General features: G+C 40.3%; 18 protein-coding genes, 6 long non-coding RNA genes and 1 other non-coding gene across 57 annotated transcripts; 11 read left to right on the forward strand and 14 right to left on the reverse strand.

The window, feature by feature from the left end:
• Positions 1 to 46,459: 46,459 nt before the first annotated feature.
• On the forward strand, positions 46,460 to 71,080 carry WDR41 (WD repeat domain 41). Its single transcript, XM_062612423.1, has 13 exons — positions 46,460 to 46,575; positions 51,858 to 51,973; positions 57,045 to 57,093; positions 58,066 to 58,197; positions 58,594 to 58,656; positions 59,165 to 59,276; positions 60,616 to 60,678; positions 61,851 to 61,961; positions 63,133 to 63,317; positions 65,671 to 65,792; positions 66,753 to 66,841; positions 68,663 to 68,796; positions 70,542 to 71,080. The coding sequence occupies exons 1-13, from the start codon at positions 46,525 to 46,527 to the stop codon at positions 70,692 to 70,694; spliced, it is 1,380 nt and encodes a 459-aa protein (XP_062468407.1). The 5' UTR covers positions 46,460 to 46,524; the 3' UTR covers positions 70,695 to 71,080.
• A 2,832-nt stretch (positions 71,081 to 73,912) lies between these two features.
• On the reverse strand, positions 73,913 to 155,351 carry PDE8B (phosphodiesterase 8B). Of its 5 annotated transcripts, none has more exons than XM_062612413.1 (22): positions 155,272 to 155,351; positions 115,500 to 115,559; positions 110,490 to 110,680; positions 109,146 to 109,205; positions 108,159 to 108,216; positions 103,613 to 103,701; positions 99,471 to 99,549; positions 98,875 to 99,015; positions 97,095 to 97,183; positions 96,418 to 96,478; positions 91,706 to 91,757; positions 88,736 to 88,813; positions 87,751 to 87,830; positions 86,346 to 86,510; positions 85,529 to 85,574; positions 84,938 to 85,073; positions 83,097 to 83,295; positions 81,948 to 82,165; positions 80,946 to 81,081; positions 78,027 to 78,194; positions 76,521 to 76,650; positions 73,913 to 75,997 (listed from the first exon to the last, which is right to left on the reverse strand). In XM_062612413.1, the coding sequence occupies exons 1-22, from the start codon at positions 155,290 to 155,292 to the stop codon at positions 75,882 to 75,884; spliced, it is 2,373 nt and encodes a 790-aa protein (XP_062468397.1). In that variant the 5' UTR covers positions 155,293 to 155,351; the 3' UTR covers positions 73,913 to 75,881. The 5 variants fall into 5 exon arrangements, with proteins under 5 accessions (XP_062468397.1, XP_062468396.1, XP_062468394.1 ...); XM_062612412.1 differs by lacking the exon at positions 155,272 to 155,351 and adding an exon at positions 149,149 to 149,572 and having other exon boundaries at positions 87,751 to 87,827; positions 115,500 to 115,556; XM_062612410.1 differs by lacking the exon at positions 155,272 to 155,351 and adding an exon at positions 149,149 to 149,572 and having other exon boundaries at positions 87,751 to 87,827.
• On the forward strand, positions 76,644 to 79,332 carry LOC134160437 (uncharacterized). Its single transcript, XR_009963545.1, has 2 exons — positions 76,644 to 77,712; positions 79,119 to 79,332. It is a non-coding gene; the product is annotated as an uncharacterized LOC134160437 (long non-coding RNA).
• LOC134160436 (uncharacterized) lies at positions 155,243 to 162,231 on the forward strand. Its single transcript, XR_009963544.1, has 3 exons — positions 155,243 to 155,343; positions 156,892 to 157,385; positions 161,508 to 162,231. It is a non-coding gene; the product is annotated as an uncharacterized LOC134160436 (long non-coding RNA).
• A 182-nt stretch (positions 162,232 to 162,413) lies between these two features.
• On the reverse strand, positions 162,414 to 169,304 carry LOC134160438 (uncharacterized). The gene is made up of 2 exons (XR_009963546.1): positions 166,548 to 169,304; positions 162,414 to 163,453 (listed from the first exon to the last, which is right to left on the reverse strand). It is a non-coding gene; the product is annotated as an uncharacterized LOC134160438 (long non-coding RNA).
• Positions 169,305 to 172,022: 2,718 nt separating this feature from the next.
• Positions 172,023 to 628,132, forward strand: LOC134160439 (uncharacterized). The gene is made up of 2 exons (XR_009963547.1): positions 172,023 to 172,064; positions 627,919 to 628,132. It is a non-coding gene; the product is annotated as an uncharacterized LOC134160439 (long non-coding RNA).
• LOC134160435 (uncharacterized) lies at positions 178,869 to 184,488 on the forward strand. 2 transcript variants are annotated; one of them, XR_009963542.1, is made up of 3 exons: positions 178,869 to 179,236; positions 182,209 to 182,342; positions 183,321 to 184,488. It is a non-coding gene; the product is annotated as an uncharacterized LOC134160435 (long non-coding RNA). The 2 variants fall into 2 exon arrangements; XR_009963543.1 differs by lacking the exon at positions 178,869 to 179,236 and adding an exon at positions 179,589 to 179,958.
• Positions 179,944 to 180,073, forward strand: LOC134160494 (small nucleolar RNA SNORA47). The gene has a single exon (XR_009963563.1). It is a non-coding gene; the product is annotated as a small nucleolar RNA SNORA47 (small nucleolar RNA).
• On the reverse strand, positions 181,194 to 207,257 carry AGGF1 (angiogenic factor with G-patch and FHA domains 1). Its single transcript, XM_062612420.1, has 14 exons — positions 207,009 to 207,257; positions 206,007 to 206,103; positions 205,377 to 205,582; positions 204,380 to 204,526; positions 203,734 to 203,922; positions 191,847 to 192,201; positions 190,119 to 190,230; positions 188,847 to 188,898; positions 187,049 to 187,150; positions 186,521 to 186,686; positions 185,586 to 185,668; positions 184,305 to 184,432; positions 183,327 to 183,426; positions 181,194 to 182,306 (listed from the first exon to the last, which is right to left on the reverse strand). Exons 1-14 carry the CDS (start codon positions 207,177 to 207,179, stop codon positions 182,106 to 182,108), a joined length of 2,109 nt encoding a protein of 702 aa, XP_062468404.1. The 5' UTR covers positions 207,180 to 207,257; the 3' UTR covers positions 181,194 to 182,105.
• On the reverse strand, positions 242,631 to 251,579 carry CRHBP (corticotropin releasing hormone binding protein). The gene is made up of 7 exons (XM_062612358.1): positions 251,423 to 251,579; positions 250,914 to 251,007; positions 250,138 to 250,295; positions 247,900 to 248,110; positions 246,461 to 246,609; positions 245,019 to 245,136; positions 242,631 to 243,527 (listed from the first exon to the last, which is right to left on the reverse strand). Exons 1-7 carry the CDS (start codon positions 251,501 to 251,503, stop codon positions 243,370 to 243,372), a joined length of 969 nt encoding a protein of 322 aa, XP_062468342.1. The 5' UTR covers positions 251,504 to 251,579; the 3' UTR covers positions 242,631 to 243,369.
• S100Z (S100 calcium binding protein Z) lies at positions 270,043 to 274,521 on the reverse strand. Of its 2 annotated transcripts, XM_062612371.1 has the most exons (3): positions 273,513 to 274,521; positions 272,553 to 272,713; positions 270,043 to 271,373 (listed from the first exon to the last, which is right to left on the reverse strand). In XM_062612371.1, the coding sequence occupies exons 1-3, from the start codon at positions 273,646 to 273,648 to the stop codon at positions 271,215 to 271,217; spliced, it is 456 nt and encodes a 151-aa protein (XP_062468355.1). In that variant the 5' UTR covers positions 273,649 to 274,521; the 3' UTR covers positions 270,043 to 271,214. The 2 variants fall into 2 exon arrangements, with proteins under 2 accessions (XP_062468355.1, XP_062468353.1); XM_062612369.1 differs by having other exon boundaries at positions 272,553 to 274,490.
• Positions 292,996 to 298,824, reverse strand: F2RL1 (F2R like trypsin receptor 1). The gene is made up of 2 exons (XM_062612359.1): positions 298,592 to 298,824; positions 292,996 to 295,637 (listed from the first exon to the last, which is right to left on the reverse strand). Exons 1-2 carry the CDS (start codon positions 298,659 to 298,661, stop codon positions 294,532 to 294,534), a joined length of 1,176 nt encoding a protein of 391 aa, XP_062468343.1. The 5' UTR covers positions 298,662 to 298,824; the 3' UTR covers positions 292,996 to 294,531.
• On the reverse strand, positions 328,785 to 335,093 carry F2R (coagulation factor II thrombin receptor). 2 transcript variants are annotated; one of them, XM_062612361.1, is made up of 2 exons: positions 334,913 to 335,093; positions 328,785 to 330,023 (listed from the first exon to the last, which is right to left on the reverse strand). In XM_062612361.1, the coding sequence occupies exons 1-2, from the start codon at positions 334,989 to 334,991 to the stop codon at positions 328,828 to 328,830; spliced, it is 1,275 nt and encodes a 424-aa protein (XP_062468345.1). In that variant the 5' UTR covers positions 334,992 to 335,093; the 3' UTR covers positions 328,785 to 328,827. The 2 variants fall into 2 exon arrangements, with proteins under 2 accessions (XP_062468345.1, XP_062468346.1); XM_062612362.1 differs by lacking the exon at positions 334,913 to 335,093 and adding an exon at positions 330,274 to 331,263.
• On the reverse strand, positions 339,039 to 464,028 carry IQGAP2 (IQ motif containing GTPase activating protein 2). 4 transcript variants are annotated; one of them, XM_062612363.1, is made up of 38 exons: positions 463,887 to 464,028; positions 443,876 to 443,975; positions 401,638 to 401,794; positions 400,376 to 400,453; positions 398,490 to 398,566; positions 393,231 to 393,298; positions 392,750 to 392,863; positions 389,358 to 389,536; positions 388,603 to 388,690; positions 387,880 to 388,043; positions 387,248 to 387,335; positions 384,689 to 384,852; positions 383,970 to 384,130; positions 381,514 to 381,638; positions 379,118 to 379,281; positions 370,606 to 370,696; positions 365,745 to 365,906; positions 364,267 to 364,409; positions 363,330 to 363,500; positions 361,701 to 361,784; positions 360,954 to 361,025; positions 360,724 to 360,793; positions 360,198 to 360,406; positions 359,358 to 359,507; positions 358,401 to 358,564; positions 357,554 to 357,778; positions 356,803 to 356,943; positions 356,407 to 356,491; positions 354,685 to 354,917; positions 352,725 to 352,857; positions 350,261 to 350,363; positions 349,192 to 349,333; positions 345,898 to 345,985; positions 344,806 to 345,018; positions 343,236 to 343,396; positions 341,493 to 341,636; positions 340,469 to 340,577; positions 339,039 to 339,988 (listed from the first exon to the last, which is right to left on the reverse strand). In XM_062612363.1, the coding sequence occupies exons 1-38, from the start codon at positions 463,930 to 463,932 to the stop codon at positions 339,875 to 339,877; spliced, it is 4,980 nt and encodes a 1,659-aa protein (XP_062468347.1). In that variant the 5' UTR covers positions 463,933 to 464,028; the 3' UTR covers positions 339,039 to 339,874. The 4 variants fall into 4 exon arrangements, with proteins under 4 accessions (XP_062468347.1, XP_062468348.1, XP_062468349.1 ...); XM_062612364.1 differs by lacking the exons at positions 387,248 to 387,335; positions 387,880 to 388,043; XM_062612365.1 differs by lacking the exons at positions 381,514 to 381,638; positions 383,970 to 384,130; positions 384,689 to 384,852.
• On the forward strand, positions 372,570 to 376,971 carry F2RL2 (coagulation factor II thrombin receptor like 2). 2 transcript variants are annotated; one of them, XM_062612368.1, is made up of 2 exons: positions 372,570 to 372,933; positions 374,627 to 376,971. In XM_062612368.1, the coding sequence occupies exons 1-2, from the start codon at positions 372,876 to 372,878 to the stop codon at positions 375,706 to 375,708; spliced, it is 1,140 nt and encodes a 379-aa protein (XP_062468352.1). In that variant the 5' UTR covers positions 372,570 to 372,875; the 3' UTR covers positions 375,709 to 376,971. The 2 variants fall into 2 exon arrangements, with proteins under 2 accessions (XP_062468352.1, XP_062468351.1); XM_062612367.1 differs by having other exon boundaries at positions 372,577 to 372,933; positions 374,621 to 376,971.
• Positions 485,244 to 593,496, reverse strand: SV2C (synaptic vesicle glycoprotein 2C). The gene is made up of 13 exons (XM_062612372.1): positions 593,095 to 593,496; positions 562,619 to 563,330; positions 545,716 to 545,896; positions 529,146 to 529,297; positions 510,666 to 510,799; positions 510,425 to 510,514; positions 506,221 to 506,331; positions 503,926 to 504,014; positions 502,798 to 502,962; positions 499,900 to 500,033; positions 498,434 to 498,637; positions 497,337 to 497,496; positions 485,244 to 487,660 (listed from the first exon to the last, which is right to left on the reverse strand). Exons 2-13 carry the CDS (start codon positions 563,193 to 563,195, stop codon positions 487,477 to 487,479), a joined length of 2,181 nt encoding a protein of 726 aa, XP_062468356.1. The 5' UTR covers positions 563,196 to 563,330; positions 593,095 to 593,496; the 3' UTR covers positions 485,244 to 487,476.
• A 70,576-nt stretch (positions 628,133 to 698,708) lies between the features above and the next one.
• LOC134160346 (uncharacterized) lies at positions 698,709 to 716,229 on the reverse strand. The gene is made up of 5 exons (XR_009963520.1): positions 716,050 to 716,229; positions 711,114 to 711,243; positions 702,002 to 702,122; positions 699,326 to 699,475; positions 698,709 to 699,010 (listed from the first exon to the last, which is right to left on the reverse strand). It is a non-coding gene; the product is annotated as an uncharacterized LOC134160346 (long non-coding RNA).
• A 219-nt stretch (positions 716,230 to 716,448) lies between these two features.
• POC5 (POC5 centriolar protein) lies at positions 716,449 to 745,405 on the forward strand. Of its 7 annotated transcripts, none has more exons than XM_062612376.1 (11): positions 716,449 to 716,682; positions 723,092 to 723,239; positions 731,652 to 731,848; positions 732,207 to 732,383; positions 735,011 to 735,115; positions 736,362 to 736,541; positions 737,697 to 737,859; positions 741,217 to 741,335; positions 742,182 to 742,295; positions 743,142 to 743,318; positions 744,974 to 745,405. In XM_062612376.1, exons 3-11 carry the CDS (start codon positions 731,687 to 731,689, stop codon positions 745,121 to 745,123), a joined length of 1,347 nt encoding a protein of 448 aa, XP_062468360.1. In that variant the 5' UTR covers positions 716,449 to 716,682; positions 723,092 to 723,239; positions 731,652 to 731,686; the 3' UTR covers positions 745,124 to 745,405. The 7 variants fall into 7 exon arrangements, with proteins under 7 accessions (XP_062468360.1, XP_062468361.1, XP_062468363.1 ...); XM_062612377.1 differs by having other exon boundaries at positions 723,126 to 723,239; XM_062612375.1 differs by lacking the exon at positions 716,449 to 716,682 and adding an exon at positions 720,385 to 720,495 and having other exon boundaries at positions 744,611 to 745,127.
• Positions 745,406 to 746,488: 1,083 nt separating this feature from the next.
• ANKDD1B (ankyrin repeat and death domain containing 1B) lies at positions 746,489 to 773,008 on the reverse strand. Of its 6 annotated transcripts, none has more exons than XM_062612381.1 (15): positions 772,754 to 773,007; positions 769,083 to 769,186; positions 766,925 to 767,023; positions 765,342 to 765,440; positions 765,143 to 765,247; positions 763,304 to 763,402; positions 761,616 to 761,714; positions 759,700 to 759,828; positions 758,734 to 758,832; positions 757,052 to 757,147; positions 754,430 to 754,528; positions 750,648 to 750,743; positions 747,993 to 748,191; positions 747,150 to 747,281; positions 746,489 to 746,799 (listed from the first exon to the last, which is right to left on the reverse strand). In XM_062612381.1, the coding sequence occupies exons 1-15, from the start codon at positions 772,827 to 772,829 to the stop codon at positions 746,741 to 746,743; spliced, it is 1,590 nt and encodes a 529-aa protein (XP_062468365.1). In that variant the 5' UTR covers positions 772,830 to 773,007; the 3' UTR covers positions 746,489 to 746,740. The 6 variants fall into 6 exon arrangements, with proteins under 6 accessions (XP_062468365.1, XP_062468364.1, XP_062468366.1 ...); XM_062612380.1 differs by having other exon boundaries at positions 757,052 to 757,150; positions 772,754 to 773,006; XM_062612382.1 differs by having other exon boundaries at positions 757,052 to 757,150; positions 759,730 to 759,828; positions 772,754 to 773,005.
• Positions 773,009 to 776,998: 3,990 nt separating this feature from the next.
• On the reverse strand, positions 776,999 to 814,060 carry POLK (DNA polymerase kappa). Of its 5 annotated transcripts, none has more exons than XM_062612414.1 (15): positions 813,840 to 814,055; positions 803,728 to 803,906; positions 801,312 to 801,431; positions 794,757 to 794,909; positions 794,252 to 794,383; positions 792,408 to 792,561; positions 790,206 to 790,418; positions 788,520 to 788,644; positions 788,192 to 788,358; positions 785,899 to 785,931; positions 783,958 to 784,054; positions 782,527 to 782,698; positions 780,101 to 781,060; positions 778,915 to 778,966; positions 776,999 to 778,769 (listed from the first exon to the last, which is right to left on the reverse strand). In XM_062612414.1, the coding sequence occupies exons 2-15, from the start codon at positions 803,863 to 803,865 to the stop codon at positions 778,685 to 778,687; spliced, it is 2,601 nt and encodes an 866-aa protein (XP_062468398.1). In that variant the 5' UTR covers positions 803,866 to 803,906; positions 813,840 to 814,055; the 3' UTR covers positions 776,999 to 778,684. The 5 variants fall into 5 exon arrangements, with proteins under 5 accessions (XP_062468398.1, XP_062468399.1, XP_062468400.1 ...); XM_062612415.1 differs by lacking the exon at positions 813,840 to 814,055 and adding an exon at positions 813,373 to 813,576; XM_062612416.1 differs by lacking the exon at positions 794,252 to 794,383 and having other exon boundaries at positions 813,840 to 814,060.
• Positions 814,061 to 814,232: 172 nt separating this feature from the next.
• On the forward strand, positions 814,233 to 886,723 carry CERT1 (ceramide transporter 1). 5 transcript variants are annotated; one of them, XM_062612387.1, is made up of 18 exons: positions 814,233 to 814,619; positions 818,216 to 818,350; positions 831,941 to 832,057; positions 855,784 to 855,891; positions 856,661 to 856,799; positions 857,832 to 857,915; positions 863,452 to 863,609; positions 869,236 to 869,328; positions 870,890 to 870,976; positions 871,951 to 872,043; positions 872,601 to 872,678; positions 877,121 to 877,216; positions 877,887 to 878,019; positions 878,128 to 878,198; positions 879,376 to 879,504; positions 880,305 to 880,434; positions 882,376 to 882,512; positions 883,782 to 886,723. In XM_062612387.1, exons 1-17 carry the CDS (start codon positions 814,512 to 814,514, stop codon positions 882,501 to 882,503), a joined length of 1,887 nt encoding a protein of 628 aa, XP_062468371.1. In that variant the 5' UTR covers positions 814,233 to 814,511; the 3' UTR covers positions 882,504 to 882,512; positions 883,782 to 886,723. The 5 variants fall into 5 exon arrangements, with proteins under 5 accessions (XP_062468371.1, XP_062468373.1, XP_062468372.1 ...); XM_062612389.1 differs by lacking the exon at positions 882,376 to 882,512; XM_062612388.1 differs by lacking the exon at positions 872,601 to 872,678.
• Positions 886,724 to 889,497: 2,774 nt separating this feature from the next.
• Positions 889,498 to 890,536, reverse strand: MED18 (mediator complex subunit 18). Its single transcript, XM_062612436.1, has 2 exons — positions 890,424 to 890,536; positions 889,498 to 890,177 (listed from the first exon to the last, which is right to left on the reverse strand). The coding sequence occupies exons 1-2, from the start codon at positions 890,494 to 890,496 to the stop codon at positions 889,624 to 889,626; spliced, it is 627 nt and encodes a 208-aa protein (XP_062468420.1). The 5' UTR covers positions 890,497 to 890,536; the 3' UTR covers positions 889,498 to 889,623.
• Positions 890,537 to 896,425: 5,889 nt separating this feature from the next.
• HMGCR (3-hydroxy-3-methylglutaryl-CoA reductase) lies at positions 896,426 to 914,968 on the reverse strand. Of its 2 annotated transcripts, none has more exons than XM_062612392.1 (20): positions 914,809 to 914,968; positions 911,216 to 911,411; positions 910,712 to 910,823; positions 910,100 to 910,187; positions 909,922 to 910,006; positions 909,113 to 909,218; positions 907,796 to 907,902; positions 907,258 to 907,374; positions 906,438 to 906,589; positions 905,362 to 905,609; positions 905,054 to 905,226; positions 904,501 to 904,695; positions 903,158 to 903,316; positions 902,862 to 903,019; positions 901,708 to 901,813; positions 900,573 to 900,743; positions 899,241 to 899,381; positions 898,969 to 899,127; positions 898,501 to 898,655; positions 896,426 to 898,353 (listed from the first exon to the last, which is right to left on the reverse strand). In XM_062612392.1, the coding sequence occupies exons 1-20, from the start codon at positions 914,934 to 914,936 to the stop codon at positions 898,299 to 898,301; spliced, it is 2,811 nt and encodes a 936-aa protein (XP_062468376.1). In that variant the 5' UTR covers positions 914,937 to 914,968; the 3' UTR covers positions 896,426 to 898,298. The 2 variants fall into 2 exon arrangements, with proteins under 2 accessions (XP_062468376.1, XP_062468377.1); XM_062612393.1 differs by lacking the exon at positions 914,809 to 914,968 and adding an exon at positions 914,309 to 914,332.
• Positions 914,969 to 916,707: 1,739 nt separating this feature from the next.
• On the forward strand, positions 916,708 to 982,749 carry ANKRD31 (ankyrin repeat domain 31). Its single transcript, XM_062612397.1, has 27 exons — positions 916,708 to 917,040; positions 917,869 to 917,924; positions 919,699 to 919,778; positions 923,552 to 923,598; positions 924,223 to 924,317; positions 925,321 to 925,361; positions 931,202 to 931,831; positions 933,229 to 933,506; positions 933,831 to 933,955; positions 936,526 to 936,705; positions 940,957 to 941,099; positions 942,693 to 942,837; positions 945,227 to 945,288; positions 948,282 to 948,825; positions 949,382 to 949,624; positions 954,387 to 954,524; positions 955,363 to 955,505; positions 957,520 to 957,679; positions 958,141 to 958,241; positions 959,009 to 959,090; positions 963,247 to 963,343; positions 965,734 to 966,790; positions 969,092 to 969,232; positions 969,815 to 969,911; positions 973,190 to 973,380; position 973,757; positions 982,137 to 982,749. The coding sequence occupies exons 1-27, from the start codon at positions 916,847 to 916,849 to the stop codon at positions 982,286 to 982,288; spliced, it is 5,223 nt and encodes a 1,740-aa protein (XP_062468381.1). The 5' UTR covers positions 916,708 to 916,846; the 3' UTR covers positions 982,289 to 982,749.
• A 3,773-nt stretch (positions 982,750 to 986,522) lies between these two features.
• Positions 986,523 to 1,006,630, forward strand: GCNT4 (glucosaminyl (N-acetyl) transferase 4). 2 transcript variants are annotated; one of them, XM_062612395.1, is made up of 3 exons: positions 986,523 to 986,555; positions 990,013 to 990,215; positions 1,004,710 to 1,006,630. In XM_062612395.1, the coding sequence occupies exon 3, from the start codon at positions 1,004,711 to 1,004,713 to the stop codon at positions 1,006,076 to 1,006,078; it is 1,368 nt and encodes a 455-aa protein (XP_062468379.1). In that variant the 5' UTR covers positions 986,523 to 986,555; positions 990,013 to 990,215; position 1,004,710; the 3' UTR covers positions 1,006,079 to 1,006,630. The 2 variants fall into 2 exon arrangements, with proteins under 2 accessions (XP_062468379.1, XP_062468380.1); XM_062612396.1 differs by lacking the exons at positions 986,523 to 986,555; positions 990,013 to 990,215 and adding an exon at positions 994,092 to 994,331.
• Positions 1,006,631 to 1,066,060: the final 59,430 nt, after the last annotated feature.

A 1,066,060-nucleotide genomic window follows, 5' to 3' on the forward strand; every position in this document is an offset into this window, starting at 1 on the left:
TCCGCTGCCGACGGCGGAGGCACCGCCGCGGCTCCCGCCCCGCCCGGCCCGCATCGGCCCGGCCCGGTTCGGCCCCGCGGCCTGCCCGTCTGCATGTGCCGGTCACCCCGCCGCAGGGCAGGGCCGCTGGAGGAATGATCATACGATGTGAAATAGGATGTTTTGTGTAGATAAAGCATTCTCGTTACATACTGGTCGATTCGTGATATGTTTTAACTTATTGTCTGTGCTTATTTATTGAATTTTGGGTTTCTTAAATGTTTGATCTAATATAAAACATATTACTTGACTTTTCCGGACACGTTTATATCAAGTTAATGTGAATGGATAAATAAAATCATTTTCAGTAAGTGATATGAAAAAATATAGATTTTGATGTGATGTGTGAGATATGAGAGGTGTCTTGAACCGCAGGCAAAAAACATAAAAAAAAAAAAAAAGACAGGACTTCCTTCTGTAGGATTCACCAAGTCCTTTGTCTCAAGTTTGGGGATAGTTTGCTTGCTTGAACTTTGCATTGAAGCCTTTCATTTATCACGATTTTAATACTTCATGACTAATAAACTTTTGTTAATCTTTCTGCGTGGTTTGTCTTTAAACTGTGAGCTGAGTGGTGAAGGGGCGAGAGCGGGGGGCAGCAGGAGCAGAGGGCGCTTGGCCCCGGACCTTTCTGCCGTCTCTGAAATGAGTTGAGTGGCTGCTGAGGGGCAAGCCCCACGGAAGAGGAACCCCTCTGTTCACATCCGCGTAAACTTCTCCGCAAGGGAGAAAAGAGTGGAGGGCTTCGGTGGTCACCGTGCAGCACAGTTTGGTTTTCTTTCTTTGTTTCTTCCTCCCCCGCTCGCCCTTTGCTTCTTTTTAATGCAATGCACTGAGATCTCTTCTCCTTGTACATCAATTACACACCTCTTAATTACACACCTGAGAGTACCCGGCTCCATAGGCACCCGCAGAAGGGTCCTTGCCCGCTCCAAAGTGCCTATTATGCATGCATATCTAATTTAAAAGAGAAATAAAAGCAGAATAAATTATTGGTGATACAGGCCGTGAGTGAGTCCACTGGGGGTCACCTGAGGAAGCAGCCCCGCGCCCTTCTGCAGGAGCCTGCTCATGGAGGTGCTGAAACAGCCCAGGATGCTCCCCCTGGAGTAGGACAGGCAAGGCAAAACAGGTCCCCTACCATAATCCACACCATGGTGATGCCTGGGGTAAGAGGTCACCATGACCTGTCTCTTCTTTCAGCCCTCCCTCTGCTTCCAAGTGTGGCCAAGCAGTTGCTCCTGTGCACCCAGTTTGAAATTCAGGATCAGTTTAGTTTCTGAGTTTGAAATTCAGGATCAGTATAGAGATCAGCTATAAAGAGATCGGCACAGAGGGTGCCTTTGGAGCAGGACTGGTCAATAGCACCCCCAGGCTCCTTACCCCATAGGGTGCCGATGGAGCAGGGCTGGTCAATGCACTGGCAGCTCCTCTGTCCCACGGGTGCCTCTGCCTGGGCCAAGGGAAGCGTTGGCCCATCTAGGTGTCCCTGGTTATTCTCAGTTGTTCAGCGGTGCCTTCCCAATGCCATGGTCAGCCAAGGAGACAAGAAGTCTCCATGTATGCACAGAGGAGTGCAAAACTCACTCTATTTCTTCCAAATGTATGGAGGGTTGTTTACAAGCACGTAATTTTTATAGTTGCTTTATATTGCTATAAGCAGGACAGCTTTATGATGTAGGAACATCATAAAGTCTGCTATGGAAGATCTTTTAAAAATATGTGCTTTTTAATGGTAGAGGAAAATGCTCTCTCTGGCTGGGGGCAGAGGATTGAGACGCAACCTGTAAGAGCCAACTCTTGACGCTGAATGCTGAAGCTCTATAGAAGGGGTCTTACAAAGGTCCTTTGGCATAATACTCATTCCTAAAACATCCATCATTTCTTCCATATTCTAATGCAACTGTTCTGGTTATGAGCAAAGGTTTTTGATCCTACCCAACTTTGATACAATATTTGTTTCCATGGCAATAGATCTTCTTGTTCTGAGTCCTGGAGATTTTTGAAATTATACATACCCTTAGCACCAGCCGAAGCTTTGCAACACAAAGCATCTAAGCTGATGCTCTTATGTATTTAACATGGATGAAATGAAGGGGCCTCAGGTTTCACGCATACATGTTACAGGTTGTGTGTGAATGATTTTATTACAAAAATCTCATGCCGATGTTAAGAGATAAAAATTAAGCAGCACTGACCAGTTCTGCCTAACAACATGAACAGCTTTACTTCATTCACATAAAGTGATCAAAATAAATGAGTGAATTCCATGTAAATTGAGAGGGAACATTTATGCTGAATAACAATTAGCCTATTACTGACTAAGTATCTAACACCAGGCACTGGGGCTGTTACAAGCTAGGCTTCTTTGCTTATTTTAAGGTGCATTTTAGCTTTGAGCAATTCCACACAGCATGTAAGTTGACTGAGATTTACGTTTTTATATATGGATTCATTTCCACACCGGCACATATCCACGTAGGTTTACTTCCCTCTAAACACAACATCACCCCTAATGTCTAAGGAATATACATAACGATAATGTCACTGAACCTTTCATTTGCTCTCTTGATGAAATGCTTTGACACTCTCTCTCTCCTCTCCTCCTCTCCTCAAATCCCTGTGGAAGGCAGAATCTGCTCTTACCTGCTGCTGGAGATTGCATTCACTGAGCAATTACTAACATCAGAGGAAAGTTTGCGCAAGGCAAAGGATCAGATAACATTGCAGCAGGATTATATTATTGTACTAGCAGCAATGATCCCTGCTTCTGGAAATAAAAATGTGGTTTAATTTGTGTTGTGGTCTTTAAATTTTCATTTTTCAGAATAAAAATCTTTGCACATGAAAATGTATCTTGCAGTAATGGAGGTATGGCAGTTAACCTGTCAGTTGAAAGTATGTAACCTTCCTTTTCTCCTTTTCATGACAAAGGTAATCTCATCTGAGGGCATTTATGTGAAGAAATAACAGCATGGCATGGTGAAACCACTGGCTCATTAATCCTGGCATCTACTTCCTGCAGGGTTTCTTGATTAGTTAGATTCATTCATCGGGTATTTCGGAGTTTTTGATTTCTCACCACTGGCTAGGTTCACTGAGTTCAGGCTAAATTGAGCCAGAAGCAATGTTTATTAGTAATTTTGTAATACAGACTACCCTAATAATTCAGTACAAATATCTCATCTGAAATATATCCATTCACCCTAACACCTAATGCAGTCTGCAGCTGTGTTCAGAGAGAACCGAGAGAACACAAGTGATTGGGCATGTATTTTCTAAATTATTAATATGAGAGCTAATAGCAAACTCTTCTTCATTTCCAAAGCTGGAATTAAGATCCCTGTTTTTTTTTAAAGCAAGCCCTGACATGGAGGCAACCACCCCCTGCCTACCATTAAGGCTGAGCTCAGAGTGGTTGGTCTGGGAAGCATGGCCTCTTCAGCCTTTCAGCATAGAGACAGAAGAAAGAACAAAGGAATTTTAGTTTTTCCCCATGTGTGCTACAAACATAGGAGAAATCTGAATTCTACAAAAGGAAGAGGAATCCTTAGGAATTAGCATACTGTAGTATCACAGAATTATCTCAACTGTGTGATAGCTGTAATAGAGCTACAGCTTGGACAAAAGGGACAAAGAAACAATGGTCCTGATCCAGCAGTCTTTAAAGCCCATGCTGACCTGGCTGTAAGTTCAGAAGATGTATGTATGAAGATCTGTGGGATTTGTGCTCTAAACTGTTCTGCCAGAAAGCTTTCCTCCATTCTATAAACTCTCTTTACTGAAAGGAGTAAGAGGACCACACACAGACCGTGTTCAATTGTCTGACCACAGCTTGTGCCACAATGGCCCATCCAGCCATAGGTAGGAGCTGGGGCCTGAGAGTCAGTTTGACTTCAGGAACACATGCAATGTACCCAGAATCTCTGGGAAAGACAGCTGACAGCCATGGCTTAACTTAGAGAAGCAGAATTTGCCTCAAAAGACATACAACCCATAGGCTCCTTTAAAACATCACGGACTGATGATCACTGGCAGTGATGCAGCTGTGAGAGGAAAACAGAGGTGATCTTGGTGGATGGGGGGAGTAGGGACAGCATGGTTTTAATTTGTCACCTCCTCACAAGAAGAATAGCAGCAAGTGCCAGAGGGGCTGGTCATGCCTGGGATGCAGTGGGGGATTCTCTTTGATTAACTGTCATCCTCTTTTATTTGAGTAGTGCTCAAAGAACTGCATTAATAGCCACATAAGGCCCTCTGTGAGATTTACTACTACTCCTTAGGGAAAAAACACAGGAGGGTGTCTCTCTTGTCATGCTTCTCACAGCCAGGGCTTGTGCCCAGATGAACTCGTCTTTGTCTTCCACCTGGGATATTGTACAATGGCGCGCATGGGAGGTTGCATCTCTTATTTGCCAATAAATTGTGCCTGCTTCAGCTTCTCCTGAGACCGTCTTTGTGGCTCAAGAGCTCTGCTTCACCTTTACCTTGTATCATTCATCAATGCTTATGCTTAAATACAGTTTTCAGAGCTAAAATTACGCTTTTATGAGCTTTGAAATCTGCCAGAGGAGAATCACTCCTGGGGAGGGAGGAATCCAGAGGTGTCTGTGTAGGATTTGCCACTGGAGGTTACGCAACTGTTCTGCAGAGATCCTTAGCCTTCTTCGAAGGTCGAGGGGAAAATGCAGAATATGCTTAATATACTGTCTGTGAGGGTGACGTTCTCTCCTGACCCCCATACGCAGTCTGTGCCTTGGAGTATGAAGCTTGATTAGCTTTTTCTCACAGCGCTGGAAGTATCATGGTAGTGATCCAAAAAGTACTTTGGAAAAAAACAAACTATGGACTTTCTTTCACTGACCTCCTGCTACAGTGAATTTCATAAGCTGACGATGCACCCTGTAAGGACACATTTCTTTTTTACTGGTTTCAATTTATTGCCCTTTAATATAATTTAAGTGGCAGCTATGATTCCCTGTGGCTCTTTTACAAGCTTTTAAGGTTTATTTTTTTGCTAACTTTTTAAAGAGCATTTCAAAATGACTATAAGCACCCTCCCCTATTTTTGGTATCTCATAACTAAGAGGAAGCACCATTACCTATCTTAAGGTATAAACATTATTTTATGATGAAATTCTGATATAGTGGAGAGCTGTGATACTGAACTTTCTGCCTGATACTGCAGTCTGGGCAAAACAAAATTTGACTGTATCATGAGGACTCCTCATGTCATGGTATACAGAGGATTTGGTTGTGCCACAGTCACAATGTAAGTCAATGATACGCCAAGTGAGTGGAAGACATGATATTTGAAGGGGGCATAGTATGGTCTAGCTGTTCTTTCCCATAGACACAGCCATTACATGGTGCTCTTGGGTGTCCCTTGTGCCTTCAAGGCCAGGACTCACTCAGGGAGTGCCTGGAAGGGAGGCTGTCATTTCAGAAATGGAAGGGAGGGTGCTCTCATTTCAGAAATGGCACTTAGCTCACGGGACTGTATTGCTAGGCAGACATTCACAGAATTTGGATTTATAAACAAAACCAAGTGTAAAAATGTATTTCAGCAGCTACACGGCCACAAAATGTCACCAGAAATTAACCAGCTTTGCTCTTTCAACTGGAGAACAAAATGAGAAGTCTACAGAAGGTCAGACATATAAAAATGCATTGAGATGATGGGAAGAATATTAAATTACTAAGTAAAGAATTACACTTGGTACAGTTAGTGACTCTAATCTTTGTGTCTATTATAAGCAGTAATTAACACCCACAGCTGTATTTGTTGTCAGCTTGTGTTCTTATCTTCAGGTCTTGGTAGCAAATAAATGACTCATACTTTATTCTTGAAATTTTAATTACTGTAAGAAATACTCAAAAGATAATTCTGCTATATTTTATGTTACTGTCACTTTGCCCTTTCTGCTTTAACTCCTGGGCAATTTTAAGCTCATGTCTGCCAGAACTGTGGCAGGACAGATCCCTGCAGGTGTGGGGAATCCTGCTGGGCCCTGCAGGACCCCACCTAGGTAGAGACAGCTACAGTGGAGATGCTTTCTGAAAGATGTGGGATCAGAGATGGTTGCTCTGGCCTTTGTGTCTCACACCAGAAGCTGCTGCCTTCTTAGCTCTCACACTCAGAAGCTGCTGCCACTCATCATGTGGTTTGTATCCTCACTTAAATCAGACTTTTCTCATTTCTGTTGGAGATTATTTTTGTTCTGTCCAGAATAAATTGCTCTAATAGTTCTTCATTCATTATCTTCTCCTCTCTTAGCCTCTCCAGTAGGGTGCAGATCTGTAGACTTCATTCATGGATGCTATAGTCAATCAATTACCCCCAAAACATAAAGCCAGCCTATTACTTGTTGATGCCTTCCATACACATCTTTCTTTATAACTTCGGCAGCAGCTGCTTACACCATTTCTTGCTAAATTAAAGCATCCAGTGCTGCAGGTATTTCTTTTTGAAAAGTATCTAAGTGTTTTGGTAGCTAAAGTCTCTTCTTCAAAGTAACATAGGCTGCCAAGTTCCATCAATTTTAATCTTCTTGGTACTTTCACTAGCTTCTTGTAAAATTCCACAACTAGTTCAGAATTTTCTTCTTTACCAAATAACATCTTCCCAACTGTTCTGCCCAAAGTCTCTACCAATACAGAGTTTTCTTTGCACTGTTCTGATCCTGGCCACCTTTCTGTTCTTGATCCTGTGTTTTACCTCTAGCTTCAGAATTAATTTATGAGTAAGGCAGTTTGGGATCCTTTACATGAAAGATTGTCTATGTGCCTACTTCTGCTTTCACTGATGCCTCTAATGATTTTGACACATCACACACTCTTGTTTTTAGCTGTATGAATCACATCAGGTTGAAAAAGGATTTAACACACCATCCCTGGCTGTGATTTTCACCCTCACCTTAGCGAACATCATGTGTGCCACTTCAGTGGTGAACTTCCATGAAATTACTTTGATGCATCCATGAAATGATGACTTTGATGCACCAAATGACCTTGATGTCTTCTAGAAGACCTAGAAAACATATAGGTCTTCTAATTTCCAAACTGGCAGAAAAGATTCAGATGAGCTGGCACTTGACCTATCAGCAAACTGTTAAGTGGCAAAAGCCTTCCTCCTTCTATGTACTGAGACAGATACCCTGCCTCTTATCGGGGTCTGTGTAGCAGCGGCAAATCTTGATGATGTCCTGTTTGCCTCAGCACAAGTTTCTTGAGAGGCTGCCAGGGAAGCAGCTTGACTGGAAAGGCAGTCAGAGTCCGTCTTGTGCTCTAGCTGAGCTGTGCTGGCCAGAGTAGCTGTGTGTGATGCCAGGCCATCACTTCCACAGCTTTTGAGAGACTAGCCTTCTCTTGTGAATACCTGTATGAGATGCCTTTGCTTACTCCTGAGTCTTCCCTGCCTTTTGGTACAAGAAAGCAACACATGAAAGTTTCTCTCAGTTTTGCATTCCTGTGGAAAAAACATCCATAATGGAGCATGTTGTAGCGACCTACAATGTCCTGCACTTAAGCACAGGCAGCTGACATGGTGGCAGCTAGAGTGTTCCTGAGTTTTGTTGCATTGCTCTTTGAGTGTTCTGCTTTACGGCATTATCCTAGAGAACAGTAGACTTTACCAAGTTTTATAGCAGCACTTCTTCATTTGCTAAAGGTGGACTTGTGTTTTCAGCACATTCCCAGTTGGTTTGGGTGCCTGCATCAATGCAGTTAGGGGCGATTTTCAAGGTAGTGGTACCTGAAAATCTTCAAGCCTTATGTTGGAGTTGCTGGTGCCCAGGCTCTCCAAATATTAGATTGTTAGGTTGTGCATGGGCCGCTGGACTCTGGGGGCACTCAGAAAATCCTCAGATACTCTTGAATTTAATTAGTATCGGCTGAATTCAGACTGCAGTTTATAGTGGTTTGGGGAGAGGAGAGTAGGCACAAGAGATGGATAATAGGCCTTCAAGCATGGTGAGGAGACCCTGATCTTCTTGATCATGGAAGTGGGAAGCCAGGTTGCAGCAGCCTTGCTCTAAACACCCCTTGCTGGCTTCAGTTTAGTTTAGAGCATGTTCAAGTGTCCCTGTGCTTGCTCAGGGCATACCTCTGAGGACTTTAAACAATAGGAAATACAAAATACCAGGTTTTTAGGTTGAATTTAGATTGTCTGTAGATGGCTGGGTGTGACTTGGGTGCCGTTGCAGGACTTTGTCTTGCACACTGAGATCCAGCACCAGGGCTTGGAGTCCAAAATGCAATCCCAGACATGATTCACTGGCCTAGAGTTGTATTTGGTGAGTAAGAATATCAGTTCCAGAATCTTACCATGGTTTATTTACTGGTCATATTAGCATGTAAGCTGATTCACATTGCCACAGAAAACCTTTGCTTGCATATGAATGTTATTATGCTATCAACCGCTTCTGATACCTCACAGATTTTTTTCTGTTTTCTTCCTCCTAATCTATTTTTTTAGGCCAACAACCCTGCTTCAGTGCCAGCATCTGCCTTTCTAATAATGTAACTATTTACTGCATCATTGTGCTGTACTCTCATGTTGTCACACTCTCCACGACATTATTTGAAAATTGTCAAAACTCTCAGTGAGAAATTTCTACCAGAGGGGAAACGAGAAATGCAAACCGTGCAGCCTGGTTACCAAGAAGAGGCATGGAGACTGAAGTCACGCTGCGCCTCTCCAGTGTGACCTCCTTCTGTACTCAGGCTGAGACACTCAGACCACATGTATTGGAGAAGCTGATGCTTGGTTTATCTTGCCATGTGTGCTTTTGATATAGATGCTCTGAGTCCCTCTGGACAGCTCTGACTTGTTTCCGTGACCACCCTTTGTGTTCTTCGGTCAACAGAGTTCACTACTTTCTCCATCAACAAATGTCCATGCAGTGATCAGTGAATTATTATAAAACCAGGACTTCTTTGTATTGAGTTACATCTCCAGGACTGAGAGAGCCTGACTTAGGCTAAGTGGCTTTAACTGAATCAAATGAGCTAGATAAAGGAGAAGCAAAAAATAACTGAGTCTGTTGAATGAGGTGCTTGTTGTCAACAACTGTCAGATACTTCCCTGAGCTCAGTCCCCAAGCAACTCTACCTATGGCTGCTCACAACTGCTTTGTCCTTGTCAAGGCAGTCCTTAGCAATAAAGCAACAGCCTGGGTTTGCAGTGCCTTGTCAAAGCCCTCCCACTGCATGCTCTGCAGGCTGTGCAAGGCCTGTGCCCAGGACTTGCTACAGCCATCGTGTTCAGGGTAGGGAAGAAAAGCTGTTTTGGGAAGAATGGTATGTTTAAGCAATCACGAGGCTGGGGCAGTGTGGCTATACAAGAGCCCATCTCTAGGGTTGTGCCTGCTGTTTTCATGCTGTTTTCCAGCTTCCATCCCATGTGCCTCAGAACTCCACCAGCTCTGGGTGGAGCTAGCCCTGAACCAGGCAGTGTCTGCTGAGCTCCTCAGCCAGCCTGGAGCAGAAGACGTATCTGGCACAGGTACCTCCCTGCCTGCCCCAGTGGCAACATGTACCTCAATCTCCATGAGCTGACAGCAGCTGGAATGCATGCATCAAGTCCATTCACACCTCAGAGGTCAGAAACATTCCTCTTCAGGTGTTTCACCAGGGTCCTATACTGAACAGATGGAGGATAACAAGCCACTGCAGAAAATGCTGCCACAGAAGGGGTCTGATTAACCATCGCCAGGCTGGCTGATACTTGCTAGTGTCTGTGTCTCTGGCTAATTTCTCTGTGGAATTGTGCAACCCATTATTCACAGGGTAATGTGCTAGCAGTACATGGACTACCTTGCCTGCAATTGGTGGAACAAGAAGTCTCCAAAACAAGAGAGCCAGAAGTCTGCTTCGTAAATAAACAGCTTAAGGCTGACCCAGACAGAATGTTCTTCAGCTGTTCCACAAGCTTCCGGCTAGAACAAGGTAATTTATTTCTGGACCCAGCACTGAAGGGAATGAGAGCCATCTGCAGGGTTTGTTTTTTTTAAATGTAGTGGTACACATTTAGAGTCTGTCAATAAAGAAGCCAAATGGAAACTGGTACTGCAGCATGCACCTAAGGCATGTCTGCATGTCTTTCTCCATGTAATAAACATGATATTGTACCAAGCTTTATTCCCTGTGTTTTGGAAATCCACCCATGAAGTTACACGTTGTCCCATTTCTGGCGTGGGACAATACAGGAGTTTTCCTAATGTTCATGAGAAAAATGTATACTACTAAAAATTACCCCCCCCCCCAACAAATCCAAACAGAAACACACGATGAGTTACTCATAATTTTCAGCCAAATCAGCTATCAGAATGTCGTCAGAATAAAGCTGGTGTCATTTTCTAAGCTTTGTTTGGCTAATCCAGTAGGGCTACTAAATATCGCCAAGTATTAAGGATGTGAAGTCAAAAAGATTTTTTTTCAGTTCAGCAGTGCTGAATGGCAATTACATATTCTGAACAATCATACAACTTCTTTAATCAAATGAGGTAATATGAAATTGGCTAGATTTTCCTCAATACTTTCAACTTCAGTGAAAAACAGAATAATTAAACTCTCGGTACAATGACTTTCAAACCTCTGCTCACTCTCAGCCCCCTTTCTTCTCTCTCTCTGGATAATAAATCCTTATGAAAGCTGCCAAGACGACTGAGACAGGTTGTGAAATTTTTTAATAATGTTGACTCAAGTAGTGACATCATTTGGAGACTTTTGGTTTTCTTGCAAGATTTTTAAAGACAGCTGCGAGCTGCTGGATATGACAGAGCAGACACAGCCCCTGGCAGCATGAAGGAAGGTGTTTGCAGCAGTGGGGTACTCTATATCTCCCCACGGGGATCAAGGTGAGTCAGCATTACGTGGAGGAAACCCTAGCAGGAAGGAGGAAACCTCCTTCTCCTTGCCTCATGGCCTGTCTTACAGGTCCTTCTTTGAAACACTTCTATTAGAAGAATATTGACAGATGAATTAATGCCTCATAGTTTGGAGGCCAGGAATGGTGCCCAAACCCCACTTTTGACAGCCCAAACATAACTTTTTAGTGTGGCTGGAGAATGAAAACACCATGGGAAAGTAAACCCCACAGACCCAATTGCTTTACCCATTCTGGGAAGCAACTGCCGCATTAGGCTCCAGGCTCTTGCTGATCCTGTATGGAGTCGGCAGTTGGGCTCTGGGAACATTTGTTTTACAAAACTGATAATTTCACCAGGAAGAGGCAAATCTGCTTTAAGAAAGAGATAAAGAACAAGACCATGAGGTTCCTTCCCACTGTCATGCTTTTTCATCTGTGAATGGCTAGCTTAACCTCAGTGAAAATTATCAGCATGTATCTCAACTGGCTGTATATTGGAGAAGAAAATCACTTTTGTTTCTTGTGCAGGAGGAGGTGTGAGTCTGAGCACCTGGGCTCCAGTCTGAGAGCCACGTCATGTTTCAAAATGCAGTTCAACCCCTTTGAAGTACTGCAAAATAACAAACTCCCCAAATATCCTGTGGTTTTAAAAGTATGTATCTAATAAATCTGAGCATTATCTTTTTAAACGGATGTAAAACGTCTGTCTCTCAAAAGCTGGGCTGTAATTCTAAGGACGCCATGGAAAGAAGAAAAAAAATTACTAGCTCTAGTAACAGATGTGAAATTACATTAGATAAATATAATCATTAGTTTCACTCTCACCCTGGTTAATTTGTTTGTGGAAATGTGCAACCCATTATTCATTAGGTAATTTTTCACACATTGATTAGAAAGCCATGTCGAATCGTGACCCAGCACATTGGGGTTTGCCTACCTTGCAGTGAACTATATCGCTTACAATAGTGGAAATAGGGGACAAAATGTTTATCTCAGGCTGATTTTGTACCAATAAATAAAGTAAATCAATAGCCAGTGAAGTGTGAACGACATTTCTCTGCTGTATAATATGGTTTTGGGGGCAATTTGACATGCTACAAGGGGAAACAAGGGTCTTGAACAGAAAGGTAATAAAAGCAAATCATGCTGGTAACTGTTACTGAAGTCCTGTATTTTTCTCTACATGGGCTGCTTTAAGATGAGAAAAATAATGCACATAACAGTCTAAAACCACCGAGAGACTCCCCAGCTTTGTAAACACTGGGGATTGAATCCAGATGTGGTTGAGAGAGGGACAGGTCCCTGGAAAATCAGTGTGCCCATGAATGCCGGCTCTGTGTTTAGATGGGACCTTGGGCTGTGCTGGCAGTGCCGGTGATTCCCTAACAGCACTTGCCTCTACTAGCTTCTTCCCTCGGTAGCTTCCTTTCTGTGGGGTTAAATTCTGAGGCTATAAATAGGTTTGTATCAAATCACAGAAGCAGTATTTCCACATCCCTGTGCAGAGGCTACTACAGCACAGATGCAGCTTATTTTACACAGCGTGTGCTGCCTGTGTAAACCACTGGAACCTGGTGTGTTACACCCATTTGCACTGGCAAAGAAGGTGAAGTCGATCCATCATTACTGTGGTTCAACTTTGATATTTTGCCTTCGCATATCGTATATGAGTAAAAAAGGAAAGGAGAAAGAATTACACATTTGTAGATGGTGCCACCAGTCTGTCTTTTACACTCTTGCCAAATCGTTCTTCCTGAAAGACAGTTTGGGCAACATACATACATACGTACATGATCAGTGATTTTACACAAGCACCCATGGTGGGGAACCTTGTTTCACCCACACTGCTTCTTGTGCTTCTTGAGTCAGCCAAACATTAAATGGGAATAAACCAAATTCTTTAATTCTTTAATTCTTTTTCCTTTTTTTTTCTGTAAGAAAGACAGTAGAAAAGAAGTTACAGCACAGTTCAAGCAAGTCAAGTCAATCTTCAGTGAAATCTTAGAAATTAGTCTCAGCTATCACCATGGCTGGTATCAGGACAAAAGAGAAAGACCACATGGCAAACACAGGGCAAATAGCTTCTCTAGGAAATGTCAGTATCCCCAAAGCAGTCTGCGGTTGTGTTACATGTAATGCCCGCACAGACCATCACAGCATTCACAGCAGTCCACATAACTTAAAATACGAAATAAACTCAGTCTGGAGGAAAAGCAGTGTAATAAACTCAGTCAGGCCCACCTTTCCCAGCTCTGTGCCCGTGGCTCTTGGTGGGTCTCAGCTTCCTCCTGTGAACACCCAGGCAGTTACTTCTGCCCTGCAAATGTGGACAGTGCAGGGGCTGGAGTGAGCCATCACCCATCTTCCAGCTCTAAATGCTGGTTAATAGAGCTGAGACTGTCAGCCATTAAACTGAATTTTGGCCAGTGCAACCGTCTAGGGTGAGAGTGTTCCTCTGTCGCCCCAAAGGTCATTTTGCATTTTCTAGTTTCTTCCTTCACCACCCTCTCTCAGGGGTTGAAAGTCCCTGCAGAGCCTGGGCCAAACTAGCAGAAAAACTGCTGCAGTAATGAGGTCTGCTTGCTGAGGTGCTAAGTAGTTTAATAGAAGGCAAATTGTTTAAGCAGCAGGTTGCAGGAGGGAATTGGTTGCTCTAGAGAAACTCTCAGAGTTGGGAAGTGGGCAGTCCTATTTTCTTGGGGCTCCTGTCAGTGATTCACAGGTGGCATGGTCCCTCTGAAGGTGGTTGCATGAAGGGGCAGCACAGAGGCATCCATGTTTATCCAGAAATCAAGATCCTTCAATTGAATCGCACACTCAGTCTGCTGAAGTTAGAAAGGACTGGGTTTCTGATGTATTTTAAAATAAAAATAAATAATTGATATAATAGAAAGAATCAATACATCTTAATATCATTTAAAATTGGCTACTAATGATGGTAATTTGTGGTTTTCACAGAAATAAAAATTAAATTGTCTGAAACAGTTGCTACCTGAACATCTGCAAAGTAATAGAAAAACATGTCTCTATCTAGAAGAGAAGAATCTCTTCTAACACCAAAGGGGCAAAAGCAATATTTATCTGTCAATTTATAAGGTGCCTCTGCCTGACATTTTAAGCCTCAGATGTTTTCTTTAAAATACAGTTTAAAATAACTTACGTTTTTCCACATAATGCAGACTGCATTAAGGCAATTAACATTTAATTAACAGCAGGTTTTCCTCAGCAGGTCAGATTGCAAAGGGCTCACTGTTGTTGCCATAGAAAGTGGAAGGCTGGGCTGTTTGGTTTACAGCAAAGGAACAGCTGTGTTTGAGCCCTGACAGTCTGAGATCAACCTGGGTAGGCTATAATGCTCTAAAGGACATGGAGGTGGCTGTCAGTGTCGCAGAGACCATCTCAGGCTGATGGAGAATGTCATCTCTTTTAGAAATCAGTGTGCTGTTATTGGGGTATTTTTTTTAATTGAACTGACAGTAGAGCTCTAAAACTCCTGTAAGCACTCAGTAAGCTAATGTTTTCCTCTGATACGCTTTTTAATTGCATGAACAGAGCAGTGCAATTATTTATCACAGTTTTCCTTTTCATCTTTTATTTTTGCTGCTCCTCTTTCCTTCAGATTCTTTACTCTTTCTCCTGGTATCCATTTGGGGCTCATTACAAGTATTATCCAAGAATAGATAGATGCACAAATTTCATTAAGAAGTGGCATTGTTGCTGTGAATTGAAAGCTGTTATCAAGATGGTGCAAACAATATTTGTAAAGGAATCTTTAAAAAGGACAGAAATGCTGAAATGAAGATAACAAGATAGATGTAGTGAATCTGTAATAACACAGACTAATATCTCCTGGGGAAAATGGAAAAAAAAGCAATCTCAAAGAGAATTTGGAACAGCATGGGGGCTCCCAGAAGCTGGTGAAGTTTGCCTTTTCTCTTCAGTAGGCACAAGACAAGGCTCTAAATGACAATATCAGAGAAATGCAATAACAACACCAACTGACTGTTTTTCAATTGCACGATTCAAGGCTTTGTGTTGGGGAAGGATGTTATCCTGGTCTGCCCTTAGGCTTCAGTAATTGCAGGGAGAGCTGTTCCTACAGCCCAGAGCAGTCAGAGAAAGGAAGTTTCAGACAAAAACTCCATCATGAATGGATTTGGTTGTAGTTTTACTCTTAACTCCTTTCCAGAGAGAGCAATAGATCAGTTTTCCATTTTTGGTAACAGATCTTAACCATCAAAAGTAATCCACCTGTCCTGGTGACTTCATTAATCCCCATACTTGCATATGTTTTCTACAGAGTCCGGTAAGGAAGAGCCACAGTGCAGTGACAGACCTCAGGGAAATTGTGACTCAAGGGGTAATAAATACATAACTATATGTATAATGCATATTGTATGCTCCCATCAAAGGGTGTGAATCCAGATGATAATTTAGACAGAGAAGCTTGATAGTTGCTGTGTTGATGCTGTTCCTCAGATTATGGAGGAGACTTAAAGAAACACAAAGTACATGAAGAAGCTAGTCTGTTGAGGGCACAGGTATTAGCAACAACTCTGCTTCTGTAGGTAGCATGTCCAGCCTCTCCCAGCATCGCCCTTCAATGGTGTTATCTAACACTATGAGATGCCATGGCCCAGGAAGCTGAAGGCATGTGGCTTAGATAAACCCGGATGAGAAACCTAGAAATGGAAATAAGCTGGTGCTTTTTGCTTTCCCATGTTTGTGCGAGGAGCTGCACTAAGGAACTAAACCCAGTGTATGTGGACCCTTTCACACTACTCCTCCTTGGGATGCTCTTGGGAGCGCTGTAGGGCTGTGGGCATCCTCCTTTCTGGCCCTAGAGGTGGAGCCAAGAGCCAGGGCTGGGACGTCACTGTGTTCCTGGGAGCCCTCCAGCTCCTCTCTCTCTACCTGGAGTTTCTTCTTAGTAGAAAATTCTTCAAAAAGAAAAGGAGGACAAAAGTGATTTAACACTACATTTGTCTTCACAAATAGCATGGGTCTGTGTGGCTTGGACTGAGGGCAGTTAAGGGTGTTGGTGTTCTCTGAGAGCCAGTGTGACTGCCTGCAAGGACAGCACTCTTAAATCGCGTGAGGAGTACAACACATAGCGGGAGACAGCAGATTTATTTAGGTTTGCTACTGGGGGTAACTGAAGGAAGGTGGGAACCTGTTTACTGGTGGACATCACTGCAGTGTAAGCAGACACAAGGGTTTACCATAACTTCCCTATTTTCACTTGTGTTAGGCTTCTGACTGGTGCAAGAAAAGGAGCTTCAGAAATCTTGCTGTTTGAATAGAATCATAGAATCATAGACTCATAGAATAGTTAGGGTTGGAAAGGACCTTAAGATCATCTAGTTCCAATCCCCTGCCATGGGCAGGGACACCTCACACTAAACCGTGTCACCCAACTCTGTCCGGCCTGGCCTTGAACACTGCCAGGGATGGAGCATTCACAGCTTCCTTGGGTAGCCCATTCCAGTGCCTCACCACCCTCACAGTAAAGAACTTCTTCCTTATATCCAATCTAAACTTCCCCTGTTTAAGTTTTAATAACAAATCACCCCCAAAATACCCTCTACAGAAACACCCTGTACAGGGAGGAGGAGTATCGTTGAGATCTAGATAGCTAGATTGCCTAGTGCCTGCCCTCCTCCCGCAGTCAGACCAGTGTTGTGTCCAGGGTGTAGGGCTTCAGGACACCCCCAGAAGATGCCCTCTGCATGGGGGTGGACCACTGGAAAGAGTGCAAACTGCTCCTGCTGGACAGGTTCAGTCGCTTCTGAGCTGGCCGTGTAGGGCCCAGATGTTGTAAATTGGTTGCCATGCCTTGTCTCCCACCTTCCCATTTTTCTTTTGTTTCACCGTTATTATAAAAAATTGGTAGATGGCTAATATTACAAGTCCAGGACAAAACTACTCATACGTTTAGTGTAAGGACATTTAAATATTTAAAGCAGATGGTTCCCAATGACCTTACATGTCTCCTTTATAAATGTATGTACTGTCTTATAGAACCATCTGCATCCCAATATGCAGCTCATATGTTTCCAAGTGCTTCCTCGTTAACCAGCAGAAAACTTCATCTTCCTTCTGACATGAGATAAAGGTTCAAGCTCAGTTACAGTTGTGCAAAGCAGCACCCCAGCTGAGAGCAGCATTTACCCCATGGCAGTGAGGTGTTGGTGCCTTACGCTTTCCATTCCAGGTGGATTGACAAGGGTAGGATTTGGAGTGTGCCAAGAGAGACAGGGTTCCTCACAGGAGCTGAGTCTGGGAAGTCCAACAGGAGAACAAATGACCTGCAAAAGCACAGTCACTGATAATGACAGGGCATACGTGTTGCCTGGTGCACCTGCACTGTCTCAGCAAGGCTTTCTGCAAAATGCAAAGCAATGCAGAGCAATGCATTATTTCCCGGCCCCCTACACCAGCCCTGCTCCTTGCTCTGTTCTCATACAGAAGAGCAGAGCTAAACTAGTAAAAGCAATTTTCCATTCTCTGAGGGACCCAGGGGAGATGAGCTCTGATCTCGTGCTTGTCTCACACTCCCTTGATTCCCCAGACCAGCAGGCTTTCTGTGCGAGTCTCCACTGTGCAGAGCTGCTCTGTCATTAGAGCAGCATGGTTTCCTCACTCCTTTCAAAGGAAAATCCTTTAATTTTTAGGACTCGCCCTGTGACTGGCTGTGTGCTGCATGCACTTTTTTTTGTAGAAAATAATCTTAAAGAATTGTTCATAAAATATATATAAGTGGCAGGTAGATGGGAAGTGGCATGCCTCTAATTTAAATTTCGATTAGAAAAAAATACAGAAATGTATTACATGAGGAACTGCTAAGAGTTGTATGGAATATTGTGTTTTAAGACCTACTGTAGATCTATGTCGGTGCCTGTGAAAGAGAGGATAATTAGTGCCCGTACTCTCAGTCATATCAGACTAAAGGTAATGGGGTGTAAGAAATGGTTCATTAGGCTCTCTCAAGTACTTTTACTGTGTCCATACTATTTATACCAGCAGAAAAAATTCAGTGTCTTTCAAATCAAGTCAAAGCATTCGCCTTAGATTCTTCAGTTTAAGAAATAACATTGAGTGATGATCTCTTAAAGTCAAATGGGAAAAAAATGTACATAAAAAAAGCCCTTAAACCGGTTTTATTAGCATTCTGTGTCACTTCAATGCAGTCTCCATGCCTATGCAAATCCTACCTCCATTTGTGCTTCCCTCCATATGTTTAGCTTGAATAGGGGAAAATTTGTGGACACATGAGGCAAGCAGGCAAACACATAGCATTTATTTTTGAGAGAAACACACATATGGAATATGATTTGCGTTCTGGTCTGAACAAAGGGGTAAACTGTGGAGAACAGCAACAAATGTAAAAGAATGGAGAGAATGATTGATAAAAAGGGTTAAAAAACAAAATATGTGTAGCTTGACTAAGTGGGGAGGACAGGATGGCATGCTACAAATGTTTGAAGGGTACAGCTATCAAATGAGGGTGGGAAAGTTATTTAGGCTGACAAAGGATATATAAGTAGGAGTAATAGGATGAAGTTAACAAACGAAAAATTTAGGTTAGGAATCAGGAAAAGCTTCCTGACAGCAAAATATATAATACAGCTCTGGAGCAATTTCTCATGGGAAGCAGAGGAGCCTCATCACACAAAGCCCTGTGCATTTAAAATTAAATTGGAAAAGCATTAGAAAATATAAGGAGAATAAAATATAAGGCACTCTTCTGTGCACTGGAGGCTGGATTGGATAGTGGGGGGCTGCTCCCCCCACGCTCTGTTTCCAGTTTTTTCTGGTTCTTTGCTAACAGTGTGCCATTTGCACTTTCTGGAAAAGTAACTAGCACAGCAAGGGTAAATTTGGGAGTCAGTGTATTAGCATAAATTACACTATATATCTACAAGATAATAAGGGCATAGCAAAGACACATTGTACTAATACTGCATGCAATTCTGAGTGCACTTTTGAACATACCTCATTTTTTGATCTGTAGTCTCAGGCATCTGCCCCTACGTAGGTGCTTTGTCTGCTACCTTTGCAGTCTCTGTCAAGGACTGAACGAACTGCATTAGAAACCATACACTCCACATGTGGAGTGGGAGACACTGCCAAAACCAGGTGTGTATCACCCACAGCTCCTACTGGCTTAGAGGGGGAGTGGTAGCGCTCAGCACCTGTTGGTGGCAGGTCTTTGCCATGGCTCTCAGGTCAGTGGCTTGTGTCACACAGGGCTGTGGAAATGCAAGTCCAGCAGTTTGAGCTTGGCATGCCTGGAAAACGTTTTGCAGGGGTAGAAGGTGAGAGCAGGTTAGCATGATGCTGTGGTGGCCTAAACTTGTATCCCTTTGCTTTTGAGCACCAGAAAGGGGCTGCATAAATCATTCCAGTACCCCTGGGACAACATGTTTTTCAACTGACCTATCTAGGGCACAGATTGGCCCAGTGGCCATACTGTATAAAGGCAGGTAGGACACTCAACTCTTTAACATACAGACAATGAACACCTGCACCCAGAGAGAATACATGGTTAAGGCATCCTGATTAATCTGATATCACAGAACAGACAGACAAGGGGGAGTAGATACATCGTGAAAGAGGTAATTTTCTACCTATGCAAAACATATAACCTGTGCATTTAAGTGCCAATTTAAACTTGGGATGTTGCCACCTGTTTTAAAATTGCCCTGTGAAAATATTATTGGGAGGTTTAGTTATACTAGCATCATAAATTGCCTTTGCACACATTTTAGAAGATGTGGTGTTTTGGTCTTAGAAGGTTCAGGTTCCCTCACATAAAAGAACAATTACATCTTGGCTAAAACCAGTTTGATGTGAAGATGGGAGTATCTCAGAGGCATTTGTCTTTATGTGTGCACAAATAAATGGTAACCCATGACCTCTACCCAGGGAAGTGTTTATGCATAACTTTCAAATTGTAGGGACCAGGTCATATGTTTCAGATGAGCTGTGCTCCAGAGCTTTCCTGGTGGTTATGATTGTCATGAGCACAGGTAGGCTTTTGTGATGAGGAACCTCAGCATTTTCCTGCATTTCTTCAGTCTTTCACAGAAAGAATTTTGGCTTACCCTGATAATTTAGGTTTATTAAAATCAGCCTCTACAGCCCTTACAGAGACAAGAAGAAATCCTCAAAAGCTACCAACTTCAATGTTTGTTTCTCTTTTTCTCCTGCACTAGCACCACAGGGCCACACCTTAAGTACTTTGTGAGCTGAGTCTGAGCTTTCAGCACTCCCTATATTTGATGTTTGCTCCTGGAAAACAGACTGAAAAATAGTTCATATATTTCATATTTGTTTAGAAAGCAACAACATCTCCTCTATGTGGAACTGTCATGGTTTAAACCCAGCCAGACAGCTTGTTCACTCACTTCCCCCCCCTTCTTGCCCTCCTGCTACTCCCAGAGGGACGGACAGGAGAGTCAAAAAGAATGCAACTCCCACGGGTTGAGATAAGAACAGTTTAGTAACTAAGGTATAACACAAATCACTACTGCTACCACCAATGATAATAATGATAAAGGAAATAACAAGGGAAGAGAATACAACATCTCACCATCAGCTGACCGATAACTAGCCCCCCCCCCCCCCCCCCCCCCCAGCCCGACCAAGCACCGACCCATACCTCCTCCAACCCTGCAGACTCCCAGCCCTTCCAGCTCACTCCCAGTTACATCCCAGGCATGACGTGCTGTGGTATGGAATACCTCTTTGGTCAGTTTGGGTCAGGTGTCCTGTCTCTGCTTCCTCCTGGCTTCCCCTCCTCCCTGGCAGAGCATGAGGCTCACAAAGTCCTTGGTCAAACCAAAACATCCTTGTTATCAGCTCTGTTCCCAAGCCAAAAGTCAAAACACTGCACTGCACCAGCTACCAAGAAGGAGAAAAATGACTGCTACTGCTGAACCCAGGACAGGAATGCAGAATGAAATCTGCCCTTGTGTATTAGCAGGAGAAACATTTATCAAATGTTTGGTGAAATTCTGGTGTATGCTTGCTTTACTCAAAACCATTCTGTAAATCAGCCTGCATTTGTATTACTTCTTAAAAAGTTCTCCTCCATCTTGTGGAATTGCTTAGGGGGACCAGTAATGAGCCAACAGCCTGCTGTGCCAGGCCCTGTGCAAACAGAGAACCAAAAGATGATGCCTATGTGGAAGAGTCGATACTGTTTTATATGTGAGAGCACTAAATGATGCTTGCATCATGTCTTCTCTGTGGGTGGAAAACTCTGGGGTAATTCTTGCTGGCACCAGGTAAGTCTGATGCCTTCGGCAAAGGTAAGTCAGGTCCTCCATAAGCTGTGAAAGCAGGGAAGATGACAATTGAGACTCCGTGCCCAGTGCAGGGGCATAGCACATCCCTCTTCTCTGCCATGAAGAGCACAGCACTCTTGCAGTCATGCAGAGCTGTATGTTGCAGGTGTCTTCGTCACCCTGCCATGACTCATTTCAGTAAAGCGAGGCATTTCTGCACAGAAACACCTTTTGTAGCAAACTTTTAAACCATTTCACAGTTTCACACAGGGCACCTTTGAAAATAAATCACTCTTCATACACCACTTAGTGGCTTTCTCTAGTTACACTTCCCACCACCTCCCCCCTTCAAAATTCAGGGGAATTCCAGACCATTTTGCAATTAGCTAAGGATTATATTTCTTTATTTTTATTAATTTTATGTAAAGTGGGATTTATCAGTGGAGCATTCATTGACACTGACTTCAATTTATTCTGATGAAACTGACTGACATCTGTGTGTGCTGTTCATCAGTCATAATTTGAACCATTCTTAATTGCATTAAATGTAAATTAAGACATTCAATTTCAGCCATTATTTTTCATAAAACACTGTGAACTGAATTTTAGTGGGTCATGAGATCTTACATTCAAAATAAATAGGGTAAATTTGAAACTTACCATTGATGTTCATATTTCACCCTTTGTCGGGTGTATTTCTTTTGTAGCTTACTAGATTGGAACAATTAATTTTCTCTCTGAAGGGAACATGAATGACTAAAGATGGTGTAGCTGGGATTTTTAACAAATGATTTTATCATTTCTAGAGCTTGCTTGTTACCACAATGTATTAAATATATTAAGAGAAAACACAATTAACCTTTCATCTAAACCAAATGATAAATTAAAACAGAAAACGCAAAACATGCCAGAATCAGCCCTCTGATTTTGAATTCACGAGGCTATGCTGCTGGATTTATTCCCTGAGCTTTCTCTAGGAGAGCTTTGCAAAACCTCTTCAGCAATGAGGACTTGGGTCAGGCAGTGCTCAAAATAATAGAGGACGTGCAAGCTGCCCTTTGCTGTAAAGGAAGGTGGTGTTCTGTGAGTGGCTTGCAGACTGCCTGGGCAAGGTCAGATACCTCATTTTTGGAAGTTAAGACCAAAGTCCCTGTTTGAGGGCTTTGACCAGCAAATCCTAATGTTGTGGAGGTGATTTTTAAAGTTGAACGTGTTTTGCTCCAGATCAAGGGCTGGACTGAATGCTGTGTCTTAATGGAGGGAGCATACCAGGCAATCTAGCTTTTTGTTGAATTGTGACAGGACTAGACTGGGCTGCTGAGCTGTTTGGGAGGATCAGGATCTCAGGGAAGGGCCACAGGGTTTCTCTCTCTGGTTCCGTGCTGCAGATTTGGATGGGCAGTTACCCACCTGTTTGCCACCTTATATTGCAGGACCGCTGGTCTGGGAGTGGGGGTCATGTTGGTGTCATTGGGTGTCCACACTGGCTTAAGCCAAACAATACACTCATTTGGGATAGCTTTCCAGCTCAGCTTTAGCATCTGCCTTGTTGCTTCTCTAGGCTATGTGCCCAGAGGGTGCTGGTGTGAAATGCTGCTGCACCCCCCCCCCCCCCAATGCCAGTGCCAGCTTTCCTCCCAGCCCACTGTAAAGGAAGTCCCTGTTACACAGCTAAAGCCCTTGCATGCCCCAAATCGGGGCTCTGCTTTGGATTCATTCTTACAAGTCACTGAGTAAAGGCTACTCATGAGGCTACAGCTCTTCAGGATGAAGTGCAAAAAGTTGGCCAACAACAGGGGTGAGCACAGACCTCCCCCCCTCCACGTGTAGTAAAATTTTATGTAACTATTACACATGACATTCACATTCCCATGCCAGTTCAACTGATGGAGAATGAAGTGCTGCAATAAGTCTGGAGACGGGTAGTGATGCAATCATTCTCCCAGTTTCTTGCTATTAATATATGTCTCTTACTCATTTTTAAAGATAGCATAAATGAGAGTACTGAATATAAATGGCTTTTGTAAGTCATTGAGGTCAGTGAAGCATGTCATTGTTTGCAACTTGAATTCCATGAAAGCACTGACTGGCTGAAAGGCACACTATATATTTTTCTCATAAATAAAAAACACAAACAATATTCAGCATGTTTAATGATAATTATAAAATAATACTCTGTACAATGAGTTTCCAAAGCCAAAAGTAGTTGTGAGTGCTTAATAATATGACCTTACAGTGTCATCTTTAGCATACGTGATGCCTATATGCTAGCAATGTATAAATTATTTCTCTGGCTGTACATTAGCAAACATTTGATTATGATTTATTTTGGGGTTCTCTGAATGATGAAGTAAGTTCTTAAATATTAGCATTACTAATGATTTTAATGAGGCATTAAAATGTTGCAGTATTGTAGGGACATTTTTCTTTTTTAATATTATTTCATTAATAGTTTACATGAATGTTAATGTTAAATTGATTATGGAACCTGAAAGAGTAATCCACAAAATGTCAAAGTGCCATTAGCACAATGAAAGAGCCCCCCAAAGGCAGGGATCTGGTAAGAGCTAATGAGATATCTCTGTACCACATAACACTGGAGCAGCTTTTTCTAAAATTAAGGCTGAAAATTAGGTTTTAATATCCTTCACTTTGGGACTCTCCAGCCATTTCAGCAAGTGAGTGTTCAGCCTCAAGCACGCAAAAAGCCAGCTCAGACCCTGGTCCCAGGGACTCGCACAGAATTTGGTCTTATGTATATGAACCTCAGTTAAAAACTTAGAAAAGCCACCTCCTAGAAGATTAAAAATAAACAAAAAGGTTTTCCAGAAGACGTGGTGACTGCATTACCCAACTATTGACACCTCTGCAGAGTGGATCAGCCATAGGGATTTATGTTTCATGTGTGGTGTACTGTGTATATTGCTCTTCAGTTGAGCAAGAGGATGCGATGAGCACTTCTGGTAAGTTTTGCAAAGCAGGCTTTTAGCTAATGCTCTGTTTCCTCACCCCAGAGGGCAGGTATGTTCAGAGGAAAACACATGGAAATATGCTGCATTATAAAATGTAAGTGGCAGTAGCAGGTAAGGAGGGCTGGGAAAGGATGTGACACACATCTGTGAGGTTGTCCACTAATTCACAGATATGGGAGCTATGAATGTTTCAAGACTTGTCCCACAGCAGCTCTGACTTTAGCAAGTGGCACTTGTGCAGCAGATGAATCAAGGTCTCACTGACCTTGGCTGCTGTACAGGGGAAAAGTTAATGTAAAGATGAAGCATTCTCAGACAATTTATCTGTGTGTTAAGTAAATCCATGCTCTCACATGCTGTCCATATATGTCTTGAATTTCTAATGATATTTCTGTTGTGGCTGGGGCAAATAACATTTACTCTCTAGATCTGATTTCTTCTATATCGTAAGAAGAAATTAAGAGGTGTACTGGGTCATTTTATGGTTCTCCTCTAACTTAGCCCCATGCTATGGAACACATAAGAGTATCCAGGAATGCTAATTTGTGTAAAAGCATCATGTTCACACCAGAGATAAAAGTATACTGTCTTTTAAGTATGATCATCACTAGGCATGCCTAATTGCAGTCTCCCAGCAGCCTGACAGCTACTATGGTATTCCACATCAAGCCTTGACTGCTGATGTCCAGCAATTATTTCCAGGATCCCGATTTCACCACCAGGACCAGCTTTCTCCCTGCACCTTTCAAACAGCAGTGGCCAGAATTTCAGATATCTGAGGGTCCTGGCATCATAGGGACAGACCAAGGGCAAGGTGCTAGGGCAAGGGATGTGGCCCTCAGTGCTTCAGCATGAAGCATGCTGGAAGCAGGCTGGGGCTTTGGCACAGCACAGTACCCTTTGCTGTGTTTGAACAGCATCCTAAAAACACTAAGCTCTTTCATTATGCCAGCCAAGACTAAACTTCAAGACTGAACTGTTGAGCTTGTGGTGTCTTGAGTTCAAGTGCAGAGGAGAATTTAGGCTTTCTACGAGGCTGCCAGATGCTGGCTCCCTTACAGGTGGTGGAGGGAGCTGAGTGCCCAGGTGCAATATGGACATAAGCAGGGTGCCAGCCTGGCAGCTCTGGGTGGTGTATGATTTGACAGCTCCAGGTGTTCCTCTTCAAGGTCTTCCAAACAACCACAGTGCTCAAATGAACCCCAGGAGCAGCAGGTGCTGGAGGGAAAGCCCGGTACTCCACAGCCTGAAGCTGTACTGTGCCACCCTCATCCCTCCCAACCATCTCCCTCTGAGCCAGCGCTCAGGCTGAAGCTGAGCAAAGAGCTCAGCCTGAGATGGAACTGATTTTCTCACTCTTTTGTTCATGTAAGACTCTGGTAATGGTAATTCGTTAGCCCAACAACACCCTTAGGGAAAGCGCTTCTCTGTCACACATGAGGAAACTGAGGCTCCGTATCCCATAGATTGATCCTGCTTGTCCTCTGTAAAAACTAGTGAAAATGCTTTCATGGGCCAAATGAAAAGACTAGAGGTCCTCTTCTATAGGTCTTTTCCTATAGATGAAACTTATAGAGTACTCATTATTGCTGGAAACAAAAAGGGTTTGTGAAAATTATTCTAAACCTCTGTATTACAAAATTCCACAGTGGATGTTACTCCCTCTACCTTCCCTATGAAATTCCTTGGATGATTTCAAAATTCACATACACTGAATATCTTAATTCAACTTCATCATTGTTTTGTTTTGGCTTTTTTCCCTATAAGCAGAAAGTCTGAATTGAAAAAGGGGGTTGAATGATTTTCTTTTACCATGGCTTGCTTGTGTCCCTTTGCCTGAAAAACTGGTTTAATGTAGCTTCACCCAGTACATGGAATGAAGTCAGCAACTTGTGCTAAGCATCACTCTATGGCCAGAGAGCTCCTGGGTTTCAATTACTCCTTTCTTCTTTATGGGGCAACAGGCAGCAAAACACATTTTCACACAGCCTTGAGAAAGCACTTCAAGAGGCAGAACAAGGAGGCAGTGGTCTCTTTCTTTACTCTCCCACCTCAGAAATCAGTGATGGCAACCTTACTCATTAAATTAACAACTTAAAAAAGCAGCTAAGTAATTAATGAACAGATCATTTTCCATTAATAATGAAATGATCAGCTGAGAGAGAGAGAGAGTTCTGTCTTGTAAGCAGAATTCTTTACTCCTCTCCAAGCCCATGCAGAGCTCTTCTTCATTTTGATTTCACTCAGGAGTTCTGTGCAGAAGCTGATGGTATCATCTGGTCCATTATACTTAAGAGGGCATATATTTATTATCCCATTTATTTATGTTATCTGAATATTCCAGCTTGCATCTAATATATGGAAATTACAAATCAGCTTGATATGATGTTCTGAGTGCAAGGAATATGCTTATCCTGTAAAGACCTGTTTTGTTAAAAATGAGTGATAAGGTTAATATGACACTAAAATGCATTGCATTACTCCCTACACTGCTGGCACAAACCTAATGGCTTCTCCCTGTGGTCGAAAGTAGAAGAAACTTCCATCAAGCCTAATACGAGATTTTCCCTATGCAGACACCACTGGTTTGCCCCTTTATCTGTTCCTAATATTGGTGAATAAGCAAAGAGTTAACCTGGAATCCTTTGCCATTTGCAATCTGGTGTGCTGATTTCCTGCTAGGAGAGCTCAGGGTGAATTCATTTTCATCTGAATATGTCATTAAGGAACAGGATTTATTAATGACTTATTAATGCAGACAGAGTCAAACTGAACTCTAGTGCAAGTCCTCTAGGGTTTGAAGGAAATACACAACTGCTTATGGGGCATGTGGTCTGTATAGTTCCTGCCATCAGATGTGGATATATGGGCAATATAAAGTATTCTGTTTAACAATGTACACTTATATTCATTACCACTCAGAATAATAAAAACTTCCCATTTACAGTGACATTTATTTACCGCCCAGCATCAGCCCAGGTGAAAGAACTCCCAGTTCACTCCTGTATATAATCTCAGAGTCTGTCATTCACATGTAGAAAACTCGGCTCTCTATTTAGCACAGTGTTGGTGAAAGATAGACATTTACAGGGCCCCTCTGCCCTTGAGCTGTTCCATTAGTGCATGGAAAGCACCTTGCAGCCTGTGACAAGCGCAGCAGATCGGCACTAAATCAAAAATCAGTGCCAGCCAGGGATCTAAGCCACCATGAAGGTCACAGCCATCAGCTGCATGCCATCTCAATCCAAACAAAACATGCTGGATACAGGGGGATTTTCACTACTCACAATAGGAGACAAACACATCATGTTAGAGTAATCCCCTGATAGCAGTGAAATCTTAACTGACCTTTTAAATACTTTTGAGTATTTAATAAAAGTTTGAAGATGGGGAAAAGAGGTGTTGGCAATTTTTGGGTGCTTTTTAAAATGTAACTGAAGCGTTGGCTCTGTGTTGCAACAACCCAAAATGTTAACAAAGAATTTCTCTCCTTGTGCTGGGAGAGCTTGTATGTTTTAAAAAGCTCACTAACTAATTCTCTGTACTCAGGTTTTCCCCCTAAATAAATGGCCTTATTCAGTGTTATTTTCTCTATTGAATGCTAAGAAACTTATGAAAGTATCCTGAAGTGGTTGGTCAATCTGAAAGAGATTTAAGTGAAGATATAGTTGTGCATACCATCTTTCCTAAAACTATAACCCAAAGCAATGTTCAGTTGTGTACAGTAAAGCAGCACAAAGCTAAATAAGGGAGAAATACAGGGATAGGAGATTGAGGTTTAAGTAAGGCAGTCAAGGTAGACTACTGCCTGAGCTGAAAGGACATGAAGAGAGATCAAACGGCAGGATCTGAACTGACCAAGCTGTGTGCCTTCTGTCAGCCAGGCTGTGGGAGAGGAACGAGGTGTCTGGCAGGTGCTGTGTATGAACCCTCACACTGGTACAGACATGCACAGGCTGATCTTACTGGGGTCTTGCACCAAGGTGCCCATGTCCTACATAGCTTTCATCTTTTCTCAATAGAAAGTGGCGTCAAAAACTATTTCCCTCTAAAGGAGTTCTTAGGGTCAAGAGTACAGAGAAGAGAGAACAGTGAAGGAGGAGAGAAGATAAATAATTCCTTCCCCTGTGGCCACCAGTGGGGCTGGAGATCAGGGCCTCCTCTTCCTCCCACAGACACCTGGCCTCAGGGAAGGGCGGGTTGATCCACAGTGGACCTGAGTACAGTGGTTTATGTTTGGGGTGCCCTGGCCTTCTGCAAGTTCCCCCTAGGTTCACAGAGAGCTTTGGGAAACTGGAGGACTTGGGAGCTAAACTCTAGCACCATTACATTTATTTTGCCCCTTCTCTTTGGGCAAATTTTGGAGTAGACTCCCTAAGTGAACTTCAGAGAAAAAAGCCTTCCCTTTTCCCGGTCTCTTTCCTCAGGCTTTGCTCAAGGGGAGCCCTTTCCTCTCTATTCCCTCAGAACGAGCTATGTGCTCTAATGGAGTCTCACTTCCTCAGAACTGATGTTCTGCAGGCTAAAAAGAAAAAAACCCAACCAAATATACTGCTTGTGTGTCTGTGGCATAGAGGGTGTGTGAGAGCTCAGGATGGTTTCTCTTTCTTCACCATCCTAAACTGCAAAGCTCATATGCAATTGTGTGAGAGGAGAATGAGGCCCCCTTAGAAATAAAATGTCAGGAGAAGAAAGGTAGAACTGCTTCCCCTTGGAGATCTCCACCTCCAGTTTTGGGAAGGACTGTACCTGTTAGAAATATGAAATGTGTAAAACAAACGGAAAGACCCTGAATGGGTAGTATAGAAATAACATGCATGTAATCTACTTGAACAGATCTATTGAACTATCAAAGCTTATTTTAGCTATGGTATTTCAGCCTTTGTCAGACTAATTGACTGCGTTATTAATTATATAGAAAGCTAATTTAAATAAGATGCAAACCAATGCAATGGGTCAGGCTACAGGTTAATCAGTGCCCACCAGTGGATAGATTTTCTGAAGAAAAGAGTGCAAGAAACGGCGCATACAGAAGTAATCCCTTCTGTAGTGTTCTTCTATGGCTCAGCCAGATGCTGGACTGTCGTGGTTAAAAAACATCAACGAACATACCTTTCACATGAGTACCTGCTCCTCTCCTGAAACTATTTCAATATACTTTCATAAATAAAGATGAAAGACTTGCCAATGTGTTTCGGGCAAATAAAGGTTTCTCTTGGAGGAGAATGTTTGTATACATGAATAGCCTGTTAACATCACATTGCTGCCCTAAATGCTCATTTTTTGCATTTGCAAAAATGTACATCCACGTATATGGGCTGATTCATAGATTAAATTTTATACAGGTTATATACCTCTCATTTTTGTGTCAAAATTATAAACGTACCATCTACGTGCGTGCATACACAAACACGCACAAGAGCTCCACAACCTGTCGTAGGCGTTCCTACTACCAGGTGCCAACTAAAGGCAGCGCATTTGAATACCACGTGCTGTGAGGCCACTGCGAGCAGAGGGAAACCCGGCGGAGTTTTCCTCCAGCGCGAGAAGTTCCCGGGATCGCGAAAAACCCCGCACCGTGCCGGGAAAACGTGCGCTGGGGACGGCTGCCACCTGGTGGCACCAGCGGCGAGCCCAGAGCCGGGGCGAGACTGCGGCTCCTGCGCAGGTTTTTGCGCCCTTCGGCTGAGAGCCAGGGTCAGGATGTTGTTTTCCTTGTGCCAGAGCTTTCCGTAAGACCATGACCGCCTCTGAACGGCATTACTTGGTTTAAGTTCTCCTCAGCGGGGGCTTTGCAGACTCTCAAGCGACGGAAGCGCTTGAAAAGGAGCCAGCATGAAGCGTCCTCTCCTAATTCCTTTTTCTGTTTCTTTTTCGTTAATAAACTTTTTGTATTCATTATTTATCGGGAGTCATCCTGAGAGCGTGGTCTCTTTAAGCGCTCTGGCTTTTCACTTAATGCATCCCATCTGCTTCTGAAATAGATTGCAATAATCCGTGTTTAATGTTAATCAATGTATTACTAAATATGCAAATTATATTAAAAGACGTGGTTTGAAAAAGCTTTCATTTGTAAATATGGTAGCTTAAAACAGGAAGCATATCTAAAAGCTATTTAGATACAGTAGCCTAACTCTAACAGTGTGGCTGATTTATAAAGCGGTTTGCAAGTCGATCGTTCTCCCACAAGGGGATATGTAAAACTGTTGCATATCAGATTTTGTTAACATCTGATGGGTTACTGCTAACACTGTAAAAGCCTAATATTCACAACCATGTCTCTTATTTAAATTAAAGCAATCTTATTCCAGCTTTCTAATTTTTGTGCTCATCCTAACATATGAATTTACATGAAGAGTTTATGAATCACAGTGAAAGCAATTTGAACAAGCTTTTCAATCAGTACTACATCTTAGTGCCTGATTTAGGTAATTCATTGTCTAAGGGACTCTTCTAGACTCTCCCTCTCCTTTCCAGGGGCTCTGGTCTATTAAGCTGGCTGTCCCTGAAGGTGCGGCCATGGTCTCCCAACTCCAGCACACCACTTTGCAGGAGGTGCCTGTGCAGAACCCTTGAGATGCTGCTCATCATGGTGATGCTCCCATCACCAGTGTGGCTTTGCATCCCAGCTCACAGAGGACCTATAGCATTGCTTGTGCCACTGTGTTAGACATACATTAGAGGGTCATTTGCACTCATTGACTTTCCATGGGACAGTGGTGTTGCACATTGTGGAAGTGTATGTGCTGAAAGTTTACAGGCAGGACACAACCTCTGCACTCAGCATCATGGAAAGGAAACACCTAATGAAGAGCACTGGAGAGAAGATCCACCTGGGAAGATACCTGATACACCCAGTGGACAGTCTGCTTGATGAAACCATCTCCTCTCCATGGTGGAGCAGCCCTACCTGGAAGACCCAAGGTACTGCAGCCACCAGCAGGTAGAAGAGGGAGCTGTGACCACTGCAGCACTTGCTCTTACTGAGGCAGAGGGGAAGCCCATGAGGTGCCTATATCCATGGCTGGGGCTGCCTGTGTGACAGCAGCCACTGCAAGTCTCATCCTTCCCTGAAAATGGAAACAACTGTCTTCCTAGCTTATAGTTGTCCTCCAGCTGACAGCATTTGCTCAGTTTGCATTTAGTTTGCCAACATGATTATTTCTCCATGCTGCATTACAGAAAATTCTTGATGTTTCAGGATGTCGGTTAACCTCTAAACATAGTAATTTGAAAGGCAGCTTATCTCCTACCCTGAAGAAGGTCATGTCATAACTGTATGCAGAGTAGTTTCTGGTTTGCTTTGCTTTTTATTGACCTTTTTTAGTTCTTTTCTTTTTTCCCTGTTGCAGCTTTCTATGAAGCAGCCAGTGAAATTTACTGAGATGTAGCAGAGAGAAGGACCAGGAAGCCATTTTATCATAAATGTACCTGTGCTCGGCAGGGCTTTCTTGGTTCCTTACATGTTTGCTGTAGTTTCTACATCGTTGAGAAATGGGGCACCATTCTGAATTAATCTGAGACTAAAAAGAAGTAAACCTGGGACAGTTTTGACTGGACCTCTTTCAAATGACCATTTGATGACATATTGTGAAATGTTCTATGGCTTTGCCACACTTTTCATGATTAAGTGGGCACTTAGCAGCTAAGTTTTGCTCCAACTTTTTTTAGATGTCCTGAAAATCAGGCCTGAGTATATGTGTGAGCAAACTTCCTAGGAGCTAAATGTGGGAGCAGGGTTATCAGAAACCCTGTCCAAACTGCTGAGTTCCACATGGATGTATATGTGACACTAGTGATACAGCTCCATTGCCATGCAGAACCATGTGTGAGGTAGAGAGGGGGAGCAAGTGTGAGTGCTACTCATCTACTGTTATGCTTTTACATTTAAACATACAGAAGCATCCCCTTTTTTCACCCTATAAGCTTAATAAAAGTATTTTGGAAGATGAAACGCTGAGCAGTAAGTAAAACTTCCTGCTTTCTCTTGGAGAAGAAACAAGAAGGACAAGCGTACAAACAAGATTTCGACAGCACGCAAAACCTGTTGGAGAAACAGCTGGGTTGAGGGCTATGCTTGCCCACATGGCATGCAGCTCTGAGGGAAGGTTAGATTGATGAACTAGTTGCTCCTAGATTTCCTTGTTGGATCATTGTGCATGGCACTTACGGGATTAATAGCACAGGTCTAGACATTCCTGAGGGCACTCTGGGCAGGGTGACACAGACCCCTCTGTCCCTCTTGGTGGGCAGAAGCCAGATGTGAGCTTCCCCCACGTGGTACTTTTCACTGCCACATAACTGCAAGTTGAATGTCCACTTCTGATTCTGAAGCAGCAGCTTTGTTTGACCTTTCCTTTTCAAAGCAGTGCTCTTCCCTCACATCATATAGCCTAGGGTTTTCCCTCAGCCCTCTGGGGCTTTCAGTGATGGCATTGTGTTTGGTGACTGAGATTTTGTATTTTGTTTTTAATCTCCTCTAGTCAAATTGAAAAGTTAAAGTAACAACTAGGTCTGGAATGAAGATCCTTATTCATAGAGGATTTATTGACAGTACCTTTGAAAGTACTGTTTAATATGCAAGGTAAACAAATTAAAAATCCCAGCTTGTGATCCAAGGGCATTCACAAATTAGAAATGACCCCCTGCCTGCCCTGAGAGTGATAATGATGTAAAAGCTGAGAGGAGCTGAAGTCTCTCGGGAGAAGAGAGTGGGTCAGAGGGGCTTTTGTTGAATGTACCAATCTGTTTGGCTTTGACAGCCTCTTTGTCTAACTTGAGAGATGACAAGAGGAGCTGAGCCGTCTGGCAAAGGTGGGGATGTCAGCCTACATGGAGCCGCAAGTTTTATGTATTCTTCATTTTGTATTCGCTTAGCAGTTGGTACCTCTTGGCTGCCTGAGACAAGGGGAAAACATTTCCCACTGCCTGCAGCTACAGGGAGAGAGAAACAGCAGCCTGACATATCAGAAAGTGTGACACAAGAGGGGGCTTAAATCACAAATCCAGTAACTTCATTTTGCTTCACAGAAATTTTAATCACAAAGGCTGTCTCTAACCCAAAGCTGGGAAAGCAAAAAGGTCATCCAGTAAACTGTGCATCCACATCTCACTCAATGGCTCTCATGAAGAGCAGAGCGGAAGTGGTGGCAGCATTGGTATCAACTGCAGCAATACATTGGTGTGATCTGAAGGCTGGGCTGGGTGTCTTGGTGCTGCCAAGGACCATGCACAGGAGCCAGTCTTCTCTCCAACACACACTGTCCCTTGGCCTCCAAACCACACTGCTGCCCATGAAAGCCTATCTTGTCCTTTTTTCATTTGCCCAGCTGGGCTGTTTTGGGGATTCTTATACCTTGCACAAGAAGGCAAAGCTCTCACCCCAAGGATGCATGCACAATTTTCCTTGACTCTAACAGGAATTTAAGTGAAATTTCTAGCTCCACTGGAATAAAAAAAAACTGTGCCATCAACTGCAGATAATGCTAAGATGCATGTCCAGATGGAGAGAGACTCTTCATTAGGGACTGTAGTGATAGGACAAGGGGGAATGGGTTCAAACTTAAAGAGGTGAAATTCAGGTTAGATATAAGGAAGAAGTTCCTTACTGTGAGGGTGGTGAGGCACTGGAATGGGTTGTCCAAGGAAGTGATAGATGTTCCATTGCTGTCAGTGTTCAAGGCCAGGTTGGACAGAGCCTTGGGCAACATGGTGTACTCTGAGGCATCCCTGCTCATGGGGGGGTGGGGGGTGGGGTGGGGGTTAAAATGGATGATCTTAAGGTCCTTTCCAACCCTAACTGTTCTATGATTCTACAATTCTATGTATATCCAGGTGAATATCCATAGAAATCCAGATAGATGTCTAAGAATTGAAGGCAGGGAAGCCTGGCTCTTCCTTGGCTGGTGTATGAAGGAAAAAGAATTACCCTCATCCTTTTCCTTTGCTTCTCTTGAATTCTCCTTGGATGCAGAATTGATCCAGCTAAGACACCATGTGGGTGTAAGTGCTGCTACAACAAAAAAGGAGTAGCACTTGCACAAATGTAGCGCTTGCAGAAATGGAAATAAATAAAATTGTTCAATAATCAACTCTGATTTTAAAAGCTGCTGCTGGAGAAGGCCTGACTGGCAGTGCAGCACATTGGCTGGTTAGGTGCAGAGCTGCTTTAGCTACTTTGAAAGCATGCATGTTTCAAAAGCTCTTCCTGATTTTTGGCTGTTTAGAATTCCCCTTGAGATATGTTTTCCAGAGGCACTGAGCACTGACAGTTGTGGGCAGCCCTCCTTTGGTGGGCAGCGCAAGCATTTCTGAAAGTGAGCCTAAAGCCTGGCACCCTAAACCAAAACACCCCCAAATGTGTTCATTTAAGATGGAAGCTACTGAGCTTTGTTCTGTAAAGGTGCACTGTATTTAGAGTCTTGGTAGTTCTTGATGGGAAACATGTCTAATCACTGAAAATGTCTATAGCAGAGAAAAGCAGGAGATTGACCAAAGGAAGTACAAGAAAGTACATGGACGTGCAGGAAAGTACTTAGTTGCTCACTTTGCTGACTCAACATGGAATGAATGAATTAACTATTGAAATCTGGCAGAAAAAGACACACCACAATCCTTGTGGTTGGATGGTATAACCAGACAAATTTCAAGAGGTTTTAAAAAAATTTTTAACAGTGAAGTGAATCAAGCTCTGAACCACACTTGTGTCAGATTCTATCATGGGAGATCCCTACATGGACAGCAGCTGCCTTTATGAGGACTCGCTGCAGCTTGCATGGAAGCTTGCTATAGAAATGGTTGGGTAAAGATTTCTGTTCTGTGCAATAAGAAAGATGGGAGTTACTCAATATAGTAGTTCCTTCCAGCTTAATTTTTTTCTGAAGAGTTAGACTTCTTCATGAAGAATGGCCAAGAGGAAAGAAGTGGAAACGTTTAGAAAGAACTGAAAGCCTATTAAAATGTCCTTCAAGCCTGGACACCAAGGAGACCAGGGCACTACTCAAGAAAACAGTATTGAATGAAGAGATAACCTCGCCTGGTGTTGGCATCAGTACAGCCTGTCCTGTTCTAAGAGGGATCTTGACAGGCTTGAGAGGTCAGCACGTACAAACCTCATGGAGTTCAACGAGGACAAGTGCAAGGTCCTTCACCTGGGTTGGGCAAATCCCAAGCACAAATACAGACTGGGCACGGACTGGGTTGAGAGCAGCCCTGAGGAGAAGGACTTGGGGATGTTGGCTGACAAAAAGCTAAACATGACCCAGCAGTGTGTGCTCACAGCCCAGAAAGCCAGTGTATGCTGGGCTGCAGCAAAAGGTGTGTGACCAGCAGGTTGAGGGAGGTGATCCTGCCCCTCTACTCTGCTCTCATGAGACCCCACCTGAAGTACTGTGTTCAGCTCTGGGGCCCCAAATGCAAAATGAACATGGAGCTGATGGAGTACATCCAGAGTAGGGCCATGAAGATGGTCAGAGGGCTGGAGCACCTCTCCTATGAAGACAGGCTGAGAGACCTGGGCTTGTTCAGCCTGGAAAAGAGGAAGCTTCGGGGAGACCTTGTAACAGTCTTCCATTATGTAAAAGGGGCCTACAAGACATCTGAAGAGGGACCTTTTACACGGACAAGTAGTGACAGGACTAGGGGGAATGGCTTTAAACTGGCAGAGGAGAGATTCAGATGAGAAGCTAGGAAAAAAATTCTTTACTGTGAGGGTGGTAAGGCACTGAAACAGATTGCCCAGAGAAGTTGTGGATGCCGCATACCTGGAAGTGTTCAAGGCCAGGTTGGATGAGACTTTGAGCAATGTGGTCTAGTGGAAGGTGTTCCTGTCTGTGACAGGGGTTGGAACCGGATGAGCTTTAAGGTCCCTTCCACCTTAACCATTCTATGATTCTATGAAAGTGAGAGAAGAGGAATATGATTCTGAGGATCCCTGTTTAGTCAGAGGAACTGATTCTCCTGAAATTCAGGTTGCTTTTACACAAGCTTTGTTGTTTTGACCAAGGCTCTGGTCTCATCCATCACCCTTCTTAACTGTTCTTACATTCTTCTTTTGCCCTTCTTATCATGAAGAGAACAGTGCAAGAGAACAGGCTTTTGGGAATAATTTGTGCACTAAGCCAAAGATTGCAGCTGTCATGTAACCTTCCTTGCAGCCCAGGTGCAGCATCTGCCTGTACTTGTTCTGGAAAACAACCATGGCAAGTTTCATATGGGTGGAGGTGAGGAAAGCCAGCACAGCAAGAGGACAAATGACACAGCTGGTTAGCTGGCACTCAGACACCCTATGCTACACCATCCAGACTCTTCTGCCACAAAATTAGCCTTGAAAGCAACACTTCTAAGCTTCCAGCTGTACATTGTGCAAGGATTTATGAGATCAAGGCCAAAGAAAATGGGGCCCTCTTCTGACTTAACCTTACTCATTACTTCAAGGGGGAATTTGTATGAAAAGGGAGCAAAGGATATGGCCTAATACTGCCGTCTTTTTGTGGCATTTCAGTACTTCCATACATAGAAGGGAGTCAGAATTAGAAAACCATTTTATTTAATGATATAGTGTGAATTAACATAGCAATATTTTTTAACCATGGTACACGTAGAAAGGAACTGTTCCCTAGCTAATCTTCTAAATCATTATGGCTCATCAATTATAATTTTTGTTTGAACTTACTATGCAAAGTTGAATGACATTTTATTTCAAACTGTGCAGACTGAAATGTGAAAGAAAAAACCTCAGTATATGGTGCTCATGTAACCTACGCTCCAGCGTGTTTTTTAACTGGAGTGCTGGACTTTACAGTCACGCCAGATATCACCTTTTACTGGGGATATCTCCTCCCCAGTAACTTGATGGGAATAAATGAGTGAAATAATGAAACATTTTCAAGGATTTGTCTTTATTGTGTTGTTCTGAGTGGGCAGATTTCTCTTGAATAACAGAAAGGGTATGCCACATAAAATTTAGCTATCAGCATGTGGCTCACATAATGTTTGGGCAACATACTTAAACACAGATAGGCCTTTTAATATTTTGGTGACCCAATTCAGATAGTGCACATCAGAAATGTGGTGGAAATACTTTGCTAGATTGGACCTTGGCACATAAATGGTGAAACTTCCCCATCACTCTCACCCTCAGTTTAGAGATCAAAGCAAGCTATATGCATTTTTTTTATTCCTGTCTGATTGTATGGCAGAAGTGGGTACCTAGTGGCCTTGTGCCAGCCTGGTGCAGCACGACAGGAGCATAGGAAGGGATTTCAGAGGGCAACCACTACCGCTGTCCCTACAGGCCCTTTCTGAGGCTGTTCATATGCACAGCCTCTTATGAGCTTTTCCTACCGAAACTTTGCTTTTGGTTAAAAACCCTTCTCCATTATCAGGTTTCTTCTAGGGTCTCCACGATACACTAGGGAGAGCTGTTCCGCTCTTCCCTCTTGTGCTTGGTTGAACTGAATTTCTGCTGTCATCTGATGTGATCAGCCTTAGGGTTACAGTGACTGCTGCCTGCTCACATATGTGTGTGAGTTAACATTTTCTGACTGGAGGACAAGGCTTTTGTACATAACACAGTGAGTCAGGTCTTGCTAGCATCCTGTATATTGGTCTTCATGAATCCATATCTGTACTAGAAGTATTTCACCCAGATTTGTTGCACATTTGTGTCACACTGCCGATGTATTCATACGGCCAGGAACCAAGTGTCACTCCAAAGAAATGAAACAATTAACAGCAGAGGACATTCAACAACTTATTCTTTGGCAAGGCCCCAGAGGACATCAGGAAGTGACCAATCCTCTAGTCATGGTGACTTACTGTGCTGCTGTAGGTATTGAAAGCTTTTGCTGTAGCCACTGGGCTATTCATGACAGCTAAGGCAGTGATGCTTCTTCCATTTTGAACCTCTTTCCTACAAGCATAAAACTTTATTGTGATCAGCTGTCAGGCTATCCTTTACCTCTCAAGAGGAATTACAAAATGGCAAAGGAATCTCTCGACCATTTCTGAATTAGGGAAGAAGAGAACACCCTGTGACAATTTTTGCACTCACTGTGAAGGAGACAAGCCATTAAAATTATAAGTCTATGCTTAACATAGACTTAACACAACCATACCTAAATCCCACTAGAAAATACAGGATGAAGAAAATGTGATTGATAAATAGGAAGATAACTGAGCAGAAATATGTCACTTGTTCAGTGCAAGACAGTCTAAAAAGGCTTGTCATAAGTCTTGTGCACAAACATATATGGCTTTGTTTCAAAATATGTTTAAATTAAAAGAAATTTTTCATTTGTCCAGCCCAAAGCCCAGTGATACCACCCGCAAGTGACTGGTATGAATTACAACTTAATCCCTAAAAATATAGCAAAATGACTTTTCAGATGAACTGCTGAGGGGTTTAGGGCTGAAACACAAGACAGATGAAAGTTTGAAGTTCAAATTTTCCTTCTGTGTCTCCTGGCTACTCACAGTCTCACAGTGCCACAGCAATTTGGGTTTTGTTGCTTTAGGAAGTGTGGTTGATGATACTCTGACTTAGTGACTCCTCCTAAAGTACACTATGAAAAATATCCAGGGCAGTGCATAGGTTGGTTTTTATTTATGACCTATTACATACCAATGTATTTTAAGCAGTAATTTAAATTAGTTCAATTTGCTATATTAAATATGATTACTGTGTATTTGTGCTGATGTATGCCACTGGAATCTTAAAGAGATACAAAGATCCCATTTGTATGAGTGCTGCACAAATAGAAATGAGAATGGTCCACCTTTTAAAGAGGTTATAATCCAAACACAAGCAAAGAGACTGCAAGGAGATGCAGGTGGACAGCCCATGGTGATCGTGACTAGATGACAATTATGGTTAGTCCTATAAGGACAATCTGCAGTATATCAGCCCAGTGGTTTCTAATAATGTTGTGGGTTTTGTTGCAAAGGTGAATTGAAAGAAGGGATTCAAGGGGGCAGTGATATTTTTCGTGTGGACTCACATTGGTGTCCACCAGCAAAGTCATGACTGTTCATGAGATAACTGAGAAGGAAAAAATACACTGAAAGAGCAACATGAGACCCCAGCCTTTGAGCCATGAATCTGAGGAAAGAAATGTTTCACTAGGGAGCAACTCAAATGAGGAGCTACCTGGAGTAGTCTAAGTCTCTGTGAGAGCCACCCCTGCCCTGGTGAATGAAGGAGCTGAAGATCAACAGTCAGCACCCTCAGCAGCTAAAAGGGTGCCTAAATTTCAAGGTGCAAGTTGTACTCTTTGCAAATGTCTATTTTTTCTTCCTGGAAAGGAACAGAAATCCCATCAGAATCACTTTAGTTTCATGTAGCCATAATATCAAATTCTGCCTGGATTTCATTGTGATCCAGCATCAGTTAATATCCATGTGTTGTAAAGTACCAGTCATAATTGGATTTACGCTTTCATCATAAAGTTGTTGAAATGTAACTAATTTTACTGTAATTGTGATCTTTAAAATTTGAATGGTATCTTTTCTTGAATAGCTGTTCATCATAAGTTTATGGGCTTTAATATCTGGACTATAGTATAATCTACATGATTCCATTAAATGTCTATCAGACTTCAAGCTGGGTTTGAGGCTATTGCATTTGAATTATCAAAATGTATACAAATTGGAAATTTAAAAACAAAAAATCAGAGTACAGCTTTAATTTTTTTTGTTCAAATCTACCATGAGGGTGAAGAAAATTTCTTTTTAAACAAAAGAATCAGATCTGTTCCTCATGAAAACAAATGATTTAGAAAAAACAAGGTTAGAATGCCACCTGGGGGTTTATATTGCCATCACACTTCACTTCGGAGTAGAGCAGCTTGCAATTTGTACTGTCAGATTAAAAACCCAAAAGTTTGCTCCATTTCCTTCACAAAATACAGTCAGACTTTTAGGAACTCATGAAGGGGTTATTCTGCTTTATGGCACCTAACTCCTCAGTCGTTCAGCAAGAATGTAATACAAGAAATGGGCACTGAAGAAGTAAATCAGTTTGCTTTGCAAAGGAAAACACAGGGTTATGGCTCTGTGTGTTAATGGCTCTTCTGCTTCTTTTCACAGAAGAATGCAAATGAAATACAAGATACAGAAAAATACATATATTTAGTCATAAAATACCGCAGCAAACAGATTACATCAGACATACGACAGAGAAGGCCACGAAGTTTGTGGAGACAGAAAAGTAATAATCCAAGCACAAATAAACTGCATAATGCCGCAAATCAAAACATTAAAAATGGGAATATATAGACCATATCTCTAATCTATTAAATCAGTATTTAAAGTATTTCCTTGATTTTACATTTGGGGATTGTGAATTCAGTGGGACAAAAGTGAGAACTGACCTGAATCTTTGCCAGAAATTACACGTAAATAACAATTTTTGTTAGAAATATGTAGGTAACCTCTCCCCACAATGCAATATTCATGTGCACTTTTAGTGAACTTTTATATTTCAGACCAGATAGGAGAACTTAATACACATTTTGTACACCCAGATGTTAAATGTAAAACCAAGGGGAGAGAGGTGATCCCATTTCCATGAGAATTTTAGTAAGTCACCATTTAATTTTCCCTCAGTCAAACACAATAAGATACCTTTCACTTTTCCCCAGTCTTTTGAAATTCTCCATGAAGGGGCAGATGGGAGCACTGCACTACCTGACTCCATTTCATCTTATATGATGAGCTGCATCACAATCATAAGACCCTAAAGCACTCATGTACCTACTGTTGGATCCTTCCAGCTGCTCCTGGGTAAAAGGCCTGAGGACTTGGCTGTCCTTGTAGCAAGGTGGATCATGAATGATGTCTGTTTCTAGGGGCAGAGGTGTTATGTATTTATGCTCACATAATGGATCACTTGATCAACAGAGAAATAATCAGCATGCAACATGTGAGTTTCTAGTGTGGTTTTAAGGGTATCCGAAGCTGTTGACTGGTAGGGGTGAGAAATGTATTTTTGATAAAAATTTGCATTTTATAAAAAAAATCTGATTAAAATGCAAAACTATTTATTTGCACTTATGAATCTGAGTCCATGCATTTCTTTGGCCCATGGGCAGCTCCAGCAGCTCTTGATAGGAGCAGATCATCTTTTCTTCAGGGAGGAAACATATCCACTCTCGGAGACAACACTGAGACTGATGCTGCAGATGCCCTCTTAGGATATATAGGGTCAAATTAATTATCAGCCATAGCTGAACTTCCATTCCCTTGCAAGTTCGTAGAGGAGTTGAGATCTACCTTCACTTAAATCAAGCTAACAGCCCAGGTCTGGGTTCAGGCTAGGAAGGGAAACTCAATGTGCTTAGGTGGTTGTTGTTGGATGATCTCCTGCCTGCCTCCTAAACCTCCGTATGCTGATGGTTAGATGCAAAACAGGTGGTGATGTGATGAAATTCATGGAAATCTTGAAGGAAAGCCCTCAGGTTGTCCTGGTGGCATGTTGTAGGTTGACCTTAAGCTGGTGAGAGCCATAGGGTCCATTTTTTTAATCAGTATTTTCAGTCACTAAATGAGCTTGTTGAACAGTGTGGTCTCAAGCACTAGAAGGGTACAAGTGACACTTCACTGTGTTATCCCCCATCATCCACGGTCACATCATACCTCTAAGAGGACCTATGGATTGCAAAAGATAACTTCTTTGCAGGAATAACAGATATCTGAGCATTTGTATCACTCACCTGCTCTGGGGAATGCAAGGATACCCATTTCCCAAGGGGCTGGATTTGAATATAAGCTGCCTTGAGCATAAGGAACAGTAGAATGGATCTTCTTAGGCACATATGCTGACATATGGTGGTCCTGGAGGAGTGTAACATATGATGTGCATTGAAATATCATCTGCTGGCTGGGCTACTCTGCTTCTAACTCTGTTTTTTTAATATGTAAAGTGTTTCAGACTGTATTTGATCTTGTTGCCTTGGCAGGCACTTTTCAACTGATGTATTTAGACGACATAAGGGAAAATACTGTCTGGATTAGGCATGAACTGAATCACACTTAACTGTATCTTGAAGGTATATAGCCTGGTTTAGAGAAGTCACCTTTAAAATAAAATTTTTAGTACCTTCTTTGTAAAAATCTCTCCAAGTAATTCTAAGATTGATTGTAAACTATTTACTTGTCCCTAGCTGCCCCGTTCATAGTAGAAAAATTTGAATTGTAATAAGCTTCATCAATTTGTAAACAGAAAAGCAACATCAGTTCATTAAGTGGCTTTTCTCTCTCCTATATATACAATTAAATTCTGATGTACATATATGATAGCTACAGAGTTATACCTGTGTGTTTCTGCGTCTGTGTGTATACGTTCAGATATCTGTGCATATATATATATGCAAGTTCATGCAGCAAACAAATCGGTCCATTTGATTAAGTGTCCTGATGCCTGCAGTAAACTAAAGTATTATGCAGTTTAGTGATAGGACTGCAGATGACTGTGCAAAAAGGTTCTCATTGTTAATGATTATTTCAATGATAACATGATGGGAAAATGAAAATGCCATATATGAATGTGACACAAGAGTGACAGTATTTGGAGGAGACTTACAAATGTTAAGCATCCAAATCCTGTGGTACTGCTGGACAGTACTTTTACTTTGCAAGACTCAAGGAGCATTTATGTTATCAGTCTGAGGTGACTGTAAAATCACTCTGAAGACTCAGAATTTTTAAAGGTTTATCTTAGTGTATTTGGTTGATGTAATAAGACAAGCTAGGCAAGAGATATATACAATTAATGTGACATATTAGAAATGTTAGTTAAGAGAGGAAGAGATAATCCAAACAGTTTCTATGCCTAATTACAATAGCAGAGGCCAGGATCACACTGGGGTGAGTTAAAAGAGAAGCCATTGTGCTGGAAGCTAGAGTATTCCTCCATTCAGCTACAAAGGCCTGGGGACAAGAAGCGCCACATTTGTGGAAGAGAGTCTCCTGTTGCAAGTGTAATCATAACTTGTGCTGCAAACATCCTGCAGTGACAACTAGCCTCAAGCTGACCCTGTATTAAGGTACTAAGAACCTTAATACAACCCTTTGCCAACGGCCAGTGGTTGACAGCAACAAGCCATTACACTGCACAATATTCTGCATCTTGGCCTGACAACTAGAATGCTATGGGGGATCGCACTCTTTACCTTGATCTCACAATAAACATAGCACCTGTAGAAACTGCACTGCAAAATAGAGGTTTCTGCTTCCAGGAAGTGTACAGTACATTAGATGTTTGGAATAACAACTCTGTTGAATTTTTTTTTTTAATATTACAAGAAGGTTTTAAAAAAGAATTATACAGAAATTAATACAAAGGTAGAGAAATGGAAAATGCAGTAAAAACTCTGGAAGCAAACCATGTTGTTTAAAGAAGTTATTCAAAGATGCTCAGAAGCAGAGTTCTAAATTCAGGTCTAATTAACGAGGCACAAGGCACTCTCCTGAAATCCTTCTGTGGTGGGTTGACCCTGGCTAAATGCCAGGTGCCCAACAAGCTGCTTGTTCACTCCTCTCCTCAACTGGACAGAGAGAAAATGTAATAAATATATGTGTGGGTCAAGATAAGGACAGGGATAGATCACTCACCAATTACCTTCACAGACAAAATAGTCTCGACTTGGAGAAATCAATTTAATTTATTACAAATCAAATCAGAGTAGGATAATGGGAAATAAAAACCAAAACTTAAAACACCTTCCCCTCACCCCTCTTCCCAGGCTCAATTTCACTGCTAATTTTCTCTGCCTCTTCCCCCCTGGTGGCACAGAGGACAGGGAATGGGGTCTGTGATCAGTTCATCACATGTTGTCTGTGCTGCTCTTTCCTCCTCACACTTGAGGGGTCACCAGTCCTGCCAGCAATCCTGCTCCAGTGCGGGCTCCTCTCCCCACGGGGGCACAGGTCCTGCCAGGAGCCTGCTCCAGTGTGAGCTTCCCATGGTGTCACAGCCTCCTTTGGGCATCCCCTTACTCTGGTGTGGGGCCCTCCATGGGCTGCAGGTGGAGATCTGCTCCACCATGGACCTCCATGGGCTGCAGGGGCACAGCCTGCCTCACCATGGGCGGCACCATAGGCTCCAGAGGAATCTCTGTTCCCATGCCTGGAGCACCTCCTCCCCTCCTTCTGCACTGGTCCTGCTGTCTATAGAGTTGTTGCTCTCAAATATTCTCACTCCCCTCTTCCAGCACAGTTTTTTCCCCCTTCTGAAACATGCTATCCCAGAGCCACTTACAACCGTTGCTGATGGGCTCAGCCTTGTCCAGCAGTGGGTTCCTCCTGGAGCTGGCTGGCACAGGCTCTGTCAAACACAAGGGAAGTTTCTGGGACCTTTTCACAGAAGCCACCCCTGTAGTCTCCCCTGCTACCAAAGCCTTGCGACACAAACCCAGTACACCATCAGAGCCATGCAAAGCTCCATGTTCACCGTGCAGGAACCTAGCGCATTTCCATCTGTTTTGAAGAACACATTCCAGCACGGTCTTTGCAAAGACAGTGCAACACCTAGAGCCTCCAGATGCTGCCATGAAGGCCAGTGTATTTATAAAAACAGATGTTGTTTGGTGTGGTACTGCACTGGATGTATTCTGTCCTGTCTCCTCCAGATGTGTGAATTGTGATACAGCAGAATAGGTTGAAACAGGGAGGCTTGAAAGGAGAGGTAAAGTCAAGCAGTGTATTTTCCTCCCTGTATTAAAGAAATAAGATCCTTACTTATGCTGTTAACCTGAGCAAGCACCACTCCCCATCTCTGTATCTGGTGTAGTAAGAACTCTTCCCTCTCTTTTGTTTTTGGAGGTATTACTATGTATACCTCTAAAAACATTACCTATGGATAAGTATTTGAGAATTACAGGACAGAACTATAAGTAGTGTTACACTGTGTAGTCCTTCCAATAAATGAAATGCAACAAAATGAGTCAACACTTGCCAGTTTGGGGAAGATATCAAATTATTTAGTGAGACTAACGAAAAGCAGATTGGCGATGACAAAATATTACCATGGAAACCCTGGCAGATATACCTGTATACACAAAGTCATCGTACCAGCTAAGCCCTTTGTCTGCAAGGACAGCACCTCTGAGCTGGGAATCTAGCACAACTGAACTGTAATGGAAAAGCAGGAGTGTGCTAAACATCTGTTTTAAAAACAGTTTATGGCTGTCATCAACTTTAGTTAGCTGAAAAGCTGCGGAGAAGTCTCAGTAGTTAACAAGTGGCAATACTCAGGTTGCACGCCACCAATACTTGTCACATTGTGTTGTGACAGTGGCATTTCATCCTAGACCTTGGATGCCTCTCGTGCTTTCCACACACAGGTTGGTCACTACTAGAAGTTCAGGTTTTAGCAAATCACCATTATCTCCTGCCCTACGTATTTGGGAAACCTCAGGTATGTCTTGTGATACCATGTGTTATTGATTACCTGAAACAGCATTGGTGAAAAGGCAACCCGGCAGGTGAATTGTGTTGATTCAGGTACACAGAGCAGTGCCTGTTGGAGGCCTTTATACACATTAAGGGTTTCTTTGTTGCCTGTGTTTGCCCTAGAATGGGGTTTGTGCAGCCTTTTGGCTTGGGTTCTGTGACCTTGCTCTGTGTGCATGGAGAGTTCAGAAAGGCTGCCCAGACCATGGCACTGAGGACCAAGAAGAGCAGACTGAAGGAGGCTGCATTCAGTCCCGTGGTGCTGCCACACTGCTAAGACACAGTGTTTGTTCAGGAGCTGTTACTCCATCCTGACAAGGATACCGTAGAACTAAAGCAGGTTCAGCGAAGGAAAACAGCCACAGCAAGGGAGATCTGTTACAGGCAGAAAAAAATGGTGGTTGTTTACTTCAGGAAACAGGTAAGGCGGTCACTATAAAACGGTAGTAACTATTCCTTTGTAGTAGCATAAAATTGCAAGGCAGCAAGTACAAAGATAGTATTCTATTCGTCCATTACACGGAAGGAACCCGCCTGGCAGTTACGCTGCAGACCCTGCCCACAGGCTGACGTGAGCCACGCTGCACCTCCCGCCACTGCACCGGCCCTCGCCTCGCCGCGCCCTCTCGGCGGCGCCACGCCACATTGTCGGCGATCGACTGCTCAGGCCCTCCCGGCCCCGCCCGCTGGAGGGCTGGTCTCCGCGCGGTCCTCGATTGAGGCGGCCTTTCCCTCCTCGGGAGCCCCGCCTACGGCCGGCCAGCTGGTGCGGCGGGCGGTGGGGGACGGGGGCCGCGGGCCGCGCCGCTGCTGTGCCGAGCTTACGGCGTCGGCGGGGGACAGGGACAGCGTCGCTGCCGTACCGAGCCGCCGGCGGCGGCGGTCGCAGCAGCTGCTCCCGATGCTGCGGTGGCTCATCGGCGGCGGCCGTGAGCCGCAGGGCCTGGCGGAGGTAGGGTGGCGGGCTGGCGTGGTGAAAGGGGCAGATCAGCTGGAGGCGGGGCTATGGGAAGCGGTGTCCCCGCCGGCGGGGCCGGAGTGCTGCTCCTGTGGACAGCCGCTGTCCTGGGGCACCGCGCTGGTGGAGGGCCTTAGACAGCAGTGGGAGGACCGGTGTGAGGGCGGCGGCCTTCTCGTCGGGGCGGGTCGCTGGCCCTGTGGGACCTACGCAGAGCTCGCGGGAGCAAGGGGCCTTCGAGGCTGGCGCGCAGCTTGTGAAACCTCCTGGCCGATAGAAGGGGTTACAGGCTCCGCTGAAGAGAAGGAGTTGACGGGGAAAAAAACGAAAGCAAATAGCAAATCCCGCAGTCTGAAGGGACTGGGAGCTGTCACTGTCAGGAGGGCTCCAGCTTCCTTCTGCCTGTTCAGTGCGTCCTGAGCCAGTGGGGGTTATGTTTTGTAGCTTCCAGCGTATGGAGGCCTGCCCTCGGGATTTCCCGGTCAATGTAAATTATAGGCAGTAAGTTATTATTTGTGTGGCCTAGTTGTAGTTTGTAGTAGTCTTGCAGCATTTCTTCTTTGTTTCTCATCATAAAGTAAGTTATGTGAGGTGGTGATACATCCTGTTGCTTCACTTGGGAAGAGAGTTTTACTGGGTTTGGGGGAGAGATTGATGTTCTTGTCCCTTAGACACTGCTGAAGTTCTGAGCTTGGAGTTAACTAGAATTCATTAACACTATTGCAGGGCTCCTTACACTTAGTGGTTTTGTAGTCCAGACTGCTGTACAGGAACAAGTCATGACAGTATCATGGTGGCTTTCAAACACCAGTAGTTACTTTGGTGCAAATTTGAGTCTGCACCAGTTTGGAATGACAGTGTCTGGAAATGCCACTGACCTTTATCATTAGTCAAAATGTTGGTTATATTGCAGTCATAATTAGCAGGTTTGTCTGCAGTTGTTTTTAGAAGAGTATGGGAAATACAGGACAGCTTTCTAACATATCCTAGAAAACTACGTTGGTCTGCCTTCCTCTCCAAAATTTAAACTCTCGCTGTTGTTTAGTATTCTGTGATTTGAAAAAAGCATGAGTCAAGATGTGTTCCAGTTCTTCCATTTGTAGCTTAGGTAAATGGTGGACAGGGTCGTTGTTGGTGATAGTGGGATTGAGTGTGCTCTGAGCAAGTTTGCTGATGACACCAAGCCTTGTGATTTGGTTGATATGCTGAAGGGAAGGGATGCCATCCAGAGGGATCTTGGCAGGCCTGAGAGGTTGGCATGTGCAAATCTCATGGAATTCAACTAGCCAACTACAAGGTCGTGCATCTGGGTCATGGCAGTCCCAAGCACAAATACAGACTGGGTTGAGAGCAGCCCTGAGGAGAAGGGCTTGGGGGTATTGACTTACAAGAAGCTCAGTATGAGCCAGCAGTGTGTGCTTACTGCCCAGAAAGCCAACGTATGCTGGGCTGCTGCAAAAGGAGTGTGACTAGCAGGTTGAGGGAGGTGATCCTGCCCCTCTGCTCTGATGAGAACCTGCGTGGAGTACTGTGTCCACCTCTGCCCCCATCCCCCCAGCACAAGGGGGACATGGAGCTGTTGAAGTGAGCCTAGAAGAAGGCTACGAAGACAGTCGGGGGCTGGAGCACCTCTTCTGAAGACAGGCTGAGGGAATTTGGTTTATGAAGCCTGGAGAAGAGGAGGCTCTGGGGAGACCTTATCACAGTCTTACAGTAACTAAAAGGGGCCTACAAGAAATCTAGAGAAGTTCTTTTTACAAGGGGGAATGACTTTGAGCTGACAGAGGAGAGATTTAGATGAAACATTAGGAAAAATTTCTTCACTATGAAGGCTGTGAGACGCTGGTACAGATTGCCCAGAGAAGCTGTGGCTGCCCCATCCCTGGTAGTGTTCAAGGCCAAGTTGAACGGGGCTTTGAGCAACCTCGTCTAGGGAAAGGTGTCCCTGCCCATGGGAGAGAGGTTGGAACTAGATGCTTTTTAATGTCCCTTCGAACTCTAACTGTTCTATTATGCCATGGTTCTGTTTCCATTCCTACCACTGTTTTGCTGAAAGATGGTTATCAGTTTGCTTCTCTGTTGAAAAAGTGAAGAACAAACACTGGTAAGGGTTAGTCCTGGAAGTACTTTTCTCCTGCATTATGTAGTATTGTTTTATCTAAAGGTCGTCTTCATAACTATCTCTGTACTCTCCTTAAATAGATAAAGCAGTGTGTGGGCTATGGACTGACGAAGTTTGTTCCATGTTCTATGGCATCAGCCAGTTACGAACAGGCCACATGTATTCAAGTGACGTTGCACTGGGTGAATCATAGAATAATTAGGGTTGGAAAGGCCCTTAAGATCATCTAGTTCCAACCCCCCTGCAGTGGGCAGGGACACCTTACGCTAAATCATATCACCCAAGGTATCGTCCAGCCTGGTCTTGAACACTGCCAGGGATGGAGCATTCACAGCCTCCCTGGGCAACCTATTCCAGTGCCTCACCACCCTAACAGGAAAGAATTTCCTCCTTATATCCAATCTAAACTTCCCCTTTTTAAGTTTTAACCCGTTAAGCCTTGTCCTATCACTGCAGTCTCTAATGAAGAGTCCCTCCCCAGCATTCCTATACGCCCCCTTCAGATACTGGAAGGCTGCTACAAGGTCTCCATGCAGCCTTCTCTTCTCCAGGCTGAACAGCCCCAACTTTCTCAGCCTGTCTTCATACGGGAGGTGCTCCAGTCCCCTGATCATCCTCGTGGCCCTCCTCTGGACTTGTTCCAACAATTTCATGTCCTTTTTATGTTGAGGACACCAGAACTGTACACAATACTCCAGGTGAGGTCTCACAAGAGCAGAGTAGAGGGGCAGGATCACCTCCTTCGACCTGCTGGTCACGCTCCTTTTGATGCAGCCCAGGATATGATTGGCTTTCTGGGCTGCAAGCGCACACTACCAGCTCATGTTCATTTTCTCATCAACCAACACCGTCAATAGGATAGACAGACCTTCTGGCAAAGCTGTCCTAAATTTATGAAATATAGATTTCTCCTTACCCATTTCTTTTTTTACTATGGAGTTGAAAATCATTGAAGGCTTAAGCTCCTGAATCTTTTCAGTTGGTGTACATCTCTAGTAGTGTGGCTCTGGTAATGCTAACAGCCTAACTTCAGTAGCATCATCGTCAACATAAGCTAATTTCTCATGCTCCATGATATACATATAAATATATCTGTATACTGTTGTTTTAATATTTTTAGTGAGTTGCTTTTGAAAATCCCTCTTCTAAGGACATGAAATCACAGGGGTTGTAGGAAGTTCTGAGGTTGAGATGAACATTGTGCATTTTTTACTGATGTAATGATGCTTACAGGTCCTGCATAAAAACATGCAAGTTGGCAGTGGATTCCATTAGTGTCAGCATCTAGCCTTCTCTTCTAAAAACTTGGTGTTGCAACAGGAGAGTTCAGTTATTAGTTTATGTAAAAGATGGATTTATTAAGAGAAGGAATGTACATGTAACCCCACACTAGTAAATATTAGTAAAGATCTGAAGAGAGAATATAGCTTGTCGTATGACAGTACTGGGGGAAAAACTGTTATTTTGTTGTTATCTATAGTATATCATCAGCACTGTATCTTTCAGTATTCACAGGCATTCTTAGAAAGAGCAAGATTAGACACATTGTTCAAAAGAAGTAGTCTTGTAGTAAATAGTCTTGTACTAAATAGAAGACAACAACAGAATATAGAATTGGGATGTTAATGCTACAAATTCTGACTTTTTAAAAGCAATTGATTTCTGAATGTGTATTTCTATTAGTAAATAAAAATGGAAGTCTTCTACAGCATTGCTAATGTCATCCAGTGATGCTGAGATTTGCTTAGGATTTTTAGAACTTTTTTTTAAGGAATGTTTTGATGAGCTTTTGACATCTGAAGTCCCAAGTTTCATGTTTGTCCAACTTTTCTTTATAACCATGCAGACTCTACTTCATTATTTTAAATGGGAACTACTATTCTCACATAATTGCATAAAATGAGGAACAGTTGCTTCATGAAATACATCAGATAGCACAAAACCAAGATAAAATCACAAGAACTTGCATTTTGACAACCTCTTCATTTTAAAAATAAACAAGATTTCTTTCCCTGTTTATTAGCTTTGTCATTCTTAAGTTCTGAAGAGCAGTATCATAGTACCATTATGGAAGTAATAGAATATAATTTATATTACTGAAAGAAAATGTTGAAGTTTCTGGGGATAATATGTATGTCTTTCATGTAGAATTCCTAGTCATGTATGCTGCATGTTGTGCAGTATTCGGTAATTACTGTTTTACAGTCTAGGTTCTGTTGAAGTCCTCAAAGAAGAGACAGTCCTGAAAGTAAGATGGTGTTGACTGTTGCATAAAATGAATCTAGGAGGAGAGTGCTGTCACTAAGTTAGTACTGAGCTATTTAGATTTATATATTTTTAAAATAATGAATAATAGCAAGTTGTTCCAGAATGTGGAAGGCCTTTAAGGTAAAAGAGTTGTCATCTATTGAAACAAACTGATGATTGAGATAAGCACAACTCTTGCACTTTGAGACTACAGTCCTGTGCAATATTTTATTGACCCTGTCTGGTGATCAGCCTGATTGATTGTTCTTTTAATTAATAGTCTAGTTGGGGGTAATTGCAGATGCTGTTCTGTAAAATGATTAACCGTCCTTGTTTTTTTTTGTGTTTTTTTTTTTTTTTTTTAATATGATTTGCTTTGGTATTTTGTGAATGGATTCCCAATGGATGCTTTATATATTATGTAACAGAACAGCATTTATTCTTGTTTGTTTTAAATATGTCATCTTTATATAGGATTTTAAAATTGAATGGCAGGTGAAAGATATGAAAGGTTCACAAACCTCTCAGGAGAGGTGTATTTTAATGAAAAACTGAATGTGTGGATATTGAGTCATGAAGGTGACTCCACATGACAGCTCATGACTAAACTGTTTTTTCATCTTGGTGTATCAGTGATTAAAGCAGTACAAAATTCTTTGTTAAACAGAAAATGCTGTCTTATCATTCAAAATACATGCTATAGAAAGATATTATTTACTTGAAATAATACATTATCTTTTGTAACAATTTTCATTAAGGTAAAATTATGTTTCAGTAACTTAGTTTAACTTCGAATATAACTGTACATTTGCATGATTCATATGTAGGTTGTTAGACATTACAAAGACCTAATGAAAATAATGATGTCAGTACAAAATAACTTTCATTTCTTTTTTATGAATTTTAGAAATCATCTGTACAGACAGTTGGTGAAGAACAAATACAGAATCCTTACACGGAGCTTCTTGTGTTGAAAGGTCATCAAGACATAGTACGATTTCTTGTGCAAATAGATGATTGCAGGTATGAAAATTAATTTCAAATTGTTTCACAGCATCCTTGGCAATACTTCAGAAAATATGAAAATTCTGTAATATTTATAATTCAATCTTTTCATTTTTGGTGGGGAGGGCAGGAAAAGTCTGGAGTTAAAAAAGGCCTTTTCTTGGTATTTTACTACATCTTTTAGCTTCTCTTGTAAGTTATACTTTCATGAGAAAATAATGGTGATGGAGTTACATTTCTTGGTAAAAATTCAATAGTTTGAAAGAAATACCTTTAACTAATTCCGCCCTTCTCTTTCAGGCTTTCTCCCTGGACAATATGCAGTAGTGTCTGCTTCTGTTCTGAGTGGATGCATGCATTAGGTTTTTGAATTGAGGGCAGCTGCTGCTTCATCTTTTGGTTCTACAAAAGAATGTAATAGATGTCTACAGATACACTATAGCAATTGAACATGACATTCTCAGCATTTTTAGCAATACTGAATGTTGCTGTTTCTTTCCAATCTTGTATTATACTTTCTTCTGAAACTTTAGTGCTTAATTCACTTGAGTTTCAGTTAATGCAACTTTTTTCTGAACTTTTCAACGCTTCATTTAGAATGACTTCTTAGTAAAATTCAACATATGCCTAACCTCTGCATTAAATATCTCCTCCAATTTGGTCTTGTTCAACTTGCTGTTCTTCTTTATAGCTTAGTGGTTGCTTTTTTTCTCTCATCTAATTCTTAGCTTTTTGTGCTTTCGTTTTATATATTCCCTGACAGTCTTTATCTGTTCCTTTCTTAGTTCCTTGTAATTAAGTCCAACTCTATTTTGAACTCTGAGGACAGAGGTTTCTAAAAACTGGAAAACTGGTTACGAAGCAGAGATGAAGTCACTACAGTTGGCATTATCATTTTGTAGTGTGAATTCATTTGAGAGAACAAAATGTGGTAGTTTTATGTTATGACCTAGCTTCTAGCCTAGTTTTGTATAAGTTAACCTTGCATGTTCTTTAATTTAACTTAATCCTGAAAGAGAAGAAATATTTATCTGCCTTAAAAGTAAGGTTGTGAAACCTTTAGTCAATAATAAGCATAGTGGCTCTTGGCTGATGTAGAGAATTAAATAGAAAACTGTTAGAACTAAGAATGTAAGTAATAGGCAATAGTCTCTCTATTAAGGAGTTCTAGTAATTTATACCTTTTATGGATTAGGCACAGAAGGGGATTTCTGATATATTAATCAATACACTACACTAAGGTAACATGGGTAAGTGTTTTGTTTACGTCCTTGCAGTGTACAGCAGGTGTTCTGTGTAGGGACGTTCTTTTCTTCTCCACATTGATCAGGCAGGGATCTGTCTAAATGTGGATTTGAAGGATAGGTCATTCAGTGGATGAGGATTTGGCTGGATGGTCACACTCAAAGAGTTGCAGTCAATGTATTGACGTCCAAGTGGAGACCAGGGATGAGCAGTGTCCCTCAGGGGCTAGTGTTGGGACCGATGCTATTCAACATCTTTGTCAGCGACATGAACAATTGGGTTGATGTACCCTCAGCAAGTTTGCTGGTGACACCAAGCTGTGTGGTGCAGTCAACACACTGGAGGAAAGGGATGTCACCCACAGGGACCTTGACAGGCTGGAGAGGTGAACCACTGCAAACCTCATGAAGTTCAGCAAAGCCAAGTGCAAGGTCCTGCACCTGAGTTGAGGCAACTCTCAAGATCAGTACAGGGATAACTGGGTTGAGAGCAGCCCTCCCTTGGAGGACTTGGGGATATTGTGAATGGAAAATTGAAAGCAAGCCAGCAGTGTGCGCTTGAAGCCCAGAAGGCTAACTGTATGCTGGGCTGCATCAAAAGAATTGTGGCCAGCAGGTTGAGGGAGGGGATTCTGCCCCTTCACTATGCTCTCACGAGACCCCACCTGCAGTGCTCCGTTCAGCTGTGGGGCTTCTAACCAAAGGGACATGAAGTTGTTGGAGATAGTCCAGAGAAGGGCCATGAAGATGATCAGAGGGCTGGAGCACCTCTGCTATCAAGACAGGCTGAAAGAGTTGGGCTTGTTCAGCCTGGAGAAGAGAAGGCTCTGTTGCTGAGCTTAGAGCAGCCTTCTGGTACCTAAAGGAGGCCTGCAAGAAATCTGGAGAAGTACTAGGCATGTAGTGACAGGACAAGGGAGAATGGCTCTAAACTGAAAGAGGAGAGATTTAGATTAGCCATTAGGAAGAAATTCTTTACTGTGAGTGTGGTGAGTCACTGGTGCAGGTTGCCCAGGGTAGCTGTGGGTGCCCCATCCCTGGCAGTGTTCAAAGCCAGGTTGGATGGGTCTAGCAGAAGGTGTCTGAAGGTGTCCCTGCCCTGACAGGCTGGTTAGAACTAGATGGTCTTTAATGTCTCTTCCAAGCCAAACTGTTCCATGATGCTGTGGTGAAAATTTCACAGAAGAGTCCATGGAGAGTTTTTAACTTGCCAGTTTTCATTCTTAATGTCATAAATACGTATTTCAGACAAGTTACATGCATTACCATGAAATTTATTTGTCTACATTACAGTAATCCACCAGAAGATTCATAAAAATAGAAGAGTCTTGTGAGGCTTTTTGCAGTTCTTTTTTTTTTCCCAGACAAGTTGTTAAAAAAACCTTTCCTCTAAGTACATTTTTCCCAGAACACGTAATAAATATACCTGATCTTTATGGAAATATCAGAGTATTCTCAGATTGCATGCACTGTTGGATGCAGAGACATCTTTCACAATTTTGGGCTTTATTGAAGTAAATTATTGAAGCTAAACTAATGATAATCAGTGTAAAACTAAACTCTGCATGGGCACATTGAAGATAGGTTATAAAAATAGCATATGGATAACAAGTAAGTTATATAGCTGGTTAATATTCTGAGGGTTTGAGGAATTTAAGGGAGTTCCTTCACTGGGCAGTAATGCTGAGGTTTTATTTATCAAAAATATAGTAGTTTCTGGATTGTTAAACAGCTGATAGTATTTTTCACTTGATTCTTTTCAGTAAAATTAGTATTGTTACTCAGCTTCTGAAATGTTTTTATTTAGTTTCTGCAGCTGTTCCATTGTGTGCTTTTTGTCAACTATTGTAAGCCAAGTTTCACGCTTCAGGTCTTTAGATAATATCATCTTAGTGAGAATTTTGCAGAAGGATTTTCTTGTTTTCTCAGTGGCTCAGCTAAAACCAGTGAGTGGAAAATTTTCTCAGATTGGTTTTTGAAGATACTAAATAAATCCTGTATAAATGTAACAGAAAACTGCTTTTCAAAAAAAAAAAAATTATTATTATTTTCTCTTGTACTTTTTGAACATAAGGTAAGGGTCATATTGATTGGAAGATCACTAAAGAAGGCTAAGCCTCAGCAAGAATATTCCAAAAAACTGGACTGAGATAAAATTGCATGTAATACTCCGGCATTTGACACATTAAACTAAGCTGAGTTCATAATACATTTGAAGAATAGTGGTTTTGTTGCTCATTTGACCATCTCTTGCTCCTTGGGGAAGCAGAGAAGGTTATAGATGATGGTGATCATGACTGGAAAAGAATCAGGTGACCCGTGAATCTCCAGCTTGGTGAACAGAATCTAACTGTAGAATAACTATACCTTTATATTTAAACAGAAATCCTGGTTAGAAGATGAGGAGGAAAATACACAGAACAGCACTCTATTGAGCTTCTATGTTGACAAATTACAGTCATGCCATCTTTCAAAGACCAGTTTTCTTCCCAAAATTTTGTTCAAGTGTCACACATCTCCAATATTGCTCAAGAAGGGAGTTGGAATTTAAAGTTATTCCTGAAATGTGAGAGTCTTACTATTTTAAGTTCTTGTCATTGTCACAAAACAGGGTATAATAGAGCTAAAAGGCAACTAAAGATAAGAAATGTAATTAGAAGTGTGCATTGAAGATTGTTGTTTTGCTCAAATCTTTTTAAAGAAGGGGCTTGTTTGGTTTTAAAGTAATGACATATATGAAGAAAATACAGCTTACACTTTTTTTTTTTTTCCTCCCTATAATAGAATAAACCAGAAGGATATATGGAAGAAAGACTGGGGAAAAAACCCTGTGGCTTTATGTCAGAAAACTTACTCTATTAGCAGTTTCACATTAGCAAGTTTCACAATCAGTGTAATTGCAAAGAGTCTAAAAGAAAGAACAAGCATATTGTTAATGAAATCATTCACAGCTGGTAATAGAAGAACAATCAGAAGGGATGTAACTTCTCTTATTCATGACTTTCTTGCACATAGGATGAATCTTTGTTCTCTAAATACCGACTTCACCCTTAGCGAAGGCTTAAAACAAAAGGAAAAATTATAAGGTAGATATATTTGCAAGTAACAACTGAATTAAATTATCTTTGGAAAGTTTTGCTTCTGTTCTAGGCTTTCTCAACTCGTAGTACACATTTACTGAGATAGCTGGGATGTGTGTGCCAGCTACAGTGTCACTGTGGTGGTGGTAAGGTGCAAATGTAGGCAGGTAGTTAGATATTCAGTCTACCCTAAAGAAAATTGTTGAATTTAGGTCTAACTTTGTTAATGTGAAATTAACAAGCTAATATGAACCTTTTTTTTTTTTTCCTCATGTGGTATGCCTTAAAGCTGGATGTTTAGCAGAAGTCAAATTAAGCAACTTAAGCTACAGTTTAAAGTATCATGATAAATACCAGGCTCCTCTGCTCGTGGCTGAGCTCAGATGAGTGTAACTTGTTAAATGTCTTGCAGTTTGTTAGTTCTGAATAATAGTACTTGGTTTTTCGCTGTTCTTTGGTGTGTAAGATCTCACATTTTTAAACAAAAGAATTGTTTCTATAATGTGTGATTCTCTATAATACTATGTATTGAAATTCTTAAGCCTTGCTCTTATGTGTATGTTGATAAATACCTATTTAAATGTACTGACTTCAGTTTATAAACTGAGATTTACAAATTTGTGATTTACAAATGTGATTATTCTTCAGAGCTGGAAACTGAGAGATATATATATATGTACGTATATTGTAAATATTTTTCTTACGTAACTGTTTATGGCTTTTCCATTACATCTGAAGATTTCACTTTTTTTATTTTTATTTTAGGTTTGCATCTGCAGGAGATGATGGCGATATATTTCTGTGGAATGCTCAGGTTAGCTATTTTTTGGGAGCTCTGGAGAGGGTAGAAGCTAGTTTCTTCTAACTTCTTAGAAAAGACTTAGCAGCATCTAGTAGGGAAGAAGCAGAATTAATAAGAGTTGCTGGAGGGTTATGGCTTGAAAATGTAGAAGTGGAGGGAGTCTGTCAAATCTGAGTTTACAAAGGAGAGCTAGGAAAGTAAAAGATGTGTGAACACAAGGAACAGTAAGTTCTAAAAGTTAGAATGTTTTGGAAAGACAATAGTGATTTTTATAGAGATCTGTGAGGAGTTGATGATATGAAAAGCAGAAGTGTGTATGAACTTGTGTCTTTAAGCTTTCCTTTAAAATATGTTTGGGTTTGCTGTAAACACTCAAATGTTGACTAGTTACTCAACAAATATGTAGCAATCCTGTTAAGGTTTATATATGTACTTACATTTTTAAGTCTATTACAGTGGCTCTGTTACCGATATCTATTTGTAGTATAGCTGATTAGACTAAATAGAGAGGCGACACAAAGCGATATTGGAAAGACACCAAAGTCAGTGGAAGTTAAATGTTTCATGCAGTGCAGAACCAAGGCTTTATTTACTTGCTGTGATAAAAACTTTCTTATAACTTTTGAAAACCATACTAAGACATTAGTTGTATCAAGGAAATAGTGCTGTAAGTATGATATGTGTTCTGCTCTTCTGCTTTGTGTCTGTGTATCATCAACAAAATTGTAGAGAAGGGATGAGCACTAGAATTGTGTTAAGGAGAGCTGGCATACAAGTTTGATTGTTTGATAGGAAGTCTAAAATAGATACATACTGTGCTGTCTAAACAGTGTGTATCAAACTTTCAAATTAAGGCAGAATTCTCAGACTGTAAAATTTTTAAAAACCTTATGAAAAAATTATGTGACATGTATTACTACAGCTGTATGCTATAGTAAGCATTTTCCAAATTTTACCTTAGTTTTCCATGTTTTTATTTTTCAGACCGGAGAAAAACTTTCTGAACTTCATGGACACACCCAAAAAATTACAGCTGTAGCACCATTTCCTTCATCAGATGCTTCTGAAGAAAAAAAACACTTGATTTTAACAGCATCAGCTGATAGAACAGTTATTGTATCCTTATATCTGGAGAAGATTCAAATTTCTATGGGCTTTTGTGTTTTTACTTTTAAATGTAGCATTGAGACAGGGTGCAGGTTGTTTAAATTTATTGGCTGATAATATCTAGTAGGTATAATCTAATTACACTAGGATTTCACTAGTTATTGCTCACAGGTAGATGAAATCCTTGTTACAAAAGTGAATCCATAACAGACTATTATTAATATCTCATTTTGGACAAATATTGAAAACACAATTTTGGACAAATTTGGACAAATATTGAAAATCAGTATTTAAAAGACTGACATTCTCCATACCTATTTCCCGATTTGTCATTTAGTTACAAACACAGCAGTTATATTTATAATGTATTAAAAACCTTTCAGTTTCCTTATTGAATAAAGTCAGGTTTGGGATTGCAGTAGTGGCAGACAGGTTCAGAAAGTGTCATGTTTCCATTCTACTGTCAAGGTAAGTTAAGGAAAACCTAGGTATGTCTGCTGTTTTCTTGTATATAAGTACCTATTATGTGTGGCTTATGGACCATATGGGCAGGTGTGTTAAAATGAACATGAGTGGTTGGTTTAAGAACAGGTACCTAATGGGTGGCTGAGAAGTGAGCACAATTCTGAATTTGTTTTTTGAATTCTTAATACCTCAGTTTTCTTTCTGAAAGGATGTAGAACAAAGGTCACTTTATGGCTTGGTTTTGTTACTGTGTTTGAAAAGGCAACCTACAGTCAAACTAATTCGTGAATGTTAATAGTAAAAAAAAAATTGAAAAAATCAATTTTTGCATTTTTGGTAGACAAATGTAACATATAGTATATAATTAAATCTTATTTCTCACGAAAGTGACATCTTAATACTGTATTTTATAGTACTTACAGCTTTATCTAGCTAAAGCTCATGATCATTTCACTGAGAAATTCCCTGTAGAACTTTTGCAGGGGACATATATCTGATTTTTGTTCTGCAGTGTTTGACAGTTCTTCAAAGACTGAATGTATGGTTGTCTGGAGGGAGTGATCTGTGTGTTTGGAACCGAAAATTAGATCTCTTGTGTAAGACCAGTCATCTTACTGATGCAGGTAAAAATGTAAATGACTCATTATATCTGTTAAAGTGCAAGTAAAATGGATCTGTATAATGATGCAAAACCAACTTGGCAAATTCTCTCTAATTCTAATGATAACATTATGTATTAAAGCCACTCTCTATTTTTTTAAATGTCAGACTTAATCATTTCAGAATTAAGGCTGCTTTTAGTCTCCTGTGCTGTGTGAATTTTAGAATATGTCAGACATCAGTAAGTGTAGTTAGCTTGGTCTTACAGGCTTAGACCTTGGATGCTGATTTGTACATATTTGCTCTAATGTGGACTAGATGCTTTGGCTGCCTTTCTCTGTGAGCAAGTGGGAGTTTTATTATTCCTAAGTAAAGTTTTCTAGTAGTAAACCAGTAAAGATTTCTTCTTATTATTAAGAATTAATACTTTTGATAGTGCAGATTTTGATACAAATGCAGTAAATGTAATCAGATCTTAATGTCAGTCACACTTTTCTGTTAATAAGCTAATATATTATCTGTCCATGCAAAGAAAATTGTTGCATGTTATTAGCATACTTTACAAAGATACCTATGAAGCTGTGAACAAAATTCAAAGTTGGAACCAATATTTTTCATATTTTTGTCATAGAATGGAGTAGTGGTAGGCAAAAGCTTCTGAATCTTCGAGTATATTAATGCTTCTTTTAGGCCAATGTGAAATACCATGCCAAGTACCAGGTGGAAGTGGCACTGTAGTGCTTTGCATGAGGGGCTGCTGAAACTGTTGTACAATTGATCAGTAAGATGTGCAGCATGCACCCTCTTCCCTCCTAATCTCTTTCTTCTCTTATGGGGAAAGACACTGGGGAGTTTTCCTTTAATGGTGTGGCAGCACGGATTGAGGGAATTCTGTGCAGGGTGAAGGCACAGTAACAGCAAGCTGGGCATTTTATCTTGTGACATATTCTTCTTTGGCTGGCTCTGCACAGTATTTTAGTATCATGCATACTGTGGTCGTAGCAGTATCTAGAAACTTTGGTACTGCATATGTTGAGAGTCTAAATAGTTACCCTTAATACTGTCCAGAATTAGGGCATAAATATCATAAGTGTATTTAAAGTGAAAAGATTATTGATCCTTAGCTTCAAGTTTGACATTCAAAATTCTCCTGGATTCAGGAACAAAACTTCTGACTCTGTCTCCATCTGAGGTAGTCTGTTCATGTCTAATGCTGTTCAACTTTCACTTCAGGTAATATGCTTTTATAATACCTTGTAAATGGAAGGAAGACTATGAACAACTTTATTAATAAGGAATTAACAGTTTGCTGTGTTTTATTATGGTCAATTTTCTCCCTTATCTCCTGTGTTTTTTTCAAAGGTATTACTGCTTTGGTTGAATTGCCTAAAAATTGTGTTGCGGCAGCTGTTGGCAAAGAGCTAAGTGAGTATGTTTGCATTTTGTTAGATGTTCATATACTTCTATAACAGCTGCTTATCAGGGATATGTGTAAAGAGCATGCTGCTGGAATTCTATAGGACCAGTGAATGGTATTAGGGTGTGATTAGCAGCCTTCCTTTTTCTGTTATTTGACAGTCAGACAATGCTGATCTCATTCAGGAATTCTGCATGACAAAACTTTCCTATATTCTTTGTTACTGTAATTACTATTATTGCCACCCATCCAGATCTGATTGTGGTGGTCTACATTTGTTCTGGAGAAGGTCAGGATCTCATTACCTGAGTTGTCGGATACTAGGCTTCTCTGGAGCCTCCTTATCCTAGCATCAGGAATGTGAGATACTGGCAATCTCATGGTACTGTCCAAAGCTATAATGAGACAATGTGACAGTTTCTGTTGCTCAGTTGAGGACAGGGTTTTCTGTCTGTGCAAACTGTACATCATCAGCTAGCTGTTGATACAGTCTTTTAAATAGAATGTTTTATAAAAAAATCCAGGAGTGAAAGTACAGCACTGAATCAGCAAAACAGACTTTGTTCAATATGATTAAACACTTAGCTAAAAAATAGCAATCTGATATTCTGATAAGAGAATTGCGAGCGAATAGTCTTCTTGTTTTTAGACATTGGTATGCAATGTTGACTTCCTTCTGAACTTCCCACAGTTCTGCAGTGCCCTTGAGATATAAAAGAAATTCCAATATTGGTTAAAATAAAGTCTTAATTCCTGTCGATCTTTATGGCCTTACTAGAGAATATTGCATCCTTTTGAATGATAGTTTTCAGTCAGATGAGCCATTAAGAAGTATGTTTTGCTTTTAGTTTACTTATCAGTAAAGATGTTTATACTTTTCTACTTTCTGCAACTTCTGATGTAGACAGATTATCTGAATTTCAGTGTTGGTAGGCTGAAGTGTTTTAGCCTATAGCTGCGGTAGTAAGAGGCCTTAAGAATAACACTGAAATAATTTATTCCAATTTTTTTTTGTGTTATGAATGGTCATAAGTGGCTTTGCACATCTTATGCTGTCTCACTTATGTTTTTGTTTGTGTCTTTTGAAAAACTGTGTTTTACTTAATTATAGCTACATTTTATTCTGAATGATAAAGCTCATTTAAACAATTTAAACAACATTATCTGTCTGTCTTTTAAGTAATTTTTAGGTTGATTGCTTGTAATGGTGAGTCTGAAGGTTGGAATGTCGTTGAAGTAAAACGCCTTGTTGACCATCAGGATAACATTTTGTCACTAGTCAGTGTCAATGGTAAGAGTCACTTCATAATGTAACTACTTTTCTTAGTTAGCAGTGGGATATTGCAACTATGGACCAAACTTTTAACTGGAGGGAAACTTCATAGCTAGTAGATGTGCCTTTCTGTGTAGCTGAAACAGTAGTGGAATGTGAAAATATAGTGACTTTATTTATGGATTAACAGTGAAATAAAATCAGGCAGGTTGTGATGTAGAAAGGGTACAAAAGAGGCAATGTCACTGGTGAGAACTCTTCTTCCTGTTGGGAAACTTTAAAATGCATTTTTTTTTTTCTCATTCCTTTTGGTTCTTAAAATGGAATATGCAATGTCACATCCTTTGCAGTTGTAGTCCCAAGGTAACTGAAAGTTCAGGGTGTGCAGATGAGAGCCTGCATATAGATCTATTATTTAGAGGCCCTGGAAGGTGGTGCGATCTCTGCTGCTTGTTAGTGCAATACTGAGCTACTACCTGAAATTCTGTCTACTCTACTACAGCTATAAACCATCTGTACTTTGTTCTTCCCTGTCTTTTTTTGTTTTCATGGAGCGTCCCCAGAGCCCAGGACAAGCTATTTCTGATGTGATAGAGAATGTGTATGCATTGCAGTTATTTCCTCTTTTATGGTTATGAAAGGGAAAACAGTATTGGCCTTAAAAAGACAAAACGCTACCTGTGTTAAGTATTGTTGAAGCAGCTTCTTTCCATGTGTGATTAACAAATTCATGAGCAGCTGCTTCAATCTTGCCATTAACTCGTCCATTTAGTTTTTCATCAGTATTTAAGTTTATGGTGCTGATACCCCTCCTTGTGCAAGGAATAGAAGGGTTTTGTATATAGGCAACAAATAAACTTCAAATACTTGTACATTTGACAGGTTTCCTTGCCTTTGCTATACTGAACTGTGCCCTGTGGCTGGTGGATGTTCTCCTTCTTAGTTTTAATTCTACAAGAGAGAGCTCATCTCCTTTTGCTCATCAGAGCTATGCTATGTAATCAAATCAGTCAAAGGGAGAGATTTTTATCAGTTACATACTGCACATTCTACATAGCTTCACTTGAAAATAGGCTTTTTTAGCTTTTTAGGATTGTAATTTTATGTGAAATGGTTTGTTGGTTTTTGTTTGTTTTTTTTTTTTTAAATATAATGTGATTTGTATGTATGTGTTTTTTTTCCCCTCTAGACTCTACTTTTGTGACAGGTTCTCATGTGGGTGAGTTAATAGTTTGGGATGCACTTGACTGGACAAAGCAGGCATCTGAGTGCAACTTCTGTGACGACTCTGTTCATCCAGATATACAGCCAGAAATAAAGTTATCTCAAAGCCCAAATGAAACTTCAGTTCAACACTTAACATCTGATGAGGAGGTAAAAAGCTTTAAACAGTGAACTACTTCAAATGAGGTGGCATGACCATGACCTTACCACAGGAGGTCAAGTGTTTTGTGTTTTCAGTTTACTTGTTTTAATATGAGAGGTTTATTTAAAATGTGCAAGAAAGGGATTCCTGGAAATGGATTCAAAGACGCAAACTGTAACAAAATAAAAGCTGTGGAAAATCCTGAATGTAGGCTGAGGTCCAAATAGTTACCTGATGCATTTGTCTGTGAAAAGAGCATTCCTGAAACACTGGAGAGAGAAACATTGGTATGTTTGTGTGTCTGTATGTGTGTGAAAGATGTACTTGTCTCTGTGGTTTTATTGTGGGTGCTTTAGTTCTAGAGGGAGCAAAAGCCAGTCCTGTTCAGAAGTTCTGAAATTTGTCTTCAGAACATTCTGAATCCCTGCTTGAAAGCTACATGGATGGGTTTTAAAGGGAGGGGGAAGGAATTTTGGGAAGTTGAGAGGCAGTTAAAACATTGAGTGTGGAATCCAAGGCTGCTGAGGATTTTCTTTCTTTCATGGAAGTGAGCTAAACAAATTGCTGCAGAATATTGTTATGATACTTCTGAATCATCAGAGGAAAAGGTAGTTGTAGCATAATATCCTGAAATAGAAGGTGCTTTTAGTGGAGCTCTCTGTATTGTAAAGTTCCTACATAGGAATACATTTCTTCACCACTTTCTATAATGAATTACTTTGTTACCTGCTACCTAAAAGCAGAACACTTCGTCATATTTAAAAAATAAAATTGGTATTTTCTCTGTTGGGAACTATGTAGGCAGCTTGGTAGTTAAGTAACTGAAGAAGATGTCTAATTTGACACCAAGCTTGTAGGCAAAACATCATCAGAGATAAATGGGATAGTAAAGGTTTGGCAATACTAGGAAACCATGCTAAGGAGTGCACCTGCTGTCCTGATATATGTGTGTGTGTATTTAACTTGCCTGTCAAGCTAGGTGTAAAATTTATGCTTTATGCTTCATCAGGTTTGAAATGACCAGAGTTTTGCTGGGGCTTGTGTTTAAAAAAAAAAAAAGAAGAGTGGTTTGTGAAGAGCGTCTTACAAAGCTGTAAGGACTATATGGAATTCAAGAGCCTGTCCTAAGGCAGAAGACTGTAAGGGAGAAAAGGCTGAGATACTTAAGTGGCAAAGTGGTATGGAAGGCCATTGAATTAAGTGTAGTACAAAACCAGGAAAATAATAATAACGGGCATAATGGTTTTGCTTGATTTAGTAGAGTGCTATTAGAAATCTAAGCTTAGTTTCAGAGCTATTTGAGGTCCCACCACACATGTGCATAAGAAGAAAGAAACCCAACCAAACCCCAACCAAGCAAAAGCCAAAACAATCGTGTCCCCGTCCCCCCCAAAAAAAAACCTAACCCCCCAAAAACCAGCTAAAACTAAAATGCAACAAAAACCTGGACAAAGAGTTTCGAGAAGAGTTTCAAAACATGGTTGAATGCATATTAAGTATATGGAATCTTAGTCAAAGACACTGGGTTACCAGTTTTACAAAATGTTGACTGCTTATGAGGCATTAATGTTTGGGCTGTGTAGATGGAAGCAGGCCATTCAGGGAAGTGATTCAGCCTACTATCACCTAAACACGGTAGATTCAAAATCCAAATATGTACTGAATGGAAGCATTTTGCACTCCTCTGTTTGGTACCAAATATTTGTTGTGTGTACGCACATGCAGTTGTCTAAAATCATTACAAGTCATGAGAGGGTCTGGCTGTTTGTGGCTTCTTAAAGCCATGATGGCTATGAAACAGAATCCCTGCACTTTTTCTGAAGAGCATTGAATGTAAAACGGTTCCAAGTTTTTGCAGTATTGCGTAATACCTTTCTGTGAGAGAATTCCTTTTCTACACTCTAGAACCCAGATGTTTAAGCAAGACCTCTTTTACAGCTTCAGTTAAGTTTAAAAAAAATAAGGCAAAAATGCAGAACAGCTTCCAGTATTCTCAGTCTTTCTTGATAAAACAAGAATTTGTCAAAACACAGAGTATTATTTTAGTGTAATAACATAAACATTTAATTGCAGAAATGTGTTCATGTGTTTCTGCTTAGACTGTAAGGTACAGGATGACAATACAGGAATGAAACAACTGCTTAGAATATAGGAACATGTCTCTCATTTCCTCAAAAAATCAATTTTTTTTTCTGTTACTTGCCGATTCCATACGTTCGGGATAAAGCAGTAACACAAGGACAGAAACAAACTGGATAATGCAGGCCAGATGACATCATAGTACTGCTGGAAATCCATTACACGGAGAGTGATCTTTCAGTGTCTGTTTCTGCAAGTTGTTCCATTGAATTTTCTTTCTAGTGTGTGTTTGCTGCTGTTGGGAAAGGCATATACGTATATAATCTTCAAATGAAGCGTGTGATTGCCTGCCAAAAAACTGCTCACGACTCTTCTGTACTGCACATTGCGAAGATTCCAAACAGGTACAAGTCATGGTACATTTTGTTAATGCAGTAAAGAAATGCAGAACTTGGAAGGGTGGCTAGAGTCAGTCTGCAAAGCTACATCTAATTTCTGGGGCAGGGACATGATCTTTAGTTTGATCTGCCTATATTAGATGGAGCTTGTTGTTCTGATTTTTGAAAATACAACATGGTAATTCAGTGTGAAAAAACTACAGTATGCTTAATTCACAGGCTTAGATTTAAATGACTGTTTTCAAAATTAGACCTGATAAAGCACTTTTGTCTACACTGAGAAAATATAGCTCAATAGCATTTTACTTCTATAAAGCAAAGGCCTATGGCTGTTCAGTAAATATTTTTCACTAAATATTTTGTAACAGTTGAAATTCGTTTAAACAAAAAATAGTAATAACTTCCAGCGATTGTCCAGTTGAATTTCCAGATGTAACTTATTTTGACAGCCAAGTTGGACATTTTGCTACTTTATATGTATCCCATAGTTGTGTTGTTAGATCCCTTATACTCTTCTTCAATGAAGAAGAAGCCTGTCAGAAAATAAAAATTAGGGCCTTGCAAATGCATGTGCTGTTCTAAACTGTTCTAAATATGTAATGAAGAGAAGTATGTTTCTTTTTGTTATTTTCCCATAAGAAAAAAAGTTTGTTCTTAATGAAAGTAAGCTTATGGAAGGCATTAGTGGAACTGTGTTTGCATAGTCTAGACTTGTTATTTTATGTTTTACAGAGTGCTATGATTTTAAAATGGGATTGAAAATTTGTAATTTTTTTCCACCTATTTTGCACCTGATAAAAACGCACCTTGTTTTGTATAAAACACCTGGATGTCCTGCTACATTTGAGAGTTCTAGCAAACTTGTGTAGACCCTGAGGCACTTGCTATTTCTTCTATAGAAACATCACAAGGTGACTTGTGCAGATAAGTATCCATGCTAGTCTTGCTTAACAACTGCTTTTACAGGCAGCTGATCTCCTGTTCAGAAGATGGCAGTGTGCGCATTTGGGAGCTCCGAGAAAAGCAGCAGCTGCCAGCTGAAGTGGTTCCAACAGGTTTGCATATAGTGCGGGGTAAAAAGAACATTTAAAAAGGATACTGGGAAAGCTGATGTTCACCATACAGTAGTAGAGAGGCTTACAGGCTTTGTAAGAAGAGATAATGTCTTGTATTCAACCAACTGGTAATAGATGTGGGTGGGAAACTGAAGAAGACAGGTGTACAAGCCTTCCAAGATCTTATACAGAAAGCTAGAAAGTCCAGCTGAAGCAGTTCTGTGCCATAAAGTTTATTTAGACTTTACAGTTGTATCAGCTGATTAAACAAAAATTATGACCTCTCCTTGCAAACCTTCATCCACTTCTTGCCCTGAATTGTGCTGGATCCTCTTCCATGCAGGGGTAAATAGTTGCAGGACCTTGTGAAGAAAGCCAAAGAGAAGCTTGCAGATGAGCAGCTGGCACTGAAAAATGTGTTTTCCACATCTCCTTCTTGAACTTGGAATTACACTGGGACTTACTTTGAGCTGTATCTAACATCGTTTACATGCTAACTCTGGGCATCCCGGTTCTCAGGGCTAGTTGCAGGTATTTTAGGAAGTGTTTTCTGCCAAGTACAGACACTGCCTGGGTAGTGCTTGCTGTAATTTGACCAGGTCAGCAGCTTCCCTGTGCTCTAATAGCTGTGGTCTTGGACTGGTGCTCTGGAAAATATAGTTAGTATCGTAGACTGGGAACAGTAGTGCGCTGTTAATCTCTCTTGTAGGACTTTTTTTTAATCCAAGCTGTGAATAATTTTCTTGGTGTATCTTGTCTACCTGGCTGCTTTTTAAATTTTTATTTCATTTTTTTAAAATACTGGTTTGTTACCTGGGTTGATTTAGGAAGACTTTTTCAGGAACCTTCTCTCTTCAGTATTGCCGGTGACAGCTAATGTACAGTTTTGTTTCTTGTTGTGACAAGTGGTGTTTGGTTTCACATTGGAAATTTACAATGTCTGTGATTGGAGGCATTTGAGAAAAACATACGTAACGGTAAGATAGGTGGACTGCTGTTGATTCGCTCTATTTTTATATTCTAAGAATCCCTTGAGTAGTTGTTCAGTTCTCCCGTTATCTCCCTTGCACCGGGGCCGTGGTCTGGCATGTGTTTTGTGTGCTGATGGGGCCGAGGGAAGGATCAGCAGGAAAGTCTGATATGCACTGTATTCAGAACCCAACTTTCTTACTTCTGCCAGTATTATTCCACAGTTCTCCTAGGAGCTGTGGCACAGATGTATATTTTCTTGCTATCTAAATGGAACATGTGGAGTACAATATGTACACTCCAGTTTAGCTGATAGTTTTAAGTCTGAGGGAGAAAGCTAGTGGGCACTGTAAAAACAGGCAATTCAGGATCAGAAACTCGCTTGTTTATGTTGTAATGCCAGCACTCTAATGCTTCAGTGCAGGACACACGGGGAGAGACTGGCACCTCATTTCTCTCCTCTTTTTATAAAAGTGACAGTTTAGGAGGACAAAGATAGAACAAAGGTAAACATCACTGAGCTGCGTCTGCCTTTGCTGTTCAGCTAATTAATTGTGGCAGTCCTTGGTTTTCTTGTTAAATCCATCTGTTATCTCATCCAGGTGAGTAATTCAGCATGTTTGCTAAATTAAATCTACCTAGGACAAAAGACAAACTAGCTATGTTTCTTTGCCCTATCAAGGTGAATAATCCAGATAGAAAAGCATGGTGTGGGACAACGATTCTGTCATTTTGCCATGCCGACCATCCTGCTTTTAGATTTAAGTGACTCCTGTAGTTCTTTCTTTAGCTAGAGGGGAAAAAAAAATAATATTTCATTTTTGCTATTATCTCTGCTGTCCCCCGCTCCAGGGTTTTTCAACATGTGGGGATTTGGAAGGGCAAACAAGCAGGCAAACCAGGCTGCTAAGAAGATGCAGGAAAATACACCCGTATATTTCTTGGAGCTCGTTGGTGATTTGATTGGTCATTCATCAGCTGTGCAGGTAGGTGAATTTTAGTAAGAACAAGAAAAAGTGAGTATCACTTACTGATGTAATTTGGCAGTGTTTCTTAAAGAACTGTAACTTCTGACTGGCTCTGAAGGTTGGGAACACATCAGTTGTGTAGGACATTTAGTGCAGTGTGACAACAATAATACATACTGAATTAAAGTTCTAATGAGAACTCAAACACTCACCGATGCCCAAAGATTGTGTGTGCAGATTTATCCATACATGTAGGGTCTTTGGTTTCTTAATGGACTGCAAAACATACAGCTGGGAACTGTGTGTTTGCTCCAGATTTCATCTTAATTTTGCAGTCTTCACAAGGACTCATGGAAAACAATCAGGAATTTTGTAGCCCTCTGTGCTGTGAGTCTTAACTGGTATCGGGTACTGTTCTGTGCCTGTCTGCCTAATAAATTACGTTTTTGTTTTAAATGGCATTTTCTCTCAATGCTTTTTTTGTGTTTGACAAACCTATTGGAGTAACAAATCACTTTCTTATTGTGGACTTTTATACACATTCTTGGCAAGAGCAGGGAGAAGGGCAGGTAGGGGAATAGTGTGGTTCTGGAGTAGTTCTTCTCACAAATATTCATGAGGTTGACTGGATTTCAGAACTGCTACTTCCAAGAGCTGAAAGCTTTTCAGTAATAGCTAAGGTGAACCTTTCTGCTACAGGGATTTCTGCAAGGTTTTCTGCCCTTCTCTACCAGCTTCCTGAAAAACTGCTGAAAGAAGCCCTTATATCAGTAAGAAAAGTTGCCATTGGAGAAAGAGGACATACTGTGTAATTCAGCAAGAGCCATAGTAAAGAAGGCACATGTGGGTCTTTGCTGGGATACTGCAGGGTCACAGAGTAACAGAGATAATGGTGGGTATGATTTCCTGCAATGTTCTACATATGGAAAATTCCATTTTTAAATTCTGGACAGGCTGGAGGCTGGAAATGTTGAGTAGTGATGAAATGTGATTGTCAAAGATGTGGGTTTGGACAGACTATTCTACTGGAACTTCATAGCTAGTAAGTGGCTACTGCCAGAGCTGGTAGGCTGTAGCACAGTCCTTGGCCTGAATGCTCCCCTGGGCAGATCCCTTCATAAGCCAAAGAGTCAGGACACTGCAAACATGCCATAGTGGTATTAATGACCTGGATCCATTGGCTGTTGAACTGTGGTTAGTGGCTAATTTGAGGCAGCCTTCTGGAGGGCTCTGAAGACAGGGATGACTACATGACTTGTCAGCTCCATTGCTCTTGCAAAATCCCTCCACTGCAGCTGTATGCTGTATGTTCTGATTTCTGTCACAATTGTTTACTCTGTGATCCTTCCAGTCCTGGTGATGGTAGCCCATGGTGTTGCGTGGGAAGGGGACAGTGTACGCAAGAGAACAGGATAGTGGCTTCTATTCCTAAGAAACCAGGCGATCAGAGTTCATGCAAGTCACTCACTTCACTGCTGCTGACTTGGAACAAGTTTCTTCAATATTCTGTACCATAGCTTTCCTATCTGTAAGGCTTTACTGGTTTTTCTAAACTGAGATCTTTCAGTGTGAAGTGCCATTAAGGAATTGTTTTCATGTGGGGATTTTATGATATCTCAAACATACAGAAAGTATGCATTGTAATTTTGCATATTTATGTTCAAGCAAAATGTCTATTTGTTTAGTCCAGTTGTACACCAGACATCTAATCAAGCTGACAGTCTCCTGTGAGCATCATGGTAATAGTAATTGTCTCATTGCAGATGTTCCTGTACTTTGGTGAACTGGGACTGGCTACGTGCTCTGCTGACCACCTCATCATTTTGTGGAAGGATGGTGAACGAGAATCTAGACTTCGCAGTTTAACACTGTTTCAAAAATTAGCGCAAAATGGTGTTCTGCAGCTCAAATTTTAAATTGGGTACAGGCTATGTATGTGTAAACTGGGTGCGTGTTAAGTGTGAGTGTGAAGGAAAGTCTGAACTACTTGGAATAACTACCAGTAACTACCAGTAATATCATTTATTATATTAGAGTTATTGTTAGTTGCTGCTACTCTTCTCAAAGGAGAATTTTGCATGTTGAAACTTATTTTGCTTACTCTGTCAGGAGAAATGGTGTTCTGTTGAAACACTGAAGATAATGCTAGTTTCTAATATTATTCCTAATGTTTAAAAATATCATGGTCAGATTTCAAAACTAAGATTTGTGAAAGTCCTTAAATGGATCAAAAGTAAAGCAGCTGGGGGCATTCCGCAGTTTTATGTGCAGAAAGGAAGCATATTAAAAAACACCGAGTCTTCCTGCTTGATGTAACATATTTCTTGAAGCTAAACTTCAGTCAGTTATGGCTGAGATATGTACCTAGAGAAAAACCCCAAAGAAACAGTTCTGAGATAGAATTCTTCCATTTTAAGTTGTTATCCTGCACTAACGGTAAGTGCAAGAAAGAAAATTAGGTAATACTGGTTTGTCAGGTTTTAATTTTTTGGCAAAGCTACTCCTAAATTGCAGTAGCTGCCATTTTACTGTGGGTTAACCTACACTACTGGATTTTATGTAGCACCATTATCATGTTTAGCATGAAGTTTCATTGGCTTAGCTTAGTCTTTCCACAAAACATTCATCAAATTAATTTGTATCTAATAAAAAGCACCAGTGTTACCATGGATTTTCAGGATGTAAAATACTTTCTTAAGCAGTAGCAGTCGATGTGTTCAGTATTAGCAAAACATTTCTGCCAGAGGAATTTTAAATTCTCAGCTGAAGTTTGCAGAGAAATCTGCACCAAGTTTGTAAGTATAAGTAGTATTTTAGAGTTTAAAAATAAAAAGCATCTAAGTAAGTACACAATGCCTTTTTCGAGTCTGAGACAGCATTAGTAATCTGAAAACTAAACAGGAGTGGGGAAAAAGTTCCAAACTAAAGAACCCCAAACCAAAGCAACAAAACCCCAAAAGCACAAACCCCTCCCCCCCCCCCCCCCCTCCTCCCCCAGCTGATACAAAGAAAGTGAGAGGATGATATAATGAGTGGTAAGTTACCATTTGAGCTAGGGAAGGGGGGAATTGGGGAGCTTAGTGGTCATAAAGCTATGAGAAGAGGGTGCTTGAGTCTACTCAGAAGATCCAGCACTTAAACATCTTAGGAATAAGTCACTTGCAGTGTATCAGTTGAAAACATGATAAGCTTATGTTCTCAACAGTGAAAACCATGAGAACAAGTATTTAATTTTTATGTGACTGCTTTTGAGTGAATATCTGGTAGAGAAACAGAGCTGTTCAGCTATTCACTCTGATATATCACCTGCTACAAGCTCAGGAGTGTTGCATCCCAACTAGAAGGAAGTGCAGCAGGAGGGCCAGGAGACCCCCTTGGATGGATAAGCAGCTCCTGAGGAAAATTCAAATGAAAAAAGAGGCTTATAATAAGTGGAAGCAAGGACAGGCAGCCTGGGAAGAGTACACGGATGTTGTCCGGGAAGCTAGGGACCAGGTTAGGAAAGCTAAGGCCCAGTTAGAATTAAACTTGGCTAGGGTTATAACAGGAAGGGATTCTACAAGTACATAGCAAATAAAAAACAGACAAGGGAGAACCTAGGCCCTGTCAGGAAGCTCTCAGGAGAGCTGGCTACACAGGATTTAGAGAAGGCTGAGGTTCTGAATGACTTCTTTGCCTTGGTCTTCACTGGCAAAGGCTCTGAGCACACCACCCAAGACTTAGAAGGCAGACGCGGGGACTGTGAGAATGAAGACCTTGGGCCCACTGTAGGAGAGGATCTGGTTCGAGACCATCTTAAAAATCTGAACGTGCACAAGTCCATGGGACCTGATGAAATCCATCCACGGGTCCTGAAGGAGCTGACGAATGAAGTTGCTAAGCCACTGGCCATCATATTTGAGAAATCATGGCAGTCAGGTGAAATCCCGATGACTGGAAAAAGGGAAATATAACCCCCATTTTCAAGAAGGGGAAAATGGATGACCCGGGGAATTACAGACCAGTCAGTCTCACCTCTGTGCCTGGCAAAATCTTGGAGCAGATTCTCCTGGAAGGCATGCTAAGGCACATGAAAATCAACAAGGTGCTTGGTGACAGCCAGCATGGCTTCAGTAAGGGGAAATCCTGCCTGACCAATTTGGTGAGAGACCTCATAGCAGCCTTCCAGTATCTGAAGGGGGCCTATAGAGATGCTGAGGAGGGACTCTTCATTAGGGACTGTAGTGATAGGACAAGGGTTAACGGGTTAAAACTTAAAACAGGGGAAGTTTAGACTGGATATAAGGAGGAAATTCTTTCCTGTTAGGGTGATGAGGCACTGGAATAGGTTGCTATTCCAGTGAATGCTCCATCCCTGACAGTGTTCAGTACCAGGTTGGACGAAGCCTTGGGTGAGATGGTTTAGTGTGAGGTGTCCCTGCCCATGGCAGGGGGGTTGGAACTAGATGATGTTAAGGTCCTTTCCAACCCTAACTATTCTATGATTCTATGATTCTATTTAACTGAACAATTCTAGTCAAAAAACTCGCTGTGTATTTTACAGGGGTGTAATTCAGCCTTAAATGGTCCTACATGCACATGTAAGTATTTCTATCAAAAGTGCCATTGTTCTCAGATAATGCTCTATTGGTAATAGAGCTCCCACAGGTCTTTTCCTTTAAATGTGGTTGAACTGAAAGTATTACATTGAGTTCTTTCTTTTACAGGTGAACTTTGAGCATAGCAGTGAGGCTATAGTAGCCCACTCCTGTTAAATAAAAGTTTGTCACTTGCTGTTGGAAAGTCTAGTGAGCAGAATTTGGGTAACCAGATTAGAAATTTTACTTCCGCTTTGTCCTTTTAAATTTCTTTTTCCACATCTCAGCAATGCAGAATTCCATGTTCACCTCACAGAGTTAACCAGCAGACCTGCTCTTAATACTTCTGTAACTCTGACGCAGCTGTTAATCAACTGGACAGGTCAGAGTCTAGGAGATCTGACACAACTGGCAGATGACAGTTACTCTTGCTGATTTCTTTTGCTCTTAAAAAGAACATACTGCCACATAGATTACTTTTTTATTTAGGCCTCTGTCTGTGGGAAGAAACACAGGTTCTTGCAACAAATATACTGATCACACATCAATGCCTTAACTTGTGAACCAGAACTGAGGCTGAATTTTATTTCTTAGGTTCCTTCCACCATTGCCATTTTCTTCCTTGTGACAGAAGTGTGACAAAAAAAATGAATGTTTTACATGGGTGTGGTTTTACAGTGTTGCTATGTTTAACAAATCAAGATAACAAAGCTTTAAATCTTCTGAAATCCTTTCCTCTAATGCAAGCTGCAGTGAGCATTTAGTCATCAGAATACTTAAGATACAGCCACCGAGAACACTAGTTCTAAACAAAGGAATGGTAAAAGCAAACAGTTACAATATAAAAACCAGATTCAATTTACGTGACTAAAAATTCATTGAGGAATGTTGCAATAGATAATAATAAAGAATGAATAAACATACTTCACCAGAAACACCATTCTTCAGATATACACAATGCAGCATTTTAATACACAGCGACCTGCCTTAGCTATGACAAAAGTAAGGGTCTGTTACAGTTCTAACAAAAATATAGCTTATATACATTTATCTGCACTTACATTTTATGAATGTTTCCTTTTGTTTCAGAACTTGGTACAAAACATACAAAAAAGGTTGGCACATTATGTAAGCTACCTGCAGTAGACAGCAGTCATTGTCACTTCTACAGCGATCTAAACTCTATGTGTTTGGTTTTGGTTGTTTGGGTTTTTTTTTTCACCTTTACTAGATTCAATTTATGATACAGATACAGCGTAGGAAAGGTAAAGAGTATGTCTCAAGACCTTTCCATTTAAGGAGTAGTGGACTGCTTCTTCAACTGCAGCCACAGCTTTGAAGCTCTTGCCTGCAGCCTGGAGTGCAGGTGTTAAAAATCAGCAGTTCAGCTAGTATTTATTAACTGAATAGTCTGAGAGTAGTCTAAAATTTAAACTCATGTTCTGTGAAGGGTTAAAATGAGATGTACAAAAATACACATTTATGCTTTGGAAGCATAAGCATAAATTTTGTATCTTAAAACTAATGAAAAACTATGTTTGATTTCTAACTTATTTACATATTTTGAAATACTTTTTACCTCACAAAACAAACCAACATTTTAGTATGGGGAAAAAGCAGTACAAATTATAATGCTGTTACAAATTGTAACCTGGAAACCTCTTTTAAAAAGCAACAGGTTCATCCTAGGAGTAAGTAGCATACATGGGCTTACCATAAAATTTAGATCAGTTTAATAAAATTGATGATGTGTATAAACACCACTTTATAGAAAAGGATGTTGACCAAGTGCCACAATGTTATTTGTGTAAAATTTGATGAAACATCTCATGTTAACATCTCTTAAGATGGCAGAGAAGCATGTGGATGGCACCAATTTTATAGAACATCTGTGACTAATTTTAAGGGAATTTGACTGCTACCAGGATTTTATATGGAAAAGAAAGAACAGTGGTGCTCTAAGAGAAAGTCTGTATAATAAGGAGGTTATGTTAAATGGTGCAGGGTTTGTGTTTTACTGTGTCCTGTTTATCAAGGTTACTTGTTCTACTGTGCACGTTCTCTTCTAGAACTGTTCTTCAGCTCTCTAAACCGTATCAACAGAATTGGAGAAAGCTTACGCTAGATAAGTGGGAAGTTTTTATGCTTATTTGTCAACCTATTCTTACTCTACTGGTGACGAGATTACCCCTCTGAGAAACAGCTGTATGAAGTGTTAGTGAATACAGTTGTATCAATTACAAGATTTGATAGATGTATATTCAGTATTAGAAATCAGAAGTAAATCTTTTGCCACAAAATGTTATTTCCAAAGAGCACTTATTAATCTGTGGGTTATGTAGCCTTCTTGAAAACGTTTTTCTTCAGGATTCAGAGAAGCTTAGAAGTGAGTGAATAAAGTATTTCCTTCTTGCCACAAAGTCTCAATTTCACTGGAAAGGTAACACCACCCCTCTTGTATCCACGTCTGTAAGTGATTCACAGTGAAACTGGTAGATCAAGAGGTCTGGTTTTCTTGGTTTAGTGTCAGTTGTTGTTTTCTGATGGGAGCCTGACACTCTTGCACTTTAATTCATCCAGTGTTTTCCAGTGTTTGTAGTTATTAGTCAAGTGTTGCATCAAAACAGGCAGATGTGCAAATGCTGAAATGAATAGGAGGATCAGTTGTACTATGTGCAGAACAAGCAGAAGAACAGCACAACCTAATCTGAAATCAGCATTCTCCTACTTTTTCCTTCAGCTGTAAGCTAATGCTAAAAGAGGAAAGATCTTTTCAGTCTGTTTCTTTCTCAAGCAACTCACTTTCTTAATGTATGATGACTTCTTTAAATTGTGCTAACACACAACCACTGTGGCCTCAAGTTTCTGCTGCTCAGAAGAAATACAATGCTAAAGGAAAAAAAAACCCTAAGCATTCTAGATGAAAAAAAGCTTAGTTTAAATCCATTACTCCTTTACATAGATTGTCTGGTAAGTGTTCAACTTTCATAACGTGTGTTGTGTGCAGTGCACTGGGTTTAACCAGCATCATTGCTTAGCTCTTCTCGTGTACTACTTATATATGGGTACTGTCCCTGGAAAAAACTGACTCAAGGCCAGCTTGTTTGGTTTAGTCTGTTGAATTCTCTGTCTCGGAGCAAGGAAACAAAAAGCAGAAGTACTTACCATCCCATGCATCGAACATATCTGTTATAAAATAATCAATGAAGGAAATTTGAGACTTGGGGATGCTGCAGGTGTTTCTATCAAATACTGGCATTACAACAGGCAGACCCTGTCTCTTCTCTTCATCAGTCTAAGAAAACAAAACTCCAGTTAGCCCCTAGAACTTTGCTGGCTTTAATGCTGGAGCAGCAAAAGCCAGGGGATTAGATGAATTGCAGTAGGAGATTTGAGTCACACCCTAGAACCCCTGAGGTGACCTGCCTTCATTTCATGTGCTTTATTTTGTCCCAACAGGGACTGAAATCAACATCTCTTCGCTCTGTTACTCTCCTGCTGTGATTGCTTTTAGCTCTAGTATGACAGAATGCTCAGCTCTGGTGGTTAGGGCACATCAGCTAAAAACGGGAAGTGGGGTTGCGGCATTCTTTAGCAGAGGGCTGTTTTGATCACACAAAGGTTGAGGTTGGAAGGGACCACTGGGGGTGACCTAGTCCAACTTCCCTGCTTAAGCAGGGACAGCCAGAGCACATTACTCAGGACTGTCTCCAGACAGCTCTTGAATGCCTCCAGGGGAGGAGACTACACAGCCTCTCCAGGCAGCCTATTTCAGTGCTCAGTCACCCTCACAGTAAAAAAGTTTTTCCTTGGGTAGAACACCCTGTATTTTAGTTTATGCCCATTGCTTCTTGTCATACCGTCTGGCACCACCAAGAAGCATCTGGACCCATCCTCTTGACACCTTCCCAGGGATCTCCTTTTTTACCACATCTCTAACGTCTGTTTCAAACCATTTGTCTTTTAAGAGGAATGTTGCTGTTGCTACTTTCTCTGTGTTAGGTTATAAGATGAATAGAAGTAAGTGTATGCCCTTTAACTCTGTGGCCACAACTGAAAGAGGGATAAGAATCTCTCAGTTGTTCAACTAAAGATCTGGTAGAGCGTTTCAGGAAACTGGTGCATTTGTGCACCAGTAGAAAAACTGATTATTGAGAAAGGAAGTTGAGCTTCCATTGCTGTCCAGAGAGATCCCATTTATTAAGTTTACACTGCCCATATGTCTGCAGTACTGGCCTACCACATCGTCTGCCTACTGTGACGGTAGTTCAGGTGCCATCCTAGAAGAGAAAGGACCAGCCTGATGGCTCAGCGGAGGGCTTCATCAAGCAGGATCTTCATGCTCTCTTCAGGGAAGGTATTGGGACTAGAATGTTGACAATCTTGAATTTCAGCCAGTTAAATTGACCAAGGCTAATCAAATAGTTTTTGTTTAGCCAGATGGAGAAAGTATAAAAGTTCCTTTTCACCATTTTGTACTGCAAACTTTGTGGTAAGTAAACTAGCTAAGTTTGACTAGAGTGAATTCTTCTGTATGAAACTGAAGGTCTGGGGACAAAAAAGCATACATCTGGATCCATAGTGATGCCAGGCAGACCCCATGTGGAACAGAAGACCTGTTCATGTGTGCTTTTTTACCTAACCCATTAGTCATTATAAAAATACACATACCTGTGCAAAATACTCCTCTGAAATCCTCCCTGCCCATTCGATACACAGCTCTAGGGGGCGACACGGATTTGCTACGTCTGCACATTTAATCATCATACGCTTGATCAGTGTCTGGTTATCTGGAAAATTCTTTATATTGGCTGTACATTCACAGTCACTGCCTTCACTCTGTAAAAGAGAGTTGGTTTCAGGAGTCAGTGGCCAGTATCCCTGGCAGCAGGAGCAGGGCATCATTATCAGTTCCTACCATTGCACTTGTAGGCAGTAAGCAGACATGCTGCCTGAAGCCTTCTAATTTCATACAGAGCACCAGGAATTTGGAGGAACTGCGAAGGAGAACGGCAGCCTTGCTAAGTAACTAATTAAAGTCCCATTACACATGACAGTTGTGGAGATTTTCATGATTAATAGCAAAGTCTGTGAAATAAAACAATCACAGGCTCCTAATTGGGTAGAGTGAGTTACCCTTCTATGCATCCCACCCTTGCCGTCTTGGAACAGGACCAGGACGGGACGCATCCACCAACTGTGATGTGATAAATGGTCCTCCTCGCTGAGCTGTTTAGATTTAGGGATGGTGATAGTAGTGGCTGCTTCATTTTTTTGGTCTTAGTTATCAGCTAGGATGAGGTTTTAGATAATCTTTGAAATTAACAGTAGGAAAACGCAGGAGTGGCAGACTAACTGTGGGGAGTCCCTGCTTTCTAGGCAGTAAAATACTTAAACTGCTTATCGACTGCTCTTGAGAATGGGTGAAGGGACAGAGTAGTGGTTACAAGTCTGCTATAGCATCATCTTCTGCGTCTTGAACAATTTAGAAGGGCACAGGTATATTACGTTCCTTATTGAGTAATAAAAAGCCTCTACCTCAGCTCACTATGGTATTAACACTGTTCTCAAAATAATGTGTAGTTATAGCCCCTCTTCACTGCAGTTTCAACTGGAGTAAAATCCCGAGCATAAATACTTTTTACCCTCATGGCTAAATTAACCTCTTTGTGGTTTATGGGGAGATATTTTGCAGTGACTCTTGCCAATTCAGACTTTAATCTTCTAACGTCATGTTTAACAGTTAATTTATTTTCTTTTCAGCATGCTGAAAAAGATGCCAAATTAACGCTGCTCCTTAGCTGCTAACCAAAAGTAGGAAAGAGCCACCATTAACCATGAGGAACAGAACAACCTATTATCAGGGAAAAAAAATCAAGCCTGCAATACAAGTGTTTCTGTGCTCCACTTTTATTGCCCTCCAATTCTTGTACATTTTGAAACAGACTCTGCTATAAACTGGTAAGATGAAAGAGAATGAGTAAAAAAAAAGTATTTAAGAACAGCTCTTTAGGAAGTGCTGGAACAAATGCATTCATGGTATAAAAGCAAGATTCCCAGAAATATGTTCAGAGCTTGGAAACACGTGGTTTCAGTGAGGCTTGTGAATCTAAGTCCCACAGGCCAGTGTGGGGGTACCAGAAAACTAAAGACATTTTAAAGGGGTGTAGATTGAGGAGACATTTCAGAATAATTCTTAAACTGTCAGAGGGAGAAATGAAGCACTGTGAGAAGCCACATTTCCCAGTGACGCTTCAGGTGCCTTTTTTAGAAACCAGTGGAAAAACTTGCTATCTGGTCACCGCGTAACTACAGAGAAATCTGAGTAGTATTTCCACTAATGTGGACCCTCCTTTCCTCTGGGCCTTGATCTAAAGTGGGATCCTCGCTGTCCTGGCTTAGTCCATGCCTGGAGGGCAAACCCATGAAACACAGCACCAGGTGATGTGCTGGGAGCGCCATGCAGAAACAGTGATAGGTGCCGTCAGCAGTGCCCAAAGCATGTCCCCTGTGCTGTGGGACTTGTGACACTGAAGATGATCAGGCTAATTCAGACCCAGTGCCACATCCAGTGAGGCCTCCAGAGACTGGAAGCGCTGGGACATACAGTGCAATGTATCCACAGAATCCGTGAAGTTCAGCTGTATTTGTGATTTCCAGCTCAAACTGCTGGGCGAACAGAGCTCAGCAATCCCTAGAAGCAGGTCAGTTAACTGATGCAATGCTGTCTCCAAAGTTGTAAACACTGACTGGTTTCTGCACCCATGACAATCTATGGAGCGAGAATCTGCATGACATGACAACCTTCAGTGCAAAAAGTCTAGTTATGGAGAACTGACAGAAGCTACTTTTATTTATTTTTAATACCAGTGACCTTCAATTTGGTCTTTTTTTTTTTTTTCAGTCTTTCTAAGCATTGTTTTCGCTAAGCTGTGATAAGATGGTATTTGCTTAGGTGAGTAACAGTGCCTTGGAGAGCACTCCAGGCACTCAGCACTCAACTGCAAGTGGCAACAAGAGAAGATCAAGAGGGGCCTGGGCTGGGAAACCTGGAAGCATCTTATGAAAGGTACCCTGGCTGGTGATGGAGCATGAGGGTGTATAACTGATGGGAATAAAGATTTGGCCATTTCTTGGTACAGTGAGGAATGGGGATGGGGTGAAGAGCTTGAGGGCTCCAGATTACACTGACACAAAACTGCCAGGGCAGATTCCTGAGTTGCAAGCCTGGGTTTAGGCAATCCCACTGTTTGGAGGCAGGACCACAGGCTCAAGGACAAATCTGGTGCCATGTGCAGAATTTTGCATGAACAAAAGAACCCACCCACAGGTTTTCTGAACACAAGATGGCTTTTGAAGGAAAGGCTTGTAAAATGAAGTGTTTAAATGAGCTAAGGGCAGAGCCAGACATAGAAAAGAAAACAGCAAAGTATTTTTTCACAGTTTGAGATGTGAGGTCACCAACCCAGCTGCGTCTTTTGGCCACTACCACAGTGCAAATTAATACAACATGAATGAAAACAACACTTAAAGTTCTCTCTGAAGAACTTCACTGAAATGCCTGAAGGCATGAAGACCTGCAGCACTTACGTGTGAACTGGTCTCCTCAGATGCCATTGGCTTGTTGATACTGTTCACAAATTTGTTCACATGCTCGAAGTGCTTCGTCATCTCCGTGGCCAGAACCATATCAATAATGGCCTGGCGCAATGTCCGGTAGCGATTTCTGGGGAAGAGAAAAGAGTTCCTGCTTGCAAGCCTGACAGACAGAGCTCCATCCTTTCTCATCCCTGCCCAGACTGCACTGCAGAATGCTGCTTGGGAAGAGCAGCACTGGAGGAATGGGCTGTATCATGCTCCTATGGCTTCCTCCAGCTCTGAATTCCCGTATTACCTAGGTTTTTTTGGTTGGTTGGTTTTGGTTTGTTTGGGTTTTTGTTTGTTCTGTTATTTTTACCTAATGAAAAGCAATCCCCTGGAGTCAATAAAAATTTACAGCTCAATTTCATAATTGTAACACTGTAACGCTAAGACAACTCCCCCAGGAATGGCACCAACACATTTCCATCTCACTCTATGTTAGCTTGGAATCAAATCTCAGGTTTTTCAAAACCCAGAAGTGTTATAAGGTGCAGACAAATTCATCACCTTCCTGAGGTCAGGCCCCGTCACCTTTCACATTCCTTTCTCTTACACATCACTTTCTCTCCACCCTGTCCCTGCAAAAGCTAGGCTGATGCAATGGGAACTCCCAGGCTATGTGGGAGTTCCCATACAGCAACAGCACAGGGTGTTTCCAACACACCAGCAACAGGGTGTTTCCAACTCTCCCAGAGGTTTCAGCTCCTTCCACTTACCCCCCTTTCTGTCCCATGTGAATGCGGCAGTGCCAGCAAGCATAGGGCCACACGCAGGCACATCTAGCTGCTTTGAAAAATCATGTTTACATGGGATTCTGGAAGAGGTAAAATATTGATGTCTTTATCTAAATCATATTCCTGGTTTAGAAGGTAGGCTCTCAATCCACCTCAAACTAAAATCACCAAAGAAGCAACTCACACACACACACTCCCCTTTCTCCAGCAGACCCACCTATCAATGTTCTTGAAAATGTTGCATTTGCTGTCTTTAATTGTAAGCTGAAATGCCAGTGCTGTGTGATGACTCTCTAATACAGCTGTATCATTGTAAAGGACAGCTAATTCACTGCCCGCATTGCACAGGAAAGAGTTGGTCCGCCCGGGGTGGTCTACATCATGAATGGTGGCAGCTATTAGTGCAGCTACTTCATCTAAGTGGTCAAGACTTCCCTACAAGAAGAGAGAAAAATTATGATGTGGCACAAAAATTAAAGTAAATAACTTCTGATCATTTCCCGGTACCCACAAACACACAAGTGTAAGCTTGACTGCAGGGATTATAATTCTTTACACTTATTTTCCATGCACTCTGCCCACAGGTTACCTACTCCAAAACCCTCCCCCCCAAGTTACCAAACCCTTTTTTCCTTAACAAAACTTTTTACTGTGCTGTCACCTCAACCATATCTTTGCATTAAAATTCTCTAATGGTGGATGGATTATCTAATGGTGTTGTTCTACTTCGTGTGCTAGCCTGAATGCTTCTGTATTGACTCTGCTCCTATACAGCTCGTGTATTTTAGGGTAGGAGAGGATGTGATATTTCAGTTGGAAGGGACCTAAAATGATCAGGCAAGTCCAACTTCATGACCACTTCAGGGCTAAACAAAAGTTACAGGATGTTATAAAGGGCATTGCCCAAACGCCCCTTAAACACCAGCAGGCTTGGGCATTGACCACCTCTCTAGAAAGCCTGTTCCAGGGTTTGACCACCCTCTTAGTAAAGAAATGCTTCCTAATGTCCACTCTAAACCTCTCCTGGTGCAGCTTTGAACCATTCCCATGCATCCTGTCATTGGACCCCAGGGAGAAGATCTCAGCACCTCCTTCTCCAAAGCTTTTACAAAGCCTTGTTAAGAGCTGTTAGTAACAACCATTTACCAGGTGACAGAAAAGAGACAGGTATCCCCTCTATTCCTGCTACTTAAAAATGCAAATTCCTTACTCATATAGACTTTAGATAAACTGTGTGGGCAGTTTATCTAAAGATTAACAGGAATACTTCAGGGGCAGAGAGATTTTATGAAGTCAGGACCATTATTAAAGAAAACAACTGACTTTTGAATGACAGACATATGATGGCAAACACACTGAGACACACCTTGACTCTCTCCTTCCTGAGAAAGAAGGCGGTAGCATGCAGGACATCTGCTGCATGCGTGGAGTTGTGGTATGAGTTGGAGGAGTGGTAGTTAGCTTCAATCATTTGCAGCCACGCTCGCAGTGTTCCTTCTGAACAGTTTAAAAACTCAGAAACCCCAAACCGGGCAAAAATCTTTAAGCCCAAATACACTAACGGCCTGCAAAACAATAGAATTAAAAAGCACTGCTGTAAAACAGGACCTTCTGATGTTCTAAAGAGAGAGTTTTGGTAAAGGAACCAGTAAGACCTTATATATGAAAGTTGGAGGGGAATGGTAAACAGTTTTAAATTGCACACCTACAACCTCTCACAAGCCTGACCAAGGTTACAAATCACTATATCTACTATCCTTTCAGACACCCTTTCAGTAGAAAGGCCACTGTTCCACTAGAGTTTCACCAATCCTTCTGGCTTCAGAAAAAAATTTAAACACTCATATTTTTCCTGAGGAGAAAAAAGCAGACTTTGAACATGACGCAGGCACATCCCAAAAGGCTAAAATGATCGAATGTCTGTCCTGTGGCTTCAGGGGGTCCAGATTTCTACTTACTGGCTGTTTGAAGTTGGCAATATGCAAAGTGTATTGATGTCTCCCAGAGCAGTTCTTATTTCATATTTCATATGAACTCTTCTAGCTTTAGGACTGGATCACTTTCTAGAGCTGAGGCATGAATCTGTCATCAGTAAACCGCCCTCCCTTGAATTCCACATGCTAACAGGCAGTAGGTAACTGCTTGTGTGTGTGTCTGTAGGGGCTTAATGTCTAAAATAGAACTTCTGAACTCTCAAGCAGAAGCCTTCTACTTTCTTGCTTCAAGCGGTATGGGCTGCATTAAACAGAAGTGGCATGTCCTGAATCCTAACCAGTAGTGATCTCCTGGCTGGAGAGGGAATTCGAGGTCTGACGAATATGATTCTGGGGAGGACAGCAGCGAGCTGGTGGGTGAAAGAGCAAATAGAGTAAAATCTCTAATCCTTTTGGTTCTTAAGTCCAAATTCACTCTGGGTTGTCATTTACTCTGTGTGGCCTGTGACAGAGCCCCTATCTATCAGTCACATTTTTCACTCCTGCAAGGTGATCTACAAAGCTCCTGAGCTGAGAAAGGCATAACCAAAAGCCAACATCTGCAAATTAAAAACAGGCAAATGCAAATTTCAAAAATGGCCACTTTCTCCAAGCAGAGTACAAAAGTCCAGGTAGTCTCTCCAATTCTTTGCATCTTGGAATGAAAATAACTTTTGCCTGTGCATGACATGTTTATTTTTGTGGTCTGCATGACCTCAAAACTACTGGCATTTTCTTTCATCGTAAACTTTAAAAGGTCAGGCTCTTGACCCTATCCCTGGTTTATCCTCTATCTATCTCAGCTTTTCATCCCTATAATCAAAAGCCAGAGTTGCCTCAGAGCTTCCTAAATCACAGGGGGATCTAGGTGAGCAAAGCAAGAGGCTTGCTTTTTCCAGCAGTACCATTTGCATATCAGCAGAAGAGAGGGGCATCTGTGGGGTATCCAGCATGTAACGACACAAGACTATGCCAGACATCGTCAGCTGGACAGAGTGGATGGGAGTCATGTCCCAGACAACCCTGGAGGGCTGCAGATGCTGTCAGGAAAGACAACAGGCTGCACAGCTCTATCCATGACCATCGTGCATGCCTGGCTTGTTAAATGGGACCGTGGTTATCAACACACACACGCAAAGAAGACTGCTTTCACACATTTGCTGTGCCTTGTGCCAAAGCAGCTACAGCTCCTCAATAACCTCTTTGCAGTCACTCCGGGAAAGGAGTCCAGTACCTTTTATTTGTAACAGCCTCCAACTCAAAAATATTGAAGTCCCAGCTTTCCTCATTATCCAAGAGCTGTGCAATACAGGGCGGAACATCATTGATGGTGTTTGGCACTGAAAGGTGACTATGGCTCAGGTTCACATCTGTTGAGATGGATTTTGGGAATTACAACATTCCTGGATTATTTTTACCTCCCACATGCAGACTTCCATTTAGAAAACAACTCATTTTCAAGTAAAATAACTCTTTTCCTTCGATAAAAAAGTCTGTAATAAAGCCTACAATATACATAGCTTATATTATTATATGTGATTTGGACATAAACTAAAAAGATCAATGAACATTTCTTTGAGTGACAATTTAGTATTTTCCTAGTCTTATTTTCTACAGTCTTATTTTTCTACGATCTATTGGCTTTTCTGTAGTCTTTTTTCTTACTTCTTTCAATCTGCTTCAATTCCAGAATGGAGGCAGTCTAGTACTTGTTCTGCAGCCAGTTAGCAACCGTTTCCAAAGATGGACATCCTATTGCACATTAGCTACCAGCATCTAGCAAAGATGTTACATATGCAAAGGGAAATTTAAAATGGTGGCTTACTCTTAGAAAACACATACTCATTTCCTGACAGTCTTCTCAAGCCATCCTGAAAAAGCAAATTTACTGTAAGTTTTAGGCAGAGCAACCATCATTAATTGCTAAAATACTACATTCACTTTTTCCTTAGCTACTATTCCTATTGTAGCACTATAAGCACCATCCTTTTTTTAAGCTCTTTTAAAACAGACATGAAAGGATCCAAGGAGCACTAGTCTGAGATCTCCAGAAAGGACATTATGAACTATACAGTGTTTTGCCCTCCTTGACCCTTTCATTGGCACCTGCAGGATTTCATCATTCAAATTAGCAACTATAACTTATTTTTCATTTTCTTTATATTATTTTGACAAGGATTGGCTCAGTGTATGTTAAAAAATCAAGTATTCATTGACGAAATCTAGGCAATCTGTCTCTGGCAGACAGTGTTGCTGCTACTACAGGACCAAAGTCAGAACCTGATTAAAATAACCTTCCTCTTACACTGGACCAGCTGTAGAGCAATCCCTCTATTCCCATCTAAGCTTCTAGGATTCCCAAAAAGTATTTCCTTGACACAAATCAGAATGGATGATACAGTTTTCAGTGGCAACTGTGTTCACTTATGTACGAGGACGAATGCACCGAATGGACTGAAACGTGGCCATACCTGACTACATCTTGGGGTCTACTGTTCGTAGAAAGACCAAAATACTTAAGTGAGATGGTGATGAATTATGAGTCCCCTTCCCATTGCTTGTGAAATTTTATCACAGCAGAGCATTGAACTGTAATGTAGGGCACTAGTAGTGGTAATTTCATCTTCATTAATTTTACTCACAGTCATCAGACCTCCAACAAGATCACTTGTGTGAGGATCTTCATCTTTGGTACCTAGCTGAGGGGAGTAAAGTTCTGTTGTCCTCAGGATTTCCAGAACCCTGTCCAAGGCCTCTGCTACTGTGATGGGGCTGTTTTCCTGGGCAGCATTAATTATGTTAATAACCTGAAAACAGATTAAAGAGGCAGGTGAGGAAGACTGAATGGCACTTTTGTCTTTTCTTATTAGAAAATTTTCATCCTTGGCTTGATTGTGCTACTTCCCATTCAGGAAGGGTTATGTTTTTTCCTCAACCCTTGAAGTACAACTCTGAAAATGTAAATTTGTGCTCAGATTCCCTGGTGTCCATCTGCTATTTATAACTGGGAAACTCCTGGGAAGTGAAAGCAGAAGGGGGTGGGGTATCTGAAAAAATGGCAGGTGGGTAGTCCAAAAACTAGTCATGTCCCAGTGCTTCAGCATAGCCAGGGCTGCTCAGAAGCAATCATTCAGCATCTAGAGGAAAAAACAACAATAACAATAACTAACAACCAGACTCCTGGATGTGACTCAGATATCCTGATACTGGATGTAAAGCCTTAGTTTATCAACGTGAAAACTAAGTGCAGAGAGCAGAAACAGCTGGGCTATGGTTTCGGGAGAAGATAGCTCTTCTCTGCCTCCCACCTTGTGTCTCAGCTGCAATGAGGGAATGCAGCAATGACACAGCAGCAGCAACGACTGCAGGGACTGAGGGAGAAAGCCCCAGTGCTCTCTTCTGCAGTGACCAGAAGCTGCTGTGGGTGCACTCCAGGCATCTGTGGGTGTGCCTGGGGAGAAGGAAAAGGAAAGTTGTCAGCTGTTCTAGCAGGAAGGTTGTGCTGGGAAGTAAAGAGCTTGGTGGTAGGAAGAGAAGATGGGGAGAGGGGGAAAAAACCACTTTGAGAATCAGAGATGGCAGGCGCCTTGGTTTGTGGGACAAGTGATGTGCAGCTATTTTGTGACAGCAGTCTGTACAGCAAGGATAGTGAAGGAAAGACTGCAGGAAAATGGAGGACAGAATATGGTGTAGGTGCTCCCTCCTCTTCATGCTATCTTTTAAATATCCATGGTAAAAGCAAAGGTGAGACTGGAAGCACATGTCCTCCTACACATGCATGGCTCAACAAAGCAGGGTCCTCTTCCTGCCACAAGCAGTGCCTCTTGCAAGGACACCCCTTTCCCCTGTTTATTATTCTTCCTTTTGGCTAGGATTTAGAATGAGATGTAGAAAGTAGTAAGAAAATTAAAGAAAAAAATAATTTAAGTTATTCTGTTAAATAAAAGGTGCATGAAACCCCTGGCTGTCCTGCCACAAACTACAGCATTCCCTATGAGAGAAACTCTGAACTCCGAGTCAGTGGAAAAGATAGTGCTCAGGGCTCACCTTTGTAATAGGAGCTTCTATTGTCATTGAGTGGATCCTTGCCATGGAAGAGTACCGTCGGGTTGGTAAACTTGGAGCTGCTGTTAAAGAGAGCACTGTTTAAGTGCCACAGAGTGTAAATCAGGTGACAGCACGTGAAGAGTGCAGAAGGTTGCCATTGGGGAACAGCACAACAAAATCCAGCCTCATCTCCCATTTCTCCTGTATCTCCCTTTCTGCAAGTTCTTGCTTTACTGTTTCATTTTTTGCACTGTTGTCTACCTCCTTTGCAGCTACTTCACTTCTGCTGTCAGTTTTTCCATCCATCCTTCACTTCAGCTGTAGCGAAATGAAGCTACACTTAAGCTATATTATACTTAATGCTCAGTACCTGCCACTTGCCCTTTGCAATGAGTCTCTGTCAGTGATGACTCCTTCTGTGAGAGTATGTCCCTCATCTCAGTGATACAGCTGCTGTAACAAAAACCATTCCTGCTCCCTGTAATCTGTGCTTTCTCACTACATACTGGGGCAGAAAGAAATCTCTGCCACCACTGTCCCAGCCCCAGCAAGCAGTTACAGATGGGATCAGAAGCAGAAGTACTGCTCTCAAGTTATCAGCAGCAATAGATCCCTTCATGTCCCATGCTAATGAAAAAAAAATTACTGGTTCAGGAGCACAAGCTGCAGCTTTCTGAGAGAAGTGGAGTTAACGCTTCACCATGCACTCTTTTAGCAGGCTGCCCCTATCCCACAGCACAGCTACTCCTCCTCTACTTGAAGGCACTGAATGCTGCCATGCATTGTATATTGACGCTGGTACTCAGGTGGGGGAACAGTTTTGCAAATAATGCTAGAGAAATTTTATAGCAGTTATAAAAAATATGGAGTGATCTCTTTAATCAGATGTGAATCTGTCTGGCTCCTCTTTCATTCCACATTTGTACTGCCTATGGCAAGTCTATTCTTTATTTGTAATGTCATTCTGGACAGTTTACTTTCTTACCATCACTACTTTGAGATGTTATGGACTTAACATCAATTGAGTCTTTCCTTCTGTTCTTGCATTTGAAGGAATGGGATTCTGTAAACACAAAACAAAAGCTTTAAAAATTCATCAAGTAAGACCTCTACAGAGACTCCTCCACCTAAAATTCTGAACATCTCATTAAATGACCTTAACAATACCGCATTAGCGGGGGAAATACTGTAATCTCTGCACGTCAGAACAAGGGACGCACTGTCTATCACTTTGTCTGAAGTGCCTGGAAAGCCTGTTTTCTCAAGGAAGTCCAGATGTTGTGGAACAGGGGACTCGCTTGACCTAAGTTTAACTGCCTAAAAGCAGCAATCTTTCAGGCTGTCTTTGTCTAAGGTAGTTGTCAGAGATCCTGCTTTAGAATAGATGTCTCAGGCAGGTGGGCTGAACCCCTCCTGCAAGTCCCTCTTGTTCTTCACTGACCATTGAACAACCCTGAGTTTACCTGCCTAGAAATTTAGCCAATTAAGAAAAAATTATCATCTCCCATGAAAGCCTCTACACTCTTTCAGCCCAAGCACAGTTCAGACTCTGACAGCTTTTGCTTTTAACTGCAATAATTTTTTGTACCCTGTGTGTAAGAAAAATCCAACATGCTGAGAATGATTATAAACAATCAATTCAGTTGCTGTGAAAATTAACTACGCACCAAGCTGTCATTTTCGAAACTGCCATTTGCTAAAGCAAGAGAAATTATCACATCCAGACAACTCCAAAAGTGGGATGAAATGCCTGCAAAGAGCCTCAAAAAAAAAAAAAAAATCCTCAAAAATATTACACTCTCCCTTGTATTTAAAAACAGCAACCATGCATCTATATATCTCTGCAAGAATAGGTGTAGTACCTGTTCCCAGAGTATCTGAAATGATACTCCAAGATCAGAGACCCCAGAAGGGTTTCAAAAAAGAGATAACCATCACGTGAAGAATCAGAGATATCATAAAATTGATACTCTCAACATAAGGACCAATTAGCATAACACTGTTAGAAGACATGTTACATGCACCCTGTCTTTGGCACAATAAAATGGTAATATACAGTTCTCCAGAATTAAAAAGTTATGCATCTTATGAATTACTGATATACAGTTTCTGTTTGTATTTCAGATTTACAGGACAGCTTGAGTTTTCTTATTCTGTTGCAGTCCAGACTGGAGAAACTGCAAGCCTTTTCCTCTGTTGACACCTAAGAGCAGGGCATAACTAAAGTGTGTTACATGATTTTATTTATTTATTTGATAGGACTTCTCTTTCGAATCCCTTTCCTGCAGTAACATTTGGAGGAGTTTAACATAAAGCACTTAAATGGGAGCAAACATTTTTGCATAAACACAACTGGGAGTGGCAGTAGCTGACAAGACAACTCTCCTCATGTTAAATACCAACTAGCAAGTCCAAAACTTTGCCACCTGAAAAGTCACAGGGGTATAGAGGCTGCTTCATGCCACCTGACAGTTCTGGCTGAAAATATTTAAATGCCTAAATAAGAAAAATGTCCTTTGCCTGGTGAGCTTAATGTCTCCCTATCAGATTTATTACAAATCAAGCCATCACAAGCAGCATGATACATACAGAGTATTTTCTATGCTCATCACATACTGGTATATGCCCATGGCTCTGGGAATTTACGCTTGGAGCACAACCACGGACAGCAGGGAAGGATAACCTGCATCACATACAAGACTCTAAGGTTGCCTGTCTTTACTGCACAGTAGCCATCAATGGGATGTGGGTCCACAGTCTCGTTGAAATCTGTCACTATAATAAGCAAACCTAAATGCCCACATTATCTGTAAAACACATTAGTAAACTAGTAGCAATGTGTTAAGTAGTTACAAGCGTCCTTCATCTTAATTCATGGGTGTTCTCAACTTCCTCTTTGAAGGAAGCAGTGAGAAAATAAAATTGCATTTATTACAAGGACACAGGAACAAGCAGTTTAACACACCGTGGATCAGTTCTGATGGCCATGGAAATGAGAACAGCAAATTGCATATATTGTCTCTTCTTCGCCCTGCCCATTATTATTTTGCACCACAAAGATCTCCAACATTTATGCTGCTTGAAAAGGTAGGGGATGTCAGTCACTTCCCATCTATCGGTATGTTATATCCTCCTCTCATGTGAAAATCAGAAGCTGCCTGACATTGTATAGCAATGTTGTCCAGTGTTTCACAGCAGGAAGAACCTCAAGGTGCCAGAATGTAAGAGAGCATGAGAATCTGTTCACTCAGAATAAAAGAGCAGTGAGCATCTGACTCAAGATTGCTAGAATCACAAGCTTAAAATTGTCCTTTAGTGCCACCTTCTTCAGCAAAAAGTGTTATTCCAAGATAAGACAGCATCAGACGAAGAGATTATCCCCTTATGCTCCATACCTTTAGTCAAAAACTATCTGCAGAAGTTACTGAGAGCTTGAATGTACTGTCTGCAAGCAAGCAAACCTGCCCAGGAGACAGGTTCTTCAGGCATGCTGTGACGACTCAGAGCTGACTGGACATGACTAGTTCTTACCCTGGCTCTACAGGCAACTATCTTAGTTCAGTGCTGGAGCCAAACCAGTTACCTGCTGACAAGTTCTAACTTGAAAACACTAGGGCAGATCTGGCACAAATCAGCACAGTTCCACATTAATTTCAAACACAAAGAGGTGCCAAGGTACACCAGCTTCAGGATCTGACACAGTGTTTTAGTACAATGAAGAGCAATACATCTTAACTTCGAATGCACGGGAAGAGCTCTGCACAGGATATGGAATTATTAATGATGGTTACAAATCCAATTCATGGTGCAACATCAGAGCAGCTGGCATCCATCGCTGGCCATCTGCTCTGACCACTAACTTGACAGAGAGAAGAGACAACATTTCATACCAGGAAAGAACCTGGCCATGACCTCAAGTGCAGCGGTGTATGAAGGTAAATGGTAGAATTCTAACCTGACTGAGAATTGTCTCCTGTATAATTCTCATCACGGTGACTCTTGTAGAGCTGAAGATGCATGAAGAGTGAAATACATATGTAAAGAAAAAGAACACAAAAATATTTTAAAAGGGCTACGTTCACAACTGTCCTTATCCAGCATTTTCTGTTCAATTTAAAAAAATAGTGTTTGGAAAAGGCTCTTCTTTAGGTGTAATCAGACGTAGAGAAATAATATGAAAGTAAGCAGATATGCAATGCAGAAGATCACAGATACAATTGTGCTTTTATGTACTAAGTTGCTGTTTAATGCTTGTGCCTGCAACAGAACTTACATTCATTTTTAGATAGTGTTTGAAGTGCAAATTACATATTAACCTGAAAGATTCAAGAAATAAAACATACACACACACACACAAACATGTAAGTTTACTTTTGCCCACTGTAAAATAATTTAAAAACCATTTTCTTAGTACTATTTAATTTTGTATGCATCCTTTCATGGGTGACTGATAAATTGGACTTCTAAAAACTCAGTTACAGAAATCACTCTCCAGCAACTGAAGGGTAGAAGTAGGTATCATTTATCAAGACTTTATTTCCTAGTAATTTTTAAACATTCTCAGAAATGAAAAGTTAAAAAAATCTTTATTCTTTGTTCTTCTGACACATATTGGGTAGCTCCACTGAAAGATAGTTCAAACTTTCCTCGTATCTGGATAGGGTATTTCCATCATCTTGAAGTTTATGCCTATTGCTTAGCCTACAATAACACAGAATAAATTCTCCATGCTTTTCCATCCTGCTAGACCCAAAAAGCACAGTCTGTCCATTACATGACAATTTAATATCTGCTAATCACTTCATTCTGTTCCTTTGTTACACAGGTACAAGAAAGTTTTTTTGCTGTTAGTAGGAAAACTGAGCAGAGCTTCCAGTTCCTCAAGCCTTCCCTCTAAAGTTAGCACATGATGTATTTAGGTAAAGCCAACAAAGACACTGAAAAGGGCTAAAACCATTCCCTCTTTTCCCTGTAATCACTAGCAAATATATACATACCCTTTACTTCAGATGAATAAACTTCAGTGCTTGACACTGCACTTACACACTATTCATGACACATCACAATCTAATCTATGGTGATTGGTTCCTCTGGCCAAACACATCACCTGCCTATAGCAAGGCACTAGATTGCATGGAAGAATGAAATCATGATTGCAAGTGGTGAGGAATTACACAAATTCTCTTTTCCATCATTCTTGTGCAACTTCCACATTTTTTCCTTTTTGCTATTGATGGGAGGAGAGATGAGGGTGAATGAGAAGATAATGGAAAGGGAAAACAAACCAACCAACCAACCAACCTCCTTCCCCCCACCCCGCAAAAAAAAGAAACTAACCCAAAAAAAACCAAACCACCAAACAACCCTCCCACCCTCCCCCCAAAAAAAAACAACCAAGAACCCAAACCCCCAAATTCAAGAGTGGCTTTCTGCAATGGATTAGAAGGAAAATAAAAATGGAAGGGGAAATCCTGCACCCATGGTCCATAGAAATCTGGAGCCTAAGGAACATTTCTTCCCCCGGAAAACTGATTTTAAAAGCTTAAGCACCTGTCTTGTAATCATGCAGGAACACTCAGATAAGTGGTCTCATCCAAACAGGGTAAAATCGAGTAAGCTCATCAGGCATGGTACAATGACAAAATGCATCTGAGCTACTTGTTCTGGTCCTGAACCAGAGCTTCCTTCAGAGCCTACACATATATCTCTGCTGCACAACTGGCAGAAAACATTACTTACTGTCCTTTAAGTTCTCTACTGAGAAAGTATAACAAATCATAATTGAACTCTGAATACTTCTATTATCCCTCCTGCAGGCATGACCTGAAAAAGCCACATAAGGTATGTTATGAGGCTAGTTACACAGCTAATCTTGGGCCAGTATGTTCTTAAGAGAAGAAACACCATCTCTGTTGTAAATCTATGAATGTGCAAACACTGGACTCTATCCTGCCATGGTTCAAATTGACAAAGGCAGCATTAATCATTAGGCTTCAGCACACAGGAACAGTCACATGAAAATCAATCCCTATTCATAAATCTTCACTGTAAGAATGCTTGATAGACTCTCAGATATATTTTTTTTTCCATGCATAAATCTAACATGCTTAATTTTTGTATGTGATAAATGTGTCACAGAGATCCATGAAGCTTCTTACACTGTGATCTCTAACCATGCTGTGATACCCCTTATGGAGGCTGTTGGTATTGACAAAGAACACTTCTACACCTTTTTAAGGTGGAACAATGCAGAATAATGTAAGGGTGTCTCTAAATTTGCACACAGAGTCTGAATGCTGACATCAAGCCATTTATAATTATGTGAAATATTAGACATTTGCATTAAAATTTGGATCATCAGTTTTTATTGCTCTGTAACTAAAAGTTCATTTGATTTCTTTTTATTCCTCTGTAAAGAATTATCTGTGGCTTGAAGAGAAAAATGGTTTTTTTTTTTTTAGTCCAGGAAAAGGTCTATTACTGCAAGCATTCTGGCATGGATTTTAGGAGACTTCAGTGTCCAAATGTTGATCAAGATTGGTAACATCACATTAGTGATTACTGCTACAAAATAATTCTAAAGAGTCTTTTGAATATAATAAATATTCACGTCACCATCACTGCCCAACTAAAATGAAAAAAAAAGAAAAAAGAGAAAAGCAAAACAAACCCAAGATGAACCCAAAACCACACCCAAGCCTCCCAAAATTCCAAGAAATGCTGTGAATTTGACATGCAATCAGAGAGCACCTGGTGCTCTACTCCAGGCAGGAGATATTTCCACCACAGAACTGAAACACAAGAACTACCTAGTTCTGTTGGTTGCACCTTGTTTTTTTCCGCAATGGACCTTAAACCTCTACAGACCATGCCTTCTTGTTAGGCTGTGGTCTTTTACCTTTGTGGTAGATGTCTATCTGCATTTTTGTAAAAAGCCATATTCCCTGCGATGACCAAATGTGTAGAGCTCCCCAGACCTGTAACTCACCATGTCCATGGTTTTTTACCGATAAGTGCTCATGAAGCAGTGAGAAAAAAATGTGAATTGATGGTGCTTTCCAACAGTTCCAGTAGTACAGAGAACATGAATGTGGCCTTGGACACAAGTCCCCAGCTAAAATGTATTTCTTACACTTACTACTGGCTTTGGCAGCCCCAAAAAGAGGGTAAAGAAAAACAGGAAGGAAAAGGACTTTTATCTGTATTCCTACTGCTGCATTTTACACATGGCTTTAAGTTTGCAACTGTTCTGTACTCATTATCTTACACTAAGAGTATCATATCTACACTTCCCTGTACCAGCCTTTCAGCTGTGTGTACATTCTAGGGAAAAAAAAAAAATCAGCTTGTATCTAAGAAATACCTGTAACTTTAGCACTGCTTCTATTATACAACTCTTGCACTCTGCCTGAGCACTTTGAAACATCCTGCTATAGTAAATGGTACTTTGCTGCTAATACTAAAATCCATGTTTTACTTCAAAGATGATGTCAGTTTATAGTATGTCGAGCCTTGTTTTTCAGTGATCAACCTTCAAAGTTCTTCCAGAACATATGCAGATTTCTCCCTTGGCTCCCTGTAGCCACAAAAAACTTGTGCAAGGGGCATGGTTTCAACAGCCAGATCTTACAGAATAACGCTTACAAACTTCTTCCAGTAGGAGAGGTTTTCCCATAATGTGTTAATATTCACCATTATTACACTGAAGAAGGATGAACTAGAAACAGTAGTGGTTTTCTAAATGCCTTTTATGCCCAAGCATCTTTACCCACAAAACAGATAAAAGAACATTAAAATTCTAAACAAAACAAGATTCCCTTGTTTTATTTCCCATGATCCCTGAAAGAACATGGAAACACATTATGTTTCCCAAACACATCCTCAGCCTAAACTGTTGCTAGCTACTTCTTACGCTTCAAACTTTCTATCTCACCCCTACAGATCACAGGCTAAATATAGATTTCACTCCTTTACTCACAGAAATCCAAACTTCTTTACTTTACAAGCCATGTACTGGAATATTTTTGAAGCAAAGCATGTGATACGATCATTTGCTTTGGATATTTCCAAATTTCCAAATATCCAAAGAGAGAGGGAACCAGGAGTAGATGACAGCAAACAGCTCCCCATGCCACCAGCTTTGTTGTAGGACCTGCTCGGGTGGATATGTCTGGCCTGCAGAGACCAGTGTTGATTGCTTCTGCTGCTTTACTTGGGTTATGATGTGGATTGCACCCCTCCGTAACATGTTCTTGTGACGCAGTATCTCAGGTCCTGCATGAAAGCTACACGCCTCACCCACTGGTGAACCTTGTGACAGCTAAACACAGGTCATTATTAGAGCTGAACACACCAGATCAGACTGTCAAGAGCAGCTCTAGAAAAAAGCCCCTGAACTCCCTTTGGACTATGGTCTATGTTGCTTCACAATTATGGACTCAACTGTCATAGCCACACTCCAAAAAATTAAAGCCATTCTTCCTCTACTCAGCAGTCCTACAAAAGGAGAATAGCCCATGCAAATGAAGTTATTTTCTTGCTCCAACAATCGATGAGAATCTCATTGACAATACAGATACTTCCTCTTGGAAAAATACATTATTTCTAAACCAAAAATATCAGTTTACTCAAAGCTATGAAAATTACAACATGAAAGAAATACAATACCTGTTTGCTGTTTTCATTGGTGCAATGCAGCCTTTTGAGGGACACAAAGTGTCTTATTTTCCTAGCAACAGAAATAACCACTCATTACCATATCAAATGGTAAAGAGAGAAGTGAAGCGATATACTGCTGTTTTCTTAAGAAGAGGTCTCCAAACCCTCATGAAACAAGGTACCAAATCCAACACCAAACAGACAACTGGGTGGCAAGCACTTCTTCAGTGTCACAGCTATGTTTTTGCACCTGATCCTTCTGCTCCTGCAGGCATTCACCTGCACATCTGGGAGCAGAACCTGGCAATGTGCCCACACCACATGGCAAAGGTGTGAGCACATCCAAACACGCACATAGACATTACCCTGCTGCTGATCCATTCTGTAGAGTAACTGCATAAAGAAATGCCTGGTAACATGAACATAAATGTCAACTTGCAGGTATCTATAGCAGTAACACTACTAATTGTTATGACTTTGCAGTCCTTTTAGTCAGCAAATGATGATACTAAAATGGACATGACCTTCTTAACTTTGCTTATTCTTTCCAGACTGCTTGAAGTCAGCAGTTACATCATCATCCTGCTACTAAATACATGGAGGTTAATGTTAAACTTACAGATGGGGAAAGCAGAGAGAAGGCCCTAAAAAGCAGAAAGCAATTATGTTCTGGACAAGTAAGTTACCCTCCTTGACCAATCACAGGTGTTATCTTCACATGCTGTTGGATATTGTCTCCTGTTTTGCTTCTTGCATAGTAAACTCCTTGCCATTCCTAAGCAAACACACACAACAAAGACATCATCTAAGAATACACAGCTGGCAGTGAAATGTTCATTTATTATTACATAATCCTTACATAGTAAATAATAATGTATTATTTCTGGTTGTATTTTTTAAAAAGTGTAAAATTTATTAATACAGAGTAGCACCTTTCATAGGCATTTCCTAACATACAGACAATGTAAGTATGTTTCTCTTGTGAGAGAATATACAATTTTTACAGAGAACTTTAGCAATCATCTGTTTTGAAGGTTACAAACAATGCTGGCTGCAACACATCCAGAGGATATCTCCCCTGGAAGCAGATGAACCAAACTCTGCATTGAATACCATTCAGCTTTGAAGTTGCCAATCATCAAGCAATATGTATGCAAAAATCACAGAAACCCTTGACCTAAGGATGTCCTTCAACTAATCTCAGGTAACCAACAGCCTATTCTCACTCCATGACTCATTTCCCATGACCATGAATATCTGAAGCGCTCTAGATCAGCAAAAGGAATAAACAGTTTCTTCACGGCATCTTTTATCCTGGTCTCTCATGCAAATGCCTGTTTCTCTGACTGGCCACTCATTTTCCCTCCATTCCCACTGCTACAGGAGAGCATCAGTAGGACTGCAGGCTAAACAAGAACCATATATGCCCCATCCTCAAACACTCCACTGATGCAGAGATAAAAGATATCCTCTAGTATGGATTGAAAAAGAAAGGAAGATAAAGCAGAGGGTATTTTTCTCCTTAACAACTCAAAAAAGATTTTAAGGAAGGAACTATTTAGCCATAGAGTAGAATGAAGCTGGAAAATGGGTGGAAGATACCTTCTCCATCACAAAGACAGATGGATGCAGAAGACACAGGGTACCTTTGAGCAGGCAGGGCTAGCATCTGGGCAGCCTATGTAAATGAGTAAGAGCAAAGCAAGAGTGGCCTGCAGGTGCTGCTAATGAACCAAAGCAAACCTGCAAACAGCTCCAGCAGTGACCCCCAAAGTTCTGATCATTGCTGTAAGTGACTCAGAGGTTCAAGAGCTCCCCAAAGTTCATGAAGCAAAGAGTGAGACAAGGAAGGGTGAGATGTACTTCTGCAACCTCTGGGAGATGGGATAAGAGACTGTTGCATGTGTTGCATGTGTCAGGAGAGCATATCCCCAGGAACAATGTAGTGCTTCTGTGGCCCATCACCCTCATGACAGGAGTTCATAGTGCACTGCAGATATTTTGACTACAGTTAGAAAACGAAACCCCACTGGGTACTAATATGTTGTGGTGCTTACAGCATGCAGGTGGTGAAGGCTCTGCAGTGTGACAGAACAGTAAAACCTTTTGGCTGGATGACACAACCACCTGAGAGACTGACTGAAGGACAAGTTACTACGTTCCAACTAACAAAACCTCCATGGGCTCTAGGCAAAACAGAAACACAGAAAATGTTCTTACACTGCTCTTAAGCAAACAGATCAGTAAAGGACTTCAATCAGATCCTAAAAACAAAGCTAAAGAAATCTAGTAGTCACTTGTCTGAGGTGTGGGCTGTTGTGCTTCTAAGACATCTGAGAAGCAGAATTCTGGTCTTACATGTACACCCATGAAAACCACATCTTGTGTTCTTAAACCTATACTACTAAAAATGAAGCAGAGTAGAAATTTAAAGCAATTTTGCATGGGTTTATTTTATTTGCTTACCTTTCCTTTTTTAATAAATGTGTTGATATTGTCTAAGAGATCTGCACAGTTTTTATCACTTTTTGGTAGCTCAGTAAGTTCCTTGCCAATAAGCTCTCCCTTGTGATACCCCATCATCCGTTCAAAAGCTGGATTAACATACTGCTGAAACAAAAGTACTTTAAGATAATATGAAAAAGAACATATTTAAAGGTTAATTACTCACCTATAGCTACTAAATTGTTACAAGTTATGCATCTAGAGCCATTTCATATAAATCATATTTTCATATAATAATACTATGTAATGGTGAAACATTTTATTCACGCAATGAGCTGAACACAGAAGGCAATACGTAAACTGTTACCAGAAGGCACAGAAAGAGAACAAAACTCTACTGTACAGGTTACCTAGTTCTGCTGCAGATTTCATGCTGGTTTTACTACATGTAACATTACTGAAAATTAGAATCTAAGTAAAGTTACTGAAGAAGAAGGTCTTAAAATTTCAGCAGGCACCAATGTGCAGCATGCAGAAATAAGACAGTTCATTGTACATGACTTTCTAATGGGCAGCAAAACTAAAATACTACAAAATAGCTAACGTTTCCCCCCTACCTGAATGACATGATCTTCACTGGTTATTTCAATGGCTTCCTGACAGTGGTCTAATGCCGTAAACACTGCATTACAAGCCCTGAAATTAGCAAATGATTCATGTTAGTTTTATTGTTAGACCATTTTGCTTAATATAAATACATTATTATATTGTACTTATCAGCAGATGGATCACAAAGTAGTATGTTGGTTTGGCTAAACCGTATCACTATCTTATCAGCAGATGGACCACAAAGTAGTAAACCATATCACTATCTCCATTACGGGTTTTTTCACGAAATTCAGCTTCAGACATCCATGTTGTTAACGTGTTTTTCCTGCAGATTACACTGTAAAATTATTCATGGGTCTTAACATGTTAATAGTATGCCTTTTTCTCCAAACATGCTCTAGGCTGCAGGAGCTAACAATCAACAGCAAAAATAAATGGCTGTTACAGCAGAATAGAAATTTGTGATCGTTAAAGACAGGGAAAACAAAAATCACCACAATAGATATATACAAAGGTTTCAATACAGCAAATAGTTTGGTGCTATCAAAGATGTCATGATACAACATCATTAAAGAAAACAGTATAAACCATCTCAAAGTCCTAGTCAGAAAAATACCAATTTTCCTGCTTCCAAGTAATAATTCAGTGACCTGTTTTCCATAGATCCTGATTTTTATGAAGGGCCAAAATGATCTTTGTTTTCCTTTATTTTCAGGGCTATCTTTAAACTAATGCAGGAAAACAAAAGCCTTACCTTCTTGCTACACAACATAAATTGATTACATGATTATTTACACAGAATGGGATTAGCATTAATGTAGGCTCCTAATACTATGGTGGGCGGGAGCAGAGAGGGAAAAGAGAGAAAGTAGAAAGGGAGAGAGCAAGAGAGAGCAAGAGAGAGCGCATACTAAAAGAAACAACCTAGGCATACTTGCTTTGATAGATAACAGTACTCCACCTTTGATTTGGACTAAACACAAACTAATTATCTACTGCGTACCTCTCATAGCAGGGAGTTTAAATGCACCATACATAAACATTCTTGTATAGTTATTACCTAAAAGGAACACCTTGCTCCCAGACTTCATAGCAGGGCTTGAATTAATACCGATGACTAGAGAATTAAGAAATACAGGACATTGCTAGGCCTGCCCATCATGGAAGTAACTCAAAATCAAATCAGATACACCAAGAGATAATACACACAGAGACACAGACATGCAGCCACGTAGATGAAGATTTGTAGGAAAAAGTGTTGCATTCAGAAGACAGCAGTATTTCAGCTCATACAACAAATGGAACTCCCAGTGTTAATTTACAAGTGATTTTCTAGCAGCCCAAACTGGCTCTAATGCGTGATTTTGTGCTGTGTGAAATAACTAATTCATCTCAGCAATAGGTGCATGCCTGGTACACCAGCTGCTAACAAATATCATTACATGAACTTTCTGCAAGAAAACACACATCTATATTTGCAGTATTAAAACCTCAGTATTTTCATTTGATGTGGCAACCAAGCCAGTGAAATTACAGGTTTAAATGTCCCATATCCTCTGATTAATACACACCTCCCACAGATGTCCAATCAAGCTTCAAACCAGGAACAGCTCTCTGGAGAAGCGGAGCACCCGCTTGGAATGGAAGACACTTCTGACCACTGACATGACCTTATACACTGCTTTGTTGGGCTGATCCAGCTTTCTCACCACATTTTTCTTGTATCCAAACACCTGAAATATCCTGGTTTTAATTCCATTGACTAACTTTCTGAAAATACTCTCTCCCCTTTCACTTTCACAAATCTGCATAGAAGACCTACTGAAACAGCAAATAGATCATGGACCCAGTGGAATAGACACACAGTGCAACACTTTTTCCCCCACTTAAATAAACCACACAGATGAAAGCAAATTATAGCTACACAGCAATACCAAATGCTAGTTCTGCTTTGTTTTCAGTGGCAAATTCATTTAGAGCACTTACCTAACCAGGCAGAAGTAGGGGGAGGTCCTCTGTTGCAAGACATTGACTTCTCTAAGTTATATATATGCCTTTTCAAAAAGAGTAATCTTCTAAAAGTCTACTTCATACCCCCAGATATTACAACAAATGTTGCTTATAAGTATTACTTGTGCTTGTTACATGATGAGGAGTATTTAACTATTTAACTATCCTGGGCCTGAATCTATTAAACTCTTTAAATTACTTGACTGGTCTGGGACTGCATCTGGCAGCAGCAGTAGCAAACCCCAAAATACCACTGGTTGGGTTTTTTTTTCATAGTATTTTGCAGTGCTGCCAAGGTTTCCAAAACAGTCATGTTCAGAGGTGATGTGAATATATATACACACATAAGTATATAGAATGTGTGTTCTCAATATACAAAAGATACTATAACACTGAATACATTTTCTATAATGTTATTATTTACATAAATCAAAAAGAAGTAGGCTCACAGTTTATGTAACTACATTCAAGAGACCAAAAGCAAGCAGAATTATGAGTTGTCTAATGTTGTTTCCATAAACAATATGGATGAAAAAACTGTCAGTAGATGAAACATCACTGGAGACTGACTTTGTTTCCTTCCAGTTTTAATGAACTTTGAGATGTTTTTGGTGATGACTATACACAAACTTGCAGCAAAATGTGGTAGACAATATGAATCATGCTCCCTGTATTGGAGGTTTAATTATCTGCATTCATAATTGATACTTGCATGTATAGATGATGCTCAAACTGTATTTGCATCTTGTTTTTGAAATGAAACAAACTACAAGCATTGTGTTTATGAATGACAGCTTAATCTTTCTATATAAAACTAGTGTTTCTGATCTATGCTGGTTTAATTCAGAAGTCACTCATTTCATATTGCATTTACAACTGAACAACAAACCAAGTCAGGACCACCGTAACATCTAATTAACTTCTAAAATTTCACAGGTGCTTTATTTTCCTGTTGAGTTTTGGAAAGCACCTATTAAAAATCATGGAAGCCCAAATTCTATTTTTTTTCCCCTGAAGATTGCCCTGTAATTGCACTTTGCATGTACAAATACGTAGCCACTTGAACATGAAGTCTCTTTGGGATCAGTTTGCAAATAAAACCTCACAAAAATCTATTTCTTAAACAGAAACACTGAAACCTTTAGAGAAGTGATATTATTTTCTGTGGATAGAAATGGAATTAAGTTATGCCACCGAGGTAACTACACCTCTGCGTTATGCAGCTCAGCTTCAAGGTTGTTTTTTTTTTCCATACAGTTGTATTGCAAACATATCTATGTGCATGTATAAGCACACGTATTAAACATAAAATTAGAATCTTCATATTAAAGAAAAAGTGATAAGAAAATTAATTTCTCACTAAGATACAAAAACTGCGCTGCTGCTTTTCCAAGTCTTGTCCAAGCAAGAAAAAACTCAGGGTATGAAGAGCTGGATTAAGATTGCATTTAGCTGAAGCCATCATATATGAAATCTCACACGTAAGATCAAGAATGACTTTTTGAAATTTTACTGTCATGTAAGTTTGCAGCCCGTAAACCTTACCTGAGATAGCATTTTCAAAATGTTATCCTTGCAATTAAACAAGCTGAAGTTATTGTTCTGCAATATTTCTGCTAAAGGATCTTTCCCTGAATCTCATGTTGGTAAGAATGGTTGCTGAACATTGCCAAATTCAATATGGGCACCTCAAGATATACAGAATCATAGAGTAGTTAGGGTTGGAAAGGGCCTTAAGATCATCTAGTTGCAACCCCCCTGCCATGGGCAGGGTCACCTCCCACTAAACCATGCCACCCAAGGCTCTGTCCAACCTGGCCTTGAACACTGCCAGGGATGGAGCATCACAAGGAAGCATCAGAAGACATATACTGCATTTTGCATTAAGGAAGGCTGTCATTTACACCACCAGTGAATGAAACATACACAGACTAAGGTTTCTCAGGGTACCAGTTACTAAGACACTTACATTGGTCCTTTACAAAATAACAGAATAAGGAAATAAGGGCATGGTATAGTATATTAGTTAAGATACAGATGAAAAACACATATATGGGCAGCTGGGAAGAAGCAGAAAATAACCTAATAAATTATGTAGACCAAGAAGTTGATGTTTGCAGTTTCTTACACTTCTACATACCGTAATTTGAACTGAGATCGCACTTCCCCATGCTCTATTTGAACCAGTTCATTGTAACAAGCAGTTATGCTGCTATTCTCCTTGAATTGCTGGAAGACAAATCAAGAGTGCATGAAATAGACTGGAATGGTTTAAAACTGTTATTTCTGTTCCTGAATCTAAAACTCTAACCTTATAAAGAGAGCTGGCACAAGTCCAGCAAAAGGCTATGATGGTGGCAAGGCATCTCTCCTGTGAGGAAAGGCTGGAAAAGCCAGGACTGCTCTGCCAGAGAAGAGAAGGCTCAAGGCATTAAAATATCTGAAGAGACTGTGAGTGCCCACTAACAGAACCAGAAGGTAACGGGCACAAACAGAAACACAGGAGGTTCCCTCTGAACATCAGGAAGCAGTTTTTTTGACTGTGAGGGCCGCTAAGAACTGGCACAGGTTGCTCAGTCTCCATTCTTGGAGATCTTCAAAAGCTGTGCGAACATGGTCCTGGGCAACCTGCTTTAGCAGAGAGGCAGGGCAAGATGACATCAAGAGGTCCCTTCCAACCTCAACCATCCTGTGATTCTGTAGAAATAAAAAGCTTTAGTTGCACCTTTTGCATTCTTTTATCACCTTTTTCTCAAGAATGATTTTATAGTTCTTATGACAACATGGCTATCTAAATACAAAGCACGTACAAAAATATGCTAAAACCTCAACTGTGAGTTTTCTTGTTTGGTTTTAGCAACCCAGTTAGAAACAGATAGTCTAAAAAAAAACCAAAAAAACAAACCCAGACACAGTCTCACACAAACTAGTATTGCCTTGATATTTCATTTTCAACATATATCCTTAGTTCAGGATGGAAATGGAATAGAGACATAAAACATTTTAAAAATGTTAAAAAAAAGAAAATAAAAAAAAAAAGGATATTTAACTTTTCAAGAAAATACTGCAGCTGAAGCTCAGAAGGTCAAAGTAACTTTGCTCCACAAGTAATCTCACTGAGCTGTCACTGAATTCAGAAGTGCAGAAAAGTACATAAAGTAAGAAGCAGGATGACAACAGTTAACAGACTTTTATATACTCCAGACCAGAGTGAACAGCCTGTCTTTGTAGTAAGCTGGAAGGTCTTGTGTTTGGTCCTGCTGAAATCAGAAACTTACGTTGATACGAAAGAAGTAGATTTTCTGACTTCAGTTAAAGTTTACTGCTCATCAGTAATCTTCTGCTATGAAAAGCTAAATCACTCCTTCAGAAATACATGCACCAAGTCTACCTTTCACAGGAAATACCCCGTGTTGTCACTAGTTCTCACAGCACAGCTGCATGCAGAGTCTAGAGGCAGCATGCTAAACCTCCAAGGAACAAACAACAGCTTTAAACAAATCTATGCTTCTCTCCTGTATGAAAAATTTTTTTGGGAACCAATGGCTTAATCCCAAATTGTCAGCAAAATGTAAAAAAGTAAAATTAAAAATATCTCTTGACATGGGTCTGCTTCTCTCCTTAATGTTAAGATCTCAAAATACATCTGTAACTCTCACTTGACACACTAAGTGAATGCACGGGAAACCAAAAGGCACAATATGAAACTGACAGAAGCAAAGGTCTAGGGATGTTGTGTTTTTGCATAACAAACTGCCTGCAAACAAATGCGCCTTCTACAGCATGGCAGATTTAGATTTTCAGTTTTAGACTGCTCTTTTAAATATTCAAATATGCTTATGCTAAATTAAAACCAATATAACTCCAAATATATCAATAATATACAAGTTAACAATGATGGCAACCTATTTCCTTTCCTTCCCTAATCTGTGCATCTAAATGAGGCACAGGAAGATGAAAATCTATTAGCTCTCAAATATTAGAAGGCAGACAACAATACCTTCGTTTAAAAAGTTTAGTATTTATACATTACATTTTGATTTAACTAATATATACAGAAAGTGACACAAGCCTCAAGAGCCATCAGGTAGTAGGAATACATTATTCTTCATCCTTAGCAATAAGTACTGAGTTTAATATTAAAGATTTATTTTGTTGCAAACCAGAAAGTTTTGATAGTAACTGGTCAATGAGAACCAACATGTCTTTAGGGAAAGAAGTAAAGTTCAAAATACAAGACAAGATTGTAATTGAGTAACTGCAATCATTAAGGTCCTCTGTTTGCTAATTTAAATCACAGTTAAAAATAATTCAGGATGCCAAATCACTTTACCAAATCACTTTACCAAATCACTGAACCAAATTAGTTCATCTTAGGTAGGTCATTACTGTAAGATTTATGAGGTTGAGAGGGAAAAAAAAAAAATCAGTGTAATAAATGTGCTGCATTAACAACACCATTAAGACAAACACAGAAGGTGCTGATGATATAGGGAAAAAAATCAAAAGGTGTAATATAATGCACTTCCTTGAGAATGAGATGGAAAAAACCAGAAATGATTCAGCATAAAGAAAAATGCCAAAGGAATGTGTAAACCTAACAGAAAAGACTCCTGAAATCTCTTTCTGTTATAAGATTTTTAGTGATTGTAGTGATCCAGGTTTGGATAGCAATCAATCATCACTGATTTCATTAGAAGAAATTAAAAATGATTTATTTAAGATTACTTAAAATATATATAACATCTTAGCATAAACATAGAAAGATAATACTCTAAGTACACATGAAGGTAACAGAACATTTTAAAGCAGATTCAAATAAAATATTCACTGCATGAAAAACATTCATGGTTATTTACAAGAATATCTCCAAAAAAAGATTAAAGGAGTTCTTTGGAAAGAAAACCTGATGCAAAAAGTTTGGTTTTGTCTACAAAACTCTACAAAAAGGTGTCAGATTAATTGACTAGATGCACAGACTCCTTCCTAATAAGGTTGGAGATGCATTTGAAGAAGCCACCACCACAGCAATTGCATTCAGTGTTTTTTCAAGGGATGAGAATCAAGATGATGAGCAAAACCAGGAAAAATGCCAACACAAGGAATCGTGATGATGCAAAAATTAAGCTACCAGAAAGTTTGGACTCTAAAAATAAAAATAGTGAAGAGAAACTTCTAATTTGAACAGATAAGTTATTCCAAAAATAAATTTCATATTATTGCTGATGAAGAGATTGTCTGAAAATATTGTCTATTTGAAGAAGGGCATTTTAAAATCTTTGTGTGCAGGGTGTGTGGGTGTGTTAATGGTTTTAGTCCCTACTGATCCCCATCCAAGTAGAAGTAATTCCTATGTCCACCCCAGTGTGAAAATAGGATATTTGACATCACATGTGTTTTAAAGGATTAAAAATAATTCCATTAGGGAAATACTATATTATGCAAGCTCCCTGATAAATTTGGGACAGCTAGAAGGAATAGTCAGAGCAGCTGTTACGTGCAAAAAGATTTTATTTTTCTAGGCAGACATTGTGCCACTGACATGCGTCCCAGAGCCTCACAGTGTCTCCTCTGGTTCTATTCAGTACTACACCTACAGTTACAATCTAGTCCACAAAACTCATTGTCCTGCACTGCTTTTGAATAAAATGCCAGACTTGAGAAGAAATAAAGATTTCTTCGAAAAGTTTTAAACCCTTTTGGTTTTTGTTTGGTTATTTTGTTGTGGTGGCTTTTTGGGTGGGGTTTTTTGGTTTTTTTTTTTTGAGAGAGGGAGAAGACTACACTAAGGAAGCACTGGCATTCTGGGGCTGACCTTTTAGCCTCAACTTTTCAAATTTTCAGGGCATCGAAGCATTTCAGAAATGCTTTTGCTTTTAATGCTTTTGCACCCACAGTACCCTTACAGGCAAGGCAAGATTTACTACCTCGTGTTGGAGATGATCTGCAAATGGTGACTCCAGTGCATGCTCTTTCTTTGTAAAGAAACTCAAGCTAAATATGAGTTAGCACAGATGCTGGACTCAATATGAGCATATTAGCCATGCATACCAACATTGGGAAAGGGTAAGAAATTGAACACAGATTTTCAGAGCTGAGAACTGCTGCCTTTCGCACTTCTTCTCCAAATCTGTTTGGGAAACAGCATGAACAGTATGTTCCCCTGAGCTGCCTGTATAGGACAGCTTCTAACACTGTCCTGAGAAGAATGGGTGCAAGTCAGCACAACAGACCTCATGACAAGAAAAGAAAATGTCTTCTTCACATCAGACGGAGCTGGAATGGGTTTGTAGTCTCTTTAGAAGAGAAATCCCAGCAATCCGAAGTGCACAGAAGTGTCTGGGTGACTAGTTAACATGCTGCGATATGCAGCACACAGTGATCAAGGTCACCCATCATCTTTTTAATGCAGTCATAAACAAAAGCCACCCACACAGACCACAAGAAGTTAACCTCAGTATTCCTGCTTATTCTGGAAGGATTAGCTAGATCACAGGTTCTTCTATTTCATATGCTTCTTGGATACACTGTTGAAAAGAAAAGAATACCCCATCAATTGCCACTGGTTTCTCATAACTAAGTTTTTGACAGAAGCAAATGTATAGTTTTCAATTTGAGGAATTAGAAGTGTCTGTAACTTATGAAGCAATCATGATTACTATACTAAATATGTAATTTATACGTACCCTATCAAAGCCTGCATTAAGAAGTGGAAGAACAGAAGTTTCTTCTTCGTCAGCAGATCTACAAAACAAAAATAGACTCATAGGATCATTTTGGTTGGGAAAGGTCCTTAAGATCATTGAGTCTAACTGTTAACCTAGCACTGCCAATTCCACCACTAAACCTAAGTTTAGTCCCTAAGCACCACATCTACATGTCTTTTAAATACCTGCAGGGAAGGTGACTCCACCACTTCCCTGGGCAGCCTGTTCCAATGCTGGATAACCCTCTCAGTGAAGAAATTTTACCTAGGATCTAATTTAAACCTCTCCTGGCACAACTTGAGGCCACTTCCTCTTGTCCTGGGGAAAAGAGACCAACATACACTTTGCTACAACTTCCTTTCAGGTAGTTGTAGAGAGTAATTAAGGTCCTCTCAGAGCCTCCTTTTCTCCAGATTAATCCACCCCAGTTCCCTCAGCTGCTCCTCATCACACTTGTGCTCCAGACCCTTCACCAGCTTTGTTTCCCTTCTCTGGCCTGCTCCAGCACCTCAGTGTCTCCCTTGTTGTGAGGGGCCCAGAACTGAACGTAGGATTTGAGGTGCAGTCTCACCACTGCCCTGGCCCTGCTGGCCACGCTATTGCTGATACAGGCCAGGATGCTGTTGGCCTCTTGGCTGCCTGGCCACAAGCTGGATCATGTTCAGCTCCTTCAATCAGCACCCCCAGGTCCTTTTCCATGAGCAGCTTTCCAGACACTCTTCCCCAAGCCTGGGGCATTGCATGGGGTTGTTGTGGCTCAAGTGCAGGACTGGCACTTTGTCTTGTTGAACCTCATACCACTGACCATAGCCCATCGATGCAGCCTATCCAGAAGGCTCTGCAGAGCCTTCCTATCCTTCAGCTGATCAACACTCCCAGCAAAATTGGTGTAGTCTGCAAATTAGTTAACTATTCTACATAACATTCTTATATTAAAAAAATCTTTCACAGAACAGTAATACTTACGTGCGTGGAACCACAGCAAGTATCACAGTATGCTCTGATGGTTTTGTGGCACGAATAGATCTAAAGAAACAAATTTCTCAGTTACCCCACATGCTTTCCCGATGTTACTTTGAATATCTTCACAGAAACTATAAATGAAAACCAGGACTGAAAGACACCATTGAGGCTAGACAATGGGATATCACACTGCCAAAATCTACTTATCCGAACTTAGCCAATTAATTTCCATTTTGCTACCAGATTCCTCAGATTTTCCTTAGTGCAGTGAAGAGGCAAGAGCTCCAAAAACATAGGGCAAGAACAGCAGCTCTTCAAATCCACTCTTATAACCTAGCAAAGGGTTGCCCTGTTTACTCAGCTTATTTCAGTCTGAGTGCCTTGAATGCATGGGTTGAGAAAGCTCAGTCTAAACAATGCCTTTTCAATACGTATTAGCTCATTTAAATAATCTCCACCACTTTCTTCCATATTTACCAGTCCTCCTAGATACTGTAAAATTTTCTTTAAAGGGTGGAAAGTGCTTTTGGGGCATGCAAGTAAGGAAAGAGGACATAGCAGATATAGATGATAAGCTATCATTTATGAAATGCCAAATAAACAAAATTTTACCACTTTACATATTACTGAGAAACTGAAAAAAATATGACCAACTATCAGAAGAACACCCCACTCACCTTTCACTGGCTAAAGATAACCTCTTTCAATCATGTCACACTCTCCTTAATAAACAGTCTTGTTCTTTCAGAAGAACTTCCATCAGCACAAGTATTTGAGCTTTTAAAAGCTCCCTGTCATACACATGGGACATTTCAGCTCAGGGTGGACTGAGTAGCACAGAATCGTGTATGGTACAAACATGCTTCAGCTGACACAGTGTATTTTAGCAAAGAATCACTTAGAGTTCTAAGTGCTTGCAACCTTAGAGCTACTAACACAGTCATGTGAACCAGAAGAGTGATGGGAACTTTTATGAAGAGCTGGCAGTGCCTGACACAGTGAACAAACATGCACATTCCTTTGAAGCCCTACAGCTTCAGACTTTGCGGCAGCAGTAACCCAAGAAAGAAGCAGGCACAGACAGGAGGGAATAATTTCACAACAGCTCTCACTTATGCTCTGATAGAAGTCCATGATCTACAGAGACAGTTCTACAATTCAGCTTTGTCAAAGTGTATTTTTTTTGATTGTTCTACTCTTACAAATGCATGCAAATGTCCTGGCCTCAATCCCCAAACTTTCTTTTTACTGTAGGTTTTGGGCTTCTTATTTATTTATTTATTTTTAAATGCTCAGCATGTTCTGAAATTCAAGAGAAGCAATAGAGCATAAGATCCTTTAGGTTACCTGCAGATATCTTCTGCATCAAAACATCTGGAGTTCCTGTGATCTATAACAATTATTTCCTGGTGCTTATCAAGAAAACATTCAAGTGCTGACTCTGGAGTACGTGCAATATTGCACCTGTATCCAGCTCTGTCACAAGCCCACCAGAAACCATCACTCTGGCTGTCTTCTTTTGCAAAGATCAGCAAAACCTGCAGAGCATGCAAAACAGCAGCATCACATTATGCATACAAAATAGTTTTCTGCTTGGTGCAAATCTTAACAAACTTCTGCTACACGAAAGACTGAGTCTACTTTGAAAGTGGAAAGCCTGATCTACAGACTGTAAAACAGCTGATGCAGTAGCACAACTTTCTTAATAGACAGATTATCAATAGATAATCAATAGTTAATTGCATAGGATGGATATTTAGAACAAAACTGGCTGCCAGATTATGAGTCTCTTCTATCTGACATTCAAAGTCAGTCAGCAGCCACCCAGAGTAGGTAGGTACGTGTTCCAACATCACAGCCACTCTCATCAGGCCATCCCAGCTACACACACCTTTAACTGTAATGACATGTCTGAAATGTAACTGCCTTAATTATCACTCTTCAGGGACAATTAACATAACACAGTTTTATTCATTTTATCTTCTTTGATGTACAACAAAATGGAGTTAACCCATGCTCTTTCAAAACTGAAAAGAAAAACAGACAAGTAGGAATAGACAGGGTGGAGCACGGCAAGAAAACCCTTCTTTCAAACATAACAATTTTTACCCAATAAATTATCTCTAATTATGTAAATATATGGGATAGTTTCAACAACCTCAAATGAACACTTAAGGAACTGCTCACACAAGATCAGTTAGGATGTGTGCAAAGGCGCTGTTCAAAAAATCAAATTGATGCTGTAGGAGGTCTGTTTGCTAACTGGCATATAGAGTAACAGAATATAGGTTGAAAACAGCTTTATTTGTGTGCTGCTTGTGTGAAAGAAAGAGCATTGTTAAGAGGCAACAGATTTTTCATCCTTGCTGTATAATACATGCATTATCAGCATTTGAATTATATAGCTAGGAACACAAGTCACATAGACAACCCCTTCACAATTTGCTTATATTTGCCATAGCAACTGATCACTAAACAGGCCACCCTGTGTGACAGATGAAATAAAAAAGTTAATTTAGTGCAAATACGCTGTGAAAAAGAAGGCCTCAGAACTGCACAGAAAGGCAATGGGCAGAGAATAATCTATGTATGAAACAATATCCTGTTCATTTCAGAAATAAAAGTAATCCCCTGACTTCCCTGAAAAACAAACAACTGTCTGAGCAAAATGTGAGATTTTGCCCCAAATGCCCATAGGAAATGTCAATAACCTTCTATCTGTGCTTCTCTATGAAGCTGTGATGTCACCACATGAAGTTCAACACCATCAGTCTAGAAGCCAGAAAAAGTGGCCACAATTTTTCTTGTTTCTTGAGCTGTTTGGATTGCTAACTTCTAAACAATAAACAAATCAATAAATGTTACTTTGGTGGGATAACCAGTCAAGGTTTCATTGAGCAGGGAAAGAAAATTGTATGCTTGGAATTTCCATAAGTATTAAGAAATAAGAAGTTTCAATTTATTAGAGACAGTATTTTTAATTACAGTTAAAGTAATTTAAAAAAAAAAAAGTAATTAATTACAGTTAAAGTAAGCAGATTTGAGCTACTGATACTCAACATCCAAGGCAACAGCTGTCACACTACCTAATCCCTGTTTTTTTTTCCAGCCATCAAAATGCTGGGAAGGAGTGACACAGTTGAGCTGCAGACTTTGTCTGCAGATACTCAGGAAAGTCCTTACTTTCTCTTGTTTGGTTACAACTGGTATTAGTTTTATTTTGCTCCTATTTTGATCGGTACAATATGGCTCAGAAAACTGATTTTTTTAGGGCACATATTTTGGTATCTTCCTTCTCTATTTCCAAACTGGGAATGTTAAAAGGATTGCAAAATGTGATCATTCACCAGCTGTATAATAATGGAGTTTAATTAAACCACCTAATCTTCCACTGGTAGCTAACTATCAGTTTGTGAATCCTTCTGAGAATATTAACTTTTGAAGGTTTTTTTAAGTATTACTACCATGCTTTCTCATTAACATTTGCATGGAGCTTACTATAACTAGAAGTATATTGCAGGATATGTTCTCAAAGTCAAGATAAAAATATAACAATACATATAAACAATACTACAAGGAAAAGCTTAAATTCAATCCATGTTTCTTGGCACACACCCCCCCCCCCCCCCATGTAGCCTCTGTGTGTGTGTGCGTGTGCAATTTGTCAGTAAACTGTAAAACTGTAAAAAGATCATTCTACTCAGTGCTGCCCTTGTTTAGGAGCTCTGCGACCTTCCCCTGTGCAGAGCTTTACATTTGTTTGTGATTTACTGGAATTTTCACCATCTTTCTGAGTATTTGCTTTGCCCAAGTATTGTTCCCAGTTTATCATACAAACATAGAAAACAGACAGATTTGCTTTAAAGAGTTAAAAATAAAACAAGAGACACCAGCTGAGTACAGCCAGCAGGGTACCACAATAAAACTGAGAAAATTACAAACAGCAACTTAAGAAGTGAAAATAAAGTTACTTAATTATTTTTATGTTATTGTATCTCAGTAAGAGAGTTTTAAGGTGGAAAACACATAGTGGCTTTGTTCTTGTTACATTGAAAATAGGCATGGGGAGACAGAAAAATGCTGTGCATCATTATGCCTCCTTTGCAGCTCAGCAGGGAAGATGACCATCATCAGAACAGAAATGGAGTTTGATGTCAATGCTGTGAAAGAGATGGTGGCAAATGAATGTCCTAAGAAGTGAGAAAATGCAGTATTTGAAGGGTGGGAAAGGAAGGAACAAACACATCCAAGCCTTGGTAAATAATAAGGATAAGAGGGGGTTTTTCATGTGCACTAAACTTTTATAAAACCCACCCTTCTCCTGTGTCCGCTGGAGATGGTGCATTTATATGTACTTTTATCATGATCATTTCTAAGGTCTCAGAACCCAACTTCGCCTATTTGCAAGTCTTGGCACAGAATCAGGGTAAACGTGCAAGCAGCATGTGAGGAGGATGTTTGGAGTGTCAGAGCTGGTAGGTTTTCTTTGGAATTTTCTCCTTGCCCCTTAAAGGCGAGCAGCACCTGGGTCACAATCTAGTACAAACCAAACCAGATTTGTCCTTCAACACAGATGGATACGAAGTCCAGTGAGGAATCTATTAAAAGGTTTATGGCAGGTCACAGTCACAAGTAAGGTCACCTCTCAAGACAAAAAATACGGGCCATTTTGAGCTTGGCACAGGTGTCCTGCAACAGCATAAAATACCCACCAGAATAAAAACAGCCGCTAAGAAAAACTCTGGCGGCAATTGTTGTAACAAAATAAATGGACTTATCAGACAATTGTGAACATGATTAAGCACCTGCAAATAGACATTTAAAATATGGTATTCAGTAGCTGTTTGCATTGCATAGAGAAACACGTAATTCCATTGTCTAGATGGAATAAAAGATTAATACACATTTTTCAAAAGCATAGATGTGTGCAATACTTGCCAAATTAGCTGAGATAATGTGGCTTGTTCCACAAAGGAGGTGAGTTTACATAAAGTGTTTTCCCTTTACCGTAAATAAGTTAGCATATGGCAATGTCTTTAAGGAAAACACATCAGTTAATAGTTTTACTTCAGGTCTGCTTTCTGCTTTACTTAGGGACTTCTGTGGCAGCACCACAGATTCTCACTTGTGAACCCTAGAGACAAAGTAACATCCACACCTGACACGATACTAAGAAAAATGCCAAACAGTTAGAAAGAACGAAAACCCCATTTTCCTTTTCTTATATGGAAAATCTTCCCTTGTAACAGCTAAGACTAGTACTGTAATACTTTGGCAAATCGAGTTTCTACAAAGTAAAATCCTGACATAAGCAGTGAGTATATATGTGTTTGTTAAACATCTGCTTGACATTCTCTCTGAAGATGATCACAGTCATTCACAGAACATTTTTCTGTGAAGAGTTCCACACTTTTATGTTGAAATTCCTTGCAAAACCAAAGACTGGTCTACTGCTGAAGCCACTGTTCCACAGTCATATGAAATATAGAGTTTCATCAGATCAAGTCATCATTAAGACTGAATGCTTAATACAGAAATAAAAATGTAAAGCTTTATGATGCATATACACATGATTTATTTTCCTTGGCAACAGCATTTCTTCCACTCGTAGGTTTTTCCTCTTATAGCCAGATACAATGAGAAAGAAGCCAACCCACAAAATGAAAAGGTGACTGGTGACTAAATGTCTCTGTGACCCAAAAAGTTAATTCAAACGAATGCTGTGCCACTAGCGCAATGTTAAAGACTAAGATTATTTAATTTCCTGACATCTGAGAGCTCTAATACCCACTATAAGCTAAATTAAAAAGGAAAAAAACAAACACTTGGCATCTGTTTACTGGCACAGGAACAAAACGTACAGAAGCAAGTGAGGGTGAGAGCTGTGCTCCTTAAGCTGAAGTTCAACCTGTATTGTTGGAGATGGTGAGATTTCTTGGATTGGTGACCTGTAGAAGCAGTTCTCTGTTTTATTGTGCAAAAACCAGCAAAACTCAAAGGGTACTTAAATTTTATAATGGAGCTTTCTCTGCTTTTGTGTATCAGAACAGAACAGATTTTAGATCCAGAGAGGCAGCTCTTTCCCCTGCAAATGCACATACACACACACTCCTATTGACAGGACTTATAAAAGGAATGATTTCATGTTAATGGAAATCTAAGCACCTTGTTTACCAAGTTAATTTACTTGTACATCTCTTCTGAAGCAATCAGATATACCAAAACACCGATTACCCCTCTCACAGTCCTTGAACAAGTAAAATGAAAACATTATGCTTAACTACAGGGGTTGAACCTTCATTTCTTCATCCATTAACACTGAATTGATTGTATCAAGAAATGAAAAGAGCATCTTACCTGAACTGGATCTTGTGTCAGTCTCATGGGCCCAATTTGTACTTCTGTCGCTGAACCCTGCTAAAGAAAAGTAATATGGATATTTTTTCCCACTCTGGTTCTTAACAAGATGGCATTTTACATGCAAGAATGAAAGATCAAACAGAACCATGAAAGACTCTCAAAGGCAGGCAGACATATGACTAGCAGCACTAATACAGTTGCTTTGAAGGGTATTGTTCATGAGCATATTTTACCAAACTCCCAATTTTGTTTTATTTAAGTTAAAAATTGTAAGGTTTTAAATGAGGAAACAAGAAACACCACTTCCTTTCCCCTCTTGCCCCAACAGAGTACCTTGGTTACACAGAAGGACTTGTATTTTGCTTAGGACTACAGAAAGCTTATTTTTTTTTTTCTGGCCAAAATTTGCTTATTCGTTTGAATGTGATACAGAACTTGTACTAAAGGTCTTGTGACATATATTCAATAATACCTTAATCGGTTTGGTTAGGAAAAAAGTTACTTCTTTAGACAAGAGAACTTCTTTGGATTGCAGATTTAAAACTGTTTTTCAGAACCATAGCCTTCATTTTGCAAGAAAAAACCTGCTACCATGTGAACCATGACATTTTCAGAAGATATGAGAGCATATCATAATTTAAAGCAACTGTAAGAGAGCCAGCACATATTGGCTGTGGCTGCTTTGGTTGCCAATATTTCCTAGGAGCTGAATTATGTTAATAATTTTTGTGTCTTGATACATTTCAGTACACTTCTCCTGTACACTACTGATTTGTTTCACTTCAGACCATTAGCCATAGAAGGTTGTTAAGCAACTGAACAATACCTGTGTCCACCCACAGATGCATGTACTTAAGGAAAAGAGCCTTTGAAGCCTTAAAATACTGCTCCCCTCTTGTGTATGGAGGATTATTTGCAAGTTCGTGATCTCCAAAAGGGCAGATTCTCTGCGTTTCTGGTACCAGTTACCCCAGGTGTTGGCAAGTTAGAGCAATTGCTCCTCAAGGCAAGTAGTCTGAACGAAGCCCTAATTGTAGGCAGATTCCCAGGCTTGCTCCCTGGCACACAGGAATCCTGGAGCCTAATTTGTGCAGCATTTTTCTCTGCAGTTACTGTTAGTTTGACACTTCTGTCTAGGTATTACCTTGTTCTTAATTTCAGTATTTTTCAAAGGAATGCATATGAACATTCGAAATGGATGAGGTTACCGGTATTCAACTTTTTCCCGTAGAGAATACAATACTGTGTTAAGCATTAACAGCCTTGACTGCACATGAGACAGTGGTATTATGTATAGCTACAACTGACACGCTGGACTTTCATGCACCACTGAGCATCCATTCTTCTCAGCCCAACAACGTACGTCAGAAGGTGGTAACTGGCAGGACTCCAAAAGATCAAACCACAAAGCCTGCAACTGTTTTCCAAAGCAAAAACTGCCCCCAATATAAGTGTAGTTAACCTCTCCTTTTCTCATACAATAGCTTAACTTCCCACTTGAGCTCCTGCCATAGCAAAATGTAACTTAATGCCAGAAAGTGTATCAGAATAGAAATGAAAGCTAGCACCCACCACTAACCATGAGTTGTAAGGTTTGAGAAACAGTTGTCTGAAAGCTCCCGACTGCTCTTCCCACCCACCAAAAAAGAAAAACAGCACATTTACCCTCCAGTGGAGGGTCAGTACCAGTGAAAAACCTTCTTTTCTTACAAGCTCTGATTGTCCCAGAATTTACTGATCAAGAGCCCAGCATCCTTCACAAAAGACAGTCGGGACACAGATATTTATATTATTATCCATTTATTAATGGGATACCGACATAGAATCATAAAAGCTTAGAATGGTTTGGGTTGGAAAGGACCTTAAGATCATCTAGTTCCAGCCCCCCTGCCATGGGCAGGGCACCTCACCCTAGACCATGTTGCCTAAGGTCCTGCCCAACCTGGCCTTGAACGCAGCTGAATAGATCGAAGCGGGGAAGTCTATAAATACTTTTATAGAGATTCCTTTACAGGGTAGCCACTGGTCTTAGCCTGACTGTTTTAAAATAACAACAACAATAAATCCACACCACTGGGACTTGAGGTTTCTCTTCCTACTGCTTCTGTGTCAGTGTCATGAATAGAAAATACCTGAATATAAGAACCTAAAAATCAAGGTTTCTTTCTCTTCCTCCCTCCCAGTTTCTGGGTGTTCCTGCCTTTGCTAAGGGTACGAAAGCTTCATGAGATTAGAAAGTCTGAGAGCCCCAGTGTAGGTGAACTTGTCTCTATCCTGCTCTGCACAAACACAATAGGGCCAGAACCACATGGATGCAGAAAAGGTGCTGCTATACCTGAAAGATTGCCATAACCTTAAAGTCCCTAACTTGCTCAACTTTGTTGCTTATACAATGCGTGGAAACAAATGGCAATGAAATTCAGCATAGGAAGGATTAATAAACTTCACCAGACACAGAAAAAAGTATGTCTGAAATCCTCCTACCTGGACTTGGAGTTCTGAGTTTTTACTTTACAAGCTAGATCAAACCCTTGGATTTATATGCCCAAATTGCTCTGGGAACAAGTGACTGTCTCACTTTTCTCTTTCAAAACACAGCAACAGGATGCAGGAAGAAGGAGGGCCTGGCCTTCACAAGGTCCTACAGATCTCTCTTTGGCCTGAAGGAATTAATTCCACATCTTTCTACCTCCAGAAGAGTCTGATTGTGTGGACGTTGCATATTAGTGATACCATGACCATACCTCTGTTCATTTCCTGACTTAAGTCAATATCTCATTGCTGATGATTTCCAATTTAAATAAATCTCTCATTGTGTGATTGACTGTCAGGAAGGGCTGATAGTAGGTCTGGAACCTAAATCAATTAGAACAGTAGCTCATGACAAACTTTTCTGGTAAAACGGTGGATACAAGCCTGGTTCCAAAGAGGTCAGTGAGAAAAACCCTGATTTCAGTGAGCATGTTTAGAAGCAAAGAAATCATAAATAAACTAACCATGAGCAAACAATAAAAGCTGCAAAACAGTGAAGAAATTTTTGTTTTAACATTTTAAACCATATTCTTTCCAATATCATTCTAACCTCCAAGGCAATCTCACCGGGAATCAGCTATTAATCAAGTAGTTAAAGACAAAGTCAATGATACTTTCTTAGCCTGCATGTTTTTATGTAAATCAGAGATCGTCAATTTCCTTACTATCACAGCAGTACCATTAAGCAAAACATACTTACCACTTCATTAAAGTTCTGCCTTTTTAAATCACCAACACAAAAATTTTCACCCCCCTTATGACTGCAGATTTACAGCCCCTGCAGTTTATGAATCATCAATAGTTAGTAACACAACCACTGTAAAAATAATCACTAATTAGTACAGCAAATCTCCTTGAACGATTCCTGATTGCTCCAGAGCAACAACAGCAACTAAAACAACCAACCAGTGAAGCAAAGGTGCTGGTGAATTTAGCCTCCTGGAAAGGCTTAGGATGGGTGTGCCTGTTGAGAAGCATAGATGCCAAGGATCCTATGGACACCCTTCTGCCCCGAAAGCCCATTCCCCCTGCCCCCTATATCTTCTTTCCTCATTAGTCACTCCCACAATGATGCATCCCTTCCCTCACTTTTGTAGCATGTTTTCAGACATGCTTTGTTTTGTAAGCAGGCAACAGGACTCTCTTTTTTGACCCAGCTCTCCCCATCTTTGCTAGGGCTCATTTACAATTCTCTCCAGCTCAGCTTTCCCTATCCACACAGTTAGTGAGGGTTGACACCTATGCACATCCTTTGGCTATTACCAGTTAGATATTCAATTATACCACTATTTTCAGCCTCAAATCCCTTCCTTTTTTTCCAGGCCAATCTTCAGTCCTGAAAGGGATTACAACTGTGTGTGACTTTATCCCTGCTTGAATTCCCTTACAGGACACAGGGCCCATATCTTGTTCTTCAACATCCCTGCCTTGGAGCTGGTGTCTTGCTCCTGTTCCTGCTACAACACCTCTGACCAGGGTGTCCAGTTCCTCTTCCACTGTTTAGCAACATTCTACCACTCACTTTTTCCCGTTCTTTTCTTTGCCAGTCATTCTTAGAAGAATTATATCCCAATCTTTCTCTTGTTCTTTTACTTTATGATCACCTCTGCTCTATTCAGCTCCCACCCACTGGAATTTTCCTATTGTTTTATACCTCACCACTCTTTCTCTTTTTGGAGTCTTCCTATGTTCCTCTGCAAGCTTCAGCTGTTTCAGAGGATATCACTTGACCTATCTAGCAATTTGTGTGTATCAAAGAAGGGGCCGATTTACAGGGGAAAATTTAAGAATTCACAAAGATAAATTCAGTCAGATGTTACCTCTGACTGAAGAAACCCCTAAACAATAAGCTGGCAAAGGCTGTGAGAATAAACAGGATAGATCACTACACACTCTTGCTGGAGTCTTGGTCCTGAGCTAGATGGCTTTTGGCCTGACTGCCACGGCTTTTCCAGACACCGTCTTTCCCCAGTTCACTCATTTGACAAGCTGCCTCTGTTCATCTTCTCCACCCACCAATACAGCTACTCCCCCAACTCTCTTTCATGAATCACCACTCTTTGGCACCTCTGCTGTGAAGTTCTGATCGGTTTTTGTAGGTTTTCTTGGTAGTGTTTTTTCTCTCCCCCTGCCCTCTCCTTTCTGTGGCTTTCGGTTAACTTGCCTCCCACCTTCCCCGGCCGCTCATACCCTGCACTCCGCTGGCTCCCGCTAGAGGGCTGCCAACTCACTCTGCTCCACAAGCTGCGCCCCTTACGCCAGCCGATTGCCACGCTTCCAAGGAGACCAGAGGAGCGCTAAATAGTTGGATAGCTCAACTCTAAGGTTAATGTAAGGTCATGATGTTTTATTTACTGAAAATAATGATCAAGTACACATAGCATTTAGAAGAAATAAGGCTTCATCTTTGTTGACATTGTTGACAACTGCAAACGCTGCAAGCATCCGTAACAGAAGCCTCACCCATCAGATACACAGGAACTGGTAAAAAATACTCATTTTTAAGAGCTAGATTTTCACAATATATGTGACAACACACACTGAGGCACATAGCATGAAAACACTATAGACGCAGGCAATAACCTGGACCCAAACCTATAAAGACACGTAGGTTTGGCAGGCTTTGCTGTACTTTCATGCACCTAGCTCAAGGGTAACGTTCACAAACCTGCAACTGGTTCTCTTGCTTCTCAAAATGAAGCAAAATTGGGGTGAGGCCCTCTCAATGCCTCCAGTTAAACCTATATGTCATTGCACACAGCAGAACTGAAAATTTGTGATGGAGAGGAAGAAAGTCAGGGGCCTTCCCTTCTGTGGTCACCCTCACCTCTGGGTGGTAAAGTGAGGCTCCTATTGCATACTGACTCCTTCACCCATGAGGGAGACCTGTGCCAGAAAAGGAGCATTAAGCACTGTCTAAATTCCTTTCCAATCTCCCTGTTCCCAGCTAACAATGTCTTACCCTGGTGGGGGAGCACTCACCTGGGAAAGGACCATTTGAAACCAAACTTGGCTGGACACAGGCTATCATACACCAGATGACCCAGCCCACTATTGTTCCTGCATTTCCCATGAACTCTGAGAATACCAGCCTGACTAGATCTTTCAGGGGACCTGCTACAGAAGTGTCTCTGGGTGTGAACTCCACATGTCCTTCAGTGCGTCGTGTATGCCAAGACTGTGTATCTCAGTAGAGCAAAGATTGGCAGGAGTTCTCATAAAAACAGAAGTCCAAAAACCAACTTGCTAAAATTGAGCTTCTGTGAATTACACAGTTGGTAGTATGTTGGATGCTTAAGCTGTTTTTGACTTTGGTTTTCAGAGTCTGCTCCTACAACTGTTTCTTTGCAAAGCTGCAAAGATCTGTATGATCAGAGTCAGCTTCAGGAACAGATGTTAAGATTCCTATCTTTCTTCCTTCATCCTCATTCCACTCTATATGATTTCCTGGCTTGTGTTTCAAATAAGAAATTAGAGAAGTAAGTATTTGAAAAGTATTTCTTCTTTGTTTCCCATTCCTTCCGCCCTCCCACCCCACAACGTAACTAGTCGCTTTTTAAGCAATTATAGATAGTAGTGATCTTGCCGCTTCAATATAAAATAAGTAGTAAAGGAAGAAAAGCAAACCAGACAGATTCAGGTAAACCTCCGAAAGACATGGGGAAGAGAAAGGGGAACAAACGACAGATAGCACAAACAGGTCACAAAAATTGGATCACCCTTAGAGAAAAAGAATTGAGAAAGAAAAATGTACCAGTGTCAAGTTGCTAGCAATTTTAGGTAATCACTTGAAAATGCAAGCTGACACTTGCCAAATAATTCTGTGAGCTCTAATATAACTAATGTGTACCTGGTATAAAATGGTAACTGAAGAAGGAATATTATATCAGGACTTTTTGCATTCTGCTTACATTTTGGTAGCAGCTTCCTTATGAATACGTTACCAGTAAAACAATCAAGTAGAAAAGACACTATTTTTGGCTATTATTTTGTTAAATTTGGCATACAAACTACCATTGTCAATCAGTCCTCAATTGTACTCACAGCAGCAACTGCTTTGAGACCTGTTAAGGGAAGATAGGTTACCAAAAACCCCACAATGCATAAAGAGTGGTCCGTGTCTTATTCCTATAATTTGCAAATTAATGCTTCCAACAGGATCTGGAAGCAGTCCTGCAGGTGTTTGTACATAAAATTTCACTCCCAAATTTTTCTTACATGGATTCAAGGCTCATCTTCTGAACATTGGTCCTATTAAGACTAGTACCACAACTCTGGTCCTTGATATTAGCACAAACTAGCTTTGGTGTCCAAGATTCAACACAGTTGATTAGGACACCTGTTAATAAAACCCTACAAATCTCTGGAGAGGTTTCTAAACACATTCCCATGCCCTTTATACAATGTCTTTGTGGAACAACCGGAAGTTGGCCAGAACAACCAATCCTGGCCCAACATTCTGCCTCCCGAAGTGGCCAAAAGCAGATGACAAACCCAAAACCACAAAACCAGGGCAAGCACAAAGTGACACTGTCCCTTATACCACCTAAACTCAGTACTTTTAAGTAACCTCAGCACTCTTAAGTAACCTCAGCTTATGCTTTCCTTACAGAAAAAGCCATGCTAACTCTTCCCCAGCCCATCATTTTGCCCAGTTACATTCCGCATGTACTTGTGCTGTGCTGTATCTCTAGACATAGTGTCTTGCCCAGTATAGAAACAGATGTAGTTCCTAGATCATCTCTGGTACCCTCTAAGGAAGACTAATGTGTCATTATCTGTTTTTCACCCCCCTGGCACTGACATCAGTTCAAAGGATAGCAGATACATCTTAGTAGTTCACCAATTCCGGATTTATGTTCCTCATGAACCCTTGGGTGAATAAGCTTACCTTGCAACCCAGCAATCTTTCCTTCTCCTTCACCTCCTTCCTACAGCAGAGCAATAAATGGCCCACATCCCAAAATCTACTACCCACACGTCTCTTGTTCAAGTGCAAAGTGCCCAGAGAGGTGGCTCAAATGACTTGTCAGCTATGCACATTGCTTGAGAAGGGCATGGTATCAAAAGATGTAGCTATCATTATCGGTGTACTCACTGACAGTGAAGCTTTTATGCCAGTGATGTGTTTTTTTTTAAAAAAAAAGCTCTAAATTAATTTTAATAGGTTAAATATACACCAGGATGTAAATATACATCAAATTACAAAATGCTGCATCACAGTCTGATACAAACACTTTTCTTTCATAAAATTCTATCTTCAAGGCATCTTGTCTTTTTCACTCTAAATTCAGTATTGATTTTTAGGAAAAAAGTAATATTCCTTAATGGGTTTTCTGGTTAATGTTTTACATGCAAGTCTACAGAAACAAGAAAAATATGGCATAGTTGGCATTTCCTACCTTTTGATAAGAAAGCTAAGCATTTATTCCTCTTTACCTTAAGCTATTCTAAGGTATTGCAGGTTCTTTATTCTTGTGTTTATGTAGTTTAGAGGTACATTTGTTTGCTGGATTGCTATACCATATGAATACAAAAATTTGAGAAATTATATTGACTGTGACAAGGTATCTTTTCAAGATAACAGGTGCTGTTAAAACTTCAATCCCCTTGCCCCACAAAAAAAACCCAAACAAAACCCACCACTAAAAAAAAACAAAAGCAAAAAACAACTTGCAGCGTTTGTTCCTAATTAGGGGATTGAGACATGGCAAAAAGTCTAATGCATAGCTTTCAAGTAGCATTTTGACTAGGTGCTCCTGCACACGTTGCAGCAGGACATATAAATTAAGAGCATACCTTTCTCCAATGATTACCTATAGTGCCTCAAAGTCTATAGCTGTAGGGAACTTCCTCCCTTTCCCCCAGGTACTCAGAACCTGAGTAGGAAGAAGGGCCTGACTAATGTCTAGAGATGTCCAGTGAACACCAATGAGTAAAGAAACACAAAACTGTTGGCTTGAAGGAACTCCTGAATAGCATTTAGTCTCTCCAAGTGACGCTATCACAGTGCTCAGTTGGGTCAACCATGCCTTTGCTTATCCCTTTCCAGTGTGTCTGCTGCTCAGGCAATCACCTCCAGCCTGCACTGACAAGAAAGGAATTAAATTCCATAGACCGGCCAAATGCTTCTGAACTACTGTGTAAGAGAAATTTCACAACACAACCCCTTTTTATTTTACCCCTTCCTCTTAACTGTAATATTGAGCAAGTTCAGATCAAATTGGCACTTTAAAAAAAAAAACAAACAAAAAATCAACAGGCAAACAGATTTCTGTTTGAAATGCTTTAAAAAGTGAACATTGAACAGACACTATGGACTCCTCCAAAGATAAGAAACATTAGTAACTCTCAGTATAACTATGGTGGCAAGTTAAAAAATGGCTTCTCTAAGAAAAATATAGTTCCACATTTTAATCCAGCAGCACAGAGATAGTGAAGAGACTCATGTCACAAATGGCAACATTTCTGTGGAACAAAAGCCAATTACGGAATGTAGTCCCTAATAACATCAGATTTATTTTAAATAAATAGTGACTTTGTCCACAGAAATTTCTCTCAAAGTCTATTTATTTTGTTAGCACACATACTTCAGTAAGCATGCAAATATGCATGGCAGGTAAATTACGTTACTGTCCTTGAAGTATGAAGTGGAGTGGGGAAAAAACTCTTCCAATTATCTGTCAAAGTAAGCAGAATCCGCCCAAGGCTTGTGGAACTTGGCTTGGTGAGACCTCTTTCTGTAGATCCATTTATCATTACTGTCCATTCTCAACTTTGTAAGAGCATGAGTTGCACATATTACTGGAGAATTCAGTCAAGTCTTCTTATATCAATCTTAAGGAAAAATACAGCAACCAAACCTGAACTGTTTCAGAAATACATGCAGAGGTATTTAGGAGAGAGCAAAATCCAAAAATATAAACACAGAAAAATTTAAAAATTAATCTTATTTTAACCTTGTATGTTCAGCTAGCCAAAAAAGCAACCAGTATGAGGTTAGGAATGAAGAGCCAAACAAAATGACTTTATGCTGACATGTAAATTTATGATGAACCCACACTTTCAATACTATACATTATCTTTTTTTTTTTTTTCTGTAACTTAATAAATTAATAGATATTCCAAGACATGTTCAGGGAACTCAAAAGACTAGGCTGCCTATGCCAGGAAGAGAGGTAACTAAGGAGCACAAGAGGCATCTATGAAATCATGAGTGGTGTAGAGCTGAATGAAGAATGATTCATCAATAGTCTTCACAATACAAGAAATACGACGCTTTCACTTAAACAATCAGGCCACTGAAGGGGGTATTGTTTAAAAAGCAGTTGAACAAAATTTACCAAAGGTAGGCCCCTGAGTTGCTGTGAAATACATCAGTAGGAACATCACAACGCAGAAGCACTGTAGTGACAGGTTAATAGAAGCCCAGGAAGTGATCCCTCTCCATCTGCCCTCTTTTCTATCTCTTGCATAAGGCTCTTTGCTCTTGCCCAAGGCAAGATAATGGGCTGGCAGACTTACGGTTCAATATAGTGTATCAACTCTGAATATGGCTATTAAAATTGATAAAAAAAGATATGAAGTGAGTTTCAATATTGGAAGATTCAGGTAATATGATCATATAAGTATGAATGGAAAAAGCTAGAACAATAATTTGTAGCAAGCTGCTACCTAAATAATTCAAATCTTCTTACGTCAGCTCTTTGTCTGAGTAAATACTCACAACTTATGAAGCACACCATTAGTCTGCAATCAAACAATAATTTTAAAATGTAAAATTAACTTTGACTTCCAAAGACTAAGAAAAAACATCTGGAGGTTGTCTGCACTCACCAGAGGGGCTGCCAGCTCACCATTTGCTCTACAGACTGTTCAGTTCCCTCCAGCTCATATGGAAGGTGCTGCCAAAACAAATTTCAAGTCTCACTTCTGTAATGAGTTGTGAGGAGTATACTTCCAGAGCTCTGGGATGTCAGTAAGAGTTTGCTGAAATATAGTTATCATATTCGAAATTCCTCATGGAATATGTGAATATTCAGGAGCTTTCCACAAGTCTACTTCTACTAAAGAAGTGCAATCTGAATGAGATTACTGAATGAGAACAAATTAAGATTGAGCTGAATTCACAGGTTCTCTCTTGCCTTCAAAACCACTAAGATTATGCTCCTCAATAGCTGACAGCAGTCAGAAGCAGCACCTCAAATACCACTTGAAAATGCACGCATAGGTATTATGGACTCCAAGGGTTAAAAGGAAAGCAGCTTTTTGACCCAAGGTACGTACTATGTTTTCAGTCTACCATTTCTCCAACACCACTCAGTGAAGATGCTTCTGGCTTTCAATATCAACCTTAGAGTGGTTAGCAGGCTTCTTCAGAGATTCATGATGGAAGCATGATGCATGACAATGCTCTTCACATCAGAGATTTGTCTTAGTACCATCTTCCCTTATTTCTTAAACCCAGGTGGGCATAGCTGGAAAGAATTTCTCCCTGGTTCAACAAGGTGTGTTTATATCTTTTTTTTCTAGATAGTATAAGGTACCTACATATTATCTTGGCCTAAACCCAACACCATATTTCTCTTTCTGGGACACAGAAGAACAAACAAAAACCTCAAAGCCAGAACAAAGATATTCTGATAAGCACTGGGCACTTACTGAAGTTTTCTGCGTTGTCTTTCTCTTAGAAAAAGCTCAGCTGTGAACGTTGATCTACATTTTACAAAAATACCAAAACAAGTTCTAGTAAAGAATAGGGTATTTCTCACTTCTTCAACGACATGGTGATTCTCTCCCCTCCACTCCTTCACACTGCCAGACAGTGTTTGCTTCACAGTTCTTGCGTTTTGATTGTTCAAATCTGGGGAAAGGTAGCTGAAGCCAATTACTTTGGCATTTTAATTAAAATTTTACCACCCACATGATAGATCTTAGAATTATACCTAGAAACTCTATTAAAAATAAAACTAAAACCAACCAAACAAAAACCCCAAACCAAAGTAATGAAGAAGAATTAGAGATAAGTGCACATCTATGGGGTATGATATCATTGGCATCAGAGAAACACGGTGGGATGGCTCTGTGACTGGAGTGTTGGAATGGAATGTTATAGACTCTTTAGAAAAGACAGGCCCAGCAGATGGGGAGGGAGAGTATCTATTTATGTAAATGATCAGCTGGAGAGTTCCTCAATTGTGTGGAAGACAACTTCCTCTTGTAAGTAACAGAGGAGCTGACAAGGAGAGGTGCCATGCTTGATGTCTTGCTCACCAACACAGAGGGGCTGGTTGGAAATGTGATGCTCCAGGGCAGCCTTGGTTGTAGAGATTATGAGATGGTTAAGTTCAAGATCCTCAGGACTGTGAGAGAGCGTGCAGCAAGCTCACTGCCCTGGACTTCAAGAGAGCAGACTTTGGCCTCTTTAGGAACCTGCTTAGTAAGGTTCCATGGGATATAGCCCTAGAGGGCAGGGGGGCCCAAGACTATTGGTTGATACTGAAGGATCACCGGCTCCAAGTTCAGGAGCATTGCATCCTGACAAGAAGAAACTGAGGCAAAAATGTCAGGAGGCCTCTGCGGATGGATAAGGATCTGCTGAGAAAACTCAGAAGGAAAAAGGAAGCTTATATAAGGTGAAGCAAGTACAGGCAGCCTCGGAAGAATAGAAGGACATTGTCCAGGAAGCTAGGGATCAGGTCAGGAAAGCAAAGGCCCAGATAGAATTGAGTCTAGCCAGGAATGTTAAAGATAACAGAAAGGGCTTCTACAGGTATGTCACTAACAAAAGACAAAGGGCCCTCTCTGTAAAGAAACAGGAGAAGTGGCTACCCTGGATTTGGAAAAGGCTGAAGTTCTCAATGACTTCTTTGCTCAGTCTTCACTGGCAAATGCTCTGACCACACTGATCAAGTTTTGAGAGATATATGCACAGGCTGGAAGAATAAAGACCTTGGGCCCATTGTAGGACAGGTTCTGGTTTGAGACCCTAATAGGAACCTGAATGTGCACAAGTCCATGGGACCTGATGAAATCCATCTGTGGGTCCTGAAGAAGCTGGGGAACAAAGTTGCTAAGCCACTGTTCATCATATTTGAGACATCATGGCAGTCAGGTGAAGTTCCCAATGACTGGAAAAAGAGAAATATAACCCCCATTTTCAAGAAGGGGAAAATGGATGACCCGGGGAACTACAGAGCAGTCAGTCTCACCTCCATCCCTGGCAAAATCTTGGAGCAGATTCTCCTGGAAGGCATGCTAAGGCACATGAAAAACAACAAGGTGCTTGGTGACAGTCAGCATGGCTTCACTAAGGGGAAATCCTGCCTGACCAAGTTGGTGGCCTTCTATGATGGGGCTACAGAACTGATGGACAGGGGTAGAGCAGTTGATGTCATCTACCTGAACTTGTGCAAAGCGTTCGACACTGTCCCACACAACATCCTTGTCTCTAAATTGGAGAGACGTCAATTTGATAGGTGGACCACTTGGTGGATATAGAACTGGCTGGATGGCCACACACAAAGAGTTGTGGTCAATGGCTCAGTGTCCTTCTGGAGACCAGTAACAAGTGGTGTCCCTCAGGGATCAGTGTTGGGACCGGTCTTGTTCAACATCTTTGTCGCTGACATGGACAGTGGGATTGAGTGCGCCCTCAGCAAGTTTGCCAATGACACCAAGCTGTGTGGTTCAGTTGATATGCTGGAGGGAAGGAATGCCATCCAGAGGGACCTCGACATGCTTGTGAGGTGGGCTGATGCCAGCCTTATGAAGTTTAACCATGCCAAGTGCAAGGTCCTACACCTGGGTCAGAGCAATCCCAGGCACAGCTACAGGTTGGGCAGAAAGAGATTCAGAGCAGCCCTGCAGAGAAGGACTTGGGGGTGTTGGTTGATGAGAAAATGAACATGAGCCGGCTGCAGTGTGCGCTCACAGCCCAGAAAGCCAACCGTATCCTGGGCTGCATCAAAAGGAGCGTGACCAGCAGGTTGAAGGAGGTGATCCTGACCTCTCTACTCTGCTCTCGTGAGACCTCACCTGGAGTATTGTGTGCAGTTCTGGTGTCCTCAGCATAAAAAGGACATGGAACTGTTGGAACAAGTCCAGAGGAGGGCCATGAGGATGATCAGGGGACTGGAGCACCTCCTGTATGAAGACAGGCTGAGGAAATTGGGGCTGTTCATCCTGGAGAAGAGAAGTCTGCGTGGAGACCTCATAGCAGCCTTCCAGTATCTGAAGGGGGCCCACAAGGATGTTGGAGAGGGACTCTTCTTTAGGGATTTTAGTGATAGGACAAGACACAATGGCTTTAAACTTAAAGAGGTGAAGTTCAGGTTAGATATAAGGAAGAAGGTCTTTACTGTGAGGGTGGTGAGGCACTGGGATGGGTTGCCCGAGAAAGTGATAAATGCTTCATCCCTGGCAGTGTTCAAGGGTGCAAGGAGTCTTGGGCGACATGGTCTAGGATGTGGTATCCCTGCCCATGGCAGGGGATTGGAACTAGATGATCTTAAGGTCCTTTCCAACCCAAACCATTCTATGATTCTATGATTCTAAAAGCTAACAACAACTCCAAATTGCAAATACACAGTACAACCACCAACAGAAAATTAAATTAGAAATAGAAAATGAAATCGTCCAAGTTTTCAAGATAACTTTTTTCTTTACAATCTTTCATCGATTTTAAAGTCAAAAAATAACATATAAATATATGTTAAAATTAACTATTTTGCCATTGATTCTTTTATCAGAAACCCACAGATAAAAAAATTATTCCCAAAGTAGACCCTACCATCTTAGTATCAACAGTGATGCTGTCTCCAGTAACAAAGCCTCCTGCACAGCACCACCTGCTATTGTGCATCTATAAATCATCAACATGGAAGTCTGTGCCATGTGTCACAGTAAAAACTGTTCAGATAACAAAAACGAAAGCCAAATTCTCATCAAAATAAACAACACGGAGGCTTTCATGCTGACTGAGTAACTCATGGTCACATTTAAGTTTCCAATTTAACTTTGAGAAAGACACTGCAGATAACCCAGACAGCAGCAGTAGTGTGTGAATCTAAGATTCTAATACTAACATCCAGATATCACCTTCTGGGATGTGCACAGTGCCTTGCCCTATGGTGATTCATGCGACTGAGCCATGTGGATGCTATCCCAAACAAGCATTTTCACCCTCTGCATTTTGTCATTCAAGAATAAAGTGGTTATGAAGCTTGTCTCATCTATTTAGATTATAAACCTAAGAGGCACTTACTTTTATATTACCCCATATAATATGGCACACAGGCTGACTAATTCTATAAGCCCTACCCAAACACAGTGAAGAGTGAGGAAGAGTAAAAGTAATATACAAGGTGGGTATAAGGGCACACATGAAATGGTCAAAAGATTGGGAAGATCTGACCCAGAGGAACAGAGTAGTGGGTGTTAGATGCATCTGAAGCATTCATACCTCACACAAGTAAGAATTGCCATTATATACCTGGAAACTTTAACTACCCAGTCTTGCAAACTTGAATGCAGTCATACTAGTTTCACTGCCCTTACGCTACTCATGTAAATGCTGGCAGGATCAGCATCTTATGTTAGGGTTTAACTTTTGCACATGGCTGCAATCCAAAAAAGCTCTGCAGAAGTATGAAGAGAAGACATCACGTACTAGTTAGCTGCACCAGGGCAAACTATTACTTACATAACAGGCAATAATCATTTTGTTGTCACACATCACTATTCCCACAGTGGTAGTGGGGGAAATCATTAAAAGCTTTCTGGAAAAAGATGGGGGTTTTTTTGGACATTTTATCCAGTCATAACAGGAGAAGCACCGCCGAATTAAGTGCTGCATTCCAGACCCAGCATTGCAAGAGTCACACCAGTATTCTACAGAGAACTCTTACTGCTACTGCAGTTTTTACATACTGACATCTATTTGAACAGAATATAGTCATTTCAGTTCACCATTAGGACTGTCCATCATTAGGATGTATTATGTAACTCATTACCAACACAATACTGAGTGGATAAAAAAATTACAGTTCTATTCACCAATCAGATAATGAAACACAACTTTCTTGTAAACCTCTCGGCAACTATCTTCAACCATGGCTTCCACATGTGCACAGTATGAACTTCCAAACTCAAGAATTAAAAGCAGAAGTCTGGCCATCAAATGCAGTGTTAACTGCCTTGCTTCCCCTACCCAGAGAATAGTTACAGCTGCCTATTTTCAACACACCTTATGATGTAGAAGCCAAATTCTGTGCACCACAGCCTCAACTCAGCAATCTGTCTAGTTTTGTTTTATGAGCAGTATTACTGGAGAAAAAAAGGGCTTCTTATACAGTTAAAGGTAGCATGGTGCAAATGCTCAACTTTTTGCACAATTAAGCAACTATTAAGCAACAGGAATTATATACATATCTGTATATGAAGTGCAGGAGAACATTAATCTCTCTAAGAGATCACATGGACAGTTCAAAGCCTGACACTTTTCAACCAGCTTTATCCAGAAATTCTGTCTCTGAAAGTCATTAAACATCTGAATTCCAATTCACTGACAGAATTTTTACAACAAAGTTTTTAAGGGGCATGATCTCTTCATTTTAGTGGATTAGATTGAGTATCCCATACAGCTCCACTGAAGAACTGTTTATGTATGCATTATCCACAATCTAACGTTAACAGCACATGAGATTACAACAGAAAAATATATTGCTGTTATGTATCTTTCTTATATGTATATTTTTATTTTACAACTGTCTTTGGTTAGGCTCTGTAGAGTAATATGTGGCAATTCCTGTTAATATTGTCTTTATTCACAAGTGCATATCACAATATAGAAAACCATAGCTATAAATTTCTTGCTAAATTCAATTTTCATTCTGTTTCAAATAAAACATTCCTTTTTCAAAGAAGCGGAGAAATATTTGATTGACATAAGCTGGGGGAAATGACCTGCTCAGAGAGCAGGGAAAGTGGTCTGGGCAATAATAGGCCCATCATATTGGCACTCATGCTAGAAATCTGTGCCAGAGTTGTATAGAAGAATAAAGACATACAGTTATATTGAGCAGAAGATGCATTTCAATTTAATTTTACCAAACTTACTGGGTCACCCTGACATGGGTGCTGATAAAAATGTATAAAATGATAAAAAATATTTTCTAGAGAAAAGAAAACTAATAAACCTGTTCTGTTCAAGACTGCTGAAAGGCATTTGTTGGCATGCCACAGGTAATCCTATTAAATGAGCTGAAGAAAATCAAGTGAATAAAAGAACTGCAAGGTAGGTAGGGTAATAGAAAACCTTGAGGGCATGAGTTGCAGAAATGGGCTGAAATTCAAACAATGTGAAGTGCCACACTGTGTTCTTATGTAGGTTGCTATATGTTAAAAGCTTCTTAGATGAATACAACAGAAAAAGCGGAAATGACAGCTTAGGACTCCCATCAGTCAAGTCAGAGAAAAAACTTTTCCAAGGTTCAGATGAAGTTAAAGAGGCTATAAAAAGTGGCTTCCTACAGTTTCAGGGGTCAGCTCTCTGGCCCAAGAGTCCTTCCACAAAATCACAGAATCATTAGGGTGGAAAGGGACCCCTGGAGATCATCTAGTCCAAACCCCTGCCAAGGCAGGGCCACTTAGAGCAGGTTATATAGGCAGGTTTTGAATGTCTTCAGAAAGGGAGACTCCATGACCCTCCTGGGAGCCTGTTCTAGTGCTCTGACACCCTCAATGTAAAGAAATTCCTCCTTATGTTGAGGTGAAACTTCTTGTGGTTTAGTTGATGACAATTGCTCCTCATTCCGTCCCTGGGCACCACTGAAAACAGCCTGGCACCATCCTCCTGGCACTCACCTTTGAGATACTGATATGCACTAATGAGATTCCCCTCTCAGTCTCCTCTCAGCTAAACAGGCCCAGCTCCTGCACTCTCTTCTCATAAGAGAGATGCTCCAGAGGCCTGATCATCCCTGTGGCCCTTCGCTGGACTCTCCAGTGGCTCCTTGTCTTTCTTGTACTGAGGAGCCCAGTACTGGGAGCCCAGAAACAGTGCTCCAGATGTGGCCTTACAAGGGTCAAGTAGATGGGGAGGATCACCTCCTTTGACTTGCTGGCCACATTCCTACTGATGAACCCCAGGTTAGTACTGGTCCTCCTGGCTGCAAGGGCACACTGCCGGCTCCTAGTCATTTCAGAAATTGTATTTTACTTCACATAGCAAGTTACTATTAAAGTTTAAATGCTTCTCCAAAAGTAAATGAGAGTTGACAGGCTGCAAGGCATCCTAACAAAATACATCTGTAATGAAATGTCTGTAATTGCTTCAGTCATTGAACATAAAAGCCCACTTCTGGGCACACATAAAAGAGACCATAGCTTACTGGTCCCATCTGCAGAAACCTTGTGGTGAAGTGATAACACAGTACTGATAGCTGAATCCTCCACACTGAGTGACAAAACAGCATCATGAATTATTTCAGTTATGGTAGTGCAAATATATTAGTACTCCTAACAGAATTTAGGCCTCAAGTCTTAAGATCCATATAACATTATCAGAACAAGAAATTTTCACATATGAAGCTCTTCTAGGGGAAATATCACTTTTCCTTTTTAGACCTTTGTTGTGACCCGGAGCTAACCAATTGTTCTATATTTAGGTGCCAGACACAGGTTATAACCACCCCAAGGCTGTTTTAGACTTCTTTTGAGTGCAATGACCCAGTGGTAATGTAAAGTCAAAGTGGTGCTCTGGTTTTTCCAGCCAAGCTGGGTGGTTTGACTCATGCACTTAAATATTCTGCTAAGTCAGGCTTCAATGGAGGCCAGGATTGCAAACACACAACAGGTGCACTGGGTCAGATCAAGCCACCAAACTAACATCATGTCTCTGAGAATGATCAACACTGTGTAATACATACAAGGCCAGGACAAGCATGTATGAAAGCTCCAGCATCCACTCCCCACTGTGGGCCTTAAGAGATTTACCAAATTCACAGAAGTCATTTTTGATCTATTAGTCTTCAAAAGATCTCTGAGATCTCTTTTTCACTCAGTGTCCTGGTGAACTCACGTTATGTGGTTCATGGAACACTACCTTCTTTTTAGACATGTAATTGTAAAGAAAGGCATAGGCTGACACATTCTGTAATTTGCAGTCATTATGCTTTTCACTGAAACTGCCATGTATCAGGTACAGATTACACAGAAAACTTTAATTAAAAATAAAGCCATTTTTTAAGTCTTCAAGGCAGATAAAGATGTATTTTTAAAGTTAGTGTAAATCGACATCTCCCTGAATCCACAGTGTGTCTGAGACAACAGCTCTGATAGCCTTTAGGGCAGTTTAACAGGCAGCATGGTTAATTTGTCTTGAAGACAGATCTGTTCTGAAATGGGAGTTTGCCTTCTGTAAGAAAAGTGGCCTTGATATATCACTTAGATGAATCTTGATCAGTGGTCTTTTTACTGACAGACACTGAGGATGCTGCTTCTCAGATCCAAATCAGGATAACTTGATTTTAGGGAGACTTTAGGAAAACACACCCCACCCCCTCCCCAAAGTTAGCAATAAGATGAGAAAGAAGGTGAGAAATAATTTTGTTAGTTATGAGAAATGTATGGAATTTACAGAAGTGTGCACTGTTGACCCATTTGAGCATCAAATTTTTTTTTAAATATGTAATGAATACATACAAAATGCTGAAAAAGTGACATTTTTCCATAAAAGTCTGAGTGCTGGCTTATGCTTCGTTTCATGTTATAGAAATTTCTTGTGGTTTAACTCCTCTTTGCTTGCAGTAAAGAGGTACATTTGCAGATACGGTTCTTCCCGTAAAAGTTCTAATGCAACATGTTTGCATTAACTGGCATTTTTATATTTCACTTTATGAAAATAGCCCAAAAATATTTCCTTTGCCATTTAGAATAAAAACCTCAAAAAAAGTCATTCTCTCATCTGTTATTTTAATTTAAATCATGATGTATGCAGAAATATTTTAACATTATTCAGTCACTTGTACCACATGTAAAGTATGATTGCCCCAAAACACTTACCATGAGCCAGCTAAGGAGTATACATTTGGAAGTTTTCAAAGGGTAACTAAAAGCAACTCGGTACACACTTCCCATTTTTCTCCACAATGGGATCTTCCTCTCTAGATTGGGAACTATCCATCCAGCCCAGGAAGAGACAGCTAGGAGCTTGCTTCCACTTGGCGACACTGAGACAACCTCTGTGATGGCAAAGCAGGAATTCTCTCTGCATCCAGCCATCTCAGGGAAGGCAAAAGCCACAGCATTAAAGACACCAGGCCATTTCAGAACTTCGGACATAAAACTTTCAAACTGACTTTGCTTCTATCAGATTTGAAAAAAGTTTACCCTATTTCTACATGCAATAAAATGTATGATTTTGTAGTTACGGATCATGAGCTTACAAAAGTGAATATATGATGTTGACTAGAAACGTTACCTGCGTTCACAGCAAGTAAGAACCATTCCCCAATTTCTCATGCATGCTTGTTACCTTGAGTTTTTCCTTGTTGCATAAGACACTTGCTATAATGAAATTTTACATAGGTTCAAGTAACTATAGTATGAACATAGTAATTTCCCTTGTACCCACCACGTTACTTTATTATCCTTGAAAGACTAGTGAAGATGCTGCCACTGGTGTACAGAAATAGAATAGATACACTGTACTTGGGAAGGACTTGTAAGTGAGATCTACTGAAAAGACTAACTCTCAGAAAATGAAACAACTGCAACAGCAGCTATCTTATTTAAGATGGCTTGGTTTAATGATTGTCTTAATGCTACTGTTGGAAGGTAGACTGCAGACATTTCTGTCTGAGATTATTACTTATCACTGAAATGTGTACAGCATGAAGTAGTACAGAAGTCTCCATGAATTTTTATGTACAATTGACTGCTGTTCACTTTACTTTTCTGTTGCTGACAGTAATATCAAGTAAGCATTTAACTCATATGCTTCCTCATATGACTAGGTTCTCCATGAAAAGAAACATAATGACAATGGATCAAGTAACAGCCTACTAGTCTAATTTAAAACCTTGCTTGGATTCTTTTGACTGATTTGGACTCAGACGCAAACCAAGTCAGAAACCGTATTTATTTAAAGATAGCTTGCTAATTTCTTCACCTTAGTGCTCCACTTCATCTTTTCCTTCAAAGCGAATGATTTCCCTATTCCACATGTCCTCACTGAATACATCTGCAAGCACTAAACACAGACAGCAAAGCCCAATCTGTGACAATACAAATGATGTTTTATGGCTGATGGTTAGAAGAGTAAATAATCACTCATTTCTCACCCTGAATTTTGATCTAACAGTGCAACCTCTAACAAAGAGGCAAAATACATCATTGCAAAAAGTAAAAAAAAAACAAAAACAAACTACAAAAAAAATCAAGTAAGTTACCAGATGAGAAGGAAGAGCAGCAACAAGCACTGCAATCTCATCTGTGGAGCCACTGAGCCTTTACAGACCTAACCCACTTGTCCAAGCCCAGTTATTTGTCCTCTACAATAGTGGCACAACTGAGGTGTTTAGGTACCTGGTCAGGCCCCTTAGTACAAAGCTGGCTGTATCTCAGCAAGGACTACGAGATCTCAGTCCTATAATTCTAGCCTCAAAAGCATACATCATTGGACTGTAGTTAGGTATAACCAGAGCAGCCAGCTGCTAAAACTAGCCAGCTTCTCAGTGTGTGTTTTACAGCTGATGTTGCTGTAATCATTAGACCTTGAGCTTTAGTAATTTAAAGCTGGTTATCTCTATGTGGGTATCTCTATGGCAATCCATCTTTGGACCTCCCAGCTGCAACATGAAGTGATCAAAGTTACCATTGCCTGACAGTTATAAATTTTCCAGTGGATCCTTCAAGGCACCAGACTATTTTAATTTCTTAAAAGTAAAGCTTTATGAAGAAGCAGTAAATCAGGTGGACATTTTTATCAAAATATAAATATTATCTGAGATTGACTACAGTAAGCTCTGATTGATGTTGAAACATTTTTCCAGAATGCTATCTTTGAAATACTTTTCTTGTTGAAGTGACATTTCCAAATAAGCAGGAAATCCAACTCCCACTAGTTTTCCATCAGTATGCAGGCCAGTTTGCTAAGCAAATTTATGAGCAGATAAGCAGCAAAAGTTTGGAAGGAGTTTAAAGAGTGTACAGAGCAGACTATCTTTCCTGTTTTATGCTTAATCCTATGATAGGCAGCAACAAAAGTACTGTTTTAAGTCACATCTTTCCTGTCCATGGCATACATGCTAGTATCAGAAAAGAAGATAAGCTTACTGTCATCAGATACTTACCAGTTGTGACAGTACTTGGAACAGGCAGACAGAACTGCTCTCCTCCAGAGTGAGAATGTTCATCAAAGAACAAATGAAGAGACTTGGTGGCTGGTAGACGCAGGATGTGAACTATGACCAAAAAGATGCAGGAAGTCCACACTTTTAAATGTATCCTGCTTTGATCCCATTCTCAGCAATGGCAACATCTCTGCAACTTGTCAAATGGGGGGAAGAAAACCCACTCAGCCTACCAAAACTGGAGGGGAGAGGCCAGAATATGGCTAATCTAATCTGGAGACAATCTTACACCAAGTGTGCATACAAACATACAAAAGGATCACCTATTATCCCAAGAAGACAGACTATCCTCCCCAGTGAATGAGTGAAAAGTTAAGAGTTCTGTAAGAGAGTGTTTTGTATTTTAAGCTCCTTCATTAGATTTTGAAATAAAATGCTGTTCTTCCTTCAGCGGTAAGTGTTAACACAAAAAATCCTGAGTACTCCTTGTACCTTAAGAGTACCTTACAAGAAAATCGCACATGTTCTGATGTTCATTTAGAAAGCCAGCTCTGTTAGATGTTCTTAAAATGTACACACAATCAGAGTTGACCTGATCTCTCTTCTAAAAATTTCTTAAGTGCACAAAAGTTTATAGCTGCTCTTTACCACCCAGATATTCCCAGATCTGCCCAATGACAGTATCTTGTAGGAGTAGCTCTCTAATGCAAAGAAGATCATACCTATCTCATATTCCTTTTACAGAACAGAAACTGAAACACCTTGCAACTGTCAGCAAGTTGCCTCCATTTTCTTTCATTTTGTTAATTTTGTTTCAGTGGATCCTGTGCAGCTGTCCTACTTGAATTCCCAAATAAAACAAGGGTATGTTGAAGGCATTCTTTATTCAACAGCTGTTTAGCATGCTATATGCCAAAAACTCTATGTCTATCATAAACCACCAATTTGTAAACATAGACATATCTCAGACTTGGATAGTTAAACTGCATTATGTACTGACACCCGAGAGTAAGCATGAGCATGGTAATGAAGGGTCATCCTTTCACAGGGAACCATCCCCATTAATGATGCAGGAAAACAGTGTTCTCTGGAAAGACTTGACATGTGAGCTACGCAACTATAGAGCCCTTTTCAATTTTAAGTGATCGATAGATAATTTGCAATCAGATGAAAAATAACAACAAAGTGAACATGAAAAGATGGCCTTAAAGGAGTTACTTTCAGCACAGATTTTTCAAATCTAAGGTGAGGCCACAGATGTCTCATAGCTCTAAGGGGGCGGGGAGGGGGGGAAATCCTTGATCTAAAAATAGCCTTTTGTACAAATCTGGTGGAACTCATGAAAACGATTCCCTTCTTTGAAGATGATTCATTACTCAACTCTTTGAACTGTATGGATAGTTTCTAAGCCACTAAAATGCCAGAGGGCCAAGAAGGATCTACATGTGCATTGGCTGTTCCAGTTAACACATATGTGCAAACTGACAAAAAAGAACCTTCTGAATTGGTAAGGTAGGAAAAAACCAAACAAATGTAAGTCAAAAGTCTAAAACTGGTGGTTCAGGCTATTTTTAAAAAGAGTTTCTCACCACCTGCTAGCTTTTCTTCCCAAACTCTAGAACCATGTGTTGAGATAAAATGGTAGGTATTAAGAGCACACTGAACATACAAGATTTTTCCACATATGTTTGTGAGGGCCCAAATCCCCCAAAGTACTATATAGATCTAAACCCCCCAAAGCAGTATACAGATCTAATTCACTTAGGATCTTAACAGCGATACAGGTGTTGTCTATCCGGAATTGTGTAAAGCCTTTGACAGAGTCCTCCACAACACCCTTCTCTCTAAACTGGAGAGATATGGGTTTGATGGGTGGACTATTTGGTGGATGAGGAATTGGCTGGAAGGTCACATCCAGAGACTTGTGATCAATGGCTCAATGTCTGGATGAACACCACTGACAATTGGCACCCTCAGGGGTCTGTACTGTGACCAGTGCTGTTTAATATCTTCATCAATGGCATGGGCAGTAGGATTGAATGTGCTGTCAGCAAGTTGATACCAAGCTGAGGGATGGGAAGCTATCCAGTGGGACTTGGGCAGGCTTGAGAGATGGCCCCACACAAACCTCGTGAGGTTCAGTGGGGCAAGTGCAGGGTCCTGCACCTGAGTTGGGGCAATGCTCGATATCAATACAGGCTGGGGGGATGAAGGGATTGAGAGTACCTCACAGGAAAAGCACTTGGGCGTACTGGTGGATGAACACAAGCCAGCAGTGTGCACTTGCAGCCCAGAAGGCCAATCCTATCTTGGGCTGCATCCAAAGGAGCATGGCCAGCAGGGAGGGAGGTGATTCTGACTCTCTGCTCTGGTGAGACCCCACCTGGATACTGCAGCCAGCTCTGCAGTCCTCAGCACAGGACAGGCATGGACCTGATGGAGAGGGTGCAGAGGAGGGCCACAAAAATGATCAGGAGCACCTCTCCTGTGAGGAAAGGCTGAGAGAGTTGGGGTTGCTCAGCAAGAAGAAGATACGGGTAGGTCTTATTGTGGCTTTTCAGTTCTTAAAAGGGGCCTATGAGAAAGATGGGGAGAGACTTTTCAGCAGGACTTGTGATACGACTGAGGGGTGAAGGTTTTAAACTAAAAGAGGGGATTCAGGCAGAGGAAGAAATTCTTTACAGCGAGGGTGGTAAAATACTGGCACAGTATTTTACCCAGACAGGTGGTGGCTGCAGCATTCCTGAAGGCATTCAAGGCCAGATGGATGCAGCTCTGGGCAACCTGATCTAGTTCAAAGGTGTCCCTGATCATTGCAGAGGGATTGGATTAGATGACCTTTGGAGGTCCCTTCCAACCCAAACTATGCTATGGTTATCCTAATGCTTTCTGGTTGAGTGCAATACTGATCAGTCCCACTAGTTTTTATGCTATAAATAATTTTATGGTAATTCACTTTTTTAAAACACCTGGCTTCATACCTGAAAGAAAAAGCATGATATCTCTAGCACTAGAATGCACAGTCTAATTTAAAATAATGAAATTTTAAATATACTATTTTTAAGGCTGTCACAACTTGTCTTGAGCTTGAGTCTTTAGTAGCATCAAACTCAAAGAGTTTTCAACCTACTAATGGTATGAGAAACAAACAAGCTCTGTTGCTTTCTCCAGGCCCACCTGAATAACCAGATTATACACTGAAATGACCAAAACGCTAAAATGCACCAAAGAAACTTGCACCAAATAAAATTACATTTATACAAAGTCACTTTAGAAAGGAAAAAAGTGCCGTTAAGATTAAATTCACTCCCATGCATTGACCCACAGAGCTGATAAGACTGTGCTCTAATGGACTATAGATTGAATCCTCTCCTCGCAACATCCTATCTGAGCTTGGAATATAGGCGTGCATGCTGTTATTTCACAAAGTTGTACCAGAAGTATCTCCGTATTATAATAATTTTGATTGACTGTTACACCCTGCTTGGTGGTGGTTTGTTGTTGTTCTTTTGTTTTGGCAGGGATTTTTGTTTGTTTGGGGATTTTTTGCTTTGTTCTGGGGGGCGGGAGGGGTTGGAGTTTCTTCCCCTCCGCCCCCATCCCCTTCTGTCAAAGCTCCCTTTCCTGTTTTACAGTAAAGCATTCATTTAGCTGCCAGCATTCTTCCCCCAGCTATCATGACACCACAACAAACCAGCATGCTTTGGCTGGAGCAGTACTCCAGACAAGGAGAAAAAACATGTGAAGCCAAGAATTTTCTTCCTTCCAAGAGTATGGAGTTTGCCCTGGCAAACAAAATGGCTAGCAGACATCAATTTGTTTAGACAAATTTTCGGTATTTCTTTCTTGCTCTCAAGTATTAAATCGCATAGGCATTGTCTGATGTTGTGATGGGGTGGGAAACAAAACCACAGACTATTAGGTGACTTTAGGCAGCAGTGCATACATTACTACAACTCTATGCACAGAACACCATGTAGGCATTTCCTGTTGCAGTGAAACCAACATATGATTGAATTGTTTCAGAAGCTCATGAAGACTACCTCAAATAAAATCCAGAAATAGCATATTCAAGACAATTGCTACAATCCACAAGATTTCTTAGCACTGAGTTGCAAGCTATATTTTTCGTTGTGTAGCTATAAGATCTGGACAGAAATCACTAGATTCAGACGATCAAATCTCCTCAAGACTTCCAAGTGTCACTGGGATCCCCTGACATCAAGACAAACCTTTCTTTCATTTCAAACACTTCTACTCTACTTCTCCTTTCAGAAGGCAGATGCAGGGACTGTGACAATGAGGACCTTAGGCCCATTGTAGGAGAGGATCTGGTTTGAGACCATCTTAAGAAACTGAACATGCACAAGTCCATAATGAAATCCATCTGTGGGTCCTGAAGAAGCTGGGAAACGAAGTTGCTAAGCCACTGTCCATCATATTTGAAAGATCATGGCAGTCAGGTGAAGTTCCCAATGACTGGAAAAAGAGAAATATAACCCCCATTTTCAAGAAGGAGAAAATGGATGACCCAGAAACAACAGACCAGTCAGTCTCACCTCCATCCCTGGCAAAATCTTGGAGCAGATTCTCCTGGAAGGCATGCTAAGGCAGATGAAAAACAACAAGGCGCTTGGTGACAGCCAGCATGGCTTCACTAAGGGGAAATCCTGCCTAACCAAGTTTGTGGCCTTCTATGATGGGGCTACAGAACTGATGGACAGGGGTAGAGCAGTTGATGTCATCTACCTGGACTTGTGTAAAGTGTTCGACACTGTCCCACACAACATCCTTGTCTCTAAATTGGAGAGACATCAATTTGATAGGTGGACCACTCGGCGGATAAAGAATTGGCTGGATGGCCGCACACAAAGAGTTGTGATCAATGGCTCAATGTCCAGTTGGAGACCAGTAACGAGTGGTGTCCCTCAGGGATCGGTGTTGGGACCTGTCTTGTTTAACATCTTTGTTGTTGACATGGACAGTGGGATTGAGTGTGCCCTCAGCAAGTTTGCCGATGACACCAAGCTGTGTGGTTCGGTTGATACACTGGAGGGAAGGAATGCCATCCAGAGGGACCTCGACACGCTTGTGAGGTGGGCTGATGCCAGCCTTATGAAGTTTAACCATGCCAAGTGCAAGGTCCTACACCTGGGTCGGAGCAATCCCAGGCACAGCTACAGGTTGGGCAGAGAAGAGATTCAGAGCAGCCCTGTGGAGAAGGACTTGGGGGTGCTGGTTGATGAGAAAATGAACATGAGCTGGCTGCAGTGTGCACTTGCAGCCCAGAAAGCCAACTGTATTCTTGGCTGCATCAAAAGGAGCGTGACCAGCAGGTCGAAGGAGGTGATCCAAGTGAGACCTCACTTGGAGTATTGTGTGCAGTTCTGGTGTCCTCAACATAAAAAGGACATGGAACTGTTGGAACAAGTCCAGAGGAGGGCCATGAGGATGATCAGGGGACTGGAGCACCTCCTGTATGAAGAGAGGCTGAGAAAGTTGGAGCTGTTCAGCCTGGAGAAGAGAAGGCTGTGTGGAGACCTCATATCAGCCTTCCAGTATCTGAAGGGGGCCCTCAAGGATGCTGGGGAAGGACTCTTCATTAGGGACTGTAGTGATAGGACAAGGGGTAATGGGTTAAAACTTAAACAGGGGAAGTTTAGGTTGGATATAAGGAAGAAGTTCTTTACTGTGAGGGTGGTGAGGCACTGGAATGGGTTGCCCAGGGAAGTTGTGAATGCTCCATTCCTTGTGGTGTTCAAGGCCAGACTGGACAGAGCCTTGGGGTGACATGGTCTAAGGTGAGGAGTCTCTTCCCATGGCAGGTCCTTTCCAGCCCTAATTTTTCTATGATTCTATGATGTTCAATATATGAAATATTTGGCACTGGATGGCCAAATCAGTGGGTAGAGATACACTACACAGGGCTTTTTTTGTTTGTTTGTTTGTTTTTTTTAAACACTCTCCACAGTACCTCTCTATTTGCAGTGTCACAGGTAACCAAAAGGAACAGAATGTCTCTAACATTTTTTGTTCTTTTAACAGGTGAGAGAAAGGCATTTGTAAGTAATTGGATGCTGAAGACTGGGGCAGTGACAATACTGATTGACCTGCAAGTGAAATATAAAGCTCATGAGCAAATGGACTAATGGTTTTCTCAAGTGAAAGAAGTTATCTGCAATAGACACTATCTCCAGAAGGCTTTGCAGCTTGCCATCTTTCTTGGAACTCATAACTTATCTCTGACAGCACTTCTTTCTCACACAAAACGAAAGCTGGTTCAAGCTGCACAAGCCAAAAGCACCAGTGTTTTGTGGGAGTTGTGCGAGCTCCTATAGAATGAGCTCAACATACCTTATGGCCTGTGAGAATTGTCCCAAAAAAGATCCTCTCAGAGAAGCAAGGGGCCAATCAGCTGCTGCTGCCTAGTAAGACTGGTCACTTATTGGGCTAGAAATGCACCAACTAGGCCAGAGGGAGACAGTACTGCACAAGACATCATCAGGTGTCAGTCATTACTGTAAGCTCATGCCCTTCAAACACACAGGACTGTGTTCCACAATGGGATAATGGCATATTTATCTTTACATTGGTAAAGGCAACTGCTGATTTTCTGAAGCCATAATCCCACTGCTATTGACTTATACTGAAGTCCTGAAAATACTGGGCTTGGTTACCATGACAATACTGCCCCTAAGGAGTTAAACTCTGCTACAGCATAAAACGCTTCACATGCTATTTCCTAGCAACCACATAGGTACATACAGCCTTCACTGAAGGCAATTTTAGGGAAGTTACATTAAAGAATACTCTACAGGCTTCACATACACCATGCATCTTTCACTTTGGGCTACACTAAAAAAAGCCTGTAATAGAGACAGACTTGAATCTTTTTTAAAAATAAGAGGTGTGACCAACAGGCAGACAGGAAATAAAAGCAGAGAATGATCAACATGAAAACTGAAGCACACTGCTATCTGACAGCAGTGGAGGTGGTGTAAGAGGAGAATTTAACCCAAAGCATGGTTTCTTTTCCACCTCTCATTCCCTTCACACCACTACTTACATTTTCACCCAAGTTTACTCTTCTGGCCTTGAGTTTTCAAGCAGCAATACTTTTGAGGGAGTACACAGATAATCCAAAAAGGGACTACAGTGTTCATGCAAATAGCATGTCTGCCTTGTGCTATGAAGATTTTGATTAAAAAGAAAAAATTTCCCCAAAACACACACACACAAAAGAAACAAAAAACCCCAAACAAAAGCCCAAACAAAAAAGCCAAACACAAAACCAAACCAGAGCCCTCAGCTCTCCTGCTTTTTTTGCACATAGGACTAAGACTTATGAACATCCCCAGCTCCACTTGCATTAATCTGACAAGCTTTCTATGAGCACCCAGCATTTCAGAAATTACTATGATCTCTTTTAGAGTACAAATAATACTCTTTTTAACTTCTGCAGGCTTTAAGCATCATTACACAAAATTATGGACTGCTTCGCAGAAAATTACCAAGTTATTAAAAATACATACTTGCATTACTCCTTACTTCAGGAATGCCTAGGCTGTGTAATCCAGCCTGGTACAAATACCTCATCTAGGAAACCATGGATGTAGAAGAGGTACAGCAACCTGTCTGAAATAAGAAACTCCTGGAGAAGCTGAAGGACCCCACCAGTGACAGGAAAATTTTTGTGAGTCAGGTGCTCGAATGCTCATTACAGCAAATAGAGCAAGCTCATCATCTTAATGTGATAGATGTCCAAGGCACAGAGGGGACACTAAAGCCATGTGAAAGGAAATGCGTGCAAGAGGTGTTTGGTAGCCTTGTCTCTCTCAGACTACCTGCAGGGCAAGTGTGATGCTTAATTTCACAACGTTAATCTGCTCAATTACTATGCTGTCTAAACCACTATTTAAAGGATGATAGATGACTGGATTATTCCTCAGCTGAAGGAGAGAAATGAGAAACTATGTGCCCATTTTCTGTATCACACCCTAACAATCATTAAGCATTCTCAGCTGCCAGAATTCAAACCTACCCCTTCATCCCAAGAGCATATGCTATTCCCCATGGTCTATGACACAGCTCCTTAGCTTTCATTATGTCTTTCAGGCCAGTTTTATTTGAAATCTCTCTTCTCTGCATTCAGTATGATCATGGAGCATTAGAAATTGTTAAAAAATACACATCGAGCTCCTCAGACAGTAAAACTTCAGAGACTTATTTTGCACATAGCAAATGATACAAAGTAGAAAACATACTATCAATGCTCAGTTTACCTACAAATGTTTGGTGTTCTGGGCAGTGAAAGCAAATGTTCCAAAATAACTTTTTACTGGAGGACTTAGAGGGGTGCATGGGTCCTTGAGGCACCTCTTGACTCTCAGTGCTGAAATGGCTGAGGTCCATTGCTCTCTGACAAGCTTCCAACACTCCTCTTTTCCTATTACCAAGGGAAGGCAGGGAAAAAAAAGAAGCAAGCATTTTACATTTTATGATATAAATGCCTATCACTCAGAACAGTTGTGGAGTCCAGAATGTTGTGTGACTCAACACCAAATAAGTTTAATCTACCAGGCTGCTCGGTTTCCTTTGCCAGCAGATACATTATTTTCTGAAGAAGTAGTTTTCTCCATTCAGTAACACTTCTCCTGTCCAGCATTACCTAAAAGCACATCTACAGGGCTTACTAAAGTTACCTACACCATCTGAAGGAGAAACTGAAAGGTCAGACACAGAGACAAATACCTTGCCAAAGTCCTTTTAGTGTATTCATTAAAATACAGGAAGTCTGGGCTTTGTCCAAATAAAGCATCCCTCTACTAACAATTTTCTTTATGGTAAGAGTTACTCAGGCCACCATCTCTCAGAGAATAGCTAACCTAAATTAAAAATGCTTTGCACTGTATCATAGTTCAACTCTATTTGGTCTGCCCAAGTCTTTTGAACCCCAGAGTATGCTCAAGAGGACTTTGATGTCTTAGGTAGGTGTCCTATTGAGTTGTGAAATGGACCCTGATCACACTAAGTTACAGAGTTGGGAGGTTTATTTTCCAAGTTTACCCTACTTCTGGTACTGTCCATGTTCTGCAGAGAATACCAGCAGCCAGCTGAACAGCAATACACGTCAAACAAAACAAGAAGTGAGAAGTGACTTTTCCTAAACATAATACTGCTTTAAAGAGAAGAACTGTATTTGAAATCAAGGCAATGCTTAGGGTTGCATTTCTCCAGAATCCATGAACTTGATGAAACTCTGGATTTCTCAATACTCTCCACAGCAATTTGTATTTGGCAGCTGAATCCTTTTCCCTATTCCCCCAGATCTAAAACCCCCAGAAAAGCTAGGTGTTTCATACATTGGGGTGCATTCTTCTCCTCAGTGTTTCCACCTTGGAACTTAAGACATACCAACATTGGTAAAAGATACTGTCTCACTGTATTTCTTGTTTCTCAGCTTTACTTTGAAATTTTATTTTGCTATAGAAAAAAATAAAAACTGTCAAAAGCTGTTCCTAGTGTGACTGGCTTTCGAGAGAGTTTCACAGACAGGCTTTTCTCTTCTACGAAGAACACAGCATATGAAGAACCAAACCATTACACTAGCTGCACTTGTCATTTCAAGGAGAAAAATACAATGAAGTAATCAACAGAAGTCTGAAAAGGGTTGGGGTCTTTTTTCCCACCAGGCTATATGTTAGCAACAAGAGCCTTAAAACTTATTTGTCCGTTTATTTGTTTTGTCCCCTAAATACATGAGATTTCAACACAGCATATGCATGCACCCAAGCACTACATCCATTAAAACCATGTGGCATTACTAGACACTTTTTCTGTATCAAAATGACTAGTATTTTTCTTCATTTTGAACTTCCATGGAAATAAAGATTGTTATCATGTAAAACCAGAGAACATATATCCATTATTTTCAATTTCTTATAGCCCATCAGGTGCCAAGTAGTATTTTGCCACCATGATAGTTCTGCAATACCCCAGCCTTGCTTTGGCCAGACAAACATGATATTAACCTGTAGGAAATTGTGTCAGAAATACCAGCAACAATGGAGGCAACAGCTTAGTTTAAAAAAATACATAAAGTATTTTACAGACCTTAAGTCTCATGAGAATGGAAACATTTAAATTGTATCACTGAAGCAGTTGTTAAATAAATAAATGAATAAACAAAAAAATAAATAATAACCCAACCCACATAATTCCCCTTAGATGCTTGGGACTCTAAAATTGTGAAAAGAACTGAAATTATTCAAAGTAATATTACAGTGCCAATTATGAACTTCAAAAATATCTAAAATATGTCCATTTTTAATAACCAGAAAACTGACAAAAGTGTTTATTTATAAGAGCACACGATGCAATCCCTGATAATAAACAATTCATAAGAACAGAAAGGGGCATTACCACTTTAAAAAAAAAATATCTTTTTTCCATATCTCAACTTAATGAATTGTGCAAGAATTTCTATTTTGCTCTTCTCTACATTAACAAACCAACCAACCACAATGTATTTCATCAAAGTATTCTACTCTGAAAAAAAAAACAAATAAATCCCTAAGTCCAAAAAAGTAGGTTTACTTTCTCTGTGATGTCTGTCACTTGTGTTTTCCTTAGATGATGTCTGGAGTTCTTTTTGTTCGTTTTTTTTTTTTTTTAATTATGCAAGATTATATAATCTTTTAAATTCTTAATTATAGTCTAAGAAAATACCAGGATGTATGTAATCCCCTGGAATTACTGTGTGACATGATACCCTGCTTTATTAGTACAACAGAAGAGTAACCCAAGGTGCAGTGGGATCACAAGGCACCATTTGTTTTCATAATAAGATTTGGAATATGGCAACAAAGTAAAATTTGATTCTGATCTGAAAATTTTCAGGGAATTAATGAAATCTGCCCTGATACTAAGAAAAAAAAATAAATAAATATACCACCTTCCCTTCCCCCCCCCCCCTCCAACCCTGCCACAGCTGTCATCTCTTTTAACTGGTAAACTTCAGCGAGGAAGCTGACCCGCAGTTATAGCCGTGCTGCCTTATTCAACTGAGAGGGGGACTCAGCCTTCCAGATGTGGATGAGAGGACCCTAAAGCACAGCCACTGCCTGCCCCTCCCGGGAGCATCTCCTAGCCCGAGGCGTATTTGCCTGTATGCAGAGCATAGTGGCTCGGTTCCACGCCTCGCAGCAACAGTTCATTTTAACCAGTTACAGGGGAGGAAGAGAGAAAAAAGGGGATGAAGAAAACCCAACAGCAAGTACGGGCTTTCTGCTCTTGAGAACTGAGCAGGGGGAGATTTCATTCCGCCACATTAACACCCCTCCCAGACGCCCAACCTCTGCCATCAGCCGCAAACCTGGAAACGAGCCCTGCCCTCCGCCCCCTCGCTGTAACTCCGGGAGCTATCGCAGCAGAGGGGATCCCCCGAGCCACCCCAGTGCTGGGGGCGCGGGGCAGCCCGAGGGGCCCGGCACTGCCTCCTGGGGTGCTGTGGGCCAGGCGCGCCCCGGCGCGGCCCCCCCGCAGCAGTGTCAGCCCGGCCCGGCCGCCGCAGCTGCGGTGTGTCAGTGGGCGCCAGAGCAGCCGCTCTCCGCAGCCGCATCCCGTCCGAGGAAGCATCACCTCCCGCCCTGGCGCAGGCGGTGGATACTCCGGCTCCGTTCTCCCTCTACCGCGGCCGGCAGGGAGGACCCACACCGGCCCCACCGGGGCCCCCTCCTCCCTGAGCGGCAGCGGTGTACCTTGACGCTGGCGTTGCTGGTCTGGGTCTCCGCCTCGACGCCGCAGCAGGGGGTGGCCCTGGCCCGGGCGGAGGCTCCGGGCTCCCTGCGCTCTTTGCGGCGCGGGCCGGCGGAGGGTGGCGGCTGCTGCCGGCTCTGGTAGGCGAGGACGGAGGGGATGGAGTCGGCCGCGTCTGTCTTGATGAAGAGGCCGTGCAGGGTGGTGGCGCCCTGCGAGATGGTGGTGGTCTGGTGGGAGGAATTGGACTCGTCCGAGTCGCGGCAGTAAATCACGCCGCTCTGAGAGACGTGGATGCTGGGGGCGCAGCCCATCCCTTCCCTTCCCCTCCCCGCCCCGCCGCACTGCCAGCAGCCCGGCCAGCTCCGCTCCCACCTGCCGACCGAGCGGGCTGCGGGGCCGCCGCCCCTGCGCCGCGCACCCCGCGGCGGCACCGGCACCACCCCTCACCGCTGGCGCTGCCCCTGCCCCGGCCGCTCCCGCCCCTCTGGCTCCTCCCCGGCACCCCCGCCCGTCCCCCCGCGCCGCCCACAGGGACCCCAGACCCTTCCCTTCCCGGCAGTGTCTTACGAAGCGCCTGCGACCACAGGGTCCTTGAGCCGTGCGGGCAGGGGCGAAGGAGGAGAAGCGTCACCAGCGGTGCAGCCCCCTCCCGACCCTGGCAGAGGGTCTGCTCGCACAGCATCACACCATCCGCCCCCCCGCCTCCCCATTGCGACAAATACGTTTTCCTTTCTTTTCCTAAAAGCAGTTAAAAATACTTATTTTGTCAGTCAAAATGCACCTACTTTTCTTAGCCGTGGGTGAGCAAATCTCAATTGTCTGGGGACAGTTCAGAGACACAGAGCACCCACTGCAAGTCAGGAAAAAGGCCAGGATTGTTCCACGATTTTTAATGCTGTTTTTCAATCAGGCCAAAATTCAAAGGCACGAGCTGCTGTTTTAACCTATATGTCTGATAGCTGCCAATCCCTGTTTCCACTCCCTGGGGAGACAATCAAGCAAAATGTTTAATGCTGCAGAGATTTACACACCTTCTTAGCTTTCCACAGTGAATAGTTTCATTGACCTAAGCGACACTACCTATGAAGTGTAAAGGTAAACATGTGGGGTTTAAGTCTTTGCAAGATTCTAGTTTAAATCTCCCTGTTTTCAATGGCACATTGTAGATTTTTCAAGTACTGGTCTTGTCATCCAAGCAGCATGCTGCCTGCCTAATAAAGCATTTATCTGACACCCAGTTACCAATGAACACTTGTGAATACACCTTTTCTTTTGCTTGGAGCACTACCTGATGTTTGATCACTGTTTCACCACCTAGTTTTTAGGAAGTGATGTTAAAATACTACAAATGTGAAGCACAGTTAGTGCAAGGATTGTGATGCTGAATGACAAAAGTTCTTTGAAAGTGTTTTATTTTGGTTCCTAAGGATCCTGGATTGCTTTCATGCATTAGCGACTGGTTTATTCAGAAGTGGAGGCTTCACAGCTAAAACACCTCGGTTTAGAGGGCTGTTTGAGCCTTTAGCCTCTGCCCATCCAGACCATGGCTTATTCTAATTATGGCAATATGGACACTCACTCATCCATCAACAGCTGGACTGACATCAATCTATTTGACAAACTATGGTTTTCCAGTTACTGGAGAAAACCTCCCTAGTTTTCCTTTTAGTTGTTGATATTCACAACCCAAGTCATGACTCAAATCCTAACATACTGCTCTGCTGGTGGCTGTCTTTGAGGACTACCTTGGAGACGGGCTTAATACCAATGAAATGAGACAGACTGCACTTCATCTCCCAACCATGCAGCCCTTCTTGCTGCTCAGGCTGCAGTTCTGGACCTCCCAGTCTCCCAGAGCATAATACATGAAGTTGCATATTAATGTACCCTAAAACTGCATTTAATAACAAAAAAGCAAGAAATAGTATGTATTCCTTGCTATATTTTCAAGTCCCTTTTCATTTCTATTAACAGTTTGGAAACTGAAGTTGGGGATTTGAGTTACCTGCCCTAGACCACACCTTAGATGTGCAGCAGAGCCAGGAGTTCAGGAATGCCACCCGGGACATGCACATTGGTGTAAACGACATTGCCCAAAAAAACCTCTGGGGGTTGTTGACTATCTATTTTGAGACTTTGCTCATAGGAATTTACCCACCCCAGGTATCAACAGCACCCATCATTTTAATAAAGGGAGGAGTATTTTGACTTTGTAGACTGAGCTTGGTGAAAATGTCATGTCACATCCTAAACTGTGTTACTAGCTATTCAAGGTCCATTTTTCTGAGTAGATATCAAGGATAAGTTATTTCACTCATCAATATCTAAGTTTCCTTAAAATCCCAGCACTCAGGTTTCTTTTTCCAGGTTTTTTGTCCTACTGAATACTTTGAGAACATTGCTACATTGTCAAGACAGTGTTGTAGGCACCTGCCCATCCTTACATGGATTTCCCTTGCTTAGGTTGAGTTGATGTCAGAGAACAAGTTGTAGGAACAAAAAACCATAGCTCTGGAGAATGTCTGCTAAATGCAGCTCTTGGCTGTTTCTGGGTAATGGGGAAGGATCACCACTGAAGAGGATAATCCTGCCTGTGCACCGTGCCAGAGTGTTTGAGAGGAGTGAAAGCTGCAGGATGGGAAACTATGTGGACTGCTGAAAAGCAACAGAGAAGTGGGGAGAATAACTTAATGCTTTGTCTGACAGCAGAATCACAGAACTGTAGGATGGTTGAAGCTGGAACAGTCATCTGGTCCAACCCCCTTGTTGCTTAGGAAGGGCCTATCTGGGTGGTTTTTTAGTATGCCCAAGGATGGAGACTCCATCACCCCTTTGGGCACCCTTTTCCAGTGCTCAGTCACCCTCACAGTTCTCTCCTGATGTTCAGAGGGAACTTCCCATGTTTCAGTTTGTGCCCGCTGCCTCTGGTCCTGTCACTGGGCACCTGCACTATTTTCTTTGCACCATCCCTTCAGGCATTTACATCCATCAATGAGATGCCCCCGCGACTTCTCTTTCCCAGACTGAGCAGTCCCAACTGTCTCAGCTTCTCCTCATGTACGTGGTGCTCAGAAGAAACTTAGAGAGATGGAACAAGCAAGTGGCGATAGCATGAGTGGAGACTGGAATGGGGCAGAGTGAGTGGGTGCAAAGGAGAGGGATGTCTGTCTGCTGCTGGAGTAGGAAGTAAAGAAATGGAAAATTAAAGATTCGTTTTCCTAACATTGGTATTTGTCTTGCACCTTGCCTGTGAGAGGACAACCATGGATTTACTGGACAGGGAGGGAAAAGGGAATATTTAAAACATGCATGCATACTAACACCACCTTTTATGGCATGCTTAAGTCACACTCCTGCAGGCATATTGCTGCAACCTTCCCTGACTGATACCCACTAAAGCAGAAGGCTTTACAGTGAGCAGCACATATTAATTCAAACAGGGACTTCCGTGAGGGACTGTTAATGTACTGAAGCAGACTCTTCCCTCAGAAACACATATTTAGCATGGCCCAAGAATTAAGTCAATCCTCTGGAAGATATTCACATATACCATTTTTTCCACTACTAAAGAACCTTCACTGCCTTTAGTTGCGACTGCATAAATCCTAACAATTTATTTAACCAATTTAACCAATTCCTTACACGTGACTAATTTTAGCATGATGAATTGAAGTGCATGAGTGATTCTGGAAGCTGTCAGTGGAATCCTGAAGTGTCTCATCTTTTTTTTTTTCCCCCAGTAAAACCAGTGGATATACATTCTTTATGGTGTTTACACCTGCAAATCCCTCCACAATGAAGAAGATATACTCCTCCAAACTTTATATCCCTTCCAAAGCCAGTCATAGGCTTCACTCTGACCTCAATATTAACACTCTATGCTATGAGTAGATTGGTAAGTTTATGTTGGCATTATTTGAAGCAATATCTGTAAATCCCAGTTCATTGCAGTAAGAATATACTACTTCAGAGGTCACATTTTACAGAGACTTAAAAATCCGGTACTTGACAACCAGCTACTGAAGACAGTTACCTCTATTCATGGTTCATTTACTGTAAAACCAGTTTAAGAATGTATAAATAAGCCTGTAAAAAAACAAAAACCAAAAAACAGAACCAAACCAAACCTAGGCTCATAGGAAGCTCAACAGTTTCTGTGTCCTTTTATACTGGTCCAAAAGATTTCCAACTACACTAAAAATCTAACATGCTGCATTCCCAGATTAGAGCAAAGTAAATAGCTAGAAACTACTTAAATTATCCAGACTATATGCTACATTTTTAATTTAAAATAGATATGAGGAAAATAATCATGGCAGCTAGAACAGAACTCTTCTCTGTATACCTCTATTTTGTTAAAAATAAAAAACCAAAACCACCTCTACAATAATTTGGTAATAGATTATCAAACGTTAACCTTGTGCTTTTACTCATCAATACAAGAAATAGCGGCGCCTGGAAAAGAGACAGATATTAAATACAAGAGGAGAATATTATTTCTTTTGCCTAAGGAAAAGCAGGATGTATTTTTCAGCCCACAAATCCAATGACTATCTCACCCTTACGATCAAGAGTAACTTCACTGAAAACAACCACCTTTCTCCAAATCAACCAAAAAGCAAAATCAAGTCCTTTTTTGTTTTCCTGCCCCAAACTCCTTTCATTTCATAACTTTGAAAAATAATTACTGCAGCAAAGCTGTGGTTTCATTTACCATGGGTTGGTTAGACTGCATTTGCATGCTATATTCTGTGAGTGCTGTGAATAACAGCCTCCCAATAGCAACACCTTACAACAAAATTCCCCTAGGTAGGTATTGCTCAGACAGAAAGGTTTTGCTGGGATTGCCTCCTAATCATACCATAAACCCCATCTTTGGCCTCCTCTTACAGTCAGATTTTGACTGGCTTGGACAATGCCAGCTATCCCAGTTTTCCCCAGAAGTCTGTGGGATACTTTGCATTCTAGACTGTGTCCCTACCTGTATCAGGTGGTTGGAACTAGATGAACTTTAAGGTCCCTTCCAACCCAAACCATTCTGTGATTCGATGGAAATTTTGCAAGCTCACTCGAAGCAGAGCTGAAAAGGGAACTCAGTCTGGCTACCCTTCCACCAGCAGTCTGTGCCACTGTAAAGGCAGTGAGGCACAGATTCTATCGAGAGGGCATGGAGGGGCATGCACCTTCCTGCACTCTGCCTCTCCATCCCTTTGTGTGTGAGCAGGGAAGAGCTACCGGTTCTGTCCTCCCCTGTCTGCAGCTGCTTCTTTCTCCCCAGGGGCAGGAGAAGATGCAGTCCTGGGTGTTTGCTCCTCAGTGCTGATAGGTGATGAGCTGCCCCAGGGATGCAGATTCCCTCCTGGGGACAGACACCTGCAGGACTTTTTCCTAAAATGGGCCACTGTCGTCAATATCAGCATATTCTCGGGAGACACAGCAACCCTTTACTACACTGCTGTGAAGAGGAAGAGTAACATATAGCACGGTAACTACAGGCTTCAGCCAACGGCATTAGCCCTATGTGTTAACATTATTCCCCTTGAGGAGCTCAACTTTTTGCAGGACAGTGGACAGATACTTGTGGTTACAAGCAAATTTTCTACTATAACAAGATCCGATCACATTTAAAAGGCTTAGTTATCTGCTCTTCACCAAACCCTTTGCTTTGGTGGACAGAGAACTGGAGAACAAAAGTTAAGCAAGAGTGGCGCTCCTACCAGCATTGAAAAGTCTTCCATCAAGACTTCGTTTCTTCATAGGAAGCTTGTTCTTTGGTAGGTGTTACTTTAGTAACACAACTCCCTTGATTTATTCTTGTGCGGGAGTATCTGGGCAGAAAACCGCACTCGAGTGGTCCCTGCATGCGCAGAGAGCCTCCGGCGCTGCGCGCCGGCATAGCTGAGCGCAGCTCCGGGCGAGACAAACCGTGTTGAGCGGGGTCAGCAGGCGCTGCGGCAGCACCAGCACTCGGACACTTCTGCACCGGCCCCGGGGTGCCGCCCGCAGCTGGAGGCCACCCGAAAACTGCTAGCACCCGCCGCCGCTGTGCCGCGGTTCCGGGCGCCCCGGGGGATCCCTCGCCATCGCCCCGCTGCCCCTCGACCCGCCCGGCTACCCTTTACCTTCGTCCCCGGCCCGTTCATCCTCCAAGGAGCGAAAGGGAGTGGGATCGGCGCTACGGTGCGGCTGCCCAGGTGAGAGGGGCGGGACCCGCCGATGCCGCCGGCACCTCCCCCGGGGCCGGGCCTCCCCCCTGGAGCTCCCCCGCCACCCCGCCGGGCTGGAAGCGCTCCAGGAAAATGAGTCCGTGCTCCGGGGCTCCGCTGGGGAAGGAGGACAAACCGGCTTCACAGAGTTGTCCCTGCCCCCGGCCCCCCGGCCTCCCCCCGTGCCAGTGCCCCGAACAGATCGTTTTCTGCCCCGATCAGGAACATTCAGTAACGGGGAAAAGCGCTCGGGGAAAGTAAGATGAACCGTGTTCTCTGAGCCTGGCTTGGTTCAGTATGCTAATAGTTACACAGCCTTCGGAAAGAGGCAAACCCCTTAGAGAGAGCGATAAATCCATCCCTAAGCAGATAGCTGTTTGCTGATGGTTTTCAGGATCCTTGGGCAAAATCAGCCTGACAGTTGAGGAGAAGGGAGACAGACTGCCCTGGATTGAGAGAGGGCAGAACGGCCCTGATTTGTATCAAATCCCAACTGCTAGAGGTTGGACCAGAGGCATACGTCAAGCAGCCTACTTTCATCTTTGGGGTGTTTTAGTTTGCAGCAAGTACTGGGTAGGTGGAACACATCAACTTGGGAATGACATCTTTGGGCTTGACTGGACATGATTCGCTTTGCTCTTTCCTTCATGCTTTAAGAACAGCTTGTGCCTGATTTTCCTTATGGAATACTGCTATTTCTTGGGAGTTTATTAACATCATCATTACTTTTATTGCTCTGTAGTGGTATGCAAGGCCTCAGTGAGGGAGTTCTACATGACACTCAGCATGCAATAAAAACCAGTCCTTACCCAGAAAGGTCAAAGGCTTGCAGACAAGATAGTGGACAGCACTTGAATGTCACAAAAGCAGAGCAATATTAAAGATGACTGGGAGCTGTGGGACAAGTAATGATCAAGTCACAGTAGCTGCCCCCGCAAAACTACAGACCACAATACAAAACATAAGCAAAGGGTTGAACCTGTGCAGAAAATCATTTCTAGAGAGGAGAAGCAGAACCAGCGTGGGTCAGCAAGTTCTGTCAGATTGAGGCTAAGGACTGTGAAGAGCTGCCCTATTTCTAGGGGTGAAGACACACAGTTAGCAAACAGTCCTTGAGCCCCCCATAAGTCCTAGATAGTGCACATATGGAGATGTCCTCAACATCCCCCCACTTTGTGGCCATACATCTGCAAGAACAGCTGTCTGGGAGCCCATGTCTTTGGTAGTCTCCCAAAGGTCTTTGTCCTGCATAGATGAGGTGAATGGGAGGTTTGCTACAGCCTCAGCTGCACACAGTCATATTCTTGTACACCTGGAACTGTGGCCCTGGTACAGGTCTCAGAGGAGGTATAACCTTTCCTCTTCAGCACCTCCGCAAAAGTGCCAGGTGTCAACCAGCCAGCTGCAAGCCTCAGAACTGGCTTTGCCCAGTTATTTCAAGGGTTTGTCACAGCCTGCCCTGGGACCCTGCTTTCCCCAGCGGGAAAAATTAGGGACTAATTAAAGCATGCCTCTTACTCCTGCAATTTTGTTCAGCTAGGCTGCCTTCCCAATAAAGACCCAGGAAAAAGAGGATGGATCTCACCCAGACATGGCATCATGATCAAGGTGAGGTACTTACATGGACACAAGGGCTCAAATGTGTCACAATGCTAAGTTTTGAATACAGCCACATAGACTTTTTGCAGTTCCCATGCAGGCCTTTCTCTGCATTTCTCCTTGTACCATCCCCTTCAAGCTGATATGACTTTTGAAGACTCACTAGAGGAATGCTGAGACCAGCCAAAGCATCAATTCTTTGCAAGCTCTGAGAAGCTGACATGAGAAACACAGAAGGCTCAGCCTCATCACTAACAACTTAGTATGTGGCAGACAATTGTCATTTTGTGTGTATCCTGAAAGGAGGACACCATCCTGCAGCAATCGTGCTGTCAGCAAAGAGCACAGACACAGGTCCTCTCAACTTTTTATTCACCTGTAACTTGGGACCAGACTGCTGACACTAATTGCAGTGCTTTAGGAGATAAAAAGTAACTCAGTCTTTGTTTCTGGGAAAACAACCCAAATATAGGGGATTATTTCTGCCTACTTTTCTTCTAGAAGAAAAGTAAAACAAAAAATAATTTTATTTTTTTTAAGTGCATTTTGCATGTATGTAGATTTTAGCATGTACTAAGGACCTTACTTCAGTCTCATTATAATACTCCCACTGAACTTAATGGGAATGTGGCTATTTATATTTTGATAGGGATGGAATTAGGTCCTTCATTCGAACTTTATGGACTTTTATTCCTTTTTTTGCTAATCTATTTCATCATTTTTAATTTGCTTTTGCTGTGTTCTGAGAACATTGTAAGTACATTCCAGCCTCTTGAATAGCATCTTTAATTCTAGTATGAAAACATTGTGCCTCCTAGTGGGTAACATACACAGGCTTCAACTCTCCTTCAGATTGCATTTTCATGCTAATTTCCTGAGACTTTCTTCTTTTAGTACCAAGGAGGTGATTTTCAATATTTTCATTGCTCTTGAAGTCCCCCATTTCTTTCCTATGCTGCCTACTTTGCTCTTTCTTGCATGTAGCCTGTTAGGTTCTGCATTTGGCCTCTGCAATTTTCTTTGCTGTGCATAAATCTGTTATTAAAATTCCCATCATCCACAAACCCGTTTGTGAGGAGCCCATTTCTGAGATATTATTGCGATCACACAAAGAGAAAGAAAAAGTGGGTTTTTGCATACCAGCCTGAGTGGACTTGCCTGAGTACATATTCTGTGCCTGAATTGTACTGTGACAGCAGTAGAGTTCATGTTTCTTAGGCAAGTGAAATGCCTGCTCTGTGGATTTGGGAACTCTTTCAAGAGGTATCCAAAACTTGTCAGAGATAAGATCCAGAATACTGCTTTCATTTGGTGAATTCCCCAGTCAACAGAAGCAAACGTCAAACTCCAGCACCAGACCAGTAGATCTAGATACAGCAAGGCCCAAAATCTGTTTCTGCCTCTTTAGCTGGCTGCAGCCTGGCTCTAGCTTCAGCCCAAAGAATCCACATGTAGTTTGTGAAGAGACAAGCTCTAGGTATCTGCTGGTGGTCAAGCTGAGGTGTCCTTGCCCAGACACTCCTTCCTGACTCAATTGCAAGGACCAGAGCTTGGTCTTCCTAGGCTTAGGCAGACTCCAGAGCTCAGATTAAGTTTCCACTTGACCATTTGTTTGGCATTAGCAAAGCTCACAATAAAATGTTTCTGGTCCTGCAGACAGATCTGGTCCCATGAATGGCATACTCAGTCACATCAGAATTTCCTCCACTGATCTCACAGTAGGCAGGATTAGGATGGTTTTGCCACTTAGACAAAAAGTTTTTCTTTATTTTTTTCATTTATATTTGGCCAGCATTAAAAATGCTGCTAGATCTTAACAGAGAGGAAATAATCTAAAATTAGCATTGCTTAAAATGAACAAAGAATTTTTATCCCTGAACACACATAACTCACATATAAGTTAGAACATTAATCCTGAAGAGGCCACGATTTGCCAGACTGCAAGCTGAATTGGAGCATAGAACACAGTTTCACTATTTTTTTTAAGCCAGACCTTATACACTGTCTTGGGTTTAATCTCGCCTTAGGTTTCCAGGTCATCGCAAGGACAAACAGCAAAAAAAACCCCAACAAACATTAAAGGTTGACATCAGAAGCTGAGGCAAATAGATATCTAACAAGACGCTATGGCTGTGTATTCACAGCTGGGTGAATAGGACACTGCCTGATGGAGATTTGTCCTGTAATGTGTACTCAGAAATTCATTGCTTTTGTCACTGGCTAAGAAAGAACCATTCTTCAGAATGGAAGTGTCATTTACCAATAGTATTAGTAATAGTATTAATAATGATAAATTTTACTTATTTTGGGCTTTATGTTGCATTTTAAGTGCCTGGTTCTTGTATACACATCTTATTTCATAGAATCATAGAATCACAGAATCATAGAATGATAGAATGATAGAATCATAGTTAGGGTTGGAAAGGACCTTAAGATCATCTAGTTCCACCCCCCCCTGGCATAGGCAGGGACACCTCACACTAGACCATGTCTCCCAAGGCTCTGTCCAGCTGGGCCTTGAACACTGCCAGGGATGGAGCATTCACCGCTTCTCTGGGCAGCCTGTTCCAGTGTCTCACCACCCTCACAGTAAAGAACTTCTGCCTTCTATCTAACCTTAAGTTCCCCAGTTTAAGTTCAAACCCATTACACCTTGTCCTATTGCTACAGAACTTGATAAAGAGCATCCTTGTAGGCCCTCTTCAGATACTGGAAAGCTGCTTTCCAAGCTCTTCCTCTGCTTCAAAAGCCCTCAGATGAAATGAAGGGCTAATTCTGTCCCACACTGCTGCACATCTCCAAGGACTTTTCTGACAAAAAAACAAAAAGCACAGAGGAGTTTTGTCATGGCATGAAATGGTCACAGGCCACTTGAGAGAGGTCTCAGTTCAAAGAGTTTTCAGCAGGCTTTAGGTAGTCCTGAAAGCCTTTGACTTTGCTGGGACTGCTAGCATGAGTAAAGGTCTGCAGGATCCTTAATTAATTCTGCTGTTATCTATAGGTGTCAGAGTGTATGAATTATTTGATTTGCCCTAGCTAAACATTTATAGTGTAATCTTTGTATGTAGTCAATGCTGTAACATTTTAAGTACATATCAGCTGATCCTATAAACTGCATCAGATATGTACAGTGGCTCCTTGTCTTGCCTTGAAGTGGTTCATTTGGTTGGCAGACAATCAATTTACTGTTTAGGCTTTTTCTTTAACCAGTTTATCTGTCCTCAACTGATAGTTTGATTGGGCTCTTTTTTGTTCTTATGAAATAAATAAAATGAACTATAAAACCAGTATAAAAATAGCACAGGAGAATTTGTAAACTACAAGCCAGAAGGCCACAAACATCACACAAAGCAAACACTCATGAGAGATATCACTTTCCTCTAGACTTACCACAAATCAGAAGAGAACACTATGTCACATTTTGAAGAAGATCTAAAGATAGCTAAACACTCAACTCAAGGAGCCAGTCTGGCAGAATTAAGCAGCACTGAGCCATTTGCAACTAAAACATGGAACATATACCTCATCACATATTTCAGACAAGATTTTATCTTCCTTAATATATTTAGGACACCTAAGGGCAGGTATTTTTGTCAGGGAAGTTCACATGAAGACATTTTTCTTTGTTCTCTCATTATTAGGCACACAAGGCTTTGATGGATCCCATGGTTGTCTCGTGACTCTGGAATAAACAGTGTCCTGGGTTCAGCAGTAGCAGTCATTTTTCTCCTTCTTAGTAGCTGGTGCAGTGCTGTGTTTTTGACTTTCAGCCTGGGAACAACGCTGATAACACCGATGTTTTTAGTTGTCGCTCAGTAATGTTTACTCTGACCAAGGACTTTCTGAGTCTCATGCTCTGCCAGGGAGGAGGGGAAGCCGGGAGGAAGCAGAGACAGGACACCTGACCCAAACTAACCAAAGGGGTATTCCATACCACAGCACATCATGTCCATTGTATAAACTGGGGGCAGTTACCCAGAAGGCCCAGATCACTGCTCGGTTGGGCTGGGTATCGGTCAGCGGATGGTGAGTGGTTGTATTCTCTTCCCCTGTTGTTTCCCTTATCATTATTATTATTATTGGTGGCAGCAGCAGTGGTTTGTGTTATACCTGAGTTACTGGGCTGTTCTTATCTCAACCCGTGGGAGTTACATTCTTTCCATTCTGGGAGCAGGGGGAGGAAATGGGGGGAGTGAGCGAGCAGCTGCGTGATTTCTGAGTGACAGGCTGAGCTTAAACCACGACACAGTGCCACTAATAAAATCAGATGAAAGCGGCATCATCTAATTGGAAAACAGCTTTATGGAACCCAGTAATTTCTGACTTGTACTGCTGTGTCTTCAAAAAATTAGGTGTTGCAGACCAAACTTGTACTGAAAGCTGCGCGAAATAAAAATCTTCTCTAGCTCAAGCAAAGTTCTCTACCCTTTTTTACTGTTTCCCACAAGCAAACACTAACTGAGAGCATTGGGAATTTGCTGACATGTGTTTTGCTATAAAATAGGATTCATCTTAGCCATTAAAGGGAAATTCCTCTTGTTTCATTTTGGCAGGTTGTGTTCTTGCTGAAGATATCTTTCCTCCTGGAGAGACATGAGCATGGCTTTCAAGAGCTACAGCACTTTGAAGAAGTCAGCTACTTGCCATGGGCACAAAAGAAAGAAGTGACATGAGTTGGTTTGTGCCTGTAAAACCTCAGGGTAATGCTTCAGACACAAAACCATGTATTTCACTCTTTTAGAGCACTCCATAGCAGGACTATGCTGTAAGCAATCCTTTGTCAAAGATGATGATTACATCACAGACTGCAACACCCGTACATGGATGGACAGGCCCAGGGCTTATGCCAAGGCAGCTGATGAATAAAACCACTCATGAGTCCTTAACATTTTTAAAAGTCATCGGGGTTATGGGACAAAAGACAATATGCCTGTGCAAAACATGTGTTAATATGATGTTTACAAATTAATGTTTCTGCACCTGCTAGAATACAAATATTTTAACAGGTACATTTTAAATCTCTCCAGTGTTATAGCACTGAGAAAACACTATCCCGCTCATTGTATAGAAATAATATGATTTTTTCATCTCTGCAATAATGCTATGAATCTGCACAAACACAATCACTCCTTAACAACTAAGAAGACAGACGCAGCACAAGAATTCTTGTATTTGCATGCCACAGTGTCTAACTCAGAGCCATTGCATCAGACTGTCAATATCCAGATCTGCAAGTCATGCCTAGCTACAAATATCCTCAGTTCAGAAAGTTCAGCCCTCTTCTTGACCTTTCTACTTTCTATTATATGCATTGCTGAATTAATGTAAGCACATACAAGAAAGAGTAACATTACATTACCTAGGAATGACTAGAGAGATTTAATTTAGAAAACCTTTTTGTGAAGATCTACTCGATACAGCAATTGCCAGAGAAAAAAAATCACTGAACTGTTCTACTCTGTGTCACAATAAAATTGTATATTCTTCATTAAAATGCCTATGCTTGTCTCATGGTGTCTACAAAGTTAGGTGTAGTTGTGGAAGGCTTGGAGAAAAACGATTTCCAGAGCATGAACAGAAAGGCTCAACAACAATTTAAAAACAAAACAAAGCAGAAACAAAACCAAAACCCAAACCATACCAGTTCATGAAGGAATATGGTGGCAAAACTACACATTTTTCTCATAACTGCACAATTCTGCCTGAGGTAAATTGCTGAAATCTGCTCATTTCCACAAACAATGCATACGACTTGAAAGCATCCAAGAGTTTAGTTTCTCTTCCCAGCTGTGGTAAAATCATCTCTTCATAGGGGTGTTAAAATAACATCTTCAAAAAGGGCAGAGAAGTCTTTCATACAGAGCAAATGAGAGTATGTAAGGCTGTGATTGGTTCAAGGTACAATGCTGGAAGCACAGCAACAAAGAGGCGCAGTGTCCTGAAGGTAGCCTGAAGTTCACGAACCTGTGGGGTGTGGATCAATGAATGGCTGCATATGAACAGTTTAGTCAGGAAGTGCAACATGACATCTGCCAAGCCTAGGGCTCCCAGCCTGGCTGCAGGCTGCAGCTCATCCAGCCATTAGACTGCATAGAGGTGTGGATGAATTGCTGGAGGGGTGGAAACCAGCTCCTACCCACCTTGCTTCCATCTTTGTCATCATGCTGGATTGCTGTATGTGCTCTACATGGCTATGTTGTAGAGCTATATATGGGCTTCTTTCCTGGGAACATGGCAGAGCACCCTGGGCTCAATCAGGTGCTGTGGTCACAGCTGTTACATGTCCTCCTTTAGAAGAGGCAGACTGATCAATCTGCTCGTAGGCCCCTTAGGTTGGAAAGGTTATATGCTTGTCGTAACACACAGACCATGAGATCTCCAAAGCAACGCACTCCTGGCAAAAGTCACAGACAGAGGTAAAGCCACCACTCAGTTGAGTGAAGGCTTCCGATGTGAAGGACAAAGGGTATGAAAGTTACTACTCCTCTCCAACATTTTTCTGGTAACAGAATGACCACATGAAATCTCAGATCAGAGAGCAGTCCTACCAACTCCTGAAAACACTTTCTAGAAAATGTAATGAACTCCAAATGCAAAAATACCCAGGCTTTTGCATTCTGCATTGCAATTTAGAATGCAGACCATTTGCAATCACATACAGATATGTGCAACTCGTTTGCTGATTCAGACCATTTTCACCCACAAGTCAGGCAGGTAAAATATTCTTTATTTGCAGTCAGAAATCACTGTGTGCTATGTTTCCAGGCTTATATTAATAAATCAAGTTCAAATCAATTTTAAAATCTGACCTTTAAAATGACATAATGGGCTTCTCAATGTACTGTTTGAGAGTGATTATTTTTCCATAGTAGGTAATTTCAGATAATAAGAAATACCACAACTGCAGCTAAAGAAGGAAACAAACTCCAGGAAAACATGACTCTGCCTTAGACTTAAGACAGTACCAGTTAATTTTAACTAAAAGAGAGATGTGATTTTGCAGAGACTATACTGCCTCAGTTTCCCTTCAAACATCAAAATTAATCCCATTACTTTTGTATCTTTCTCCTCTTCTCTCTTTAGGGAGTTTCTTCCTTACAGTTTTTGCCCTTTCCCCCCCACCTGCCTACAGGGATACACCCTTGTTTCTATTTAAAAAAAACAGTTTGCCATGTTTTCCTTTCACCAATAACTGCTTTTCAAGCTACTGCCTTCTCTCACCATCCTCCTTTCACCTTCAAGATTGTGGACTATGCTGTTTGCTTTCTCTACTTAATTGTCTTGCAATTAAACGGTGACCCCTTACATCATGTTTCTGGCTTATGCTCTATCCCTGTTCCATCAAATTGCTCTTTTAAAGGTTGATAATGTTCTCCATCTATCTGATGGAGTTCTTGGAAGAGTAAATAGTGACAGTGACCGTTCACTCAAAGGACAATTGGGATCGCTTGGTCATCTAAGCATAACCAGAGGTATGATTCTACATACAGGAGACATCAACTGGAAACAAGGAATGATCAAATACAACCAAGGGAGCAAAACTGTCTCAAAGCAGTTCTGCCTCTTCCTATCTATGACCATCATCACATGCCTATCCTACCTCATGGCCAAAAGTAACCGGATGATCAAACTGAAATTAATCTAACAGCATTCACATGATATTACTGTCCACTGCAAGAAGGTCACCATCTGCAGCTACTTCTGCTCTTTTACTCACATGGCTCTGAAATGAGACTGACAGGAAATACTGAAGGCAGATGGATTGCCTTCTCATCATCTTTTGTACAAGGAGGAGTTTAGCATTTGCTAGCAGTTAATAAGGCTATCATTACACAGACACACTTGCTTCAGCCGAAGGTTAACAAAACTTCCTTGAAGAAATGTGATACCCTATTCTACAGAGGGGCAATGGAGAAAAGGATCAGAAGTACAGTCCAGAATCAAAGGGACTGAATTCACTGAAACTCTTGAGAAAATTCCTTGTCTTCGTCCCTGAAAGATTACATTCTTAGCCCAGCTATGTAAAAACTCTGCAAAGGCACTCAGATACACATCCACAGGCTGGTCAGGCACTTTTCCTGACTTCTTTCTTCACAGAGGCCATCTGTTTTTTCCCACCGGTCTCTGAATCATAGAATCACAGAATAGTTAGGGTTGGAAAGGACCTTAAGATCATCTAGTTCCAACCCCCCTGCCATGGGCAGGGACCCCTCACACTAAACCATGTCACCCAAGGCTCTGTCCAACTTGGCCCTGAACACCGCCAGGGATGGAGCATTCACAGCTTCCCTGAGCAGCCCATTCCAGTGCCTCACCACCCTTACAGTAAAGAATTTCTTCCTTATATCCAATCTAAACTTCCCCTGTTTAAGTTTTAACCCATTACCCCTTGTCCTATCACTGCAGTCCCTAATGAAGAGTCCCTCCCCAGCATCCCTATAGCCCCCTTTCAGATACTGGAAGGCTGCTATGAGGTCTCCACGCAGTCTTCTCTTCTCCAGGCTGAACAGCCCCAATTTTCTCAGCCTATCTTCATATGGGAGGTGCTCAAGCCCCCTGATCATCCTCGTGACCCTCCTCTGGACTTGTTCCAACAGTTACATGTCCTTGTTATGTTGAGAACACCAGAACTGCACACAGTACTCCAAGTGAGGCCTCACGAGAGCAGAGTAGAGGGGCAGGATCACCTCCTTCGACCTGCTGGTCACGCTCCTTTTGATGCAGCCCAGGATACGGTTGGCTTTCTGGGCTGCGAGCACACACTGCAGCCGGCTCATGTTCATTTTCTCATCGACCAACACCCCCATGTCCTTCTCCGCAAGGCTGCTCTGAATCTCTTTTTGCCCAACCTGTAGCTGTGCCTGGGATTGCTCCAACCCAGGTGCAGGACCTTGCACTTGACATGGTGAATATAGTGAATGGTCCACAGTCACACATGTTTTATTTCTTGTCCAACTGGTTCTCTCTTTCCTTCCAACCTATTTATTCCAGGAATCCCCTAAAAGGTGAGCCTGGGTTTTCTTTTTTAAGCTAGAATATCTCATACCTACATTTAATTAAATAACTGTTCTTGAAAAGGTCTTGACCTATCTTATAGACTGGAGCAGAAATGGAAAAATCTAACATTGGTTGGGTTTTGCTGACACTTTCTAAGTATGTGATATTTCACATATTACTTAATTGGTGCTAAAGCCTAGTTCAGCTACAGGGCTGGTTGTTATTCATCTCTTGTGGTTGTGGAAAACATCCTCTCCTTGTTCCTGGAGAATGTATAAACAGTCTACATTCAAGGTTTCTACATTCACAACAAAGGCTCTCACCTAGTGGAGGTTTTTTGACACAGGATGGTGATATTACACAGCACAGCGAAATGTACTTATTGGAAGAGATGCAACACACATCATGCATGAGGCTTATGCAAATGGTGTGGATTTGCTTAGACTTTTTAGTATGGGTGACAAAGTGAGTAATTTTAGACATGGAATGTCTCCTTGCATGGGAAATGGAAGTTGGTAAATCCAGAGAAGACAAATACACTTAGTTTTGGGATGGGGTAGAATAGGCAGTGAGGCAAGTACCACAGATTTGCTTACCCTGAAATGGTTCTGGATCCTCAGATTCTACCAAGTCCAATTTAAATATTTGGAAGCTTATGTTTAATTCTGTTTTCATGCCTGTGGCACAATAATTCATGTTTGGCCGTGATGTGAGGAGTGACACAGTGAGATTATCTGTGCTGTGCTGACGAATGCTATTAAAATAGCATCAAGATGATGAACTACAAACTCATTCAAGGGTCTCTCAGCTTGCAGAAGCTCTAAATAGAGACAGAGGGGAAAAAAACAAGCAAACAAACAAACCAGCCAGACCCAGTAAGTAGATGAGAATTAAAGCCACACCTAGCTTCACATAAGCAAAAAATTCCAGAAATAATGATTTATAAATTCCCAGAAATACTGCTATCTGAGCACCCTCTAGTGGTACACGGTTAAGAATAATAAATCCAGAAATGAAAATGTGATCCCACAGGTTAAAAATAAGCAGAAGATTTAGTATTTCATTGACTTTGTTCAGGCAATTAATCACTCTATGTGTGTGTCCATTTCGAAGACAGGGAAGTAACTCAACATTCAAAACCAGTTTTGATATTTATCTCTTGGCATTTTGTTCCCAGCATTTCCTTAATTTTCACATCATCTAACTCGTTAAAGGCTTCTGTTCATTTAGAAGTGTTCTATTGATTTGTTTTAAACTCATTTTCTTTGGAATGTGAGATTAAAATAAAATGAAAAATAATAAGCCAGTATAGCAATACAGAGGGAAGGTGGGAGATCTAAATTCTGGAATATTTCAGACAGTTCGTGAAGCCTTGCGACCTGGCTGAGAGTACTGAATATAACCATGATCCACTAAAAATGTGTGTTCCATCTTAACCAGTCATCTATTGAAGGAAAAAAATCAAAGTGAGGACCTCAGCAAATATGTCTAGTTTCCAATTATCTCTTTTTCACCTTCTCCTTACATACCTGAGAGAAATAATTTCTACATTGATTACAAGATATGTAGCCAGAGGGGTCATTTAAAATCTTTGGTGGAGCATGTATTTGAGAAATACAAGCAGAAAAAAAAAACCAAAACCCCACAACTTCATTACAGTTAATTACAGTTAAATGGATTTGGAAGAGAAACTACTCATATTTTAAAGGCAGCCATGAAAAAAAAAATTGTAATGAGTCAGACCCTGATCTGCACTTACCCCAGCTTGCATTGGTGTAACCCTGCTGCCTTTGGAAGAGTTTTACTCCCTCTATACTCTCCAAGTGAGATGGGAATCAGGCCTGCAGCCTACCTGCCCACCCTTGCCATGGTAATGATGATAACGATAATGAAAAAAATTAATGGACCTGGAGTCAGTATTAAAAATTGCTTGTACGTAATACTAATTTTCCTCATGGCTGTGAAGCCCTCTTTCTGAGGAGAAGGAAAACAGAATAGTTACCAGATGTTCACATAATGACGAACACTAATAAGGGGAGACATGCATGCTAATAAGCTGGGGGAGGGGAACCAGAGGGGCACTCATCAGTGTGCAGCTGAAAGCGCAAATCCTCCCATCGAGTATTCTGGAAATCTGATGGCATGTCATGCTGGCAAATAGGCTACAAACTGAGATCAGTCCCAGATGAGTAAAACAGCATCTCCAGAATCTGCTTCCAGCTCTGGCCAGGTGAAGATCAGCCTGTCTTTCACCATGCTGTTAACAGTGTTCAGACAGGAATTTTCACCACATGTGACATCTTCTAAAAAATTATTATTGCAGTCACAAATGAATAGTCAAACTGAGATGACCTCATGGGTCCAGCAGAAAATAACAGTGAAGAAAGAAAGAGACGTGTGGATCAGAGCTGGGAGGAGAACAAAGATGCCCTTTGTACTCTCTGATCTGTATATCACACAAACAAATTGAAGCTTAAAGGCTTGCCTGCATGCAGAGTTGTAGGGTCTTCTTTCAAAGTGTGTTTTAAAACCTAATGTAGCTGATTTAGTGCAAAAGCCAGAAAAATCAGTCATCCCTTAGTTTAAACTCAGCTTATTTTAATTCAGTTTAGGTCAGACAAGCATGGACTTATGCTGAAATATGCTATTCACCCCAAAGTAAGGTCTGTATATAGGCTAACAGTACTCTAACTAACCCACTCAATTATGTGCAGACAGGACCTGCTCCCACGTCTTGCAGAGGCAATGGACTTCAGGCTACCATAGGTGCAAAACCTCTGCTTGCAATTCACTTCCTCCCAAATTTCTGTGAAGATTTTGAAGAGATGTTAGGTTCTGGGAGGACCTCAGCAACATGAGTCCTGGCAGCTTTATTAGAAGATAAATTTGTTCAATTTGGTCATCCTGAGCAATCTTAGGAAGCTCATCATCAAAACTGAGCAATGTTAAAGGATATGTCTTCAGAAAGAGGCCTCCTTAGAAAGAAAATCCTGGTCCACAGCTTTTAACGTGCTGAGGATTGCTTGGCCACATCCACAGTGCCAATCTAAGGATCTACAGATTATAGTTCTACATAGCCAGAGGCAAGATTGCCAATATGGAGAGTGGTGTAAAACAGAATAGGTGGGTAAAACTGCATAGCTGGGCCTATGCTGATGTACATCAGCTAAAAATGCCTTTGGGCCTTTTTGACGTGTAAATAGGTCTTTACAAAAGGTTAACATTTCATGGAGGAATACTCACCTACTAGGTTTTTATTTTTCAGTAACAGATGTGACACTTAAATCATTACTGAAAGTTGTTACATCAACTTCCACATGAGGTTCAGATTGAAGAGAGGCTGCTGAGGACACTTTCTCTCCTGATTAATATGAAGATGATAGAATTTGTTCTTAGTTGCTTTTTTTTTCTAAATGCTAAGAGGAGACTGAAGAGAAACATTTGCCATTTAGTTCTGTTTCTACTGATTAGGGAAAATCTCCAGGAACTCGCCAATAAAGTTGACAAGCAGGTATTCTTTATTGTGGTGCCAGGAGACACGGGGGATAGCTCCTCCTAGTGTGTTTCCCGAATTGCTAAACAAGCCATCCTTATATAGTCACTAAACATACATATTCATTACGTACATACATGCATATTCATGAGGCTACTTCTGTATCACATCATTCTTCTAGAAAGTTTCCCCGCATGTGGTGTTCCTGCTCCGGCAGGGGGATTGGACTAGATGATCTTTTGAGGTCCCTTCCAATCTCTAGCATACTGTGATACTGTGATACTGTGATGTGTACAGAAACGTGGTGGTGGTGGTCTTTGAGGGTCGTTTACTTCTTCCAAACAATCTTCATCACTTCTGGCAGTCTTTGATGCACGTGCAGTAGATAATGCTTACACCAGCTTAACTGGTTTGGTAAGACTGCAGACATAATCATCCTGTCCTACTTACCAGTTAGCTTAGCTGCAGCCCATCCTGAACATCTGCTAGTTTCAGATACTCTATCTATATGTCCTGTTTTTCTATCCTGTTTTTTCTTACACTTGTTTTTGCACTAAGGTCATAAGGACCTAAAAGTATGCCAACTACAATGGTTTATCTTATACAAGGATTCTCATTATGTTTTCTAGCTGCACTCCACCATTTTTTTTTCTGTGAAACATGTACCTCAGTCATTTTCCATTGCTACTGTTACAAAGCCATCAAACTTGCTTAGAACTGATTCTACTTATTTGTAAAGGTTTGTATTCCATTTTGTGCCTCCTTGTCTCAAATCCCCCCCCCTTTTTTTTTTTGTCCCTTTGCAAATTCTTTTGAAAGAAATAGAAAACATGATCAAGAAAGATAAATTAGAAAAATAATTCAGAAAAACTCAATTTCCTAGTAAATTCTAATTAGTCTCACAGAATGCACTGAAATGAAATGCAAAACGGGAAGTCTGAATTCATCAAGATGCAATGGCTGCACAGTATGGAAGCCAGTGAAATTATATGAATTCCTTTAACTTTGGAAAAAGTCTTTAGAAAAGTAAAAGCATCTTTGCTTTAGCAAATGGTTGTAGTGGCAGAGCTCGATCGATGTACCAACAACAGGATTAAGTGCAGAGCTAAAAAAAACCCCGAACACAAGTGTTCTAAAATTTACACTTGAGGGCAGAGAGCGCGTCAAAAGGTGAACTAGTCTGATGCCTACCTGACACATAAACTCATCCCTACCTGAGTGATCCAACAACATTGTTAGATTGCTCCTCTATGCATTCCCTGCAAGAGCAAGGATAATAGGGCTGGAAGCAGCTTCAGGAGATCTACCCTGGCTGCTTTTGTGGAGGCCAGACCTTATATGAGATTAGGATCTACTGGGGACAGCTGTCCAACTCACTGTTACAAATGTGGACTATGTCTGGAGATGACACTGGCCCATGGAAGGGTGAAAGTTTTCCAAACCCAGTCATATTTTGCTGCGTATTAGACTCATTTATACCTGTTCTTTCCCTAAGGACAAACAAACCAAGCTCTTCTAGTCCTCTAGTCATTCTTGCGATGGTCCTCCAGACTACTTCCAACTTCTGGCACAGTGCAAGGTGCACTGAAAAAAGAGGTTTTGGAAGGCCAAATGAATGCTCAGGCTGTGTAGATAAAGCTATAAATAACTGGTAAAAACCACTGCCATTCACTTGGTGAAATCAGCCTTTGCAGAACTTCTAGCACTGCTCCTACATGCACACCAAGGACTTTAGTTAAGCGTAAACATGAGAGCTGAGATGTCTAAGTCACTTTTCCAATCTGAGGAACCCCTAATCACCAGCCACACAGGCAGCTGCATTTTCCACTGTGACTGCAATTATAAAGGGTGTGGAATCCACCAGATTAGTGAGAAGAGACTCTCTGCACCCCTTCAGCCTGTCTCTGCCTCAGCTCCCCATAATGGCCCATGTCAGGCCAGTGCAGAAATCTCTCCTCTGTCCCACTGCTCCTATTGTAATCCCCACTGATGTGGCCATGTTGCAGATAAAGTGGTCTCTGCCTTTTGCACTCCTGGTAATAGTGCTGCTGCCCAACAGGAACGAGGCAATGGTATGCCAGTTCATAGCTACTGCACGACCGCTTCTGACAAGAGGCAACAATGGAAAGCGTAAAGAAAATTTAGTGCAGGGAAAAATTACCTGTATGCATTTGTGATTCTCAAGGTTGGAATTTGGTCAAAATACTTCCATGTGTGCTGAAAACGTTATGAAAACTTTAACAGCCTAAAGAAGTTAAGATGTTGGGTTTTCACCTTTTCTGAGAACAGTCAAGTCACTGGCCATGTACTGATCAGAACCTCCAAAGATTGGCTTTGGACACGAAAGCACCAAAGCATATTGATTGACTTTAAATACATGAATAATCAACAGCCAGAATGGCTTCACTAAGGACAAATCATACCTGACAGATTTGGCGTCCTCCTACAACAGGGTTACAGCATTTGTGGATAAGGGAATGTCATCTTCCTGCACACTTGCAAGGCATTTTATGCTGTTTTGCACAACATCTTTGTTTCTAAAATGAAGAGACATGGATTTGACAGGTGGACCACTCAGTGAATAAGGAATTGGCCAGATGGTTGTACTCAAAGAGTTGTGGTCAACAGCTCAATGTCTGTGCTGAGACCAGTGACGAATGGCATTCTCCAGGGGTCCATATTTGGATCCCTGTATTATTTAACATCTTTGTCAGAACATGGACAGCAGAACTGAGTGCACCCTCAGCAACTTTGCTGGCAACACCAAGACGTGTGGTGTAGTTGACGCTCAAGAGGGACCCTGACAAGTTTGAGAGGTGGACCATGTGAACCTCATGAAGTTCAACAAAGCCAAGTGCGAGGTCCTGAACCTGGATTTCAGGACTGCCCCTATATTGAGGCAATCCCAAACATGGAAACTACAACAGTAATGGGGGGATTGCGAGCAGCCCAAAGGTGAAGGACTTCAGGGACTGGTGGCTGAAAAACTGAGTATGAGCAAGTCAGTAATGTGTGCTCACAGCCCAATTGTATCCTGGGCTGCACCAAAAGAAGTGTGGCCAGCAGGTCGAGGGAGGCAATTCTGTCCCTCTACTCTGTTCTGGTGAGACCCCATATGGAGTACTGCATCCAGCTCTGGGATCACCAGTGTAAGAAAAACATGGACCTTCTTGCATAGGTCTAGAGGAGGGCCATAAAGAAGATCGTGGGACTGGAACACTTCCCTGTGAAGGAAAACGCACAGAGTTGGACTTACTCAGCCTGAAGAAGCCTCTGGGGAGACCTTAGAGCAGCCTTCCAGTACTTAAAGGGGCCTACAAGAAAGCTGGAGATGGACCTTTTACAAGAGCATGTAGGGCGACAAGGAGGAATAGCTTTAAATTGGAAAAGCGTAGATTTAGATTAGCTATTAGGAAGAAATTCTTGAGCATGAGGGTGATGAGACCCTGGAACAGATTGCCCAGAGAAGTTGTGGCTAACTTATTCCTCTAAGTGGTCAAGGTCAGGTTGAATGGAGCTTTGATCAACCTGGTGTAGTGGAAGGTGTCCCTGCTGACAGCAGTGGGGATGGAATCAGATGATCTTTACGGTTCTTCCTAACCCAATATATTCTATGATTCTATGACTTGAAAAAGTAGGTGACTGATGTGCTTATATTTGAAGTCATAAAAAAGTCATTTATTCAACTGATGGCACCTCAGGCTGCAGCTTCTTCAGCCTCATGTTCATGCACTAGTTGTAACTGAGCTGCTATAGCACAGATGGTGCAGTGCAGGCAGCATGTGAATCTCAATGATGAGAAGAAAGGATGGGCCAAGGAAGAACATGAGATTTTTGGTGCAGGCCAGGAGACAGGAAGAGGAGTCGTGAATAAGGAAGGGGAAGTAAAGAGAAAATATCTGACACAGTTCCTAAGCACATTCCCTGCTGCGCAATAAAAGCTGTAGAGGGACTTTGGAAGTAAAGAGGACATGATAATGTAACTATACATTAAATTGTGAAGCAAGAAAACTACATTGAAACAACACCATTAGCATCATGCAGTTAAGCATTCAACGGCTGGAAATTCTGATAAATGTTCAGGCAACTGTGATTTTTGCATTTCTGCAACACTTGAGAGCCTGACTACAATGTTAACAGCATACTCTTCATGTTGACTTTGTGCATGATACACCAGTGTTCCCAGCCACGTTTTGGTTATTACTTCCCATTCTGAGGATCCAGGACCTGGGACCTGTTTCTTTTCATATTAATACTCATGTAAATTCCAAGTAAACTGCACTGAATTCAAAGAGACACTGTCACTAAAAAAAAACAACAAACAGATGCAAGCAGGAATGAAATGATATCCTATTCTTACATAATCAACAGAAACTTAAAGTGGCAAGTAGCTGGCAAAAAAATACCACTGTAAAATCCTAAAGTGAAGAGTGCAATCTTTATTTTGCAGAAAATGGGATTTTACTCTAAATGAGCCTTGTAGATTTCAAAATATGCTTTGTAAAAACATTGCTAATTGTCAGATGATTGAGTCACTCTAACTGAAGCCAGTAAAAAAATCATGCCACTGCAGCAGTCAAGATTTTAAGGCTCTAGACTATTTTTAACAGCATGCAAAAGAATATAAAACATGTAATTATTCGAATGAGAAATGCACGATCTGAAATGTGCAGCGTTTTGAAAATAAGCAAGCATCCTGACACCTGTAACACTGCTGCAATTTGGCTGGCACTGTGATTATGCCAACTATTAGTGCCGTTGTCACCCAAAATGCTGAATAGTAGCAGGGGCTAAATGCTTCATTTAGGTGAGCAAACATACCAGGGCTTCTAAATGAATTACAATAGAAAGATCTTCCTTGGCTAATTGCTGTAGTGCCACCGGCACAATTTGGCAGAAGGATGGTGCTGTCAAAGAGGAACACACTTCTCAGTTTGGGGTTATGTTATTCCTTCAATGTCTGACATAAATGTTTTAATTTCTCCTCCACCTTGCAGAGTTAGGGCATGTGTATATGTGTGTAGACTGCTGTACTAACACCCACACTATTATCTATTTACTAACACTGGCCCATGAGCATTTGGGTCCAGATTATTCACTGCTGGAGGTTAGCACACACCCACTGAAATCATGGTGACATCCCAGTTGAGACTCCTGCTCTTATATTCCAGAATTTGTAGGCTGCTCTTTTAAGCTTTCAAACCCAGGCACACTGTCTGTATTCATGTCTGCTTAACAAAAACTTCTTCCTTTTAAAGCAAAACAAGGAAAAACTAAGGTGAACAAAGTGACATGTCTCATTAGGTAAAATCCTCCAAGAAAACACATTCTTTACCTAAATCAGTTGTGGCAGCTATTAATATTGCTGCCAGCTGGTACAGGAGGCCTCTTCAAGTGTACTGAGGTCTCAACTTAAAGGTCTCCTGACAGTGCATCCACTGTGGCATTTTAAAAATGAGCCTTACTCAGCTAAGCCTGCTTAATCTTTATTTGCAATGACTTAAGTGATTATTCAGGCCTCAGCAGTTCATTAGTTTTAATGGTGAATATTGGTATCCATAGCCAGGTGTCAGTAGTGTCTAGGGGAAAGGAAACACTTTCCTGAATGCAGGTCTCAGGACAGTGAGGAAACAGGTGAGGCTCACATCACATTTTGGAGACAGTCGTTTCAACATTTTTGCTATATTCCACCATACCTTGGATAACTCCAAAGATACAGCCTTGGAAGAACCAGCTAACCTCATTCATTTCCAGAAGGTCTGAGGAAGAACAAGAAGTGGCTACCCAAAGTGTGAATGGTTACAAGCGTAAATCCACATTAAATTTTCACTCAACTCTGCCTCTGGCAAAATTCAACTTAAACCAGCATTTGAACAAGCAAGGTGCAGACTTCAAGTGTCAGTTCAGGGGCAGGGTATCTTGAGGGTGCAACACTTACAGACATGGGAAAACAAATAAAGCTGAAACTTGCAGTCATCTTTCACAAATATCTCCCCATCAAGTTAAACCATGCAAAAAATACCTCAATGCACAATAAATCCCAAATACTGCAAATTAACCAGACGAGCTATCCTTCTTTGAATACCTGCAACATTTGACACTGAAGATACGCAGTGGATAAAGAACTTTCAATTTTCCTCCTGGTGTGTACTATGTCCGATTTCCAAGTTGAGTCTGCTGTCTAAAGACATATCTAGAATGAAGCATTTATATGGTAAAATGAAAAATGGAACTACAGTCTCACACAAATCACACATGTCAAGAACTTCCCAACTACATTCCCAATCCTGTAAATTCTTAAAACAAGCTAAAAACAGCTGGATGGCGGCTTGTCCACTGAACCAGAAAAAACACAAAAGCCCATCTCCGGTGCTTCCTGGTTATCATTTCTGGATCACACTGACCTCCTTGGTAAAAATTTTTATGACTGCTCATGGTCAAATAACCCACCCAGCCAGAAGCTCTGCTCTCCCCACATGAATCACAACCAAAAAACCTACCCCAAATTCTAGATCAACATGGGTCAGAAAATCTCTCTCAAAAAAATCTCCAAACAGAAAACACACCTCAGAAACAACTCAGCAGTGTTTGTTTTCCCTGCCACTGTACTTGTGGAGGACCAGTGTACCTACATCACACTGAGCAATCGTCTATGAACAGTCAGACCTGCCTCTGAGCAAAGGTTTGTAAGACCAGGACTTTGCACAATGTCATGCAATGAAGAACTGCTCTTTATAAAGCATATGACATTTTAAAAGGCTGAAAAGGTCCAGCACTGTGCCACTTATTTGTGCACTGTATCACTTTGTTTTTTAACCTATTGTTTCTTTGTTATACTGCTTAGAGCAATGCTAGGCCTGCCAAGCTGCAGGACGGTGCTGGCCTACAGTGCCTGCCACCAGGGCAGCACCAACTGCTTTGGGCAGGTTTGTTGGGAGTTTTCTTCTAGCCTTTCCACTCCATAGGCTGACATTCACACTAAAGAACAGCCAGCTGTATACTTTCCAAAACTCCTGTTTAATATTTACCATTCAGTCATCACATTTGCTTTTTCTTCTTGCAGCTTCACCTCTTTTGGGTCATGAATCCAGACCTCAAGGATGGCTGGGAAAGGAGAGGCTGAACAGCAAATTTTTCTTGCCAATTAGTCTCAAACTGCCCACTCTCCTTGGCCTTTTTGTTTGTTTACTTGCTATTGTCAGTTCAGGACTTCTGTCTTCCTAGAGGCATCTGTGGCCTCCACCCCAGTTGTATACAGCTGCAAGTCAGCTCTTCACCACATCTTCTGTAGTAATCACAGAATTGCAGAGAAGCTGAGGTTCAAAGGGACCTCTAGAGCTCATCCTGTCCAATCCTCTGATCAAACAGGGCAACCTAGAGCCAGCTGCCCAGGACTATGTCTAGACAGTTTTTGAGTATCCCTAAAGAGGGAGTGAAAACAAGTGCTATTATTCCTGTTGTGCAGATAAAGAATCAAGCAGAAATACTAGGGTTTTTCCAAGGAAGTTAAGGAACTACAACGTTAATTTTCATTCACACTAAGCCTTATTTAACATTGCTGGACACTTTAGAGACTATTCCTGCCTGTTTGTAGTACAGGCTGAATAAAGAAGATTAAAGGCTGGAAAAACAAATCTACTGAGTAGTGTGATGGTGGTAACTCAAGTAAGCATCACCTTTTTATTTTATTAACCAACACTTTGACATATTTTTTCCAACGGGTAGAAAAAAACCCTGGTGATCTAATAGAATGCCCCCCCCCCCAATCTAATAGAAAAAAACTGGTCAACAGAAAAAGATGGAGGAAACAGGAAGAAGAAAGTGAAGGACTTAAGGGGAAAAGGTTAAAGATGATTAAAGATGAACAATATTAGTGCAAGATACAAGGTTCTACCAAGTCTAGCCTGACTACCTTTTGCAGACTTTTTAGTCTCACAAAGCCCAACAGCTGAGGTTTGGCCAAAGCATACTGTCTGCAGCAGCAATAAGGCTTTACCTAAGTAAGACTACTAAGACAAAGTCAGTCCACCATTGTTCGTGGTTAGAAAAGGGAGGGAAGGAAGACAGAGAGCACAGGGAGGCTGAGGAATGGGGTCTGCAAGGCATTTACAACCAAAGGTCAGGGAGCAGCTGATGAAGTCGGTTCTTTGTTGGATGAGGTGCTCTGCTGGCCCAAGAACTGGCTGAGGCTCCTGCTGTGCTGGCTCCTCCTGTCCTTTACTCCTCAGGATCACTCCTGAGACTCCACTCATTCACTCTTAGGATCAGTCCTAATCCTAAATATTAATATATATATTTATTTTTTAAAACTAGTATGTATGGACCTCATTTTCTGTCTGTTTGGTCTGTCATCACGTTGTTCTGTTGTTAGAAAAAGAGTGAAATTTTACGTTAAAATGATTATATAGAGCAATAGAAATGACCATATTTGAAAAGTTTTCGAATCAACAGTAGATTTCTGTATATTAAAAGAATGTTGTAACTTTGCTGTGGTAGCCTCAGCAGTAGAAACTAACAAAATAACAAGAAGGGCACAGGATGTCTGGCCTAAGACCTTGTAGTTTATAACAAGGAAGCTTTGTCTAACTGTGCATCTTGATAATACAGATGTTCATAACTTTTGTATTGCTTACAAGGAAGCTTTGTCTAGAAATAGAAACCATGTATCTTGAGCAGCAGCAAATTTCATCTCTGCAATATCGGTAGCTTTGTGAAATCATTGCAACATAGAAGGACAAGCCAAGTGAGGAAGTGAGAATGCTGGCGTCCACATAATGGTTGGGGCCTGCCCGAAGAGCAGAAAGGTGAAAAGAATAAGGGGAGGAAGACTCCTTACCTCATCGGGACGACCACCAGAGGGGGCTGCGCAAGCGCAGAAGAGACTGATCTCTCTGGACTAATGAAGTAATCGTTAATGCATATGTATTAGTCAATGATGTAATCTGTGCTGTATATGTATTAGTTACGAAATTTTTAGTGTATAAACTGCGATCGCGATGTGACGGGGTCGAAGGCAGATTTGGGCGCGTGCCCCTGGTTTCCCAGCGCCGCAATGAAGCACCTCATATAACCATTCCGGTGGTTATGTGTCAGTTCTTAACGCTAACACTGTGATGGATTCCGTCCTCCTCCTTCTCCTCCGGGGCTGCAGGGTCCCACGTAAGAGGCCAGGCCGAGGGAGCAGCGCGGCAGTTCTCTGCCGGCGGGGCAGGACGAGAAGAGGAGCTGGGGGCAGTTGTAAACTGAAACGCGGGGCTCACACCGAGCTCCGCGGCGGCGCCGGCGTATGTGGTCTGCCCTCCTCCCTCGGCCTCCCCCTCGCGGTGCCGGTGCCGCCGCCGCTGCGGCAGGGCGGGATAGGACGGACCGAGGAGAGGCGAGACAAGATGGCGGCGCTCCCGGACGGGAAGTAAAGGCGGGCCGGGGCGGGTGTCACGGCCGAGCGGCTCTCCGGGCTCCCAGCCGGGTGCTGAGGCGGGCGGCCGGCTCGGGGAGTGGGGGAAGCGGCGGGAGGTGCTGCTGGGCCCGGGCCTTTGCCCGGCGTTTCCGGCAGAGCCGCGGGTGAGCGCTGGAAGAGTCGCGGCGGCCGGGAGGCCAGGCCGTAACCTCGTTTTTTGCCTTGTCTTAACCAAGGCGGCTGAGAAGCAGCAGGCGAGGCCGCGTGTGCCCTGTTTACTGTAGCACTGCAGTAACACCGAGACCATTCGGCACAAATGGACGAGAGCAGATGGTGCCCTGCTGCACTGCAGGGCTGCACCAAGTGCTGGCTGGGCCACGGAAACTGGTATGCAGGTATGTTCATCAACAGTGGCATTGTCACATTAAACTAAGATGCAGCTGAAACATGTAGAAGGCAGTAACTGGGTGACATAAAAATGCCACATTTAGTGGTCACAAAGATACGCAGTACTTGCATAAACTCCATATAGAACAAAGCCCGCTGGTAAGTACAGTTCATCTGGATCATACCCAGATGCCATTTTTGACATCTCTTCCGGCTGTTTCGAGTTTGTTATGTACTGGCAGAAAGGCCCAGTCAGGTACACTTCATACAGCCACTTGCAGCAGGAAAGGAAGTGTACTTGCTAGAACAGAAACTCATCTGTTGTATGTTTTGTAAAAATATGGCATATATGTAACAATGGTTCAGAGCCACGAGGTATTTAGTCCTATGGTTTTCACACAGTGTTGAATGCGCTGTTTTTACTTGCCAGCTGGGTTAGTAAGCACTGAAGATACGAACGTACCTACTCTTTTTAGTTTAGTTTAAATCTCAGCAATGTCAGTGCTTTGCAACATTCACTATTGGGACTACAGAAAATAAATTGTTTGTGTAAACTGATGAATGTAACGTTATTTTTAACAGCTTGAGATTATATGTATTCCCTAGCAGTATTTATATACACACAATCAATTACTAAAACAACTTTGGATGTATAGAAAAGCAACTTTGTCTTAAGTGATCAAGTATCATAAATTGGAAAAGACAACAGGATGGCTGGAGGACTGAGAAGGTAAGACAGTTAAGACTTCATACTGTACTTTACTGGTTATAGCCTCCAACATTATAATAGTGCAATGGCAACTCATGTTCCCCTCCTGACATGAGGGAAGGCAGTACTGCATTTGCACATAAGGCTTGCACACCACTGGTGGCTTTTACCTAACTTACTTAAAACATTTTAAGAGGTCACTAAGGCAGGGGATGAAAAGCTCTATTTAACTCAAGTGAAGTCTTCCTACTCAATAAAGGTACACAGGTGCTAGATGAGAATTAGGCAGTATATTCAGTTGTTAACAATGCTGTGTGTATTAATTGCACCACTTTTTCCACTTTCCTAGGCAGCTGCAAGAGATAATTGGATATGTCACACCAATGGTAAACTGAGACTAAGGATCAACCCTTGAAGTGGCACTGTACTTGAAGTGGTACTGTGAGGAAGCCACAGTACTGAAAGCAATCAGTGCTTGACTGCACGAGACCATGCCTCTCACAGAAGGCAAATGATGTCTTATTTCAAAAGCTTTGTGAAATGTAAACTCGGTTACATCCTGTTGAGTTTCTTCTTTGCAGGGCAACAATAAAAGAATGATGGACTTTCTTAGAACTGTTATTTGAATAACTGAGGGAAAGCTTAGGTTCCTACTAATGTATGTTCAGGATGTCTGTCCTGCTCTCCCTTGAAACCAAGATTTGTTCTCTGATCTACTCTGAAGACCACAGAGGTCAACTTAAAAAAAAGTGGTGGATGGGGCAAAAAACTTATTTTCATCTAGAAATAAATGGATTACCTCTGAAAACATGAAGCTGTCAATATAAAGGAATGCAACAGCAAAGTGAGCCAAAAATTCATACCTGTCACTAAAAAAAATCCCAACTGTGTACAAAGGCAAGCAGTGAACTGATTTAAATTAAGTAATACTGCTGCAGGCATCCAGTGCTTGTAACTGTATCTTCAGCTGTCTACTGCTAAAAGCATGCTTCAGGTTGTTAAACGTGTGCTTTAATGATTTAAATAATGTATCAAATATTTGGCTTTATACTGTATGTGTCTAAACATACATCAAGATAAATAGCAACTTGTCCTGGTTTTATTCAACAGTGCTTTACAGTTGCATGTATGTTCCAGTATGATGCTGAGACTATTAGATTTCCAGTACTTGGACAAGTACTAGAACTTTAACTTGACTAAATTGGGATTAGGTTTTTCTCATTTTAGAAGAGCACTCCTAGCAAGAAGCACAGTGCTTAAATCAACAGTGATTTATTATGATTAGGAACATTCAATAAATACCAAGCTCTTAGCTTCAGTTTGGCAAACTTTCCCCATCAAAAATCTGTTGGTTGGTTTATTTTTCTGGTATAAACTCCATTGCCAGCAATGGATGTATCGGAACAAGAAGTTAATAAATAATACACACACCCACAAAATATTGCTGTATTCTAAACATACCTCCTGTTTTAAAGGCATGAGATTTACTAAACAAATCTCAAGGAAGTTCTTCATAGAAGAAAATCTGACTACAGTCTCTTGAAAAATATTTTCTTCACTAATGCTACCTGGTAGTTTATTTCTGGAGTATTTATTTTTGAACAGTATGGATGAATTGTTTAAAAAACAAGTTTTTTTCCCCCTCTTTAGCTGAGACATGTAACTAGTACTAAAGTGTATGAATTTAAGAGTGGTGTATCTCTTTTGTTGAGGATTTCATGGCAATCGTGAATAAGCACAAAATAGAGGAAAGGAAAAGGGCTATAATTCTCTGTTAGTAGGGCCCTGGGGAATTATTTTTTTTGTTGTTTTCTTATTTCTTTTTAACTACTGTTCAAATGTTAAAGGTATATAATATTTTAATTTAACAGATGTATTGACTTTCCATGAAGAAAGTGTTAACTGAGGAAATATCCTGCTCATGATGATAATCACTTTCAAGTACTTCATTTGAATATGCCCCTAAATTCCATTCATTTTTTCTTAAAAATGTTTTTATAAAAGCATGAAAACAACAGAAAACCAATTAATAAGAGTTAGTCTTGTATATTTTTTTCCACAACTGTATTTTACATATTGCCAAACTTCTGCTTTAGCAAAAGAAACAAAGAATAAAAATAAATTCTCTCCCAGCTATTTACACACAGGAATTACCCTGATGTGGGACTTCACTCTACAGTCCCTCTAACCCAAGGTATAATCTTAGGTGTATCTTTTTGTGATTTTGGTTCTTGGAAGTTTTCAGCAAACCTTTCTCTTGCTTTATCCCAGTTCTTTTTATTCTTGCTCTGGACGATCTGAACATCATCAGCTGAGGCTGGTCTACTGGTACCCAAACCTGCATGCATCTTACGTAACTGAAGGTGAATCTGTCAAATACATTAAATACGGTAACTGCAAGTTAGGTATTCTAAATACTTTTTAATCATGTTTTACAATACTAATTCCAACCCCCATCCCCAAGCGCTTTTCTTTAAGCCTCTAATAATGTAGAATCATAGAACAGTTTTGGTTGGAAGGGACTTTAAAGCTCATCTACTTGGAACCCCCTCCACAGGCAGGGACGCCTTCCACTAGACCAGGTTGCTCAAAGCTCCATCAGACCTGGCCTTGAACACTGCTGGCGATACAGCATCCACAACTTTTCTGGGCAACCTGTGCCAGTGCCTCACTGGCACACCCTCATAGTGAAGAATATACCTAGATCATATGCAGACATCTAAAGTACTATTAAAAAGATGTGTCAAATCATCAGTTCCGGAACTATGAGCTGGAGTGCTGAATGATGTAACCTGCCACTAACTGTGAAGTATTCCTCACTGAGTCAATAGTGTATAATCCCTGTGCTGGGTAGTCTGCCAACAAAAGGTACAGCGTGGCTCTGAGCAGCCCTAGTGCCAAAAGACAGCACATCCCTGGTGAACAAAAATGGGGCTGCCGCAGAGGCCCAGAACTTGATGGCTGCAGTGACTTTAGCCAGTTGTTTCTTCCTCATGGTCCATTCACCTAGCTTGATTTTGTGCCACATCAGCCTCAGAGAAAGTGAAGAATTCCACCAAGTCCATCTTGAATTCTTATCACTTAAAATTACTTCAATCTTCCTCCAGACTTTATATTCAGTTATGAGATTTTTTAATTGCTAGAAGCTGCCTGTACTCCCCTGTTCCCTACCAAACACTGGTATTACTGGCATTTTCTACTTAAGGAACAGAATCACTGAAAAATTTCAAAATACTTCATTAAGTGATTTGAGATTAGCCCTACTAATTATTCCTTCCTAACCAGGAATTTAAAATGTTTTAAGTGAATAGTGGCTTACAATTGCACATTTTCCACTGCAATTACATTTCTATTCCTTTTTGCTCCAAGTAAAATCCAGATAGACCTACCGGATCCTTGATACCACCACCATCCTTGCCCAGGCCTTCCCCCTTCTTCCATCCCATCTTCTCCAACATTTTATGTCCTTTATTGCTGTTGCTGATTTCACTTTGAAGAAAGTTTAAGATAACTGATAAGCAAGAGTTAATACAAACAGTATGCTCTCTACCCAAATACCAAAAAATGTTCATGCTCTAGAAACCAGGACTCAACTATGATACTGTTCCTACTTCCACAAAGAGCTATGCAGGATACACTCGTGCTACATTTTGCAAGTTCTTTCATGAGTATTACCAAAGTTATTTCAAGCCTCTGGTCAATACCAACATAAAAGTCCTTCTGAACTACTTAATTATTTCTGGAATTAACTTCTGGGTGGGAACTGACTGCACTAAGTAAAAGACAGTATCGCTGCCTCACCACCAAATCATCCTAACACATATTTCATTGTCTCATACTTCCTTTTACTAGCCTACAAGTTCATTTTTTTTTTTAAGAAAACATCACTACAACTACAGAAAGGAATGATCAAAGAGGAAGACTAAAGCAAGTGTCATTACGTCCTAAGAAAAGCTGGGTATTGACAGTGAAAGAAACTGCAGGTGAAAAATCTGCATGTGTACCATTAGTGGGACTGGATAAGAAAAATAGAAGCTGAGGCACTTGAAAAAGATAATATTGAAGGTGTTAGTAGTGCAGCTGGAGAGTTCTTTCTGTTTTGAGTTGGTAAGGAAGTGATCTAACCGTTCTTACAGCCAAACAATTCTGTACGGAAGGTGAGAAAGAGCATATGAACTACTAACTGAGAATAGTTTACTATTTTCTATATCTCTTAACACATTATATATAGGTAATGAATACTTAACAAACTGTATCCTAGTAACAAATTAGTACTTCTTTATCGTAATTTTTTAAGATTCACTGAAGACATGGAAGATGCCTCCCTTCCACTCACACCAGTCTCCCCATCCCCCCATCAAACTTACATATGAACAGATGCTGGACTATCATCTCTCTGGAAGGTTCCTTCACTTCCAATGGTCTCTCTGCGTTTTCCCGCTCTGTCTTTGTACTTTGGATTCTTCAGTGCTTTATTGTCTTCATACTCTGTGTTCTTTATAAGCAGGTTAAATACCATCAGGAGAAATAAAGTGGACTTTACATTCTTTATTTTTGATAACTTTGCTGCTGCCAAAAGTAAGGCATTTTCAGTCTATTTCATTAATTCTACATCTTAGAACATAATTCTCCATAATTCTCATTTAGTGGTTTCTTACCTTACAGCCATACTTTGTAAGGTGTGTGTGTGATGTTATTGCCATCATCACATAACAATTTTATTTTGCCAAATTCATTAATTTCAGAGGCTGTAAATAAATTAATAGGTTCTCCTGAATCTTCACTTGGTACGAAGAACCAATCTCTCCATTTTAAGCAAAAAACTATACAGACATGCTTTCTGTTTAAACATTCGCCTGTTCCTTGGCAATTAATTTCTTCAGAATAGGTGACAGAACTAAGCGTGTGTATAGATGCCATACTGGTATTATTTTGGTACCTCAAGAATTTGAGAGAATTGATGTCATTCTGATTTCTACACAAATACTTAGGACAAGTGCTAGCTGTAACCCCATGAAAATAATCTCCAAAACAGAAGTAACTAGAATACTTACATACTATATTGCCTGTAAATTCATGCTGGCTTTCTTCTATAGCAAAGCAGACTTAAAATAAAAACTTAAAAAATTTCCCTCTTCCTTCCATCAGTTTTTCAGTTGCTCATTATTTTTCCTTTCCAAATAAAAAATAGCACTGCAATTTAGTGCAAACTTAATTTGCAGAAATAAAAGTTGAAATTACTTTAAAAAAAAATAAAAATCTTAAGCTCAAAAGGATGAAGACTCTTGCACACAGTAGAATGAATCTTCTTTTCCTAAACTTTTAACAGAACTTTCATCACCTCTTACTATCATTTCTCTCTGTAAAGGTTTGTAAATAATTATTATTTAGTGTGCAAAAGACAAACTTGAGTTAAACTACCAGGTCCATCTTATAACAAAAAAACCCACACAGTTCTCATTTAGTGGTTTCTTACCTTACAGCCATACTTTGTAAGGTATGTGTGTGACGTTATTGCCATCATCACCAGGCCCAAGTCTGAATGAATTTTAGAGTTCTCCTTATTCACTGAATTCTATGGCTTAACATAGGAATCACAAAATAGATGTAGACATCAAACCCTTAATCAACTTCTATTTTAAACTCACCTGTAAACCATATTTTTCCCGTATTTTTTTTAATGCTTTTCTTCTGACTAACTCTCTCTCTTCTTTGCTAAGTGCTGGGCAAACTAAAAGGAAGAACACAGGATTGATTTTCTAATTAATAATGTAACAATATTTTGAAACTTAAGACAACTGTGAGAGTTTTTATTCTAGTATTACTACACATGGACACACAGACCAAGAAAAAAATACATCAGCATGTTGTCTTGGGTTCAGCAGTAGCAGTCATTTTTCTCCTTCTTAGTAGCTGGTGCAGTGCAGTGTTTTTGACTTTCAGCCTTGGAACAGCGCTGATAACGCAGATGTTTTTAGCTGCTGCTTAGAAATGTTTGGTCTGACCAGGGCTTTCTGAGTCTCATGGCCTGCCAGGGAGGAGGAGAAGCCAGGAGGAAGCAGAGACAGGACACCTGACCCAAACTAACCAAAGGGGTATTCCATACCACAGCACGTCATGCCCAGTATTTAAACTGGAGGCAGTTACCTGGAAGGGCTAGCTCACTGATCCGTCAGGCTGGATATCGGTTGGCGGGTGGTGAGTGGTTGTATTCTCTTCCCTTGTTACTTCCCTTATCATTATTATTATAGGTGGTAGCAGCAGTGGTTTGTGTTATACCTTAGTTACTGGACTGTTCTTATCTCAACCCGTGGGAGTTACATTCTTTGGATTTTCCTCCCCATCCCTCCAGGAGTGGGGTGGGGAGGAAGGGGGGTAGTGAGAGAGCGACTACGTGGTTCTGTGTTACTGACTGGACTTAAACCACGACACATGTATTGTGCACTATTCCTAGGTCAGAAAAAAACTAAGAAAACTGAAGTAGTTATTATGTTTATAAAATAAACAGCCATAAAAATAAAGAGCCAAAATGAAAAAAAAAAAAGACCAACCCAACAAACATATCCTCAATAACATGACTAACCAGAAGATTCCTTTTTTCTGTCAAGGCGAAGATGTGCTCTGACTTGTCCTGGTTCACATCCATCACAAGTATCACTGCCAGGATGTATGTGAAAAGAAAGCACAGTTTCACCAATCTTCACTTCATCTCCATGCTCCAAGATGTAGGGATCACATTTTGTTTTAGGCTACAGCAAAAGAAAGTTTTGAAACCCATGTTAATTAGTTACTAATGAAGGGTACTTCTATTCTAAAGGTATTCTATTTCATGAATACTTCTCATAATTTATTAATTCAACTTAGTCTGACAAATACAGATAAGTGTTCAACTGCAGTGGGTATTTCACACTAGCAACTGCAACCATTGCAACTTAATATAAAGAAAACATAAAATATTTTAAGTAGCCCTAAAATGAGAAGGGAAACAATGAAAAGACAAATGTCTGAAAGAACCTACAATGATGTTGTTAGTCATTTGCCATAATGTGTTTAAGAAGCCCATATGACTAAAGTTTTCTTCAATGTCGCATTATAAACAACAGGTACTCACCTGAAGAATGTGATTTCCATTAACAACTGTTCCATTCTGACTGCCTTGATCCACAAGAACGTAATTTTGCAAATCGTGGTCAAAATACACTTCTGCATGGAACTGATAAATAGAAGCCTAAGTGAAGTGTTCTTACTAAAGAAATACTTAGCAATGTATATGCTATTTTAAAGTAAGATTTCAGAATACATTTTAAATGAGTGGCTCTGGTATGCTTAATAATCCAGAACACAGCTACTAACAATCATTTGCTGTTTCTTTTATATCCTTTTGGATACTGAGACTAACAACCTATTTTTTTTTGTTTGTTGTTGCAATTTTACATAGACACTGAACAGGCAAAACACAACTCCAAACTCAAGGACATACTCTACCTCCAGAAATGGCCGCTGAGCAAACTAAACATCAATTTCTGCAGCCTTTTAAGGATCTCAGTAAAAACCAGAAGTCTAAAAAAACCTGTGACTGCTTCAGATTTGACAAGCAAAGTTCCCTTTTGTTACAGTTGAGAAAAAAACTAAGAATCAATCTGGGAAGAAAATGTTCATTTAAAACCAAATCTCTTCTTATCTTTGAGCAATAATGGAATTTCTACATTCCGTTAATAATAAAAAAAAATTAATAAAAAAAGAAATCAAAGTAGCATTTTGTAGATTGGCTAGCATTTACAAGAGGAATACTCCCATAACAGTGGAGAATGACTAGCTCATTCAATAAATAATTTAATTCCTAGCTCTGTTTTATTGATTAGGATGAACACAAACTTCTGAAGATGCTCTATCTACTGGGTGCAGTGTTTTTTTTTTTAATCTCACTTTACACTCAAGAAAATGACAAGTGGTACACAGCTATTAACTATGAATAGCAAGGTAAACAAACTAGTAGCCAACTTTTTGGTTCTACAGATCTGTAATTTATTTTCCTGCCTTTGAGTCCTTATCTGCAAAATGAAGTAACTTCTCATATAAACAGGCAGGTATTAAAATGGCTGCATCACAGAAAAATAAAAGACTTGGATTCTTCATGCACCCAATTTCAAATACGTGCCTGAAAAAAAGTCATTATTAGCAGGAAAAGATTTGTTCTGGAAATTATACAGTATGAAATATGACACATGGCTGATTAATCAGAACTATCATCTGAAATAGACATAGTGAAACAGTAAAGTGTATTTCAGATATTGCATCTGCAGACATTTTTTTTTTTGTTTGGATGACATGTGTTTGTCAATCTAGATTTTCTTTTATTAAGAGGGCTGTATTCTTGGTCTGCAAGAGCCATTAATTTATTTTTAATGCTTCTTAGCCAGACAAAAAGTTTTCCATTAAAACCTGTTCCTGAAAGAAATGATGTTATTATACAGTTGCCTTTAAGAAACATAAAATCTGTTAGTCTACCTCAACTGCAAGGATTTGACTACTTTATGGCAAAGTTCTAACTAAGTACATCAATATTCTACATACCATTAGTAATTAACAGAACAGTAAGGTTTCTTCCAGTTCAACAACTAATAAATGCAAGATTCAGAATTTTTTTTTACTGTGCATTAATTACACTGTGGACTAGTAAAAGTCCAATAAAAAAAAAAATTAGCTTTTCTGTGCTTTAAAATTGCACTGCTGTTCACGTTAAATTCCCATTCAGGAAAATAGTGTATGTTTTCCTTTTTCTAACTTCAAATATCTTATTCTCAAAGTTCTTAAGAAAATTAATGTAAGGTTTTGAAGAATGTAAAAACATAAAATATAAAGCTTCATTCATATGATGATCTATCTTTCAGAAGACAAAAACGAGTTACCTTACTGACTCCAACTTCAGGAATCTCAAGTGTGTGTCCAACATCTTTTTCTCTGAAAAGCCAAGTTGATATATAAATCACAACAAATTATAAATACGTGCATTTCACTAGAACTTTAATACTATGTTTTCATTCTGAGCTATTGGGGAGCTTTACAGATATAAACCACTGTGTTGCTATACAGACCATGTGAGTACTTGCTTCAGGTCCCTTCTTCCATCTATAAACTATACACAGTAGACAATAAACATATGATCAAGCTGTACCGTTAAATTTTTATCTGTAAATCTGTCATTTCTATCTGAACGTTTATACTCATACAATGCCTGTAAATAATAGTCTGAAGCCTGCATTTTTTAGTCTTTTCAGTGAATCCTGGCATTGGTATTCAATACTCAATGCAGAAGTTGACTTCTTGGAAGTGTTAAGCAGGTAATACAAGCAATGAAGGAGTAACCTGTATAATTTTTTTTTTAATCAAAGATACTGCAGTAGGAGCAAGAATTTGTGTATTAGTTCCTTATACTAAGGATGAAGAAGCAACGCAGCTAGCAAAGGACCTACATGCAAAATACAAGAATTATCATTTGTTAATCTTCACATAAATGTACCTAGAATACTCAAGATGTAAGAATGAATCAAAACACTTCAGCGTTAGATAAGAACAGTTGAAAAGGAGGAGTGAGGTTTTCAATAAACATGGAAAAAAGCATTGATTCATCACTAAATTCCTCACCCACAATGAACAAACTTTTTTTTTTAATAGTAGGACTTAGAAAATACATACCAGCTAGCACAAACCCCGTTTTACTATTTAAAAATGATGAACCAACCCTACTGGAATTTGAGTGTGTTGAGGAACTCTAGAATATGTTTCCTCATGCTCCTGAATTTCTAAAGTATGTTCTTCCATTTCTGAAAAAGTTATTAGTGGTCCTGAAAAAAAGCTACTTACTTTCTAGAAAACAAGAGTTTTCAAAGAATGACGTGCAGTTATGCTGGCATTAGGGCTCAGACACGAGATCAAGTTATCACTAACAATCACTGACTGCTGAGCTAAAATTAACTGTATAAGCTACTATCACAGCCGGAATGATGTTAAGTGACATGACCTAAATGTGGGCTAACCTAACTCCAGAGTACCTCACAACTTCTGCACGCTAGGAGGACAAGCATGAAGAGCAGGGACAAGCAATCCTGACCGGCTTCCAAGCTTTCAAAGTGAGGTACAATTTCAGATATATATATAAAACAAATCCCACTCAATTTTACCTTCCAATTGTAGCAGGCTTCACAGCTGTGATAATATAAAGTGATCCAGTCTGCAGAACTGGTGATCTTATTACAATCACTCTGATACAAGGAGGCCAGATCTTTTCTTCATCTGTAATTACATAAAAAACCCAATACTATTACTATCGACAAATTACAGTTTTATCCCTATAGCCCATAGCTTTCAAACAACTGATAAACATGCAGCAATGATCTGGCTGAATCCTATGCAACTTTCAGAAAAAGAAATGTATAAGCACATCTGAGAAAACTTTGACGAGACTACTGCTTCAAAGGCTTTCTGACTGCATACTGAAGTATTAAAAAGGTTCTCCTAATTCTGGTTATTTACATGTGCACAACCATTTAGTGAAAACAATAAAATATAAATACATTAATAAAATTTCATACTGTAAGTTTATGGATCATTAGCGATAACAGATGAGAATACAATTTTAGTTTGAGAAAAGGCAGCACCTATTTGTTCACCACATCTCAAACCAAATGCATACAGAACTCTGTATTTGATAATTTAGATGTCAAATGTATTTTTACTAGTTTTTACTCTTATTAGAACTATGCACCAATATAAAAAGTAAAAAATAATAGATGAGCCTAAAGATACCTATGCTTTTTTGCCCCAGTTAAGTAATTATATTCCAACAGTTCTATAAATTCTGTTCTTGGGAAGTACATCTGCAAAAACAGTCTCCAGTGATCTCAGTTAGGAACAGACATGGTAAGATGGGAAGACACTAGCTCATAAGGTACAAAGAGGTGAGAAACTGTCTCCAGCTTTTATTACTCTAGCATTATTGCAGAATTTATTAGAAAACAGTAAGGGCAGGAAATCTGAAAGCCTGATGACAGCAAGCACATTTTGAATGGCATTAATCACTTAGAATCTAAGTAGTTGAGTAAGTAAAGTAATGAAAACAGAAGAGGCAAACTGACTATTTAACTGTGAGGAGGGGACAGGCTGCAGTACAGACTTCTAGAGGTTGTATTTTGCTCTGCGCATTTGCTTACCTGTATCCTTTGCATATACATAGTTACAATTGGCTGCATTACAGTTTTCACAGGGTTTTGGGGTTTGGTTTGATTTTTTTTGTTTGTTTGGTGGGTTTTGTTGTTTTTGTTTTCTTTTTCAAAAGACAGTTCAATTCTAGACAACTCTGGTACAAAACTGTATACAGGCTTCCACTCTATACTCATTTTGTGTAAGTTGCCACTGGAATACAGACAAACTGGGATTTCAACTAGTACCGAGTACTCCATGCACATCCTTTTCACCACAGCTCACTCACATTGAATGATACATAACTGTTTATGTACAGTATCCAAAATGTTATACATTTGTTGGAGTTAATATACGAAATTACTGTGAGTTCTGTACTAGAACCTCTATTTTACAACAGACTTTCTCTTCTCCTGTCCCTCTGCTAATCTAAGCAAATCTTATACCACCAGTGAGGTTTCTACACAAGCACAGGACGCTATACCCCTAAAAAGCTTTTACAAATACACCACTACTTACTTCTGTGCAAGTAAAAAGAAAGAAACAAATGCTAGTAACATATATATAACTTCTTAATTCAAAGTATCTTAAGACACCTGCTTTTATGTATCTTTTTTTTTAATTATACAAACTGTTTTCTTGTAGTTAGTTCTTAATGGACTCCTGCAAAAATACTGTAATTATCATACATAAAAGCCATAATAATTCACCTTCATTTTCTGAGTCTTCTGAATAAGCAGTTTCTTCACTTGTTACTTCATCCTCACTGCTGTACGCTTCGCGCTCAGAATCTGTAATTTCACCTTCTTCTGGCTCACTCTCTGTGTCTGCTGTTCTACTGTCATCTGTATGTGCTGCAGCATCTGGTGTACTTTTGCAAGAATGTGAATTTATATTGTCTGTAGAAATCGATTCTTTGGCTGTTAGACTGTTTTGTGGTTCTGTGTCCATTTTAGTCTTCTTTCTTATGCCTGGAGACTCTTCTTCTTCAGTAGAACTTAGCTGCTCAGTAGTGGAAAAGCAATTCAGACTGCTAGATGATTTCTGCTCTTCTGTGTCCAAATCCTGGAGGGGAGTTACAGAATAACAGATCGAGTTATTCTGAAGTCTGCTATCAGCCTGGAAGTAAATTCTTCACTAGGAAGAATTATTTTTATAACTATTAAGAAACAGATTTCCAGGAAGCTTTGCATATGCAGTCAACAGAGCATTTCAGTAGAAATATTTTCATGTCCTGTTAGGCATGATCGAGAGAGACCATCTTCTATCTGGGAGACTGCACTCTTCTTCTAAACTTCACTTACTGTCTCCTCTTTTCTCACACAAAACTCAAGATCCTCGTCCTCACTTTCAAACTGGTACAACAGCATCTTGAATATTTTTCCATTTTGACTTTATGACACTTACTTCTGTCCCTCTCTCACTCAACTGTTGCAACTTGTTTAAAAGTTCTTTAACTGATCTTCATCGTATCTTCCTCCTTTTGTCTTCTTCTCACATTTTTCCCACAGTGGCCCAGAATATCTGGAATGCCCACCCATGCTTACCTAATCACCTGTTCTTCCTCCTTTCAGAATTTCAACTTTAAAAAAGCCTTTCATCAAGATACTGAAGCTTAATTTATGCTACGTGAAACAGTTCTACTGAGAATCCATTTTGTACTGCAACAAATTTCTCCACTGAATAACAGATAAGATCTTTACCACTTCATTGCATTGGCAGAAAAAAGAACATCAACATTTTTTAAAGTGAGAAATATAAAACGTCAAAATGTCATACTAATTTTGTGAGAGTAATTTTTACCTTGAAAATCAATCTATTAACCCTGATGATCATCTCAGGGAAAAAAAAAAGAAAAAAAGAGAAAAGGAAAAGAAAAATGAACACAAATGGCTTGGCTTGAAAGGATAAATTAAAAACCCTCGTATTTTCAGTTATTTACCATCTTAAATTCAAAATGAACGCATTCAGTTGCCCTGAACTGTACCAAATGCTGCAGCACATCAGTTAAAAAAACCAACAAAAATGTCGCTTTTTTCAGTGAGTTCTCATACAGAGCATTTGACATTTCAAGATACATGCATTAATGTGAATGTTAACATCATGGAAATAAAAGCACTTTCAATTTTCAGAATTGTAAAATCTCTTCAGTGGCATGGGTGTAAGACAAACACACAAATCCCTTTGAGCACACCAGCTGAGCTGTTGGATAGGCCTTTACAGTATACTTTTGAAATACTTTCAGTTAAGACAGCAGATTGTCAGGAAAACCCGGCACATTTTAAAAGACTTCATGCTTTAACTTAAGGATTGTTGATGTGGTTACGGTTTCTCCACAATGTACTAGCTGTCCTCCTGGAGCCCTCTGAAGTTTCAAAACAAGGAAGGAAAAGGATCACAAGGTCACTGCCCAATAATGTTTATTTCAAATAAAAGATACAGTAATCTTGCCAACAGTAATCTTTTTGGCAAATCTGATTTTCACTTTTATGAATGACCTTTTCCAGTGTATTTATCCTTGTCTATATGTTTGGTATATATATTAGACCGATATCCAATACACCAACATGCTCTGCAAATCTAAATATATTTTTTCCCATAATATTGTGACCTATCGAAGTTTTACTCATGTGCTCTGAAAACAGAGAAACTAAATGGTCTACTCAAATCACAACTGAGGCAGAGCAAGAGATGACTGTGATGCACTGATGCCCAAGTATAATACTCCACCCATTCAGTCTTTCCCCACAGAGAATCCAGTGATACTAATTTTTGGTATCACTTCAGATATTCTACATTACAAAATAAAAAGTTGCTGTTTCAAAACCTGGTTACTAAAGGGTACACTCTCTCTTCCAGGTTGAAAACAGGAATTAAAAAAACCCTTTATAGACAGACGAAGCATTCTGTACATACATTCTGCCAATATGACCATTAAACCAGTTCTCAGCAGTTTATTTCTTCCGCTATTGCTACAATCAACTGGTAAGAAAGCAAATAAACTAAGTAGCTCTGGTAAATACCGATAAAAATGTAATCTTCACATTTAAAAATCCCTGTACAAAATTGAGGATTTAAAAATTGCATTCCTAAAGAATATGGATTTTAATCATGTTATGATTTTATGATGTTATGCTGTTATGACCGCCTGATCAAGAGGACTCTGTGGATGAAGCACTCCATAGACAGGCAGGAACACCCTCACGCTCACAGGCCCTTGTCCTCATGGGGGACTTCAACCACCCTGACATCTGTTGGAGGGACGGTGCGGTCTGGCACAAGCAATCCAGGAGGTTCCTCAATTGTGTGGAAGACAACTTCCTTCTGCAAGTAATAGAGGAGCTGACAAGGAGAGGTGCCATGCTTGACCAACACAGAGGGGCTGGTTGGAAATGTGATGCTCCAGCGCAGCCTTGGCTGTAGCGATCACGAGATGGTCAAGTTCAAGATCCTCAGGACAGTGAGAAGAGCGTGCAGCAAGCTCACTGCCCTGGACTTCAAGAGAGCAGACTTTGGCCTCTTCAGGAACCTGCTTAGTAAGGTTCTATGGGATATAGCCCTAGAGGGCAGGGGGCCCCAAGACTCTTAGCTGATATTCAAGGATCACCTGCTACAAGCTCAGGAGTGTTGTGTCCCAACTAGAAGGAAGGGCAGCAGGAGGGTGAGGAGACCTCCTTGGATGGAAAAGGAGCTGCTGAGAAAAATTCGAGGGCAAAAAGAGGCTTATAAAAGGTAGAAGCAAGGACAGGCGGCCTGGAAGAATACAGGGATGTTGACCAGGAAGCTAGGAACCAGGTTAGGAAAGCTAAGGCCCAGTTAGAATTAAACTTGGTTACGGATGTTAAAGATAACAGGAAGGGTTTCTATAGGTACATTGCAAATAAAAGACGGACTAGGGACAACATGAGCCCTCTCTGGAAGCTACCAGGAGAACTGGCTACCCTAGATTTGGAGAATGCTGAAGTTCTCAGTGACTTCTTTGCCTCAGTCTTCACTGGCAAATGCTCTGACCACACTATCAGTTTGACAGGTGGACCACTCGGTGGCCGCACGCAAAGAGCTGCGGTCAATGGCTCAATGTCCAGCTGGAGACCAGTAACGAGTGGTGTCCCTCAGGGATCGGTGTTGGGACCGGTCTTGTTCAACATCTTTGTTGGTGACACGGACAGTGGGATTGAGTGCACCTTCAGCGAGTTTGCCGATGACACCAAGCTGTGTGGTTCGGTTGATACACTGGAGGGAAGGAATGCCATCCAGAGGGACCTCGACATGCTTGTGAGGTGGGCTGATGCCAGCCTTATGAAGTTTAACCATGCCAAGTGCAAGGTCCTACACCTGGGTTGGAGCAATCCCAGGCACAGCTACAGGTTGGGCAGAGAAGAGATTCAGAGCAGCCCTGCAGAGAAGGACCTGGGGGTGCTGGTTGATAAGAAAATGAACATGAGCTGGCTGCAGTGTGCACTTGCAGCCCAGAAAGCCAACCGTATCCTGGGCTGCATCAAAAGGAGCGTGACCAGCAGGTCGAAGGAGGTGATCCTGCCCCTCTACTCTGCTCTCGTGAGACCTCACTTGGAGTATTGTGTACAGTTCTGGTGTCCTCAGCATAAAAAGGACATGGAACTGTTGGAACAAGTCCGGAGGAGGGCCGCGAGGATAATCAGGGGACTGGAGCACCTCCCGTATGAAGATAGGCTGAGAAAGTTGGGGCTGTTCAGCCTGGAGAAGAGAAGTCTGCGTGGAGACCTCATAGAAGCCTTCCAGTACCTGAAAGGGGGCTATAGGGATGCCAGGGAAGGACTCTTCATTAGGGACTGCAGTGACAGGACAAGAGGTAATGGGTTAAAACTTAAATAGGGGATTAGATTAGATTGGAGGTAAGGAAGAAATTCTTTACTGTGAGGGTGGTGAGGCACTGGAATGGGTTGCCCAGAGAAGCTGTGAATGCTTCATCCCTGGTGGTGTTCAAGGCCAGATTGGATAGAGCCATGGATGACATGGTTTAGTGGGAGGTGTCCCTGCCCATGGCATGGAGATTAATTAGATCTTAAGGTCCTTTCCAACCCTAACTATGCTATGATTTCACAGATCTCTATTAAAATACACATCTTGACAACATCTAAAGATTAAGCTTGGGGATGTTGAGTGGGGATGCTAAATTCTTAAAGCATTTGAGGGGGTCTTTACTTGTGCTGGAGAAAACCTTTTGCATTATATATGATTACAAGTACTTACACAGAACATATGTAACATGCAACTATGCAAACAGCACCTAATATCTTGCCTCCATACAGCCATTACTTAACAAGCAACTGGCAGTAAACACAATACTCAGTAAATACCATCCTGAATAACCTAACAAATATTAGCAATGCGCTTCATTTCTCTTTGCCAGGATATTTTATTCTTCATCCCAAACTCAAAGAATCATGGAAACAACTAGATTGGGAAGGACCTTTAAAATCATCAAGTCCAACCTTTACCCTAGGACTGCCGCATCCACCACTAAACTACTAAGGGCCTCATCTACATGGTTTTTGAACACTTCCAGGGACAGTGTTTCCACTGCTTCCATGGGCAGCCTGTTCCAATGCCTGAGCACCCTTCAGTGAAGAAATTTCTCCTAATATCCATTCTAAACCTCCCCTGGCTCAACTTGAGGTCATTACCTCTTGTCCTGTTACTTGGCAGAAGAGACAGATGCCTACGTCACTCCATCCTCCTTTCAGGTAGCTGTAGAGTGATAAGGTCACCCCTGAGCCTTCTCCAGGCTAAACAATCCCAGTTCTCTCAGCTGCTCCTCATCAGACTTGTGCTCCAGACCCTGCACCAGCTTTGTTGCCCTTCTTTGAACTTGCTCCAGCACCTCAATGTCTCTCTTGTAGTGAGGGGCCCAGAAATGAACACAGGATTTGAGGTGCTGCCTCACCAGTGCCCAGTACAGGGGGATGATCACTGCCCTGGCCCTGCTGGACACACTATTGCTGATACAGGCCAGGATGTTGGCCTTCTTGGCTGCCTGGGCCCAAGCTGGTTCATATTCAGCACCGTCAATCAGCACCCCCAGGTCCTTTTCCATGAGCAGCTTTCCAGCCACTCTTCCCCAAGCCCAGGGCATTGCATGGGGTTGTTGTGACCCAAGTGCAGGACCCAGCGCTTTGTCTTGTTGAATCTCGTATCACTGGCCACAGCCCATAGATCCAGCCTGTCCATATTCCTCTGCAGAGCCTTCCTGTCCTTCAGCAGATCAACACTCCCACCCAACTTGGTGTCATCTGCATATTTACTGAGGATTCATTCAGTCCCCTCATCCACATAATCAGTGAAGACAGTAAACAACACTGGCCCTAACACCAAGGCCTGAGGGACACCACTAGATGTGACACCATTTACCACCACCCTTTGAGCTCTGCCATCCAGCCATTTTTTTACCCGGTGAAAAACATACCTATATAGGCCATGAGCAGCCAGTTTCTCTGTTTCCAATACAGAACTCTCACGATACAGCATACAAAGTATGCAAGTTATGTGCTCATTATAACCATGCTTGATACATCATTGTATTAGGCACATACACGTTCCTTTGTGTGCTGCTTTGCCTAATTTATCTAAATAGTCAGTAGACCTAGCCTAACAGTCACATGTTGGATACAGATGACCTCTGTGTGATTCAGCTTTGAGAAACTTTTTATCTGTTGGGTATCACCACATGATCTCTGATTTTTCTCTCATGAAGCATGAGTAAAATTGAAAGGTGGGATGAATTTGCTCTGTAATGAACTACTTCTTGACTACAGGGTCGAGTTAGTTTGCATTTCGGCATCCCTGATAAAAAGACAGTCAAAGGTGCAAGTGAAATCAGGATTTTTATGTATCCCATGAGGATTGATCTTGTAAGAATTACAAGTCATGCTAATGTGACTGGAATTGATGGTTTTGCTTTATAAAGAATAGGCCACAAACTACTGATTACAACAACCCTCTGAAATGCAGACTGACCATCTTACGAAACATGCATGAATGATCATAGTCACGAGTGTTTTTAATGAAAAATTTAAAGTATTTTAAGCATTTAGCTATACTTTTTTGCCTTACTGTGACAGAGCAAGATATTCTTTCAAAACTTCGTATTTTTCTGTATTACGCCTGATCAACATGCACATTCATGCAATCCATCAGCATGCCTACAAATTAGAACATACCATGAGCATATATGTTACTAGCATATATAACTACCTTAATTTTAAGTGCACTGTTTATTGTTTTATAAATCAATTTTTTTTCTGTAAAACATACAAGTATGATCACAGGACTGGAGCACCTCCCATATGAAGACAGTCTGAGAAAGTTGGGGCTGTTCAGCCTGGAGAACAGAAGGCTGCATGGAGACCTCATAGCAACCTTCCAGTATCTGAAGGGGGCCCACAAGGAGGGCTGGGGAGAGATTCTTCATTAGGGACTGTAGTGATAGGACAAGGGGTAACGGGTTCAAACTTAAACAGGGGAAGTTTAGATTGGATATAAGGAGGAAATTCTTTACTGTGAGGGTGGTAAGGCACTGGTCGCCCAGGGAAGTTGTAAATGCTCCATCCCTGGCAGTCGTCAAGGCCAGGTTAGACAAAGCCTTGTGTGACATGGTTTAGCATGAGATGTCCCTGCCCATGACAGGGGGGTCGGAACTAGATGATCTTAAGGTCCTTTCCAACCCTAACTATTCTATGATAAGTATGTACAAATACAACTTCTCAGGAATGTGTAGTCTGTTGCTTCTTCGTTTGCTAGTTCAGTAGATGATTTAATGGAATCATGAGCACTCAACGCTCTCAACTAGAGGGTTGAATATTAGAATCTTAGCACTGACTCTATCAATTTGAAATATTAATCTTTTAAAAAAAAAAATCAGTATTTTACTAAAACATTTTCAAACAGTTTTGAATAGCTTTCACTCAGATGACTAAGCTTTTACTTGCTAGCTCTGTTTCACAAGTACCTTCAGTTACTTTTTTCCACCCTACACAATACTTGAATTTCCAATGCAAAAAAAGTCTGATTAAAAGCCAGAAAAAGAGCAAAGCTCTTTCTGTATGATAAAGAAGCCATTCTAAATACAGGAGGACAGCTCTGAAAAGACAGGAAACATAAATTTGCCTTACTTAAAGAATGCACAGTTTGTTTAGTTAGGACACTGTATATTAATACAGTAATGCTAACTATGTCTCTTGCCAAATATTCTAGAATTGTCATCAAAGTTTTCTTCAGATGTTTTACTTACGCAGTGTTTCAACTATATTTCAAAGTTACTTTGTAGATGAACTCATTTTGATCAAATAGCTTCCAAAAACTTAAGTTCCTTTAAAAAAATAGGTATCTTAGATATTACTTTTCCTTTAATAAAAGTATCAAGATTAAAGGTAAACACCCACAGACTAATATATCTGTTGTCTCAACTCTACCTTCACCAGAAGCTGCCAATCCAAAAGAAGAAATCTTCAGATTAGCCATGGTTTCTGTCAACTGACGTACCTAAAGATGGGATGAATATCAGCAAAAGTAAACTACACATGATAAAAAGAAAAAAAGAAAAAAGAAAAAAAAAATAATCACTGCTTGAAGAGTTCTAAGGGAAATACTACTACAAAAGCCTTGTCTCTCCTACAGAAGGAGGTAGGACATATCTATAATGGAACAGAGTATGACATAAGTTAATTTTGAGCATCACTTTGAAATACAATTTATTAGTTGTTTAAGAATAAACTGCAAAAACAGTTTCTGGGGAAAAATGGCATACGGCAGACCCCGCATCTAAATTTTGATATGTGTTTCTAATGTCCCCAGTACAAAAGCAGAACTACGTGATCACTACTGAACACAGTCTATTATCTAGCCTGTATAGCAGCACTGGATCTTGATATTGGGCCAGGGATCAAAATATCATTTATGCAACCTCATGGTTGGGTTTGTTTTTGTGGTTTTTTTTTTAACTTTTCCAAATTTACTTATGTAAAGGTTTTTCTTGTACAGCAGATCACATGGTATTTCTTACCCCACTGTTTTTTGGTCTGCACTACAAACAGGTATCAGAACTGAACTGTATGCCTGAAAGTTCCAATGTATTCCACCAATCCTTTTATGTGAGCTGCACAGGGGCTACTTAATACTTCAAGCCAGCAAATAAAATCCCTCATCATCTATTAAAAGCAAGCATGTGGGCAGCATGCTTAGTTTCACAAGTCAAAAGAAAACAGAAGTTTGGTGACTGAAAAGAATCTCTTTACACAAAATACTTGTATATATCAGGAACATTCCTCAGGAGATACTAATCACATGAGTTACTTTCTGCTTTTTCTTTTTTACAATTGGAAGTACATTCATTTTAAAAGATACTCATTAGTATTTTCTGTTTCGTAGTGCAGCTTGTTAAAAATAATATTTTAACATATTAGTTTTATTCTTTAGATCCTCAGATTTATGTTGCTTTTTCAAGAATGCTGCAACATTGGTGGAGACTACACTTGTCATTTTTGTATTTCTAAGCATCCCAACTTGCTACTCATAAATACATACTATATGTAACGTAGCTGAGTACACCAATTTTTTCACAATAGCTGCAAACTAAACCACAACTAAAAAATCCTTCTATGACCAGAAACAGAGTTAACAGATTGGCCCAGTTACCATCTTTTAGATTGAAAAAATGTATTAATTTTGGTTTAAACAGAATAAATCATTCAAAATTCACATACAATTTCTGGAAAAACTATATGGCTATTAGTACCATCCACATAGAAATATCTGCTGTGATAATATACACATGTAGCTGCTAAATTTTGTATTTCTTTTATTTGGCAACTTCCCAGTAATACTGCATATCTATCAAAACTTGCTTCTATTTAACTCTTTAACTGGAAAAGAAAGAAAACAAGTTTTGCAAATGTTTTGTGTACTTGAGATTCCAGAACTACTGCTCACTGTCTTCCCTTGTTTCACATGCATATTCTTATAAACCACCTCATCTTCATTTAGGCATAATGAAATTCAAGGGTGTATGACGCATTCCCAGAATTAGTCTCTGGTACTGCTTTATTTACCACTATTACTGGTCTACAGACCAGGCAATAAATCAAACTGTTCTCCAACTTGTACTGGCTGTAGAAAGTCAAGTAAAACATACTTTCCAGAAATTATGGAAGGAAAAAGGAGAAGGCTGGGCTAAGTGTTCACGAAAACATTTCTATAGACAACTCTTCAACCACAATGTCCTACTTAAAACCGGACATTCTGGGTTTTGTTTCAGGATGTAAATAACGCAGTAACTAGCATAAACTAATCAGTGACTTTTCCAATACCTCACTAAACTGAACAAAAGTAATATTGCCAAGAAACACCAGGCATCTCTGAATTGGATTCTGCACCATATAAATTATTTTTTTTTTCAGTTTTATAACAGAAAAAACTTAAGATCTATTAGAATAAAAGATTAATCTCTTACACTAATGCACCTTTTTTTTTTTAAACTAAGGAACAAATTTCTTATGCTATTAAGAACCACATAAGAATGAACTGAGCTATGTAAAACATGACAGGTTCTTTGTTTTGTCTAAATCTAACAGTTATGTAAATGACAGTTACAACAGACATTATTTTCTTTTTGAAATTTAAAATGAAGAGTAATTTTTTTATTTTTTATGCTCCCATTTTTTGTTTTAAAAAAGTAGAAAAGGTCTTGATTCTTACTGTGACACTAACCTTCACTTACTGTTCACAAAGATCTGTGCACTAATTAATATGACTTAAACGATTTTCCTGTTATTTTGTTGGTCAAAGAAATTAATTCAAAATAAATCAAAGTATTTCATTCACTATGAGTAGAACACATCAGAAAGTGGATGCTTACTTCCTACCTTGTGACCGTGAAAGCTTCACACAAGAGTTGCTAACAAACCACCTATATAAAAATATTTTATCAACATAAATTAAGCTAAAGACAAGCACCTATTTCTAGAAAAATCAAATGGCAGAGGCAGACTCTGACTGGATCCCAAAAAGTAGTCAACATTATTTGTCAGATCAGAGCAAATGTGCCACAGAACATTTATAAATACACTTGTGTATTTTGACAAGTATGTAACAGTTGATCACAAGACTAAATTTAGGAGATTTGTTAACTGCATTATACGATAATGCAATTAAACCCTTATTTCTACTAGCTTTCAATGACCCTTATTCTACTAGCTTTCAACTACTAGCTTTCCTGATGTATGATGAATGAAGTTCTGTATTAACAATACCTTTTGAGAGTGACAGAATGCTAATCCAGTAGTTGTACACAACCTGCCCAGAAGCTGGATGCTGGTAAAACTCCTAGCTTCAACTGTGTTGGCTCCCCTCTCCGAAGTCTTAAATGACCATTACATTACTGCTGCTATGTATACATCTCATTATTTCAGAACAGAGTGGTTTACATGAAGTTTTCTCAGAGAAGAAACTCCCACATCAGCTATAATCACAGAATGATTGAATTTGGGAGGGACCTTAAAGATTCTCTAGTTCCAGCCCCCCTGCCATGGCCAGGGATACCTTCCACTAGACCAAGTGGCTCCAAGCCCCATTCAACCTGGCCTTAAACATTGCCAGAGATGGGGCATCTGTTTATTTATTTATAAAATCTGCAGTCAATCCACTATCACTATCCATTTAACCTACCTTCACTGGTTCTTAATGTAAACAGTTTCCATTTTCAAATCTTTCATAAGATCTCAAGTCCCAGTACAAAATTTTCAAACTTGGTACTGGTGCTACGTAACTGTTATGTAAGAAGAGAGTACCTGTGCACTAATACAATTACTTCAGATTTCAACCTATCAGCTTGACTGAGGCCCACAGAATGGAATTATGCATTGAATAATATGGCTTCAGTCCCTTATAGTGATCATTTATTAAGATGTACAGCTTATTCATGCACTGTGGACAACAAAAATGTATTGAACAAATAACAATAGGAGAACATAATATGCAAAGAATTTGAACTTCACAGATGTTTCCTCAATCCTAAATGATATTAGAGATACAGTAAAATGTCAGTGGCGTGAGCTTTGAAATACAATCACAAAGAAGGGGTGGTGTGTGCATGTGTTTCCAAACCTTCAGTCAGTTTTTGATTCACCATATGAATTTAAAAAAAAACCAACCAACCAACCGGAACAAAAAAACACCAACAAAAAAAAAAACACAAGCCAAAGCCCCAAAACCAAGACACTGAGGTAATACTTTCTGATGTAAATCCAGCCCACACAATACCCTGAATTCATTCTGGTGTGGTTGCTGACATTCAATTTTAGAGATCTATACAGTTGTACTGTAATAAAATAACACTAAAAAAGTGAGGGGATCCAAGTTTAGAGTTCCATCCTTAATCACTCAATGGGAAAATTATCTGAACACTAATCACACATTAGCAACCTGCTGTATACAGTTTAAGGATGTTTGAACCCTTCAGAAATACGCATACATCTTCAGCATAAAACTAAACCCCACATGATAAATTGCATCATGAAAAAAAACCTAGGTTTCATGCTTTCTGTCTGTCAGTTCTAATGTTACCTTATGGTCATTTGTAGTAATCCGCTCCGGCTCTTTTCTCTTCTTTTTCCCTTTTTTATCCCTGGTGTGCTGAGTACCAGAGGTCTGATAAGACTGCAGATCCACTCGTGAATGAAACTGGTATCGGCCACTTTCCACATCACAGTAGTAATAAATTCCAGTTGCTGGATCATAATATAGTTGATTTTCCTTTATAAGGAGCAAAGAACAGCGTTATTGTCACTTCAATAAATACACTCATCAAAGAAATACCTAGTTAATAAGGAACCATATACTAAGTTCAAAAAAAACCAAACCAAACCAAAACTGAAATGTGGTGGGCTTGACAAGGGCTGACTACCCGGTGGTCTGTCCAGCCAGGCTCTTCAATTCTTCTCCTCACCAGGACTGGGGAGACCACAAGATGAAAAGCTTGTAGGTCAAGAAAAAGACAGGGATATCACCATCATGGGCAAGCGAGATTCAATCTGGTGAAAATAAACTGACTGAAATCATCAACAACTAATTTCCATTACTATTCATCTTCAGTAACATGTTTTTCAAATCAAAGTCAGTTTTGATCTTAGTCCTTTGCTCACATCAACTCTTACTACTAAAACTTTTGCAACAGAGAAAAAACACCAAGGGTTTTGAAAATGATCCTTACTGAATTATAGTAGAATCCAGTACTATGGTCATAATACAGTCCTGTATTTTCATCATAAATAAATCCGGTTTGTGAAACAGCAGCTTCTGCAGCAGCTCTCAAGCTCTCTGCCAAAGAACCCTCCGGCAATGAAGTATCTTCTGCTTCCTGATACCAGAAAGTAACAAATTATATTTTCTTCCAAAAAGGAGCACTTTACAATACCCTATTTTAAATAAAACAAATTAGTGTTTGATGGACTTGGATTGTTTCAATAGCTATTAAACAAGAAGACAAAAATCTAGCTGTAGTTTACTGATTAATTCCTACTGTGTCTTTTCCCCAACCTTTATTCAGAAGTAGTTGTGATGAAAAATATACACAGGAAGTATCTTTCAGTACATTCCTGAAAAAGATTTCTGCTTTGTTCCACTTCAGTTGCTAGATGCTAAGGCACAAAATCAGCTAAGCTGCTGGATAACAGAATGAGAAAAAAAAAAAACAACCAACCCCACAACAAAAGAGACACTTAACCCCCCCCCCCCCCCCAAGAACTTCCTTCCTTCCTTCTCTGTTGTCTCCTTATATCAATGGAAGAAAAGTACATTTTCAGATAGGTAGCATGACCATCTTGAACATACTCTACCGATTTAACGCCACGCTTCCACCCTATGTAGGACATGTTTTTTTTCTGTTTGTTTGTGTTCTTTTTAAACAAATCTAGAATTATATTACACTTGAAACATACTACAGAAAGAACTAGCTACACAGTGCAAGGATGTTTGCCTGCTATTATCAGCACCAAACCATCACACACACACACAAAACCCCCAGCCAACCAAACAAAATCAAACACCCCCCTCAAAAAAAAAAGAACAGCAAAAAAAATCCCCACAAAACCAAACCCCAACACCCCCCTTCCCTCCCCAGTGACATCAAGACCAAAGCACATCTTGGAAATGTAATACCAACAGGGTGATAACTTCAAAACTGGCAAAGCCCCGAACATTTCTATAACCTGTGAATTCTGGATGAAATTTTCCTCTTCTCCACCTTCAGCAACTTTGGTGCTATCCGTCCCTAACGGAACATTAACATCTGTCTGCAATTCTTCTGTGGAATTATGCTCAGTGCCTTCAGTCTCATGATTGTGCTGCACTGGCAATTCAGCTACACAATCCTGAGTATCAGTGTGATTGTAGTAATCTTCATAGCAGTAATAATCTGTGGATGTGGGAAGGGAAAGGAAGTTGAAGTAGCATAAATTAGCAAGGCAGTATCTTACACAATGCAGTTTAAGGATCCTAAATCTTAAACTGGAAATTCAAGGTTGTAAGTAGCCTAATAAAAATCAGTTATTAGGTAGTGCCTCTGCTTTGAATTTATTCTATTCTTACTGAAGAAACTGTATCTTGTTTTAATGTACTTTGAAATCTGGTAAAGCATGTATGTGTGTAATACATGAGATTACTATGTAACAGACTACTATGAGTTCTGCTACAGTCTGTGCTGTTTTATCCTGTTGTAAAAGGAAAGGCTTGAGTAAGTAGGAAACAGTCCATGAGATGTCAGGTTACTGAGCTTAATACAGAGTTGAAATATATTTTATATAAGATAATGCCTGCTAAATCAATCACTCCCTTTCTACCTGCTTGTGACCATGCAGCATAGTCCTCTGTCTGTTCTTCTACGCTGTATGTATCCTTCTCCTTCCTACTGAGGATCTCTTTAGTGAGCTCTTCAACCTGAAAGAACAGCATCTTACAGAACACAACACTGGATTTTAGGGATCCACATCAGAAAAGAGTATCAGGTTATTCCACATTCTGTAATTCAAACACAATACAATTGCACTACAAGTGTTTCAACTGGGCTTTGGGTGGCAGCACACAATTTTCTACTTGAATGGCTGGCATAATGAAAAACATAATTTCTGCTCACAAAGGCTATAATGGCAAGCACTTAGAAGGAAAAATAAAAACTTAACCAAAGTTATTCTTAAAATGACCACCCTGAAAAGTTGGATTTCAAGCAACACTGTTCAGTGGTGACAAACTGTTTCATTTTATGAAAACACAGAACAGTTTGGGTTGAAAGGGACCTTAAAAATCACTCCGTTCCAGCCCCCCTGCCACGGGCAGGGGCACCTTCCGCTAGAACAAGTTGCTCAAGGTCCTGTCCAACCTGGTCTTGAACACTGCCAGGGATGGGGCAGCCACAGCTTCTCTGGGCAAGCTGTGCCAGTGCCTCACCACCCTCATAAGCATCCATAGGACAGTTCTTCCATTCTTCCTTTACCTCGCCTTGTTTATTAAGCTTCTCTTCTGCTGCTAAATGCAGTTTTCCTTCTGACTGCGAAACCAACTTTGTGGCTGAGAAGACGTTACCACTCCCACACCACCACCTGTCGAGCCAAACCTTGAGCGTTGACTCGGGACAGCAAACTGGAGCCAGAAGATGCAGCAGCACGCTTGCTGGTCGCTGAAGTCCCTCCCGCAGGCTAGGAGAGCCTGCCCCATGAGCTCGGCCAGGGCGGAGGGAGCCAAGGATACCAAGTCGGGGGAAGACGGCAGCGCGGATGCCTGACAGGGCTGCTACCGGCTGCCGTCCGGCCCGGAGAGAGGAGCGGGCCGCGGGAGCCGGGTCGTACCTGTCTCCTCAGCGCCTCGTTGCCCTCCCGCGCCTCGCGGTAGAGGCGCTCGGTGCGGCGCAGCCGCCGCTGCGCCCGCTCCAGCTGTCCGCGGCAGGCGCCCAGGTCCGCCTCTAGCGCCGCCACCCGCTCCCGCAGAGCCCGCTGCTCGCCGCCGGGCGGGGAGGCCATGCCCGACCGACCGCTCCTCAGCGCCCGCCCGCCGGCCGCCACCGGGCACCTGCGGCGAAACGGCGGCCGCGGCCTCCCGCACAGGGCCCGGCCATGATGCCCGGCTGGCCGCACGGACGGCGGTGGCGGAGCTTGCGGCCCCTCCCCGCGCGAGAACTACCCCCGGGCGGCGCCGCCCAACGAAGACTTCCCCCGCCGCGCGCCGGGACCGGTCCTACGGGCGGGAAGGCGGCGCGACCCGGAAGGGGCCGCGACAAGTCGGAAGTGACGACCGTGGGTGCGCGGCAACCCGCTGGGGTGGGTGCGGAGCAGCCCGAGCAGGGGCGGAGCGGTGGAGGGGCCCTTTGCCTGCCGGGGCTCGGCGCTTACGCGGGGTTGTCCGGGGCTGGCACTGCTCTGTTAAGCCGTCTGTGAACGGCCTCAGCCAGAGCCGCCGCTTGGCCGTGCCCTAGAGGGCGTGTTGCTGCTGTCCTGGTGTGAGGTTTCCCCTGGAGCACGCGGTGCAGTGAGAAGCACGTATGTTGCTCTACAGACGTGCAGCACGGTTTCTTCCTTGATACTTCTCAGTGTATACTGTGGCACGCTGCTTCGTATCTGTACAAACTGCAGGGTTTGGAGAGTACTGCAGTTGTAGCTGCCTGTGCAGCATCCAGGGCTACCATGTATAAATCTATGCTCAGTTGTTAACAGTCTAAGCGTAATCTCTGTGCCTTGCTCCAGAAATATCCTAGTAGGTCAGAGCCTAACAGTTCTTAGACCTGTCAATAGCAAATATGCTGCATACATGGGCATCTACTCCTGCTAGCAGGTATTTCCTCAGTAATGCACCACCTTTAGAGGAAGTGTTCACCTGATGAAGTAATGTATCCATTTCATATATATAATAAATTTCATATATTTTCATATATGTCTCACACATACGTATATTTCATAGAACTTTATTGGTTTTGACCTTTGACTGATGGTTCTTACTAAGCTGAAAGACTTTCCAATGGGATGAGTGCTTTAAAGTTTGCAGTGCGTCATGATGCAGGCAACAAAGTCATAGCTATGCTTCTGTGGCTGCTGAATGCAAGGTGCTGGCTTATTGCCTGTCAAACTTTTGCATCAGCATCAAATTAGTGATTATTTTTGCCACTGCGACCTGTCAAGGCTCCTCTGAAAGACCTCACTCGGCAGATAATACAACCCTTTTGGTCTATGAGTTACAAGCTGAGGTAGTACTAACTTTGTTCAGTTGGTTCCAACAGTTGCTGAAGTAATGACTCATTTTCCAGTAAATTATAAGTTCAAACACCTGTGAGCTGGAAAATCACAGTACGTCACAGTATTATTTTAGCAGGAACACTACTTTCTGCTGCAAAGGCAAGCAGGTCATGCACAGCTCATTAAGTACCATACTGACCAGCCACTGCCAGAACCAAACGCCTGAACTCCGCAGGGGGGCCTACCTGAGCAGGCAAGAGACAAATCTGTATTTATTCATATCCTAACTGGAAGGAAATGGGTAAAATATGTATGTAGCTTGTCTTCTTTACAGCATTGTGTAAAATGGGGTAAAGCTCTAGTGTGGATTGTAGGTCTTAGGAAACACTAAGACAAAAAAATACAGTTTTAGACCTCAGTTTTTCTCTTCCCTAGTTTCTCATTGGAAAGGTTATGTCTTATGATCTCAAAATTAGTATATTGTCTCTGTCAAAAGGTGTTTCAGGTACTGCTTTTGTTTATATCATAGTGGTTTTACTTAACACGTATAAGTAAAAAGGGACCTGGGCTGGATGAAGATACTTTCTGAAAGAGCAGAGTCTTCATCCACTGTTTTATATTAATGTCAGGGAATCACACTATCTAATAAGATATTATTAAAAGATTTGCCTACTCTCAGGCCTTTGATCTGAAAGTCATAATCAGTCTAAAAATAACAGATTATGAAGTTGAAGCAGTGAAAAGATGATGAAGAATTATGTCAGCACTTCAAACAGTGCATATTCCTAAAGGTTTGCAGCAGAAGAAAATGGAGAGGATGGAGGAGATGTACATCCCTGGAGGTGGGCAGATGCACTGGGGTGCCTTGGTTGTCACCACTGAGCCTTGCTGTCCGGAAGCAGCAGACCAGGTGGAAGAATGGGGTATGCAGAGTGGGATTAATATCCACCTGCAGTTGCGTTAAGTCTGAAGAAGAAGGAGGTGGCAGCTGTCATCACAACTAACTAGCTTCCAAACAGACCTCTTGTTTAGTGAATGGTTCAGCCACAGGTCTAATGTCTCAGAACACAGCACTTCAGAGCTTAAGTCTTCTGAACATGTTTCGACCATTCCTAGTGCTTTTGACCTTACGACATTCAAGGATAACAATGTGAGGGAAACTCAAAAAATCCAAGTTCTAACCGTGGCTTTGCACAGTGCTCCTTTTCTCTGTAAAGCAGAAATGTAACAACAAACTAGCTTTTACCACTAGATGGCATTTAAGGATTGCGGTTTTTTTGGTTTTTTGGTTTTTTTTTTTTTTTAACGTCCTGAAACACAGTCCTGAAAACTGCCTAACTAGGCAAAATGATGGATTTCTAACAATTTTCTTCCTCTCTTCATGCAGTTTGGGCTTGAGCACACGAGTGAGTTATTGACACGGAAGCACACAAAGAACTAAAATTTTCTTGGAATAACTGTGGAAGCCTGCCTGTACATGCAAAAAAAAAGGTCAAATCTTAGCTTGTTGAATCAACTGCACTGCAGACAGCCACCGAAAATGGCTTGTTGCTGTCCCTTGAGATGATCTGATCTAAGTGCCACCAGCATAGTAACAGAGCAAGGCTTGCATATTGCCTCTACATTAGTTGGTACCTTAGAGAGAGAGTGATTCACCTACCTTTGAGTCAGCTTCTTTGTACCCCTCTCCTTAGGAATCGCTGCCCCTGGGAGATATCTGTATCTGTAGTGCTATAGAGTGAACAAACACCTTAACACAGGAGCCCAAGTTGCTCCAAAGTTGAAATGGTCTCTGAAATTGTGATTTATGTTAACTGCAGAGAAATAAATATGGATGGCCCTTTCTTGCTGTACAAGTGATAGCATTGCCTGCATTTTCTCATTACCCCCTGAGCAGGTTGTCGCAAACATCACATGCAATTACAGAGCTGCTACTGTGAGTCGCTATCTACCTGACAGTAGAAGGTCATAGGGGCAGCACCAACCTAAACTCCTTGGCTTAGATGCTAACTCTGGTTTCATGTTTTATAAAGGCTGTTCAATTATTTTTTTTTCCAGGGGCATAAAGCTGCCAAATGTCTGACATCTTTGCTTAGTGATTGCAAATAAACTGACAGCTTTGCTTAGTTGCAAAGGCAAAAATAGATTAATGTAGGCAAGAGTCAGAGTCGTAAATGTGGGCTGTTATCTGAAGACAGCAAAGCTCAATACCAGGGCTTCAGGAACATCTGCCCCTAATGATTCCAAAATTATTGCATCTAACACTCTCTGGGATGCTACAGCCTTCTCTAAGAAGGATGCCACTGTAGGATCATCATGCTGGATTTGTTAGCTTGTGTCATATGTGAGAGAAACAGTGCTGTTTTCACATATTGGGGATGGGGCTTTGCAATATTAAGGCACTGTAATATTAAGGCTTTGCCATAGTAAGACTTTGCAATATTGAGGCTGGGGCTAAGTTACTAAGGGAACGAAACAAAGGGTTTGAAATACCATGGCTTAAACAGATACACTCTGTGGTTAAAAACAATATCATCTTTGGGCAGCAGACACACTCTGTGGTTAAAAAGAATGGTATCTTTGTATGACCTATGGAACTAAGCCAGTGCAAACTGGTTCTGTAGTTAAACAGTAAGTGGGGGTGCTACATGTATGCCAGAGAGTTATGAAGTCGAACCATAAAAAGAGATAAATAAATGAGAGGAAATGGCATATGAAATAGCATAAGGGGAGATGTAAACAGAGACGAGACAGTTAGCATGTAGATTATATGCATCAGATAGGCTATGAGCCTTGGAGTACCCAAAAATTGAGAAATGAGGAAATTTGTGGATGGGGTAGAAAATATGAACCAAAGTTCTGCTTTTGCTGTGTGTGTCTACTTGCTAGGACACCTCCTTTTGCAAGATCACTAATAAGTAGCTGCTTCACTGTTATGTCTAGCCCTATCTTTTACAAGAAAAGTTTCTATCTAGAGACCGTTTCTCGCGTCATGCATGCCCCACTTGTCAGTGCAGCGGCAGGAAAGATTATTCTTTCTTTTCTTGGGGTATGCTGTTATGGTGTCCAATACCTGCAGTATGATTGCACCCACGGAACATGCCTCCCCACTCTGCTGTTTCTGGGTACCCATGTACAGTCCCACTTCCATCGGCTCCAGCTGCACTTCTGCTCAAGCCCTGCTGATGCTGCTCCTGCTCCTCATCCTGGCCTCTGGCAAACCTTAAACTAACAAGAGCCAGGCAACAGCACAGAAGTGTGTCGTTTGCCTGCATTCTGTGGACAGGGACTTTAGCATACACAGGCCTTAGCATGCCAAAGAAATTAAGATGACTTTGGTTGTTACAGAAAGAAAAAGTCACACAGGCCAATATAGAAGTAAATGGCTCAGAAACAAGAAAGCTTCCTGTGACTTATTTATCATGTTATAGCAGGGCAGAAATGACCAATCACATATGAGAACATGTGGGTGTTACACCTATTTGATGTGCAATACATACATGTTAGCTGCACAGCTTGTGGTCTTCCCACTTTGCCCCATCATGGTCGCACTACAGGTTGCATAGTTTTTAAGTTCTGGTTTTAATGAAGAATCAAAAGAAGCACAGAAGCATTGGATGGTGTGCAGGTGTGAATTTGTAATACATTGTAAACAGTTTGTTGACAATTAAAAGCCTGTCTTTAAAGGATATATTCTTGCAAATGCAGTCCTTTTTTATCAGGGTTACTGTGGAAAAAAAAGAGACAGTTTTGTGAGGGAAGGTAAGAAGCAACCTCATCATCAGGTTAATTAAAACAGGCAGCTTTGTTCAGCTGACTCATTTTTCAAGAGAAATTCTATAGGTGTATTATCAGTTAATTAAAAAATAACTGGGGTCGTGATCACAAAACTGCTGTAGTCATTTATGGCTATGGAGAGATGCATGTAACTATTCATATTGCAAAGCATTAGGTTGAGAGTCTCAATTAGAGCAAATCTGGTGTGACCTCTTTTAGTAAGTATGCGGTATGAAACACCTGATCAGCCACTAGAAGCCTGATGAATTAAAAATTATCTCAATAGCTTTATTATCAGAATAAGAACCAAATTGGATTTAATCTAGTTAAAATTAAACCCAATTATATTTCAGGTTTTTTAATTGATTATTAGATAATCAAATAAAATCCAAATGAAATCCAAATGAAACTCAATGACCAGGCTATCAGTGGTTTTGACAGGAAGCCAGACTTTTATTTTTTACATTTATTTGGGCTGAGATGCAGGCAATGCATCTGTTTTTTATCTAGTATGTACTTTTTTCTGCAAAAAATTACTATCTTTTCTGGGGTAAAGTAACAGTCAGGATTGCGGGTTTTAGCTCTTCTTTTCATTCTCAGCAGCCTCTTGAGTCTGATTCATTCCTCACATCCAGAACAGCCTCCATCTCACTGGAATGGAACAAAAGTTGTGTCAGATAAGCAATGTTCAACATGATATCCTGTTCCCAATTATGCCCCTGTGACTCTCCTGTGTTTTCTCCTCGGGGGACTGATGTGTCCTGGAAGAGAACTTTCAGGTTGTACTTTTTTTTTTCAGAGTTTTCCCTCTGAAACAGGGTCTTCTAGTATAAACTTAAAAAGAGTATTTGTGGATGTACTGTAGGAGTTTGTGTCTGCCTTTAACTGTAAAGTTATGTTTGCATGTCACAGACACATGTTTCAATCTAAGAGGGTTTAGTGCTTTTATCATGCAATCTTTTTCAGTCATTCTACTTAGAAGGACATGCCTTATTTGAGCCTGTGATCCTCGTTAGAAATATTTGTAACATTTTTCCAAACCATTCCATCAAGGTCTAAAACAGATCAGGAAGAATATTTATAGCAAGGAGGGCACAAAATGTCACCAGGAAGGCTATACTCAAAGGGACACACCGTACTTTGCGTTAACAGCTGGGGTTCAGCTCACCTCTAAAAACGCTGCTGAAAAGCCAGAGAAGGAAGGTGTAGCAGATGTTTTGGAGGGATTGCTCTGCATTGTGGCAAAACTTGTGGTGTCTTTCTTTTTTCACCATTCTGCTTAGTTGGCTTTCCAAACATCAATAAACCACAAAAATCAGCATTTCTTTGGTATCAGCAGAGCCCTCCAAAAGTTTTCCTCTTGCTGTCTATTAGGAAAGCACAGAAAGTAAGCAGGAATGCATCTGTGTTTTAAAAGCAGGAAGGTTAGCAGTGAAAATTCCCCCAAGACCATGGTTTCAAGGCAGTTCTGCACTCAAATGTTGTTTTCTCTTCCTCAGAAGCTATCACAATGGTTTCTTTCCACATGATGATTCTTCTTGAAAGCCAATTGCTTCCAAACCTTTGCATTAACCAGGGCCTTCTCTTTATATGGTATTTCTTGGCTGTCTTAGGCAGTTTTCCTGTTTTTTTCATAGCATCATAGAACAACCTAGGTTGGAAGTGATATCAAAAGGCCATCTGGTCCAATCAGCTTCTTGAAAACCTCCAGTGTCAGTGGCTCTACCATATCCCTGGGGATGTTGTTCCAGTGATTGTTCTCAGTCCATACTTAAGTTCTCAATCCATACTTACTAATATAGGTGGCTCTTACCTTGAGTATAGTGGTGTCCCTTACACCAGAACTTTATAATCTTTGTTAAATATTCCTTCTGGTGATATACAGTGGCTGACATAGCACAATGGAAGTTGAAAAAAGGATGGATGTAAAAATGGAGGTGAATGCGAAGTTTGCATGAATTTATTACAGCAGGTAATGAGTTTACCATAAATATATATATATATTTTTTACTAAGACTTAACAAGTCTTAGTAAGTAAGTCGCAGTTCTACTGCAGATGTGTACTGTAGAGTAGGTCTCAGCAGAGATTTCACTGGCCTTCAAACTCCCAGAGAAGGGGATATGGCAGTTCAAGGTGAGTTTAAAGAGGAACACGTAGAGAAAGGTTGCTCCCAAAGTGGTAATGGCCACTTTCCTCACTTTTCCAACACAGATATGTGAAATTCCTATGTTAAAATTATCTTAATAATGGATAGCCTGTACTGCTTGTTTTCTACTACAATGTTCTTTTAAATCTCTTTGTGATTTGTGTATGCATAAACACACTCAAGTCACTGCAACGTTTCTGTAAAGATCCTTGTCAGCTGAAAAATGTTATAGCTCCCTCATGTTACTAACCACACCAGAACTCACTTTCTGGATTTCTTGTTCAAATATCGAACAGTGCAAATTTGCGCCTAGTTTTTGAAGGGGTATGAGGCTGGCTACAAGTGAGACCAACAAAAAGACAGACTTCTCACTGTTACTGATGTGTTTGATACCTGATCCAGCTACTGAATTAGTGATGATGAAACAACTTTGAAATAGTACCAAGACTGAATGAAGGCCTAAATTATGTATGACACCACTAGCTTTTTTCTCCCTCTTTCTTCACTCTCCTGTTCCCTGTCGCTATTGTTGACTGTGCTGTTGTTCAGCAGCCCTCTTTTTCACTACAGATGGAGCACGAACATTTCTGAAAGTTGACATTTGTGCTCATAGCCCAGCTACACATGTCAGGAATGCTGTAGTATGAAAGTGTAATGCTACTTGCTGTCATGCCTCTGTTCGAATGACTTTTTGGTCATTAACTAGTCTCAGTAGCATCACTCTGGGGCAAACATCTGTGTTTTCCTCTGCTTAATGAGAGGGCTGAGAGGAGAATTCTATTACCACATTGCCAATACAAATTAATCACCTCTTCACTGCGGAACATACTAATAGTTTTTAAGATGAGAGGAAAAGAATCTGCCTGGCGCTAGCTTGATTTTTTTCCAAGATATTTTAGTAACAAATAATGTATCTTTTACAAGAGTAGCAATCAGGGACAGATACAAAAATACTGCTTTAGTCTTTGGGTAACTTTGAACATGAAACTGGATAACAATTAGGAACTTACTTGAACAGCTATAGTGTAATGAGAAATAAATGTATTTTCAAGCCATTAAAACTCTCAGAGGGGCTGGATAGCTGCCAGTGGCAAAGGTCTGTGACTTTGATACACTCATCCTGTTTAATGACTCTTCAGAGAAATCTGGAAGACTTCACAACACAAAACCTCTTCTTTATAGTCAAGCCTTTCAGACCACTTTGTGCCACAGGGTGGTGAAATTTTCTCCTGATTACTTTGATCCTTTAACTCTCTTCAGTGTTTCTGATATCCTACAGGGTTGTGTGGAGGAATTGAAGATGGACTGCCAGGCCTGAGTACAGAAAGTAACAACTTACAGAAAAGATATTCTCTGAACTGCTCAGGGCTGAAACCTGGGGCCAAGGGCTAGTTCTTTCAGAAGTCATCATCAGAAACTGGTAATCATGACAAAATCAAATGCGGAAGGCAAGAGTGTCTTCTGAGTGGTTCCATGCCCCTCATGCTCCCATCTCTGCCATGGCCAGAGCTGAGAGGTATCAGATCCTCTGCCAACTGCCTGCCAGCCCTCGACAAGAGTGGCCAGCAGGGTCTTGCTGTCCTGTGCCGGAGTAGCAGAGCCACAGACATGGGTCATGCCATGTGCAAGGGTGCTGTCCTGGGGAACTGTACTTGGGACCATCCCCAGGTTCAATTTGTTAGCGTTGATGCAGCTGTGCTGTATCACTTTTCAGCCTCCCACAGTTTTTGCCTCAGCTTCTGGAGTGATAGAAGCAAGCCTCCTCCTTCCTTTCCCCATGTGTAGCTGTATGCAAATACTGAAGGTATGCTGGGGACATTCTTTGTGACTTGTGACTCTCCCTCCTTGAGACCTGCTATCTTGAGACACTGTGGTAAAATTGAGATTAATGAGAATTTTTCAGGGATTTCTAACAAATACAGTTTGTCTGGGGGAGTATTGGAGGATTCACAAGGACTGCTAAGATGCTTTGTCTCTCAGAGGAAAGTACATTGCTCCTTAAAGCTGCACGATCTTACTGTGTAGGGTGATGTGCAAGGTCTAGTAGTTACGAAGGACAGCAGCTCAGACCTGACCACTTCAAGGCTGTGTGTCTGGACTCAGGGAGTATCTGGTCTCCCTGATTCATCTGTGACTAACCCCAGATTTTAAGTGAAGAACTATGGTTCTCCCTAACTTTTAAACCTCAAACATTGCAGACATAATCAGTCACTAACTGTTTTTAACTAATTAGCATAATCTTGTACACATACTTCAGATCTTTATCCCTGGCAAAAAATAAATTACCTTTAGCTGAAATCCGCATCTTTCATTGACAGATTTAAGTTTGAGCTACCTCTTGCTGTTGCCTGTAATGTGCCTGGACCTGGACCATGCACAGAAATGTAATTTAACCTAGTCAGGTATCACAGTAACACAGCTGAGCCACTCCTAAGACTTGTAACAGACACCACCAGGGTTAGCACTGTGCTTTGTAAATAAACCTGCTTGCTAGCCACTTGCATTGCTAATGCAAGACATACTACACAGCGCAGATAAAGCTTCAGTGGCAGAGCATCCAACACACACAAGCAACAGCTGCAATACCCTTTCAGTTGCTCCCATCTTAAGATTAGAAAGCCAATGCTGAAATGTTGAAAACCTGTGACAAATAGGTGTGTGTGTGTCTTCTGCCTTTGTCTATTAGTTAAAGCATCTAGTGAAAAGTTTTACATCCTTCTCTTCAAAACAGCAGATTGAATATAAAGTTATCTATATAGAACTTAATTATTGAAGTTATCCCTACACAGAATTGATTCGCAAAGGTAATATTCACAAAGGACTGTCATTCAGACTTGTATATAATATCGAAACTTAAGATACCTGATGTACCTGACTACAGTGGTTGAAAATGCAGTCTCCCTGGGGTCTTCAGAAGGAACCCTTTAACCTGTTACATGCTAGAAAATCTGACAGTCATTGACTGAAAGAGGAAAAAAGAATGCTTCAGCAGGAGTTGGAGGGAAAAGGAAGTTGCTATTCATATGATCAATGGACTTTGATCCCCCAAGATTTCCCAGGTTACAATAAATCAGAAGAATGAAATTCCATGAAAATACATGGAAGAATGCATCAGTGCTGAGTGAAGGTGTCGGTAGCTGAAAGAAAGCATGCTCAATATATGTAGAGCACGGCCAGTCATTGCACACCTTGTACAAACCCACACAGGCCAATGCAAACAATTCTGTATGTCCTATGTTTCATGGAAAACATTCATCTCCATTATGTAAGATTCCGGCTCCAAATTGTTGGTTGTTCTTCCTTTTTTTTTTTTTTCAAAATGAAAATGCAGAGCATCTTGAAATCCATCTTTGCCGTAAGAAGCTGCAAAATGTTGATGTTCAGTACTCCATGCAGATGTTATCAGTGCCTATAACTCATCTTTTCAGCCGTCTTGGTAATAGGACATGGTAATGTCCCACAAGATATGTATTTTTCCTAAAGCTGAGACGATGACTTCAATGAGTTTGCTAATGAAATGCTTCGTAGACAGCCTGGAAAATCCTGCTCAAGCAGATGTGTACAAAGCCCTTTCCCCAAGTGCTTTCTGTGTGAAATCCATCTATCTATCTATCTATCTATCTATCTATCTATCTATCTATCTATCTATCTATCTATCTATCTATCTATCTATCTATCTATCTATCTATCTATCTATCTATCTATCTATCTATCTATCTATCTATCTATCTATCTATCTATCTATCTATCTATCTATCTACCTACCTACCTACCTACCTACCTACCTACCTACCTACCTACCTACCTATTTTTAAATGGAGAGCCTTGAAGGGTTCCCAAGATGACATTTCACCTTGAAATCCAGTAAGGCAGCATCTGCGTCTTTCTGAGAAGGTTTTCAGGTGAAGTGAACCATAAGATTGCTCTCAAGTAAACATCCACCTTTACTTACAAATGGCCTCATTACTCAGCAGGTCACCATTCATTACTGGTTCTTGTCTCGAGAGCTTGCAGAGTCACCTGGCGTCTTGTCTAAGTGTTTTAGCACTGTCAAAAATGGGTATTAATGATTGTCCCTAATAGGGCCACATTGTAAGATTTGATCTGAATGCCACAGAGTAACTGGGCCATCCAGAATTGACCTGCCTTAAAATGTCAGCACAGCATGCGACTATTGAAAGAGTTAGGAGCTGCTGTTTCGATTAGTCATTTTATGACTCTGTGCCTAAATCCATCCATTCAGCCTTTTTTTGACTTAAAGCCAACATCAGCTGCTCAGGCTGGGAACTGCCTTCTCTTAGGAAGACCAAAGGAAATGTTGATTTGTGCTGTGTCTATTTGAACCAAAGATCAGCAGGGGAGACTTTCTTCCAATCACAAGTGAATTGAAGACTGTGCATGACAGGTAGGCCACCGCTGTAGCTTATAATGACTCTAGTTAAATCCCCAGCTGAATACTTCAACTGCAAGTTAAATTAAGATATTGTACAAAAAGGGTTCCAAATGTAGGTGTCTTCCTTTCTTAAAATAATCCCTAAAAAGCAGTCACATGCCTAAAACCCTGTGATGTGGTAAAACTTTTCTGTCAAGCCATGACAGGTACTGATGGGCTATGCAGTATTTGAATGTAAATCTGACTCGAGCTCCAACGTTAGCAAGATGCCGTCCGTTGAGGTAACCATCACTGGAGTCATCACTGTTACTCAGAAGTGTAGTTGCACACTAGATTAAAAGTAGAGATCACAGTTATAAATAAAGTGAAGCAGTTACCAGTTGTGGTGACTGATATCAGAAAAATGTGGTGGTCTCCACTTTTCAGTAATGATACAGCAATAATAGCCATATAGTCTGTGTTTGATTACAGGATCGTACGATAATTCAATTTGGAAGGGACCTTCAGATGTCCCTAGTGTAACCTTCTGCTTAGAGTAGGGTCAGCTACAAGATCAAAGCAGGTTATGTGGGATTTGTCAAGTTACTTCCACATGCACAACTCTGCAGGAGTTTTGTGCAGCTCATCCTTAGTTTTGATCCTTGCCCTCAGCTCCTTTCATCCTGTCCAGTCTGGGGGTCACATGCAGATGCTACACTCAGTGAGACAGTCTCCTAAATTTTCTCTGAAGTGTTTAATATACGTATTAGCAAAAAAATATTGGCAAAATTACTGGAAAACACAACTCAAAATGTCTCTGTACTCATTCATACCTAATTAATTTCAGTTCATCCTTTGGTCCGCACCTCGGTGCCTTTCTTTGGGCTTAGATCTCACACAGCATCTTTCAACTTCTGCATTCAAAAGTGCTTAGGAAAATGTACTGTATTTCTTGGGAAATCATCTTTAATATGATTGGCTTGAAAGAAATACTTTTTTTTTTTTATACAGCTCAGAATTTTGTTTCTGAGCTGCACACTAGCAGCAGGTCTGAGCAATTGGCTTGACAGCTCTCTTACATATGTCTTTTTTATGTCTTCAAATACAGACTTCCAGTTTATTTTCTATGTGATCAAGGTGTCTGTTGTTGATACCACAGTTCAGCATGGCAGTTCATTACAGGGTTGTAAGAATTTATTACCCTATTTCCACCACAGCCTGCTACGTCATTAATTTTCCTTGGAATGATCTTAAAGAGATTATTTTATACTTTCAGGCACTTCAGAGAGATACCTCCATTTATTAAGCTACGAATGGTACATCTTTAACATATTACGAGCAGAAACATTTCCAAATCAACACCAGCTCTTTCTGTCTGTGCAGAAATTGATCTTTCAACAAGCTGGGGAAGAAGCTCTCCCCTCCTGCTTCAAAGAACTCATCTCCCAGCTGACTGGAATGTTGGAACTTCCAATGCTGGAAGTTACCAATGCTAGAAGTTAGGAGAAAGCAGACAGACAACTTTTGCCTGTTCACCTTCTGTATACCAAGCACACCCTCCTCTTGGGCTGAAGGTATGACTCAGACCTAAGTGAGGAAATATTTCAAGATCCATCTTGAGTCTTAATCATTATCCTCCAGCAGGTGTCAGGGAGCTTACAAAGTTTGTCAGAGGCAGCACTCCAGTTCTTATTCATCTGCTCAGGGCTAATTAAAATAAAGTTTGGATGAGACCATGACAGCACAGGAAGAAATATTGATAGTGAGAGAATTTTTGGGGAACATTCACCACTCTGCAGACCACAAATGTTCAGAACCAATGCCACCCTTTTGCACAGTAACTTTAATAAGCCGATTTTTTGTTTCTGTTCTTGTAAAGAATATCTTTAAATTATGGAATTACCTTGAATATCTATCTAGCGACACACAAGGCCATTTTGAACAACCAAGGCTGATCTGTGTTGGTGGCTTTCATGTAATTTTGCAGCATCCTACTGCAGTCTGGTGTGGAGAGGTATCTCTAAAGTCAGGAAATGTAAAAACAGTGTTCAGGAAAAAAAAAACCACTGCTGAAACAGTTCCTCTGTGGGAAATGCATTCAACCATATCTGCAGGGAAGTTTTTTCTCTAATTTGACTTAGGAAGATTTTTTTTTTATTTCTCTGCTGGTGAAACATCAAAATTTGCACATTTTTGCAGATACCTGAGAGACCTATTAGTCATAATAGAAATCCTTACACAAAATCCAGCTTCTAGTAGTGTTGAAGTATAGAAGGTTGTTTAACCTGAAGAAAAGAAGGCTCAGGGGAGACCTTATTGCTCTCTGTAACTATCTGAAAGGAGGTTGTAGTAAGGTAGCTGTTGGTCTCTTCTCCCAGATAACAGGCATTAGGACAAGAAGAAATGGCCTCAGATTGTGCCAGGGGAGGTTTAGATTGGATATTAGGAAAAAATCCTTCACAGAGAGAGTTGTCAAGCATTGGAACAGGCTGCCCAGAGAAGTGGTTGCGGGACCATCCCTGAAGATATTTAAAAGACATGCAGACATGGGGCTTACGGACGTGGTTTGGCGGTGGAATTATCACTGCTAGGTTGCTTAACATGCTAGGCTTGGACTTAATGATCTTAAAAGTCTTTTTTAAAGATTCTATGATTCTAAATAACTATTCAAAGTGAAGACAATCTTCATTATTCTGTACAGTGGGTAAAAAAGAAATATAAATCACAGAGGATTCAAGATGAAATCTCATTCTGGTAACAAAAATAATTGTTTCCAGAAGAAGCCCATACATAAGATGTATAATAACAGAAACATAAGTAATAATTTTTAAAGTGTGTAAATTGTAAAGACTCCTTTCACACACCTTATCTGCTTCACCAATGCCATCACAAAGTTATCACCCAGGCAGCAGAGGAGAAGCAGCGCTGCAGTAAATATGTGCAAGGAATTGGGAAGCAGATACTATGATAAAATACAATTATGGTATATAAAAAATAGATTTCTTTGGAAACATTCATATTAAAGTGACAGCTACATCCCAAGAAGTACAGTACATTTTTCTAAATGCTTTTCTAATGTGGAAATTGAAAGATACTGTGCAAGATCCTATCTAAACCTGAAGAAAACAGGCTTGCTTTCCAAACTAGCTGATGAGTGTATGTAGCAGTTTTTCAATTTATTCTGTAGAATTGTGAGATTCTGGCATAAAAGAGCAAAAATGAAAGATGTATTCAGTAGCTCTTGGGAGAAGCTGCTGTGAGGGCCAAAAAAAGGAAATAAGGGGAAAGCTCTGCATTCCTGCTCTGTGTTTTCTTTGGATTCTGACTGATCAAATTTCACACTTTCTACCTGATCCTTCATCTTAAGGTGCAAGTTGCTAAACCCAAAGGCTTCACAAAGCAATAGATGATCAAATTGTGCCTTCAGCTGCAGAACTTACATGATATATTTACTTATTCGAAGTTACAGCCTTAGCTAATTAGCTGACAAAATACAAGTTTTTAAGGCTTTTCCTTTTCAGTGAACAAGGATGTTTGTTTCTTTTTTTTCTTTAGTCACTTAATAATAAAAAGCTTTGGAATATGTTTGCCAAGAGAATAATGACTAAATGGAATTTGCATTTTCCTTTTGAATGTGTTCTTTTAAGGAAGGCTTAAAAACATCTTTCCAAAACACTTCCCATGATTTCTCTTGGGGGAAGGTTCACTGTTGGAGTGCTGTGTCTATACATTTGTTTGTATTTGGCTCCTGAGGAAACAAAAACTGAATAGAAAAAATTCAAGGATGTTTTGATGACTGATAATGGCTGAAAATCAATAAATATTGGTCTGATTTAGGTGGTTGGTTTTGGTTTTTTTTTGGGGGGGGGAGGTGGGGGGGGTGGGTGTATTCTTGGTTTTGATTGTTGGTTATTGGTTTGTGTGTTTTTTTTTTTTTTGTTTTGGGTTTTTGTCTTTTGTTTGCTTGTTTGTTTTTGTCTTAAGATCCAAGGTAAGAAGCCCCCTCAAACACTATGGAATCATTAACAGTTAATGTGCCATTGTGGTCAATGGCTCAATGTTTGTAGTCAATGGCTCAATGTCCAGCTGGAGACCAGTAACCAGTGGTGTCACTCAGAGATCGGTGTTGGGACTGGCCTTGTACAACATCTTCGTCGCTGACATGGACAGTGGGATTGAGTGCACCTTCAGCAAGTTTGCCGATGACACCAAGCTGTGTGGTTCGGTTGATAGGCTGGAGGGAAGGAATGCCATCCAGAGGGACCTTGACATGCTTGTGAGGTGGGCTGATGCCAACCTCATGAAGTTTAACCATGACAAGTGCAAGGTCCTACACCTGGGTCGGAGCAATCCCAGGCGCAGCTACAGGTTGGGCAGAGAAGAGATTCAGAGCAGCCCTGCGGAGAAGGACATGGGGGTGTTGGTTGATGAGAAAATGAACATGAGCTGGCTGCAGTGTGTGCTCGCAGCCCAGAAAGCCAACTGTATTCTTGGCTGCATCAAAAGGAGTGTGACCAGCAGGTTGAAGGAGGTGATCCTGCCCCTCTGCTCTTGTGAGACCTCACCTGGAGTATTGTGTGCAGTTCTGGTGTCCTCAACATAAAAGGGACATGGAACTGTTGGAAGAAGTCCAGAGGAGGGTCACGAGGATGATCAGGGGACTGGAGCACCTCCTGTATGAAGATAGGCTGAGAAAGTTGGGGCTGTTCAGCTTGGAGAAGAGAAGGCTGCATGGACACCTCATAGCAGCCTTCCAGTATCTGAAGGGGGCTACAGGGATGCTGGGGAGGGACTCTTTATTTGGGACTGTAGTGATAGGACAAGGGTTAATGGGTTAAAACTTAAACAGGAGAAGCTTAGATCGGATATAAGGAAGAAGTTCTTTACTGTGAGGGTGGTGAGGCACTGGAATGGGTTGCCCAGGGAAGCTGTGAATGCTCCATCCCTGGCAGGGCTCAAGGCCAGACTGGACAGAGCCTTGGGTGAGATGGTTTAGTGTGCGGTATCCCTTCCCATGGCAAGGGGGTTGGAACTTGATGATCTTAAGGTCCTTTCCAACCCTAACTATTCTGTGATTCTATGAAAATCTGGGTGTATTCAAAAAGGATAGAGAAGTGGGCTTGTATTATATTGGCAAGATGTTATTTTGTTTCAGTCCTCATCAGGTCTTAGCACTTCAGACAATGCAAAGACATCAGCTGGGATATGAGATCTTTGTTATACCTACAGCTAAGCGATTAATTTGAATTTTGGAAGGACTTTCTGTTTTAGTCATCGCTTCCTATGTCTATGGCACCTCTGCTGCCATGCCACTGTAAAGCATTTCCACCTTCCACACACAGTCATGTATTATTATCCCACTGTGTACCCCATGGTTTGAGTCTGTCCAATCTTTTCTGGCAATAACTAGGAAAACAAAAGTATTGTTTTTATCCTGCCCCATTTTCCTGTTCTGCTCTACAGTGCCACCCAATGCAAACGAATGTCAGCACAGCTGCATGATGGGAAGTAACTACATGAGATCTCCAGTTTTACCATGGGTTTATGTCAGGGGTGAAGAACTCAGTTAAGCCCTACTTCAGCAGACAAAAAGGGATTTCAAAATGGTCTGCCCTAACAGCGGCTGCTGCTGTGACACGACAGGGACTCAGAAGTGTGGCTAGACTAGTCATAAGCACTAATGGTTGCAGGAAGCCCCAGAACATGGTTGTGTTGCCAAGGAGAGTATTCGGATTTACATCAGTAGTCATGTGGGAGAAGGTAAGGGCAAGTGCAGTGGCTTCCACCTTGGGGGCTCTGCTAATAGTGGGGGGCCTGGAGCTGGGAGCTGGGAGTCTGCCTTTCTTGCTGAGGGCAGGCAGGAACCTCCCAGACACCTGGTGAGGCTGAAAGGGGCAGTGATCCTCAGCTCTCAGGAACTGCCTCCATGTATCCTCCCTAATTTCATAAGCCTTGCCTGTCTGTTCAGTAAACTCATCTTATTCAACCCTTAAAGTGTATTTAATACTAAGATCTGCTTCAGGTGCAGGTCCCTGAAGGTATGATTCCAAAACAGGAAAGCTAGGTCCTCTCTATCATTAGTACTAGTACATTATCCAAGTACTTTCTCACTAAGTTCAAAGGTTGGTTTGCAACTGAGGAAGATGAGTTGTTGGTTGGAAAGATGATAAAATGGCTGATTTCCCATCACTAGTGGCAACTATTTTCTAGCTTATGTTTTGTTTCTTTTCTGTGTCTGCTCTAGAACTATTATGATGGTGATTTCTGGTACTCAGTGACTCAGTGGCTTTAAAACAGGGCTTTTAACTACAGTGATGCTGTACTATAATCTAATTGAAAATGTTGTGTTAGCTTTTCAGCTCAACCTCTGACTAAAATAATTAGTACAGTATATGGGCACTGAAATATCATGCACAGCCAATTTAGAAGTAAAGTATTTGAAACTGAAGAAAATTAGACCTAATTGAACATGAAATATCTTTAAGCCATTTAAAGTAACAGTTCAGATGCACTGAATACCACCCCCTTCCTACTCCCAAGCACAAAAAGTACTTTTTTCTTTTAATGATCAAAATGTCATGAATGTGCCTTTCAGCCACATTTGTTAAGAAACTCAATGAGGGGTGGTTAGAAAGAAACACAAGTTTTAAATGTTCTTCACTGTTTACACTGCTCTTTGTACAGGCTTGGAGCTTGTTGACCCCAATCCAGTGAAAGAAATAACAGGTATTTCCGTGGCTTGCAAGCAATCAAACAAATACAGAGTGTTTAGGTACTACCCTGTGGCTTTCTTGTTCCTTAAAATATTAACAGCTGGTTAAAAATCCACTTTGGTCATAGCTCTAACCATTACAGAGTAGTAGTAGTTGCATCCAGGTACTCAAAATGCCAGCACAGCAGTCAGCTATCTCTACTCTTTTATTTCAAGCTTTGTCTTTGCCAGGTGCTGGACAGACACAATCAGATTTTCCATTAAGATAAAGTAGCCTGGCATGATCACTTCCTTTGTAATTTAAGTAAGATTTAAGGATTTGAGACCTCTACCAACTTTATAATTTAAAAACAGTTGCTATTAATGGACAGCTTTCTTATGAAAGAAAAAAATATTTGCACTTCCATTCCCTATTCTGCCAATACAGTAAAAGGCATCTGAAATGTCAAGGATTGGTTTCATTTAATCAGCATATGTACTTATTCATCAGTTGAGAGATTTAGTAAGAAGCAGTGTCTTGCTGTCCACACCCCAGAGTGGCAGTATGGGTGATACTGCTTTTTTTTTTTTTGGTGCAAAGACTAGGGAGGTATCCTTTTGACTGTGAAGTCTGAAACAAGACAAACATGCAGTCTGTGAGAGGAAAGAATAGCAAAGACAGAAACCCCAGCTCTGTTTCTGGTGGCATATGTCTTACTCCCTGCTTCACTACTAGCAGCATGCATGTGTGAAACTAACGCTATTAGACTTTATGTGGTCTCAAAGCTTATATGGAGCTTTTAAGGATACCTCGTGGGCTTCTGTGTCACAGCTGACTGGCAAAAGACGTATACTAGGGTATGCTCAGAATGAAAAAGCGAACAAAAGCCAACCATGATAAATAAAAATGATCTGTGAGGAGGATGGCAGCTCCCAGGTCTCCCATCCCGCTGAGGACAGAGCTGCCTTTCCAAGAGCTGGCAGCATCTTAGAATAGAATCATAGAGCATCTTGCTGAGCACAATGGCCAGTTCTTGGTGGCTTTGGTCACTGAGAGCACCCTGGTCTGGGAGCCTTCAGGCTAGAGCAGGCCACCTGGGTCTCCATATCTCAAGGCCCAGTGACTTACCCAGAGTGTACCAGGTACCCCCCCCCCCCCCCCATTTTACATACATACCTCACCACAAGACATGAGCTGCTGCAGTGTTCTCAGCAAGGCTGATGTGAAGGGCACAGAAGACGTGGGACAGCATGGAGGAAGCCCCTCTCACTGATTTTACCTGGACGAGGTCTTTCAGCCCCATGTTTGCTTTTTGTTATACTACTGGGCATATAAGTTTGGCCTGCAATCATAACATGGTTTTACAGCTCCCATAACTGGTATCTTGAGGGATGTCAGGGTACTCATCCTGCTGGAGACTGACTTGGCAGAGTAAGGTAGTCCCATACAGGTTGGTCTATGATGCCTGAGGGGCTGGGTCCCTGGAAGAAGCTGTCCTTTGAAACAAGCCCCTGTTTTGTACTGAAGAGATCTGGTCTAGAACAGAGGCTGGCAGCAGTTGCCCAGTCTGGATGGCAGGTGGTTCATTAGCTCTGTTTGGTCCCTGACAGCCTCTTATTAAATGATAGAAGTATTTCCAGTGAATCCCAAGAGTCAATGTCCAGGATAACAGATTTATGCCATTCCATTCACATATCTTCCTGCTTTATGCACTTAACTGAATTTCCTAAAAATGGAAAAATGGCATCTCTGTGTTTTGCCCAGGAAGGAATACCTATATTTCAGCCTACAGTTTTGGCACATCGGTTTTCCTATCTTGCAATTACCTTATTTCATGGATGTGAACTCAGGCTTTGGCTTGGATTAATTCTATGTAAACTATCTGAAACATCCTTGCTATTAAAAATAAAGTCCTTTGCCACTGGACTGAAGTTTCCACACACATCTTAAAGTACTAGCTCCTTCCACTTCATCCAAATATCAGCAAAAATAAATGGCCTGAAAAACCTGATACCGTTACAGCTGAAAGATGACCTCACTTTATATCCCTGAGCTCATTCTCTTTAAGTCAGTATGGATGGAAGAAGGGTGGGAGATTCTGGATCCTTGCCAAGGTCCCTATTAAAGACCAATTTATTCTATTTTTCATTATTTAACAGACGATGTTGAAAATACAAATACCAGTGGGATAAAAAATGGTTTATGTAAGTAGCAGTGGGAAAACTCTGTGGTAAACCAGAGGTTGGACTAATCCCTTAACAGAGACGAGTGAGTAATAGCAGCTGAGAACAGACAGAGCAAGGTCTCAGTGGGTGCTGAGTACGTCCATGAGGAGCCAAGTGTTTCTGCTCCCATGACAGTAGTCGCTGTAGCCAGGCAGGACTGACGTGATCAGATCCTTTTTGCATTGGAACTTAAGAGGACAATAAGGACTAATAAAAGCAATTTGGAGAAGACAAGATGAGTAAAGGGACTGCTTGAATTTCTAATGAAAACAGGCCAAGTGGCTTTTTAGCTATCTGTATAATCAGTACTACCACTGAGCAATGTATTACTGGAATTAAAATACTCCATGTCAGTCCTGTAAAAAAATAAAAGAAATCATTACTATGCATTTATTTAAAAAAGGCCATATAACCTGTTTGAGTGCTATTAATCTAAAACCAGCATTAGCTAGAGCAAGAGACCTATTTCCAGTGCTCAATTAAGACTGTGCTACTTGATAGCTCTTGTTAAAGGGGTACAACATCAGTTAATATGCCATTTCTCATGTGCCTTATGCTATCTGCAGCTTGCAGCTTCAGGGTGCTCCTTGTTTCTCCAGCTTTCCTGAGAAGCCCACATAAATAGAGCGTGAGAGAGATGTTGGTTCAGAGTCTTTTTCCTAAATATTAATATGGAAGAAAACAAAACGGATGGTAGGGCCCAGACTGTGCTCTGAGGCTCGCAAAGGAAAGTCATCTTTAACATACTCCATTTACAACCTGCTGTATCATGGGTTGTCCCTGGAAAGCAAAGGTTACCCACTGTGTGATCCCAAATCACTATCAGATGGTTAATTAGCTGTTGCTCCCCATTCTTTCCAACAAAGGAAGGGCTTAGACTGTTCCAGTGACTTGTCACTGCCAGAAATGGGAGATCAACTTTCCACCCTCACTCAGCCTCAGCTACCTGTGCGGTCTTGAACTCCAGTGGCTCACTGGGTCCTTCACTGAGCTGAATCACTTCCCTGGCTCAGCAGAGGACTGATGTGACAGGCAAACCAGGCAAGTGGCACTGGACACACGCTGGAGAAGGGCACTAGACACATGCTGGAGAAGGCAGAAGGAAGAAGAGGAGGTGGAGGAGGAGAGGAGTAGTTTGACTCCAGCCTCAGTCACTGACACCCTCTGAGAGCTCAGCAGAGCAGTCAAAACCTACTCATTTCCTAGCTTCTTTTGTTTTTACAGGGGAAGAAACAGCTTTAGACCCTCCCTCCCCACTGTTTCCACCATCATGAGGGGATAAGGATGAGATGAACAAAACTCACCCGCTGGCCTCAGTTGCTGGTGTGTTTATGTAGGCTCCTAGCACCTCACCTTGCATGCTTTGGGGTCTCTGTGCTCCCCAGCCGTCCCGGTGCTTGCTTGCCTTCATACAGCTCCTGAGGCTTACCCGATCTCTGGGGTAAAAGCAAAAGGGTGAAAAAAACATGCTACAGATTCTAGTCAGATGTTCACTTTTAAACACAGACTTGACAAATAATGCTTTATCAGTATCAATGCACATCAGTGATCACATTGTTCAGTCTTGCATTTGGGAATGCTTTCCAATTAAAAGCAAATCGCTGAAAGAGACTTTCAAATTGGTTTCATTGAAGAAGAAGAAAGGAAGGGAAGCTACTTGAGATCTGACAATAGCTGAAGTGATTTGTAAGCATGAAGCACACAAGATAACATTTAATTAACGGCAGCAAAAATAGAACATTGCTTTGAATTTACGCAAGTTCTCTTGTTCTATGTATGCGCAATGCACTTTCTTTAAGTTTCTTTTTTCACAGAACTGTATTAACGCTCCATTCCTATAGATGATATACCAGTCATAGGTTGGGCAGCATTTCCTATCCCTTTTTCAAATATTTCAATACTCACTTGTAGGTTTGACCAGGCAGTACTTTCCAAAAATCTCAATCTGGCATAATTTTCCATAAAGCAGTGAAAGTGACTGTGTGAGGGAAATGACAAAAATTCCTGATATTTATTATGGCTGTGCAGAAGCTTACTTATCTACCGCTGCCTAAACCTGAAACATCTCTGTGGCTTAATCGAGTAATATCTCCAGAGCACATGAAGAAACAAAGACTCCTGCAACTCAGGCGATGATCCTGGGTCCCCTGGTCAACGGAGCCAGACAGATAGCTTTTTGGTGCCACTCACTTGATCCATTTTGGATGCCTGATTCAAGGAGATCTTGAGCCACAGTTCCCAGACACTGCTTCTCCCTGTTGACCAGCAAGATGGCCCTGACACTGTGATGGCTCCAAATATGCAGATCATTCAGTGAGGCTGATCTTGAGAAGGTCCTGGCTCAAAGCACATCTCCCAGCATCATTCCAGTGGTCACTACAGATGGGAAACCCATTCCCACAACCTCTGCTCAGCACATGCTGTGATGGTATCTCTGTCTGCACCCAGCTACCATTCTGCATCAAGATGCCAATGTTGAGATGCCACTGTAATGGATTTACATCAGGACCCTCTCCAACCTGCCTGGCAGACTGCCTCTCACATCATGTTGAGCTGGCATTTCATGGGCAAGTGGTTGCTCTCTAGGGACAGCACTGCTGCCCATGTTCTTTGAGACTCTGTGTTGCTAGGCTGTATGCTATGCCACTAAGGCAGCTGTCTGCTGGGACTCATTATCCGGGGTTCCTACCTGATCCCTTAATCCTTCGGTTCCCTTGTACTGGAGAAACTACTGTTTTAGACCTAAGAAACAACCAGGGGGACTGGATGATCTTAAGGTCCTTTCCAACCCTAACTATTCTATGATTCTATGATAATGCTGAGCAGACAGGTTGTAGCTTCTCTGTTCATGGGGTATTCCAGCCTCCACTGGACAAGGCTCTGGGCAACTTGGTGAAACTTGGTGCAACCTTGGTTCAAGACCAAGTTGGACAAAGCCTTGGGTGACATGGTTTAGTGTGAGGTGTCCCTGCCCATGGCAGGGGGGGGTGGAACTAGACGATCTTAAGGTCCTTTCCAACCCTAACTATTCTATGATTCTATGATTCTAACTCTGAAGATCCAGATGATCTGCAGAGGCCATCTCTTGCCAAAAGAGTTATGTGAGGCTGGGGACCACAGTGAGAACACAGCTGTTGTCCACGGGGCCAGGGTGTGTGCAAGTTTCCCAGCAAGGGGCTGGCATTTGCACCGTGCCCCATCTCACCAAAGGTAAAGGTTGCTCTTTCTCTTAAATAATGAGCCAGGATTTCTCTCTGGCTGTTGCTCCCTCTCTTCCTGTTCCACCATGAACCTTCCCACTAGTCTCCCCTGCTGATGTTCTGCTGGATTTTGAAAACCAGCATGCAATCTGCTCACAATGTGCACTATGCCCACTAGATTAGGCTGCTCCTCTTCTTTTCATGGCAAAAACATGCTGCGTTAGCTTTGTCTCTCTTTTTTTCTTTCTTTTTTTTTTTTTTTTGTGAAGTTACCCTGCTGTTAATTTTACTCCAGTTTGGAATTTTGCAAGCTTACTGAATATGTGGTTTAAACTCTGTCAGCCACGCGGCTGCTCTCTCAGTCCTTCCTTTTCCTCCTCCCCCACTCCCAGAGGGATGGGGAGGAGAATCAAAAGAGTGTAGCTCCCATGGGTTGAGATAAGAACAGTCCAGTAACTAAGGTATAACACAAACCACTGCTGCTGCCATCAATAATAATAATGATAAGGGAAATAACAAGGGAAGAGAATACAACCGCTCACCACCTGCTGACCGATACCCAACCCAAGCAGTGATCTAACCCTTCCAGGTAACTGCCCCCAGTTTTACATCCTGGGCATGATGTGCTGTGGTATGGAATAACTCTTTGGCTAGTTTGGTCCTGTCTCTGCTTCCTCCCGGCTTCCCCTCCTCCCTGGCAGAGCATGAGACTCGGAAAATCCTTGGTGGGAGTAACTGTTACTTAGCAAGAACTCAAAACACCGATGTTATCAGTGTTGCTCCCAGGCTGAAAGTCAAAAACACAGCACTGCACCAGCTACTAAGAAGGAGAAAAACGACTGCTACTGCTGAACCCAGGACAGTATCCACTCCTTATTCCATATCATTCACGTTGTGCTCAGATCCCACATTTTCAATATACCATCACTCTTATCTCATATATATACATATACACACACACGCGCGCGCGCGCACACACACACACAGATCATTCCTTAGTGCATGGACCAATCCCTATAAATCTGCTGAGCCCATCAGGTCCATCGTGTCAGGCTCCATCTCTTGCAACAGTCTTTCAGAGCAGAAGAGAGTGTGATGTAGTCAATTTGCCTGGCCTCCTCATATTTGTACTTCAGCCATCGTCCTCCATACCAAAGAGTCTTTAACTGCTTGGCTTGCTTATTTGTAGCACGTTTCACAATCATGAGTAATCTGGGCAATAGTGTCCATTGCTAAGTTCACTCCTCGATCATGAGCCCATCTCTATGTTGCATCTCTGCCCTGATGGCCTGAGGTGTCATGGACCCACCAGGCTTAAAATAATTCACTCTCCCCTTCAGCAGTTTCTGCAGCTTGTCACTGGGGACTCCATACAGCTGCCTTCCATCTCCAACGCTTCCAAAGCACTGGAGGGGCTCACTGGCCTAAATACCTGCCCATATTGTCCCACACACCCTGCCACTCATGACTGTCCAGCCTCGGGGAAAATCTCCTGGTCCTCCTATATCATCGTCTAACCCTAGACAAGGCCCAAACCTGACTCTGCTTCACTCTTGAGATCAGACAAAATGGTCGCGGGTAAAACACTTTGTATACGTGCCAACATGCTGATCCCCATCACAATCAGCAGGCAGCCCTCAAGGGTACCTAAAGGCCATTCAAAACCTTCAGAACTCTCAAATGATGCTGTAAACGGTCTGGTGGGGGGCAGGGAGCATGAGGGTATGTCTCCTTCATGGGCTGACCACCCAAGAAGGGTAAAAAAGATGTATGGTGCATCAAGAAACGGTTGGAAGGAAGAAGGCAGAGAGTTGTGGTCAATGGGGCAGAATCTAGCTGGAGGTCTGTGACTAGTGGAGTCCCTCAGGGGTCGGTGCTGGGACCAGTGCTGTTTAGTATTTTCATCAACGACCTGGATGAGGGAACTGAGTGTACCCTCAGCAAGTTTGCTGATGATACTAAACTGGGAGGAGTGGCTGACACACCAGAGGGCTGTGCTGCCATTCAGCGAGACCTGGACAGGCTGGAGAGTTGGGCGGAGAGGAACTTGATGAAATTCAACAAGGGCAAGTGTAGAGTCTTGCATCTGGGGAAGAACAACCCCATGTACCAGTACAGGTTGAGAGCTGACCTGCTGGACAGTAGTGACGGGGAAAGGGACCTGGGGGTCCTGGTGGATAGGAGGATGACCATGAGCCAGCAATGTGCCCTTGTGGCCAAGAAGGCCAATGGCATCCTAGGGTGCATTAGAAAGGGTGTGGTTAGTAGGTCAAGAGAGGTTCTCCTCCCCCTCTACTCTGCCTTGGTGAGGCCGCATCTGGAATATTGTGTCCAGTTCTGGGCCCTGCAGTTCAAGAAGGACAGGGAATTGGTTGAAAGAGTCCAGTGCAGAGCCACAAAGATGATTAAGGGAATGGAACATCTCTCTTATGAGGAGAGGCTGAGGGAGCTGGGTCTCTTTAGCTTGGAGAAGAGGAGACTGAGGGGTGACCTCATCAATGTTTACAAATATGTAAAGGGTGAGTGTCAGGATGATGGAGCTAGGGTTTTTTCAGTGATGTTCAGTGATAGGACAAGGGGCAGTGTGTGTAAACTGGAGCATAGGAGGTTCCATGTGAACACCAGGAAAAATTTCTTTACTGTGAGAGTGACAGATCACTGGAACAGGTTGCCCAGGGGGGTTGTGGGGTCTCCTATGTTGGAGATATTCAAGGCCCACCTGGATAAGTTCCTGTGTGATGTACTCTAGGTTAGCCTGCTCTTGCAGGAGGGTTGGACTAGATGATCTTTTGAGGTCCCTTCCAACCCTTAGGATTCTGTGATTCTGTGATAATTGTTATACACTTCTATTATGTACCTCCCAAAGTATAGAGGTGGTGAACACACTGGGGACGCAAGCCAGATCAGTTTCATGATCAATGATTCTATTGTATTACAAGTCAGTGCCATACAGTACAATGAAACAAGAAGCTTAGCCCAAGGCCCCCAGCCAATAAACACTAACACAGCAAATACCGGCTGTAAGTAAGGTACGACATGCTGAAACTCTGAGATCAAGAGCAACAGCTTTGAGAGCCAATAAATCAGCATTGTGACAAGTGACTATTAATCCAAACCTATGAATGCTTATCACAAATATGATTAGACACCCTCCGGTCAGATCTGTCGTTATCTCAACACTTCGTGCCCCACGTTGGGTGCCAAAAAGAACTGTCGTGGTTTAAACCCAGTCAGCCACGCAGCCGCCCTCTCACTGCTTCCCCCTTCCTCCTCCCCCACTCCCAGAGGGATGGGGGGGAGAATCAAAAGAATGCAACTCCCACAGGCTGAGAGAACAGTCCAGTAACTCAGGTATAACACAAACCACTGCTGCTGCCATCAATAATAATAATGATAAGGGAAATAACAAGGGAAGAGAATACAACCGCTCACCACCTGCCGAACGATACCCAAGCAGTGATCTAACCCTTCCAGGTAACTGCCCCCAGTCTATATACTGGGCATGACGTGCTGTGGTATGGAATACCTCTTTGGTCAGTTTGGGTCAGGTGTCCTGTCTCTGCTTCCTCCCGGCTTCCCCTCCTCCCTGGCAGAGCATGAGACTCGGAAAGTCCTTGGTTGGAGTAACTGTTACTTAGCAAGGGCTAAAAATACCAGTGTTATCAGCGTTGTTCCCAGGCTGAAAGTCAAAACCACAACACTGCACCAGCTACTAAGAAGGAGAAAAATGACTGCTACTGCTGAACCCAGGACAGTATTACACCTCTGTGAATTAGAAAACATCAAAGAAACTATATCCCAATATGAAAAATAGCAATAATTGATAGTAAGTTGTATAGGAATTAGTAGGGAATCCACGAGTAATCAGTAACTAATTATGCATAGCAAGTAATCAACTGTACAAGAAACATAAGCAAATGTATGACCTATTTGTATGATCTGATTATCTAGATTTATTAAGATCTTATTATCCAGATTTAAGCAGTCCTCCATTTTTTTGGTAACATTCTTTTAGAGTAATGGAGAACTGCTGTCTTTTCAATTATGGGGTCTCCTGCATCTGTATAGTAATATAATCTTACCCCTGGGTTATGATGAACTAGCCTGGCCTTTTCCAATTGATTTTCCTTTTGCATTCGATGCAATGCAGGCTCCAAAGACTGCTTGACTTTGATGTGTCCTCTGTAAAGTATGCAAATACACACTCTCCGAAACTTTCCCCTCCTGTTCCACTATTCCCTGCTTAGACAGTAAGAACCACTGACCAAAAAGCCAAGAGATGAGAACAAACAATGGATTGCATTCCTGAATTAAGATGGTTTGGAATAACAACAAGCCAAAACCACTGGGGCAAATCCCCCAGGATCCAGTGTAGCTCATTCTTCATTTTAGATTGGATCATCTAAACAGAATTTCCACTGCATCCTCAGCTCCCTTGAAAATTATACCATCCACTGACTGTAGAGATTGACAGCTCAGATGGGCTGAGAATGAGCAGGTTTCTTATTTTGGTAACCCTCATTATCTGTGTTCAAACCAACCAAATTATGATAGCAAACACAGCAATTTCCCTGTTTTGTGAAGAATCTATTTCTGACATAAAAATTATTATATTCAGACAGGTAGGGCTGATACTGCTGTAATGACAAATGGAACAGCCAAAACCAGTCTCATTCCAAAGATAGCTATATGTTTTGATGTAATGAGATGATAAATAGATGTGTCAGCTGCATTAAGAATGGACTGTTATGCAGAAATAAATCTTTAAAGCTTCCCAAATTTACTTCTTTGCCTCTTATTTTGACAATCCAACTCTTATTGCCTCTAGGTTGGTCTTTCCTAGTTTTCATCATCTACCCTACTTAAAGGAGTCCAGTGGAATTTAAGCAGTCTTTTCTTTACCTGCAATAACAGTAACATTACTTGTTCTCAGAGCTTCAGCTCGACCCAGGAGCTTTCAGCAGCAAGAAAACACAGGATCTTTTGTACAGTAAGAAAGTGCCTACACATGCCCAAATGTGAGGCTGGAGCTTGACTGATTAAACAGTCAGAGACCCCATTTGGTCATCTGTTCATTTGGGGCATTTCATCTTTGCTTCTAATTAATTGTTGTCTCTGCTGGGACTGCAGGAGAATTTACTGTAAGTCTAATTAAGTTATGGCAGAATTGGAAGCATGTGTCATCAATCTCCTTTGCCTCACAGAAGAGCCAGATAGAACATTTTAAAGGCAAATCAGAAACCTGTGTCAGTGTTCAGACCTCCAAGAGTTGCCCAGTTTAAAGCTCAGTTTACTACAGTACCTGAATTTGAGGGGGATTGAAACGAAGAGCTACTTAGAGACGTTGTCTTTTTTTTTCTTGTAAATATAAACTTCATAATAAAGAAGCTTGTGAAACCTCCTCAGAGAGGTTAGGTTTTAACTGTTCTCCACACACCCAGCTGCATACTGAAGGGCTTTTGTGGATCTGCAAAATCCATGTCCAGCTACTTCTGATGTCAGGAGATGCCTGGATTGGCTTGCAGTTGGTGGCATCTGCAGGGTGCAGAGCTGCATGACTCCAGCTCCTGTTGGGCCAGGCATCTCCAGTGACTTCTCACCACCAGAAGTGGTTTGGGACTGGGGACAGCAGGGTAGAATCAATGGAGACTCTCAGCAATGTTGCCCACCAGTCTAACTGGAGTTCTGACACCTGAGCAAGATGTCAATAGGTGTCACCTTCAGCCAGCTTTTGTATCTGAGTACAGGCAGCTCTGCTGTGTTGGAGGTGCTTGCTGATATCTGTCAGTTAATTAAAGCTGAGTTTCCCAAAGACAGAATAATCGTTCTTCAGACAAATTATTATGATCTTTTATCACCTGCTATTGTGATGATTCTGTATTTTTTGATGATTTTATTTTTGTTGTGTGATTCTTAGTCATACCCTTTACTATTGCCTCAGATTGTTTCAGTAGCTGAGCTTTACATACTGTTTTATTTAAATACACGCCAGCACCTGCCTGTAGCAGTGTGTGTCCAAGATATGCGTGGTAGCCACTTAACCACCAGCAGTGGGATGTGTCCCAGGGCAGGAGGAAGCTCAGCTGGGACGTCTTCCATGGGAGAGGAGCCAAGATTGCCTTTTCTTGACAACATTTGCTCAGACTCACCATGAACACCGGGCAGCAGAAAGCTGCAACGCTGTAGTCTCCTGTGTTGGGGCTCCAGGAGCCTGGACAAGGCAGAACCAGGGATGTGACAGCAGGGAAGGGGGGGAGCTGGGGGTCTGTACCTGTGAGCTTGAAGGCCAGAGATGTTTCTCTTCCAGCTCTGTGAATCTCAACTCCTTGTAAGAGGGGGTACTGCCAAACACAATGCTGCTTTGGAAGGCCTCCAACTGCCAGCCCAGGATGGGACTGTGAGAGATAGGACATCTGTGAGCAGCATGTCCTGCATGAAACAGCCATTATGTGCTTGATCTGAAAGATGTGCCTGGGTCCTTCAGAATTAGTCCTGATGAGGGGCACTGAGTACCAGTGTGTATCTGAAAGGCAAGTCTTGGTTATAAAGCTGCTTGCTTTCCTGTTGAGGGGCAAAGTTATAAAAAAACTATTAGTCAACGCTGTAATTGGTGGTTAGATGGTAATTTGCAGCAGCACGGTATCATGAATATCAATTTTATTCAAAAGAACAGATAATGAAAACTTTTCATTTTGTAGTGACTCACGTGTAATACACTGCATTTCCTTTAATAGGAAATGATGTGCGTACAAAATCCATAGTTGCTATGATTAGTTGTTGCTGATCTTTAAAGATAAGAAGCAAAGTGGGGAGAAAAAGTGAAAACTGTGTCAATTTATCAACAAGAAAGTTACTCAGATACCAGAAGTAATGAGGCTCTGAATAAAAATGACTATAATGAATCACTTCCTTGAAGTATAATTTAGCTTGTGTTTAGAACTGAGTAAGTACAGCTTTGAGGTCCTAAGAAGTGTGCATTTCATGAAGGCAAGTGAAATTTCTTTAAGCTCTTAAAAATTAGTTGGGTCCCTGTTACATAATTGATGCTGCATGTATTCCAGTGCAGGATAACAGAGTTCAGAGCCTTTAGTACCCTATGTGCACAAAATAGTGCGGTCCCTGTAGCTAGCAAAAAATCCACTTGGCATGTGATGCCAGCACAGTGTGATGGCTCTGGAAATGTATTATAAATCTGCAGGAGTAGACATTCAATGGGCAGCAGGTTATATGATCAAACACCTAATGTGTTCTGCAAGTTCACTTCCCTTACTATTCTTCCTCTGTGTGATTTCTTCCTATCTATTGATCAAAATTTCACCACAGCAGAAGCAGGGCACAATTTCATAAAATCAATGTTAGCAGAGCAGATTTTTAGAAGATGTTGTAAAAGTAATTTAGACCATTCAGAAAGACCACACTTGTCTTTGTCTGAGCGTTTATTTTTGTTGTCAGTAGCGAAAGATAAAAATCAGTATTAGTTTATCAGAACTACTCTAACTTAAAATCATATTGCATATTATTATGGATAATTGCAAGTTACTGCCAAGAAGTCTGTGATTTTTTCTCACTGCTTTAAGAATAAAGAATCTGATTTTGGGAACAGACGATCAACTCACAAAACAAGAAATCTTTGTAACATCTCACTATGATCAGTCTTTCTCAGTTACAATTGTTCTGCTGAGTTTTTACTTCCAAAGGTTGCAATTCTAACCTTAATAAAGCATTTCTACACCTTTACTTATTGATAATAATCCTTTACTCCTGAACAGTTTTGATTTGCTCTGTTTTGTTTTTTTCTCTTTAAAATCCTACAGCACTTGAACAAGTCTGTATCTATTCCTGTACCAAGACCTATTTTAAATGGCCTTTGGCGCATGCTCTGTGTTGATAGAACCCATAAAAATGTTCCCCTTTCCATTGCCAGAAAAAGCTTGATGAATATTATTTCAGCTGACTGATTCTTACAAATGTTCAGGGCACTTCTACAGGGATGGGTGCTCAGGCTTTTTCCCCACTACCTCCAGAATATTTCCATCTTCTACGCAATTTCAACAACAAAGACTTACTGCTCTTCTATAAATCCCTGCAATTGTTATTAATTTACGTGGTAAAGATGAAAATAACAATTAAGCTGAAGATTTAGTGCATGGTCTTTAAGTAGAAGAATTTTCATTTTACCCAGGGTGGGAAATTCAGCCTCCCTCTGGGCAACTCACTACGTTGTTTTTTCTGAACAGCCACCTTGATATAGGCGTTAGTACAGAAATGCAGGAGTTGATTCATGCTCTATGTCCCTCTGTTTTCCAAGTCTGAGATTCCAGTAAGAATTGCCGATTTTTTATCTTTCCCTGCAAGCAACAGTTTTTAACCTCGGGTTCTTTTGCAGTTTCTGTGGTGCTGTAGTTTTTCAGTTGCTTCTTGAGTCTTGGCTGAGTGATCAGTTCAAGTTCTGTGCTTTTCTTTCTAAACCTAACATGGTGCTTCTATGCTCTGTAGTGCTATTGTGGGAGCATGCCACCTTTTACATCACTTTTCTAAGGGAAACTCAGTGCTGATTTTGAAAATCAAAAGGGTGAAGTGGTTAATTCTTCACCAGGAATCTTCACCAAGCCTGTTGTTCACATCTTCTGTCAATTTACTAGGTTTTAACTTTAATTGTGGTTTGTGTGATTTTGCTTACAGTGACAGATGTCAGGGTTTCTAAATTCAGGACATAAAATTTCTTCTCTAAGCCAACGTTTCCATGCAGTGCCTCTTCAAAGTCTTTTGTTCCATTTTATTATTAGGAACTTGGTTTTGGTTGCTTGTTCTGTGGTTTATTTTGTGTTTTTTTTAATTCTTGGGAGTCTTTCCAGATCTTGTAAGCCTCCAGGGTACAATCTTATTAGCTCCTATGTCACTTTCTTGTGTCTTTCAACATATATTCATGTTATTGACATATTTCACATCCTGGCTTTCTTTTTCCTTTTACAATTTTTTTTCGTAGCTGCTTCTCTGCTTTGTTGTTGTTTGTGGAGTTCTTTTCAGGGTTTTGTTTTTTTCTTTTTTTGTTGGTTTTGGTTTGTTTTGGTTTCTTTTTTTCATTTGTGGGGGTTTTGTGTTTGGCTTGTTTTGTTTTGTTTTGTTTTGTTTCTTATCTTCTTACAGTGCTTTTATTGCCTTGGTTTCCTTTCTTTTCATTCATGAGGATACTTATTTCCCTACTTTCCAGACCTAAACCCTGGAGGCATTGTGACATTTGACATCTATAAGCTGACTGCTTGTGACTGAAGTTCTACAACTCCTGAAATAACAAGAGCCTCCTTTAATACAGACACACAGATTGAAGTGACTATTGATTTTCTTCATTAGGTGGGCCTTAAAGTGTGGGCCAAAGAATGCCTGGCTGGCTGTGGTCTGGGTTTTTCTAAGATAGCAACAGACTGGAGTGATGTCATTGATGGTGCTGCCTAAATTAATGCTGATTAAAAGAAGTAGGGGAAGTGACAACCAGTTCTGGGAAAACCATGACTTGACTGGTCAACCAATACTTGACTATTATGCATGTAGCAATAGCAACATATGGTGCTGTCCTTCACCAAGTCTTGTTTTTCATTCCCCTTCATCTATAACAGGAAGTTTTGTTACTAATAGACCCCATTTCTGTGTACTATGGGAGGAGAAATCTAAACCCTCTGAACGTAAGTATCTTTTCTTTAAGGCCTTGGTGATTTGGAGGTATTAAAGTCATAGAATAAAATAAGTTGGAAAAGACCTTTAAGATCATCGTCCAACCTTTACCCCAGGACTGCCAAGTCCACCACTAAACTATGTCACGGGGCCCTATCCACATGGTTTTTGAACAGAGACAGTGATTCCACCACTGCCCTGGGCTACCTGTTGCAATGCTGGACCACCTTCTCTGGGGAAGGGATTGCTCCTAATATCCATTCTAAACCTCTCCTGGTGCAGCTTGAGGCCATTACCTCTTGTCCTATCACTTGTAACATGGCAGAAGAGACCAAGCCCACCTCACTCCATCCTCCTTTCAGGCAGTTGTAGAGAGCAATGTGGTCCCCCCCTGAGCCTTCTCTTCTCCAGGCTAAACCACCCCAGTTCCCTCAGCTGCTCCTCATCAGACTTGTGCTTCAGACCCTTCACCAGCTTTGTTGCTCTTCTCTGGCCCCACTCTAGCACCTCAATGTCTCTCTCGTAGTGAGGGGCCCAGAAATGAACACAGGATTTGAGGTGCAGCCTCACCAGCACCCAGTACAGGTGGATGATCACTGCGCTGGCCCTGCTGGGGCCAGGATGCTGTTGGCCTTCTTGGCTGCCTGGCCACAAGCTGGATCATGTTCAGCTCCTTCAATCAGCACCCCCAGGTCCTTTTCCATGAGCAGCTTTCCAGCCACTCTTCCCCAAGCCTGGGGCGCTGCATGGGGTTGTTGTGGCCTAAATACAAGACCTGGCACTTTGCCTTGTTGCATCTTGTATCATTGGCCACACCTTACAAGGATCACCTTGTCATAAGATGAGTTCAGGTTGTTCGCATCCTACAATGAGAAGCAGGACCTGCCCTTCAAGAACCATGCTGACTGGGTTTGATCCCCTGTTTTTCTTGCATGTGAATTTTAGGATTGAAAAAAAAAAGTGCCACATAAAGCTGAAAGGTGGGAAATACCACTATTAAACTGCACTAAGCAAGAGACTGTAAGTTTATCTTCACTGGTGACCTAGTCCTGAGCTAGATATGTCATTGATATTTCATCTCCTCTGAGGTTTTTTAGTGACCAAGGAGCAGTACTACTACAGACCTCTACCCCTCCCCACTGTTAAGGTATGTGGACAGGTACAGTCTGATATGAGAACCTGTGAGATTGTTCCCAAACTGTACAGCCCAGAAACATGATCTGGTTCACCAAAGGGTGCCCAGGAAAGGCTGGTGGGGCTGGATGAAGTTAGGGCCACCCTGAAAGTGACAGGGTAAGCTGAATGTGATGCTGGGGGACAGAGGTCCTCTGTCACTACAAATTTTCTCAGGAAAAATGGTATTTCTTTGAGTCTCGTTTTTATTTTTTTTCCTTTTTTTATGTTTCAATGTCTCTAGTGCTGGGTGACCATACCAGCACTGCCAGCACCACGCAAGGGGCCCAGGAAGCCCATGGTGGGTTGCATGGAGCTGGAGCAGAGCCCAGAGCCAGGCTACATGCCTCGTGGTAGCCAGCAGCAGCTTTATCTGGGTTTTTTTTGAACAGCCCGGCAGGGTCAACACACTTGTCTGAGTCTGACCATGATGCCAAATACATCCCTCTGTTCATGAGTCAGTCACCAAAACTAAGTTCCCAAAACCCTACAAAGGGAGAGACTGGGGCATCTTGTGGTTTTCACCCCCTTCAGCCAGGAGGGATTAACTTCAGTGCTGCTGACCACTCAAGATGCTTGGTTTTTGGTGACTGACTATGAGATTAGGAGCCACAAACCAGTGATGAAGATATCCAGCATGCAGCTGGATTAATCAGTGTTGACGGTTAATTGAACATCGAAGGAGGAACTATTTGGTCTCACTATTCCCAGGTAGTACTCCCAGAAAACATAGGAATCAGTCCATTCATCTCCCTCCAAGCTAGGACACAACCCTGGTCCTTTGCTGCACTGTGCTTCCTAGAGCTCTTCAGGCTTACACTCCTCTTCTGGGTCACCAAAGGTCTGTAAAATAAGAATCTGTACTTTTATATCCATGCTTCCACAGGTCAGCAGGACACCTGACCAAAATTACTCCCCAGGGAAGGTGTCAGTGAGTGTACAGCTGGAACATACTCCACTTGGAGGTGTACACAAGATTGGCAAAATAAGTTTCTGCCCATAGTGTTACTTTAATAGTCCACAGTTTTACAGTAACATATGATCAAAATTGTCATTTCCAGAAAATTGCACAAGACTTGGGAAGTTTAACCAGAATGCTGGAAGAGCTCCTCAGAAAAATACAACATAATAATGTTTTGCCAACGCTTTACATGAATTTATTTACATTTGGATTTATGTAAGGAAGTTTCCATGCTATAAATTTTTATTAAAAACACGTCATTAGAAATAAATAGTACATTTATAGTCATAAACAAACCAGTAGTTTTTACACACACTAATGCTGGGTTTCCTCTTACAAAACTGGAAGTGTATTCCACCATCTAATTTTTTTTGTTTATATCTGATATAAAAGGATAAAGTTGCTGCGTGAAGTTCATACTTATTGTGGGTTTCATTATGTACTCAGACTAGATATACAGAGGGTCTTTTTCTGTTTTCCTAATAATATTTATTTGGGAAACATAGCTTTCTGTTCTTGCTATTGATTTTGGGCATGGTAAATGAGCTTAAACACTGCAGAAATAATACCATGATAGTAACAAAGATTAATATATTGGTTGCTTTTTCTTGCTTGTTCATGGGAATGACTGATCTGTATGAAAAAAAGAAATACGATTGTACTGTAGAAAGACTTGATACTACCAGCTGTTTAAAGGAAAAATACATATTTTTTAGTTCACCAGAACCTTATTTTCATTAGCTATGTGGAAATGTGTGGCCTGGTTTTTCAGATACTAGGAAAGCAGAATTCCTCAATGCTGTTCTCCTTTCTGTTTTCTGTTTCCTGCAGGTTGATTTGTTGATACTCAAACGTCACACGGTTGATATGTTTGCCACTGGAGACCATTCTCAGTACCGTATTGTCACAGCCAATTTTCATTTGTGCTAATTAAGGAAAAGAGATATTGAGGAGATATAAAGATACACTTATATGGAAGAGAGGGATAAAAGATAAATAACATTGAGAACTACAAAGTAGTGATACATACGATTTTGAAAGCAGAGCAAATCTGTGTGTGAGACCAGCCAGTGGTGGTGTTGCTGACTAAATACCTTCTTTTGTATTTGTTAGTTTTACTGTACAAAGGCTTGGGTATTTAATCAAGTGTTGTAACCTTTAGTCATGCAAATGCCACTCACTTCCTATCCACCTATGGTTTTAGATATGCATAGGTGGACATGATGCAGATGTCTTGGGAAGATAAGGTATGCTACTGTTAGGTACAAGGAGCAATGAGTAAGGGAAATGTTGCCCTATCCTAAACGTACCAAAAATGAGCAATATTGGAATGCTTCCTGTTAAAGGAATGAGTGGTTTTGTGTGTAAGGAGGTTCTTCACAGTAACAAAGGCATGTGAGAGTCCCACCAAGACAAACTCAAATGGCAATGGCCAGCATATGGACTGACTCTGCGAGAAATCAAGTCTATCAGTAGCTACTGCTTTAGATAAGCCATTTGAGCAGGGGTTTGGCAAAGCCTCTTTCATTTGAGGAGCTTGGAGCATCTTCCTCACTGGAGGAGAAATCTGGTGGGTCACTGGGAGAGCAAGGGCTGTTGGGATGGGATTTCCCTTCCTTCCCACCGCCAGGAAAGCACATTTTAATCTCATCGCGCACCTCAGTATTCTCTCAACACCAGTTAAAGCTTTAAATAGTGCCTGGAAAATGAAGTTGTGGTGTGATGAAAGGCAAAGGGATACCACATGTGTGAAGTGCCATATACATGCCTGTTCTCCAGCCCTGTGGATATGCTGCTTCTCAATGTTCCTATTCATAATTCTGAGGTACAACACATATGCCACAGGGGCTTGTCTGTCATATCACTGCAACACTTGGTGCTCTGCTGAAATGAATTTTAGGGAAACTGGGAATTCTCATTTTTAGGGGGAAAAATAGGTCACTGACGTGGCATGATAGTGAAACAGGAACAGAGCTCCTCCAGGGTTCAAAGCAGAGTGGGACCTCTGAGGCTTCAGGGGTACGTGTTACTTCTGCAGCAGAAAAGGAGGCTTTGGGAACACCGAGTAACTGAGAAAAAACTCCTTAGCTGAAAACGGAACCATTCTGCCTCCATTTGTTACGAATTTCCAGGCTCATCTATCTGTTGACACTCCAGTAATCCTATGTATTACTGGCAAGCATTTTTAAAATAAGTGTAACTTTGTTACACAGTTAGTGCAGGCGCAAATGAAGGTGTTTGTGTGTGTGCTGTGTAATGCAGCCCAACCACAGGTTCAAATAGCTTTAGATTTCATGTTCTGCTAGATGTGAAGTTTACCATTCTAGCAGGAAATCCAGGTTTGGGGGGGCCTCTGTGTGACTCTTTCTGGCTAATTATTTTATCACATGGAGGTAAGTGGACCAAAGAGCTCTTACCAGACCCATGAAAAGAGTGACAGAGATCAGCAAGTGGAAACATCTTGGACGGGTCTAAGCCAGTTCCTCCTAGCAGCTCTACAAAGTCTCCCACTCCTGCACAGCCTGCTGATGGTTTCTGAAAAGGCAGAGATTAACAGTTATTTATAATTTATCTTCAAAATGTAGCGGTTCTCTAGACATGACTGCAGCCACCAGTAGGTTTCAGAAGTTCTCCTGCTCAAACCTGCATGAAATCAGGCTGGTTTTATCCTGAACAATACTACTTCAATTTGACATTAGTCAGTTAACTTTCTAAGGGATTCTGAAGAAACACCTAAGTAGGCTATGAAAATTACTGGTAAGTAGTCAAGGTGTTGATTCAATTTCTTTTAGTGCAGATAAGCAGTCTGATTCCGGATGCTTAGACATGTAATCAAATTAATGTAGTCATGGGCTGCATGTGTACACTCAGCTGGCATGCAGGAACTTAAGTTCCACTATGCCATACATATTCCTAAACAATAAGTGTTGCTTTTGGAAGAGCTTAATTAAAGTAGGAATAAACCAAAAGAGCAGTTTTGTATAATAACAATAGCTCACCGTATATTAGATCCACAAGCATTCTTTTCCTGAAAATTAATGATGTGTGCCAAAAACATTTTGCACAGACACCTTGTACACCTTTGGGCTGTCACCCATATGGTGCTTTTTAAGTGCTTGATTTCTTTATGTCTTCTGCTGTTGTCCCTTTTCTGCCTGCTGCTGAGTAAGTCAACTCATTTGCTCATCTCTCAAAGCCTGGTTTGCTCAGACGCTAGCAGTCCCCCATGAGTGACCTGTGCTGCCAGTCTCAGTGGCTCAGAAAACAAACTTTCTTGCTTCTATGCTTCTGGACGTTTTGGAATTTGCACCTTCTTAGACCTTGCAGGCACAGGGGACCACCAACAGCTCTTGTCTTCTCCTGCTGGTCATCACCAAGGACCAAATGCTGTGGCCAAACCGCACCCCATGCTAATGAAGCAGAGGATGCTCAGCATGCTGAGCAAAGAATCAGTTGTGAGCACCTTTGTATTTATTTCATGCTAATACCTCACTATCTAACCCATGTCGTCTTTCTCTGTTCAGCACAGTTGCTGCTTTCATTAGTTTAAATACAGACAGAAAGCACTGCTTTCTTTCTAATGAAATTCTTACCCTTTGTTATGGCAACCAATATTTACGTACATTAATGGTACTTTGCATAATTTGCCTCTGCAACATTACAAAGACAATAGCAACAGAGACATAACCAGGTCTCTTCTCTGGGGAGAAAACAGAGCCTCCAGCCTGTGCACGTGGGGCCCAGAGTGCACATGCCTTAGCATCCATGCCACAGGCTATCCCCTCTTCAACACTCTTCCCTCTCCCGTGACCAGGAAAACTGCACAAGGTAGTAATTTCTTAGGAAATAAGCAACTCACCTTCAAAAAGAGGCCATTTAAATGCCCCAGCATAAGATCAGATATTTTTATCACCACTGGGTATATTATGGAGAAGCTGCAGTTCCTGTGCTGATGAGGAATGACCATGGTAAACCTTCCCGAGGGAGTCTGAGAGATGACATTGCAAGCTGCGCACAGGAGAAGGTATAAGAATTACTTGTGCAGTCACTACTGTCTGTGGCAAGATTACGTACTTTCAGTACTAACAAAGAATAGATGATATAATTACTGAGAGTGACAACCAAATGCTGGAAAATATGCATGTGGTGTTTCTGGCATTCTTGCATAGCATTTGTTCCCTAAAAATTCCTTGTCTATTGCTTACTGTGTAGCATAAGGTCTGGCAGAATTTGGGGGTAAAGCAGTCAGTGGGAGAGCTCACACCTCAAATCCATACATCAGGGGCTCCTGTTGTTTTCCAGTTTGAAGGAAGCTAAATACAGGTGCAGGCCTTTCGTTTAGCTTTGAGTGGTTGTCTCCTGGTATTGCCAGCAAGCCCCTAAGTCCTATTCTGCTGCTCCTAAGTGGAGTTCCTTACCTTGCAAAAAGTCCCATTGAAACTAGAGTGGTTACATGCTGATTTTGTCTTAGAGTTCAAGCTTAATAGTTAGGTGAGGGAGTAGCTTATCATCTGTGTGTGCAACACAAGAGACCTCCACACTTATCTGGAGGGCTGCAGCTGCTTTACCAGGCGAGTGAAGACACCTCCAGCAACTGCACACAGTAATCGCATGCATGGGCATGGAAGCCTCACCAGTGTGGGGACCCAGCTTGCAGGCTTGTGTCTGAACAACATGGGATAAGAGCAGGACGGACAGGCCATCATCTTCATCCTTTGTATGGTGAGGTGGATAAACCAGACTGGCCTGAACAATAATTGTTAAATGGCCTATCCCCCCTCAGAAAAATGATGCAAGTGTCCATTATTTGTGCCTTGTGAGCTCACAGGCTTAAAGAAAGAACTTGTGCATAGATTCTTGGAATCATGCATCACTCATAACAATCACATAACATTCAATATAGTGGTTTTGCTGTCAACTGTTTTCAAATATTTTACCTCATTGTTCACACAGATCTAAAAATTGCTCAGATTAAACTCTCTAAATTAATACTATTTGTTCCAGCCAAGTGGAATATGACATGCTAGTTTGGAAAAGATCTTTGCAAGAAAGAGCCTTCTTCCCTGAATTCTGAAGGGCTGCCCAAACTATCTCTTACACTTCACTGTCTTTTTTCCTTGAGACATGCTGAACCTGAGTCAAATCCTCAGGCTTGCAGGTGTGCATGGCTCCATTGCCACTACTGGAGCTGTGTGAGGGCAGATAATGCCAGCAAGAGAATTCAATGCAAATTGACACATTCATTTTTCTTCCTGCCCCAAACTCAAGCCCGTTAGATGGTGTAAAATGCAGACTTACGAAAGAGGTTGGTGTTTTTCTTGACTGTGATGGTAAATCCATTGCCTGGCTGGTGAATCCTGAAGAAGATCATTGCCACGTTCTGTGATGACCTGATGCTCTTCTGAATATTGCCACTTTCACAAAAGTCTATGTATCTTTCAGAAGTAGGAAGAGGATGGTCCAAGGAACTGGGAAATTTCTCTCCTTTGAGTATCCAGCCATCAAATACCTATAGGTGTTCAATAATTGAAAACAAGGCTTTTGCTTATTGTTCTGTTAGCAGAGAAAAATGAAATATTACAGGCAGTGTTTTATTTTTGACACCAGACTGCCTGTTCAAAGCCACCAATTGAAAACAAAAATTCTTTGTATTTATCAATTTCCTACTATTTAACTAACTATTCAAGCATCAAACTGCATTTAGGAAATACATATATATAAATTTTTGTTTTAATTTTCTTTATTTCTTTCAGGTGACAATGCTGGTGGCTATTTTTGAGAGAAGCAGCTCTTTTTTTTGCTACAGTGTCATCACATTTGCATCTTTATTATTATTATTATTCCATACTATTTCAATTTCTATGTTACTAAGAGAAGTTCTTTACCAGCTAAATTTGGAAACCACATGAAACATAAGTCACTCTCTCAAACTTGGGGCAGTAAGTCCATTGATCTGGCCTGAAATTTTCCACCATTCATGTTCTGCAGCTTGTCATTAAAGACCTGGATGTCTTCCAGAGCTATTGGAATACAATAAAGCTTCAGTTGAGGAATTATTGGCAGAGGTATAGTTCTCTCCTTTTTCTATCAGCTCATCTTAATCACTAGAAAGCAGAACAAATGCTGCCTACTTGGCAGGACCTCAGGCAGCAACCTCTACAGATCTCTCCTTCACAACAAAAACAGTAATGGTTTGCCCTCCCTGTCTTTAGGAAAATGTGTCAGAACTAGAAATCTGTATTAAATTCTAGCATAGCTGCGCAGTTGCCTGTTTTGATTCCTTCCTAGCAGCTCTCACCCAATAATCCCTTCTATGGTCCAGTTGGTACCGGAAAACCCAATGACTAGATTCTGCCATTACTTCAGTGAATAATCTTAATGTATGTGTAGGAATTCCTCATAATAAAAATACAGGATCAGTCTCTGGATTTGCCAGAACTATAAATTTTCTGAAGTAACGAGACATGGGTGCTCAAATTACAGAAGGGAAAAGCTGCCTGTATAAATACAATGGTTTAATGCAGAAATTGGCACCCCATGATCAAAGGATGGAAACCTTTATAAAGCCTCAAAGATTTTTTTATCCTCCATAAGTGACTATAAGTCTAGGTACAAAATCCTTGGACCCAAACCAAGCTGAAATCAGCCTCCCTGTAACAACATTGGAAGAGATCATAGCCACGGGTATGGGAGGAACAGAATTACCTGGGAGGAAAGCAAGCAGGGGGACAGCATCTCTCCAAGAGAGGGACACAAGGAAAGGGCTGAAGGGGAGCCTTCCACCTCCCAGAGCTTAATTTGCCACTGGGTGGAATAGGGTCTGTGCTATGCACAGCCACCACAGCACAAAGAGCAGAGTGCAAGGTGTGGGGAGCAGCCTCCTCTGCAATCCTGACCTGAGTTCAGATCTTGGTCAGTGCTTTGCCTGCCAAGAAAATGCACTGGTGAAGTTTTTTTTAATACTGGAACATAACTGGCTCTGAGTCACCAACCTCCTTCTGCTCAGGGCAAACACCCTGGAAAGCTCTAGTGGGGCCATTTGAAATAAAGCCTGCAGTGATCCACTTATTAATAAACTGATGTTAAGTGCCCTGCAAGCAGAGACCCTGGGGCAGTAACAGCCATTCAGAAAGCTGCATCATTATCTGGAGGGCTTGCATGCACTGAGAAAACTCTCTTCATGGGGCTGTCAGGCTTGGCTCGTACTGACCAAATTTCAGTCAGTCCCCCAGGTATGGACACTCAGCAGAGACGCTCCTGGAAAAGCTCAGGAGGGCCGGTTCTGCGGTTTGGAGAGGAATCCTTCAGCCTGCATCCGACTATGCTTTAAAGGGTGGTAATGCGGGAGACATACCCAGAGTGCCTTGGGCAGGAGAAACAGCTGTCCCAGAGACAGCTGCTTTGTGAGAGCCTGTTCTACACACAGAAACACACACACACTCTCATAGACACACGCATTTGCCTGCTCCTTCCACACATAGCGAATGTCTGACATGTCAGGAAGGTGACGCACAACAGAACTTGCCAGCCTCTTACCTTCAGGAAATCGCCCCCTTTGCAGTCAATGTTTACAAGGTCGTAGTCGATCATGATTAGCTCCTCAGGCTCCCCGATGAAGAAGGTTGCACAGTGCAGCTGCGGTTGGTCTGCAGTGAAGGTGAACTGCCCCTCTATACTCAGCATGTCAATGCACCCTGCAGAAACACAGACACGGGTCTGCTGCCTCATCCTGCTGGGGAGGGAGACTCAGCTCCAGTGCCCACAGCAGAGGGAATGGGATGGTGGGGAGAGACCCATACACTGAGACCCGGCTAGTGGTGAGGAGAGGGAGACTCAGCTGAAGCAATTAGGAGCCTGCTGAGCATAAGAGGATGCTCTCAAGTGTGAGCACAAGAATGCGAGGGGGAGTGCAGGGGGAGATGACAAGTCGATGCATCTCTGAGAAGAAAACTGCATGTGCATAAGTGCACAAAGACCCCGTTCCTTCAGATTTCCCTCTAATCACAGCTTCTTCACCTGCCCTGGAGATGTGACAATTCCCAGGGACACAGGTGGCCAATCCCCATCCTCCCATTATTGGGGACCCTCAGCTCTGAGCCCCAGCCTCGTCTCAGAGCCTCATTTCAATCGCTCTGCCTCAACCACAGTTCTCCCGACACTTTAACACTTCGTTATTCTTCTCCCCCACCTTGCAGAAAGTGCCTGCAGCTCTGTTGCTCTGAGATAGCCCTGTTCCCCTCCTTGTGCCCTGAGCTCCCTCCAGGACTCTCCAACCCACTGATGGTCCCCACCAGAGTACCAAAGAAACTCACGGAGCGACCGCCGGTAGACCTGCCCTGCAGACAGCTCTCGCTTCAGATCTTCACTGAGAAGTAGGAAGGGCTCATCTTCACCAGCATCCCTCACCTGGTGAAGGAAAGAAGGCAGGAAGAGTGTGGGACAAAGTGAAATGCAGCCCCCTCCCTGCACCTCTCAAGAACAGGCACCAGCAGTTTAAATCCCTCCTCCAGAAGCAGCGCAGCTGTGGAAGAGCTCTGTCAGAAAGCTGCCAAGCTAAAGTAGAGGGGAGCAAACCTAGCACCTAGGAGGTGAGCCCAGAAAATCTCAAATCCTCAGTAAAAATGCAAGTTTGGGAAAAGGGATAAAGAAACTGGGGGGACAAGGGCATGGTATGGGACTGTTGCATTAAATGTTACCCAGGTGTATGTTTAAGGAGGAGTGGGAATAGGAGGAAAGAGAAGAAAAAGCACAATGCTTGAAACCTGGGAGTACAAGTTAGAAGACAGCAGTTAAAAGCACAGCAAAGTGCCCCATTGCTCACCTCTAGGTATCTGGTCTCCCCCTTGGAGGCTGCCAGGAAGATGAGAATGAAGTGGCACTGAAACTGGAATGCAGACGGCATGCTGACACCTCTTCTGGCAGCCTTCCCTCTCCCCACAGCCAGGCTTCTCCTGGTCTGCGCCAGCAGGCAGGAGCTGCTGGGGTATCTTGGAGAGACTCTTTTATAGAGCTGTTGAGAGGGGAGGCACTTGGTCCCTGTACTGATAGGGTAACCTATGGTAACTGAATTCCTCTTGCAGTGACACAGTATGTGGGCATGACGAGGGTCCAAATCACAGCCACAAATTTTCAAGCCGGTTGAACTCCCCACACTGACAGATGTCTTTTATCTCTCTGGTGGAGATGAAAAGCTCTGGGGAGGAGAGCCTGTCCCATACAGTCAGAGCACTCACGCCGTGTTTTTAGTTCCATTTACCCCAAGCGAGGAACGAGGATCATCCCTTCCTCCATCTTGTGCTGCTTTCCTGTGCCAGGGTATTTCGGACCTGCAGGGCTCCCTTTCTGCCTCCTGCTGCTTTGTGACATGCATCTCTCCACAGCACCTGTGCTAGAGGTTTCCCACTGGCCAGGCCTGGGTAGCACTCTACATCCCAGCCAGGCTTGTAGCCTCGGGTCAGCGTCATCCCAGCGCCAGGGGACCTGCTGGCTTCCAGGTCCTGTGCCAGCAACTTTGGCACAAGGACAGGCAAAGCCAGACCGCTCTCCACCAGATAATGGCTTTCATACAGAAATTAGAAAACCTTGAGGCTCCCAAGGGCATATTCCCCATAGCTGATACTGCTCCAGCCTGGATCCTGAAGGGAAACGTGAGAAAAACCTTTTAAAGATGACTCTGGGAATGGACACTCATAAGTCTGCCGAATACTAAATACCATTAATTCAGCAGATCTATTAGCTGTAGGGTACATTCTTATTTTCCCCTGACTTGCGATAAACCATCAATACTCTGCAGACAATAACTACCCTTTCCCCATCTCAGGCTTCTTACTAATGTCACCTTCTGCTCTATGCTTCCCTGTCAAATTATTATTTTGGTTCATCAAAACTTAGAAATATGTTTGTAATATGATCCAGAATTCAAAGCTTTAAGTTTGTTGCTTCTGATTTCATTCTTAGGGCTTGTAGATAGAACATTTGCTTGCTGTTTCACCAAACTTGTCAGTCAAATAAAGAGCAAATACGTAAATATTGCTCTGTCTGTATGCCTGTGGCTCTGCCTGTATTATGCTGTAATTCTTATAGTTTACTTTAATGGAAACTATAACACTGTTCTATATCTGCATGGCTCTTCTGTGAATTTGCCATACCGTTGCGGGTTTCAGGAGCACAAAAATACTTAGGAAATGGAGAACATATTATTTTTGAACTTTGACATCAAGTTGCATTTAAATGCTGTTAAAACTGATTTTAAGAACTGTGGTTAATTACTGCATGAAGCAAGACTTTAGGTATGTGCCTTGAACTGTTTAAACACTGTGTTTTTAGGAAAGTTTTATCAGAGGATTATCCAAGCGAATTTGGAATCTGAAAAATCCATTGAAGTCCTATGGGAATTACAAGTTTTGTTGGAAAACTGGAGGGTTTAGCTCCAACTTGCATTTAGAGGATGACTGGGAGGCTAATCAGAATAGGGAGAGGCACTCTTGTGATCACCAGGATCCTGTGGGACCAGTAGGGGCTGTGGGGCAGCCTAGTCTCATTCATGCTTCTTATCACATGTTCACTTTCTGAAGAGGTGAAGGATGTTAGAATTACAGCAAGACCCCTTCACTCCCCATCTTTGAGACACTTTGCAGAATGCAGTCCCAGTTCTGGCTGGGGAGTCCCCCTTCCCCTTCTGGCCCCCAGCTTCAACCTCATATCCTGAGTCCTTACCTATCTCCAGTAAAGGAGAGAGAGTGCTTGGTAGCATGAGAATTCAACCAGTTACAGAAGATCTGGTTAAATTCAACTCAAAAAATGAGTGAAGAACAAATGACACTGCTGCTAATCAACACAGCTGTCTAATAAACCATCTATGGGGTGATCTACTCAGAATAAAACATACCAACAGCAATTTCAACATATTTTAAGCCCTTGCACATGAATAGCTGAGGTCTGGGCTAGCATAGCATTTTCTGGTGGAGTTCCCAGACAAGCAGGTGGTCCCAGGGGCTGGAGGACATCCCAAAAGAGGAGGTGTAGGGACTGCCTTTCTCCAACCAGCAAGGTGGAGAGAGGGAGGATAGGAGTCACCTCCATGTCTGTTGCAATTTCTTACTCACATGGTACCTATGAAGGCTTTACATTTTCTGTGCAGGAGTTTGCTCTGAGTGTTGCAAATATTCTGTATAACATTAGTGCAAAAGTTAAACTCACCCCTTGCTGTGGATGTGGAGCTTAGGTGTAACAGGGGCACTAAGGCAACCTGTCATCTACTCTGCATCATATTCCACTTTGCATTTTGGTTCTGCACTCAGCAGGAGCTAATGAAGCCGATGACATCCTGCCCAGCCTCATCACAAAGCCTCCTAGTGCCTGGGATAATTGCTTGTGTCCTCAAACACAGGGTTGCCCACAGCCCCCAGATTCTTATATGCTTCCGTCTGCACAGCTCCAACGTCTGTGGAAGGCAAGTGTTTGGGATGGGAATAAGAGCCACACACAGAGAGGTGCAGCTGCTGCTGCCAGAAGCTGTGCCTCATGGTGCCTCCACAACTGACTCAGGTGGAGCCTTGGAAGATAGACCCACAAAGTGGACCAGTCCCAGGGGAAGGAGCGGGCTCATCTCCCAGCACATCATCCTGGCTGCCAGAGAATGAGGGAGGATGGGGGTCACCTCCTCAATCAACGCTGCTGCCTCCTCACAGGGTATTACAAGTCCCTTTCCCCTCTGTACCTCCCAGTACAGATGCTTTTGTTTAAGGCCGCTGGCAGAGACTGATCTCTTCAGGAGATGAGATTGTGACTAACAAAGCAAATTAAAATTAGCAGTTTAGTCAGGGTTCAAAACATCACTGCAGCATTTCAGAAGGGAAAAGCACCTTCAATGTGTGTTGTGGTTTAAACCCTAGCCAGACAGCTTGTTCACTCACTCCCAGTGAGTGGTGCCGGGCTGAGAGCAATCGAGGACCGCCCCCCGGGGCTCTCCCCTTCCCCGCTCCTGGAGGAATGGGGAGGAGGATCGAAAGGGTGCAACTCCTACAGGTTGAGACAAGAACAGTCCAGCAACCAATGTACAACACAAATCACCACCGCTACCACCAACTACAACAATGATAGGAGAAAATAACAAGGGAAGAGAATACGATACTACTGGCTAAGAAACGAGTCCCACCCAGAAGCCCGTGTCCTTCCGGGTAACTCCCAGTTACCCCTCACCCCGGCCATGACATGCTGTGGTATGGAATACCTCCCTGGCTAGCCCGGGTCAGGCGCCCCGTCTCTGCTTCCTCACAGCTTCCCCTCCTCCCTGGCAGAGCATGAGCCTCACAAAGTCCTTGGTCAGGGTAAACATCACTTAGCAACAACCGAAAACATCGGCTTCACCAACACTGTTCCCAGGCTGGAAGTCAAAACACAGCACTGCACCAGCTACCAAGAAGGAGAAACATGACTGCTACTGCTGAACCCAGGACATTATCCACCCCTTATTCCATACCATTCACGTCGTGCTCAGATCCCACATTTTCAATACACCATTGCTCTCCCACATATATACATCCATATACACACAGACCAAGAGAAAGAGATCATTTTCTTAGTGCATGGACCAATCCCTATAATGCTGCTGAGTCCATTCGGTCCATGATGTCAGGTTCCATCTCTTGTAACAATCTTTCAGGGCAGGAAAGGCTGTCTGCAGTATTGGATCGTTGCCTGCTGATGCTGGTTGTTCCTTTACTGCGGAACTCATCTGGTTCTATCAAAGTTCATTCTCTGTTGGGATGATGGCTGGAGGGAAGTCAGCGCCAGTCGCTGGTGACCTGGAGACATCTAGTTGATGGGCTATAAAAGCATTACACAGCAGGCAACAGCATACAATTGAGTTCACTGGCTGTTTTCCCCTAAAATCAAATCCCCTTGAGGTATCCATCGGACTTCCCCATCTTCCTGCATTACCCACCAAGTATATCCAGGTCCCTGAGCAAAAGCAATCCCACGAGTGGGTTTGCCTTTACCTGAAGCAGGAATAACCCAGACTGTCTTCCCCAGCAAATTCTTCATATGCACCACGGGAACTTTGTCCCCCTCTACAATATGTAAAAGTTCTGACTGGGCTGGGCCAGCCCTGTTGGCAGATCCTCTGGTGTTGACCAACCAGGTGGCCTTTGGTAAGTGTGTATCCCGATGCTTGAAAGTTCCCCCACCCATTGCTCTCAGTGTAGTTTTTAACAGCCCATTGTACCGTTTGATTTTCCCAGAGGCTGGTGCGTGGTAGGGGATGTGATATATCCACTCAATGCCATGCTCTTTGGCCCAAATATCTATAAGGTTATTCCATAAATGAGTCCCATTGTCTGACTCAGTTCTCTCTGGGGTGCCGTGTCGCCACAAAATCTGTTTCTCAAGGCCCAGGATAGTGTTCCGGGCAGTGGCATGGGGCACAGCGTATGTTTCCAGCCACCCGGTGGTTGCTTCCACCATGGTAAGCACATGGTGCTTGCCTTGGCGGGTTGGTGGCAGTGTGATATAGTCAGTCTGCCAGGCCTTCCCATATTTAAACTTCAACCATCGTCCTCCATACCAAAGAGGCTTTAACTGGTTGGCTTGTTTAATTGCAGCACGTGTTTCACACTCATGAATAACCTGGGCAATAGTGTCCATTGTTAAGTCCACCCCTCGATCACGGGTCCATCTATATGTTGCATCTCTGCCCTGATGGCCTGAAGTGTCGTGGGTCCACCGGGCCAAAAATATGTTGCCAATCTAAGGCCATCTGAGCCACTTCAATCTTAGCTACTTTATCCACTTATTGGTTGTTCTGGTGTTCCTCAGTGGCCCAACTCTTGGGTACATGGACATCTACATGATGTACCTTCACCACCAGGTTCTGCACTCGGGCAGCAATATCTTTCCACAGTGCAGCAGCCCAGATGGGTTTACCTCTGCGTTGCCAGTTGCTCTGCTTCCATTGCTGCAGCCACCCCCACAGGGCATTTGCCACCATCCATGAGTCAGTATAAAGTACTGGCCACTTTTCTCGCTCAGCAATGTCCAGGGCCAGCTGGATGGCTTTCACCTCAGCAAACTGACTCAATTCACCCTCTCCTTCAGCAGTTTCTGCGACTTGTCGCTGGGGACTCCATACAGCTGCCTTCCATCTCCGATGCTTTCCCACAATACGGCAGGACCCATCAGTAAACAAGGCATACTGCTTTTCACTTTCTGACAGTTTATTATATGGTGGGACCTCTTCAGCATGCACCGCTTCCTCCTTTGGTGACATTCTGAAATCTTTGCCCTCTGGCCAGTCCATGATGACTTCTGGAATGCCTGGACGACTGAGATTTCCTATTCAAGTTCGTTGTGTAATTAGTGCAGCCCATTTACTCCATGTAGCATCGGTTGCATGATGTGTAGAGGAGACCCTGCCTTTGAACATCCAGCCCAGCACGGGCAGCCGGGGTGCCAGAAGGAGCTGTGCTTCAGTGCCAGTCACTTCCGAAGCAGCTCGAATCCCTTCATAGGCTGCCAGTATCTCTTTCTCAGTTGGGGTATAGCTGGCCTCAGATCCTTTATATCCCCGACTCCAAAAGCTGAGGGGTCGACCTCGAGTCTCCCCTGGAGCTTTCTGCCAGAGGCTCCAGGTAGGACCGTTCTCCCCAGCTGCAGTGTACAGTACATTTTTTACATCTGGCCCGGTCCGGACTGGTCCAAGGGCTACTGCATGAACTATCTCACATTTAATTTGCTCAAAGGCCAGCTGTTGCTCAGGGCCCCGTTTAAAATCATTCTTCTTCCGGGTCACATGATAGAGAGGGCTTACAATCGAACTGTAATTTGGGATGTGCATTCTCCAGAACCCCACTGCACCCAAGAAAGATTGCGTTTCTTTCTTATTAGTTGGTGGAGACATTGCTGTTATCTTGTTGATCACATCTGTGGGGATCTGTCTACATCCACCTTGCCATTTTATTCCCCAAAATTGAATCTCCTGTGCAGGTCCCTTGACCTTACTCCGTTTTATGGCAAAACCGGCTTTCAGCAGGATTTGGATTATTTTCCTCCCTTTCTCAAAGACTTCTTCCGCTGTATCGCCCCACACAATAATGTCATCAATGTATTGCAGGTGTTCTGGAGCTTGCCCCTGTTCCAGTGCAGCCTGGATCAGTCCATGGCAAATGGTAGGGCTGTGTTTCCACTCCTGGGGCAGTCGGTTCCAAGTGAACTGGACACCCCTCCAGGTAAAAGCAAACTGTGGCCTGCACTCTGCTGCCAAAGGAATTGAGAAAATTGCATTGGCAATATCAATCGTGGCATACCACTTGGCTGTCTTTGACTCCAGTTCATACTGAAGTTCTAGCATGTCCGGTATGGCAGCACTCAATGGTGGTGTGACTTCATTCAGGCCACGACAGTCTACTGTTAGTCTCCATTCTCCATTAGACTTTCGCACTGGCCATATGGGGCTATTAAAGGGTGAGCGGGTCCTGCTGATCACCCCCTGACTCTCCAGTCTACGGATCAACTGATGGATGGGAATCAGGGAGTCTCGGTTGGTGCGATATTGCCGCCGGTGCACTGTTGTGGTCGCAATTGGCACTTGTTGTTCTTCAACTTTCAGCAACCCCACAGCAGAGGGATCTTCTGAGAGACCAGGCAAGGTAGACAGCTGCTCAATTTCCTCAGTCTCCAAAGCAGCAATACCAAAAGCCCACCGGTACCCTTTCGGGTCTTTGAAGTACCCTCTCTTGAGGTAGTCTATGCCGAGGATGCATGGAGCCTCTGGACCAGTCACAATAGGGTGCTTTTGCCATTCCCTCCCAGTCAGGCTGATTTCAGCCTCCAGCACAGTCAACTCTTGGGATCCTCCTGTCACTCCAGAAATATAGATGGGTTCCACCCCTTGACAGCTTGATGGCATCAGGGTACACTGTGCACCGGTATCTACTAGAGCCTTACACTTCTGTGGGACAGATGTGCCAGGCCATCTGATCCACACAGTCCAGTAAATCCGATTGTCCCCTACCTCCACCTGGCTGGAGGCAGGGCCCCTCTAATGGTCGTCACAGCATTGGACACTTAAGTCATGGTGAAAGGGATTATTCTTCGTTATCACAGGAGCTGGAGTAAAATCAGCTCTTCCATTCCATCTGGGAAACTGCTCACCAGAGACTGAAGCCGTAGCTCTCATGGGACGATCAGTCTTGGCCCTTGCTCCCCTCTTCAATTCACTCACCCGTTCCTGCAAAGCTGAAGTAGGTTTTCCATCCCACTTTGTCATGTCTTCTCCGTGATCTCGCAGGTAAAACCATAGGGTGGCCTGTGGCATATACCTCCTGTATCTCCTCTCTCGAGCAATAGGATGCCTTTTGTTAATAGCTGAGACGTGTGCTGGTACACGTGAGGAGCTGGATAAATCAGATAGATTGTCCTTCAATTGTTCGATGTCCTGGCACAGTTTTTTCACAGCTGAGATGATGGAAGGGGTGAGATTGTCTTTGAACTCTCGGAGTTTATGAACCATTTCATCCACTGTTAGTGGTACTATGTCATTCCAGGTTACTGTTGCCAATGAATGGGCATATGATGACGGTGCATTCTGTGTCAGTTTTCGCCACATGGGTTGTGTACATTCAACTTCATCTGGATCTATAGGTGTATCCCCGTTATTTGGCTTGATGTGATAGAGCATCTCTACGATGGCCGATTCCCTCAGAGACTGGATGCCTTTGTCTATAGTAGTCCACTTGGCTGAACGACTCGTAACATCGTCCTTGTACGGAAACCTTTCTTTCACAGCTGCCAAGAGCCTCCTCCAAAGGCTGAGGGACTTTTTCTCTCTTGCAATTGCTTTGTCAATTCCCCCTTCTCTAACAAGTGATCCCAGCTGCTTGGCTTCTGTACCTTCTAGCTCGTGACCATCAGCCCCATTGTCCCAGCATCGGAGTAACCAGGTGACGATGTGCTCCCCTGGTTGACGGGTAAAATCTTTTCGCATATTCCGCAGCTCGGTTGAGGTCCAAGGTCGAGAAGTTACCTCTTCTTCTTCTTCTTCGTCATGTGATGATGACTCCTGATCAGATTCTGGACCGGGCGGTGAATTCATTGTTTCTTCATCTTGCTTCACCCTTCTTGCCTCCTTTTTGCTTGTTCTCTTCCGTACAGGGGCAACCGATATTGGTACAAAGTGGTCCTCTGGTTTGGCTGCAGTGATTATCACTGTGGTTTGAGTAGCAACTGTACTTGTTGCTGGGGGTGGTGCAGCTGCTGTGCTTGGAGCTGGGGTAACCGCGCTGTCTGTTGCAGTCAAAGTTTGAGCAGCTGCTGTACTTGCCGCTGGGGTACCTGCTCTGTTCATTGCAGCCAAAGTTTGAGTAGCGACTGTTGATTTGCCCTCAGATCTGCCGACATTCTTTTCCTTTTGAAGGTGCTGGATAGTGTTGAACAAGGCCCTGTAAGCATAGGCCAAGCCCCAGCACGTTGCCGTGATTTGTCCATCTCTGGTATGGCCAGAATGACCACACACCTCATTTAAGTGTTTTACTAATTCTTCTGGATTTTGCAGTTGTTCAGTGGTGAAATTCCAAAGTACTGGAGGGGCCCACTGACCTAGATACTTGCCCATACTGTCCCACACACCCTGCCACTCATGGCTGTCCAGCCTCAGGGAAAACCTCTTGGTCCTCCTACATCATCGTTTGACCCCAGACAAGACCCAAACCTGACTCTGCTTAGCTCTTGAAATCAGTCGTGGGCAAAACACACTCTGTATGCGTGTTAGCATGGTGATTCCCATCACCATCAGCAAACAAGTCTCAACAACATTAAAAGGCCATTCGAAAACTTCAAAACTCTCAAATGTAAATGGTCTGGGGGGACAACTGGGAGGGTAAAAGGATGTCTCCTTCACAGGTTGAGCACCTGAGAAGGAGAAAAAAGATGTGTAATTGCTAAGCACTTCTATTATATACCTCCCAAAGTATAAAGGTTGTGACCACACCGGGAACATAAGCCAGATCAGTTTCATGATCAATGATTCTATTGTATTACAAGTCATTACCATAAAGTACAATGGGACAAAAACCTTAGCCCAAGCCCCACACTTGAAAAACACTAATACAGCAAATACCGGATGGAAGTAAGATACGATATACTGAAACTGTGAGATCAAGAGGAACGACCTTGAGAGCCAATAAATCAGCATTGTGACGAGTGACTATCAATCCAGTCAGATCTGTTCTTATCTCAACCCCTCGTGCCCCACGTTGGGCGCCAAAAAGAACTGTCGTGGTTTAAACCCTAGCCAGACAGCTTGTTCACTCACTCCCAGTGAGTGGTGCCGGGCTGAGAGCAATCGAGGACCCCCCCCCGGGGCTCTCCCCTTCCCCACTCCCGGAGGAACGGGGAGGAGGATCGAAAGAGTACAACTCCTACGGGTTGAGACAAGAACAGTCCAGCAACCAATGTACAACACAAATCACCACCGCTACTATCAACTACAACAATGGTAAGGGAAAACAACAAGGGAAGAGAATACGATACCACCGGCCAAGAAAACGAGTCCCACCCGGAAGCCCGTGTCCTTCCGGGTAACTCCCAGTTACCCCCCACCCCGGCCATGACCTGCTGTGGTATGGAATACCTCCCTGGCTAGCCCGGGTCAGGCGCCCCATCTCTGCTTCCTCACAGCTTCCCCTCCTCCCTGGCAGAGCATGAGCCTCACAAAGTCCTTGGTCACGGTAAACATCACTTAGCAACAACCGAAAACATCTGTATCACCAGCACTGTTCCCAGGCTGGAAGTCAAAACACAGCACTGCACCAGCTACCAAGAAGGAGAAAAATGACTGCTACTGCTGAACCCAGGACATTGTGATACAAACCCCTGGGTGAATGAGGAGGGTGTCATCTCTCTTTCATGGGGTTGAGTCATGTTAACACATTGTAGGACTATTTTTTTCATTAATATCACATTATGTAACACAGTAAAATGCATTCCAGTCTGACCTTCTTGTGGCTTTCATGCTACAACACCTTGACTCTGCTAGCAACCATAACTTAGCCTGGGAACAGCCCCTTTCCCTGGCAGAAGTGGGGGGATAAAATCATAGAATCATGGAATAGTTTGGGTTGGAAGAGACCTTCAACGGTCATCTAGTGCAACCCCCTGCAAGGAACAGGGACAAAAAGATGGTCTTTTGGCTGATGAGATGGTCTTTTGCTGATGAGAAGTTGGGCTGTGTGCAAGATATCCTGCTATGGATCAGGGAGGGTATTGCTAGGACATCCCAGCCTTTGCAGAGCCTTGGGTTGTTAAATGAGTGCTGATGGACAGGCTTTTTACATGGTTCAGCTGTGTGCTTGGGAGGACCCACCTGCCCCTTGGTGGGAATCCTCATGCTCAGAGCTTGTAGGTGTCTTGTCAGCTATTGCAGCAGAGGAGAGATCCCAGCTGCAGTGACAGGTGGAGAAAATACAGCTGAATAGAGTAGTGAAACAAACCCCGTTTACCCTCCTCCCTGGTGATTAAGTGATACCCTGTGCTATAATACAAGTGGTACAGGAAGATTGAGGATGTTCTTGGGTATCTTAATGTGAAGTGTTTGAGCTACAGACACTCCCCTAGGGATCCCTCCCTCATGCATAAAGGACCCAGATGTTATGAACCCTTTCTGCTCTTCAAAGGGTCCCTTGAGTCCCCAGTTCACTAACGCAGCACCCTGACATGCTTTAATTCCTGCAAAAGGCCATTTTATTTCAGCACTCACTTCACCACAAACACACTCCAAGCTGTGGCCACCGTTCCTTTCACTCAACGTAGAAATTTCACCTGCAGCATATCTCAGCCTGTACCCCAGGTAAAAGGGATAAACCTGGAGACTCCAGAGAGCCTGTGCAACAAACCGGAGCTCCTGGATTTCCTACCAGCTATGGGCTGAAAACCGTGAACTCCTGGTTCAGGCCACGTTTCTTATCCTCCAGAGTACTTACCTCCTCAGCTGCAGCATGACTGCTGGCAGAAGCAGCTAGAGCAAACCAAACCTCCCTCTAGTACCGGGACCTTAAATAAGAGTTAGTTTTCCTGTTTAGACACAACACCATGAAGGCTCTGACTGCACCGGGAGCAACCAGCCGCTGCACATCCCTTGGGGGCTGCACTGCTTGTCTGTGCCTTGTGGTTTCTGGAATTGACAGGAGCAGCAGCGAGTCCACAGTGCTACAACACCAGCTGCTCAAGTGAAGAGGATTTCTCCTGCCTCGGGCACTCCATCCTTTGCTGTTGATGCTGATTTCTCACTGCTGCTTTGCGCTGTCTGAAGAGATGTGGTGTGGGGTGATGCACAGTGTGAGACATCTGGTTGGATGTCAAACTTCCTAACATGCCAGATGATAAACACTGTGCTGAGCTACCTTTATTTACCCTATGGTCATCCCCACTGTAACTCAGAATTAATTCAGGGACTAGCTTTTTCTTTCCCCCAGGGTGTATGGAAGACATAGTACTAGCCAGTCCTTGTTTTTTACCATGTGGCTGCAGATTTCACACTGATGTCCATGTCTTTGTAGGGCAGGAGATTGCTGCACATCACTTGTATTTTGTTACACAATCATACCATTCAACTGTTTGTAAACCCTTCAGTATATTACTCCTGAACAGTGGGATCAGTTAGCCCAGATTAAGGCAAGAAAGAAGTGTAGTGTTTCTCAAGTGTCACAGTGCTACAGTGAGAGCTAAACTTTTGGTCATTGCTAAATTGCATGCTAGCAATCAGCTATTGCTCTGAAAAAATGCCCCAGAAAAGGAAGCAAAGGGGAGGCTGTATGGCCAATCACAGCCCTGGAGGTCATTAGGAAACCCTATCCTTGATACAGACTCACACAAGACTTCACTTCAAAAAGTCTCTCAGATCAAGAAGCTGGAGCTGAATGTGTATGGGGCTTCTGCTTCTGGTCCCCTTCCCTTATGCTGTAAGTCACCAGAGATCACATTTTCTGCTTCATTCTTTTATGTTGGTTTCAGTGTCAGACAGGCTCCTCAGCAGGTCGCAACCCAATCTGAGCCCAAGACTCCTCTTCCTCTGGTCAGTGGGCATCTCTGCCACTGACTTCTGTTGTTACCCATCTGCCCCAGCTCTGTGTTGGGTACGACAATCTTCTTCCAAGCCTTGCTATACATCTCTCTACTATGACACTTCTATTACTTCTTTCTGTGTGCCTAAATTGTCTTTAAATAGAGCTGAACTTTCTGTAAGGTGAAGTAAGCGTAGCTTGTTAACTCTGGGCAGTTTGACACAAGAGATGTGAGATTTGTCATGTTGAGTGGTTTAGAGAAATGACAGAAATGTGATTTATGAACTGAAAGCCTATCAGCTTCATGCAGGCTTGATGATAAGCGTTGCATTAACACTATTTATGGCATTGAATAAGAGCAAGGACTGTGAAGCTCGCAGTTTAGCGGGTTACAAATGATCAAGCAAATGTTATATTCAGACACCAAGATTACCTTGAGGGCGGTTATCACTACCAGCACTGCCTGTGACTCAACCCAGTGTCTACACAAAAGAGTCAGGGCCAAGAAGTGAGAACAAGGAAAAGTTTTCTCACAGGAAGGAGAGAAGATGTGGGAGGGCTGGCAAAGGCGCATGCCATCACTCTGGCATTAAGAGTAGTGCTGGACGTTTGTTGAGCTGTTGGATTTTAGCCTGGGCCTGCCTCTGCTGTGGATCTCCCCCACAGTACCTCCTCTCTCCAGGACTTATGTAGGAAGACCTCAACACCAGAGCCACACACAGGCATCAGTGAGGCTTCCAGGCAAGGGACCTTGGTACATGCTTCCTTCAGTCAATGCCTGTGGATCAAAGCTGGTCATGTTTGCCTTTGCTTGCTGCAGCAGCAGCTCTGATCAGTCCCAGTGCCCTTGCAGAAAAGCAGTCTCCTTTCCAAAACATGGCACAGTTATTGCAGCTGGACTTTGCCTGGAGGCGTACCTCTCATGGCCCATGTCAGGTCCTGCGCTGGATGTGCAGAGGACACAGTGCTGCAGCCTCTTCCACTGCTGCAACCTTCTCCCAGTGTACCTGCCTCAAGCATCAGCTCCTGTTTGTCTGATCCCAAATTTCCTGCTCAGCTCTGGGCTACTAGAACATTTGTCACTTTGTTTTCAGCAGTGAGGTCACTTTATTATGCAGAATATGATTTCCAGATGTATTGAGAAATCTTAGTATTGACACATCACATAACAAATTTTGGGTCACTGAGAAGAGCAAACGTTATCTTTGACAAAGCACCACTTTGACAAGTGATACTTTGAGATATTTTTTCCTATTCAAGGACAAGTATTTCTCAGCTGAAGTGACTATCTCCATGATTGAGTTTTTCTTACCCAGGAAAAACTGTGATTCAACCTAATTGTCTCTGCTAGTGTTAGGCATCACAGTAATGGGCTCATTTCAGAAACACTGTGGAGTGTTAACACAGTTCAGCTAGTCAATATGAGTCAGATATGAGATGTCAGCATACCCAGCATAATGATACATTTATCCTTTTAACTGCTCCTACCACTAAGTCCTTTACTTTTCACATGCATGCCATTCCTTACTACTTACCTGTAGTAGCATACAGGCTGTGCCATTGTGATCAGTTAGGCTCCAAACACTTATAGGTGAAAATACTGGAATATTTTGTGTATTGAAGTGTGTATTTTGTGTATTTTTTGGTGATTGTGTGCTTGTGTATTTGAATATTGAAGGACTTTGAGATCATCTGCATTTTTCAACCTCCTGAAGTCTAAAGGCAGCTTCACCTTTGACAGCAATGTCCTAGACAATCTTTACTTTGGGTCTACCAACAGGCTTTTTCATTTCAAACAGAAACTGTACTTAGCTTTCAAAGGCTGATGATTCTCCTTCATGTAATGTTACTCCTGGGGCACCAAAAATGACAAAAAACATCTCCCCCAAGTGAAAATTGCAGAATTCAGACATTAGTGCAAGGGCAAAAAGAGATTTGGTTTCACCTAGCCAAGGCATTAACGATTTAATGGGATGGAACTCTCCAACCCTGCCGTCTCATCCAGACACCCTTTGCTCAGCCACAGGGACCTATTTGCTGCTGCCACTCAGTGTCCCCAGCCAGAGCTGGGGAATCTGCATCTTTCTGCAGCATTCTCAACTTCTTGTCATATTTTCAGCCCACAAAACACAACCTAAACTAATGCGCCAGGTGGTTCTGTTGCTTTTTTGTGCTTCGCAAGAGGTTCTACCCATAGTTTTTTCCTGCTGTAGCTTTATTTTGTGTTTCCACAAAGTGCTTTTCTGGGTTCATGCCAATGCTGGGAATGTAGAGTCGGAGCAACACATGGAGTTTTGAGGCAGACTGCACAGACAGGTATTTGAGATCTACACAATGAAAACTTGGTCTGCAAACCTTGAAGTTAACCAGGACCTGACAGGACAGCTTAGAATTTAAAGCAGATGTGTCACAGGAGCATTTTCCACTGATTTTCTCCCAAATACTTGTGCTCTGAGCAACTGTTCCTCCTGTCTTCCTCTTAGCTGCCTTGTTGCAACATTTGCAGTTTTACATACAGGTCCTTATTTAGCCAACCAGCTAACAGAAACACAGCTTTCCATTGAAGGCTAATTTAAAATCTCTCAAGCACATGTCCTCAGCTGTTGCAAAATTATGCCACTAAGTGCAATAGGCTCTGTCATTTTACATCAGCTGAGAATCTACTTGCGAGGGCAAAATAAGTGGATGCAGCTGCAGTTCTCTTCCTTGGGAGTTGCCCCTCATACACAACTGACTGCAGGTGGCTGAGAGATGGTATTTAAAAAGGACAAGCTTTAATTTTGGGGGTTTGGAATTTTTTATTTTTATTTGTTTGTTTTGTTGTTTGTTTTTTTTTAATTGATATATCTGGTGGAGTTCATTCATGTGCTCTCTCTGATAGCTGCCTAGGGCCTTTAACCCATCATACTCTAACACAGAGGAACTGACATGGGATGGAACTATCTTAGAAAACAGATCATGAGATCACAAGTGAAACGTTAACTCTCATGCCGTATTGTGTGGCAGAAAGATAAAATTGAAAATGGGACCCCTTTTTTCTTCAAATAATACAGTGCCATTCAATCGACTTAATTATCCCTAAAGACACATCTAATAATTGTTGGCCTGTCAATCGAAACTCTTATTAGACATGCACATGACGTCACATCACAGTCTAACAAACCGTCCTGCCAGTCAAAAGGCTTTATATAGATAATCTGATTTCGAAGGCAAGTTTCTGTTTGACCTTTCACCCAGCTTCTTGAGGGCTGAAATTGGAAAGGAGCTGAGTGTGTGCTACTGAGGTGCAAGAATGGGCTCTGGGCTGTCCTTTAGGGTTTCTCCCCAGCCATGTTCTGCTTTATGCTGCAGAATGGAGCCTGGAAAGGGGGCTCTGCCTTGGATGGCTACGTAACCTGGGGTGGGTTTGCATAGCTACAGCAGAGCTCTTCATGCCCTTCTTCTGGCCTGTCTGTACCACAGTGTTAATTCCCTGGCTGCTTGGGGTATCACAAACCCATGCTTCACTGAGATACCTGCGCCAGGTTTTGAGATGATACAGTCCATCCCCTGCACACTGTGCGTACCCACTGTGCTGCTGTGGCCATGCAGCCATAACAGTGATTGCTGTGCTGGGGAAATCCCAGAGCCTTTGTCCCAGGAGGAAATATCTGCCTTGCTAAGTGAAAAGTGTGAGTGCCTGAGCAGAGCAGGCACTGTACTGACTGCCCACTGTACTGACTGTACTGACTACTTGCCAGCCTGTGTGTCAGGGTGCCAAGGGGGATAGAAACGAATGCACTAATAATTACTGCAATTTAAAAGGCAGCTCCATTCAGAATTCTCAGAACAAACAGACAGGCACGTCAAACTGTTGTACTGCACACTGTTCAGGGTGCCATTGTGCCACCCTGAGCAGCTCCGGGCTGTCACACATACCGTATACGCTGCTCTGTGCCTGCCCAGCCTGTGACAGGCTTTGGAGATGCTGGATTCCCTGTGCTAGCAAGTGCAGGTTAACGCAGATACTGCATGTATTCAAGGCATCCCTGCAAGTGCAGCACCAGATTCATAGATGCAAATATAAAATTGTCACTGTCAATAGCTTTCAATTCTTTCTCAAATGGCATTTGATGGAAAGCAATTCATGATATATCTGGTTGCTGGAAAGGTCACCTGTTCTGTTGGGGTCTCTTACTGTCACTTCTCTCCACATTCCCACAAGTCCAGGCAACTCTGTTTCTCATCTTTACAAGGAGGAACCGATGTTGTAAGATGATGATTACCCCATCGCGCTTGACACCCTCTACAATGTTTAGAGTGAAAAAAGCTGTGCTTTCCTAGTGGACCTGGCAGGTGAGTCAGAGCATGGAGAGACTTCTCCATTGCAAAGCACTTGTCAAGACAGTGGTGTCATACAAGGCTTTTTGATATCTGCAGCTGGACATCAGATCTGAAGAGGTTATAAATTTATTTACTGATAGTGCATCGAGCTTCTTGTACTCGGCTGTACTGCACTTCAAGTCTCTTTTGAACAAAAGCAAACGGCAGAGGCTGATGCTTTCAAGATAATATCATTTGTCTCTGAAAATCTGCTTTTTAGATGTCAGGCAAAATAATTTCACAATAGCTAGTAAAGATGTTGTCTGGCATTGCTGTATTTTTACTGGTCTTGAACGTAACTTGAAAATATTACGACCTTATTGTAGTGTTCAATTTCCTATCAATTTTTCAGACAGTCTGATAGCACAAATGATAAAAATGCATGTAATTAGACATCATTGCTAAAGCTGAGAGACTATGGAGAAAGCCACACAGCAAGCTTCCTCTGCATGTGAACATCAAAGTGCTTTCTACACTTTGCCATGAACTACAGGCAAACTCAATGTCAGCAGGAAAAGTTTCAGTAAACAATGAGAAAAAAAAGCACTGCCTTCATGTTTGAAGGAGACATTTTCCCTTCTGAAAGAAGCTAAAATCAAAATGTCACATCTGCAGGACAAAGTTGCTGTACTGAGGTTGGCCCTGCAAGCATCATCTTGCATAGCCAGTATAAATGGCTTCAATGCAGCTCTCCTTCCTGAAGATTACTCACAGAAAAGGGGATTGCTCACACGTTCTTCTGGTTCAGACGCAATCAAAAGATCTAGGTGATTTTCAGCTATCTTTCTTGGAAGTGGAGTCTACTAATGCAACACTAGTTGACTCCTGTGGGAGAGAAACAGCAGAGGAATGACCAGCTGGTTCAGTGGACCAGCCTATGATTATCCAAATATTAGGATGCCAAAACCTTTACCCTATTCTGCTTTGTCTTCAGTCGTCAGTGAAAACGGTTTCTTCTTTAAAGCTGATAGAGTTTAACAGTTGTCCTTGCAGTTAAAACAGCAACAGGAAAAACCTAACCAATCAAAAGCAGCGACTGAGGTTTTATAAAACTTTTGTTGGAATAAATATCATTTGAGTCATTCTCCTCTGATTCACCTATAGCTCATGTGCAAGCAATCCCCTTCCACAGAGGAATTAGACTGCACTCAATCCCTAGTAAATTCAGCTGATGAGATGCCTCCACTGACCCTCCATCATGGCAGCATCTCTCCCTGTCTGACCCCAGGGCATGTTAATGTTGAGAGCTGTAATTCAGCATAATTCTGCTTGGTACACAGGCTGCCATGTGTCCGGGGGCTCATCAGGGATGAGCAGAGAGTTTATGAACTTTCTGGAGCTTGCTTCCAAGATATCTCCTGCTCAAACGTCATAAAGAAGTCACTGGTCCTTACTGGAACAATCTTACTCCTTTTAGCTTGGGGTTCAAGCTTTAAGCTGCTCTTCTCTACCTTGCTCTTGGAGGAAGGGGAAAAGCTGGGAGACTAGAAACATTCTGCAGCAACCTATGGTGAACCATAAAAGCAATCTTCATTTTTTCTGGCTGATCACCCCTGAAATCCTGGTACAACTGTTGAGATGCACAACATTGAAAGGGGGCAAAAAGTTGTGTAATTGCTGTTAGTTTTACTTTAATATTTTTTGCTGTGTTCCTTTAGAAGGTCTTCGTGAATTCTATATAACTTCTGTCACGGAAGAGTTAAAGAGGCAGCACATTGTGGCTCTGCATCCACTGCTGTGTCTCCTTTAGTCTGGGATAACACAAGTTTGTGGTGGCTTCACTCTTAGGATGATGTCTGCCCCTTGTAATATTTGTTAGATCTTATAGAATCCCCTTCTTATAATAAATTACATCTTCTTAGTGATACGTAATTTTATACAAATATTATAGTCTTTACTGAATGATGTCCATGGATATGGGGAGGAGAGGCAAGTGAAATGCATTCTTCAGCTGTTGCCTAGCAGGACAGGTCTTCATTGAGAGACGTTTCTTTTTATTAACCTCTTACACAAACAGCAAATCTTTATTTAATTCAGACACCTTTAATTATAGTTTGATGTTACCATAAAACAACAAGAAACAAAGAGAAATCTCCATGCAAGAAAGAAGGCATGACATCCTGTCGCTGAGGATTTGCAGCGGTTTGGAAGTATGCTTAATTCAAACAAGAGTGCAGAAGTACTTCTGATTCAACCCAAGAGCAGGTTAACACTGAAAGGGATTTTTTCTGCTCTCTCCAACCCTGGCCATTAGGTCCAATTGCCCCTTTTGTGCTGCTTCTATGCAATGTGTTGGATCACTGTAAGATGAAATCATTGTTCCATAAGATGACTCACATTACAAAGATGTACCCTGAGACCCTATCATTAAATCCCCCAGAAGTGGTCCTCTAAAAGTCCTCCTCTTAAGGGTGCCAGAATTGTGAAAGCAGAAGGCATTTGCATTTCCCTTGAAGACCCAGTCTCTCCATCAGCCCTCAGAGCAGTTTGCTGACTAAACGTTCTATGCATTTGAATAATTTAACATATGAATAAATTCATTTATGCTGAATGAAGAGGTGGACTACTGGGACGAAGTAATGCCAAAACAACAAAATCAAAGCAGGGGAGGTAGAGGAAATGAACGCATAACAATGGCAAGCGGTACTGTCTGCCCAGGCACCAGGAGACAGCTGTGACCACATCTGAAATACGAGAGTGTGGGGAGGTATGTAGCAACACCTAAAAAGGGCTTTAGAATAAGCAGAGCTGAGTAAAATCCAAGCTGGATTTTCTGAGCTGAAAGAAATGTGATTGTTACAGAATGACTGAAAACTTAATTGCAAGTTTTATGTCTTATTCCAAATTTTCCAGTTCAGAAAGTACGTAAGTAACATTCCCATGCCTTTTACTTTCCACTGGCAGTTAAGAAATAGAAGTCTCAGCTTCTGCCAAATGATCTGTCATACCAAGTCCTTGACCTTGGCAGCTCATAGATGCACGTTACAGATGCATGCAGCACAAAACCTGAAAATATTAAAAGCCAGATCTCAAATAGTGTACACTGGCATTGGTCCAACTTACACCAGCTGCTGATCTGCTCTGTAAATGTCTTAGAGCAGTAGCAGTTGGAGGGATGATGGTTTGCATTCACTAAATGCTGATGAGGGCTACCTAACTAGTCATGCTTTGCTCGCATTTGTATATTAAGCATTTTTAAAATCCCTCTTTCTTCAGCTGTTCTTCAAAGAAATCATTGCATGCCACAGTCAAAGCAGCAACCAGAATGACAAATTCGTGAAAATCCACTTCATTGTCTTTGTTGGAGTCCAGATCTTTCATAATGTTATCAACCAGATGCGGGTCTTTTTGTCCCTAAAGAGAAAGAAAAGTGACTTAGCTGTACAGATCTTGAGTGAGGAGGGCAGACACACCCGGCAGTGCAACCCACTGCTATGTTACAAGCCCCAGTGCTATTAAATAAAAGGCTGCACACAGTATGCACCTGAATATTAACATGCCACTAGCTACAGCATTAAAAACATAGGTCTGGAGCCCCAGAAGTGCACAGCAATAGAAATCAAAGACAGCACAGCTTTTAGAAGAAATACAGGTACTATATAAGCACTGAAATGAATCAAATGGATTTCATGAGCTGCTAAGCACTGCTTTCTTTTGACAAGATGGATCTATAACATGCATTTCTCTGTATCATCTGTTAACAAACAGTACTTAGATTTTCAATCCAACCATAAGTGGTAGTATTATACATCCATTCATCACATTCAGAAGATCTCTACTTAGGAAAAACCACATCCTATTCAGTGTGAGTAAGAACAGTGAATGTTGTAATAATCAATAGCCAAGGTTAAAAGAAAATCCAATCCAAGGAAATGGACATTAAGTAAAAAATCCTGCTGATGATTATAATGTCCACAACAATTTTTACAGTTAAGAGGATACCGAAAGCCAACTGTGAGCCTGGTCATTGTTCCATTAAAAGCACCCATGCTCTGTAATGCAGAACATAACAAACATGCGAAGAGATATTCAGACCAACGGCTTACTGCTGAAAGGGCTTTCTTATCATCTCTGTGTAGGGCACACAAGGAGCTGTACTGTGTCTTTAGCTACTTTGCACAAGCTGCTTTCTTGTCTCATAAGAACTGGTTGCTGGATTTAATTCTTTGAAGGACTTACCTGTATCTCATTATTAAAAATTAACAAATTTAAAAAAATTGATTAAAGCTTGTTTTAGCATAAATTTTGTTATTATTTCTAGGCATCCTTTGTCCTCCTGCTATGAAGCACAGAGGAAGGAGTAAGTCGAGCAAGGTAAGTAAGGTACCTGTGCCTGTTGCTGGTGGTGCAAGGCAGAGCACCGGGAGCACTGGACAACCCTCTGAAAACACACTTCTCTATGGGGACCTTGATCTCATCTCCTTCTGTCTGTCAGGATGTGCCTTTCAGAAGGAGATCCTGTTCCTGAACACTTGGGTAGCTGCTTCTCCCACCCATGAAACTAAATCAAGATGTTCAGGAGCTGCAGCTTACTGAAAGGAAGTCAGTGAGCTCCCTGGTGAGGAGCTCCTTGAGCTCTCCTTCACTGAGCTTGTATCTGTCTCCTTCTTTGCCAGAGTAGTGATGGGAAATCCTGACCAAGGTGTCCACCGCATCCTCCAGAGGTGTGGACATAACAATGAGAGGGAGATCTGTAGGGTAAAGACCCAGAGTCAGTGACATTGTGAAGGAACCAGACCAAAGGCTGGTCTCAGGGAAGGGCTGGAGAGCTAGCTGAAGAAAGAAATTGTTGCCAGAACTGAAAAAAAGAGTTTTCAGTGATCCATTCTCACAGATGTGTGTGAGCAAGGCTAGACTGTTAAAAATAAAGCATTGTCGTGAACTCACTAGCGATTGCTTCAAAAAGGTAAATGGAAAGGAAAGTCTTTATAAGACAGTGATCTACCATGCATCATTTCAAAAGCTACTGTAAAATGAAATGTCTCATACCCACAGCTGAAAACACAGGAAAAATGAAGGCACAACCTGCTACCTGTTCATTCAAAAGTTTTCTCAATAAAATAAGATCAAGAAATAACAGCAGCCAAAGTGGATGAGTTATACAGAATGCTCTACACCAGTTTCTTAAATGGTTAGAGGAAAATCACCAGTAATAAGTACAGATGCATCAGCTTTTGATTTATGCAGTTGTGTTTGCTTGGGCTGACATTTTTTCTTGTCAATCGCCTGAAATAAACAGGGCTAGGCATTGCTGAGGGTTTACTTCATAGAGCATGCAGTAAGAAGGTACGCAGGGAAGCACCACCAAGAAAAAAGGTGGAAATACAATTAGCTGCTGACTAGCTGACTCAAAAATTAACTTAATATAGAAATCAGGTGAAAGGGAACATTATGTTGATTAAGCCTCAGGAGAGAGATTAAAAAGCCAGAATGAAATTCAAGGTAAGACTGGAGTTGTGAATGATATCACCATGCAAAGGCTAAGGCTTACCTGCTTATGGGGTGGCTGAGGTGTTTGCCAGAAAATGCTCAGATCACAGAAGATGATAGTTACCTTCCTTTCAAAACTTGTGCACAGACTCTTGTTTATCAGGCTGAGAAGGTGGATTACATATATACAGACAGACATATCATTGTCACAAGGATGACGGGGCTTCTGTTTCCTTCTGCATTTGCCTACTCTGCTCAATAAAAGCCGCTTGCTGTAAATGGGTCACTAAAATATTCACTAGGCAGAGCAGAGGGCTGTGTGTGGAACATAGGAGATGTTTCTTATCATTTGAGCTTTCACAGATATGCTCATCTGGGGGCCTGAAGGTCAAAATTAGAAAAATCCAACAATCACCATGTCAGTATAAACCAACTTTCAACACAACTCTTTCTAATCTGTCTCCCATCACTTATATGGCCAAGAGCCTATGTGGGTAGTGGCAACCAGTCAGTGTTCACAAAAATGCTTGGGTACTAGGGGTACGTTTGCAGGTGAGCTTGCCACAAATCCCTGGAGACATCTGCCTTTATTGTCAGATGTCTCTGTAAGCCTAAAACGTTGGCTTTGCTGAATGAAATTCTTGCTCTGGTACACATATCCTCAGGAGGAAATGAGGAAACCAGTTTCAGAGGAAGCTGTGCCTGAAATTACAGTGTGCACTGATCAACAGGCTTGGCTTCATTTTTATTAGTGCCACATAACAACTGCAGTTCCGCATCTCTCTTTTAATAAGTGATCTTCCCCCAGAAGGGCTTCCTCTGCTCTGAAACCCAGAGACTTGTTGACCCTGGGGGCAATGGCTGAGGGATGTAAGAAAGATGCATGGTAGAGCCGACTTACCACCCAAAATTCCAAATAACCACATAACCACAGTTTTCACAACAGCCACACGAAATGGAAAACTGCTTAATTTGTGTTTTCTTTTCCTCAATAAAGCCTTCTGTCTGCTGTACACAGCAAGCACAACTGTGCAGAAAAACAGCAAGAGGTTACAGAGCTGCAGGTCATTCTTTCTTTTATGCCAGACAGGGGGAAAGAGAATGAGATGGGCACTGTTTTTAGCTCTGAAAGTCTCCTGGCACTTGTAGATTTGAGTGCCCAGTAGGTTTCATCCCACATCTCTGACTGCTGCCTTTGCTTCCAGACATCTTTCTTCTGTCTGCACCATTGTGACAAGTCACAACCTGAGGGGTCTTGTCTCTGCCTCTGGGAGAAGGGGGAGGAAAAGGGGGGCTACATAAAAATGCTGGATCCAGTGGTATGAGAGGTGATTATGGGTAAAGCATTGCTCCTGAAAGAGTAGGATGGCTCTTCTGGTTAGAGGTCCCTGCCAGCATGCACCACACTGCATGCAGGGCATATGCCTTCACCTCCCAATCACTGCAGTGGCGAGTGCTCACCAGGAATGGGGGAAGCCAATGCTCAGATAAACTTCAGAAAAGGCCCCAGTGAAATCAGCTGGAAATGCTGATATGCAACAAGAGGAACCTAATTCCTCCTGGAGTCAGAGGAGAGCTGGGGAGGAGAGCTGCTCTGCGTACCTTTCCTCTGTTTGGGAATAGCTGATGAGTGCCCAGTTTTACACAGATGGAGTCCCTGTGCACCAGCAAGTACAGGGATCTAGCTGGACCATATGTAGCATGTGGGAGAATAACATGGGTGATGCCAGATGCAGCACAGCTCTCCCACTCAGATGCTGGACATTCTCTAGTCTTTGCAGATGCTAATTAAAAGCATGGAGTCTCTTATGTAGTTAGTTACAGCCATGTAGGGCTGTGTGTTGCTTGTGATTCACTAGTGCTTGTAATTACTGCACAGAAATACTAACCAGTTAAACATCAAAATCCTGTATTTTTTTTTTGCTGTTTATTCAAGAACAGTTTCACCCACAGAACAAAAAACCATGGCTGTGTGAATACGTAATTATAAAGTCCTTCTGTTTGTCTATATATTACATTGGTTCTCTGGCTGATGAATATTGCAAATTAATTATCTAAGCAGAGTCTACAGGAGGTACAACTTCCAGGAAGCAGGTATAATCTTTCAGTGCTACCATTCTCAGGACTAAAGAAAGGTTTCCTCTATCATCTGCCAGGACATCAGCTCAATAATTTATATAGTGATATAATCTGTGCAGTCTCTTTCAATAGCTACTTTCACTCCAGCTAATTGTGTAAGAAACTCTCTACTCCACACTAGTGGATTTCATGTATACAGGGGATGGATGCACTCTGTTTGTCCAGAGGTGCAGCCAATTTGCTGTGTCCATCCCTTTCCTCCCTGGCTAGTGAAATCCTGTCAGTGGCTTCAGTGGCAGCAGATAGCTCCTAACTCCTGTGAGGGCAGGTCCCAGAGACTACACAAAGTTCATGATTATCAATCAACTGGTTTTAATCTTTGTCCAAAACTCCAGCAGAATTTGGTTTTGTATGATACCTAATGGGCCCTGTATGATAAATCAGTGCATCCTGCAAGCAGTTCTGTATCAAGGCAAGATCCAGATCCATGACAGCAACAAGCATTCTCCCATCAGCCCTTCCTCCCCTGCATTCTGGTTTCCACAGGCTAAATACAGAAGCACCACCAGGCGCATGGTTGTCAGAGGGAGTAGGACTGCAGCACCTCGGATTCTGTGTTCAGTTCTGGACTCCTCACTACAAGAGAGACACTGAGGTGCTGGAGCAAGTTCAAAGGACAACGAAGCTGGTGAAGGGTCTGGAGCACAAGTCTGATGAGGAGCAGCTGAGGGACCTGGAGTGGTTTAGTCTGCAGAAAAGGATGCTCAGGAGGGACCTTATTGCTCCCTATAACTACCTGAAAGGAGGATGGAGTGAAGTGTGTGTCAGTCTCTTTTCCGAAATTAGAAGTGACAGGACAAGAGGAAATGGCCTCACTGAAAGCATAGTAAGGCATTGGAACAGGCTTCTCAGGGACATGGCGGAATCACTGTCCCTGGAAGTGCTCAGAAACTGTAGATGAGGCCCCTAGTGGTTTATGGTGGACTTGGCAGTCTGGGGGTAATGACTGGACCTGATGATCTTAAAAGCCTTTTCCAACCTAGCTGGTTCTATGATTCTATGATTCTGTGATTCTGTGACTACAGACATGGTGAGTATTGGTGCTCCCTCATTCATGACCAAATTTTGTCAATCAGAACCTGCCAAATGTGGTGGGAAGGTACCTCTGAAGGTGCCTAGTCCCACTTCCTGCTCGAAGTGGGACGATCACCATTGCCAGACAAGGTCAGTGATGGCTTCATCCAGTTAACTCTTGAAAACCTCCAAGGATGGGATTACACAAGTTCTTGTGTAACTTGATCCAGTGCTCTACTACCTGCCTGGGGAAGATGGTTACCTTAATATCCAGCCTGAGCAACCCAAACTGCAGATGTAGGCATTAGCCCATTTTGCACCACCTATCACTACCATAAAGCATTTAAGTTTGTTGAATTTATAAATTCTCTTCAAAGAATCTTGGCACCTCACTCAAACTCAACAATAAATTTAAAAGTAACCTGTTCCCTGATTCACCCAATCTGGTTTTAGTGGTGTTTTAGTGTTCCCTTTATGTTACCTGCTTGCCCCTTGAGGACTGCTCCAGCTGTTCTCTTCTCAGTATTTCAATATTAAAGTGTGCCTTGTAGAATCAATGGCTGAAGGGTAATGAAAAGCAGAAGAGTAGGCTTCTCAGCTGGCATGGCACAAATGCTCTATAGGTCCGAACTCTGCCATCTTTACTCAAGGAGTAATAGATGCTTACGGAATGAGTCAGCCATCTGATCTTACCAGAGGCTGCTGAGAGAGGCAGAGGTTGTTCCTTGCTCTGTAAACGTGAGAAAGACTCAACCAGCTATGACTGTTTCCTTTAACTCTGGTTGGTGTAGGGAAGAGATGAACCCAGCTGGGAAACTCGCTGGGACTGTTTCTTCCCTCCCACATGGGGCAGCCAAACTACAGGCAGAAAATCTTATCACTGGTCTCATCTCCCTCAAAAAAGCTGAGCAGAGTTCTGCTCTGTGTGAAAGCAGTGAGCCCTTGACATAGGTCAGCAGCTTTTTTCTTCCACAGCTGGGAAGGAGAAGCTTTGGCTTCTTTACCGGAATTTTTCCTTCGTCTCTTCTTGAGACAACATAACACGGGCTTCCTTTAGAGCCAGAGCAACCTAAAAAGTACCAGTCTAAACCATAGTAAAATACTGCTCAGCTTAAGTGGGAGGATCTCATACTTAGGGCATCTGGTTTTCAACATTTGCCAGAATGCATATGGGGAGTATTTTCTCACAAATCATTATTGCACTGGGAAAGGCAAGTCAGCCTCCCACCCATATCCTGTCATTATTTATTTTTCCCAAACTCACACTGTTTTTGGGATGCACGTGTTTTGAGTCAATGTTGCACCCCCAGAGTGGCAAATGGTGTGATGGGAAGCAACAGAGAACACTGCAAAGCTCAGAAGGACCAATACACTAAAAAGCTTACATTAGATTAAAGCCTATATTAGTCTAAAGATTTTATTAATATAGACTAAGTGTTTAAGAGCTTTATGTTCAAAATACATTTGAACCAGTGTTTTTGTTGAGTTAAAATAGGCATGTTTACATTTTTAGGATTATTATCATTTTCCTTTATGTTTTGTTTCCATATATGGGTGGTTGATTGGTTCATCCATTTACATAAGGCACACTTCCCTTCCCCACAGGTTCTTTAAGACCGTTTTAACCCCTGTGATTTCACAGGCAGCAGAAGAACAAAGGGCTGTTAAAGCTCCTGTCACCTAAATTCTGTGGTTTACTCTGTAGGCATCTTTTTTAATGGGTTACACTTCCAGGGCTGCCCAACTGAAGGGCATTCTGATCTCGTTCTCTGCTGAGCCCTGTTTTGGACAAGATTGTACACTTCTTTTCCACATATATAAATAACTTTTTTTATTGAAATGTCCAGATCATTGAACTCTGCTTGTTCCCAGAGAGGTCATTTCTCTTGTGATACTTGTTTAGGACAGAAATTGGAGCACTGTCTGTACTTGAGGTACTGACTTACTGCTCCCTTCTCCTCCCAGAACATCAGCCACCATTTCCTCCCCTGTGAGAAACCACCCGTTACTACAATATGAAGGCAACATCAAATTGTATAGGAATATACTGCTACCTGATAAATAGCCTAGATTGCCTTCATTAACCCTAAACTGGAGTTATGAAGTGACACTCTGGCTCGAAAATTCTTTCTTCCTCATAAGCCTCTGAAGCAGATATATGTATTCAGCTGTGTTTCAGCCATTTATTACTTTAATGTAGTCTATTTATGCCAAGGCTGGATAGCAAAATAGTGTAAAATACCCCAGTGTAGACAAAGCTGGAGCCAACTCTGCCTCAGGTACTATTAGAGGTCCTGTTTCAGAGCAGCTCTCCCATCTGTAAGTGGTGCCAGCTGGCTTTGATAGCTCGTGTTTCAGCTAGGATTTGGCAATGCCTCATCTTCTGAACAAAGCCAAACCAGCAATTCCCTTTGTGTTAAATCCACTGACCAATATGCCAAACCCACCCTTTGGAGACATGCTGGTTCTGAACTGACTCATGTTTCTTCTTAATTCAAACTCCTATCAATGTTCAGCAGCCTGTATCCTAATTCACTTCAACATCCAGTTATGCTTCATAACTACTGGGACCTCTGTCACAGGATGGTGGCCAGGTCACCTACCAGGTTGTAGCAGTAGGAAAACCTTAGACAGGTTTTCCCTGGTCCTGGGTTGGCTGCTGAGTGTCTCCTGACTCAGTTCCTCCTTCCTGGTCTCCAACCACACAGCAGCTATTACTCTGGGGATGAGTTTCCCAGGGCTGGTGTGACTAATTGATGGCAAAGAGTGCCTTGAGCAGCAAAAGCCCCTGGCCCATACAGCTACATGCTTGTACTTGCTCTTGACCATGACGTGATGCATTAACCCTCCAGATGCAGAGTTCACTGCATCTTTTTCATTCTTTCTGCTCTGTGTGTGAGCCGTGAGCTCAAGTGGGTCTGTCTTGAGATAACCGGCAAATAAACCCACCTTCCTTATCACCACTGCCAAAATAAATACAAAACATGCAATGGAGAAGAAGCGATCCATACCAACTTGATGCACTATTCCAGGGCACTGTTCATGTTAAATCAATATAGAAAAATTAGGCAATATTTGTATGTATATACAACTGAGGAAAACTTTTGGTCTGGGTCTGCCCCTTAGCGTCCTGCTGAAGAACTGCTGGTTTCAGATCTCATGCTGGCAACGATTACCAAAGCTGCAGGGCCCAAGGGAGACAGACTCCCGCCTGACTGCTCCAGAGCACACAAAGATGTTTCACCTCTGCATTACTACAGCAAGCTCTGCATAACGGTTTGAGTTATCAACAACGAGCCAAACTAGACATAGAGTCATTAAAAACGACATAGAAAAGAAATACCTGTTATTCACAGCTTATTAGCTAGAGCTATAAACTCTGCAGAGAATTTAAGCGCATAACATAGGTCAGTGTTAAAACAATGGGATTTAGGCATATGCTTTGCTGAATTCAGGCTGTATATTCCCATTAATGGCCCTTAAAAATGCACCCAAAACTTACCAGCTGCTGTGGGAAAAAAGGAAGTTTTTAAGGCAAATGCCACTGTTTGGCGGGTAAATGGAAGAAAAGACCAGAGTAATGTGATCTCCAGAGCTGTTACAGGAGCAATCTGCAAATAGCCATGAATTCTTGTCCAAATGCAATGGAATCAAGAAGCCTGAAGAGGGCATTATGTACCAGTAGATCGGCAGGGTATAGAAAGCACTCTTAAAGAAGGTCAGATCGTAGCAGAAAACCTAAATAACTATTTTATATGTGTTTTCACTATGGCAGGGCTTGGGGAGGCTCCCCCATGACAGAAATCGGGACATGCTGAAGGATCTGTCTCAGACTGAATTGCAGATAGAAGATATTGTAGAGCAGAACCTCAAAACAAGCCGTAACAAGGCAGAACTGGATGGTATCCACCTCAGAGCTCTGGAGGAATTTGAGGTAGACGAATGATGGCAGCCACTGGCTGAAATGTGCTTCAGGACCATGGCACATAAACCTGGTGGGTACAATGCCAAGTGGATGGGTGTCAGGTGGTATCCAGAGAGCTGCTGAACATTAAGTCTGCTGTCCAGATTGGGTAAAGAGGTAGGGATCAACCTGAAAACCAAAAGGGTAGGAACATGAATAGACACAGTACACTGGGGAAATGTAAATAACAGTCATAATACATATCTACTGGCATTCCTTGAAGAAATTCATGATGGGTGACCTGCCTGCTTACTGTCCACCTTGTTCCCAGAAAGCATTCCCCACTCTTAAACTAGGCTGCCATGGGATATAGGGAAAAGACTCAAATAGTAAGTGGCGAACTGAAAGATAGGAAATTAAGAATAAATCATTTTTTTACAAGTGAACTGACAGCATCAATGGTGTCCCACAGGAATCTGTCCCAAGGACAGTGCTATTCAACACATTCATCAGTGACCTGGGAAAGGGAACAAATAATGAAGGGATAAAGCTTTTTTGTTGATATAAAGCTATATAAAGAGAGCAAATTAAAGTCCAGCTGTAAAGAATGCAGAAGGACCTCATGGAACTATAGTGTCAGATCAATTCAGCTTTGATAATCACAAAATGGGGGAAATAAGGTTTTCGTGCACAGCTATGAGCTTTGAGTTGACTGTTAGGCTTCATGAATGAGATCCTGGGACTAGCGCAAGTGAAAATGTTGGCCTAGTAAGAACCTGAAAACAAACAAGATTAGGAAAGAAACAGAAAACAGAAAACCAGAAGCATTTCTATGCCTCTACATAAGTCTAAGGGAAGCCCACTTCTTCAATATCATGGTGATGCTCTAACTTTATTTTACAAACAGTACAGCAGGATTAGAAGAGATAAGGAAAAGAGCAGCAAAGAAACAGCTTCTGTGCTATAGACAGCTAAATATACAAGGCATTTCAGTCTGCAGAAAGACATAACTGGGGATGTGAAAGAAGTCCACACATTTGAGAGTTGCATGGAGAAGGTAAGAATGAATTATTCATGGTCTTTTAGAATACAAAATTAGGAAGGAAAACCCCCACCCTCGTTCAAAACAAGCAGAAGAATGTTTTTGAGGTGCTAAACTGCTTGCTGTGAAAAAAATCCTGGGAAATACTTACAGTGAGCTGCTAAATACAAAAGCTTGTGTCATTAAGACAGCTCCAAAACACAAACCATAGGAGACTGGGTTAGTATTCTGGGGAAGTGCCAGTCTTGCTCCATTTTACTCCTCTTTCCTACATACCTGCATCAGCCACTACTCCTAGTAGGTTACTATGCAAGAACTACCTTTTGTCTGACGTGAAAAGCCCATTACACTCTTATATTATCTGAAAAATAAAAAAATCTCCCCAAAATAATGTGGGACCAGCACTAGTTCTGACAAACAGTGTCTGCTTTCCTAGAGAACTGTATGGCTCCAATGGCTGTCCCCGTAATACTGGAACAGGGAGAAAATTCCTTAAAAAGTCCAAGGTAGACAAAATATTAACTTCCAGGACAAGGTTACAGGAAAGCAAATCTCTGATAGCCTTGCAGTCCTCCCTGGATGATCTAATGGATGTTACAGCTGCTGTTGCTTCAGGGAACCTGCTTTAAAATAGTTAATTTTTGCTGGTACTAGGAATGGAACTGGACCAACACGACAAGAGCACTGATGCGGGAGCTAGGCTGAGTGTTAAAAGCTGATGTAAATTAAGAGCTAAAGTCAGAGAGGTTGTTAAGGTACAATTGATTTAATTGTCTTTAAAAGACAGGAAATTAGGTGGTTGTTCCAAGTCTAATGAACACCATAAATGGCCAAGAGATGTTGCACACTTTTGCAAACCAAGAACAGCTGAGATGGTGGGAAGAACAGAGAAAGCCAACACACATAATTTCTTCTTCTTGCCCCAGAGTTTACTCAGAATCTGGGGCTGCATGTTTTCTCTCTGTATGGAGGAGAAATTGAGAGCACACTGTGCTGTGCAGATACACTCAAGTGTGTCAGCAAGACAGACCACCCTGCCATAGCGCCTCCATCCCTCACCTTTGCAGGGCAGTAGCAGGATCTCCTGGCTCTACCAGCCCTGGCAGGTTCCACCTGCCAATGGTGGGGTTCCTTCATGTCAAACAACATGATGGACACATGGGTTTCATGTTGGTCTCCTGGCTAACACCTCAGTCACATGCTCTCCTGTCTTATAGCACAGTCCTGTATCACCTGGCACGTCAGATGCTGAGAGGGCAGGTGTAAGCCTGGCATGGTGACAGAGAACACACTGAACTTGTGTGGCCCTGGTCACAGCTCAAACAATGGCAAAACCTATTCTCCAGCCTTCAGCCATGCCACTATGGAGTGTTGTTTTGTTCTGATCCTTCTATTTCGGTCCTCCCAAGCATAACACTCATTGTCATGGTTTAAGCTGAACCCAGGAAACTCATAGAGCCTTTCAAGCCCTGCACCTGCAGGAAGACACTCCCTCAGCTCCAGCAGAGCTCGTTGGGTGTCACTCTGAGGTTTTCTTAGCAGGTTGTGCATTGTTTCCCTTGATCATGCTACGGGAAGACTGTTTTTTTTTGTGTGGCTGATCAGTTAGCTCACTTTCAAGTCTGCTACATTAGATGCACAGAAGTAGTCTGAATGGAACCGGTTTCAAGAAACACCTCTAATGGTTAAAAACAAAGACATGAGATAGACGTTGGAAGAGAAAAACACAGTGACTGGAGAACTATTACTCAACCAATACACATCACAGTTAAAGTATGTTATCAAGATTTGGCAATAAACTGGAATAAAATCACTTAAGTGAGTTAAAATGAGTGAGTAAAAGTTTTGACAGAGAGAAATCCCACAAAGCAATTATCTACTTTGCCTATGTGTCACTAAAAATAGCCATGTCTGCTGTGGAACACAGCAACTGTACACAAATCCACATAGAAATTTACTGCTCTGTTGCCTCATAAAAGGATGAGTAATGTTTTATTACTCTTACCCCGTTTTCCAAACACCCCTATAACAAAGCCTTGAAAGAGACTGTTACATTCACAGAGTTCCCTTCTCGTCTCTTCCCTGCTATGCTGAATCTTTGATCAGTGGGTCTTCTAATTATTTCAAAAAGCCATATAACACTGTTTAAATCTTTCCTCAGCTACAGAATGTTGCATAGGTTGCATTCAAACTCTCTTGATTCTGGTGAGCTTTCAACATTTATTATCCCTAAGAGTTTAATAACATTTATAATGTACCTTCTAAAAGGTATATATCTCTGTGAAGACAAATTCCTTCCTAATCAGAACTATATGAATTTCTGTTTTTTGCTTTTCAGATATTTGACCAAGGACCTTGAGCTATGAAAAGAAGAATATCAGTGACTGATATCATGTGCAACATTTTTTAATTTAGGCTCTCACCAACTCCTCTAATGATACTGCCTCACTGACAGGACAGGACAGCGATTCCAGCTGTTTTCCTGGCTCATTCGAAAACTGAATAACAGCCTCAGTCCTGTCTTTGACACCAAAGAGAAGTGCACTTACAGCATCTTGCAAGAGTATTACAATTCCTCACTGGGGAAGATGAAAGGCTGGTACAAATGAGACTCTGCCTTTGCTCAAACAGTGGAGAAGATGCATTCCTTACTTAAGAAATGTATTTATGTCTTACTTTTCAACCCATGGGTTGAGATAAGAATAGTCTGATAACTAAAATAAAGTACAATACTACTACTAAAATAATAATAAGGGAAGTAACAAGGGGAGATACTATAAAACTAAAAGGGGAATGGAAAAACAAACAATACATGTAAGTGATGCACAATACAATTGCATCCACTGCTGATGGATATCCAGCCTGACCGATACCCAGCCTGACCTGAGCAGCAATTGGTCCCTTCCAGATGACTCCCCCCATTTTCTATACAGTGCATGACGTGCTGTGGTACAGAATACCCTTTTGGCTAGTTTGGGTCAGGTCTCTGCTCCCTCCCAGCTTCTTGTGCCCTTCCTTACTCGAAACCTGGGGATTACAGGAGGTAAGTGGCAACATCTTTTCTGTTCAGATAAGATTGTGCTTGGAAGATCTAGTTTTTACAGTAGTTTAGATCCAAGAAAAAATTAGGGAGACTGGAAGATACCATGACAATATCCTGCTTCGAAAGATACTCTCCAGGAGCCCCATATCTCTCCTTAGCAATATGCTTCTTTAGTCCCAAGTTTAGCAGGGATATTTAGTATCATCTGTTAAGTCCTTCTCCTTTTCTTACATCAGATAAATATACTTATTTTGAAATGTGGAATTACAAAACTATTTGCACACCACTGTCTTGGATTAAGCTTTTCACAGTTGTGTATTTGTTAAAGAAAATATGCAATAGCAGCTAAAAACAGAAGAGGGAGCCTTTAATCACAGTATCAGCTCTCTTTGCAGTTTTTCAGAAAATGAAACAAAACATGATTCTATGCAAAATTCTTTCTGCACCTGAGCAACAGAGTCCTCAGTGAGCTTCTGAATGCCACCCATCTCCCTGGGCTTGGGCAGACAGCTTGGGTGGTATGTGACATGTACCTCTGCCCTTTCACTGAGAAGCCATGCCACTGCAACACACCCTGTGGCCTATGTCCAGGGAGATGACATCACTTCCCTGTACTGCAAAGTATCCTGAAGCCTGGAGGTTAGAATGGAAAAGTGAGGATGTGATTTCATGGTGGATATGCCATGTAAACACCAAGGGCCAATGAGATGCTTGCATTTCTGACTACTGCAGTGGCTTTGGCTTCTCATGTAAGTGGTGAAACGGATGCTCTAGGAAGAAGGAGGGAGGTTGCTAGGTTAGACATGCTGAACTACCCTCTATAGATGTCTTCCTGCCCACATAGAATGGTTAGATACCAGAGCAGAGATGTGTGGCTTGACTCCCCTCCCAGGTGCAAACTAATTGTGAGGAGCTCACTCTCCTTTTAAGAGGGAATTTGAAGAATTACTCAGCAGAAAGGCATCATGAGTTCATGCTAAGGTAAACTGTGCATTAGCTGTTAAAGGATATATGCCACATGCACAATGGAGTGACCCCACTATGTGCACAAGCTCCCAGAATGGTCCTCAGGCCACAGTGTCCTGTGGAGCCCATTTTCTTCCTGTTCATGTCTGACAGGTCTGGTTCAGTGTCTTTGGGTGCCTGAAACCAGCAGTGACTCTAGGGTCGCTATTTGTACCAAACATTGCTTAAACTACCCATGGAAGACAAAAGAGTCTTGGAACAACAGGGCTGCTGACATCTCTCTTACCTAAAGCACTGTTATCTTGATTTGATAGCAGAGGAAGCTGTGACCTTAGCAGCCAAGTCAGGCACTGCCATTTCCCCTCTTCTGGCAGAGGTTATCTCCAGTCCATGATGTCCTATGTCCTAGAGACAGGACCTTCCCTATCTGCCTGCCCACATGCTCCTGTAACACAGTAAGCAAAGTGAAGGTAGCCTTGAAAGGACCCTCTTTTCCCTGTCTCTCCTGCCATGTCACATTCCCCAGCCCTTTCTCAGCTCCTGCTGTGGAATTCAATTCTGCAGAGCTCACCCTGGGCTGAGTTTTGCCGATGTTGGAGCCAGCCCTACACCCTTTAGCAGCAAACCCAAACAAAGCTATCTGCACCTTCACAGACAAACAGCTCCCTGACCAATAGTTTACCAACCATCGCTTTTAGAGAGCTTCTTTCTCATCTTCGTCACTGGCCCTGCTAACCAAATACTCATGCTGGCAGACTCTGGGAGTTGAGTGAGGCTCCTTGGTTTCAGCTACTTACCCTGGGTATGTCAGCAATTCAGACATTTACTGAGGATTGTCTTAACCAGATGCTACTGTAGTATTCAGGACTCCACCAATTTAACCACACACAGTGACATGGGGAGCTTGAAGACGAGCAGCCTAACAAACAACACAGTCCTCGTAAATTACAACAGAGCAGTTCCATAATCTTCTTACAGCATTGCATTTTACCATCAAATCACTCTTCACAGTGCTAGCACCCTCCACCCCAGCTCACATATAGCATCACCGCAATACAGCTATCCCCAGTGTGTTTCCAGTTGTACTCCTGAAGTTAATGGAGAGACATTAGTTATTTTGACCAAAAGCAGGCAACTTCAGATGAATGAGATACAGCACCACTTATCTCCAACACATACTACATTAATGCTATGGGCTTGCCCTCGGTATTTTTACACCAAGAACCATGTCTCAGTTCATCTGCTCACAGAAAGCAAGATGGGTTTGCCTGACTGGGATTTGAAGATTAAATGCCAAGGGGTCATGATGGGTCAAACTGGAAGTATGTCCTGAGTCACTGCCAGCTAAATCCAGCAAGAACCAGAGCATGATGTTCCCTCCATAACCCATGCTGCAGTTTTGACTCAGCAAGTATTTCCTTCATTTTCCCCCAGCTTTTGTAAATACATGATGCAGGAGACTCTCCAGGATTTGCAGGAAACTCGTGATATCCAGTGTGCATTATTTTCCTAATTTCTGTTCTACAAGTTAATTATTTCCTTCATTTCCTCTTATTCAGTGGGGCAGCCTCTCCAAATAAGCCCAATGTCCTTTGTTTTCCCCTGTTAAATTACTCCATTTTCCCAAGTGATCAGAAATGCAGATATCAGCCTTGTGCAAAAGGGCTGTACCTCTCTGCAGCCCATAGTCCACAGCATTATGTGACACTGCAGTTCCATCACAGACATTCAGCCAGGGGAAGCACAGACCCAGCTGCTAAACCACAGTGCCAGAGTACATACATACCATCTTGAATTCAGACTCAATGAGGAGAAACCATGAATGCTGATGGTGTTCCCCACTGCATCACACCTATGCATTTCTTCCTCCCAGCAGCTGAAAGCTGGCAAGTACTATAAGGGGGGAGGGGGGTGGAGAAAGAATCAAACAAACTGCGCTATAGTTTTAATCTGAGATATGCTGAACACTCAACTCCCAGCAGCTTGCTTCTTGAAGGTGAGGCATGAAGACAAAGTACAGTCACCAAACCAAATGTTGCTTTTAACTGCAACAGAGACATCCATTCCTGAACCAGCTCACGCTCATTATCAGTCAGAGCACCTGTCACTTGATGCATGCAAGATCTGGCAATTAAAATCCTGCCAACCTTAAGTACTATACATTGATTTTTAGAACTGCCATAAAATACAGACATCATCCTCTTGTCCACTGTTTCCACAGAACTGTCTGCATTAACTGACATGCCATGGGGGCTGCAATACCTGGAAGTGACCGGCTGACAGAGCTGAAAATTATTATTGGGGCATTTCTCTTAACTCCCCAATGTAGACTAATCAAATGCAGGCTTTTCTTCTCCTCCCCACTTGTTGTCTTGCTTCATTACACAATTGCTCGTTAATTCTTATTACTGCTTATTATTAACACCTTCAAAGCAAACAAAGGAACAAGGTTTAGTCCATGTGATGACTGTGTTACCAGCAGACTGCATTGGTAAACCACTCCAGACACAGACCTAACTTTAGCAACAGGGCTGTGCTTCACAACCAGTGTAATAATCCTAAGGAGACCAGATGGTGCAAGTTTTACCTGCGAAGTTGCAGTCTCTGGGTTACAGCTACACTGGGGCTCTTGCTGACAAGACTCTGGTGATCTTAAATTGCACCAGTTCTGTTTCATGTGCGCTCTGTATTGTAGCAAAAGCACAACACCCAGGTAAGCATTAAGCTGACAGAGGTAGCATGTAGCATTCAACAGCTGGCAGCATTATGTGACAGGGAAGCATGGTACCCAGAGAGATGGGAGTGGATACATTTTAATTATCTTTGGATTTGGGAATGCAGCCTCTATATTGAAGGGTACACACCGAGGCTTGGCTCTGACACAATTTAGTCAGAGATAATTCTAGGTAGACCTTGGTGCCCTTGAGCTGGCTCTGTTCTGGTGTTCGCACCACATGAGCAACCCCACGTGGTTTATGAACTCCAGTGCATGAACCTACCTACCTCCATATACAGTCAGACAGATAATGCCTTTCCCCCTTCCCTGCACCACCAAAATGCTGGCTGGGCCACCAGGGAAGCGGGTTGCAGACACACTTCAATGACTGTAAATCCCAAGTCATACAAGCTAGCACTGTAGCAGTGAGCCCTGATGGATCCAAGGGAGTTGTCATCATGTCTCTGCACAGCATTCAATGTGTCCCTCACAATCAGTAGTCCTTTTTCCATTGTCTGAAGCATCTCCATGTCCTTTGGCCTAGATGACAGAGAGCTGACTATGTAGTCAGCCTGTTGTACTGGTCCTGCTAGCAAAGAGTGCCTGGAGAAGGGTCAGCAGTAAGCCTACGGAAGATCATTGCTCCTAAGAAAAGTTGTAGGCAAAACACACTTTCCTGTCTGTTTTTGAATCAAAATAACCATGACTACCATGATAATGATGAATTTAACATTGGTGTTGTACATTAACCATGTTCAAAGTGCCCATGACAGATCTAACACACCTGTAACAAAACTTGAGTCCCAAAGGGCTGTTAAGATAGGTAGGAATTATGCTGCTTGCTTCCCATGACAGCTACATGTCAAGACGTGTGCTACATGTCTTCAGTCATCACACCACAGAGAGACAAATTAGATGATTAACTTGGTGGGCCGAGATGGTATGTTACCTCTTGCTAAAATTATACTTGAATATGGGGAGCAAATAATGTAATCAATAACTAAAAGAAGGTTCTGAGGTGTCTAGAGAAGTAGGCTCCTGTGAGCCCAATATTTGTACTGAGCAATTATTGACGAGTAAGAAGGGACATCACTAAGGAACTTCTAGACCTTTACGGGAAACACCACCACAGCTTTTGTGAAGTCTGGGATTAACAGCCTTGTGGAGTTCTTGGGAGAGGCCAGATGCATACGGAGATAAGGGTGACCCAGTGGATCCAGTCTACCTAGATTTCCAAAAGGCTTTTGGCAAAATTCCTGATGTAGGGCTTTTAAAGAAAATTACATAGCCATGGAGTAAGCGGGAAGGTCCTCTCATGGAAGAATAACTTTAGATTACAAAAAAAGAAACAGAGGGTAGCAGAAAAATGGTCATTTTCACAATGCCAGACCAGTACTGTTCTGTATAGTCATAAATGGTTTGAAAAGGGTTGAGTAATAAGGAACAAACTTTGTTGATAAAACAAAATTTGTCAAGAAAGTAAGGACTTAAGCAGGCTGCAAGAAATTGCAGAAGAACCTTGTAAGACTGAATGAGCAATCAGCTGGTGGATGAATTGAGCACAAATAACTCAAAGCAAGCTGCATGAGGGAAACACATCCTAGCTTGACATACAGAACTATGGCAAGCTTGCAGAACAGGCTTGCAAAACTGTAACCACTTGGGAGGCAGATGCAGTTACAGGCATGAAAACGTCAACTCAATGCTTGGGAGAGGGGAAAAAAAAAAAAAACAAATAAAAAACCCCAAAACAATGTTAGGGGCTATTGGGAAAGTGGCTGGACAAGACAGGGACTTGTTCACATGCTTTTCTCCTTTAAGAACCACCAAATGAGGATAGTGGATCACATTCAAAGCAAATAAAATGAGGTTGATTTTCACAGTCAGACAAGTGTTACTGATTTAACCAGACAAATCAGACTTAAGGAAGTTCTCATGCTGAAAATAGCTGGACGTTGGAAAGAGTACTGTGGGGGACATGATACATGCCTGCACTGACTTTACGCCCCCCTGGGTACCTACCTGTAACATCTATTGCTGTTACACATGCTCGTCTCAGCAGCAACTTTCCTCAGAGATGCCAATGAGCCTCCAGCCTTCGTTTTTCTCCTTTTTTTCTGACTTTCAGAGCACATTTCAGCAGTTACATAGCACAGCACTCACAGGGTGCAAAGCATCAAACATCCATGGCTGCACCTTCTGCGCATCTGACAGCTTGCTGTCTTGATGACCTTCAAAGGCACAGGTGAGAGGCAGACTAACCTGGCCAAGGCGGATGTACCCCTCAGTCTGAGCTAGCAGAGCCATTCCTACAATCATGGGTGGAGACTTGCTTTCTGCTGCTTATGAGATTAGTCACAAGCTTTCCAGTTCCTATGCTTCAACATGCCTTGTAGTTGCATATTGCAAGCTGGTGTTGGTGGTGAAAGATGTAGTCTGACTCTCTCCCTTGTGCTGGGCCAAGAGTTCATCCAGCAATCCAGTCAAACACAAAACTCAAAAGTAAACTTTCCTCCCTCCTCCTGGTTTAACTCAGGACTGATCCAATACACCCCAAGGTTGCACATGCCTGTGACAGTATGAGGAAATGGTGTCATTGAGCACTCAGGTTAGGGGAAAGACTAGTCTACATCTCTTAGCTGCAGCACGTGCTTTGAGCTGTTTGTGAAACCATGACATTGTGCCCATATATTACACTGATTTCCAATTCCCAAGTGCTTTCCTGGATATGGCACCGATTATTTTTGTAGCATCCAAACATTAAGTGAGCCATAGTTGGGGAGAGTTTTCTGTATCTCTTGCTGTTCGAATTGCAAAGTTGACACTGTTCAGGAATATATTTGTTTGCTGAAGCTGACAACCTTTATACCAATCAATCCTGCCTGATGGCATAGTCCCAAAAAAGGTTAAGCAGCCAGCTTCATCCTCCTGGGCTACATGTTCTTGCCCAATCACTACCTGGATGCAAAGGCACATAATTGTCAATTCAAGGAATTAATTCAAATTGATTGCATTACCAGCCTGGTCTACCTACTCTGTCAATTGGAGCAAACTAATCCATACTAAATTCAGGATGAGCATTAGCAATGCAGCTACAAATGGAGAAAATTTCCCACAATTTATCCTTATTTCAAGAACAAAGCAAAGCAATTCTTTATAAAGATTCTTCATCTTTGTCTGTAGGTTAGTTTTCATTGCACTAAGGTTGCAGCAAAGACACATTTGCAGCATTGTTTGTCTAGAAAATAAGGATCACACAAGCAATTGGATGCTTGATTAAACTTTTGAGTACCAGTTCTCTTCTTCCTCTCCTAACCACACACCAGTTAGATGCAGAGGAAGATGCACCTCCCTGTTCCCCGTAAAGACACTAACCCAGATTGTATCACTAAAACAGCAAAGGAAATGCAAAAAGGACATTAGTAGTCTCTATTATAAAAAGATATTTTAAGCTCCCAATGAGCAGGGTTTGAGGAAGTAAGCTTCACTTAGATGACTGTGGGCTCCTTGAACAGCGTTCTCCAAAGTTTGTCACACATAGTGCAAGCTCCTTTTAAAATAAATCATTCTATTAATTAAAACTTTTTCTCAAGAAAGCTTTCAACAGCCCTGCAGTAATATCTAACTCTTACGCATGTCATTGGCAGACTTCCGCTGTTGCTGCAGGTAAAAGATGAAAGATTCTTCCTTGCAACCTACTTTGTCAATCACAGATGAAGAAGGCTAGAAGAGTGAAGCAGTAAAGAGGACCACCTCCCGTGGAATGGTGTAACTGAGGGTCCCCAACTCCAATCCCACCAATGATAGGAAAGGAAGAACAAAAAGCAAGAGTATGGATACAAGCTGCATGTACTTGTATCTCAGAACTGGTGTACTTCTGATTTACTTAATCGGAAGTGGTGTACTTCTGATTAAATAGGAACAAAAATTAAATCTTGTCCCTCAAAAGACTGGCTATATTATCACTTTTCAATAATTTGTCATGCATGAATCATGAGCAATATCTTTGTGGTATTATACAGACACACAGAGACAATTCATCATCTTTACAACACACAACCTGTAACCCTTGGACTCCTCACAGAACACACATAGTGCTGTAATCACGTGAACTGGATGCTCTTGCTTCGTGGTGTTCCCTTCTGCATGTATGGCAGGAAGCACAAGAGGCTGTCTGGTAAGATAAAGGACATTTTCATATTGTATTTATCACACGGGCTGATGGAAGAGTTGACAGCAGTTTGTGAAGATGGCGCAACCCTCTTCTTCCCAAATCCTTCCAGTGAACTATGACCTCTTGCATACAATTTTCCAGTGAGGATGCTGCATTACAGATTCAGTTCAGTAACAAATAAGCAATTATTTCCTTTTATTTTTTGTCAGGAAATGGGAAGAGCAAACTGTTTATGCCAGAGAAACATTTGTGCTCCACATTACCTAAGGAACTGTAAACTCTGCTCCTCAATGAAGTATCTGTTAGTGTAAGTTGCTATTTTAGCTTGGACCTCTGAAATACCACCACAGAACATCCCACTTCCATGATGAGGACCTACTAAGAGTTAGCATACAAGACTGCAGCTGATAAAAGATGAGCTAGAGCTTAATCCTCAAGATGAGAGATCAAACACATGAAACAAGACTGTTAATTATGTGTGGGGTTAAAAAGTCCTGTTGTAGCAGAAGAATATGGAAACCAAAGAATGAGACAATGGATGGAACAGATTAGCACAAATAATAATTTATTATATAAATAATGGACTTCAAGCTGTACAAGATTCTCTAATTCCTGCTACAGTTCATCCATCCCCTTCCTTACACTCCGTATAACAAGTGGTGAATATTTTCTATCTGTATGCCAGTTGTCTCAGAGTACTTTCTGGACTGAGAGCTTTTCTGTTATGTTAACAGGAACTCAGCCTATGTCTCAGATACATCACTTGGATGCAAGTTCAACATACAAGGTGATGAAACATTTGACTACAAATTTGGAAAAAAAAAAAAAAAAGAAAAAGAAAAACAAACAAAAAAAAAAACCACAAAGACAACAAAGAAACATTTGAATCCTGCCACCAAATATAAACCCATCAGCTTCTCAGATTAAAAGTAAATGTGATTCTATATTCCTGAGTGGTCACAAGTGGTAGGTGAGGGAAGAGGACTTCAGGTATTTCAGAAATCCACTGCGGTTAAATTTGCTATCTATCTTGTTAATGATCCCCCACATATTCCCCCACAGTTCTGAAACATTTGATTTTAGTTATCTGCCTATAAAACAGGGAATAGGGAATAGTTTCACCCTAATGAAATATGTTATTAAGTAATTTTTACCTAACCCATTCAGGTATTACACCTATAGTTGTCAGACTTCTGATTTGCTGTTATAATGTATTTGTGACCTGAAGCCAGGCAAGTTGTACTCAGCATTTTGAAAAACATGTAAAAGTAGAAAAGAAAGCACCCAACTCAAATGGGTTATATCTACATACATTAAAAAAAAAATCTTATTTATGTATCTTAAAAAATACAAGGCAGATTGTGTAAAAATCAAATAGCTATTCATCAAAACGTTGTTAAAAAGCCTCATTTAAGATAATATACCAGCAAGCATTAAGTAACAGTGGATAATTTCAACTAAAATTTTATCTCAGTGCTATCTGATAACAAGTTCAGCTTGTCATCTTGATAGGATAATCTTACAGACTTCTGCCATGTTACTATTTACAGCAAGGTAACTTGGAAAATAATATAAAATTATATTATACTAAAGAGAACAAGCAGTCTACACCAAGATGGTGAAACAGATTCTTTTCCTTCTCTCCTCAGTTTCAAATTAAGCAGGTACACAGAGCAAGTCCTACATATACAATCTGTTTAGCTGTTTACTACATTACAGTTAAAGCCAAACAAAACAGATTTATCTGTTAATTAAATATACTGACAACACTACATAACATTCCAGCGACATTTTGCTTCTTAACAACTTTGATACTGAACAAAAAATGTCTTCAACGACAACTCACTTTCAGGTCAGCAGCATTTTTGCAAAGCATCTGAAATGTCATTACGATTTTTTTCCCCAGTCTCATAGGACTTTATCTGCTTACTGTTTCTACACAGGGCAAGCAGCTGTCAGTTCTCAAATCCAGGCTTCCATGCAATTAAACAGCAGAGATGTTTCTTTAGACTCTTGTAGAAAATAACTCTCTTGTCACATCCTTTCAGCAGCAGTAATAAAAGTTCACTTTTCAAGGATTAAACTCAGTAGGTTGATTTAGTGGTCCCATTTGAGTTTGAAGAATAAGAATTTGATTTCTTAGGGTATCTTCCTGATGAGAGAGACACCTGCATCCTCCGTGTAGTTCTCACACTTCGGCAGAGAAGAGCATTTTTAAGGTTGTCTCTGAAGTCTTTTGAAATATAGTAATAGATGAATGGATCAATACAACTGTTCAAAGTAGAAAGACACAGCGCAGTTATGTATGACACATACAGATAGCTCTGGTTGTAGGTTTTGAGGAGCAAATAATGCACAACAAGCAGCACATTGCTAGGTGTAAAACAGATGAGATACATTGACAGGACAGCAATGACGAGTTTGATTGCTCTTTTTCTTTTCTTCCCAGTGCTTACATCTGAGATGGAAGCATTCAGAGTCTTAATCATTAGTATGTAAGCAACAGCAGTGAGGACAGCTGGGATTAAGAAAAGTCCAATTGCAAGGGAGAGAAAATAACTGAACATATCATGAGCCAAAACATTTTCAGGCAACACATCATGGCAGGTAGTAATGTTAAGATTTGAAATATATCTTGTCTGATTAACAAGATACAATGGGATGGTGCCCAACAAAATCAGTATCCAGATAGCAAGGGAGATGCCCAAGGCAATTTCAGATTTCTTTCTTGACTGCACTATGGGGTTCACTACAACCCAATACCGTTGCACACTGAGACATGTCATAAAGAGGATGGAGCAGTACATATTTCCATAGAAAAATCCAACAAGTACTTTGCAAAGACTTTCACCGAAGAGCCAATTATTGCCATTTACATGGTAAGCAATTTTCAGTGGGAACCAGACAACAAATAGAAGGTCTGCCAATGCCAAGTTAACCATATAAATCACAGCAGGATGTTTCTTCGTTGTTCGGAAAAAAAAGACCCAGAGGGCCATGGCATTGCTTGGCAAACCAATGATAAAGACAATGATATATACAACGGGAAGAAAAACTGTAGTCAGCTTTCCTGTGAGGGCTTTCGCTGCAAATTCATCCACTTCGTATATCTCTGAAGAGCCATTATTTGTATTTGGAACTTGCCGGCCAGCAAAACTTCTTCCTTTAGAACTGTTGGTTCTACTACTCTCTAAAATAACAATTTAAAAAAAAAAAAAAGAAGTTGCTGTTATCCAAGTACAGACTTTTTACCCTTTACAAAAAATAATCTAGACATCATGACTGACTCTGAAGAATTAAAAAGGGTCTCATCAACAAAAAATTAAGAATGGTTTTTGAACACATAACAATTTTTCTTCCCTTTACTACCCAAAAGACAACTATATCCCTATTAAAGGATTCTATTAGCAACCAAAATGCTCTTCCAAATCACTAATGACATTAAAAATACTCAAAATAGCTGTGAGGTACTCCTAGCATCCAAACAGTTACAACAGAAATTGGTTTCAGGGCACCATTATCCATTCACATGGTAGTGCCAGACTACCCAATTGCTGGGTATTGCTGTATAACTGCAGTAGAGGTTTCCTTAGTTTAGATAAGCTGAAAAATCAGGAAACTCCTGAAAACCAGGAATGCAGTAAAAGAAGATTATGCTGCCCTCAGACAAGTAGAGCTGAAACTCAGAATGTAATGCCAAAAGCTGCACACAAATCATCTCTAGGGACAGAAAGATGTGTTACACCACATTTGAACTTAAAATTGAGCAAACTTTGTGCATGATGATGCAATCTGTGATCTCCCTCCAATTCATGGGCAAGATGGTCAGACAATCTCTGCAGCTTCTACTCAAAGTGTTAGGTGGTAGAGCTGACAGCTGTGGTTGCTCCACACAACCAACTTCTGACAGCCATTACTCCATTTTTGCTCTGCCTCTTTGGACACCACAGAAACTTGCGAACTGTATGGGGAAGCCAGCCATTCCTGACTGCTCTTTCTGACAGACTTCAGCTGGCCCAGTTCTGAATCCCTCCAGACCCAACACAGTCCCCCACACTAAAAAGCTAAACTGCAAAAGTAGATACTGTCCATGAACTTGTATGTTCCATCAAGTCAGACATCCACCAAGCTAAACTGTATGAAAATTGCCTGTCTGTGGGAGAATTATTTTTAACCTTATCAATACTTGTGGATTATTTTAGCCACAAAAAAATTCCAACCGGAGCATAACGGAGAGTCTTCTTGAGTAAGCAGGTTTTGTACAACAAGCCATGAACAGTGTCAAAGGATGGTTCCTTTGTTATTCTGCTCACCAAAAAGCCCTGAAATATTAGTGCATACCTAAGAGCTGTAATAAAAATTGATTGACGGATATGTGAACCACAGACAGCTCTTAGTATTGCAAGAGTGGCAGAATAAAGGCCTGGTTTATTCCATTTTTGATCCATAGTCAAGCTAAATGGGTGATTTCAGAGATGTCTTGCTTTCATAGTAACTTTAAGTAGTTTGAGCCTCAAAAGTTCTGACTGCACATACTGGGCAACTTTTGTAAGTCCGATCAGGGCCCATATAGGGAGACAATTCAGTGTCCTGTTTGTATTTAACATTCCCTCACCAAGCAGCCAATACTTTGTTAAGGTACATGCATTCTCTACATCCTTTTCTTACTTTTTCTGCACTTGCAGTTTTCCATAACAATTGAGACTCTTCCAAGCCGAGTTTCACTATGCCCGACTCACAAACAGAGAATGCAATTGACTTGCTGATCTGCCCACGGGAAATGCTTCCTTGGCATCGCAAGGAAAAAAAGTACTCTCCTCCCACAACAGACTGTTTCAACACCTTTGCCATTTGTCCAGAAGTTATAACCCACTGCATACCAAAACGAAGGATTATGCTTACCCTGCAGACACAAAAGTGAGCGCAGCACAGAGCATCCAAATTAACAAGCTTAGGTCATGGTAGTAATACCCACATAGGGTGAAGGCTAAGATTACCGTGGTTCTTGGACCTGCAGCCTGGATTCACCACAACCCCGTAATGGCACTAGCCTGTTTGAAAACAGCCACAAGAAGCCTCGGGCTTACAGGGTATCTCCCTTGGTTCGGATGGGATCATTCTGCTAGCTCATTTTGCCTCCCTGCTCCATAAGATAAATCACCCAATTAAAACTCTTGGGTGTAGTACCTCCCTCCCCTGCCCGCCCAGGTCACACAGCCAGGCTATGAAGAGGCAGTTCGATTTCAGAAACTCAGTTCTGAACAACTAAGTTTGCAGTTACCTAGGATCTATTGGTTGTTCTCAACAGGACCTGCCATAAAGCTTGGCTTCAATATTTACACAACCTTTACGCATATACATTTATTATGTAAATAAGCACAGGATGAAAAAATACAGGAAGACACAGTGAAAAGGAGTCCGTAAGTACAGCAATGGGGTGGGGTTTTTTTTTTACTTTTTTCCCTTCCCAAACAGCATTTATGTTCAGTTATATTCAGTTATGCTCAGCAATATAAACTAACATAGATAACAGTAGAGATTTTTAAAAAGCTTAACTTTTCAGAGTTGGGGGAAAAAGAAAAAAAAAGAGAACACGGTCTTAAAGGGGTTTTTTTTATGTTTAGAGGCAGCTTTCAGGCAAGTTGCTAGCCGAGAACCAGGTGAGATACAGCACCAATGCGGGTGAAGCCAGGCCACCTGCGCTCCAGCAGCCCTTCCCACCCGCTCCGTGCGCCCAAGTCGGCGGGCGGCGGGAAGCCTACCCCGGCTGCATTTGCCCGTCGACCTGCTTCCCCTGCCCAGCGAGGAGTCCGAGGCGCCCTCCACGCGGGTCCCAGCAGCTCCACAGCCACCGGCCCCTGTTTCGCAGACCTCTTCGGCTCCAGGACAACCCCGCCCGGCTCGCTCCAGCCTCCCCACGATTCAGAAACATGCCCTCCGGCGTCCGCCGAGAGCCCAGCTGTGCCCCGCGCACCGCTCCCGCCTGCACCGCCACCGCCGGAGCCCGACCGGCAGCCGAGGGGCACCGAGCAATCAACCTGGCACCCGCGGAGCCCTGTCAGAGCTCGGCCATCCCCGCCGACCCCAGCCAGCCAACGAGTTTTGGCACCCGTCAGCGGCAGCTCGCACTCGTTCTCCTCTCACCTGAGGGAGTGGCGGCTGCCAGCGCACCGAGCAGCAGACCAACCAGACATAACCCGCAGCGGCCAGCCATCCTCCTCCGTACTTCGGCCACTGCAGCCTTCCCAGCACGCCGGACCAGTTTCACCTGATACCTAAGTTAGGAGGGGGTGGAGGGCGCGGTATCGCCGGTTCCAGCCTGACGACGGGCGGGCCCGAGCCAGGCCACATCCCACATCCCCAAAGACTGTGGGGCTGCCCCTAAAATGGCGGGATGAGTCGCGCCCGCGGGACCGTTGCTCGCCGCAAAATGGCGGGGGCAACCCTTTACCCCTTCTCCGTGAGGGGGCGGCTGGTGTCGCGGCTTGCCTCACGGCCTACGCCCTGCTCCGTAGCTGAGCAGGTGCCGCGGCTCCCGGCCGTTCTTGCCTACTTCCCTCCCTTTCTCCCTGGCTGGTCCGCCCTGGTGGCTCTTGACCGCGGCAGGTGCTCTGCTACCGAAGGGGTATTCGGAGGCGGTCGTGGTCCCGGCCGAGCTGCTGCTGGAGCGGAGCGGGCTCTTTCTGGGACACAAGGGCCAGGGGTGAGCTGGAGAGGGAGCGGGGCGAAGGGACGTTTGGTGGGACAGCGTTACTCCTGCTGACTTACAACGCGCTGCTTTGTGCCAGGTTTCCTCCATTATACTGTCATATGCAGACACGCAGGAAAACGTATGACGGCTGCTTAGCCCAGATGCATTTGTGGTACCATGGTGGTGTGACCCAGCATAAGAAAGGTGTGTTTTCACTTGTCAGCCTCGCTTAAACTTGGAGTACACCAACTTTGTTTTGTAAGTAAGGATTTCAGGAACAAGATGAAGCACAATACAGTGCCAGCCGTGTTTTCCACAAATACGAATTTCAGAAGTCTTCATAAATATCAAGCCCACAACAGATCAAATTCTAAAATTAAAGCTACATGTTCAACCCTGGTTCACACTTCTAGGCCAGTTCTCCATTTGCATCAGTAATGCTTCCTCTGCCTCAGTCTGCAAAATGCTTCATGTTCAGCTGGTGATAAAATTGTTGCTTCTCCTTCCCCTCTACCCCATTTTTGAGTGAATATATTATGAATATACTATGTTGTTCTGAAGGGAAAATTGTTCTTTTTGTGGGCTTTCTGTTATGGTTCTTAAATACGGCTGTGAGTTGAGGTCTGCACTGTTCCCATTTTACAGATGCGAAATGGAATACAGAGAGATCCACTTGGAATTTAGGGTGTCTGGGTCAACATAAGAGACCTCTCTTTTTGGAGCCGCTTTTATAAGTTATTCCATACTTAAAGCATGGTTCCCATTTGTCATCCACCCAGCTAAGACTGTTTGTAGCTTTCTCATGTTAGTCTCACCTAAGCACTGGGAAAGTAATGTCCCGTAGCCTGTCCCTCCAGGTCCCCTCTCTATTTCTTTCTGCCTCACTTGCAGTGCTCTTATGTTTACCATTACAAACTGTTTCACGGGTGCTTAATCTCCTGCTCCTAATGGCCTTGTCCAGTGAGTTGTAGTCTACTCATCTAGCTTTTTATCTAATCTCCCTTTCAAACAGGCATGTACACATGTGCTGGCTGCTGTTCTCTACAGTGTTTTTCCTCTCAGATCTCTATTAAGGTGTAGGCAGCCCTTCTCTCATTCAGTTTCGCTGTAGCTCTGCTCTTCTGCCAGTGCTCAGTTGCAGGTTTCATTCTTTGGTTTTTTTTTTTCCTAGATTTATTCCATCCAGTCTGTCTTTCTGTCCACTTTGCATTCAAAGCAGAAAGCTCCTTCCCTCTTTGCTTGAATCCAGCAACAGTGAAAGGGACTGAGAACCCCAGAAAAAGGAATCACTGCTGTCACTAAACAAAATCTACTCTAGTCCCATGACAGATCAGAGCTGCAACTGGAGAAGTCCTATGGATGTGTGTAGAAAAAAGTGTGACTGCAGCTGCATCTTCTGGAAATGCAGCTCTGGACTTAGCCTCTTTGAGTGTAAGGAAACCATGTTAACAGAGGTTTGTAGTTTGCCTGGGTTTCATAGGGATGTCAGACACATGTAGTTGATGTGAAGACTATCTCCCTTCAGTATCTTATAAGCAATTAATTAGATTCCCAAGCATTCAAACATGGGCCTTATAAGGGAGTGTCATGCAACTTCAATACCAAAGAACTCTTATAAACCTGTGTTACAAGAGAGACCTTATTGTGGCCTTTCGGTGCTTAAAAGGGACTTACGAGAAAGATGGGCAGACACTTTTTATCAGGGCTTTTAGTGACAGGACAAGGTGTAACATTTGATTTTAAAAGAGTGTAGATTTAGATAAGATATAAGGAAGAAATTCTTTGCTTAGGGGGTGGTGAATCACGAGGGCAGGATGCCCAGAGTAGCTGTGAGTGCCCATGCCTGGAAGTATTTAAGGTCAGGTTGGACGGGACTTTGAGCAATCTGACCTAGTGGAAGATGTCCCTGCCCATAGAATGGAGTTGGAAATGGATGATCTTGAAACGTCATTTCCAACACAAACCACTTTATGACTCTGTAATGATCTAAAGAACTAATGGTCTTTGGCACTTGTAAGCCGTTATTCCTGGTACTCCATCTGTACCTTACTAACGAGGCTTTTGTTCTGTTTTTATTCTATTTACTTTTATTGAGAAGTTGGTGTTCCTAGCTAACGTTTTCAGCAGGGATAATAATTGTTAGGAAGATTCCTCATTTGTAGGCTACAAGTGAGTTCTGCCTCATGAGTTAAAAAATAGAAGGTAGAAATGCTCTTGCCACTCCCAGTGTTCACATAACTGGGACCTCTGTACAGAGCAATCTCAAGACTTCATAATTTTTAGTTGCCTTTATTGAAGACAACTTATTTGTCAAACTTGTTTACAGTTCTAGTGTGCCATTTATCAGACAGTTTGGAAAGTAAATGTAACAATTTGTAAATAAACACAAAAAATAGGTTCTCGACACTTGCTTATCATTGGAAAATAATTGCAGTAAGTACAGCTGCCACAGAAAGAATAAATACATGACTATAAATGCTTATTAAACCTTAGTTCTCCATTACATTGAGTGATTTAGCCTGTCCCCACGAGAGCCATCTGGCATCATAGAAACGACAAGAGTACCTGGGTACTAAGTTACAGCAAGGCAGTACCAGGTCTCTGGGTTTAATAATCCTTTTTGATATCTCATTACAGCACAATAAGGGCCTCTATCCTTTCTCCTTGTATTTTACATTCATAAAAGCCTCTGTGCCATCTTAAGCAGTCTCTTCAGCTTGTTTCCCTGTGCCTTTGAAAAGATCTCTGTGTCACCTGCTTAGTCCTTGTTGGCCTTGCTGGCAGGCTCATTAGGTACTAAGTAATGGTTACCACTAATGTTCTTGCTGTTCTATGTGTGTCCAACAAGCGTCCTAGGTAATGAGGGATTATGGGTAGCAGCTGTATATTTTTCTGTTTCTCTGGTAGTAGAGATCCATTTTATTTCCCGCTGTATTTAGGAAGTCACTTCCATTCCTTCTCTTACCTCATCTACCCCAAGATTATTGCAGGTTTTGGAAATTCTGGCAGTGGTAAATATGTGCTTTATGAGCACGTCGTGCTGACGTACTATTATGTTGTTGATACTTGGGGTGCCAGTATGGTGGCATATTCAGTCATGGCACTTTGGAGTCACTGTGCTGGGGGAAGGGATAGGTAGTATGGGTTGTTTAAGGTGATCCCTTAATAGTTTTTGGATGTCACCCTGATTTTTCTGACCTTCTGTCAGCAGTGCCCTGTGTTTGCTCCTGATGTTTAGCCTTTAGTTCTTCCTGTATTTTCACTTTTCTCAAAAGCAAGGAGATCCAGAGCTTGGGCTGGAGGTATGACAGAGAGAAGTGGCGAAAGGTCTAGAAGAAAATGTTAGGTGTGTGCACTGCCTGTGGGGTAAAAACACATGGCCCAAACCTGACTTCACAGTGACATGGAAGTACAGATGTGACTTCTGTTCACTATGACCTTGCAGCAATAGAAGACATGCAAATTTAACAGAACGGTTTGGACCAAGCAGAATATAGAGCAGAGCTTGTGCACTTTTGTTGGCAATTGCTTAAACCATGGTACATCTGTCTTCAAGTGTGCCTACAGCTACATGAATAAAAGCATGTTAGAGTGCCAAAATCAAGCAATTGAAAATTAGGAAATGCTATAATTTGATCTTCTTTTGCAATTAAGTGTGCTTAATGTATATGCATTTTGAAAGGGCTTTAGTTGTGACATCACATCCAGTTTTTCTGTGGTGCACTGCATGGAGTGTGCTCATAAATACAGATAATCTTGTACTTGCACCTCTGTTTACATGTATAGAAATACTCAAGATACTACCATTTAGCTAGTACTGACTTCTTATCCTGCTGCTGGTGTAAAATGAGGAAGTACTCTCTCTGCATAGATAGGAATGTAGAGAAAGGGATATGCAAATTGCTTGCAAATCATCAGTGAAACCACTAGCTTAGGCTGAGTTTGTATCTATCTGATGTACATTAGCACCATTCTGTTTCCTGTGCTGAGGAAATGGAACAACAGATCATTATTGAAGTAGGATAAAAATATGTAATGGCTCATCAAAATGAAACATTGCTATGTATTGGCATGTTTGTTAGAGTGGGTGTGCCCTTTGTAATAGCCAAGTAGTCTTCAGAGCAAATTATCTGCAAGCAGATAATAATCTTGCATCAAAACATGGGGTTTAAAATAAGGTCAGCAAAAATGGAAACGGGGTTATTAAAGAGCTGTTATGCTTAGGTATGCAGAACATATCTATTTGCAGTAGAAATATAGTGGGGAAGATTGTGGTGGAAAATTAATCACAGTATTGGTTGTGATGAACTGGATAAGGATTTTCCACATCTTTCTCTTTCAGAATTGTGTCTCACATAGGAAGTTCCATTTATCATTTATCACAGAGATAACTCTGTATTAACACTATGGGACTGTTGAAACACCAAATAACTTTTAGGAACAGATCTTTATTAGGTAACCATTAAAAGTGGTAACTGAAAATGTTGAAAGCCTTCTGAAACATCTTAAAAGCCCATAACATTTCATAGAATCATAGAATAGTTAGGGTTGGAAAGGACCTTAAGATCATCTAGTTCCAACCACCCTGCCATGGGAGGGACACCTCACACTAAACCATCTCACCCAAGGCTTTGTCCAGCCTGGCCTTGAACAACGCCAGGGATGGAGCATTCACAACCTCCCTGGGCAACCCATTCCAGTGCCTCACCACCCTAATAGGAAAGAATTTCCTCCTTATATCCAATCTAAACTTCCCCTGTTTAAGTTTGAACCTGTTACCCCTTGTCCTATCACTACAGTCCCTAATGAAGAGTCCCCTCCCCAGCATCTCTATAAGCCCCCTTCAGATACTGGAAGGCTGCTATGAGGTCTCCACGCAGCCTTCTCTTCTCCAGGCTGAACAGCCCCAACTTTCTCAGCCTAGCTTCATACGGAAGGTGCTCCAGTTCCCTGATCATCCTTGTGACTCTTCTCTGGACTTTTTCTCAGATAATTTTTACTCTTGGTATTCGTTTCAGTAATATAATTAAACCACATCAGTTTTAAGGAGTGATTAACTTAATTTTTACAACAAAACCATTTTGGTGCCAGGAAAACGTTTTAAATTCTGATAGGTATAGTGAAACGTTAATCCTAGGCAGTGAAAAGTGGTAAATGGGTTTTTCTTCTAGAGATTAATTAAATTAATATTGGGATACATTGACCAAACTGAGGACAGACTTCTTTTTCCTTTTCCTCTCCCATTTCAGTTAAGCCACTGTTTGTACGTACTGGTTTGTGAAACTGTTTTGAAGGGATTTAAAAGTTATTTTCAGTATGGGTGTATTACAGTGTTTGTCTAATGTTTCTGCATTTGCACTGGAAGAAATATAAGGTGGAGTGTATAAATTACAATTCCACTTAAGGTAATAAGAATTGTTACAGTGAATCATAAATGCAATGGGAGTCGACAGTATCATCAAAGAGGGTTCTTGTTTGTAATGTATGTGAGGAAGTCCTTCATTTAGCATCAGTAAGTTATTTGTTGGAGGGTGTTTTTAATTCAGTCAGTATCTTCCTTAAAGAAAGCTGGACAAAGTGCAGAGAAGATGCGAGCAGTTGGAACGATCCAGAGACTGTTTGGAGCAATTAATTTTGTTTGGTCTAAAGAAGCTTGTGGAGAGACATGATGACATACTTAAAGTATGTCTAAGGCTGCAGCATATTTTCCATGTACACTGAGTAGGCTGAAATGTTAGCAAAATTAGATAACAGGGAAAAGGTTGTTACAATTGGCAGTAGTTTTATTGACTTCTTACTTTCTAGGGATTCAGTAGGATCTTCATCACGGAAGTTTTAAAGTGGTTTATACAAACATAAACGACGTAGGTATGTATAGTTCATCCTGGCAGAAGTAGGTGATGCTCTGAGTAACTTTTCCAGTCTACCTGTTGACTCAACAACAATGTTCCTAGCAGAACAAAACCCTCAGTCCTTTATTACACAGACCTCAGTGTCTTAGTCTTGTCTGTGATCTGAATACAGTAAGATTGGACACAGTATTGTTATGTTGTGAGTCAGCCTTAGTGTTTTCATACTGGTGTAGCTCTGTTCAAAAACAAGTGCTACTGAAACGCTGTCTATGCCCTGTCTTATCTGGTTCTAGCTAGGAAGAGTTCAGATCCCTAGGTCATGCTCATCACTAAGCAATCATGGCTCGGGCAACAGCAGAGTCTCCTGCTGAGATCCATCATGGTTTTGCCTCTGGGGAGAGGAGCTTATTCAAGCCCCTCTGCATTTTTGCTTCCCCATTACCCAAAAGATAGCAGTTTTCCAGCCAAAGAGAGGACTAGAAGCCCAGAGGGAGAAGCATCCAGGTGGGGCACTGAGGGAGAAAAACCTGAAAGCAGCTAGGTTTCAGAGTGGCAGTAGAGCTCTGGGAAACCCCAAGGGATTTGTACCCATTTTGAAGAGCTAGACAACAGATGTTGAAAAATGCCAGTCACAAACCACAAGTTTGGTGGACACCAGGAAGAACTGTTTTTTGTGAATCTGAGCAAAAAAATCTCTTAAGGATTGGCTCTTTTGCCTGTGGTGAGCTACTCCAGGTTAGGAGAACACCATACAGGCAAACTGGAGTATGACACAATTTCCTAGTTTTATTATGATTCCTTTTCTGCCTTGTGTTCATATATATCAGATTATTAGCAATCTGTAGTGAGAGTAACCCACAGTAGAAATAACCTACAGATATGCTAATACAGTTACTAGCCTGACTATTAGCTTCCTTCATTTCTGTCCTTGTTCATTTGCATTATTTCTCCTGCTCCTGCCAGCCTGCAGAATGGGATTGCCTACCTCATGCATTTGCTTTCACCAGCCTTTCCATGCTTCCTAGTTTAGTAGAAGCATGTTTATTTTTCTAGTGTTGTTCTGCTACTGCACAGTTAACTACTTCTTACACCCAGAATACTCTCAGAAGAGGATTTTCTTTTTCGTCATCTTGCTCACCTCTAGAAGATGCCTATGGAAATGGAATCCACAAATCAAGGAACAAAGCAATGATTGATGAGTGGGGACCTGGAAATACATTGTTTTCTTTTTCCCTCAAGATCCCCTCATCTGTTGACGTATTACCAGAATTATAAGATACAGTGCAGTGTTTAAGTAAATCCATTGCTAATCTATAGAAGACAAATGTATGTGGAGATGCAAGGATGGGTGAAAAAAGAGTTGTGTGAAAGGAAGAACAATCTTCCTCAGAATATTCTCATGAAAAGTTGAAGCTGCAGGCTTGCTCTAACCAGACCATAGTTGATAAAAGGAAGGTAGTGCTGTTACATATGCAGAACTGCTGAACAGGCAATACAGAATTTGAGCTGTGATTTAGCCGATGCATTCTGGCTTAGTTTCAGAATGTGCTGGTTTCAGTTACCTCCAGTTTACTGACATGTAAACATCTTGGTGTAGATAAGGCCTGGGACAGCTGCAGGAATGAATGAATTCTGCCTGAGAATTGTTGATGGCTCCCAGGGAACCTAGGATTTGTCCAAGCAGTAATGCCATTCTCCATTGTGAATGGATGCCAAGAATCAGCATCCAAGAAGTTATTTAATGGCAACAGTGAGGTCCTGTTTATGAGATTAAACTCTTGCTAGTGCCTTTATCTGTCTAAGTAGTGTCTTTTTAGATTCAAGCTGATTATTTGAAAAAAATAAAATGGAAATAACTTCTGAGATATTCACAGAAGATTTCTAGTCTGAGCTTTTAGTTCAGTTGAATAGATAGGTATGTGACATTCATTCATGACAATGCTGACTACTGTAAAAAATTGCATGAACAATTCCAGCATTGTAAAGTAAAGGGGGCCTTGAAAACAAAATTTCTAGATCTGAAAAGCCTCTTGCTCTATAAAGTATTTGTCTTTGTGATTGTTTAATTACATTTCTGTTTTTAGGACCTGTCTTACACTTCCTTGAAAATTGATAATTGTAAATAAACAATTGTCGTGGTTTCAACGCAGTCAGGCAACTTGTTCACCTACTCCCCCCCCCCCCCTTCTTTCTCTCCCCCTACTCCCAGAGGGATGGAGAGAAGAATCAAAAGAATACAACTCCCACGGGTTGAGATAAGAACAGTTTAGTAACTAAGGTATAACACAAATCACTACTGCTACCACCAATTATAATAATGATAAAGGAAATAACAAGGTAAGAGAATACAACACCTCAGCACCAGCTGACTGATAACTCGCCCCCCCAGCCCGACCAAGTACTGACCCATACCTCCTCCAACCCTGCAGACTCCCAGCCCTTCCGGCTAACTCCCAGTTACCTCCTGGGCATGACATGCTGTGGTATGGAATACCTCTTTGGCTAGCTTGGGTCAGGTGTCCTGTCTCTGCTTCCTCCCAGCTTCCCCTCCTCCCTGGCAGAGCATGAGGCTCGCAAAGTCCTTGGCCAAACCAAAACATCCTTGTTATCAGCTCTGTTCCCAAGCTGAAAGTTAAAACACAGCAGTGCACCAGCTACCAAGAAGGAGAAAAATGACTGCTACTGCTGAACCCAGGACAACAACAAAAGTCGTAACTGCTTTAACAGATTAAAAAAAAAAAAATGGTTTTTTGAATCACAGTTATCGTTTTCCTAAATGGAAGTGAACTTAATCTAAAGTTTGTTCAGTATCAATCCATCTCCCCTTTCTTATTCTGAAACTCTTTTGAAGTCAATGATAGGCTGCTAGTGTGAATTGCTTTGTAAGTTGCATGTATGAAATATGACATTTTGACCACATTTCTAACTAATTGCGGAAATTTTAACAACATCATGCATTTATTAACTTCTGACCCTGAATTCCATTTCAAGCATTTAACCTGAATGTTTAGCTGATCTGTTGGTATCTATGACACGTTCTGTAGTCTCATCCGTATTATACCTATATGTTGTTAATTTATGAGTGATCTAAATAAGATATGAAAAGTTACAACTTTTCTAGTGATCATAATAGTGAAACATTGTAACAGGTGTTAGGTAGGAGTATCGGGGAAAAAGAGAAATACAAGGCCATAGCTTTTTTTTTTTTTTTTTTTTTTCTCTTCTCACTATGTATGTGAACCTGCACCATTCCACTCCACCCCTGTGTGCTGGCTCATAGGTTGTTAAAACGACACAAGGGTCATGAGATACTGATCCAAAAAGAGCCAGAATTTTAACAGGATCAGTTCCAGTCTAGTTGATGGCATGCATGTGTGGATCTAAAAGAGGGAGCATTTCAGAGACATGCATGAAAGTCCAAAGACACTGAGTGGGTTGGGCAGTTCATGTGGCAGCAGTCCTGGCTTATGACATTTAAATAGTACATGTCATTATAGTTGAGAAAGCAGCATGAGAAGTAGAGAATTACTGTTTTGGCTTTGCCTGATTTGGCAGAGACATCTTGCCTGTTTTATGACAATAACTTGAAGTTAAGCAATGAATACATGAATGTCTCTTAAAAGCTAGATTGAATGGGATTTAAGTTAACTTCTGCAGCTGGGAATAACAGACAATATGGTTATCCAGTGACATGAACAATTTAGGTTCTGATAAAGTCCAACAATTTTTTGGCACACGATAGAATGTATTGAATAACTTCTGTGGGAGATCTGGCTAAGCAGCTGAGAGCACTTCAGCCTGTCTGTTCGTGTCCTTCACTACACAACTAGGGGCCGGGACCATCCACTCGAATACTGGAAGCCAGGTTCAAACATAAAAACTTTGCACAAAGAGCACCAAGTAGGTAGGAGACCTGTGGAGCTCCTTGCCAAAGGAGGCTGGGGATACAGGAGCTTTACTAAGTTCTCAGGAAGACTGGGCAACACTTGAAAGACAGGTGCATTGAGGATTACTAAAGAAACAACCTGTAGCTGGCTTGGGAATTTCCCTAAGCAGAATGTAGTATAAGGAGTGAGGGAGTAACTGGGGAAATACCATTTATGTTTGTCCTCCTCTTTTTCTTTTCTGTGCATGTACTTAACGGTCACTGCTGTGGCTGGTATCCAGGGCAGTGTGCCTTCCTTTGAATAGTGCAGTCATTTGCCCTAATTCTTAGGCTTTTCCAAGATGTAAGTTAACTTGAGTTAGCCAGTTTGTCAATTGCTAACATGTCCATGTGTCATTATGGATGTCATTTAGGTTCAACTCTGAAGTCCTCCAGCACTTTCCTGTGTTTCCTTGTGCTCGCCTGACAGATACACAGTTTGCTGATGGAGCACTCCTGGAGCAGCTCTATGCTCTCCAGGGAAAACAACTGTGTCACCTCTGCAGGACCTGTGGGCTCAGCTGGGTGAGCCCAGCTGAATCCCTCACAGCACACTGCAGTAAAGATCACAGTTCGAGAGAGGTGCTGGCATGTCTTAACCTGCCTTTGCAGAACTCCCTCCATCATAACTTATCTGAGGAAGGATAGGGTCTGTCCATGCTACCTTCTGAGACATCTCACTACTGGTTTGAGGACAGATACTCTGTTGCAGCTTGGAGACAGGGAATTGGAAAAGCTGGAGGGGAAAACATAGCTGTGCTAGAAACTGGTCATCTCCTCACTCACTAGCATGGAAAGGATGTGTCTGGCATTGAGCACACACGGTCTTTTTGTAGTTTCAGTGTCACCCCTCTGTCTAGATCTACCACATGCGCTTTTACTTTAATTCAAGCTGTTTTGCAGATTGCTTTTTGGGGTATTCCTGCTATCATTGTCATTGAGATGGAGGGAGACTGCTTTTGTCATGCTTAGGGATTATTTGTTAAAAAGCATAGAGACTGGAACAATTTGTGTAATTATTTTCATCAGCAGGACTGTGGTCTGTCTAGAGCAGAGCCCGGAGTCCACAAAAAATTAATCCAGTGTAAAAAATATGCCAGTTAACCAGGACTCCAGAAAATTACTTGGAAACCCCCAATGCTAAGAAAGGACGTGAGGAGGAAATCCACACAGCTGTGCTGAGTCACATGCTTTCCACACAGCCATCCTGTCTGTTCTCACAGTGTTTTCAGTGTGGGAGAATCCAGGATCCAGCCTTGTCCCCTCCCAGCATCTCAGCCTACCTTCTCAGCTGTCTGTAAAATCAGGGGAAAACCACAAAGACCTTATCAGATTCAATGCTGTTATTTGGCCCAAAATTGAGAACTATGAGACTATCAAAAGAAGCTAGCATTATGACCAAAACCAATTTTATTATTCCATCATTACATTTTGAGGAGGGAGTCCTATTTTTGTAAAACAATCATTTGTGATTGAATTGTTTAATTTGCAGTTGGATTGTTTAATTTCTGTTTAAGTTTAATGAACAATGTAGCTATAATTGTTCACATTTAGAAAAGTATTTTTCTTTTACTTAATTGATCCTTGTCAAACATTTAAACTCTAGATATATAACAGTGTTGTATGATCTAGGTGCTGAGTATGAAAATGCTTAGTCAATGCACATTTAGATGAGAACAAAACTGTTAGGATTTGCAAATTATTTGCTGCATGTGCACAGCAGCCACTTTCATCATTAAAAATGTGAAAGGGAAAGATTGTTAGACGATGGGAAAGACAGAAAAAGGTGCTTCCCTCTGCCTTGCTGCAGGGCCATGTAGGAGCTTCAGTGCATTCTCCAGCTGCCACATTGTCCCTGCTCCTGCCTGGGGTTCCTTTAGCAGTGGGAGGGGAAAGTGATTCCACAGAGTACTGCACCCCAGCAGCCCTCCCTGATCTGCTGAGCACAGCATGGCAGTATAGGAGCCCACCGCAAATGTGGGTTTATTGCTGCAAGGCACAGAATCAGGAAATCTTTCATTTTCCCCTCTCTGCTTTAAACCATTCAGTGTCTTTGGCAAATTCACATGGTGGAAACAGGATTTGGATTGTTAATCAGCCCCTCTTGTGAGGAGCTAGCAGTTAATCCTTCAGAAGGGGTGCAGTATTTTCTTCTGACAGTACTTAGTCCAGTTGACAGTTGTAGTTCAGTTATGTTGGATTGCACCAGTCCCAGGCAATTTTCAAGCCTTTGTTCACCAGGGGACTGCTACCAAGATGCTTTACCCCATGTCACAGGCATTAACAATGCTCAGTAAGAGCCAGACCTCCCATGCAGTGGTGTGCGTAGCAGCAGCCAGGGTCTGTTATGGAGGCTTCAGATCCCTGCTCCTGTCGAGGTTCTGTCCTGGTGTCTGCTGCCCTAAGTCTGGGTTTCCGCAGGCGTAGCTCCTGCTAGGACCCTCTCTCTGCTGTGCTTAAGGCAACTAAGCTCATCATTCTCTTGCTGAGTGGGGAGCTGTTTACCCCTTTGTCTCTCCTGCTCCCAGCATCCCAACTGAGTATTGCTCCAGCAGGACAAAGATCTGCCAGAATGCTGGCAGCTCGGGGGAGCTCCCTCAAGCTTGGTTATGAACTCACACCCACCAGCTTCCTTTACTAAGTCTAAGTAAATCCTTCAGCACTACAGTTAATGATTTTGCATTTAAACAATGTAATCTTGCCTTTGTTAAGTCTTCTAGCAATCAAGGAGTGTCTTTTTTTACAAAACAGTGTAAAAGGCTGAAGTGCAAAAGCAGCAGTACTTGCATTTCAAGAGCATAAAAATTCTTCGTGGTTGTTAGAGGAGCTCAGTGTATTAGCTATCATTGCTGGGTTTGATGTCAAATTAACAAGGAGTGTGGGGGGTGAGAATTAAGACAGTCAAAATGTTCCACAAATGTTTGCTCTGGGGAAGCTATATTTCCAGGGTTGCTAAGGTTAACTCCCCATATTTAATTCAACATGTCACTTGATGATGACAGCTTCAGTGCTAGCCTTATTGCTGTGCATTTTCTGTGAAAATGAAGCGCAGTGCTTTTCTACCTACTTTACTGCAGTACTGGAGATTTGAAAAATGAAAACAAGAAAATATTGGATTTTATTCTTCCCACTATGTTTAGGTTTGTTTGCCCTTTGGCAGAAAAGCTGGTTGGTCTGGTTTGTCTAGGATGGAGTCATTCCTGTATTACCTTTCTTCATGAAAGATTTTCTTTTTCTTTCCTTTTTTTTTTTTTTTTTAAGTATGTACATCATGAACTACACATGAAAATAATTGAAATATGATTAAATTACCTCTACTTATAAATTACATTTATAATTTGTAATTAAATACTGAGTATAGGTCACAGGAGACTACAGTGAAGTACTGTATGAAGATTTGAAGGATTTATGAAGAGTAGTTGAGTGGTTCAGGGTGAAGAGCTGCTCCAAAGAGCTAAAACTTGTGGTATCTGGCACCTGACACCCTGCAAAGAGTGTAGCCTTGTTCCTGCCAACCTCCCTCCCATGCTGGGCAGCACAGCAGGAGGCAGCCCCAGTGAGTTCGGACATGAGGTCTGGTAACCACTTGAACAGATGGCACGGGCTGTCCCTGCTGAAGAAAGCCATCTTTGGCCTCACTGGGAGTTTTCTGTATCCTCTTGTCAGGAAGGGAGGGTAGGAGAGTTGGATGATTGGAGCTGGCGTAGAGCATGTCCTACTGTCTTTGCTTTGTTAGAGCATGACATGAGGGTAAATGCCTTGGCTGCCACTAAAAAAAAAAAAACAGCAAGAAAACACCTGTGCTTTGGAGCAGGCACAGAGCTAGGGATCTCGGTGAGCAAGGGCTCAGGAGAAACTGCTAAGGGGAAGGGTGCAGCCTGCCCCTTGCCTAGGAGACATCAGGTGTCAAACCCAGAAAATCCTGTTTCTGCTTTGCCACTGGATGTGGCAAAACAAAGTTCATCCTTGCTCTCAAACTTCCTTCTCTCCAAAAGAAAATCTACAGAGAAAGAGAAGTCAGAGAAGCAGTGCTGTGTTTTACCCATTACCTTAAGGGTTATAAAGCTAGGATCAAAGCGTAAAGTGGGTTGCAGCTCACGTATATCCTTAAAACAGAGCTCCTACCTCCAAGTTAAAAGATACTGTAGTGCTTAAACATTTACATTTTCCCCTAATTAAATTATGCCACTTTGCTTAGAGTATTTAGGTGTGTTCATTGGCACACTGGCTGCTTGCATCCTGTTTATTAACAGTTACCTGGCAGGATGCAACCTAACACCACAGAATCCTAAGAAGTGTGAAATAAAATCATGAAGGAACAATCTCTGTACTGCTTTTCACATTCCTGGTGCCTACAATGAAGTGAACAACTAACATGCAGCAAAACTTCACAAATTTTTCAGGTTCATCCCCAAGAGCAGTAAATTCCCATATTGTATCACTGGCTTGGTAACATAATGGCAAGCATGACATCCCCACACAGAACCAATCTTTTGTATAGTGCTTGGTTGTGGACATGTAAAAGAATGCTTGCCTTTCGTTTGAGCTTGACAGTTTATGGCATTTTATTATGTATTTCCCCTTTTTTTAAGCCGCTCTCTTTAGTTCCCAAAATACTACCACATACCAGGCCACGGGAAAAAAAAATCCCATCTGTTGAAAACTAGAGAGTGGTAACAGGGTGTCTGTAGTCAGGAGTTAAAGCAAAGGTATTGACAGTCCCCACCCAGGTTCATATTGCCTTCCCAGTAATAAGCAGCAGCTTTTAGTTTACTGTCTGTAGCTTGAGCCATTATAATATACAGAAGTGGAATGTTTAAAGGATTTTTATTTCTTTTGGGAAAGTCAGGACTTTCTTATTTTAAACAAAAGTTGGATTCTCTTGTAACTAAGTTCAGCATTACCACTTTAAGGAAAAAAACAGTAATTGTTATAATCCTCAAAATAAAGCCTCTTGAATGGTAATTATCATCTCCTCAGGGCAAGGATTGCATAGTGGTTTACTCAGTAGGTGCCCTGGTTTTGCTTGTGTTTTGTATGTGCTATCAAAATATACATTCAGCTTACTTATAAGGAAAACTCAGACTGAAGTGAAGAAATAAGGAGGAAACCTGGAGTGATGCCAGCTTATGATGATGCCAACACTGAGCTGTTGACAAAAGAGCTCACTGTGCGTGGAAGGCAACTGGTATACACATTGCTTCAAATACTTTTCTCTTTAGTTTTCTGTTCCCCACCCATGTGTTCCTGTGTATTCCTGTTACCAATAAAATGAGTCAGAAGATACTATGATGTATTTTCCCTTCCATAGGATACCGGATCCCCTCCCCAGTGGGAAGTGCTAAAAGAACAGACTTGAGGCCTCTCAATTCACCCAGTAAGCCTGTGCCTGAGAATACTAGCAGTGTCTTCTGATGATTTTCAGCAGTCAAATAGAATTCATATATATATGCCAAAAGACAAGCTGGTAGGGAAGAATGACTCACCTGGCTAAATAGGCAGCTTTGGGTGGAAATCAGGAAAAAAAAAAGAGGTTTTGACATTTGGAAGAAGGGGCAGGGAACTCAGGAGGACTACAAAGATGCTGTGAGGTTATGCAGGACGAAGCCTAGCTAGAACTTAATTTGTCTACTCCAGTAAAAGGCAATGAAAAATGTTTCTATAAATGCATTCACACCAAAAGGTGGCCTAATGAGAATTACCATTCTTTACTGGATGCAGGACAAAATACAGTGACAAAGAATGAGGAAAAAGCTGAGGTACTTAATGCCTTCTTTGGCTCAGTCTTTAATAGTAAGAGCAGTTTCTTCTGGGTAACCAGCCCCCAAGAGCTGGAAGACAGAGATGGGGAGGAGAATGGAGCCGCATAATACAAGCAGAATTTGTTAGCTACCTGCTCCACCACTTAGAAACACACAAGTCTATGAATCAAGAAGGGATCCACACAATGGTACTGAGAGAGCTGGCAGAAGTGCTCACCAAGCCACTTTCCATCATTTATCAGCAGTCCCAATTGACTGGAGGTTGGCAAATATGACACTTATCTACAAGAAGGGCCAGAAGGAGGATCTGGGGGACTACACACCTGTCAGTCTGACCTTGGTGCCATCTTGAGTGCCATCGTGTGGCATGTACAGCACAGCCAGGTGACAGGGCCATGTCAGCATGGATTTATGAAAGGCTGGTTTCCTACTTGACTATCCTGATCTCCTTCTATGACTACCTGATGGACTTAGTGGATGAGGGAAAGGCTGTTGATGTTTTTTAGTGGTCCTTAGTAAAGCCTTTGACACTGTTTCCCAGAGCATTCTCCTGGAGAAGCTGGCTGCTTATGGCTTGGATGGGTGTACACTTCACTGGGTAAAGAAACTGGCTGCATGACCAGACTACAGAAATGGAATAGCTGGATCTATCACTTGGCTATGGCAGGACTGAGTAACTCCTGGCACTGCTTAAAGCACATATCTAGCTATGAATCCATTTTTGTCATGTAGGCAATTATACATTTCTAAACCAGCTGTGCTCCAGAACCAGGAATCAACACTGGTAGAACTGGGCTGAATAAGCATTTATTGGAGGATAAGGTTTTCACAGTTGTAAAGTTTGTTGTGTTACCAAACGTGTAAGTGACAGCTTTTCTGGCTCGCTAGAAGACTGCCATTACACAGTAGTCTGAGTAAGACACTTATTTTGTATGTGCATTTAAGTAGGAGGATAGTCTATTTGTGGTACCAATTGAGAAACCCTTAAGACCTGTACTTCAGCACATGATTAGAAGCAGAGCAGGCTTTCGGCAGATAAAAGGCTCTGCAGTCCTGCCAAAGACTGGGGAAAAGAAGGGAAAATCCCTTGAATCCAAGAGTGAAAGCTAGTGAAAGTGTGGCAGTCTCACTGTTCTTAATGATTACCATATCCTTGATTTAGATCAACTGATAAATTTATGAATTTGTAGAGAGTGTTTCTCCACTTTCAACTTTTCGCAGGCCAGCTTATTTTTGGAGTCTATATAGTGACAAGAATCACGCCAAGGATAGCATGTGGAAGGAAGTAATCTGCAAAACAGTTTAGTGTTTGGATGGTTATGAAGTCATGCTTTCAACCTGACGGTGAATTTTAAAGTAGCTGTTAACAGGAGCATTTCTGCCACACTTGGCAAGGCTGGTCTGTGTTAAAGTTAATCTCACTGGTATTACAGGGTGTAACAACTTGCTTCTAATTAAAGAAACAGTTACTCTTTATAGAACTGATTGCTACAACCTATACACAAGCCCATGACAACAAAACCAAGATATGTGCAAAATGTGTTGGTGGTGGCTCTAACAGAAACCTCAACAACAAAGCCTAAAAATCTTTTCTGGGTTGAACATCAAATACACAACAGCAGGAACTCTGTGGAGAGAAAGAGAGCCCTGCTAATTCTATAGCTAATGCCTTCAATGTCTGTGAAATTAAAATCGTTAGTGCAATGAGCAGAATTGCCACAGTAAACAGTGAACTTTATCTTTTGTACCTTTCCAGATGAACTGCTCACAGCACACAACATTCAATAGGGTCTTAGAATAAGCAGCAAATCTACTGTATGCTGAAAATTGGTTATAAATATGGGGCTGTGATAACAAGTTGTCATGGTCATATACACAAATCAAGCTGTCCTTACTATGCTTCAGTCAAAACATATTACAGTTATAGTAGGTTCTTGTCCAATACAACAAACAAGTACAAAAAGCTGTAAGCAAACTCTTACACAAAAAATAGCAATGCTGTTTGTCCCTATTTCTGTCACAAAGCACTTGTTTGATGAGTTTAAGGAGCTATCACCACCTGCAAGGATCCTCACACATGATAGTTCAACTTTGCTTAGAAATCTGAGCTCCAGATATTTCTTCATGTGATAGTGTTCCAAGTGAACTATAATGGAAGATTATCCTTAAAAATTTCTTCCTTTGTTGTGTGCAGTCTTACTGCTGCAGAATGTAACTCATGGTTTTCTAGAGAAGCCCTGAGTTTAGTCTGTGGGGCTGGATGTCTTTATCAGTGTTATTATGAAAAATGATCATCTGGTTATGGCTTGTAAAACATCTGATTTCTGTATTTAAGAAAGGAATACAGTAAATGTCTGCTTGATAGTGCTGCTGTCACAGTTACAGCAATGGATTAAAACAAATCTCTGATAAGTGACTAATGCACATACCTGCACACACATAAACATACCCATGCATACTGCATATGGGGCTGTCAGTGTGGGTTCCCATCTTGCACACATTCCAGAGTGACTTGCGGAACAGCAGCATTTGGTAAGATGGTTCTGTAGCCCTGTGTTCACAGGCCCCAGGTTAGTGGAGAGGCTGTTCGAGTTCAATAAGCTAAGGCTGATGCCGTAGAATCATAGAATAGTTAGGGTTGGAAAGGACCTTAAGATCATCTAGTTCCACCCCCCCCTGCCATGGGCAGGGACACCTCACACTAAACCATCTCACCCAAGGCTTTGTCCAGCCCTGCCTTGAACACTGCCAGGGATGGAGCATTCACAACCTCAATGGACAACCCATTCCAGTGCCTCACCACCCTTACAGTAAAGAACTTCTTCCTTATATCCAATCTAAACTTCCCCTGTTTAAGTTTTAACCCGTTACCTCTTGTCCTATCGCTACAGTCTCTAACGAAGAGTCACTCCCTAGCACCCCTATAGGCCCCCTTCAGATACTGGAAGGTTGCTATGAGGTCTCCATGCAGCCTTCTCTTCTCCAAGCTGAACAGCCCCAACTTCTCAGCCTATCTTCATAAGGGAGGTGCTCCAGTCCCCTGATCATCCTCGTGGCCCTCCTCTGGACTTGTTCCAACAGTTCCATGTCCTTTTTATGTTGAGGACACCAGAACTGCACACAATACTCCAAGTGAGGTCTCACAAGAGTAGAGGGGCAGGATCACCTCCTTCGACCTGCTGGCCACACTCCTTTTGATGCAGCCCAGGATACGGTTGGCTTTCTGGGCTGTGAGCGCACACTGCAGCCGGCTCATGTTAAGTTTCTCATGTGCCCCATGTCCTTCTCCGCAGGGCTGCTCTGAATCTCTTCTCTGCCCAACCTGTAGCTGTGCCTGGGATTGCCCCAACCCAGGTGTAGGACCGTGCACTTGGCATGGTTAAACTTCATGAGGTTGGCATCAGCCCACCTCACAAGCATGTCGAGGTCCCTCTGGATGGCATTCCTTCCCTCCAGCGTATCAACCGAACCACACAGCTTGGTGTCATCGGCAAACTTGCTGAGGGCTCACTCAATCCCACTGTCCATGTCACCAACAAAGATGTTAAACAAGACCAGTCCCAACGCTGATCCCTGAGAGACACCACTCATTACTGGTCTCCAGCTGGACATTGAGCCATTGATGACAACTCTTTGTGTGCGGCCATCCAGCCAGTTCTTTATTCAGCGAGTGGTCCATCCATCAAATTGATGTCTCTCCAATTTAGAGACAAGGATGTCATGGGGAACAGCGTCAAATGCTTTGCATAAGTCCAGGTAGATGACATCAACTGCTCTACCCCTGTCCATCAGTTCTGTAGCATCATCACAGAAGGCCACCAACTTGGACAGGCAGGATTTCCCCTTAGTGAAGCCATGCTGGCTGTCACCAAGCACCTTGTTGTTTTTCATGTGCCTTAGCATGCCTTCCAGGAGAATCTGCTCTAAGATTTTGCCAGGCACAGAGGTGAGACTGACTGCTCTGTAGTTTCTGGGTCATCCATTTTCCCCTTCTTGAAAATGGGGGTATATTTATATATAACCTTAGCTTTATATATATCCTTAGCTCCCTGGTCCCATGCTGCTCACATAGTTCCTTCCTCCTCTTCCCCACTGCAAGGTCTGATGCAGGTTGTTCTTGTTAAGAGAGGAGTAAATGTGGGCTGCTTGTACATTGCTCACACCATAAGAGGAGACGCTGAAGGAAAGCTGGAGGCAGCTAGGCTTTTTCCTTTGGCACTGTGATCAGGACAGGATATTCTTCAGTCAAAGGAAAGTCCTGAATTAGCCTATCCAAGGCCATTCACATGCGCAAAACCCACATGCTTTTAGGCAGAAGTTCATTTGCTGTCTCATCAAGCTAAGTCCTGTTTCCTCTCCCCAGAGGTGGCTAAATCTTAATGAAGTATTATGAAACTCAAGAGCTGTGCCTCGCTTGTTGCACAGGTGAGGCTGGCACTTGTCTATTGTCCTGGGTTCAGCAGTAGCAGTCTTTTTTTCTCCTTCTTAGTAGCTGGTGCAGCCCTGTGTTTTGAGTTTCCGCCTGGGAACAGAGCTGATAACACCGATGTTTTAGTCTGACCAAGGACTTTCTGAGCCTCGTGCTCTGCCAGGGAGGAGGGAAGCTGGGAGGAAGCAGAGACAGGACACCTGACCCAAGCTAGCCAAAGAGGTATTCCATACCACAGCATGTCATGCCCAGGAGGTAACTGAAAGTTAGCCAGAAGGGATAGGGACTGCAGGGTTGGACAAGGTATCGGTCAGTGCTTAGTCAGGCTGGGGGGGGCGAGTTATCTGTCGGTGGGTGGTGAGGTGTTGTATTCTCTTCCTTTGTTATTTCTTTTATCATTATTATCAGTGGTAGCAGCAGTGATTTGTGTTATGCCTTAGTTACTAAACTGTTCTTACCTCAACCCATGGGAGATGCATTCTTTTGATTCCCCTCTCCATCCCTCTGGGAGTAGGGGGAGGGAAAGAAGGGGGGAGCGAGTGAATGAGCTGTCTGGCTGGGTTTAAAACATGACATCTGTTAATGGGAGCTTAAAAATCCTTGCCCTTCATATGCTAGAAGAAGCCCGACTCTGCCTGGCCCAAGCACGCTCAGGCATGGCTGTTCCTGTGCTTGGGGCTAGAGCACAAAGACGTGAGGCACAGGCTTGCCTGCTGCACACCCTGGACCTTGTACGCTGCTGCATGCACGAGCCCAGGCTGAGGTACTGAGCTTCAGCCATGGGGATGGAGCAAGGTAAAGGCTGCCTTCATCCTGCCTGCTGCTCCTCCTCCTCCTCGGTTTGGATGTGCAACTCTGCTGATAAGAGTGGGGCAGCTGGGTAATTGGAGGGTCGGGACAGCCAAGCCACAGCTGTAGAGGCACCCACTGCCAGCCCAGCTATCCCTAAGGGGCTTGGGGGCTGTTTGTCACCAGCAGAAGCCTGGGGAGATGATGGGTGCTGAGCTGGGTGCACAAAGCTCTCAACATTGCTGCAAATTGTTTGCATGCCCTGCTGAGAAGCATCTCACTAGTTTTTCACAAATAGATTGGCCTTTCTTTAATGGCACTGAAAATCACATCAATTCAAGAAAATACAAAATCCCATTTAGATTCCAGTATCACTATCCTGTTACTACAGCTCTCTCCCTTGAGCACCTAAGCACGAAAAAGTTTAGAAGAAGACACTGTTAATATCTCTGTAGAGGTTCCCATATACTCATAAGAGAACTGTAACCCTGTCTCTTGGCAACGTTTCTACAGACCTCAGTTTACCCCCAGTGTCAAAAAATAATACTGAATGGAGAAGTGGCTTCTCCTTGTTGCTGCTCTTTGCTCAATTTGGTTTTTATGTGCTAGTCCAGTAAGACAGGGTGAGGAAAAGATAAAAACCCAACAGCCCATCTCGTTTCATTAGAGCACAAACAGGAGGTACTGTGATTGAGCAAAAATCAAATATTTTTCTCTAAATAGCAACAGCTCTTGATGACTTATTTTCAAGTTAGGAAATACTTTCACTGCTTTAACAGAACGTGTCAGTTCTATTGTGTAGAGAGTCTGCTGCACCACTGATCTTAGTTTAGAAACTAAGATAAAAACATACAACCCTGGAAAACTACCCAGACTGGTTTAAAGTACCCAAAACATTATCTTCATCACCCCACCTCCCCCCCACAGTGTAGCAGTTGGGCTAATGAAAGATACATCTTTAGAACAGCCTGTCTTGATATTAAAGACTGTCTTAAACAGTTTTAACATTGTAAATATAATTTTGAAAGAATTTTCACCATCTCCCATGCACATATATAAGGCTTAGAACTGTTTTAACTGCCTAATGAAAAATATCCATGAGTTCTGAGCAAATTTACAAATATATTTCGTCTAGTGAGTGAAGTGCTGTAAGTTCCTCCTTTCAAAAAATTTTACTAAAGACAGTATGCAAATAAAAATAGAAAAAGAAAAAAGGTCAAAGTAAAGTGAGATATCTGAGCTGAGTTTCAGAGCTTCTGTAAACATAATTTTCAGTGATGGGAGTAGTATTTTCTTGGTCACCCCTAGCTTGTGTTTGAGTGATAGAAAGCAGAAATGTTCAGCATATATGTTATTTCCTCTGACATGAAAACTGTGTTAACTAACTGGATGTATTATAGTTTTTGTTGGGTAGAATTGCATGTACCTCTTAGATTCAGTGGAGACAAAAAAAATGTGTGAAAATATATTGAAATAAATTCTACAAGTGGCACTGGTATACAGGTTTATTCCTTAAATGACATATAGGAAAAACATGCAAGAAAAATATTATTGGATTTATTCCAAAGGAGGGAAATTTATTAGCACTTGATCAGGCAGATAAAACAATATAAAGAATGGGTACCAAAGTTTTCTCCCTCCTTTCTGCTCTTCACCATCTGGGACTGGGTTCTCAATATTTTGTTCTTTAGGTGATTGTAAACCTTTATCCACATACACACAATGCAACTGTTCTGGTTATTTACCTGACCCAATTTTTGAACGTGCTTAGCAGATTTCTTGCATTTTATGGTTCCTGGAAAATGTGTCAGATGTCAGTGGTATCACTTTACAAATCCATGAGTTTGCTGCAGGCAAGAACACATCATCTTCTATTTGGTTTTGCAACAGTGTTGATGAGAGATTGGGCTAGGCAGCAAAAATTGTTTGTTATAAAATTGAAAACAGAAGAAGAAAGCCAGAGGAGTGACCACATCCAAAATAAACACTCAAATCAGTGTGTTAAGTTGTAGTGATTCAAGAATAACTGACAGTAAAACTGGTGTGATTTGAAAGTAGATCCCCAAGGCCCCTTGGTGTATATATTGTGAGGAGGACTCTGTGGAATATTGTCTTGGACAAGAAACACCCAGTGTTTAGGGAGTTTCAGTAAATAGGACATTATAGTTAGAGGTAGCAGTGACAAAATGGACCCTCTGGAGCTGGATGCCTGTTTCCAGTTAAGTGCAATTCTGAGGGAAAGGAAGCAGATTCCCACAGCATGTGTTAGGCAGCATCATTTCCCATCAATGAAATGGTGGCTTCTGTACCACTCTATCCCCTTCTAGCAGGTACAAAGGGTTCAAGGGAGGCTCCACACCCACTAGGTATAAACTGAGCAGGTGGACTTAAGTGGCTGGCTGAAACAGATTTGAAATGTTTGGTCTTAGGATCCTAACCTGCTTAGCTATTGCTGATAGTGACTGCTCTTTCCTGTTTATAAGCCAAAAAGGAAAAGATTTAAACACATATGTAAAACAGACAAACAAACAGAAAACCACTATAGAGAGACAGTAGTGATCAAATATTTATCGACAATCTGGCTGTACAAGTCCATTCTCCTTCTCTGTTTTCAAGCTTCTGAGGGAAGCAGCAGTGTCCTGCCTGCCACCTCTAGATGAGTTGATGGGAAAAATACAGCAAGTTAGTGTGAACAGGCTGTGAGCCCCGTGGGTGTATAAGCTGGAAGAGCCCTGTGCCCAGGCCCTGTGGCATGACCTTCACCACTGCCTGCGGCGCGTGCTGCCCCATCCACCAAAATGAAAAAACACATGTGAGGACTTCCCAGTGATTGCTGCCTCTAGTATATAATAGTGCAGTGTGAAAAACAAAACCACAAAGACCCTAAATTCCTAGCACAAAACCCAAAACTGATCAAAGGCAAGGACAATGACTTTCTCAGGCTTACTATGGATGAATTTGACTCAATGTTATCCGTTTTTATCATCCGTGTTCCCCTTGGTAAGGGAACACCAAACCAGATTTTCATTGTTGGTTGACTTTATCAGCTCAGACTTTAATGGACTGCATTTGAGCTTAGTGCCATGCTTTAAATGTCAGGCCTTCTTTTGAGGAGAGAGGTTTATTTGTGGCACTACAAGCACCACTATTACAAGGTTGGTAGCCCAAAGATAAGGAAACATATTCTGCAAAACTTTGCTGAAACTTTTAACAAGTTCTGTTTAAAATAAAGTCACTCACTTTTCCAATACAATTCCCATAGCTTTTCACCTTTACAAATTCACATGTTTGTTTAGAGGGCTAATCGGTAGTTTGCAATCCAGCGTGGTGTTCAGATTTGGTTTCTAATAGTCCTTCCCAAGAAGCCAAATTACAACAGCCAAACCTAGTTATTTTAATGCTCTCTAGTGTTGACTTGGATTATAGCACATTATTTGGTCGGCTTCTCCAGCTGTATTAGGTGTCACTAAACCATTTCTATAGCACTTGCAAAATGCCATGAAAAAGAACTTAGGTGGGTCACTAATTTTAACCACATGAGAGGGATGATTCACTTTTTAATTTGCTCAGCATGTTGAAAGATCAAACTGTGATAAGATCAAAAACCACGAAAATGATCAATTAAAAAAATTCCTTATCTAGGAATTTATTTAACTATTGCAACCAGCACACCAGGCCTTTCTGTTTGCTCCCCCAGCTCTTGCAGAGCTCCAGTGTGAAGCCACAGCTGGTGATCTACTAGCTGGCTCATACTCTTTAAATTTCTGGATCCCATCTCAAGTGGGGAGAGATCCAGTGGCCTGATCCAGTTTACCTCATGCAAAACTTTGTGAACACACTTGCAGCCGTATTCACATTTCTGGCTACGATTCAATAAATAGGGAAACAGAGCTAACAGCTAGCAGACCATACTCTGCAGTCAAGCTGCAGGGAGCAGGATGTAAGAAGCATGATAAATGCTTCTAGTGTGAGCACACCAACCCCTGCAAAATCCTTGCCATGCTAACCTAAGCAAATCTTCCCCTGTGAAATAAGTTATACCAATGACAGCCACTATTTGAGCAATGGAAGCCATGCTGATCACAAATCTTGCACCTGCCAATATTGAGACAACATGAAGCTGGCATATCTGGAACATTAACAAGCTTTCTTATGCATGTTTAGTGCCTGGCACTAACACTCCTCATCTCCAAATGTTATCTGGTATAATTTTATTAGTGTATGGGTGAAGCAGCACGTAACATCAGTGGGCTTAATTTCTTTTTGGTCAGATTTCACTCCCTCCATTTCCCCTGAAACAAGCTGTCCATTTTCTTTCCAAGCTAGCAGTGCAAGGGTGCATCAAGCATACGGAGATGGTTAGCTTTTCCTGTTAGCTTAAGCATGTCAGTCTAAATTGTGGTACCTTTCTGGTTTAGTTTCCTCAAAAGGCTACCACACTGTGCTTTGCTGCGTGGCCATGCTCAACAGTTCTTATAACCTGTTTTGCAAATGCTGTTTGTGCCTGAGGTTGGCTCCATAAACTGCTGCTGCTTGAGCAGGTCCTGCCTTTCTTCTTGGCATCAAATACAGCAGCAAAAGCAGACAGTGAGAACTGTAGCCTGTTCCAACTAACTTACACGTAAATGCTTAATTCATTAAGAGTAGGATGCCTATGCATGTATCACTAAATGGTTTGGGTTGGAACAGACCTTTAAAAGTCACCTAGTCCAACCACTAAAAGTAATGAAAGGCCGCAATAAAGTCTCCCCAAAGGCTTCAGGGGGCTGGAACTAGAGGATCTTTAAGGTCCCTTCCAACCCAAGCCATTCTGTAATTCTGTGATTCTAACTCTCTCATAGGAGAGGTGTTCCAGCTCTCTGATCGTCTTTGTAACCCTCCTCTGGAGTCACACAAGCAGGTCCACATTCCTCTTCTATTAGGAGCTCCAGACTTGAATGCAGTACTGCAGGTGGGGTTTCATGAGATCAGAGAAGAGGGGGAGAATCACCTTCCTTGACCTGCTGGACACACTCCTTTTGATGCAGCCCAGCATATGGTTGGCTTTTTGGGCTCTGAGCGTACATTTCTTGGCTTATGCCCAGTTTTTCATCCAACAGTACCCCCACACTTCTCCACAGGATTGCTCTCAATCTCTTTATCCCCCAGGCAGTATAGACACTGGCGGCTGCTTGGATCCAGGTGCAGGACCTTGCATTTGACCTTGTTGAAGTTCATGAGGTTTGTGTGGGCTAACTGCTCAAGCCTGTCAAATGATGCATTTTCAAGAATGCTTAAGCAACATGAAAACACTTTTCAAAGGCAACTTTGGAAAAACTAGCATTTTAGCTAGTTACCAAGAAGTAACTACCAAGGAGAGGATCTGGTTCGAGACCATCTTAAGAACCTGAATGTGCACAGTTCCATGGGACCTGATGAAATCCATCTGCAGGTCCTGAAGGAGCTGGCAAATGAAGCTGCTAAGCCACTGTTCATCATATTTGAAAAATCATGGCAGTCAGGTGAAGTTCCCGACGACTGGAACAAAGGGAAATATAACCCCCATTTTCAAGAAGGGGAAAATGGATGACCCAGGGAATAACAGATCAGTCAATCTCACCTCTGTGCCCGGCAAAATCTTAGAGCAGATTCTCCTGGAAGGCATGCTAAGGCATATGAAAAACAACAAGGTGCTTGGTGACAGCCAGCATGGCTTCACTAAGGGGAAATCCTGCCTTACCAAGTTGGTGGCCTTCTGTGATGATGCTACAGAACTGATGGACAGGGGTAGAGCAGTTGATGTCATCTACCTGAACTTGTGTAAAGCGTTTGACACTGTCCCACACGACATCCTTGTCTCTAAATTGGAGAGACATCAATTTGATGGATGGACCACTCAGTGGATAAAGAACTGGCTGGATGGCCGCACACAAAGAGTTGTGGTCAATGGCTCAGTATCCGGCTGGAGACCAGTAACAAGTGGTGTCCCTCAGGGATCGGTGTTGGGACCGATCTTGTTCAACATCTTTGTCGCTGACATAGACAGTGGGATTGAGTGCGCCCTCAGCAAATTTGCCTATGACACCAAGCTGTGTGGTTCGGTTGATACGCTGGAGGGAAGGAATGCCATCCAGAGGGACCTTGACACGCTTGTGAGGTGGGCTGATGCCAACCTCATGAAGTTTAACCATGCCAAGTGCAAGGTCCTACACCTGGGTTGGGGCAATCCCAGGCACAGCTACAGGTTGGGCAGAGAAGAGATTCAGAGCAGCCCTGCGGAGAAGGACTTGTGGGTGCTGGTTGATGAGAAAATGAACATGAGCCGGCTGCAGTCTGCACTTGCAGCCCAGAAAGCCAACCGTATCCTGGACTGCATCAAAAGGAGCGTGACCATCAGGTTGAAGGAGGTGATCCTGCCCCTCTGCTCTTGCGAGACCTCACTTGGAGTACTGTGTACAGTTCTGGTGTCCTCAACATAAAAAGGACATGGAACTGTTGGAACAAGTCCAGAGAAGGGCCATGAGGATGATCAGGGGACTGGAGCACCTCCCGTATGAAGAGAGGCTGAGAAAGTTGGGGCTGTTCATCCTGGAGAAGAGAAGGCTGTGTGGAGATCTCATAGCAGTATCTGAAGGGGGCCTATAAGGATGCTGGAGAGGGACTCTTCATTAGAAACTGTAGTGACAGGACAAGGGGTAACGGGTTAAAACTTAAACAGGGGAAGTTTAGATTGGACATAAGGAAGAAGTTCTTTATTGTAAGGGTGGTGAGGCACTGGAATGGGTTGTCCATTGAGGTTGTGAATGCTCCATCCCTGGCAGTGTTCAAGGCCAGGCTGGACAAACCTTGGGTGAGATGGTTTAGTGTGAGGTGTCCCTGTCCATAGCAGTGGGGTCGGAACTTGATCATAAGGTCCTTTCCAACCCTAACTATTCTATGATTCTATGATTCTAAGAAGCCTACTTATGTACCCTTTTTACTTAAGGTATCTGTGCTGGAATTGCGTTTCCTGTTTTTCTTCTCATTGTTGTGCAAGCCCAAATCATCAGGAAACTCAGCTTCAGCAGTATGTGTGTAAGAGCTGGGATACTGGCTTACAACCATGCCTAAAATCTTTCTTAGTCACTCTTATTCAAGATCTTTTTTGATGCTCTTAGCCATACGAATAAACAGTTGTGTTCACCCCTCTCATTTTTTCACCCTGCAAGGTAGGAAGAAGTTGCTCACTTGGAAATGTTCTTGAGCACATGGAGGTTACAAGTGAAACTACCCAACCACAAAGCAAAATGAAGTAAATAATCGCTGATTGCTGAGCTGTTTTCTACATACTCTCTCCCAGCATGTAGTACTGCTCCTTGCAAAGCAGACTATAATATCTTTTTTTGCTACCTAAAAATAAACCATTATTGTGAACCAAAATACCATGACATTAAAACAAATCCCAACTATCTAAGAGGTCTAAAAAGCAGTCTTCAAGCCTGTAATTACAGGAGGCACAGCTGTATTTTTTTTTCTGCCAGCAAGAAGCAAATCTTAAAATTCTTAAGATTTTACTGAAAACTGAAACTTCCCCTAACATATTAAATGCGAATGTAACTCAATATGTCTTATTTGTGGGGGTTTAGCCTTACAAACTACATACACATATATTTTTAGCACTCATGTACTTAGGAAGTGGCATACCTGAGAACAAATATCTAGAGAGACTGTGGTAATGCAATACTTAATTATGTTCAAGTCCATTAAGGAACAGACACAATCTGACAAGAGGTCATGGTTAGAAAGAAGTTTCTGTCAGACTGTATGCAGAAAGTTTACATTTCTTATCACTTATGCTGGACTGAAGAGAGCTTTTATCCATTGTTGCACTGCTTGGCAGATTCCTATGACAAAATTTTCATTAAGCAGATTTCCTCTTAATCTGATTTCCATTTTCATGTATAGTTCTATTACCTACATGCTCATTTCCAGAAGAGAATTCCTGTTTCTTGGCTTTAGCATCCCTTGTAGTAAAAGAATGCTACACAGAGTGAAGTTAGCTACTGGGCTCTATACCAGATTATTTTAGTAGATGTGGACACTATGTAAAATACAAAAAATTTCCAGACTTGGCAGGGACAAAGGATATTTCTGAGTCCTAAACTCATACATGATGATTAATCACGTGCACCTAAGCACAGGTTTGCAAACTGCATAACAGAATGATGAATACAGCTTTTTCAACATATTTTCTGGAGGCCCATTCAACACCAGTTTCTTGTGAAATAAAATGTCACTTTTTTTTTTTGTTAAATTAACTGTGAAAAATAACACATTCATAGCCAAGATGCCCAGCATACACCAAAGGAAAAGCTAGTTCTAGCTGCTGAAAATTATCTTCCCTGACACATTGCACCAATTAATTGCTGGTTTTCAGTTGCCCACGTTCCTAAAACCACACAGACTCTTTTGCAGTGGAATATATAAAAACAGGGGAAAAAGGTTTCAGTGTCCAAAATGCGAAATAATGCTAAGATTATTCCCAAAATATTAAGAAATAGGGGAAAAAAAACCCCATAGCCTGGAAAGATATTTGTACTTTCTTCAGGAAGTACTGGATAGATGGAGAGGTTCTATAAGTAAGAATTTAATCAACCTGATACAGTTAAAAATCCTAAAATGGGATTTCATAAAATGCCTGAAAGAAACTGACTAACAATGCAAAGGATTTGTCTGAAAAAAAGGTTTATTTGAAAAACATTCAACAACTATTATTGAGGAATTATGTCTATGTTAACTTATTTACATATATAGAATACATGTACATATACAGAGTTATAATATGAATGGTGCATTACTTTAATAAATCCACAGAACTATGTATTGTACAAAAACTTTTAATATATAATGCAGTCTTCTTTTTTGTGTGTGTCTGAAATTGCCTAAAAATTAAGCATGTGTAAGACATGTTTTCTCAATGAATTGCTAGTAATTTCTTGTAGGCACTGTTGTTCACATTAGTAGAGCACGTACCCCTTCTACTAGTGGTAGACATTGACTGGCCACTGCTGTTACAACTGTTAGGATCAAGTGTCTCTTTACAATTGAAGAGACTGAAAAGTTGTCTCTGATACTGAGAAGAAGCATAGTAGTAAATGAAGGGGTCAATGCAACAGCTAATGCTGCTGATACAAACACAGAGTAGATAGGCAAAGTAGAGATATTCTAAGCTGTTGTCATAAGAGAAATGGACATAATGAATTAATAGGAGAATATTTGTTGGTCCAAAGCAAATAACAAAAACAGAAAAAACAGCCACACACAAGAGCAAGGCACGTGTCTTCTTGTTTTGTTTTGTAACAAGAGTAGAGGAACTAAGACATCGAATGATACACACATAACAGACAGTAGAGATTATAAATGGCACTACGAAAAACACAGAAGAGAAGATGGAGAAGAAGTGGAGGTAATAGCCATGAAGTTCAGATTCTCTTAGCACATCGTGGCAAGTAGTTATATTTAACTTCGGTATTTCCATTGTTTGCTCTCTAATGAGAAAAGGTATAACCCCACTTATTGCTACAAGCCATATGATGAGACAAATCAGTGAGGCACGTGTTAATGTACGCCACCCAAGAGACTGCATGGGATACACCACTGCTAAGAAGCGATCGAAGCTTATGCTTGTCATAAGCATTATTGAACAGTACATATTACAGTAAAAGGCAGCAGTGATGAAACGGCACATTTTGGGTCCAAAAGCCCAGTCATTTCCAGAAAAGTGATAAGCAATCTTAAAAGGAAGCACGCTTACAAACAGGACATCTGCAAGTGCCAAATTCAGCATGTATATCACAGCTGGCTTTTCAATTTTCATTTTTTTCAGAAACACGAGTATTGCTGTAATGTTCAGGGGGAGACTCAGCACAAGCACTATGGTGTAAACTGAAGGAACAAAACGCGTCAGCCATGGACTAGTGAGGTATCTTGCTGTTTGCACTGACACTATTCGCTGGTCATGTATGAATGATCTAGTATGGTTGGTGGCTCCTGATCCAGCTTCCGAGTCATTTTCAGTATCACCTTCAGTAGGTATGCGGTCATCCTGGTGACTTACAATGGAGACCATAAAACTTCTGATCTGTAGTGTGCTGCTGTTATACAGGGAGGCTGAAAAATAAGAAATTATTAAGATTAATAAGCAAATATTTACATCCTATGGGGAAACAAAAACATCTTTCAAAAAGAAAAGCTAAGATATATTAGCAACACAAAACAATGAGGTTAATTCCTGATTTGAAGTGCAGACTGCCCACAGATGTTAGTCCTTTTTATTTTGACTTCTGTTACAAGTTTGGGTAAGATGTTCTCCTTTGCCTCCTGGCTCGTGGCCTGGAAGCTTTTATGGGAGGGACTCTACCTAGCAAGTACTGAATATTTCTGTGGGCTCTGGAGACATCTTACTCAACACGACAGCCAATAAAGACAGGTGGCAGATATCTTCATGCAGTTTTCAATGCAGATGTGGTTCAACCTTTTGCTTGTACAAAGACTGCATTGAAACACTTCCCAAGTTCTACCTAATCTACCACACAGCACATATCCAGTGTGCCGTCAGAGCACTTTTGAAACCTGCCACTAGTGTTCCCTCTACAGCACGGTCTTTGCAGCATAGTTGTTGGCTGAGTCTGAGAAAAGAAAGTGCCAGGACAGGGTATCTCTGCTTTCTGAATGTAGCTGTAACGGGTTAGGAATTTGGCATTACAAAGTGTTGAATGTGTGGTATGGGTTTATTTCTGGGAAAAAAAAAAAAAAGGACAAAAATACCCAACCAACACCAAAAAAACCCACAAAACAATACCAAAAAACCCCAATCAATCAAAAGATCTATTTTGGACATATTTCAGAAAAGTTGTTTGCATGGAGTCTTATTTTGGAAGACAGTTGTTTTTCACATCAGCTTAATCTAGTTAGGTGAAGAATAATTCAAACATGTTGTGGGCAGACAGAAGTGAGAGTTACTACTATTTAATCACTGGTGCATAGCTGTGCAACTGATCCTTTGTTGAATCCTAGACAACTAAAACAAAAATGAAGGTGTGTTAGCTTAAATCAGTGAGCTGAAAGTACATCCGCATGATTCACCTTGTTACAAGCAATTGTTTTTTCTACAGTAATTCACACTTTTTAATGCAGATGAGAACAAATGCATCTGAAAGAGGCAGAGGGCAAACGAGGAGTGGCTGCAGCTTTAAGCAGGCAGTTACCTCCGTCTGTGTGCAGGCTGTGTGGGAAGGGCCCAGTCCAGCTTGAGTTTTGGTGAAATTCAAACTTGAACGTGGAGTGATGAGTGGTAGGGAAATTTGGGGATTTTTTACAGTTCCTGTGCTGTACCTATCATGTTGTCACAGCAGCATTCAGGGGGCAGGGCGGACAAAAGAGGGGAAGTGTCTGAGGTAATGGTTTTTGTATGCAAAGTGACTAGATTGCCACCACCACCGTAGGCCAGAAAAAGGATGTTGGATGAGAATTTCAGCCCAGATGCCTGTTGCATAGACTGCAGCAGGAGCAATTTAGTACTTTTCCTGAAACACAAATGCACAGAAGTATTTGCACAGCAGAGCACTAAATCAATTTATACAAGGGGCTATTCTGCTGTCTAAAAAGGAACACTAGTAAAATGTAAAACTATAGATCCTTAATCTTTAATCTTACTTCAAAAATTTAGTCCAAGCAGGCAGATGGCTCAGGGAATCAGCTCCTAGTTTGGCAGTTCAGGTTCAGCACAAGCTCTGTTTTACTGCCAAGATTATCTGTGCATGATGTGGTAACAGAGGTGCTTCCAGCAAGCACTTCTTATATCCCCATGTACCTGAACTTCGAACCAGTCAGCGTCACTGAGCCTTTATGATTGAGGTTAAGAAACTTAATGTGAAAGTCCTTGGTGGTAACCTGACCCACTTCTCGTCAGTGACTCCTAACTTAGAACAGTATGACAATATGCTAAAGGGAAAAAATGATAGGGCTAGTTCCCCTTTATTGACTGGTGACCTCTGTCTTAACTATTGCTTATAATTACTTGAACATCGATAATAATTTTAACTATATCCTGAATTCTTAGAGCTACCTTATTTACAGCTTTTTTAGATGAAAGGATTTAGAGTCTGCATTACTCAATATCAAACTTTTCTGTAAGTACAACCCTATTACAACAGTTCAGGACAAAAAAAAATCATAAATAATTTTAGTTTAGTTGAAATTATCTGGTTTAACTTAGTGAAAACTATGTGTTATTTGTAGAAGCAGACTTCCTCAGTTCAGAGTTGAACTCAACCTTGATGCTGTTAACAGCACCTCCATGCTGTGTCCCTTGCTCACTCCATGTCTCCACCTTGAACTTCAATGACATGAAGTACCACTTGGAAGCCATCTCTATGGAAAAACACAACAAGACCTCAAACTTGCCGTTTTTCTGCCGCGTCATACTACAGAGAATGGGAATTTAAACTTGCTTGGTGAAATTCAATTTCATTTTAATTTAAAAGACTGATAGTCACAGATCAGTTCTTTTTTTTTTTGCAAAGATGCCTGTTTGTATGACACAGCATCTGCTTATTAGAAAAAATACCAGTGCAATTCATGCTTTTTGAAATGGAAAGGAAGATGGTTACTGCCCTGAGGTTCTGAATTCCTTTTGTGCTAGTGTTTATTTGAAAAAGCTGATGATCAGAGATTTATACACAGAAAGGAAGAGGGTGAAATGATATCATATTACCTAAAAAGATACTAGTGAACTTGACAGTAAACATTAAGGTCAGTAGTGGGAAATAAGCATTACCTGTAAGTTGGGATAGTACAAAGCAGCCAATACAGTAGCTCTACAGGAAAGATTTTAAAACTGCTCTGACAGAGCCACAACTATACCAGAACCTGTCAGATGTTCTTTTCTAGCTGTTTTAAAGCTGTAGATACCATTTGTCTACAACATACTTCACTACAGCTTAAGTAATTTCTAATAAAACAAATCAGCTGTTAGAAAATCAGAGGTAAAGCTTGTATAATGATCATAAATATTCAGACAGTCATCCTGGTTTTGCTAGGCTGTCATCCAGTCCTTTTGGAAGAGGTCAAACCGGGTAGATTACAATTGTTATGCGTAACAGTACTCTCATGGCTGATATGACAGAGTAAACAGCTCTATCTACTTGTAAACTATAAAGAGGTACAAACGAATAGGACGAAGAAACTAAGAAAGAAAAAAAGGGATAAAGCACCAAGGTTTTATCTTCATGGTGTGCAGTCAGGACACTGAACAATACACATGGAGTCTTTTCTTTGCTTCCAGTAGGGACTTTGAGAGGCAGAAATTATATAGAACGATACTCAGATTGCCTGAACTTTTCTTTTACTGCCTGTGGTCTTTGCACTGATTCTCCATCAAGGATACAGAGAAAAGATGTAGAAAGCTCAGTAAGTCTGGATTGTTCAACAATCTATACTGTGCTGTTTTCTATTGAGTATTACATATTGTTTATCTCACGATCAGCATATGCATGTTCTGTTTACCCTGACACTGCCTTTTCTTTTTTTCTTTTACACAGACTTATGTCATAAATTTCTGTCTATTTTCACATGCAAGGTGCTACTGCACATACTGTTCTTGGAAAGGAGAAGTAGAGAGCAAAAAATATAATGGCTTCAACCAACCATAAAAAGCAGTCTTGATCTCCAGAAGAAGATGTCAAAGTATTTCTGTAGAGTCACAAATCTGGACAGGATGTTTACACACCAGCAGTGTTCATGTCCCAGGGGATATCTTTGTGAGCTGGAAAACTAGAAAGTAGGCTCCTACTCAAACCAATTAAATTTGTGCTGCTGGACAACAATTAATATAATTTCTGGGTATTACTGCTGACAGCTGCACCCATACTGCTGGCTTGTAACAAAAGGTTGGTTTCTCTTATCTCTCCTATATATAATCTGATAGTGATAAACATTTGGAATCTGAATTACTCACTGGCCCATAAATCAGTTACTCGCAAGCAGAATGTGAATTGCATGCCAGGCATATTTATAAACAAGGTAAATCACAACTTTGTAGGGCAGTTAACAATTATTTGCTTTTATAAAAATATACACTGGATGTCTTTAAAAAAAAAAACCTTCTTTAGCCCACAGGTCTGTTTATACAGAATTTGTTACTGTATTACACGAGTAATGTAACAATTTGAACATATTTTCCTAAAGTGTTGTTTTGTTGCAACCCTAGAAGGATCCAGGGTCTCACCAGTTAGAGCACTGTTGTTGCCACTAGTTCTATTTCTAGTGGAGCATCAATGAAGGTCACCTGCCTGGGATGGATACTCTGAACTACTTTTTGCTGGTGGATCTTACAGACTTTGTGTTACCTACAGATTCAGCTGGCAGTGCATCTCCTGAAGTTGTGAACGAAAGGCAATGCCATTGTTTTGAGGAAGCCCACCAGTATGTCCCACCAGGCTGGTCACTTCTTTCCATTGTAACTTGCTGTTGCCTGGCCACCTCCTTAGCCATGGGACAACTGTAAACCGTTCTTCACCATCAGTAACCTTATCCGTGACATTGCGTTTATCACAGATCTATGTATTTTAGATCTGTGACACGTCCTTTATTCAAAATATACTACTCAAAAAGCATCTGCCTCACTTTGCTTTACTCAGGGCAGCTTCATATTTCGGCCTGTTCCCTCGCCGCTGCTGTGAGAACCAAGCTAGCGCAGCGGTCCACAGCGCCGAAGCAAGATCGCTCCTAAGTACCAATTAAACTGCAAAGCGGGAGACCCCTGACCAGGCCAGCGATGCCCTGCCTTTCGGGTATTTCCCTCTGCCAAGCCGCGCGGCCCCGGCCCCGCTGCCAAGGCAAACGCCGCCCGGCCGGGCTCCTCGCTCTGCTCCCGCTTCCCTGGGGCCCCCACCTGGAACGGGAGGGTGGGGGCGCGGCGGCCTAACCCGGTCCTCCCCGGCCGTCCCCTGCCCTCCGGCGCGTTCCCCGGCAGCTCCCTGCGCGGGGCGGCGACTCACCGTGGCCGGCGGCTGCGGCTGGCGGGCAGCACAGGACGGCCAGCGCGCAGAGCAGAGCGGGCAGCGCCCGCGGCCCCATGGCCACCGGGTCTGGGGGGGGCCGCGCTGCGAGGATCTCCGTCCGTCTGTCCGTCCAGCGCAGGAGGACGCGAGCGCAGCCGATGCGCGGCGGGTAGCAACCGGCAGGAGGCTGGGGCTGCTGAAGAACCGCCCCGGGGCGGCCGGGCCTCCCTCCGGCGGCAGGGGAGGATGGAGCGCCCTCCTGCCGCTCCGCTCCGCTCCGCGCCGGCAGAGGGGGCGCATCACGCCGCAGCCGAACCGCCCATCGTGGAGCGGGAGGAGAGCCGGGTCCCGGACACCGGGAGGGACGGGCAGAGCCCGCCCCCCCGTGCGCTGCAGCGGGGAGCGGCGGCACCCAGCGGAGAAACGGGAAGGGGCCGAGCGGCCTGGCTGGGTGAGGGGGCAGAAGGAGCGACGCAAGGCTTGCTCTTAAGGAGCTGTTCTGAGCCAAGTTTCCCAGGCTCTGTTTGTGCAGTCCCACAGCGTTACAGTTACAGGGCCAGCTGAAGGATCATTACTCTTGATTGAGAGAACACATTCAGAAAACCTCAGTCATACACGGGTCTGCTTTGTATAAACAGTACCAAAGCTTGCTTGTAGTGGGTAAGTGCATGCTCTAGAAATACAGGACAACCTAAAACCCGTGCATGACCTAGGTTTGCAGTCCTCACATCTGTTCTGGCAAGATCGCTGCAGAGGTGGTGCCACTCGTGAGCTCCAGTGGCATATGCCTTGGACAGGCACTTTGTTCTGTCCTTTGATGTTGCTCATGAAACCAGAGCTGTTTGGAATGAATCCTGTATGAAAGCTAGAGTGGAATACATTTTGTCAACTTTGCAGCTAGTATTCTGGCTCTTTTCTTTGAAAATACTTATTCCAGGATATGGTGTCCCATCCTCAACCGTATAGTGCTCTGTTTACAGCAATAAAGAAAAAAGGGGTGGGGGTGTCCATTTAGAAGTTGGTCCTATTTATGGCATGACTTTATTACAGAAGAAACACTGAGTTTTGCTGTTAACAAAGTAAAAACAATGGAAAATAAATACTCTTGATCGCAAATACTGGTTCCCAGTAAGTTATGTTCCATAATCCTATCACTTGCTATGTTACAGCGCTGTTAGAGCTGGCTCCAATTTGTGTAGAGCAAAGGCAAGTAATGCAAGTTTAACAGCTGGCCAGCCTTTTCACAGCTCTGTCATCCCAAACACTAGGGAACCCCCACAGAACACCTTATACTTCATCATTAACTAATTTTCTTCATCTATTTAGAAAACACCCTAATAAGAGATAATATTTTTTTCCCCCGTCTATTTGGGAGGAGCAAGTGAAGCTGTTATTTGGCATTCCTGTGGTCTCCCAGCTCTAGAAATGTACCCAAAGGTAACACTTAAAGATTTTGAAACACCAAAATAGAATTGAACAAAATATGTGCATCTTAAAATAATCATGTATTTGCAAATGTTATACCAGACCCTAGAAAAGCATGCGTTGTCAGCATTTGTGTTTTTTCCAGAAGCCTTAACCAATGGGCTGCTGCTTGAGAGATAAAGCAGCCTGCAGAGTATGTAAAAGACATGAAGGGAAATGCAGGCTGTAACTGCAGGGAGTACCTTAGTTGCAGATATAAGGAACAGTCACAGGGTTGTGTCCTTTTATCTTTGTAAAAGAGATTACTACAAATATATTGAGTGAATAAAACACCCAACACCTGTGTTTTGCCATTTTTTTACCTGCATATGGGAACCAAATTTAAGTTAATTTTGTAACCTGTAGTCATGCAAGTCAGGCTGCTACTTTTTCTTATATAAAGTGATTGTAATGGAGGTGAAAAGTTCATGACTTTTAAAGCTTTTACCAGTTACCCCATTCTTTACTTCTGCCTTTTGCTCCTTTTCAAAGCATGTTTTTTGGTGGTGGTTTTTTTGTTGTTTGTTTTTGTTTTGTTTTGTTGTAGGCTTTTTTAGGCAGATGCTTGTTACAGGACAAAACTCAGTTCCTGTTGAACACACTATGTCTACCAAAAGAGCCTATAATTGTCTGGCAAGATTGCTACATCATTACTGCATCACTGTTTGGGAAAGGAGCCATCTTCCTGCTGTGCATGCCCATGGTAGGTAGTTACTGCTAGATGAGGTTAGAATCTTATCTCAGAGGCAAAATAAGCCCCCCAGGAAGAGGGCTGTCTGTCTAGTTATGAACTTTTTCAAAATCGGATGTGGCCATCAGTTTGAATTAGAGGGAAGATTGTTATGTTGCTTCCATATTCTTTAAAAAACCCAAACAAACAAGGTTTGCAGATGAGCACAAAGTGAAACAGAACAAAGGTGTTATTTGTGATGGTGTTTCTACTTGGCCAAAGAAAGAGGTTCTGCAATTCTGTGGATAGTTTTGGAGCTTCAGAGCTCCATCAGAATGGTTACTTCCCAAAGCAAACTATGTTAGCTGACAGGCACTCTTAAGTCAACTCTAAAGACATGCAGTAGAAAAATGCAAACTGTGAGGCTAACAGAGTAAGACTATTGGCTATTATAATTTCTTTCTCTTCCTTAATCAGCAGTGGTGAAAATTGAGAGATACAGGCAATTCTTTCAGTGAAAGTTGCATTTTTATCTCCTATGGTAACAAGTGCCAAGTAGGCTCCACTCAGCTGTAATGGCTTTTTCTGCAGGTTTTGCACCAGCAATGCAAGTCTTTCCTCCAGACCATTTAATGAATGAAACTAGTTTTATCACATCCTGTCTAACTTTGAAGACCCTAAATGGAGCTTACAGCAGCCTCTAGAAAGCCATTCTTTTAAATTGCATTTATCAGCTGTAGGCAGCATAGAACAGCAGTGGGTAAGCACAGAATTACTTTGCTCATTTGCATGGTACACTTAGGTAGAATCATTGTGTTCAGTCCTGTTTAGCAGCATTCACTGTTCAGTGACAAGGCCCTAAATTGAACTAGTTAAGAAAAGAAGCTTCCAAAGGAGTTTAAAGAAATTAAATGGAAATTACACTTTGATGTGCGCGGGAAGAGCAGGAAGCCCAAGAAAGGGCTGGAGAAAAGGCAAGTGCTAGCATGCCAACTGTGTGCTAGCATCACATGTGTCATTACCTGGGAACCACGCAAGCTTTCCTCAGTTTATACGTATCAGGAAATGACTGAGGAACATGCTGTTCACATTAGAACTAAGCAGTCACTAAGTGTGTCAAGTGTCTTATGCAAAACTGCATATCCAGGAGTGACTGACTCCTGCAAAGGCTGTGGAGCTCCAGTATGTTTCACCAGCAAAATACCAGGCTTTTAACACGTTACCTCAAAGGCCTGGTCTTAGGATCAGCATCCCACATGTGCAGACATACCAGCTCAGCTAGAATTTGTCATGAATACGTAGGTATTAGTTAAGTCTGTTACACATAAAAAGGAAAACAAAAGATTGTGAGTTTAAGTCATACTCCAGTACAATTAATTTCTCTCCTTTGGAAAGAGAAGTGCAGCTTTCACCTTTCCATCCAGCTATTTTAAGTGAATGAGGGGCTGGAGCTTGATGATCTTTACGGTCTCTTGCAACCCAAACTATTCTATGATTAGGGATATCCCTAGTAAATGTAATAGCTGTTTCAGCTTGTATAATTCCAGAGGTCCGTATACTGCCTAAACTCGTAGTCTATATATCAGCCACTGAAAACTCATAGTTTATGTATCTGCCACTGACTTTACACTGTTTTAGTCTACCTTCAGAATTAATATTTGTCTTATTTATTTTTACAACACACTCCAGAATGCCTCACTGCCCATCTTTTAAAATGTTTGTCATGAGGAAAGTGAAAGCAGAAAATAATTTCTCTTGGTTTACGTGTATCTATCACATTACCTACTGTGCAAAGCAAAATTATCATCACGTTCAGTGGCACAAGGGCCACGAGGTCTTCACTGCTGAACAACTCTTGTAAAGTGTATTGTGAGGACAATCAAGCTTAATTAGATTAATTTTTATAAAAGCACTGAAGGAAGTTCTTTCACTGTGGTCTGTATTGCTGCTTTAACGACTCTTTTAAATGAAATTTAGGAAGTAAACCAGTTTAATTAGGCAATGTTTATTTTACATAGAACAATCTTCAAAGAATATTAAAAACCCCAATCTAAATACTGATTTTATTGCATTTATTTTCTTGCAATAATTAAAAAAAAAAAAAGAAGAAGACAGGCACAATTTACGTATTCAAATACTTCAAACTGAACAGTGTATGTTCACTATCCAGATTTCCCCAATGCCACTCCAAAGGCTGTGAAAGTAGAAAATGTCATTTTACACAAGGCAGTAGTGCATTTAATAGGAATGAATCACAAAATATATTTTTGTACAGTAAGAAGTTATTGTCAATGTATAATTACCTATAATTTTTTTTTTAATTGCACCAAAAGTTTGCTTTACAATTGACAACTGCCACGAAATAGGCTTAGTATGTAACTATTTGTCCAAACTATCCCCTAGAAACAAATTAGGATTTCTTTTAGTAAAAACTTAAAGTCTAATAAGAACTATATTATATATCTGAGGTCATTTAGAATGTTTTGATAGGAAAAGGTTTATAATATTCAACTAAATTCAATTTCTGCCTACCCTAAATTCCATACAGCCACAACAGCAGAGCATCCGAAACAATATTTTGATTTGAAAGTACCAACACCAATGAAATCTGGAACTGTTTAATTTAATCTATATTCTATTTTTCTGCTTCATTATCAGTGCTGAAAGGCACTGCGTACATTCCTCCGAACATTTGGTGTTTTAGTTTTTTTTAAAAGTTAAAGCATGTACAATGACAAACTCCAAACGAATATTTAAAAGGAAAAAAAAAAAAGTACTGAATAAGCTTCTCACTGATGAATGCGGACCACAATATCTGAAGACACTCATTTTCCATAGAACTTCTTATTCAACAAGAATATGAGCAAATTCACATTCACTTTAGCCTTATCAAACATTTTCATTACAGCCACACCTTCGTACTGCATCTGAAGCAAATCCTGTAATCAGACAGAAATAAAATCATTAATCTGTGTTTGAATCCATACCTTACAACAACAGGATGGGGTCATTTTCATCAGGTGATAACCACCTCAAACTCCAGGTCCTTAAAAATTTAGAGAATTACCAGCAACTACTGGATAGGTGTAGAAAATATTACATGCTTTCTAGATCCCAAATTGCAGACTGTCAGTAACAGCGAACCAGAAGAAATACTGTTTTCTGTGTATTTTTGTTTTCTCATGGCTTTTGGGGCTTGCCACTGAATTAATGTGGCATTTGTTTTCATGCAGTTGCCCTAATATAAACATTAACCTAACTCCGTGCCCAGCATCTTGCAGAGGCCATATAGTTATTCCCCAATGACCTCCTGCTCTGTGCTGGTTGAACAATTCATGAATACATATTAAAAAAAAATGAAATAGTTTATAACTAAAGCAACTGTGACTATATACAAATCAACAAAATTCAAACTCTACCTGGAAATGGAGCTGCACTTTTTCCATCTCAACCCCCAAGAATTTTGCTTTGATTTCAAAGTCACCCACTTCTTCTCCAGGTGTGATATCAAACATCACGTTCTTAAACCTTGAAACAAAAGGAAAATTGATTATGTATGCTGTCCAGTTTTATATAGTCCACAGTTTCTAGAAAAAAGCCTACAGAACTCAAAAGAACTTTGGCCATGAGCAGTGTAAATGATGTCAAATGAACCACTCCATCCCTCCTGCAACGTCTTCTTGGAGACTTTCTGGCATACATATAGTATGGAATGCAGAACTCTCCCTTTTGTATTGGGTGGGAGAGGGGAAGAGCAGAGAAAACTGTGGGAAGTTCAGGGAACAAAGATGATGAATTGTCTACAGAATACAAATGCGATACCCAGATTTTTGTTCTGCCGTGCCCCAGTGTCTCCTTGCAGGTGCACACACACTCTCCCTAGGTTTCAGTCTGCCTCATGTGGCATCCTCTGTCTGACAAACCCACTTGGAAAAAAAAGTGCATCTGGAAAACTTTTTTCCATGCAGAAGACAGATGGAAGGGTGCAGAGGAAGAAAGGTTTTAGCTACAGTGGCCTCAAAATGGGTAGATACAAAATGGATGTTAAACCACCCCATCTGTTCACCTTGCCATAGAGAGGCAGTGCAGAAAATGAGGTGTTTACTTAGTATATAAAAGTGATTGGTCAGTAAATGAAAGAAATAACTGCTACAGCTGCTTAACAAGTCAGTCAGTAGCAGTGAGCATGCTGGCGGACTCCTACTGGCTTCGTCTAGAACTAATGCCAAAATAGACTTACTTAAATATTTTCCCAAGATAATCATATAGTGAGGTACAAGGGAAAAAATGAATTATAACAGTTAGGCTTTATCAATTTTCTGAATATAAAAGTCTGAGGTAATTTTAGGTGTGGCATAGGAAATGGCAAAGGTTTCTTTTAACAAAGTCCACTTAAGAAGATGTTGATTAGAATATGCTCTGAATTGTTTATACCACACTTACTGGTTGGTTTGAAGATCTTCAATTTCTAAGATGACACCTTTTTCATGCAGTCTTGCAGCTGTGTACTTTAATGAGGTCTGCTTCACTTTTTTGCTTCCCTTCACCTCTTCTTTTCCATCTACTTTAATGGACCTCCGTGAATTTCTGGTAAGAGAACAAGAAAATGGCTTTTAATTTATCTATCAGATCTTTTATACTTCAACTGCTCTTCTAGCCATATTTAGCTTTCCTTCAGTCTTTGCCTTGTTGGACTCCTATTAATGAACAGAATTAACATTCAGAACAAATCTAAGAATTGTAGGGACTTTTAGCATATAGTGAATAGTCTAAACATTTTGACAGCAATCTTGAATTAACATTTTTAGCACTTTTAAAAAGTTTAAACTCTGCTGTGAAATGTAACCCCAATCCAAAAGAATCCACAATCACTGTAAAATAGCAATTTGTAAGCTTACAGTGACATAGGTGTTAAATAAGATCGGCCATTAGAGTTCATTTTTGGATCAGTGAGGTAAGCTCCTGTTCATGTCAGTAAAGTGTTCTCATTTTGATATATCAGTGGCACTAATGGGGGCTTCTTCTCAAGTAACTGCATTGTACCCAAAAGGTAAGATCATTTAGGCATATGGGGCAATCCCAGGCACAGCTACAGGTTGGGCAGAGAAGAGATTCAGAGCAGCCCTGCAGAGAAGGACTTGCGGGTGTTGGTTAATGAGAGAACAAACATGAGCCGGCTGCAGTGTGTGCTCACAGCTCAGAAAGCCAACCGTATCCTGGGCTGCATCAAAAGGAGTGTGACCAGCAGGTCGAAGGAGGTGATCCTGCCCCTCTACTCTGCTCTTGTGAAACCTCACTTGGAGTATTGTGTGCAGTTCTGGTGTCCTCAACATAAAAAGGACATGGAACTGTTGGAACAAGTCCAGAGGAGGGCCATGAGGATGATCAGGGGACTGGAGCACCTCCCATATGAGGATAGGCTGAGAAAGTTGGGGCTGTTCATCCTGGAGAAGAGAAGTCTGCGTGGAGACCTCATAGCAGCCTTCCAGTATCTGAAGGGGGCCTATAGGGGTGCTAGGGAGGGACTCTTTATTCAGGACTGCAGTGATAGGACAAGAGGTAACAGGTTCAAACTTAAACAGGGGAAGTTCAGGTTAAATATAAGGAAGAAATTCTTTACTGTAAGGGTGGTAAGCCACTGGACCAGGTTGCCCAGAGAAACTGTGGCTTCCCCATTCCTGGTGGTGTTCAAGGCCAGGCTGGACAGAGCCTTGGGTGACATGGTTTAGTGTGAGGTGTCCCTGCCTATGGCAGGGTAGTTGGAACTCAGTGACCTTAAGGTCCTTTGCAACCCTAACTATTCTATGATTTATTTCCCCCTTTTCCATTTGAAAGACAAAACCCAATCCTTTTAATGAAGGAAAAAAAAAATATCAATAATTACTTCCAAAATCTGCATGACTTCAAAGCGTGCTAATAGATCTGTGAAGTAACACCAATTAAATTGGTTGAAAACATGTATACATCTCAAGCCTCCTTTTGTAAGGTAGCTTTAAATAAATGCAAGACTTTACTTTCCAGGTTTTGGAAGTAACTTTTTCAAGTTACAGTGATAACTTCCATGAACTTTCTAATCCATGGATTGTCAATCTGTCAGAATCAAAACTTTCAACTACAGATTTATACCTGCTTTCCCCACCTGATAAAACACACTGAAATACTAGAAGACAAGACAACTCAACTTACTTTCTTGTTAAGTTGTCTAAGCAAGTTTTTATGTAGGTGTTGTAATAATTAATTTGTTCTTCATAAAATGCTGTCTTGGAGTTAAGTGCATTCAAAGTCTGCTGGAGTTTCACCAATTCAGCTTTTCGATGATGTCTGTATCTTCTTTGATTCCGGATATCCTAAATAAATCCGTTAATGTAATTAGTTTGTTAATTTGATATTATAAAAAGTATCAGCTTACTGCCATTCAAATCTGTAATTACACAACCTGACCTAATTAATCAGAGAAAGCACGAAGTATGAACTGCCATATTAGTTTTCATAAGCATAGTACAAATAGTAAGTACTACAGTTCATGTGAATGTACAGAAGACAGCGATCACATTGCTACTCATGTATACAAGTGGCGGTAGTATCTTCAACTCTGTGGTGGTCTCCAGGTCATGACAGACACAGCAGTCACAAGGAATATGTTGTCTTCATGCTATAAATGGAAGCTTTCTCACATCTAGTTTCTGGTGAGAGAGCTTGGGCTTCAACTAGCTACTGCTAAACTGGAGCTTGGGTTTAAGGGAATGGTTGAATTAAGGTAATTGAAAAAACATAAATATAAACATCTTCCAGTCCTAAGGCTCATCCCAATTTTTAGGTTGCCTTAATGTCTCAGAATAAAGTGTCTGGGTTTATAGAAGAAATAAAAAAAGAATGTGGCACTTAATAAATATGTAGAATGGTTCTGTCTCAAGCAGAAGCAGATGCAGACACCTGAACAGAGCAGGGCTTTAAAGTGGCACTTCAGAATAGGTGCAACATTACATAATTATTTTACAGACTTAGCTCACATGAGTAATTCACTCATTTATATACTTAAAAGTATTTGCAACTTAAAAAAAAATATATATTGATAGTATGTAAATCACTCATGTCTTAGGAGTAATTTACTTATGAATAAAGATAAACTGATATTACTCATGAGCAATTAAAGGTAATCCAATGTTAGTCATAAGCGATTAAAGACAATCCAATACACTAAGATTCTTAGAGCCAGTATCAGTGTGGACTTGGAACAGGATTTGCCTATATGTACACAAGAGCCCTGGTGCTTTATCAGCCACAGGATGGGCACTGCGCTGGTCCTCTATTTAGCTTGGGTCCTGCTGAGCCACTGTAGGTCAGTGTTAATACCAATCAGAGAATGTTTTGGAATTTTATTAAGTCTTTTTAGACTTTATCAGCACTACATTAATTATTGATTAACCCACTAATGTGTAATTCTGATTCCTTTTAAGATACAAAAAGCTATGTTGGAACACGTTGGACTGAAGAAGTTAAAACAGCATCAGTATTAAATATGGATAATCTGGAGTCTACAGTGGTATGTTATTCAGTTCAAGTATTTATGCATGAGAGAACCGTCTTTCACTTATTTTATCAGTAGACAAAGATGATTTGTTTTCTTATGTGGATATTTCTGCAATTTAATGCAATTCCTGCAGTTTCTCAGGAAAATGTATGTTGTACATCTTTAGCTGGAATGGATTTGGGTCAGATGCTTAAAATCTGTCGATATACATCATGTTCCATTTACCTTAGCGATCTCATTTATAATTTCTTGGTACTTAGTTGCTGAAGACACCAGTCCTGCTTGTTCCAACATCCGGAAATTTCTCTGAATTTTCCTTTTCTTTTGTTCTAGTGGTAGCTGTCCATCTTCGAAAATAGACTGACTGTGCTTCATTTTCTCTGGAGTTTTGGAATCTAAGATGGCACGTTTTTCTGCAAGTTTCAGATGCTCAGATTCCTGTGTAGGAAAAAAAAAAAAATCCAGAACAGTTATTTTCCAGCTCATTATAACAGTTAAGGATTCAGGCACATTGAATATTCAAATGAGGTTGGCAAAAATCAAGGTGCAAACTTTATTTATGTCCTCTTACCACATGGCTTTGTTTATATCCTCTTACCACATGGTCTGAAATTGCTTCATTTACTATGCCTTTTGACATACCTTAAGTATCACAACACCTACACATATGTTTCAGTTAATCAAAGCATGACTAAAATCAGACAGACAAGTCAATGGCTTCACTTAGTTGTGAAACGATGGCCCAAATCTCACAGGTGTCCACTGCATAAATGCACAAGCTAAGCTAAAATTGCACGTTATTGAGATTAACTTTGTGTGTCAGTGTCTACACAGAAGTCTTTAACTGGAAGCTCTTCCTACTCAGTTCCCACACCAAGGATAACAGTAGCTACCCAGGCAGATGTTTGCTTTTATTGCTTAAGCAAATAAACTAGGTGTCAGGGAGCTTGAGTTAAGACACTGGAGTACATGAAGAAAAAAAAAGAATCAAGCAGAAGTATTAACCTCAGGCTATTTGATTGTGTTATAACATTGGATACAAAAGACACTGTTTATAAAGAAAAGTTAAAGGGAATATTATCACTGTGCTAAATGACAGCAAGATACAATTTTTCTTTTCCTTTGAAGCTGTTACTAATTATCCAGTAGAAGAAAATCTGCAAGTCTCACATTTTGAAGGCTCTAGATCTGAATAGGACAAAATCTGCAACATTGTTATTAAGGAGCAGAGAAAGCTGTGGGAGATCTGCGAGGCTTTCAAGTAGCTGTAGTAAAGCAAGCAATTTCTTCACTATTCAGGCACAACATAGCACTTACCTGCTGTGCGGTGGCCGGTGTTTCTAATATCTCTAAGAGCGTATCCCCTGGTTGTGTTCGTATCACATCCACAATGAGTCTTTTGGTCCTTTTAAAAACAATATATGGGTATTACAAAACAGTTGTCACTGGATCACTCGTGCATTTCACTTCTTCAGCAGTAAACCTAGCAAGCTCCCATTGTTATGGATACTTAGTAATGTTTGTGTGTCCTAGCTTTTTGTTTCAGAGCTTTCATTAATAATGTTGAATGCCTGGCTTCTACACAGGTCTGAACAGAGAAATACATCCATACTTCCCCCCACCTTTTATTTTAGAAAACAGTTAACCAACTAGCACGGTAAAACAGTTGCTGTTAGCATGATAAAAATTCAAGCAACAACTCATGTGGATTTTAATTACAATCATAAAAAAACAGCAGCTAGGAACGTAATCTTTGCAAAGCCTAATCTATGCATGGTTCCATTAAAGGTCATATTTACTGAATAAAGTGCAAATGCACTCAAAACTGCTGAACTCCAGAAGGAGTATTACATACACCACAATGCATTTATGGACGCCACTTAAGGGCAGATATTTCTCTAGTGGTAGCAGACAGGGAGCATTTCCTTGTTAAAAAAAAAGGAAGCTGCTACACACCGATATGTAAACCAGTTCTTTTTTTGGGTCAGAATTTATCTAATTCCTGCTGCCTTTTCATCAATAATGCTTTCAAGAACGTCCTGCTACAGGGTTCTGTTAATTCAGGGGACACAGTTACAAATGAGATATACCACATTATTCTTAAAAATTAACAAACTTGAAGATGCAGCTCAAGTTTCCTAGGAAAATGTCTAAATATGATGAAGGCTTCTATGCTAAAACCTCAAACCTCATGACTAGGTTTAAAATTATCATTTACCTATGTAAAGTTGTGGGTTTTGCTGGTTTTCAGGACAAGAAGTTCTCATAAATGCAATAAGATTTACTCATATCCAGAAAACATTATCCAAAACCAATGAGTATTTGGGTATGATCCAAGCTTCCACTGAAGGACTGCTCCTTCCATGTAAGAAGGTGACCTGCTAATCCTCCTGGAAACTGATTTGTCATTCAGAGCTGCTGTTAACAGCACTGAGCAGTTCTAGCACATTGCTAGAAAAAAAAAACAAGCCCAAAACCACACAAAAAAACCCAGGCAGAAAAGCTCTCTGAAGCTGGCCCACTTGAGCTATATCAAGACACTGTTGGCTTTCTCTGTCTGACACAACTTTTGTCAGTCTTTGTTGGTCACCACTGCATTCTACACTAATGTATATGGGATGGCATTGCTATTTTATGCAGCGCTTAGAAAAAGGTGCTGATAATGGCTGATAAGACATGAGGCTTATTTTGACTTCTTCTCCCCATGTACCAGCTTTGTTGTTTCCCAGAAACAGCACACTTGGGGCTGGATGCCTTCCCCTTCACCTGCCGCTTGGCATGCAGCACTTGCACACACAAACTAGGCAGACCAGGCACTCTACATGGAGTCCTCTGGAGAGGGGTGCCAGTAAATATTAGGGCTTTTCAGAGAAGCATTAACAAAACCATGTAAAAAGCAAGTATGTTGCTATTTCTGTAGCGTGTCACTTGCAAGGAAACATGGAACACGCAGTGAATCAACTGACTTGAATTTCAGCCAGGTGCCTAACATTTCACAGCGGCATTAAAATATTTCTCCGCAGCTAAGGTAGGAAAGTTAAGCATCTGTATGTAAACAAGTAACAGAAGTATTTTTTACATTGATATTGTTGCAATGTAACACATGTTGCTAAATAGTCTTCTGTCAGATTGTTTACTAAATTTGCTCAAAATATGATATTACTTGAAAGCACTTATGCAACAGGGAAGTCAAATTCTTTTGTTAATTCTCATGCTATTAGTTCAGCATATTTCTGCACAGTGTACAGGATTAAAGACATTTCTTTTGGCCTTCATTTCACGTATTTTTAGGGATTTCATGTAGGGGTAGCATTTTACTCCTACAGAGAGCAAAAAAAGGACAGGAAGCTCTCTTTTTTTCTTTTTTAAAGGGACAGCAGCAGGCATATCCTTATCGTGAAACCAGCCTGGGAACAGCTGTAGAGCCTTGGTCTCTGAAGTATCAAGTGACAAACACAAATTTGATTCAACATTGTCACTGCAGTCCCTTTACTTTAGACCTCAAACTATATTTGATAAATTAAAGCCTCAGTGTTTTCTTGTTTAAGATTCAGATCAAATATGCACGAATAAAGTGGAAAAGCAGGAAGAGCTTTCTTGCACTTAAAAGCAGGTTTTTCTCCAGACCTTAAACAGGCATTTATGGATTTCACAGGAATTGCATGACTTACTACAGACGTTGTAGGGAATAAATTTTTTCAGAAGTAAAACTTCACATATTACCTAATAAATTCCTTTTACTGTTTTTTTTTTTTTTATTTATTTTGGAAACAAATACTAATGGATTAGAATTAATTACAGCTTGTATCTACACCCCTAGTGCTTGCAAAGGTGTGAAATCCTTATCCTGTAATTCCCTTTAAAGTGAACTTCTAACCTGCACATTTGTGGGGTATAAATAAGTATAGTACTAAAAGAGAGCAGCATCCCATTCTCCTCCAGGATCTTAAATAAGCCAGTCCTTATTCTGCACAGCTTGAAATAACTTCAACAGAGGGGTGCCAATAATTTGATACTAAGTGCTTTTATAAATACATTTCTGACTATAAAAGTAGCCTATATCCCAGGGTACCCCAATGGCAGTTTCGTAATTTGCTCACCAAATAGAATAAACAATTTTCTTCCCCTGGATAAAGCATGCACTATTCCTGCAGAAGTGACAGTCGCATCCGGTTCATTGAGTGATGGCAGGAAGTCAAGGAAGTGTTTTCCTTTGAGGGGGAGGAGAGGACAGCGTGATACTGTCTATCCCTTACAAGGCCAGACAGCTTTTCGTCTCTTGCTTTCCCAGGGCTACAGTTTTTAAAGCAGAATGCTTTTACAAATTTATGGAAAAGCACTTACTAGGCTAGATAATGATCAAGTCATGCTCCAGAACATAACTGCAGCATGTTTATCTTTCTGAAACTTTCTGGAAAAACTGGCCCTTTCTCTGACTTCTGCAAAAGTTTGACTAAGACCAAACAGAAACTGGCTTTGGAAAACTGAGTGCGCTCAGTAACTCAGTAACTCAAAAATGCATTTAGTCTGGACAGCACAGTAGAAGGAACCTTTAAAACAACAAAAAAGATAAAACATTGCCAAAAATATAGGTTTTTGAGCAAAACATACTTTATCATCAGGCTCTTGAGATCCTGATCTTCACCTTCTCGTAACTCATATTTGCTTGTTAGGGACAGTGAAATCTCTGTTTTTGCAAGCTGATTCAGTGTGCTTGCCCGGTTAGGGTCATTGGGATCAACAGCTCCTTCTCCTGTAAGGAAATATCTTTTACTCTAAGTTTGCCATTTCTCCCATGATTCAATGCACAAAGCAAACAAGAACCTAGATGATAAATACAAAAGTTTATTAAACAGCACACCCATTCCTACCATTTAGAAGCGGGATTTTTTATTTTTATTTTTTCCTAGACATTGAACAGTCAGAACCATAAGCCAGTTATTTTTAAGTCCAGTTGGAATATTTTGGAAATGCCACCAGCTCTTGCTTTTCAAGCTACTGATGTGCAAGGGACTCACAAGTCATCTTCTCAAAGAAGAATACAATCATGATGATAATCATTTGTCCAAAAATGCAGTGATAGTGCAAAATGAAAGAGTAGCATCTATGTTAACAGGCTTGGAAGCTGATATCAGCTGATATCCATGACAACCTAGCTGATTATATCAGTTTGGAAGCTGATATAATCCATGACAACCTAGCTGCTTTCTACACAGTTCACATGTTAGAACAATTAAGACAAATATCACAGTCACATTTATTCCCTATAACTCTAATAGATTTACATAATTTCTTAATTTTTTTTTATAAGTATCAGAATAAAATATTCTCTCTTCTCTGTGCACATTTTCCAAGTTCTTAGCCACTAGTAGCATATCTTAAGCTCATGATATTAAAAAAAATCACTTGTTTTCTATCTACAATTTGAGCACAACTGGATCATTCTAGTTGCAAAATTACTAATGTTTGGATTTTGAATCACATCACTCTTTAGAGTGAATATTGCAAATTAGATGAAATTTCAATTATAAGGAGCGATATTACAGAAAGTTTTCAGAAAATAGTTCTGTAGTAAATGAGCAAACTGTAACTATGTGAGACACGAGAGTATTTAAAATCAATCCCCATTTCATTCTGCCCCATTTAGTGAAGTTAACCATAAGGGTGAAGAACAGCATACCAAGGAAAGACTCTACATCAGGAACAGGTCCCAGCCCTTCCAGCAATTCGTTCAGCAGGTCATTTGGCTCAGTGGCAATGGCATCCTGATGTTCCAATAGTAGCTATAAACAGATGTAAATGAAGTATCATCCAAAAAAGTAAAGTAAAAATTCCACCCTTTCCTCTTCTACCCCAAACACTCTCAGTGTCTTTATACTTGTAGATAAATCTGGAGACTCAATGCTGTAAAACAGACCTGATGTGATCAGGATTATTGAGGACCCAGGGTGGGGAAGCATGTTCAGTTCTGGACTATGAATTTGGGATTGCTCTTGCTGCAAAACAGCTTGCTGTGCTTCTCTGGCAATCATCTCTGAAGTGGAGATACCTATATATAGCTATTTCAGTAGCTTACAACAGCAACAGTGGTACAAATACAGTGATTTCTGACAGGAAAGCAAGAAACAAGCTATGTGGCAACTGCTGCACAGTTTCTAATGGAAGTTGCAGGAGATTTGTGAACATATTCACAATAACTTCCCTTGCTTCTGGGCGCATCCTCAGAACTTTAACCCACAAAAATACTGGTGAGCCAAGCTAAAGAGCATGAACAAGGCAATAACATTTTCTTGAAAACAGGCTCTCATTATCCATGAGAAAAGTAACCTCATGCTGAGTTAGATAAAGCCAGCAGCATTAGTGACTGCTACATTTAACAGTCCATTCCTTATAGAAGCAATGTTCCTTACTTGGAGAGCTAATGGAAAGAGAGTGTCACCAAGCATCATTGGAATTTAGCAAAGCATGCACAGTTGGCAAAAAAATAGGATTTGAAGTATTTTAAAACCTGCAAGTTATAGTCAAAAGTTACCGGTTACTAGAAACTAACTGACAACCAGAAAGCCTACATTCAGAAGAGAAAGGCATTTCAGATGTACTTATAGGACAGAACTGAGAATTACAAGCCCATGACCATTAACCTGTTTAAAATAAGTTTCTCTTATGTGCAGCAGCTACCTCACACTATACATAATGTTGACTATGATACTGTGAGACCTGCTGAGAAACACTATGCACTGATTAGAACTCCACCATGCTTGGTGCTATACAAGCACAGAATGAAAAAGACATTCACAGGACAAATTCTTTGGGGCAAAGGCAAGAGATATATCTGGAAGCACCAAAAAACAAAGCTGATGAATGCAACATCTCCCATTCCAGCTACAGCCAACAGAGGTGTGCAGTGAAAACTGATTGTAGGCAAGTGCCATGGGAGATGATGGCAGAGGGCAAATTTGAAAACTTTTTCTGAAGCTGAGCAATGCATGACAAAAGACAAGATATTTATGCATCTCCTCTTATTCAAACTATTTTTTTGACCTGCATGAGCAGAATAGAAAGTTCAATTTACATTTGCAAGGAAGGTGCAGTGGGAGAAGGCAACTCAGATGAAGGTTCAGGCTGCCAAAGGACCTAATTGTTTGATTCTTCTGGGCAGGCAAATGCGCATAATCATGTTATCAAAAAAGACCAGCTGCTTGACTGCATTTGTTTGGCAATTTATTTTCATCATTTTACCTCATATTTTGTTTGGTATTTTATCAGCTAATATAAAATTACATAGTAATACTTCATCACATTAGGATCAAATAACACCTTAGACATGCAATAAGACCCACTAAGAGGAGTTTTGACCAAGACTAGTGTTTAAATGCAACCACTGATCATGTAACATGCAGGCATAGGTCCATGCCTTAAAAAAGAGAAAGAATAGGCACAAAAGACAATCCAGTATATACGTTTTTTAACAGACCAGGTTACTAGTGGAAGGTTCTTCTTGGTTTTTTTGTGCTTTTTGAGGGTGGTGTTTATTTATTTGGGGAGCTGGTAGAGGGAGAGGAGGGCATTGCAGGGGATAGTTTGCAAGCCAGGAAACAGGTAGAAATATCCCAGCTTTAGAAGGGCCATGTGGTAGACATTTAACTTACACCCTAATGAGTCATACTAAAGACTACAGTTAATCTTTTCTTTACCCATGATAAAGAACTGGCAGGATGCCACAGCTTCAGTCCTTCTAAATCAGACTTCTGCATCTGCTTCCAACAAAACATATGACGCAACACCAGAGTCATGAAATACACTGACTTTTCCTCTATTCCCAGAGTGAAAGGAGATTCTTCAAATTAGTGTCACTTTCTTAGCCAAGACAGGAAAATTATTATAAATATAAATAAATGAGGAATGTCACACTAGATTAGAACAAAAATATTTCATATTCTAATTATTATTCAAGATGGTGCTTTTCCATGGAAGCAGTCTTCTAGGAAAAAGCAAATACTCAATTCCAGACCACTTCAGAGATGAACTGAAGAAATTATTTCAAAAGGAAGGGCAAACACTAAGGCTTTCCCCTAGAGTGTTTGTCACAAGTATTTAATAATCTGTACATTAATCTGTTGACTAGTATATTCTCATTGATTTACCGAATGGGTATTGATAATTTCTTCAATGGAGATATATATGACAGGTTTGCTAAGGGTCACCATGTCAGAGTATTCATCAATATTGAATTTCTCCTCTGGTTCAGGAACATCACATGCTGCTTGAAAAAAATTCCTAAGAGAAAATGAGAAAGATTCTGTAATTGTCCCCTATAAAGTCACTTCAGTTAGCGTGTATAAAACAAAAACACACATTCAAGTGTTTGACATAGAGAATCGTAGAGTAGTTTGCATTGAAAGGGTCAATTCAAAGGTCATCTAGCCCACCCTTCCCTACAATAAGCAGGGACAACTTCATCTAGATCAGATTGCCCAGAATCACATCCAGCCTGGCCTTGAATGTCCCCAGGGATCACACATCCACCACCACACTGGGCAATTTGTGCCAGTATTTCATCACCCTTAGTGTGAAAAATCTCATCTTCATGTCCAGCCTGAATCTCCCCTCTTCTAATTTAAAATTGTAACTCCTTATCCTATTGCAACAGGCCCTGCTAAAAGTCTGTCCCCATGTGTTACATTTGTCTTATATCTGCAATCTACATTTAGTGTTTGAAGGAAACTTTCGGAGGCAGTGCATTTACACATGAATACAAGTGACAAAGTGTTCTATCTTTCCTGGACAGGAAAGGAAAAAGGGACTGGGATTCCTTAGTCTGGAGAGAAAAAGCTGAGGAATATGATCAAGTTGCACAAAAAAAAACAGTGGCATTGAATGAGATAGGTGCAAAATTCATTTATCAAATCCCACAGTTATGGGACAAAGGGGTATGCAATAAAACTAGCAGAAAAGTACTATTTTCAAATGAACGAAAGGAAGCACTGTTTTAACAGACAGGTAGCAAACTTCTGAATATAGGAGGAGCTTGTGGAGGCAAATGATCTCAAAGGTTTAAGAAGGGTTTAGACAAATTCCTGCACAAGTTCATAAATGCACAGCAAAAGATCTAGGCAGGGTTGGTAGCTTTTAACATAGCTAATGATGCATTTGCAGTTGCTGGGTGAGTACAAGAGGAACAGGCAGCTGAGAGCAGCCATCGCTGGTGACTAAGGAGGGTTTAGTTAAAGTGCACAGTGCAGCCACCCAGAGATTCAGTTTTGTATAAAGTTAGCTTAATTAGGAGAGGAAATCTTCCTTTTGTAGCAATCAAAGGGCCAACAATGAAGAGTAGGCTTTTACATTAGCATTTGTTATTCTTATTGTAACACTTTCTACTCTATTATTTCTTCATGATTATGTCATGCCCTTAAGTACTTCATTAAAGAGAATGGCTAATTTTGAGTATCTTTATGTTCATGGCTGATTTCTCAAGGAAACTCAGTCTATGAACAGTGCATTTAATCTCATGAAGGGCAGACATTAAAGACACGTCCTGAAAATGAATTTGTCTCAAGACTCAACAACTCAAGACTCAGTTATAAGCTAATAATAGCAATCACCCCAAAAGCTGGGCTATAATCCTAAAGAACTTGTGTTCCAGAGTATGGCAAAACATGCAAATTCCTACGAGTGTGCAAGATGAAAGAATAAAATCTGCGTGGAATCTCTCTGCAAAGATGTAAGGATAAAAACGGAGACCACAACCTTTTCCTGCCCAATTCTTTTCTTCAGACAAAACACTCAACTGTCCTCCCAACCAAAAGAACACATTATTTCTGCTGGATAACCGATTAACCCATGATGCTCTTACAATCTGTGTTTGCAGTAAGGAAGCCTTACTGCAACCAAGCCAGCAGAGACGATGAGTTCTCAATGTAAGGCTCAAGCAGAAATACCTCCTGTTACTCCTGCTTCAACTTCCTTAACAGTGAGGATTTCTTCTATGGCAGATCACTCAAAATTTTTAACTCCAAGGAATTTCTACAGACAAGGAGTCCACCTGCTCTACACACACTAGAGGAGGGCTCTTACTGTATAGGTATTTGTAAGGGCTTTGCATACCTGAACTTCTGGTATGTCTGCGAGAGGTAAGTGTTCATAGAAGATAGATGTTCGCTCTCTCCTTCAAAGAGTTTGTTAGAAGCAGCATGCTGAAGGACTTTTGCCACACAACCTAGGTTCCTTCTCTGGTCAGGGTGTATCTGACCCCCAGCTGTTATATCAATGATATCAAAGCCATCAGGAGCAACAATGGCAGGGTTCATGTAGCGATAGTACAGGAGATTGCCAACAATCTAAAAGAAAAAATAAGGAGATCTTCCCTTCACACACAGTAATTACATTTAACAAAACATGATCAATCTTTTCTACTTCTGAATTAGACCTATTGGAACCAGTGCTTAGAAGAACCCCTAAGACATACATGTTACCATGTAGCTAACCTAAAAGAACCTGTGGTCTTCTACAACATGTGCCTCTTGCAGCACCTCTGTGAATGTCAGTTACGGACTTTGACAATCACATCTGAATTTGGTGCTGGCTTTAGGTCAGCTAATATAAGGCATTGAGTTGAACACAAAGACAAATACAACTGTTTCTTCCAGATTTTCAAGGTACAGCTCCAGAGGCTTATTTGCTACAGATGTCTGCCAGCATTTATTGCATTCACTGACAAGCAATCCACTGTTTCTCATGAGGACAACATGCAGACCTAAAAGATTAGAGAACAGATTTTCCAAACTGCAATATCTATAACGATGTTACAGTAATTTATATTGTGTGAATGGTCACTTTTAATCCTTCCATATCTCAGAAACAGGCAGGACTTTTCTTTCTGCTATTTGCCTCTGTGTAGTCACATGCAGAACTTCCAGTCTACATATTTCAAACTAGAATTTCAATTGGGTGCCTTATGTTCTACTTGCCTGCCTTTTTTATTTGCTTTGCCACAAATTGAGCAATGACTTAATCTGTGTTTCTGGAGTGATGGACAGGAATACCACATAAATGCTGCATGCAAGTATTTCCAATTCATTGGTAAACCACACAAAAGTAGAATTAATTTTTCAGCTGAGTTTGAAGCCCTGTATGCACCATATATATATATATAAAACACTGAGCTATAACTTTTTTAAGAATAATGGGGAAGTACCATTAAAATGAATGGCATGTTATTTTAGAGCCATGTCATTAAACACTAGTGAAAGCATCTTTATTGAAGGGTAAATAATTCTAATTTGAGAGAGTTGACAGTCTCTCAGCTAGCTGGAAGGCTCATGGAGCACTTTTCTTAAGCCCTCTGAAGAGGCACCCTGGCTGTGGTTGGTGAGTGATGGCCAGCAAGCCAGTACCATTACTCACACTTTAATTTTTAGTCTGTACAATTGTCATTCCTACAACTTTTGTAACCCAGGACAGCATCTTTAAGTATAATGTAATGATCTACTTGCAATTCATTTTTAGAGCCATTTCTCATTGTATTTATATTACAATATTAATGCATATTTTTAATATGGCTTTTTTTTTAATGACATATTATTTAACAACTCGAGGGAAGGTATATGACCAGTCTTCTCTATGAAAGGACTGTTGATGGTAAGGACCACAATACAAATACAAACCCCAAGATGATTCAGATAAACTTCAGCTTTCTAAGAATACCCCTTTTCAACCCAAGTGCCAAGTTACTTCAGTAAATGAGTGTTATTAGTTTCTTAGAATGCTTGGTGTCAAAAATCCCCTTTGGCAGTACAAACTGATAACAGTTTTCCCTCAGGTGTCTACCTTCAATAGCTCGTCTTCTGTTGCATCTGGGAATTTCTCATGGAGAGAGCTCTTCAGAACTTTGGCTATGTATCTCATTCCATAACTACATGTAGAACAGATGAAAAGGAAAAATATTGGAAAGACTTAAACAAACATAAACCAGTTATTCTAGTCAGCCAAGTAACTGGGTTTTTTTTACAGCCACTTAAAAAATAAAATGAGGTGATAACGAAAAACAGAATTTTCAAGAACAGGGAGTCTTTCATGAGGCTGATAAAGCAGAGTAGAAGTGGAGAAACCACTCCCTCTACTGGGGAAATTATCGGAAACCATGTAATTTGAAAGGGTGCCCATCAGTGAGTTTCAAGCGGAGCTCACTGCACATGAACTGCATCTTCCTAAGTTAACACTTACGGCATCATGTTGAGAGAGGAGAATATGGTCGTGAGAACTTTGTCAGTTACTGCTCGCAAACTCTGAATTGATGATTCCAGTTTACTGACAACTTCTGTGTGTGTCAGTGCTTGTTCTGTGGTTACATCATATGGCAATTTGCTGTGAAGCAAACAGATATTAAACCAGGCTAAATGTATCTGAGATTTTTTTTTTTTTTACTTTGTAAATGCAATCAATGAACAGAAGAGAAAAAAAAAAAGTCAGACAAATAAAGCTGAAGTTAGCTAAGTTATGAAAGTCTTAAATGCATTAGCGTTGTGGTTTTGGAGGGTGGCAGTTTGTTTAGGTGGAGGTGCACACACTATCATGTACCTTCCCTTAATTACAAAAGGGGAATGGTAATTTAAGGCATTCATCTCCACATCCCACTCCAGCATAGCTCCTCAAAAGCCTGCAACACTACTGGCATGCTATTATAAAAATTGGGCAAAAGGCTATAAATTCTTCCATGGCATAGTCTACTACACTTATAATGATTAAGTAGTTGACTTTGAAGTTCATGACCAGGAAAGTATCCCTGTGTTGTTCAGAACAGATTAAAGTACATGTTTTTCAAGCATTTCTGCCCCCAAACTTTCATTATACTGCAGAAAGGTAGGGAAGGGATGCATGGGCACAAGTGCGATTTGTCAGAGAAGGAAAGGGACAGCAGAAAGGAGGGATCCCTCATGTATTGAAATAGTACAGTATGTCCAGCTTCCTCACTCACCTGGCCTCACCAGTCTGCATTTCTAGCTGGTTTACCCATGACTTGTATACATCCACAGGACTAGTGTTGATTATGAGGGACTTGTCCTCCATGATCTCCTTCACCACAGGGGCCAGGAGCTGGCGCAGAGTATTCTGTCCACGAGCACCTCGGTTGAAGCTGACGACCATCTTAATGACTGTGGGGTTTCCAGTAACGATATCCTGTATCTGGTCTACCTTAGAGCTGTATCAAGAACAGATTAGTTCAGATCTGACTTATGTATGTATTTATGTGTGTGTTCAAAACCCATACATATAAAATTATCCCTTTTCTATGTTGAAACAGGTTTATACAGTCTATTTCTTAGGCTTTCAAATAAATTAAGATTATAGAAATTACTACCTGAGTTCTATATGTGTTATAATAATGCCCCTGAAACATAGCATAGCTAATGGCAGCTAACGTATACCTGATTCAGGCCCAAATACCTGTTCAGCAGGTACCTGTTAAGGGCATAAAATAAGATTTTATTGTTTTAGGATAACAAGCCACTACCCTCCACTTATAGAGAAAGGAAAGACTTTTTCTACCCTTAAATACTCAAGCACAAAGCAAGAAACCCCAGTGTCTGCTTTTTTCCGAGCTATTTTTTCATACAAAAATATTGTCCACCATAATTTTTTCATGAATTGGAAATAGGTGGAGTTAACAAAGGAGTTATGTGAAAAGTTTTCTCTAGAAACAAAAATATGCATCTAATTTTACAACATCTTAAAGATTAACCGTAAAATTCTTTTACATATGAAGTATTCATTGAACAGTCTCCAACACAAAGCAACTAAAGTCTTCCTTTGAATGCGCATACTTTATCTCCTCTTCTAGAGCAGTTTTGAAGAGTTTGAGAAGCAGATACTCTTCCCGTTGATTTGAGGCATAGTTGTATAGAGTAAAGATGACTGTATCCATAAACTTGGTTGATTTGTTTTGTGGCATCTGGAAAATCAGCTTTGCCAGATATGTGGGATTAGTCTGTGAAAAAAACAATGATTGAAATAGTACTGGTCCAGGACAAACTAGGGGGCAGTGCTCTCTACCTTTCCATCATCACTAAATGCATTTATGTTTGTTCCTGTATATGTGACTTTTCTACACTGGCTTTATTTTTTTCCAAATTCTGAGGCGTAAGAAACACTGAATATTGAACAATTAGATATCTGTGATTAACACCAGTAAGGATTTTATTTGTACTCTCTGAACAGTACCCCTGCGCATTAGGTCCATGGATCCAATGACAATGATATTTTACCAAATGAAAATGGCTATCTACCAACATGACATAGCATACTACATGTCCACCTAGGTATTAGAGAGCGTCTGCCCTGGGAAGATCTAAAATCCTTCTAGAAAAACTTCAGTGAGATGAGACGAGATAAAAGGACCACAAGAACAGATACATCATATACTGCCAGCTGCACAGTATATAATGCAGAAACTTCCTTTCCGTAACATATAATGCACAATAATAGGGACAGTAATTTACATGGACTAAGTGATATGGAGGAAAACATTTCTCTCTGGCTTCAGGACAGACTGAAGTTATTCTAAGAAAAAACAGCTATATTTTTTGAATGTTTTAAAGACATGAAAGATTCTCTCAATTACAGGAAATACTAGAACTTGACCATAGTGTTTGCTGCAGTCTGCATACTACAGCAAAAGTCTTCATAATCACTACCACAATCACTAAAACAAAGCAAGCAACATATATGTAGTTTTTCCTCAGGAATTTCCTGCCTTGTCAACTTTTTACATTAATACTTACCTGTAAAAGGTAGAACAAGTGTTGATAAGCCTCCAGTTTCTTTCTTCTCTCTTTACTCAAACCTTTGATGCCCTGTTTATCAACCATAACCATCTCTTCCAACTGACTTTTGCTCTTTTTGTTAAGTTTCTTACTGTGCAGTACCACATCCTGCAGACAGATGATCAAAAGTCTAGATTATATATTCACAAAAAAGGCAAATTGAAAAAATTAACATATTCCAAACCATGCTAACTTTATTAACAACTTTGTATATTTTGCTCTTCCATTCACTAGCCAGCCTTTTGAACATCTTTATCTTGTCACCAGTATGGCTTGCCAACAGTGATCATCTGGGAAACCTGATCTCCTGTACAGGCTCATTCATCATTTAGTTAACAATGAACAAGCTCTCTAATATGATCAGAGAATTCTACTCCAATCTCCTGAAGTCTACTAAGCAATTACAATTCTCCACAAGTAGCAAAACAGAGTGACATTCAGCAGCAGACTACCATACCGCTCAAGACAACAGGACAACATCTACTGCAAGGTATTTTGATGAGATTGCTTACGACATGCAAAGAAAGTGCTTAATTTACCAGGAGTATTTTAACTAATTCTTAAGCACTGACACAGGTTCCTCTGGGAAGTTGTAATGTCTCCACCCTTTGAGGTACTCAAAAGCCATCTGGTCATGGTCCTGGGCACACTGCTCTGGGTGACCCTGCTTGAGCAGCAGAGTTCCACCAGAGGACCTCCAGAACCTCAGCCATGCTGTGATTGAGTAACCCTGAGCTCCTTAACACACAGAAGTGCTCAGTGCATGCTACCAAGGGAGCTTGAACAGAGCCTGCTGACCTGAAGAGTGATTCTGTTTTTCACCAGAAGTCCAATCTTTATATCCATTAAGTTCAAGTCCTTCTCCAGCTGTTGATTGGATCGAATTTTTGTAACCACTTCTTCCCTTAACCTTGTTACTTCTAGTTCTTCTTGAAAGTCTAAGTCACTTTGGTCCAAGAGGTAAGCAAATTTGCGCAGGACAGTCAGGGGTGGATTTTCAGCACCGACTGTAGTTGAAATAAATAGGCTTGTTAGTTGACATAATACTGTTTGTTGACATAAGACTCTTAAAACCCTCAGAAAACTGGAACTTCAGAGGGATGTTTATGCCAGTTAGAGCAGTATTTTTGACATACTGTGTAAGTACAGTTAACCAAAATGCTTTTAGCTGTAAAACAACTGGTGTGCAAACACTTGCATCTGCTTTTGAAGGGGAATAGAAGATTGAGAACCCCCAGGTGAAGGTTAAAAAAACAAACAGAAAAACTGAACATAGTACCATACTTCCCTCCAAACATGCAGCATTCACCTGTTAACCACTTACTTAGTGTTCTGTAGTCCTCCCTGGCTTTGTTTGCTCTGAGAAATGCTTGTATCTTCACAATTTCATCGTTCTGAAAGGGACCAAGGTTAGGCAAAAGAGTATAGTTATGAGACATCTCTGCTCAGAAATGCGCACTGCAGAATCTCTTTCCTGAGATTCCCAAAACTGCCCGTACAGTTGTATTACCCTATTTTAATGCTTCATATCCAAAGTGAAGGAAAAGGACTTACATGATCCTTGAAGTATTGCAGACGTTTCCTGTAAGATCTCTTTGCAAGCCACATTTTGACCCATGACTGAATCTGAAATTTAAATGAAATAAAAACTTAACAGACACTGCACAAACTGTTTGCACGTGAATGTTTTAAACTTACTTCTGAGAGTCCTGTTATGCAGGCATACTGTTCTTATAATCGGCACCGTAGATGACTGTACCACTGGGCTCCTACAGTCCAGTGACCAGATTAATGGGCTTTGACTGAGATAGCAAGTTGAGCTGGAGGGTCTAACCACCTGTGTGTAGCATAATCTTTGACAGCAGTTTCTACCTTCAAGCCTCAGCTCTCAGTTGTAAACCAGTCTCCTTCAGACACAGGAAACCATATCGTGCAATACTCATGACATAATATCCCATCAGCATCTCAGAAAGGTGAACACTTTTCAAACAGATTTGACAGCTTTTAATGAAATGTAACACACTGTCAACTCAAATATTTTTTAATTTAGCATTATGGAAAGGGAAGTGTAAGGAAATCTTTTAGGAGATGCTTAAGTTCAGGAAAGCCTGATAGAAGTCAAACACAGCACTTTCAAGAAGTGATTCGCTTACCCTGTCAATTAAACAACTTTCAACGCCATCAACATTTCTGGAGCACAAGTGTCTCCTGTTTGTATTCCTTGTCTCTGATTTCTAGGTGGTGGAGGACCAAGCCAAGGGACAAAACATACTCAAGCACCAAAACATAGGGGGATCTTACCTTAACAATAGCAGCAACATTGCCTTGAAGCACCTTTAGTCTGTCAACATAGCTTTTCCTTTGTTTGTATCCTTTCCAGAAAGCCTGTTTTATAAAAGGCAGGAGACCATTACTACTAACAAGAAATGCATATTTACACTAAAATTAACAACAGTGTTTATCATGTAAATAAAAACTGTCATTGTGGTAAAAAGATAACTAAGGTGTAGGCAAGCTTGCCTTTATATTTTTAGGTGCCCTGATACATTTCATGTTAATTTTGATCAATCTTAGAACAAAGTTTGTTTTCCAGTGCCATTTCCTTCCCTTCCCTGTAGGGAGGGAAAGAGATAAGAATCCGTATTCTTATCTCCAGTACACCCATATCCTTTAGTATCCCTGTCACTGGCTTCATCCCACACAAGGAATACTGTGCCAGCTCTTGTTCATTATATCCAAAAGCTGTTCCCTACCTAGCTGGACCCCAATTGTTCCTGCCCTGAACTCCTTCCCAAGTCTCTGATCTTCCAGGGTCGCTCAGGATCATCTTGTACCACAAATTACAAGCTCCCAATTCCCTCAGTTGGCCCTCCCTTTGCTAGCTCAGAAGCAAACTCTTGGTAAGGAACCCAATGACAGGAATAACTGATATTCTTATCACCTTTACATATTTTGCATCTCATCTCTATCCAGCCAGTGACTCCAGCTTTTTAATTCTACTTATTATCTTTTCACAATTCATTTCTATTTTAACACCCATAGAAAATAATCAGAGATCAACTTTATTTATCTACATTTCTATATATTTTTGAACCCTTATGCAGACCCAGAATTTCTCAAAGAATATCACAGTCCTTTGCTGGGCTTAGACACCATGCAATAAAGTGAAAAGCTAATCCCAGTGGCAGCTGCTATTGGTAAAATCATGAGTTGTATCATTATAGATTAGAAAACATCAGTTGTAAATTCTTCTATTATTTTTGGGAAGGTTGAGTGATCATCTTTCAAGACTGGTGTAAATTGCTTCTAGCAGGAGGTGGCTATTTCACCATTTAAAACCACTGTGCATGCATTCATCCGTGTTCACACTCCCAGCAGAGTTTTCTTTCTACTCTTTAAAGAATTCTGCAAGCTGAAGACATTGAAGAAACACTGCCAGAGCCTGAGAACACCAGAGTGGCTGCCACTCCCTACCCAGCTATGACTTCAAGGAGCAGAGGGAAATTACTTCCAACTGGGGATAGTCTAGAAAGGAATGTATTTCCTAAGCTGTTCTTTGCCAAGGAATTTTTGCTTCAATACGCAGTAATGTGTTCTGATTTTGTACTATGCATAGTTAGGTGTGTTGCACAAGGCTGAACAGCTGAAAAGAAAGCCAGGGCTATGTATTTCTGAGTTTCTTCATTGAAATAACTTAGACTGCAGGCTGGTATGAGCCATTCTTTTAAAACTGATATTTGCTATTTAAAAACACAATTTCTCCAATGAGGACAAGAACATATTTGCAGATGTAGAAGTTTGAACTGCTGATCATGAAAACAGGCAGACACACCTCTTTGAAAATTTTGTCAGTGGTAGGAATCAGCCAGATCACCTGTCGCATGCAGAAAATTACCCAAGCCCTGTCACCATCTCATTCTAGAACAATACCTGTATTTTGATGGCAGATGGTTCCTGGCTTTGAAGGTAAGCTTTTCTCTCCCGGTAGTTTTGTCTGACTAAGAATCCCTTTGCTCTGGCTTGCAGCTGAACAATCAGATTTTCATTAGCAAGCCACAGCTGCTCTCGATTGTAATCTGCTGTAACTTGCCCAACAATGCTCTGTTAAGAAATAATGGAAAAAGGTCATTTAACAGAAAAAAAGCCTCATGCCAAAACCATCCTGGAATTTGTTCTGTATTCTCTTCACCATATCACAGAATCATTAGGTTTGTAAGCTACCTCTGGAGATCGTGTAGTCCAGCCCTTGTATATACAGCTTCTGCTCATCCCATCCAAGCCTCTCTTATTTACCCCTAGATTTTTATCAGCATGAAGGAAAAGCTACTTTGTTACCATTGCAAGTAAAAAACCCTAATTGTGCAGAAGCTTGTGTGATCTACTTTGTTCCAGGTTATATTTCATGTTAATGCAAAATCTCTACAGTAAGAAAGTTCCAAGTATCACACTCATCCTATTGAACTTGGAGGTACAAGAATGCTGTGAGATAATTAGATTTAAACATAAAACAGTGTTTCCACATGCCCCTACATACATAATGAAATTCCTTGTCACAGACCAATGCGAAGTCCAAAAACATATAAAAGGATATGGAAGCTATCAGACTTTCTTCCACCAGTTTCTGCTGGTGGCCATTAAAAAGTATGCTGTAACTTCCATTTAGGAAGTCCCTGAAGCATTGTCAGACATCAGACAGGAAACTGTGCTAATACTGCTTAGCCTTAAGTTGCTGCTATTGTCAGAAGCAGCTAAAGTGATCTTCAGTCTCACCCAGCACAGCCTCAATCCTTGATAGTCACATATTTTGCTATCTCTCTCAAATGCTTATGCTGCATTTGCAATAAAAGCAAACATTTCAGCCACCTACCTGAATTTCTTCACCAGATAACCATGAAGTTTTTGGTACAACTCCTTTGGGGGCATCACAGGTGCCTTCCTCAGTTTCCACATTGTAGTAGTAATCATACATGTTTTTCATTACCAGTTTAATCCATGGACTTTCATTAGAATCTAAGAGCAATATGTACCATTAGTACACATCTGTGCCCTGCTGCGCTGTTACTTTACAGCTCTTTCTACTCATTTGTCATCTCTGTGTTTGTTACAAAGCCATTTTACATGCAAAGGTACTTGGGCCATTTTCTAGTAAGGATGTTTTCAAAATATTCTGTTAGGTGGATCAGGATCATTCTTTTAGAATGATACAGCTGTGATGTAGCGCGGGTCCTCTGCCAGCTTCCCCAACACACTGAATCAGTGCTTGCTTCTGAAGCAGCATGCAGTGTATCTTCCATCAACACTCACATAAGTGGAACTGAGACTGTTTATAAAAAAATGTTGTTCTTGTCTTCTGGCCAGATGCTGGCTTTATTGACAACTACCTCACATGGGACATTTTCTAAATCCACATTGTCTTGTTTAATGCTTCAGTAAACAAGGCTGTATCCTGACAGACAGGAAAAGCCTCATTTCCTCATGGACAAAAGGCCCCAAGGTAAAGCTGAGAAGGACAGCTGTGCAAAATGCTCTCTTATACCCATGCTGCAGGATGAAATATGTCCACCTACTCTAAGAAAGTGTACTACATTGACAGTATCTTTTCCTCTTAGTTGTTAGCTAATCTTGGCTACGTTAGCTATGACCAGCTTGCAATTCTAACATGACAGAACATCCCATCATCCTGCTATGGGCAGGTTCTAGCCCAGCTTTTGCTGATACCTGCTGCTCTGGCAATGCCTAGGGACCATAAGTGGACTACGGACACTCTGGCACAGAGTGCCTTGCTCTTTACAGAAACCTGTAAGGCTGAATTGTGCAGCCTAATGCTTCTCTGCACCTACTACCAGAAAACAAACCAAACCAACCAACCAAACAAATCAGAAAACAAACAACAACAAAAAAAAAAATGCAAACAAAACAACACCAAACTAAACCAACAAAACCCCCAACAATAAACAAACAACATACCCCCCCCAAACCAACCAAAAAAAACTCACCCAACATCGGAAAATGACATGGTTTTCTGAGGGTATGGACTAGTCTATTGACAGTCAGGAAGCTGTCATAAATTCACTCAGAGGCAAGTTTGAGATTCTAGAAAGTAATAGCTAGACTCTAGAAAAAGCTAGACTCATTCATCAGCATGTACTGTGGTCTGGATGACACGCACAACTGTGCAGCATCTCATAAAAAGCTCTTGGGCAAGTATAACACTTCTCAAAAGATTTAAAACCAGCAACTGCCTTCCTCAGTTTACAGTGATTTTAGGTAAGACTTCTGTACTGGTTTTCCTGTTGTCTCAGTAATACAGATGCATGGAACTGTGCTATTCAGGAAGTTTTTTACCTTCTATAGCTTTCAGATTCTTGGCTTCAGAGAGTTTCCTGAAGTAGGTTTCAGCACACTCGGGAATCAGTCTTAATCCAAACTTGGACTGTAGTATCATCAGGATTGGCTGTGAATCACCCTTCTCCAAGCTCTTATTAATCACTGATGTTCCAACAGCCACTAGGGTAAAATAATGACAGAAAATTAAGTGGTTTATGCACCCACAGCTCTAGCCTCCAGCAACCTTGATAATGGACTTCTAATGTTGGCACACACAGGCAGAATAACAGACTCAGTAATTCAGTGCTTCACCCATTGCAGCATCGTTCATGCTTGTAAGGACAAGTATTCTGGAGAGCAGCAAGCTTGTTAGGTAGAAAGAGTGCACTCCACCCATGCTGGGATGCAGCACAACAGAGAATGATCTGAGGGCATAGCTGCTCCCCCCCATCAAGTGACACACCAGATGATACCAGAGCAGAGGTTGGGGATGGTAGGTACCCGTACCCCTGCACTTAGTCTGCCCTAACAGAAAGACCATCATCTGCTGATCATTTTGGAGACTTCTAGAGAAACCTGAAGTCATTAAGTTATAAGCTGTAAACCTTAATGCTCACTTTTACCATGGAAAACAGGAATAAAAACTGATTGCCTTGAGCAAAGTCTTTAAACACTAAGCATCCTAGTCAGGATCCTTTTTTGTCCTCACCCCTTGGGAGCTTGTTTAAAGCTGATGCAGCAAATGCATGCCTTTGAGTTTGGCATAAATGCAGCTCTTGCTTTCAGGGCACAAAAGTGCCCTGAAAGGTGATGCTATGAAGCATTTTCAAAGTTATACGATGTTACACACACTTTTTCAGGACCTCGTAAGTGTCCTTTGCTTTGTACAGGTCCCACCATCACCAAAGGAGCTGATACCACCACACCTGACATCGTGTGGTAGAAAATGCCACTTCAAAGTGCCTTACACACTAGAGGTATACACGGCTTTAGAAACTGTTGCTCAAGTCTTTAATGGTGTTCCCTCACATCTAAACTCAAGATCCATGCACAGAAAAACAAGTGATTAGACATATAGCCAGAATATCTACCTTATATACTGACCTAAGTGAACCTGACTACCTTTGCATCCCACAGCTGCACTTCACACTGCAATACCAAACGCTTCTCCTTATCTTGTGTATATCCAGATTAATACAAAAAAGATCCCTCCATGTGCTTAATTGCTCTGCCTACACAGAGCAGACCCAAAAGGTGAGTCAGTATCAGAAGCCTACACACAGGAGGCACAGCATGAGACTTAGCTAGCAGGGGAGCATTTCAGCAAAAGAAAGTTTTTCCTTGTGGTTAGTTTGACAAAGGTGAAATGGGTAGATTTGGCTAGACAGTAACAGATCAATCTCCAAATACTCTCACAGCCAGCTGAGAAAAAGCTAACACAGCACCACCACTGTCTGGATTCCTACAAGACAGGATCCCGATATATTTCTGTGCTTTGAAACAAACACCTGCCAAGCATACATGAGACTGGAGAACGCTTTATACCACAGTTGTGGTCTTGTGATGCCCAGGCATTCGACTTCAGCAGTGAGGAAGCAGGAAAAACTGGGAAGTCATGGATTACCAGCTTGCTGCTGCTGGCCTAGGTGGTTCTGGGGGCTCAGCCCTACTCATAATGAGTCCTATGTGCCTCATTAACTCTGGTCACCTGTATTTGAATGCTTTTCTTCCTCTTTTTCATCCTGTAGTTACGGGTGCTGGAAGCTGTTCTGAAGACAGAACAGCACACAACCTAGCTAATAGTTGTTTCTCGAGGTCCCCTGCTGCCTGGCTTTTTCTTAATCCTTTAATTAATTATGCCTCTGTTTTTGAAGGAAAAAAGATAAAATATGTCTATAGGGCAAAAAGAATTCAATAGAAATTATTTCTTTCCACTGAAGTGCTAACAATTAATACTGCAGATGTTGCTTTAAAGGAGGGCCATGTAAACCCTGTAAAACTATAAGATAAACAGAGCTTAGCCACCCTCAGCTGCAGAACTGCAGACTCCAGTCTGCTCCTGCAGCAGCTGGGATGCCAGTACCAGATCAACACTGTGAAGGGCTTTTTTTGACACCCGTCCTTTCAAACAGCTATGATATAGACAGACACAGTTGTCTGGGGCGATAAGGCCAAAATCTCAAAAGGGCCAAATATTGGCTTTTTCCCATAACTGAGACCCTTTTATGACAAATCCTGTTTTGACAGACAGACTTCCTGTGCAAGACTAAGGCTGGAATTGGTGTCTATTCCCAAAATCTATACAGCTGATATTTTGCCAATCTCATTTTGCCTTCCACTTAGATAAGGAGTACAATAGTTGAATTAGTTCAAGGAGTGAAGCAAGGTGGTGCAAACCACACAGCAACACAAAGAGTTAGGGAGTCCACCAGCATTTACTGAACGCATCTTCCTAAATGAATTCAAGAGAAAATCCTTTAGTGAAAGGGAAGACAGTCTGTAAAAACCTTTTAAAATTTTAACACTGTAGTATTTAGGATTTACAGAAGTCATAAAAATTAGTTTGGAAGGAATCAAGACTGCTTCAGTACAGCTGCCAATACCTTCTTTTAGTTTACTGCTGATTTTATTGTCATTACTGCAGCAATCTCAAAAATACACTTTGTTCTGACTAAAAAATATCTCACTATGTTGCAAAAGTTTTGGAGTGGGATGTGGGGAGTGCCTTTCAAAAATAGTGTCTCTGAGATAGATCAAAGCGAAAGTTCATTCCCAAGTTGTGATCAAGCTGAACTTTAAGTTTAGACTACGTGAACACACATGCTAACTTCCTGAGACAGGAAGTGTTTGTTATACGAAGTATCAGGTTCTGTGCCGTGGGGAAATTTTAAATCATGGATTTTAGCTCCAAAACCTTAGAGCTCTTCTGAAGAATGTGCTGTGCTGACACTGCTTCCTTTCAACCTAGAGGGCAGAGTACAGGACATTAGTAGCTATTTCCACAAGTGACTCGTTACAACAGTTCTACTGATCATACTTGATTGTGAAAAGCTGTGAAACATGGATTAAATTAAAAGATTTTACAGCAAAACTAGCTAGTAGATGGAGTAGTGGCCTATCTGAAGGGGGGCTAGGGATGCTGGGGATGGACTACTCCATCCATACAGTTAGGGACTGTAGCGACAGGACAAGGGGTAACAGGTTAGAACATAAACAGGGGAAGTTTAGATCAGATATAAGAAAGAACTAGATGATCTTAAGGTCCTTTCCAACCCTAACTGTTCCATGATTCTATGATTCTATCATTAGCAACATTGTCTGGTATTCGTATTTGGATAATCCTGTGCTAATTCTTACAGGCCATTTATGAGCTTTTACAATGCTTTTACACCAGTGGACACAAATCAGAATGTTTTCAAGTTGCTCTTTAGCTTTAACTTACACCTGTTTACAAGCTGTGCATTTTCTTCCCTTCTTTGTGCTCAGATAATTCCTCATGCCTCTGGACGGCATTGATTGAACACCGGTTTTGTCCACAAGAGAAAGTACCAGTGCTCTTGAGTATAAAAGTTCATTTGGGACAATGTTTGTGAGTCTGACTCCATCTCAGAACACACAAGTGAGGCACTTTTCACTGCAGATGTGTGATCTATGAAAATACTTTAGTGTGAGGTGTCCCTGCCCATGGCAGGGGGGTTGGAACTTGATGATGTTAAGGTCCTTTCCAACCCTAACTGTTCTATGAGTCTATCATTCAGTGTATCTGATTACAGTCATTACATCATTAAGACTGTACTGGCCAATCAAATCAATTCTAAAGTAACAGCAACACTACATGCAGTGTTTCTGTAGCAGGAATAGAGGATTTTATCATCATAGCTAGCCATGTTTGTTTTCTTCCACCCACAACTTCCCAAACACTAACTACTGACGTAGCCTGCCTATAAGTAAACATTACGCTGCTGCACTGCACTAACAAAAGCTGAATGCAGTGCTGCAGGAATGCACCGACTTCAGCAGTTGTATTCACAAGCTCTTAGGGTGCAAAAGAAGGCGACACTGACTCATCCAAAGTCAAGTCAAGCAGAATGTGAACCAATACCCAATGCCAAGCGATCAGTCTCAGCTGCGCTGTGCTGGCCCAAGGCAGGAAAAAACTGGGACCCCGTCATGTTCTTCAGGGTGCCCCATACACCTAGCTACACTGGCTTCGACATTAAGTGCCAAAGTGTATTTCATATTATGAATAGGTCTCTAAAATTATTGTATTAAATCTAAACTTTGACAGAAGGTCTTGAGCACATCCAGTACAAGCCTCCACATTTTTGCTACAGATTTCCTCCTCCTTACAGATTGGAAGATTATGCACTTCAAAAAGCCTGAGGGCTTTTTCTACACCATTTTAAAGTTGTTATATTCCTATTTCTTGTTTGTTAGCAATTAAAAAAGGCATTATAATAAAATTGGAATAAACAAAGTTGCAAATATGTAAGAATTTGGTCTTACAACATGCCTCAGGATATTAGACTTGTATAAGCAAAATAAGATCCTGAACAGTATATCCTTTCTTATTCATATATCTTTCCATTTCACTAGCTTTATGAAGATACACTGACAGTAAAAATCTTAGTCATGATGTTAACCTATATAACCAAATCCACTGAATTATTAGCCAAGCCTCAAGGATTACCACTTTGTATAAAACCAACACCACTGCTGAAGATCCAAGTCACCCAAATTTTCAGTATGACAAAGAGAATGCATTCATTTCTTTTGATGTATTTAAATGGCTACCACACTTCCCTGATGTGGAAAAAGTGAAATACAATTTCAGTTTTTCAAGACTAAGAAAACAATGAAGATGCAGGGTAATGCTTACAGATTGCTGCCTCTTTTATATTATTATTGCCATCACTGATTCCTTTTTGTATTTCATCCAGCCACAGAAGTGCTGATTCATCTTGGGATTCCTAAAAAATACAATAGAGAAAAGCCTTGAAAAAAATGAATTATAACAAAAGTTATCTGAACCTACTCATACAGCTCTCCGCTTTCAAAGCTCTTGGACACTAAATGAATTTGGCTGCTTAAAATCAGCAATAAACCACATTCATATTCTATTTGCCGACTTCAATAAACTCCTGTTCAAATAGAAATCTCTGACAGTTTCCATGTATAAAAGACGCCATCCTGCTAAAAATCAATAAAAAACTCGAGTTAAGATAGAAACATTTTTATTTCTATGATACAAAGGCAAAGTAATCTGACTGTCAAATGAAACCACACATTATCAAGCAGCACTGTGACAGCAGCATAAAGAGCACAGAGAAGAAGACTCCAGGAAGTTGGCTTTCTTTCAGAATACTTTATTTGGAAGGGATCCGCGTGTACACCTGAGTACACATTGTGCTAGGAAATAACAGCACGAACTGACATAGGACAGCTCAGGATTAGTAATGATAACCTAGCTCACGTGGCAAATGCTTCAGGAATTAAGCAGTAGAGCAGGTCTCACTCTTCCTACAGACTGACAGTACATGGCATTAAATTCAAGTTAAAATAGAAGGTGTAGGAAGTGGGCTCAGCATTCCTGCTTGCCAACCCTGCTCTGGCTGCCCATGTTCACAGGTTAGCCAATGCTTCAGCTGAGAAAACAGGATTTCAGAGCTAAAGTGGCCTTTAAAATCTAATGGTGGAGAGGGGGGTGAGGTGTGGTGGAGGGGTGGGAGGGGATGGGGAAGGGCCATGTGGAGTGTGGGAATCCTTCTAAAGAGGAAATAGGAGTGCCAGGTCTGTAATAGGCTAATGATGACAGAAACAGGAAAGTACTGATTTGATAAAGATCTAGGACTATTTCACACAAATATTTTATTAAAAAAAGCCCCCAGAAACTCTCAAGCTAAACAGAGTGGACAGAGAACCAACTTTGCAAAGAATATCCCCTTGTTTTGTGCCCAACTCCAGGCCAAATATCCAAGAAATTTGTTATCCACAGAAACTACAAAGACAGAGGCAAAAAGCCCTGAAGGCAGATTCTTGGAGTCTGCATCATATGTGTAAACAAGGTAGCAGAATATCTAAATAAAATCAAACAGTGTTAGGCAATCTCATGACAGCGAACACACACCACAAGTTTTTCCAACAGGAAAGCTGGAGTTAACACTTGACAGAGTATATACTAAATTCACAAACTACAGCTGATAATTTTGAGAAAGGGACTGAAAAATTGAAAATAATTCCTTATCTTGTATCCAGCTTTCACACACTAACTAAAAGAACAGATGCAAATACTGCTCTGGAGCCAAGTACAGCTTACGCCGAGCCTCGCTGCTAGCTTGGAAGCCAGACCAAGACTTGGGTTTATTTTTTTCCTGCTGAAGATAGCCATTGTTATTTGGCATTCAAGAAAGAAAACAAAACAAAACAAAACAAGCCAGACGGAAAAAGGAAGAGAGCAACAAAACAGCAGATGAAAAAAGGGGAAAGGTTTTAGAGGCTGCAGGCTTGGAGGGGTGGGAACTGTCTCAGTGGAGCCGGCAGCCAGACTGCAGGAGCACAGACAGTTAACAGTGGGTAGGGAAGCAGAAGGCAGAGCAGATCATAGTTTTCTTAAGGCATGTTTGTATATGTGGCTTGCTATCACCTTTGCGTTTGCTAAACTGGGATCACTGCACTCCTCTTCAAGCCTGACTGCTTCCTTGAGAAGGCTACAGAGTTCAGCAATTTCAGTCTGTGGATGGGACCCTTGAGGATTTACTAAACACACCCTTTAATTTTTTTCCAGAAACACCTTTTTACCCCATATATCTGTATGTGCAAATTCCAGTAGAACCCCCCCATGTCAGCTCTGGGCTTGTGGTGAATTAGGAGTTAAACTGCTGCTATAAAACAATTTTATCTCTGTGTTGGGCAGGGGCTGAAACTGAGTCATGTGTGCATAGATGGATACGTCACACCCTTTTGCTGTAGCAGACAAAGAACAAGCTAGCTGCTTGCTATAAACCTCATGCCTACAGAATGCTTCTGGAGGACAGATCAATCATTCTTTAGCCCCTTACAGAGGGGAAAAAGGTCCCCTCGAGAAACAAAACACTTCGAGATGAACTAGGTCAGCATTGTTGTTTGGCTAGCTGGATTTCATGTACTACAATGAAGATACTGGTTTTCACTGGACTGCTCTCTCTTATCTCCAGTCTTTTCACAACAGGTGAGTCTATTCCATATTTTAAGTCAATAGCATGGGCTTTTTGATAATGCTGGTGCTTTGACAGCTTAAATGAGCTGTACATACATCATTACAGAAAACTATACTCTAGGAAGTCTCACTTCAGGCAGATTTTTATCCTTCCATTTCAGTGACACCTTACCTCCTCCCAGTCACTTTCTACATTAAATTTTATTTAAGGAACTTTCTGTGCTAACTGAAGACACATCTTCTCTATAGTATTTCTGTAGTGATATGACAAACTTAAACCTGTAGAGTGTCGTTCTTTCTGCTTTGAAAATTCAACAGAATTACGCCTTCACAGATGGTGCTATTAGAAGGAAATGCTCAAATAACTTGTGTGACAAAAATAGCCAAAGCAAATTACCAAATAGTAATTTTTTTCTTACTAGAATTAAATTTTTTTCCTTACTAGAATTAAATTTTTTTTCAAACCATGCTTATTTTTTAAAGGTGGTTTTCATATATACAATATATATGTATGCACATGCATGCACATATAGGTCTTTAAAAGAGTGATTAGAATTCATTTCATGGATTAAAGATCCAGAAAATTACTAAAAGAGGAGCAATTTACTAATTATAATTTCAGAATATTCTACCATAAATCTTTTAGTGAGCACCGATAAAACTGTTTTCCATATTTTATTCCAGTATGGAAAAATAAAAGAAAAACACTTAGGTTTTCATCCAAACTTCAGTCCACTCTTGAATTTCGGTTTCAAGATGCATGCTCTAAGATTTACACAAGTCTTTTAGCGTTAAACACATCTAAGTAAATTTTTAAATGACAAAATTAATTACACAGCTGTTAATTCTGCAAAGCCTATTTCACAAGATGTGGTTTTAGAAAAGTATTTTGTACATGTTTGTGCTTCATTTGGAAATGTCGGTGTCCCTACAAAGGTCTCTACTAAAGACTGAGGAACAGGCATTAATAAGAGTGGCATCATTGACCTTGCCCACATGCTAATGATATTTACACACTGAAAATACAAGTCCAAGCATTTGTTTTTTGTTCTCAGGATGAACTCCCCATTCTCACACACAGATGAAAAGATCTGGTTTACTTTAGTCAGAAACTGAATAACAACGTTAATTTGATATGTGACACCAAAAATATTGAGGGTTGTTTCAATTTTCTAAATTGAAACTTTCAGACTGTGTTAGACATGATAGCTTTTTGCATCTTTTCAGTCATGGATTTCATCCATGAAGTGACAAGGAGAGTACTGCTGTTTGCTTTGGAAATTCTGATCAAGCCTAGACCAAGGCTGCTGCTTATATAATGAGTTTCCAACATTGTTTCTACTGGAAAAAACCCTCTAGAGGTGATAGAGATCGCCCAGATGTCTGATTCCCCCCTTCCCTCCACCCCCTGCCCAAGGTTGCTGAAAACATGAAAAATGCAAAAAGCTACACCTAACACTAAATTCATTCTAAATTTTCAAGGTTGGGTGTGAGATGACAAAAATCAGTGAAGACTGTCCTTTGGTTCATTTGACATGAACACCCAGCAAAGGAGAATGCCACCAAATCTAAACATATACTGTTTTTCACAAGAGATGTTTATCGTTCTCCATTCCTGAAGGCGAACCGTATTGCTAATCAAATAGTTTGGTCTTTTTAACAACGGGTTTGGGTTTTTTTTGTTTGTTTTTTTTTTAAGCTTCAGAATTTTCACTAAATGGCTCTGCAATTAAAACTGTGTCACTTATCAAGACTTTCCGTGGAATTTCAGCAAGAGACTATGATTACATCCCTCCGTATGCTATAGAAGGCGAAACAACGACCATTCATATCAAAGAACACAAATGCTCTTCAAAAAAGTCAAATGACTCCACTTTAGCAACAGTGAACAACACCACACTGGAGTATCTGACTAGTTCTCTGAGTACCAAGCTAATACCCACCATCTACCTCAGTGCTGTTTTATTGGGTGTACCATCTAATGCCATCATTTTGTGGATGCTGCTCTTCAGAATCCGGTCTGTGTGCACTGCCATCCTCTACACAAACTTGGCCGTTTCAGATCTGCTCTTCTGCATCATGCTGCCCTTCAAAATAGCGTACCACATCAACGGGAACAACTGGATATTTGGGGAAATGATGTGTCGAACTGCCACAGCAGTGTTTTATGGCAACATGTACTGCTCCATTCTGCTGCTCATGTGCATCAGCATCAGCCGCTATGTGGCCATTGTTCATCCGTTCACCTACAAGAATCTGCCAAAACGTGTCTATGCCATCACAGTCTGCGCTGCTGTATGGGCCATTGTCTTCCTGTACATGCTGCCACTTTGCATAATGCAACAGAGCTATTATGTGAAACAACTGGACATTTATACCTGCCATGATGTGCACAATGCCTGTGAAACAGTATCTTCCTTCCAGTTCTACTACTATGTTTCTTTAGCTATCTTTGGCTTTTTAATACCTCTTGCAACTATAATTTTCTGCTATGTCTCAATTATACAAACTCTCAAGACTCATGAATGGTTCTGGTATGTTAAAGTCAGTCTGTTGATCCTTACCATCTTTGCTATTTGCTTTGTGCCAAGCAATATTATCCTTATTATCCATCACATCAACTATTACTATTACAAAACAGATAGACTGTATTCTTTTTATCTAATTGCTTTATGCCTTAGCAGTTTAAACAGTTGTCTTGACCCTTTCCTTTATTTTCTGATGTCGAAAATTAGAAATCAATCCAATATTTATCTAACAATGGTTAAAATAGCCAGGGAGAAATGAATTTAGTTCTATATTTATACTATTGGAATTACGATTTTGTATAGTATTAACCCAGGCAGCAACAAACCTCAGGTGCAACAATTAAACTTAAAAAATTAAAAAGTGTTAAGGAACACAATCTCAATAAAAATTTACTTCCTTCCACAAGCCACACAAGGAATATCTTCAGAAATATACTTTTCCAGCCCTAAAATACACCGCCACCCCTCCATTTCCTTCTGAGAAGATCAGTTTCAGGGCCACAGAGAGGAAAACAGAATATCAGTCACCACAACCTCTGAACACCAGAAGAGGGATCAATGTTCAAACAGCACTTTAGGCCCATTCATGATTTCCAAATACTTCAAATTAGCTCCCGGCCCACAGTTACTGCAGGATCAGTGATGTGGATAAGTTTTTGGCCCAGTGGAAATGGGAACATTAAAAGCACTTTCTACGTGCATGGGAGCTGTTGAGCTTTGCAGGACCTCCCTGTCACATGGCCAAGAAAAAATACTGCCCTGGATGCTGGAAATAAAGAACCAGAGTCCATGTGGGTTCAATAAGCAGTAAATCTACAGCTGTAGAGAAGCAGCCTGACACTTCCAAAGGCAGAATCTCCTGTGATTCTGCTTAACCAGCTTTGCACAGGAGACTGGTTCTTCCACTTCGTCAGCGCCTGCACTCCTTTAGCCCAGGAGGATTGCTGGGAGCTAACCCTTATCAGTGTTAATTCAGGCAGTTTTTATTCTTGCTTGGTAAGCAAAACAGGGAAGCTGTTTCGTAGCATTCTCTATTTCCACATCCTCACAGGAAATACCTACAGTGTTACAAATACTGAAACTAGTTATGATTTATTGTCCATGTTAACAATGTAAAGGGTCAGCTTTTACATTTACAGAAATTCAAAAGCTGCATAAGTTCCTGCAAAATGAACTCAATGGTTGGCGTTTGTAACTACAGCATGTAAGACAGGAATGTGAAAAAATGTTTTACATCTGTTTGATTATAGCATTGTAAAAATCTTTAGTTAAATAAAATAATTTGCACTAGAAAACGTCTTCAAGGAATTTGAAGCCTGATAAGACTTCCCCTCTTCAATTTCTTCTGGCTTCTAATTTAAGTTAGTTTTAATCATAGCATTCCATCAACACGCGTAAGAACAGATTTTAAAGGTAACTAAAATAATCCAGATGTTATAAAACTATTGTAAATAGAAGAAGCCATTAACCTAGCTGCAAAATCTGTATGTCTATGGCTCAAGAAATAAAATAACACAAGAACCATTTCAGAGTTTGACACATCTGTTTAACTTTTGAGCCATCAATAATACCCTCCCTAAACACAGGGTTTCTCTTCACTGGAACCTGAATACTCTTGGTTTGAAATGGTGTTGGGAACTGCTACATGCTGTGGTTTAAGATTACAGGAACAAACAAATTCCAGGTTTGCATTTTCAGTTTCAAGCAAGGAACAAAGAGGTGAGATCTGAGATTAAGACCTGTAAAGGGTATTGAGAGATTTTGATGCAGACTCTACTTCTCCAAAGCAACCACAGCTACAGGGATGTGACAGCAGGCTGGCTAGAATAAAGCAGGCAGGTTTGACCCGTATGTCTTTCCAGACACTGGGGAACACAGGAAGTTCACAGAGAGATCTATCTGATCCTTGTAAATCAAATATTGCCTTTTACTATCGCTCACTCTTTAAACATGCAAAATACAATTAAAGGCAGATCTGCTTTATAAACAGGGCTCAGAAAAATTTGGGACTAGCCAGATTTAGACACTGTATCTTTTCAATTCTGTTTGGATTTTTTATTTTTTAAAGGAAAGTTCAGTCTAATTCATATCTTTACCTAAAGGGTAGTAATGTCCTTGTGATGGACCAACATAGAAAGCAAGCCAGATCAATGCATCTGAGTATTTATTTTGGGAGCACATACAGTAGACTGTCTTGCTCTCTTCCTAAACAGGAGCAATGCTTCTGTTTACAGAGGATTTTACATAGCTATCAAAGGGCTGCAAAAACAAAATACCTCAGGAAAGAAAGGCCAGTGGAAGTCTCTAGGAACATCAACAATTTTTGAACAAGAAGATTTTAAAGAGATTGCACAATTTTTGTTCCAAAACTGGGAGACACCCATTTGTTTCCTATCAGCACATTCACAAAGGGATGGGATCAGGCACCAGGTTTGCACCCAGGGAGTGAGTCCAAGCAGGGCTGCTGTGTACAGGCATGAGGGCACCTGTGGGCCATAGGTCCCTGCCTGGGGACAGCCCAGCTCACTATGCATACACAAAGGGTCTGGCACATCCCAGGCCAGCACTGCAGAGCCACCACATGTACAGACACTTTCTGCACACAAATACCAGCCCTGACCCTTGCAGGACAGGTAAAGCAGTCAGCATGCACCAAACCCTCCTCAGCACACATGGAAAAGGAGGATGCTTCTTAGCATTCAGGGCTCACTGAAACCAGGCTTTGCCTGGGAATCCCAGCAAGAAATTGAGATGTGCAAATGCCTTTTGAAAACTCTGCCAGTAGATTTCTGGAACACACTGTGTCACAGCATGTACCGCTAGTGGCCAGGTAGCTAGAAGATATTTTTACAAGCCAAAGTTCAGTTACTTCCTCCAGCTGACCGTATTACTTTACGAATGTGTTATGTGAATTTTAAGCATCTTTTCCAAACACCGGACATTTTAAGTGCTGTACAAGTAGCTTTAAGCTAATCCTGTGGTCAGTCACATCCTGCAAGCTGCTAGGCTGATCTTTGTTTATGCTTCCCTGAGCTGTGATGCTAACCAGGGCACTGCTTTTGGGGAAGCAGATAGCAATATCCTGCTCAGATAGGCTTAACTGAAGGCACATACAAGATGGTCAGCTTGTTGCATGATAAAGCAAGAACAGAAATACGTACAAATCTTCACTGTTATGAAACATGAGATTTAAGCAACTGAGACTCTTCAAAGTACTTACCTGAGGTCTGCTAAGGAACACTGTGAGGCCTTCAGCATGACTATGACTGCTTTCTGAAAAAAATCTCAATTCCCATCCATATTATAACTACCTGCCTGACACAGTCTAGCAACTAGATCCTTGCACAAATTCATAACTACATCAGGGCCACTGCTGCCTACATTTTATAATAGCTACAGCAACCTGGTAGAATTAAAAATAAGCAAGGTTACATCAAGTCAGTAGTGACACATACACAGAATATGCCTTAGTATTAATACCTTGAGAACTGACCCCTTTTTGCTAGTCAGAATAATAGTGGAAATTACTTAGTGGTAGTTTGTTGTCATTAATCTATTTAGAAACATCTAAATAATCTAAACATCAGAGCAACAGGACAGGAATACGTATGTAAGTGAAAAGAATTAGCCTTTCAGTTCTCACGAACAGCAACAGTCAAAGCTCTAACCTTGCATTTCTGTGCTTTGGCGTGGTGCAGAACATCCTGATAATGCCTTGCATTTACTGGTCTCACATCTTGCAGCTTGGCTGTGGGCAACAGCAGGGTTTCTAGAGTTTTCTCAGGATTTCCTTGGTCAATTGCTTCATTAATCTGACCAATTGCAATGATTCCTATGAAATAGAAAAGTTATTAGAGATGTAGTTACCAAAAAAAGATGCAGCTTGTCCAATAGTAGGTATAAACAAAGCAGCAACATGAAGAACAGAAAAATCAAGTAACAAGAAGCAGAGGCAGCAACAGGAGTTGATTTAAAATAATTTTTACTCAGATATTCCTGTGAAGTTGTGCAGTGTCCCTTTCTGCCACAGTTACTGATTCATCTGAATCTACCTCTTAATAAAAATCAAACCTTCCTGAAAAAAGGAAAACCGACTTCCCTACTTTCAGGGTACGAGTATCTACACAAAACTTGAGGAAACACTAGGCATCATATTTAAATATACTCTCCTACATATTGGCTCAGCACAGAAAGGCTTATTCTCAAGTCATTTCAGACCAGACTGTTTGGAATCCTGATTTGGACAAATACATACATACTGACCTCTCAGCTACAGGATTACATATCAACTTAACCTCACTGCTTTTAATTTTACCTTAAATAACCAACCTGATAATGTTGACCTTAAGAGAAATCACTTGATTGTTCAAACCAGTGACACCCAGAACTTCAGTCAACAAGTAACTTAGGGCTTGCTTATCGGAACAGAGGCTACCCTTCTTCATCCCTTATCTGCCACAAATAACCATCCCCAGCTAGTGTCACTGAAACCAAGTGCAGCTTATTTAGTACTAAAGACTTTTTCCAAGACCACCTTTCTTAAGGCCTTTTGCAATTCCAAATGACTTCAGAAATTCAGACTAGAAAGTGATGATGTCAGTCAAATGAACTGCTCAGGATCCCACCCTGCCAAAGGACACACGCTTCAAGCAAGCCATGAGTGTCCACCACAACTAGATTTAGGAAGCAATACACAGTTTTATATAGTCAGTTTTAGTATTTCTGCAATATAAAGCTTCCTTCACCAGTATGAAACAATAGCATGCACAACACAGATGGCACTACGGGAAGCACACAAGCGCTGTGCATTATTGCCACCTGGAAACAGCCCGAGCCTTTTGAAGTCTCTTAAATTACCCTCTAGGCTTCTTCCCAATGACATACAGTCTGAAAGGTTCCCTTTCCTTTCTCTAGCAAATTGGGCATAAATAAACTCTCTATTTATATTAGAAAAGTAGGCATAACAAGGTACTCTCATATAGGAAATCAAGTTACCTAGAAGGACAGCAGGACAGATAACTGCACTAAATAATTTCTCACCAACTCCCTTTTGAAAGAAGAAAAAAAAAAAAAAAAGGCTTGGAAATAATTTAATATTAAAAAACTCCTTTTCCACAGGACACTGCTGGTAATTTCTTCCCATATCCCCCAGTATTCTCTTTGACTGTAATTTCTGCAAAATCCACAAAGCAAGACCATCCACTGCAAATATTGAACGATACTGCCAAGTGGGCAGGACCATGGCGTTTGTGACTGTTGGGGTTTAAACCCTGCCAGACAGCTTATTCACTCACTCCCAGTGAGTGGTGCCGGGCTGGAAGCAGTCGAGGCCCACGTCCGCCCCCCCCAGGGGCTGTCCCCTTCCCTGCTCCCAGAGGGATGGGGACGAGAATTGAAAGAATGCAACTCCCACGGGTTGAGACAAGAACAGTCCAGCAACCAATGTACAACACAAATCACCACCGCTACCACCAACAACAACAGCGATAAGAGAAAATATCAAGGGAAGAGAATACGATACCACCTGCCAAAACACGAGTGCAACCCAAAAGACCATGTGTCCTTCTGGGTAACTCCCAGTTACCTCCCCAGGCACGACGTGCTGTGGTATGGAATACCTCTTTGGCTAGCTTGGGTCAGGTGTCCTGTCTCTGCTTCCTCCCGGCTTCCCCTCCTCCCTGGCAGATCATGAGCCTCACAAAGTCCTTGGTCAGGGTAAACATTACTTAGCAACAACTGAAAACATTGGTATTATCAGCCCTGTTCCCAGGCTGAAAGTCAAAAGACAGCACTGCACCAGCTACCAAGAAGGAGAAAAACTGACTGCTACTGCTAAACCCAGGACAGTGACACTGCAAAAGGCAGACACCGCCCAGTACCTTTCAGCCTGCCAAAACACAACTAGGAATACTTCAAGGACATTCAAAACCCAACAGGTGTTCAAAGCTGTTTTAATACTCTTCTCTCTCAAAGAGCATCTGAACAAAGTCGTTCAGCACAGATACTTGGGTATCTAGGATCAGAATATCATCTGGCCAGGAGACGTAGAGGCAAAATTACTTACTTTCATTTTCTTCTTTAATTTGCATATTAACCATGTCAATGCAGTTCTGGATATCATTCCAGCTTAAATAATCTTGGCCTTGAGATGAAGCCTCTGACTTAATAGACAATAGTGTATCAGCGTAACTATAAGAAGATATAAAATACATAAGTGTATTTCATACACAAGATAAACTGCCATGAAGAATTAGTCAGATGTATCATCCATCATTTAGTGCCTAGTATTTTTTTCAATGAATGAATTTCAGACAAACTCATCTCTTGCCATAAATTACACACGCATGCAATCTTCCTTGCTTGTTCAACATATGCATCTGAAAAAATGGCCCTGTACACTACTTCAGAGCACTTTACTTGACAACAGGGGATGATGATAATACCCAGGCTGGGCATACACTTTGCTGCATGGTACTACAGATAAATCTAGGAGAAACTATGGTTGGCTTCTTGACACAAAGTCAACAAACAGAATTCCAGCCCCAGTATGAGGCAGCAGCACCTCCTGCAACCTCCATGATCCCTCCATGTGGAGGATGATGGACTATAGGCAGAGGAAGGGTATAAAAAAATGATGCCTCTCTCCCCTACAGCTCAAGGTCCTCCTGCAACCGCCTGCAACCTCCATGATCCCTCCATGTGGAGGATGATGGACTATAGGCAGAGGAAGGGTATAAAAAAATGGTGCCTCTCTCCCCTACAGCTCAAGGTCCTCCTGCAACCTCCTGCAACCTCCATGCAACCTCCATGATCCCTCCATGTGGAGGATGATGGACTATAGGCAGAGGAAGGGTATAAAAAAATGATGCCTCTCTCCCCTACAGCTCAAGGTCCTCTAAGCACTATTTAAGTGTTTTGTGAGATGGCAGTTCCTTATGTAAATTTTAAACTTGATATTTGATAGTGTCCAATCTTTTCTTGCTCCAATTCTCAAAAGAAAATGAAAGCTAGAGTTATAAAAGAAAATAGCAACATTTATCAGCCTGCCCCACAACACACATGCTTTTGCAGACCTATGTCATATTTCCCCTGAATTCTCACTTTTAGGTGACACATTTTTAACAAGTTCATGACTTCTGGTAGAAAGCCATTGAACACCATCTCCCTCACTGAATTTTTTCTAGCTCTGCTGTAATCCTTTGGGTATTGTGTAAAGCTTCCTGCAATACTCAGTGTATGGTTGGCAGTACATTTACATAATGACATCAGAATTTTATTCTCTAGTCCAACTAATTCCTAGTACTTCATTCACATTGACTGGCAGCTTAGTCTGAAAGGTCAGGTCATAGTAACACCAGCCAGAAATGCTGCACTTGGGCACTTTGGGGCCTATTTCTTTATGGGGCCTGCTTACTGTATTTGTAATGTTGCTTTTCTTACAAGCACCACCTCACATTAGCAGAAGCCAAGTGGCAAATTAATTTTGCTTCATCTTATGGCACTCTGCTCCCTCTAACCAAAACACTGGCCTCTTATTCCTATCCTGACTGCCCTCCTTCGTGCTCTAAGACACCTAAGCAAGGGTCACTCTCAGTTTCCTGTCCCCTTAAGGGCCACTACTGCCCCTTCTGCCTCATAATGTCTTCCAGCAGCACATGGAGGTTTTCCCTACCTGTGATGGAGAAGCAAGAACTGTCCTATGTCCCCATACTCTCCCCCACACTCTGGGAGCTCATGTCTCACACATATCAGTGTTGCCTGATAGTTTTCGCAGGTACACAAAAGAATGGAGAGATAACAGCACATGGCTGTGACAAGTCAGGCATGTGGCAGTGCAGGCAGCTGGCAGCTGAGTGAAGGTTATAACTCAATTTTAAACATGCACATGTGCCACAGCAGTGTACTCAGCTTTTTAGCAAGCAAAACTCTGCTAATTTTTTCAAGACCTTTGCAGCTCTCAAGCAAAAAAGCCCCAACAAAACCACAAAATCCAAGTCAGCCATGGTTTAAGGGCCCTCCTGAACCTTAAAGCATTGAACACTACCTCATTCCAAAGATCATCTTCCAGTATTGCAGAGAGGTTACTGATTAACAGTTTCCAGCTACAGTTTGTTCATGTCTTAGTGTCTACAAAAATTCTTGTCGGATCTTAACGTTTGCATTTGGAAGGTATCTTCCCTGCACTTCAAGTCCTCTGCACTCAAACATCTGAGGGAGTGTAATTTCTTATACTTACAGACACAGCTGGTTCAGCAATTGTCATGTGATGCCTCATTAACTTATAACACAGCTGTTTATCTTGCAGCTCTTTCAGCTTCATTCACAGCATAACACAGGACAGCCCACCTAGTAAAATGTTTACTTATCCTTTTGCAAAAGTTGCCAAGTTATAGAATCATAAAATAAACTAGGTTGGAAAAGACCTTTAAGATCATCAAGTCCAACCATTGACCCAAGACTGCCAAGTTCATCACTAAACCATGTCACTAGACATCCAGTCAAGACAAAATGAGCCTTTACCGTTGAAAGTTTTCCTCTTCCAGATTATTGAAGCCAATACATGGGGTTCTGAGATGATTCTTTATCATTAGGAGGTCCTTATTTTCCAAGGCCTGGTTTAGCAACACAACAGCTGACAACATTTCTACTGCAATAGACAGTTCATCATGTGCCAGGTAGTTCTGTAGGACAATAATGTACCACAGTCAGGAAGCTAAGTAAGTAGTGTAACGAATTTGAGTTACACAGTTTAGATACCATCAAGGAGATGGACTTGATTTAATAAGCCTGACAAATTTCCTACTCACAGGCATGTCAGGTTAACACAGCACTGGTGGTAGAGCTTACTGGGTTTGCTACACAACTCTTCAGACTTTTCTTCCTTTGGGCCACAGTCCCATCTATTTTGGTCTTACTCTTATTGCAGAGGATTACTTTTCTACACTACATAGTGTATTTACAATAAATACAGTATAACAGAGTTAGTCCTCATTAAGGGCATGCAACAATTAAAAAAAAAGTCAGTTGATTTGTTGCAACACAAGAGCTCAGTCAGAGCAAAGTGTCAAAAAATTAATTTTGTGATTCAATATTGCCTATTCAACCAGACCCATTCATGCAATATGTAACACTACGGCAATAGAATCAAGTTTGATTTTACACAACAACATGCTATGTTTGTGCTCTTTCATGGTTTGACTACATAACATCAGCAAGCAGTTCAAACTTTTCACTCTTACCACAGCATTCTGTTGTTGGAGGTTGAACAGCTCAGTCTGATAGAAAACAGCAGCAAATGAGTGAACAACAGGCAGCTGCGCCTCCGGTTTCATCAGTGCAACCAGTGTTTTACTAGGATCACAGTTACGAATTGTAGTATTGATATTGTCAACTGCTATAAGTTCTAGAGAACAGCAGGGAAAGAAAAGCCTATTAATTTTCATATACAATTTGCTCTTTATGCCATGTAGATGACAACTAGGTTATTCCAAAGAATATAGTTTGCTGTCATTAGAGAAAAACCAGATACATTTGTGTGAGATTCTTCAAGACACAACTGCTGAATGCTGCAAAAACAGTGTCTGTTGAAAGGTATGCAGCAAATAATTGGCTGGAGGACTTTGAAGTGTCTGGACTTTTAGGTATTAGCGGCTGCTTATTCTACCTTTAACCCAAAACAAGGAGCTGACCCCATCCTAGCACACAGAAAGCCCTAACATCCCTCCTGGCTTTGCATGTGGCAGGTACTGCTGGGTATGTCAGCTCCAGTGCCCCAGTCTTGCTTCACCCCTAAAGACCCTTTCCTTCTGCACTGTGTTCCTCCCTCGAATCCTCTCTTCATCAGGACCTAACTCAGCTAGCTAGAACAAACCTGTACTGTAACAAAGACATCTTATTGTCCATTTCAGGAAGCCTGGTTGAAATCAGCCATATGTTGGGTGTTTGGGAATTTCAGTAGCTGAACGAAGGGAAAACCACATGCTATGGCTTCTAGGACTTCCTGTTCCTGCCATCTCTTCTTTGCTTGTCAACCAGCATGGAAGATCAGCCCTCACAAGCACTACCATCTGGGAATTTTCCCCTTCTCTACAATTCAGATTTAAAATCAAACAGACCACCACAGAGGAGTACAAGCGCTACTCTTTTCAGCACCTGAATAATTCACCTGGCTTGCTTTTTGCTGAACTGACTTCAGCAGATGTTTGCACCTAGCAGAAAAACGCCAAAAAACACCTTCCAGTTGGGCAACTGCAGAAACCTTACAAAAGTCCTTAGCTTAGGCATAGCCACTGTAATTGCACACCTAGAGTCAACTTTGAAGAAACCCAGGCCAGGACACACCCAGGAACACATTGTACAAGGCACTGCTCTGGTCTTGCACAAAGGGAATCAACCTTGACGGTTAGACTGTATGTGGTAAAGAATGACAATTACAAGTGTAATTTCCATCTCCTCCCTTATCTTACGGATTTTCTGTACACTATCATCCAGGGAATGTTTTCAGTCACTACTGACTGCTTAAGTCTGTACAAGACTGCTTGTACAGCAGACACCATCCACAGTTCATGTATGCAGCAACACTCAGATCTTGTTATATGACACAAAAATGCTGAAAACCTTTCTATGCAACCAGGCCCACCTAAACAAGCCTCTTGGTCATATAGGGCCACGTTGCTCTTGAAGGTCCTCACTGTTGGCTTTTCCCGAGGTTACAAAAAGGAAAAAGGACTCAAAGCTACAGCGTGCATGCTTTTTTTGAGAGAAAAATGCAAAGAGAAAAAGAGTCAGAGTCCACAAATGGACTAGACAAGCTCTCAGTAAATAACCAAGCTAATGATTTCTAATTCAGGAACAGAGCATGCAATTTGCGAAATAGAATTTACATTGTTTACATTCCAATAACAAAACCCACTGTTTTTTCCTTTTCAAACCAAACATAAGAAATATGTTGGTCTCCAGATCACTGTTACTGATTTTCATACATCACATTTTCCCTTCTCATTTCCTTTACCAAGGAGCCACTCTTCTAGAAAAAGTACTGCTCACCATGTCTAAACAGTCTAAAATAGGCTAACATTTGACGTAACAAGTCAAACTTCTCTTCTGGCTTATATGGACTTCACAGGACAGCCTTTCAGTCACATTACAAAAACAATCAGCTTGGATTGAAAGCACTGGAAATACCACCAGAAACAAAACAGCCACTAAGCCATGCCCAGATGTAGCAGTTTGATGAAAGCTGAACTTCCTAGCAAAGAAGATTCCAGTCAAAAGCAACAATACATGCACTGCAAATTTAGATCCCCTTTAACTATATTTTCTTTAGAAACTATAACTTGTCTTGTGACATTCTTAGCAGGGTAAGAACAGATTAGACAGGTAAGTGTGTCTAAAACTGAGAAAAGTTTTCCTCTGTGATGTGATTGCAAAATATTCTTCCATGTGGTCATTCTGTTTTAATTATACATGGATGTTCATCACTCCCAAATGAGGATTACACTGGTAAATATTTGTTCAAGACATCAAGCTGTGCACTGTCTTCAGTTTTAGCCAATGTGTTTACTAGTGGCTCAAGTTATTCAAAGAAAAAATTGTTAGCTACCTCAGATAAGAGTATATCCAATGTGGCACAGATTGATGGCTTGGAAATCATGACACTGAGAACAGTTTCAAAAATAAAATGCAAAGCATTTCTTCTGTTTGAGAAACCTTGTTTCACCCAGAAATGGTGGGTCCAGTTAATCAGATTAGCATAATTAAGTGGTGATGGTAAAAATTGAGTATTAAAAGTTACTCACTAAGCTTGTGAGCCTCAGCTTCCGCATTGGCAACACTAACTTCATTCTGAATTTCACTTTTGTCGAGCATATTTGGAACCCCTGCTATCTAACAGATCAGAAAAAAAAAAAAAAAATTAGTTACTCTTTTAAGTTTGATGGAAGATAAGGGATAAAACCCCTTGATGGGACACTGGGATTTGATTGTACTATCCCCTGTGCATCAAACACATAGTAAATACAGAATTAGTCTTTCCCTGTGATTTTTATCTTGCTCAGAATGATGTCTTTTCTCCTTAAAACCCAATAAAATCTCCTTAAAACCAATTCTTTCATTTGCCATTAGTGATTCAATATTGCCTTTGGATGTACTCAAGTTTAACTGATTTTCAAATCAAACATAGTATTAGGGGTTGCATGCTATATATTTTCTTCTTATATCTTAGTAACTACTTAAAAAGGCATCACGCTCTTTAGAGCAAATGCAGCTGCTTCAGTGTTGATTAGTACATCAGTTATTCAAAAACTTCTATAAAGCTGTTTCATAAGTGATGCTGAAGGCAGAGTAAAGGTAATCTTTCTGTGGATTAAAATCTGCTAAGAAAAAAAAAACCAAAACCAAGCTGATGTGTCGTACTATTCCATTCCATTACCTGCATTTTCTGTTCTTTAGAATTGCACAATTGCATTAGGTACCATGAGGAATTTTGTGGCAGAACTTCAAGTAGGCTCAGAGCAGGGCCGTTCAAACCTGCCATCAGTGCCACTTCATCTTGCTGGTCAATAGCCTCATTCACTTGGACTAAAGCTATGTGAACTGAAATGAAAACAATGCTTATAAACAGCAAATATGCTTTTGTGAAAAATAAAATTTCATTGCTGTCAGCATCTCACTTCTTGTAAAAGCCAGCTAGAGTGGCAATCTTTATCCAGCAGAGGATTATCTGTTTCAAGACTAATCCTACAAAAGGAGTCTCTGGCTCTTTGCAAGCCTGTCTGTGAGGGCTTCAACCACAGCTTACTGGAAGGTTATGAACTAATTTTGGCTCTATATAGAAAAGGGGGTCAAAATTTACAGTATTCTGCACATAAAAGGAACTCAAATGTAAGGAAACAGGGCAGGCAATGAATGATTTGAGTGTGAACTGAGGACTTCTTACAGCAAAACCCAGAAACCCAGACCATTAGTCCCCCAAAAGATCAGTAAAGAAGGAGCAGCAAGAAAACGCTGTTGTAGACAGACATAAGCTACTTCTGCGTATTTTATAATATTCCATAGAAATATTTTGTTTGTTCACGTGGATTCAGGTCACATTCAGCTGGAATCTGAGAGATCCCGAGTTATGTGCACACTTCTGTGATCCAGAACAGCTTACTGTTTATCTTATTGATATTGCCTTGAATCTCAGCTTGTGTCAGCAGCTCCTCGTAGACATCTCTCTCTTCTTCAGAGATTGTGCCATTCTAGAAAACAAAACTGCTGCTAGTACAGGCAAAAACTTTACAGAGAGAAAAGCTATTAGCAGGAGTCATTAAAACTCTTATCAGCTGAAATATTTGCTGCATGTATTTGTAAAGGAATTTGTCAACCACAGGAACTAAACAAATTAGCACTTTGCAGTAACTTGCTGAGCAGAATTTAAAGCATTTTTTTGCTTCCTGTAAAATAGCCATGTAAATATAGTGTAGTATTTTTCAACTACAGAAAGCATTATCTCTCAAGTAAAAAACAAAGCAAATAATTCCACATTAAAGATCTGTGGCAGAGGTTATACTTCACACTCAAAAAAGATATAATTGTTTTTGCAACTTTTTAAACAGATTTTTGTTTTGTTTTAATTTTACTTCTAAAGCAGCCAATAGAAGAAAACCAGTCCTTTTTGACTTTAGTCTTCCAGTAATTTTTACTTTGGTTGAAGATAAGCTACATCATACTCTTATTAATCATAGTCTTAAAAAATTGGCTGCCAGCTTGTTGCATTAATATTATTCATCTTTTTTAGTTTAAAAGTGTTTTTTTCTAATTGCTCTATTATGATTAAGTTAATTTTTAAAACAGTAATACTACAAAATGACAAGCAACATGAAGGAACATGTATGTATACTAGGAGTGCAAATAAAATACCACTACCTTAAGTCTTGCATTTGATTCTTTTCTTCTTTTAGCTTCGAAGAGTTCATTCTGATAGTCTTGTGCAAGTTCTTCATCCACATTTAGCAACATTGCATTTGGGTTCCTCAGAGTTACAATGGTTTGCTCAGCTATTCCCTTCTCAATAGCTTCGTTAATTGCTATTACTGCTGCATGCACTGAAATGAAAAGCACAATTAAATTTCAGGAAGTAAAACACATTCAAAACTATCACTGCTTCTTCTGATTTATTTGAATTGAGTGTTTAATATATATTAAAAAAAATGCATATTCCCCTTCAAACACCCCATTCCTAGTATTTCCCTTAGACATGAAAAAACATGAAGTCAAGCTATACATTATCATAGAAGGCAGTTACTGGACAACTTGCCTAGCTCTTGGTGGATAATCCATTGCTTAGCATTAAATTCATGCTATAAAGTTGGTCTAAAATGATTTTGCTTTATCTCAGTTTACCACAGCATCACATGGGAAACATAAGCAGCTGGCACAGTGGAAGACAAACAAGCAGAGACACACACACTGGTTCCTTTGACACTGAACTTTACAAACAGAGGAAGTTCAGACTGGACATTAGGGAAAGATTCTTCACTGAGAGGGTGGCTGGTTGCTGGAACAGACTCCCCAGGAAAGTGGTCACAGCGTCAAACCTGTCAGAGTTCAAGGACTATCTGAACAATGCTCTGAGTCATATGTTTCAGTTTTAGGTTGTGCCCCAAGGAGCAGGGAATTACACTCGATGATCCTTATGGGTTCCTTCTAACTTGGAGTATTCTATGATTCTATAAAGACCCAGGTCAACTTCAAGGGGCCAAAACAACTGCCATTCTTAGACACACATATCACCCTTACATCCCCGTATAATAAAACACATAGGAAGGATATAATCTCTTCCACAGTTGCAGAAGAGGCCTTACTGATGTAAGTGGAGATACCAAAAAGTAGTCAAAAGACAGCTTCAAGATTAGGAGAGATATGAAGAGGTATTGGTGAATATTGTGAACCCAGCTATCAAGAGAAGCTGTGAGAAGCCTGATTCGACTTAAATAAGTAGTCTGCAGGGATGGGATAATGGTGAGAGTTATAAATAAGCTTGCTTTGAAAGAGCTTAAGCCTACTTTTTGCACTGATTTCTACTATTGCTGACAGCATAGCATGAGTAATCAGTGGTTTCATTTCATATCTCCTTTTACTTATTCCATTTCAGAAGCAGAGTGGTAGACCCTTTCTTCCAGTAGGACCTCCACATTTAACCTCACTAGCCGCTTGAGGGTTCCCAAAGCAGATGTTTCCTGTGCTGGGGCAGTGCCTGTTATCTACAGCACAACCCTTGCCCAAAGGGACAGAAACAACATCAGGAAACCCTGCTTTTCTATGGAGACTGAAAACACTTCAGAAGTTAAAGGAAATCCTACGCATTCTATAATAAGCTTTCAAAAAAGGAAGTTGCAGCCCTTTCATCTTCAGAGGCGGAAGGCAGCTCCCTAGAAAAGTGCTTGGTAGTCATTATATCTCTGAAAATTTGCTAAAAACAAGAGACAAACTACCCTCACTTCTAAAGATATTGTTTTAAGAGCTAGCTTTACAGAAGCATGCATATACTGAGCTATAGCAGTTTCCAAAATATACAACACAGGCAATGCAAATCAATGTGAGAAAGTGCGTTTTAAGTTAAGGTCTGGAAATCTCAGCGCAGTAAGTAACATCATAAATCAGCGTGTTTCAATTATTCTACTTTGCAAGGTTTAACAACTTTCAATGGAACGTAATATTATAATTCCATGTCCTTTTTATGTTGAGGACACCAGAACTGCACACAATACTCCAGGTGAGGTCTCACAAGAGCAGAATAGAGGGACAGGATCACCTCCTTTAACCTGCTGGTCATGCTCCTTTTGATGCAGCCCAGGATACAGTTGGCTTTCTGGGCTGTAAGCGCACACTGCAGCCAGCTCATGTTCATTTTCTTATCAACCAACACCCCAAGTCCTTCTCCACAGGGCTGCTCTGAATCTCTTCTCTGCCCAGCCTGTAGCTGTGCCTGGGATTGCTCCGACCAGTATCTGAAGGGGGCCTATAGAGATGCTGGGGAGGGACTATTCACCGGGGACTGTAGTGATAGGACAAGGGGTAACGGGTTCAAACTTAAACAGTGGAAGTTTAGATTGGATATAAGAAGGAAATTCTTTCCTGTTAGGGTGGTGAGGCACTGGAATGGGTTGCCCAGGGAGGTTGTGAATGCTCCATCCCTGGCAGTGTTCAAGGCCAGGTTGGATGAGGCCTTGGGTGATACGGTTTAGTGTGAGGTGTCCCTGCCCACGGCAGGGGGGCTGGAACTAGATGATCTTAAGGTCCTTTCCAACCCTAATTATTCTATGATTCTATGATTAAGTTTTATTCCCCCTGCCTCCCCATGTACAGTCTACAGTACTGTTAACTGGGTTGTATCAGTGATCCACTGTAATCCATTGATTATACTCAAGCCAGCCCTTCTGTTCTTCAGAACAGCTGTCCGAAAAAGGCTACGATTTTCAACAGAATAACCAGAGCTCAAATGTGGACTGAAGTGAACACACTTTGTTTCATGTCATTTAAGTTCAAGCAAATTTTTTTGTTTTGTGGTTGTGTTTTTGTTTTTTTTTTCTAATATGTCACTTCATTCCACAAAAATCCAAAACGACCAAAACAGAACAAACAAAAAAACCCTCAAAAAACCCAAACATCCCCCCCCCCCCCCCAAATATCAAAAAAAAAACCAAAGGAGAAATAACAGATGTACTATGATGGATATGCTTGGGCAGCAAAAAAGCATTAAAATATGTTTTTGAGTGGAGGCTATTCAAATCAGACTCAAAAGGACCATAACTGTGCATCAATCTCCCTAAAAAGGAAAAGCTTATTTAAATATCTCAGGTTGCTGTCCCAACAAAGCAACCTGATGTGTTTGAGGAAAGCCTGCAAGGCTCCTGCAAAAACACAACACATGAAGGAGGCACAAAGGAGATACCACATTCCCATGGCCATCTCCGCTGAGCCCTCTACAGTGCAGAAGAACACACAGAGATCGAGTCATCATTCTGCAGGAGCACCTGCTACCAAAACATTAAACTCATGCAAAAAAATGGTAAGAAATCCTTATTTCTGGTAGCACTTCCTATGGTTCAACAGAGATGCTCCTGCAGACTGAATGCAGACTGAAAACTTGCAAGAAGTCTTGTAGCAATGATGCAGAATGATAACCAGTGAAAATTTATATGCTTTTCCTGCTATTTATTAAGGGGTGCCAAACATGGTGAATTAAACCACAGAAAATATTTAGTTAGCATTCTGTCAAATTACCCAGTAGAAAACGGAACAAAAGCCACACTTACATGCAGCTTCATCCACTGATAATTCACTGGCCAGAATCCCACCAATTTTACTAAAAGATGGCATCTGTATGCCATACTTCTCTAGCTCCTTTCGCATGTTGCTGATTTCTTCCTCTGTTTACATTAAAAAAAAAAGAAATATTATTAGAAGAAAAGCCGAAGAACTTCTTTATGAATCACTGTACCTATAAATATGGGTGCAATGTTTTTGAAAGTGTGTGTGGTCAGGGCTTCTTAGCAGTTTTTCCTCCCCATTTTGAAGGAATCTAAGACATGACAAGTATTCCATGCAAATTCACCCCCTTTCATCCTTCCCAGTCTGACATTCATTAAAAACAGCAGCCTCCCCCCTACTTTATTAGAATGTGTTCGCAACAACCTTGTGGGAGGAGAAAGACCATAATAGAAAATATGTACAAAGTTAGCAGATTTACTGGGTGATACAACCATCTAACATATGATCAGATAATCAGTTTATTACCTGTGAAGTCTACTTTCCCCAGTAGGTCCTGGATTTGTGGTGCTAATCCTAGTTTGAACAGATACAAACTGCAAAGAAGAAATTTAAAATGTAAAATCCTGTATGTGGTCGAGATGTCCATTTTCTGTACAAAACAAAAGTGGTTTTATGAATCTTGTCTTTTAACCCTTGAATTTCATGGGCCAATATGGAATAAATTAACCCTGCAGTTTTCTTTATTCTGTATTTTCAAATTTTACAGAAAGAGAAGTCTGTTTTTACTTGATATTTCAAAGAAGCATCTCTAAGGCAGGCACTGTCAGTGTATCTCAGATCACAGGGGATGTGTAAACAAGTAGGAAAACTTAAGGGAGGACAGTTAAAAAATTTCAAAAGCCCACACTGGGGGGGTGGGAAGGGGGAAATCAAGGTGTGAATGCACTTTAGTACAGCTTATAGCTTTGGATCTATGTACTGTCTGACTTGTGTTGTGTCTGCCCTGTAATTAATACCTGAAGACATGCAAATTACCGATACCCTTCTTACTAAATGTAGAGGAACAAGGACCTGTAAGTCCATCCGAGACTATCTCAAATATATTTGTGTGATTAACTATTTATCTTTTTGGAAAACAAAGAAATCTCAATTTAAAGTGATATCCATGAAGTAATATTTTTGTTTCAATATAGCATGCAAAAACATATATACTCATTCCTAGAGTTCTAGGGTGCTATCTGAAATAGAAAAAGGAAAAAAAAAGTGAAAGAAAGAATAAAAGAGAGCACGAGTACATGCATGTTTTCTCAGTGTCTTTCAAAGGTATGCATTCACCCATGAAAGATTGGCCTTTCTATAGTTTATCAAATGTATATATATATAATTTCTACTGAAGATCAACAAACAAGTGTGTTTTGCAAGCTGTGATCAAAAAAGTACAATTAAAAAAAAAGACTTAAATAACGCATTCCTCCAAAAGGATTAATTTGCACCACTTACTTAAATTACCTCACCCCAACTTCATACACTGCAACTGTGTATTGCAGATTAGGGGTTTTGTTTCTAGAAGGGTACTCTTCCCTGTTGTGTTTTGTTGCTTGGTTTTTTTTGCTATTAGCAAATCACAGGATGAGACTTCAAGGCAAGTGTTTGTAGCTGTCACATTTGTTTCAGAGCACACAGAATCAACATTTCATCTTCCATGATACCGCTGCTGCTCTTCTGCCCTGTCACAACCTGGATGAACACAACAGCACTTCTCATGTAGGTCAACACTTTTGACTGCTGCAGCCCCTCGAAATCACTGCTTTCAAAGCAGTCTTAAATGCAAGTTTTCTATACCATGACTATAATAATGAAGGATCACGTTCCTCCATTACCCTTACCTACGTACCAGTATTTCCTTGTGGGCTTTGAAAGAGATTTTACTTTAAGCTTGAGACAGGGGAACAGTCCTGGCTGCAGGACTGGGTGGGTAGGAAGCTGAAGGGTGTTACACAAACAGTTATGGAGACCAGCAGCAGCACAAGGATACACTGGGGGTTTTTTTGTTTTGTCGGTGGCGGGGGGGGGTGGTGGGGGGGGGTGTCACCACAATAAAAAGGCAGAGCTAAAAAAATGTGGTATGAACATCTGAGACTAATACTTTTGCTGCTCAGCCCTTCCTGGAGGGTACTGAGCCATGCGGTACTCCTACACTCCTTTGCTTGGATAAATTTATTAACCACCAGGTGGTGCTGAAAATGTGCTTCTAGTCTTGCAGGGAGCACCAAGGCGCTTCTATTCTGTATTAGGTTACAATTTCACTTGAAACAGCTTGCTTAGTGCTTTTATAGTGTGACTTGAACCTCAGGGAACCCACATAAAATCAAAAGCAGGGGATCTTGGCGTTAAGAAAGCTTGATATGAGGCGTCAGGAGCAAGGGAGAAACAAACGGGAAACGGAAGTCGCCAGGTGAAGTTCCTCTTTCTCACCCACACAGACCTGCCATTCATACCAGGCAGAGGTTCATGGGTCTTGTTTTATGGTTAACTCATATATAACATGCCATAAAAAAAACAGATCTGAAAATAGTGTGCTTTTTCTTCTTTAAAAAATGTGTGTGTTTTTCTACTGCTTATTTGGAAAACAATGTTTTGAAGCTGTCCAGCTTCAAAGGGATAGTTTGTCCAGGAGGTAGCAGTGATCTACTTGCCTTTGCAAGCAGATTTGTCATTTGACAACTAAGCTTTTCAGGGGAAGGGGAAAAAACAAAGTCTCAGAAGCACTGCTATTTATTAACATGAATCACTCTCAGCATCTTAATTTAAGCGAAGCAACTCTTAACCTCATTTAGTCCAGGACCAAATCCAAATCGGCTTGCACAAGAAAAATGGTGCAAGAAATGAGACCTATGCCTTTGTATTTTTCATGGGCTTTAAGTATTGAGGTTTCAACAGGAAAAAAGCAAGAGGGTAATTATATTCAACAGGAGTCTAGAAATTGTTTGTTTGCTACGTCATTCCTTCCTGGAGAGAGCAGTGCTGTATTTGACAGTGCAAGTTGTTCTGCATACAGTTGGTGCAATGGTCTTCATTTCAGACCTGAACCAGCACATATCCTAAAAAATACATTTAAACCATATTGCTTAGAGTCATTTTCTATCTTCATGTGCTCTAGCAGCTCAAAGATCATCAAACCCCAAATAACCAGAAACTTCCCTGTGAAATGTTAACATTTCAGGTGTCAAATAGACCCTTCGGAATGATGGAGATTTTTTCTCCTATTGCATCCAGTTAAAGCTATTTCATGCTTCTTAAAGGGAAATTAAAAATAATCTTATCAATTTTAAGCACTTTAGTTATGCACACTAACTGTCTATAAATGAATTCAAGCAGGAAATATCTGAACTAAAGATGGCTCCAGGATTTCCAAGATGAGAATAAGGAAATACCCTATGTTAAATTTACATAGTTTTGTTAGAAAGCTCAAGAATCATGTTACTTCAGAGTAATGACTTAGTAACAACTGAAAAAAGAATAAGTAGGTCAACCCGTCACCTCTGAGAAAGTGTTCAATTTTCTGAAGTTATAAGCCTTTGAAATTTGAGCATGTGCTCCGAGATGCATTAGAATTTAGCTTTCCATCCCAATGGTGATTCTTCATACAGTGGTCACATATATACGCTACAGCTGCAAAGGTGAAAAGCCTGACTAGAATTGCTGTTTCTGGATGCTGTGGTGCTGGACCCTGAGAAAAGCAGGGATATGGACTTTTCCAGGGTCAGTGAACTGTTGATGACTCCCTGCAAGAGGATTCCCTAACAAACCCAGAGAGTAAAGTGGGTAGGGTGCATGATCTTGAAGCTGGGGGAACAGATGCCAGCTGCAGAAGAGGAACATAACCAGAGTCCTGCTGTTCACTGTTCCTCTGATGCCAGTACAACTGGGAATGTTGCTAGCCAAGCCAATGGCCTGCCCTTAATTCTGTTTGCCAGACTGCTTTCAATGTAGGCTGTGTGCCATTTAATACTAGCATAGGAGTTTAACTTGAAGGGCTGGAGAGAACTGATTTGAAAGTAAAGGGCCTACACTTTTTAGGAAAAGACATAGAAATAAATGAAGCTTAACAATTGTTTCTTCAATTCTTTCATCCTGCCTGCAAGTCTGTTTCTAAAATATTAGTTGCAAGTGCAGAGTTATAGCTTTGCATTGATAAGCAGCAAGGAAAAGTAATTTAAACAAGACAAATGTAAGTGGAAGCTAAGACAATACAGACTAATTCTGATGTTGACATATGTGCTGGGGCCTGTCAAGATCGAGAAAGGAAAACTGCTGAAAAGATCAACCTATTCCAAAATTCAGTTCAAAATGAAAAGAGTTATTGCTGTTGCAAAGACTAGGCAGAACTTATAAAGGTATTTAATTGATGGGTTTATTGTTCATGCAGCATTCAAATGCACAGTTGATGAAGTGTTCCTCCATACATGAGGGAGCAAATATTGGAAAAACTCATTGTGTTCTTCCACCTCCTGCAAAACATTCAAGCCAGTCCATAACATGGCTGGAGGGGCACTCAGCAAACCATGTCACCTGAGCTGGTTAACATCAGAGGCCCATACATCTAATTCAATAAATCACTTTAAGCTTACATGAGACACTCGCTCACAGAACAGATTGCACTATCAAATTTTAGGTGAGAGCTACCCTCAAATTGTCCTGGTGATACTCTATAGTTAGAATTACACCAGACATAATAATTTCAAGCAGCAACACTTGCAAATATGAACAAACCCTCCCCCCACCCCAAACCAGCAACCCAGCCCAACAGCAAACACCACAACAGAACCAGGACTCTCAACTCCTAACATGTAGCATTTGAAAGAAATAAGATGAACTTTGGTGGTACGACCTATTTATTGGCAGTGAGTACACACAGAGTGCAAGAATGGCCACAACATTTCAAGGATTACACCTTAGAAAGTTTCAATTACAGCATGTATTGAATAGTTTCTGACCTACAGCCTTAGAGCAGTTGACATGCCTTTGAACAGCACCATTAGGAACACAGAAGAGTGAGTGTCTGGGGTGCAAGGTAATTATGTTCTCTGCAAGACTAGTTGCAAGAAAGTTAATGAAAGGAAAAGGTCTCCATGTGCAGGAAATGAGCTAGGAGAGCCACAAGAGGGAGGAGCTGTCTGCTAACACCCTTGCCCTTCACACCAGGGACAGCACAAGGCAGATGCTTATCACTCTTGCTAAACATCGAGAAAACCTTTGAGGCAGAACATATAAAAAAAAATAAATAAACTAAGCTCTACCTTCAATGGTGTGGTCAAAGCCCTCCTGAATTTGCATTCAAAATCAAGTTGCTCAGAACTTTAAAATCTTGGAAAATCTTATGACATCACAGTGATGATGTCATAATACAGTAGTTATTTGCTCCATTTTGGGAGAGTGACATCAGTTTGCCATGATTTTCACTCTGATCGACTTGTCTGCCCCATAAAAAAGTTTTATTTGGTTTCTATTGTAGTGTGTGTTTTGAAATCACATGTGAACTTTGTGAGAGGGAGTGCTCATTGAGAGAGGAATGTCTGCACTAAATTAAATTGTCTTTAATTTTTATTTTTAAAATAATTTGGGCAATAGTCCTGAAAAAATTGGACTTTTTGTTTCCAACTTTAGATCAATGAATACATAAATTCTGTCAGATTTTGATATACTGGTTGCCCTAAAGCCATTTCGTGACCTACACTCCTAGATTTGGCGATTACTTTAACTTTTACTCCCGTCACTAGTTACCTTAGAGCATGAATGCAATATATCATTCTCGGGATGTTTTTCCTGTCGTAGACATCTGTAGTCTCTGGATAAAAGATCTAAAAAACAAAGAGCATACAGTTAAATGAGAAGACATATTACTGAGCAGAAAAGTAACTAAAAGAGCTCTCTCTGCAGGACTATACCATAAACTTGCAGAATTTCAGCTGTTACTTCTATACATCTGTGAATCAAGTCCATTCTGATGTTATTTTAACTTTACCAGTTGTCTCCATAAGCAAGAATTCAATAAAGCATTAAAAAAATACTGGGGGGGCAATGGAGGAAGGGGGGGGGGGGGCAGAAAGATAAGCAGGCAGAATTTCAGCAAGATTTTTAGAAAAGGTCCTTTTGAAGAAGCTTCAGTAGTAGGACAAGCAGTAGGGCTTATGCTCCTACAGACATCCAAAACCTGGGATGCAGATACAATTTGCAACACCTCCTTGCAAACCAAGCTTATCAAGAATGGTTTAAAACCTCAAAATTCTAATTGCCAGTACCCCTAACTTTGTGAATACATCATTCACAGAGAAAGATATTCAGAGAGGAATAGAGGAATATTAAGCAATTTTGCCAAAAAGTCACATCATAAGTTCCAATTCTGGTTCTACCACTAATTTGTTCCTGGCCTTGGTCCCAGCCACTAAACACTGTTTCTCAAAAAAAAAAAAAAAAAAAAATAGACTTAGTTAACCGTGAGAGTTGGCAGTGCACTTCCAGCCCAGGCTGGGAACTTGGGACTGTGCTGTCCCATAGTTAATGAGACAAGACTAAGTAAGTCAGTAGTACAGTGCCCTCTTCATCATTCACTCACAATAGCTCTGGGAGGAAGAATAAGGAAAGCATTTGGCCATGACCGCCTTCTGCAACAGAAGCAAAGTGTTTCAGAAGAGAGATGGCAGGGTGGAAATCAGCCATCTGAATGGATGACTCAAGTTACACTAGCAAAAAGCCTGACCTGGGAAAGGCAGGACCCTCCCCATCTCTGTGGCATTTCTGCTGGCAGTCATGGGTGCCCTTTTCTGCTTGTGGGCACCTGCAGTGGGTTTGCCTGCAGTGACTGGCCACTAGCCCCTACAGCCCTTCTGGCAGCTGCCTGAGCTTCCCTGCTGTGCCTTGCCACAGGCTAGGAGCCCCAAGAAGGCTGCTGGACAGCCTGGTTGAGGGATTACTTGCCCCTAGCTGTGTGCAGGTGCCAAAATGTCCAAACAATCAGGGTAGGTGTTTCCACACTGCCCTTTCTTAAAGAATTTTCACCTGAAAAAGACTCACTGATGCCCAGAAACAGCAGCAGTAGGGGAGATGACAAGTGAAGACCCACAAGAAAGAAGACAAATACAAGAGGTGACCCAAGAAAGCAGCTGGCTGAAGAAGAGGAGCAGCACAGCCACATAGGTGCACTGGAGTGTGCAAAGACAGTCTGGAAAAAAGGTAGAGGCAGAGAAACTGGAGATACATTATGAAGAAGAGGCAGCAAGAGACACAATGAGAGGCAGAGACCAAAAGAAAGCAAAGATTTAAGTTTTCTGTTTTAAACCATATTCCTTTCAGGCCCCCACAAGGACTGTACTACAATAAGATATAGCTAAACCACTACTAGCACTTCTACTTCCCACAGGAGAAGCATCCCAAGAATTTCTACAGATAGCACTCATCCGCAGTAGCCTCAGCCCATGCACACTAGCAGCAGTAGCACATAACTGACACTCCCACTGCTCTCAGTGTTACCTTCACTTCAGATTTGTTTCCCAAATAACCCCTTCCCTGTAGAGTTACTGTAAGCACCTGTTTATGCTTAAACAGATTAAAGAGCATCTCAGCGAGTCAGTGCCTTGAGCGGATTTCTTTGCTAAAATTTAAAGGCTTACCTTGGGCAAACCAATGGACTCCATTGCTCTTAACCACTGCACGGTATTGTCAGTGTGCCGAAAATGAAGGCCAGATCGCTATTGCAAACAGAAGAAAAAGCTGGTAAAAGTCACATAAAGCCAGTCTGAACCTGGAGATCAAAGTGTCACAGTCTCATTGCTGCTCACAAAGCATCCCGATATATCAACATCCCCATGCTGCGCAGCTCATTCGTTTAAGTAACGTAAGCCAGGTTTGTACCCATCTGAGTGGGCTTTGACTGAAGTGGCCGTTTGTACAGTCTTAGAGTAGTCTTTGGGAGTAAAGGCTTGCTGTCGAATACTAGGAACCACTACCTCCAAAATTCAGAAGTGCTAACACTGCTCAGCACTTCAGTGAAGGAGAATGGGTAAGGAGCTCTTACAGACTCATCAGACTTACCTGAATACCTGATCCTCCCTACAGTCTAGGCAGGCAGCAATTAAAAGAGGAAAAATATTTTCTTTCTTTAATATTTTCTTTTTTATTATTTTTAAAAAGTCAGAGGAAAAGAGGAAAAGAAGCCCAGACTGAAGTTCTGGAGATTTTCAGAAGCAGTGTTTAAATGTAATCAGGATTCTTAACCACTGTTCTGTAACAATATGACACCTAGAACAGCTTAATTTCTCAACTCTTGAACAACAGCCAGTGATTACACCTTAAAAATGACCATTTCATTTTTTTCTGCCTGTTCTACATGTTGAAACAATGCAGTCTGTAATGGGATTGCTCATATGCATGTATACATTTCTGTATTACTGATGATCTTGGAGTTAATGAAGAGCTTGCACAAATAGCAAGCAAACCTTAAGTACTGGGAGCTTGGTTTTGCTTCTCAGTGTTAGCTTCGATAAAATAAACACACATATCTAATGAAGTGAGTGTCTTTCCATACAAGATGAATAAAGTTTGGATTAGTCATCAAGTTTAATTCCTGAATTACTTTAGTCTCTTATTCCTAACAAGAAATAATTGTATAAATGGCAAAGCTCATGTTCTCCCTGGAGCCAGCAGCATGATTTGTTCAGCTTTAGAAACAGTAAGTGATACTAACAGGTTTTGTAAGGGTAAAACATTTCTAACATCATCCTGGTCTAGTGATGTGTGTCTTCCATCTAACCCTGACAATCTTACAGGAGAGGTGCAGAACATCAACCATGCTAAGTATGTTTAAGAGTTGGAAAACAGACATCACTTTTCCTTTTTCTGTCTTGTCAGTGAGAGAACTGAAAAAAGTTATTACCTTATAGCGTGCCTGCTCCACATCGTATATCTTTTTGTCTGATACCACATTAGGGGCAAAGAACTTTGCGAGCTTGGCTAGGTAAACACCATTTCTTAAGCCTTCCTCCAGCTCTGTAGTTGGGGGCAGCTCTTCCTCCAAGCAGACCTCCATCCACCTACAGAGACACCATTTGAGAAACATTGTTATTTGTGGTTTTAATAGAAGTGACACCTTTCAGCCACAACCATTGCACTTTTAATGTCACTACCATAACACAGTCATAAGATAAAAGGGTACAGGCTAACGACAAAATTCTCACATTCATTCACTTGGCAGATCAAAATGACTAGAGAATCGAGTTTGCACTGTGTGACCCATCAATAACCAAACAATATGCTTTGAAGTATAAATCCACTAAGGGGGGTTTTAACTTGGATCTTTTGAACAGAACTATGCTTTTAAATAGGCAATAATTTAAGATGAACCCAGGAAAAAACCCAGACTACAATGTATTATTGATGTTTGCATTAAAAAAAGAACCCATGGTAGGAATGCCAGGGCTGAACCTCAAGAGCATCAGGGCCAATAATGTGCTACATAAATGGCTGGTTCCTGCAGCCAATGTGCTCTACAGCCCAAGCTCCCAGCAATGCTCATCTCAGCACAGGGCACTCCAGCAGCTCATCCTCCTCCCACAGTATGTGACAGCCCTCTGTGTCCACCTGTGAAACACATGGTGCCAGTGCTGGGAGGAAGCAGTCAAGCTTTTTGTTGAAACAGCCCAAGGTACTTTATGTATTTGAGGTCTGCCTGGCAGTCAGTTGCCCAAAACATTTCCGTCATCCATCATGTAGGATGGCTTCTCACCAAAGAGTGACTCAATCCTTCAAGGAGGTAAACTAGTTATGTTTTTGAGACTCGGATGTGGTACATACGGTAGTAGATATAAAGCAGTAATTATTAAATACATAGCCAGTTCAGAAAGCCAGTAACAGACATTAAGCTGTATTATCCAGTATTTTTATATGGAGTAGCCAGGAGAAACTGCTACCAAAGAACTCCTGAAAAAGGTTAGCATCCTAATCACTAGACCAGAAGTTCCTTACATTGGTGGTCTAAGTGTTTTGGCCCTGTAATATTATTCTTATCTCTAGCAGCTAAATCACTTTACAAGAGCTGTAAATCTGGCTAGTTCTTTCCTAGTATTTTTTTTTCCCCACTTAAGCAATCTCTCTGTTGTTAGAAGGACATTAATACCATTACAAATGGACAAGAACAAAACTAAAGAAATTAGTTTATTTTACTTAGTGTCAGTGAGGCAGCATTGCTATATGCCGCCTGAGACAACATTACAAATCTAACACCACCTCCACAGGGATGGCTTTAGAAACCAGAAAGCTGGGATCCAAGTTGAAAGTGAGCCAGTTTCTTCTCCCACCACAGAGAAGAAAACCTCACTACATCATTTTGTTTCAGGTTAAAACTCAAGATAAATTACCTACTCCATTACACTTTTGGATTTGTTACAGGACATATGAAAGTTTTTTCACTGAAGCACAGACTACCCAAATAGCTGTTCAGGAAACCACCAGACATAAGTCTGGGACAATAACACACAAAAATGTGTGGAGTGAGTGTAATTAGGAGAACTGTAGTTTGCAGTGTAAAAGCTGGTTCAGTGACAAGTTTCCTTGGTCCATGTACATGTGTTATTGCCAAAGGTCACAAAAGGCATCATCATTAATGACATTTTGTAGACTAGATATACCCATTAAGGCAAAATGTCATAACATTTGTCTTCTCCAAAATGGAGGACAAGGAAGAATAAACAAAGAATGTGTACACCCAGCAATGTGGGTTTCACCCAAGCCAGTTGGCTTTTCTACAGAATTTATTTCCTAAAATGTGCCTTCCAGAAAAAAAAGTTGCACAGATTAGCAGAACAAGCTTCTGAGCCACAGGAAGCAACCACCATGAGCTGAAGCTGACCCTGTTGGTCAATGCACCGTCACCAGTGAGAGGAGCTGTTTACCCTCAGAACACTGTTTGCTAGCTTTCACTGAATCCTTTATACTTCTAATTCTCTTTTTTTCCTTATTGAAAGATTTTTCTGATATCAGTCCAGAGTACCCAAAAAAAAGATTACATTGGAACTGTTTTTGAAGATACATATATGTGCCCTGGAAGGGTCCATATATAATTGAGTCATTCCCCAAGCTCTAAATGGGATTCTTACCCAAGGTGAAAGCTACTCTTCAGCTTTAAAAACCACCTGTTATACAACAGCTGCAAAACCAGTTTGGATTTGTTTCCAGTGTGGTGATGAACCTTTAAGATTAATCTGGAACCATCCTGTTCTGGATAGGAAGGCTACCCAGTCTAGTGGGTAAATGCAATACACTGAGGAACAAACCGGAAACAATATGAGGAAACAAACTGGGGAGGAGGGGTTAAAAAAAAAAAAAAAAAAAAAGAAAAAGAAGAGGTGGTGGGTGGGTAATGAAGAATACAGTTGTCATTCCAATAAGTCCAGATAAACTAACAAAATCAGTCTCTTTTTAGAGCAAGCATGTTAGTGGCTCAGTGAGAAAAAAAGAAAAAAAAACGTAGAGAGAATTAAATAGACCAGACTTGAAAGATACGAAGAGTTTATTTCCATTTATGGCTAAAAAGAACACTAAGTCGTATGAATTCTAGACAAACTCAGATGTCTGTAGTAAGACAACTGTATTGTAAAGCTTTTGGGAATCAGTCTTCAAGACTGAGCACACCTACAGCTTTTACAGGTTTTACCTATGTCTGGAAGTTGCAGAACTTAACTACAAGAAGATCTACTGTGAAAAGATTTAGTCCGTTTTTCACACTTAATCAGAGGCAGGGAAAACCTTTGGATTTGCATGAAATCCCGCAAATACACAACCAACCTTGTAAGTTTTAGTTATGCAAACAGCTGCCACCCAACTCTGTTACTCTTTCTCCTAGTATTTATTGCAGCACATTTATGTAGCACATTTATATAGCACATTTCTCCCCCGTACTTGCAGAAAACTAGTTTTTTGTTCCCTTTACACCAATTCAGCTAAAAGGGAATTGTGGTTTTAAACAGAAAGAAGCATTACTTTAAGGTTGTGTGGTTCTGCTTTTTAAGGCAGAGTTCAGTGAGTTTCATGAAAGTTATCATATGACATGCTACTGATAGGAGGAGTAGACTGGGTTGAAAAAGAGACAAATCCTTCTACTTCCATTTCTTTAAGTGAAACAGAGAATATCCACCTGACAATAAAGATTTATAGTACCTTAGGAGCAATTTATTTTTCTTTGGGGTTGAAAAAGCAAAACTGCCTTTGGCTCACTCACTGTTTTCCTGAGCATGCAGGACTGCAGTATCAGCATCAGATTTAAGACTGCTGCAGAAACTGTTCCCCACAAAAACTACTCAATACTCTGGCTACACAAGAGGAAGGGCCTACAACCCAGTGTTAGATGGTATGTTTTCCTTTAGTATGAAGCTCATGGAATAAAACTATTATAACTATCAAATGTACAAGTGTATTTCATAGGATCATAGGATAGTTTGGGTTGGAAGGGACCTTACAGATCATCTAGTTCCAGCCTGTCTTCCATGGGCAGGACACCTCCCACTAGACGAAGTTGTTCAAAACCTCATCCAGCCTGGCCTTGAACTTTCCACAATGCAATCCCTACAACTGTGTTTTTACAAACCTGAATTTACTGACAAATGTATGACGTGAAAAACTGCCACAGTGAACATGGTGGTTGATTTGATCACTCATTACAGCTGAAACCCCGTTCCACAGTGGAGAGACAGAGGAACCTCAGGAAGCAGATCAAAACATTAAACATCCCTGAAGTCCTGGCTAGTGCCACCAAAAATTAGCTATCATTAGAACAGCCCTGCAGAGCTACCAATGCCAATTTAAGTATTTTTCTAAAGACACATACTTGGGATCATATACCAGTATGCATAAATACAGCGTGCTTAACTTTCATAATACTGCAGTACTTCCTAGTGCAGAAACAAAGGGTTTGCCTTAGACAAAAACCCAAACCGAGACCTGATCAATGGAAATTAATCTCCAAAACTTTAATTCCAATACATAGAACTGGGAAAGCCTGCCAGGCGTGAGTGTTGACGTACAATTTCCTTTTGCTTTGCTCAATTCTGCTTGACTCTTGGCAATCTGCTGCAGAGCAGTTCAGCAGTGAATTTTTGGCAAGATAACAATGACTTCTGTGCCAGACCCATGAGCAGTTAACAGTATGCTGCTCACCAAGAGATTGCAGTTTCCACATTTGATCACACAAAACAGCAGCAGTATAATGAGCTCAGACTTGCATTTTAAAAGCAAAACACCCCTGAATCTCATTCAAGGGAAGGTCAAGGGAACTGGAAGCACTGCACTGTGGACTTAACCAGTTATGAAGTTGTCTTTGACAGTCTGTGTGGTCAACAAAGCATACACAGTTGGCTAAGGGACTGGAAATGCTAGAGCCAGCGCTCAGCAGAGAAGAGAGAATATATTGTATAACCCACCCAAAGCCCACCACATTCAGCACACATTGGCTATAGCAGCAAAATTTATACTTGTGCTGCCCTGCCCTTTTGCATTTATGCTGCAAGATGTGGATCCGAGGACATCAGGTTTTCACTTCCTGGATAAAGGTGGGACTCCAGAGCCAATGCTCAGAACACTGGATGCTGCTATATGACAATGGTATAGTGAAGACAAGGTAAAGATAAGTTACCGCCCATTTACTACCCTCTTGGCTCACAATTACAGCCTTTCAGTATGGTTCAACACAAGTGACACAGGCTTGTTGTTAGTAAAGTAACAATCAGTCGCAAAGCAAATTGGTGGATTCTAATTTTGAGTGTCTGTGAAGTGGCAGGATTATTTTGAATCAAAACTTTTATTTGAAGATACTTAGCAATACAAAATAGCCTGAAGCATGAGAACTCATTATAGAGTTCCACATTGTTATGCCTCTGATTTCTGAATGTAAATATTTGTTAAGAAACCTCATGTCTTAACTCTTTATTTGCTTCTGGTTTTTAAATGCAAAAAGAGAGTTTCCCCCCACACACCAACAGTCCCATAAATATTGCTTTAAAAAGGAGGGTAAGAGCAGCAGAAGCAAGTTAGGTGTGTTGTTTGGCTGAGCAGGAGCAGTGCTGGTGGCATTGATTTTTTTATAAGGAAAGACTGTGTTAACTCTGGAATTTGCTCTCAGACTGCAAGCTTTAGCGTGATACAACCCTAAACCAGAAACCTTATAAAGAGGTTGTTTCACAAATACGTACAGGCTATTTCCAGATGAAATGCATGCAGAGCTTCCACACAAAGATAGATACAATTTGAAGATCATCATGGAAAAAAGTGTGAGTTGTGTAAAAAACCTGCAAAGATTGGAGGTTCCACTTAGAGGCTGTGGAGAGGAGTGGCAAAGCAAGTAGCTGAGAAAACTACTTTCTTCAGACCTTTTTTTCTTCACATTCTGGTGCACTCAGCCCCATATCTGCTTTACATTTGAAAGCCTTGTCTCAAATCAGAGTTATAGTCCTCTGCTACCAAATTACTTCTGGAGCCACAGACTCTAGAAACGCTGTCTTCTAAATTTGAGGCTCTAGAGTCATACTGCAGTGACAGCCTCTCCTGAATCTCAATTTTATCCATCCTAAAAAGCATACTTTATGTGAAAGATAAATATTTTGTGATTGTAGGCTACTGGAGCAATGTGGGGAAGGAAGGTGGGCGATGTCACCACCAGTCACTTCTATTATGTTGCATGCAAGAAATTACATGAAGACAGCATTGTGGAAGACACCGTGAATCACTTTGCTACACAAGAACTCAGAACTTCAGCATGTAAAATGAGGATCAAATCCTTTAGCAAGAGATTTTGGATTAACTTCTAGAGCTCTTACCCTTCCATAAATCAGTTCAGATTCAGATTTGCTTATCTAAGGCAGATAGTGTTAGACTTAGCAGCATCTGAAATTTTTATAAGTATGATTTCACCAGGGAGGATACTGACTTTCAGTAAGAGCTACACTGAAAACTATGAAGCATTCATGTATGGGTTGTCTGTACATAAGTATTAGAAGACAGATTTCACTGTGTGTTATTGCGTTTTGTTAAGTTGTGCACATGGGCATGAAGTTTATTGTGACATTCATTTCCCTGATCAAAGCAATTCTGATGCATTTCTTATTCAATTTAAATGAGTTGAAGCAAGCAACAGTGACAAATTGCCTGCCCTGTACCTTGCACTAAATCAGCAATAAATAGTTTTGGCAATGTTTTTCCACACCAGATCTCTGCTGCCATAGCAACACTGCCATATTTACAAAATAACCTAAAAGGTGTTATGAAATTCTGGTTCACAAGATGGCAGCACAGATATTTGTTGTTTTAATCCAGCCATCCCTTATGTGGGTTAATCAGAGATTAGAGCCCACAAGGCAAGATGCTGCTCAGCAAACCTGCTCCAAAGCCCTAGCATGGCCCCACTGCCATCAATGTCTGTTGGGTACACAGAAGCAACCAAGTTTTGTTTACTCAGCACTTCTATGGTGGGGGAAAAGAATTACTTAGAGACTCTCTAGCAACACGCCAACAGGCAACATCAGCACATGTGCCTGCACTTCATCACAGCCCCCAACCTTTGCAAAGGCTTTGCTTTGCTGTCTTCTCTGTTTGCAGAGGCAGTAAGATTTAACATCAGGAATCAACCACAAACTGGATGACTGCTCTGTGAGATAACATGCAAGTGGGGGCCAGTGCTAATGGAGCCCATGGGGACGGTCACAGAGATGCCTCATCTTATTCCCCTGTGTTGCCCTGACTCCAAGTTGTTAGGGGGTGGAGAAAAATATTGAAGAGGCAGGGGAGGAAGTGGTAGCAGGAAAGGGGAACTCAGCACTGGTGAAGCCACGATATGTATTTCTTCCTAAGAAACTTCACCTAATTCTTCTCAGAAGGAATAACAGCAACCAACAGGTTATGTAAGTAAACTAGGTAAAAATATTATAGGATTTTTTTTTTTTCTTTTGGATGAAAAGGATGAAATGGAGATGTTCTCTCCTAAAATCCTAGCAAATTCTGTGCAACTAAGCTAACACAACTCAGATTAATGTGCATCATCCAGCTGCAGAGCTTGGACCTGGTTTAACAACCCTCTCTCCAAGAGGCAGCAGAGACCACAGCAACAGAAACAAGTCTTTCCTGTGTTAGTCTGGCAGCAGCAGCTCAGTGGCCCCTGAAAAGTATAATTTCAGACAGACAACAGACTCAAACCACTAATGAAATTTTAGAGTGTGTGGACGTGAGCTCCATAGCAAGTCCCACAAGCAAATACAAGAGTTCTCCCTCCAGCCTTACACATCAAACAATGATTTTATCTGAAAAGAAAGGAAGCCAGATTTGGTATGTGGATTTATCTAAATTTAGTATTTTGCAAATCTATATAGATAATAATTTGACAAACAGAAGCAGACAGTAATAAAAGCATTTTCATACAGAACAGCATTTGTTGGTGTGGAAATGTTACAAGTTATTCCCCCAAACACATCGTATTTGCTTTAGAAAACACTGTGACTGCAGATTCCAAGACCATAGTTTAGGCTTGAACGTTATACCCACTTGCTACATGCTACTGCAATTTGCTTTGCTCTGTTATGTCTTCTACACCTGCAGAATGAAAATACACTTCAGGGCATCATCATGAAAACCCCAGCAGATTTATTTCAGATAGTATTTCAGATTTACCAGTTTAAAGGCTTCTGGCCTGGCATAATTTAATAAATCCTCAAAGCAATCCACTTGAGCAGAAGAGTAAGAAGAAGACATGTGCCACTGGCAAACCACAAAAATGTTACAATGAAATAGCCAGTAATGGGTCCTTCAGACAACCTTCATACTTTTGTCACACATTAGCCTTACTTATCTTAAGTCACAGCTACAGTATTTACCCAAAGTCAACACCCTGCCATGACAGTAGATACTATCCATATCCATAGGAAACAGAGCTGTAGTCTCTAGGAAATGATCTATTCAACAGTAACTTTAACAAAGCTACTGCTAAAATTAAATCAAGCTAGTCAATCAGGGATCCTACATCTTTTGTTCACCCTCTCTGAAACTTCAGTTCATCACCAGATGTACTTTTTCTAGCAGCTGTCAAGCTAGCCACACATGGGAAGACAGCTAAAGAAACATCAAAACAACAGTCATTTTTACATCAAGATCTGGTATTTTATGTGTTTGCCTGTTACCACTGCATGGTGCCTTCCACTCAAGTATTAGTCCTTATCTGTCCAGAGGGATACGCTATTACTTTTATTTGCAGGTAATCCAACAGGCATAAACATTACCACTATGTCTGTAATCAACACACTTTTCTAGAGTAGAAAAGTGATTCAGGGAAGAACCTCCAATGTAAATTAAGCATAAAAGATTGTACATTGTGTGCGCTTAGAGCTAAGTCCATTATTCAAAACCAGCAACAGAAAGACACAGCCCTACCTGCAAACCTGTGTATTTACTTGACAAATGATGCAGCTGGGTAAGCAGAAACCCCAGAGGAGGGGACAGAGGACTACCGAGAGTGTCAAGGCCATGTAGGAGACCCATAGCAGAGCAAGAAATCAAATTCAAGCATGACAGGGTTCAGGATATTGTTCTGACTCGTTGGCTGGTTCAAGCCCACTGGCTTGGATTTGGGTATTATATTTTACCTCTCCAACGTCTGACGAAGGCTACATTTGTGAAAACAACTAGCAGCCATTATGCAGGTACAGAAACTAGAAAAAGGACCCAAGAAGTGTATCTGCTAGACTGGCAGCTAGGACTCAACGAAAGGTGCAGGACAGCAGCCAGCTAAGAATTAAAAGACACGGATGAGAGAATAAGATGTTAAAGAAGTGGAAAGACTGAAAGAGCCAGCTTGTGAAAGGCTGAACTGTTGTTAAAAGCATTTAGTGTTACGCAAACACTGCAAAACTGCAACAAGAGGGAGTTTGTGAGGTTTAAACGTTGTCCCATGTCAGAAAAGAAACACAAGATAAAGGAACAAAGTTAAACCCAAGACATTTAGCTGAGAAACTCCATGCACAGCACCTACAGTTACCTTTCTCTTTTCTTCATTCCATGGTTATGCAAGCCATACCCTCCACTCTCAATGGCTGCAAAGCAGTAGTTCCCTACCTACTCAATAACAACCTAAAATTCTAAAGTGTATGGACACAAATAAGCCTGCATTAGATGACAAAAATGTAGGCAACAGTATAACAACATTTAGTAATCCTTGACAAGCAAATGAAAACCCAAGAAATTAGTAGTATTGCTTTATAGAGATGAAGATAAGCAGCATTTAGGAAGCAGAAAAAAAAAAACAAAAAAAAACAAACCAAAACAAAAACCCAAACACACAAATGCTCTACAGTCTTTTTATATTCAGAACAAAAATAAGAATTGTTGAACAAAGCTTTAGATTCTCCAGGATCATATCATTACTCCAGTTTCAAAACTACTTAGCATTTTCTACAGAGAGTTGAAGCAGCCAGTTAACACAAATTTACACTAAGGGTGATATTCAAAATTTCTATATAATGTGTAGCTATGAGGCCTTGGTGAAGACCTCGCTACAATTTTTACAGTGCAAGTTGAAATTTTTATTGAGGACATATGATTGAAAAATGTATAAAATAGAATCATAAAATCATAGAGTAGTTTGCGTTGGAAAGGACCTTAAGATCATCTAGTTCCAGCCAACCTGCCATGGGCAGGATCACCTCACACTAAACCATGCCACCCAAGGCTCTGTCCAACCTGGCCTTGAACACCAGCAGGGATGGAGCATTCACAACCTCCCTGGGCAACCCATTCCAGTGCCTCACCACCCTCACAGTAAAGAGCTTCCTCCTTATATCAAATCTAAACTTCCCCTGTTTAACCCGTTACCCCTTGTCCTATCACTACAGTCCCTAATGAAGAGTCCCTGTCCATCATCCTTGTAGGCCCGCTTTCAGATACTGGAAGGCTGCTATGAGGTCTCCATGCAGCCTTCTCTTCTCCAGGATGAACAGCCCCAACTTTCTCAGCCTGTCTTCATACAGGAGGTGCTCCAGTCCCCTGATCATCCTCGTGGCCCTCCTCTGGACTTGTTCCAACAGTTTCATGTCCTTTTTATGTTGAGGACACCAGAACTGCACACAATACTTCAAGTGAGGTCTCACGAGAGCAGAGTAGAGGGGCAGGATCACCTCCTTCGACCTGCTGGTCACGCTCCTTTTGATGCAACCCAGGATACGGTTGGCTTTCTGGGCTGCAAGTGCAGACTGCAGCCAGCTCATGTTCATTTTCTCATCGACCAGCACCCCCAAGTCCTTCTCCGCAGGGCTGCTCTGAATCTCTTCTCTGCCCAACCTGTAGCTGTGCCTGGGATTGCTCTGACCCAGGTGCAGGACCTTGCACTTGTCATGGTTAAACTTCATAAGGCTGGCATCAGCCCACCTCACAAGCGTGTTGAGGTCCCTCTGGATGGCATTCCTTCCCTCCAGAGTATCAACTGAACCACACAGCTTGGTGTCATTGGCAAACCGGCTGAGGGCACACGCAATCCCACTGTCCATGTCACCAACAAAGATGTTGAACAAGACCGGTCCCAACACCGATCCCTGAGGGACACCACTTGTTACTGGTCTCCAGGCAGACATTGAGCCATTGATCACAACTCTTTGTGTGCGGCCATCCAGCCAGTTCTATATCCACCAAGTGGTCCATCCATCAAATTGATGTCTCTCCAATTTAGAGACAAGGATGTCGTGTGGGACAATGTCAAAAGCTTTGCACAACTCCATCTAGGCGACATCAACTGCTCTACCCCTGTCCATAAGTTCTGTAGCCCCATCATAGGAGGCTACCAAATTGGTCAGGCAGGATTTCCCCTTAGTGAAGCCATGCTGGCTGTCACCAAGCACCTTGTTGATTTTCATGTGCCTTAGCATGCCTTCCAGGAGAATCTGCTCCAAGATTTTGTCAGGCACAGAGGTGAGACTGACTGGTCTGTAGTTCCCTGGGTCATCCATTTTCCCCTTCTTAAAAATGGGGGTTATATTTCCCTTTTTCCAGTCGTCGGGAACTTCACCTGACTGCCATGATCTTTCAAACATGATGGCCAATGGCTTAGCAACTTCATTTGCCAGCTCCTTCAGGACCCGTGGATGGATTTCATCAGGTCCCGTGTACTTGTGCATGTTGAAGTTCTTCAGATGGTCTCAAATCAGATCCTCTCCTAAAATAGTCATGGCCATCTTAAACACATTATTTTAACAGTATTTTAGAGTCAGGAATAAAACCACTCCTTTAAGAAACAGATTTGAGAAACTAAAAATTAGATCACTCGGATTAAGCTGCAAACCTCTAAAATCTTCCCTTGGAACAGCTTATGTTAATGCACTTCGGTAACAACGGAACAGAGTGACATCATAGATGTGGTTCGAAAACTAGGCTAGGAAGGAAAAAATGATTGCAATCAGTATAGTAAGAATTTAACAGTGTAATTAATAGTAGCTCATGTAACAAATACTCAGTGTCTGGTGACAGTACTTCAGTTTAAAGGTTTTGAGATCACCATTCCCAACATCTACGCACACAAGGCAATCTTGACTACAAGAACAAAGAGTGAAATAGCCCTATCAGAGTAATCAACAAATGATAAAATCTGTCATCTATGACCCAGTATTCAGGTTACTGAACACAGTAAGAAGGGTTCAAGAAATACTTAATCAGTTAAGAGCCTGCCAGTCCCAGACAAGATATTAGGCGCTGGCAGAAGTGAGCTACCAGAACACTGATTCAAAAGCAACAAAAAGGTCAATGGTGTATCAAAACTCTGGCTTATGGCACCAAGAACTCCACTACCACATGCTATCACCAACCAAGAACTCCACTACCACATGCCTTAATATACTAGCACATAAATTATTTTCTTCCAGCCTGTCAAAAAGAAGTGTTATTCAATAATTCAAATGTGCAAACCAGCTATCAATATCTTTGTCATTGGCTGACACCCCCCCCAGCCAGCCCTCATGCTGCAGCAAGCTCACCCTGCAACAGAACCACCACTTGTCACAGCTGACCCAGGCTCTGCTGTCCTCTAACACAATTCCCATTACTTGTCACCCTATTTAAACACAAGATGCCATATGCATGAAAAATCTTATTAAACTCACTTTTTGATGTTTAAGACTACTTATGGGAAACCTCAGTTGCTCATGCAAAGTGGCAGATGTAAAACAAAGTGCTCCTTTCTTCCTTGCTCATGCATGAAGAGGAAATAAAAATCAAAGAAATGTAAAAACAGAAGGAAAAGCTTGACATGTTTTAGAGACTAGTCACAGAGCTTATGTGCTATAACTGTGTTTCCAGAGAGATTTCAGCTTGTTTTAACTCTCTGTAAAACCTTTACATGCATGAACCCTAGAGAATAGTTCGCTCATTGATTTCTATAGAAGTAATTTCTCTGAAAAACTTGAACTACAGAGAAGCTCAATGGAAGCAAAGGTGGTGAAATCTGCTTCAGCCAACACAGTGGCCTATTTGAGGAAGGTGGTACAGGAGTGCTTCCAAGATCTCCCAACTGCTTTCAAGCACAAGAATTAACATAAAATTAACATAAAAACCTCTGCATTAGAAAATGGAAGTAGCACCAATCTCTTTCTATTATGAAATCAAAGTGAAACGTAGGACATGCACCTGGGCACCCTGAGTCCCCTTTCATTAGGAAACTAATATTTTAGGCTGATATAACTTACTTTGCCATGGCCACAGAAACTTTACTCCATCTTTAAAAAAGCATAAGGGGTTAAAAGGCAATTTCACATTAACAAGAAGACACATTAAGACTTCTCCAAAGGTATTTAGTTCAGTTGTGTTTTACTGAAGTGGAAATTAATAAGACAAGAAGAAACAAATACTAAGATGTTTTACATTTTACATTTATAGGAGCACTCTCTTGACTATTTTCATAAACAGCAGCTAACTCAGGGTCTCTGATCAAGTCAACCAACAATTTAACACAGCAAAAGAAATCCTCTACACCCATAAACTTGAACCAAAAAATATATAAAGTCAATTTACCTCACTGCCAAGCCCATTAATGACCTAGATACTTTGATCAAGTTAACAAGCTGTGATGGCTTGCTGATTAACTCTCAGCCTTACATCGAGACCTAAGCGACTTATGTTGCTATTTTGACCTGTGAATTTGCTCCTCCTTTTTCCCTTTTCTCTGCACTTCACCCCAAGCGAGTACAGCACGTGCACAGTGCTAGCAATGAATGCTGGGAAGATGTTGCTGAGGTTACAGATAGAAGCCACACGATGTTAAAACTGGAGGTCCACTTTTGCCTATCATTTTTAGGGCATGTTTTTGTATGGTTTTAGGACAGCTTATGTATTTTGAGCTACTGGTAGTTGCAGCCTGAAGAGCCTGTCTTGGGCAGTCCAAGTTCTTCTGTAAGAGGGCCATCAAGATACTTATAGCTTCCATGGCAATCTCTCCCACGCATGCCCAAAGCTTAGCTGGGAATATTAAAAATAAAACAAAACCACAACACAAGTAACAAATCAACCAGCCTGCACAGTGGCAGGCAAAGTGACAATGGAGAGCATGGGGACACTAGTCATCCACCAGTGCGGGAAAAGCAACAGTAATGGGTGAGAGGAGGAAGAATGCAACCATCACCAAGCCACACAGTTCCTGTCAGCAAGAGAAATGGGCAGGAAGAGCCAACCACAGCAGCAGCTAGATAAGGGGGATCAGCAGGATGAATGCCAGAATAGCAAGATTTACAGTGGGGAAGAGTAAACCAATTAGGCAATGTTGACTAAGGCCTGAAAGGGAGTGTGAGGGGTGTTGTCTCTTACACCAGGTCATAAAAAAGATGTGGCAGTACCACAGCAAAAGAAAGTTTTGCCTAACTATAAGGAATGCAAAATTCCTCATTGTGCAGTGACAGATCAATTTAAGGTTTAATATCAGAAGTGTCTATGTGGGCACTGGAAGAGGTGCTTGAACAAGGGAGGGGAGTTGCCCGTGGTCACCATAGATTCTGCTGAAATATAGACTCTAAAATTGCTCAAGAAATTCTTTTGAAAGAAGAGGGAAGAGCCTGAAAAAAATTGGTGGAGGATGTGCACACTTACATTGACAGACACAGCCTGAAACTAAGAATACACTGTTCTAACTCTTGACACAGAGCATCTTCCTCCTTAGACATTTGCCTTCATCTAAGATTTAAAAAGTATGTCTTGCAGAACTTCTGCACACTTCCTATGATACCCAGCCAAATCCTTAAACAGCATATTTTACTTCAGCTTTCCATATAAAGATGCAGCATAATCAAAATGTCTGCATGCTTTTTCTCCTCAGGAAGACTAATACATATATTCAAAGAAAATTAACAGCCCAGTTGCTCCTGATTTTGAACATGAATATTACACTCTAAGACTATATTTCAGGAGTCCATATGCTCTTGCAATGAAATTAAAAACCCTGCTGATGTCCCATCTCCACTGATGCAGATCAGATTTTTCTTGTGAAGAGATGCAAGTCTTTTTGTTGTTTTTTTTTTTTTTTTAACTCACTGGGCTGCAAAAACTGTTAAAGATTCTAACAACAGCTTTCCTCTACTTCAAATGGAAGTAGAGGAATGAGCATAGTCCTTTTGCCATTCTTGCTCCCTCATAACAGTCAGCCACTAAAACTTCAGCTGCTTCCTGTACCAGCTTATAAGCAGCAGATATTTCTGTAGACAGCCATTTCCAAGTTGCCTCGGTTGGTGGTGCATTTTTATCACCACACTACAGTAAAGGGAGCTTCTAGCAATTGGAAAAGCAGATCTCCATCTCTTTGCCAAGTAGTATCTCTCCCAAAGGCAAAGTGACCCCATCTCCCACGGCATCAAGCTCTCAAGCAAGCCAAACATTTGCAACAGTACCCAAACTTATAATTAAGCATTCAGCTACTTCCAACATATTTGCTGTCAGAGGACTAGGTTTATCTTTAAGAATAAACTTAAGAGGACCAAGTGTCCAGGTCCTTGAAATTCTAAAACTACATTCAGAAAATGCCTGCATGTGTCCTTCCTTGTACCTCACCCCAAGACTGCACATAGAACAAGCCCTACTGAGACTATGCAGTAACCTGCTAAAAGCTTCATTAAAAAAAAAAATAAATTAAACCCCACAATAAATCAAAACCATAATTCAGCTGGTAAGGGTTTGTCAGGAGTTGGTTTCTCATGAAGGAAACTAATAAGCATTCATACAGTAGAAATCAAAGCCAACATCACCAGATTCATTAAGGTAACCTGAAAATCCAGTATCTAGATGGGAAGGATGTTTATAGATACACACATACAGATGTCTGAGGAATTTTGATGACAACATACAAGACAACTATCTGAGGCACGGCAGTCAAGCAAAGCAAGTGGCTGGGCGAAGAACACTCAAGAGCAGGGCAAACCCCATGTGTTGCTCACTGAGTGAATCAGCATCTCATCAAAATCTGTCACTCATACTACATGTCTGCTGATCACTGCTGTGAGAAGGCAGCAGTCTTCAAGCACATCAAGGTGGTGGTGGGCAGGTGAAGCACATGAAAGTAAAGCAAACCATAAGTCCAAACTAATGAGCCAAATAGGGATGAGAAATAAGTAGAGTGGATGAGGTGTAGGCAGCTCCTAAGCAGCAAGTTTGGTGAACTTACTTGATAGCTATTGGAAACCAAAACAGTTGAATAACAACTGTTTTTCTACTAATACTCATAGCTTATGCTGTTATTCAACAAATATAAATTATGTTTTGAGCAGTAATAATGAACCTGACATTGAGAGAAATCCCAGACATTATTTTGTCCTTCAACTGATCACAGCAAGTACGCAGTCTTTACTTAACTCTAATGAAAAGCAGCAGAATATGCCCAGCATGCGCAAAACATTATGTCATAACTCAAAGATACCCACTCAGACAAAGAGTTGGAATTACTATTTTCTAGGTATCTGCACAAAAGCGTTTTGTGTTCAGTATGGCTGACCAGGGAAAGAGCATTTACTCTTCAGAAATAATTTCTTCTTTCTTTGTCATTGGTTCTTTTACAAACAGGTTAAATGAAAGGTAAGCTGCTCTTTTCAATGCCGCTCTGGTGGCAGATGTAGTCTTCAGATATGAAGAGCTTGTTAGCAAATCCTGAGTAACTCAATTTTACATGTATAAATATATATATTATTCTTGAATTACAGCACACTCCTTTCACACAGCTCACTTTACATAAACACCGCCTCTCTGCTCCATTCTGGCTTGTGTTGAAAAAAAAAAATACTCTCCTGCCACTGCGGCACTGTATGACAAGCAAACCACACCTTAGGCTGAAGTATTTACAACTGCTGGATGGAGAAACACCAACTGTGTGGAGCAAGAAACAGAGTCAAGGAAACTCTCAATTTAGAAAAAAACCTAGATTTAGATTTTTCAGAAAGCTTTCAGGATTTTTTTGTTTGCTTGTTTGGAGTTTGTTTGTTTTTTAATGCATTACTTTTTTAAACTGATTTCAGTCGACGTGTATTCTATTACTGGCAGTGCTTACAGCAAACAATCAACTCCCAATCTCTCATGTTGATTATGGTTAATTAGACCTTCTTCTATGCAAATTTACACCTTTTCTATTTGGTTTCTAACCAAACAAACTTTACATACACTTTTTTTAAATTAAAATGAAAATACATGCTTACTTCAGCAGCAGCACCATACATTAGAGTAGTTGCTATATAGCAGTAACCACACATCTGCCTTTACTTTGAGAAATTTTATTAGGAAATGATGGTGAGCAAAACCGATATGGTCTTTATATTGCCAATTACCACCATTCAACAGTGACCAGAACTCAAAAGCTGCCTTTTTATTATTATTCGTGTTTCATCCATTTCTGCTCTTTAGATGAAACAACAGCACTGTCTTGTAAGAACAAAAACAAACCTGTGAAGAATTACAGTTTTTTGGTTTAAGGAAGACCTTTTCAGTCTCTCCTTGGTCCTCTGTCAAAGTGACTTAATTTTCTATGACAAAATACCTGCACAACAAATCTTAATTCTGTTTGTTTTCTTAGTTTTCAGCAATTGCCACTACCTTCGTCTTGCTTCTTCTCAAAGAGCTAGAAAAGGTTTTTTATGGAATTTTTGACTCAGTTTATTGCTATTTTACCAAGACTAAAAATAAATTTATATTGATGTAGTAACTTTTATTAACAATATTCATGCTTACAACCACATGCATAAAGTTGCTCAAGAATCTTGCAGTTATCCAGTTTTGGATCCACAGATCTTGTCACAGTGAAGCTTCAGTCTAAGCATTTGAATCATTTCAGCTCTGTTCAACATATGTGAGTTTGCACTGCCAGAATTTTCAGAGAGAAGGCTACACATGTTCAAGAGAAAGCAGAGTGTTTATTGATACTCAAAAGCTTCTAGAAATCTTGACAGAATATAGATGCAATTCAGGGTCAGGGCTTGAAATAAATGAGAGGAGAGACATGTTGCAACCTATTTAAGTTTTGCAGTAATCGTATCAGGTAGTTCAGTACTTTGTTCTCCTAATGCCTAGCGTATTTGATTTATGGGTTGGTTTGGCTTTTTAACACTTATTTAAAACCATGCACTGCAGGCATCTCTTGGGCAATGCATTTTGACTTCAGAAGGACAATTATCTGCACTGGGATAAACAATATCTGATGATCAGTGCTCTTTAGTAAGAAGTTAACGGAAGAGTAATCTTTTTTTTGATAGTGCCTGTCACATCAGTGCATAAATGGTAGATCCCACTCCAGAGGTGGAAGGCAGTCAAATAACAAACCATTCAACCTCCTTTTAAGTTATGGGTCCAAGATGCAATCTGGGCTATGGATAGTCAAAGGGCAAAAACCCCTTTCTGAAAGAGTTCTAAATTATGATGAATTTGAGTTCAACACTATGTTTAAGGGTCTTACCAGGAACATCTGTTTATATTCTGGTTGCAGTAATCAGGAGCAGCAGGAGCAGCAAAGCATGGTGCTGTAAGAGACAGAGCCAGCACTTTGTCATGCATGGAAATGAAGTGCACAAGCTAAGCATGTAGACTTGTTTTGCTTAGTGCTGTGCTTAATACAGGTGGGTCAGTTTACATGCCAGTTTTTATTCACTGTTTAGTTTTTAATACAGAACACAGAGACAGAGATGAAGTAGTAACAAACATGCTGCTCAGTTCGTTTATCTTGGGGATACACTGTACATTATATTTCCAGGCCAGGGTCAAGCATCTGAAAGCGTGGTGGTTCGCAGCAAATTAAATTCCACATACATTCCCAAAGCAGAAGAATTCAGGTTGATATATCTGCCAGTGACAGAAAAGGAGCAAAGAGAGATAGTAAAAAGGAACAAAGGGAGATAGTAAAAATAGGGCTTGTTTCCTCACCAAATTTTACTTGCTGGCCTCTTTCACCTTTCTCACCTTTGAGAAAAATTTTGGGCAGCAGTCTTATTTGATGCAGGTACATAGCATTTCGCCAGCCTGTGCCTGGCACTGGCCAGTGTCCTCATCTGATGTGTATCAGGGTTAGACCACCAGGAGCTGCTGGGCAAAGGGCTCCTGAGGATGTCCCAGGGCAACCCTTCCCCAGGTGCCACCAACAGCACAAGGACCATCAGCATTGTCTTTTTGAACCATGTGGCAGGCTGGAGAAGGTGATACAAAGAAACATCTTATGTCAATACATTACATATTTGCATATGTAATTATATCAAGCCACTCTAGTGAGCCATCATTTAAGGGCTGCTTTAAGGTGCAGATAGATGGCCACTGGACAAGTTAACATTTTCCTTCCCTTTTTTCCCCTGCTCATTCTTCCCTGAATTTTGCCTCCAGTTTTTGGCCACACTAGAGACCCAGGGGCTGCATAGAGAATGGATCCAGGGAACCTGCTGAGAACTAAAGCAACACCCCAAGATACATACGTTGGTGCTGACCAGATCAATTCCCTGGTCTGACACAGCTTGGCTGCAAGAACTACTGCTGGCATAAGGCAGACAGCAGAACAGGATTACCCACCCTGCAGTTATCTGAAAACAAAGTTCAAGGAACACACTGCAGCTTTTCTTCATGTCTTTTGCATTACCTCTGTATTTAAGTGCACACACAATTATACTGATTTAAAAATTGAGATATGCATCTGATATACAGATATTTCCTTTTTGTTCTTGTCAGCCCGATTTCTAAATAGCCTTTGGTTTGTACGTGGGATATTACATTATCCAAATTACATCATTTTCTGGCAACTATGGCAGGCCTAGCCTGTGAGTCATTTTCCAAAACGAGGGGAGAGTCACACTAGGGAAGAACATGCAATTCAAAGGTTTCTATTGTTCTGGACCTTGGGGTCCATGCAAGTTCAGTTGCTGCTCAGTACAGAAGAGCTACTAAAATATCTCGCTATTGACTTAAATGAAAAGGAGCATCTTCAAGAAGTGAACAGGCAGATACAACTATACAGTCCCCAAAACCTGGAGTTACATGGTCACTTGTTTGCATGTGTTGGTTTATTGATGGTCGATGCATTGCAAGTATGCGAGCACACATTTAGCTGCAAGTTACTTTATCTGCATTTGCCAGATAAGCATTTCCACAGCTGTAAGCAGTAGTTCCACTAACCCTGTGCACAAGGCAGGGCCACAGGACTGCAACAAGCCTTCTTTACTCAACCCTGTCTGACTATGCAATTAATCAATCTGAGAAATAGATTGAAAGAGACCCAAAAGACTATGGAAACAATTTTTCATTACAGACTGTCTTGAGGAATAATGCTAATTATCACAGAAGTGTTTCCAGTTCTTCACTGAATCCAGACAGTTATCCACCCCAAGAAGAATGTTTCCTCTTTAGTCACTAACTGGATCTTGTTCGTAAAGCCAGTCTTTGTTTCAAAGTCTGACACAGTCTGGGAACTTAGGTACTACAGGGAAAAAAAAAGATTAAAATGCCTTTCTACAGCTGACAAAGACACTATAAACATTAGCCATATATAAAAGCATAGGGCACATTAACATACATTATTTTCCTTTTTTGTATTTATTTTGTAGCTTAGGTAAAATATGACAAAACACTTTGGAGTATATTGGAAGCATCTGATCTTGCACAACTCCGGAGTTTCATTTGAAGTATTTACTAATCAGGAAGGCTAACTGCACACCAAATCAGTCACTTTAAATGTCAAGTTATGCAAATGATGGATTTGTTAATTATTTAAGCTTAGAAAGTTAAGGGACAGTTACTCCAAGAAGGAACAAGCATTGTTCATTGAAGGCAGTGCTGCATACAGGAACAAGATACAAGTTTGCTGTACCAATGTCTCCCTGCTTCAGACTCAAATGCCCATTTATCCTCTCTCAAATAATGAGCATACCTGAAAACACCACCAGAAATGCTGTGGCTGAGTTTGCTGCATGTGCACGCCTCCTTCACATGATACCAAAACCTCAGACTTTTTCCATAAGCTGCTACCTCTGGTCACTAGAGTAATAACAAATTAACCAAAATTTTGACAGTTGATATCCAACTTATGTACAGTGCATGTGATTAAGCTCTTCACAATGCTAAACCAACACAGATACTATTAAAAAACACCACCCATCTGCTATTTCACCTTTCTGACCCCTAGTCAAGTAGACGTCAAAGCTAAACTATACTCTTCTGGCTGTAGCAGAGAGCACACCACCCTCTGGTATTTTGTGCTCCATTCATTGAGCACGCCAGCTTCTCCCAAACAGCACTAAAACAGTATTCAGACACATATACCAGTTCCCCTCCATGGGCCAAGAAGTTCTCTGCAGAAAAAGAGTACAGAGCAAAGATGATGCTAAGCCAGCTCCCATTTCCACCCTGAGTCAGTCCACGCCAGTCACTGAAACATCATCCAGGCAGTCTCAACCTTCTGACAGCAGAAGAGTAGCAGAGGTGTATCATTGTCTGTGATTTAGACCAATATGCAAAAGAAAACTCACATGTGCTGTCACGTCCACCACAGCATCACTGCAAAGATGCCAGGTTGCAACAGGACTAGCTGTTCAGCTGCCCAACATCCCCCACTGGCTAGCAGAACTTCACATTTAGTCCCTGAGAGCAGAGAGATCTTCATCATGTTTTGTTTTTTGCATTAGGTCGCAGTACCAAAAAACCCCTCAGTTCCACCTCTCTGTTTTCACTACGCATCTGAGATGTTGCATCAGCAATGCATTTCTTAAAAAGAATAGTCACAAGGAAGGCTGAGGTATGCTGTTCTGCATTTAAATGTTTTTAAAGCTCTAGCTTTGAATGCTAGAAATTACTAATTCCACCAAACCATGATGGGGTGTGCTTTCATTGCAGGAGCGGAACAGACTTACCAATGTATAGTTTGCCTTGTAACAAAAATGTAAATGATGATTTCAGAACACTAAACATTTTAATGTCAAGAAATCCTACTGGTTCCTCTATTTTATATGAAATTATTCAAAGCAAAATGCTTCAAGTCAGACAAATTGCATGCTTTACAGTCCAAGTCCAATGCAATGCAGTTTCATCCTGCCATCAGGACAAGGCAGGTACACTCTCAGAAGACTCAAAGCAGATAGCTTAAGACAATTCTTGTCTTCTGTCTAAAAGGCTGCCTTTTGAACAGGATATGTTTGTGCTCATTTCAAACTTCATAACAGCCTGAATACCAGAAGCATGTCAGAGAATATACATTGGGGTGACAGTCACACAGACTGGACAGCATAACCCATAACTCTATACTTTGCTCCCCAGCACATACAAAGATGTGCAAATATGTTTACTAATTAGTTTTATACCCTTTGAGTCTGTCTTTTCAGAACTTAGCAGTTTATTTTTTCTTTTTAAACATGTAATATCTCTGAACAATGTACTTCAGAGGATCAACTCGTAAGGTCTACAGACAACTTGTGGATGCAGGCATAACCACAGCTTGAAGAAACATAGCAGGTTTGTAACCAGCTTCAGTTCCGAGTACCATTAACCCTAAATTTAAGGTACAATTCAGACTTCTTTGCACAGAACAGTATTGGACACTATTCAAACAGCTGTTAGAGAACCAGTCATTTATTCCAGCAGTTGTACTCTGAGAATGCACAGGTGTGCACAGACGGTGCACAAGAAAAACAGCATTCCCGAGGACTGCAGGCTCATAGTTGCTTAGTTGCTTCCAAAGGGATTGAAAACCGGCACTTAGAGGCACGTAAGGTTGAAATTCAATCAATACTTTTTGTGTGTGTGTCTAGACATTTTTCAGTGCATTTACATGGAATGTTCAAATGACTAAAAGGGACTAGACTATCTTTAGGAGAGTTGAGCTGACGCTCAGGTGGTTTTTTTTTTGGCTAGTGCTACAGGTGAAAACTTCTTAGCTCCATAGAGAACAAAGGATTTGAATACTTATTCTATGCATGTTTGTCTTTAGCATCTCTTCTACAAACCTACAGATTTCCATGAGTCTGAGGACAATGGTACTGAACCTTTAAAAAATGCTTTACTCTGCTTTCAGGCACAAATGGCCAGAAACAGCTAAGCTATTGTGCAGCTCAGTGTAAGTTTAAATTTTTGCCTGAATTCTAAGCCTAGGATTTACGGGCCGTATCTTGATTAGTAAAAAAAAGTGGCACCACATACACAGCATATGAAGTTGGCAATCTGGACACAGCCAGTTAGATGCTACAGCTGTACAACTCATCCATATTTAGCAGTGAGGAAAGTACAGAAAGGCTGTGTGTCTCTGTCACTACCCTTCAGGTGACAAATGCACTGAGCTGCAAAGGCTACTTTCTAACAAAATGGCTCAGCATTATCACTGAGCATACCAGATATATTGAGCTTTTTATTCTTGACCTATATTTAAACCTTTTTTCTTTGTAACTAAGTGACATTTAATTGCATCATGGATATAAATAATTTAAAAAACAAGAATTGTTTTAAGAATTCAAATCTGGTACTTTGGGTTCAATCATTTTAGGTTGGAAATGAGAATATGAGTGGGCTTTTCTGCTTTCTTTCAAAGCCCTGACACAAACCCTTCATGATAAACTTTCATCTGCTCAATAGTGCTTGCACAGAGGTCTTCTCCAATATATCCACTTCAGAGAAAATGGAGCTTGGACAAAAAAGGAGCTTGGCAACCACCTCTAAGAAAATGTAGTTACTGAACCAAACTATAACAACTAAGCCTAAGACATTCTGATCCAGAACAGGCTACTGCAACTGCTAAGATTCCTCCAATCTCCACAAGTATCCTGACAGAAACAGCAACAACCGCAGACAAGTGATTAGTACCTAGGGAGCAACCTTGGCATCCAGCAGAAAGCAGTTGTCATGAAGCCTCATTATTATTTTTCCACATATTATAACCAGCCTTTGACTCATTACTGTCATTTCTAGTACTGATTTCTACTGTACCAGAGAGTTCCCCAGTAAAAGGGAAATCAAACATCTCTTTTCATTATCCGAGATAACAATTATGGGTAAGAATAGTTAGGCCACCAGTACTGATGTTTGTTTACACACTTCCTACTTAATTGTGACAATGTATAATCAGCAAGTCAGTGATGGGTATGGAGACTTAAACCTATGCACTGTGAGAGAACCAGACAGGAACACAATCTAAAAATACTGAATTCTAATTTGATATCTAGATGCAATGAAAGCCACAGCCAGCACCATTTGTCTTCATTTTCCAGTACCCCACAGTATTGTTCTGCATTCCTTCATCAGATACTAAACTGAAATATCAAGTGAATTGCACTAGCTTCCAAATTCAAGGATAAAAGGCAATCATTGTTTTAATGCCTGGAATCTGTGGGATGAGGATTAACAATGACAAACATCTGGCTACCATCAAATAACCCTTTGAGGATCAGAGAACAGTATCAGCTAAGCAAAAAGTATCTGGTGTTTCTACCTTTAAGCATATCAATCAAAAAAAAAAAGTCAGTCATCAATAAAGCTTGCCTTCTCCTCTCCACAATAGAGCCAAAAGATGTTGCAGGGGTTAATAATCAGCAGGATAGATAAAAGAAGCATTGAAGCAATAAAAAGCAGATGTAATTTGACTCTGGATCTCCATTTCAGGATGAATTCCTAGCTAAAAATAAATTCCAGGTAAGTGGTATTAGATCTCACCCTCCTCAACTAGGCTGTCCACAGCATGAGTGAGGGAAACCGGAACTGCACAAATAACCCAGTGTGCATTTCTATTGTAAGAGGGACTACATATGGCTTCCACCTTTACTATAACAAGGGTGTCTTTTGCCAGAATATATTGCTACTACCACTGCAATAGTATTTTCCCTGCATAAAATAAATGGCTGTACTGAAGCCGAATTGATTCTCCCTTCTAGGGATAAAGAGTGTCAGCAAGCAAAAACCATGGTACAGGAGCTGCAGCCATGTCATGGCAGCCACTTCCTTCTCTTCCAGGTTGCATCACAGCTACTGGGGTTCCACTGTGAAAGAGGAGGAAAGCTACTCAGGCCAGGGAGGCTTAGACTTTGGCAAGTGTGATTTGCATGAAAAAGAAACCTCATGCAAACAGACTATACCAAGATGTAAACACAAGCTTATTAATAAACCAAATGTCTAGATAACTTATTTTGACAAATTTTGCACCTATTAAGCCACAGTCTAAACATCAAGGGAGAATCAAGAGATGCAGATGCTTTGCATGTCATTATGCTTGTTCTCATGTAAAAAGCAGAATTCTTGAGTTGATAGCATGTACTTATGGGGTAGGGTGGCTTGAAAGGACAAATATTGCACAATGATTCCTTTCAAGCAGAGCATATTGGCAAACCTCCATCTTTTGCAAACAAAAAATTTGGCCCACGGGAATAAACTTTCCTAGAATTTAAGAGCTCATTAAAATATATAGTTACTGTGTCTTGTTACATCAAACAGCTTAAAATGTGAAGGCAGCATAACTTAAAAATATCACCAATTTTCTGAGCACAGACTGCTACAGTGTTTTAGTCACCATTCACTGTCTTTACAAAATCAGGGAAATGATACTGATTCTTGTACACTGTTCCTCTTGTCTTTCAGGATAAAGACTATATGTTTGAGGCAAAGTGGGCAACACCAGGAAAGAGTGAGAGGCTAATCACCAGTTATAAAAAGGCAGCAAGTCTCTTAAACCTCCCAAAAGTAAAGGCTGAGGAAAATACAACAGTGGGAAAAACTGGGTTTGTCTGTAAAAGAAAACAGTAGGAAGGAAGTCAGGAAAAAAAAAATCCTCTTTTTAAAAACAAAATAAGGAGGCAGAACAGGAGTTAGAAGTTGGAAAATTTCAGGAGGTTTGGGGTTTTGGGTGGTTTGGTGCTGGTTTGGTTTCTTGGGGGGTTTTATTTTTTTGTTGTTGTTGTTGGTTTGTCTTTTTTTTTTGGTTGGTTGTTGTTTTTTTGGTTTTAGGGGTCTTGGGAGAGGGTGTCTTTTGGGGGATTTCCTGACACTTTCCCCTCCAAACTTTAGACACAATCTAGACTTCATCTAAGGCTGGAAACAAGACCTGCTGACCTGTTGAAAAATACAAGATCTTACTCCCACAACAACCTTCCTTCCCAGTGATGAGGCATGCTTCTTATAAAGCTGCTCCCCTGAGCACACTTTGATGTTCATGCTTGCCATTAACTGTCAAGTGGCTTTTTAAGTATCACTCAGATTACCTAAACAGGCCAGGATTTTCAGCTTGCTTTCAGTCAGGCATACCAATTTGAGGCAGATAGGAAAGACAGCAGCAAGGGGCTATCAGGTCATACCCCAAGAAATTCAAGCTAAAGATGCACTACCTAGGACAGGGAGACTTCATTCCCCTTTCTATAGCTAAGTAAGTCCCCTAAGAATTACATAGCTAATATCTCCCAACAACTACATGGGTAGCATAAATGTGTTGATAGTTAAAGCATATCTAAGCTACTTTGAAAGAGCAAGAAACACAATGTGCTTTAGCAATTCATTATTAGATGCAAATCATTGTTTATAGCATGAGCAGACAAAGTTTACAGCTCAACATTTGGATGGAGCAGAACAAAGATCTTCTCCCCACAGAAGTGAGCACTCATTAGCACTTGTTCTGAGGGAGGAACAATGCTTGAATTGTACCAATTCGGAATTCCCAAAATTGCAAGGAATTAAAAAAAAAAAAAGATAATCAAGACTAATATCACTGCAACATTACACAAAATATTCCTATCCCAGCTGCTAAACTGAGAGGAGGTTCCAGTTAGATTATGTTTCAGCAGCCACCATAAACCTACATCGGGCAAGCCTCTAAGCCGCCATCTCCCTGCATATCAGGTTATCCCGAGTTTTCATCTATGCTTTTCATGGCAGCTATAACCAGACACTCTAACCAGACTAAGCAGAGAAAGCTGACAACTCTGATCACACTAAACACCAGCCCTTTCTGTGCACTCCTTAACAGCACAGCCTTGCAGTCCTGTTTATCCACCTCCCGCCTGCTTTTTTAAGGCAGGGAAAGAACAATCTATTTTCATCCTCTGAGAAAGCTCTCATCAAAAAAAGCCATCCTCAGGCCCCTATCCCCTCCTTCATTGCTTTTCCAGCTGCTTTGACTCCTTGGCTGTGATCCTGTTGAGACAGGCTCTTGGGAGAGGCTTGCAGATTTTGATGGACCTTTTCCTCTGGCACCCTGAGTGGACCACCTCCACTCCCCACACACCACAGTTTTGCCTCTGCACTTTGTCTGTTTCCACTGCTTCGAGGTCGCACTTCAGTTTGCTTGACATCCTGGTCTAATTTTTGCCATAGAGACCCTTCACAACTTCACCGGCTCTTTTTCCCAGAACATACTCAGAGGCTAAAGCAGATGAAGGCCAGACAAACTTTCTTCAAACTCAGGAACAGGCTTTTTCAATGGTGGCTCAGGAACTGGAGCCCCTGACTCCAACCTCAACCCTCAGACCCAGGTGATGGGACAGAAGTGCCCAATCAAGCCTTGCGCCCAACATAGCTCTTCATCTTTCTTTTACCTCCTTCACTGTTGATGAAACCATTTGGTTGCAATATCAGAGGGAAGCTTTGAACATCTTTCACCTATTTGTTTTACCAATGCACATCCAGTCTAAGTACTGCTATTTCCGTCTCCAGATCTCATGCTACGACACATACAATGACAGCAGTAGACCATCTGTACTGCACTATGTTCAAAAGCTTTCATTCTCCCACCAGTCAAGCAGAAAGCCATGTGTGTTACAGCAGTGCCATATTTACTGTGCAATGGCTTTTATAGATATTGAGACAGGATTTTTCACTGTATTTATCCCTGATCTATTCAAATAGGTCACTCAAAGTTCAGTGTTGCACACACTACTGCTAGACTGGGTATCTGGATTACAGTATTTTCTCGAGTACTTGAGAAAATCATGACAAAGGCAGATCTCAAAGTGACTACCTATAAAAAAGCAGATTTAATCAATGCAATAACAGTGTGAAAGTCTGACGCTTTAGCTCTCCTAATCGGCAGATCCATATCTTCCGTTGTATGCGATGTTAGTGAAGCACTTTTCTAATACAAGACCTAATGGGAATGTAAGGAAAGAAATTGCAAAAAAAGAGATCGTGAAATATTTCAGCAGCTAGCATAAGGTCTATATTAGAAATATTTCAGTGCCTCTAACACTTGCCAGCTGTAATTCTACACCAGAAGAGCAGAGCTGCTGCTGCTTTCAACAGATAAGGCACAGAGAGGAATAGGTAAACAGTTAACCCTAAGAGACTGCGTTCTTTAAGTTCTAGGAAAAAAGCTAACAATGGGCTCCTTAGCAACCTGGATGCATGATTCTTTACCATTCACATCATGGAAAACTGTCAAGCCCACTGAATACACAAACAAGTCAAACAGAAGAAAGCTATCATTCTCTTCTCACTTATCCTGACACTTTCCCAGTGCAAGAGGAAGAACAGGTCAGGTTCATTACAAAGCACCTACTGGAGTACTTCTCACACAGTGTCACTCAGGAAAGTGGCAGGAGGCCATCTTTGACTCCCATGCAGGTATGCCAAGTTTATAATTCAAAACACACTTCTTCCAGTCTCCAACCTTGAAAATCTGATGTGAAGTCATTTCATTTATTATTTGCAGCTGTTAAAAAAAAAAGGCACTTCTGCAGATCAAGTATTTAATCTGTCTTGACAGGTTTACATCAATCAATACATTGCAGGTAGAAGTCTTACCTCTAGAAAATCCCAGTACAGTTCACTTTTAGCACCACAGGCCAGCGTAGCTAACAGAAGTGAATTACAACAAAAGCTCATTTTTACCACCAGCTCAAACACTTTTGACCTTCAAAACATGACCTCTATTCAAGTCAGGATTGCACTTTAAACTGATTAAGCCACTTTTTAGGGCATACTATGTCAGGGTACTTCATCACCATTTCTGAATGTTTGCCTTGAGAAACTTTCCAATAGATGATGCAGCAGGAGAAAAAAATGCTTGAGGTTATTCAGTATTTGGCTCCTTGATCAGACTCCTCAGAGTAATACGGTCATCATGAAAACATTCTGCAACACTGACTCCATAGTATTTCAACATTTAAACGCCAGAAGTGGATGAAAGTGGTATTGTGCAAAAGCTCTAACAACTGTTATTTTAGAAAGTGCTTTATCAGACATTACCAAAGCTGTACTTCTAAACAAAGCAATTTTCTTGTTTTACTTGCATGCTCTAATGCTCCCCAGACAGAAATTTTACTGGTAGGCAGCCATGTGAAAGGATTCACTGCTTCAAGGTGATATTTATATTACACTAGACATACACTTATTTTACTAGGAACACTCAAAAAAACTGAATACTTACTCTTAAATACTTGGACACCTAATTCACATAACAGGTTTGCACATCCTTTTCCCAAATCCATACTTGGTCAGTCTTGAGAAAAGCAGATGTTCCTCTTCTGCAGCAGGAAGAGAAAGTCTCAGCTGTAGTCTCTTCTGCTACATCTCCTTATGTTTCTCTCCTACAGAATCTCAAGCAAACCATGCTCTCCCTGCAGGGTGCCTTTTCCATCATACTGCTGCATGTCCTAGCACAATTCTCTGAAACAGATGGCTAAGAAAAGAAAGTGACCAGCAGAGAAAGGTCAGAAAACTTTGTTCACCTGACTCTGAAAATGAAACTGAGAAGTGGGAGACCTAAAGCCAACAAGAGGAAGTCATTCCTTCAGCGACTTACCACTATCATCAGCCAAGAGCTTAAAATCGTTTTCTTCAAAGAACTGGGCTGGTTTTCATGCCTTCCAAAAGCACAAGTAACTGTCATAGCATTTAGTTTACAAAAATTGTTTGTTTCATCTTATTCTGTTAGTCTCTTAGCTTTAAGAGAGGACTATTTTGGGGTACTGTTCTTAAAACCTTCTGGAACACCAAATTGCCATTTTCATTTTCAGCTTTATTTTCACCAACTGCAGGACAACAGGAGGAAAAAAAACAAAGTGCCAAAAGGAATTTGCTTTCCACTGAGAACTCCCAAGTATCCCTCACATTTTCTCTCAGCACTACTGCCTCACATTCCTGTAAGCAAGAGAAAGCTAAAGACTCAGATCAAACCAGAACATTCTACAAATTTCTTGTTACCTTTTTTTTTTTGTTGCTGAAGAATCATAAGCCTTTGTTCTGCAGGCAGAGACAATTTTTAGTAAGTCACAGGCTTATTCACATCCAGTGTTACATGAAAGCTACACAGCACACTCAGAATTAATTATTAATCTAATCATGCTATCAAACTACCAGCTAAGCAGGGTATTCACAGAAGATACAATTCTTCCAGTGACATTCAGTTCACAGACAGCACAGAAACAGCATAACTGGACGGCCCTCTGAAGTGAGTGAACTCTGCCCTGAGAAAGTAGCTTCTTTTGCAACATATGGATCTTGACACTGCTGTAAGTCAGAAGCACTGCATGCATGTTTCATCTTTGAACTTGCTGGAAACTAAGGGACTGCAATATAAGTAATGTTTTTGGAAGCCTATGAAGCAACAGTGGAGTTCAACCCTGTCATTTGAAATCTAATGTCAAGCCACAAGAAAAGTCCTTAAAGATGGACAGATCCAATTCTTTCTGCACTAAAGCAAAATCCAAACAAAACCTGCATTAGATACAGTCTTTTGCCAATAGAGATTTTGGCCTCACTTCCAGAGAGCAGAGCAAATACAAACAACAGCTTTGTTGACCCCAGTGAAGGCTCAGTACATCAGGAGCCCTTTACAGATTGCAGAGGTCTCAATTCAGCATTGCCTCTTCCTTGACATCTCAAGTTACTAAAGGTCAATCTTGTTAAATCCTCCAATAACCCATGCTTTCCTAGTCCACCATAGTGGACAAGCTCAATCTTTTGTTATACATCTCTACAAAGGACTGAAAATGTTGTTTAACACATTTTGTTAAGACACAAAATAATTACTGTTGACATTGAAAATACCATTGCAATCTCAGCCAGTAACCACCACAGCAAATGGGTTAGTCTCCGATCATTTCAGACACTGAAAACTCAGACACCACCTTTCTTACTTACAGACTTTTCTAACATTACACAGCTTTTAGAAAGAACACAAAATGCTAGAGAAATACTGAGAAGCCTCCACGTACTCCTAGCTTCTTTTTAGCATACTAAGAGTGCATAAGCCCATGAGTAAAATACACCTTCTGGAATAAATTCCTGGTTTAAAGTCTGTCCTCTCCTATTACTTCTCACTAAGGAAAACAGTATGTACTAACCATCATGTGACACCACTTTGACTTTGAGGAAGTGGTGAAAATGTTGAAATTGGAATCACAACAGAAGTATATCTATTTAGCAGCAACAGATCAAGGTCCCTCTCTGCGAGAACAGAAAACAGCAGGAATGTTAAAAAAACATTCACCAGCTTTCTAAACTGAACACAGAAATATGTCAATACTACTCAATACTTTACTTTTGCATTTACTAAGACTTCAACTAAAGTATGCACTCTTCCAAAAAACAGATAGTAGCCATCCCAATATTAAGTATGAAGTGAATCACAAGGTTAGATCAGTGTTCCTGGGGAGGAAAACAAGAAGGTGACATGTACAGGAGATTCGAAAATGCTGTGAAAACATGCTATTAAACCCAAAAAGCTGCAAATGGCTCTTTCACTGCCATCAATATTATAACATAAACCACAGCACTTATGCACCCTCTCCCAAAAGCACATGCTCAGCATAAATAATTTAAAAGTCTGGATTTTTGTTTCTGAAAGCAGCTGAAGAAATTGCATCTAAGGAGTTACTGGGTGTATCAAGTTGACTCTTCCCTATTCTGGTGTATCAAGTTGACTCTTCCTTGCTCTGTAGATGTTGATCAGGAAAACGGGAAGCCCCAAAACCCTGCTTAAGTCATGAATCCCACTGAACTCTTCCAGCAATGACAGTCCAGCTGACCATGGGCTGACACTCCCCCAAACACACTGCACAGCAAATCCCGCATGACCAAGTCTGTGCAACATGGAAATGCAGGCGCGCTTGAGTGAATCACACTGTGCTTTCCTTGGGTCATTGTAAGGAGGTGATGCAATTGGCAGCTTGGAAACTGTTCCAGTTTTTAATGTCCACCAATGCTATATTATTTCATTGCTTTGTTTCTTTAACAGGGAAAAAGGTTTAGCACACTGCATAGGCAGATGTTTGATGTAAATCATGCTATTTATCCACCTTAGAGCAGCCTGTTTGACAGCCAGGCTTTAAAGACACTTCTGCCTGAGTGTGATTTATGAGACATTTGATGCTCTGATGCTCTCTGTAAGATCAGTGACAGGGTGTCCTGTGGGCAAGCATGGCTGGCATGCAACGTCATCTTCCATGAACCAACCCAGCCTTGCAGTCCAGGAGCAGCAGCCAGGGTCCATTCCTTCTGTTAAATGGTCATGTACAAATTGCTCCCCCATTTAAGCGTCCATTCTGGGTACTTTTTGCACAACACCAGGGAACCATTCCCCTTTCTCTCCTTGCTCACATTGCTTTTCCGTATTCCTCTCACTGGAAAACAAGCACACCAGTGCCCTGAGCATAACTAACACATAGCAAGACAATTCCTGTGCAGTGAAAGGTGCTTGGCTGCAGAGCTACTGCAGCTTTGGTTGTCTTCATGCACAAATTATGCCTTAGGCCCTAATACAGGCAGACTGTTACAAGGTAGAATAATAGGGGCGATGAAAACCATTGGTTTTATGGCAATTTCATTCATTACAAGAGGTCCTCTTTTACTTTTTAGACAAAATTTTATGATGCTCCCATCTGCTTTGATGGTAACGAAATTTTAGAAATGGTTAACACACCATAGATGACAAAAGAGCTGAAGTTGTCAGACTAGATTTATCGCTTCCCTTGCAGGGCAAATGCATCACCAATAACCCAAAAGCTTTGACAACCCAGCCAGGTGGGAGCAATAAGAACCAGGATTAGAATCCAGGCTCCCATCTCTGCTGCCTTGCAAAACAACTAGGTTACTCCTGCACCACAGGCATTTACAGAACATCTTTACAATTGCAAAACTATAAGCTGTCATCCCAGGGCAGGCTAGCTGTTTGTCCTCTAGGTAGCTGGAAAACTGTTCATGCAGCTAACCATTTATTCCTACCAGAATAAATCTGTACTCAATGCCACAATAACAACTCACTTGTCAACACTTCTCAAATAAATTCTAATAAAAACAAAAACCCACAAGACTCTCTCCTCTTCAAGCTGGTAAAGTAGTTGCACTTGTAACTAGTGGAAGCCTCTGCTTGCAAGCCAGAACATGCATAGCATTTATAGTCACTGGAAGCTATGTGAAATCCTAGCACTTCAAGAGCAGCCCCATTCATTCACTTGGATTCATTCACAGCCCTTCCCCCAGACTCAAATTTGTCAGGCTCAAAACCCATTCACAGCTCTCAGTCTCTACTTTTGAGACCCATTTCAGGCCTTAGTTGTCAAGAAAGATGCTAGCATCCAGTAGCAAGTGGAATACATTAAGTGCTCAAGGCCATGTACTGCTGCCACTGCAGAAACAGAAAACCACTATCTCACCTCTTCATTTTGCAGCGAATACAAGGCTAATTCTGAATGCATACACTGTGGGCAATTACAGCAAAGACATTTGGGGCTACTGTTTATCTTTTTACAAACAGAAACAGTACGTTTTTCTTCGTGGATTTTTTTCTCATCTACACACGCATTCCTGTCTAAGAGGACCTCTGACCACCTCCTGTGATTTTGAACTGCAAAATAAAAACGTTGGCAAGGAATATTTTTAATTTGGGTTTTAAAGAAAAAATGCCTTCACACGTACTGAATTAGTGTAAGTTGTACTAGTTCAAGAATGCATGAGAGTTCCTGAGCCTGGTTGAAAACCAGATAAATCACATAAATTTCCAAGTAGTGGCTTGGCTTAGAGAACACTTTCCCCGGTCATTGTTAAATCTGCGGCTGAAGAGATTACTTTGAAATCTCTCTTGCTGTGCACCACAGAAAGTGCGTAAGCAATTGGAATAAACATGGGCTGCTGGAAAACAGGCAAAGAGTGAAGTTCTGAGAGCCATTTTCACAGCCCTCCCTATCTCAAATGAGGTGGGGAGAATTTGAGGGGTTTACTTAGCCCTGCATAGAGGCCTGCACGTATCTATCTCTACACCTGCCAACACAAATAGCAGAAGCAACCATGAAAGGCTGTCACACTGCCAGCTTCAAATGACAGTGACTCCAGAGCATCAAGAAGAGGTGGTCCTACAAATACATGAGCTCCTGCAAGGCACATCCATGGTTTTAGCAAATCTGCTATACCAGATCTCTTAAAAAGATCTTTGAATTTCAGTGCAGGCAAATAAAAAGCCATCTTTCTTAAAGCACATGAAACACTGAGAGCAGCAGCAGTCAAGAGCAGTATACAGTACACGCAATGAGCCACAAAACCCTGTGACTTAACTAGCTTAGTTAGAAGTCTGACCATGTGCTGCTCTAAAAAGCATGTTCTTCAGTCTTAACTGTCAACAGAGTCCCTCAGAGAAGACTGCCACTCATCCTGTGGTGGGAAACACCATAGCAATAGCTGTGCCTACTAACACAGGATTCACATGGTCTGTAGTGAGAAACATCAACAGCCAAAGCACTTCCTAGCGTTACTCCATGCCTAAAGATAGGAGGTACAAACTGTCACAGTGTTCCTTCTCCAGCTAGCCAATTCTTGAGATATTTGCACCAAAAGAGATTTTTAAGGAAACCCAGACTTGTGTCCCTCAGCAGCTGCCTTACCTCATAAAGTGCTTGCCTGCAGTACTTAGAAGTCAAAAGCCAGGTGCAGTCACACCTACACATTCAGTGAACAATGACCCCTTCACTCCCCCTGTTGTTTTTCCAGTCCGAAACCGGAGGTATAGTGGCACATTGGCTCTTTTAAAAATCTCAACAATCCTGACCCACAAGAATTGGTCAGCTCCTCGTTCATCACCAGGCAGTGCTCCAGCTGGTCACTGACATACAGGGCAACACCACCTCATTGTGCCTCCTGCCTGTCCTTTCTGTACCCTTCCATTCCAGCACTCCAGTTGTAGAAGCCATCCCACCACTGCTCATGAAGCCAAGAAGATCACAGTCCTGCAGTCATGTGCACATCTCTAACTCCTCTTGTTTATTCCCCATGCTAAGTGTGTTTGCATCAAGGCATGTACATTGAGACCCTGATGAAGCTGACTTACTACTGGAGTGGCTGGAATTCCTTTGTGCTGCTCTTCAGCTGACCTGTGATCCCTCTCCAGGCTCTAGGTATCCACAAAGCTGGAAGCATGTTTCTTGTGAACACTCAATTTCTTGCTTCCAATACACTGAGATTCCCACCGGCACATATCTGTGGGCTCCTCACCAGCAGCAGTGGTCTACACAAGGTAGTGCTATAAAGGTCACCAAGTAAAGCTGCTCTCTCACCTCTTCTGATCTATGAAGACTCATTCATATCTCGCCACAGCAGTTTCTACAAGTGCCTAAATAAACACATCTTCCAAAGATCAACAGCTCTCCAGGACATGGCACTTGGAAAAGGAGGATATCAGCATGTGAAAAGTACACTCCTGCAAGGGAGCTGTTAATAAGCAGATTCCATCAGCCTCTTTAATTTCCTCCACTAATGCAAAGCAAACAGACATATAACCACAAAACAAAGCTTTTTGAATGCTGCACTAGAGTTACTGGACAATGGGAAGTTTGCCATCCAGAATGCACCATTTGCTAGTCAGCTACACAACCAGTGTGGCATACAACCATCACAGTCCATAGCCCAGCACAGGTGTCATGGTCACACAGCCATTTATTCTGTCATTAACAGACAGGGAAATACAGGACTTGGCTGCTCTCAGACAAATAGGAACTACATTGTGACTTACTGAACAGAGTCCAAACAATGCAGAAGGACCTATCCAAAGGTTAAGAGCAAAATGTTAGCCTTTCAACACTAAGCAAAGGATAAAACAGTACCCTTCCATCCCTCAGTTACCATCACAGGTTCTTCCCAACAGCAACTTTATATGAATACCTCAGGCAAGGTACAAACCTCAGGTACCACTGCTACCTCTAATACCCAAAGCTGCCTTCCTCCCTGCACAACTCAGGCTCAAACTTTCCTTTACTATCCTTCCAGAAGTAGAAGTTTTGGTCAGTGATCTCTGCCAGCCTCCCTGACAGCCTGCTCCCCTACTTCTTGGTGCACTCCACACCATACCATACCAACTCAGCTACAGCTGATACCTTAGGACGCCACCTCAGGTTACACTTAATATTAACTAGGAGCTATGCAGGGTGCAGAATGAAGCCATCAGTTTGATCTGCCAAACAGCTAAGCTTATGGATAGAGTATAAAGGCAGGCAGGCTTTTGTGTTGCACCATGGAAAGTCCAAATTGCAAAGCAGAAAGAGGAGGAAAAATGAAAATGCCATGTACTCTCTTGGTGAAGCTGAACCTACAAACTATCCCCATATGGTGCCATCGGAGCACAAACTACCTTCAGGTTTGTCACTCTTTATTAAAAAAAAAAAAGCAAAAAAAAAAGGCAAAAAAAAAAAAAAGAAAGCTCTTCCCCACAGAAAAACTCCAAACAAAATGCAATACCTTTTACAAGAGGGTGGTACCAAAAAGAAAGGTGGAAAACTGAGAAAGAGCTGGCTCTTCAGAGACTATACTGTTAGATTCAGTACATGATACGGGATAAGTGCCATATGATTTAGTCTCCAAAAAACAAAGGTCACATCCATCATTACTCAGCAACATTATTCTGCTGCTATAGATGCTGAGCAATGGCCCATAACACGTGCACAAATTACCTCAACATCCCAGTGAGCAGGTCAATGCATCCTGTACAGAAACTAACACAAAGGTTTCTCTCTCCTTCAGATCTTAATAGTAAGACTTTTCATATGCCAATATTATCCAAGCAATTATTGGGTTGATGATTGGTATTACTCACAATTGCATATGAAAACTCTGGCATATCTGCACTATTGTGTAACTACGTGGAACAATTCAATAACTGCCAGTCTTTCTTCTAGGTAAGTACCCTTGAGGATCAAGACCTGAAACATGGAGTATACTTGCTGGTCAGTATTTCTGTGCAGACTGACCTACTTCAGGGACAGGTATATTCCAGCTAAGTAGGATTCTTCCAAGGATTTCAGCTCATGAAGCACCCTAATTTCAAACATTTGACCTTTACAGATCTGCTGTCAGCCATGTTCACTGGTGCTTTATTAGGCTTAAGGCAGAGGGGAAGATGAGCCAAAGTTCATAATCTACGTGTCAGCAGACTACTGCTCCTGGAAAACTGATTCTTTTGAGGGAAAAATCCCAAAACCACATACAAAACAGATTACCAGAAAGTAACATTATCTTAATATTTTTTACTTAAAATCAGCAAGTTGTACAACTATATTACAATTTTATCGATTTAAGTTTAAGTACAAAAGTTTAAAGACTTCCTGTAGTCTGAAAGAAAAGGACTTAAACCAGAGAATTTCGTAGCATTAATTCATTCATGACCTGCCAGGGCTGCACAGTTTCCACAACTTTGCTCATGGAGAAACAGCAGCATGAAACCTGACAGAATTCACTTGTAATACCAAGCCTTTGGAAGACACCAGTAACCCACCAAGAACGGGGTAGGCTCCAAAGCAAACCTCCATGGTCCCACACTCCTGACAACTGGAGCAACCTGAGCTTCCTATGATGCTATAGTACTGCAAAACTCTTAGCTGTAACAGAAGTCAAGTAAGCACTTCAAAGTATTTTAAACTGCATGTACATTTTTACACAGCAGCTTCCAACTGTGATCTTTCCACTGACCAATACTGCAACTACCCATTGGAGACCAATACAATGAAGGAGGCAGGTTTTTATATTATTTGATTTTCTGTTATAATGAAATTTGACAAGAATGAGGATTTGCATTTTCAAAATAAATTACCCCCTGGATAGTTTTCCTATGATTTTCCTAATGTGTCTTCATTGTCTTAACATTGAAGCTAAAGCTTCGGTGTTTCACACGAATTCCTGTCCTACTGAACAGCTGAGCAAGGAAAGTCAGAAGTACGACAAATGCTGGCAGTTCTGCTTATGAAATTGCAACATATACTTTGTGAAACAAAGTGTATTCCATTTCATACAGAAAGGGACAAGGTTAGTAGAATGAGGCCTCCCATGGTCCAAATTCAAGTTTAGCATAAGAAGGTATAATTTCCTAAGAAGCCAAGAGAAATAGTGCCTGCTTAAGTATGGATGTATATAACCCTAGCCAAACACAACAGATTTACTGTAAACTTGATAACTTGATTTGCATTATTTGCCAAAGCTTCAATCATGGTTTTAAACCCTTCAAATCTGTATTATCATTTACACTGCTGTAATTGCACATCTGCAGAGAGACATGCAACAGCAAAAGTCAAACTCATGGCAGAATCTGATGTTCTGGGTAGTACAAAGATAATCTTTGGAAAGGAGGATGTTCTGGTAAATTTTATCTATTAAAATGCAGCTAACCCAATAAGACATTAGAGCTTGTGACATGCCTACTTTAAGCCTTTTTTATTTAACAGAATAATTTCCAAGCAATAATGAAAATGTGTTGGTGTAATGCCTGGAAGGTTTCTGTTCGAGATACCCATGGCTGTATTGTTTGAGTAAATCCCTACTCCTAATGACTTTTCTTGATTTTATTCTTCTCAGGAGGTCGAGGTTACTGGATACTATTAATTTTTCTCTACTTTGTTGTTTTAGATCCACTAAACTTTCCTTAAAGACAAAATTAATAAATCAAATTACATATACAAGCCACCAAAACCTTCATTTATCAGATGAGGGATTTGGGGTAGAAAGGAGACTGCAGTCTAACAGAACAAAATGTTTTTTCTTCAATTCAAATATTTTTCTCCATATTCAAACTTACCAGCCACTGCAGATACTTCAAGCCTGCTCATTGTGTTTAAAAGACAATTTTCTACACAGTACACAAATACTATGCCAAGCACAGAAAGTATATGCAGAAGCGTCAACTACCAGGGACAGGGTTCTTCCATGTTAAATGTTTTCATCAAAGCTGGGCTACAGGAAGTAGGTATGCAAACAGTGGTCTGAAAAGCAGCTGAAAGTACACATTCTTCAACCTTTTAATTAACTCTGGCATTTCAAAACGCAGAGATGCTATGCAATAATATTTTGATTACGAATAAAGTGAGAGAAAAAAAAAACCAACACAACAAAACAACATAAACCCTGTACTGTCCCAGCCATACTCTGTCCCAATCTTTTGCTACTTATTGTTTATATCGGTATTTATTAATCTTCAATATGGACCAAGACACATGGTGTTTGCACACTGCTGATCAGCTGAAACAGTAGTTGCTGTCATTTCAGCAGCTGCCAACTGAACGGAAAACTCATCTTGCTTTACCTATTTCAGTCTATTTCCAGTGCTATCCATAGTGTCCTGAATACTAGAAAATCCTTTCTGTGCAGTCAGGATTTACAGAAGCAAAAAGAGCTTGTAACTGTAAACAGAAATCAAATATGTCAGCGAGGCAGCTCCCACTCACAGGTTTTGCCCAGAAGAGCAAGCAGATAGCAGCCACCGTTCAGTGCTGCACCTGGGGCCAAAGGCTTCTGCCTTCTCTGACTAAGACCCACAGCCACAAGCACAAGAAGGACTGGGAGAGTATGTATCCTACAGGGACTGCTCTAGTGCTGCAGGGTAGGGATGACCACCCAGCTGGGATCTGTTTGGGAGCAGCAAAAGTCAATCCATCAGCAGGTGCCTCCTGCAAAACTGCACCCAGCATGGCTGAAGGGCTGGAACCACTGCGTGTAGTTGAGGTGGCCTGGACTCTAAACCCAAGCCTCCCAAGCTTGTACCGGTCTTGTTTTACTGCAGTTTGAATTATGACCCCATTGCTCCCCCTGAGGTTGCCATCTTGCTTTCCAGAGTCACCAGTTTTGTTTACACTCTGATGTAACAAAGAAAATGCTAAAAACATGCAAATACGGAGCAGAGATCACACATCAACATGTTTCAGCCCTGATCAAGTACACAGAGAGGACGTGTAATGTCCAGTGAGAAGAGATATGGCATTTTCTCATGCTGCTGTTCTACCAGGTCACAGCTGGGGAGAACGTAGTTGTGTACCTTTGCCACCCCAATCTCCCTGAATGGTATTACTCAGCTTCTGAGGAAGCCAGACTAGGGGTTACACAGCCATTAGACACAGGCATTTCTTCTCATTTCTGCAAGATTTTTGTACATGTTTTTTGCCATTAGTAAGAGTCCAACTCAGGACAAAATTTCATGATGCAACTGAATTATCTTCTTTGCGAAGGGAGAAGTTTCCTTCACCCTCTTTTTGCTGCCACAGCAGCTCTCCCCACAGAGCTGGGGCACAGGAAAAAGATATCCAACATCTGACTACTGCATCACTTCCACCTGTGACAACCCAACCCCTTGGTGGGGGAAGCACAAGGTTTCTTACGCCACAGCACTCATCAGCACCTCATGCAGTACCAAGCATTGCCCAAGAACATTACCAGTAAATTCCAGTTTTCCAAATGGGGATCCAGAAATACTTCCAGGTACCTAACTGCCCTGGGAGCGAGTGTTCTGGCTGCAAAGTCCCATCACCTGATGGCAGAACTAAAGGAGTATTTCTTTTACAAAACTTCTAATAGCATGAACTCATATAAAAATAAATACAAGGAAGAGGAGGGAGTTACTCATAGCAGATGTTAATTTAAGTCATTAATTGTAAAAATAACTTCACATTTTCTTGAAAATGTCAAGGGAGTTTTTTCATATGAACTGGAGGATTTGAGTTTAAAGTGAACAACAGCCCTGGGAAGAGGGAGAGGGTGAAAAAAGCCTGAAAGATTAATTGTTAATAATAATAATAGAAGAAAGAAAGCTGGATTTGGAGACCAGATGTTACTGTTACCTTGCAGAAGCCAGCAGGTAGGTGATGTGCAACAAACCTAAGGGGAACCTTGAGTAAAATCAAAGCTTGACTCACTGAAGTTTCTTGAGATGGTGGAGCCAATTTAATGTCTCAGCAAGTAAGACCTGATCCCTCCCCTCTCCCAAGCATGCAACTGCACCCCATCCCCTTCCTCTTGTCAGCATTGATTCTCCTCTGACCCCTTGATCAGATCAGACAACTCACTAAACCCCTAGAAAACTAACTCGGCAAAAGAGCTACTAATTTCCTGATGAGATAGTGAGCCAGCCCAGCTGACCAGGGACAATCTCTTGCAACTGCACAAGAGGCAACAAGAGAGTGCAGGGCAGGCCAGTCCTCTCTGGCAGCAGTAAGGCTATTGCCATCTTAAATATGTGAACAGGGAACCACTCTGCAATAAAAAGAGGAAGAAAAAGCAATGGAGGCAGTGTTTACTACAGCAAATGGGACAGCATAGTGAATAGGAAGGAAGAATGGCTGATTTTTAAAATAATGCCCCTAGCACAAGATTGTTGGCAGATAGCTGCCCCATGACTGCTAAATAGGTAACCCCCAGTGCCACATAGTGATGGCGAGGGGAATGGTGTGGAAACAAAGCCCAGGGCCCGTTTTACATTTGATTCCTGGCTCAATACACTGGATTACTCCTTTCTAAAGATCCCATGGTTTCTCATCACATTGAGGTTTCACAGCTTGCGCTACTAATCATCACAGTTCAGGTTTCCTTTTCTCTAGGAAATTCTAAGAGTCATTGCAACTAACGGTTAAGACTAAAATGAACCTCATCAACAAATGCAGAGGCAGAAGCAAAACGCTTAATATTGCCCAGGGCAATAAATTGAGTACAAGAGGCATCTCTGAAAAACCGCGATCAGACTGAATGTAAGATATGCTTTCACACACGACATTAGCATCTTCAAGCTACTCCAAAAGCATAGGGATATTGTACCTTGTTTTCTTGCTCACTAATTATGAAAATTTTGTCCAATGTTTGTTTTGAGAATGAAGTGTAGTACAGTACATTTGCACAAAGATGATAAAATCCCTGTGCACTTGCAGAAACAGTGCTTCATTACTGACTGCCAACTCAAGAGGTGCGTACGCCTGACCAATAAAGAAAGAGCAGAGTCCATGTTACCTTATTGCCCTGCCTGCAGTTACCACTGAAACACTGAGATGATATAGATCATTAACTCAGGTGATAATCTGCCATTTTAGCAGCCTGAGTCATTTCATAAGAACTACCAGCAAGAAGGGAGCATGACCACCACACAGCCAGGAACAAAAAACTTTGCAAATTAGTCATAAGCCTGATTCAGCTTCTCACAAAGCCACAGCCTTGGGTTTTATTACCCACCCTTACTTTAATTGAAGATAGCCACAGTCACCACAGTAATTCTGAGAAAATTGTCTTGATTGCTTCTAAATCCATCTTTGAATTAAACTTTACACATTGGTCATTAGTTTCTCATTCTGAATGCTATAAAATTCCAACATCAAGTTAATCTAAGTAATTCAAGAAGTTGAATAAAAATTACAATGCTCAAGGACACAACAGGGCTGAACTTGTATATTTAAAGGCAAGATATAAACGTGCTTTCATTTACTTACCTTTTTGCTTCTTCTAAGTGGCACAGGTACTCATAAGCAATGTTCTGACGTCTTCTCTCATCCATTTCTTCTGCTGAAAGCCTTTCATCGTCCACAATAGCTGCAAACAGAAACCCATATCAAGTTACATATAGGTCAGGGGTGATTCTTAGAGCCATGTTACTGAGAAACTAAGCAAATTACCGCATAAGAGAAATTAAAATAGTCATCATTCCCCATCAAAAAAAGGCCTTTTATAGTACCATGTACAAAGATATTCAGATCACCAAGAAGATGCTGCTCACCATACAGTGAATTTCTCAAGTTTCATTTGTTCAAAACCAAGAATGTGTTTGTTTTTTGTGCATTTCCTGGTTTGGGGGCAAGATGGAGCACTCAAATACACGTGGGGCTGAGGCTGGGACCCAGCAGAATTTCACCTTGCACATCCTCAGAGGAGTTTCAGGACTTCTCTGTGAAAGCTCAAAGCAAGCAGAAGTTGAAGAAACCATGTGCTAAGCAGAGCCTCAGCAGTAGACATGAAGACAGCAGTGCACTGCAAATGCACCTCAAGGGGTGCTTGGGAACAGGCTGCAGTATCAGGAACCTGTGAGACTGCAACAGGTCGAGCCGTCTCCCACTGACGGGGGGGGGGGGGTAATAAGGGCTGTAATCACATGAATAAGAGATATTCACTCTCCTACTATTGTTGCAATCAAATCACACTCTCCCAGACTATTAAGGATGACTGTGTGCACATCTCTAACTGCAAATGACCCTGATTATTAACAACTACTATTCATGACTGGTCTTCCTCTCTTTGTAGGGTACAGAGAGTCTCTGAGCAAATTTGCAATTCTTACAAATGTTTCTATCAATGAATCTGATGGGCCATCCAGTAACACTGACTTCTGGCTGAATTTTAGTCACTGTGTGTGAGGCTTTTGGGAACAGCCTTCAGCACAAACCAGTTACCAAAATTTGTGCTGTTTGTTACACAAACCCTATTTGTGCTAGTGGCTCCTAAAAGCGCTGGCCCTGCTCTCCCCCATGTTTCTCTGCCGCCTACTTTTGTCATCTCATGTGTCAGAGCTGGCAATCCTGAAGACATGTCACTGAACCAGAACAAGGGACAGCCCTTGCCAAAGATCAACAGCTAAGAAGAGACCCATCCCGTGTCTAGGAAGATCAGGTCGTTGGCCTAAGCTGCTGTGCACCTGCAGGCACAAAGGGAGGGTACGGAAGTGCAGGGGTGGGCCAGACACTTTCTGCAGCAGCCCACAAACTGGTTAGCTGAGAACATTAAGATGCATCCTCGGTAAAAAAAGAAAATGTGGTCCCCTTTCATCCTCAAAGACACTGTGAGATGTTTGTTAGCTCAACTGCTACACAGATTGTGCATGCCATGAGCAAGTTTTTGGTGCTTCTCCAGCACAGCTGCCTCATGCAGTGGGTAAGCGCCCTCTTGTAGCCAATAGTCAAATCAAATACACTATGATAAAGCAAAGAAGCTGTGCTCCTCAAGTATATGCATTCACTGAAGACTGTACCACAAAAACCAAAAGAGAACATAAATCAAACAGATAAATGATTCCACATGCGTTTACTGAAGACACAAAGAATTTACACTACTTCCCCACGTTTAGGACTGATGCTACCACGCATTTGTTAACGCATCACATAGCTTCTTTAAGCTTTGTAGTTTCAGTTTTAATCACCACAGGCACCGATATCTCTCATCTTCCTTTGCCTTTAAGATGGCTCTTCCTAATTATCAGAAGTTTCATGCACTGATAAAACAAATACTTGTCTTGCCCTGAGTCCCTTTTAAGTCTGGTAACTCCAATAAGTGTGACTCACTCTAACTGGAGCTCTCAGATATTGTAATCAAGTCATCGCTTGCTATGAACCAAAACATTAGTTTGGAGGCAAACATGAGGTGCAGGTGGTAAAATACTTAGCCTGGCCAATTGGCCATGAAGGTTGCTCTGCTGCTGCTCTTACCCACATCACCATCAGCACATCAGGCTAGGTTGTTCCCACTCCCTAACACAGTTCTACTGCTGCAGAGGAGTCCTGGCTCCCCAAAGTGAGGGAAAAGTATTGATGAGCCACCACACTGAAATTTAACATATCACTTTAATACCTATGACAGTGAGTTCTAGGGCCACTTTTCAAACATCATAGCTCTCCCTTCTCTGTGAGATCTGCCCTGCTCCTCTTAGCTCATTAAACAGCCATTTACTCCTGCCCTCCAAACAACTCACCACAGCCATAAGCAAAACAGCAAAAAAAGCAGCTTGTCTGAAATTAGGAGTACGAAAACCACACAACCCATTTGGTAAGTATCACTCTAGGAATTCACCTGAGTAACACCATTGTTATACAATCTAGTCCTGGACCTACACAACCACAAGGTCCCTCTCACCCTCAACAAGGACATCCCAGATCTAGCAGCCCTTGCCAGCCTCAAATACCTCCTTAAAATTATTTGCAAAGATTGGTTCAGAGGGTGGATGAAGGCACGACAGATACTGTGAGATTGAAATAGCTGTTCTGTTTGGTAAACCCTCTGATAATAAGGGGAAAGGGCAAGAGGCAAGAACAAGTAACTTGTAAAAAATGAAAACCCCATATCATTTCTAGACAAGGTACTATATCATCAGGTCACAGATAGGAAATCAGGCTTCTTTCCCAGCAGGGCCAAAGCTGCTGTTTCTGCATTTAATACCTGAGCACTAAAAAGGCAGAGCACAGGGAGTGCCAACACCTACAGTGCTTATGCTGGGAGGAGTCTTTTGCAACACTGGCTTCTGATTAAGACTGATTACATCCTTTCCCCTTCCAGCACATACTGGCATCAAAGCAAGTGTTATCACATCAAATAAGTGGTTACAGATACTTCTAGAAACAAGAGTGACAACCTGTAGAATAGAAGTGGCCCCACAACTAAACTCCAGAGGAAACTACTTTAGACTTGGGTGCTTAAAGTGTAGCCTACTGCAGTGTATTTTGGCAAAGGCTTTAGTCTTTTACTAGGGTCCTGCATATAGCCTTCTACAACTTCAAACACCCTGTGAGTGCATCCATCAGTCCAGCCACACCAAGTTCAACACACAAACGAACTTGGTCTGAGGACAGAAAGCTCAATCTTTATGCCTAGCAGGCCAAGTATTAGTCAGAAGACTGGGCAGAATGTTGAAAGAACAAACATGTTTCTGCTGTATCAGTAATTTCTTTGTAGCATTCATCTCACAAGGGAAGGCTGTATTGTGATAAAGGATGTCAATGAGGCAGAATAAGCAGAGCTGGGCATCACCTGAAGACCTCCAGCTCACTTGGTAAGGCCAAGCAGGATCCAGAAAGACACAAAACACTGCGTCTGAAAAGATCCAAATACCACAGAACTAGCATACACATTAGATACAAGCTATATGGGAGTGCAGGGTCAGGGGGAAGGTATCTAAACCAGCATCTTATTATTAAAGTCATCAATTTTGTGACTTTGACTTTGGAATTGAGAGGAAAATACCAAATATTCCTTCAAAGAGTGCATATTAAGAGTATGTCTGGACAACTGACAAGAACTAAAGAAAATGACAGTGTAGTTAGCCAAAAAGCTCTCAGTTTCAATTTTTTTTTAGTTGTTGCCACCCTGTTGGACAACAGTCAATACATACAAGCATGTGTGAGTTCCCTCAATATAGATAGTCCTTCATGGAAAAACACTAAAGGAAGAGTGTGTATGCAAGACTGTATGGAGCAGTAAGCAGTACTAAATTTAGATTGACACACCTGACTTCAAACAAACACTAGAAAAAAAAATAAAAAAATGTTGTGTACCAGGGCATATTCATAAATTGAGACACCTGAGAATCTTCCATCAGCTGACACAGCACACTTACATCCACCCTTGTCTTTGTCTGAGATATTTGTCTTGTATACCACCATAATTGGAGAAGCAGAATAGGCAAGGCAATAGCTAGGACTAGTTTGGGCTTTGGTTATGGATTGCAAAAAAAAACTTTTTGACATGCCCTGACCCAAGATAGCTATTCCAGTTGCTGGTAAATGCTTTGAGTTCTTTCAGCTGCTGATGGCAGGGCTGCCAATGCAACCTATGGCACGCCATGTACCTATACTCAACATGGTACAAGCAGCATTTACTGAATCTGACTTGGCATTAGTTGACAACATAAAAGAATTTCAACCTTCTGGATTTGAGTAAGTTTTCAGAAATAGGGCCACCATTTCTAAAGCTGCAATATAATTACTGAAACCAGCAATCAGCCCAGGTACACAAGAACCTGGAGCTATGACCTTACTAATAGTGTCTGGAAAAAGATTCAGAACACCAGGTTCATGCAAGATTGCTCAGTTTACACAAGAATTTTAAGAATAGGTACTGGCTGTGTAAATGTTGCCCAAGTTCAGAGTTAACCCTCTTATCACAGCCATGGCAAGTATTCTGGAGGTCCCAGGATCACAGAGATAATCCACATTAACACTGAACACACAGGATCTCTGCCATTAATTTGTTTATACGTCAGATGACACTAAATAAAAAAATGTTTTACAGGTCTAATTTACAATACTTTCCAAATGAGCCCATGTGTCCATGGATTATGTTTTTAAATGAAGCTAAAATTAAAAATTCTATAATACATAACCAAAGAGCATACAAGGAAAAGTAATACTTGATTTGATTTCTAAATACAAATTTATGGACAACTTTACTGGGCATAATTCGAAGTTGCTGAGGGATCACAATTCCCCAACGATTTTTGTTATCTTGAAACACTAAAGCTGGGTTAAAAAAAAACTGCAAAAGCCTCCACCAGTATTTAAGGCTTCCTCATCATTCATTTGCACTCAGACATATGGCTATCTGCAATAGTTCAAGAACAGCACAAGGCTCCTTCTAGCAGGCAGACTCTTTAATAAAGCATTTGCCACAGACATACCAAAAGACTTCTTATACTGAAGAAGGCAAAGAAAGGAACAGAAGCTTTTATTTCCCAGGGCCTATTCCCCTCAATTTCCTGCCATCAGAGATTTTTTCCCATGGAAAGTGAGACATCAAGGAGGAAGAGGGATTTTTTGGCACTGCAACAGGAAAGCTCAATACATAGGACATAACAGAGGATGGAGAGAATAAAATCCTCTTGCAGAGACAGAAAACAATTTTAAAGTCAGGATTGAGGGAGAAAAAGAGATACATGAAAAATACTGTAAAACGCTGGAATGACAGCTTTTCACCAGTGTATTTGAATTAAACATTAGCTAATTCATGTTTGGCAGTCCCAGGTGTATACCCTCCTGGCCATGCAGTAGGTGAGGCAAGGTAGCGCTCCAGTCCACTAGTAAGAAATTCTGCATATTCTGCTTATTCCCTCCTTGTACTTTTCTGTTTCCTCCACCCAAGCCTGTCCCTACATCCCTAGTATTAGCACACTGAAAAGTGTTTAACAGAGGCATGCTGTAACAGCTGAAAACACACACAAAAAAGAAGCCAAGGTCCTCTTGCACAAAAACTCCTGACTGACATTTTGCTGGCAGCCCCAAAGAAAGCTGAGCCCATTACAATAGGCTCTAGGCAGCATCCCATTTATGTCTGCCTGTACCACGAGGATAAGCTGTGAATCTGAAGCATTTGCCATCACACTTTAGTGCTGTAGTTTCAAGAAAAAGCTGTTTGAATTATAGATGATCAAGGTGACTTCAAACCTTATTATATGACAGCATATAACTATTTTGTCCTCGTGTGAAAGACAACAATGAATTCCATGTCAATAAATTTGGAGGTCAATACATTCAGTAAATGCACCTTTTTATTTCTAGTAAAGTTTGTACTTTCACTCCAGGAGTGACTGCTCAGGGCAGTTCAGCTCCATGGCCACTCCTAGGTTAGCAGTTCAGATGCTACTACTTCACCAGTGTATCACCATCCAACCCCTGTAACTGGAGCAGGTCCAAGCTGATGATGCTCTGAGGCATACTTGCTGCTACCTGAGGTGCCCTTACTGCAGTGGGCAGGAGTTTACAGAACTGCAGCTGGAAACTATGTGGAGGGGATTACATGAACAGGTACCAGAAAAACACTGCTCAAAGCTGCAGAGACAGAAGGAATCCTTTTCTGAGCCTTCACTTCCAATATCAACTCATAGGTATCTAATGAAACAAGTTTATTAAATGTGCAGAAGAAAGATGTCAACTTTAATTATGTGAACTTTAATTCTGTGAATCGGAGACCATTCAATAGGCTAAGAAAAAAAAAGAAAGGCTTTACAGCACAAAACACTTATTACAAGTGCTCTGTTATTAAGATATTTAGTACCTACAGGTCTATCATTATACTGGCAGAAATTTAAGGCTTCAATCAAAACAGCTTTCTACGTCAAAAATCACAGTCACAAGCAGCTAGCATGTATCCCACAACAATACAACCAGATGGCCTGAGCCTATTTCTGTGGCTCCAGTTGAAGTAATTTAGTCCATTCCCTGATTATTTGCTCCAAGAAAGGGCTCTGGACAAAGGCAGACACAGCAAGAACTCAGAAACCTACCACAGCTATGAACTTGGAGGGCAGATTCACTTGAGATAGTAGATTAACAGAAAACTCAATTATAGGGTTCTTCAGTACGGCATTTTCCAAATCTTTCCAACATTGCACTACTCTCTCCCTCCCTTGAAAATTACTATCTCTCTTCTTATATAGTTATTACATTACCCAAAGCAATCAGGCTCAGATTTTCATACAGAACTATACATGCATCCTCTGGCCAGCAGACAGATATTATCCAACTCTTACAAATTGTGAGTCACACAGGATCTTAAAGGCCACTGTTCTGGACAAGATCTCACTGCCCAAACACTGCAGAAACATGGAAATTAAGCACACACCATTAGCGTGGGAGTGTTGACAACAGAACTCCAGTAAAACGACATCCTGATGCAAAACTAAAGATGTTTGTTAAACTAATCTTTCCCTTGAGCTTTCTCAGAGAGTCGCAGTCTTGTGCGTTCACTTTCCTGAGTCCTCCCCCCCCCGTTTCCTTGAAAAATGGCTTCTTTCACTGTCAGCGTCTATTACCATAAGTCCAACTACATCCACTTGCAGACTCTTAGCACTATTACAATATGTGGACCTTAGGACTATCATATCAAGGAGACAAGGATGCAACAGCAACCACAGCCCTTGCTTCTGAAGCCAACTGTCAAAACTGCTTAATTTCACAGTCTGTCAAGAAGGCAATAGGACTCCAAGGATGTGGAGATACTTGAATTCCCACAGAGTTTAGAAAGTCTCATTTAGCCACATGGACAAGACAGCTTTTGCATTCAGCAAGTAACTACCTGCACTGCCAGAACATTTAATAACTCATTTTTTGGCTTATAGGTGAATACGGGCTTTACTCCACTTTTAAATTTCAGGCTTTCTACAGTACCTTCAAGTGAGACTTTGGTAGTGGCAATACATTAAAACACATTGAGTATTTCTAACATCTTATTGCATTATGATAACACACATTCATCTTTTTTAGCAGGGTCCTTACCCTTGTGCAGAAAAATAACACCGCTCATTTTATCTGAACTTCAGTATAATTATTCTGTATGTCTGGAAGAATAAGGAGACAGAGTAATGGAGTTGAAGGAAGTATATGAAAATCCAACCCCATGCAATTTTGGTTAGCTTCAAGTGTTGCCATCTACAATTACAAATATGAAATGCAATTAATCAGCCTGTTGCCCAACTGCTTCCACCTTCCACCTATATTGCACTGCCAGTCTCACTGTCTCCAGCAATACTTCACATAAATCCTTAAAATTGTAACTGTTTACCTTTGCACAATTTGCAAGGGGGTCACCTCAAAGCACAACAGGTTTCCCCAAGATTCAGGTTCTCAGGGAACACCTTTAAAACTCTAGCTCCTTTTTATGGACTTTACAGTTGACCTTAAAGTTCTTCGTTAATATAAACCCGCAGTCTATGTTACCAAAAAAGTTACAAGCCTGAGAAAGCACTCAGACTGGTGGATCCTGAAGAGGCAGTGAACACCAATTACAAGTTGTTTCTTTCCCTTACAAGCCATCTTATCTCTAGTTGTCTAGTCTAAAAGCCATTAACACAGCCAAGCTTGAAGGCAGCTTGAAAAAGGCTACACCGGGAAGTAGTCAGTCTGGTTGGAAGGTCTGCTTAGTTTACACATGCTTACAGAAAGAATGACATATTTCACGTGGTCTTTAAAAAAGGCAGTGCTTTGAAAAGGCTGGTTGATCAGGTTAACACATCACTGGAGGCTTGAGGCACTCAAATGAATATTGCACATTCCATCAGGAATTTCCAACAGGCTTTCCTTCTCTAGAGGCTAATTCATGAGGAAACAAATAGCAAAGCATGAAAGGTTCCTCTGTAAGCTCTATACACTCACTGCTTTCTTAAATAAAGAACTTATGATTTGAATTCCATGTATTTTGACACATTTTCCATTCGCTCCATTCATTTCACTGGAATTATTTTTACCTGTTTGCTTTTTATTAACAATAAACATTAACAATACTCAGTAAAAGAGCCAAAATTTTACCATATGGATTCCATTTCTTTACTTTTTACCTACTGCGACCTCAGTTCAACTTAAAAACAGAATGTAAATGAAATAATGAAGAAGACAGTTTAATATTGCCAGGCTAGTAAAATACACTATTCAGCTATGAAAGGCAAACATTAGCATCTACAGCGCTCTGCAGTATGAAGTCTGTAATGGGATTTAGTCAGAAGAAAAATGCTAAGTAACTTCTCTACAAATGCCATCAAATTTATTCCTAGGATTAAAAATTTTATATTTCATTTTTCTCTGAAAAATTGCAGATATATGAGTAGGTCAAATGCATACACACACCTACATAAGAGGAGAAGTAACTTGCGGAATGTAAAATATTTTGAAGGGTATCAAAAAAGGTGAAAAACACATCTGAAAGGCATTCATGCTTTTCAAGGAGCTGGACAGAAAGGCACAAATTAACAGGAAAAGGAGACGTGCCTGCAGCCTTCTGCTGAACCCCAAAGGCACTTTCATTATATGTAGTCACACCACCACTGCCTGTAACTACAACCGCACCCATAAACATTTGTGGACCAAGTACAGAAAGCCACTGCAGAAACAGAGTGGAAGAACAGGAAAGAGGGCTGGAGATGATCAGAAGGAAGGGCAGGGCAAAGACTGAACTCACCACAGTGGCAGCACAAAACCCAGTCTCAGGGTCACCAGCCCCTCATCTGCTTGCAAATGTTGATGTTGACCCAGGGCTCTATTGCACTCCTACTGATGCCAGTTTAGATGCTCTGCTTTGCAAACAGAAGCTAAGATCACCCTAATTGTTTAACACAGAGAACCAAAGTAAGGTAAGAGGCTCACTGTGGCAAAGGGGGACCACAGGAACTCAAGAAGCTAAGCATGTCTAAAAAGAGCTACTGCAGTTTCACCAAAAGGCAAACTCACTGAAGTCCACAGGGAAGAACATAACACTTTGGTCACTGTTACTCTCTGGTAGAAATTCAGATGACTGATGGCCATTTAGACAGTAATCTATTAAGCTAGTGCCCTGTAAATGCTGCACAGGATTTTTGGCTAAACCAGAACTTTGTGCAATTTCTGTTTCAATCTTGAAAGCGTCAAAAAACTCTCACCTGCATTACAGTCTGAGATCAGAATAGTAAACTGCTACTACCTGGAGGCTGGTTAGGGGAGGGCTACTCTTTGCTGTGAGAAAGGAGGAAGACAAGAACAACAGCTACAGGGTGAGTGAGAGAGGAAGGGAACATCCCCTCACACCTCCTGAAGAAAAGTCTAGCATTATACTCTCTTTAGAGGGGAAGAGTTACTGAATAGATTCAATATTCAGATCATTGGAAGGCTGAGACCAAAAAACTTCGTACCAGCAAACTCAGAGTATGAGCTGGAAGAAATCAGCTAGAAGAAATGTGGTAAGATATAGCTTAAAGAACAAGAGAATGACAAGCAGGAATATCGGAGTGAAAGATTAAGAGAACCTGAGGAGAAAGCTGTGTCTGAGTGTCAATGGATAACTCAGACAAGAGCTACATGAGTCATAGGGTCTGAACCATAAGACTTAGAAGCACTGAAACACCTGTCTAGAAAAAGCCATAAGCAAGGGCATCATGTAAGCACTGGGCAGATTTGAAATCAACTGCAGTGTAGAAACCCTCAGCCCTGACACCTGGTCTCAATTCTTCCTTTGGCAGTGTATCATCTCCTGGTCCTTCCACAGCTGGTCTGTTGCAGAGTCCTCCTTCTACCAAGGTCTGAAAAATCATCTGCTTTACTCTCTTTTCACTTGGAAAGGAGCTGCAGAAATCACCTGAAATGTTGCAGCACATTTTTCCTTCAAGATGAACACAAGCACGTGTTTAAAAAAGAAAAGCATGCATGCCATGAGGTTTGCAGCCTTAAACTTAGAGAACACATTTCCTTCTAGCTGCCTTGCTTTTTGTTCCTTAGTAATTATTACAGTCAACATCTTTGAAGTCTGTAATTCAGATTCTTTAATATACAGACACAATGGCTTTTTATTAATATTAGCGAGGAGAAAGAAAAAAAAGCATTGAGGATAACATCTGAAAATTTAGTTTGCACCTACAGACCCATGAAATAGGATTGAACCATTTTAATACAAAAAATGGTTTGAAATTCAGAGGAACATAAAAATAATGATATATCGTGCATTACATTAACATACAGGTATGGTAAGGTTAGGTGATAAGCAGGACATTTGGGCACCCAGAGGCAGAGACTGAACAGAGCCATGATGGTTCCTGCCCTCTCTCCAGCATTCCCAGCCGCACTGAGAAGACAGCTGAGCTTCTTGTGAAGCAACACCTAAAAGCACTGTGCAGTCAGAAACGGTTTCTGCAGCTGAGATGGGCCAACACTAGCAAGAAAAACAAACAAACAAAAAAAAGATGGAGATGCAACATCAGGCTCACAAGGTAGGATCCCATCCTAAACCCTCTTAGTCTTGCTAACTGTGTTGGTCAACACAGGTATAGAAAGGCACAGGGAATGGAGATGCGCCTTCTTTGTTCTTGCTTCATAGCTAAGATGACACATTTTCGCAGGAGGAAGGCTGACTCAGTGTATCCATGCAGTTAAGCAGTTTAGAGATGGTCTCATGTCAGCAATAACCTCACCACTTGAAGCCTGCTTGGCTGCCTCCATTTTGCAGTGGGCAAGCAAGTGCTTGCAGAGTTATTGGAGCTGATACTACTGGCTCCAGGGTAACCTTCTCCCAGTACTCTCTGCTAGGTCACTTCAGGAGAGCACCACACAGGCAGGCAAACATTGCTTGTGGGGCAATTGCCCACACTATTTTTGGACAAATCCTGCTCTTATTTCTCATCTACATACATGCTCAGTAATAAGAGTTATTTTTTCCTTCATCATCAGGAGTTAGAACCCCAGGAGAAAACAAAACCACAAAAGGTTAAGTTTCTAATCTTTGCCAAGGTTTGGAAAGAGCAGAAAAAACACCACTTTTCACTCACTACATCCAGGACCTAAACATGGAAGCTCAAGACTGCTCCAAGTGACAATGACACATCTACACATCTACTGTTGTACCCATCGTTGCAAAATAAGATACAGAGTGAGCCAGCTGTTCCTTCTAACTTATCAATAAATCAAGTACTTCTATTTCCAGAACAAGTCACCGACAACTGCACTCACAAGATAAGTTTTCATCCAGGTCATACACTCACAAGTATAACCACATTCATTCTACTAAATTCATATTTCCTCTAAACTGTCACAAAACTGTCAATCTCTCGTCTTGAAGATCTGCATTCTTCAGGTTACTTGCTTATGTCCATTCTATAGCCAGCTCCAAAAATTAAAGTTTGGTTTAATGCAGCATATACTGACCACAGGACAGCCTGCTTGATGCTTTGAATCCATTTCCACTAGGAAACCACTTCAGTGATGACACTGAATATCAGCTGTCAAAAACATTGTGTAAACACCTCAAAACAAGAATTCTGCTTGCAATAGAATTGGAATTGCCAAACCCACCAAGCTAAAGGAAGTGTAACCAGCTTTCAATCACTGTTACAGCAACCGTAGTATGAGCAACACACCTCAAATTAAGCTACACGTCTGCAAGCTTTGAAGTCTACTGAACAAGGAAAGTCGTGTGCATTGACTCTTGCGGTCTTCTGTGCAGCTGCAGTCCATTTCCTTTGTCGAAGTAGTACTTCAAAAATCAACACTTTTGCTAGGACTTGTAATGGTTCTTCTTCCAAGTTTTACCCTGGTTTCCAGCTCACACACTATGGTCAGCCTCTTTATTACAAGGCATTTACAGCTACTACAGGGAGCAGAGCACTCAAAAAATGGCCACTCCATCAGCAGTATCTTACCCATGTGAATCTCTGCCATTCCTGATCTATATAGGAAATATTTCTATAAAGGCCCAGTGTCACAACAAGCTTTGTTCATCACTAATATTTCTACTTCTCCTGGCCTGCACACTAAAGGCTGTCAAAAGTAAGCTCGGGTGGAATGCTTCTACATAACTGGTAACAGTTTTAATGTAAATGGTCAACTTCCAAGAAAGTCTCTAACTGGAGGAAATTAAGTTGTAATAACTTGATCAGACGCAAATCTGCATTTCAGATGTGACCTAGAAGATAGCACAGACCAATTCTGCTACTGCCATAAGAGCCCAGAAGTCTTGAATGCTCCTTTTTTGCTCCTTCTGGGGAGTCTAAGATAGGCCTGTCAATGGGCAACATTTTCAGCCTGCATAGAAGCAGCCTACCAGTCAGCATCCTGCCACCACAGTTTTAAAGAAAAAGGGTACAGATGAATGTTACAGAAATCCACCTCTATTTTTATCAGAAGCCTCTGTAAACGTTTATGGAACCAGTTAATTTTAAGTGGAGGAAAAAAAAAAAAACAACAAAACGAAACTGCTGAGTGTTATTGCCATAGTTCAGTGTTAGAGGAAACACCAGCCCTTATTTTGCCCGTTACTACCCACAATGCTAAGAAACTTGATTCATTTTGTTCTGAAATAACTCACAACTGTGAAATCTTCAGCAGAACCATGTGCTCTTACTTCTCATGATCTGTATGAAAATAGAAACTGGAGCTTGCTTTACACATGATAAAAACTGTCTATTTACTGAAGCATTCTAACACAACTTTTAAATATCATTGCCATTGTCAAAGGTGACATAAATTCAAAGCAGCAGTCAACCACACCCAATCCTTGCAGGCAAGTTGTCTACCTACCTTCAGCAGCCGGCTGCCATGCAATTTCAAATGCCAAACCAAGGCTGGTTCATCTCCCAGCATCTACTAAATCACAATGAAGAAATTTATGCTATGGTCTGCATTATTCAAAACAACTTCTGAGCTCAGATGTAGTGAAATCACATTTACTATGTGCCTGGTTTTGTAAAAAGAGCTGGTAATTTTTTCTTGGTAAAAATTCTGCCCCAGATTGATCTAAATGTAATCCCTGCTTTCCCCTGGACTCTTTAGTTCTCCTTTTCAGTTACACCACCACATATCCATGCTGATATTTCAATGCATTAGTTGTTCTGCTAGACTGTATTGAGAACATATGGAATTTAAGACTTGTTTACCACTGAACAGGGGCCAGACAGTTATTGCTTGGGTAAATCAGTTGGGCATGAAGAACTAAAAATCCCAGAAATAAGCAGCACATACCACAAGTGACACCTCACCCCTACATTTTGGGGTGCCTGCAAGTCAAGAGTAATTTTAGCAGCAGAGGAGGGTTCAAAAAACATCTTGAAACTTATTTTATGTACAAAAATCATTTACTTTTCTTTCTTGTTCAAGCAATCTAGTATTTAGACAAGTATTTCTTACAAGTTTCCTACCACTGCTGCATTGCCTGGCAAACACTGCCATGCCTGTATTGACACTTAGGGATTGAAGCTGCAGCACTAGAGACTAAATTCCCTCAAAAACATTTCTGTAACTCAAAACTCCCTGGGCAGCAGGAGAGCTGAGAGCAGCCCCAGTCCTGGCAGGCAGGCAGGGCACCAGGAGCACCACAGTAGAGGCACCCAAGGGGAGCCCCACTGCTTCTTCTCATGTGCCCCAGTCCACTCGTGGGCTCTCTGCACATCGTTTCCCCACTGCACACACACTTTCCAAATCTCTATGTGCAGCAGTAACAACTTAAATCAACTCGACCTGCCATTCTCTCTACCCCTTGTACTCTTCCCTGCTCCAGCTACTACATCGTGTTGGCAGACCTGTCTGCGGGTTCGTGCTGTGAGCCAGACTGGGGAATCTAATCCAGCCAAAAATAATCCCATAGAAGGAGTCGAGGTTGCCTCTTCCACCAGCAGATCTGGCTGAAAACATACACCACAGCTTCAGGGTGCGGTTCCAGAGCAATTTAAACACATTTAAATTCTGGCTGCTACAGCCCCACCTGGCCAGAAAGTCCCTCCTGCCTCAGGCCAGCAACGAGATCTGCAGCCAGCCCCTGCAGAGGCTTGAAGTGGCTGCTAATCCAGCAATGCAAATCAGCTCTGCAAAGACAGATTAGCGTCTTTACACATTAGGTCTCTGTGCCATTGTAGAAGGGCTGGCGAGAGGTGAAGACCACAGTAGCCTGACAGAGCAGCTGAAGGCACATTGGGAAGTTGAGGCTGCTGAAACCTCACCAGTTGCAACAGTCTGCAGCAAGGCAGGAGCTGGCATGGCAGTGTAATTAACACCAGTTAAAACCAGCAACTTCTCTCATGAGAGATAATGACCCTAGATAAAGGATCGTGGTTTTGGAAGAGCAAACCAATGTCCTTGTTTAAGCTTTTTATTTTGTTTCTAATAATTTCAACAAGACTATTAAACATGTATCCCCTGTACTTACCTATGATTGCCAAGAACAACTTTGAAACATTGATGCTACAACCCTGTGAAAGTGTGGTTGCCTCAGTGAAGCACATTTCTGTAGAGAGTTTGGGCATTTCCCATACTGACTGCCCTTGTATTCATCTGTGCTGTGTTTTCAGAAGCTGTGAGGCTCTGATCCTGCAAATGTAACCAGTGTACACAGCAGCTTTACAAATCAAGCACAATGCAGGAGATACCCTCAGTTTTCAGCTGGAACAGAAAGCAGAGAACATATAGCATGCACAATTACATATTTCCCTTCAGACTTTGGAGCCTGGTAAAAATCTGTTTAAATACTTTGTTACGTGCCACAAAAGCTTCTACTGCACTTTGAAAGGAGCAGGTCAGAGTCCACAGGGGACGACTTGCAGAGACCACATCCTTCATCACCCACTTTAGCTGAAGCCACAGAATACTTTGCCTGTACACCCAACCCAGGAGAAGCACTTGGGGTGAGGACAGTAGCTTCTGCCAGCTCAGGCAGGCACTGCACCTTGAGGCAGCAGGTCCTTAGGGTCTGGAAGCAGTTTGCCAGCAGTTGTGAGTCAGAGCTCTAAGGTGCTCCTTGAATCTGACTCCTGAAGAATTTATACCTCGCCAACCTCTTAACTTGGGCAATAAGTGATACCTAAGAACTGACATAATTCCTCCAGGTAAGTTTTTCTTGCTAGTGCATGCTCATTTGAATGAAATAGTAATTTAACACTGAAATTGGCCACCAGCACAGGTTCTTAACAGCTTTTTGCTTACGTGTATCAGAAGGTATTTAGGAGCCATACAGAGCTTGTATGAACACCACCTGGTTCAGTATATCCCTTGACGGGTAGCAAGGAAGGTGATTAAACCAAAGCATCCCTGTTCTATGCACAAGACCTCCATGCGAGGACCATGGCCCCATTCCCTCTCTCTTCCCAGCCATATGTACCACCCTGACATCCTACCAAGGCCCTTGATCACTACAGAGCACCCTGCAGGCACTGCCTGCCCCACCAGCCCATCACCACCATGAACCAGGCTGGTGTTCCAGCAGTGCCCGGGCAAGGTGTTGGTCACCAGCACAAACCTGTCCCTGTTCCAGGGGCTCAGCAGCCCCCTTTTCTCCCCAGCTGTGAAGATAAGGCAGTATGTGCCCTGCAGACAACCCTTTTTGAATACCAGCTGGCACCAGCCTGAAGAGGATGCCACTGCTTTCTGATGGTGAACATTGAGGTGCAGGAAGCACTGACCAGCGAATGAGCTATGCAGGGCACAGCTCTCACCCCAGCCCACCTCATCAGGGATCAGCAAAAAGCTGCCTGCAACCAGCACTCCTCCCTTCCCCAGGATGCAAGTGTCTGGCCTGAGCCATCCCTGATCATGCTCCCCAGAACGAGCAAGCACAGCTTTGGCCCTGACCTGCGCTCGTGCTTTCATTCTACAACCTGTGGCACTACAAGGATACCTGTTCCAGAAAAAAAAACAACACTGAAACAGCCTGAACAAGAGAAGCAAACAGCAGGTTAATAATTTCCTGCAAGGAGCAGAGCACAGGAGAGCACACTCGCTTTTCATCTCACTGAAATATGACCCACAAGTCCTGCCTATCACTGCCAGGCTTTTTTTTCCACCTTACACGTAAGATCATTCCTAGTAAATCATAGTCAGCTCAAATCAGCAATAGTATCAAGCAAATCCTGAGCTAGAACTAGGTAACTGAAGCACCGCTTAACGGAAGAGGAGAGCTGCAAATCTGCTTACTTCCTATTCCCTGCCTCAAGTATTGGACTCGATCGAGCACACTCTTGTATGCTATAAATCCTGTTTCCAACCCAATATTAATATTTCCTGTTTCAACAGCATTCAAGTAGCTTTAAGCATGCTCTAACATAGCTCCATCCTTTCTTTACCAAGAAACTTCAGGGGAGATGAGTCTGCTTTGTACAAAAAGCACACAGAGAACCACTCCTACCAAATAAATTATGTGTACTTGGCTAAACAAAGCAGTTAAACTTTTCAAGTTCTCATTCAGCAGTTTAATTATTAGCAATCTACAAAAGAGTGGAAGAGATAAACAGTGTATTTGGTTGCCAAATTACACCCATCAATAAAAAAGGAGAAGTGTTCTCAAAAGCCGCAAGCGCTACAAGAAAGTATACACCCAAAAGAATATATATGCATAGGATACAGCTAAGGTTTTGGGTGAGGGGTTTGTTTTTGAGTTTTTTTTGTCTTTTTCTTTTTTTAGTTGTATCTTTTTTTTTCTCTTCTCTTTTTATTTTCCCAAGCTTTAAAAAACCTGTTTTCAGATAGAAAAATCCTATGGAACTTCTACTGAAAGATCTTTCCCCAGCTCTATTAAAATATAACCATTTGTTTCCCTGAGCTTCACAGACCTGCAGACAAATTTATAATTTCCGAAGTTATGTTTTTTAAAAGCTACTAGTTTGCAAGCTTTCACATCCTGCTGAAGAAAGAAGCTAGGTGCAGTTTCATCAAAAGGTGTAGGTTCTGTTTCACCTTAGATTTGCCCTGCTTGTAGAAACAGGCAGCTTTCCCTCCCGAAGCTTCATGATGTTTGTCTTGTCTCCTACACTTTAGTGCCAAACAGAAGCAGTCGTGGGAGCCAGGACCAGAAGTACAAGCAACGCCCTTACCATGGATAGCAAAGTCAAGCTTCCCCCATGTTTACCCACCTACACCCAGTGAAGCTGGCTTTCCACCTTCAACAGGAGAGATGTAGTTTTCTATAACTGCTTGTCTCCATTAGATGAGTTTGGTGGTGCTGAAGCACCTAGTTTCTCTCCCACTCAATATACAGTGACCTAGGATGTATGTTAATTCAGTTACTCTGAACATGGAAATGCCTGAAATCCATTGCAAATCCAGCCACTCATGGCCTCATTCTCTTTGTTCCTGAACACAGGTTTCAGTGAGAACTAGCTATAAAAGACCAAAGAGTATTAAGGAAAAGGGATTCTCACACACTGCTTCCTGATTTGTTATCTTCCTATGTACAAAACTTCACATTTAATCTGTGAGGCACATGTGAGATTTATACTTTTTCACTTTATAATCTTCAACAGCATCAAGCACTTTCACTGTAAAAATGGCTTATACCTCAAGTTGTATTACAAGTTCCAATTCTCTGCAGTTATGTGAACCTCTGCATCTGATTGTGCTGGGATTGAGAAATAAACCAGGCAACAGCTGTAGCCAGACTGGAAGAGTCAGTGAAGCACCAACAGAAATCTCTTTTAAACTATTGACAACATGAAGAGCTGGAGGCATCTCCCATTGCACAGTCCAAAAAGCCACAATACTTTGTCTCTAACAGGCTAAGGGAAGGCTCAAAGACTTTGCTTTGAGCTCCTGTTCATCCCATGGACAACGTTCATTCTGAGCTAGCACCCACCCACAAAAGGATACTCTTGTTTGATTTCATTCTGCTATTTCCTGACTTTAAAGATTAAAATTATCAGCTCTAAGATTTTTTTTCCTAGGTGTGTGCATTTGAGTTACTACACCAGCAAAATTTGTAATGCAAAATAAGTTTATAGGTTAGGGATATGTCTTCCCAGTTACTTGCTTTGGGCTATGATGTTTTATGCTCAGAGACACTTTTTTTCCCTACTAGTACCCACCAGGCTACAAAATGTAGCCAAGATCTGCGTATGTCTTCCTCTCCATTTATCAAAATGAAATGCTACTGATAACCATGCACTAGTCCATACAGTTTCTACCACAGAATTATCATAGTAAAACACTAACCTTCTTCAGAGCAATTCAAACTCAGCCAGGAGCCTGAAGCCAAAGTCAAAAGTCCAAGTTAAATGTTTAAAACAATACTAGGTCACTAAAGCAAGGAATCTTACCAATTTGATAGCCTAACTTGAACAACTTATTAACTCTTGTTCGGCTTCACAAGCAAAATGCTCATTTTTGCTAACATACTGGCATGGTCACCCAGCATAAATGTGCAGTAACCACGCCAAAATACATTATCAGTACCCACAACTGTGAACACACCTTCCAAAGCATCTCATCCACCTGCTATGCAGTGCAAAATTAAAATGAAACCTACCAACAGGTTCTACAGACTGCCAAAGCTGGCAGGCATCAACAGAGGAAACTGCTCAGGAGAGCACAGCATCCTCCAAACTGAAGGTAAAGCTGCCAAACACTGCCTTTTCTGTCAGCCCTGAGTGGAAGTGAAGTGACCCAACCCCTAACACTGTCAAGGTGTTTTGCCCTTGTTTCAAAACAGAAGTTTCAGAGCTGTTTTGAAACAAAGCTGCTACCCTAAGACTTGTAAAGCTGCTCATCAGAATGCAGGATGCCAAGGTTGTTGTGAGCTTTGCAACTAATATGCATGTTCACAATTTGCAATGCCTGAAATAGCAGAGCCACTTCCAGGGATAACACAGCCAGGGGCTTGCCCTGCTCTAGAACCGGGGGAAAGTACAGCCCAGTACAGGGTCCCAGGGCAGCACAGCAGCGCTGAGAGAGCCGCCACAGGCACAGTAACGTGCTTCAGGGTTTTTCTTAAATGCAGGTTTGGGAAGTAAATACACCCTCTCTGAAAAGAGACCTGCACCTTTCTCGCCTCACCCTAGCTATTCAAGTTACGAAGTTCTAAGCCAAAGTTATAAAATCAGAAAGCAAAGTTTTAGTTCCATGCTCCGAAATTCCAAAGTGATAATCCAAAGGTTACACAGTTACAACCCGAAGCTACAGTCAGAACTCGTTATAAAGTTACAATCCTAACATCAAGTTACGAAGTTAAAACCCCAAAGCTCCACTCTAACCTAAAGCTCCCAAGTTGCAGTGCGCAGTCACAGCTATAATCCGTTCAGAGAGTTTTCGGAACAAAACCCAGCCCCATGAAAACCTGTTCAAAACGCAGCAGGAGCCCCCTGCGAGCTAACCTAAAACAAGCCGGATCGCTGCAAAAGAGTGTGCTGGGCGGGTTTACTTCCCTCCAAGTCCCTCTTTCAGAGTTAAACCGAGAAAGCCGGCAAGAGAGCAGAACAGAAAGAAAGGCGGGAGGGGGAAATAAAAGAGGTGCGGGGCTCCCGCCGCTCCCCCCGACCCTACTCACAGCCATAGCGGGGCCGCTGCAGGGGCGCCAGCTCCTCATGGTGCATCCTGCCGCTGCCGGGAGGGACGGCGCCGGCCCCCGCCCGCCCTTCTTATGCGCGGCCTCGGCACGGCTGATTTGCTCCGCCCGCGGCCGCGACCGCCCCGCGCGGGGCCGGGGCCACCTGGGTCTGCTCCTCTGAGCGCCGGGGGGGGTGTGGAAAGGGACAAAAACACGAAGAAAGGGAGAAGGAGAAAAAGCCGCCTCCCCTCCCACAGTCACCACCCCCTAAAAAAAAAAGGGGGGGGGGGGGCGTAAAAAGAGGGAAAAAAGAGCAAAAGAAAAAGAAAGAATGTAAAACTTAAAAAAAGAAAATAAAAAGCAAACATGAAACAAAATAAAAAGAAGAAAAAAAGAAAAAGAAAAAGAAAAAAAGAAAAGCAAAAATACCTTAAAGCAAAACAAAACAAACAAACAAACCAATTAAAAAAAAAAAAAAAAAAAAAAAGAAAAAAGGAAAAGAAAAAAAATCCCAGGAAAAATCAAACCCAAACAAATAACAATACCATCTCCCTGAAAAGCAAACCCAAAACCAAGAAGTCCCCAAACCAAAAAGAAAAAAATATCTCCCCCCCCAAAAAAAAAAAAAAAAAAAAGGAGAGAAGCAATTAAAAAAATTAAAACCAATCAGTCCCTTCCCTGTAAGAAAGGCCAAGGTATCTCTGCTCTGGTGTTGTGGCATAGTGAGCTATGAAGAGAGGTGAAAAACCAAGCCCAGGTGTCCTTCCTGCAATTCCATCCTATTGAAAACTCTCACAGTACACAGTGGTTTTGCTGCACCAGGAAGCCACCACTTCAATCTGCAGGGCAGCTTTGGAATGGGGAGCACCCACGTAGTCCTGTGCCATGTTTGTGCCCCTTTCTGAGGGGTATTGGAGAGAGCAGAGCATGTGCCTGCCTTCATGTCTTCCATGAAGGGTGTCCCTCATATCACCAGAGAGGGTTTCCTTGTAGACAGCAGAGCAACAAATCCATAGATCAAAAGGTTTGCGCTTTGTCGGTCTCCAGGTGACATCTGGAAAGCACCTGGAGATGGGCAGGGCAGCAGTTTCTAAAATGGAAGTGTATTATAGGGCAGGACTGTACCTTCCTGGCAGTCTCTAAGCCCCTGATGTGAAGTTTGCTGGAGAACAGAGAGTGAAATGGTGTCTGTACAGAGCCATGACTAGTTTCACAGAGCCAGCGGGACACAACCCACCTGAGCATGCTTGTGGTTGAGTGCGTAGCCAGGTGACTCTGATGAGTGTTTGCAGATTGTTAGGAAGATTTCAGTCATCTCTGTTTCAAAATAAAACAGTGGTGGATCTAGAGAGTCCTCTGTAGTTTTCCACAGATTTAAGGATGCCTGTAGGTTGTTTGCAAGACCTTAATTTTGCTCATTCCTTGTCTCCGGGTGTGCTGGGTACAGGTTGCAGGTTGAAAACATGATGAGGGGTGACAGACACTCCTGATAGTAATTAAAACATGGATTATTCAAGAGTAAAAGACCAAAAGGGTACAGAGGAATTACACGCAACAGTAAATGCCATTATTTTTCTTCAGGTCATTTTGATTTTTCCTGCTCTTTTTTCCTCCAGCACAGGGACAATTACTTACTGTAAAGGTGTGTGATACAGGCACTGGTAAAGCTGCAGTCTGCACTTGGCTTTCTGAATGCTTTCTTTTTAAACAATTTTGAAGAATCACCCATTTACTTGCTTCTCCTCTTATGAAAGAAAGTGAGTGACAAAACTCAACATGAAAATGAAGAAATTCGCTTCCACAGTTTAAAAAGCATTTGAGTTGATTGAAAATACTACATTTGCTTTAAATGACCACTTTTACTGCCTTTTATGCTGTTAATACTTAGCCTCAGTCAGGAAAATACTGAAGTACATTCTCTCTCTCAATTTCTTTTATGCTTCAGTCAAAATCAGACACTTCAAAGTTTTCTTTAAAATATTTATTCTCACTAAAATCAAATGACTTTATTCCTCTGAAAAGCTTTTTTTTTTTTTTGACAGAGGTCATCATGTTTTAAATTACATCACATTTTAAATTACACCCCTCTCTTGAAAAGCTCTCAGCCTCATCTGCAAGATGTGTAGATGTGGTGTGACATGGCAGCTGAGAGGTCTCTCCCCTTGTAAAAACCATCTGGCAAAGCCACAGAGGGTCTCCGCAATACAGTGCCAGTTTCTGGTGAGGTTTTGTGCTCCCTCACTTGCTGTGTTTGGGCAGACAAGGGTATGTGCAGTTGTGGTGTCACATGCGTGAACATTGACTCTGTGCCTGAGAAAATGTTCGCCCTTGTCTTTCAGCCTCTGTACCTGCAACATGTTCTCTGCCTTCTCCACCCTATGGCTCCCCTTGCCCTAGGCTGTCACCAGCATTTTACTCAACCCTGGGGACCCAGCTAACTGACCCAGATGAAAAATTGTTTTGTTTTTTTTTTCTTTTGGTCGGGCTATTTCCTAGGGCAGTGGTTCCTGCACCGCTTTCACACTGCTGCCTCTTGAATGCAAGACCTAGCATTGAGGAGGGGCAGCCTGAGGGGAGAAATGAAAGGCCAGGGTAGTGAGAAGTGAGAGTGGTTTTTTGGCTGCAGTAACCTCCATAATGCTTGCAGAACAACAGGCACGACAGGAAACAAATACTCCCAGTGGGAGATGAGACAGGTAAAAGAATATTGGAGTAACAAGCAGCAGCCACGCAGGTCTGGTTATGACCTTTTGCGCTGCATTTGTTAATCCCCGTTTTTTCCGACTTGAAAGGCAAACTCCATCAGCTGTTCATGGCATGAAGGTTTAGACGCTTCTGGCAGGAACCCCGCTGAGGCAGCCTGCCCCAGTGAGCTGCCCAGGGCTACATGTCAGTGATGACAGCAGCCCCTCTGTACCTCCTTTCTCTCCTTCCTCCTTCTTCCCCTTCTGAAGTGCCACCGCAGCTGCACCCAGTGCCCACTTGGGCTGCCTGGAATGTTTTCCTGCAAGAAAGGCAGCACACCATGCATTCTCTCACTGTCTTACAGGAACCCAATTGCAGTATATGATGCAGAATCAACCACTGATTTTTAGTCAGCCTACACCGGACCTAAAGATATGGACCATATTCACTTTTTAAGTACTTAAGCGCTCCACTTTTATACTTGCTAAGAAGCATGCACTTCAGAAATCAGGGTAGCCAGCTATCTAGAGTAAATGTTTGCATGTGAATACTTCCTGTTCGCACTCTGCATCCTTTAATGGAGCTTAAGATCAATGTCCTTGCTATATTATCAAGGACATTGTGCTGTGGATAACATGTTTCCCACATTAGCATTGTTGCTAACCGGCTAGCCCCAGCCTCCATACCTGCCTGTGAGCGAAGCAACATGCCCCAGTAGGGAGAGAGCATGGAAGCAAGCTTGGAGTGAATGGGTTGTGTTATATACACTCTGTATTTTCAGAAGCAGCTATGGACTGCTCCAGATCTAGCAAGAAAAAAGCAGACAGAAAGCCGATAGGAGGAAGAGATTAAAATGTACCCTTCCTACATCTCATTGCCTGCACTTGGATCAAAAAAACTGCAGAGGACTCTGTTACTTCATGTTTCCTGACAGTCCTGTTGTGTACAAAGGGATTTCATATTGTGGAGGATATTGATATTTGGAATTCTTGGGTGGCTTATGTAGCAGTGACGCAAGTACATGCAGGTAATTAGAGACACTAGGCTTTTTGTTGAACACAGCAGTTTCAATGTCACTTTTCCTGTGACAATACTTGCATTTTGTTGGTAAATCATATGCCTTGGCTGGCTACATTTGTCTGATAGAAAGGAAAACTGCATTTGCTAATTTAAAAGAGGTGGGTTTGGTTTTGGGGTTTGGTTTTTTGTTTTTTTTTTTTTTTGTTTTTCTTTTTTTGTTTTGTTTCAGTTGGTTGGTTGGTTGGTTTTTTGTTTGTTGGTTTGTTTTTTTGTTGTTTTTATTTATTTTTTTTTAATTTCTGTTATTATGTATTTCACAGAAAGACAATATCCTTTTTGTTTTTGCAGGAGTGAAAGCCTGGGCTGGAGAGTTTCTCTCAGTAAGTGGGAGAGGGAAGCTGCTCCTCAGGTGGGTCAGCCTGACTGTGCAGCACAATACAGAAGAAGATTAGCATCAGGCTGGTCCCAGTTGTCGCAAGGACCTTTTTTGATTGTTTCTTTTGCTCAGCTAATTAAAGGCCAGCAAGCTCAAGCTGTACTTGTCACACTGCCACTTGCACCGATCCAACCAGCAGCGTGTTATAACCAGAAATGCCTGGCTGTCCTTAACACTCTCTGTGTAGTCAGCAGATCTTCCCCTGAGCAGGGGCCAAAATGGACCTGGGTGCTTTAGCATTTTGGGAGGGCTCACTCAGCCCTGCTGGACATTAGAGGTGACTTGAAGGGACAGTGACTCACAGCGGCCGTGGTGGCAGAGCTAGTGCTCCCATACGCTGATGAAGATTTCAGTGGGAACACTGGGGGAACCCAGAAAAATAATTTTACACAAACTGCAGTGAAAAGGCCAAAATTGCTGTGTTTCAGAATTCAACCCAAAGGCCAAGAGATACTCAGGCAACATTAGGAAAAAACAAAACAGGGAAGTGCCCCCCGGTGCAGGATGCCTGTACGGTCTGCATGGGTCTTGTAATCTTCTGCCTCTGCAGGGAAGAGGATCAGCGGTGGGAATCAGCACTGGGAACCAGGCTGGGTTACAGCCTCCTCCTCAGCATGGTATTTGTGTTATGCATTATTTATTGTTGTGAGGTAAGTAAACAAATAAGTCATGACATAATTGGCCACAGGGATCCTTGAAAGAACACAGCCGGTGTCAGGGAAGGAGGGAGCTTTAACTCCCCTGCTAGGGAAAAGTAAAGATCATCACTTGCTTTGACTGCTTGTGTGCCCTTGTGTGCCTAGAGGGGAGAGACAATGGTGCAGCCCAGCTTTCCCCTTCCTTAATTTCCCTCTCGTCACTCTCCTTCCCCTGAGTGAGGGCCTGTGGTAGCAGCAGAAATCCTGATTTAAAAAGTACATTAAACTCAAGCTAGACTGGAGTTACGTTAGCCACATTCACTAAAGAAATGTGACATTTCACAAATTCAAAATACTGTGGCAAACTTAAGTGGTGGATAAAATGGAGACCAGGAACAAGAGTGCTGAAATACACTTCTCTCTTAGCAGCAACGGTTCCTTCCTGTTGAGGAAGTGATTTTAACTTCTGAACTCTCCTGGCGTACAGTCAGAGGCAACACTAAATACCAAAACTCAGTGTCTAGAGGAGCACATTCTGCAGATTTTGTAACAGCTGCTAGAATAAGCTGAGGTAGTTGAAAATATGCTGAACTGAGGCCTGTTCGGCATCAGTCTAAATAGAAAATAATAACTATGTTGTTATTTATCTTGAAATTGGAAACCTATGTTTTAAAAGCAAAATAAATAGTTTCTGGGTTAGAAGGAAAACAAACATGAGAGTAACTTTGAGCCAAAAATGTAGAGAAAGAACCAGAAGATATGTATTAAAATATTCACGAGAGAGTGATTTTGTATAGCACTGACATCCAAAAAAGAACATGATTAGAGAAAAAACTTCAGTGTTAGGATCATAGAATAGTTAGAGTTTGAAAACACCTTAAGATCATCAAGTTCCAACCCCCCTGCCATGGGGAGGGACATCTCACAATAAACCATGCCACCCAAGGCTTTGTCCAACCTGGTCTTGAACACTACCAGGGATGGAGCATTCACAACCTCCCTGGGCAACCCATTCCAGTGCCTCACCACCCTCACAGGAAAGAATTTCCTCTTTATATCCAATCTAAACTTCCCCTGTTTAAGTTTTAACCTGTTATCCCTTGTCCTATCACTACAGTCCCTAATGAAGAGTCCCTCCCCAGCATCTCTATAGCCTCCCTTCAGGTACCGGAAGGCTGCTATGAGGTCTCCATGCAGCCTTCTCTTCTCCAGGCTGAACAGCCCCAACTTTCGCAGCCTCTCTTCATACGGGAGGTGCTCCAGTCCCCTGATCATCCTCGTGGCCCTCCTCTGGACTTCTTCCAACAGTTCCATGTTGAGGACACCAGAACTGCACACAATACTCCAGGTGAGGTCTCACAAGAGCAGAGTAGAGGGGCAGGATCACCTCCTTCAACCTGCTGGTCACTCTCCTTTTGATGCAGCCCAGGATACGGTTGGCTTTCTGGGCTGCGAGCGCACACTGCAGCCGGCTCATGTTCATTTTCTCATCGACCAGCACCCCCAAGTCCTTCTCCACAGGGCTGCTCTGAATCTCTTCTCTGCCCAACCTGTAGCTGTGCCTGGGATTGCTCTGACCCAGGTGTAGGACCTTGCACTTGGCATGGTTAAACTTCATGAGGTTGGCATCAGCCCACCTCACAAGCATGTCGAGGTCCCTCTGGATGGCATTCCTTCCCTCCAGGGTATCAACCAAACCACACAGCTTGGTGTCATCGGCAAACTTGCTGAGGGCGCACTCAATCCCACTGTCCAAGTCAGTGACAAAGATGTTGAACAAGACCGGTCCCAACACCGATCCCTGAGGGACACCACTCATTACTGGTCTCCAGTTGGGCATTGAGCCATTGACCACAACTCTTTGCGTGGGGCCATTCAGCCAGTTCTATGTCCACTGAGTGGTCCATCCATCAAATTGATGTCTCTCCAATTTAGAGACAAGGATGTTGTGTGGGACAGTGTCGAATGCTTTACACAAGTCCAGGTAGATGACGTCAACTGCTCTACCCCTGTCCCTCAGTTCCGTAGCCCCATCATAGAAGGCCACCAAATTGGCCAGGCAGGATTTCCCCTTAGTGAAGCCATGCTGGCTGTCACCAAGCACCTTGTTGATTTTCATGTGCCTTAGCATGCCTTCCAGGAGAATCTGCTCCAAGATTTTGCCAGGCACAGAGGTGAGACTGACTGGTCTGTAATTCCCCAGGTCAACCATTTTCCCTTTCTTGAAAATGGGGGCTATATTTCCCTTTTTCCAGTCATCGGGAACTTCACCTGACTGCCATGATTTCTCAAATATGATGGCCAGTGGCTTAGCAACTTCATTTGCCAGCTCCTTCAGGACCCGTGGATGGATTTCATCAGGTCCCATGGACTTGTGCACGTTCAGGTTTTTAAGATTGTTTCGAACCAGATCCTCTTCTACAGTGGACCCAAGGTCTTCATTCTCACAGTCCCTGCGTCTGCCTTCCAAGACTTCGGTGGTGTGGTCAGAGCCTTTGCCAGTGAAGACCGTGGCAAAGAAGTCATTCAGAACCTCAGCTTTCTCCAAATCCTGTGTAGCCAGTTCTCCTGAGAGCTTCCTGAGGGGGCCTACATTCTCCCTAGTCTTTTATTTGCTATGTACCTGTAGAATCCCTTCCTGTTATTCTTAATACCCCTAGCCAAGTTTAATTCTCACTGGGCCTTAGCTTTCCTAACCTGGTTCCTAGCTTCCTGGACAACATCCCTGTATTCTTCCCAGGCCTCCTGTCCTTGCTTCCATTTTTTATAAGCCTCTTTTTTCCTTTGAATTTTCCTCAGGAGCAGCTTTTCTTTCAAGGAGGTCTCCTCACCCCCCTGCTGCATTTTGGGATGCAACACTCCTGAGCTTGTGGCAGGTGATCCTTGAATATCAAGCAACAGCCTCAGGCCCCCCTGCCCTCTAGGGCTGCATCCCATGGAACCTTATTCAGCAGGTTCCTGAAGAGGCCAAAGTCTGCTCTTTTGAAGTCCAGGGCAGTGAGCTTGCTGCACGCTCTTCTCACTGTCCTGAGGATCTCAAATTCGAGCATCCAAGGCTGCCCTGGAGCGTCACATTTCCAACAAGCCCTTCCCTGTTGGTGAGCACGAGGTCAAGCATGGCACCTCTCCTTGTCGGCTCCTCTATTACTGGCAGAAGGAAGTTGTCTTCCACACAATTGAGGAACCTCCTGGATTGCTTGTGCCGGGCCGTACCGTCCTTCCAACAGATGTCAGGGTGGTTGAAGTCACCCATGAGAACAAGGGCCTGTGAGCGTGAGGCTTTTCCTATCTGTCTATGGAGTGCTTCATCCGCAGGTTCTCCTTGATCAGGCAGTCTGTAACAGATCCCCACAGTAATGTCTCCCATAGCTATTATCCCTCTAACCCTGACCCACAAACTCTCTGTGGACTGCTCACCTGTCCCCAGACAGAGTTCCATACTCTCCAGCCTATCCCTAACATAAAGGGCAACTCCCCCTTCCCACCTGCCAGGCCTGTCTTTCATAAAGAGCCTGTAACCTTCCATTCCGACACTCCAGTCATAGGAGCCATCCCACCATGTTTCTGTGATGCCTATTATATCATACCCCCGTAGGCATGCACACATCTCTAATTCCTCTTGTTTGTTCCCCATGCTACGGGCATTTGTACAGAGGCATCTGAGCCACGCTCCAGCTGAAGCCGGCTCATTGGCTGGCGCGGCTGGGATATCTCTACATTGCTCCAGGCATTTATTATAGGTGCTGTGAACTGACTGGGTGTGTTGGGATGGAATGATGCTCCTCTCCCCCAACACATCTAGTTTAACGCCTCCTTGACCAGTCTGGCAAGCCTCCTACCAAAACTGCTCTTTCCCTTCTTTATCAGACCAGCTCCACCAGCCCCCACTAGACCTGGCCTACAAACTTCGGTCCCATGTTCAAGACACCCAAACCCCTGACTATGACACCACCCTTTTAACCAGTTATTAACCTGGCCAATCCTCCCAGCTTTTTTTAGGTCCTCCCCTGTACCCTGGAGAACTGATGAAAAGACCACCTGAGCTCCAGAGCCCCTAACCACCTCCCCCAGGGCTCTGTAGTCCTTCTTTATGTTCCCGAGGCTACTACTATCTATGTCCCTAGCACCCACGTGTATCACCAGGAGTGGGTAATAGTCCATGGGACTTACTAGAGTGGGCAGCCTCTCTGCAACATCCCTGATCCATGCCCCTGGTAGGCAACACGCCTCCCTTGAGACCACTTGCAGATTTCATGTTGTTTGCCTTAAAGATGCACCTACCAAAGTAAGAAGATACTTAAGCACCTGCATTTCAGTTTTTCTGAGAAAATGAGACTTTCCAGACCTTGTGTTTTGAAGGAAAACCTGCAAATAGAGTTCTGAAATCTCGAAAGTTATATATCCTCCATAATTTTGTCAGTAAACCCTCATGACTTCCAAGTTAGTGCCATGAATCCAAGGATTTTGATTTCATACACTACCCCATGGAAATAGCAATACTGTGACTCTGCAGTGCCTCTTTCTGCATCCCAAATCGCACTTTACAAACCAGAGAAGCACCACTCACACTGATGCTGTTTTGCTCATGGGGCTATCTGCAGGATCACACCATTATCTCAGTCATGGGTCTGAGCTGACTTAACGCTCCTCTTCCCCACCCAAAAGCTGTGATTTTTTTCAGAAGCTAACTCAGCTCCCAAGGAACTGCTTAAGTGTAAGACAGAGGGGAATGATATGCCCTGTGCTGAAAGTGAGAAGCAGTGGTGGAGCTTGAATATGGGGTTATATGGTAGCTTGCTGTATCTACTTCTAACTTATTCATGTTATGCATCCTAGACTTACCTAAGGTGCATTTCTAAGGTATACTTTTGTATGTCCTTTCCTACTAGGTGAGGGCTTCCTCCACTTTTCCCATCCTGGCAAGACTTGGTTAAATCCTGCCTGCCAGGGTACCTAAGAAACCAGTTTCTCTGCTTGAACAGGTTTAAAAAAAAAGAAGTATTTGTTGAAAACATCTTGGACAAATGCCCTGGTTCCTGCAAAAGAGGCAGGAGTTTAGCAGTACAGAGGTTCTTTCTGCAAGAATTCTGCCAGAAAAGAGCTTTTACCATTTGTCTATTGGAATAAATATTTATTCGTTTAACAGAGTACTTCATAGTGGAGTGACCCTCCTTGTCTAGACAAAATGAATGACCATAAAAATGAATTCAGACCTGTTTGAAAGCCGGGAACATCTGTGCTTGGCTCCAGCTCACAGATTCAGCAAAAAAAGCATTCCTTATTGGGTTGGATATAGCAAAAGTAAAGTCTTGATTGTTTCCTCACATGTTATCCACAAGCTATGAGGTCTGCTTGTGGCAATGTTTCTTTTGGGGGGAGATTTCTTTGGGGGTTGGGGTGGGATTTTTTTGGTTTTGTAATACAGCATCTGTGTGCTTCTTTGTGGTTGCAAGTGCTTAGCAATGTTTCCACTCCACTAAAAGTCTATACATTATTCACTCATTAATGTATTATTTACTTATTACTCTCGAAGCAGAGCGCTAGGAGCTTTGCATTTACAACATACCAAATGACAGCTACGGCAACCCTACAATTATTTCTTGCCTGCCAACAGTTGCCCCACAGATAAAGCACAGGCTGAACTCCCATGGATTTCCACTAGACTAATTCTGGTCTCCTTATTTCCAGCACTTTTCCACTGGCACAGCTCCAGCCTTTTGAAAAGCTCCTCATTATTCACATTAGTGTAAAAAAAATGAAGATTGTGTCTAAAAGACTGACAAATTCAGGCTCTAGGAAGCTCAGCGAGGAAAGCTAATTCAAGCACCCAGGACCCTTCACACAGGGAACACAGTATCAGCAGCCTCCTCTTATTTAAATGAAAATCATTTCAGTTTGAATTACACTCTTGGAAGTGGCTTTGTTGTTTTTCTAAGGGGAAAAGGGTATTCCTCAGACAACTAGATTCCAAATCAGTTGCATCTGTAGTGTCAAAATCAGTATGTGAAATTCCAGGTAAAATTGACTAGAAGCCTTTGTCGTTTGGTGAGCTCTGGGATCCTGACACTGGCTCACTGGTTTGTGGCAGCCCTGCTTGTGAAGAGGCCCGGAGCTGCCCTCTGCTCTAGACTTGACCCATCAAAATGTGTGGCTGAGGGGAACCAGTTCCCAGCTCAGGACACTTTGCTCATCCATTGTATAAGACGCCTGGTACCTTGGCAGTGGATTCACCCACAAGTGAAAGATCAAAGCGTGTTGCTGGGCAATGACAGCTGAAACCAGCTTTATATTAATAAGGTCTTTCCTGATCCTTTCCAATAGTAATTTTTCCTACTCCACCTGTAGGTCAAATTGGCAATTGCACTGTTTCGATGTCAACCTGTTTATTTTCTATAAACAGATTGCTGGCAGTGGAATATGTCCTCCTGATGTTGCCAACATTAATGTTTCCACGTAGGGAGGGTCCTGTGTTGTCATGAACATGCGTTCTTCCTTGGTTTCAACATTCATGCAATAATACAATGTAAGGTAAATGTTTAATTAAGGATGACTTCTTTAAATGTTTAATTAAGGATGACTTCTTTAACAGATGTGCACTCTTATCCACCTTTTTTTCTTTTGCTTTATGATCAGTCAATAGTTTCGATATGGTTTTGCCACTCTAAGTCCAGAGGTTTTTTCCTGGCACTTGGGGTCTGTATGCCACTTTTTCCAGCTTTTAACTATTAAGGCTTTTATACGTATTTTTGCTCACAAAACACAGTATGACAACCCTACTGAAGACCAGTTAGAGTTCAAACTAGCAATGTAATACTGATATTGCTGTATCTCAAGAGTATAGCAATATCTTACTGTTCCTTGGTCCTACTCTTAACCTCTGTACTAGCAGCTAGTGAACTTTTTTATTTCTGATCAGATTCAGCATTTTATTAAAATCTAAAAAGCTCTGTTTTTAGTTAAGGACTGAAAGGAAAAAGTCAAACTCCTGCATACTGAAAACTGGGATGCTGAGTAATTGGTCTCCAGGAGCCTGAGCTCATTTTCCATTTAATTTTACTGGTCAGTTACAAAGCAATCATGTCTGTAATTCTTTATTGACTGAAGGGGAAGGAGAGGGGAACATACTCATAGATAGCAGTTCACAAAGGGCTCAAAAATGCTGGATAGTAAATAAACCTAGGAAGAAAGATCCTAACGGATATGTAATCCTACATACCAGGACGATTGCCTTTTGGATAGACTAGCTGTGCCACCGTTGCTGCAGCGCTGTTTGTAAGCTGAATCTGGAGTTCACAAGAGAGTCTTTGGGGAAGTTTGTTTAAGGACAGCCACTTGAAGTTAATGGTGTAGCAGATATGAGAGTCCACTAATGGCTTCACTTTCAGGATGTTTGGGAAGGTGAATTGCTTAGTTTTATCTAATTTCTCATTCCTAGTCGCTTTAAAATCTGGTCTGACTGCAAAGTGAAAGATATTTTTATTCAAAGTCAGGAGCCTCTTCAGTGTCCTGTGGGGATAAGGGGTTTGCAGTCTGTATGAGCATGAGACACAATTAAATGTGTTATGATAAAACCTGTTGTATAATGCACAATTCAGAGATATTGTAGCCACCTACAAAACCACTGTTGTTCTGCAATAATACAACTCTGTAGATTATTATGAAGCTTTTTACATAAAAGTGCCATTTACCTTTGCGAGAATTGAGATCAGATCTCTAGCCTAGGATGTATCTGATCAGAATTCAACCAAACTATCCTGATATCCAACCAACATTTTAAGTGGTTATAGCAGACATTTCACAGTGCATTCATGTAGCAAGTGATTCTTAAGTGATTATTTTTTTCAGCATTGGACAATATGTTTGAGGAATACTTTGACAATTTCCCATTCTGTGACTAGAATTGCCACAGTCTGGCTTTTCTGAAGGATAGCAGTAGTCACTCAAGGATTGGTAAGGCTGACAATGGTTTGTCTTCTCATGTTGAAAGCTGGAAGTATTGCCTGGATTGATTAGTATAGGCATTTCCAGATGTAGCTTGTTCAGGCATTACCACTGACAACAGTAACTGCAGCTTCCGCTTCTAGGTCTAAAGGTAGTGACAGCATTTTGGCTTTCTGGGCAAATATCATACAACATTTTGAAGACAGCAGTGTACCCTTGTGCAGTCAGTAGTGATCAGCAGATCACTGCTGACAGACCTTTGTGTTTGTATAATTTAGCAGGTGATGTGGTCCGGCCCTTTCTTCAAGCTCTATCTTCCTCTCCCAGTAAGTCTTGGGTGGTTTTGGTGTTTTCCCAAGCTATTTTGTACATGCAACTTTAGCCTGCTATAGTAATACTAAATTGTTACTGAAATCCTAATCACACCAGCTAGGTCCATTCTAAGAGACAGAAGTAACATGATCTGAAATGCATTTGTAGAAAGAGGGAATTCACCTGTATACTGTGAAAGTTATGTATACTGTGAAAGTTATGTATACTGTGAAAGTTTATATATGAACCAGAAAAGGTACAGAATGGTATGAGTTTTGTTTCAGCTCAATATTTTTAGGACAGTCTATGAGGAACACACACACAGTGCTCTGAATTAAGCATCACCTTTTTGCCAACATAGCTATGTCAGCTATACCCATGCTTTCAAAATTCTTCCAAGAAATGCAGTCCTTAAGCCATAGTGCCTTTTTTGCAGGGTGATGCTGTCCAACACAAAATTCCCTGCTACTGAAGGGAAGAGTTGATTTTCAACCTCTTTTCTAGCTTCTTTTTTATTTTCTCTTAGCAGCCCTCCAGTACCTAAATGGGCCTACAAGAAAGCTGGAGGTGGACTTCTTACATGTAGTGACAGGACAAGGGGGAAGGGTTTTAAACTGAAAGAGGGTAGGCTTATATTAGACATTAGGAAATAATTATTCACTGTGAGGGAGGTGAGGTATTGGAGCCGCTGTGGCTGTCCCATCCCTGTTACTGTTCAAGGCCAGCTTGGATGGGACTTTGAGCAACATGGTCCAGTGGAAGGTGTTTCAGTCTGTGGCAGGGGGTTAGAAATAGATGATCTTTAAGGTCCTTTCCAACCTATTTGATGATTCCATTATATGATTTTTCCCAGAATGAGACTAGGAGGTACAAGCATAAGATCTTCATCTCCACTAGAGGATGAGAGCACTGAGTTATACTTCTAATCCCCTTCAAATACAGGTGGAAAGGGTGTACATCTAAGTGGACTTAAAATATGGATTAGTACTTCAGTTGCTTGTACTTAATAAACAGATAAAAGATTTTCTGTACTGTAATACAAAAAACTCAATTTGCCAAAAGACAGCCACAAAATCATACATGCCCGTATATGCTGTTGCATGAGCTGAAAAATACTTCCATTCAAGCACTGGTTAACTTTTCCCTGTTGGTGACACAGCTGAAGAGGCAAATGTGTTTTGTTTGGTGCATCATCTGTCTGGAATAACCTATACTTGGAAATGAATTTCCAAACCAGACATGGAGGTGGCAGAATATAAATAACTCAGCAGTTTTTGTTAGTTTAAAGCTACCATGTTTGATCTGTTGAAGCTTTCTGGAGGCTTTTAGTGTACAAATGCAATGAAGAACTTGCATTGTTGCAGGGCTGCTTCAGTTTTTCTCTGTTCTGTTTTTTTGTTTGTTTTTTTTTTTTTTTTGTGAATACCAAGTTCTTATGGAACCATAGTTTTTTCTATAAACTCCCATTGGCCTTTCAGATGCATGGATCATCATACCTTGCAGCAGCATGTTTTTCACATAGAGTTAGATTAGACTCTTTGGGTTATAATATACCCCTGTATTGCAGTTATGTAGCAAAAGGCCAGTTGTCTATTTTGTGAAATTATGTACCATAAAAGTATGAAGCCCAGATAGTTAACTAGAGAACTTTGTCTCTTGCTACTATAGCAACTTTTACTCTTTTTTTACAGCCATTTAAATTTCCATTGTTCCATGTTTTCTTTTAATACATGTTCAACTTCCATTGCAGGCATTAAAGGTGAGATACATAGAGAGCCTTTGTAAAACAACTAGTTATCATAAAACAACTGTTTTTGTGGAATTTTATGGGTTGTAGAGGGTGATGTTCTGGCTATCATCACACCTGATATATATCCATTGCAAAGAACAAATCTTTATTTGAATATAGTGAAGCAAAATATCCCCTTTATTAATCTGATGTACACTAAATAGCTTTTGCATTTGTTACATGGATGATAAATATTTGGCAGATAAATTTATAAACACTTCCACATTTTATAGATTTATACTGTACACAGTCATCTTACACAGAGCATGCCCTTTCACAAGTATACAAGGAGCTTTCCTCAGGGGACTTAATCAAAACACTTGGTCAAACATTTTTGAAGTTTCAATCCAACACAGAGGAGCATACTGGAAAGATGAGTTCACAATTGTACCAGATGGACTTGAAATGAAAAATTCAGAACTCCAAAGAGAGAATTTATCAAGGCACACACATGCAAACACATATATACAATAGTGATGACTGTAACCTGCTTTGCAGGAGATCACACACAGCCATAAAGAAAACAAAGAAAGAAAGAAACAGAGAAGTCAGGACCATTGCCAAGATCTTGTTGCAGATTAGCAGATCTAGAAGTAAACATGTATAAATGGGAATTCAACTTCAAAGTAGCTCATTACCATATATACAATATGTACATGTTTCCTCGCCTTAAGAAATGGAGACTGTCAGAAATGGTTATGAATTTCTTGACAGCATATGCACACTAACACACCTGTGCTTTTGTACACAAAAGACAGTTTGAAAAAATGTACTCCCAGTTGGCTCAGAGCAGCTGGAAATTTGAGTGGAAGTTTAGTAGGATAAACCGGGAGCAGAATATAGCTCATGAAAAACTAGGAAAGAATACATATTTTCCTTCTGTGGCTCAGCATCAGAAAATGCTACTAAGTTTTTAAGAAAGTCAGCAATCTGACAGTGACAATAAATTACAGTGAAGGCAAAAAGCCCTACTTTGCCTTATCCTTGATGTCTGACTTCTGCACATATTTCATTATGCAGGGAAACTGCCCACTTAAAATAAAAAAATCTAATTATGCCTAGTATATTGCCATATATATTTGCGGCCAAGTATGAGATACAATTTAGTTGTTACAATGTTATACAGATGAAAGTAATACAGCAATTTTGGGTGAAGTTTTATTTGGGATTTTTAATACAATGTCCTATAGAATAATAAGCTGTCAGTTGATTCATTAGTCTTGCAGCATGTGGTGCTATTATAAATCCTTTTACTGTTTGGGAAACATTACATTCATCTGAAAAAGCTAGGCTAAAGTTATTCATGCTAAAAAGAAGGCTTAAAACCCCACGCTTCTCTTGCAACAGCAATCCCAGCATGACAGTACACAGAATCATGTATTTAGTATTTTTGAAAGAGAAAGCTAAGATCTCAATCATGCAAATTGCTCACTGATTTAAACAGGGATAAATTTACACATAAAATGCAAGCTTAATTTGACATTTTGTAGGATCTTATACCACTAAGAAGACAATTCAGTCATGAACAGCTTCGTGCATTTTTAAAAACTGTTTATAAATAAGCTGGTTTTCCTACAGCCTAATACTGTGCCTGCTCTCATTTTTGTTGCAAATGTCAGTAAAAACGTTAATTTCACTAGTGGGGCCCAAATGAAATCAGTCACCATATCGGAACGGATGTGTGGCAGGAGGAAACAGGAAAGAGCTGTATGGTTTGCCCAAAAGAGATAATGGGCAGTTGTGTTTTGTAAGTTGCTCTCCAAATATTAATATTCTCTTTTTCTTTCTAAACTATAGATTTTAATCTATGTTTACAAATTTCTGCATAGAAGCTAGTATTATCTACTACTACTTTGAATCTGAACAGCAATTTTCTACTTAAAACTGTCTATTCATGATCACAGTCTCTCTCTCAGTGACTATGTGTTCTGTTTAGAAAGGCCTGCTACCTTTCCAAAAGTACTGTCACTGAAGCATTGCTACCTTTTCATAGTCTCCCCGTAAAGGTTTGGTATAGACTAGTATTCAGTTTATCAACTCCTAGAACACATGGAGAAAAAGGAAAATTATAAAATCCCCAACTAATTGCAAAGCTGCTTGGCTTTGTTTGTTTGTTTGTTTTAATCTTCTTATAGAGTTGGCTTTGCTATAGCAAATATACATTGTTAAGTCCTGTGGAAGGAATACACTCTTTCTTCTGCTGCTTTCTTAGCTCTGTAACATGTGTGCTCTTCACCAGATGAAGCACACTACAAGAAGCACATGTCCTGCAAACAGGGGAGGAGAAAAGTAGCTTTTGAAAGAGCCCTCTCCGCCCTCACTGCTCTGTGTGCGTGTACTGCTATTTTCACTCTAGATTTGCTTGAATTATAGCTGTAATTACTGTGGAAGATCTTTGTGGGAGGTGTTAGTCATTAATTGAAAGACACCCTGGCAATGGCTCTGTTTCAGGCTGGTCAAAGATTGCTGACAAGAACAGCAGCAAACAATTATTTGGCCATATTACTAGAACAACAGCAGCTGTGTATGCAGAAACAATGGAAAACATACAATACAGCAAGACACAGACATTTTCTCATAATGTTACACAGAAGTTTACAAGTTGAGATCCCCATGGAACATTTTGAAGGACTTCTAGTTGTGTAAGGCAAATTTCATAGCTTTTAGGATTTTGTGAATCTGAGAGTGCTGTGTCTCTTAATCACTGGAACATGACCAGTGCCTTTGACCACATGCTATTTTGCTGTTTGGCATAGTGGGGCAGTAACATGGAAGGCTACAAGTAAGTCAGAACCCATTTTCAGAGCATTTCAGGAGTTCTCTTTCAATGATGAAAGCTAGTAACTAGCTAAGATGAATTTTGGCATCCCTAAAATTTTGCACATGAATAAGTAAAGGGTTCTGCACAAGGAATGGAACAAGATGTTACTTAAGTTCTAAGCATCATGCACAATGCAAAAATAACAGTGTCATGGAGAACGAGATGAGAATGTGATTTGTAAGTCTTACATCCACCTGTGTTACAGGGAACTGTATGTGTATATATGCATGTATACTCAGCCAGACATGTGTCTGTCGATGTGTTCACTTCTAACTGTGTAATACTTCTTTACAATATATAGTATTAAATAGCTGCAGCCTAGGATTTAAGGAAAACAGCTGACAAATGAAAGTAATAGAAGCCTAGGCCTTGAAATCCTACTTTTCTTGGTTTGCATTTGATTTTATTCCCTTTCACTGCTTTTACCTGATCCTTTTCTTTTAAAGTATCACTTCTTAAATGAGTAAGACAGGCCTATATGAGATTCACAAATCACTTTTATCACATAGCCAGTGGAGGACAGGCGTATATTTACAAGGCAGACATTAAGAGAGTAAAAGACATGTCTTATAGGTTAGAAAACATGCAGTATTATCTTATCAGAGAGAAATGTTGGATGACAACTCTAGCACTAGACAACAGATGAAACTGGAACAACACATAAAACATTGCACTTTTGCAGAGTACTGTGCATGCAATGAGTTATGAATGCTGTCCATTAGCAGCAAGTAGCTTCAACTTGATTGGTCAGGACTACTGGTGAAAGCTGAGTGGCAGGTAGAAGATGTCCAAAACTAGAAAGTAGAAGGCTGAGCAAAAATGCCAATCCCTAGGATCAAGCAAAACGAGTTTGGGTGGCTAGTCGTGGAGAGAGTGATGAAAGCCAGCCTGCCAGCAATTTCGCTCTCACTTGCAGACTGATGTGTCTAGCTCCAGCTCAGAAGTGTTGAAGCCCACAGTAGGGGCAAGACCTGTACAAATCTTATTGGTTACATGGCATTAAAATATATATTCATGAATCCCCTGGATGGAAAGGACAATACTTTTGTGTCAGGTTATCCTCATCAAAAACACCTTTGTTATTAAGTAATCTCCAGTCTTTGGTTATTGGGCTGTATGCTGGTCAGAAGCAAGCAATATATTCTAGACCTTTGTCAAGCAGGGAAGATCTTCTAGCCCAGAAAGCAATCACACCTGTATTTTTCCCCATTTTTTTCCTAAGAATTTTGGTCCTAGTAAATGTAGCTGTGTGTATGCTGTGGGAGGAGAAAAATTATTGCTTTATTCATTTTTAGTTGGACAGTATGTACTCAAAGGGCTAGAATGCCTGGCTACATATTACAGGTTAGCATCTTTGGAGATAATTTAACCTGTTATCAAATAAGAAAAGTAAATCAGGCCCATTTTGTCTTATTTCCTGTTTCTGACATGCTAAGTCCCTGCATCAAAGAAAGGTCCTGAATGTGGATGAAGTTCTATATAAAAATCTTACCCATCCCGAGTAGGACTAAGTATCGGAGGATACTTCCTTTGCATTAAGAAATAGGGTATTCACCACGGCAACAAAAATAAAGAATGCAGGTAACAATAATGGATCCAAAAATATTTTACATCATTTGTTTGAAATTATCAATATTAGAAGAATGGGAATCAGGCTTATTTCAGCACGTGGACTGGTTGCAGGCTGGATAGGAATACCTGCAATTAGCACTATATATTAGTGCTTTCTATTTAATTCAGGTTCTGAACTAAGTTCCAGAATTTTTGGCCAATATGTCTCTGCTAATTCCACAGCACTTCTTGATCCTTGTCTTGCCTCCAAACTGCATGCAAAAGTCTGTCTTTTCATGCTATTTTTTGTGAACTAGCAGCATTGGAAAGTACTAATCCAGGCAAGTACCTAATATTTTACAGTAAGTTTAATGAACACGAAGGCAGGAAATGCAGAGGAAAAGCAGTCTCTCAGACATGTTTTCTTCTGGAATATGATTACTGAACATGTGTTTTCTTTCAAGACTCCAGAGGAAGTAAAGGATTCTGTTTTCACTTCTTGTCTGTTTGAGCCCCTGAGTGCAAGGATTCATTTTTTAACATTGTGATTGAAATTTCAACTGCATTTCCAGGTTATTAAACAGGAAACATGGCTTGTGGGTTGTATTAGCATGATATCTTGTTTAGGTAAAGAGGTGCAACTGGATGTAAACATCTTTCTCTGACTAATGAAAATCATTCTAAAACTCAGAATGGGGAAGAGAGTTAAAGCCCAGCACACAGAGGCTGTCCATATGAGAGGCTGAAGACTATATTATATTTCTAAGAATTTGAATCAGCAGTTGTGCCTCATGAGCAGTTTCACAAAGATAAGGATCCATAGTGGAAGAAAAAGCTAAAAGAGAATACATATGTTTCACATGGGGCTACACTACATGCACAGACAAAATTACTTCACAGCTGCACCTAGAGCAGAAAAGGCTCAGCAAGGGCCATTCTGACAGGAGACCCCTCCTTGTATTTGTTGGGCCTTCTTGATATGTAAGGAAATGTAGGTTCTGGCTGCTTCAAAAGGATAAAATCATCTGAAGGACTTTTCATGTCACTTTCCATCTTCATTTAAGATCCTTAAAAAAGGATGGACAAATCTGCGAAGAGTAGGTAGCAAACCTTCTTACTGAATGTTACTATGAAATCAGAAGCAAGTGAGAGCATGATCAGTGAGTTTTGGCTGTCTTTAAGGTTCACCCTCTGGAAAGAAAAGCAATTTGGGATGGAATTAATGGAATAGCAGGAAGACAAAGAGAACAGGGTCTGAGTTAGCAGTCTTACTTTGACCCACTCTTCTAAGATTAGGAACAGAGTAGACTACTGAAGCCATTAGGAAGGAGAGCTAACACCTTTTTACCCGTGTAAAAATTTTGTAGTACATACCTCTGGAAAGGCACTGGCTAAAATCAAGCATAGAGGAAGAAGGCTTCCCAATACATTATTCATTAACAATCCCCTTCAGGACTCCAGAAACCATTAACACCTAGACCTGGTTCCCTTGATAGGAGTCTGTACTCAGTAATCAGTGTAATGCATACCAAACGTAGTAGTACATGCTTCCAACCAAGAAGGTGCTAACATGAATATAACCAATCTGGTTACAACGTTCAAACACAATGAATAAGTTTCTTTGAAGAAGTAAGAATCTGCTAAATCAAGCTCTGCTGTCAGACAACCTGTAAGGAGTAAAATTACATAAATACTCTGACAAAAATGAAAACATGTGGTTTCTTCTGTAGTTTTTGGTTTTGAATTATAAAGTAGTTCTAAATGCTTTCAGCCTTCTTTGTCTTCAAAAGCCATCGTACTTTTTGTCATTGCTGTCATCAGGATAAGTCTTTCATCTTTAGTGAAGAAGAGAACTAGACCTTATATTCTACTTCAGTTCAGACTGAAAAGAGTTTCCAATTAGTGGTCAGTCAGTTCGGTGACCAAAACAGAAAAATTAACAGTTCTTACTATGTATGTTTCATAGCTCTCATACACAAATGCTATCAAGGTCAGTTTCCTGTGGTGTATCACGCATCTAAACAAGACCCTAAGTGGTTCTTTATGTGAGATATAAGTGAATAGACAAAGAAAGGATGTGCAGTTCCTATTGTCCAATATTTATTACCTGATACTGCTTTGGAAACAAAAAAAAAAGAAAGATCCACTACAGAGCAGTCCAAATCACTTTTGTTTGTAACGTAAGAAACATTAATGTCTAGATCTCCATAGATCAAGTATGTACCTAAGTATTTATAACTTGAAATTGCATTCACTTCTTTTGTCTTTATATGAGACAAATCTTCACTGCACTCAAGCCCAAACGATTGTTCAAACAGCTTTGATGCTGGCTTGCTTCCTGGTTCAAATCTGTTGAGGCAACTGGCTCACCAGTTAGGGAAATTCTAGCTTTAAGTTTTGCTTCATATGGTGGAAATGTTCGTGGATCTTTTCTTTGTTGTTCTTGTTTTTTTTTTGTTGTGTTTTTTTTTTCCTTTCCTGAACACTATTCTTTTTTTTTTCCCTTTTCCTACCTTAGAACATTCATTTTAATTCTGGACCATGCAAGGTCTGTGTAGTTGAGAATCTTACTCACCTTTACTAATTCCTAATGTTATATTCTACTTCACCCAGACTTGATCGCACACTAATGATGTACTCAGGTTTTATGGTAAGAACCAGCTTTCAGATCAGCAGAATTTTGCATGTAATGAGATTTTAGTGTGTTAGTCTTGAACCATAGCCCTCAAAATTCAAACCTTATTTTTCTGTAGCACATTTTCACCCTACTGGTCAGGCGGCATGAAGTGCTGGATCTGTGTGGTTTTCAGAATAACATACAGAGATGGGCAGAATATATTACTTCAAGCGGACAGTGGACAGCAAGACAATGTAATATTTTACCATTGCTGTTGATGTTTACTCCAAGCATGTACAGAGGCTTCAGATTTCAAAATACGTTGTGCAGTAAGTACAAGAAGGTGGACACATACTACTAAGGAATGTAACAGAGAAAGAGAGCTCAAATATAATCTCATTGGAGAAAACAGCCTTGAAATAATACTAAGGCTTTGACTAGTGGACAGAAGCCACAGATGCAAAAATAAGGCCAGCATTTTTTTCTTAACCTGGTACTTGGTGAAAAATAATCCTTCCTCCTTTTTATACCATTGTTTAGAAATTTAAAAGACATGTTTAAGTCAGATTTAAATATAAAATACTTTATCTCATAAGTCTTGACCATTTATATTCTAAAATAAAAACAATTACTAAACTTTGTTTTTACTATATCATATTTAAATTTTCAACATTAAAAAAATACTCATTAGTTTTCCCTACGTATACTTTTTTTAATTCAGCTACCTTTCTCACTTGTTAATAGCAGAAAAACACTTCTTGGGGTAACATTCTGGTGCTACAATGTGTAGCACAGGCATTTGTTAGTAACTGAAAAATGCAGCTTCTAGAACCAGGAAATAAGCAGTGAACTTTAAATGTAATGAATGATGTTCTTATATGGACTTTCAGTGACTCTTTCAATATGATTAAGACAATGACTGACACAGAATGCAGTGATAGATATTACTACCCAATGCCAAGTTCATATAAATGAGCAAGAGACAAATTAATGACAAAACCCCAAAAATTTATCTTACTACATCTTATCTGAGACCCTAATTTCTTTGGCAATGGTTCAACCACCTAATGAATGTTGTCAGACATAATTAGAAAAAATACTGATAAATTTTTCCTTATGTGTTATACCAGATAAGTTCTCTGAAACTTGAAAGGGTAGATAGTTCATCAGCTTATATATGTTGTCTTAGCTCCACTGAAAGCAATGCCAGCTCCTGCCATCGGAGGATCTGCCCCTTTTTTTTGGATAATTTTATAAAGGTATTTGTATTGAATTTTTAATGTTAACATTTTAAAGAGATCCTACTATTATCAGTCCTGATGCGGTCTGTAGAGTTTCCTAATTAATGCTGCATGCATTGATACATTAACATTCTCTGCACCAATACTGCTAAGTAATGGACTTGTGTGTCTGTACTCGTACAAAAGCTCCAAACGCTGTTGCCGAATTTTTTAAACAATGTGACTGCTCACATTTTAAATACCTAATCATCAGTATTGTTTTTACATACTTGGACATGTCACCAGAAGTGTTCTAAGAGGTAGCTTTACAGTTTTAAGTGATTTTTAATAGTGATATATGCAAGCAAATAAAATTGAAATCTGAAATTTTCATACAGAGGTTTCTAAATCTCTGCCACTCCAAATGTGTTTTGGGTTTGATTTCTGACATTTGAGTACTCTACTAAGCATTGAGAATCTGAAGCCTTTGCACCATTGGTCAGGAGGGTTGACATTTGTACAAATAAATAAATAAATAAATAGTAAATGGCTTTTTCCCATTACATTAACACCTGGGTTCTTGTGTCAGGAAGGCGAAGTCCTACGAGACCTCCACATACTAGAACAGTAGAAGCAAGGAGAATAGGGATTGCTTTGGTGATACCAACAAGCGAACCGAATATTAAGTTTCCAAGTACAGCTGCTGCTTTGCATAGTGCATTCAAAAAGCCAAAACCTGTTGCCCTAGAAGAGAAAACAGAAGAAAGTTTAAAAATGGGCTAGAGAGTAAGGCCTTTCAGACAAATCCTCAGCAGGAATAAATCAGTATAGCCCAAACATCTTAAACAGAACTAATGCCAAGAAGGATTCTGTGCTTGTCTCTATAATGCAAAATAAAAGCTCAGCTGTTACAACATTTTATTAAAGCAAATTCATTCTGCTGCCTCAGGGACCAAAATGGGGAATGAATGACTGAATAGCTACGTTCACACCTCCACAGTAGATCAAAGGCCTGCAAATGAAAATTCAGTAATACTTCAAATGCTGGATTGGGAGACAGGAGGAATCAAAAGAGCTCAGAATAGAGCTACTTGGTGATTTTGGAAAGAAGCCATCAGAATAAAAGAATGTTCATCTTGGGGCACTGAATAGAAATGGATTTCTTACAGGTGGTGTGCATATTCAACCAATGCTTTTTCAAAAAAATAAGACCTCTAGTAATAATGAGTGTTTGTCTCTTGGAGGCAATGAGAATAGGGTATATAAAAACCTGCTTGGTGCAGGAGTGATATCTGAGAAACTTTGGAGAAAAGGGAAAAGAAATAGAGTGACAACAGAAAGTATGACACAGGCAGTTCTGAGGGGCTTTTGCATTGCACTGGTGTGATTTTAGTAGCCTGTATTAAGTATTTTAGATGCTTGGTAACCTGTGCATAGATGTATTACGCAAACTGCAATTAAATTAATAAATTATGCTTTACTTGACTGTATGACTCATCATTGCAGCAATAGCCTCGCCCTAACAAAAATATCTTAACAAAAATATCTGTACAATAGGATCTCTAAAATGTCTCAGATTTCTTAGAAGTGAAAGAGGGAAGGAGTATGTGGAGGTCACACTGCGCTCTCTGAGATAAAATAATATGAATTAGGAAGGTAGCTGTTCTTCGTTTCAGAACAAAATATTTCTTTCCTGTTAAGTATTGCCATTAGAAGGAAAAAAGACATAAACAATATTTTTCCTAGAACTAGTCTCTGACTTTGAAAACAGCAAATCGTGTTGTCAAGGGAGAAGGATCCTCTGCCTCAAGAAACTGCTGGACATGGCCACTGCCCAGAGCTACCAATCTCCTCTGTTCTCCTGCAAACTAGATCTCAAGAGTGCTGGTTTCCTACATTCAGGCCTTATACCAGGGAGAGGTAAAAACTTCTCTCTAGTATAGCTGACCAGGATATAGGGGATTTCAGGATTGTCTGTGCCCTGGCTGTATCTGACATGCTGTGGTTCAGAATTCTACCACTCCTGGTAGACTTGAGGACCCTGCACCAAAAGAATGATGAGAGTAGATCCTTCTGGTGTATTTCTAAGTCACTTTAGTTTAAGAAGCAGAACTCTAGTTAGCTCATAGAGTCAACTCCAGAATCTGAAACAAGATTCAGAAATGTGCTAATTTGAAGTAACGGCACTTTTATTGTCAAATTCTTAAATCAGTTAAAAAGACATTTGTAGAACAGAGTTAAAACATGGAACAGACTGATTATTGTACCTCCAGAAAGTGTTTCTTTTCCCATTATTATTAAATATTCATTTGTCCATGGTCGCAGACAAAAGCCAACACTCTTGCATAAAACATTATGGAAGTAAAACCAGAAAAGCTGATACTTACTGTTCCAGTGTCAGCTCTGTGTATTACATGCTTTTTCTGACCCCAAGACAAAACACAAGTTCATTTCTTCTTCTCAGTGATCATTATCATAATATATTTATTATTAGTTTGGTGATAAGTCTCTAGCAATCAAAACAGTGTCTCTTTAAAATACCTGAGATTTTAAAAAGTAATTACTATTTGTCTGAAGTAATCATAATTCCTTTTTGTGCTAAGCATTGTACCCATTCACACGCTGCATGCCAATACGAATCAGCAATATCTAAGGAAGGAGAGATCGGGCATGCAAATGGCAAATCAAAAACTACCCAGAAAAAAGTTGAAAACAAGCAAAAGAGACTCAGATATACCTCCTGAATGTTCAAAGTCCTTACCTACTTGTGTTTTTCTATATTTAATTAAACCTGCAATATTTTTACCTACCTACTGCCAAGAAGAGCTAAACATGCACATCCTGAAAATAAGTAACTTGGAAGTTGGAGGTTGGAACTAGATAATCTTAAGTTCCTTTCCAACCCTAACTATTCTGTGAGTCCACCATTCTATAAGCAACATTCTATGCTGCCTGACAGTGCAGACCAGTGATGGCTACTGGAGAGCAAACTGCTGAGGGCAGCAGTTGAGGAAACTTTGGAAGTGTTGTTTATGAAGCTTTCTGACAAAGAAATATTTGCAGCAGCTCCTTGAAAATATGTTCCTCAGAGGAGGAATGGGTAAGTTAAAATTTGCCCATTTTAAGAATGACATTTGAAGGAACTGGTGTAAAGAAGGAGCAGGAGATGCACTGAAGGAAGTAGCCAAGAGCCACCCTACTGGAGCAATCCTCCAAAGCCTATGAGAAGATCAAATCCCTACCACAGAAACATCTATACTGCAAGGTCAGATAAAGCCCAGAATATCTGGAGGAAGCTGATCCAGGATGGGGAAAAGCTCCGGAGTGGGAAGGAGCTACAGACTGTTGCATCTTGCAGGGTAGAAGAGAGTGCAGGTAGGAAGAAGGAGCATGAAGAGAAAAGGCTGTTGTAAAATAGACATTAAACAGGCAGGAAGAGGTTAAAGATGACACAGCCAGCCTGGAAAACACTGTTTATGTGATAGGATATAGCAGGTTGTAGCTATTCTGAACAAGTCAGAGAAGAAGGAAATGAAAAAAGAACTATTCTAATTTCAGCCACATTTATACACAGAAAGTATTTCTGAAGTTGCGGTGGTGGTTGCAGTCAGTGTCTGCACATGTAAATACAATTTCTTCAGCTGCTGGTGCTCCTGTGAAACCAAACTTGCCCCCAAATAACAGTAACAGGAAAAAAACAAAACAAAACAAACCACAAAACAAGCATTCATATGCAGAAAGTAGACACCTGGTCATCAACAGTCTCAAGATATTCAGAGGTATACCAGAACTCCCTAAAAAATACATATATTTAACTAAAGCAAATTTGGATGGATACATGCAGGAAATCTGTGGAAATGCACAAAAGCACAACATATGAGAATATTATATTTATATTCAGTGTTGTTTTATACTGCCTTATAAAGATAAGCTGTTTTACAGATGCTGTTTGCTTGTATCAACTAGAAATAGCAGGATCCAAACACAGTTTGCTGAGCAATTTGAATCATTTCTTTTCCTGTGCAATATATTTCTTTTCCTCTGCAAATAGCACATTCAGGGCTGACAATGTGTTTTAGGTATACTATAGGTTATATAGCCAATATTACCTTAATAAGGTTTAAAGTAATTCTGTAATACAGTATCTTTTATGTCTGAGTAAAAGTAAGTTAATCTGTTGGCACTGAGAAAATGGCTCTGCTTTGTAAAAGGAACTTACGAAATTTTGCAATTGTAAAGGGTCAATTAATCTAATCCCATTAATATTATAAAATTTTAAACAGAGTAAGACAAAGTAAGCCCATTTTCATTGCCCTTGGCTGTTCTTATGATGCGACATGAATAACCCAGCAGAAGTTCAATCTTTTGATCTTAAAGCAGTTTTCAGGCACATCTTTTTCCCTAAAATACACGCTTCATTGGCAGGAACAGCAAGAATTTTACAGGCTACAGTAAAATATTGTTGCAACCTGTTCAGTAGTCTGCTTTCATATCCTTCAATTTTAATGCTGTGTTTGAATATGAATTGTTGTGTACTTACAGAATAAAGTCATTAAGCAAACTATTGAGCTCTAGGGATAGTAAATTTAGACTTGCTGTGTTTTAAACATCTTTCTTAGAAGAGTGTTTGTGATTCAGATCAGTCAAAATCTGCATTAATTCATGCCTTTATACTTAATCCTGCTGAACCCAGAATAAAAATAGCTGGGCAATAAATATGCTGCAATTCACACACATGTACAAGAAGAGTCTTCTGTTGCAGCACTAGCTCAGCCTCTGCTACAGTGTTTGAGGAAAGTGCTAAAGTGTACAGAAAGTCTGCAAATGATCAAAGACACTTGATGCATCACACACATGTATAAATGAAAAAATCCAACAGCATAAGGCCATTACACCAATTTCTGTTACGTTGATCAGTTACTAGGTGAAGCACTGGCACAAAAATGTCATTTTGACTTCACGAACAATCCTTATTACTTGTCAAAGGAGTATGGCAGCAAGATTCCCTTGTCCAGCCAGAGAATGTCATTAAAGCCCCTTGGCACATTAGTGATACAATGCTGGTGAAACAGTTTTGAATTGCCTTTAAAAAAACCCCAAACCAAACCAAGTCAAACCAAACCAAATCAAACCAATCCAGAACCAAAAAACTTAAACCAACCGCCCCCCCCCAATCCAAGCTAACAAAGAAACAAAAAAATCACAATGAGTAAAACCAGTTACATAGCTTAGTATTGATAGAAGAAAAATGCGGAAGTCTTATAAGTCTTATAGAACTGTCAGGTCTGATAGAAAGATGCATCTTACGGAGAATGAATTTTCCCCAATGTATTTTACCTCTTGCTGGGAAAGATGCTACGAAGTAAAATGCTCATCTTCCTTTCACCCAAGCCCCACACAAAAATGATAATAGTCCAAACAGTTAAAAATAGAAGGATTATCCGGGCCTTCAGATTAAAAGAGCTTGTTCCGTGATTGCCGCATATGTTCCTTCTTAGACAGGTACGTATATTCCCACATATAATACTTCAAGACCACCTTTCCATTGCTGATAGTTAGAGTACCTAAACACTTCATGGTCCCACAGTGCTACTGAATGTGTGTAACACAGAAATTTGGTAACTTTCTTGCCAGAGCTAGCGTGAAGCCTACCAGAGAAAATTATAAAAACATCTGAATATAATTTTGTGGGTGTTGATAATATGCAAAGACTATTACAAAAACTTCTGAATATGCTACGAACAATTCTCTCATGTCCGAACATCTCAAGTTCATAAAAAAAAAAAAAAGATGGATATCATAGTTGGGTGAATTACAGCATTCAGTGTGCAAGTAAGTAAAACTGTGGTATTTATCTCCCTGCTTCAACTACTGCCCAAAGCCTCCTATAGGTTTGACATGTCATGCCTTAAACAAATTAACACGAAATTTCAGCAAAATGCAATTGAAGCACATCCACAGGATGGCAGTAGAAAATAACTATCAGGAGGTCTGCTGTAAGTCTATGACTGTTGTCATGACGCAAAAGAATAGGAAACATCTCTTCTAACAGCCACAACAAATCAAAGTTGAACTTAAATACCCTACAAATAACATTTTTTACTCTGGGAACAGATTCTCAGGGCTCAAGAAAAGGAGAACAAGAAATGTAACTAACTAAAGATAGGTGACTTAATTATGACCAAGCCCTTCTGAGCTTGTTTCTGAGGTATTAAAAAAAAAGGCAAAACAAGATGACTTCATTTTATAGCAAAACCTGGATTTTAAATATTCCTGGCCAAGATTCAAAATCAGATGTCTGGCAGCTGTAATAAAATTGATGAATTGTAGGTTATCTGATACAATCTGACCTTGATTTACTTTGCGGGAGTTGACCTACTTCTATTCCACTTGCTGTTTGGGTTTGGGTTACTGGTTGTATCTACTCCTTGACAAGAGGCTGGCCTTAAAAAGTTTGTGCTTCCCAAGCTAGTTCACAAGAAGATATTTATCACTTATGTAAAACTAATGTTTCCATTTTAAAGTCATAAAAACCTCCTATATGTTAATTCTTCAGAGAATTTTAACTCTCTTCCATTCATATTTATATTACAGGCAGAGGTAGGAAACTACAATGTTCTTGCAAGCCCCTTGGGCACACATTACAACACAAGCCATAATGACCTCATCACACAGTATTTTTTTTCCGCATCACTCTGCCAGTGCAGAGAACAAAGACAGCTTGAGGGTAAAACACAAACTTGGTTTCCTTCATCTGCTGCAGAAATTTGGAAGACGCACAGTGAATTAGGCTGGGGACTGCAAGATGAGAAAGCAGTCGCATTGGTTAAAGTACTTGAGTGCTATCAGAAGAAAGTATACAATCACTACCCCTGCCACAAAATTCATATATGACGTGAGCAAGTCACATAAAACTAACTAAATAGTCATAAAGTATGCATTTCACATTTTCTGGATGCTCAGCTTAGCACCTTCAGGTTTGTGTTGCTGAAGCGCTGAGCAGTGGAAGTTACATTTTCAGACATTCCCTCATCAAAAATGCTTAGGGATAGTTGGTACCACATGTGCCAGTCCACAGGTTTCCTTTCCTAACAGGCAGTGCTAAAGTAAGTTTTAACAATATGTTTTTCCTCTGTGCCTCAGTTGCTACAGCCGTCACCTCTTTCCAAAGCAGTGTTTGAAAAATATGGAAAGTTTATGAAAGAGTACGAAAGCTCTCTGGCGCATCCAAAAATGATTAAAAGACATTTAACAGATCTTCTTGAGAGCAGAGCTATGGAATATATTGGTTTGGCCTTCAACAGCTGACCAAAGGCTTCTTAGAATGTTCTGAGTAGTCCAGAATAGCACATTAAGAAGAAAAGGTAAAAGAGATATGATGAGACAAAAGATGACTTAAAACAAGTTCTTTACATTGTGGAGCTGGGTTAATTTATTTGCTTATTGGAAATCATCTGGTTCATAGCTAGTCATCATGACCATCCTTTAAAATTTGTGTATTAAAAAAAAATCAAAAGATTATTTGTCACCACCATGAGTGTCATCTGGAAGACAGAAAACTACCTAGAACTAGCATTAGTAAAGTATCTTCAGCTTTTAACAGAACTTCATCATCTACCTGACAACCATCTGAAATCTATACAGCCTTGAACATATTTTAGCAGTTGTGTAAATAAACTGAGATTGTATACAGAACATGCAGGCAAAAGCTAGACTAAAATAGCATAAAATTTGATAGTGCTCATCAAAAAGACAGGACAAACTACTTAATTACCTCAAATCCAGACACTAGAAAACTAATATGTGGTTATGTAGATCAGTGTGAATGCATACATAAACCAAATCTATGAAGATTTTGAAGCAACTTTAACTCTGCCTTGCAGGCAGCTGATGAAGAAGGAACTGAGACGTGTGCTGGACGTGTGTATGTATTGCATATATGCACATTTCCAAATTGCTCACCACACCCTTACCTGGCAAAAAGTCAGTATAGTCCCTAAATAACGTGGAGTACAATTTATGAAACACCTTTTGTATTATGCTGCACAATACTGTCAAAGTCTCACTGATTTGGCATCTGGCTAGTCTCCAAGAGGAGTTGCACAGGAGGAAAAGCAGGGGCTGCCCAGCTTGGTCTCTAGTGCATGGCAGCATGAGCTAGCCTCCTTTACATACTTTTCTTCCAGTCCAATCTCCATCTGCACTTTGCTGCTCATTTGTGGTCATTTCACTGACTGGGTGTACAAAAATGTGTCTATTGGAATAGTAAAATAGTGACAGAGTGAGCAAAGCTTTTGTGCCTAGATTGTCTTTTGAGGGGAAGCTGAAAGCCAGGTTCAGGACCAGATTCTCTCTGGATGCAGCTTTCCACTGAAATAGACCATTATTATAAGTATGAAGGACCTCATGTGCAAAAGCAGATCATGCAGCTTGTTGCACCATATATGCCTGGGAAGGCTGTTCAGCCCTACACCTACTTGCAGAAGGTGAAAATTCCCAGCAAAATATGGCAAGTTATGGCGAGTTATGACTGGCTGTGGAGATAAGAAATCTATTAGAAGGGAAGACAGGACCATCAGAGGTGGGCAGTGATGGCTTATAAACTGAAGTTGGTCTGGATAAAATAAAAAAGAAACAGAAAAAAATCCTGGGAAGCAAGTTATTTAAGTCCCTGCAGGTATTAGTTTTCAAATAATTCTATGAAACATGAATAAGCTTTGCCAAAGTCTAAAAAACCACATCTAGGAAGTGACTTTTAGAACTCAGAATTTTCTTACAATCAGCTGGCAAAAACTGGCAGTGACAGTTCCATCACTTTTAAAATTCTGAAAAAAACACCTCATCTACAGTATGTGTGGGCAGTGCCTTTCCTGGCACAGGTAGATTTGGCTTGCCAGAGTTTTTATATTGATAATACAAAGGGCTAAGCCCCATCTAAGTTGTTGCAAAAAATGCCAACAACTCAGCTGCAAATAAATTTCAGAAGTGGAGTTCCAGAAAGCTATTATTGCACACATAAGCTTTTTAAAAATTAAAAATGGGGAAGAGTTTCTGCAATCCCAAAGATAGCAAAAACTATTTGAAACAACTATTATCTACCAGTATAAATGATCTGGAATACATGTCAGTTACATTCCTTTTATCATTCCTAGTAATGATTATTTTTGCTTCCATTAACATCAATGGCTTTTCCAGTTGTTTTTTCTTCACTTCATTTTAAGAAAATATTTATGGTTGCTACATTCAGGAATGCAAAAAAGATAACTATTTCTATAAATTTATTAGAATTATATTACAGAGTTTGGATGATGGAATAATTCTTGCCAAGAGAGCAATTTTCTGAGGTATAATATAAACACTATCTCTCAATATTAAAGCTTAGTTTTTTTGATTCATAAGTAGCCTAGTATGGTTATTCAATACAAACACAGCAGTGCATATCAATGTCTTGCATGAAGAAGCATATACTTTGATAATGCAAATAAAAGAAGGCATCATGCATTTATAAACTGGAGATATTTTTCGTCATATTTGAAACTTCTAGTGAATGACATAATGAATAGGACTGTAACAGGAGAAAAAGCACACTGTCCCTAGGCAGAAGCCTGAGCAATTTTACATGAAATTTGTTTCAGGAGAGAAGGAAGGAGAAATATCCCAGTTTTTCCAAGCAAATGTGTTCTTACACTTGACATACAATAGCATAAGACTCAACTGTTCTTCCTTTATTCCATTAAGTGACATAAAATTAGCATGAAAATGTTTCTGGGAATAAAAGCCAAACCGTGTCATCTAGCAGCAATGCTTGCAGGACATGAAAACTGCTCTGAGTTTTCTGGTAAGAGCTCTGAAAACTCAGGAACAGTGCCTGAGACATTTTTGTATCCTCTTAATGCTGAGTATGTACACTTCTAGTGACCCTGAATACAAATCTGTAGCAGACTGATTAACAGCTCAGCATGATTCAAGCCCACAGTCTCATCCAGAAGATGATGTTCAGCTCCAGACAGTGATTTTTATTATCATCCCCACCGTTTCACAGCTGACAAACTAATGTAGCTTTATTGCTGTTTTGGACCAACAACTGTCTTTGTAGCCAGCTGCACTAAGAGAAACCCAGAAATATTCCATTATTGTTTTCAGAAATACTAGCCATTTGTTGTGTTTTAAATGAGAGTAGCAGTTAGACCTTTTTTTTCACATGAAGTTACATTTGTGGTATTTTCCTCATTAGGTGATGTTTGATGCAAAATACCAAATAGCTCAAAAGCACCTTTTTTCCCCTTTGTAAGTCAAACTATTAATTCAGCCCACTCAAAATACCACCCACCTCTGTAAAGCTCATAGGTAACCATTTCTAATTACCATTTCTGCTGATACATAGTGTCAGTAAAGTTAGGGGAGATGTATGTGCCCATACCTTCTGTCAGTAGGATATAACTCCACAGTAATAACATCTAGAGAGTTCCATGCTGAGATGGTGAGGCCATTGTAGAGGCACAGCATACCTATCATCATGGATTCACTGGTCCCAAACCACAGGAAAAAACAGCTGATGCCAGAGAGAACCATGGAACCACCTAGGTTTGAAACAGGTAAAATGAGCATGAGGCGGAGCTGTATTTTTAAAATTACCATTTTTTGTTTTGTCTAATGTTTCTAAACACACAGTGCAGCTAAATAAATGACACATATACCTGAGTTAAAGAGACCTCCTCTGCTAGAAAGACCAGTCAGGCAGACTTTTCATGGGAAAAAAAAAAAAGTAACTCCTCAAGTATTAGGATATATCATAAAGTATGTAGTATAAAGTTTATTGAAACCCCCTCTGAAATCCATAATTAAGCTATTCAGGGAAAACAACCCCATTATCCCTTGTTTATCATCTTCTGCAATTACATGAAACTCATTTAAATATTGTAGCAATAAAAACACTGAGTGGGAATTGCATTTATATAGAGATATTATCCTAGAAAATATACTCACTGAACTACCACATAGTTATTTAAGTAAACCAGATTTAAGTAAATTGAAAACAGATTTGTCATTGAAGATAATCCACGGGAGTTATCTTTCAGTTGTCTTACTTTGCAAGGTAGATAACAGCAAAGGACTTCTGACTCTTCCAAGGGGCTGCTCCACTAGCTGAGGAGCATCTCAGCACATCTCACCTGTGCACATCTCTCTTTTCTTTCAGCTGGAGCAGAGAGGAGCCAACGGTCATCACTCTCAAAAATCTCATCTCAAATGCCTAAATAATGCTTTTGTAATATCAATGTGGAAGAGCAATGACTGATACTGTGGCTATAGCAGAACTGGTTACAGAACCTTTTGTTCCCACAGTTTCTAAATGGGTGACCTTTTAAAATGGCACTTATGATGCCACAGAAACAAAGTATCTGCAGAAGGAATGTTCTGCGTCTGTCTGAACTAAAGTCTTTAAAAAGAGGACGTATTACATTATCAGGAGAGCTTTAGATTTTGGCGTTGTTCCCTGTTTTAAATCAAAGCCTCTACCTAGCATCGTTAACCGTCCAATTCTATCCATCAGGAGAGCGGACACAATATTCCCTGGTAACACTGCCAAGGTTCCCAGGAAATTAACAAAGTAAATCCAGTAGGCACTGTAGTCGTCATCAAAAGAAATCTGGCATCCTGTCCTGATGTGGAAAAATGTGCAATTTATCAATTCGCTGTCAACAAATTTATACTGCTCGAGATCTGTGAAAAGAAGAAAAAGGGACATTTCAGGTAACAGCTGACTCCATGTGCCGCATTTGAGTAGAAACATTTCAAGTTTACACAACTTTAATGACAATTCTGAGCTTTCATTGCTTCATAAAATGGAACTAGTTATTGCTGCTAATTTTGATACCTTTTTATCTTAATACAAAAATATGCAAAGCTCATGAAAAAAAGGATCTAAGGCCTTGAGTTAGGCAGGATAGACTACTGAATTTCAGTTCTGCTTGGACTGTATTTGGTTAAGTTCTTTCAGCACCAGCTGGTCTTGCATAAAAGGTACTGGATATCTGCAAGTTTCTATCACTCTGTTTTGCTTGGTATCAGATCTTCTGTTTCCACATCAGACAGCCTTTTAGATGAGACTGCAAATTACGGTCAGTTTGGTTTGACTTCCCTTATAGTGAGACATTCATACAGAATTCAGATTAAACTAATTTTCATTTCTGAGAAGGCCTCATGGTCTTCAGCTCAAACACAGATGAGTTCGCACATGCAGCTGTTCAGGCCATTCTTCCAATAGCATTTCAGACATCTCTTCCTAAACTTCCACTTGCTTTCCATTCCTCCTGTCAGCCTTATAACCCTGAATCATGAATACCTTCCTCTCATGCAAAGAAAGCTGGGTGCCACTTGCTTTGAAACCTAAGTCTATTAAGAGTATGACTGATGCAGTTGCTTGAAACTGGTAGGAAGTGCCCCATCTTTTCCACAAGCTTAGTTGGCCATGTTCTACTTTCAGTTATGATTTAATAAAGTGAGGAAAAAAGAGTCCTCTGTTTAACGTATGAAAATATACATTCCCATTTTTGTTACAATACTTAGGAGAGTGGGAATGATTATAGATCAGGTAGGTTGTATCATGAACTCTGATTCTCATGTCACAGCAAGCACAATGAACAATGTATTTCACCAGTCCTATTTAGACGAAGCAACCCCCCCCCCCATAAGTTAAACCTATCAGTAAAGCAATAAATATATTTTCTCCCTTCCAGTGTGAATCTCTTTAGAGATATTAATATCAAAGAGAAGTTTATTATCTGAGTCAATATTAGGGCTGATATATGCAGGTGTGATCTGATCCTTTCACTTTTCTGTTACAACATTACAGAGGCCTGTTGCTTTTTTATAACTTTCTATTCCCTACAAGAGGGCTTTTAGTATGCCTTATCAGAAATCCAGAAATTACAAATGTGAGAACACACAGCTGAATGGATATTCAGCGTTTTTTCTCATAATACCTGTGTTGGAGAAGGTGGTATTCACGAAAGTACAGTTCCTGAAGTATGTGTTCAGTGAAGTAATATCTTCAAACACACAGTTCTTAAAAAGTGAATCTTCAAAGGTTACTGATTTAAACTTCATCATAATAAACCTGCCCAGTAGAAATAATTTCTGTCAGTCTACCTTCATAGGTTAGAAAGAGCAACAGGTCAAGCTGACGCAGCTGTACAGGTCTAAAAAATATTAACCCCAGTAACAATGATTCCTTAAAGGCATTCTGGGGATGTAATTAATGATTACCTGATTCTAGAATACTATTGTTCAGAAAAAACATTAATAAGAAGAATAGCTCCACACAGCTACCGGCCACAACAATTCCTTTGATAATATTTCAGTTATTAGTTGTCCTTAATGATCAGCAGAAAACAATGTCATGACATTAATGGAATAGCCTTGGAAAATAACTATTACTTATAACTTGACATTACAGTCAGAAATTGGGAGATCATGCTCCAGAAACTCAATCTCTTGGAACAAACAATCGCTTGCTAGTACCAGGAAGCTGGAAGAAAAGAATATTTTAAAGAACTTGTATCTTTCCAGACGAACACAGTGAGTGTTGTGTTAGCCTCAAATGCGAAACAGGAACACAATGATTATATTGCCAGTTACACAGCTACCTATCTAACTGGAAGTTTATGTTTATTCCCCCTGTGCATGTGGATGCAACTTCAATTACTGTGTACATAAAACAGGTATAAGCAAATTTTTAGTAACTTTTTCTTATTTCTGAACATCCCTCTTCCTACTGACCCATATAGCTTCTGGAATTTGATCATGACTGTCATTCAAGTAATTCACAGAAAAAGTCAATGATGAAGTGCATTACTAGCAATAATTTTCTACCTCGATGTTAATAGAATAAAAAAATGCTGTCAGCCTTTTTTAGTATAATTCTAGAAAATAACATTACTATGCTAATAATAAAAAAAAAGAGATGTAGAAATACATCACTATTTTTGTGATGTCTTCTATTTCACGTGAAGGTGTGGAACAAGCTCATAGTTTTGCTGGCAGATTTCACTCAAAGTGGCAAAAGTTTTAAAAGCAGTGCTTTGTTATACAGCTGTAAGAACTGCTAAAATGTCAAAGCCTTCAAAACACAGACCTGGCTTTGCTCTAATTAAACATGGTGTGACTAGCTAAATAATTTTCTTATTATAAGACTGATAGTAACAATAGGACACAAAATATGTTACCTACGAAATAGTAGGAATTAAACTCTCACCAATAAAGTTCTTGGAATCTTTATGAGAAAGGAGAGAAAAGATGACCGTGTTTCCTACAGGAAAAGATTTCCAGCTAATGAATTCTCTTTGTCTATTGGTCAGAAGAATGGTGTCTTCAGCCCATTAGTTTCATTTACTGTATCATTTCTTATTTGTGACAGACTGATTAAAATCAGTGTTTAGTGTCAACTCATTATCATTTTTCATGTGGCACTTGCCATTTCAAAATGTAGCCTAATTCCAGAGGAGAACAAAGAAAATTTAGCAATTAAATTAGTCAGTTGGAAAAGAAATGACAGACTACATGTCCTACATTCTTCTGATGCACTTTCTAGCTTTGGATAGGAAATATGACTATATTAAAATTGGTGTTGCTATGATTTGCATTAAAACCCAAGAGAGATGTAACAAAGCAAAAAGTCAAGTACTAATGGATCTTCTATTTAAAAAAGAACAGGAGGGAAATACACATTGAGGGTGGGTGGAGTATTTAAATCTTTGTGGAGGAAGAATATCAAATGAGCTAATACTTCTGTGGAATATGTTTTGGTCATCTCATATAACTGTCAGAGGCTTCTTAAATTTGCACATTTGAAAGAGTAAGTTACTGTTTTGGAACAGATAAATATTAGATCAAGTGTTTTACAAGAATTTTCTGTTTAAATTGATAAGACCCCAGCTGATGGAGTGCTGCCGGTTACTGACAGTAGATAGTTCTTTGCTTTTAGGAGAAAATTTACCTCCTAGAAAGGAGTGAAACTGGAAAGCTATGGATAGTTTGAAAATGAGATAACTGCATCTTCTTTTCTGAAGTGCATAAACTTCCAGTTGTGTCAAAACTCTATTTCTTATAATTTTAAAAGCCTTGTATTACAAAAGCCAGTAATTTTACTCACCTAGATTTATTTTCCTATGGAAATTGCAATTACTTAGCATCACAACTCCAGCAGACCAGTCACATGGTTATAACTTAAGAGAAAAAAGATACCTTAACCAGCTGTGTTTAATTTTCCCCTAAGTTCCCTAGTTATCTGTGAAGTCCAGCTAGAGCCTTAATATGTTCAGATTCAGTTGAAAAAAAAACCAACAAAACAACACAAAAGTCATTGCCAACATGTTGTTTCCCATTCAGATCTGTTTGTACTTTTTATTGATTTATGGTAACATTTAGGTTTTAGTTTTCTGTGATAAGATGCTAATGTCTCAATGTTCAGCATTTTCATAGAAGCATCTTTCATTCACGTAATAAAGAATTAGCAACAGAGATGAAAGTATGTCCATTCTCAGGCCCCTACAGTATGCTGCATGTGTTGGGTCTGAAGATCCTTGAATCCCAATGTGAAAGGACGTACTGTTAATTTAGGCTTTTTGGTCTATTTTTCAGGATGACAAGGAAGCTATGTTTGCCTGGGGGATCCTCACACAGGAACCACTAGGACATGTATAGATTCATTTCTCCTCATGCTCCACAGGGCACAAGAAATCAATATCAGGAATAAATTCCCATTAATAAAGTAACAAAAGCAAGTATCATTAGCTGATGGAGAAAAATATGAGATTATTAGGACATGCTTTAAAATGTCATTTTTATTCCAGCTAAGCCAGTATATTAGGAAATCTCTAAACCTGTCATTGATGTATTCTCCATTGCTGTGAATCTGATTTTCCAGTGTGAAGTTGAAGACGAAATGTGAAACCTCCTCATTGCGGAAATGTTTCACTCGGGATGCGTACTCGTCTGACTGCAGATGTTTAATGACGTCGGGAAACCAGACAGATAAGCCATAGTAGCTGCAAAAAACAGCAAAAAGCTCAGTCGCCAGTCTTACTTGTTGGGAAATCTGTCTAAGTTGAGGATGAGCAGCTCTTATATGATGGAGCAGTTGTTACAAGTCCTGGTTTCAGCTGTAACAGTTATTAATTCTTTCTAATAGCTGGTGCAGTGCTACGTTTTGGCTTTAGTCTGAGAACAATGCTGATAACACACTGATGTTTCAGTTGTTGCTAAGTAATGCCTGCTCTAATTAAGGACTTTTCAGTCTCATGCTCTGCCAGTGAGGAGGGGCACAAGAATCCGGGAGGGAGCAGAGACAGGACACCTGACCCAAACTAACCAAAGGGGTATTCCATACCACAGCACGTCATGCCCAGTATATAAACTGGGGGGAGTCATCTGGAAGGAACCAATCACTGCTCAGATCGGGCTGGGTATCAGTCAGCAGGTGGTAAGCAATTGTATTGTGCTTCACTTGTGTTTTCTGAGCTTTCACTTCTTCTTTGTTGTTTCCTATTATTATTATTATTGCTATTGTTGGTATTCTTTCTACTATCAGTATATTTTACTTTATTTTGGTTATTAAACTGTTCTTATCTCAAACCATGGGTTTTACATTCTCTCTATTGTCCTCCCAGCCCACCTGGGGAGGGGGAAAAATGGGGGGTGAGTGAGTAGCTTCGTGGTGCTGAGTTACCAGCTGGGTTTAAACCATGAGAGTCCATCATAGTAGAATCCACCACAAAATAAAAATATTGAGAGATGCTGACACCAGGAGATAATCTTTTCTGAAGCAGATGTTTTTGATGAGGTAAGATTGCAGTAAGATCAGGCTAACATAGATATACATTTTGTGGAAAGATAAGGGATAAAACCCTTCTGAATAAAAAAGATAATCATAGTGATAAAAATTTGCATGCAGATGATTCTTCTGTCCTTCAAGTCTATCAAAAATTATTTAAGATTTCAACCACTCTTACCCAAAAGACAGGGTGAACCATACAGCTGTAAGTTTGATCGTATTATCCTTCACTGGGTAGTTGAAGCATCTCATAAATGTCAACCAAATCTGTAAATCATTAGGAAATACATTTATTATAAATTGTATTTTGAACAATTTTGTTAAATGATAAAACCTTTTTTGATTCTGATTTGCTTGCTTCTTCAGGGCCTCTGAGATAGGAGGTAACTCTATGTTAATCACAAGTCACTGGTCACGTAAGTATGCTAATCTCCAGATATAGCCAAGTTGTGCACGTTATATGACTTTTGACTTCTTTTCATAGAATCATTGAACAGTTTGGGTTGGAAGGGACCTTTAAAGATCATCTCTTTCCAACCTTCCTGACACAGGCAGGGACGCCTACCACTAGATCCAGTTGCTCAAAGCCCCATCCAAACTGGCCTTGAGCACTGCCAGGGATGGGGCAGTCACAACTTCTTTGGACAGCCTGTTCCAGTGCCTCACCACCCTAATCATCAAGCATTTATTCCTAATGTCCAATCTAAATCTATCCTATTATGGTCTAACATTCTTACCCCTTCTCCTGTCACTACAGGCCTTGGCGAAAGGTCTCCCTCAATCTTTTCTATAAGCCCCCTTTAGGTACTGAAAGGTTGGTATAAGGTCTCTCTGAAGCCTTCTCTTCTCCAGGCTGAACAGTCCCAACTTTTCAACCTTTTCTCATAGGAGAGGTACTCCAGCCCTCAGATCATCTGCGCAGCCTCCTCTGGACTTGCTCAAACAGTCCATGTCCTTTTTATGTTGGGGGCCCCAAAGCTGGACGCAGTACTGCAGGTGGTGTCTCACAAGAGCAGAGTAGAGAGGCAGATCTGCTGGCTATGCTTCTTTTTATGCAGCTTAGGATGTGATTGGCTTTCTGGGATGCAAGCACACATTGCTGGCCTATATAAAATTATTTACACACCAGTATGCACAGTGTTTATTAATTCACCCTCTGCTCTGATCACCTCAAAATTTCCAATGCCTAGGCAACTTCATTTCACTCTGTCAAATAAACAGAGATCTTGTAAAAAATGTTTTCTTCTGACTTCCCAGTATTACACTGCTTTAAGTTTAGATAAACTATATTCCATAATTCAGTAGTGACACAGAGTTTGATCTGTCATAACCTACCACAGCTAGAAATTGGTACTTTAACTATATGAGGAAAAGATGGGACTACCTCCAGGTCAGAGACACTACAGCAGAGCCAACTGAGAATGGTGTTCTCTCCCCTCTCTCTCATCTCAAGATGATTTTCTCTTTTTGAAGAGACGTATCAGCCTGTCTAAGGAGGTTTCAGCGCACATTGTGCAACAAGGAGCTCTAACCCAGGGTCTAGTCCAGTGAGATAACAAGCATATGAGACAGACACTCTGTAACTAAGCGGTTTAGTTTTAAAGGTGGTTTGGTAAAAAGGCAAAATCATAACATTTCAATCTTCAACCACTTCATTTGTGTACAAATAACTATAAAAGCAGACACCTTCTGGGTTTGTTTGGTTGGGGTTTTTTGTTTGTTATTTTTTTTATAGTGAAAATGCCATTTTTCCAAGCCAAGCAGTTTTGTTACAAACCTTGTTTTACAGCACTTTATCATAGCTCTGGAGACCTTCAAGTTGCCAGATATTTAACAGCTGTTAAAAGAGATTCCTAACTTTTATTTTTTTAATAATGAGACTTTTCTCAATTTTCATTACAAGGTTCAAAGGTACTGCATAATTTTGGCTTTGCAAAGAAGTAAAAAAGAGCATACTCCCATTGAACTTGCATTAAACCCTCTGAAATAGCTCTAACATAGTTTTCTGGTAAAACATTTAACATGCTTAAAATTACATGCAGATACAAAGCCTTATAAAGATTTTATGGCATCCATTTACACAATTTATTCATGACTTTACCATTTGTACATAATGTTGCTGCCTCAAGTTCATGCTGCAAATTTTCCATCTCATCATGTGTCACCTCTTTCTATAGGTATTTATTGATACACATTTCCAGTACGTATTATACCATGGTGCTTGGGAATATGGCTATGTAACTATCAGCCATTTTCCTTCTCACAAACTGGGACCAACCTCTGTGATTCACCAGCACTTCTCCTGGGTCAGGAAATGAGAACCTTGCGCAGGTTCCTGAATCTGCCAGTGCATGGAAAATGCAGCATTGCAGCAATCACCAGCATGAGCTCAATAATCCATCCCATATCTGAAGACTAATTAAAAAGAGGAAAGTTAACAGGTTACAGAACAAACAGAGGTGTTGTTACTTACGCCATACAGCTCTGTGCGAATTCTAACAAAACACCTCCTGTACCAAGTTCCTGTATCACTCTCTATTTCTATAAGCTCGTCTATCTGCTTTGGAGTTTTGATTCTGTTAACCTAGAAATAAAAATAGAACAGCAAATATTTGCATTTTATGGAATAATTACTTGTCTCTCAAGGAGATTTGGAAGGTTTTAATAAATCCCATAAATTAAAAATGAGCAGATGTTAAACCTGTGTATACACTTGGAATGTATTAGAAATATAAAGGAACAGTAACACACTATAATGCCAAATTTTGTTATGGATGCAACTGTACTGGAAAAATTTCAGATTTAAAGCATGCAGGAAATCAGTTTCCTCTGACTGAAGCAAGCTGTTACTGTCCGGTTCTGCTAGACCGTTGCTGTCCATATCCCTAATGCCACAAAGGATAAAACAGTATTTAAACCCTCAGTTAACCATGTCTGGATTTTGCTATCAAGATGTTTCTGACTTCCTATCACAACATTCTTGAAAGTCTATTGATTAAAGGTACAGTGATGCAAATAGAATTATTTGAAATGCCAAGAATTAATAGTTGAGTAATATTATTCTTTTGTTCTTATTTACTGTTAGACAGGGAGCTCTCTTTGTCTTTTGGATGTTGAATTTAACTATCTAATGAAGAGAGAAAAAGTTAGGTGAAATGATCTGGAACCATGCATGTTATTGCTGTCATGAGCAATCACCTACTTCATCTAAAGTGAAATGAGATAAACAGACATCATGGAAAAATACAGAACTATCAGTGACAGAGAATGTGATGTTGCCTACAATGCTAGTTTTCACTTGCACTCTCCTGTGTAGCAGAACAAGAATGTGTTATATTGTCTTTCCAGACACAGGGTCTGACAAACTTAAACCATTGTATAGTTTTGGTTTTGGTTTCTACTCCGGTCCCAGGTTCATACCAATATCACAAAAGGCAGTGTATTCACCCAGTTTATTTTAAAAGAATAGAAATAGAGAACAGAAAAAAAAAGATAAAATGGGAGGGGGCCTGATATATGGGGAGGGAGACAGCAAGACACCAAGTGTTCAGTGTATGGCTGACATTTCTGAAGGTCACAATAGCTTGTGCTTCTTAAGAGAATGGTGACACCACTACCCACGGATGCACCATAGTGGATTAGAGGACATCAGGGAATAGCAGTATTGGTGGTAAAGCTCTAGTTTTCAGCTGCTTTTGCAGATGTACACTCTTTAAGATGTACCAGCAGCCTCATCCCATGAACAAGAACAAACAAATGCCCACTAAGTGATTTAGCTATAATCACCATCATTTCTGAAATACTACAGCTCACTGTCTTGCCAAATCATGACTGCATCAAAGACAAGACTGTACTCTTCTCATCATGCCTTTCTCAATAGCAATAATCTTGTCTGCATCATTCAATTGATTTTAAGCTTTTCTTAAACTGCTTTTACGAAACATGCTATACAGAAGACTGAGTTGGGTCTTCCAAGATTATTTATGACCTTGCATATACAAACATCCTCACATGTCACACCTCCAGGTAGAAAGGGCACGCTTTCTGAATCACACTATAAACCAGTGCCACATTTGTAAGCTCAGCGGCAGCCTTTTCACCTGACTCATTTGGAGCTTTGGAGGTTGGGGGAAGCATGTGTATATCCTAGGACCACTGTATGTGACTGGAGACAAAGAGCTGCTGGCCTTGATGGTTTTTTAACATAAGAAAAGTCCTATTGAATCAAGACAATGGTCCATCTGGACCATGCAAATTCAGCTGTCAGTATATGAAGAATGAAAGAAAAAAATAAAGAATACCTATTTTAATGAAAATGGAACTTCTGTTTAAAAACAATGGCTAGAAATATGCAATGGTTTGAATCTTACAAAATCAAGACTTGCTGCAAAGTTTTTTGCAGAATAAAAGATTATCACAAAGAGTAGATAGAATTTGGGGTTTAAGGATAAAAAGGTTTTTTTTTTTACTTAAACATTTAAACCAATAGATCTAATGAATGTATATTTTAAGGACCCAGGAAGGTAGTTAAGCATGTACATAAATGTTTAACTTGGATAGTTCCCTAATAGAAGATACTATTAATTTTCTACCATCTCTGCTAATGTCACTGCTCTCAAGAGAGATTTTCAGAATTTTTCAAAGATACTATCACCTCAGTAAGTAACTAGAATATACTTATGTGAGTTTCTAACTCAAAACCCAGTTGTTCATCCTTTGATGACTTCCCTTTTCTAAAGGTTTGAAGATAAAATCCTCAATATGAGTAACAAGAGTAAACATGACATGTGAAAAAGCTTCTAGGAAAAGATGAAATCAAGGTAAGATAGGAAAACATACAGAAAGAAAGAACATTAAAATTATAGCAGTAATAAAAAAAGTTACATCAGCTGTGGAGTTAGAAATACTATTAAAGCATATCAAATGTGACTAGTAACATGAAGTGGAGGAAAATAGTAACACAGAAGTCATAGAATGGCACTGGATGAAGAAACAGGGTTTAGGAGAATAAATGTGAATAAATTCCTGAGACAAAATGTCACAATAGGAATAGCTTATATTTTTTTAAAAAAGAGAGACTAAAAGTATGACCCAAAAAATTTATGCATAAGTTCTTCGCTTTCTGGGTTAATAAGATTAAGTGCTGATATTTCCAGTGAGGAGACAATGACGTATTTTCTAATCATATTAATGCAAGCTAAAACCAGGGACTTCTATATATGTGTAACCTTGACATACAATATGTCTAATCTTTCCAATCCTCAATATCTGGAATTGAGTTTTCCCAATTATCATGGCAGAAACTGGCAAATATCCCAAGAAAGTGGTGTGTTTTCTTTATTCATGCCTTATTCATGGGTGACAGATTAACAAAAAATAGCTATAAATAAACTGTTGAGTTCAACATGATTCAGTGTCACATTTTAACAAGCGTAGAAAGACTTGTTAGATCACAAGAACTGGAAACAACAAGCGTGTGCTTTGTTTTCTTCTCCACAGCTGCTTTAGGACATGATTATGATTATGCTAAACTAATGTGAACTGATCCTTCCTCCCACCTTTTGTCCCAGTATATTTCTGTCTTATTCCTCATGCCTAAGCCAACACTGCAGGGGGATGGCGTCTGTGCTATGGCTGACTGTGCAATCAGTCAATGAATATCGACACTGGCTGAAGAAAAACAAAGAGTGACCGAGGGCAGGCACACTTTGTCTGAAAGCAGCTCAGATCAGCAAAAGCCAGTTGTGAAATTACACCCTAGCCGTATGGTGTTAGGCAAATCCCTTTATCCATAAATGAAATCAGAAAATAAAATACTAGGTTAGATGGGATTTGAGGTAGATCACAGGTGTATCAATAAATGTGGATTTAACATGATAAGCATGCTAACCAGCCTTCTTTCAGACTAAATAGGAGATTTTGAGCTTCTCTGTGGAAAAAAATTAAATGGAGTAAATGGAAACTACATCCAAGGCAATAAACTGCAAGTCTCAATGAAATAAAGTTATATGGTCAGATGGTCATTCCTTGAGACTGCCTGCAAATGCAGAGCCTTTAAAAGGATTTCTTAATTGAGTTACGTGTGCATTAAAGTAAGAAGAAAGCCTCTGGAAGAGCAAAACATCCCAAACATGGCTCTGAGTGGAAGCAGAGTGCTTACACCCCCACAGCACAGCACAAGTTGTAAAGGGAGATTGATTTTCAAAGCAAGAATATGCCTTCTGCTGTTTGGTCCTACTGTATCCAGGAAGAAAAAAATTATTGGGTATATTTTTCATATTTAAGGAACATGCCATAAAAATCCCCCACATTTGAATCACCAGTTTATCCTCCAAATAGAAACAACCTATCAATGCTTTGAATCTGGCCTTTTCATTGAATAAAACACAGATTGAGTCTATTAAGTGTCTTGGTACACCAAAGAAAAACACAATGTGGATTCATAGGTTCAAGAACATGTTGGTCAAAGGCTTGTATCTTTACAAGACTTGTATATATAGCAATTGTGTATATAACGACTTCAGTAGGAATTTGGTTCTTATATTTAGGAATTTAGAGTGCAAGTTATTTACTTTGTCATGCAGAGTATTAATATTGGTTGCTTAAGCCCTCCAGACCTTGCCAATCAGCCAGCTCACTGATGTGTTAAAGTGATTAGCTTTAAAAACAATACTCACTGTGAAGACTTTCTCAGGCTGACCACGAGCTCGCATGTTTGTGTCATGAATTTGCTTGAGTATCATCCAAGCTTCATCATGTTTTCCAACCTAAATGTTCATTTAAACACAACATACATACAGATTAATATATTCAGTATTACCACTGAACAATCTTAATGCCTGTTATACAGAGGTCGTAATATAAACACAGACATAATTTTGACTGGAATCTAAAAACAATTTGGAAAGTTACATATACCTCCAGCAAGAACCGTGGGCTTTCTGGCATAAAGGTGAGGGCTACCACAGAAGAGACACAAGGCAGTGCACAGACGATCACAAATACTCGCCAGCTGTGGAACTGGTAGGCAGAGCCCATGCTGAAACTCCATCCTATGAAATAAGAAATTCACAGCATGTAGAGAAATAAGGAGTATTGTACGTGAGAGTCTGCAGCTTCTTTGAGATGCAAAATGATACTTTTAATTAAATGAAGCCTGGTTGGTCTCCCTCTTCTATTTCCACAAATATTGATGATTTCACAAATAATCTTACACAATGAGTTTCATGCTCTTTCACGTGATTAGTCAGGCTGGAAAATTGCCAATATTATGCAGGGTGGGAGATTTTCTTGCACAGGGATGAAGAAAGCTCATTGACATCTCTTATCAAAATCTGCATGAAAGTAGTTATAAAAAACAAACAGGGACACAATCACCATACATAAGAATACGTACACAAAGAAATAGTTTCTAAGAATACTGGAAGAAGGAAGAATTAAAGAGCTACACTCAGATGACATGTTTTATGGAATTTTACAGTCTTCCTTATTAACTTTTTCTACAGAGTTAATTTCAACACTCTTAATAAGAGTTTCCTAACATGATACAGTGCAACACATAAAGCATTTATAGTACCTAACTTCTGTTTCCATCTTGTTCCAGAGCACTATACCACTCCTTAAATTCTGTTAGAAGTAAACTGACAGTTGACCCCCCTGCCCCATAACTAGATATTCAGGAAAAAATACTCAGCATTTAAGTTTATATCTGAGATGAACAACCTTAACACTGAAGTAGAGAGAGCATTTATGATTATATAAAAAAGATTACAAAAAATGAACAAGAAAAGAACTCTTATCTGAAAAATTGGTTTTGAGATACATCTGAGTGTTAATAACATGCTGTAGAAGCCATTGTTAAAATATTCTGAGAAGAACACAAAAGGAAATACTGGAAAACTTGTATGTGTAATTGCAGTGCTGGTAGTTCAGCTCTTTAATAAAATATCTGATTGTTCTGTATATTATGACTGGACTATTGAAATGGCATAATTTTAAGAAACCTAAGAATTTCTCTAAAGAAAGAGAAAAACATTGTTTGAATAATTATCTGGCCTTTTAGTCTGGCTTCAATACAGCAGAAATTTTCAAGTACAATTTTCAAAGGATAACATATTAAAAGATGAGTGGAAGACAAGAATGATAAAGGACAGATAAGTTACTGGAATTAAATGGAATCCTGACTGATGAAAAAGATGATACCAGGTTGTTCTGATATATTTCTTTGCTAACTGATTTTTTTAGACAAAAGACATGGTTAATTAGATCTGTCTGCATGTCCATAAACAACTACTACTACATGGTTTCAAAAGGCCACAGGGAAGACAGCACAGGAGAGGGGGCTTCATCTTTCACGACAGTGAGGTCCAGGTACTGGCTCTTGTCATTAGAAACTGTCCCAGAAATACACAGACCCACTGGTATACTTAGACAATATGCCTTTCACTGCTTTGGTTTATGTTTTACGAGATTGAGCTGCACAATAAGCACTTCTGCTGTAAATGTAATCAACCTGGCTTTATACCTGTTATAAAAACCAACAGTAACATCTTGTGATCCATAGCCAGCCTTGGAAAATGAGAATTTATTTTAAGGTGTAATTTATTAATGTAAGTGAACCGTATCACACTAAATTAAAGACAATGAGTGCACCATTCATCCTGCTGTCATCCTGACAACCTACAAAACATCTTCTTTGCACCTCAAAATATTGGAGGGGCATGTTAAGTGAAATGTTTATTATTCTGTTAAGTGAAACGTTTATTGCTCTTATTCTGTCTTTTTCTCTATTGTATTAGCTGCTGCAATTTATCAACATATTTGCTGAGTTAATTATAATAATAAATGTCAGGATTATAAGAAGCAATTGGTAGAAAAAGCCAGCTGCAACACAGCTGTCTTGATGTTGCTCTCCTGTCTATTCCATCACCACCAGCACTAAATCAGCAAAACAAACATATATTTTGAATTAAGAACAAGTTTATTCTGATGTTTAACACATCCAAATTTCCTAGGTCATGAGCTCATCTGGAAAATGAGGCCATTAGACTGGCTCTGAATTTAGCTCACAAAGTGGCTTTCATTCCTCTTAAATGTAGGTCTTGAAACCAAACGGAAGCGTGTTCTTGCCTGTAACTCAATTTGCTTCTCACTTCCGTGATTTATGACACAACAGCAAAGACTCAACAGCTCTATGCAGTTCCATTCAGAGCACTGCACAGCAACCTAGAGATAAACTTCACCCTTGATCCCTGGCTATGCCATATTTGAGAGTCATTAATCATAAAAACAGTGGCAAGTCCCAATGTTTTACGAATTGCAAAACACTTGGCCCAAATGCATCTTGGGAATGATGTCCTGTACAGCAACACAGAACTTGCAGTGACTAAGTATGAAGATGCTGCAGCAACCTTTGCGCTGAATACCACTCTCCCACTCTACTGACAACTGAAAAGGCCAAGTGAATCACAGACATGGCGATTACTGATTACAGAAATACAACACCACACAGCAGAGCAAAATGTACAAGATACTAATCTATATCTAATTATATGTTGCATTTAATGTAACAAAATCTTCCCTCCCAACACAGCAGTTCATTCACTCCATAATGTTAATAAATTAAAAGCCTGTTATAAACAAGGTCTTGCTCCAAAGGAGAGAAAAGAACATTTATGTCATAGACTTTCTGAATAAATATAGAGGTAAACCTGTTCACATTATGCTGAATTTTGTAAATTTATATTACCTGATAAACAGCAGTATTTTCAAATACAAGGGTCATCTTATACAGTGGGTATGTTACCAGAGAGCAGACTAATGAGAAAGATCTGCTTAACTTTTCAAAATGAGGGCTGAAAGGGAACACAATAGTTCTGTAAAAATCCATAAGGGTTACACTAAGGTGCAATGTGGGCAATGAAATTACGGGTGCCTACAGCTGTGAAACACCTTTGTAAGAGACCAGTGTGGATAAAGAAAGCTAATCAGAATAGAGGGATTTTACAACATAGTTAGCTAAAGATTGACCACTCTCGATAACAATTTTTGTTAGTCATGCAGTAGAAATAAGAGGAAAAAGATTCCTGGCAGTTTCAGAAATTTACAAATGCGAGTTTGCATAAAATTCTGTCTTTTGGTAGATCAAAAGAGGAAGCAGATGGAAGAATATCCCTAAAATTAGGGGTGGAGGGATAGCCAAGGAACTTATATAAAGTCATAGACTAGATAGATTCATCTACACAATCCCTTCTATTTTTTTTTTCCTTATTTCTGTTTCATCACGCAGTCTTTGGTCAAAATTCAGCTTTCTAGGCTCTATTTTTAACGTTTTAAATTTGAAGTATTTCCAGCAACGAAGATGTGCGATTGCCGCAAATTGCCACCTGGTGGCACTGTTACCTCACTTAATACAAATAATAATTAAAAAAAAATCTGCAAAAATACTTCTATTAAATATTGCTGTTTTATTTAGCATTTCACAAATCTAAGCTAAAACGAAATTAGAAGCAGGACTGGAAATATTTTGCAGCTAGCAGCACTGAGATACAAGATTATTGCAGTGATATTTGTCTGTCCTGACATTACCAAGTTTAACTGAGAGTGGTATCTAGGATTTGAGCATATGTGTTTTAGTGGTACTGATTAGAATAATGGTAAAAGTGACATAGGGGGGAAAAATAAAGTTCAGGTAAGTTATATAGCTGGGGAAGCTCAATTAGACAGACATTTTTTCAAGACTGAGTGAAATAATAGTTTCCAAGAAATGCAGAAATAATGTTTTCAGAATTATTCTGTAATGGTATTTATGTGAATTTCCAGTAGAATGCACGTCTTTCCTGTTATTAGTTTGTTAATATCGTATTGGAAAGACAGTGGTATTTTTAGCCTGTTGAGATAGATACTTTACAAACCCACTGCCTCAGCAGGTCATTTGCTGGTAATTTCTGCAGAAGGAATCTGGTAATAAAATAGCTGAAGTGTGGCAGGCCATCATGCGGCATCTTATCAAAGGTGCCTGTAGAAGACTCTCTAGATATCATCCACATTTGCCTGGCTCTTTAGCTGATGTTAATTACCCATGGGAGCCATAAGGATCAGCAGTTCAATGGAAGAAGAAAGTAATAGTGTTAAACAGATATATTTTACAAATATATTACACTCAGACTTGGTCTGCTGATGCTTAAAACTGTGATTAAAAGGGACAAGGCATTCTCTAAAGACACATTTTGTCTCCCACAGAGGTGGTGGCTGTCAACCACTGACACTTATCACTTCCCTGTGCCAGCACTGATCATATCTGAAGACCTGAGATTATCGGGTCTCCAATCACTCAGGTAACATTATCTACCATTCAGACAAGTCCCAGGAGAGCTGTGAGCAGGGCTGACCTTCTATATAAAATAATTTGGACTGTAATACCATCAGACATAATTCCTGTACCCAGTGCATGGCACTGCAGCCCAGGTGATGTCTCCAGCTGTACTCTGTCTGAACAGTGATATCAATAATGCACTTTTAAAATGTTTCTAGTACATGCTGTAGTACTGCCCAGTTTTACTCTTCATTGAGGAGGAAATTTGTGTATCCTCATATTTCAGACAATAGTGCAGTATTATATGTCCTCAAAATTCATGGTTTACTAATGATATGTCAGCCTTTCACTTAACTTTTCATATACTCTGTGCAGATTACAGAGCTGTGATGTTTGTTTCCTTGCTATGGAATTGCTAATGTGTCTGTGATAGACCTGATAGAAAAAAAACAAAACAAAACAACAAAGCCAACCAAAAAAAACAACAAAACAAAACAAAAAAATAGTTGCGAATCATAACATCTAGCAATGATCAGGGGAAAAAAAAAGAAAAGATGAGGGAAGCTTGTAAGTCATTGTGTGCACAGATTGAAACGATCTGTCTGAAATCTGACTTTCATTTGGCCCTAGAGTATGACTGTAGCAGGATGTTGTGACTCATAGTAGCCATCACAGGCAAGAAGTTAATCTTTAAAAGGACAGAAGAGATGAACATGTATAATTTTCTAGAAGAACTGAAGCACTAATAAGAGAACTGCAGATACCAAACAGCCTGGTCATGTCATCTGTCAAATCTTGGCAGATGCTAGAGGTGGCAAAGGATGTTTAATTAGTGGTCTATTTACGATTAGGAAATCAGGATCTCACTTGCCTTCCTATCTAGATAAATATGAATGCATGTAGAGACTTAAAGTAGGCTGTTGATAACATGGAGCCTGATGGGAATGGCATGTCTGCATCTTGGCTTCAACAAAGGAAGCTATTCTTGCACTGCAATTTTCTTTCTGAGAAGAATACTGAGCCAACTAAATAAAACAGACATGAGTAAGGCAAAATCACTCATTAATAGTTCACTTTTTATGAAGTCTTACAGGACAGAAGAGAAGCTATACAGAACCAGAGAGAAAGGACTTGAAACCTAAATTGACCTTCGTACATTTTTGGCATATTCACCCCTTCAGTGATAATCTTCCCTTCGGTGGACTGTTCCAAAGACATGATAGTTGTAATGGTGAATAGTTGAAATGGTGGCAAAAGAGTAGAAGAATTTTCATAAGAGGTAGCTTATAACATTTTCAGAATTGGTTTTCATCTTCTGTGCTTATTATATGACTAAGAAAGGTCTGATTGCAAGAAGATTCCTGCACACCTTACAGTTGGACCTTTTACTCACACAAAGCAGAGATGAAGCAAGCCTTGCGTAAGTGCACTTGGCAGAAAACATTCTGGTTTGAAGAGTAGCCCTAAGAATCATCTGACAGCAAAACAGCTTACAGGAGATGAAGATTCCTCTCCCTCTATACGTATTATTTAATAACTTCAGTTAGTCTCCAGGCCGTCACTCTCCATAACATTATCCTCCATACAGGAAAGATATGGACCTGTTGGAGTGGGTCCAGAGGAGGGCCACAAAATTCATTAGAGGGATGAAGCACCTCTCCTGTGAGGAAAGGGTTCGCTCAGTCTGGAGATGAGAAGGCTCTCCCGGTACTTAAAAGTGACCTATAAAAAAGACAGGGAGAAACTTTCTAGCAGGGCCTCTTGCAATAGTACAAGGGGTTTTAAACTAAAAGAGGGAAGATTCAGGCTGGATGTGAGAAATAAATTCTTTACAGCGAGGGTGCAAAAACACTGGCACAGGTTGCCCAGAGAAGTGGTGGATGCGCCATCCCTGAAGACATTCAAAGCCAGGTGGTTCTGGGCAACCTGATCTAGTTCAAGATGTTCCTGCTCATTGAAGGGGGGTTGCACTAGATGACCTTTAAAGGTCTCTTCTAACCCAAACTATTCTATGATATATGATTATATTCGATTACATGGTGAGTTATTGGCAATCTGTGGTGTTATATTGTGCTTTTCTGTGTATTTATATGCTACATCTATATCAATAAAACAGGAATAATGATACTTACACAGGTTAAGTCTTAAGTCAGTGCTGGAAGTTCTCAGAAACACTGCAGGGGCATGAAAATAAGAGGAAAATCAGAGCCAAAATATACATCATTTGGGAGAAGACTGTACTCTTCAAATCCATAAAGAAAGACATTGATATGAAATGAAGAGCCACCATTCCTTAAGGGGCGAGGGGAAGGATAAACATCAAATTTGTACAAAACCCTTTACATGATTTCTTGATATATCCACACCTTATTCCTAAGAGAATTAGGGTTTGTTCTCCAATACATGGGCCTGGAGATGTGCTCAACTGATGTGGGATCATCATACAGAACTTTGCGAGCCTTTGCTAGATTGATCCCCTGACTTAAGCTCATTGTTGCACCCATTAATATGATACTGCATAAACATAAAGGCTAAGAGCAAAACATTCCATGTACAGGAAAGGAGTAAAGAATGTCACCGCTTAGAAGTGGAGACATCCCAGCAGTCTTCTGCTTCTGTTTAACTCTGGCCACTTAGAATTTTCCACTCTCAAACTAGACAGAAATAATAGAAATGCACTTTGGTAAGATGTCATGGTGATGTAAATGCCTCCACCTGGCAACCACCATGTAGGATCTAATTTTGTACCTTAGCAATTCTGAATACAAATGCAATGCATCCATCCTGTTGGGCTGGAAACCTACCAATTTTCATAGCACTTCAACAGAGAATTCCAATATATTGACTTCCATTACCATTAAGACTTCTGTCTATATTCTGAGATGTTTTGCCAGACTTCAGCCACCTCTTCCTATCCTAGGAATCAAGTCTGAATTACTTTCACACGTCTTCATTCTGAAGGCAAATATTGTTATACTCCTTGGGAAATGGGTATATCCTCACTCATTATGATCCCTGGATAATGAGCATAGACCTTGAAAATTTTCCAGTGCAAACCTGTACATTTCTGCTTAAATAATAAATCTAAAACATTCTACCTGTGCATCCTCACAATAGCTTTCTTCTTCTTTACCTCATACTTTATAATATACAAATCAGTGCAAGAACTCTCTTTAAAACTTATGTCTCTTAAAATGAGAAACACCATGTTGCAATTAAAATTATTAAGTAAATATGCATATTCACGAATAGAAGAATAGGATGTTCTGCACTTCCCTTTTATGCAGTTATGAGAGACTTACTGAGAGAAAACTGCCCAAGACCAGTAGAAATTAATGTAGATGGATACAGATAAAATTTTGTCCATGGTCCATCTTCAAAACCTGAAGAGAACTGTGATTTGTAATCAAAAGTTCAAATGTTTTATTTCCCTATAAATGCCTGCTTTTGTCATATTTCTGCATCTAAATTGGATTTGGAAAATTTTATCCTTTCAGTCAAAGATCTGATATAGATCTACATCTACTTGTAAGTAAAGATATTAGGACTCATACGGCACCTTCCTCAGCTCTGTGGAAATCAACACACGCTGCAAGTGCTTGGATGTAAAATTCTTCCATACATACATTTGCAACATTCTTAATGCCCTTGCAATACGATGGAGTCTGAAAAAAAAAAGTAGTGCTGGGATGCAATAGATCAGTGACTTGTGACCTTCCTGAATTTAAAACAACTAGACATTTTTTAAGTGGATGTGTAGACTCCTACACGACCAGCTAAGGCTTGTGGATGAAAGATTTATTTGTCTTAATTATTTTTACACGCATATAGCCTGGAAACATTTAATGAAATCCCTGCTATTGAAAACCACAGCAATAGCTGGCAGGATCTGGAAAATAAACTGAATCGAAGAATGGTCTAAGAATTTTCTCAGCTTACAAATCCGATAAAAAGTATGTATAAATATTAATATGTCTTTTTCAAATACGAACAAGTTTTATTCAATAATTACACTGAGTTTACATCATAGTCCAAAACGGAATGGACACTGAGGAACTGCAAAAACGATTTTCTAATTACTTACATATTGAACAAACAAACGCATGATAGGCCACGAAGGGTTAATATTTAGCTGATACTATTGAAAATCTCATTACAAAGACTGTAGCACATAATTGATGTGACTGTTTGGCTGCCTGAGTCAGTGGCCCAAGAGATATATGTACTCATGCAGTTCTGCAAAGTCCTTGCCTGTGTCTGGCTCTGTGCAGCTGTTCAGTGATGCACTTCACAATCTGCTAAACAAAGAGAAAAAGCTGCTGGCCACTACTCGGACAACATCATAACTTACAGGCTTGTCAGTCTAAGAAAAAAAGGCCATGTCATGCTTTCCACAAATGATGGATCAAGCAGATGCAACTAATGTAAAAAAATAAATGGGTGAGAGCACACATTAAAAGATGCTGCTGTCATAGCTTAAAAATATCATGGTCAGTGTCAATATTGAGACTGTGCAGTCAAATTTCACTAAAACGTGCTTTAGATTTGTTTGCATGACCTTACTTTTGATTTCTTTTTAAGTTTTCTACCTCTGGTCTTCTACATGTACTTAGCAGTACTACTCTATTTTTCTACACCTAATTAAGAGTTGGATAATGGTTTGTGTATTAAGTTCAAAACATCTGCTTGGACAGTGATAAACAGCACAATAAGAGTAAATTGTACTCATCAACAGCAGACAAAATACATTTGTATAAGTAGACAATATGAAATTGCCAAATGCATTATGCCGTAGTCATTACAAATCAAGTGTGAAATAAAACACTTGTCTGCAACAAAATCTGATTATATTGTTGTCCTACCAATATACAAAATAAATATATGATGGTACGTCTGCAATTTTTGTGTGGTGCCTCCCATGGCCTACCCATAGACCTGAGTGCACATACTGTGTGATGACTTATTGTAGACACCATTACCAGCAGCTGTTAAATGTGGAAGCTAATTGAAAATGTAAGTGTTTCTGTCCTGGTTCAGGACTTCCAATGATTTATGTGCATCTGGACTAAGGGTATTTAAATGATGGGCTCACAGTTGAAGAAGAAAAGAGAAACAATTAATCAAAAAAGACAATCACGAAAAGGCAAAATTAAATATTGCAGTTTATGAAAAGAAAATGGGGCTTTCTTATCTAGCCTAACTTACAAACAAAATCATCATTGAAATACTGGAACATTTTCTGAAGAATACAGACAGGCTCTGTCTTTTACCAGTGACAAGCTTTTACTTTTCACATGCTGCTGCACTGTAGCAACAGAATATAATGCAGTTCAAGAAAGTCTTTCAGAATTTAACCTTGTTATGTCTTATTTGCTTGAAAGTTGTTGTAAGAAAAATATTTTTTAAATGCACATTTCAGTGCTGTGTTTGAAGTGTCATTTCCTTTTTTTTTTTTTATATTTAATTTACTTCTAATGTTTGGTTGTTTTTTGGTTTTTGTTTTTTAATTTTAAACTACAATGATCAATATGCTATTACTAAGAGAGAGGAAGGCAGTTATGTGACCTAATAAGCAGACCAGATAAACATTCTAAGAATTATCTTCCAAACTATCAGCAGCCAATTAAATAAACATGTTTGATTGAATACATGGAGCTTTTCCGTATAAAATGTGAACCCTGGGTCAAAAGTCTTGAATTCAAATTTGGGAAAAACACTTCCAATACAAATATTATTTGCACTCACAAATCATGTACCAATGATCGTCAGTTATAATCTATCATAGATACTGAAGGAAGAGGGGTGGGGGTGGATTTTGTTTACAGACATGCAGTCACAGTGTTTGAAGTGTAATTATCAAAGGGAACAAAGAAAATACAGTATGTTTAATAAACAGAGAATTATATTATATTTTTTTCTTTTATAAAGCTTCATGACTTCCTCAGAGTCTAGAATACCTAGAAATCATGAAAGAATCAGATGCTTATATCAGGTTGAAATACATAAGGTTTCTGAGCAATCTAAATGTGTTACCTTGATCTCTTTAGATGTGACTCCTCCGTTTTTTATTATATGGCAATGCTACCTTCAGGAAACAACTAGGAGGGGCCCAAACTTCCAGTGCCCCCAAACGAATAGCCCCTGTACTAGAAATGGAAGACAATACAGCAAGAAAGGAACAGACACTAGTAGAATGCATTATCTCCTCACCTTGGCCAGCATCAAAGCTCAGGAGACCAGGTACCAAAACTGCTGCCCAGAGCCCTGACTACAAAATCTTGCTGTTTCTCTTTGCTCGTTTTATACTATTTTCTGCTGGTGTCTTTAGAAAGTGTAAAAATAAAATCGTATTGAGAATACTGAGCACACAAACACTATAGGGGAGGTAGATCAGGTTTTTCCCATATATTTATGCAGGTCCTTCCTATATACACAAGAATAATTTGATCAGATGCTGTAGTCACATACTCAGATATAGATGGATGACTGAATATACCTTGAAGGAACTACTTCCACTGAAGTAGGCATGACTTTCAAAACAATATTTAATATTTCAAATTGAGAAAAGGTATAAAGAAGTTTCCTGAAAAAGAAATCCAATGCCATTCTGTAGTGGATTATGTTAATTATTTTTTTTAAAGGCAACTGCACTGCAAATTGACAAACAATATTACAGTTGTATATCAAATCCATAGATATAGTGTATTATTAAAATGAAAAGAAACTGTTGCTAAAAGGACAATTGCTATCTCCTTCAGAGCAGACAATTTTATAAGCCAGACAAACAATATGGAAATATGACTGACAAACTTGTACTGTTGCACTGTGTTCCAGAGCAAATGAATATATTTAGGTATCAGAATAATCATACAATAACACCAATGACCTCTTCCTTTGTCCATCTGTACAAAACACCTTCTTCAGCTGTCACAGACCAATCATAAAACCAAAAGCTTTTTCTGTCTTTTTAACATTAAAATCTTGTCAGATTAGCATCTTATTTGTTTCTACAAGGAAAAAGCAAGGGTTATGTCTGACACTGCAGACATTTCTGATAGTCACTGAGCAGACTTCTAAGGCAGCTTCATTAACTTGGATGTAATTTTTTTAATTTATACTGCAGGACAATTCATTGTGTGAAACTGAGTTTTCAGTAAAACCAAGGATGAGGAACTGCCATTGTTTTACTGCTGTAAGAATGATTAACTATTACTAGTGTCTGCAGAAAACTATGTTTATGGCATTAGGCAGTGGTGTTTATGGAAACAGACTGTTCACCTGTCTGTCAGTTCCTCCTCCAGCATTGCTTAAAGTGACTGACCTGCTTCAATCAAATCTGGGAGTAAGAAATAGTCTCAAAGATAATCACAAAGGAAAAGGCTGAAGAAGCCAGTGGTCCCTCAGGGGTGCTGTGGCCTGCCTGGTAGCTCGAACCATGCCTTGGTTGTGTCATCCATCGGCTCTGGAACCAGTCTGACCCAAGCCAAAATTTGTTGACTCCACACCAACAGCAGCTAGACTGGAGCAGGGCTGCAAAACAGCAAGGAGCTCTGGGAGCTCCTGGTGAGCTCACTCTCTCTAGTGAGTGTGTTTCTTATTGCACAGTGTTGGGGACAAGAAAAGGCAAATGTGGGCACACTATAGCAGAAAGGGACCTGAAAAAAACAAGGAGAAACTGGGTACTGCTGTGGTGTCCTGAAAGGTATATAGGGGATGAAAGGAGAGAAGGGTGTTAGCCTGGATAACAGGGACATTGACAAAAAAAAAAAAAACAACGACAAAACAGGAAATTGCCTCATAACTTCTCTGCCCACAAAACAATTTACTAGCTTTTTACTAAGCCTCCAATAAACAAATTTTCTCTTTCACAATCAACCTGAAGAGACCAGGGGAAGATTATATTTGAAGCCCATTAATGAGTATCTTTAGTGCTCATTAAGTAGATGTGCTAAAAGCTACTTAAGCTTCTAGCAATTGCAAATATAAACATTCAAATGACCGTATCAAACCCTGCATTAGGGCACAGAACATAGTAAACTGATAAACAAAGTGATTTGTTTTGCTTTCCTAGCTGGATCTGCATAAGCATCTATTCTAAAATTCTGCTGCGTTCCATCATTCTTCTTGTTCCTAAAGGTGAAGATTTTTTTGAAGTATACACATTAAGTATAATCTAATTTCACAGGATTATTTCAAATTAAGAGCAATTCACCAGTAGGAGTTGATAACTCAGGTTAACATTAAACCTGCCTCATACCCACTTTAATTAATGAAGATTTAAAATAGCTTCAGCCTGCAGAATACCAGATTAATGAAAGTGCACTAAGTATGAGGGGAGCATAACACATTGGGGATCATTTTGTATCCTAGTGGAATGCAAAACAAATCAACAGATGTTGCATTAGGTAGTAGATGCCTTTATGTCTGATCTATTCCATTTGTTCAGACTGACACAGCCTCACAAAAAATGCAGATCCAGCCTTAAGGAAGCTTCAACAACTTCCATTAAATATCAAACAGTATCTTTCATTGGTTTAGGTATTCATAAATTCATGAATTCTGAAGACAGAAGATGTATCAGAAAGGCAGATGCATGAAGTCAAAATTGAAGAGCAGATCTTCATTTCAAAATTTGGATCAAATATTTCCACCGAGATAAAAAAAAAAAAAACAATCAATAACTAAATTCTGCAGATTTATTAGTCCATTCAGGAGCTTTTTAAAAGTAAGAAAAGACATGTGAAGCTCTTTCCCAGGCCATCTTCCCAGGTCTTCTTTTTTGGTATCTCTTTGGTCTGGGCAACTAATAAAACTCAGAGAACAGAAGCTATTGTATAATAGAAAATACAGCCTTGGGCTCAGATTTTTCCAAAGCAGCTGCTGCCAGAGTTTGGATTTGTTCTGAACCACCATGAAAGAATAGACTATTAGGAAAAAAAGAAAAATAATACTTTTTAAATTGAGGGTCTAGATTAGAGAAGGATCAACTTGTTTCTGTGAATGTCCTGCGCTACTTCTTTTTTGTTGTTGTTTGATCCTTCTAATTTCTGAAGTTCTGTTCTTCTTCTGTCTTTGTTTTGTTTTCTCTTTTCTGGCCCACCCCAGCATTCCTAAGAGCAGCAGTATCTGTTTAATAGTTTGCTGAAAACAAGCGTAGATGGGATTTTGAGGGGGCACACACTTGCTCCAAATCAGGATCAACAATAGCCTTTACAACGTTCTCAAAATATCATCTTAGACCTACAGTAAGTGAGTTTTCAATAGTTCCGTAGCAGTTTTACTGAGGTGCTTCATTTATTCAGATGCTTTATTCAGAAGCTAACACACCATTAGAAAGTCTTTTTCATCATCTATACTACCTCCCTTTGACAGAAAATTCAGCTCATTAATTTTTGTCTTATCAGCAAGCAGTTTATTTCTTTCCATCTGCAGCTAATCATGCTTTTCTCTTATTTGCCTTCTGCAGGATTAAAGAAGACATCACTGATGCACCTCTTGCTTGTCTGAATCACTGATAGCACCCTATTTCAGTACGTTTCAACTTTGAACAAGGAAACAAAACAGCCATCACATAACTGTTTTTCCTACTTCCAACTCACATTAATCAGTTGTTGACGTACAAGTACTGCAGTAAATCACCTCTGTAGATATGACTATTGAATACATTTCTTTCTCTTGTTGTTTTGGGCACAGCCACTGCAGAGATGCAGCAATATGAAATCAGTCAAGTGTGGCTCTTTTTATTATAAATCATGTAAGCACATCCTGGTCTTTTGACTGGATGGGTGCACTGCATTAGAGATAGTCAAATTCCTCTCTGAGGACTACAGCAAAGAAAAGGGTGGAAGAAGGAACTTGGTAATCTTTACCCTAAGATTAAACCACGATTTATAACACATTTATGAGTTGCTGGGCACCTCACTGCTGAGGAAACGCTAGCAGCAGCTGAATAAATAGCTGTGAGTGAAATCAAGCTGTTCCTCCAATGCTCAGACCCACCTCTAACAAACATTTCAGAATCTAGAAACACTACCAGCAATACTTGAAATGCGGCAGTAGGTGACAAAAATAACACACTTATTTACTGCATCACCATCAACTTTGACACTTTGAAGCTCATAGATCTGAGGACACAAACTGTGTCTAAAGATGCTTTGCAGATATTGATCTGTGCACTCTCAACAAAGTAATTACCAGTGTTTTGGTTTTGTTGGTTTTTGTTCCTTGTTTTTTTTATACGCAAGTAATAATGAAGTTAAGACCATAACTTTTCAAAGGAGTCAAGAATTTTCTATTTCTATCCAGGTACCCTGACTTAGACCTTGAGATACTCAAGTTCATGGGTTACATTTGAAGAAATTGTAGCTTATACAAGCTGCTAGTAAAAAAAAAATCTAGCTTCAAGTCCTTCATCTTCATAACAAAGCCATTTTGTTAACCTTTAAATTTCAATAAAGGTAAACGCTGTCAAACAGAAAAAGCCTTACCACTTAACATTTAATGTGCTGTGAACTATTATTTCACAGCATTTATCTTGGAATAACCATCACCATGGAAAAGTGCAACCTTTTGACTCTTTGATGTTTTGCTGATGCAAAAAAAACTCGTCTCCTTGTAATGGGAGGAGAAGAGCAGACTAGACTGAAACATCTGTACACCCACACTTGCAGCTCCTACCACTAAGATCCAGCTCTGTTCATCAGAAGTACTCAAAGATAGACAGCTCCTAAGATGCTTCTGCTTCTATTGCTAAGCCAGTTTGGACAGAGTCTTGAGCGACATGGTCTAGAGTGAGGTCTTCCTGCCCTTAGCAGGGGGGTTGGAACTTGATGATCTTAAGGTCCTTTCCAGCCCTAACTTTTCTATGATTCTAAGATTCTAAGCACTCACCATGCCCTATAACCCCATTGATAATACAGCATTGGTGTAGGACTTTTTTATTCTAGTATTTCTACTGCCATATGCCACTGAGAAACCCTTTAACATGCCCCCCCCCCCCCCCAACTCACTGAATAAGGAAGTTAAAAGTTTTTTAACTTTTTGACTTTATTGCCACTGAACAGTTTTAGTCCATCATGTTCTCAGTTTAGTCTGCTGTAGGCTGACAAATTAAATCCCGCCTCAACACTGAACGATGCTGTACATGCTCTGAGTTGCAAAATGAGCCAGTAGCTCCCCATCTCATCTCTCTGCTTACTTCCTTGCCTTTTTTACTACAGCGTAGCTCATGATGGGAATTGTATTGCAGGTTTGAAGATGTTTACCTTTTTTATATGTTTTATGTCCAACTGGACACAAGAATAGAGCGAACATGACAATAGAAAATAGTACCAAAACAACTCTCAAGCCACCTACCAAAAAGGTGATAAAAAGATCTTTTTGAGTGCTAGTCAAGTTAATTTCTTTAGACAAATTGATCTGTTTCACCTTGCCAATCTTCTGCTACAAAGAGAAATCTTCGTCACTTTGCAAGCCGCTTACTCTAAAGAAAAACAGATTGTTCCATTCTAATCACAATTACACTTGGTTAGAAATAGAAACTACTCATGGACTCTTGTGCCTATGAAAAGATCTACCTACTTATGGAAAGCAGATTTAAGAATGAGCAATGTGCTTGCCTAACCTGGTTTGTTTCCAGGACGGTACAGCAATGTATGACAACATACTCCCAAGACCCAGAGCAGGGTTTGCCCTGGGAGCCCTTGGCAATGCCTGAAAACTTGGCACAGCATTATAACAATGAAGTTTGCCCTGATCATAGGCTAGGGTGACTCCAGGTGTGTATTATGAACTAAGACACACGTTTTAAATTTCACAGTGTAATAAAAAAGTTTGATCAAAGTGAAAACTTTCTTACAACCTCATCAAAATCCATAAATACATTTTATCTAATTTTGTTTAAATTATGTTTAACCCCACTTCTTCTCCTGTGAGAAAGGATTGTTTCTGTTGTTCATAGCTTGCTTTTTAGCCCTCCTTTTGGCTATTACAACTTTCTTTACTATACTGTAAGGAGAGTGATTTATAATCCCTCTGTACTCAGCACTGGCGAGGCTACCTCTTGAGTCCTGTGTTCAGTTCTGGGCCCCTCACTCCAAAAGAGACATTGAGGTGCTGGAGCGGGTCCAGAGAAGGGCAATGGAGCTGGTGAAGGGTCTGGAGCACAAGTGTGATTGGGAACCGCTGGGGGAACTGGGCTTGTTTAGTCTGAAGAAATGAGGGCTCAGGAAGGACCTCATCAGTCTGCACAGCAACCTGAAAGGAGGAAGTGAGGAGGTGGCTGGTCTCTTCCTCCAGGTAACAAGGAATAGAATAAGAGGAAACGGCCTCCAGCTGCACAAGGAAGGTTTAAACTGGGTATCAGGAAAAGTTTCTTCACCAAAAGGTGATCAAGCATTGGAACAGGCTGCACAGGGCATTGGTGGAATCACCACCCCTGGAAGTGTTCAAAAACTGTGTAGCCCTTAGTGATATGCCTTAATGGTAGACTTGGCAGTCCTGGGGTAACAGTTGGACTTGATGAGCTTAAAGATCTTTTCCAGCCAAGTTGATTCTATGATTCTACAGCCAACACTGAAGAATACTGTCTTTTAAAATTAGTTTTTCTGATTGCCTTAATATTATTTCATAAACATTTTTGCAGGACACAAACACACACACAAAAAGAGCTGCAGAATGTATTTTTGTTGCTGATATTCTTCCACTGCTAAAGAAAGACGAAAACTTTTCTCTCTACTGCTACTGCCTTGGTATAAAGAAGTGTATTATCATCCGCTCATATACTGCCATGTGGTCTTTCAAAAGCACGTTAGTAAAGGTTATGGAGTTATTTATAAAATCTACAGTGACTTCAAACAACATATATCTGTCATAGTGTTTGCATTTTCCACTCAAAGATAAGGAAAATAAAAATCTATAGGAAAGTGAAAAGTGCTTGGCATTAAGAGCAATTTATTAATTGGACAAAAAATAAATTATCCACATTATACTTTGTCAGCAATAATTACTCTTTTTACTTCCAGCAGTTCAAAGACAAAAGGCAAGGTTGAAGACATAGATTCAGGTTTGTGGAAAAATTAATTTTAATGCAACAGTCTAGATATTTTATTAGTCTGAATTATTATAATTCATTTCTGGACATTACAGCTTGCTGAATGTTCCAATCACTTTGGGCAAACGTTATGAAGTTGTCGTCTCTTCCACATTCCAACTGTGATAAACCTCACTGCTTGGCTAAAGAAAGCTGCTTTGGATGCCAGCTAACTCACAGCTCTGCTTTACTTGTCTTGAGGACTACCAGAGAGAAGTGCTTGCAGAGGTTAATTTTTAAGAGCCCCTGAGCTGTCACAGGAGACCTGTGAGCACTTAACACATGCAAAAGGCAAACCCAAGCGACTAAGAACTGAATCTGTAGCTCCACATAATGTTTAACCATGTCAGGGCAGTAAAGAAGTCTTTCACAAAGTGGTTTATATTGCATGTGTGTATAACTTCTTCAGCTATTGCAAGCTTTCTGTACTACCTGTCCTCATTCACCCCTACAGCACCCTTACAGGATTGAACAGTATGCTCTGTTCAATTTCTCTACTTCTAGACTTCTAGTTCTTCTACTAAGAATGAAACATTCGGCATAGCTTCATATTCAGAATTAACACTGTAAGCATTAATTATCCTTACTCTTCTTTCTCAAGAATGTGTATTTGACATTTGACCTCTGAATCATACAATGTGAGCACAAGTTTGATATCCAGCAATTTAATGTTTATTTTCTCTGATGTAAATCTCCACACCTATTTTCTCCAGATTCAACACAACCACCAACTGTATTTTTATGCGTCCAAGTTTTCAGTAATTTAAACAATCTGACTAAACATGGGGTTTGAATATGTTTCACCATTTTAATACATTGTTATTTAGGGTACAACCTATTCTTATTATTCCTACCAGAAGGAATAATATTTTTTTCTTGACAGCAGGGTCAGTATTTTGGGAGCAGACATGAAGTCCCCTTTTTAAATTATACTTCAGGATCTTTACTTTCACAGTGGAAGAGCTACAAGTCACTAGGAGATGTTCTTTCTTACCATAATGAGGAATTATTGCCCAAGCCATTGCAGAAGCATAGATGCCACCAATCATCCAAAACATACAGAGCCAGCTCAGGTGTTCACCTCTTTTCTCCCGAGCAAGCACTTCCGAAAAATAGGAGAAGACTGTAGGCACAGCTCCACCAATCCTAAAAGGAGATACAGATTATGGATTAAGTTGAGAGAGTAACAGCTAACTGAAGTTTGAACAAGCCCATAGCTGCAGTCATTGAAAAACCAGACTGCAAGCAGCTTTTCTGGTAAAGAATTATTTTTTTTTCTCAAAGTGCACCATGTATTGGGAAACTCTTGAGAAAATTTTCACAAGTTTGGACAATTTTTGTCACGTATTTCCTTTAAAACTGTATGTACTATTAGTTGCATTCAGTGTTCAAGGGAATTGTCAATGTGTCAGCTGCTGGAACAGGTGGCTACACATAGTGGTTGACTTTCACCATAACAGAAATCTTAAAATTATGGGAGTCTGCTGACAAGTGTCAAAATACATTAATTTTATCTGAAAAGGTAAGTAATTTTCCAGAAGAATAACAGAAATTTCTCTAAATCTTACCTCCCATGCTTTAGGTAATCAAGAAGTAAGTAAGTGCCAGCTATGTTACTAAAACTGCATATTTAAAAAGAGATTCTACTCATTTGTAATACATGGTTTGAGAAGCCCATGATGGCTTTTGACTTAAGTTTTCTATGAAAAGCCTATGCATTCATAAAATATTCTTTTTTTCACATGGTAAAAATAAACACTCTCTGAAAGTTGGTTGGACAAAAAAAAAGAAAGTTTAATTCGGTTTTACAAAAATTTAGAGTAACTCAAAATATGTATCATTTTCTACTGTCTTTACCTCTTCGTTATCAATGCAAGTTGTCAAATGTTCCACAGCAGGATGAGTCCTTGCGGATTTTATTTTCCCTGCTAGGTAATATCTGTGAAGCTTGAAGAGATATTCTCACACACTAGATTACATACTTGAAAGCAGTACCTTGCATGGATTGAATTTTTAACTGAGTTTCAAAGATAAATACATATTTATGATGTCATCTGGGAGCTGCCACACCGGGAACAAAAAGAAGGAAGCTTGAAACAGATTAAAACAAATATTAAAAAGGAAAATATGCATGCAGAAATGGTTTTTTACTCCGAAGAAAATTCAGTGTCATAGCAATACAGTTTCTTTTTACATTGAGAGAGAACGATAAAATACTGGATTGAGTTGTTATACTTGTTTAGGGGGCTGATGTTTTGTCACTTCTTTCTAGACAGCTCTTCATGAGGTATCACTTGTCAGCTCTCACCTTTACAATGAACGTTTACCATAGTTGACCCTGCTAGTTCAGGTTCAGTTACAGCCAGTGCTGTAAAGGTTTATACCTCCATTAACTCTTGCTAGATACTGGTCCCAGTTTTGGCTGGAATGGAGTTCACTTTTTCTTAGTAGCTGCTGCAGTGCTGTGTTTTGGCTTTAGTCTGAGAACAATGCTGATAACACACTGGTATTTTAGTTGTTGCTAAGCAATGCTTACCCTGATGAAGGACTTTTCAGTCTCTTATGCTCTGCCAGTAAGGAGGGCATGGGAAGCTGGGAGAGAGAACAGCCAGGACACCCGGCCCAAACTAGCCAAAGGGGTATTCCATACCTCAGAATGCTCAGTACATAAACTGGGGTGAGCTGGCTGGAAACCCCCAGTCACTGCTTGGGGACTGGCTGAACATCAGTCAGCAGCTGTGTATCATTTGCATTTATTGAGTTTTCTTGTTGTTAGTATTATTATATTATTATATTTTACTTCATTTCAATTATTAAGCTGTTCTTATCTCAGCCTATGGGTCTTACCTTTTTCTGATTCTCCTTCCCGTTCCATGGACGGGTAGGGAGTAAGCAAGCAGCTGTGTGGTATACAGTAACCAGCTGGGGTTAAACCGTGACAGATATACAGCTAACAAGGGCTGTATCTCATTCCTGTTCATAGGTGAAAACACTAAAAACCTTCACGAGTGAACTGACCCGTTACAAGTAATGGGAGAAGTTATACTCAGTGGTTTTCTTGGAAGTCCAGAGTAAGGAACAGTGGAAGTGGCATGACCAAGGGTGGAACTGCAACTTCTTTTGAAGTAATGGGGAAGCCATGCTGCCTCAGTGATGCTATGGATTTGGGGCTTTCCAGTTCCCAAAGTATAAGGAGATTACAAATATGATTTCTTACCCTCCAGGGCTCAGGCACAGATCTGAATTGCACAGTATTGCCCAAATACAGTACTCATGGATCTGATTAGAGTGGTTCTGGGGGGTTGTGGTTTGCGGGGTTGTTTGTTTTGTTTTTCCTGTTGAAAATTCACTATCAGAACCAGAAACAAAGTCTTCCAGCTGGAAAGTGCTGATGAGGAGTTATAGGAGCCCACTTTCAAGAAGACAGAAATTAATAGATTGCTCATGGCATGTAGGACAGTATCATTCATGTAATAACACCCTACCTAAAGAGAGTAATTTTTGGTAAATCAGTGCTTTTTTCTCTGATTGCTTCCACTTGTTAAGAAAAGTATAGAAAAGAGTAAGTAAATATATATTTGGTAATTCTTCTGTTCTTTTATACGATCTGTTCTTTAAAGTTACAATTTTCTTCATTTCATATGATTGTTCATGAAGAAAAGAATCTTCTCTTTATATTATAATGCAGTTACTATGGTAGTAAATATAGTCTGAAACCACCTGTGATATATAACACAATTAGCAGTAAATCACATTTAAAACTTTAGTAGTTTTCCTACTGCAAAGTGCTTGGAAACATTCTCTATAAAAGGTTTGCTTCAGGCAAATGCAGTTTTTATGCTTATGAAATTTCAGACTTTACGTACAATCCTCATGAAATCTCCCTTAAAATATCCTAGGCTGCAATTTTGAAGAAGTGAGACTGGAGAGTTTCCCATGGGTGGAGTATGTCTGTAGGATGTACAAATGTCTGTGGGATGATGGTTTAGGAAGTGGGTGGATGCTTCAAGTGAAAAGAACACACCCTATTTTAAGGGCATAACAAGTACAGAGATCCTGACCAAAGGCAGCAAAAAAAGGCACCTCCTACCTATCAGCATTAACCAGCTGTACCATGGGGGATGGGAAGTTGATGCTGCTTTAGCATACAAAATTGATCCAGGTGGGTTGACTCATACGCAATGTCCTAAATGTCCTCTAAGGCTACACAAGAAGCCTTGGCTATAGCGACTAATTTAATAGGGCAACTATTTTTACAAATAGACCTTTTAGACATGCAAGAGGAATTTTGGAGACAGCAAACTAAAACGTTTATTTAGGATATGCAAATAAACAGAAAACAATTAATCATCTTTGAAAAACAAAACAGTTTTTCTGTTTCATTGGATGTAAATGACATTTACAGCAAGCACCCCAACAGGCTAAGAGAAACTTAAAAATCTAGATATTACTTTCATCGTGGTTAAACAGTGAAAATAATGTCTAAAGGATAAATAGAGGATGTATTTTCATCATACAGACAACATCAGTGATTTAGAGTTGTAGGTCTCTGTTTCATAGCAACTGTGTAGTAAAGTGTGCTGTGCACTTCTTCACACCTTAAATGTGTGAATGGAAAACTTACTTCTCTGGTAAAAACTGGTAAATTCTTCCTTCTGTCCTTACATAAGTGCAGAGTTATATATACTGCCAGAAGCTTTTAGGATACTGGTACCTAAAAATCTCTTTCAATAAGACAAAGCTATTACAATGACTAAAAAACTATATGAGAACTTTAATCAACAGCTGAATTGGAGGAAAAAAGACGGAGATTGAGAGAAAGCACCTTGTTGTAGAAGACTGTTCTTTTGCTCTTCTGCTGGACAGTCTCAGGGTGGCAGTAGCCATTTCTCCACTTATTAAAACTTGCTCACAAGTGCAGGGCTAGTGGCAACAGAAAGTAAGAGCAGGAAGAGCTACAGCTGTTACCACACCAGCAACAGTGAGGAAGCTGCTTAAAACCTGTGTAGACCTAGAGAACATTTTTAAAGAGCAAAGTCATTCCTGTCTGACTCTTGTAGGAATTTTAATGTATGCTAGGTTCCATTTAGTATTACAGAACTAATGTGGTATGTGGTATACTGAACATTGCTAGCAGAAGCATAAACTACCTTGTGAAGACTTGGGCAAGAGAAGATCAAAGCAACTCTGAATTCTCTCCACTAAGGATCTTTCACATACTTCAGCAACTATTGCAAATTCTGAATTAATTCATAAAAAAAACCCAACCATTATATCACCCAGTAGCTGGAAGGAAGAATGCATTTTCTAGTAAAAAAAAATCTAGGCTAGATCCCACCTTCACTTACATTCATATAAGCCCTTAATAATTCAGTGGCTCCAGTTGAACTCTTACATATTTAAATGGAAGGAACAGAATTTGATCCTCAACATTTTTGTATTACAGCTTTGAAAATAGACTACCTCTGTGGTATCCCACCAACATTGTGTGAAATGGATGGTGACATGCACAGGAGGGAATTCCAAATAAAATCGAACGCAGAGTTGCCTCTGATTTTAAAGTAAAAAGACCTCACCTTTTGTTTTAAAGGAAATGCAAGCACTCTTTTCCCATAGGGTACAGTATTAAATTGGTTTCTGGCAATTAACTGGTTTGATACAGACAACTGTTTGCTCTTACAGTGTTTGAAAATCTATGAGATGTGAATATCCTGTGAATGTGCACATATTAACTATACAGGGTTTTTATACCTCCAATGAAGAACTGGGTAGAGTCGGAACATTTTTTTAAGAGATTAAAAATCCACTGTTCTAAACCTCTGGGTTGATGATCATAAGTGATAACTGTCTCCAGAATAACAGATTCTCTAATAAGGCACAGCCTAAACTGGCAGAAGGCAAAACTTTATTGAGTGGCTCTAGACCATAAAAGAAACTCTCTTACTCTATAAGGATCAGTCTCTGTGCTTAAAACAACAAAATGCATTCCTTCAGCCTTGCCTTTTTTTAATAAATACGTATGAATATATACAAGAAGGACACTTAATAAACAGCAGGACTCTTTTTCCACCGCACATATTTTTACATATGTGGAGAAAATGACACAAATGACAGCCATAATCTTTTTCAGCTTTTTTTAATCTTCTGCAATAAACCCCATCATAAGTAGGCAGAGCAAGACCAGAATGCATATATTTCTTTTTATTTTCTCAAAAAAAAAAAAAAAAATTAGAAGGAAATACGAATTAATCAGCATATTGTTACCCTTTTTCATGCAAAAGTTAAGTCAGTTTTGGAGCTTTCTAGATTTTTTCTTTTTTGGAGAAAAAATAATGACTTAAAATATTATTTGGCACCATCCTGGTTATAAAGAATATACACATTCTGCCCCAAAATTATTACTTTACTCTTACATCTTACTGTTATTTCTAGGATTATGTTCTTAGTGTCTTTCTAGCTACATTTTTAGGTTTTAGCTATCTCTTTCTGTCTGCTTTTGGTCATATACAGACACATGCATGCAGATTTCTCCACTATCTGGTACCTATGCCCTGCAGCTGCATTTAGTCTCTAGTGAAAGCCATTTTCTACATAGTCCAGCTTCCACTGAGTGTGCATATGACGTGTGTTTTGGGTGGTAGGTCACATCTTCTGAGTTCTTACTTCAAAAAAAAAAGAGTTGTACTCTTTCTTCTATTTATTCACAAAGAAGGGTGTCTCCCTATCCAACATTTTGATGCAGTTTCAGTTTGTTTGGTTTTTTTCTGTTTTTTTTGTTTGTGTTTGGTTTTTTTTTGTGAGGTCTGGTTTTTTTGTTTGTTGATTTGTTTTGGTTTGGGTTTGTTTTATTGGGTCTTTTTAGATTAAAAAAAAAAAAAGCAACAGCTATTCAGGGGGAAATGACAACACAGAAATAACCAACTGGTCTAATCCTACTTGTCAGCAAAAGAAGGTTCAGTTTCCGTCCCCAGAAAATGATGCAAATGAAAGCTGTTATTTTAGAATGTCATTTCTGTATACTCTCTGTTCATAATTGTTCTGTGAAATACGGGCAGATTTAAGCGATGCACCTTTGGAGAGAAGGAGACTGTGAAAGAAAACAGTAAGCTAAGATACATTTTTGCTTACTTTGTCACAAACAACGATAAATGTCTGCTAATCTACCTTCAGAGCTGTGATTTGTCACAAGATTTTGGCAACTGCACAGTGTGGCAGCTGGGATGAAAACATTTCTGTGAGCATTCAGGACCCTCTGGCTTCAGATAGAAGCCTTTGTATATTTGCAGATTCACTAGCCAAAGGGGCTTGAAATGCAAAAGCATATAAGGAATAGAGATGATTAGGAAAAAACCTTTACAGAATACTAATTGCACAGGCAGGATGGTGTTCTTCTAAAATACCTTGTCTTCTTCCCTTTCAAACTTGGACAGCATCCAGACTAAATATATAGTGTCTGTGTGAAATGGTATTTGCAAGTTGTCCCTTGTTACTTGCAATTTTTTTAAAAGTGATAGAGCTTAAAACACAGATTCAGTGTTACACTCCTGAGATTTGGAAACTGCCCACCACCCTTTGCCCTTCTGCCGAATTGCACTTACTCATTTCTATTCTGATTAATAGTTTCCTTACCCGCACTACCACAAGTCCCATTAAAAACATCTGTTGCTTTACTTTTCAGAACTGTCATTAGACTGGCGAAGTATCTGAGAGTAAGCAGCCAAATTGACCAGTTCTCCTTGAAAACTGCTGGATAAATCCCTTCAGAACTACAGCATGCTATAGACTAAGCTTTGTTATCATTCTACCCTTGTTTAAATACAAGTGCCTATTTTGACTGTGAATAGTATAGAAGCTGTCTTTCAGGTACACGTGTGGCTTGTCTGTTTAATAACAAGGAAGTCCTTGGGGTAAAGATTCACGTGATTGTTTCCTAAATTCTACCGTACTGTTTGTTCTGATGGAAGCTGGCCTGATGAGTAAATAATTCCCCAAATTTACTCAACACTACTTTGAAAAATCAAGTAAAATTTGATGTCAAGTTCAAGCATATAATTGCAAAGAATTTGCCTGCAGTATTTGCTCAGCTAGGTATGTCAGATATATTGCTTTCATGTTCGCCAGTATTAGTAATCATAATATTGCTGTTTATGAACATTCTCTTTTGCAGATTTTCATCTTCTTCATTGCTCTTTTCAAGTTTTCATTTGAAAGGCAGACAACATAGTGGGATATCTGTTAAAGATGACACAACCAATGAAGAGGCAGAAGGAATATTCTATAGGCAGCCAGCAGAAGTCTCACAATCACTAGACCTTGTTCTCATGGGGAACTTCAACTTACCAGATGTCTGCTCGAAATGCAATACGGTAAAAAGAAAACAGTTCAGGAGGTTGCTGGAATGCGTGGAAGATAAATTCCTGACACAGCTGGTGAGGAAACGTAGGGAAGGTCGCCCCTGGACTTGATGTTTGTGAACAGTGAAGGACTTGTGGATGATGCCATGGTTGGAGGCCATCTAGGCCAAAACAACCATTAAATTATAAGAAATTTTAATTCTCGGAGAAGTAAGGATGGGGACTCAATAGGACTGCTACCTTGGGCTTGTGGAGGGCAGACTTTGGCCTGTTCAGGAGCCTGGTTGACAGAGTCCCTTGGGAGGCAATCCTGAAGGGCAAAGGAGTCCAGGAAGGCTGAATATTTTTCAAGAAGAAAATTATAAAGGTGCAGGAGCAGGCTGTCCCCATCCATTGAAAGAAGAGCCATCAGAGAAGAAGACCAGCCTGGCTAAACAGAAATCTGAACTCGGGAAAAAAGGGAAAGTTCACAGCCTTTGGAAGAAGAGGCATGCTTCTCAGAAGGACTACAAATATGCCATATTGGATGCAGGGGGAAACAGTGACAATGGATGAAGAAAAGGCTGAGGTATTTAATGACTTCTTTGCCTCAGTCTTTTTAAGACCAATTGTCCTCTGGTTGACCAGCCCCCTGAATTTCTGGGAGGCAGGGATGGGGAGGAGAATGAAGCCACATAATCCAAAGAGAATTTGTTAGTCCTGCTACACCACTTAGACACATGCAAGTCTATGGGGCAAGAAGGGATCCCAAGGGTAATGGGGGAGCTGGCAGAAACACTCACCAGGTCACTTTGCATCATTTATTGGAAGTCCTGGCTAACTGGGGAGGTCCCAGTTGACTGGAGGTTGGCAAGTGTGACACTCATCCAGGGAGGGCCAGAAGGAGGATCTCGGGACTACAGATCTATCAGTCTGACCTTGGTGCAGGGAAAGAGTATAGAGTAGATCATCTTGAGTGCCATCATGTGGTATGTACGGGACAACTAGGTGATAGGGCCCTGTCAGCATGGTTTATGAAAGGCAGGTCCTGCTTAACTAACCTGATCTTCTACAGCAAGATGACCCACTTAGTGGATGAGGAAAGGCTGTGAATGTTGTCTATCTAGACTTCAGTAAAGCCTCTGACACTCCCACAGCATTCTTCTGGAGAAATTGAATGCTCATGGCTTGGACAGGCATACTATTCAGTGGGTAAAAAACTGGCTGTATGGCCAAGCCCAAAGACTGCTGGTGAATGGAATTGAGTCCAGTTGGCATCTGGTCACAGATGTTGTTCCACAGGGCTCAGTATTGGAACCAGTTCTGTTTAATATTGTTATCAGTGATCTGGATGAGAGGATCAAGTGCATCCTCAGTAAGTTTGCAAGAAACCACCAAGTTGGGAGGGAGTGTTGATCTGCTTGAGGATAGGAAGTCTCTGCAGAGGGATCTGGATAGGCTGAATCGATGGGCTGTGGTCAGTGGTATGAGGCTCAACAAGGGAAAGTGCCGGGTCCCACACTTGAGCCACAACAACCCCATGTAATGTTCCAGGCCTGGGGAAGAGTGGCTGGAAAGCTGCTCATGGAAAGGGACCTGTGGGTGCTGATTGAGAGAGCTGAACGTGACCCAGCTTGAGCCCAGGTAGCCAAGAAGGCCAATGGCACCCTGGCCTGCGTCAGCAATAGTGTGGCCAGCAGGGCCAGGGCAGTGATCATCCCCCTGCACTGGTGAGGCTGCACCTCAAATACTGTGTTCAGTTCTGGGCCCTTCACTACAAGAGAGACATTGAGGTAGTGAAGTGTGTCTGAAGAAGGGCAATGAGGTTGGTGAAGGGGCTGGAGAACAAGTCTGATGAGGAGTGGAGCAGCTGAGGGAACTGGGGTTGTTTGGATTGGATATTAGGGACCAGGGGAGGTTTGAATTGAATATTAGGAAAAATTTCTTCACCTAAAGGGTGAAGCATTGGAACAGGCTGCCCAGGGAAGTGGCTGAGTCCCTATCCCTGGAGATATTTAAAAGATGTGTAGATGCGGTACTTAGGGACATGGTTTTGTGGTGGACTTGGCAGTGTTAGACTAATGGTTGGCCTCAATCATATTAAAGCTCTTTTCCAACCTAAATGACCCTATGATTCTGTACTTTTTCTTTTGATTGTTTTCTGTCATGTAGGCTCTCTACCTTATTTATATGTTTCACTTGTCTAGTCTTTCTCTCCCTTTTGTATAATCTTTGCTCCTCATAAGGCTACTGTCCTCTTCTAACACCCTAATCAAAGACCACTTCTTTCACAGCTACCCCAATTTTACATTAGTCAACATTTCCCCACAGCTGAAGCTGTTACAGATGGATCAAAACTGTTTGGAAAGCTCACACCTTTCCAACTGCTTCCTTGGCTTGATCGAAAAGTGTATCTACCCTTTTGGAATACACTTTCAGCTTTGAAGCCAGTCACCTGTAGAGCTATTCATTAGCTCACAGCATAAAAACACTGATAGACATGGGTTGGAGATAGCTTAGAGCTGGAGAGGAATTAGAGACAGCAGTATTACAGCCTTGTGAGGGTGAGAGGACATAAGGTATTTCATGAGAAAGAAATGAAGAAAGTGGGCATGAAGAGGTAAAAGATAAATACAACATGATAGTAAATACTGATGACACACAGTTACAAAAGCAGCCTGTTGGTCTAGGTCAGAAGTTCTTGAAGGCAACTGCTTGTTCCAGGTCAACCATCTTGTGCTGTGTCCACATGGTCCATACCCCTGCTGGAACATTTTACAGTTATGCATTTGGGCTGCTTGTATGTCCTTCCTGTCTTGGCCATTAAAAGAAGGGGATATACAATAGGAAGAGTTTCTTGACACTACACATGATATATGAAAATAGTATTAAAAGTCAGCATGGGTGGATTTACACAAATAATCACCACAAAACTGCTAGTTACAAAAAACTACAACCATGGTTTTGGATTTTTGCTAACTATTGATTCACATAAGAATGTGAAGAATTCAATGAAAGATCTAAATGATGAGTTTAGTGTTACTACATTGACACCAGCAATCTTTAGCAGATCCTAGTAACGTAGAAGGAGTACTGCAAGCAGCTTTAGAGGTATTTCTGAAGGCGGGTTAGGAAAGCTGTCTGAAGGTGAATCTCCAATTCAGTGAAGTATATTCTAGAAAAGAAACATTGTGTGATAGTACATCTCAAGAGAGACAGTTATTCACAAAGGGCAGTGGGCAGGAAAAAGGCTTCTTTATAGCTTTTAGTTACATAAGTTAACTGCATCTGTGAGTAATACCTCACAGCAGCAATGTAAAATAGGCAACAACTCCAGTTCCATTCAAGTTAACAGTGATGTTATGAATCATGTTCTCCTATTAGAGAAACCTTTGACAATTTCGAAGACAGATGTAACAATGTGCTTTTTGATGATAAATCTTTGCACATTTCCCACATGGGTGCTGATAAATACAGCTCACAGTTTATTGTCTAGGTCTTTTTCCTTTGTAGGTGTCCTGGGTTCAGCAGTAGCAGTTATTTTTTCTCTTTCTTAGTAGCTGGTGCAGTGCTGTGTTTCTGACTTTCAGCCTGGGAACAGCGTTGATAACCGCAATGTTTTAGTTGCTGCTCAGTAATGTTTACTCTGACCAAGGACTTTCTGAATCTTATGCTCTGCCAGGGAGGAGGGGAAGCCAGGAGGAAGCAGAGACAGGACACCTGACCCAAACTGACCAAAGAGGTATTCCATACCACAGCACGTCATGCCCAGTATATAAACTGGGGGCAGTTACCTGGAAAGGTCAGATCACTGCTTGGGTCGGGCTGAGTATTGGTCAGCTGGTGGTGAGCGGTTGTATTCTCTCCCCTTGTCATTTCCCTTATCATTATTATTATTGATGGCAGCAGTAGTGATTTGTGTTATACCTTAGTTACTGGACTGTTCTTATCTCAACCCGTGGGAGTTACATTCTTTGGATTCTCCTCCCCATCCCCCTGGGGCGGGGCGGGGCGGGGGGAGGCGGGGGGGGGGGGGGGGGGAGAGTGAATGAGCAAGCCGCTGCTTGGCTTAGCTGCCGATTGGGCTTAAACCATGACAGTTCTTTTTGGCACCCAACGTGGGGCACGAAGTGTTGAGATAACGACAGATCTGACTAATCAGAGTGTCTAATCGTATTTGTGATAAGCATTCATAGGTTTGGATTAATAGTCACTTGTCACAATGCTGATTTATTGGCTCTCAAAGCTGTCGCTCTTGATCTCAGAGTTTCAGCATGTCGTACCTTACTTACAGCCGGTATTTGCTGTGTTAGTGTTTATTGGCTGGGGGCCTTGGGCTAAGGTTCTTGTTTCATTGTACTGTATGGCATTGACTTGTAATACAATAGAATCATTGATCATGAAACTGATCTGGCTTGCGTCCCCAGTGGGTTCACCACCTCTATACTTTGGGAGGTATAAAATAGAAGCATTTAGCAATTACGCATCTTTTTTCCCCTCCTCGGGTGGTCAGCCCATGAAGGAGACATTCCCTTACGTTCCCTGCCCCCCCCACCAGACCGTTTACAGCATCATTTGAGAGTTCTGAAGGTTTTAAATGGCTTTTAGGTACCCTTGAGAGCTGCCTGCTGATTGTGATGGGGATCACAATGTTGGCACGTATACAAAGTGTTTTACCCACGACCATTTTGTCTGGTCTCAAGAGTTAAGCAGAGTTGGGTTTAGGCCTTGTCCAGGGTTTGATGATGATATAGGAGGATGAAGAGGTTTTCCCTGAGGCTGCATAGTCACGAATGGCAGTGTGTGTGGGATAGGATGGGCAAGCATCTAGGCCAGTGGGCCCCCTCCAGTGCTTTGGAACTTCACCACTGAACAAGTGCAAAATAAAGAAGAATTAATAAAACATTTAAATGAGGTGTGTTGTCATCCTGGTCATGCCAGAGAGGGACAAATCATGGCAACATGCTGGGGCTTGGCCTATGCCTACAGAACCCTGTTCAACACCATCCAGCACCTTCAGAAAGGAAAAAAATATCCCTGGATCTGATGGCAAAGCAACAGACAGCACAGCTACTCCAGTGACAAGTACAGCAGCTACCCAAACCCCAACTGTGTTTAAACCATGACAGTAGGAAACCATGTCTAAAGCCCTCTTAGACCTTTTCCAGCCTTTTGGGTTCAAGTTCCTTTTGAATTTTGATTAATCAATCGAAGAATCACAGCTATGATATTATTTTCTGTAAAAGGAAATGATTTTGCTTATTGTTCAACATTCCTTTATTCTTTTCACTAGCTTAAGTTTACCTTTCTTATCCCTCAATATCCTTTATCCAGCAGTATCTTAGTGTTATTGAGACTGTTTTGAATTCTAAACAATTTTTTGCATGCAAAATTTTTACTAGCCATAGGTTTTTGAGATGCAACATAAGTATTTGAAGGGAGTTTTTTCTCTGAGCAGTTTACTTGTACAAACACATTTTGACTGCAAATAAAACCTGAGAAGAACCTGTTTCATAGTATTTTTTATAAATAAAAACTTCTATCAGATAATGTTTTTATTTTTTATGCTTCTTAGTCTATTTTTATATTATCTGGCAGATAACAGACCAGTTTAAACTCTATTTTTATATTATCTGGCAGATAACAGACCAGTTTAAACTCTATACATCTAAATGATATTATATCTTCTGAACACTTCTTAATATTTTACTGACTTTGAATTATATGAAATTATCCAGATAATTCTTTGGCTCTTCAAAAAGCTCCTCTTCAATGTGAGTAACAATACTATTCTGCATTTAAAACACATAATTAAATTCTTTACTTACAATTATTCCTATTTCACATTTGGGCTCCCTGATTCAACAAAATTACTGGAATAAAGCCACCTCTCTTGCTAAGAGAGGTATAGAGGTATGTCAGTAAAAAAAGAGAAGACTGTGGGCCCTCTCCAGGAGGTAACAGGAAAGTGGTCACTCAGGATATGGGGAAGGCTAAGCTACTCAAAGATGACTTTTTCTTCGATCTCCACCAGTGAGTGTTTCAGACAAAGCACTCAGAAGGCAAAGGCAGGGACTGGAAGAATGAAGAATTGTCCTCTGTTGGAGAAGATCAGACTGAAGACCATATAAGGAACCTGAAGGTGTATGAGTCCATGGGACATGATGAGTTGCATCCGTGTGTCCTGAAGAAACTGCTGGATAAAGTGGCTAAGCTGCTATCCATCATATTTGAGAAGTCATGGCAGTCCAATGAAGTTCCCACTGGGAAAAGAGGAAACATAGCCTCCATTTTTAAAAAGGGAAAAAAGGAAGACCCAGGGAACTACAGGCCAGTCAGTCTCACTCCAGTGAGCTATGGGATGTAGTAAAGAATGCAATAAATGCTCAGGATCCCTTTAAGCAAATTTCCTGTCATGCTGCAAGAATATAGGGCTTCAAAGCTGGCACAAACTTCTGAGAGTTTCTAAGTGAGTGACATGGGCTTCTTTCATAGCAGCTGATGCAAAGCATCTGGAAACAGATAAGTGTTAGATGCATGCTCTAACAGTAGCATATATGTGTTTAAAAGTGAAAAGATTTGCTTTACTGCCTCTGTAGCTGGAACATTCTAGCCTCTCCTTTCTTGGTGCTTGGCATATGATGTGTCTGTTTGCTGTTACAGCTGCTCTCAACACAAGATCATACCCAAGGCAGGGTTGAAAACCAGAGGAAAGGCAGATATGACACAAATACCATCTTGAATACCGCTGTTAAGTGAAAAGTAAGCCTCCTCTGAGGTCCAGTGAGCAGATGAAAAAGAAGAGCACCAAACATGCAAAGTCTGGTGGTAAACTACGTCATCACAGCAAACATTGAGAGCAGAAAAAGAAAGAGTTTTCCCTCATAGAATCATAGAATAATTAGGGTTGGAAAGGACCTTAAGATCACCAAGTTCCAACCCCCCTGCCATAGGCAGGGACACCTTACGCTAAATCATATCACCCAAGGCCTCGTCCAACCTGGCCTTGAACACTGCCAGGGATGGAGCATTCACAACCTCCCTGGGCAGCCTATTCCACCTAACACCTCACCACCCTAACAGGAAAGAATTTCCTTCTTATATCCAACCTAAACTTCCCCTGTTTAAGTTTGAACCCATTACCCCTTGTATGAAGCACAGATCCAGTTCTAGAAACCTCATGGTTTTTATAATGCTACACTGATAACCAACTGAAAGGGATTATTCTGAGCAGAAGTCTGGTCTTTGAAAAAAATAGCAAATGTGAGCCAGCCAAGCATCTTTCTCTGCAGCAATTGCTATGACCACTGCTGTGGTTTAACACCAGCCAGCAACTAAGCACTAAGAAAGAATTAACTCTATACCAGCTGAAACCAGGACAAGGAATGACTTTGTAGCTCATTGTGTCTTGGGTTCTTGTTGTCATTGTCTGGTTGTTCTGTTTTATGTTTGGTTGGGGTTTTGTTGATTTTTTTTGGGGGGGGGGGCATTTAAAATGTAGTTGCCAAATTATCTATTACCAATTGATGCAGTTCTCAAAGATGAGGTAGGAGAGTTTCAGACAAGTGGAGACCAAAACAAGTGGAAGATAAAGATCTGAAGGGCCTGTTCTTTCAAATCATACACTGGGTACACAATAGAACATGCTTCCTAATCCAGGACGTACATTTATCACAAGTAAAGCTATAGGAACTGCATGTTACTGGAAAAGCAACAGGTATAGGTGATGAGGAGACCCCGCAGGCAAGTTTAGCATGAGGCATGACAAATACATATTTTGTCATATGTCCCAAGGGGGAAAATCCCGGAAACTGACAGTGTCACAAACCTGCCTCACAATAGACAAACCTTTGTGGCACAAGGGTCCAGTACTGCCCTCATGAATTGGTCAGTATACAAACCCAATAAGCAGATACACAAGCAGCTTCTGGTCTTTGAGAGGGTCATGGAACATTGAAAATGTCATGCAAAGTGAGCAAGATTTGTCTATGGAGAGAGAAAACTAATACATGAAATTGAGAGTGACCTATAATATGGAAAAAAAGTAAAGAAGCTGGATGGGATTTTTTTTGTTTGTCTTTCTAAGTTTTTTAAGACTTGGAAGAGTTGCCATTTCCTCTTGATCTTTCTTAAAGTCACATTTGACAATTTGGTGACAAAGGGGATTCTTCTAGAAAGAAGACTCCTCACATCTCCTTCTTCTCTCCCTTTGCCCTTCTACCCTCATTCCTAAAACAGTTTAATAATACTTAGTGCTGTAGTAACTTCTTTTTGGTATTTTGAGTGGCTAGTCCAACCCTACTTCAGACCAGCTCAAGGGGTTTCTAAAACTGCAGACATCACACAACAGTGTCAGTACACTGTGGTCACATAAACTATAGCCAACAAACCATAGAAGTGGACTTCATGTGCATATCTTTACAATCAGCATACTGTGCTCTCACCAGATCCTGTCTGTTCAGCATCCTAAAAATTGGTAGTAGCGTGAAATGAAATTGTAACTGGGAGTTTTGATCTGAGCCAAGGAATTACCAGAAGTAAACGAACTGCTCTGAAAAACAGTACTCTTGATTATCCAATGGTGCAGTAAAGGTAGAAGCTTTCTCATAGTAATTTACTTCTGTATCTCAATCTCTGCTCATGTAAGTTTAAAATTATAAACTTAATTGACCATTACCAATATCCTAAACATTTCCAACAACTGAGAAGTTATTTAAATGAAAAGTAAAGCAAAACCAGAGTCAAAAAACCCATTCTTATGGAGAGAACAATAATATCTGCCACACTCCAGGGCCCTGTTTTAAATTTTATAGTCTTGAATTCAGTGGTATTATAAACAATAGTATGTGTGCAAAGACATAAGAAACATTACAAATATTGCTGAAATCTTACAGTACACATGTGAGGAGGGTATTATTTTGCTGACTGAACAAACAGTACATAGAGAAGCTGAGGCGTAGGAGAGTTAAGCAAATAAATCAAGTTCACAAAGCAAGTCTGTTGAAAACTCAATTTCACAATTTGCAGTCTGTGTCTTTCCCCTAAAATTATTATTCTTCTCCTTCAGGTTATTATTGTTATTATGTTGCTTAGGGGTACAGGAGCTACCTTGTTTAATTCTCTCACTCCTGACACAGACTATATTTCTACATTAAATAATATGCTTTTACAAACAGTAAAGTTTTATTAACATAAAAAATTGTGGAAAGGAACAAAACCAGAGAAGCTTACCCAAATCCAGAAAACAAGCGACAGAAGAGGAAGAAGCCATAGCCCTGGACAAATGATGAAAGGAAGGCAAAGAATCCATTGACAGACATGCATATCAGGAGTGACTGTCTCCTTCCCACCTTGTCTGCCAAGCCTCCCCAGAAGAATGCCCCCACCATCATCCCCAGGTACACTATGCTACCTGCAATACACAAAAAGAAAGATGTTTCGTGAGCTACATAACTGACCATAATTGATGAGACCAAAAATAATTGACCTTCTATATTGACAAAACAAATGGTATACAGATTGATTTCTCCTTTCTCAAGGATTATAAATTATATGCACATTTTTGAAAATATATCTAGTGAGAACAGATTTCCTACTGTGTCTTGTCATCTGTTACCAGACACACTGAAGCTTACTATAATTATTAAACAAGGTACCTCTAGCTAAAACAATTAAAATAGAGGCAAATAAGACTGAAGGGGAGAAAGAATGCCACTGCCTCCTCAGTAATAAACTACGTTCATGTTAAGCACTGCAAAAGTTATAACTTCCCCTACAGAAATGAATTGTCGGAACATTTCTAGTATATAAGCAGTTCTGTAGTGGTTTAGGCACTGGGAGTAAGATGTGCTGAGTCTGGAAATAATGAAAAAAGCACTTTCTAGTTAAGATCTATAGAATCAAAGATGTCCAGCTTGATTAGTTTTTTCTCTCTACTTTTCTTCTCTCTACTACCGTAGTATACTGCTTTATTTAAAAAACATTAATGATGTTTTCAACATGAAGTATTTTCCCACAGAAAGGTAAGTTGAAATATTTAACATTTTAACCATTCACGCGTAGCATATTGTGCATCACTTCCTTTCCAGGGAAAAATCTTCTGTGAGACATTCGCGAAGATGCACAACGCAATGAGCACACTGTCAGAAGAAAAAGTATATACCAAGCTTTGGACAGAACCAACCAGATTTCTATTTTATTTGATACATGTCATTCTTTTTCCACCTACTTTCTCACTGAACTTCCCAGTTTGCTTTTTATCTACCTAGGAGTTGCTGTCATCTTCTATGTCTACTACAGAGCAGGAATTAAACATCAAGTATCTGGAAGCAGCTAAAATACTAGCAATCCAAACTGTGTCACTTTTCAAACAGCCACAAGAGCAGACAAATTCCTCAGCAGCTCTGCTGGGCTCAAATAGCTGTTTTGTAAAATTCTGGTCTCCAAAAGAAAGACCTCTGCCTTGCAGCAGGTAGTTGGAATAGAAAGAAAGCTGGAAAAAAAAAACAACGAAACACTTAAATACCTGGACTTTTGTTAACTGCATATTAATATAGAGGTCACTCATCAGCATTTCCATGCTTGGAATTCTAGATGTTAACATTTGAAGTCCTGACATCTGCAGGGTCTCATGCACCCCAAAATATCCCTGCTCCCTCTCATGTGTTGTACAAGCAGTTCCCGCTGCTGCTTCCTTGTGAAACATCATTTTAAACATTCAACAGAAGACACATTGTGTGAAATTAATATTAGCAAGATAGAGAATTTTACTTTGTCTATGTGAATATGCTGTTTGCATCCATGTCCTTTGCCTTTGACTGTTACCAACACCAGCAAATCAGGTTTTTTCTGCAGCTGCCTTTTCAGCCAACTTAAAATAAGAACAGGATATTTCTAGACTGACCATTTTCTCCAAGAGTCCCTCAGGACAGTCTGACAAATACACTGTTGCTCATCACAGGAACATTAACTATCCCTTTACATAAGCAAGAGCAACAAGCTCATTAAGAACAACAGTTAAACGTCCCCTCAGAACAACTTTTATCAATGAACATTTTCTAGCTGTTACTGGGATCTTTGCCTTTCATCAAAGGATATTAATAAGAATGTAGGTCAATCCAGAATTTGCAGAATTACTGATATTTTTGTTCTTGTTTTTAGCCTAGGAAGGACATGGAGACTACAGTATTCTTTCTGGTTTAGAGATGTTTAGCAACAGACATTTATCAGATAGCTCCTTCATTCTGATCAGAATTTTTTTTCCAATAGTTGAAATTTTCGTGTGAATGCATACATTGCTCATACACTTTCTATTCCTAAAGAGATGAAGTTTGGCAAGTGGCTTAGCATATTTGCTCAACTGCTTTATCTCTTTTGTGGGCAAGGATACCGTACCACGCTCCAGGTAGACCAGTACTCAAAAGCAGTTTGGAAACTCCATCCAGCAGACCTGATGCTTGCTTGTCAATGTTAGTTGAAAGAACTCAGCAAAATTCAGTAGCTGCATTGACAGCAGACTGATATTAAAGGGAAAATAAAATGGTTAATTTTTACTTTTAAAGTGAAATTCCGCATAATCTTTCATATATAAATCTTGTTAGGCTTTCCCAGTAAACACTCTAACACTAGAAATACTCAGAGGAGGCCAACCAAATAGTAGTGTATTTCTTTATGTAGATAACTTGGAAATATTTTATGCAAATAGTAATCATTTTACCAGCTACTTCCTTATGATGCACAGAAATACCAAAACCCTACGAACAACGGAATAATAAAGTTTTCAAGTCTTGACAATTAAAAACATTAACCTTTCTTTTTAATGACAAGTCACTGTACTGCACTTTGGTCTCTCTTATACCCATGTAATTCTTCTGAAGAGCATTCAAAAGCCACTGCTTAAAATAATATTCTCCTTCTATCAATAAACTGCTATAATAAGCTGATCTCTGAATTGCAACATTAGCTTATTCTTTCCCATTATAATAACCTTGAATTTTGTCCTGTTTGCCTCGCAGACTCTTCACAATCCCTCTCCTCCCCCCCCAAGGAGGTCCATTCCATGCTGAACTTATTGCAGCTGCCAATGATACCTGTTTCCGTGTATTTTCCTGTCTATCTTCTTTTTCATATTTCTTGTCTCTCTTTGTACAGTAGGTAATAGAAACATAAAATCATAGGATGGTATGTGTTGGAAGGCACTTTTAAAGGTCACCTAGTTCCAACCCTCCTGCCATGGTTAGGGACACCTTCCACTGAACAACCAGGTTGCTCAAAGTCCTGTCCAACCTGACCTTGAACAATTCCTGTGATCAGACGTCCACAGCTTCTCTGAGCAAACTGTTCCAGTGGTGAACAGTCTCTTAGCCACCTAATCTGCCAGTTCCCCTACAACCTGTGATGCATGTCACAAGGTCCCACGGACTTATGCATCTTCAGGTTCCTTAGACCTTTCCTACAGCAGGTGGGTTTTCACTCTCCCAGTCCCTACCTTTGTCTTCTGTGGCTTGGGTGGTGTGGCTAGAGCTCTTGCTGGTGAAAGACTAAGGCAAAATGTCATTGTTGAGTACCTCAGCTTTCTCCATATTCCAGGTAACCAGATCTGTTACCTTCTGGAGAGGACTCACATTTTCCTAGCCTTTTTTTTTATTGCCAACATACTTACAGATGTTTTTCTTGTTGCCTTTAATGCCGCGGTCAGATTTAATTCTATCAGGGCTTTCACCTAATCCATGGCTGCTCAGACAATTTCTCTGTATTTTTTCCAGGCTACGCGTCCTTGCTTCCTCTAACTGTAGGTTTTCTTGTGTGTCTGAGTTTGTTCAGAAGATCCTTGTTCATCCACACAGGCTTCCTGGCATTTTTGCCTGCCTTCCTCTTTGTCGGGATGCATTGCTACTGAGCTCTGAGGTGGTGATCCTTGAATATTAACCAGTTCGCTTGGGCTTTAAATGAAATTAAAACAGCTTTAAACTGAAAGAGGGTTGATTTAGGTTAGATATTAAGAAGTTCTTTACTGTGAGGGTGGTGATACACTGGAACAGGTTGTCCAGAGAAGCTGTGGATACTCCATTCCTGGAAGTGTTCAACGCCAGGCTTGGTGAGGCTTTGAGCATCCTGGTCTAGGGGAAGATGTCCCTGCCCATGGCAGGGGGATTGGAACTAGATGACCTTTAAAAGCCCCTTCCAACACAGACCACCCCGATTTTATGATTCAATGATCCTTACATAAAGAACTACCACAAAATAATATTCCTCTGTAACAAATATTTCTTCTTTTCTCTAAACAGTGCTTGAAGTGGTGGAACAATATGCCCAGCATTTATGGAGTAGGAAATTTTTAAGGTGTAGATCTTAGTGGTTAAAGGAGTAAAACTGTCAATTGTTCAGACATCTGAAAAAGTCAGTGGGTACTGTTTTCCAGCAAACATGTAAGACAGCCTCCATGTTAACTAAAATAAAAATTTTGCACAACTCTTTGGAAGTTCAAGACTTCTCAAGCCATGGATTTCCTTTATCTAAGTGCTAGTGATTCCAACAGCAATCATTTTGTGTCTTAATTTCAGATGTTAAATGATTGCTCTTACTTAACTATATGCAATATATGCAAATCCCTTAATGCCACAGCATATCATGTTCTTTTTCTATTACGACTCTTCAGACTAATCCACTCTCTCTGCATTCCCTTTCAGGACAGCTGCAGACAGGCTTCAATCTGCTATTTCATACTCTCTAATGCAGATGCTTAATTACATATTTGGTTTGAAGCTTTTCACTCTTCTGCTTAATATATATTTACAAACTGTTAAATTCTACTTACTATTAGATTATTAGAATTATTTTTAGCAATCCTGGTAATAGGGCTTATCTGTTTCAATAGGTTAGAAGTATAAAGCTATTTCAAAATGTTAAAGCTCTTCAGTCTCAATATAAAATTTTGTAGTGTATCTCTCACACTAGAGTGACTCTTGTACCTTAGAACGTGACTTGAAACTGAGTAACCTGTGTGTTTATTTCTCTAATAGTAATAATTCTGAAGTGACAAGTCTTCACATAACAGACCATTTAGCTTTTGCATACTTTTTTAGAAAGCACCTGCTTATACCACTTCTAAACATACCTACAAAACATCTATTTGATGACATCCAACCTGATACAAATCCAGAAACTTCACATAAATAGAAATTAAATTAACTCTATCTGGTTTTCTTACAATACTGATGAATTGCAATAGAGAAACTTAACCATAAAAGTCAGCAAAATGGAACTTAAAGTAAAGCTGAGCAAATGTAAGATCATACTCTGTTGACCAGTGTAGATAGGAAAATGAAATTACAAGTAACTCAAGTAATCCAACAATTCTATGTGCAAACCTATTTATGATCTTCAAGGTAATAGAGGGGAAAAAATAAGCAGCAACACAAGTAAGTAACTCAAACTATACAGGTTTGTAATAGTATGAGGGGAATATTTTGATGATTGTATAATCAAAGGAAAATTGCCATGAGGTAAACAAGCACTCTACTTTTAAAGAGTAGCATCACAAATACAAAACAAAGATAGAGCCTAGAAAAAGTACAAACTATTAAATGGAAATAAAATTAGGTAGGGGGGGAACCTACACATTTCAAAAGGATCAAGTCCAAATTTCCCTAGAACTTAATTCAGAAAGGGTAGTAGATACAGAAGCCCGCTATGGATCCTCAAGATAGTTGTAATACAACTGAATCTAAGTGAATGGGACTTCAGGCATATACAGAAACCAGAAAGCACCTAATGCAATAAAAAATTTGACAGTACAAAATTTTAGGTCAAAAAACTTCAGACCAACAAATACCTACAATATATTTGTTTTGACTTAACACTGAGACTAAAATGAAAACAGTCTCATGGCATGGCTACCCAAATTCATCAACCAGTTACGTTTTTGTAAAGGTCAAATATAAGCCAGGAAGACTCTTTTTTTTTCCTTGGGAGGAAAGGAAAAGTGAGAACAGTTCTGTCCTTCCCATGAAATCAAACAAAACAATAAACCAACCACATTCCTTCCCCCCCCCCCAGCCCCCTCCCCCCTTTTTTTTTTTGTTTTTTTTTTTCGCAGTAAAACAACTTGCATATATTTTCAAATCTTGAAGCAACTCCAGTGGAAATTTCAGAGATAAAAACTCATAGCTGGAAAGGATTGACCAAAAGTTTTCCAGAGTTATAATGGAAATATCACCCACATTAAAGTCAAAAGATCCCACAAAAATCATTCACACAAATTTCATTTATATATTAGCTGAATTTTTTTCTTCTGGCATCTTTTGTTAAATTTATGTGTTTAATATTTCTATTTTTTATTAGCTTCCTGTATCTCAGGGGTGAAATTTATAACCTAAAGTGGTTTAAGGCTTAATTTAATTCCAACAGTAAAAAAGTTGACATTTTGCCTTCATGTTTCCTCTCATTTGGCTAATGAGACCAATTCAGAACAAGGTGATTTAGCTCTGCACCTTTAAATTATCTGTTAATTTTGAAAAATATAGTATTACCTTGCTTTGAGAGTCTATGCTATTAATTCTTGTTACAGTTCTAAAGAAATTCACCTTATAATACATCTGAACTTACACAAGCAGGTGTACTGATACATATTTTTTTATTAATGAAATAATACTCTGTCTTAACAGATGAGTTTCCTGTGTACTTAGATAGTATTTTAATTGAAACACTGTAATAACAAAAGGAATAACTGCTCCTGCTTATCCTCAGATCAAAATTGGATAAATTAATAAATGCATAGAAGAAGCTCAGCAACTGCAGAGATTGTGACAGGTAATAGATTACTAGCTAGGATGGGAAATTTTCTTCACAGCTGTATTTTCTGATAAGGCAGCAAAAATGAAGAATATGGTAAACCAGAGCCTTTGCAGTGTATTGTCATCATCACTTCTGCTTTAAGAATGTTTTCATGTCAATAACCAGATTTCTCAGAATAAAAAAAATTGATCAGAGCTTTTCCATTTTCTTCATTAGAATTATTTACAAACTGAATACTGGTAGCAACTATTGCACAAGCAGCAGCACACCATTTCATACTGCTGTTTCTTGACTAGCAATATCAACCATGCATTACAGAAAAAAAGACCAAAGCACTACTTCCTTGACACAACAGAAATAACCAATCAATCAGCATTCAAATTTAGTAACACAGGGCTGTAAGAACCAGCCAATCTGTGGTATCGTTCTTCCTACATAAACAATATTTTACAAGATGGAATATATAGAGCACAGACTTTATCAAAAACCAGTGTAATCCCAGGTGATGATGAGAAGCTGTTGACAGATTCCTTATGTGCTATCACTGAACATACTATTTTCACATTATCTTCTCGTTTGATCCAATAGTTCCCTCTGACATTAGTGAGAAAATCCTAACAGACAAGCTTCAGATAAAACACACCTAGTTAAGCTGTCCTAATACCACTAATTCCAGTTTTCTTTCACTGCAACTGTGGAGGTCCCTCTGGATTTTTCTACTCTCAGATTTAGATGCTAAATTCATTCTTTGCCCACCTCTGAATTGACCCTGTCATGCTAGAAATTGCTGTGACTTTGCAATTTGAAATGCACTTCCATGGCAATCCTGAGAATTAGAATGATTATAAAGGTTGCATATGATTGAATAGTGCATAGCATGGTGCAATGTGCTAGGATTAATTAAATTTCAAAGTAAAAAAATATACTTCACTAAAGGTTTAAATTGTCCACACAATAATATACATTAATCCTCTTATTTCCTATCAAAACTGTTCATTTTGGCTACACGTTTTACTGCCTGAATGTTAATCTCTTATTTGCCTAGTCCTTCTTCTGACTCAAAACAGGTAAATGCATGAATATAGCTAACTTTTTATTAATGCTGAATTAAAACAAAAAACCCAAAGTAGATACGCCTACATTAATAATAGGTGCATCCAACTCAGGAAATCAAAGCACATGCTGCTAAGAATTAATTAATAAAACTAGGCTTCTAGTAAAGGTATGTGTATAGTATTAAAGCTAACAGTTATTATTTCTCCTGGGTTTAACAAACCATTAACTCTCCTTATCATAACTGTATTCCAGCACTGTGTAAACTTCTTTCCTTGTAAATGGGAGGAAATATTTTTTATTTTGCTTCATCAATACACTGGCTGTTGTCATTTTCATTCCAATGAAATGAAAGGGTGGGAAAAGAGAAATTATACAAAAAAAAACAAAACCAAAAGCCAGAAACTAAACCAAAACAAAAAACAAACCAACCTTCCACTGGTTTCAATAAAAGATGCTGAATTACACTTAAGCTCATCAGGAACAGGTTACCAAAATTAATAAGGGCCTGAAACATCTTCTGAAGTGCTGAGTAGAGACCTGGTCAACCTCACCTAGCACACAACAGCGTAAAGGAAACTTCTGTTGCTAATGGTCCCACATCTTTTTTCTGTTTTCCCATTTAGAGTCAAAGAAATAGATTAACTAATCCAATGTGGAAAGAAGAGTAACAGATCAGAATAATCCTCTATATGGTGCCAATACACCTGCAGGTGGTGGTGATGATAAACAAGCTTTGTAGTTATGTATTTACAGTAGTGCCAGAGGCACTATTATAATGACTAATTGGAAAATTGTTTAGATGACTGTATCTATCAGCTCATGATCTCTGTTTAACAAGACTTGCTCCTGGCAACTTCAGAACCAGCCTTGAAAATTGCCCTGAATTCTAGTGAATTTGGGAAATACGTGTGCTCTGTGAAAAAGAGCAGGTCTGACAAATGCCAGAAAAAAGCAATATAGAGGACAATAGACAGTCAGGGATCACATGGGGTATGTTCATCCATATTCCCTCAACTTCATATGAAGCTCTCGAATGCTAACCAGTATACAACAAATAAATTCAGTCTAGCTAACATGACATGAAGAAATTTGCAAATGGGCCACCTTTGCCTATCCTTGAGAACACAGACCTTTTCTTTTAATACTATGGATGCAAAGCCAGTGTCACTTTACACCATTTTCTTAATTTCCCTACTTTAGATTACTCTCCCAACTTTCTACAATCCCCCCAAAGTCATATAAAAACATCTGCCTGACTGATATATGGGTTTATGTGAGTCTTTGAAGACACTTTGTCCATCACCTGTTTATCATGAGAAAGCACACTTATTAAGAAAAACTAGAATAACTTGACGTATGTTATGTATCATTAAAAACTCTTAGGTTTGTTCTCACTAGCTGGAACAAAGACTGATAGATGTTGGGCAAAAACGTCATTAGTTTAAGAGAGCCCGGGAGCAACATTTACACTAGTGGTAGCTAAGTGCCCATCTAGAGTACTGATGAAATCCGCAGAAAAAAGACATAAGAAGAAATTTACTTAGCTGTAACAAAGTGCCATTAAATTATGTTCGTTTCATGTCATGTCTTAATGAAGTTTATTAACACTTTACTGTGAAAATATTTACTTTTCTTGCTGAGGAGGTGATATGCCCTCTCTTTCTATTCATAGCTCAACATTAGAAGCAAAACGCAAAAAAACAAAGCTAAAAATACAAAAATAGGGAAGATAACATTTCTATAAATGAACGCTTGAAGATCATAACTTAATTCCATTGCAGAATTAACCAAACAGGGCTTTGGATGAGAGTCCACCATCATGTATAAAATGTTTGAACAACTTCATTTGACACATTGATTTAAAAAATGATGTATCAACAGTCAGAGATCCCATGGCATTTGAGAGGGGGAAGAAAAAGTGGTGGCAGAAGCCGAATTAAAGGTGTGAAATTACCATGGCCCTCAGGATTTTCCTTTGGGAGGAATTTCCTTCTTTTGGCCACTTCTGTAAAATTATAGATTTGTGTGACGTAAGCAGTACATCAGCACCACTGATCTGTGGTGGGATAGGTACAGCCAGAAAATAACCTGCAGTACATAAAAAAACAGCCCAGTGATTTTCAATTATTTTAGACATAATCAGTCTCTGAGACAGATGTTTGAAGATAACAACATGTACATAATTACTTAGTTTTAATACTGTGTGCAAATAAAAGGTATATGCATACTTTGACATGGTGGTAATGCATGTCCGTAAGCAGTCAAATGTACAAGTATCTACTGGCTACTCACACGATCTTCCCAAGTACATACATTATCCCAATTCCAGGCTGTATTTTTATCATTTAAATAAAAGCAAGTTTCCCAATATCCACTGAACTCACTTAATTCAGCTAAAGAAATTATAGCTTAAACCTTGAAGGAGTGCTATATTCTGGTGATAAATATGAGGCACTAGAACAGGCTGCCCAATGAAATGGTGAATGCTCCATCCCTGGCAGTGTTCAAGGCCATGCTGGACAGAGCCTTGGGTGACATGGTCTACTGTGAGGCATCCCTGCACATGGCAGGGGGCTTGGAACTAGACGATCTTAAGGTCCTTTCAAACCATAATTATTCTATGATTCTATGTTCCTATGATTCTATGACTATATGATTCTACAACTATATGATTCTATGATTTTATGTCTTGCTCAAAAAGTTGCCTACTACTTTATTAGTTATATATGCACTGATTGATCTCTGATGTGTTCCAAGGTACACAGGTATAGTTAGGTCCATTTAACTAAAAAAAAGAAAAAAGTGAGAAGCACTTACTGAGTTATTTACAGAGCTTTCAAAACGTGAATTGGTTAAAACAGTGTTTGTGCTAAACATGAATGCAAACAGCAAGACTCTCAGCTATGGACTGCATTGCAATCATTTCATGTTGTCTTACATTGTGTTCCTCAGGTTAAAGCTGAATGACTGAAACTGGGTATTGAGCTAGGGAAATATTATGTTTAGCCCAAGTTGCTAAATGGTGCACCTCTTAAAAACTAAAGTGAACATGTAAGTTAATGGTGTCTGGCACCTTGTTTTCCTCAGTAAAGCTGCATGCAGGAACACCACAAAAGAGTAAAGACATTTGACATGGTGGTACTGTTTTCCCTGTTGGCAAAGCTTCAGTAAGATGGTTTGGGAGCAACACCTCAGAAAAAGAAGGCAGCTATGACCACCTTACTGGCTTATAGTGGGAGCTTGCGACAGTGCAGAGGACTGAATACACAATATTTCATTAATGGTTCAAATCTGTGCTCCTAGTTACTTCTGACAAGCCCATGACATTTCACGTGATACAGGTTTACTTCAGTTCATAGTAGACAAAGATTACACTGCATATTCTCTCAACCATCCTTGTTTTCCCCTCAGAAAAGAGAAACAAACATAACCAACATATCCACTGGTCTACATAATGTAGCTTCTTATAACAGAAAAGGATATTTCTTTTAATTTTTCTCACTCAAACTATTGGTTTTGGAAGGCAAGCAGAAAAAGCACTGCAGTAGGAGCACTTTAATAATGTCATTGCAAGGGAACGGAACTATACCAGAGGTGAGCAGCGTGCATGATGTCATTTGTATTTCTGGCATTTCCTTCTGAAGAAAGAAGACATTAATCCTACAGACTAGTTTTCACCTTGCTCTGAAATATTTAGCACACATTTCAATGACTGTGGCTCTATTTCTAAATTTTTCTATCATTGCTAAAGATTTATTACTACTATTAACTGCAAGTGCAATGGAGTTTCACTGCTATTTCAGGGAGACTCCTCACACTCAAAGGTCTGATATGGTTTCAGTAAGTATTCTTAACCTAGATACATTTCTTGTGAATGTAGTAATTCTCAAAGCCATATGCAAGTGCCTTACATTGTGAAATCTGTGCTCTCTTCAATAAAATTTATACCACTGCCAAGAGCCCACATTAAAAAATTAGTTCTGAATCTCTTCCTCTAATCCTGAAGTCTAAAATCATTTTAAGAAAAGAACTTCCACATGCTTTTCACAATAAATATATGAATCTTGCCACAGAAGTTTTAACTTTTTAGAAGCTCATCTACCAGCTGCACACAACAGTAAAATGTAAGAGTGGCAGAGGCTGGTTTTCCTTTATTTTACATCACCTGTGGTCTATTATGACATTACAAATCCGGTAACTTGCTAATAACTGGAATATAACAATATCTCACCTGAGATAAATGTCTGAATTTTAAGAAGAAATGCAAAACAGAAAGTCTGCTGCACAGCATTATACTTCCTGAGTTTTCAGTCTTTGAATTCTGGACTTGGTCCTGAAGTTAGAATTTCAGTTAAGCCACAGGTGTAACATAACGTAGAATAAACAAGGCTGATTAAAAATGGTTTAATGAATTCACAAAAAGGAATAATCATAATTGATAAGTAAGATAAAGACATTTAGTTTTCATGGCCTTTTTTCAAGCTTTAAAAATACGTTTATTTACAATTCGTAAAAAGGTTATTTATTTTTTTTAATAAAATGTTTGCTTAACCATCAGTTAGCAAACCCAAAACCTTTACCTTCCATATTAAATCATAGTCCTCAAAAGAAATCAGCAATCCCCAGACAGCTCCTCCTCCCCTTCAAATCATGATGTGTCTAGGTATCTGGCCTGCACAGAGAACTTTCAGCTACTTAGTAAGTGTTAAAACGAACGAGTACCAAAAGCACTGAACAGCAAAGAAAGCTCAACATAAAATTTTATTTAAGATTTTTTTAGTTTGAACATCTACAAGAGAAGTCACTCTAAAATGGAAATTTGTTGTTTCAGCAACTAATTACATAAAGGAAACCTATCCAAATGTGCAAAATGGAAACCAGTCTGAAAATAACAATTTGATTGCAGATTTTTTCATCTATTTATGCCTCTAAAAAAGTATGCAAGATGTCTAGTGATGTAGAAGGTGCCTAGACATGTGGGAGAATCCCACTAGGCAATTAGATGCCTGAATATTTATGAAATGGCCCACTCAGACTCAGGTTCTGCACTCCTTTATTCACTGACATTTTGTCACACACTTCCAGATTTCTGCCAAATGCAGAGACAACACATAGGCTAGGAGAAGAGTGATGGACTTGGCAGTCCTGGGGAAATGGTTGGACCTGATAATCTTAAAGGTCTTTTCCAACCATGGCTGGTTCTATGTGGCCTCATTGTGGTAACAAAGGAAAATAATCACTTCTCTCTAGTTACTGGTCACTCTTCCCAATGCAGCCCCGGTTGTGGTTAACTTTCATTGTTGCAAGGCATTGGTGACCCATCAACTTATTTCTTACTAGGAGCCCTATATCCTCTTCTGCAGAGCTGTTGCTGCCTAGCAAGACAGTGCCTAGCCTACACCCATGATTTGTGCCATTCTCTCCCAGGCAAAGGACTTGTATTTGTCATCGTCAAGTTTCATGTTGAATATAGATCTGTAGCAAAAGATCTGTGCAAAACCAGATTTACCTTAAGTAGCAAATATCTGGCAAACCAGTATTTTTTAAACTGGGGGGAAAATGCTCAGTAATGACCTGGTATCCTTAGCAGAGTTTATAAGTGCATCAACTACTGTGCCTCTGGGTAGCACTTCCTCCCATGTAAGAGGAAGCATTTTCTGGATTAGAATTACTGAGTTATGTTACGTAGGTTTTTTAAAATAGAGTAGATGTGGAAAGCATTGCATTAAGCCAGGTAATATGCAAATAGGCAATCAATGCCGAATGGGTAGACATGTCATCTGTTGTCCCAGACTGAAAGCTATTTCAGTCCAAAAGACTTCATTATCACCTCTGCACTTTCTTTCCTATGAATATTATTAAAGGTGTGATTATTAAATTCTGACAATATCAGAGAAACCTTTTACATCCAGGCATTATTTGACATTAAACAGGGGTTTCAGAAAATCCTTTGATTTCCTTAGTAAGATGTTTGTTGCTACTCACATTTACAATAACTCCATTATCAGACCAGTGATTTATCAAGATACTTGAGTTTTCTAGATGGAAGAAACAGTCTGTATGGCTCATCAACTATGAATATCTTTTACAAGGAAATTGTCTTGTTAAATAAAAGAAAAAAAAAAGCAACAGGTAGGCTCTATGAATATTATCACTTGTTTTTAATTAGCTCAAGTTCCCTAGTAAACTATCATGGCATGGTATAAGAGAAATCAGTTTTTTACAACTGAGTCAATAAGTACTTTTCAATGACAAATTAACATGTTCTTAGTGTGTTTCTTAACAGTCTAGAAAATTGCCTGGAAAATAAACACTGTGTATGTATACCAGTTCCAGCCTATAACACCTAGGGTTGGTCCCATGACTTCAGTATTTTAACAGCATTAAAGCTCTCTGGATTATGGAATTATAACTATGAAAAAAATATATGCCTGTCTGTAAGACCCCAGTTAGAATGTAATTATGATGCGAAATCACAATGGCAATATAATTGTAGTGTTACATTATTACAAAAGGAAGATACAGGAATATCCATTACAATTTCTGTATTTTAGGCATGAGAATACATTGCTTGCACACCTAGGCTTTCCAGAGTAGTTTCCTTCATTTTGTCAGGAAGCATCATTTACATATACGCACACATCTATGTGATATTTAACAGCTTACTGAATTTTAGTTAGACATTGATGGAGTCACTCCAATATACCTCAGGACAGCATCATAAGGAGTTTAATAATGGGCAAATCCTTAATGCTCTTCTTGACATGGGTCAGACCTAAACAAGTGGCTACAAATCCTCATGGCAGCCTCATGGCAGCTTAGTGTCAACACTTCTCGTACCAAGTTCCAGATACCTCCATAATACTTACCACAACTGTTTGAATGAAACACTGTTTTTAGAAAATATAATATATTTTCCCAAAAATTTCAGTTCTATATAGCGATGTAACAAAGAAAAAGCATTATAACCATGCTCTCCACACTCGTAACTTGACAGGAGAAGCCAGGAATATTAACATGTTCAGAATATCTTAATTGTGAAAAGATTTATTTCCCAGTCCAACATTTAATGTAAATGGAAGGAACTGCATATGTGGATAAGTTAGCTACTGAATGTGTAAGCATCATGAAGCTCCCTCTTAATGTTGCATAGCTTTGTTTTTTTCCATAACTCCATACAAACTAATTGCCGAGAGATGTGGTGGCTGCACTTACATTGTTATTGTTCTGGAAAACAATGACAACTTTGACCATTCAACTTGTTGGGAGTGTGTGTGTGTGTGGTGAAACAAACTGTGTTATCAGTGAAAAAAAAAAAAAAAAAATTAAAGGAGTCGAGATCCATCAATTTTTTTTCCAGCAATAAACAGGACTTACAAAAAGTTCTTATTTGAGTTTAAAGATATTCTCAGCTGCAAGTACTGGGTAGCAGAATCACATTCTGCTTGTGCTGATTTTATAAAATATATTCTGTGTTACTATCTGCACTGACACAGTAATATTTTTCTAGTGCTACCTTTTGGAGTTTTTGTTTCTCTTCTTTCTCTCTACTGAGTAGAGCTCCATAATAGCTATATATAGACATGTTTATGCACTTTCTTTCTTTAAGAAGTAGATCAGAAAACTCAAAGGTTGAAGCATGACAAATACAATGCTTGTAATTTTTTGTAAAAAAACAGTACCAAACAGGGTATTTGTATGCAGCCTCTTTAACAATAAAAGCTTAGATAATTTATTTTCATTTATTAGAAGTTTAATCACTGCACTGTACAAATAGGCAGAGTAGTTAATTTCTAACAACAAATGATCAAACGGCAAGGAATGACTCAAAGGACTCAGCCATTTGATAGCTCGGCTCCTGTTTCCAGTCATGATCCTCTCACATGGAGGGAGGCTTACAGATATAAATGAGGGTAACTACAGCCCCCATTATTGAAACCTATAGAGCCAAAAAGCTCATACCAATATGTCAGAATACAACCTGTCATGGCCTTAATGATCTGCCCAGAAAGCTTCTGTGTTACTCAAATAGCACAAATAGCCTTGTGTTGTCTAAAATTCTGAATCTGATATTGATGCATTTGGTATCTTAGGGTCCTTCTAATTGATTGTGAGCAAAGAAATAAAATCTGGAGACTGACTTAAGTTTAAATCAATTATGTTAAAATGAGACTGTTGCAACAGAACCATGCACTGTAAGGATGCAGTAAACAAACAATACATCTGCTAGAAGACAAAGGTTCCTAAATATTTTATGAGAACTCTCCTTTTCTGTAATAGCTTGGGTCCTTCAGGCCTAAGCTGCTTACCTACACACATACACTCCATTTTCTGCCACATCCAAAGCCCCCATGCTGCTACCTCCCTTCATCCTCAGGGAACCATTTCTACACCCTTTCTCCATAGCCCTGCCCCATGAGATCCTTGCTTTATCTGCTGCACCTGAGTATATGCAGGGAGAGCAAGCACAGACCTGCTCACAGCGCTGCTACTCTCTTCAAGTCACACAAGGCTGCCTCAGCCTGCCTCTTTGCCGCACTGCGGGAGAGAATAGGCAACAAGATGAGACACAGCCCATCCCCATCAACTGAACAGACAAAAAAAGGATACCCTATGCTCTTCTTCAGCCATTTGGCCTACTGATTCTGTGTCCCCCTAATCAAAATAAACATTCTACTTTTCGGATGGCCAGAGAGCAGTCATTGGGATAAAATGAGTAAAAGACAAAAAGAAGGAAAAGGCTAGGCAGCATTTTCCCTGAATTTCTTGCATTTCCCAGATTGCATTCCACTTTGCCCTTGGGGTGGCTCCCATGTAGTATGTTTCTGGACAGTTGTATCGTCTTCTCTTTATTATGCCTGTATAAATCCAGCAGAACTCCAATACTCTGAGAGTGGTTTGGTTTTTGTTTTGTTTTGGGGTTTTTATTGTTGGTTGGTTGGGGTTTTTTTGTTTTCTTGTTTGTTTTTTGTTTTATTTTGGTTTTTAATTCGTTCATCTGCATGTCTACTCTTGTATATGAGAACAAAATATATCCCTCTGCTCTAAAGTTTTACTGTGCAGACTTCCATTTCAACAATTTATTTATACTTACTGAAAAAAAGTCTAAAAAATAAAATTATAATCTTCATTAAATCCATACAGCTCTTTATGCACTTTGTGGATCATATATATTCAATACAAATATATTTTTATATAAGCATTGGTGTTGACAAATACATATTTAGGCATACTGTAAGCAGCACTTGTAATAGCACAAAGACAGAGAAAGGACTTTACTCACCAAGCCATCCTGATCCAGAATTGGGTATACACATGTCTGTTTCAGCACTGGGCAACACAAATCCAACTACAAAAACTTCAACCCCATCAGCCATCAGGGCCATTCCTAACACAAAGAAGAGGGCCCACTGGAAACGACCATGGCCACATTCTTGTATTATCAGTTCATACTGCTGCGCTAGCTCTTCTTCATCAGCTTTTCTCTCTGTTTCCAGTTCATGACGATCCTTATATTCATCACTCATAGGCTGACCTAAGGCCACCATGCCATCTTTACCTCCCATGCTGGGGACTCCCTGATACTCCCCTTCATAAATTTCATCATCTTCATCATGTCCTTCAGTTGCTTCACTTGATCCTTCATCATCATTAGCTTCAACACCATAATTTCCTCCTTGCACATAGTAATCATCATCATCTTCCTCATCCTGGAATCGATTGTAGGACCTCTGTGTGTAGCCATCCTGAGCCTTTTCAACAGCTTTATTCACTTTTTTCACTGCTTGCCTCTTCACTTCTTTGGCAATATCTTTTGCCCCTTTCATTAATGAAGTTCTATCTTTGTATGTTTCCTCCATCTTGTATCAAAGAAAGAATACTGTTATGCTGCTGCTATGCTGCTGCGGGACCTGCTGAATACCGTGTAGAGCACCTACTGTGTGTTAGACATCAGTGGAAAAGGCCCAAGTACGTGTGAAGCCGTAATGTTCAACCTGCAAAATACGAGAGAAAAAAGTTAATACTTTGCTCCTTAGTTGCTTTTTCACACTGATACAGTGCCATACCAATCTTTATTTAAGCACACAACACTATAGTTCAGGCCTTCAAATGTACAATTGTGGATTTTCCTCAGAGATACAAATATCCCAGGTTACAAAGAAAATAAAGAAAAAGCTGACATCCTTACTGTTTCTCAAAATGAAATTTATTACACTCTAGTCTTAGATACCAGGTTTTATTCTGAAATAAAACAAGTGATTCCATGCACCATACATCATATCAACTCTGTCTGCAATGTCCTTCTCCATTTGATCTGCTTGCTGTGTTTTGAACTGCCTGCTATGTAACAAAACACTGCTTTTCTCTCAATTAGCTACCATGAAATAGCTGTCCTCTGTCCAGCCTCCCACTTACATGAATCTTGTATGGAGTTAATATTCCTAAAATCTGTACTAGTCTCTCAAACTTACTGAGCTTGGCCAATGCATTCACAATGCATTCATACTGAGTCTTAGCAACATGTATTTCTGTGCTAAAAGAGTCAGCACAGGGAGCTGGGTGGGTGGAAGTGGTGGGACTTCCACACTACAGAGTTTTCCGATACCTAAATCATGCCCAGACACATCCCTCTTTCCCCTACCCATAGTAACAGTAGAGGCAGCCCAAAGCAACTGTTTATAAACAGCTAATTCACCCCGGAGTGTGTTAGGCTGGCACAAGCTCAAGCCAATCTACATGCACAAAACCACCAAGACATTTTATCCCCATTCCCCTGCTGGACTTTTCCATCTCTCCCTTCATGCAGCCCCAGGATCACAAATACAGGCACAATGAGTCAAGAGCAGCTTGCTTATTTGACTGAAGACTAACCATTCTCTTCTTTTCCACAAAGTTTTCAGGCATATTAGCAAGGCTATTTGCTCATCACACATCTGCATGGTCGCTAGGGGTAGTAGAAGGAAATGGCAGCAGCATGCAAGCAGGTGGAGGGGACAAATGCACTATCCTTCTTTGGCAACCATCCATAGTTATAACAGCTGAAATCAATTACAAGACTGCACCATTACTCATGTGTCAGAAGTTAAGAGGGGGGTGAACTTGGGCATTGCAACAGGACTGCAGAAGCCTCACCTCTGGGACAAAGCAGGCTAAAATCTCTTTAGCAGTGCTTCCAAGAAAACAGTCCCTGCTTCCAGCTTGGGGAAAACTTATTTTTAAACATGACCACTTTAATAAGCATAACCTCAGAAAAAGCTGCAGTGGTACAACTAGGGAAGCAGTGAGGTGTAATGCAGGAGTAAGAGAAAAGGGCTGGAAACTTCTGAAGAAAATCCTATTTCCTTTGCTAAAGTAGTGTGAACTGCCCACCCTGAACTCCATGGGAGAAGACCAGGGTAGTGCTTCAAGAAGCTGTCCTTTACTTATTCAGCTGTAAACACTGTTCCAGAAGTACATTCCAGACATCAGTTTTAAGTCTGGTAGTGTTTTGAGGGGTAGGAAGAATCACAGACTGCATTAGATAAATTAAGGACATGATGTACTTCTGATTAAAAAAAACAAACAAACCCTAAAATCACACAGACATGCAGGTAGTATGAATTAAGACGCTAAAAGATATTTCCCTGGCTTCTTTGATAATGACTATAGAAATTCACCTGTAGTGGAAAATGTCTTTATTTTTAGTTCCTTCCTCTAGATTACACTCTGACTGCTTCTCAAAGAAACCAAATGTGATGGCACTACTTAGCTATTCAGTGTAAACTGAAGCATTTACTAGAAGAGAAATGCAGCCTTAAAAGAAAAGAAACACTGTAATATTTATGGCCGAAAACTGTAGCCTGATCTTAGGTACATAATGATCATTCTAAGTAGGTCATCCCGATGAATCTTTAATGCTAAGGCAGATTCTCTAACTACACCTTTTCAGTTTTCAAGGCACTTCTTAGAAGTTATTCTTTGTGTACTGAATTAAGCATTTGATCCCTATTGTTACCTGTGTGTTAATACCGGGTCTACTATCTGTTATTAAACACACAGTGCATAAAAATGTCCACTGCATCTGCTGTAGCTTCTACAAATACTTTCAAGAAGCTAACAGTCGCCTAACAGGGACTTCTGACTATGGTGTGATCCTAGATATTGACCGTGTTAGATTTTTAGATTATTCTAGAGTATGTATGCACCCTATTTACCCTAAACTCTGAATTTCTCTAACTCTTACTTGTTTGTTTGTTTGGTTTGGGTTTTGTTTGTTTGTTTTTTTGGTTTTGGTTTTCCCCAGTGAGTACAGTCTTCTATTAAAGAGTTTCAGTTGTCAAATGCCATTTTACTGTAGGGTATGTCCATGGAAGGGAGACAGCAGGAGTCTGAATGCCAATGTAAGAGTATAAAGTCTGAATGCCAACACTGGCAAAACTGTGTGCATTCCTATAGTACACCTAGCTCATGAGTTCAGCAGACTCTAAAAACACAGATTTGCAAAACCAAACTGAGCTTACACTGTAGTTTATGATATAATAGGTATGGCAATAGGAATTATGCATGTTCAAACTCATCAACAGTATCACTCTGCCAGCAAAATCCAGCACCTAGAACATGTCAAATTTCTGCCTGGGCAGAGTACAAAATCAAAAATTTATCTTGCCTAAGATTACCTACTTTGAACACTGTTTTTTAAACATCTTTGCTTCCTTAGGGAACTTAAATCCCTGCCTTAAGAGTGATAAGCACAAAGAGGAATTATTTACAGCCCATGCATGATAGCTCCCCACCCTTTTAATTATGTTGGACTGATTGAGTACAAGTAGCTGGAAAGTCTGGAAGAGTGAGGATTAATGACTACCTGAGTAGCATAAAGCAGCAAAAGCACAAGGTTTGTACCGACTGTCTTACCCAACGAGCCTGCTCACCTTCACTAAACCCTAAACACCACATTCCTATTCAATTCCTTCAATTAAAAAAAAAAAATATTCCAGGAAAAGAGTGATTTCACCTGGAAGAAAAATACTATTTCAAGCAATAATTCCTTTCTTTTTTTCTCCCCACAAAACACTCAGAGATGCACTCACCAAAAAAAAAAAAAAACCCAACAAATTTTCTCTAATGTTTACTCTTTTTCATTCTATTACATTCACAAATTTCAATACATTTACACTTTAGACATACTATGCTACATCTGAAATGAAGGTCAGACATTACAGACCAAATCAGTGAGGCCCTATGAAGATGTAAATCTACGAGAAGTCAGAAAACCCATTTCTACAAAGTCTTACGTCATTGCTTAACATAATCTGTAAGAAGACTCACTAAAAACTAATAATACATGATATCAGCTATATGTATACCTTGAGATAATAAATTCGTCAGAATAAACACAGAAATCTATTCTGAACTATCACATTTCAGATACACTTGGGGACCTGCTATAATAACTTTTCTTATTTGCTTTTGAATCCGTGATTCCTTTTCAAAGGAAAATAAAACAAACAACCCCCACCCCACCCCCAAAATACAAACAAAAATAAAACCACAAAAGCAAAACAAAAGAACCCCGCCAAACATTTCTTATATAAGAAGATGCTTTTTTAAATGAACATTTTAACCAATATTTTGATTCTGGTTTAATTTCAGTTTTTCTGCCTTCATTTTTTATTAATGACTTTTGCATAGACACAAGTGTTTTGTTTCTTCTGAGTTTATCTGTTGTTCAGTGTTAGTCTTCATCTGAAGCTATAATCTTCTATTAGATCATAACTAATTTTAATTATATTACTCTGATGTGTCAAATGATTTTATTCCCAGGTAAAATATAAGCACCTGAACTATGTGAACTCACAAACACAGGATATTTTCCTTTTGCATGTGCTCTCAGTTATTAAAAAACAGGTAAGAAAAAAATAGAAGTATTACACATTTCTATGTCATAACAAAGAACAATAGTATACAAATTTTGTGGAAGTTCAACAATTTTTACATGGTACAGTTCATATAACACAAAGGATACAATCCTACAAGTCACCATAGATGTAAGCCATATGCAGAAGTACAACCCGTCCTTTCATTTATTGGGACAGCTGCAAACTTCACACAGCTACACCTCTTCATGCACAAAACCTGTTCTGTAAGAGCTGTCCTGTTATAATTCCAGGGTATGGAATTCAGAATGCCCCGATAAAGAACAGAAACCTCAATAAAATATATTTATTTATAACTGTATTACATATATTTATTTATTCAGGTCTTTATTCATAACAAATAAGAGCTGGCACCAAAGCTGATGAGAATGAGATTTTTTTAGGGTAATGTTAGCTGATTAAAATAAAAGCTTCTATAGTCTAAACAATTTTTCTTTTTCTCATGTTGAAATTCACACACCCAGACTGCAACTCTTCTATCTCAGGCTGCAGTTGCCAAAGCCATGTAAGTCACTGTAAACCTGCAGTGCCATGACCAGCAGCAGTCCCCAATCCTTTCCCAGTTCAGATGGCATTCTCACCATTTGTCCTGTACCAGCAGTTTTCACTGTTCATTCTCAGTGCGGGCACAAAACACGTACACAAGATGAGCCTGGAAATTCATTAATCTAGTACACATCAAAGATACTGAGCTCAGCAAAGATGGACATTACATGGTACATTGCACTCATTCCCTATTTTATTCCTTTCCTTCCTCATTAACCAGCAGAGATAGCTTTATCTCTCTGCATTGTATGCTTTACCTGCCCAGTTTCTCTTACACTATTTAACTAATCTGCCTAATAGGAATAACACTAGAGGAATTGATTTTAATTTGATTTTGCTTGAAATTTGATAACCCTTATCAGAAAAAAAAAAGAAAGGACATTTTTGCCTGAAAGCATGTTCATTTTCTTTTATGTACATTAGCCATTAGCAAAAAAGTACTATCTTTAACTGTCTCCTATGGCCTAAAAGTATTAATAAACCCAGATACCTTTACTAATACTTTTCTCACAGTGCTTTTGATCACAGCCTTAATTCTACCTCACTTACAGCTGGATATAAAAGCATGGAAGCAGGATCTGCAAAAGCTTTACTTAAAGCAGTACAAATGACTGTGTGAGATCAAAAATGAATACTCTGTCCAGTGAAAATCAGCAAATCTTAATTGAATCACTTAGGATAAAAAGTCAATAATATTGTAAAAAGGAATTCTCCTTTAATCAGGGGACACAGAGTAGAAAATGACAGGTATAAAGCTGGGAGGTGGGCCATTCTCCACATCATATTTGCACTTTATTATTCTTTTCTGCATTACTTCTATGCTCTAAATATCTTTCAAAGAATATCCCAAAGGAGGGTGCCACAAGGCTGAAACATTTTATGGGCACCACCATCATTTTAAACAGTGCATAGATATTTCTAATTCAGCTAGCTGTCATTAAATACACTCAGGCTTCTAAACCCCTCTGATCCACTAAGGTCACAATCTCCACTGAAGATACATCTATGGTCCACTCTCTCTTATAATGCTCTTTTTTTTGACCTACAAAACAGCTTTATTACTGACAGTAGGGGAAGATGTTATTTACCCTCTGACTGTAAAACTTACCAAACTATCTAGACTCGGCTCAATGTGTCCCTCCTCTTCAACAGCAGGGCTAGATAGGGTTACAAAACTGAAATAATAGTATCTTTAAACTATAGCATCAAAACTGTAAAGACTTTATAGTGGAGTGATCCTTTCCTTTGATTTTTTTTTTAAATCAAAAGGTTACTTGTGGGGAAAAGGTGATTGAACAAAAAAAAAGACATACTTTGAAATTTCTTGTTATCTCTTACATAGCAAACCGGTAACAGAGAATAGCACATACAAAGAAAACAACTTTACTAATAAGGGTTCTTTTTAACCTAATTCTAGTTGCTTTTTTTTTTTTTTTTGCTTTAGTGTACTTAAATACAAGAGTTTTAATTGCTTTTGTTGGTTTTGCAATCAGTTCCATCACTATCTGATCACTATCTTGATGCTTAAAGATGCTATTGGTTTTCACATGGCAAACACTGAAAAATTCGTTCTTATTAAAGGCAAGGCAGGACCATCGGAATCCTCTTCCAACACTGTTTTTATTTGCTCTTTAAACACTCTTCCATGCTTCTTCACATGCTTCCTGTGGACCTATTAAATGAGCATTTCTGGGATTATGTTGGGTGGTGGTCACTGAAATGCATTGACTTGTTCAGTAAGTATTGATAAGAATCAACCAAGGAGAAATTTCAGACAGACTGGATGACAAAAACTAAGTTTCTTCAGTAAGACTGCATACTGTACCCACACTGCCTGCAATGACTACCCATATGTAGGGGAAGCCGAAATTCCATTATTTTAAAAACCTTCATTTAAACCAAACATATTTGAACATATTTCTGAAATTTTCAGGCACATCATTAAAAAAAATTGTATTTCCCAGTTGGAGCTGAGAGCTATCCCCCTTTCTCACACCTACTTCTCTTGAAAATTCACTTTCTTCAGCAGGATATGTGCATCCAACATGCCTTATACTTTTCAGTTGCCAGAATTATAGTGAAAATAATCATCCTGCTTTTCAATAGTGAGAAGGTGGACGAGCAAGTTTTCATTGCTCATCACTGCCAATCAAAAATAAAAATAGAACACCAAAACCACGCCTGCCAGCACTTTCTTGTGTCTGCCATGGTCATGTCTGCTGCTGCATAGAAAGCAAACAAGAGTGTCTTCTAAACGTAAAGGCCCACCTGCTGGGAAGAATGACTCAAGGTTGAAAGAAGATGGAAAAAAAATTCCCCTCACAATGGAGAAGGGAGATGGAAAATCTGGGGATAGGTGACTAAAAAATGCATCTTAAAAGTGCCAAGACTGAAGTCCTGAGAACAATAGCCAAGGAATCCCGCCCTGGAAGGAAACTAATGACACACTGTCGAAAGTCTCCAGGGAATAAAATCTGCAGGACTCAAGTAGCCGTTCCTGAAATTACTTTGCATAAATCTGTGATGCACAGGTGCTGTGAAACAGCACTTGTACAAATACTAGACAGACAGGTGCCACAGAACTGTGCTGGAGATTAGGGAAAACACGGGAAGGTTGAATGGTATCTTGTAGGGCAAGCTGTAATGCAAGTTGGAATTACGCATCTTTCCTTTCCTCCTGGAATAAATCAGGCAAGCCTTCTTTACATTTAAGGAGGAAACACAGGGTCACAATCATGGCTACCCTTAGCAAAAACTTTGTGAAAAGAATCGGATTTCTGTGCTGCCAGTTTGCTGCCGGGGCAAGTCATCCCTGCACCTCCACAATTACAGTCCCAAGACTCTTCTCCGTTCTGAGCTAACACAGTCTGCCAACTCCCTCCTTTTCTGCTGCTAGTTTAGATTGGACTCCTCATGGGGAATCAGCTATTGCAGCCAATAAACCTTGGTAAAAAAGCAGTGGTTTCTTGGCACAATGTTAAAAGATACTTTAACACCCTGTGTTTTAACCCACGCTGCCTTCCAGGCATTTTGCTATTCAGTCAAAGCACATACTCTTTCATCTTTAACATCTGTTACTTTTTTATTGTTTGTAACAGGGTATGAAAAGTTGGAAAACACAATCCTTTTATAGAATTCCATAGTTCTCATTTCCTAAATATTTTATTTTGCTACATTTTCAACATGACAACAGCTGAACCTGTTATTTCAATTTTATTTCTCTGTTTCACAACCACGACATCAGACTGATGCTTGTTCCGAGAATCTCAAGCACTCATGTTAATCTGTTCCTCCTTTAGTGAAAGATGTTTGAATTGTCTCTCCTGAACAAACAAACAAAAAAAAAGACAAGCTATATATAGTGTTTTCTGAAAGCCCATTTCGTCATTGGCATTCAGCCAGCACACTTGCAAAACTATCTTGTGAGAAGAGATAAATAATAAAAACAAGGATGACATACTAAGCCTTTCTGATGAGGGACTGCTTCAGCTGTGGGAATCTGACAAGAAACTGCGCATTCATCAATTTGACCTAAATAGTGAGGAGGAAAAGGAGTAATTCCAGGTGTATAATGAAATGAAATGAGCCTGGGTGGAAAACATGAAACACATCAGTGAGGGTAGCTAAAAAAAAAAAAAGAAATAATAAATTAAAACAATTATACATATAAATGTGTGTCTTTTAATATACACACGCAATTATATTAATTATACAAATTAATATTAATTATGCAAACGCATACCTATTAAATGCTTCACTATAAACAAATCATGAGTAACAACTAAATTTGCATGGGAAAAATTCACATTTTCAGTCAAAAAGGAAACATTTGTGCTTGGTGGCTATATTGGGTTTGTGTGGCAAGGTTTGGAAGCTGGGGAGGGATAGAGAGGTGGTTTCTGTAAGAAGCTCCTGGAAGCTTTCTCCATGTCCAACAAAACCAATGCCAGAGGGCTCCAAGACAAGACCCTCCACTGGCCAAGGCCGAGAGCATCATCAGCAGTGGTAGCATCTCTGAGATAACACACTCAGAAAAAAAGACTGCTGTGGAACAATTGCAGGAGGAGAGAGGAAGGAAAATACATGACAGCAACACAATTCTGCAGATATGAAGGCCAGTGCAGAAGGAGGGGAGGAGGTGCTGCAGGGGCCAGAGCAGAGATTCCCCTGCAGCCCATGGTGCCTCCCATGGTGAGGCAGGCTGTGCCCCTGCAGCACGTGGAGGTCCATGGTGGAGCAAATCTCCACCTGCAGCCCAGGGAGGACACCACACTGGAGCAAGGGGATGCTCAAAGGAGGATGTGACCCTGTGGAAAGCCTGCACTGGAGTGGGTTTGCTGCAGGACTTGTGATCCCACAGGGACCCACATTGGAACAATCTGTTCCTGAAGGACTGCACCCATGAAAGAGACCCACACTGGAGTAGTTTGTGAAGAACTGCAGCCCATGGGAAAGACTCACATTGGAGAAGTTCATGGGAGACTGCTGTGGGAAAGAGCCCAATCTGGAGCAGGGGAAGAACGTGAGGAGTCTTCCCCCTGAGGAAGAAGAAGTGGCAGAGACAACATGTTATGAACTGACTGCAACCCCATTTCACATCCCCTTACACCACTGGAGGGGAGGAGGTAGAGAATACATGAGTAAAATTCAGCCCAGGAAGAAGGGAGGGGTGTTAGGAAGGTGGTTTAAGATTTAGTTTTTATTTCTTGTTACCCTACTCTGATTTGATTTCCCCAAGCCAAGTCTATTTTGCCCATTACGGTAACTGGTGAGTGATCTTCCTGTCCGTATCTCAACCCAAGAGCTTTTTGTTAAAGACAGCCTTGTTTCCCCTTTTCAGCTGAGGGAGGGAGACACAGAGAAGATTTGGCAGACAGCTGGTGTCTCGCGCTGGTCAACCCACCACACCACAGTAGCATAGAATGGTTTGTTTGCTGTTTGTTATCCAAATAATGCTAGAAAGCAATGAAGGAAATGAACAAACAAAGCATTCTCTGATAACTATTTTAATATAGAGGCTTATTGTTATATTTCATTAGGCTGGTTACACCAAAAGCAAATTTAAGATGGAGAATGTATTCCCTGAATGAAATAATACTTACATAGGTTAGGTTTTAGTCACTGTATTATGTCTGCAGAAAGGGACCTAAGGGTCTAGGTGAATAACAGGCTAAACACAAACCTGCAGAGTCCCTTTTCAGCCATAACAGATGGCATCTTGTCGCATCTTGGGTTGCATTAGCAGGCGTGCTGCCCACTGGTTGAAGGGAGTTTTTCCCCTCTACCTGTGCAGCCTCAGCTAGACTACCCCATTCTATTTCATGCACCTCACCACCATCACAGTCTGAAAAAGACAATGACAAACTGGAGAGGGAGAGAATCACCGGAGTGGTTACAGGTCTTGGATGCATGATATGCATTGAGAAGGAGCCTGTTTGCTCAGCTTCTAGAAAAGAAAGCTTAAGGAGGAATCTAATCACTCTCTCCATCCTGTAATGCAGAATGGTAAAGACAATGGGGACAGGCTCTTTTCAGAGGTAAAAAAAAACAAAAAGAAAAGAGGAAACAGCTGCAAGCTGCAGCACGGGAAATTCCAGCCAGCCCTAAGGCAGAAATTCTCTACAATGAGGCTGGAATGGCTGCACATAGGAGCTCAGGGATCCATAGCCTTGGAGGTATTCAAAACTCAACTGGACAAGACTGGGATAACTAAAGTTCAGGTTTGAATTTAGATGACTCCAGAGTCCCACCTAAATTATCCCATCATTCTAGCACATTCCTTTTTTTTAAATCAATCGTCCTATATTAAACAAAGAGCTCATTTTTTATAAATTAAAATCAAGTGTCAAGTGCTGGACGTGACAGTGTACAAATGTATCTTTCACTGAAAACTGAAAGCATTCAGAATCCAGTATAGAAAACTCAAAGGTAGGGGATGGTTTAGTGGACCCTGGAGGGCAGGTGACATATATACACCCAAAAGCCACAAAGCCTAAATGGCTGGCTAAAACTGGTTAAACAACCATTGCCCATAAGAGAAAAGGAAAGCAGCCTTCTGGTTTCATAAAAATTTGATCTCAGAGAAGCATTTGACAAATATGTCAGATCTGAACAGTAGTTAAATATGGATCAGGTATTTGTCACATCCTTGTCACGTGACATAAATATACCAACATTTTATGATTTTGCTCTAGTTCAAAAGATCTGATCTCGAGTGACTTTGAGAAAAAAACAACAAAGCCTCTGCTGACTGTGCCTCTTATTTTTGCCCCATTTTGAAAAGCAAAATTAAATGTCATATAGCCTTTATTTTTCTTGTTGCAAGTGAATTAAGATATACAGGAAATATAGAACAAATGCTTTAGACTATCAATGTTTAAAAGAGCACAAAAATTTGCTTTTAGATCGGTACCTCAGATGAACTACAGAAGCAGGTTATTCAATAATTTTCTCTTCCCTGCTTTGAAATAGTGGCAATTAAAGCACAGAAAAGTTAGGTCACTTGCCCAACTTGACATGGACAGGTATCAAAATAGGTCTTAAAATTATATGGCAACTTCAACATCTTGCTCTTTGAATTATAGATCATTTCTTCCTTGTGTTTTTCCATAGACTCGCTACCTCTGAGAGAAAACAACTCAAAAAATACCAGACTCAAATTAGAAAACTGCCTAACTACAGAAGTAAGAGCTGTACACATCCAGGACAGATCATTACACAGAATAAGGCAATAACAGAGTTGATAAGTGTACTTGCACATAAGAAGTAACAAGGACTTTCAGAGTCATGGTGACATGGAAATTCACCAATATGGGAACTCAGCTATAGTCAAGAATGACAAGAACATTCATAGAGAGCTGTAATAAGAACAGTCTGATAATATGCAGATAACAGGTACCTTGGCAAATGCAGCTTTAGTGATTTCAAAATAGGTTTATAAATAGCAGAAAAAAAAATCCTACGTATGGATGTAGAAATTAAATTTAAAAGCTTTATTTAGCTTTACTTCCTTTTTTATCCTGAAATAATTAAAAGTTGATGGTCTGTTTTAAAACATTTGGCATCTCATATAAAAAAGGAAGGGGGTTAATGAGCAGATTATTTTAAAAATAGCTTGCAAACCTAAATTCTTCTCAGTTTTGTACCACTAAAACTGCTAGGCTCCTTCTTGCAAACAACCTGATTTGGTTTTACATCCACCGTATCTTTTCTCTGTTTTTATTAAAGAACAGGGTACTTTCTAAACCATTTGACTGAAAAAAATGTGTACTGTGTATATTCCAGATGGTGTACACCTATTCTTTCTATATCATCCTGGTCCTTTAGGGTTTTCCTAGGACTTTGCTGCACCATGCCAGATACAGTGTTTTCATTGGAAGCTTGTGATCACAGCAACGTATCCTTCTGCTTCAGACATACCTCAGCTATTAAAGATTATGGAACATGATATCCAAATAGAGCACTAGTTCTGCTGCATTAAAAAGGAAAAAAGTGATTCTGCACACTCAGAAGGTCTTACCTCTCCCTATTCATTTAACAATTTCAGGTGGAAATTACTTTTTTCATAATTAATCTTGACTCATGGTCTTCCAGGCTTTAACTGGGTAAGAAAGGAAACCACGAGTGCTCTTAGCTCCCAAAATGTAAATGCCACTGCTAAAAATTGAACTGCTTTTTTTTTTTTAAGGCTGAACTGGCTTACAATTGTTCAAATTGTTTACATAGTTTTATTCCACTGCGGAAAATAAAGGCTTCCTAAGATCCCTGTAACTCAGGTTTCAGTCATATTCAAACTGTCATTTGCTGATCACATATTTAATTAGATCTCTTCAGTTTGTTAACCCAAATCATACTACTATTACAAGTTACACAGTGCACATGTGCCTCAGGCCATGCAGGCTTTTAGCAACTTCAGCCCTAAAGTAAGTAAGTTCAAATGGCTGCATGTGCATGGCTTCCATTAAATCACAAATTTAATATTTTAGTTTATATCCCTACGCAGTTCAGTAAACTTCATAAGCCTTTATTTTGTAGATTTGATAACATAGGGAAGAAGGGAGTGTAGAAACAGACTAAAACAAGGGACTGATGAACCGTGTACTGAAAATGCATCAGGCCCTAGCTTTTCAGATTCTGCAGCTTAGACCTCTGACAGAATGGGACTTATCTGTATCTCGGAGTGCATTATGCAATCCAAACACTACTTCAGTGTGGTTTTCTTCCGTTGGGTAGAATATGTAGGGGTGAATAGCACAACTGAACAAAAAACAGTGCTTTGTCACTGAGAATAGGCAACGAAATCAAGATAGAAAAGCTGATGAACATTGTTTTTATTCATTTCAGTAAGCTTCCTGCAGCTTATTTTGAAAACTACTCACTTGCCAACCTGAAAAAAAAATGTGTTTGATGCTGCACAGAAAAAAGGTGTGGTGAGGCAAAACATTTCAGAAACAAATTCTGCCATATGAAACCATTTCTATTTTATTTTAAAGAAGAATGACACAACAGCCTTTTTTCCAATGTGTGCTGTATGGACATGGACAACTCACCAATTCACTAAGACCCTCAGTCTTCCCACTTATTCTTAGCCTAATTCTTAGTCTCATTCCTAAAATGCCTGACACCCAACACTGAAGTTGACCATCTTCCCACAGTTCCCTGCCTTGAAAGGGTTTTTCCTTCTTCTCCTGAAGAGTTTTAATTGACTGTTGGGACCCCAGGGGTCCAACAGGACTTAATCATCCTTCCCAGCCTCACCTGAGACCCTTGCCAGGCACTCACATATTCTGCCATGGACACAAGCTGCCTTAAGCTCAGACCTGGGCAGCCCAACTCTGCCTGAGCTACACCACAGGGTGCCTATCATCTCCTATCCCCTGCTCTTCCTGAATCTCAGACTGGATTTGCCTCACTAACCTTGAACATTGCACTGCCTGCCTCACCTTGTCCAGTGAGTTCCAGGCTGTTGACAGAAAACTACTGCTGCTGCTTCCACCATCTCTGTATACCCTGTCTGTGGACCATACTTCATCAGCAAAAGTACCACCCGTACTATAATCCCCCTCAACTCCAGGCAGAAGCTTGAGCTTAAATAAAGCTCCTGGACCAGCAGGCAGATGATGCTTGTGTGAGGGGTCTAGTTGAGACTCATCAGGACAAACAAGGTCTGTTGGGCACTCAGCATCCTCACAGAGACTGAGGGTATGTGCCTGACTTGCAGTCTACTCTTAGGACTGAAAAAGCTCACTAAAACCAGAAGTGAGACTACTGCCAGCAGGCTGAAATTTTCTACACATGGATCCTTATCTGTACAGGAAAATCTGAAGGCATCTTTAAACTCCAAAAGGCTGGAAATTTCTTTATGCATACAGAATGGTATACCCAAAAATATGACACCTGTTGTGATCAAAACTATAATCTGGAGGAGCTCCAGTAACAGCCAAAGAAAGATGCACATTGGGAAATGTGACAGTATTTTTCATTAGCAATCACTGATTATAGTTGTTACCAGGATGGCTAAGAGAATACTCACTATTGGCACATGTAGTAAGCCTAGTTTAATTAGATGTTAGCTTAGTTCTCCTTTCTGGTGAGGTGTGGGGAGCACTGCATTTCATATGCTAACTGCCAGTTTTAGCATCAAGCCTCTTATCTCTGTGTGATCTCCATTTTCTCTTCTGACACGTGAAGCAGCTATACAATCTTCAAGACCGAAGAGACTGTTTCAATGGGACATTAAGGATGAATGTTTGGGACTGGATTAGAATTAATTAAAATGCTCACAGTGAAGCCAGTGGGATTTGGAATGAATATACACCACCTTTTCTGGAGTGATTATCTTCAGCAGTTTATTAGGAGTACCTGCTAAAATCACAGAAGACACAACACTAAATTCTGCACAACTTTTAACATTGACTAGGATTATGAATTTACAACAATTCTTCATTATTTACATCATGAGAAAAATGTCACTGAAAAAAACCCTTGAAAAGACAGAAGGTTGAAAGAACAGGACCTTTGCAACACTGCCGTTCTTGGGCACCATGGGTTTGATTTCCTGTGCTGCCACTCAAATAGCATATTATAAGTTTTATCAAAGCAGTCTCTGTTCTGTCATATACAAAGCTGCAAATAGAAGCGATTAGACATTTTTCGAAGGGGGTGGTTTAGAAAGTCCTAAGTTGCTTAAGTCTTAATCATAGCGCACTTAGAAAAATTGTTAACCTCACACTTCCAAAGGGAGGACGTTAACACTGCCAGTTGCAGAGAATGAATGTATGAAATGCTCTCCTTTCTTAAGTAACCTTAAAAGGGCTTTAACGAAAAGAAACTGCAATAAAAACGTGGGGAAAATAAGTAATACGTGTTTAAATAGGAAAAAAATCTTGCTTATTTTTCTGTGTCTTTCTACTAGAAGAAGTACTTGTTTTTATAGCAATGTGGACTACAGCACTGAGGAGCTACACAGCCATAATAATGGTTTTCTTCTAACTCTCAAGTTTCAATACCGTTTGATAAACCAAACCGTTAAGAGAGAGAGTACATAGTACCCTTATTTAATTTTTCATGTTACCTCCTGTCCTGGGTTCAGCAGTAGCAGTCATTTTTCCCCTTCTTGGTAGCTGGTGCAGTGCAATGTTTTGACTTTCAGCTCGGGAACAGAGCTGATAACAAGCGATGTTTTGGTTTGGCCAAGGACTTTGTGAGCCTCATGCTCTGCCAGGGAGGAGGGGAAACCAGGAGGAAGCAGAGACAGGACACCTGACCCAAACTGACCAAAGAGGTATTCCATACCACAGCACGTCATGCCCAGGATGTAACTGGGAGTGAGCCGGAGGGGCTGGGGGACGGCAGGGTTGGAGGAGGTATCGGTCGGAGCTTGGTCAGGCTGGGGGGGGCGAGTTATCGGTCGGCTGGTGGTGAGATGATGTATTCTCTTCCCTTGTTATTTCCTTTATCATTATTATCACTGGTGGTAGCAGTAGTGATTTGTGTTATACCTTAGTTACTAAACTGTTCTTATCTCAACCCGTGGGAGTCGCATTCTTTTCGATTCTCCTCTCCGTCCCTCCGGGAGCAGGGGGAGGGCAAGAAAGTGGGGGAAGTGAGTGAACGAGTTACCTGACTGGGTTTAAACCACGACAGTTCTTTTTGGCGCCCAACGTGGGGCACGAAGGGTTGAGATAACGACAGATTTGACTGGATTAATAGTCACTCGTCACAATGCTGATTTATTGTCTCTCAGAGTTGTTCTTGTTGATCTCACAGCTTCAGAATGTTGTAACTTACGTAGAGCCGGTATTTGCTGTGATAGTGTTTATCAAGTATGGGGCTTGGGCTAAGGTTCTTGTCTCACTGTGCTTTATGGCAATGGCTTGTAATACGGGCGGGCTCCAGCAGCAGGGCGGGACGGACGTGGCCGTGGACTTGTACCTGGCCGTCCGGCTGCTCTTCACCGCCCTGGCCCTCACCCTACTCTCCATCTTCGTGAGGCTGCGGGGAGCCGAGGGGGAGCGGCCCCGGGAGCCGGCGGCAGCTGAAGCGGCTCAGGAGAGCGGCCCCGGGGACCAAGCGGCGGCGGGAGCGGGGCCGGAGGCAGCGAGGGGACGGCTGCCGGTGGAGGAGGTCGGGGCGGTCGAGGAGAGGAAGGAAGCGGCTGCCGAGCAGCAGGAGAAGGCGGCGGAGGAGCCGAGCCCCGCGGCCGAGCCGAGCCCCGCGGAGGAGCCGAGCCCCGCGGAGGAGCCGAGCCCCGCGGCCGAGCCCAGCCCCGCGACGGCCGAGAGCGTGCCCCGACAGCCGCCCGCCGAGCCCCAGGAGGATGCAGGAGACCACGCAGCATTTCCCAGCAAGGCAGAGGAGGAAGAGCTGGACTCAGGAAAAGAGAAGCTGGCGGTGGGAGAGCCGGCAAGCACAGCAGCTACACCAGCCCCAGTGACAAGTACAGCAGCATCAACTGAGAGTTCTGAAGGTTTTGAATGGCCTTTGGGTGTCCTTGGGACCTGCCTGCTGATTGTGATGGGGATCAGCATGTTGGCACACACACAGGCTGTGTTCTACCCACAACCATTTTGTCTGATCTCAAAAGTTAAGCAGAGTCAGGTTTGGGTCTTGTCTGGGATTAGACGACGATGCAGGGGGACCAAGAGATTTTCCCCAAGGCTGGACAGCCATGAGTGGCAGGGTGTGTGGGACAGTATGGGCAAGTATCTAGTCCACTGGGCCCCTCCAGTGCTTTGGAAGCATTGGAGATGGAAGGCAGCTGTGTGGAGTCCCCAGCAACAAGCTGCAGAAACTGCTTAAGGGGACAGTGAATTATTTTGAGCCTGGTGGGCCCATGGCACTTCAGGCCATCAGAGCAGAGATGCAACATAGAGATGGACTCATGATCGAGGGGTGGACTTAGCAATGGACACTATTGCCCAGGTTATTCACAAGTGTGAACACTGCAACACAGTCTCTCCTGCTCTGGAAGACTGTTACAAGAGGTGGAGCCTGACATCATGGACCAGATGGACGCAGCAGCTTTATAGGGACTGGTCCATGCACTAAGTTAAGAGTGCACCGAGATAAGAGTGGTGGTATATTGAAAATGTGGGATCTGAGCATGACGTGAATGGTATGGAATAAGGGGTGGATAATGTCCTGGGTTCAGCAGTAGCAGTCATTTTTCCCCTTCTTGGTAGCTGGTGCAGTGCAATGTTTTGACTTTCAGCTCGGGAACAGAGCTGATAACAAGCGATGTTTTGGTTTGGCCAAGGACTTTGTGAGCCTCATGCTCTGCCAGGGAGGAGGGGAAACCAGGAGGAAGCAGAGACAGGACACCTGACCCAAACTGACCAAAGAGGTATTCCATACCACAGCACGTCATGCCCAGGATGTAACTGGGAGTGAGCCGGAGGGGCTGGGAGACGGCAGGGTTGGAGGAGGTATCGGTCGGAGCTTGGTCGGGCTTGGGGGGCAAGTTATCGGTCGGCTGGTGGTGAGATGATGTATTCTCTTCCCTTGTTATTTCCTTTATCATTATTATCATTGGTGGTAGCAGTAGTGATTTGTGTTATACCTTAGTTACTAAACTGTTCTTATCTCAACCCGTGGGAGTTGCATTCTTTTCGATTCTCCTCTCCGTCCCTCCGAGAGCAGGGGGAGGGCAAGAAAGGGGGGGAAGTGAGCGAACGAGTTACCTGACTGGGTTTAAACCACGACACCTCCATATTTTAAAAGATGGAATATCAGCAATATTTACAGCACTTAATCATGACAGTCAGGAAAGCAAAAAACATGTCAAGAATGCATATTGCAAAATAAAAAGTATCTGATAACTTCCTAAAGTCTAAACTCAGACTGGCTCCATCCCCAAAACCCATACACCCCCAGAAGGTAAGAATTATTTAAGCTTTTCACCAACTTATTTTTAACTTTGTTTGACTTGCAGCAACAATATTCAGGTCAATAAGGCACCATCCCGGCATAGCTGTGTTCTGAAGTAATTTCCCATGAATTTCTGCCTTCAACCTGACAAATCATTATTGCTGTTTTTCACCCTGCCTCTTTGCTGATATTGCCCTTGAAAAAAACTAATCATGGCTCTTCAGCAAGTACTGAAGTACAAAAACCTGCATAGTGCTACCATGTTCACACGTGCTTTTTGTGTAGCTAAAGGTATTGCTACTATTAGTGAACCAGGGAATTAATGCCACACCAGTAATGTCCTCTGAATGCCACAGATAAGGTGGACCACCCCTTTACTGACACCTCAATTACACACACACACAAAGGATGTTGAAGGGCCACTATTCACACTTGGCAGGCTCCTCCAGTGGGATCTCATTTATGCTTATGCTTGGGCAGCAAATTATTTAAATGTTCCACATTACTATTGACATTTGTAAGCATGCCCATTTTCTCTCTTCAGACTTGGCCTATTATTATCACTTATTCAAAAGAAACATTAAGACTCTTCTTACCCACCCACAATGGGGGCTCTGGATGACTCACATCAGATAGTATTTTGGGTTCAAGAACAGAAAACAATCTGTAAACCATCAGTGCCTGCTGACTAATGAAGGAAACAGGTGTATGTTCAAAGAAGGTCTCTTGCCTGCTCTGTTGCTGGGGGAGTATGAAGAGAGTACGAGAAGAAACAATTCACTATGTGTGTAGACATAGGTCCAAGGTAAGCAAAATAAACAACTAAATCCCAGTAAAACACAGCAGCAAAACTCTAAAAACAATTTTTCTTTTCTACCAAGAAAAGATTAAAAAATCAGATGTCACGTTTAAATTTAATAAGCAAAGCAAGTTTGGAAAAGAAATTCTTGCTTTATCAGCCAATTAGTTCCTGATTATAGTTTATAATTAGCTTTTAAAAAGGATCACTTTGTGGTAGCCTGAGGATATAAGTCACATTGATTAAGTGTTGAATGCATAAGTCACATTGATTAAGTGTTGAATATAACATTGAAAATAGTTTTGCAGATTGTGTATCTGATGCCATGTTAAGTGTTTGCATCCCTAGAGCAAGGGACATTCCCATTGAGGAAACAGAGTTTTTAACTGAATCTAAAATTTCACAGAAATTTGGATCAGTGTATCTTTTCTTATAACCAGGCTAGCCTCACAATTAGATCAGGTTGCCTAGAGCTATGTCCAGGGAAGTTTTGAGCATCTCTAAGGACAGAGATACCACAGTGGTCCTGTGTACCTACCATAGTACTTCACCACCCCCACACTGAAGGGTTTCTTCCTTCTATCTGTCTTGTTCAAATTTCCATTCCATTTCCTGACTCCATCTTTTTTATAATCAGTCATTAGATTAGAGAAGGCAGCAATTAGGTCCTCTCCATTTTCCTTTGGTCTTCTCTCCCCAGCTGAGAAAACCCACGCATCCTTATGCTAGACTACCTGTCTGTCTGTGTCTTTCTTCACCCAGTGGAAAATGTGGTTGTTCTGTTCTGAAAAACTGTACATGGAGCAAGCACTAGGGAAGTTTACAACATTAAGCAAACATTTTCATCCTATTCCTACCAGAATAACATATATCTCTTGAAACACCAATTAGGATGTTACACAGGTTTCAGGTTATCCCCCTGAGTTCTCCATATTTCAGCGAATATACACAATAACATAATTCTTTAGTAATTTCTATGAGCAATGTTTACTTTAGAGAGCAGTTACACCACCAGCAGATTGAAATAAATTGGTTTGCAATAGTTTCTCAAGTACTGGAAGATAGATTTTCTTCCTTTCAACTATGGAGCAGGGAGTCACCATATTTATTTTCTACAATTTCTATAGTGAATATTGGTTATTCTTAGAGATACCTAACTCCACAGAGAGAAACAGTTTCTTCTTTTACCAAATGATTAAGTATAATAGCAGCAGAGTGCTGATCTACTTAATAATTTTGTACAGCTGGTGATAGCAAGGAATCTCCTAAATTGTGCTCCAAGACCACATGAATGATAAGCATTCAGTAAATACTGAATAGGGAGGAGAGGGAGGAGTGGGGAGGAGTGGGGCAGTGAGAAAAAGAAATAACATTGAAAATAATTATAATTCTGTCACTTTTAGTAGTTTTCTGCCATGAAACTGTAGCTCTAGTGAAACTGAAACTTTAAAAATGAGAAGGAAGAAGATTCTTAATATTTTTAAGTTATTTTTATGAAGTCTTAGAAAGTTTGTCATATTATGTGGGAGAGTGAACATCAGTCAGGAGGCAATACAGTCATCTTCTCAGGCAAGAAGATGAGCCAGACATGACAAATAACCATTACTCAAAGTTTTTATGAATTTCAATCCCAGACAGGAATTTGAGAAACATTTCCTGGATTTTCACAAATTGAAGTACACTAATCTTCTCTAAGTAATTGATAAGTCAAAGAATGGCTTTGATATAGTAAAGGAAAGCATCATGAATGGGTTACTCTTGAGTTGGTCCTTAGTCACTTCAATCAAAAGATGTCTCAGTGAAATTATCAATATTTTCTACTTAATGAATTAGTTTTACTGGTTGATCTAGTTTTGTAATCAGAACTGTAATGCTATTTTACAGCAGAAAAAAAATAACATTGAACAAATGTGAACTGAAAGAGAATTTCCGAGTGCCTTTATTTCTACAAAGGAAGCTAGTCCAAAACAAGCAGCACTCAGGACAGAACTGCCTTGAGGAGATAAGGTGTTCACTAGCAAAACATTAGGATTGCTTCTAGACTACTAATAAGTAATGTCACATCTTGGATTGCTACTTTCACCATGGACAGACATGGTCATGACCAGACAGTAGAGAGCCAGACTGTAACTCCAGTAAATACCACGTGAGATATTTATGATTCATTCATTTTAATTTTAGCTGCTAAGGTTCTTCAGGTAGGAGCAAGTTTTTTCTGTTCCATATACGACCTAATAAATAATGGTCTTTGAATTTATTTTAGCTGATTAACACCCATTTTCTAAACATCCATTTACTAAAATGTGTTTGGACAATTGGTTAACAGTTCAGGTTTTTTCCTGTTGTGTAGTTTTCCTGAGCAAATACACAGAACCACCTGGATGGCATTATCTTTTAAAGTCTGGGAGTTTACTATTGTTTGATTGTTCAAGATATACAAGGGCTGATATCTCACTTGGGTTTTTTATTACAGGTATCTCCTGCTTTCAACTGGAATACATCTTCTAGTTAGAGTATTTCCAGGGTCTCAGAAAGTGAGGCCATGATAATTATGATCATAGACATGGGTTTAAATATCTGTTTAGATATTAAAAGTGTGTTTATGGAGTAGAAGATGGCTCACATCCTTAGCACCATGTACTAAGCAGAACTTTAAAGAGCTTTGCAATTAATTAGTGCTTGGATTCCTCCAAGTTCAGATGTAAACTGAGCATGGAATTCTATTTGAAGAAGCAAAAATTAAACAGAATGTAATTTATTTTAGCAAACAGCTTTTAGATGTTCCTATATGGTGTGTAACATTTATACCACCTTTTTGTGTTTTCCAGGAAAAGCATACTCACTTCTCCATGTCCAGGTTGTTTCTATTTTCCTTCCAGGACTTCATTTGAAGGCAAGAAGAGGACTGGAAAGGAATTAGTATTCCAGCTAAATATACCAAAGACATTATCAAAGAATATTATACAAGGCTTTTCCAGTTTTCCCAGGAAGTCAGCTGAATATTCACTGCATCAGACTTGGCATACACAACTTGGGAAGACTCATGGAATATATTAAACTTGCAAACATATTTGATAGTTTAGAATACCAAAGAATGCACTTTAAGTGTACACATGTTGTGGCCCTCCAGGATTATACCTGCAATAGGCAAATGTAGTGACCTGAACTCCTTTAGAAATACGAATGTCATACATTTTCAGGGGATATGTATTTTTTAAAGTCAGTGTGATTTGGCTTGATATTTTTCTGTTCTTTACACAATAAGTTTGTATTTCCATTCACAAAATGAAATAACATTCCTCATTTACAATGTGTATACCAACATTTAAAAACTGAAATATTACAAACATACATTCTTCCAACTACTCACTCCACATAGAGGTTATAAGGAAAAGCTTTATTCTGAATTTAACACTTAAATAGTCTAATTATGTGACTGACAAGAGCAACAATTTAGATTTTCTGATGATTTTCCTATCAGGTTTTGTAACACTATATTACAGTATATGTAGCTTTGGGTTTTCATGCTCTCTTCTCTCCTGTTTTTACATCAGGTCCACGTGAGTACACAAGCTTTCTAAGATACATGGGGGAAAACTGTCAGAGCAGGTATATCTGAAGAATGTGCAATGCATAAAATATATGGATAAAGGCTTTCAATTCCTATAAAAGTAATTTTTCCTTTGGTTATTTTCAACTTTAATCCTCTTAGGTGCAATAAAAAACTACAAAAGGTGCATACAAAAAATAGAGGGTTTTTTTCCTTTTAAAAATCTTTATGGCCTTCGTAAGGTTTTATAAGGTAGATGTACACCATAAATGAGATATGGGATATTTTTTTCCTTATGGTACTGACAAACATATCCATCTGAATTTTTTCCTGCTAATTATCATGACATTTGCCTAGGCTAACCATGAAGGTTCTATTTAAATACAAGTTTAAGACATGTCTAGATACATGGAATCTTAGAAGGATACAGATTTTCTGGTCAGATACTTATTTACTTATCAGTGTAGTTAAGACTATTTAAAATTAAAGAGAAAATAATTATCAGAGAAAAAAGATCAATGACTTATATAGCCTCTTTTCTACAATAAAACCTCCAGACTGATAGATCCTGAGCCAAATTCCCACTGAATGCAACTCCACTCACCTTATTTGAATTACTGTGGGTTATACTGGGATCTAAATTGGTCAATATACATATGAATGTAGATCTGTAATAATCTATGGCACCCTTCCTCTCACAAATGGGGTGAAGACACTTCTGGATGTCGTCTTAACCAAGACTTAGACCCCTATAGTACCTGATAGCTCAGTGGGACACTTATCTTCATGCTGTTTATAGGCAGTCATCCCAAAATATTTTTAATGGGTTACCACACTTCAAAAATTGCACAGTACTGTAACACATTTCTAACAGATAATGGGAAATATTTTCTACAACAAAAATCAGGGCCTCTGTACCAATGCCAGTATAACGGCAAAGGGACAACATTCTAACTTATGCTGCTATGCACCACAGTGTACCCCGTAGTAATGAAGGATAATCGCATCCTGGGATGCATTAGCAAGCGTTTTACCTACAGTAATTATTCCTCTCTGCTTGTGAAGCTACTTCTAGTTTAGTGTGTCCAATTTTTCTCCCCTTACTAGCAGGTAATAATAAGGAAGAAACCCTTCATGATGAGGCCAGTGAAGCACAGGAATGGTTGGAGGTTTGGAGATATTCAACCTTTGACAGGGCAAGGCCCTGAGCAATGTAATCTAACTATAAGAGTTTGCTCTGCTTTGGGATGGGGACTGGATGAAGTGACTTCAAGGAGTCCCTTCGGATGTACATTATTCAATTATTCTTTTGCATTGCAGCAGTGTTGTGCAGAAACCTTCTTACAAGTTTTAAACTAGTTAGCCTTGAATGGAAGGCAATCTACCTGCATTGTGGCCCACACTGTAGGATAACCTCAAGCATGTCTGTGGTTTGTTCAGAGCATCATCCTGGTGTACAAGTTTGCAACAGGAATTAGCTATTTTAAATATCTTCACTATGACTATGGCATACTGCAGCTAAGGGTGATGTGGCATGCCAAGGGAAACCAAGGCAAAGACAGACTATATCTGCATAGCAGGGATTCCCACAAGCCTTAATACTCCTTGGTTTGTTTGTTGGGTTTCGTTGGGGGGGGGGGGGGAGGGGGAGAGGGAGGGTTCTTGTTTGTTTTGTTTTTTTCCTGGGTTTTTACTGGGGTGTTTTTTATTTGTTTGTTTGGTCTGTGGTTTTCTTTTTTCTGGACATATCGCCCACAAGCCACAGGCACACAAGCTAATGAGTTCGTTAGTGATATGTCTTGTATCAGTAAGCACATTTTTCTCTAACAGTCTCCCTGTTGCCAGAACTTGATTTCTTTAACAAAGCTGAGTGGAAATAGCAGTTGAGTTGTTAGAAAATAAGGTGCTGCTCATACACTGAGACAGAACGTTAAAAGGGTAAGTGAATCTGGTGGCAGTGGCTGTCTGTGCACCAGCTAGACATGAAGACAGGCAGAGAGTCCTGCTTACGTGAGGTCTAGACACCAACAAGAATACTGTCCAAAAGCAAAAGCCACTGTCAGCTGCAAGCTGCATGCCAGTGTGAAATGTAGGAGACAGAGACACAAGAAATGTTAATATCTGGTATCTTCATCTACTGTATTTAGAAATACCTTCTTTTATTTGTTCATTAAACCCAGCTCAGTAAAAACTGAGGAAACTTTGCTTTGTAAAATCAAGCATATGCATTTTCTAGACTCACGGGAGACCACAGTAACACTTGGTCTTACCTTTCCTTTCAGGACCAGCCTTGCATGACTTACAAAGTACCCCAAACATTCACAGATCCATAAACCTCTCAAGAAGCACTAACAAGCCATCATTATAAGATCTTCACAGTTTGTACCGAACAAATTACTGTGTTGGTGTGAAAGTTAAAAAGGGAATAATATCGAGTGCTTTCATGTAGGTACAAGAAAGTTATCACAGGTGTGCTGCAGAGAGCTTTCAACACAATCAGGAAATGGAAAAATACACTATTGATCTTATCTTTATTGTTCGGTGCTTGGATATATTTTGTGATGGAATTTTCAAGTGGTTCCTTTTTAATGAAAATGAATACATATTTTCTCCCATTTATACAAACAGCAAGGATGTGAGACATCAGCAGACCAAGAGAAAGGATTTCAAGAATCCACACAGACAAAGGAGAAAAAACCAAAAAGCTACATGCTGGATACCAGCAACTCCCATCTGGAAGTGCTGTTCCAAGGAATCGCTCATTTTCAGCCTTAGGAGCAGTTCAGAGGACCACTTCATTTGTAAGGCTGTGGCAATGACTGGCATCCCTGGATAAAAGCAAAACTTGCCATGTCAGAGCAGGGCAGGGGAGGGGTGAGAAAGGTGGAATCCCATTTACAAAACCATCTTCTTGGGATTAGCAGCGCAGTTTTTTGCAGAAAGAGAAGCTTACCCTCTAGCTCTGTTTGCAACAAAAATGGTGTCACTTAAAGATCCAGAGGGCCTATGAGATGCAATGAGCAAGGTTCTCTCAGTTCCACATTTAACTGTAATAATTTGTTTCTGTGATGTATTTCACAATGTTTTTTCCTATAGAAAACCTCCTATGATCATTAAGGGGAAAAAAATCCTACACCACCCTCTAATGCTGCTACCAACTGTATTCACTGTAATGTGGATTTTCACTCAAAAATCTAGACGTGCTTGTGAGACACAGGCTATCATTGTAGAACAAAGCACGTAACTAGATCCACACAGCCACAACCACAAAAATAACCTGCTGAGAATGAGAGAGCCAGCTACAGGGATGCTGCTTTATCTTAAAAAAAAATCTTGCTGCTGGCAAGGAAACATGAAGCTGCAGCAACACCAGATTTTTCAGGAGTCTCAGATCAGTATAAAGCCTTGTGTGCGTTAAAACAGCTACGTTACATGGTAGGTATCATTCGCGTTTTCAATATGGTGCAGTTTTAGTTGAATTAGAAATATTTGGATGGAATACCCACCTAATTATGAAAATCTCTGACAGTCTGTTGAAGCATGGAAGGTCTTTACTGCCAGCAGCTGGCCAGCAGAAATGCAGTCAGAGGTTAGAATTCAGTCTTAAAAATGAAATGACGTTATGGTATCTTAATCGCATTACACTACATTATACCTTAATCAACATTTAAACTTTTATTAGCCTCTCAGAGGGAAAGTGACTAAGAGTTTGAATCATAGAGGAGGAAAGGATTTGTTCAGCATTGCTTTACCCCCTCTGTTTGTTTTTTAATAAGAGGACAACAGCTTCAGTAATAATCGTGAAAAAGAAATTTGCATTTGATTATATTTAATATACACACATTTATCTCTCACTGGCATAAAAATAGCAACTTGAAACCAAACCTAACATAGCACAGACAGCAACATATATATTTACAGGCAAGTGGGTAATCTGAATGTTTAGGATGTCTCCAGAAGAACCATGTAGCAACACACAAAATTAGAGATGAATTAAAATGGGAGGCTATCAACTGGTGCTTTGTGGAAAAAAAGGTCCACCACGTTTTGTAGCATAGTTATTAGAGAATATATCACATTTAATTAAAAACTGAAACAGCTAATTTAAAAGAAAAATTTAACTGCCTTTTTCTTCCCAGTGTAAATACTTTGAGCATACTTTCAACTAATTTTTCCATTCTAGTGCTTACAAACACTTAAAAGAAGACAAGCTCTAAATCCAGTCATCTGAATAATTTTTAAAAGGACTCTATTCTGTTTCAATAGGAAAATGTTATGCACTACATAATACAAAGGCGGTGGCAGCAGCTGTGCTTTCCCTATCATAGGTTTGCAAACACATTTAATCTAATTGATGAGCTTTTGTTTAAACAACCATTGATATGCATCCTGTGATGCATATGGGTTGCAAAGATTCACAGCAACATACAATCCAAGTGATCTGCCTGTGATGCTGAAACAACTTTTATATGACTGAGAATGAAACATTAGTATTTTCACACAAAACTACTAGCTAACTATATAGCTGAATTCATTGTGCTTCACACCAAAATCTACAATAGATTTTACACCAATTTTAATGGGATGATCAGGACCACTTTGAATAAACATTTGTCCTCTGTGCTCTGGAACACACCATTAAAAAAAAAAAATTGACATCCACCATTACTGCAAACAACTTAAAAGCTTATATACTCAGGTACTTACAAAATTGACTATATGTTTCATATTGTCACCTGAAGTAACATCATGGTTTGCAAACATAATTGATCGCTTCATGCGATTTTCCTTTGTTGCAAACATCTTTCTCGCGTGCTGCTGACAACTGAGAAAAAACCTAACAAACATCTTTGCTTTGCTATTATTAAAAATAATTAGATCTAGCAAACAAATACTCAGAAAAAAATTGGCTTGATATCATTTGGCCAAATACAAATCTATTTTTCCAGAATGCAATGACATTTTACATCAAGTTGCCGTCAGGGAAAGTCTATGTCTAGTCTTCACCACTGGTATTAAGGGTCATCTTTATTGAATAAGCAGTAGGAATACAGCTTCAGAAACACAGACATTAAACAGTTTCTTCCTCTTTTTCTCCAAGTATCATTTGAAGATGTTTGGGAGCTCAATATGTGTCAATAATTTTAATTGACAGTCTTTTTGTTACTATTTGCCTATGCAAAGCTTTTCTGCAAATATAAATGAAAGACTATTTGGAACTTACTGTGACTGTATTTTAGTGTATTTTGCATTTCTCTGGAATACAGAAAAGCTTCGCACTCCCACATTAGAGAAAAATATTTATTTTTGTTAAAAAGGACCAAATCCATAAGATTTAATGTTAACATTTATGGGATGTTGTCATTCCATAAATGGCCAGGTGAGAGGGAAGGGAAGAAAAGGAGTCTTGGCTTTACCATGGTGCCTTGTTCTCTATGAAAACGCTGAATAAATGCACAATTACAGGGAAAATTATGAATATTGCACAAAATAGTGCAATAGTAGTTTTCATTCCCACAGGGACGTCAGTCAAAGAACAAACAATAAGACAAAGAAGATCATTGTAAAACTTCAGTAATTCAGGAGGACATATGGCATAGTTAAAACAGGGCTCTTTCCCATACAGAACTCAGAGGAAAGCAACAGCAGTATACCATTTACAATTTTTCTGATCGAAGAACTTCATTTGCTTTGGGTGTTGCTAGTTTTGTTGGGGGAGGGGGGGGTCTTCTTTTTTTCTTCCCTCCTGCCCCTTTCTTCTCTCCTCTTCCCCCCAGATATTTTGTGGTTAATTGTAATTCATCAGGAAGTTCCTTCCAAAATCTCCTTACATCTCTGCTTCCAGTTCTATCTGCAATTCCCCCACAAAGCAGTAATTTTGGCAGTTTGTGCAACCTCTACAGATCAATTCAGCATCTCCCTCTCCCTTCTAAGGCAGAAGTTGCTGTGAGCTCCCTGCACTGCAGCGCAATGCAGCCCAAGTATCAGCAGTTACCAGTTGTGTTCGGCTGAGTAGGTTTCCCTTGTGTTGTACTAACCACTGCAATCTGCCGCCCCCTCCACAAGAGTTACACTCATCAGCCTCCTAACCCTGTAAGGAGAGCAGGGTACTATCAGTCACAGAGGAGTCTCACGATGATATTGGCTTCTTTTGAAGAGATGATCTGCCTCCTCCCTGCCTATCTTTATATGCGTCTTTCTCATCTTTTCCTTCTCACCTCAGCCTCCCCATTTCCGTACAGATGTGCCATGGCTGCCCCATGACTCAGCTCCCACTCTCGCCCCCTACTCGCACTGCGCCCACACTGCTTGGCAGGATTAGGCTCCCAAGACTTGTCAGCGACCTCCATGCTCCGTTACCCCCATTTCAATCTGCCCTCAGGTCCCTGGGGTGTCCTGCCTCCACTCAGGACTGCCAGACCCGCTCTTTGGCCTTTTTGCATCCCTTCTGTCTTGCTATCCTCTCAAAATTGGATGGAGTCGCCCCCCAAAACGTCACCATCCCATGGCTCTTCCTAACCCTAGGACTAGGACTGTGACTTCTCTGTGCTCCCCTGCCCATATACTGCCAGAAGCATCTCAGAATCTAAATTCCTAAAGCACTAAGAAAGCAGTAACTTGGTGTTTTGGCAAAGTCCTTTCCTAAAGCTGCAAGACAGTCCACCCTCCCCTCTGTGGGTCACGAATGCTAAACCATTCTCCCAACATAGTCAGTATGAGTTACAGTCCTTGAAGCAACCTAGAGTGAGAAAAGCAACAGTTTCCAAAAACACCTAAATTGTTTGGGGTTTCGGTGGGTTTTTTGTTTGTTTTGTGGTTTTTGTTTGGTTTGGTTTTTTTTTTGTTTGTATTTTTGTTTTTTTTTGGTTTTTTTTGGGGGGGGGGGGAGAGAGAGAGAGAGTTGGGTTGGTGGGGTTTTTTGTTTGTTTTTCTGTTGCAGGGTCCAAAACCCTACCGTTTCTCTTCTAAACACATCTTAGAAAGTGTCGGTTCCCTAAAGAGCTGGAGTCTTGACACCCTTCTTGCATCTTTGATTCTCTTTGCCATCCTTATCGCTAGGACATCTGTAAGCATGTTTTCTTCAAACATTTGGAGTCTGCGAACCTCAACACCCCTGGTTTTTGCTCCCCTAGTGTGCAAAAGTTCTGCCAGCGTTAATATGCCTGTCAGCTTCCAAAGCAGAGATTAGACCTAGCTCGGATCTGTGCAACCTAGTCTAACTGCGCAGAAGAGCGACCGAGCTCTTGATAGAGCTGGAGTGAGTAGCTGCCGAGCACAGGCTGGTCCTCCAGCTCACAGCCGAGAAGCGAGGGAACCCCGAGCTCCCTGCACCGCCCGGCCCGCCCCGCAAAGAGCTCTTCCCGCACCCCAGCGAGCAAACCCCCCGAAAGTCCGGTGGAAAAAGTTGAAGTCCAGAAAAAAAAAAATAGGAAGAAAAAAAAAAGGAAATAAATTAAAAAAAAAAAAAAAAAGAAAAAAAAGAAAAGGAGAAAAAAAAAAGAAAAAAGAAAAGAAAGGAAAAAGGGGAAAATTGCTCGGGGAGCAGCAGCGGCCGTCTGATTGCCCGGAGCATCACTTACCGAGCGGCGGGGCAGCGGCGGAAAGCTGCGGAGCGACTGGGCTGCGGGGCGTTCCCGGCTCCTCCGCTCCCCGCCTGCCTCCTGCTCCCGGCGAGCTGCTGTGGGAGGGAGCGCCGAGCCTCCCGGAGAAGCCGCCAGGCGTGACGGACCAGAGGAGGGGCGGACCGAAGTGGAGGTGTGGGCTTCGCTTTGCGGTGAAGCCTCTGCGGCAGTGCTGTGGAGAGACGGGGAGCGCAGAGGGGTGCAGGGCGGCGCGGCGCGGAAGCAGGCGCGGGCGGCCGCCGCCACCATCAATAATTGAAGGCGTGGGGATAGGGGAGGGGGATCCCTGCCGCAGGCAGCAGGAGAGAGGGAGGCACAGAACCGCCCCCCCCCCCCCCCCCCCCGCGGGGAAGGCTGGGAAGCCTCTGCGAAAACAAGCCCTTTTTACCCGGTATAAGGGGAAAACAGAAACAGTGACATCCACACATGCACTTATTTCAGAAGACAGTGTTTTATGAGAAGTGGTGTCAGGGCAGAGCATATGAAACGGCTTGTTTCAGAACGGGTTGCAACAGGGCCTCCGACTACCGAAAGATCTCTCCAGCCTTCCTCCTTGCTGTCTTCCAGGAGCACAGGCCATGAGCAGTTCACAGCAACAGTGCGAAGCTGCCTGCACTCCACATGCAAAGACTGTGTGTAGAGATCAGGGTGAAGGAAGTGAAGTTGGTCTAGGAAGTCCCACAAGCAAGATTCATGTCCTTGTGTGGAAAAATGCCTGACTATGAGAAGAGTGAAGCATTGAAAGGATTGCCTTGGGTGATGGTGGAATCCCCGTCATCCATGGCTTTTAAGAAAAGCATATATTTGAAGATGATTGATTGATTTGTCTTGCAAGAAATGGATAACTGGATTACCTTGTGAAGCGTTTCTTTGGACTCATGTTCTATGAACAGTAGGAGGCGTTTATGTTTATTACCAACAGAATTTTTAATGCAGTGGGTCATGATGGACTGAAAGTGATAGCATAACTTTGTTGTACTAGGTGTAACAGCCACTGTAGAATAAAGAATGTGGAAATGGTTCCTCCTTTATGTGCATTTACCTGCAATTTCACTGGCAAAGTGTATAATGTGACAAACATAGTGGTACCTCCAGAGTGAAGACATCAGAGAAAGTAAAGACAGTAGGTAGGACTCTGTATTAAAGCTACTTTTAAAAATCATCAAATATTCCACCAGCTTTATTAACCAATGAGGGTCTTGGATTCATCTCCAGAATGTGTTAAACCATGCAGTATACCTGTAATAGCAAGGTAGAGTAATAGGCAGATACCACCACTGCTTCTGCCTTGTAGCCAGCGCATGCCTAGTTTGTGGCTTCCGCAGAGCTGCAATTTCTGCTTTGGTAGTTCTGCCTTGGAGTCTTCCTGTCAATACTGTGAGTTTATATGCATGTTTTCCTATGCTCTGAAATGCTTTTCCTTTCCTCTGTTGTTCAACAAAAGACTCAAACAGCAAGGAAACTGGCTTATTGATCAGCTACCCAGAGGGAAAAGACTAGTTGAACTATGTATGGAGTGCTGTCAAGTGTGAACACAAGTGGAGAAATAGAAAAGAAATACCTATTACTTTTCTGTCCTTTTCAGTAATCCTAGCATTAGAAAATTTTACCTGGTGTTAGAAAATGGCAGCTCTTGGTTAGTAAACTAAACTTGCCATGTACAATATACAAGAAAAACAAAGATTCCAAAATTTTCCTGTGGCAACAAAAGACTGTTTGTGCTACACAACAAGAATGATAGGAAAATGTTGTTTCCATACATTTACTGTTGACTATCTAATAGGAACATTTCTGTATATGAAATGCATCTTAAACCAACCCCACTCTGTTTTACTGACACAAATTGATTAGGACAGAAGACAGGCTCCTTGTGTGTTCTTGAGTAAATGTAGCAACTAACTCTGAAAGAAAACACACCACCACACTCTAGGTTTTGAATATATAGGACTAAAATGCTAAGGAAAATCGATCAGTGTGATACAAGCACAACAGACAGACTAAAGGCTTTTTTTAACCTCACTTTCAGATTCCAGAAAGGGCCACTAAAGCAGCCACGTACCTCTTCGCCTACTACATTAGACAGAGGAAGGCTCACACGGTAGGTTTCAGTCATTTCTAAGAAACAGGCAGATAGACTGAAGGATAAACCCAGGAATCTTTTTCACAGAAGTAAAAGTTGTGCAGTTTCATGGTCGAGTTACTGAAGTAACACTGCTGCTGCTGCAGAGAACAGCTCTTCCACTTGTCTGCATGCTCTGCCAATTTCTTAGCATCAGCTTTATTGTTTGTGTGGTTTCAGGGAAAAAATGGGCTGGTGAGGAGATTCAAAGCAGAATAAGCTGCAATTAAGCTTATGATACCTGCTTCTCTGCTAGTTATCTGTAGAGACTCCATGACATATTCATTTACAGCTATCACAGACCAAATAACAAAGTTTTTTTTTCTAGTGAAAGATCTGGAATATGACTTCATACATATTGCATTTAAACGAGGCAATGCGAAATGAAAAGAATATAAAGTGCACAGAAATATTTAGGGTTAATCCTCAGCAATGAGTCCTCTGAACTGCTGTGGTAAGCAGCTTACCTCAGTCACTAAAGCACTTCTTTATTTTATTGTATGCACTGTATAAACTTTTCAGACTACACCTTTGCACAGTAACCTAATAGAACAGGACCCAGTCCTGAATAAGACATTTGGACACCTCTTTATTTCAAATAAATAACAGCAGGAAAAGGTCACTTAAATGTGCAGAAGGAATTCATTATGGTTACAAGTGACAGAGGCAGAAAAATATTTCCACAGTTTGTCTAAAAGACAAAGAATAATTAAGTTTTCTTTATTTTTTCTTTAAGTTTTCTTTAGTGATATATGAGATACTTGTCTGAATCTGACCCTGAAGATAGTGTATCATAATGCTTAGCTACATCTAATTAGAAATATTAGACAAACATAAAAACCACTACAGTAAAAGGGAAAGATCTGATACTTCTTTGCTGTCAAATAAAAATCACCTTTTAAATCAGCCTATTTCACCGTGATTCATACACATAATACATCAGACCATGTTTTCCTGTGGCCTTATTAAACAAAAAAACAAACAAACAAAAAACAAACAAACAAACAAAAACAAAAACAAACAAACAAACAAAAAACGCTAACCAACCAACCAACCAAGCAAGCAAAAAACCCAAAAAAAAGTGACAGGTAAAGGCTGACATTGAGAAAAATATCCTCTATCTCTTCTAGAACTGAAAGTAAAAAAATCGCTAAATATATCTTCATATAATGTAAGCAGGAGCAACATTATCAGCTGATTAAATACTCTACCAACTGGAGGAATATTAACACCTAAATACTTTTGGTCATCATACAAACATGAAAAACATATCTCTCACCTTCTTCACATAACATGTTTCTCTCTTGTCTTACTGCTGCCTAAATTTCAAATCTGATTGGTAGGAATGAGTGGCTTCCTGGACAAGAAGGAACATTAAATGTGCATCTCCTAAATCCTAGTTTAGGGTCTTCTGCTGACCTGCTGCACTGACCTTGAACAGATCATCTCCTCAAGCCACAACTTCATTTCTTGTTCTTTTCTGGACTTGTCTATTTAAGATGTTGTGTCTTAGACATAAGAATAATATGGTTGCACTGCATATGTGCACTGTTCTCATAATTAGTGTTGAAAATAATTTGTAATTCATACACCTCTGTATCTAAATATAATAAAAGATTTAGGCTTCATTTCTGCAAAGACTACTGCATTTCTAGCTGGAGGTCTGTGACTAGTGGAGTCCCTCAGGGGTTGGTGCTGGGACCAGTGCTGTTCAGTATTTTCATCAATGACCTGGATGAGGAAACTGAATGTACCCTCAGCAAGTTTGCTGATGATACTAAACTGGGAGGAGTGGCTGACACACCAGAGGGCTGTGCTGCCATTCAGCGAGACCTGGACAGGCTGGAGAGTTGGGTGGAGAGGAACTTGATGAAATTCAACAAGGGCAAGTGTAGAGTCTTGCATCTGGGGAAGAACAACCCCATGTACCAGTACAGGCTGGGAGCTGACCTGCTGGACAGTAGTGAAGGGGAAAGGGACCGGGGGGGTCCTGGTGGACAGGAGGATGACCATGAGCCAGCAATGTGCCCTTGTGGCCAAGAAGGCCAATGGCATCCTAGGGTGCATTAGAAAGGGTGTGGTTAGTAGGTCAAGAGAGGTTCTCCTCCCCCTCTACTCTGCCTTGGTGAGACCGCATCTGGAATATTGTGTCCAGTTCTGGGCCCCGCAGTTCAAGAAGGACAGGGAATTGGTTGAAAGAGTCCAGTGCAGAGCCACAAAGATGATTAAGGGAGTGGAACATCTCCCTTATGAGGAGAGGCTGAGGGAGCTGGGACTCTTTAGCTTGGAGAAGAGGAGACTGAGGGGTAATCTCATCAATGTTTACAAATATGTAAAGGGTGAGTGTCAGGATGATGGAGCTGGGTTTTTTTCAGTGATGTCCAGTGATAGGACAAGGGGCAGTGTGTGTAAACTGGAGCATAGGAGGTTCCATGTGAACACCAGGAAAAATTTCTTTACTGTGAGAGTGACAGATCACTGGAACAGGTTGCCCGGGGGGTTGTGGAGTCTCCTATGTTGGAGATATTCAAGGCCCACCTGGATAAGTTCCTGTGTGATGTGCTCTAGGTTACCCTGCTCTTGCAGGAGGGTTGGACTAGATGATCTTTTGAGGTCCCTTCCAACCCTTAGGATTCTGTGATTCTATGATGTCAACTAAGTACGATGTTCAGTTGAATCTCTGAGGAATACCCCTTGTATAAAGCAGTTCTATTCAGTGCTGTAAATCTCTACAGCAGCAAGGTCTAAAATTGTAACAAGATAATTCCTATTTTTCTTCATGGCAATAAAAGCTTAATCAAAAAAAAAAAAACCAAACAAAACAACCCCCCAGAAAAAAAAGATACTGTTTAATATTTTTCAGTGTGTATGTTAATGTACATGTACAAGTGTATTGAACTTGTGATGAATTCTGAATCACATAAAGCATGTAATCTGTAATTAGCTTCTTTTTCAAACATCATGTTGCTTCTGTGGTTGATCACTTATTAAAGTGATTTCTGATACTGTCATGTACTGTTTGGAGTGGCTTATTCTTTCAGGTTTACACAGTGCTACAGCATACATCATACTCGAGCACAATTCATGCTCATACATACTGTCTTCAATACTGGGGACACCATGCAGATACTAGGAAGAAAATTCCTGATCAAAGAACACAAATATGAATTTAACCCAAGGAGAAGTCATTTAGCAACATCAATTTGATGGATGGACCACTCGGTGGATAAACAACTGGCTGGATGGCCGCACACAAAGAATTGTGGTCAATGGCTCAGTGTCCAGCTGGAGACCAGTAACGAGTGGTGTCCCTCAGGGATCGGTGTTGGGACCGGTCTTGTTCAACATCTTTGTCACCGACATGGACAGTGGGATTGAGTGCGCCCTCAGCAAGTTTGCCGATGACACCAAGCTGTGTGGTTCGGTTGATTGGCTGGAGGGAAGGAATGCCATCCAGAGGGACCTGGTTCTATGATTCTATGAAAATCATGAAACTGAAAGAGGTCTGCAAGAAATACTTTTATTTATTATTTTATTCATTATTTTCACTTATTGATTGATAAAATGGCAGATGAATTTAAAAGGTGCTAAATGCAATTCAATGTGTACTTATGAAAACAATGTCTTCTATGTGCACAGTGATACGACCTAGAATTGAGAACCCTGCTACAATGTAACCTGCCTTGTTAGTATGTTACATTAAGTATCTCATGTTGAATATATTCACTTTTGTTACTTAAATACACCTTCTTTCAAAAAGCAAACAAACATTTCTATTGTGGCATGACAAACTGGTGCAAACCAGTTTTAAAGCTCTTTTACCCACAACACAGCATATATATTATGCCATGTTTTCACCTAAATAAAACTTGTAAGGTGCCTTTTCATATTCCTGACAGGCAATGCTGAAGTGTCTAGAGGCTATGCAATGAACCTATATTTTCATAGCTACATATTTGTACCTGTATTCTTTGAGGTATATTCTCTGGGACTAGGTAAATGGCATGAAGATGAAATGGCATGGCAATGAAATTATGCCAGGATTACCTTTTAAATTAAGAGTATGCTCAAGGGAATATTTTATCATTTAAAATCTGTACAAACCATGTAAATAATCTGGTCATTCAATCATAAACCCACAGTCTTTCTGCAGGTATCTCAGTCATGCATGTGATGCCCAAGGGTGTTGAATTTCGTATACGTATATAAGGAATAATGAAAAGCTATGTTAATCATGACTGAAACTTTCCTATGGCATGTATGAGCATCTGAAGAAACTTGCAAACATTGTTTGTAGTACGAAGCTAGAACATATCACAGAGCTGAAATATGAGTTGATACGCTAGCTTCACAAAGAATCCGTAAAAATAACAAATATAATGGGCTACACTCGAACAGTGTTACTTATTCATTGTACCATTTCTATTTTTTTTCCATATAAGATGGTGAAACAAGTGTATTTGTCCTACTGAATTTCTAAGAGAAAACAAGTTAATCCCAAGATCAATAGAAATTCCACAGAAGACTTTTTTCATTACATATATTGCTCCGACATTCAATCAAAGACCAGAATAAAGACCAAAAAAAAAAAAAAAAATCAAATTCTGAAGATAAAATAACAAGAGTTAAGAAGTAGGTCTATACAAAACACTTATAAGAAGTGGCATTAAATCAACACCATTAAACACATACAGTGCGCTTTCCACATGCATTGCTCATTCTGGATCAAGTTAATGAAAAGAATCTAACTTTCCTGGATTTCTTCTAGCCAGGTAGCAACTCTAGAAGCCTTTCCTTAGTTTTTTTTTAACACTGAGCATAAAATACTTCAGAACCTTCATTAGTTTCTTTTCTATTGTGTCTTCTGAGTCATCCTGACAGATTTTGAGCCTTACACATATAAAAAGCTCCTTTAGAACTGCATTTCTAGAAGTATTTTAATTTGGGCATCCTGATCTTCATCAGAAAGCAAATTATTTGATGATTATTTGGTGCTTCAGGAATTCATCAGTTCTCCTCACGTTCTTACCAAACACTAACAGTGCTAAATCAGCAAGAAATAATATACTGGATTGCAGAGATTTTAAATATAAGAAACTGTATTTAGAAAGAAAACACATTTTACTTGTTCATAAGCTTAGAAACATATTGCTTAAAGTGGAAAATGCTCTATGAAACAAAGTAAAAGAGTTCATGAAGTTAGTGAATACAACATGTTGTGATTTGGCTACGGGGGTACCCTATGGACTACATAACTTAATTTGCTTCTAAAAGTAAAGCCCAAATTCCCTATAACTAATGCTTTTCCCTGGAGTATCTCCGTTGGAGACACCCAGTGGAATACCTGACACACTGTTTTACAAAACGACAACTGGGATCAGTGTGTTTGCTGTAGTACATGAATTTGTTGAATGCTGCTTTTATAAAAGGCAATTCAGTTCAACAGAATTAAACAAATGGGTCAAATCTTGCTTACATTAGACTACTCATCACCTGAAAATGGAGGCAATTTCTTCAGCATAAAGGCCTTATGGCTGTTCACACAGAAGGGAATTACTCCAAGAAGTGTCAGTAATTTGAAAAAAAAAAACAAAACCAAAAAACAAACAACCCCCCACCCCCCAAAAAAAAAATCAAAAACCAACCAAACAAAAAAAGAACCCCCAACCAACAACAAAAAACCAAAACCAAAACCAAAACAAGCAAACAAAAAAAGACAAAACAACCCAACAAAAAAAACAAAAGAACACAAGATTTGGCTTAGGATTTCCATCCAGAAGAGTAAAGCAAATCTGTGAAACAGCCTTTTAACTCTAAGTTGCAACTAACAGCATTTATAGAACTGAATAATTCTTTTCTTAGTACAAAGGGAAGTAAAACCACAGGTCTGAAACAAATCGGTGAAAATCAGTACTAAATTCTGCAGCAAGACACAAAATCCCTGTCTTAGAATTGCTGTATTTTATATTCCTGTACAACACCCAGACAATGACACTCTGAGGTGACTGGTTTCCACATGCATTTAGTGGTCAAATTAGCACCAAACGTTCAAGCATATAAGCAAAAGCTGAAATTACATTGAAACTGTAAATAAGGGTGATCACATCCTATTCTTATCCTTCCTAGTAGGAAGTTTCATGCTATGCTCCTTGCTTTGTAAGTGATACCTAGTTTGCAAATATCCTGTGTGCAGTCATGAATCCTAGATCCAACTACTTTACAGCTTGCCAGGAGAAGGGCACATCAGTTTGCAGTGCGTTATTGTCCTGGGTTCAGCAGTAGCAGTCAGTTTTTCTCCTTCTTGGTAGCTGGTGCAGTGCTGTCTTTTGACTTTCAGCCTGGGAACAGTGCTGATAACGCCGATGCTTTCAGTTGTTGCTCAGTAATGTTTATCCTGACCAAGGACTTTGTGAGGCTCATGCTCTGCCAGGGCAGAGGAAGCAGAGCCAGGACACCTGACCCAAGCTAGCAAAAGAGGTAAAGAGGTATTCCATACCACAGCACGTCATGCCCAGGGGGGTAACTGGGAGTGCCCCGGAAGGACACGGGGTCTTCTGGGTTGGACTTGTTTTTCAGCGGGTGGTATCATATTCTCTTCCCTTGTTATTTTCTCTTATCATTGTTGTCGTTGGTGGTAGCAGTGGTGATTTGTGTTGTACATTGGTTGCTGGACTGTTCTTGTCTCAACCCGTGGGAGTTGCGTTCTTTCAATTCTCCTCCCCATCCCTCTGGGAGCAGGGAATGGGAGAGCCCCGGGGGGGGTGGGGGGGTGGGGGGGTGGCAGATGCGGGCCTCGACTGCTTCCAGACTGGCACCACTCACTCACTGGGAGTGAGTGAACGAGCTGGCTGGCTGGGTTTAAACCACGACAGTTATGTACAGGCTATGAGTCTGTTATGGAGAACAACCCCTGAGATGTTTTATATTTAAGGATCAGGAGCCAAATTTTGATGTCACTTAAACTAGCAGAGATTCTGCATTTTGGCAGGAGTAGAACTGAGCTGCAAATCTGCTAAAGAGTACTCACGGCTATGTGTAAATAACATGTTCCAAGAGAATGTCTCATTGCAAATATAATCTCATTAAACATTTAAAAAACAGAGTGAAATTAGGAGTTCCTATAGAGTGCATCCATCAAGCTGCTTCTTATTTAAAGAATAAGGAGGACTCATCAACATAAATCCAAAACATTCAGAAATCCTCCGGTATGACACAAATGTTGCCACAGCTGTAGAAGGGGTAAGTCTGAATCTTGTCTTTCCCTGCCTCTCCCCTACCCTTTATCCTAGAATTATCTGAATCAGCTATATCAAACACCTACACACAGAATTACTATTTTGGCAATTCATTTGAAACACTCACAGGCCCACAGTTATAAGGAAATCTTTGAAAGCTGAACTTGAAACATGTTGTTTCGCCCAGTGATCAGTTCACATAGGAAGGGGTCTAAGTAAATAGTCATATGACTAACAACTCACTAACATTCACACGAGTTTTTGAAGGATGTTTATTTTTCACTCTTGCTCCCCAAGTGATGCCTGTATCTAAATTATAAAACTGTGCCCTGTCAAATAATTTGCAAAACTGATCTAAAAATGCTTAGTAAGCCTTTTTTTCAATAGCAGATAATTAAATTTATCATAATGTTATCAAGAAATTTATTTAGATTTTTCCATTTCTGGGCAGTATTACTGATTTAACTTTTACCTTGAATAATTTTTCCAACTGTCTTTTGCAGCTCTTCAATTAGTTTTTTCTCTGACATTATTTCTAACATTAAGAAAGTTAGTTCCCAAAATGAGAAAACTGGTATAAAAAGCCCACCAAAATTTAATTTTCTTTTATGGTGACACAGCTTTTATATCCAAAACTGATAAAGCTATAAGGGAGCATTAGAAATCTACATTGGTCTCTATTTTTAAAAAGAATGTCAAAATGCTAATGCAAAATAATATAAATTTGGACAAAAAACACCATATAGGAAATATTCTCATGAAAGATTTCTGACTTCTGCTGTTTCATAAACAATTAAAGGACTTGATTTAAATTAATCACTGTTTTTACAGAAACATGCAGCTGCAGTTGATCTTATCTCCTACTTACCAAGTTACAAATTTGCCTTAGATCACATACATAAAATATAATAGTACATAAGCAAGGATACAACAGAAAGTGAGATTTTAGTTTTCTTCATCCAATTCTTTTCTGAATACATATGTTCAAATTGAGAATTTTGTTGCTAGGAGCAACACCATACAAAGCATTCTCTCAGCTGCCTCAGTTACTCCAGCTCCATCTACTTATCATCACATGTAATCTCTACATGTAATGTCCTCACTACTAATTTTATTCTCATAAACTTCAAAGTCAACCATTTCTTCCAGAAAGCCCACAGAGGCAATCATCCAAATGGTTGTTTTGTTCCAATAACCTATCCAGAAATGGAATGATGTTACAGAAGAGAGAAGTAAAAAATACCAGAGTTTGGTCAATGCCAAATGTTGATTCCCAAGACACTAAAAATAGCACATCTTCCTGAAATTCTTTCACTCTAGGAGGAACTTTTGACTAATATTGAGTATGCTGGCAGACATGTGATGGATGAGAATACAATCAGAAGTACATACAGACAATCACTGTAGAAAATGGGGATTGCTGAGCCTTCTCAGGATGAAGTCACTCGTAGGTAAAATGATGTTCACCTACCTCTTTTGTACTTTTCAAAATGGGTGTAAATCTGATAACTTCTGCATCTAGTTACCTGATTTATGCCCTTACATGAATTTATTAGAAAAGCTTAAATACATAAGGACCTTCAGGTACATTAAGGGCTAGAACTTATCTAAATGTGATTTCCCATGTTTGGTTGCTCAACTTGAAATGTTTCTAGGAATCTGATCACCAAGTTTAGTAACTAGAAATCTAAATGAAGGTAAATTATGTCTGTGATTAGGTCTGGATTTAAAAAAATATATGCCTAATGTCAGGAAGTAGCAGGAGCAGGCTGCTCAACATCAGCAGCTCAACATGTGAGCTAAACATGAGAGAAAGGCAGGCAGTGGCAGTGACAAGAAGCACAGGCTCACAACAACCTAACAAGGCAAGCAGGACAGGTCCAGCGACAGTAACAAAGTTCAGCTTAGAGTCCTGATCCTCAGACAAGTCCACAGGCATGCAGCAGGTCCAAGGTCAAGCCAAGAAGCTGAGTCAGCACGTCAGTGACAACATCAGGTCTGGAGACAGCAAACAAGACCAGCCGCAGTCCACTGACACCCAGTCAAACCCACAAAGATAACGCAAGTCTGGGATGAAGGTAGGTCAGGAGGTCAGGGCTGGAGGGCAGGAAAGTGCATTGCCAGGCATGGGAAGGGTAGCTACAGTGAAGGCTGAGGGCAAAGACCTGGGCTTAAGAGCAGTTTCCAAGCAAATGGGGACAGGGTTACACTTACAGAATCATAGAATAGAATCACAGAATCAGCTAAGTTGGAAAAGACCTTTAAGATGATCATGTCCAACCATTACCCCAGGACTGCTAAGACCACCACTAAACCACATCACTGAAGGCCTCATCTATACAGTTTCTGAACACTTCCAGGGACAGTGATTCCACCACTGCCCTGGGCAGCCTGTTCCAATGCCTGAGCACCCTCTCCGTGAAGAATATTTTCCAAATATACAACCTAAACCTACCCTGGCGCAGCTTGAGGCCGTTACGTCATCCTATCACTTGTTACCTGGAAGGATAGACCGAACCCACCTCATTACAACCTCCTTTCAGGTAGTTGTAGAGAGTGATGAGGTCTCCCCTGAACCTTCTCTTCTCCAGACTAAATAACTCCGGTTCCCTCAGCCACTTCTCATCACACTTGTGTTCCAGACCCTTCACCACCTCCATTGACCTTTTCTGGACCCACTTCAGCATCTCAGTATCTCTTTCCTAGTGATGGGCCAGGAACTGAACACAGGATTTGAGGTGCAGCCTCACCAGTGCCCAGTACAGGTCGATGATCACTGTGCTGGCCCTGCTGGCCACACTATTGCTCATACAGGCTAGGGTGTTGTTGGCCAGCTTATGCCCAGTTAGCCTGGCACAAGCTGGCTCATGTTCAGCTCTGTCAACCAGTGTCCCCAGGTCCTTTTCCATGAGAGGCTTTCCAGCCACTCTTCCCAACGCCTGGAGCGTTGCATGGGGTTGTTGTGGCTCAAGTGCAGAACCTGGCACTTTGCCTTGTTGAATCTCATGCAATTGGCCTCATCCTATTCATCCAGCCTGTCGAGATCCCTCTGCAGAGCCTTCCCACCCTCCAGCAGATCAACATTCCCATCCAGCTTGGTGTCTGCAAATTTATTGAGTGTGCACTCAATTACCTCATCCAGATCATCAGTGAAGATCTTCACCCACAAACATTTAGCCTTCTCACTCCCAACATTGAACTCAAGGCAGTCAATGCACTCCCTGACATACAACGCAACCCCACCACCTCTTTTTCCTTGACTATGCCTTCTGAAGAGCCTTTAGTCATCCATTGCAGCACTCCAATCATACAAATTATTCCATCATGTTTCTGTGGTGGTGACTATGTCATAATTGCCCTGCTGCATAATGGCTTCCAGCTCCTCTTGTTGCCCAGGCTGCAGACATTGACGTAAACGAATGTAAATTGCCCTGTGGATCTGGGCTCCAACAGCAGCATGCTACCCCATGGCTCATGTTCAGTGAGCCTGATGTTTTCCCCTTCTCCCTTCAAACCTAGTTTAAAGCCCTCTTTAAAGCCCTGCTAGCTCCTGGGCTAGGATCCTTTTCCCCCTCTGGGACCCCTGTCTGCCTCCAGCAGGCCCAGTGCTGTGTAGGCTGACCCATGGTCAAAACCCCCTAAATTCCGGCGCTGGCACCAGTCAGAGAGCCAGGAATTAAGTAGTGATATTTTTCTGATGTAACCATTGTCATTGTGACTGTCAGGAAGGATGAGAACACTGCTTGGGCTCCCAGCCCCTGAGACAGTTCCCCCAACACCCCCAGTTTGTTTCCTGAAGTCCTTCTTGAGTCCCCTCACGCTTCTTGAAGATATTTCCTCATTGTCCACCTGGAAGACTAATAAAGGATAGCAGTTGCAGGGCTGTACCAGACAACTGAGTTTTCTGCTGGCATCCCCCACTCTGGCTCTAGGGAAGCAGCAGACTGGCCCTGTGAGCCTGGTCAGGCTGATATATGGGGCCCTCTGTTTCCCTTCTATCTTCCCAATCACTGCTACTCTTCTTTCTATTACAGCTAGTCTTAATACGAGGTGTTCTCCAACTCTTCACAGGATCACAGTATCACAGTATGCTAGAGATTGGAAGGGACCTCAAAAGATCATCTAGTCCAATCCCCCTGCCGGAGCAGGAACACCTAGATAATGTTACACAGGAATGTGTCCAGGCGGGTTTTGAATGTCTCCAGGGAAGGAGACTCCACAACCTCCCTGGGCAGCCTGTTCCAGTGTTCCGTCAACCCTCACTGAGAAGAAGTTTCTTCTCAAGTTTAAGTGGAACCTCTTGTGTTCCAGTTTGCACCCATTACCCCTTGTCCTATCATTGTTTGCCACTGAGTAGAGCCTGGCTCCATCCTCGTGACATTCCCCCTATATATATTTATAGACACTTATAAGGTCACCCCTCAGTCTCCTCCAAACTATAGAGACCCAGCTCCCTCAGTCTTTCCTCATAAGGGAGATGCTCCACTCCCTTAATCATCTTCGTTGCCCTGCGCTGGACTCTCTCCAGCAGGTCCCTGTCCTTCTTGAACTGAGGGGCCCAGAACTGGACACAATATTCCAGACGCGGTCTCACCGGGGCAGAGTAGAGGGGAAGGAGGACCTCTCTCGACCTACTAACCACCGCCCTTCTAATACACCCCAGGATGCCATTGGCCTTCTTGGCCACAAGGGCACAGTGTTGGCTCATGGTCATCCTGTCGTCCACTAGGACCCCCAGGTCCCTCTCCCCTACACTGCTCTCTAACAGGTCGTTCCCCAACCTATACTGGAACCTGGAGTTGTTCCTGCCCAGATGCAGGACTCTACACTTCCCCTTGTTATATTTCATCAAGTTATTCCCTGCCCAACTCTCCAGCCTGTCCAGGTCTCGCTGGATGGCAGCACAGCCTTCTGGCGTGTCAGCCACTCCTCCCAGCTTAGTGTCATCAGCAAACTTGCTGATAGTACACTCAATTCCCTCATCTAAATCATTGATGAATATATTAAATAATACCGGTCCCAGTACTGACCCTTGAGGCACTCCACTAGTTACAGGCCTCCAACTAGACTCAGCCCCATAGACTACAACTCTCTGGCTTCTCTCCTTCAGCCAGTTCGCAGTCCACCTCACTACCTGATCATCCAGTCCACACTTCCTCAATTTAGCCGTGAGGATGCTGTGGGAGACTGTGTCAAATGCTTTGCTGAAGTCAAGGTAGACCACATCCTGCGCTCTGCCATCATCCATCCAGGCTGTTATTTCCTCATAAAAGGCTAAGAGATTGGTCAAACATGATTTCCCCCGGTGAAGCCATGTTGACTGCCCCTCATAACCCTCTTATCCTTGATATGCCTTAAGATGGCACCAAGGATAAGGTGTTCCATCACTTTCCCAGGGATGGAGGTGAGGCTGACTGGTCTATAGTTACCCGGGTCCTCCTTGCCCTTTTTGAAGACCAGAGTGACATTTGCTTTCCTCCAGTCCTCAGGCACCTCTCCTGTTTCCCAAGACTTGGTAAAGATGATGGAGAGTGGTCTAGCAATGACTTCCACCGGTTCCCTCAGCACCCGCGGGTGCATCCCATCTGGACCCATGGATTTATGGACGTCCAGATTGCTCAACTGATCTCTAACCCCATTCCTCATCGACTAAGGCAAGCCGCTCCGTCGACCTGACTTCATCTAAGGTCTCAGGGGTACAGGGCTCTTCAGGACTGCCTGCAGCAGAGTAGACAGAGACAAAGAAGGCACTCAGTAACTCTGCCATCTCTGTATCTTCTGTCACCAGGGCACCCATCCCGTTCATCAGTGGGCCTACATTGCCTCTGGTGTTAGTTTTGTCTGCCATGTATTTGAAAAAGCTCTTTTTGCTGTCCTTGACCCTTCTTGCCAGGTTTAATTCTAAGGAGGCCTTAGTCCTCCTAGCTGCCTTCCTACATCCTCTAGCAGCAGCCTTATATTCCTCCCAAGTGGCCAGCCCCTCCTTCCATGACCTGTAAACTCTCCTCTTCCACTTGAGCATACCCAGCAATTCCCTATTTAGCCACGCAGGTCTCTTGGCCCTCTTCCTTGACTTCCTACGTGTTGGGATGCTCCAATCTTGAGCACGGAAAAAGCAATCCTTGCATGTCAACCAACTATCTTGGGCCCCTTTACCTTCAAGCAGCCTTGCCCATGGGATTTCCCCTAGCAATTGCTTGAAAAGGCCAAAGTTTGCCCTGCTAAAGTCCAGGGTTGCAATTCTACTTGGTATTCTACTAGTCCTACCTCTTCTGTGGGAACTCTTCTGACCTGGATGGTCCCTTATCATCATGTTCCTCACTTTCCTGATCCTGAAGGACTAGGGCCTCCAATCTGTTATAAAGGGGTACTTGGGAAGGTTACATGAGCTGGGGAGTAATATGCTGTCTACTCTGAGGAACAACCTGTTTCCAACCCCCCCTGTCTCTCAGCTCCCTTCCATCTGTCTCATGGCAAGAAGTTAGAAGATCCTGAAGTTTTTTTCAGGTGTCTGGCTTGCTTCTCCCAGGGAAGTGTGTGTCCACCCTTCAGTCTCCTCCTCACATTCCCTTATGCTCCTTAGCCATTCCACCTCTTCTCGTAGCTCTGCCACCATGCAGAGAAAATCATCAACCTGGTCACATCTTAACACAGCTGCCATCTAACATCACTGACAGGCTCTGGCACTCACTACAGTCAGACGCCTGGACAGCTACGTGTTTATGAGGGCCCTCTGTCTGGGTCGCTCGGCTGCCGTGTCCTTCCCGGCCAGCAGAGAGGACCTAGTTTTCTTTGCTTTCCTCCGCGAGGCTGCAATGCCGCAGCGCTGTCTTGATGGCCGCCGGCTGACCGCACCTGCGAAGTTTGCCGTGATGCTGCTACAAGCCTGGGCAAACCGCCGCGCCGCGGCCTGCTGCCGCCCTGCCCGGACGGTGTTTACCCTCTCGGCGCGGTGTCATCCCTCCTGGCACTGCCCTCTGTGAGTGAGCTGCTGAGCCAGACTGCGCTGCCGGCTCCTGGGGAAGTCCTGTCGAGGCTTCGGGGCTCTGTTGGTGGCTCTGGCCATTCAGGATCGAAGCTCCTGAAGGCTGTTTCCGCTCTCTCCGGTGCTGAAGGGGCCTCCCCGGAGCTACTCACCTCGGCAAAGCTGCTTTTTACACAGCAGCTTCCCTGGTGCAAGGTTGGGCAGCTGCGCTGCCGTTGCTGGCCTCCAGGCCAAGCAGCCAACTTCGCCAGAAAGGAGGGTGCATTCAGGTCCCTAACAGGAAAGTCGGGTTCCTGCTGACCTACTGCACACTATGCATACCCGTACGTTTGTAATGTAAAGCTTACTTATGATCTGTTTTGTTGGTTTAGGATACATGGTTTGACTGGAAAAAAATTCGCACAGTGACAGGGACCATTTGGGGACAAATTTCTAAAGCATGCTTCCTCCTAATAACAGATGCTATTAACATATTTGCAGTTTGTATGTATGTGATATATGTCATCTTTATGTTCATTGTATTATGTATACATGCATACAAATATATATTTATAAATATTTCACATACAAATGTACACTCTCCTCAATCCTGACATATATGTGTTAAGCCTTATTCTCAGTATTTCAGTTTGTTTGTACAATGCGAAAGAAAACCCTTTGTTATACACAGAATCTAAAGCAGTATACTTAAGGCAAAGAAAAGGTCAAAGAAAAGTTAATTGCATTTCTTGACATTTCACAGAAAATGCAAGTTTTTTGTGTAGTTAAAGTTTAAAGGAGTAGCTGGCAGTACTGGAAGAAAACGAGGCAGTTGTGAAGAAACAATCAATATACCAACACAAAGGGGAAAAGCTATACTTTAAGTGTAATTAGTAAGGCATTGTAAAGCAGTGGGAATGATATAATTGTAAGTACAACATTAGCTCAATACTGACAAAAATAACCCAACTGTTTGTTTTCTGAAAGTGAGCTTTTTTCATAACATACCCTATTTAGAAGTTGGAGAGGAGAAACAAAACCAGAAAAAAAGGATCACTAATGGCTTTCATGGTATATAGAATTCAAATGCTTAACAGACAGAAATACATGTAATTAAAATGAATAAGCATATTTAAAAGAATCTCTCCTATCAAAAATGTAATTTCTGTTGCACTTTTTCTGCACTTTTCAGAGTAATGTTGAATTCAAAGAGAAGGGGCCAAAGAGTAGGACTTGGAAATAACCATGAAATATCTTTTTCATAAAAAGAAGCATCAGGCATGTTTTCTGGACTAATTTTTTAATTTTTTTTTAAAGCATGCCTTGAAAAATTTAAAAAATATCACAGCCAGACTTCCACTTGGAGAAGTGGTTTCTAATGCATCCAGTTTCATAAATAGTTGTCACTGAGAGCTGTCACTGAGAGATTAAACTGGTTTAATCTCTGATGTTCTAGATGCCTTTTTATATTGTGTTTTCCCAGCCTCGATGGCAGCTGTCTCTTTGCTGCTTATTGCCTGTCAAATGGGCAATGATTCTGACAGTCAAGGGAGACTTCTTTCCTCTAACTCATATTTTTATATCAGCAGCCCTTAAACTGACCATTGCAGGTTAGTGGAAAGGATACATTCAAGCCCCTTAGAATCCCAAACACCAAAAGTGGCATAACATCTCTTTGAGCAGTATTTCTGCACAACATAAAAGAGGTGCTGATGTTACATGGTCAGGGTAGGCTGCAGGAGACTTGATTACAGAACTGAAGCCTGTCATCCAGTTACAGACGCACATTACAAATTACCATGCCCATGAGTTTCTCTGTGACACCTAACATGCAAGTCTTCACCTGCTTGACCTTCTGCTTTGCATGCCCAAAATGGAGACTACAGCACTTCCTTACTTGAGCAGGTTAAGGAACTGTAGGTACGCTAATAACTGATACCATAAAGAATGGGCTGTATAGTGAGAGATTGGAGGGCAAACTCAGATTGCTTTGCACAGCTCTAACAAGCTCTGCTAAGCTTGGACATAACTACTACATTCCTTTGGCACAGATTGCTAATGACACAGCACCATGATAATGTTTGATGGATTATGAAAGGCCACTGTTCACACTCATATGATACACATATCTATGGAAAATTGAGTCTTACTTTACATAGTATTGTCAACTTTGGTATTGTTATGTAATCCTGAAGACTGCCTTTCTCAGACATCTTGCACTTATCAACAAACAGTATCACAAGGAATTTGGGAAAAATTTAAAGCCACGTGTAGATCATAAATTATTCTTGTTTTTCCTCTTTTTTTTTAAGATCACATACACTTTACAGCAGAGTAATGAGCCAAGCTTCCAATTTACACTTTTGCTGACATAATGAACAGATATTTTTCTGATTCTAGTAGGTTTTAATAGATACTCACACGTACTTTTAAAACAAACATTAGTGCCACATTAATTGAGTTAATTGCTGAATGAAATAACAAAGATTATACACGGTTGTAGAAAAAAATCCATTGTAAGAAAAGCAATTTAGTAAAATCCTGAAAGCAAACCTGCAGTTTGTGAATATAGAATAAGTGCTCTAAAGAATGGGCAGACAAATACCTATATGAATGGAACATACTGTAAGTCAAATCTGTTTCAGTCTGGATAACAGAATATTTGTGACTCCATTAAAGAAAAAAAACAACAAAACAAAACCACAACAGGAGAGAAAGTGAATTTAATTTGACCACAAACCAGCAAGTTTATCTATGACAAGGCACATGCTACATTAAAATACCTGTTGTAAGATTATCCACACAATATTACTCACAGAGCCCAAGCACTGTTGGATGTTGAAGGTGTATGGTGTTTCCATTTTGTCTAACTGTGGTTAAAACGTTATTGTGTCACCAGCTAATTAGGTCAAAACCGCTGTCCTCACCAGTCAGGTCTTGGGTAACATGACTTTAATTACAAGCATAATGGCTGTTCATAATTTATTAAGCTGATCCTAAAGGAATTTTATTTTGTTCCCTGAAGACATGAGCAACTTATTAGGTTGGTCAGTCTAAGAAACTAACAGATAACTGAAATGACACTGAGATTAAATTAATATATACTGATATACTCCTCTTTAATGTTGTAGTATTCCTCTCATGACCAATATCCATATCTTGTATAGTGTTTTTTGTATCAAAACACTTTCACACTTCATTAAGTTTTAAACTCATTGCCCTATAGAAACCATCTAATATGCCATGTTGACTTGAAGAATTTGGGTCCCAGAATGTTAGAAATACTCACACTCTTAGAAAAAAAACCCAAACAATTGGCTAAGATTTAGCACTGTGGTTTTCAAGACACCAAAGGGTATCGGTAGAGTAAGCAGTAATACAACAGTACTGAAAATCAGAAATTACTTAACTAATCTTGCCCAACTTGAACTGCTTGAACTTGAACTCTTCAGAAGAGTTTTAAATAGCATCAATTTATAAACAGCATAATGGAGTTAAAAATAGTGCCATACATTTTTAAAATGTCAATAGATAATTTGCAGGATATCTGCATAATAACAATGCTACTAAGATTAAAAGTACAGACCATATTTTCAATTACCTTAGCAGCAAAATGTCATATTTCTGTCTTAACTTTCCCAACTTATTGATATAGTGTCCCTCAACCTATGAAAATGAGCCTTTGGAAGCACTGAGCACCCATGTAACAGGTGTGTTTCCTCAGTCCTTACTAAATGCAATCTGCTTATGTTTACATGACTATATACAACTGCATACTTACTGTCCAGTCAAAAACCATCTTTACTAATTGTAAAGGCATTCAAAAAAGAATCACTATGTATTGAATATAAATACTGGTGTATTAAAATACCACAGAGAGGGCCTAGTGTTCAGAAAGCACTGAATGCTAAAATATTGACAGACCTTGACCTACATGCTTAGAAACAGAAGTAGCTTTACTGGGAACTTTGGTAAGTATCCTAATCTCAAGGCTAGCACTGAAGAGCAGAAAGACACCAACATAGTATCATTCCTTAATATGAGCTTAAATACAGAGGCAAGCAAGGTCTCACTCTTTTCATTTTCTTAACAGAAAGAACTGCTAAAGCAGACTGAGAATGAAATAAACATCATGTTCTCCCACGTCCCACATGCACTGGTATTTTATTTGTACTCTATTTGATACAGTTACTGTACACTGAGGAACATTAGAAGGATAAATTTTCATCACATAGTATTTTGTTCTCAATAAGATCAGTATAAATTTGATCCTGTTTCTCAGAAGACAGCAGTCAAGTTTGCCCATGATGAACTAATTATAAAAAAAAATATATATTTTTTCAATAAAGCAGATTTTCTGAATCTAAAAGCTGCATTTTTTGCAATCTATTAATGCCATTTATTTATTCAATTTACCAAAGTTACTACATGCAAATGAAGATCTTTAACAGAGATAACACTGATGAGTTGCTTACTGGAGAAGTACTTTGGAATCCTGAAAAACAGGTCTAGAAGCAACCTCAAGAAGACCTCTGGTGTTGCCTATCACAGAGCAAGATCAGTCATATCTATCTCATTACTAAAATATGTGTGTGGATTTAACACCAATACTGACTAAGACTCCATGCCCTCCACACAAGCTACTGGAGGGTTTCACTGTCCTACCATCAAATGATAAATCATGCCAGAAAATAAAAAAATAAAAAAAAAAAAAAGAAGAAGATAAGGCTAACAAGCATAATTTAAAGAAGACAGAACAACTGAGGTGACAGAGAATTATATCTTTTGATTTAACTATAACTGTGTAGGGTTTAATTATACATAATTTGTTAATGTTCTATGTATCTTGTATTCCTTGAATAATTCCTTGAAATCTTTTAGAAATGTTTTTATTTTGCTGGTATTTAAGATGCAAAGTACATAGAATTGACCACTTTCTGTTTCCTTTCTGATTTGGAGGTACTCAGGCTCATGTTTCTATAAAGGTTATTTTAGTTCATACAATCAGAATTTACTTTTTGCCAGTAATCTCTAATATTTATTTAATATTTGCTGCTTCCATGAACATTTCAGGCAGCAAGGTCACTTGCTCTAACCCTTGCAGAAGCAAATACAAAAAACTTCATAGCACTCAATTCAGCTTTAAAAAGATTTGATGAAAATGTGAGAATTCACTCACCTCTAACACCATACCAGACTGTAAATACTGGAAGAACAACTAATCTTAAAGTAAAATAAAAATAACATATTGTAATATCATAGAATCATATAATAGTTTGGATTGGAAGGGACTTTAAAGGTCATCCAGTTCCAACCCCCCTGCCATGGTCAGGGACACTTTCCACTAGACGAGGCTGCTCAAAGCCCTGTCCAATCTGGCCTTGAACACTTCCAGAGATGGGGCAGCCACAACTTCTCTGGGCAACCTCTTCCAGTGTCCCAACACCCCCACAGCAAAGAGTTTGTTCTTAATCTCTAATATAAATCTACCGTCTTTCAGTTTAAAGCAATTCTCCCTTCTCCTATCCCTACATGCTCCTATAAAATGTCCCTCTCCAGATTTCTTGTAGGTCCCCTTTAGGTACTGGAAGCTGCTCTAAGGTCTGCCCAGAGCCTTCTCTTCTCCAGGCTGAACAAGCCCAACTCCCTCAGTCTGTCTTCATGGGAGGGGTGCTCCAGCCCTTGGAGCATCTTCATAGTCCTCTGGACTCACTTGAGTCAGTCCACATTCCTCTTGTGCTGGAAGCCACAGAGCTGGATGTAGTGCTGCAGGTGGGGGTCTCAGCAGAGTAGAGGGGGAGAATCACCTCCCTTGACCTCCTGGTCACTTTTGCTGCAGCCCAGCTTACATTGGCTTTCTGGGCTGCAAGCACATACTGATGTGTCATAGTGAGCTTCTTGTCAGTCAACACTCCCAAGCCCTTCTTCTCAGGGCTACTCTCAAGCCAGTCTTGTGTTGGCCCACATCTCAAGCCTGTCAAGGTCCCTCTGGATCCCACCACTTCCCTTTAGCGTATCACCTGCACCACACAGCTTGGTGTCCTTGGCAAATTTGCTGAGGGAGCACATTCCCCCACAGCCTCACATTGTTGGTGAAAACACGATCGAGCATAGCACCTGCCCTCCTTGGTTATTACTTGGAGACCAAAGTTATCATCAACATACTCCAGAAACCTCCCGGATGGCTTATGCCCTGCTATGTTGTTCTTGCAACAGATAACAGGGTGGCTCAAGTCTTCTATGTGGACCAGCGTTTGTGAACATAAGGTCACTCCTGTCTGTCTGTAGAGGGCCTCATCCACTTGGCCTTCCTGGTCAGCTGCATATAAGCAGCTGCAAGATAATAATGTCAGTGACATAGAATTTATAAAAGAACATTTAGCTTGATCTTTTAAAACCTCCATATAATAAAGTCTGATGTACCGAATTTCCTGATGTGAAACACACCAGGGAAATCACTAGATGTCACTGACGCTGACTTCAAAAATTAGAGTATAAATGGCATTGCTGGGCCCTATGTTTAAAGTGCTATAACATCCCAGTCTACTGAAAATCTGCCAGGCCTTGAAAAAACAGTGCAAAACTCAAGAATCAAGTGGGTCATTCTTGTGCTCCTCTAATAACTTTCAAGAGTGAATCTTTGGATCAAACAAGAACTGTAACACATAACCAAAGTCAGCCATAGAAATATTGAAAATCTGGAGGAGATTGTATTCTTCCCACTAGCTTTATTAAGAGCAGAAGTATTCAAGGCCACATATTACAGTTGCTCTCCTGTCACCCTTCATTCACTCTGGGAAGACCTAAGCCCTAACACAAGTGTTCAGCAGTAGCAGTCATTTTTCTCCTTCTTGGTAGCTGGTGCAGTGCAGTGTTTTGACTTTCGGCCTGGGAACAGAGCTGATAACAAGGATGTTTTGGTTTGGCCAAGGGCTTTGTGGGGCTCATGCTCTGCCAGGGGGGAGGGGAAGCCAGGAGGAAGCAGACAGGACACCTGACCCAAACTGACCAAAGAAGTATTCCATACCACAGCACGTCATGCCCGGGATGTAACTGGGAGTTAGCCGGAAGGGCTGGGAGTCTGCAGGGTTGGAGGAAGCACCAGTCGGTGCTTGGTCGGGTTGGGGGCGGGCGAGTTATCGGTTGGCTGATGGTGAGGTGTTGTATTCTCTTCCCTTGTTATTTCCTTTATCATTATTATTACTGGTGATAGCAGTAGTGATTTGTGTTATACCTTAGTTACTAAACTGTTGTTATCTCAACCCGTGGGAGTTGCATTCTTTTGATTCTCCTCTCTGTCCCTCCGGGAGTAGGGGGAGCGAAAGAAGGGGGGGGGAGTGAGTGAACGAGTTGCCTGACTGGCTTTAAACCGTGACAACAAGACCTAAACATAACACAATAATGCTATTTATATTCTTCTCAACATTTTTTGGTTTGCTTTTTTTTAAAAAAAAAAAAAACAACCAAAAAACATACCCAAGTCTATAAAGCCAGAAGTTGTAACCCAGAATATACAGAAGAGGCAGGTTAATTGAGCTAAGAAGCTGCCAGCTCTATATAGTCACTCTTCATCTGAATTTCATGCTTTCAAGTATTAGGCAACAGCAACACAGTCATAATGCATTAACCAAAAGTATTAAAAGAGGTCTGATTAAAGGGGGCTGCTATCCATCACAGAATGTTGCATCTTGTTACTATTAAACCTTAAGTAATGATTAGTGGCACGACAAACATAATTTTGATGGGTTTCTACAAAGGAAAAAGCTGAAAAGTTGTTGTTTGCTAATGATTTTTTACTGTCAAAAGGGAGAGGATTGGTGCTGAACATATGAGGAGGAAAAGTTGGTTTCTGAACTCTGAAATGTAGGTCATTTAAGAGATCTTCCTAACTTGCTACATGCTTACAGTAAAATAATCATTTGTGTCACTAGAAGACTATTAGAACCGTAATTTACTGAAGTATTATACTGAAGTATGTACTAAAGTTATGTTTATGCATTTAAGGTTTTGTTTGATAATTTTGTTTAATTCAAGGTTTTGATGATAATTTATGAAAAAAGATTCTAGGTGGCTAAACAAAATTATAATGATATGGTAACTCAGTATTCCATCTATGTAAAACTGAATGTACAATTTCCATCTATGTAAAACTGAATGTACAATTTCCATCTATGTAAAACTGAATGTACAATTTATACATGGAAGTTTCAGTTTATTAGTCTAGACCCCTTTTTCTTCAGTATCTGAAGAAAAACACATTTTGATATTGTTCCAAAAAGCTGCTCTAAAATGTAATTCCCGATAAGCTAATAGTGAGCTTAAAAAAAACCACCAGACACTAAAGCTAAACAGCTCTGTATTTGGTCTGCAAATCAGATGCAAGAGAGAAAGGACTGGCATTGTAAATCACAGACACGTTCAAGGTTAGGAGCCAGCTTAATGGGTGAGAAGTGGATGATAAATTCTAGAGTTCTGAAGTGATTTGAATGAAATACTGTAGAACAGGTCTCTTGTGTTGGTGAATATTTTGCCTTTTCTATACCCTGCAAAGAAAATCTCTGCAATAAAACATAACAAAGCATATTACATAGCTGTCAGACTAAAGGTGCATCTAGGCCACTAATTTAGGCAGTGTTCAGAAGTGGATGTTTAGGAACTTTAAAATTTTTTGATATTTCAGGTTTTTTTAAGTAAAACTGGTGACAGTAACTGAGCACTGAGACAGATTGCCTGGAGAGGTGGTAGAGTCTCTATTGTGGGAGTTACTCAAAAGCAATCTGGATGTAGTCCTGATCTCTATGTGAGTCTGCTGGAGCAGGGAGGGTTGGACTAGATAACCTCCAGAGATCCCTTCCAACCTCAACCATTCTGTGATTCTGTGAGGAAGGATACAACATGTAAGTATATGGTGGTACTTCCAATACATTTTTCCTACTCCAAGCAATCCGTGGATTTGCTTCCCTTCCCTTCCCTTCCCTTCCCTTCCCTTCCCTTCCCTTCCCTTCCCTTCCCTTCCCTTCCCTTCCCTTCCCTTCCCTTCCCTTCCCTTCCCTTCCCTTCCCTTCCCTTCCCTTCCCTTCCCTTCCCTTCCCTTCCCTTCCCTTCCCTTCCCTTCCCTTCCCTTCCCCCTTCCCTTTCCTTTCCAAATTTCCTTTCTTTTCCCTGCAGAATTTCACTGCAATGTAATATTTAAGACTTCTCATGCCTCTCACCCATTCCTCCATTATTCACTGTAAGCCTTTGTGTATTTATGTATTTATTTAAAGTGTTTTACCTCTTTAACTTTTTTCCTGTTTCAGATTAGTCTGGACTTCCAAAAAAAGTGAGTCCACACTTAAGATATCAAGCTCTATATCCTTCATGTCTAAGAAAGATACTCAAAATACTTACTAATGTATGCTTAGTCCTTGACTGAAGTTGCAAGGCAATGTAAGTATTTAATAATAATGGTGATAGCAAAGGCATTCACCTGTCTGACATCAATTATTGCTAGAGCACTGAAGTTGAGTGTAAACTGTAATATTTAGTATTGCTGGTGTCCCAGTAACCAAATATTTCTTTGGCTGCAGGCTTTCTGTGCAAAGTATCATGTAGGCACAGCACACCTCCCACCCAGGTCCCATCCCAGCATTCCAGAGGCAGCTGAAAGTTGGGAACTGCTCCCAGGGTCATCCCAATTACATACTAAAGTATGGTATTATGATTTATCTCTTTACCAAAGCTTTGGGAGTGTTTCTGCTAGTATGAAAACAGTAGAGTTGGGGAAAGTTATAAAGCCACAATGAAGGACACCTATTCTTAACTAATGTTGCCCTGCCACTGGAATTTTTAGGAAAATATAATAAAATATCTAAATTGAAATTTTCAGTGTGATTTTATGAAAAGACATGCACAAAGCAAAGTTGAAATTAACTCCATCATGTCTTTGCTGACTTGTTCCATTATATACATGCTTGGTAATGAAAAAAATAAATGATGTATGTAAATAGATAGGGTTTACTTGCAGGAAACATTTAATCTTCTCAGAGCTATTTCACAAGCTATTGAAGTGCTGTAAAAATGGAAAAGAAATTAATTCCAAGTATTCTTCCTGCCAACAGTTTAGTGTATATACTGCATAGTCTCTGTGTCTAACTATGAATACTGAAATTGGTTCAATCGTTTCTTGAAATAAATGGCACTTTTTCCACCAACTTTATAGTTATAATCGGTATTTTATCTTTTTTTACTAGAGAATACATTTATAGATACAACTAAACCCCAATATTTTGCATTCTACTCACTTTTTGAAATAGGCAGTACCTGTTACATAAACATTAGTCCTTTCACAACTCTCTCTTACATTCAGAAGGCTTTTTCATGGATTTACTGTAATCTTCATATGTATAGATATAGGATAAATATGGTAATAAATTAAAAAATCTGTATTCTTCATATATACTGGAGAATAGAAGAAATGTAACAACTTCCAAAATCTTTCCATTTATCACTGTTTTGTAAAGGATTTTTTTGACTTTTACTGTCACATATCTCCATGGAAACCAAGTTCACAGGTCATCCAAAACCAAAAGCCCTCTCAGAATTAGAAGACTGTAATCAGCAACATGTTGAGAAATAAGTGACTGCAGCAAATCCTAAGTGAAATCTGAAGTGTGCCACTTCAGAAACTTAATTTTATCCCAATTATGATTATAAAAGTTTGACATTAAATCTCCTAAAACTCTCTGAAACTTAATAAGATAGTACAATGAAACATGAGTAGATGGCCTATGTTTGTGTTACTTCCTTTTTTTCCCAGTGGACTAACTAAAATTTAACGGAACTCCTATGTACAGATATATATATGTATTTTAAAAAATCAAGTCAAAGGAAGAAACAATTTGTGGGGATTTTCGTCTTCTTTTCCGTTGTCAGGTTTTTGTGCCTTTTCTGTTTGTTTATGAAATTCAACCTTGATAATTGCCTGATCTTAGGCTGAAAACATAGCATGAAAACAGAAATTACTGACTTGATTTCATATACATATGCAAAATACAGTAGACAGGGATTGTAATTGCTGTATTTGTCACTGAACTGCTGTTGCCCATCAGAGATCTGTACGTTGCTTTCAATCTTCCTACAGTGCTTTCTGCCAATATCCTTCAATTTTCTCAGATAAAATACACGAAAATTGTTGCATACACTAGGACAAGTTCAACTAGCCACGGACACAGTAGAAATTAGGCATTTCAGAATTACACAAGGAATTACATCAATAATCTTAATGTAAACTGGCTCCATTTTATGACAGGCTCTTGGTATTTTGAAGTTGTGACTTCCTGCAGTTTACCTGTGTATGCCCCAATAATCAAATAACATCTCATTACTATTCCTTCAGGGTGCAAAGACCACCACATTATTTGCATTTAATTTTGATATTGTCTGCATGTGGAGCGGATATCTGGACAATATTTACATTACTACCAGCTGACAAATCAGAGAATAATAGCTACGCCATGGGATAGAGAAGGCTTCTTCCTGTTGTTTCAATGCATTGTGAGCATCAGCTAGCATCAAGGATATAAGAAATTTTCTGATGATGAACATTTACAGTTTCTGTTGCTTGCCCCATGACTACATAGCAGCATATACTCTGACCAAGAGCAAGCAAAACTTTGCCATCATTCCTACACTCTCACTGAGGAAATTCTGCATGCAGGGACCTTGTCTCTGCTGATGCCCATCCCACTGTTTCTAAAGAAAACATTTTCTGTCACTTCACACTCCTAGTAATCTGGGTATCACAAAAGTGTGTTAAAGATAAGAATAATATGTTTCTTAACGTTTAAGCGATTTCTCAGTATGCTGTGGAAAATCAGCATGGAGAACATAGGTTGGGCATGATGTGCTGCAGCTGTTGAAATGAAACGTCCTGTGTGTCATGTGCTCTGTTTTGTACTATATTGCTAAAATTCCATTGGGAAATGGCCAAGTTAGATATACCATTGAACTAGCCATTTTTTTTTTCAAGACAGGATGGTGTCTCCTCATGATTGACAGGTGATGCTGTACAAGGTTGGCAGAAGAATCCCTACCTTTAAGCAAGAAACCAGGGAGCTAATTATTTCTCTTCCATCAAAAAGGAGAATCCTGTGGCCAAAACGAACCCTGAGCCCCTTCTTGTGACAATCAGCATAGCCTGTCTTTTCCTGGCTTCTGTTCTAACAAGTTGATCGGTATCCTCCTATACTTCTTGGCAAAGTATTGGGCTGTATCTGTGGTGTGGTATTTCGTGTTATTCAAGACAGAAAAAAGCATGGAGCTTCACGCTTAGTCTATCATGCTAAATCAGTAATTTCTGTGTTTATCAATGTTTAATAGGGTTAGATAACAAACTAATCATGAGGCTCCAGAGGTAAGGGAGATACAGTTTCTCAGCATGACTAGTACATGTCTTCTCCGCTAAGAGCATTAGGCAGTCTGTTTCCCTGGAATTCCTCCATCTCCTTCAGGCATATTAATAGGTCAGGAATGACTAATTCAGAAACATTTGTGTACTCTTTACCAATGGCAGACGACCACCTAACTGAGAGAATGTTGTTCCTGTCCTGTGTTTTGACCTAAATTCAGATTGTGCCAGGTCCAGGATGTTTCCTATAATTAGACGTGTTTGGAAACAACTTCAGAACCCTTTCTGTAAGCTTGCTTGAGACAAGGAGCATTTGACAGTGGGCAGTAAATAACTAAGGTTTCTTCTGGATTGATCACTGTTTGTCTGAATTATATAGAGGTAGCTATTTCAGTGGGAAGGAGCATCATCTGTTTTAATCTCACTGGTAAATAGAGACAGCATCCCCTTGAAAGGTGACTTTGTAGAAGCTCACTATCTTAGGAAATTTGGCTCCTTATGCTCTAAGCACCTTGCTGAATGTGAATGATATCTTCAGCAGATGGATTTCATATCTTTACAGTAGATTGCAGGATTTCTTGTTTAATTACTTAGTCCCCACTTCAGGACATTATTTAACATCTCCAAAAGAAGATTCCTCTATGAGTGAAAACTTTGCACAGGCTTAGATAATTTCTATATTGCATTGTCTGCTGTTTTTTATTTTTATACTTCCATCATTTTTTCTACCTCTGCTGTGGTACCTCAGATTGATCCATGCAGTAGTTCTCCACATCTTCAACACTTTGATTGATAGATTGTGTCTACCTAAACTGCAGTGAATTTTTTTAATCTGATGTAATCCTTAGCCAAAGATCAGGCTTATTAAGTCTGGTTTTAGCTGTAGAAACCCTGGTAAGTTAATGTTAGTCCTCAAGAAAAAGACTGTGTAGAGATAAAGGGCTCTTATATGTAGAGATTTCATACAAAGGCATGTTAAAGTGGACAGAATATACAGACATGTGGATGATAGGAAATCTACAAGAAGAAGTGACAAAAGGAATATTTAGGCATTTTCTTTGAGATGTTAAGATGAGATGGTGAAGTCTCTTAAGATGACAAATCTCATCATTAGGACTAAAAAACTTAGTGATGCTGTGAAAAATTGGCCTAAAAGGAATAAACATATTAATTTTGGATGTGAAGCCTCTGATTTCTGGATGTTTACTTTTCTTTTTTTTTTTTTTTTCTGTTTTCTTTTTAGGAGATCCCTCATGAACTGAATAACCTACAAAAATACAAGCTAAAAACACAGTTGTCAAGTTTTCTCATTGATTTTGAAGGTTTCTGTCACTGTAGCCATTGCCTGAAAATACCCTGGTGAGATATGGATCTGAGGGAAATGTAACAGTAACATACTGCCTGTAACCTTTGTGGTTCAAATATGCATTCCAACATCTTAAAGCTTTCAGGGCCTCAGAGAAAGTTTCTTTCCCTCTTGGTTCCACTGTGTCACAGCAGGGTATTTCTCTCTTTAGCCTTTTGCAGATGAAACAGAGGTCCTTTATACTACCCTTTGGGTAGTATAAGAAGTGTGCTAGTGAGCTGTGGAAACCGTTTTTATGTGTTTGTCATACTTCGGAGAGAAGATTGCCATGTTGTTGCCCAGCAGTGCTTGACCTGGAGCCCCTTACAGGTCAAATGCAAACAAACCATTTATATATGACATTCAAAAGAAATAGCATGCTTGATATTTGCAAAAGACATAGGTAAATGCACAGAATACATTTAATCTACCTATGCTGAACCTACACTATTGCCTACACTATCCCCCCATTGCCTTGCTCGTTGCTTCTATCAAGGCTGAAATATATACAAGGATCTCATTAACGGACAAGGGAAGAGCTACTGATATCATTTACCTGGACTTTTGTAATGTCTTTGGCACAGTCCCCAGAACATCCATCTCTCTAAATTGGAGAGGTACGAGTTTGAATGGATGGATTATTAGGTGGAGAAGAAATTAGCTGGATGATTGCATCTGGAGAGTAATGGTCAATGGCTCAATGTCTGGATGGAGATCAGTGATGAGTGGTGTCCTTCAGGGGTCTGTAGTGGGACTAGTACTGTTTAATATCTTCATCAGTGACACAGACAGTAGGATCAAATGCACACTCAGCAAGTCTGCAGATGACACCAAGAGGAGTGGTGCAGTTGACATATCTGAGTGACAGGATGACATCCAGCGGGACCTGGACAAGCTCGAGAAGTGGGTGCATGTGAACCTCAGGTGGCTCAATAAGGCCACGTGCAAGGCCCTGCACGTGGGTTGAGGCAACCCCCAGTATCAATACAGGCTGGGGATGAAGGGATTGAGAGCAGCCCTCCAGGGAAGGACTTGGGGGTACTGGTGAATGAAAACTGGACGTGAGCAGCAGTGTGTGCTTGCAGCCCAGAAAGCCAACTGTATGCTGGGCTACATCAAAGGCAGCTTGTCCAGCAGGTCAAGGGGGGTTTACTCTTTCTCCACCGTTCTCATGAGACCCCACCTGCAGTACTGCGTCCACCTCCGGGGGCCCCAGTGTAAGAAGGATGTGGACCTGTTGGAGCAAGTCCAGAGGAGGGTCATGAAGATGATCAGGGTACTGGAGCACCTATTCTATGAAGACAGGCTGAGAGAGTTGGGGTTGTTCAGCCCTGAGAAGAGAAGGCTCTGGGGACATCTTGTAGCAGCCTTTCAATACTTAAAAGTGGCTGATAAGAAAGGTGGGGATGGCCATTTTAGGAAAGCCTGTAGCGATAGGACAAAGGCTAATGGTTTTAAACTAAAAGAGTGTAGATTCAGACTAGGAAGGAATGTTGTTATGATATGGGTGGTGAAACACTGGAGCAGGTTGTCCAGGGAGGTGGTAGATGCCCTATCCCTGGCACTGTTCAAGGTCAGGTTGGAGGGGGGTTTGAGCAACCTGATCTAGTGGAAAATGTCCCTGCCCATGGCAGAGGGGTTAGACTAGGTGATCTTTAAAGCTCCCATCCAACTCAAACCATTCTATGATTCTATGATTGATCCTACAATTCTATGATTTTTGTATCTCTTTAGTAATTCCCAACTAGTCTTTTGATGTAATCACCTGTACATGACTGATTAGTTTACTTTCTAACAAACTGTAGAATTTAAACAGGAGAAGTCAATAAGAAGCTAGGTGACTTGTATATCAGAGGGAAGACCTTTTTTCACAAAATCTCAATTCTGAATTAAGCTGTAAATTCACAAACCTTCTTAGCAGAAGGGCATTAGGAAAATACTATTCACTGGGAGAATAGTGCAACACTGTTTCACAAAAAGGTTGTGGAATCTACATCCTTGGAGATATTTCAAAGCCCTCGGCAATGTGATTTAACTCTGAAGTTAGTTCTTCTGAAGACAGATTCCAGCAGTCCCTCCCAAACTAGATTTCTCTCCATCATTTATTTAATTGAGACATGCATAAGTGCCTGATGAGATGTTATCTCATCTGATGATGTCTGAGATCAGATGTTATTGTAAGTGAACATTTTTGGGTGGATTTGGGATAAACTCAGAAGACCTACAGAAAGCCTATAGGAGTGAAGTTATTTGCTTCATTTCTGTTGTTTCTGTTGTTACTGGTAAAATTTCCAGTGAAAAATGTCCATATTTTGTTTTGGTCTGCAGGAATACACATCTAGTTGATGAAATAGCCTGCTGCTAATGTAGTGTTTGCTCATGGTGAATTTAAAGTACAAAACAGCTGTCAACTTGGCAAGCCTTTGGCTGTCAGGGATGATGTATGTAGAAGAGATTTGGAATCTAGTGAGAAAAAGGTGATTTATAAACAAGCTGTTTCACAGCAATTGCTATCTGACAAAATTGTTTTGCAGATCCATGAAACTGTTTCCATTCACATACTCCCCTCAACTCAGTACAACTTCTACTTATTGCCACATTGCTTTTGACACAACATAGTATCAATAAAGAAGATGCAGGAAATGCCGAGGGGTAAAACTTAAGATGGCAATTTAAAATGTGAAGACAAAGCAGTCCAAATAATGAGATGTTCTTAAGTTTTTACTGCTTGGCTCATTGGTACCAAACTACTTGAAAGTGTCTCTATCTGTAGATTCCACTACCTACTCTTTTTTTTTTTTTCCAGTCATTCTCTAAGGAAAAGTATCTTGCAAATACTTTCTATTAACTTGCATTTAACACAAAGAATTCAAGATCATTTTGCAGGCAGAGTCATGTACATTGAAAGATAAGCTACCTCCATTTACTTCAGGACATAGCTATGTAAAAACACATTCATCACAGAGCAGCTGACGCACTGCAGTATTACTCCCAGATTCAATTTCCAGTAACTTTTCTGCAAGTGCTCACATTCATATTGTCCAAGAGCAGGTCATACTCTATCTGGCTAATGAAGAACAGCATGTGCCCACTCAAAGTATGGGCTCACTCATCTCAAAGCGATATTGTTATTCATGAATATGTATTCAATTATTTTTAGAAGTATTGAATCATTTGACTTCAATTAAACACATTTTCTCAAGTCCATCTCAAAATACAGTGAATGTGAGAGATATTTGGCTTAAATATTTATTAAGTAGGAAATAGCATTTCTAACAATAGTGCAACTTATTTAAGGTTTAGAGATAATTTTGCTGATTAAGCATGTATCTGTATATAAATAATATCCTCGTAGATTCATCTAGTGGTTATAATATTAATTCCTGTGTTTATTACTGACCAGTATTTCAGAAATACTTGTGCTATAGGTCAGTCCAAGATTTTATTACAAGATGAGGTACCTCAAGCAAAATATACACCTCATTTCAATTCCACTAAGTCTCAGGAAAATTCATACACGTACTTCACAGAGCCAGAATGTCCTCATGATACAAACTGAATGAGGAACAAGCTTTGAATGCCTTCTCTGCTCTCTCTGAATATTGCACCCCTCTCCTTGAAAGGGAAGGACACACTTTTGCAGTGGATAGTTTTATTCCCAGTAATTCAAAGGTTTATACCTCTTCAGCTCTGGATAAAATAGACAAAGAAGATGAGCTCCTTTAGATCTTCTCACCCAATTCTCATCAGACTATGAGTCTACCAGGCTTCTGCACCTCGTCCATTAGAGAACTGGAGAGAATGATGCTTCTCTACTTGTCTGTAGTGTATAGGTACCTTAATGACTGTGCAGTGCTCAAATTCTAAACTGTTGGAAGCCACAAAAGGATTGGTAGCTAGTGGGTGACAGCAGGAGTTCACTGGAGCAGGCTGAACCTGCTCCAGTGTTTTCATTTTGTAGAGCACTGAATTACTTTGCTGTAGTTGGCTGAAATCTGAGTTATGAGGTTCATGCTCGCATGTATTGTCTACCATAGTTGCAACAGCAACAGTAACTAAATTAAAACAAGAGAAAAAATAAAATTAGATGTAAAGTATGAAACCAAGAATCAAAAGGTGTCAGAAGGAGCAGCAGTTCTCAGCAAGGAAGAACTTTGCCCCAGGCAAAACGTGGCTGAGCAGGACTTCATGGACAGAAAGAGATGGTCCATGAAAAGCCCCCTAAGTATCTTGTAGTTTTGTGATGAACTTAATCCAGTTTAGTGACCTTAAGTTGCTAAGCCACTGGCCATCATATTTGAAAAATCATGGCAGACAAGTGAAGTCCTCGACTACTGGAAAAAGGGAAATATAACCTCCATTTTCAAGAAGGGGAAAATGGGTGACCCAGGGAACTACAGACCAGTCAGTCTCACCTCTGTGCCTGGAAAATCTTGGAGCAGATTCTCCTGGAAGGCATTCTAAGGCACATGAAAAACAACAAGGTGCTTGGTGACAGCCAGCATGGCTTCACTAAGGGGAAATCCTGCCTGACCAATTTGTTGGCCTTCTATGATGGGGCTACGGAACTGATGGACAGGGGTAGAGCAGTTGATGTCATCTACCTGGGCTTGTGCAAAGCGTTCGACACTATCCCACACGACATCCTTGTCTCTGAATTGGAGAGACATCAATTTGATAGGTGGACCACCCAGTGGATAAAAAACTGGCTGGATGGTGGCATGCAAAGAGGTCAACAGTTCAGTGTCCAGCTGGAGACCAGTAATGAGAGGTGTCCCTCAGGGATTGGTCTTGTTTAACATCTTTGTCGGTGACATGGACAGTGGGATTGAGTGCACCCTCAGCAAGTTTGCCGATGACACCAAGCTGTGTGGTTTGGTTGGTAAGCTGGAGGGAAGGAATGCCATCCAGAGGGACCTCGACACGCTTGTAAGGTGGGCTGATGGCAACCTCATGAAGTTTAACCATGCCAAGTGCAAGGTCCTGCACCTGGGTCAGAGCAATCCCAGGCACAGCTACAGGTTGGGCAGAGAAGAGATTCAGAGCAGCCTGGCTGCAGTGTGCACTCACAGCCCAGAAAGCCAACCGTATCCTGGGCTGCATCAAAAGGAGCGTGACCAGCAGGTCGAGGGAGGTGATCCTGCCCCTCTACTCTGCTCTTGTGAGACCTCACTTGGAGTATTGTGTGCAGTTCTGGTGTCCTCAACATAAAAAGGACATGGAACTGTTGGAACAAGTCCAGAGGAGGGCCACGAGGACGATCAGGGGACTGGAGCACCTCCTGTATGAAGACAGACTGAGGAAGTTGGGGCTGTTCAGTCTGGAGAAGAGAAGTCTGCGTGGAGACCTCATAGCAGCCTTCCAGTATCTAAAGGGGCCTATAGTGATGCTGGGGAGGGACTCTTCATTAGGGACTGTAGTGATAGGACAAGGTGTAAAGGGTTCAAACTTAAACAGGGGAAGTTTAGATTAGATTTAAGGAAGAAGTTCTTTACTATAAGGGTGGTGAGGCACTGGAATGGGTAGCCTAGGGAAGCTGTGAATGCTCCATCCCTGGTGGTGTTCAAGGCCATGTTGGACAGAGCCTTGGGTGACATGGTTTAGTGGGAGGTGTCCCTGCCCATGGCAGGGGGGTTGGAACTTGATGATCTTAAGGTCCTCTCCAACCCTAACTATTCTATGATTCTATGATCTTGTTCTTTTTTGAAGGTTTCAAACTGGATGCAGTATTCAAAAGTATTTAAATGAATGCTAAGCAGAGGAATAATCCCTTCCTTTGGTCTACAGGATGCACTGTTAATACAGCCCAGAATACCTTTGTTGTTCTTTGCTATCAGGGTGCACTGCTGGCTCACAGCTTGCTGCCTACTGGGACTTCCAGTATCTTTTCTGCAGAGCTGCTCCTAGGCCTTTCTTGGATCTGTAGCAAGAGGTTTCTCCTTCCCTGGTGGAAGAATTTGCCTTTGTCCTCCAACCTGTCTGTGTATATCCGATGACAGCCCTGCCTTTAAGCACATCAAGAGGTATCTTATTTTGGTGTCAAGAGCAAACTTGGTAAGTGTTCACTCTCACATCCTTCAGAACATCGGTGAAGATGTTATCAGGACATGTTCTAAGACAGATTCCTGCAGTACTGTATTTGTTAATCAGCACTGAGATAGTGAACAACCCAGTAACCACCAGTCTTTGAGCCTGGTCACCCAAACTCATTTTTTCAAAAATTCATTGAGTTGCATATAGACTGCAACATTCTAATTTGGATGCAAGACTATGGTGGAAGATGGTGTCTAAAACATTGCTAAAGTCAAAGACAATCTACTGCTCTCACCCACACTGGCACCAATAATTTTAAAAATGGTTAAAAAATTATTTTCCATCATGAAGTTATAAAACATACCAGCAGAGAGCAGAAGCCTTTGCCCAATGCGGTGAAGTTTCTTTCTTTTATTCGCTTTAGATTTCTAGGAGCTACTTTAAAATTTGGTGCAAGCTAGGATATTACAAAGCAAAACCATAAATGGAAGTATGAAATACTGACACAGTGTTTCAAGTGGAAAAACTTGATTTCACTGTGGTATTGAGTTAGGTCAAAAGTCCTAAACATGATGGACAGACTGTTGAGAATTCTGGATGCATTAGCAACAGAAGGTCAGCTCTTAAAATGCCATGTAACCTCTCAGTCCATCTCTTCATCTACTTTTTAGAAACCAGAAAAGTTTAAAATTAGAGATCACAGGTAATATTTGAACTTCTGAGGAAGAGAAAACCTAACATGAAATTCCATTAAGGATATTGAACCCAGCTACTTAAATTCAAAAGAACGCTGAGGCATTTACTTCCAAAGTAATCAATGCTACACTGTACCATATTCAATCCAAACTGAATAGAAAGGCTATAAAATTATGCAAAGTCTGAAGTCCTCACACTAACTGAGAATATTACAGCAACACCATTTTAAGATACTCTTCACATATAGGGTTTCATTTTCCAAAGTCATCTGATGTGAATCAAAGTATCAGGCTAAAGAAAGATTACTGAAATCAGCTCAGAAGCATTGGTTAGCTGATGCAGGCAAACAAAATTTTGCACAGTGATGAGTAAAAAAGTGAACCTGGTGGAACAGACAGAATTTATCAATTTTGGAGTAAAAAATAGAGAAAACTCTTTCTTCTCATATGCCCCTTAAAGGGAGCTTATTCTCACCTACAAATTATCAGACACTAAAGTATCCAAGCTATGAAATAGAATTTCTGCTTTAGTAAATTTATGTCTAGAAGAGAAAAAGCTACCGAAGAAGACCTGGAGGCTATGCGTACATTTACATTTGGAAATAATTCAAGACAGTCATAGATCTTTATTATGCTTAGATCGTTTGTTTCATCTCATCTCTAAGTCATTTAACATATTTGTGCTTAATACTTGTAAAGAGAAAAAGACAGAAGGAAGGAACCCCTCAGTTACCCTTCTCTAATTCCAGATGGGTGTATGACAGTTCTCATTTCTAGAAAGAATACACAGCACAACAGTGAAAATATTCCTTTTAGCTCAATCTGAATACATGCTTTTTCGATGGTAATCCAAGCACAAACCCCTACAAATGTTCATTAAGATGTTACTGATCAATGTTAGCCTTCCCCAAGACCAAAAAATTAGTATTCCAAAACAAGTAGGCTTTAAATTATGTAAATACAATAGAAACTTCATTGCCTTAGAGCAATCTTGAAGCAGTTTGATTTTCAAATTATACGTGGCATAAGTTTTACAGACAGAGGGGTAAATAAATGTGATAATAAATTTTTAAAAACAGTGAATAATGTATCTTTTGTTTTAATATGAAAACTTCTACACACACGCAGCTTGAAATCAGTTCAAGAAATTGTGTGGGGTTTTCCCAAGCACCTAAAATAGGAATAGTAGTTTTTGAATAAAATAGTATCCTTCACAAAGCTATTGTGGAAGGATACATGTTTCAATTGCAAAATTCCTCCATGAATTTGTTTGCCTAAGAACACTTCAGTCATTCTGCATTTCATAAAGAAGAAATGAGCAAGTTATGGACAGCTTGAGGCATGGAGAAGTGGCAATGATACAACTCAGCAGTCTTCTGACAATGGTGCTAAAGTCAGCAGTCATCAAGAGGAAGACATAGGATATTCTCATTGTTAATAATCATTAGAAAACAACCAATTTAGGCCACACTTACTCAAGAACCATTATATCCAAAGTGGGAAGCCAGATAGTCAAGGGAGCCACAGTTCACTGGCTCAGTTTTCATGTTTGTGACACACAACAGTAGAGTTCACACTGTTCGTATTTCATTTTGTTCATGAAAAATCACTATAGTTAATTTATTTATCACTTTTTATATGAAGAATCAAAATCCAACTCCAACTGTTTTTTTTCCCCTATAACTGCCAGCTGAAACTCATGCTGAATTAATCTGAGTCTTCTTGTGCAACACACGAAATAGGGCTTACGTTACAACCTGATTCAAGCACTGAGCATGAGGACGGATCAGATGAGCTCTAGAGGTACGTTTTGGTCTAAATTATTATGTGATTCTATACATTCTTGCACTGCACCTTTGCTGTTTCAAGGAGACACTAGACAAATGGCAACATTTTCTCCCTCAGTGCTATATTTCCTTTGATAATTAAGTAAAAATTGTTCATAAGTTTTGGGGATATATTTTAGGTTAAGAGTGTAAGTATGACTTTGGATACACATCTGGCATCCCTTAGGCTTCAGAAGTGGCTTCAGTCAGTGAAACAATTTGGCTATTGAGTGCTTGTGGTAAAAGTTGGGAAGGGTGAAAAAGACCTCCTTTTCTGTATAGGTAAAAGGTCCTTTATTTAATGAAAAGCAGCAAGAAGGATTTAGAGATATTTACCCTCAAGCATCCAACTAATCATACAGGCAGAGAATTCACCTGAGAGGTAGGAGACATAAACTTCAGTTAAAGTCAGAAGGCAGTGAAAATTGAGTCCAGCATATTCACAGTAAGTAGTCTGATCATGGGACTTGTGGAAAATTCTGATCGCTTCTCCTGGTGCTGTGTTGAACAAGAGCAGTGTAGTCTAAGACACAGAGAAATACTTTCAAACTTTATTAAATTTGCGTAGGATCGAGAAACCCAACTGCTTCCTGCTGGCAAGCCCTGATGTCCTTTTTTTGCATGCTCATTAACAGCTACTCAAGCACTTCGGCAGTTTTCTAAGGAAAACGTTAGTGCCTTAGTCCACCAGGTACTTATGTGTTCAAAAGTAGCTGAATTGAAGTTTGGGGATTCACATTTTACCCTTCACTGCTTAATACATCTAAATACTGGTGGATAAAACAAGGCTACATATACAGAAAGAATTAACTTGAGGAGTTAGGAAGGCACACAAAAGAGAGGAAAAATCCATCAGTCAGTCTGATAGTAGTGAGAGGGTGATTCAACAGAAGAAAGTGCTCTCTCTGTAATGAAGGAGAAATACCTCCCAGTGGAAGGGAGACCAAAGGTCAAAGACACAGCTTTTCCGTGCGCAAGATGGAAGAAGCACACACTTGGCTTCACTAATTTAATGTTCAGAAAAAAATTCTGCAATAATATCTGCATGCCTCTGCTTTTTAAAATCGATGTTGCTCTTCTGCAGTAGCTTTGATGTACCAAGAAACCTAAATTTTAAACACTTCTCTAGTTTTGAGCAGAGTTACTGTAGCTGAAGTTAATTGATAGGAAGAGCAGTATGGTTTCAATTTGGATTATATTCCATTCCTTTCATCTGCAAATGGTTGCTAACTGAAAAACCACACTAGGGACTGACAAAAATAGATATGATTTTCCTGATATTGTAGGCTGTACAACGAAAGGACGCCTTTTGGTGGTGAGGAAAAGAAGAACTGCTCTTACAGTTCCTAGTAGAGTTTCTAAGGCTGGGGAAGTAAGTCTTGTATGGATAAAGACAGCCTTCCCTGAGGATGGAAAAGAGGTTTTTTGTCTAAGGCACTTCTCTCAGTTAAAGGGCGAAGAAAAGAAGAAAGCAGCTAACAATCAATTTCTGGGCATCAGCCAAGGAAAGATATGCCTCAATCCATTAGGCTGAGAAGGTTTCATTGTGTAGCTGTTCTAAAAGATTAAGTAGCATGGCTGACTTCAGACTGAAGAACCTGAATTAGAATTACAACATCCACTGATATAAGTGACTGACAACAGACTGAAGATTGTACTTTATAGGCCAATATAACATCCTGACCTGATACAGTGTTTAAATACTAGAATCTGTACTGATAAAGATGAATAAAATTGAAATTGCATTTGAAAATCAAAATATGAAAAAAAAAAAATTTCTTTTGCTCAGAGACACTTGTTTAAATTTCATATGCCAGAGCTCAAAAGTCCCAAATGTTACTGCAGTTTTTCAGATAATAGCTTTCAATGCCAACTAGAAAAGAATATCTGCACTCTAATCTCTTGTCAGCCACAACTAAAGAAAGGATTTTGAAAATGAGCTGTTGTGCCCTGATTTTCTCTCTGTCCTCTGACTTATTCACAGGTCCAAAAAAAACTCGTGTCTGAAGGTAAGACCTTCATCTATACTAAAATCCCCACCAGCTGCCACGGAAAGAGCAGGGCAGTTTGTTTTGGGACTCTTATGTACCTTTCTTCACATGAGAACAGGATGCTGTGTACAATCAAATGTAGTAAGTGTGAGTGTAGCCAGAGAAAATACTTCATATCCAGACCACATCTCAGTCCAAGGAAAAAGTCATGGTTTACAATTCATATTCAGAGAGCTAAAGTCAGACAGGACTGGGTGACCTCATCTGCTTCTCTGTATCATAGAAAAGTATATTTGAGGTCATAGAATCATAGAACAGTTAGGGTTGGAAAGGACCTTAAGGTCATCTAGCTCCAACCCCCCTGCCATGGGCAGGGACATCTCACAATAAACCATGTCACCCAAGGCTCTGTCCAACCTGGCCTCGAACACCACCAGGGATGGAGCATTCACAATTTTCCTTTAAGCTGTCATTCAACTCAAAAATAATTTTTATGGAGCTTTGAGTTTTTAACCTGTGAAGGCCAGAACTGCAGTATTCTAGCATCAGTCTCACCAACAATGAATACAAACGCAAATAGTCTTTGCACTTCTTATATTTAAATAACAAAAATTTGGTTTCATTTGCTGCCACAATATCATCCCAGGTTCATGTAAAGGTACTTGTCCATAAATTTTCACAAGATTCATGCTTAGAGACTGCATTGTTCATGTATCAGTCCTATTCCTGTCCTATGGCTTCTTGACTTTGTGACTGGGTTTAGGAAACCAAAATTTGTAACTTTCACTGCATGATCATGTATCTTAAGGCAGGTGGTCATGTTATGATGTACCTGGCTCCAGACCATAATACACACATAATACACACACTTCTGAATAGCAGTTTAGGGAGGAAGTCCTAATGTGTGGTACTGTTTGGGTCTATAATTACATACATTTATAAATAAAATGTTATGTAGAAACAGAAGAAGACTAAGCAAAACCTGTACAACTTCTGCCTCTGTCCCATGACCAGGTCTGAAAAAGGTGCAGCTGATTTCAGCCTAAGAGGAAGTTATTGTTGTGATACTAACTATCATAATAACTACCATAAAAATAGATTTTTGAACCAGTGGAAGAGAAACTTCAAAAAATAAGAGAGCCAGGGTATGTCTCATACACTTTATGAATTACACAGCATTTTGTGTCAGGTACAATTCAGATACAATATGCTATGCACAAAAAAGTAGGAAACAAAAGCCCACCATTTTTAGATTAGTAGGAAAAAAAGCCAAAAATATCTCTTTACACTTCTTACTGAGACAGTAAGAAATACAAAAGACAATTATTATAAGTCATTACTGAAATATCCCTGCTTCTGTGATATGCCATAGGGACAGAATGTATGAGCATCACTAGTCAGCATGTGCGAGGGAAGGCCATGCCACGACAAAACCGTTCCAAACCACAAATTCTGTTAAGTACATAAGGATTACTTTGAGTTTTTTGTAATACTTGAGAGAACTGTTGCTACTTATCTTACCCTTATACTGAAGCTGCAAAAAATCCTTTGGTTCTGCAGAAAGTAAGTTCCTTAAAGGAGATAAACTAAGACAAATTAATTTCCATTCCCCTGCAAAACTGGTGGCATTTGTACCACTCCTGGATTGTATGCAAATGCAGATAAATTCTACATTTCTGTTTATATTTTTGCTTTTGTTTAAAAAATGAAAAAATTGTTTTATTAGTAGCCAGAGTAGTGTTGGTCCTAACTTCTACGACAGTGGTTGGAGTGATAGCTTCGCACTGTTGTGCTGATATTTGTATTTTTCTAGTTAAGTAAGCCTGATTTGAAACAATATTTCATGGTAAGTAATGTTTCATGGTAAGTATCAACCGAATAATTAATTGTCTTGCTAACAACTAGTAAGCACAATATCTGGATTTTTTTCTGTCTTTCAGCAGTATCCCTTGCACATGGTGCTACTGCCAGGAAGTAGAACAACACTAGGAGGTTTGGAGTTAATAGTCCTTAAAGTTTAAGGGATGGCTCTTAGGTTTTTACCTCCGTTTAGTACCTTGTTGAGGAAGTATGTCTTTCTCATTAATTCTGCTTTGTGAAAAAAGGATCAAAATACATCTTGCGGTGAACTGTGCATAACAGACACTGAAGAAGTAATTCTTCCTCCATTTGAAAATGTTTATTACTGCAAATTCCAAACCATCTCAGGCCTCAATGTCAGGAGGTTCACAAGAGGGCATCCATGATTCTTTACACATGTACAGTTTCAAAAGTAGGAATTCTTGAATAGCTTTTAAATAACCAGCTCTTGCATGAAAGGCTATTAAAGTAAACCACTGAGAGAATTTGTACAAATACTAAGAAAGTCACTGTATGAAAACACTCTTGCACCAAGAAGGCTTTTACTAAAACAAAAATAAATAAATAAATAAATAAATAAAATCATAATGGTTTCAATCTTATTAAAGAGGAAATTATAACGCCCATGTTGGAACAGATGAGCAGGCTGAACTCTTCTCTCCCATTGCCAAAATCTGAAATCAAAATTCTCTGCTTACCTGGCAATTGACTTGTATTTGCTGGCTAAAGTATTTTAGTTCTGTGTAGAATCATGGCCCTGTATATTTCGAATACACAGATGCAGAGGTAACAAAACTGAAAATTCACTCCTAACTCTGGCTGATGATGCTTTTGGAAAGAAATCTTGCTGGCCTTCAAAATCTATGTCCCCTTGAGTGTGGTTAGAGAGGGAAAGCTATTCAGAGAATAAGCAGGAGAATCTGGCATTGATTTATTGTCCTACTGAGATGATTTATTTATTCTGATTTTCAGATGCATCTGTTAGATTCTGCAATAATTCAAAATGAGATCTTTAAAAGATACTATCTAGGCAATCCTTAGTAGCCTGCCCTAAAAATGTTCATAAAGCTCATGCTAAAAAAAGGATTTCAGGAGATCATTTTACCCACCATCCTGAACCAAAATATTTCTACATCACAGCTGGCAGCATACATGTCCTGCCTACTTTTTTAGAATAGTCATAATTTCCTTACATAATCCACTCTGAAGAGTTAGAATGTTTTTTTCCAATGTCTAACCAAAGCTTCCTTTACAATTTCAGTTCATTACTTTTCATCCTGTTCCTAATGGCAAGTTCAAATTGCAGGAAGGGAGAGTTGATTGCACTAATTTATGTTAGATCAATGATTTGTATTAGGCACCAGGTGAGAAGTTACAGTTGGGTCATTGACACAACTCTGCTATCTGATAAATTCTCTGAAAAAAAGGAACTTTTTCATATTTTTCATATACATGCCACATGAGTTAAAAGAGGCGATAACAAAACTGAATTGTCCCAGCTGCTTACTGCAGATTTGACTCCAGACAGCTGCAGTATGAAGCTTATGTTGGTTTCCTGCTACTCTAACCCAATCTTTATTTTATAGTGTCCCTAAGGCATATATCCCCAGGCACTCCACATAAAAACATAATTAAAACAAACATTAGACTGAATAAGCTTTTAGAAACAAAATATCCTTTTACTGTTAGTTCCTCCTAGCAAAGGGAAATGCAATGATATATATTAAAATGGTTTACTGGGAAGATGAACCTAGGGAACATTTAGAAGACATAGATCAAATGAGCATGATGTACTAATATATGCTGATCCTCTGCATTCACCATGAGACAAAGATACTGATGAATCTGATGCATCAACAATATTTGCATATTAATTCCTGGAGAAATTGACAGCCAATGCAGCAGAAACCAAATAAGAGCTACAGAATTTTTAGTCAGATTAACTCACATTAACATGAAAGCTGCAGTATTCTTCACAACTTTGAAGAAGGAGAAGGTAAAAAAAAAATAAAAATAAAGGCTAAGGGAGATGCTCATCCATTTTGGTCTTTTTAAATTGGTTTATATACCAATTCTGTTGTCAGTATACCTTCTCCAAAATTGCATTAACTGGTGTGAAGAAAAGCAGATTTGAAACCAACTAGCATTTAACAGTAGAAGTCTGTGCCTTTAACCAAAGTTCTATTTATTTACAGCACCACTTCATGTAACCCAATATTTTTGATCTTAGCAGCCCAGTGAACTGGTTATCTTATATTCTGAATGTTCTGGTTTAAAAACAGCACAAATTCAAATTCTAAGACAGGCATTCATTAAACCAAGCGCATTTGTATGTTCATCATTATCCTTCTGTTTTTAAAGGGTCTTATTTCTTCTAGAAGAGGTTCCCAGTGTAATGAAGAGCTTATATATTTCTGTATTATATAGTGTCTTTATCCCTGTACCTTCTTTTTGCATTACAAAAATAGATCTTCTTATTGAAAAGAAGAATTGTAATTGAAAATTACAATTGAAATTACAATTAAAATTGAAAAGAGATGTAATTTTAAAGTTTAATTTTGGAGATGGCTAGGTTGGAGTACTTTAACATTATTTTGCAACTGGGATACCCAGTTTTATATAATTAGGACTATCCTATAAAACTGATTAAAGCTCAGGCTTGTAATCAAGGAAATCTGTACATATGCAAAACAAATAAATCCCAAACAACTACTACACAAATTTACACAAAATAAAATTATGTAAACCCAAGAAGTTATTATCAACCTCCACCATATAGACAGAAAAAGCCCTTAGATTTCCCTAGGTGTCCAAAATAACCTATATACACTTAAAGAATGAAGAAACAAAATCCAACACCACAGCTCAAAGGAAAAATTAATTATCTCTTTGAGAACAAGGAAATTCCATCTTTTCTGAGCTTTAATTTTATCTTTTCTGAATATTATCTCCCCTCACTTGCATCCCTGTACATCCAGTAATATTAAACAACTGGTATGTGCAAAGGGCAGTCACGCATAGTAAAAAGCAGTAGAATTATTACCTTTGCAAGACTAATACACTGATGACCTGATGACTTTCAGTTTGAAGTACTGAATTGCCTCACAGCCTTCAAAACAAGGTAATAGCATTAACTGGCTATAACAGTTCCCTTAGACGCTGAAATACTTCTAGAATCTACAAAAAAAACCAAAACAAAACAAAAAAAAAGCACAAAAAAAAAAAAAGCCCAAGGAGCCTTTCATCACAGTGATACTTTTAAAAAAACAAAATTATTTCATCTCTAAACCACTTAAAAATCAACTCAACTTTAGCTAGTTGCATAGCCACTAGAAAGCTATCATATAATGGAAGCTTTTACCCTCAGACTTGGCAGGATTCCTGGGCAATAATGAATCATGAAAGCTCTAAGATTTATTTTAAAAAAGACTTTAGAGATGACCTTTAAGTTGACCCCTTCTACGTACACAATACTGGAATTAAAGGCTGTGCAAGGTCTCATTATTTGAGCCCTGTTTGCCACAGAAATACTACCTTTCTTGCCCTTAATAGGGAAACTGTTCTCCTTCTTTCTCAAATACTATTAAGTAATTATGCAAGTAAATACAAATGAGGAATAGAAAAGGCAACATTTCATTCAGAATAGTGATGGGCATGTAAAGTTCAAGGTCTGTCAACTAATTTGGTAAACAAGGACAATAGTATGATCATATATTTAGAAGCAGCAGAGATACAAAATCAGAATATTCAGGAAGAAAACATGGCTGTCCCAGTTGTCAGGGCGTGATTTCTTCCTCTACTGACATCATCTGAGGACATTTTTCTCCATCCTGCATATTCCTTTTGTTTCAGGATTTCTTACTTCTATTCTCTTGGGTTTGGCTTGCAAGACTTTTGTTTAGTGTCTATGTTTTGTTAGTTCTGGAATATAAATTAAAATGCCATAGGACCCAGACATCTGATGGTATGAGCCAGAGCAGAGGCCACAAAACAATATTTCAAATTCAAATGGCAAAATGAGTAACTTAATATAGGCAGTGATGGAGTCTGCATGGTGAACTACATTTGAGAGAACAGAATGTGCAGTATGATGCTTGCTTATTCCTTTACTAACACAGTCAGATATTGCTTTTAATTTGTTCTCACTGTGAGAATGTTTAAAATTTTGTTTGTTTGTTCCCAGCCTTTCTTCCAGCCATGGCAAAAACCTGAAGGAAACTGGAGTCACTTACATTCATTATTCATGCCTACTTAGATGCCGGTGACACTTAGTTGTTCATGGATTTTGTAAATGCTATTGTAAAGTCATTGTCTTTTGTTCTTCCCTCACTGTTGAATCATGTAGTTAACAGGCTGACCATTAGAAAAAAAAAAAACAACCGACAAACAAAAAACCAAAAAACCCAAAAGCTTTATAGTCATCAGAAACATGTCTGCAGCTATGATTTGGCTTAGGAAATGTTACTGTGGTGTTTGTGAACAGAAACCCCTTCCTCCTCAGATTAGCAATGGTTTTACATCTGCATTTGAATTGAAATGATATTTACTCAGAGAAAAGATGTTCTCTATCTAGTGACACAGAATCACAAGTATGCCTTGCTATAGGATTGTAAAACTGCAAACCTGTACCACAGTGAAGTGTGTGTTTTAATTTAGTCACTTCTTAATGTACTAACCCTATTCATAATTCTTCTTGTACTGGACAGCAGAACCAGTATTGGCTAACTGGAGTCATTACAAGTTTTAAGATGCTGAATCTGCAGCTTTCCGAAACACAACTGCAAAACCAGAAAATATGTATTTTTTTAATATTTGTTGTAATTATTAATATAGTGTAGTTATAAATTCATTTTTAAGATTATACTGTTTCATACTTGGGGCAATTTTATGTTTTCCTATCTAGAAGGTTATTCTGCAAAAAGGATTTAATATAAAAATGTCAAAACTGTATCATTATTTTTCAGTGCATAGTTGGATGGCTACCTGAAACTGTGTAGCAAAATTGTTTTTCTTGTTTTCCCTTTGTAATGATAAAGGTAATCTTCCAGCACAGCAGTGGCTGCAGCATTCTGTTCTTTCTTGTATCCTTAGCAACACAGTCTGTTCCTTTATTCGGACAGTTTACTGTAATATAAATGTGTCACATCCTTTCTGAAAGGGTATGTATCAACAATTCCTATCACTCAGTGTACGAATACAAGTGGTTAAAGAGTTCATCAGCTCAATAGAAACATGTTGTTTAGAAGGTCAACTGGTGTCATAATTCTAGCACATTTTCTTTAAAGCTACTGCTCAACATGAAATCCACAATAAAACTGATTTCCAGGTCTCGTCTTCGATAGCTTCATTACAACCTACATTACAACCTACAGTTTATGCCCATATTTAAAATGTCTAACAGATTAAAAAATGACCATTTTTCTGTTTTGTATCTTAACATTTTGAAAATTATAGAGGAAAATGATCCACAAAACTCCAGGTCAGCCACAAAAATATCAAGACAGAGACACCATTAACATCCAGCAGAACATGGGAGATTAATATTTCACTCATACTAATTTCATATGAATATGCAGAATGAAAAATGGGAATAGCATTGATTTAAATGATACAAAAATAATAAACATATTAAATTTTTTTCATTGCTTCAACACAGATGTGATTTTCAATGAGGAAATTGCGTCGTTAACGCAAGTGAAGAAAGAGTCATTTATTGTTATTTTTCTCAGAATCTGACTGATACTCTTTGAAAAGTTATAAAACAAAATATGGAAGCTTGCAGGGTACTGCTATGGGTGACATTGCTAGCCAATGAAATCAAAGAAAAAAAACATTTATTATTTTGAGAGGTAAAAAGTGAAAAGGCAAAGTTTTATTTTCTTGATATTGTTAGTTCTAGCTAAATTTTGTAATATTTTGTATAAGTAATATTTTGAAAAAAAGCTAGGTAATTATACTCTGTTTTTCAGCAAGTGACAATAAAACTATGGTGAGACTTACCTTCCTTCAATAATGATGTGTTCCTTTGTGTGTTTTTATGCTATTCCATTTTTGCCCTATCTGACAGCTGTTCATCACAGCAATCAATGGTACACCTCCTCAAAGGGAAATAATCTCTGGGTACCAGATAAGACTGCTATTTGGAGACATGTTCTTTGGAGATGGGAGAGAAAGCCTTGATGATTCTTGCATTTTTTTCCCACCCAATTAAGGTCCCATCTGTCAGACATACCTTTCTATACAGGAGCAACACGAAACCCTACCATGACAGTCAGTTGTAATTCTCTGAAGCAGCTAGGGAACATTGGAGGGCATGTCCCTATTGCAGAGCTGGTAGTATGTTCACATTCATTCCATTTCGGATATCAAACACAACATAGGACTCTCATTTTTTAGGTTATAAAAACATTTCACAAGCCTCCCCTTTGGCAAGAGCAGATAACAGGTGTTAATGACCATTCCCATTAGCAAACTTTTCCAACAGACCTTACCTCATTATCCAGTCAAGGTTAATTTTCTTATCAGTCTCAGAAGATGCTGTCAAGGCAAAATGACAAACCACACCTGAGTTTGATAGCAGCTCCTTTTAGGTATGCCCTGTAGTTGATATGATCAAAGAAGCCATGTAGTTAAAAAAAAATCTTTGATTCCTCTAGTCAAAGAATTACCCTAATTTCCCAAATAAATGAACATAGTAAGCTGTATTTGATTTGACACAGAATCACAGAATCATAGAATAGTTAGGGTTGGAAAGGACCTTAAGGTCATCTAGTTCCAACCCCCCTGCCATGGGCAGGGACACCTCCCACTAAACCATATCTTCCAAGGCCTTGAACACCACAAGGGATGGAGCATTCACAGCCTCCCTGAGAAACCTATTCCAGTGCCTCACCACCCTAACAGGAAAGAATTTCTTCCTCATATCCAAGCTAAACTTCCCCTGTTTAAGTTTGAACCCGCTAACCCTTGTCCTATCACTATAGTACCTAATGAAGAGTCCCTCCCTAGCATCACTATAGGCCCCTTTAGATACTGGAAGGCTGCTATGAGGTCTCCACACAGACTTCTCTTCCCCACAAGCGTGACGAGGTCCTTCTGGATGGCATTCCTTCCCTCCAGTGTATCAACTGAACCACACAGCTTGGTGTCATTGGCAAACTTGCTGAGGGCACACCCAATCCCACTGTCCACGTCAGCCACAAAGACCGGTCTCAACACCGATCCCTGAGGGACACCACTCATTACTGGTCTCCAGCCAGACATTGAGCCATTGACAACAACCCTTTGTGTGCTGCCATCCAGCCAGTTCTTTATCCACCGAGTGGTCCATCCATCAAATTGATGTCTCTCCAATTTAGAGACAAGGATGTCGTGTGGGACAGTGTCGAATGCTTTACACAAGTCCAGGTAGATGACATCAACTGCTCTAGCCCTGTCCATCAGTTCCGTAGCCCCATTATAAAAGGCCACCAAATTGGTCAGGCAGGATTTCCCCTTAGTGAAGCCATGCTGGCTGTCACCAAGCACCTTGTTGTTTTTCATGTGCCTTAGCATGCCTTCCAGGAGAATCTGCTCCAAGATTTTGCCAGGCACAGAGGTGAGACTGACTGGTCTGTAATTCCCTGGGTCATCCATTTTCCCCTTCTTGAACATGGGGGTTATATTTCCCTTTTTCCAGTCATCGGGAACTTCACCTGACTGCTGTGTTTTTTCAAATATGATGGCCAGCAGCTTAGCAACTTCATTCGCCAGCTCCTTAAGGACCCACAGATGGAATTCATCAGGACATCTCTGTCCCCTCATTTCTTAATGACCTATTTCCACTGTAGCTCAAAAAAAACTCTACAGTGCCTATGAAACCAAAGCAAACCAAACCAAACCAAACCAAACACCCCAACCAACCAAACAAAAAAAAAAAACCCCACCCCCCCCCCCCCAAAACCCCATAGATAAAGAGTAGGAAAACCCACAGAAATCTATTTTGTATCTTATTTACAGGTTCAAAACTTTCTTTGCTTCTACAGTCTCCTTCTCCCATCTAAACTCATTTATAGTTAGGTGAAGCAGAAGCAGACAAACCTAACATAGCATGTCACCTGTCTGCGAACCAAAGACAATCTGTCAGACGGACTGACATCCACAGCAGTTGTCTGACGTGTTCTTTCAAATCACCTCTTCCTTCCCTACCTCTGTATTAGGTTTCAGTATCCTCTTAAGTCCCAGTTAGTGGCCTGGCAAGACCTGTGAAGAATCCGATGGGCAGTTTCTTCTCATTGTTACAAATCCATTGGTATCTGAAATCTCCAAAAGTATACATGATATTTACAAAGTTAGTAGTGATACTTTCTTATCAATATGAATTGGAAGAGATCCCTCATAAAACACCGTTTGCCTTGAGAGAGTGATTCTGAGCATTTGGTACTTCAAAACATACTCAAGTTTAATAGCTCATCAAAACTTCCCTGTACTTCATGCTTAAAGCATAATTTTTAAGTATATAAGTAAAAGAAAATTCTTGTCATATATAAAATTAAAAGCAAAGGAAAATGCCAGAGAGCAAATAATATACATAATATAGTATGACTTTCCTGTGAATTGGTGTTAAAACTTAGTACTTCTTTGAGACTACCTAATTGCAATCCTTTTCCCCATGGATGATTATTCAAAGAAATGGCATATGGGAAAATACTTGATGGATGAAGTACCTTTAACAGGCAAACAATTCTGTCATTGCATGGTCTTGAGTAAATGGAAGAATAAACACATTAATTATCCCAACTGAGTTATATCATAAACCAATGTAAAATAAATGTATATTTGATGAAGCAGTAATGGAAAATATGCAGAAAAGTTTCCACAAAAAAGCAAAGCCAGAAAATGAATACTTTAGTGACAGAGTTAGACATATTTACAAGAAACCTCCAAAACTCTATTAAAGAAGTTCATTATATTAAAATTAAGTCTGCTGAGCAGTCAACCTGTCTCAGATTTCCAGGTATAGCTGAAAAATATGCATCATTGATTGAGTATACCTGAGAAAGATGGTAGAAAGAAATGTGCATTAAACTTGACAGCAATGAAATGACGTAATTAGTTCTTCTGAATGCTTTGTTCAGAGCTAGTTAAATGAACCTCAGCTTCTGAGACATAAACCAGACCACAATATCACAAAATATAAAAGCTTCATGTTTTTAGAATGTTGCTTTTTTTTTCCTCCACTGAAATGCTTTTTTGAACAGGCAAGCTATGCACTCACAGTGGTTTTTCCATACAGTTACATTCAGGATGTTATATTGACAATTATACACTAGAGACTAAATTTAAGGAATAAGCATCTCTGACACACTATTCATTATGGCTGCAGTTTAAATTTAAGACAGAAGAGAAAAATAGACTCCAGAGACTTGTTTCATCCCATGACATACCACAACAGATCTTGCCACCTTAGGATTCTGTGCTACAAGGGACAATGGCAAACTGCAGTAAAAAGCTAACTACAAGGAGAGTGCATAACGCTAGATCATTTAAAATTGATCAGAAGTTAAAATAAAGATAATGTTTACATATCTTACATATATTGCAACTATCAGGAACTACTCAATCATATAACGTTTAGCTGCACGTATAGAAATATCTTGTCAGAATGTTTGATTTTATCTGCCGAATTAGAATTCAACACACTACTCAGTACTCCAGGAGTAATCAGGTAAGAACTAAAATAATATCTGACAATCAAACAGTTGAATGTGTCCCACACACAACAAATTCAGAGAATTCCATCTATGAATAGACATGAGTGTGCCCATATACAACCATACTGTATATTTGTTTGAGTCAGATATCAAAGGATGAACTAACACGTGATGCAGACCCTCCTACTGATGTAAAGCAGTAAACTGATTTTTTTTGTACTAAAAACATATGGATATTATGATGAGGGAACTGGGAAAAATGCTACATGTTGTTTATTACTTCACAGCCACAGAGGTATCTAAAACTTGGCATTGCAGCTTCTTGTTGCTATTATTTCTATTATGATAACATTAGAGAGGATCAGCTTACATCTAAAGAGTTAGATGTCTTACTGCAACTGACTTTTTAGAGAATTAACATTCATTTCCTAAAGAGGTGTTTTAGGTTTCCTGGGGATGTAAGAAAAACAGTTTAATGGTCATAAAGGTAAAAAGAAAAGATAGCATATTTGTATGCTCATTGTCACTGTGGAAGGACTAAAGCTACCTCATGTACCCATACCCAGCCAGATTTGGCCCTTCTTGCTTATATCCACAAGCCTCTGCATCCTCCAAGCTATAAGAGTGTGTCAAGTCCCTGTGATCTCAGATCTCCTTATTTTGGGGAAATGGAGCAAAGAATACTCTGGGGATAGGGAGTACTATCACATTCTTGAAAACAGCCTTCTGCTATTGTATTTGTTGTGTTTTTTCTAGCCCACCCATCAAGTTAATTAGGACTCTGGAGTACGTTATCCCCACAACAAGGATTTTTTCAGCCCTTTGCTGAAAAACAGGTTTGAGAAAGTCTATCCTGTTACATTACATTTGGTAGCATACATCACTCAAGTGAAAACTAATTCTCATTAGAAAGCATTCACTACTGTAGTATTTATTGGGCCCCTTAACTATTACAAAAGATAATGTATTTTAATACAGGTTTCTCCTGTCATGGATATGCTTCTGAAGGCATGTTGAAAGGTCTGGCTTGAAGCTAGGGAATTTTTCAATTTAATGCTGCGGATTCTAGACACAACACTACCTGGGGGTGGATGGTAATGACATCACAGTTCAGACATGACGATTCCACTACCAAAAGGGATGCACTGTCTGTGTGAGAGAAAGCCCTTGTTTAGAAGAGACCATTGGAAACTTGGAAAGAAGCTTTAGAAATAAACAGTAATTAGATCTATGATACGTTTGTGGGCCACATAGAAAGGTATTGTTATTGGGCATGAGTTCATTCTTCTGTATAATTTACTGGAAAATATTCTAAAGGAGAGAGTTGTTCTCATATTTCGTCAAGAAGTTGTATTTATTTTGAAGTATTTCAAGGAATTAATTTTAAGTGAACAAATCAGGTAACTCAGAGCCAACAGCAAAATAAGATGTAATATGTACTAAATGAAGAGATTAGAAAGAAAACCTTAATAACAATGAGTTATTGTTTATTATACGTTTTCTGCTATGGTGGCAATGTATCACAGGTGAGACTACTGGTATATATGATGCTCTGGGCAGACTTCCTGAAAGCATTGGGTTTTTTGCACAGTTCTAACACAGATGATGTTATCTGTGACACAGCATGAAAGATGGCACAAACAACATGCATGAGAAATGGTGCGTAACACCTGAATAGATGATGCTAGGGCTGGGGATCTGGGACTGACCTTTACATATCTATCGTATGTATAGTATAAGTATGATTTCATTGTGATGAATGCTGATTTCTTCTGAGTTACTTTTGTCTTGACAAGGGAATACTGTAGCCTTATCTTGGCCAAAAAACAAGTATAAAGTGATCAAGAAATGAGTACTACAAGCCATGATAAGCAGAAAGAGAGTGTAATCAGCAACAACCAACAGTGGAAGAAACTGCAAATGTAAGCAGCTATACTATTAGGGACAAATCTTACTGGTGGCCTCTGGCAACACCAGGCTACAAAACTGTCAGTGGTAGAGATCTGGGAAACATCTGTATCTGGATGTCCAGTACCACATAGCAGTACCACATGCCCAGATAGAGGAACTGTAACGTACAGGAGCTAAGCTCTTTCCCAGGCTCAGTATGGAGGCTGGTCAGAGGGATTATTGTGTTCCCCAAAGCTCTGACTCAGAGACAGAGTCATAGCTGAGGCAGGTCTACATTGACTATATGTGCATACATGTGAGTATGAATGAGGTCTTACCTTTCACTCGTTCTGCCTCATAAATCAGACTTAACAGTGTCATGTTTGGTGTGCATTACTTCTTTTTGCCCCATATTTTTATATTACTGCTGAAATCCAACCAGATTAGAATTGTTACTACTAGAACCAGGTTGCTCTGGAGTCTCCCATTAAACATATCAATCCCTGCTTATAGGAAGACTATGAGATATTAAAACCTGTTTAGCTGCTATGTATTTGCAGTTATTGTATAATGGTGTGTTGTAATACTAGTTGCAGACCTTATCTCAGTGAGTTATGACAGGCCTGGAAGAAAAAAGGTCTACTTATCATGTTAACCAAGCACAAAGTAATAAAACCTCATCTGAATCTCCTCCACTCCTGACCGACGATAAGGCCTGTCTTTATGCTAATACAGTGGTGTCCTGGGTTCAGCAGTAGCAGTCATTTTTCCCCTTCTTGGTAGCTGGTGCAGTGCAATGTTTTGACTTTCAGCTCGGGAACAGAGCTGATAACAAGGATGTTTTGGTTTGGCCAAGGACTTTGTGAGCCTCATGCTCTGCCAGGGAGGAGGGGAAGCCGGGAGGAAGCAGAGACAGGACACCTGACCCAAACTGACCAAAGAAGTATTCCATACGACAGCACGTCATGCCCAGGAGGTAACTGGGAGTTAGCCGGAAGGGCTGGGGGACTGCAGGGTTGGAGGAGGTATCGGTCAGAGCTTGGTCGGGCTGGGGGGGCGAGTTATCGGTTGGCTGGTGGTGAGATGATGTATTCTCTTCCCTTGTTATTTCCTTTATCATTATTATCATTGGTGGTAGCAGTAGTGATTTGTGTTATACCTTAGTTACTAAACTGTTCTTATCTCAACCCGTGGGAGTTGCATTCTTTTTGATTCTCCTCTCCGTCCCTCCGAGAGCAGGGGGAGGGCAAGAAAAGGGGGGGAAGTGAGCGAACGAGTTACCTGACTGGGTTTAAACCACGACAGTTCTTTTTGGCGCCCAACGTGGGGCACGAAGGGTTGAGATAACGACAGATCTGACCGGATTAATAGTCACTCGTCACAATGCTGATTTATTGGCTCTCAGAGTTGTTTTCCTTGATCTCACAGCTTCAGAATGTTGTAACTTACTTAGAGCCGGTATTTGCTGTGATAGTGTTTATCAAGTATGGGGCCTGGGCTAAGGTTCTTGTCTCACTGTGCTTTATGGCAATGGCTTGTAATACGGGCGGGCTCCAGCAGCAGGGCGGGACGGACGTGGCCGTGGACTTGTACCTGGCCGTCCGGCTGCTCTTCACCGTCCTGGCCCTCACCCTACTCTCCATCTTCGTGAGGCTGTGGGGAGCCGAGGGGGAGCGGCCTCGGGAGCCGGCGGCTGCTGAAGCGGCCCGGGAGAGCGGCCCCGGGGACCAAGCGGCGGCGGGAGCGGGGCCGGAGGCCGCGAGGGGACAGCGGCCGGTGGAGGAGGTCGGGGCGGTCGAGGAGAGGAAGGAGGCGGCTGCCGAGCAGCGGGAGAAGGCGGCGGAGGAGCCGAGCCCCGCGGAGGAGCCGAGCCCCGCGGCCGAGCCCAGCCCCGCGACGGCCGAGAGCATTTCCCGGCAGCCGCCCGCCGAGCCCCAGGAGGATGCAGGAGACCACGCAGCATTTCCCAGCAAGGCAGAGGAGGAAGATCTGGACTCGGGAAAAGAGAAGCTGGTGGTGGGAGAGCCGGCAAGCACAGCGGCTACACCAGCCCCAGTGACAAGTACAGCAGCATCAACTGAGAGTTCTGAAGGTTTTGAATGGCCTTTGGGCATCCTTGGGACCTGCCTGCTGATTGTGATGGGGATCAGCATGTTGGCACACACACAGACTGTGTTCTACCCACAACCATTTTGTCTGATCTCAAAAGTTAAGCCGAGTCAGGTTTGGGTCTTGTCTGGGGTTAGACAACAATATAGGGGGACCAAGAGGTTTTCCCCAAGGCTGGACAGTCATGAGTGGCAGGGTGTGTGGGACAGTATGGGCAAGTATCTAGTCCACTGGGCCCCTCCAGTGCTTTGGAAGCGTCGGAGATGGAAGGCAGCCGTATGGAGTCCCCAGCAACAAGGTGCAGAAACTGCTTAAGGGGACAGTGAATTATTTTAAGCCTGGTGGGCCCATGGCACTTCAGGCCATCAGAGCAGAGATGCAACACAGAGACGGACTCATGATCGAGGGGTGGACTTAGCAATGGACACTATTGTCCAGGTTATTCACGAGTGTGAACACTGCACACAGTCTCTCCTGCTCTGGAAGACTGTTACAAGAGATGGAGCCTGACATCATGGACCAGATGGACTCAGCAGCTTTACAGGGACTGGTCCATGCACTAAGATAAGAGTATATTGAAAATGGGGGATCTGAGCATGACGTGAATGGTATGGAATAAGGGGTGGATAATGTCCTGGGTTAAGCAGTAGCAGTCATTTTTCCCCGTCTTGGTAGCTGGTGCAGTGCAATGTTTTGACTTTCAGCTCGGGAACAGAGCTGATAACAAGGATGTTTTGGTTTGGCCAAGGACTTTGTGAGCCTCATGCTCTGCCAGGGAGGAGGGGAAGCCGGGAGGAAGCAGAGACAGGACACCTGACCCAAACTGACCAAAGAAGTATTCCATACGACAGCACGTCATGCCCAGGAGGTAACTGGGAGTTAGCCGGAAGGGCTGGGGGACTGCAGGGTTGGAGGAGGTATCGGTCAGAGCTTGGTCGGGCTGGGGGGGCGAGTTATCGGTTGGCTGGTGGTGAGATGATGTATTCTCTTCCCTTGTTATTTCCTTTATCATTATTATCATTGGTGGTAGCAGTAGTGATTTGTGTTATACCTTAGTTACTAAACTGTTCTTATCTCAACCCGTGGGAGTTGCATTCTTTTTGATTCTCCTCTCCGTCCCTCCGAGAGCAGGGGGAGGGCAAGAAAAGGGGGGGAAGTGAGCGAACGAGTTACCTGACTGGGTTTAAACCACGACAAGTGGCTTGAGCATTCTCCAGAAAATTCACATAGTATAGAGGAGAAGAACTGTAGTAAGGCAAATTGAAGTCTAAAAGATGGGGAGCATTAATTGATTGCTACTCCTGGCAATGGGTAAAAGTAGCCATCAGCTCCTATCAGTTTAGAGAGAAAGTGAGAAAAAGCATTCTAAAGCCACCATGCATTCTCCACACATTAAAACTGAAATGCAGGCTTTTGTTGAATGAGGAGGCATCTCCTCTTCCGATGCAAACATTGCCCAGGGTGCTTATACTGTCCAGACATTTGCACAGCATACAAAATCCTAAATTAATCTGAGAAAGTCACTACTAGTTCTGGGAAGTTTAATACCCTTGGCAATTTCCTGTGAAATCAGTGATTGTTTCACTTGATTTTCCCACTGAAAAATAAAATTGTTAATTTAATTCTGCTGAAAAAAAGTCTCACAAATTGGTTACCATCAATTATTTTACTCCATATATACAGGTACTGAAAAGGTAAAAAACACCTATCAAGTTTCAGTCTGATGATCCAAAATCAATCTTCTTTAGTTAAAAGGCTAAAATAAAAGACCTGCTTCTTTTTTTTTTTACCACCTTATTATGTGCCTGAAGTTGAAGTTTACTCTTTCATTATAATTTTGCTTTATGACACAAAAGTATTGTTGGGCCAGGCACAACAGAATCATTTACCCCTCAAGTGTGCATGGGAAACTCTTAATGTCAACGAGCTATGAGAGATGCATAGATCATCAGATTCAGAACCTGAGATTTCTCCTCTATATTTTTTAAAAAGACAGCTTATTTTGCTTTTGTGATTTGTAATGCTGCCTATTAGGCTGGATAATGACCTTCCATTGCACGCCATTAAAAAAAAAGGCATTTGTGTCTCCCTGAAAACTGTGAGGTCTGCAGAACCAAGAAAGAACTAGAAGTACAGTAATGCCTGATGACTAAGAAGTCCCCTAAAGCAAAGACTGACAAGTAAAATGGATTTAATCTCTCAATAAAGCCAGACAGATTGTGAGTCTCCCAAACTAAGAAGTAGTAAAGCATAATCATCCAACAAATGTCTACTTTGAGTGAAAGCCATTTTAGCTCTAAATAGTACTTCAAAAAGAAATGGGAGAGGAAAAAATCACTGCTTTGAAAACAGTGTATGTAGCTTACAGGAAGTATACACAAAGGCCCAAATTACAGAGAACTGTAAATCAGACTGAATCAATACACACCAGAAACTATCATGGAATAAAAACCCAAAAGCTTTAGCAAATTGGAATAAAAGTTCCATCTGTCCATAAAAAACATAAAAGAAAATATATGTAAGAACAAAAAATCTACTCAGATATAATCCTATCCAAAGTATGTCCTACATTATAGGTATGTCTGGAAAGAACAGAACCACTCTGGCCTTCTGAATCAATGTATTGATGCTTTACCCTAAGCCATTTTTTATATTTCTTGCAATGGCTACGTACACTTTTGACACACACACACAAAAAGAACACATTATTTCTCATTGTTCTCTGAGATTTTATTTTTGTTCCAGCTCTGCAAGACGCATGTTTTCCTTAAAAAGGAGAATAAGCGCCCTGAACTTGGGAAGACAGCATACTACTTAAAAGAAAAAAAACCAACAACCCAAAACCTGGACATAAAGCTATGATGGAAGATGTGAGGAGGATTCCAGATTCTTTAGCAGACTGTCAAGATACAGTGTTTATTTTCTTGATTTGCTGTTTGAAGGGTGACCTGACATTTTGAAGTGATATGGTATCTTCTGAGAACCCTGAAACTCAACAAAAAGTAAGATTGCTTCTTTTATTGCTCTCGAGTGAAAATGAACAATTACTCTGGACAAGTATGAATCAAATAGGCATGTTTATGATCTCTGTTCAGCTGAAAATCTTTATGATTTTACTTAGGACATAAAGACTTGGATTCAGCAAATCATGTTCTTAACACTAATCTTTCTACTGACCTTCTGCTATGAGTAAATTTACCTCACTTAACATCTGTGTATACATTTGCATTTATACTAGTTGTGTACGTTTTCCTTGTAGCTAGCTAAGCAAGGAAGGGGCAACTGTAAGATGATTCCTCCTAATTCTCATAGACACCTGTCTCAGGATGTAATGATTCCCATCCTAGAGATACTTACCTCTTTCCATTAAGTATTGAGAGAACCTAGGCAACTAGATTAGACTGGAAAAAGCTGGTAAACTCATTATCATTTAGTGTAGGTTGGTGAGTCTGATTCTACAACTAATTAAAAAGCTGATGATTATCTCAACCTGTGGGAGTTACATTCTTTCAATTCTCCTCCCCATCCCACCGGGGATAAAAAGTGGGGAGTGAGTGAGCGGCTGTGTGGTTCTGAGTTACCAGCTAGGCTTAAACCGCGACAACTATAAAAAGTAGCATAAAGAAGCAGATACCTACAAATTACATTTCCTTTTCATATCTCTTACTTTTCTAAAATCTCTTATTTTTCTTAGATACAAAGAATACTCTATGCATTTGAAGTTATAGTCTTAGGGAGGCTAATGGTATTTATATGTCACCATGAACATCCACACCCAAAAGATGTCCCTTAAAATTCACCATCTAAACCTGGAGGCCTATGAATTTTCTCAATACAGTTGTGAGCACGCTGAATTTCTGCTACTGGGCAACTACAGAGTGACCTGTGGACCCAGTATGTTTAGTTTGTATCATGCCAGGCTCAGTCAGGAATCACATAGAAGGAATTCTCCACATAGCTTACCTCTGGAGTTCAAAGCCTATGAGCATTACTTAGAAAATTGAAAACTGTCCAACGAAACACAGTAAAAAAGTGTCAGTGTTCTGTTCCTCATCCTCTATTTCCAACTAGGACACTTAGAAGCTGGAAGAACTGTCTTGAAATTTCTTCTGTCTGGATGTAAGTCTTTCTCTCAGAAATGTAGCCTAAGCACAGGTCTGCACATTAGCTTGTGGAAAAATGATAGAAGTTTGGTGAGGCAAATTGTAAACATGCTCATGTGACTTGCAGCTGAGATGTTGAAAAAAACATATATCGTACTAATGATGTTTAGTCCTTTGTGTTTGACAAGTAGGACATCTGTGTTTAGATAACATAGGCCTATGATGGCACCCAGATGAATATGCTTGAGATTCCTGCTCTGCTGTGGGAAAGATCAAAGCACAGTAGTAAAATAGACCTTCATGAATCCCTGATACACAGATGAAACCAACAGGCTTCGTGATGCTCTAGAATGGATTGAGCTCCATGATGCCTATGCCCCTGTTTGCATGCCTCCACCCGGGTGCTGCTTCAGAGATTCCCCAACTGGCAAGGTAAGAAAAATAAGTCTACTAATTGCATTTTGCCTATGATTTTGTGGTTGTTCCTGCGTCCTGCCTGGGTTGGCTCATACATATCCTTATGATCCTCTTTATATGTTATCACAATGTCTTCATGAATACCCCATCTATGCACCTGACGTTCCTGAAACAATGTACAGGGAGGGCTGAATTCCAGGACATAAGAAGGCATTTGAAAATTAGGTTAAAGTTTTTGGTGGTGCAGCACCATCACAAAAGCAGACTATGCTAGCAGAAGACTGTGAAGGTGCTCTAAGTGTATTTGAAAGTCTGATCATAAGAACTATGTGCTAGACAAACCAATGAAGCTTGAAATTCTGCTTGTATTGTTAACTGCCTAACCTCCAAAGTTCTCATTACCTCAGCTTCTCAAATATAAATCAGAGTCCACGAAAAGAAAGAGAAAATGCATGGGGCTTTTAAGGGAGGGGGTTTGGTTTTTTTTTGGCATTGTTGCATAAGAAAAGTTTATGAAGAAAAATGGCTTTGGAACAAACTCTTATGGACTAAACCCGACAAGCAACAGAACTTGATTGTCTCACGGAGTTTATTTCCAAATGTTAGAAGTTATGACAGCTTCATAAACCAGGAAAATTCACTGTATGGCTTCCTCAGGATTATAGGACTTCATTTCCACATTTCACCTACTGACCTCTTAATTCTTTCTAGTCAGTGATATTTCATTATACAGTGTGCACATGATTTGGAACTAGAAAATCAGTTACATGAATCATATCCCCTTTTCACATGGGGATTAAGTGATCTCTTTTGAAATAAATCTACAAAGAAATCAGGAAAATACTGGCTGTAAACGGGGAAAAAAAAAAAAAGAGTTTCAAAGAGGCTTTGTGTTTAGTGAATATATTCAATTGTAAAAATGTGAGAAGGAGCCTGGATGTAAAATTTTAGCTTTAATTTGTGTGATAAAAACACAGACAAAACTGAATAGAATTAATAACCCCACAGATATTTAGTGCTCAGTGCCAAGTTAACATGCTATGTCTGTAGTCCATCATATTTCTGCTCTCCTGAAGTCCATGTTTGTAATTCTGTTAATAATCTTGATCACTTCTCTCAGTATCTTAAACCCTACCATTTCACAATTGATAAAGCCAAGACAGCCCTTCACACTCCCAACCAGTTCTTTCTGAGAGTAATAGATCAAGTAGAGTATCTTCCCTAGTCAGCTTGTATCAAGAAATTGTATTAAGCACACTCCAGGAATCTCCTGAATTGCTTCTGCCTAGTCATCTTTCAGCAGGTGTTGGAGTAGCTCATGTTCCTTAACTCTTTGATGGTCCTTTACCATTAACATGAAAATTTGAACTGCTTTGGGCCTTTGAACTTTGTGCCTTTGTGTAGACTGCAACCTCTCCTCCTTGCCTTCCTGATCTGTCTTACCTGAAAACTCCACATTCATTAACCACAACACTCTATACAAGCAAACTATCTCACCATGTCTCTGTGATCTCAATGAGTCCTGCGACCACACCTGGACTTCTCTGATGGGTTTCCCATGCCGTGTGAATTGGTGCACAGGTGTCTGAGTTAGGCTTTCCATAACACCTCTTTCTGAGTGGAAATAAGAGAGTCTCCTTCATGTCATATCCCCAGGAGCATCCTTACTGCCTCTCATGCCTCCCTGCACTTTTAAGCAGTCTTTGATCACCATATCCCAGTAAACCTAGATTGAAGACTTCCTCACTTGCTGGCAAAGATGCTCTTGCCTCTCATGTTAGTTCATATCTCCCCTGTGGTTTTTATTCTTCAAAGTGAATGGATTACCTATCAAAGACAAAGCCTTGCATGTGACATCAGCTGTTCAACCAGGCATTGACCTTACAGATGCCCTTCTGCTCAACTCAGAATAAAGAATGTGATATGTAAGAATAAAAAAAAAAGTAAATACAAAGAAATTTTTCAGCACAAAATGTTGTTTTACTTGGGCAGTTTCTTTGTCACAATAAGCTACCTAGTTTGTCACAGTTCTATTTTCCACAGTGTTTTGTGATTTCTGTGCATTCTCAAAACTACCTCTAATTTTTGTGGGTTTGTTAATTTTTATGGCAAACACTGTAATGGTAAGACCTTTTTTTCCAAAGTATAAAAACAGAAAGTGAAAGTAACAAACTTGAAATGTCACAGCTGTGCTCTGTATTGAAGAATAAATCCATAGGATTTTGAGAGAAAAGAAAAACCAGATCACTGTTAATGAAATAGCATTAGTGAACCAAAGGTTGCCTGCCGTTCAGAAAAAAAAAAAAAAAAAAGAAAAGGCTGAATCCAATCAGTTTTCTTAGGCCTGCTCTGAATATGTCTAAATAGCATATTTTAAAAGAAGAAATCTTTGTATGAAACTTTTTATTTGTTCTTTGTTACTGTTTCTGTAGCAACTTTAAATATAACACCAAGGAAGAAATAGGTGCTCTTAGACCTGTTTTTTTTTTTTTTCTGAGCTGCCTCTCCCAAGCATTTTTATTTCCTCCTGTTCTTCACCTACTTAATTAAAATTAGGTAATTAAAATGATTACCTCGTCTTTTTCAAAATATGTTTTAGGGAATGAGAGAAGAGATATTGGTGTAGTTTTGAAATTAAGTATCTGGCAGTCTGACTAGGGATATACCCAAGTTGATAAAAGTGTTTGACAAGCACAAGTTATACTGTATGACAATAAGCTGCTATTTCCCAGATGATGTACTCAGCGCTAGAGTGATTTTTTACATTTTCCATAATAATTCTTAGTCGATGTTCTCTTTCAGTCCATGGTACCATGTTGCATGCTGCATAGTACCTGAAGAAAGACATGACTCTCAGAAAATAAAGCTCAGGGAAGAGTACCTGGGTTATCAGATGGTTAGGAAAAATTATACAGAGGGGAAGACCAAGCACTGAATTGATGTAGCCCAGAGAAGACTGAGAGGATCAGGAGAATATTTTAAAATATGCAACAGAAATTTTCCACAATGAAATAACAGTTTCTTCATGGTCCTGTGAAATAGACAAGAAGTACTGGTCTAACCGCAGTAAGTGAGATTACCTTAAGCATTGGATAAATTTCTCAGAGATAAGACAGTGAAGCACTGGGATGCATTGCCAAAGACTGAAAAATCTTCATGACTGAAGGATTTTTGAAAACCATTTTGTTTACACAAACCTATCAGAAATTAATTTAGTAGAATTTGGTTTGCTTTGGAGCAAGAAGGTTCTAAAATTCATCTCCTGAGGTCCTTTTCAGTTCTACTTAGCAATATGAGATATTTACATCACTACCATTAGGAAAACAAAGAGCAAACCAGATCAATAAAGAGAGAAGTACTAAACACTCAACTTGATCAAACAAAAGAGCAAATAAATAAGACACCCAAAACACCAAACGAACCAAAACACTTTTTTTTTTCCTCTGAGAGTGCTTAAACTCAGTTGTCCAGAGAGGTTGTGGAGTCTCTTTCCGGAGAGATATTTTAAATTTGACTGGATACGGCCCTGAGCAACCTGCTCCTGATGACCCTAATTTTAGCAGGCAATTAAACTCTGTAATCTCCATAGGCCCCTTCCTATGTGTGTGACATGCAATCAAATCTTTCAAATATATTTAAATCTGTGATTCCTATCTTTCACTCAGACTGTGACCAAGGCCTTGATCCAGCTTATTTGCAGTTAGTTGTCTTACAATTGATTTATTCTCCCTTTTGTTATAATTCAGGCTGTCCTGTTTCTTAGAGAAAGAGACGGCTTGGACAAGAGAAGGGTTCAAGAGAAGGGTTGGACAAAGGCTTAAAGTATCAAGAGTTGCAGTCTTACGAATCAGTTCACATGCTGGTGAGCAGGGAAGCATCCGAAGCATCTGGGTATTCAACCAAAAATTTGAGAACAGAATGTCTACTAGTAGTAGGCAAATATTAATCTGGGCTGATATCTGATAAAATAAGATCTGTGCTACAGAAGACTATTTCCTAAAAAAAAACCAAATCTTTGAATACAGAGGCTCCTGTAATCAGTGCATTTTTCTTCATGGTTCTTTTAAATAAACAGCTACTGAAATCTGAACATAGCCTGTCATTATCATGAAATAACATCTTAATTAAAAATGCAGATTAAATTAGGTAATTATCTTTAAACATTAGTAAATAAAATAAGCATAAATATGTCATTTGGCATAGTATGGATACAAAAATAAAGATTTACTTTTTAAAAGACTTAATGATTAGTAAGACCATGATATTTGGAAATGCTGGAATACATTTATAGTTTTCATGCAAGAATTACAGTAATCTATAATAACAGAAAACTTAGGAAAACATTTAAATTCAAGCAAAGCTGTACACTTCATTAAAATTTAGACAAAAAATTTTTCTTTCACCTATAGTACTATTGAATTGTAGTCCTATTAGATAAACACATGAAAAAGCTATGCTGATCATCAGCTTTTTAACCAGTGCATTTTTCATATTCTAAATCATATCATATTTTAGAATTTTGTCCATCATATTTGAAAAATCATGGCAGTCAGGTGAAGCTCCTGAGGACTGGAAAAAGGGAAATATAACCCCCATTTTCAAGAAGGGGAAAATGGATGACCCAGGAAACTACAGACCAGTCAGTCTCACCTCTGTGCCTGGCAAAATCTTGGAGCAGGTTCTCCTGGAAGGCATGCTAAGGCACATGAAAAACAACAAGGTGCTTGGTGACAGCCAGCATGGCTTCACTAAGGGGAAATCCTGCCTGACCAATTTGGTGGCCTTCTATGATGGGGCTACAGAACTGATGGACAGGGCTAGAGCAGTTGATGTCATCTACCTGGACTTGTGCAAAAAGTTCGACACTGTCCCACACGACATCCTTGTCTCTAAACTGGGGAGACATCAATTTGATAGGTGGACCACTCGGTGGATAAAGAACTGGCTGGATGGCAGCACACAAAGAGTTGTTGTCAATGGCTCAGTGTCCTTCTGGAGACCAGTAACGAGTGGTGTCCCTCAGGGATCGGGGTTGGGACCGGTCTTGTTTAACATCGTCGTCGCTGACATGGACAGTGGGATTTAGTGCACCCTCAGCAAGTTTGCCGATGACACCAAGCTGTGTGGTTCAGTCGATAAGCTGGAGGGAAGGAATGCCATCCAGAGGGACCTTGACATGCTTGTGAGGTGGGCTGATGCCAACCTCATGAAGTTTAACCATGACAAGTGCAAGGTCCTACACCTGGGTCAGAGCAATCCCAGGCACAGCTACAGGTTGGGCAGAGAAGAGATTCAGAGCAGCCCTGCAGAGAAGGATTTGGGGGTGCTGGTCGATGAGAAAATGAACATGAGCTGGCTGCAGTGTGTGCTCGCAGCCCAGAAAGCCAACCGTATCCTGGGCTGCATCAAAAGGAGCGTGACCAGCAGGTCGAAGGAGGTGATCCTGCCCCTCTGCTCTGCTCTCATGAGACCTCACTTGGAGTATTGTGTGCAGTTCTGGTGTCCTCAACATAAAAAGGACATGGAACTATTGGAACAAGTCCAGAGGAGGGCCACGAGGATGATCAGGGGACTGGAGCACCTCCTGTATGAAGACAGGCTGAGGAAGTTGGGGCTGTTCAGCCTGGAGAAGAGAAGTCTGCGTGGAGACCTCATAGCAGCCTTCCAGTATCTGAAGGGGGCCTATAGGGATGCTGGGGATGAACTCTTCATCGGGGACTGTAGTGATAGGATGAGGGGTAACGGGTTAAAACTTAAACAGGGGAAGTTTAGATTGGATATAAGGAGGAAATTCTTTACTGTGAGGGTGGTGAGGCACTGGAATGGGTTGCCCAGGGAGGCTGTGAACTCTTCATCTCTGGCGGTGTTCAAGGCCAGGTTGGACAGAGCCTTGGGTGACATGGTTCAGTGGGAGGTGTCACTGCCCATAGCAGGGGGGGTGGGACTAGATGATCTTAAGGTCCTTTCCAACCCTAACTGTTCTATGGTTCTATGATTCTATAATAGTAATTATAAGAATAGATTATTTTTCATAGTGGTATGCCCTATTGCAATTTTAGTGTTCTGGGAGAGAAGTCAGAATTAAGGCAATTGCTGATGTTTTCATAAAAAGTGAAGTCTTTTTACTACCCATAGGAAAGGCTATGAACTGCCTGGGAAAAGTTTCTGCAGACATTGATATGTGACTCTCATAAACAGTAGTGATGCAAAAATAAAGAGAAAACCCACACAAGTCCTTGAAATATCAAAAATCCACATCTTATGGAAGACTACAAAAGATCTCTCTCTTGCCCAGAAAATAAAAGCAGCATTGCCTTATTAATGTTGACATGTATGAAAACAACGTGAATCAAAGCTTCGAACTAGACAATACTAGAGAAATAGGCATAGCATTTTAACAGGAAGATTAATCTGAACTATTTCCAGGCTTCCAAAAGTTTTTCAGGGGTATTAACAAAACTAATTCTTAGAGTTATCCTAGCACTTCCTCTCGGCTGCTAGGTTTCTTTCTTACTGTGTTTTTATATGAAGGCTCTTTCATTCAGATCCTTTTACAAATTCCTTCAATCGCCTTACATATATCTACCATTTTTTAGGCATATCCCAGATAGTTCCATTTTCTTTTACAGATAATGTAAGAGAAATAGGAATGTTGACATTTCTGACTGGTCCTTTCATGTTCTGAATTTATTCCACTAAAATTGCTGCATATTATATATATATAAATATTTTCAGGCACATTCTGTCTGAGATATTTAAAAGCCTATATATTGCTATAGTGGACTTTCAAATTTAATTTCCATAAATTGAGACAGAAAAATAATTTAATTGAAGACCTATATGGGTTCTAGACTTTCAATTGCCAACTCTTTCTTTATACTTAAGACCCCTCTGCTTTCATGTCAATTTACAATCTGCTCCTCTTCTAGGCTGTTACCCTATGTAATATGATGAGAAGAATCTGTGGTCTTTCTTTGCATGGTGGCTGAACTGCCATAAAGAAGACCTCAGTTTTGCTAGTGATGCGCAGTTTGTCGTTTCTTCCTCACCTCTTTTTAAGGGAATAATTATTATTTGACAATTATGACCATGTCAAACCTTTAATTCAGTGTTACCCTTTCTTGAACTGTGAATGCTGAATCCTGAAAAAAAAACACCCCTAGTGAAAAAGTACATTCAGCTTCTCAAAGGACCCAAACTTAAAAGAGTGTTGTTTGGTTTTGGTTTTACTTTTAATGGTGGGAGAAACTCCTTTTATTATGCTCACTAATTTAAATAATTTGAAATTATTCTTTTCCAATTTTCCCACTAAAAATAATCACTTTTTATTATAAACAATAAGGAAAACACTAGGTGAAAAAGTAATTTTGGGGAAACCATAGATCACTGGGAAAGCTTTGAAGAAAACTATTGTCTGGCCCAGAATTGTAGTACTCTGAGAACAATATTTTACTAAAATTAACCTCACTGCTAAATTTTAATACAGACTTGTTACACTACTACTAAAAGCCTTCTTTGCTCAATGCCACCAAGCAAAACATTTTGCTTTCAGCACCCACCCACAGCTACTCAGAAAACACATGTACTGCACTAGTGCTATTAGCTAGTCATATAGATTATGAGAACTTGTTCAAATCTGCTAGCTAGGCAAAATGGCATTATAAATACTCCTAAAAGGGGTACAAATATAACTTTCATTTCTCTGCATTTTCGGTGAATCTTCCTAAGTCCTCTAACATAGGACAGAATCAAAAGTGTTATAGGTACATTGCAGATTTCTTGCCCTTTAAAGGGCAGGGGATAGTAGCTGGCATTAAACAGACTACCTGCAAGGATGGAAAATAACTGAGTGGGAATTCACAGTGAGAATTCACTGTTCTCATTTTCTCGTCATTTATGGGAAGACCTAATGCCATAAATGCAGATAAGTATTTCAAGAACTGTTAATTCAGGAAAAGAGACAGATTTTGGTGTCACGTAACAAGCTAAAGAGTCCAGAAATTATGTTGTAATGCCCAAGATAGGAACTTATCTTAAAGAAATTATGAACCTGTGAGTACCTATGAGTAGAAACTCAACATTAACAAGTCTACCACAAAGAGCTGCGGAGAAGCCACTCCAAAATCTTGCTCTTTCTATCTTTCTGGCTTGGAGAAAGTATTACTACACTAGTAGGTATAAGGGCAAGCTTCTCCAGGATATGCTTAATAACAGCTATTTAGGAGAATCTATAAAAACAAATTCAGTAAAATCAGCAAACTCAGAATACCTATAAGACAATCATTACGTTTAAACTTTTTTCTCTCCTATCTCAAATAGAAGTAAAGAAACCAGTGTTGTGTTCATATACCAGGGAATGCCATAAGATTTGTTAAACATTTTGTCCTGGGTTTAGCAGTAGCAGGCAAATTTTCTCCTTGGTAGCTGGTGCAGCGCTGTGTTTTGACTTTCAGCCTGGGAACAGAGCTGATAACACCGATGTTTTCAGTTGTTGCTAAGTAATGTTTACTCTGACCAAGGACTTTGTGAGGCTCATGCTCTGCCAGGGAGGAGGGGAGGCGGGGAGGCAGGGAGGAAGCAGAGACAGGACACCTGACCCAGGCTAGCCAAAGAGGTATTCCATACCACAGCATGTCATGCCCGGGGAGGTAACTGGGAGTTACCCGGAAGGACACAGGGCTTCTGGGTCAGACTCGTTTCGGTGGGTGGTATCGTATTCTCTTCCCTTGTTATTTTCCCTTATCATTATTATTATTGATGGCAGCAGCAGTGATTTGTGTTATACCTTAGTTACTGGACTGTTCTTATCTCAACCCATGGGAGTTACATTCTTTCGATTCTAGTCCCCATCCCTCCGAGAGCAGGGAATGGGGGGGGGGGGGGGAATAAAAGGAAGAGGGAGAAAAGGGGGGTAGTGAGTGAACGAGCTGGCTGGCTGGGTTTAAATCATGACACATTTGAAGGGATACAAAATCTTTTTTCTTCTTTTCAAGAAGCCAGAACTGTACATTATTTTAAAGCCATAAATTATCATTTAGCAAAACTGAGTAGACAACACTTCCATGCCGAAGGTCCATTTTGATGGACCTTAATGTTGATTATGATGTCTGGCTCAAGCTGCTCACTGATTAGTGAATGCTGGGTAAAGTGCTTCTCACTGCTTAGAAGTCTAAATTTCCCAACTGCTGATTAACTTCCATCAATTTTTCATAACCGGATTTGAGTTTCACTCTCACTGAAATTGACATTGGCATTGACTGTATCCTTGAGCAGTTTCTTCCTTGCCTGAAAAGGCCTCCACCCCCTGGAATTTTTCTTGAGTTTTTTTGGTTAGTTTTATTAAGGACTGTATACAACCTGTCTTACTTGAGATATGTCCTTTGACTTCTCATTTGAAAGATGGGACTGTCTGCATGAACAGAGACTGACAGGATCAAATCGCTGATATGTAAATTCTTCAAGCTTTTGAAGCCAGTAACACTAGCTCTGTGAGTAAGGGCTCAATAATGTCAATACAGAGGTCACTGGCTGACCCAGTGTCTGCTAAACATCTCATAAGCAATCGAAAATATAAAAGTTTCTTGATGCAGGGTTTAAGGTAAAAGGTCTACAGTATCACAAAGCAAGAAGCAGAGCAGAAACTGCATGTTGTTTCACTATCCATTAAAAAAGCGGCATACAGGAAGAGTATACCTGGGGAACAAAGTCCAGAAAGAGCTACACAGATAGAAGAAATGCTACAAGAGGAGCTCATTCATTTCAGCAAGGATGAATGCAAATTCCTCTGGCAAACACAGATACAGGATCTGACAGGCCCAGGGATCAGCTCTGTAGGTAAGGCAGCGAAGACAGCCAACAGCATCCTGGGCTGTATCAACAGCAGCACAGCCAGTAAAATCAAGGGAAGTACTCTACTCAGCACTTTTTGGACTGGATGTAGAAAATAGTACCCAGTCTTGTGTTTCCCAGTACATGAAGGACATGTTTCAACTAAACAATGAGATTGGTGAAGAGCCACCAAGGTGTTCGTTGGCCTGGAGCACTTGCCCTAAGAGAAGAGGCTGAGGAAACAGGGTTTGTTCAGCATGGAAAAGAAAATATTTCAGGCAGATCCAACAGCATTCTTGCAACATCTATGGGAGGCTAAGCCAGTTGTGGTGATGCATGCTGGGAGGATGAGAGACTGCAGAAGCTAAAACAAGAGAGGTTCAGACTTGACAGAAGGAAAAAAAATCACTAAGAGGACAGTGAAATGGAACACATTACCCAGAGAGGGTGTGCAGTCTCTATTTTTGGTTGCCTTTTTGGAGCCTCCGCAGCACAAACTCGTATTTGCTGAAGTCCACTGGAAAGCCACAAAGATTGTTAAGGAACTTCAGGATAGTTCACATGAGAGCAGGCTGAGAGAGATTGGGGATTGTTTAGCCTAGAAAATAGAAGAAGAAATCTTATCAATGCTTATAAATATCTGATGGCAGGGTGTAAAGTAGATGGAGCAAGACTCTTCTCAGTGATGTCTAGTGTTAGAACAAGAAGCAATGGGCATAAATAGAAACACATGAAATTCCATCTGAACACAAGAAAGACATTTTTTACTGTGAGAACAATCAAACACTGGATCAAGTTGCCAGAGACCTGTGGATGGTCATTCGCCAATGTCATGGTTTAACTTCAGCTGGCAACTAAGACTCACAAAGCAGCTCACTCACACCCTCTCTGTGGAATGAAGGAGAGAATCAGAAGGCTAAAAGTGAGAAAACTCACTGAGATAAAGACAGTTTAACAGGTAAAGCAAAAGCTGCATGCACAGGCAAAGCAAAACAAGGAATTCATTCAATCCTTCCCATCAGCAGGCAGGTGTTCAGCCATCTCCAGGAAAGCAGGGCTCCATCACATGTAACAGTTACCTGGGAAGACAAACACCACCACTCCAAACATCCACCCCAGTTCCTGGTTCTTCCCCCAGCTTTTATTGCTGATACCATATGAAATGGAATATCCCTGTGATCTGTTGGTGTCAGGTGTGCTGGCTGTGTTCCTTCCCAGCATCTCATGCACTCCCAGCCTACTCACTGGTGGTGGGATGTGAGAGGCAGAAAAGTCCTTGACCCTCAGCAACAATAAAAACATCCCTGGGTTACCAACATTGTTTTCACCACAAATCCAAAACATAGCCCTGTACCACCTGTAATGAAGAAGTTTAACTCTATTCCAGGCAAAACCAGTACACCTGGAGATACTCAAAACCTGACTGGACAGGTTTACTGTCCAGAAAGGTGTCTACATTAGGACTGTATTTTCTGTGAAGGAACAATAGAAGAGAAGTCCATTATAAGAGAAGCAATTAACTGAAACTTAGAGCTCAGCAACAGCAAAGAGAAAGAAATGCTGTGAAAAACTGAAGATGAGAAGGAAAATATTCAAAGTATTCTTCTAAAGGTCAAGGAAAATATCAAGGAAACTACTCAATGGAAATATCATTAACTTTAAAACCTTGAGAGTTGTGGCAGTATGCACGGTTGGAAATGTACCCTGATTGGCCCTTACTACAGCTACACTTAAATGTAGTATAATGTATTGCATTGCAAACATGACTTGTTTTTTAAAAAAGAAAAGGTTGCCTGCCACTGACATTGTTCCCTTTCAATAGCCCAATTAACCATACATAGCAAATGCAAGAAAATAATTGTCTTAGTGAATATGCACCTCTCAGGAATGAAAAGAGTTGAAACTAAAATGACAGTAAATCAGGTTTATATCAATATTTCAAGCTTAGCCAGAAAGTTCAGTTCCATCTTACTGGATAAATATCAGCTTCTTCTACTGAATATACTTTTAGTGGACATGGACTTTGATCTCTTTTTGTACAATTGCTATTGTCTGTTTTAGAACATTTCAGTATTTCCAGGAATGCTTTTGGTTTCTACAAATCCACCTTACTTTTTAAATCTTCATGGTAATCCTCTGCATCAGTTTCTGAACAGAAAAAAAATACAGGCCAAAATTTTCCTATATGTTTATTTCCTATTGGAATATAAACTATGTCTCATTCAGTTCAGATAAACAAAATGTCAAGGAAAAGAAATAGAACAGTGAGAGAACATTTAAAAACATATTAGTAAAACTCCTGTCTAGGAAAATATCAGATAGCATAAACTGCAGTTTCTGCATGGACTTGGAATTCTGTGTTAAAACAAAAAACAAAAGCGAGCTATTTTTATTGAATATACTGATGCTGTAAAGCCAAAGATGTATTTCAAAAGAAGGTCTCAATGAAACAAAATCAACTGGTTTGGTTGGTCAATATTGGCTTGATTATCTATAAACTATTAGTAATATGTAATAATTGTTATAATACTGCAATTCCAGCAATTTAAACCTGCATTTTTTTTAAAAAAAAAAGATTAAAAAATATCAGAAGAGCAGGAAAATCATCTTATTAAATATTCTGGGTGACACAGTCATTAGATGTAGGGTCCTCATGGTCTATCCAAATCTGAAGAGCACCAAGTGTTAAAACAGAGAACAGAATTCTGTGTTGGCTGAGAACAGCAAAACTCGTTTAACTTCAATTGAATCAATGTTTTACCTACATACAACTCTAACATCTTCAGTGGAAACAACGCACTGAAATGGAGACTACAAGATGTGACTTGAGGTTACTTTTCTAATTGATTACAAAAAAAACAGAATACAAAAACGTGCATACAATTTACATTTGCATAGTCCAAACTACTCTTTTATCTCCTACGGAATTTCAATGCTCTTGCATTTTTCTTTAAACTCCCACAGTCTTTCATACAGAAGAATACGTTTTCCATAGGGGCTGTCTGACTAGTCACAAAACACTGCTGCTGTCAAGGTTTTGTTTGAGTATCGTCTGCTAACTTGAAAAAGGGCTTGAAAAGTCAGGGCACTATATTAAAAAAAGAAAAGAATCTTACTATCTTAATATCTTAATAATCATATTCTAATAATTTTATTAATATCTTAATAAAAGTATTTTCCTGAATATTTTAAATATTGCACTCTGAAGTAATTTATAAAAATTAACAAGAGCACTTTTTTTCTGTGCCCCCTGGCATACACCTCTACCTCTTATGATTTCTTTTTATTTAGAAAACCAGAGCCATATTCTGAACCTTTTTACATCACAAAATTCTGCGTCCCATTTGTAAATTGGATTACGTTGTCACAGTGAAGTTCCTACTCTCCTCCTGGGCCCTTCTTTATGACTTCGACTTTGCTTCGAGAAAAGCATGTAAGCATACTAAAAAAGAAACACTTTGCAATGTTCCCTATATTATTGTCATTGTGGGTTAGGTACCTAGGGAACTTAGGCTGCTCCACAGAGAGATAAAAAGCTAGCATTTCTCAGAGTAAAATTTCAACAAGGGAAGTTTTCTGATGTTCTGTACAAGCATTCATTCCACAGTAGCCCTAAAACAAGTCCTGCATTTACTTAGAGAAGACTTTAAAGTTATGACGTGCACTAAAATATTAATCAAGAATTTTAACATGCAGAGGAAAAACCTTCATAGCGAATAAAAAACTATCAAGTGGTTGAGAATATGGGTGTTTGGTCTACATCTTATTAATAAGGCCACAATAATTAATTGTGTACATACTTGTGTCTTTTCTTATATACAGCTTACAATAAATCCATTAATTGTTACACTGGAATATTCCAGAATTTTCCTGTTTCGATTTGCATCACAGACTTACCTTTTCCTGTTTTCTATTGCACTGCTTGCTTTCTCCATGACTTTTCCAACAAAAATTAACCTACTCCTCAGCAAAAGCTATGGAATAATTTCCTCCTATGCTCCTCCCACTTTGTGGCTCAAGACCATCTGCTGGCATTTCTCCTCCGAAGTATTCTGTTTAAGTAGATAGAACAGATGTAAGTAGACATGTATTATGGTAAGATATGTGCTAGAAAGGGAGAACAAGATGGAAAATAAAGTTGTAATGATATTATATTTGCTCTTCCTCATCTCTTCTGCATCATAAAGTGACAGGAAATACAAGGCAAGAAGGGTATTACAGATTAGGAGCTACATATTTTCTTTTTTGCGCTCTTGTATAGATACCCATGAAACCAAAGGAGTTTCTGTAACCCTGGAGTCAAAAGTCTGCTTTCCAACATGAGTTGTATTTGATACAATATTGCATTGGGCTACATAACACAGCGCTGCATTTCTGTATAAGTACTTTAAAGGACTGAAGCACTAAGTTCTGTGATAAAGGAGGTGGCGTATAAACTTTTGAAACTGCATCAAACTGACAAAGATGTATTCAAGTATCGCAGAACTGCCATTGTCAGAAAAAAACCCAAATCTTTCAGCTAGGTGAGATCACAGTGAGATTTTTCAAAAGAACAGCTGTTCATGACCACTTCTGCCTCGTAAGTGAATCTTCAAGACATCTTTTTTTTGTATCCAACAGAGATTCCAGAATTCTGCTGTCTACCTGATAGCCAGGTCAGTAAACAAGACAGCTTATCATCAATATGCAAAGTCTGGTAATAGTTAAATCAAAATTATCTGTAACTGGGTTAATATATGTGTGTTGTTTGTGGTTTTCACTAAATTGCTTTTTTTCTCCTATGTCAGATAAGTTTCAATAGACATTACTAGAATTACAGGTGGGGTTTACTGTAGCTGCCAGATACCTTGAAGAGAGGCAAATATGCCTGTGATGCTAGGTCAAGCCAGAATTTACAGAAACTGAGATCAGAATATGTCCTTTTCCGAGGCTTCTTGGAGACCAAGTATCTTACATGTGGAATGAGTAACAACTCTTTGGAAAACTTGCAGTTTACAATGTTATTTCCAGAGTTTCAGAATCATACAATGGTTTGGGTTGGAAGGGACCTTAAATCTCATCTAGTTTCAAGCTCCCTGCCATAGGTAAGGACACCTTGCACTAGATCAGGTTGCCCAGGCCCTGTCCAACTGGGCCTTGAGTAATTCCAGGGATTGGGCATCCACAGCTTCTCTGGGCAAGCTGTGCCAGTGCCTCACCACCCTCACAGTGAAGTTCTTCCTAATGCCTAATCTAAATCTACCCTTTTTCAGTTTAAAGCCATTCTACATTATCCTGTCACTACATGTCCTTGTAAAAAGTCCCTCTCCAGATTTCTTGTAGGCCCCTTTAGGTATTGGAAGGACTGTTATAAGGTCTCACCTGAGACTACTCTAGGCTGGACAAGCCAGCCTCTCTCAGCCTGTCTTCATAGGAGAAATGCTCCAGTCCCCTGATCATCTTTCTGGCCCTCTTTTTGATACTCCTCAGACTAATCCTAGCTGTACCACTGGTGGCAATGTGAAACAATAGAAGTGGGTAACAGTCAGTGGACTGTATGAAGCTTGGTGACATCCCTGATATTAGCCCCTGGTAGGCACGACATCTCTAGAAGAACGTCAGGTCAGCAAAGGGGTGCCTCAATACTTCTCAGAAGAGAGTCTCCTACTACCATCATCCGTTGCTTTTGCTTAGTTGTGCTGGTTGTTACGTAGGCATCAAATCGGGCTGCCTCACTCAGCTCCAGGCTCTCTCCTGATGTGACAGGTTTTTACTCTTTACCCTGCATAGCAGTGAAGCAGTTCTGCAAGGGAATCTCAGGCTTTGGGGGAAGTCTCTTCTTCCTGTAGGTCCTTGGCCTTGCAAGTTTCCATTCCTGTGGGTTATTGGTCCCCCTCCCTTCTGTGTGTGCTGCTGGGGGAGTTTTTGGCTTTTTTGGTCACTGCAAACTGCACTTGCACCCATCTAACTGCTTCTCCCTGATGCTCCACAGCTTTCTTATTGCATCCTGCAGCCCAGCCACATGCCACAGGAGGTCCTCCATTTGGGCACACTGTCTAAAGATGTCCTGCCCCAGGAGAGAGGTCTAGGCAACTCCTGCAGCCTCTCCCTTCAGCAGCTCCATCTGGATGGAGGAATCGGCCACCGCTAGGGTAGGTGGTGAAGACACACCAGCCGAAGCTGCAACCCACCATTTTGCCATGATGGTCAAACAGAACGAGATGATTGTCCTTGACCTATGCAGATGTTGCCCAGTTGCTGGGTTACATGGACTTCAAGACTCTTCACATGAGAGTGGAATGCCCCTCCTTCAAAGACACAAAGTGCCATGCTACGCTATTTGCCCACTCTGGTTGCAGTACTCTTGGTCGCTTGTGGTCCCATGGGATGCCCTTTGTTGGAGTGCAGGGTGACCACTCTTACTCCTGGACATGCACACGCCTCACCAGCAGGCCGCCAGCTCCTGGCATGCTTCAGTGCTCCCCTGGGGTTTCTCTGGGTCAGGAGCCCTCCCTGTATGCCACCATCTCCCACTCCACTATAGAACATGACTGCTCTGGAGCTATCATCTTGGCAAGTGAGACACGCATCATTTTTACTTATAATAATGAAGCATGACTGTACTGCTGAATTAAGGGTAGACAAGTTCACAGAGCTGCAGAATTATGATATTTAACAGTAATAATAATTGGCCTTCTGAACTAACAAGAAAAATGCACCTCTGTATTAAGAACAAAAGTACCCTGGGGCTCAACGTATTTTCTGAACTAAGTATGTCCACACTTCTCATTGAGAAGCAGCATAACGATATCACAGCTAACATCCAACAAGCTAGTAATGGTAGTGTAGAACTCTGTATTACTGGCACTGTACTGTTTTACTTCTCAAATTACTTCTTTCAATGTCTGAGTACACTGCACCATGATGCGTACCAGAAATGTATTCACAGTTTCTGACCCTCTTATACTGCATTTGAACTAGTTCTTCCTTGGGCTCACTTACAATTAAAGATTGAATATGCCTTCTCCTCTCTTTCCAGAAAGACAGATAATAAAACCCACAGTTTTTTATTTTGACAGTGTTGCCTTATATCTCAGTTGGGCTAATCAATTTAACACTAAGTTGTGTTTTCTTCTTTTAACTTCAAACACACCATTTATCCTGAAATGTTCTATCACCTAGCATGCAATCATATTGTAGGAAATGAGAAACAAACAAGTGGTGCCAATGCCAACAGTGTCCCAGATATCTTTCCAAGTTTTCCCATATGGAAGGCTAAGTGACTCAGAGCAAGTCTAGTGAATGAGTTTCCAACATAACAATTCTTCACTGGAAATTATGATTTGAAGAAATACCAGCACTCAAAATATTGACTGTTTCATCTCAGTTATTAACATGAATTGACCAGAACATGTCCACTCACAGAAATTAGACCCTTTTCTTTTGATAAATCCTTTTTGACTGTACAATAACCGGTTGCAAACTGCTGTAACTGTTGTAAAGCAGAGACAAACTTTCTGCATTCAAACTAGTAAAACCGTCAAGTAAAAGCAACAAGGAATCACGACCAGCAAAAGGAAAAGCTGATGTATGGTCTGGAAATCTGAACAGTTACTAATAGGAGGAAAATACTTCTGATTATTCCAGTCCATGCTGATGACTCACAGGTGAAATTGCTAAAAATCAATTAAAAACAAAGCTCTATACTTCCTCTCTTGAAGAAAACATAACAACATACTTAAAAGTTGAATTTAAAGCTATACAAACAACCAGTTTATTAATTAAACTAACTAGAAATATTCATTTTGAGTCTGAAGTGATCTGTATTTTTATAGGGATATGCAGAACTCTGGGACAACAGAATTTTGTTCTGCAGCGGTAAGTCTATTTGCTGTGGCTGAATGAAGTCCTAAGTGTCATGTTGTCAATTTAAATTGAAAACAATTAGAAATTAAATGTTATTGAATATCATTTTAACAAGGAATCTGAGTTTCAAAGCATGAGATTAATATAAAATATTCATTATTCAAACAAAGAGTAAATAGTCTTACTGTAGGTCTGCTTGGAGATACCATCACAGTCAATATTCTAAAAGTTTAAATGTTACATTTCTGCCTCCAAGAACTCTGATATTCTGTCATGCATTTCTTCAGTAGTTTGCCAAGTAAAAAATAAAAAATTTTAAAAAGTGGTCCTAAAAATATTCAAAGAGTTAGGTGGTGGGGAATATATGTCCTTCATGGCCAGAGCAAAATGGTAGTATCAAAGAGATAACACCAGTTATGTGCCAAATCAGAGGTGGCTTCTCCCATCTCATAGCTGGAGTGTTCATTGATTATTGTCACTTCTGACAATTGAAAATACTGGTTGAGGGAAGAGAAAGTTACAGGAAAATGAAAGACCAGAGGTGGCACTTAGGACCATGACAACTCTAAGTAAATTTTTACTCAAAATTACTATACCAACCTACCTGTATTTCAGGTCAAGGGGATATGCCTTTCCATTGCGTGGAGTGGTCCTGAATTCCACTGATGAGTCTGAGTTTCCTTGCAAAGCTGTGACAAACATAAGCACAACTAGCTAACTGCTTTATTCTAACTGATTAATTAAGTAGTATCTCTGGTAAATTCATGTCTTTTCTGTTTGATACAATCATATATGTTTGCCTAAAATATATTTCTTACAATATTCCCTAAACCTAAAAGCAAATAAGATGCCACCCCTCTTTCTGAATCTGTTGATATTCAGCTTTGTTAGTGCCTGCCTGTCCTGGGTTTGACCACATGATAAAAGGATCTCATCGATACTCTGATAGATGCACTTACAATGACAGACAGTGCTAGGCAAAACTGCATGGCAGTTGTAACATTAGGCTGTGCAACACTGACTAGAGAATCCAGCCTAGTCCATTTTTTATCATCTTCCTTACATTTGTATAGGCTGCATACACAAGTTAAAACATTTTAAACATTAACTTCTGGAATTCAAAATATGTGACACATCTTAAAAACTGATGCCAGTTTCTGTTGAATCACAAATTGAAAAGCCTTCCATTTTCATTTTATTTTGAGTGGATGCTTAATCCACCCATGACTTTAGAAATATGTGTTTACAAAATGGGAAGCCAGTGTAACTACTGTTGAGACAGAACTGAGTTCAATGGGTTGTAGTATATAAAATGTGATTAAATAAGACAAAAGCAGTATCAGCTTGGATCCACAAAAATTAGGTTTTGATGGCATTATTTGATTTAAAAGGCATGTTAAAAGATCAAGCAAGAAAATTGCCATGCTCTCTTTTCTAAGACTTATAGGTGCATTAAAGGAAAGGAGACAATATGGTGTAAGATGGGTCTAATGATAACATTAATAAACACTTGACTTTCGTAATGCAGTGATTTAGCAAACTGTAAATGGAGACTGCCAATGATGTTATTTTGCATGATTGCACTGTAATTACTTTTATGTCATTGGTATCAGGCTGTGCATGATTAGAGGCTATTTTAATTTTAATAACAAATAATACATCTTTGTATTGCTAAAACAAAACTGTACAAAACTGCTCTACAACAGTACTGTTGTTCTGACTAATTGCAGATAATAGTAACTGAAGTTACAAGAAAGCATCTGTGATTTAACTAGTTATCATCTATCAGTTTACATTGCAAAATGTTCTTTTATGCACTTCTAGCCAACTGAGAGAAGAAAATTACCAGGAGAGATCATTCAAGCTAACTTAGCTGCCAGGAAAACACAAGAGCTCATTTAAATTGTTTCCTACAGGCTAGATACATCTCTCGGAAAACTTCTGTTTATTGCCAGATAGATAGTTACTCTTTTTTTTTCATATTATTTTTTCTGTGTCCATACCTACAGATTAATTTTATTTCTCCTTCTAAAACACTTTACTTTTGTCGAACAACAAATTTTTCTGCTGTTGCAAAGAAAAACAAATTTCCCCAAATTTATCCTCACAACAGTTTTTACCCAAAGTGAGATTCTGCAAGTTTTCTATAAGCTACTAAAGTTATAGTACTTCAGAAATGTTCCTCTCACATGCACTTTCATTTACACTAGTGGTACATGTAGAATGACTTGGTCTATAAAACCCATATTTAGTTTTGCTTCTTAAATTACCTGCTTTTTTTTTTTTTAATTACAGTCTGCAAAGGAATAAAAGGGGGATTGTAAATTTATAAACAGGTCATATGAGAGAAAGGGAGAGCTGTTTTCAAAAGCACCAGTAGAGACATTTAAAAGAAGTGCATAAAGGAAATTTTATTTATACATGAACTACAAATAAGAATTCATTCTTTTTCTCCAATAGTTTTTCGAGTTGGACTCCACAAACAGGTACTGTTCATGAGCAGATACTTTTTCCAGTTCTTTAATATTTGCCAGCTTCTGTCACTCTGTGTCTACGTGTGACAGTCCTCACAAACTCAATAATCTCTGACAATGCATTTCTCATTTAGAGAAACCTCCTCAGGTTAGTCTTAGTTTTAACCTTCCCTTAAACTGCTTCTCTTCTGCCCCAGATCTGTAATGCATGGAGCCTAAGCTGATAGAAATCTTGGAATCAGAATAACAATGCCTTAGTGGCTTTAACTAATTACACATATGTAAATACAAAGACATGAGAAGTTAAAGCATCATTTTGTGGATCATTAATTTGGAGACAAATAAAGAAACAGAGAGGTTCACAATTCAACTATTTTTCCATCTGTATTCTGATGAGCACAAATCTAATCATCAAGATACAGGTTCAATCATGAATTATTTGGACAGATCTAATGTCTAAATCATTTAGCCATTTATAGCACAGACAGCTCCAGCTGGTCTGCTGCAGACGTAAACTATGCTTACTCTTCCTTATGCAACAGAAGGGTCAAGTTGATTTGTTATTTTCTTAAGGTGCAGCACCAGCAGTTGTGCCATTTCCATTCCTGGCCTCCCCAGTGCTAAGGCTCATCGCGTAATCACACTACTGTTGGCACCACAGCTGGCTGCTGCATTTGATTTTACTTTGAGTGAAACAGAGTAAAGGAAGACAATTTCATTCTCTCCAGTTTCTGGCCTGCTTCCTCTATGCTTCTTCTCTGCCAGTGAAGATGCAAGAATTCAAGAAAAAGCTACACTGCCCAGGGACAATATAAACCTTTCCAGGACAACCACTGGAAAGTTCTAGTATATTTTGGCTTCCTTCAAATCAAATGCATTTTGAATAAACTACGGAAGAGCAAAAAGATCATAAAGCAGCATAAGAGAGAAGCTTTTGAAAAGAAAAATAATTTATTTTATTCTTCAAATATTTCAGTAATATTCTGTGATTAATTTTGAGCATTTAAAATAACACCATATGAATGTTAAATTTGATAATGGTATGGCTAATAAACGTGGTGCTAGAAATAAAAAGTAACATGCGTTTGCAGATAAGTAATAAAGAATAATAAATAAACCTTAAAGAATAACCTATCCAACATACCAGGTGGTAAAAAACCCCCACATATAAATAAAAATTAATATTTGTTTTTTTGCATATTTTATTACTGTATGAGAACACAAAATGTGTGATTTAGTTTCTCAATGCAAAATAAATAAAATTAAAAAAAAAAATTGTTAAAAACATTTTAGCAAATAAACTTTAAAATATGCAATTGTATCTACTGTACCAACTAAATCCTAAAATATAAAAAAAAAAAAAAAATCAGTGACGAAAAAATAGGCTTACGATCAAAAAGCTTCATTTCAGCCCTGAAAGTCTTACAGTAATTCCATGTTGCAGGATATTTGTCGGATCTGCCACTATTTCATTATCTTTTCCCATGTTGCTTCTCTTCTGCTTTCATTTCTTTCCTTATGCCACTGATATTTTTGCAGCCTCAAAACTAAACCAGCAAAGCCAATGCAACATTTATCTGCTAAGAGCAGCAGATCATGCTGCACATGAAAATCAACAAGGTACTTAGTGACAGCCAGCATGGCTTCACTAGGGGGAAATCCTGCCTGACCAATTTGGTGGCTTTCTATGATGGGGCTGCAGAACTGATGGACAGGGGTAGAGCAGTTGACGTCATCTACCTGGACTTGTGTAAAGCGTTCGACACTGTCCCACACAACATCCTTGTCTCTGAATTGGAGAGACATCAATTTGATGGATGGACCACTCGGTGGATAAAGAGCTGGCTGGATGGCCGCACACAAAGAGTTGTGGTCAATGGCTCAGTGTCCAGCTGGAGACCAGTAACGAGTGGTGTCCCTCAGGAATCGGTGTTGGGACCGGTCTTGTTTAACATCTTTGTCGGTGACACGGACAGTGGGATTGAGTGCGCCCTCAGCAAGTTTGCTGATGACACCAAGCTGGGTGGTTCAGTTTAACCATGCCAAGTGCAAGGTCCTACACATGGGTCGGAGCAATCCCAGGCACAGCTACAGGTTGGGCAGAGAAGAGATTCGGAGCAGCCCTGCAGAGAAGGACTTGGTGGTGTTGGTCGATGAGAAAATGAACATGAGCCGGCTGCAGTGTGCGCTCGCAGCCCAGAAAGCTGACTGTATCCTGGGCTGCATCAAAAGGAGCATGACCAGCAGGTCGAAGGAGGTGATCCTGCCCCTCTACTCTGCTCTTGTGAGACCTCACCTGGAGTATTGTGTGCAGTTCTGGTGTCCTCAACATAAAAAGGACATGGAACTGTTGGAACAAGTCCAGAGGAGGGCCACGAGGATGATCAGGGGACTGGAGCACCTCCTGTATGAAGACAGGCTGAGAAAGTTGGGGCTGTTCAGCCTGGAGAAGAGAAGGCTGCGTGGAGACCTCATAGCAGCCTTCCAGTATCTGAAGGGGGCCTATAAGGATGCTGGGCAGGGACTCTTCATTAGGGACTGTAGTGATATGACAAGGGGTAATGGGCTCAAACTTAAACAGGGGAAGTTTAGATTGGATATGAGGAAGAAATTCTCTCCTGTTAGGGTGGTGAGGCACTGGAATGGGTTGCCCAGGGAGGTTGTGAATGCTTCATCCCTGGCAGTGTTCAAGGCCAGGTTGGACGAAGCCTTGGGTGACATGGTTTAGTGTGAGGTGTCTCTGCCCATGGCAGGGGGGGTTGGAACTAGATGATCTTAAGGTCCTTTCCAACCATAACTATTCTTTGATTCTATGATTTTATGATCCCTTGCCAACTATAAATTAAGGTCAGGTGTGTGCATTAGAATGGGGACAGTCAAAGGTTGCAACTTCTGACATTTTGACTAGCCCCAACCCTGGAGATTGATCTAAATTCAACCACAGGATTATGATGGTAGAAAATCAGACCCAACCAGCGTGTAAAAACTCCTTACTCTGGCTCTAAACACAACAGAAATTTCTCTGAGATAGGAAAATTGTTACATACGTATGCACCTGCAGTCTATACCTGAAGTTGAAGATTTCATTTGCACATGTTCTCACTTTATCTTAATTTTAAGGTCTGCTCTTAAGTCATCTGGAGAGGGATGGTATTTATACACTCTTCTCCTTGTAAGTATTACCATAATATCTGACTCAGAATATATTTGTGCTTAGAAATACTGTGTTCTCCCAGTTTAACAACTTAACATGGAATTAATTCCAGGTAGTTCCATGGGGTTTTTTGATAAGAACATGATTGTACTGCAAGGTTACATTTATGTCGTATAATACATCAGCCGGTATGTACCTACACACAGAATCACCAACGGTTTATAAATAAGAAGGCAGCTCAGTACCACTAACCCAGCTGAAGAGAATGTAGCCAGTGTTCTCCCTCAAAAGTGATTGCTCATTATGTGAGTGGGTTTAGGAACATGGTTACAACTAAAAATCATGATTGGTATCTTTAAACTGAAAATACATGCTAGTTTTAATGGATATGTCTAACTTTCCTTCAAGCATTCCCTGCAGATTTCACACGAAAGATTTAATGAAACTGTTGGTTTTGCACAGATGCTGGCACAACATTTTTTTTAATTATTTCTATTTCCCTACACAGGTAAAAGAGGAAGCAAATATCAGAACAGTGGAAAGAAGAAATAGTAAAGATTCCTTTATTTATTTATTCCCTTTATTTGGCAAGATAGAGTTATATATTATGTACCTCATGAAGCTAAACTTCTGTGCTTTTCCATTTGAAATCCTGAGCTTCTTCATGATATGGTCTATTTAGAAGTTAGTTCTTATTCTCTAGAAAGGAATTTTTCAGGCTACTGATTTTGGTGTAGAAGTGCTGCAGAGATTCTGTAGGGTTTGGGAGGACATTTGCAGAAATAAAGCCCTGTTGGAAGCTGATTATATTTGTGATTACGAGAAAAATTGTGTTAGAGGCCTTTGTAGGCGGAATTAGCAACCATAAAGACAGGGAGTTTTAATTATATGTACTATTCTTCTGGTCTGTACAATGTAACCTTGATATGCAGTGCCCATTATCTGTAATATTCTTCTTTTTTTTCTCTTTAATATATTTTCAGCATATGCATGCCATCTAACAAGAACAAAAAAGCTCCAGAGCTACAGCTAAAGACGTGGGGGAAGAAGGGAGGTGATACTGAAGTACTCCTCTTTCTTTTGTGGTTAATTATAGGAGAGCCATTGTCTGCTTGGGGAGTGAATACCTTTAAGAATACAATTACTACTAAAAATCATACCTGGTTTCTCATTTATTTTCTAGGAAAAACGGCTTAATACAGAAGCATACAATTCACACTGGAGTTGTGATTTTGGAAAGGTATTTTCACTACAAGCAGAAATTTTATTCCATCACTGAGTGCCCCTCCTAGAGGATGTGAGAGCCAGAGGATGCCGCAGAGTATCTGCTTGAGAAATGACTTCAGCAGCTCCATAATGAGAAAGCATAAGGATTAAAAAAGTTCAATCATTCTTTTCTCATTGCTTTCACAACAAAATAAGAATATAGGATACAACATTTTCTTCTCCACATCATCGTAATGTATGAACATAAAAAGCCATGGCACAAAATACCAGCATACAAAGCAAGGAACCATTTCAAATTTTATTAATGACTTTCTATGAATCCCTAATAAGCAGGCAGAGAATTAGGTGCTTTCAAGCTGCAAAGCAGATCACAAAGCTACGTCTAAATAATAAAAAGGAACTCTGTGACTAACTGCAGAAAGAAGGCACCAGTATACAGTGATGTGTATGACACAGACTGTGCATAGACAAGGTCCTCAAAGGCATTTAGACTGTAAAACAGTATTGAACATACCAGTATACTGTCACATACAACCCAGACAGTCTGTCTTGAGTTCCAAGACCACGTGTGTTTAGTCCTGTGTTTAGCACCTTCTGAGCACCTCACTTGTCAACGTCTTCAAAAAAGAACCCATAGATTTAATTATATATTCAGAAAGTTTACAGAACAAAAGAGTGTTAAACTGGAAATGACCTTTTGCCCCTATTTCTTTCATTTTTCATGTTTACTTCAAAAATAATGTCTTAAGATAATAACAATGTTGGAAGACCACACACCTCAGGCATTTTATAGTTGACTTCTATTTTAAATAGCAAATCAATGTTAATTGACTTGTGTTCCAGTAATATGATAAATAATAAATATCTTTCCCTAATATGGAATGAAATGTGACATAACAACATCACTGAAGCGTCTTGTCTGTTTTCCTGGAAGACTTTCAGGGGTGGAATAAGAAAGCAGTGGTGAGAAAAGTATGCATCAAAAACATCTGACACAAAATAACCCAAGAAGACAGTAAAAACATGTGTACTGTAGAAGTATACATGAACTTCTTTACATTCTAAAGACACAAATCAAATTTAAACTTACATCTTAATTACACAAGAAACAGCAAAAATATATAACAGTTTTTCTTGTATCTGCTTGCTAGGTACCACTCCTGTTCTAGAATGGAGTATCCACATTAGGGAGTTTTACTGGCAAAACCTTATTTTTTATTGTAATACTGTTCTTGGAACAGTACTGGAAAAATAACAAGGGCACACAAGTCTTCCTGAAGGATATGTCTTCAGGAACAGACATAAACACATGGCTGGAAGGGGCTACAAATTAGACAATAATATGAGCCAGCCATGTGCTGTGGTAAATTGCCAGATCCCTGCAGTGGCTGTGATAGAACAGTGTGGAAGCTGACAGTCATTGCAGTGTTACCCATTTTGCTTTGGTCATCTGTACTCTGTCATCAAAGGAAACTTCCATATTGTAGTAATTTGCCTATAAAGACAAGGGCAAATTAAGGTCTGCCTCACATTACCAACATGTTGTTTACAGGCTTTAGGCCATAGTAAGAATCAAAAGCCACAAAAGGAAATTAGACATTGAGGAGTGATCTCTCATATGAAAACACCACAGAAGGCCTCATCTACATCTTTCAAGACTTCATCACCTGATATTCTTGAAATATTCAGAGTGCCATCCTTAGCTGATGCAAACTGGTAGTTTTACTGAAGTCTACTTTCTGCATCCTGTTAGAACTATTGTGCTGTGTGTCCCAGAGTTTACTCCCATATATTCTGTGCACAGGACCAAAGTATTTTCATAACCAAATGAATTTATGCTTAGCAAATGATTCATCTTAGGGCTTTTAAGATATTCTTCATCAACTTCAGCAGATTTCCCGTATGCATTTCAGAGTTTATTTGCAAGTTATTTAACCTGGTGTTTTTCCTAACATTTACAGTAGGCTGCAAATTTGTCTGTGGCTTTGCAGTCAGAATAATATTCTTGTATTTAACTGGTTAATAAACTTGATTTTTAAATAGATGAGTGTCAATTTTGCAAACATTTCACTTCTGTATCACAAAACCAATCCACAGTATAATAATTCCAAAATTTAATGTATGCTATATATAATCTCTCCTTGACTGAAAAAATAAATCTGATTATGATAATGTCCAGACTAACATTTATTAGATGACTTGCCTTAAAAAGTCCAAGAAAATTAATAGTTTGAAATTTCAGACAGCCTCCCCTCTATTTATTGAGATTCTCAGAGGAGTTAAAGGCAAATTTATTGCTTCAACATCAGAAGAAATTAAACTAATTGATGTTTTTCTGAAGAGAGGCAATTACATTTAAAAAAGTAAAAAAGATGGTTACTAAGCAACTACATCCAACCTCCATACATTGTCTATTCATAATCTCCACCAGAGTACAGGAAATGACAGGCTGTCACTACAGAACAGAGACATGCACAGAATTATGCCATTTTTTTTCTATGCTACCTCCTACAGGAGAGAGAGCAATTATATCTTACACTGATTAGGTTAAATAACTGCAGTAAGGTTGAAATACTGAGATGTCTCAGAGTAGTCACATCATGCAGTGAGAATGCTTCCAAGAATATAGCCACTTATGTCTAAAACATCACTACCATCTATATGCTGGACAGACATCTATTTCACAGCTCTCTGGGTAAAGATGAGATTGAGTTCCCCCAGAGTTTCAGAGATAGAATTAGCATTTCAGTCTGGCCCCAGTGCTGTAATTTACAAGTCATTGTCTCCATCTTGCTTTTGTAGCAGATGGGCAGATTGTTGTATCAGCACCAAACACTTCACTGGGGCTCCGCATGGGTGTAACCTTCAGTCTACAGACAGTACATTACAGGATTAGCGCCTATGATTATTTTTTCTGGGTTTCTAATAAATGACAGCATCACACTTTCCCAAAGGTTATCCTTGGTGATTTCTGAATACATGGCAGAATTGAGGCTTAAATGAAGTCAGCAAGAATGACACCATTAACTACTATGGCAACTTCATGAACTTCTTTATAATCTTTATGTCTAAAACAATCATGGGATTAGGGGACATTTACTTTCAAAATCAGTTTTGAGGGAAAAAAATGAAAAGCTTGAAAGCTGATATTGCTGCAATTTTAGCGATATGGCTGGGATAATGAAAACACATTCCTCTGTGGCAACGATGGCAAAAGTACTTGAATATGTCTGTATGTACTCAGGCAGCATGTTTCTCACTGACGGCAGCAGACAGGTACTATAAAAAAGAATTAGAAATTTTGCAAAACCATTCAATTTCACTGTATTTTTTTTCCTGTTTTCTCAAATAGATTCCTCTTGTCATAGACCAAAAGGAATAAAAAAATGGAAAACAACTGGCTTATTTGTTGGCTAATTGAAGGAAAAGAAGGCACACACTTTCTTCTGTAATCCAGGAAAACCACAAAACAGCAAACATAATTAAATAATCAGAAATACATAGAAATGAGAACATCAGTGCTTGCTTGTCTTTAAAAAACATGGACTTTATTCTTAATTTTCATACATTTCTTCCTCCTTTGATTGCAGAAAAATTCTTTAGAGTTTATTTTCTTTTCCTTTTTACTGCATTCATGTAAGTTCATTCAGTCAGGAAAAACTTGCTCATCCTCAACTGCTGAAGCAGACATATTTCCTACCTTTTTTTTTACTAAGATCTACAGATCCTATATGGAATTCAGGCTCTGTAAACATCACTACACAAGGAGTCAGAGAAAGACTGTGTGTTGTTTAGAGGAGCAAGAAAAGATACGGTTGCTCAAACACAACATACAGTTTGCAAAGAAAATCCATTTTCTTCTCAGGTGGCAAGAAAAGCTGCCTCATCAGGGTCCATGTAACACTGATCAGCTACTTAGGTCAGAAGCAGGAAGCAGACATCTTCTTTCAAATAGTACACTCTGAAAGCAATTGAAAAGAAGTTGTCACAAATGTTTGGAATAATGTAACAAACAATTCTTCTGGAGTCAAGAGATCAGAATATGAGGATTTGAGGGGAGGGGAAGTTCAGCTATATAAGGAAGTATTACTTTATGCTGGGCTTCTAAGTTAGTAGCTAATAGCTCATTAAGCAGTTTCACCTTTTTACTAGTGATTGTATGTTTCTGGAACTAGCAGAATGCATCATTTGCATATTGTATAGAATCCATGCTTCATTTAGCATACTAAAAAACTAAAAATAATCTACAGATGGTAATCACTGAAAGCACATCTGAGAAATACCTGACTAACATGCAACTTTTGTATCAAGTTAGTCATCATAAATCATGAGTGAACAACTGCATTTAGTCTGATAAAATTTTTATTCTATTAATAATCACCCTTATCACCAAAACCAGAGGCACCTCACAATTTTGCTTAAGCCATTGACAAATCAAGGAATTTGAATGGCATTAAATGAATGATGGTGTTTTTTTTCTGACAAAGAATAGGGCTAAATCCTAGGGAGGAAAGAATGTAAAGGCAAGGCAGTCTAATTAACAGTGGTTTCATGGTCAAAGGAAAAGATGTAAATAAATTATAATGATGAGTGAACACCTATTGACCAGAGGGTCCACAAGAAGAGTAAAAATGGCTTACAAGATAACAGAAACCACCAATTCATCATGCACAAAAAGTCCTTTCACAATTGCCTATGTTTTTGTGATTTGTATTTACTTTCAAAATTAAAAAAAAAAAAAAAAAAAACACAAATAAACCATTAACATCTTCCATGTACTGCCAAAGTATTTTCCTTCCTTCTAGTTAGTGGCAGTGCTTCATGGGCAGCACATTGTTACGGTCACTAAGTACATATGATACGCATATGATACAGTCACAAAGTGGGACACAGCCCATGCCATGGAATGCCTCATCAGCCAACTCATGCTCATGTATCCTTCATGAGATTAATTCATTGTACACATAATTCTGGCTACCCTGAAGAAGCCAAACAGATGGTCCTTCGTGGAAATACATGTAACGGAGAGAGGATGTCAAATGCTGTCTTAAGCCTAGCATTTGCACTTTTTCCTAGTTAGGTTGTGACTAGGGGCATCTAAGGAAATTCTTCTGAGGGTTAGTTCAGCCAAGACATGTAACAGCTTCCTTATGATAAAAAAATGGCTAGTGTGCATGTTGTTTTACTGTCACCAGTAACTTACTGATTGAAATGTAGTAACAGAATGATTTTCTCTTCAGTATCAAAATAGCTTTAAAATTAAAAACATTGTACCTGTGGTATTATAGATTATTTACATGAAATTAAATTTTTTAGATTTGTAGAAGCACAGTGTTAACTCATAGTGACTCAGAGCTCCATCTGGGTAACAGCTGTTGCTATTAAATGACTAGTAAAAAAAATATTTTTTTTATGGGCATTTCTTTAAAGAGTGGAAGAATTAAGAAGGTGTAAAAAGAACATTAAGAAAAATCCAAAACAAGAGCAAACAGCAGGAAATTTGTTCATTCTGTGCTCTCTTATTATTATTTTTTAAGTTATTACAGATTTACTGCTGCTGAGAAAGTCTTCTATTCTAATTAGAGATTAGCTAGAGGTGTGCATCAGTAAAATCTGTTGCAGAGTCAGTTTTACATTCTCAGTTATTAGCCCAGGTGGTGGCCTGGAGAAAGAAATAGAACAAAAGATTTCAACAAGTCTTCCCCGTTTTGCTTTTCTAAGTTTCTTAACACCATTTTGTGGGGAAAAGGCTCTACTGGTGTTCAACATTGAGGTCTTCTCACTACACTGACCCTAGGACTCAAGACAAATGGAGCATTAAGTCTTTTCAGAGCACTGAGTCTCCAGCTTAGAGTCAATTTCACTTGACTTGCAGGGAATCCATTTTATTGATAGGCTTCTGAAGGCTAATAGTCCCAGATGGAGCTTGGCATTATTCCAACATATAATACAGACTAGGATTTCACGTCTGGAAGACAGATCTAATGATTCTGTTATCATAGACCATTTGCTCTGAGATACCTAAGCTTCAGAAACAAACATAGATAGCAGCTGGCAGCTAAAGCTATACTGGCTTTCCTCTTCTGTATTTCCCTATTTATCTTCATTATTTTTAAATTATTTTCCCTCTAATTTTGAAGAATTTTGTACAATGCTAGAGGCTTTCACAATGAAAAATTAAGAAAAAAAAGCTTTTGTTTTTTTACTTTTGGTTTGTTTTTTTTAAGTATCAGTATATTACATCAGAACTGTCTTAACTGCTACAAAAGAAAGACCCATGGGCTTCCCTTACCTTACCAGAATCAAACTATGTATCAGTTCTGTAAGCTGCACCATCCATTTTTATCTCTAAACGGCAGCCTGAAAAATATCTCATGCTTAGTTCATTAATGAATCTTTAATATTAAACAAGGATATTGAGTTTAGCCCAACAGCAGATGGAGAATATAAATCTCTCAAATGTATGAAGGGGGACACTTTCTCATCATGCAAGAGATGGAAATAATTGAGTCTATCACTATGCAGCATTTCTCATGTGAAGAAAGGCAGGACTCTTTTTTTGAAAGGAAAGCCTTCAGAAAAGGCACAATCTGTAATGTCCAATTTATTTGTTTGGGTTTTTCTTCTAAAGATCGTCAGTAAGTTGATCATAACCAACTGTTTCTAGGAAAAGCTTTCAGTCCTAATAAATTAACATTTTCCGGTAGTTGCAAAACTGTACTGAAAAAATCCTGAGCAGCTTCAGTTCTGGACCAGATATTAATTCTGAATTGTTTTCAAAAGAATCCACTGTTATAAGACACTTACTTAGGTAAACATAAACCAAACACAGAGCAGGTACGGCTCTTGTAAAGTTCAGGATGGACATAGGTTCAGAATAGGAAGACAAGACCTCAAGTAAGTTGCTAAGTTTCAGCCAATAATTTCAGTTAATTACATCCCTCTGCCACTTTAAAAATAAAAACAAAGCTAGCCAGATTTCAGGTATGAGTAGAATAAGCAGGTATGTATATAAGTTAGATTATTCTGTGATTCTGTGGTTAATGATTCTATGTTTCTAAACTGTTCCTGGGAACTGGAATTTGGCCATCTATTCCTTCTGGTTGTTAAAATCATGCCTGGACCTGTGACAACCAGCACTTTCACAAAAAATGATGGGTTTGTGAACTAGCAGAGGCTAGAGACTTTTCTTACTAGGTAGTTAGGCTTACCACTGCTTTCCCTAGCTTGATTTCTTCTCTAATATACACTGGTTTTGCTCCAGTTCGTATCAGTGAATACATAATCAGGTCTGTGACCCACTTCCTCTCTAAAGATACATGCCTTTCTTCAGGTGGTCTTCATTCCCCCTTGCATCCAAGCTACACTACAGCCAAGTTTACTACACCATCAGAACTGGGAGCATAAAACTAGGTCTACAAAAAGTCTTCTGAGATTAAATTTTGATTTTATAACAGTTTTTCAAATAGCTTGCAGGACTGACACAAAAGTGGTAAGAACAGAATCAGCAGGAAGGAAAAAACCATTCCTTACTTATTCCTAACTTACCTTATTGGTAAGCTGCACATTAATGTCTTTATGAGTACTTCTGCATGACCTGACACACTCTTCCCTTCTCCAGCTTTATTAACATCATATTTTTTAAAGGCTCACCAATCATTTAAAATTCAACATGATACACAGGCACTGGGCTGCAAAGTGTCTCTTTGCAAGCCATACACTCGTTCGTTCATAGAAACTAAATGCAAAGACTGGCATTTTTAAAGTACAAAACGTTTCTCCAACTAATTTAATAATAGGATGTTATTCATTTGCTCAGCAGTGTGCAAAAGGATAGTACTTTCAAAAAAAATAATAATAAAATATGAAACTATGGTAACAAAAATTGAAATAGCACATACTGAATGGGACTAGAAATAATACAGAAGCATTATCCTTTATTGCATATTAGGCTGTACCAAAACTGTAGGATATGCGAGTGTTCCCACGTGGTGCTGGTCTACTTTTAAAGTTTTGATAACTCACACCACAGTGAGACAAGATTCAGTAATGCATCACTGTCATGGTTTAAAACCAGGACAATCACCTATCAGATATTTCCTGTCCCATTTGCTTCTTTCTCAGGGGTGGCAAGGGATTGGATGGAAAAGAACTGGGCCATACACAGTTTTGTGAGCCAGAAATCAGAACCTCTGTCATTACATGGTAACAAGAGATTCATTCACAGGTCAGGATGCTGGAATGCCAGGTACAAAAACCAGCATTATTTTCAAATGAACAATACAAGAACACTTCTTTAGAAAGAATAGTCAAAAAAACATAAATGTTGAAGAAATACATCTTTTTTATCAAAATTAGGTTTCCTCTAGGCATTTCATGAACAGACAAAAACTTAAAAAACATGGAGAGGGTAGTGTATTATTACTGCTTTACCTTAAATCTCCAATATTGAAATGGACTAATTTAAAAGCTTATTTTCTTCAACATTTCATTATTCCCATTACACATGACATATTACATATAAATTTCTGAACTTAGGTGTGAGGAGTCTTGTGACATTTGTGACAGGCTGATCCAAATTCTTTTGAGGCAGAACATGTATTTCAGTTAAGTCACAGGAAGGATGCATTTGGTTTGCTGCATTCTTTCTTTTGAGTGAAATATTTCATTCAGAATTGCAAAAGGCAGTTTCTCAGTTTGTCTCTCTCTAAAGGCCTGTTTCTCAGATTGGCCCAGGTTAACTTGGTTTTACTCTATGCACTAGAAAAACACACTTAGAATTGACACAAGTAACATGACAAAGTCAAGCAAACAATACATTTGTATGGTAGAAAGGAAAGCAAAATACAATCTGGAGGGAAGGAATGCCATCCAGAGGGACCTCAACACACTTGTGAGGTGGGCTGATGCCAACTTTATGAAGTTTGACCATGACAAGTGCAAGGTCCTACACCTGGGTCAGAGCAATCCCAGGCACAGCTACAGGTTGGGCAGAGAAGAGATTCAGAGCAGCCCTGCAGAGAAGGACTTGGGGGTGTTGGTCGATGAGAAAATGAACATGAGCTGGCTGCAGCGTGCGCTTGCAGCCCAGAAAGCCAACCGTATCCTGGGCTGCATCAAAAGGAGCGTGACCAGCAGGTCGAAGGAGGTGATCCTGCCCCTCTACTCTGCTCTTGTGAGACCTCACTTGGAGTATTGTGTGCAGTTCTGGTGTCCTCAACATAAAAAGGACATGGAACTGTTGGAACAAGTCCAGAGGAGGGCCACGAGGATGATCAGGGGACTGGAGCACCTCCTGTATGAAGACAGGCTGAGGAAGTTGGGGCTGTTCAGCCTGGAGAAGAGAAGTCTGCGTGGAGACCTTGTAGCAGCCTTCCAGTATCTGAAGGTGGCCTATAGGGATGCTGAAGCGGGACTCTTCATTAGAGACTGTAGTGATAGGATGAGGGGTAACGGATTAAAACTTAAACAGGGGAAGTTTAGATTGGATATAAGAAGGAAATTCTGTTAGGGTGATGAGGCACTGGAATAGGTTGCCCAGGGAGGTTGTGAATGCTCCATCCCTGGTGCTGTTCAAGGCCAGGTTGGACGAGGCCTTGGGTGATATGATTTAGCGTAAGGTGTCCCTGCCCACGGCAGGGGAGTTGGAACTAGATGATCTTAAGGTCCTTTCCAACCCTAACTATGCTATGATTCTATGATTCTATGAATCTGTAATACTGTTTGTAAACTGGAAAAAATAATTACGTAGCATTGTGCAAAGGGACACATCACAAGCAGGAAAAATACATACTACTAAGAGAAATGGAAAACCTCACAGAATTTTATATTGCACATTGGGGATTTTTCATGGTAGATTTGCCAACAGATTTGGGGGGATTTTTTTCAGCAGATTTGCAAATATGGCAATGGCTTTCTGCCATTGATAAGAACCTATGTTCTCATAGTGACACACAAAAAAATACTATTTAATTTATTTTTAAAATACTATTTTATTATTATTGAGGTTAGAAAGGAAGAGTAAGGGAAAAAATGCAGCCTAACTTATCTGGACTAGATATGTAGGAACAAAAAATATCAGAAGAAATCTAGAGCAAACAAAAAAATGTGGACCTGTTAAGACAGAATATGCCAGGTAAATCAAGGGCATTTGGTATATAACACAAAGCTTGGTATCAACCACTTTTTTGCCTTGGTCTTCATCAGCAATAGCTGCAGCCACACTTCCCACATTGCAGAAGGCAAAGGCAGGGACCGGCACAGTGAAGAACTGCCTGCTGTTGGAGAAGATCAGGTTCAAGGTCATTTAAAGAACCTGAAAGTGCACAAGACCATGGGACCTGATGAAATGCACCTGCAGGTCCTGAGGGAACTGAGAGCTGAAGTTGCCAAAACATTATCTGTCATATTTGAGAAGGCCAGTGAAGTTCCTGCTGATTAGAAGAGGGGAAATATAACCGCCATTTTTAAAAAGGGTAAAAATGAACACCCAGGGAACTACAGGCCAGTCAGTCTCACCTCAGTGCCAAGCAAGATCATGGAGCAGAACCTCCTGGAAATGATGCTAAGGCATGTGAACCATAAGCAGATGACTGCTGACAACCAACATGGCTTCACCAAGTGCAAGTCATACCTGACAAATCTGGTGGCCTTCTTCAATGGGGCTGTGGCTTTGGTGGATAAGGGAAAAGCCACTGATGTCATCTACCTGGATGTCCAAAGCATTTGACATTGTCTCGCATGAGATCTTTGTCTCTAAATTGGAAAGGCGTGGATTCGATGGATCGACCACACTGTGGATACGGGATTGGCTGGATGGTCGCACTCAAAGAGTTGTGGTCAATGGCTTAAAGTCCAAGTGGAGATCAGTGACAAATGGTGTTCCAAAGGGGTTAGTGTTGGGACTGGTGCTGTTCAACATCTTTGTTGGCAACATGGACAGTGGCATTGAGTGCCCTCAGCAAGTTTGTCGACAACACCAAACTGTGTGGTGCAGTCGACACACTGGAGGGAAGGGATGTCATCCAGAGGGACCTGGCCAGGCTGGAGATGTGGGCCAGTGCCAACCTCATGAAGTTCGACAAGGCCAAGTGCAAGGATTGCACCTGAGTTGGTGCAATCCCAAGCATAAATAAAGGCTGAGAAAGGCCCCGAGGAGAAGGACTTGAGAGTGTTGGTTGACAAAAAGCTCAACATGACTCAGTAGTGTGTGCTTGCAGCCCAGAAAGCCAGCATATGTTGGGCTCCAGTAAGAGGAGTGTGGGCATTCTTTTCCTTATGTTAATGTCCATAAATGTTTATGTCTTCTACAAACATAAGATTTTCCACTGTTACATTAACTTAAGGAGCTCAAGTTTAAAAGCGGTTTAAAATGTCATTATTGCTGTAGTTTCACGGCATAACTGGTATGCCTGCAATTTTTTACACACAGCCTTTCAAGATGGAATTTTTGACACTGTCATTTGATTTGGACAGTGCCACAAGTCTCATTTTGATGCTCATCTCCAGTTTTCCCCAGATAACTGATGAGCTGACTCCTGGCATTTCTATCTCAAGTTTCTCATTCTGGGCTGTCAAACAGAAAACTCCCCTTTTTATTAAAAAAGAAAGAACATATGAAGCTCCTTCTCCCTGGGAAGGACCAATGATTTGTTGTACTAGAACACATTATGTTCTCTGTAAAAAGAAATCATATATTTTTGGATTTACTGAAACACAAAATCTACAGCGTATTAAAACAATTTTTTTTTTTTCAAGAGCTAAAGAAGATTGTATATTGCAAATGAGATTAGTTCACACAGAGCTGTGGGGAACACACTGATGAATTCCAGCCTACATTAGGCTTCAAGGGAGTGGGTGGGGGTGTATGTGTGTGTATGCATGCACACGCACGCAAGATTAATTTCTGAACAGGAAATATCAGGGAGAAAAAACAGGTTTTGTTCCCTGAAGCTGGCTCCTGCTGCTGCAATCAGCACACACTTTCATAACACATACAAGTATATACACACACTGCTGGGAGAAAAGCTTTTAGCATTCTTGTTCCTTATTTTGATTTCCAACCAAAAGTAAGTGAGAAACGATAACAGAGAAAGGAAAGACTGGAGGCCCAAATCAGCAGTTTAGTTGCAATTTATAGCCAATCATGTTTCTCTTTACATTTCCAAAATAATGGTGGTATATTGACAATGAAAAAACAAGCTGCTGCTTCTGACATGTTTTATGGATCAGAAATTAGGTATTACATCACTAGAGAAACAAACACCATCCTGAATGCTTAAGTAGCAGCTATTCAGAGATTTCATAGCTTAAGAGGAATCCTTACTTATTGTAAATTTGGTGTAATTTTCTTAGGGCTTTTATTCAATATAGGGAAACATAAGAGGGTATTTGACAGTCTAGATGTCAGAAGTACATAACTGGAAAGCTCGCGTCCTTCAGTACCACAGTATTTTCCAGTTGCCAAGAGCAGATTCATAGTGGTTGTTGCATCTGGACACAAATTGGAGTGACCAAGTACTTCCTCAGATAGACCACAAAATAAATGGGGAATTGAATGGCCTGAGAGCTGAGACAGAGAGAATACATGTTGCATAAAATCACCTTTCACCAGGTGCTCAGAATACAAACAGGCGTGCTGACTATGTGGGTAGATATTTGTAATGTAAATGTTTAACCTCGTATATGTGTTTGCTGAATTTCTTGACAATACAGCATAACTCAACTATTATACACCTGCAGTATTTCCTAATTTTAAATGACTCATGTTTTTTGTACAGTTTACAGTGTTTCATACACAGTAATTGCAGAAGGTTCATGATACTTTTGATGATGAAATATTTAGATATGTATTCTTTGAAGGCTATATTTCGGTGGTTTCTTCACCACACACACTTCGAATAGTAGCATCACTTTCCACCACACCAGAAATGAGGTACTTAACTCTGTTATTAATTTCACTTTGGATAGAGAAAAATCTAAGTTTTCTTAGTGTTTCCGTTGCTTCCAAACAAAAACTGTTAAAAGAGTAAAAGCCTCTAAAGCAAAGAACCAAGAATGGAGATGTATTTGGTTAACATGCAAGGTTTTGGTAGGGTGGGGCTTAGAGAAGGCATCTCTAACTAGAAGCTTGCCCCCTCTCCAACAGAGCCAATGCCAGCAGGTTTCAAGATGGACATGACACTGGCCAAAGCTGAGACCATGAGTGATGGCAGTAACACCTGTGGGATAATATTTTAAGAAGAGGAAACAAAACTGTGCAATGCCAATTGCAGCCAGAGAGAGAAGTGAGAATACATGAAAGCAATAGCTCTGCAAACACAAAGGTCAGTGCAGAAGGAGGGCAGGAGATGCTCCAGGCACCAGAGCAGAGATTCCCCTGCAGCCTGCGGTGCCACCCATGGTAGAGGCAGGCTGTGCCCCTGCAGCACATGGAGGTCCATGGTGGAGCAGATCTCCACCTGCAGCCCAGGGAGGACATGATGCTGTGGGAAGCCTGCACTGGAGCAGGTTTGCTGCAGGACTGGTGACCTGGTGGGGGGGACTCATGCTGGAGCAGTCTGCTCCTGAAGGACTGCACCCCATGGAAGGGACGCTGGAGCAGTTCATGAAGAACTGCAGCCTGTGGGAAGGACTCACATTGGAGAAGTTAATGGAGGACAGTCCTGTGAGAAGGACCCCATGCTGGAGCAAGGAAAGAGTGTGAGGAGTTCTTCCTCTGAGGAGGAAGGAGCAGCAGAAACAGTGTGTGACAAACTGACTGCAGCCCCCATCTCCCATCTCCCTGTGCTGCTGGGGAGAGGAAGGAGGGGGGGAATTCAGGAGTTACATTGAACCCAGGAAGAAGGGAGGGGCTGAGGGAAGCTGTTTTCAAGATTTGGTTTATTTCTCATTATCCTATTCTGATTTGATTCATAATGAATTATACTAACTTCCCCAAGGTGAGTATGTTTCACCCATGACACTAACTGGTGAGTGATCTCTCCCTGTGCTTATCTTGATCTACAAGCCTTTTGTCGTATCTTCACTCCCCTGTGCAGTGAGGAGTGGTAGAGCAGTTTGGTGGTCGCCTGTCTTACAGCCAGGGTCAACCCACCACAGGAAGTCCATGGTGCTTAAGCAAACTTGATATTAGCATCAATATAAAAATAATCAATTAGATGGCTATTCTACTGTTCCTCATGTGGAGTACCAATTCCATTCCACACTAAATGGTTCATACTCATTCAGCAATCGTCTGTTAGGCTTTATCTACATTATTTGGTGCAAGACCCTAAATCTAATTTACACCATTCCACACAAGCCCTTCTCTGATGTCCAAACCAGTATTAACGATCTGTTCATTTTTTTTAAAGTATAGTCACCATTTTTATATTTGTTTCAAGCAAATTAATGTCTGAATTCGGGCGCCTAAACATAGACATCTAGCGCTATGCTATAGAACATATCAGATACCTGCATAAGTCTGTCATATGACACCGATCTAAAGAGGATTCATGTCCTTCAGAACTGGGCAAATTGCAATAGTTTACAGTATCAAAAATGCCTATGGTCATGCACTTACAAAAAGGAGGTTTGATCCCCAAGATGTGAGTGTTATTTTCCTCTGAGGACAGAGAATAATAGGAGCGTAAACTTTGTGTTTGTCCTGATATTTCTGGAAATATGTGTTAGGAAATATCTCTTGCAACTTGACAAAGGAATACTTTTTATATTAAATTTCTGACAGCAGTCTTGGATATCCAGTGCATACTTATGTAATCTTCCTTAATTCTGATCTGAAATTCCAAACTACGAAACTGAAAATGTAATACATATATACTTAGCAAAGGCTCATATCCTAACTAAAATCAGAAGCTCATCTAAAAGGAAATTACCTGAGAATTAATTTTAACCTTCATTTGCAAGTATTTTCTTACATACAGTATACAAATGGCGGCTACATTACAAACTTATTACATGTATTATACATTTCCACAGACAAAATGGTTGATCCATATAACATGTATCTGTCACAGAATTTCTTCTTTGTCTAGGACCTCATTAATTTTACAAGAAAATAAAATGAAGTATTTCACATCTACAGTAGACTAGGACCATGCTCAGATGGCTCATGAAAGCACTTTAAACTGGTATTTTGGTCACTGACCATGTCCAATCCACTAGTCAACTTAATATACATCTATCTGAAGCATATTTTCTAACAGGAGATAAACCCACATATGCCTTGGCTTTCATAAACTACCACCCCAGCACTGATAAATGAAGCCTCCAAATATGGTACAGATGTCCACTGTGTAACACACTTTTTTTCACTCTAGATCCCTTCCATTTCACCCAAATACACACCGAGTATATTTGGTTTCAAGTTGCTATCCAACTTCCAATTAAACAAATTTGTTACACAAAATAGGAAGAACAGGCCAGATAATTACTACGTCTGTTTCACAGTCAAACCGTGCTGCAGATTAAATGCTTGAAATCAAAGCTCACATTTAAAAGGACCCTGTCAAAATATTTTCATAAAGTAGACTTTTCTCTTTTGTTATAAAGAAGCAAATACAGAAGATAGAAATATATTTCTCACCAAATCTCTTTCTTTCCTCCATTCATACACACCACATGTTTTTGTATGGTTCCTCAGGAATAATAGCTTGCTGGCAGGTATTCATTCTTTTTACAAAACACCAGTAAAGCATTTATTTTGAGAAAAAAAGAATGGGTAAATACTGCAGTTTGATTGTACTTTTTTTTTATAAAAAGAGAAATACCTATGGCAAGTCCCCATATATTACCTTTAGAAGCCCTTTTCATTCTGTAATAGCCAATACTTCTCAAGAGAGACTGCGACACTAATTCCAGAGGCTCTCTGGTGCCTTGAAATTAATGGGTTATACTTCTATGAATCCCAGAAGAATAACGTCAGAAAAGATGCCCAGGGTACTCTCCTGATCAGCAGCATCTTACCATTCAGCATCAGAGCCCACTCTTGAAATTTGCTGCAATCATTTTTCCATTAAAACATAAGCATTTTCTTTTTAAGACTAAGAGAAGAAATTAAAGCTGGTTCTAACAACACTGCTTGAATTTACCATCCAGAGGGCTGTGGAAAAGGCAGTCTATGCAAAAGACCAAAGAACTCAAACTACACTGTACAAGGTCTGGAGCTGGTTATAGCACTGAAACTGTTAGGCTTGAATCTAAAATGCAGAGGCATTGGTATTGTTATAGCAAAACAATTAAAGATTTGGACTGTATGTGAGTAGCCCACTGAAAACAAACCAACTTGCTCATTTCAAGTCAAAGATATGAATCAGCTGGGGCTAAAATGCTGATTTCTGATGAAACTCATTCCTTCAGTATTCTTCACTTGAGCAGATTCATCTTACATAGCTAAATAAAAAGCAAAATACCTTAGCTTCCCTGAAGCTCTCCACAGTATACTCCACTACTCTAAGAATACCATTAACAGTAGAAATAGCATAGAAAAACACTAGAAATCTACTTCTGCAGCTCTCTCAACTGCTGTGATCAGACGGGCTGCTCAGCTGAGCCTCATTTTAGAGGCTCTTCACCTCTCTACACTGAAAACACATTGAAAACCACATAGTGCTGCAGCTTTAATCTAACATCCTGTATTACTGTATTTATTATTTAACTTAAATCTGTCAATAGCCTTACGATTTTACACCATATTTATAATCTTCCTCTCTGAAATCGATGGAGTTAAAGCAGTTCAAAACAGGTTTGATGTGGCAGAAAAAAATATCAGACCTTCTATCTACAGAGACAGCCTTTTAGATCATGAGCTCCATTACCTCTGAAGTTAACATGAAAAGCTTTTTTTGTTCCTGGTTTCTTTTCATGCCATGTAGATTAAGTTAGTGATCAAGAACAGTAATGAGTTAATACAGGAATACTTCTTTAGAGATACAATTTTGTATCTGAATCACACTCCTCCAGGGTGGGATTGAACGGAGGATCATGGGATGCTGTTTTTTAATAGGGCAAGCGAAACACATTTAAATTTTCCAGGTAAATTATTATCACTCTAAAGGGAAGGCAAGTATATGTTTTGCCTGGACTGATAAATCTTCATGACAATTTTGTAAGGCTGCTGAAAGATTTTTTTCCTTTCCACTCACATGCAATCACATGTAGCTGGGAACAAAGACTACAGGGAACAGAGTTTAATGGATTGTGATTACTGTTCTGGAACAGATTGAGTCTCTTTATAGCCTATGAGAAGACAATGTGAACTGAATCCAAACAAAGAACTGATAATGGATTTTACTGAAAGCTACACAGTTAAAAAAGACACTTTCATAATTCATAGCCATGGAAAGTATCTCAAAGCAAAAAAAGGATTTAAAATAAATAAGAGATGCATTACGTCTAAAACAACAGGCTTACACATTTTATTGTTGTATAGTACTCTACTTCAAAAAAAAGGAAAATCCATACAATTTTCTTTTATTTTAAATATTTTCATTAATAGTGTCCTGGCTTTTTTGCACTAATACAGTAATTTTCCCCTTCTTCCTTTTCAGGCAGTTCTGTTCATGTTTCTACCTAACCTAAGTCCCAGCTGCTATCAAAGCAAATCAAATTAACTGTACTTCAATCAATGCTTTAAAAATAAAGCATATTTCATGTCAGCCATTCTGTTTCCTCTACTTCTTACTCCAAATCAACTATCCAGACATTTTCTTCTTCTCCCATCAGTGAGATGAGGGAGCAGGTGATTTTTCCGCTATAATGATCCTTCTTAACTTGCTCACAATATGGGGGAGGGAAGTGCCTCATCCTTGTATAAATACCTCCCTTTGTGACTATAGATGTCATTTCTAATGTGCTATCCTTGGTGGCTGTCTTCTTTAATCTGATATCTCTCCAAGCAGCGGAGGAGTAGGCTGCCTGTTTCTGAGTAAACAGCTTTTGAATTTTAGTCAGTAGATGAGAAAATTAATTTAAAATATATTTATTGTAGTGCTATCTGCTTCAAATTCTACCTTTCACACAAGGAGATAACCTTGTTTGTAAATCAGAATACGCCCTACTAAACTTCTTACCCAATGAGACTGAAGGACGAGAACAATGGATAGAAGTTGCTGTGCTGTTATCAGTAAAACTGATGAGTTAACCAATAAAATCACCAAGTATCTCACATTCTGATTTCTGAGACACATTTTAATATATAATTCCACTAATGTTTGTCACAAGAACTGACCCAATATAAGAACTGCGCCCCAAATCTACCCCCAAATATATGACTCTTCACAGTCCTTTTTCACTGTATTAAAGAGGATTAGTTTTACATGTAAGCAATCATTTCCATACCTGGAATTACACTGTACAAATATTTTAAAATGGAAATATTGGCAAGTTATTAATAAGCAAGCTCAAGCTTTAGTTTTTCTAATAGGTACTTTTCCTCTAACTTCAAATCCTCCCACCAGACGCCCACATTCTCCTAGTCTTTTTGTACTGCTTGCATAACAGACATCTCCACTAGAAAAGACTCAAACAATTACCTAATGGTGCAGAACTAGCTTGACAGCCCTTGCTGCTGTGCACCCCATTTCAATGAGGTTTTGTATGACTCAGAATGAATCAGACTGAGGAAAGAGAACTGCGGTCCCAGAAATAATAAACAAAAGCATACAATTTGGAAGAAAGATCCTATGCTGCTTAATAATCACTGCCCCATAGCTCATTGCACTGCACAGTATATTGCATGCCTAAGTACAATACATGTGTGGATGTATGATCATGTTTCTAATGAACTCCACTAATATTAATCAATGCCTTTTGTTGAAAACATCAATCCCTAATCAATCATGATCAGGTATTGATACAAAGCTAGATGCACTAGGAAATGACATCAAGACATTAAGAACTCAGTTTCCATACCCATGCTTCTGTCCCCACAAGGCAGACTGGTGCCTACCTGTAGTGGGGAGGAAGGCACATCACTTAGGGGGCACAAAACCACTTCTTCCAAGTACCCAGTACAAAGGCTAGGCATGACAGGGTTTTGGGTCATGGTACTCCAGAATGGAGAATGCTTATGGACACACCCATTTCACGTAGCTGGTCTCAAAGCTTGCAGAATGCTTACTACTTTTGGAGGGTCAGCAGAGCTGTCCTCCAAAGGAATAGTGAGATTGCTACTTATTTAACAAAGACCAGGTGTCATGTCTTCACAGCAAAACCACACACGTATTACAAGGTTTCTAACAGTTTCTGCCCTTAGCCATGTGGGTGGAATTGGGGCACAGCCCTTGGAGAGAGAAGGGGAAAGGCATTGGTGGACCCGTACCACTGCAGTGACTTCACATGACTCTTTCCTCAACTTACAGTGTTACACCACTCATGACCAGTCATTGCAGCTCTGTAAGGCTCCACATACTCCCCAAACTGGGTCAGATTTATTTTCTAGAGTGGCAATGTCAAAATTGGTGTAAGATACACATATTGAGAGTATGTCTCACCTCAATCAAAGCTTCTACTAAGTTCTCCTCCTTATGAATGTTATCTCACTTATCATCACATATTTCTCAGAACCCCAATCCCATCTCTTAAGCACAGTTCTGTGGCAGCTGTTTTTAATTACAGAAAAATCTACTCTATTTCTCCATAAAACCAAAAAGGAACAACTTTTATTAAAATGCTATCAACACACAGTACTTCCAGTATAAAAGAAAATGAAAAGCTGTGTTAGGTAATACAAAACAGCAATAAAACTACTGCATTTCCATATCCTTTTTTTCCTCTCTTATTTACTTTCTGGTTTGGTTTGTCTAGTCTTTTCTTGCTTATATTGATGCTTCTAAGATCAATGATTATTTAATCTCCTTCCTTCTTACATTTACGTAGAGGTCTCCTTTTATTCCATTATTTACATAATGCCTCTTATTTTCATATATTTTTAGAAGAATAGTTTTTGTAGGTCAAATTCTAACAATCCACCATGAAAGGCAATTAACCTCAGTAAAGTCATCAAGTCCAGTTCCTTCACTTCTAGGAAGAAATCCAATAGTTAGAATCACTGCTCACAACCAAAAATCCTTGAGATGTCCTGTACTGCACCATCTTATGGTCAACTGCGTTTGTTAAAAGACCTGAAAGTACTGCAGTATTCCCTAATTTTTCAAGAGAGGATTACATTCCCTGAGGCAGTGTCTCAGGGGTATCACAGCTGCACAGTTTTCTTTAACAACATTATTTATTTGTGTTTTCAGTTCATTACCTTTGGCTGTGGTGCCAAACATCTTACATCCCTAGGGCTGGAATCTCAGAAGGGCTTCCCTGAAAGATTTTAGCTGTCTCCACAGGACAAAATGAAGTCAAGAACACGTTTCTTTGCCAGATTTATTTCAAAACTTATTTAATGTCAACAATTTAAATGTAACATTTTATTACTTCCAAAGTTGGAAAAAACTGAATATATAGGATAAACTACCTCAGCAGTCAGTAGCTATGTCTACTTTTGTTTTATAACCTCTTCAGTGTTTTTTTGCTCTACAAGGGATGATTGCCTACCGGTTTTTGTTTCCTATCTAACTACTATGATGCACTTCTTTACAAGATAAGGGAAAAGAACTCTCAGATCTTCCCAGTGAGATTGATAATGGCTCACAGATATGTTACATCACTAACTTCCAAGTCACTTTCTCCCTATCAAAAATGGAAGAAAGAGGATATTAGAAAGAATTGCAGTCAGTGTACAGACATCCTAACTTCATTTGGTTTTTTCCTTTTCACATTTCTGTCAGGTAATCTCTGGAACATCCAAGTGCCAGCTTAATTCTACTGACTTCCAGCAGGGCAGAGAGTGGCTTTAGGGAATGCAGGCATGATTTGGCCTTTTCTTCTGCAGATCTCAACTGAGAGCACACTTCAGCTCACATACAGGCATTAGCCTACTTTTAGTGAGGCTCTCAGAGTCTCACTTAGGGAGAGAAACATTAACGCTAATAAGAAAATGCATACCTGAACTGGCAGTGTGTTAAGCCACTGGGTTGTCTGGACACACAGATCCCACTGGGCTTTCAAAACTGAACTAGTATTTGTAGTCTGGTTCCTGCATAGCTTGTGAGCATGGTCATGAGGACAATGCTGAAATTGCTGTAAGAAAAGAGTCTGGATAAACAGAAAGTTAAAAATAATATATTTATTTGTATGCTTTTCAATGAAAAATAGTCAATTAATTTAAATTTAAACAATCTCAGTTATAAGATATTAAAGCAACTGAAGACACAAATTAACCCTAGACTTTTACAATCCATATACCCAGTCAAATCAACACTTATGTGAGTCCAGGCCCTTAACTTTACAATACCTAATATGAGGAGAAAACTATCTGTATTTTCTCTGTGCTAAACAGAAGATAGGCTTCATGAACTAAGGGTTCCATTATCATCAGACCTTTTGGTTAAAGCAGTTCACTCAGCCTTCCCAGTGGCATATGACTTGAGACCACAACTCATGTTTGAATTTTTAAGAAAGTTTGAATCTTTAAGTAACTAGGAAAAATGGAAATACCATGCCAAGAAGTTAAGCTGTAAAAAAGAGCAGCAGAGACATAAAAGTTAGAAACTGCTTTCTGGGCTGACATTTCTGAGGACTTCTGAAGAGCATTCCCTGGCTCTGCTGTACAAATATTCCAGATTTCTGCAAAAATGGTGTTACCCACATTCATGCTGTATAATTTGTCATCTTAATTCCATGTGTCATTACCTCAAAGTATAACTGTCTTTTTATATCCAAGACTTCGGGTCTGAAAGCACCTTTTTCCACTATTCTTCTGTTGAATTGGACTGAATCAATTAAAAAGTACCCAGCAATGACATCTGTTTAGAAGAAAAAAAGAATCCCAGGTCTGAGTCTTGTCACAGCCAGTTGCTGTTCATTGTCACACACAGATATATGTTGCTGGCTATTCCCACAGCCAGTTGCTCCACTACAGGTATTTATATCAGCAGAGATTTGGCTCACAATCGAAGAAGCTAACAGGAACTAAAAAAATTATTAGGCTGAATGACACTGGGCTAGCTAACCTTGCTCCTGATGAAAAGCATTGAGATCCCTAAGAATCTTACTGGCCAAGCTCTGGAAGTTACAGTTCAATCACAAAAGACTTTATGACTAGGTATTTGTAAAGCTAAAGAGTGGCTATTCTCCACAAGTGAAGGAAGAGAATGCCTGTGACCAGTAAACTTTTCCAAGCATCCAATAATACTAGCTGACAAGCAAGTTCACAAGTACTGTTCAGTTCCATGTGTAGTGAACACCTGCAGCTTCTACTGCTTTTGAAAGAACCTGAGCATTCAGCACTTTTGAAGAAAAACATCATGAAGTCCTATCCTCAAAGGAGGATCTTTCATCCAATTCTTTCTTGCTTATCTTGTAGTCACCATGTCCAAATCGCCACATGCAAAATTAACAGCTGATTTGAAAATTGCAACATTGCAATTCTCTACATTTCAATTTCTTAGTTTCTTAAAGCCCAACAACAGTCCTGGTGAATGGTATTTAACTACTTCATCATTAAACAATATTTGAATACTAAACCATGATCAAAACCAGTCAGTTGTAGGAATACAAGGCTACCTCAAAAGTTCGTCTTGACCAGGCTTGTATTTTTATCACTGCATCATTTCCTGTGCCATCATCACTCCCTTTCTTCATTCACTTTTTTCCTTTTACAAAATATGTAACAACATGTGTGCTGGAAAAATTGATTTGATGTTTTACATACCTCCTCAAGAAAAGCTGCCTTCAAAAATATCCTCAAAGTACACAGAAATCCTAACCACAAAAGTGGTCCCAAAATCCTAAATTGGTTGGTATGCAAGATTATATGAAATGAATTGGTAAACAAACAAGTTATTACATAGGCTATCAAATAAAATGTTAAAAATTTTAAGCTTTATTCCTCCCAGTACCGCATTTTCAGGTGCTTACATATTAGCTATTTTGGGAAAGATGACAACACAAAGTAAACTACACTAACATTCAGAGGATCTGTATTTGTGTGCATATTATGAAATCCAAAAGAGAATTCACAGTGCTATCAATTTATGCAGACAGGGGAGGACACATGCTAAATCTGCAACACAACCGAATGACCAAACTTGAAGAGATTTTAATAATATGTGTTGTATAATGCCAAGAAAATTGGGATCAGACAAAAAGATGAAAAAAGATTCACTTCATATGAATGCTAAAATTCATGTAACCTCAAGAAAAACCAAAACCAAAACCAAACCAAACCAAAGAAAACCCAACAAAAACCAAAAACCCAAAACCTCAATAAACTGAATAATCATAATAAACCTGACAAGTATAACCATCACATTAGCACTGTCTACTGGGAGAGCCTGTATCAGAATATTCTGGAGATGGTCTGGCACTACAGAAGTCTTTTCTAGAGGTGAAATTAACTACATAAGCACTGCTCTGTTAAGGTAAGCAACTACCAGACATTAGTAAAATAGGAAAAAATGTGGCTTTTGGAAGACGTACTATAGTAATAAATCAATTAGTCAAACAAATTGTAACACAGGATCCACGCTAAGGCATTAGAAATGTAGCTTTCTACGTGAGCTTAGAAAAAGAACAGAACAGTTAATGCCTCTCAAAGTCAGCAATTAAGAATCCATGTACCTTGTAGCTTTCCCAGTCATGAGCAGAATTAGGTATTTGCTTGGTTTCACTAAGTTCTCCTTTTAAATGTACCATTTCTCATTCTGTTGAGCTGCTGGTCTCATTGATTGGTGTTCATGACCTGAATGTAGAAAGAGTAAATAAAAAGACAATAGATTAAAAAGTATGTTGGATCTGATAATTCATTATGCATAATGATTTTCTAACTAATAGGGATATTTTGCTGTACATGTATTTTCTAGCAAGATTTCAAAGTGTTGCACAAACATTAGGATATCAAGCAACAACCCAGAACTCCTTAATGCCAATTATTTTCTCTGTCAGGAAAATTTGATCCTTCTCTTTAACAAATATTAGCATGGATAGGCTGGAATATCTTGGGAAATCCTGATTTCTATGTACACAAAAAGAGAACCACACCTACCTGATGTTAGAAACATATATAGTCATTATAACATAGAGAAAATTGAGAAGTCCATGTCACTGCAAGGCTAGCCAAAACTCCTCTCTCTGATTATACAATAACATACAAAGACTTCTATATTTAAAATTGTCCCTTAGATACAAGGAATAAAATGAGCTACAGAGCTGACAATCTGATGTCCAATCTGCATTCAGTACAGAGAAATCCAAACAGGACTCTGAGAGCATCTAGAAATCATACATTCTTGCGGTATAATACCAGTGATTATAATACTTAATTATTCTGCACTGATGCAATGTTACACCTGAGTGACTGGAAAAAAAGAACAAAAAACTACTTTTTGAATAACAATGTGAGTTTTCTTAAGGGTTACCAAGGCCACCAGTTAGTTAGAGTCTTTATGCAATCTACTTAATATCACATTTCAATTGCTCCCTTTAGAAGTAAAGAAAAATTTTCTTTTCAAGACACACCAGTATCTTTGTAAGAACTGAAAAGATAAAACTGCAGTATCAGGCAACATGAAGAAGATAATTAAGATGAAATCTTGCAAATGATGTCTTAATGACAAAAAATTAACTATTCAAGGATTGTGCAGCTGCACTCCACCACCAAGACAATGCCTGATTTCCTCAAAGTATGTTAAAAGTCTCAACACAGATCACAGTCTTGGCTTACAGTACACATAACTTTGGGGCTTTTTAACAAAACCCTTTAAGATAAAAATATATTCACACATAGTATCTCAAATGGGGAAGTTTAAAGCTTTAATCAGTTAAAATTGTAATATTTTAAAAACTAAAGCCTATAAACTTGATACAACCTCTAGAAATTGTTAGAAATACTGAAACATATCTTAACTATGTCATCTAACTAAAGGAAAATTGGTTCCAAATATTACTCAGTTATCTCTTTTATTTCCAAGGTTTTGATCAAGACTGTCTTTGAGGAACCTGTTCATCATAAAACTCTAGAATGCAGCACTTTACATAGTGTTTCACAGAAAATGTTCTTGGTGTGTTATTAATTACCATCAGTAATGCTTGTTCTACTTCCCTTTTCACTCAAGTCAGAATGAATGAATTGTGATCATTCTTTCCTGAATTATGTTTCTTAATCAAGCTCCTAGTTTTACGTGGATTTAACTGATACAAAATGAAGACCTTTATTGATATTGTCATTGTATCTATAGGCAAAAATTTAAAAGTTTCAGTGGTAGGGATTTCAGAAACTGGTAAGATCTTACCATAAACCGATAACTTCTTTATCACATAGCTATTAACTTCGCTATTACTCTACCACAAAAAACTGTTTTCTCTTTTGTGGTGCTGTACTCCACAGCTGCGCTTACAGCATAGCAGCGGTACCAGTATCTTCAGTGTTCTTCTGCTAAACATGATATATTATCACAGGGAAAAACTGCTCAGTTTACATCAAAATCAAAATTTAATCAATTTATTAACAACATGTAATTAACCAGCAATCAGTGAGCTGTATATTCAAGATTCAGCAATACAAGTGAACCACAACATTAGATGCATACAAAATGTTAATAAACCACGATAGTAATGCATATGAAATGCTTATAATAAACACATACAAAAACAACCTCCTACAACAACCCTCCCAAAAAGCTCTAATCACATACAAATGAACACAGTTACATGTGCACATCTTTGTCACATGACCTGTGAGTATTTACAAGCACACACCCCTCATCTGGGAGCTTTCGTTCCCCTCTTTACACATCTCCTGCTAGAGATTTGGGTGCTGTAGCTTTCCATGCATCTGTGCAGCTCCTTATAGGCCCCTGAATCACACCAGTGCAAAAGCACTACACAACTTCACATATGCACATCACAAGTGTGGGTGTTTATTATTGCAGCCTGTATTGACAGTTCACTAGCTGGATACAGACTGAGTCCAACAGGAAGGACGCTTCTTGCTTAGGCAGAGGTTTTGACACCATCAGAGCAATTTTTTATACTTCTTTTCAGGCTGTCTCCCCCTTCCAAGAGTCTACATGCAACTATGACTGCATTAAGCAAAAGAAGCTATAGTGATCAATCTCCCAATGTAACATTCTCATAAAAACAAAATCACAAACATTGTGTCTCCAGAACTCAAATCTGAAAAAGAAACTTTTCTTCCTACTCATCTTCCATGTCCTGCACAACAGCACAATTAGGGGGACCCTTACACCAATAAAGAATGGAATACTTGCCACTTAACTTTAGATGTTTGCATCTGAACTCGTCACCTGAGTCCTGTAACAGGTTTTAGATTTCTGCTTTAGGATGAAACAAATCACATATTAGACATGTATGTTTCTCTCCACTGACAGAAAAGGGATTTTTGACTTCTAGTTCAGATGTAAGTTTGAATTGTATAGCTAAATTTATGCAAGCGAATCTCATACCAAATGTTTACAACGTCTTCTAAATTGGAAGCATCAAAAAAATGGAGCACCTGTTTTTTTTTTTCTCCTTTAAATGGAGAGGTTTGGTTAGTTGCTGCATCTCCTTCACTTTTTCCTCCTGCCTCCAGCTACTACCCATCAAAGTCAACTTGTATTCCCAAAAAAGAATAGCATTAACACATACCTATACTGTACTGGTCAGATACATTACTGGAACTAATACCTCTATTTCAACACAGTAAGACTTACTCAACACAAGAGCTCATCCATTTGAGGCATTCTTTAATGGTCTTTTTCCTACTACAACTTTTCAGTAACTGATGACTATGCACACTTTGACAAAGACTCTTGATATGCTATTTTTGCAGGCTGCCTGCTGAAAAAAACTCTTTTTCAACGTAACTTTGAGTACTGGTTAATTATATAATGGAAAAGAAAGCTGGGAGAACTTTATGCCTGCCTACAGATGGGTGGTATGTTTCCAAGTACTGCAAAAAGTAATTCCCACATAGGCTTTAGTGGCATCAGCTTGATAGTAGAGAAATCTAGTATTTTTAAAGGTGTTCTACATTATTGTATTTATATTAATAGATATATGTAATCTAATATAAGCAGTTCACCTTCAACTGAATGCTGATTTCTGTATGTCACTTCTGATTTTCACATCATACCAGATAGAAGACTGTAGGGCAGGTAACACAAGCTATTTTGAAGTTCACACATTCAAAAATCCTGTTAAAATTCTAATTACATGGATGAGGTGTCTTTTTCCTGTCAAGCCATGACACCATCAAAACAAACATCTGTTTTTTTCCTTTCTTCTTCCAGGTCAAATTTCTTATTGGTGTGCTGTTCTTTCCTGCAAATTGAAGAGTAATCTGTAGCCATATAAAATGTTGGAAAGTGTGTAATCTGCAATCCTGAAGAAGGGAAGCAGGAAAATGTGAGTGATTGCAGCACTTACCACAGATTTCGTACTACTGAGTAGACAGGCTATTCCATAAACAGAAAAGAAACGCACTGGTGAACATGGGAAACAGTAAGTGAATGCTCTTGGGTTTGGCACAACCACACTTGCTCCTCACCTAAAGCAAGTCAGAGATAGCAAATTATACAAAACCTAGCAAACTAAATACAAAACAAAAGCAAAATATATATGTTTGAGGAAGAAAACCAGAAGATAGCAGAATTAAAAGTAACCTGCCCCTTTGTCATTAATACTCTTACCATAGAAACACGGAATCATAGAATCACAGAATCATAGAATATTTCAGGTTGGAAAGCACCTTAAGATTATCTAGTTCCAACCCACCTGCCATGAGCAGGGACACTGCACACTAGACCATGTTGCCTAAGGCTCTCTCCAACCTAGCCTTAAACACTTCCAGGGATGGCACATACACCACTTCTTCATGGTTTTTGCTACAGGACTAACATATTGGAAAAGCTTTTTTTTTTTTTTAAGGACACTCTTGAAAAGAGAGTAGCAACAACTGTAATTCACACTCAGATAAAGCATTCACTCTACCTTAAATGAAATCTGATGCATTTCATACACTTATCTGAAAAAAAAACCTCAATATAAATTATAAACTTCTGTTATAAATCTATTTTAACACAATCAATCCATTGTTCTTTACAATGAGCACTGTTTCTAACATAAATGTGATTCTAAGTCAAAGCAAAGCTAGTGATTCATCAAGCTTAGCATCTTGTCTCCAAAAGAGAACCCAAAGTAAAAAGAGAACAATATGGCACATAGTGGGATTTCTCCCTAGTGATCTCCTAACCTCCACAAATACACAACATTGGGACTTCCTCAATCAGAGATAATGTCTTTGTATTCAATAGGTATTGGTGGATTTTCCTTTCATGAACTTGTCCACTCTTCTCCTGAAGGTATGTAAAATTTGATGGAATTTGTGGAGCTTCTTCCAAAAGATATTACAGATGCTAAAACAAGATGAAGACCCAAATCTTCTTGCTTGCATTGAGTGAAGTTTCAGTTAGCTTCAACTGGTGCTCTCCAGCTTTTTCATTGGAAGAGAGAGTAAATAAGAAATCCTAATTCACCATCTTCATTCAACTTGGAGGTTTTTAGTCCTCAATTACCTTTCTATAGAATTTTTTTTTTTCTCTAGGCTGAAGAACTCTGGTTTGCCTAATTGTTCTTATTTATAGCCACTTCACATTTTGGTTACTCTTTTTACCTTTCTTTTCTTCCAGTTTGACTGTAGCTTTTTTAAGAGGAAGGGGTAACAATGGTTGAGTACCAAACTCATGTCTTCTAAAATCTCTTTTAAACTCAAGACCTTGTTCCTGAAAGAAGACAGACAGCTCAAAATCCAACATATTATGTGCAAAGTTGTGGGTGTTTTTGTATGCATCGTGAGACATTTTAGATAAAATTGTATTTAGACACATTTGCCACCTCAACCTCCAATCACTGTCTCTGTCATCTTGTAAAGATAATCAGAGATGGTCTGTGAGTGCTAGGCAGTGTTTATTTTACCCTGCAGTGCTAGTCACCTTTAAAGAAGAAAATTTTGCACGTGGTACCATATGGTCTCCAAAAATTAATAATTAAAACCCAGCTATTCTTGCACAATTTCCAGAACAGTAGCCTCTGACTTTGCTGATAAATCAATTAATTTAAAGTAGTTCTGAACAAGCTTACATTCCACCCTGTCACTGTTTCTGTTTGACTTCACCCCAATGCCAAAGCTTTTGCTGTATTACCTAAAATGCTGTCACTTATCTACACCTATGCCCCTACCTTCCTCCCTGTCCTCTTGTCTTCTTTCACATAGGGCTGCAAAAATTTCAATAAGCACTTTTATTCCCTTAATTTCAGTTCACATTCATGGATTTGATTTTGCCTATATCATTTCTTTCACATACACTTCATCTTCGTATTCTCTTTTATAATACTGTCTTCCATGTCTCATTTGCCAGTTTACTTGTTATCTGCATTTTACATAATTCACAAACTTTTATTTAACCACAGCTACGTTTTGATTCTTATATTTGTTGTGCAAACCTCACAGAATAAGCCATTTAAACATTTAACAAAGACTCTTCCCTTACACTGCTTTTACTGTTTTTATTATGTTAATACAGTTAGACAGGCCTTATCAGATTCATCTCTCACCTGATGCAGTGGGAGACATGTCAACTTACTCCAAATATGAATTAGAATTACTCAGATCAATATATAAGCCAGGCTTGCAGTATCTGGGTGTCAATCCAACAAATTCTAGGGTTTAATAATCAAATCCTCTGAGAGTCTGTAGTTCCATTTGAAGTGCAATTAAATTCAAAAGATAGGAATCATCTAAGCAAATGCAAATGTCTAAAATGTAGCTATATGAACTAGTTGTCTAGACCCTCTTTATAGTCACAACAGAAAGATAAGCACTTTTGTGGTATGATTCATCTGACCTTTTAGAAATGTATGAGATCAGCTGAACCCTGCAGGCACTTGTTTCTGTGCTAAGTACAAAAGACTGAAAGACTTTTCAGACTAGGCTATCTCAGATGCCCCTTAAGCACCTATAAGTGGAATCCAGAATGAATAGCCTTAAAGATGTCTGCAATAAAAAGGCCTCAAGTTAGCAGGATGAATACCGAGCAAAACATTTCAGCCTAACTGCCACAGACATACACAGACAGACACCCTTTCTGAACACTTGTTTGAAAGGCATTTTAATAGCAACCAAACTTTTATTACAGTCTGAATTGGGGGTGCTAGTCCTTCCCAGATTAGGAATCTTTCTTTATTAGCAGAGATAACTTCTTTTTAGCTAGGTTAAAGAAAATTAGAAGGAAAAACTGTCATTATATATTTTGAATGTCAATAATCCAAAATTAAAATCCAAAATTAAAAAGGTAACTTTAGTGTACACTCTTAAACTGTCTAATTAAATTACTTTCTTCCTTTCAATTGATGGGATTCCATAGATCTTTGCCAACATTAATACTATACAATGTAGTATAAATAATGATACAAGTTCCAGAAAAACTTAATCTGGTTTCCAAAATGAAAAGGTGTAGCAGAGCCAGGATATTGCTACTACATTCATGATTCTAAGACTAATCAAGAATGGTCGTTTTTATCAGTATAGAATCTGACTGTCAAAAGAGCAAAAGTTTCCACTAAGCCTCAAATTCTAGAAAATCTCACAACTTTAAAAGATATCTAAAACACTTGGTCATAATCTGTGCTGTGATCTAAGGGACAGGAACTAAACTAAGTGACATTTGCCACATTCTCAACCTAGCAAGCACAGTGACAAGAGATGGTTCTGTACATCTTCAGCAATGTAAGCTCAAGCTCCAACCTAATATATTTTCATCCTAGTACACACAGAATCTTGGGGTATGTCCAGAGAGCTATCCAACAGCTGAATGTCACGATACCTCCTGTGGAACATCTCAATCTGACTGGAGAGTTTTCAGGGCTTTTTAATATAGCAATGCTTTTTTAAAGCTGAAAAAAGTACCCGGGGAATCAGGCAATGAACAAATGATTCAACATCTAAAGCTGCTTTCTCCTTCCTCTACTCGCTGAATTCTACAGACGGCTGCACACTATAGGCGTTTGTTTCTTTTAACACAGTTCACGAGCAGAGCAGCGTGATACGTTGCCACCTGCTGTAGAGTTGATGTAAAACCCTGGCTTGACTCCTGTGTAAGCAAAGGCTGCGTCACAGCAGAGGCACATCTCTGCGTGACCCATCCCGGCAATGCCGTCAGCTACATTCCTTGCTGACTCACGTCTTGCAAAGAAATCCGCTCTGGTGAAAAAAACTGTCATGATGCGGAGCAGGCAAGAAGTGGGACTGCAGAACTTGGCCTCAGAACGGGGAGAGAGCGCAAAGGAGCTGGAAGCATTCAAGCACGAATGCAAATATACATGTTTACAGTTGTCAACAATCAACATGTTGATCCTGCCATAAGATGCTGAAGAGATGCTGAAATTTTATGACTGTTACACAATCACTCATGTAAGTGGGCTGCTTTTAGAGGGAGGATGAAAGTCTGCCTCACATTAATCATTTCAAGCTTTTCTTGCACATAATTTAACAAACAGATCTGTGTTTTATAGTGGAAACCTTGTTCAAATTACCTGCCCAGTACTCCTTTGTGCAAAGGACCTCTTAAAAGTGGTAAAGCAAGTACAGTGCACAGATTTTTTTAAAGACAGCAATAAGCTCACAATTGCTAATTATAAAGATAGTGTTTTCCTTAGTATCAGATTGTGAATATAGTTAAGCTTGGAAAACCTTTTCCTTATTTCCAAAAAAAATGGTTTTACTTGCTGCCAGTTGCTTTCTATATACTCCTTTATAAAATCATACGAGAAATATGGTTTTCCCTTTCTTTAAAATACGCTATTCTATATGCTGCTGTGAGGAACTATTACAAAACCAATATTCATTCTTCAGATGTGATTTTCAGTAGCAGATTTATGGGCATCCGTAATGCCAGTCTTGAAAGAAGTCGATGTGCATTTTATAGTCATTCAATACCCTATAGCACAGTGGTGTCCTCATGCCCCTGCAGCAGAATACGTCATCACAAATATGTTGTACATGTGCACCCTGACACTGAAAGGTCTCTGGGGACACTGATCTTTTGATTTCCTGTGAGAAGAGGATCACCGTTTCTCTACAGTTTAAAAGGAGAAGTTAGCATTTCTACAAAAATATTCCAGGTGCTTTTTGGCAAAATTGCTGACAGATGTTTTTGGACAGTTCAAGAATGTTTCTTATAGCAGGAATATAGTCATGACTCCGTGTCTTACAATGCTGGTTTGGCTTATGCAGAGTATCCATGACATTGTGAAACATTATCAAACTGGGGTTTGGGATTTTTTTGGGGGGTTGGGTTTGTTTGTTGGTTGGTTGGGGTTTTTTTCGTGGTTTCTGTTGTTGTTTTTTTTTTTATTATATATATTTTTTCCCAATTCATAAGTTTGTAACAGAAATTATTCTGGTAATTATTAAATTATTATGATTATTTAAAATATATAAACAATGTATTGCTTTTAAGTGTTCTACATAGAAGAACGGGAGAATATATCATTATTCAGTGCACTGTAAAGAAGCACTTCTTTCCATGCAACTGAAAATCTTTATCTAAAATGCCAGTAAGTCATTATGGTAGAAAAACCTTTCTTGCAATTAATGTAAAATCTATTCATAACTTTAGTCATGATAGGTTGTTACTCATGGGGAAAAGACTGACCATTACACGGAAAAGCTTACTTGAGTGAAAAAATCCAGATGCCCTAGGAGAACCTTTTAAGTATATATGAATACATTCAGTAGGCATGTATCATGTACAGGCTCATCAACACTGTCTTGTAAGTGTCTGTCAAGCTATCAGCTGATGTGTCTGTGGAAAAAAATGGGAGAATGTCTTTTCAGACATAGCAGATACTAGACTCCAGACTATTTTCAATCTCTCAATACTGATTCTAATTCACATGTTTTCTCTGAAAAGGATATATACTTGATATACACACTAACCATTATATAACAAATGACATAGTCAGAAAACCAATTCTACAATGGAGGAGAGGGATATTAGAAAATAGGGCCCTTTTGCACTGAGGCGTTCAATATTCAGAGGATATTATTGTTACTACTATCATCATCACAAGAAAAGAATGCTGGAAGGTTCCAAAATATATCAAACTTCACTGCCACAGCGCTCATGTGCAGTAACGTTAGACTTTTTTTTTTTTTTTGTCTAAAATTAGGATTTCAATTGTATACAAAATACTGGTGTTTTGAAAAATGTTTCTTTCAGTTGGAACAAAAAATTTTAATGTGAGTCTTGAAACGGGTGATCTGACAATCAGCTATATCTAATATTTCAGTTCACATGATGGGCAGAGAATGGTCCTGGATCATGCAATTACAAAGGCCCCACTGCACAAGGCAGTAGGCATAACATGACAGTCCTTTGACTGTGAAGTCCCAAAAGACACAGATTGGTGCCTTGTGCCTTCACCTCAGACGCTCAATGCTTCTGTCAGAGACATGTGGAGCGGAAGAGAAATGGTGATACTCTACCGTACAAGGCACAGATCCACCTAGAGGCCATAGCTGCATCTAACACTGCACGTGAGGAGACAGACCTTGTCACACAGTAAACAGACAAATACTTAACCTGGCAGAGTCAAACGGTAATCAGTCCAGTATCCACACATAACTTACTACAAAGCATCTGCTTTTCCATCACAGTAATCACAACAGATACTGAGAAAAAACAGAAAACACAACATTGAAAAGGTCTTTCTACAAGCTACAGAACTACAGATAACACTAAAAATTCATTAATGTTTCATGTAAGCTAGACTATGTTTACTTTGTATTTTGAGTCCTTCAAAAACCGTTTCAAAGAACAAAGATGACCTTTTGTAATTAGATGTGCTAACGCTGTTATATCCGTTCAACCTCCTTCCTCCTGCTTCCCTTTTCCGTATTTCCTGCAAAAAAAACATGACAGTACCAGCCTTTGCCTGGCTCCAATCACTGCTGTGGCATTTGCTTGGCTAGAGCAGCATATGAACATATGTGATCATAAAAGCATGGGAAAATCTCCTTCCCCCTGTGAAAATAATTGTATGTTCTACTGTTCTATAGAATCCAACATTAAAGATTACTGGTATTTTTGAGATACAATTCAAAATCAGAAAGTTTCCACAGAATTTTTTATCAGATAACTCCATAATACCCACAGTGTGGGAGTCGGGTAATTACTGTCATTTCATTGCTCTGTATCTACAATTACCTCTTTGTACTAGTAATCAGCCTTATACCATTTGATCTCCTTTGCTTTTTAGGCGCTTAATTACAAAGTAGCAGTAGATGTTTGCATCACAGACTGGTTTGAGTACCCATTGCAATCTTCTTCAATTTTCAAATGTCTGCATTTCCCCAAAGAGATAAGAATGAAAACACATATTTAAAGGCTTATGTACCAAAGGCAGCCATGTATTTAAAAAACTATTTTATGCAGAAAGATTTCCCAGATTTTTTACACCAGCAGTGTGCAATACAAATTAGCATTAACAGATGATCATAGAATCATAGACCAGTTGGTGCTGGAAGGGACCTCCAAAGGTCATCTAGTCCAACTCCCTGCAATGAGCAGGGACATCTTGAACTAGATCAGGTTGCCCAGAACTACATCCACCTGGCCTTGAATGCCTCCAGGGATGGTGCAGCCACCACCTCCCTGGGCAACCTGTGCCAGTATTTTACCACCCTCGCTGTAAAGAATTTCTTCCTCACATCCAGCCTGAATCCCCTCTTTTAGTTTAAAACCCTCAGTCGTATCACAAGTCCTGCTAAAAAATCTCTCCCCATCTTTCTCATAGGCCCCTTTTAAGAATTGAAAAGCCACAATAGGATCTACCCGTATCTTAGCTTCTTCTTGCTGAACAACCCCAACTCTCTCAGCCTTTCCTCACAGGAGAGGTGCTCCTGATCATTTTTGTGGCCCTCCTCTGGACCCTCTCCATCAGGTCCATGCCTGTCCTGTGCTGAGGACTCCAGAGCTGGCTGCAGTATCCAGGTGGGGTCTCACCAGAGCAGAGAGTCAGAATCACCTCCCTCCCTGCTGGCCATGCTCCTTTGGACGCAGCCCAAGATAGGATGGGTCTTGTGGGCTGCAAGTGCACACTGCTGGCTTGTGTTCATCCACTAGTACGCCCAAGTGCTTTTCCTGTGAGGTACTCTCAATCCCTTCATCCCCTCAGCCTGTATTGATATCGAGCATTGCCCCAGCTCAGGTGCAGGACCCTGCACTTGCCCCACTGAACCTCACGAGGTTTGTGTGGGGCCATCTCTCAAGCCTGCCCAAGTCCCACTGGATAGCTTCCCATCCCTCAGCTTGGTATCAACTTGCTGACAGCACATTCAATCCTACTGTCCATGCCATTGATGAAGATATTAAACAGCACTGGTCACAGTACAGACCCCTGAGGGTGCCAGTTGTCAGTGGTGTTCATCCAGACATTGAGCCACTGATCACTACATTCTGGATGCAACCATCCAGCCAATTCCTCATCTAACGAACAGTCCACCTAATCAAATTCACACCTCTTCAATTTAGAGCATATGTGCTTATGACAGATGTGTACGTCATCTCCCTATGTCCAAGACAAGGAACTTGTGTCCTGTTTCACTTACATGCACCAGACATAAGCCTTGTTGAAAAGTTAGATGTGGCCAAGCATTTCAAAACATTACAGTAGTTCTACATTCACATGACCTTATTTCAAACACCAAATAAGTACCTAAATTTGGAGGCTGATTTTCAGTAGTTACATGGATCAGAAAAGATTGTTTGGATTTAGTGATCTAAAATTGCTCTTGGAGGAGCTTTTCTCTCACTTTTAACTATACTGCTTCTTAAATACTAGAGATATATGTAGAGAAAGTCCTGCAAACAGATGTCCTGTCATGTTTCATGACTGCAAATGTCACTGCGCCTTGTGGCCTTTCATATGGAGGCCAGCTCAGACCAGTTACTGTGTTATTCCTCATTACCTCTATTTTAGAATTTAGGGGTGGTCCAATCCTTCAAATTCATGTAAAAACTCTACTTCCTTTTATCCAGGAATACTCTGGTTTATTATAAATTCCTCCTTCAGCTGTGACCTTGCAGAACAGTCAGCTGTGGCAACGGAAAATAGCTTATGCCTTGCTTTGGTATAGGCACTGGTCACCAAGATATGATTACAGCTGCATGACAAGTACAGTTTAGTGTTCAAAAAAAAAAAAAAAAAAAGAAATGGTGCCAGGACAAGATGTGAGGCCAGTGCTCCTCCTATTCATGCAAACCTTACAAAATGCACTTCTTTTTTACCTCAAATTTAACCCTAACTGATACTGAAGACCCTATTAGAGATACCTACAACCAAATCAATTAAAGATGTTTCTCCAAAGACATCTGCTCATCCAGCCTTACTATAATCAGCAAAAGCAGTCATTCCATTCTGTTTTTCTGGAAACTAACCTCAGCAAGTGTCATCATAGGCCTTAATGAAACAGAATGACTGCACAATAATGAGAAGTCACACAAGCTGCAGTTCTTGCTCATCAAATAATGCAGACCTTATCAGATGCTGCAGTTAAAAGCAACAACTATTCTTAAACAAATGCAATATACCCCACAAGAACAGTGACCAGACAGTCTTTTCTGCAGATTAACAGCTCCATCCCCTGCCTGGAGACCTCACAGTATCCTGGAACGAAACTCATCTTCAAACCCCACTGGGATCAAAACTGAATCTATCCACTTTCCTGTTTTCAGTCATAACCAGTGTCTAATAAAGCCCATGTGCATCACGGCTTGTCACTTCTGCAAAATGGAAGGTTCCATCCTAGGTCTCAGACAATAAATGCAGTTTATGACAACAAAACCCATTGTGTTTATGTTTTGGTGTAGTTGTTTCTAACTTGTCTATGGTCAAGGCTAAAAGCAAGGATGTTTTTGAGGCCAAGGCTTGTAAAATTAATGACCAAATGCCTGTTTATTGTTCAGTTCTGAGCATGCACTTGGCTAAGATAGGAGCTAAGACAGAGAAGGACAAACATGTAAAGGTTTATAAAAGGCAAATTATAAGTTACAATTTTGTGGATGTTAGGTTATTTGACATCTATGCCAACTTTCTCATACTATCAGACAAAATGCTGCTGCAGTATGAGGTATATTTACATACTGTGGAGCTTGACCAGGACATCTGTGGCTCCAGTATACCAGATGGTACAGCTGTAGCTAGAGTTCAGTTCTGTAAATGATTTTGAAAAGATTTTCTACGTCACAGTTTGCATTACAGAAAGAACAATTGAGATGGTATCAGGGTAAATGAAAAAGAACAAACAGGAGGACTCTCCACTCCTTGATTCCTGATTGAAAATCTTTGAAACTTAGTGTTGAATTTCTATTATAGCCCTGAGACTACATCAATAAAAGCAATTCTCTCTGGGATCACACTGAAGATGCTGCTCCAGCTGCTGATGAAGCAGCTTTGCCTCAGATGGGGTGTTACGCACAGCTGAATTCATTTAGTGTGTCTACATATGAAAGGCTTTATAGAAAGGCTGGAATGGAGAGAAATGGTGGAAACTGTAAACCCAGAGCTCCGTCTGAAGCATCACTACAGAAGTTAATTAAAGCTCGTACCCGGGGAGATTTCCTAGCTTCATAATTAGCATCGGTGGAAACACTGAAGAATGAAGTTGCTCCACCAAAGAATCCACTTTTTGGGGTTTTCATTCCATTCTCCACAGGAACGCCCCTGGAGCGGCTATTCTCCAACATGGGTAACACCAGCTCCCGCAAAAACGTCTTAGGCTAGCAAGGTCCTTTCCCCCCCGCCTCCCCGCACTGCCAGGGCCATTGACTACAGCCATGGCGCTCGGGAGGGGGCGCCGCAGCACACCCGCCACCTCCGCCCGCCCGTAACGGCACCTCAACACCGACCAGCCCCGCGCGCAACGGCTCACGCCTGCGCTAACGGCCAGGGGCTGCCCGCGCACCGGCCGCGGGAGTGCGACAGCCAATCAGCGAGCGGCAGCCGCTGACAGGCAGCTGCGGCGGGAGGCGGAGCGGCCGGAGCGCGGAAGAAGGACGGCGGTGGGAGGGACTGGCCCGCCCCCATCCCCGGGCGAGCAATTTAATTGGCTGTTTTGCCGACAAACTGCCGAATCGGAGAATAGTTTGTACGCGCGCCTTGAGCCTATCAAAGACGTGCTTCTTCCGGTCCGGTAGTTTGAACCGCCTCGGTCGGCGGACCGGGGCCGCGGGTGCCCGCAGGTGAGAGGGGCGGTGGGGGGCGGCCGGGGGCGCCGTGACTGACACAGCACCGGCCCCATGAACATGGGGGTCGTGCCCGGCGGGGTACCCGTTGGCAACCCCTCTCATCCCCCGCCCGAGCTTGCCACTACTCACTAAGGGAGTCTGTGGGCACCTCCTGCCCCCGGGTAGTTGAGCTGGTTGCCTTAAAAGCCCTGTAAAAAGGTGTCCTATTCACCTGAATAACTGTGCTCCCACCTGCCCCTCCACCCATGTGCTTACCTGACTGTGCCTCCCAGGTGTCTGCGGGACTGCCGCGTCCTGACTGTTAGTTGACATGGCAGCGGTGGTCGCTGTAGTGTGGTTATAGAGATGCTGCCGTGAGAAGCTTAAAAATGTGGACTTGAGCAGTGCTGCTTTGCAAGGGGATACAGTGAAAGGGAAATAGCATGTCTTGTGGCTGCTGGAAGATTGAGGAGTTCTGTTTAATAGCTGTTGAGCCCTCTTATCTGAGGGCACTGTTAAATTATTTGAAAAGCATCACTTCTAGTCAAACATAAACCCAAAAGCAAAAATCCTGAGCACATCTCAGGTGATTCAAAACTTAAGGATTGGAGCAGCCATGGTGAGTCAGGCCAAAGATCATTATAATTGTCTCCTTTTCCAAGAGCAGCAGTCTTAACATTGTAGATGTACACTTACGATTTGGAAGAAACTACTGCTGTTAACAGGAATTTTTCTTTAATGAAGCCAGATATGTGTTTTGGCAGATGCTCAAGTAATAATAGAACAATATAGTAAGCACAAAGATGCTCCTGTCACTCTCTGACCATATAGTGGTTTTCAGCTAGTAAATCATGTTGTTGACTCAGAGATGGTGTCTTAGTTAATATCTTAATTTCTCTCTTAGAAACTTACCTAGTATTTTCTTAAACTTAGTGCTTGTTCACTGAGATCACATGGCAATGATGTCTGTAAACACTGGATTAAAAGAAGTGTATTAAGTTATTGTAGTAATCCAGTCTGTTGTTCTGTACCTAAGCAGATTTTTAGAATTGTAGGTTTACTGTGATTTTCACTGGAATGTTGCAATAATCAAATTGCAAGGTTAGGCTCTGGACACAAGCATTAGAGGTACATACAGGCAAAATAAACATGAGGAAAGCTCGAACATAAAGGGATGGGAAGAGGAGGCAAATACAGAGAGCTTGAGGTGACAGTGAGTAATTTTATAAGATTATGTCAAACAGGTAAACTGCAGTTACAGATTTGAAGACAAAGTGGTGTGGAGTGGAGAGATAGCATCACTTGTAGTGAAAGAGGCTTTTGAATTTCGGAAGACCACAAAACTTAAGAGTAGTTTCAGTGATAATCAGAGAACTAGATACATGAGAATGAGTGTCAGGGCATGATCTCAAAAACCTGAAAATAGAAATCACAACAGTGGTTTTAAGTTATTAGACAATTTATTTTTTTTTTTTGAAGAAACCTTTCTCTTCTGCTTCTTTGGACTCATCTCTCTTCACATGAAAGTCCATTTGCCTTCCTGTTCCTCTGGAGAATTTGTTGCAGTTTACTACTTTTTTAAGTGGACTGAGAAGGGAAGAGAACGGTGTTTGTATGGCTGTAAATACAGCTTTAATTCCTGTAAGTGCTATGTTAGCCTCCCTATTCCTCCCTCACCCCCCAAAGCATGCGCATTTTCATACCTCCACAACTTTTAGGGTATTCAGGACCCACAATTTGATAAACTATATGAGTGCAAAGGCATATGGAATTGAAGCTGACTTTTTAAGATTAGTGAAGAACTGTATTTTGGCTGTTAAAACAATATATTGACTAAAGGGGTGCTAGTATAGTTACTTGATTAGGTATAGAGGCCAAAGCCAAAGGAACAAATAGGGAGTAATTTCTGGGATGGAGGAGAAAATGGAAATTATCAAAGCAGCAGACAATAAAAATGGAAGAGATGAGGAAGGTAGTATTTCTTATCTATGTAGTATTTCATCTACAGACCAATATACAGCAATAAAAGTATTTAGTAAACCTCCCCGAGGCTTCATATTTTGTAATAAAAACCATGGTCAGTATATTAGGGCTCAGCAGGAAGGAGAGCAATGGTAATCATGTCTTTTGAACCTTGGACTTTAGGAAATCTCAGCATTTAAAATTGTCTTTATACCATTTTTATAGTGTCTATCTTAAGCACAGAAACAAGCTTGCCGTTCTGAATGGTGCAGATACCTGTGGCAAAGAGCTTTTGTGGTGCTAGGAAGAATCAGCCTCAAGAATAACTCACAGAACAGAAAGACTATTTCCATCTGTATTCCATTATAGAGAACTGTTGTGAGTTTTATGACATTTTGAAAAATTATGATGATGCTTAAGGAGGCTATTCCTTTCAATTTAACGACAACACAACTAGCAATCTAAAAATAACATGTCAGAAAATGCATCTGTTTAAAAAACAATTGAGAATAATTAATAGTTTTAAAGGTCTCTCTAAAAATAAATTTTCATTGCATGGTTGTTTGCTACATTCTACAAGCAGTCAGTTCTTCTGGTTATTTATGGTGGTCCTCTTCCCAAACTTACTCTCGGCTGGTAACTCCCCGCTCAATGTGTCTGGTGATCGTTTTACATGTGCATCAGCCAACTATATCACTCTGCCATTCATTCATTAACAAAATAACATTGCTCAGTACTCAGTTCCCACTCATTCTGTAGTTTCTTCCGTTACCCCCAAATACCCTTCAGAGTTCTTTTTTTCCGCATACATTCTAGGATTTTCCCCATACGTTCTAGAGATAGAACCCTACCAAGCCCCATCACAAGAGCTTCAGTTCTTCACTGAAAGACCTTTACAAGGCTGCTGTAGATTAAAAGGTACATACATCTTTCAGAAAGTCTTCAAGTTTATTCTCAGTTCTACATCATCTGCTTCCCAAATGTTCAAAGAATACCTCACTATTTTGCTTAGAAAATGCTAGAATGATTGACATTATCAGAATCTAAAGCATTACCTGTTCTTCCATGTCTGTGTCTTCCTGGGCCTATAAGGCAAGAAGTGTCGAGAAAGTGGAGGGATAGTGATGTTGACCAGTAAGTGAGGGCTTCAGGTTATTGAGCTGGAGTGTTCAGGGCATCATTGCAGCTTGGGAAGTACTTCAGGTAGTTCAAGGGGAAAAAAAAGTCATACAGGAACTGAGTCATTCTTGTAGCACTCTCCTGGAATTTTGTAGTGAAATAAGCTGTTAATCTCCAAAAAATACAGTGTGAATAAAAAGGAGAGATTGACACAGAAATGTATCTGTGAATTAAGGCTTCAGTTATTCTTGATATATGTTTCATTTGTGGGTTTTGGTGTTTTGTTTTTTTTTTCTCTAACAATGTATTTCATTTACCATTGATGTGAATTTTTTTATCATGAAGCATTAGGTATTAAACTTATTCAATCCATGTAAAATAAAAGAAAACTTATATTCTTGCTTTTGGGTCTTCCACTGTAGGTTTGTTTTTCTTTTTTAAGTCAGTGGAAGTCTTCTGAGCATGGATTGGGTCAGGCAGTTTCCTACCTAGCATTATATAATGAAAATGTACAATCAGTTTAGCCTACAGCGTGGGTGTTAATGTAGTTTCTACAGTAGAATCTCTTTTTTCTGAGGGGAATGTTGATGAAAATACAGTATTCATACTGGCACTGAAAAATGAAGTTCAGCTTCTACTGTTTTATAGACTAACTTGTGCAGAATGTCATCAGATGAAGAGAAAAGCACAAGTCCTGTTTTGCCAAAAGACACTGTTTGGGGCAGTTCTGTTTCTTCAGATCTTAAGGTAGGAAAAAGGCAACCTCATTTGGTTCACTGTCGTTGCATTTTATTTGTAAAAGGGTAATTATGAGCAAATCTAATAAAACTTGCATCTCTTTCATTTTATGTATACAGGAAAATAATAAAAATGTTAGTGAAAAGAAAATTAGATAAAACCAATCTGGGATTAAAATATCTTCACTTGGATTTCCTTCTGTGCAATTTTGATTTATGTGAAAATTCTTATCAAAATTTAAGAGATTGATCAGTGACAGCTATGAGTAAAGTAGTAAAGTTTTCTTTTTTCTGGGCATGTATAGAAGCATTGTTAAGTGGATTTCTTAAGGTATTTTCTTCATGTGGGTTGACTTTTGTCCATGTTAAACTGCCTGTTTATGGGCAGTTCATTTCTGCAGTTCGTATGCTTCTCTGTTTGTGATCATATCTCATGGATAAGTTCTCTTGATCTTTGCTCAGCAGCAGTAATTCATCCGTTTCCAGAGCCTTTTGTAGTCAGAAAACAAGATGAAGGTGTTGTGTCATGAATTTTGACAGACTAAAATTTTTTTTATGACGTGATTGATTTATAAGGAGGTTCTAAGGCCACCTTGTTGACTGTTTCACAACTGAGAACACATCTAGAATACAACAATATTTTGGGTGGAAGTAACTTACAGCAATCATCTAGACCACTTCAGGGCTGGCCTAGAGTTAAAGCATGTTATTAAGGGCATTGGCCGAATGCCTGTTTAACGCTGACAGACATGGATCATTGACCACCTCTCTAGAGGCCTATTCCGGTGTTTGACCACCTTCTTGGTGAAGACATGCTTCCTAATGTCCAGTCTTAACCCACTCTGGGTGCAGCTTTGAACCATTCCTATGCATCCTGTCACTGGATCCCAGAGAGGAGAGATCAGCGCCTCCCTCTTGGCTTGCCCTTCTCAGGAAGCTGTAGAGAGCTATGAGATTGCCCCTCAGCCTCCTTTTGTCCAATCCAGACAAGCCCAAGGTCCTTACCTGCTCCGCGCAGAAGACTATTGGAAAAGAAGAATGCTGGGGTCAGAGCTGAGCAATATAAATGTTGACAGGGAAGTACTCCTTTTACATAATTTTGAAGGGACTTTTGTTTTGTTTGGGTGCTTTTAAATAGAGGCCAGAATTAACTTTTCCTTATGAATCCACTAGCTCTTAGAGAATTTCCATTTACTTATAATTGAATTGTGCTAGACTTTGTCCATTCAATTCATTCTTTTCATGTTGTTTTAGTAAATTTGAGTGCAGTCCTAAGGATAAATGCTAAGCAGCATCTGTAGGTTTTTATAATACTTCATGAAGGAAGAAAAAAAAAAAAACCTCTTAAATGCTCCTGTGCTCTTTGCTCATTGCAACACTGATTTATTTACTTCTACAAAACCAAGGTAGTGTGAATTAAATGATCAAAACTCTGACCTTCTAGCCTTGGACTATATTCCTCTAGTTTTATGCTTTAACAGGATTTTTATGGTTGACTTTAAAGTTTTGTTTTAAGCAGAACAAAGATAGTAAATGAACCAAGGATGTATTGTTGATTTTATTTTATTAGGTTTTTATTTGAAATTTATTGGTCTATCTTGTATTCCACTTGCAGTGTTATTGTTAAAGAATACTTAAGACTAAAACAGTAAAATACAATGATAGAATTAAGTAAAGAAAGAATGATTACTGATGCCCTGGTTTAGTACTTTCCAACTGGCCTTTTTTCCCAAATGTTAATTAGTGGCTTTGATTTAGCTGCTGAAACTTTTAATTTTTTTAATTAACTTTTTTAATTAATTACTTGTTTGTATGTTTAAGCTATAATACAGGTTGTTCACAGTTTTGCACTGAACTTTCATTCTAAAAGTCTGTTTAATTAGGAGATTTTTTAAAAATGTTAATTGGCTTACTTCAGTACATAGTATATATAATGCTGCACACCAGTTAGATTGGTTTATAACTTTTTAACAGGAAAGCTTTTCTGTTACTTACATATATGTGTTCCATACACCTATATAATTTTAAAAATTCATAATACAAGGTAAGAATAATTCTATCCAATCTAAAGAAAATACTGGATACTCAAGTATCTTTTAATGATTGGTTTTAGAATTCACAACAAAGAAATTGTAATTGTTCTGGAATATTGCATGTGGCTGTGTTCTGTAGCATCTTTTCCATGCCTATAAAAATATGTATTTTTCTTTGCAGTAATAGTAGTGCTTAGAAATAATATCAGATAATTCATTGCTGATATGATGTGGAACTTTTTTTTTTTTTCATAGTTCATGTTTTTGTTTAAGATGGCTATTATAGTATCCAGTTCTGGCATCTAGCAAAGTGTTTCTAGCTGTAATCGGAATGAACATGAAACAGGAGAAAGGTAAATTATTATAGTCATGGTAGGAAAACAGCTTGCTTTTACTGCTTTAAGGGAAATCCTCTTTTAGCCATGATAATAATTTAAAAAGCTCCCCCAAATTATTGAAACCCATTTCTACTCCTACAAATACATTATATATACTCTTGTATATTCCTACATAAACCTAGATTTTAGAAAAGTCATTGTAGTATTATAATCATTTGTCATCACCTTGGGACAGGATGAATATGAAGAGCTGCTTCATTACGCTGTAGTGGCTCCGAAGTTTGACCAGTGTTTCTCAAAGGGGTCAGAACCTGCTTCAGAGCTGAGAGCTGGTGGCAGATCTTCAAGTGCAGCAGATGATGCCATTCACCATAAGACTCCAGGTAGTATGTGCAAAGCTATGTGTTGAGCTTCCAAGAACAAGCATAGAAATGTTTTGGCTTAAGTTTTCTAATAGCTTCTGTTTGAAAAATACATGTAGCTCATATACAGTACATTTACATTTTGCACAAGAAGCAATTTAGGAAAGCATATTCACTGAAGGGGTCTCGGACATCACTTTCAGATGATAGTATTGTTCAGATGACAGTTCCATGTGTTTTGTGATGCAGATATTTAAAGTGTTTGGAGTAATAATGCAAAAAGAGGTGCCCTTATGTGCAATAGATGACATCGGACTGTTTTTGCTACTACCTGACTGCCATGATAGATAAATGAGTATTTAAAATACAGTTATTTGGAAGTAAGAGTTACCTTAAAAAGGCTTTGTGTAGTGACTAATTATGTCACTACTAAATATCATTCTCAGTCTTTTAGTCACTCTATTCCAGTTTTACTTTATTACTTGGACTGTATAAACTTAGTGTCATGTGATGCATTAGTAACAATGCTGTTTATGGTTATATGTTGTTTGCTTTTCCCTAGCATTTAGATAAAGGAAGCTCTGTTAATTTTGCTTCAGAAGAAATAGTAAACAATCATACCTGCATTATTTCGTTACTAGGGAGTTTAGCTTAATCAGAAAGAACTGAATTTAAATTAACTTCTATTCTTTGTCATCCTATTGCATGATAAAAAGATTTGCCTACAATTTTCTCTTCACTCCTCTTTCTTGACTCATTAGAATAGCTTTATCTCTACTATTGAAATGAGTATGGAGTATAAAATGTGTAGATAATTTTATTATTACAGACAAAGCAGCCTTGAAGTGCTATGTAAGTATAGCACTAATTGTTGTCTTGGAGTAAATATTGTTTATGGCTAATGTGTGCAAGACCTCTCAGCCATGCTGATCCAAGCTGAACAACTCTCTGCTAGCAGGAATTGACTAGTGTGATTGCAAGGGGTAGTGCAGAAAGTTGTTCATTTCATATTAGCAAGAGAACTATGAATGAAAACCAGTCTATCTTCTTAAATTGCACATTGTTTTCACTAGAATATAAAGCAGTCTTGGTAGGCTGTCAACTACCATTTAGTTAACTCACGTTAATGCAATATGATAAAAACTTATCTAGCAACAGGCTCTTAAAATAAGGAATGTGATTAAAATGAGAGAGGTAGTATTGGTAATGTTCTGTATCTTTCCATAATGAGTCTGTGCAGTGGAGTTTGGGTATGTTCAGACACCCAAGCTAGCACCTTTCTTCCCAGTATGCCAAAAGGAGAAATGTTTTATCATTTTTATGAAAATTGAAAATCTTAGTCCTTAAGGACATCATATTTGCAACTTCTCCCCATGCAGAATTAGTGTGGTTGTTCTTCTGAATATCAGACTGCTTAGGAAAAGATAGAAGGCATGATTTTGAGTTCATTTTAAGCATGAGAATGGAGGTTTGGAGAGAGAGAATATTCACATTCTGATGCCAGATTTACCTCCAATACAGAATAATGTTAGAAAAACTTCTGCCAACAGAAAAGTTTAAAGTGCAGCCTTTTAATTTTGCTTTTTACATATTGAATTTTATTAACTGATCCAATGTAGTTATCCTGTGTGGGAATTATACCAAGATGCATAAGAAATCAGATCAATAGAAGCTGCTGGTATTTTGTACTATGGCAACCTGTAGCTGTGCCTGGGATTGCTCCGACCCAGGTGTAGGACCTTGCACTTGGCATGGTTAAACTTCATATGGTTGGCATCAGCCCACCTCACAAGCGTGTCAAGGTCCATCTGGATGGCATGTCTTCCCTCCAGCATATCAACTGAACCACACAGCTTGGTGTCTTCGGCAGATGTGCTGAGGGCGCACTCAATCCCACTGTCCGTGTCACCGACAAAGATGTTGAACAAGAACAAAAATGTTGAGCAAGAAACTAGAATAACTCACAAGTTCAGCAATTCGTAACTTGCAACCCATAGCTCACATCTCTGTGAACACCTGCCTGAACAGCAGAGTGCTTATCCTTCCTTCTTCATCACAGTGCAGGATACCCTGTATCACAGCAGGAAGCACAAAAGCCTCAGCAGTCTGGCTGCTGTTGGACGTGGTTCAAAAGCGTTTTGGGTAAACTGACATATTTGTGTCTTGCAGCTTAAAAGGTTGGTCTGTACTATTTCTGTAAATTAGTGGATTCTGAAGGAACTGCCAGGCAAGGTTGCGCAAGGTGTTATGGCAGCAGGAGATAGCAAGCTGCAGATGATAACGGCTGTGCAATTAACTTCAGCCTTTCTGTCCTTCATATCCTGTCTGCATGCTGCTCTTGCCTTGACCTGGTGATACTACTTCCAGGATGTACCAGGCCTTAACATGCGTTAGCCAAAATCTGAGCAAGACTTGAGTCAACAGTCACAGCGTGATAGAATAGTCGTAATACACAGTTAGATCACGGTTACAGTCTCTTTACACTAGCCATCAAGATATGAGGTGTCCCTTGTTGCTGGGAAGGACCTGTGTGGGTTAAGTCAGCGCAAGCTTGTTGCTCAGTTGAAGGTTCATTTTGCTGGTTATTCAGTTTTCATATGGTGTTGGAGCCAGCACTTCCTGCAAGCTCCTTTGGCTAGCACAGGAATAAATTTGTACTTTTTTGTTAACTAAGGCCAGTTGATCCACTCAACTGGTACAGCATTTTATGAAAAACAAAGGCCACCTTTTGCCCATCCCTGTGTTGAGAGAAGTTCAGTAAAGCTGTCGTCACTCCCTGTATTCTTCTCTGAGCTTCATTAGCATCTCATCTCCTCTGAATCTTCTTCCATTATAGGAGGCTGTTGATCACTGACAGTAGGAGATTGTCAGGATTCAAATACACTTGCAAAACTCTTGAATTGCAGATCAGTTCAGATCAGCTGCTGGAAGCATTTCTCAGCCTGAGAAGTGGTTCTTACATGGAAAGAAGAAAATTCCAAACACAGCAATGTGGAATTATATATTATGGAGCAAATTCTAGTTCAGGTCTTTTCCACAGTGCTCTATCTAATTACAGTTTTGTCTCCCATTTTGAGTGGAGCATTGTTTTGCAAGGGAATATTTGTGAGGTGTGATGCTGCTGTTCATGACGAGATCAGAATCAAAACACTAGACTTGGGCGGGGGGGGGGGGGGTGGTAGATGACTGTATTCTGTTTTTTTATCAGACTTGTCTGAACAGATCTTAGCCAGCACTGTCTTCTGTCTTTAATGGTGTGAGAACTCCTACTTTTCGTTGTTTTGTTTTTTTTTTTCTGCTGGGGCCAAATATGTAGCCTATGAAATCCGTTCCTCTTTACTGCATAAAGATGTGCAGCAGATCTGAGAGGGTGAATTTACATTCAATTGATTGCTTCTCTTGAAATATTTGAATAGAGTTCTCTCTTAATACACATGGTATTGTCAGATAAATGTAGTAATTTGCAAGCTGTACTTAATTGTTCAGAGACAAGGGAAAGAAATGCTTCTATACTTGATGGTGATCAAAATTTTACATTGAAGTTTTATGTACTGCTCATTACAAAGAACCACGTATTTCTCCCAGTTACAGACACTCACATGTTTACTATCTTTGCAAAGGGCAGCACCTTGTAAAATGTGGCTTCTCTTTTACTTTCAAAATTTTGTAAAATGGTTAAAAAACAGTAAAGGTGCTCTTGGTCTTCTTGGAGACTGAGATAAAAAGAATATTTACATGGCCCCACCATGCCTCTGTTAGCTATACAGTATAAATAAACTTCTGGCGTTCTCCTGCTTTATCAAAACATAGGTTTGCTTTTTAAAATGTCACTACACCATGTCAGTCTAGGAAAGAGATGTCTTACATCTTGGTTGTTATTAAAGGATCACCTACTACAAGCTCAGCAGTGTTGCATCCCAACCAAAAGGAAGTGCAGCAGGAGGGCCAGGAGACCTCCATGGGTGGATAAGGAGCTGCTGAGGAAACTTAGAGGGGAAAAAAGAGGCTTATAAAATGTGGAATCAAGGACAGGAAGCCTGGGAAGAATGCAGGGATGCTGTCTGTGAAGCTAGGGACCAGGTTAGGAAAGCTAAGGCTCAGTTAGAATTAAGCTTGGCTAGGGATGTGAAAGATAACAAGAAAGGAATTCTATAGGTACATTGCAAATAAAAGACAGACCAGGGACAATAGGGGCACCCTCCAGAAGATATCAGGAGAAATGGCTACCCTGGATTTGGAGAAGGCTGAGCTTCTTAATGACTTCTTTGCTCAGTCTTCACTGGCAAAGGCTCTGACTGCACCACCCAAGTCTTGAAGACAGATGCAGGGACTGTGAGAATGAAGACCTTGGGCCCACTGTAAGAGAGGATCTGGTTCGAGACCACCTTAAGAACCTGAACGTGCACAAGTCCATGGGACCTCATGAAATCCATCCGTGGGTCCTAAGGGAGCTGGCAAATGAAGTTGCCAAGCCACTGTTCATATTTGAAAAATCATAGCAGTCAGGTGATGTTCCTGAGGACTGGAAAAAGGGAAACATAACCCCCACTTTCAAGGGGAAAATGGATGACCCAGGGAATTACAGACCAGTCAGTCTCACCTCTGTGCCTGGCAAAATCTTGGAGCAGGTTCTCCTGGAAGGCATGCTAAGGCACATGAAAAGCAGCAAGGTGCTTGGTGACAGCCAGCATGGCTTCACTAAGGGGAAATCCTGCCTGACCAATTTGGTGGCCTTCTATGATGGGGCTACAGAACTGATGGACAGGGGTAGAGCAGTTGATGTTGTCTACCTGGACTTGTGTAAAGCATTCGACACTGTCCCACACGACATCCTTGTCTCTAAATTGGAGAGACATCAATTTGATGGATGGACCACTCGGTGGATAAAAGAACTGGCTGAATGGCCGCACACAAAGAGTTGTGGTCAATGGCTCAATGTCCAGCTGGAGACCAGTAACGAGTGGTGTCCCTCAGGGATCAGTGTTGGGACCGGTCTTGTTCAACATCTTTGTCGCTGACATGGACAGTGGGATTGAGAGCGCCCTCAGCAAGTTAGCCAATGACACCAAGCTGTGTGGTTCGGTTGATACACTGGAGGGAAGGAATGCCATCCAGAGGGACCTCGACACGCTTGTGAGGTGGGCTGATGCCAACCTCATGAAGTTTAACCATGCCAAGTGCAAGGTCCTACACCTGGGTTGGGGCAATCCCAGGCACAGCTACAGGTTGGGCAGAGAAGAGATTCAGAGCAGCCCTGCGGAGAAGGACTTGGGGGTGTTGGTTGATGAGAAATCTAACATGAGCGGGCTGCGGTGTGTGCTCACAGCCCAGAAAGCCAACTGTATCCTGGGCTGCATCAAAAGGAGCATGACCAGCAGGTCAAAGGAGGTGATCCTGCCCCTCTGCTCTGCTCTCATGAGACCTCACTTGGAGTATTGTGTGCAGTTCTGGTGTCCTCAACATAAAAAGGACATGGAACTGTTGGAACAAGTCCAGAGGAGGGCCACGAGGATGATCAGGGGACTGGAGCACCTCCTGTGTGAAGATAGGCTGAGAAAGTTGGGGCTGTTCAGCCTGGAGAAGAGAAGGCTGCATGGCGACCTCATAGCAGCCTTCCAGTATCTGAAGGGGGCCTATAAGGATGCTGGGGAGGGACTCTTCATTAGGGACTGTAGTGATAGGACAAGGTGTAACAGGTTAAAACTTAAACAGGGGAAGTTTAGATTGGATATAAGGAAGAAGTTCTTTACTGTGAGGGTGGTGAGGCACTGGATTGGGTTGTCCAGGGAAGTTGTGAGTTCTCCATCCCTGGCATTGTTCAAGGCCAGGTTGGACAGAGGCTTGGGTGACATGGTTTAGTGTGAGGTGTCCCTGCCCATGGCAGGGGTGTTAGAACTAGATGATCTTAAGGTCACAGTGGGAAGTTTCCTTCTCTTCAGGCTACCAGTCCTTAGTATTCATCTATTAAATTTATAAGAGGAATTTAATTTTTAATTTTTTTTAACTGTGCATTTTAGCAAATTGCTGCCCTTGCTTTGGGCCACTGGTAGCAGATCATGTGTGAGAACTTTGTCAGAACTTACTTACTTTATGAAGCAGAAAATCTCAAATACTAGAGGAACAAAAATTCCTCTAAACAAATGCCCCCAACAATAGTATTGGGATAACAGACACTTTGAAAAAAACAGCCAATTTCATTACCGCCATGATAAATACAGTCTAGAGATTTGTCGGAGTAAATGCATGTGGGCATTATTTAATGAAGTATATTTTTATACTTGATCATATCCAAATGGTTCCATGTCCTCGGTACCTTAGGGAACTGTAACTGAGTGTCATCATGTAATGCAGTGGAAGGAATAGAGGTAACAGAAGGAGACCATTAGGAATAAGAATGAAGTTAATATGTATACAACTAGAAAATTATGGCAATACTGGAAGGCCAAGATAAAGTATATAAGATGATGATATAAATATGTAACAGGTACACTCAGTGGATTCAGTGAAGGATACATCCTGTGATAAATGAGAAAAGTGGAAGCTGGGTTAGCATAACCTGTATTTTGGGGAGGATTAAGGGGAAGGGAGTGGTGAATGTATAATATGATCTCGGACTATAGCTTTTGTCAGTCTAGTATCCTGTTTTTATTGATTACCTTTTGTTCGTTTTTTTACTTTGTGAATATCTTGCAAACTGTGTTCTGTAAGTTGAGTATCTTTTAATCCAAACTAATATTAAAAGTTTAAAAATAAAGACAAACCATCATGCATTTTACAGCAACATCACAACTGAAGGAAAAGCACAGTGACATGCAGGAATGGGAACAAGTGGTGAAGGACAAAACTGGGAGTATTTGACAGTAGTAACACTGCCAAATGCTTTATATTATGAAAGGACAGCCAGATTCCTCATCACTGAGATTAGATGTATTTCAAGTAGGCTGGGTCATCTGTCTAGCATATATTTTTTAGAGATCCTTACTTGCAAAAAAATAAGCAATTTCTGCCATTAGCTAAGCAATGTTTTTCTCATTTGCAGGAGAAGCAATAGCAAAAAGCTAGAGCCTGATCATAATATATCAGTGTGATTTGGGATAATCTTTTAATGGTCTTCTGCTGAGGTAATATGGTAGGGTCTGTAGAAATGGTGTGCTAGGTCAGACTTCTTTAGCTGAAGTGGATTTTAATTATGTGTAGTTCTGTGTGACCTTGGAATAAGCACGAAAAAGCAGTTGTAACTCTCTGCATCACAGTTCTTCCTTTTTTCCTTTTTGTTTCAGAGGATGAATGAAATAGTTTCAATTCAGCCTACTTCATGGGGGGGAGGGAGTATTAGTCAGACAGCTCTTCTCATTTCCTTTGGACAAGGAGACCTAACAGTGACAGTAACTGAGTGTCAACCATCAGGCTTGGCCTTGGATAAGTTAGAAAATACTGCTTTGTGACAATTAGGTCTTCATGCTTGTACCAAAAAATAGTACCCATCCACTATCAAACAGCTGTACAGACAATATTCATTTCCAGAAATGAAGACTAACAAGTTGTAGGTTTCCTCTCTCCACTTATGAAAGAAGAAAAGTATTCTTTTGAAGTTGTCCTGGTTGTTATTGATACCAGGAATCTGGTAATCCATTTCCTTTCCAATTTTTTCATTCAGCTGTCAAATTAATAATTTTTCTGCAGTGAATAAATATGAAAATATATTTAATCTCTTCCATTTACTTAAATATTAATTTCTCTATTCTAAACTTCCCCACACACACACTTGGAACTCAAATACATGCCCATTTGCTCTTGGACACGACTTAATTTTTATTGCACCTGAAAGTGAGGCCTTATTGTGTAAGGCGCTATATAAATTCATAGTAGATATTTCCTTTCTCAAAGAGTTGGAAATCTAATTATATGAGGAAATTGAAGGCTGTAGGAAAATTGATGCAGGTACGTACCAATACTGAATTATATCCACAGGTTGCATTGTGAATGCACAAAGGAAGGCTGCTGACCTCAGGAGTTTACAGTCTCATGAAGGAAATTGGCTAAAGTTTTTCATTTTTTGACCAGGGATGTTAATCGATGAGAAGTCTTTCCTGAGAAAGATGCTTTTTATTTCTGGCTATGCTAATTTTTTGGTACTTAGTGTGATTATCCTCTTTAAAATGGAATCAGATTAGAAGATTCTGTTCTCTAGGGGAGTGGTAGTTTTGATTTGACTTAAGGTTATGATGGGTCTGTGGATTTAAATATACTTGTATCTTTGCAGCATATATTTGAATTATGTTGTTTGTTTTACATGTGGGAAGAGGTATCTGATGGCATAAATATTTTGTGGTTGTTTTGTTTTTCTTAATTCCTGGCTTCTGACTTCCATCCAGAATGCAAGCAATGCAGCCTTTCCAGAGTATCGATCCTTATTCTCTGTTTCATTTTTAGTCATAATATCAGTGGAGAAGCCTTCTGAGGCCAATATGGAACAAATTCACCCTGCTGTTTCGGGAGAGACTTCTTCACAAGGGTCCACGCACAGTCCAAGAGAAAGCAATGATATCCTAGTGACTGAATTAACTTTACCTGACGAAAAAGTAACTCAAATAGAAAACATACTTGATCTCTGGAGTGGAAGTCTTAAGGTATTTATTTCTTAAAAATCACATGCAGATGTTAATGTGTTGTAAAACAAGTGAGACTGCAGGAAAAGTTGCAGTGTGATTGCACTGGGAAAGAGTGTTTTTCTTTGATTGTTGTGTATTGCATATGAGCACTAGAATATATTCTTTCAAGAACTTTGGAATAACTTTCTCCTTTAGGGATGTTCAGTTATATTCAGTAGTTCACTATGTCTGATAGTGTTTATAGACAGCCTGCCTAATGGAGGCATCATTGTAAATGTTCATGTCTCCTTAATTGCTAAATGTTTTAAGTTTTAAAGATTGGGAAGAAGGGAATAATTTTATTAATTGTGCTACTGTCATTCCTTTAACTTTTCAGACAAATGTTCTGACTGAACTGGGAAAATGGAAGCTTAGTTTGATTGAACACCACAAGCTTCAAATGAGACAAGAAAAAGAGAAGCATGCGTCACATGTGAGACAATTGAGCAATGAGATGGCGAACCTGAAGGAGTTGCTGCGTACTTGTGAAATCTCTATTGGCAGGAAAGATGAGGTAGTAATACAATTTCATAACTCAGTAGTTCCCCTATTTTTAAAAATACACTGATGACTTTTTGGGTCCATCTGTGAACAAAATTCTTCTTGCAGCAAGTAACATAGAGAAATAAATGTACAGCAGAAGAAGAATCATTGTTGCTAATAATGTCCATACTAACAGTGGAAACTTAAGATACTGAACATGTTGTATATACATATTTTGTATTGTTTGCTTCTTAAATCTAGGGTCTGATGTTGTTCATTACTTATTTCATGCTTAGATGAGTCCATTAGCTCTTTTTAAAGACTTTAAAGGTCTTTAGTTTTTCAATTTTAGGTTTGGTTTTCTTGAATTTTAAATGGGCAGCAGTCTCCTAAGTGTTTAAACAGTCTCTGGTTTAGGATTCTTAGGAATTGTGTACTTGTACAGATTCATAGGATTGTACACTTGGAGCCCTTGGGCTTTTCTGCTATCAGCAATATCAACAGCTTCAGAATTAACTAGAATTGTGGAAACGGACATAAAATTTTGCCAGCCCTTTGATCACATAACATAATTGAACCCTCATATTGCTATCTTGAATTTTTAACCTTGTACTTAAGAACACTTTTTAGAGTTAGCTTTTTTTAATTTCTGTTTACCTTTTTCTAATAAAAAAATGCATCGAAGGAATTAAAGTATGGAGGAAGCTGATTGTTCTGTGTCCATTTGGCAGTCTAATCTTAGACTAAGCAAATGCAAGTGTTGTAACATTACAAGAACAGGATGAGTATAATGTCATTTAAGTGCATATTTGCAGAACCGTAGTTATTTCAATGTATACCATTGAAACATACCTGATTCTGTTGGATATCATTGTCACTCACGTTTAATGCAGCATAATTCACGATGATACTTTGAAAGCATTTTTTTTCTTCTACCCATGAAATCAGTTCTGCAGCCAATGATATAGTTCAGTTTAAAAAAAACTAAACATATTCTCAATACAAAATTACTATTGCCATCACCTTATCAGTAGGTGTTAGTGCTTCCATGTATCACACCATGTTTACCAAAACTGCTGTATTCTTATATGGGCATAAGCTGAATCCATCAGCCTCCCAAGTATTACGAATACTGTAGATTCTTATTTTCACATTGTGAGTCTCACAAGTGATTTCTAGTGGCAAAAATATACTAATCAAGGAACATGGATTTAGGCCAAGACTTCTAGGTGGGTATCAACAGGTATGCAGTGTCAAAAGTTAATGTTTTATGTTAGTATATGACATATTTTCAAATGTATGTAATTTATTATACTAATTTGCTTTCTATTTTCCTAGTGATCTGTTGAAATGCAAATTTAATTCCAGATAAATTCTTTGTTACTTATATAGCTGAGACTTTAGTTATTCCCAAAATGCAAAATGTTAAAATTGGTCATTTTAAGGAGAAAAAACCTTACAGTAGATATATTAACATACAGTAATGTGAAGAATTCATTCTAGAAATCTAGAGAATAATCAGCTTTAAATGTATGAAACTTATCTTCATTTGTTTCTGACTGATATTGTAGACACATTAATGAAACCAAGTTTTTTGCTAGTAATATTTCATTAAACAGCCTGACTGTATGAAATTCCTTACTGAAACAAAATAGGAGTTCTCTACTGTTTGCTAGATAGCTGTTGATTTAAGGGTGAATTTTATTTTAAGTATAATTTATTTAATTGATGTATGTTCAATAATTACATGTAACATATGCAATATAACATATTAAGATATGTTATCAAATAGCATAGAATGTTGTTGTACACAGTCTTAATGTGGTAGTTGAAAGAACTTCTTGTTATTCACTGGAGTCCCAAGATTGTTCACTAATGCCCATTGGAGTTGCACAGATGTGACTTGATGGCAGAATCTAGTTTAAGTTAGGCAAAAACATAGAGAAATACTCAGTGGTTTGGTGTATCCCATTTTGCATCATGACAGGCATAATTTGTGATCGGGAACCTCAGCTGCTTCTGTATGCTAATTAAAACATATTTGGAGACAGGTGGTAAAAGTCCCTAGTTGCATTGCCTGTCTGGTAGGCCATCTTGCCTCTCAAATGTTTTGAGTGCTATAGGCCTATATGATATCTTTAATGTGAACTTTTAAAAAGAATAACAGTTCTTGATCAGATTTTTCTAGTTCTTGGCAGCTCCTTAGCTTGCTAAATCTGTTCAAACAATTCAATAAGATTTCTGCAGATAAATAATTTTATTTCAGTTAGTTAATAAAGCACTAAAACAAACTTTTAATATAAATGCACCTGATGTATCAAAATCATCTGTGATATAAGTGATTTTTGTGACCTTAAGCTATAGTAACATTTAATTATTAGAACATAGCACAGAAGCCTGCAGATGTAGGGTGAAATAACTTAAAACTACACAGTTGTTTTTTTTTAAGTACAGTCTGAGAATTGAAGCCACAGGAATTCTACTTCTGATTTGAACTCTTGATTATTGTCTCTTGCTCCATTAGAGTAAGGGGAAGGTTGAGTAGAAAGCATCTGTTAAACGCAAATGCTTTAAATGAAAAGTAACTGGTGCATACAGTGTATTCTCTTTGATCTTAAAAAGATCATAGCTATTGAAATAGCGTTAATATTTTTGCAGGTGATTACTAACTTGACCAGAGCATTAGAGAGGCAAAAGGAGAAAACAGAGCTGATGAGAAACTTTACGCTCTGGAGGATTCAGCATATTAAAGCCAAACAAGAGGTGTGTGAGTAAAATAAAAATGCTATGAAAATGAAACCTCTGCATAAAAAAGGGTCAGAGTTGCTGCAGTTCCTGTTACAGTTTGAAAAAGTGACAATGTTTCTATTTTGGTGTGTTTGACTGTGTTAAATAACGATTTGAATACATCAATTCTAAAAAGACCACTGCTGTCATCCACTCTCCAGGATAAGGAAAAAAATCAAACCTGTACTTGTCTTATATTGCCCCAATTACTGTGATCAGCTCACAGCAGAGCACCGTAGTCTACATTTTCAAGCTGGTGCCAAGGGAATCTCATTGTAAATTTCAAACTCATAACGTTTGGAGAGTGATATGATACACTATCACATTTTTTGAAGAAGCCACTTTCACAATTAAAACTTCAGCTCCCCTCTTTTCTCACACTGTCAGAATTTGAAGTAGTTAAGAGCTAGTCACACAAAATGTTGAATGTTGTTTCATGCATCTAATGGTAAGCAGTCTACTACCTGAAGTATGACAGAAAAGAAGGATCACATGTTCAGACTGCAAACCTTTCCCGTACCAGGTACAGATTCCTGACTGGACTCAAGTTCATTGACCTTATGCAAAACTCGACTGATTTGCAAAGAGGGATAGCCTTTACTCTTTCCTTTCCATCTTGTAATTTACTCATCATTTTGAGTCTAGTTTATACAAAGCTCTTTTTATTTTTTTGTAATTCATTTTTGGAAAAATAATGCTGAAATACATTTTCTGGTGACTATTTTGAAATAGAGGAAAACCAAAATTGTCTTATAAGGATTTTTTAAAACATCCTGAAGTCTGAACTTATTAAAAAGATAGGTGTTACATACTAATCACCTGCAATCTTTGTAACTGCAGGTTATATATGGTTCCTGCAGTGAATCAAGTTGTCCCACATACCCTGTAAATGGCTTTACATATGTGTGGTTACATCATATATGTGAGGTTGTTGATTAAGTGTCATTAAGCTGAGGGTAAAAACACTCGTTTGTGGAATCTAAGTTCTAAATCAAATTTGGTTTCTGATACTGGGGACAGTAACACTTCAGTGCAGGGAGAAACATTTTGCTGCTGCTGCTTTTTTTTTGTACCATTTTGCTGCAGCACATGTAACTCTACTTAAGTGCTCCTCCTGCAGGCTGTGTAATAAGTTGTAAAACAATCATCCACACTCTCTTGGGTACTTAAATTTTTAGTAAACATGAACTTGTATATGAAGTGGTTATATTTGTTTCCTAAGGAATATGCAAACAGAATAGCAGACAGACAATTCCGGACAGCTTTGATGAAGAAAGTATGGACAGCATGGCGCTCTCATAGTGAGGAAAAATGGAAAGAAAAAGTAGCAAAAGCCTGTCAGTTAAGGGCAGAAGATGTCTGTGTTCAGCTCACCAATGATTACGAAGCCAAAATTGCAGAGGTAATATTGGGGGGGTTTTATTCTTTCTCTCCTTCACTCCCTTATCTCCCATCCATACAAAGTATCTCTTTCTCAGCAAACTTGAAAAACATGAGGAGTTTCCAGTAGAACAGAGCTACCAAGTACCCAAGAACATCTGAGGTCTCCATTATGATTTCTAGATGTAAATAGATTGGGTTTTTTTGGTTTGGTTTTTGTGTTTTGGTTTGGTTCTTTTTCCCCTTGCATCTGATATAAAATGCTGTTTATCTGCACTCACAGGTGAAGTAAATTGGCTTCTTTCTGAAATGAGATAAATATCTATCTGCCTGTCAGTAAGGATGGTATTTTGTTTTCTAAAAGCACATTTAATATTGGCTGTGTGTTTATAGGGGTCTTATTGAAGAAGACAATGGAAGTAGAAGACTATTCTTAGTATGAATGATTATGATGAGTACAGTCTGGGTTTTTTCTTACAATAACTACTCTGTTAAAGGCTGAACCTAAGTTTGCTTTTACCTTCAACTTGCCAGTTAAGCTTGTTAAATAATTTTCAATGCTTAACCTGAAGTTATCAACATGTGCATTGGTGCACGGTAAGTAAATGAAGTTTTAAAAGATATGCTTTAAATGCTTTGTGTTTTAAGAAGAAATTAAACCTGGAATTTTAAGGACAGGCTTACAAACGTGGCTTACCAGCCCAAAACCAGTAAGCAGTGAGTTACAAAGGTGACTTGGTCTGTCTTTTCTCAGCATTTTTAGGATTGGTATTTTTTTTCTTTTTACAGTATCTAGAAGTGAGATATTTTTGATGACTATTCTTACAAATGCTTTAAATAGTTTTCTAAGAACACTTATACTTCTCTTGAGTAAATCCATGCTCTTGCAGAAATCTAGCTTGTACCAGATGCCTAACTTCTGAACTTGCAAGACAAAGCTGGTTGGGTAAAATCTGACAGTGATTTTGAATGCACTTTTGTTCTTGGTATTCTCTAGTAAAATAATGTGCTGTAGTGTAAACAAATGACAAGTAGCTCTTCATTTCTGGTGAAAGAGAGATTTTGAAGTAAAATGCGTATCTTTGTAAGTGGAGTAAGTGATTTTTAAAGCTACTTGAGGAATATTCATGTAGTTTGCCTTCAGAACTATGAGACAGCTGTTTCCTCTCTTTTGTAGCTAACTGCTACTTTGGAACAAACAAAAGCTGAGGTTCTGCGTCTGCACAGTGAAAGGGAAGAGTATGAAGCAACAATGAAGAAAGCCTTTATGCGTGGTGTATGTGCTTTGAATCTGGAAGCAATGACCATGTTCCAGGGCAAGGATAGTAGGACGGACCCTGGTCAGTATAAAAAACCACTCTAATCTGGTAGTGAGTGTGGAGTTTGTTGGGTTCACTTGTCTGGGGGGTTTTGTTTGTTTTAAAGGATTCTCTTCTCTCTCTGTTTTGTTTTTTTTTCAGGGCTGTTTTGGGTTTTTTTTCTGTTTTTTTTTCTGTTTGTTTGTTTGTTTTTTAATTTGAGGACATACAGCAATACAAAGATTATCAAACTTACTGGTTTAGAAAGTCCTGTTGAATATGTTGAGAAATACTTGATGCTGAGCTTTGTACTGCTGTAGCTGAAAGGTGGAACACGTTCTCTTCATCTTTCTTGGAGGGTGATAGCCTGCAACTGCAGTAAGGACAAGGGATGGCAAACATCTTAAAACACTGTGGAAGACTACCCAGAATTCTGTCAGCACCTGGGTTATGGAGTGGTGAGGGGAAACCCTGGAAAACCCTCCTCTGTTCTCTAGAATCTCAATGTGCAATGAATCTGCTTTTCCCAGACAGCTCTCCCTTCTTTCTTAATCTTGCCGTATAATGCAAAAAGATAAGTGAATCTCCCAGGTTCTGTGTTTAGCTGAAGTTCTGTGCCAGAACAGGAAACACCAGTCTAATTATATCGCAATACACTCATAAAACTTGTGCAGCCATACAGGAAAGAGTTGCATACTGTTACTGATGTGATGCATACTGTTACTCTCCTTAGAGTGAGACAGTCTATAGCAGCAGGAGCATAATCATGCTGGTGCAGCAGTCTACACTGAAATGAAAATAACTGTGCCAGCAGGAGTCTCACAGCTGTACTTGTGGCTTAACAACCCACTGTACTGGCAGCAGCTGTTAGTGGCCTTAGACAAGAAACTGAAGTTGCTAAACTTAACAATCTTATACCAGAAGTTTCTAAACTACTTCAGAAAAATTCCTCACTAAAAGCATAGATATGAAGAGGAAATAAAAACCTGAAGAAGGCTTTTTTAGAGAATACTTACCTGAGCAGCTGTCTGAGCCTGTGAAATATATGCAGTGTTTGTGCAGTTGCTTAGGAAACTAGCATATGGCATTGGCTAAGTGCAGTAGCTGTGTGTTAGTGAAAACACAGGATCAGTATTTGAGGAAGGTCAAGAATGAATGATTTCTTGAAGATACTGTGTTTGGGAATAAAGTTACAGGGCATTGTGAAAGTACTTGTTTTACTATTTCATAATGTAAGAACTACTTTCTCTAGAAGATTTAGCATATATTTCTTTGTTTATTGTGTTCTAAAACCATGCAACAGACAGTGGTCTCCCTAATAATGATGGGTGACTGAGTGGTGTGGAATAGGAAAGCATTGTTTCTGTAAATCTATAAAGAAGAGGGTAAGTAGGAAGGAAATTAAGAAAACTGAGCTTTAAAGCTGCCACAACTAACCCCAGAGGTTCATGGGCTGAACCACTTGAGCTATAAAGCAGGAGCTGATATGCTACACAGGCAAATGCCTGAGATTTTGCTGTAATGGACAACACTGCGGTGACTATACCTAACTTTCTGGGTGTGCAGCATCATGCTCTTTAATTTCCTGTGGTCAGTGTAGTCCTCATCAAGCTTCATAGAATCTCACAGTCTGAGCTCTGTTGTCTTGTCACGGTCCTCTGTTGTGGGCCATCTTCTTCCACTGCCTCTCATACCACCTCCCCTACTCCAGACACACTACCTTTCTTGCTACAGCCAGACAGTAGATTCAGTGAGGTTAGTTAAATAGTTATTTAATATGGTTGTACAACCATTTATTTTCAGTCTTCCTTAGGTATAGCAGAACAGTGATCACGATATCAGGGAACTTAAAACATCAGATTAGGTGGTTATTGTGATTTGTTCTAGTCTTGTAATCTGTGGACATTGGAACTTCCATGTGTCAGAGTTGGTGGTTATATATGGAAATGAACACTGCAATGCCACCTACTGTCATTGGAAAAAAAAGCAGAATTTGATCCATTTACCTGTTTATTATTAGTAGTTTATTAGTATGTGCACTTAATGTACAGATAACATACCTATTATATATACATTATAGTGTATATTATTGATATTGTACAAGTATTGCGACTTTAATGGGTCCATAACATTTGGAATCAATGTTGATGATCTAAAACCTGTCTGGCCGACACACTGACAGGTTACTTAAATTTTTAATAATTACTGTTATAGTAAGATTATTTTTAATCTCTTTGTGTATTTAAAGGAACATTGAACCTACAAGAAATACTGATTTTTCTTTAAAAAGCTGACACTGCATTTTTAAGTAACGTAGATCAGATCTGATTGGTCTGTAACGATGCATTGGTTCTGTCTATGCATAAGCTTAATGTGAGTGTACATACGTATGTACGTACAAAATGTGTATTCTGGCATACTTTCACTCTTTAAATCCTTGAGTACCAATTTGAATCTTCATTACGTTTTTCCTGCTCACTTCAAGAGAAGAAAAAAACACAACTACCACATGGTGTCACTGAAGTCCCTGAAATGAGCAAAGTTTCCTTGGCCTGAAACTGCAGATAGGGTCATCTGCTTAAGAAATTGGAGAATGAGTAAGAATACCTCTATTGGCTTCCTTTAAGGAAGTTTGCATTCTAAAGGAAAAGATTGAAACTGCTTGGAAAAGATATAGGGCTTAGGTCTACAGATCTGACCTCCCCAGCATGTCTGCATTGCAAGATAAAAGAATCCTGGATGGATTTTGCACCGGCACAGGTTTACCCAGCTGCTGGGGGAAGATGAGAGCTAAAGGGCACTCATAGGTGGTCCCAGCCCTACAGACGGGATGTGCCCAGTGTCCAGCCATATATGTGGAAATGAGATGCTGCTAAGCATGGTTTTGGCCCCTTGAAATGGCAGTACATTCTCAGGAAAGTTAAAATAGCACTTTATTTTACTAACAGTGATCCCCCTTAAGGACGTTATACCCTCACAGAAGTCTGGTGTGGTCTTTCTGTGGTTTGCTATTTTCTATCTGAACTGGATTTAGCCTTTTAATATAAGAGCAGCTCTTGCACACTGAATTTAATATTGGCAGGCAGTACAGAGAAACTCAGTTCTTTGCACTACAAGTATGTGACGTGTCACAGGGATGTTGAGGCATAACACAGAAACAAGCCCCTTGAAAAATATTACTTCCAAGCATCTGAGAAAGGTCAAATACAGGAATGTTTACATATTTTTATGCACACACCCCCTGCCCCCAAATGAACAGGCTGATCCTTTTAATTAGGTTGTACAGAAGTCCCAAAGAATATTAGAATTTTACTCTGACTTGACCTCTTCCCTTCCCCTCTGCCCTTAGGGTTTGCTAGATTATGTGCTGATCCCATTACTTTGTGTTTCTAATAACAGATATAGGAAGTAGGAGAAATGATAATGGTACCATTGTTACAGGAAGAATACCTGCTTCACAATATAATCTGCCCTCACCACCACCTCCACCAGCAAATACTCTTCAGATGGAAGACATGGTAAGTGTGTAGCTGGAACAGAACTATGTTTGATAGTGACAAAAGCTAACTTCTTCAGCTGGAACATTATGAATAGGAGCCCAGGAATGCAAGGAATTTGAAAACAGTCTAAATGTAAAAAGAAACCTATGAGTATGTTCAGGCTGCATAGTATAAATGAAGTGATTGGGGCACAGCTGCTGTTGTTTGCTATACTTTCATTAAGATCTGCTTTTTATTTTATTGAAAATATATGAAACTAAAGAAGACAAGATCACTATGATAAGTAGAATTTGCTCTTTAAAGTTCTTCCTTGAAAAAAGACATTAAAGAGTTTTGGTTGGGGTTTTTTGGTGTTTTGTGTTGTGGGTTGTTTTCCTTCAAAAAAAAAAAAGAAGAGCTTAATATAATAACCTGAAAAGAAGAAAAACTGGCTGACTTGAAGCTTCATTTTAAGTGTAACATATAAAAGGCACTTAGAGAACTCAGCTTATTGTCCTGTCATGTCAGCTTAACAAGATCATTACCCAGTAGCTTGGATATTTTGGACCTGCCCTGGAGTCATTCTGAAGATACTGCCGCCATAAAACAATTTCAGGCTAGAATACAGGTTAGAGCAGAGAAGATGCGCTTGCCTCTTTCCTGATTTTTCTTTCTAATAGTATCAAATGTTATTCACACTGTTTCCACATTTTTCAGACAAGTATTTTTAAATTAACCAAAAAACAGTGAACTAGAGAAAATATCTGCAAAGAAGTTAGATTGAGAAGAGTAATTGGAATAGTCAAAAACTGACCGTCTAAAGAGTAAAATTGTATTTTGTAGAAAGTTGTACTTATTCTTTGTAAACTCTGGTTTCATTCACAGTTTTCTGCCCACCTGGGTCATGCAAGCACTTCTCAAACAAGGCTGGATTCTGATTCTCCAGTAATCATCACTAGCACAGCTGCAGGGTCTGGTGTGGCATCAACCCAAAAACTGGTAACGTGATAAAATTAACTTTTTGGTTTCTAAGGCATAATTATAGCAGATACTAGTTTGGGTATCATTCCACATTTTTCAGAGCAATACAAGTATGTAGTTGAGAAAACTGCATATGTAGTTGGGTTTACATAGCTGTGTGAAGACACTACCTTGCAAAAGTTCATTAATGTTACAGAAACCTGTTTATGTTAGGAGCAATTCTAAATGATTTTTGCAGTGGGGAGCGGAGGGGTGAATGCACACTTACATATAGCACAACAAGAACAATTAGTGCTTCGCTTGAAACCATTTTGTTGCAGAAAGAGTATGCTTTGCTTTAGTATCATCCTCTTTGGAATATCTCTCTTGTTCCCTGTTCCATATTTGTTGCTGAATTGTCTTTTTTATTTTCTCCATTGTCTTCTGCATTGCCCTCCTTTCTTTTTCCCATCTGATACACTTTGCTACATGCTGTCAGAGAAAGATGCAGCATTTTACTGCTTGGAAGCTTTTTTGTGTCTGCTGTGTCACTGCTAGAAAGTCCGTCCAGGATGATGGAAGTGCCTGCAGCTGTCATTTGAGTATGCAGCCAGTGAGCAAACCTAAACTATCCATACTGTTTGAGTTTTATCAAATTAGCCTTACTTCCCTCAGGACAGATGCTGTCTCATACTTAAGGTGGAAAAAGATGGAATAGACCAGGTTGTGACTAGGTGGAGGAAATTCAGTCCTGTATAACATAGCTAAATTACTTGCAACTTCTTATGTTCTGTTTAGGCATGTAACTGAAAAAACTAAGCAGACATATTAGAGCATCGCAAATATGTTTAGATTTTTACCAACCGATACTTCATTTATTTCTAGCCCATGGCAAAAGTAATAACATCTGCTCAACAGAAAGCAGGAAGAACAATCACTGCTCGAATCACGGGTCGAGCTGATATGGGACAAAAAGCCAGAATCTGTGGTAGTTTAGCAGTGATGGGAGTTGCTCCGCCCATTAGTTCAGTCATTATTGAAAAACATCACCCAGTTACTCAGGTAAGTCAGAATTATGCTTGTAACAGCATTCTTAATACCTCACATCTGGTAGTAAAGAAAAATGACCATTGTAAAGTGGTAGTAGACAAAGCTTAAACTGGAGGCCTGTTCAGAATAACAAACAGTACTACCTTTGGTCTGGGTAGAAGGCACAGGTGAATAGAGGAAGTCAATATTGCCATTTTAATGTATTTGTTTTGTTTCTATATAATTATTTCACAGCAGCAGCATTGGCTGTCTCTTTCTTGCCCAGCTCTTCCATGAGTCTTCCTCTTTGTAGAAGTGGTCAGTTGGTACAGCAGTATTTGGTGTCATCACCATGCGGCCACAGTTTAAAGTCAAGCTTTGTGGTGTATGGCAGGAAGAGTGACTGAACCAGAGGTGGCAGACATATAGATTAGTCTGACAGACTATAGATCAGGCTAAGTGTACTGGGGGAGGGGGAAGTAAACCTGTTGTCCAGAGGCAATCAGATTCATCAAGCCTGCTGTTTGTTGTGTTTTGAGTACTACTATGCCTGTTTATCCTGAAGAAAACACTGAAATAAGTGCATTAATAGGATACAAGATCAGCATACAGGAAGATTGTAAACAGTGGCTTGTATGGCCTGCCAATCACTAGACTTTTAGACCAGTCTAAGCAGAAAGTGTTTTCAACTGGAGGTGTATGAAACAGGTGACTGTTTTTTATATATTTTAACCTGTAAAGTAGAATCTTAGTTTTCTGTGTGTTATCTGAAAGTCCAGTTTCTTGTCAGTGATACTGCCAGAAGAAGCAGATTTACATCAGGTCCCTTAATTTGAGCTGGAGTCACTGGTAACTGTGGGAGGAATATTCTATTTTCGCTCATTTCCTTTAGTGAATCAGGGCCCTGCAACAGGCTGCACATAGTTTTCAAGAAGTTGGGCTCCTAAGCAGAAATTCGTATTTAAATTCTACGCCCTTAGGGGTTAGGGGTTTGGTGTGAGAATTCTTTCACTAGGAACAATTTCCGAATTCAAACTGTGTGACTAGTGTGACGAGTGAAGTACCTGAACTGCTGTACCAAAAACTGACTTCTAAAAATATAACAAATATGACAGTCCCAAAGGGATATTCCATATGCTCTTTTCTGCACAGAAATGCCTAAGTGGAGGTCAGTCAGATTGAAGTATTTCTCTTGAATTATTTTGACAATGGGAGAGAGTTTACCTTGATTGAAAGGAGAATTACTGCTGTTTTTTGCAGTAAGGTATTAGCTTTTTGAAGGGAGAAAATTAATTGTTAAATAAATGGAAACCTTTTCCTTTCAGAGACCAGAGACCTTTCAGGGACTTCCTCATAGCAAATACTGGACTTCAAAAGGAAAGTTGGCATAATTAAATTAGCACTACAGAGGAAAATTCTGAACAATTTGGTAAAAAAACAAACCAATCAACTCTGAAAAAAGAGTGAAGTGATAAAAGCTCAGGCACTTAGTTAACTGAATGTTTAGCATTTTATTAGCATTTTGTATTCTAAAAAGTATATTACAGATGAGGAAGAAAAAGATTACTCATTAAGTGTATTTCAGTTTGCTGGGTTGTGAATCTTTCTGTTTGAACTACAGCTCACTTAGAGCTATTATAAGGTGGAACTCTTTGTACTGTTAAATGTTTTGATGTATTACTTTTCAGCAAACCATATCTCAAGCCACTGCTGCTAAATATCCTCGAACTGTGCTCCATTCTTCTGGCTCAACCACTGTGATACCTGCGGGACAAGTTGGGCGAATGCTTCAGGGCCAAACTCATGCCAGTGTTCAGTCAATAAAAGTTGTTGACTGAGTAACTTTCTCACTGGTGGGGGTTTTTATCAAGGTACAATTTAAACCTCTTTCCAGTCTTTACAGATTTGATGTATCAAGGCCTAAAATATGCATCATGTTTTTATCCTTTTCTAAATGAAAAGTGCTTTTATAGTAAACATCTGGAGGGGATAAAAAGAACTTGAAATGTTGTTCTACCTCCAAACTATTTGAGAACTTATTTTATTAAGATAAACAGTTTCTATTTAAGGTATCTTTTGCACACTTTTAAATAAAGGATGAATGCATTTATTTGTCTGAATCACTTTGTTCAGTTCCAATGTTACTAACATATATTTTGAAGTGAAAATTAAATTTATTTTTGTTACATATGCTTTTTTTCAGTTGCCAGTGCAACCAAGTGTAGTTGATGTGCATTTTAATTATATCCTACAACAGCATACTTAAACGAAGGTGGTATACTTCATATCCAGGGTGCAGCTTAGGCCAGGTGAGGTACCAAGTCCATCAGACTGATATAAACATTCTCATTTTCCAAGCTAATGTGTCAGAACTTGGTGCATACCTGTCAGGATCTAAGAATTTGTGATCTGATATTTCTAATACTAGTCTGTGCTTCATATTCCTGTGGTGCTCTGCAGCCACATCAAAACAGGCTGCACACAAGAGGGCAGCTAGGCATAACATTTCAGACTAAGACACAAATCATGATCTTTTTAGTACAAACAGTAAGATTCAGTACAATATATTGCTAGCTATATACACACAGACAAGGCAATTAAATTCTTCCATTACGTGGTAAAGCTGTTTTGTTAGCGAAGACTACAAAGAGAGACATGCTATATAATTTTTTAGATATGAAATATATTCAGTAAAGAGGAAACCTTTAAACATGTTCAGCAAGACACTACCAAGTCTTAATTCAAGACATGGACAAGAAATAGGTAAATAATTTCTAGATGTATTAACTACTAAATATAAAATATTCTTTTTTGAGTATGTATTCAAGGTTATGCCATGATAGGCCATCCTCACATGGTTTTAAATATGGTATTTTTGTGTATTTTCACTACATAAATGAAATGCTGAAGGAGGAAGACTTGTCCTAATCATAGCTCTGTTTAAACAAGAGAAAAGCCCTCTTCTGACAGGAACACTATAATCCTAGCAAGCCCTTACGTAAACCTGAATCCCAAATGAGTCCAGGTGCCAGCCTATTTCTGGAAGTGTTGATTTATACACATAATTTTCACCTATTAATTTTATTCAGGTAGAAAACATCTCATTTACATTTCATGTCAAACAAAATATCTTAATTTGCAGTTCCAGTACAGAATTAGTGTATCAGTGTTAGGCCAGGTGCAGAACCTTGGGGGGGGGGGGGGGGGAGCAGAGGAGTGTGGTTCTTGCTTACCAGTATACTAATAGCCATTCACTCTTAATTCTTTAAATCATTGTATAGCAAGCTTATAAGAGAACTAACCAGTATTTCAGGACTACAAGTTCTTCTAGCTTGGAAAAAGTCATACAACTTCAAAATAGGTTTTTGTTTCCAGAAAAGATACTGTTTCTATTTGGAAGTCCCCTTCCGTGTGGCATGTAAATCCATCAGATATGCCGTGTTTTACTAATGAACTCATGAAATAGCACATTTTCTCGAGTCCATGCCAGTGCTACTTGCACCTCTGATGTGCTCTGTAAAGTAAGAGGAGAAGTCACTTGCTTGACATGCTCTATATTTCACAAGGTCAGACTAACTTAACTGAGGGCTAGCCAATCACATTCACTTGCAGGACAAAGGAGGGAAGCAAAGTTGGTTTGTCTGTTTCTTTGTCTTCCTTTAGAAATCACAAGTCTTGCTTAAATGCACTTTCTCAAGGAATGTCGCCCACCCCCATGCCACCCCCAGGAAGAGCATAGTCCCAGAAAGGAAGGCTGTCTTCCAGCTCTGCCACAGTTACACCTTCCTGGCAGCAGCAGCAGGCACCTCTGCACTGCACTGCAGCCTGGCAGAGGACAGTGTAAGGTGGTCTCTAACAACTTACCAGCTAAAGGCTGAAATCCTGCTTCCACCAGATCCTCGTATATGTGCTTAACAGGATTCTGACGGGCCAGCAGCATACCATGTAACCAGATGAGCAACATTCTATTTCCATGTTCCTGGTAACTTTTTTTCCCTATGCAATACACAAAGCATTTGTCTGTTCCATGTGCTGGGAACAGGATATTTTGTGCTTTTGTACTTTTAGAGTTCCAAGAGGTTTTAAAACCTACTCATTTAACTATTCCCTTTCTTGCCCAGAAGCAAAATGATGACTGAGGCTTAAAAAGTTGTAAAAGCAGACAAACAAATTATAGTTTTATTCTAAGGCTACAGTAAAGGGAGAGAAAAGCTAATACACCTTAATACGATTTTTTCCTTTCATTTTTCCTCAATGTGTGGAAGTATATTGTGGAGTAGTAGTAAGCAAGTACAATGCATACTCTAGAAGTATGGCTTTCCCAGCACTTGAGGGGCCTGAAACCAAAAAGTGCTGGTTTATGGCAGCTGTCAAGACGGCATGAACAAGGTCTTCTGTGTCACGAGGTTTCCCAGTTCCTCACTTGCAGCATGACCTGCAAGACCCTTCCATGCCACTCACTGTTTCTGATTTCTGAAGATGAAGATTCCTTCAGGCAAAAAGGGAGAACAGAAGTGGCCTGTACTTCTACATCACCGCCACCCTGGAACCAGGGACAAAGCTTGTACCCACTCACTGCCTTTTTTCATTATTTGAATAAGAGCAGTATGGCCATTGTGAATCTGACACTCATGTAGTTTAAAAAGCCGCTCTGCCTTGTGGTTTTTATAGCTTACCTATTATGTCTAGCCATTCAGATATTGTTACCTGTCCATTGTTCTTCAATAGCTCTAATTTGTTCACCCGTGAACTTCCAGAATAGGGCCAGTTTTTTCCATTCCTGGGGGTTTAACTGCTTATATGCTAGATTCCAAAGGGAAGAACGGATATGCTTGGTCTGTGTACTGTGATCTTGTTTGAAGGACAAGCTGAAGTCTGGCCCATCATCACTGTGAACTAGATGTTCCTGGAGAAGAAAGCAGATGATAAATGTTGTAATGAAGCTGGGAACTTCACTTAGAGAGCAGTGAACATTATGTCCTCTACAGCCACATGTAGCTCCTGACAAGTGATTGTTCAGTGCAGGTAAAGGAGCTGTGTTTGGCTAGTTGAGCTTTTTGGAAGATGTGTCAGCGTGGATGATGTTATTACAGTCTAAGTAGTATAACGGAAATGAATCCCACCTGTGTCTGTTCCTATGTCATATTAAGTTAAATTCAAAATAAACCACTTCCTTTCTCTGGCACTTGTTACACAATAGCAAGTAGCAGCAAGTCCCGTGCCAGTACTGCTGTGCTCATTGGCTCTGTCTACTTTGTATGCCATGTTTTGAACATGGTTGGGTTTCAAGCACAGCTCTTACTCTTTTTTCTTGCTTCTAGAAGTATTGACTTCTACCTGAGAAGAGGCTAGGCACCATCAGCATGGTGCTGCTCAGGCTGTTCTGCCTCTGCCCATCAGCTCAGCTCGCCTGAAGTGGAGACAACCAGGTCATTTGGTGCCAGCATGAAGCCATTGGGTTTTGTGCATGGAGCCCCATTCAGCAAAGCGTCCAAGCACTGGTAAGCACATGTAGTTTGAACCTGGATCTAGTTTTATTGCCAGTGTAAGCAAAATTAGATAGAAAACAAAACCACAAGCACCCTCCAAATGAAAAGTGGTGTTGCTACCGTATGCATGATACAGGAGTGAAGGTATAGCTTCTTGTTTGGGCACCTCTGCAAAAGCGACATTTAGAATGTAGCAGTGATTTTAGCCTTAGCTGAGCAGTGCCCAGTGGAAAGCCTGTTTCCTAGTGTAGGTAAGCCTAAACTACTTTTGTATTTCTTTTTGTTTACATGCTAGTCTTGTTTCAAATCATTCTCCAAAGTGAAAAATGTCTTCCGGAAGTTGGTATGGGATTACAGAGCAGCTACTAAGCAAAAAAGGAAATGGCAGCATGCCACATTTTAAAGTGCTAAGCATAAAATACTCCATTCCAGATAAAATTTAGAAAAATACAACAGCGTTGTTTACTAACCTTATGAGAGTCTTGCAAGAAAAAATAATCTTAGTTCAGTAACTAAGCTTTTTCATGTATGTTTGATTCCACTTCTTTTCTAGTGCAGACTTTATTGCATGCTTCCTGATACATGCAAGGTGAGGGTCAGGGCATTCTACCAGGCAGCTTCAGGCTCTCCCTGGTTCAGAGGGGGTATAGAAAACCTCTGAGGTTTAGAAAAACAAAACCAACAAAAAACCTACAGGCAAACAAATAGAAAAAAGGGCAAATGGAAAGAACGAGGCACTCCCACACATTAGTGTCATGTGCACTTCCTCACAGCAACGTGACATTTCCTTTTGTAACTAATGCCTTGTCACAGATGGTAAGTCAGCTCAGTGTAACAAAAAGTTCTCAAAATAATGGTTCAAAACACTCTAGTTTCTTATATGGTAAAGCCACCTGAGCAACATTATATTCCATACCTGTAAGATCTAAGCAGCTGCCAAAGGCTGTGCTCGTAGTAATGGGATACAAACACTTTTGTTTCTATTCCCAACACCTGTGGAGCTCTTGAGGAAGACCATCTGCTTAGACATCTTCTCCTCAGGCAATTCAGTAAACAATGCTAAGAGTTAGGAGCATTAAGGGCTCACTGCTGTCAGACTTGTCATGTCTTCTTTGACAAGAGATTACTTCTAATTCCCCTTTTAAGCCAAAAGAAACAATCATGTACCTGACAACTCCAGCTGAACTGGTGCAAATCTAATATGCACAACACAGGGAGTTCATGGAGGTGGTTTTCATTCTAGTTAATCTAGATGGGTGGTTTCCCAGCACAATGCCCTGTAAAACGAAGTATCACGGATTTGGGCACATAGGGATGAAGTGGGGTGGTAAAAATGGTTAATTCATGTGCTGGCACTCGGGCAGGATCCATATGCTTATACCACCTAAGTGTGGGAGGCACTTGGCTAACCTGGTACAACAAACACTCCCTGGCAGTAAGCAGGAGTGATAATGAAGTTAGATATTTGTGTGGCAGCTCAGCAATGAAGCACAAGAGCTGACAGTCAAGTGCATTCCTTTCGCTAGTCCTTTTGCCCTGGTTTGCTAGCTCTGGCGCTCACAGATTTACTTGCTTGACATAGATAAATTGTGTCAGCATCTTCTTTCTTGCAGGTTTTAGGGTGGATGCTACAAGAGATGTCTTACACTGCCTCACCAGGACCTGCTTCCAAACAAAAGGTGTACCTGAGAAATCTTAGGGGTTTTAAACTGTGTTGTGTCAAAATCATGACATGGAACCCACATAAACCAATTTATCAAGGCCAGTCTTGCAGCTTGCCAAAAGGAACCACCTCAGGCAAAAGGTGCTTCAGGATCAGAATCGGCTGTACTCCCTTAGTGTTTTCCTCAGTGTAAAGAAAAGTGTTTCTTACCTGTTTCATGGCATAATACCTTTCTGCTTTAATGATCATATCTACAATGAGGGCATGATTGCTCCTTGATGCCACAGCTAGTGCAGTTTTTCCATGCTGAAAGCAGAAACAGTGAATCAGAACATTATCTCTTATATTTAGGATAAGTATATAATAGAAAAAACAGGAGGTTTGTTTACAGAGCCATATCCCTTCTCCTCGAGAAAATGTATTGCTAGTTTTATGGCTTCAGGGTAGTTACTGTCAACGTTCTGTGCTTTGCAGGATCCCCTAGCCCTGAGTGGTCAATATTTTCCTGCCTTGAACTGCCCCTACAGAATTTCTGTTGAGGTACAGCTGCTCCGAGAAACGTTCTACACTCAGACTCCTGCGTACTTCATACCAGCTTCTGGCTCCCCAGTCACTGCTTTCAAGTGCCTGCTGCAAGCCCTTGCACCTACAGGCTGAAAATACTACACACAGTCTGTTCCCATGTTATGATTAGACTGGCATTTCAGATAGGGGTAGGCTAGCAGGGGTGGAAACCTCCAACTTTTATGGCAAACCTGTCCTATTTCAGATGGTAAGAGAAACTGGCTCAGAATCATAGAATCACAGAATACTTAGGGTTGGAAAGGACCTTAAGATCATCAAGTTCCAACCCCCCTGCCAAGAGGAAGAACACCTCACTCTAGACCATGTCACCCAAGGGTCGGTCCAACCCAGCCTTGAACACTGCCAGGAATGGAGCACTCACAACTTCCCTGGACAACCCATTCCAGTGCCTCACCACCCTTACAGTAAAGAACTTCCTTATATCCAATCTAAACTTCCCCTGTTTGAGTTTTAACCTGTTACCACTTGTCCTATCACTGCAGTCCCTAATGAAGAGTCCCTCCCCAGCATCCCTATAGGCCCCCTTCAGATACTGGAAGGCTGCTACGAGGTCTCCACGCAGACTTCTCCAAGCTGAACAGCCCCAACTTTCTCAGCCTGTCTTCATACGGGAGGTGCTCCAGTCCCCTGATCATCCTCGTGGCCCTCCTCTGGACTTGTTCCAACAGTTCCATGTCCTTTTTATGTTGAGGACACCAGAACTGCACACAATACTCCAAGTGAGGTCTCACAAGAGTAGAGGGGCAGGATCACCTCCTTCGACCTGCTGGTCACGCTCCTTTTGATGCAGCCCAGGATACAGTCAGCTTTCTGGGCTGCGAGTGCACACTACAGCTGGCTCATGTTCATTTTCTCATCGACCAGCACCCCCAAATCCTTCTCCGCAGGGCTGCTCTGAATCTCATCTCTGCCCAGCCTGTAGCTGTGCCCGGGATTGCCCCAACCCAGGTGTAGGACCTTGCACTTGCCATGGTTAAACTTCATGAGGTTGGCATCAGCCCACCTCACAAGTGTGTCAAGGTCCCTCTGGATGGCATTCCTTCCCTCCAGGGTATCAACCGAACCACACAGCTTGGTGTCATCGGCAAACTTGCTGAGGGCGCACTCAATCCCACTGTCCATGTCAGCGACAAAGATGTTGAACAAGACCGGTCCCAACACCGATCCCCGAGGGACACCACTCGTTACTGGTCTCCAGCCGGACATTGAGCCGTTGACCACAAGTCTTTGCATGCGGCCATCCAGCCAGTTCTTTATCCACCAAGTGGTCCATCCATCAAATTGATGTCTCTCCAATTTAGAGACAAGGATGTCGTGTGGGACAGTGTCGAACGCTTTGCACAAGTCCAGGTAGATGACGTCAACTGCTCTACCCCTGTCCATCAGTTCTGTAGCCCCATCACAGAAGGAATGAGAGTGTGGGAATTCCGTTCTTGTGACAACTGAAGTGAGGACACCGAATGTTTCACCAAACAGGTGTTTTTCAAGTAGTACAGGCAGTCAAAGGAATTACAAGCCATTGCTTTAATTCTAGGTGCAGAGGACTGCAGCTGCCCACTTCCCTCTGCAATTATCTATTTTCAGCGAATTTGCACTGGTGGAACTGCCTCAGATTTAAGCATTCAGGTTATTCTCCTCATATCAAGTGATAGGCATTCTAGAAAATTAGACCTAAAAGAAGCCAAGACCTTAATTAAAAGGTTCAGTAATTAAATTAGGAGGCATTTCAACTCTCCAGCTATTACAAAGTTCCCTTTTGAGTTCTGCCTCCAGGCTTTGCTCAAGATCATTCTAATTAGCCTGGTTTTAGAAAAGCATCACATTGGAATCCAAAGAATTTACCTTTCATAAAATTGTTATAGCACAGACATACTTTGTATGTGAAGAGTCCAGAGACCACAAGAGCTCCTTGGGACCCAGCCCTGGAAAGTGCTCTGTACTTCACAGGGAGGTGAAGGGGATGGGAAGAGGGGTTGTTTCTGGCCTCCTGTATTAATGCAGACACTGCTGGCATGCTACTGCACACATGGCACAGCAGTCTTGCACACCAGATTGTGTGCACAAGTCTCTGCACTACCAATGACAACCAACAACCATTATCTCTGCAGATGGGAGGGAGGAAGGAAGAGCTCCCAAGGGAGTTCATGACTCACACAGATGGATGACATGTTCTGGAGATCTGAGGACTCTTGCTGCCAGGGCACACAGGCCAGGAAAACTGTGCAATTTGAAGCTGGCTCCACTTTTCCTGCCTACTGTTCAGTGGGGATGGAAACATTTTTGGCACCTCGGCAGCAATTTGATTCAAGGAGAGCTGAACTTTCAAATGTTCCCAGCAGTGGCATGGCCTCAGGGGTGAACCAGCAAATGGGCAAGGGACAAGCTACTCCTAGAAATAAAACCAGAGCAGAAAGGTGACAGAACTTGTGCTGGCTGAGAACCACCTTCTCATGACATGTGCTGAACAATGTCAACTTGCTGTAATACTGAAGCACTACCCAGCCCAAAGGCTTGAGGTGCTTAAGATCAAAACAGGCAGTAAGAAGTAATTTTCTGTGCCTGCCCTTGGAATACGACTAGGTGGACACAATTTTCCCATGGCAAAGGCACTAACTAAAGTAGACAAGATTTCATTCTGGGTTAGCCCACATGAGAACTGCAGCTCTCCAACTAGTGTAGGTATGACTCTTAACGGCAAGGCTTAACTGATAAGGCATAACTCTTAACAATGCAGCATGATAAACACCAAATCTGTCAATCCAGTTATACAGAAAGTCAGTATAATGGTAACAGTATAAGAAGGGGAAGCTCAGTCTTGCAATAATTTAGCAGAATTTGTAAAAGCTGTATTTGGTACTTTCGAAAGCACTTTGGCAGCGGCTCTTAGTTTTGGCACTTCTTCCAGCCATTCCTGCCCCTGTCTTTCCAGGCTGAACATCAGCAACAGGTCTAAGCACCCACTTGAGCAGACCTGGGATGTCTTCTCAAGGACACAGCACCATCATTTCCAGGTGTCCCAGAGGGGTAAAGGGAAACTCGCCATCGCTGCAGTTAGTGAAGCTGGCAGTACCTGTGCCTCTCCTGGCAATGAATGCTGCAGGGACACAGTTACAACAGCCACAGGCTGTTTTCCACTCCATAAGCCTAATCCTTTTTTCCAGCAGAGGTCTCTGGCAGCAGGGTTTTCACCCTTCAAACTATGGAGCTTGGAACCTCTTCACTAAAACCATTTCAGATCTCTGCAAGCTGTGTAATGCAATATAAAAAGGAGACTTCCTTTGTAACAACTAACAGCTTTACCTAGGAAAGAGAACTGCCAGTAAGTGCTTTCTGCATCTCTGGGAAGAAAGTTGTAAAACAAAACATAAAATCACAATGTCCTTGCACATATGGGGAATGCAATCTACCTTATCCACAGCCTTGAGATCACAGCCAGCCTTCAGCAGCACTTCCACCAGCTCCACGTTGCCAAGATCAGCTGCCAGATGTAGTGGGGTTTCCTGCCTCTGTAATTAATGACACCAAATAAATACAGTAAGCCAAATTCTCTCTTAGAAATAGAGTGCTCATAATCTGAATCTGAAGAAAATTCACATGAGATGGCCTTGGAAAGAAAACACTGAACAGGATGAAATCATTTAACTTCTGAGTGATCTACCTGCCAGTTTTGTTCCAGACAAACAAGACAGCATCTGGGATCTCTGCAGAAAAACCAGGCAGGAATTCCAGCTGGCTCAGGAAAAGGTCACTGTCATGCTCCTGTAATGTACTGTAATTTAACAAGCTTTCTTTCTTCCCTCTTAAAACAAGGTGGTTTGGACAGAGTGCTTCATGCAGCTGCCAACCCCCACCCATACTATCTCTCAAGTAACCTCTTCCCAGCTGAAATTCATACAAAGACAACTGGACATCCATAATTTTCAACACTACAGCAGGGTTTGTTAGCCAGCGCTGCCACAAAATGGTGATATGTGTTGGAAGTCTGCCAGCTCTGTAATGGGTTCAGTGAACCTTAAACCATGCAAGCACACACAAAGGGGGAAAAATTAAAAAAAAAAAAAAAAGATTAAACAAAACCAAATTATTAACAAGAATTACAGCTAAAGGGGCATTCAGCTTCAAGTCTAATCTTTAGGTCTGAAATGAGGGTTGTGTAGCCACTACAAGACTGCGTGCACCCAAATGAAACCTATTTATTTATCCTTCTGCAGAATATTAGAAATTCCAGCCATCTGTGGGTGTAATGCAGCAGCAAATAAGATATGTTGTCATTTGTGGAAGCCCTGCATATCTTCTGGACATGTCCTGTAGCATGCTTCATGTGACACAGCATCCTTTTAGGTGGAAGGTTTTGTACCTGCACCTCTCTGATGTTGCAAGTCCACATTCTGCAGGTCTGATTAGAAAACTTTTGTTCTTTAAATCTTGACTTAAAGTTTGCAGAGTCAAACAGCAACACCTTACGAAGAAACACCAGCCTCAGGGTTCCGCCTTGGAGTGTCTCATCAGCTGTTCTAGGAATACACACTATGACACGTGACCTCATAAATTTCCCACTGCAATACACCCTACTTTCTTTGCTGCAGTAGTTCAGAGATATACGTGCAGCTAATGTATGTAACTCAGACATGCTAGGGACAAAGCATGGAACATTTCTAAATCATGTGCTCAAGAACAGAATTCTGTATTTTATGTGATAGAAGGACTCATTGTCATACTTGACTCAAGCCACTAACTACAGCCTCTGCTACTAAAATGTGTACAAATTAATCTTTAGCAATAAAATGATCAACAAGAAGAGGCAAACTACAGATTTCTCAAAGACTACTGGGGAGCATCCCCATCCGACATGTGGGAGTTCAGAGTGTGTTTCACCAACAGGGAGCCACAGTCCCCAGTGTGGGACTTGAGAGACCTGGTGGGTCTTCCCACAGCTGAGATGTAGGGCTGATGGAGAGGGGAGGAGATTCGCTTTGAAGGGACACAGCTGGCAGGCTGGTCTATACACAGCTGGTGTCTCAGTGTCTGCCCAGTCCATTGCGGCCAGGGCACCAATGTACTACATCCACATGGCCAGTGTACAAACTTCTGCTACTGGCCATGAGACCTGGATGTCATTCAGATCTCTGGAGGCCTGGTTGTTGGCTAGGTTGCTGTAGACCACCTCCACCACCATTAACTCCCTTAAATACTGGATACCTTCTATGATAGTCTACTTGTCTTGCTGGTTTACAATACCTTCTTTGAGGAGCTACCTTGCATTCGCACTCAGTGAACTGGGGAGCAGCCAGCTAGGCCTCCAAAGACCGCTGGTACCAAGCGGAAAGAAAAAGATCCTGGTAAAGGTGGAGAAAGCAGATGCCAATGTCCCTGGGTGACTTCCAACCACAAAACTTTCACTTAACACCCAGACACACCAACTGATTCCACCAGACAGCTGTGACCTCATCCTTCAGTGTGATGTGTTGTGAGAAGCAGCTCTGGACCTTTGCTTAGTTGTGTCTCCTCCCAGGCTCTTGCTCAATCCCAGCCTATGCCCAGGGAGAAGCAGAGTGCAAAACAGAGAAGGCCTTGGTGCTGTGTAAGCACAGTTCAGTAACAGCTGAAACTCTGACTTACCAGCAGTGTTTTGGTCACAAATCTGAAACACAGCACACTATGGGTTGCTATTAAAAAATTAACTCCCTACCAGCCAAGTGACCCTCTGTACTGGGTTTCTGTCTGAGATCAGTGCTGTTGAGACAATTTTGTCAGTTATTACACATGAACTGTAATACTTGAACAATCAGATATTTTCTGGGTACATAGCATTTTGCTATCCTTATCTTGCAGAAACAATACTAGCACAGCATGTGCCAGTGACTAATACATATGCACACATGCAAAAAGATAAGGAGGGAACTGCCTCTTCCTCCCTATTTTTTTGTACCCTGAGCTCAGGAAGAAAAAAAAATACAATGTATTTCAGGCAAAATCCACATAATCTCCTTGTTAGGAGTGATGTTATATTAATTCTCAGCTTTTCTTACGTGATTTAAGGAGTTTATATCATGATTGGCATCCAAGAGGCTTTTTACTACCGGTAGGTGGTTATTGATGACTGCTAAATGGAGAGGGGAATTCTTCTGCTGTGGAGGGAAAATAATAGACTATTATCCTTGGTATATTATTAGACGTCCATTTAAACAAGAAAGAGCTTTTTTTTAAAATCCACCCCTTGGAAAGGCGAGATGCTCTAACAGACGTTCCAGACTGCAGAAAACACACCTTGAGGTGCAGAGCTACGCCAGACATGGTAGCCTGCTCCTGCAATGGCTCAGCAGCAGGTAAACAAATGCTAACCGAGGAACTTGGAAATGTTGAGTCCACGGACTGAGTATCAGTGTGTCACCACTTAGGAACACAGCAAGGTACTCCTCTGATGTATTTATACCTTGGATATGCTGCTACCCTTGGCTGACAGTAGAGAGCTTAGGACAATGTTTCTGTTCCCCCAGAAAACTGGGTTTGCTCTTAGTTGAATAGGCTGGACACAGATTTATTCTCTGCTGGGTAAACAGATGTCAAAATCTACTTTCCGGGAATAAACTCTTGTTAGATACTGCTGCTGGAACTATTCTTCATATGAAACTGACTTCCTGTCATATTTATACAAAGTAAATTACAGCTAGAAAGAAATTAATTTGGTTTTATTTTCTTTGAGAGATTACTATTAAAATAACTGAAGCACAGACACACCACCAGTCACAATCCAGCCATTAGGTGGGCAAGATCACTTTGTATGTTGAACCTGTGAGTTGTCAGTTTCTTGTTAAACACAGCTAAAGAATAATCCCGTACTAGTGCCATTGATGGGTGCCAGACACCTGTTCATTAGTGTCTTTATAAACCACAGCCATTTCTTCAGGGCTACGGAAAATTAAAGCAAGCTTTTATGTAATGCTGCACTGGAAATGTTTCCAAAATGAAAGTTACAATTTTATGAGTTGCTTCTGCTACAGAAAGCCAAAGAGAACAGGCAGCACAACAACTACCTCAAATTCAAATAAATAATTTCAGGCACATCATGAATTCTTCCTTGATCACATTACACAGCAGGCCAGTGATCATGGCATAAGTCACAAAGCCCAGTTGCTATTTTCATCCTGTACTGTAGAAGCAAAAACTAATTTCCTATACACAGAAAATCTCAGATGTAACAAAAACTGTCACATCTTAATTGAGACAAGATTTTTATACTAGAAATACCTCTTTCTTTTTAAACCCCTAAGAACAGTGGCAGATTTTGAAGGTATATGCTTTGAGTGCAGAGGGCAAAAGCACTGAAGTGTTTATTTACCTTGTATTTACCTTCACTCATAATCAGTTAAAAGTGTTAACTCTGCTCACAGCACACAGGGAGGCCTGCATCACTGCTGCATAGTTCAAGCAGGGTTCTTCACTCATCTTAATGCCTGGTCCTTGGCTTAGCCTGACCACCTCTACACTGCACTACACCAGTCTGCCCAAGTGCTCACTGGGTTTGTGCAACAGGACCTTGTCTTTTTTGGTCCGTACATATTGCTAACCAACATCCATAAACCACATAATAACATGTCTAGTAAAAAATCAAGGAACTAGTCAACCTCCTTCAGCTGTCTAAACTCCCAAAGAAGGTCATAAAAGACAGGACAGGCTGAACAACAGAATAGTTAGACTGATACATGCTCACCTCAGGTTTAGGAACCAGGTCAATGTTCTTATCAATAAGAAAAGTAACCAAGGATAGATGTCCATTCTGAATTGCAACCTGCAAAGCACTGCTATTGTTCTGAAACAAATGATACATATAGCAAAAACTTACATTTTTGTTGCTGGAAGAAGAGTATTAAAGAGAGCTGTCAATATAGGATGATCTTTCACTTAAATTTGTGTTATTATCCCACTCCCCAAAAAAAACTCCCTTTGACAAAATTATATAAACCGAAGTGGATCAGCCGTTAGCATGATGGTGGTTTTGTAAACACTGAGGGAACTTCCCATTTTTACTCTAACACAACAAACATGCTAAACCCAACAGTATTCTATAGTCCTCCTCAATGTCTTTTAAGAAACTGATGAATCAGCGTTGCCAGCTGGTTTATCTGTGCCATGGACAATGACAATGCCCACGTCTCCTCATCTATTACTTCAGTTTGACCTTTAACAAGCAAGTACAGTCACATTAACAAACTTTTAAAAATAAACCAGTAGAAAATTTTCAGTTAATTCTGCTAAAATAAACAAGCCCTCAGTCTGCTGGAATCATAAACTTCTCACAGCAGGCAGGCTAGCAGCATTCAACAGATGTGAGCTGGACTAAAGTCTAGGAACCAGATGTGGAGAACAGGTTTGCCATCAGTTCAGTCATATATGCTGCCAAAAAGGAGGATTTTCAACCCTAGCTGGTTACATTTCCTAGTCGTATGTTTTACTGTTGGATGTACAGTAAATAAATGTCTCCACCACTGTACTCCATGAAATAAATCTATGCTATATTTCTTCCACATCAGTTTTATTCTGTTAGCACTCTTTACATCCCCAATTCTACTTTATTAATATCTTTTTTTACCATTTCATGAAAATTAGCAGAGCAAATATACTGTTAGCACACACAGAAAAGAGAAGGTCCTTCCCACAGGCCAGGATGTCCCACTACCTGTGTGCTGGTGCGATATTGTGTACATACTTGAGTTAGAACATTGATGTCACTTCCTGCTTCCAGCAAGAACTCAGCACATTTTTCATGACCTCCTTCAACAGACAAGTAAAATGGAGTTTCTCCATTCTAGACCAATAGAGAGAAAATGTCTGTTCGGATTTAAGACATGTGAGTGCAATGCTGTGACACAAAACAGGTTAGTTCAGTAAGACGTATCCAGCTCAACAGAAAAGGAGAGATGTTCACACAAGAACACAATCTGAATGCTCCTAAATTAACACTTAAATGAAATAGGCACTCACCAATACTTAAGTGGCAGATGGTATTTATGCAGACAGATGTCTGGTGAGGTTTATGATACAGATAGCTATTTCATAAATATTAATCACACTCTTATGAAAGAAGATTGCAAGTAACAAGCACAGAAGCAAAGACAACAGGTAGCAATTTCTGCTTTTCAACTCCAAGCAACACTGTTATCACACTAGCACATATCATCAGAACCAATTTTTGTCACTCCAATGCCATGGATTTCTGATGAATTCCCAACTCTGGTGCACTTTTAGCAGAAATAATCCTGTTACATACTTATTTCAAATCTTCTCACTCCCAAAGAGTCTCCAAGTCTCCATAGTGAATCTCTAAGATAAGTTATATCAGCTGAACAATGATCTAATCACTGCTTCTCAACTCCTAAAATACACAAAACTTTACTGAAAGTTACTTTAGTGTTTTAGCATTCACAGAAGCATCAATAAATCCTGGTTCTTCTTTGGTTGAACTCCTGCCACCATTATTCTGGTAAACTTAATGTAGTGGTTTGCTCATGCTGAAAAAAGAGACCTGTTTATTCATGGACCAGAACATCAGCTGGACAGGAAGGTCACACCACTAGCCAGGGCAAGACAGGGACACAAGAAGTACAAGTCTGAGTGCAGAAGCAACATTGTTAGACACGGCTTGGAAACAGCAGGGCTTCACATTTCAAAGGGATTCCCATCCCTCAGAGCTTGCATAGCTGGAAATACATACAGTTTGGATAAGAGAACCCATCGACCCATGAATCTGTTGCTGATTAAGGAAGAGGAGGGCATTCATTCTGCGAGCTGAGCCAGGAGAACAGACTTCAGCTATGTGGCAACTTCCCATAGTGGGCATGCCAGCTGCAGCAAAACAAATTAACTTGCCTAGTTTATTCCAGCTGCCTGATAGGAGAAACAGAAGACATAAGGACTCTCAGCAAAGCAGGAAAGCCAAGTTGAGTAGTTAGTGTGCATTCCCCTCCTTTACCCCTACTTTAGGCCTCAAAAATTAAGCTCATTAGTGCACCAGATCAAGGATACAATTTTCACAGCTACTGTGCAATTTATGAATGTGCTGGCTGAGCTGAGTTCACTGGTGCTGATCTAGGAAAGAAAAAGTGGGTAGGCAGTGTCTGCTGCCAGTTCTGTGCAGTCAACTGAGATCACATAATCAAGGTACAAACCTGAGATCTCTTTGCTGAGGTATCTGTGATGGTATGTGCTGGGTGTGCACAATGAACTGCCTCAGTGAATAGCCTGAGAAACACCAGAGATGGTAAAAGGAATGGGATTACATAGCCAGAAATGCTGGAGGACAGGAAGCAAGGTGGAGGTTAGGCCCTCCTCTGTTTCTTTCTACCAGTAGCTGCTCAAGGGCATGCGGGACGGATGGGAAGCCATTACGTGAGGAGTAAGGTACAGGGCAAGAGACAGTGAAGGAGTTAAAGGAGCTGAATTTATCGGAGAAGGTACAACAAAACAGGATGCAATGGTACTAGAAAAGCAGCTGAGCTATTGAAATCTTCTCAGTGCAATACTTATTTATTTATTTATTTGCTTTTAGTTGATCTTTCAAATCTCTGTGTATTTCAGTAAATTCTGTGCCCTTACCTCATTGAGGTCATTTATTTCCCCCCACTGTTCGAGCAGAATTTTTACAACTTCACTGTGACCATTTTTGGCTGCTAGATGCAATGCTGTGTTTCCCTCCTTGAAATTGAAATGTCAAATAGTATGTTATGAAACAAAAATGAAGTCATAAGAATGAAGTTAAAACATCAAGTAAAAGCAATACAAAGCCTTTTGGTTTTTATGTACATCTCTCTTTTACATACAAGGAGAAGCATGTTCCAAGATTAAGACTGAAACGACAGGGGCCTTTTCATCTGTATGCAGACATGATCCTGCTGGTTAGCTAGTTGTCCCATATTGTGAAAACTGTAGTGTATGCCCAGGGAAAAGACCTGAAATTCTACCTCCTAAAGAATAATCAGAAGAAAACTTTGGGTACTGTTTCTACAATGATGAGAATAACACCAAGCCCTCAAGATCACTGATTTAAAGATTAATGGCCAAAACCTAGGTAAGTGTACAGAAATTTGTAGTGCCTTTGATGCCAACATGGCAATCTTCAATCTCCTTCACCATCAATACAATTTCTCACTAGCTAATTAAGAAAAAACCCTCACACACCAGCAAACAAATAAAACCAAAGAGCAAGTTCAGGAAGAGCATTAGGATTTGAGCTAAAAGACCATGCTGGAACAAGAAGGAGTATCAAACTGGCTAAAAGAACGCTGAAGCTGCAATTTCGAAGAATCCTAAGCATCAGAGAAATTAGAGTCCAGAACAGCTTTCTGTTCACAGCTTGGGGGAGATGGGGGTGGAGGGCAGAGGAAGTCCTTTTAGTGATTATGGATACACTGTGATTGCTTTTAGGAGATGATTTTCTGCCCTGGCTTCTCATCTACTTACGCTATAGGATCACATTTGCTTCCCATCATTGCTTGTTTATACCTTCAGCCTGCTAGATGTCTGGGACAACACTGTCTTCTAACATCTGCTGATAAACTCCTTAGCATGTAGAGCTCTGGGTTACACTACAGCTTTTAAACTATTACCAGAATACCAAGAAAAACACCATCACTTCCTGGGTGCTTACTTATATGGTTCTATTAATGCAGTATCTGTCCATTTCATAGTTTTAATGTCTTTTATCCTTGCAATGCCTCAGATGTGGAGAAATACCAACTTGCTCATTCCACATATATTGAGTAAGGAAACTTTGAAAGACATTTAGATACCTTAAAATGCAGTGTCAGAAGCAAACTCAGTCAGATAGAAGTATTAAGACACTTCTGAAAAACCCTCATAGGTGTTTGTTTGCATCCTGACATATTTAAACACCTTTGAAAAATTAGTCATGTGGGATTTAGCAGTGACAGAAAGAAACAGTCAAGCAGAGTGAAAAACAGAAATATGATCTCCCAGTACAGAGGCTAACACCTTAATTACCAGCCTTTCCCACTTGTCCCAATAGACAGCATATGCTGGTCTTACTTTACATGCACTACTAATGCATATGGAAAAGTCTTCTGGCAGTAAGACAAGAAGTCCCACTGCCTTCCCTTAATTACTGAAGAATCATCATCCTTGTGTTTGTTGGTCCAATGAATATCATTACCAGCACATCTGTATAGCTTATCCACAATACTTGATTGCATAGTAACTACACTGAAATGAAGTAATCTTTCTTAAGCATATATTTAGTTGTACTTCTGTGAAAAAGAAGCCTTTACCTTATCTTTTTCAGACGTAAACAGCTTCAGAGTAATCAAATTGTTTATCATGTCAACATGGCCTTTTTCAGATGCCAGAAGGAATGGCTTTCTACCATTCTAGAAGACAAAGAAACAGTGTTATTGAAAATAAAAATACTTGCTTTCAGGTACTAGATATATGGCATGCATATGTGTATTAAAAATTATATATGATTAAGTAGATTAAAAAAGTAGATGTACACAAGAGTAAGAATTTTAAAAAATTGCAATATTTAGTGTGAAAAACCAGACTACACATCTTGCATGCACTGAAGAAAACATCTGAAAACTGTTCAGAAATGGTGACAAGGTAGAAAATGTGCTAAAAATATTTAATTATTCTCAGTATGAAAATATTTATCAGAAGAACTGTGTCATTAAAAGTCTGCGGATGCTCAGAAACAGGCAGTGAAGAAGTTGCAAGATTCATTTCCATGGCATAACATGATCTGAATTCTGCAAGCACAGACCAAAACAATCGTATCTTGGATGTTTTATCCAGGAGGTCTGAATTCAGTGCTCTGCATTGTGGGTTTTTTGGTGGTGGTTAAACTAACAAAAAATTTTCCAGCTGTTTACAGCTCAACTGCAGAAAGTTATCCTGACATAAAACCATACCACTGGTCAGAAAGTGGGGCCATCTAATCAAATAACTAGATGGCTTCACTACCTTATAGTCGCCTATATTAAATGTCTCAGAAAAAAGAAAATGCAAGCAACTAATAGATAATTATGAAATAACCTCAACATAAAGAAGATTCTTCCTCACCTTTCTTTTCCCAAGTCCTAGGCCACAAAGGTTTCTTTTGTTAAATTAACTCTGTGCCTTGTCTTATGTGGAAAAAATTCAGAATTTTGCACCATTGGGTCAAAAAGTCTTAAAAAAAAATAGGGAACCTTTGTTCTGTTGTTGAGAGATCCTACAAGAATAAATTTCCTCATGTAAAGATAAAATACCCTACTTAGCCAAGTAAGCCTTCAAAGCAAGATCCCTAAGCTGTGGGAAGGAAAACTTAAAACGCAGCAAACCTGATGAAGACAATGCCCTGGCACTGTTAAAGAGCTAGTGCACTTCTGCTGAATGGCTACACATAGTTTTATGTTCTATGTTGGTGCAATATTCCCATGTTGGCCTTGACTGGCAGGTTTTGGTAAGGACAGGGGGCTGCAGGGTGAACTGTGTGGGAGGAGGTCAGAGACTGCCATATTCTGGTCACAGCCATTTCCAGATGGCTCCACAAGGCACAAAACTGACACAGTATTAACCACGTGTCAGCACTCAAGCCATCAGAGGAGTGCATGATGGCTCGGTGAAAATGCATTTAAGAAAGGCTGGTCACTGCTAGGGGGAGGATGCACAAAGGAAGGTACAGGAGGAAATATGAGAGGATGCGAGAGGAGACTCAGGAGAAGGTACACCCACAGGGTGACTGCAGCCCACAAAAGAACCCTTGCTAGAACAGACAAAAAGAGTAAGAAACGAAGAGTGAAAATATAGGAATGAATTGAAAAAAAAATCAATCTCCTCTGCTTTCCACCACCTCACGGATGGGACTGAGCATCACATTCAGTGAAAGCAAGGGAAGCATGGCAGGAGAGGTGTCTGGAGTTCAGCTGAGACAGCCAGAAAGGGAGGAAAAGTGTTTTCACTAAGTGCTTGTCTGGCTGTTACTTGTTTCTTAATACCCAAATCAATAATTAAATGCTTATATAGCTGGCAGTAAATTAAAATTCATTGAAATTCTCAAGTCAAGATTGTTTTGCCCACAACAGATGCCTCATGACATCTAGAAATAAACAAAAAGAAACATACTGTACCCTATCAGGCTTGTTCAAGTCATTCAGGTGGAGATCTTGGAGAACATAATCAACTATTTTAACGCTGTTGTTCTGAGCTGCAAAGTGCAGTACATTCATTCCTTCCTGAAAAGCCATAAGCAACTCTTTAAGAACAAGTCTGATTTTTTTTTCCAGCATAAACACGTTTAGAGCTGGTAAAAATTTGTAACCAACAAACCTCATTCTTAGCCTTTTGATCAGCTCCCGCTTTAACTAATTTTCGCATTATATCCAGATTTCCAGTCCAAGCAGCAAGATGAATCACTGTCAGGCCATGCTTCAAATAAAATGATACAGGCAGAAATTACCACCAGAATACCTCATGCCAAATTTCTTTAAATCTTTTTTTCTTAATTCAATGTACAAGTGGGTTCTGCTCTGTCGGCTCTTAGAAAATCAGTATTAACTCCTGGCAGTGTGAGTGGGATTCATTTCAGTTACGTTAAGCTAAATGTCGTGCGTCAAGACCTAGCTAAATGTTCAGGCTGCCCCTCTTCTTAACAAAAGGTCTTCCAGGAAAGGACTGATCTTATTTTGTGATGGAGGAATTAAATAGTCCCTGGAAATTATTTCCTCTTACCAGAAACCACTAGCACTGGCTGCGGTGGGTGACATTTCAGGTATCATTTGTAATGACTGTATTTCTGTGAGTCACCATAATTTGCTAGTTAGCCCTGTTTTTTTAAGTTCCCTTGTCTTTCAAAGTCTCTTGAAAAGTTCTTTTTCTACAGGAAAAAAGAATAGCTCTGTTGTTAACTTCTTTAGAGCCAACAGGAATAGAGATACAGAACTTCCAGCCAGTGTTCTCCATCTTTGCCACAGATGTCTCTAGCTTTTCCGCACCTCTTATCATAGAATCATAGAATCACCTTCCTCAGTTTGTGTGTACTGTGTTCAGGTGCAGCAGCATACGTCATGGCTCATTGTGCTATGTGCTGTGTAAATACAAGACATTTCTATGCCACCATAAAAACACCTGGTCTAAGAGATGAAATCAGAGGAATATAAACATAGCAAGAGGGAGAAAGGCGCTCCCTTAGCAGCTATAACCTTACCCGGTTATATAAATAGGCTGACTTCCACCTCTAATGGAGAACAGGAACAGTTTTTATGCTTGTTGGTATAACACTTTGGAGAGCAGGATGCTTGCCATGACAGGGGACAGGGGGGAAACGTAAATGATTTGTCTATTTGCATCATTCAGTTCACTGGAAAACTCCTAGTTTGAATAGCCTGTTTATTAATAACATACCATACATTTGGTTTTAATATCTGAATAAATCCTGCACTGTGGATCACCATCTGGCCCAACCAAATCAGCCATACACTGCTAAACTCTTAATGTCTTGGAATCTGCAGAGTGGTTGACAGTTTTGCATTAAGCTACTCACATAAAAATGGAAGGGAAGAGCACAAGGTGTTACTTTCTGAACTCCTAGCAATCTCCAGAGCTATTTTTTACTTTCAGTGACTGCTTTCATATAAAGTGGCCAGTGATTAACACACAGCTACCACAGATGGTGTATTTGCACAAGTGACTTCAACCACCCTTGTGCTCACTCAAGTATGCAGCGCAGCCAAAGCTCTGGGCAATGCATTTCATCTCTAACATTTTTCCTTCTAAACATGTGCAGTCTTAAGACAAACTGAAGATTTTACACAAGCACTTAATTTTGTAAAACAGGGAGCATGAGGCAAATACCAACTTTCCCCCTAAGATGTTCCTACACAGTGTGACTCAAAACATGTAAAACAGCTTACCTGATCTGCCATATCAAGTCTAGCTTTGTGATGGAGAAGAAAATCCACTACTGATACATGACTTCTCGCAACAGCAAAATGGAATGCAGTGCGCTTCAGCTGAAATAAGCAAAGCTTTGGTTGTCAGGTCCATAATACAGGTCTTTTCCTTGTGCAGGTGATCAGGATTTCTGAATTCTCTGATTAATAAATGTACTTGTTAATACTTATATATTTACATATTTCTCTTTCAACAGCTATGCTTGGTCTTTATCTGCATTTTTGTTCCCTCGGGTGGAACTGAGGCGTTGATCTTAAAGATTTCTTGTAGAACCAGAATGATTTAGTTTCTCTACATAGCATCGTCCCTTCCTGATATGTCAAAATGTGATTAAGTAATCATATCCTCCCTAGAGGAGATGCATGCAGTACAAAAGCATCCATGTTTACTATTTTATTATATGGTTTAATTTGAAAAGCTGACAACTAGATTTATACAATTAGATTTGCTTTTGGTATCTTCCTTCCTTTTTATTATCTCTCTGCAATGCATGATGAGATTCTTCCCCTACTCAGTTACCTTGCCAGACTGAGTCATTATGCATGTAGATGAAAGCTTCCAGTTGCCAACAGTGAGTAATCTTACACAGGTGAATAGCTTCAGTGCTTCTAAGGAACACTTGATTAATTTTCCTTTAAAGTAATTTATGGTGTGAATTTAAAAAAGGATTGGTTAAATTGCATCAAACTTTAGTGGAGAGAGTTTTGCTTCCAGTTAAAGTTAACAGAATTGGGTTTAACAAAATTCATTGAGAGTTTACATGCCAAGGATACAGAAGTGATTTAACCAGCTAACTTTAAAAGTAAGTTTGGATTTGTTCTCTTAAGCATCTATGCAGACCAGCTGACTTATCCATGTATAAGTTTAAATTTACAGTTTATATGCATTAAAATAATTCAAAGGTGGGATTTATGACATGCATTTATGCCAGAAAAACCCTCTTGCACAGAAATAGTTCTATCAACAAAACTCACCTTTTGGCAGCCTGGTTTATTTGCCTTGGCAATGCAGGGGCAGGAATGATCAATGTGAACAAAAGAAAAGTTTTGCCAGTATAAGCTACATCACCCCTAGGAGGATCAATCAATGCTCAACACCCACGCAGCTATGCTAGTAAATCTCATGTACTATTGGTCTGATTTTAGAATGACAGAGTAAAGGTTCAAACTGCTGGGCTGGAAAAGTATTCAGTTTAATTTCCTGAGTTCTGGAAAGCAATAAGGAAGAAAGAACATTTTAAAAGTGACTTTTTAGAGTACTATGTAATTGATGGGAACACTCTCATTGTTCAAGAGTTTACTGAGAAGTTTTTTCTTCCTCTCTTTCTCATAAACAAACCAAGCAATGCATCTGTGCTATTTCCACAATTCCCCATGGGAAAATATGCACATGGGCATGGGAAGCAAGGTTTTCCAGAACTGATGGTTAAGTAACACTTGATAGTCATGGGTAGATGATTTATACATAGCCACTGAGGGCAAACTGTTCTCCACAACTCCCAGATTAATATCATGACAGCTCCATTGCTGTTGAATTACTTCTCTTGTGGAACACAGCACTACATTTTGTTACTGTGAAGTCCACATCCTCATCATTCAGGCCTACAGCTGATATCAGCACAAGAAACGCATTTTCATCTGTCTAGGGTAAATCTGGACTCTGAACTCAGCCTGGGGCCAGTGGGTGTGGTAGAACACTGCTGTGGTTCCATACAAACTGAATGGAAACACTTCACACTTGAAATTTGTAATGCTAGCAGCATAAATTCATTCTCAAAGTGACTGTGAGGTTAAGTCCTCTTGCTCTGAAACATGGGGAATTCAAGAAATTAGAACACAGAGTAAATAGTAAATCAGAGACCACAGTTCAGAAGTCTTTGGTTCCTAAGGACTGAGTTCCTTAGTTCCTGTGACACACAGACTAGTGGTTAAAGACCTGTGAGCTACACTGCACAAGTCCTACTGAACATTCTGGATGCATAAAATATTTCTTAATGAGGTCCTAGTGGGGACTGCAGCATCACTACCTTGCAGTTGACACTACCTTGCTGTCATTCCACTATGAAATGCCAAGAAGTCATATTACAGATCTGTTATCTGTCAGATGCTTCATACTCACAGTATCTACAGCATTTATATTAACATTCTTTTTAAACAGCTTTTCCATGGTTTCCAAATTGTTCATTTTAGCAGCATATTGAAATTCTCTCTCATCTGGCAATACTGTGGAAAAACATGATGAAAAAATTGTATTATTAAAAAAATAGCCATAACCAACATAAGAAATTATGGTACTGTTCTTACTTTCTGTTATTTGTCCTGATTACATATGTTATGAAAATCGTTTGCTTTTCTCATGATAGAGGTGTTCCAGGATTACATTTTTCTCCTCTAGAGACATCTGGCTAATGTTTCGAGTTCCAACTTCTAAGTGCAAAGAGGCAGACTTTTCACAGCACGGATTACTATTATTCACGCTGCTCACAGGAGCAGGAGTTAATTTATAAGGCTCTGGCATCTAAATGGGTCCCAAAATATTTTACTGGCACAAAACAGTACAAATGGAAGCATTTATTTCCTATTATTGGAAAAGTTCCTCTGTTTGAAAACAGAACACATCACCAAAATACATAAAAATGTAAAACAGTAACCAAATGGTATGATCCAACTGGAAACAAAACAAGCCCCCCAAAACAATCAAACAAATCAGCGGTTTCATGGGGGGTGGGAAGAGGGTGTGTTGAAAGAGATATGTACTTGAACTCAAAATTTGGCTACTCTGTGGAATTTACTATTAAATTGGGACCTTCCTTTAATATCTAAACCTAAAAATGAATATCCGTTTGGTCAATTGAAGTAGCTGCAGTGTGCATTTAGACTCATAATATTCAGTAACTTTGGAAAATAAAATTCCAATGTCTAATAACTGGTTTAGCTAACTTAGAGGTAAGAGTATGTCTTATGTTCCTACCCTAGCATTTAATGAAACATTTACAATAAATTAGTGTAGCAAAATGTTAGTAGATATTTTTGATTTCATAGGATATAACACTTTAAAAGTTAATTGCTTAGGTATCTTCTGTCTAGACTATTTTGGCCTGAAAGCCACTTGTCCAATGATATTGCCAAAGAGGACAGCAGTCTCTGTTGAGCTAGAAACTGCAGCAATTATCTGTTCCTTAGAGACCTCTCATGAAAGTTCATCCTACTGCATTATGTCTAAGTTCGTTAATGCCAAATGAGAATACAGCTTGAAGTATTATAATTGCAGAGCATACTAAGGAAAATCAGTATGACATTCACTTAATGCCATTCTACATGATTATTATCTCAGTGGGAATAATTGCAGTTGTACTATACATAATGAGCTAGAAATTAAACTGGACATTTTCAGAACTGTTTTCAGCTTTCCTATAACATTATCCAATCACCTCTAACAACAAAAGCATCCTCCCAAAATCCTCTGAAAATCACAGAATACACTACACAAAGCTGGTGACAAGGAGAGTGGCTGACAGCAACATCAGCATCATGAACAGGGATCTTTGCAGAGTAAGTATCTCACTTGTTGTGATACAAGTGTGTTTTCATAGTCTGCACTCTAAAGAGCTATCCAGCAGAGCTTTCACTATCTTGATTTCAAACACTGGTAAAACAACGGTCATAGGGTATCTTGCTCAAAGCAATTTTGGTCAAACATGAAAATACAAAATGCAGGGCACCAATTAGCTGCAACTAGTTGCAATTAGGCCATATTCATTCCTACTGCCTGCTGCTGAGCACTCATACATGTATCTTGCACGAGGATGCAAAAATAAATGCTGCTGCATCTCAGGACAACCTGGCCCAGTGGAAGGTGTCCCTCCCCATAGGCAGGGGGATTGGAACTTGGTGATCTTAAGGTCCTTTTCAACCCTAACATGAACATTCTGTGATTCAGGAACAACAGTTTACTTGCACTGCCTTCAAGAAAAAAGAATTATATTTCTTTACTGTATCTGCATTTTGTTGTGGTTCTGACAAAGTATTAATAATTGATCTTTTCTCTCCTGTCCCAGAAGTCACAAAAAAATAAAGGCCTTTTGCTCTGGGTGTGTTTTTTCTTAATACATCTTAACTCAGGCATTAAGAGCAGTGGCAATCCAGAGACACTATGGCACTGACTAGCTGCATAACCTTTTGCTGCTCTTGAAAAATGATTTTTTTATGCATGAAATTACAGCAGTATAGAGCTGTCAGACTACAAATTCCTGGAAGCCTTCTATCCAAGCTGTGGTATCCCCGATTTGGCAGACCATGCATTATTAGAAATCACTCTATTTTCAAGTGACAGCAGCAACTGATTATATATTTGTAGCTGTCAGTCTTTTTGGGTGGTTATTTTCTTTGGCTTCATACAAAATGTCTGGCTCATTGCCCTACAGGTTATATTGTAACTATGTAATTAGAAAATAGATTCAATTTTTCTTTTGAGCTAATAAAGTAGTAATTTTCACTTCATTTCCTTTGTAGAGGGTCCTGTCTGTGGCAAATTGAACATCCTAACATTTCTTCTCTCTTGGAAGGGAAAGGAAGTAAAAAGAAAAGTAAATCACTTCGTTGACCTGAAAACAGAATGTCTTCTTCACAGAAACTCAAGCTCTGAAGTACCTTCAATTTTTCTTTCCTCATATTTACATCTGATTTTAGTGGCCTTAATCTGTCTTTCAGTAACAACACAAATAAGGATGACTTCCCATGGAGTAAAAGAGCGCACCAGAGGTTTCAATACTCATCAGCAATGGAAATTTTTCCACCTCCCTACCCCTGCTCCTTTCTTAATTTCCTGTTGTAGTCATTCACAAGATGAAATCTGTCATTGTCTCAAAAAGCACTAAATTGTCTCAAAATTGCTAAAAAGGAACTTGAATTGGCTGAAGAGTTCCAAGGAGAAAAAATACAGAAATATGAACAATATTCAGATTCAAATAACAAAAATATTTATTTTTTTCTAAAAATTAAATAAAATATTTAATACTTTGGTAATATTTCCTTTTACATTTTCTTGTTACTGGAAATACAATGACAGGGGCAAAGCAGGTATTTCATTAGGTCATGAAGGGTCTTTTTCTAGAATAATTGTTTTCCAGTTCAAAGAAGCAATGGGAAGAACTACCTATTGAGTCCAACTGTACTTTTATTTGTTTCTTTTCTATCTGCCCTCTTTGCCAGCCTGGAATCAGAAAACACGGTGCAGGAGGACGGCTTCTGGCTGTCATGCTGTGATCACAGGACAGGGCTGCGGCAGGACTGAACAATTACCGCTCAGTTTGCACAAATTAATGTGTTTTTAGTAGTTGCAGCCCAGGCCAGAGTGGGCTTTTCTTTAACAAGCCGGTTTGCGTGCTGAATCCTCACCGGGAGTTGTGCTGCTGAGGGCAAGGCCACAAGACTGACTGAATCCCAGAACAGGGGTGCTGGTCAGCTGTGTTACTGCTGGCAGGTGCTCAGCCCCAGGGATGTGACTAACACCAGCGACCCCCCTCAGACCACTGCGGGGTGCAGGTAAAGCAGGCATTGTGCAGTTCATCTGTCCCACGGAAAGCACAGGTGCCAAACCCCAGCTCCCAACCCCACATCCACACATCCTTGCTGATGTCTTCTACTACATATAAAGCAGCTCACATTTAATCTCTTCCTTCCCCCCCCAGTCCCTTTTGTTCCATGGTTGAGGCAAAAGGGGGTTGGGGTGGGCCCCACCATCCTGGCACCCTGACAGGGCAGCCTTGCCTCTGACCCCCACACACTCACGGCCATCATGGCTGGCTGCGGTGGCTCCATGCGTGGCCTTCTTCCCGGCATGGAGCAGGTGGTTCAGCCCCTTCATCGCTGTCCTCGCCTCTTCTTCCTCCTCACACAAGGGAAGGGGCCCAGGTCGGGTGCTGAGGGAGGTGCCCTACACTGGCCCTGACAAACCGGTTCTTGGGGCCCAAGCTTTGAGCAGAGCACACCCAGGCAAGGCCCAGCACCCCTTGCGGGCGTGCCTGCAGCAGCACCCGGCACTGGGACACAGCGCCCAGGGAGGGAGAGGTGCTAAGCAGCCTTAGGAATTCATTTTAAAAGAAACCAGGCACTAGCTACACAGGATTTCTTGACATGGTTTGGACTAGATGACCTTTGAAGATCCCTTTCAACCCAAACTATTCTGTGACTCTATTCAGCCTGGAGAAGACTCCTAGCAGACTTTCAATCCTTAAAAGGGGCCAATAAAAAGGATGGGATGATTCTATGAACTAGCTAGGCACCGAACAGGGTCACGCTTGCACAATCCCCCCAAGATCTTCTCTAGCATTACATGCAGATAGCAGTCTGCACCAAGAGATGCACTCACAAGACAAAAAGGTAATCCTCGTTGCTTAAGTGATTCCCGTATCATCTCACAAACGAGGCAGTTTTGAAAAGCAATGCCACAAGTACATAGGTACAGACACACAGAGACACTGCAGCTCACAGAGGAGCCCCAGAACCAGGTGACTTGTCACCAATTACAGGGTAATCATGGAGCTCTCTGCAAAGCTAAAGTTATTTCAGGGAAAATCCCTCTTGGCAGTTATTCTTGCTGCTGTCAACCAGTGTTCAATGGAGTGGAGGGGGTCACATTCCCTGTGCCCTTGCACGCTTGATACAGCCTTGGGAGGTGAGAGACTGAGGTGCTTCTGCCATAGATGTGGGCAGAAATACACATGTGCAATAGCGGCATTGATCCAGTCGCCAGACTCTTCATTTTCGGGTAGACAATACTTCCATTTACTTTGTCAAAGTCCAGTCAAAATCAATACATGCATCCCAAAAGGTTCAGTTTTTGTGAACTGATATACCAAGATCCACCTAATCTTCGTATTTCTAGGTTTATCTTAAAGTCAACAGTTACTTTGGCATACTAGAGCCAGCATTGATATTTCATGATTTCAGTGATTTTCAGAGATAAGCATAAAATTTCTTTAAAGTGACTAAATTAAATTTGACTTTACAAACAGCCTTTGATATTGCTGACATTCCTAAATAAATGTTAGAGGAGCCGACAAGGAGAGGTGCCATGCTTGACCTCGTGCTCACCAATAGGGAAGGGCTCGTTGGAAATGTGACTCTCCAGGGCAGCCTTGCTTGCAGCGATCACAAGATGCTCGAATTTGAGATCCTCAGGACAGTGAGAAGAGCGTGCAGGAAGCTCACTGCCCTGGGCTTCAAAAGAACAGACTTTGGCCAATTAGGGAACCTGCTTAGGAAGGTTCCATGGGATACAGGCCTAGGGGGCAGGGGGGACCTCAATCTTCACTGGCAAAGGCTCTGACCACACCACCCAAGTCTTGGAAGACAGACACAGGGACTGTGAGAATGAAGACCTTGGGCCCACCGTAGGAGAGGATCGGGTTCGAGACCATCTTAAGAACCTGAACGTGCACAAGTCCATAGGACCTGATGAAATCCATCCACGGGTCCTGAAGGAGCTGGCAAATGAAGTTGCCAAGCCACTGTGCATCAGATTTCAAAAATCATGGCAGTCAGGTGAAGCTCCCGACGACTGGAAAAAGGGAAATATAACCCCCATTTTCAAGAAGGGGAAAATGGATGACCCGGGGAATCACAGACCAGTCAGTCTCACCTCTGTGCCTGGCAAAATCTTGGAGCAGATTCTCCTGGAAGGCATGCTAAGGCACATGAAAATCAACAAGGTGCTTGGTGACAGCCAGCATGGCTTCACTAACGGGAAATCCTGCCTGACCAATTTGGTGGCCTTCTATGATGGGGCTACAGAACTGATGGACAGGGACAGAGTAGTTGACATCATCTACCTGGACTTGTGCAAAGCATTCGACACTGTCCCACACAACATCCTTGACTCTAAATTGGAGAGACATCAATTTGATGGATGGACCACTCGGTGGATATAGAACTGGCTGGATGGCCACACACAAAGAGCTGTGGTCAATGGCTCAGTGTCCAGCTGGAGACCAGTAACGAGTGGTGTCCCTCAGGGATCGGTGTTGGGACCGGTCTTGTTCAACATCTTTGTCGCTGACATGGACAGTGGGATTGAGTGCGCCCTCAGCAAGTTTGCCGATGACACCAAGCTGTGTGGTTCGGTTGATACGCTGGAGAGAAGGAATGCCATCCAGAGGGACCTCGACATGCTTGTGAGGTGGGCTAATGCCAACCTTATGAAGTTTAACCATGCCAAGTGCAAAGTCCTACACCTGGGTCGCAGCAATCCCAGGCACAGCTACAGGTTGGGCAGAGAAGAGATTCAGAGCAGCCCTGCGGAGAAGGATTTGGGGGTGCTGGTCGATGAGAAATCTAACATGTGCGGCCTGTGGTGTGTGCTCACAGCGCAGAAAGCCAACCGTATCCTGGGCTGCATCAAAAGGAGCATGACCAGCAGGTTAAAGGAGGTGATCCTGCCCCTCTGCTCTGCTCTCATGAGACCTCACTTGGAGTATTGTGTGCAGTTCTGGTGTCCTCAACATAAAAAGGACATGGAGCTGTTGGAAAAAGTCCAGAGGAGGGCCACAAGGATGATCAGGGGACTGGAGCACCTCCTGTATGAAGACAGGCTGAGAAAGTTGGGGTTGTTCAGCCTGGAGAAGGCTGCATGGAGATCTTGTAACAGCCTTCGAGTATCTGAAGCGGTCCTATAAGGATCCTGGGGATGTACTCTTCATTAGGGACTGTAGTGATAGGACAAGGGGTAACAGGTTCAAACTTAAATAGGGGAAGTTTAGATTGGATATAAGGAAGAAATTCTTTCCTGTAAGGGTGGTGAGGCACTGGAATGGGGTTCCCAGGGAGGCTGTGTATGCTCCATCCCTGGCGGTGTTCAAGGCCAGGCTGGGCAGAGCCTTGGGTTACATGGTTTAGTGTGAGGTGTCTGTGCCCATGGCAAGGGGGTTGGAACTAGATGATCTTAAGGTCCATTCCAACCCTAACTATTCTATGATTCTATATTGGAGAAGTAGCACCAATATTGGAGAAGAATGCAGTACTACAGATATTCAGCCTTAGACAACTGAAGGCACATTTCAGTTCCTTCACTATAATTTCTTTTTTATACTAAAATTATAGTCATCTTAACTTCCGAGATTATTAACACCATACATGTCCATAGCAGAATTAATCTGACAGACTCAAAAGCTTGTAAACTGAGCAAATTTGGAACAAAGCTATTTGTTCAGATTCTGCTTATCATACAAGAAGAGATTTTACAGTCCTTTTTTCCTTTAAACATTTTTGATGCAGTCAGGCTGTGATGCATAAGAAACTTCACACTTGATACACCTAGGCTTGATAAGACAGTTTCATCAACTGTACTTTCAGTAGATGAATATTACTCAGCTGAAAAAAACTCTCTGAAAATAAACCCAGAGTGAGAAGAACAAGTAACTCATTTAGCCATAGCTGAATCACAGGATTTCACTTCTTGCTTCCTGTGAACCAAATGTTACAGCAAAATTTCTTTAAGAGTTTCTTTTTTTTTCCCTGTATGATGACTGGGCTACTAATACAGACCCATTGTTTGCAACAGAAATGTTCCTTTTAGAAGTAAGAGAAAACAGACAACTTTGGGGTAAGTAGGTTTGCCTACAAAGCTAGCACCAAAGGAGAAACGGATTTACAGCCTCATGCAGAGCACGAGTTACAGTGTGAATCTTAAACCAAGATCATAATTTTACGGTCTGGAAATACCAGCTGTTAGTTTCCAGTTCTAATTGCAATCATACAATACTCTTTCACAGCCATATCCCCAGTCTCTTAACTAACTCTGCCAGTAGAACTATACCTTATGTGCTCAAACTTTGCAAATAGCAAGTGTGACACACTTCTAAGCACTTCCCACAACCTTGGCTCTTCCGAGCAGCCCCAGCAACATGCAGAAAAGACTGAAACTAACAGAAATGCAGAATCCAGAGCAATTTGTTCAAGCACATTATTTTACTTTTTGCTAAGGAATGCATATTTAAAAATACACATTTTAAAGAAATACACACAATGACAAGTTAATAGTTATATTCTATACTTTATTGAACCAGATAGATAAAAACTAATAAAGGGACAGGTGTCCACTTTCTAAACAGCAGCGGCAGCTTAGAGTCATTGTTCCCTCAGTTGCTTTTATGTTAACTAAAACTTTCCAGCTCCCACCTCTGCCAGCTCATGCTGAACGCTCACTGACCCAGTTTAGAAAAAATCTACACAGTCAGCTTACACAGTCGAACTAGTCCAGCTGATTTGGTCTGAAGCAGATAAGGAAGCACTGACATGATTTAAAGTGACAGAGCTGTGGGTACAGTGGCATTTGGCAAAAAAACAGATGAGCAGGTAGAGATAGTGAAACAATTCTAGGAAGTCTAGAAACAAAAAAGCACATTCTGGACTTACCCTGGGCATCTAAAACATACAATTTGTTCAAAACCCAAGCAAACTCAAAAAAGTTCTTCTAATACAGTTAAACAACAGAACAGATGCTTCTATAGTAACTTCTTGTAGAAGATTTTCCAATTAAAAATCATTTTTCATATATAGTTTGACATTGATTAATTTATGAGAAATCTGGCTGTCATCATAAATTATTTTCCTGATACTTTATTATAAAAAGATTTCTACATTTAAGAAAGAAATTCATCTTGAACAGAAAAAAAACTAACCAAAATATTCTAAATATTTGCACTTTACAACTTCCTCCTTCCACATACGCACTCACAAAATACTGCTTATTCAGAATACAAAATAATTTTAAAAGATAGGTATATAATACAAAAACCAATATCTTGCATATTTGCACATAATTCATATTATTATTGCACCATTAGCCCTTTTATTCAGAGTAAATTTATCGCTACTGACCAGTAAGAATTTCACAATTGTGACAAAAACTGAAGTTCTCAGTCTCTCTGGACAGGGTAAGGATTAAACAGCATTTGTCTCACCAGCCTGAACACATCCTTCTTCCACCAACAGGTTTATTAACATTTTTTAAATAAGTCAAGTCATCCTGCATCTCATCACAATGAATGCTTCAGGGCTGGTCCATCAACTCTTACTGAAGATATTTTCAATGACAACAATGAAAGCCAGATAGTGCTTTATGTTTTCGCTCTTTTCCTTTGAAACTGCAAGACCAAGCAATTTTTGTATCTACTGAGAAGACAGACATTCATAGGCTGAAATCAAGCAACTCAGGTTGTCTTTGTTACCACACAGATCATACCTCAATTAAATTTGGTGTTGAATTGTCCAAGAAAGTGTCTGTCTGAGCTACTATGGCTACCATGGCCAACACAACCAACAGAGAAGATGGCAGGTAGGTGTGGGAAGGGGGCCATCAAGTAAGCACAACATGGTACCCTAGCTAATGATTCCTGCTTTCCATGGACCTTGCCCTACAGGCTTGCTTAATGGCAGCTGTTCTGTTTGTTGAACAGCAGAGAGAATTCATGAGGCTGTGCTAGCAAATTTTGATTCTGAGGAACAGCTGGAAAAAAACCTCAATATTATTCTCAAAAAAATGCCACACAAACAAATAAAATTACCTCAGCTGCAGCTCTTTCTACCTCAGTCATCATGTTTACACAGGCATACCATGGCTCTAAAGTGACTGGCATCTCAATCCAGCCTACCGTCGATGCTAAATTAATTTGCAGGATAAAATATTATGAAATACTTCATATAGAATATGCTGCCACACAGTCATTTAAAAAACATTTCAATTGTATGCTTGGAATTGCTTGATTTGGCCTTTTTTGATGCTGACTGTGAAGTTGTTAATCCAGACCTAAAAAAAAGAAAAAAAAAACAACCAAAAACTGGTAAGATATTCAAATACACAATGCAAGCCTACACAATTTTTACAACACTGGATTTCAAAACTTTATTATTTTAAAATCACTTGTGTACTCAAGTTTCCAGAAAAACCTTACCTTTTTGTTCCTTGTGATGGATTCACGCATTGCTGTCCTCTGCTTAAACCTCCTGAAAAGTAATTGGAAACCACCAGAATTATTTAATTCAGTAATGAAATGACACATGGCAGAACTTAAAAAAAAAGTTTTTGGTAAACTTATTTTTTTTCATAACCTAATTTGATCTATCTGAAGGAGCAAATAACGTATTATCTGCAGTTAGAGAACTGTAGTTTATATTAACATTATTAAGAGAGGAAAACAAAAAGCCTTTAATTCAAATCAATCCCTTAGGATTCAATAAATCTGCTTGTGGTTTTCCAGAAGTATTTTAGCATAATGTAGTTGATTTTCAAGGTGGTTGCTGAAAACTGTTTTGTTAATATTTTTATCCTGCAGGGAGGAAATAATCTTTGCCAATAGCAAGTTTTTTCATTTAAAACAAAGCCTGTCTGCACAACAAATAATAGTGCTTATAAAGGTTTTTTTTTGTGTAAAAGATTCATATTGTAAGTCTAAGTTGTGTTCTGAATATTCTAACACTAACATTTTAAATTCCTCTTATAAAGCCCCAAATTTAGATTAGTGACAAAGTACTTTATGTAGATACTTAACTACCTTCACATATCCTCTAACATGGCCAAAGATTAACTCTTCATCAAAAGGAGAAACTACTTGAGTCATGCTGCTGGTTCGGCATGTTACAGGTGGAGTTATGTGATACACTTTATCAGATGTAAAACACACTTGCAGTTCCTGCCTTTATGCTCTAGCTCACCACCTCTCTGTATTTGCCAGCACGTTATACAATAGAACTTTCTGTCAGCTGCATCTTTGCAACAATCCAGGTTGAAGATGTTTTCACTGATTTTCATTTAGATTCCAGTGGCCTTACAAACACCCTTCTGAACACAGCTGGGGAGTAGCAAAATGCAATTCACAGAAATGAGCAGTAATTTCTCCATTTGCTACCATTATAGCAAATGAGAATGCACTGTGTGACTAACATTGCACTAATAAATCTAGTTGCAATGAAAACTAGTTTGATATAAAAAAATGCAAACTCTTACATAGCCTTTACTCAAATTAATTTGTTGGAAAAATCATAAAGCCCTTTTTGAAAAGTTCCAGGTATATCATTACCATATTAATTGTACAAGCAAATAAACTGAATAATCCAATGTATCTTAGTGCGCACACTCACCAACTCTGTTTGAGTTTTCCGTATTACAAGTCTTTGTAGGAAAATCTTTCTTTTCTGTCAGTTCCTGGATAAGGCCTTTATTTAAGCAGACGTCCACATGTCTGTTAAATGACACAAGACTTCTTGTTTTCTGTTCTGAATTACAAACTGGACAAACAAGAACACTGTCTTCTTTGCTTTCAAAGAAACAGGATGAATTATTTTCTTCTGTATGTTCAGTCTTTTCAAAATGGTCTTCACTGTCTTGTGAGATTCCTTTGGGGAGGAGACACTGTTTCATACACATGCTTCTAGCAATATCACTGAGACTGCTAGGCTGTCTTCCTCTGTGAGGTTTATCAGATATTATTTGAGTGAATTTTTCTGTGCTATTGCTGATAGAGTTCCCAGATGTACTCGCAGACTGGTCTGTTCCAGCTAGTTGATCTGGTTTATTTTTTTGACATACATCAACATTTTCATTTTTAAACTGCGGAAGAAAGTTGCACGTATTTTCTTTTGAATCATAATTCTTGGTTATTTCCACAGTATCTTTAAAAACAGTCCCACCGAGGCACACATCAATATGCCTGTTAAGCTCTTCCAAACTATTGCTGCTTTGATCCTCAAAGCAAACAGGGCAGGTGAAGATCTTACCTACATCACTAGAATCCTGCAAGTCTGTGACTTCCTTTGTTTCTTCTACAAAATTTGCTGATGATTTCCTATCATGAAATAGCTGCTTACCTACAGATTTATTTGGAGAAGGATTCCCACCATTTAGCTTTCTTGCAGCTCGCTTTTTATCAAAAAAACTCCCTGTGGTAGATGCTTCTGATTTGTTTCTGAAATATTCTTTGTTGGACTTCCCTGGCTCAAGTCTAAGAAAACCAGTTTCTTTTCCTGATTTTAAGAAACTCATAATGCTTTTTTGTTGGTATTTCCTCTCTTCTTCACTCAGAAATCCTGATACTCGTACACCTGATGATGAAAACAAAATTTGTAATATCAGTTTTATGAAAACGTAATACTAATTCTAATTAAAACCTTTTCAGGTTGTCCTGGTATGCATACACTCAATAAAAATGAATTTTATCTCTAAACAGAGCCTACAGTACCATCAAATACTAACAATAGATCACAATACTATTTTATCAGATCCAAACACTTGCCCAACCATATACTGACCTCAATATCCATGAAGTTTTAACTGACTGAACCATAACACTAAGGCAGAACCTTAACATACATAATTCAGCATGAAAGAGTTTTGCATTATTTTTTCCTACCAATATATTTTTTCTTAAGTGTATTCTAATGCAACCAACAAATAATTTTTATGTATCACTGAACAGTTCAAGCAGAATGTATAAGCATGTGAAACACACGGATCTCAGAATCAAAAGTTTATTTTGCAGAGACATTCAATTTTCTCGCAGAATATAGCATTTGCAAATCTATAAGCACTTCTATTTAAAGCATTTGTTTCTAAAACAGGTTATGAAAAGAAACTATGTGGTGCTGTGGTGCAAAGCAGATTTAAAAGCTCTTTCAAGACAGCAGAATTGAGCACTGCTATGCATTAAGATTCTACTTTTGTGCCAGTGTGTGCTGTTCCGGGGCTAACAGGTGGTAAGGAAAGTAGAACCTCAATCAGGAAAACATTTCTCAGTCAGGACCATTCAGGACTCCACAACTGATTCTACTTTGCAAGAAAGGATAAAGCAGTGTGCACTCGCAGTGCAGAAAGCCAACCATATCCTGAGCTGCATCAGAAGCAGCATGGTCAGCAGGTTGGAGGACTTAATTCTGCTCCGCTGCTCTGCTCTCATGAGACCCCACTCGGAGTACTGTGTGCAGTTCTGGTGCTCCCAACATAAAAAGAAGATGGAGCTGTTCGGCAAATTCACATGAGGACACAAGGATGATAAAGGGGGATAAAGGGGGTAGCACAGCTCCCATAAGAAGACAGGCTGAGAAAGTTGGGGCTGTTCAGTCTGGAGAAGAGAAGGCTGCATGGAGACCTCATAGCAGCCTTCCAAAATCTGAAGGGGGCCTACAAGGATGCCACTCTTCATCAGGGGCTGCAGTGATAGGACAAAGGGTAATGGGCTCAAACTTAAACAGGGGAAGTTCAGGTTAGATATAAGGAAGAAGTTCTTTACTGTGAGAGTGGTGAGACACTAGAACAGGCTTCCCAAGGAAGTTGTGAATGCTCCATCCCTGGAAGCGTTCAAGAACAGAGCCTTGAGCAACCTGGTCTAGTGGAAGGTATCCCTGCCCATGGACAGTGGGGTTGGAATTAGATGATCTTAAGGTCCCTTCCAATCCTAACCATTCTATAATTCCATCAACCATTTATACCATTACTTTAGACTACAGTCTATTATTTTTATGCATTATAAGAGCTAACTCTGAAAAGGAAGAATAAGTTTGAAATATTTTACCCATAAGTCGTATCCGTAAAGGGTGAGGAGCAACACTATCAATTTCTGTTCCTAACAAGTCTTTAGCAACAGCAAATATTTCCTCCTCAGTAGAAACAGAAGACAGCACACTTGAAGCTCTTGTTTTTACTTCAAAATTCACATTCTTTAGTTTCAAGGTAACAGTTTTACCCTGGGATGATGGGGGTGGGAGAGGAGAGAAAAAGGGGGAAAGAGAGAAAAGAAAAAGGTTAAGCGTATCAAATACAGCACAGAAAAAAAAAAAAAAATTACATAGCATCTATATAGCCCTAAAGCTATAGTCAAGACAGTGTGCTTATCTGCGTACAGCAAGGGGCACTACCAAGAATTTGTCTGCAAGCTTCTGCGCTTGCTCCTAAACTGCTGCCAAAGTTGAATTCTCTGACTGGGTCATTTGGCTATGGTTCCCAACAGACCATCTGCCACCAGTGCATGTTCAATAGGTTTCACGCTCTGCTACAGTCACAACTTCTAACCTGCCTACAAAACAATTATTTTCTTAACTTTCAGTGCCTGATATCTTAATTTTGCAGGGAAAATTACTGAAGTACAAGAGCTATCCAGTTGAGGATTCACTGAAGACTTCCATCCTCTTGCATTGTGCTAGCAGAGCCACACACAGCATCTGTCCAGCACAGATATTCCCCTGGTCACACCTTCTACACCATTTGTGCAATTTAGTGCGTCCCTCCAAATGTAAACAAATGGCATTCCTTTTGTTCTGGTGCTGTTGTAAGCTTATCTCTTCATCCTTCTTAGCTGATGATTTCTTTTTCAACCTATCATCTTTTGAGACAATCTTTTATGGTTGAAGAAGACTAATCACGATTCCCTTAGGTCTTGAATGTCAATCCCTGCTTTACCATAAAGACATCCATAGAAAATATGAACTGTTCTTTCCATATGAAAGACAGAAACTTGGTGAAAAGGAATACAGGGACTGCTCCTACCATTCATACCACTGAATGGGATGAGTAACTTGTAAGCAAGTCTGGGACATGTGTACTTCTTAAAATACACTACTGGCTATTGACTGGATCCCGTATGAATATGGGAGAGAAACACAGCGTTTGAACACATTAGTATCACATGATCGAACAAAGCACAGATCACAATCGGTTCCATTACTTGTTTATAAACATTACTTTAAGCATAAAATGCTTGCATGCTAAATAACTTAGTTAATTAATTTTTCCCACACATTATTAGATTGCCACCTAATGAATGCTGCCTAAATCATTCTAAGCATCTGCAAATTAAAGAATCAAAGACATCCTATGGTATGGTATGATGCTGCTGAAAGCACTCACGTTAATATACTAAAATAACACGCTAACATAACTAAAATATTTAGTGAGTTTTAGCGCAAAGTGCTGTCATTTTGCAAGCTACAGAGAATAATATAAATACCTTAAGTCCCTCTTTCTGTAGGTCTTGAGCAAGGTCTCTGCAGAGTTCTCGACACAGGCTGTATTGGTCTTCTGCTGTGTTCATTTCACTGAATGTTCTAAGACAAAGATATGACATCTTTTCAGTATGAATCCTAAAAATTGCTCAGTGGCTGCCATCTAAAATTTTCTTGTACAGTTAAACAAACCTGCATTAGTTAAGTTGTATAGGTTTGAGTGCTCACTTCAAGGAAAAAAGAATATTAATAGCCAAAATATACAGAAAGATTTGTGCACATTTATGCATTTCAGAATGTTTGCAAAGCCTTTCAAATAACAAAATAATCTGGCTTTCAAATTTTCATGCACTATTTGAAAATGTATTAGATTTAAGGTCATTAATGCTTTAATATATGCAAGAGAACACTAACACTAATCGAACTCATGAGGACAGCTAAATAATTGGTATTTAATCTCTTTTGTACAGTGCTCTGTAATATCAAAAGAAAGAAAGGATTGAGAAGTCAACATTAGAGACACATATCATAAATAAATAATGCAGATGCTAACAAAAAAAGTCATCTAGGATAATTATGTTTAGCTTCAGAGGAAGAAAAACTATCTTTCTGCCAAAAATGTTGCTAACTGCTACCAGCGGAATTACAGCATTATTTTTCTGTTGTTGTGCATCTGCTTTTTAGTAATAACATGACAGGAAAGGCAACCTTCAGTTAGTAGTGGTTTTAAGAGAAACAGGAAGCAAAACTTACTGCAACCAGATGCTTTTGGAAAGGTCTCACAGATCCATTATTTCATGCCAAGCTTTATATTAACAAGTGTAAAGTCACTATAGTCACACTGCATTTTACATCTCTAAGTTATATTCAGATTTACCGGATCATATTGAAAAGTCATCCTCTGTTATGATTCCCATTTCCCTAAGAATATATGCATGCTGCTGAACTATTGGGATGAACATTGCGCTGTAGGTTCCATGCCATTATCCAAGTCATAATTTATGCTGTTCTGGCAATGCTGCAGTTACAACATTGCAATACTGCAGCAACTGGGAAGTTGTAAATCCTGGGTTTGAAAGGGGCAGGATAGAGACAATGCCATTTCAGGTCCATCTTTCCCCCCCTATAAACAAGTTTCATGATCTCACCAGCTCACTAACATCTCTGATCTAAAACTGTTTCCTTCAGGGAAAAAGGAAGTTAAGAAAAGCTAAGGTACAAGAGGCTACCCAGATTATCTGTCTGCCTGCAAACCAGCACAGGACTACAGCCATAAAATCCTCAGTTTTGGTTGTACAAAACCTTATGGAGCTTCCATAAGATGCCCACAACTACCAAGTCCGTAGGAATATAAATCTTGTTTTCTAAGATGATGCAACACATGAGGGTAGAGATAATTATTATGATGCTCTACGGATTCTCCTGGCAGTATTTATTTTTTAAAAATGAACTTCTGAGAATGACATACACCACCTTAAGGAACTTAACACTGGTAAAAACATAAAAGTTAGAAAATAAACCCAATTTTATTTAACCATGCAAAATTATTGTCTGCTTTACAAGTCTATCTTGCGCTATACTTGCTATGCATGGGACTGAAGGCTAATAGGCTGATACTGACATTACTGGAATATATAAAAAAAATTTCAATCCGTTATGTATTTCCACCCTGTATTATGGCTCGAAGACCACTTTGATGAATTAGAGGTATTAGGAGGATCACATGATGAGGAAGAGAACGCACAAACTGCCAGAACAATTGCACAGTATTTTGAAGTCAAGGGGAAAAAAATAAAAAAAAAGGCAAGCTTGAATCTGTTTTAGTAGGCTAGTGTTGTTTTTTTTTTTTAACACACATTACACAATGAAATTATATTTACAGTATACTCTATCTGGTATTATATAGGATTAGTGATTACTGTTTTTTCAACATTAAAGAGGCATACCTTTCAGTGCTCATACTTTTTCTTTCTCCATCCCTTTAAAAACAAAAACAATTTAAATTTATTAAACTCACTTTACCGTCAACTGTTATATTTTCAATAAACTCTTAATTCAACCAATCATGATTCAATAACTAACAGCAGTATCTCAAAGATCTGGATGCTAACTTCTTCTATAAATCTTCTATATAAAATTTAAATGAGTATGAAATTGAAGAAGTATCTTTAAAAAACCTTATACTGTAGATGAAAAGTAAAGACACAGATCAGGCAGAGATGTCAACAGTCTGTAAAAAGAAAAAAAAAACAAACCCAAACCATCAACAAACCCCTCAAAACTCCCTTCTCATATCAGGAGTCTTACTTAAAACAAAACTATGAATCCTATGCTGTCTCACCTATAACTATTAAGCACTGTATACTTGAATATTTGTTTATCTGAGGAACTGATTGCTTTATGTCTAAATTATTCCCTATGTTAAAGATATGTTAAGGCTTTTTCTGTTTCTTTCTTTCATTTTTAATTGAACCCCCTTTAACAACTTTTCTGCATGTAAAGCGTTCTCCAGTGCATTTCTTTCTTCTGTTCATAAGTATTGGAAATAACGAGTTTGGTATTCTCAAATTTTCCTAAAAGAAGGTGCTCAAAGACAATGAACTTTTATATGAGTCATTTACTGAGGACCCGTGTGGGTATGTTAAGGGCTTGCTTTCTCCACACTAAAAATCACTGAAATCAAGTTGGTGCTTGTAAAACAAAGAAATGAATTTCTCAGACAACACCATTAAAAATGTGTTCCCCTTCACAATGATAATGCTGGGTTTTAAAATACTGGTGGGGTTTATTTGCTTGTTCTTGAACATTTGTGTGTGGTTGGTCCTATTGATCATTCTTCATGTGCCCTCTCTTTAGGATACACGGACTGCTTGGCCTGTCTTCCTGCTGCTGCTTTCCGTGGCTCTGTAGCTTTTCTTTCCCAGATTGCAAGGGATGTTTTTTCAAGCTAAGCTGAAGAAGGCATCAACCTGCTTCTGGCTACATGTGCATTTTGTTGATGCTTGTGAGCTCTGGAATAGAGTAAAAAAAGCAACCAACCCAAAACAAAAAAAAAACAACCAAAAAAAACAACAACCAACCTCCCATTAAAAAAAAAAAAGTATATAAAATAACATAAAAGTAACATAAAATGACATAAAATTAAAAGTAACAAAACCAAAAGGAATCATAATATAAAATCCTGTTTTCACTTGTAAGCTTTGTGATTTGTGTCCTTGAAAGTGGTTTTGGAGTTTAAAACCCCTGTCACTGCACGGAAATAACAGTCTCAGCATTATTCACCTCAGGGTGAGCATAGGGAATAGAATGGGATGGAGAAGCATGGAATGGCATAGAGTGGAATGGGGTGGAATGCAATGGAATGAAATGGAACGGAATGGACTGGAACAGAATGGACAACACTAGACTAGAACAGAAATGGAACAGGTTACACTATGTTACACCTACAACCCTGCATGACAAGTGATTACATAGGTCCAAGATGTCCACCCACAAAGGTGAATGGCTTCATGCTGACAGAAGGCAGATCTAGAACTAAGAAATTCTTCCCCGTGAAGGTGGTGAGACACTGGCACAGGTAGCCCACAGAAGCTGTGGCCGACCTGTCTCTGGCAGTGTTCAAGGCCAGGCTGGAAGGGCTTGAAGCAACCTAGTCTAGTGGAAGGTGTCCCTGCCTGTGGCAGAGGAGTTGGAACTACATGATCTCTAAGGTCCCTTTCAACCCAAACCATTCTATGATTCTATGAAACGTGGTAGGAGACAGAGAAACTCACTTACTTTCATTAGAAATATGAAAATTTAACACCAAAGATCAGGTTTTTCATTACAACAGATAATAAACAATGAATGTATATTGGTTTTTATAGAAGAAACAGGACTGAATGCCTCTGCTTAGGATATCACATTTCTCTCTAGCTATTTTAATAATTATGAGGTTATCCTAAATGACACTGACTTTACTTCTTGATACATAGTTATGCACAACTTCTCTGACAGACTTTTTGCATTTTGTGTATTTGACATGGCTGTACAAACTTTTGATTTTTAATACCTGGCCATTGTGTATATTTTAGCCACAAGTATAACAGTAACAGGTAGATCTTTTAAAATATTAAGAAAGCCAAATTTTAGTATCTGCCAATAAAATACCTTAAAAATATACAGTATGTAACATACCCAAGGAAAAATTTGGAAAAATTATAAACAGAAGAGGGAAAAAACTACCAAAACAAAACATACTTTTCCAAATATGTAGAACCTAAACCAAGGGAAATATCCAAGAAATTACGCCAAGATGCTTCTGAAAAAAGAAGTGAAAGCAGTGCCCTCTGCTGGTAAAGTTCTGAGCAAGTCACAATTCCAAGGGCTTTTAACATCTTCTCTGTAACTTTTCCAATACCTGGCACCTGAAAAAGAGGAAGTTCATTATGCTGGAAACTTTCCATTTGCAGATTTAATACCAGTAATAATTTAAATTAAACACAACTGGACAGACTACCTAGAAAAGTCCATTGCTTTTAGAACATAAGAAACATGATTGCATTGTAAATGTCATGGTATCTCTTACCTTTCTAATGGGTAAATCTTTTAGGAAGTCTAGAATTGCTTGTCTCTCAGGGACAATTCTGCACTGCCCATTGGGTTTATTACAATCACTACACATTTTTGCTAACAGGGTATTCGGTGCTATTCCTTAAAAACAAACAAACAAAACCCATATTTATAAAAAATGGAAGACAATGTTTAATTTCAACTGTTCAATACTTAAAAGCACAAAAGTAGCCTACATTTTTGGCAAAGACAAAACATAAGCAGAAGAATGACAACAGCTGCTAACCAGATGTGTTACAAATCTGCAAAAAAAATTTATAATAGACATGTGAGAACATAAATGCATGTGGCAGATCAAATGTAATGGATAAAGTGTACCTACTATTTTAAGATAGAGTAACATAACATGCACTACTCGGTCATGAGAGGTTAAATATCATGTGTTTAATAATAACATCAGTTACATTATTGACCGATTTTATGACAGTGATCATGATAAGACAAAAGGAAATAAAATGGCAGTTATAATGACCTCTTAATGAGAAGGAGATACTTCTCCCTTGTATTTCAGCAAAAAGACTAAATTATTTTTGACAGAATTTACCAAATTCAAGTCTTTTGTGGGCTACCACTGCTATTCTCTATTGCTCTTCTCCATCAAAGTAACTGTTTTTACAAATAAACTTGGAATTGGTTTAGCAAGAAAAATAGAATTACTCTGTGCTACAGCCCTAGTGGTCTAAATTTTTATTTGCTCCCTAATATATCATAATATTCAAAAGTTTAAGTAATTCTATTTATTACTGATTACTAGTATTTCTTCAAGTAGCTTTCTTATTGTTTTTCATTTTGGGGAAAAAAAAAAACTGATGCACTTATACAAAACATGCCTGTTTTGTAAACATTAACTCATTCTTCAGAAAGAGAAAATTTCAGTAGACCAAAATTATTATTTTGCTACTACTCATGGGGAGGGCTGTCTCATCCTGCTTATTAGCTGTTCCTTTATGTCTGCTTAACATTCAACACTTCCTTGGTCTTCCACATCTGTTTCATAAAGCTCAGCACTCCCTGACACCTCACTGACCTGGTACACAGAACAGATTAGATGGCATCCAAACTAAGTGGCTGGGGACACACACATTAGTGACCTAATCCAGATTAATATTAAAATTACAGAGATGGGATGAATTTTGATATTGCCTTAAGCAAGGAACAAATGTGGAGTTCGAAGTACTTAACAATATGGATCTGCTATGCAAACTAACATCAAACTAGCAACCAGTGACAGATTTGACTTGACCACTGGCTCTCAAAAACAACTTACACAGAACACTAAAATAACAACTACCAGTGCTAAACTTAGCTCCTGAGCACGCTGGTCATTGTTCCACACTACATGTATTTCAAGAAGAAAGAAGCAAAGAGGTGATAAACTACTTCTGTGATTTAAAAAAAAGGCCAAAAACTAATACGAAAGCCAACCAAAGAGAACAAACAAAAACCAGGAGTGACACAACACCCCTGACATCTCTTGAAGCACTTGAAAATCACAGTCTTTGCAGTTTTGGCAAAGAGTGTGTATTTCTTTGCAGCACAATGCTGTGGCAATGCTGATTTCCTAAGTAATGCTCTCTGAGATTAGAGCAGCAGATATTGTGGAAATACAAACCATTATTATAATTCATGTGTGTTTGAATACCTGCACTGGCAGTCAGCTGAGTCTTCTGCTCAATCCTAAAGCGAATTTCCTTCACAACTTCCTCTGCAGAAGTTCCAAAGGCAACTGAATTTTCCGCCAACTGATCTCTTTGTTCAGGATGGTCATTAATCAGAGGTGTGCTGTCTTCAAACAATACCGGTGAAGAGCACCCATGTTCATTAAATTTGGCAGATATATTTATATCATCTTTATCTATGTTAGAAAGAAACAGAAATAATTAATCCATGTGTATAAAACACATACTTTACCGATTTCCTTCTGCACTGGCTGAAAAGAGTTCATTAGCAGGTGTTTTTTTCTGTTTGGAAAAAAAAATAGCCAAAGCAATCGCATTGTTTGTTTTTCTGGGTTTTTGTTTGTTTTTTTTTGAGAAAGGCATCATAACTGCTTTGTTCTTAATGTGATTTGAGCTTGGCTGAGACTGGAAGAATTCGCTAGGAGAGTAGATATAACTTCCAAGAAAAGCAACAACGTTTACTGGCCTGTTGCTCTAGCAGCAGAAAAACATCAAGATTTTGGCATTATTTTTGATTCATATCAGAATGAAGGCCAGATGCTCCATTTTTTTGTGGAAATATAAATCCTTTGCAGCAGTTTTTTCAATATTCTCCAAAGAAAACCAGGGTTCTGGAATATCTGATTTTAGAACCACCAAGCTGGTGAGCTTCTTATTTTCAACTGCAGTCATGATAAAACAAATAATGTCAGCAGCCCTTCCTCTGACTCCACAAACTTCGCTGTTATATTTTCACATTCTGAGTGCTCAGTTATGTTTTGGAAGGATGAAGATGATCAAGAAGTATGAAAGGCACATGACTACGCTTAAGTGATATTTTGTAAAGACTATGCCTGGTTTTTTCTTTCTATTCTATTAATACTTTCCAGTCATAGTGAATCCTTCATTATCCTCTTACTATTTAGATAATTTTTGAATAGTTAAAATATAAATGTTCTCATTTGTGCATCTGTCAACCATTTGTATGATTCCTTGTTTTTTTAGTATTCCTGATTGTGTATACAGTTGTGGATGTGGTTCCAACTCTGTCTTCTAGAGCCAAATGAAATTCAGTCACATCTCAAGAATTACCACAACTTCTGCAGTGCTCATTACTTTATACATTTTTATTCTTGTAAAACAATCATGTAACTAGTGTTTACACATACTGTTTTTGCAGACATTTTCTCCTGTTTCTGATGCGCAGAACTCTATGGTATTTTTGGAAACATCTTTACAAAATACAAATAACTGTTAGAACAGTAGTTTATTTCACACCTCCTTAAGCAAACTTACTACCACTTTTCACACATTTTCCTCAGGTTAAAAAAGAAAAAAAAATAATCCTATGAGTCCAAAACATTAGCTGCACACCTTTTATGCACTTTCAATGAGTGCATCTTATCTGAAGCTTACATTATGAGTTACCCCCTTCTCCTGACATCTGGTAATGCAGTTAGCGTAACTAATATTAATTTACAGGGCAAGCAGCCATTCTGTGAGACTGACCATGTCATGTATTCACTCCCTCCCCCCTCATTATCAGGCCCTTAAGCAGACAAAGGAAACAGATTTCTCCTTCCCCTTCGTACCAGCCTTGGTTCATGGGCATGAGGCCGACTACTCCTGTCCTTACTGTCCTTGAAGGTCCCAGGCACCCAGACAGCTTGGTGGTGTTGATGACCCTGACACAGAACAAGGATGGTAACAGCACCAGTGCACCGTCTGTAAAATCAGACACAAGTCCTAACGGGGAACATGGACCAGAACTGCTGCTGGACAGGGAGTGAGACTAGGACCTGCCCAGGACACCTCCACTGTGTCTTCTACTTCCTCCAAGGACTGAGTATTCTTTAATATAATTCAAGTCTAGGTTATGATTGTTATATTGATATAGCAGTCCATGTATTAAGATCTGACATGACCCTCGGAGGATCCAGATGATTAGAAACTTTAAAGTTAAGTTGTCTTAGAAATTCTGTACTAACGTTGCTCAAAGATTGTACTTCATTGACTCTGCTTGGAGAAATTCTGCACTATTCTGATCATGACTTCCTATTAGGAAAAATAAAGCTTTAATTGTAACTATTGTTTAGTGCCATCCTCATTCTGCCAAGGAACCCTAAAAGAAACTGACTGTTCCCTCAGTCTCAGGTAACTGCATAAAAAGAGAATAACTTCCTTACCATTTTCTGTGGTGCCTTCTGTGTTAAAAAAGAATCTTCTCCTATTTTCAGGCCAGTTCAGTCTTTCTTCCAAGTGCTCTGTTATGTTCAGGTAGGCTTCATCTAGTCCCACAGGCATGAAATTGGGATCATATTCAGCCAGTATTTCTCTAACCTTTACAAACACACAGTGGAAGTTTAAAGCTCTGTTGCTGGAAGAGCATATCTTGACACACAATTAAAGTAAACCAATATACTCTGAAACTTGAAGATGACCAAGCAATATAAGCAAAATTAATACATAAAATTATTTATCAATACTGGTAACTACTGCTACTTGCTTCTTACAAGGCGCAAGATACCAACAATAAGTGAGAACTAAATGGATTTTGAGCAGTGTATTTTAATCTATGCCTTGATTTTACACAGGTCATTCAGATCAGTGTATAGAGATTTCAGAGGAACTCAAAAGGTTCACAGACATGGTAGTACCACCTGAATAAAACTCTGTGGACCTGGGAACTCAGCAAAGCACATGAGTTGATGCACCTTTCTAGGGACTGTGCTTCAGACCTCACATATGCAAAGGTTAAAAAAATACGCAAAACAAACCCAACTAAACAAGCCCCCCCCCCCCCCCCCCCCCCCCGCCAACCAACCAAAAAACCATTGCAAACCCCCACACTTAAATTATATTCAAACTGAAATTATAGCCAATGTTTTAAATCGCTGGGTAATGCCACAGGTTAGAAAAATCTTCAGTGATAATGTGTCTTCCCAGAAGGCAATATAATAAACAGTCAAAATAAATTATCTACCTTTTCTCCTCTCCCCAACCTTTTTTTTTTTTCCTAAAACAAGGAGGACAGTTTGACTGTGTCATGTTTTCTCTGTTAATTTTAGTCAAACATGCGCTTTATCTTTCTGAAACTGACTGAAGATAGGATTCACTGCTCAACTTTTAAAGACAAAATGAAATAAATTTAAATATTTTCAATGCAAATCCTAGAGAAAAACATAACAACCAAATAAATCTCAACGTTTAATATATTACCCCATCAAACAAAAAGTGAAATACATATCATGAAATCTGAGATCCTTAACAAGTTAAAATGCATTCTGAAATACTCATATCTATATATGCTTTATTAAAATAGAAGTGAGAAAAATCAAATAGGATCAAAATTAGTAATTACCTTCATTTATGTAAACAGAAGCTTCATAAGAATAAATATTGGCATGTTACTGAAATCAGGAGACTTGTGCCATGCATTAGCTTGGTTTCAGGTTTACAAAAGATATTTTTCTTCTTTTTAGTAGGATTTCAGGTAATCCTACGTATTTCTCCTGGCACTAAGTAAAATTAGTTCCATAAAGCAAAATTATTTATTTTCTCCTTAATTTTTTGCCATTTGTTTCAAGTCCCTTCTTTTGAAACAAATGAATCTGCATTTAGAAATCACTAATGCTCTTTGGTTCTCTCTCCAGTAATCAGCATTCAAAATAATGATCATGCATTCTATGAAATTATTATCTCCATTTTACCTATGTGCTTTCCCAGTAATTAGATTATGCTCCATGGTTTTGATGTTTTAAGAATAGTAAGGCTCAAGTGGTATCACTGGCTTACTACACAGTTCTGCAAATCTCTATCAGCATCAGTAATGAATGAAGCATGACTTAAATCAAATAGCAAGATGGGTGAATGCAATGCTTTTCCCCTCCTTTTTTGTTTTGTTTTCAAAGCCACATCACTGAAGCATTCAATATTTAAACTACTACTTTTCATATTACCTAAAAGTTATGTATTGATAAAGTCTAAAACCAAGTTCATTGACTTTTGGTTAGAGAACTTTTAGACTTACCTCTTTACTCACTTTGCTGTATTTTCCAAAGTTTAATGGTACTATAGTTAGATGTGGACATAACTTTTTAGCAATAAATCCAGGCATGGCTGCACGCACACCAAATCTCCTAGCATGGTAATTTGAGGTAGACTTAGGAGAGATTAAATAAATTTAGTGCTCAGTAATCAGGTTTTTCTTAAAGTTCAGTGTTAAATAATCAAATTGTATCATATCTCCACGAAGAAAAAACTCAAAACACTGAGAATTTATATGCATCTCCTCCCACCATCTTTCAATCTGTTTACATCCCTTAAACTTTCATCAGTACACTTTTTACAAAAAATAAAATCCATCTTACATGGTCTAGTCTGAGAACCAATGTTCCCTCTATTATTTTCTGTTAGTGTTCCACACTTACAAATTTTTTCTATGTAACACTGTCATATTGCATTATGACTGTATAATTTATTAGGCTTTAGATTCATGTAATTGATTTCTGTATCAGCTTGACATTTTGCCATACCAACATACTCATTGATCCCACAGCTATAGGCTTTTCCTTCAGGTCTGGTTTGTCTCTCATCTCCACAGCTGCATAGAAGGCATCCATGTCAATGTGTACAATTGTATTGCTAAGGTTACGGCTCTGTTCTAGTTCTATCACAAGTTTGTCCACCTGAACAGAATAAAACAGTAATTGAAAAAACTATCAACCTGGCAGAAGCGCAACAGTACAGATGATCCTAGAAAATCAAATGCATCTGGCATGTAGCTAAAAAATCAAACAAAACAAATGAGCAAACCTCACCAAACCAACACCACCAAAAAGACCCACCCTCAGCCAAGTTTCTGATGAAGCTTGCTCTCAGAACACTGCCGTTACTGCGGGAAATGCTACAAAAAAATCCAAACAGCAAAACCCCACCTATGGAGGTGGGGAAAGGATGTATCACCTGACTAAACCAGAAACTTTGTAAGACCACTGAACATGCAATTTTAGCTACAGGATACAGGTTATTAAAAAAAAAAAAAAAAAAAGGAACAAAACATGCTTTCATGCTTTTAGAGAACTTCCAGTGCTCCTAAACTAAGCTACCACAGTTAATAAAACCGGCTTAGACAGACTAAGAGAAGGCCAACAGCTCACAGGGCAGATCCATTTATCTTGTCAGAAAAATAAGGTCTCAAACAAACAGGTTCATTTACTGCTAAGTAAACTACTCTTAATTGATTCGGAGAAAACTCCAGGAACAAACTTGCCAACAGAGTTTCAAGTTGACAAGCAGGTATTGCGGCGCCGGGAGACACGGGGGATAGTTCCTCCTAACGTGTGTCCCCGAATTGCTATACAGGTCATCCTTATATGGTTACATCATTTTCCAAAAGGTTTCCGGCATGCATACAAAATGTGGTGGTCTTTAAGGGTCGTTTACTTTTCCCAACAAGCTTAATTAACATTACAGACATAGCAATAATCCTGGCCTTCTACTTATCAGTTAGTTTAACTGCTCTCATCCTGGACATCTGCTAGTCCGGGATACTCCCCATCCCAGGTCCTGTCCTTCTATTCTGCTTTTCTCACACCTTTTGTATTGAGGCCCTGAGGGCCTGGAACTATGTCAACTATCTCCAAGCACCGCAGTTACTATCCATTACAAAGCCATCAAACTTAACATTACTTAGAACTGATTACATTTTGTACTTTTGTGCCTCCTCGTCTCATAATCCCTTTATAAAATTCCTCAACATTTGTTATAGGAATCCATATCATACAAGGCTAGATTGCTAGGAAATAATCCAAGATGAGTTTTTAAGAAAAGACGATGCATAAGGAACACATTTCACTTGGAGTTAAACATGTACTGTCTCCTAGCAGGCGGTGAGCAATACTTCTGCTGCATTAGTTCCATGATGTTGTGAGGCAGAAGCCAAGCACAAGGACATCTCCATGAACTACTTTAATGGGGCTTAATTTGCTTATATTCTTTTGCAAAAAGACTTGCAGATCATGTTTCTGAAATACCTTTCAAATGTGAATGAGCTATGAACTGTGTGACCCGGAAGTGTGAACGCATTATTTGGCAGGCAATTTTTAAGGTCCACTGATTTAAGAATTTAAGATGTCTATGTTGGCAGTACAGCACACCATTCTGTAAGTGAGATAATTCAACAACACAAGAAGAAAAAAAAGAAAAAAAACCCTCACCAAATAGGCATAATAGAGCTCAAGAAATTTAAGTACTCTTTGCTCTCAAGTACAAGGACACACACACATTAATGACATCAGGATACAATTACAGAAATGTCTCTGGATTGATCGCAGTGGGTTTATGGTCCTGGAGAGGGACGTTTATGTGTAACTTGCATGGTTACTTGAAGACATTTTCTTTTTCCCCTCAACAGAGCTGATTAATAAAAAACACAAAACCCTTATCCAAAAACCCGTGTTTAGACTCTTGAAGCAAGGCAAATAGGTATAAATGTTCAAAATAAATTGCCGAGTTACAATTTATGAAGTATTCTGTTTTGTTCCAAGTTGATTTGAGGGATCAAAGGCTAGAATGGGGCCTCAAACCAAGCTATTCCATAAGAAGAGCACAGTATGCTCCCTGAGGCCAAGAAAACTGGTTTAGAGAAGTTAAAAACACACGGGGAAAGCCATTCAAACAACAAAAACTGGGTGATATACATCATTTTCATTATGCTACTAATTCAGTAAGAGTTCAAGTCATGCAGTAATAATGAAAAACATCCTTATTTTAAAATATACAGATAATTTTCAGGTTACTTTGAAACTCAAATTGCTTAATTAATTCTGTAAATTGCTTCTCTAGTTACATAACTTCTGCATTTCAGTTGATCAAATTAAGAACAAACTTTTTTTGCCTTTTCTCCCCAAATGTATCATCATACTTACTGATCAGTTAACACATGCATCTCAAGAGTAAAGCAAAACTACATAAACTAATCAGAAATACAAAAAGATAACACTTCAGCAAAAGCCAAACAAAACACACCCAGACATACTCAGCAAATTCAGGCACCTACAGATGTTTCCTTAGTAAGATAAGTCACAGAATAATTTCTTAGAAGGAAGCCAGGCTGACAAGTTTTTAAAAGCTGCTTCCAATTTTTCCTTAAAGACAGAAAGAGATACTGAGACTTTTTATTTCCAAGCAAGAAGAAAAAAAAAAAACAAAACCCTAAAAAAATACAAATTGTAACTGAAGTTTAATTCTGCTTCTAGTGACTTTCAAATGACCTAACGAATAACCTCTCACTTTTTTATCTCATGATGCAAAATACAAGTTTTCCATCTTAAATTGCTTTGCCAAAGTAAGACAGAAAAGATCAATTTTTTTTTTTATATTTGTGAGAGCATCTGACTAATTTTGAGTTAATAGTAACTATTTACAGAATAAATATCTGGGAAAAATCCACATGGATAAAAGTAGCCAACATTAGTACAGCAATTCGCAAATCTGGTAGCAGCTGGATACTTTTTAAAGCATTATTAACTACTGCTCAATTTCAAGCAATTCCACTCTAGACTGCTGGAATAATCTAACTCTGTTACACAAAAGTTTTCAAAAGTTAAGAATCACATAATACTGTACAGTATATCATTTCTCTTAAAATATAACAATGACATTCATTAGAAAAACTTCAAACTACCTTTCAAATTTAAGATTATTTTAAAAACTCCAGCAAACAAAAAAAAACCCAAAGAAATATCTGTACACATAAATGGCAGTTTTAAGAAGCTTCATAAGCACTTTCTGCTGTGCTAATATTTGCAAAAAATCAGTGCACTTCTGCAAAGAAGGCCTTCTAAAAAAACCTGCAAAAAATGAAAAAGATCCTCACAAATTTCCTGGCATATATACACTCCGGTAGTGGTTTACCTTGCAGATTCTACATTCTATTTTTGTTACTGTTTCCACCATTTAGCTAGGATTTTGTCCAACAAATCCAGTATGCAGGGACCTTTTTGTTTATTTTTACATCACAGAATCATTAGGACTGGAGGGGACCTGTGGAGATCATCTAGTCCAACCCTGCTGCTGAGGCAGGGCCACCTAGAGCAGGGTTACACAGGAATGCATCCAGGTGGGTTTTGAATGTCACCATAGTGGGAGGCTCCACAACCTCCCTGGGCAGCCTGTTTCAGTGCTCTGCCACACTCAATGTAAAGAAGTTCTTCCTCACAGAACCACAGAACAGTTTGGGTTGGAAGGGACTTCCAAAGGTCGTATAGTCCAATCCCCTTGTAATGAGCAGGGACAACTTGAACTAGATCAGGTTGCCCAGAACCACATCTGGCCTGGTCTTAAATATCTCCAGGGATATCACCACCTCTCCGGGCAGCCTGTGCCAGTATTTTACTACTGTCATCATAAAGATTTTTTTCCTCACACACAGCCCAAATCTCCTCTCTTCCAGTTTAAAACCATCACCCCTCATCCTATTGCAACAGGCCATGCTAAGAAGCCTCTCCCCATTCTGTTTTAATTTATGGCCATTGCTCCTTGTCCTGTCACTGAAGAGTCTGGCACCATCCTCCTGGCACCCACCTTTGAGATACTTATATGCATTAAAGGATGCCCTCTCAGTCTTCTCTTCTTCAGACTAAACAGGCCCAGCTCCCACAGTGTTTCCTTGTAACAGCCCTGATCATCCTTGTGGCCTCCACTGGACCCTCACCAGTAGCTCCTTGTCTTTCTTGTGCTGAGAAGCCCAGAACTGGACACAGGACTCCAGATGTGGCCTCACTAGGGTCAAAAAAAGGGGGAGGATCGCCTCCCTCAGCGTGCTGACCACACTTCTCCCAGTGCACCCCAGGTTACTATTGGCCTTGCTGTCTGCAAGGGCACACTGCCAGCTGATAGTCAATTTATCATCTACCAATACTCCCAGGTCCCTCTCAGGTCAACTGCTCACCCGTAGGTCAGCACACAATCTATACTGGTACTCAGCCTTCTTTCTCTCCAGGTGCAGCGCCCTACACTTGCCCCGTTGAACCTCATTAGGTTTCTCTCCATCCAGTTCTCCAGCCTATCAAGGTCCTGCTGAATGACAGCACAGCCTTCATGTGTATCAGCCACTCCCCCCAGCTACGTATCCTTAGCAAATCTTCAGCCTCTTCAAAGACCTACTTAGAGGAATCCCATGGCAGTGTCAATAACTCATACTTAAAATTTTAAGAAAACAAATTCTCTCATGGTGTATCCGAAGGCAGAAATGAAAATAAGAGTTAACTCGACAGACAAAATTAAAGAAGATAATGAGACCTGAGTATATATCCAAAGACCTAGAGAAGCTGATTAAACAAACACACAGCACATACTAAAAAAAAAAAAAACAAGGCACTCAAGACTTGCAAAGTTAAAGGTGGAGAGTAGCTGGCAGGTAAGTGACAGGAAAAGGGAGAGGCATTCTGAATATCAGGCATAGACAGACTGCTGGGCCAGGAGACTGGAGACTTCAATGGGGACTCTGCGGGCACAATGACTGCTCTGGAAAGAGGATTGATGGAATCTGGGGATGTGGGGCAAGAAGAGGAAAATCAAGGGTAGGACAAATTAAAAGAAAGGCACAGAGAGAGCACAAAAGGGTCAGAACTTGCAATGAATAAATGAGGGCAACAGCAATCATGAACCAGGAAGGATGCAACAGGAAGTTATATTTTTCATGATTAAATGACTTAAAAGCCACCCTAAAATAAAAACAAAACAAACAAACAAACAAAAAAACAAAACAAAACAAAAACCCAAACAAAAATAAACCCCAACCAGACAACCACAAAAGAAGCCCAAACCAACAAAAATCATACAACAAACAAAACAATACCGAACAACCAGAGACGTAAGTGATCCATGTTAAATATTAACTAAAACAAGTTGAGGCATACATGCATATAACAAACTTCCCAGAGATACTCAGTAATTAGAAGCTTTCCTGGGCACAAATTTGATATACTGACATAATTTACAGAAGTAATTTGCAAATCTGCAATGAATGAAGAAAGATTGTACACCAAAGCTTAGGACTTACAATCCCCACAACAGCATTCAAAATTAATGGATGTGTTTAATCTTCATGTGCTTCAGCTCCTCATCTACAAAACAAACTACTCTGCTGGAGTACTGCAATACTTTAAAGAATTCACACTATGTGGTGTACAACATAGAGAAGCATATGAGGAAGTCAGTAATTCTGCATTCAAGGCTGTGTTAGACTAGCATACAACAAATAAAGTTTACGGCCACCCACTGAACAACGAAGAGAACAGTAAATATTGAATAATTTCCTACTCAGTGCACACTGTCTGCACTGTGTAGTGAATGAAGCAGGAAGCCTGTTAGGGAAAACCAGCAAGCAATCATGTAATTAAAGATTGAATCACAGTACAAATGGAAAGAAATTAAGCTTCTACAAGCAACTTTAATTCTGTTGCGCCTGAGAATGTTTAGCATGCAGTCTTGGTGCTGTTGTTTTCTTTCAACCACCTTTCATACACAGTAACACGTTGGATGCTGTTATCTGTCATTAGCATTTGAGAAGATAAACACCCCCTTCATCCTTCTAGTTCAGGACACTTGTATTTCTTGTGACTGCTTGCCATGATGATTTTTTTCATTAATTAGCATAAATAAGAAATAAATTATATCCAGAAGAGTTGACAACTGTGATACCCTTCCTCCCACTGCAGGCCACCGAACACAAATATACATATATTATACAAAGTAAACTCAAGACTGGTATTAATAAGGTATTTAACAAAATGTTTACATAAACCGTGACAGCCCTATAAACTGAACAGACTTAGAAAATCAGGAATTATTTTGTTTTACTCATTTAGAGAACATTTCAGAGTGATTTTACAATTTCTTCTTCTAGCAAGTTTTTATTAAGATTACATCATGAAAACATTGTGCAGTTTTACTTCTGTGACTAACATCAAAATGGTAGTTAACATTGTACTTATTACCAGAATTTAATGCAAAACACTAGAACACACCAAAGTGTTTCTCATTCACCTTTTACTTCAAAAAGTTTTTATAAGATTAATTAGTACCTGCAGCTGTGCTTTCAAGAGCTGTTGTGTTGTAATTTTCTCTTTTAGCTGCATCATTTTTTCAATCCGTTGGTTAACTTGTTTATCTTTTTTAAGTTCATTTTCATAAAATCTAGAACCCTGGAAGAAAATTGCAAAAAACCTATGTTTTTCTGTCTTTTCCTATGAATAACGACATCTGATCTTTACATACAGAAAATGTCAAACACAGTAATGGTTTCTAATGCATACTTTGTATTTTCATATGATGTGCAAGAGACACCAGTGCTGCTTTACATCTCTCTCCTCAAAAGACACAGATGTATTTCTCCTTCTCAGATACCCTATACTCAGATGAGTACAAGAGACTATTTAGAGAACTTACGATGTTTATGCATTCTAACACTTGACCACAAAAATCTGAAATAGTAGCTAAAAGTCAAAGTATTCTTTGTAATACCGCCAAGATGAGTAAAAAAGTAAAAATAAAAAAAAAAATTAAGCATTTTGGCAGACTTCCATATACTTTACCGTACACAGAAATAAATAATGACACTGTAAAAGTCAAATCCAATTATAACGTTGTTTCACTGGCCATTTAAACTTGACGGATACTGCAGAATTACTAGCTATCTGGAAGACGGTGATGAAAAGCAAATGAGTATAAAAAAGCCCTCTCACCCCCAAGTATGTAATTACTCCTTCAAGAAAATGAATGAAGGAGATGTAATAAAAACATAAACAGACAACAATCATGCACAGAATGTATACGACTTCCTTCCTAACAAAGAGGGCATACGATGAAATAGAAGAAAATTAAAAAACAGGAAATAAAATATTTTTCTAGCAATATCTGGTTAGCTTACAAGAGAAATAATATTTTCAGGAAGAAGTAATGTCTTTTATTGAACTGTCTGAAATGTTGTTTATAAAAATCTGTAAAAGCGGCCAGATTTTTAGCTCTAAGCCTTTGGCTATCAAACCGTTGCCAGTGACAAGAATTCAGCTATTTTCAAATAAGAATCAGGCATAAATATAAAAAGCAACAATATCCACTTTTACAATAATGATAAAAAGGATGAACGGCAAGACTGTAACAAGTCATATCTCATTGCTTAGAAGAAATCTCTAATTATAAGAAACTACTGTATGTTTTCTTTCAATATCAGACATGCATTTCATCTTTTCTTCCCTCTGCAATCAAATGTGCCTTATCAAGTCTGACTGAAAGAAGTCAGTACCAAACTATTGGTGTGTGAATCAGCCCAATAGTTAAGACTCTCATTAAGCTTTGGGGTTCTTTAAATTTCTTGCAGTATTTTACAGTTAATAAGCTATAAAAACTGCTGTAATGAAGTTATGGGTAGAGTTTGTAGGTGTAATTTTGAAGACTAAAGAAAAGGTTAAGAAAAAGAACACTTTTCAGATTTCTTGAGCTATATCTGTTATATTCTTTTGCCTTTTTTTTTTTTCACAGAAATGTATTTCTGACACATAGATAGAGGCCTATATATCAGTTTTGAAAGCCTGTTTTATAATTCATTCTATTCCACAACAGGAAATGAAACAGTAGCTGTTCTGACAAAACGATTTATCCGAATATCATTATTAGGGATATGTCTGACAAAGCACTGTGTTTTCAAGAAAGAGCAAAGTAAAAGAAACATCTAACCAACAAGGGGCTTGACAGCATATGAAGTACCAAAGTGAAAATGCAAGCAGAAAATAAAGTTTGCCAAATAAAAGCTCTTTATAGTACATTTTCTGCTCCCCTGCACCTTACCACACAGCAGTAGCAGTTAACACAGAATTCATGAGCCAAATATCAACCAGATAACCCAGGGCCAAAGCAGCAGCAAGTAGAATATACACTTGTGGAAGAAAAAGTAAAAAAAACCCAGAGATGCTCAAATAAAGTAAAGACTCTCCAAGAACAAGAGGACTAATATTCCAATGCTTTGTGGGGTCCTCTGTGGATCTTAGGTACAAAGTTGCACACTGCTGGCCACGTCTCTTGAATACCGAGAGGACAGTCAAGAAAAGAGGCAGTAAACACACAGAAATTCTACTGAAAGGACTAGAAAAACCTGACTATATCAAATTCAAAATTTATAAGAAGGTGACCAATAAGGGTATATCTGCTTGACTGATTAACGATGGGACAGGCAAAAGGCACAATACTGTGATATTTATACACTGCTTCAGGTAAAATGGGAGTATTTAAAGACGTATTCAGTTGTGTTCCTTCACATCCCAGTGAATTAATCCTTATGGTATTAAGCTATAGTCTTTCTCCTACTTCCCCACACATGCATTTCTTCTTAGGAGATGCCCTCCATTTTCTCCATGCGGGGGATAACATTTGGAGAAGGGAGGAAGAGGACCTTATGATACTGGACAATGGATAAAGCAGCAGGAAAAGAGTAAGCAAACCAACCTTAGTAGCTTCCATAATAATTTTATTGATTTTCTCTTTATCCAAACCTTGCATTCCAGCTTTGTTATCATTGAGGCCCATTCTGAGTAGAACTCCATCATTGTAAGAGCTATTGCGAGCTTTTTTCGTGTCATCCATAGTACTTCCTGAAAACAAGTACCTCTTTTAAGACTTAATACCTGGAATGGGAGGGAGAATAAAAAAAAAAAAAAAATTAAATCATACATTTGTTTCCAAGTTCCAGATAAACAATAGGAAAAAAAAAACCCTTATGCAATCAATTTGGATTATTTATTGAATAAGTATTTTATACTTTTTCAGACGGTAACATCACACTGTATTCCTGTAAAGTGGTTGACCTGTTACTCTCAGTATATAAAACCACTTGTAATTCTGTCCGTGTTTGCACAAACTTTATTTTTAATATTAAGCTAGAAATACACTTTTTTGAAAGCTCCCTTATAGAAATAACTGAGCACCAACTTCTTCTGGCAAAGGCCAGTACCTACACATGTACATGAGTTTTATGGCTGTATATTATGGTGGACAACAAAACAATACTGCCTTAAACATGAAATACTGCTCACTAGATTATTACATTAAAAGAAACTGAACGATTCTTAAATTGCAGAAGACCATTGTTCATTCAGTGCTCATTCCTGCTTGAGACAGGCCATAGTCTCTTTCCCAGTAACTTCTAGCTCAAATTCAAAACTTTGATGTTAAAAATCTCTTATTTTAGAAACAGATGGCTTCAATTAAAAGTTCTGACTGAAATACTATTGTTTAATCCAGTGTAAGATTAATGCATTCTTTTTTCCATTAATGGTATCCAACTAACGTAACTTAACCAAGCCTCTATTACTCAATGACTGTCATCATCAGTAAGTTCTTATAAATGCAGGTACTTCTGATATGGGAACTTCTGACATATATCCTTGTTGCTTACGAAAATCAATAGCTAAATCCTTTGATTTAAATACACGGTAAACTGTCTAGTGACTAAATTGATTAAAATAAAAAACAAAACCCAAAAACCTAAATTAAGCTAACTTTACCCTTTATGGCATGAACCTGTGGTCTTATTTTTGCCAGATTAAAACAAGCAGAAAATGTGATACTGGCACAAATTACTTAACATGTATTTGTTACTGGGAAAGCATATAGAAAGAATTTCTTCCTATCCCAAGTCGCTGACTCATAAACTATTTCAGCTTTACTGTCATGCAGGAAGCACATTCACTCCTAAACTTCCCCTTCACTACTCCCTGTGACAGGAGCACTCCCTCCCGGAAGAGACACAACCTTCCAGGTACACACAGCAGCTCTATTAAACAACCACAAATTACATAAACCTGAGACTGTAACATTACATAAACCTGAGACTGTAACATTTTTTTCTTTAAATGCCACTTTCCCACTCCAGGAATTAAATGGGCCTCATTAGCAACCAAACTGGAGGTCAATATCTATTTTTGCATTTAGAGATGATTTTTGCTATTGAACAACTACATGGGTGACTTTTTAAAATTAATGGCAATTATATTTTCCTGAAGATCTTATCCTGAAACATACTACCCAACTGAAGTCAAGATATTAAAGAAACCCATCTTCAAAAAACATTCTAACAAAAATATCCCAACCTTCATCATATTCTATTAATTCAGATAATTTATGATGACTTCTGAAGATGCAAGATCATGTGTGTTTATCTCCAGCTTGTATTTCAAAGAACAGAAGGTGATGTAAAGACCAGAACTCCTCTTGATCCTTTAGCAGCACTTAAGCTCCTATAATGGCAATTAGAAAAGGGAATGGCTTCATAGCTTTTACATATACCTATAAAGTAAAACCATGATGACAAATGTTTTCATGATTTTTTTCACTTACAGTAGGAGAATCTCTTACAGTTAACATACACATTTACCAGAACTTGAATCAAATGAAGCAGCATGGCATACCAAGTTTCATCTCAAGCTCGTAAGCACCCCCGTATCAATTAAGCCCACAATAATTCCATTGTTACTGGCAGCTTCTGGTAAATAATGGGCACAATTCCCAGTAAGTAATTTACTCAAGGTAAATGCCCCTCCAGGATCTCCCTAGTTCTTTTATCACTCTTTCCCTTCAAGAAGCTTGAATGAACACAAGACTGCTTCCATTTCCTATTCCAATGTTCACAACATTTTTTAGGCACATCTTGAGTGTGTCCTTATCTCTAGCATAGACAAATCTTTCCCCCTCCTTATTCAGATCATTCTTAAAGGCTCAGTTTTATAGCAGAGGCTTTAAACACTATTTCATGTCAGTCAAAAACCTTCTCTATCACACTGTTACACACTGAGCAAGAAAAAAATTTACCATGATAACCAGTGACGAAAAAAATAATTGTTTTTAAAAAATTCTCACAAATGGTGGTCTCCTAATGGATTTTATCTTTCCAGCTTCCTGTGTGGAGCAAAATATGTTGCTAGTACCAGCTGATAAAGTGTATATCACTGTCAGATAAAACCAGTGGATCATCTGCCATACACAAAATAGAAATGGAAATATTCAAAGGAAATTAAGGAGAAGCACAGTTTGAAACACAAGGCAAAAGGTGAACCAAAATGTCAGTGTAGAAACTCGTAAGGACTTAAAGTAGTAACATTTTAATGGAAAACAGACCTAGAGAAAACACCTAGCTTGTGGTGACACAATCTTACAAAATTTTTGCTGTAACAACTTGGAAAAAGTGGGTAAAGTTTTATAGTCTAATGAAGCACTAACTCAGAACAGTCCAGACAAACAGTGACATATTTTTGGCATGCAGTCACCTCAAGAAGATGCTATAAGACTGAGCTGTTTCCTCTAACAGAACATGTTACATCTCTCTCAGCATCACACTGAGTAAGTAGGGTGTGAAATCAGAGAAGTCTGTGAAGTCAGGCTACAATTAAATACTAACCTATTATTTCTCTGACCTGGGAACGGGGGGAGGGTAGCAGGAGAATCATCTATAAGTGGAGGAGGTAACTTTCAAGTTGCTACCGGAAGGACTTCTAAAGTTAAAGACAAAGACTTTGGCAGTGGATACCAACAGTTACAGCAAAGCAAAAATGCGGACAGTAAACACGAAATAGCATTACTGAGTGGGAAGCTTTGTTACTAACCTGGGATGCTTACAAGTGGATAAAGACCACTTACAAAACCACAATCAAGCTCTTCTAGGAGCAGGCACAGAAACTCAACCAATCAGACAGAGTTATGTAGTATGAAAGTATTAAGAGACTGAAACTGCAAAAGTCAGAGCATCAATTTAATTCCGAGTGCCTCTGCCTTTATTCAGATTTAGCATATTTTGGGCAGTCAACTGTCCAAATTATGCTAAATCTGAATAAAGGTAGAGGCACTTGACTTAAGTGATTTAAGGAAATGGCTTGTATCTGATTCTGTGCCACTCTTCCACCCTGTCTTCAGTAAGAATCCTCCAATTCCAGCAACAGAAACCCTGTATGTTGTGTGAAAATCTGCTTTCCTATTATTATTTTCATGTAATAAAGGAATACATAAGATAAAAAGTATTTCTAATATTCAGCTCAGTGGACACAGTGTTATTATGCAGGTTATTAGCAGGTTATTAACACCTGCAAAGTATGTTAACAGTCTGTCTTTTATTGATAGCATTAGCAATTTATTACAAAGATATATCAGGACTGAAAAATGACACCAGTGTGGAAAAGCTTGAATAATTATTTATTTACATGCTGATTCATTATTTGATGCATGCAAACTGTGTACCAGTCCTCAAAGAAAACTGAATTCTGACATCTTTGCTATCACAGGTGCTCATGCCAATAGTGAGATGCAAAGAAGTTACTAAAATACACAACTGCCAGCTTCCCCCAGAGCTCAAAAGCTAAACATAGGAATCAAGACATATTACAGATGAAAAAGACCATATTTTGCATCCCAATTGCCCTGAGTATAACTTCACAATGGGGGGGGGGGGGGAAGTTGCAAATAGAAACACAATTATTTAAAACTCCTCTCTATATGATTTCTAATTGTTATTCTTTGGATGGCTAAAACAATGATTCAAGTTAAATAGTTTCTTTAATTTCTGCAAAACTCACAAAAGCCTTCAGTAACATTTGACATCAAAATCTGACACCTCATTTATTATGGTATGAGCTCAAAATGAACTTTGCATTTTCCCTCAACTAAAATGTTTCAGAAGTTCCTTTATTTAAATTTTTCTATTCTTACTTTAGTAAGAACGAAACAAAATTAGAAAAGCTAACTTCACATATGAATGTAAAGAACAGATGAAGGTATAGCTTCAGGAATCCTGTCATCACACAGACCGCATCAGAAAACAAAACCAGTATTATTCCTAATTTAAATTACAAGATCAAGATGTTAATAGGAGTTCTGTAAAACTAGAAAGTAGAATAAACAAAGTTAGAACTTTAATTCATCCAGTTTTGACCACAAAGGATCACTTCTCAGGCTTTTGTCTAAAATCAAGTGTGCTGTAGTATGGATCACCCTGTGTTCAAAAGATAAATGCCTCTGACTTAGTACAGTACCAAAAACATCAAAGAGAAGAAAGAGACAGGGGAAAAAAAAAAACCAAGCAAACAACCTTCCAAATATGAATATGTATACACATGAAATCCTTGGTCTTTTCTTATGAAAACTTTACACATGACCCATTATCAAATAATACTGAAGTTAGGAGCACTCAGTGCAAGTGTGGGATGGAAATATCACTTCTGTAAAACAATTAAAAGAATTCCATTCATGTAGAAGATGGTTGTGAATATGAAACTCCTAGAACACTTCATAAGTGTTCATAAACTCTTCATGAGTCAAAAATAACACACCCAGCTTCAACACATCTTCAGTAGTTCAGTAGTTTATGAGGCAGATTCTGCAAAAACTACAGCTGTCATCAAACTTTGCAGGGCCACCACCTCAACACAGTACACACTTAAGCCAACCAAAAACCTTGTAAGCCAAGACAAGCAACAAGAACAAAAATAAGCAAGCATGGTAACTGTGTTTCCCTGGTGAGAATGCTACAAAAAAGTCACCAGTAACTATTCTTTGCAGACACTTTCTTTTATACTGAGATGGAATTAAGCTGTTGTAAACAGCTTCTTCTACCAAGAAATATAAACACATGAGCAGTGACCCTTCCAGACCCTAGACAGGACAGTTCATACTCCCCTACTTGCATAAACTTCCATTTATATAAATGTAAAATACAAAATACACCCCAAGGATGACATGTTGAATGTTATACATGTACTGAACCAGAGAAGAAATCAAGTAATTTAAAAAAAAAAAAACAACAACCAACATCAGAAAAAAAAAAAACCAACAAAACTCCATAAATACCAAAACTTTTTTTTTTTTTAAAAAAAGCACCTCCCAAAACCCTAAGAAAATTGTTTTGACAAGATACATGGAAAGCTGATAAACTCTACTGTAAGTGAATGAAGATACTCTTGCACAGAAATGAAAATCATTTGTACCAAAAACTATACCACACAATTAACCATGAAATAATTTATCTATTTCATTACTTTTTACCAAGCACTGAGAAATACTTCAAGAATAAAGAACCGAAGACTGAACAAACAAGCCAAGCAGACTGTTCCAAGAGTAACTCTTAATCCCAACTTTTCAAATATTTCCCTTGTGCTGGAAATTATTAGAACTGGAAAGCACATCACAGGCTACCTAGAACCAAAGCCTCTGGGTACTACTGAAACAGTAAGTAATAAATACAAGAGACCATATGAGATCTTCCTAATAAGGCCAGAATTCATCTAAATCAACATTTTAATGAACACCACTTTGGTTTTGCTCCAATTGCTAATTAAGATTGAACTGGCGTCCATGTAGCTACACTTCTTACTCCACTCACTGCACAGAAGTATCTTCATGAAGCCATGCATGCAACTCAGAAGAGTCACCTCTGTGAAAGAACTAAAACCTAGCTAACATACTTTAGTATAAAAATTCATGTACCTATAGTCAGGCCATTTGATCAATGCATTTTCCACAAATGCACTGCTTTATTTCTCAAATTTTGAAACAAGAAAATCATATCTTCAACAAACTAGGAAAATTCAACTCAGATAGAATATTTTTAACACTTCTGATACTTAAAAGGTTACACTACAAACTGCAGTAGTGCACTTAATTCCATACTACTTAATTTATCCATTACTTGGAAAACGCTTTATCCCAAAACAGTAACATTACATACTTTCTGAGAGGAAGTGCACTTGTCTTTTCTGAAAGCTAATTTGGCAAGGGAACATTCCGGTTGACAGGATCAGATTTAATAAACTCCTTAAGTCTTATTTCTTTGTAAAAACATGCTCCTCTGATAATGATTTATGTATATCAGCTGCTCTCAAGTCTCTCCTTCTCAGCAGCATAAACTACCAACAAATGTGCAAGCAAGCACATCAGATAGTCCTTCTGAACTATCTGCTCGATTCTTTTCAGCCACAGGGGAGTGGATATTTACTACAGCCCTGGTTTCCAAATAGCGCGGAGAAGGACTCCTGTCAGTTTTAATTCTGTACTGATTTACAAGAAAATAAACTGGTAAGAGGAACTGCGTGTTACTAGCATCTACTATGCACAGTGTTAACTGCCTAGGCTGCCTACTAGTGCATTCAAAACTGCTACTGTTTCACTATTCTATCTCTCAAAATAAAATAAAATCTAGTTTCCTAGAAAACAATCTTCTAAGAAACTTCTGGGTTTACAAATGTAGTAAGCCAAGGTACACAATAAATTAATACTGAATGGAAAACAGGGTGAGGATTCACAGAAGGAAAAGTTTCAAGTTCAAGCTGACACAGCCGAATACGACTGTTTTTCAAGTAGCAGCTGACTCAGGTTTTTACAAAAACATAGATCCCACACAAGTACCTAGAATTAGCCTTCAAAAAATCACAACCCTAGAATTGTCTTTTCTGACCTCACTGGCTTTCAGATACACCGAATTACAGACAATTCAATCCTTTTAAAAAGTAATTCATACTGCAAAGTGAACAGATAACAGAGACTGCTTGACATCGTCCAAAATGTTACATCAAAATATGTATTTTACACCATTCAAACTGAATAATTCTTTGCTTACGTGAAGAGCAACACAAATGAAAGAAGTATCCATTACCAATTTTCTGTAGGCAAGAGGCAGCGCAATTCTGCTCCAAATCCTGATTTCAGCTTCTGTCTAAAATGTCTTTGTCTTTTAAAACTTCAAAGTCAATCCAAAGGGGAAAGTACTCTGGTATCTTCTGTCTATATTCAGCATCTTACAAGAACTTTTAATCTGGAAGACTTACCTCAAGTTTCTAACCAAGTTTTCCTAGTAATTCCAGATTACTGAAAACATGTTTTAGCAGCTTAATCCATAAAGAAAATAAGGAACTGAACAATTACTAACAACATTCATCAGTAAAAGCTACAGCAGAAGTAGTGTAGTTATCTGCAACATTATTTTTAAAGATACGTGCTTATTGACAATGTATTAATAAGCAGTAGTAATATTCTGGCTTGGGACTTTCTTTGTCTTTTGGGTGGATTTTTTTTTTTTTTTACTTGGAAGAAAAACCCTAATACAGTAATTCTCAAAGACAATTTTTACCTTTTGAAAGACAAAATTTGTGGAGAAAAAGTCTGAATGATTTGTATCTCAGAACTTACACTATCAGGCAATATGCCATGACATAAAAGAAAGCTCCTTCGTTTTCTTAGGAAAAAGAGTCTGTAACCACAAACATATCCAGAAGCATGAACATACTAGAAAATGTGTTTTAGTAACACAGTGAACACACTAAGCCAGAAGGTACAACATTTGAAATAAGAAGTATAATAAGGATGATGAAAAAAAAAATAGGTATTTAAAAAGCTACCTGCAAAAACCACCAAAAAAATCCCCATTTTTGTATTTGTCGTGGTTTAAACCCAGTCAGGTAACTCGTTCACTCACTCTCCCCCTTCTTTCCCTCCCCCTACTCCCAGAGGGTCGGAGAGGAGAATCGAAAAGAATGCAACTCCCACGGGTTGAGATAAGAACAGTTTAGTAACTAAGGTATAACACAAATCACTACTGCTACCACCAGTAATAATAATGATAAAGGAAATAACAAGGGAAGAGAATACAACACCTCACCACCAACAGACTGATAACTCATCCCCCAAGCCCAACCAAGCACCGACCCATACCTCCTCCAACCCTGCCATCTCCCAGCCCTTCCAGCTAACTCCCAGTTACCTCCTGGGCATGACGTGCTGTGGTATGGAATACCTCTTTGGTCAGTTTGGGTCAGGTGTCCTGTCTCTGCTTCCCCCCGGCCTCCCCTCCTCCCTGGCAGAGCACGAGGCTCACAAAGTCCGTGACCAAACCAAAACATCCTTGTTATCAGCTCTGTTCCCGAGCTAAAAGTCAAAACACTGCACTGCACCAGCTACCAAGAAGGAGAAAAATAACTGCTACTGCTGAACCCAGGACAGTATTACAAGCAGTGTACCAGCACTACAGAACAACACTATCTGTTCTACTATTCTAACAAAATTGATGGCTATTTTAATGCAGTAATTTGTAAACTTCGTGCAATCTCTAAGACACCAGAAGAAGTATAGATTGAGTAGAGGGACTTGTGATAAAAGAACAAACACAGCAATGAAGTGAACTGGAATTAAGCGAATAGTCCTAGGCTGAAAACATGACAGCACATGGCTATGACTGTCACAGCCAAAAGGATTTGTTCAGACATATCTCTTCACATCCTGCTCTTGATCAGTATAGAGAAGTTCATTCAGAGTGTAATGGGGAAAACACGACCGGCCTTACAGGTGATACTCCTGAATTTTATCAATATACTGCAAAGAACTATAAACTATTCTCATACATATCAATATATACAAAACTCTGTCACTCTGCTTGCCTAACAAAAGCACGATGTTGCAACAGTCACTAAAAAAGTATCTTGCCTGGTTTCCTTCCAAGCAGCTGGTCAATCAAAACCCACTTTTTCAATAATTTTTTTTTTTCTAAAAATATCACCCACAACTGAGTCACAGAAACATTTTTCGGTGCATTCCAGTGATTACACAAATATTAAGACGTCTGTGACTATTCTTTACTTCTAACTGCTTAGGAAAAATGATGCTACTTCATCAGGCACTCTCAGTGCTCCGTTTACTGCAAGTATCTTTATACCAGGAACACTGAGCTGATGCTAATATTATCTAACTTTCACCTGCTATATATAATGCAAATAGCTGTGTCAATGCCAAAAGCTCTTTCAAAACCGATAATGAACCCTCAATGGAAATCGTCAAGCAGCATAACATGGAAAATTGCACCATTATTTGCATAAGGACGAAGTCCGAGAAAATGCAACGCTACAGCATTATTCTTGCGGCACAACCAACTGAAGCTTCTACAACAAACGCTACTTAACACGTAAGTTGTAAAGTAACATCCTCCTTCTGCAAATATTTCTCTAATCATAAATATCGGGAACTACACGTATCTCAGACTTAAGACTGAAGAAAGAAAAAGAAAAACCGTTTCGCTCCCTAAACTACGAAACGCTGGGCAAAGGAGAGTCAGGACAGCGCTACCTCGCAGCCGAGGCAGGCCGCTGACCGCCCGTTGCCGCTCCGCTCACCACACGCTTTTGGGCACAGAGCCACCCCGCCGGCGGGAAGGAGCGGGCTGCCGATTACTATACCTAACCACGATCGCTGATACCTGCACGACGACGGCCCCAGTCAGCAGCCCCAAGTAGCGCCGCCAACCCCGTGCAGTAGACAGATTCGCTCCCGGCGCCAGCGTGGCCCACCCCGCTCACGCTTCTCCCGAGAGCTGGCAGCGCCTCCCGCCCCTTCCTGCAGCCTCCCCAGCCACCATTTTTGTTAAGGGAAACCCCCAGCCCCACCGGTTTGACGCAAGGAAGAGAAAGCCACCTCTCATGCGAGAAAGCGAGCAGGGCTAGACTCCTCACCTCCCTAAAGAGCGAGCCCTCCCTCACCCCGCAAAAAATCAAGCGAGCATCACCCCAAGCAGCACCACGAAGTCCTCAACTCACCGGAGGCACAGAGGCGACACCCGCCGGTAGCGCCACAGAAACGACGAACCCAAGATGGCAGCCGCCTGCTGGCTGGAACAAGTCAAGGAGGTGGCCACCTCAGCGGACTACATCTCCCAGCACGTCGTGCTGCACCTGCGAGCGCCAGAAACTACCTTTCCCGAGAGGCAGCGGCGGCGCTGACCGCTGCGTAAGGCAAGACTATTACTCTAGCCAGACCGGCCGAAGGGATTGTGCGGCGGGCGGGGCGAGCTGGTGAATAGTGGTAGCGAGCACCCGCCTCACATGAAATGGCGGCGGCAGGAACGGCGGATGTGTGAGTAGGGCGTGCAGCAGGCGGACGCGCGCTCGCTCCTCCTCCTCCTCTTCCTCCTCCTCCTCCTCCTCCCCCCCCTCCGCGCCACCTCTATGTTGTGACTCTTTCCGCGGGCAAGGGCTGCAGAGCTACGGTGAGAGGGAAGCCTGAGCCTGCGTGTCTTTGCGCCGGCCGGCCGGTCGGTCGGTCGCTGGCAGGGGCGGGCGTGCGACGCTGGTGGCATCGCATACGCGGAGAGGTGCCGCTCAGGTGGAGTCCGCAGCTCCCGTGCCTTCGGCAGGAGGAAGATAAAGCTGCTGTGGGCGGGGGCCGCTTCGGCTCTTTCGTGCTCGGCGGTGGCTGCAGATCGGGTCTCCATGTCGGACAACCAGAGCTGGACAAGTTGTGCCGACAACCAGTCCTCCGGCTCTGAGGAGGACCCTGATACCGAGCTGCAGGTTGAGTTCTGCGGGGTGCTCAGCAAGGTAAGCCGCCTCTCTTCCCTCACCCCCCCCCAGCCGCGGCCTCTAGCTTCCCCTCTCCGCACCCTGGCCCCGCCTCACTTCGTGGCTGGCCGAAGGCTGTCAGCCCCCTCTGCTTGTCTCCTGCCCGCTCTAGAGGATTGGGCCGAGGGGGCTGGCGGAGCAGCCGGATTGCTCCACAGGAGGCGCTGGCATGACTGGGGCAGCCGCCACCTGACATTCGGGAGCCTGCCAGGCAGCCGCTGCGGCGCCCGGCGCCACCCGCCTGTGCCCCCCTCCCTCAGCCGCGGGCGCCGGCACATCCCCGCTGCTGGGTTCCCCGCCTGTGCGCAGCTGCTGCTCGTCCCTCCCCAGCCCGGGAGAAAGCTCTCCTTCGGGGGAGCGCCACGGACGCGACTTCTTCTCCGCCGGACGGCGGAGGAAGGTGCTGTTTGCCGCCCGGCCCGGAGGTCCCTGCCGCCTCCCGCCCCTGCCCGGCGCCCGTTGGCTGCCTGGCGTGAGGTTCCGGAGAGTCGTGCTGGGAGGACGCGGCCGGGGTGCGCCGGGGGAGGGCGTCTTCGCTGCGCCTCGGGCTTCTGGCCGGAGCCGGCTGCGGGCCCGCGTCGCCCTGCTCGCTTTCCAGCAGCTCCCCGAGGGCGCAGCCTGTGGTCGCTTCCCAGGAGCGGGCACCGGCACAGAAACGGCACAGGCTTTACTTCAAGTATCGGAGCAGAGCCATAAAATCCTGCTACCGCAAGGGATATAGGAGGTGGGGATGAGCAGAAGGAAAATGGCCCTGAAACTTGTTTCACCTCTTAAAATTGAAAGCAATGTTTTACTTTTTAATCACAGAAAGTAAGAGGACTTGCAAATATGCATTAGGTTCTACTGGGAAATTTTGGTTTTAGGAGTACTTTAAAGTGCAGTATTAAATTACTAAGTTTGAGCGCAGATGTTTTTAATTATTACAGAGTACATTCAGAATAAGGTTGAAATAGCTTTAGGATTAAAGGTTTATGTTTCGATTTTTTTCTCCTGCTCTCGTGATAAGGCTGAACACAAGCCAGCATAGAAGGCACAGGTCACAGGATATAGAGATTGAGAACCGGCCATGGATGCTGAGGAAACAGCTGTAACAGGGCTAGCACTCTGCTTTTTGTGAGGGTCAGTGAACTTCTTTCAGCCTGAAAACGCTTCTAACACCAGAAATGAGAGGGATGGTTAGGAGAAGTGTCTTGGTTTTCATTTGGAAGATCTCATCTTCTAATAGTGAATGGGAGAGAGAGAGAGAATGAGGTGGATGTGAGATGTTAGAGCAGTTAAAACATGAGGTTTTAGTTTGCTGTATTTTTCTCCAGTTGAAAATTTTTTCTCTGATTAGATTCTTTCATCATTAGAAGGGGTGTAATTTGTGGGATGTAACTGATTTTTATGTTGCCAAACTAAATAAAGTCCGGGTGCTGTTTCTTCCTTGCATAGCAGGTGAAGCTGTGGCTCCTGAGATTCTGAAGTTTAGGTATGTGCAAACTTTTTATTTTTCTGGATGATAATGCTGAGTGTAGCTGATACTGCCTTTACTGTGAGAAAATGGGATGTAATCCAAATAGTCAACTATGGTGGAGCCTGTGAATATATTGAGGGATAAGTTTACCTTTTATTAATTGCTGCCTTGGCAATACTTGGGACAAACTAATTGAAATGGTAACATATCAAACTTTCTAGTAAGAAAATACCTATTTTTAATAACTTGCTGTCTATAATAAAAACCCAGTGCCTGCTGTTCTCTGTGCTTGGTAGTGTATCATTTGTTCTGCCCTTTAGTAAAGAGAAGCTTTGAAAGAAATAGAGTAACATGATAAGAGAAGCATATTACAAGTACGTCTTGGTGTTTCAGAACTCTAGACTTTTTCCTGTTGTATTTCCTGCTAAAGATTTTAAGGCAGATATGAAGAAAGAATTTTAATGTGGAATAGACTTTCTTGAAGTACAGGAATCTAGCTGTTGGAAAAAAGTGGGAAGTGTTTTGTTTTGCTTTTTGTCAAAATCTTGTGCCTATTCAATACACTTTAAGGAGCGTATTAATTCATGGCACATTTTGATTGCAACAACAAGCGCTGATTGCAACAGCAAATGCAAGATTGACTGCTATATTTATCTCACTTAACTCTGTCAAAGAAGGGAACGTGCTTTCGTCCCTGTCCCTTGCTCTTTTGCCCAATATAACTTTGAACTCTGCCTTTCGCATCTGGGAGGAGTTTGGAATGTGAGAGATGAGGAAGGAGGAAGGCAGGAAATAATAAACCTCCAGGCCTGCTTGTGCTACCGTTCATGTACTGAGCATAGCTGAGGCTTTCTTTAGGAAATACTGAACTTAACAATTTCATGTATTAAGAGATCAAGAAGGGCTTTGTCCTTGACGAACAAATCAGTGTCTCACCTATGCTTGAAAATTGGTAGGAGTTTCTCATTTATAGAATTCGTTTTACTTAGACCTGTTATTACTAGAGTTAATATGTAGTTATGGGACATATATTAACTAGTATGTGCAATATAATGTGGACATAAGACTGTTAGTCTTATTTCTTTTCTCCATTTATGTATTATTATATATATTACAAAATGGTGAATAATGGTTAGATTTAAATGCTAAAAAGAGCTTATTTCTCAGAGCTTTTGGTAAAAGAACATTAGTTATGATTAAAGAAATGCTTGTGTGATAAAATTAATTTTTGTGCTTTTGTTTCTTTTTTTTATCGAATTTATATTTTTTGCACTGTGATTGACGGTCAAGCACCAGTGTATAATTGGAGTTACAGAACAGGCCTGATACTCTGTCAGTGTTGTTTGATTCTGCAGAGTGCAGTTGGGAAGATCTTGCAAATACAAGATCAATAACCACAACTTTAGGTTACTCCTTACTATTATCTTTGTAGGGTGAATCCAGGACTTGTTCCTGGAATGTTTATTTTATTCCATGTGTGAAGTCCTTAAAAAAAATCTGAATAGTGGAAGGATGATTGGAATGTCTGCTGATAGGCTATTATCATCTTACTGAGAAAATGGTTAGGAATTAAAATCTAAAGCACTGTCTATGGCGAATATTAAACTGATAAAGAACTGATTACTCCAGTCACTCCAATAGTTATCTACTATACTGTTGGATAATAGAATGTTTGTATTCATATGAAAAGAACAAAATACCTAAGTAAAATTTTTTTTTTGTAGAAATTAACTTTTATATAAAATAAGTCAATAAAATGATTTCACTTAAGTTTGGCTTTAGGTCTAACTTCAGGTTTTAAATTGAGTGGTGAAACTCATCTTTTCCACAGTTTGTATTATCAGTATGTTTATTTCTGTTATTTTAAATGGCCTTGGCAATGCAGTTGTAGTCAAATCATCTGTTATCTTATTTGCTTGAAACAACTTGGTTTTAGTACCATTAGGAGTTCATAAGTTCTGAGAAGAGTAAGGTTCTCAATTGGGAAGAACTTATAAAAATAAATTGCATTTTTGTTCTCCTGGTGCTGGAAAGCCTGAGAAACATCAGCCACATTGGTTTGTATTGTTATTTTTCTATTAGCTGATCTTTGGAATTTTTTTTGTTTTTTTTTTTGCAGTGGACCAACTACATTCATGGATGGCAGGATCGATGGGTAGTTCTGAAAAGCAGCACACTCAGTTATTACAAGTCTGAAGACGAAAAGGAGTATGGCTGTAGAGGTTCCATCTGTCTGAGCAAAGCTGTGATTACAGTAAGTGGTGTTTTATTATTGCCATCTTTTCATGTTTTGAGGTGTTACATATTTGTAGGTAATGTCTGGTTAAAGCAAATGTGGGTATGGCAAATTCTATTAGGTCAGCTGTAATGAGAGTTAGTCGTATTGGTGGAACACTGCGAAGCAGGACTAGGAGTTCCCAATAAGAAAATAAGCTGTTCTCATCTGTGGCTTCGGTAAGTACCTTTTAATCTCTCATGTTAGAGGTTTCTGTGGGTAGAGATACAGTTTGCCTCTGAAGGCTGCAAAGTTTTTCCAGGGGTCAGCCTAAGACCCTGCCACAACTTTCCAGAAGATGTCTGTCACAGTCTTTGCACTAGTGAGAGAGGGGAATAGTTCTTTGGCTGTACTTTCTGAACATGACTCTGTAGAACATTTCCAAAAGAAAATGATCTACTACTTGCTTCCTCCTCTGAACAAGTTAATGTGTTGCTGGTTTTGTATAATGCTAAAAGATCCTCTGTTGTGCTAGTAAGAGTAATGAACCTAAATACAGATGAAATCTCCTAAAGATTAATTAGCCTTGAAAGATAAAGAATAAAAACAACCTTCTCTTTGTGGCTTTCAGAATTATGTATTAGTTATGACTAATGTTTGCCAAAAAACATGCTGTAGCTTTTCTGTGTTACTAAACAGCCAGTCCAGCTTTATGAATTAGGGAAAAATAGCTAGACTTCTGTGTAGCACACAAGTTCCTGGAACAGTACTGTGAAATCTTACTGTTTATGTTCACTATACTGTAAGTTTGGTATCAAGATCTCCTTGATCTTGCTGATCCAGACTCAGGCATAGGAACTACCTGTCTGATAACCTGGTGTATTTTAATAAGTTTTCCTTCAGTATAAAGCAGAATATGGGTGGTATGAGATGGAGTTGATTACTGTTATGTTTCCTTATAGAAAAGGGTGATTGGATTTTCACAAAGCTTTCTTTTAGTCAGGTATGCACATTTGATTTCAACAGGCAATGTAATGATCTGTATGTAATTCTACTAGTAGTATGGGATGTTCATGTTTTGTTGATGTGTAAAGGTGGAAAGCTACTGTCACTGAGTCTTACTGTACTTCCAGCAATGAAGATCAGCCTGATGATAAGTCATAGTATTGAGATATGAGTGTTGTATTCAGGCAGCCACAGTTGCTTCTGCTCTTGTTTTATAAGTCCTATCACATTGGGCAGAGATAGATAACAGACAATTCTACAGGGATATTTTATAAGACATTCATCTTCCCTTTAATGAGAGGAAAATAGCTAAACTAGGCTGTTAGAATAGCTTTCTCAGGTATTTCAAGTATAGAATTATAATGCCATCTGTCCAAAACAGGTAGGTTCCTGTGATGGTAGTCTTTAATTGAATGAAAAAAGTGGGGTTTGGTTGGACTAATTGCCATATTAATCACTGGGACTGTAAAGAACTGAATTTTTTAGAACGGAGGACTAAAGTATGAATCTTGTATAATCGCTGGATTACATCAAGTACTGAACTGTCAAGAACTGGCCAAGCAAATGTAGTTATGGGGGCAGACGATGAAAATCAATATATGATGTTGAGTTGCTTTTAGCCAGATAAGGCAAAACACCTCAAAGGTGTTTGTTTGATTTAGAGCAGAGCGGAGGCTTGAACTCAAGTTAAAAGCTGTGCAGTCTGCTAGGTGGTCAAGGAATGAAAAGGAATTTTGGGTATTATAAACAGTTTGTATATGTGCAAATTTAAACCTACTAATCTACCCTAGACTTTGTAAATTACTGCTGTAGTTGGTTGTCAATGCCAGGTGGTGTTTATTAAAGATTATTAATGTAAAGGTTTTTAGTTCTTTCATTCCCGAAGTAAAAATTTCAATGGTGACCTTTGTGTATGTGATTAGGAGTTGATGTTGGTAGCATCCCTGTAGTGGTGGATTCATGGGATTCAGCTTTGGATTTGAAAGGTCTAGGGTCTGTAACAAAACTCTCTATAGAGCTGGAAGTCCAACTTCCAGGCAGATTGGCTTTCAGCTTGTACTGTCTTTGCCATGATTGCTGTGTTTGTTCTGATAGTGTTGCTTTTGTACAGAGTGACTTGCACCGACTCATGTAGTCACAGTGTGACTTCAGCTGGAAGGGAAATCTTGAGGGCATCTGTTGTGTCTCCCTTCCCCCCATGCCCAGGCATTCTCATGGAAAGGCCAGCACTAATTTAATCCTGGTGGTAGTTTATATTAATAGATTTTCAATCCTGTTTACAAATTCTTAACAACCAAGTGCTCATATCATGAGTTCTAGGGTTTTTTCCAAAAAGATTTTAGCTGGTCAGGGTAGCTTTTCTGCATGGATCCATATGGAGGATCTTAGAAAATGCTTAGAGAAGTCTCATGCTTGATAAATTTTAAGAATGCTTAAAATTAGCCATGCGTAAGCTTTGTAATTATTGTCAATAGAGGTGGTTACCTATACAAGGAAGAGTTCCAAAAGCTTGTATTTGCCATGTTGTTTTATTCCAGTGCTTAATCTTTGTCTTCATTTGTATATTACTGATGTAGTAAAACTTGCTGATTTCTAATTTGGTAGCTTAAGCAAGATGCAGTAAGGGTGATGCAATGGTTTTCCTTTATTTTGATTATACTGTGATCATGCATACGCATGTCAGTCTTAATGGAGACTTGGTATTGGTTTTTAGTCTTGTGTGGTTTGATTTTTGATTTTTTTTTTATGAATGCTTTGATTTTATTGTGTTGCAAAGAGACATTTAGACAGTTCTGTGGAAGTGTCTGAACAGGGCTGAGCAATAAATTCAGTTTGCATAATGGAGACATTTTCAGTAAACTGATTGGGGGTTGGTGTGAGTTTTTTTTTTTTTGTGTTAAGCAAAAGTAGTTAGAAAGCACTGTCACTTGATAAAGGCAATGATGATTTTATTAATAAAATATTAATACAAGAGTTGCAAACTGCTCTCCTTCAGAATGGGCTTCTGAAAGGATGGATTTCTTGAGTTTCTGTTGTGAATTCCTGGAGCTCAGGACAGGCAAGAAGATAGAAAACTGAAGCCTGCCTGAGAGAGGGCATAGTGAATTGTCATAGCTTTTCTTTCCTAAATAACAAGTTGTTATTGTGAAGAAATTACTAAATATTTGTGTTAGAAATTAGGGCTGATATGAACATGTTAGTTCCAGCTTATGAAAAGAGTAAGAACATTATACACAAAAGAGCTAAACTGGCAGTTTCCAATTCTAAGGTTCTCATCACCTTACATATAGTCTGAAGAAAGAGTCACAGAATCATAGAATAGTTAGGGTTGGAAAGGAACCTTAAGATCATCTAGTTCCAGCTCCTCTGCCATGGGCAGGGACACCTCACACTAAACCATGTCACCAAAGGCTCTGTCCAGCCTGGCCTTGAACACTACCGGGGATGGAGCATTCACAGCTTCACTGGGCAACCCATGCCAGTGCCTCATTACCCTAACAGTAAAGAACTTCCTCTTTATATCCAATCTAAACTTCCCCTGCTTAAGTTACCCCTTCTACTATCATTGCAGTCACTGACGAAGAGTCCCTCCCCAGAATCCTTGTAGGCCCCCTTCAGATACTGGAAGGCTGCTATGAGGTCTCCACGCAGCCTTCTTTTCTCCAGGCTGAACAGCCCCAACTTTCTCAGCCTGTCTTCATACAGGAGCTGCTCCAGCCCCCTAATGATCCTCGTGGTCCTCCTCTGGACTTTTTGCAACAGCTCCATGTCCTTTTTATGTTGAGGACGCCAGAACTGCACACAATACTCCAAGTGAGGTCTAATGAGAGCAGAGTAGAGGGGCAGGATCACCTCCCTCAACCTGGTGGTCACGCTCCTTTTGATGCAGCCCAGGATACGGTTGGCTTTCTGGGCTGCAAGCGCACATTGCAGCTGGCTCATGTTAAGTTTCTCATCGACCAGCACCCCCAAATCCTTCTCTGCAGGGCTGCTCTGAATCTCTTCTCTGCCCAACCTGTAGCTGTGCCTGGAATTGCTCCGACCCAGGTGTAGGGCCTTGCACTTGTCATGGTTAAACTTCATATGGCTGGCATCAGCCCACCTCACAAGCATGTCGAGGTCCCTCTGGATGGCATTCCTTCCCTCCATTGTATCAACCGGATCACGCAGCTTGGTGTCACTGGCAAACTTGCTGAGGGCGCACTCAATCCCACTGTCCGTGTCAGTGACGAAGATGTTGAACAAGCCTGGTCCCATCACCGATCCCTGAGGGACGCCACTCGTTACTGGTCTCCAGCTGGACATTGAGCTGTTGACCACAACTCTTTGCGTGCGGCAAAAATCTGGGTATTAAAGTCATTTGTTTTCAGTAGGCAGTTGAGAATAGCATGTGTTGAGATGTGTATACATGTAGACCAATACAGCTTGACTCAGTACTACATAGTAATTCCACATTATTATCAGGGAAATAGCTGGATAAAATATTAACAAACAAATTGGGTACTGTAAGACTCTCCTGCATAGTTGATTCCCTGGAGAAATCTGAAAATTTATAGTCACTCCTGCATCTGAATGTCTGCAATCAGTGCAGGAAACCCAATGGACTAGGTTTGTTCTTCAGAAATGTAGGCTTCAAATTTGAAATATGATTTCACTGCTCAAGTAACATATACAATATATGCATTAAAAGGCTATTTTTCAATGAGAGGGTTTCCTTGCAATGGATTAAACCAAGCTAATTTTAAAGTTTGCAAAGCATGCTAATGAGCTAGTATTAAATTTTACTTAACATGCTTCTGCTTTCCTGGGTGCAGTGGGCCTCTATTGTAGGTAGGTTTGAGAAAGTTAAGATTCTTTTTTAAAAGAAAAAGCAATGTTGAAAGGCATTTTGAAAAGAACATGTCCAAAGACCTGAAGTAAAATATTTTGATAGTAGCAGAGAGTTTAATAGTCTTTCATATTTTTAAGCCTGTTTTCTTGAAGATTTTTCTACATGCCATTATGAGAGTTTTCTGTATGTAGTCATGAGAAGAAGATTAGATGTCCCATGTTTTGCCACATAAAAAGATCATTACTGTTTCAGTGGTCCTAAAGCTGTCTTGTTTACATGCTTATTTGAAATAAGGTTTTCCTATATCCTGGGTTCTTACTGCTTAAGAATGGCAGCAAGGAAATGTAAGACATCCTAGTTCAGTGTTTCTATCAGGTTTTGTCTAGATTTTTTTAATTCCAAAAGGGAAACCAGAATTTTGTGTTGTGAATTTTGTCAGACCCTAATTTTCCAGCTTTGTGTATCTAGTTGGATGTGGATGGCAACTAGGTATAAGTGATGTATCAAAAAATAAAGTGAATTAGAACTGGCAAGGTCCCCTGGGTTTTTAGAACTTTTTTAAATAAAATGTATTATAAACATGAAACACAGTGCTTTCTCTAAGTTATTCCACCCTGAGAGTTAGATCTGGGATAGTTAATGTTAAAACAAAAAACTTGCAAAATTAAAGCAATGTCTTTGTGCAGTAACTTTAATGTATGTACTTCTAAAGCCAAGTGTATTAAAAAATAGAGATGGAAGACTCTTGATGGACTTCTGTAGTTTTACTGGACATATCTGGCAAGGGTGGGGTGTGACGGGAGGCCACGTTGTTCTGCCCTGGGCAGGTTGGTTCCAGCTGGCTCCAGCAGACCAAGTACAGGGCACCACAGGTGGTGGGACTGCCAGGTAAACATAGTTAAAGTGCAAAAATGCTTCAGTGGTATCTGAGAGAGGAGTAGGGGGGAAGGTGAGAGAAAAAGTCCTGCAAGCACTTAGGTGAGAGCAGGAGAAGGGGGAAGGAGGTGCCACAGGCAGTGAGCAGATATCCCCCACAGCCTGTGGGTACAGCACAGTGCAGCAGCCATTTCCATGCAGCCTGTGTAGAGGGCCAGATCAGATGTCCATGCTGTGGCCTGTGGAGGACCCTATCATAGCAGCTGAATATGCCCTGAAGAAGGCTGCAGACTGAGGAGAGTTCATGCTGGAGCAGGTTTATCCTGAAGGACTGCAGTCATGGAGAAGTGCTGTGCAGGAGCAGGGGAGGAATGTGAGGAAGAAGCAGCAGAGTTAAAGCACTATAAACTGACCGCAGCCCTCATTTCTCATGCTCCTCTGGATGTTTTCAGTTTTGTCTTTGTTTCTCAGCATTCTACTGTAATTAGCAATGAATTAAATTAATTTTCACCAGGTCGAGTCTCTTTTGCCCATGGTGGCTGTATGTAAGTTATCTCCCTGTCTTTATCTTTACCCATGAACTTTTCATCTTAATCTTCTCCTCCTGTACAGCTGAGATAAAGGAGTGCGAGAGCAGCTGGATGCAGATCTGGCAGCCAGCTAGGGTCAAACCACCACAGTAATCTAGTTTGTGATTAATGTGTATGTTTGAAAGAACAAGAAGGGACAAGGATTGTTCCTAAGAAGGAGGCTTCTGCTGTGTGTACTCGAATTCTGGAAAAGGAAGAAATCTGTAAAGGAAAGTACTGCGATAATGCTAATTCAAGGGAAAGAATGTTAAGGAAGGATACAAGGAGGAAAAGACTATTGGGAATTGCAGTGTTTAGGCTGTATTTTGAAAAATGAGCTGATCTGTAGGTTTTGCTGTGTGGTATGCTCTGAGCATTTTTTTTTTTTTGTGGAGGAAGTGGGAGTTTGTTCAGGTACAGTGTAGTTGGAGGATTTCATGAAGTTGCACAATGGTGCAGAAGGGACACTTTTCCATGAATTCCATGGAGATAGTGGAAAATCCACAAATTAGAGGATAGATTGTACTTTGCATTGTAGGAAACTGCCACCATTCATGTTGGAAAAGATTGTGTATTCAGCTCTGTTGAGCTGATGAGCACTGTCTCATTTTCCAGTGTATAACTTTCCATGTCCACTTTTATAAGCGGCATTTAAGTTGCAATTGGTGGAGACTGATAACTTTAAAAGATTTTTCAGGCTTGTGTTTGTGAAGGATGTTTGCAGATACTCATCGGAGTGACGTTCAGGTACTGTCCCATCAGATTTGACTTGAGGGTGATTTCTTTCTATACACATCCTACTTGAAAAAAACCCAACAACAAACCCAAAACAAAACCAAAACCCACCAACCAAGCAAAAAAACCCACCAAAAAAAAAAAACCAACCTCAAAACCACTTGTAAGCATGGGTTACAGCATTTGCAGCAGTGGAATATATGCAGAACAAACACTTTGCATTTGTATAGAAAGAACAATCTCAAGTCAGTTTTACTTATATAAGGCATTTCTCTTTGTGTGTGTTTTGTGATTTTTTTTTTTTTTTTAAGCTGAGAATTAGCATTTTTAATAGCTGTAGATATTCTGGTGTAAGGCATATAAGTTTTGGCTATTTTTAAGAAAAACTTTCAGTTTTATTACAAAAACTTGAATGCATTTTCTTAGTTTTTAGTTGGTACCTTTTGACTGACACCATCTTTAAGCCTACCTGGAAAAAGAATGAAAAGTTCCATTAACCTGCTTTGAGCTGCAGTGAGAGAGGGGTGATGGGGGCCACTGGCTTTCATGTTTTAGCTTAAAGGTACTACTAAAGTTTTTGCTAGTGATGGAAAGCTAACTAACTGATCACCAGAGGAAATCGGATCTTTGAGCTTTTCTCCTCAAGAGGATTTTGTAAAACCTAAGTAAACCAAAATGCATTGCTTTACAAAATGTCTTTTCGAAAGCAACAATTTCTCATAGTTTTACACTAGTTCTGTTAGAGGGAATAGTGTGAATAGTGCTGAATACTTGCCTTTGTTGTAAATTTACTCTTTTATGAGTATATTTCTTACACGATTCTATGGGTATGATAAGTCAGTCCACAAAAAGCAAATAATGTAGTGTTCTAGCAGGATGAATGAAAATTAGCATTAGAGATTTTACAGAATCTGGCTTAAATATGACTGAAATTTAGAAATTCAAGAATTGTATTCAGCAGCTGAACAGGTTTTCACATTTATCCATGGGCAAAAGCAGTGTGCAGCTATACTTATACTAAATTTTTCTTAATCTTGTATAAAAAAAAAATTTTGGCATCACAGAAAACAACAAAAAAGTGCCCTGTCATAGCTTCTGAGGTCAGTAGCTTTGTACTGATGAATTAGGTAAGTAGGAATGCTTGTCTTGGTTAATATGTTATTACAGTGTGTAACAGTGCAGTTATCTTCATAGCAGTAAAGGGTATTGTTTGGTTAACAACTGTGAACCATGGAGCTAGGTTCAATAACAGCTGCTGTTGCATTTATGTTAGTGACATTCGTGTCTGAGAGAGAATGATAGTTCTCATTTTCTGTTGGCCTCTATTGTTTGTCTTGTGTGGTAGTGCCCCCACTAAGTATTAATGCAAAAAGCCTTCAAAATTTTAAAATAAATGCACCACAGGTAATTTTTAATTATGCAATGGGAATAGCAGCACAAACGCACTTTAATGGTTGTAATAAGCAGACTTGAGTTTCGTGTACTGTGAACCACCATGGCTTGCCTCTAAGAAAAGCCTTTTAAAGTAGTGAGAAAGCAAGCAAAAGTTTCTTCATTCAGGGGTTGTTTTTTTGTGGTTTTTTTTCCCCTTGTTTTTTTTTCCTTTATAGAGTACTCTTGAAGGTTATGAAGTATATAAAAACACTTAATATTCCCGGTGTGATTGCCTCAAACACTTGAACCAGTATTTTTCAAGCAGATACTGCTCTGAGGCTTGTTTCGTGAGTACCTCAGACTTGAGAAGGGTTTTGTTGCAGTGCAGTCAGGTATGACTCATGAGACCTGAACTAGCTACAGACTTCCTCAGTAACTGTAGCCAAGTAAATGTTTCTTCATGTAAACTGTTCTTGCTTCTTTAGAGTGTAAGAGCTAGTATCAGTTTGGTTTACGCAGTAAAAGATTCAGGACTCTTGAATACTTGCAATTGCCTTTATTACAGCTGCATTCCCTGCAGGGGACTTGAAAGAAAGAAAAGGGTGTTTGGGGTTGCTGGAGACCTATTTCTTGCAGCGTTTTCTTGCATGGAATTATGATTTAGCTGTTTGGGTTTTTTTTTTAAAATGCTGGCTCTAGAAGGAGCTTTTTATGCACACACAGGCTGCCTCTGCTGCAGGTTCTTGAAGTATGCTCAGCTTGCCTTTAAAAATGCTGTAAAGGTTTTCAGATGGTTCTATTCACAGTGTCACGGGCCAGTCTGGGATTTGTTCTCCAATGCCTTCTTGATCTATGTATGCAAGTTGCTTGAGGCTGCTTCAAGTTGGGGGTGTTAGGAAAAAGCAGCTGAAGTTCTCCAGTGTGTTTTAGATCATGAAGGTAGATAGTGAACTCCTACTTGCTTTGTGCTTACCTGCATGACTAAAACATTCCTCTTTCTTGTCTTACCTTTCTTGTGAGAGGGCAGTAGAACGTATCCTGCCCTCAGTAGAAGTCCTTAGCTTATTATAGACGCAAATCCCTATTTATCCTCCAGTGTCTTAGGCTGCTGGCTAAGAACTGTACTGTTTCATAATCACTTCTGAGCACAAGGAGGAAAGCAAACACTAGGCTAGAAAAGGTGAACCTAAGAAAAAGGAGAGCTGAATGAAATACATCTAGAGGTGCAGGGGGAAAGTAAAAGGAAGAAGAACTGAAAAACTTCCAGCTAGTGTCAGGAGAAACTCAAACTGGTCTGAGGAGGATGTTAGAAGCACAAAGGACAGACCTGAGAAGTGGTGAATGACACTTTGTGGTCTTTGCTAGATGAAGCTACAGCAAACAGTAAAAGCATTTATAGCAAGAGGAGAAACAAAGAAATTTGTCCATAGCTCAGTGGGGAGGAGAATGTGATAGGTGATACCAAAAAGTTACATATTGAAGCTTGCCAAGTTATGAGTGAAGATGAACTACAAACTCATTCCTGGTTGAGAAGGGGTATATCAACAACAACTCGATTTGTCCTGTGTTAAGGCAAGAATGGGTCACATGTCATTTAGGTGTTCTATTTACTCTTGGTAAAATGCATATTAAAGAACTTGCCTTTCATGTTCAGTTAATGAGGGTTCTTATGGTAAAGCCTGTCTTTAAAAACAACCCCAACAAACAAAACCAACAACAACAACAAAAAAAAAACACACAGAGGAAAAAGGAGGGGAATGGATCTAATTTCAGCTGTCAAAAATAAGGAAAATAGGTGTTTAATAAGTAGTATAGGATACTAAATAGGTAGCGTGCATATGTCGAGCAATTCAGGTATCACCTGCTTAACTTCCTTTTGGAGCAGTATTTAGGCTTGTTAGTGGATATTTCTTACCTTTAAGCAACTAGTCTAACAGGACCACCTGATTACCTAACTGTTTTTGTAACATGGAACTGCACAGTAAACTGACTATAACCCTAGATGTGAGTTTTAGGTGGCCTCATCTCTTAACTACAGGTAATGCAGAAGTACACATGTAGTGAATGCCCCATTGTTTAAGGTTTTAGCTAGACCTCAAGGAAAACATTTTCCTCCCAGTGTTAGCAATAAGGTGTAGATTTTCAAGCAATTAAGAGTTGCTGTGCAAAGAACAGGAGTACATAAATCTGCCGTTGAAAACGTCAGTGAGGTGATGGTCTTAAATCACATTGGAAGATGTTCAGATTAGAGATAGGGAAGGAGGGAAGCGAGAATGGTTGTGCTATATATGGAAGTGTGGAATGAGTGGTACTTCAGGCTTTCAAGATGAATTTTGGCAAGTCTTTCTTGTAGCGTGTAACTGTTCCTAGAAGGTTTCAGAGAGTGAGATTGAGCAGAACATGGGAGGAAAAACTTTGATAGCTTTTTCTTGTACACTTGTTTTTTGGGTGATTTTTTGGGAGTATCTTCCATTGTTGCAGATGCAGGTACCCCACCACATGGCTAAAGGGGGCCTGGCACATGGGTGGTTGGGAACAGGCATGTAAGCCTGACTCATTGATAACAGCAGGTTTGCTACCCTAAAGCAGATAAGCATCTTTCTCATATATAGTAATAATAATGTAGCAAGTGCAGTTTGAAGAAGAGGGGCCTGGACTAGAATACTTCATGTCCTATATTGGGTTAACATGGCAAGGTTTTGGCGGCGGGGGGGGGTGGAGGGGTGGGGCCTACAGGGGCGGCTTCTGTGAGAAGCTGCCCCCATATCTAGTAGAACCAGTTCTGTCCTGCTCCAAGATGGACCTGCTGGTGGGCAAAACTAACTTGATCAGCAAAGACAGTAGTGCCTCTGCAATTTAAGAAAGGGTAAAACCTGCTGTGCACCAGCAGCTGGAGAGAGGAGTGAGAATATGTGAGAGCAACAATTCTGCAGACACTGAGGCCAGTGCAAAAAGCGGGGAGGAGGTGCTCCAGGTGCCAGAGCAGAGATTCCCCGCGCAGAGATTCCTCACCCATGGTGAGGCAGGCTATGCCCCTGCAGCCCATGGAGGTCCATGGTGCAGCAGATCTCCACCTGCAGCCCATAGAGGACACCACACTGGAGCAGGGGGATGCCCAAAGGAGGCTGTGACCTGTGGGAAGCCTGTGCTGGAGCAGGCTCCTGGCAGGACTTGTGGCCCTGTGGAGAGAGGAGCCCACACTGGAGCAGGTTTGCTGCAGGACTGGTGACCATGCAGGGGACCCACGCTGGAGCAGTCAGAAGAACTGCAGCCTGTGGGAAGGACTCATGTTGGAGAAGTTCATGGAGGACTGTCTCCCATGGGAGACACACTGGAACAGGGGAAGACCATGAGGAGGAAGGAGTGGCAGAGGTGGACTAACCCCCATTCTTGGCCCCTCTGCTGCTGGGGAGGAGGAGTTAAGAGAAAATCAGGAGTAAAGCTGAGTCAGAGAAGAAGGGAGGTATGGGGAAAGGTACCTTTAAATTTGGTCTTATTATTCTACTCTGATTTGATTGGTAATAATTTTCCTAAGTCAAGTCAGGTTTGTCCATGATGATAATTGGTGATTATTGTCCCTGGTTGTCCCTGCCTCATCTTAACACATGAGCCTTTCAACATACTCTCTTTCCCCTTTCCAGTTGAGGAGGATAGTGGTAGGGCAGCTATGGTAAGTGCATGGTGTCCAGCCAGGGTTGACCCACCACATGTCCCTTCCTACATCCCTGTATTCTGTTGTTCAGTGGAGGCAAAACAGTGTATAGAACCATTTTGAAAGTTGTTTGATTAGAATCAACTTGAGATGGTCAGGTATCAAGTAATCAGTTGCTGCTGCTGTTTGCTTGTCACTTTCGTCAGTTGCTGGTTTGTGTGGATTTTTTTTTCTTTTCCTCTGTGGGAAGTTTAGATTTCTTTAAATTAAATTTAGGTTCAGATGCCTGACCAAATATGTGAAGCTTTAAAAAAGTGAAACTTTATGTACTTTTGTTAAACTCTTCCTAGCTGGTTTTTCATTTGGTAGTTTGGCTTCTGTTGTGCTTTCCTTCCTCTTTTGTATATTTAAACAAGAAAGATTGTGTATTATGTATAAGTAGCATAACTTCCAGATCCTTTGAAGATAATTCTCACTGGCACTGGACTGTGCATGACAACAAATGAGACTTGCTTCTAGGTTGTCTCTAGGAGTATTTAATGAGTGATCCACAGTGCCTTAGTTGTCTGCAAAGATGAATGTATTTGCAGTGCAGTTCTTATATTGTGAAGGATATTACTAACATGTAATCATCTTTAGCATCTGGAATCAATGTTTGTGGTCCTTCAGATTGTGTTATTTGCCTTAACCTCAGAACCTGTTAGCTTCCTAAAGTTTTTTGCATGTTTAACCTTTTCTTTATATTACAATTCAAAAAGGTTTTCTGCTTTTATGTGTGTTATGTTTCCTTAAGAATAGTTTTCAAGGGCGGGGGGTAGGGTGGGGAATGTTATGCTCAATTGGATGTTTTCTGAGAAGTAGCTTTGAATGGACAGTATCAGGGCACAGGGCAGATTAGATCGTTGTTTTGTTTTCCTCCACTTTCCTTCCAGATTCCTTGTAATGCTAATAAAAGCTTTTTAGTATTTATGACATGTGAACTGGAAGTTGGATGCATTTGAGTGGTGACATTAGAAATGATTGAGTGTTGCTCCCAGTTGTTTCAGGTGGTGAAAATAGTTGAGGCAAGAGGATGCCATAGCTTCCTTTAGTTCCTGCTCTTAGTTGTCATTTTGCTGTAGTCTACTTTTATGGTTCAATCCTGATGCTATTTGTTATGATGTGTGTATTCCAGCTAAAAATCAATACTGATACAATAACCTTAGTATTTTTTTCCTGCTTTGAAATAAAAAATGTATATGAAAGTTGTATTTTGTTGCCTGTGTCCAGTAGTTATTTTGCTAAAGGATTTGTTTTAGCGTGTGCAGTTTTTCTCAATGTTTGTGTGGCACCTTTTTGTGACAATTTTATTTAATACGAATGTATTAAACAGCCTCTTTTATTTCAGAAGACTAACATTTTTTATTATAAGAGTGTATGTTCATTATTTTGAGACAGCTACATAAAATGGAGCTTAGAATAAAGGTTGAATTCAAGACTGTAAACCATTTTTTTTTTATTTTGGTGTGAAAGTGTCAAAATATTCTGTGAGGTTTTGCTGATCATGTTGCTAATTTTAGCTACTCTTACACTCTTTTCTGTCACAGCCCCATGACTTTGATGAGTGCAGATTTGATATTAGTGTAAACGATAGTGTTTGGTACCTCCGAGCTCAGGACCCAGACCACAGACAGCAGTGGATAGATGCAATAGAACAACACAAGGTACGTTTGTTTTTAATAATTTCCTTTCTCCCTCCTTATATCTAATGGTGCTTGTGGACAGTTTTAAGCTAAGTACAGTCATTAAAATACTCAAGGTATTTATGACGTCTAAAAGCTGTGAGATTGAAGCTGTGTGTTAAATATGTTTCAAAGGAATTGATTTACTTGTTCTTTGTAGATAAGAGTTCAGAGAACAGGGAGCTAACAACTGTGAGCCTTTTCTTGAACTCTCTAGCTTGAAAAAGAAAAAGCCTGCATTATGTTGAGTGACTACTTAATGGTTTTGTCTGTTATTTCTCACTGATTATTGAATTGTTTCTTATCTGTCCTCAATGTTAAACTTGTTAGTCTTGGAGTCAGTTGTCCTAGGTTATTGTTCTGGTTTTAGGCTCCTCTCTTTCATCATTTGGCTGTTTTTACTGTATCTGCCTTTTGTCTCCTTGTCTTTTAAGGCCCTACTATTCATCAGCATTTTGGTTCAGCTTTACTGATCTATTCCTTATGTCTTCCAGTGAAGTCAGTTGTTTTCATTTTACCTAAAGAGGTTAATGCTCAGCTATTTTGAAAGTATGTAGCATATGAAACATCCTTTGTTTTTCAGGTACAAGGTAGGCACTGTGCCAAAGTGTTGAGTTTAACTACAATACCTAGTACAGTGCAATTTTTGAATCTGAATTACACAGGTGTTACTGGAATACAAATTAAAATAGATAGCTAGGTAGGTATTTTTACCTCCAGCTTCTTGAAGTGTTGCTTACGTAAGTACTATGTATAATTAGGAAGTTTTACCTTTTACTGGACAATCCTTACAATAAGTAGTATGTGCTCTTACATTTGAAGTCCTGCCATTTCATAATGGTTCTCTTAAAAAAAAAAAATCAAAAAATTAATCTCAGTTACAATATTAGTCCATTTATAGCTTGCTGTTTTGCCTTCACTGCTATAGAGGTAACATTAAGACATATCAAATTTAAGTTGCAAAACCAGAATTCTTGTCTGTAGACAAGTGAAAAAATACAAAGCTAACCACAGAGTATTCTTTAGCCAAAAATACTGCACTTCGTTACTATTGCAATACCTCAGAGAAATGTCTCGAGGACATACTTAACAAGCTGCTGGATTACACATCCATAGAGCTGTCATTTCAAGAACTGTTTTGCAGGCATGGGAGCCTTCAGTTAAGAGGTTGTGGGACCATGAAACTTGATAACCCTGGGCTAAAATTCACACTGAGTTTAGTGAATGATTCAGCTGGTGAGATGCAGAACTTAACCAGAAGTCTGGCTAAACTGAAATGCAGGCTGCGTCATTGCATGCTTTCATGCAGTAATGAATGAGGAAAACCCCCAAATCCTGCCTTAAAATCTGCTATGCACAACCTGAAAGGGAAGCGTTTTTCATGTTATTCTTTTCCCTCTTCTAAGGCTGCCCTTAACTGTAGCTGAGTTCTGAGCTGACAGTTTTACATAATCGCCTATTTAAAATATGGAATCTCCTGCTCAGATATTTAATGAGTGTTGAGGAGTGCTGTTTTGAGCATTCCAAAAGTAACTTCCCTTTGTGAAGAATACTTATTAATTACATAGATTTTCCACTTAAAAAGAGGCGAGCTGATTCTTTTAATATTGGTTTCAGTTTGGACAGCTTAAACTTCCATGCTTTGCAAGAATTCAGTAGTTCTTTAAAAAAGAAATAAATTGTACAAGGTATGTCTTTGCATTTGAAGGAGTAGAATGAGAGGTTTCTTAGATAATTCCACTACTCAGTTTTTTCAGTATTTACTTAGTATCAAGACAGGGATAATGGGTACTTTTTCATTATTTTATTGAAGTTGTCTACAAGTAGGAAGTGGAAATAAAATTCTTTCTGTATATGCTGAACTGACAGGAAATAGTTCAGTTTGTATCTTGCTGTCCTAATGTAATAGCACTGAACTTGACTTTTCCTGTTCTGATGGCTTTTTCAGTATGTGTACCTTGCAGTTTCATGGCTATTTAACACTTTTCAGTTTGTTGTACACACATTTTTGCTCTATAGTGTTTAGAGTATTTGAGACAAATAGCATTTGGTTTCATTCTTAAATGGAGAGGGAGATGTGGCACTTCTGAATAAACCATCAAACCGTTTAATATATTAAAGCAATACATTATTTAAAAGCATTCTCTTTGTAGTATGCAACACCATGATCAAGATAAGTCAAGGAAAATGCCAAAAGGTAATGCAATCTTGTAACAATAACTTTGGCTCAAGTTAGAAGTATGTAATTAAAGCTCAGAAAATTGTGAGTTACTTGCATTTTTTTCCAGGGCAATATTCTGTTGTCTTCATAATACAGTAGCAACTTCATAGAATAAATCTTGTAGGTGTGGAGGTGCATCTGTTCCTACTAATTGTTTCTACTAAAACACATAGTAATCTTATCAGCAGAAGCCTTGGAAAAGTGCTGTATGCACGTAAATAAATGATATAATTAAACATAAACCAGAAGTGTCCAAATCCAGTTTTCAGTCTGGTTATTGTTAATGTTTCTTTAAGAATATGTCTCCAAATGTCTTGTTTCTATATTTTTCCAAATTGAGTGGATAGTGCTATATCCTATAATTTATATACAACTTTGAAAGAAAAATGTGCTGGGAAAATGTACTGCTTCTTAATAACATTGATAGGATGTGAAAAATAAGAGTGGAAATTAATCTCATTTTTCATTTGAATTTGTATGAAGAATGCTTTGATGATCTTTAGTTCTAGTAACTTTTCACCCATCCTTTAATTTTCTTCAGCTCTTACGGAGTTATTATATCTAAGCATTTGATTGAGAGAGGAGATGGGCTTTTATAAGGCAAAAAAAAAACATTTCACTGAAAAGTTAAGGTTTTTCTGGTGGCTTTGAAATTTTCTGAAGGAACTTTCCAGGTCAGTTTACCAAAACTCAAGCAAAAGTTCCTTGTCAGTCTGTTGTCACCAAATAGAAATTGTTTTTTTTTTTGAGAACTAGGCTCTTGAACAGACATAATAATTTGAATAAAATTGAGAGAGGAAATTGTTCCCTTTACTAAGCAGTCATTTTGATAGAGTGTACTACTATATGAAGTACTTTCTTTTTGTTTGTTTATTAAGCTCTTTGTAGCTTACTGAGTGAGTGGGTAGCTCTGGTAGGCTGCTTAAGCTGTTTGCTAACAAAAGTATGTTTGTGAGACTTACTGTAGCATGTCACAAGGTTGTTTAGAGTATGAAAGATGGACTGAAGCTTTATGATTGTCTCATTGTGTTCCAAACAGAGAAAACACTGATTCAGAATTATTTTTATATTAAATTTGAGTATATGCAGACTTAGAAGAACTTTCTGCTTAGCAACACTAATGGGTAGCTGAGAAATGTAAAATGTCTAATGTTTGAGCATAAAAACTATTAAGTTTGCTGCTCTTTTTTTATCATTGAATTGTCTTTATTATTATTGAATAATTAGATTAAATACTTACTAGTGTTTAAGTATTAAGTAAGTATTCAGGACTTAAGTATAAGTCCTGAATACTTACTAGATTAAATGTTTCGAGTACGCCTTCTAAAAGGCTTATTAATCTCCCTGAAATGGAGAAGGGAAAAGTCTAAAGTGGTAAGACCCTCAGTGAGGCAAATGAGGAAATAGCTCGTGTAACCAGGAGTCCTTCCTTCTACTTAACTGTTGCAGGAAATGTACTGAGCAGATATTTATCTGTAAAATGCCTGGCTGTAAGGGTGTGTATCGTTAGGAAGCTTCTCTGTTCTCCTACCCTAAGAGACAAGATATATGATGACTGATGACCTTTCCTTAGATGGATCTAATGGCCATTTATATTGCTGAAGAACTCAGGACTAGACAAGGGTTTCCACATTTTGCTGGTTTAAAAACATTGATGGTACATGAGCACCAGTGCTTTTGTTGATGCTTTTGAAAAGCTGCTCTCTTACTTAATAATACATTGAAACAGTGACTCCAGGTCTGTATTGTGATTTGAAAGTGGAGTATGGAATTTCTAACCTAACATTAGAGAAACCAGATTAAATATTGATAGTTCTGTACTATGAGGAAAATGTCTGATTTACGTATGGAGAATATGTTTTCATTCTTTATCCTCTACCCTGGTAGAGCGGATAGTTAATTTACAAACTTGCATTACTTCCCAGAGGCATAGATGAGGGGAATTAATTGCTGTTTGCTGTGGGAACCACCTGATAATTAAGCTTATTTTGAGCAAATTAACTTGAACTCCTGAGATTCAGGTAATGATTTTTTTTTTGTTGTTATTTTTAACTAACACCTGAGTTGAACAATTGATGAGAATTTGTTTAGAAATGAAAGTTTCATGAGAAACTCTGCATTGGCTTGTTAAGGTTTGTCCTGTTTTGTTCCACCTAGTTCTGTTTTTTCACACAGATTCTGCATGTGCTTATTATTGACTGTGACTCTTTAGCAAAATAAGTTAACATTGGTTTAAGTCTTGAATTTTGAAAATCTTGTGTTTATCAAACCGAAATGTTGTTTATTGCTGAACTTCTTATAAAAGCTCTCTTCGTGTCAAACTGGAAAAGGTCATTCTGCAGAGGGATATCTAGGTGCCACCAATTTTGGCATGTAGGGAGTAGGTAGGTTCCCTGAGTACCTGCAGTCCTGAGGTACAAAGTGTTACTATCTAGAGCAGTAAGCATGAATTTTGAAGTCTGTGAAAGGCATAAATTGGCTACCTTGAAGGTTTGATTACTTTAGTGTTTTTACTGTTGATTAAACACTGCAAGATGAGGACTCAGCTAGTTAGAATAGCGATAAACGGGAAAGAGTAGAAACTATAAAGTGTTTTTCCTACCATTCCCCTCCCCACCCTGGTAGCCTTTGGGAAGGGATGTGGCAGCCTCAGAGAGTCAAAGGTATTTTAGCTTTTAAGTAATTTGTGAAATTCTTAATATACTGCAACTTGTTCTTTTTAAATTTTCAGTTGTCACACTCAGTAAGACACTTCACATCCCTGTTTTTTGCATTGCTTAAGTACAGATCTGATTAAGATGGTGAAAAACCAAAAAGCTGGATTTGGCAGTCTAGTGAAGTCAAATTTAGGCATAAGTATTAAAGCAGTTGGTTCACATCCTTTATTAAACACTAATACATTTCCAGACAAGTGAACTAGAATGTCGTGGTTTAAACCCAGTCAGGTAACTTGTTCACTCACTCCCAGTGAGTGGTGCCGAGCTGACAACAATCGAGGTCTGTCCCGTCCCCCCCCTCTCCCACCGGGGCTCTCCCCTTCCCTGCTCCCGGAGGAACAGGGAGGAGGATCGAAAGAGTGCAACTCCTACGGGTTGAGACAAGAACAGTCCAGCAACCAATGTACAACACAAATCACCACCGCTACTATCAACTACAACAATGATAAGGGAAAATAACAAGGGAAGAGAATACGATACCACCGGCCAAGAAAACGAGTCCCACCCGGAAGCCCGTGTCCTTCCGGGTAACTCCCAGTTACCCCCCACCCCGGCCATGACCTGCTGTGGTATGGAATACCTCCCTGGCTAGGCCGGGTCAGGCGCCCCATCTCTGCTTCCTCACAGCTTCCCCTCCTCCCTGGCAGAGCATGAGCCTCACAAAGTCCTTGGTCACGGTAAACATCACTTAGCAACAACCGAAAACATCGGCTTCACCAACACTGTTCCCAGGCTGGAAGTCAAAACACAGTGCTGCACCAGCTACCACAAAGGAAAAACATGACTGCTACTGCTGAACCCAGGACATAGAATTAGGGCGTTTTGAGACAATTATTTTCTGATTGTGGATCCTAGTTTATGGATTAATTTAGAAAACTGCAGGGCAAACTTTAAACAGCATAATTTTGCTTGGAGTTAATAAAGACACTTCAGAATATTGTTTTAGGGGGAAAAAAAAACACAATAAAACATGCCAGCAAAAAAAACCACCCCAAAACAAAACCCAACAATCCAAAACCAACCAACACAAGAAAACCTAATTAAAAAAAAACAATTACAAACTGCCAGCTTGAAATTTTCACAAAATGCTTCTTAAAAGAGTTAAAGCATGGTATTTAGAGTCATTAATTTTACCCTTTCTCTTGTCAGTGTGCTGTTCTGGCCTTCTGTCTATGTGTTATTTCTCTTACAAACTCAAGTGTAAGAGGTTAGGCAGGAGTAACTTTTTCTGACTCAGAGAAAACCTTGAATTCCCCTTCCAACTCGATAAGCATACAGAGTGCCTCAGTTCCCTCTGTTTTGTTCTGTAATTGAAGTGCTTCACTGAGCCCCAAGTGCACCTACCTATTCTTTCAACCTAATAACTGCCTTAAGAGCTTTTGCATTAACAACAATACTTAAGCTTTTGTTTGAATACTGGACGTAAATATTGATCTGTGAGATTATTTTTACTTAGCTGTGCTAAAAGAACATTGAAAAATGCTAATGGAGGTAATTTTCCTGTACTATTTTATTAACAGTGGATAACAGAGCAAAATAACTTGATCAGAAACCAGTATCAGAGTTCTATTATGAAAAATACAGCTCAGGTGATCACAGCAAAGGAGGACTACAAAAGGGTTGCTGAGGTCTGAAAAGGGAAAGGAATGTGGCTCCCTAATCTGTGAATATGTTGGCATTTCATCCAAATACCAGTTCTTCTGTCCCTACTTGCCCTCCATACCCATTCACAAGTAAGACTAACTTAGGTGGAAGCAATAATGCAGATGAAGGAAAGCACAGGAGGTAGGAGAGTAGGTAAATATTGTTTAAATTTTATTTTTCAGATTCAGAGTGAAATTGTAGGAGGGTGATGATAAGGCCTCATTTTTTCTCTGTTGATATTGTGGCCAAAGTGCTGGAACAGGTTTCTTAAGTAGTCTTGGTGTCAGCTATTGTTCCCAATCATATTCAGTTGGGTTGCCTTGTACCGTTGCCTGATGCCCTCCAGCACGTTAAGAAAGTCTAAATTTTTGTTTGATGCTGACCCGTTGGATTGTATAGAATACCAAATTAGTTTCTGTGATATCATGTGTTACTCCAGAAGCTAATGCCCCACTCTCACTATGTACTTGCAAGGCGCTGACTTGCAGCAGCAGTGGGACTTGCCTGAGAGGATGCTGGAGAACAGCATTCAGATGTCTGTTAAGCTGTAAAAAGTTGTTACTTGTTTAACAAACTTAAATTTGTAGTCCAGCGCTGGAAGAAACATGTTTAAAGGTGTTGCAAAACCACTGCATATTACTTTGTAACTAGAAATCCATGACCCTTGGCTCAGACTTTTTGTTGCTGTTTGGTCACTATTTGATGTTGGCATATAATATATAAATTAAGTTCTTGTGTATTCACATTTGACATCTCCCCTCAAAGCTGACTTTGAAGTGTTTGTAGAAATACTCCCTGATTATTAAACAAGAAAATAAGTCCAAGCATAGTCTTAACTCTGCTTTAATAAACTTGCTTATTTTGGATTTTGACCTGAATCTCAGACTAAAGTGGGAAATAGACAGGAGAAGGATGCAGCTGTCTCAAGTCCAAGCACTGTGTCTAGCTTTTCAAGTTCATCAGTAAATACTGTATTTTTCTTTTTGCTCTTCAGTGACATCTGACTACTGTAGGTATCAAAGCAGACGTAAACTGAAGGGCCATCCTTAAGGAAGAGTCACAAAGTTTATTGTAATTCTTCCCTGTATATGAAGTAAAGTCACCCTTATTAGATTACACGTTTGTAAGTTAGACTGGTAAGTGTTGTAACAGTAAGGGGTCATGGAATTGTTTTAGCCTGTTTCTTCTGTTAAAGGGACTTCTTGTCATATCTGAGGTTTACTTCATAGAGTAGTATTATAGTCAATCTGGAGAGATTATTCTCTTCATCTTTGCAACACTTAAGATTTCTTGTCTTACTGTTGTGTTAGAACAGCTGTTCTGTTAGAACAGCTCCCCATTTCTCCATTGTTGTTCATATGGGTGTCTTTTATAAATCTCCAATGCCTTGTATGGCTCTCTTCCAAACTCAGTCACATCTTCAATGTACAGCACCAAAACTGGTCTAGGTATTCTTACTGAAGATCCTACAGATGTTGTATAGAATGTAGGGGTATTTTGTGGGTCTTGTAGACGGTTACCCACTACTATGTTGTTTTTTGTTTTTTTGTTTTTTTCTAACTTACTGAGCTTAAGAACTGCTAAATCTGATTCATCTGTCAAACTGTCTGCCAATTGTTACCTGTCCTGTTCTTGTGCAGTACAGTGTTTTCCATAACCAAGTAAACCTTAAACTTCCTTTTTCTGCAGCGTACGGAGTTTTACATTTTTGCTGCTCCCCTTTCAGCTTCAGTCTTTCCAGTTCTGCTGTCTTGAGTTTTGGTTTCTTTACAGAAATAATTCTGTGCTCCTTGGGTTGGGTTCAGTTTAAGTGATTGCACTGCTTCTAGTACTTTCTAAAGTACAGAGGCTAGCTAGGTGAAGAAAAGCTAGATCATTTAGTGGTATCTTAGATGATAGCTGAGCTTTCTTGTTATTCTGTTGGGATATACTAATCTGTGTCTGAAACTGTATACATATGTTTACTTAAGGTAATCTTAAATCTCTGTATCAATGAAAGCTGTGATCACTGTCTGCTGTATATTCCTAATAAAGAAGTTTTCTCCTCCATCTAGTCAGAACATTAACAGGTAGTCTTCATAATCTTAGTAGAGATCTTGAACTCTTGTCTCTCAATCTGCTGCCCCTAACAGTAGTGACCTTGGTTGTGGTAGTTGATTCCTGTTTTTCCCTTAAATTAGCTTAATATATGAATTAACTGAAGATGCATATGTGCATAAAGGTTGAAGTAACTTTTTAATCTCTGTATAGCCATACTGGTGAACCAGGATGTTCTAAAGAATGCCTGAAAACTATGGGCCAAAATGCAAATTAGCAGAGCATTGCCTGGTGGCTGTAATACCATGTGAAAGAAAGCACTTTGAAAAGTGCTAGCTCTGTGTCAAATAATATGAAAGGCATATGACACTACTGCTAAGCTGTTAAAAGTATGTCAGTCAGTATTTTTGTAATGCTGTTTGACGAAGGGTGATGTACCTGGCTAAAGTAAAGATGGTAAAAGCCAAGTCTGATGCTGAGTCTTGGGAGTGACTGGAACTAAGATACCAGACTCACTGTGCAGCTGGCTGTGAGGTAAATAACTAGCCTCTTCTATAAACAAATGGAATTCTAGTAGTAAACTCAAAGATGTTATTAATTCACTTTGTGAAAACAACTGTAGTAGATCATTTTGACAGCATATACTTTCATGTAACAGAAATAGAGTGTCGCTGTTTGTAACTGGCAGAATGACACACAGTAGATACAGTAGTTAAGCTCTCCTGTGGCAGAGCGGCAGCATGTTTTTGCATGCTCTCCCTGAAAAACAATATTGTTCATTGAGAGAGACTTGTGCCAAGCTTGACTTCGGTGATAAAAGCCCCTTCAAATCAGGGTAAGCTCTTGGTATCAAGAACAGGAAGTACAGAGCTGCAGTGTGCAAGCAGTGAGTGGTTAAACAGTTAAAAACTGACCCTTGCCAAGTAGGTCTGCATGCTGTTTACTCATCATTATTACTCATCGGCTGAAACACTACTGTGCATTAACAGTAATAGAAAAATCTTGGATACTGTGTGCCTCCATCTACCAAATGCCATGTTCATTCTCTCCAAAAAGACTTTGTAAGGGGTGTTTTTTCTTCAGTGAGCTTTCATTACAGTAGAACTCATTGAGTTGATACTAACAGAGCAGTTACACCCTGGCCATAGTAAGTAGATGTTGCTCAGTCACATAGGTGGGGTGCACAAGTAGCAATAATACATACTCAGTAACATTCAGCAAAAGGAACATTTGGGCTGTTGAGAGGCACGCACAGGCATGCACACACACACACCCCACCACCAACTCCTGCCCCCCTTCCTACTGAGAAAGAAAAGCTAATATGACTAAAGAGCTGGGACAGTTGTTTTAAAAACTCTATTTATTTTTTTTTTTTTTTAATTCCATGTCCACTTGCCATTATTGGAAGCTCTTAAGGTAATTCTTTTGATACATAATTTCCACTGTAGGACAACAAGATCCTTTTCTGTCTCTGAAAACAGATAATGCTTGAAACTATGCTTTTGCTATCACTTTAGTGGCATCTAGGTGGATGCATTTACTGCAGAGGAATCAATTCTGTTATCTTACCATACCTATTTTAAATGGGGGGGGGGGGGGCAGGGGGGGGGGAGAGGAGAGAGATGAGGGGAGGGGGAAGAAGAAAAGTTTCATATTTAACTGCTAGTATTTAAATGTCCTATATTGATTGGTATGAACATAGGCATCAGAAAATGGCAGGAGAGCATAAGGAGAGAGGTATCCACCTTTCTTAACCCCGGTAATCTGAAGTAACTTGTGGGGACTTACTACTTCAAAAATTGGTGGTTTGAGTAAGCAAATATGGCTGATGCTGCTCAGCTGATAAGAACTTCTTGCCCTGATGTATGCTATGATGCTGGTAGTGAAACTACTACTGTAGAGAAGCTGTGCCTTCAGGGGACGCTTAGATGTTTTGCTCAAGTTATTAGCCCATTACTGTAAATACCAAGTCTCTGTCTTTAAAATGGAATTAAACATGCTTTTTCATGGAAGAAAACTAATCTTGGGTAAGTCGTACACATTCCATTATTTTAGCAATGTTGTCGGCAGGAACTCTTTAATACATATGATGCTGCTGGTCATTTAATGTTACTAAATTTGCTAAGTGCACTTACTGCTGGAAACTCTGTATTTCCTGAAAAAAGACTTGAGGGGAAAGCCAGTGAATCAGCAGTTTCAATTAACTGCACAACTGTATGCTGCAGCAAACGTAAGTGCTGTCACTTCCAAGCTGTTGAAAACTTCCCTTTCAGGACAGGAAAACAATAGCTCTGTCTGTCTTGGTATCCTTTTCCCACTCTTGGTCCCATGTCTGAGCAGCAGCTGTAAGTTAGAGCTTTATTAATAAGTAGCTACAGTTAAGACTGTTTAGATCTGGACTAAAGCTTTCAGTTCATTCCAGCTCAACATACTTGATTAATTATAAACAATGCAGATTGTTTCATTTTGACCAGCCCAGTCTTTCTTTGGCTGTGTGTTCCAGTTATGTTTATAGCAATCACTTTGACTTTGAAAATAGGTACTATAATTCTCTGAAGAATATGTTGCTATGGGGTGGAGGCCTGGGTGTCTAATTGGATGTGATCTGAGCAGGAGGTGGTACTAGGCAGATCTTGCAACCTAGTCATTCTGATTCTATAATGAAAACATATTTCTTACATAGCAATTAAATTCTTCCTTGCTCATGTCAGTATTTTCTATTTCACAGCAAAAGGATTCCTAATCTTATTACTTTAAATGATCCTTTTTTAATAAAGTGAAGTTTTGTTGCCTCAATTTGCTAGTTTTCAAACTTTTAAAATAAAAGATCTGGTTAAACACTCTCTCCTGGAAGTCTTCCTTTATTCTTGTGCTGTTTGAAGGTGCAGCTTCTACCTATTTACATTCTTGTTTCTACCTGCCACCAAATATGCTAAATAAGATAAAGCAGACAATAAAATACCTATTTCATGTGTTTAGTAGTATCAGTAGGTTTGAAAAAATCTGTTGGGTAAACCTGACATTTTCTAATGTAAAAAAAAAAAAGTGCAAAAGATAAACAACATCAGCTATTTAGACTATACTTCCCATTACCTAATCAAGCAACATATAGGACTTAAGGTTTGTGCAAGTGTATCTAATTGATCTTCAGACACTTACTGGGCTAGTTTGTGGTTTAGTTCTTGGAAAGAGGCTGTCATGCCTGCTGGGCATGTCTTCAGCAGATGAAGAGAGTTTAGCTGACAGTCATACATAGCCTGTCAGAGTATCCATGTGGGTAGACAGGTGATGAACTTGGAATAACAACATGCTTCACTATGTGTTTGGGCTTGATCATATGAAAAAGTCTGCAGTATGTGACCTCAGGCTGCACTTAGAAGTAAAACCTGTGTGTCATCTGGCTGGAAAGGTTTTCTGCCAGCCAGGCAGATTTATAGTGTCTCAATATAAAATACTTCAAGAAATGTCTTCTGTTTTTTAGAGCCCTGTGGTACAGAAGCAGTCTGCAAATTTTTCCTTCACTGTTCTAGACTGTGGGACAGCTTAGTCTGTTGTGCTTTGGATGTAGATACCATACATAGCTTCACTTTTCTGCCATTTTTATGGCTGCTATTTTGTCATGCCTCAACTGGACTATATGCCAATCTGTCAGAATATAAAGATCTGGTGGCAGAATATGCGTTTTGTTACTGTCATGCAGAATAAGCAGGAAGCACCTTGCCTACTGTCAGGTGGGAGTCTCCCTGCCTTCACTTACCAGGGGAGTGAAATCAGCTTTTTATGTGCTGCAATTCAAAGCAGATAACAGCAAGACTATGGCCATTCTCTTTGTCTTGCCTCACTCTCCCATATGCTTGTTCTGGTGTCTGCAGGGAATAGCATTAGTGTTTCTAGGAGTTTGTGAGCTCTTAAACACATGGATGGCTTTATTACAGTGACTTCTTCAGGGATATACCGCTGAGAACAAGCAATGGGATTAGGCTTCACAATATGTAGAGAGTACATGTGTCTACAAAATAATTTATTCTGAGGACATACTGATTGACTGTGTTTCTGCAGTTGCCTGGACTTTTTGTAGTACCATGTGCAGTGAAGGCACAGGTTCCTGCAGAATGTGTTCCTGTAGCTTGCACATGACACAGTGGAACTGTCATGAAATGAGACAGTTTAGTTACTAGAAGACTGAGTTAGAATAGGCTACTAAACTGTTTATCAGTAGTACATGATTCTCTAGCTAATCCTTGTTGCAGGGATGTTTTTGTGTAGTTACCTAGCCCTGCACTGGCATCCTTTATCTTGTTCATAATTTTGTACCTCTCTGGAAAGCAGTAAGAACAGAAAAAGTGACCCACAGCTCAATGCACAACCTAATGATGGCCAGCAGTATTACAGTCCTTTATAAAACTGGTGATAATGCGTATCTGCAAAATCCTAAGCATTTTGGAGCCTAGATCCTTAGGTTTCTTTCTTCTGGTGCACTAGAAGCAGCCTTTTGTGAGCTGTTTTTTCACAGTTCCCAGGTTTTCCTTCAAGGGCAGGGTAGGTCAGCTTATTGTAGAGACCTGTGCTGTGCTTGAAGTCATTTTCCTGTTGTCTTGCACAACAGGGTGTTGGCTTTCAGCAAACAAAAGCAGTCTGTTTCTTTCCACATGAATGAAGAATGGTATTATGGGGGGTGATTTTGTATTGGCAGATTAAGGTGAATATAAGATTTTTACTGATATGTTTAATGATATTGCGTAGTGCCAAAAAAACCATTCTAATTACCAGAGATCAGCTTTCTTAAAGTTGCCTTGCATAAAACAATTCTACAAGCTTCTAAGTAAGCCTGCATATACTTAAGCATTATGAATAGGTAACTTGCTTCAAATGAAATGTCTGTGTATCACTACTGCGTAACTTTTTATGGGTTTGGAAAGGTTTAACTAGAACTTTTTTCTTCTGATGCTTCTCAAAGTGCATATGCATACAGGGGAAACTAGTTTGGTGAGAATCTACTTAATGAGCACTATGTACATAAAGGAACCCTGAGCCTGTTCATCTGGCTGGTATATAAAGCTCCTTTTCACAGTGAGCTGTATGTTTGACAGCTGTAGACTAATGGCAAAGCAGTTCAATGTAAAGAAAAGTCTTTTGCTGGGACATACGGTACTTGAGACAGAGGTGCCTGAATTGCTGTATGTCACATAGTAAGCATTACTTTTTTTAAAGTAAATTATATTGAGCCTAAGTACTTCATGTTGGATGAAGTTTTAAGAAATCTGTGCCTAAAGAGTGTTTAGTTTGGTCCTAATGATTTTGGACTATCATAACTGGAAATCAGCATGTTGTTAGTTCACTGTTTTGACCTGGCTGAGAGGTGTTACTCCAGAATAATTTCATCAATTTCTGTTAAAACTTCTAGTTCGCTTTCATTCAGCAATAGATATCATTGTTGCTTCTTGTAGACTCTGCAGAAAACTTTATCCACACTTAGCAGTGTGTCTTAAATGTAATTAGAAAAGCTAAAGGTAAAAACTGCTCCGGTTTAAATTGTCTCCCAAGGAAAGGAGGTTTGTGTGTACAGGGACTGAAGCAGAAACAGGGTTAGGAGTTACTGTTGGTCTTTGACCAATAGTAACCTTTAGACGTGCCTGTTTCCTTTTTGCTAGTGCCCTCTAGTGGTCACACGTGATATTGACTTGGGGAGTTTAGACGCATGGGCTGTTCTCTTTTATGTGTTAATGTTATGCTTATACATAAATAAACTACCATAGAAGTAATATGGGGTTTATGGAAACTTAACTTCCAGTCGTGACCTTTTATAACACAGTATATTAAGATATCTTATGATGGGAGGATATACTCTTATGCTTCAGGTTGATAATTCAGGAAGTTTTTGGAAATGATTTGTATTTTTATCCTTTTGGATATCAAAATGTGCCTTTTACATTAAGCTCAATCATACAGTGCTCTTAACAAAATTTAAAATTGCCTCTAAAGTTTTTTGAGGTGGGAACTGCATTGTGTGCATATTTTTGCCTTTCTGTGTCAGGGACTAGGTCTTAGGTCCAAACATTCGAAGTATTAAAATAATTTACCACTTTAGCATTTTGTTTTTTATCATGTTAGACTTGCTCTTGACTCACAAACACAAGAAATGTAGAATTGGCAGTGCTAACTTTTGAACCAATTCATATCTTACCTGATGTTTCAAAAATGTTGATACATCCACTGTGTATCAGGTGTTTTAAGATCTTAAGATCTTAAGATGTTTCTTATGTAAGGTGTTTTTTTGCTTGCCATGCAGAACTCTTGCCTATTTGTTTATATGGTTATTCTTTCAGAACTTTATAACAGGTACTTTCTATCTAGTGTGTTAATCTTTTGTAGCAAAAAAATAAAAAAAAAAAGGGAAGAAAAAAAAAAAAAACAAAGAAAAAAATCCAAAATGGCCTTTGGGCAGAATTATTGCCTGGTTAGTTTGAGCTTAAGACCTGGAAACTTTATGTTGCAAAATTGATGTATGGTTGGAAACGGGCCTAAAGCTTCTACTGATGGCTGTGCTCTGTAAGCATAAAGAGCTTTTAAACCAGACTGAGCTTGTTTCTAAATAAACATTATATTGACATATATAGAAGGACTGTTTTTATGAAACATCAGTCCTGGAGAACTTCAGGAATATGAATCAGGAACATGACAAAGAGATACATGTCCTGGGGAGTCCCTTATTTTCCATAACCTCTTTTGTTTTAACTTTGTAATGGGTGCAGTAAGTCTCCTTTGCTTTTGAGGGAAGTGGGTGTTGAAGCCTGATAAAAACAAGGGCTACAGCAAGAAGGAAGTAGGATGACTAGGGAATAGGTTTTGAAAGTCAAGAAAAAGGTGTTAGATTTGATAAGGGTGCAAGATGCAAAAAAAACCCAACAAACACACTGTGTTGAAAGAACTCTTTTTCTCAGCCTTCTCCCAAACTACTGTGTAAAGATTGGAGTTGAAACAGTATATTCTCATCATTTTTCTTTGGGTATAAGATCCAATTTTTTTTTAAAATCTTCTGTCAAATATAATATGGACTTTTCCCTCTGGCAGCTTCCAGCTTTCTTCATCCTCCAGTGCCTAGTACCTGTTGAACACTTAGGGGTATGTCAAGCATTTAATAGAAATTTCTATTCTGATGGCTAGATCAGTGTCTGAGAATTGAGTGGAGGTAGGAAATCTATTCCCATGCGTACCAGTGACAAAATAACTGCAAACTGCACTGAGTGAAGAAAAGGTTTAATGATCTTTGTGTCTTTTGCAGAAGCATTTCCTTTCATGTTTTTTCTGCCTGTTGATAAGCCTGCATATGAATTTTGTTCTGTGTTGCTGTGAAGCTTTTTGCAGTGCATTTCTTCCTGGGCAAGTAAGCTTGCCTACACGTGTACTTTGAATTCTAGGGTTTCTTAGAATCACAGAATCATAGAAGAGTGAGGGTTGGAAAGGACCTTAAGATCAACAAGTTCCAACCCCCTCATGGGCAGGGATACTAAACCATGTCACCCAAGGCTCTGTCCAACTTGGCCTTGAACACCGCCAGGGATGGAGCATTCACAGCTTCCTTGGGCAACCCAATCCAGTGCCTCACCACCCTTACAGTAAAGGACTTCTTCCTTATATCCAATGTAAACTTCCCCTTCAGATACTGGAAGAGATGAGATCTCCACACAGCCTTCTCTTCTCCAGGCTGAACAGCCCCAACTTTCTCAGCCTGTCTTCATAAAGGAGGTGCTCCAGTCCCCTGATCATCCTTGTGGCCCTTCTCTGGACTTGTTCCAACAGTTCCATGACATTTCTATGTTGAGGACATCAGAACTGCACCCAATACTCCAGGTGAAGTCTCACAAGAAGAGAGTAGAGGCGCAGGGTCACCTCCTTCGACCTGCTGGTCACACTCCTTTTGATGCAGCCCAGGATACGGTTGGCTTTCTGGGCTGTGAGCACACACTGAAGCCGGCTCATGTTCATTTTCTCATCAACCAGCACCCCCTTGTCCTTCTCCACAGGGCTGCTCTGAATCTCTTCTTTGCCCAACCTGTAGCTGAGCCTGGGATTGCTCCGACCCAGGTGTAGGACCTTGCACTTGTCATGGTTAAACTTCATAAGGTTGGCATCAGCCCACCTCACAAGTGTGTCAAGGTCCCTCTGGATGGCATTCCTTCCCTCCATTGTATCAACCGGACCACGCAGCTTGGTGTCACTGGCAGACTTGCTGAGGGCGCTCTCAGTCCCGCTGTCCATGTCAGCGACAGAGATGTTGAACAAGCCTGGTCCCAACACCGATCCCTGAGGGACACCACTCGTTACTGGTCTCCAGCTGGACATTGAGCCATTGACCACAACTCTTGGTGTGCGGCCATCCAGCCAGTTGTTTATCCACCGAGTGTTCCATCCATCAAATTGATGTCTCTCCAATTTAGAGGCAAGGATGTTGTGTGGGACAGTGTCGAACACTTTACACAAGTCCAGGTAGATGACATCAACTGCTCTAGCCCTGTCCATCAGTTCTGTAGCCCCATCATAGAAGGCCACCAAATTGGTCAGGCAGGATTTCCCCTTAGTGAAGCCATGCTGGCTGTCACCAAGCACCTTGTTGTTTTTCATGTGCCTTAGCATGCCTTCCAGGAGAATCTGCTCCAAGATTTTGCCAGGCACAGAGGTGAGACTGACTGGTCTGTGATTCCCCGGGTCATCCATTTTCCCCTTCTTGAAAATGGGGGTTATATTTCCCTTTTTCCAGTCATTGGGAACTTCACCTGACTGCCATGATCTTTCAAATATGATGGCCAGTGGCTTAGCAACTTCATTCGCCAGCTCCTTCAGGACCCGTGGATGGATTTCATCTGGTCCCATGGACTTGTGCACGTTCAGATTTTTAAGACGGTCTCGAACCAGATCCTCTCCTACAGTGGGCCCAAGGTCTTCATTCTCACAGTCCCTGCGTCTGCCTTCCAAGACTTGGGTGGTGTGGTCAGAGCATTTGCCAGCAAAGACTGAGGCAAAGAAGTCATTCAGAACTTCAGCCTTCTCCAAATCCTGTGTAGCTAGTTCACGCGAGAGCTTCCTGAGGGGGCCTACATTCTCCCTAGTCTGTTTTTTATTTGCTACGTACCTATAGAATCCCTTCCTGTTATCCTTAACATCCCTAGCCAAATTTAATTCTAACTGGGCCTTAGCTTTCCTAACCTGGTCCCTAGCGTCCCAGACAACATCCCTGTATTCTTCCCAGGCCACCTGTCTTTGCTTCCACTTTTTATAAGCTTCTTTTTTTATTTGGATTTTCCTCAGCAGCTCCTTATTCTATCCAAGGGGGTCTCCTGGCCCTCCTGCTGCCCTTCCTTCTAGTTGGGATGGAGCACTCCTGAGCTTGTAGCAGGTGATCCTTGAATATCAAGCAACAGTCTTGGGCCCCTCTGCCCTCTAGGGCTTTATCCCATGGATCCTTCCTAAGCAGGTTCCTGAAGAGGCCAAAGTCTGCTCTCTTGAAGTCCAGGGCAGTGAGCTTACTGCACGCTCTTTTCACTGTCCTGAGGATCTCAAATTCGAGCATCTCGTGATCGCTGCATCCAAGGCTGCCCTGGAGCATCACATTTCCAATGAGCCCTTCCCTGTTGGTGAGCACGAGGTCAAGCATGGCACCTCTCATTGTCGGCTCCTCTGTTACTTGCAGAAGGAAGTTGTCTTTCACACAATCGAGGAACCTCCTGGATTGCTTGTGCCGGGCCATACCAGCGTTCCAACAGATGTCAGGGTGGTTGAAATCACCCAGGAGAACAAGGGCCTGTGAGCGTGAGGCTTTTCCTGTCTGTCTATAGAGTGCATGATTTTTCAAATATGATGGACAGTGGCTTAGCAACTTCATTTGCCAGCTCCTTCTGAACCCGTGGATGGATTTCATCACGTTCTTGATGTAAATATGTTTCTTCTGAATACACAAAGTGTTCGCTTCTCAAAACCAGGACCAAAACTGGCTCAGACTTTCAACACGTAACTTTCCACAAAGGTGGAAAGAACCCCCAGCTTTGCTGTTTAGCAGTGGTCTCTACTTTGAAGTATCATTATGGTCTGTAGCCCATGGTACTTCAGCATAACACTGTTTATGATGTGTTTTTCCACTTTTACACAGGGGTGATACTAATATAATAATTCACTACCTTAAATAGATTAAAAAAAAAAAAAAGTGGAATCAGAGGCAGTCATTACTTCTGTGCCACTTTGAAGGGTAAGTAAGGTATCGCCTAACTGTGTGTTAGGGTGGGCACTTCCCTGCTGCCTCCTGCATGAGCTCCTGTGTGTCGTCCCTGGTGAATTTCATATATAACAATGAGGTAATAATATTTACTATAACTATGAAATTAAACTATGTGATTTTGTGTAACTACTAGAAAGAATGACGTGGCACGTGCTTTCTGTTAGGATCAGAACTCCTCTTATTTTTAAAGGCCCAGTTGTGCAAGGACTATCCTTCAGTGAACATCAAGCAGTATGTATTTGAATTAACTCATTCTATAAAATCTTTTAAAATCCCTCTAGCTTGTGAAGCATTAAAGCAAGTAAGGACGCTTACTTCAGTGCATTAGGAACTGAGGCCAGAAGATAAGTGCTTTTCCTGACAGTGCCTAATAGCAGATCTCTAGTTCTTGTGTAGCTCTACAAATCTTACTTGTCCCTCTCTTGGCAGCCTAGGTTCACAGGAGGAGCAAATACAGTCCCCTTCTAGTCTTGCAATTGCTTCATGGTTCAGCAGTACAAGCTGCTTTAATTTTATTACTAAGTATACAGAGAGATTCAGTTATTGTGATCTTGGGGTTTGGTACTTTTGTTCAGGGAAGAGTTTTATTCGGTAAAATCATACTGACACAGTGGTTCTCAACCTGGGGAGCAGAACAGTAAAGGCATTCTCTTGTTCACCTCCTCTGTGGGCTCTTAGGTGTCCTCCTGTACAGTGTCCTGGCTGCTCTTTATTCTGGTTTTAGAAGCCTGCCTCTCCCTATTCAGTTTTGTGGAAACCTAGCGTTTAAAGATGTTGAATAATATTTAGTGAAAAGTTTCCCTGTGTACATTAACAGTTAAGAGTATTCATGGAAAAATGGTGCACATCCATGTAATTAAACATGGATGTGAGCTACATCGGTAAAGATTATCGACTTTAAGGCCTTTAGTTGCCTCTGTCAACCTGCATTCTCTCCGCAATGCTTTGTGTTGATGCTGCTTCTCAGCTCCTTTCCTTTCTTTAGAAAGCAGTAGATAGCTCCAGGACTTATCTGCCTGTGTACCACTTTAGCTTATGCAGCTGTTAGAGGTTTACTGTTTGCAGGCAGCACATGGTGATTTGTCCATAGTATATGGAGCATATGGGAAGCAAAGACCCAAAAGGTAATTATTACTTAGCTTGGACAAGTGAGCATTACAGTTACAGCAGTCTTAGGGCTATAGTGCTATAGTTTCTATTATTTCAGTTGTCTATTATACTTATTTTTCAACTCTTAATTCATGTGTTTGTTGTTTTTTTTTTTTCCTCCTGTACACATAGTGTGCTTATTTATTGTGGAATTGCAACATTTATCACTGTTGGAGGAAGAGTATGCCTATATTTCTTTACCTGCTTTTGCAGTTGCAAAGGAAGTTATTACAAGGTTGGTTTTTTTTTCCTGCACTACTGTAGGCAGTGGAATCATCCAGCTTGCGTGGTCTGTATTATTAAATTCTCATCTCTGCCTTTTCGCTAACAACTACCTTGTAATTTTTAAAACCTTAAATTTCCAATGTCAGTGGCTATGGAGGAATTGAAAAATCAGACCTACAGACACATGTTAATTTTATCTAACTTCAGTCCTCAGAAGTGAATCCTGGACTGCACTACCTGTAGTGTCTGTAGGGGTTTTGCTGTCTACAGCACTCCCTTTCTTGACTCATCCTAGTAGTAACTTTCTTTCTTCAAGTATATGGTGAAGCATTTGCAGCAAATATAAAAATTCCTCATGGAACATAAATGTTTTACAGAGCTTGACTGCCTATTCTTCAAGTCTTTCATAGTACCTTCCAGCACTTAAATTTTACATTTTTACCTTTTTTGCACATTCTTGTTTTTCATAAAATACTGTGGTTTGATATCTTGGATGTTTGAGTATGATTTTTCACAAATACTGCAGAGAACAGTATTTAAGTCACTGTGTCCTAATGCCTGTTTCACCACCCCCTAGGGTAAGCCATATGCCTGAGAGGGAGGAGCTGACTGCTGCTTGTGTTATGTAAAATACTAAATAATTTATAATACTAACTGAAAATATCTGCCTTGGTTGACAAACATACATTAAAGTGCTTGACAGGCACTAGATTGAGACATAATCGAAGTAATTCCTTGAAGATATGGGAGAATAATTTGCTTTATTTGATTTTTTTAATTTATTTTTTTTTTACCCAAGCGGGGAAGCTTTGCTGTGAGTCAGTCTGTGGTTTACTTGAGAATATTGTTGACCCACTTCAGGAAATCCTTAGCTGGCAGATCAGTGTGAACCATGATGGAGGTCTGCAATATGATTCTGCAAACACTTACTGAAAGCAGCTTTTCTGACACGTACTGCCTTGTTGCTGATACCAGCATCTGCTCCTGTAAAGAATCACGTGAAGCTTTGGATCATGTGTCTCTTTCCTCTTGTCTATCATAACGAAAGGGTTAATGATTTTTTGCACTGCCTTAGAAAGCTGAAGGTGTTGCAGTGTACTAACAAATGCCAGTTTTAGTGTAGCTTTGAAGCTATAATGTATGCATGGAATTTCAAAGAACTGCATCTCTGCTGAGCATAGTAAATTAGCATTAGTGTTTGATGGTGTGAATTCATACAACTCCTGCAAGCTGTTTTGTTTTCAGGCAGAGACTGTTAGCTTCTATCATATGGACTGTACCTGCTTTTCTAATTTTTATTTTGCGAAATTAAAAATTGCATAAACAGAAGAAGCTCGTTTCAGCATTCCTCTTAATGTAATTGAGTATTTCTGCAGTGAAAAATTAATGATCTGCTTTGCAAGACATAAATGCAGCAGTGACCTGCTCTCCTTTAGATGTTGCGGTAGTAGAATGGTGGGGCTTTGCATGATGCATGCATCCATTGTTTGTGTTAAGCTGCTTGCATGAGTCTGCTGGATGTTTTGTCTCTGCATCGGTTATAAAGGAATACTTCTGTTTCTTCTGGCAAATACGTATTCTTGATGTAATTTTTGTGTCATCCCCATACAGCTGTTTCTCCCCATTACCCTCCCCCCCAGCTATTAAAACATAATTATCTTAGGCAGTTTTGTTAACATGATGTGTAAATGCATACATATGCTTTGGATTCATGTTGTGTGCTGTTTGTTCTGCGCTTCTGTCTGCTGAATTTGCTTCTTGGTTGCAAAATAGTTAAAATTGCCTAAATGCTTTTTATGTAGTACCATTTTATTGGTAGCGTTTGCAAGTTGATACCTGTGTACAGTTCATAGCTGTATATGCTGTCTTGTATACAATCCTGAAGCATGGATAAAGTGTTTAGTGGAATTATTAATCAGAAGTATAAATGAAAGTCAAATGAAGATACTGCTGAAAAGGTACCTTAAAAAAATTGGTATGGAAAGAAGTTTTCTTCTTTCACTCTCAATTTTTATTGTAAATTAACTAGCATTGATGGGGTAATATTGGGAAAAAATATTTAATTAAAATGTTGAATATAAGTTACTAGATTCTCTAAGATTATATCTATTCCTGTAAGTTTTAAATGTGACTTTGATTAAATCTTCAAATAGAGAAATTCAGAGCTTTTACTTCCTAAACTTCAGTCTAGGTTTTACATAGGCATGTCTTTCTCTGGTACAGAAAGCAATCAGAAGACATTTGCTTCTCTTCATTAAAATGCTCTGATCTCTATGCAGTGGGTATTTTTGCTACCTTTTAAAAACGATCTGTTTATTAATCATATCCTATCAAAATGAAAATTTACATTCTCTCTAGAGTATATAACTTTCAGAAAATGGAATGAGTCCTGTTAAACTGAGTAGTAAAAGCACATTCAGAGCCATCTGAATATTTGGGCATATGATTAAATAAACATTGAATTATCAGTAAAATAGAAGTATTTTAGATTTGCATATGGATGAAATATTAAAAGAAATTAAGAAATGCTTCAAGCTTCAGTGTGCTGTGTGACTCTTACAAAATGCTCGAGATTTATTCTTATGAAACACTTCTGAAACAAAATAATTGTATGCCCAAAACTCATTTTTGCCCTTTAAAAAAGCAGTTTATTCGTTTAGCAACTTTGTTTTTACTTGTCAAGCCTCTGTGGGATATAAAGTCCATTAAAAAAGCTAAAAGCCTTTACTTTAGTATTTGCAAAAAACCCCCAGTCAAATCTTCATTATTTGATTTGTTACACTTAAAATTGCAACCCACTAAATTAAGATATAATCATTGCACTGAATTGCATTGCAATTCAAAATGTGGTTCAATATTGCAGATATATTACCAAAGGCAGATATACTGTTTCACACTTGAACTGATATTCTAAAAAATTTTTCCAGTCTGGTATAAAGAGTTCTGCTAAATAAGCTTGGAACAAGCAAAAAAGTGTCTTGATAGCAGTAATTGTCTGCTTTTTATTATCTCTGTTTTGTTGCTTTTAAAAATAAAATTACAGTATTTGAATGATTGGAAGGATTGACTGAAAATTATTGTCTTCAAACTGAACCATGCTAAACTTCTGAAAAATTGAACAGTACTTTAGGTTTTGAATGCTGTGTGAAAATTGTTGGTAGGGATTACATAAGCCAAAATAATGGCACATTGTCCTTTTTTTTTGAACCCTAAAACATATGTTGCCTTGTTCTTTTGGGAGTTTCTAATAGGATATAGATAACTAATTTTTCATAAATCAGTATGGTAAAAAATAGATTCATAATAACTTTATGGATGCTGCATTAAAACCTTAAAAATGAAGGCACAAATGGATGGGTTTCAGAGTCAATTACATTAATCTTGCTTTCATGATTTCCTTTTTATTAAAAGCCTCAGCACTCTAAGTGTGTGGTTTGTTTTTTAGACTGAATCTGGCTACGGATCAGAGTCAAGCTTACGACGCCATGGCTCCATGGTGTCTCTTGTTTCTGGAGCAAGTGGCTACTCTGCAACATCCACCTCTTCATTCAAGGTTAGTGAATAAAGTTTGCTTGGTATTGGGGCGTAAGTAACACACAACTGAAAAAGAAATAACTTGTGTGCAGACTGCCACAGAGTTGTAGAAAAAAAACCAAAATATTTTGTTTACTGCAGGTGTGAGTATTTAATTTTATGATGAACCACAGGTACAGAAAGCTCTCTCACGCCTCTGTACAGTTGTCCTTTTTAAACTATCATGTCATCTTCCAGTGGCAAGAAAATCAAACCTCTCAGAGCATTTATAACCTTTCCTCGTTTATTCCTCAGAATATCAAGGCCTCTAAATGAAAAGGAATGCTGATTCTGTGACTTAATATATTTGGTTGGTAGAGATTGAAAACATTATGGCCTTCCTTATTTCATGTGCGTAAATAATTAACATGAACATAGGTGGGCTGTGCTTCTGGGAGAGCAGAAGAGGAGCTTCACACAAGAAAGGGAAATAAAGATGGATCAAAGATCTTAAACTACAGGTTACTGTTTTCAGGCAAATAGGCATAAAATTGGTAGCATACAAGATCACATTTTTAATAAGCTTTTGCTGAGTGCTCTAAAGTAGCATAGGTAGTCAAGAGTTAAAACTGAGACCAGTGGAAAAAATGCTTGTGTGCAATTCTTTATACCCTTCTGACATTAATAGTGTGTCATAGCTGAACTTGAATTTGTTCTTCATAGCTGCAGAATTGATTTTTTTTTTTAACATATTGGACTACTGCTGGATGTTCAGAAGCATTTCAGGCATTTTTCTCTTGTATTTTCAGAAGGGCCATAGCTTACGTGAGAAGCTTGCAGAAATGGAAACCTTTAGAGACATCTTGTGTAGACAAGTTGATACTTTACAGAAATACTTTGATGACTGTGCAGATGCAGTTTCCAAAGATGAACTCCAGAGGGATAAAGGTAAAACTGTAACAGAAAACTCATATCTCTGTAGAATTTAGCTTTTTACACAGTAATAGCCCTTAAAATAGTTACTATAGTATTTGATACCATATAAAGAAAGTATCTTAAATTTACTCTTTAATATAGGAATCAATCATACATATTTCTGCATAAACAGAGTTTAACTATTTTCACTTCAGAAGCTGAATTCCTTTAAAAACCTGTTTAACTTAATATTAACCTGTAGCTGTCAATAGTACAAAAGAAATACACTTAGTGATGTTACAGAACAATAATTGGTTCCTCTCATAAGATGAATTCAAGTTAGTTTTATAAGTGTGTCACTTTTATTTTGATAAAACAATAGGCTACTAGTTTCAATAGAAACAATACAGTCTTTAAAAAGGCAAAGGGGCTATCATAATGCATCCTCATGAGATGTGTTAGCTGAAACTAGAGCACTGGGTGTACACTTGTGGCCCTCGTAGACTCAGGTGTGGATGTCTACATATTTCTGAATTGCATTTCTCAGAGCACAGCTTGTTGCTGTATCCATGTGCACTCCTGGGGCATTCATATTCATTCCTGGGTTTGGTCTGTTAGCTTGAAACTTTAGGTAGTAAGTAAACAGTAGATGTACAATTCCACTTCTTTGCAAACTTTTTAGTGCAGAAGAGTATAGTTGCTGAATTGTAGCGCCCTGCTTTATCCAGTTGTTGCACCAAAATATTGTTGTTCTTACCATAGAATTGAGTGCTAAACTTCAACACTGAGCAAGCATTAGATGATTTCTGCTAGTAACACTGATAGCGGACTGGAGTCAAAAAATACCAAACTAAACCAACAATAAGTACCCCCCACCAAAACAAACAAAAGGCAAAACAACCAAAACCACACAAAAAAGCTGAAGGCGGGGTGGGGTGGTCATGACTTTTGTTGCAGGAAGAAATCTTAAATGCTGTTTAGCCATGAAGATGCTCTTAATTCTTTCTTGCACACAAAGAATCGGAAAAGCCTTCTCATTCCCATAATATTTTCTCTCCAATTTAGTGGTAGAAGATGATGAAGATGATTTCCCTACAGTGCGTTCTGATGGGGATTTTGTACATAACAGTAACAGCAGTAAGGAAAAATGTAAGTCTGTCCCAACTTTTTCACTGAAAATTCATATGAATGATATGAGAAGCCTGATACATGGTCAGTACATATGCTCTTTTCTAGGCAGAAAATGGAAAAGTAGTTATTCAAATGTATGTGACAGCAAGTTCTTCTTCACGTTACCATTTATTAGGTGCTTTTCATGATTCTCTGAGTTACTTAATTCACACAAATATTAATGTAAGTTTGGAATTTCCTATTCTGTGTCCAAAGCTGTATTCACTGCAAAATTCTGTTGAAACAGCTGCCTCATTCAGATATTGGGACCTGGTATTTGTGACAGGTTACTGCAGTTTTTCTTGCAAGTGTGACCTGCTTTAGGAGTGTGGTGGAGAACGATGCTTTCCCAGTTACGTATGTCCCAGTATAGTTTTTCCGACTTCTATGAGTATGTAGTGTGAAGTCAACACTGTTACCAATTCTCACTCCTCATAATATTAGCACTTTTTTTTTACTGTATTTTCCATTATGATGAACAGAATTCTGATTTTTATTATTTTAAATGATCTCATTATTGTACTCACTGCATCCATGCAGTAAATGTGAAGGACTCATGCAGTTCTTGTTGGTCTAGAAATCTGATACTTCTGGCCTGGCACTTAAAATCCATTTGCATTCTTCTTAGCCTTTCTTTTGTTCCCCAACCAAAATATTTTGGTGTTTACATTGTGTAAATGCTGATGATTCAGTCCTAAGATATTTCTTAGACTTTGATTCACAAAACTTTGAAGTTGCACTGCCTTCAGTTTCAAATCTGATGGTATCTCCCAAAGTCCTTGCTAAAAGCATTTTGAAAAATATAAACACTTTAATCAAGAACGTGGAAGATAATATGGGCAAAATGAGCCTATTCTTTGTCTTGTTTTCATTTTAATTGTGTGTTGCCCCCCTGTTACATCTTTCCTTGTTGCATTTAAGTGCTCTTTCTAGAGTATAGCCAAAATTGTTATGAGGAAAAAGGAAAGGAAGTGGAAGGAGCTTTCAGGATACTTCTAGAATTCATCATATGAGTAAATTTTTTTCAATTACATAAAGTACTTCCTCTGCTGAGAATTAATTGTAATGCTAATTTCAAAGGTTAAGTACATATAACTCTAGTTTTGAATAAATTTTTCTTGCCTTTTATTACCAAAGATAAGTAGTCTTGCAACGCTCACCTGCAAACAAGTGCACAGTTCTCCTATCCCTTGTGTGTATACAAGTGTACATTTTTTGAGGACTGTTAAGTCAGAGAAAACCTCATAAAACAAAGAGCCTTCTTTAAAAAACTGTTAAGTGAGAATTTAATTTTACTGCATGATTCATTTTGAAAAAGACGTCTTTGTCAATTTTAATTTTTGTAGGATAATGTAGGAGTTTCAGCTTAATTTACCTTTAGAACATCTCTTCATATCTACATTCTTCTGGTGTACTGCTATATGTACACATAGGATATGGGGAATGCCATTAGGAAAGTACATTTTTAGTACCTCTGGTCATCTTAAGATATTTAAATGGAAAATAAGTGACTTCTTTATTTTCATCACCAGGAATTTAAAAGGAATTTTAAGTGATATCTGTAATCCTCTTTAAAAGTTCTGTATCAAGTCTTTGGGAAGTTATATGCTAAGAAATTGCCATGTATTATGGGTACCTCTATGTAAACTCACAAAAAATAATTTCTACAACCCCTTGCTTTTTTGCGTAACTTCTAATTCCAGTTATTCTGATTCCTGATTCCATTAAATTTACTTTCCTTCAATTATTTCTATGAAAAACTTCATCTCCATTTAGTTTTTCTGTGCCTTAGTTTGATTTCTAAGGGCTCGACCTGTTAAATATTTAGTAGCTGAGTGCTGCAAAGCTTGACTAGAAATGAAAAATTAAGAGTCTCTGCCATAAAATGGAATCATGAGTGATGCAGTGGGGGAAGCAGATGTTTTGGGCTGAGAAAGCCATGCCAATATATTGGTTAGAAAATGACTCAGACTAGTTGATAATGAAAGAATTATCTTAAAATTTCACCCCTTTCTAAAGTTTAGCCTCAGAGCAGTTGTTAAGATTCTTTTGTTTCTCAGATTTCAGGTTCCATTCTTCAAGTCTCTATCAAGTCCTGAAAGGACTGAAACAGGCTTTTTAATTGTAGATGAGAAGTGGTTGCCTGTTTGCCTGTTTATTCTGGGGGCTGATCTGTAGTCAGTACTTCAGGGAGTAAGAAGCATGGGTTCAGCCTCTTATATAGCCTAGTATGATAAGGAGTGTTTGAGCCTGCTGTTCAAACCACCAGTGCAACCAGTCTAGTGCTGAAATCATTAAATTTAAGATTGACTTAAGGGACCGTATTCACGTTGTCTTCTGAAATTTGTTCCCTTATGCACCTTCCCTGGGTGGGAGGAGGAAGTTAACATGACTATAGAGAATTGCGTACTACTCTGAAGACATTTTGGACAGGGAGACTTTTTCTTTTCTGTGTTCTCTAGGGTGTGTGAGTAAAAAGCTAGGAAGAGTGAAAAAAATTGGTAACTCAACAATGTATAGAACACCAAGGGAAAGTCTGGCTGATGCATATTTACCTACTGGGATCTTGATCAGGAAGCGTTTCTATCCATCTGCTCAGTAAAATGTGTGTATTTGGATTTAAATTATGTAAGAGTAGGAAGAGCAGGTGAAACCTACTTAAGGAACCTTTTTCAATATGGAAGGTGGTTTTGTACTGCAGCTATAATGATGAAAATGGTACAGAGGTTTAAGGATGGAAATTCGATGTAAAACGTGGTAGGATTTACACTGGATTTTTGTGCTTTGAATAGAGGAAGAACATTCACCAATAATGGGGTTGTTCTTAGATGACAACTAATCATAGCAATCCTACTTATCCAAGAAGATCAACAACAGTAGATATCAATAAATGGGTCATACACCTGAACATTTTTCACTTAACATCTCACATTACTGAACTAATTTTAAGGTGTCATTAAATGGAAAATATAAAGGAACTACTTTCTACTTACTGTGTTTTAAAATAATTTTCTGATTCATATGAAAACAGATTGGAACAAACACATGATGTTTGAGACATCTGGGAAAGTGTTAGAAACAATCTTAGGAACAAAAAGGGAAAACTGACCTATCCTAACTGATACAGAGGTGTAGGAGAGAAGGGCTAAAGACCTATTGAAGTCTGAAACATTGTATGAAGAATCTGCAATGTGAAAGGCAAGTGAAAACAACTGGAAATAAAGCAAAATGCTTAAAAGACAGGATAATTATAAAGGAACCACTTGGAAGATGTTGAAATTGAAGCTACAGTAGGAGAAAAATCATCCTGCTGCTTTTTCTCAGTTGGCTGCATGCAGTTTGATCGTGAGGTTGGAAAAGCAGTTGCAGTGTTAGGAACACTCTCCTATTAGCCTTTACCTTGTACCATGTAGATCTCCTGATGAGAGATTTCATTTTGAACAAATTTGTAGTTGACATGGAAAAAAAAAGCTTAAAAAAGGAATAGGAAAGATATTCAGGCTCTCAGAGTAGAAAATCTCTAGACAAATACAATTTAAGATGTTACCCAGATAAGGCTTGAGCTCATCTTCTGATATGTTCTGAGAAGAAAAATATCTCCTGGGATTAGGAAAGAATCAGAATACTCCTATCCATTGTAAGGAATTTCTTAAGTGACCATTTCTTCAAAGAAACAGGTTTTGCACCTTCCTTCAACAAGTTCATTTTTGCCCACAATTATAATGGCTGAAAGGAACTGTGTACGCTAATTTTAAAACTGCAAACTTCTCATGTATCAATCCTACTTTGAGAGTAGTCATTAACAAATGACTTGCAACATGTCATTGAATGTGACTTGTCATTTGTGTGACTGAAACTGTATTGAAGTATTAATGACCTGTGGCTGACACCTGAAGATACCTAGGGAATGAGGCTGCATTGCTGCATCTCCCTTGTAATCTACCACAGAGATTTCTGAAATGATCTTGCCATGTTGCAGCTAGTGGTAGTTTCTTCAGCATCTTTAGCATGATCCATAATTAAGAGAGAAAAATCATGCCTGAAGCATTATAGCTGTGCTGGTAAACTTGTGTGTGAACACAGTCTACACCAACAGGAATAATTATCAGTATAAACTCTGATTTTCAGTCATGAATTGTTATGGGTGGAGCCCTTGTGTTATTTTCATTATTCTCAGTGAATCTACTGCACCACCTTCTTGCCAGCTTGTACCACTTTCAGTCTCAGCCTCCTCCATGTTCCCTCTGCAGCTGTTAGGGGGAGGGAGAGCTGCTGTGCTTATTATTGTTTCTGAACAGATTTTTCTTTCTCTTTACTTTTTTTTCTCCAGCCCCATCATCTTTACCTTTTAGGGAGTACTCTTGATTAACATGAAACAAAAAATAAACTGCATTCTACTGTAGTATGTATGCTTATTGAGGTGTTCGAAGCAGTGTGTAGTTTGTAATCAGCTGTTTAAAAAATAGTTCGATTACTTCTGAAAGGAGTAAAACCTGTAGAGACTTAAACTATTGCTTTAGACCGTGAGACAATTGCTTACTGTTCCCGAAGTGAAGATACAGGGCTCTGCCGTTAGAGAACAGCAGTTGCACTTCCCTTCCTTACAAAAACTGAGCTGCTCAAAAGCTTTGCTTTGCCTTTGCAGACATACTGGATAAACTTACACAAGTATTTATTTGTACTTTTTAAACCATAACAGGGGAACGCTGACAAATTGACACACTGGCAGGGAGGAGGGAAGTGATAGCCATTAGCTTCCACTGTGGCATAGCAGGAGTTACTTTAACTTGCTAGGCTCAGTCAGCTTCAGCATGGGTGTTACTTCTGCTTTCTAATATTTTCTGACATTAATGTGTAGCATTTGATTTGTTATTATGTCAACCTACATACGAGTTTGTCATATAATAGGTACTTTTTTTGTCACACGTTTTAAATGACTTGTTTAAATAGCCTTAGCAACAGATGGCTTGGTTGACAGCATGAAGTAGTTGTTGGAACTGCAAAACCCACAGTACTTGGATAACTCAACACATTTGATACTTTTATATCATACCTTTTTACTTCAGTGTTTTTAAATATGTAATTACCCATTTAAAGCAACCTTGAATGTTACATTTAGGGTTTGATTGCATTTTGAAATTGTTCCTTTCTTAGTGCTGCATCAGATACATTTTAAGGTTGCTCTTTGTTAATTAGGCACCCCTTCAAGCTGTCAAACTGCTATTGTTACAAAATATTACCACTCCCTCCACCCGCGTGATTTGTGGAGTGCAGAGTAATCGAGCATTACAAGCAGACTTGAAACAGGGTATCGCAAGATGAAGCTGAGGGGATGTGTTTCTCCCTTTGAATACCTTTCATTATCCTGTGGATAGCTGAAATTACTATCATTTTTTTTATTTTTATATTACATCTCTGGCCAGTCTGTTTTCTTCCAACAGTTGTAATATAAAGTATGCATGTAAAATGCTTGCTTGAAGGCAGCTATCAGTGAATGATTCGTGTTTGGTTTTAGTGTTTCCACATGTAACACCGAAAGGAATTAATGGCATAGACTTTAAAGGAGAAGCTATAACTTTCAAGGCGACTACTGCTGGAATCCTTGCTACACTCTCTCATTGTATTGAACTCATGGTAAAATGTGAAGAAAGCTGGCAAAAAAAGCTAGATAAGGTAAGATAATTTTCCTTTTGTTGGGAAAAAAAATTTCTTTAGATTAAAATTAAAATTTAAAATGTGCTGTTAACTTTTTTTATTCCAGGAATTGCTTTTATTTTATGTACAGCATTTGTTAGTTCTATGTGCTTTCATTATTACACCTATTAAACATGAAAGTCTCATCCTAACTGGTGATGTAGTAACATTTATCATAGTCTGGTTTTGCAGCCCGTGTTCAGATATTGTATTTTATATCTATAGAGAACCTGATAGTATTCCATAATAATAAGTGTATTGGTTGCAGCCTTCTAAGGGATTTGTTTGTCCATGTTTGCAAAAAAAAAAGTGCAAATCTCCAAATTTTTTTAATTGTGATAAAAGATGGTGACAATACTAAGGAGAAAAAGAGTTCTAACTTTAAATATCTTTTTAAGATACAATTATTTCACTTTCCTTTAGGAGACTGAGGAGATTAAGTCATGTTTTATGCTGACTGGTTAAATTTTTAAAATGTGTGGTATTAGAATATCTGTTAATCTGATAGCAGTGATAGTTCATGCTAAGCCTACTCAACCACTCTAGCAACTTTAAAAGGAGCAGTGTCTTTTCTCATGGGATGTGCTGGAGGCACAGCTAGGTTGTACTTCAGGCTATAATTTCTAGAATCCTGCCGTCATTGGCCGGTGTCCTGTGCAGTCCTCTAGCTGTTGTCTTGTTTTTCATTTAACATGTTCCCATGTGGTGTTTATCACACTTCTCGCTCCCTGTGTTTTAGTGGTACACTATTCAAAGAATGAGCATATTCAAACAGAACACCTCCACGTCTGAATCCTTGCCTCTGCCTCTGTGGTTGTCTTTGTCCACATGTCAAAGCTCTGACCCTGTCTAACTGTATTGAAACTTCTGTCAAAGTTATTGCTTCGTCTAAGTAGTTGGAGGAATTACAGTACATCCAAGACTTGAAGCTTGTTCATAGGATCATAGGTTGGACTAGACCTTTTGAGGTCTCTTTTTCTCAAACCTTCTGCTTAAAAGGACGGTTAGAGATTAAACCAGGTTGCTTAGGGCTTTATCAAGTCTGATTTCAAGTCTTTAAGGCTGGGGACTGCACAGCTTTTCTAGGCAACCTGTTCTGCTGCTTAACTGTAGTAATAGTAAAAAAGTTTTTCCTTAGTTGGAGTATCTCTTATTCCAGTGTCTGACTGTTCTTTTCATCCCTCTCCTGCAGGCTGCTGGCTCAGCAGTCTGTAGGAAGTCTGAAGTAAGTCTGGCTGTTTCTTTGACTTTGTTGAAGGTACGGGAAAGCTACTATTAGGTCCCTCCTCATAGGCTTCTCTTCTATTCTCAGGGCTGAGCAAACACAGTTCACTCATGTTGATCAGACTTTGCTTAGAATATGGATGAAGTGATTTTTTCTTGTCCCTGTGTTATTATATAATACAGAATATGTTAATAGAGAATTTTAATTAGTTTATTTGTCACTTCTTATTTTAGGACTTGACTTATTTTTGCCTGTAAATCGTGAAAAAATTTAATCCTAAATTTCACTTTTGGTTTCATGTGACTGCTACTCATATGGCATGAATTAATACATTTTAAAGGGGGTCACAGCTTATTTGGACTTTTTTCCCAGAAGTTAAAATAGCAAAAGATTCTAAAACCTTGGAGGTTTTAAGTTGCTCAGTGTTTATACACCTGCAACTTCTTTAAAGTCACATTTGTCAGTGAAATTTTCTGGGATTTATAGCACACTCATGGTAAAGTACTTGAATTCTAATATAAAATAATTACTTTACATTCTTCTAATTGCTGTGCTTTTGGAAGGGGAGAATTTTATTGATTTAAATAATACAGAATTGTGGTGGGCTAGCATTGTCTAACAGCCAAGTGCCCACCCACCACCTATCCAGAAGGATTAGGGGGAAGAATAAGATGAGAATGCTGATGGGTCAAGAGGAAAACAGGGAGATTGCTTACTGGTTCTTGTCATAGCAGAACATTCTTGACTTGGGGAAAATCAGTTTGTTGCTGATTTGAAATAAATCTGGTTAATGTGAAACATAAACACCAAAACGGCTTTCTTTTCCCATTTCCCAAGCACAGCTTCACTCCTTCACTGCAGGTCCCTCTACCCACTGCTTTCTAGCCCCAAGAAATGTGGCGTGAGGAATGTTGGGGTTGCAGTGCATGTCTGCCACTCCTTGCTCTTCACACTTTTAGCCTCCTCCTGCGCAGGTCCTCTCCATGGGCAGCAGTCCTCTGGGGAAAATCTGCTGCAGTGTGTGTCCCATGTGGGATGTTGTTCCTTCAGCAAATTGTCCCTCTGCTTTGACCTGAGGTCCTCCATGGGCTGCAGTGTGGATATGTTTTCTGAAGGCCCTCAATCTGCTGCTCTTCCTCTGCTTCTCACTTCTGGTTCCCCCTTCCTCTCTCCCTGGGGTGTCTTTTGCAATTAAATACATCTTTCAGAGAGGTGCCACACACATGGTGAATGGCCTCAGCTGTGTGCTGCAGTGGGTCGTCTTTGGAGCTGGCTGGAACCACCTGGGTCTGACACAGAGCAGACCCCCAGCCTCCTCCCACATAGGCCACCCCTGCAGCCCCCCATGACCACCATCTTGACACCTACACCCTTAAAGACAGCAGTTGACTGTATTCAGAACTCTGGACCTCTGTTAACACTACTCCACTCCAATTGTTGAAGTGCTTTTGTTTTATTTTCAACTTGTTGTTAAAGATGGTTTTATGAGTATCTTCTATAACTATGGGCCTGAGCAAAAAACACTGCTCTTGTCATCTGATAAATAGATGTGGGAAGAGAATGGTGTTGCTCTTTGGTGTTTTTTTTTGTTTGTTTGTTTTCTTGGATAGGTGTGTAAACTGCTTTGAAAAGCAAGTAAATATTTTGAAGTTATGAAGTTTAGAATACGTTCTCTCAGAGATCAGAGGGAGAAATTACTTGAAATTGGGCAGCTGGTAGTGTTTATGTTCTAGCTGGGAGAGTTTTAGAGCTCTTGTAAGTCTGTCAGTGCTTGTAAAAGCCCATCTAGCAGAGCTGGAAGGGACGGCATCAAGCTTCTCCTTCGTGTTGGCAGGCTCATGCTGCTGGCTGTGTGCTGTGCAGGTTACATGAAGAGCAATATCTCTGTCAGTGGCTAAAAACAATCAATGGCTTTACAGTGGTACCATACCACTGTATAGTGGCTTTACAGGTATTGTAAGTACAACTGTAGCTCACTCCCCACTTCTCTCTAGCCTCCTCACTCCACTAGCTTCATAACTGTCTTTTACTTAGCAGCAACATACAAAAGTGATTAGTACAAAATACACAGCCTCTGTCTTGTAGCAAGCTAGCTTAGCCTAAAGATGCAAGATAGATTGTTCTGCTGAGCTTGAAGAAAATATTCTAAAATTGTCACTCTCCTAAAAAAAAAAATCTCAAATTAAAAAAAGCTCAAGTTCAGAATTTGTTGAACCTGGAGATGACTACATTTTGACTAGAGATGACTGCAGTGTTATCAAGCAAGTATCTTTATTAACTTCATTTTGTTCTGTTAAATGAAAAAAAGGGTTTCAGGTTCCATTCTGAATGAATGTTGGAAACTATTTCTAAGCCTTTGAAAACAAGAAATTATTATTATAAAAACATTTTAATTTTGAAGGATACTGCTCATATAATGCACTCAACAGCTGTAATTCTAGATTTTTATATTTAGTTTTCTGTTACCAAAACAGTCATATGGCCAGCATGAAATTAAAACAAAAACATATAATGTGCTGTAAAAGTAATTGTAGTTACAGCTTTGCTTTTAACCTTTTACTCGTAGCTGTTAAGATCTTGAGACTGGCTTTTTCTGGTTTTCGGCTGCAGTATGTTTTCCCGTGTAAGCCTCTTGTGAATGTATTTTAAAATAGACTTAAAATTAATAAGAAAGTGATTTAATCACTAGCATTTGGTCCATTGTTTTATTTGCAACAAGACCCTTGTGATAACGCTTTTCACATTGTCTTGACTACAGCAACATTTTTCTGTTCTTATTTCCTTTGGTCTTACTAATCACTATTAATGAGCAAATTATAATCTGAACATTAAATTTTACCCTACGATTAACATGTTTAGGTAGCTTATTTTGTTCGCCTTTGACAACTGTAACTTAACTCTTTCATTAAACTACACGGAATTTTAACACACCAGTGATTTTCCTGCTGTGCAGCCAAGCAGTTTCCCAATTTCTGCCTTGTTGCTAAGAGAAGCTGGCAGATTTGGAGAGTTGTCTTTTGACACACGTGAATTGTCAATAATTTGCGGATTGAAGTACTGAAAATGTGGGGATTTGGGGTGAGCAGGCGGAGGAGTTGTGATTTTGTTTTTCATTTCAGCCTTCTCGTAAAACTTCTATGCTTTCTCTCAATGCCTTATACTCAAGTTCTGCTTTTATGCATCTTTAGGACTCTCCGGTTGCTTTCAAAAAATGTAAACATGCAAAATTTTGTGAAATGTGCGTGTTAGCAAGTATTGTCTTTTTGTGATGGTTACAGAAGGGAAAGCCTGTGTTCTCAGATGAAGGCAATACTGTGTTCATTTAAGTGCTGTTTTTCTCCCCTAAGAATTTTCCTGTGGAAAACTGTACTTCTTTGTTTTAGTTCAAAACTGTTGCTTTACTGTTCAAACCTGTCTTCAGAAACCAGAAAATGTGTTTCAGAATGAATGTTACCATCCAATTCCCAGTTAGTAAATCCAGCCTTTCAGTATTGCTTAAGGGTTTTCCACAGTATTTTTTGAAGTTCAAATTGGATCTCTGAGTGATTATACTCATCTGCAAGAGCTAGTGTGTGGTGCTCGCCTGTAAGACTTAACTTTCTTCCACCTGATGTGATTATGAAAGGCGACAGAGAAACATCTTGTGTATTAAAGCTGAATCCTACAAAATTTTCAGAAGTTCATGGCTTTTTCACTCACTGAGAAGATCTGGCAGTTTGTAGAATTTGCAGAGGAAATACTAGACTTAATCTGATCCTGGCATTGCTACTTTTTTATTCAAAATACACAATGATATAGACATCAGTGGCTCTAGTACAGTCACACACCTATTATGGGAGAATGACGTCGAGTTAATCACTGCGTGGAGTTCACAAAATGATTCACATTGAAACCGTGCCAGCTAATTATAGATACAAATTTAACATGCTGTGACTCATGAGTATCTCATTACATTCAACAAGTTAGGTTTTTACCAATCTTACTTTTCACCCTTTGTTATCACTGCCCAAGCATCTGTGTCAAGGAGTTTTATATGAACTGCCAGATACAAAGTCAGTGAACCATTAATAGCTATTCTTAAGCTAGATACCAGTTTTTGCTTGCTGATCTAGTTTCTTTCACATGACTTTAGGAAGGTATCATCAAGATAGTTACCTGCCCAGGCATTGTAATATATATATGTATGTATACGGGTGCACATAATACATGCATGCAAATAAATTCAGAAAATCAGCAGCTTTGCAGTTTTTACTTGAGGGGAAAAAAAAAACAACCAACAAACCAAAACTATACCAGTCAGGTAATTCCATTTACTGGCATGTGTGGACTATTAGCAGTAGATTCATTCTTCCTGAATCACATTACCATATAATTTTACAGGAGTCGGAGAAGAGGAGGAGAATTGAAGAAGCATACAAAAATGCTGTAACAGAACTGAAGAAAAAGTCCCACTTTGGAGGGCCAGACTATGAGGTACAAAGTCTGCTTCTGAAATTTTTAAAGACACTGGGACTTGTGAAGATTGGTTTGTTTCTCAAAGAGGGGTGAATGATGTGTAAATCAAGGTGTTTGTCTTGTGCAAGTGTATTCATGCCATTTCTGATTTTCCACCTTGGAAACAGAAACTGTATGAAGAATCTCAGTATTTAATATTTTGAGAATTAAGTCTGTCTTTACCTCAGGCCTCTATGTTCTGCTTTTGTCTAAAGCATGTTGCTCGCAGATATTCCTGCTGATTTTTTTGCTGTTTTTTCTTGTACACTTGAGATGGCTTATGTGCACTAGATTTGTACTTTCTCTTTTTGATGGTTCAGCTGTATAGATGCGCAAAGCAAATATAAAACCCTGACTGCACAGGCAGTTCTCAAATCTGAAGTCTAACTTCAACTGATTTTTAAGTTGCTAACTGAAATTTTATATTGACAAATTCAGTGATTTTTAGATTCCTTTTATCTGTTAAATTGCATGTTTCAGCAGCTTCCTCTGTAGTGAGGTAGTCAGTCAAATTCTAAGCCACGTAAACCACATTGTGAAGAATAATACAAGCTGATGCACCTATAATGCAGTTTGCGTAATTTTTAAGAACTTGAGCCTTTCATGTACATTAATCAAACATGTTTCTATTTACAAATCATAGCTTGAGAAATAATATGTTGAGATATTTAGAAGATGCTTGAGCTTAGTTTTTCTGTTGTGACTTGAGGCATACACTGTAAAAATAAAAATAAAAAAAGAAGATAGATTCAAGGCCGGGTTGGACAGAGCCTTGGGTGATGTAGTTTAGTGTGAGGTGTCCCTGCCCATGGCAGGGGGGTTGGAACTAGATGATCTTAAGGTCCTTTCCAGCTCTAACTGTTCTATGATTCTATGAAAGCTGGACTTTGGCTCCCTGTTTATGGACGCAGCTGCTTCTCCCACATATCCCCATTGTAATTTTTTGAAATATGCTGGATCGCCTTGTTTTACAGTATACTGAAAGTGGTAAACCTAATTCTCTGAAACTAAGGTTTGACTTTGTAGATCTGAATTTTTAATAATTGACTCATCTCCACCTGCTGTTTAGTGTTAAACCATTCTTTCCAAGAATTTTCAATAGAGATCTCAGAATTTTCCTTTCTCTTGTTATGTTTTGAGCACTTCTGAAATCTGCCCTAAGGCACTGGAATTCTTGGAAGGAGTCTTAACTACACAATTATGTTAATGTGTACTTTACTGACACACAATACATGGTTTTAAGAGAAGATACGTGTTAATTAAAGACTAAATCTGCTCTCAGAGTTTATTGACACTGTTACTCAGTTTCCTGGTTTTTTTCTCCTTGATACATGCTCTCTAAATTGTAGTTAGAGGAAGTAACTTCTTTTAACAAGTATGGTTTTCAGAGGAATTGTAATCTAAGAAATTGAGGTCTGTAGAAGAAATTTGCTTCCAACAGCCATATGTATAATATATAAATATGTTATTCTAATGTTAAAATGAAGTGGAACTCTCATGTCTCCAGAATTTTGAACTCAGCTTGGTTTTTATGCTCTAGGAAGGTCCTAATAGTCTGATTAATGAAGAGGAGTTCTTTGATGCTGTTGAAGCTGCTCTCGATAGACAGGATAAAATGGAAGAACAGGTATTGATACTTGAAAAATGTCTTAATGACGGGTGTTTATGGGAGATTTCTGTGACTTAAACTCAGTCTTGGGGTCCATCTCCTGAAGTTCTAGGTATTTTATTCTGACATTGATAAGGAGAATTCACTTGGTATTTTTACAGTTAAATATTGTTGCTTAACACTAATTTTGAGAAAGTGACTTCACAGCTTACAGAGACCATTGTAGGGTGTTAACTAGTTGAATGTCTGTAGTTCCTAATTCCTAAATAAGCATCCAGGATAGACTTACCTTTGTATGTAACTGATGCCCTGATTATCAAAACAGTGGAGCTGTTTCTCAAAACCTAGTTTTTGGTCCAAAGTTTCTTTTGACCCCTGCAGTATGTGAAACGGCAAAGGTGTAGTTCTGTTGTTTAGTTTTTGTTTTAAAATCCTGTAGGTTCTGGTTCCTGCTCTTAACTTATTTCTTCAATACACTTCAGTGACAAGGATCAAAAAGGGATAAGATGCATGTGAAGAAATATATAGAATATGAGAAAGTATGGCAGTATGTAAATGAGAGGGAATTACAAAGTAGTGCATCCTTTGTCTTAAAAGTGCTTAGATTTATAAATATAGTGATTACAATGACTTGGTTAAGAATTAAAAGACTTCCTAATGGATATATATGGTATATATGTGTGTATATATATATATATATATATATACTCTGAACAGACAGTGAAAGTTTTGAGTGACTGTTGTGTTAGTACTTAATGGGTCCTTAATGCTGCCAATCTATTTTCCTTAACTCTGAAGTACCCCTTGAGTACAGACAAATTCAGTCTTTACTCCCATTCACTTACTGAGAATTCCAATAGGATGATAGCTTCATGCCTGTCACCTATAGCATTAGTTGTTGTAGCCACTATGTAGGTTGAGGATGACTCACTCTGTTTCATAGTCCTTCCAGTAGCAGGTGACCACTGATAATTAAACCTGTTCTATTGCAGTCCCAAAGTGAAAAGGTTAGATTACACTGGCCAACATCCTTACCTTCTGGAGATGCATATTCTGCTGTGGGGACTCATCGATTTGTTCAAATGGTAAGGTATTTCTTATGATCTCCTGAATGATGGGCTAACCTATGATATTTCTATATAATATCTTATATGGGTAGGTGAGTTGTTGTTTTTTTTTTAAGTGTTTCTAGTAACTGTCAGTGGTTTACTCATTTTTCAAATGGAGTAGCCAGAATTGGAGAACGACTGTTTCCTGTCTTGGCTCAAAGAAACACTGATTTGAGTATTTAGAATACTTTTGACTTGTATCAGGTTTGTCAGTTAGATAATAAAGGAAACAATCTCAACTTGTTAACCTCAGTACTTTCAAGATACCTTTACCAAAACTCACTCAACTGATTTTGTGAAAGAAAAAAAAAAATCCAATTGCTTTTTTTCTAGTGTTACTGGAAACACTATGCTCCTCTCAGGGCTACACTGGGAGCATAATGCATAATAGGTGCATGAAATCAGCATTTGCTGCTGTGCTTGCTGCTTTTGTTTTCCTTTTCTTCATTATCTTGTGCTTGCAAGTTGGTACTGAATGCTCTGTTGTGCCTTTGTTCTGATTACTTGGTTTTTTCTTTGTCTGTCTCTGGTAGCCCTATAGTCGCTCTTCCTCCATGTCTTCCATTGATCTAGTCAGTGCCTCTGATGATGTTCACAGATTCAGCGCCCAGGTACTGTATTAATATGTCGAGTGGGGGTTGCATATCTCTGCGGTATTTCATCCGCTTCTCTAGAACCTGGGTTTTTTGTTACATAAATCACTGCTCGCTTTAAACTAGTATGCTGAGACAAACAAAGGAATTCTCTATTCCTGTACTAAATGGTTGTCCTTTTACATCCAGCTTGCATGCATATCAACTTGTGCAGTGGCCCCAATCTTGTGAAACCGTTGGATTTAATTAGATAGCTTTAAAAATGCCTTCAACTTGAAAATTTTACATTTCTGATTATAATAAAAGTAGAATATAACCTGTTTTGTGTGGGATGGAGATGGTCTTTGCTACAAGCTGAATAGTTTTTCTTGCTTTTAAATCAAAGGTTTAATTTTGTATTTAACTTTTGTTTGTAATTACATAAATGTACTAAATGTTAAGGCTCACTGACCATTTTTTTTTACTTCTCCAACTAGTTTTATTACTGAAAGCTCATAAAGTATGTTGATAAACAAGATTACGGATATAAGAATTTTTACTGAAGAGTTTCAGTATATTTACTCCCCATTCTGAAAATGAGTCTGACATCCTGAATGTGTCAGTGTAGTCATAGAGACATATTCCAATAATACACAAAATTACTTTAGGTGCTTTCTCTGAAGATTGTAGTTCAGAGTAGAATTAGGTAGGTGAGGTCATATGGTTGCGTTTAGTCTCAAAAAAAAAAAAAGTTTTTCAGACATGGCATTCATGCCATTAGTTTTTTTCCTGCTGTGTTCTGTGATTGTGAACATGGAGCTTCCTTCTGGGATCTGTTATTTTGGACTTTTTTAGAAATTATTAACCAATGCAGCAAACAACCTGCTTTTTCAAATAGGAGTGGATTTTCTTTTATTTAACAGAGTATGGAATTATACAACTTGCAGACTGTACTGCCTGCTTTATGAGCAGGACCCTATCACTTAAGGACTTTGCTTATTGGACTGAAATCCCAATACTTGCATTAACCATTTGCAGTCAGTTAATATCTGAAATTTAACTTATTGCAAGGGAAAAAAATTGGAGGTCATGTAGCACAACACTGATAGGCTCCTCTACCAGTACTCCAGTAGTCAAGTTAGTTTTTCAGGTTTCTTTTTGTTTTGGGGAAAGGGAGGAAATCAAGTAAGAGAAAGCAAGTTTGGTTGTCTGTCAGGCTGTGAACACAATGGCAGCTCAGTATCAGGGAGACTCCCAGCTCCTAAAGCATGCAGGCCTCCTCATTTTCATCTTTTATGCCTGTGACAACATTTGTACATTCAGACCTCAGTTCCAGAGCACTAGTGTGCCTGAGAGCCTAGCGATTTAAAAACAAATCTTAGGTGGATCAGGTCCTTATCACAATAATGAAAAGAGAGTTTAAGAATCAGGATCAAATAGACTGAAGTCAAGTTGTTGCTCTTTTTAGCTGCTGCATGGATTATACTACATAGAAGTTACTACTGAGTGCTTTCAAATGCAGTTTCAAGTTAATGGGCTTACTGCAGAAAGGATGATCATCTTAACTTACAGGAAGCTACTCTCCCACAGCTCACCACCCCAAATATTTTCCCTGGAACAAATTTTTCCCACATCAACAAGTCAGTCCACCTACTCTGAGTTTCATTGCTACTGAATAAGCAGGTAACGTAGCATGAAGAGAAAAGCAGCACACATTCTTTTGGTGGCAGTGTGCCCTGGGCCTTATTAATATGAAATTGACCTCTGTCCCCAGGCCAAATATTTGGCTTTTGGAAAAGCAAATTAATATTGTAATTCTGAATAAATGTGACTTGTTTCTAGACTTCATTCATATGAAGAGGATTTTGAAATTAGTAAAAGGTCAAGTAGAAACTTGCAGCATCTTTTTTAAGATTGAGAGGTATAAATCGTATTCTGATTGGAGCTGCTTCTTCCATGTGCCTCTATAAAGGCATTAATTTGTCTTTGCCAGTTGACTAGTAGATCAGATCGCTTTCTTTTAAAGTGCAGTTTTATTTTTAAAGTGTGTATCACTTTCTGTTAAAGAACTATCCCATTTTAAAATCGATTGAGCTGTTCCGAGAGTCTTTAAAGTGAAGAATGTCCCACCTAGTGTTCAGGCCTAGACTGCATGGCATACAGGTTACCAGTATTTTTAGAGACCGTTGCTGTAGCCTGCCAGGAACCCAGAGGTAATAATTTGGCCTCTTCAACAGGAAAGGAGCTGTGAATCTTGACTCTGTGCCTCTGAAATAGGTGCAGGTTGACAGATAGCAATCAGTGTGTAGATTAGTGGAATTGGGGCAGGTAATATGCAAATGGCAGTTGTAGGTACTCCAGTTCCTTAGTGAAGCAGAAGTAAGAAACTGTTTAGATTGCACTACTACGGGTGCCTTCTTCTCTTCTTACCTTGCTCTTCTCATCCCTCTGATTTTAGCATAAGGCAAAAAGAAGCAAAGGACAAAACAAGCCTACAAAATCTAGCTTTGTCCTTAACAGATTAGGAACTAGGAGAGAAGAGACACAGGGACGTGAAGGTGTTGCAGGTAAAGGTTGGGACCACGGCGAGGATTCCTTTCTGAAAGTATGATCTAGAGCTAATAAATGGAATATTTAAATAACCCACATTCTTACCTGGTTTGTATTGTACTGTCATTGTTTCATGGGGTTAAGGGAAGAATCTTCTGTAGGAAACCTGCTAGAAATTAGTAGGAAAAAAAAATGGCCTGTGTAAAAGCATAAACACAAATTGTGTGGATGGTTTTAGTTCATATTAATTCCAAACCAAAAATGCAAAGACACCCCCCTGAACTGGACTAGTAACATTTCCTTCTTTTCCTTCCTGGTTTTCAGTGTGCTGCCCATGGAGTACGTAGTACAAGAAAAATTACTTGCTTTAAATTAAATAACACATGTAAACTCTGTATCATGTCAGATAAAGATGATTAAGTATTGTTTAGTTTTGCTTTCTACTTGTACTACTTGCTTAAATATGTTTTATATATTATAGGTACACTAGGCTTTTTTTTTTTTCAGTTGTGCAAAGCCATTTATGAGTTCAGACTGTCAATCTTGTGATTGTGCACTTCTTAAGCTAACCTTTGTGTTGGTCAATTAACTAACCTTTGCTTGTAGTGCTCTTGGTTTAGGAGAAAAACCACCCTGTTTCTAGTAATTCAGGAAAATAGTGTCAATCACATGGACTTACTTGCTGTGACAAGTTTTAGTAGTCACCTGCTTTTTGGGTGGAAAAAAGTTATTGAAGTGTTTCCAGTACTTGTAAACATGATAACGGATTCTTTTTATTTTTGCTGTTATTTTTAGTTGCAGGTGAGTGGGATTTGGAAAGGAATGGAGAGCCAAAGAAAGAGAATAAGTTTGTATATTTTAAATAAAAATCTGTTTCCTGTGCCAGCACCCATTTTCATGCACATTCCATGAAATTAAAAAAAAAAAATGAGGCATTTGCAGACATAGCAGCCTTCCAGTACCTAAAGGGGCCTACAAGAAATCTGGAGAGGAACTTTTTACAAGGGCATGTAGTGACAGCAGAAGGGGAATGCCTTTAAACTGAAAGAAGATAGTCTTAAATTAGATTTTAGGAAGAAATTCTTACCTGTGAGGGTGGTGAGACACTGGCACAGGTCACCCGGAGAGGCTGTGGCTGCCCCATCCCTGGCTGTGTTAAAGACTAGGTTGGACAGGGCTTTGAGCAACTTGGTCTGGTAGAAAGGTGTCCCGGCCCATAGCAGGAGTTTGGAACTAGGTCTTTTCTAACCCAAACCTTTCTATGATTGGTAAAGATGTACCAAATTTTTGGCCTTTATGAAAAGTACACACAAGTCTAGATAAATAATTCTTAAATTAGTATTTTAAAAGAATTGAATCTCTGAACAAATCCTTTGAATGTAAGCATTTGGGTTCTTTCTTCTAGCAGGCAACTGTGCGAAAAATGTCAAACAGAATAGGCAAGCTTTGCTCATGACTGTTTCATTCAATGCTATTCCAATATGAGGTTTGATATTCACTCGTTTAGAGCTTGTCTTTCTCCCTCATCCTCCCAACCTTTGTTAAGCTTTTCAAATGCTCTTCAGTTAATATCTTACAGTATATTGTAATTCTTTGTAGAGATAACCTGAACTAAGTTCCTGTATGCTGAAATAAAACTGTCTTAGGTAGAAATAGTGAGTTAGACAGTTTATAGAGGTGCAAAGAAAGCATAGGAAGTACCTGAAAAGGATGAAGGTGGAAGTTGAATCACAATTTTTGATTCTTTTTTCTGAAGGCTGGAGGTATCTGCTTGCTCTTAACCTGTAATAGAAAGCTCTGTTGTCCAAATTCAGCTCCTGCACAGGGTTTGAAGTACTGACTTCTGGCTTCAAGTACTGTACAGTCTCTGCCCAAGAAGATGGAAGGAATGAGTTAATGTGTTTTTTTGATGTTTTTTTTCTCCTTTAAAGGTGGAAGAGATGGTACAAAACCACATGACATATTCCTTGCAAGATGTAGGAGGAGATGCCAATTGGCAACTAGTGGTAGAAGAAGGAGAAATGAAGGTAAACATTTGGAATTTGCTTAATTGATATAAGATGATACACTGTGAAGACAGATACTTTCATCTGATGGACTTGACAGTGTTAGGTTTATGTTTGGACTTAATGGTCATAAGGATCTTTTCCAACCTGCATGATTCTGTGATTTTCTGGGAATACTATCAGCAAGTTATGCTTTTAAAGCTTCTGAGAATAGGATTAAGTTAGGACTGGAGTCCACAAGAGTTGTGGCTTCTACTATATTTATTCATACAAAATTGTATGTAACTCTTCATCTTTGCAGATTCCTTTCTCATTATTTCCTACTTAAAACTTGGTATCGTGTAAATTTGACGTCTGAAAATGTTAGAGTAGCAAGTTACTGTGCTGGCTGCTGTACTCTGCTTGCATGGATTCTTGTGCATAGTGATAATTAAGGTAGCTTAATCATTCTTGGAGTAGAGATTCTTAAAATACTTACGTGAATTGCCATGAAAGGATGTCTGCATTGGTACTTACCAGAGAACAGTGACATGGCAAATTATTCATGTGTTGGTCTTACAGGTAAGTAGGTGGTTTGATGTTTTTGGTTGTGTTGTTTCGGGATTTTTTTAATGTTATTTTTAAAAAATTCAAGCATGATCAGTTTAGATAATTTCTGTTCTGCTTTTCTTTTTTTTTGTATTTGGTATAGGTATACAGAAGAGAGGTGGAAGAGAATGGAATAGTTTTAGATCCTTTGAAAGCAACCCATGCTGTTAAAGGGGTAACAGGGCATGAAGTCTGCCACTACTTCTGGAATGTTGATGTTCGTAATGACTGGGAAAGTAAGGAATTGGTTCTTAAGATTTGTGTGTTTATTGGTAAGGATGTTGTCTATAACACTGACCTAATGTGTATGCTTGATTTCTCTCTCCTCCCCCTCCTTTTTTCAGCAACAATTGAAAATTTCCATGTTGTGGAAAATTTAGCTGATAATGCTATCATCATTTACCAGACACATAAGGTAATAACACTTAAGTGTTTAAGTCTAATCTTATTCTGAATATTTTAATGGCTTAACAATTTAAATACTGTTCAGAACAACATTTCAGAGCAAGTTATTTATTAAACTGCAGCTTTGTCAGATAGCATAACTGGTTGTGCTTGTGTCCGATAGAGCTTGTAATAACAAATGAGGACTGTTTTTAATCTCTAAATGTATCTCTGCCAGTAAGGCAGAAGCCTTCTAAAGGAAATGGGAAATGGAAACAATTAATGAACACTGACCTACAAAGAAGAAACTTACAGCATTATATGGTATGCTTTTTTTTACAATAACATAAGCTATTGTTGCCCACAATTAGTTGGCATACATATTTGCATTACGAGGTGTTATAATTGATGGTACAGGATTTGTCGCATGTGTGCTCACCTCCCACCAGTCCTAAAATGTTCATTTGAATTATAATGCAACAACTATAACTTAAATATTTTTAAAAATGTTCCAAAAATGTTCAGAATAATTTTAACCATGCGTGCTTCCAGTATAAAACCAAATATATTTTTCTTTGCAAATTTTACCAATAATGTGGTAAAAAAAGTTTACCTTAAAACTTTTTTTGTGATTTTTGAGACAGTTGTGTAAACTATACAGTGCTGTTAAAACTAGATTTTTTTCCCATATTGTCAGGAAAATGGCTTCTGTATATTTTCTTATCAGAGTTTTTTGTTTCTGAAACCTTCTCTTAGATAGTATGAGTTTACCACGTGTCTTACTGAAGTATCACCTTTTAGAAATAATATGTGTTTTAGATAGGTCTCTCCTTTCTGTCTCTGGAGAGTAACTGTAGATGCATCTGTTCAGTTTGTACCTTACAAGTATTCGCTTAAACTGTAAGCCTGACATTGAGGGAACAGAAGAGCTGCCTCTTCCTGTTTGTCTACTGAAAAAGTCATTCCAGCTTGGTTCTCTGCATTTCAAAGGCCTTGAATTTTTGCTTCTTCATTTCATTTAAAAAAAATTAGTCAGATAATCTGGTATGCATCTGTATAACAGCTATGTTCTGTTTCAGTACAAACTTGAAGAAACTTAAATAACATGACTGACCTGTTTTGCCTCGCTTGCTTTTAACTTTATGCAAGGGTAGCAAGTACTTAATTTGCAAAACTGAAAAAGCTTATATTCAGGTGTTTCTCTGCAGAGAGTGTGGCCAGCTTCTCAAAGGGATGTGCTGTATTTGTCTGCCATCAGAAAGATACCAGCATTCAGTGAAAATGATCCTGAAACCTGGATTGTGTGCAATTTCTCTGTAGAACATGATAGCGCTCCTGTAAGTATTTATTTTCATTCTATCAAGGTCTACTTTTATGGTAACATTTTCTGTTATTTGGTGATGCATGTGCAATACTTGGGAGGGAAGGGTTGGATATGCAGAAATTCAGTTTATTTAAACAATGACCTTATGAAAGCATTCTGAGACAAAAGCTTTATTGCCTTATCTCAAGAGTTGGCAGATCTAAGGTGCTGCAGCAGAATGGAAGCAAAATTTCTGGAGATCTGAAAACATTTTAAAGATTTCAGGTTATATTGTATGTATTCAAATCAATAACTCTTCCATATTGTCAGATACAGGAGTAGGCTTGTATAATTGTAATATGGGATCTGTTAAACCTCCATCTTAGAGAGATCTGCCTTTTAGTTCTGTCGGATAGTAGCAGTGATTGTTTTTTTTGGGAATATTTCTGTGCTGATTGCTATGTCACAGCCTGCTTACAAGGGAAAAGGTACTAACCAATATTTGTGAATACTAGAACATTATTCTTTAAATGTTTCTTTACTCATTTGTCAGAATAATTGAAGTAATTCACTTGTAATATGTATTAAGCAAACAGAAACCTGAGATTCAGGCAATTTGGTTTAGCCCTTTCCCTATTTACCATGTACCTTTCATTTTGCTCACATTCATGTTACATCCATTGTAGTGCTGGAATGCAAACTCTTGGAAACACAGCTTCTGGAGTGTCTGAGCCTTTACAGTAAATTAAAATCTTAGCAGTCAAGTACACTGAAACAAATTGAATTTGAAGCTTACAAATGTGGGGTTTTTTTGTTTTGTTTTGTTTCTGGCAGCTGAATAATCGCTGTGTCCGTGCCAAAATAAATATTGCTATGATTTGTCAGACATTAGTAAGCCCACCAGAGGGGAACAAGGAAATAAGCAGGGACAACATCCTATGCAAGATTACATATGTAGCTAATGGTAAGTCTAACGTTTTTCAGTATTACATGCATGATAGATGCTAATTCTGGGAAGCTGAATACTGGCAAAAAAGTTTGATTAAGTTTTCTGTTAAATTTATATATAGCATCACCCTTTTGGTCTTCATGTTCAGAAAGACTTGAATTAATGTGCTACATGAATCAGTGAATGGGATCATTCATTGTGTAGCATTCTAGGAGGAATAAATGGAAGTTGTGTAACCTAGTCCTGAGTACAGAACCTTGGGTGGAGGAGGGTGGGCAGAAGCATCTGCAACTGGGATGACTTTGGCATAGCTTTTAGTTTCAGTAATAGTATGTTTTTTTTCATATCCTTGATCCATCTTGCCAGGCTGAAAAGCTGCTGATAGCAAACATACATTTCTTACCCTCCATGTTAAGAAGGAGCAAATACATTTTGCATAAGGATGTTTGCAAGCTGCTGCTGTGGTTTAAGCCCAGCCGGTAACTCAGCACCACACTGAGTAAGCTGCCTCACTCACTGCTCCCCTTATTCTCCCCCACTCCTGGTGGGATGGGGAGGAGAATTGGAAGAATGTAAAACTCCACAGGTTGACATAAGAAAGTCCAGTAACCAAAGTATATTACAAAACTACTACTACTATCACTAATAATGATAAGAGAAATAACAAGGGGAGAGAATATAAAACTAAAAAGGGGAAAAGAAGCCAACAATAAACAGAAGTGATGCACAATACAATTGCTCACCACCTGCTGACTGACAGATACCCAGACCTGAGCAGTGATCTGGACCTTCTGGGTGACTCCCCGCCAAGTCATATTCTGGGCATGATGTGCTGTGGTATGGAATATCAGGTGTTCTTTATCTTCTCAATCCCAGCTTCTTGTGCCCCTCCTCACTGGCAGTGTATGGGAGACTGAGAAGTTACTCATCAGAGTAAGCATTACTTAGCAACAACTAAAACATTAGTGTGCTATGAGCATTGTTCTCAGACTAAAGCCAGAACACAGCACTGCACCAGCTAATAGGAAGGAGAAAAAATAACTGCTACAGCTGAATCCAGGACAGCTGTATAGTCTACTTTTTTAACTGATAGAATCCTTAGTATTGACTGAAAATTTGTCCAAGCCAAACTGTATTGTTACTGTACCCAGTATTTAGCAGTGTATTGTAGTACTGGAGCTACATACTTGTTAGCTGCTTTCCTGCAGCTATAAGACACTTGAAGAGTAGATCACATACTACTTTTAATCACCTATTACATGGCATGCTAAGGAATCAGTGCCTGAAAAATTGGTTTAATAAATCTTTGCCATATAGGAGTGATGTAGTTCATAGTAAATCCTGTACAAATACTATATGGTTTTAAACCCTTGGGTAAACTGGGGTGGAGTTTTTTGTTCTATTTAGAAGTTTCCTAATTACTTTAAAAAAATCATATTAATTGATAAATTCTAAACTGTGATTATATGGAAAGTGACAGCTTTTTCAGCAAAATACTTGCCCTATGATTTGAAGCATATTTTAGAATCAGTTTTTTTGTTTGAAGTGCTTTAAAAATAATTTGTAAGACATTGGCTGTGTAGCAGTTCTGCAGACAAATTCAGCAGTAAGTGAAAAATCAAGGCTGACTTCCGTTTTCTTTGAAATAAGAAGTAACTTGAATCTCTTGTTCTCCGTTTCCAAGAAATAGAAAATCATCTTCCATTTGGGCATTCCCCAAAGACTCACAACGCATAATGTTTAATGTTTTCTGAATAGTGGCATCATAGTCTTTAATATTAACAGTAGAAAGTGCTACAATACAAGCTTTAAGGGCACAGAAGAAAAGTGTGCTGATCATTCTTCTTTCCTGTTACTACTTCAGAAAGCGTTGCAGGAATAATGAACTTCAATTTTCTTTTCTAGCCTTTAGCAGATTTTCTGTATTTCAGTGTCTGTTTTCCTATCTGCTTCTAGTGAATCCAGGAGGATGGGCGCCAGCATCAGTTTTACGGGCAGTGGCAAAACGAGAATATCCAAAATTCTTGAAGCGTTTCACATCCTATGTGCAGGAGAAAACAGCAGGAAAGCCTATCTTATTCTAGTTTTAGCAGGTATACATTCCTTTCCATCATTCTTGAGTCACTGTTGTAAATTTAAGGCCAAACAGAAGTATGCAATCTAGAAATGTCTTGTCATGACTAGCATGAATTCAGTGCTTAGTTTTAATATATGTGTGAAATACATACCTACCTGATCTAGCTGAAGATGTCCCTGCTCATTGCAGGGGTGTTGAACTAGTTGACCTTTGAAGGTCCCTTCCAATCCAAACTATTACATGATTCTGTAATTCTATTTTTTTTAAACATTCATGTAACTCCTGTATTATTAGCATAGAAAATAAGAGCTGCACAAGCTATCAAGTATTAGTTTTTGTAGACTTTACTATTTATCTTACTAGTTTTGTATACGTGTCCAATTTATGTAGAAGTATAATGAATGATTATTTTTTCTCAGCTATCACAGACAATTTACAGTTCTGAAAAGAATATTTTGAAGTTTCTCTAGAGCCTTATGAGGTTTCAATATCTTAAATTTACTTTAAAATGTATATTTGATAGAATATTATGAAGGTCAAGGTATTCTTTTACACTGACAGAATAATTTTGATCTAGGATTTTTATTAATGGAATTTGACTGACAGACCAGTGTTGATTACTGGAGTATTTAAAAGGTTATGACTCAAATTTTTAGCCTTCCTGATGAGCCTAAGAAAGAAAAAGGATTTACAGATACTTTTAGTCAGTGGATGTATTTTAATGGTATAGGTGATTGAGCTAATCTAAAATGATTTTCACATTTAAACGTAATATGACATTAGTAGAGGATTTCTTGATCACTTCAGGGTCTGTCTCAACCTGTCAGACACAAGCCTTAGTGCTAAGTATGGCTTTGCTTAATTTTTGTTAGTATAGACTCTTAATGAAGTATGTATCGTGTTATTACTGTAGTGTTAAACCAGTCAAATTCCATTTGGTTGTTCTGATATTACAGCATGATCTGAAAATGAGTTTTTATCTCTTTTTTTCAATGCATGACACAGGGCACCTCTATTTTTGGTTCTATTTGTTATGTCAGATTCCAAAAGCCTTAGTCATCAGATTACTTCTGTAACAGGTTGCCCTGGAATGATTGATGTTTTCAATTGTATATTGTTAGAGAACTACTGTAGGTGAACCTTTAAAAATGCATGTTGTCATGAGCCAACAGTTCAAACGTGATTGTAGCAGTGTTAACGCTATTTAAGATGTTTAACAAGTTCTTGCTTTCCAATTAGCATTCAAGTGTTTCAGTGCTGTGTTTTTACCTTTGCTTACCTGCAGCAATTGGAACAAGACTGAGTGAGCATTCCGTGTTGGAGAAGTGACCATACATAGAGCACTCCATGCTGGAAGGAAGGATCTACAGTCTTTTTATGGCCCAAGTTCTAGGCTTTATATACTGAAGTGAAGAAGGTGTTGCAGCACCACGAAGCTGAATATTTAACACTAGCTCTCTCCTGCTAACTTTTCTTGCTGAATCAGTGTGCAATTATAAATACATGTATTGATAACATGTATATGGCTCTACTTTGATTTGCTTGCTTTAAAAGAGGAAGAATGCATACAGCTTTGAATCTCCAATGTTACTGCTTTAATTTTAAACAAGTTGCAGAATTTCACTGTCAACCTTCCTAAGATACTCACACAGTTTTTGTGCATGTCTAAAAAGCACAAAAGGCAAATGCACATATAGCATACTGTATGTGGTGTTTCTGGGGGGAGGGAGGGACTTCAGTAAGGCCTAGGTGACTTATTGATAGGTTTTGTTTTGCTTTGTATAATCACATTTCATTGCTGCTGGTTTCTATACTGAATCACCTTGTCACATAAAATGTCAGTTAATAACTGAGGGCTGTCAATATCCTTATGACTTTGCCTTTTCTATTGTCTTACTCTTATGACGATCTTTTGTTCTGAAGGAGTAAGAGCGTGAAAAGCTTTATTTTTTTTCAAGATATCTTTATATTTCTATTGTATTTTTTAGTTATATAATATGTGCTACAGAATTTTTGTTATTAAACACAATCCAGAAATATCTAGGAAGATTCCCTGTGAAATGGCAAGAGACTTGCCTGAGAGCTAGAAGTCATCTGTCCATGATGTATGTGGACTTTCTTGCATGATACCCAGGGCTTTCGTGAAGCTGTGAGAAGGTATACTATGATATTTATTGAAGTAATTTGGACTACATAGGACAATATTACCAGACTAGAATGAGGATGAGTACAATATTTTCAGATCCTGCATATGTTTTCCTCATCTTAATAAAGCCATGCTTTGAGGTTCATGTAGAAAATTATTTCCCTCTTGATCGAAACCCATCAGAGCTATAAGGATGCACAGTTCTTATCAGAAAGTTCCCTTTAGCTGCTGTGAGAATTTAAATGTCATATATTTGCCTGCCTTTGATTCTGGAGATACGCTTACTAGGAGAGGACTATGGCAGACTCGTACTGACTTTGAGGTCTCTCATCTGTGTCCAATAGTTGGAAACTCTTTAGAGACTGCTTGGCATTTCACTAACCTGTGTATCTTGAGAAAAAAGTTTTTTTTTTTCCTGGAGGAAAGCTGAAAGTCTTATTTCAAATAGTATGGTAGGTGCCTGAAAATATATATAATATAGTAACTTCAGATTTGGAAAAGATTAAGTGTGATCTGCACAGTGTTGAAAAACTTTGTTCATCTTCTCTGTAGAGAGGAAATCGTATATAACACGATTACACATGCATGCAGATTTCATGCTCCATAACTCTTCCCTTTTTATTTGCCTTTCTCTAATGGTGTGCATGGAATATGCCTTATTACAGAGTTACTCTGTTGATTTGAATATGTAGAAAAGTGCCTATATGGTAATGCTGGTAAGGCAAATAAGATGAACATTTGTGCAAGTTTACTGTATCATCAGTGAGCATTTTATATGGAGATGTAAAAAAAAAAAAAATCTTATACCTCAAATGTACTTCATCTTTTTACAATCAACCAAGCAATGGTACATTCCACCACAGCCACTGATGGGAACTTTAAAAAAAAAAAAAATAAATCAAAAATACAGAGTTTAAGTCCTGATTTGCCATTTCTGGTAATTGTTGGAACATGGGATGGGCAAGTTACTAATTTAATTGGATAGCTTTATTTTACAAAGGTATGGAAAGTTTACAAAGCAGTATATAAACCTATATCATTAGTTGCATTTGCACTAAATGTGATGTACTTTTGCGATATATTCTGTAAATAAAATTACACTGCAGATACTATTTGTAAAGAATACATTTTAATTTTAGATAAAAGGCACTGGTACTTCACTACAGCTAGCCCTGCCCAATCAGTTGTAAGAGGCTTCTCAAAGGTTAGGGAAGGAGTTGCAAGACTGAGAAATTGGTATTGACTGCTTTACAAACCAAATTTAAAAAATGCCATTGTCTGTAGGCCTCTCAGATTGTCTGTGTGTGAGTAGCCGTTAGATGCTTTATTCTGAAGGGGATCTTGCTTTCATCATTTTGTAAATTTGCACAGTCTCTGGAGCCCATCCATCTCTCTCTTCAGTCACTGCCACATATCTATGCACTATTGAGTTTACTTCTTCCTGTTAGTGGATGGGTAGTTTTCATACAGCTGTGGTGATCTTTGCAGAGGCAGTTCCCAACTCTGGGATGGATGAATTTTATAAACTGAACCAGTTTGAAGGGTTGGGAACACAGCAATCTTTTCTCCATCAGATCTCATTCTCTGAATACCTCTGTCCATTCAGAGAATTTGGATGTTACCTGATTAGATATGAAGGAAATAATCTGATATAACTTGTTTTGGGGATGAGGATGAGATGGCCGTTGTCATCTTGTCTGAGAATCTGGATATACTATTTTGACAAATTTGTCTGTGAAAAACATGATGCACTTTGGAAAAAAAAATAATTACAGTTTACTTAATTGGGCTGAGCTGGCTTACCTGAAGTTGTGCAGATTCTCTTTAATCAGATTGTCCACCTGTATTTTTGTCAAGTTGTACAGATAACGCTGTATTTGAATTGCCACTGTTCATCTACAGATTTAAAACATGAATCATATTTTTGAGTACCTTGAGTGTGTAGAGTGTTACTGTTCTATAATAGCTTTATGATCCTAATGGTAAGTTTTAAAAATTAAAAGAAGTTGGCTCTTCCATGTTACAATCAAATCTAAAACCAGTATTTAAAAGTGAAAAGTATTAAAAATTATGAAGAAAAATCCTGGTTTGTAGTTATTTTTAACTTCCAGTGCTTTGGAGAGACTGTGAAACACTATTTACCTTTTAACTTCTAGATAATGGTAGAGTTACATACAATATTATAATATATGGAAAACATTTAACAGGAAAGCAGTTTGCTTGTATTACTGATGTTACCAAGATGAAAACTTGAATGCCACCTTAGTTTATATATTAAAAAGCTTATTTTCTGCTAGCATGAGAAGCATGTTAAAAGATACTCCTGTACAGTATAGTCTTAATATAGAGCACTTCCAAAGTATTTCAGCTGTTGTCTTTGTACAGAATTAACAACATTATGGAAGTTTCCATGGGAAGAATGGAGATCCAGAACTGAGGAGTGCCAGAGGATACGTGTGGCTTTCTTCAAAGTATAAAGGTTTTTTAAGAACAGAGATGAGCTTCTGTAGAGCAAGCTTGCTTAACAGAAGAAATACCTGGCGCCTAAGGGATCAATAACTATCCTAGCTTTATTTGTTATGCAGGGATATCTACTTGTTACATAGTGATCAATAAAGTTGTAAATACCTTAGAAGTATTTAAGACAGGAGGAACAGTTTGAAATAACAGAAGGCAGTAGCTGCACAGAAAGTGCAACTTAAGCTCAGCTGCATCAGGCCTTGGGTAACACATTGCTGCAAACACAGAATCCTAAGGTAAGGCCTGCCCTTGAAGAATGCAGCTATTTTAGCTGTGAAAAGGAAATTAATAAAAAAAGATTAACATAAGTCACATTCTTGGTCCCATAAGCTGTGCATATAACTCAAAAATTACAGACTTTCCAGCAAGAAGGGGTCGAGCATTTCGAAGCTCTGTGCACACCATAGATACAATGAATGATAATTACTTAGGGTTATGCCATGTAACTTACCAGTGTATATTACTAATAGCATTGCTATTATCTTTAGTCTCCAGCTATAAAATCTAAGCTTTTTGCCTATCCCACATTGGCCTTTTTAGTCATCAGTGTGCTTGTAGTAAGCGTTGGTAAAGCCCTTCCCAAATCTTCGTTCACAAAGTCAAGCCTCGATGATGATGAAGCTTCATAGCAGAAGAAAAGTATTTCTTAGATAAAAGAAAGGGACATACTTTGAGCATTAGCTACCAGAAGGTGTCCATGTTTCCTCATGTCTTTATATGTGCAGGTACCTACCCTCTGAAAAGCTGGCAGGCAATGTTCAACCTTTCTGATCAATTGGACATGTTTCTGAAATTTCTTGTCATGAGAGACAAGCACCAGCTCGTGGAAGTCTGTGGCAAGCAACAACTAACCAGTGTTACAGCAGCAGGGTGTGACAACACCCCTGAGGATTCCCCCCTGCCATGGTGGGACTGCAACTGAGTCCCAAAGCAACCTGGCACATTCAGGTCCTCAGTACCCTGGGAAGTTGTGCCCTTCACGGTATGATGAGGAATTCAAACTTGGAGGCCTGGGACAGTGCACTCACTGTCTGATGAGGGTGAGTAACACCTGAGTATAAACAAAGGAATTACAGGTGTGTACAATCCAGCCTAGGTCACAAGTACTCACACAGGTTGGTCACCTCACTGCTTGTACCCTGCTGAAAATCGTCACTACATGTTCAACAATGGTGTTCTCCAGCCAGTGCTCCAGCACTCCCCTGTCCCCATGCCCTATACGCAGAGCCTGCATCAGTGGAACACCTGAGACACTGCACCTGGGAAGCCCCAACACACGTTATCTTGTCACTGCTTATCTTGTCCAAACTGCAGTGTTGAAAATCTAGCTGTGAAAAGGCTTTTTTTGAACTTTTGGAGGGAGTGGTCTTTGCCTTCAGTTGTTAAATGGGGAAGTTGTGTGATGCTAAAGGGTGGCAGTGTCTCCAATAGGCTGGTACATTTTAGTAATGCGTGGAATGGTTGCCTTCTGTGAAGAACTTGAGAAATTCAAATGGACTTCTTTGTTGCTTTTCACAAGCTTTTATTTTTCTTTTGTTTGAGCTGCATTTGAAAACTCTGGAACCTAATTCATGTATCATTAAAATACAGGGAGGGTAACCAACCAACCTAGTATGAACAGAGGTGTGCTAAACAAAATCATTACTAGTTCAATTCAGTTAGCAACTCTGTAATGCTCTTGTTTAATGTGCCAATTTTCAACATGCCTGTCAGGTGTGAGAAGTCTGATATTAAAAAGTACAGTTAATTTACTGCCTTCTCATTAACTAAGGCTGCAATACCAACTTCAGTGAAAAAGACTGAAGTGCTAAAAGATTTGAAAACCTCTAGCAATTGTAATATTGCTAAATCGTTTTCTAATTCTAACACTGGTTGTATCAGAAACAGTTTCACTATCATTTATCTTGTGTCCTAGCTGTTCATGTTACACATGCTGTTTATTTCTTTACTATCCTGTTGTGAACAGGTCTACACTTGCTCTTTGATACTGTGTAGGTTCCTGGGCTTCTGCTTGCATTAAACACCTACTGCACTAAGGGATACTAACTTCATGTATTACTTGAATGAAAAACTTTGCATGACCAGGCAAGATACATAAATGGTCCTTCAAAACAAAAATCAAAACAAAAAGCAGCACCAGGATGTGGGTACACAGAATGGTGAACTCAAGTCTGATGTTCTTGGACTGTTAGACAATTTGCTTCCTAACAGGTATCTCCCCAACAGAAGGAAGGAAAACTACCAATAATTAGCATTTACTGACGTTTTGAATAGCACTTATTTAAACTGTCCACTCTCATTCACATCCACAAGTGAAGGAAAAACACCCAGTAACTGAAACTGACAGGCAGTCCTTTATTCCCTTCCTCCCATTTTGATTTGCCCTCAAAAGGCATCTCAGAAAAACAGCCCTCCTCAGGAACACTAGCAAATCCAATGCCTTAACTGCCCCACTTTTCAATCACATCAGCCTTTTGGGGTCAATTTTTTCCAGGTGCACTAGAGGCTTCAGTTGCTCAGCAAAGTTCCTCATATCATCAGAAACAATATCCTGTCCGGCTGGCGCAACCACGTTGAGCTCCACCAGGTACGAGAGGGAGAGCGGCTCGATGCTGTCTGTGTTTCCTGGCATTAGGATACGGAAGATCTTGTACACCATGATCTTCATAATGCCCTTGCGGAACACGTGCCCCTTGGCCACAAACTCGTGGTCCATGCGGAAGCCCATCTCCACCAGGAAGTCCGTCAGGTTGTCCGAAGTGGCGATGTCTACGCAGTTGCGAACCAGTGCGTGGCGGCTCTTGTCGCCGATCTCTGGCTGGCCCAGGTACCGCAAATGCCAGGGCATGCCGCTCTTGTCCATGGATCGCCGCGCCCGCAGCACGAAGGGGCTGGCCTGCTGCCCCTTCAGCAGGAACACCATCTCGTGGTCCAGGAAGGTCTCCGGCTCCATGTTGTCGCAGAGGCCACGCAGCCGGTGCAGCAGGCTCTCCAAGCACTGGTCCAACACGCTTCCTGCGGCGGGCCCACAGCGCCTCCGTTACCCCGACCCTGCTCTCCTCCCCCCGTCCGGCAGAGCGAGGCTCCCCCTGCAGCGTGTGCCGCCGCGGGCCCCGTGCCCGCCCGCCTCCCCAAGCACCGCTCACGGCCGGGACCGCCCCTCGGCTCACGCGGAGCGGCCTGGCAGCGCGGCAGGCAGGCCTGGCCGCCGGACGCTTTCCTGGGCGGCGGGAGGGAGCTGCCCGGCCGCCCGCCGCTTACCTTGGAGCAGGTACTCCATCATGTTGATGGTGCCGCCCGACACAGGCATCATGGTCACTGGAGGCGCCTCCATGGTGCCGGACGGGCCGCGAGCAACCGACCGGAGCAAAGGCGGCAGGAGTTGTGCTAACGCGGCACCAGCGCCATCTGGCGGCCTGGAGGTGCCGCTCGGATCTGGAGGGGAGGCCCGGGCCGCGCCTCCCGCCCTGTGAGGACACCGCCCCTCGGCGCCGGCAGCCCAGGCTCCTGCCGCGGCACAGCCCGGGAAAGGCGGGCCCGCACAGGCTGATGTGAAACCTGTGCCGGGAGCAGCCCCGTGTGTCACCCGACAGAGGGCCGGCAGCAGCGGGGCCGGGCGGGGCGGCTGCGAGGTACCTGCGGCAGCGCGGGCAGCAAACTGATGTCAGGGGGCGGGGAGAGAACGGCAGCGGAGCTGGGGAAGGGCCTGGAGCACAAGTGTGATGGGGAGCGGCTGAGGGAGCTGCTGAGGGGTGTTTAGTCTGGAGAAGGCTCAGGGGCGACCTCATTGCTCTCTGCAACTACGTGGAAGGAGGTTGTGAGGTGTAGTGAGGTGGGGGTTGATCTCTCCTTCCAGGTAACAGGACAAGAGGTAACGGCCTCAAGCTGAGCCAGGGAAGGTTTACGATGGATGTTAGGAACAATTTATTCACGGAGAGGGTGCTCAGGCATTGGAACAGGCTGCGCAGGGAGATGGTGGAATCACCGTCTCTGGAAGTGTTCAGAAACCGTGTAGATGAGGCCCTCAGTGATGTGGTTTAGTGTTGGTTGATGCGCGGATTGACTCCACGGCTCGTTAAAGTTGTAAAGTAGGTATGCTTTTTATTCAGCGCTGAGACGCACGGGGATAATTCCTCAAAGTCATGCGTGCCTCAGTGTTGTTTCCCTCTACATTTATTCTCTAAAGTTATATATATTCATAAGGTTGCACAACACGCCTATACATATTCATGTCCTATCCCCGCTTCGTATTATAATGAGCTAGAAGGTCCTCTGTGCCTGCGCAGTGCCCCCTCTGGTCATGGGCAGGGGTCTCAAGATGAAGTAAATGAGTCTTCCTCCTGTGGGTAGGGGTCTTCAAGATGAAGTAAATGAGTCTTCCTCTTCTTGCAGTTTTCACCTTTCAGTCTTTACATATGGCCTTAGGGTTTGGTCGGTATACCAGCCATAAACCATCTGCTTCTCCCCCTTATCAGTAGATTCAGGGGTCTGCTTTTCCTTATCAATAGCTGCTTATCAATAGGACCAGGTGCCTTTGTTCTGCTTAGCAGGCATTTACAACAGACAATACTTCTGTTTAAGCAAGCAAATTCCTCTAACCCCCATGTACAACCCCCCCTGTACAACCCCCTTGTACAACCCCTCTGTACAACCCCTTGTATAACCCCCCCTGTACATTGGTCAACTCTCTGCATCATGGTCTTGACAGTGCTGCAGTAATGGTTGGATTTGATGATCTTAAAGGTGTTTTCCAACCTAGTGATTCTATGATTCAGAAAGGCAGAAATCCACCATGAGGTTTCTCATCTGTACGCAATGGGTTTTGCACTATTTCTAGATGGAAAAGCCTCTCTTTAAAAGAAGTATCAGAAAGATCCAGTATGTGTGGGTTAAAATTGGTCCTGCAGGTCTCCAAACCTGACTTACAAAGTCAGTTTTCCTTAGCAGTCTTTGTAACAAGCCTTCAAGCCACACAGACAGCAGACAGTGTGTTTTCATTGCCTTTATCGGTGTCTCTAGACAGTGGTGGTGTTCTGCCTCCAGCACATAAATCATGTAAATATCAGCAAATGAAGAACTGCTTAAGTGTGCTCTCCCAGGGCGGTGGTAACTTGTTTCATCCCATATATACCCATGAAGTGGAACAGGGGTGACTTCAGTCCAGGAGGGACCTCAGTGCTGGTGAAGCTGGAGCTGCTGCCACAGTGGTTGCGTATTGCACGTACTTCCCCGATGACAGGTAAGAGGCCTGTGTTGAAATAAAGCAACAAACTAATAAACAAATGGTTTGGGTAAAGGTTTATAAGCTCCATTGTGCTCCTGAGAGCAGAACAGTTGGTTATCTCTTGTATGCAGATCAGTGTGGTCATGACGCAGTTAGAACAAAAGAATACGCACTGAGAAAAATAGCTAGGAAAAGCAAAAATGAGTTAAAAATGCCCTCTAGATTTTTACAAGGGATCGTTTCTGAGATTTCACTTATGTCTGTGGTGATAAACTTTATCTCTTCTGCCCAGATGAGGTGTGTGGTAACGTTAACTACAAATGCCTAAAACCCCCAAGGAGGATATTTACTTTCACATTTTGAAATGCAGGTTGGTTTAAATTCCACAGTTGCAGTTACCTCAGGTAGTTCTGCCCCACAGTCTGAAGAGACACACCATAATGTAATGCAGAAAAGCCCATTATAGAATCACAGTCACAGAATGGTTTGGGTTCAAAGGGACATTTTGAGCTCATCTAGTCCAAACCCCTGCCATAGGCAGGAACATCTCTCACTAGATCTGGTTGCTCAAGGTTCCATCCAGCCTGGCCTTGAACACTTCCAAACCTGGAGGGCTGTGAAAAGTAGGTGAATGAAAGTGGTGCCTCATCCACCACCAGCATCTCCAAAACCCCTGACCTGTGGTGTAAAGGACAGCAAGGATTCAGTCCTGCAGCTGCTGAGCTGCATGTCACCTCGGCTTGGCAGCTCTGTAGTGGGCCTCCACACCTTGAAGGTGTTTTAAAAAGAACCTTGTCCTGCAGTTGCTGAAGCTAAGGTGCAGGAGATGCCAAAGGCACTTGGTCAGACAGATGGAGGAGGTGGAGAAGAAGAGGGGTAGGAATGGAGAGGAAACATGCTGTTCGCAGCCACCTACCTAAGCTCTGCTCAACTCCATTTCAAACCTTTCCTACACGCCTGGCTGTGTCAGTGTCTTCAGTTCATCAGTAGCAGTCATTTTTCTCCTTCTTAGTAGCTGGTGCAGTGCTGTGTTTTTGACTTTCAGCCTGGGAACAGCGCTGATAACACCGATGTTTTTAGTTGTTACTCAGTAATGTTTACTCCAACCAAGGACCTTCTGAGTCTCATGCTCTGCCAGGGAGGAGGGGAAGCCAGGAGGAAGCAGAGACAGGACACCTGACCCAAACTAACCAAAGGGGTATTCTGTACCACAGCACGTCATGCCTGGTACAGAAAGTGAGGGGAGTCACCTGGAAGAGCTAGATCACTGCTTGGGTAGGGCTGGGTATCGGTTGGTGGGTGCTGAGCAACTGTATCCTCTCCCCTTTTTATCTCTCTTCTCATTATTATTATTGGTGGTAGCAGGTGTTATATCTTAGTTACTTAGTTACTGGACTGTTCTTATCTCAACCCGTGCGAGTTACATTCTTTCCATTCTCCTCCCCATCCCTCTGGGAGCAGGGGGAGGAAGAAGCAGGGAAGTGAGCGAGCAGCTGAGTGGTTCTGAGTTCCCGGGTGGGCTTAAGGCATGACAGTTCTTTCTGGCACCCAGCGTGGGGCATGAAAGGTTGAGATAATGACAGATCTGACTAGAGTGTCTCTAATCGTATTTGTGATAAGCATTTATTGCTTCGGATTAATAGTCACTCTTCATAATGCTCATTTATTGGCTCTCAAAGTTCTTGCTGTTGATCTCAGAGTTTCAGCATGTCATACCTTACTGACAGCCAGTATTTGATGGTTTGGTGTTTATTGGCTGGGAGGCTTAGGCTAAGGTTCTTGTTTTGTTGTACATTATGGTAATGACTTGTAATACAATAGACTCATTGATCATGAAACTGATCTGGCTTGCATTCCCAGTGTGGTCACCACCTCTATACTTTTGGTGGTATGTAATAGAAGTGTATAACAATTATAGATCTTTTTTCCCCTCCTAGGGTCATCAACCTGTGAAGGAGACATTCCCTTACCTTCCCAGCCCCTTGCTCCTCCTCCTGTGTGGCCCCCGGCTTTGTCCCCTCATCCAGGGATGTCCCTTGGCAGCTCTGGAGCCAGGCTGGATCCAGCGAGTCCAGTCTCTGTAGCCTCTTCTGCAGTGGTCAGGAGGTGGTGCTCCCTCCAGCTTTTCATCTTCTTCTGATTCATGTGATGATGACTCCTGATCAGATGCTGTCCCAGGTAGTAAGTGCATTGCCATTGCTTCTTCATCTTGCTTCTTCATCTTTCTTGTCTTTTTTTTTTGCTTTTCCCCTTGCGTACAGGGGCAACCGATATTGGCATGAGTTGGTCCTCTGGTTTAGCTGCAGTGATTATCACTGTGGTTGGAGTGGCTGCAGTATCTGTTGTTGGGGTTTGGATAGCTGCTGTACTTGTCCCTGGGGTTTGTGAAGCTGATATGCTTGGAGCTGGAGTAGCTGCATTATCTGTTGTAGTCAGAGTTTGAGTAACTTCTGTACTTGTCACTAGGGTTGGTGTATCTGCTGTATTTGGAGTTGGTGTAGGTGCTGCATTTGGAGTTAGAGCAGCTGCATTCACACAGGGGAGGGAAGACAGGAGAAGGAACTCCTTGTTCTCGGCTGCCTTTTCGTGGACTGGGAAGCTAAAGGAATGTCTCCTTCACAGGCTGACCACTCGAGGAGGGGGAAAATGATGTGCAATTGCTAAACACCTCTATAAAGAACTGTCATGGTTTAAACCCAGCCAGTAACTCAGAACCATGCAGCCGCTCGCTCACTCCCCCCACTTCCTCCTTCCACTCCCGGAGGGATGGGCAGGAGAATCAAAGGAATGTAACTCCCACGGGTTGAGATAAGAACAGTCCAGTAACTAAGGTATAACACAAACCACTGCTGCTGCCATCAATAATAATAATGATAAGGGAAATAACAAGGGAAGAGAATACAACTGCTCACCACCCACCGATACCCAGCCTGACCCCAGCAGTGATCTAGCCCTTCCAGGTAACTGCCCCCAGTTTATATACTGGTGTCAGTCGGCAGGTGGTGAGCAGTTGTATTCTCTTCCCTTGCGAGTGACCAGGGCTGGGTGAAAAAAGGTTGCAACATCACCCACTTGTTTTGAGGGTGAAGCAAGGTCTTTACACAGTGACTGCCTTGTTGGAAAACCACTTGTCTGAGGTTGTGGACTGATGATGATGGAGCCTATGGCTCTGAGCACTCTAAGCAGTAGGAGCTCTCACTCCACCCCAGAAATGTAGCTGGAAGAAGTGGGAGGATGTACCCTCTACCACAGCTTTTCTCAAAGCTGTGTGCACTGTACCCTGGGCACATCCATGCCAAGGATGAAACTGTCCCAGCAGTGCTGTGCATACACTTGAACGCTCCCCACTGACTGGGCCTGGTGCTGCAGGGAGAAATCAAAGCAAGGAACAGCTGTGTAGTTAAGAGACAGCTGCAGCACTTCTGACCCCCACAGCGCTGAAATGTTCATGTCAGACACACAGCAGGAGCAGGACTGCTGTGTAGCAGCGGTAAAGTAAATTCAGGACCCATGTGGAAAGGAGGTGATCCAGGCAAAAAGAAGCAAGCTAGTAACCAGAGTCAAAGACACTATTTTTACTGTCTTTTCCTAGGGTTTTAAAATACTTGGAAAACAGAATGAATTGTAATAATACCACATTTAAGGCGCAGCAGCTCTAGGAACTTCAATCCAGAGAGCTAGTTTGGTTCTGCCAATGGTGCAAAACAAACTGCACAAAACTGTTCCTGTACCGAAGCATTCTTGTCACTCAAACTTTGCAGCAATGCCCAAATATGTCACTGTCATTCACACAGGGAAAGAAGAACACTTCAGTTCCCTAAACTTTCCAACACATCTGAAATGGTAACCTCTGCTTCTGGCATAAAACATGTAGCATCAAGGAGACAGTATGTAGGTTGCAGCGTATATCTGATGATACACAGACTCGCAGCCACCACCAACATCAACCTTAGGAGCTGAACACTTGCATTTCATGTTGTCTATCTGGATATGTCACTAAGTAATGAAGTAAACTTAAAATATCACAGTTAAGCCAACATGTTTTCCATTGTTTTACTGGAACTGAAAAAGTAGTTCTGTACCAAAATGTACACAATTTAGTAATAATACAAAATGTTAATTCTGCAAGACAGAATGTCATTTAAATCCACCAAACTGAACACTGAACCACCATTTATTGCCAGGACCGTGTTATTTTAAATAAGGTCACTGAATGAACATAGGAACAAAGTAGTTCCAACTTTTCTTAAAATGGTAGCTATTAGCAACAATACTGCAGGAAGATAAGCATTTGTGATATTTGATATTTACATGCTATTGTAACACATCTAGCATGTAGTATGTCTCCATGCTTGCACATTCACTTTATGAGCTCATTACAATGGTATGAATCTGCAGATGTACTACAAAACTAATAATGATTTATACCAAATTTGCACATTAGAAGCGCACATCTGCTAGTCACCCCTGCAGGAATGCCACTGCATTCCAGCAAGAAACCCAGTCCAATCCACCAACCTGTCCCAAAAAAAGCAAACAAAAAACCCCAAACCAAATAAAAAACACCCCATCATCAAGCATATTAACAATTTCCTTCTTGTGATTAACTAGGCAGGGTGATACATTTAGCAATATTCCCAAAACTGAATCAAACCAGAATAAACTTGTGGTTTCTGTATTACATTAAGAACACCTGAGACTGCTTCACTGGTCCAAGTACAGTACTTTAATACAAAAACTGCTTGATGCATTAACATAAAATTTCATTGAATTCCCTTAATTAGTACTCTCCATTGAGAAAAGGGTAAGATTTCTTCTTAAAATAAATACTCCCCGCTCAGAAAGGAAGTTTAAAAGGAATTAAAATACAAAATCCCCTAATGTTAAGAGGACAGTGTGATTTTCTGGCTTCATTTCATCTCAGCTGAAACAGTGGATACACACCTGTTCCTGGGGAATAAGTGTCAAACACTTAAAAATAATAATTAGGAGCATACACACACACACTAAAGGTACCTTGAGAGGCTTCCTTTAAAAGAAATGTAAACATCTGTTCGTGACTCCTGTTATTTGAATGCACACCTATCAAAAGGAGTTTGAGAAACTGCATTTGCTTCAACACCCGCCTGACACTTAACGGTTTCTGGAGTTACCAGTTTCAAAATCGCTTTCTTCTGTCTGCACAAAATAACAAAACAGTTGGATACACTGTTTTTCCCTACTTCAGTACCAATTATATTTAACAGTTCAGAACTTTATAGGTCACAAGTTTTCCATAGAGTAATAACCTAAACTGTGGATTTGAAACATTGAATGCTGCTTAGCTGAAGCAGCAGCAAATTCAGTACTATGTATATGGGGGTTTCTACAAAAACGACAATTCAATAAAAATCTCGTAGCCTAAAACCTTTTACATGTGAACAAAACTGGGATTTTATGGGAATTGATCGGGCTTGCCATCACTTTAAAAACCATGCTTTTCTAACCAGAACATAAGGATGGCAACAACGTGCACATCCAAGCCAAGTGTAGACCAAACTATGTATTTTAATGTACAAAGTACATTATATCACTTTTTGGTAGTCACCAGGCGCCTACAAATCAAAATAATCTCAGCCAGTAAAAACAAAAGACTGCCCCTTTAGAAAATGATGTGTAAGATCAAGAATTCCAAAGCCACGCTCAAGACATCTGACAGGACTTCCTTTATGAAGTCATCTCTAACCACTGAAGAAAGTCAAAGGCGTAAGTAGTGTCACCCAAGTCCGGTGATCTCTCACTTCATCTTACACAGACATTATTATGTTAAAGGTGATTTGCATTTTAAACTTCACAGATTTTGGTTGGTTTTTTATCCCCATACATCTGGTCAGTTGCTAGAGCAACTCTTCATTTCAAAGCTTTTTTAGTATTCAAGCTGCCTTCTTAGTGCAGGTTCCTTGAAGATCTTGTAGATTTATTTTTGACCTAATAAAAACAGTAAGATAATTACATTAGATAGTTTAAATGCTCCACTGCTATTGCATGTTTCTATTATTCACTTAATTATTACTGAATCTTGTGTACTTGGAAGAAGGGAAAGCCAGCAAAACCAAGAATTTCTCTGTTTCTTACCTGTTGTGGATCATGTGGCTCCTGACAAGGTGCCCAGCTGCAAGAGCTGCCATCAGTGATAACTCCCCTGCCATCACTGTGGCACAAACAATTTTAGCAAGCTGACGGGCATTTTCACCAGGGTTATCTTGGCTTGCACCTTGAACACCTAACATCTGGGGAGAAAAATATGCAATATTATGCTATGAAATCTAAGATCAACTTAAGCTAAATTTAGTACTGAAGTCTTTGCAAATCCTCTCATCAGCTAGCTTTAAATAACTTTAATATTAAATATCTTAAGCTTTAGAAACTCAATACATGAAAACAGTTCATTAGATAATTCTAAAATTTTAATGTCAAATCCTCCAAGTTTCAAGATAATTAATAATAATGTTCTCCCACAACATTACTCGGACACAATGTACGCAACATGAAAGTGATATTTGACTGAAATAGCTAAGTTGCTTTAAACTTTCCAATTTATACCTGCAAACAGGCTTGCTGTGGGAGCAAGTTCGTGCCTCCGCCAACAGTTCCTATTTCAATAGAAGGCATTGTGCAGCTGATGTACAGGTCGTCGTTGGTGGAACCAGTTCTCTCCATCAGAGTGATGCAATTAGAGCTGCCCACATTCTGCGCAGCATCCTTCAGATCAGGAAGGAGAAGCAAAACAAAACCAAAACACTCAGTTAACTAAGCATTTGGATAAGATTTACTACGAAAGAAAACCTAAGTTAATCGGAGTAAAATAAACCTACCTGACCACAGGCAATGTAGATAGCTGTCACAATGTTTGCTGCATGTGCATTGTAGCCACCTATGCTACCAGCCATCGCAGAACCCACCAAATTCTTGTTGATATTGACTTCAACTATATCATCTGTAGTTGTCTTCAATACCTAGACAAAGTGGTACATTTTTACTACACCATTCCTTAGGCAGGAGTAGAATGCATTATTTACAATTAGTAAGCCCTTGCCCCTTGTTTACTTCCATATGGAATTCAACTCAGTCCTTGTCCTAGATACCTGCTTTTAGTTTTGCTCACAAGGAGTTCTTTCAAATGCAGACTGCATTGTCCAAGTAACAATGGAAAGGGCAGTTCAAAAGGTCTGGACTTGCACAGGCCTTTAAAAGCTCATACACTCTAGGAATACTGTGTCCACCTCTGTACTCAGCATTTACAAATTACAGAACTGAAAAAAGTCTAGAGATAAGTATGTTCAGAGACACATTGGAACAGTTTTTTCACTCATTCTTCAGCAGCAACAAGGAGGTAGCTCTTACACCAGATGTAGCTGCAGTGTGGAATCGTTTACATAGTTTTCAAAAAGGAACTGGACAAATTACTGGGGAAAACAAACAATAAACTAAATCCATCAAATCTGAAACCACAAATTCAGAAAATCTCGAACAAGTTGATGGAATACTATTCTGACTACAGTGCAGTAAATTCTTCCATGGCTATTGTCCCTCTTGACCAGGTAACAAGCAATGGATTTGATCTGATGCACACAGCCAGTAACCTGAGCTCAAGTGGAAGTGAATCTAAGATTGTGCTTATGATGCAGGACAAGTTTTCCAGAGGCTAGAAATGGCACTGCTTATAGAGATTACCCTTCGTCATCCAAGACACTAAGGCAGCTTTGGAATTATGTGAAGCACCTGATTATCTGTTTTCATTGCAGTAGAGACATATAAACCTTAATGAGAATGCCAGGTTTGTGTGGGAGACAACAGTGAAATGATCGAAAACATGGGGTTTAATAACAGGCAAAGCCCTCTGTATAAAGATCTGACAAACTGGCAATTTTTTTCAAAAGTAAGAAGTTAAAATCCTAATGCATTCAACTTTATCATTATGTATATGCATGTTATATATATGCACCCTATGTCAGAAGGGACAATGAAAGAAAAACACTTATTGTCTCAGGGAAAAAGGTTTATTTACAGCAGTACCTGAAAATACATGTAGGAATCATTCTCACCTGGAAAACAACTTAAAGTTAATATTTATGATCCAGGGCAGGTACCAGTTTTGTAAAATGTACACATTTTTATTAAAGAAGTAAAAGAAAGCGAACACTTACTTCTCTAACAACCTTGGCTGGAATGACTGCTTCACAGACAACAGACTTCCCTCTTCCTTCTATCCAGTTTATAGCAGCAGGTTTTTTGTCCGTACAATAGTTACCACTAATAGCTATGACTTGGAGATCAGGAAACTCTTCATTCAACCTTACCAGTGCCTTTTCAGTACCCTGTTAAAAGAGAAACAGATAAAAGGCAACAATATCATTACAGTTGTGAAATTAGCTACTCAAGGACAGTGGGGCAGCAAGATTAGATTAAGTCTAATCAAAACATCAGTTACAGTTGGAGAAATGAACATAGTTTCAGGAAGGAACCTGGACCCAGAGAAGAAAAATCCAATTATCACTATCTTTTTTCTAACTACTTTTGGAATTATATAGGGAATAACTGTTTTTCTCCGTGCATATGGACTCTCTGGATGCATTCTAGGTGCATGGTAATGTGTTTACCATGCTGAAGATATAACATGAACTAAGACAAAGACTATGGGCATGAAACAAATGCATTTTGCATGTAGTGGAAAGAGCTTCTCTAAACTAGAAAATCAGAAAGAAGGTCTGCTATATTTGGTACCTGTGTATGATCAGATTCATTTATTACATAATTGAAGTTCTGACAGACTTAAATTTAATATAGAATAGGCAAAGAGTATCAATCTCAAGCAGCACAAAGCATCCCAACAATCTATGGGTCATGTCTCAAGTTCTTCCACATTTGCATAAAAACAAATAAAAAAACCCCTAGAGGACATCTCTCCACTGCCATTCACCAGATACCTAAACCTTTATTTACAAGGAAGTGATAAACACATCACTTAGCAGCAACAGATTAATTACTGTGGGATACAATCTTTGCCCCAAAGCAACAGAGCAACCAGCTTCATTTATGAAGAATACTTTCTCCAAATAATAATAAAAAAACATAAAATATGAAGTTACTTTTTCATCATTCTCATCCTATTCTTGTTTATACTTGATAAGGTTGAACACTTCTACTATTTTGTAGCACTGCAAACAGTGCTGTCTTATCTTTCTGTCTTCACACGCCAAGTAGTCACAGATTGGTAGGCTACAGCTTATTTATTCTTGAAAGGCACATTTACTAAAGAGACTTCAGGGGACTGGTCCTTACTTTTGAAATCATATTCATTCCCATTGCATCCCCTGTTCCAGACTGAAAACGGATATAAAGGTTACGACCAGCCAAACTGATGAGAAGTTTTTGTAGGCGGGCAAACCTGCAAGAAAATTTAAGTATTACTTACAGTCCTCAAGGGAAAAGATTAAATTAGTTTTAAGTGGCAAAATGACAGTAAATCATTGCAGACAGCACTGCTAACAACACTGTGTTCCTCCTCCCTCATAGAGGCACAGGAAAAAGCCTTCAGCTACCATGCTCACAATCCTCTCAAATAAATATTTTAAAAATATTCACTGCAAAAGTGTTTGCTTCCTTTTTATGTTTTCTATCCCTGGACTTCATGAAATAGAATATCCTCAAGTGCTGATGTAAAGTTAATTCATTTCCATTCCTTAAAACATCTGACTACCAGGTATAAACTAAAAATGAGGCCTTAGGAAATTCTTGTGTCAGTTTTACAGCAAGGCAAAATGCATGCTATCTTCAACTACAGTACAAGCTCCACAGGTGAAACAAAAACCGGGAAATATTGCATTTATTAACAGCATGACTTGATTCTGGCCAAAATACGCATATGAACTTGGCTGACACTTGTAACATTCATAGGAAGGAAATCTGATAAGGAAATCTCTCTATGAGCATGTAATCATAAATCTCAGAAAAAAATGTAGGGCTTCAAACAGACTTGTTCTTAATACTGATTTACATTTTTTTGCATTTCAGTTCTAGCATTAGTTTATCCTGTATTCTCTGGAACCTCACAAATTAATTCTTAACATTAATAATACCATCTGAAAGGCTTTGAATTACTTTTTGCATAGTACTACTAGAAATTCAAAAAAGCTTTTAAGTGCTTAAATGAAATAAATAATTTATTTTGTGATGCAAATGACTGTTGCCAAGATACAGTTGTTTACCACTTATCATTGGAAAAACCTTGGTCCATACCCAGACTGACTTTTATTCTCACAGACTCACATTACATGGGATAGCCAAAATAAAGATCTAATTTCCTGCATTGCAGTATGCCAAAAAACAAACCAACAAACCAAAACAAAAAAAACAAAAAAAACCACCCAAAAAACAGTTAGGAGCCACAGAAGTCTTGTGTCAGGAAAAAACTCTGGAATAGCTATTGTACTTGCCTACTTGTGCTGTCAAAAGCTTCCTTCATTATTTTAAAGCCTTCAGGGCTTTCAAGCCAGACTTTCACTTCTGCAGCCTGGCAAGCACTGGGTAGCCTTACAACAGGTCCTCGAGTCATCCCATCTGCCAGAATGCGGCTACGTGCTCCTCCACCAAGCTAAAAATCAAAGCAGAAGGGAAACAGAGATTACTGACAGTGAATTTCAGTTTTTAGGAAGCCAGAAACATGCCTTATTATCACCCCAAATATGTTTTATAATACATGAAGTTTTCAAGCTAGTCAAGCTATACTTACACATATTGCTCTGCATCCTCTGTTAGTGCTTGCTACAAGACAACCTTCTGTTGTTGCCATTGGCACCTGAAACTCTTTGTTATCCAGAAACAGTGGTCCTGCTACGCCTACAGGAATAGGCATATATCCAATCACATTTTCACAGCAAGCTCCCATTACCTTACAAAAAGAATACAAAAGGTATCACTAAGGTTTCACTACAGTCATATGGCACAGCACATTACATGCAATGCCTGTGGTATCTTAGCAAAAACCCACAACCCTATCCATAAAGCAACCAATTCCCACCTCAAAAAACGAATAGTACAGCTATCAACAGCTAATACTGTTCAAGTCTAGTATTTCACGGATGTATTGAAATTTATTAAGTCTTAAACACAATTAAAAAGACTCTCATACTGTTAAATGAATTTTAAATAAACTTCCATTTTAACTTGAGCCCCAGGCAGTTTTACCATTAGCTGAACTCAGGCTCAGTACTAGTGGAATTCTGCATTTCTGAGATAAGGCAGCTGCACACTTCAGTCAGATATATTTTGAGTAAGCTTCTGAGTGAGGAAACCTCACCCACCACCTCCCCTGGCTTAAAAAAGATGTAGAACAGTAAAAGGTAGTGTCTTACATATGCCTTTTTTATCTTCTGTATCAGTTTTCACCAAGCTCATTTTTTAACTTATGTACACAGAATCATAGAATAGTTAGGGTTGGAAAGGACCTTAAGATCATCAAGTTTCAACCCCCCTGCCATGGGCAGAGACACCTCACACTAGACCATGTCATCCAAGGCTCTGTCCAACCTGGCCTTGAACATCCCCAGCGATGGAGCATACACAACTTTCCTGGGCAACCCATTCCAGTGCCTCACCACCCTCACAGTAAAGAACTTCTTCCTTAAATCCAATCTAAACTTCCCCTGTTTAAGTTTTAACCCGTTACCCCTTGTCCTATCACTACAGTCCCTAATGAAGAGTCCCTCCCCAGCATCCCTATAGGCCCCCTTCAGATCCTGGAAGGCTGCTATGAGGTCTCCACACAGCCTTCTCTTCTCCAGGCTGAATAGCCCCAACTTTCTCAGCCTGTCTTCATACAGGAGATGCTCCAGTCCCCTGATCATCCTCGTGGCCCTCCTCTGGACTTGTTCCAACAGTTCCATGTCCTTTTTATGTTGAGGACACCAGAACTGCACACAATACTTCAAGTGAGGTCTCACAAGAGCAGAGTAGAGGGGCAGGATCACCTCCTTTGACCTGCTGGTCATGCTCCTTTTGATGCAGCCAAGCATCTATCTCCTCTATTTGGAAAATGGTTTTAGAGTGAATTTTGCTTTTCTGCTTTTTACTTACCAAAGAATAATTATAATTCCTATATGGAAGATACTGCAAAGATGAAGGTTCGGGGAGTTTCTTAGATAACATCTGTCTGCGAATGGACACACCTCGCTCTTGAGTTTCCATCAGGGTTTCCAGTTTGTATGCAGGAATATGCTTAGCATTCACTAAACTGATGACCTCAGCATCAGTAAGGAATTTTGCTCCTTTCTGGAAACATGAAGGGGGAAAGAAAGAACAGTTTCTCTTGGTGAAAATCCTTTTAGGTATTTCCAAATGAAAACTAGTAACAAGTTTACTTTGACATTATCAGAGTACACCTAAAAGAACCAACTGCCAATATCAGGTTTTACAGTAGGCCAGGATATCATCAAGAACTTTTTACTCTGTCACCCACTTGCACATGTAAGTGATGAAGCTTCAATGACTTGGTATGTCATGAATGATGAAGCTGCTCTCTGAACTACCCTGTCCTGACTGACTGGAGAATTGGCTTACAAAAGCATTTTGTACTGTTGTAATACCTCACCCGAGTTATTAAAAACCCACAACCTTTATTTTTCCATACCTCTGCATTTCCAAGTATACTAACACATTCCTCAATAGAACGAGGTTCTTTTGGTAACTGAATTTCTTCCTCTTTTCCATGAGGACATGAAGATGTTTCCACAGGATTGCAACTGCCAACTACAAATGTAGCCTTAGTTGATGACTCTGCTAATACAGGTTTTATGACTTCAGCTGCAAAAAGACAAAATGAACTTTGGTTCACAAAATTCTTAAGTTTTGCTTCCAAATACAACACATAAACACAGATTTCAGTATTTGTTACAAATACTCAGGAATAGGTTCAGACTTTAAAATGCTAAAAATTACCATTTCCGTCTTTGGGAACTAAAGCTTCTTCTAATGTGTTAGATTTCTGATTGTTTTTCAGAAGTCTGGATTGTTGCTTCCTGCAACAATTCTCCGGGACCTTTTTCTGGACCATCACTGGAGATGTTATGGGATTCTTCAGTGAGAGTGTGGATTCAGTCTCTGCTTGCTCAAAGAAGATGTATTTGACGGCAAGGAGCAGGGCTAATCCAAGAGTGATTACTTGTTCAATATTCATACTGGCCATTCTGAAACAGACAAAAAGTACAAAGACAAACAAAAAGTAAATACATGATACATACAATTTGTAGTTTATAAACAGCATTCTGACATCCCTTTGGTTTAGAAAGGGCAAGAGTTTCATCATAATTTATACTGTTACAGAAATCCCAGTAAAAAGGCATCTTCTACCAGGACATTCAAATATGCTAGGTTAGGGTAGACAAATCATTCTGTGCATCATTAACAACCTCAGAATTTTAAGATGTCTTTAAACAGTTACTCTTAGCTAAAAAGCAATCCCAATAACAGAAAGGACTGTAAGATATTCATTAACAGCCTTTCTCCCAGTGACAGAGTTTCAATCATCATCCTCTACCAAGAATGACTACTTATGATCCAAGCTGAACTGCTATGAGGCCAGACAATTCTGAACTTCCAGAAGTAAGATGGAACCACCACTGCCACTAACTTCAGCTGAGCTGAAGGAAAAGCAATGTGACACAGCTTCTGTGCTTTTTCCACTTGTGTGGAAAAGCTCCACATAAATAATCACCCTAGTGCAGTCACAAAATTTATTTTCCAGGGTGCTCTGAAAGGTGTCAGGGCTAGTGGGAAAAGGTAGCATTTTGATGCATACAGGACAACTGGCTCCTGATCATTCCTTGATTACTTCCAGAAGATTGGACAAACAACATAATATTGAAATATTTCTTATAAAATGTCACCTATGGTTCCAAGAAATCCTGGATCTTAGTTTACAAGTGTAAAGTACTTGTAAAGCAAGTTTACAAAGCTTAGCAGCTGGAGAACACAGCTTAATGAAGGAAACACACCTCTTCTGCGAAGTCACCTACCGAGAAAGGTAGAACTGCCATAATGAAACATTAGGTTCAATTCTCTTTGGTGCATTCTCATCCAATTCCACTGAATTTTCTACAGTACTGTTTTGAGCAGCTGGTTCTGCTATCCAACGACTGTGGGCATGAACAAGAACCAAACCCAGCGACTGTTGTAAAAACATAGAACAAGTATTAATTTTTCAAGACTAACTAGGTATCTGACACACTAAGATTAAACATTCTCTGTTTTTGTTCAGTTGGTTTTGTGGGAGGGTTTTTTGTGTGTTTTGCATTCCTCAAAAGTCTAAAGCTAAAGGCTGTTTTCCCACACCTCTCATCTAACACCCATTTTGACCTATCACAGTAACACTCAGCTTTGAACCTGTCCCTCCATATCCTTTCAGTTGCTCAATAAGCAAGGGAAGCTGAGGGTACTGCAGGGGTAAGAATCACAGAATCTTTAGGGTTGGAGGAACCTCTGGAGATCATCTAGTCCAACCCCTCTGCCAAGGCAGGGGCACCTACAGCAGGTTACACAGGAATGTATCCAGGAATGTCTCCAGAGTGGGAAACTCCACAACTCCTCCAGGCAGCCTGTTTTAGTGCTCTGCCACCCTCAGTGTAATAAGGAGGGAATTAGTACACATGGAATGTGTACACAGAGATGGCATATGCAGGAAGACTTTAGGTGTACATACAGGGGGTGCTATTAAATTACCATGGTAAACTAGACTAATGGGATGCAGAATACAAATCTACAGAAAGCAAAAGCTTGATTCATTGCACTAAGACACCTTACTGACTGTATAACCAGAGGTGAAAAAGAGCCACAAACCATAATCATTTTGACTCTCTGTGTTACAGGATTTGGTTTATTTTCTTCTTCTTCCAGAACACGAGCAAAATGGCTAAGCTGCCATATAGGACGCCCTTCACGACTCTCTCTCGAAAGCTGCAAAAATAACAAAATTTAAAATAGGTCATATTTAGTACATACTAGAAGAACGAGCAAGCAAGCTTTGACACTGTTTTTATTTGATCACTAACAAATTATAAACAAGGAGTTAACCTACAGTCTACTGTTTAGCCTATGTTAGGCTGCAAACTGTGAAAAAACCCTGCACAACCAATACTTTACGATATAATTAATTTACTTGCTTTATGTCAAAACTCAGCACTGAGTGTGCCTCATTTACAGTGGCACTAACAAGTTACCGTTATCATCTGGGCCACCATAACTCTCTTTGGGCATTCCCTCTGTTTGCTTTGAAAAGTTAAACATGCTGGTGTGTGATTCCATGGAGAAATGTAAAGCCTACAGGAAGCACAAGGTCTGAATGTTAAGCTCGATCTTGTCTTGACACTGGTCCTACCTCTAATACCAAGGACACACAAGCTGGAAAGAAGGTCATGAAGACAAAGTAGTTGGCAAGGACAGACATACAGCCAAAGCAGCACATAATTTCAAGTTGTCGTACACCTACATAAAAAAAAAAAAAAAAGACATTTCTTACATTTGTATATGCAACAAGCTTTCTGTATACTCCAAGAAGTGTTGCAGAAGTACGAAAGAAACCATAAAACTGACACTGCAAATTACAGGGTGAGCTATTTAGACTAATGAAAAACGAGCACAATAAGCCCTAGCCATTGTGCATTAGCTTATTCTAAGCACAGTATGTATTTACAGTACAGTATTTACAGAAAACTTTTGAAGTCTAAGTACATACAAATAATTACAGTTCAAGATTTTAAAGCTTCACATTGAAAGCTTGAAACTCCTCACTTACCTAAGCAAAGAACAGTTAGCTGTCATTAAGTACTGAAATCCCTTCTGAAGGTAGTAAGAAACACTTTATATCTCACCTACTCTTCAATGAAAAGTGTGGTATTCAGAAAAGTCAGCCATGTCACACACACATTATAGAACTTCCTTAGTGAAGATGAAAGAGCTAACAGTATAATTAAAAAAGAAACAACTATACACTACACCAAAGTAAGGGTTTTTTTTCCTAGATGTAAACAGGGCAACAGGTCCAAACCAGTTTGAAAAGCAAGTGCACTGAAAGATGCCTTTAAGGTATGCGAGACAGCTTAAACATCAACCTTACCTTCAAGAAAAATCCCCAAGCAGGAGACAAAAAACAAAATTGCAAACAACAACCTTCTTTAGCCATAACTATGGCACTTTGATTGATTTTACAAAGAAATCAGTTATTTACACTTGCAAATCCTTCATTTATTACATTTAACTGTTCTCTTTTTAAGGAAATTCAACTGCTACTGCACACAGAACTCATGGAAGATCAGAAGATTGGAAGGGAAAAAAAACAACACCCAACCACTTAAAAGATTGGTTATTTAGTTTTGCTTGGTGTAATTTTTAGAAATGCTCCATTTCTGCAAAAATACGAAATAGGTGTACATGTGCTGGAAGTGTAACTCATTTTTAAGAATGCCCAAGAGAAAATGTTAGCAGGTCTTTTAAGAAGTCCATTCCTATGGTTATCTGTATTTCAAACTTCTCTTCAGCATATTATCCATAAGTGCACGAAACTAGTAATATAGGCTAACCAGGAAGGCAAAAAAATAGATTAAGTCGCTCCACCCTGGTGGGTAACAACTATCATTTGAAACTCTCAATATCCCAAGGCCTTTCAAGATTTAGACTGAAAGATTGTATCGCTCACCTGACATAGTACCAACACCGATCACAAGACACTCCACAAGTGCATCCAGTGTAAACGTAGGGCCTAAAATTGCCATTCCACGTGAAATATTTTCTCTAACTTCGTCCTAAAAGGAAAAATTTCTGTACGTTAATATAAAGACAGAAATCAAATTAAGGGAGTACATATAACATGATTAGTACCCGATTAGTAAATTGAGTAGTAGCATGGTGATTAAGTCCTTACAAAACATATATTGCAAATGAACTACTACGAGACCATATATTCTTTAATTGCTTTAGTTCCCATAAGTTTGACAGTCTTTATTTACATAAAATGATTTAATTTTTATTAATTTCTCCACCACTGGTTCACCACTGTTCTAAGCTCCTAAAACACTAATGGGCACAGACTTTAATTACAGGACTTCTACACCTTAAGATATAAAATAAAAGCCACTTGTGTCATGGCATGTCAAAAGTTCTTGCAACCACTGCTGCCTATGGCTGTATACCCTAACTTTTATTATTCCATTATTTAACTCTCTAGACTTAGATGACAGAAAGAAGACGTAAAAGACATTAAGCCTTTCCAATAGGGGCAGAGGTATTTCCTCCAGAAGCCAAGCATGGCAAACTCTAGGTGGTCTGTTGCAGCAATTTCATTGGTGGAATCATAGAATGGTTTGCATCTAGTTCCACCCCCTCCCCTGCAATAGGATTATGTACCTATTTGAACATTAAATTCAAGAGCTCCATTGCAAAATAAAAAACCCCAAATCCAGAAAAACACAGCCAAACAACCGGAAAAAAAAAACAACCCCCCCTAACCTGTGAGTTGGAACTGAGCGCAAATTTGGCTAATGCACTTGCTCTTGACAGATCAATCAGAAGCAGGAAGAAGGGTAAAGCTTCACTGAAAAAAGAGAGGCATATGTTAAAATTCAAGGTCTATTGCAGAGGAACAAAAATTCAAGCAAGAAATCAGGAAAAACAATTCATTACTTACTTCAGACCTGTCAGCTCTTTATCCAAGAAGTGAATTACCACTGTACTAAAAACAAAACTTGAGAATATTGTGAAGAGGCCAGCAATACCTTAAAAAAAAAAAAAAAGAAGAGAATTTAAAGATTTTGTTTTATATATGAGGAAAATACAAAATCTATACCTTTAGATTAGTCCTGAAGCAAACAAATGATAATTCTCATCTCTCAGACTGCAGTAATAGCAGGTAAGATACAAACTGAAGTGGGTGCTATTTTTATGCAGACATTTAAATCTAAAATCTGTAATGTATTCAAAGTAAGACTCTAAGAAAAAAAAAAAAACACAATCCTTCTCATTCATTATCAGCAAAACTGAAAACTGGCTTATAAACAGCTCTATATTTTTAAGTGTTTCACACAATAACTATTTCAAGAATTACATTCCCATTGTTCATATACCTACACAAAATCCTTTAAAAAATTGCACTTTGATACATGCCAAAAATTCTGCTATCAAGCAAGTAACTGAAATAACCCCCTGTGTACGTAAGTATTTGAACTTGAATATCTGTTACCAGTTTACACTCAAACCCAATTAAAATGCATACAGCAAACACAAAATTCACATACAGTACCCAAAATATATTTCGATCCAAGCTGCCTTAGGTTCTGGAACTGGAAATATATATAAAGGATTGCTATACAGCGTGTGATTGTCAGGATGATGATGTCACTGCTCAGAACATCCTGTTTGAAATACAAAGCAATTTTGTTAGCTCATAAAGTAGTAACTTCTTAAGTTTCAGTAATAAAAAAAGTCCATTGTGAACCTGCACTAAAAAGGAAGTTTCACTGCTGGTATCATTGCTTGTCAGTCTTAAAAAATTAAAATATTGCAAACAATATAAACTCCTTGCTCACTAGATACTGTGCAACTGAAAATCAGATTTAATGAAAACCACCTGTAACACATCACTGCTTGCATACAGCTTTAATATCCATAACAGGAAAAGGCGGCAATAAAGAAATTTCTGCATAGCTACGTTCCTCCTAATATATCACTATCTGATGTTGTTCTACTGAAAACCCTGGATCTACTGATTGACAGTAAGTATTATAACATGAATTTAAATCTTTACTTCTTCAAGTTTCGGGCACTCATAATTCCAGCCACAGATCTTATCATTCCCAGTGAACATCTTCATGGACATCATACAGATGGTGAGAGTCACGGTCCCCACAATGACTTCCCACGGATGGGAGGCCACGAAAAGCCCATGCATTCGGAAGAGTCTGGACAACATTTTCAAGAGCCTCTTTCTACCCTTAGCAAACCTGCAACAAAAGAGTATTTCATATAAGCAAGTATAGGATTCATGGAAAAAATAGAGATCTAAAAATTTCTGAAAGTCATCTCTCAGAAGAGCCAAACCAAAACCAAACTGAAATGAAACTTCCCCCCCCGCCAAATACCTGCAAAACCAGTTTATTAACAGATAAGTAAGAATCTCTGGCTTTCAACCTTTCATGTAAAATACATTTATATATAAACCTCTGAAATATAAGATGATCTGCTCTTGCCTTCTCAATACCTTTTTTTTTTTAATGCACATCTACCTTGTTTCTTCAAGGTCTTGCTAATATGTCTCCACCACATACATCTCTGTCATACAGTTTTGATTCACTTTGGCTCAAACTTCTTGTTTTTACCACCTACATAAGCACTTACTAAATTCTGTAACTTTTTTCTACTCACTCTTCCTACCAAAAATACTAACTTCATTTTAACTATATAAAATTACCAACTAACCATTGTTGGTAATGCTTGACTTCAACAGCACGAATTGTAATTTTATCACTGTCTTCTGTATTTTCTGCTCAATACTCTGCAGTGATTCAAGTTAATCACATTCAAAATGGTTCCTTCTTCACCTCAAGCCCAAGTCCTTCTCACATTCAGTATTTTGTGACACTGCTCTTTTACCCATAACTAATTCCCAGGTTACTGCTCCATTTCATCATCCCCTTTCAACAGGTAACAAATATCCAACAGAAATCCTCACACCTCTTTCACATAACTGAGAACGTGGATGGTACAACCTTCAGTTACAAAACCTGCATCCTGGTCAATTTGCTCTGTGATGTGCCTTTAGACAAGTTCATCAAGAATGTTTCCTTATGGCTTTTAACACGGGAACAAAATGCCAAAAAATTCTCTCAAATACATTAGTACTGGGACTTACCACACACTATCAACATCTTATAAAACTCGTGTGATGAAAAATTACGTAACTATATGATAAAGTTCAGAAGATGCTTAAATAGTAGCCTGGCTAGCAGAGACAATCTGTAATTCACTATTTACATGTACAAACCTAGCACTGATTTCCAACTAGATTTCCATACAGGATTGAGGGCTCTACACACTGACATTTCAAAGTCGATTGAAAACCTCATCATGTTGCCTTAAAAGTAACAATCCCTCCATCAGGCTTCTGGGAATGGAGTCTTCTATTAATTTTATTTTTTTTTTTCCTTGGACATCAAAAACGAAGCTGTCGTTCAATGGAGAAAATAACAGAGAGGGCAAATTTATCTGCTTAGTGTTTCTGAAGATACCAGAATCATACTGGTTTCCTACTGAAGCCAATCTCAATCATGGGAGCACTAACAATACCAGTCTATTTCTCTCTACCCTTCACAGTGAAGACATAGCAGGACTTTTTGGCTCATGGAACCATTCACCAAGGACTGCTTTCATTGTAAATAGACTTCTTCCTGACAGAAAGCTTTTATTAAAAAACAAATACAGCATAACCACTCCTTTCAAAGTCAACATCGTAATTTGTTTTTCCCTGTGTAATATAATCTATGTATGGTTTTGTAAATTTATGTTCTTGCAAAGCTATTCCAAAGGGGCACTGTCGATTTTCTTCAGCAGAACACAAGGTATCTTTTAATTAGGAAAACTAAAATAAGACATAGCGAGAGGAATATATCTTAGTACCACAGATTCTGAAGCAAGGCCAAGAATAAGAAAGGCATAGCAATGGCCTATGAAAATACAAATACTTCTGAATAGCACACTGTTTCAGAACAAATAAAATTAGTACGGACTACATGACTATATAACATAGTGTCCTACTAGTCCTAAAGCTACAACTCTTAAATTCTAACAGCTGGAATTACTACCTTGTCAATGAACAAGTTCTTAGTAGAGCTACAACGATTTTAAAGTATTTCTTCAGCTATTATTTTCCACATTTGTAAGCAAAACCAGTAAGTGTGAAATGGCTTTGCATAAATCAATTAGGAAAAGCTGCATTAATTTGATTATGAAAATAATTATTCATAATAACTATCACTAGACAACCTTTTATCATTAACTGCTGCTACAAAATATGGGATGCCTCACTGCTGATCTTGGGGTTTAGTAACTCTCAACCTAGAAAAGATTCTTTAAAGCCTTCGTGTTTATTTAACCCGCCTGAAGTGCACGGGGCTTTTTGCTATGCAGTTACCATTCTAGAAAATATCAATCAAGATTTCATACACTGATCCTGCATTACTGAGTGCTGCAAAATGATCAGCTTATATTTCTAATTCTGTTTAAAATTATTTCTATAGTTACAATGACTCATAGCTTGACATTAGCAAGACAATGTTAAATATAAATTAATATTTAACATTAATATAATTTTATTAAATTTCAAATGGTGATTCAAAGTATGCTTCAAAAATCCCTATCCACTGGGGGGGGGGGGGGGGGGGGGGGGGGAACGACACGGACGGAGGGGGACGGACACGTAACTAGGTATCTTTAAGGTCCTTTCGAATGCAAATAATGCTATGATTCCACAATTTCCTATTTGCCTTTGTTTTCAAGCAAAAATTTCCAGACTATAATGCAAAGCAATCCATTCTGGAAATCGAGACAAAACAGAAGCAAAAAATAACTGCAACTTCTTTAAAAGGTACAAAACCGTAATTTGCAAACTAGACTGGTTGTATGTTTACATGAATAATTTACATAATTTATCTGCCACGTAACTGAATGAAATACCTTCGGTCTGACACACAGTTCTCACTAACCTCAGAGCAATCATCTGCAACACCATCTATTAGATCAGCACAAATCTCCCACCTCTCGCTGGCTGATGCAGCAATAGCTACGGCGTTATAAAGGTAGCGAGTGGCAAAAACAGCTGAGCGAAAGCCTGCGCAGAGCTCACCTGCACAGCACATGACACCCCACAGACGCAGAGGCTTTTTTTCAGTGAGGGCCATCACCCTCCCGCACGCCCCCCACCAGCCCCGTGCCAAAGCACAGCTGTGCACTGTGACCGAGGCTCGGTCTGCACGGAAAACGACGGTTTTTTTCCCTGCAGCCGCGGAGGCTCCGCGCAACAGCAACGCTGCGAAAGCCGGTGCCGCGGAAAGCCTTCCGGGGCCCACGCCGCGGGGCCGCACCCTCCGGCGTCAAGGAGGCACCGCAACAGCGGTTCTGGCCTCCCTCGCTCGCCACCCGGCGCTGTGACGCTGGATGGCCGCCGCTCCGGTGCGGCACCGGTGACGGCAGCGCCCTGCCCCGCGGTTATCCACACGGCTGATCCCCGAGTGGCCGCCCGGAGCCGCGGCCCGTCCCTAGACCACGAGGACCCCTGCCGCTGCCCCGCACCGCTCCTGACTAAACGTGGCCCTCCTGCCACCCCTGCCGCTGCTCGCTGCTCACCGCCCTGGCGCCAGCGCCGCACCACCGTACCCAGCAACGCTCCCCACGCTTCCGCCGCGCCGCGGACTGAGCCTGCTGCTCCTCCCCGAGCAAGGACACCCGGGGCGCGGCACGCCAGCCGCCGCCATCGCCCGATCGAGCAGCCAATGGCGTGCGCCCGGCACGCCCAGCCCGTGCCGCGTCACTCCCTGCGTCGCCGGGGCAACATCCAGGCGAACGCCGCACAGCTCCAGACTCGATCAGGAGTGGGGAACACGCCATCTCGCCACGGGCTGCCCGCCAATGGGCCGCCGCGCTGGTCGCTCTGTGAGTCCTGATTGGGCGGCAGGAGGCGACTCGTTTACATATGGCGATCGACCGACGGCCTTGGCCCAACCCACCCTTCCCGCGGTGCCGCCCGTGGGAGCCCGGCGCGCTGGGCGGCGGTGCCGTCCCGCTTGTGGGGAGCGGCGGTGCCCGGCATTCAGAGGAAGGCTCCATCTGTGCCCGCTGGTCGCTGGCTGCCCAAGGGGCAATACCGGGTTTGGCTCACGAAATACAGAAGGCCCCCCCTTACTCTCTTAGGGCACCTAGTTAGGTGTAACGCGCCCTCGGTAACAGCAATACGTGGCTCCCATTCCGCCCGTCCTCTTTGTGCTGCTGCGTCTGAGCTTGCAGGTTAATGTGTTCAAATACAACCCAAAATACAAGCCACAACGATTTTGCTGTGGGTGATATACAGCCCAGAGTCTACAAACCCACTTCTTACACGAGCTGTTTCATTTGGAAGTATTTTTGGTAGCTCCAGCATTAATGGGATACTCAAAAAATCTCACTTGCCAATGGAAAGGTTTCCTGGGAACTCCACCCAAAGTAGCTGCTGTCAGCTCAGTCTTTCAATGCGTAAATACACTTTTCATTCTCATCTTCGGTGTGACACTTACAAATCCTACTAACTTCCCAGTGTCCATTGTCCCTGCCAGTTTCTCTCTTAACACTCATGTTCTCTTGAGTACCTCACCTGTATTACCTGAAAAGAGTGAAGTATGGCCAGTGAGATTTCTGGAGTCATTTGATAATATGCACAGCAATTGCTATAATGGCATGTAGATACGGGTAACTCCAAGCAAAACAGCAACTTGTACACACCTGCAATAATTACGAGCAATTGATACAAAGCTTAAATATCCTTCAGCATCTTGTTCTGTGTCCCCCACTTTTCCCATAGCAGTAGGTGATGAATATGATTTGGCAAATACCAAAAGGCCAATTTTATCATCAAGTTCACCAGGAGCAGCAGTCACGATGATGATTTGAAATTTGCATGATGAAAACACATTTTCTACCACCAAGCTTTTATGCCTGCAGCTCTTGCAGTGGCCTGTCCACAGCTGGGCTCCACACGGGTCCTGGGCACAGCTGCAGAAGGCAGAGCTGGGGCAGAATCTGTCTGCTTGAGGATAAACATTGCTGTGGGTAACAGGTGATTGCTGGGTTATGTATAAGAACGCTACTGCGAATACTGTGACAGTACTGGCAGGATGTAATTTGGTTCTCTCAGATACGTTCCTACACTTAAAGCACCAAATCACAGCATCAGCTAGGTTGGAAAAGACCTTTTAAGGCCTTCAAGCTCAACCACTGACCACTCACGCTGCTCAGGGCAGCAGATTAAGTTAGCTGCTTAAAATGTGGCCATGGAAGTACAAAAATTAGGAAAAGAGAGAAATTTTCGATGACACGTGTATGAGAATGTTGAGCACTTTGTGGCTTTGCTGAAAAGATGTGTACAACAGGCCCTGGATCAGCGGCCCAGTGCTAGCAAGGAGGTGCAAACCCCGCGAAAGGGCCGCCCCAAGCAGGCCAAGGCTGGTCCTGCTGAAGGAGACTCAGATCATCTCTCAGCAGGGAGACCTGCTTTTATCTCCCGCCGCCAGCCCCTCTGGTCCTGCCCGCGCAGTAGGCAGCGCTGGTCGCGGCCAGGCTCTCCCCTCCAGCTCTGCCTCTCCCAGCCCGCTCTCGGCTAGTCTGATGCAACGCGGGGCTAAGGCTGCACAAGATGGAGGCCGCCTCCTGCGCTGAGGGGAGCAGCGCGGCACGCAGGGGCCAGAGACGGCAGCCAGGGAGAGCAGCAGGAAGCGGAGCAGGCATGAGCGGCGGCGGCGGTGAGGACAGCAGCAGCGACGAGACCATCGTGGAGGCTTCCGTGCCGGAAAGCGATGTGGATGAAGAGGAGCTCCTCTGGAGGAGGAGGTAACGCGGTCTTGCTCTGCACCGCAAGTACCTGTGAGAGCGAGACGGCAGGTGTGGCGGCGGGCTGAGGGTCCGCTCCCGCGCAGCCATGAGGAGAAGCGGACTGCTGACCTCCGGCTCCCCCGCGCCGCGCTTCACCCTGGCAAGGAACAGCCAGACACTTGAACCCTCCCTCCCGAGCCTCACGGGAGGCTCTTCTCGAATATTTAATACATTTTGTTTAGTTTTGGTTTTGGTTTGGTTTTTTCCCTCTGTTTTTTTATGCCCCTAGTCACCGTAGTTCTCACCTCTGCAAATGGCCCTGTGCATTTTCCACAACACACCTTGTGGGCTTCCGAGTTTGTAACCTCCAGACCTCCCAGGTAACAGTTAGCAGACATGAAATGTATCAGAACCCAACTCAGAGAAAATAAAAAACACATTACTGAATATGTTTGCTACTGATGTTAACTTCTCCACAACTTTAACTTGATGCTATTTTCATGACATTCTCTCTTATATCGTCTTAAGACATGGCAGAGTTGAAGTTACCAAGTGGTTGCACTTTGTGCTGTCCTCGCAACCCAGTATTGCTTGGAAATCCGTAAACTGGTGATGCGCCTCCCTACCGCAGGTTTTCTGTGCAGAGTATCAGGTGTATCTTCACAGTCTGAGGGTTCTTTACTGTTGGTGTTAGCTTGAGAGGTGCACTCAGCCAATATGCTGTTAGCAGTGTCCCCAGGGGAGGCCAAGATGATGCCCTTGGTTGCCTCAACTCTCCTTGGAGTTTATAGGAGTGAAAAGCAGAGCATGCAACTGTTTAATGGCATTTTATTTTATTTTGCAAAGGTTGCCTTTTCTTAGTGAGGATGTGCATTTAAGAGCAGAAACAAGATTTCATAAAGGTAAGACAGGTTCTTTCAGCCTGTGTTGTTTTTTCCAATGAATTGCTGCTGTGAGTGTTGCCCAAGTCTGTGTTACTTCAACATAGGCGTTACATGGAGTTCATTTTCATGAACTGTATGTGCTCCCTAATTATATTCATGGATTTAACTCTCGTTCTAGAAGAACGTTCAGCACATTTTCAATATATGAAAAAAAAGGCGTGCTCTTAATTTCTCCATTTTTTGTAGGTACTAGTAACTGAGAATATCTGGCTTGAGAAGTGTTTGAACTATGTGTAGGGATATCCTTTTTATTTGGGTATGTGTATTGTGTTTGAGCAGAATAAAATAAATGGAATCTAAACACATAGAAGGTTTATAAATGGAATCTATACATACAATACTTGTAGTTACTATACATATAATAGTTGTCGTTACTATAGTTGCACATAGTAATTTTTTTAAAAAGCTTTAATATTGTTAATATATCCATTCTTTTTAACACAAATTTGGGTAGGAATATTTAAGTGCATTATTTTAAGCGTATTATTAATTTTAACATGAATATGTGCACACTAATTTAAAGTCTTAAAATTCTCCCTAGTAACTCCCTTAGAGCAGGTTGCATAAGCAATCATGTTGCAATTACATAATAGTTTTATGGGTACCTCCTCAGCATTTTCATGTAATCCATTTGACTTGGATCCTGTACATTTTATTGCAGCAATACAGAGACTACCCATTCTGTAAGTGGCGCAAGGTGTACTTAGTATTCCCCCAGATTTCTTTTTTTGGGTTGTCTTTTTGTCAGGTTGAAGACCTGGGCAGGCTATTGTTTTTTTTAATCAGCCTGCTCTGAGTTAATATAAGTCTTACATAAAGCCCATTGAAATCCACAGAAACTTTTCACATCAATGTGATTTCCTGATGATGAACCTTTCGTAGTTGCTCAGTAGTTTTGTCTGAGGAAAGACGCATCATCCCATTTTGAATTTGTCTGTGGTTATTCACTGGAATTAAAACCTTGCAATATTCAACACGCATGGTTTAAGGCATGTTTATTTGACTCAGTGTTCAGGTTTTAGACTGGGGATTTGTCTGAGGGCTGGGTGGGGTTTTTTGGTCTCTGTAAATGTAATAGATTATGATATTTTTAGCATTCTGCCTGTGGCAATTTACATTCAGTAAATTGGAATTGATATTCATTACTCATATATTTGTGCATACTCCTATAGTAGCAATTGGGTGATGAGACACATAACAAAGATTAATTTTCTGTATATTTTGTTAATGTCAGTAATTTTAGTTTGGAAACCTAGGGGTTTTCTTTTTTTTTTCATTTCCATAGAGAAGTTCTTCCTTTGCGTAGTCATTAAAGTATTCCATAGAGGACTACAAATATTTCTTAGTCAAGTGGATCAGGCAGCTCACCAAAATTACAGTTTTTAGTTTAAAAAAAAAAATTTAGGAAAGGTACACACTCCAATACACACTCAGGGAGGGTGCCAGAACACTAACTGAAATAAATTCCTCCCCAGCTGGTTTTATTAATTTCTGACCTCTCCTATATTGTAGTTTTAAAATCTACTTAATCCACTTAAGTCCATTGCATATCAGAAGCTTTGATGCTTATACCTCAGTTACTGGATTATGTAGAAATTTGTGGAGTTATGGAATGTTATATAGGAATTAAGGCAATCAAAACTTCCTTTAAGTATAATCCCTTCACCACATATGGCACAGTCTCATTCCTACAATTACTGTAATTTTCTTGTTTGTTTGTTTGTTTTCCTAGGAATTGCTTCTCCAGAAATCTGTTTTATACCGAAATTTTGTGATCACATGTATAGTCAGAAGCAACAACAGATAAATCCAGTAAGCATAGAAATTGTGTGTACCCTGCTACACATACATAGCTAATAATTGTTAATAAACTCACTGGGGCTCACATTCTTTATGTGCAAAGGAACCTGGTGGTTTGCAGCTGAAATGAATTTTACGTCATGACAGTTGTCACATGTGTAGCACATTCTCTCCAGGAATGTATCAGGGTCTCTTCCCTGGTATTTCATGAGGGTGTATGTGAGGAACAAGACCATGACAAAGATAAGCTGTGGAGGACAGAGTTTTTAATATGTTCCCTTCAGAAGCTGAAGGACAACTATCTGGGTTAACCATACGAGAATACACCCTTCAGTTACTCATTATGAGATTAGCTGTGATCCATTGATTGGACAATTGTTTCTTTAAAAAAGATAATAATGTCAAATGCAGAATAGAATGCTTGCATAATGGTGGGCTAATTATTCTACTCTATGGATAATTTTGCATTCCTTATTATGCTAATTAGCCTGCCTTTCAATATGTTTGCCACATTTGGTATCTAATTAATAAACTGTTGTTCAGTTGAGCAATCAGTTTGCCATCTGCATAGGACACACTCATGAAACAATTAGAAACAAACAGGTTTCTACTCTGTAACTGAAATTATTTTAAAACCTGTAACTGTTAGACTGTCTTTAGTGTTGTGGATTCACCAGTCCAAAGACCACTGTGTATCCAGTATGAGAAGAGTTTTTAGAAGAACTAAACTGCTTTCTAGAGAATAGAAACTACATTGAATAAAGACACTCCTACTGAAGTAAATGTTTTTACAGGGCATTATAGAATTACAAATAAATTTCTCTCAAGTGACAGCATGGGAAATAGAAAGAAAAAAGAAGCTATTATTTCAAAGACTTTTTTTCTGTAAGTCTGTTTTGCTGCTTGCATGTCCCAGGATTGTCTTGACTGAAATTTATCATGGTTTTCTAAGGACAGAGGGAGTGAGGGAAGTGCCCATTTATGCTCTCCCTTTCTCCTCTGAGAGCAGGGATGACTACCTGCTGCCTGACCTAAGTCTTTGGCTTTATGTGTCTCACCGGAGTAGTCAGTTTGCAGTCCCAGAAAGGGATTCTTCCAAGTGTAAGGATAAATCCCCTGTCTGCCAAAGGAAAAGTCATAAAAGCAAAGAAACCTTGTACTTTTCACCGAATAGTTTGGGAAACTCACAGTTTTATTTGTTTTGGTTTTGTTTTTTTTTTTTCCTGGGAGAGCTATATAGCATGCCACTAGCAGCTTGGTTATGCACAGCATGGGGACAATATAAAATTTAAATCTTCACTGAATGTTGTAAGGAACCATATTAGCCTTTCATCCTTGATACTTGCATGCATAGATTGCACCAGTGTGGCTCTTCACAGGAAAGGACCCGGGGGTGCTGGTTGACAACTGGCTGAACATGAGCCAGCTTGTACCCAGGCAGCCAAGAAGGCCAATGTCATCCTGGCCTGTATCAGAAATAGTGTGGCCAGAAGGGCCAGGGAAGTGATTGTGCCCGCACCTGAAATCCTGTGTTCAGTTCTGGGCCCCTCACTACACGAGAGACATTGAGTTGCTGGAGTGGGTCCAGAAAGGGGCAGTGAAGCTGGTGAATGCTGAGCACAAGTCTGATGAGGAATGGCTTGGGGGAACTGGAGTGGTTTAGCCTGGAAAAAAGGAAGCTCAGGGGGAACCTCACCCACTCTACAACTACCTGAAAGGAGGATGTAGTGACGTGGGAATCAGTCTCTTCCCCCAAGCAAAGGATAAGAGGAAATGGCCTCAAGTTGTGCCAGGGGAGGTTTAGATTGGATATTAGGAAAAAATTTCTTCACTAAAAGGGTTGTCAAGCTCTGGAACAGGATGCCCAGGGAAGTGGTTGAGTGACTATCCCTGAAGGTATTTAAAAGACATGTAGATGTGGCATTTAGGGACATGGTTCCATGGTGGACTTGGCTGTGTTATGTTTATGATTGAACTCAGTGATCGTAAAGGTCTTTTCCAGCCTAAATTATTCTGTGATTCTATGTAAGAGATTGTAAGTAAGACTTCTCTTCCACCAGAGATGCAGTAGATATGCAGACAGATTTTCTAGGATTCAGGTTCTTTCCAACTGACAGATCGTTGCTGTTATCTACTAACCCCCTATTCCATGGCTTGTTCAGGCAGGCCCCATGATGCAGGTTTGTGCTTTTCATGTTTTTCAGGGCCTTTTTTTTTCTTGCCCAGTTCGGCCAAGTGCACCGGAAGTTGTTTGGCGGCACTTAAAGCTTTTAGGCGTCAGTCTTTTTTGGAGCACATCTGGAGTCCCCTCAGATAGTTGGCCCTATTAGTAAGTGTTCAAATGAGAAAAATAGTTTGAGTTTTGCATGGATTTTCTTGCCAAAAGCAAGAGAACAGGACAAAAGGCTGTTCCAAGTACTTGCAGTCCATGGCCACAAATACTATTTGTGTAACTTTCATGATGTGAGAAGGCCTCGCAACATATCAGCAATGCACTGATTTTGCTTAGAACCTAATTTTTTAGCAGACAAAATAGCTCCTACTTCTTCTGAGGTATACCACTGAGCTTTAAGTGTCTGACTGAGCAATGTTAGCTAGTCAAAGAGATTTAGTCAGCTAACCTGCTGACCTTGCTTGATCTCTGGATAATGTTCTGTGTAAATACCAGGGCTGATTTGTACAAAGGGTGTATTTAGCAAAGTCGGTAACTTTCTGCCAACTCTACTATTGCAGTATTTTTGAACTAGATCAGTCTGTAATTGTTGCACAGGCTGTTTCTACAGAATCTGTCCTGTACCAGAATCTGAGCCTTTTAACAGTCCTTACTGGGCTAACTCCTCCTGTTGCTGTTCATGTCATTGCTAAGATAGTTGTTCTTGCTGTGTTGCTAATATCTTGTGCAAGCCAAATAAGTCATCATTTTGTGTCCACACTAACAGATTCTTTCCCAGAGGTTTCCTGGTGCTGTGAATATTCTCCATTGTATGTCAGTGCTGTGTTTAAAATTGCAGCTGTTAAGCTGATAGTCCACTAGTAATACCCAGTCTTTGGCTCATCTGGATCAGAAGTGTTCTGCAGTTCACTTGCCTGTCTTAATCATTCCTTGGTTGCCTTAGACTTTACATCTTTACTTCTTGTCCCAGGCTAGGGGAGAACTTGCCGTTATGTACAGAGACAAAAAAAAAAGATCCAAGTTCCTTTTACTGAAGAGTTCCAATTCGGTTCTTGCTGTGATATTAGCTCTCACCTTACCCACATGACCTTTCATGCCTCTGCATGTGGCACCTCTGTCACAGCTTGCTGATGGGACAAGTTGTCAGCTGAGTTCTTTAATTCTGGTTTTTCCACGGATATTGAGAGTTGTATACTGAACTCCACAGTCTCTCGAGTAGCATCCTGTCTTAATGAAAAAAGGCAATTGTTACAAAAAGAGGATTAAAACTGGGAGTTGAAATAAAAATACCTTGCTTTTGGTCTTTTGATGTATGAAACACCCAACATTTAAAGCATTCATGTCGTACTTGTGTAGGTATGTTTTCCTTCTGGGTGAGTGCTGTCTTTCACAGTCTTGATCTATTTTTTAGCATTTTTCTCAAACAGCACAAAGAAAAAAAGAAAGATTTAAGTGGAATGGATTTTTATCTTATAAGTATGTATGTAAAGACTGGATCAAAAATTTCCATTTTCCAACTCAATTACAGAAGTATAAGCATGTAATGAAGCTGAGAAAATAAATAATGAAGTACTTTGTTTACTAACTTGCTAATTTTTTTTTTTTCATTCAGATATTTCAAGAGGCATACACATCTGACCAGTCTCAGTCTCTCCTGCAGTGAGTATTATAGGTCACACAGGAAGTCCAGTCAGGTGGACTATAATTAAACAATTAAATTCTCATTACCTTTTACATTACTCTATTATAAATACTCTATTGTAAAGTAGTTTCCTTGTTTGCTTAGTGAAACATCTATATTTATGTCAGTGGCAATTCTGTTTCCAATATGGGTCAAACTGTACTTGTTTTCATTGGTGATATTTCCTTCAAAGATATAGGGGTGTAAGCAACAGGAATGACTGTGAACTACTCAGGGATTAGACGTTAGACAAATAAACAAAAAAATTGCAACAAATAAATTAGAACTTTCACTCTTAGAAGCTATGGAATGATTTCAGCAGCAGATAAATTTAAAATAGAAATACAGGAAGAAGTAATAAAAATAGGAATGACCGTTTTTTCACTTATGTACAAACATAGTTAGCGCCTTTCAGGAAATCTGAAAGTCTTAGTTGCTATATGTGCTTGTAAAGGGAAGTATGCCTTTAAAATAATTGCAGTAGTTTCCACACGTAATTGTAAGTACAAAACTGCATAAACTCTAAAGTATTGTAAAAATTGTCCTAAACTGAACAGATTACAATTATTTCTGAAGAAAAACTTTTTATTATATAATTCCAGGGGTTGGATAAAGTATCCATCACTTACTGAAAATATTTCTAAGTCTGGTTTTTCACTGAATGCTGCAGTAGAGGGACACCAAAATAATTCTGTAGGTATGTTGTGTTTTGCACAAAACTGAAAGTTGCTCTAGCTGTGACAAAATAATTTGAGAAGCTGAAGATTAGTATCCCTGTAGGTTTATTTAGGATCTGACTATATATGGCCTTTACAGCAGTTGTTTAGTTTTCACTCTTGTCTTGGACTACAAGTTGCACACTTGTAAGTATTCTGTTGGGATTGTTTGAAGAAATAAATGTTTTTCCCAAGCCAGTGGTATATTTTCAGTTTGAAACTATTTTGTTGCTTTTCTGACTGAAGTTACAAGCCACACGGTACTCAAATGCTCTATGGATATGTAAGGTAAACATGGATGTAACAGTCATTAAGGTTCTTACATGCTTCTTACTGACATATCCAAAATCAAAGGCATCTGTAAGAAAGGAGAAACAAAAAAACTAATGGTGATTCCCCTGATCTGTCTGTCACCTGCTGCTACTTCAGTTGTACTTATGTTTGTTCCTCTATGCTCCCAACAGTGCAAGATTGACCTATCTGTTTTGTAGTCTCCCTGTTTGAGCTAATTTTGGAAACCCAGTAGAAAATCATTCACTTCATTTCTGATTAGGAAATTCCCAGGGAGTTACATGTATGTCAAAACATGGTGATTGAAGCACAGGGATTGGGATCAGCCCTTTTCAGAGGCAGTAAATTATTGGGTTGTTTTAGTTTTATTGTCTAATTGCATTGTAATTACAGAGAGCAGGGAATAGGTCTCATCCTGGGGAATGGACAGCAATTCCATCTGCTGACTGTTTTTGGAAACATGGGCCTCTAAGCTGCGGTGAAGATACATGACAAAAGAGCCCTAGAATGTATTCTGCTGGCTAACAGAGCCTAACTAGAAACCTTGTTGTCAATTCAGTTAGGGAACATGACTGTATTAATTTTTAAAGTTTAGAACTTCAGCCTCAGTCAGGAAATGAGGCTGCTTTATTAGAGATGATAACTTTCAGATGTGGAAAATACAACTGAAATATTTTACTCTCCTAAATTTAGATATTGAATTGAATGGATTTCAGAAAGATTCAGAAGAAAAGGTTAGTGTATTTTTACAACTAAATGTATATAAAATACCATTTAGCTTAATCAGTTTATTTAGGCCATAATTTACTGAATTAATATAGACCATATTTTACTGAAAAAATCCTGGTTCTTTCATTTTAAAAAGCAAGCACACAGCTGTAGAAACTGACACCGAGTGTACTGGGTGAAAACAACTTGAGAGCTAATTTTTATTTCCTGCTTTTTGGGTAGGAATTGCAGTTATTAAGTTTGCAGGGCACAAGGGTAGAAGCATAGCAGTGACAGGGAAGTAGGAAAGACATCACCATGACCCAGAATCTATAAGGAAGCTAAAGTAATGAAGACTTTTAGTCACTAAAACCATATTTTCCATCAATGAAAGTTATGGGAGAGATATTAGGAAAGTCTTTGAGGAGGAACAGATTATCTGTAACTGTCCTTCTTTTAGGGAGTAATCACTTGTGGCCAAAAACGGGTGGTACCAGTCTATTTCATACACCTCTTTAGTAACACTAGAGCTGCTCATGAGTGACGGATTTCACTGCTGATAAGGTAAAAGTGAGGGAATAGCTTTGAATCTATCTTTTCCCTCATTTTTCAACTCTGTGATGTTACTTGTATCTGCTTTGCAACCTCTGCATTGTTACCTCCTGTTGCTCCTCTGAGACTCAATGCTCTCTGTGCTTTTTGATTTCTAGTCTCAGTTCACTCTGACCGGTTCATTGCTTTCAGCTCTATTTGTGATGGACAGAGAAAATAGTTGAAATTTACTCTGTTGCTATTTTTGCAGCAAAAAGTAACTGCTGTTACCAAGTCCTACTGCAGTGTCATGGGCAGTTTTGAGAATTTCTGACCATTAGCGGCATCAGCTGCATGGGTGCTAGAAAAACGAGGGGATCTTACTGGGTACATGTAATGCTGCTATCTGCAGCTTCTTAGGAAACCTCCCATTAACTTAGAGAGGATACCAGTTCCATTATGTTTTCTTTGACATTCCAGCGTGAAGCAATTTACAATATGCAGTGTAATTTTCTGCTGAAATCATAGCATTATGACTGTTCTGGCTAGTCCCATAGTTTTGTATCTAAAAATAAAAGGTTAGAATTATATATAAATCTATTTTACTTTCCTTTTTTTCAGGCAGTCTGGTTAAGTTTGTGGGAAAAACAGTACTTGCTAAAATTCACTAAAGAGAAATTTAAGACCACTATGGCTAATTGTCCCTGTCTTGTAGCAAATATGATTGATTACGTGGTCGAGTATCCCTTGTCTTGGAGCAAAGGACAAAAATGAAATCCTCTAGGCTATTCCTTTTTTGAAAATTACACTACAAGTATACAACTATAATACCAAGTTTATTAAATCAAACATTCATTGTACAGAATTAGTTAAATAGAACAATATCAAAATGCCTTAGAGCAAAGATTATCTACAGTTAACAGCCTCTGTAGAACAGGCAGATTGGGTGCATCCTCCAGAGGGGATATGTTAGGAGCCTGGACTAAAAAGGTTGGAAATGATCACTGCAGTGAATTATTCTTTTTGCATATTGGTTGATGTTGGCACTGGCAAGATCTAAGTGCTGCAGGAAGACATCTTGTGAGAGGAACTAATGGCTGTCATAGGTTTGTGTATCCTAATTTGAAGAAGGGACAAGACAGCCGCCTCGACAACCAGGCAGTGAGTCCCTGCATGTTAGTTTTGTGTACTTACAAGAGAATTTAATAAACTAATAATCGCTACGTAGAAGTCCTGACAGCAGGACTTGTCTTGATTTTGGCAATGTATCAGCTCTGATATGTGTTGTGGTTAGTCTGTTACTAGTAGGTCCAGTACTGTTCAATATCTTCATTAATGGTCTGGAAAAAGGAACAGAATGCACCTTCTTCAAGTTCAGAGATGGTACTGAGTGACTGATATACCAGATAGTTGTGTTGCTACTCAGAGAGACTTGGAACAGGGTGGAGAACTGAGCAGAGAGAAATCTCATGAAATTCCTCAAGGGAAAACGCAAAGTTCTACATCTGGGGAGGAATAACCTTGGACATGAGTATGTGCTGTGGACCAATTGGCTGGAAAGCAGCTCTGCAGAGGAAGAAAATAAGGGGGGAAAATAAGCAGACCATGAGCCAGTGACACACTGGTGTAGCAAAGGTGAATAATATCCTGGACTGCATAAGGAAGAGTGTTGCCAGCAAGTCGAGGGAGGTGATTATCTCCTCAGAACTGGTAAGACCATCCGCAGCAAAATATGTCCAGTTCTGGGTCCTCAGTACAAGAAAGATACAGACACACTGGACTGCATCCAGTGCAGAACTATGAAGAGAATTAAAAGACTGGTGCATCTGGTTCTCTAAGGTCTTTGACAGGGTTCCCAACAACATCCTTCTCTTTAAATCGGAGAGATATGGGTTTGATGGGTGGACTGTTTGGTGGATGAGAAATTGGTTGAGTGGTCACATCCAGAAGGTGGTGGTCAATGCCTTCATGTCCAGATGGAGATCAGTAGAGACTCAGGGCTCTGTACTGGGAGCAGTACTGTTTAATACCTTTATCAATGACATGGACAGTGGAATTGAGCAGACCCTCAACAAGTTTGCAGATGACACCAAGCTAAGTGATGAGGTTGGGATCTGAGGGATAGGACGCCATCCAGAGGGACTTGGACAACCTTGAGAAGTGAATCCATGTGACCTCCATGAGGTTTAACAAGGCCAGGTGCAAGGTCCTGCGTGATGCTTGAGGTGACCTCTGGCACCAGTACAGGCTGGGGGATGAAGGGATTTAGAGCAGCCCTGGGGAGGAGGGCTTGGGAGTACTAGTACTTGTAAGACCTCACCTGGAGTGCTGTGTTCAATTCTGGAGTCCTCAGCCCAGGAAAGAGATGGACCTGTTGGACTGAGTCCAGAGGAGGGCCACAGAGATGAAGAGGGGTGGAACAGCTCTCCTGTGAAGGCAGGCTGAGGAAGCTGGGGTTGTTCAGCCGGCAGAAGAGAAGGCTCCAGGAGCATGTTACAGAGTATTCGAAGGGGGCTGATAGGAAAGATGGGACAGAGTTTTTAGTAGGGCCTGTTGCAGGGTCCAGTTTTAAACGAAAGGAAAGTAGATCCAGACTAGATATAATGAAGATGTTTTTTATGATGAAGGTGATGAAACATTGGAACAGATTGCCCAGAGAACTGGCTGATGCCTCATCCCTGAAAACACTGAAGGTCAGATTGGACAGGGCTCTGAGCAGTCTGCTCTAGTTGAAGACGTTCCTGATCATTGCAGAGGGTTTGGACTAGATGACCTTTGAAGGTCTCTTCTAACCCAAACCATTCTATGATCTTTTGTATGAGGACAGGCCAAGAAAGCTAGAACTATTCATGCTGGAAGAGAGTGGGCTCAAGGAGATCTTGCCAATATGTATGAACACCTGACAGGAAAGAATGAAGATGAGAGAGCTGGACTTCTCAGTACTGCCCAGCGAGAACAATCAATGGAAACAAAAAAGAAAGAAATACCATCTGAAAAAAAAAAAAAAACAAACCAAAAAACCCCACTTTTTAATTGTGAGGGTAGCCAGACACTGAAACAGGTTGCACAGAAACCTTGTGCATTTCCATCTTCCATAGATACTCAGAACCTGACTGGATGTGGTCCTATGCAACCTGCTGCAGCTGGCGCTGCTTGGGCGGCAGGGCTGGACTAGATGATCTCAAGAGGTCCTTTCCAGCCTCAACAGTTCTGTGGTTCTCTGTGCATCCCTCATGTCCCACTATATAGAAGTAATCTTCAGCTCAGATGATAATGTTGATCTTTCTGACACCTTAACTCTTACACTGATTCTCTTACATCTGTGTATTGAAGGGCTAAATTCCTCTGCTGTTTTGACTCCAAGCTGGCAGATAGGGTCCACTTAACATTTCCACTACATCCTTATTATTTATGCTTCAGTATTAGTCAGTCCAGTAACATTTGAAAGCCACAGTCTGTGACGCCAAACAGCCACTGATTTCTCGATTAACTTTTTAATTGTTCTCAAAACACATGGAAAAAAAGTTCCTTGCATTGATGTGAATACAGTGCCATCTGCTGGAACTGACAGGCCACATTAAAGCTTGCTCCTGTAGTGCCCAAGGAGAGGTGGATATCTAAGGCTTGGGTAAGCCTGGCTTGCTCGCTGGCCTTCGTTGCAGTGAGTTTATTAACACACACTTTTTATATTCACAGACAAGTAAAAATTTTATTTTATTTTATTTTATTTTATTTTATTTTATTTTATTTATGAAAGCTGTGTTTGACTTCTCTGTCCACATGCTTCGTCTAGTGTGTTCTGCATCAGCTGAGGCTGGCATTGACTGTGGCCATGCTCAGCTGTTACCAGTGTATGCTAACTGGGTAAAATGAAGAAATAAGAGATTCTGGACCGATGCCAGAAGGTCAGTAGGATCTGTGCCTGGATTAAGGGAATAATTAACATGTGAGGATAGCGGGGGTTTTGTGAACACCAGTCACATTTTAAGTGTTGGATTTCATTTATGCCTGTGTGATACTTCTGCATTAATATAAATGTATGTTTCACCTGCCCTTCAGCAAATGTATTGAACCCTTTTCTTAGGAGATTTGTGATGTACATACATGCTGTTTATACCATGGTTCTCCAAGTACAGAAAGTCATGCCAGTGTTTTGTTTTTTTTTCCCAGTTGTCTAAAGCCTGCACAAATTAGAGATGTAGTCCAAAAAGACTGTAATTCAATACAATAAAGTAAGAAGTAATCAGTACTTAAAAAAGAACAATTAGCTGCACAGGTGCAAGTTAGGAAATAGTTAGAGTTAGAAATAGTTAGAAATAGTTAGAAAACTAGGAAATAATTTTCAATAAGAGTCAGGAGTTTACAATGGCTTACAAACTGAATGTGAGTTAGTGCTGTCAGATTTCTGCCCTTTCTGTTCTACTGTGTGTGAGCTTTATCAAAATTACATTATCAGTGGTTAAAGGATTCTTGCAGTGACCAGTATTGCCACTTGCTGGCAGCAAGAGTCTAAAAATGTATTGAAATAGATTTCCTTAAGATCAAATATTACTAAACAACAGCACTATTATATACAATGTTATCTAGAAAAAAATACAGTTTAGTTCTGCTGAGGCATCTGGTTTTCTGCAGAAGTATTTGGACCAGGGATAAGAAAAAGTCAAAAAAGCTACTAATTGGTTTAAAAATGGATGAACCTGTTGAAAGCAGCTCAGAGTATTAAGAAAAACAGTAGTGGTATTACTTTTCCAAGAACAGGTATGGTTTTGTGGTTCTGTATTCTGTAATCGTATTCCACAATTCTGTATTGTGGAAACTCAAATGTGCAGCCTCCAAACATATACCTAAAGTTTTGAACTCAAGCTTGTGAAGCAGAAATGCTCCATACCTGTGTGGGATCCACATAATCACATACTCAAAACTCATACATTGTGTTTTACTAACCATGCTTTTTATGTTATTGTGAATATGTTAACTTTCATTATTTCTGGGTGACACGTAATGCCTTTTTTTGAAGCCCTTTAATACCCTCGGGTCATTGGCAATGACATAATATCTTTGATTTTATGAAAGATTTAGTCTCTCTTACTCTGGATTTTCACTGCTAGGGAAGTAAACAGCTAAGGTGCTCTACTTTTGAAACTGAGACCTCATTCTGACCCTTGTTGAGAAATTGTATGAATTCTTAGGAAGGCTATAAGTCTTGTAGTTTGCACAGAAATTGCAAACAAAATACATGTATTTATATGGATTACTTCTCAAGTGAATGTTAATGACATGCTTTTCAGAAAGATTTGTTCCATTGCTTTTTATAAACATTTTTTTAAATGTTTAGATTTCACAGAAATTAAATGAAGATCTCCCTCCAGAAGTAAGCGTTTGTCTAGATGTCCTGGAGGATATGATAAGGGTTCCAAACGAGCAGACATCACAACATACACTTCCATATATTTCAGAAGATTGCCAGGGAACCTCCATGACCACTTCTGACATGGATAACACAGTAAAAGAACATTCCCATGATGATGATATACCTCTTTCATTGACATCTGTAGGGAAGATTTTCATGGAAGCATTCACTGAACTGAATATAGACACTAGTGATCTTGAAATTACTGATTTGTTGGGATCCCTCAGTGATTCTGAGACTCTTAAAATGATAAACCCATTGCCTGACGATTTAGGTCATTTCTGTTCCATTGATTCATCAGCAGATGAGAGCAGTGGTGCACTGCCAGTAGAACTTGTAATGGCTCTGAATGCCATGTCAGGATCTCCTGTAGTGCCAAATGAGACACAGCTTAACACAGAGGAAGAGCATTTAAATTCAGAACCTAGTATTCTCCAATTAGGTGATGACTGTACACAAATAACAAACAGGACTGAGCCTCAACTTGCTAAAATTCATATGGAAGAAATAAAAGCCGTAAGAGGATCTGACTTGCAGAGGACAACAAATGAGCAAGTATATACACAGTTTAATTAATGCTTGAAAAAACATGTTTATCATGAAATATAGAACAGCCAGATTACTTGGGGTTGTGAATCAGTAAAGAATAAACTAGCATCAGTAATTTACATGTTAAATACATTTGAATTTTTTTTTTGTTTAAAAATCCAGTAGCATTTTTCTTGTTTTGATATTGATGTTACAAAAATGTCTGAGCTTGCTGGGATGGGAAATCCCAGAAAAGTTAATTCAGTGACTGATGTGGAAATCTATAATCAGCATAAGAGTTTCAAAACCTCCTGGTGCCTCTGTACCTGTTCCCTATCTCATGTTCTCTAGAAAGAAAGTTCCAAAGACCCATATCATCTCTGGACCTGGAGGGACCACATCTGTAGAATGTGTCATTTAAAAGAATTAATCATCAAATCCTCCATTTTCATCTATGTCTCAAGAAAGGACTAACAAGTTCTCCCACATCACGTGAAAGAGCTAGTATGCATGTTTGCTGAGGGTGTGTGCTAAGAGCTTTCAGCATTACTGAAGTGTGTAATGAGCTAATGAGTACACAGGTTTCAGCAGCTTGAGTGATACTTTGCAGCATGTCACACTCTGCTGACTAAAACAGTGAATATACTCAAATTAGCTGCTATGTGATCTTCAGGGTGGGCTTTCTCTTCCTGACTATTAAAGATAAGCCTCTGGTGTATACCAGTCATTTAGGCTCCCCTTTGCACAACTTAGGACAATGTGAATTACCATCATGTCTGAAAGTAACTCTTCCTCTTCACTAGTGGTAGGGGTAACAAGGATGTTAGTGTTGTCTAAATACCTGGCTTTTAGAAGGCTGAAGGTAAGTGAAGTGAATCTCATCTGTGGTGGCTGTCACTCAGGTATGGTATGACTTTAGAAGTAACATCTTAGGTGGAAGTTACTGAACCTTAGGTGAGACATGGTTCCTGATCTTGTGCACATATCTAGGTTTGTGCAAGAGTGAGATAAAATGGGCTAGTTTAAGACATCTTAAATATCACTTTATTTTTTAGGACAGGAGCTCATGTCCATAGGAAGGTGAAATGAATCTGTTAAGTCATTTCATACGTCCAGCCAAACATCTTTCAGATAGTAACAGCTTTTGTTCACTGTCAGCCAGTCTAGATTTGTTGCTCAGGTTTTCATTCTGAGTATCCAGATTTCCTTGGCTAATTCTGCCAGGGGCACATACTACTTTAGGAGTGCTTCTCCTTTGGCAGCCTCTCTCTGTTGTCTCTGTAGAATTCCAGTTATTTGGTTAAGCAACCCCTCTGGTTTTTGTGAGTATATGTATAAGACAATATTCTTGGAGCTCCTGTATATACCACCCTTGCTCTAACTGCGTGCTACCAGTTCCTTGTAACGTTTACTTTTTGTTATAGCCTGTGGGTGATCAGCAAAGAGAGAAAGAAGTAACTTCAAATTACTGGGGTGCCACCTCTAGTGAAAAGCAAACTGTTCAGGGAAGTGCACATTCTGCGAATGCTGCCACATGTGCAGAAGCAGCCCAAACAACATCAAGGAAAGCAATACAGTTGGGCGAGACCTCCTCAAGAGAGTGCAGAGCTCCTATTTCCAGTCACTGCCAAATGCTTGAAGAAACTCAGCAGAGAATGTCTCACAGTGGCAGTATAAGAAGAAACAAAGCTAAGGATTTTGAGTATGACAAAATCGTGCATAATATTCTTAAATTCATTTTTTAAATTAATGTAACATACAGAGTACTCATTCCTCCTGTAAGTGACTATAAATGATGAAAAGGTAAAAGGTACCTTTTTATTTGGAGATCTGGAAGTAAGTTCTCTTCTTTCTCCTTTTTTCAGTAGTACCTAGGTTAGCCTGTACACTTGCATGCTATTACAGACTTCCTTTAAAAATCAAATATATTGATGTTTTTATCTCTCATATATAGATTTATATAGAGAATATAGATTTGTATGGAGAATTACATGTTTTTGTTGATTCTAAGCAAATCTCTTGTCAGTGAAATTCATGAATCTACTGAAGATAAGCAGGATCTAGAAACAAACGTATACCAAGAAATAACTCTGAATGAGGATAGTGAAGTTAAGCAGAGAAGAAGGAGCAAGAGAATCGAAAACAAACTGAGTAAGATATCTGTTGATTTTTTATTTGAACAACTATACTGAATCAAATATAATTCATAAAATTTCCAATATATTGGGACATGGGTTTATTTTAAAAGGATGGTATAAAAATTCATTTTAATAATTAAAATTATTGATAATTTCTCTCTGTCATTTAAATCTACATATTGGCAACCTAACAGTTTTTTCTTAAGGAGTTTATTATTAAACTCCTTAAGAATCATGAGTCTTTTTCAGGATGCAGTTTTTATCACAGCTTTTTATATGAAAAAAAATGATGTATTCTGAAAAGCAGAGGAGACATGTTTTCATGCAGAGTGAAAATGTAGATCCTAATATACATTTATAAATCCTTCTGAAATCTAGTGTTCTGTGTGTGACATCATTCTGAGGGCATTGCCATACTCAAGAACTGACCTATTCAAACCAATTCTTCCTGTTTTGAATGCCTGATGTTACGTTGTCTGTTTCAAATATAGCATTATAAGGACTTCACTACAACAATCACGGAGCACTCTTTTGAAGTATTTTTCCTTACAGTGTGCTTTGTCAGAGAGAAAGATTGCAATTTTTCATCCTTTGAAGATGCATGCAGAGAAATTCATTGCCTCAGAGAAGAAGTGTGTAGCAGAATACAGAATTTTCTCACTTAAGTGCTTATTCCAGAGCCTTTAAGACTGGGGTCTTAGAAGGTGTTTGTTTTTTTTTTAAGCCCACTCAGTCTAGATTTGTCTGTGCACCTGCAATCATTTAAACAGCTTGCAAAGTTTGGAAGTATTTGAACCGTAACAGCTACATCTTGGATCTTACAACATATGAGTAATTCTACCTCAAATTAACAAACCTTTTCTTTTACAGGGTGTTAATTACTCCCAGTGGAAGCACTGTTTTTATGAGAGTTAAAGTTGTATGACTAACTGCTCATCTATTTCAAATTGACTTACTAATTCCCACTCAGAAAACAAGCTGTTGGGTTTTTAGCATGATTTCTACAAAGGGAGTTGCACTGCCTGTAGAGGTAGCTTCATACTAATCCAGTCTAGCAAGTTTACCTCCCTTTCACATCAGATCTAGCAGTCAAGTTTGTGAGTCGTCTTAGTTTGGTCATTCACTGAAGAAAAACCAACCCCATGAAAAAGGTCAGTTTGGATCAGCAAGCTCCACTTGTTTTGCACAGTCAGACATCAGGAAGGCAGGGCAGAAGTGATGGGAAATAGGTCCTGGCAAAGTAACAGGTTAAATTAGATTGCGTGTAACACACAACTCTGCCTTGTTCTGAATATGTCTGTGGTTTAATCCCTCCTGAGCTGCTTGGCAGGTTTTGTCCAGCTTTGACTAGGGAATGCAGTATCTTAAATGATTAAGGTTGTGCAAAGCTGGACAGGTAGAGGAGAGGAGGACTGTCCATGTGGTTAACTGAGGAAAGGTCCTCGATAAACTCATACCTATTAAGAGTCTAAAAATCTACACAGAGACAAGAACTTAAGAAGGCTGGGAATTAGTCTGAGCTCACAGTATATGACGATGTGCAAACCAGCAAGAGACATCAGGCTTTCTGAGTTACAGCTCAAGGAAAACTATGAGTTTGTAAGGTCATACTTAAGACAGCTGTTTCTGACACCCAGAAGATGGAGTATTAGGGCTAGTGAGCCAGCTCTACAGAAGTGGAGAGAAGCAGTATATATAGCCTACTGTCCCAAGTTTTTTCATTAGTAAATGAATTAATGGCCTAGGCTATGCATTGTTCTTTCTTTCCTCCATTCTTTCTTCCCTCTCTATTTTTCAGAAGAGGAAGTAGCCAGGATGCTCTTCTCCACAGCATGAGGGTATGCTGGGATAGCACTGCTGGTGCAATAGAGAACAGCTCATATATGTATTGGAAATAATTTAACCCAAGCTAAAAAACTGTAATGAGTGCATAATGGGAAATCATATTTGTTTGTAAAACAATAAGCTGAAAATTAAAAATAGTATCTTTCTACATTTTGGTTTTTTGCATTTAGACCTCATATTCCCAAACAACTGTTGCTTTTGCTCATTGCAGAAATGGCTGAACTGGTTGTTCAGTAATGGGTAAAAGTAATCCGAGGGAGCTAATCTCAATCACTATCATAGTGTAAATATTCCTTGATCACAAAGTGGAGGTTTTGAAATAGAAATGAATACCAAAAAATGGCTGATAAAAATGGTATTTAAGAAAAGAAGAAATACTGAATAACTTACTAGCTATTGAAATACATGTCTTGTAATTAATTGTAACCTAGAATAGCAATTTTATTATCCAGCGGGAAACAATGCACTTTGAGAAAATGTCATTAAAAGGGACACACTTCTACAAAGTCATATTTCTGTGCATTGAATTTCAGTTGTTTTGTTGTGAAATTCACTATGACATCTTTTATTGAATAGTATTACTATTTAACTGATAATATTTTTTTGAGATACTTGTTTCTACTAGATTGAGGGACCATTTTTTTCTCCAGAAGGCTCATTTACTAACTTTAATGCAAGCTGAAAACAAGAGAGGAAAGATATTTTTCTGTTCCACAGATCTTTTGCATTATTTTTCAGGACAAGAAGCCTTTGGTAGGAATTCTGTAAATCCAGTTTGCCCCACATCACTTTCAGTCATCCATAGGAGGAATCTATATGGTGAAACCTTACTGCATAGGGCTGTTTTTCATCAAGATGTAGACCTTGTACATAACATAATAAAAGCCGGTGGAAATGTAAACATTCAGGATTATGCTGGTAAGTTGCAGTTGTGTCAAAATACTATTTCAAAACAAGTACCTACCAGTAAAAAGTGCGTATTACGAATCTTTGCAACAGACAAGACACTAGGTTTGTGGCTAGTCAGTAGATTATTAAATTTTTATTAGTTTAACTTGGTAATTGACCTATGTATAAAAGTATATTTAAAAAAAATGTTCATGGAGAAAGTAAGCACTTAAAAAATTACAAAGTGATGCAGTTGAGTTTATGTAGCCTTCATTCAACAATCCTGTTCATTTTTATCACAAAACAGTCCCTTAGTTAAATAATCAGTGTAATGTTTTTAATTTTTTTTTGTCCTTTTCAGTGGCAACTTGAAATGCCAAGATTTAAATTTTCCAGTTTACTTTTTCAGAGTCTGTGATTTTGTTCCTTGGATCTTAAAGGAAGTTGTAGCTTCAGAATTTCACACTGCTTTGATCTTGTAAAGTTCTGAGTAGTTGGAATTTTGCATTTTTACTTCATCTTTGGCACAAAAAAGAAAAAAAAGAATGACAAGTAGTGGCCAGCTGTGAACATTTGGTTGAAGCAGTTCACTTTATCCGGCTTCACTTGTGATACTCTGTCAAAGACATTGCCAGACCCTAAAGTATCAACTGATTGTTTCAAATGTAAAAATGTTGTTCCTTCTTTTGCAGTTCCATGTCTCATCCTTTATGCTCTCTAAACTTCCATAACAATAGAGAAAATGGATTCACAGACAGTTGGCTCATTTGGTAGAAAACTTTTGAGTCATTCTGAGAATGTTTCCATCTAGTGCAGTGGCTAGGATTTCACAACTGTTCTGTGGGAACAGCAACAACAAAAAAGTGTTCTGCAGTTGAATGCTGTTGCATAATGTGGGCATATAACAGACCAAAATTAAGATAGAAAATCTTTATTGGGTAGCAGCATAGGGCTCAGGCATTAAAGCTAAAAGTGACTGGTAATGTGTGTTAACTTGTGCTAGAATGTAGATAAGAAAGTATTTTTGTAATGGTTTCAAAGCCACCTGCTGATGTCAGAGAAGCGTTGCTAGTGTGGGTTAAGTTGCAGCCTCTGTGGTCAAGTGTACTAAAGTGCACTGGTTTCAGTTTTTGGCCTCACAGATACTTCCTTTTTTGCCTTTGCACATTTTGCCAGACCACTTTTTCTTCATTGCCCAGACTCTGGCAGTTACTTTTTGGTGCAAAAGGAGCACAACTGCGCAAAATTTGTTTTAGTTGAACTCCTTGAAAAGGTGAGAGGCTGACCTAGCCCGACTTCTTTTGTTAGTATAGAAGGTGTAGTCAGAAAGAAGTACAGAACCATAGAATCATAGAATGGTTTGTGTTGGAAAGGACCTTAAAGCTCATCTGCTTCCAACCCTTCTGCCACAGGCAGGGGACACCTTCCACTAGACCAGGTTGGTCAAAGTACCATCAAGCCTGGCTTTGAACACTGCCAGGGATAGGGCAGCCACAGCTTTTCTAGGCAACCTGTTTTGGTGTTTCACCACCCTCGTTTCTCCCTAATGTCACGCTCCTTTTGCTGCAGCCCAACATATGGTTGGCTTTCTGGGCTGCAAGTGCATGTTGCTGGGTCGTGTTGAGCTTCTTGTCAACCAGCACCCCCAAGTCCATCTCCTCAGGGCTGCTGTCAATCCAGTCCATGCCCAGTCTGAAGTTGTGCCTGGGATTTTCCCAACCCAGGTGCAGGACCATTCACTTGGCCTTGTTGAACTTCATGAGGTTGGCATTGGCCCGTTTCTTAAGCCTGTCAGGGTCCCTCTGTATCCCATCACTTCCCTTCAGTGTATCAACTGAACCACACGGCTTGGTGTCATCGGCAAACTGGCCGAGGGTGCACTCAATCCCAGTGTCCATGTTACCAACAAAGATGCTGAAAAGCACCAGTTCAGTACCGACCCCTGAGGAATACCACTCATCACTGATCTCCACTTGGACATTGAGCTGTTGACCATAACTCTTTGAGTGCGACCATCCAGCCAATTCTTTATCTACTGGGTGCTCCATCCATCAAATCCATGCCTCTCCAATTTAGAGACAAGGATGCTGTGCAGGACAGTGTGAAATGCCTTGCACATCCAGGTAGATGATGTCAGTCTCTCTTTCCTTATCCAGTAATTCCATAGAATGCCACCAAATGTTCAGGTATGATTTGCTCTTAGTAGAACCATGTTGACTGTCACCGATTGCCCTCTTATTGTCCATAAACCTTAATGTAGTTTCCATGAGGATCTACTTCATGATCTTGCTGGGCACTGAGGTGAGGCTGACCAGCCTGTAGTTCTCTGAGTGTTCATTTTTAACTTTTTTTTTTTAACTTTTTTTTCAAAATGGGGGTTATATTTCCCCTTTTCCAATCAGCAGGAACTTCACCAGACTGCCACAGTTTCTCAAATATGATAGAAGATGGCTTGGCGACTACATCCACCGGTTCCCACAAGACCCATGGAGGCATCTTGTCAGGTCTCACAGACTTGTATACCTTCAGGAGTTGCCAGACCTGTGCCACTTTGAAATGTACTTTCATCATGGGCTCTTTGTGAATCATTGTTCTGATCATTATATTCTGCTTCTGTGCCTTTTCTCTTCCTTGAAAGTACTCCACCAGTGATTGTGCATATCTTAGCCTCGTATTTTTCCTTATTCTTGTGCTACAGTAACTTACGGAGTTCTTGGGTTCTTTTGTGTTTTGGGTTGGGTTGGTTTTTTTCCCTCTGTTTTATTTCCTAGACATCAGCACATAGGATATGGACAACATGGAGGACATACTGTCTGTGCTCTCAGTTTGAGTTGTAATTCACAGTGACTTAAGGGAGCTGAAAAACAGTTGCAATGAAACTTGTGTTTTGCCTTTGTCTGGAGCACGCAAAGTATCCTCAGAGAATGATGTTGCTAAACTCTATCAGTTGTACATGTTGCAGGTTCAGTTTTTCAGTTTATTATCTCAGACATAGGATAGTTTTTTTACTGAAGAAGAAATACGTATTTTCTTCTAAGTGAAACTTTTTTATTCTTTGCTTAACACATACCAAGCTTTTGCTCTGGAGCATAGAGTTGGTAGAGTTTTTTAATGAAATAGACTCTGTAAAATGGAAGTTAAGTGTTTTACAGATTATACGGTTATAAAACCATTCATCTTGAAGCACTGTCAGCATTAAGCAATGTAGTTAAAATTTAGTCGAGTTTCAAGCATTTGGGAACAAAGCCTAAAAGCACAAGATTTTTTAACAACTTGGTGCAACATCCTGTGGCCATAACAAACGCAATTCTATACATATATACAATATTCTGAGTTGGGTGGTGTATAAACAATCCTCAGGAGTTTCACTTTCCAATGAAATTAAGATAATTTTGCACAGTGGGAGCAAAACAGTCTTAATAAGCCAGATTCACGTACTAATTAACATATTTAGTATGTGAATTAGGCCCAGACAACCTTCTGATGATGGGAGATGATTGAAGAGTAAGTCTGCCAATCAAAATGGTCTTCTGGAGGGCATGGTGGTTTGAGAGCTGGAAGGTAGGACGTAGAAAATTTTCTGTCTTTTCCCCTTTTCTCACCATACAAAAAACTGTCACATAGTGAATGTTTAAGGAGCTGGTGCAAGTCTATGATAACCCAGTTCAGAGGCTTACATTACATCTTTTATCCATCCATCCACTCCATCCTTCATGGAGTAGAATTGTTGTGTGTGTCATGAAGCTCGTATCTTGGCTTATTATATATAGCTGGGAATGGATATGGAATTTCAGTAAGGATTTTTCATTGCTTTCTTTGGGCACTCATACTGTTCTTGGGTAGACTTAGAAAACATTTTTGTTTGACAGTAAAGAGTCCAGGTCATTATTTTGTCTCAGTTACCCTCTTCAGCAATGAAAAATATGTAAATAAAAGGGTGCTATCAAAAAAAATTCCCTTTTCTTAGAACTTATGTTTTATTGGGGGAGAAATTGCTAAGATGTGGGTGAAATAATTTTTATTCTCTTCTTTCATAACAAAACTGTCAAATCTAAAACTAATATTGTTACAGCAGCATGTGATTCTTCAGTAAGTGCAAATTTTAACAAAAGAATGAGATCTACCAAACCTTGTGACTTTTTCATAAACATGTCTTCCTACAACAGTTTTTACTTTTTCAGTATACTCTCTCAAATATTTATCAAATAGACAACCTAAAACTGCCATAAATTTGTATAAATTATTTCACACAAATATGAAATACAGTTTTTTTTTTTGTAGGCTGGACTGCACTACATACAGCAAGTGTGGAAGGCTCCTACAGGATTGCAAATGAGCTTTTGAAAGCAGGAGCTGATGTTGATGCTAGAGGATATGAACAAGTAACACCATTGCAAGATGCAGCTAAGGAGGGCCATTATGAGGTATATTCCAAACTGAACACGAATTATGGTTTAGGGGTATAAATTATTGTTGATGGGCTTAAAAGGTCACGTAATCTTTTTACACGTAGCTGATCTTTTCAGATTATGGATAAATTCAGGAGCTTGCAAGTCCTTTCTGCCCAATTTCTGTTCAAACCATTCCGTGCTTTACAAGATTTGTCCAAAAGCTGAAATCAATTGGTTTTCTAACTGTCTGGGACAACAGGTGAAGCACTGAGGAATAGATTGTTCCTGTTTAATAGTATTTCACTTGTTCTGTAATCACCTTACAGAATAATTTATGACCTGAGCAGTCCTCTGAAGTTTTAATTACTTTTTCATTATTTGATAAACATGCATGTATGGTATGCAGCCACAGCCATGCACAGACATGTTTTGTCTATTATCACATAGTATGGAGAGTTATGAAGGCATGACTTTGTATTTTGTATGGTCTTAAACATGAAGTCAACTGAATAGTCAATTTGAATTAAGTATGAGTTTTGTTGCCAAATGCTGTGGTTTCATAAGCGTGTGTCTGCATTGTGGATCCTCTTTCAGACTGTCCCTGTTTGCCTCTGCCTATCTGTGGAGGTTCCTCGGGTGGCCTAGATTTATGTAGGAGTTCTACATGTCCCTTTCACCTGCTTGCTGTTTCTTGCACTAGAAGTGCTCATATGCTGCCTAATACTTACCAATTTCCAAGATTTTTTAGGTTTTTTTTTTTGTTAGTTTTTTTTTTTGATGGGGTGTAGTAAGTTTTGTCCTTACACTGGTCTCAGCTGTGTCACTTGGGGTGCACCAACATCATTCAACACAGAGCTGTGTTACAGTTATATGAGCTGGTATATCCACAGGGAATGGTAGTACATGGTGGCACTATATTTCCTCAGAACCAGTATAGCTGTATCACTGCAGTGGTCTGTCAGACTTAATTTTTATTGCTTCTGACTAGCAACAAAATAGTGATAGTGATTCAGTAATACAGCTGTTGGTAACATGGTATTTGGAACTGTTTTTTTCAATGCTGCCTTCTATGAGTAAAGTTATTACTGTATACTGGAAATACACCTTTTGACTGCTTTGTTTCTGCACCTACAATATGGCAAAATTAATTTCTTATTTCAGAAAATTCGTAAGTGTATGAGAGACTTTCTAATAGTATAGTTAAGGGGGAGAGCATATAAGTGTGATGTGTAGCTAAAGATCTCATTAAGGAGGAAGAGTTCTCAACATTACTTATTGAAAAAAATCGAGATTTGAGACAACCTGTGAAGCCTAATAGGGATTTTGCTGTGGATTGAACACTTTTTTATTTGATCTGTTCTTAGCATGTATGTATTGAGAAAACTTCAGATTAAAAACTGGAATGAATTTTTAAACATGAAAATAGTAAGATGATAAGATAATGGTGCATCTAGGGGAATGCTTGGGGGTCTGTTAACTAGAATAGGGAGGGATTATTTGTCCTAGGCCTTAGATTTGGTTTTAGTTGCTCATGTTGTCGAGCAGCAAGAGAGATAAGCCCTTATAAGGAAGAAGTATGGAAAATACTGTCAGAAAATAAACAACCTGAAAAAAATCCTTTTCCAGATGGCAAAGTTATTACTTTTTTATGGAGCTGATCCCTTATTAAAAAATGAGATGGGAAAATGCGCATTGGAAGAAGCTTCTGACCCAGCTATGAGGAAACTGCTTAAAAGCTGTGTAGCAAAATACAGAATAAATTCAGTAGCAGGTAGGATAGAGTTATTCTCAATACCACATTCTAAATGGAGAAATTCAGAACAACTGTTGCACTGTATTTACTTAATTACTTCTAGTAGTTTCATGGGCTTTACTGTCTCATGCCTGAGTACCGGTGAGCGCTCGTTACCCAGAACAGTTGCTGTACATTGGCAAAGTAAAACAGATAAAGATGTAGAGCTTTTTCTTGGGCTGGAACTACCTTAAAATTTGAAATGAAGATATCAAGCACAATAGCTGTTATCTATCTAAATGTAAAATGGTGACTTGTTGATTGTTGAGGTATGGCTTTACAGGTAGAGATAAAATTTGGTTCTAAACTGTTATAGAGGCTGAATTTTGAAGGATCCATAAAGTAAAAAATGGATATAGGATTAGATCAAGATCTTGGGTGTTGCCAAGCCTTAACTGCTTATCCTTAAGTGCTAGTCTTAGGACTGGGACAAGAGTAATATTGCTGTAGGTAATAGCTAATGATTTTGTGAGGGGTTGGTAGGTGAACATTTTGGTTAAGGAGAGAGTTTGATTTTGTACAGTCTTAGGAACTAAGTTGAGAAGAAGGTTCAGAAGAGACCGCCTACACAACCAGGCAGTGTCCCTGTGCTCTTCTGAGAATACCTGTCATTTCATCTGCTGCCTGTGCAGCTCCTTTTTGCCTTCTAGTTTGACCAGCAGGTCTTGACTTATCCATGCTGGTCTCTTGCCATCCCTCCTTGATTTCTTACACCTGGGAATTGTGAGCTCTTGTGCACTATGGAAAGCATGCTTAAAGTTCTGCCAGCTGTGTTCTGCTCCTTTGTCCTCAAAGGCAGTTTCCTGAGGTTAGTCATACTGACTAACTCCTTGAACAGCTAGAATTTTTCTTTCCTAAAATGTAAGAGTCCTGACTTTACACTTCTCTTGACCCTTATCCCCCAGGACTGCGAACTGCCAGTACATGGTCACTCCACCTCTGCAACCCAGGCTGCCTCCAATCTTGACATTACTGATTAGCTCACTTGTGTTGATGACCATCAGATGCAGTACTGCATGCTCCCTGGTAGACCTATTACTTGGCTGAGAAAGTTATCCTCAGTGCACTCCAGGAATCTACTGGATTGCCTACATCTCGCTACTCTGCTTTTTCAGCGGATGCCAGGGTGTCTGAAGTCCTCCAGCAGGGTGAGGGCTTGTGAGTGTTATCCCTCCTGTAGCTGGAATACAAAGGCTTTGTCAATAGGCTCCTCTTGATTTTGTGGCATAAACAACATACACAAGGTTCCATTTGTTTCACTGGACTTGAATTCTTACCCGTAAACTTTCAACCTGCTTCTGGCTATTCTTCAGAACCCAGGGCATCCCTTCCACCCCTCATTCCTCACCTGTCCATTCTGAACAACTTGTAGCCATCAGTAGCCACACTCCAGTTGTAGTATTTATACCACCAAGTTTCAGTAATGGCAACTAGGTCATAGCTTTCTGGCAGCACAGTAGGTTTCAACTCCACCTTTTTGTTGCTTGTGCTTTGTATAGAGGCACTTCAGCTGCGCTATTGGCTGTGTAACCTTTTTAGAGGAACACACTTTAATTCCCCTAAGGTATTTCCCCAGTGTTTCCCTGTTGGCTCCTATTACCTCAGGAGCCCCTGGCTCATCTCTGTAAGACTTCAGGTGTGCTCCATTGTATTCAGCGCATGTCAGAGCAGCAGGGGGAGGCCCATCCCTCTAACCTTGGTGTGACATCCTACAGCTTCTCATGGGCAAATCTGATACTATCCCACTCCCCTATCAAGTCTAATTTAAAGTTGTCAGTGAGCCCCACTAGCTCATGAGCAAAGACCCCCGTACTGCTTTGACAAAGGTCCATCTGACACTGGCAGGCCTGCTGCCATGCAGACCATCCCATTATCAAAAAAACTAAAACTGCGGCAGTGACACCAGCAACAGGGCCATGTATTAATAAACTGAGTTCATCTGTTTCTTCCAGTGTCACTGCCCACAACTGGAAGGATAAAGGGGAAATCTACCTGTGCACCAAGTTCCCCTACCAACTGTCCCAGGGCCCTGGTATGATACATTGCAGCTTCATAACCACCCACATGGAAGAGCAATAGTGTGTAATAGTCTGAGGGCTGGGGATTCCTTTTAGACTTAAACCTGTCACAGCCCACACTGACCCACTGGTATCCAACAGTCTTTTCTAATCAAGACTCATCTTGTGGCACTTCTTTGTACCTTTCCCTGACCTTTTAGGTTCTAATAGAACCTTTACAGCTTGATTTTTTTTTTTTTTGATAACTAAATGTGCTAAGTTACACACAGGACTGTGGACACAAGATGGTACATATGTAAAGTAAAGAATTAGTCTTTTCAATTCTGGTTTCTTTCCATATTTCATTTCAGGTGGAGATGATCCAAAGAATATGTTAAATGCTGAAAGTGTAGAGGATACAAACCTGCATCAGGTACATCTTTACAAAGAATCCTGATGTCAGTTTGAACTGTTGAACTGTCAATTTGAACAGCTGAACTGTTAGTGGCTTGCTAGCAGTCTTCAGTAAACTAAAGGAGATGACTGTTTCTCAAATGTGTTTTGAAATTAGCACATAATGTACTAGATGCTTCATACCCAGTGGGGCTGAAACAGAGTGATATTCAGTGCTACATGAATTATTTGGCAAGCAGTTGATGATCCTCACTTGTATTTGGGATAAGCTGCAGCCTTATGAAAATGCAAAGCAGAGACCATAAGCTGCCTCTCATGGACATTGGTTCTTGCTGAGTTTTTGAGGGTGTTGCAGAGGTAATTTACAGTAAGCATAGTATGTCAGTGCCTCCTGGTACTTGCAGAAACCTGACTGAAACTGCAAGATGTTGCCTGTCTTGAAGCAGTAGTATAGCTGCAGCTTGTCTCTGTGTAGTAGGTTGTGTTGGATTTCAACAGGAAAAGATTAGGGAGCCACTGTTCTTGCAGAGGGGTTTCACAGTTGCGCCGTGAGACCTGTGTGTGAGCTAGTGCCTCACAGGAAGACAAGACACTATGATCAGTCACATGAGTCATAGTTTGTTTGCATATAGCACAACAGTTTTTTTGCATTAAAAGCTGTACTCTTCTCATTTTCTCTTCTTTGAACAATGATACCTGGTAATATCTGAAGCATATAATGTAGTGTGCAAGTGTGCACAGTCACTTAATTCTTGCTTTCTGAAATTTTCTGTAGTAATGAAAACTGTCCTTGTTATTCTTAGTAATGCAGCCTACAGTGTCCTTAGAAATGTTGTAAGATTATTCCTGGTGTATAGACTTAGATTACAATTTGAAACATTAGTTGATTGATGAAGAAGGTGTTGTAAACATTTAATTGGGAGTCCTATTGCTGTGGCTGTGTAACTGATGATTTCAGTAGTTCTGTGAGCTGTTGAAGTGTTTATGTTCTGGTTCTATCTCCAGATACGAAGTAATCAACAGGATAATTCTATGTAATCATTGGCCTTTGGAGCAGTTTTCTTCTGAGATTGCCATGAGTTAATTCTGCAGGGTTTTGCTGTGTTATTTCACTTTCTTTATGATTTCCTAGAATCATTGTAGATAGGTTTGCCAGCAATATGAACCTGGTGTACGACCAGAGAGGCAATGTAGTTTTAATTCTTTAAAGGCAGAGCATTAATTTGAAATTGGTCCAATTTTCAGAAATAAATAGAAGTGTAAAGCAGTAACATTTATTATTGGATTTCACACATTAATTTTTACCCTTTTATACTCATATTTCTTAGTTGCTTAATTTCCTTGTCCTGCTGTCTTAGGAAGTTACATAGACAGAGGAAATCAGTTAATTTTATAATAGCACAGTTTTAGAATATAATAAAGCAATTTATTAGAAAATGAAATTAAGTATATGGCCTGTTTTGTAGATAGAATTAAATACAGATTCAGTGTGATGGAGGGACTCTTCATTAGGGACTGTAGTGATAGGACAAGGGGTAACTGGTTAAAACTTAAACAGGGGAAGTTTACATTGGATATAAGGAAGAAGTTCTTTACTGTGAGGGTGGTGAGGCACTGGAATGGGTTGCCCAAGGAAGTTGTGAATGCTCCATTCCTTGTGGTGTTCAAGGCCAGGTTGGACAGAGCCTTGGGTGACATGGTTTAGTGTGAGGTGTCCCTGCCCATGGCAGGGGTTTGGAACTAGGTTATCTTAAGGTCCTTTCCAACCTTAACTATTCTGTGATTCTGTGATAATACTAAAGCATCAAAGGAAGTTCTGCTAAAAATGAGCAAAGCAGAAAAACAAATTTGGTGAAATATAAAACCAATAAAGTTCTTTACGATTCTGAAGGTAGAAACCAAATGGGAAAAAAAAAAAAAAAAAGTTTAAAAAGGGCAGATCTGCTATTGTTACAGCAGAGACTACAGCCAAGCGTTAAACTATTCACAAATAGTGTCTCATGTTAGAGGGACCTCATGTATCCAAGTACAAACCAAGGAACAGTTAAATTGCAGAAAATTTATTTCCCTGATGCTGGACATAATGAAACAGGCCACAGTCTTGACATTTCTCATCATAACTGTTGTATCCCAGTTAATCTGTAGGAAAAATGAGCTAAGTGAGACAAAATCGCAACAGGAACACGAATTCAATACTGGTGACAATGAACATCTCTTTACAGAAGAACAGGGTAGAACTGGTGAAGGTTCAGTGACTTCTGTTGTAACAGGGGAGGAGATTATCAGGTTACACTGCCCCACATCAGTGGTTTCTGGAAAAAAAGTGTCTGAACAGCATTCTCAGACTGCTGATTTAGCAGAACTTGATTTTCAGTCAAAACTTGCTTTGACTTCCTCTCACAATGTACCTGTTCTAAAGTTACTGCAGGTAGTCAAGAGTTATGACAGTGATAAACATAGTCTCAAGCAGAGTAACAGTAGTAGTTTGAGTGACAGGAATCTAAATACCGATCTGATAATAGAATCATAGAATGGTTTGGGTTGGAAGGGACCTTAAAGATCATCTAGTTCTCACCCCCCCCGCCATGGGCTGGGACGCCTTCCAGTCCACTGACGAGGTTGGTCAAAGCCCCATCCAACCTGTTCTTAATTTCCTTCAATACACAAACAAAACCCCCTCAATTTAGAACCAGAGCTAATGCTATATTGCTTTTGATAAAATTTCCATTCTTTCTTTTTTAAATTTCTTAATTTTACCAAATAAATTTAGATTACTTAGATAATTTATCTTGCCAAAGACTTGTGAATAAACTTGTGCTGCTCAACCACTGTTTTATAGCAGTTGTTTGTTTGTTGTTTTTTTTTAAACTGAGCAACTTGCAACTTCTTGTGAATGTGTAATTTCAGAATGGTTTATTTCTTTGCAAAACTTGACAAGTTAATTCTGATGTTGATGGAAACAAAATTAATGGATAAGCTCTAAATTTAAAACTCTCTTTGTCTTTGTTTGAGAAAATTTCCTTACAGACAGATGAGTCAGAGCCAGCATGTGCAAATTGTCTGCATTCGGACAGCAGGGACATATTGCAACAGACTATTGTAAATGAGGTTCAAAACATTTATACTGATATATCTGGAGATGGAACCAGTTGTACTGAACAGAAAGTTCAAGCAAATGATGAAACACTGTTAGCTCAAGAGTGTTTAGCAGCTACTAATGGAGGAAGTGTTTCTGGAAATTCTTATAATTCTGCCAGTAGTGTACTAAGCAATGCTGAACCGAAGGCTTCACAATCAGAGGGAGGAGGAAGGATCCTGTTTAATGCAGAAGAAAGTGTTGAAGGATGCCGCATTGATACTGAAAATGTTAGTACTTTAGAGATTGAGCCTATAGTTTTACAACTCCTTGAAAAGGACACACTTCAAATTATTCAAAAGAGACCTCATGAGACCAGTTCAAAAGCAGATTTGCATTTTGGTGTTAATGCAGATAGCAGGTCTTCTTGCTCAGTTCAGATTGTGGAAAACATGCAGAAAGAAACCTCCCAGAAAACAGGTACAATGTTTTATTTGAAAATAATTTTTTTATGAGTTTGCTGTGAGCATTCTGTGTATTTTATTATAAAAACCTAGCTGTTGGTCCCCAGAGACTTTGTTTTGCCATTAATAAATAGCAGACACATGGAATGTCTTGTGGTACAGTTATGCCAGATTAACTAGTTAGCAATTTTTGCTTTGAATTTTCTTGATTGTTTTATATCCAAGTCTTTATTGTATTTACTAAAATGTGAGCACAATGGTCATTAGAATAACTAAGAGGAAATTCTAAAATACCTTCTTCCTTTACTATCTAAGAATCAGTAAAAGTCATATTTTCACAAAAAAAATCTTTGAATTGTTTTGTATTCAGTCTCAGTATGTTAACATATGATGACTAGTGGATAAAGGATTTATTATGTTGAAGTATTTTCAAAATGGAGTGAGTTATTGCAGGCATTTTTAATCTACTACTAGATGATAATTTTGACATTCATTTTAATATCAGTTACAATTTCTGAAATTGATGAGTGTTATGCCATAGTTACTTGTAAATTCTTTTGTTAAACCAACAGATGAAGTGTTTGCTCGAATGAGTGGGACAAAAGGCTCTGAAAAGAATGGAGACAAAGTAAACGCGAAGATCAGCATGCTTTTGGAGTTTACTGAAACAGGAATCCAAAGTAAAAGAATAAGATTAGACCCTCGGGAGACAAACAAAAAAGCAGCCTCATATTCCAGTAGCAGCAAAACAAACCTTTCATCTAAGCAATCACAATTCAGTCAAGCAGCAGAACAGCAGACATCCAAGAAATCAGGTGAAAAGTTAATAGTATTTTGTAAAAATAGTGGAGGTTTCTTTCAGACATACATGAAGAAAGCTTTTTTGTAATACATAAGGGAAAGTTTGGAAAAATTATGTAGCATGTTAAGCAAATACTCAGGGAGTTCAGTCCTTCATTTTATAGAATGCATGTATTCATTCTGTTTTATTGTTACATTCATCAATCTTTCAGGATTGTGGTTGAGGGGATGCAGGCTCATAATCAAGAGCTTTAAAATAGCATTAAATTGATCCTTACTTAACTATGTTATATAAACGATAGTTTAAAATAACACTAAATTGGTCCTCAGTGAACTATTATACATATCACAGATCAAGGCAGAAAACCTGGCTCTGTATATTTGGAATATGTACCAAATTATATTTTATAGACTACATCGTCATCAGGCACAAATCAGCGTAGGTGCTAAGTGTACTGTTACAATTGGTTTTAGTTGTAGTATAGAAACAAATCTACTTATGTGAGGATAAGGATCTAGCAACCTCCAGTGGTTATATTTATTTCTGCCTGCAACCTGTTGTTTTCTGTTTAGCAGTTTCATCTCATGTCTAAGATGAGCATTTATCTTGTAGCCTTACTGTCACAATAGGGCCCTGATTGCTCATTTACAACTGATTGCTCATCATAGCCCCATACTGCTTTTTCAGTAAAGCTGGCAGTGATCTTGTGTACTTCGGTTATTTTCTGATTGTCTTAGATAATTCTATGGTTTCTGTCTTGTAATTAGGAATTTGGGAATAATTTTTTCTGGGTTTGATAGATTTTAAATCTGCCTTCTTAGGATCTTAGCTGTCCGTGACTATCTCCCTGTATTCTTTTGTTTCCCACAGCCATTTTCTACAACTGCTTATTTATTCTTATTACCATTCACTTCCCATTTTTAATTTTGCATTTACTGTTGCTTCCTAATTCCCTTCATACACCAGGTTAGTTTTTTAATCAGTGCAGGTGTTCATGTTGAACGTGTGGTACGTTATGAAATACTTCCTAGCTATTATTCATATTTTTCTGCTGGCTTTTTTTTTTCTTCAAACTTACTTCTAGCTCTGTGAAACTTTGCCTTTTGAATAACTACTGTGTCAGTGTAAATGTATGCTTTGTATACACATACATAGGAAAAGTTTTTTTTTATATCTGTAGGTTTATAGAAGCATGTATGAATGCCTGTGTATTTGTGTGTGGATATAGCGTTCGATTTACTTTTCCCAAATAATAAATAATAATAAAATAATAATAAAATAATTTTCTTCCTTGGACAGCAGTTATGTATTGCTGGGGTCTGTTGGTCGAACTGAAGTTGTCTTAAGTGGGAAACTGCTGCCATTGAGTATATTGTATATATTTTGAAAATCAATGGCATTCATGCTCCTATGTCCACAAAATGCTTTTAAAACCAGAGTACATAACAGCATGCCTACTTAATACATGTAACAAATATACTTGCTCACCCATACACACACAGAGCATGGGCGAATACATCCACACACATACTGTCAACATAGTTGTTGATCTCTTTTTGTTGTTTGCTTAGTTACTCTCCTTCTCTTTGGGGACTTTGGATCCTCACGAGTCTTATAAGTTGAATTAAGGAGTCATCAGCCAGTCTATGCAATGTCATGTAATACATGAGAAGAAACATTCAGGATCATACTGATCCTTTTCTTTCTCTTTGATAGTCACAGTCTTCTTATCTTTTCCACATGCAGCTGTACAGAATGCTGTTTCCTTTTTCAGTCTCAGGTATTTGTGAACTTTCAACCCATCTTTAGTTACTGCTATCTTGAGTTTTTGGCCTGGAAGCTTGTATTTTCTTTTTGAAAAGAAAGAAAGAAAGGAGTAGGCACTTCATGTTACCTAGTGCTCTCCAATACCTGGCAGTGTTGGAATTTTCCAACCAATTTCCAGATTGGAAGAATAAACATTCAACATAGAAATGATTCCTTTCCTTTCAGCAATTCTTTTTATAGCTCTTATATTCCTGCTTAATCTTTCTAAGGTCCATGTGCATTAATACATGTTTTTAATTTTTTCCTTTATATTTTTTGCCTCCAATTTTGATAAGCTTTATTCCATACATGTGTCTAACATTCTGGTTACCTCTGGAACTTCATTTCACAGATTAATTTTTCCCCCAAAGAGATTCGTAAGAGATTTATCTAAAATTGAATTATTTCCTTCATCCCAGGAGTATGTGGTGGTTTGAGAGCTGGTGCGAGAAAGCGTAGCTCTCTGTGCAGTTGAAAGCATTAATAGCTTTGGAGACTGGGACAATGGCATTCAGATTGCAGCAGAAAAAAAATGGAATATGGGATATTTTCTGACATTGTGGGGTTTTCAGATTTTTTTGCTGTCTCATGCTTTTTCTTCATTAAGTGGCTTTTGTATCTTATCTGATTGTTTCTGTGTCCTAGTGGTCTTCCTGATACTATTCTGTTCTTCAATAAAAACCTTTTCTTCCTAAATGACACATTGTCAGTTTCATCTACAGTCAGTCACTTCAGCTCCCAACCACACTAGGCTCCCAACATTCCTAATCTGTTTATCCAGAAGGAAGGTACAAACAGCTCACTTCTTATCTGACAGTTCAATTTGTGGAAGGAGTTGCTCATTGACCAAAGTTCAAATGTCTTTTTTGAAGGAGGATGTCCTTGAAGTTGTTGAGGTGTGGCAGCCTAATCTAATCTGATTGCTGGTTACTGTAATCTCTCCATTTAATCTTTATACCTCTCTCTGACTGGATTTTGTATTTGCCAAGTACCTGATCTTTCCTGCTTATGACCCACCTGACAATGCATTCCATGGAGAACCAGTATTTTGTGATTCACATACCAATGTCCCGTTATACTTTTGCAAATGTTTCATAGCAACCACAAAAAAAAGTTGTGCACGACAACTTAACTGGAAAACTTTGCAATTATTTCTGTTCACTTGCAGCCAATATTGCTAAGGGTCATTAGCTTAATGGTCTGTTGTGCACCTTTTTTTATTTCCTTCATCTCTAAAAAGTCCTTAGGACATACTCCTATTAATCAAAGGGGAAGAAAAGGAAGAACCAGAAAGCAGACGATTGCTTTGGGAGTTCATACCCAGAAGCTTTTAGACAAAACACAATACCTTATTTTACAGAAAAGTAGGTCTCAGATTGGAGGAGTATTTCAGTAATGTGACACTTCTATGTGCTCTAGAATCTCAGTTTTCATTTAGAAAAAATGAAACACTTTAGCTCTTCTGGTTGCCAGGCTCTGTGAGCCAAGCATCCCCAGTGCACAAAGGACTTCCTGAATGCTTTCTGACAGGTTAAAATACCCTATGTTGAGCTCCTTTTCTCCCATAGTATGTCTGCCACATTGGCTGAACAATCTAGTTTAAAATTGGTATGCATATATCCACGCTATGTATCTGTCTTCACTGTAGTTGCAGTATGTCTTTCATGTTTTTCCAAACAGACTTGGATTACAAGTTCAGTAGTTTACCTTAAAGGAAACCTTGGAAAATCAAATTTTCCAGAAGGCAGGAGGAGCCTGAAGAAAAGCAGCTGTCAAATCATGGAAGATATTTTATAGCAATAGATAATGATAACTGAAAATATTTGAGAAGACAGCTTGTCTGATAAGAAGAGGAAATGCTTGGAATACAGCACTAATTGTTCATAGGAAAAATTAAGAAAACATGTACAAGAGTTGCTTATTTGAAACCTTACACTTTTCCTTTTTTTTGGACAAATTACAGATTTTCAAGAAATTGGAAAAAGAACACCATGAACTTTTAAAAAAACCTGATAGCACAGTATTGCAACAGCAGGAATAGGAATTTTAAAAAAGCTAACATGCATGCTATATCTTTGGAAGATTCACACACACTGTCTTTTTGGTAGCAGTTCAGGGAGGAGCTTGTCTTTATATGCAGAATCAGAACTTTTAAAACCTGTTTTTTTCTTTGTATCTCTTCCCATTCAATATGTCTGTTATCAGGAGCCTCAGCTTTAGGATGTGTCTGACGATCACATGTGAAAATATAACGTGCATGTTGTTTGATTTGTAAACCAACAGGAAAAGAATTAAATCAAGGTTATTTGCAGTTATGTGTCCAATGCTGCACATGTGTTATTAAAAGGCACTTCAGCTGTGTCACTAGGCATTGACAAAGATTTGTAATTAGTTTATAGGACATTTGCACTCACAAGTGTAAAAATACCTTATCTAGAAACCTGTTTCTTCCCTGATACAGACTTAGGAATGAAAAAGAGGCAATGGTCAAATCTTCACTTTTATATAGTTTCTTAAATAGCTTCATGAAAGCATTTTATATATTTAGCAGCCGTGTCTGGTAACTTTAAAGCAGCCCATGGAGAAATGTATCATACTCCCTACCTCTATACAATATAAAAGTTCATCCTTGTTACCTTTTTGGTTGATCCCTAATTCACTGGATCCCTGTTAAGTCACCTAGAACTGAACTGTAAATGCTTTCCCATAGGGTCTGTTTGTTATCTGAAGCAGCTGACAACGTACTGTTAAGCAGTGTCTTCTAACCTTTTGTTACAGTGAATTAATGTTGTTGAATAACTAAGGCAACTGTACTGCACACATTTACATTCATTCATATGAGTTATGAAGCTTAATTGTTTGTTTATAATGAAATGTTTTTTGTTGTTCTTAATGAACACCCAATATGTGTTTAGAATCCTCCCTATCTACCAGAAAAGAAGCTATAATTTTACATTATGAAATTATAGGAGCTGGGAGAAAGTTAACAAATAAGAGAACTGCAAAAGGGGAAACTCAGCTGCATGTTGCTGCTAGGAGAGGAAATTTGTCTTTGGTGAAAACGCTAATATCATCTGGAATTTCTGTCAATGAACAGGACGCCGCAGGTTTGAAAATTCTGATGGGCTTGTTTTATGGTACAGTTCTATATAATTTATAGTATATATGGTTTTACATAATTTGTGTAATTTTAATATAATTATGGACTCTTGATTTAAAATATAATTGTGAGGAGGAAAGGAAGTCATTCAGCAAGTGCAAGCACAGTAAGTGAATCCCTGGATTTTGTGTCTTAGCATGCAGGTAATGCAGCCTTTTTCTCAGCAGGGGCATTAATCGTGTCTTCCTCCTCTGCTGAAGACCATATCTTCAGAGATGTATGTGGAAAGTGAACTTGAAAGTTTGGTGGGAGAATTAATGCTGACATACATGAATATATACATGTGTGAAGCACATTCACACAAGTTTTACTTCCTTAGGAAACAAGGACAAAAATCAGATTACAAGATCATTTCTTCTTTTTTCTACCTGCATGTATAATGCCTTTCTGGTTTTATAGTCTCAGAATGGATGGTATTCTATTCTGGATGCCTGGCTGACTTGATGTTGTAAAATTGCAGTGGCATTAGAAATCAGACTATTAATACTATGCTTCTGAATTTTTGGAATCTTCTACTCTGTTGGGCTTTTTCATTATTTTTAGCAGTGTAGTAGAAAAGTAAACAGTATTTTTCTGCTTAATATTGGATGCATTTTTCTCTAAAGTAAACAGAATTACAAATTTACCTTGGCATTTGAAGATGGTTGTATAATATTTGTCCTAAAAAGAGTAGTCTGTTGCTTACAGTACAGCACATGCAGCAAAATGTGTAATCATTAATTAGTGATCTATGTGGAGTTTTCCAAATCAGGTGCATGCTGTATGTGTCATCTTGCTTTTATTAGGTTGGACAGCAATTCATGAAGCTTCCAATAGCGGATTTACTGAAGTGATCTTAGAATTACTGAAAGCCGGTGCGAATGTTAACAGCAGAAGTCTGGATGGTATTTTGCCAATACATTATGCTGTTTCTGGCAATTATTTGGAGGTACATTTACATTAGATTTCCTGTGACTGATTTCCAGTAGAGGGTCAGCAAAGCAAAATCTTTGTTTAAATAAGGAAAGTAAAAGTTACTAATACAATTTTAATGTAGATTTGCATTTAAGAAATAAACTAATATTATTTAAAACTACCAAAATTAGAGAAAGAAATTTTCTGCAGTAGTGACAGTTCAAATTGTACAGTTAGTTGACTTTTTCAGTCCAGCAAACAAATCAGAAAAATTCAGAAGCTCCCCATGGTTGTTTCCCACACATTGGGCTTTTAAAAAATAACAATCAAATAGAGCATTATCAGTTTGATCATCTAGTCCAGCTCTCCTGCCACAGGCAGGGACATCGTTCATTAGGCCAAGTTGCCCATAGTCCCATCCAGTCTGACACTGAACACTTCCAGTGATGGGGCATCCTCAACTTTCTGGGCAGCCTGTTCCAATCTCTCACCACCCTCATTGTAAAAGATTGGTTTTTTTGTAAAGAAAAAAACTCTAGGGCTGCTGGTTAAAACTCAACAGTCATTTTTCACTGTCTGGTCCCTTCCAACCCAAACCATTCTATGCTTCTATAGAATAGACTAGCGTATTTCAGTTGGAGGGAACCGAAAACAATCATCTAGTCTAACTGCCTGACCAATTCAGGGCTGACCAAAAGTTAAAGCATGTTATTAAGGGCATTGTCCAAATGCCTCTTCAATACTTACAGACCTGGGGTATTGACCATCTCTAGGAAGGCTGTTCCAGGGTTTGACCACCCTCTCAGTAAAGAAATGCTTCCTCATGTCTGTCTACCCTAAACCTCCCCTGGTGCAGCTTTGAACCATTTCCACACATCATATTACTGGATACCCTGGAGAAGACCTCAGCACCTCCCTCTCCGCTTGTCTTCCTCAGGAAGCTGCAGATAACAGTGAGGTTGCCCTTTCAGCCTCCTTTTCTCTAAACTAAACAAGCCCAGAGTCCTTAGCATGGATATGTTGCAGGAAATGCCTTTCAGGCCTTTCACCAGGGTTGTTGCCCTGCTCTGGATGCATCCAAGGACTTTCACATCCTTTTTAGATTGTGAGGCACATAACTGCGCAAAAATAAATAAAATGGTTTGGCGCAGTGTGTTCCAGGGAACTGAGCGTAAAATGGTGATGCCAGATTGGTTCAAACATACAACTGCTATTCCTGTAAGAAGAGCTGATATTTCATTACATTTATATTTTCTGTGAGCAAAGACAATGAAAGGGGTTATTCACAGTCCTTGTGCCAAAATATCAGTATGGTTCTTGCACACATGTAAGTTATTATTCAGTACTGTGGAGAGAAACTGACAAATACTTTTTGATACTTAACAGCACTCTGAATATGAGAAAAAAAGAAGAAATGCTAAATTTCATATATATGAAAATTCTTTAATATTTTTATAAATTCTTTAATATAGTCTTAGAAATTTCATATATATGAAAATTCTTTACTATCAAAGCTGAGTTTGTCAACACTTCTGTGTGATCTGAATTTTAGGGGGTAGATGATTCCACTGATGCCACTAATCTCATTTCCATATTTTACAATAAAGACTTGCAAGAGACTTGGAATTTGGAAAAAAATAGTCAGTGCATGTAACCAAAAAAACAAACCCACTATTAAATACTTAAAGGAAAAAAATCAGCTTCTTTTCTGCCCTTCAATCTTAATGCAATTGACTGGTTCCTTTTATTTTAGATAGATGAAGGTTTTTGATTGCTCTCTAGAACAATACCATAAACATGATAGGTTTAATGACAAGTTGTGAATTATTTGTGTATTTTAATGGAAAATTAGAACTGTTAAAGTACAAGTCGGTTGATAATAGCCAATTGAACTTGTTTGTTTAATTGGGATTGCAACTGTAACAGGTTTTAGAGTATCTTATTTGTACCTTTATTAGTTATGATTTATGATAAATACAACACATATAGTTGTATTATAAGTTTACAACAAGAATTACCACAATACACATCATAATAATCTGCAACAGGCCGTCAGGGTTCTCCTACAGCATGGAGCAAATCCCTGTGAGAGAAGTAATTCAGGGAAAAGTGCTTTGGATGAAGCTCATGATGATGGAATGAGTGAACTGCTGAGGTCTTTCTGTGCTATGGACTCGCTACCTCCTGTTGACACTATTGAAGTGACAGGTATGTTGGGTTTATAATGTAAATCATAGGATTACCCTGAGTCTTAAGGAAAATCAGTACATTAGAATGCTGCTGATTCACGGCATATTGCCCAACACTGATACTTTTAATTCAGTTAACTACTGAATTTTATTTATTTTCAGAAAATAGGATACATGAGTTTGGTTTGCTTTGTTTTCTTTTATTTCCTGAGAGAATGATATACAAGGACATACATACTTATCTCTTCAGATTTTTGTTATTAGCCATGTTTCCCTTCACAGGAGTGTTGTGTTTTAGAATGGAGTAGCTTTAAAGACTTATTTCCTTGTGCTACCTAAATTCAATCTCATTTGCATCTACAAGATATTTTTAATGATGTTATCTGCCATTGTGTCTTTGTAACCTACATTAGCTAATCTAACCTATTATGCTCATGCAAAATCATTTTAAATTCTATTTATTTTTTCTTAATTGCATAGGAATGAGAGATCCTTCTAGATCAAGATCAAAATATCCTTGTTACAGCAACTGTGAAAATGATAATGCAGATTTGGAGCCACAATGTGAGAAATACAGTGTGGTAAGTATAGATAACAGAATTTTGTTAAGCTGCTTTACAGTGTATTATTGCAGTGTTATTTACTGACTGAATAACATGAAAATATAATTTAAATAATTAACCCTTTAGAATGTATGTAGAAAACATCATCATGCAGAGGCTTACAGTATATAAACTGTGGTTTACAGTGTGCAAGTGCGTATGTTATCACTTCTCTCTGTTCATGATTCCTTTGCACTTCTATTTGTTGTGCAAACAGTGGTAATACTTATATATATTTCTTATTGCCTATATGAATAGAAAAAAGGTCAGGAATCCTGAGGCTTTTCATCACATTTCCAAAATGGCTCTTTGAAAGAGTAATGATTTTTCTTCATGATAATTAAGGTATTTAGAAATTGTTTAATCTTAATTCAAAACAGACAGGAATATTTTTGCATAAGTTGTATGTTAAGACAGCTCTTGCTGGTATCTGTAGTCTTGTCTACATTGTCTAGGTGATGCTGTCATGGTGAGATTCACTGTCTAATCCCTGTAGTGTGCTCAGGGGTGGGATCCTGAACATGGACTAGTTTGAATGCCTAGGCAAAACCAGGATGTGACAGCCCCTTGCAGAGCATACATTGGGTAATACATATGTCTATGTTACCAGTGCTCCCGTTACTGCTATACCCTGCCTGGTATTACTTGAGTCCATCAGTACTTAACCTACAGGCCATTTGTCATGGCATGTTTTGTATGGTGCATTTGGCTCTATTTCTTAACATCATTTCTATATTTATCAACAGGAGCCTGTTGCTGCCATACAAGATGCAGAAAAGAGGCAAAAAGAACTGTTGCTGCTTGAATTGAGAACTTCCAAAGATGCGGGTAGACATAAATTTCAGTTTTTTCACTTTTTTTTTTTTTCAGGGCGGGAAGTCACGAATAATTATAATTGGTAATATAATTATTTTAAAAATAATATTGGTTGTAGTATAGTTGATAGATATATTAGGTATATTAGATGTATAATAGATAAGAATGCACACTGTTAGCAACATTATTCAGTGATAAATACATGAGCCCCTTCATGGTCAAGAATACTCTGCCTATATGTAAAGTAACATACGCATCATTTTGATTCTAATGTGGCTGGACTTTCAAAATCCTAAAATAATCTATGAGGGAAAAAAAGAGAAAACTTTAAGGCAGGCACTGTGGATGATGGGCAATTTCAGAAGTACTGTTGTCCAGAGGTGTAATTTGGTAGAAGCAAGGACAGGTGGCCTGGGAAGAAAACAGGGATGTTGTCCAGGAAGCTAGGGACCAAGTTAGAAAAGCTAAGGCCCAGTTAGAATTAAACTTGGCTAGGGATGTGGAAGATAACAGGAAGGGATTCTGTAGGTATGTTGCGAATAAAAGACAGACTAGGGACAATGTGGGCTTTCTCTGGAAGGAAACAGGATAACTGGCTACCCTGGATTTGGAGAAGGCTGAGGCTCTTAATGAATTCTTTGACTCAGTCTTCACTGGCAAATGCTCAGATCACACCACCCAAGTCTCAGAAGGCAGATGCAGGGACTGTGAGAATGAAGATCTTGGGCCCACTGTAGGAGAGGATCTGGTTTGAGAGCACCTTAAGAACCTGAACATGTGTAAGTCCCTGGGACCTGATGAAATCTACCCGCAGGTCCTGAAGGAGCTGGCAAATGAAGTTGCTAAGCCACTGTCCATAGAATCATAGAATAGTTAGGGTTGGAAAGGACCTTAAGATCATCTCGTTCCAACTTCCCTGCCATGGGCAGGGACACCTCACACTAAACCATGTCACCCAAGGCTCTGTCCAACCTGGCTTTGAACACCACCAGGGATGGAGCATTCACAACTTCCTTGGGCAACCCATTCCAGTGCCTCACCACCCTCACAGTAAAGAACTTCTTCCTTATATCCAATGTAAACTTCCCCTGTTTAAGTTTTAACCAGTTACCCCTTGTCCTATCACTACAGTTAAGAGTCTCTCCCCAGCATCCTTATAGGCCCCCTTCAGATAACTGGAAGGCTGCTATGAGGTCTTCACAAAGCCTTCTCTTCTCCAGGCTGAACAGCCCCAACCTTCTCAGCCTGTCTTCATACAGGAGGTGCTCCAGTCCCCTGATCATCCTCGTGGCCCTCCTCTGGACTTGTTCCAACAGTTCCATGTCCTTTTTATGTTGAGGACACCAGAACTGCACACAATACTCCAAGTGAGGTCTCACAAGAGCAGAGTAGAGGGGCAGGATCACCTCCTTTGACCTGCTGGTCACGCTCCTTTTGTTGCAGCCCAGGATACAGTGGACTGCAAGCACACACTGCAGCTGGCTCATTATTTAAGTTTCTCATCAACCAACACCCCTAAATACTTGTCTGCAGGGCCCCTTAGTGAAGCCATGTGGGCTGTCACCAACCACCTTGTCGGGAAATTCACCTGACTGCCATGATTTTTCAAATATGATGATTGGCAGTCAGGTGAAGTTGCTGATGACTGGAAGAAGGGAAATATAACCCCCATATTCAGGAAGGGGAAAATATACAACCCAGGGAACTACAGACCAGTCAGTCTCACCTCTGTGCCTGGCAAAATTGTGGAGCAGATTCTCCTGGAAAGCATCCTAAGGTGCATTAAAGACAACAAGGTGGTTGGTGACAGCCAGCATGGCTTCAGTAAGGGGAAATCCTGCCAGACCAATTTGGTGACCTTCTATGATGGGGATACAGAACTGGTGGACAGGGACAGAGCAGTTTACATCACCTGCCTGGAATTGCGCAGTGTTCAACACTGTCCCACACGACATCCTTGTCTCTAAATTGGAGAGACATAAATTTGATAGGTGGACCACTTGGTGGATAAAGAACTGGCTGGATGGCTGCATGCAAAGAGTTGTGGTCAATGGCTCAGTGTCCAGTTGGAGACCAGTAACGAGTGATGACTCTCAGAGATCAATGTGGGGATCAGTCTCGTTCAGTATCTTTGTCGGTGACATGGACAGTGGGATTGAGTGCACCCTCAGCAAGTTTGATGACACCAAGCTGTGTGGTTCGGTTGATACGCTGGAGGGAAGGGATTCCATCCAGAAGGACCTTGACATGCTTGTAAGGTGGGCTAATGCCAGCCTCATGAAGTTTAACCATGCCAAGTGCAAGGTCCTACACCTGGGTCAGAGCAATCCCAGGCTCAGCTACAGGTTGGACAGAGAAGAGATTCAGAGCAGCCCTGCGGAGAAGGACTTGGGGCTATTGGTCTATGAGAAACTTAACATGAGCCAGCTGCAGTATGTGCTTGCAGGCCAGAAGGCCAACTGTATCCTAGGCTGCATCAAAAGGAGCGTGACCAGCAGGTCAAAGGAAGTGATCCTGCCCCTCTACTCTGCTCTTGTGAGACCTCACTTGGAGTATTGTGTACAGGTCTATGTACTCAATGTAAAAAGGACATGGAACTGTTGGAACAAGTCCAGAGGAGGGCCATGAGGGGACTGGAGCACCTCCCATATGAAGACAGGCTGAGAAGGTTGGGGCTGTTCATCCTGGAGAAGAGAAGGCTTTGTGAAGACCTCATAGCAGCCTTCCAGTTATCTGAAGGGGGCCTATAAGGGTGCTGGGGAGAGACTCTTAACTGTAGTGATAGGACAAGGGGTAACTGGTTAAAACTTAAACAGGGGAAGTTTACATTGGATATAAGGAAGAAGTTCTTTACTGTGAGGGTGGTGAGGCACTGGAATGGGTTGCCCAAGGAAGTTGTGAATGCTCCATCCCTGGTGGTGCTCAAGGCCAGGTTGGACAGAGCTTTGAGTGACCTGGTTTAGTGGGATGTGTCCCTGACCATGGTAGGGGGGTTGGAACTAGATGATCTTAAGGTCCTTTCCAACCCAAACCATTCTATATCCCTATGATTGTCTTAGGCTATCAAATCTCAGTTCAGATTAATCTCAAGAGTTTACTAAGTGACAGTGACTTTCTTGGAGATCTCGATGCTGGTGCTGCATAGCAGTTTAAGTCTATTGTGTCTGTGCTGTGACTGTTCAAGTGGCAAAGCTTGCTGCAGGAATACCTTTGACCAAAGCTGCCCTTGCTATCCAGGCAGGGCTGTTTACGCATGCCTAGCAACTCATGCCCATGGAACAGGTTTCCTTACTCACAGAAAGGAAGGGGGTTTTAAATTTATTTTCCTGAATATAGGGTGGAGCTTTCAAACTGTACTTAAACTAGTTAATTTTAAAAATAAATGCAGACTTAATGCTGATTTATGGCTTCCAACTGAAATTTGTGTTTATGAACTGTTAATTAAAATTGATGTGTTTTCTTGAAAATTGTGGTTTAGATGATACAATAGATAAGCCTATAGGCAGAGATCAGTGCAATTTCACAAATAAGCAAAACAGAACTATCAAACTTCTCCTGTTAGGGGAGTAAGAGAAATTAGCATGATGACTGTTACCACTACTGACAAAGGCATCTCTTAAACTAAATTATAGTTATTACTTGTGAAGAAGCACAAGACTGAACAAGAACATAGAAGTACATTGACAAACTTAGAATGTAGAATAAAATACTGAAGGTATTTGCATGCGGTAAAACCTATTGTAAATAGTAGATTAAAATTCCCTATTAAGCTGCCTTAATAAGAGTGATATTTTTATACTTTTGTAATTTACTAAGTAAATAAATACTTGTACATACTATGAAACAAGTCTGGGGAAACATTTTATAAATGACATTTTTAATCCTGTAATTTCCCATTTTTCATTATTATGGAAAGCTTGTTTTTCCTGGTTTAGAGTTTCAGGAATTAGATTAAATGTCTAGCATGTTATCCCAGTGGCATTCACTGGTCATGACTTCTGAACTCTCTCTCCCATATGTTACATGGCTAAGAGACAGGGCATATGAAGAAGAATCTATAATTGCTTCTGTCATTTTAGAAAAATATAGCTACATTAAAAATGTTATTAATGTAATTATTTTCCACCTCTTATTGTCATAATTTTGATTGTATCAAATTGTTGGACAGATACATATATCCAAAGGCTGTCTCAGTTGCAAGATACTTTGAATGAAATGCTTGCAAAACAGAAAGCAGAAAGGGATACACTTGCTAAAAAATACAGGTAATTAAAATAAAAGGACTGTATTTAAAGGAAGCTATTCTTAACAGCAGTAGTGATAGAAATTGTTAGAAGGTGAGCATACAGTAGAATGCAAGTAAAACTATGTGGTTCTCATTCACATTTTGTGGAAGCATGATGTGTATTGGCTTCTCTTATCCCCATTAAGAGTTTACATCAAGAAAGAGCTCATGTATACTAATCAGTGGCTGTCCATACAATGAAAACTGAAATTAGGTAGTGAACATAAAAAAGGTGTGGAAAATTCCTAAGCAGAAATGAGGAAATGGAAGTACTGAGCAATTGGAGTACATTTGTAACATCATGGAGGAAAGCCGTAGCACTACTTGTAGCATCCCTGCCTCCGGTTTTGTTTCTTTAGCACCCTTACATTGGGAGTGATCAACCAAGAGCCCCCAAGAGCCGTGTAAAGCAATGGCTTAAAGTGTGCTTGCAGATGTTCCTTTTCTGTAAGGACACCTCAAATGTGAGCTGGGCATGCTCACCTCAGTGTGAGCATGGACTGTGAATTTTCAGGTTCCTGCTGCCAGCTCTCACAAAGCCTCTTTATACTTCCTTCTAAGAGAGACTGCCTAAATGCTGGTCATGTGGTGAGTGCTCAGCTAACAATGTAGCATTGTATTCAGTGGATGCTTTGAAGCCCTCTGAGGAGCATGTCTGCATGTTGTTTGTGCAAGCAGTATTCATTTGGTCATGTAAAAGCAACAGTTCACAGCTTTCAGGTAGTTACATGACAAAACATATAGGCTGGTTGAGCAAAGACTCTGAAATGTTTCAGTCACAGACCATTTTACCAACTATAAAATGTAAGATACATAGGTTATACAGATAATAAAAAAAAAAGAGAGGATTTTATGTGAAGAGAAGTTAGGGTTCCACATCATCCTTGTGAACAAACCAGTGACTAAATTAAGAAACAAGAATAGTAAAACTAATGCCTACACAAACTTACCAGCCTTCTGATATTGAAAGTGAAACCGTTCCAGAGCAAAATGATAAATATTTCTTGGTATTGCAGGTACCTTGCAGCTAATGCAACATCTATTTAACAGCAATGAGGTACATGCCAAATTACATTAAATTTCCTTTTCATTATATCTTGAACATTTTCTTAACTAATTAGCATATAAGCTTTTGTCACACAATACATAAATGTACAGAAAATCAGGAGCCATCATAACATTTTCCATCTTTCTGTTGTTCAGTTAGTTAGCCTGCTAACACTTTTCCATTTCTGTTCATTCATTTGAAGATATTAAGTTGTATCTCTCACCTAAGAAAAATGGGGAAAAAAGCATCCTATTTGTCAGTGGCTGTTAAGTTACTTTGCCTTTATCATTTTAGTCACACTATCTTTGCCTTTTCAGTAGCAGGTTCTTCTGTATCTGTATAGGAATAAAGCAACAATAATTTCCTGAAGAAACAATGCTAGAAAACTGTGGAGCCTAACTGGCCTGTTTAGGAGTCCATAGTTGTCAAGGCTTATGCGTATCAGTGATAAACTATATGCTGATATGTTGATCATATCACAGATTCTAAACACATGTGATAGTAAGCAATATCACAACATAGACACCAATACTGTCACACTATGGTTTGGGTGTCCTTGTTCTGCACTGATTAGTCTTGCTGTACCTCTCTCTCACTAGGATGGTGTTACTTGCATGGCACTTCTGCTGTGAGTGAAGTTAAAATCAAACCATGCTGCTATCCCTTTTCCCACACCATGTGGTACTCCTCTGTCGTCCCAGCGTGGTGCCAGAGTGGTGATGCAATCACTTATCTCAGGGGAAGTTAGGAGGAAAGAGTATTATACTGTTCTGGTGGCTGTTATGCCAAAGGAAGTGAGGAAAATAAAGAATTCCCTTCCAGCAGGAAAGGGGGGAGGTCCTGTGGTGAAGGAGTCTCAGAGGCAGATGAGCTGAGGTAGAGAGCAGGATCATGGGGTGTTACAGTTGCGGCTTCATAAAATGTTTTGTTGTGTACCACATAAAAACTTTGTGGTAGTGTCATCCTTCAGTAGCTCATCCTGAGTTCATTTTAAAAGGCTCGAAATGAGAGCTGCAAAGGCATTGAATTCAATGAACTGTTGTGATTTGTAGTAGTAAAAGAGCAGCCCGTGTGAACAGACAATTTTGATTCTGTGTATGAAGGGTGGTATAGAAGGACAAGGCTATCACTGAACTTCTGATGCTTTGCATCCTACTTCTAGGCAGGATTCTGCAGTTTGTTGGGCCTGGGATTGGAACTGTAAACTTCATGCATGATAAAGAGATTGTTCAAATTTCAGGTGTTGGCAGAATCCTCTGAAACATATTCCTGTTCTTAATGGATTACATGTGTTAAGCTGTTTCTGTTTTCCATTTCTACAGGGCTTCAGTAGAATCTTTTAAAAAAGGAGCACTGAGGAAACAATTAGTTAACCTTGCTTCTAGGCAAAAGAGTCTGTTGACTGTTGCCCAAAACCAGGAAAAATTAGTCCAGAAAATACAAAATTACAGAAAAACAAAGAAAGTGTTCAGTGCACCATGTTCAGAGAAGCAGATCTCAAACTCAGTTATTTCCTGTGGAAATGATGAAAGACAAAGTTTAACTGCTGATGAAATTGTGTGTCCTGATGTAGTTACATTTAGCATGGGGCTTGGTGCCAGCATGCCTGATGGAAACAGAGTAGAAGCCCATCTCCCTTTAGAATATAGATTTCCAGCTGAGGACTGCAGCCAACATCCACACATCTGCTTGAATGAGACAGGAGCAAATAAAGAAGCAATTAGAAGCAAAGAGGCTTTTGATCATGCTTTGGCATATGAAAGCAGAGTAAGAGAATATCCCTTCGACAACAAGTCAAAACTGACAAATGCTCTAGAAGTGGTGACATTGCCTTCAGAACCTACTGTTTCCACTGCTAAATCAAAGTACTTACAGCAGACAGACATTGATTGTGTGGCAATTGCAGAACAAGGAAACAAGTCTTTAAATCCCACTTCAGTGACAAAGGTATTCAATATTGTAGAACCCCGAAGCACTGTTGTCAATAACAATGTCTGTCAGCCAGGCAGTGACTGCCAGCAGGTTCTTACAGTTGAGGGTCTACAGAGATACAAAAATGAGAAAGAAGCTTTCCAGCAGCAGCAACAGCGAATAATTTTGTCAAAATCTACAAAGAACTTCCCTAATACTTTGCAGCAAATGATCTTCCAGAGTGCTGAGAACTCGTTTAATGCCAACTTGGTACTTTCAAATCATACCTCAAATACAGATTATCCAGTAAATCTCAGTGAGAAAGCTTCCCAGAGCTATAGTAATCAAGAATGTGAACAAATCCAAGTGAGGTGTAGACGAAGAAATAAGAAGAAGCTTCAGCTGATAGATCTACTTGAATTGGGAAAGATTAAGCCAGGAGAAAATGTTTTAGAATTCAAACTGCAGGTAATTACTGAGATATAATAATGTTAATATAATAATGTTAATATTAGCATATAATGAAAAAAACCACAATAACAAACAAAGCAAAACACTGAAATGGGGAAAGAGCAGTTCTCATGTTTTAGTCTGCATCTTCAGCACTTAGTATTGAAAATTTTTACTCATTGGTTACATATAACTTGTTATGAGTTTGGAAGGGAAATGCTATGAATGGCATCTTCTGTTAGCCTATAATTTTAACACCCAGAATATTGCATATGTAGAGTTTATTTCTTAACTTTGCCTTACCAGCTTCTTAACGTTTCCTGTTGCTAAAACCAGAGTGGAATCATTGGTTGGTCTACATTGTGTAATACGTGATTTTCATATTGGAAGTAGCAGGAACATTAAGGTTTTTATGACTTAATGCGATTCTTGGAAGCAACTGTCAAGTCCCTCAAATAAAGAAATGTTACATCAAGGATTTCATAGCGCTGCGTTAGACACAAATATATGCAAAATTCCTTACATGCCAGCTGGTTCCATAGTTTACAGTCTGGTATAAAGCATATGTAAAAAAACCCCACAACCAAAAAAATACCTCTTTTTCTTTTGCTACAAAAGTACATCCCTGTGCCTGCAAATACAGAGAAGATTTGTGAGGCAGCTGCCAAGGGACTGGCTTAGTATTGAGCAAATGATAGAATTATTTACTGAATTCCCAGCTGTGAGCTTGTTAATTTCCAGGGCAACATATTGATTAAAATATGAAGGGGTCTTTTCAGCCAAAGCACCAGGTGTAGTTAATGTGGAAAAGACTCTGTTTTCTGCACCTATAATCTGCTCAGGAATGCTTTTCTGCTGAGAGTGGCCATTTCTTGTGGTCTTGTGTTTTGTAATACAAGGCAGCTGAGTAAGTCACAAGCTTCTACATTGGGCTGTGTCATAGGTATATACACATGCTTCTTTTCTTTAAAGGACATGTAATATTCCTCTGAACCTCAAGATGATTAAGTGAAAGGATGAAGAATTCAGTATGTGTACTGTGATTTATCAAGGCTGTTACCTGTGATACTGCCATGATGCATGTGGATCTTAAAGAATTACAACCCTATATTGAAATGTTGATGTTTTGGAGTATGGAGAAGTCAACAATTTTTACAAGAATGAAAATGACCCTCATTTATGTCTTGGAAAACAGTGCTATAAGATAGAAGTTTAGAAGCCAGTGTCTGTTGTGTTGCAAAGAGATGACCAGTAAAGTTTCCTTCTTTATCATTGTAGAGATGTACTAAATAACAGCATAGAGCTGGTACACAGTCCTTACTTAAGGTTAGCTTTTGGCAGGCATAATGCAGTTTTTGAATGTTTCACCTAAACTGTGAAACAATGAACTGGATTGAGTGTTCATCAAAATAGTGTTTGGAGTGTTCATCAGACATCTTAATTTAGATTCTTATAGACACTCCAAGCCAGTGGATATCGTAGGAGGCCAGTTCAGTGTTTACTAGTGGATCATTTCCTCTTACTCTGATTGTTTAACCTTAGGCAGGTTAAGCAACCTTACTACGTTGTAGCTTAGTTTATCAACAACTAATTTTTTGCATTTAGCTGTGTTAGCTTAACTGAGACCAGTTAGGTTAACATAATATAATATCATATAATATAATATCATATCATATAATAATCATAATATACTGAACTATAAATAGTATAAGCCATGCTTGTATGTTTGCAGAGTTGGGCTGTGTTAGCACTATCAAAGAGGCGACAACAATAAATACATATTATACTTTATTTTGCATAAGATAAGGCTATCAGGTTCCTCCTAAAACATGTAATTGTTGTCCCTTGACATAAGTTTATATGCAAATATATTTCATTTTTGAATCATTGCTGGAATTTCACTGTGACATGTTCCACAAGTGTAAGGAAGATTGCATTTGTGTAACAGTTTCTGGTTGCACAGAATTGCCTCTTGTCAATTCCTGGGTTCACTGTTGCAAATTAATTTATTCACAGCCATATTATCTCTAAGAGGATCTAAGATGCAAATACAGTTCTGATAAAGACAAGTAGGGAGATTTGTCCTCCAGCAGTGGTATTAGTGTGGCTAAAACATCTTATTCTGGTGAAATAAATCACGTTATTTTACATTTACAGTTTTTGATAGTGGCTTTTTTTTTTCTTTGTTTTTCAGAGAGAAACAGAATTAGCTATTTTCAGCTATATTATTCTTCAGTATTTTTTTTCATGTTTTAAGGATATTAATTCAGATTTGTTAATTTATAAATTGAAAACTACTTCCTGACTTTCATTTTTTAGGAATTTAGTCATAAAGCTGCGCTCTTAAACAATGGCAAGATCAGAACCAGTAAGGGACAAGTAATGCAGAATCCAGTTCATTGGGTTAAAGACCTACTAGGAAATGATATTTATGTGACATGGAAGTATGCATGGAATAAGGTAGGCCTGACTTTACTCCAAAAATAGCAATACATCACTAATCTGGATCTCTCAAAAGAGGGTACAAGCCTCAATTTTAAAACCTTTTTACTCTTAATGAATAAGCAGCAAAGAAAAAGCTACATAGCTGTAACTGTACAGTGATGAACTAACACAAGCGCTGAGAGAATGTGGAATGCCCACTCTGTAAGCTATCAGTGCTTTGAAAGAGGAGTTTTAAAGATGATTAAGAGGCTGACAGAAAAAGCTAAAAGGTAGTTAGAATGGAAAGGACCAAATTTACAGAAAAAGCTAAAAGGTAGTTAGAATGGAAAGGACCAAATTTACAGAAATGTCAGTGTGTCAGGGACAAATGTTGCAAAAATACTGGTGGAGTGTAAGAAGGCTTTGCAGATGCGTTGTATTATGCTTTTTTTCATTCAGAATTCAAATTAGCAGAATTTCTGCTTGACCTTGACAGACACAGATTAAACTGTTAAGTGCATAAACTCAGTTTTATAAGAAAAGTGGAATTTTTACACCTATCAGACGAAAATGCACTAGTTAAAATCACCAGGCATCCATTTAGGTATATTTTTACAGGTTACATATCTTGGGACACAGTTGTCAAAATTTCTTGATGAAGGAGTATCAGTTTCTGAAGACGCAGAATTACCCTCACAAGAAAGAATGCCTTTGGGTATGTACCACTTAAAATCTACTATTCACCATGACAGAAGCATCAGAAAGTGATTTCTAAAGAGCTTAAATTCAAAAATTCCTCAGTTGCCTCCTGATTTTTTTTTTTTTCCTGAGCTATGTGCTTATCACAGATCTTGGGTTTGAAATATAGATAATGCCAGAACTTACACATGGTTTCTAAAGAAGAATGTTTCTTTTCTTCCATAAATTGGTTGTGTGAAGAAAATAAATACTAATGACTCAGTTGCTATGTAAATAATATTTAGGTAGCAATTTACATTATAAATATTTTATGTATGCTGAAGTTTTAATAAGCTAATTTAATACTTCTTTTATTGTGTTGAAAACTCATATACACTAGTATAAGTTTTAATTATATGTACATCTTAAAATCATATTAAATATTCTTTGTTGGTGGAGATCCTGGTATGCCCAAGCAACATGAATAACTAGGGGGATTATTCTCCAAAAACAAACAGCCATAAGAAGCAGAGTGCATTGATATGACAAAATTATGTTGAACATTTTCTTTAGAATGGCCCAGCAGACTTTAGAACTTCAGCCTAATTTTGATATGTCATGTGTTTCCAGGGAAACTCGAGTCCCTTTGACTGCTTGTTGCGTTTCAAAGCTGAAAAGTTTTTGGGCTTTTGTGGTTGGTTCCTTTAACTGTTGGGACACTGCACCTCACTCACATGAACTGGAATACCAGGCTTGATTTGTTGTTATCATACTAGAAATAAATTAAAATAAATTGAAATATTAAAAAATAATAATTTAAAATAACTGATTTGGTATTCAAAGTACCATGTTCGACTGGAATTTGCTTCAGGCTAAGAGCATCCAGATGATGAGTTTACCTTGGCCTGCTTCATAACCTAAGTTTATACCAGTTGTAAGTGACTTAAAATGTATTTAGTCTTTTAACTGCTTAATAGGTTTTTGAGTACTCCACTAGTTCTTGAAAATTATTCCTATAGTGGAAAATTTACGATAAATACTGTAACTTCGAAAACAGAGAAATTCATTTATTCAAAAAATACTCTTGACAGACAAAAATCAGCCTGAATATCAGTAAGTTGGTGGGGTTTTTTTCCTGTTTTTCACAGTCCAGTGTAATCTGGGAAAGGTAGTTAAAGAAGTTGGTTTTTTTTTGTCAGACGTAATTTAAGATCACAGTAATGCCTAACCATTAGCCCTAGGTGAGAAAATGAGGGAGAGAAAGCCAAAGTTTCTCTTTTCTCAGTTTCAGTTCTGTTCCAGGTACTGTGTGGACAGATAAATCAAACAGTGCCTTAAGTCATTCCAGAAGAAGATTAACCTGCGCTGTTGTATTGTGAGAACAGTTACAGGAATCAGGTAGCTCCCAGATGGCTTCCAGGCCCTGTTCAGGAGTTAGATTGTTCCAGGGGCAGTTCCCAACAGGCACTTTGCCTATAGGCATTCTGCTTGAAAGCACAGGAAAATTTGCTGGTGTGGATGTGAGCTATTCTGTTCCACTTGCCTGGGGACATTCTGAGGCACTCTTTTATCTCTATAATGTACTTAAAATGTGTGTGTATTTTATTCATCCTCCTTTTGTGGAAAATCAATTTTTATTTTTATTTTTTACTGTGTTGTTGAATTGAAATTTTTCTATGTATCCCAGAATATCATTTAAAAAGAAGACTGGGGCCTGATAATTTGAGCATTTTTGGAGGAGAATGCTATTATTTTAAATACCCTATTATTTTAAATACCCCTTTCACACATTCTTTCCAGTTTCCCATATCTTAGCTTAGTGTTCATTGAGCTGCTGTATGAAGAGGTAAGAAAATGATACAGGCAGTGGCTGTGTCCAGTGATCTTTTTCAAAAAAGAAGCGGCTACCACTGAACTTTGTATAGAGCCCAGTTTAGGAAGCATGTTTTAAGAACCTTGACCAAATCAAGGTCCCTAGGCAAAAACAGGTTAAGGAATTGCTCTTCTGTGGCTGCCAGCATAAGAAGTGTCCTAGTCCTAGCTTTTCAGCTTGGTTGAGATTAAGGTGCTTCAAGGTTAGTGTAGCAGCAGATTTTTAGATACCTGAGGAACGTTAACACAAAAAACTTGAAGAGCACATTAAGTAAAGTAGTCCCAGACAAATGCAGGTATGTAACTGAAGCTTTAAAGATTGCAGTTTTGGAATTAGTCACCTAAATCCTAACTAAATTTCACTTTATGCCCCATGTTTGAGTCTGAGCCTTTAGTCTCTTCTAGGATCACACTAGCAGAAAGCAGGAATTACTGCATTCAAGCCCGAGAGAGAACTAAACATTAAGAAAGTAAACATACTTTTAGACTATCTGTATATAGAAAAGAAGAAGAAACAGTGATTATGTGGCTTGGAATTTATTCCTCTGTGCTTTCTGGTACATGTAATGATGACGTAATGTTTGCTAAAAAGGACCAAGAATAACAAGCCATGTTAATACGCGGATGTCAGCTGAAAAACAGTTGTAAGTTGCAGAGCAGATATTGGCATTAGATATTTCATATTGAAATTCCAGCAAAGTCACTTGAACTAAAACCACATCCAGTTGTTAGAAAAAGTGTAATCTGTACATTCGTTTTGCACATTGCTATTTCAGGAAGATGGTCTTTGGGAAACAGCATAACTAGTGCAATCCTTGTGCTCTGGCAGTCTCTTGCTGCCTTTAGTAATTGTTAGCCACCTGTAAAGATTAGAACAACTCTTGCTCACCTTTATTTCATGGAAGACCCCAAAGTTACGTGGAATAAAGAGTGTTTTCAAGGGAATCCAGATGATTTCTTAATGGCTGAACTACGGGGCCTGTTTCAGAAGGTTTATGTTAATGTTTTTTCAGGTATCAGATAAAGTGCGTAGCTGAACTCAATAAGATTGCATGAAAGCAAGTACGAATAGTTTTGCTGTGATCGTATGTGTTATTATATGTTTCTGTTTTCCTTGAGACAAGCAGCGAAACACATATATTTAGTAGGCTACTTTTCAAGTTCATTTTTTGTGGCATCTAATGTAATTTTATCAATGATGACATATATTTTAAAAAAAGAGAGAAGCAGTCATCTTATAGCAGCTATGGCTGGACTGGTAAAGGAACAGAAGTCTGCCTTTACATGTGTTAGGTGGCATAAAGCTAAGCGAAAACTTAAGTATTTACCTTTAAGAAAAATAAAACCCCAAACTCCTCTCTGTATTAAGCCATGAAACCATCAGCGTTAAACAGTACTGTTTGTTCTTAGAACAAATTTGTCTTGATCTTCTTATGCTCTCAGGAAAGAATTTTATCACGAAGGATCCCAGCAACCACAACCAGCACCATCAGGGTCCTGGTACTGTCTCCATTGCTCAGCCTCTTGGGACTTTTGACCTAAGCAATATGCAGCCAAAACCCCCATCTTTACCACAAGCAGAAGTTGCGCAAACATGCACTGAAAGAGAAGCAGCTGTTACCAGGGAATTTAAGGCTGTTTTTATCTGCCTAAAAATCCTAATGGTGGGTGCAAGGGCTATGTGAGAGATACAGAAGGAAAAAGAAAGTAGGTGGTGTGGAATTGATTTGTGTGTGGGAGAGAAAGAGAGCTGGGGAGAAATTACAACTCTGCTCATGGGTCATCTGAATTACATTTTTCAGAGCTTAATATGTTCAACTCTCCTGTGTCCAAACGAGAAACATTTTGTTGTTTTGATGTAGTCAACAAAATGACTGCATATTATTTTAAATACTTGGTTAAATATCTCCACAAAATAATAGCATAGACAAATGCCTTCTGGATTTAGATGGAGAAATATGATACAAAAGCATTGATGAATAATATCATGTAATCTAATTTAAAGGGAAGAGTGAAACCATTCCTGAAGATGCTGTGATCTTTTTGGAGTTGACTGAGCTTGTAACTTTGTGGTTTCAGTGTTACATTTTTATGTTGATTGCACGTTAAACCCTATCTGTAATATTTGTACAATGTGAACCATACTTACTGCACTACGACCCAGGATTTTTGCCTATACCACCTTCAATTACATCGCAGAGGGATGATCTGTTTGACCACTTTGCAAAATCAGAGGAGTCAGCTCAAACCCCCACTGTGCCCAGTGTTGGGTAACACTCTACACTGAAGTGGCTAACAAGTGCTGAGTTGGATCTGCTGTGGGAGACAGTAATGGTGTCAGCCATTGCAAACTGGAAGTGTAGCCACGCTATAAGGCAACTCTTTATGCTTCTATATGTCTATCCCTGCAGCTACAGTACAAAGGATTAAGTAAACTTAAGTAAACTCTGAATCTGTGAATCCTCTGCAAAAAAATGCTTTGTTATGCCACTTTTGGTTGGTTTTTTTGTGGTTGGTTGTTTTGTTTGGATTTTTTTTTTTTGTTCTTTTTTTTATATAATAGAAGCAAGTAGACTTAGTGTCTTAAATGCCAGGGCAGAATATTTGGAGGGAGGTGGTATTCGGAGTTACAAAAAATAGATCGTATAGTAGATGATGTTCAAATCTATGTATCAACCCAGATTTAAATGAATTGGAAAGATTAAAACTCATAGGAATTGTGTTTCTCTGCTGAAGAGATGAACAGCCACATTCATGTTTTCTAAAATAGTTACTAGGTTTAGTTCTGCTTACCAAGATAACAGTTTTGTAGACATATGGCCCTTGCTATCATAAGCCTGTATAGCAAATCCATTTTGTAGCAAAGGTAACCACTGACAGTGGGGATTATGCAAAATTAGAGATTCATAATAAGACAAAAATTAGTACATTGGAAACACACACAAATGTTTTTCCATATATACATTTTCGTTTATACTATTACAATTACCCTGTTAATTGAAGGAAGGAAGAGCTAAACATGCTGTCTAACCTTTAAAAACCACCAGTCCAGTTTCTACATCTCTGTCTTACAGATCCTAAACCTTTCTCATTCAGTTCTGAGGAGAAGCTTTTCAGGTTTCACAGTCTGACCAAAAATATTTTTGAAAGCAAACTATGAAAAGCAAACTCCTACTTAAGAAGGGAATTCCTGTTAAAGTAAGTGCCTCAGGGTGATTATTTCATTGAGTGTCCTTAATGAAGTGAAGAAAGTGAAATCTTCTAAATGAAGCTTTGGAAATGCTATGAGAAGCCCCATAGCCCATAAATGGGTTTGCTGTATTTGTTTGCCTTCTACAATTGTTTCCAAAGAACCAGTCAGATACACAATGGCATTGCTGCTTTACTTCACGCTAAATAAATTCTGACTATAAAACTCAGGTATATAAATTGGCTTTTAACTACTTTACTTTCTGGCCTTCACTAGTCCTGAAAATGTTACAAGAGTAATTAAATTTCAGCTTTCTTGCCAACCAGTCTTCTCATCTTGCGCACCAGTACAAAGTTGTGATGCTGAAACTTCTGACTTGGCAGGAGAATATTTAAATCCAAGTGAATTGCTTCAGTAGAATGAAACCAAGCTATTCAGTATTTCAATACCTCCTAGATAGGTGTAAAATTGGGCCACTAGTAAGCATCACGTGTGTGTATTTGCAAGAATCTGCCATTAGACTTCGAACTGTAAACTCCTCAGAAGAGGGATCTCATGTGTATCTTTGAACTGGATGAAGATATTACTTTGGTACTAGTCCAAGCAACAAACCTAACCCATTGTAGTATATTTTTCCTGCAATATGTATAAAACTCCCTGTAATTGCAACGCAAAGAAATATTACCTGTTCTTGAAAACTTGCAATATATTTTGTGATATGTATAGTACTTCAGTTCAGAGCCCCAGATTCTGCTCAGCCTCAGACATTATGTAAGAAACTACTTTCACTAGAAATCTTTACTATTCTTACTTTCATGTTGGAAAATATGATTAATGTAGTTTAGAGATTGAAAAGCAAGATTCAAACTAAGAACACCAAGGTTAATATTATTTTCTTTTTCTCTAACAAAATGGGATGCCTTAAAAGAGCTTGATTCTGTATATCTGATTTTTTTTCTTTTTTTTGAGAATTATATCATCACCATCAATAATGGTGGTAATAATACGGAAGAGGAGAATTACTTGGACATGTTAAAAAAAAAAACAAAACATCATACAAGCCACACAAACCCCCAACAAACCAAACCAAGCAAACAACAAACCAACAACAAAGAGCACAAAACCAAAACACTGGCATCTAATAATGTTTTCCCTGTTACCTTTAGCAGAATACTCATCAGCTACAAAATGCCCCCATTTATGTGACTGTAGAAGACGGAGATGACCTGCATTTTCCTTGTATTTTCACTTTGGAAGCAAAGTGAGATTGTAGGCAAAGACTTCAATCCATAATCTTTCTCCTTCTCTGAGGTATCTCAAATTGCAGCAGCTGTTATACTGTTTTCCCACCTTCATGTCTTGCAGACAAAATATTTGTAAGTATCTTCCAGGACTTCAAAGTTCCAGGCATTACCTTTAGGTACTTACATACTTTAAAAAGCAACACATAGTTTGTCAGCAGAATTTATGAAGATGTATTTTCCAGTAACTCTGAATGCCATAACTGAAGTATAGGCTTCCTCTATCTGCACACTTTTCCTTTCCAAAATCTTTCACCTACTCTTATTTGACTGTCAGCAAGGTATGAGGTAGAATGATGCATGACTGATTCAGAGTTCAGCTATGTTGCCAGTAACAGCCACATAAAATTCACTTTTTAGGAGGCAAAAAAGTTTAAAAAAAAGAAAAAAAGAGCAGCTCTCGAGGACTACATGCCATGGAAGCCAGTTCTAAGAATTTCATTTCAGTTTCTTATCTATCAGTCAGGTTTCTGTGAAACTGGGGAACTACTTGAAAAATGACAGTGTGACTGTACTGAACCGCAGACTAATGTAGGTTAGGTGGGGCCCTTGAAGGTCTTTAGTCCAACCTCTGTTTGGAAGTAGACTAACTTCCAAGTTCGATAAGGTTGCTTAAGTGCCTTCTCCAGTCAAGATCTGAATATCTTCAAGGGTGGACATTCCTTAACATGTCCATACAAGGTATACGTGTGCTTAAGCATGATCATGGTGATTTTTTTTCCCACATACCTAGTTGGAATCTTACTTGTTAAAACTTGTAACCATTGCTTCTTTTTGTTGCACACAGAAACCATGTTTCCTGAAGAAGCCTGGCTAAAAGTAAACCAACTCCTAGTCAAGAACCTTAAACACTGGCTTTCTGGCCTTTTTACTTTGTGGAGCAAGTTGTAAAAGAAACATTTTTATAACTGACCTATCTTCCTAACTCATCAGCTGCACTATAACATTTTTTATCTGCTTTGCTGTTCCCATGGAGACCAAGAGAAGACTAAGACAAACAGAACTGTTGTAGATAATCTTCCTAGAATACATCTATCTTTTCTTATCTGACTTACGAAAGCAATAAAAGAAAGGCAGTGTGATGAGCAGCAAGCTTCAGAGGCAGTGGCTTCAGCTACTGCTTCAGTTGAAACAGAGAAGAGAGACTTTTTTGACACCACACACTGGTAATGTCATGTCAAATGAAAGCATTTAAGAGGCTACCTGATGATCTTCCTTGGTGAGCATTCAGATTATGTTACACATCTTTGGGGGATTTTTTTCAGGAGTGACTTACAGCAAAGTTGGGACAAGTCTTCTAAACAAAACAATTCTGTCTTTAATTCAACACATGATAACAGTCTATGAGAAAGCTCTAGAAGTTTTTACTGTACATAAAACCCACTGAATGAGTCACAGCTCCTGTAGATTTTATCAGTGCATGAAAAACATGAGCTATTGTTTTTTCTATCAAATAGCTGTTCTGACCTGAGCTGAAACTTAATTTAGACTTTGTCTTCTGTTTCTTCCAGTCTGCATGCCAGTGTGCTATAAACTGCAAAAAATTTAAACTGTTCTGGTTTTAATTACTCCAGGTTGGCCCTGGAATTGCTTTTTATCCACTATCTTGGCACATTAAGTTCACGTTTTATAAAATGGTTAGAAATAATTTCAGAGACCCAGGCATTTTACTTCCAAAGATTATACAAGTGTATCAAGTATACAATAATAACTCAAAATAATAAGTTATATGTATGGTGTGAATGTGCACCCTGCTAGTCATACCAAGAAATAATCTCCTATGAATCATTTTAAAGCAATCTTAGTGCCTTTTAATAAAGGCTACTAGTGTATGCATTTGTTGTTGTTGAATTCCAACTCTGTATTTGATATTTAAATAGAGTGACTGACTTCATTGAGAAACTGAAAGGCCTCTCAAAAAGCTGTATAAAAATACTTGTGTGAGAAAAATGGAATAAGCTAGTATGGGGCTTTTTAAAAGTACTTATAATATTTTATTTCTGTATAAATTCAGTGTTGAATGTAGATTCTTTTGTGGGAGGATGTATACATTTCCTGATTGGTATTTTACATATACGTCAATCATACCTCTCTCACCTTCTAAGGAAAAATGATGTTACAGCTATACTGAAGAAGGTAGGAGTCACTGAGATTTAAATTGTTCTCATGTTTGCTGATAGAATACTGCAACATTGATGGATTTCTGTAAGAGATTGGAAGTTTTGAGTTCCCCACATTGCTAAATAAAAAACTTAACTACATCTTAATACACTGATTCAAGGACCCTGAAGAATAATAGTTCAGAACGTATTCTATTATGTAACGTATTTATTACTGTCTAACAGGCATATACCAAATGTATCTAGGAGAAGAGACAAGACAGTTACTGTATAAAATTATGATGTAGCTGTACGTTTTAATGGGGAATAATATATTGTATTTATATCACTTATGTAGGCAACGCTTGCAAGAAAGCTATAAAGCATTATTAATATTGTTAGTTTTTCAGACATTTAGAATCAAAGATTTCCTAACCCTGTCTCTCAGAAAAGTATAAGATTTTCAGATCTGTGTTGTGGGAACAATACTTTCTGATACATGAAACATAAAATAATCAGAGATTTCAGCATAAACCTTGAAAGTGATGCTTTAGAATAAAATGCATAAATTCTTAATCTTTAATCATACCCACAAGTCCTTTTTCCATGCAGATACAGAGTTTAACAAGAAAGGCCATTGTTATTAAATACTTTCAAAGAATGAGTCTACATACCTAATCTTTTTTTCTGCTTTATGACATCGGTTTTGCCAGTCTCACTGAAGGACAGCAGAATGAACTTCTGAGGAATACTATTCTTCCTCCACTATATACATGTTACTTTTTCAAATCTAGAATGTTATCTAGAAGAACAGAATAGTGAATTGTAGAAATTTGAATTAAGTTCCACATTATTGCTATGCAAGCTCTAGTTGCAGGCAAATGATCAACTAAGCCTACAGATCTTTCATGGTGACTTGTGTCTGATATGTGAAGGAATGAACTGTATGCTAAGGTACTATCAGAAGGTGCTCTAAATCCTTCTGGCACTATTACAGCTGTGCTATGAAGTATCTGGTCATTATAGTCCATTAGGTAGCTTCCAAACTCAAATGATTTATTTATTTAGTAAGATGTTATAAATAACCTTTGATTTTTTTCAGGGGGTCATAACTACCAGTGCAAAAAATATGCATCATGCATAATTTAGGATCACTTGATAAATTAATTCTCAGGGGGAAAAAAGTGCTTTCAAAATCAGATAGAGGTGGACACAGATGATCACAAAGCAATTAGCCAAAATCCCTGCTGGCTTGTATTTTTTAGGGGATGGACACCTTAACTTCAGGTGTTTGACTGATATGATATGTGTGAGTATTAGAAAAAAGAGCACTCCATACTGGTTGGTTTTGTAAAGGCAGAGACCTTGTCCTCCAACATATTCCTCCAACAGGAGGAAAAAGAATAAAGATCTGTATCACATGAAGTGAATCAAAAACTGTGGAGAGACCCAGGGAACAATAAAGGCATTTTGGAGGGAGGAGGGGAGCAGGGAGAAATAAAAAACTAAAACAAGACAGGAAAGCATAGGACTTCGTCAGAACCTAGACTTACAGTGGCAGTCTGTCCACAGACATCTCTTTTTCCAAGGTACCAGGTCCTGATCAGCTGACAGAAAAGTTATTTTCAAAATTACCACCAGCATGGGCAGAACTCATGTGCTTCAATTCAGCAGCAGGTTCTTAACGAATGAGAGGATCCAAAAATATTCATGCGAGACACTGGCTGTCATTTACAAGACCTTACTTGGTTTGAATGGATAAGGACTATTGAGAGTCTGGATTGTGACTAATCTTTGTTTCTAAGTTCTTGAGAGGAGGGTGGATAATTTCCAAGAAACTTGAAAACTCTTAAGGTAGCTTTTTGTTCTAAATACTCCCTTGTATTTTACTCTAGATCAAATGCTGTTACCTTTAAGTGTGTCATTCTCTTTGCTTACTCATCTGTAGCCCACGTCTAGACTAGCTGCACTGAACCAGATCCATTTGAGTCAGAATAAAATCTCCTCTGACTTTGCTGATACTACTCTGACTTTGCTGATACAAACTGATACTGCAAATCAGTTCTTTCCCTCAGATACGATAATACTCTTGTTTCACAGAAATATTGAAACTGGATTAACTCATACCTGTAAATTGACTCAAATATGTTGCTTAAACTGCAAAAGCATTTAAATTCATTTTATACAAGTAAAATAGTTATAAAATGCTTAATTTCTGTGTAGTTCCAGCACTTTCTTGCTTGGAAAAACAAGGAGGAAAGCTATTTTTAAAAAGTGATCTTTAAAGGGCTATTTTAATGATCATAAAATGGTGACTCTGCACAGAAGTGTGAGTCTGGTGACTAACCTTAATGCAACTGGAGATTTTGGTCTGACATTTATAAAGTTTCACCACTAACAGGAATTCTTTGTAAATACAATTTTCAGGTTCTTAGCAGCCACAGAGACAAGGTCTTGTAAGACTGTAACAAAATGGAAACACAGTTTAGGATAGTTTCAAAACTATAATGCTAAAATAGATGCCAACAGAGACAGAAAAGCCTTGACAAGCATTGTGGAAAAAGTACTAAGGGGTGACATGTGTTTTTCCCAGATTTATGGGAAAAAAGCTCATTCAGTTATTGGTACTGATTGATACCTGATCTTGTAGTTCATGAAGATGGCAGAAAACTGAGAGCACCTAAGAAGACAGCAAGGGTAGGAAAGCAGAGAAAGACCCTTCCTGTGTGCTCCTTACCTTACTAAATTTACTTCTGTATCCAAGGCACTACAATGAGGCCTTTCTCCACTGCTTACAGTCTGGCATCTGAACACTGTTGTGTTTGAAAAAAAACACCCAAACAACAAACCAAAACTAACACAACAATCAGAACCTGTCCTTACTTTCATGACAGCCTTTCCTCTCTTGATAACATCTGCTACATCTACATTCTACCCTGACTGGCGGTTTCTGTGTTAGGCTGGTTATGGCAGCTCAGGAGCTCTGATATTTTGTGCAAGGGTACCAAGGGGAGAAAGTATGGATGAATGATGAAAGAAAAGCAAGTAACTGAAAACTACAGTCCAGTGTCTTTTGGAGTCGGTGCTGTTATGTCTAGTAAATGAGAAATTTTTCATTTGAGAAAATGAAGAAAAGTTTCAAATGAGAAAAGGAGAAAATGTCTAGTAAAATTTCTTCCTGCTGGATCTTTACAGTGGTCATTTTGTTACTGATTTTAACAATGAGAAGTAAAAGTTCAGCTTTTCCTGCACTGACACAAGGGCTTTAAGTTTGTGCATTGCAATAGTTGTTTCAGTCCAGCAGATATTTAAATATTGCAGATAACCATTGTTCAGTCCTGCAATTTCTTGCATACAGGTGTACACCTTCCTTTATATATAGTCTTTTGGAGACTGTACAAGTGCATTCCCTGTTAGAATGATTCCTTAATTTTGGGAAAGTAGACTAAACTTACCTGTTGTGGATATAATACGTGAAATTCAAGCAATGCTGAAGAACAACTGCATTTTCCTGATACATAGGTGAAAATGACCAAGATGGTTGAATTCTCATCCTGAGCACCATGTAGTATGGCCGCTATCTCACTGAAGTCTGAGTGCAAGTGAGAGATACTGATAAGATGGCCGGGGTCTTAACACTACAAGATTCCTAGGACACATTACAGATTCCATTGCAGATGGCTAATGCTTAAGTGGTTCTAACAAGATATGAACACCTTTCTAGATAATAGGGCCAGTGATTAATTGCTTTCCATTACTTTAATATACAGTCTGTAATCACTTGCATTCATTTTCAATAGGCTCTTCTGTCCAGTTCAACTCAGTGGAAAGTCTGGCACATTTTCTTCAATTCCATGACATAATAATGGTACCCAAAGAGGAATTTCTACCATGCACTGCAATGGAAAAGTACTGGAATTTCTACAAAGGATGTAAAGATTTTGGATTCTGAAGACTTCTTCAGTGCTAGCATTTTTTTTCTTCACTGTCAGTTGAAAGTAAACATTTGAGGTTTTAAAACTAAGTGCTTTGTTATTGTCATGTTGATAAATAATTTGACCAGCGCTTGGAATTAACTGAAAGGTTGTTTGGGTAAATGAGGAATAAGGGAGTACTTTGTAGCAGGTGAGGATAACTGTTAATGTTAAATTTTGTCCTGTAAGATTAAGAAATGGGGAAGTAGACGAGGACTGTTATGTAGTGGTGCTCATTGTGACTTATATTACAACTTGATATCTCTGTATGAAAATCCACTGATTTCAGCAGCTGCCTATGCTTGATGGGGCTGCACAGAACCAGATGGGTATCAGTACTGATAGTCACTTCCTACACCTAAACTTGGAATCCCTCTGCTTGAGAATGTGCTGTCAGAAATGTTTGCACCTGTTTGTGTAATAGCATAAGCTGTTAGGTTAGGTGAAAAATCAGGATGGACAGCTTTGAAAATCACCCCCAGCTTTGCTTTATGTGGTGTGGATGAATACAAATGTTTGAGAAGGGGGTGGGTGCTGAGAAAGGTTAAAAGAGGAGTCCTAGCCATTAGAAGTGCTCAGGGAAATTCCATTCATGTTCCAGCCAAGTCTTTCTGATAGAAAATGTGCTGGCATATGGCAGGAAATACAGTCAGCCTGTTTGCGAAACACGGTTCTTTCCATCTAACAATATCTTAGCCACTCACATGGATCTCTGGAGGATTTCTAGTTGCTTTAATTTTACAACGTTTGACTGCCTCAGTAGTGTATTTATAACACATCTGACAGTCATGAGAGATATCTGCATTCTTGCTCTTTCATTCTCTGAATTACAAGAAGAGATGAAATAATAGCGCCTGCTACTCTAGCAGGTGCTAATAGCACCTGCATACACTAACTAAAGTGTATGGGATGAGAAGTATCTCCTGTCACTACATAACCATCTGAGCTCACTAGCTGGAGTTTGAAGAGCTGTTCAGGGGAGATTTGATTAGTGCTTTAAACAGAAGGTGTTCTAGGTAAGGGAGAGGGGTCTGATGTGCAGAGAGCTAATACTGTGCCCTGGAATGCATAAGCAAACATAGCTTGATGGGCTGCAAGGATAAAGAAATGCAGGTTGCCTGGAAGTCAAAAAAGAAGTTAAAGACTACTGAGTGGCAGATATTTCATGAAGGTCACTTTGCGCACAGAGAAAATTGAGCAGTCTCACAGCTGCAGCAGCAAAACAAACCTAAAGGCATACTGGTTTGAAGGAAATGTTAATTCAAATTCCACTTCACTGAAAAGTGAAAGACTTTTGACTGTTAATTACTGAATTACTCTTTTGTTTGATGTGTTTTCTTTGTTACAAGATGTCTAATAAAATTAATGTATAAAAACTGGGAAGATTTGACATTAATGCTTGTAGTCCATTATATTAACGTGATCACATGACCTAAGGCAGCCCTAAAATACAGAGACAGTAAATCTGATTCAAGCTGGGCAAAGAGGTAAAAGTGCAAAGTGTTACAAGAAAACCACTGTCTCTTGCTGACGCTATATGTAAAAATAAGCTACCAGTTTGGGGTGCTTTTTTTCCCAATATTGTATATAAGCATGTTGAGAAAGGTGTTATTTTGACAGCATATGTTTTAATATGACTAACAAATGTAGAATTCTGCTTCCCAAGTCTTTTCACAGCTGAACTTTCTCTATTCTCCCTTCTGGAATCTTAATGTAAAGATCCATTAAGAGGTGGCTGAAAGTCTTGAATAGGGTGTTTTGTTTTCTCTGCTTAAATTTCTGCTAAGTGTACTTGTGCATAAAAATATAAGCTGTTATCACATGTCAAGGACAGGCAGCTGTTGGTGTTCCTAACTACAGCAGAGTGATAAAGCTTCTACTCACCACCGACAAACAGTAGCCCCTCCTGCTCCTTTGATTGTTCAGGTCTTTCATTTAGTAAAGCCCTTCTTCACTCCTAGGCCGTGAGTTAGCACATACTTTCTGTGGCGAAGGTTAAAGTAGAAAGGACATAAAATGCAAAGAATACAAAACTCCTGGCATTCTGGCTGCTATTTATGTTCAGATGGGGAGTAAGAGGAGAAAGAGGTGATGCAGTGAACAAAAGCCATGAATTCAGATTCATATTTGCATGGATTGATTGATTGATTTATTTATTGCTGAGATGGAGTTTAAAAAAATCGGTGGGAAGATTAATACCAGTGAGGAAGAATGCGAGGCAGAAAACAAAATAATGAGAGCAGGAAGGATGATAAGCAGCCGGGAGGCAGACAGTGCAACGCGCGATTCATAGGTTTTAAGGCCAGCAAGGTCCAGTGTGATAAGCTGACCTCCTGAATAACACAGGCCAGAGGTTATGAGAAGGTATAAGCAAGGGAGACACAGGGAAAAGAAATAAAGGCAAAGATACAGCTCCCTGGGGCTTTGATGGGGAAATGCAGCTGTGGGGTGGGAAAGGGCACACTGATGTGATACTAGAATCATGTTGCCATAAGAATTTGTATAAATTATTGGAGCAGTTGCAGTTGGCAAGTGTTTTGTCATTATGCACAGAGGCAAAGACTTGTTTTTCAAACCTTGATGTTAACTGGAGAAAACACATGTTTAAATTATCAAGAGAATGAACATTCACATACATCAGATTCAGGCTTTTCTTCTGGCCACCAGTAGTCAAGTAACCAGTTGATTTGGAATTCGAATGACTACATTTGCAGGCTATCAAGAAAAGAATGTGACTCGGGAAGGGAGCATAACCTTTCAAAGGTAGAACAGGATTCAAACACAAGTTTTCTATTATTTTTTTTTCTGGTGTTGGAAGGTGATGGTGTTGCTGAGGCTTTGACTGTCTCTCAGAGAAAGTTCTACCACTTACACCAGCATTATACAGCAGATTAACCTGCAGGTGAGTTGTCCAGCAGCAGTGTCCTGATTTCACTTGTGTTTCTGTGGAAGGAGCCGAGGCATACGGTTACATACAACTCGGTTACAGCGGCTTAAGCAATTAGCAGCCTTCAGCCGGAGCTGTCACAACAGTGCCCAGCTGCGAGGTCTGCGCTGCCGGAGCAGACATGCTTTCCGCTCTGGCGGCGTCTTCTAAATTGCCGACCGAACCGGTGCAGCAGGCGAGCGGTGCCTCGGAGAGCAGAGCCCAGCCTCTCAACCTGACCTTAAAACACCAGTCTTTGCCTGCAAGTCGCAGGGGGACCGCAGTATCCGAGTACGAGGGCAGGTCATTCGCTGTTGGCAGAGGTTCAAGGCGGTTGCCCCGCGCCCACCCGCCGCTCGCCCCGGCCCTTGGCACGTCTGTGCGTTCCGCGGGCTGCCGAGCAGAGGCCGCGGCCGCCCCGAGAGGAGGGCGAGGAGCTCCGCAGGAGCCCGGGCCGCGGGCGGGCCCTTCCCGGGAGGCAGAAGCCCATCCATTAGGGCCGCTCCGGCAGCCAGGCCGGCGGCACCGGGGCGCGTCCGAGCCCCGTCGCTTCCCCCGGCCGAGCGGGCTCCCTCCGCGCCACAGTGACGGCAAAGCCGCAGCGTGGACCTGCGCTCCCGCCTCCTTCTCCTCGCCTTGCCATCCCGGGACTTCTCCGAGCCCAGGTGCCGGCTCCGCTCCCGGGCACCTCGCTGCGGGTCCCCCTAGCTCCCCATCCTCCTCCTCCTGCCCGCCAGGTTGCGGGGCGGGCGGCGGCTCCTCCTTTTTCCTTCACGTCACAGTGTGCGGTATCGCACACATGTCCCTGCACACACATTGCACACATCGTACACCCACACTGTACACACACACCGGGCATCCACACTGTACACACACCCCGTACACCCACACTGTACACACACCCCGTACACCCACACTGTACACACACGTACGCACACGCGTTTCCAACCAGACGAGCGCTCCCGGAACGGCAGCTCCGCGCAGCCCCCTCACCGCTCCGCTCCGGTCCGTTCCGTTCCACCCCGCCCCGGTGAGTGCGGTGCCGACGGGGACGTCCCGGGACAGGGCGGTGGGAGCGCGGCCCCGCCGCAGAGCACGGCTGCAACTTTCCACTCGTAGCTGCGCGCTGGGGCCGCAGCAGCTCCCGCCTCCTCCCGGCGGCTCTGCCATAGGCGCAAACTTGGGGGCTCGGCAGCCGCGGCGGAGTTTGGAGGGGAGGAGATGAGAAGGAGGAGGAGGAAGGGGCGGTGGGTGTGCGGGGCGGCGCTGAGCGGGGCCGGGCCGGGCGCGGAGCTAGCGGCGGCCGGAGGACAAGGAAGGTGGGTGCTGGCGGGAGCTCCGGTAAGAACGCTCCGTGCGCTTTGAAAGTTAATGACGGGGGAATTTTACGTGTCGGGAGCAGAAACTGGCGGCCGTAGGTCGGGTACGAGGCTACCGGCGTTGGAAGTGAAGGCTCACAGCCTGGCCGCAGCCCGGCTCGCAGAAGGTGTGCCCCGCTGCTGCAACCCCAAGAGCTTTTCCTGGGGAGCAACAGTTACACCAACTTACCGTGCGGTTTGGTAACAGGAACCAGGTGGTTGTGGAGCTGGCTGAACTCTGTCGTGTTTTGGTTGGTGTTTTTTGTCTCTGAGTAAATTGCTAAAACCATACCCGTTAGTCTGGAGTCGTGTTTTAATGTGCCAAGTGTATTTACTTATTTCTTCAGTATGGAAAGAAAGAGGCTTTTTTCCTTGTGAGGAAACAAAAAGTCACAGAACAGCAAAGATCTGTCAGAAACTTATTTTTTTCCTCGAGGAGAGGCAGTGGCAGCTTCTCTCTCATTACAGAGTGAACAGGCTCATAGTGTTAGAGCGAGGCTTATGGAAGGAGACCTTAAGGTGAGCTTCCCTTGAGGTTAACTTACTGTGTCCCACTTGAGGATCTGCTCCACTAACACCCTCTGAGTTATTCCGGAGATCTAGTTCACAAACCAGCTTGTTTCATTTTGACTTAGGCAAATTTCCCTCATAACAACCTTTCAAAATAAATACATTTCCTTAATGATAATATTTTTGCGTTTGATAGCCTGAGAGAGAAACAGCTGAAGGGTAGATATGGTAGATAGACTTGTGATTGGAGCAGACATGGTGAACAGAAAGAGCTTCTTGCACTCTTTCAGACAAGAACTACAACAGTCAAGTGACACTGAAAGGCAAAAAAATGAAACAAGTGAAAGTGGGGTTTTGTGCACCATACTCAGGTCAGCTGTAGAGTGTTTTGGCTCTGCCCCTACTCTACTGGATGCCATAAAACTCATGTGGGTTCAAAAGCAACCGGGTGGAAGAAATCGAAATTTCAAGAGAAGTAGAAAGTTGTAACCACCTGCTTTGGGTGCTGCTGAGCTGTGAGAGAATAGAAAAAGAAAGAACATGTGGAGAAGATGGTGGAGGATACTTGTTATGTTTTTCCTCCTCTTTCCAGCCACCTGCTTTCAGGTACTTTGAGACAAATTCCTGGACTGCATGGGCCGGATGGGTTTGATGTGCCTGTTCTTCCATGCAGATAGCTTTTCTGAGATGGTTGTAGAAAGGGAAGTGAAATTGTGCTGCATTTGTGCACCTGGGGGTTTTGGTCCTACGCATCTGATACTGATGGGTTTTGTTCCAGTTCCTGTGTATCCTCTATATGCTACCCAGCTGTAAAAGCATTTGAAGATCACTAAGAGCCCTGGCTAATGCTTTCTGACATGAGTCTTATAAATGAACAATTCTTAAGGTCTGTAACTTTTTGGAAAGCAGCAATGGTGTGATAGGGGGTACATTCAGGTTTGAATTGCTTGTATTGACATAACCCTTGTGCTGGGATTACACTGGGAATGCAGGAAAGGGACTAGGCACTAAACCTGTTTGTGTACTGGGCTGTATACATTTTGTGGATGACAGCCTATACTGAGCATGCTATTTTCTGGCCTAATATGCAAATTATTCTAGTCAGCCAATAGGTCATCATAAAATGCCCTGGTGGCTGAGAGCAGATCTCTGAAATTCCTCTGAAGCAGTTCAGGTAAGCTGGGAAGAATTAACCAAAGTTAAAATTAAAAAGCACAGAGTCGAAGCTTTGTGCCGTCATGTGCCATCATTAGGTAAAAGAAAACACTGAGTGCTGAGGCACAGGATTCAGGGAATCCCAGAACATGTTGAAACGTTGGTTGAGAGCAAACAGGTAAATTTAGAGATTCTTTGTCACATGGATCTTGTCAGCCTGGCAGCTCTTAGCCTGGCCAGATACAGATGGGAGCCTCAGCAGGCATCCACAATGTACAGTATGATTTCAAGAGGCTTTGTGTCCACCAACGGGGCAGAGCAGAGCATAGCATTTTCAGAGATCAGCAGAAAGATTTCAGGAGAGGGCGATGTGGGGATTTTGTAAGCACATTAGCTGTTGATCAAAGCAGGGAGTGGAGCGCCAGGGGGGTGCTGATGTACCTGCTTGGCCATTAGTCTTGGGGGTTACTGGGTACCTACGTGACAAAGTGACTTCATGTAGGAAGTGGGTAGGGAGCATGAGCTGTCCTGATACATGCTGAGGAAGTGAGTTTTGTCTCGCCAACAAATGATGCTTAAGAGAACTCTAGCAGGAGCTTATGGCATTTGTGTAGCTGTTACAGCTACACGAAGGCATCTGGAGTCATACAGTGACTCCAGCTTTTGAATTCTCCCAGGAAATACGTAAAGGAACTAAGAGATGCAGCAGATGAGTCACAAAAAGCTCATTTCTGCAACATAATTTTATCAATTAACATTTTCTACCACTGTACCCCTCCCACCACCCTGAAAAGGGGTGAAGTGAACCCAGCTACTCTCATGCTACATTGCATCGTTTGCATACAGGGAGTGCCAAATATTGAGGGAATTCAGAAACTGTTTCCACTGTATGAAAATGATGTGCTGGGCACATTGAGCTAAGGCAGGACTGGAGGATCCCATGGATCTGTAGCACTCAGACCTCTCTTTGGAGCCTATGAAATCAGCTTGCTCCTGCCACACTGGAGGAGAGACCACAGATAACAAGCTCCATAGTACAGAGATGTGTGGTTTGTAAATCCATATGAGCTGGAAGGTTGATGATGAGGAGGAGGTTGGTGTGCACAGCACTGTGGTCAAAATGCAGGTGGAGAGGAGGAGAATGCTACATATGCCAAACAGTACATTGTTTAGTTCCCCAAATTTCCTTGTAACCATCACACACAGGAGGCTTAGGTAAAATAGCACCAAAATATATTTCTTGCCATATAAGAGACATCGTATGCCACATGAGATAGTTACATATAGGTGAACTTGCAATGTGGAGTGTCATGTCTCAACAGAGTTTCAGAAAGCATCACCAGGACCACGGGAGTCACACCAGCAGTCCAAATTTTGGGCCTTGGCTCTCTGGCAGAGCTATTTTACCTGTGAAGGGAACAAAGCCTCCCAGACCTGAAGCCTCAGTACCTGAAGTACTGTGTGAGTTTTGAACTTGGTGAGGCTTTTGAGAGAGATTCCTTGCATTTTGGCACTTTTCTGCCTCTCCCCAGGTCCTCTTTACACTGCTGTAGAAGGAAATTAGGTTGCTTTGATGTAATCTCTTCTTTTTATGGTGTTTTCTTCTCCCCATCATGGCACTTTGAAATGCTATGCAAGTAGACAAAAGTATAGGTTTATTATACAGATAATGGCTTCTGCAGCTTATCACACAAGCTGCTTCCTGTTTTTCAGCTAACATTTTCCTCTTTTCTTTTGTAATCTGTGCAAGGAGTAATGTTGTCCCTGCCACTTCTGTACAGCTGACTCCATATGATCTTGAAGCACCCGTAAAGGTGAAGGCTGTGGGCACCCCAGCAGGATGCAGCAGTCACCAGGACTTTGTTTGGCCATCAAGCTGGTTGTGCCTGGGTTGATCTTGGACAGAGCATCTTGAAGAGCTCTGCAAGGAGAAGAGACCACAGCAAAGCCCAGGAGGTATGTTTGTAGCTCCACTTGAAATGGTCTTGTTGATCATCATTTCACAAGGTGACTTTGGCAGTGAAGACTTTGACTGGAAGGGGGTAATTTACAGTGGGGGCTTGCAGGCAGGAGTCTGCAGACAGTGTGGTGGAGAGGTGAAGGAAATGGAGGAATATTCTGAGCTGTTAATGGGAGCTTTTCTGCAGTGTGGTGCAGTCTTTCCTGCCTCCCTGTCTAACAGGAAACTTCCACCCTATTTTACAGTGCTGCTCCTTGCCAATGTACACAACTGCTGGCCCTTCAGGGCTGATATTTACGTTTTGCGGTAGTCTGGGGGTAAAGGTTAACCCTCTCTCCACCGTGGTAGTTGTATTATTTTAAACTCTCATATCAGTTGGAATGAAGCTGTTAAACTCTAGATTGCTCCATATTAGAAGAGAGTAAACTCTGTTTACTGGTTGGTTTTGTTTGGTTGTGTTTGCTGGGTTTTCTTAATTATTTTTTTAATAATTTACTATATATTTTTATTTACATTGTTTTTGTCTTGACTTATGCCTTTATGGTACATTATGTCCTTTCCAAACATTGATACTCCCATCTCTTGAAGTCAGAGAATTTAAACATTCAACATACAAGCAATTGGGCTTGAGAATTTCCATGGCCGACTATCCCTGGACTTTCCACAGAGTTCCTGCTTTAACAGAGCTGCAGATCCTCTGACTAGCAGGACAAAATAGTTTGGGATGTACCAAGGGATTTTCTGAGAGATTTTTCTTTCCAGGCCTCCACCAGAACAGCTTCCATCAAAAGTTATTGTAAAGCAGTTAGGTTTAGTCAGGGATGCAGAGGAACCAGGTTCACTTCTCTCATGTGCTGCTGTCTTCTTGTGTGACCCTGCAGAAGTCACCTGCCTCTTTTCCTGTCCAGAGATCAGAGAGATAGATTCCCTTTACCTCGACATATCTGTCTGTGGGACATAGATATGCAGGATTTAATGTCAGATATTTTACTGCAGTTGTGGGGATCACTGATGTACTGAAGGCAACTAGAAAAAGGCATCCAGCCTTCTCTAAAGATAGAGTTGAGACTGAGTGGCAGGCAAACAAAACAACTTGCTGTCAGCAGAGCAGGTTCTGTTAGGAAACACAGATCTATGTATCCCAGGCAATGAGGAGTCATGTTAAGCACTGGGACAAAGTCATATGTGATAACCATAATTGCCAAATCTTTGCAGAGCCTGTGTTTCCCATGAGTGTGGTGAGAAGCTGCCTTTCCTCTTGCAGAAGCACAAAACAGGCTGTGGTAAACTGTAGATTTTTGTTGTTTTTCCTTAGGGCACTGTGTTAAGTCTTCAGAGTCTTAAAATTGGCAGGCTTATAATTTAATTAGGCTTGGGCCTAGAAGTAATGACGTATTTTTCCACATGTTTTAATTAGAGGTCCATAAGGCAGTATGTAAGTAATTGTAGTTACTTAGCTCTTTAGTTGCCCATCATTTAGAGGAAATCTAAGTATTACATTAGGCAGGCCAAAACAAGAGAGTGAGCTGTGTGGACTGAGGCTGGTAGTGGGTGCTGCTCTGTTGCAGGGGCATGGGCTGAGGCTCCAGTGTAGGGAAAGTGGGTGGAAAACCAGACAAACTCGATAGGATCAACTGATCTAGCTTTAATGCCAATAAAAATTACTCCTACAGAAGCTGCATGATCCCTATCAGTAGGTAATTTTGCAATGGAACTAACCAGCTATCAGCAGTAAACACTAGCACATGAATAAATTAACTTTCCCAGCTAGCAGCATTGAATAAACAAGTAGAGTTAAAAGTTTAATTCAGACAGACAAAAAAACTCAATCACTTCATTACTTTCCTCCTTCCTTAGCTTCCCAGGAACACTGTCCCCTCTACCTTCCCTAGAGATCCACGAACTGACTTGATTTGTGTAGAGAGAAAACCAGAAGAAATTAACTGTGTTTGCAGAGTTGGTCCTGCAAACAACTCGACCAAATTTGCATTGCTGTATGAGCGGGTGTGTATTAGGCAGAGATACTTTATCAGGGAGAACTTTTCCCAGAGTGTTTTTGCCTGGAGGAGAGGGAATTGTTCCCATAGCTCCTGCTATCATATGGTAATAGTGTTGGTTGCAAATACACCATGACCTGGTTTCCAAGGAAAGGCGTAGACACTGTTTTTGCCTCCAATGCCTCTGAGGGAGGTAAGTAACAAGTGACAGAAAGCCCCTGTTTTACTGCTCTCTTTGATTTTCTTTTTTGGTTGTTGTTAATGCTGCTGACATGAAAGCACTTACATGCATTGATCCCTCTCTCCATTCTTCTCTTTAATTATTTTCCAGCCTCAGTTCTGCTGCTCCTATTCTCAGGACCTATTCCCTTTTTATTTTTTTAACCTAAGTGATATGCAAGGAGCCTGGTTTGTGCTGTGTATCGGCAGAAGGGTTTCTCCATAGGGGAGAGAACAACATAGTAGGGCAGAAGCACTCCTGCTCCTCTGCACCTGCTCTCTCTGTTTTCTCTCCTTCCACAGACTTGCATTCAGACTTGTCCTTCTCATCAAACTCTTGCTCTATGGCAAGCACACAAGCAGGTTGCTCCACGACAGCGTTCATATAGAGTACTATGTATTTCCAATCCACTGGGAGAGAGTACTGCCTACTCACAGCCTGAATTTTCCAAGAATCCTTATTCGGATAGCAGCCAGTGTGTCTTGTCACTTCCCACTTCGGGTTACCCACTCTCAGGCTGGTTGTGTGGTGTGACAAGCAGGTGTGATGACAGAGAATGAGATGATTCCCACCAGCTGGCCATCTGTGCAGGACACCAAAATCATTTATGGCAACTGTTGAGAGTCACAGACCTCTTTGATGGGTAATGCTAAAGTAGAAAAGTAGTATAAATTCAATAGGGCTACACATAAGGGAGATCACAGCTTTTGTATTTCTGTAGCTCAATGTAGTTAGTGGTTGAGCTTGAGCTTTTGCTATCTACTCAACAGGTCCTTCAGGGAGGGCTGGCAGAGGGCAGACGAGAGGGGCCAGTGGACATTGCCTGGTACATACCTTGTGTTCCTCAGGGAAGTTGCAATGTTTGCTGTTGCTGTTGCAGGCAGGGTACAAGCTTACTCGGGTACCCCTGCCTGCATGTCCTGCTGCTGAACCTGTTGCTTTCAGTGCTGCCTGGAGTGCCTTTCCATCTTAACGGGTCAGATCAGCCTGCTCTGAGCAAAGATCCCTCCTGCCTCCCTTGATAAAACCCAACCTTCAAAGTGGGATTTTCATACTTATACCTTCAGGAAGGCTTCTGATGCATCTTGGCTCCACCAGGCTCTGGTCTTCCTGTGATGGACCAGGCTGGTTCATGACAGCTCCACCCTTCAGGCAGCATCTGGGGAGCTCACAGGCTCTGTAGATCCACCTGGCAGCTTCTGCCTTTAATCACTTAAGTGTTCATGTTTAGCGGAGCACAAGCTACATCAGAAAAGACACAAAGGAAAGGGAATAAAGTACTGGGAGCTGCAAAAGTCTTTGTAGTCTCAAAGTGGTTGACAAGCTGTTAATAAATCAGTGTGATCTGAAAACAAACTGGGAACACCTCCGCAGTGCATAGGAAAGGTTGAAAGAAGACCATAGATTTTGATGAGGCCAATGGCACATTTGCCCCTTTTTGGACCAGCTACAGCAAACTCTTACTTGGGTACTTTTTAGTTACAGATGGTCTCTATTAAAAGTATCTTGTCTGAGCCTTCACTATTCTTCATGGTTGAGTTTACCCTATGGGAGCTTTTGCTAAGTGGGAAGAAGGAAAAAAGAGTAGATGTTAAAATGTAAATACCCATAGGTCTTTGACTTTAGAGTTACAGAAAAATAACCTTGAATAATGCAGCTATTACTTTAAAAGACAGCTTTTTGGAAATTGCTTTATTCCCAAGAAGGCTGTTTCCAATAGCCATAGATTAGTCATTTGAGAAATAAGAACAGAGTCTTCTGGAGGGGTTGGGGCTGATTCTTCAGTGCCGGGGGATCCACTATCTATTTTGCCCCAAGGCAGTCAGCTTTCATGATAGGTGATATATACTGCTGGTAACAGCGGTGCAAGAGGTTGTTGACTATGTGGACTGCAGGTAAGACTTGCTGTGCAGAGCAAGAGAAGTGTGAGAGTTGGTAGTTTGGTTTGCTGAGGGTGAAAGTAGCTGCATATTCCTGACATTGGCATCACTATGTTGCACAGACTGGGAGCTGCTGTTAGTCCAGATACATTGGGTTTATGCAAACAGCAGAAATAAATATGTGAGCAGCAGCAGTAAAGCCCTGGGCTCTGTAAGGATCCAGGGCTCTCCATATGTAATTCATTAGGGTCTTAGTAAAGTGGAAACATGCCTTCAGAGCGGCAGCATGAGCCCAAAGCCTGCCAATTTCTCTGCACTGCTGAAGGAAATCTGTTTGTTTCTCTGGGTTGCTCAAATCCTTCCTTAACCCTTTATAAAGGGGTGTCCTAAAAGAGAGCTGAATCCACTGTAACCCTGGTGGATATGAGCCACTGGAGGTCAGCCAGAGCAAGAGCTTGTTTCTCTGGGTGGGATCAGGCTTGTGCTGACCAGAGCAGCTTCCAGGCTGGCTTTTCTCCACTGCTCCTGAGCACCTCTCTGGCGGGGAGGAGATACTTGGTGCTGCTGGCAGAGGATCAGGGTCAGGTGCAATGCTGCTACCCACCGAAAGCTTCACATCACCAAGGCTACATCATTGCAAGCGGAGCTGGCAGAGCTCATGATGCTGGGCTTTTGTCCTGGCTCCTGTTTGTTGGGGCAGTGACTTCCTGGGGAATGCTTCATCCAGCCCATCTTGCACCCTGTGCTCTGGGACAAACTGATGGCCCTTTGCAGCTCCTTATGTCTTTCCACCAGCTGTGGAGAGGCCTCAGATATTTAGTCTGGCGAACTAAGCGAAATGCAGATTTCTCCAATGGAAATCTTCACAGTCTAGCTGTGACTTAGACTCTAATGTGACAAATAGATAATGGGTCTGTTAATCAGACTGATGCAGGTGTTTATTCTTGGCCAGCATGCAGAGGGTAAAATCCACGTTTTTTTTTTAAGCAAAATTACAGAATCACAGAATCCCAAGGGTTGGAAGGGACCTCAAAAGATCATCTAGTCCAACCCCCCTGCAAGAGCAGGGTAAACTAGAGTACACCACACAGGAACTTGTCCAGGCGGGCCTTGAATATCTCCAGTGTAGGAGACCCCACAACCCCCCTGGGCAACCTGTTCCAGTGATCTGTCACTCTCACAGTAAAGAAATTTTTCCTGGTGTTCACATGGAACCTCCTATGCTCCAGTTTACACACACTGCCCCTTGTCCTATCACTGGACATCACTGAAAAAAACCCAGCTCCATCATCCTGACACTCACCCTTTACATATTTGTAAACATTGATGAGGTCACCCCTCAGTCTCCTTTTCTCCAAGCTAAAGAGACCCAGCTCCCTCAGCCTCTCCTCGTAAGGGAGATGTTCCACTCCCTTAATCATCTTTGTGGCTCTGCATTGGACTCTTTCAACCAATTCCCTGTCCTTCTTGAACTGAGGGGCCCAGAACTGGACACAATATTCCAGATGCGGCCTCACCAAGGCAGAGTAGAGGGGGAGGAGAACCTCTCTTGACCTACTAACCACACCCTTTCTAATGCACCCTAGGATGCCATTGGCCTTCTTGGCCACAAGGGCACTTTGCTGGCTCATGGTCATCCTCCTATCCACCAGGACCCCCAGGTCCCTTTCCCCTTCACTACTGTCCAGCAGGTCAGCCCCCAACCTGTACTGGTACATGGGGTTGTTCTTCCCCACATGCAAGACTCTACACTTGCCCTTGTTGAATTTCATCAAGTTCCTCTCTGCCCAATTCTCCAACCTGTCCAGGTCTCCTGAATGGCAACACAGCCCTCTGGTGTGTCAGCCACTCCTCCCAGTTTAGTATCATCAGCAAACTTGCTGAGGGTACATTCAGTTCCCTCACCCAGGTCGTTGATGAAAATATTAAACAGCACTGGTCCCAGCACTGACCCCTGAGGGACTCCACTAGTCACAGACCTCCAGCTAGATTCTGCCCCATTGACCACAACTCTCTGCCTTCTTCCTTCCAACCAGTTCTTGATCCACCTCACTACCTGATCATCAAGCCCACACTTCCTTAGCTTATCTATGAGGATGCTGTGGGAGACAGTATCAGATGCCTTACTGAAATCAAGAAAAACCACATCTACCGCTCTACCATCATCCATCCACCTAGTTACTTGCTCATAGAAGGCTGTAAGGTTGGTCAAACATGACTTCCCCTTGGTAAAACCATGTTGGCTGCTCTTAATGACCCCCTCATCCTTGATATGTCTAGAGATGGTGTCAAGAATAAGTTGTTCCATCACCTTTCCAGGGATGGAGGTAAGGCTGACCGGTCTATAATTACCCGGGTCCTCCTTCTTGCCCTTCTTATAGACCGGCGTGACATTTGCCATCCTCCAATCCTCAGGCACCTCACCTGTTTCCCACGACTTACCAAAGATGATGGAGAGTGGCTCAGCAATGACCTCTGCCAGCTCCCTCAGCACCCATGGGTGTATTCCACCCGGACCCATCGATTTATAGATGTCCAGATTACTTAACTGATCCCTAACCCAATCCTCATCTACCAAAGCAAACTCCTCCTTTATCCCAACTCCTTCTGGGGCTATAGGAATCTGGGTCCCCCAGGGAGAGTCTGCAGGAATAAAGACAGAGGCAAAGAAGGCATTCAACACCTCTGCCTTCTTTATATCCTTTGTCTCCAGGGCACCCACCTCATTCAGCAGTGGGCCTATATTGCCTCTTGTGTTAGTTTTATCCGCTGTGTATTTGAAGAAGCCCTTTCTATTGTCCTTGACCCGACTTGCAAGATTAAGTTCCAAGGAGGCCTTAGCTGTCCTAATTGCTTCCCTACATCCTCTAACAGCTGTCCTATATTCCTCCCAAGTGGCCAGCCCCTCCTTCCATAATCCATAGATTCTTTTTCCGTATGAGTTTGCCCAGCAGTTCCTTGTTTAACCATGCTGGTCTCCTGGCTCCCCTACTTGACTTCCCACTCATTGGGACACTCTGATCCTGAGCTTTGAAGAAGTGGTCCTTGAATGCTGACCAACTATCTTGAGCCCCTTTACCACCTAGTACCCTTTGCCATGATACTTCCCTTAGCAATTGATTGAAGAGGCCAAAGTTTGCCCTTCGGAAATCCAGAATTGTGGCCTTGCTAGGTATTCTATTCCTCCCACACAAGATCCCAAACTCCACCATCTCATGGTCACTGCAGCCCAGGCTGCCATTGACCATCACCGCTTCAACCAGACCCTCCTTGTTGGTGAGTACTAGATCCAGCAGCGCTCCTCTCCTAGTTGGTTTGTCCACCATTTGCATTAAGAAGTTATCATCAATGCACTGGAGGAGCCTCCTAGACTGTGAATGACTGGCTGTGTAAGTCTTCCAGCAAATATTGGGGTAGCTAAAATCCCCCATGAGGACCAAGGCCTGTAGTCGTGAGGCTGCTTCCAGTTGCCTGTAGAAAGCCTCATCAACTCCTTCATCCTGATCAGGAGGTCTATAATAGACCCACACAACTGTATCACCCGTACCAGCCTGTCCCTTAATTCGCACCCACAGACTTTCCACTTGCTCCTCATCTGCCTCTGGACAGAACTCAATACATTCCAGTCTCTCTCTCACATAAAGAGCACCTCCACCACCTCGCTTTGCTGATCTATCTTTCCCAAAAAGGACATAGCCATCCATAACCACATTCCAGTCATGTGAGCTGTCCCACCATGTCTCTGTAATTGCCACCAGATCATAACCTTTAGACCATACACAGACTTCTAACTCCTCCTGTTTATTCCCCATGCTGCGTGCATTGGTGTACAGGCATTTCAGGGAGCGAGCTGAGCACGCTACTGGCACCCTTGGGAGGCGGGAGGTCTTCTGGTCTTCATTAACACTAGAACAATGCCCCACTAGTTCAAACCCAGCTACAACCCCCTCGCACTTTGAATCTAACCTAAAGCTCTGTGAGTGAGCTCTGCTAACTCTTGCCCTGGTACCTTTTTCCCCTGTGGGACAGGGTCTATACAACTACTCTTTCCCTCAAATGAAACAATACATTGAGAGTCCTCCCTAGTCGGCCATCCTTCAAGCCCTACCATGTTTCTCTTGGGCTTGTCCCTAACAGGCCCAGTTATCTCCCCCCCTTCATATCTAGTTTAAAGCCCTGTCAATGAGCCCTGCTAACTCCTGCCCCAAAAACCTTTTCCCCCTCTGGGACTGGTGTATCCCACCTGCCACCAGCAAACCAGGTGTCTCATATAGCAGCCCATGATTGAAAAACCCAAACCCCTGCCTTTGGCACCAGTCATGTAGCCATACATTAATCTGCAGACTCTTCCTATTTATCTCTTCACCCTTGCTTCTAACAGGTATGGAGGCAAACACCACTTGCGCTCCAGACCCTCTAACCAGCTGTCCCAGGGCCCTGAAGTCTCTCTTCATTGCCCTTGCCCTCCTTGTAATAATTTCGTCACTGCCAATCTGAAAAAACAGCAGTGAATAGTAGTCAGAGGGCTGCACCAGATCAGGGAGTTTCCTTTTAACATCTCTAATCTGAGCCCCAGGTAGGCAGCAGACTTCCCTGTGGCATGGATCAGGTCGACAAATGGGCCCTTCTGTGCCCCTCAGAAGGGAGTCACCCACCACAATTACTCTTCTTCAGTGCAGAGAAAGGAGAGGAGGATATCCCTGAGAGCCAGGGTTTATGCAGGGGCTGTATAACTCAGGGAGGATCTGGACAGAAGACCTATGCACGGTGAAGATCTAGGGCTCCTGCCTTCCTTGGCTGTGAAAACTCACCTTGATTCCTGTTTGCAGGAGCTGGGGTGACTCCCAGAGGGGTGGGAAGGGGAAGGGCAGGCATGGGAGAAAGTCCCAGGCTCTCATGATGGATCTGCCCCATTCCCCTCTCAACACCCAACAGCAAAGTCCCACAGCCCAGGCTGCACTGAGGTCCATGTGGGAAGGAGAGGAGAAGGAATGGGGTGCTGTGGGTGTTGCTTCCTTCCAATAGAGAGGTGCCTAGTTGAATACAAGTATGACATGCTGCAGTCTGCTCGCAAAAACTCCAGACTAGCAATGCTTCAAGGATACGCTTGGGGAAGTCCACAGGGTAAGTGCCTGGTGGTTTGTAGAAATTATTTCAGTCAGTGGAGCTATAATTAGAATTGTTTTTGGGGTTTTTTCCCACCCTCCCAAAAGAAGCCCTAGAACCAGGCTTTAATTAATGAGCCTTAATGAGCCTTTCCTTTGGTTTCACCTTGCAAGATTTAACATTTCAAGCAATTACAGCCTTTCAGTAGGAATTCAACATTTCTGTGTTGTTGTAATCTGTATTGTAAAAGCCAAGAGAAATATCTACTGGTTCAAATTGCTTCTCTGGCCATTATAGGTACACTTTACTTTTAATTCCGTGACAGTATGAGCTCAGGTGATTTGTCCAAGCATGTTGCCTATGGATAGTGTACAGGTGCAAACACTGCTTTTCATGCCTGTAACGTGCCCACTGTAGGGGTTTGTACACTTTTGGGTACTCTGCAGCTTCGCTGGCTGTTGATTTATCTTTATGGATTGCCAACAGGAGCAGCAGCTTTTCTCAGGAAGATAAAGTTCTGCACATCTGGCTGATAGCAGCTGGAAGTGACCATTGAGGCATCAGTCTTCACAGGTATTCCCTGTGATCAGACCATACTTCACTTCCCCGAACTTTTGCTGTGTTACTCATAATACATATACAAATGTCCATAGTCAAATATGTGTTATTTCCTCTGTTCTTATTTCTCTATTCTCTCTCTCTCCCCCAGTTGCCTCAAGTCAATAGAAACCAATGGGTAATTGTAGTATATATCCTTACGTGCATTTTCTAGCACATTTTTTCCTTCAGCTTGGTCTTCTTTTCTAGCGCTTCCTTTAGCTGGCCATAGCTTGGTTCATAACTTTCAACACTTTGAGTACACAAGGGAGAAAGCTTATCCTCTGATTCTGTGGGTTTTGTAGGGTTTTATGAGTGCTGTGTGAGCCACAGGAGAGCTGCAGAATTCTTCTGCAGCCTTCTTATAGATAAGACATGCACACTGGGTTGAAACACAGAGCAAGGAGTGGAGCTCCGCTGCCCATTTGAAGAGTGCCATGTTATTTTCTGGTCCTCCTGCAAGTGCAACATCACACAGACAGCAGAGCCTGGCTGAAGACTGCCTTGGAGGTGAGGTCTGAGAACCTCAATTGGAGAGTGACACAGGTCAGCCTCTGCCCTGTTCTCCTGGGAGGGTTTGTCCTGCTGGCTAATGCAGCACAGAGTTCAGCGGAAGGACGACTTGATCTGCGGCTCAACTTTTTAGAAGGGTGTGAAATTCTCCCACCACCTTGTTCCTTCTTTTGCGTCATTGCTCAGCTTGCTGAGTTGCCAAAAGCAAACTATGCTAAGTGTTTGAAGGTGTAAAACTGCCCAAAACAGCTCTTCTTGCAGGGAGAAAACTATGAAAAACAGGCAGTGAAATACATCAGTGGAAACCCCAGCTGTTTTCTGGGTGGGATACAAGTGTTGCTGTCATGGATCTAACCAGCAATCCCTCTTCTGGTCCAGCAGTAGATAAAAGCAGATTCAGAGAACAGAGCGATGGTCACAAGAAACTTTTTTATTGGTAAAAATTTCCTGTCAGAAGTCTTGGCAGCTGGTAATTTCCTGATGTTGTGGTTCCAGGGAATTCAGCTTTCTGTCCATATTTATGTATCGGCAAAGGCAACTCTGGAAACTCTCAATAACCAGCTGATTGCCTAATTTCTTTTTGAATCTTGCTGAGCTCAAGGTCTTTAAGATACCTTATTACAAACTACAATTGTGTTGTGTAATAGCGTGTTTTGTTACACAACACAAATGTGTTTCCCTTCTATTTGTTGCATGTCTTTTTAATCAGAACATCCCTTGCTTTACAGAAGCAAAGGATAAATAAAAACACCCATTTACTTTCTCTGAATCATTCAGTACTTTGTATGCCAGCCAGTAAGCACCCTGACCAGGTTAAATGCTGTGTATGTGGTCTGTATAGCCCAGCTGTGTAGTATGTGTTGGTTGCAAGATGAGATCGATTTCCATTAATTTTCTCGGGAGTCTTCTTGCATGTAAAAGAGAAAATGCAAACAATTTACAAAACCAGGCACAATGGCAATGCCAAGCTTCCTTCCTAGTATAAAGTCTTTGTGAAAAAAAATGGAACCTCGGTTCTGTCTATACTATGGTAGCCCTGGAGAAAAAGAATACTCATGAGCAAGATAACCAGAGGTGGCATCTGGTCAGTGCTACCTAGATGGGTGTTTCAGGTGATTCTAGGTGCCTGTTGCTGTCTGCCACATGTCATTCATTTCCTCCTCCAAAGAAGACTGCAAGTACAGTACATTGCTATGCCTAGGAGGGGCTTTGAATGCTGCATGTGGTAAGAAATAGGAGTTTGGCGCTTGAATCAAAACCTGATGAGATTTGTGGTAGCTCTTATGTCCCACAGGATTTTATTCCCTGGTCTTATACTGTACCTCATGAAACCTCAGTCTTTTGTAGGGACTAACTTTATACTGTTTAAAGGCAAATGACGTGTGCCTAAAGAGCAAGGCTGTTGCCCTCGTATTAATGTACCAAGCCTGGCTGTGGATTGCATTGGCAGTTACAACAAGAAAGTATGAATTTAATACAGATGGAGCAGGAGCAACAGCAGGATATAGGTAGTGGTTAACTACGCTTCTGGACAGATGTTCCTTAAGATGTGCCTAGGAGTGGTTGGGATCACATGTGGCCTGATTCTGTGTGGACCACTGCTGGTGATGGTGATATAATGTGTGTTATAAAAAACCAAACCAAAACCAAACCACAACAAAGCAAACGGATGGAGTGGGGGATGTAATTGCTGGCTCCTGATCCTCTCATCTGACCGGATGCTGGCCCAGATCAGTGGGAGATCCTCCCTAAACATGGGATTTGGTGGAGGAGCTGACATTTCTCACCGATGATCCTTAATTCCTTCCTCCACAGGAAATTTGAGCCATGCTCAAATATTCTGGATTTCTTGACCTCCTTTTATGGCATAATAGTGTCTTTCGGTTGGCAGTGCCAACAACCTTAGGAATGTTCAGGTAACTCAGTGTGGATCCTTTGCTCATCACCTGCAAAGAGCAAGTCCTCAGTGCTGTGCAGGTGATTTCTTGCACACCCTGGTCCAAGTCCAGACCACACTGGGCTCCAGCAGTCTGGATTACTAGTTTCAGGCAGGGAGGTGTGGCGCTATAGCGTTTTTGTTGTTTTGCCTAGCAACAGAATATTTGGCACTGGGTGGAAGCTGGCCAGGGTTACCATAGATAGAGCGGTTTGGAGCAGTGGAGGATGTGCTTTCCCTTTGCACTCCCTTTTGTTTGTCCTGGCTCTCTTTTTGCCTTTGGGAAGAAGGCAGAGGGAAAAGGAAGATTTGGTCCCTGAATGAGGTGAGCCCTGTTCAGCCAGGAGTGGTAAGGTTTGTCCTTGGTAACTAGGGAGACCACCAGGCAAAGGCACAGAGCGGGCTTCACAAGGAGGTCTTACCACACAGGTCTTCTCACTCCAAAGAAAAAACAGGGGCAGATTAGCTGTGTTTCTCTCTGCAGGGCTTCCAGCACATGGCTGGAAACCTGGATTTGGTTAGAGGCAGCTTCTGAGAGTGACTTTTCTCCAGGAACATAGGTACAGGAAGGATACACGTAAAGGGGACACCTGGATTAGACATCGAGCTGGGATTAGTTTGGAAAAGAAGTGAAGGAAAACACCTGCTGGCCAAGGGAGAAGGTGGGATTTCTTGGCTTTGTGGGGGGATAGGTCTGTTTTTCTCTTTGTTTGTACCTGGAGGTTGCTTGTAAAACCTGTAGAGACCTGCTGAGCTGCCTTCTGCAACATAGGTAGGTGTTGGCTTACCCTGCTTCCTTTCCTGGTCTACACCTGGTGCCCCCAGGTGAGATAGGGATGTGGCATTTCCTTATCCTCCCTGTTGCCCCCAGAAGAGAAATATCAAAGAGAAAGATGCACAGGGAAAGTCAAGGAGAACATAATAATGAAGCAGCTGTACCTTAACAGGCTGCATTTTAACTGAAGCTACAGCTTGCAAGACCTGACATTGGTGGGAATGGTAAAGATGCCTGAGTTAGTCTTGCAGCAAGTGTTGCATGTGCATCTCTATACTTAATTTTACAATGGGATCTGCAGACATCTGAGCAACTTCTGGTGACCCCACCATTTTATTCACTCTGAAGCATTCCGGAACAACTTCTTCTCAAGAGAAAATACTGTGAGCTGTTCAATCTAGAGGCAAAGTAGAGTTAGTTTAAGCTAATCAGAGCTAAGTTTAGTGCTGCACATGAGTGTGGGCTCCGGTCTAATTTTAATTTGAGAATCGCTACAGTGCTGCTTGCACTCAGCTGGTAAAGCTATATGGAAAGATGATCACTGTGTTTAGTTTTTATTGTGGTAACACCTCAACTGTTAAGTTGCTATACAGAAATGTAACTAAATACCCTGCTGCATAAAAAAGGGCTGTGTGCGTTTTTGCAGTTGAATCTGAGAATGTGTCACACGGGAGAGAACGAGGTGGCTGTGCTATTTCTCATTACTACCCTTCCTGCCCTCAAAGGTTACATTATGTAGTGATTCCAGTGTATGGAAGTCTTCATCCATCTCTCTGTTCAGGGTAGGTTAGCAATGTTTTCCAGAACAAATCTGGACAGAGGGAGGATGTTGGGCTTGTCAGACCCTTTGGGGAGAGGACAGGAAGGAAACTGGTTTCCCCTTGGACATCTTCACAGGCCAGCTCCAGTGTTGGAGACAATGAGGATGCTCTAACTGAATTCTAAAGTTTTCTGTTTAAAATACTAATATCTACCCTTAAGCATGCATTCTTTGCAGACTCACAAGAGCTCCCCTTGCTGCTCCCATTGAATCCCCTGGAGTTACTCGGGAAAGTAAACAATCCTTCCTACTCACTTGGAGGACAGTCATGTTTCTGCCAATGCAGGGGTTGCTGTACTTCAGTTCGTGACTCATAAGAAATTAAAAAAAAAGGTTTGGAAAATAAACAGTGGGAGTCTTGTTCCAACACTGTTGTTTAGCTGGAAATTATCTGAAATCCAAGTTGGTTTATTGCCTTCAGTCAGCTAATTCAGGCAAATGAAATCTTTGACTTACTATGGTAAAGTCTGACTCTCAATTAACATGATGATTAAGAAGAAACTGTGTATTTCCAGTGGTCTGTCCTGCTAGGATGTTGTTTATCCCGTAGACAGACCAGAGTGCACATGGCTTTGTTAGAATCTGGAACTACCTCTGATGCTTTGCTTCTGATTTAAAATACCATCACGTCTGTGTTTACTTACAGGATGAAGAGACACAAGTGTCCCTGCAAATGTCCCTCACGAAGGAAGATCCTGATCCTGTGTGTTACGGGGTGGCTGATAGCACTGCTGAAACTCCTCCATGTTGAAAGGCACTTTCTTCCTTTTAAGGGCATTTATTTGGTTGAGCCCTTCTTAAGCACTTCTTCTTATGTTAGGAACAGGTATTCCTACCTAAGAAATGAGTTCCAGTATGAAATTAATTGCTCGTCTATATTTGAACAAGATCCCCATGAAATTGGCAAGAGTTTAGAGATAAGAAGAAAGGAGATAATAGATTTAACTGATGAAGATGTTGTCGCAATGACAAGTGCTTGCCATGTGTATCGTTCTCTTAGGAAATATGACCTAAAACCTGTTTCTCCAGAGGAGGAGAGTTTTCCAATTGCCTACTCTTTGGTTGTTCACAAAGATGCAGTAATGGTAGAAAGACTCATACATTCACTGTACAGTCATCAAAATATTTACTGCATCCATTATGACCAAAAAGCAGCAAAAAGTTTCAAATCTGCTGTGAACAATCTAGCTAAATGTTTCCCCAATATTTTCATTGCATCGAAATTGGAGACAGTGGACTATGCACATATTTCACGGCTGCAAGCTGACTTCAATTGTTTGTCTGATTTGATGGAGTCTCCAGTTCCCTGGAAGTATGTTATTAATTTGTGTGGCCAAGATTTCCCTTTGAGGTCAAATTTTGAGTTGGTGGTTGAACTGAAGAAACTCCGTGGAGGAAACATGCTGGAAACTATAAAGCCGAGCAGTAGCAAAAAAGAACGATTTACTTATCACTATGAACTTATGAAAGTGCCTTATGAATATGTGCAGATGCCTGTAAAAACCAACATTTCCAAGGATCTGCCACCTCATAATATCGAGGTATTTGTAGGCAGTGCTTATTTTGTTTTAAGCAGAGAATTTATTCAATATACTCTTAGAAGCTCTCTTGCAAAGGATTTTTTTGAGTGGTCAAGGGATACATACTCTCCAGATGAACATTTCTGGGCCACTCTTGTACGTGTTCCCGGGGTCCCTGGGGAAGTTCCAAGGTCGGCCCAGGACATAACAGACCTACAAAGCAAAACTCGTCTGGTGAAATGGAATTATCTCGAAGAACATTTGTATCCCCCCTGCACTGGTACCCACCTTCGCAGTGTCTGCATCTATGGGGCTGCAGAATTAAGATGGCTTCTGAAATATGGACACTGGTTTGCCAACAAGTTTGACTCCAAAGTGGACCCTGTCCTGGTAAAATGCTTGGCAGAAAAGCTGGCAGAACAACAGAAAGAGTGGGTATATTTGTCATCTGATAAATACTTTCTGCACATAAATTCTATGAATGCCTCGCTATAAGCAGCACTGTCTTCCCTGCTGTCAGTACTGTGTGCTGTTATGGCACAGCACATGAAGTTCCTCTGCCTTGACCTGCTGCAGATTATGGACAAGCAACATCTGTTCTGCCTGAAGTTCAGGGCCCTGGAGAGAAAGGCGCCTGGCCATTTATTTATAAAAAGTCATGCCTCTCTGATTAACTGTGTTGTAGATTGCCACAATAGTTCTGTAACTGTTCTTCAGGGTGATTCTGAGAGGGTGAGGTTTGCTTTTGGAGGCTCTGGTGCTGTCTGTCCCAGTGGAATATTTCAGAGACGTGTTTTGCATCAAGTGTGTTTGTGTTTTTCTGGGAAACTCCAACACATCTGCCTGCCTGGTTCATTTTTCTTCACTTTTGTTTTTCCTAAAGGTATGAAACAAAGACCTCTCTATCTGCTACCTCAGGAAAACTGGAAGTGCCCACCTCATGGACAAAACCAAGAGGTCAGCATGACACCAAATGAGCCATGTGCCCTTATCTGAAGTCCCAAACTTCCCATCTGTGGGAGCTAACAAAGATCTTTGCAATGCGAATATGACTGGACAATATAAGGGAAAGATCCTTAGATACCACAGTGTCCATAGTGTTGTTATCCCAGCGCATTTGTGCATTGCTTTTCCTTCTGTGAAGCATGTGCTTGGGTGCTATGCCTTGCCTATGAAACTGGTGGTGGTTGAAACAGAATTATGTGCTCTTATTCTTCAAAGGCTTTTACAAGCGTGCCCTAAGGGCAGTCACTGCATCTCCATAGAGTAGATAACCATGCCCAAGGGAGGTCAATCTTCATTTCTGTCTTTGCCCATAGAAATAGCCTCCTGTGAAATCCCAGTCATAGAATCATAGAATAGTTAGGGTTGGAAAGGACCTTCAGATCACCTAGTTCCAACCCCCCTGCCATGGGCAGGGACACCTCACACTAAACCATGTCACCCAAGGCTCTGCCCAACCTGGCCTTGAACACCACCAGGGATGGAGAATTCACAACTTCCTTGGGCAACCCATTCCAGTGCCTCACCACCCTCACAGTAAAGAACTTGTTCCTTATATCCAATCTAAACTTCCCCTGTTTAAGTTTTAACCCGTTATCCCTTGTCCTATCACTACAGTTAAGAGTCCCTAATGAAGAGTCCCTGCCCAGCATCCTTACAGGCCCCCTTCAGATACTGGAAGGCTGCTATGAGGTCTCCACGCAGACTTCTCTTCTCCAGGCTGAACAGCCCCAACTTTCTCAGCCTGTCTTCATACGGGAGGTGCTCCAGTCCCCTGATCATCCTTGTGGCCCTCCTCTGGACTTGTTCCAACACCTCCATGTCCTTTTTATGTTGAGGACACCAGAACTGCACACAATACTCCAAGTGAGGTCTCACGAGAGCAGAGTAGAGGGGCAGGATCACCTCCTTCGACCTGCTGGTCACACTCCTTTTGATACAACCCAGGATACGGTTGGCTTTCTGGGCTGCGAGTGCACACTGCAGCTGGCTCATGTTCAGTTTCTCATTGACCAACACCCCCAAGTCCTTCTCTGCAGGGCTGCTCTGAATCTCTTCTCTGCCCAACCTGTAGCTGTGCCTGGGATTGCTCTGACCCAGGTGTAGGACCTTGCACTTGTCATGGTTAAACTTCATGAGGTTGGCATCAGCCCACCTCACAAGCGTGTCGAGGTCCCTCTGGATGGCATTCCTTCCCTCCAGTGTATCAACCGAACCACACAGCTTGGTGTCATCGGCAAACTTGCTGAGGGCGCACTCAATCCCACTGTCCATGTCACCGACAAAGATGTTGAACAAGACCGGTCCCAACACCGATCTCTGAGGGACACCACTCGTTACCAGCCAGACATTGAGCCATTGACCACAACTCTTTGTGTGCAGCCGTCCAGCCAGTTCTTTATCCACCGAGTGGTCCACCTATCAAATTGATGTCTCTCCAGTTTAGAGACAAGGATGTCGTGTGGGACAGTGTTGAACGCTTTACACAAGTCCAGGTAGATGACATCAACTGCTCTACCCCGTCCATCAGTTTTGTAGCTCCATCATAGAAGGCCACCAAATTGGTCAGGCAGGATTTCCCCTTAGTGAAGCCATGCTGGCTGTCACCAACCACCTTGTTGTTTTTCATGTGCCTTAGCATGCCTTCCAGGAGAATCTGCTCCAAGATTTTGCCAGGCACAGAGGTGAGACTGACTGGTCTGTAATTCCCTGGGTCATCCGTTTTCCCCTTCTTGAAAATGGAGGTTATATTTCCCTTTTTCCAGTCATTGGGAACTTCACCTGACTGACATAGTTTTTCCAGTATGATGGCCAGTGGCTTAGCAACTTCATTCGCCAGCTCCTTCAGGACCCACAGATGGATTTCATCAGGTCCCATGGACTTGTGTACGATTAGGTTCTTAAGATGGTCTTGAACCAGATCCTCTCCTACAGTGGGTCTAAGGTCTTCATTTTCACAGTCCCTGCGTCTGCCTTCCAAGACTTGGGTGGTGTGGTCAGAGCATTTGCCAGCAAAGACTGAGGCAAAGAAGTCATGAAGAACTTCTCCAAATCCAGGGTAGTCTTCTTGAGACAGTATGTCTACACACAGTGGTTAACAAGTGATATTTCTAATTGTTGCTGCGTTAAAATGCAAAGCATGCGAAGTTAAACGGTAAGCATAAGAATAGCCGTATTGCAGAAATGAAGACCCTTTCTATCAGTGTCTTGCTATTCAAGTCTCATGGCCACCACCAGAAACCCAGGCTGACAGGTTGCTGAGCAGGCCCTGGTTCAGCTGTAGAGCAGCCGGCCTCCAACAGCCTCTGCTTCCCATGGCTCTGCCAGGCCTCCTGGTAATGGAGCAACCCAGGAGACTCCATGCAGCTGGACTCCCCATGCTACAGTGTGAGGGAAATGTTTGTTAGTGCAGGGGTCTCTGTAGAAACCCTTGCCGCTCAGAAATGCCCCTTGGCATTTTGGAAGTTTCTTTGGGATGTTGCTGTGCCACGTATTTGGTTTCAGTGTTCCCAGTGGTCCCTGGGTTACAGCCTGCTCTGTGCCACTGTCCACTTTGTACCCATCTGGGTTTTATTAAGGGGCCTCTTTCCATTAATAACTCTGGGAATCTGGTCTTATCGATTCATCAATTTGTGCAGTAACAACGATTTCTCACACCCTTGTTTCTTGTTTGAGTTAGAAGAACCAAGTAACTTTTTGGTCTCAGGCTCAGTTTCCATTCATAAATTTAGTCATGGTCATCTGTGGCTGAAGATTGGGTTTGAGAGTTGGGAGTTGTGTGCATTTTTCCTCATTCACCTCAGACAAGCCATGCAAGTTTCCTGTTTCAGCTCTTCCAGCTGTAAAATAGGAACAGCGATGTTCTGTTACATTGCTAAGCACTTCTAAACCTGTGGGTGGTGTGGGTTGGTTGCACTGTATTAATTGCTTATCAAGCTATTTATGGAGTCTGTGGAAACACAGGTCAAGTGTTTCTTTGATGTATTCTTTCTGGAATAAATGGGGATTATTTTTAAAGTACATGTTGCTTACTTCAGTGACTTGCTGTGTCTGCCCAGAGCTGTCCTGACTTGATGTGTTTTATAGATACTTTGTAGAAAATTAAATGTTGACAGTATTTACAGATTCATACATCAGTACATTAACCTTTTACCACATCCCCATGTGGTAAAAGGTTAATAGAAGGTGAAGGTAGGATTCCAGAGGGCTAAGCCACAGCCTTCTGTACACATAAATTGATATTTAATCGTACATTTATAATTTTTTATTCAGTTAAACTGGCTTAATGCGTGTATATTGTCCTGGTTTCAGCTGGGATAAAGTTAGTTTTCTTCCTGTTAGCTGCTGCAGTGCTGTGTTTTGGCTTTAGTCTGAGAACAATGCTGGTAACACACTCCTGTTTTAGTTGTTGCTAAATTACGCTTACCCTGATCAAGGACTTTCCAGTCTCTCACACTCTGCCAGTGGGGAGGGGCACAAGAAGCCGGGAGAAAGCAAAGACCTGACCCAAACTAGCCAAAGGGGTATTCCATACCACAGCATGTCATGCCCAGTAAAGAAACTGGGGGGAGTCACCTGAAATGGATTGATTGCTGCTTGGGTATGATATATGTAGGCACATTCCCATTTGTGTTTGAGAGGTTTGCTCTGCCATAAACATAAAAATTACCCATCAGCCCATTAAACTTAACTGAAATAAATAATTTTAATCAGTATACAACTTAACTGAATTGGGTTAAATGATACTTGTAATTTAACTAGTTTGAAATAAGGCAGCTTATGCTTCCAAAGTCGTGAAGAAGTGAATGTGGAGTTGGCACCGTATGGGACAGCATCACCCATTACAATGGCACGTTTGGTAGCTGGGGAAATACTAATTGCATAGGCACAGTTGCAACTTTATGAAGTGCTTATTTTCTAATGAATAATAGGATTTCTGGGTTTTGAAGGTAATGTTAAAGACTATTCAAGCCTGTAGAAAGGCAATTAACAAAAATCATAGATCACTGAGGCTGGAAGATCATCTAACTGAACCTCCCACTTACAACAGGATTCACAGTAAACTTTGGCTGGGTTTCTTGGGCTTTGTCCCAGGGAGTCTTGCAGATCTCTAAGGAGGATTATGCTGCAGCGTTCTGCAGAAACATTTTCCAAAGAGTCCAGGAAAAGAAGCAGCCAAATCATAAGTTCCTTAACTTTTGAGTGATTTTATCTTTTTCTGTCTTTGTGTCCAGCAGTGCAGATGCCATACTGATGTCTGCATGATACTGAAGCGATTAGGCTACAGGGGTGGGTAACAATTTCATTTTATAGCTTTGACTTCTTCACCTTTGATCTTTACACAGGTAGGTCTTTCTTTGCTGAAAATGGACCTGTGGCATGATCCACAAACCCCTTTCCCTCTGTGAGAAAAGTAGCTGAACACAATTTATAGCAAAGCAAATGCACAGTTGTATTTAGGCTGGAACTTAGATTATAGTTATCTGCCATTCTGCTTTTACACAGATTTTTTTTTCTTTTCCTTACTAAAGTTCAGACATGCCTTTCTTCCCCTCCTCTTCCCATTCCTCACTTCTGAAAAAGCAGCTTACCTCTTCTAAGCTATTTTACAAATTTGAAATGTACATACATTTGCACATATTGGATGGTTTCCACTGGCTTTGTTTAGCTGAAGAAGCCCCATGCTGGCTTTCTTCCATCCATCCTGCCCTGTGCTGGCTGTATGGAGCATTTGGACTATCCATTAACCTTATTTTCCTGCTCAGGAAGAATGTGTGGGCAGGGTGTCGGTGGTGTTCCTGGCTGTCAGCTCTTGTGCAAAGGTCCAGCACACCGTTCTGTTGATGGCGGATGTCGTGGGTTCAGCAGAAAACAAAAAACAGCGGAAAACAGTAGAAACATTGAATGCATTCTGGCACAGCAACATCAAGTAGGGAATTAAAGGACATAGTGAGCTTTTATGAAAGAGATGCAGAGACAACATACGTAGAACTTGTCTAGCTGATGACTTTATTAGGCTGGACGTGTAGTCAGGAGGATAGTATATACAAACATAAATGTCTCGATACTATTTTCTTTGACATTGGAATAAAAGGATGTGACAGGAAAGACTAGAAATTAGACACCTAATCTGTAATTGTAATTAAAACAGACTTGGCCTGTTGAGCATTTCTAGGGCTGCTGTGTCATTACTGTGGCATTTGAAGCAGAACGTATAAACATGAGGACTCCACATTTTCTGCCCAAATACTGGTTTGTATGTTGCACACTAGCATGTGTTTACAGTGTGACCTTGAATTTTAGTTCAGGTATAATAGTCTGCTCCTATTTGGTGTTTTTACAGAACTTGCATCATTCTTGGTGGTGATGATTTCCACTCACATACAAATGATACTTCAGAACAATGTGATCTGTTAGTAAGATGTGGTAAATCCATACTGAAAGCACCCCAGTGCTTTTGGTAAATATCAAGCTGATAGCTGAATATTCTATCCTGCATTTTTTTTTTTTTTTTTCCCCAAAACTACTGGGCTCTTTGGTTTTCCTGTGGTGACAGTATGATAGTCTTTATAGTTCCAATCCTTCTTAAAAAAGGGAGAACGCAAAACCCATGAAACGTTGGATGAGGCATTTTCTCAAGTGAGACAGCGTATTGGGTTTGTGTGCAACGTTTTGGTACAGGGGGCCTATAGGTGTGGCTTCTGTGAGAAGCTGCTAGAGATAGTACCAGCTGGCTACAGAGTCGATCCATTGCTGGCCAAGGCAAAGAGTGTGAGCAGTCCTCCCCCTGAGGAGTAAGGAGTGGCAGAAGCAGCATGTGATGAACTGACTGCAACCTCCATTCTCTGTCTCCCTGCTCTCCTTGTGGGGAGGAGGTAGAGAAAATTGGGAATGAATTTAAGGCCAGGAAGAAGAGAAGGGTAAGGGAAAGATGTTTGGGTTTTGTTTTTCATTTGTTCGGGGTTTTTTTGTGGTTTTGTTGGTTGGTTGTTATTTTTTTAAGATTTTATTGTATTTCTCATAATCCTACTCCGATTTGATTGGTAATAAATTTACTTCCCCAGTTCAAGTTTATTTTGCCTGTGGCAGTAACCAGTGAGTGATCTCTCACTGTCCTTAAATCAGCCCATGAGCCTTTCAACATATTTTCTCACCCTGTCCAGCTGAGGAAAAGGAGTGACAGAGCAACTTTGGTGGGCACGTGGTGTCCAGCCAGGGTCAACTCACCACATACAGGAAGGAGCCAGATGGTATATTATAAAGGGAGACAGGGACAATACTTTTTCTTGATACAAAGCTGCCATGTACATGTCTTAGAAGAGACTTGCTCAAGTGGAAATGCTTGCACATAGTATGGCTGCTGCTGCTGCCATCTCTGATTGAGGTAAACTAGACTTGAGTTAGTACATTTTGAGAAAAGCGTCATTAAGGAAAAGAAGCACCCAGAGCCCGCGTCAGTTTCTCTTCTAAAAAACAGGTGCTCTGAAAGATATTGAAACTTCACTGCAGCTTTACTAGGGTATTACAGAAAGGCTCAGGAGGCTGTGCTGATTGCCTTAGAGGGGGCGGAAGGAGTCTCTGGGCTTTTTTTGCTCAAGGCAGGTGAAAGTTTTTTAATGATGCTTTCTTTGTTATTTGTAGAAATTGATTTAAAGATGTGCTGATTTGGAACACTAGTGACTGACTTCCACCTTGCTTCTCAAGTGTTTGATAGAACACATGAGTTTATTTAAAAGACTCTTCCCTGGGCTACAATTAGAGACTTCATTGTGATTTAATTAAAGGCAGCAGCTTTTCTATTGCTGAGCCTCTTTTCTCTGCCTGAGTTTGTTCTCTGAGATTGAAAAGTTGGCAAGTCTAAGCTTTACCTGGGGCGATGAGAAGATTAGAGGGTATACAGAGATGCTGCAGGTGGCATTAGCACCATAGCATAACAACTGGAAAACAAGAATCACTGCATCTTACACTGTAGAGCTTCAATTCACCATTTATTCATAGACATAATAGGAATTGGAAATCATGCAGTTGGAAATAACTACGTGCAAATATTTTAGAACTAAACTGCTAGGGGCCATAGAAAGTAGGATGAAAATACAGGTCGTATGTTCATTTTTTATCTGATTCCTGGAAAAATTAGCTGTAGATGAATTGAAAGACCTTTCAGTTAGCATAAATGTAGAACTCCTCATTGTTAGAAGTTCAAAGCAGCAGAATTGAAGGCAACATACCATTTTCTCCAAGAAATTTTATGCTTGCTTTTGTTTCCTGCAATTATTTCTTACCGTCTAATACAGCACTTCCAAGTCCTTTATGGCCTTAAGATACCCATGTCAACTAAATTTTATCACCTATCTGTCATTTATACTAATCTGCTTTGGAGTCCAGAAGTTGTTTCCTGTCCTGTAGCAGGTCTAAGGGTTCTTAATACAATCACCATGTGTCATGGCTAAATTTCCATTTAATTTGCTTTAGCAGAACATGTGCATGTGCTCAGCCACCCGGCACCTGAACTGGTACAACAGTTAGGAGCTTCCATCACTAGGAGATTATCCATATCTTACTCCACTTGTATTTCAAGAAAAAATGATCAAAGGTATTCTTTGTTCCTATGCCAAACTTCCTCCTCTTCACTTGAATTCTGCTTGGTACAGGCTCTATATAAAAAAGCTGTGATAGAAAGATACATCCAAAGGAGTTAAATTATGTACATCACCAAAACAGGGAAAAAAAAAACAAACCACCAAATTGGTTTGGGAAAGTAATTTCAAGTAATTGAAAAAGCAGATGATGCTGGGAATGAGCAGGGATAAAATATATACAGCTGTTATTACAGCCAGTTGGCAAGTCACTTCTCTGACTTTTGTATTGCTAATAATGTTCTTAGAAATGCACTCTTATTTCCAAACTTTTGCTCAACTGATGTGTGAATGCCTGGAATTGGTAAAGCTTCATCTCTCTTCTTTGCCCTGTTGTTGTACCCTGTGAAAACATGAGCAGGTTTAGATGGTTTATTTCTTTGCCACGCCTTGGATTCCAGACTTTCCCTAAGGTAAAGCAGAACCAGAAAATCATCAGGCCGTCAGCATACAAGTAATTGGACAACACAGCCCCTGAGGACAGAGCTGCCTCCAGAAACCGAGCTGGAGTTGGCCCGCTCAGCTGGCAGATCAAATACTCTTTCTGTTTTATTTCATTAGAGCACATCAGCATTACAGTTTTCAAGCCCAGCCAACAAATTGTATTATCTGTGTTGTTTTCATTGGCTGAAGAATCTTGGAATTCTCTCTTATGGTTTTCTTACATGAAGATTTATTTTAAAACTCTGTACCTATATTTTGGCAACAGACACAGGCAGCATGTCTTCTTGTCCTCTGTGCCTTGTCCTCATTTGAAACCAAAACAACTGAATCAGGTTCTGAAGGCTGTAAGGAGCTGAAGATCTGAATAACTGAGTTGTCCTAAAATTCAGTAGTTTACCTAGAAGTTTTTGTGTCAGTCTATGTGAACTGAGATGCTTTCATTTCAGTTGCTGGACAGATGTACACACCACAGAGCTGTTGCTGACACTATTGCCGCCTTCCCGTGTGCTTCAGAAGCTGTGCTTTCCTCACAGTCCCAGTGAGGCATTGCTCACTGCAGTCACTAAGCGAGGGTGCAGAAGAGGCAGCCTCTGTCCCACATCTCTAGAAAAACCTTTGGGCAGTGATCCTACCTGGCAGTTTTTAAAGGCTGTTGGAGCAGATAAACAGGACAGATGATGAGCTTCAATACTGCAGCCTTGGGAAAGAGTCGAGACAAGGGCTGGAGTCAAGACAATATACTGGACACCAACAAGAAAAAAAGCTCAAAGTCAGGTGTGTGGAGATGTCCACTTCACATGACCAGATGCAGAAAGTGGGGGTTTGGTTTGCGTTAAGGAAATGCATTGCACTTCGCAAGCTAGGTTAACTTGCAACAGAAACTTGCTTGCTTAGCCCTAGAGTGTTTGGCCACCATTTCTTCAAAACAGAATTTCCTCTACTGTCTTTATTCTACTGGTTTTGTTTAGTTGGCTTTTTTTTTAATAGATTTTCTTCAAATCTATTTCAAATTTCATAATAATTGAACTTCTGAGTTCTGTATAGTGTCCAAGTCCAGCTGAGAGAGTGATATGAACTTGATTTGGCAAGGGTTTCAGCTGCCTTAGAGGCATTCCACAGTTGCCAGGTTAGCTGATGATAGAGTGAAATTTGGGAGCTGCTCACAGAGAGTTTAAAATTAAACTGAAATGTTTCCTATTAGACAAGCAGCACTTTGCATAGTGTCTGAGAGGGATTGCTCTGAATAGTCATCCTTCTGGTGACTGTTGCTTTGAACAGAAACATGGTGGGGTAGTGATCCTTTGTGCTCCAGGAAGCACAGTGGCTGCTGAGCAGTAAGGGGGAGGATCTGCATCCTCTTTCTGGTGCTGTTAATTGAGCTGAATGTCCAAGGTTGGGTTAGCTGTCAGGACTGGTAAGGTCATGTTTGCGCACCCAGTCAAAGCACAGGGATGACAGAATCACATGGCCAGACAATTCAGTTAAGATTTGGCTGGTTTTGCACAGTTGGAAAAGAATGCAGTCCTGGAGTGCTATGAGCCAAAGGACAGGGCATTCAGCAGCTTCTCTTGTTTCCAAGGCTGGGATAGGAGTGTGTTTGAAGACAGGAATGGCCACACCTGGATGTATGGTATAGCTGCTGAATCTACTCCTGGGTGCTTACATTGCTTCACAACAAACTGGACCTGAAGTCTTTCTAAGGGTGGATTCATTATCTTTTCCTCTGCTGCTGGGTAAATGCTCCTGCAAAATCTTTCTGTTTTCTATTGAGTTTACTGTTGTGACCAACCATTCAATCATGTTCTGCATTTGTGTGATATGTACAGAAAAGCAAATATGTGTCTCCTTGCTGAGATGTCCTGGAAGGCATCACCAGGGCATTGTTCCTTGCTGCAGTTGACCCCACTGATGTGAGTGAGCCACATACTGAATGTTTAATGGAAGCTGAGTTATGGATGAGTGGCTTGACCAGATAAAAGTAAAATAACACCCAGAGGAAAGGGGAAGCAGCCAAAAAGATGTTATATCAGTGTTTCAGATAAATGAAGATACCTGCCTTATTTTTAGCCCCAGGCAAAAAAGCAATTTGATCTTGGGCCATAAATGTAGAAAATGAACAAATCTGCTGCTACAGTATTGCTTAATCTATCAGAGGGAAATATAATGGAGGTCTAGTGGATGGAACATAATGCCAGATATTAGCAATGAAGTTCAATTTTAATTCTTTTTCAGCAAAGGTATTTGCCTTTGGAACAGATTGGCAAGGAGTATGTTTGATCCTGTGATATTTCAAGGTACTGGTGGTTTGGCTGTAACTTCAAGGCTTGTTGTGGGAATTACCCTAATTTTTCATGGTCAGTACTATGCAGAAGGAAGGATGTATTTGATCAAGGCTGCAGGTAAAATCAGAGTCACCTTAGGAAAAAATACAGCTAAATTCATGTGGGAGTGGAAGTTGCTCGTATTGACCATTGGAAACATAAAAAGCTCTTGCATTACCTAGCACCAGCAATCCATACTGGCTCTGGGACTCAAAGTATCGGGGCTCAGGTGTCAGCCACAGCTAGTGGTTCTCCTGGTTCTGGTACATGAGAAGAGTCTGCATCTGTCACTTGTGATTGCTGGTCCTGCAGCAATAGCATGCTGTATGTCAGCTCTTATCCTACAGCTGTCTGTAGTAATACACATAGCGAGGTTTACAAGTGTCGTGGTTTAAACCCGGTCAGGTAACTCGTTCGCTCACTTCCCCCCCTTTTCTTGCCCTCCCCCTGCTCTCGGAGGGACGGAGAGGAGAATCAAAAAGAATGCAACTCCCACGGGTTGAGATAAGAACAGTTTAGTAACTAAGGTATAACACAAATCACTACTGCTACCACCAATGATAATAATGATAAAGGAAATAACAAGGGAAGAGAATACATCATCTCACCACCAGCCGACCGATAACTCGCCCCCCCAGCCCGACCAAGCTCTGACCGATACCTCCTCCAACCCTGCAGACTCCCAGCCCTTCCGGCTAACTCCCAGTTACATCCTGGGCATGACGTGCTGTGGTATGGAATACCTCTTTGGTCAGTTTGGGTCAGGTGTCCTGTCTCTGCTTCCTCCTGGCTCCCCCTCCTCCCTGGCAGAGCATGAGCCTCACAAAGTCCTTGGCCAAACCAAAACATCGCTTGTTATCAGCTCTGTTCCCGAGCTGAAAGTCAAAACACTGCACTACACCAGCTACCAAGGAGGAGAAAAATGACTGCTACTGCTGAACCCAGGACAACAAGCTAAGGGACAGTTAACAGCCAGTGATACAAACCTAGTCTGGTCTAAAAGCCAAACTGCAGTTTTTAGCTGTCTTATGCTACTGAAAAGCAGCATCTGCAACTGAAGTTAATGAAGAGGAGCTGGTGCTGCATAGTCACACCTTGAATGCTCCTTGGTATAATGTAACTACCTTCTCTCCCAGCACAGTCCCACTTCAGACTTCAGAGTATTTCTCCTCACTGTTCAGTGCCTCCATAGGAATCCTATTCCTGCCACCAAGTTGCTTTAAAAATTATAGATGGGTCTTGCTCAAAGGCTTTCTCAGAAGCTTAATTCTTGACAGTTGCCAAGCAACTTTTCCAGTTCCAGAAACTGTTTTTCCATTTCCTGAAACAGAGTTTTAAACTCCAGTTTGTCAGGCTCTGTGGGAGCCCCCTCAGAGAAAGATTAAAGTTTAATTAAATATTAGGAGGAAACAGAAATGGTTAAAGCGTGAATGAGCAACAGAAGTAAGATGTAATTTTTGCTAGTAGTTCTGACTGTTGTCGCAGGAGCATGTGCCTGTGCTCTTGGTGTCGAGGGACTGATCCCTTCTTTCTGTGGCTCCAGTGACTTAGCTTGTTTTTTGTTTCTTTTCCAGTGTCAGGAATGGCCTCTATGGGAAATCAGTTTTACACTTCTGCTGGCAAATATCTTAAATATTTAATGACTCTGAAAGGGGTTTTTATGTGTTAGGGCAACAGGAGTGTTACTAAATGGACTGTGGTCTTGCAGCTGCATTGGACTGGTCAACTGGTTTGACCCCATGGACAAACTGCATTACCCTCATTTATGAAATATTTGTTTCACATTTAAATTGGCTAAAAAATTATCTGTTTGTAGATACTGCTCTGGGAGCAGGGCTGCTTTCTGAAGACAACAGTGCCTCCTGGGCCAGTGGGTGAGCCAGAGGTCGTGCTGCTCCAGGGGGTTTGTGGGAGGGAGGGAGGGATGCCGAGAGGGATGGTCCCCAGGGCACAGCCATGCGAGGCCCTAGCAGAGGGAACAGGGAGGTCTGCAGGCCAGCTGGGGAGGTTGGGAGATATGAAGGGTGCATGGGAACGCTGAGGCTGTGAAGAGGTAGAGAAGGTAGAGAATGCATAAAGGGTGTGGAGCTCCTTGCAGAGCATATATAAAATCTGAATGGCTTGGAGGTTTTTCTTCTTTTTTTTTTGTTTTTTTTTTTTTTGTTTGGTTGGTTGGTTTGTTTTTTTTTTTATTTTCCCAATATGCATTTTGGTTTTTTAGCTTTTTTTCAGTATTTTTCCATTATTATTTTTATTGCTTTTGAAAATGCAAGTTGTCTAAGATGACCCCCGGTTCTCCAGTTTAAGATTTGGGCCAATGCCTGTATCACATACCTGGGGCCTTACCTTCTTCATGGACTCGTATGTAAAGAAACAGCAATTTCTGTGGGCCTAAATATAGCCAAAATAGTGCTACTGTGTGTATGCTGGGTTTATTGTGCTCAGGTGAGCCACTGTTTAAGCAGTATTGCTTTTGTCTCCATCCCCTCCCACATCTGTACAAAGGTGTAAATTCAGGCAGCCCTGAAATTTGGTGGTTTTGAGACTGTAGGTAACCAGGAGTGAGAGCAAAGCATGAGTGGTACTTCAGGAAGAAGGGACCAGACATCACAGGTGCAGAGTATCTCTGTGAAAAAAAGTTTAGAAGTACAAAGAAGTTAGTGTTGCTTGGGCTCTGCTATGATGGAGCCATTTAAATAGTGTCAGTTGGATGCTAATTGTGCTATGATTTGGAGGAAAGCTCTGAGCTTGATATTGAATTATGTGAGTCTTTGAGGAAGTCAGCAGTAAAATTGTAAGAAAATATCTACTGAGGTTGCTGTTCTACACAATACTGGAATTCTGATTATTTCTCCTGTGACCACATTGACTTTCCTATGAAAAAAAAGTTAAGTTTTAAAGATTCCCCTTGGTTTTGGAGTCACTTGAATATGAAAAACTGTGATTTTCAGATGAAATATTTTGCCAGTTTCTCAGTGAAAATATGTCTCGTCACTGTGGGATTGTAACAGGTAAGTCTCAGGAAGGGTTTGACCAAATATTAATAACTTGGTGGCATGTATATACTCTTTAAATATTCTCCAAAAGACATTTATCCTTCTGCTGATTCCTTTTCTCATCTTCCACTTCTGGTTTGTCCTGCATGGCACTCTTTTCTGCATTTGTGGCTGGATAAATTCTACTCTGCAACCTGTCTGCAATACCTGTCTGCAAAAAATGTCCTGATAAACTCAGGAAGGGTGCATTACCAAGGTGTATACTACCTTTGACAGGGGAAAGGAAAACCAGTTTGCTGTATTCTTCAAACCTGTGGTCTAAAATAAGCAAGAAAGCAATATGAACAGGAGCTGAAACCTAGGACTTAGCCACTCACCCAGAATGCATAGAACTGGAGCATTCAGAATAAATATTGAAATTCTGAGACTTGATGTCAACTTTAGTATAAAAGTGGAAATGATTCTTGCAAAGCAAGCTATCAGTAAATAATAAAAAAGTGGGGTACCTCTATTAGGAAGTAAGCCTCCTACGAAAACCCTGTGGCTCAGTGTATATGTATGTATGTCCTTGTTACCTCTCTGACATGAACAAACATTTGACTCACTGCTTAGCACACAGATTTTCAATCAGCCCGTGAATAGTGAATAATGCAACAGCTACAAATGTGATATTTATTTCTAGATGCTGAAAGTTGTTTTTAGTTCAATAATTTATGAAAATTAATCATACTGTCTCCATCAGTTTTGGGAATGTCTGCAGCATGCATCAGCTCAGAAGGTCACATGGAGGATTGTTTTCTGATTGCTTTTATTGGCTTCCTCCCACAGTATTAAAGAAAAGAACTCTCTGCTCAGTATATTCTGCCAGTTAATATAGATAGGCATAAATAGATGAATGTGTGTATGCGTGTGTGTATGTTTTCACTATGATCTCATAGATAGATAGATCTACCTTGTAGGTACTGATTAGGGGCTTCATGTCCTTATTTGACCAGTCTATTGTTTATTTTGTGCTTCTTTCCTTTCTAGCCTACATAACTGTCTTGCAATGACCAAGAAACCTGCAGAGCATCTCTTGAGCTGCTTCTGAGGACAGAGCCACTGCGCAGCAGACTTCAATAAGGCTGAGCTTGGCTAGAATAAACATGATTTTATGCCTCAGAATCTGGGGCCAGCAGAACTCAGGACCAAGAAGCCTGCCAGGAAGTGGGACTAAGAGAGCAAATGCATTAAATCCTTCTACAACTGTGCTGCACAGGCAGATCCTGGAGACAATCTTTAGAGAACTAATGAAGTTACGCCCAAAGCAATTTCCTAATGGCGGTTTGCTCATTATCTTTTTATATTTGCTTGCTTTCAGCTTACTCATATGCACTTCTTGTAAAAATTATCCATGGTTTTACAGGTTACAGGTGCAATTCCTTCTTCTCTCCCCAAGGACATGTTCACTGACTGAAGAACCCATTCTGTCCTCCTGCAGATGTGTATTGTAGTGACATGGGCATGTCACCCTTCTGCCTATAAGCCAGATGCACCTTGTATTCCTTTAGACTTTCCTTCCCTTAGGGACAAGGACTGAGAATGAAACTTTTGTATTACAAAAAGAAACACCTGCATTTGTCCAACACGCTTGGAGGAGCAGGAATATCATTATGTTTCCTAGGGGCTGTAATGGACAGTGGTTGTAACTGGAACAAACTCTTTTTCTGGAGTAGAAGAGGAGAGATATTTTATAGTTCATTGGAACAATGAGGAGAATTTTAGGATAGATAATAGAGGAATAACAAGGCTGTGGTTTAAAATTTACTGATAAAAGGAGTGCCTGAAGAAATACAGTGCTGATAATTGTAGCACAAAAAAAGTAACAAACTTTATAGAGCAAGTGATGTTGAGCCATCCTGATTTGCAATGGTGAAGCAAAACCTTTGGATCAAAACTATCTCTTCCTTTCTAGTACAGGCTGTGTGTCTGTTTGTTAACAGCATCAGCACTCGCCATTTTGGGAATACCATGACTGTGGGATTCCAGGGTAAGAGCTATCGTCTAATCACAGCCATTTTTTGAGGTCTAGACATAGTAGTTACCATAATACAATATGGAGTTTAATACATGCTAACCACTAGAGGTAGGACAGCAGAGTAGTTAGCACATTTTTATAAACCTTACAGGGAGCCTAGATCAATTAAATGATAGGCTAAAAAGTGATGACCAGAAAATGTCAGAGGTGAATGATAGACCTAATGATAAATCTGAGCCTGGAATTTCCACAAATGGTGGGCAGCAGCAGCTTGAGTACCATGTTCCCAGCAAACATAAATTCAGTAAGATGATAGGGTTATACACAGCTACTTGATATAAAGTAATATATATTATTAATTAAGACAATAAATAACTGGTTTGTCACCATGATCATATTCCTCTGTCTTCGAATGTAGAAGTTCATATATGCACATAACCAAACACTTGTTGAAGCTTAGATAAATTTCGTAACATTTTCACCCTAAAAGGGGACTTCCCTAATGTTCATTGTAATCCTTCCTCTTGATTTTAAAGGTCTGCTTTCCTTCCTTTTATATTTGTTGGTATTTTCATTCCGTTTCAACATAGCCATCATTTGCATACGTTTCTTAGCCCTGCAGCAAGTTGATTTGTCATGTTATACTGATACTGGGGTTGAGCTCTTGTGATTTCCCAGCTAATGTCTATGGGCAGTACTGCTTTTTATCATGCAGAAATAACACGCCTAGAAATCTTGAGCAGGAATATAGCAAACTCTTTCAAGTTAATAAAACATGTACCTTATCAAACAGATTTTTTTTACTGTTTAGTGAAGTGTGTGGTTCGTTTGCTGATACCAAGCTGTCTGCTATGCTGCAAAGTGAGCTGCTGCAAAATATGCAGCCATCTAGTTCAGGCAGTGACACTGGAAGTACTGCACCTGTGATGAAGCTGAACCTTGGAGAAATTACTGTGCTGAATGCAGGCAAAGGGATGAGGACAAACAGTAAAGAGAAATGAAAAATGTCAGAAAGTTTTAATTCCTGAAAATGGCTGACTTGAGTTTTGTGTATAATGCTCCTGCAAATGCCACATGAGGGGGTAGGTTAGACACACAGCATTCAGGGCAGTTTGCATACACACAAGCTGCAGATAGTATGACTTGCAGTAAGGAAAGATGAAAATAAGAATAAACCCCACATAATCCATTTAGCTTACTGACTTTTGTAGCAGCAGTAGGACAAATGCATCACGGTGCTATTTGCTGACTTAACCAAGCCCAACGCTTCGTCTCACTTTTCATCTTAGACGTCCATGATCTGAAAACCTATTAGGAAAACTCCCTGAAAAACAATGTTTCTGATTTTGTCCAGAAGTACTTGAGACAAAGTACTTACCAGCCCTGCCCAAAGCGCACAGTAATGACCGGAAAGAGCCACTGAAATGTTTTGGACTCAGCCTTGTCACAGAGAAGACAAACAGGGAAGGTCACTTACATACTCTGTGTTGTAGGGATGATTTTATTCTTTGCTGATGGTTCATGAGAGCCCTGGGAGGATCTTTGATACCTAAACCTCATCTAGCCATCTCTTCAGACAGTGACCTTCAAAACAGTGAGTCAGCCAGTGATGGAAGCAATCCCGAAACAGAGCCTTCCTTTTAAACAAATTCACTGCCTTTGCTTTTGTGAGTGTCAGCACTTCATTAAGGATGAAAACCCGTGGGATTGGATACATGAGACACTGCTTATGAGTGGTGAGTGTGCAATTTGCAAAAAGCACCCACACGGTTTCCGGGTTTTCACAATGATTCATGGAGAAGGTTTGTAACTACAGTTTGTGGCAAACGGGGAAAAGTTCTTGTTGTAGCTACTTCCCTGCAAGCAGGGGGCCAGGAGATGAGAGGGTAAAGGTGGTAAAGGTTTGCGTTACTCAACTTGGGGTACTTATAATGTCATTTTTTTAAGCAAAACTGAAATTCCACCCTTTGGGCTGTACCCACCCTTCATTTGCAGTACATGACTAGCCACCCAGACTGGTCATCAGGGCTGCTTTAAGGAAAGCTCTACAGCCCACCTGAAATATCAGTTTACATACCCACCATGTGTCCTGCTACTCAGTGCTGTCTAATAGTGGAAAAGGTGGCTGTGCTTGGCCAGGTTGCTCAAGTTTGGAGACACTTGCTACGCCAGGCCCTGTGCCCTGCTGCCATGGTTCTGTCTTGCTACAGGTTTGCACTGGCTGGGCTAGCCCTAAGAGAGCTCAGTCTGCTGCCCTGACAGGTTGTCTGGGCTCTGTGGAAAAGCCTCTTCCCTTCTCTGCCCCCACGGACTCAAGCCTTTTGCTACACAAAGAAGTTTCAAGTAACCCGCTCACCTCACAGCAGATTTCTTCAACCACAACAATGATGTGCTGTCCCCTAAGCAAAGCGTAAAAATTATAACCACAGGGACAAAACTGTAATTCATGTAAAGTCTGTTTCCTCCTTTTCTGCCACAGTTAGACCATTGAGCTCAAACTCTCCTAATTTTCTAGTCTCTGGGGTTTACACTAGGGCTTACCACATGTTTCCATGAGATAAGGGATTCTTAATGAGCACAAGTGCTAATGTCTTTGATTCTCTCACCTGAATAGCTCTGCTGCATCTTTTTTAGTAGGAGAGATGTGGAACATCTTATGAGAAAGAGATGTGACCTACTGAGGTCTCATCCACTCTTGTTGTATTAATTATTCCTATGACACATCTGGTTCAAATAGCGATACAGTACTCGGCTCACAGTCCAGGGTGCAATGGTTTCAGGAAAGCAAGACTTGTGCAGTCTGCTTTAACGAGAAAATCACTGTGACAATGGACATTTTGTGTAGGCAAGCCGTGGAAGCTGAGAGCAAGATGTGATCCCATTTGCATTGGCTGTTGCACATGCAAACATTCAGCTGCATGTTTTAGTTCCCATTTGTTTCATACAAAAGCTATTAAGATACTGTGTAGCATGTTTTCAGGACACTTTTATTTGCAGAGATAACTAGTGACCTAGGAGATCTTCCCATTCTGTGTAATCCAGCCCACAGTAACTAAGACTTCTAACAAATGAACCAGAAAGATATTATTAATTTAATGAAAAATTACTTTAAAATTAGAATAGGCTGCTATAATACAGGCCAGCGAGTCATACACATTTATAATCACTAGAGAAGATTTATGTCAAATGACATGAGAATTTTATTCTCATGTCATTTGCAACAGCTCCCCTTCTCTTTCCCAGTACAGAAACCTGTTCACTGGTTGAGGATGAATGGTATTTCACCCTTTTTGCAGAGACAGCTCATAAAGCAATCTGGTACTCCGTTGCCAGCATTTGTCTGGTAGTGACAGTGAGTGACATGCTATGTGGTACACCAAAGAGAAAGTATAATCACTGGCGACAGCCAAAACACCAGGAAGGTGCTGCCCTGATCACCTAACCATGACCCATTGGTGAACTGGCCCATTGAAATCAACTCAAATGATGGGAAATAATGCAGTGCTTAACTGGATAACCAAGGGAATATGAAGATTTATTTGTAGCTGAGAGAGAGGATTAAGCTTCAAGAAGCCACCATCTGCAAGAAAATTATTGAAAGCTCAGAATAGAGTTGTTCTGGGGTGGACCGGGACAGTCAAAGGTAGCAAAGTAATAGCAAAACCGGTAACAGAAATAGGTAGGGGTAGGGTTGAAGAAAAAGGCAATGCAATCTGGGTTGCATACACACAGGTAACTTCTCAGGGAACGATCAATGCCTCTGTAGAAATTGAGGAAGCCTGATTTTCCACTGTGCAGTTGAGTTAACCTGCACTTTCATAAACTGGTGTTAAGCCTGTGGTTTTGTCTCTTGTAAGTCTTAGTAATGAGTCATGTTTGCTGCTACCCAGAAAACTGATATGCTGGCAAGGGTTTCCTCCCTTGAACTGAAGACTGTTGTGTTTGCTTGTGGAAACTGGAATGGAAGATCATGTTTCAATGGGCACTCATTTGTGCTCCCTGGAGAAAGTGGCTCTGGCTATGGAAGGTGCCTGAGAACATCATGAGACCAGAACTTTTACAGGCAACTCTGTATAGAAAACCCCTTGTGGGTTTGGCAGGAAACAGTCTTTCTGATGGGTGGCTGAAAGAAATCCTATAGAGTAAGTAGCAGACTGTCCTGTAGAACTTCAAGGTGGTTTTTTTTTTTTCTGACAGTCACAGAAATGTTTCCACTGTCAGGGACAGAGCATTGACTCTGGGGAAAAGAAAAAAAGCAGCTCAATGTGTTTGATTTGTCAGTGATCAAAGCACTTCTTTTTTTGGTGTGTGCTTTATACCTCCTTCACCTGTTAAACTTGTCTCTAAATAGATATTCTGTAGGAGCCACAGCAGGGAAGGCAGGCAGGGTGATGTCAAGAATGCTGTCCTCTGAAGGGCTGTACCTGCTTTTAGCAGTGGGTTCTTGAGCAAGTGCCTTGTGCTGCTGTGCTGTTCCTGTGAGGAGGACCGGCAGGGTGGTGTAGATGCTGCAAACCTGCAAAGTGAAGGGGGTGCTTCTGCATATTCCTTATGAGATTTCAGGTTGCTCAACTTCTTTAATGTGTTGCTGATTGCTCACAGCTTCAAATACTGCCTTTCAATCCTCTGAATAGATGAAAGCGGTTAAAAACTCCTCATCAGTAGCTGCAATATTGCACGACAGAGTCTTCTGTGCTTGGCTAGTGTTTGTCCTTTCAGATAGGTGTAGTTTTTGCTTGAAGCTCATAGCAACACTGGGCATGGGACTAAACTGTGTTTTATGGGGTGAAGAGTGATCTTTAAGACAACAGCAAAAATAGAAAAGAGGTATTAAAAGTTCTTTGATTTTATCTTGGTGAGTGAATTTTATTGCAGGCATGTAAGTGTTAGGCACATGAGAAAGTGATAAAAAAACATCATCTGGGCAGCAAAATCACACAAAATCCTGAGCTCGTGTTGCTAGGAGTGCTCTCTCCTCTCATCTGAGTGCCTAGCACCAAAGAGACTTAGGGATGCTAGAAAGATGCTGTCTTGACAGATAAAAATGCTTTGTTTTGAAGCCACATTCAAGTGGGTGCACATGATTGAAAACTGAATCCTTTGGGCAGTAAAGACAGCAGGGTTGCTCCCTGTGGCAGGGTCACAGGCTGCACACTGGGAAGTGGAAGGCTGTTTGAGCCCCTGGGTGAGCTTCAGGGATGCCACAATCTCAAAGGCTACAATCTGAGGAAGGAGATACAGATGGGAGTTTGCAATGCAGCTTAAGGAGGAAGAATTAACAGAAATATTTGGTATGTTTTCAAAGAAATCACTCAATGGAAAACCCCATTGTGCTTTCAGAATTAACAGCCTCCAGGAAGGAAAAAAAAATAGAGGAAGTTTGAAAAAGCTAGCTCTTTGGGAGGGTCTCCCTCAAATGATGGCACTAGTCTGATATGCTCTGTGTGGAGGAAATGATGGAGGCACATGGACTACCCTCTTTGACCAGCTGTCTCTCCTATTTCCTTCTAGTGGTGTTTTTGGTAATAATGTTTGTTCTTATTTCATGTCCTTATGGGTTGTTCCAGTTCAGCACAGCCTGGCCCAGCAGAAAGAGGTCAGGGCTTTTACTGGGCTCCAATCTACCCTTTCGGGATTCAAAAATACATAGCCCTCTGCCAGGGCTAGGACATAGAAATGACACAGGCTGCATAAAATATGGGGAGGGTTTCTGGCAGCTGAAAATCAGCATTCAGAATCTGCTCTTTCATGATTTTGTTGGTCCTGCACAACCCATATCCACTGTGCTTTGCCCCTGCTCTTTTTTGCTTTGCTCTGCTCTAGTGTGTCAAACCCACTCAATTATTTCTCCACTTCTGTTTTCACTGTGTCCCAGATTGCAAAGACCTCCTTCCTCGTGCCTTTAAAATAAAATATTTCTTTCATGAAGTCCTGATCATGTCCTCAGATGGTAAAAGTAAATCTCCCAGAACCTTCAAAAGGTTATTATTACCTGGCACTACACCTATAAGCTTTTGTTGCTGACTACATCCTCTTTTCCTAGCAAATGCTTTACTGCCAGTGTTTGTTTCTGCAACTCATCCAATAATAGTTCAATGTAAAGTCTTGTGGATCTTGTGGATGTGAGCAGGCTTTATGTGTGAACCAGCTGAAGAGAAACTGGTGATTCAGATTGTATTTTACAGCAAAGAAATCTATGGTCACTCTTTTCACTCTACTGGATCTGCTGTTTTCATAGTGCTGGAGATAAGAACCTGGCCAAAAGAAGTTAACTCTTCAGAAAGGACTGGAGGAGCACAAAATGCAGTCATGGAATCATAGAATCATTTAGGTTGGAAAAGACCTTTAAGACCATCAAGTCCAACTGTTAATCTATTCTCAATTAAAACAAGCTTCACACTTTTTTATTTGCTGCTGACAGGAATGGCAGCAGAACTGGCCTGATGGGACTTCCTCCATTCATGTCTTTACACTTTTTTGCCAGTGGAGTGATCAACTGCAAAATTGTAATGCAAGTGTGAAGGACGGTATCAGGCTGGTTTTGAGCTACAGAAACAGATGTCTTCTAAGGGGGAAAAGACACGGTCCTCAAAAATAATAAAGAATTCTGAATTTGTCAATCTTTTAAGAAGTTTTCTCTTCATTCTCAGAGTAAATACAACATCTTTCAAGCCAAAATAATGTTTCAAGCAAATATGATAAATACAAGAACAGGGCTTTTTAATAGACTGGATGCATAAGTACCTACCAAAAACCTTGGAAAATTCATAACATCTTTATGTGTACCAGAAGGTAAAAGATCACAAAACATTTTTTTCAGCGTCTTGAGCAGATTTCCTGTTTAGAGTGTGTGCATGTGTGTATACGGGTAGTAGTAATACTAGGAATTAAGCAGAATCAAGGAGAATCTCTCTGATTAAAATGCTACTACATGTGAGAAACGTAGAAGGAGAAAATCAACAGATTAGGTTAGCACTGAGGCATCTGTAGCTTGTGTCCTATTAAAAGCCCAGGCCGTCTCTTTGACAGAACATGAAACTTAAGCCTCTGTATGAGTGTGAGCAGTTCTGTCTATGGAGATGTAACTGCAGGTTGCATTTGATCTGCTGTGAGCAGGACAGACAAATGGTTTTCCAAGCAAATGTTTCACAGACCTGTCTGTGAATGCTGCTGCATATGAAACAAGTTTTCCATAGTCCTTTTGGATCTCTACGGAAAAGAATCATCAGATATATCAAGGGTTTGGCATGCCAGTCTTGGTGCTTTGTTTGGTGTTAGAGTTTATGCTGTTTACCAGACCCAGGAGAGTACAGGAACAAAGCATGGAAATAGAAAATCAGTATTTTCAGCCTCCTGAACTAACATATCTATCTGCATGGTCACAAACTTGTGAAATTCATTTTGACTCTTTATCAGGAACAAAGCTCGTTATCATGCTCATTCTCAGGCAATTGTCAGTGGGGAAAATACTAATTATGTTCAGTGCTTAAAAATGCTGAGTTTTTTTACTAACAGCTGCAATTGCAGTGAGTTCCATGCTCAAAGGAGTTCTGTATTTAGCTGCCTCCCTGAGGTCCTGCCTGATTTCTGACTTCTCCTGAAAGCTGTCATACTAACAGTGATTGGTGAAAAGAACAAGTACAACAAGATCTGTCTCACACAATGACTGTATTCAGTGGAAAGCCATGACAGTGAGCAGATTGCATCTGCTAGATGTGACACTTTGCTAGTAGACCTCTCTGTTTAGTATCACCCTGATTTGTATTTATCATGGTTTTTTAGGAAGCACATAGCAGGTGGAAATAAGGCAGTAAGGGAAGAGAGGATCCCACAGGCCACGGCCATGTCTCCGGTCACACACAGTGGCAAAATCAGTCACACGAAGCAGCACTGCAGCACTGGAACCTCACACTGTATAGCACCACCTGCATCACCAACCTGGGCACATGAGAAAACAGTGCTAGCTGTAGTCAAGTCAAAGAAAGAAATGGTTCAGGACAGCAAAACTGCAATGGCCTCATTTTAGCCTGTGCCAGGCTGCTGGGAAGCTGGGCTGGGGGTGCTGCTTCTGCCAACCTGAGGGGTTGAGGTGTGCTGAGCTTGTTCCTCCTGGTGGCAGCGCACCTCTTCCCAAAACCTCTCACAGCTGATGATGAAGGTGCATCAAGATTAACTCTCCGCAATCCCTTTCCCACTGCTTTTTTCATTTCTGTGTGCATAGCAGCATGAGCTTGGTCCAGTCCTGGATCTTGTTGCTGATGTGGCCAGACAAGCCTCAAGGCAGCTCTGTGGCGAAAATACGCTGTTGAACCTGCAGTGCTGGTTCTCTCGGGCATGGGCTATGGTAAGTTTGTGTTCTCTGAAGAAAAAAAGGAAAGAAAGAAAAAGAAATATAGCTCTGTTGTGCTCAGACACAACATGGAATAATGTTGAGACTCTTCTCTCTATCCATGTAACTACTGGTCTGAGGCAAAGAAATCTGAACAGTTCCTAGGCCATCATGTTAATCAGAAAGGCTGATCTGCTTATTATGAATATTTTGTGTTGCTGAAGTGTCCGAAGTACTTGGCAATGCCTTCTGCATTCCAACCCCGTTGGCATTAATTAGAATAGCTGGCCCAAAGCAAGTTTGTATCCAAAGACATGGCTGCAACAGGGAGAACACGGCTATGTTTGCTTTCAAACTGTTTAGAGATACCCTACATTACATTGCGGTGCAAAATGAAGCAATGAGCACTGCCAACAAACAAAACCCACCCATTTAACTCAGTGGCTAAATAAGCCGAATCAGACCATTTGGGGTTACTGGATCCTGTTTAGAGAGCTAGGCTCAGGCAGGCTGCTCTGTCCCTGTATCTTGCTCCCTTCTCTGTAGGGAACATAGGCATTCACTTTAGGAAGATGGCTTTCCTATGTACCTAGAATTAAGGTATGATATGTTTCAGTCAGGCAGAGTAAAGCCTACCCTGGGATCCAACAGAAAGCTGGGCTTTTCTGGCCAGTGGACAGACAAAACTAAAGTGTGTTTGATAGAGCTCCTGTACTAACTTGTAGAAAAGGCAGCGCTCATTAACCAGGAACAAAAGGGAATAAGAAGAGACAGCAGTCTGGAATGATTTGTTTTTATTGACAGAAATGTCCTGGATGCAAATTAGGTTCCTTCTCAAACAATAACAAGTAAACTTATTTTACCTGCTCTTAGGTGAGAACTGCAAGCTCGGCAACAGGCTGTGGACTGATACTATTACAACTTCCTTTGTGATCCACAAATACCTGTGGTCCCTCAGGTCTCATCAGTTTATGTCTAACCCTAGTATTCATTAGGTCTGAAGAGGGTTTCCCCACCTCTATAGCTTTGCCCTTCTCTTTCATTGCTGCTTTTCTTACAGTAGTGCAAGACACAGAAATCTCTGGCTTCTTCCAGTTATCAGTGTTTTCTGCACTGATACCAATGAAGCAATACTGTTACACGGTGGTCTCCAGTGAGCAGGGTAGCATCTCCTGTTATGAGTATTATGACATAGATTCTGATGAGAAAAATTACATTAGGGTGTATGTCATTGTTTTTTGGTTTTTGAATTTGCTGCTCACTGCTGTGATAACATGTCATGTAACCAAGGTGTGGGCAAATTGGTTCAGAAGAGGTGGGGACAGAAAACAGAACATGTGCAAGGCAGAAATTATAGTTGTTTTTTCTTAGTAATTAGGGAAGCATATTTCTGTGATTCTAGCTACAAAAGCCACAAAGTTAGGTTACATTAAAAGGTTTCACACCATATGAAACACTGAATTGCTCCTGGAGGCACCTCCTTAGACTAACTGGAGAGCCTAATGCTCCTTATTTAGACAGCAGTGTTTGCTGCCAAAAAATTAAATGGTGTGACTCTTCTGCTGGCTTCTGCCTCAGACAGATGGGAACCAGTCATACACTCCTTGTAAGGCACAGTGCTGTGGATCAGATGAGCAAGCATAGCTGTGCCAGCTGCTTACAAGCCATGTGATTCTCCTGCTGCTTCCACCGTATCTTGCCATCTTTTCTGTGGTCCTACTGCAAAAGGAGATTATAATTTCTTCACAGATGCATTTGCAACACCAGAAGATATCAGATGTCCTAACCTGATCAAGAAGCTCAGGCTCCTCAGCACACAGACAGTAATATCTGTTTCTGATAAATCAGTCTCCAGTGGACCCTGATTACTGACGACAGAGTACAGATGTAATAAATCTGCCAAGTTTAGAGTGGCAGAGCACTGGAACAGGCTGCCCAGGGAGGTTGTGGAGTCTCCCTCTCTGGAGACATTCAAAACCCGCCTGGATGCGTTCCTGTGTAACCTGCTACAGGTGGACCTGCCTTGGCAGCAGGGTTGGACTAGATGATCTCCAGAGATCCCTTCCAACCCTTCTGTGGTTCTGTGGTCCAAGGGATTCTGTGATTCTGTGAAATCTAAGTGTAGGGCATAGTTCATCGGGGCCTTCATGATCACCCTTTAAAATGATGCTATGATTGAAGATTTAAGTCTTCAAGATGCCAGTGTAAGTTGCTACGGAGGCTAACAAGAAACGGTGGAGTCAAAAAGTACATGGAGATAGATCCTGCAAGGAAAATGAATCAGACTGTTTCAAGCCCCTGTGTGGGGGTAGTGCTGAGTCAAACTAGCCTGAAGGGCCAATAGTTAGTCCCAGTTGCATGAAGGGACCTTCAGGAATGTTATAGCAGGTTGTGCTTACCCATGCTACCTGCTTCATTGTGTACCCTTCCCACGGGGGGGTGATAACTGGGGCACGAGGAGGTGCAGCAGGACTTGTTTAAATTCCTCCTGCCAGCACAGTCTCCTGGAGGTATCTCAGAGTTTTTCTAGGCATCAGATCAACCACACAGCCACATACAGGGGGAAGCATAACAATGCTTTGCAGATTTTCTCTCTTACTGCTGAAGCTATGGGCAAACGTGAGCATTAGACAACATGTAACTTGATTAGGGAAGCAAGTTTCATATTTCTGCAGCAACGCAGACAAAACCAAACCAAACCAAACCACCCCCCACTTTCACTCTCAGTTTTTGCCTTCTGTAGAAAGCCAGGAGTGTCTCTCTCCCTGAGGGCAGCACTGTAAAAAGGAAGGAATTTTCATCATTCATCAGTTTTCCTGTCCTCAGAAGTTGATTACTGAGGTCTCTGCTTCCCTCGGGTCTTTACCAACCCTGAAGGGGAGGCTGGCCTATAAGCTTGTGGGGTTTATGTACTGTGCTTTGGGATTTGCAAACAAAGTTTATTAACCCCACTGTAATCTATAAATCCCAGGCAGCTCAGCTGAACAGAACAAAGCTCGTGAGTCTCCTGGACTGGTGTCTTCGACAGACAAACAGGGCAGCTGACACCAAGCCTGTTTGGAGTTTTTGCCTCTTACCATCTTGGTCTGCTGGGCCCAACAATCTGACCAGACAATCATTTTCACTATCTATTGCTAAAGAAAGCACAGGGGTCAAGCTTCATATGGTGAGAAGCCACTGCAGTTTGTTACGAGCTTTAATTAGTTACTTTATGCATGTCACTTGGTCTATGCATGCTTCTAGTCTATCTCTATGGCTGAATGAATTTAAAAAAAAATAGTTCTCACAAAGTAGAAAAGCAAAAGTAGAAAAGTTCCCACAAAGCAGCTCCTCTCCTGATTTTCTAACTAACTTCTTGGCCTTATTCTGTGATTCTATCTACAAGGATGCTGGGGACTCTTTATTAGGGACTGTAGTGATAGGACAAGGGGTAATGTGTTAAAACTTACACAGGGGAAGTTTAGATTGGATATAAGGAGGAAGTTTTTTACTGTGAAGGTGGTGAGGCACTGGAATAGGTTGCCCAAGGAAGCTGTAAATGCTCATCCCTGGTGGTGCTCAAGGCCATGTTGGGCAGAGCCTTGGGTGACATGGTTTAGTGTGAGGTGTCCCTGCCCTCTAACTAAGGGGGTTAGAACTTGTTGATCTTAAGGTCCTTTCCAACCCTAAGTATTCTATCATTCTATGATTCTTTCCCACAGTAAAGCATAGCAGCTGTGGGATAAGATCAGCTTGAAAAGGTAGACATCTATCACTTGAACTAAACCCAGGACACAGCTGTGATAGCAGAGTGCTATTGCTGATGAGAACAGGCAAGACAAGGACACAAGATCAAGATACAGCATTTTGCAATCAGAAATTTGGTAGTGATTGTGAAGATTATGAAGTAGACCTGTTGAGTTTAGTGATAAGAGTTTAGTGTTGAGTTTAATGATAAGAACAGTGAAGAGCAAGAAGCAAGCAAGAGTACAGAAGTGGTTAAAATCAGTTTTAAGATTCACATGAAACTGATGAAAACAAAATTTCCTCTGAAGTATTTGCTCCTTGGTAACAGGACTGTGAGGTTTTGGGCCCCCATCATGGCAGAGAGGAACAGCTCTGTGTTCCACAGTACCAGTCATTGGTCCCATTCCTGCAGAGGCAGTGCCCATGGGTGGCTTGCTCTGACATGTATGGGACTGGCACTGCAAGATGCACCATGGTGAAAGCTTGCAAGGCATTCAGGTACCTGGCTGCAAAGCTCCTCCATCCCTACCCCTACCTCATTTCAAGGAACAGCATTTACAAAGAGCAGAGAAAAACAGAATTGCATCTGTGGGGGAATTCCCCCTGCATGTGGATATTTAGAGACTTTTCCCTCAGCTCTTCAATGCATGAGGTTGGGAACAGGATGCTGGTGACAGCAGGCAAGCTGAGGCTTGAAGCAGAAAGATAGGCTAAGGCTGTGCCTGTCCTAGGGTGTGGTGCAAAGTACAGATTAACAAAGGCTGTTTGTGAATAGATACTGCTTGTGAATGAGGGTCACCTCTGAGTCCTACTGAAAAAATGATCTTTTGATGTCAATGGGGTATTGTCAATGTTGCCTTTACAAGCAATGTTTATGTTGGGCTGCAGCTTCATCAAAGCATGCTTTAAGCTTCACTACTTTGCTATGCTGATATCAATATGCACAAGCTATTTTAGTATTAAAGCTTAAATGTACTTCTCTTTGAAAGGCATATTTATATTCAGGTGCTGCAGCTCATTGCAATTGGTTGGAAGATTCTCACTACTCTAGATGAAACATCATACATGTCCATTCCCCATTCCAGAGCATACATGCAATGATTCTCTGTGGTACTGAAGCCTGCTGCATTCTACCACAGAGATCTGCTTGTGACTGATATTTTACCTCTGTGGGGATGATTATGTGAGGTTTTTCAGCTGGACTTTTTTCCCTCTCTTTTCTGTCACCCATGTCATGTGTCTGACAACTGGAAGTAGGTGAGAGGAATTACTTTGCAATTATATAGCATGTTGTAAAAGAAATGCATATGGTCTTGAGGGGTTTGCTTTCTTATAAAACACTGTGCTATGTACTGTAAATACATAGATGTTTTTGACCTTATTAGTAGCTTACCTTTGTGTTCAAATAAATCAAATCCTCCTTAAGCATCTGCAGAAGCGATGCATAAATTGTTAAGTATTTGGGTTTCCAAGCATCCTTCCAAATGTACTGAATATATCAGCTGTCTTGTCATGTTATTGCTATTTTCCTTTCATTGGGCTCAGCAGAATGTATCTGGTCCAGATTTACAGCAGCTTAATATTAAAGCATCTCTGTGCCAACACTGTGACTTGCTGACATTATGAATTATTAAAGCATCTGGGTGCAGGAATATACTTCAGAGAAAGCTTTGTTGGCCTTTGACATTAGCAAAACTATGACAAGATAATCTGGGAGCTTTGGTAACTTGAGGAATACAGCTTACTTGGGGAACCTGAATGTGTCCATTATCTGAACCGCAGTGAGCAGAAGCCCTGAAGTATATACAGGTGCAAAGCATGTGAGGATTCCCAGATTTGTGCACCAATACTATCAGAGTGCTGATGGAAAGGAGTCCATGAAACATTTTAGAAGAGAGAGTTGCTACTTGCAGCCCCTGGGTCCCTGTCGTGACAGGCTCACCAGAGCTTGCTGCCATGGCCAGCTGCCTCAGGGCTCTGTGGTTGCTGCCTGTAGGGCAGGCAGGGCTAATGGGAGCTGAGAGGTTCTGGATTCTGATGAGATGAGGGTGTGCTTCCAAAGCGCAGAGATGTCTCAGGTGAGGAAGGAGACACAGCAGCTTCTGGGGAGTGGACATAAAGGGCTGCTCCCTAGTTGAGAGTCACTTGTAGCGGTTCTTGGTGTAAACGGTCTTCTGTTATTTGATCTGCTGTTTGCAGCAGATGTCTGTGGAAGAGCAAGCCATTGCCAGCATTCAAGTGAAGAGTAAAACTCCTCAATAGAGCGCAGCTGTTCTAGGAGAGCAGCTTGTGCCAGGTGGCAACCTGCTGCTGGCCTGGCAGAGGCTTTGCTTTTTCAGTGTCTCCCTAGCTGACTTTCAGCCAGTGGGGTCCTGTGCCAGATGTTGTACGTGCCAGAAGCGACCCAGCAGTAAATCTTCAGCTGGGCTGTGGCCAAGCCTTCCTGTAATTTAAACTGCTTTGTCTGGTAAGGTGTATGAAAGGAATTACAGGCACCTATGTGAAAACTGATGCAGATCCTAAGAGTCAGGCTCCAGGGTGGAAAATATTGAATGTTCTATTTTCTGTTTCATATTTTTAAATATAATGCCATTAGTATACTGATTAAATGCCACATTGGGTATTTAATTTCAATATTAAAATTTTAATTTAATCTAGATTAACTATAGAAGCTATTTAATTTCTATATTTAGTATCTCTTCCCTGCCACACAACCCAGAAGGGGTTGTAATATGGTGTGCAAGTTGAATTTCCATCTTGCTATTGTACGATTGGACTATGCATTTGAATGATGCATGTAGTCAAGAAATGAATTAATGCAATGGAAGGGGAATAGATTTTTCTCTTTAATATTTAAAAAATAATGAAGTTAGATGAGATTTTAATAGAAGAGGCTGAATACCAGGAGGCCTCAAAAAGGAATATGAGGGTGAGAGCGCATCTGTTCACTGCAGGGTTATGAAAAAGGAGGAGGGAATGCAAGTGAGAGATAATATGCAATCAGACAAAAAAAAAAAAAAAAGAGAAAGCCAGCCAACTGCAGAGAGGCTGTTTTTGTATTTTGAGAGAAATATTTTAGCTTAAGCATTAACCAGAGAGTTATAGAAATCCCTCTGAACTGTGTACTGTGAAAGGCTTGCTGTCCTGTGCCTTTTCCTAGTGAGTCTGTTTTAGTACACCCTTTTTGTTGCTCATTTCCTCAGAAGTGATACTGGAAGGCATTTCACTACTTGGCTTTTTAAACAATGAGCTCTACTTGTCCTGTGTCCAGAAGGCAGCTACTGGCTCAGTGTAAACCCTCACAATAAGAGCTGCATTTGGTGGCTAACACCAAAAGGCAAAGTTGCAGGGTCTATTCTCAACTTCTTCACAACTTGAAATAAAGCCTGCTGAAGTCACCAAGGGCCTGTGATGTCACTAGGACTAGAAACTACAGGCTGGTCAGCCTCCTCTTGATTCCTGGGAAGATGATGGAACAAGTAGTCCTGGAATCTGTTTCCAGGCATATGAGGGACAAGGAAGCCATCAGGAGTAGTCAGTATGGATTCACCAAGGGAGTATTCAACACAGAAAACTGCCTGAATATTAGAAAACACATTTTTGCTGTGAGGGTGACTGAGTACTGGCACAGGTTGCCCAGAAAGGTTATGGAGTCTCCATCCTTAGAGATACTAGAAAGCCACCTGGATCTAGTCCTGGGCAACTGGCTCTAGGTGGCCCTACTTGAGCAGGGTTTGGGCAAGATAACCTCAAGACGTCTCTCCCAGCCTCAGCCATTCTGTGATTCTGTGAATCATGGTATGATCTGTGGTAGGCAAATGACTTAGCATATCAGTGTTTCAATATATTTGTTAACACCCCTCCCCCCCGCCCCCCCCCCCCCAGGTATTACCCACTTTGCAGAAGTGCTGTACTGTTGTCCTAGCAAAGTGCTGCGATATTAGGAGACCAAAGTTGCTGATAATTATTTCAGTGCTGCTTTTTTAGCCCTAAACTGAGATCTCAGTGCTGACTTTTCCACTACTATGCCTCTGTTCCTTGTGGGTCATCTTTGAGGAATGTTAGGCAGTGTTTGGGACCAAGAACAGGTATACTTAGAATACGTGTAGTGGATGTCTGGTAGGTATAGTCCTTATGAATGAGTTGCATCATAAATTTGCCAGGCAAACTAGGCAACTGCCTTGATGGCCCTGACAGTCTCCTCCTGCCATATGTCCCTCTGTGGTCCCTAGGAAGAGAGAAGAGGGCTCTTGCACCCTTCCTTCCCAGTGCATTCATATCTCAGGTCAATGTTCTCTGCTGACAGAGGTAACATGCGCCTTCTGCGAAGCACATCCACAGATGTGATGACCAGCCAAAATGAACTAGGGGACAGACATCTTCTAGAATCCAGTATTTTAGCATTTTTCCATAGAATGAGAGAAAACAGCAGACAGCCAGCATTCAAAGACAGGTCAGAGACAAGGTATCTGTCACATACAGCTGGGTATCAGGAGCTGGGAACTAGACAGTTAAATATGTTTGACCTGACTTTTTCTGATGTCAACATTATTCTGGACTAGGTGCAGTGTTTCACTATTTCAGCCATGGAGAAACTGCATGCTGGGATACTTTCAGAAGCATTCGGATAATTTATGATAACATGAAGTCTTCTAGAAGTCAGTAGGGCTTCTGTCCCTAAATCTTTCAGCTGGCTTTTAAACTCACTCCTGTAAACTGTAAAGGGCCAAGGTAAAAGGGATTAGCTTCTTGGCAGTTGTGTTAACAGGTCAGTGACTGTGCCGCTGAGAGAGAGAAGCTACATCAATCAGTTGCATGCAGAAACCTCTGAATACTTTGAGGCCTTTGCAGCTGCATTACTGAAGAATGCATCTCAGGAATCCCTTCAGTGCTGACCCACTGCCCCTGTTAATTATTCAAGAAGTATATTACTGGTGAGGACCATATTTCTTTGATTGCTGTCACATGTGAATTCCCCAAAGCCAGCCTCTCTTGAGAGAGAAGAGAAAAAGTTAACTGTCTCTTCCCTAAGAGTACGTGTGTCATGGTCTGGTCAATGCTCATTGTGAGCAGGGCTATTGGAAATCATGTTAGATGGAGAGAGAAAACTTCTTGGCTGAGAATGTATCTTCTGGCAATCTTAGATAAATGAGTGATTGCACTTAAGATAATCACACATAATGACAGCAGTGTTAAGGAGCTTGTGTCAGAACAGCCAACCCAAAATTATTGTGTCTGATGTCGCAAAGACAAAAGTTGCCTGGCCCAAACAATCTGCAATTAGTTTAAAGTTACATGGAGCTTTTATTTGATTTGGAGCTACACTTTCGTCTCTGGTTGTGTTTTGTTTTTCTTTTTTCTAAATCATTTTCATTCAGTAAATTTCATCAAAAGTATGTCCAGAAGTGGTTCTTGAACACAGACATTAACTCGCTGTGCTTCCTGAGCCTGGATAAATCCAGTATGATCACAATGGCCTTTTGACCACAATTCAACTGAATAAGCTTCATAATGAGGTAAGTCATAATAGCACTTCAGGTCCATTTGAAATACAGATAACGGTTACAGCAAAACATGTAACAGAGACCTTTCTTTCTTAGTCCTTAAAAATGAACGAGTTTTGCTATTTCACAAGAACTATTATTCAGACACTGGGACAGGCTGACTTCTGTTGAGTAATGACTCATGTTTTGAGGAAATTAAAAAATTAATTTTGAGACTGCAGAGAGGCAGAAGATGAGTCCTTAAAGAACCCATGCCAGGTTTCCAGGGAAATTAACTCTCTCTTCATAAGGAGGATTCTGTCTGTAGTTTAGTAAAAAAATGCAGTAAAGCCCTGTAACACAAGTCACCTGATAGAAAATAGTTGGGCATAATCAAATTTGTCTAACAATTAGATCAGGGTAAGGGTTTAACAGCCGACTCATAACAAGGGCTGAAATTGGCATAAAAAATATCTTAGTTGTAGGGGGAGAAGAGAGGGTCACCAGCCTGACCTTACAAGTGAGAATTATTAACTATTTGAACAATTCAGTGTAGTCTTTTTCTCTTCCAGAGGAAGATTTTGTCCCCATTTGTGGGCTTTACACTGAGATGGGAAATGTTTTGGAAAAATATGCTATAACTGAGCAAGGAATATTTGGTTTGCTAGCTACTTGTGGAATCTTGCATTGTAGAAGAAATCATATCATAGTAACTTTTGAATCTGTGAATCTGAAGTTTCTGGTAACAGTTTAAATATGAGAAATTAAAAGCATTATCCTTTTTCTTGGGTCTTGCACAGAATTTTCTCTGGTATGGTCACCTGATACAAGTTTTGCCATGAAGGTAAAAGACAGATTTGTTTAAAGAACTGATCTGTTGGGAGTTTGAATGGCTTGCAGGCATTGGATGAGAAGGCAGAAATTTTAGAATTAAATTTTGGAAGCATATGCCGAAGAAAATATAGGAAAAGTAAGGAATGCATGACCCACTGTGATATGGCTAACTGTCTCACAGGTTGTGCCATAGTGCACTGGGGAGATTTTCTGACTATTTCCTTTTGTGTAAGTCAATTCAAAGCCTAAAGGAAAGCACACCTGAGTTTTACAGTTTCTTTAATGCTAAAATCACTTGAGATATTCCACTTAATAATTAAGTATTTTTCTAATACTTTAAGTACATTCCTAGTATCATTCATACTATATTTCCTGTAAAGAAACAGTTGATAAATTAAATAGGCTTCACCAGTGTTAACTTGAAAGAAAGTTGAGATTTTACATTAGCTCAAAATAGGATGACAATTATTTGTACAGTCATTATATGCAGGATTTTTACCACAGTAAAGGTCATTCTCATTGATTATTTAAGGCCATGGCTTATTGGTTGACTCACAGCATATATATAATAAAGTCTTGAGACTATAACAAAAGAATGGTGCTTCATTGCTCAAATGAGACTGGTTGCTAGGAACTTTTTAGAGCATCTTAAATATAGATCATGATGTTCACAGCTGAAGGTACATTAATTTTGAACAGTTCAAAATCCAGTAGTATTCAGATGCTGAAAGATAGTCAAGCATTAGATATTTCCCCTAGGCTTTATTTTCTAGGCATTTTCTTCTTGTCTTAGATGAAAAGCTCTCAGCATAAATATCTGAAAAAAAAGCATGAATAATGCTGGCATTACCCCAATATGTTCAGCGTTGTCTTAATTTGTCAGGGTAGTCTAGGAGCCTGAGGTCTCATGTTCTATAGGAGTACAGCCAGCATATCCTCAAGACCCTGATCCCCTTTCCATCCCACTGCCTCCATCCCTCCTCTCCCATACAAACCCCTTGCCTCCCAGTACCTCAGTGCATATACATCCCCTCACTCCCTTTACATGTCTCTGGTACCCATCTTGTATCGCCCTCCACAGTTGCTGACTGTGCCTTCAGGGTTAGATTGTGTGGAACAAGAGAAGAACTTCTTGTGTTGGTGCTTTTCTTGTAGCCTGCACATCTGAATTCCCATTTTATCTTCCAAATAAATGGGAGATACGAAGTGAAATAGAGCTGCCTAATGCTCTCAGCGCTAAGGAATCTTGTTCCTGTTCTTATTGTAATTCTCCTGCTTTTTTTCTGATTTGCCTATGGTTGGTTTGAAAATTGCTGCAACGATAGGCAATACCTATATACACGACTGATTGGCCACTGTTGGTTTGGGTTGTTTGTGGGGTTATTTTGGTTGGTTGGTTTTGGTTTTTTTTTTAATTCTACAATTATTTTTTTTTTCAATTCTGTTTATTTGGAGAAATTATGTAAGAACTTAATAGGACTATGCTCCTTTCAATTTGGATTAAATTGGCATATAGGTTTAAAATAGACTTAGAAGATTATGTTAAGTGGACACTGAGGCAAAGAGGCTATATGGAATGAAGATTTTCAAAAGCACGAGGGAATTTAGCAACATTCTTTGTTTGTGGGGAACATCATACCTAAAAAGTCCAAAATTTCACCAGATTGAAATATTGGCTAGGGGGATGTCCTGGGTTCAGCAGCAGCAGTCACTTTTCCCCTTCTTAGTAGCTGCTGCAGTGCTGTGTTTCTGACTTTTGGCCTGGGAACAACACTGGTTAATTCGATGTTTTTTGTTGTTGCTCAGTAATGTTCACTCTGACCAAGGACTTTCTGAGCCTCATGCTCTGCAAGGGAGGAGGGGAAGCCAGGAGGAAGCAGAGACAGGACACCTGACCCAAACTAGCCAAAGAGGTATTCCATACCCCAGCATGTCATTCTCACTATATAAACTGGGGGCAGTTACGTGGAAAGGTTAGATCAATCCTCAGTTGGGCTAGGTATCGGCAAGTGGTGAGCAATTGTATTCTCTTCCCTTGTTATTTCCCTTATCATTATTATTATTGGTGGCAGCAGCAGTGGTTTGTGTTATACCTTAGTTACTGGACTGTTCTTATCTCAGCCCGTGGGAGTTACATTCTTTTGATTCTCCTCCCCATCCCTCCGGGTCCTTTCCAACCCTAACTATTCTATGATTCTATGATTCTATGGTTTAGTGTGAGGTGTCCCTGCCCATGGCAGGAGGATCGGAACTAGATGATCTTAAGGTCCTTTCCAACCCTAACTATTCTATGATTCTACGATTCTAAGAGAATACAAACACTCACCACCCACCGACTGATATCCAGCCCAACCCGAGCAGTGATCTAGCCCTTCTATGTAACTGCTGCTACCACCAATAATAATAATGATAAGGGAAATAACAAGGGAAGAGAATACAGCCGCTCACCACCCACCAGCCTGACTGATGCCCAGCCCGATCAATGCCCAGCCCTACCCGAGCAGTGATCTAACCTTTCCAGGTAACTGCCCCCAGTTTATATACCGGGCATGATGTGCTGTGGTAAGGAATACCTCTTTGGCTAGTTTGGGTCAGGTGTCCTGTCTGTGCTTCCTCCCGGCTTCCCCTCCTCCCTGGCAAGAGCATGAGACTCACAAAGTCCTTGGTCAGAGTAAACATTACTGAGCAGCAACTAAAAACATCGGAGTTATCAGTGTTGTTCTCAGGCTGAGAGTCAAAAAAGACAGCACTGCAACATCTACTAAGAAGGAGAAAAATGACTGCTACTGCTGAACCCAGGACAGCCTTGTATCATATGTAATGATGAGTTTCCAGTGTCAGTTGTTCTCATATGGGTGTGGGGTTTTTCAGAGGACAAACTGATGGGGAGTCACTGGGGCTGGAGCAAAGGAGGTAGTTATTGCTCCCATTAACTCCCAGCCTTCAAAAATGTGTTCATTATCATAATATTATATGGGGATTCCAGAAAAGATTCCCTGCTCATTAGCATCTGTCTCATAAAGGTTAAGCTCATAACTATGGTTATAAGAAATAGCAATATATTTTAAAACATATTTCATATAAAGATTTCATTTAGATTGCATATCAGTGTGCACACTGCACAAAAAGGCACCCTAGGATTTTGAAATAATTTTTGCAGTATCATTAATTTACAATTAAACTGATGGCAAAAGTGAGGATTTGGTACTGACCTTATAGCCCCAAATGCGGCAGCTGTGTGGAATATCCTTGTTTGTGGGGGATGACTTGAAATGCCAAAGGCCCCCACACCACAAAGCAGGTGTAAATATTCATTTTTGTTGTTGTTTCATATCACAATCTTTTTAAGCCATTCTTCCTATGACTAGGAGGGTCCAGATAGGCTTTTTCTTTTGAACCCATTAGTGGGCAATAGCATTTTGTATTTATTCACTCTGTCTCGCTGATGTATTTGAATGTTGCCTGGTGGGTGTTCGCCATGGTGGTGTTCATCAAGAGCCTTCTGGTCAGACCAACCAGTTAGGCTTCCTTTATACAAGAGAAACTATCCAGAAAAGATATCCCTGTTCTTTTGTTTTGTGCAGTACCTCTTTCCTGAGAACTAAATGAATGGCTAGCAAGTCTAATGGGAAACCGTAAAAGCTATTAGGTTGCAAGCCAATATCTGATAACGGGAGCAGCTATAGATTATTTATTGTCTGCTGGTTTCAGACTATGTTTGTAGTATTGATTTGGCACTGATCTTAGTATGCAGTTGCAAAATGCATTAGCAAAGGCCCCATTGTTTAAATATCCATTACAGAGCAACAAAATGTTTTACCAATTAATGCAAACCTTGGTCAAAGCATGTCTTTGGAAAGAGCCTTCCTGGAGGAAGAGATCTGTGCAGCAAAGGGCTGGCAGGTTTGTAGCAGCCAGAAAAAGAGAGCTCGGAGTTTACCACCACCTTCAAACAACAATTATGTTGAGTCTCTTTGAGCTGCATTTGCCAGTATATGTGACTTTTTTAGGTTTTCTGCAGAAAAATACATCTCAGAAAAATGCATCTCAGAAAAATATATCTGAACAGAGAATCAGCTGAACTTGGCAGAAATTTTCATCAGGAAACTATGACCCCTTGTCTATTCCACTAACAGCATGAGACTTAAATGAATACTTTAGACAAATGATTCTTCTAAAAGTCCTTTTGTCCACAATCATCTTCAGACTATTCTGTTTAAAGCTGCTGAAATTTTTCAGTCTCTCTGGATACTGTTAATTTATTCTCAGCAAATCCAACCCTAGCTCCCACACCCAGGGATTTACACACCAGTCTAATTTCTCTCTGTCTGTGGGGTGGTATGGGAGAAAGTATTTTGTCTCTGATAGAATTAAGCATAGGACCACACTTTATTTTTTTAAAGATTTCTAACATTCATTATTGCATTTTTATTGCAGTATCTTAAATAATTCTTAGTTACACCACCTGACTAAATTTGATGAGCTGCTCCCCAGTGAAAACTGAGAGGTATCTTAGCCCAGGCAGATACAATAATATATTTGGCTTTGACATCTATTAGCTGCATTAAGCTGAATATTATTTATTATGTGTCATAATAGTAAGATTTTTGCTGTCCCCTAGTGGCTAGTTTATTTTCTGAATGCAGTATGTCCATTACTATTTCTGTCATCCTTTAGGAAATTATAAACTGGCTTGTAATTTGATTTATATCAGAGAATACACACAAACTCAAAAAACTCAGTTAAAAAATCCTCCAACATGAAAGCTAGCTGCCTGATAAAGGCCTTATGAAATAACCAACAATTGTATCTGTGTAGCTTTAACTTTCGAGGAACATGCCAGAGACTCTTCATGTAGGGTGGCTATAATGCTTTCCATCTGGTAGTCACATCAATAATAAATAACAAACTCATTTGTTCTTTACTTTCCCCATAAATGCCTTTTCACACAAGCTTATGGTGAAAGATAAAAGCTATGAAATCTGAAAACAGCTGAAGGAAGTAGATTTAGTTTTTATTGAAGCAAGTAGTGATTCTTTGACACTGTGCTGAATTTGCTTAACTTGCTGATAGTGTGAGATACATCAGACAATGTTTAGAGAGAGCAGGAGCAAAGTGACTCCCACTCCTCTGCAACCTGATGTCAAATCATGTGTGTGCAACCAGATCCCCTCGCCTGCTGGTTTAAAACCATTTTTGCACCAGCAGAGCTAATAGATGGCAGCATTGTCTGATGTGCGGCATGAAGAGCACCATAACTTCATGAGATGAGATTAAAAAGAGTTTCATGAGTGAGTTTCGTGTCATGTTACCTGCCCCAATCTGTACAACTAGTGCCACTACCACTGCAGTGACAGCAAGGCTCTGCCTGGCTTCAGCAGACTAAAGATGGGAAGATGGGAGTAATGTATGAAGTCTGTAAAGCAGCTGCAGAACAGAAATGGTTGTTGAAATGTAGCTCATGCATTAAAACTCATTTAAAACCACTCATGTAGAATTACCAAGTCTTTCTATAAGTCTCCACAGAGTGAATCCATGAGGAGCATAGGGTGGCCTTCCTGCCTATGTTTTATGTCCGTTAGTTAATTAAAAGAATAAAGAATACTCTACTGCTTTAAAACTTTTTTGTTACTTCTATTCTTCAGAACATGCTTTGAGGGTCCTCAAATGTGTAGCAGGGGTACTGGCCTCCAGAGAACACCCGTAATGCTCTGCTACACTTTCTCCAGTCAAGAAACAGTTACGTAACGGAATATGCTGTGTTTGAGCTTCTGCTGGTGGGAGGAGTAGCCTGTTAGGGCAGCTTTTTGTACTGACCTATGGAGCAAAGCTTGGAGCCAGCAGGACAGGTCTCTCATAAACTCTTCTCTGAGAACCCCCATGTTGCCAAAACTCAGCATTTCAATGCAAGCCTGACAATATTTGGTGTTTTTCATGAAGCCTCTGCCTCCTGGCATCACATTGCATTTGACTGATGGCCAGCACAAGAGAGGGCTGGTGTCCATACCTATGGAACAGGGGGATTCAGGACAGGGGTGGCTCTACCTTGGTGAGGACTGACCTGCTAGAGAAGACTGAGTGGACTTTCAGTCACTTGGGAAAGCACCTCTTTCTTGGCCATGAAAGGATCTGTTAGATTCACACCCAGTGCTGGACTCACGCTGGTCCCACACACTGGTATGGTGGCTTTATATTAATATGTTATCCTGTGCCCCAAAAGACTCTAATCAAAGCAGTTAAGGAGGAAAGCAAGCAAAGAAAGAAAGTTAAGGAGAAGGATGTGCTTTGAGGAGTAAGAGTGTGTAGGTGGGAAGGCAAAAAGGTATTTGGCATGCAAAGGTGTGTGAAGTATCTGGCCAAGCAGTGCAGTGGAAGGGGGCAAACAGAGCAAAGATGGAAAAGGTTTTGCAGTTTTCACCTATTTGTGTGGGGTTGGAAAACGTGGCATATGAGGAAGGGCCAAGACATTTAGATCTTTCAGCCTGAAGAAGAGCAGGCAGAGGACACCTTTTTTCTCTCTTCTGGTACCGAATGGGACACTATGGAGAAGACAGATTTTTCTCAGAAGCACACAGTGATGGGACAAGAGGCAATGGACATAAGTTAGATATGAGAAAGTCTTATTAGGTATAACAAAAATATTTTCTCCACAAGGGTTGTCAAGTGAAGTAACAAGTTGCCAAAAAAGGTTTCAGTCTCTGTCCTTGGAGATAGTCAAAACTTAACAAGGCCTTGCACAGCATGATTTCCTTGGACATGCTTTGAGCAGTGGCTGGACTAGACAGCTCTTAGTGATCCCTTCTGATCAAAATTTTTCTGTTGCTATTATATTTTGCTGTTATTTAGCTAGTAAGTATTTCTAGATCTGGCTCTGAGTCTTTCTGTGCAAACCCTGACATAAGGAGCTGATCAGCAGGATGCTGTCAGGACAAAATAAAGATTAACAAGTAAAACTTTTTGAAAGGGCTGGGCTGGCCCTACTTTCATTCAGAAGCATAAGTATTCAGATTACAGGAGGTTTAGTGGACTAGTGGTGATAGCGTAGTTGGATTTCTTACACAGATCTTTTTTTGTATAGCTTGCAAATAGGCACATCATACACACCTATTTTCTTGCATGTAAATCTGCAGCTTGTCTATTTCCACCCTTAGTGGAAAAGTCTTAGCTGTAATTTTCAAAGGAGTTTGGTTATACTGAAGTTCAGTTGAAGTTGCACCTGAATCTATGTGAAGCTTTGCTTAAAACAGGGCCAGATTTGCAAAGAGGATCTAGCCTAAAGGCTAGTACCTGGCATAAAAGAATTGTCTCATTATCTCCCACATCAGTGGAAGCCCTGTTTAGTTTAATGAAGTCTTATTTACTTATTAGACCAATATGTAAATTCGCATAAATTGTCATAAAATGCATAGTCAGGAGGAGACAGAGGAGGGCCATAATTTCGGCAGGAACAGTGTCTTTCCAGTACCTCCACATCGTCTGGGTGCAGAGGGTCCCAAGAAGTTTGTGCAGGTGCAGTTGTTCCCTGTAGTGTTGTGCATTGCAATAATGCAGCCATAGTGCTTATTATGAAAGTTATATATAATACTTAACAGATGCCTGTTGCAAATGTTTTTTATATATAATTCCTATTTTTTCAACAGGTTCTTTGACAGAAACACTAGTTAATTTCATTTTTCTTCTTACTCCTTAGTACCAGAAATGAGCTTCATGTAAGGTGGCTATAATGCTTTCCATCTGCTAGTCACATCAATAATAAACAACAAACTCATTTGTTCTTAATTTCCTCATAACTGCACAGAAAAAAAACAAAAAACACCAAAAGCTTTGCTCATTTATTCACTGCTCTGTTGTTGATACAGAGCCAAATGCAGTCTTTATTTTTAAGTCAATGGAGCAACTACATGGATGAATTTAAGTATATTGAACAAATTACACAAAACGATCTCGTATTTTGTTTGCACATCCGCACATGGTGTAAGGAGCAATAGAACACAGTAACAGATGCTTCTGTATTCTTTTTTTCAGTAAGTCTTCAACCAAGCAGTGAAACTATTTTTTTACAACACTAAAACCCAATGCAACTAATATATTCATAATGGATTTTTATGATCCACTCTTATATCCCCAATGGCTCATTTGCAGATCTTAATGCAATTTTCCAAAAGCTGAAAAAAATAATTCAGAGCAGCTTCCTGGTCTAAAATTACATTGATTCACTAATTCACTGTTTATAGATTCTTGTTGCAGACAAGGCTTTATTTTTTTTTCCTACAAGACCCTTCCCAGTAAGTAAAATATAAACCAGCTAAAGACCCCAATTCTTTAGCTGAGTTCAGCAGGGAAGTGTTTAACCACATCTACAACAGGCCTCAAGTACATTTTAAAACTGAAGCATATGTTTAAATATTCTCCCAGAATAAAGATGTTTTTCTAAACCTGCCAAAACCAGTCAAGAAGGGCTTGTCTACCAAGAAACTGAAGAAGACGAACTACAGCACACCTAAATTAAAACATGTTTAACTCTTTAGTGCATTTTTTTAATTAGGGAAACAGAAGGCAAGAGTCTCTGTTACACATACAAAACACACAGCAGCAAAAAAAGTAATGAATATAACAAAGAAATTACCATAAGTACACCAGCCCATCTGTTATCTCCTCCAAAAATGCTCAGTCATAAGGCATTGAATGTCCTTGAACAACATGTCTGCATTGCTAAAGTTTGTTCTAACAGTTGGACACGGTGAAATCTCTTCGGCCAAAAAAGATGATTTAACCTGATTTAAACGTAATCATGAATTAAGCTTCTCAGACTTTTTGTAAAAAAACAACCTGCTGGTGTTTGATAGTTGTGGAGTTAAAAATGGTAGTTTTCTTTAAACAAAACTAATGCTTGTGACTTTTAATCTTTAAGTAAAACTACATACAGTCATAGAATCAAAGAATCATAGAATAGTTAGGGTTGGAAAGGACCTTAAGATCATTCAATTCCAACCCCCTGCCATGGGCAGGGACACCTCACACTAAACCATGCAACCCAAGCCTCTGTCCAACGTGGCCTTGAACACTGCCAGGTGAGCATTCACAGCTTCCTTGGGCGACCCATTTCAGTGCCTCACCACCCTCACAGTAAAGAACTTGTTCCTTATATCCAATCTAAACTTCCCCTGTTTAAGTTTTAACCCGTTATCCCTTGTCCTATCACTACAGTCCCTAATGAAGAGTTCCTCCCCAGCATCCTTGTAGCCCCCCTTCAGATACTGGAAGGCTGCTATGAGGTCTCCACGCAGCCTTCTCTTCTCCAGGATGAACAGCCCCAACTTTCTCAGCCTGTCTTCATACAGGAGGTGCTCCAGTCCCCTCATCATCCTTGTGGCCTCCTCTGGACTTGTTCCAACAGTTCCATGACATTTCTATGTTGAGGACACCAGAACTGCACACAATACTCCAAGTGAGGTCTCACAAGAGTAGAAGAGAGAGGCAGGATCACTTCCTTCGACCTGCTGGTCACACTCCTTTTGATGTAGCCCAGGATACGGTTGGCTTTCTGGGCTGCAAGCACACACTGAGGCAGGCCTATGTGCATTTTCTCACTGACCAACACCCCCAAGTCCTTCTCCGCAGGGCTGCTCTGAATCTCTTCTCTGCCAAACCTGCAGCTGTGCCTGGAATTGCTCTGACCCAGGTGTAGGACCTTGCACTTGTCATGGTTAAACTTCATAAGGTTGGCATCAGCCCACCTCACAAGCGTGTCAAGGTCCCTCTGGATGGCATTCCTTCCCTCCAGCGTATCAACCGAACCACACAGCTTGGTGTCATCGGCAAACTTGCTGAGGGCGCACTCAATCCCACTGTCCATGTCAGCGACAAAGATGTTGAACAAGATCGGTCCCAACACCAATCCCTGAGGGATGCCACTCGTTACTGGTCTTCAGCCGGACATTGAGCCATTGACCACAACTCTTTGCGTGTGGCCGTCCAGCCAGTTCTATATCCACCGAGTGGTCCACCTATCAAATTGATGTCTCTCCAGTTTAGAGACAAGGATGTTGTGTTGAATGCTTTGCACAAGTCCAGGTAGATGACATCAACTTCTCTACCCCTGTCCTTCAGTTCCGTAGCCCCATCACAGAAGGCCACCAAATTGGTCAGGCAGGATTTCCCCTTAGTGAAGCCGTGCCGGCTGTCACCAAGCACCTTGTTGTTTTTCATGTGCCTTAGCATGCCATCCAGGAGAATCTGCTCCAAGATTTTGTCAGGCACATTGGTGAGACTGACTGGTCTGTAATTCCCTGGGTCATCCAGTTTCCCCTTCTTGAAAATTTGGGTTATTATTTCCCTTTTTCCAGTCATTGGGAACTTCATCTGACTGCTGTGATTTTTCAAATTTGATGGACATTCTTCAGAGCCTGAATCCTGAAAGACCAAGTCTCAGAGAGATCAGAAGGTTTAGGCAGTGCTATCCAAAGCCTAGGTGCCACCTTGTCTGCTGTTTGAGTCTGCCAGCATCTGAGATTTTGAAATTCAAATTCCTCTGGTGCTTGGAAGACTTCTCCCAGGCACATCTAGATGCTTTTTATTCCTGTTGCTGCACAGATCAGCTTGCACCTCAAGCCTAAGCCTGTTGGGATTCACACTGTTGTTTTCTCACCTAGCCTTTTTAAGAACCATTTCTCAGATGTGCACAGAGACACCTGCTGAATTGGCTTCCATGCAAAATGTTCTTCCTGCTGGAGCAATGGGTGAGGCAACACCTCTATCTTCTTCATGGCTTGAGGTTGGAGGATTGGTCTCAGTTGCCACATGTGCCTGGCAGCTTTGCTCTAACCACAGAACCACAAGTATTTTGGCTTAAATCACAAGTTGGGGAAAATGACGTAGGTCTCCACATGAAGCCATGCTGCTGGCAAAACCAAGTAAGGTGGAGAGTGATGTAGGCTGACAGCAGGACTGCAGCCAGGTGGTTTGGGATATTCTTTGGAAATAGGTATCCATGTTCCAAAGCCTAACTACACAGCTTTAACAACCAAATCTCAAATTTCCAGCTGATTTCCCAAACCTTCAATTTTTAGCCCTTGTCACAACTGTTGCTTGATTTTAAGTGGAATACAAAACCAGCTTCTCTCCTGAAAAACAGCCTGTAGTAGGTGTCTAGGACACGTTTTGGAGATGTGTTGTTTAGTAACCTCAAGCAAAAGCGAGAATAGGAGCTGAGCCTACTGCAGCCTATAACTCATCTGAGCAGTAGCCATTTGACATTTGAAGGAAGGGCATCCCAGTCCCAGGAGCTGTGTTGAAGGCACAGTGTAGGTGGTGAAGCCTCAGCATGGGCAAGAGATTGAGACACACTCTTTTGGATGGCATCACCTTTTCAGGCTATTTTCAGCAGCTCCCTGTCCAGCATGCTGCCTGTTGAGCTTTCCAGTCAGAAGCTGTCAATCCCTATGGACATTTATCTGGAAACTGAACTGGGTGCAGAGGATTCCTCTGCAGATGTGAGTGATTATAGCTTTGATTCTGTGAGAGTGTGAGTGCCCCACTGCCATTATGGATCTGGGCTTAAATTTCTTGTTTGGAATAAGGTACAATGAAGAAGAAAAGCAAAGAACAAAACCCCCGAGGCTCATTTCCTTAAGTTTCCCTTTCTGGTGGAGAAGCAGAAGAGATTTTCTCCATGTGGCAGGTCTCCTCTACCCCAAGCAGGCACGTCTGCAGACTGATGACACAGGGCATCTCTTGAGGGGTGTTCGGCAGAATGAACCCTTCAACGTGCAGTCTTGCAATACGGGAACCTAATAAAATTGCCAGCTATTTCATCTATAAATGATTCAAACCCGGAATTTACCACGGAATAGCAAGCAGGTGATCCACCAAGCCTAGTCCCCGAGAAGCTGCAAGAGGCTTGAGAATAGCACCATCTCCTGGACATTCCTCATATAGCTTTGGTTTTTTAAGCTGATTGAAAGCACTTTCTCACGTCCAACTTTAGTGATTCAGATAGCTTGGTTAACATACACCCTATTACTACCAAACAGGTGTTTGGCTAATGTATTCCCAGGCTTTGGCAATAGTTGAACACCTATGCACTGTGAACCAAATGTGACACATGCTCAGGGCAGTTGCATCCGTGTAAAAGCTGAGGATACATCATATTTGCCAAAAGGGTATGCCAGGATGCCTCTGAGGGCTAACTGAAACCCTTTGGGTTTGCAATCTCAGCTAAACTAACATTTACATTTTCTCTAAAGTGATCATTAGCAAGCTGATTTATCTCAAAGTCAGAAATAAAATAAAAATCAAAGTTTATTGGGTTTGTGCGGCAAGGTTTTAGTAGCATGGAGCTGCAGGGGTGAAATTAAATTCTGTGAAAAGGTGCCATGTCTGACAGAGGATGGACCCATCACTGGCCAAGGCCAAGCCCATCAGTGACAGCAACAGCCACAATACATGTTTCCTCCATCTACTCAAACTGCTACATGAACATGCTGCTCTGGTATCACAGTAAGAGATTTTTCCTAAGGAACATCAGTATTATCTCACTTGAACAGATGTGAAAGTAGTTAACATCTAGATAAGTGACATGTTTTGGACAAAGACTGGCAAACCTTGCTACACCAGTGCTTTATCACGTATAAATTATCACACAAACACATACAAACCTCTTGAACATTAGCTGATAGCCAGTCGATTATTAAATGTGTAGAAATAATTTTAATAATGCAATTGGAAATGTTATCTTTGGCAATACATAGAATTTTACTATTGAAATCTCAAATTGTCTATATTGTTTCTATTCATTCTGCTTTTTGTATTTATATCACCTCAGTTGGTGATACTTTTCTCACTATTGAAGAGTAATTGTCCTAGTAGTAAACTGCTTTGCTACAGCCTTTTCTTTTCCAGCTAGTTTAATTTAACATCTTTGCCCACACTCTGAATTAAAGACAATTCCATGTATTACCCACTAGGCTTTTTAATGCTTGAGATATGACTCAATCTTTTTCTTTTCAGATGATACCTAGCCTGCAGATGAAGCAGCTGTCTGTGGCAATAGGACAATATGCTCTGCTTTGTTAGCTTCAATGCATAATGTTACAAGTATTAAGGCACTCAGATCTGCACATGGGCTTTGCATGGCCTTAAACAGTACCTTAAAAAAACAGAAAATCCTTCAGTATCTTAGGGTCTATCATTAAAAATTGTCAGCTCTTTGCTTATTCTAAAACAGCAGAGAGAAAACTGCATAATTCTCAATGTAACATTTTTTCCAGGAGTAATTATTGATAAGTTGGTAATAGTTCATTTGGAATCTCTGCATACAGCTATAACTTTCATGGCCATACCTCAGTACTGTAACTTCTTTCTGTTTCTCACTCGTCTGATTCTGTGAATCTCAGCATGACCCTTCCCAGAAGACTTTTACCTGCATTCTGTTCTCTTGCATCCCCAACAAAACATTCCACTCAAGAACAGAGGAAGCAGTTTTGTTTAATGCCTCAATTTTTATTTTTTTTCTTTCCCCAGATCAAGCTCAAATTATTTGTTAAATCAGGTTAAAACTAAACCCAGGGTCAATCTGAGTTCAGCTAGTGCTTTCACTGCTGTCAGTCATATGAGCTACACCTGCCTCTGTTAATAAGCCATGGCTTACAGAATAAAGAATAGATTGCTTAACAAAACAATATCGTTCATGTTCCACTCATGATGGAAAATAATTTGCCACACTTTACAATATACAGATGCATAGTGGGTTGAACATGGAGTTCAGATAGCGGTTGGTACAGGATGAGAAAATAAGGGTTCAGTTTTCCTGTAGGTGAAATAAAAATATTTTTAAGGAAAACTATCGTGTTGCTAGGCCCAAAGTCTTTCTAGAAATGACTGCCCTGTCTTGAGGAGGCTGAATGTATGGTTACTAGTTAAATAAATGTATTTATTAAAAAAAAAAAGAGAAATTCCAGTAGCTGCCTGGCGGCAGAGAAGTTATCAAATAGCAGAAAGTGATCTGTGTAGCCTCTGTGCCCTAGCACCCAGATAACAAAACAGCCCCTCGTATTGTACCTGCTCTGCATGTCTTCCCATGCAGTACTTGTCATCATCCTGCCCAAGCATACTGATGGCAGTGTACCCAGGTCAGGGTTAGAGAAACCAAAAGTGTGGACACTAGTCATGTGTAACACAATGTATATTAAGGTATTCAGGGATCTAACAAGTGCTATCATGTGTTGCTTGCTATTGGTAACCTCTGCTATAATTTTTCACTCTGAACAACTGAGACTGTCTCTTCTCAATTAGGGACCCAATTAGGGACTTTTCAGTGTGAATGATGGTGCATGGAGAGAAGTACATTAGAGATTCCTAGAGGATGAACAGACAGAAGGGTGTAATGACTGATGCTGGCTGTTAAGGTCTCTGAATGCTCTTGGCTTCATGAATTCTACAGCAAGGTATGCAAGGGGCTTGCTCTGAGATGGGGGAGACAGTGAAAAAAGCAGAATGCAGGATGAAGCTACTTCCTTCCTGTATGCACTAAACAACACCTATCAAAGCGACCTGAGCACTTACGCAGGCAAGACCTCTCCTCCAAGCTGACCCCAGATAATGGAGTGGGGTGAAAGGTGATTTCTCTTCAGGCAAGTGTAAAAAGAGATCACCTCGGTGACAAATGGCAAACAACCTGGCTTGTTGTCTGTTGAGTACTGAAAGGCATCTCTCAGAGGAAGTACTATGGAACACATGCCTAAGTACACCAGTAAAGTTGGTAGTACAAATGGAGAACAGCCCTTTCTGCTTCATGGCTGACCTGCAGGGTATGAAGCCACAAGGTTGCCAAGTGAGAAACATGAGCTGAACCCAGGCACCAGCTGAGGATGGGAAGGAACAATTAGCAGGAAAAATGTAAAAAAATAATTTCCTCCTTTCTGTGTCACTTTCAATTTCTCTCTCTCCCTACATCATTACTTATGTAAAGTGATGTAAAGTGACCTACACCATCCTGGAGGATGATCACAATTCACTGCGCATTTGTTTTGGTGCAGAAGGCCACAATGGTCCACTGTTGCCTTTTCAAGACTTTGATTAGCAATTGCAGTTGCCAGGCTGGTCAGATTTACATTGCAGGACCCTCCCTTTCTGCCAGGCAAACTGGGAGGCAGCAGGAGGAGTGTGACGGTCAGTGCAGGAATCAGCTGGGAGAGACAAGAGAGTGAGCTCTGGCTGGAGGCACAGCATGAGCTCCAGTGTAAAGGTGAAGAAATTTGGATAGATTTGATGTTTAGAAGAGAGGGACCAGTGAGCTGTGTCTCAGGAAATTCCTCTGCTTTCATGTAAGGTTATTACACTACAGGCATTATTAAATCCTTAAGCTCTACCAATTTCTTGGGAACACAGGTGAAGACAGGAATGATCAGGGAACTACTGAAATCAACCAAAACAACATGCAGGTATTATGTCACATTTACACATAAGTAATTGCAAGCCTTGATTTAGATCTCAGTTTGTACTGTTAAAGACAACTTTACTATTATGTTTGATCCACAAAAATCAGGTAATATTGACCTACTCTAAAAGATCATGCTTGGACATGGAGTTAAGCAAGAGTAAGATTTTATATTAACACTTAAATTTCATTTTTTGAATTTAAGGATTAATTTTGGTCAACATTTAGCTTTCCAAGTTAAATTTAAGCATATACAAGAGCTTATAAACTATCAGGTTGTAGACTTCTGCTTTGTAACACACTTTGGTTTAGTTAAGAAAACAATTATTATCTTCTTGAATCAGTCTCTTTAGACAGCACCCTGTGACTTTCACAATAGCTCTAGATGCAGAATTAGATGGTAAACTAAAATTTTTAACTACTGTGTTTAATACCTGCATTCATTTTAAAATCTGTACAGTACCTCAGAAACCTAAAATGTTCTTGGAAAAAATCTAAAGTCTACAAAGTGGAAGTTCAACTTTTTCTGGCGAGTCTTTATTAAAGCTTTTTAGATGTCACCAGATTTTCCCTAGGGGGGAACAAAACCCCAAACTAACCAGTTTGGATGGATGAATTCTGCCTATCTAAATTCTGCCAATCTAAATTCTGCCACACAATTCCAGCTGGATAGGACATAAGGCACTTCTTGTCCTCAACTGCTGCTTGTGTTCACAGTGGCCTAACACTCCAGCAATAGCAAGAGGATATTGGACATCCCACTGTGTTTTGGTCCCCATTTAACAGAAATACAATATCAGAGCACTCTAGTCCTCGTTTATTATAGCACAGAAGGAGTGCTGTCAAAGGAGAAAGCTTCACTGCGATAATGAGCAGACTCTTAATTGCTGTGGAACTAGGACAATGACATTTCATTTGCAGCATAACTGAGGTAAAATGAGGATATTCTCCTCAGGTCTTCCTGAGCCTTTTGAAATGATGAGATATGTGGATGCCAATATTTCATAAGTGTACTGTGGGGTTATTTGTAAAGTTCAATCTAGGCAATTCTTTGTTACTTCAAATATAGACTAACAAGCATGTACAAATGAAGAATTTCCTGTAATTTGTTTACCCTTTCTGGAATTGCCAGAGCCTCTCAGAGATACAAGAGATGAGGAACTATTTTTCTCCATTAAAAATTCTATACTTGGATTTTTGTTCTTCTGAATTTGAATGAGAAGCCGAACTCTCTCCTAATCAAAGCAGTTTGAGACTGAGGTAAAATTATTTTATTATTAGAAACCTCTTTGGTTGCATGAGATGAAAACAATGCTCATATAATGTCAAAACCCCGTGGTGGAGAGGAGACATCTGGTAGTCCAAGACAGCTGAAGCTATTGCAGCTCCACACTCACAGGTGCAATCAGAAGCAAGGCCATAGTAGTCCCAAAAGCCACACACAGAGACACATGTATACAATACACACATACGTGTACTTGGCCTCACACTGATGAACATGACAGAACAGAAAATGCACCATTCATGCAAACACAAGCTACACCAATGGCCTTGTACCCATGGCCCTTCAGTGGCTCATCAGGATTGTCAGTTGGTGGGAAACATACCTACATGTAACAATAAAATTGGACTGCTCCAGTAGTTGACTGAGACCCCCACTAACTGGTCCTGGATCCTCAGTTTCCACCTGTGCACACAACACACCAGTGCCTGCAGCCCCACTCACAGGCATAAGCATGCTGTGGGTACCTTTATGTCACCTGGATCTTGTCTCCAGCTGCCCCACACAGACACACACATAAAGATGTAAGCAGATCTCTCAGTCAACCCCAGCCCCCATGGTCTGCATTGGACCTCAGATTCCTCCAGTAGCCAACTCCTTCTGTGGATTCACTCACAGAAGCACACAGCCCCAGCTCTCATGCCACCCCTGCTTGCCAGTTAGTCCAGCATGACCTTTGCTAGTGCTCACATACTTGCTCACACACCTGCACTCATGCCAGTCACTATGACCGGGGGTCTCTGTTCCAGTTGCTGGCACTGACACCCATGCCCACGTGTGCATGCAGAATCCCTCACCCAGGAAATTGCTTAGAAACTGATTTTAGTGAGAATACAGGACAGCCTGTGATGACCAGGTGTATAGTACAGCCAGGCAAGGCTTGTCTTGTCAGCAAGACAAGCTTACTGAGCAGCAACGTGTTTACATGTCAGCACCCCTTTTATCCCCTTAACCCTGGATTTCCCACACTTGTTCCTCCCCAAGCCTCCTTGATCCCTTGCTTTCCCCAGCCCTGGTTCTCCCTTAAACATCCTTCAGTAAGTATCAAACAACCCCCAATTGTTCTTCCCAGTATCTCTGTTGTGTGTTAACCTTAGCAGGCCCTAGCAGGCAGCTAAGCCCCACATGGCAGCTTGCTTCACTTCCCTGGGACGGCTAAAAGTGAGAAAACTTATGGGTTGAGACAAAGACAGTTTAATGTGTAAATCAAAAGCTATATGCACAAGCAAAGCAAAACAAGGTATTCATTCACTCCTTCCCACCAGCAGGCCAGTGTTCAGCCATCTCCAGGAAAGCACGGCTCCATCATGCAAAATTGTGACTTGGGAAGACAAATGCCCTCACTCCAAACATCCTCCCTTTCTTCTTCTTCCCCTAGCTTTTATTGCTGACTGTGACATCATATGGAACAGAATATCCCTGTGGTCAGTTGGAGTCAGATGTCCCGGCTGTGACCCTTCCCAACTTCTCGTGCACCCCCAGCCTACTCGCTGGTGGGGTGTGTGAGAGGCAGAAAAGTCTTCCACTTAGTGTAAGCACTGCTCGGCAACAACAAAACCATCCCTGTGTTATCAACATTGTTTTTACCACAAATCCAAAACCAATACCACTTACTATGAAAAAATTCAACTGCCCTCTCCTTCTTGCTTTGGACCCTGTTTGGAATTTATCTGGGTAATATCTTTCACTTCAGTATTTTGCCTATTTTGTAATTGATAGTATGAATTAAAGGTAAACTGAGAAATGTAAAAAAAATAACATTTCTCAGTGAAAATAACACCTTGCTGAAGAAATGTTACATTTCTAACTGGATAATATAACTGTTATTTGTACAAAGAGTATAACATGAAGAATTAAAACAAATACAGCTCCTGGTCCTGCAGAAATGCATACAAGTACTTAATTATTTAATATTCTTCACTCTAAACACAGGCAGTAAATCTCTACTTGCTCCTAGTAATCCAGAAAGAAGCTGATTTTGTTTGACTTACCATGAATATTGATCACAGAACAAATATCCCTAAAGATCACCTTGTTTTAGGGAAAAAACGTTTAACTCGTTTGTAAACAAGTTGGAGTCCAGGGCTCTTGATCACAAATGATCCAAAGCAGAACAGTTTCTTGCAGATCACTGCCCTCAGAAAGCTGAAAAATCCCCCTTGGTAGGTAGTGAGATCTGCCTTTACCCAGGTGAGGAGGTTCTATTTAAAGTTTCCTTAAGAGTTTGTCCTTAAAAAATGAAGACCTTAATTAAAGTTACAGGTATTATGTAATTTTAAGGTAAGGCATATTCAGAGCCACATACCCATCAGTTTCATTTTATTCTATATTTAAATTTGCTTATCCTCTTGAATGTTTGATTTTGCAGGATAAAAATTTCAGACTGGTATTTGGAAGTGTCAAAAGATGTATGTAATTTGAAGAGACTGGAACATGAAGATCAATTTGACACTGGAATTCAAATTGTCACCTTCAACACAGAGCCCTCAGCCCCTACCTACCTGTGGAGGCAACATTGCTTCTCAAGGAACTCCACAGGGCATTCCAGGCTGAAGTATCCCCTCATTATTGTGCTTCAGACACTTCCAGACTCACTAAGCTGACTTAGCAAAAAGCTTGCAAGTAACATGGCTTCCACATCACAAGTAATGAGGTGCCAGAAGCAGTTCTCTGCAGTATTGGAGAAAGGTCTTAAAAATTGCGTAGGGATTCTTGCAAGGTGAAATGTAGCAACAGAATGACCAGTGGACCTCAGAAAAAGCAAGCACCAGCAAACTTAAGAAATGACAGAAAGGAGCTCTTAGGGAACAATAATAAGAGGAACATGCACTGCATTTGGAAAGGAGAACTCAAACATACGTCTGTAACTAATAGGGCTGATAGCAGTTCTTAGAAAAGGACCTGAATATTATAGCACATTGCAAACTGAATATAGGTCAGCAATAGTATGTTACTGACAGGGAAGCAATTTTTTTCACAGGACCATAAGGTAATTCAGGTTGGAAATCAGGAGGTCTCTAGTTCCACTTCCTGCTCAAAGCAAGGACACTTAGAAGGTCAGACCATCTTGCTTTGGGCCTTACACAGTCTCACTGTGAAGATCCCCATGTGCACACTGCACAGCCTCTCTGGTCAACCTGTTCCAAAGCCTGTCTTTATAATTAAAATAATCTTTCCTTATATCCTGCCAGAATCTCTCTTATTTCAATTTTCTAGGATGCATTAACAGAAGTGATGATGACTATGGTAATTATTCTGGTCTACTTGTGCTGATGGAGTCTCAGTTTTACAGTTTGTAGGTTTTATATTATTTTCTATAATATTTAATATTATTTATAATTTTGGTGTACTGAACTTAAAAATATCCTGACAAGTTGCAATGTTGAGAGAGGAAACATAATCCTTGAGGCAAGCATGAAGGGGTGTGGTGGCTATGTGGACTCATACTGGTACAATATTTGGTTAGACGTCAAAGAAAGGCTGTTGTTTTTTTTTCAACTACAAGGCTGATTGTGTGGATTCTTGTTCACTAGAAGTTAAAATAATAAGTTTAAACAAGTATCTACCACAGCTGAGACAAGGCTCGGTCCTCAGTACATGGGAACGGACCGGGGATCCTTCCAGTACAATGTTTCTGAGACAGGGCTTGCTGCTATCAGGTAGAGAAGGGGGAAAAAAAAAAAGGTCTAAAATATACAAGATTATCAGACCACCTCTGTCCCTCTCACACACCCACAAAGGTCTTAAATACTAATCTTTGCAACCTTGCCGGTCTATTATTAGAGCTGCATTGGGTTTCTTCATGCTCACTGGTGATTTTCTGGCCTTTATTAGGACTTTCCCTTCTGCAAAACAATCTTTTGTCATCTAAATGCTTCTTTTTCAGAGTGATGAGGGCAATTACCCATGTTTCCATACACAACCTTAGAAGTTCTCCCTTCCATTTCCCCGAGTCCTCCCTCTTCTTTTTCAAACAGAATGATACTCAATAGTGACTGAAAGAAATGAAGACTTGAAATTCATATTTCTTCACTTCAGAAACACACTGCAGCAACAGCTCTCCTCTCATGAACACTTCCTCTGGAGTGCGAGAACATAGGCCTGGTCACAGCGGGGAGTGCCAGTGCTGCCACTGTTCAGTCCATCAGGATTTTTAGACACACCCTCCCCAGCCCCAGGGGAATCAGCATCTAGAAACAAGTGGTACACAGGGAGAGCTGCAAGTGATTTTTAAAAGCATTTTTTGCTGTGAATTCAGGGAGTAAAAAAAAACAGAAAATATTTTCTTTCTGAAAATGTGACTATCCAGTAGGTGAGGCCACTGCTTTTTAAGTGAAAAAGCACCTAAACAAATAACTGGTAAGAACTAATCAGAACAATTACCAAGTTCCTGTTTTGTAGTAATAAATGCACGTAGATATATCTGAGCATGAAAGATAGAATTTGCTGGTTTCTATTCTTTGACATTAAAAATGTATTCAAGTAAAACAATTGCTTTCAGTCTTCCAACATTGCCGACCTTTGCTTCGCAACGTTCACTTCTATGTAGTAAAATTAAGTATAAGGACAACAAAGTTGCCTTTTTTTTTTTTTTTTAGGTTATCCATCAGAAATCCTTTAAAAGTTGTTACAAACCCACAGACATACATATCCATGTTAAAAATCACTGTATTAGACAACTGAAAAGATAAGGCTGTCAGACATTTTTACCTGCAAAAGCATAGTACAGGCAACATTCCTGTCACATGCATAGCAGCCTATGGTTCTTTTGGAGGAGTTGAAGCGATGGATATGTTGAAGCTAAACCCAGGGCAGCTGGTAAAATCCTGGTTTAGGATTACCATTTATCTGTGTTAATGTGTTTGTGGTATTTTAGGATAAAAGCTGTCCTATTTTCTCTTCTGCCATAAAATGTTAATCCTGCAACAGATGGGGAATGGGTTTAGATATGTACGATTGAAAAATTATTCCTATTCAGAGAACTGAGAGTCTCATGATAAGAAAGAAAACATGAGGGTGTATGGGCTGACAGAAAAAGCACAAGTAACAGGGACACAGTAGTGACCAGCCTGACACGAAGTTCAAGACCTTCAGTGGTCTGCATCTACCTGTCTGCTATCAGGGGTTTGCAGATTTCATAGACAAAGAACATGCTAAGAAAGGATGTGAAGGAAGACGTGGAGGCCTATTTTGGTATTTACTGAAAAAAATCTCTAAAGTGGAAAGGAAGTGTGTGAATTTCTGACAGAAGTTAGGGTAAAAGCAAAGTAGAAATTTGTTTCATTTAAAAAAAATGAAAGGGGAAAGTCCCTTGTAATTACATTATACTCACCATTGAGTAAAGCTATTCTCATGAGTAGTTACTGTAAATTAGTTAAATCCACACCAAGAGTTGCTTCACACTAACTTGCTCGTCACTACACATTAAAATAAATTGAGCTTGCCTATACTGACTGTTTCTCCTCTTCACCATTTAAATAATATCTTGTAAATTTGATTTACGTTTTCAGTACAATTTAACTGTAAATTGTTCTATTTGTGTCTTTTCCCTCTTTCTCTCCATGTGTACCCTGCACAGGGCCTCTCTAACTCCCAAAGACTGTGGCTAGTGAATGCCTGGTTGACTTTTTGCTGCACAGAGCAGATAGGATGGGGAGGAGAACTGAAAGAATGTAACTCCTACGGGTTAAGATAAGAACAGTCCAGTAACTAAGGTATAACGCAAACCACTGCTGCTGCCACCAATAATAATAATGATAAGGGAAATAACAAGGGAAGAGAATACAGCCGCTCACCACCCACCAGCCTGACTGATGCCCAGCCCGATCAATGCCCAGCCCGACCCGAGCAGTGATCTAACCTTTCCAGGTAACTGCCCCCAGTTTATATACCGGGCATGACGTGCTGTGGTACGGAGTACCTCTTTGGCTAGTTTGGGTCAGGTGTCCTGTCTCTGCTTCCTCCTGGCTTCCCCTCCTCCCTGGCAAGAGCATGAGACTCAGAAAGCCCTTGGTCAGAGTAAACATTACTGAGCAACAACTGAAAACATCGGTGTTATCAGCGCTGTTCCCAGGCTGAAAGTCAAAAAGACAACACTGCAGCAGCTACTAAGAAGGAGAAAAATGACTGCTACTGCTGAACCCAGGACAGGCCAGCAAGAGGACAGAGGCCACAAGGCCAGGTTTCAAATTAACTGCATAATAAGCGCATTGTACAGGCAGATGGGGGGGATAAGAGGTATGCATCCTGCTGAGGGCAGACTACTGATTGCAGGCAGTCCTAATAGTAGAGGGCGAAACAATAAAGCATCTACATGTTTGAGCAAGCAAATTTGGGCAGTCTTAGAATGGTAAAGCTGGTTTTCTGCCTCTATGAAGCGTCTTCTCTTGGTTTGCTCTGTGATGGTAGAGCCCTCCTTGAGAACTTTCTACATCTACAATTCCACATGGTATCTTCTTTGAACACACTTACAGGTCTCTCCATTGTTAATGCCCTTTTGCTATGAATAGCAGCACTGCTGTGGGTAAAGGCCTGCACACTAATGCCATTAATGTCTGCTTGTGTGGTAATCACACATCTGACTGCAGTATCAACACAGCACAAGAGGAGGTCTGTATTGGTGGTTTACAACACAGTTCCATTTGCTTGAGGTCAGAAGATCTCCACATATATATTATATTATATTATTATGACTCTTCAAAACAATGTAAGGAGGAATTATCCATATTTTATTCTCACCTTCCCATTGTTTTGGATTTGGATTGACGACATAAAGGCGAATTGTTTATATCTTAGTGGGGCTATCACACCTCAGGCCATCAAGGAAGAGATGGAACATATAGATTCATGATGAACATATAGGGTTTATGATGAAGGAGTGGACACAATCACACAGGTTATCCATAAATGTGGAACATGAACTGCAGTTGAGCGGTTAAAGCCTCTCCTGTATGGAGGACAATGGCTGAAGTACAAATATGAGGAGGCCTGGCAAATTGACTTTATCACTGACCCACCAAGGCAAGTGCCATGTGCTTACCATGGCGGAGGCAACCACTGGATGGCTGGAAACATACACTGTGCCCCACGCCACTGCCCGGAACACTATCCTGGGCCTTGAGACACAAGTCTTATGGTGACATGGAACCCCAGAAAGAACAGAGTCAGATAAGGGGGCTCATTTTCAGAATAACCTCATAGATATTTGGGTCAAAGAGAATGGCATTGAGTGGGTATATCACATCCCCTACCATGCACCAGCGTCTGCAAAATTGAATGAGACAATTTTGCGAAGTTGTGCTTACTCTTATCAAGGACTTTTCAGTCTCTCATGCTCTGCCAGTGAGGAGGGGAACAAGAAACCAGGAAGGAGCAGAGGCAGGAAACCTGACCTGAACTAGCCAAAGGCATATTCCATACCACAGAACATCATGCCAAGTATATAAACTGGGGGGGAGCTGGCAAAAAGCCACTGCACTGACTGATGCTCAGGGATGGGCTGGTCATCGATCAGCAGGTAGTGAGCAATTGTATTGTGCATCACTTGTGTTTCTCAGGATTTATTCCTCTCCATTATGATAACATTATTATTATTACTATTATTTCTATTATTATTATTAAACTATTCTTATCTCAGCCTGCAGGTTTTACCCTTTTCTGATTCACCTCACAATCCCACCAGGAGGGAGGCTGGGAGTGAGCATCTGCATGGTACTTAATTGCTGGCTGGGATTAAACCATGACAAAGAGAAAGCTTTCTATTTGGTTTATTTACAGCACCTTTAGTTTATTTATAAATGCCCACTCTGTACTTGGGGAGCAAGAAGATTGTCAAGAAATGGAAGCTGCAGATGAAAGAAACTTATGAAATAATCCTGAGATGATCCAAAAATATTCACCTCCTAGTAAAACTTACTATAACTACACAAAAATGGTTTCATACCAGAACACAGAACATGGAGGCTGAACATGGAGTCTTTGAGAGAGTAGGGGCTAGGCAAAAAAAGTTCAGACTGGGAAAGCAAAACTCATACAGTACTTAGAGGGAAAAGGGAGATTTCAGGTTATGAAACTGGAAATTGAAAAGGAGGTGTTAACTTAGAAACTGTTATTTCTGTTACATGCTGTTATGTAATGAAATTTTTGAAGACACAGAAAAATTATTCCGCATGTGGAATAGACTGACCAGAAAGGTTGATGTGTCTGTCTTTACTACAGCAATATAAGAAGACAGAAGCAAACTTTGTTATGCAGCTGTGGATGTACTGGGTTTGGTTGGCAAGATTTCGGAAGCAGGGAGACTGCAGAGATGGCTTTTTTGACAAGATGCCAGAAGCTTCTCCCATGTCAAGTACAGCCACTTTTAGTTGGCTCCAAGACAGACCAAAGATGGCCAATGCTGAGCTAAACAGTGATGGTGATAATAGCTCTGTGATAACATATCTAAGAAAGAATAAAGTATTGCTCAACAGCAACTGAGAGGAATGAGAATATGTGAGAGTAACAGCTCTGCAGACACTAAGGTCAGTGAAGAAGGGGAGTAAGTGCTCCAGCTGCTGGAGCAGAGATTGCCCTGCAGCCCTTGGTTAAGACCTGAAGGCTGTCACCCTACAACACATAGAGGTCCATGGTAAAGAACACAACCCACCCACAGCCTGTGGAGGACCCTGTGCTGAAACAGTTCATGAAGAACTGCAGCCTGTGGAAAGGACTCACATTAGGAAAGGTCATAGAGGTCTGTTTCCTGTGGGTGGGACTCCACAATGGAACAGGGGAAGAGAAAGGAGCAGCAGAAACAATGCATGATGAACTGACTGCAACCCCCATTCCCTGTCCCCCTGCACCCTTTCTGTAGACAAGAGACCTTTGTCAAAGCTTGGTCATAAATGGATTTCTAAGGTAATCACTGAATTTAAAAAGTTCTGTTCAGGCTGTCTCCCCAAATGGCTTGTAATCTGATAGTTTTAGCAA

Source organism: Pezoporus occidentalis, unplaced genomic scaffold (assembly GCF_034315485.1).
Source record: "Pezoporus occidentalis ecotype Australia unplaced genomic scaffold, CSIRO_AGI_Poc_V1 ctg16, whole genome shotgun sequence".
Lineage (NCBI taxonomy): Eukaryota > Metazoa > Chordata > Aves > Psittaciformes > Psittacidae > Pezoporus > Pezoporus occidentalis.

What these genes read in the sequence shown, in the direction of transcription:
- WDR41 (XM_062612423.1), top strand. Translation starts at nt 46,525, where the DNA reads ATGCTGCGGTGGCTCATCGGCGGCGGCCGTGAGCCGCAGGGCCTGGCG. An exon ending in GTGCAAATAGATGATTGCAG is followed by an intron (nt 51,974 to 57,044) that starts GTATGAAAATTA and finishes TTTTTATTTTAG; the next exon opens with GTTTGCATCTGCAGGAGATG. An exon ending in GTCATTCATCAGCTGTGCAG is followed by an intron (nt 68,797 to 70,541) that starts GTAGGTGAATTT and finishes GTCTCATTGCAG; the next exon opens with ATGTTCCTGTACTTTGGTGA.
- PDE8B (XM_062612409.1), bottom strand. Translation starts at nt 149,460, where the DNA reads ATGGGCTGCGCCCCCAGCATCCACGTCTCTCAGAGCGGCGTGATTTAC. An exon ending in CCAGCAACGCCAGCGTCAAG is followed by an intron (nt 115,560 to 149,148) that starts GTACACCGCTGC and finishes ACTTTTCTTTAG; the next exon opens with CAGGGTTCAGCGACAGAAGT. An exon ending in TGAGTATGTGTTTTCTAAGA is followed by an intron (nt 85,074 to 85,528) that starts GTAAGCCACCAT and finishes CCATCTCAACAG; the next exon opens with ATGTGAACCTGAGCCATAGT.
- AGGF1 (XM_062612420.1), bottom strand. Translation starts at nt 207,179, where the DNA reads ATGGCCTCCCCGCCCGGCGGCGAGCAGCGGGCTCTGCGGGAGCGGGTG. An exon ending in ATTTCATCCAGAATTCACAG is followed by an intron (nt 204,527 to 205,376) that starts GTTATAGAAATG and finishes TTCTGGTATCAG; the next exon opens with GAAGCAGAAGATACTTCATT. An exon ending in CTGAAGTTGGAGTCAGTAAG is followed by an intron (nt 187,151 to 188,846) that starts GTAACTCGTTTT and finishes TCTATTTATCAG; the next exon opens with TTCCATGCAGAAGTGTATTT.
- CRHBP (XM_062612358.1), bottom strand. Translation starts at nt 251,503, where the DNA reads ATGCCGTCTGCATTCCAGTTTCAGTGCCACTTCATTCTCATCTTCCTG. An exon ending in GGTCTACCGGCGGTCGCTCC is followed by an intron (nt 250,296 to 250,913) that starts GTGAGTTTCTTT and finishes GTGTTTCTGCAG; the next exon opens with GGTGCATTGACATGCTGAGT. An exon ending in TCACTCTTTTCATGGGTCTG is followed by an intron (nt 243,528 to 245,018) that starts GTAAGAGCTCTT and finishes TTCCTTAATTAG; the next exon opens with CACAAATGAAAATTGGCTGT.
- S100Z (XM_062612371.1), bottom strand. Translation starts at nt 273,648, where the DNA reads ATGTCTGTCTGTATATATGTAATCCACCTTCTCAGCCTGATAAACAAG. An exon ending in ACCTCAGCCACCCCATAAGC is followed by an intron (nt 272,714 to 273,512) that starts AGGTAAGCCTTA and finishes GTCTTTACCCTA; the next exon opens with CAGATCTCCCTCTCATTGTT. An exon ending in AGCTCACTGACTTCCTTTCA is followed by an intron (nt 271,374 to 272,552) that starts GTAAGCTGCAGC and finishes CTTTCTCTTTAG; the next exon opens with GGACAAAAAGACCCGCATCT.
- F2RL1 (XM_062612359.1), bottom strand. Translation starts at nt 298,661, where the DNA reads ATGGCTGGCCGCTGCGGGTTATGTCTGGTTGGTCTGCTGCTCGGTGCG. An exon ending in GGCAGCCGCCACTCCCTCAG is followed by an intron (nt 295,638 to 298,591) that starts GTGAGAGGAGAA and finishes TTGTTATTTTAG; the next exon opens with AGAGTAGTAGAACCAACAGT.
- F2R (XM_062612361.1), bottom strand. Translation starts at nt 334,991, where the DNA reads ATGGGGCCGCGGGCGCTGCCCGCTCTGCTCTGCGCGCTGGCCGTCCTG. An exon ending in AGCCGCAGCCGCCGGCCACG is followed by an intron (nt 330,024 to 334,912) that starts GTGAGTCGCCGC and finishes CTTATTTTTCAG; the next exon opens with CCTCCCTGTATAACAGCAGC.
- F2RL2 (XM_062612367.1), top strand. Translation starts at nt 372,876, where the DNA reads ATGAAGATACTGGTTTTCACTGGACTGCTCTCTCTTATCTCCAGTCTT. An exon ending in CTCCAGTCTTTTCACAACAG is followed by an intron (nt 372,934 to 374,620) that starts GTGAGTCTATTC and finishes TTTTTTTTTAAG; the next exon opens with CTTCAGAATTTTCACTAAAT.
- IQGAP2 (XM_062612363.1), bottom strand. Translation starts at nt 463,932, where the DNA reads ATGCACCATGAGGAGCTGGCGCCCCTGCAGCGGCCCCGCTATGGCT. An exon ending in CAGACATACCAGAAGTTCAG is followed by an intron (nt 352,858 to 354,684) that starts GTATGCAAAGCC and finishes ATTTTCTCTTAG; the next exon opens with GAATTTTTTTCAAGCAGCAT. An exon ending in AAGTGCAGCTCCATTTCCAG is followed by an intron (nt 339,989 to 340,468) that starts GTAGAGTTTGAA and finishes GTCTGATTACAG; the next exon opens with GATTTGCTTCAGATGCAGTA.
- SV2C (XM_062612372.1), bottom strand. Translation starts at nt 563,195, where the DNA reads ATGGAGGAAACATACAAAGATAGAACTTCATTAATGAAAGGGGCAAAA. An exon ending in AGCCTGAGAAAGTCTTCACA is followed by an intron (nt 506,332 to 510,424) that starts GTGAGTATTGTT and finishes TTTTATTTCTAG; the next exon opens with GTTAACAGAATCAAAACTCC. An exon ending in GGAGAATACATCAATGACAG is followed by an intron (nt 500,034 to 502,797) that starts GTTTAGAGATTT and finishes TCTACTGGGCAG; the next exon opens with GTTTATTATGATGAAGTTTA.
- POC5 (XM_062612373.1), top strand. Translation starts at nt 720,412, where the DNA reads ATGTCATCAGATGAAGAGAAAAGCACAAGTCCTGTTTTGCCAAAAGAC. An exon ending in CATTCACCATAAGACTCCAG is followed by an intron (nt 723,240 to 731,651) that starts GTAGTATGTGCA and finishes TTTCATTTTTAG; the next exon opens with TCATAATATCAGTGGAGAAG. An exon ending in CTCTTCAGATGGAAGACATG is followed by an intron (nt 741,336 to 742,181) that starts GTAAGTGTGTAG and finishes TTTCATTCACAG; the next exon opens with TTTTCTGCCCACCTGGGTCA.
- ANKDD1B (XM_062612380.1), bottom strand. Translation starts at nt 772,829, where the DNA reads ATGAAGGGGCTGAACCACCTGCTCCATGCCGGGAAGAAGGCCACGCAT. An exon ending in AAATAAATGACCTCAATGAG is followed by an intron (nt 759,829 to 761,615) that starts GTAAGGGCACAG and finishes CTATTGGTCTAG; the next exon opens with AATGGAGAAACTCCATTTTA. An exon ending in ATCTCAAGGCTGTGGATAAG is followed by an intron (nt 750,744 to 754,429) that starts GTAGATTGCATT and finishes TTCTGCTTTCAG; the next exon opens with CATGGAAAAACTGCACTAGC.
- POLK (XM_062612414.1), bottom strand. Translation starts at nt 803,865, where the DNA reads ATGGATGACACGAAAAAAGCTCGCAATAGCTCTTACAATGATGGAGTT. An exon ending in AAAAGTATGAGCACTGAAAG is followed by an intron (nt 784,055 to 785,898) that starts GTATGCCTCTTT and finishes TCTTTGTCTTAG; the next exon opens with AACATTCAGTGAAATGAACA. An exon ending in TTTACGGATACGACTTATGG is followed by an intron (nt 781,061 to 782,526) that starts GTAAAATATTTC and finishes TTTCATCATCAG; the next exon opens with GTGTACGAGTATCAGGATTT.
- CERT1 (XM_062612387.1), top strand. Translation starts at nt 814,512, where the DNA reads ATGTCGGACAACCAGAGCTGGACAAGTTGTGCCGACAACCAGTCCTCC. An exon ending in GGCAAAAAAAGCTAGATAAG is followed by an intron (nt 863,610 to 869,235) that starts GTAAGATAATTT and finishes ATAATTTTACAG; the next exon opens with GAGTCGGAGAAGAGGAGGAG. An exon ending in GATTACATATGTAGCTAATG is followed by an intron (nt 880,435 to 882,375) that starts GTAAGTCTAACG and finishes ATCTGCTTCTAG; the next exon opens with TGAATCCAGGAGGATGGGCG.
- MED18 (XM_062612436.1), bottom strand. Translation starts at nt 890,496, where the DNA reads ATGGAGGCGCCTCCAGTGACCATGATGCCTGTGTCGGGCGGCACCATC. An exon ending in GATGGAGTACCTGCTCCAAG is followed by an intron (nt 890,178 to 890,423) that starts GTAAGCGGCGGG and finishes GGCCCGCCGCAG; the next exon opens with GAAGCGTGTTGGACCAGTGC.
- HMGCR (XM_062612392.1), bottom strand. Translation starts at nt 914,936, where the DNA reads ATGGCGGCGGCTGGCGTGCCGCGCCCCGGGTGTCCTTGCTCGGGGAGG. An exon ending in AGTGCCCGAAACTTGAAGAA is followed by an intron (nt 910,824 to 911,215) that starts GTAAAGATTTAA and finishes TATTTCAAACAG; the next exon opens with GATGTTCTGAGCAGTGACAT. An exon ending in TGGCAGTTCTACCTTTCTCG is followed by an intron (nt 905,610 to 906,437) that starts GTAGGTGACTTC and finishes TGTCTGTTTCAG; the next exon opens with AATGGCCAGTATGAATATTG.
- ANKRD31 (XM_062612397.1), top strand. Translation starts at nt 916,847, where the DNA reads ATGGAGGCCGCCTCCTGCGCTGAGGGGAGCAGCGCGGCACGCAGGGGC. An exon ending in GCAGACATCCAAGAAATCAG is followed by an intron (nt 949,625 to 954,386) that starts GTGAAAAGTTAA and finishes ATGAAATTATAG; the next exon opens with GAGCTGGGAGAAAGTTAACA. An exon ending in TTTCTGGCAATTATTTGGAG is followed by an intron (nt 955,506 to 957,519) that starts GTACATTTACAT and finishes AATCTGCAACAG; the next exon opens with GCCGTCAGGGTTCTCCTACA.
- GCNT4 (XM_062612395.1), top strand. Translation starts at nt 1,004,711, where the DNA reads ATGAAGAGACACAAGTGTCCCTGCAAATGTCCCTCACGAAGGAAGATC.